This window comes from Lissotriton vulgaris, chromosome 7 (assembly GCF_964263255.1).
Source record: "Lissotriton vulgaris chromosome 7, aLisVul1.2, whole genome shotgun sequence".
NCBI classification, from domain to species: Eukaryota; Metazoa; Chordata; class Amphibia; order Caudata; family Salamandridae; genus Lissotriton; species Lissotriton vulgaris.
This window is the reverse complement of record NC_141695.1, coordinates 332,331,283-333,484,715: the sequence shown is the minus strand read 5'-3', so window position 1 is coordinate 333,484,715 and position 1,153,433 is coordinate 332,331,283. Positions and strand designations below refer to the sequence as shown.

General features: G+C 47.1%; 2 protein-coding genes and 1 pseudogene across 2 annotated transcripts; 1 reads left to right on the top strand and 2 right to left on the bottom strand.

Moving 5' to 3' along the window:
* The first annotated feature begins 309,668 nt into the window (after positions 1 to 309,668).
* Positions 309,669 to 1,148,546, top strand: PPFIA3 (PPFI scaffold protein A3). Its single transcript, XM_086930190.1, has 29 exons — positions 309,669 to 310,126; positions 548,654 to 548,755; positions 552,076 to 552,240; positions 602,053 to 602,127; positions 602,820 to 602,894; positions 640,463 to 640,684; positions 641,503 to 641,649; positions 646,005 to 646,139; positions 646,705 to 646,788; positions 689,011 to 689,142; positions 691,176 to 691,238; positions 693,324 to 693,403; positions 726,969 to 727,116; positions 728,851 to 729,071; positions 730,605 to 730,827; positions 748,385 to 748,542; positions 777,912 to 778,069; positions 830,247 to 830,340; positions 830,611 to 830,692; positions 863,395 to 863,595; positions 903,872 to 903,937; positions 908,853 to 908,879; positions 959,067 to 959,242; positions 968,493 to 968,590; positions 969,043 to 969,218; positions 1,008,424 to 1,008,492; positions 1,081,598 to 1,081,769; positions 1,125,444 to 1,125,511; positions 1,145,120 to 1,148,546. Exons 1-28 carry the CDS (start codon positions 309,893 to 309,895, stop codon positions 1,125,494 to 1,125,496), a joined length of 3,636 nt encoding a protein of 1,211 aa, XP_086786316.1. The 5' UTR covers positions 309,669 to 309,892; the 3' UTR covers positions 1,125,497 to 1,125,511; positions 1,145,120 to 1,148,546.
* Positions 342,790 to 366,134, bottom strand: LOC147701510 (uncharacterized). The gene is made up of 2 exons (XM_086928385.1): positions 364,553 to 366,134; positions 342,790 to 343,400 (listed from the first exon to the last, which is right to left on the bottom strand). Exons 1-2 carry the CDS (start codon positions 366,132 to 366,134, stop codon positions 342,790 to 342,792), a joined length of 2,193 nt encoding a protein of 730 aa, XP_086784511.1.
* On the bottom strand, positions 648,741 to 649,553 carry LOC147701509 (transcription factor BTF3 homolog 4 pseudogene; annotated as a pseudogene).
* Positions 1,148,547 to 1,153,433: the final 4,887 nt, after the last annotated feature.

Sequence of the window (1,153,433 nt, the reverse complement as noted above, 5' to 3'; positions counted from 1 at the left end):
TCTTGTCCCATGGATAATCTTAAGAGCCACCCAAAGGTAAGCTCTTAAGTACCCTAGGGAAAGGGTTAGGACAATTCAAGGGACCCTCCCAGAGAAGGGGCTGGACAGAGGGGAAGATACTCCCTTGTCCTTTTTCCAGTTATGTGCCAGAGCGGGAGCCAACGGCTCCCTGAACTGGCTAAACTGGAGTATGCAAGCCCAATACACTAAGTCCTGTTTGGGAGGTGGTCACACCTCCTTGTGGCAGGGAACCTATTGTTCTGCCTTCCCCTGCTCGAGCTCAGCTTAGCAGAAGGAGGGCAGAAATGTGTCTATGGTCTGCAGCAGCACTAGCTTGCTGTCAGACCCTAAAAGGCTGGTACAGCGAATAAAGGGGACATCTTAGAGAAGCCCCCCAATATATGGGATCCTACATCCAACACTGGAATCGGTGTTGGGGTAGGATTCCAACATGTTTGATACCAAACATGACCGGTTGCGGTGCAGCCAATATATGGTTAGATATCTCGTATTTGACTTGAGGTCCACTATATGTATTAAATGACTGCCCGCACTTACAAACAAAGCCTGTAGAATTGTCTACAGGGTTTGTAGAGGGACCCTGCTCATGCAGGGGTACCTTCACACTTGTAACCAGGCACCCTGCCCTCTGGACTAAAGAGCCTGCCGTAACATAACATGTATTTGTAGAGTGCACTTATCACCTATGGGTTTTAAGGAGCTGAATAACAGATGTTTATTAGGGGTGCTTATAGGTTTTAAGTGCAGTGACCTCAGATATAAGGACCCTATATCTGTTGTAAGTGGTGCTAGCACTAACCTCCACAGGCTGCAATGGCAGGCCTATCGTCACAGTTTGAGTGGTCTCCCATGGGTGGTATAATACATGCTGCAGCCTATGGGAGACCCCTGGTGTACCTATGCCATTGGTACCTTAGTACCATACACTAAGGATTTACATGGGTACACCAGTAGCTAATTAGGAAGGTACCAAAGTACTTACCCCAGTCAAATTTAGGGAGGAAGCACAGTGACTAGGGTCCTGATTACCAGGAGCCCTGTCAGACTACTTAGAAAACAGAATAACACCAACAAAAAGTGGCGGTAAGCATGAAAGCAGATCCTACTTCCTACACAATCCCCCCTCCACAATGCAAGGAGATGAGACTAACCTTACCCAGTTGAGTCTTCATTTTCTAAGTGGAAATATCTGGAGAGTCAATTTGCATTTGCATGGTTACTCTCAGGCCTATGTTCCAGGGAACAATCCATCCTCTGTAGGGAAATTGACCACCTCAAAAGTTTGAGATTTTCACCCTTCATCTATTTAAGCCATAAGAGGGGCTTATGGTCTGTCTGGACAATCAAGTGACTACCAAACAGGAATGGCCTCAACTTCGTCAAGACTCAAACCACATCAAAGGCCTCCCTCTCAATAGCTGACCAACATTGTATCCCTGGGGGTCAACCTTCTGCATATAAAAGCTACTGGTTGGTCATGGCCATCTGCATTAAGTTGTGACAAAACAGCTCCCACCCTTAGCTCAAAAGCCTCTGTCTGGACAATGAATGTTTTGCAGAATGGGAGCAGAGCACATGGCCTGCTTCAGGTCCTCAAATGCCTCCTGACAACTAACTGTCCACTGCACTTTCTTAGGCATCCTTTTGGAGGTGAGCTAATTAGGGGAGTCACTATGTACCCATATCCTGTAGTACCCAGTCAGGCCCAGAAAAGCTCTGACCTGAGTCTGGGTAGTGGGAGCAACCCAGTCCTTTATGGTCTGGATTTTGTTTTTCATTGGTTGATCTTGGCCTCCACATACTAGGTGATCCAAGTACCAACCCCTGTTCTGCCCTATCTGGCACTATGTGGCCTTGAAAGTGAGGCCTGCCTTTTGCAGGGCCTACAGAACATTTCTGAGGTGGATCAGGTGATCCTCCCATGTGGAACTAAAGACAGCAATAGATATGCTGCACTATAGGCTTCCAGACCTGTGAGAACTTTGTTCACCAACGTCTAAAATGTGGCAGGTACATTCTTAAAGCTAAAAGGCATTGCAATAAATTGATAATGCCCACTACAGGTTGAAAATGCTGTTTTTGGCTTTGCATTCTCAGAGAGTCTGATTTGCGAGGAGCCAGAAGTCAGGTTAAATGTACCAAGATCCTTGGCTGAGACAAAAGTATCAATTGGCTCTTCTGCCCTGGGAATTGGATGGGCATCAGTCCTAGTGACTACATTGAGGCCTCTGTAGTCTACACAAAACCTCATCTCTTTCTTACCATCTTGGGTGTGAGGTTTTGGCACAATGACTACTGGACTAGCCCAAGGGCTATCTGAATGCTCAATGGCCCCCAACTCTAGCATCTTTTTGACCTCAGTCCTGATGCAATCTTTGATATGGTCAGGGTGTCTGTAAATTGTGTTCTTCACAGGCAGACTGCCACCTGTGTCCACTTCATGAGTACATAAGGTGGCTTGACTGGGAGTCAGAGAAAACAAATGGTTCAAAAACTAAGGTTAGCCCTACTAATTCCTTTAAGGCTGTACTACCACTTGCACTGGTGCTAGGGGGCTAGTTCTCTTTGGGGCAGTGGTAGTAGTTTCCTTGGTGTTGGCCTTAGGACGATTAGCATCCCTTGGCCTGTGGCCTTTCTCCTTACACAGGTAACACAAAGGTTTCTTCCAGAGGAAGTGGAGGATTGGGGCCCACCACTAGTGGCAAGTTTTTGGGGACCTCGTGAAGACTCCTTTTTGTCTTTACCTTTCTCTCAAAACTTCTCTTGGGCCTTAGAAGAATCTTGCTTCTTCTGGTCACCTCCACCACCATTATGTTTCTTTTTAACCTTGGTACAGATGCATTTGTCTGTCCTCGTTTCCAATTCTTTGGGAGAAGTCAGATGTAAATGTAAATGTGTTTGTATTTATATAGCGCACTTCTAACCTGAGGTCTCGTAGCACTGTATTCATACCGCTGTGGAACCCTTCCTGGCTTTCCTGTGAAATGTCCACTCCTGGGCACCCCCAAGGTGAAGCCAGGCATCCAAGCGCTGCTGGGGCCGTTGTGGAGATTAAGCAAGCTATTGCCCAGAGTCACAGAGTGGGACCCATGATTAGACTAGGCACCGAGGTGAGAATTATCAGGTCCGGGGAGATTGAGTCCAAGACCCGCCAAGGCGGGATTAAACCCTGGTCCCGGGCCAGACCTCTGCATCAGGGTCTGCCGCTCTAACCATTAAGCCACGCTTCTCCACTCAGAGTCCAACAGCTACTGGTGTAGTTGTTGATTCTGACAATTATTAAGGATGTGCTCCCTTGTCAACATATTGTACAATCCCTCATAGTCATGTACCTTGCTTCCATGAAGCCAGCCTTCAAGAGCCTTCATGGCACTATCAATGAAATCTACCCAGTCCTGGGTATGTGCCTTCTGGTGTCACCAAACCTAATCCTGTATTGATCAGTGGTTAACCCAAACCGATCTATGAGGGCACTCGCTAAGACTGAGTAGTTATCGGAATCCTCTTCTCAAACAATGAGGACCTTGTCTCTACCTTTGTTAGCAAAGGAAAGCTACGGGATAGCTGCCAACTGCCCTTGAGGGACCTTCTTAACTTTATAGGCACTCTCCAAAGCAGTAATCCATTCATGGATATCATCCCCTTATTGGTAAGGAGCGACTATCGTGCTCAGGTTCCTAGTATCAAATGTAGTTTTCCTGACTCTAGGTACACTAGTGCTGCCATCATTAGGCTCTAGTCCCAAATTCCTCCTATAATTTTGAACTTCCAGTGTCTCCTTATCAAGGGCCAATGCTCTTGCTTGGGCTTGAGCTTTGCTCTCTCAAGTGTGAATGGGTGCTATTCCCTCTCTAAGGAGTCCTCCCTTTTGCTAGAGATTGTGGTCCCTATGAAATTGTTAGAGGCATTGGAATTGCATTCTCTGAACCCTCCCAGGAGAATTAAAGGGGGACCTACCTCTAGGGACTCCCTATGTGCCATCTGTACTATTCAGTGGGGGATCAGTGTTCACCAGTTTGGAGTCATTAGACTCCTCCTGGTCATGCTCAGAATTAAAGTCACTAGGAGGGACCATCCTGACCCATCTTCTGGAGCATCCCCACCCACTTTGTTCTGCCCCTTTGACCTATCAGGATTCTGGAGGTTATCCAGCAGAAGCAACTCTAAGGGTTCCTTTTTTTAAATTAAAGGTTTTATTGAACTAATAAAGCAAACAAACTGAGCGTGTAGTGAATACATATTACAATCGTCATACCCAATACATAATCATGCATTTCCAAAGGCTGCTATGGCGGAAAAGTAGAACTGAAAGGAAAAACAGGGGGGATAAGGGACAAATTAAAGGAAGGGAAAAAAAGCTCTAAGAGTTCCTTAGTGTTAGGGTTGCTACCCGTATTTAACTTTCTAGAGGCACAGAGGGTCCTTAGTTCCTTGAGCTTAAGACCACTGTATCTAGAGCGTTGCGATACACCATTAAAGACATAGTGACTAGGTGTAGTTTAGTGTTACACCTACCTACCCTAGTAAAACTAAACTTTCAAAGACTGAGAAAGGGTTGTGCTAGGCCCTTAACAGCCAATGTAAAAGTTCACTATTACTTACTGTTACAAAATTATTTTATATGTGCATAATGCTAGTGACCTACATCAGCTGGTAAAACGGTGCAGGCTTAAATCCCACCCACTGCACACCAATGTAGGAGGCTGGATTAGTATATGGGGTACTCTTATTTAAGTGCAGCACCCTTCACTAATACATGCAACCCTTATGGTGATTTTAGTGGTCTCAGACAACCATAGAAAGTTCTCTAAGTGCTAGCTGTGGAGAGCAGCCTTCAGGCTTAGTCCAGAAGGAGTATTAAGCAGCTTGTTTTACAAGATCTAATCGTATAGTGTAGGTTAAACAAAAAAGAACCACACAGTGTAGTTATAAAAATAGTAATATTTATTACAGACACTCACTAACACATTGGTATATCTATTACCCAGGGATATCAACACAATACACTGAATATTTCAAATGTAAAACAGTGTAAGTAACAGTGGTCTCCAGGGGGAGACTAAACCATATACTAAAGAAATGGAATGCGAACTGCGACCGAAGTTGGGACTAGGACTGCAATAGCTCAGAAGAGCTGGGGACCCAGGGAACCACGCGAGGTAAGTATCCAGGAAACCCCATGGAGGCAGTGTGCATAGTGGAAACACTGCCCGGTGCTCAATGGAAGTCAAAGGGAAAGTTAGGGTTGCATTTTTAAGAAGAATTACCCTTCCCGGTGGACCTTGAAGAAACCCCGTAGAAGACAGAAGGTTGGAGAGCCACACAACCCGTGGATACTTCAGGAACCAGGATACCTACACTAGGGAAGCTGGGTGCATAGGTGCGAAGTGACATCGGAACCTGCCGTAGACCACAATGGAGGACTTCAGAAAAGATGCAGCTGGTGAAGAAGATGAAAAAGTCCAGTGGAATCCAAAGAGGGATTATTGAAGATGAGTACCTGCAAGCAGAGGGGACAGAGTCTATGCCACTCAAAAGTGACCAGGAGGCACAGAAGACCAATGACCACCAGTGACGGAAGATGCAGGAGTGATGACGATGACCTTGTCACTGCAGCTGTGAGGACCAGGTGATGCTGTGGAAGACCACGAGCTGTCTCACGCCGGAAGTCGAGATCCAGGGGGGTTGGTGTCCAGCAGGAGCACAAAACCTTGGCAGCAGCAACAGATGTGATAAAGGAAGACGGTGCTGTGTGGAGACCAGCAAGATCCAAAGAGCTCACCAAATGCAGGAGCATCAGAGCAGGCCCGAGCAAGCAGAGGAGCCCACTGAAGCCAAAGAAGACACTCAAGAGCACTCACAGGCCGAAGGCACAGGTGTCGCAAGAAGACCTTGAGCAGCTCACTGTAGATGCAGGCTCAGGGTGCAAAGGATGCTATGGATCTTAGTAGCTGCTGGAGGCTGGAGCTTCTTGTTGCCCGAAGGTCTCTGGAGGACAGAGTCAACAAGCCTTGGCAACGGCAGGTCAGCGCACTGCACAGGGGTTCTGTTCCAGGGGTTCTGTTCCAGCGGTTCTGACGAGGGATAATGGCCTCAAACTTGGAGAGAAGACAGTGTGTTGCTGAGCCTTTTGGGGTTCATAGTACATCAGGAGCAACTGATCGGTCAGCTTGGTTGAGGTGCCTGCAGATGCAGGGGAGTGACTCCTTCATTCCAACGGGGATTACTTTGGGTGTCCTTGATGCCCACAGGCCTAGAGAGGAACCGGGATGAAGCACAGGCACAGACGATGCAGAAAACTGGCATGATGACAAGACCAGAAGCAACAGGAGTTTTCTTTGGTGCAGTCTCGGTTCCTAGGCGAAGTCCAAGTGCCCAGACGGTAGAAGTTGAAGTCGTAACGGACTTGAAACTTGTCCCACGACAAATCTGAAGAGCCACCCACAGGTAAGCCTTAAGTACCCTAGGGAAAGAGTTGGGACGATTCAAGGGTACCTCTCAGAGGAGGGGCTGGACACTCACATGTCCCTTGTCCAGTTCTGCACTAGAGCAGGAACCAACGGCTCCCTGAACTGGCTCAAACTCTATTATGGAATGAGGGCACCAAATGTGCAATTCAAAACAGTCTGGTGGTGCTAGCAAGCACCCCCACTCCAGCCAATACACTAAGTCCTGTCTGGGAAGTGTTCACACCTCCCTGTGGCAGGTAACCTTTTGTTCTTCCTCCCCCTGCTTGAGCTCAGCTCAGCAGCAGGAGGGCAGAAATGTGTCTGTGGTCAGCAGCAGCACTATCTTGTTGTTAGACCCTAAAAGGCTGGTACGGGGAATACTGATGGGCACCCTAGGGGAACCCCACAGTTCATGGGATCCTACATCCAACACTGATATCAGGGTTGGGGTAGGATTCCAACATGGTTGATACCAAACATGACCAATTTTGGTGCAGCCAATATATAGTTAGACATCTTGCATTTGACTTGATGTTCACTATATGTATTAAATGGCTGACCGCACTTACAAAGACAGGAGAGTCGAATCTGGGGTTTGTAGCGGTGTCCTGCTCATGCAGGGGCCCCCACACACTTGACACCAAGCACCCTGCCCTCAGGACTGAAGAGACTCCTATAGAGGTGACTTATAGGGTTTAAATGCAGTGACCTCAGATATAAGGAAACTTATATCTGTTGTAAGTGGTGCTAGTACCAACTTACATAGGCTGCAGTGGCAGGCCTGTAGACACAGTTTGCGTGGTCTCTCATGGGTGGCATAATACATGCTGCAGCCTCTGGGAGACCTCTGGTGTACCCATGCCCTGGGTACCTTAGTACCATATACTTGGAACTTACATGGGTACACCGGTAGCCAACTGGGAAGGTACCAAAGTACTTACCACTGTCAAATTTAGGGAGAAAGCACAGTGGCTGAGGTCCTGATTAACAGGATCCCAGTCAGAATATTCAGAAAACAGAATAATACCAGGAAAAAGTGAGGGTAACTAAGAAAGCTCCTTCTTAGTTACCCACAGTGAGTAACAGTTGTTGTTATCAGATAGGTTCACTGTGTTGACCATATGCGGGACACACAATCACTGTTCACTGACACAGGTATGCACAGAGTACCTCATATTTTCTGACTACGATTAGATGTTTGACTTGGGATATCTGTGGAATGAAAGAGCAGCGCAAGGGGAGGCAGGTGTTTTCCTATCCGAACCAGCACAAGATTGATATCAACTTCCTCCAGGAGTTGCATTTGTCCAAAAACACAAAATCCCGATTGAGCGCTGGTTAGATTGCGGAAACGCATATCGGCACAAGAAAAAGTTTATATATTTATATAAAGGAAGCTCCTGCTCTGGCTTTTATTAACTGTAGGGTTAATATAGACTTATAGACTCTGTTCTATAAAATACCTTAACCCTAAAAGCTTCTTGTTCTTATTAACAAGCCACCACCCACACTTTTCATTAGAGCGGATGATCTCACTATCAGCTAACCAATACTCGTTACCAGAACAAGTTGATGTAGTATGTGTTATGCTCGTTCTGTATGATCTTTACTCGAAGTAGCAAACCCTTAAATTCAAAAACCATTATAGAATTTTACAGAAATGAGAAAGAAACAGGTCCAAGATACATTGTCAAATGAAGCGGGTACAGAATAATCGATTGGCATACGCATATTTCCTGACAAAAACATTACAACCTTGAATAAACATCAGTAATCTTTGAGTTGGCAAGAGACGGTGTAATGTGGGCAGCAGCAGTCTAGTGGTTAGAGGGTGGAGACGTGGGAGGGACAGGAAAGGGAGGAGCGGGTAAAACAGGAAAGGGGTCAGATAGATTAGAGTAGGGACGGATAGGGAAGGGTCAAGTGAATAAAGGCTGCGCAACCAAGTTAACTGAATCCCGTGTCCCCATTGCACGAAGGACATTACAGACGGGTACAATAGTATCTCGTAATCACAGGGAGCGTCAAAGTGTTTGTTGTTTTATCTGATTAGAACTGGGAAGTAGACTTCCAAAGATGGTCCCAAAGAGCTCCAACACTGTCCAAGGGCAAATCGATCTCACTGCGCAGGAGACCTGATCTCGCAAGATGAAGAGGAAAGTTGGCTTCAGGCCGTATTACAGTCACAGCCTCTAATGCACATGTTTGTCGTTTTGTGTTCTTCCGTTAAGTTCTCATCACTCCTGCGGGCCCATCTAAAGAGAAGAAAATTTTCTGTAAAATCTGGATTTCTACTGATCTTTTTTTTTACAGCACGCCCTTTCAAGAACAATACAATAAACTGGAGTTTTGATGGTAATCTGTTATGCTGTGCAAACTTGTTAGGAACCTGTTTGTATAATGTGATCAGACGTGCTTAAGACCCTCAAAAACCAGACATTTACTAGGTTTGCACAACTTATGGAGATTAATGTAATATTCTAATACTGATCTAAAAACATTAATGAACTGATTGTAGGAATTCATTGACCTCATGACAATGGTTCTTCTTTTTGGGAGTCAGGTGGATTGAGTAATTTTTGCAACAAAGGATGCGGTGAACTATTTGATGGTGGAACAAGTGCTAATATAAAAGTGATTCTGAAATAATAAATTAACAAATTAAAAATCTGGGCAACTGATAATTATTTTATTATATTTGTGTTTTTAATAATGTTGAACCGGTTACATCAGTGAAAAGATGTTGGTATTGCAGTATAGCATTTCTGAACAAAGGCAGCCATCAGAATATTGCCTGCTGGCAGGAAGATTTAGTTTTCTCTCTTTCTCCACCCCATTCTCCTTTCGTCACTTGGTTGTTTATTCCCCTAATGTTTATTCCGCTGTGACTGACAAACAGGCGAGGATTGATTGCTATTAGTATTAATGCCTATGCATACTTGTCAGTTTAACGCTACATTATTATTTATAACCAATTTATTATATGTATTGACTGATCAATCCTTTTTTATGTACATCTGCAGCTTCTGTTCTAAGCGCTATATTGAAAACAATAACATTTATAAAATTTTTAAAAAAGGACGGAGAAAATGAGAACGTTGGAGTCCACGTTGTTCCTACATGATTTAGAACTGCTTTTCAGGTCACCTTTTTTCCATGACAGAATGATAAACATATAAATGTTTATCTTGCCCGGGCAAATGGCCCCTCATAACAGTTACCCTTGCTGTCCTAGCTAGCATGTATGTTAGAGGATAATCAATCCCTTTGTAGAGAACATGCACAGAGTCAGGATCTCACCTTCTCTTAGGCACAAAGATTAGATAATGCTCAAGGAACTACCAGTCAGAGGTGCCTTGTCCCCTCCAGTAGTTTCAAGATCTAGTCCTGTTCTCTGTCCAGCTACTTTGCACCCATTAAACCTCCATCGTCACCTGTTTCCTATCATGCAAGCTCTTGTAGTACTCCTTCACTACTTGTTTCCACATCATTTCCGAGTCATTCGGTTGTGACTGCACCATCTGTGCCTTTGGCACCTGCAGAACGATTTCAGGAAGATGTGAATACATTTGCAATCTTTATTACACAATGCCAATTGCATTATTTATGTTGTGCTAGTAATTTTCCAAATGATCAAGCAAAGGTTGCCTTTATGCTTTGTTATCTCAGCGGAGCGGCTCCTATATAGGTTGTTCGTTTAACCCTGCAAGTGCTGACCCCTCCCTCATCCAGTCTCGAGCCCTTTTTTGTGATGATTGTTCACAATTTTCTCCATAAGGTATCCAGACCAGATCTGAGTTCTTTTTTCCCATTTTTTTTTTTTTTAATATATTTTTATTGCAGGAATCAGTAAATCAATACAGTAGCGACCAGCATTGTATTATAAGCAACATATACAGAATAAAGCCCTCTGGCCCCCCTCCGTAAAGTCTGTACACAGCCAACCGGCCCACAACCCTGGGGTCGGGCGGCGAAATGCAACAGGGGTCAGTAGGATGCTGGAGCTGGTCCGGATAATACACTGTCCGTCATCTGCTTTTCCAAACAAACCCAAAACCCCCAAAATAACCCCCCCCCTCAAAATACCTACTAACTAAGAAAACCCCCCTCCACCCCCCACCACCAGCGCCAGGGAGCTATCAACATAGGATCTGCTATTTGACCCACGGGGAAGGTAATAAGACTGTCAGTGCTGACGTTCATCGGGACTCGGGGCGAGTCGCTTCTTCACTTTCCGAGTCGCTGGGGGCACAATAATCCCTGAGGGCCTGCACTAGCATTTCCCACTCCAACGCGGCCTCCTGCGCCTTCTCATTACCCTGCCTCCAAGCCAGTTGATATCTCAGCGCGCTCTCTCCCGCCGCCCACTTCAAAAGCTCACTGTGCCATCTGCTGCCTGCCGGACCAGTTCGTGCCTTCCAGTTTCTGGTCACCTCTCGCTTAGCAAGGAGGAGCCCCAGGTCAATAAATTTACTGGAAATTTTATTTCGGGGGGTATGGGGGAACCAGTGTAAGAGCCCCACCACCGCGTCGAATGATAAGAGCCTCCCCGTCACCTCCTCCAGAGTCGTCGCTACCTCCTGCCAGTAGGACGTCAGTCCCGGACAGGCCCATAACATGTGTAGGAGGTCCGCCTCCTGAGCCGGGCATCTAGGGCATTCCGCTGAAGCCGTGGCAAAGTAACGCCTGATTTTCACCGGGGTCAGGTACGCTCTATGGAGAACATAATAGTGGACCAGTTGGAAACGGGCGCTACGTGTGCCCTTCCAGGCACGTCTCACCAACTAGGCCCAGGTCGTCTCCGGGATCTCTCTACCAATGTCCTCCTCCCAGCGGGTCCTCAGTGTGGTGAGAGGAGCCAATCCCTCGGCAATCAACCTGCCGTAGAGGCAAGTGACCGCCTTCACCGTGCCCGCCGACATCATTACGTACTGGCACACCTGAGACAAGTAGGGTTCCTCCAGCCCGTTCTGCCAGTGTGCCTGGATCGCGCGCACAATGGCCGAGTGCAGCAGAAAGTCGCCCCGGGAGATCCCGAAGCGGTCAATGAGATCCTGAAAGGACAAGAGCGCTCCGTCCTCGTACAGATCACCGACGAGCTGTAAACCGGAATCCTCCCAGGCCGCCAATCGTGACCAATCCCCTCCGTGGGGGAGGGCCGTCAGCATCCCTAACGGTATTTCAGGCGCATATGGTGTTCTCAGTTGGCCTCTGGCGTGAGCCCGATTCCAACACAGTCGGATAGTCCGCTCCTCCATCGACAGGTCCCGCAGGACCAAGCGTTGTCGCAGCGCTATAAAGGAGAGAACATGCCTGGCCATACCCGTCCCTCTACCGTCTTCCGGGCCCCTGAATTCCCTGGCGATCTCCTGGGTGAAGGTCTGGAGCTGCGCCGCCAGATAGTACTTCTCGAAGTCCGGCACAGCGAGCCCCCCCTCGTCTTTCGGCCTCATCAGGGTATTAAGGGCCACCCGCCGCCGGCCCGTTCCCCAGAGGAACCCGATCACCATAGAGCGTAAGCGACGAAACGTGGCCGGAGGGACCCAGATCGGTAAAGTTCGGAAGTAATACAATAACCGGGGAAGCGCCACCATTTTGAGCAGGGCGATACGTCCCGCTACTGAGAGCGGCAGCGTGGCCCAAAAGTCCATGCAACCTCGGAGTGCTCGAATGCAGCGGGCAATGTTCCCATCTAGGAGGTCGGGTTGGTCGTGGTAAACGAATACCCCAAGGTACTTAAAGCAGTCGGGCTCCCATCTAATCTCCCTACTTAGCGCAGGGGTGGGGGTACCCCTGCGTACCGGAAAAAGACAGGTCTTAGACCAATTCACTCGGAGGCCCGAGACCGCTCCGAACTCCGTGAGCGCCAATTCCGCTCCCCGTAAAGCGTCGACCGGGTCCTCTAGGAAGAGCAACAGGTCGTCCGCATATAGCGAGACATAATGCGGGCCCGCTGCCGTCCATAAGCCCGTATAGTGGGCTCCCGAGCGAAGGTGCATCGCCAGTGGCTCCACCGCTAGCGCGAAGAGAAGCGGGGACAAGGAACACCCTTGCCGCGTGCCTCGTTCCACCGGATACCGTGATGAAATCAATGGGCCCGATCGGACCCTGGCCGAAGCAGAAGCATAAAGAACCGCGGTCCATCTGACAAATCCCTCCCCGAGGCCGAATCTCCGTAACACCGTGCAGAGGTAGTCCCACTCCAGGCTAGCAAAAGCCTTCTCCAGGTCCACCGACAAAACTACCGGGGACGGGGCATCCACAAATGGTTCCCCTAGCAAGCGGAACAACCTACGAATATTCATAGTCGTGTTCCGCCGCGGGATGAAGCCGGCCTGGTCCTCGTGCACCAGGGAACTCATATGTCCCAGCAGCCTCGAGGCCAAGATGCTGCTCAATATTTTGTAGTCCACCATCAACATTGATAGGGGACGGTAGGACCCCGGGTCGGATGAGTCTCGGCCCGGTTTGAGGAGAGGAACCACCAACGCCTCACACATCGAGCTCGGGAGTCGCCCCAGCCTCTTCGCCTCCCTGTAGACCACCAGCAACCGAGGGGCTAAGAGGTCAGCGTAAGCTGCATAGAACTCCACTGGTAGGCCATCTAGGCCCGGGGTCTTGTTCCTCGCCATCCGTTTGATAGCCCCGCGGATCTCCCCCAAGTCGATATCGGAACCCAGAGTTTTCGCCACTTCCTGCCCTACTGTGCGGAGCTCCAGTGGGCGAAGATAATTATCGAGCCGGTCTGGGTCACGTGCGGAGCGACTGCGGTATAAACTTTCATAATAATGCCGGAAGCAACCAAGAATCTCCGGTTGGGTGCATACCTCGGTCCCGTCAGCCCCACGCATATTTGTCGTCGTCTGGGACTGGCGCGTAGGGTTGGCCAACCACGCCAGCAACGCACTCGACCTGTCTCCCTCCGCGATAGACCGGACCGTATAGGCCTTATAATCAAAACAGCGGAGCCGTTCGACCTCCACCGCTACCCTCTCCCTCGCCTCCGCCGTTCGTGCTTGCAATTCCGGGTGTCCGGGGCGGCCAACTTCAAGCTCGCGGAGTGCCCGGTCCGCCGTGTCCAAATCAGCCAGGATGACGCGCCTCATGCCCACCTTCTTAGAGATACAGTAGCCCCTCACCACTACCTTAAAAGCATCCCATTCTAACGCCCTAGTACTCGCGGAGCCGCCGTTGGACGCAAAATAATCCGATATTCTCTCCCCCAGGTCCGCCTTGAAGACACTGTCCTCGAGGATCTCGGGTCGCATCTTCCAGGTGGGCACCGCCGGCGTCCCAGGAAACCAGCGAATGTCCAGTAGGAGGGGGTTATGGTCCGAGATGGTCCTCGATAAGTACTCCGATCGGACCGCTGCCGAAACCAGTTCGGGCGAACCAAGAAAGCCATCCAGTCTGACATGCAGCTCATGGAGGCTCGAGAAATATGAATAATCCCTAGATGCGGGGTGATGCGCCCTCCAAATGTCCGTCAAACCCCAGCGGGTCTGCCAATCCTGACGACTCTTAGCCGTGCGACGGACCGGGGAATCGGGGAGCGGGGGATGCGAGCGGTCTATGTCCACATCCACTACGGAGTTAAAGTCTCCCCCCAACAGGAGGGGCCCGGCGAAAAAGTGGGCCAACGAGCCCGATAACCTGGAAAGGAAGGCAGTCTGGTCCACATTAGGAGCGTACACACAGCAAACGTTCAGGTCCCTCCCTCCTAGAGTGCCTGAGATGGCCACAAAACGCCCCTCTGGATCCAACACTGTCCTCGTGACCTGGAAGGGGACCCCTGCCCTGATCCATATTAGCGCCCCCCTGGCATAAGCAGAGTACGTCGTGGAAAAGACCTGCCCCCGCCATCTATGCTGAAGCGCCGCCCCTTCCGCCTTGTTCAGATGCGTTTCCTGCAGCAGCGCCATTTGCACTCCCCTACGCACTAAATAAGCATGGACCTTGTGGCGCCTGGACATAGTGTGAAGCCCCCTCACGTTCCAAGTAACACATTTCAAGTTAGCAACATCAGCCATTGTCCCAGATTGTTCTTGCACAGTCCCCCCATCCGGGTCCCCACAAAGCAAAGGCATCAATCCTCCCAGCGCTGATGGCGGCCATTTTCCCCAACCAAAACCAAACCACCCAAGAACCAACAAAGCCCCCCCCACCCACCCCAGAACAGGACCCAAACAGCACCATCTAGATCCCATCCAAACCTCGTCGTACATCAACCCCAGAACCCCCACTAATCCTACGGTCGCCACCGTAGGAAGGCCTTATGGGCCAGGTGCGGGCTGGGCGGAGGCAGTGGGCCCTCGTCGCCCAGGCCACCAGGACTATATCAAGCCCCAAACAGTACCAGAACCTTCCGGGGCAAAAGCAGAGGCCCCCCAACCCTCTCTCCCGCGTCGTCAGCAATAAAGGACGGCAACCGCCTCCCCCCTGCCGGGCCCCCACCCAAAACAAAGCAGTATACCCCGTTACCCTTGTCCATCTAGAAGGTCCTCCACCGATTTCGGTGTGATCACCGGTGTGTGTGTACTATCTGCCACTGAATCCTCCGAGTCCGACGGTGCCCCCTGAGCACCCGGGTTTCCTTCCTCCTCGATGGCTTCGTCCCTTGCTCCCGACAGTTCCGACAATACTTCCAACACTCCCCTCCGTTCCGACGATGTCTCCGCAGTCGAGGGCCCTCCCGTGCGGCCGCGGCGATTCCTGACCCTCCTGGATCGCCTCCTTTGTTCCGGCTCATCTGCCTGTTGGGACGAGGAGCCAAAACCATCTTTCCCTGTCCGGTATAGCTCGAGCCAGTCACAGACCTCCTCCGGGGTGTCGAAGAACTGGGTTTTGTCATCGACAATGATGCGGAGCCTTGCAGGATATAGGAGTGAATACTGAATGCCCTCGCTCCTGAGTTCGCGCTTAACCGCTAGGAAGGAGAACCGCTTGCGCTGCGTCTCGTAGGTGTAATCAGGGAAGATGTTCACCTGACTGTTTGCAACTTGGAACGGGCCACTGTGCCTGGCGGCATTGAGGATTAAGTCCCTGTCCCGAAAATGCAGCAACCGCGCCACCACCGGCCCCGGGGTACGTCCCTGCTGTGGGGGCCGTGCTGGGACTCTGTGGGCCCGTTCTAGAGTGTAGAAGGAGGACAGCCCCTCCGGGACCACCGTGTCTCGGAGCCAGGTCTCCAAGTATCGCACCATGTCGCCATCCTCGATCTTTTCCGGCAGGCCCACCACTCGGATGTTGTTCCTCCTGTTGCGGCCTTCCGCATCTTCCGCCCTCCGTTCGAGGGTCTCAATTCGGGATAAGGCGTCCTTCAGCGTCGCAGCCAAGGTTCGCTGCGCCGGCTCCAAAGTTTTCACTGTGCCCTCCACCTCCTTGACCCGGTCTGAAAGTTTGCCATGGTCCGCCCTGAGGAGGCCCAGGCTCGTCGCCACCTGAGCAATGTCCTGTTGGAGGGCCGATCTCGTAGCCTCTATCGCCTCTAGGACACGGTCGAACTGCTGCTGCAGCGGCGCGCTACCAGAGCTTTTCGGGTCCCCATGCTCCTCTTTGTCCTGGGCTTCAGAGTCCGAGGTGGTCTGGGTGGATCCCTTGGCTCCTCTAGGTTTCCCCATGCTGCCAGGGGCACTCCGTGAGGGTCCCGGAGTAGGTGTCTCCGTGTACAGGCGTCGATCACGACCTTCCCGGGTGCCTGTCCTCAATTCGGGTATGGGCGACCTCCTTCTCCAGAGCCTGTGGAGACTCCGCCGCTTCGGCTCACGCCACCGCCACGGCGTCCGAGGGCACCGATGGGGGGGCGGAGACAGCCATCGCCGAGTCGGGCAGACCCGTTCACCCACTATAGCCCCGGGGTGAGGGCCACCAATTCCCTCGGATGATCTGTGGCGCCAGAGTGTCGCGCCTCCCATGTAGGTGGACTGGCCGGGAAGACGTAGCTAGTTGCGGAGTCGCGAGGCGGGTCACCGCTAGGATCACAGGGCGTCCGCTCCCGGTGCCCTCCACTGCGTGGGCACCCACCCGGCCGTCCAACCGAGTGCAAAACCGTTGCAAAAGGTCCAAGCCAATAAATGTCCCATGCCCAGAACAGCCGGGGATGGCGAAGCCGGGCGCCAGTCGCTGCCCACGGCTCGTCTTCAAGTCAGTAGGTCCTCACAGGGGGACAAAGGAGTCCGGGCGCCATGTTGGGTCGCACTCCGCAACTCCGCAAACTTCGGTCTTACTCCGGAGCAATCCATGTCCGATCTCCACCAGGGGCCTCGGCAGGTTACCGTCGGCACACTCAGCAGAATGCGGGGTCCGGGGTGCCCCGCAGCCTCCGATTTTCAGGATAATCCCGGGCTTAGTCCCGGAGCCGAGCTCTCAGGCGACCATCGCCATCGGCGCCCAAGCCACGCCCCAGTTCTTTTTTCCCATATGTTGGGAATTGTAAAGGTATATGAGATTTGTGAAATTCTCTGGAGGGAGCCATGTAAATTGGCAGAAAAATAATTTTTTGGGGTGAAAAATAGGAAATAGTGCAGTATAAAAAAAAATATATTTTTATTTCCTAAAAATGCTATTAACAACAGATCTGCTGTGCTATGATCACTGTCTTCCCAGCTTTCAGGAACTGGCAAAAGTTGCAAAAGATCCTTTTTACCGCCGTTTTTTGCATTCCAATTACATTGTTAATATCCACCTACTCATTGGAGGCAGCAATTCAATCAGGAGAAGAATGGGAACACAGGCTGGCAACGTTTTGAACATTGGCTCGATATGCATGACTTTTCTGTCACAATAATATGGAAAATTAGTCTTTATTGACGCATACTTTGACGTTAACAAGGTATTCTGTGTAAGAACATGTGCTGGGATCCATACAAACCACATCACATTGGACTCCTCTAGGTCTCTAGGTTTTAGAAACCCCTATGCAGTGGTGTAACAAAACTTGAGGGGGCCCCCTGTGAAGTACATTGAGGGCCTGACCCACAACCTATCACTTTGCCCCACCATCACAAAATCTGGTATATTTTTATTTGAAACCTCCATTTAATGAAACACCTCTATATTGTCTTGCTCAGAGTTCTAATCTGTAGGTGTGGTAGTACTCACCAATTGTAGGCTGTGTCTGTACCATGACACTGGCAGCAGTGGCAGGCACAGATCATTGGTTCCGTCGCACCTGCGGTTTACATTGTGCGGTGCGAGTATGACCCCCACTCCTGTGCCCCACCCTGAAGACCACAGCTCATGGTGGTCACCATGAGGAGTGGCGCAAGCGGTGATGTGTGCCTCGCAAAAAAGAGAACATGCAGCACAGCGGCCTCTGTCTCCGAGGGGCATATTAAATTAATAATGACCTGCCGCCCAAGCCATATACAGAAAGTTCGGTGTGCGGGCGCGGCGGCAGGCAATTATTAAAACATGCAGAGACTGTACACTGAGTGTGTCGTGACAGTAACACTATCTACATGCTGCTGCTAATTTTTAAACTAATAGGCCTGTTCCCCAACTCAGTTCCAGAATCAGAAGCTCTCAGCTTGTAGCCTGTTTGTATTTGTGCTGAGGGGAACCCCTGGACCTTCGGGGCCGCCACGGACCACGAGGGTGGCAGGAGCCAATATTACACCAGTGCCCTCAGGGTTGGTAGGAATCCCTCAATGCAGGCTGACCCAAAGCCTGAATAGTGCGCTATTCACCATGGCAAGTGAGAGGAAATCTGCATTTATTTGGGCATAGTTTTGATACTTAGGCTGTCAGAGAGGCAGTAAACCCCTATACTAGCTCCTCTTGGGGCAGAAATTTTATCTGGTGCTAGGTCATAGGGACTGTTGCCAAGATGGTCCAGCACCACATCCCATTCATTTTGTCACTTTTTTTCCCTAGTAGCCTATGGGCTTCCAGTTCTAGTGGGTGCGCAGATTGGGGGTTTTAACACTGATCTCCCCATCCCAGGGGGTCAGTATGCCCACCTAATAAAAAAAAGTGAGAAAAAGAATAGGATCTGGGGTTGCTCATCCTGGTACTGCACTGCTTCCAGGACTATTACAAGGCTGCCCCAGCAAGGGGGAAGGCTCCTCTGTGCACTGCTCTTGGAGACTGGAGAGTCTTATTCACTTTTGTAAGTTTAATAAAGTTTTCTGCATTCAAAACTGTTTGGATTCAAAATCTTTTTTTATTTGTTCAACATTATTCTATAAAGCAGAAATGAAAACAATATTTTCTTAACATATATTTGTACAATTAGTGCATAGTGAACTCCTTAATTTAAAACAGGGTGATGAAGGTTTTTTCATACTTAACTTCACTTAAACCTACTGGTGGCAGAGGCAAAATGGCCAAATAGTGAAAGAACACCTCTCTTCTACAGAGGACGGAAAGACGAGCTGATTCACCTATTGGCTCAAGTGGTAGATCCTTCCGAGAACTGTTCTGAATTAATTTATTTTGCTATATAATTAGATGGTCTCTCAGAAAAACATAAAGGAGATTATAAAGTTGTAGTAGTGAAAGAAACTTGAAACATCTACTAGAGGGGATGATGCAGAGCCTATGGAAATAGGTGGAATCAGAGGCTAGGTTAGTGAGGAAGAGTGGAATCAGGGGCTAGGTTAGTGAGGAAGAGTGAAACAGAAAACAAGCACAGACCCTTGCTTCTACTGCGGTGCATAGGCTGCAGTGCCGCACTGCTGGTGTTAGACCTCACTGCACTCTTTGACACGGTCTTTCCTACCATCTTGTTACAGAGACTATTTAGAGCAAGCGTCCAGGGAAACTCCTTTTAATAGTTTACTTTCTATCTAACAGGACTCAAACTTTAAATCTATCCTTTTTCTTGTCAGGAACAAAGATGGTGCCTTGTGGGGTTCTCCAGGGCTGGACCCTGTGCCAAACCTTATTTAACATTTATATCTCCCCTTTGGTCAAACTAACTGGTTCAGAGTTTTAGTCTTTCCCTAATGTCATATGCGGATGACACACACATTGTAGTCACCATGACTGAGGAGTCTGTCACAGCTGCAAACTTTCATACTTGTCTGGTTATGGTGACTCTTTGGATGCAAAGATATGCTTTAAAGTTGAATGGGGATAAAGCCAAACTCTTTCCTTTTGACCCCATGTCAATTACACATATGCTGAAGTGATAGCCTGTGGAGCATGGCACACCTCCTACCCCTGTCCATTCCCCAAAAGGCTTGGATGTTTTTTTTCAATAGGGAACTTACCCTGGAAGAAAAAAAAACAATGTAGTGTCTGTGTCATTTCTTTGTTACATATGACCCATCATGTATTTCCGATGCTGCTAAATCATGCTGGTAAGAGAGATGCCCAGGCTACCATTCTTTCCCAGCTGGACTACTGAAATGCACTATACTGTGGCCCACTTTCAAAATCCTTAAGCCGTCTGCAATGTATACAGCAAGGGGCGCTTAGAATTTTGACTGGCCTGCCATGCAGCAGACAGGTGACACCGAACCATAGGCTACGAGTGAATATGCGAGTGATATTCAAGGCCAAGGGTATTGCTCATAGAGACTTTGAAAAAAAGGCACTGAGATAATTCACTCCTGATTAAGGCGATATACTCCTAGCAGACCCTCAACTTCTTCTGATGCTCTTCCATTTGATCTTCCCCACTTCAAGCACCCATAATGCTTTTAATAGTGGTATTTTTTTTCTTATCTGGCCTCCATACTTTGGGACACATTTCCCCTACATTTGCATACTCAATGTAATCACACCAAATTTTGCAAAGCTTTGAAAATGCGGCTATTTCAGAAAGATGCTGTTTTCCAGCGCCAGGGCAAACTGACTAGGTAACTGTTGAACTTTATTCACATGCATCACCATCATTTAGAAGTCTTTTGTTCAGAATTTTCAGGGGGAAACGGCAGCTCAACAGTAGTTAAGACCGCACTTCTGAGTGTTAGATTGTTATGGTCTCCCACAATTAGGCTAGTATTGATGGAAAACCTGGTTCCCATTTTTTGATACATGCGTTGATTAGCATTACAGACATGGATACAACTCTTCAGGGTGTAGTTTTGACTGATTCCGGGGCCACTAAGATTTCAAGGGATCTTGTTTTTAGTAAAACTACTCATATGCCTACAGTATCTAACGCTAAAACTGAACTGGTCTGTAGGAACAGGAATGTGCCCTACATGGTGAACAGGCATTTATCACTGACCTAATTGCCCAAATGCATGTGAAAATGATATTGTGACATTGTCTTTGTCCCTCATGCTACTCCAGCATGTGCACAGGGGTCTAGGGCTGTCTCTGGTAATGCAAGGTCCAGAACCTAGTCTGTGACCAGGAGGGGTGCACTAAGTCACTGGGTAAATCACACAAAGTGATGGTGGTAGTATGCCAGATGTGTGGATTATTAGTGCAACCAGACCTTATTCTCTCTGTAATAGAGACTGTAGTCTCCTGACCATTGTCTTGTAAAGTTTGACTGTTATTTGCACCCCAGATCCTTGTGCTGACATTCCATGTGAACGTCATGTGCATATATTTGCAGAGTGTGTGTGTGTGTGTGTGTGTGTGTGTGTGTGCGCGTATGTGTGTGTGTTTGACACATGCATGATACCAAGAGTCTGCATGTGGGAAGAGTTTGTGTATCTGGACCAGTGTGATCCATTTTCACTGGCCTTCTGCTTATCATGGAACAGGATGGAGGGTTAATACAGCTTCTACAACCAGAGAAAGTTTATTGACTGCATTTCTGTAGCTGGAGTTTTGAGACCAGACTATGAAGTGAAGGAGGATGGAGCTAATAAAGACCTCGCTAGCAAAGGGCTCCTGCCGCTTAGTTCTTTCTCAGTGCTGCCATTTGGTAGATGGTAGGGGTAGGGGGTGAAGCTACAGTTTCTGTTGTTCAAGATTAAGGAGGTTTCTGGGCATGGCCCGTCCTTTTGTCTGTTCCTGATTAGTGCTTCAGGAAGGAAGAGATCTCACACTTCATGTGACCTTGTTTTGAATACTTCTGCTTGGAGCCAGCATCATCACTAACATCTGTTGGAGCCATCACCTTGCACAAAGGCTGTGCATGAACCAGAAAATGACATATGAAAGGTTTCACAACCCAAACTGGTTGTTGAACCTTGAGCAGTTGATCTAAATCCGAAAATGTTCATAAAAAGTGAAATCCAATCCACAGCAGCTTGTTACTGTTCTAATTTCTTCACAATTAAGGAAGTAAGTACTTTGCAGATAAACCTGTGTGATCTTGACCGGTTGTATGTATGATCCCAGTCCTCCAGGGTTGAGGGAACATCCCCTGAAGTCTAGGTTTTCTGTTGGAAGTACTGAGGGTCTGCCTAGAAGCATATCTGTCTGCTTCCTGTGAGAGGGAAGGGGTGTGTTTGGCCCTGGAGGAAGGAAGACTTTTGAGAACCCCAGTGTATACCTTGAATTGGGAAAGCCAGAGGAAGTGAGAGACTGCAGGGAGCGAAGCCAGAAGCAGGCCGTGTGTGGAAGGAGTGCCATCCACACAAGGTGAAATGTAGCAAGTTTTCTGCAGAAATTAAGTATTAGGCAAGATTGACAGCCGGCTATGACTGAGAGACTAGCAATGCCCACACTGGAGCCCGAGCGCTCCATCGATGCCGAACTGTGTGTGCCCTGATCGTCCTAGAAGTTGCATCTGCTGAAATCATTCCTGAGGACAAGATCAGCTGAGGCTGCACCTGCGTCCTATCTGCACCTGCCCAACGTAGGCTGCAGTTGCTGAAAATGAGAACTGCCAGAGGTAGCTTCCCCACCAAAGTTCCTGAAGTTTTTAAGTTCCAAGTGAGGTTGCCTGAGGTAGCCAGAAACAAGTGGAACGGAGGCGTGAGATAGTGGGGGAATGAGATCAAGAACAAAGATGGGAAAGAGAGAAGAGAGAAAAAGAAAATGAAAGGCCAAAATACGAAAGAATTGGAGAGAGAAAGAATAGCCTTAGATACAAAGAAGCTCAGAAGTGTAGAAGCAACAGCTTCATATTAGAAAGGCAATTCACCGTCCTATTGTGCAGAGGAGTATCTTCCAAGGTTCAGGTGAGCTTATGAACTTGTATGAGGAAGGCCAGGATATTTTGGAATAGGTTGTGAGTTTAGTTTTGAGATCACAAGTAGAAAACTGTTTTAGAACAATATGTCAGTGGGAGTCACAAGTTGCCCTTAAAGAAAACTGTATTTACTGGGAGAATGTCTGTAGCTGAGCAAATAAAAGAAGCCCTGATCATACGGTTTGAGCTGAAGCCAGCAAGGACCTTCAGAGATTCAAAGAAAGCAAAAGAGTGTATACTCCTCATAGCACAGTGGGCTCAAGGAAATCTGTGGCAACTACCACAGCTCCTATCTGCCCTGTGTCCCACTGTCACCCAAATGGAGCCTGATATTGTCAAAGGAATCAATGTTACTGAACTAACTTCAGAGCCCATCACATTGCAAATGGTAACACTGTTAGTACATTTCCAAGGAAGTCATAAGGAATTAATTAGTTATTACCTTTTTGATGCCCCATTTTTGCAACACAAAAGGGGGTGGTAATGGACAGAGCATCTGAATCAATCAAACACTCACACCCAGTCAAAAGATCTGGGTTTAATCCATCACCGTTCTTTAGCCCACTCTGCCACCCCAGTTCAGATATGGCTATATGCAAATCAGTCTGACCCTGTGCCTCATGGGAACAGTCCAGCCCAAACTGCCAAGCCATGTCTTCCCTGGACCGGAAACAAGCTTCCGAGGACCGGTTTCTGGCATTCCAGCCGTCCTCAGCCCGGCTTGCTTGAATCCAGTGGCAAAGTGAGCAAGGGACTCACGTCTGAGCATACCCTGCCACACATATGGCGGCCAAAAGCGGTACAAAAAGGGGTGGTAATGGACGGAGCATCTGAATCAATCAAACACTCACACCCAGTCAAAAGATCTGGGTTTAATCCATCACCGTTCTTTAGCCCACTCTGCCACCCCAGTTCAGACATGGCTATATGCAAATCAGTCTGACCCTGTGCCTCATGGGAACAGTCCAGCCCTAACTGCCAAGCCATGTCTTCCCTGGACCGGAAACAAGCTTCCAAGGACCCGTTTCTAGCATTCCAGCCGTCCTCAGCCCGGCTTGCTTGAATCCAGTGGCAAAGTGAGCAAGGGACTCACAACTGAGCATACCCTGTCACACTTATGGCGGACAAAAGCGGTACAAAAGGGGGTGGTAATGGACGGAGCATCTGAATCAATCAAACACTCACACCCAGTCCAAAGAGCTGGGTTTAATCCATCACCGTTCTTTAGCCCACTCTGCCACCCCAGTTCAAACATGGCTATATGCAAATCAGTATGACCCTGTGCCTCATGGGAACAGTCCAGCCCTAACTGCCAAGCCATGTCTTCCCTGGACCGGAAACAAGGTTCCGAGGACCGGTTTCTGGCATTCCGTCCGTCCTCAGCCCGGCTTGCTTGAATCCAGTGGCAAAGTGAGCAAGGGACTCACGTCCGAGCATACCCTGCCACATTTATGGCGGCCAAAAGCGGTACAAAAGGGGGTGGTAATGAACAGAGCATCGGAATCAATCAAAACACTCACACCCAGTCAAAAGATCTGGGTTTAATCCATTACTGTTCTTTAGCCCACTCTGCCACCCCAGTTCAGACATGGCTATATGCAAATCAGTCTGACCCTGTGCCTCATGGGAACAGTCCAGCCCTAACTGCCAAGCCATGTCTTCCCTGGACCGGAAACAAGCTTCCGAGGACCGGTTTCTGGCATTCCAGCCGTCCTCAGCCCGGCTTGCTTGAATCCAGTGGCAAAGTGAGCAAGGGACTAACGTCTGAGCATACCCTGCCACACTTATGGCAGCCAAAAGCGGTACAAAAGGAGGTGGTAATGGACGGAGCATCTGAATCAATCAAACACTCACACCCAGTCAAAAGATCTGGGTTTAATCCATCACCGTTCTTTAGCCCACTCTGCCACCCCATTTCAGACATGGCTATATGCAAATCAGTCTGACCCTGTGCCTCATGGGAACAGTCCAGCCCTAACTGCCAAGCCATGTCTTCCCTGGACCGGAAACAAACTTTCGAGGACTGATTTCTGGAATTCCAGCCGTCCTCAGCCCGGCTTGCTTGAATCCAGTGGCAAAGTGAGCAAGGGACTCACGTCTGAGCATACCCTGCCACACTTATGGCGGCCAAAAGCGGTACAAAAGGGGGTGGTAATGGACGGAGCATCTGAATCAATCAAACACTCACACCCAGTCAAAAGATCTGGGTTTAATCCATCACCGTTCTTTAGCCCACTCTGCCACCCCAGTTCAGACATGGCTATATGCAAATCAGTCTGACCCTGTGCCTCATGGGAACAGTCCAGCCCTAACTGCCAAGCCATGTCTTCCCTGGACCGGAAACAAGCTTCAGAGGACCGGTTTCTGGCATTCCAGCTGTCCTCAGCCCGGCTTGCTTGAATCCAGTGGCAAAGTGAGCAAGGGACTCCCTTCTGAGCATACCCTGCCACACTTATGGCGGCCAAAAGCGGTACAAAAGGGGGTGGTAATGGACAGAGCATCTGAATCAATCAAACACTCACACCCAGTCAAAAGATCTGGGTTTAATCCATCACCGTTCTTTAGCCCACTCTCCCACCCCAGTTCAGACATGGCTATATGCAAATCAGTCTGACCCTGTGCCTCATGGGAACAGTCCAGCCCTAACTGCCAAGCCATGTCTTCCCTGGACCGGAAACAAGCTTCCGAGGACCGGTTTCTGGCATTCCAGCCGTCCTCAGCCCGGCTTGCTTGAATCCAGTGGCAAAGTGAGCAAGGGACTCACGTCTGAGCATACCCTGCCACACTTATGGTAGCCAAAAGCGGTACAAAAGGAGGTGGTAATGGACGGAGCATCTGAATCAATCAAACACTCACACCCAGTCAAAAGATCTGGGTTTAATCCATCACCGTTCTTTAGCCCACTCTGCCACCCCATTTCAGACATGGCTATATGCAAATCAGTCTGACCCTGTGCCTCATGGGAACAGTCCAGCCCTAACTGCCAAGCCATGTCTTCCCTGGACCGGAAACAAACTTTCCAGGACTGATTTCTGGAATTCCAGCCGTCCTCAGCCCGGCTTGCTTGAATCCAGTGGCAAAGTGAGCAAGGGACTCACATCTGAGCATACCCTGCCACACTTATGGCGGCCAAAAGCGGTACAAAAGGGGGTGGTAATGGACGGAGCATCTGAATCAATCAAACACTCACACCCAGTCAAAAGATCTGGGTTTAATCCATCACCGTTCTTTAGCCCACTCTGCCACCCCAGTTCAGACATGGCTATATGCAAATCAGTCTGCCCCTGTGCCTCATGGGAACAGTCCAGCCCTAACTGCCAAGCCATGTCTTCCCTGGACCGGAAACAAGCTTCAGAGGACCGGTTTCTGGCATTCCAGCCGTCCTCAGCCCAGCTTGCTTGAATCCAGTGGCAAAGTGAGCAAGGGACTCACATCTGAGCATACCCTGCCACACTTATGGTGGCCAAAAGCGGTACAAAAGGGGGTGGTAATGGACAGAGCATCTGAATCAATCAAACACTCACACCCAGTCAAAAGATCTGGGTTTAATCCATCACCGTTCTTAGCCCACTCTGCCGCCCCAGTTCAGACATGGCTATATGCAAATCAGTCTGACCCTGTGCCTCATGGGAACAGTCCAGCCCTAACTGCCAAGCCATGTCTTCCCTGGACCGGAAACAAGCTTCCGAGGACCGGTTTCTGGCATTCCAGCCGTCCTCAGCCCGGCTTGCTTGAATCCAGTGACCACCGCACTTGATGAGATCGCGCCATGGACAACCAAACCCCCTGCTAGGCAATCGAAAACTGCCCCTTGGTTCTCTCAACCTCTTAAATTAGCCAGATCCAGATGTAAAAATCTAGAACGTAGGTGGAGATCACACTATAACTCCGAGGACAAACTCTATTATAAAAGAGAACTTAATACTTACAAGAAAATGCTGAGAGCAGAAAAAAGCTGCTACCTTAAAAACAGAATTGACTCTGCTGAGAACCGTACGAAAGAACTCTTTACCATCTATAGAGAGCTCACGGTCCCTACCAGGCTGGACGCCCAAGATACCTACTCGGAAAAGCTGTGCGATTCTATCGCCGACTTCCTCATAGGTAAGATTGACAAAATCCATGCCACTTTTACGAAAGACGACAGCCAGTCGTTTGAACACGCAGTAGTTACAAACACCCACACGGAGACTTGCCTTTCTTGTTTTATTACTCCAGAGAAACAAGAACTAGTGAGCATTGCCAACAGCATTCAATCAGGCTCACCCAGCGATGTCTGCCCCCCGGCTCGCTTTAAAGGAGTACTGGAAACGACAATAATCGATCAGATTAGTCTCCTTACATCGCTCTCCTTTGAAGAGTGTCAGGTTCTGTACGCGTGGAAAACTGCTCAGGTTATCCCCCTAAAAAAAAACCCCAACATTCACATCACTCAGTTTCAGAACCTTCGCCCCATTTCCCTCCTCCCTTTCTGTGCTAAAGTCGTTGAGAAGGTGGTGAATAAGCAGCTCATGAGCTACTTGGAGGAACATTCGCTCCTGCACCCCACTCAATCGGGCTTCAGAGCAGGTCACTCCAGTGAATCAGCCCTACTCTTTTCCACCGAAGGCTTGAGGAGTATCGTGGATGAGGGAGAGACAGCAGCGTTGGTTTTATTAGATCTCAGTACAGCGGTTGACACCGTGCTGCACTCAACGCTGCTGTCTCGGTTTGCAGGCATTGGAGTGAAGTGAATGGCCTTGGCTTGGCTAGAGTCTTTCTTGACCAACAGAAGTTTCCAAATGCATTGCCCCCCTTTAACTCCTCTCGCAGAAGTGTAGGCCATGGGGTTCCACAGGGCTCGAGTTTGAGCCCCACCTTATTTAACATTTATATGGCTCCTCTGGCCTGCATAGTTGAGAGTTTTGGGGTGGGCATTGTCAGCTATGCCGATGACACACAACTGCTACTGAAGCTCACGCCTGAGTGTAGAGAAGATGCCATCAACTTCTCGAGCTGTTTATCATTGGTATCAGCCTGGATGAACCACAACTGTCTACGCCTCAATGGCGACAAAACCGAGTTGTTGGTAGTGGGGAAATCTGCTTCAGTATGGTCGCATATGTGGTGGCCTATGGAACTGGGCAGCCCCCCACATCCAGTGGAGTCAGTGCGTAATTTGGGGATAACACTGGATTCAGATCTCTCATATAAAACACACGTGAATAAAGTCACAGCTAGATGCTTCAGTATACTGAAAGCTCTCCGTAAGATTCTGGATCTTTTGCCAATCGACTCTAGAAAGACCATTGTGCATGCCTTAGTAACCCCCACCTTGACTTCGGTAATGCTCTACTCCTAGGGCTGAGCGAAAAAGGATTGCACCAACTTCAATGTGCTCAAAATGCTGCAGCTCGCCTAGTACTCAAACTTCCTCGCAGAGCATCAGGTAAATCAGCTCTATCCAAACTCCACTGGTTACCTATAAGAGAGCGGATCAAATTTAAGTCTCTTTGTTTCGCTCATCGTATTGCTCAGGGCAAAGGTCCGGCCTATCTCCTTAACCTTCTGACAATACACCGCCCCATCAGAGACTTGAGATCAACCGGAAGGATGATGTTCAAACTTCCTAAAATCACCAGTGCCAGGATGGGCGGACGCTCATTCAGATTTTTAGCGGCCAAATGCTGGAACGATCTCCCGCTCGATCTTCGGATGGAGCCTTCCGAAAGCATGTTCCGAAGAAAACTTAAAACCTTTCTTTTCCCCCAGGACTAATCCCGGTGCCATTATAAATCTTTATTTGTTTTCCCATGTCTCACCTTTAGCTTTTTTGTGCAGTAAATAGCGCGGGGACACACTGTTTTGGGTAACCAGGCGCTTAATAAATGGTTTTAATAATAATAATAATAAAGTGAGCAAGGGACTCACGTCTGAGCATACCCTGCCACACTTATGGTAGCCAAAAGCGGTACAAAAGGAGGTGGTAATGGACGGAGCATCTGAATCAATCAAACACTCCCACCCAGTCAAAAGATCTGGGTTTAATCCATCACCGTTCTTTAGCCCACTCTGCCACCCCATTTCAGACATGGCTATATGCAAATCAGTCTGACCCTGTGCCTCATGGGAACAGTCCAGCCCTAACTGCCAAGCCATGTCTTCCCTGGACCGGAAACAAACTTTCCAGGACTGATTTCTGGAATTCCAGCCGTCCTCAGCCCGGCTTGCTTGAATCCAGTGGCAAAGTGAGCAAGGGACTCACATCTGAGCATACCCTGCCACACTTATGGCGGCCAAAAGCGGTACAAAAGGGGGTGGTAATGGACGGAGCATCTGAATCAATCAAACACTCACACCCAGTCAAAAGATCTGGGTTTAATCCATCACCGTTCTTTAGCCCACTCTGCCACCCCAGTTCAGACATGGCTATATGCAATTCAGTCTGCCCCTGTGCCTCATGGGAACAGTCCAGCCCTAACTGCCAAGCCATGTCTTCCCTGGACCGGAAACAAGCTTCAGAGGACCGGTTTCTGGCATTCCAGCCGTCCTCAGCCCAGCTTGCTTGAATTCAGTGGCAAAGTGAGCAAGGGACTCACATCTGAGCATACCCTGCCACACTTATGGTGGCCAAAAGCGGTACAAAAGGGGGTGGTAATGGACAGAGCATCTGAATCAATCAAACACTCACACCCAGTCAAAAGATCTCGGTTTAATCCATCACCGTTCTTAGCCCACTCTGCCACCCCGGTTCAGACATGGCTATATGCAAATCAGTCTGACCCTGTGCCTCATGGGAACAGTCCAGCCCTAACTGCCAAGCCATGTCTTCCCTGGACCGGAAACAAGCTTCCGAGGACCGGGTTCTGGCATTCCAGCCGTCCTCAGCCCGGCTTGCTTGAATCCAGTGGCAAAGTGAGCAAGGGACTCACGTCTGAGCATACCCTGCCACACTTATGGCGGCCAAAAGCGGTAAAAAAGGGGGTGGTAATGGACGGAGCATCTGAATCAATCAAACACTCACACCCAGTCAAAAGATCTGGGTTTAATCCGCCACGTTCTTTAGCCAACTCTGCCACCCCAGTTCAGACATTGCTATATGCAAATGAGTATGACCCTGTGCCTCATGGGAACAGTCCAGCCCTAACTGCCAAGGCATGTCTTCCCTGGACCGGAAACAAGCTTCCGAGGACCGGTTTCTGGCATTCCAGCCGTCCTCAGCCCGGCTTGCTTGAATCCAGTGACCACCGCACTTGATGAGATCGCACCATGGACAACCAAACCCCCTGCTAGGCAATCGAAAACTGCCCCTTGGTTCTCTCAACCTCTTAAATTAGCCAGATCCAGATGTAAAAATCTAGAACGTAGGTGGAGATCACACTATAACTCCGAGGACAAACTCTATTATAAAAGAGAACTTAATACTTACAAGAATATGCTGAGAGCAGAAAAAAGCTGCTACCTTTAAAACAGAATTGACTCTGCTGAGAACCGTACGAAAGAACTCTTTACCATCTATAGAGAGCTCACGGTCCCTACCAGGCTGGACGCCCAAGATACCTACTCGGAAAAGCTGTGCGATTCTATCGCCGACTTCCTCATAGGTAAGATTGACAAAATCCATGCCACTTTTACGAAAGACGACAGCCAGTCGTTTGAACACGCAGTAGTTACAAACACCCACACGGAGACTTGCCTTTCTTGTTTTATTACTCCAGAGAAACAAGAACTAGTGAGCATTGCCAACAGCATTCAATCAGGCTCACCCAGCGATGTCTGCCCCCCGGCTCGCTTTAAAGGAGTACTGGAAACGACAATAATCGATCAGATTAGTCTCATTACATCGCTCTCCTTTGAAGAGTGTCAGGTTCTGGACGCGTGGAAAACTGCTCAGGTTATCCCCCTAAAAAAAAAACCCAACATTCACATCACTCAGTTTCAGAACCTTCGCCCCATTTCCCTCCTCCCTTTCTGTGCTAAAGTCGTTGAGAAGGTGGTGAATAAGCAGCTCATGAGCTACTTGGAGGAACATTCGCTCCTGCCCCCCACTCAATAGGGCTTCAGAGCAGGTCACTCCAGTGAATCAGCCCTACTCTTTTCCACCGAAGGCTTGAGGAGTATCGTGGATGAGGGAGAGACAGCAGCGTTGGTTTTATTAGATCTCAGTACAGCGGTTGACACCGTGCTGCACTCAACGCTGCTGTCTCGGTTGGCAGGCATTGGAGTGAAGGGAATGGCCTTGGCTTGGCTAGAGTCTTTCTTGACCAACAGAAGTTTCCAAATGCATTGCCCCCCTTTAAATCCTCTCGCAGAAGTGTAGGCCATGGGGTTCCACAGGGCTCGAGTTTGAGCCCCACCTTATTTAACATTTATATGGCTCCTCTGGCCTGCATAGTTGAGAGTTTTGGGGTGGGCATTGTCAGCTATGCCGATGACACACAACTGCTACTGAAGCTCACGCCTGAGTGTAGAGAAGATGCCATCAACTTCTCGAGCTGTTTATCATTGGTATCAGCCTGAATGAACCACAACTGTCTACGCCTCAATGGCGACAAAACCGAGTTGTTGGTAGTGGGGAAATCTGCTTCAGTATGGTCGCATATGTGGTGGCCTATGGAACTGGGCAGCCCCCCACATCCAGTGGAGTCAGTGCGTAATTTGGGGATAACACTGGATTCAGATCTCTCATATAAAACACACGTGAATAAAGTCACAGCTAGATGCTTCAGTATACTGAAAGCTCTCCGTAAGATTCTGGATCTTTTGCCAATCGACTCTAGAAAGACCATTGTGCATGCCTTAGTAACCCCCCACCTTGACTTCGGTAATGCTCTACTCCTAGGGCTGAGCGAAAAAGGATTGCACCAACTTCAATGTGCTCAAAATGCTGCAGCTCGCCTAGTACTCAAACTTCCTCGCAGAGCATCAGGTAAGCATGAGCGAATTTTGCGGATCTCGCGTTCGCGAATTTTGCGGATTTGCGTATTCGCAATCCGCAAAATCCGCGAACTCCCGCGAATTTGCGGATTTTTTTTTTGTGTTCGCCCGTGTTTCTGCCAGTTCGCGAGGGTTTTGTACACTTTCGCAAATTGCGAACTTACCTGTCGGGTCGCAAGTTTCGCGAACTTGTTGTTTCTACGTGTCCAGCCTGTTTGGGACACTCTTCTTCATCACTGCCACTCTCTGTCACCACTGCCACTCTCTGACTACTCATGCCACCCTCTGGCCCACCCATGCCACCCTCTGTTTCATCACCACACCCTCTGGTTTTCCAGTGTACATTATTTTCGGCAAAGCAAAGCACACCTTCCCTGCCTCAAGTGACCTGAATTAATTTGGGGCTGATTAATGTGTCACAGAATATTTTTTTAGCTGGCACCTGCTTCCTTAGTGCGCCCTGATTAGTGATCTTTTGCACTTGCTAAGTGCTTTCATTGTTGCAAAATTAGTTACAACACCTGCCCTGCCCCAACTGACAATAATGAATTAGGGGCTGATTAATGGATTTTAACTTCCAGCCTGGCTCCTGCTTGTCTCCCTTAGCTGTAATTCAGGACCTTTGTGGCATATGTGTAACTATTCTGAGGTTCAGAGCAGGGTCACATAATAGTTTCAACTGGCAACTGAACTCTGGAGGGGCCCCTCAGGAAGCACTACAGGAAATGGCTACTAATGATGAGCCTGAACTTTTGAACCTGGTAAGTAGTTACTTTCAGTTTTGCTAAAATCGTATTTCTGCAATTTTGCACTTATTCGCGGGGCGCGAACTCACGCGAACTCACGCGAACAGTGCGAGCAGTGCGAGCAAAATCCGCTGCTCGCGGATTTGCGGGAGATTCGCAAATCTCGCGGATTGCGGATTTCCCGAAAATCCGCAAAATCCGCGAGCGGAACGGATTTTACGCCCATGCCTAGCATCAGTAAATCAGCTCTATCCAAACTCCACTGGTTACCTATAAGAGAGCGGATCAAATTTAAGTCTCTTTGTTTCGCTCATCGTATTGCTCAGGGCAAAGGTCCGGCCTATCTCCTTAACCTTCTGACAATACACCGCCCCATCAGAGACTTGAGATCAACCGGAAGGATGATGTTCAAACTTCCTAAAATCACCAGTGCCAGGATGGGCGGACGCTCATTCAGATTTTTAGCGGCCAAATGCTGGAACGATCTCCCGCTCGATCTTCGGATGGAGCCTTCCGAAAGCATGTTCCGAAGAAAACTTAAAACCTTTCTTTTCCCCCAGGACTAATCCCGGTGCCATTATAAATCTTTATTTGTTTTCCCATGTCTCACCTTTAGCTTTTTTGTGCAGTATATAGCGCGGGGACACACTGTTTTGGGTAACCAGGCGCTTAATAAATGGTTTTAATAATAATAATAATAAAGTGAGCAAGGGACTCACGTCTGAGCATACCCTGCCACACTTATGGCGTCCAAAAGCGGTACAAAAGGGGGTGGTAATGGACTGAGCATCTGAATCAATCAAACACTCACACCCAGTCAAAAGATCTAGGTTTAATCCATCACCGTTCTTCAGCCCACTCTGCCAGCCCAGTTCAGACATGGCTATATGCAAATCAGTCTGACCCTGTGCCTCATGGGAACAGTCCAGCCCTAACTGCCAAGCCATGTCTTCCCTGGACCGGAAACAAGCTTCCGAGGACCGGTTTCTGGCATTCCAGCCATCCTCAGCCCGGCTTGCTTGAATCCAGTGGCAAAGTGAGCAAGGGACTCACGTCTGAGCATACCCTGCCACACTTATGGCGGCCAAAAGCGGTACAGAAGGGGGTGATAATGGACGGAGCATCTGAATCAATCAAACACTCACACCCAGTCAAAAGATCTGGGTTTAATCCATCACCATTCTTCAGCCCACTCTGCCACCCCAGTTCAGACATGGCTATATGCAAATCAGTCTGACCCTGTGCCTCATGGGAACAGTCCAGCCCTAACTGCCAAGCCATGTCTTCCCTGGACTGGAAACAAGCTTCCGAGGACCGGTTTCTGGCATTCCAGCCGTCCTCAGCCCGGCTTGCTTGAATCCGGTGGCAAAGTGAGCAAGGGACTCACGTCTGAGCATACCCTGCCACACTTATGGTGGCCAAAAGCGGTACAAAAGGGGGTGGTAATGGACGGAGCATCTGAATCAATCAAACACTCACACCCAGTCAAAAGATCTGGGTTTAATCCATCACCGTTCTTAGCCCACTCTGCCACCCCAGTTCAGACATGGCTATATGCAAATCAGTCTGACCCTGTGCCTCATGGGAACAGTCCAGCCCTAACTGCCAAGCCATGTCTTCCCTGGACCGGAAACAAGCTTCCGAGGACCGGGTTCTGGCATTCCAGCCGTCCTCAGCCCGGCTTGCTTGAATCCAGTGGCAAAGTGAGCAAGGGACTCCCTTCTGAGCATACCCTGCCTCACTTATGGCGGCCAAAAGCGGTACAAAAGGGGGTGGTAATGGACAGAGCATCTGAATCAATCAAACACTCACACCCAGTCAAAAGATCTGGGTTTAATCCATCACCGTTCTTTAGCCCACTCTGCCACCCCAGTTCAGACATGGCTATATGCAAATCAGTCTGACCCTGTGCCTCATGGGAACAGTCCAGCCCTAACTGCCAAGCCATGTCTTCCCTGGACCGGAAACAAGCTTCCGAGGACCGGTTTCTGGCATTCCAGCCATCCTCAGCCCGGCTTGCTTGAATCCAGTGGCAAAGTGAGCAAGGGACTCACGTCTGAGCATACCCTGCCACACTTATGGTAGCCAAAAGCGGTACAAAAGGAGGTGGTAATGGACGGAGCATCTGAATCAATCAAACACTCACACCCAGTCAAAAGATCTGGATTTAATCCATCACCGTTCTTTAGCCCACTCTGCCACCCCATTTCAGACATGGCTATATGCAAATCAGTCTGACCCTGTGCCTCATGGGAACAGTCCAGCCCTAACTGCCAAGCCATGTCTTCCCTGGACCGGAAACAAACTTTCCAGGACTGATTTCTGGAATTCCAGCCGTCCTCAGCCCGGCTTGCTTGAATCCAGTGGCAAAGTGAGCAAGGGACTCACATCTGAGCATACCCTGCCACACTTATGGCGGCCAAAAGCGGTACAAAAGGGGGTGGTAATGGACGGAGCATCTGAATCAATCAAACACTCACACCCAGTCAAAAGATCTGGGTTTAATCCTTCACCGTTCTTTAGCCCACTCTGTCACCCCAGTTCAGACATGGCTATATGCAAATCAGTCTGCCCCTGTGCCTCATGGGAACAGTCCAGCCCTAACTGCCAAGCCATGTCTTCCCTGGACCGGAAACAAGCTTCAGAGGACCGGTTTTTGGCATTCCAGCCGTCCTCAGCCCAGCTTGCTTGAATCCAGTGGCAAAGTGAGCAAGGGACTCACATCTGAGCATACCCTGCCACACTTATGGTGGCCAAAAGCGGTACAAAAGGGGGTGGTAATGGACAGAGCATCTGAATCAATCAAACACTCACACCCAGTCAAAAGATCTGGGTTTAATCCATCACCGTTCTTAGCCCACTCTGCCGCCCCAGTTCAGACATGGCTATATGCAAATCAGTCTGACCCTGTGCCTCATGGGAACAGTCCAGCCCTAACTGCCAAGCCATGTATTCCCTGGACCGGAAACAAGCTTCCGAGGACCGGTTTCTGGCATTCCAGCCGTCCTCAGCCCGGCTTGCTTGAATCCAGTGACCACCGCACTTGATGAGATCGCGCCATGGACAACCAAACCCCCTGCTAGGCAATCGAAAACTGCCCCTTGGTTCTCTCAACCTCTTAAATTAGCCAGATCCAGATGTAAAAATCTAGAACGTAGGTGGAGATCACACTATAACTCCGAGGACAAACTCTATTATAAAAGAGAACTTAATACTTACAAGAAAATGCTGAGAGCAGAAAAAAGCTGCTACCTTAAAAACAGAATTGACTCTGCTGAGAACCGTACGAAAGAACTCTTTACCATCTATAGAGAGCTCACGGTCCCTACCAGGCTGGACGCCCAAGATACCTACTCGGAAAAGCTGTGCGATTCTATCGCCGACTTCCTCATAGGTAAGATTGACAAAATCCATGCCACTTTTACGAAAGACGACAGCCAGTCGTTTGAACACGCAGTAGTTACAAACACCCACACGGAGACTTGCCTTTCTTGTTTTATTACTCCAGAGAAACAAGAACTAGTGAGCATTGCCAACATCATTCAATCAGGCTCACCCAGCGATGTCTGCCCCCCGGCTCGCTTTAAAGGAGTACTGGAAACGACAATAATCGATCAGATTAGTCTCATTACATCGCTCTCCTTTGAAGAGTGTCAGGTTCTGGACGCGTGGAAAACTGCTCAGGTTATCCCCCTAAAAAAAAAACCCAACATTCACATCACTCAGTTTCAGAACCTTCGCACCATTTCCCTCCTCCCTTTCTGTGCTAAAGTCGTTGAGAAGGTGGTGAATAAGCAGCTCATGAGCTACTTGGAGGAACATTCGCTCCTGCACCCCACTCAATCGGGCTTCAGAGCAGGTCACTCCAGTGAATCAGCCCTACTCTTTTCCACCGAAGGCTTGAGGAGTATCGTGGATGAGGGAGAGACAGCAGCGTTGGTTTTATTAGATCTCAGTACAGCGGTTGACACCGTGCTGCACTCAACGCTGCTGTCTCGGTTGGCAGGCATTGGAGTGAAGGGAATGGCCTTGGCTTGGCTAGAGTCTTTCTTGACCAACAGAAGTTTTCAAATGCATTGCCCCCCTTTAAATCCTCTCGCAGAAGTGTAGGCCATGGGGTTCCACAGGGCTCGAGTTTGAGCCCCACCTTATTTAACATTTATATGGCTCCTCTGGCCTGCATAGTTGAGAGTTTTGGGGTGGGCATTGTCAGCTATGCCGATGACACACAACTGCTACTGAAGCTCACGCCTGAGTGTAGAGAAGATGCCATCAACTTCTCGAGCTGTTTATCATTGGTATCAGCCTGGATGAACCACAACTGTCTACGCCTCAATGGCGACAAAACCGAGTTGTTGGTAGTGGGGAAATCTGCTTCAGTATGGTCGCATATGTGGTGGCCTATGGAACTGGGCAGCCCCCCACATCCAGTGGAGTCAGTGTGTAATTTGGGGATAACACTGGATTCAGATCTCTCATATAAAACACACGTGAATAAAGTCACAGCTAGATGCTTCAGTATACTGAAAGCTCTCCGTAAGATTCTGGATCTTTTGCCAATCGACTCTAGAAAGACCATTGTGCATGCCTTAGTAACCCCCCACCTTGACTTCGGTAATGCTCTACTCTTAGGGCTGAGCGAAAAAGGATTGCACCAACTTCAATGTGCTCAAAATGCTGCAGCTCGCCTAGTACTCAAACTTCCTCGCAGAGCATCAGGTAAATCAGCTCTATCCAAACTCCACTGGTTACCTATAAGAGAGCGGATCAAATTTAAGTCTCTTTGTTTCGCTCATCGTATTGCTCAGGGCAAAGGTCCGGCCTATCTCCTTAACCTTCTGACAATACACCGCCCCATCAGAGACTTGAGATCAACCGGAAGGATGATGTTCAAACTTCCTAAAATCACCAGTGCCAGGATGGGCGGACGCTCATTCAGATTTTTAGCGGCCGAATGCTGGAACGATCTCCCGCTCGATCTTCGGATGGAGCCTTCCGAAAGCATGTTCCGAAAAAAACTTAAAACCTTTCTTTTCCCCCAGGACTAATCCCGGTGCCATTATAAATCTTTATTTGTTTTCCCATGTCTCACCTTTAGCTTTTTTGTGCAGTATATAGCGCGGGGACACACTGTTTTGGGTAACCAGGCGCTTAATAAATGGTTTTAATAATAATAATAATAAAGTGAGCAAGGGACTCACGTCTGAGCATACCCTGCCACACTTATGGTAGCCAAAAGCGGTACAAAAGGAGGTGGTAATGGACGGAGCATCTGAATCAATCAAACACTCACACCCAGTCAAAAGATCTGGGTTTAATCCATCACCGTTCTTTAGCCCACTCTGCCACCCCATTTCAGACATGGCTATATGCAAATCAGTCTGACCCTGTGCCTCATGGGAACAGTCCAGCCCTAACTGCCAAGCCATGTCTTCCCTGGACCGGAAACAAACTTTCCAGGACTGATTTCTGGAATTCCAGCCGTCCTCAGCCCGGCTTGCTTGAATCCAGTGGCAAAGTGAGCAAGGGACTCACATCTGAGCATACCCTGCCACACTTATGGCGGCCAAAAGCGGTACAAAAGGGGGTGGTAATGGACGGAGCATCTGAATCAATCAAACACTCACACCCAGTCAAAAGATCTGGGTTTAATCCATCACCGTTCTTTAGCCCACTCTGCCACCCCAGTTCAGACATGGCTATATGCAAATCAGTCTGCCCCTGTGCCTCATGGGAACAGTCCAGCCCTAACTGCCAAGCCATGTCTTCCCTGGACCGGAAACAAGCTTCCGAGGACCGGGTTCTGGCATTCCAGCCGTCCTCAGCCCGGCTTGCTTGAATCCAGTGGCAAAGTGAGCAAGGGACTCACGTCTGAGCATACCCTGCCACACTTATGGCGGCCAAAAGCGGTACAAAAGGGGGTGGTAATGGACGGAGCATCTGAATCAATCAAACACTCACACCCAGTCAAAAGATCTGGGTTTAATCCGTCACGTTCTTTAGCCAACTCTGCCACCCCAGTTCAGACATTGCTATATGCAAATGAGTATGACCCTGTGCCTCATGGGAACAGTCCAGCCCTAACTGCCAAGGCATGTCTTCCCTGGACCGGAAACAAGCTTCCGAGGACCGGTTTCTGGCATTCCAGCCGTCCTCAGCCCGGCTTGCTTGAATCCAGTGACCACCGCACTTGATGAGATCGCACCATGGACAACCAAACCCCCTGCTAGGCAATCGAAAACTGCCCCTTGGTTCTCTCAACCTCTTAAATTAGCCAGATCCAGATGTAAAAATCTAGAACGTAGGTGGAGATCACACTATAACTCCGAGGACAAACTCTATTATAAAAGAGAACTTAATACTTACAAGAAAATGCTGAGAGCAGAAAAAAGCTGCTACCTTAAAAACAGAATTGACTCTGCTGAGAACCGTACGAAAGAACTCTTTACCATCTATAGAGAGCTCACGGTCCCTACCAGGCTGGACGCCCAAGATACCTACTCGGAAAAGCTGTGCGATTCTATCGCCGACTTCCTCATAGGTAAGATTGACAAAATCCATGCCACTTTTACGAAAGACGACAGCCAGTCGTTTGAACACGCAGTAGTTACAAACACCCACACGGAGACTTGCCTTTCTTGTTTTATTACTCCAGAGAAACAAGAACTAGTGAGCATTGCCAACAGCATTCAATCAGGCTCACCCAGCGATGTCTGCCCCCCGGCTCGCTTTAAAGGAGTACTGGAAACGACAATAATCGATCAGATTAGTCTCATTACATCGCTCTCCTTTGAAGAGTGTCAGGTTCTGGACGCGTGGAAAACTGCTCAGGTTATCCCCTAAAAAAAAAACCCAACATTCAGATCACTCAGTTTCAGAACCTTCGCCCCATTTCCCTCCTCCCTTTCTGTGCTAAAGTCGTTGAGAAGGTGGTGAATAAGCAGCTCATGAGCTACTTGGAAGAACATTCGCTCCTGCACCCCACTCAATCGGGCTTCAGAGCAGGTCACTCCAGTGAATCAGCCCTACTCTTTTCCACCGAAGGCTTGAGGAGTATCGTGGATGAGGGAGAGACAGCAGCGTTGGTTTTATTAGATCTCAGTACAGCGGTTGACACCGTGCTGCACTCAACGCTGCTGTCTCGGTTGGCAGGCATTGGAGTGAAGGGAATGGCCTTGGCTTGGCTAGAGTCTTTCTTGACCAACAGAAGTTTCCAAATGCATTGCCCCCCTTTAAATCCTCTCGCAGAAGTGTAGGCCATGGGGTTCCACAGGGCTCGAGTTTGAGCCCCACCTTATTTAACATTTATATGGCTCCTCTGGCCTGCATAGTTGAGAGTTTTGGGGTGGGCATTGTCAGCTATGCCGATGACACACAACTGCTACTGAAGCTCACGCCTGAGTGTAGAGAAGATGCCATCAACTTCTCGAGCTGTTTATCATTGGTATCAGCCTGAATGAACCACAACTGTCTACGCCTCAATGGCGACAAAACCGAGTTGTTGGTAGTGGGGAAATCTGCTTCAGTATGGTCGCATATGTGGTGGCCTATGGAACTGGGCAGCCCCCCACATCCAGTGGAGTCAGTGCGTAATTTGGGGATAACACTGGATTCAGGTCTCTCATATAAAACACACGTGAATAAAGTCACAGCTAGATGCTTCAGTATACTGAAAGCTCTCCGTAAGATTCTGGATCTTTTGCCAATCGACTCTAGAAAGACCATTGTGCATGCCTTAGTAACCCCCCACCTTGACTTCGATAATGCTCTACTCCTAGGGCTGAGCGAAAAAGGATTGCACCAACTTCAATGTGCTCAAAATGCTGCAGCTCGCCTAGTACTCAAACTTCCTCGCAGAGCATCAGGTAAATCAGCTCTATCCAAACTCCACTGGTTACCTATAAGAGAGCGGATCAAAATTAAGTCTCTTTGTTTCGCTCATCGTATTGCTCAGGGCAAAGGTCCGGCCTATCTCCTTAACCTTCTGACAATACACCGCCCCATCAGAGACTTGAGATCAACCGGAAGGATGATGTTCAAACTTCCTAAAATCACCAGTGCCAGGATGGGCGGACGCTCATTCAGATTTTTAGCGGCCAAATGCTGGAACGATCTCCCGCTCGATCTTCGGATGGAGCCTTCCGAAAGCATGTTCCGAAGAAAACTTAAAACCTTTCTTTTCCCCCAGGACTAATCCTGGTGCCATTATAAATCTTTATTTGTTTTCCCATGTCTCACCTTTAGCTTTTTTGTGCAGTATATAGCGCGGGGACACACTGTTTTGGGTAACCAGGCGCTTAATAAATGGTTTTACTAATAATAATAATAAAGTGAGCAAGGGACTCACGTCTGAGCATACCATGCCACACTTATGGCGTCCAAAAGCGGTACAAAAGGGGGTGGTAATGGACTGAGCATCTGAATCAATCAAACACTCACACCCAGTCAAAAGATCTAGGTTTAATCCATCACCGTTCTTCAGCCCACTCTGCCAGCCCAGTTCAGACATGGCTATATGCAAATCAGTCTGACCCTGTGCCTCATGGGAACAGTCCAGCCCTAACTGCCAAGCCATGTCTTCCCTGGACCGGAAACAAGCTTCCGAGGACCGGTTTCTGGCATTCCAGCCATCCTCAGCCCGGCTTGCTTGAATCCAGTGGCAAAGTGAGCAAGGGACTCACGTCTGAGCATACCCTGCCACACTTATGGCGGCCAAAAGCGGTACAGAAGGGGGTGATAATGGACGGAGCATCTGAATCAATCAAACACTCACACCCAGTCAAAAGATCTGGGTTTAATCCATCACCATTCTTCAGCCCACTCTGCCACCCCAGTTCAGACATGGCTATATGCAAATCAGTCTGACCCTGTGCCTCATGGGAACAGTCCAGCCCTAACTGCCAAGCCATGTCTTCCCTGGACTGGAAACAAGCTTCCGAGGACCGGTTTCTGGCATTCCAGCCGTCCTCAGCCCGGCTTGCTTGCATCCGGTGGCAAAGTGAGCAAGGGACTCACGTCTGAGCATACCCTGCCACACTTATGGCGGCCAAAAGCGGTACAAAAGGGGGTGGTAATGGACGGAGCATCTGAATCAATCAAACACTCACACCCAGTCAAAAGATCTGGGTTTAATCCACCACCGTTCTTTAGCCCACTCTGCCACCCCAGTTCAGACATGACTATATGTAAATCAGTCTGACCCTGGGCCTCATGGGAACAGTCCAGCCCTAACTGCCAAGCCATGTCGTCCCTGGACCAGAAACAAGCTTCCGAGGACCGGTTTCTGGCATTACAGCCGTCCTCAGCCCGGCTTGCTTGAATCCAGTGGCAAAGTGAGCAAGGGACTCACGTCTGAGCATACCCTGCCACACTTATGGCGGCCAAAAGCATTACAAAAGGGGGTGGTAATGGACGAAGCATTTGAATCAATCAAACACTCACACCCAGTCAAAAGATCTGGGTTTAATCCATCACCGTTCTTTAGCCCACTCTGCCACCCCAGTTCAGACATGGCTATATGCAAATCAGTCTGACCCTGTGCCTCACGGGAACAGTCCAGCCCTAACTGCCAAGCCATGTCTTCCCTGGACCGGAAACAAGCTTCCGAGGACCGGTTTCTGGCATTCCAGCCGTCCTCAGCACGGCTTGCTTGAATCCAGTGGCAAAGTGAGCACGGGACTCATGTCTGAGCATACCCTGCCACACTTATGGCGGACAAAAGCGGTACAAAAGGGGGTGGTAATGGATGGAGCATCTGAATCAATCAAACACTCACACCCAATCAAAAGATCTGGGTTTAATCCATCACCGTTCTTTAGCCCACTCTGCCACTCCAGTTCAGACATGGCTATATGCAAATCAGTCTGACCCTGGGCCTCATGGGAACAGTCCAGCCCTAGCTGCCAAGCCATGTCTTCCTTTTACCGGAAACAAGCTTCCGAGGACCGGTTTCTCGCATTCCAGCCGTCCTCAGCCCGGCTTGCTGGCAGTTTGGGCTGGACTGTTCCCATGAGGCACAGGGTCGGACTGATTTACATATGGCCATGTCTGAACTGGGGTGGCAGAGTGGGCTAAAGAACGGTGATGGATTAAACCCAGATCTTTGACTGGGTGTGAGTATTTGATTGATTCAGAAGCTCCGTCCATCACCACCCCCTTTTGTACCACTTTTGGCCGCCATAAGTGTGTCAGGGTATGCTCAGACGTGAGTCCCTTCTCAATTTGCCACTGGATTCAAGCAAGCCGGGCTGAAGACGGCTGGAATGCCAGAAACCGGTCCTCGGATGCTTATTTCCGGTCCAGGGAAGACATGGCTTGGCAGTTCGGGCTGGACTGTTCCCATGAGGCACAGGGTCAGACTGATTTGCATATAGCCATGTCTGAACTGGGGTGGCAGAGTGGGCTAAAGAACGGTGATGGATTAAACCCAGATCTTTTGACTGGGTGTGAGTATTTGATTGATTCAGATGCTCTGTCCATCACCACCCCCTTTTGTACCACTTTTGGCCGCCATAAGTGTGGCAGGGTATGCTCAGACGTGAGTCCCTTCTCACTTTGCCACTGGATTCAAGCAAGCCGGGCTGAAGACGGCTGGAATGCCAGAAACCGGTCCTCGGATGCTTATTTCCGGTCCAGGGAAGACATGGCTTGGCAGTTCGGGCTGGACTGTTCCCATGAGGCACAGGGTCACACTGATTTGCATATAGCCATGTCTGAACTGGGGTGGCAGAGTGGGCTAAAGAACGGTGATGGATTAAACCCAGATTTTTTGACTGGGTGTGAGTATTTGATTGATTCAGATGCTCCGTCCATCACCACCCCTTTTGTACCGCTTTTGGCCGCCATAAGTGTGGCAGGGTATGCTCAGACGTGAGTCCCTTGCTCACTTTGCCACTGGATTCAAGCAAGCCGGGCTGAAGACGGCTGAAATGCCAGAAACTGGTCCTCGGAACCTTGTTTCCGGTCCAGGGAAGACATGGCTTGGCAGTTCGGGCTGGACTGTTCCCATGAGGCACAGGGTCAGACTGATTTGCATATAGCCATGTCTGAACTGGTGTGGCAGAGTGGGCTAAAGAACGGTGATGGATTAAACCCAGATCTTTTGAATGGGTGTGAGCATTTGATTGATTCAGATGCTCCGTCCATCACCACCCCCTTTTGTACCGCTTTTGGCTGCCATAAGCGTGGCAGGGTATCCTCAGACGTGAGTCCCTTGTTCACTTTGCCACTGGATTCAAGCAAGCCGGGCTGAAGACGGCTGGAATGCCAGAAACCGGTCCTCGGAAGGTTGTTTCCGGTCCAGGCAAGACATGGCTTGGCAGTTCGGGCTGGACTGTTCCCATGAGGCACAGGGTCAGACTGATTTGCATATAGCCATGTCTGAACTGGGGTGGCAGAGTGGGCTAAAGAACGGTGATGGATTAAACCCAGAGCTTTTGACTGGGTGTGAGTATTGATTGATTCAGATGCTCCGTCCATCACCACCCCCTTTTGTACCGCTTTTGGCCGCCATAAGTGTGGCAGGGTATGCTCAGACGTGAGTCCCTTGCTCACTTTGCCACTGGATTTAAGCAAGCCGTGCTGAAGACGGCTGGAATTCCAGAAACCGGCCCTCGGAAACTTGTTTCCGGTCCAGGGAAGACATGGCTTGGCAGTTCGGGCTGGACTGTTCCCATGAGGCACAGGGTCAGAGTGATTTGCATATAGCCATGTCTGAACTAGGGTGGCAGAGTGGGCTAATAAACGGTGATGGATTAAACCCAGATCTTTTGACTGGGTGTGAGTATTTGATTGATTCAGATGCTCCGTCCATCACCACCCCCTTTTGTACCGCTTTTGGCCGCCATAAGTGTGGCAGGGTATGCTCAGACGTGAGTCCCTTGCTCACTTTGCCACTGGATTCAAGCAAGCCGGGCTGAAGACGGCTGGAATGCCAGAAACAGGTCCTCGGCAGCTTGTTTCCGGTCCATGGAAGACATGGCTTGTTAGTTCGGGCTGGACTGTTCCCATGAGGCACAGGGTCAGACCGATTTGCATATAGCCATGTCTAAACTGGGGTGGCAGAGTGGGCTAAAGAACGGTGATGAATTAAACCCAGATCTTTTGACTGGACGTGAGTATTTGATTGATTCAGATGCTCTGTCCATCACCACCCCCTTTTGTACCGCTTTTGGCCGCCATAAGTGTGGCAGGGTATGCTCGGACGTGAGTCCCTTGCTCACTTTGCCACTGGATTCAAGAAAGCCGGGCTGAAGACGGCTGGAATGCTAGAAACTGGTCCTCGGAAGCTTATTTCCGGTCCAGGGAAGACATGGCTTGGCAGTTCGGGCTGGACTGTTCCCATGAGGCACAGGGTCAGACTGATTTGCATATAGCCATGTCTGAACTGGGGTGGCAGAGTGGGCTAAAGAACGGTGATGGATTAAACCCAGATCTTTTGACTGGGTGTGAGTATTTGATTGAGTCAGATGCTCCGTCCATCACCACCCCCTTTTGTACCGCTTTTGGCCGCCATAAGTGTGGCAGGGTATGCTCAGACGTGAGTCTCTTGCTCACTTTGCCACTGGATTCAAGCAAGCCGGGCTGAAGACGGCTGGAATGCCAGAAACAGGTCCTCGGAAGCTTGTTTCCGGTCCATGGAAGACATGGCTTGTTAGTTCGGGCTGGACTGTTCCCATGAGGCACAGGGTCAGACTGATTTGCATATAGCCATGTCTAAACTGGGGTGGCAGAGTGGGCTAAAGAACGGTGATGGATTAAACCCAGATCTTTTGACTGGGCGTGAGTATTTGATTGATTCAGATGCTTTGTCCATCACCACCCCATTTTGTACCGCTTTTGGCCGCCATAAGTGTGGCAGGGTATGCTCAGACGTGAGTCCCTTGCTCACTTTGCCACTGGATTCAAGCAAGCCGGGCTGAAGACGGCTGGAATGCCAGAAACCGGTCCTCGGATGCTTATTTCCGGTCCAGGGAAGACATGGCTTGGCAGTTCGGGCTGGACTGTTCCCATGAGGCACAGGGTCACACTGATTTGCATATAGCCATGTCTGAACTGGGGTGGCAGAGTGGGCTAAAGAACGGTGATGGATTAAACCCAGATTTTTTGACTGGGTGTGAGTATTTGATTGATTCAGATGCTCCGTCCATCACCACCCCTTTTGTACCGCTTTTGGCCGCCATAAGTGTGGCAGGGTATGCTCAGACGTGAGTCCCTTGCTCACTTTGCCACTGGATTAAAGCAAGCCGGGCTGAAGACGGCTGAAATGCCAGAAACCGGTCCTCGGAACCTTGTTTCCGGTCCAGGGAAGACATGGCTTGGCAGTTCGGGCTGGACTGTTCCCATGAGGCACAGGGTCAGACTGATTTGCATATAGCCATGTCTGAACTGGGGTGGCAGAGTGGGCTAAAGAACGGTGATGGATTAAACCCAGATCTTTTGAATGGGTGTGAGCATTTGATTGATTCAGATGCTCCGTCCATCACCACCCCCTTTTGTACCGCTTTTGGCCGCCATAAGCGTGGCAGGGTATCCTCAGACGTGAGTCCCTTGTTCACTTTGCCACTGGATTCAAGCAAGCCGGGCTGAAGACGGCTGGAATGCCAGAAACCGGTCCTCGGAAGGTTGTTTCCGGTCCAGGCAAGACATGGCTTGGCAGTTCGGGCTGGACTGTTCCCATGAGGCACAGGGTCAGACTGATTTGCATATAGCCATGTCTGAACTGGGGTGGCAGAGTGGGCTAAAGAACGGTGATGGATTAAACCCAGAGCTTTTGACTGGGTGTGAGTATTGATTGATTCAGATGCTCCGTCCATCACCACCCCCTTTTGTACCGCTTTTGGCCGCCATAAGTGTGGCAGGGTATGCTCAGACGTGAGTCCCTTGCTCACTTTGCCACTGGATTTAAGCAAGCCGTGCTGAAGACGGCTGGAATTCCAGAAACCGGCCCTCGGAAACTTGTTTCCGGTCCAGGGAAGACATGGCTTGGCAGTTCGGGCTGGACTGTTCCCATGAGGCACAGGGTCAGAGTGATTTGCATATAGCCATGTCTGAACTAGGGTGGCAGAGTGGGCTAATAAACGGTGATGGATTAAACCCAGATCTTTTGACTGGGTGTGAGTATTTGATTGATTCAGATGCTCCGTCCATCACCACCCCCTTTTGTACCGCTTTTGGCCGCCATAAGTGTGGCAGGGTATGCTCAGACGTGAGTCCCTTGCTCACTTTGCCACTGGATTCAAGCAAGCCGGGCTGAAGACGGCTGGAATGCCAGAAACAGGTCCTCGGAAGCTTGTTTCCGGTCCATGGAAGACATGGCTTGTTAGTTCGGGCTGGACTGTTCCCATGAGGCACAGCGTCAGACCGATTTGCATATAGCCATGTCTAAACTGGGGTGGCAGAGTGGGCTAAAGAACGGTGATGGATTAAACCCAGATCTTTTGACTGGACGTGAGTATTTGATTGATTCAGATGCTCTGTCCATCACCACCCCCTTTTGTACCGCTTTTGGCCGCCATAAGTGTGGCAGGGTATGCTCGGACGTGAGTCCCTTGCTCACTTTGCCACTGGATTCAAGAAAGCCGGGCTGAAGACGGCTGGAATGCTAGAAACTGGTCCTCGGAAGCTTATTTCCGGTCCAGGGAAGACATGGCTTGGCAGTTCGGGCTGGACTGTTCCCATGAGGCACAGGGTCAGACTGATTTGCATATAGCCATGTCTGAACTGGGGTGGCAGAGTGGGCTAAAGAACGGTGATGGATTAAACCCAGATCTTTTGACTGGGTGTGAGTATTTGATTGAGTCAGATGCTCCGTCCATCACCACCCCCTTTTGTACCGCTTTTGGCCGCCATAAGTGTGGCAGGGTATGCTCAGACGTGAGTCTCTTGCTCACTTTGCCACTGGATTCAAGCAAGCCGGGCTGAAGACGGCTGGAATGCCAGAAACAGGTCCTCGGAAGCTTGTTTCCGGTCCATGGAAGACATGGCTTGTTAGTTCGGGCTGGACTGTTCCCATGAGGCACAGGGTCAGACTGATTTGCATATAGCCATGTCTAAACTGGGGTGGCAGAGTGGGCTAAAGAACGGTGATGGATTAAACCCAGATCTTTTGACTGGGCGTGAGTATTTGATTGATTCAGATGCTTTGTCCATCACCACCCCATTTTGTACCGCTTTTGGCCGCCATAAGTGTGGCAGGGTATGCTCAGACGTGAGTCCCTTGCTCACTTTGCCACTGGATTCAAGCAAGCCGGGCTGAAGACGGCTGAAATGCCAGAAACCGGTCCTCGGAACCTTGTTTCCGGTCCAGGGAAGACATGGCTTGGCAGTTCGGGCTGGACTGTTCCCATGAGGCACGGGGTCAGACTGATTTGCATATAGCCATGTCTGAACTGGGGTGGCAGAGTGGGCTAAAGAACGGTGATGGATTAAACCCAGATCTTTTGACTGGGTGTGAGCATTTGATTGATTCAGATGCTCCGTCCATCACCACCCCCTTTTGTACCGCTTTTGGCCGCCATACGCGTGGCAGGGTATCCTCAGACGTGAGTCCCTTGTTCACTTTGCCACTGGATTCAAGCAAGCCGGGCTGAAGACGGCTGGAATGCCAGAAACCGGTCCTCGGAAGGTTGTTTCCGGTCCAGGCAAGACATGGCTTGGCAGTTCGGGCTGGACTGTTCCCATGAGGCACAGGGTCAGACTGATTTGCATATAGCCATGTCTGAACTGGGGTGGCAGAGTGGGCTAAAGAACGGTGATGGATTAAACCCAGAGCTTTTGACTGGGTGTGAGTATTGATTGATTCAGATGCTCAGTCCATCACCACCCCCTTTTGTACCGCTTTTGGCCGCCATAAGTGTGGCAGGGTATGCTCAGACGTGAGTCCCTTGCTCACTTTGCCACTGGATTTAAGCAAGCCGTGCTGAAGACGGCTGGAATTCCAGAAACCGGTCCTCGGAAACTTGTTTTCGGTCCAGGGAAGACATGGCTTGGCAGTTCGGGCTGGACTGTTCCCATGAGGCACAGGGTCAGAATGATTTGCATATAGCCATGTCTGAACTAGGGTGGCAGAGTGGGCTAATAAACGGTGATGGATTAAACTCAGATCTTTTGACTGGGTGTGAGTATTTGATTGATTCAGATGCTCCGTCCATCACCACCCCCTTTTGTACCGCTTTTGGCCGCCATAAGTGTGGCAGGGTATGCTCAGACGTGAGTCTCTTGCTCACTTTGCCACTGGATTCAAGCAAGCCGGGCTGAAGACGACTGGAATGCCAGAAACAGGTCCTCGGAAGCTTGTTTCCGGTCCATGGAAGACATGGCTTGTTAGTTCGGGCTGGACTGTTCCCATGAGGCACAGGGTCAGACCGATTTGCATATAGCCATGTCTGAACTGGGGTGGCAGAGTGGGCTAAAGAACGGTGATGGATTAAACCCAGATCTTTTGACTGGGTGTGAGTATTTTATATAATTAGATGCTCCGTTCATCACCACCCCCTTTTGTACCGCTTTTGGCCGCCATGAGTGTGGCAGGGTATGCTCAGACGTGAGTCCCTTGCTCACTTTGCCACTGGATTCAAGCAAGCCGGGCTGAAGACGGCTGGAATGCCAGAAAACGGTCCTCGGAGGCTTGTTTCTGGTCCAGGGAAGACATGGCTTGGCAGTTCGGGCTGGACTGTTCCCATGAGGCACAGGGTCAGACTGATTTGCATATAGCCATGTCTGAACTGGGGTGGCAGAGTGGGCTAAAGAACGGTGATGGATTAAACCCAGATCTTTTGACTGGGTGTGAGTGTTTGATTGATTCAGATGCTCCGTCCATCACCACCCCCTTTTGTACCGCTTTTGGCCGCCATAAGTGTGGCAGGGTATGCTCAGACGTGAGTCCCTTGCTCACTTTGCCACTGGATTCAAGCCAGCCGGGCTGAAGACGGCTGGAATGCCACAAAATGGTCCTCGGAAGCTTGTTTCCGGTCCAGGGAAGACATGGCTTGGCAGTTCGGACTGGACTGTTCCCATGAGGCACAGTGTCAGACTGATTTGCATATAGCCATGTCTGAACTGGGGTGGCAGAGTGAGCTAAAGAACAGTGATGGATTAAACCCAGAGCTTTTGACTGGGTGTGAGTATTTGATTGATTCAGATGCTCCGTCCATCACCACCCCCTTTTGTACCGCTTTTGGCCGCCATAAGTGTGGCAGGGTATGCTCAGACGTGAGTCCCTTGCTCACTTTGCCACTGGATTCAAGCAATCCGGGCTGAAGACGGCTGGAATGCCAGAAACCGGTCCTCGGAAGCTTGTTTCCGGTCCAGGCAAGACATGGCTTGGCAGATCGGGCTGGACTGTTCCAATGAGGCACAGGGTCAGACTGATTTGCATATAGCCATGTCTGAACTGGGGTGGCAGAGTGGGCTAAAAAACGGTGATGGATTAAACCCAGATCTTTTGACTGGGTGTGAGTATTTGATTGATTCAGATGCTCCGTCCATCACCACCCCCTTTTGTACCGCTTTTGGCCACCATAAGTGTGGCAGGGTATGCTCAGACGTGAGTCCCTTGCTTACTTTGCCACTGGATTCAAGCAAGCCGGGCTGAAGACGGCTGGAATGCCAGAAACCGGTCCTCGGAAGCTTGTTTCCGGTCCATGGAAGACATGGCTTGTTAGTTCGGGCTGGACTGTTCCCATGAGGCACAGGGTCAGACTGATTTGCATATAGCCATGTCTAAACTGGGGTGGCAGAGTGGGCTAAAGAACGGTGATGGATTAAACCCAGATCTTTTGACTGGGCGTGAGTATTTGATTGATTCAGATGCTTTGTCCATCACCACCCCATTTTGTACCGCTTTTGGCCGCCATAAGTGTGGCAGGGTATGCTCAGACGTGAGTCCCTTGCTCACTTTGCCACTGGTTTCAAGCAAACCGGGCTGAAGACGGCTGGAATGCTAAAAACTGGTCCTCGGAAGCTTGTTTCTGGTCCAGGGAAGACATGGCTTGGCAGTTCGGGCTGGACTGTTCCCATGAGGCACAGGGTCAGACTGATTTGCATATAGCCATGTCTGAACTGGGGTGGCAGAGTGGGCTAAATAACGGTGATGGATTAAACCCAGATCTTTTGACTGGGTGTGAGTATTTTATTGATTCAGATGCTCCGTTCATCACCACCCCCTTTTGTACCGCTTTTGGCCGCCATAAGTGTGGCAGGGTATGCTCAGACGTGAGTCCCTTGCTCACTTTGCCACTGGATTCAAGCAAGCCGTGCTGAAGACGGCTGGAATGCCAGAAAACGGTCCTCCGAAGCTTGTTTCTGGTCCAGGGAAGACATGTCTTGGCAGTTCGGGCTAGACTGTTCCCATGAGGCACAGGGTCAGACTGATTTGCATATAGCCATGTTTGAACTGGGGTGAGAGAGTGGGCTAAAGAACGGTGATGGATTAAATCCATATCTTTTGACTGGGTGTGAGTACTTGATTGATTCAGATGCTCCGTCCATCACCCCCCCCCCCTTTTGTACCGCTTTTGGCCGCCATAAGTGTGGCAGGGTATGCTCAGACTTGACTCCCTTGCTCACTTTGCCACTGGATTCAAGCAAGCCGGGCTGTAAACGGCTGGAATGCCAGAAACTGGTCCTCGGAAGCTTGTTTCTGGTCCAGGGAAGACATGGCTTGGCAGTTCGGGCTGCACTGTTCCCATGAGGCACAGGGTCAGACTGATTTGCATATAGCCATGTCTGAATTGGGGTGGCAGAGTGGGCTAAAGAACGGTGATGGATTAAACCCAGATCTTTTGACTGGGTGTGAGTACTTGATTGATTCAGATGCTCCGTCCATCACCACCACCTTTTGGACCGCTTTTGGCCGCCATAAGTGTGGCAGGGTATGCTCAGACGTGAGTCCCTTGCTCACTTTGCCACTGGATTCAAGCAAGCCGGGCGGAAGACGGCTGGAATGCCAGAAACCGGTCCTCCGAAGCTTGTTTCCGGTCCAGGGAAGACATGGCTTGGCAGTTCGGGCTGGACTGTTCCCATGAGGCACAGGGTCAGACTGATTTGCATATAGCCATGTTTGAACTGGGGTGAGAGAGTGGGCTAAAGAACGGTGATGGATTAAACCCATATCTTTTGACTGGGTGTGAGTACTTGATTGATTCAGATGCTCCGTCCATCACCCCCCCCCCTTTTGTACCGCTTTTGGCCGCCATAAGTGTGGCAGGGTATGCTAAGACGTGACTCCCTTGCTCACTTTGCCACTGGATTCAAGCAAGCCAGGCTGTAGACGGCTGGAATGCCAGAAACTTGTCCTCGGAAGCTTGTTTCTGGTCCAGGGAAGACATGGCTTGGCAGTTCGGGCTGGACTGTTCCCATGAGGCACAGGGTCAGACTGATTTGCATATAGCCATGTCTGAACTGGGGTGGCAGAGTGGGCTAAAGAACGGTGATGGATTAAACCCAGATCTTTTGACTGGGTGTGAGTACTTGATTGATTCAGATGCTCCGTCCATCACCACCCCCTTTTGGACCGCTTTTGGCCGCCATAAGTGTGGCAGGGTATGCTCAGACGTGACTCCCTTGCTCACTTTGCCACTGGATTCAAGCAAGCCGGGCTGAAGACGGCTGGAATGCCAGAAACCGGTCCTCGGAAGCTTGTTTCCGGTCCAGGGAAGACATGGCTTGGCAGTTCGGGCTGGACTGTTCCCATGAGGCACAGGGTCAGACTGATTTGCACATAGCCATGTCTGAACTGGGGTGGCAGAGTGGGCTAATGAACGGTGATGGATTAAACCCAGATCTTTTGACTGGGTGTGAGTATTTAATTGATTCACATGCTCCGTCCATCACCACCCCCTTTTGTACCGCTTTTGGCCGCCATAAGTGTGGCAGGGTATGCTCAGATGTGAGTCCCTTGCTCACTTTGCCACTGGATTTAAGCAAGCGGGGCTGAAGACGGCTGTAATGCCAGAAACCGGTCCTCGGAAGCTTGTTTCCGGTCCAGGGAATACTAGGCTTGGCAGTTCGGGCTGGACTGTTCCCATGAGGCACAGGGTCAGACTGATTTGCATATAGCCATGTCTGAACTGGGGTGGCAGAGTGGGCTAAAGAACGGTGATGGATTAAACCCAGTTCTTTTGACTGGGTGTGAGTATTTGATAGATTCAGATGCTCCGTCCATCACCACCCCCTTTTGCACCGCTTTTGGCCGTCATAAGTGTGGCAGGGTATATTCAGACGTGAGTCTCTTGCTCACTTTGCCACTGGATTCAAGCAAGCCGGGCTGAAGACGGCTGGAATGTCAGAAACCGGTCCTCGGAAGCTTGTTTCCGGTCCAGGGAAGACATGGCTTGGCAGTTCAGGCTGGACTGTTCCCATGAAGCACAGGGTCAGACTGATTTGCATATAGCCATGTCTGAACTGGGGTGGCAGAGTGGGCTAAAGAACAGTGATGGATTAAACCCAGATCTTTTGACTGGGTGTGAGTATTTGATTGATTCAGATGCTCCGTCCATCACCACCCCTTTTTGTTCCGCTTTTGGCCGCAATAAGTGTGGCAGGGTATGCTCAGACGTGAGTCCCTTGCTCACTTTGCCACTGGATTCAAGAAAGCCGGGCTGAAGACGGCTGGAATGCCAGAAACCGGTCCTCGGAAGCTTGTTTCTGGTCCAGGGAAGACATGGCTTGGCAGTTCGGGCTGGACTGTTCCCATGAGGCACAGGGTCAGACTGATTTGCATATAGCCATGTCTGAACTGGGGTGGCAGAGTGGGCTAAAGCACGGGGATGGATTAAACCCAGATCTTTTGACTGGGTGTGAGTATTTGATTGATTCAGATGCTCCGTCCATCACCACCCCCTTTTGTACCGCTTTTGGCCGCCATAAGTGTGGCAGGGTATGCTCAGAAGTGAGTCCCTTGCTCTCTTTGCCACTGGATTCAAGCAAACCGGGCTGAAGACGGCTGGAATGCCAGAAACCGGTCCTCGGAAGCTTGTTTCCGGTCCAGGGAAGACATGGCTTGGCAGTTCGGGCTGGACTGTTCCCATGAGGCACAGGGTCAGACTGATTTGCATATAGCCATGTCTGAACTCGGGTGGCAGAGTGGGCTAAAGAACGGTGATGGATTAAACCCAGATCTTTTGACTGGGTGTGAGTATTTGATTGATTCAGATGCTCTGTCCATCACCACCCCCTTTTGTACCGCTTTTGGCCGCCATAAGTGTGGCAGGGTATGCTCAGATGTGAGTCCCTTGCTCTCTTTGCCACTGGATTCAAGCAAACCGGGCTGAAGACGGCTGGAATGCCAGAAACCGGTCCTCGGAAGCTTGTTTCCGGTCCAGGGAAGACATGGCTTGGCAGTTCGGGCTGGACTGTTCCCATGAGGCACAGGGTCAGACTGATTTGCACATAGCCATATCTGAACTGGGGTGGCAGAGTGGGCTAAAAAACGGTGATGGATTAAACCCAGATCTTTTGACTGGGTGTGAGTATTTGATTGATTCAGATGCTCCGTCCATCACCACACCCTTTTGTACCGCTTTTGGCCGCCATAAGTGTGGCAGGGTATGCTCAGATGTGAGTCCCTTGCTCACTTTGCCACTGGATTCAAGCAAGCCGGGCTGAAGACGGCTGGAATGCCAGAAACCGGTCCTCGGAAGCTTGTTTCTGGTCCAGGGAAGACATGGCTTGGCAGTTCGGGCTGGACTGTTCCCATGAGGCACAGGGTCAGACTGATTTGCATATAGCCATGTCTGAACTGGGGTGGCAGAGTGGGCTAAAGCACGGTGATGGATTAAACCCAGATCTTTTGACTGGGTGTGAGTATTTGATTGATTCAGATGCTCCGTCCATCACCACCCCCTTTTGTACCGCTTTTGGCCGCCATAAGTGTGGCAGGGTATGCTCAGAAGTAAGTCCCTTGCTCACTTTGCCACTGGATTCAAGCAAGCCGGGCTGAAGACGGCTGGAATGCCAGAAACCGGTCCTCGGAAGCTTGTTTCCGGTCCAGGGAAGACATGGCTTGGCAGTTCGGGCTGGACTGTTCCTATGAGGCACAGGTATTTGTATTTATTTTATTTGTAAAGCGCTAACATTCATCCTGAAAGGACATCACGGCGCTGAGAAAGAATTGCAAGTGACTTGACGACAGCACTAATTGGAAATTATTGATCTGTCCTGGAGAAAAGGAATGTTTTTAGTTGTTTCCTAAATGAAAGGAAGCAGTCAGTAGTTCTGAGTTTAGGAGGTAACTCGTTCCACTTTGTTGCTGCAATGTGAGAGAAGGCCCTCTCTCCCATCCTGATAGTCCGAGCTCGGGTGATGGATGCTCTTCCTGAGGTCATAGATCGTAGGTTTCTAGAGGGTTTATGAAATCTGATCCTGTCATGTAGGATGATGGGGCCTGTATCGTGAAGTACTTTGTGAGAAATACACAACAGTTTAAAAATGGCTCGTTGTCTCATTGGGAGCCAGTGGAGCTCACGCATGCATTTTTTGGCTGAGTCGTATTTCCTTTTATTACAGATGACTTTGGCAGCGGCATTCTGAACCAACTGCAATTTGGAAAATAGGTAGTCTGCCATTCCCACAAACAGTGAATTACCGTAGTCCAACCTACTCATCAATAGTGATAGTACTAATGTTTTCCTGCAATCTGTCGGACCCCAAGGGAATAGTCGTCTGAGCATCTTCAAGAGGCCGAAGCCTCTGCCGCAAACTATGGAAACATGAGATTTCATGGATAAATCTTTATCCAGTGTTATTCCTAAATTTTTAGCTTTTATAGTTGGGTTGGGAGGCAAGCCCAAATCACTAGGCCACCAACTGTTGTCCCAGACATGTGTGCTTCTGCCGAACAGTAGAATTTCAGATTTGTCAGCATTAAGTCTAAGACAATGGTCCTGCATCCAAATTGCCAGTTCAGTTAGGCAGTTCGTCAATCTAGTTTTTGAGTCATCATTTTCATCAATGGTAACCATCAGCTGGGTGTCATCCGCATAGGAGCACATTTCGACACCCCACTTTTTGCCGATGGTTGCCAACGAGGAGACGAACACGTTGAACAGGGTTGGGCTCAACGATGCCCCCTGAGGAACTCCGTATTTTATAGGTCGTGGGGGGGATGTATAATCACCCAGGCGAACTGATTGGGTGCGATCCGCTAGGACCGATTGTAACCATCCAAGTGCTTTATCTTGAATTCCTTTCTCTGCCAGAGTATTCAATAGTTGATGGTGGGGTACGGTATCGAGAGCCGCTGATAAATCAAGGAGTATCAGAGCGACTGTACTACCTTGATCTACCTTGGTTCTAATACTGTCTGTCACCGCCAAGAGTGTGGTTTCGGTGCTGTTATTTGTCCGAAACCCTGTCTGTGAAGCGTCCAGCAGACCATTAACTTCCAGAAATGTGGAGAGTCGTCTGTTGACCAATTTTTCCAGGACCTTTGATAAGTAAGGTAACTGGGATATTGGTCTGTAATTGGCCGGATTGTTAACATCTGCCCCGGCCTTCTTTACTAAAGGGGTAACTAGGGCCTGTTTCCATGATGTTGGGAATTCGGCAGAACTAAGGGAGAGATTAAATGCTCTGGTAACTACTGGACATATTACAGGGGTAAGCTGGGAGAAAATGTGATGTGGACATGGGTCAAGTGGAGAACCAGACTTGACCTCAAGCATGGCCTTTTCTACTTCCTCTTCTGAAAAAGGGCCAAAAGTATGACAGACAGTATGTGCAGCAGTTGGTGTATATTGGTCAATTTTTTCCATCTTTGGTTTTGGAAAAGAGGCATAGATGGTATCAATTTTTTCACAGAAAAAATCATTGAGCTTATTACAATTCTCCTGTGAGGGAGTGAGGTGTACGGAGAGATTAGTTGGGCTGCATAATTCTCTTACAATTTTAAAAAGTTCTTTTGATGAATTTTTATTCTCGGATACTCTGCGTGTGAAATAGTCCTTTTTTGCCTTTTTAATCGCTCTGTGATAGAGTGCTTGAGCTTTCCTAAAACTATCTTTGGTCTCATCTGTCTTAAATACTCTCCATTTGTGCTCAAGGGAGGTGCAATTTCTTTTTAAAAGTTTAAGCTCAGGTCCGTACCATCTCTCTGATTTTTTGTTGCCTGGTTTGTGACGAGATTGGATGGTCGAACAGTGTTCAAGTGCATTTTTAATATTATTGTGAAGAAGGTCTATTTCCTCCTGGATATTGGTACTTGTACAGGAGGGGTGTAAAAAATGATTACTGAATTTATCAAGTGTGAAGGACTTCCAGTTTCTTGTGTTTGCTATAAATGCACTATGTTTTGTAGTCTGGGGGGAGGGGAGATTAATGCGGAAGGTAATCATATAGTGATCGGTCCATACCAATGGGATTAAAGGGTCGATGTCAATAGATTCGATATTAGAAAATATCAAATCTAATGTATGTCCTGCACTGTGTGTTGGTTGATGGACTCTCTGAGATAACTGCAGGATGGACATATCTTCCACTAATAGATTCGTCAAGGAGCTACTGTTGTTATCCAGATGTATATTGAAATCTCCAAGGAGGAGGATGTTCTTGTTCTTCAAACAGACAGGCATGATCTGTGTGAGTAACTGTGAACTAAAGTTTAATGTACAGCCCGGAGGATTATAAATTAAGATGCCTCCAAATAGCACACTGGTGTTTATGGACACCGTGAATGCCAGAGCGTCATAATTTCCAACCGGTGCGATACTTTCTTGTCTGCATGAAAGATGGTCTCTAAACAGTAGAGCTACACCGCCACCCCTTTTCTTAACTCTGTTAACATTCAGTATCTTATAGTCCGGGGAAAGGGCTATAACTATGTCTGGGATATTGTGGTCATCAAGCCATGTCTCAGATAAACACACTAAATCTGGTTGTTGTTCATTAAGAAGGTCCCAGATATACGTGGAATGTTTAGGTAGTGATCTTACATTCAAATAAATGCATTTCAAAGGAGATGTGGATAGATGTAATGTCACAGGGTTCAGTATAGGGGTGCATTCCCATCTACAGTTGTAACAGCTAAAAGGGCCATAGGTATCCATAGGACCCATGTGAGCACAATCGTGTGTATTTGTGATCGTCTTACCAGACAAATCCAGCAGTTCGCGGCTTGTATAAATAATATTTCCACTTGAGTCTGGGGCCTCGCTGATAATTTGGGCAGGGGTCGTGGCCCCTGGCCCCGGTCGGCCGCGGACGGGCGCAGACGGGCTTGGCTTAGGCGCGCCCGTCAGACTGATTTGCATATAGCCATGTCTGAACTGGGGTGGCAGAGTGGGCTAAAGAACGGTGATGGATTAAATCCAGATCTTTTGACTGGGTGTGAGTATTTGATTGATTCAGATGCTCCGTCCATCACCACCCCCTTTTGTACCGCTTTTGGAAGCCATAAGTGTGGCAGGGTATGCTCAGATGTGAGTCCCTTGCTCACTTTGCCACTGGATTCAAGCAAGCCGGGCTGAAGACGGCTGAAATGCCAGAAACCGGTCCTCGGAAGCTTGTTTCCGGTCCAGGGAAGACATGGCTTGGCAGTTCGGGCTGGACTGTTCCCATGAGGCACAGGGTCAGACTGATTTGCACATATCCATATCTGAACTGGGGTGGCAGAGTGGGCTAAAGAACGGTGATGGATTAAACCCAGATCTTTTGACTGGGTGTGAGTATTTGATTGATTCAGATGCTCCGTCCATCACCACCCCCTTTTGTACCACTTTTGCAAGCCACATTCGGAATTTCATGTCTTTATCAACATAATCCCAATGCTGGTTGGTTAACTCATACTGTCACTTTGTCTTCCTTCTATTGTCAGTCTATGTGTCCTTCACTTGAAAATGACAATGTTCCATGATCTGTGGTTCCAGGAAATTACCAATGAGGAAACAATTACATTACCCCGTCAATATGAAGATTTTCAAGATGTATTTGCCTCCACCCTGGGAATTTGATTACAGGGTTGAAATTAAACCTTCTTTTACCCTAGCTCGAAGTCGTATTTATGGTCAAAATTTGAAAATATCAAGATACATTATCGGCTATTGGGTTTATAAGACATTCTAAATCTCCTATTTCATCACCTCTGTTACTGTACACAAATCAAAGGAAGTACATTGAGAAAAGGTATCAGTTACTGTGCTCTTAATCATATTAATATTAGGAATTGTTACCCATGGAGGGCGTGGCGTCCGTGCCAAGCAGAATGTCAGCCGTCCCATGAACTCAGGCGATACATGGGGCTTTTTTTACTTTTAAAAGCTATGGACTGGACCTTTCAATACTTATTTTGGTCCTGCCTGCAAATGAATAATGGTTCTGTTGCTGTGTAACCTTTACTAAAAATTCCTGGTGTCCTTAACTTCTCGAGACGGTGACTTCTGGTTAGTGTGCGGGCAGACGTCATTATATGCAGAGAGCTGCTCATGTCTTTCTCTTTGTGGTGGGGCGGTTATGAACAGCTCAACTAATCACTTCCGATTCTGCCACTCTTGCGCTTTCTGGATTTCTCATGACTCTAATATTTTACTTAATATATCTGGTTGGTGCCATTTTGAGTCATATTTTTGTTCACCTGACTGATTCTTCTGGTCACAGAAGTGTATATTGTTTCTTCCTTATTGGAGTACACTTCAAGAACTAGTGTTTGGTACTTACATTTAGTATTTTGTCGGCAAAATAAAACCCATATTTCAAAGCACAACGCACCACGTCAAAATGGCAAGTGATCTACTTGTTGGGGCTAAAGCCACATCATATGTTATGAAATACAAGAGGACAAAAAATGATCCTCTATCACCTAACATGTCATCTAACAATTCAGTTTTGGATAACATCCTTGATGAGGTGAGTGGCCTCCAGCCATTTGTGTGTGGTGCTAATAAGAAATTGGAACAGACGGAGGATAGGTGGATTATTACGGAAGGAAAATGGTTGAAATGGACAGTGTGTTAGTTCCCTTCAAAATACATCTTCGAAAATGTCAATCGTTGAAAAATAAATCCTGAAACTCAAACTTCACACAAGGGATTTCGGGAACAGGAACTGCCACAATTTTCTCCATTTGTATGGTCTACCGGAGGCTCTTGAGAAACGTAATCTTCTATAAGGTTTCCAGAAATTCCAGCCAGTCCTGCTTGGGTTGCTCTTTACTCTGCATCTTAATTTGTAAACTGGTCCATTATCTAGGTCAACTTAATCATTATTCTTCTAAACCTAGAGACATAATTATGCTTTTGCTAGAATTTACTGCCCGTCTTTGTGTCTTAAAGGAAACTAGAGACAAAATGCAACTTATATGGTCTGGCCACAATATACTCGTATCTTAAGATATCTCCAATGCAACTAAGGTCAGCTGTAATACATTTCTCACTCTAAGGCCTCAAATGAGACACTTGAAGATACGCTATGGCATTCTTCATAATGGCTTATGTTAGATAACCTACAAAAGCACTATTAAATCTTTTGATGATCCTCTTAAACTGAAAAAGTTTCTCCAGAACATTACGAAGTGCAAAGCTGGGTTTTGTTTTCTGATCTTTTTCTGTGCTGGCTTTTTCTTATCTTTATTTTATTTTGTTTATCTCTGCCATCATTCTTGCTATGGTGTCGACACATCTCATTCTACTCTTCCCTCGTTGTCCATTCAGATCTGGATACCTATCCTTGATCTGCTCTTTCTTCTGTGTTCCTATGTTTTTCCTTATCTCAGTATCTCTTTTCCTTTCCTTTATGTTCTCTGTGAGTCCTTGTTTGATATTTGATTTCTATTGGTTCACGTGTTTTTATCCCCTGTCTTATATAATCAATTCTGTTCTTTTGTGTCCTCTCCTTATTTTGCAGCTTGTCACCCTTGTTCCTGCATGCCTATCCCCATGTATCAAATATGTTTTTATTTCATTCCACAAGACAAAGGGTTGGTTAAGTAATTTTTCTCTCCAGCAGTGGATCGTAAAGTAGTGTCGCTATTCTCTGTCACAAAACCTTCAGATTACTTGCTGTTTTCATTGAATCTGACACTACTGGAATATGGGCATAGTAAATGTTATTGTAGACATCACACATATTACCTTATGTAACGTTTATGTCCCTGTTAAATCTGACCCCGAATTTTGGCTTTCAATTAAGGTAGTATTTGCTAATATACCTAACCCTAATATCATATGGCCCGATTCACAAAACTAACTTAAGGCAAAATCCTAAACTTACTACTTTTGGTATTCACAGAATGGATTTATGACTACTAACTTTACGTCCACACTTGGGCTGGAGTTTCCGGCCCGGAGACTCTGGCCCGGAGGCGGAGCTTCTGACCAGGGGGTGGAGCTTGTGGTCTGGAGGCGGAGCCTTCAGTCAGGAGGCGGGGCTTCCAGACCAGAGGCGGAACTTCTTGCCCGGAGGTGGAGATTTTGGCCATGGCTAAATCTCTGCCACCAGCCGGAATCCCCACCTCTGGGACAGAAGCTCCGCCTCTGGGCTGGAAGCTCTGCTTCCGGGCTGGAAGCTCCGCCTCCTATCAGAGCTCCGCCTCCTGTCAGGAAGCTCCGCCTCCAGGCCAGAATCTCCAGCCAGAGTGCGGACATAAAGTTAGTAGTCGTAAATCCAGTCTGTGAATACCAAAAGTAGTAAGTGCATTTTGTGAAAACCAAAAGTATTAAGAGCATGAAGTATGATTGTATTAGTGTTTTTAATGGGTTATGACTGTAGGGGATGATATTCATTAATTTCTGAGCTTAATTATTTTTATGAACAAACAAGTGGACATCTAGACAAGATTGAAAACTGTGATGAGTTCATAAAAAGTATAACCTTGTCCTAACTAAGGGGCCGATTAGGATGGAGGATTTTCCGCCTCCTCCGGGCCGGCGGAAGCCACCTCCGGCCCGGAGGAGGCGGAAAATCCTCTGCGGAGTCACCAAAGACCCACCGCCAAATTAGGATGGCTGGTGGGTCTGGAATTCCGTCCGCCGCTTTTCCGCCGCGGTCGGCTTCCAACCGCGGCGGAAAAGCTATAACATGGCAGGCGGTGTCTATGAGACACCGTCCGCCATATTATGATGTTTGTGTAAAACTGCTTTTCCACGGCGGCTTTTCCGCCATGGAAAAGCATACGGACATTCACTTTGGGGGCCCGTTGCGGGCCCCCTGGGTGAATGGGGGGTGGGGGGTGCACATGGGGGTTACCTATGGTACCCCCCTGCATTTGCGTGCACAAAGCAGCAGGCACCGTGCGGTCCCTGCCGCTTTGTGCATGTAAATGTAACACATGCTTTTTTAACATTGCGGCGGGTGCAGCTTGAAGCTGCACCCGCCGCAATGTTAAATATAGAGGATGTGACCGCCACCCTGGCGGTCACATCCTAATCAGGACGGAGGGAACGCCGCAGCCCCTGCGGACGTTCCCTCCTCCTCAAGGGTGGCGGACGGACGCAAGTCCGTCCGCCATCCTAATCGGCCCCTAAGTGTGGATTGTGAAATTGTGGAAATGTGTTTTTGATAATATGCACATAAAAAGAACGAATTTTGAAAAAATATAATTACAATTTTTTTTGTTATAAATAAAGAACAAAATAAGAATTATATAAGTTGATGTGTTGAGACAATTTTTTGCAAATGCCCCAGTGTCTTGAGCTGTAGACAACCAAAGGTAAAGTAATAAAGGTTGGGTGGGAGCTTGCTTTTGTAATAGTATATTTGAGATGATGGCATCCACGACAGGTGAGAGCAACTCTGTCAGTCTGCCAGTACGACTGTTTCGAATCTGGCAATTGGCGTTTGGAGGTGGTCCTGGCGGTGGTGGCATGTGTATCCTGCGGTGATGCGAAATCCGGGCGGGCCAGGATTCGATTTGATGTGTGAGCCCTGGTGGACGGCAGTTGATGATGGAGGCTGCGGATAGTACAGGGCCACAGACACATGGCGTTGAAGACCCCAAGGCCATTGACCCAGAGGCCATTCAATATCCTATCAGACATGGTCCCTGACTTGAGCTGCACAGAGTTAGTGGCCCAGGATGCACAGCCCCCACGGGACGGTGACTTGCGGTGCATTGAGGTAGGGCCACGCGAACTGAGCGGATGTTCGTCGATGTCGAAGGTGAATGTGGTGGAGGGTTGCGGGGGACAGTGGAAGGTGTCCTCCAGGGCATGATGCAGAGGGCAGAAGCCACCCAGAAGCGGCAAATGGAGGAGTGGAATGCTACAGCCTCGTTTTTGCCAATGAAGTCAGTATCACCTACATGATGAGGAAGACTACCCCAAGTCCATAGACTCAGACGCCATCAAAGTTCAACCAGAGAGTGTCCATGATGGCGGGATACAGACTTAGTGGCACTGGAGCTGAGAGGGGATGCAGTCTGCGATGAGGCTGGTACAATTATATGAACTCTGCCATGAAGAAATCAAGACTCAGTCCCAAATGTGTGACCTACTTGACTGCAGTGTAGGCTGGAGGCAGCGGTCAGCAGGGCCCCACAACCACATGTTGGTAGTGTTGAATCACCTTTGTAACAATCCTTTTTTCCTCCTGACTGAAACGTGTCTTCCTCTTACACCTCTCCTTGCACGCAATGATATGAACTCTGCCATGAAGAAATCAAGACTCAGTTCCAAATGTGTGACCTACTCAAGCGCAGTGTGGGCCGAGGGCAGTAGTCCGTGAGGGCCCACACACATGTGTGGTTGGAATGCGATACACAGACTTGGTGGCACCACATCGAAGGGAGTATAGTGATATAAACTCTGCCATAAAAATGTACTCTGCCATAGTGTAATCAAGAGTCAGTTCCAAATGTGTGACCTACTTGTCCGCTGTGTATGCCGGTGGAGTACATCAACGAGAACGGAGAGCTGCAGGCCTTGCTCGCGGAGGCCGTGATGGTCTGAGCAGGCTGCCAAGGTCGCAGGCCTTAGGCTTGGAGTTTGCACCGGCACGTGGTGGGCTCTCTTTACCCACGCTGGTTTCAGCAAGTGATCAGTGAGGCCTAGGTGCGCAGGGGCGGGCAAGACAGGTTCAGGGACCAGCGGCCCGGGGTGCAGCAGGTGCACAGGATCGCAAGCAACACCCCTCTTTGCACGGCGTTGGCCTTGTGGCGGGGTGAGAGGTGCCGCCCTGGCAGATGTTGGGCATTCTGGAAGAGAACCACGCCCAGAGCTACGTGCTTTTTATTCACACCCCTAGGCTGGCCTGGGCTGGCTATGAGACTCCGCCGACTCTGGCGGTTGTTGGTTGGAAGGTACCAGAGGCCAACAAATGCAGCACGGCCAGCAGCTTTGTCTGAGGTGGGGTGTTGGTTGTCTGCTGTGTTGGGACTGTCAGCCTGAGTGCAATGATGGTCAGGATGCAGAGGATGGTTGTCCTTTTGAGTCTGTAGTGGGCAATGACATTCTCCGGTGTTGGATCTGTGAAATTGGTGAGTTTTCTGAAGGTCCGCTGTCTTTGTCTGCGCTGCCTCCGTGGTGGTCCGGGGGAGGTCTGGGGGTTGCAGGGGTGTCAGGGGGTGGGGGCGACCTGGGGGTGGTGAATGAATGAATGAATGAATAAAATATTTAATAAAGCGCGCGATGGCCGAGCGGCTTCCTGGCGCTGGGGACCTGATCAAGAACTCGGCAGAGGGGACCCAGGGAAGATTAAGAGGGGAATGCCTGAAGGAAGAGGAAGGTTTTAAGGGCTTTGCGAAAGTGGGAGTAGATGGGAATGGAGCGAATAGAGAGAGGAAGGCTATTCCAGAACTGGGGGGCAAGGACTGAGAATCGGGTTCCCCCGGTTCTGGATTTGCGGAAACGAGGGGTGTGAAGAAGAGAGAGAGAGGAAGAACGGAGGGTGCGGACAGGGGCATGAGAAGAGACAAGAGTGTTGATGAACAGGGGTGCGGAGCGAGAGTGAGCCAAGAAAGCTAAACAGGCCAGTTTGAAAAAGGATCTGAGACGGACAGGGAGCCAGTGAAGTGATTTAAGAGCCGGGGTGATATGAGAGGATTTGGGGAGGGAAAGGATGAGACGAGCAGCTTGGTTTTGAATGGCCTGTAGGCGGCGAGATTCGTAAGCAGGTATGCCCACGTACAGGCCATTCCCATAGTCAAGGCGAGAGATGACGAGGGCCATGACTATGGATTTGAGAGCATCAGAGGAGAAGAAGCGGGAGATTTTCCGGATTAAACGGAGGGAAAGGAAGCAGGAGGACACAACAGAGCTGATCTGACTGTGCATGGATAAGTCATGACTGACTTTGATGCCAAGAGTGCGGACAGAAGAAGAGGGAACAGGGGGGGGACCAAAAGAGAGGGGCCAATGTGCGGGAGTCCAGGGGTTGGAAGAGCCACCGGTGAGAACAAGTTCAGTTTTATCTGGATTGAGCTTCAGTTGGTTAGCGCACATCCAGTCAGAAATGAAAACTAAAGTGGAGCAGAACTTGGGAAGAGAGTCAGGGGAGGAAGACAGATCGAAGACGAGCTGAAGGTCATCTGCGTAGTTATACACAGAGACCCCCAGCTCAAGAAGAGAAGTGATGAGGGGGTGAATATAGAGATTGAAGAGGAGAGGGGAGAGAGAAGAGCCTTGGGGAACTCCACAAGTGACAGGACGGGGAGGAGCGGAAAAACCGGAAAGATGAACTGCCTGGGACCTATCCTGAAGGAAGGACGCCAGCCAGGAAAAGGCCACGCCCCGAATGCCCGCTGCGCTGACACGGTCGAGAAGGATGGCATGGTCGACCGTGTCAAACGCAGCGGACAAGTCGAGAAGGACCAGAGCTTGGGGGAGATTGGAATCAGCCTTCCCCTTAAGCTCATCCAAGACTGCGAGGACCACCATCTCCGTGGAGTGGCCCGGGCGAAATCCTGCCTGGTGGGATGCAAGGAGGCTGTTCTCCTCAATGTAAGAGGAGAGGCAAGAAGTGACATGAGCCTCGAGGATCTTGCCAAGGTAGGGAAGGAGAGAGATGGGACGGAAATTGGAGGGAAGAGAGGGATCTAAGCCAGTTTTCTTTAAAATCGGAAGGACTATGGCAGATTTGAAAGAGGAGGGGACAGATCCAAGAGCCAGAGAGGAGTTAAGGAGAGCAAGAGGAGGTCCAGAGCAAGTGGTGAAGAGGGTTTTAAGAATGCGTGCTGGCGCGCAATCCATGGGGGAACCGGACTTGATTTTGATCAGTAGATTTAGAAATAGTTCAGTGGAGAGAGGAGGGAAGGAGGAAAAAGAGGAGGGAGGATAGATGGAAAGACAGGTGGGGCGGGGTGGTGGCAGTGTGGGAATGTTGGCTTTGATCTTAACAATCTTATCAATAAAAAAATCGTTAAGTGAAGAACAGAGGGACTGTGAGGGAACCGGACTGGGGGTGGAGCGATCAGAGGTGGCAAGATTGTAGACCAGAGAGAAGATTTCACGGGATTTGTTATTCGCGAGAGCTACTCTCTCAGAGAAATAGGCGGTTTTAGCCGCCAGGATCGCTTTTTTATATTCAGCAAGGAGTGATTTGTATTTGGCGCGCAACAAGGGGCAATAGTTCCGTCTCCAGTGGCGTTCCGACCGCCTTAGGTCGAGTTTAAGGGTTTTAAGTTCTGGAGAGAACCATTTGTGCGCGTCATGAGGACGCATCGCCTTGATCTTTTTAAGCGGAGCGACAAGGTCGCAGGAGGAGGAAAGCCATGTGCCAATGGCATTGACCTGAGAATCAAGAGAAAGATTGGTAAGGGTAGGGACAGATGAAGCCAAAGTGAGCGAGAGAGAGTCAAGGTCCGTTCGATTCCAATTGCGGGCTGAGATGTTCTTAGGGAGGGGAGGCTTGTCAACCACTCCCAGGTGGATGGCAAAAGAGATGGAAAAATGATCCGACCAGACGCATGGGGAAACAAGAGGGGGTGAAACAATGGGGCGAGAGGACCAGATTTGGTCCAAGATGTGACCCTGGACATGAGTGGGAACTGAGATATGAGAAGTGAAGTTTAGGCATTGGAGAGTGCCTGAGAAATCTTTCGAGGGAAGGTCTTCCCTGGGGTCACCCGGCCAATAATTAAAGTCGCCGAGCAATAGGACGGAAGAATTATTGACCACAAGGGTGGCCATAAGGTCCTGAATGGAGGCTACAAAAGAGGGCATAGATTGAGGAGGACGGTACACAAGGACAACAGTGAGGGGGGCAGGTAGATTGAGAGAGCGGGCCACTAGGTAGTCCACATTAGAGATAGGGGGGTAATTAAGAAGTTGGAATTTGAGGGTTGACCGAATGATCATCGCCACCCCTCCCCCCACCTTGCCGTCCGGACGATCAGCCCGGAGGGCATAATAGGTGTCGGGAAGAATGGCTAAGAGGTCGGGAAGGGAGTCAGCGGTGAACCAGGTTTCGGTCAAAAAAAGGAAATCTGGGGAGTCGGAGGTAAGAAGATTAAAGAGAGCCGTCTGATGTTTGGCCGCTGAGCGGGTGTTAAGCAGTATGGCAGAAGCAGCGGCAGAGGCAGAGAGGGAGGAGGAATAGGAGGCAGAGGGGGGGTCAGCAGCTAGGGGGGTAGTGCTAGTGGGGCTAGAAAGAAGCGGAGTCAGGTGAGGGGGAGGAGAGACGAGAATACCAAGTGTGTCAAGGTGGCGCAAGAGTGGAGGTGAAAGTGGGGAAACAGCATTGAAAGCTAGGAGTTGTGCGGAGGTATAAGCTACAAAAAGGGCAGGGGGTGTGGCCCCTGGTCCCGGCCTGTCGCGGACGGGCGCAGACGGGCTTAACTTAGGCGCAACTTCGGCGCGCCTTCGTCGCGCCCGCTGCGCGCGTCCGCTGCGCGGCCGGGACTGGGTAACCATTAAGTAGCGACACATGGGGGAAAGAGTCCGAGGGTGTGGCAAGGGGGGAGGGGCCAAAGAACTGCAGCGCCGAGCCCAGACCCGCCCAAGATGGTGGAGCCGCCCGTCCCACTCCAAGAGTCAGCAGGGAGGGGGCGATCAGCGGTGGCGGTCTGGGTCAGCGAGCAGGACAGGAGCAGCCAGGAAGAGCAGAAGCGCTGGCTCCGTAGCGCCAAACAGCGAAGCAGGTAGGCGGGCTAAGAACAAGTAGACAAGTGTCCAAGTAATTTTAAAAGCAGCGTTGCTCCCGGAGTCGCCTCGGGAGTTCTGGTGAAATGCAGGATAGGCGCGCTAACAGCTGACCGCCTAAAGTACTTAACGAGGGGGGAGGGGCCAAAGAACTGCAGCGCCGAGCCCAGACCCGCCCAAGATGGTGGAGCCGCCCGTCCCACTCCAAGAGTCAGCAGGGAGGGGGCGATCAGCGGTGGCGGTCTGGGTCAGCGAGCAGGACAGGAGCAGCCAGGAAGAGCAGAAGCGCTGGCTCCGTAGCGCCAAACAGCGAAGCAGGTAGGCGGGCTAAGAACAAGTAGACAAGTGTCCAAGTAATTTTAAAAGCAGCGTTGCTCCCGGAGTCGCCTCGGGAGTTCTGGTGAAATGCAGGATAGGCGCGCTAACAGCTGACCGCCTAAAGTACTTAACGAGGGGGGAGGGGCCAAAGAACTGCAGCGCCGAGCCCAGACCCGCCCAAGATGGTGGAGCCGCCCGTCCCACTCCAAGAGTCAGCAGGGAGGGGGCGATCAGCGGTAGCGGTCTGGGTCAGCGAGCAGGACAGGAGCAGCCAGGAAGAGCAGAAGCGCTGGCTCCGTAGCGCCAAACAGCGAAGCAGGTAGGCGGGCTAAGAACAAGTAGACAAGTGTCCAAGTAATTTTAAAAGCAGCGTTGCTCCCGGAGTCGCCTCGGGAGTTCTGGTGAAATGCAGGATAGGCGCGCTAACAGCTGACCGCCTAAAGTACTTAACGAGGGGGGAGGGGCCAAAGAACTGCAGCGCCGAGCCCAGACCCACCCAAGATGGTGGAGCCGCCCGTCCCACTCCAAGAGTCAGCAGGGAGGGGGCGATCAGCGGTGGCGGTCTGGGTCAGCGAGCAGGACAGGAGCAGCCAGGAAGAGCAGAAGCGCTGGCTCCGTAGCGCCAAACAGCGAAGCAGGTAGGCGGGCTAAGAACAAGTAGACAAGTGTCCAAGTAATTTTAAAAGCAGCGTTGCTCCCGGAGTCGCCTCGGGAGTTCTGGTGAAATGCAGGATAGGCGCGCTAACAGCTGACCGCCTAAAGTACTTAACGAGGGGGGAGGGGCCAAAGAACTGCAGCGCCGAGCCCAGACCCGCCCAAGATGGTGGAGCCGCCCGTCCCACTCCAAGAGTCAGCAGGGAGGGGGCGATCAGCGGTGGCGGTCTGGGTCAGCGAGCAGGACAGGAGCAGCCAGGAAGAGCAGAAGCGCTGGCTCCGTAGCGCCAAACAGCGAAGCAGGTAGGCGGGCTAAGAACAAGTAGACAAGTGTCCAAGTAATTTTAAAAGCAACGTTGCTCCCAGAGTCGCCTCGGGAGTTCTGGTGAAATGCAGGATGGTGGCGGTGGGTGTTGTAGCCCTGCTGTGGCCCTGAGCTGCATGATCAGTGGCTACATGACATCTGTTGATCTTCAGGTGTGGCTCTGGCGTGGCATACCTTCTCTGGTGCAGGTTGTCTTCCGACTTTACACCAGGTCAGAGTGCCTTATCGCCTGTTTTGGGTTCTTATCGCCGATCTGGCTGGTGTTGTGAATGTTGCGGAGTGGTGCTGTCGCGGCTTTTTGCACAGGAACGCCTCCTCTGCATCTCATTAGCGATAGTTGCCGGGCTCATCTGTGGCAATGTTTTTTGCGGCTGTTATCGCAGGTTAAACGGGTGATATGGGCTGTTAGCACCAGCTTGTGAATGGGGCAATACATTTATCACCACTTTGGCTGCGATAAAGTGCCGATAACTCAGTGATAAATGCTTGATAACATGCCCCTGTGATTTCCAATGAGAGAAGGAAGGGTGTGTGACTAAACAGACCCCAACTAGCGGAATTGGCTAAGGATGGGGGCCCCATCTTCAAAGGGCTCCTCTTTTGAGACAAGTTTATAACATAAATGGCCAAATATGTAGGGGTGTTTAGCTCCATTAAGATGTCCCAAAAGTGTTTAAGGATAGGGTTTTGGCAGGGCCGGGAGAATGTGAGGTTGGTTCCTCGGCAGTGGCCAAGCATCAACAAGACCCTCCTGGGCTGTGGTGCAAAATTCTCCCAATCAGCCTGTGCCAGCCACCAACACGTCTACCCATAAAAACAGCGATGCCGTGGGAGATCCATCAGAGGGTGAGCAGAAACAGAGAGGATTCTCCACAGGTAAGAATCTTGAAAGACCTTTCAGAAACCCCTATAAAGGTGGGAGGTTGACTGGCCCAATTTTGTGGAAATTGGAATCTAGTGACACAGGATCCCTGGGTTCTGGGCACAGTCAGGGGATACAAGATAGAGTGTATTGAGACCCCTACTCAAATGAAGAGACCACAGGAAATGGTGTTCTCATAGGAGGACAAGAAGATGGTGTCTCAAGAAATATAGGAATTTCTAGCCAAAGGGGCAATCAGAGGGGGGGCAGAGTTAGGTTTTGTAAGCAATATCTTCCTTGTGGAGAAGAAGGACAAAGGGCTAAGACCAGTAATAAACCTGAAGGACCTAAATGAATGGGTAGTCTATCACCATTTCAAGATGGAAGGGGTTCACCTTTTAAGGGACGTACTGAGAAAAGGGAACTGGTTAGACCTAAAGAATGTATAGCTGACCGTTGCAATCTGGGGTCCACTTTAGATATGTCTCCAATTTACTTGGGAGGGAAAACCACGGGAGTTTTGCAGTCTCCCCTTCAGGATGTCTTCTGCCTCTTAGTGCTTCACCAAGGTCCTACGACCCGTAGCGGCCTTGTTCAGGGAAAGAGGAATAAGATTGATTATATACCTGGAAAACAGATAACCTATTAATGGCTTAGTCTTATAATAAACAAGAAAAATTATGTTAGGTACTGAACCAGGAGACACTATTCCTGGGGTTTGCTGTAGATACTGTAAGAGCAGAACCATAGCTACTGGGAGAGAAGATAAGAAAGCTAAATAAAGAATTGAGGAGAAAATATTTGTGAAAAAAGGAATTCCCCTTAAGGTTTCTAGCAAGGATCCTAGGTACTCCAAAAGCCTTCCAGATCTAGCGATGGGTTTCTAGGGATATTGCTTGAGCAAAGGACTTTCGATTGCAGCAGAACACATTCCTGGTATAAGCAATGGTATGGCGGACTGGTTCTCCAGGAATTACAGTGACTTCAGTAACTGGAAGCAAGACAGAGAAATATTCCTGCCTATCCAAGAAAAATGGAGTCCCTTCCAGACATACCTCTTTGCAGACAGACTGAACACACAGCTGAATAAATTATTCAGCTGGAGACCGGACCCTTAAACTCACGGCTAAATGCATTCCTCCAAGACTGGAAGGGTTTACCACCTTATGTATTCCCTCCATTTGTCATGGTGCCGGGACTACTCCTGCATGTGCAGCGGTGGGAGAGAGCCTGATGGTAATAATACCCCTTTGGAAATCGCTCTAGAAATATAGATTTCCCCAATCTAATACCGTAATTCAGGGAAATACTCTTAGGCTCAGAAGAAGAGTCACACCCCCTCGTAGAACAAGGCCTACTGATACTGATGGCCTTGAAGATTTCAGAAGACAGTGGCAAATCCCAGAACTTTCGCCAGACGCTTTCCGACTCATATCTGAATCATGGGCTTCTGGAACAAGGAAAACATATCGATTGGCTTGGAACAAATGGTTTCATTGGTGTCTTAAATGAAACTATGATCCCAGTTCAACTGATTTCATATATGTAGTAAACTACCTTTCAGAACTTTTCACATCAGGCCTATGCTACAGAACAGTTAAAGTTTACAGATCGGCTATAGCCGCAGGGCACTCCTTCTTGGACGGCCGGAGCTTATTGACTAAGACAATAATGAGAAGTATATGGGTGCTAAACCCGCAGACTGCAAAATACACAGCTTTATGGGATGTTAAAGATGTTCTAGTTTGCTGGTGCGACAACTCAAATGAGTCTCTAAAACGTATCACTTATAAACTTACAGTGTTACTCGGGCCTGGTGTCTTTTAGGCGGACTTCAGACGTAAAAGCCTTAGATGTAACTAGCAGGGCCTATCAGCCTGAGGGAGTTTGCTTCTACCTCAAACAGAGACCCTGGTTCAACGGTCTCCTTACCGAGGACAGACACTCTCTCAGAACTGCTGAGCGCAACTGGAGATCAACACCATCCGCCGAGCTCCTCCTGATTCTAAAAAGAAAGAGAAATTCTTACTTTCGTAAGGTCAAACGCACTAAAGCAGATTTCTTTACCCAGCAACTTGACCAATCAAGAAATCGACCCAAAAAGCTTTTTGAATTAATCAAAACGCAATCTAAGGACTAACCCCAATGGCTACCTGAACTAACTCACCCACAACCATCTTGTGACAATTTTTCTTACCACTTTAACCTAAAGACGGAAAACATCAAGAAAGATCTTCTCAAGGACCAAACTTCTCATTCTGACCCCCTTACCAAAGCGACCCCCTCACCCCCAAACGCGTCTCTACAAATCACTTCAAAGTTTACCTTGAAAAACAACGCAACATGGTCTTACTTCCACCCCTATTCTGAAGAAGTAATAGGCAAATTTCTCAGTGCCCTAAAGCCCTCCAACCACCTAACTGACCCTCTCCCCGCAAATGCGGTCAAAGATCTTATCCCTTCACTACTACCAATATGGACCAAGATCATCAACAGCTCACTTCAACAAAGCTGCATCCCCGACTCTCTGAAGGTAGCATAAGTGTCCCCCATCCTCAAGAAACCCACAGCTGACCCCAAGGACCTCAACAACTACCGCCCAATATCCAATATTCCCACTCTGGCCAAACGTCTGGAAAAATGTGTTCACCGCCAATTGACTAAACATATTGATCACTTCAAGCTGCTAAATAAACACCAATCCGGCTTCCGTGCAAATCACAGTACAGAATCTGCCATGACACACATCATTGATGATGCACTTCAACCGCTCGATCGTAACGATCGTAACGAAGCATGCCTCCTCATCCTACTAGACCTCTCCTCAGCATTCGACACGGTCAAACACAAACACTTGATAGATCTGTTGAAACAAAGAATGGGTCTCTCAGGACCAGTGCTCGACTGGTTTACATCTTTTCTGCATAACCGGACTCAAAAATTTAAGGTCAACAACACACTGTCCAAGCCAACGCCTGTTACGCTAGGAGTCCCACAAGGCTCCTCATTATCCCCTACTCTCTTCAATATGTTCATGGAACCACTCTCCGATTTGCTACAAACCTCTAACGTGCAGTTCCACATGTATGCAGATGATACCCAACTCTACCTCAAGATCAACACCTTAGATGACATTAGACTACTCAACAACACTCTTAAGACCACCCAAACTTGGTTGGCAGTGAATCACCTCAAACTGAATGCTTTAAAAACTGAATTCCTTCTTATCGCCCCACCCGCCAAAGTCCCCACTATGCACAATCTGATAAAACACCTCACAGCACTCGATGTTCAACCAACCATTGTCGACTCGGCGAAATCACTTGGTATAACACTGGACTCCAACCTCAATATGCAGAAGCATATTAGTAATGCAACGAAAGGAGCAAATTTTCAGATCAATACACTAAGGAAACTGAAGCCCTTCCTACCTCCTAATGACTTCAAGTTAGCGGTTCAGGCTCTTGTTCTACCGCGGCTGGACTATGGAAGTGTTGCGTTATGTGGTCTCCCCAAAACCACCACAGCTCCTCTAAGAGCATCCACCAATGAGGCAGCGAGACTCATCACAGGCTCCAAAAAAAGGGCCCATATCTCCCCTGACCTAAAGTCTCTAAACTGGCTGCTATTTGAAGCTAGAATCCACCTGAAAATAGCCTGCATGACGCACAAGGCCCTAAATCATAGTGCACCCAGCTATCTCACACAAAAACTCACAATATCAGGAGGATCAAGATCAACAAGAAGTTCGGAAAACTTCCTTTTGAAACCACAAAAATTCAATAAGGAAAAAACCTGGAACAGGAATGGCACCCAGGATTTGGAATGCCCTCCCACCACAAATAAGACTTAACCCCTCCTCGTCCTCTTTCAAACTGGAAGTAAAAGGTATCCTGATGGCGAAATTTACGTAAACATTGCCTTACATGACTGTTTTTAAGAACCCCTATTTCACCCTTTTTACCTACCATTCTAAAGCCTGGCTTGTTTATATGCAAAACTTTGGTCCATATATTTTGATGTTCTCTTGTTCAATGTATTCCCATCATCCTTCTACACCAAGCTAGTTTCTGCACCTTATCTGATTTTGCCCTGTTATCTAGGATTTTCTCTACCACCATGCTCTATCGGCTTGTTTTACTCCTTGCACGTTTCTTTTATTTAAGATTTTGATGTTGTTCTTACGTTCCTTTTATTTCCTTTTATGTCTTGCCTATATACGCTTATTGTAAAGCGCTCTGATACCCGTAAGGGTCTTGTTCGCGCTCTATAAAACTTTCAAAATAAGAGAAGAAAGACCATGTCATCTTCTATTTTCTATCTTTTCTTTCCACAGAATGAAAGACTTTGTGTTGTGAAATGCTTGAAAGATTATTTAAGGAGCACTGAAAGCTTGAGAAGAAATGCAACATAACTGCTAATTTCCCATAGATGTCCTGATAAAGAAGTTTCTTCTCATACTACACTGAGATGGGTGAAAGAAGTTATGAGTTAGAGTGGTGTGGATGCCTGTATTTTCGGGGCACACTCCCTTAGGGGTGCATCAGCTTCCAAAGCATTTATCTTGGACGGACGTCTGCAGGAGAATCTTAGACCTGCAGACTGGTCAAATGAAAGTATGCATAAAAACTGTTATTTCAGACCAATCACAAAATTGATTGATAATGTGTTAAATACACTTTAACGTTGCAAAATGTTAGCCTCTGTGTCATGCCATAAAATGTAGATTTGTCACAGTCTGATAGGCAGAATATCTGGATTTTATCAAAGATACTGAGGCTAAGATTATCCCTCCACATAACATTGTTGACCACCTCAGTGGCATTAAAGATCTTTCCTAAATTTTAGTTTTTTTCTTTCAGAATGTTAATTTGAATTTTACCGAGACTTCTAAAGTGCTCTGTTACCCTGGGGTGTCCTGGCGCTGGGCGCAACCTACATGGAAACAAATCGGATGGAACTGATCATGTAAATAGCCATGTTTTCGATTCTTTCCTGAATGGGATGGAGCTCAGTTGAGCTTTTAAGATGGAAGGCAGGCTGTTCCATGCCTTTGTGGCACAGTGACAAAAGCTCCTACCACCCCAAATGGCCTTGTTAAAGCGAGGAGCGATCACTTATTTAGCTTGCGAGGAGCTCAAAACTCTTCCAGGAACATACCATTGTATAGCATGTTTCAGAAAGTCAGGACCAAAGCCCTTAAAGGCCTTAAAAACTGTACACAAAGCCTTAAATTGTGCCCGTTGCTTAACGGGGAGCCAGTAAAGATTTCTAAGTGCCATCCTCACTGAGACAAACCTGGGTGTACCTATTAGCAACCTGGCTGCCACATTCTGTACGATCTGGAGTCTGACCAAGTGTCTCTTCTGGGTGACAGAATGAGCGCAGTGACTGCTGTCTTCAGGCTGTCTTCCGGAAGGAGGAATAAGATTTTCCTCAGAATTCTAGGAATGTAAAAACAGGATGAGACAACCCTACTGATTTGGTCACCAGAAGAGAGTTTCGAATCAAGGATCACTTCCAGATTCTTAGCCTTTTCCACAGAGACTGGATGCATGCCCATTGCAGTTGGCCACCAGTCCGGTGTCCAGAGGTTAGGGTTCTTCCCAAATATGATCACCTCTGTTTTGCCTGCATTAAGTTTCAGGCAGTTTGATGCCATTCAGCCTGCGATCGCCTGCATACAGTCATGGCATTTTGATCTGGTCTCTACCTCTGCCCTATTCTGAAGGCACAACACAATTTGCGTGTTCTTCCGCATAGGAGGTTAACTGGAACCCAGAGGATCTAATCAAGACTGCCAGTGGTGACATATACACATAAAATTATGTGGGACTAAGAAAGGACCCTTGCGGCACTCCACAAGGGAGAGAGAAGGGCCTAGATCTATCACTACTAACGTCCACAGTTTGTGGTCACTGGTCAGAAAAGATTTCAAAAGATCCTAGGCCTTGCCTTGGACCCCGACCATAGATAGACAGTCCATCAAACCTTCATGATGGACCGTATCAAAAGCGGTCGAGAGGTCCAGCATAATAAGTATTGCGGCATCTTGTTGGTTCAAGGCCTCTCTAATACCCTCCGTGGATTTGATCAATGCCAGCTCAGTGCTGTGTTCCGCATGGAAACCAAACTGTGTGGGGTCCAACAAAGAGTTGGTTTGAAAAAACATGCTGAGTTGGTCATTCATGGCCTTCTCAATAATTTTTCCTGGAAAAGGGAGACGCAAGATGGATCTGTAATTACTTGGGTCCTCTTGATCCAGTTTGGATTTTTTTAATAGAGGAAGGATCGATGCTGTTTCCCAGGACCCAGGAAAATGACCAGAATTAAAAATGGAGCAAAACAATGGGGTAAGGGCTTCCCCATTGACTTCTGGAATCTGTTTCAGCACAGAGGCTGGACATGGGTCCAAAGGGGAACCTGACCGAATTTTTTAGCACTAGTTTGGTAACCCCATGTGAGTCCAGCGATGTAAAATGATCTAATATAGGGGTGGGCCTATTATCCTTTAGAAGCCCTGTTGTTAAGGCCTTCTTAGCGACAGTGGGCATAAGGGTAAAGGAGGAAAAGATATTTTCCACCTTTTGCAGAAAAAAAGCGGCCAGAGTCTCACATAGATTAGGGTTACTTCTTTCTTGAGACTAGAGGAGATAGTAAGCGTGGAGATCTTTTTAAATAAAGCTTTGGAAGAGGATGCAGTGTTCCTAATTTGTTCCCCGAAATATATCTTTTTGGTTTGGGAGAGCATTTTTTTATAGTTTGAAAGGCTTACTTTATAGGCCTCTCTATTGAAATTATTGTACCCTCTCCTCCAAGCTCACTCTAGACTTTTATAGTCAAGTTTATGAGCTTTTAGATTTCCTGAATACCGAGGGGCAGATGGCGATGCCCGCTTGGGAATGCATCGTTTGCCCAGCACTAATTTCCTGCAGGTGAAATCAACCCATTCCGTGTAGATGGCTGTAGCTTCCTCTACATTAGAGGTTGGTGAGTGTAATGAGGCTTTCAGGAGATTTCTTAGTTCAAGGCTATCAATATTTTTACAGGCCCTTGTAGTTGTAACGGCCTTAGAGAAAAGTTCATATTGGGGGCGCTTAGCCTTTTTAAATTCGAATAGAATCGCTGCAAGGTCAGTCCAAGTAAGTGGTAGCGTTTCCATGTATACAAGATTAGGGTTATTGGAGAAAATACCGTCTAATGTATGCCCCGCAGAATGAGTGGGATCTGCCACAAGCTGCTTGAGCTCGCCCCCACAAAAAATTTGCTGCAGTCGTATATTATCAGTATTGGTGAGATCCTCAAGGTGGAAATTAAAATCTCCCATAACCGAAAAGAACTTAGCACACAACCCTTCCTCTAAAAGTGTTCCAATGGAATCTAAAAACGCCCCCTAGGACCCGTGGGTCGATAGAGGAGGATGGCATTGAATGTGTCATGGTCAGATGTTTTTCTTGGCTGTGCTTGGGAGAACTTTATAGTGTCTTAGAATGTTCCTTGAAGTTCAGTGTTCTTCAATTGTTGCTGCTGTGAGCTGGCAATGAAAGAGATTTGCTTAATCTAAGCCTCTGTGTCTTTAATAAAATCCAGATTTTCTGCCCACCAGGCTGTGAAAAATCTAAATTATCAATTACCTGACTCCTTTTTAGGGGAGTATAATTTAATTTTCTCCTCTATTCAATTTTTTTCTCCAAGTACCACATGATTCCTGACCCAGTACCACCTGTGCCGAATGGATCTCTATATATAATTTTACATGTCGCTATTCCCAAGGCTGCTCTCATTTATAAAACGTTATTATCTCCAAATTCCACTAGATCTAAAAGTACGTTGGAACTGTTATGGTAAGATAACTCATCTGTTTCCTTTTTTTCACATATTTTGGGGAAAACATGGATTAAACTATTCAAAACTTCTAAAGTCGCTCATTTTACACAGTCACTCTTTTTTATTTATTATAGAGCTGTTAGTACCCCTGAACATATTGATAACTTTTACCCCTCTGTTTCTCCTTCATGCTGTTCTTGTTCTAAATATAATAGTTCTTTGCTTCATTGTTATACAACTGTTGCCACGTTAATGCAAAGTTGATGTTAGTTTGGCCTAAATGCTTAATTTCTTTCTGCTTACATTACAGAATTAATTATTAGGTTCTCTTTCACCAATTTTGATAATTTTCTGACTAGACCTCTATTGTTAGACCTCTATTGTTAGATCTTTTTATCGCAACAGCTTTCGAAGTAATACTCTCTTGTTGGAAAGATTGCTCCAAGTTATCTGTACTTACTTGGTGGAATTGTATATGTAATAAACATAGAATACATACTGTTTCATCTCCTACTATACATCAAAAGGTAAAACTAGTTATATTTACTATTTTTCTCTGTTTGCTGGGATCACATGCTTAATCTTTCCCACTCTGCCTTTTTATCCATTCCTTTTGTTCCTTCTCCCTTCCTCCTGAACCTTCTACTCTATTTTTCCTATTCCTTCTGTTCATCCTCTTCTTTGTTTTATATAAAAAATTAAAAACACCCATTTGTTGGATCTTAGCTATTTCTTTCTCTCATATTTGCAGTCCTTATATTATGTATTGCATTATATGATTATTGTTCTGTATACTGATCGCTTAATGAACTTGCCATAAAAATTATGACAAAAAAATCGTAACCAATATTCCCAAACGTCTTTTCTAGGTATGTAATGCAGTAACTATGTATGTGTCTAAGCGTAATGTACAAAACAGTGTATAGAGCAAAATGTGGGTAGTTTGAATATCCCATTCTGCTTTTCAAACTTTGTAATGCTACCCCAATGTTTCAGTTTTGTAATTAGTGAATTTCCACAAGAATTCTTGGATGTGTGTACTGCTGTCTGGCTGCATGGAATTCTCATCTATTAAAATTCTTTGCAAGGATAAACTACACATTTTAGATCAATTTTTCAGTGTATGTGTGATACTTTTTTGAATGCTAAACTAGATAAATGTGCCTTTTATCCAACTGCCGTAGAATTCTTTAAAAAAAAAATTATAAAACAATTCCCAACTAATGTAACTATGAATTCTAACGAGGTGAGGGCTATTCTTCTCTATTTGACATCAGGGAAAGAAATTCTGAGTCTATTAGGATTTGCACATTTGGACAGATGTTTTATTGATCATTTGTCTACTATGGTAGCCCCAATCACTAAATTGTTAGGCACAGGAGTTAATTTTACATCGTCAGAAGGAGCAAATAAAGCTTTTCACTTATGCAAACGTTTCACAAGTGCTCCTATTCTTTGTCATTCAGACAGTAATCAACTTTTAATAGTCAAGGCTGATATCTAACAGGCGTCTCTAGGAAATGTACTTTCCCAGCATTACTCACAAACAGGTTATTTGCAATCTGTGACATGCAAAAACTGTTGTCAACCGAAAGAAAATGTTGTCATTGCAGATAATGAACTATTTTCTATCAAGCTAGCATTCCAAGAGTGGAGGCATTATATTTTAAGAACTTGTCATACAGTAACTATTCTAACAAATGATCATAACTTTCCATTTTTAAAGTCAGTCGACTTTATTGTAGAATTGCTGTGGCCAAAGGTGGTTGTGATACAATTTTGGTGGAGGTAGACCAATTTACTAAAATGCCACATTTCATGCCTTAATCGAGTGCCTACTACATTCTCTTTAACTTCATATTCTCTATAGTCAATGGTACGCCTCCATGGAATACCAACAGTTGTTATTTCTGGGTTATGAACATCCCTTTGAGGTCTTCGGGGTATTCATATCCACCTGTCTTCCAGTCACCATCCTCAAACTTATGCCCAGACTGCAAGAATCAATCAAAGTTCAAAACTATATTTACACTGTCACATTTGGTGATAGAACAGGTACCAATATAAAGTGGCACAGAAATATTTAACAAAGTTATACATTAGGTGACTAATAAATATTGTACACTATTGTCTTAGTTTCGCTTTTTTTAAATATAGTGTAGATCCAGGCACATCAGTGACAAAGTGTTTGAACCTATTGCAGTACAACATCACTGAACATGGGCAGTCAAAATAATTATTGTTATAACACAATAACTTGAAGAAGGCGGGAAAATATTCAACTGATGCCTGCCGCAACCAGTAAGGAAGTGAAGTTGATTGTGGATAGCTATGTATCACCTATGCCTCATTTGCATATTGCTTGTCATTTTTAGTTCATTCTTGGTCACTTTGTTCTAGGCGTTCTGTGACTGGTAATTTTGCTCCATTTATATATTTTTTTCTTTCTGTTGCCAGTATAATAGAAGAAATAATTTAACCATAATACGAGCCTTCTGTATTGATAGAAACTCTAATATAAAGACATTCTGTGGTGCCTAGGAAGAGATGATCTCGAATGGGCCCTATTTCTCAGGAGCACATAAACATACACAAACCACACAATATTTATCCTCTATCACCCAAAACAAGAACAGGGGATCAAAATAAAGCTTTGTATTTAACAGCCTTTGCAATGACAGGCAATAGAGTCTTTAAATAAACACACAGGGATACGCGTAAGCTACGATTCACACCTATTTAGGACCCCATTTTTAATTCATTAAAACATTTCCAATATTTTACCACTAACCCAGACGTATTATGTCAGGTCATGATTCTACAAATTAATTGGGAAAATACTATCTGAGTTCAAGAGGTCTTATAGAAAGCAGTAATGGCAGAATAATGTTTTTCTGAACACACATTCTATGAGGACACAAGGTAATTATCGGAAAGAAGGATAGCGGGCAACGGGGGACTTGAATCTATGTGACAATATGTTTAACAATATGGAAAAATAATATGTTAATTTACATCATTCAGAGACACTTATAATGGGTATATATGTATTAACTCATTGAAATAACTTATCCGAGTAACTCATGTAACTAATGGGGTCTAAACAGCCTTGCATTAAACACAAAATCAAACTTGGCAAGGGGGCCATCAGAAGAATTTGAGGAAAGAAAAATGAACTCTGCAAGCAACATTCCATAGGTTGAGTTGTGTCTTAAATTGTACAAACATGGGAAATAATTGAGAGTCGTAGATAGACTGAGAACATACAGTAGGAAGCAGGGATTTGCAGAGAATAGATGACTTTAGATGCTCTCCGAATTATAGGAATGATTGGTAGAGGATTTGGAAAATTTTATTTCTGTGACATTTGGTTAAACCAGACAAAAGAGTCATATGTTGATTTTAATTGGATACAAATACATATAAGGGTTTATATGGTTTAAACCAACTGGCATTACCCATAATATGGACAAGGGATCCACTTTACATAACATGGTCATACAGTAAAATGAGCCATTACAATTAGAAAATAACTCATTCCCCAGCACAATACGGATTAGCATTTTTTTTAATGAAACGAAAAAGGGGCGGGGGTTGGCCTTCTGAGCTACTATTATTACACCATTATTTAAAAATATATCAAAATTCTGCCAAATTCCAGATCAATGTAAAGGATGAATACTGCACTTCATATATGAAAAATGAGCAAACTAGAGTTTCAATGCCCATTTTGAACAGAGAGGGCTAATTATTTGCTAATATTATTTAGCAGATCCTCTCCCCTTTTTTACCTCACTCATTCCCCCTTTTGGCTGAGGGTAATACTTTACTTTCTTTAATCAAAAAGGATTTAGAAAAAGGTATTCTACAATAGGCAACGTAATGGACTTCACATTTATATCAGAAAATGTACAACTGAAGGGTACTTCAAAAAGCCTGCTATGTAGACTACACCACTGCCTTCACAGACCGAGCAAATTCCTTTTTTTTCATAATTACATTTTTATTAGGTTTTCATATTTCTGTAACATCAAAACTGTTAACAACCGGGCAGCACTCCATATCACTGAGGTAGCGCAAAACATCATAAATGACATGAACACTTTGTAGACTCAAGCTAACATGTAATGGGAGAGACACTTCAAGATTATGAGTATTCCCATCAACAGGTCGATGTGTTTCTTGCTGGCTCCACAAGCCTTGTAAACCAGTTCCTGAGCCTATGCACAAAATTCCTTTAATATAGGGTCTTCTGCCTCCTGCCAATGGCGTACATGGTCTCTCTTTGCCACCCAGAAACCCATAGCTACAAGTAAATGGGTAAAGCGTGATTTTCCATTCTTGAAGCAAGCTCAATTGCCTCTGGCTGAGTAGTGCAAGTGATCGGTTTGCTGAGCGTGGAACATGTTGCACCCCAGTATCTCACCACCACTGGGAATGTTCATGTTATATGAAAAACAATTCCCTTCCGTAAATATACATCTGGTACAGTTAGGGTATTGCACCTTTCCCATGCACCAAAAATGCATCAGTAAGTAGTAATATTGATGGAGATATTTAAATTGGATGAGGCGCAGATGCAATGACACAGCGGGCCATGATAACCTCTCTCCAGTCATCATCATCCATCTCACTAGTTCAAGTTCAAGTTCATAAATTTATATAGCGCACTACTCACCCAGAGGGTCACAAGGCGCTTGGGGAAGGGAGTGTTTTTACTTATCGAATATCCAAGTTTTAAGTTGCTTTCTGAAGGAGGGGTGGTTCTGAGTAAGGCAAAGGTGGGTGGGGAGAGAGTTCCAGGTCTTGGCTGCTAAGTAGGAGAAGGATCTTCCCCCCATGGAAGATCTATGGATGTGCAGAATTGTGGCGAGGGCTTGATTGGACGATCGTAGTTGGCGGGAGGGGGTGTAGAAGGACAGTCGCGAGTTGAGGCATTCGGGTCCTAGGTCGTAGAGGGCTTTGTGTGCGTGGGTGAGGAGACGGAACGTTATTCTTTTGTTGACGGGGAGCCAGTGGAGGTCTTTCAGGTGACCGGAAATGTGAGCTTGACGAGGGATGTCCAATATGAGTCTTGCTGAGGCGTTTTGGATGCGTTGCAGTTTTTTCTGTAGTTTGGCTGTGGTTCCGGCGTAAAGGGTGTTTCCGTAATCCAATCGTCTGGTGACCAGTACGTGGATGACCGTCTTTCTTGTTTCGGTGGGGATCCAATGGAAGACTTTTTTGAGCATGCGTAGGATGTTGAAGCATGATGATGAGACAGAGTTGGCTTGTCTGGTCATCGAGAGGGAGGAGTCCAGGATGAAGCCCAGGTTACGTGTGTGATCTGTAGGTATGGGTGCGGTTCCCAGGGCCGGTGGCCACCAAGAGTCATCCCAGCCAGAGGGGGAAGAGCCTAAGATGAGGACTTCCGTTTTGTCCGAATTTAGTTTTAAACGGCTGTTCTTCATCCACTCGGCTACTTCTTTCATCCCTTCGTGGAGGTTGGTTTTGGCGGTGTCTGGGTCTTTGGTGAGGGATAGGATCAGCTGGGTGTCGTCTGCGTAGGAGATAATGTTGAGGTTGTGTTGGCGCGCAATGGATGCGAGGGGACTCATGTATACGTTGAAGAGGGTGGGGCTGAGTGAAGATCCTTGGGGTACGCCGCAGATGACATCGGTGGCTTCTGATTTATAAGGGGGGAGGCGGACTCTCTGGGTTCTTCCGGCGAGGAACGAGATGATCCATTCCAGTGCTTTTCCTTGTATTCCAACGTTGCTGAGGCGTTGAATGAGGGTGCTGTGACAAAATGTGTCAAAGGCTGCAGAGAGGTCAAGTAGGATGGGGGCGGCTGTTTCTCCATTGTCCAGTAGGGTGCGAATGTCGTCTGTTGCTGCGATGAGGGCGGTTTCGGTGCTGTGTTTGGCTCGGAAGCCGGACTGTGATGGGTCAAGGGATTTGTTGGATTCAAGGAAGGCGGCGAGCTGACTGTTGACCGCTTTCTCAATGACTTTGGCAGGGAATGGAAGGAGCGAGATGGGGCGGTAGTTCTTACGTTCAGTGGGGTCTGCTGTGGGTTTCTTCAGAAGGGCGCTGATTCCCACTTACTATGGAGCTGTGTGAGAGGGTCAGGGACATTATTCACTAGAGCTCCGTTGATTCAAGAAATACCTTTCTTTCCCAGTCTGCTTATGACTCTAATGAATTGCTGTCTTGGATCTTTCCCAGTCTGTCTCATAGGAAAACCCAGAGCATTTTGCAGATGAAGATGTCATAAAAACAGAGAATTGGCAAGTGAGAATTTCACCTTAAGGTCTGCAAGGATCTGTTGTGGTTGTAAGTTCACACATTCCCCGGTGTAGAGATCCTGATAAGATCCCAGTGTGCAAACCCTGAAGGCGTGCCACATGCAGGGGCCACACTCCCTACCAAAGTGGCATGGTCGCCGTGGGAGTTCCATGGTATTGAATGGATTTCAGTGCTTCTCGCCAACACAATAGTGGTAGTCTAGATTCCAAGATGAGAGAGTGTGGAATTGAACCCCGATACAGCATATGTAGTGGTCCATGTTGCTCAATTCAGGCTAATTACAATTTCTGCAAGCGGTCATTTTTGTCTCCATGTAGCCAATCATTAATGGGAATAATTTAGTGGCCTAATAAAAGAGCTTTACAATCTTCTTGCCCACTCCTGTTTCATACTGAGAATGGTAAACCAGACTCGGTGGGTTGTGCCTGCTAATAAAACAACAGAGATTACAGATGTTGGTGAAAAAAACAGGAAGAATTATAAGTGGGTAATTTTGAAGACTATATAGGAAGGGGAAGAGGGTTATCATTTTAAATAGGGCCACATGTCCCATCAACGAGTATGGCAAGGTCGCCTAGGACTGAAGCTCATGCTTTATACTCACTATGAAAGGGGAAAACATCAACTGCCAGCTTCTACTTTGTAAATGTGCAATCTCCATAACTAGACATCGAAAGTGGTCACCCGCCATCTGGAGCTTAGAGGCATACAGGCTACATGGAATGTTTCGCCTAATGAGGATATAGGTCAATTTCACCCAATTCACCCATAAGCCTGAGGTTTCACCATAAATATCAAGAATCTCTGCTAACCTCAGAAGAGAGATAACTGGCTTCCAAATATGTAGGAGAATGTCATCTACACATAACACTAGTCTGTCCTCATGGCCATTTCCCCAAATCAGTCCCATAACCCGTGTGTCCAGGGGGATCAGATCTGCCAGTGGCTCTATAGATAGCACGAATAATAGGGGTGAGAGTGGGCTCCCCGAATGGGATATAGTGTCATTTACTCCTTCTTGAGCCCAAGGAGAGGCATAGAGGGTACCTACAAAATGGGTAAAAGTGTGGCAAAAATTTGTTTTAGCTAATAATATTAATTAGGGCAATGGGGTGATAGGAAGCACAGCTCTGGGGCTTCTGCGGGTTAGGAACAACTGAAATGGTCGCCTCTTGTGAGTCGTATGGTAACATGCAATTCCCATATGCCTCTTTGATCAATGCCTTTAAGTGTGGTGCCATGGGGGATGCGTATTTCTTTAAAGAAAATCAACTGTGAAGCCTTTGGGACCCAAGGTCTTCCCAGAGGACATGGCAGTGATGGCCCCTCTAAACCCCTCTTTGGTGATGGGGAGATCAAGCTCGTCCCTCTTTCCCTCAAGAGTTTATGCATTAGGCGGTCCCTGGTAATGGGGCTCTGAATTTCTTCTAAGGGAGGTGGGTCATATCCTACAATCTCCTATAATAGGAATCAAACACCTCTACATTCTGCCGTGGGCTACTTGCTTGCCTCATCCTGAATAGAGGGGAGAATTCTCTAGATGTAGTCTTTGTTTGCCAGCCAATACAGAAGTTTCCCTGGCTTGTTCTTGTTGTCGTTAATACAATCTACTGTGGGAGGATAACCAACCGGGCAGTGCAGTGTCTAGCGGTTTCTGTTTTAAAGTGGCACTAGCTTGCTTGAGAAAACAGTCCCTGTCCAAGGTGTGAGGGCCCTTCCCCTTCCTCTCCAATGTCTTTCTGCCTACTAGTCAGTCTATCGCCAATCTGGATCACAGCATGGACCCAGATCATCTTCTTAAAACCCTCCCAGACCGTTGCAGCGGAGTAGACGGAGCATTCATTGATCTCAAAGTATTCGATAATCTTAGCCCACAAACATCATCCAGAAGCCATCAGGCATTCAATTGTCATATCCCCGGTAAATCTTGCCGCTACTCTGGATGGGTAATTGGTTTGGTGAATGGTCTGAAAGCCCCCTGGGGAGAAAAGCTGAGGAGATCACCAAGTGATGCTTCAGAGCTGGTATAAGTAAGTCTATTTAAGAATGTGTGGCATGCACCAGGGAATAGTATGTAATTTTCTGTGTCCTCACATGGTAAATGCACCAGGTGTCAACAAGTATAATTGAGGAGATCCACTGGGAGAGATGGACAACACTAGACGTTGTTGAGGGGTCACTAGTATCCAATGCACTTAAGTCACCTCTCACTATTGTCATACCTGCCGGGGAATCTGCTAAGAGTTTGAGTTTGGGCAAGAAATATAGCCTTGATTAAGGAGAGCATAAACACTTACTAGTGACCATGGATTCTCCTGAAGTTGACCAGTGATCATGACACATAAGCACCAACTCATCACTGTGAGTTTGCTGTATCAAGAGGGGAAACTTTCTACAAAAAAGAACTGCAATACTCTAGATCCTCTAGTGAAGTCTTAGTGGTAAACTCAAGTGTAACCATGTCTGCCCAGGAACCCACAATTCGTACCTAATAGGTGAGCCTCTTGGAGGAATAGGATCTCAGGGGTGTGATGCTTCATATATAACATGACCAGCCCCGTTTAATTTTGTTTTCAGTACATTCACGTTTCAGGACATTAGACAGTATCCATCCCCCCTCCCCAGTCCCTACTAACCCATCAGCCATCATGGTCAGAAAGTACTCGAGAACCTGCAGGAGCATCTGCCTGAATGCAGCAAAACAAATACTGCAACGCAACTGAAACAACCCTTCCCCCAGTGCCCCATACCAAATAACCAAATAATTCCCTTACGTGTCGCAACTAGTACAAAGGAAACAAACTGGGCAAGCCAACACATGTAAGGAGACCCACAAATGCCCCCAACAGCCCCATGCAAATGTCTAGATAAACAACATACAATATCCAATACCAGATACAAATTATGAATGTGGATCCACTTCTGGCGGTTACTGGTATGCCTGCGACATGGATTCTGGCACTTGTGCGGATAAACTGACGTTCCTTTGGTCCACTCATAGGGACAGACATGGGCTGCGAGCACCCAGATCAAAACGTTGGGTAAGTGGAGGGCCATTGAAGCAGCACCACCACGCTCACCATGGTCAGCTCTCCAAAAGATGAACACTCGTGGTTCATCATAATGCTCCTTGTCGCCTGATGCCCATTTATCTCCACATTCTGATGTGGTTCCTAGAAGTCCCTGTAATGTCTGCATGTGACTCCTGAGTGTCCTTGGGCAAGATCTAGTGCGTGTACGTTTTCCATTGCTTCTTCAGACTATCCAGTGAGACAGTGTCTTAGGGTAATTAAAAATAGTCTCCAACTGAACACCGGGCTCTCTTCCACCCATGCACAGTCTTGCACCGGATATTTGAAGAAATTGGTTTATTCCTTAAAGAGGACTTTTAGATTTACTGGGACAATAACATATATTGCAGGCCCTAGGTTCTTAGCTTCTCCTTCACTTCACTTGGAGCGCTGCTGCTACTGTACAATTTGAGTGTCTTCATGGAAATTCGGGATATTAGCAGCCTTGTAACGCAGACCTCCAGCCGCCCTGGCTGAGTGAAGTACCGCATCGACAATCTCTATGGGTGAAAAAAGGGGCAATTATAGTGTGCAGCAATGCATTAGGCAGCGGCTGAGTACCCTGTTCTCGATGAGTCCCCTCAATGAGTAAGAAAGGGGAGAACTGGGCTATGGGGAATATTTTCTTCAATCGTTGTTGCAGAAAGTGGGCCAAATCCTCACCTTCCGCTGCCTCAGGAAAGCCCATTAGCCATAGGTTGTTGAGCTGGGATCATCCTTCTGCATCCTCCACCTGGCCACAAAGCTCCAAGTTAGCTGTCTTGAGCTTTTGCACTTCAGATCAAAGACATTTCAGTTCATCCACTAGGGACGAAATACACTCTTAACACCTTCAGCGTGGCACGAATTTTCGCGCTGTGCTGAAGGTTCTAAGAAACGGGCGTGGCCGTGATGGAATGGTTCCGTCATAAGCACAGCCCAACCGGCGCTCGTGACTGAACCATTCCGTCATGAGCATCGAATGGGCTAAGCCTCCTTGACACAGTCAACAGCGAAGTAAGTTCACATCACACCCTACAGTGCCGATTTTGGTGTCCAATGCTAGTTTGTCTGGTATCAGTGATTGCATGCAGTATTATGTCAGAGGAAGCACCGCTTCTGAGGTTCACACAAGAAGCGTCCTGACCAAGTCCACGCCACTGGCTCCTGTGGATCATAGTTTGGACAAATTTATCAAGTTTGGCATGTTTCAAAAGTGCTGTGGCCCTGTCTTTCATCATCTCATCTGAATGAGTGCATAAATGGTGAGTATAGTCTGACTCATATGGGAACAGGGAAGGAGTAGTGGGAGTCACTAGTTCAGAGCAACCTCCATGTACACCAACCAAGACCACCAAATCCGGAATCAAGGCAGCACGAGTGGCTCACTAGTTTATCAACAGTGTTCAAGGGCCCCCAGGCAGTTGTGGCCCCCAGCTGGTGAGCAATCCAGTGGCCCAGCCTAGGACCCGGGCCACCCCGAAACCCAATGTGCCACTCACTGGGCTGGCTGCTTCACTCCTTACTGGTGAACAGCAATGACAACGCGGGGATTACCCCGTACTGCCATTACAACGCAGGAATTACAACGACTTTCGCTGGAGGGCGCTCTTGGATAGGAAATAGTTTAATTTTCTATCCAACTCCTTCCCTACTGTCAACGTGGGCTGGAGTTGGAATAGAAAATTAAACTATTCCACTATCCAGCACCCTCCAGCGAAAGTCGTTGTAACGACTTTTGTTGTAATTCCTGCGTTGTAATGGCACGCGTGGTAATACCACGCTTTGTCATGTCATACAACCCTCTCTACAGGCCCCAGAAGCGTCTCTCACTCAGGGCTTGGTCCCCGCAGCTGCACAATGTCTGCTGGTGGGGCCCAGGTCTCGGGTTTCACCAGTGAAAGGCCAGCAGCCCCACTCTCACACTCCAGGCTTCAAATGTCTCATTGGGCTAAGCCATCAGCTGGCAACCATCTCCACGGGGGCTGCCTCCCGATCAGTGAGCTTCGCGGCTCCGTGGGCCTGGTACTCTCCCCACCACTGTCAGTAAGGCTCATGAAACACAGCCCTATGGAGGTGGTGTGCGAGCAAGGGTCCCTTATACTCCGCCCCTGCGGCTCGACCACTCAGCTCCCAGTCCTCCTCTGTAGGATCAGCTGAGTGGTGCAGCAGCCTCCCGGCCTCTGTTGCCCACCATCAGCACCTGTGTGAGGGCTGTGCCATGATGGGCTTGTCAGATGGGTACTTCCCAAGCACAACAGTTGTCCTTGTCCTTCTGAACACCGTCAGGAATCTCCAGCCCACACCCTGGCCTACGCAGCCCAGGGTACCATTGCTGCCATGGTCCTTCACTGCACCATCTCGGCTGGACAGACCGCTCCAGTAACCAGCCACTGCAGTCTTCAGTGGAAGCAGAAATGCTTCAAATGTCAGATGCCTCGAAAGAATTATGGTGGAGTTTTGGCCTGTCAGTCCTGGAACTCAAGGATTCATGTCTGACATCTAGTGAGCTGTGGCCACACTCCCAGGGTGCGTAGATTTCTTCTGTTTGTGCATTGAATTTGGGGGGAATTGAGGAGGGATTCAGGGTTTGCTGATATCAGTAGGCTTATGCCCCATTACCCACATTACCCTTGGAAGCATAATTAATATTTGTGGGCTTAAAAGTCCTGTATAGGTTAAAAAACTGAAATACTTTCTATCCCTATGTCAGGGGTCAGAAGAAGAAGAAGAAGAAGAAGAAGAAGGTGATGCAATTGGTGCAGCTGTACTGCACTCTTTGCTCGGGGGACACAGCAAAATGTGTAAAGGCACCTCCTGCAGAGATCTATGTGTGTTCAGTAACTATCAGGGGATAATGATAATATCAAGATAACTCAGTTGATTAATTTTGGAACATTTTCTAGGACCTTCTAGAGTCGCAGGGCTTGGTTTGTTGACCCCTTGGCACTAAGGACTCAGTTAGTGTGCCAATATGCACTGTGGTCACTTTCCCGTTGGGAACCTACCTGGCATTAGTCTGCGAGGACTGCAACGCTGTCCACACTGCTCCTGTTGTGACGATCTTCCCGCTAGACTGGACACAGGTTGTTTAGGACCACAACTCCCAGCATCCTCAGCTGGCGCACACCACCGGCATCACACTTAAGCGCCAGGAGGCGTTTAAAAATGCTCTGAGCCTCCCGCAGCGCGGGTCTCATTTGAACACTGCTGGTCACTTTCCTGTTGGGAACCTACCTGGCATCATTCCGCGAGGACTGCAATGCTGTCCACACTGCTCCTGTTGTGATGATCTTCCCACTTGACTGGACGCGGGTTGTTTAGGACCACAAATCTCAGCATCCTCGGCTGGCACACCCCACCGGCATCACACTTAAAAACGCTCTGAGCCTCCCACAGCGCGGGATGCTGTGGTCGTGCCTGGGCACTGCCCGGGCCAAGGGCGGGCCGATCCATGCCCGTCAGGGTCCGGAAGAGGCCGGGCTGGGACACCTCTCTAACATCGTCACCAGAACCCAAAGGCACTGTCTATCACAGGAGGAAGACACACGGACTGGGTGTAAGTGATAAAAAGTTGTTTGCATCACACCAACAATCAAACGCCGGGAGGTGCCTGAAGAGCCCTCCTTTAACATTAAGGGTCCAGGAATACACAGAGGTCATTGGGGTGGAACTTAAAAAGTTAGTTACCTATCTGCGGGATGAGCAAGCGTAAGGCTACGGGCTCTCTGATGGGGGGGGGGGGGTGTAAAGAGGACTCTCGACGCCTTCCTCATGAGAGCAGAGTCATTATTAGTCCATGAAATTCCGCTTGCTGAGAAGTGACTCTCTCTGGACTCGATCCAGGCGGAAAAGCGATCTTCAATGGGTAGTTTTGCCATGTCCAAATCACCCAATGTAGGGGCTCCTCTAGGTCAAGTTAAGCCAAAGGGTGGTAATAATGCAAACGGCTTAACCTCCACCGTACCATCGCCACAGGCGGCGGGCTCGTTAACTCAAAGCAACGAGTCGTTATCTGACGATCGAAGCCCGTCACAGATTAATGTAGAAGAGAATGAGGAGGGCTTTGAATTAAATGCTGTGTTGTCATAATGTATAGAAAAACAGTTGTCCTCAAACCAATTATTTGGACATTTAGGGATATATTCCTAGTATTTTCTTGGATTCAAGCAAAAATAAAGTTTGTACTCCCTTCGGGCAGAATTAACCCAGCATATTGTATTTGCAAAATTAAACACTTCTATACATACAATAAATGTAATATTGGTGACAAAAAGAAAAATAGAAAAGATGGATGAGCAGAGCCTTAATTTTTGTCAGCAGTTTAACATACATTTTATTTACATTACAAGTTTTTGACATTTCATCATGAGAAACCGTGGTTGCTCCAAGGGGAACGTGCAAAGAGACGGTGCTCGAAAGGATGAGTGAGTGGGGGACTAATCCCAGTGTGAAGTCTAAGAGGAGAAAGTAGGTAGGTTCAAAGAGATTGATCAAGTGTATCAACCTTGGTGACCTGGCCAATTATTGTATTTACATGGTCGATTTACAATTGTTGGTACAATCACAGATTGTAGTCATCTGTGGCACGTGATTATTGGGGGCTTGGTAGATCAAGGTAAGGGGTAAGTATTCGTAGATGTTTCGACTCGACTTGTGGCATATGGGACAGTTGGACCTTTGCCCGCAAGTCTTCCTCAGGACGGAACAGGGGTGGGTACAGAGGCAACCAACCAGTGGTTAAGAAACCTCATCTATAGGTAAGGAGTGAAACTATCAGTCAACTACTAATGTGTGCACATCCAAAATCTATCACTTCACTGTGGTGTTGGTGCTTACCCGCATTAGGATTCTGGCGGGAACAGTAGCTGTGTTAAATGCATGTTTCCTTATCTTCGGATGCACTGGGGTCAGTCCGGTTGACAAATCAATTGTCCAGGGTCTGCGTGAAATTAAACAATTCTCAATCTCACTCAACTAATAGGTATAAACAGTGCTAAAAAGGGGGTATACATCAACTAATGTGTATGGTGTCTGCCTGGACTGGGTCAGGTGATATAGACTAGGCATATACATAGTGCTACTAGTTATGTTATGTTATGTTATGTTATGTTAAGCAGGTTTATATAGCTCATGGTTATCCCAGCAACGGGGCGTCCCAGCGCTTGCAGACTTGCCCAACGGCAGAACACAGCGGACACAGATGACAGAGTGACAGACACCCGAAATACGGGGATCTTTAGATGGAGGAAAACAGCCAAGTTTTAATTTGTTTTCTGAAGAGCTGGTGATTCATAGTGGCACGTGCTTTTAAGGGGATAGAGTTCCATGATGGTCCAGGCAAGGTGGAGATCTGCAGAACGGAGAGCACGCGTGGGGCTGTAAAAGGTGCAAAGTCCCTGCAGTATTTGAGGGCCATGGTCATAGAGAATTTTATGGATTAAGCAGAGGGTTTTAAATTGGATTCTTTGTTTGATGGTCAACCAGTGTAAACGTCGTAGAATCTGTGAGGTGTGGCAGTGTTTCGGCAGGGCAAACAGAATGCGGGCGTCAGCGTTCTGGGCCCTTTGAAGTCTTTTTAAAACCGTCAGAGTTGAGCCAAGCATAAGGACATTGCAATAGTCCAGATAAGAGAGAAACACGGACTGGAGTATTATCTGGCGGGTGGGAGGCTCAAAGAAGCCTAAGATGTGCTTAAGGGAACATAGGCGGCCATAACAGGTGCCTGCCACTCTTTTTGCGTGGGAATCAAGCGCAAGGGAGTTAGCCATAAGAACCCCAGGTTCTTGACCTCCTTCTTTGGAGTAGGGGGAGACCCCTGTGTGGAGGGCCACCAATGATCATCCCACTTCTGTGGGTCCCGGACGATCAGGAGCACCTCAGTTTTAGATGAGTTAAGTTGGAGACAGTTTTCTGACATCCAGCTTGAAATGGCTAACACATCTTCTTGAAATTTAGCTCGGTCCCCCTCTGTGTCATTGGAGAAGGTGAAAATAAGCTGTGTGTCGTCCGCGTATGAAGTTAATTTGATCTTACGTTCCCTGGCCATCAAGGCCAGGGGGCGGACGTACACGTTAAACAGCATGGGGCTGAGAGCAGACCCCTGAGGGACACCACAGCTAAGAGGGAGCCTGCTGGACGAGTATGGTGGGGCATGTATCTGGAAGGAACGGTCAGATAGAAATGACGCGAACCAATCCAGAGCTCCACCCCCGATCCTGATCTCCCGAAGTCGTTTAAGTAAGATCTTATGGGAGACCGTATCGAAAGCCGCACTCAAGTCCAGCAGGATCAGAACTGAGGTGTTGCCCAGGTCCTGTGTCGCCCTTAGTTGTTCCGTGACTGCCAGAAGGGCAGACTCCGTGCTATGTTTGGCCCGGAAACCGTTTTGAGACTCATCCAAGATCCCATTGATCCCCAAATACCTGGTCAAGGTGGAGTTCACATGCGCTTCCGCCACGATGGCCAGGTAAGGCAGCAGGGAAATGGGTCTGAAGCTATCTGGCCGAGAAGGATCTAAAATAGGCTTTTTTAGCAGGGGGACGACCTTGGCGTGTTTCCAAGAGATGGGGACTGTAGCCAGCTGGAACGATCTGTTGATCAGCTCCCGCCCCCATGCAGGATGGTGTCCTGGAATAGTCTGAATGTTTCTGGTTTTACCGGGTCATCTGGTGACCCAGACTTCCCTTTTAAGGCCAGAGGTTCCAGATCTGTCTGGGAGAGAAGTGGAAAAGTTTGAAGTGAATATGGGAGGTCAGGTGGCCTGTGACTTGCCTGAAGGTCATGACAGGCCCTCAGGAGTTTAGTGAGTTATAAATCCCTTTTACTTTATTGACAAAAAAACAGGCCAGTTCTTCACACTATGAGTCACAGACTATCGTACTATTAGTTCACTGAGGGGCTTTGGTCATATCCTTTAATAGGGAGGAAATTGTTTTGCAGCAGTTAGTACTGGAATTAATCAGGTCAGTGTAGTAAGTAGCTTTGGTCTTTTTTATAAGCCTATGATAGGTTTTGGTGGCAGATCTGTAACTGGTCTTTGCAAGAGGGTCATAGGATCGCCTCCAGGTACGCTCAAGGGACTTGCAGTGCTTTTTTTCAATTGCGAGTGCCTCAGAGTACCATGGATGAGACTGTTCGGGTCTGGGCCTGGACGTTTTCTTAGGGATGAAGTGGTCTAGGGACTTGTTATTCCACTCCCTGTATGCTGTGTCTGCCTCCTCCAGATTCTTAGGCCAGTCGGGGCAGGAAGTTTTAAGTCTGGACTCAAAAAGGGCGCCATCTAATTTATGCCATGGGCGCCTCCAGAGGGGAGTGGAGGGTTTTTGCCTGGGACTGGCTGGTATCCTGATGGAAATGTGGATGAGAAAGTGGTCGGACCAGCTAAGAGGGACGGGGGCATAGGCTATAATTCCCTGGACGTTAGAAAACACCGGGTCTAACAAATGCCTGCCGAGTGAGAAGGCCCTTTGACTAACTGGATTAGCTGACAGGCCTCCAGATCCCCCAGGAAGTTCAATATGGCCGGAGAGTCAAGGCACTCAAGGTGTATATTTAGGTCCCTAGTATGCTAAAATTAGCTGACTGTAAGGCTAAGGCCGAGATGGCCGAGGCCAGTGATTCTTGAAAAGTACTCGCTGGCCCGGGGGGTGGTATATCAAAAGGCCCGTGAGGGTCAAGGTGTCTGAGATCCTGATCTTGAACAAGGCACATTCGCAATTAGCTATGTTTGCGGGGGAGAGGGTACAAGAATAGTTAGATTTAAAAATTACCGCCAATCCCCCTCCCCTCCCACTCGGTCTGTTCTGGACCCGTATTGAGTATCCCGTGGGGAGGGCTAAGGTTAACTAACCATGTTTCAGTTAAAAATAGTAGGTCGGGATATCGATCTATGAGAAGCTCAGAAACGTCTTCATAGTGCTTAGCTAATGACCTGCAGTTCAGACTCAGTATGTTCAGAATCACAGTTTTTTCTGGTGCTGAGGCTGTGACTGGTGGGGGAAAAGAGGACTCTGTAGCCCGGAACCCACAATGATCGCACCTCAGGCGTTGGGTGTCGGGATGCCAGAGATCGGACACACAGACTGCCAGGCTGCAAAGAGCAATCAGCTCCTCTCGAGCATATGGGGCCATTCGCGGTGTTTGTTGGCCGGGAATCCTGAGGACGGACTTGCGCGGACGGGCGCAGACTGGCTCGCCTTTGGCGAGCCTTCGGCGACCCGCTGCGTGCGTCCGCTGTGTGGGAGAGGGTGATGCTGCTTAAGAAGGCACGGGTCCCGCCTCTGGCGGAAGTGTTACACCCTCAGGGGGCCAGGTCCAGGTCTAGAACGCCTTCCACGCAATGGGCACCAGCCGTGATGGAACGAGGAAGAGACCAAGTTTTAAGCAAAGGTTTGATCAAAGTATTAAAAACACACACGTTTGACAAGCAGTTTTCAATGTTTTAAAAGGCACAATTACCGCTGCTAGCGCCTAGCACATCAGGCGCGTCGGCTGCACGGGAGAGGGTGATGCTGCTTAGGAAAGGCACGGGTCCCGCCTCTGGCAGAACTGTTACGCCCTCAGGGGGGCTGGGCCCAGGTCTAGAACGCCTTCCACGCAATCGGCACCAGCGTGATGAAACGAGGCGGAGACCAAGTTTTAAGCAAAGGTTTGAGCAATGTATTAAAAAAACACATGTTTAACAAGCAGTTTTCAATGTTTTAAAAGGCAAAATTACCGCTGCTAGCGCCTAGCACATCAGGCGCGTCCGCTGTGCGGGAGAGGGTGATGCTGCTTAAGAAGGCACGGGTCCCGCCTCTGGCGGAAGTGTTACGCCCTCAGGGGGCCGGACCCAGGTCTAGAACGCCTTCCACGCAATCGGCACCAGCCGTGATGGAACGAGGCAGAGACCAAGTTTTAAGCAAAGGTTTGAGCAAAGTATTAAAAACACACATGTTTGACAAGCAGTTTTCAATGTTTTAAAAGGCACAATTACCGCGGCTAGCGCCTAGCACATCAGGCGCATCCGCAAACAATTAATAATAAAAATGGTGGTTGCTTAGCCACTCTCCTCATGGTAGGAAGAGCGCCTCTTGTGCACATATCATGTGGCTGTAAGCGTGGGGTGGGAGCGGACCGGAATAACAGGCATGGAGGCCGTATGTAGTGGGCTATCTCGTAGCCGGTATTTATTAGAGTACAGTGTTCAAAGGGTGAGGTACAAAGGAGAAGAGGGTTCTGGATGCCTGCTGGTTCCGACTCCGAGGTGATGGGTCTTCAAATGGGGATGATCGCGGGTCGTCAGGTGGGTTTGGCTGGTTCGTTGAGGTAGCGGTCGATTCAGCGGCGGGACGGTGGCTCCTCGGAGGGATGTAAAGGAGAGAGAGAAAGTGGTCGTTAGTTCTTCTGGTCAGAACTAAGGTTATGACCTTTGCCTTCACCGGGCGTGAGGGGAGTAAAGGGAGCGTGAGGTAGGGAGGGGGGGGGGGAAGGTACGAGATGGGAAGAGGTAGCACGGATAGAGAGGAGGGTGACTCGGTGCCGGGATGTGCGGGTTAATTATATACAATCGTGATAGTGACAGACACACAGCTATACACACTATTTCACAGTGCGAGGTGTATGGTGAGGGGAGAAGCTACTATACACGTATTCTATTTACAGGCTATATTATTTACACACAGGGGGGAACTGGTACTCACTTGGCCCTCCGCAACTCTGTCCTCGAGTTGCGGCCGCTCTCCAGCTTCCTCCTCTGGACTCCACCAGTCCTCCGTCCAGACCTCGTCTCCTGCTTCTGGTTCCTCTTTCTTCTACCGGGGTTCTTCGCACGCCGTCTCCTGCCACGAGTCTTCCTGCTTGAACGCCCTGTTGTCCGCTCTTCCGGCTTTTCTGAGGTCCGCCTCTGGACAGGGGGAGGGACTTCCGGGGTCACGGGGTAGCACTTCCGGTTTCTCCCTCGTCGGGACCGGGTCCTGTAGGGAAGAAGAAAGGGGTGGAGTCCTGGTTGTTATGGACGCCCGTGAAACGGTGGACTGCCGCCGGGACCGGGAGGGAAGGCTTGGCATCGGCGAGGTAGGGACCGTGGTCCCATCACAGTGGCTCAAAACACAATTCAATAGACACGGGCCAAATTAATTCCCACAATAGGCTGGAAAGTCCATGTACTAAACGCTGTAGAACCGATTACAAAAGCCGACGGTACACTTAGTCTAAACACACATGTCACAGGAATAACTGTTGTACAGCCACTGAAGAGGGGTAGGTTTGTGCACATTTCATAAACCAACAACCACGGGCCAAAGCAATTGTCATAATGAGGCTGAGATGTATCATGTGCTAACTGCTGTAAAACCGCTACTCAGTGGGGAATCACGAGAGAACAAACAAAATTAATTAAATTACCGGTACACTCAGTCTAGAAATTAGCGTACAGACGCTGAGGTAATAACAACTAATGCCCGGTGTATCAGGACTGTAACTGGTGATCATAAGCGGCTTCTATGTGTGCGCTGGTGATCATATGCGGCTTCTATGTGTGCGCTGGTAAAACAACTAAAACTCCATGCACTCAGTGTGGAAAACAAATCAGGGACCACGAGGTTGATGAAACGGCAGACTAAGTCTAAAACAGAAAACAAACAGGGGTCAGCGTAGCGAGGCTCCCGGTTGAGGGCTCACCTGTGTCTAGATGACGTGTTCACCGTTCGAGACATGGACCGCTACTTGGACAGTGGCTGTAGTTATGCGCGCTGGAGCCAAAACTCCAGCTTCGCGCGTTGAGGGTAGAAAGAGAAAGAAGACTACCAAGTCGGGTCGTCTCTTCTCACGCCAGTAGCGGTGCTTGATGTTGCAACTGCGCTATTAAGAGATTATTGTGTCTATGTCCTGGGACAATGCATTTTACCACATGATTGGATACGGGCTGAACCCACGGCTAAATTATGTGTAAGCCCAGCAACCTATGCAGAAGTGTTGGTGGTGTTATACCAATACCTAGAGGACCATAATGAATATGCAATGTTACACAGTATAGAAAACTTGCCAGATATGCAAAACACTATTGGTGGACCATATTAAATATGCACAGTTGCACTGTGTAATAAACCAGCAAGTTTATCCAAATCTGAGATTACATGTGTGACATATAATCTACAGTGATACATGTGTGACATATACATTAAATTAACAGTGATAAATAAACAATATATACAGACCATGGTTGAAATAGATATATATATGGAGGCTTGACCTTCCTAGAGGTGTGTCGTCCAAAGCTGGTCTCTGTTCCTCAATTCATGGGTTCAGGTCTGATATGTGTGGTTCTGAAACACTGTCATACAGTGAAGATTACATCAATCAGCTCTTACAAGCCCAGGGTGGAGGACACCTACTGGGTAGCAGTACCACCAACATTGATGTTACACTATACGAAAAAATATCAAAGCTCGAACGCCTAGAAAAAAAGTTGATAAGGACTAGACTACATGGCCATGTCTTGGCAAAGTACCTCCAGGCAAATGTCATCCCAATAGGCCTACAAGTGAGAAACGAGCCCGCTATCTTTCTAGACAACCCAAAATTTAAGGAGAATTTTTGCTTTGTCTCCAACAATTGTTCCAGGCACTGGATGGTGCTTGGGATAGAGACAGCAGTGGAGGTACAACGCCTTATGAAGGAGATTGCAGATCTCAGAAAGGAGATCATTGAGGACAAGGCACTCACCAACCCAAAAGAGGCATTGGCAAGACTCACAAAAACTATACAGGAGTTTGACGTATACAACCAGTCATTTAAATTGGACAAACTAGCGAAGGACATAAGCTTGTATGATAAGAAAGTGACATACCCATACCTCCAGGAAGGTTATGATACAAGGGAGACACAAGGAACTTACTCCAACAGAGGCAGGAGAGGATTTAGGAAATACACTACATTTTCCAATTCCTCAGCAAGTGGTTCAGAGAGCGATACTGACAGAGCAGGACTTAGTAGCACCACAACTAGCACAGAAAACACCTACACAGAACAGCCCCCTTTTTTACCCGAGGGGCAATGGTGGGAACACCGAGGCCGGGGACGCCCCTGGGGCAGATCCAGGGGTATGAGGGAATCCAACTGGAACAGAGGAGGGCGGGCCGACAGATGAAGTCGATTCACTGTCAACAGGACAGCCATGGGGACATACAAACCCGTCGCCAGCACTACAGGTGGTAACTCATCTAATGGACAGTCCAATAGTCAATCTGTCTATTTACATACTGACATTGGATGAACAGAAGATCCTTGAAAAGGGTCTCTCATTCGTACCTACAGTGAAACCTAACCAATTTAACCTTAAAGTGGTACTGCATCAGTTCTTCAGGAAAATACGGCTAAAACACTACTTCCAAAACATTCCATCACAGCCTACGTTCTCAGCTAGTGGACTGAGACCACCGTCTAAATTTAATCCCCCTACACACATGATGACACATAGGATCCTGGCCTATGAGCAGGTGGTAATGCGTGACGTTAACCAGATCCTGGGACAACAGAAATATGTACCCAACAACACCTCCAAATCCGGAAAATTGGCCCTTAAAACTCTCAAGAACAATAGTGCTATAGTTATCAAGCCTGCCGATAAAGGGGGAGCAATAGTAAGACTACAAAAAAGAGATTCTGGCACAACTGGGAGTGGAAGGTAACTACATGAGGCTGAGGGGTGACCCCACCAGGGAAATCAGCGAAATCATAGGAGGGATTACCAAGAGAGGTTTAGATAGTGGCTTCCTCACCAAAAATTAACACGAGTACCTCAATAACCCCCACCCCAGAACACCGACCATATACACCTTACCGAAGATCCATAAACGGATGCAGGACCCACCATGCCGACCTATCATCTCGGGTGCGGTTCTTTGATTGAACCAGTCTGTAAATACTTAGACGTGTTCTTGAGGCCCATCGCTGAGAACACAGTGATATATCTTAGGGACACTATGCACACCATTCAGTTGGTGGATGAGCGCCCGTACAATGCAGAGAGAAACTGTTTGGCAACCATGGACATCGCTGCGCCTTACACAAACATACCACAAGACCATGCACTTAGGTGTATTTTTGCTGTACTTAACAAACGTCCCAGACCACATCTGGTTCCAACCGAGTTTCTGATAGAACTTCTCGAGGTGGCAATGACAAAGAATTTCTTCTGTTTCCAAGGTACATACTTCCTGCAGATTAAGGGAGTGGCCATGGGCCAGTTTTGCCCCAAATTTGGCCATCATATACATGGACGAGTTTGAACAAACACATGTCCTGTGTGATAGCAACCCATACAGAGAAAATATAGACCTATAGCGTCGTTACATAGACGACGTTTTGATCATTTGGAATAGTAACGAGGAAGACCTAAAAGCCTTCCATTCTTGGCTAAATACACGGTCAACTGACATACAATTCACCATGGAGTCTAATTCATCTACCATAAACTTTCTTGACATAACCATCACTGCAGAAGAAGATAAATTGTACACCAATCTATACCGGAAAACAAGTGACCGTAATACGTTACTTAGATACACAAGCCACCACCCCCGCAATCTCAGAGACAATCTACCATTCGGGCAGTTCTTGCCTCCGTACCCACCCCTGTTCCGTCCGAAGGAAGACTCGCGGGCAAAGGTCCAACTGTCCATTATGCCACAAGTCGAGTCAAAACGTCGACGAATACTTACCCCGTACCTGGACCTACCAAGCCCCCAATGATCACGTGCCACAGATGACTACAATCTGTGATTGTACCAACAATTGTAAATAGACCATGTAAAATACAATAATTGGCCAGGACACCAAGGTTGATACACTTGATCAATCTCTTTGAACCTACCTACTTTCTCCTCTTATACTTCACGCTGCGATTAGTCCCTCATTCACTCATCCTTTCGAGCAACGTCTCTTTGCACGTTCCCCTCGGAGCAACCACTTTTTCTCATGATGAAATGTCAAAAACTTGGAATGTAAATAAAATGTATGTTAAACTGCTGACAAAAATTAAGGCTCTGCACATCCATCTTTTCGATTTTTCTTTTTGTCGCCAATATTACATTTATTGTATGTATAGAAGTGTGTAATTTTGCAAATACCATATGCTGGGATAATTCTGACCGAAGGGAGCACAAACTTACTAGGAATATATCCCCAAATGTACAAATAATTGGTTTGAGGACCACTGTTTTTCTATACCGAACGTCACCCAGTTCCACAGACTTGTCTGGGTTACCCTATACTTGTAAGTGTTATCACAAGGGATGGGAGAGGGAGATATTGTACTGGCCGTATTCCCACCTCGCATTGAAATTACTCCAAGGGAAGCCAGGGAGGTGGTTACCCAATCCAAAGGGGCCTTAAAAGCCAAAAGCATTATAAATAGTGTGGTCAGCCCACTGGCTGATTCTATGGCTTCATCAAAGAGAACCGGGGTGGATGGCATCCCATTCCTAAAGATAAATCAAAGCAGAGAGGCGCGGCCAAAGCTAACAGGTCTAAAGACATAGAAGGTCCCGCAGTCAACTACCAGTGTTTAAATTGTGGAGAGGCGGAAATGAATTGGGGGCGGATAATGAATTGTGGTCCAGGCTGGAAATAATATTAACTATCCATTTAGGGCCCGTACATGAGAAAATTAATCTGATAGAAGGGAATCTGTCCCTGCTTCTGGCACAGAATAGCATACTGACCACTATGGCCACGGAGCAACCAGCTAATAGTCTGGGGGCACCAGAGGGCCTTACCCCACCAAGGGTTGAGTCTTCCATAGAGAGAAAAGAGGGTGGGAATCATGATTATGAACAGCTTCTTGGCACAAAGGAGGGTGTAAATAAAGGGTCAACTGTTGGGCCCACCGATGGGAATGTCCCAAGTTTAAACATCATCACGTGAGATAATAGGCATACGAGGGTGGGAACCTCAGTTCAAAACCCTAACTCTAACCTAGCCCCTACAAATATAGAGGGTAGAACACCTACACTCCACAATACTACATCCACATTAGCCAACTTAGCATGGTGCACCCCGGGCTTGCCGTTATTAGATCTACCTCCGGCATCGTTCCCATACACAGTAGTTTTGACAGGGGTTCCGGCCTGTAGCGGAAACAGAGAAGAAACCCCGAGAATGCTGATTAACAAGGCGGCACATTGGTTGAATAGAAATGTAGGCTTTAATATCTCAAACCACAGGCATATAATAATGGCTAGAAGGGTGTCCTGGATTGAAAGCAGCAGGAAGTGCTTTCCAGGAGATAGTTTGATCCTAAATCTAAGGCATCCAAGGTTGGTATGAGATCTCCTTACTCAGTGTAAGGGGCTCTACCATGAGGAGGGCGGTACACGTATTAAAATGTTCTCCTTGGGGTTTTTTCTATAGGGACATGACTTGTGCAAATAATCGTGATGAACACAGGAGACATCTAGTAGGACCTAACCGGGGGGGTTTGATTGTCCCGTTAAGTAATCAGTATTCCCCTCTCAACAATGTTTCAGCCCTAAACGACATAGATTGACTGGCCTGTGGGACGTCAAGTAGGATTGGTCACAGATTGGAGAGCTTGTCCCGTAACAGAGGCATGGGAGGGATAGTTATGTTGAAGGCTAACGAGCCCATTACACCTTCTTTACCCGGAGACCCGGGTGGGCCCGGTTATGATGGGAATTTCCAAGTACCAAACGTATTTCTTAGGCTTAATACCAGCCCTATGTCAGAGAGCCCACAAGTTCTTAGACATGGGAAACATTGAGATAATTCTCTGGAACATAGCAGGACTCTCAGCTAAAATTCAAAATAATGACTGGCTAGTTTATATAAAGAAATTCCAGGTTATTTGCCTTCAGGAAACGTGGGAGGTGGACAGTAGTGCGTTTCCTTTAGAAGGTTACAAAATGTACTTTGTCCCAGCAGGCAAGGCAGCTTCTGGACGAGCAAGTGGAGGACTGATTACATATGTGGACTTGAGGCTACAGGGGAGGTGAAATGACGTAGGATGGGATTCAGATTGTATGCAGGGGATTGGATTTCATAACAAGGGTCATAAGTTAATTTTTATTAATTTTTATAATGCCATTTTAGTGGGACAGACTACAATAAGATTGGACGAGTTGGAGTGTAGGCTGGCAGGTATATAAGGGCGATGATGCCCCAATTGGTCTTACTCAGCGATTTTAATTGCCACCTGTGTCCATATTTGAAAGTCAGCAGGGGGGATTGGTCATCCTGCCCATTGGAAGAGGGCCCGCACTTGGAGCATACTAGGGAGGGAAGGGAGTTAAGCAAGGTGTTGGGCACACAAGCCCTCACATACACCAAGGACCTGATTAAAGTAGGGGACGACAGTATGTGTCATGATCGCTCTCGCAGCCACAACGAGAGGACTTAAGAAAGGACAAAATGTGCGTTCACTCCTTCTGCACTACAAGTCCCAGAATGCCAAGCGGACCGGGAAAACAGGAAGGAGGGTCTTTTCTATATAGCTCCGCCTTAGATGAGGCTCGGTGCTTGACAATTGTTATCGTGGATTCATGAAGGGCGGATGGTGTTCCCCGCCGGATTTAACCCAGAGAAGATTACCAGCGCCGATCAAGTGCCTGCGCGGTCAGAGGAGATTGCCAGCGCCGATCAAGTGCCTGCGCGGTCAGAAAAGCATCAAGCCAAGTTCCGAGTAGGAACCAGAGCGGTCAGAGGAGTGGAGCAACTTCCAGAGAACCGCAAGTATCACCACGGAAGAACGGGATCGTTCTTTCCGTTCAGACCTGAGAAATTACTATTGTTTTACGGAAGTTCTCGTTATTTTTGCTTTAGTTCTTACCAAGCCAGTACTAACTCAATCCCAGGGTTCTATTACATTTGCTGTATACTCAAGCGTTATTGAGGATACAATTGAACGGAGAACAACACTAAAAGCACCAAATACCGAAACTCCTTCTAAGGAGTACAGCACTGAGCGTGAAAGTGACTTTCAACTTTTCACTTCAGTCTTTCGGAATAAGAGGAACAGATCGGTTCCATTTACAGTGCGAGTGACATTAACTTTGGTAAGTGTGATTGCTCAAGGTCAGGGAAGAACAGGGAAAAGAGGGGAACAAGATACTTATACCTGTCCATTGTCTTCCCCTGCTGCAGCACATCCTTCCAAGGAGGTTTCCCCGGACCCAGACTCAGAGGGCCTCATCCTGCACTCCGTTCTTTCCTGCACATTATCCTTCCGGCTTTCTGCGATACCCATTCAGACGGCGATCTCTAAGACGCCCCTGGGTGCGGTGTTTAGGCAAGTCGAAAGGACATTCGTCCCATCGTCCCTGCTGACCGGATTGCTCAGGTTAGTGGTGCGCGAAGGTATTGGCGCCGCTTGCAATCGCGACAGATTGTCAAGCCCACGAATACTCTTCAGCCCGGACGATGGACGCCGATGCTACCTTTGCTTCCCTGATGGAAAGCTTCTCGGAGCTTCGTCAGGAGGTCCTTACCTCTCGTGCCGAGAATCAGGCATTATACCAGGAAGTTACGCTAATGCGTAAAGAGATGTCAGACTTATCGCTGAAGGAACCAGCGGCTCGACCTATTCTTAAACCAGCCACTTTGCCTCCACCTTCGTCTTCCCGAACCGGGGGTTACTTCTTGCCATTATCGACTCCCGCAACAGTCCCGGATGCGGTACCGACGGTACAGGTGATTCAGAACCAAGGGATTCCTTTGGCCCCTCCGGAGAGGTTTTATGGGGATCCCCGCAAATTCGAGACGTTCCTGAATCAGTGCCGTCTTCATTTCCTCTGTAAACCTGTGGTCTTCCAGGAGGAAGCAGTTAAAACGGCATTCATGATGTCCTACATGGGAGGGAATGCGTCAAGTTGGACCATTCCCTTATTAGAACGTAACGACCCGGTATTACATAATTTTTCAGATTTCTGTCTCGAATTGCGCAAGCTATTCGACAGGAAATCCCATATGCTAACCCTTGACCGAGAAATCATGACGCTGAGACAGGGGTCTCAAGATTTATTATCATATATCACTACATTTAATCGCCTGCTCGTGGAAACGGATTGGCCGGTGGAGAAACGGATTTCCCTCTTTTATCAGGGGTTGAGAGGAGAATTAAAAGATGTGTTGGCCCAAGTGGTACAACTTCCCACCACGGTATCAGAATTTATAGATCTCACCGTACAGTTGGACCATCGATTACTTGAACGTAAAGGAGAAAGGCCCAGAGGGGACAATCGTTTCTACTATCCCCCTTCCCGTCCCAAATTTGGAGGAGAGGAAAAGATGAAAGGGGTCGATGAGCCTGAACCCATGCAGATTGGAGGGGTCAGGGGGCCTCTTACTTCCGAAGAAAAAGACAAAAGGCGACGTCTGAAACTTTGCCTTTATTGTGGTAAAGGAGGACATTTCATTAAGGAATGTAGAGCCCGTAATTACGTTCCCGGACGCTCTACCCTTCCCCGAGTCCAAGCTACTCAGAAAGACAGCGAACCGGCGGAAAACTTCAGATCTTAAGTCAGACGGAGGTCTCTGACTTAAGATACCAGCATCCTATGATCTCCCCCGTATTGGCCAACACCCTTCATCCAGCGGTGGCCCACATGAATGTACGTGTATCTCTCTGGATTGCCTCGCACAACAAATTACAGATAGATGCCCTTCTTGACTCTGGGGCCACCGGAAACTATATTGACCAGGACTATGCGTTAAGGATGGGCATCCCTTGCGAGAAGAAGCTGCGTCCCGAGACAGTGAAGGCAGTGGACGGAACTATCCTGTCGTCTGGTCCGGTGGTTTAGAACACCTTGTCACTTTTGATGGAATTCGGTGAGAACCACCAAGAAAACATCCAATTTGATCTGATCGATGCCCCGCAGTTCCGGCTCATCTTGGGTATGCTGTGGCTTACGTTGCATGATCCCTTCGTGAGTTGGTCATCCCGAACGGTCAGTATGACCTCTCCTTATTGTAAGGAACATTGCATGAATCATGAGATCCGTCCTCCTGTTCCGGTGCCCTCGCCGGCGGCCTGTTTGGCGAGCGCCTGTGGCTTGGAACTGTTCTGTTGTGCCACGGTGCTTCCCGTTGAATATCTGGAGTATAAGGCTTTGTTTGACAAACAAAAGGCAGCGCAGTTACCCCCCCATAGGGTTTATGACTGTCGAGTGGACCTCATACCGGGGGCAGATATCCCTTGTAGCAGGGTTTATGCTTTAACGGAGAAGGAGACCCAATATTTGAAAACTTATATTGACGACAATCTCGCTTCCGGATTCATTAGACACTCTACCTCCCCTGCGTCTTCACCGATGTTTTTCATTGCAAAAAAGGACTGTGACGAGTTAAGACCCTGCATAGACTACCGTGCAATCAACAAGGTGACGATAAAAAACCGCTATCCCCTTCCCCTCATTCCGGTCTTGATGGACCAATTGAAGGGGGCGAAATATTTCACGAAGCTTGATCTTCGGGGGGCATACCACCTTGTTCGAGTGCAAAAGGGAGACGAGTGGAAGACCGCGTTCAGAACCAAATTCGGATTATTTGAATATAGGGTGATGCCCTTTGGACTCTGCAACGCCCCTGCTGCCTTCCAATTCTTCATGGATGAGGTGCTCAGGGGGTGCTTGGAAACATACTGCGTGGTCTACATAGACGATATTCTGATATACTCAACAACAATGACAGAACATGTTGTCCATGTGAAAACTGTGTTGCAGAAGCTTCTGCAAAACTCATTATACGCCAAATTGGAGAAATGTCTCTTCCATGTCCAGGAAGTCGCCTTCTTGGGGTACATCATCGACGCTCAAGGGTTCCGAATGGACACACGAAAAGTCGAGGTGATCCTGAACTGGAAAACCCCACAGAATGTTAAGGCGGTGCAGAGTTTTCTTGGCTTTGCCAACTATTACAGACGCTTTATTCAGGACTTTTCGAAGGCCATACATCCCATCACATCCCTCCTGAGAAAGAACGCCCCCTTTGTATGGGGACCTGAAGCAGCACAGGCCTTTCAAGTTCTCAAGGACAGGTTCACCCAGGCTCCTATTCTGAGACATCCAGATCCTCAATTGCCTTATGTCCTCGAGACGGATGCATCCCAATACGCTCTCGGAGGAATCCTGTCCCAAAGACATCCGAAAACGGGGCAGTTGCACCCAGTGGCATACTACTCCAAGAAACTTACACCGTGTGAGATAAATTACTCTATCACCGATAAGGAACTCCTCGCTATTAAACGTGCCTGTGAAGAATGGCGACATTATCTTCTAGGAGCATTGCACACCGTGGAGATTATCACGGATCACCGCAACCTTTTGTTTCTCAAAACAGCTAAGGCTCTGACCCCAAGGCAGCTTCGATGGACTTTGTTTTTTTCCGATTTTGATTTTGTAAGTATCAAGTATCAAGTATCGACCTGGATCCCGTAATGGAAAGGCAGACGCCTTATCCCGACTAGGTACAGAAGAGACGGTGGAACCAGCAGAGCCTCCATATATCCTTCAAGGCACAGACTGTTCTGAGGTATCGCTTGCCCTGGTATCCTCCGAAGACTTTCTGGATGATTTGAAAGTGGCAATAGCTGATCAGGACATCGATACTTGGATACAGGAAGAGCCAGGAAATCGACGTATGGAAAACGAACTGGCCTACCATTACCAAGCGTTGTATGTCCCGCAGATACAGTTACAACAACAGGTGCTCAAATGGGCGCATGACTCAGTATTAAGTGGACACATGGGCATCTATAAGACCACCGCTAATGTGGAGCGTTCCTTTTGGTGGAAGGAGGTTCGCAAGGACGTTAAAGAATACGTAAAGACATGTGCTGTTTGTGCCCAGGGCAAATCTGTACATACAAAACCCTCGGGTCTCCTACGCCCATTGCCCATTCCTCCTAAACCTTGGCACACCTTATCCATGGATTTCATAGTGGAGATGCCTCCCTGCGGCAATCAAACTGTGGTTCTGGTGGTAGTAGACCATCTGACAAAAATGGGCCACTTCATTGCTTTACCGGGGCTGCCTACGTCGATAGAGTTGGCTAAAGTGTTCCTTCAACACGTTGTACGGGCGCATGGAGTGCCCAGTGTGCTTATAACCGATCGAGGCACGCAATTTACATCTCATTTTTGGAAAGCGCTCTGTGCCATCTTGCAAATTGATGCCAAGTTATCGACTAGCTATCATCCTCAGACCGACGGTAAGACCGAGAGGCTTAACCAAACACTGGAGCAATACCTTCGCTGCTTCACCATGCAGAATGCCATGGAGTGGACCACCCTCCTGTGGCTGGCGGAATTCGCTTATAACAATGCTGTTCACTCCACCTTGGGGTGTTCCCCCTTTTTCTGCCTTTACGGTTTCCATCCGAATATGCTTCCCTTCGACTGGCCAGCGGAATCCTTGGTTCCTTCCCTACATGAACATCATGCACATTTGAGAGCCATTCTGATCGATGCGCGACATTGTTTACAGTCGGCACAGTCGGCACACAAACTGTTTGCAGACCGGAGGAGGTCGGAGGAGCCCGAGTATAAGGTGGGGGAGAAGGTGTGGCTTTCCACACGCAATATCCACTTGAAGGGTGTCAATAAGTTTAAGCCTAAATTTATTGGACCCTACAGTATCAGTGAGGTTGTGAACCCTGTAGCCATGAAATTGTCCCTGCCGGTGGCGTGGTCCATTCATCCGGTGTTCCATGTGTCTCTCCTCCGGCCTTGTCCATTGAGTATGCGCTTGCCGGAGCGACCCCCTGCAGTGGAGGTGGAGGGACAGGAAGAATACGAAGTGCAGCGGATACTGGACTCCCGTTTGGTTCGTGGCAAGGATCAGTATTTGGTCGACTGGCAGGGATATGGGCCCGAAGACAGAACCTGGGAACCAGGGGACCATTTGCATTGCCCGGATCTGGTTGCGGAGTTCCATGAGCGATTCCCTGGTAAGCCGGGTCGACCGCCGAGTCGGCAGTCCTCGAGAGGGGGTTCTGTCATGATCGCTCTCGCAGCCACAACGAGAGGACTTAAGAAAGGACAAAATGCGCGTTCACTCCTTCTGCACTACAAGTCCCAGAATGCCAAGCGGACCGGGAAAACAGGAAGGAGGGTCTTTTCTATATAGCTCCGCCTTAGATGAGGCTCGGTGCTTGACAATTGTTATCGTGGATTCATGAAGGGCGGATGGTGTTCCCCGCCGGATTTAACCCAGAGAAGATTACCAGCGCCGATCAAGTGCCTGCGCGGTCAGAGGAGATTGCCAGCGCCGATCAAGTGCCTGCGCGGTCAGAGGAGATTGCCAGCGCCGATCAAGTGCCTGCGCGGTCAGAAAAGCATCAAGCCAAGTTCCGAGTAGGAACCAGAGCGGTCAGAGGAGTGGAGCAACTTCCAGAGAACCGCAAGTATCACCACGGAAGAACGGGATCGTTCTTTCCGTTCAGACCTGAGAAATTACTATTGTTTTACGGAAGTTCTCGTTATTTTTGCTTTAGTTCTTACCAAGCCAGTACTAACTCAATCCCAGGGTTCTATTACATTTGCTGTATACTCAAGCGTTATTGAGGATACAATTGAACGGAGAACAACACTAAAAGCACCAAATACCGAAACTCCTTCTAAGGAGTACAGCACTGAGCGTGAAAGTGACTTTCAACTTTTCACTTCAGTCTTTCGGAATAAGAGGAACAGATCGGTTCCATTTACAGTGCGAGTGACATTAACTTTGGTAAGTGTGATTGCTCAAGGTCAGGGAAGAACAGGGAAAAGAGGGGAACAAGATACTTATACCTGTCCATTGTCTTCCCCTGCTGCAGCACATCCTTCCAAGGAGGTTTCCCCGGACCCAGACTCAGAGGGCCTCATCCTGCACTCCGTTCTTTCCTGCACATTATCCTTCCGGCTTTCTGCGATACCCATTCAGACGGCGATCTCTAAGACTCCCCTGGGTGCGGTGTTTAGGCAAGTCGAAAGGACATTCGTCCCATCGTCCCTGCTGACCGGATTGCTCAGGTTAGTGGTGCGCGAAGGTATTGGCGCCGCTTGCAATCGCGACAGTATGGTCCATCCAACTTTTAAAGGCAGAGGAAGTGACTCCTTTATTGATTTTATTTTTGTCTCCAACACGCTAAAGCGTTGGAATTCAAGCTTTAATATACATGTAAGCATTTTCAGTGATCACAACCCCTTGGTCATGTCGCTCAGGGACCCTAACCCAAACAAGTCCTTTTTAAGAATGGGGGACATTGGCACAGTAAGTGCCACTGATCAAGGTAGGAGGCTCAGATGGTCACAGATTGATGGTGAAACCTTTTATAGAGCCTTGATGTCAGATAAAGAACAGCAGGTTTGGAAGTGCTTAAACGTAACAGTGGATGGGGCAACATTGGTCAAGGTCTTTGAGGGGGTTGCCCAATATATTGATGGCCTACTCAGGAGTAGAACGAACAAAAAGGGAACGGATGATCAAAGCTGGTTTGATCAACAATGCTCCATTGCCTTGAGGGAGTTGAAGTCACCTCTAAAAGCGGTCCCTAAATACAAGATAAGAGTGACTACATTTAGGGCCCTCTATAAACAGGCAGTAAAACGTTGCAAATCCACCTTGCAGCAGCAGGCGTGGGAGAACTTGAGGCAAGCAATTGCGTCAAAAAACTTGACCGCCTTTTGGAAAGTTATAAATGACCCTTGTTTCCAAGATGCAAACAAACCAAAGGTAGCAAACCATATCCTACCAGAGTCTTGGTATGAGCACTTCCATGGCCTTTATAATTACGGTATGGCCAATGACCCGTTAGAAGTAGAGGAGGGGGGGCGACACTATTACCCGGACAATATTTTCCTTGGGAGAGATAAAGGCGGCAATTGAGGGTCTGACACGGAATAAGGCCCCGGGTCACGATGGGATTCCTCCAGACCTTTTCCTGAGCCAGGTAGAACTTTGGGCACCTATACTGACCAGAGTTATTAATGCAGCAGTGGAATCAGGCATGCCAGCATCCTGGTCCACAGCTACAATCGTCCCCATTTTTAAAATGCGAAAAAAGGACAGCCCACTCACTATGTTACCGGCCAATTTCCCTTATCGACGTGACAGTGAAAGTTTTAGGTAGGGTTATCCTTAACCAGCTAATGGACTGTGCGGAAGAACATTACATAATCATTGACACTCAGTATGGATTTAGGCCTGGCAGTCAACCACCGATCAATGCCTCAATTTATACCTATTGTAGCCAAGTACACTATTGCCAGCCAAGAAACAGTGTACTTGGCATTCATGGACTTGACGGCAGCATTCGATAGGGTGAACCATAGGAAATTGTGGGAAGTCATGGGGCTCTCAGAGTGGACCCGGGATTGGTAAACATTTTAGGAGCATTGCACCATAACACTTTTGCCCATGTTAGATACAATGAGGAGGGGAGCACTACTGATCCTTTTCGATGCTCAAGGGGGGTGAGACAGGGTTGTATCCTGGCCCCTTTCCTATTCACTTTGTATACAAATGGCTTGGATCAGGCGCTTGGTGCTTTAAGGGTGGACTCTCCAAGGATAGGATCGAGAGGCATCCCCATTCTACAAGCAGACGGCGCGGTGCTTCTCGCGCGGGCTACAGTGTCTGATAGACGGTTTCATTCGTTTTATGGAGAATTTAGACCTGTCCCCCAATCTTTCAAACTCGTATATTATGGAAGTAGGGAAGACACCGAAAAGGAAATATAACTATAGGATTGGCTCTCACCCTTTGGAAAAGGTGCACTCGTTCTCTTATTTGGGGATATTATTTGACCCCCGCCTCAGTGTTAAAGCCCTGCTAGAAGAGAAATGCTGCACACTAGCTAGCTTTTCCGGGGCAATTATGAACTTTGCATGAAGGCTGGGTCGTTGGTCCCCGGAGCAAATTTTGAGATTGTACAGCTCTATGTGCTGTGCTAAAACTCTTTACGGCAGTGAGGTCTGGGGTTTTATTAATACACAACATCTACAAATTGAAAAGAACAAATATCTACGGCGGTTGCTGAAAGTGCCTCAGAGTACACCTTCCCACATTATCCACGAAGAATTGGGTGTTAGCTATATTAAAGACAGGTTAGAACTCAAACCCCTAACATGCTGGATCAAAATTTGGACAAACCCTGAGGCCTTACTAAGCAAACAGATTAAAATGGATTGTATTGCCCGTGACCGGGTTCAGGAACATCCCATGGCTCAAGTATGTGAGGGAAACCCTAACAAGCATAGGATGAGCAGATTATTTTAATTACCCCACAAAATTGTTACCACAGGACAAGGCGTATGTTAAGGCTGAATTCATGAAGCATGTTGTAACGCTTAGGGAATGTAGGGAGATGATCAAACCATCTGTGAGAGCACACCTTCTGACCAAATCCTGTCTGGGCATTGAGCCGTATTTGTCTTTTTTTTACAATGCCCAAGACAGATTCATAATGGCACGCTTCAGGCTAAACCTAACACACCATATTTTAGAGGTTCTGGCAGGTTACACTACATCTAAGGAGCTGAAGGGCCCATGCGGCTGCACCACCTGTCTCCGCAGTATACCCTTCACTTTGTCTTATTATGTCCCCACTATGCGCGCCCAAGGAATCTATTTTTTTTTAAAGTATTTCAAAGAACGCTAGTTTTAAACAGTTAAAGGTAGCCCTATTTTTTCTGAAATTGTCCACAGAGGCTTTAACACTTTTCTGTACTGTAAACGTTTTAAGGTCTGCTGTGAGACTCAAACACAAGAGGTGAGGGGTGAATATATACGGTTGCAGCATTAGTAATGAATTGGGTGGGGGAATGCTATTTTAAGCATAAATGGATTATTTGTGTATTTTATGTGAATGATTTTATCTGTTATCCCTCCACAAACTTACTTTGACCTATTTAAACCCAGGACATTTTATTAATGACCCTAAAGATGAACGATATAGGAGAGGCAGCTTCACCTGCGAATGGATTGCACACTTATTTTACCTCTGCCTTTTCATATTGTGATGTACCTCGTTTTTCTGTATCTGTACTTTTATGGTATTGTGTTTTATGCAGAATAAAGTGTTTTGAAATGAAAAATGAATCAGAAATCCACTTGGGCTGCAACCAATACACAACCCACTGAGCAATGTTTACATAGGATATGTTTCTGGTAATGATCAGACACATAAGATGAGTTAGAGGCTGTTTGTGGACACTCAAACCTTCTGTCGTAATGGAATGACACACTCCAAAAGCACTACAAAGCAGAATATGCATTTACAATGTTTATTTTAAAACCCCTATCTAGTGTGTATGTTATGAACTGTAACTATTAATGCACAAATGCAAACAGATGCAAAGCAATATATAAGTAACGAGAATTGCTAAAAAATGCTTACATGATTATTGCATTTTATAGTCCTAAAACCCGCTTTGTGCTCTCTCTATATCCTATGCTAGGTCTAGCAGATTAGTAAATAAACTGCCCAGTTCTCAGTTGCAATGCTAGTTTGCCTTTGCAGGCCTGTTTTCAGTACAATATGTCCTTTTTAGGTCTCGCAGAGAGACCTATTGGGGTCAAACCAGAAAGCTAAAACCAGGCGGATTTTGCAGAGTGCATGTGTGTCCGTGCACGCTCTTTCCATTTGCTCCCTGAGCCGCCTGCCTGCTTCACACATCAAAGACATCAGCCTTCCTCCCACCTCCCCCCTAATTGCTTTCACTTTCACGGCCGCGCGGCCATGAGCTACTTCAAAGGGATCCGCTCACCCCCCTCCCGCCGCTTGCATTTCCCGTACTTGTTTCCCCTTTCGGCCGCTTTGATGTTCTCAGTTAGCCACGCGCTCTCAGCCTCCTCTCTGCCTTCTACCTCCATATTTCTTGCTCTAGGTCCATTCCTTTCTCCCCATCGTTTCCTTACTCACTGACTTTATCTGCATCTTTCTCCCTATCCTTCCATCCTTCCTCTTTCTCCACCTTTCTTCCTCCGTCTTTCTACTGCTCCTTCTCGCGTGTGCTTTCTCCACGTGCTTCTGCCTCCTACAGTGTTGATTTCCCGCTCCCTGACTTTGCCGCCTTCTGCTCGCAGTGGCAGACTGTCCGTTTCCTCAGTGCCAATATCTGCTTGCTAAATATTGCATCTGCTGGTTTTATACCACCAGCCTGTGTGTATAACCTAGCCAACATTCCTCTGCTAGGCTTTGGCACTCCAACTCTGCCTGCGAGTTCTGCTCTGCTGCTCCATGGGGCATAACTATGGCGCTTGCTCAATTACCTAAGCTTCCAAATCCCCCCCCCCGCATTCCCCCCACATGTATTATGGCCTCCAATAGTTTACGGGAGGCATGAGCATGTTAGATTAAACTTAATCTTGGGATCGCTAAACGGCAGGCAAAATATGCGAGCATTAACGGAAAAATAGTCATCCCTCCAGCAGTCATCTGTGCCACCCGCTCAGCATCTTCTGCTGCCTGGCAGCTCAATACTCGCTTGCCTTTCGCTACCTTGCTTCTCCTCGGACTTCAGCACTCCGTGTGCCACACAGGGTTCTGTTGAGTGGGGTCACACTTGATACTAACTATTGAACCACTTGCCTTTCTTCCGCCAATTTGGCAGGCAGAATAATGTATGTAGGTTTTTCCTGAGAGGCTTGTGAGACACTGGCATTATTGGAGCTGCCATCCCTCACTGACTCGTAAAGCATGTCTGTGGTCCATCAAGGTCCATCTCTTGTACTGTGTGTGGTTGGTAATTTGATACTCCAACTCTGCCTGCAAGTCCCGTTCTGCTGCTCCATGGGGCATAACTATGTCGCTTGCTCAGTTACCTAAGCTTCCACCCCTTCCCATGTATTATGGCCTCCAGTAGTTTACGGGTGGCATGAGCATGTTAGATGGAACCTAATCTTGGGATCGGTAAACGGCAGGCAAAATATGCGAGTTTTGGTGTTGCACTTTAACTGTTCAGTATCGTTCTTGACGTCACATTTGTGCTTATTTTATCAACATCGTGAGGATGAAAGACCAGTTCAGCAGTTTTCACATTGTAAGCTGTGATCAGATTGCAAGGGGTACCTACAGTATTCGAATTTTATCTTTCTGCAGTAAATTTCTGGGTGATAGCCTGATTTGGTTTTTTAATACACGAGTAGTGTTGTCAGGCTTGGTAGCCAAGATACAGTGGAGTGAGGTGGTTTAACCAACTGGTAAAATGGAGAAGCAGTGAGTAGGACCAACTGAGCACCCTGGGTTTACTGTCTCCAAGTTGGCTGCCATCCCTGGCATTTTGATGTTTTTAATGCTTATCTTTTTGTGTTGCCAGTGTTTGCAGCAAGCACTCGCTATAGCTGCACTGGTCTAGTTTTTTTCATGTTTCTCTCACAGCCCTCCATTGACTATATTTCATGCACCTATACTTCCATAACCAGGCTATTTTTACACCTCTCTTACCAGCCTGCGGCATCTCTTTTATTCCCAGTCATCTTCTGCTAGGCATCACAGCATCACTCAGCACCACAACAGGTCCACTCAGCACCACCAAAGCATCACTCAGCACCCCCACATCAACACTCAGCACCACCACATCAACACTCAGCACCACCACATTATCCCTCAGCACCACCACATTATCACTCAGCACCACCACAGCACCACTCAGCACCACCACAGCACCACTCAGCACCACCACAACATCACTCAGCAACACCACTCAGCACCACCACATTATCACTCAGCACACCACATTATCACTCAGCACCACCACATTATCACTCAGCACCACCACAGCACCACTATGCACCACCACACCATCATTCAGCACCACCACAGCACCACTCAGCACCACCACATCAACACTCAGCACCTCCACATTATCACTCAGCACCACCACAGCACCACTCAGCGCCACCACAGCACCACTCAGCTCCACCACAGCACCACCACAGCACCACTCAGTACCACCACAGCATCACTCAGCACCATCACAGCATCACTCAGCACCACCACAGCATCACTCAGCACCACCACAGCATCACTCAGCACCACCACAGCATCACTCAGCACCACCACAGCACCACTCAGCACCACCACAGCACTACTCAGCGCAGCCACAGCATCACTCAGAGCAACCACAGCATCATTCAGCGCAACCACAGCATCACTCAGCGCAACCACAGCATCACTCAGCGCAACCACAGCATCACTCAGCGCAACCACAGCATCACTCAGTGCAACCACAGCATCACTCAACGCAACCACAGCGGATTGGTGTCAGTACAATGCATGTTATTACAACGCATGCTTTTACATCGCATTTTTTACAACGCAACTGTTATTACAACGCAATTTTTTACAACGCATGCTATTACATCGTAAAATAGTGTTACTGATTCAAAAGTACTATTACAACGCATTTTAATACAACGCATACCATTACATATATATATATTTTTTTTGTAATCTAAAATCTGGCACGGGATGCAGGGAAATTAGGGGTTTTGGGTGGGTAAGTGTATTAAAAAACGGGTCATTAAACTACTATAATATTACGAATTCGGTTTATTTATTTAATAAATTAATACCCGAGTATTAAAAAATAATACATTTCAAAGCATACCATTACATATATATATATTTTTTTTTTGTAAAATAAAATCTGGCACGGGATGCAGGGAAATTAGGGGTTTTGGGTGGGTAAGTGTATTAAAAAACGGGTCATTAAACTACTATAATATTACGAATTCGGTTTATTTATTTAATAAATTAATACCCGAGTATTAAAAAACATATTTATTTATTTAATAAATTAATACCTAATTATAAAAAAATAATACTATTTAACATCGAATACTATAATGACACAAAAAAAAAAAAAAATTTTTTATTAAATAATACGTAGAACGGCTTACATGGAAAATAGAGGTTAGGGGTGGCTAAATATATTTAAAAATGGGTTCAAAAATTAAAATAATAATACGATACCGATTTAGAACATTAATAAATTAATACTCGATTACTTATAAAAATACTGTATACCATGGAATTCTTTAACAACGCAAAAGAATATATATATATTTTAATAATATAAAGAAGAAATAAGAGTTTCCAATACTCGATAGACAAAAATAATGACCTTACGAAGAAATGAACGCCATTTTAAACACAGCAATGAAAAATAATGTCCATCTACTATTTCAATGCCCTCCAATGTCAACAAGACATTCAAAATGGATGCTAAAACGGAACGAAAGTTTGTTGAGCTTACTTTTAAATAAAACAATTTAAATTATAGGTTTCCTCATGAAATGAATCCCCCAAAAAAATGAAAGAAAACAATATAATTTACGAAAAATATAATGCTATTTAAGAAAAGTTATAAATAGACGTATCCCACCATTTTGAAAACAGTTGATTATCAACTAGCAGAGTAATCAGACGTGAAAACCTGACCCTCTGACCTCTTGACATAAATATCACCGAAAGCGACCGTAGAAGCATTTCTATTTCATACAACAGTAAGTTATTTAAAACGATTTGGTAAAATGTTTTAGGTTAACATATTATTAGCGTAATATTTCCTAAAACTGTTTAAATATTGTATTAATTAATATAGTAGTATACATTAATTTAGTAACACTTAGAACATAATATGTAAGGTTGATTCGTTTTTTTGTTAACATTGTGAACGGTAATAAGAGTTAAAAATTATTTTAAGAGAAATAAATGTATATAATGAACGATAAACATAATATAATTAATTCAACGATTTAAAATATTTCGTGAAGTAATAAACATTTTAAAAATTAATTTATAGAAACGCAAACATTTCTAAACTAATGAGAGATGGCTTAAAAGTAATATTTCTTTATTCGTACATCCAAATGCATGGTAAACGATTTATTAATAATGAATACATATATTTCAAAAGTATACTGAAATATTATCTCAAGCAGACCTAACTGGAAAACAAAAATTGATAATTCCATTAAATAAAGTGGATTATTGAAAAATATTTACCATATAATTGGAACATTAAATGTATATTAAAAAAATCGTAAACAAATAACTGCTTATAAAAATATAAATGGTTTGTTTAAATTATTTTATTTAATCGAAAATAACAAAGCACGTAAAAAAACGAACCGTCTATATACCCCCACTCAGTTCATTAAATAACCTAAAATACTAAAAATAAATATGATTAAACGATAAAGGAAATACAGTGTAAAGAGTTTGTATATATATATATATATAAAAAATAAGGTTCCATTCCATAGGAAAAAATTAAAAAGCTAATACAAAATCGTACGATAATGTGCACTAATATATTATTTTTTAATTTTTAAATGATTAAAAAACACCACATTGAAATAAAACTTTTGAAATTGTATTGTTTATAGCCAAACTGAAGAAGTAGCAAAAGTCACAGAACGTCGAAAAAACAACCAAAATCGAGAGTATTTTGAAGAATTTTTAAAAAACAACCTTCAAAAAACCAAGGTAATTTCCATGAATATATATATTGCATTTACAGATTTCATAGCAAATAAAAAGCAATGTTGTAAAGATTATAAGTGCAGTATAATAATAACATTTACCATATTTCTAAACATCCTTCAAAGTAAATGCTTTTCCCCCACATATATAGAGCAGCCAATAAAATGGTACATTTTCTAAGCATTGAACACCTTTTGTACTTGTTTTCTTCACAGCCTACCAGAAACCACTGCAAGGCACACATCCGCAAAAAGCCAGCCAATTCCACAACTATATAGAACAGTTTTTCTAAAAGAACCTTCCAAAACACAAGGTAATTTTCCTAAATAAACACATCTGAGTATCATATTTCAGAGCAATTACAAATCAATGTTAAACGCATTATAAGTGCAGAATAATAACTAGTAAAATTATTCAATTACTATCCCAACTCTGTGAAAGTGCATGAGTAGGGAAAGTGCTGGATAGTGTCCTATTGCTAGTTACTATTCTAACTCCAGGTAAGTGCATAATGAGAGAAAGTGCTGGTTAGTGAAAAAGTGCCAATTACTATTCCAACTCTGTGAAAGTGCATGAGTAGGGAAAGTGCTGGATAGTGTCCAAGTGCCATTTACTATTCTAACTCCAAGAAAGTGCATATTCAGAGAAAGTGCTGGTTAGTGAAAAAGTGCCAATTACTATTCCTACTCTGTGCAAGTGCATGTGTCGGGAAAGTGCTGAATAGTGTTAAAGTGCCTCTTACTATTTAAACACCACATCATTGCATATTGAAAGAAAGTGCAGTTTAATGATAACATGTGCCATATTTATAAACATGCATAAAGGTAAATGCTTTTTCCCCCACATAAATATAGAGCAGCCAATAAAATAATACATTTTCTAAGCATTGAACACCTTTTCTACTTGTTTTCTTCACAGCCTACCAGAAAGCACTGCAAGGCACACATCCACAAAAAGCCAGCCAATTCCACAACTATATAGAACAGTTTTTCTAAAAGAACCTTCCGAAACACAAGGTAATTTGCATAAATAAACACATCTGAGTATCATATTTCAGAATAATAAAAAATCAATATTAAACGCGGGATAGTGTCATATTGCTAGTTACTATTCTAACTCCAGATAAGTGCATATTGAAAGAAAGTGCATGGTTAGTGAAAAAGTGCCAATTATTATTCCAACTCTGTGAAAGTGCATGAGTAGGGAAAGTGCTGGATAGTGTCCAAGTGCCATTTACTATTCTAACTCCAAGTGAGTGAATAATCTGAGAAAGTGCTGGTTAGTGAAAAAGTGCCAATTACTATTTCTACTCTGTGAAAATGCATGAGTAGGGAAAGTGCGGGATAGTGTCCAAGTGCCATTTACTATTCTAACTCCAAGTAAGTGCATATTGAGAGAAAGTGCATGGTTAATGAAAAAGTGTCAATTACTGTACTAACTCTGTGAAAGTGCATGAGTAGGGAAAGTGCTGGATAGTGTCCAAGTGCCATTTACTATTCTAACTCCAGGTAAGTGCATATTAAGAGAAAGTGCATGGTTAGTGAAAAAGTGCCAATTACTATTCCAACTCTGTGAAAGTGCATGAGTAGGGAAAGTGCTGGATAGTGTCAAAGTGCCATTTACTATTCTAACTCCAAGTGAGTGAATAATCTGAGAAAGTGCTGGTTAGTTAAAAAGTGCCAATTACTATTCCTACTCCATAAAAGTGCATGAGTAGAAAAAGTGCTGGATAGTGTCCAAATGCCACTTTCTAATCAAACTCCAGGTAAATGCATAATCAAAGAAAGTGCAGGATAGTGTCCTATTGCTTCTTAGTATTCTAACTCAAATAAAGTGCATATTCAGAGAAAGTGCTGGATAGTGCAAAGAAATAACATAGTATCCCATCTCCATGAAAGTGAATGAAAGAGGAAGTGTTGGATAGTATAAAAGTGCCACTTACAATTCCAAGTAGAAAAAAGTACATTTTAAACTTAAAATCAACAGTAAAAGCAAAAATATATATTTCAAATTATGTGTAAATAAGAAAATTCAAAAATGTGTGTATCTTAAATAGAATATAATTTATATTTCCTTTTTTCAACAGGAAATGGCAAGCCAAAATACTGCAACTTACACCAAATCTCGAAAAGGGAACAGACTACTTAAACATTGTGGGTATATATACTGTAATGAGAGGCTAAGTGAACCCAGGAGACATTGGAGGTGTGTACAATATTATACCGCCCATTGCAGCGGCAGAGCGGTTACTGTTGGTGAGATAGTGGTAAGAACCACAGAACATAACCACTCTGCCTCTGCAATGGAGATTGAGATACGCGATACTATCAATGAAATGAAAGATATTGCATGCACCTCCAATCAAACTCCTGGTCAGATTTTGAGAGAGGTTGCTCAACATGTCCCTGGACATGTTGCTTGTAATATGCCAACAATCCCAAATTTGCGTAGAATAATTCAAAGAAAAAAGCAGGCAAGTAACACCCAAACTGTTACTCCTCAAACTTTTGCTGACATTGTAATTCCTCATGATTTAACTCTTTCTTTCTCTAATGAACCTTTTCTACTGTATGATAACCAAAACCCTCTCAAACGCATATTAATATTTAGCACTCCCCGTAACCTTTTTAAATTAGAAAATACAGAAATTTGGATGATGGATGGGACGTTTAAAAGTACGCCCCATCCATTCACCCAAATTTACAGTATTCATGCTCAAATTAATAATAATGTAGTACCTTTAGTATACAGTTTATTACCAGATAAGCAATCAGCAACCTATACTGAGTTTTTATCAGTTATTAAAGAAAAAACTTCTGGAATAAGTCCTAGGAAAATCATATTAGATTTTGAATTGACAATGATGAATGTCATCAACAAATTGTACACGGATACCCAAATTCAGGGATGTTTTTTTCATTTTTCCCAGGCATATTGGCGTAAGCTTCAAAAAACATCCCTGGTTGCTGATTACTCGTCTGATAGCAAATTACAAGTCGAACTAAAAAAATTAACTGCACTTTGTTTTGTAGCACCTGATAGTGTAGATGACTACTACACAGCAATTTCAGAGTCAGAATATTTTGTAGAACATGAGGAAAAATTGGCACCCATTTTAAATTATTTCGAAGACACATGGATTGGACGTCTAGGCAGATCGGGTCGCAGGAGGAAGCCACGTTACCATGTGGAGTGGTGGAATTGCTACTCAACCTGCTTAGAAGGTGGTGCAAAAACAAATAATGCCATAGAGGGATGGCATAACTCCTTCAGTCACACGATTGGCAAACACCATCCTAATTTCTACTCTTTCCTGAAAACTTTGAAGAAGGAGCAAAGTTTTCAAGAAATGAGACTTGCTCAGGCATTGTCAGGTATTCTAAACCCACGTCCTTCAAGGCAAACAAAGGAAATGTCTGAGAGACTATTGGGTGTACTACAACAATTTTCGTTGTGTGTGGCTTTGGATTACCTAGAGAATGTTGATAATATTTTACATTTTTAACTATTTTTTATGTAACTTACTTTCCTGCTTTGCCCTAAATTAATTTTTCAATATTTTAATTCATTTGAAATTTTTAAAAAATTTTTTTAAATTATTACTTGTCGGGTTCCCTTACCTTTTTTAGATTTTTTTTTCTCAAAGTACACCTGTTAAAAATAAGAAAAAATTATTTTCTTATCTCTTTCAAAAGAAGAAAACCCTAACATAATAGTTGTTAAAAATCTTTTTGAAAACTAAAATGGAAATAATTTGCATTCCATTTTTTTTGAAATGTTGTAAACATTCTGAACGTTCCTAGAAAATTTATACTATACAAAATGACACCCCTTTATTTTAGAAAATTGATGCTGGCTTGTGAAAAATTATATTAGTAAACTGGTACTATTATAGAAAAATATATCTGTTTATTTATTATATTTTTCAAAAATTTCTGTGCTATTTCAAACAGAAATATTTTTTGTAAAAGATAAGATACTTTTTTTTTCTAAGCTTAAGTTTAAAGCATTATTATTTGTTTTTTATCAAATCTACCCCAAAAAATTTGACTTTTTCATTATTTATTTCACACCAACCTAACTGCAGTATTTCTCGCTAACTAAACAACCTAACTGCAGTATTTCTCACTAACTAAAAAATTCAAATTGGCATTTTTACGAAAGAATAATTACTACTTGCAATGAAAATCCTTTTTTTTCCAATATGTAAACAATTTCATTCTAAAATAACGGACCTCGATATCAACTCTCTCAAACAAAACGATAACATCAAAATGTAACCATATCAATCAATTGTGAACATTTTTGTAAATTCTCAAAAAAGCAAATAAACGAAACCTTGCATGGTATTTAAACAACGAACTGTCTTTTAAATCCCAAAAAACCAGTTTTCTCTTATACAAAACAAGCCAAATGCAATCAGTTTTCCCAAAAATTGTTTCTAACATTTCCTATCTGTGTTCATCTAATGAAAAGAATCCAAACTATTCTACCACTACACAAAACATATTACGTTCAAAATGTATACAATATAAATCATCACTCTATGTTTATAAACATATTTACCCTTTATTTGTCCCGAAAAATAACCCGACAATGGCATATAACAGTGAAATGTTCGGCGACATGTTGTAATATAATCAAAACAACTATTAGTTTAATAAGCAACCTCTACTTAACCTCTCATTACATTATATATATCTTTTTAAATATGTTTTAGTGTAAAATAAGTTCAAAAAGTTTCCTACCTTTAGCGCAGATCAGCTTCCTGCTACTTCCAGCAATCGGAAAATCCAAGATGGCGGCTTGCGTCGACGTTAACGTGAAGACGTCATCCAATAACATCAAAATAGAAAATGGACAATTACATTATAATCTATTATATGTTTATATTATTTCCAAAATCTATTATTTGTTAATAAAAAAAATCATAAAAATATTTGCAATTGAAATAAAAATATATATATTTTTTTACATTTAATTTCATCAATAAACAAAATTTTAATCGAACTAAATGTGGTTTCTACTTTTATTATTTTTATTTTAAACGTTATTAATTACAATAAACACATAAAAAATTATGTTTTTTATCACTTACCATTTGTCTACCCTTATTTCCTTCTTCTCCCTCCTGCATCCATTGTTTTAAATGCATAGCAAACTGTCCCGCGGATCCCATTCAAGACGTCAACGAAATAAATGAAGGACAAAACGCTTCATTGAAATCAATACAAAAGCGTGGGAAAAAGTATAAATATGAATCTATAAATAGTTTTAAAAATATTATTATTTCATTAAAAATATTATAAACACTAAACAATATTAAATAGATTTAGTTATTACTAATGTAACATTTTACAATATTAAATTCTATTTTTAAATAAAACCTGAGTATTAATACTTGATTTTTTAATCTTCTTGACTTTTTTTAATGATTTAATATTTAATTTAAACTACCAAAAAATAAAGTAATAACAAACATGATATTTATGTTGTAAAAAGTACCTGAGTATTAATACTTAATTTTTAATTTATAATAAATAATTACCTAAATATTAATACTTCCTACATTTTTAAAATACTAATACACTAATTATATATATATATATATATATATATATATATATATATATATATATATATATATATATATATATATATATATATATATATATATATATATCTAAAACAATTAATGAAATTATAAAAAATAAATGTTTATCTTAATACCCCCATAAAAATTATTAATAAAAAAAATAAATATATAAATATCTATATATCTGTAATACCCAAAATCTACTAATAATCACTAAGTATTCTAATTAATTTTAATAAAAAATAATGTAATAACAAACATGATATTTATCTTGTAAAAAGTACCTGAGTATTAATACTTAATTTTTAATTTATAATACATAATTTCCTAAATATTAATACTTCCTACATTTTTGAAATACTAATACACTAATTAAATATATATATATATCTAAAACAAATATTAAAATTTTAAAAAATAAAAATAAAAATTATTAATAATTAAATTAATATATAAATCTCTATATATCTATAATACCCAAAATCTACTAATAATCACTAAGTATTATAATTAATTTTAATAAAATAATAATAATTTTATAAAATAATTATATAAATAACTATCTATCTAAATACCCAAAATAAATTATAAAAATTAAAATACGATGTAAATACATGCGTTGTAATAGCATTAGCGTTGTAACACCATGCGTTGTAAAAACATGCGTTGTAATAGTAATTACGTTGTAATACCTGCGTTGTAATAGCACTACGTTGTAATAGTTGCGTTGTAATGGATGTTCCCCAACCACAGCATCACTCAGCACCACCACAGCATCACTCAGCACCACCACAGCATCACTGGTTCAAATATGTTCTCTCAATGTTTCAAGCTTCATTACAAATGTCACAAAAAGATGTTAATATTTCACTTCTGTTCTTGTTATGTCTGGATAGCATGCCCTTTTCTTGGGAAAAACCTGTGGATAATCGAACACCACACAGGTTGTCCTGGAAGGCCACCCCCCACACAGCATCTTTTGAATGGAGTCAGTGCTGGAGACATGCTCATTCTGACTGATGTTGCGGGTGCGAGTCTGTGGCCTGATACCTAAAGTTTTTATAAGAGTTAGCCTGAGAACTCATTGAAAATTGTTAAAATAAACTTAAAAACATGAAATAATATTTAGCCTCAGCTGGTTGAACATAAACAAATAAACACGACTTAGCCAGGGAACTTACTGAACATTAGTAGAATAAACAAAACTTTGCCAGAAAGCTTTTTGAAAAATGTTAGAATAAACATTAAACAAGACTGTGCTTGCAGAAGCTGCTGGATTGTTTTGCAATATTCTTTTCTGAAAGTTAAGCGGGACCATGGCCCAAGAACTGAAGATGAAAGTCACTAAACTTCTCGAACTTCTGTGGATTAATAACATCTAATAATTATATGCTCAAACAAAGATGTTTAACCATCATAAATGTATTTGCATAAGCTTGATTATCACCAAAATATTACACGTTTGTAATACGGTCAAACATGCTATGATTATGCACTCAAGGTAACCACAATTATTCACTTTTCACTTATTTGAAAACACACATTTCATATTGAAATTAAATATCTCTGAACTACAAAAAACAAGATATTTACAATAGGAGGAAGGGTGGAAGCACACAGCCTCACACCCCAGCACTCAATTTGCCCCAATATACCAGGTAAATGCAGTGCATGATAACACTTACTTCAGTAGTCTATAATTGTTCACCCTTGTTGGTGCAGCCTGAGCTGTGTAACTCTAGAAACATGTTTCTGAATTCATTCAATCATCAGTAGAGAACACCAAGTTGTTTTGGGATTACAAGAAATGCTGCCCCAAGTCTTCTCAGGTCTCTGTACCCCTCACTGGGCGGAGGTGCATCAACACAAACTCGTCCACTCAATAGCTCAAGGGAGCCTTTACAAAAAGAATGAGGGTGCGAGCACACTGCCTCACATCTCACACTTAATTTGCCCCAATGTATCATGGTAAATGGTGTGCATGACAACACTTACTTCAGTACTAGTCTTTAATTTTTCACTCAGTGGGTTACTGCTTTTGCCACATGGTATCAGATCACCAAGGTTCCTACCATCTGCCTGCAGTGTGGCCTTGCAGAGACTATATGAACCTGACTTCACCATTCCTTTCCCTCCACTTGTAAATGTGTAGTACCAGTCAAGAAAGAAGGCTGGGATACAGAGAAGGAGATGTTACTAGTGTGGTGTGTTATTTACTCTTCGTAGAAACACGGTCTAGTACCTTAAATTATAAGTAACAGGGTCATTAGTGTAAGGAAGCATATGATATTCTGTGCATCTCCTTATGCCTACCTGAAAAGAAAAGTGAAGTGTATGAAGGGAGTGTTGGCAGTGGTTTCAAACAACTGGACAAAAGGTTATTTGGACTAGGTAGAACAATGAAAGACATAAAAGACATAGGGTTCTATATTGCACCATACATAATCACCACACAACCTATCATAACAGGTAAGAGGTAGATAAGGAAAGAATATTAACCTTGTCACAAATAAGTAAACCTTGGCCCAGGATAACGTTTAGAGACTCTGTTGAACCATCACTGAGTGACTTCTGTAGTAGTGTGGAGTCTCTACTTGCTCCATTCGCTTTATACCATTTTCCCCAAATGGTGCTCCAACTAGGAAAGCCAAGGTTAACCACAGGCACGCTTCCACAAGTGTGCCGATCCCCACAAATTAAATGCGCCCCATGCATGAGACAACAAATGCAATGAGCACTTTAAGACATGCTTCCACTGCCTGCCATCATGAAAGGAAATCAAGGTTTAGACACAAGCATGCTCCCAATTGCGTGCTGTATTCCCCAGAGAAATACGCTCAGTGCGTGAGACAACCACTGTAAAGTGCACTTTACAACACGCTTCGACTGTGTCCCGTCAGAACGGAAATCAAGGTTTAGCCATAAGCATGCTCCCAAATGTGTGCTGTATTCCCCAGAGATATGCGCTCTGTGTGCGAGGCATCAAGGGTTCTGCACTGTGCACACGCTTCCACTGAGTGCTGTGCTTTACCGTAAGGTTATGCAAAAAGAACAATTGATGCACAGAATGCAGAACAATGTCCTACATTCACCCCAGTAAAGAGATCTGTGCCTAAATCCATAATTTTTTTGCTCACTATGCCATTCCAGTTTTGATGCAGCCATATGCCAATCAGTCTTGACCCTGCGCCCAATGGGAATAGTCCAGCCCGATCTGCCAGGCCAAGTCCCCCCTGGACTGGAAACAAGCATCATAGGGCTGGTTTCGAGCCTTCAGCCCTCATCAGCCAGGATAGCTTGACTCCAGTGGCATGGAGAGTATGGGACCCACGTCTGGGCATACCCGTCCCACTTGGGGTGACAAATGCGAAAAGAATAATTGATGGACAGAATGCAGAACAATGTCATACATTCACCCCAGTACAGGAAGATCTGGGCCTAAATCCATTGTTTTTTTGCTCACCATGTCATTGCAGTTTGGACTCAGCAATATGCAAATCAATCAATCAATCAATCAATTACTTATAAAGCGCGCTACTTACCCGTGAGGGTCTCAAGGCGATGAGGGGTAGGCTGGTCCGGCGTTGTGGAGTGCTTTGTGTGTGTGGGTGAGGAGCTTGAAGGTGATCTTCCTGTCGACGGGGAGCCAGTGTAGCTCTCTCAGGTGGAGGGTGATGTGGCTGAGGTGGGGAACGTTGACGATCAGTCGGGCGGAGGAGTTTTGAATGCGTTGTAGTCGTCGTAGGTGTTTGGCTGGGATTCCTGCGTAGAGTGCGTTGTCGTAGTCCAGTCTGCTGCTGACGAGGGCCTGTCGTCACCGTTCTTCTTGTTTTGGTCGGATCCACTTGTAGATCCTGCGGAGCATTCGGAAGGTGCTGTAGCAGGAGGAGGAGACACGTTGACCTGCTTGGACATGGAGAGGGAGAGGTCGAGGATGAATCCTAGGTTGCGCGCATGGTCGGTGGATTGTGGTGCTGTTCCCAGTGTGGTCGGCCACCAGGAGTTGTCCCAGGCTGAGGGGGTGGGTCCGAGGATGAGGACCTCCGTCTTGTCCGTCTTCAGCTTCAATCGACTGCTCCTCATCCAGTCTCCAACGGCCTTGATTCCCTCGAGGAGGTTGGTTTTGGCGGTGTGTGGATCCTTGGTGAGGGAGAGGATGAGCAGGGTGTCGTCGGCGTAGGAGAAAATGTTGAGGTCGTGATGGCGGGCTACTTGTGCGAGGGGGGCCATGTAGACGTTGAACAGCGTCGGGCTGAGGGATGAGCCCTGGGGGAGGCCGCAGATGATGTCGGTGGCTTCCGATCGTAAGGGTGGGAGGCGGACGCTCTGGGTTCTGCCGGAGAGGAAGGACGTGGTCCATTCAATGGCCTTCTATTAGATTCCGGCTTCTAGGAGGCGTGTCTTTAGAGTGCAATGGCAGACCATGTCGAAGGTGGCTGACAGGTCCAGGAGGATGAGGGCTGATTTTTCTCCATTGTCTAGTTGACGCCTGATGTCATCTGTAGCGGCGATGAGGGCTGTCTCGGTGCTGTGGTTTCGTTTGAATCCGGACTGGGACGGGTCCAGGATGTTGTTGTCTTCCTTGTGGCGGGCCAATTGCATGTTGACGATTTTCTCGATGACCTTTGCCGGGAACGGAAGCAGGGAGATAGGCCGGAAGTTCGTGAGGTCCTTGGGGTCCGCCTTGAGTTTCTTGAGGAGGGCGTTGATTTCGGCGTGCTTCCAGCTTTTCGGGAATGTCGCTGTTTCGAAGGAGATGTTGATGACTTTCCGTAGTTGGGGTGCAATGGCTGCGTCTGCTTTGTTGAATATGTGATGTGGGTATGGGTCTGACGGGGAACCTGAGTGGATGGAGTTCATCATCTTGCAAGTCTCGTCGTCGTTGGCGTTGGACCAGGAGGCCAGGTGGTTGGCGCTGGTGGTGTTCACAGGGGAGGTGGTGTCTGGCGTGGTCGGGGCAGTCGTAGCGTTGAAGCTGTTGTGGATGTCAGCGATCTTGCGGTGGAAGAAGATGGCTAGTGAGTCGCACAGTTCTTGTGAGGGCGGGATGTTGTTGGCGCCTGGGTTGGAGAGTTCCTTTACGATGCTGAAGAGCTCCTTGCTGTTGTGTGTGTTGTTATCCAGGCGGTTTTTGAAGAAGGATATCTTGATTAATCTGATGAGGTGGTGATGTCTGCGGGTGGCATCCTTGTGGGCTGCTTTGCTGTCCAGTGTGCATTCGTGGAGCCATATCTTCTCCAGTTTCCGGCATGTGCGTTTGGAGGGCTGGAGCTCATAAGTGAACCAGGTGGCTCTTTTACTAGTGTGGCTGTTGGAGGGTTTCTTGAGCAGGGTGAGGGTGTTGGCGCAGTCGTTGATTCACTGTCTGAGGTTGCGGGCTGCGGCGTCTGGGTTGGTGGGGTCGGTAGGTGGGTTCTGGGCAAGGGTGGTGATCAGCTAGTCTTTGGTGACTTTGCTCCAGCAGTGGTGGGGCAGCAGTTGGGTGCGGTGGTGCGTGGTTGGTTTCTTGAAGGTGAAATGGATTCAGCGGTGGTCGGTCCAGTGGAGTTCGGTGGTGTGGTCGATGGCGATGTGGGTGCCTGTAGAGAACACGGGGTCCAGTGTGTGGCCGGTGGCGTGGGTGGGTGTGGTGATGAGTTGTCTGAGGCCGAGGTTGGCGAGGTTGTCGATCAGCGTGTTGGATTTGGTGTCGTTGTTGTTCTCGAGGTGGAAGTTCAAGTCCCTGAGGAGGACTTAGTCCATGGAGGCGAGTGCGTGGGTGCTGGCAAGGTCGGCGATGGAGTCGTTGAACTGAGCCCGGGGTCCGAGGTGTCTATAGACGCGTGTTCCTCTGAGGGTTGTGTTGGGGGTCAGTGTGGATCCAGAAGTGGAGATGTTCGGTGGTGTTGAGGGTGTCGTCTGCATGGGTGGCGACCTTGAGGGTGGTCTTGTGGACGATGGCTATTCCTCCTCCGATTCCGTTGGCGTGATTCCAGCGGGTGATCTTGTAGCAGTCTGGGATGGCTATGGCAATGTCGGGCACCCAATGGGAACAGTCCAGCCGGACCTGCCAGGCCAAGTCCTCCCTGGACTGGAAACAAGCATCCTAGGACCGGTTTCGTGCTTTCAGCCCTCATCAGCCAGGATAGCTTGACTCCAGTGGCATAGATAGCTTGGGACCCATGTCTGGGCATACCCGTCCCACTCGGGGTGACAAATGCAAAAAGAACAATTGATGGACAGAATGCAGAACAATGTCATACATTCACCTCAGTACATAGATCTATGCCTAAATCCATCGTTTTTTTGATCATCATGCCATTCCAGTTTAGACTCAGCCATATGCAAATCAGTCTTGACCCTGCGCCCAATGGGAACAGTTCAGCCCGAACTGCCAGGCCAGGTCCTTCATAGACTGGAAACAAGAATCCTAAGACCGGTTTCGTACTTTCAGCCTCATTGGCCAGGATAGCTTGACTCCAGTGGCATGAGAGCACGGGACCCCCGTCTGGGCATACCCGTCCCACTGGGGGTGACAAATGCAAAAAGAACAATTGATGGACAGAATGCAGAACAATGCCATACATTCACCCCGGTACAGAGATCTGGGCCTAAATCTATTGTTTCTTTGCTCACCATGCCATTCCAGTATGGGACTCACCATATGCAAATCAGTCTTGACCCTGCACCCAATGAGAACAGTCCAGCCCGAACTGTCAGGCCAGGCCAGGTCCTCCCTGGACTGGAAACAAGCATCATAGGGCCGGTTTCGAGCCTTCCGCCCTCATCAGCCAGGATAGCTTGACTCCAGTGGCATGGACAGCATGGGACCCACGTCTGGGCATACCCGTCCCACTTGGGGTGACAAATGCGAAAAGAATAATTGATGGACAGAACGCAGAACAATGTCATACATTCACCACTGTACAGGAAGATCTGGGCCTAAATCCATTGTTTTTTTGCTCACCATGTCATTGCAGTTTGGACTCAGCAATATGCAAATCAATCAATCAATCAATTAATTACTTATAAAGCGCGCTACTTACCCGTGAGGGTCTCAAGGCGATGAGGGGTAGGCTGGTCCGCCGTTGTGGAGTGCTTTGTGTGTGTGGGTGAGGAGCTTGAAGGTGATCTTCCTGTCGACGGGGAGCCAGTGTAGCTCTCTCAGGTGGGGGGGGTGATGTGGCTGAGGTGGGGAACGTTGACGTTCAGTCGGGCGGAGGAGTTTTGAATGCGTTGTAGTCGTCGTAGGTGTTTGGCTGGGATTCCTGCGTAGAGTGCGTTGCCGTAGTCCAGTCTGCTGCTGACGAGGGCCTGTGTCACCGTTCTTCTTGTTTTGGTCGGATCCACTTGTAGATCCTGCGGAGCATTCGGAAGGTGCTGTTGCAGGAGGAGGAGACACGTTGACCTGCTTGGACATGGAGAGGGAGAAGTTGAGGATGAATCCTAGGTTGCGCGCATGGTCGGTGGATTGTGGTGCTGTTCCCAGTGTGGTCGGCCACCAGGAGTTGTCCCAGGCTGAGGGGGTGGGTCCGAGGATGACGACCTCCGTCTTGTCCGTGTTCAGCTTCAATCGACTGCTCCTCATCCAGTCTCCAACGGCCTTGATTCCCTCGAGGAGGTTCGTTTTGGCGGTGTGTGGATCCTTGGTGAGGGAGAGGATGAGCAGGGTGTCGTCGGCGTAGGAGAAAATGTTGAGGTCGTGATGGCGGGCTACTTGTGCGAGGGGGGCCATGTAGACGTTGAACAGCGTTGGGCTGAGGGATGAGCCCTGAGGGAGGCCGCAGATGATGTTGGTGGCTTCCGATCGGAAGGGTGGGAGGCGGACGCTCTGAGTTCTGCCGGAGTGGAAGGATGTGGTCCATTCAATGGCCTTCTCTTAGATTCCGGCTTCTAGGAGGCGTGTCTTTAGAGTGCAATGGCAGACCGTGTCGAAGGTGGCTGACAGGTCCAGGAGGATGAGGGCTGATTTTTCTCCATTGTCTAGTTGACGCCTGATGTCATCTGTAGCGGCGATGAGGGCTGTCTCGGTGCTGTGGTTTCGTTTGAATCCGGACTGGGACGGGTCCAGGATGTTGTTGTCTTCCTTGTGGCGGGCCAATTGCATGTTGACGATTTTCTCGATGACCTTTGCCGGGAACGGAAGCAGGGAGATAGGCCGGAAGTTCGTGAGGTCCTTGGGGTCCGCCTTGGGTTTCTTGAGGAGGGTGTTGATTTCGGCGTGCTTCCAGCTTTTCGGGAATGTCGCTGTTTCGAAGGAGATGTTGATGACTTTCCGAAGTTGGGGTGCAATGTCTGCGTCTGCTTTGTTGAATATGTGATGTGGGTATGGGTCTGACGGGGAACCTGAGTGGATGGAGTTCATCATCTTGCAAGTCTCGTCGTCGTTGGCGTTGGACCAGGAGGCCAGGTGGTTGGCGCTGGTGGTGTTCACAGGGGAAGTGGAGTCTGGCGTAGTCGGGGCGGTCGTAGCGTTGAAGCTGTTGTGGGTGTCAGCGATCTTGCGGTGGAAGAAGATGACAAGTGAGTCGCAGAGTTCTTGTTAGGGCGAGATGTTGTTGGCGTTGGCGCCTGGGTTGGTGAGTTCCTTTACGATGCTGAAGAGCTCCTTGCTGTTGTGTATGTTGTTATCCAGGCGGTTTTTGAAGAAGGATATCTTGATTAATCTGATGAGGTGGTGATGTCTGCGGGTGGCATCCTTGTGGGCTGCTTTGCTGTCCGGTGTGCGTTCGTGGAGCCATATCTTCTCCAGTTTCCGGCATGTGTGTTTAGAGGGCTGGAGCTCATCAGTGAACCAGGTGGCTCTTTTACTAGTGTGGCTGTTGGAGGGTTTCTTGAGCAGGGTGAGGGTGTTGGCGCAGTCGTTGATTCACTGTCTGAGGTTGCGGGCTGCGGCGTCTGGGTTGGTGGGGTCGGTAGGTGGGTTCTGGGCAAGGGTGGTGATCAGCTAGTCTTTGGTGACTTTGCTCCAGCAGTGGCGGGGCAGCGGTTGGGTGCGGTGGTGCGTGGTTGGTTTCTTGAAGGTGAAATGGATGCAGCGGTGGTCGGTCCAGTGGAGTTCGGTGGTGTGGTCGATGGCGATGTGGGTGCCTGTAGAGAAGACTGGGTCCAGTGTGTGGCCGGTGGCGTGGGTGGGTGTGGTGATGAGTGGTCTGAGGCCGAGGTTGGCGAGGTTGTCGATCTGCGTGGTGGAGTTGGCGTCGTTGTTGTTCTCGAGGTGGAAGTTCAAGTCCCCGAGGAGGACTTAGTCCGTGGAGGCGAGTGCGTGGGTGCTGGCGAGGTCGGCGATGGAGTCGTTGAACTGAGCCCGGGGTCGAGGCGTCTGTAGACGCGTGTTCCTCTGAGGGTTGTGTTGGGGGTCAGTGTGGATCCAGAAGTGGAGATGTTCGGTGGTGTTGAGGGTGTCGTCTGCATGGGTGGCGACCTTGAGGGTGGTCTTGTGGACGATGGCTATTCCTCCTCCGATTCCGTTGGCGTGATTCCAGTGGGTGATCTTGTAGCAGTCTGGGATGGCTATGGCAATGTCGGGCACCCAATGGGAACAGTCCAGCCGGACCTGCCAGGCCAGGTCCTCCCTGGACTGGAAACAAGCATCCTAGGACCGGTTTCGTGCTTTCAGCCCTCATCAGCCAGGATAGCTTGACTCCAGTGGCATAGATAGCTTGGGACCCATGTCTGGGCATACCCGTCCCACTCGGGGTGACAAATGCAAAAAGAACAATTGATGGACAGAATGTAGAACAATGTCATACATTCACCTCAGTACATAGATCTGTGCCTAAATCCATTGTTTTTTTGATCATCATGCCATTCCAGTTTAGACTCAGCCATATGCAAATCAGTCTTGACCCTGCGCCCAATGGGAACAGTCCAGCCCGAACTGCCAGGCCAGGTCCTTCATAGACTGGAAACAAGAATCCTAAGACCGGTTTCGTACTTTCAGCCTCATTGGCCAGGATAGCTTGACTCCAGTGGCATGAGAGCACGGAACCCCCGTCTGGGCATACCCGTCCCACTGGGGGTGACAAATGCAAAAAGAACAATTGATGGACAGAATGCAGAACAATGCCATACATTCACCCCGGTACAGAGATCTGGGCCTGAATCTATTGTTTTTTTGCTCACCATGCCATTCCAGTATGGGACTCACCATATGCAAATCAGTCTTGACCCTGCACCCAATGAGAACAGTCCAGCCCGAACTGCCAGGCCAGGCCAGGTCCTCCCTGGACTGGAAAGAAGCATCCTAGGACCGGTTTCGGATTTTCAGCCCTCATCAGCCAGGATAGCTTGACTCCAGGGCATGAAGAACACGGGACCCACATCTGGACATACCCGTCCCACTCGGGGTGACAAATCCAAAAAGAACAATTGATGGACAGAATGCAGAACAATGTCATACATTCACCACAGTACAGAGATCTGGGCCTAAATCCATCTTTATTTTGCTCACCATGCCATTCCAGTTTGAACTCAGCCATCTGCAAATCAGTCTTGACCCTGCGCCCAATGAGAACAGTCAAGCCCGAACTGCCAGACCAGGTCCTCCCTGGAGTGGAAACAAGCATCCTAGGACCGATTTCAGGCTTTCAGCCCTCATCATCCAGAATAGCTTGCCTCCAGTGGCATGGAGAGCACTGGACCCACGTCGGGGCAAACCCGTCCCGTCCCACTCGGGGTGACAAATTCAAAAAGAACAATTGATGGACAGAATGCGGAACAATGTCATACATTCATCCCAGTACACAGATCTAGGCCTAAATCCATAGTTGTTTTGCTCACCATGTCATTACAGTTTGGGACTCGGCCATATGCAAATCAGTCCTGACCCTACACCCTGGGTCCAAACTCGGGTGGTGTGGTGAGCAAAAGAATAATGGATTAAACCCAGATCCTTGTGACTGGGGGTGAATGTTTGCATTGTCCAGCATTCCGTCCATTAATTGTTTATTTTGCATTTCTTGTAAGGTATTGTCAGGGGAAAAAAGTGCAGAAACGAGCTTCCAGTGTGTGTACTTATGGAAAAGGGGGAGGAGGCTGAGGTGAAGTACCAGACGTCCATCAGGCAGGACTGTGGCACGAACAATGATGCCGAAATGATTTGATCACAAAAAGTAGCGCAACAGCTCTACACACGAACTGCAGCTTCCAGGAATCTGGGTCAGATACAAAGCAGCGGCTGAAGTGTGAATGGAATATTAATACCTTGTGACCTGGATGCACACACCAACCTGCAGAGTTCAGGCAGTCTTACAGGAAGTGAACGACTACACTGCTAACCTCACAGTGAATTGTTAAGTTTATTTCATGTACTTGCCCACGGTACAGGAGATTGCTGCTTAGGGTCCAGCTGAAGGAATCAAGAGGAGGAAAAATAGCAAAGGCAGGCACCCAACCTTCTTTCACACAGCATTCACCCATCTACTCTATCTGGGTGACGTTGCTAAAGTGGAACCCAAGCCCTAACCATGACACTTGGATACTTTTGTTACCCATAGAATATAAGTTACAATCCTTCTAATATAGCACAGTGATCTATGAACAGGCATTAAAGAGCTGCATGCAAACTGCAAGGCCTATGTTTTGAATGCTATTATTTTTTCTCAATCTTTTGTTATTCTAAGGTTTCTAAGAAAAGGTAGTTTTTTTATGAATTCTTAGTGCAGCCAATGCCTACCACTGTACTACATTTTAAATCCTACGTTTGTATTCCTCCTGACCAAATATTCTTAACAAGAAGTTTCTTCCACTGTGGATGATATGTGACTAATACACTCTGTTGACCTCATTATCTTATGTAGCATTTCATCTACATTGATTTACACACTTGCATTATTCATTGCCTCTGTATGCTATGTGTGTCTGATGTAAAGCTGTTTGACACTCCACAGTGGGATAAGCAGTGAGCTATGTTTGGCTCATGCCTTACACACCCTTCGTGTGTAGGACACGTGCCCAGTACACCTCGCGGACTACAGAGGCTTTAGAATGCGGCAGGGTATTTAATGCAGGGAGGCAGTTGGATTTTCCTCTAGCCGGCCAAGTGAAGGGAGCGCTTCTACACGTGTTCGAGAATAAACGTGGAGTGGTGGGGCTCACTGGTTAGAGGCGGAAGACCCGGGAGCAGAGAACGGCCCGGGACCAGGGTTCAATTCCCGATGCGGCAGGGTCGTGGACCAGGGTCACCGGACTCGATAATTCTCACCTCGGTGCCTACTCTAACCAGGGATCACACTCGGCAACTCTGGGCATTAGCTTGCCTCATCTCCACAACGGCCCCCCACATACGCCGGGGATGCCTGGTTTCACCTTGGAGATACCCAGTAGGGACCATCTCTCAGGGATAGCCAGGACGGGTTCCCCAGCGGTCTATTGCGCAGAGATACTCCTTTGGGAGTCGATTCAAGCGCGTTAGAAACCCGGAATTAAATTAAATTAAATTAAATTAAATCCCCGTTTCTCTGCCAAACTGCGTTGCTGTGTCGTATGTTCCAAACAATTTTAGTGACGATCTTGGCCGGAGTCGCGACCAGCCCAGGCAGTGGGAGAACGAGCAGTGCAACAGGACACAGCGGCTGTTTGATTTAGAAGCAGAGGAAACCCACATGACTGCTGATTCCCTGCAGAAGAGGATATTCGTCCAATCCATGGAGCAGGACGCGCCGCAGGAAGCAACGTAACTGGAGGAGCCGATACCGAGTCTTCCAGTCAACTATCCATCTCAAGCAGGAAGTGGCTGTGTGCCTTAGCTACGCCGGTATACGTGGTGGTGGAGGCGCTGTATTTACTTGCTTAAGGCCGTTTTTAAAGGCTTCACTAGCATCTTGTCTGCGACCTTTCCCGCTCGTTTAAGCATTAGTGGAAGGTCGATTCTTTTTGACCTGGAGCTCAATGGTGATGTGCACACTAAAATTGCGATCCTTGCTCAGTATGCACATCAACGGTGATGTGCACACCTGGTAAGATAACTTTGTGCACGCACAGTTACAGCAGTGATGCGCACACCTTAAGTGTACAACTGAAAATGCGTAGACTTTAATGTACAATGGTTTTGGGCAATGTTTATTCGTTATAGTTAATTCTTAAAGTGTAACCCTGTGATTTTAATCTTGCCAACAGAGTGAGTAATCCCTTGTCTAGTATTCTATCCATTTACTCAAACAACTAGTTACTGTTTGTGCATTATATACAAACATTTTCAATTTCCATCTGTTATATCCGGTTTACTGGTTCTAGTCAGTACCTACCTCCCTTTGACCATGGAGGCATCTGGGGATAGTCATACTGTTATATTACTCATCCCTGCCATACCACATGTATCAGTAACTCCCCCGCCTTCCTTTCTGATGTAACCTGACACATCATGCATGCCTTGGGATGATTGGATTTTAACGTTTGATAATTACTTGGAGGCACTAGAAGGAGGGGAGTTTAAGCCTTCATGCAAGAAAGCCTTGTTATTGAGTGCTTTGGGTGAGGAAGGTCAGAGAGTATTTAGGGATATGCCACCAGCTGTTGAAGATAATGGTCAAGATATTGAGGATGTGTATATGGAAGCCAGACGCAGATTGGAGATTTGTTATGCTAAAGAGGAGAATTTAGTTATGACCAGGTACAAGTTTTACACCCAACATCAAAAGGTTGAGTTTGTATCTAGTGTTATGTGGGAATCTAGGACCCTAGTGTAACTTTATCCGATTCATGCCCATATATAGGTATAAACCATCCAGTCCTTATACAGGCATAAAGAATCATTGCCTTATTTAGTTATAGCTGGCGCAGCCCAAATACGGCATGGCTACTTCCACTAAACTCTGAGAATCCACATTGGTTTTGTGGTAAAACCAGCCCTCAGCAGTCAGGAACCTCCCCCTGCTTAAATACTGATTTATTCAAGAAATCCGGGAGTTTTCCAGGAACTAAGGCACTAGTGACGATATTATGTCCAATCTTACGTCAGACTCGGCACCTTCAGGGGAATAAATATGCCTACATTTGCCCAGTCAAACACACTGTGATTCCGGAGCAGATCGACTAACTACTTGCCCGACGCCCTGCTGATGCATGTGCTGAAGGAAGCCGACCCTCCAACTGACGCACTGAAAAGACGCTGTCTTTACTCCTGCCGAGAAATCCAGCTCCAGTGTTTCCAGGCTACCCTTGCGGGTTGCTGGGAGATCGAGTCCCGAGAGAGAGATACAAGACCTCTATCAAACTAAAACCAAGGTACGGAGCTGATTAGACCCCTAGAGAATTCTTGGACAGATTCTTGGCAGAGAAATACTAAAACTTAAACTACTCCTCACTTACTCCTCCCTCGTACTAGGCTTAGGTTAAGTACACTGGGGTAGGCGTACGTTAGAAGCACCAGTTGAGTACTTTTAGCCATCATTTTATCACTGTATGTATTTAATGCATTATATGTATTCTATGTTTATGGCTTAGAAACCATGTCATGCTTTTACAGTACTATTTTATAATACTATTCGTATTATATGCCTCGTACTTCTTAACTAGCATTTCAATTGTAGCAGTGCATTTCTTATGCTTAAGAAATAAGACTGTTCAATAAATACTTTTATTGAAAACGCCCGTCTCTATATTTATAAAGCAATTCTGGTGAAACTAAGCATGCACGATTGACTGAGTGAAATAGCCGTCTATTGTTTCCGCGACTCTAGAGATACGTTTCATTCTGGGGAAACAAAGCTGTCATGTTATATGGTTGTCAGAGACTAATCCCTTCTTGTTTATTCGAGAAAGTTTCTAGTGACCTCTGAGCTAGCTGGCACTCACAATTAAGTCTAATATATTCGGTAGAGACCTAGTCGACTTCAGTCCTACTATTGTGTTTTTATCTAGGAACCTGAATCAATATTGCTATTTTATGCCCTTGTACGGTTATAATCAATAATATCCCTATAATGGCATAAGAATCAGATCCATATTTAAGTAAATAGCCCTTGCAGTCCAAAGCACGGCAGAAGCTACCTCCTTGGATTCCTAGAAAGCACGAGTTATTTCGACACACCAAACCTCCAGCAACCTGGGAAATCCCCATTTGCTTTTGTTTTGATTTGTCATTGAACTCCTGCGAACACTAAAGAAACAGTCAGTTCTTAGTGACATCTTTATTGGCGTCTTATGTCCAAACCTTACGTCAAACTCGGCACCTTTCAGGTATAAATATACCAACGTTGCCTTAAGCAAACACACGGTGGTGGTTTTGGAGCCGAGCAGCTATCTACTTGCCCGAGAGCCCAGCTGATGCGAGAGCACACGGACGCGGCCCCTCCTCTTTGACGCACTGAGAGGAGATGCTGTCTTTTCTCCTGCCGAGAAATCCAGCTCCGGTGTTCTCAGCCGCCTTCGCGGGCTGCTGGGATATTGAGTCCTGAAGGAGAGATACCAGACCTCCTGCATTCTATTACCCAGGTACGGAACTGACTAAACATTAAAGAGAATTCTTGAGTCAGATTCTTGGCAAAACCGACTTAACTTAAACTGCTACTTACTTACTCCTTCCCACGTATTAGGCTTAGGTCAGGTACACCGGGGTAGGCGTATTTAGAAGCACCAGTTGAGTACGTTAGTCAATGTATATATGTATGTATATATTTTATCCATTTTAAAGTATCTTATGGCTAAGAAACCATATCATATCATATCAATGCTTTTACAGTATTATTCATAATACTCTTTTTACTGTACGCACTTTACTTTACATTAAGTATTGCAATTTTGGCAATTCATTTCTCTTGCATGAGAAAGAAGACTGCTCAATAAATTACACCTTTTTATTGAAAACGCCCGTCTCTCTTTTCTCTGCACGCTGGTGAAACTAAGTATGCACATTTGACTGAGTGAAATAGCTGTCTATTGTTTTCACACGACTCTAGAGATACACTCTTATTCTGAGGGAGCAAAGTTGTCATGTTATATGGTTGTCAGAAGCTAATCCCTTCTTGTCTATCCAGGGAGGTTAAACTCATCCTCGTTTATTCGAGAAAGTTTCTAGTGACCTCTGAGCTAGCTGGCAAACCTTAAGTCTAATATAGTCAGTAGAGACCTAGTCGACCTCAGTCCTACGTCTACACTGCTGAATATATTATTCCAATGCGCAGAGCCTATTGGGAATATAGGAACTACACTACATGGCGCCCAACGTTTGGTAAGGCGATAAAACTAACGCAAGACGTTAGAGTAACTCAGTCGTGCTTTTTCACACAGACCCTTTTTCCCGTAAATACTTCAAAAGACGTCTGGAGTGATTAAAAGGTTAAAATCCGCCGGAACTTAGTAGGAAGAGATTCCTATGTATAGTTTTTGGTTTAGTCAACGTTGAAGGATACAGTGTTCCTAAATATTGTGCACCTAATCTTTGTTTCCTTGGAAACCTGCTCTGCAAACTTTCATTAAAACAATGTCAATTAACGGCGATAACAACAAAACAGGTGAAGCCGCAGTAGATACGAATCAACGGGGTTTCGATGTTACAGGGTTTCATGAAAATGAACTGGGTGCAATTATCATCCCGGCAAACATAAGAAGAACTATAACTCTTAAACTTATAGAAAACGGACTGACACCACGAGGTGGTACAGTCATTTTCGTGGTAGAGGCCCTTGAATATCGGCAGACAGAGGTATTCTATTATTGGATAAACTTTCCAGCAGCAAACGCTGCAACACACGAATTCCACTATTACAAAATAGAGGAACCTCCGGATGAATACACTCCTTTCGAGGATGTTGAAATCCCACTAAATTACCAAGAGCACCTGCTCTGGTTTAAAGGTGCCCTAAAACATAATGATCACATCACCAGGCTCGGTCCACTAGGTAGACCAGGAGCAACGTGGCCGGTTCTAGCCAGGTACACACCACATCCAGACATCGAAAAAATGTCAGACCGGGAACTTTTAGCCCAGCTAAAAGTTCTTATTAAAATACATAGACAATTAGTCCAATATGTAATGCGGGCTTCAACAGTCCAACCAGCTATTAACATTCCACAGCTGAACCCTCATCAGGGAAACACAAACAAAATTACACCACAGAACAAACACTCATGTCTTGGTAAAACACCCGCAAAACGGGAACAAATTCCATTCTGGCTAGCACAAAAGATAACTAAAATAGAGGCAGTATTTCCAGATACTACCCCTAGTGAGAAACACAGAATTCTGACTATCTGCCTTCCAATGGGGATCTCACCACATGTGGAGGATTGTGACACTTGGGGCACAGTCTTTGCTTCCATTTACACAAAAACTCATGGTGTTCCGTCCATGGCGGTAATACCAGTTGTACTAAGACAGATTCAAAATGAATACGGTCCAGAACCTGCTTTAACTCTGGGTATGAAATTACTGAAAGACTTCAAGCAGGTCTCGGCTATATTATTAGCCATCATAAAAGGAGAAGCAGCATCTGTGGCAATCCACCAGAAATTGAAAGAAACAGATATAGCAGACCAACCAATTGAACTTGCCAGAATCATAGAAAAATCCTATGAAGAACTAGGTAGAGATAGTTTGGGTGGGAAACAGGTAAAACCCCAACTAACTGAAAATCCTGAAAAGATATTTGTTAAAAATAATCTAAACACTCCAAAGAAGAGCTGGGATGGAAATAAACATTCCACTCCCAAAGAAAAAGGATTCCAGTCCAGAGGAAGGTCTCCTCGGCGGAGAGAAAGATATCCGGACCAAGGACACAAGTCTCCCCAGAGGGAGCCCTCTGAGAAAAGATACAACCTTAGAAATAGGGATAATTTGAAAAAGCCTGATAGATGTCAAGATATTGATACACGTCCCTCTCGATCTTTTCAGACTCCATCGCAGAAATCGGAAAGAAGAGGACGGTCAGAATACAGGGAAGAGCACGTCAAGTCCAAAGACAAGGAACCTGCTCAAAGTAAAAAATTACAATTTCCAAGAAAGAAGGTAGCCAGTATTAAAATAATTAAACATGCCGAGGATACTGAGGACTCAGCTGAAAAACGGAGAGTGGGCCCAGACAATGCTAGACAGCGCAGCAGAAGTGACAATAGCTCGCAAGATCCTGATGAATCATCTGGAGACAGTGGACACGAATGAATACATTCAAGTGGAAACTGCAGATACCAGAGTTACCGAACCTCATAAAATATACGAAATAACATTGCGTATAGAGGGAGATAAGACTAGGAAAGTAAGGGGTCTGTTTTGGGATAACCTTTCAAAAGGCTATGACATCCTATTAGCTGAGAAAGACTGGCCACCAGAGTTTGTCAGGGAGTGCCCTCGTGGCGAAGAAATGATTATGCCTGCCTTCTCAAATCATATTCCAATTCATAGAAAATACATATATGCAGGAAAATGGGCAGTAGCTCAAGCACCTGCATTATATAAAAATCATGTAGGATGACTCTCCTCCTCACAAAAACCAGTTAAAATGTCAACCAACTGCACAAAGACAGTACCCAATTAAGCAAGAAGCTAAATAACAAGTCAGGGAGATCTTAGAACAACTTGAATACCAAGAGGTGATCGAAACATGCACCTCTCAAATGAACAATCCTTTGTTTCCTTTCTCCAAACCAGACGATTCATATCGTCTAGTCTTGGACTACAGACACCTCAACTCATGTTGCAAGACATTTGCTGTACAAAACTCACACAGTGCAGCACTAATGAATAACATTGTTCGCAAAAAATACAAAACAACATTAGACATCTCTAATGGATTCTTTTGTCAAAACATTGCACCTGAAAGCAGGTATTTAACCGCTTTCTCAATAATGGGGTCACAGAAACATTTCTGTTGACTCCCACAGGGATTCAAGAATAGCCCAGGATTATTCTCAGCAATGGTAACAGAGTTACTTCAAATATATGATGATGAGGCATTATCTTATGTCGATGACATCTATCTCACAGATGATGACTTGGATACTCACTTGAAAAGAGTGAACACCATAATACTTGGGTTCGCAGCAGAGGGTTACAAATTCAACTTTAAAAAGTCACAAATTGCCCATCTAACTGTCCTGTTTTTAGGATATGAAATATCAAGTGAAGGCAAAAGCCTAGCAGACAACTTCTTAGAGAAGTGCGCTGTACTCCAAGCACCAAAAACGCTGAAGAACTTACAATCAATACTAGGTTTCCTGAATTTCGGAAGAACTTACATTCTAAATTATGCAGAGAGGGTTAAACCTCTCTACGAATTAATACAACCTGATTTTAAACCAATCAATTGGACTCTTGAAATTTTGAAATCATTGCAAACAGACATGTTAGCTAAAACAAAATTACAAACTCGCGACAACACACGCAACCTTGTAATCCAAATCATCCCAGGAAGATGCGGATTCACGTACCTTACCTCTAATGAGGGAGAAACGGTACAAATAGCTTACAAATCACATTTGTACACAAAGTTGAAAAAACATTCAGTGTTACTGAGAATATTGTAAATACGGTTCAAACTTTTGTAGCAAAAGAAAGAGCCCAAGCCCAAGGCAAAAGAATAACTGTTTTTACAGCAGAATCAGCCCTTGAGGCGTTATTAAGCCCAGTTAATCTAAAAACGGTGGCATTAGATCCAAAATGGATACACTGGAAAAATTCTCTTGCTGCAGAAGACGTGAAATTCTATTTTGACCCGAACATGAAAAAGCTGAAAGATCTAAAATATGAAGAATATCCTCTGCCAATCGAAATTTTGCCTCTCCAACAGTACTCTTGTGTAATCTATATGGACAGATTTGCACAACATTACGATGTGGATAATAAATCCTACAATGCAGCATGCGCGATTGTTAAAGGTCGCTGGCGCTGTGGTAAATTCAGACCAAAAATAACAAAAACTGTTCTGAGAAACTGTTCGGCTCAGCGAGCTGAAATCAGATCTTTAAAGATGGCGCTTGAAAATGCTGATCGTGAATTCCCGACACTAATAGTGTGCGATTCACATTTCTGCTTCAAATCTTACAATAATGACTTGCAGAACTGGGTTAAAAAGGATTACAAAGATGACACAGGTGCCACAATAAAGCATAAGAAGCTTTGGGAACAGGTAGTTCCTTTGCAGAAAGAACTACGAAAGACTCACGTGATACATACACTGAGTCATCAACGTGATGGCGTTCACGTTGCAGGGAATTCATTGGCTAATACTGCCACAGTGGAAGCAACTCAACCGGCTTCCGTAGCCAAAAAAAAACGTTCAGAAAAATACATAGACGGGGAAACCATGCTGGCGGTAAAAACGTCTTTAAAAGGCGACTGTGCAGCACTACCCGTGAACTATCCACTCAATTATACTTACATAATTGATGCAAACTCCGTTCTTTTTGCTCGAATCCCTGGAGTGGGGGATAGAGTAATTCCAAACACGAGCAGGAGAGTCTAATTTATAGCAGACGCACACATGGGTGAAGGTCCGAGGCACAAACAGATCAAGGAATCTCTGAAAGAATTACAATCAGAATACTGGTGGCCGGGGATGAGCCTGCAACATTACAAATTTGCAAAGAGCTGTCCAAACTGCAACAGAGATCGCAGTAGTGAACCGACCGGAGTAATGCCATCGCCATTCTTGTAGTTAGCATAAGGCTATCTATACGTAAAATCCAGTGTCCCATTAATTTCCTGTTAAGACTAGATTCACTTAAAAATACAGGCCCCAGTGCTCGGCTGACGCCAGAACTGTTATAAAAGATTTGCGAGTCTTTATCGGCACATACGCAATTGGCATGCTACATTCTGACCAGGGTCCTGCTTTTAGCTCTCGAGCTTATAAGGAGGCCATGACCAGCATGGGCATTGCATTGCGGTACTCTTGTCCCTTCCATCCTGAGGGAAATGGGATTGTGGAAAGAAAAAACCGGGACATAAAGTAATCTATAATGGCGAGGGTTTTAGGTTCGGGTGATGGGTGGGTCCAACATTTCACAAGTGTCCAACGTAGTCTTAACAATCTGCCAAGAAATTCTCTAAAAGGTTTCAGTCCGTACGATCTATTGTTCGGAACTTGAATGCATATTCAGGACTTAGATAGTCAGACTTCAGTGGTAGAAAGAAAATGCTTTGATATCAAAGATCGTGTGGCTGTTTTACAGGACTTAAATGAAACAAGAAAAGACCTGAGCAACATAAAGTTAAAACAGCAGCCAACAGCCACTGAAGATAAACCACCTGTCCCAGCAAGGCCTGTCTGGATTCCAAAGATTGGGGATCTGGTCAGAGAGAAGATCGCGGTGAAGAAGGAATTTGGGCCTTCTTACAGAAAAGCAGTACCTGTCTTAGCTGTCAGCGGAACAAGATCAGTTGTACTACCGCCCCTTGCTGGTAAAAAGGAGAACCGAGTTGTATCCATCGACCTGGTAAAACCACAATCATGTGGCCAATAATAAGTAGTAGGCTCAGTGGACTCCCAAGAAATAGCAGAATACCAACATTTGCTACAATCCAAGAGGTTCAAACTGAGAGATTAATCACAATTGATAAACCTGCAGTGAATAAAAAAGGACTATGCAACAATGCCATGGAACTTGTGCCTCTTGAAACCCAAATTGAAACAGTTCGTCAAAAAACACCTGTCTACAATGATGTAGCCTCAGACTATGCTAATGAAAGAAAAAATGAAAAAGCAAAGGAAAATTCGGAAGCAATTCCAACAATTGACAGAACTGCATCTGGCTACTTCATCAATTTCGATAACTTTTCTGAAGTTCCAAGTGAGCTTGAAGAAACGCCAGCAATAAAAACTTTCAAAGACAAATTAACTGAACTCTTTCATCAACTCAAAGAAACCTATCTGATTTCTCCATGGATTGAATTTTGGATTGTGTTAGGTGTACTTTTCCTCCTGCTTTGGCTCATCATGGTACTTTGTTTGGGAAAATTCATTGAGGGAAAATACAGTACAATGGACACAGCAAGTCAGAACATCAACTTGGTCCTAATGCCACACAAGTCATCTCACATCGAGAAAAGAGAACTATCATCAGTGAATGTCACAGCCATTCCAATACCCGGTGGGGTAGCTTGGGACAAAACGGATTACGAAATCTATGGCCCGGTTGAACTCTTGAAATATCCACATCAGTTCAAGGTTTCATTAAGTGACTTTGTAAAACCAAGTACATTCTCTGATGATTGGGACTTTGAAAGCATAAATAATATGATGTCAGATGTAGTAATGTCAGCAAAATTTACAGAACATGATTACTTACAGGGTTCGCTATTTGGAAGAAAAGAAATTAGGAACTGGATTTAAATGAAGGACATGGACGGACAAGAGACAGCAAAAACTATGGTGAAACGAAGTGCATGGTACAAAATTAAGGATTTCATTTTATTAGTTTATCATTATAGTAAAAAACATCATTACTTTATTACAGATTTTTGTTGTGTGTTGCCTCCATTATACATGTGATTACTAATCTACATATATATACATATCATTGCATATCATTGCATTTCAGATAATAATTTGATTTGAAAGCTATGTGGAAGCTTGTTTTAACACACTCTACATGAAAACATGGCTAAGTATGACATCTACGCGCGTTTCGGCTGAGGGCCTTCATCAGGGAGCCATGTGAATATCCAAGTGAACCTATGCACATAGAGAAATATAAACAATAACAGTGCTTGTCAGTGTCCGTGAAATGTCCTAAATATTTACATGTTAAAAAACTAAGAGGAGTTATAATACATTTATACAGTGATAGAAAACAAGACAATAGTGTCCTAAAAAATGCTCAAACCTGTCCTGTTATTTACAATTATATACAATTCGTTGCCCATTTAGAATAGTGCGTCTATGGTCCTATTCACATGGCATTAGTACTAATTTATTACATTCTAGGGTATCAATGCTAACCACATAGGTACTGGTACTGGTGTTGTGCAGGGCATAATGAGAGGTAGACATGGGTGTTTATAGATGTAGAAAAAGTGTGGAAAATAGTACAGGGTAAAGGAAAGAAGGATAAAGAGAAAGGGGAAGGTGGAGGGGGAAAGGGAGAAAGGGGGAAAGAACAAATCGGTTCGGATGCATGTAGAGAGCCATGGTTATACCTGGATGTACAAGATGGTGCAGATTCTCACAGGGAGGGAGGATAGAGTAGTCTGAAGTATAGGACGATCTGTCTTGACGACGTAAGTACTAGGTGATGACATAATATTAGATGCAAGGATGTTAGTAGCCCAAAATGAAAATATTCCAAGAGTACAAAAAGGGAGATGAAGGGTGGATGAATACCTGTGTTATATTGTACTCGTTTTATTCCCCCTTCTTCAATGTCCCGTTATTGTAGTGTTAGCTTTGAGTTCTGAGCTGTTAAATGCAAAAAACATAGGGAGGAATTATATGGGTCGTGCTTGTCCCATCAGGTATAATGGGAGGAACTAGACAGAGATATTACCTGTAAAAATGGTCCTATATCGTTGATAGGCTACTTGCTGTAGGCGCCAGGAGAGAGGTATGCGAGTGACCTACATGTCAGGAAACATTGATGGTGAATGATTAATAAAGGTTATCTTATGGGGACAGTGAAAGTCATGACCTTTGTGGCCCAATAAATACCTGCAAATTATCCTCAAAAGTTCTCTACATAGGGGTTTCTAGACTTTTCTTGTAGCGCTGATAGTCTGCATATAAGGGGACATAACCAGAGGCAAGATTTAGAAAGGGATATTCTGGCGGCAGTTTTTTTTGGAATGGTAGAGACGGGTGTAAACAAATACCTGTAAATTATCCTCAAAGATTCTCTCAATAGGGGTTTCTGGACTTTTCTTGTAACGCTGACAGTCTACATGTAAAGAGACATAACCAGTGACAAGATTTAAAAAGGGGGTTGTTCTGACGACGGTTCTTTTTAATGGAGAAAACGAGCGTAAACATGGTCATTTGCAGCAAAGTACCTTCTAGTGGCGTCCAATGTGCTTCCAATGGGAGTCTGTGGGCTTCTGGGGTTTAACGAGCGAATGCCGTCATGATTCTGGCGGTTCGGAAAGGATCTACATGGCAAGGGAGACAAAACTGAGCGTTATTGTCCGGCTGCGCTTGGGGCGGCGTGCAGGGGCGCTGTTTAGTGGCGGGTTGTTGTATGCGGTCCGGCGCTTACCTGATAATTGCTTTCCATTCGCCTTCCGATGAGGGGGTTCTGCCGACGTCTGTACAGATACAGCCAGGTATGGAAGGGGCTGCGTGGCGCCCGGTATATTTAAACCGGGGGAGTCGATTTGGTGGACCAATGCACTAGCGCGATGGTGTGGGTGGAGAGGTCAATGACGGACTCTGCGCAAAGGCATCCCGGAACAATAATGAAAGCGGGCGGACATATTGGAAGGATAGGGCATACCTATTAATGCTTGATATTTAATATAAATCTTGTCCGTATATATAGGGAGGGGGGGGGGCACGAAAACGGGGGTTTTTTCTAAGAGACACTGAGTAGACGCACAATGTGTCTTGGTGTAGGTGTCTTAGTGGGGTAGTTCTGGCGGGACAATGTATTTGCGCGATAATTTAGGCAGTGAGGTCGATGACGGACTATGCACGATAGCTTGATGGGATAATACTGAAAGCGGGCGGACATATTGGAAGGGTGAGGCAGACCCTTTAGTGCTCAATTTTTAAAGTAATTTTTATCCGTTTATCCAGATATAGGGGGGGGGGGGCGGCGGGGCGGTTTTTTGGGAGGGGTTTCTGAGACATGAATGAGTGGGAGCACAATGCGTCTTAGTGTAGGTGGTGTCAGATAATCCGGAAATATCTGACCCAGTTGGGTGCAGGAACCTATTTTTTAGCCAGGGTTGTATTTCAGTACTTGGTCCCACGGTATTTCGTTGTTCATCCCCTTCATATACGTGTCCAGGGTGAAAATCCAATACACCTCGCGACATTTACGTACCTGTGTGCTGAGTGCACCAGACGATTTGCGGATTTTTTCTAGGATGAACCAACGAATATCGTTGGAATTGTGTTTGGCCTCTTAGTAGTGTTTGACTAGGGGGGCTTGTATTTTGCCTGTGCGGATGGCTGATCTATGCTCTGATAGACGCGTGGACATCATCCTTGCTGTTTCGCCTACGTAGCCCTTGTTGCATGGGCAGAGTAGGAGATAAACCACATTGGTGGTTTTGCAATTGGTTAGAGTTTGAGAGCAAATGTTGTTATTGTTGAAGCAGAGCTCTTTGGTTTCAATTGCGAATTCACAGGCAGTACAGTCAAGGCACTTATAATTGCCTACCACTGGTCTCAAGTCAGTGAGTGTTCTTTGTGTGAGGGCTTTTTTGTTAGGTTCCATTCTTGATCGTACTACCAGGTCTTTAAGGTTTTTGTTTTTCCTATATGCAAACATTGGCTTAGGGAGTTGACTTTCTTTAGGTTTTGTCGCATTGAGGATGTGCCAATTTGAAAAAATGATCTGTTGAAGCTTTGCATTCATAGTAGAGTGCCTAGTTACAAAGACCATCCTGGATTGCGGTTCTTTGATATGAGGTGTTAAAAGATGTTGTCTGTCAAAGAACCTTGCTCTTTTGTATGAATCACGCACCAGGCGTTTGGGGTATCCACGTGATATAAATTTGAGTTTCATTTCTATTGCTCTTCTGTCAAAGTCTGTGACGGAAGAGCAGTTCCTTCGAACCCGAAGGAACTGACTAAAAGGGATGCTGGATTTCTGAGTTTTCGGGTGATAGCTGGTGTAGTGCAGTAGTGTATTGCGAGCAGTTGGCTTCACATATAGGTCTACATTGAGATGGTTATTCTTATTGATGATATTAATATCTAGAAACTCAACATGTGTCTGGCTAGATGTAACAGTGAAGTGTATGTTCTTATCACATAAATTTAGCCATGACACAAAGGTAGACAGGGGTTCTGTTTCTGAGGTCCAGATAAAAAAAATGTCGTCAATATGGCGAGCCCATGATGAGATGGACTCGCTGAAGGGGGCAATTTCGTTGTAGATGAATTTGGACTCAAATTCAGCCATATAGATATTGGCTACGGTGGGCGCACATGAGGCTCCCATGCTGACGCCCATGGTTTGTTGGTAAAGAGAACCATTAAAATCAAAGGTATTTTCTGATAGGACTATTTTTAAGCAGTCCAAAATGAAATCTTTGGGGCAGTCAATTTGGTAGGCGTCAATGAACCAGGAGACAGCTTTAATCGCTCCCGGTTGCGGTATATTTGAGTATAGAGCCTCTATGTCCATAGTGGCTAGCCATTGTCTTTCAGGGTCAAATGTAAGGGATTCCACAATGTTGATGATGTCTCTGGTGTCCTTAACGTGGGATGGAGTTTTTGATATATGGGGCCTTAAGATGGTGTCAATGTATTTTGATAAGGGCTCGGTAATGGATCCAATAGTTGAGACTATGGGTCTGTACGGTGGGTCTTGGCTGTTTTTATGTATCTTTGGGACTCCATATATTGCTGTCATTTTAGGTTGGCGAACATTAAGAAATTGCCACTCCTTTTCACAGATCACGTTGTCGTCGAGAGCCTTAGTTGTTAAGGACAGAATCGCAGATTGGACTCTTTTTGTGGGGTCTTTTTGAACTGGGAGGTAATGTTTGGTATTATGTAGTAGTGCCTCCATGTTCAATATGTATTGATTGGTGTCTATCACAACTATGCCTCCCCCTTTATCACAGCATTTGATCGTGATGTCTTTGTCAGTTTTTAGTTCTGCAAGGGCTTGATGTTCCTCGTATGAGATGTTGAAACTGGGAGGGGGTATATATTTAGTGGCAGCTGTAAGTTTGTTGTACACAACATGCTCAAATGTGGCAATTTCTGGCGCTACTTGTTCTAGAGTTGGTAGAAAAGTGGATGCTGGTTTCAGCCCTGATAAATTGGTGGCGTTTTCTACTTCTATGGTGTTTGATTCAAAGAAGTTTTGGAGTCTGATCTTCCTAAAGAAGGTCATGAGGTCTTTAAACAGTTCAAACCTATTGATATTACAGTGAGGGACGAAAGAAAGCCCTTTGGTTAGTAGCCTTTCTGTTGCTGGGGTGAGGGATTTACTACTCAGATTAAAGATAGGTATCTCTTCTAGTCGCGCCAGTATTGTGCATGGCGGGTCACAAGAAATTGGTTGGGGTTGGAGTATATTGCTGGAGCTTCCTGGTAGTTCTGAGGAGGAGGGGGATAGGCATGCATCAAAGGGCCTGGATATTGAGGGTTGGGGGGCGGTGGGTAGTGCTGATTGTATTGTTGTGGGTTGCCTCTGTATCGTGGCTGGTATCTGGGTTTCCAGCGTCCCTGGGGGTTCCCTCGCCTGGATAAAAAAGGCCTATTGCCTCTATTCTGTCCTCCTCCTTACAGGGTTCGTCAAATTATGAACAAATATACTGCTACAACCACTGTGCACATCACAATTTACATAAATCTGCTCAACCTAGAAATGTTTTTAAGTATAATCAAAGGGAACATTGTGCAACTCCACCAAAAGGCAGTTCGAAAACATTTTATGAGAAATTCCCATACTTCTCAGGGTTTAACACAAGTGATGCAGAAACATTTTATTTTAAACTGTTAAATAAGACAGGGATAAAAACAATGTTGACAAATACTAAATTGATTTATTCTGAAACATTTTATGAAAAAAATGATTACATTTGGTTTTGATTTCAGGAAAGACAACATTAAGACGAAAACCATCTGGGGTACAAAAATATTGGCAGGTCCAAGGTTTAGAAGCATTATTTAGAGCCTGCATGATCCCAGAACAAATAATATTCTTGAATGACACCATTCAACAGACTACTTGTCTTGGCCTAGCTAAGATTAAAGACTTAAACAAACTGTCTATTCCAAAGCCAATACCTGATAGTAATACCACTACAGAAGTGGAGATAGACGTATCCAATATTTTACACCAAAACAGAACACATCCTGATTGGAAAATGTGGTTGATCTGGCCAACAGACACAAATAACTGTCAAGATAGATTCCTGAACAAAAAACAGGGGTTCAAAATGACCAGGCCAGACCATAGATACTCCCAGAGACAACATCCAGGGATAGTAACAACATACAGTGTAGGGAAACTATGCCTTGAATGGCTACAGACATCCACACTGGCTGAAATTAAGCAAAACTTGACTTTACTTAAAGACGGTGCTGACTTGCGCTATTTCAAAATGGGACCACGCAAACAGCGTCAAAAACGTTTCATAGCGGCCGGTATATGCGCTGCGTACAACGAAGCTTGGAAAGTAACTCAAATTGAGACAGCAGAACAAATACGAGAAATTGATCGTATTAATTTGGAAAAATCACTTTCTGTTGTGGACAATGGGTTAATGACTCTGTCCTCCAGAATATATTCACTGGACAGTATTGTATCATCTGCTATCGATATAATAGATCAGGACTTACTAATGTTACAACACGGTCAGTCCCAATTACTTTCTATTGTACAGCTAGGCTGGATGTTGCAAAATCTGCGTTCAGGCTACGTGCCATGGAGTTTGATAAACACAACGTCATTATTCTCTATCTTTAACCTTACTGATAAACAAATCAAATTGGCACAAAAAGGAGCAGACTATACGATTCTGAGCATTGAAAAACTTGAGAGATTACCATTGACAATGTCAGAAAGACCTGTCATTGAATGGATAATACACAGAATAATTACAATTCCGATAACAACTTTCCAATTCAAATACTGCCAAGAATATATACCAGCGGGCCAGTATGAAAGGTTGGGTAAAGGGTACATTAAGTCATCATGGAAATTGCCTTACACACACACGTTATAGTGAAAAGAAACAGAATGTATTTCTTAGTGGTAACAATTGTAAACCATCACTAAGCGGTATACTTCTGTGCCAAGGTATTAATTTGCATGAGGCCTGTGAGGGGACTTCAAATAACCTTTCATGTCACCAGCACGGCACACCTGCAACACAAATAGAGCCATTCTTTAGACGGCTTTCTAACGGGAGCTATATTCTAATAATGGACCACAGCTGTTGTGGCATGGTACCAGGGAAAGCCTATCTCGTAAGCCTTAGTTCCATGGCCACTTGCTGTATGCAAGTATTGTATCCAAACAGCTCTCCAGATACGGAGGCGACGATTTGGCCTTCTTTGAATATCTCTTCTATACGAATTGATACTTTAAGCAGAATGAAGTCTGTTCTTTCACAGACAAACGTGCCTTTAACGTCATCAAAAGAAACGTATGATCTTCTGGTTGCAAGGACAACGGCAGAGATACATACCCTTTTATCAACAAATTGCCCCGTGCATTTCGTAGAAATGCTAAGCCAAATCCTAAATATGTCTGATGCCAGTGGTATCCCACACATATTTAAGACAATTTTTTCGGGACTGTTAACACCTGAAGCAGTTCTGGGCATCTTTCCCAATTTTGTCCATTCTGTCTTTGGCGGCCTACCACTACTTTTGGGACTCATAGCAGGAATTTTATTTTTGACCCTTCTGCTCCGATATGGCAAGCCAAGTCACAGACAAGACTCAAGCAACAATGGAAGAAACGATCCTAGCTATACGCTATCGGGACCGCATAACTAAAGTCCTTGGTTTAGCCCGGCTAAGAGATCTGAATATGACCTGGTTTCTTTCATTCAGACCTATCTGGCAAAATTGCATCCTACCTGTGCTTCGATGTATGCTATGCGGAGAAGAATGCGTGTTGGACGTCTGTCTTACACTACCATCAGCAGTACCTTTGGATACAGATACTTTGCTAAGTCCTGTAACGGCTCATGCATCGTGTTGTCCCCAGCGGCTACCCATTCCGATGACGGCATTCGTTGAGACTTTACCACTACGATTAGGTGGCAGTGAAGTACGAGATGAGAGCAGCATCACCCAGGTACGACCTTCTGTGAGCATTGCTGATCCTGACATCAATGATAGCAATCATTCTCACGAATGCACTGTTGCAGCACTTTCAAACTTGGCTGAACTTTCACCTGATGTCGTAGACGAATTTTTTGCGAGTCTGTCTGAAATGATGTACTCCCCTGAACAGAAAGAATAACTTTTAAGCAATGAGCACACAGCGTTCCCCTGAACTCTGAATTCGGCCTTCAGCTTTGATAAACAAAAGCTACTGAAAACATTTGGAACTATTTTTTCCCCTGAAAGCGAAATTATTTTTTTCAAACTTCCAAAATATTTACCTTTCTCTGGCACATGTACTCTGCTTAAAGTAGAACTATTCTTAAAGAACAGAGCTTCTATTTTAAGGATCTCTAGAGACAATATATTACCTCAGCCTCTAGCACATTTACAGCAACTGTATTTATATGTAATGAAATGGTCTCGACCTTCTTTTCTGTATTAAGAGCCATTTCATGTGTAATTTTCGCAAATCGTTCAGCTAATATATATAAGCATGTTTAACTGAATGATTACACTGCTTGAAAAGCGTACAGTACCAATAATCATTTTCGTGTATTTCGCATACACCATTTGGAATGCATAAAATGTATTTTGGGGTGGATTGGAATACACATGCACCTTTAAATGTTTACTATTGCTTAGTTTTAGTAATGATGGACATTAGATCGTGGAGTGGGTATTGTGCTTTTATCTAGGAACCTGAATCAATATTGCTATTTTATGCCCTTGTACGGCTATAATCAATAATATCCCTATAATGGCATAAGAATCAGATCCATATTTAAGTAAATAGCCCTTGCAGTCCAAAGCACGGCAGAAGCTACTTCCTTGGATTCCTAGAAAGCACAACGAGTTCTTTTGACACACCAAACCTCCAACAACCTGGCAAATCCCCATTTGCTTTTGTTTTGAAATTGTCATTGAACTCCAGCGAACACTAAAGAAACAGTCAGTTCTTAGTGACATCTTGATTAATGTCCAAACCTTGCGTCAAACTCGGCACCTTTCAGGTATAAATATACCAACATTGCCTTAAGCAAACACACGGTGGTGGTTTTGGAGCCAAGCAGCTATCTACTTGCCCGAGAGCCCAGCTGATGCGAGAGCCCACGGACGCTGCGCCTCCTCTTTGAGGCACTGAGAGAGATGCTGTGTTTTCTCCTGCCGAGAAATCCAGCTTCGGTGTTCTCAGCCGCCTTCGCGGGCTGCTGGGATATCGAGTCCTGAAAGAGAGATACCAGACCTCCTGCATTCTATTACCCAGGTACAGAACTGACTATATCCTTAAAGAGAATTCTTGAGTCAGTTTCTTGGCAAAACCGACTTAACTTAAACTGCTACTTACTTACTCCTTCCCACGTATTAGGCTTAGGTCAGGTACACCGTGGTAGGCGTATTTAGAAGCATCAGTTGAGTAGGTTAGTCAATGTATATATGTATGTATATATTTTATCCATTTTAAAGTATCTTATGGCTAAGAAACCATATCAATGCTTTTACAGTATTATTTCATAATACTCTTTTTACTATACGCACTTTACTTTACATTAAGTATTGCAATTATGGCAATTCATTTCTCTTGCATGAGAAAGAAGACTGCTCAATAAATTACACCTATTTATTGAAAACGCCCGTCTCTCTTTTCTCTGCACTCTGGTGAAACTAAGTACGCACATTTGACTGAGTGAAATAGCTGTCTATTGTTTTCACACGACTCTAGAGATACACTCTTATTCTGAGGGAGCAAAGTTGTCATGTTATATGGTTGTCGGAAGCTAATCCCTTCTTGTCTATCCAGGGAGGTTAAACTCCTCGTTTATTCGAGAAAGTTTCTAGTGACCTCTGAGCTAGCTGGCAAACCTTAAGTCTAATATAGTCAGTAGAGACCTAGTCGACCTCAGTTCTACATCTACACTGCTGAATATATTATTCCAATGCGCAGAGCCTATTGGGAATATAGGAACTACACTACATGGCGCCCAACGTTTGGTAAGGCGATTATTTAACGCTAGATAACTCAGTCGTGCTTTTCACACAGAACTTTTTTTCCCGTAAAACACTCCAATAGACGTCTGGAGTGGGTAAAAGGTTAATCTCCGCCAGAACTGAGTAGGACGAAAATCCTATGTATTCGTTTTTTGGTTTATTCAACGTGTAAGGGAACAGTGTTCCAAAATATTGTGCACCTAATCTTTGTTTCCTTGAAACTTGTTCTGCAAACTTTCATTAAACAATGTCGGAAAACGGCGACAACAACGCAACCGGTGGAGTTGCAGTAAATGCGAAGTTACAGGGTTTAATGAAAATGACGCGGATGTAGTAATCATCCCGCCAAATATAAGGAAAACCATAACTATAAAACGTATAGAAAATGGGATATCACCAAGAGGTGGTAAAGTAATCTTAGTTATAGAGGCACATGAGTATCGGCAGACAGAGGTATTCTTTTCATGGATTCTATTTCCTACAGCAAATGCAGTAACACACGAGTTCCACTACTACAAAGCAGAGGAACCTGCAGCAGAATACGTTCCTTTCGAGGACGCTGAAATTCCACTAACTTACCAAGAGCATCAGCTCAGGTTTAATGGCGCCCTACAACTTTAAAATCACATTACAAGGCTCGGTCCACTAGGTAGACCAGGAGCTACATGGCCGGTACTAGCCAGCTATACACCACATCCCGACATTGAAAGGATGTCAGATGTAGAATTATTAGCTCAGCTAAAACAAATAATTAAAATACATAGACAATTGGTTCAATATGCCATGCGGACATTAACGGTCTAACCAGCTGTAAGAATTCCACAGCACACCCCTCATCAGGGGAACACAAATAAAATCACACCACAGACTATACAGTCAGTCATAGGCAAACTACCAGCGAAAAAAATTACTCAAATAGAGGCAGTATTTCCTGATAGTACACCTCATGAAAAACACAGGATTTTGACAATCTGTTTACCCTGGGGGATTGCACCACACATAGAGGATTGTGACACTTGGGTTACAGTCTTTGCTTCAATCTACACTAAAACACATGGTGTTCCGTCCATGGCGGTAATACCAGACGTTCTAAGACAGATTCAAAATGAATACAGTCCAGAACCGGCCTTAAATCTAGTTATGAAACTACTGAAATATTTCAAACAGGTCTCGGCTATACTATTAGCCAACATCAGAGGAGAAGCAGCATCTGTGGCAATCCGCCAGAAATTAAAAGAAACAGACATTTCTGAGCAACCTTATGAGCTTGCCAGAATTATTGAAAAATCCTATGAGAAACTAGGTAGAGATAGTTTGGGTGGGAAACCTGTAAAACCTGAATTAACAGAAAATCCTGAAAAAGTGTTCATTAAAAATAATCTCACTACTCCTAAAAAGAAGTGGAACCCTCTGAAAAAAGATACAACCTTAGAAATAGGGAAACTTTAAGAAAACCTGATAGATATCAAGATAATGATGACACACGTCCCTCTCGATCTTTTCAGACTTCCTCCCAGAAATCGGAAAGAAGAGGACGATCAGAACACAAAGAAGAACACGTCAAGTCTAAAGACAAAGATCCCGTTCACCAAAGTAAAAAGGCTCAATTTTCGAAAAAGAAGGTAGCAAGCATAAAGGTCAGACATGCCGAGGATTCTGAGGACACAACTCAAGAACGGGGAATGGGCTCAGACAATGCTAGGCATAGTTTGCAGGATCCTGAAGGATCATCTGGGGACAGTGAACTTGAATGAAAACATTCAGGTTGAAACTGCAGACACCAGGGTTTGTGTACCCCACAAGTTATATGAAGTAACACTCCAGATGGAGGGGACATAACTAGAAAAATAAAAGCTCTCTTCTGGGACAAGCTTTCCAAGGGTTATGGCATACTTCTAGCTGAAAAAGACTGGCCACCTGCAGTTGTAAGGGAGTGCCCACACGGCGAACAGATAATTATTACAGCCTTCTCAAATCAAATTCCAATTCATAAAAAATATACATATGCCAGGAAATGGGCAGTGGCCCAAGCCCCAGCATTATATAAGAATCATGTAGGATGGGATGAGGACTCTCCTCGTCACAAAATCCAGTTAAAAAAACAATCTATTGCTCAAAGGCAGTATCCACTTAAGCAGGAAGCTAAAAAACAAGTCAGGGAGATCTTAGATCAACTTGAATATCAAGGGGTGATTGAAACCTGCACCTCATCTATGAACAATCTTTTGTTTCCTGTCTCCAAACCAGACAATGCATATCGTATAGTTTTGGATTACAGACACCTGAACTCTTGTTGCAAAACTTTTGCAGTACAAAATTCACATAGTACAGCATTGATGAATAACATTGTGTTCAAAAAATATAAAACCACATTAGATATTTCAAATGGGTTTTTCTGTCAAAACATTGCACCAGAAAGCAGGCATTTGACCGCTTTCTCAATCATGGGGTCACAGCGGCAATTTTGCTGTCTCCCCCAAGGATTCAAGTCAGGGTTATTTTCAGCCAGGGTAACAGAGTTACTGCAAACGTACGATGATGAGGCATTATCATATGTCGATGACATCTATCATACTGTGGGGAAAGGGGACGGGAGAATGAGAATCGTTACGAGTTGAAGCAGGTCTGTAACTATTTTTATTCGGTTTAACAACACCGAGATAAGTTCAAGGTTTGAAAGTACAGTCTCCTGGGAAACAAACAATACACGAGGGTCCTCTCCTTTGGGGAAGGGTCCGGGTCTTCGGTTCCAGTCTTGAGGAAGCGGGAGCTGACCACAGGGCTGGAGATCACTCGGAGAAAAGGAAAGAAAAACAGCCACGTTAGGGGCTGGGCTCGACATATACAAATGTGGGAGGAGGGTAGGGTAGTGAGGGTTCACCAGGGTACTAACACCAAACCTATCAGTCAGGGAGTGTAGGCGGCCGGCAAGATACGAAGGTAGTGACCACCCTCAGACTACCCTGTCCCACCCCGTGATTTGAACAACCCTTGAAAACGCCCCCGTACCTTGTGGAGCCACACTTCTCCCCTGGAAGTGTGGCGGGGCGGCTCGTGGTATCGTTGGCCTCCTGGCTTGTCGTCACTCAGCTTCAGGGGTCCTAGCAGTGGTTCCACGACAGCGGCTCCGTCTTCCTCCGTGGCGTCCTCCTCGTGTTCCAACTGGCGTTCCGAAGGTTTCGCGCCGGCAATCCAGAACGGAGCTTCCTTAAACGCCCCCGCCTCCTCCGGTTGGTCAGTATCGGGTGACGTCGTCTGACCTGATTGGGCGAGTGGAGGCGGACATGCCCCTAGCGTCACAGGGGCTGGATACAGAGGTACACGTCCCTGAGGCAGAGCCGTGGAGATCCAGGAAACGTCCAAAGGATCCTGCGGACGGGGTGGAAAGGAAGAAGCATTAGCAAGGACACCCCGTCCGTCCGAATCAGGGAGTTCATCTAAGTCAGGGAGCTCCGCTTCGTGACACATACAGATGACGATTTGGACAGGCACTTGAAAAGAGTAAACACCGTAATACTTGGGTTTGCTTCTGAAGGGTATAAATTCAACTTTAAGAAATCACGAATTGCCCACCTCAATGTCCTATTTTTAGGTTACGAGTAATCAAGTGAAGGCAAAAGCCTGGCAGCAAACTTCTTAGAGAAATGTGCACTGCTCGAACCTCCAAAAACGGTGAAAAACTTACAGTCAATTCTAGGTTTCCTGAATTTTGGAAGAACTTATGTTCTAAACTACGCAGAGAGGGTTAAACCTCTCTATGAACTAATCAAACCTGATTTCAAACCGACTAATTGGACTCAAACACATACAGAAATTTTACGTTCAGTCCAAACAGACATGTTAGCTAAAAAACAGTTACAGACACGCGAAAACATTCGCAATCTTGTGATCCGAGTCATCCCAGGGAGATGCGGATTCACGTACCAAGATGGCGCTTGAAAATACCGATCGCGAATTCCCCACACTAATAGTGTGCGATTCATATTTCTGCGTTGAATCTTACAATGAAAATTTGCAGAACTGGGTTAGAAACGGGTTCAAAAACACAAAAGGTAGATCAATCAAGCATAAAACGCTTTGGGAACAAGTAGTACTTTTACAAAAAGAACTACAAAAGACTCACGTGATTCATACACTGAGTCATCAACGTGATGGAGTTCACGTTGCAGGGAATTCATTGTCTGATGAAGCCGCAAAGGCAGATGTGCAAACGGCTTCCATGGCTGCAATCAAACGCTCAAAAAAAGTAATAGATGGTGAAACGCTATTAGCAGTAAAAGCCTCAATGGAAGGAAATTATGCAGCGTTACCTCTAAACTATCCACTCGGTAATACATACATAATTGATGCAAACTCCGTTCCTTTTTCTCAAATCCCTGGAGTGGGGGACAGAGTAATTCCAAACAGGAAACAGAGGGCTTACTTGGTTCAAGAAGCACATATGGGAGAGGGTCTGAGACATCAAGGGATCTTGAAATTTCTAATAGAATTAGAAAAGATGTACTGGTGGCTGGGAATAGGAGTTGACGTGTACAATTTTGCAATTTATTTCCCTAACTGCAACACAGATCGCAGCAACGAAAGCCACCAGATACCTGACTACAGCATAGCCAGCCCAGTTCAGATACCATTGCTAGACAGCATTAAGCTATCTACCTGCAAACGTCAGAATGGACGAATGCAGCCCCACATCTACTAGGACAAGATTTATTTGGTTATGGCCCCAGCGCTCGGCTGACGCCAGAACTGTTATAAAGGATTTGCGAGTCTTTATCGGCACCTACGCAATTGGCACACTACATTCTGACCAGGGTCCTGCGTTTAGCTCTCGAGCTTACAAGGAGGCCATTGTTAGCTTGGGCGTTGCATTGCGGTATTCTAGTCCCTTCCATCCTGAGGGTAATGTGGTAGTGGAAAGAAAAAAACGTGACATAAAGCAATCCATAACAGCTAAGGTATTAGGTTCGGGTGATGGGTGGGTCAAACATCTAACAAGTGCCCAACGTAGTCTTAATAATCTGCCAAGAATTTCTCTGGGTGGAGTCGCTCCGTATAAATTGATGTTTGGTACTAGAATGATAATCGAAGACCTCGATAGTCAGACTCCAGTGGTGAAACAAAAACCCTTTGATGTCAAAGATCGTTTGACTGTTTTACAGGACTTAAAAGAAACAAGAAGAAGTCTGAGTAATATCAAACAGAAGCAAACACCCACTGAAGAAAAACCACCTGTCCCAGCAAGGCCTGTCTGGATTCCAAAAATTGGGGATCTGGTCAGAGAGAAAATTCAGGTGAAGAAGGAATTTGGGCCTTCTTACAGAAAAGCAGTACCAGTCAAAACCTAATGTAGACAGCTGAGCATAAAAGTTTGCAGAATACATTTGTTTAGTATTGGTCAACATTGTTTTCATACCTGTGTTATTTATATGTTTAAAATAAAACATTTCTGGATTTGTAACATTAAACCCTGAAAAATACCGAAATTTTCCCAAGAATTTTTTCGAACTGTCTTTTGGCGGTGTTCGACAATGTTCCCATTGATTGTAATATAAAACATCTCTAGGGCTTGCAGATCTATGCAAATAATGATGACCATAATGATTAAAACAATACATTTTTTCATAATCAGATGACCCTTCTAAGTAGTCATGTTCTGTAAATTTAGCCAATATTTCCAGCATTGTGTCATGTGCTATAGACATCATAGAACAAGACTTACTAAAGTTACAACATGGTCAGTCTCAACTACGTTCTATCATGCTGTTAGGCTGGACGTTGCAAAATCTGCGTCATTGTTTGCTGTATTTAACCTTACAGATAAACAAATCTCTTTGACACAAAGAGGAGCAGACTATACGGTGATGAGCATTGAAAAACTCGAAAGATTACAATTGACAGTTTCTGAGAAACCTGTGATTGAGTGAATAATTCATGGCTCCATTTCAATTCCAGTCACGATATTCCAGTTTCAGTATTGTCTAGAGCATGTACCAGCAGGCCTGTATGAAAGGTTGGGTAAAGAATACATTAAGTCGACCTGGGTTTTACCATAGACACACAAGTGTTGGAATGGGGGACATTAAGTTTTCTTTAGTGGCAATAATTGCAAAAAGTCACTAAGTGGTACACTTCTGTGCAATGAAGTTAATTTACACGGGGCCTGTGACGGTTCTGCAAATAACCTTTCATGCCACCTGCACGTCTCGCCCTCTCCTACGATGATACCGGTTTTCAGGCAGCTATCCAATGGCAGTTACATTATGTTGGATGATCACAGCTGTTGTGGCATGTTGCCAGGAAAAAGTTATCTCGTAACTGTGTCGTCCACGGTCACTTGTTGTATGCAAGTATTGTATCCAAAAACAGAGACAGAAAGGGAGACGGCTATATGACCTTCACTGAATATCTCTTCTATACGAATTGATACTTTAAGCAGAATGAAAGCCATTCTTTTACAAAAAAATGTGCCACTGACCTCGTTTAGAGAAACGTATGATCTGCAAGTAGCAAGGTCTTCTGCAGAAATACATGCATTATTATCAACAAATTGTCCAGTGCATTTAGCAGAAATGTTAAGCCAAATCTTAAACATGTCTGATACCAATGGCATCGCACATGTATTTAAGACAGTTTTTTTGGGACTTTTAATACCATTTGAAGCAGTCCTCTGCATTTTTCCTAACTTCGTGCACTCTGTGTTCGGCGGCCTGCCCGTCATCTTGGGACTAGTAGCAGGAATCCTATTTTTATTCCTTCTGCTCCGATATGGCAAGTCCGGTCACCAACAACACCGAAACTACCATGGGACAATTGCTCCTTGCAATGAGATATCAAAGGATTTCACAGATTCCTGGCTTGGCTCGTTTAAGAGATCTGAACACAACGTGGTTTCTTTTGTTCAGACCAATCTGGCAAGATTGCATCTTAACTGTTCTTCGATACCTGCTTTGCGGTCAGGAATTCGTGTTGGACATTTGTCTTACGCTTCCATCAGTACTGCCATCGGATGTCAACGCTTTGCTAGGTCCTGTAACGGCTCATACATCGTGTTGCCCCCAACGGCTGCCAATGCTGATGACGGCATTCATTGAGGTCTCACCGGCAAGTTTAACTGAGGGTGAGATACGAGAAACTACAGGCACACAGGTACCATCTACTACGGACATTGCTAATGCATCAAACGCTGACGGCGATGATCCACACTTCTGCACTTTTGATCTGCTAACTGAAGTGGTTCCACTTTCACCTACCACGGTAGACGGTTTCTTTGCGAGCCTAGATGATCTGATGTTTTCTCCTGACTTCCCTGAACTCTGCAATTCGGCCTTCATTTTTTCAAAATAAATCCATTTAATTTGAAGTTTTTTCCAAAATAGAACTTTTGGCACAGAGTAATCTGCTTAGACTAGAACTATTCTTAGAGAACAAGATTTCAAGCTTGTACTTCCTAATTGACAATATTTGGCTTCAACTTCGATTACAAAGATAGTTAGACAATTATGCTATGGGATTGATCTCAGGTATCGATTAATGACTGTACTCTCATTTTATATAATGTGAAGATATATGCTCATAGTTTATATTTGATTTCATGATGCCTATGATTTTTACATGATGTATACTCCCTTCATGCAAACAAACCTATTCGCAAATGCATTTTTTGTATTTTGGGGTGGGATTGTAAACACTTTGCTTTGACATATGTTTAGTGCTTATGTATTATTGAACTTAACATTTGTGGAGTGGGTGTTACGTGGGAATCTAGGACCCTAGTCTAACTCTTCCCGATTCATGCCCATATATAGGTATAAACCATCCAGTCCTTATACAGGCATAAAGAATCATTGCCTTATTTAGTTATAGCCGGCGCAACCCTAATACGGCATGGCTACTTCCACTAAACTCTGAGAATCCACATTGATTTCGTGGTAAACCCAGCCCTCAGCAGTCAGGAACCTCTTCCTGCTTGAATACTGATTTATTCAAGAAATCCTGGAGTTTTCAAGGAACTAAGGCACTAGTGACGATATTATGTCCAATCTTACGTCAGACTCGGCACCTTCAGGGGTATAAATATGCCTACATTTGCCCAGTCAAACACACGGTGGTTCCGGAGCAGATTGACTAACTACTTGCCCCACGCCCTGCTGATGCAAGTGCTGAAGAAGCCGATCCTCCAACTGACGCACTGAAAAGACGCTGTCTTTTTTCCTGCCGAGAAATCCAGCTCCAGTGTTTCCAGGCTACCCTTGCGGGTTGCTGGGAGATCGAGTCCCGAGAGAGAGATACAAGACCTCTATCATACTAAAACCAAGGTACGGAGCTGATTAGACCCCTAGAGAATTCTTGAACAGATTCTTGGCTTAAACTACTCCTCACTTACTCCTCCCTCGTACTAGGCTTAGGTTAGGTACACTGGGATAGTCGTACGTTAGAAGCACCAGTTGAGTACTTTTAGCCATCATTTTATCACTATATGAATTTAATGCATTTTATGTATTCTATGTTCATGGCTTAGAAACCATATCATGCTTTTACAGTACTATTTTATAATACTATTCGTATTATATGCCTCGTACTTCTTACCTAGCATTTCAATTGTAGCAGTGCATTTCTTATGCTTAAGAAATAAGACTGTTCTATGAATACTTTTATTGAAAACGTCCGTCTCTCTATTTCTAAAGCAATTCTGGTGAAACTAAGCATGCACGATTGACTGAGTGAAATAGCCGTCTATTGTTTCCGCGACTCTAGAGATATATTTCACTCTGGGGAAACAAAGTTGTCATCTTATATGGTTGTCAGAGACTAATCCCTTCTTGTTTATTCGAGAACGTTTCTAGTGACCTCCGAGCTAGCTGGCACTCACAATTAAGTCAAATATATTCAGTAGAGACCTAGTCGACTTCAGTCCTACGTCTAAACAACAGTATATATTTTTCCAATGCGGAGAGCCTATTGGGAATATAGGAACTACACTACACTAGACTTCTGGAGTTATCCACTAAATGTCATTTTGGAGCAATGACAGACAAACTTATAAGAGACCAACTTATTGTACGGTGCTCCAAAAAAAAATTCAGGAGAGATTATGGGCAGCTAAAAATCCTTCCTTAAGTGTGGCTAAAGGAATAGCTGAAGTTTTAGAACAATCAGACTTATGTATGAAGGCATTAGAGAAGAAAGAACAGGAAGTGGATATTTTAGAATTGGGTGCTATAAGTATTATGGCCAGACTACTTCCTCTTCTACCAAACAACTTGATCAAAAAGGCAGAACATTTGCCCAGACAGCTCCTGTTAAGAGTTGCAATTGCTGGGGCAGTTTCAATCACAGCTCTGACTCGTTTTTCTTTTGCCCAAAACAGGCAGTGCAGGAGAAGTGGTCGGATTGTACATTTTGCAAAGATATGTAGATTAGCTCAGAGAGGCAAAGTGGCTTGTGTCATTGAAGAAAATACACTCCAGATTGAAACCTCTGATAGGATTTTAAGTGTAGACAGTAATATTGATGATGTTGCAAATGAGATACATAGAATTAACAGGTCCAAGGTGGTGTTTAAGGTTAATAGCAGTGGGGTGTCACTTATGATTGACACTGGTTCTAAATTATTCTATTGTTTCAAAATCGATCTTTACACGTTTGTGGGGAGGTACAGTGTTAGAACCCAGGGACATTACACCTACTGGTTACCAAGGTGAGACAATCAACATTTTAGGGTTCAGGGAATCCAAAATAGAGTTAGGGGGAAGGTCTGTGATTGGAAAACGTTTTAATGTCTGAAGATGGACCTGCTATTTTAGATTGGGTTCATCACTACGGCCTTCACATAATAATTGATCCAAGGGCACCTATGCAGGTAATATTTGTAGAGGATGAATCTATTGATGACATTTTGGACTCTGTGAAGCATGTGTTTGATAATACTTCGGGCATGCTCAAAGGTTATGTACACAAGATTATGCTAAAAAGGAAGCAATTCCAGTGCAATACAAAACTCAGAAGAGTCCCTGTCATTGTCAGGGAAGGAGAGAAAGAATTGTTAGAGGACATGCTAAAGGGGTGACCATCGAGCCAGTGGAGGCTTCCAACTGGGTTTCACCAGTGGTCATATAACGCAAATTTGATGGCCACTGGAGATTCTGTGTGGACTTGAGGTCACTAAATCAGAATATCATAGCTGACACCTATCCTCTACCAAACATTAATGAATTACTTATGCTATTCAAAAGTGGAAGATTCTTTTAAAAGTTGGACCTCAAGTGTGCATACTCAATGCACCTCACTTCCTTTATCACCGTACAGGGAACATTTCAATTTACTTGCATGCCTTTTGGTCTCTTTTTCATGGCGAGCGTGTTCCAACGTTTGATGTCTGAAATTTTTAGAGGATTGGATCACATTCTCTACTTCCAGGGCGACATCTTAGTTTTTGGTGAGACAGTTCAGGAGCACATCGCTGTGTTGAAACAGACCCTACAAAGAATAGTGGATGTGGGGATTACTTTGCGATGGAAAAATGTTTCATTTCTCAATGAAAGTGTGGAATAGCTGGGTTATGACCATCTGCGGATGGAGTCAGACCTAAACAAAGCTTACTGGAAGCCATTGAACAAGCGCCAAGACCTGTTGATAAGGACTAAATGAGATCTTTTCATGGGTCTCATAGAAGATTATGCAAAGTTTGTTCAGTGTTTTGCAGACAAAACTGAAAATCTCAAAGCCTTGTTGAGGAAAGGTCAGAGCTTCGTCTGCGGGTTGTGGTGCTGGGATCTTTGTTCCTTTTGATATCAAGTTAAATTCTATATAAACTGTTAATGCTAGTGCAACAGATTTGGGTGTTGGCCTTACACAAAAACATGCTTGTGCTGAGAAGACTGTAGCCTTTGCATCCAGAACTCTAACCAATACTGAAAGAAACTACTCAGCTTTGGCTGCGGCTTGGGTTGAGGAGTACTACTGTACATATGTGCGGGGCACAGAATTTCAGTTACTTTCAGACCATAAACCTCTACTCAAGATTTTATCACCAGGTGGAGTTGGGAAGGGATTTGCACGATTAGCCAGGTTGGCAGCCAGCTGCAAGAATTTCGTTATGTTTCAGAGTACATTCCTGGTTGGAAAAACTTGCAGGCAGACTGTTTATCCAGATTAGCACTATAAGGTACACATACTAATGCTGCTGTTAACGCTGACAAACAAGATGAACCAGCAGCTTCTGTTGAGGATGTGGTGTGTGAGTGTGCGGGTGCATTTTTCTTGGAAGAGTGGAGTGAAGGAATGGTAAAACACAACACCCTCATTGAAGTGATGCGCATTGTGATCTCTGGGAGACGGAGAGAGAGTTGTGTAGTTGTGTCTGTACGACCTTTTCTCCAAATTTTAGATGAATATTCTACGTGGAAGTAAAGTGTTAATGAGAGGTGACAGGTTCATACCTAGACTCAACGAACGCAAAGGAGGCAACAAAAGATGAGAACGTATGTCAGCTAGATTTGAGACACCTCGTCTATCAGAAGGACATACAGCCACCAAAGCGGAACCCATGGAAATTGGTGCCGTGCGTTCAGCACTCACTTTGGAGGAGAGAGAATACAGAAGAAAAAAGGGGTTATGCATTTATTGTGGCAAGAAGGGACATTTTATTCGGGAATGTACCTTGAGAACCAAGTATCCTCGTGCAGAGAATCGAAGGATGTTGCCAGTGGCTTCCTCGTCCCCGGCGGGAAATGACAGAGCTTGAAGATCAAGGAAGGGACTTCTTCAAGAGGTTCTTTCATCCCTTCATTAGACAAATACCCCCTCTGTAAAACGGAACATTTTTTCTTAGGAATTAAGTTCTTTATCAGCAATGAATGGTGTCCAGTACAGGTGATGTTGGATTCAGGAGCCACCGGATGATTCATAGATCAGGAACAAGCTATAGCCCTGGGACTTAAACTGCGAGAGAAAGAAAACCCCGAGGCTGTGTATGCTGTAGATGGGAGACGGTTGGATGCTGGTCCTATTGGGTTTTGTACGGAAGAGTTGGATGTGCTACATGACCCAGATCACCAGGGAAATTTGGTATTTAACGTCATCCAAGCACCACAATATGGTATCATTTTGGGACTACATTGGTTGAGTAAGCATAATCCTCAGAGGGATTGGGTAGTGAAAGAGGTTTACTTCTTATCGGAGAATTGCAAACAGAACTGTCTTCAAGAAAGGAACAATCCAGCTACTACATTGGCAGGAAGACATCATATCGCTACTGCAGCTGAACACCATGTATACCTACCTAACCAATACAAAGATTTCACTGATGTCTTCAATGAAACCATGGCAAAGACATTACCACCTCACCGGCAATACGATTGCCAAATCGACCTGTTACCAGGGTCGGTCATACCATCAGGGAGAGTACATGGATTAACCGAACCGGAAAACCTTCCTCTTCGTGAATATTTGGACAAATACCTCGCTTTGGGATTCATAAGGGTGTCCAAATCACCAGTGGCCTCTCCCTTGTTTTTCATACCTAAGGCCAACGGAGATCTGCGTGCTTGTGTGGACTTTCGTTCACTCAATGCTATCACAGTAAAGAATCTGTATTCGTTGCTGCTCCTAAACGTGTTATTGGAACAGGTGAAATGAGCTGTCATTTACACCCGTTTGGACCTCAAAGGGGCCTACCATTTGGTTGGGATGAGAAGGGGTGACGAATGGAAGACGGCATTCAAGACACGCTTTGGCCTCTATGAATATCTAGTGATGCCTTTCGGCCTATGCAACGCACCGGCAGCCTTCCAATACTTCCTCAATGACGTGCTAAGAGAGTATTTGGACCAGTTTGTGGTGGTGTATATTGACGATATACTAATCTACTCCTCCAACACAGAGATCCATGGCACTCATGTCCGCACTATTCAACAAACCTTGAGAAAACATCTGTTGTATTGTAAGATTAGCAAATGCGAATTCAGTGTCACCACTGTGGAATTCTTGGGTGTGATGTTGACCCCTTGGGGACAAGAAATGTCTGAACGCAAGGTCCAAGCGGTGAAGGAATGGCCTATTCCCACAACAGTTTGAGTTATCCAACGCTTCCTGGGGTTTGTGAACTTTTACCGCCGGTTTATTGATTGCTTTTCTAAACTAGCGGCACCGCTCCCACGCCTCTTAGAGAAGAAGGTTAAGTTCTATTGGACGGAGGAGGCTCAAGAAGGATTTAACACATTAAAACAAGCGTTTGTTTCCGCTCCCGTATTGCGACATGTATTCCCTGACCAGCCATGCATAGTAGAGGCGGACGCCTCTGAAAATGCAGTAGGGGCTGTGCTTTCTCAACGCCAACTCCACCTAGTGGCATTCATGTCCAGAAAACTTCATTCCGCGGAGCATAATTATACCATCGCTGAAAAGGGGCTGTTGACCATAAAGAATGCGTTTCAAGAGTGGAGGCAGTACCTAATGGGAGCTAAACACATAGTAACTGTGTTCACAGACCATCGCAATCTGCAATTCATGAAAGAAGCTAGACATTTAACACCCCGTCAGTTGCGCTGGATTCTGTTCTTTGCAGAGTTTAACTTTCTGGTAACATTTCGCCCCGGGAGCGCTAACAAAAAAGCTGACGCATTGAGTCGTCAAACCACCCCGACTACCCCTGAAATCCTCCCTCTGAATGCCATTGTGAATCCACGTAATGTGATATGTGCCACAATCACAGAAACTTTCCTTAGGAGCATTAAACGTAACCTCACACAGGAAAAATGGAAATTATGGCTAGCGGAACACAAAGACTGGACAGGGAAAGATGGTCTTCCCGTGCGAGGGAATCAGTTTCTGTTAGCCATCTCTTCCCTAAGGAAACAAGCGTTTTAATGGTGCCATACCTTACCCAGTGCGGGGCACAATGGCGTCGAGAAAACCACTGAAAGGATTCTTCGTTAATTTTGGTGGCCAACAATCAAGAAGGAAATAAAGGCATGGATTGAAGAATGTGTGGTGTGTTGCCAGATGAAAACAACACACTCCAAACCAGTGGGTGTACTGCAACCTCTTCCTACTCCGACCCAACCATGGGAGCGGATTTCCCTTGATTTTGTGGTAGGGATGCCTCCAGATAAGGTCCATACATTCTTCCTCGTTGTGGTTGATTATTTGATGAAATTAGCTCATTTTATTGCTTGCAAGAAAATACCTACAGCTGGTGAACTGGCACAAATCCTATTGAGGAATATTGTGAGACTACATGGACTTCCTCAAGTTGTAGTGTCAGACAGGGGCACCCAATTCACTGCTAACTTTTGGAAGAAGTGGTGTTTGGAACTGCAGATTAAATCTAACCTGTCAACCAGCTTCCATCTCCAGACCGATGGCCAAACAGAAAGGGTCAATCAGACATTGAAAAAATACCTTAGATGCTTTGTGGATGTCACTACCGAGGCCTGGGTGGATAGTCTGTGGTTAGCAGAAGTAGCGTACAATAGCGCATCTCACAGATCTAACAAAAACACACCTTATTTCCGCACATATGGGTTTCACCCTTGTTTTACCCCCTTCCAGCATCCTGTGGGCCAGGGATCTGTGCCAGAGGTACAGGAACAGATTACACACATCCATAAGACTCTTCAGCAAGCTCATAAGGAGTTACTAAAATCAAAGGGGCAATATAAAGCTTATGAGGATAAACATAGACGAGAAGGTCCCACCTACAAACAGGCCGAATATGTGTGGCTATCCACTAAAAATATAAGATTCAAGAAATACAGCATATTCAATCCTCGTTATATTGGCCCCTATAGAATAGTTAAGTTCTCCAATGCAACGTAGGCAAAACAGAGGTTATGTTGTTCGGGGAGGCCCCCCTCCTATGGTCTCCAGAATGGTGGCCTCTGGACTTAGGGCCAGTACCAAGCCCTAAACAGACTGTAAAGAATCTTGGTGTGCGACTAGATCAGGCACTACTGCTTAAAGAACATGTTAGTCAGGTTACCGGATCCTGTTTTGGTGTCATTGGACTTTTAAGGCGTGTGTTTCCATTCCTGCCCGACAGCCACAGAAAGACACTTGTCCAGACTCTTGTAGTCAGCAGGCTGGACTACTGTAATGGCCTTCTCATCTCGGCCAATGAGGAACAACTCAATAGACTACAAGTGGCCCAGAACACTGCGGCTAGACTGGTTCTCAACGCTTTGCCTAGGACCCCCTCACGTCCCCTTCTGAACAAACTCCACTGGCTGCCTGTCCGGCAACGTGTTAAGTTTAAAATCTGTTGCATAATACATAAGAGTCTCTTTGGCTCTGGCCCTAAATATCTGACTGAAAAGCTCAATCGCTATTGTCCTGGACGTTCCCTGTGTTCTAGCAATCAATTACTACTTCAGGTCCCCAGGATTAAGAGGATTAGGCAGGGAGGTCGAGCTCTCTCCTATAAAGGCCCCACTCTTTGGAACTCACTCCCTTTCACTTTGAAACAAAATACTAATTTCCAGTCTTTTAGGAAGTCTCTCACAACATATTTATTTTCGACTTCCTAATTATTTTACAGACTACAAAACCTGATTGGGCATTTTTAGCAATAGCGCAAGCGCGGAGATACCCCTTCGGGGGTCGAATCCTGCGCTATATAAGAGTATAAATAAATAAATAAATAAGTTGATCAATCCGGTAGCGGTAAATCTAGATTTGCCCTCCTCTCTGCGCATTCATCCTGCCTTCCATTTTTCCTTGTTAAAACCTTCCCATTCGGGAGTAAGAAATACACCTACTCCAATTCTGGTGGATGGGGAGGTCGAGCATGAGGTAAGGGGTATTTTGGACTCAAAGATCTATTGCAATAGGCTGTGGTATCTGGTTCCCTGGAAGGGCTATGGTAACGAGGAAAATTCATGGGAACCAGCTACAGGTGTTCATGCACCTCGCTATGTTCACCTGTTCCACAGCTGTTACCCTCACAAGCCTTGCCTCTGTCAGTGTTCTTCGGCAGAGGGATGTACTGTCAGGTTCCATCAGGGAAAACACTAACATTGCCTCCTTCTGTGTAACAGATCTACATTTCCCAGGTTCCCTGCGAAGAGGCAGGTGGATGACGTCATTGCGCTTCTTCCAGGAAACGATTTAGTTGCTTCAGGGAGAATCGCTGGTGCCGGTTACTCCTCCTGCTGAGTAGACGTGTCTTCCAAGTCCTGGTAAGGGTGCACATGCACCGCTAAACTCTTGCTCCTTCCTTTCACGCTCAGCGGATGCGGCAAGTTTTCTTCGTGGTATTTGATTTACCGCTGTCCCGTTGGCGAACCTCGTTAGGTTCTTGCGGGGAAGCGGATTTAGCTCCCATTGCTCCGAAGAGTGAGCAGTGGAGTGTTGTTTACGTTCTTTTGTGTGAAATAATGCAGAGAAGGAAGGCGGCAGCCTTTCTTTATCATTGTTTGGGCGAACTCACCCGGAAAAGAATTATTGGTTTGGGGAGTTCACAGAATGACTTATTAATTTACTACGAATCAGGAACAAAAGAGATTCTCGAGTATTCCCTGATGTTATTACGATTATTTGGAGAGCCTTATGTTTTGTGACAACTTTCCGCCTAAGGCATAAGGTGTTGGATTTGTTCTCACGTTCTTTGTGAAACTGAATATACAAATTGTTCATGTACTTCTTGGTCTGAGAATTGTATAGAGCTTGATGAGTGAATCACTGTAACATCCCAATGGTATTCTGTTATAAATGATTATTTCATTTCTTTAGACATGTGCAGCTCCCTGATATCTACTATATTGCTGACATAGAGAAAAAAGAGACGTTATTTTCCTTTACAGGTAGATAGACAGAATCATTGTTCCATACCAATAGTAGAGAGTCCTGGTAGGGTGTATTACTTTGTGTTACCTGCTTGTTCTTTCTCTACAGGTCTCCCTCCCCGCTGTTCCCATCCTTCCCTTCCCCCACTTGCTCACTCCATGGAGTCTGTGTACTAAATCAGACCGTGGTGGTATCGAGAGGTGGACCATAACGAGCAACATACGATCCCGAGCGAGGATTCAAGGCCGTGACAGACACGCGCCCAGAATGCCTTGCTGAGTACAGAGGCTTTAGAATCCGGGAGGGTATTTGATGCAGGGAGGAGGTTGGCACCAACGGATTTACATCTAGCCAGTCAACTGAGGGGAGCTCTTCTGCCTGTGTATCAGAATAAATCCATGTTTCTCTGACAAACTACTTTGCTGTGTCGTATGCTCACAACACAGTGCAATAAGAGATATTAAAAAAGAGAGAGGTCCTATGGAGACATGAGGTACACCGTTGAAGAGTGGTAACGTGGTAAACCAGTGGACAAAAAGGTAATTGGAGGGTGGGCAGCGCCAACACAGATTTTCACACTGTGTGCCACCAATGCTTGAGGTTCCGTGACAATTGTAAGTGGTGTTTTTTAACTCGCACGAATATGGTCGAGTTTAGTATCTATGAACCGCAAATGACGAGTTTAGTAAGTGTGCGCAGTTTCGCTGCGCTAACTTAAACCGTTCGTTTGTTATGTGGGTTTTTCCTCTGTACCCACGGGTTCCATCTTAGATACGGCATCCATTTTGTCTCTTGCCCTCAAGTAGCCAGCGAACGGACGTTGTCCGCTTCGCGACCCTGGGACTCCCAAGATATTTGCGGAAGACACATGTTCTTTATGAGTGTCTTTATGACGAGGGGGATGCTACTGTAAGGCAGATGGCGCCGCTCGAGGCTCATCTTGCCGCACGGACTTATTGTCTCAGCCGTGCATCTCATTAGGCACGTCCCTTTGATGCCTGTATCTCGTGTTTCCCGATACCTCCCCTTTTACACCCTTTCCGATCTCCCCACTGTCTCCGTCTTCCTCTACACCTGTCCTTGTTCCTATTTCGATCTGTTTTACTGCTGATTGGAATTCGCTAATGGTGGGAAGATGGGTTTTTACAGTTGGGAACCGCCAAATGTTTCCGCACTTATGTTCCGGACCTGATGTGTTTCAAAGTGACCAAAGCGACCCCTCTGGGGGATAATGGTGGGAACCGGGTTGTAAACTTTCGTGTTCAATGTAACTCTATGGGTAAAAACTGTATAAAAGGAGCGATCCACAGAACCAATTTGAAGCAGTCTCCCCGAACTACACTCGATGTACTTCCTGCGATTTCTGTGTTCCCTGCAGCAAATAAACCTTGAATCTTTGACGCCGAAGGAAGTGTCCCGTGTCTCTGTCATTCGTACGCCGGAGCAGGTTACCCACGAAGGTTTCAGGTGTTGTGCCCTGGCACCGCTGGGTCTTAAAGAACCCAGTCCTTCAGTTGGCGCCCAACGTGGGGCTGCATCAGTGGTACCGGTCCAAGCCCGACGATCGTGAGGAACTTCGTGTGAAATCTCCGAGGGAAGGTGCACTCCGCTTCATCGATCCTGTTGTCGAAACAAGTGGCCCGAAGACTTTTCCCGCGAAGATTCCCGCCTCCTGACGGCTGCGACGGACTGCTGCCCTGACTGTAGACCTGTTTTGGCGCCTGGCGTAGACCTTGGTATAGCGAGACGATTGACGGGCCTTCCTGGTGACGCCATTGATCTTTGAGTTAAGTATTTGTGGGTCGCTCCCAGAGTTCTTGGTTGTTGACACTTTAGCGAGTGTTTTTGTTGTTAACGCTGTGTGAGTGTTTTTGTCGGTGACACTTTGCCAGCGTGCTTTGTTGTGTTATTTGACGACTGCAGCCGCCAAAAACCGAGGGTTTTTGTTCTTTGCTGGGACTTGGTAAATCCCGTAACCCTTGAAGTTTGTGAAACTCGGCTAGTGTGCAAGATGCCTGGTCGCAGTACTTTGTTTAGTTGTTTCAAGCCTTGTGGTATGGATTCCCGACTGGAGGACTCGTGTCCGATACCTCCGGTTGGAACTCCCACTTATGAGCTCTATAGTAAACATGGGCTAGGCCCGATTACTTTTAATGAATACTGGATCAAATATACAAAGAAAGATGGCGACCTTCGTTGGCCACCTCATGGTAGCTTCGAGGCCCCGATCTTAGATAATCTAGAGATTAAATTGTTTGAAAGAAAGTCAAGGCCGGCCATGTTTGATGCCTTTCGGTTGTGGCGTAAAGAAGCCCGACAGAAAGAAATCAGACAGACTAAACGAAATCAGCGAGATAGTGCTGGTACCATCGTAAAGAAAGCAGAGCAGTTTCAGCATGATAAGGAGGTTAAGGATAAGGAAGTGTTTGACAGATTACAGCGTATGACTGTAGATAAATGTTATCCCGCTTTGCCTACGGAGTCGGAAAAGAAGGAAGAGCCAGTTGAGGATCCTTTAATGTCTTATCTTATGAAATCGCCGCCTCCGTACGTACAGGGTACCGCAGCTCCTGTGGTCCCTGCCGTACCTATTCTTCCGCCTATTCCTCCTCCGCCTGTTCCTCAACCTGCACCCGTTCTTCCGACTGTTCCTGCTCCTTTGCCTGTTGCTATCCCTACTGCTCCTCCGCTTCCACATACTCCTGCTCCCGCTACTGCTCCTGCTACTGCTCCTGTTTTGTTAACTCCTGCTGTTGCTACTGTTTCTACTCCTTCTCTTGTTAGTCCTGTGTCTTATTCTTCTCCCTCTATTCGTAGTCGCAATTCTCCTCTTGCGGCTAGCTTCTTTCATTCGCTCGGACCTGTTCATGGGTCCGCTGGTTCCGATGGTCCTCAGAGACGTAGTCAGCTTCCTGGAAATAGAGAACGCGTTGCGTTATATAATATGGCGATGGGTTGGATGGTAAATCCTCTTAGGTGTCCACCCCGTGTTGTCCTCGATACGTTTTGTCAATTTAATATACCAACCCAGAGATATGTGTTTAATGAAATGTGCAAGTTCCTTTATGATCAAATAGCGGCCGATGCGCCTGACGAGGTGCTGACCGCCCTGTCTGATCTTCAGCTTCAGTTCGCAAATGGACTGATAGTGGATACCAATGTTCGACGTGCTGTTGAACGATTGCTATCTCTTCGTCCCTCTCCAATCCCTCATGCATTGTTTGTTGAGGATATTGAAAAACAACCAGATGAGTCTGGCCAATATCCCATGCGTGAAGTTCCACCGGTTTGGATACCAGCTAATCCTAATGCTGCTCCTCCGGTATTGGCGCACTTCCAGAGAGTATGGATACATCTCCCATGGAAACGCTCGGAAGTGTTACAGGTGAAGCAATCTTTGCCTGACCCTCGCAAGAACCCTACAGGGTATTACAAGGAATTATCGCAGCTCGTAGATGCTACGGTAATGAATCTTGCCGATATCGATATGTTGTTCGGCAATGTCGTACCGCAACCGGTATGGGCTAAGATTCGCCATGAAAACCATCCGAATGAATTAGGTGGTGCTTGGGCTGCCATTGTAGCGGCAGATGCCGGACAAGCGGCTGCTACTAAACCCGACCAGTTGATTATTGACCTTCCTCAAAGAATTATTACGCTAATGAAAACTCTTATGCCAGCTATGAAGGTGAACTGGGACAAATTGTCAGCTTGTAAACAGAAAAAGGACGAGAGTGTTTCCGACTTCTTTACGAGGTTCGAGGAGGCATTCATCGACCATAGTGGCCAGGATATGAGCACAGAGGGTGGTCAAAGGTTGTTCGTGGATAAATTTGTTTCGAACTTATTGCCCGATTTGAGCAATAAATTGAGGAATTCGGAAAGTGCATGGGCCGTTTCTACTTCAGCTCAGATATTGGCTACGGCACAATATTATGAGAACAGAGAGAAAGAAGAGAACGACCGTGCTGACAAAAAGACGAAGGAACTAAAAACTAAAGTGCTGCTTCAGCAAGCGTATCCCCCACGTTCAAATCAGAATAATTTGCAACAGAATAGATCGCAGTCGCAATCGAACCGATCTCAAACTCGTAATGACTCCTCCTCCCAAAGATCCTCGTTAGGGTACAATCAATGTGCTTATTGTAGACAAGAGGGTCACATTAAATTTAATTGCCCTGTTTTGAATGAGCGTAGTAGTGGTAACTCATCTAGAGGAGGTCGTGGTGGTTCGCAGCAGGCATCCCGTGGTAGAGGTCGTGGTGCTCAGAACGATCGCTCAGATAACTCATCAAATTCCGATAATTGTTTTGATCAACGTGGATCGTCGCAAGGACGATCTGCGCAGTACAATGTAGATGATTATTACGTCGATCAGGGAACTGACGACAGTAATTACTAGGACAGCCAAAGACAAGGAGAGGGAGTGGTATCAGTTCCGGTTGATCAGAGAGGGCCTTACGTCGCAGTTGCTGCATCGGGCGTCGTTGAGCCTTTTCTGTTGGACACTGGTGCAGCGAAAAGTTCTATCATGCATTCGAAACTCCCTGGCGCACCTTTGTCTGGCTTAACAAATGTTTCTGTTGGATTCTCTGGCGCCCCCGTTAGCAATCCAGTTTCGCGCCCTTTACCCCTTCAAATTGGGCCACGTGAGCTAGAAGCTCCGTTGATTCTAACCACGGGTTGTGGCGAAAATCTTTTGGGCCTGGATTTGCTTAAACGTTTGTATGCGACTTTGTATTGTTCTCCTGCGGGTGTGAAGCTTACGTTAGGAGAGAGGGTTGTCTCTCCCATGTATTTGTCCCTCGATAAGCTCCCACCGGAATTGAGTTCTCTTCCTGCGTCTTTGTGGGCAACGGGTCCAAATGATGTGGGCCTACTTGATATCTCACCATATGTTGTTCAGTTGAAATCTAATGTACGATTGCCACGTATTCCCCAATATCGTATTTCCCTTGATGGTGAACGTGCACTGTTAGCGATCATTTATGATCTGATCGAGAAAGATGTTATCGAAGAGACTCGGGGAAACGTGTGCAACAGCCCTGTGCTGCCCATTCTTAAACGTACAGATCCTTCAAAACCGCCTGTTTATCGTTTTGTTATCGATTTACGGGAGGTGAATAAAATTGTGGTTCCTCAATTTCCCGTTGTGCCTGACATCACGGCGCTACTGACTCTGATTCCAGCTTCTGCATCGTGGTTTTCGGTGATTGACTTGAAAAATGCGTTTTTCAGCATCCCGATTGCCGAGGAGAGCAGGGACCTTTTCGGTTTCTCTCTCGGTGGACGTAGCTTCCGGTTCAAACGCGCTCCTCAGGGCTACTGTGAAAGTCCATCTATTTACAGCCAAGCCTTGAAGGGTCAACTGGATGCGTTTAGATTGCCGGCTGGTGCGGCCTTAATCCAATACGTCGACGACTTATTGGTGGCTGCTGATACTCAGGACATTTGCAAAATTGCTACGGTGTCGTTGCTGCAACATCTCTGTGAGTTGAATCATAAGGTGTCACCTTCTAAACTCCAATATTGTTGTCAAGAAGTAACCTATCTAGGTCACTTATTGTCAAAGGAGGGAAGGAGGTTGACCCCAGAGAGAATTGCGGCAATTGCGCGAATGGCTGTGCCAAAAACCCAAAGAGATGTGCGTGCCTTTCTAGGTATTACGTCGTACTGCAGGCAATGGATTCCTAATTTTTCATTGCTAGCGAAACCATTGGTGGCTCTTACGTGCAAGGATGTTTCAACTCCTTTACCATGGACGGAAGAATGTCAGAAAAGTTTTTCTGAACTACGTGATTCGTTGTGTTCGGCTCCTGTGTTAGGTACTCCTGACTACAGTAAGCCGTTTACATTATATGTTCACGAGAGGGAAGGTTGTGCGTTGAGTGTCTTAACGCAACCTTTTGGTGGTAAGCAACGTCCATGTGCATATTTTTCCTCGACCTTGGACCCAGTAGCTAGAGCATTGCCGAGTTGTTTGAGAGCAACTGCGGCAGCTGCGGTCTCCATCCGACAATCAGCAGGATTGGTCATGGATAATATGCTTACGGTGATGGTTCCGCATGCAGTCGATACTCTTTTGAATCGGACAAAAACTCAGCACTTGACAAGTGCGAGGTTGTCTGGGTACGAGTTGACGCTGTTGGCAAGCCACATTCAGATAAAACGTTGTAACGTTCTGTACCCGGCAACTTTGTTACCACTTAGCACAGAGTCAGATGAAGTAGCAGAACATGATTGCTACTTGAGGACTGAAGAGGAAACAAAAGGTCGAGTGGACCTTAAAAACACCCCATTGGAAGACCCGGATGGTACACTGTATGTGGATGGGTCATGTTTTAAACTGCCGAATGGCGATGTGACTACTGCTTATGCTGTTGTAACATTGAATACTGTTGTTGAGACTGCAAGATTGAATCAGAATTCTGCCCAAGCTGCAGAATTGATTGCTCTTACTAGAGCATGTGTGTTGGCGAAAGGGAAACGCGTGAATGTGTTTACCGATAGCCAATACGCGTTCGGCGTTGCACATAGTTTTGGACGATTGTGGAGAGAGAGAGGTTTCTTGACGTCGCATGGTACGAAGATTCAGCATGGCCAGCTTGTGAATGATCTTTTGGATGCATTGACGTTGCCTACGCAAGTTGCGATTGTTAAATGTAGTGCGCATCGTAAGGTGACGGATGATGTTGGTCGTGGTAACGCGTTTGCGGATGAGACTGCTAAGGAGACTGCCCGGAACCTTAGCACTCGAATGTATGTGACGAGTTCGGTTAGGTGGCCTACAGAATCGAGCATGTGTGAAGACACTATCGAAAGTGTGAAAGAAATTCAGAATGAGGCCACCGAGACTGAAAAGGCGAAGTGGAAAGAAAGTACGGGAAAGTTGGATGCGAATGGTTGTTGGATTGATTTGTCAGATCAGAAGAGATGGATGTTACCGGATGCGTATGTGCTGGCCGTTGTGACTATGGCGCATGGGTTAGCACATATTAGCGCGAAAGGTATTTGCAAATTGTTGTCCCCTGTATGGAAGAATGATGGCATTACGAAATGTGCTGAACGTCTGGTGAAGAATTGTATGGTGTGTATGATGTACAATCCTGGCAAAGGAACCCCAACTCCCCCTGGCAGTTTTGCTCCTCCTTCGTATCCCTTTGAGGTGATTCAATTGGACTTCATCCATATGGAGCGATGCAATAACCTGAAATACGTTTTAGTTGTGGTTTGCGCATTCTCCCGATGGATTGAGGCCTATTCTCTCAAAGACAATACTGCTTTGTCTACTGCGAAAATCCTACTAAAGGAATATTTTCCTCGGTATGGAATGCCTAGAGTCGTGTGGTCAGATAACGGAAGTGAGTTCGTGGGAAGTGTGATGAAGAGTGTGTGTAAGGGCCTTGGAATTAATCAAAAATTCCACAGCGCCAATCATCCCCAGTCAGCTGGATTGGTTGAAGGGTACAACGGCACCCTCAAACTAAAGCTAGCGAAGATTCAGGCTACGACTGGTCTTTCGTGGCCTGACGCTTTACCTTTAGCATTACTGTCAACTAGGGTGACTGTACACTCCCGAGTAGGGCTTAGTCCCTATGAAATAGTGTTCGGCCGTCCTGCGAATGTGTGGGGGGTTCCTAGGCCAGGAATGTTCTGTGATCTTGAGTACCCGATGTTGATCGATTATCTACATGACTTGACTGCTAAACTGAGGTTAATTCACCAACAGGTTTACGACGCATTGCCGACGCAGACGGAGGGTCCAGGCCACAAGCTCCAGCCCGGAGATTGGGTGGTGACGAGAAATTTTTCCCGCAAGAATAACCTGGACCCGAGGTTTACTGGACCCTACCAGGTGCTCCTTGCCACGAGGACTGCTGTTCGTCTTGAGGGACGTAAGAATTGGGTGCATGCCACGCACACCAAGAAAGTCCCCATCCCTTTGTCGGCAGACCCGTGGGTAAGGAGAGGCATTGCATCATCGGAAACAGAAACATTGCCGGCGTTTGTGCCTTTTAGCGACGCGCAGCCAGTTGGAGAATCCTCAGCGCAGCAGAAAGACACTGTTGAACAATTATCGAAAGACTCAAGACCAGAACACTCAACTGATCAGCAGGACGCTGTCTCTTCAACGGATCCTTTGTTTGACGAGCAGACACGTCCTGGGAAAACCCGATACTTTTTGCGATCTCGCACTAAGGACAAATAAAAAGATCTTGCCTTGCTGTATTGACAACTGCATTATCCCGTTTTCCGTGATCAGTTTTGAACTTTCGTATTACTGTAATTATTCCTGTACATATATTGAGCTTCATTCCTTATACTTTTGCTTTTACAGCTGAGAGATTTTGTTTTTGCATATATACATACTGTGCATTAAAGGCCGTAGGGCCGCGCGCGTACTTCCTTCTGAATAGTAGGTCTTGACGCTAGGTTAAAGGCCGTCGGTTCCTGGGAACTCCTGGGGATTGACTATTGCTACACAGAACGAAGTGCGTCAAGAAACGTTGCGGACGGTCGTAGGGAATGGCATTCTCGAAGCTGAATGATTTGGAGGGAGCTCAGGTTCACAGGTTCAAGCTGCAGCAACTCAGTCGTACCAAATGTTTTATATTTCAACTGTTTGTATTGTTTTTGACTGCTTCTGCATTATTGGCGGGTGGGGTGTATTATACGATGTCTTACTTCTTACCTTCTGCTACACCTACTCCTACTCCTGACCCTAAACTTACCTCCACTGTTTCTCCTCATTCCTTTCACATGTTACCGGAACACGAACAGGCTAGACGTGTAGAATTCCGCAACAATTCCTTTATTCAGCTCCTTCATCAGCATCAGTTAGTGGTTAACACTACTAATTGTTGGGTGTGTGGGTTGATGCCACACACTACGGATAAGGGAATTCCATATCTGGTGTTACCGTATAGTTCCCAAGGGTCAGCTCGAGCATTTCAAACAATGTTTCGAAGCGCACTGGGTTTCCACCCCATTCGAGAACCACGTTCCCCCTACTCTGGTCCTACCTCGTATCAAAAACCTTTGTCGATAGCAATAGAGGATTTAGATAGTGACATCTATGATCCTTCGCTTATCCCTGAAGAAGAGATACAAGCCTATAGGGTCCTAAGTAGAGGTGAATATAGTGCGTCCACTAGCGAAAAGCAGCTTAAAAGCTCGCCTCCGATATGGGTCGTACCCCACACTGGTAATTTCTGTCTCATGGGTCGTGGCCGAAGATCGCAAGCCCGACTTGGAGCAAGTGCTTGCACTGAAAATTACATTCTGCCGATGTCCTCGTCCCCTGTGTTTCTGGCTGCCAAGGGTACATACTTTATCTGCTATGATCGTGCATACACATGGTTGCCCGCTGACTTCATGGGCTCATGTTTCATTGCAAATCTGTTGCCTCCGACGTTCACCGTAGATGCTGATTATCATAAGACTAGAGTTGTGCGAGGCGTAATTAGCGAAGAGGATACTGCCGGTCAAGAGGCAGGAGACTTTTTCAAGGGTTTCCTCCCGTTTTGGGGACCTATGGTTAATAGTAGGAACCTGAGACAGTTGACTCGAGTGGTAGAATCGACAGCTAATATTACTGCCAGTGCCCTTGGTAATATCACCACAGAACTTCAGGCGGAGAGACTTATGACGTTACAAAACCGTATGGTTTTAGATGTCATCTTAGCAGATCGAGGTGGGGTATGTAAGGTGATCCATTCGAGCTGCTGCATTTTCATTCCAGATAATGCTCCTACTGTCTATCAAGCCATCTCGAGGTTGCATAAGATCTCCGAATCCATACACGTGGATGTAGGGGATTGGACGCTACTTGGATGGTTTTGGGGCCTGATGTCGACTTGGGGTTGGAAGATTCTGATGATCATCGGAGTCGTTGTAGTGTTCCTGTTCACGTGTTGCCTTTGTGTGCAGTGCGGTCCTGCCTTATGTGGCCTCTGTGCTACAACGTGTATGAGACAGCCACCTGTTACCAAGGGGACTCGGTTGGACAGAGCTATGCTACAACAACATCTCGATGGTCTGATGAATATCGAATATGATTCCGACTAGTGCTTGCCTACATGAGGGCAAAAGGAGCGTCTGAGGTTCCGTGACAATTGTAAGTGGTGTTTTTTAACTCGCACGAATATGGTCGAGTTTAGTATCTATGAACCGCAAATGACGAGTTTAGTAAGTGTGCGCAGTTTCGCTGCGCTAACTTAAACCGTTCGTTTGTTATGTGGGTTTTTCCTCTGTACCCACGGGTTCCATCTTAGATACGGCATCCATTTTGTCTCTTGCCCTCAAGTAGCCAGCGAACGGACGTTGTCCGCTTCGTGACCCTGGGACTCCCAAGATATTTGCGGAAGACACATGTTCTTTATGAGTGTCTTTATGACGAGGGGGATGCTACTGTAAGGCAGATGGCGCCGCTCGAGGCTCATCTTGCCGCACGGACTTATTGTCTCAGCCGTGCATCTCATTAGGCACGTCCCTTTGATGCCTGTATCTCGTGTTTCCCGATACCTCCCCTTTTACACCCTTTCCGATCTCCCCACTGTCTCCGTCTTCCTCTACACCTGTCCTTGTTCCTATTTCGATCTGTTTTACTGCTGATTGGAATTCGCTAATGGTGGGAAGATGGGTTTTTACAGTTGGGAACCGCCAAATGTTTCCGCACTTATGTTCCGGACCTGATGTGTTTCAAAGTGACCAAAGCGACCCCTCTGGGGGATAATGGTGGGAACCGGGTTGTAAACTTTCGTGTTCAATGTAACTCTATGGGTAAAAACTGTATAAAAGGAGCGATCCACAGAACCAATTTGAAGCAGTCTCCCCGAACTACACTCGATGTACTTCCTGCGATTTCTGTGTTCCCTGCAGCAAATAAACCTTGAATCTTTGACGCCGAAGGAAGTGTCCCGTGTCTCTGTCATTCGTACGCCGGAGCAGGTTACCCACGAAGGTTTCAGGTGTTGTGCCCTGGCACCGCTGGGTCTTAAAGAACCCAGTCCTTCATGCTACCGCTAGCAGTTCAGTGCCTACAAAAAGGGGAGGAATACCTGGGGTTTGCAATGCTGGTATAGAACATCTCTTTAAGATTTTAGCACCAAGGTACCAGCTTGCATCAAACCACAACAGGGGTAAAGACTATGCTGTGCATGAGATGCATGCCATACTACCTTACTCTGCAAATCTGGAATGTGGTGAGATCTACACCTAGTCCAAATGCTAACTTGATCAGAGGCAGATAGTTTGCACCAGAGGTAGCTGTGGGGAGAAAACAGAAATTGTGAATCACCAGTACATTGTATGCATGTGTAGATTTGTTTTGTAAATCTGTTGATGAGCAAAATATCCGTGCAAGGGAAACACTTCTTTGAGACTCTGCAGATTCTCTTTTTCTGGCAGGTCGAGGGTTATATACACATGCAGAACCATTAATAATGTTTTACAGTGTATTCAAAAAGGTTTTAGATATTGAGACAATGAAGGAGGCATATTGGCCAATGATTAAAGACCAGGCAAATACGACTCCTAAGGGAAAAATAATTAAGTATGAGAAGAGAAGAATGTAACACATGTAAGTTGTTTAATTGAGTATGTCTTTTGTCTTTATTTGCACAAAAAATTGGATATGTGAATTTAAACATTCATGTGAGAATGGGCATTAAAATGAACCTGCGGCCATTTAGGGTTACAACAGTGGTACTGTTTAATATCTAAAAACTTTACGTTTTTTATGAGTTTAATATTTTTTATAAGACTTTGCAAAAAAAGTTAACACTACATGAAAAGAGACAGGTTGCAATGCTCCATGATACATATACAATCCTGCACAACTTGGAAGTTATAAAAACTGGTCATGGTTAAAAGAGACAATGGGGATGCAAAATCTTTGAAGCACATCAGTGTGGTGGCGTGGTGAAAGATTGAGGTTGATGCTGAAGATCCAAATTGTAGAGCGGTGACCAACCAGGCTGCAAACAGGATGCTGAGGAATGGATCCGCCCTTTCCAGGTCTTAAGAAAGTGTGGGTATACCAGAGAAATATAATATGAACATGTTGCTAAGATAGGAAACCAGGCTGTTGCCGGCAAAGCTATTAAGTGGTATTTGAATAATAATAATAAACGCTAATAATAAAAAGAAGCAAGCGTGCACCATTGTATTTTAAGCCAGCTCTATTATTATTCTGATTCTATGATTAGACATCTCGATTCTGTGAATACGGGCCACCAACCCCAACCTTAATTGTACTGGGATGGTATATCATATTATTTTACAATTGTTTTTAAATTCCATGCAATTTATCAATCAATGGCGAATGTTAGAACGTGTTAATGATGTTTTACTGTTACAGTTGTGAATGTTGCAGTTGTTGTCTTACTTCAAGAAACGATAAAACACATGCATCAAAATATAGTACAGTTAAAAAGTTTTTTCGTTATTAAATTCTTGTATCTCGTTGTATAGCTTAACAATTGCTAAATGTTCTGCTTTTATTTCGTTCTCGGGAAGATTTAAAAATATCAATACAGTATATACGCTGCAATATTGAGATCGTGGTTTACTTCGTGACAGAAAACCAACTAAAGACTAAACGTATAATTTAAGAACGGAAATCCAAACCTAAAACTATAACAATTTGAAAGATACTGTGTATAGTTACACCAATATAGACGCTCCTCCCTCCAAATGGAAATGACCCGCTCCAAGCTTTGGAAAAGCTTCGCCGAAGCCCCAACCCGGACTGGTCCATTCATATTACAGAGGGATCAGAACCGCAGCTGTCACAATCTTTACCTGTACCTCGTTCCCTCCCCTTTAAGATGGCTCGCACACACCGGATGACATCATGCTCAAGGCAGCCTCCCGCCCTCTATAAACGTCTGATTGGATAGCCTGTTTCACAGATACTACCATACTATTGGTTACTGAGCACGCCGCTCGAATTCAGAGCGAGCTCGACCCACCTGGGAACGGTTGCGAATGTGGATTGGAGACAATGGATGTCAGTCTAACGGCCCATCCTTAAAGGGGAGGAGCTGTGGTCTCTTCTGTCGGAGGGTACCAATGGCAGGCCCGCCCCTCAGTCTCGCGCCGCTGCTGTCGGTAGCGAGCGGCGGGCTCCGGGTTCCGAGGGACAGCGAAGGAGGGAGGATGGGGCGGGGACCCGCCGGCCGGAGAAGCATTCAGCCAGGTAGGAGGCAATGAGACAATGCTATTATCATTACCTCATGCCCGTCATCATGCCCTTATCCATCATCTTCGTCCCTCTTCCCCATCTTCATCCTTTAGTCCATTTTATCACCATCCCTCTGGTGCATCGGCTTCTACTGTGGTTCTTCCTATCCCCGTATGCAGTAACCACCCCATAGGTCTATAGTTCAAGTCTTCCTTTTACCGGTTCGTTTTCCTGTTCTTCTTGGTCTCTCGTTTCCATCGATCACCTTTCCTTTCCCATACAATCATATTCACTTACATCTCCAAAAATGTTCTCAGCCCATGTCACTCATTGGTCGTCAGTATCCTCATTATTTTGGTCATTCGTTATCATCTTGTGGTCCAGCTTTATCATCATCAGCACCGTAAACCCATTACCATTTTTTTCACCATCCCCCACCATCCATCCATCAATGTCCTCGTTATCCCATAGTCCATCGTGACCAATCACCCATCTTCTTGGCAAATCCTCATTATAATCATCCTCCTGGTCCATCACCATCACCCATAAGGTTCGGTCCAAGTCCATCACCCTGGGTCATTGCCTCATCATCACCCCTTTATGATCATCAACATTTTTATCTTTCCGCGTTCTGTCTTCAGCACTCGCTTGATCTACCGTTTACGTTATGATACTCATGGTCTTTATTTTCTCACCCTTCACCTCGTCCCCCTTCCCATCATCTTTTTCATTGCCTCGCTGGTTCATCAGTATCACCTGTTCCATAAATTCCCTCAACTACCAGACCATCGTCATTCACATCATATAACTATAGCATCATTGCACATATGATGTTTTGTATATCTGGAATCAAGCAACAAAACAATAGAGGTCTGTAGAATGAAGGAATAACATAATATGGGTGGGCGGAAGGGTGAGAGCAGGGAGAAGGTGTGAGCAGGTGCTGTGTGAATGCTCTTCTGGAATGCCATGTGGTAGGGAGTTTACATATCGACAAGGGATTCCTGAGTTTTTTTGTTCCTGAAGTCAAGGAGAGGTCTTGGCAGATTTTGACAAGGATATTACTTCATCTCTTTGGTACTTAATGCAAAAAGGACTGGTTTAGATGTTTTCAAATGTTGTTTTTCTTTTCATTGCATGTGTTGGTTTCAAGTCTGGTGGTGCAGCTGTTGCGTGTCTTGTGTAGTACTCTAAATTTCTTGATCTTGGAAGCCTTATTCTCACTGTCTCTTTGGTTCATCATTTATATCCATCACGCCCGGTTCATCGTCTTCCTCATCCTTTGGTTTGTCTCCCCTGGTCCTTGTTTTTTGCCCGATCCACCTTCATCATTGCCCTTGTCCACCACATTAATCAACTCTGGTGCATCAACATATTTCTGGTCCAGTGACTTAAATCCGCCTGTTTAATCTTCATCTCCATTCCTTGGTCCATCTTTTACCATCCTGGTCATCTGATCTCCCATCATTGTCCTGTCCAATCTCCATGCAATTTTCAAGGGCATGCTCCTTTCCTATATTTTTCGGCCTTAAGGTTTATGCCATCATCCTAATCTCATGTTATTTTTTCTGCCGCCATCATCCAACCCATTGCTTCTTTTCAGAATCTCGACCCCTCGCTCTAGTCATACTAATAAAATGTGCTTTGTCATCTTTTTTATGCCCTGGTCCGTGACCAACTTCATATAAATATCTGGGCTACTTTCTCCTAATCAACATCTTCTTTCCTTTGGTCTTTGACCATCACTCTCATTCCTCTGGTCCATCTTTATTATCTGAACCTCTTTCTTGTCCTATTTCATTCATATACCACCTAATCGTCTGTATGTCCTCTTCCCCTCCACAACTTCTCTTCATCCATAGTTTCCTCTTCCACATCGTCTACATCCTATTTCCAATCTCTTTTCCCTCTGGTATTCTTGCCTTTGTTTTTTTAATTCCAACACACTTTGCCCATCTTTTCATTCCTCGCTCTCCACTCCATTAGGAATGTGTGAGAGTTATATCTGTCTTATGTCGTTTCTGGGCATTTGAGTGGTAGCTGGTTAACTATGAAAGAGAAAAATAAATGAAGACCAAACCGTTCATAGGGAAACAATAATGAGGATGCTACCTAGGTACATTTCTGGTGGATCATTCCGAGTTGCAGGCTGGGTGCCGCTGATTTGAACTCTTAAAGGTCATCTTTGAGATGAACAAGTAGAGAATTTCTGAGGTGGATACATAGGAGAGTGCTGCTGATGATTTGTAGAATGCTGCTACTGATATGACTGCTTTAGGGGATTCTTTTTAGCACATAAGTGGTACTGCTGAGATGAGCTTATATGAGTGCTTGTGAGAATAATGTTGTTTGAAATTGCAGAAAGCTGCCCTCTATTTTAAAAAGGTCACAAATTGCTAAATTTGTATTATGTCTGTTACCTGTTCGTTTACCTGATGCATCTTTTTCATACGAGTTGTGTTTGGTAGAGAACTGGTGAGTCCAGTAACGGACAAGACAAATAATGAGTAACCTATTGCATTGTTATTTGGAAAGCAAGCCTGAAAGGCATCATTTATGGACCACTGGGTGTCTTAGTGGATGCACTGTTTAATGTGGGTCAATGTAGAAATGGCATGTCAAGTGTGGTCCCTGAGTTGCGATCTCGGTTTCTGATGGAATGGCACTGTACTTTCTGAGTTGCCTATTAGTCTAGTTGTATGATCCGGACCTCATAACTGAGTAACTGGCTGTTTATGTGTTCGCTCTTTATTAATTTTGATAGCGCTAAAGCCCTATTTGGATGCCAAGTTGCCACCGACGAGCAGCTACATTCCAATATGTTGACCTGCATAGTGCTGGACTACTAGGCACAATTTGATTTCCTGCGTGACGTTGATGATCTGTAAATTGAGGTACTGTCAAACAGGAACTGTGTGTGGGCCACTTTCTTCGGCTGATTTTCTTCCTCCCTAAACATTCTTCTGAAACTAATTCCACTCTCTTGCTCCATATAATACTTGCATCTTCTCTCACTGCCTTCCCCAAGCTCTATATAATCCCATAACGTTCCCCATTCCCTACTTTAGACTAATTTTCCCAGCCTCTCTTTCTCCCCATTACTACTTTCCTGTGACTTGCCTTATTTGTCACTTTGCTCACCTGGCTCGCTACAAACCCATCACATTGGCCAATTTCTCATCACCTACCTATCACATGTATCTAACGCTCTTTTCTTAAAATTGATGGGACTTATTTTTCTCAATCTCCTCCTAGACTATACTGTCTGTGGCTCTCTTACTTCCCTTTCCCTCTTTGTAACTTACCTTTCCTACCTGTCTTCCTTCTATTATTTCCTTCCTTGTGTTTTTCTTTTTCTTTTTCACTGTGACTTTCTTCTTCTGGCTCACCTCCTCTCTATAACCTCCTTTCGAAGTCTCTCTTCCCGAATATCTGTTCCTTCTCCTTGTTAAATTATTCTATGTAGCTTCATTTGTTTGTCTACCTCCTTTCGTTTCCTTTTTGTGTATTTCATCTTTAGCTGGATTTTCTACCTCCCTATCTTTTGTTCTCTTGCCTTCAACTCCTATGTGCTGATTCTTTTATCACTCTTAATTCCTTCTGGTGCCTCTTTCTGCCAGACATTTCCCCATAGATCTCTTCCTTTTTCTTCTCCCCTTGGTTTATTTCCTCCCTTCTGTTTCCTTCCCCTGTTTGATTTATATAACTCAGATGTTTTATGTAGCGCTGCTCTCGCTAGGATGCCTGCTAGTGTGCTTTAGAGAATAAAAAATACTCAGTCTTCATCTCCTCTCTTTTTCCCTTGTATTGCATGTTTTCTTTCTCACGTCATTTGGTCGTTGTGGGCCCTCGTTTTATCTGTTCTTAAATTAGCGCTCTTCTCATTTTCAGACCTATCCCTACATCAACTATTTGTTATCTATTAAATCCACAGGATGCCCCCTTTCTAATAATTACTTCCCCTGTCTCTGTTTCTTCCTTCCTCTGGCTTCTCATTGTTTGATCACTTCATTTTCTTGTACCTCCTTTTCTCTACTCTGTTTCATTTCCCTGCGTCCTCTAACTTCTTCATTATCTTGCCTCCGTTCCACTGTATGGTTGCAGGTATAGCTTAATTTCCCTTGCATTCTCTTGATCTCGTATTTTCAGTTCCCAGACTCTTTTTTTTTTTTTTCTTTTTTTTTTCGTACGACTTTAGGTAGCTCTCCTCTATCACTTTCTTTCCTAGCTTTCTTCTTCCCCATTCTTTTCCTGGCTCATTGCTTCATTCCCCCACTCTCTTCCTTCCTCTGTGTCTTTTACTCTCACTTACACACACACCCCCACTCCACCTATCACGTTTTTGTTCTGTGGCTGTTTTCCTTTTGCAGCTCCTGACATTCCTCGCTTTCTTTTCAGATCTGTTATTAACAAAGACATATATATATATATATATATATATATATATCTTTATGTAGTGGCCTGTAACGTGCCTTTCAAATATTTGTTCAGCCCAATAGAGCATGGGCACTTGTTCAGCACTTCAGCCATTGGCTTATTGTGTGTGACTGCATTTTGCTTTTGCACAACATGCACTTTCCCGCTATAAGTAGCTCACTTACATGGTTTATAAAGAGCATTCACAAAACGCACATTGGCAAAGCTAAACGTTGGCAGCCCATGTCTGAAAAACTGGCTTTGCCAACGCTTGTTTATATAGTACACCTTGTGTAACATCTCATACTTCAGTCCTTCAGAGATGTTACTTCATAGAGGGTATGCTGGATCAGTGTTTTACTGTTCCTGCTCTTTATTCCTATATGGTGTCGGATTTGTCATCTTCTTTCAGCCATAGTTGTTGTCCTGTCACATCCTTTTTGGTATAACGTTGTTCTCTTAATCCATTCATTATGTTATGCTGAGGCTTTTGTGGTGTGCTGGGTTCTTGGGGGAATTTTGGACGCATTGATGTTGAATGCATAATTAGAGGGAGGCTCTTTCAGATAACTGCAGGTGTAATTAAAAGTCTTGTAATGATTTACCTGTGAACCAAAGATATTCTCTTTTCCCAGTCCTCATCCTCTCTTTAAACTCATCTATGATGTAGAAGTTCTTGTAGCTATTCCCTGTCTCATTTCCTCATTTTCATTTGATCATTCCATGTGTTTATTGTGTTCAAGTTCTTTGATTGCTCTGAGATTAATCACAGGTGAATAGTTACGAGGTGATTCATTTTGAGGTGACTATGTTAGGGGCACCCTCTCTTAACCTTGTGACTTGCCTTCGAGCTTTAACTTTTCTGTTATGCTGTACTCGCCGAAAAAGCTTTTCAACCCCTTGTCGGGGGTAGTAAGTGATATATAAATACAATTACAATACAATACTCTACTTTACTCATTAAAAGTTGCCCATAACCTTTATTAGTTAGGTGACACCTATCCCAATTTGGCAGAGTTTTATTTTAACGTTTTTTACCCAAGATTTGAGGTTCCTGCGTTTTTTCAATCCTAAAATTGCATGCCCTTTTGATGCCTTCATAGGTCATTTAGAACATCTTGTAGTAGGTTTGCCTTTGCCCTTTCCTATAGTTTCCTGTAGTCCCCTCCTTTCCACCAGGGGCATCTTTTCAAGTATGCCTACCACTCTTTACTTGTCTTCTACCTAGAGCTTTGCAATTTCCTATCCTTCGAGCATGACTGAAAGGAAGAGCATGGATAGCATTATCTTGGAGAATGCAGAGAAACTGGCAGCATGGATAGGCCCAGTTTCCTTAACCACAGGGAAATAGGAAGACGGTGTCGGCCTAACAGTTTATCTCGATAGTCATTATGGTTTCCACGTACTCTTCCTTATTTGCAGAAGTATTAGCCTGCAGTTTTCGGCCACACGGAACTGGGTTAACTGTATGGACCTGGCAGTCCTATCTGTAAATAAAATAACTGGCTCAATGAAACTGCTAGCCCAAATGTGGGATTGTGGGTAGGCTTGATTAACTTGCCTGCCTGTTTACCTGGGGTGTGGCATGACTGTAGTTTGTAGTCATGCTAGATGGGCCTGGCTGCACGTATGTTTCGGGTTGTGCAGACTGAGTGTAGGGCCCATTTGTGCTTGGCTGCCAGTGTGTGTGTGTGTGTGTGTGTATTGGTGGAGTGTGGCAGGTTGGTTGCACTTAGGAACGATAATTTCAGAGATGCAGGCAGGGTGGATATTGTTGCCTGTATAGTTGGGGGCGGCAGATTTGGCCTAGGTGTGTCAAGGATGTGGACAGGCTAGAAGGACCTGGCCCTCAGCTGCAGTGATGTGGCAGAACTGCATAGGCCTGGCTATTGGTATCTTTGGGGTGTGGCAGATTTCGTGCGCCTAGGGTTCATACATTCGGACATATCTTTAGCGGTTTGTTCACCCCCCCAGAGATGTGAGTGGAAGATGGGCTGAGAAGAAAGGCGTGCAGAGGCTTCATATCCTTGGAAAGTCTAAAGGGCTTGTGAGTGTGTGTGGTGCCAGCCTGAGGTCCCGTGCTACCTCTGTCCAGCAGGTGTTTGTAAGGTCGAACGGGGCAGCTCCAGGCCTCCATGGTACATGAATCGAAACCGTCCCAGTCTGCAGGACCGCGAGATCCTGCCCACTCGGTGCCACAGTTCCACACGGCTTCCAGCGCGTCTGCATCGAAAGTAAAAAAAAAAAGAAAAGAAAACGTGCGATTATCAGGACCGCGTGAGAGGGGGAGGGGCAGAGATCTCCCGGTTCATAAATCACCGCTGGAGACCGAGGGCTGAGCGGGCGCCCCTACCCTGACGGCTGCCTGCTCCGCACTGGCTGATGCCTACTCCCCTGAGTGTCGGAGTGGGGCACGGGGTGATGCTCTCCGAGCAATGTCTGCCCGACTCCGGCAGCCCGGGATTCATCTAGCTCTCCTTCTTTCGGGCCTAGGCAGGGAAGGTGTCTTATCGTGACAACACTGCCAGCCCTGATTGCCCAAGGTTGGCGAGTGATTGTTCATTCCATTGGCCTTTTCTGCATTAAGCCTATTTGTACCGGCTCCAAACTACCTCTCTGCATCCCTGAGGGAATTCCAGGCACGAATGGATATGGTTTTCTTTAGAAAGTCCCGTACTCTACTGGAGTGGGCGCATTGACGAGCCGAGGTGATAACACCCTCCTCCCCTCCCCATCACCCCAGGCCCCTTTCTGCCAAGCAGCCGCATGATCGCTCGAGCTTGCACCCTCCGAGCGTGAAAGGAAGCGAAGGGTGGCTTGATGTCGCGGCCTCGCCTTTTTTCTGTGGTTTGCTGCCCTAGGCACGATCCACCGGCAACCCATCCTTGGACCAGTGGTGTAACATATAATTCCACCCCCTCCCCTTTGCAAGAAGGGGCTCCTGAAGGGGTTATTCCCACGTAGGCTTGATTGCCCTGCCTCCGGCAGCCAGATCATTTCGCTACCTTCCTGCTTCCCGTCGCGGGGGAGAAGGTGGGAAAAGGGTTGTTCTGACAGCCCTGCCTTTCTGTATCTATATATAGCACCTTTCGTTCCCTAAATGCTAACAACCTGCGCGTGAGATCTATCGTGCCACAGATATGTGCGCAAAGCATGGCTGCTGTGCGACGCCTGTGGATGATTTTAGCAGACGCGTGTGGATGATTTTAGTAGTCGCATGTTGGCCTGAACCCCTAGTCCCCCTATTGCTGGGCAGCAGAAGATCTTCTTTGCTTCAGTAATGGAACGAGCCTGGTAGTTATTCCGTAGACCCCCCCCTCCCCCCTTGCGTTTCCTGGGTACCAGCAGAGCCCTACAAAGGGCCCTCCGTAAAGGGCTATGCAAAGCTCCCAGCCACCTTGCTGTATTGCCGCATGTCTTTGTGTCATTCACAGCCTTAGTGTGATAATGATCCTCAATCATGTTAGAGGTGGAAGGTATTTGGTTCATGGGAAAAGCATGGGCAGGTGGTTCATCCAGCAAGATGGTGGCATGAGGCACAAGGACGAAGTGAGCAGAGTGGGCAGGCAATGCATGGACCTGGGCAAAGGCTGGGGGCATGATGTGCAGACACAGAAGGTCTAAGGATTAGGGAGGAAGGGGCAGAAACCAAAGAGAGGACAGAGACTGAAGGTTTAAGTACTAAGTGATTGGCATGATTGAGAGGTGTGTGGACCAAGTGAGAGGTGGGAGCATGAGGTTAATGACCAAGTGTGAAACTGAGGTAGGCGCTCTAAGCTGTAAAAGAGAGACAAAGTGAGAGGGTGCATGGACCACTGGAGAGGTGATGCTGTGAAATGTGGGGCAAACATAAGCCTGGCCAGGAGGAATATGGAGCAAGGAAGAAACAGATGAAGATACAAGAGAGTTATGTAGACCAAGGAAGAATTGAGCAGGGAGATCCCAGACTAAAGTAGCGGTGAAAACAAGAGGTCTGGCACTAAAAGAGGCAAGGGCCATGAAGTGTTGGAATCAAGAGGAAGGTGAGGAAATAAAGTGTGTGAATAAGATTTATGGATCAAGGGAGAAGTGGGCAAAGGAGGTTAAGGGCCACAGAAGAGACAATAAGTTTGTGGGTCAAAGGAGACAGGTTGTGGCAAGAAGTGTGTTCATCTATTGAGGTGTGGCTGGAAGAGTGTGACCCAAGGGCTTGGAGTCAACAGGTGGTGTACGGATCTGGGACACCAGTGAGATTCAAGAACAGGTGAATGAATCCAGGCAGGACCATGATATTTGTTAAGCATGCAAAAGTTGCATGTCAAGAGAGACAAGTGCAGGAGGTATATTAATCCAAACAGAGGTGGGGCCATTAGGAGATAATGGAGATGATCAGTGAAGTAGAGGATTGAGACCAAGATACCAGCTGGATACGCATTGTAAAAACAAGCGCTGCTCCTGGAAGAGAATCATTTGAGTCCTAACCCCAAGTCCTTCTTGGCAGATAATGGCCCAGCATTAGCTGCACATCCCCAACAAAGCGAGGCCAGTTGTTTCCATAGCTTTAAAAGTGCAATCTAATGAGTCCTTCCAGGAACTTATCAAAAACCCAACTAAGCATCATCCGGAAAGAGAAATTCTGGCATCCTCACAGTTGGTGATGCAGGATTGTGTTAAAGGAAATTGACTATTTTCTTTTCATTCTGAGGGCCTTTTTTAAGGACTGCCACAGAGGGGTAGTTGTGCTGTCCAAGGCTCAACCCGGAATTTCTGTGTAATGTGAGCTAGTTCTGTTTTCCAAGTATAGAGCTAGGAAAGTCTGTGTAATCTTGAACCTCAACTACTCTGTCCAAGACCATAATCCGCATTAGCTAAGGCGAGCTAAATGTAGAACTTTTAGGCACAATCCTCCTTTCATCCTCACTATGGAGATAAAATGAGGACTATTGGCGCTAACTAGATATCTTGTAAGTAATGTGTTTTGGACTTACAGTGAGTTATTAAGCTGATTTTAAATTTATTTTTATTTGATTTATTTCCTTTTTCCTATAGCTCTGCCTTGACCATCAACTGAGTGGTATTATACATAGAGAGGTGATAATAAATATGAAAAGATGGTGCATATAGTAACAGATTTATATTGGGGTACGTGTAAACATACACCAAGCATTGGCAAAGCCAAAGGAAGCCCTGGCTAATAACTGGAAATAATACAAAGCTCCTCCCATTAGGAAGGAGACACCCTGTTGCAGAGCTTTTAATTTTTGACAAAAAGTCTTTTCCATTAATCATTGAAATTAACTCCTCCTCATGTTGGGGTTCCAAAAAATATTTAATGTTTCATCAGAATTTCCACAAAACTAAAGTTCCAGTTGTATATCCAACAACATCATAATCCAGTATAAATCCTTCCCCAATGCATTTCGGGCTGGTTTGAAAGCCCTTCCTCAGGGGACAACTCTACAAAAAAGGAATAAATCTCCGTATCACTATAGGTGTCAAATTCAGTTTCTATACATTGTCATCAAATCACATTTATTTCATGCCATTGACTTGATATCTGTGAATGGTAGCTAGAATGTCAAACAAACACTAAGGTGTCAAGTAGGCGTGGAGAATATCCAGTCATGCACTGGGTCGCCCGGTGAAATTGTATCGGAAATGTGCTTTCTAAAACAAATTGAAAAAGAACAGTAAACATGCATCTAGTGCAAACCTCATGCCCCAGTTACCGATAGGTGCAACTAAACCAATCCACTGATTAAAAAAAGGTGCTGACGTGAGAACGATACTCACGGACTGTTTAAACGAGCTGCAGCGCGGTATCTGTAAAATAACAGAACAGCGCGTGTCACCATTAAAATATATCGCTCGTGGGCTCATCTGCTAACGCGTTCTCCTTGACGGAGTACTCACTTGGTGATAATGGTGAAAACACGCATAGTCGTCTCTAGGTCGGGAACCCCAGGAGTGATCTCGGGTAATGGCGTTTTAACCGGATCGTGTTTACATGCCAAAAGTAAAAACGGACTACAAAGTGAAAAAGCAAGCTGAAAACGTGGCGGCCATGTTGAGTGAGTGACATAAAGTGCAAATGAGAACTGAAAGTGAAAAATAAACAGTTACAGCACATGGATAAGATGGATATTCACAAGACATGGAAAAATGCATATAAAACTGAATATTAGAAATTACAGATAGCACAAAAACTCCATCCGATCATTAAGACCGTGTGGCTGCATCGATGCCATATAGCGAATCCAAAAGTCTAATAACTGGAAATGCCTGGATATTTGTATGCACGCAGGTACTCCTCCATCCACCTACGCAAGTACACAGTCCCTATTAAGTCGTACAATCACTCATTCTTGCAGTTACTCATATGTTCTTCCACCCATTAATTAATTCTTGTTTATTCCGACTCACCTGTCTTCGTGCACAAACTAATCCGTGCAGAGGCACTTTTAGTTTCAGATAGACTTATTGACTTTGCTACTAGTTTGTGAGGGGTGTGAGTGCTTACGGAACTGTCTTTTAGGCTGCGAGGGTGGTGAGTGCAGTTGCTATGCTGGGTGGTGTCAGGCAAGTTTCCAGTCACTATACAACATATTTCATCTCCGGTAATTTGAGACATCCCTACATCGCTGGGTTTGATGGTTGTGCCCTCAGTCTTCTACATTCATTTTGCATTAATAATACACACTGGCTGTAGCATCTATTTCTATTAGTATCAACACCTTCTCCGCTCGACTTCGCGGAACCATAAGTACCAGTAACCCTAGCGTCTGCCCTGTGTCCACCCTCGCTTTCTACGTCCCCCACTGGGCTTCCTGTAAAACATACCGGAGCCGGCCCGCGTAGCTACACGCTTGATGTCTGTGGCAGCGGAATGGATTGAATCCAGGTACCGCCCGAGTAAGTTCGCTTTCCCTTTGTTTGTAACCCAGTCCCTCCTCTGATAAACACCAACCCTGGCCTTTGTATGCATGTTAACGCTTTACGCTCTTTGCAGCGGTCTAGTGCAGAAGAGTTTCGCCCTCTGCAACCCCCGGACTCCTTCCCGAGCGCTTTCGTCTACCATGAGTCCTCCTTACCCTGTGTCTACAACTAAGTACAGGTATGACACGGGCCAGTTCCCATGTAAATCGTCAACCTGTGTTTATGTACTCATGGTGACCTTTGAAATCCAATAGCCCTGACTGCCACCTCACTTGTTTTTCCAGACAAAATCACTTGATGTGCAGTACTCTCCACTTCTGCTGCCTTTGTGAGCGCTGTGCAGGTAAATTGCAATCACTCTTTCTTTTATAGTCAGAGAGGGCACTTACATACATTGTGCACTATTAGTTTGACACCATCCCTTAATTTCTTTACAGTGAAGATCATATCCAGTCCCCGTCCTGAGGAGAACCTTCAATATCTACGGTTCGAAACGCGTTGACCCCCAGCCTGTGACAAGAAAGAAGGGAGCAGCCAGGGAATAATCAATACCACTGTAGTGGGCCCTTGCTGGCAATCTTAAAAACACTTTATCACAGGTTTTGTGAGATAGGCAGGCAGTCTCATTCCATCCTTAGTTCCGCCTGTCCACTGGTATTTAAGTTAAAGGACTGGTTCTTTTTGCGTAGCATTTTTCCTTTTTTAAATGTCTTTCATGTTGCAATTTGTTTTGAATGTAATAACTATGTAATAAGTTGTATTTTGGTGTCGTGAATTTTGAGTATCCACTGTGAACTTCTGTACATCTGTATGTTATTGATTCGACTGTTTTGACAGGACTTTCCTTTGAAGACATATGGATGAATTAATGAAACTCCATTATAAATTAAAATAAATCTTTTGTAATACAAAACGACTGGTTCACGCAGCACAAATTGGCTGTGTGTGTCCTAATTCGTCATAAAACAAACCTGACTAGCCATCTTGTTCTGTTTAATAATATTAGATAAACCAGCATATACCTGCAAGAAAGTGTCCCTTTTTACATGGTTACCTCCCACTTTTTGCCTGACACTTGATGCACTTTGACTTGATGTGCTCTGGGTACTCCAATCCGATTCCGAGGGCCTGTGTTCTTTCCCCAAAACTGTAACTTTCTAACCTCAATTGACACATCTCTGGCCACAGTTGAGCTCCTTGTAAAAAGGTACCATGGGTACCAAGGGCAATGTGAGCAGGGAAGGCCTCTAAGGGCTGCAGCACCCATTGTCCCACCCTTTGAGACCCTGCACCTTAACACCCACACACTGCATTGCAGGCTGCATGTTTTGGTGCAGAGAAAAGTGAAGAGTTTGCATGGCACACATCCCTGTGTGCCATGTCTGCAACCCACTGCCTGTGGCCTACGTAAGTCACCCCTCCAGCAGGGTGCACTAGCCCCCAGGTGAGGGTACAGTTCATGAGCACTGTACCCCTTCAGTGTCTGAGTCCATTTTTAGACATTTTAAGTGCAGTAAAGCCATAAAGAGTATACGGTCTGGTAGTTCGTCATCACGAATGCCATAGGTCCATAACGGCTTTACTGAAACCTGGGAAGTTTGGTAGTAAACATCTCCGCACATTAAACACACGCTGATACCAGTGTGGGATCTAATGTAAAATGCACTCGGAGGGCATCTTAGAAATGCCCCTTGAAAAACGCCTGGCCCTGGCGTGGTTCCTGAATGGCTGCCATTTGCCACCACCAGACAGGTTTCTGGACCCCATGGGCCTCCGCTCTCTGGGTCTAGAAACAGAGTCCATCCTGGGCGTAGGTATCATGCTTCCTCCCCAGGATGGGCTGGGTCCACGAAGGTAAAGCTTCAGTGGCCTGCCGCCTTTGTTAGCTGACCCTGCCTTTTGCTGCCCCCAGCAACTGCCTCCCACCAGTTCTGACCCCCACTTTGGGTGGGAGAATCGGCAGGCAACCAAGTTAGTAGGAGAAGTGTGCCCACCTTTGCCAACCCCAACCCTCAGGTGGGGATGCGAGGTGAAGCGCACATTTCAGTCCCCTCCATCTTGAAGATGAGGGAACTCTGCCAATCGGAGAGAGAGACACTCCTGCCCTCCTCCCACTAGAGCGTGGCATACCAAGGGGTGTACTCACCCCAAGGAAGGGATCTATTGATCCCGACCTGCACACCCCTGTAACTCCCCTAAATGTAGTACTTGGAGGTGACCCTGAACCTTGCCTCCTCAAATCAGAGCAGAAGAAAGAAGGACCGACAAGCCGTGCTGAAGAGGACAACAACTGCTTTGGCCCCAGCCCTACCAGCCTGTCCCGACTTCGAACTGCAACCAGCAAAACCCCGGCGTGTCCTGCAGCCATCCAGAACCCAGAGGCCCTTCCTTGCCTTCACCAGAACGTCTCTGTTTTCTGTGAGCACCTGAATTGCTCAACAAAGACTCCAACAAAGAACCCTGTTCCAGAGGGCTTAGCTGTTCTGCACCCGATGACCACTGCCCTAGTTTGTGTGGCCCAAAACCACAAGGAGGTCTCCCCAGTGATCCTGACCTGGGATCTGGTGATCTCTAACCTACCTCGAGCTTCAGATCGATGCCTGCAGCCTCAACCGGAGGAGTCCCCCGACTGCGATCGGAGCTGGTAAGGCTATCCGACGCCTAAAGACACCTCTGCGCCCGACACCCCATGGCATTGGGTGGCCCAACTGACTGTGTCCAGACATCCCTCAAGAACCTAACTTACCTCTCCTGGGGGTTGCCTTCAAGAAACCTCCTTGCCCGAGCCCGCAGCATTTCTTTCAAACTAGGGATCTCCATTGAAAACCACAGGGTTCCCGATGTCTTCTTGGCACTCTGCATCCGGCCGCTAAACTGTTTTGAAAGCAAACACAAACCTGTACCAATTTTAATTTCAACTGCAATTGCATTCCTATTACAGCCTTGAATTTCAAAGTATATTTTACCTACCTGTGCCAAGTTCTGCTTGGTTCTAGACATAAAACATAAGAATACATTTTTATACTTGCCTAATGGGTCTGGATTTTGTCTCTGAGTGTGTGCTATCAGTCTTGATTGAGTGTATACAGTAAATGCTTAACACACCCTCCTGATAAGCCTAACTGCTCGACCACACTACCACAAATAAAGCTGTTAGTGAGGATCTAATTTAGCCTCTGCTATATCTCTGGGGATCCACTGGACTTTGGTATAGTATATTGAGAGCCAGCTTTCTACAATACCCCACGTACCACTGTTCTCGCCATCTGGGATACCGGAACAGTCTATAAACAAATTATAAATATGATCACCACTGGGGGGGGAGACGGGGAGCACACCACAGCAACTCATCTGTTTGTTTACTGCAACATGAACTGTCCACCAGTCCACTCTATGCCTGATTGTGTTGTTGCATTTGAATGAAACCGGCATCTTAGGAAATGAATTCTACATAGTTTATTTCTGCTGTCTGGCCTTGCTGTTGCTGGTACAGGCGTCATGAGGCCCTATTACTGTTTTTTAAAAAAAAATTTTTAGTGGCATTCGGTACTGAAGCTGTTGGAGCTTGCTGTGTCAAAGCAGGTGACTATGGAGATGAACAGTAGCAGGACTGGTTTCTTCTGGGACAGAAGGCAATAATAAGACACCTGTATTTCAGTTCATGAGGATTACTTAGAAGTGGTTTGGGTGGACCGCGGGTAGCAGCGGCAGAGCCTCCATGAGAGCGGAGGAGCATCGCCCATTTATCTGAGAGCGAGAAACATGAAAAATAAAATAGTAATAAAACAGATTTATTACCATGGTCTTTTTCATGCGGGCAGCAGCCAAGTTTGAGGGTGACGCAGCAGCAGGGAGGAATTGTGTGCACTTCATTTTAAAGTGCGCATGTCATATTGGCTGACTGTCTTGCTATGGCCAGCATGAAATGCGCACTTTAAGCAACCAATCCAAGCTGTCTTAGACAGCTGGGTGGAGAGCAAGCACAGACTACCAGTACTTTAAGGAATGTCGCACCCACGTACTCCAGCCAACCCTGCTGCTTTAGCTGCATGAGAAAAGCATTTGGATTAATCGAGGGGAGTTGCAGGCTGGAGCTCGGGAGCCTGTGCTGACGAGATTAAGAGGAGCACTGAGCACAAGGCTGTAATTGAGTCAATCTTCCTTTTTTTTTTTTTTTTTTTTTTTAAATGTTGTTTAACTCTGTGAAACTCGGAGTGCCTTCAGTCTGCACTCCAAGGCTCTTAGTCATGGCTTGTCATATACACTCTTCAAAACGGACCACTATTGAGAACTTTGGCTTTGAGCCTAAGGGCACTACTGGTTTTTATTAGTGCCTGTCAGTGGGTTCTATATTTGCCCATCACCCCACCTGTTTGGTTTACCGCTGGCCACCACTGCAGAATAGGCAAGGGATAAATGACTCCAACGGTGAAAACTGGATTGTTTTACTTCTGGTGTGTTGAGGTCACAGTAGCATTGGACCCAAAGTAGACCCCGCTTAGATGGTCCAAGGTTTATTTCATGGTGGGTGGGTTAAAAATTTGGAACTCTCTAAAACAAACCACATTTAATGAACCAACACAGAGGCAGGGCTTTTAATGTTAAAAAGGAAAAAGTACTTTAAATCATACACAACCCAATTCTAAACATAAAGTTGCAAATATGCACCGTAAAAAATTGAACTCTCTAGGTACTCCTGAACTAGCGATATATGTAAGAAGGGTTCAATTTGTTACAGTGTAAAGTACCTTCCTAAGCTGCTAGTACAGAATTCACAATGTAAACCCCATTCCTGTTGTATTTACTAAACAGTTTACAATATAAAATCCCTTCTTACTGCATTTGGCAGAGTTGACTAGCTAAAACCTCTAAGTGCTTTTACATGGCATTACACAATGCAAAGCTCGTTCCTACTGTGTCTGATACGGTTGTTTTGCTTGTATCACTTATGTGCAATGGAGCTCTTTCATAGGCCGACTAACACAACTGATGTTGAAATCAAATGTCCATAAAGATTATCAAAGGTTGTGGGGCTGTAGTCCACGACCACCTTAGTGTTCGGTTTAAACTGTGTGCACCAACCATACCATTTCAGCACTTTAGGGAGGCAGAGCAGTCCAAGGCTTACTCAGGGAGATAGTGGGGAATGGCAACTAAGAAATGTGCATAGCAGAGAATAACATTCAGTAAATCATTATCCAGTCAGGTCTTCTATTTTTGAAGAAAATGTATTCTTGGCTAAATATGAAACACAAAATGATAAATTTACACAGGAGACAACACCTCGCTAACTCGTTTGGAACTAGTGATCTATGTCTGTGTTAAATAATGCAAGGCTGCATCCTATATTGTCAGAGTTCACAGTGTAAAACTGTTTCCTATTGTATTTCTCATAGATTATCAATCAAAAACAGGGGGAGAAAGAGATTGGGCTAGGTTCACCCTCCTATGTGTTCAAAGTGTAGCAATAAGGATCCGTGGATGACGGATCAAAGAACCTAGCCAAGGACATACGGGTGGTTCACCAATTGGGTGGAAACCAACCTCTGTTAACAGGGAAAAAAATACTTTTCTTGAGTGCCCTCAATCACCCAGGGTTGCTCCAAGGTGACATGCTTCCTCATTGGAGCCATCCCAAACATCTACTGCTTGGGGCGTGCTTCGACTTGTGGAGTACATAGGAGCACTTATTTTGTGAGGATATGTGTAGTGTAGTGCAGTGTAGGGGGGGGGGGGGTGGGTAGTGTAAGTGATATTTAAAAAATGTACCTAACTAGTGAGCCAAAGTTTTTTTCTGCTCCCAGTTGGCAAGTAAAAAAAGGGGTTAATAAAAGGGAAAAATAACTTATGTAATTATAATCCCTAGTATTGTGTCGACATGTTTCCAGGTATCCCCTAAACCTCTTCTTCAGGACAACAAAGGGACCAGCCCCTTGTGTACCACTCCGTGCAGGACCTATAGTTAAGTGAAAATAAAGATAATGAATGCACACCTATTGTGTGAGCATTTCGAAAAAATACATACGGTTGATTCTGAACACGTAGTATTTATTTTATGGGCAAATTGCACCTCATGGTCTGTCTGGGTGGAAGGGCCTGTAGAACCTGTGCTTAGCAACCCTCCGTCAATATGATCTACTTGTTCCCAGGGTAGACCGCATCTTAGAGGGGACTCAAGAAAATACATTTTTCTTTTCGGCTAACGGAGGTTGGTTTCCACCCAACTGGTGAACCACCAGTATGTCTTTGGCTAGGTTCTTTTGATCCGTCATCCACGGATCCTTTGTGCTACACCTTTCTCATAGATTACACAGTGTTAAGCCCCTTCCTATTGGATTTGCCTAAGTTCACCATTTAAAGGCCTTCCTATTAAGTTTGTTAAAAATATCACTATGTAAAATCCATTCCTTTTGTATGTGTCAGAGATCACAATATAAAACCTCTTCTTACTGTATTTGTCATAAAATTAAACCTGGCAAAGACCCTTCATTGTATTTGATAAAGGATCTGTGTTAGCAGTGCCTCTATTGGTTATGAGCTATGAAGCAACTGCGTTGGAGGGCTATCTGAAATGCTGCCCAGTCAAAGTTCTGTAAAGAAGATCAACAAAGCCCATCACTCTGTCCTGCTTTTTAATTATTTTTTTGTGGTTACTTGAGAGCCAATAGACAGCTAACTGTGTCCCTAGCTAGACCTAAAATTGGATGTTTTCTATTATCACAGGGTAGGGCAGAATAAACTTTAATTGAAAGGGTTCCACCTCCTGAATACTCCGGGTTGGGTACAGCAATATCATACAACGTATGCAGTGAAGTTCCTTAGACTAGGTAGTAAAGGAGTTATGGTGAAATCAATTGTTTTCAGTAGAAAGTACATGACCTTTTAAGGTTTGACTTGAACTCTTACAGGGAGGTAGTAACACGAATGTGGCTTGTGCGAGAGTTCCCAAACAAGGCATTTACCAACAAGGGTTTCAAACCTTTCTTGAATTGAGGTTTGAAATCTGAGGATAGAGGCATAAATATCTTCAAGATCTCACATGCCGTCTGCCACCACGATGGAAGTACTCAGCTGTATCATGGCTTTTCTGTCTAGAGCTTTCTGGTGTCTCTGAAAGGCACAGCAGAACATTGTGTATAATTGATGTGCAGCAAAAAGAACATTCTCTAGATCGAAGTGGTTCTTCTCTTTTCTCATCTGAGGGACCTACATTTTACAACTTTTTTCTTCCTATATTTTTGAATCGCTAAATGCCGGTTTGCGGGTACTGGGCTAAAAATTGTAGAGATGTCATAGAATGGCAACACCATCAGTGGAAGGGCTGGCTCTCTATTGTAAGATGAGGCTATCATTTGAAGGGTCTGGCTCTTTTTGAGAGGACCGTGTTCTGTTTGGAGGACATGCTGAAAGACCAGGCTTTCTTCCGTTTAGTAAGGCACTACTCCTCACTAGGGCAGGACTTTTTGGCAGGGAAGGATTTTCTTTGGCAAGGTTCATGCACTGCTACATATTTTTCATCATACCTGATATTGTTCCGGAAATGAGAGCCCAGGGTAAACTCTTAAGTAAGAAAAATGTGTTAATGGACATTTTGGAGCCTCTAAATTCCTCTGTGTTGAGTAGTGATGTCCTTTTTGTTTAGAAGGCTTGACATTCATAATTTGCAGGCTGGTAGCAGGTGAACCTTTAGCCAGCAAGTTTTCTTGATACTAAGAAGGTAGCAAAGGACAGTGGGGAAAATGCCAAATGGAACTTGTTTAAAAAATGTACAATGGGCAGGTTGAAACTGATTCAACTGAGGTCCTGGGACTTTGACTGCATATGTTGTATGATATTTGCCCCCTTCCAAAAAAAAAGAAAAAAAACACCAGTAAGGGGGATGGCAAGAGGATAGTTCTGTGGTGTCAGTAAATGGTACAGCCTGTATGAAATTCGAGGTTTTGAGTTCTAAGGGCAGGCATGCTCAAGAGCATGGGAAGGCATGGGTCTTGACTTGTAGGCGGGGGCAAGCATTGGTGTTGGCTTGTAGGCGTATGGGGGACTAGATACTCATATTGCAGGGTGATGTGTGTATACTGGTCTTAGAGTAAACACTGTGAGTTGGGATGTGCATTTATAAAGGTCCAGACAGTAGTGCTGCTGTGGGGTAGAGACGATGCATAAGATTGCTATTATGTTATGGTAGTTTTTATAAAGCACTGTTTCACTACCAATAGTTTTCTATTTTGCTCTGAATAAGAAAGAAGAAACACACATGATAGTTTCCAGATTGTTATAAAGAAAACAAGAGTATCTCAAGAGAATGGAAGTTGCTGGTCTTTGGCTCTCATGGATCATAATGCAATATTCTAGAGCTTTAACGGCTGCAATGAGAAAGCAGGTCTACTAGCCCATTTTTTAAAGACTAGCGATGGAGCCGCCTTTCTTGACTCCGTCACCCTGCCAGCTTTGACTAAAGCCCAGGCCGACTATCTTGACAGAAACATTCAAATGGAAGAGGTCATTGCCGCCATTGCTCGTCTCAAGCCGGCAAAAGCCGCCGGACCGGATGGCTTTTCTGCTAATTTTTACAAGAAGTTTTGTGCCCTGGTTGCCCCTCTCCTCACTCAGCTTTTTAATTCCTTTGCCGAACCCGTAGCGATCCCCAGAGACCTTCTAGGGGCCTCCATAGCGGTGATCCACAAACCAGGGAAAGACAAGACCAAGTTTGGAGCATATCGCCCTATCTCGCTTCTGAATGTTGATCTTAAATTGTTCACAGGGATCCTAGCAGCCCGTCTTGCTCCTCATATGCCTGGCCTTATTGACCCGAATCAGACAGGCTTTATCCCTGAACGCCAAACTTCTAACAACACGAAACGTGCCCTTTATCTCATGGAGAAAGCCACCCGTACGCAGGGAGAGTATATGATGCTCGCTATCGATTCCGAAAAGGCTTTCAATAGGGTCCACTGGCCTTATTTGGAGCAGGTTCTGGAGCGAATGGGGATAGGGGAGAGATTTCCCAGGTACATCTTGAATCGCTAGAAGTTCCCGACCGCTACAGTTCGCTGGGATAGGGGAGAGATTTCACAGGTACATCTTGAATTGCTATAAGTTCCCGACAGCTACCTTTCGCTGAAACGGTCACATGTCTTCCCGATTCCCCATTGAGAGAGGCACAAGACAGGGGTGCCCTCTCTCGCCCCTTCTTTTTGCCATCTATATGGAACCTCTGGCTCAGAGGATGCAGCAGAACTCAACGATCACCGGGATTACATTTGGCGGCTATATACATACGATCAGCCTCTACGCTGATGATGTGTTGATATCATTATCTAACCCTAGGAGTGCGCCACCAGCATGCCTAGCAGAATTGGACGTCTTCGCACAGGCTGCAGGGTTAAGGTGAACACAGATAAGTCGTTAGCCCTAGATCTATCCCTGTCACGATCCATCCGGGAACCTCTTCAGGGCCTCCTTCCCATTCAGTAGGCGGTGGACACGATCCTGTATTTGGGGATTCAGCTGGCCTCCTGTATCCCGAAAGTAGTTACTACGAACTACGCACATTTGAGACAGAAGATTCACCAAGAGCTTGGGCACTGGAAGCATTACCCTCTCTCATGGCTAGGCAAATAGCAGCGGTCAAAATGACCATTTTACCCCAGATCCTCTATCTCTTTCGCACCATCCCTTTCCAACCGCCTGCAGGTTGGATACAGCAAACTCAATCTGTTCTTGCTCAGTTCATTTGGAACGGTCGGAAGCCACGATTGAAGCAGACACTAGCGACGCTCCCGCCGGAAGGGGGTGGACTTGGGATCCCTGATCTCCAACTCTAGTTCCAAGCAGCGCAACTGCAGCATTTGGTTGAGTGGAGTCACTGGGAGTCAGAGAAACACTGGCTGTTTCAAGACCAGGCAGTAGCAGCGCGACCCTTGCAGGAAATCCCCTTTCTACGCAAGCGTTTCATAGACCCCCTAATTTATACGCCTCATATATTATGCTAGTTCCTTTTGAAGTGTGGGACTGTACTAATATCGAGCACAAACTCACCACCTTCCCATCTCCGCTCACTCCTTTGATGGACAACCCCGACTTCACCCCGGGTACGGACACGGTTGTCTTTGCAGGATGGAGGCCCGCTGGATGCCACTTTCTGTACCATATGTACGGCGATGGAGTCATCCCGTTCCACCAATTTAAGCAGGAATATGGGCTACCTGAAACGGAGAGACTTCGGTATTTACAAGCACAGCATTGGGCGCTCCAGGACCAGGTCCGCTCCGAGGCCGATAGACATCTTTCCCCTTATGAGCCGTGGCTAATTACATGCACGTCAGATAAAAAGTTAATCTCCGATTTGTACAAGATTCTACAGGCCATATATACTCACACTTACAACTCCGGCAGGGTGCGATGGGAGAGGGAAGTGGGCAGAACACTCAGTCACAAGGAATGGGAGGGGATATATTATAGGGCCCGACATTCAGCATATCACATGGGGCTCACTGAAACCCTCACAAAGGTAGTAACATACTGGTATTATACCCCGGAGCGTCTTCACTCAATGGACAGTACACGGGATGCGACATGCTGGAGGGGGGTGCGTAAATGTAGGCACTTTCGTACACCTGCTATGGGAGTGTGAACACATCCAGCCTTATTGGACTCTGCATATAGACAAAGTGGATAAACATTACGACACAGACATCCCACATTTCCCAGCATATATCCTGTTGGGTCTCCCAAATCCTCTGACTTACCCACTGCGATCCCGTAGATGTGGGCAGATAGCGATTACGCTGGGGTCAGCGATGCAAAATATACTCGCGCACCCCCACTATCCCAATCTTCACGAGCTGGCTATATCGCCTGTGGCATGTTCTTGGAATGGAGAAGCTGACATTGACAATGGCAGGGGAGGGGTCCAAGTATGTGGAATTGTGGCAACCCTTTCTATCGCTCTTAACCTCCGAATTCCGGCAGGTCACCTGTCCCCGATATCTTCGCTTATTTCGCCTTGCTGATACACAGCAGACGGAGGGATGATTGAGGTCACGTTCGGTTTACACAGCTTAGGTAGTGGACATGGAACACAGGGAGGAGGTGGGGTGGGGGGTTCCCAGTATCCTTTTTCCCCTGTTAATTTTCCTTTTATGTATGGTTCTTCTGCATTAATACGCACCCACTGCTATGGTCACGCTCCTGATCTGACCTGTTAAGTTATATGCTACGCAATATCAGTGGTCTGAGCTCTCACCCTGCATGGTTATATTTGTGTGTTCTGAAATTTCAATAAAAGAGATTTAAACCATAAAGACTCACGATTACACAAAGCTAGCATGTTGAGCAGATTCCTGAGGGCAGTAGTAAAGTACACTTTTTTTAAAACTAAGAATGCCTTCCTTTAGTTAAGATAATTTGAGTTATGTGTTTGGCTGCTGCTAACCAGTGCAGGGTTCAGAAAGACTTGACCACAGGAGTTTGTGAGGCCAAGCCTTGTTGCAGCATTTTAGTAGCTCTCTGTGGAGGTCCCTGATAGGCATCACTAGCGTAGTCTAGTCCAATACACAATGCACCCTTCATGAAAAAATGAAGAAGGGCAAGATCATTTGTAGGCCTGTAAGATGAACGAGACCATAGCCATGCTGCTCAGCTTTCTCCTGTATCCAGCGTTCTTATATACCTGGAAGTAGTGAGGATCACCTAAAAGTGAACTTTTTAGGAACTGACTTACGTTTGCTTGGGTTTCCTTTTGATCAACATGCTGCTTACTTGATTTGAAATGGAAAGTTGGGTATCTAAATCCTTGTCCCCTCTGTATGGAGCTTTGTCGAGCAGCTAGCAACAGTTTCCGAAGGGTACTGTGAAAGTATAAGATAGAAAACTTACACACACAAAGATTTATGTGAAGTGAGGGTTATGATTCTAAATGGAAATACCACCTAAATAGAAGGGCAGAGCAGAATTGTTGATTGAACAAAGCCAGATGGAGAGCAGCAAAGGGAGGAATGGTGGAAGGAGGGTGGATTGTGCAGTCCTATTCACAGCACTGGCTGTATACAGACCATATTTTATCCTTAGTACCATTTTCACCATTAAAGGGCACACTTTAAGGGAAACTAAAGGGGTAGATAATGAAAATTGCCACGAAGTACAAAAAAAGCTTATCCCCCGAAATAAAAAAATGCCACCACCAACTAGGCATCCACCGTGGAAGGTAGTTAAAGGGAGTGTATGCCTCCAAGGTGATTTTGGGTGACCCTGGCCCTTTACAATAGGCCACAGGCTCTTGTGGTGGTTCCTTCTTTGTGTCCCATGGATTAGGTGGTTCCAGAGACACCAAACCATGAATCTTCAGGATGGAAAAAAATGATTACTACCAACCATTGTTAGTCCTATAGGAGTCACTGTGTAACTTGCGGGGTAGGGAAAGGCAGGAGACGTGTCTTTGTTTGAGTAGGCTTTATTTGGTGAAACAGTAAGTCAGTACATGTTTTCCTAGGTACGGCTCTCCTCTGGGATCTGCTCCTCTCCTTTCGGTACTTCCTCAGGATTCCTTCTTCCCTTCGGGCTCCGTTGTGACACAGGCTCCGCCGGTGGGGAAAAACACAAGAGAGGGAGGTATTGGTTCACACGCTCTACTCAAAACTCAATCAGCGGGTGGGGAGTGAAGGAAACCAAAGTGCTCGGGGTATTAGGGAAGTGAGGGCGGTTGATACCACGGGTCGTGTGAATGCTCACGGGTTGCCTCTACCCTTCCTTCCAACCCAGCCCGAGATACGGTTACGCACCTCTGTTAGCCACACCCCTCCTGGTGTGCGGCTGGGCGAATTGTATTGCCGTTTGCCTCCTGGCTCCTGCGTCTCCACCGGGCCCCGTCTGTCCTCCGCCTCCGATGTTCATCGCGGCTCCTCCACCTCCGATGTTCTTCGCGTCACTCTCTCCTCCGTCGTTCCTCGCCTATCCTCCTTCTCCAATCTCCCAAATCCGCTCTCGTCTTCTCTCTTGCTCCACGCCGCTCCTCTCCACCCGCTGTCCGCTCCTCCGGTGTATAGACACACCTGTGCTCTCTCGCTGACGTCCTTTAAGGTGGGTCCAGACTCCTCCTCCTCCATGCTCCCGCCGGTCCAATTAAAGGGCCCAATACCATCTTCTTCCTTGTCGCAACTGTATCGTTCCTCGGGCCTGTTCCAGACAGGGGGCATCGGAGGCTGTGGAAACAAGAGGGAGGGGTCACAGGTTAAAGGCTCACACCGGCGTTCAGGGTGCGGCGGCAACCCTTCCCCGTCACACACCGATAACTCCCAATCAGTCATTACCTGTAGGGTTTTCTCCTGATTTATACAAGCTGAACTGGGAAAACATCTGCCAATCACTAGATATTGAGTGTGCCCACCAATATAATTGTTTTCTAATAGGGTTAATTTTGAGATTGTTCTGCAACATCTATTTGTTTATTTACATGAGAATCTAAAAATGAATTTTATTCACCAAAAGACACGAACAATAGCTTGAATAGTTTTTAGATATTTAACATGAATTGTCCTAGCATGGAAAGTATCATAGACCTATTCACAGGTGTGTGTCCCTTCAGTAAGGCTGCCTTCATTGAAAATCGAAAGCATTTTGGAAAAGGAATTGAAAGTTGGACACACACATTGGAAAGTTCTCTTCGTCTTTGTTTGTGTGGTACGGTAGTCTGTGTTCATACACATGAAAAGGGTGGCTTCTAGAACTAGTGTCCATTGCTGAAATAGATAGTTGGGTAGTTTACTATTTGAAGTGTCCCGCAGCATTAAAAGTCAACCATGACTATTACTTTTAAGTTGCTCTGAAGAGCTTTAAAGAAAGCAACACATCCTGTTGCCAGTATATTACCTCGGTGACAATTGAGCAGTGTTTTACTACTGAATTAATGTGGAAAGAAGGAAATGAAAGATGCAAGTGTTACATTCTACCACAATGCTGCAGGGCCTTCCTGGAGGCACACACCAGTAAAACGTCATGTGCTTTGTTTAAGTGCTGCCACAATCTGTTTATAGATTTTAGGAGATGTTGGTGTAGGTATAGTTGGCATAGCAGTGGATGATTTTTGCCATTGGTATAGAAATGTGGGCTAAAACAATGAATGGGTCAGATAAGGGGAGCCATATTAGTATTTAAATGCTGAAGTGATTACGCTGATCAGTGTGGAAGGCCGCAAGGAATAATGTTTAGTATGGATTGGAAACTTGAAATTCCTATACATTGGGACTCTTCAGATAGAAAGTGTTTTACCCACATAAGAGGTGTCTCTGACCCCTAAATGTGAAATATTTTAAGATGAATGGTGTGATCCATAGTGTAGGAGGTTGAGTTTTGCTTGCAGCATTACATGGCTTCAACACTTTCCATACAGCCTTGAGATGCATTTGGTCTAGGATAAAAATGATAGTTTAGTGTTCCATTTAGCCAGAACCTGCTCTACACATTATTTTCAATATAAATCACATATATCGTGCATTCAGCCAGTTCGGCAGAGACTGATGCATTAAACATATAACACTGTTTTTCCTGGCCAAGTGGGCTTCATGGAGCACCTGGCAACATCATACGTCTCCAATTCACCAAGCTGCTGAATACTAAAACAGCGGTACAAAAGGGGGTGGTGATGGACGGAGCATCTGAACCAATCAAACACTCGCACCCAGTCAACAGATCTTCCTAGGACAGGTTTCTGGCATTACAGCCGTCTTCAGCCAGGCTTGCTTGAATCCAGTGGCAAAGTGAGCAAGGGACTCACGTCTGAGCATACCCTGCCAACTTATGGCGAACAAAGCAGTACAAAAGGGGGTGGTGATGGACGGAGCATCTGAATCAATCAAACACTCACACCCAGTCAACAGATCTGGGTTTAATCCATCACCGTTCTTTAGCCCACTCTGCCACCCCAATTCAGACATGGCCATATGCAAATCAGTCTGACCCTGTGCCTCATGGGAACAGTCCAGCCCGAACTGCCAAGCCATGCCTTCCCTGGACCGGAAACAAGCTTCCTAGGACCGGTTTCTGGCATTACAGCCGTCTTCAGCCAGGGGGCAAGGCCAAATTAACATTGCGACCTCGTTGAAGGCCTTGCCCCCTTTCTCAACCGTTGTGCAAAAGGGCCTTCCGGCACAATACAGGTTGGGTGATGAAGTCTCATTGGCTGCTGAGGGTTGTTGGGGGGGGGTTCAAAAATCCTTATTGCTGCCATAAGCAAGTCCCCTACAGCGGTATTACTCAGACTTTATTTGAAGCCCCAATCCTCTCTCAACTACTCTGAAAAGGGGCCTCCTGGTGAACTAGTGGTTGGGGGATAAAGTCCCCTTGACTTCTCAGGGTCGTTGGGGCAAGAACCCCCTATTGTTACCACAATTAAGTCCCCTACAGCTCAAACCTCGTCTAAGACCTGTCCCTTTTCTCAACCACTCTGCAGAGGAGCCTCCTGGCTTAATATTAGGTGGGGGATAAAGTTCCCTGGGCCGCTGAGGGTCGTTGGGGGAAGAACCCCCATTGTTGGAACGGATGAGCCACCCACCGCAGGATTGCTCAGACCTTGTCAGAGGCGCCTGCACCTTTCTCAACCACTCTTGAAAGGGACCTCCTGGCGCACAACTGGTTGGCGGATGTAGTCTAGGGTTGAGCGTGCTGTAAACAGTGCTCCGCCAGCGGTTGGATTAGTTTTTTCTGAACTTCACGTTCCAAACGAAGTGGCAAAACTCTGGGAGCGGAGTTTATCGCCCAACCCTATCAGAGACTCACAAACCCACTGAGACACTCATACACCCACTGAGACACTCATGCACTCACACACACTTGGGGCCCTATTATGAGTCTGGTGGTCTGAGGACTTTCAGACTTGTGGTGGCGCGGCGGTGGCAAATCCAGCCAACAGCTCACCGGCGATCCGCCCGATTTACAACTCTGGCAGTCCGACCACCCTGGTACCGCCGGCTCCACCAAGGATCTGCCGTTCCCAAGTGTAGGAGCAGTAGCCAGAGGCTGCTATATGCTTGGCGGTACTGCCACGGTCCCGCCAAGCCTATTATGAGTTTTAGGGCCCCCATTGTGCCTCAAACATATGTGTATGCGCAAGGGGGCATAACATGTGCCCCCCTGTGTGCATGCAGATAGGTTCCCGCATGGCATCGACTATTGAGTACATAGCTTGCAGGAACCTTGTAGTGCGGTCCGATTGTGATGCATTTTATTAATGGCACCGCCGCCTTTAAAAGAGGCACCACCATGGGACCGCTACGCTGCCCGCATGCCAGACTACAAAAAAAACGTAATCGGCCAGGCCGGTGCAAGCTTTGGCGGAGTGGTGGCGCAGCGGTTTGAACTGCCGCACCACCGCTCCGACAAACTCCTAATCCGGGACTAAGTGTCAAAGGTTAGTGGTTACAGTTAGTTTTGCAAACTAATTTTGAACCATATTCTAGAGTAGATGGGAGAGAAAAATCACCTATCCGAGTTCCAGGCAGGGCTTAGGGGTGGAAGACTGTGATGATAAATAGGGGATGACTTTCTGTCGCATTTGTTGCTCTACACGCAGCCTTCGGCCTAGTACCAAGGGCTATGCTTTGGAATAGGATAGGATGGGCATTGCACCAAATTTACTGGCTATTCTGGTAAGATTGCACGAGGAGAACTATGCCAGTGTAAGGTGGGGGATAGGGGCAGCTCACCCCACCCTCAAGTATCCGGAAGGGAGTCAGGCAAGGATGCGTACTGGCCCCCACCCTGTTCTCCCATAAACGATGTTGTGAGTAGGCTGGGCAGGGATGATGTTATACTCCCAGGGTGAGGGTCAGGAGAGTGCCTACTCTACTCTTGGCAGACAACACTCTCCTGATATCCAAATCAATACCAGGCCTGCAACAATTGGTGGATGACTTTAACATTTTCTGTCTAGAGCAGGGATTAGAACTTAACAGAGCAAAAACTAAATTTATGGTTTTTAACCCCGCTAGAACTCAAACTTACAGCTGTAGACTCTCTGATACAACCACAATAGAGCAGGTATCACATTTTTATTGTTTAGGGCTAAGGCTAATCCCAAGCTTAGATTGAGGGCAACTTTATATCGAGCTGCGATCTGGAGCTATTTTAACTGTAGCTCCCTCTTTCACTCAGAGAATAGGTTTATTACGCACCTATTTGGGCTCTTAAAGATCACTCCATTGGTCCCAATACACTTAGATTTGGCATTCAAGAACATTTCTTGTAAGGTTGATCCTCGCCTATTACTGTATTGGCATAGGATTTAGACCTCATCTGCCTAGGATGCTTATAGACACACCCTCAAATATATTTTTGTCCTTCCCGGCATCCAGCAGATACCGTGGCTCTTGCACATTATGGCCTTGTTTAGGAAGTTGGGTCTGGGAAGTTTCTGGGAAGCAACAGCGACCCTCACTCCTGCGTTCAAAATGTTAATTAAATCTACCTATTGGTAGATGGCACATCAAAAGGTGATAGGTAGCAGTAGAGTCACTTTGACTCTGGATTTGCTGGAGTTTAAGTTGTTGCCCAGTTATGAGGACAGGATCGGTGAGCTCATTCCCGCTCTGGCAAGGAAATTTTTCTTATAATTTAGATACCAGTCTTTACCCATTATGGCCTTTCTTGCTAGGTAGGCAAATGCGATCGATCGAAACACAGAATGCCCTGCATATAAGGGGCCCAGAGAAGATTTATCCCACTTTCTATACTTCTGTCCAGCGTATGATTCCCAGAGGAGAAAATGGTTATTACCCCTGTGTAGATCTTTTGGTATTAGGAGTTACGTGGTTGCCACCAGGGTCTTCTTATTTGACACCTCTAGGCTGGTGGTGTTTGCGGTTGCAAGATCCCACCAGGCAGCCTGGGTATGGTGGCCCAGGTGTGTTTGTTCACTGATGTCAGTACATCTAAGTAGAAGAAGCATTTAGTGGGGCTGGAGGTCTCCAAATGCGTAAGGCCAGACGTGCCTCAGCCCAGGGGATTGGAAAACTGATTATCATGTTCTTTTCCATAAATTGTGTTTTAGCTATTGTTTTAGTTGTCTTAAATACAGCTTCAGTCCTAACATCTTTTGAGCTTTTAAATCTGCTTTATTCAATATGTTACTTGACAATTTGCTCAATGCACTTTAATTCTCTGGTGATAACTAACATATCTGGGTTCCCTCCTATTGGTCCACAGAATTACTCACAGACCCACATACAACCTATCATATGCCCACTCGCACACCCACTCCCATTCGAAGACCCATAAGTACTTACACAACCACTCACTTATCCATAGAGCCACTCACACACCCACGGGCCCTGATCTTACACCCAGTCACTTACCGATACAGCTACTGACAACCTGTGTTATTAACAAATGCAGCCAATCACACACCCACTCACTCACCCATACAGCCCCTCAATAGAGACACTCACTAATACAACCACTCACACACTCACTCACACAAACACTTATGTACCCATTCACGCATCCATATAACCACTCACACAGCCACTCACTCATCCAGCCAATTCCACTACCAGACACTCTACCATTACAGCCTCTCACGCACCGACTCGCTTAACCAAACACTTCCTCACCCATACAAACTCTTATACACAGAGTCCCTCACTCATACAGCCATTCGGACACCCACTTACTTACCCATACAGTCACAGTCACACCCACTCACCTACCCAGACAGCCACTCACACAGCCATTAACAGGCCTCAAAAAATCCACTCTCAATGTCGAGTGAGATTTTTAGCAGTTCAAGCTATTTTTAGGTCTCGTCTGAGTCAGCGCATGCGTTGCTCTGCGAGACATTTAGTTAGGGCTTTTAAAAGTACTGCCATCCGGCCTAGCGCTTGCGTTCACGCGCGCAGCTGCCAGCTTTCAGCACCCTAGCCTCTCCTTCTTTCGCGCGCACCACTCGTGTGTTTTTTTGTGCGTTCTCGAGCACACACCTCCCGGGCTTGTTGCTCGTGCTTGTTTTTTTACTTGTGGGTGACTCTTCATGTGCAGCAAAATGAGATCTGTCAAACATTGGCTGGAAAATGCAACCAAAAAGCTTATTAGCACCCTCAGCATCTGCTCCTGTTTGAGCATTGCGCTCAGCAGACAGCAGTCCTAAGGCACCTTATTCCTTCGTGTAGCAGCCCCAGCAAATTAAGAACTGCAGGCCACTCATCTGCCTCCCTCCCTTACATATATTACAGCGGAGACAGAACTCCAGCCATGGAACCACCTGTCACCATATCCCAGCAGGTGGTAAATGTATGGGACACCTTCTGTTCAATGTGCTCGTGAAAAATTATTCATGGAGGAAGACAAATCAGAGAGGATCTTTCAAAGAATTGTTCACTTCATAGAACGTGTAATGAATGGTTGGAATGCATGCATTTTTAACACATTTAAAAATACGTCTTTCGTTTCTAAGGAGGCAGCTCCACGTGTTCTACTTTTCCACGAACTCTACCTATTCATTCACTGCCCATGTTCCCCAGAACAACTTCCCTCATCACAGAAACTCCTCTATATATGACAGGGGTCCTGGCTCTGTTCTTCCCAAGCACTCTTTCAGTCTTAGTGCTCTTCTGACTCCCATTATCTCATCCTTCTTGCTTCCTCCAAACCACTCTCCATTTGTACTGCTTATATATCAATGCTCCTTCGCCTTTCTAAGTCTCTCCCTTTGTTAACCAATCTCCCATTCACCATTCCTTCTTTCACAGACACCCTGTGGGCTCTTGTGATCTATACTTTCTCTCGTAGATTTTCTCTTACAAGTTTTTTACTTAGGGAAACAGGAGAGATTTGTTGAAAAACATACTAGCACAATCATTCTCCTTATTTCTGACTATTTCTTTCTCGCCATTCCTCACACTTGCCAGTAGCATTTACATATTATCCTTTCTACCAATGCTCTCTCTTTACATTTAACACACCACATTTAGAGCCAGATGTACTAAGCTTTTTTGAGATCGCAAACTGCTCAATTTGCAGAATTAAGCTGTTTGCTACCGCTAAACAAGCATTGGCATTGCCAATCGGTCACGCTTTGGGACCTTATAAGTATTTAGTTATGCAGCACAATATCCTTGGTGCAACAACATCAACTGTTGCATGGCTAAACACTTATAAGGTCCCAAAGGCGAGACCTATTGGCTATGCCAATGCTTGTTAGCTTTTACTGACCATGCTGGCAAGTTATTTTAAACTGGAAGGAACAGATGTTTTGCTCATTCAGAAAGTGAATGAGCATTAAAGACACCTTTAAATATTTTTTGTCTGGAAACATTTGCTGTCTGTTCAAGGACGAAGGTCAAATTTCAGTTTGTCTTTTTACTAATCGTTGCTTATGTGTTCATTGAAAATGTGTTTTACTTTTATTTCCCTTATTATAGTTAGTGCTTTCTGTCAAGTGAGTTATCTGACATTGTGAAACAAAAGAATCTGTAAAATATCAGTTTTTCTTCTAATAGGACATTTAAACATCTTGTAAATGAATAGCTCAGTTACTTCAAAATATATTGTGAATTTCTTTTTGTAATTCAGAAGTGTGATGCAAACAAAGTTTACATAGGAGCAAAACAAATCACAACACTTTACTTGGTGATGTGCAAATGACAAATATTTGCAGAAACTGGATTTCCAGGCATTGTACTCTATATAGTTTTAAAATCACATGTCAATGGGGAGTTCTGTGGGCATTTCAGTGTAAAATATGCTGATTGCAAATGCCAGTGTGCTGCTACTTTATGCTTTTAGTTATGTATTTATTAAAAGCCGCAGTTTTTAAACCGGAGTTCAGAAATAGCGGAGTTTGTGCCGTGAGTTTCGCCTCCCAGCCCAGCAATTTTGATGACTTCCTCCAAGCTCCTACCACGGCAGCCGTCTGGGGCAGCGGGGGCAACCTACACCTACCCTTACAATAGAGTGCGTCCAAGTATGTACCGCTCCCCAAAACCATGCGGTCCACTCTGTATGCTGGCTCTTCCATCGGGGCGAACACTCACCCATTAACATTCGCCAGCTGAGCTGCCCAATAGTAGAGTCTATTATCCAGGACAGCCATCCCCCCCTCGAACACCCCTCTCTGAAGCTTCCCCAGTGCGATTCTAGGGCATCCACCTCCCCAGAGCAGTGCGCGGATCTCCGAATCTATTACCTGGAAAATCCTCTCCGAGACTGCGAAGGGGGCACTCTGCAATACATAAAGGAGACAGGGAGGGCCATCATCTTAAGGAGGACGGCTCGTTCCATCAGGGAGAGCGGGAGAGTCCTCCAGTGCGCCACATCAGCATGTAGGCGTTCTATCTGAGTCTGTATATTCAAACGTGTGAACTCCGTCTCTGTCGTAATCCAGATGCCCAGATATCGGAAGGAGTCTTTCCAGACTAGTCCTTCACAGACCCCACCCAGATCCAGGGGAGGCCCCGACAGCTGATGTCCCAGGGATTTATCCCAGTTTATACGGTACCCAGAGTATTCCCCGAACGTCCGCAAGAGTGTCATCAAACGCTGGATGGAGATCGCCGGCTCCTGTACATACAGTAGCACCTCATCTGCGTATAACGAGATACGCTTCTCCCATCCACCCCCCAGGTCAATGCCTCGTACTATGGGATCGGCTCTTACCCAGGCCGCCAACAGCTCGAGGGCCAGAGCAAATAGTGTTGGGGAAAGCGGGCAGCCTTGCCGCGTCCCCCGCCCCAATTTAACGCAACAAAATTTGTTTATTTAATTTAATTGTTTACTTACCTGCAATCATCCATATTCCGGTGTTTACCACCCCCCACCTTGCCCCTACCCCACCCCGCCTGTCTGCCCCATGGAACTCCCTCCACTGGTAGCGCCTGACCCCGGGTATTGGTGCGGGGCAGGTCCGGTTGGTTGTGGCGTCTTCTCACTGACGGGGAGACATATTTGACTTGTAGGAGAACTGTGACCTTTTCCTGGGTGGCTGCTGTGGCGTTGGACCCGGTGAGCAGCAGAACGTCAAACCTGGACATTGCGGTCAGTGTTTGCAGGCTGCAGAGAGGTAGCTCCTTCCCTTCAAGGGAGCTGCTAATGGCTGAGCGAAATGCTTGTGGCCATTTGAGGCTTTTGGAGGATGCACAGCTTCAGGCAGAGTCGGGTTGTGTCAATTGTCCGGACGGGAGCAGGTAGAAAGTCAGGGTTTGGTGCCAAAGTCCACCTGCAGACCGCGATTCTTGCTTTTTTGGCTCTTCTTTATCATCTCCTTTCTTCAGTCAGACGACTGAGTGCCTGGTATCGGGGAACCACCTACATACTCAATTTAGGGGTGTTAAGGGGAGTGAAGGGTAGTAGCCAATGGGCTACTTACCCTTGGGGATCACTACACCCCCTATATGACCACTGCCTGAGGGGAGTGGGTATAACCCTGTCCCAGAATTCCTATTTCCACCAAAATGAAAATGGTGGAACCCCTCTTTTGGGCACATCAGGCAGCCCACCTCAGGTGTGTGACTGGCCTTGATGTGCACTACACCTTCTAGCATAGCAAATTTCCTGCATGTCCAGGTGCCAAATGAGTCTCTGGGTAGGTGGTGGTATCTCTCAGGTCTGGGGTAAGCATATCAAAGACGGCAGGGGCTTTAAAGTCCTTGGCCTTGGTATACAGATTCACTAGCCATCTTGATGGAGGAGTTGTGAACCACTTCCTCTAGAGAAGGCACTGTTTCTGATCCCAGAGAGCTCAGACTGTCACCTGCAGGGGGTCAGAAACATGTCTGTGATGGCAGGCTGGACTATGCGAGTCAGCAAGCACATTACGAGGCTGGTAGGTTTTCAGTGGGCACCTCTAAGGTCCCCTCTGGGTGCATATTTTATTAAATCCGCCGCTGGCATCGGTAGTGATTTATTAAGACTAGGTGTTAGATACTAAACACCATAGGTTTCAGTGAAGCTATCATTGAGATGGGAAACTCTTAATGACCAGTGCCCAGTACATATACTGAAGATGATTTCCTGTTCACTTGTACCATCTAGCAATTGAGCTAGACAGCAAAGGGGCATATCTGCTCATGCAGATATGTCGCCAGATGTAACATAATGCACCGTACCTTAGGGCTATAAGGCCTGGTGTAGGGGTGACTTACATATATTGCAATCAGTGTCTCTGGGTATGGCACACAAGGTGTTTGCCATGTTTTACACTTTTGTCTGCCTTTGCAAGCTGCATGAAACAGTGGCAATCGGTATGAGTTTAGTGGTGGGTGCCTTAGGGTGGCACAATACATGCTGCAACCCTTGGGGATCCTCTTTAGTACCCATGCCCTATCTACCAGGGGTACCGTTTACTAGGGACTTACGGGGGTGCTAAAGGTGTTGCCTGTTTGGGAGCAATTACACGGTTCATATGATTTAGAGAAAGCACTGGCACCGGGGACCTTGTTAGCCAGTGCACTTCAGTCAAAATATAATCTAATACCAGGGAAAAATGTGGACATGACCATGTCAAAAAGGGGCACTTTCCTACATACGCCATAGTGGATGGGGAATTGTTTAAGAAGTTGTGGCTGAGCAGAATTTTACTATGTACAGAACTGAGACCACAATATCATGATGGCTATTTTTGAGCAGACTTCGAATTCAAAAAGAGAAGAACACGTGTTAAAGTGTATGTGGCTGAGAAGGGTGAGACTATTTCAGGTGGTCTATATCAAGAAGGGTTGGGGTCAAGTTGAAGCCCAGGGAGGACCTGCCTGGTTATGTGGTCAATATTGATGTTGAGAGTATGAAATAACATAAGGACCTCAATAAAATATTTCCTGAAGTGTATTGTGAGGTTAAGAAAACTTCAGGGGTTTAAACATAACATTAAATGAATACAATTACCATTATGTAAGCAGAATATTCAGGGCCTCGAAAAATCCAGTCGCCCCCCCCCCAATTGCTAGTGAAATTTTAGCAGGTCAAGCTATTTTAAGCACTTACTCTGGTGAGTACATTTTAGCTGGATGAAACCAGTGTTCTTTTTGTTCTGAAAGTGAATGAGCAATTAAAATGCCTTTAAATCTTGACACGTTTGCCATCTGCTCAAGGACAGAATGTCAAATGTCAGTTTGTCTTTTTACTAATTGTTGCTCATGTGTTCCTTGAAAATGGTGTTTACTTTTCTCCTTTTTCAGTTAATGTTTTTTGTCACAATTGTGAAACAAAATGCAGTAAAATGCCTGTTTCTTTTCTCTAAAACAACATTTGAAGAGCTTCTAAATGAATAGTACAAATAGATCAGAAGTTATGACAGGATTTTTTCAGAAGTGTGATGCAAACAGATTTAAATTGGAGCAAAACAAATCAGGACACTTTACTTGGTGATGTGCAAATGACAAGTATTTGCAGACAATTTACACTATATAGTTTTAAAACCACATGTCAGTGAAAAATTCTGTGGCCATTTCAATGTAAAATCTGCTGATTGTAAATAAGAGTGGGCTGCTACTTTATGCTTTTGTTATGTATTTATTAAAAGTGATTGTTTTTAAACATGATGTGAGAGACATTCCTGGCCAAGCCCTGATGAATATGCATTTAATGAATTAAAAGGCAAGTCTGCAGTCAAGTGTATCTTATATTTGGCTAGATTCACATTCTAAACGGAGCTAATGTTTAGTCTATTAAATCAAACAAAAGTGGTTTCTGTACAGCAAACGTGCTGAATGTGCGTATTTGAAGGTGCTCTCATATGTGGTAAAGAAGAAAATGGCACCTCCGTGAATTAAAATACTTGCCCAGGATCACATAATTTGATACCAGTTTATGGGTCGAGTATTATAATTAGGTCGAGTTGATTATTTAAGTCACTAGACCTGCAGGTCTAGTAAAAAAGTTTTGATTTTTCGATACCTGTATTTTATTAAAATATATAGGAAAACTTAGAGATTTTGATAGATTTGTGTGAAAAGGACAGCATAGAACCAGTCTCTTGTCTCCTATCCTAATTTCCTTGAAGAGTTCTGGAGAATTCTTTGAGGTTGTGTGGACCTGAGATGTTTGGATGATGCCATATAAGTTATTTATCCTCTTCCTAATTTACAAGAACTACTAGCCCTGTACTGCATTTGCTACCCTCAAATACTTTTCAATTTGAAAGCAAGCTATTAAGCTTAGTGCCTTAGCAGTGCTGCAAAGATTGATTAATGTACTGGAGGGATTACCAGGTTCTAAAGTTTTTCAAGGTGATATTTTTGTTTATAGGGTAGATAAAAAAAAGCATAATGAGAATTGGAAAGGAGTTGTGGTACATTGGAAAAAGTGGGCTTAACTGTTAAATAGTCTAAGTGCAAATTTGGTCAGCAAGAGGTCGAATAATTGGGTTACACAATTTCACCTGATGGTATTCTTCTAAAAAGAGACCATGATGATGTTATTTGTAAAGCACCAGATCCAACCTCAAAGAAGCAACTCATGTCATTCTTAGGACTTAATGAGTTTTACCCGAGATTTGTGAAAAACTAGGCAAAGTTGAAACTCTAAAAAAAAAAAAAAAATTGTTTAAAAAAAAAAAATGTATAAAATGTGTCTAGACCCAGGAACTGAGGAAGTGTTTTAAGGTGATCAGAAATTAGGTTTTGTGTGTGTGCCATGTTTGAAGCAGTTTGTCTTGGGGCCAGGAGTGTAGGGTCCATTAATGCGAGCAGTTATGGATCTGAAAGAGACACGCTAGTGATAGATTCCTTACCTTAGAATATCCCCAGGCGTTAGACTGGATCCGGAAATTTTTGCGTAGCAGTACTCTTGCGCGTCGGTAGGCGTCGTCTGCGGCTCCACGTCCGTCGTGGGCGCCGTGATGACATTGTCGGAGTACTTAGAAGCCGCCTCCGCGTGCTGACGTCAGTTCTTCTTTTTTTTCCGCACCAGCAAGCGCAGATCTGGAAAAAGCAGTACTTCTAGTCACTTTTTGACTAACTTTTTGGATCTTTTTGATCATCTTTTCGAAGTCGAACGACTCTGATCGGTGCCATAGGGATGCCTGGATTTAAGCACTTCGAGGATTGCGACCGCACGATGTCGGTCACGGATCCTCACCGTCGGTGTCTACTGTCTCGGCGTCTACCACGACGACAAGACCTGCCCCGACTGCCGGGCCCTGTCTTCGAAAGGCAGGCGGGAGCGGTCCCGCAGGCGACTCGAACTCCGGCAGTCGGCCCCGCGCCGCGAGAGGTCCCGGTCCCACGGGAGGTCGAGGAACAGGTCGCGGGGTCGGAGCCACCACAGCTCCGAGAGTCGGCACCACTCCTCCGGGTTGAAGTTGTCATCAGGTAAGAAACACTAGAAGTCGAAGAGGCGTCATCGACCCCCCCCCCCCCCCGGATTGGGCACAAAGGTACTGGTATCCCGAGCTACTCAGTATGTCAGTCCATCCCCCGGTTCGTCTGCCTCTTCAGGAGGACCTTCTGTCGCAGCAGCAGGGGACGGTCCTCCACCCGAACCTGTCCAGTCTCCACCTCCATGCTTGGAGATTGAGCGGCGACAGTTGAGGCCATTTGAATTGCCTCCTGAAGTCTGTAACATCATTCTGGCAGCCTGGCGTCCCTCAACAAAGTCGGTATACGCCTGCAGGTGGAACAGATTTGTGGCATGGTGCACAGCAAAGGCTGTGGATCCTCTCTCTGCCCCTCTTTCTGAGGTTCTTCTCTTCCTTCTTTCTCTTGCCCAGCAGGGCTCTTCTCTGGGCACTATCAAGGTCTACCTTTCTGCTCTTTCAGCCTTTTTGAGGCTGCCTGATCAACCTTCTTTGAAGTCCCCTATTGTTAATCGATTCTTGAAGGGCATCACACATACGTTCCCTCCTGTTCCCTTTGTGATGCCTCAGTGGGACTTGAACTTGGTTCTTACTTTTCTGATGTGCGCTCCCTTCGAGCCACTTCACAACTGTCCTCTCTGCCTTCTTACTTTGAAGACTGCCTTCCTGGTAGCCATCACCTCTGCCAGGAGAGTGAGTGAGCTCCAGGCTCTATCCTGTAAACCTCCTTTCCTTTCGGTCCATCCGGACAAGGTTGTGTTGCGGACAAGGCCCTCTTTCCTGTCCAAGGTAGTTACAGCCTTCCACATCGGGCAATCCATCACCTTGCCCACCTTCTTTCCGCCTCCGCATCCCTCAAGAGAGGAAGAGAGGCTCCACCGTCTGGACCCAAAACGTGCCCTCTTTCTATCTGGATCGCACACGCCAGTTCCGGGTGGATGACCAACTCTTTGTTGGTTACGTGGGCGCTAAGAATGGAAAAGCGGTACACAAACGGACCATCTCCCGGTGGATCATTTTGTGTATACAGGCGTTCTACTCCTTGGCTAAGAAGGAACCCCCTGTTGGGCTGAGGGCTCATTCCACTCGAGCCACGGCTACTACTGCATTGGGCCGAGGCGTGCCCTTGCTGGACATTTGCCAGGAAGCTACGTGGGCCTCTCTGCACACGTTTGCAAGACATTATTGCCTGGACAGGCAAGTCCGGAGGAATGGCTTCTTTGGCCGTTCCGTCCTCCAGGACTTTCTGGTGTGATTATTGGTTCGCAGACCCACCACCGGGGTTTGTATTGCTGGGTTATCTATTCTAAGGTAAGGAATCTATCACTAACGTGTCTCTTTCAGATGCACAAGTTACTACTTGTGTAACGATATATCTGTAAGAGACATTAGTTAGTGATAGATTCCTTACCGACCCACCCATCCTCCCTGTTCTGCGAACCGATATCTAGGGTTAAGGTCATCCCCTTTCATGGCCCTAGTTTCAAGGCGCAAGTGTTGGTTTTTAGCATAGCTCTGCGTTTCTGGCGCGGAAAAGCTGTGTCTAAGAACTGACGTCCGCACGCGGAGGCAGCGTCTTTAAGTACTCAGATGACGTCATCACGGCGCCCACGACGCCGACGACGGACGCGGAGCCGCAGACGACTCCTACCGACGCGCAAGGGTACTGCTACGCAAAAATTTCCGGATCCAGTCTGATGCCTGGGGATATTCTAAGGTAAGGAATCTATCACTAACTAATGTCTCTTACAGATATATCGTTACACAAGTAGTAACTTGTGCTTTAGGTGCTGCTTTGCTGCAGAAACTGGTGGGTGGTAGCATATGCATCCTATACACTGTGTGCTGCTGAAACAAACTACTACGTAATTGAGTGTAAATTCCTGGTGTGTACATGTCCTTCTGAGTATTTCAGAATGTTTGTATAGGGGAATAAATTCACACATAGTACTGATCACAATTCCATTTTTAATATGTTGACTCCAGAAAAAGGCAGATACGTCTTTCTAGGTTGGTTTCAAGAGTACAGGTGTACCATTGTGAAGTTCAGTATGTTCCAAGGGAATTTAATGTTATGCCTGTTGGATTGTCCAGGTTCCCAACTGTTGCAGAAGATGAGGGTGTAGATGGGGAGTTTGAAGTCACTTTTCCATATGATGTCCTGGAAGGTGTTGTGGTACCGAATGAGGAGGATTTCACAGGACAAGAGGAAGAAATTAACAATAATGTTGGTCTAAGGAGCGTTAAGGAGTACTTATCAAGGGGATGGCCTAAGATAAAGGATTTGAAGGGTGAGTCTGCTGCGTACTAGAAACTCAAGGATGAGTTAGTTACGTGAAAAGATTATTGTGTAAGGTGACAAGATTGGATTGCATAGTTATTTAGCTAAATTGTCATGAAGAGCACAGTAGCATTTCCAGGACAAAGAGAAAGAACAGATACTGTTTTTGGTGACCAGGTATTGACAATATGATTGACTGATGGGTACGAAATTGTGGTGTGTGTTGTAGGAGTAACAAGTTTCCTAAAGCTTGTAGCATGCCTGCTCCATCTGTGGAGTGGCCAGAAGGGCCATGGTGGCAACTGGTGATTTACTTGATGGGACCGTTTTATATGGTTCCTTAGAAAGTTACACTCAATTGTTATTGTTTATTATTCTAACTGACGCAAGGTTGTGTGGTTGACAGTATAATAATCAATGTAGTGATTGAATTTTTGGAAGGTGGTTTTTGCAGAGAGGGGTTAACCAAAAAAGGTAGTTGGATAATGGTGGTCAATTTACATCATAAAAGATGCAGACCTTTTTTGAGGAGTTGTGGAGTTAAATATTTAAGGCTTTCATGTTATTGCTCGTAGGCAAATGACCAGGTGCAACGATTCAGGGGAGTAGTGAAAGAATCAATCCAGTTGGCTCTTAAATCGGTAATATTTTGGAGGAAATTCTGACAGCCTAACCTGTAGTCCTATTTTGCAATGGGTAAAACACATTTTGAAATAATAATAGGACATAATACGGTGAACAAGTTGGATCCATGGTAACCCATTAATAGACAGATGCAGGAGTGTAGCAGGCCATCAACTGAAGATGTCAAAATTAAAGGCTGGATGAAAGAATACAAGGAGAAAATTAGGTCTTCTATGGATTGTAGACATGGGGAGATCTCAGAAAGCTTCTAGCGTTGTGGTTAGACCGTCTGTGAAAGTGAAGTAAACGAGTTTTGCTGACGGGATTACCCTTTTGGTCTGAATCTCCGAAAATGGTAGATCTAATGTGTTATTTTGTCAGGCAGGAGAGTGGCAAAGTATGATGTTTACTACAAGATCTGGTGACAGTGATGTTTTGGGTAGGGAGGAGGTATGGTAGGTGGTGGAGTAGAATCAGAAGATGAAGGTGTATTTGGTGGCCAATATTGGAAAAGTGAGTGTGGAATACGTTTCTGCATTCTGTTTTGGTATGCTCACTTACTGAATAAAGTTTTCAGTGGGCATCACATTGGTCCTGTATCAGTCCTTTGTAATTGCTACCACAGCCTTCTATTCCTAGTGTATACTAAACATAATGTCCAAATTAATTTATACAAAATTGTTGTTGATCTCCAATCTGAGAAGACTTTATAATAAGGATGGCAGTAAAATGTGCAATTATGGTAGATGAGCAAGTTTATGATGAGGGTCGTAAGGGTGATTTATCTATATTTGTGATTGTGTAGATGTAAATTGATTTGAGAATTGTGGTTGACATTAATATATTTTTGATTAATGAGATATGCATGGATTAGTGCCTAATGGTGTTAATAAATTTGTATTTCAGTAGAGGTGTGAACAATTGTAACTTGGAAAGCGGGGTAGAATTGTGATTGGTGGTAGGAGGTGGAATTTGATACTGGGATATTGCGTGGAATTTTGATTCAGAACCTGTGAGTTATTTGTGTGCATTACTATAGGTAGGTTTGTTATTTGCAAGGTTGGTTTTGGTTCATTCATGATGTTGTCTGAGGTGTCAATGAGGTAGCAGCAGTACTGCATTCCATGGCATCATTTAGATGTCTCGTAGAGATTGGTGGCAGTGTGATTCTGGGTAGTGTGTGTCATGGTACGGTTTGTAGGGTTCAGATAAAGGACAGTAACCCAGGACACAATTGGAAGTGTTCGATTTTGATTGTGGTGTAATTCGTTACAGGGGTTAGAGTTAATGTTGAATTCGCAGGAAGTGTAATATATAGTGTGATTATGAGGTTTTGGTGAGATTAATGGCAGTGCTGGGTTGGGGTTATTGAGATGGAGGGCAGTGTAATTCGTGGCATGGTTTGGAATTCAGTGATATTTGTAGACGACCTGGATGAGATAGAAGGTAGTGCTGGGAAACTTGTATGCAGTGTTCTTTGAAGGATTTTGGGTGGCCGAGTGCAAGAAATATTTTGGGAGTCCCTGTTTTGGAACAACGTTGCATTTTATAATCCATTTTGTGCAAATTCAAGCCCTTGGTTGGAAGCAAGGGGGCCTTTGCAGTTGACCACTTTGTCCATGCCTTAACACGTCTCTACTCGATCAATTTCGAAGGGCGGGCGCAGTTGCTTCCTTCGTCTGTGTTCCTGCTGTCAGTGAGCTTTTTGGCACTGGCTTGTGTTCCTCCGCCTTCGCAGTTGGCATTTATGTGCTCGCTTCCCTGCAGAACCTGCTCCCCTCCTTGAGCATTGCACGGTCTAGGGCTCCCACACACAGCACTGTCACATTGAGCCAATGATTCCCATACTGTCTTCCTCTATAGCTCTCGCGCTACTCTGTTTTTTTCCCGGGCTCTGAACCCCAAAGACTTGCACTCTGCAGCCTCACCGCAGGACCCCCTACACTGCACACTCGCCCAAACTGGGCTGTCGTGCCTCATTACACTCACTTCCTAACACATAAGAACTTGCACACTGTGCAGTCTTACTCAGGGGTGTAGAATTTATTAAAATATCTAATTTTCCATGGGGCAAGTTGCTTCATAAATCTACCTGTCCTGTAACAAAATCCACTTGACCCTTTGGTGCCATGTTGAGCAGCGACAAATTATGGCAGCAATCTCAATATATAAGAGCTCTTACATAGCCTCTCTGATTATGCCAGGGCTCATACCATAGTAGTGTTTGAATACTAGCAATCCCTTTATGTTGCTTAGATCTACATACTGCGACTGAAGTTAGTGGTAAACAATAGTTCCAGGGTTGTAATGTCCTTTTGAGTCTGTGCAAACCTACTAACTTGCATTTTTAAGGGGTTTCAACAGCTCTTCTCTAATCTTTTCCAATACTGAGAAATGTTGGAAATTTACTCCTGACAATGGCAGATGTAAACCTCCTTCCAGAGTTGGGAAAAAATGGTTGGAGGGAAAATAAACTTGCAAACACTCAGGTTTTCGAATGAGCAAATCTACACATGCATATTTGCTCATGCTAAAATGCGGTTCACAAATATTTTATAGGAGTACTATTTTTTCCCCTACTGCTGTAAATTCTTGTGAATTCACATAAGCCATATAGCTGCCCTTAATGCAAGGACATATACCAAGGGTGCACTTTTTAGACTTTCTTTAATAATTGGGCCCCAAATTTGGTTTGGCGTTAACCATGAACTTTTGTGTTTATTAAAATTCTCTCTCTGTATCGGCTGGCTTCATGGTGAGCGACCGCATTCTGCTCTTTCACAAGGAGCATATCAGCACACAAAGTAGTTTTGTTCAGTGACAGTAACTAATGTGGCAGTGTGTGCTTTTTTGAGACCAAAACAATTTTTGCTTTTGCCAAAGGTTGTTATATTGGTGAGGGTCCGGCAGCTCTCCCATCAATAAGGTTTTACAAAAACCATGCCAAAACAAGTCGAGCATTGCCAAAACTAAAAAGCTGACCACCATTTCAGACCTACTGGCTTTACCAGTGCTTTATTTATTTTTATGTTTTCCCAAATCTTATTGAAACAGGTTACACTGATTTTCTAATATGAATATTTTGGGGAAATACTAGCATACATCGACACATTTGACTAAATAATGCTGCAAAGAAATGGTACCTGAAATTTTACAGTAGTTTAGCCAAAAAATGTTTTTTCTACTTTCGTTTTTTAGGAACATTTTATATTGAAATCAAAGAATCATTAATCTTGCTTTCAAGCTTCTTCAAATATTTGCATCTAATCAGAGAGCATTCTGGGAGCATTATGCATAGCCTCATATTGCTAAAACTTTGAAACCGTGTGTCCACATTTTTATACTGGAACCACTGTCAGTAGTGCAGTCAGAACTTACATTTACTGAGAGCGCTCAGCCTAATAATAAAGGCTCTCAATTAATGAACCATAAATACAAGTTTGAACAGAATTAACATATGCACACAAATATTAACTTAACTGCAGGCAGTGCCCTTCCCTGATACTTAATGTGGTACTGCAAACTGGCAGCCAAAGGGTTTGTGCTGCAGGGGGTTGGGCATGCTTGTCCCAAGGACAAAATGCACATTAAAACTTGTTGCCCTTGACCCCAAACAATATGTCCTGGGCGTCGGGCTATAGGAATTCCACCTCCCTGCTTACTGCAGGCCTCCTTCACTGTGCTGTCTCGCTCTAGGACTCTCGTTCGAAGGCTTCCATGCTTTACTAGGTCACCCTGGTTCACTCGTGGTGCGCTCCTAGATTGTTCCTAGGGCTCCAGAATCCCAGGGCTAACCCACTGCAGTCTCACCGCAGAAATCCGTCACTGCACTGTCTGACTCGAGGGCTCTTGCACTGTACTATCTTTCGTTCAAGCTCCCACAGTTTGCTGTCCCACTTTAGAACTTGCACACTGCACTGTGTTTCCAGGGAACTCTTCATTACAGTGTCTCACTTGAAGGCTAGTACACTGCTCCGCCTCACCCCTCAAGGTCTCACGTCGCGCTTAGTGCCTAACACCCCTGAGCTTAACACTCTTGTTTCACTGCCGTACTCCCACACCCGGCTGTATCGCCTCATATAGCCTCACTGCAGTTCTCCCACACCCGGCTGTCTCACCTTATATAACCTCACTGCAGTTCTCCCACACCCGGCTGTCTCACCTTCTATAACCTCACTGCAGTTCTCCCACACCCGGCTGTCTCACCTTATATAGCCTCACTGCAGTTCTCCCACACCCGGCTGTCTCACCTTATATAGCCTCACTGCAGTACTCCCACACCCAGCTCTCTCACCTTCTATAACCTCACTGCAGTACTCCCACACCCGGCTGTCTCACCTTATATAACCTCACTGCAGTTCTCCCACACCCGGCTGTCTCACCTTCTATAACCTCACTGCAGTTCTCCCACACCCGGCTGTCTCACCTTATATAGCCTCACTGCAGTTCTCCCACACCCGGCTGTCTCACCTTATATAGCCTCACTGCAGTACTCCCACACCCAGCTCTCTCACCTTCTATAACCTCACTGCAGTACTCCCACACCCGGCTCTCACCTTATATAACCTCACTGCAGTTCTCCCACACCCGGCTGTCTCACCTTATATAACCTCACTGCAGTACTCCCACACCCGGCTGTCTCACCTTATATAACCTCACTGCAGTACTCCCACACCCGGCTGTCTCACCTTGTATCACTACAGCACTCCCACACCTGTCTGTATCACCTTCTATAACCTCACTGCAGCACTCCCACACCCGGCTGTCTCACCTTATATAGCCTCACTGCAGTTCTCCCACACCCGGCTGTCTCACCTTATATAGCCTCACTGCAGTACTCCCACACCCAGCTCTCTCACCTTCTATAACCTCACTGCAGTACTCCCACACCCGGCTCTCACCTTATATAACCTCACTGCAGTTCTCCCACACCCGGCTGTCTCACCTTATATAACCTCACTGCAGTACTCCCACACCCGGCTGTCTCACCTTATATAACCTCACTGCAGTACTCCCACACCCGGCTGTCTCACCTTGTATCACTACAGCACTCCCACACCTGTCTGTATCACCTTCTATAACCTCACTGCAGCACTCCCACACCTGGCTGTATCACCTTATATAGCCTCACTGCAGTTCTCCCACACCCGGCTGTATCACCTTATATAGCCTCACTGCAGTTCTCCCACTCCCGGCTGTCTCGCCTTATATAGCCTCATTGCAGTTCTCCCACACCCGGCTGTATCACCTTATATAGCCTCACTGCAGTTCCCCCACACCCGGCTGTATCATCTTATATAGCCTCACTGCAGTTCTCCCACACCCCGCTGTATCATCTTATATAGCCTCACTGCAGTTCTCCCACACCCCGCTGTCTCACCTTTATATAGCCTCACTGCACTACTCCCACACCCCGCTGTCTCAACTTATATAGCCTCACTGCAGCACACCTACACCCGGCTCTCTCACGTTATATAACCTCACTGCAGTACTCCCACACCCGGCTGTCTGACCTTATATAACCTCACTGCAGTTCTCCCACACCCGGCTGTCTCACCTTCTATAACCTCACTGCAGTTCTCCCACACCCGGCTGTCTCACCTTATATAGCCTCACTGCAGTTCTCCCACACCCGGCTGTCTCACCTTATATAGCCTCACTGCAGTACTCCCACACCCAGCTCTCTCACCTTCTATAACCTCACTGCAGTACTCCCACACCCGGCTCTCACCTTATATAACCTCACTGCAGTTCTCCCACACCCGGCTGTCTCACCTTATATAACCTCACTGCAGTACTCCCACACCCGGCTGTCTCACCTTATATAACCTCACTGCAGTACTCCCACACCCGGCTGTCTCACCTTGTATCACTACAGCACTCCCACACCTGTCTGTATCACCTTCTATAACCTCACTGCATGCACCCCGACCCTAGTTGATTCAGCCAAATCACTAGGAATTACACTAGATAAGAATCTCGACATGAAAAACCATATTAACTCGTTGGCCAAGAGCGCCCGCTTCCACTTGAATTACTTAAGAAAACTGAAACCTTTTATCTCTGAGACAGACCTAAAACTGGCTATCCAATCACTAGTCATCTCGAGGATTGAATACGGCTGCACCACATTAGCGGGCTTGCCAAAATCATCCACAGCACCGCTAAAAGCCTGCCTCAACGCAGCGGTGAGACTCATTACGGGAACGAAGAAATTCGATCACATATCTCCTCACCTGAAAGCACTAAACTGGCTACCTTACGAGGCTAGAATTCAAATGAAGATGGCCTGTATTACGCATAAAGCTGTACATTACAACACGCCTAGATACCTAGCCAAGAAACTTAAGCTCTCAGGAGGTAACAGATCAACTAGAAGCGCAAAAGATTTGCTATTACGACCAGCCTTTTTCCACAAGAAAAAGACCTACAACCGAGCATTCTCCGGAGCTGCCCCCAGAATCTGGAATTCACTCCCTCCAAACATCAGGAAGATTCAAAAGACGGCTACATTCAAACGAGAACTGAAGAGCCACTTGATGAGTAAATACCCTACTTAGAGAAACCTACCGATCACTGGGATGTGCAATTCAGCTAACTAAGGATCGCCCTCTTCGTGGAAAATTTGGAAGATCATTAGCGGATAAGGAAATGATGCCGTGCGCAAACCGAGACTTGACACTTTGCTGCTACCTCATATATGTGTGAACTTTAACTATATCTCACAGTCACACTACAGAACTTCTTTCTCACTTGATTTATTTAGCCATATATGTGAAACCTTTAACTATATGTCACAATCATACTTTATATCTTTTACCGCACCTGATTTATTTATACTTATTATCCTTGATATGCACTGGGACGCCTCATAACCAACCCTACCTCAACGAGCATGGTTTGTTACTATGACACACACCATACCTTGCTCGCCACTTAATGCTTATTGCACAATCATTATGAATATATCTATTTAATCTCGTCCATACAGTATATTGCTTTCTACCTCATTATTCTCTTGTTGTCAGTACTGCTTTTATAATGTCTATATGTTATTCTCTCCTTGTTAAGCGCTCTGATACCCACGGGTCTTGTTCGCGCTATACAAAACACTATAAATAAATAAAATAAATAAATAAATAAATCACCTTATATAGCCTCACTGCAGTTCTCCCACTCCCGGCTGTCTCGCCTTATATAGCCTCATTGCAGTTCTCCCACACCCGGCTGTATCACCTTATATAGCCTCACTGCAGTTCCCCCACACCCGGCTGTATCATCTTATATAGCCTCACTGCAGTTCTCCCACACCCCGCTGTCTCACCTTTATATAGCCTCACTGCACTACTCCCACACCCGGCTGTCTCAACTTATATAGCCTCACTGCAGCACACCTACACCCGGCTCTCTCACGTTATATAGCCTCACTGCAGTACTCCCACACTCGGCTGTCTCACCTTTTATATAACCTCACTGCACTACTCCCACACCCGGCTGTCTGACCTTGTATCACTTCAGTACTCCCACACCTTTTTATAGCCTCACTGCATCACTCCCACACCCGGCTGTCTCACCTTATATAGCCTCACTGCAGTACTCACACAATCGGTTGTCTCACCTTATATAGCCTCACTGCAGTTCTCCCACACCCGGCTGTCTCACCTTATAACCTCACTGCAGTACTCCCACACCCGGCTGTATCACCTTATATAACATCACTGCAGCACACCTACACCCGGCTCTCTCACGTTATATAGCCTCACTGCAGCACTCTCACACTCGGCTGTCTCACGTTGTACCACTACAGCACTCCCACACCTGGCTGTATCACCTTATATAGCCTCACTGCAGTTCTCCCACTCCCGGCTGTCTCACCTTATATAGCCTCACTGCAGTTCTCCCACACCCTGCTGTATCACCTTATATAGCCTCACTGCAGTTCTCCCACACCCGGCTGTCTCGCCTTATATGGCCTCACTGCAGTACTCACACACTCTGCTGTCTCACCTTATATAGCCTCACTGCAGCACTCTCACACTCGGCTCTCTCACATTATATAGCCACACTGCAGTACTCCCACAACCGTCTGTCTCACCTTATATAGCCTCACTGCAGTACTCCCACACCCGGCTGTCTCACCTTATATAGCCCTACTACAGTACTCCCACACTTCGCTGTCTTTAGTTCTCCCACACTGCCTTGTGAACCCCTGGACTCATTAGTGTCTAATCCCTGGGCTCCCATCTTGGATGTCTCATTATAAGGCTCCCATACATCACTGTCTGGCCAAATGGCTCCCATCCTTCATTGTCCTCAGACATTGCTTTCAGCCTGCATGTTCTCATCCTGCAGGACTTGGTGACTCCTGTAGGCAGCCAGCTCTTTATATGGTATACCAAAAAGAGTTATACTGTGCAAAAGTCCTGGTATTCCCTTATAGCGGACAGGGGCTTGCTCTAGCAATCCCAAGTTGCTCTTTTAGTGTGGTCAAGCAGTCTTCGGCCTATCAGACAGGAGTGTTAGATATTTGCAAATGCACACAATAGTCAATAAAGGATGCACACAACTCAATGAGGAGATCCACATCAATTTATAAAACTATCTTTATATAACTTTAGGCACCAAGATCATCAAAATCTGGTAAGTTCTTTTTAAAATAGCAAGTTTGTAGTGGCCAGGTTTTTGATACTTTAACACCTTGGCTGCTAAGGCAATTTCCAGCCTGTGCTGGAAATTGCTATTTCACCTTATTTATGACGAGCTCAGCTCGTCATCAGCACAGCTCAACTGTGCATCATGACGAGCTGAGCTCGTCATGAGCATCGAAAGGGTTAAATCGTAATTGAAGTACTTTGCACCAATGTTAACCCAGGGAGAAAACATAAGCTGCATCCAGTCACTTAACGACTTACGGGTTTTTAGGTGTTTTCAGGGTAGGGTCCAAGGCAGCACCAAGAGGTCACACTGGGGTGGCCAGGTGCAATGGTGCAATTCAGCGTTGGGTTCATGGTGTTAACCTATGGGTACAAAAAATGTACTGCATTTGGGTACTTCACATCGACATACAGGACCAATCGCCTGGACTTAAGGTGTGTATGGGGCAGCAGTGGGTCACCTAAGACGGCACTGGGGCAGCCAGGTGCAGAGACACTTTCAGCATATGGGTTTTAAAATGGCTTACCTGTTCCATTGTATGGGCAGTAATGGAACTGACCAGCACAGGGGCATACCTGCTTATACAGATATATCTTCACATGTAATATAAGACACGCTCCCTTAGGCCTGTAAGACCTGCTGTAGGGGTGACATGCAAATATTACATTCAGTGTAGGGAGCATGGCACACAAGGATGTGTGTCTTATCGTGTTTTCACTTTTGTTTGCAGCAAGACCTGCTTAGGGTCTCTCTTTAGTGCCCCAAGTACTAGGGGTACCATTTACTAGCAACTTGCAGAAGGTACTAAAGATATTGCCAATTGGGAAAAACAATTGCACAGTTTTGGGGAAGGGATCTGGCACAGGGGACCTGGTTAGCAGGAACCCAGTGCACTTCCAGTCAAAATCACATTGTGTACCTTGCAAAAAGTGGGGATGACCATTTCAGAAGGGGCACTTTCCTACAACTCCTATCCTGCAGTACTTGGCTCCCATCCTGCAATTTCTCAATACTTTGCTTCCATGTTTTGGTGTCTCCGTATGTAGTTCCGGTCCTGCCCTGTCTCAAACTTGGCTCCCATGTTGCACTGTATTATGACTTGGCTCACACCCCCTCATTGTCCCATCACTTGACCTCCATCCTTCCTTATCTTATATCTTTGCCTCCATTGTGCACTGTCTCATTACATAAAGGGCTTGCACACTGCTCTGAGTCTCTATCTCATTCCAGGCTAGCTCACTGCTTTGTCTCATCACTTGGCACAGAGGCTGCTCTGTCCCTAGGGTCCACAGATTTCCCAACTTCATCCCTGGTTCCTGCAATACTTTACACTGGGACTCCTAGCGCTGCCGTGCTTCACCACCAGTCCTCACACACTACACAATGCCACTGCCTCACTTTCTCACTGCAGTGTCTCACTCCAGGCTCCTTTACACACTGTTTACGAACCGTGGATGCACTTTCCAGTTCAAGACTGGCAATAATGGAATAAACAGAGTGCTGTACATAGGTGCTCACTGATAAGTATACAATGTGTTGTGTGGGGATACTTAGTGTGGATGTGGTGTACAGGCCTTCTGTATGCTATCTTAGTGGATGAGGCATACAGTAGTACTGTATGCGGTCCCTCACAGAGGAGGAAATATGTACATATCTGCAACACAAGCGTGCTTTGTGCTTCACTGAGGGCGAGGTCATCCTTTCACTGAGGATGAAATATCCAAACATACTTTATACAACCTCTTACTGAGAAGCACTGTGTCAAACCTCTCCGAGCAGGAGGTATCCAGATTGTTGTACTCTGCTTTTCTCAGAGCATGAAGTGGGGGGGGAGGGTGGGGGGGGGGGGGAGGAGGGTAAAAGTGGCGCATCTAGTATTTGCTCTTCATAGAAGAAAGCCCAAAGCCACATATGCCAAATTACGCCAGGTCTGGCCCATCACTTGGCAGAAGCTCCAAGTCTCCCATACTTGTTTTGACTACTCTTGCCAGTATTGGGGGAAGCACACTGTCACTCGTAGAAATATTCGACTGAGATCTGCTGTCCCTTTCAGTGAAAATGGCAAAAAACACAGTTGATGGACAGAATGCAGAACAATGTCTTACATTCACCCCAGTACAAAGATCTGGGCCTAAATCCATCGTTTTTTTGCACTCCACACCACCCTAGGTCAGACACTGGCTATATGCAAATCAGCCTTGACCCTGTGCCTCATGGGAACAGTCCAGCCCGAACTACCAAGCCATGTCTTTCCTAGACCGGAATCAAGCATCCAAGGACCGGTTTCTGGCTATCAGCCTTCTTCAGCCTGGATTGCTTGACTCCAGTAATGTGGAGAGCCTGGGACTCACGTCTGAGCATACCCAGCCCACTCGGGGTGAAAATTGCAAAAAAACAGTTGATGGACAGAATGCAGAACAATGCCTTACATTCACCCCAGTACAAAGATCTGGGCCTAAATCCATCGTTTTTTGCACTCCACACCACCCTAGGTCAGACACTGGCTATATGCAAATCAGCCTTGACCCTGTGCCTCATGGATGGATTTAGGCCCAGATCTTTGTACTGGGGTGAATGTAAGACATTGTTCTGCATTTTTGTATGTATATGTAAATCTGTACTCGTCTGGTAATTGACGTAATGTATTTAATTTCACTGCACAGTTTTAAGGTTACTCTAGGAAATTTACTGTGTGTTGGCTGGCATTTGATATTTTTGTGCAGCCGTTAATTGCCCATTATTTATATATTTACTGTAAGAAGTGCCAGCTAGTCTTTGTGTTAGGAGAAACTAGCATATTCCATATCAGTGTTTGACTGTTTAGTCTGTTGGGTGAAGCCTGCATCATACGGATGATCTCTTATCTCTGAATGAAATCTTTGGTTGTCCTCATGAAATGTTACTTGGCCTTTGTTATTAGACTGAAGACCACAGCCACCCATATGTATCTTTGACTTTTTTTGCTTCTCGCTTTATGATGTTAGACCCAACTGTATTAATTTGTTGCTGGTCTTTGCTCATTGTTTGGTGAAGACCACAGTAGAATGAACTTTTGGATGGTGTCTCAGAGCCGCCGACACCATCTCACCCATGCTCTGCCACACCATCAACCGCTCCCTGGCACCCGCCTCGTTCCCCGACGGCTGGAAACACGCTGAGATCAATCCTATCCTGAAGAAACCCTCGGCGGACCCCACCGACCTCAAAAACTACAGACCGATCTCCCTGCTCCCGTTCCCAGCGAAAGTCATTGAGAAAGCCATCAACAGCCAAATCGCCACATTAATCGAAGAGCACAATATCCTCGACTCCTCCCGATCCGGATTTAGAAAAAAACACAGTACGGAAGCCGCCCTCCTCGCCCCAACAGACAACATCCGTACCTTACTGGACAAAGGAGAAACAGCAGCCCTCACCCTCCTCGACGTCTCAGTGGCGTTGGACACAGTCTCTCACTGCACCCTAATACGCAGACTTCACGACGCAGGGATCCAAGACGAGGCCCTCGGCTGGATCCGCTCCTTCTTCTCCGACAGAACGCAGCGAGTCAGACTCCCCCACTTTCCTCTCGGACCATACACCTACCACCTGCTGAGTCCCCCAGGGGTCCTCCCTCAGCCCAATGCTCTTCAACGTCTACATGGCTCCGCTCGCCCCCATCTTGAGAACCTACGTACTCAACATTTTGTCATACGCAGATGACACCCAACTCATCCTCTCCCTATCCAACAAACCCAACACCGCCAGACACCACTTTTGAGAAGGCATGGAAGCCGTCGCCAAATGGATGAAAAACAGCTGCTACAACTAAACACCAACAAAACGTGCTCATCATGGGCCGAAACCCAGACGCCTGGAACGACACCTGGTGGCCCACCGCCCTCGGAAGCCCGCCCACCCCCACGGACCACGCACGCAACCTGGGAATCATCCTGGACTCAGAGCTCAAAATGGACCGCCAGATAAACTCTGTCTCGTCCTCCTGCTTCCACACCCTCCGCCTCCCACATGCGACCTTCAAATGGATCCCCCTCGAATACAGAAAGACCATCACTCAGGCCCTGGTCACCAGCAGGCTCGACTACGGCAACGCACTCTATGCCGAAATAAACCAAAACCTCAACCTCAACCGCAAGCTACAGAACATCCAAAACTCCGCCACAAGACTGGTCCTTAACCTGCCAAGACACTGCCACATCTCCCAGCACTTGCGCACACTCCACTGGCTCCCCATCGGAGCTAGAGTCACCTTCAAGATGCTAACCCACGCTCACAAGGCCCTTCACGACACCGTACCAGCATACTTGAGCAGCCGACTCAAATTCCACGCACCCCAAAGGACCCTACGATCATTCCAGCTCTCCTACGCCGTGGTTCCCCGCACCAGAAAGACCAGATCGGGAGGACGCTCCTTCTCCTTTCGCGTGGCCAGAGCCTTGAACGACCTTCCGCTCCACCTCAGACAGATAACATCGACCCCCATCTTTGCAAGAAACCTCAAAACCTGGCTCTTCTACAAACCCCCTCCTTGATGGTCTGGAACCTGCGAGCACCCACACCCCCCAGCGCCTATAGACCCTTACGGGTAAGTAGTCGTGCTTAAGAAACACCTGATTTGAGTTGACTTGTCTGCTTTCTAATTTGATTATCCGGATTGATTTTCAGGCAGTCTTTGCTTTTTATTGTTAGCACACAAATTTACAATGCTTTTTGATTGTTGTTTGCTTGTATACATCTTTCCTCTTCCTTGGTGACGTTGTATACATTTATGTCCAGTCTTTTATCTTCCTTGATAACGTCTGTGGTTACCCTTGTTTAATAACATTTTTATTGCTCTTAACGCTCCTTTGCATGAAGCCTACATCTGCTTTGCTCCCCAAGATTGCCTATCTCATTTGTTAACTTCATGTTCTTTGTTAGATAAGGTATGGTTGACTGTCTTTAAAAAAGAAATGTTTTACTACTTCCCTTCGAATGAGTAAAGCCCAAGCCTCTGTTATATTTTTAACTGATCTGGCAGCAGAATACACAAAGGTGGATTCGCTATGACCCGTGGAACATTCAGATTTATGTTTGGTACATATTAAACGTATTAAAGTGGACGCTGGTGGGGTAAATGGAGATAGGTGACCTGACAGACTTACGACATTCACAGATAATCATGCCAATATGTATTGATGGAGAAGTGCACAAACACGCACACAGACTGCCTACAGAGACACGTGAATGCACAGACCCAAGCCGGCTTGAGCATAGCCTAGTCTGTGTGTGCCACTACTGAGATGCTTGGGTTATTTTAAAGAAACTGTGATACACAGTTCAGCACTGCTTACATTGAACATCACAACAATTAGCGGGAGCTGGAAGATAGCAATTAGGACTTCAAGTGGGTTTTCCCGTCCCTTGTAAACAAATATTTAGAATTCATGTGTAATGCATGCACACCCCTCGTTCTGATATTGTAGGCATTGGAAGACTACAGGGTCTGAAGAAACTCCAATAACTACCTTCACATGCATAGCCTACACTTGTGTGGAAGATGGGTTGATGTGTAAGTCCAGATTCGCAAGGACGTTAAGGTCCTGTTCCACTAGGGTGAGTGCTGAAACTGTGAACATATGAGAAGCCTCTATATCTGGGAGATCTCAGAACAGAAGAAATCATTTGCACACGAGAAAGCCAACATAAAACCTAAACCAATGACTGAGCATGCCCTTGTATATATTCTATGGGATTTTTCAGCATGCTTCTACACTGGTTTCTGCACAAATGGTTGTCTGCCTTTTTTTAGGCCTTCTCACGAGGCATGGTTTGCTGGTGAAATATACTTTTTTTTGTACACTGGCATTTATCAGCAGCATGTCTACCTGGAAACAGAATTGCATATATTTGGAACGCTGTACTAGATGGGGTATGTTGTGGGGCTCTCGCAGTAGATGTAATGTGCCTGTGCCTGTGCACCTGTGTAGTATATTTGACATTTAATTTTGCTTTAGTAGCATAAGAGCCATGACTTAAGAGGTCAAGGCACTTCATTTTGTAGAAATTTATCCTCATACTGATGATAGCGGGGAAATAATAATAATGTAGCCTGAAAAGGGCAATGTAGACCATTGAAAAACCCATTTTGTGATGCAGGGGACACTTTTCAAGTGAATTAATTATTTTTTAACATGTTGGCTAAATCAAATAGAATCAGGACTAATATATGATCAAACTGGGGGGGCGTGACTACCGGCCCCGGAAGGCGGGCACACAATTCTGAGCTCCGCGGCTGGCCCTCGGCCAATCCAACATAATCCTGCACTGGAGGACAAGGGCTGGGGTAGAGATATGAGGAAAGATGTTGTCTTCCCAAGCCAGGAACACATTTCACTTCCCAACCCCACCACACAAAGTGCAAACTGGAGCACTGAGTGAGATAGCGTCCCAGAGCGTTTGGGGGTGGCAGAAATTGTTTTTCAACACTCCGTAGAGTGCCAGGTCCTTGGCTGAGGAATTCCTGGATTTTGACCGGAGTGGGTCTCGCCTCTTGCTATCCTATGTAAAGACCCTGATGCCACGGCACACCAAGAGAAACAGACGCAGACACAGATTGAAAGCAGTGGCACCATACTTACCTAAGCAACCATGACTTATGTTGTTGGAAGGCTCCAACTAGGCTGGCTGTGGAGGAGGAGGCAGAATAATCTTCATTGGTCACCTGGGCCCTTTGCACCCTTCCTAGTCCTTGGACACAACACATTGAACTGCTACTACTAATGGGGGGCGTGAGAAGCATACCCACGTTCTTACTTGTTAATGGTAGTTATTTTTTAGTTTTTCTTTCGGGTGACAGATGCTTCATGGGAGGGGGAAGTATAGGGAGAAGGCTGGAAGGGGACTTCACATGCAGCCAGTTGCACCAGATTGGGATTTTTGTTTGTTTCCTATGGTTTGATTCACCATATTCTATGTGCCAGGCCTAATCCAGGTCAATCTTCAGCTATACCTCTTGCAACACCACTCACAATGGTCTCCAATCAGGTGGCGGGACCCTCAGGGGTGCACACCACAGTCACTTGGGATGTGAACGGGCTCAATGATAAAATTAAGTTGGGTGCTGTCCTCAATTATGCTAAATTACATCGCCCGTCAATTCTTATGTAACCAGAGACACACGTGGTAGGCGCAGAATGCTCCTTCTTAAGAAGTCATGGCTTCTCGAGGGTATATCACTCAAAATACACTACGGGCTCTAGACTAGTAGCAATATTGTTTAAGAGGACGCACACTGTGACGGTACACGAAGTCCACACTGACCCCCTTGGATGGTTTGTGATGATATTTTGAACCATGGAGGGATTAGCCTGGTCACTTTTATAGCAGGCTGTACTATGATAGGGGTGGAACTTTGATGCGGTGATGAATACACTGTAGGACACAAACTCTTGTTTCCGAGGCTCCCCATCCACGCGCCTTCGCGCATGGGCAGACGGGATGGGGCTGATGAACACACCATAGAGCAGACAATATGCATATTACCCCTCGACCTCTGTGGCACCTCTTCCTGAATAGACTACTTCGTGATCCCTTTCTCCAATGTTGTACGCGCCAAACAGGTGCGTTTTCTCCCAAGAGGCCTCTCGGATCACACACTGGTGTTGCTGACAGTGAGTGGGTGGTGGGCTGTTGGGGAGATGAGAATGGAGCGACTTAATGCCTCTTGGTTCCTAGATAGAAATTGTAGTACAGAGCTGTTCCCTCAAGTCACGGAGTACTTCATGGGGGGTACTGCCTCCTTTCGGCCCATGCTCTTAAAGGCTTTCAAAACTGTCCTTAAAGGGAGAGCATTCGCATGTGGAAAAACTAACCGCAGGAAGAGTGAATTCCTCATCTTGAGAATGAGATCACACAAGCCGTCTGTGCTTTGCTGGCCTCCCCCACATCGGAAATGCAACATCATCTTGATCAGGCCTGTTTCAAATTACGACAAAAGCTTTTAGGTAAAGCATGGTTGTGTATGGCTACACTTCCATGGGAGGGTACATGAGATGGGAGATAAAGTGAGCAAACTGCTTTATTGTCCTGCAACTGCTGGCTGCCTGGTGGCTGAGCTGCGGACCCCGGATGGGCTGATAAAGAGGCTGACCACCTGCGAGGAAGTTTCCCCTCACACTTCAAAACCTTGTACGCTCGGCAGGAGCCTCACCTCTAGAGAGAGATAATCCCATCATCAGAGGTCTGCCACTGAGAGATCAATGATTTGGATCTCCTAATTACGACGGAGGAGAATCCAGCAAGCAATCTCGTCTGTGGCATCCAGGAAGACTCTAGGCCCCAACTAGTTACTCCTCAAGTTTTACGAGCGATTCTCCACCCTACTGACCCAACGCCTACCGGTGTTGTATGAGGATGAGTTTGACTGGGGAAGGATAACCGAAGACCTTTGGGGGGCAACAATTGTAGTGATCATTAAGCTGGACAAGCCTTCGGAGGACTGAGGTTATAATTGCCCATCTCCCTTATTAATCTCGAAGTCAAAATCTTCACTAAAGTATTGGCCAAAGCCATAGCTTTACTGAGGAAAGATTATCCTCCTTAACCACTAACCTTCTAGTCACTATTGACCATTTAGCCCCTTTAAAGTCTCAATCTAGTTCTTGTAACCGCAACCTCGCCCCATGGCACTCCCCTTCCCTCAGAACTGAGAAATGCTTGTGCAAAAAACTTGAACGTATCTGGCGCCTCTCACACAGCACCCAAGATAAAAATCGTTTCAAAAGCACACTAGCGGATTATCATAGAAACCTGAAATCCGCTCGTAAACAACATATTGCTCAACAGATTGACAAAGCAGAAAACTCTTCTCGCACCCTATTTCAGATATTAAACTTTCACCAACCCTAGAGCATGTAATACAGAAGAAGCTCCTTCCCAAAACCTTTGCGACACTATCGCGAACTACCTCTCTCAGAAAATTGAATACACAAACAAATCACCTCTGTATCCGCCCGTCATTCTGAGACCCAATCAATCAATCAACATTTGTATAGCGCGCTACTCACCCGGAGCGTCTCAAGGCGCTGGGGGAGAGGGGTCCGCTACTGCTCGAAAAGCCAGGTCTTGAGTTGCTTCCTAAAGGAGAGATGGTCTTGGGTTAGCCGGAGGCAGATGGGGAGGGAGTTTCATGTCTTGGCCGCCAGGTAGGAGAAGGATCTTCCTCCGGTGGTGGCTCTGTGGATGCGTGGAATGGTGGCGAGGAAGAGGCTGGTCGATCGTAGCTGGCGGGTGGGAGTGTAGAAGGTCAGGTGGTAGTTGAGGTACCTGGGGCCCAGGTTGTGGAGAGCCTTGTGTGCGTGGGTGAGGAGTCTGAACGTGATCCTCTTGCTGACGGGGAGCCAGTGTAGGTCGCTCAGGTGTCCGGAGATGTGGCTGTGTCAGGGAATGTCCAGGATGAGTCGTGCGGAGGCGTTCTGGATGCGTTGGAGTCTTTTCTGAAGTTTGGCTGTGGTTCCGGCGTAGAGGGTTTTTCCGTAGTCCAGTCGGCTGGTGACGAGTGCCTGGGTGACCGTCTTCCTGGTTTTGGTGGGGATCCACCGGAATAGCCTTAGCAGCATGCGCAGGGTGTTGAAGAACGATGATGAGACGGCGTTGACTTGTCTGGTCATCGAGAGGGAGGAGTCCAGGATGAAGCCTAGGTTACCTGTGTGGTCGGTTGGTTTGGGAGTGGTGCCCAGAGCAGGGGGCCACCAGGAGTTGTCCCTGGTGGAGGGCGATGATCCCAGGATGAGGACTTCTGTCTTGTCTGAGTTCAGTTTCAGGCGGCTGTTCTTCATCCACTTGGCGACATCTTTCATCCCTTCGTGTAGGCTGGTTCTGGCGGTGGCGGGGTCGTTGGTGAGGGAGAGGATCAGCTGGGTGTTGTCGGCATAAGAGATGATGTTGAGGTTGTGTTGGCGTGCGAGGGGGCTCATGTAGACGATGAAGAGGGTGGGGCCGAGTGAAGATCCTTGTGGTACGCCGCAGATGGCTTCGGTGGCCTCGGATCTGAACGGGGGGAGGCGGACTCTCTGGGTTCTTCCGGCGAGGAACGAGATGATCCACTCCAGTGCCTTCTCTTGGATTCCGATGATGCTGAGGCGCTGCACTAGGGTGCGGTGGCAGACTGTGTCGAACGCTGCGGAGAGGTCCAGGAGGATGAGGGCCGCTGTTTCCCCGTTGTCGAGCAGGGATCTGATGTCGTCAGTGGCTGCGATGAGGGCGGTCTCGGTACTGTGGTTGGCTCAGAAACCGGACTGCGAGTGGTCGAGGGATCCGCTTGTCTCGGAAGGCGGCAAGCTGTCTGTTGACGGTCTTCTCGATGACTTTGGCAGGAAAAGGGAGGAGCGATATGGGGCGGTAGTTCTTGAGGTCGGTGGGGTCCGCTGTTGGTTTCTTCAGGAGGGCGCTGAACTTGGCGTGCTTCCAGCTCTTCGGGAAGGTGGCGGTGTTGAAGGAGGTGTTGTTGATGTCCCGGAGTTGGGGTGCGATGATGGAGTCGGCCTTATTGAAGACGTGGTGGGGGCAGGGGTCGGTTGGTGATCCGGAGTGGATGGTGTTTATCGTGCGGGTGGTGTCTTCGGTGCTGACCGGGGTCCAGGCGCGGAGGGTGGTGGTGGGGGGCGTTGGTTCGGAGGTTGGGTGCGTGATCTGTGCACCAAAGCTGTTGTGTATGTTGGCGATCTTGCTGTGAAAGAACGAGGCGAGTGAGTCGCAGAGGTCTTGCGAGGGAGTGATGTCGTTGTATCCGGCGCTGGGGTTGGAGAGCTCTTTGACGATGCTGAAGAGTTCCTTGCTGTTGTGGGCGTTGTTGTCTAGTCGTTCTTTGAATGCTGTCTTCTTGGTGGTGTGGATCAGCTGGTGGTGTTTGCGGGTGGCGTGCTTGAGGGCAGTCAGGTTGTCTGTGGACTGGTTGTTGCGCCAGGTTTTCTCGAGGGTGCGGCAGTTCTTCTTGGAGTTCTTAAGTTCGGCGAACCAGGAGGCTTTCTTGCTGCAGGGTCTGCTGGGAGGGGTCTTCAGTGGTGCGAGGTCGTCTGCGCAGATGGTGATCCACTGTGTGAGGTTACTGGCTGCTTCGTTGGCGTCCGTTGAGCTGGCGGGAGGGTTCTGGCTGAAGGAGGTGGTGAGCTGGTCGGCGGTGATCTTGCTCCAGCTCCTGCGAGGAACCTGTTGCGGGTGGTGGTGGGTCGTGGTTCTTCTGAAGCTGAAGTGGACGCAGCTGTGGTCAGTCCAGTGAAGTCCGGTGGAGTGGCTGAAGGAAATGTATTTGCTGGAGGAGAAGATTGGGTCAAGCGTGTGGCCCGCGTAGTGGGTGGGGGTGTTCACCAGTTGCTTGAGTCCGAGGTTGGCGACGTTGTCCAGCAGGGTGGTGGTGTTGCTATGCTTGTTGTTCTCCAGGTGGAAGTTGAGGCCCCCTAGGAGGATGTAGTCAGCGGAGGGGAGGGCGTGCGGGCTGATTAAGTCTGCGATGTCTTCGCTGAATTGTGTGCGTGTTCCCGGGGGTCTGTAGATGAGGGTGCCTCTGAGGGTGGTCTTGGGGTCGGTGTGTATCTGGAAGTGGAGGTGTTTGGCGGCGGTGAGGGTGTCGTCGGAGTTGGTCGTGATGTGGATGGTGTTCTTGTGTACGATGGCGATGCCTCCTCCAGTCTGGTTGACGCAGTCCCTCCGGGTGATCTTGTATCCGTCCGGGATGGCGATGGCGATGCCGAGCGCAGAGGAGGCGTTCATCCAGGTTTCCGTGAGGAAGGCGACGTCTGGTGATGTTGTGTCAAGCATGTTCCAGAGTCCATGGCGTGTCTGTGGACGGAGCGGGTGTTGAGCAGGATGCACTTGAGGTGGTTGTTGCTGGTACTCGGCTTGGTGGGTGCGGTGCAGGTCCAGAGGCATGTGAATCGGCAGGGTTGGCAGGTGAAGGGTCCGTGGGTGCGTTTCAGGGTGGCTCGGTAGAAGGCGGGGTTCCGGCCGTCGTTGAGGGTGGTGGAGTCGTAGGTTCGTCGGGTGGGTTGGCATCGACGGAGGCCAGGGGATCTGGCGCTGGGCGCGGTCCAGGCGCGGACGGGCGTAGACCGGCTCGCCTTTGGCGCGCTTCGGCGCGCTCGCTGCGCGTGACCTCTGCGCGTTCGCCGGGTGGCCTCCATATGAAGGGCTCAGGGAGGGAGGAGCAGCTGAGAGGCGGGAGCGGGGTGGCGAATGGGAGCGGCGGGGGCGGGGCCGCAGGGAGCAGCGGCGGGAATCAGAGGGCGAGGCGGGACGCGGGGGCACAGCGGCAAAAGGGGGAGCGAGGGGGTCACAATTTAGGATACAGAAGGCAAAAAGGGGGTAAACCAAACACAGTATACAGAGGGCGAAGGGAAAACCAAACATAGTAAACAGGAGGCAAAGGGGGCCTAATGGGAAAACCGACAAAACAGCACAAGGTTACCACGGAGAAATAAATGAAGGACAACGAAGGAACAGCAGTTAAAGCGTAGCAGCAGCTCACAGCACGGGGAGGACCATACAGTGGCTAGGGGGGCGACCTACCTGGTAACAGGGTCAAGGGTCGCTCCCTTTACCACCGGGTGGCCTCCATATGAGGGGCTCAGGGAGGGAGGAGCAGCTGGGAGGCGGGAGCGGGGTGGCGAATGGGAGCGGCGGGGGGCGGGTCCGCAGGGAGCAGCGGCCGGAATCGGAGGGCGAGGCGGGATGCGGGGGGCACAGCGGCAAAAGGGGGAGCGAGGGGGTCACAATTTAGGATACAGAAGGCAAAAAGGGGGGAAACAAAACACCGTATACTGAGGGCGAAGGGAAAACCAAACACAGTAAACAGAAGGCAAAGGGGGCCTAAAGGGAAAAACCACAAAACGGCACAAGGTTACCACGGAGAAATAAATGAAGGACAAAGAAGGAACAGCAGTTAGAGCTTAGCAGCAGCTCACAGCACGGGGAGGACCACGCGGTGGCTAGGGGGGCGACCTACCTGGTAACAGGGTCAAGGGTCGCTCTCCCATATGGATGTACCACCCATTAGAACTGATTCCCTTACATTAGAAGTCTTCACTGCTCTCACTAATACTGAAACAGACTCGCTTATAAAAACGGTCAAATCCGGGTCCCCATTAGATCCTCTTCCAGCCAAGATCACTGCCACCCTGTACAACACTCTTGCCAGGCCTTTATGTTCAATCTTTAATAGCTCCATGAAAGAAGGCACCCTTCCAACTGAGTGGAAGGCAGCACAGATCATTCCTATAAGAAAAATCCGAAGGTCCCACCAGAGGACGTCACCAACTACTGTCCCATCTCTTTGCTCCCCCTTTACGGTAAATTCCTAGAAAAACATATAAGCAAACACTTATCGGAGTTCATTGAATCTTCTAACCGTCTCGACCAATCTCAGTCTGGCTTTCGCCCCAAACACAGAACCGAATCAACACTGGTGGAGGTTACTGATAACATCTGAATTGCTGCAGATAGTGGTCGGGCAGTAATTTTGGAGATGCTCGACCTGTCTGCATCCTTCAACACCATATCTCACCAGGTCCTGCTCAAACGTCTTGAGGATATAGGCGTCCGAGGCAAAGCCTTGATCTGGCTGACTGATTTTCTAACCAGCAGGACCCAAACAATCAACCTCGGCCCCTACTGCTCCCAGACTACCTTAGTCACCAAGGGGATTCCACAGGGCTCTTGTTTGAGCCCGCGTTGTTCAATATCTATGTTACCCCCTTGGCAGGGTTGCTAAGGAAATTAGGCTTCGTTCCCATTTCTTACGCAGATGACATGCAACTCTTCCTCACCTTTGACAAATCCAATCCACATATACAGGACATATTCGCGGAAGGGGTGAAAGGCATTGCCCAGTGGATGCGGGATAATTCTCTCCAATTGAATACTGAAAAATCTGAGATAATGCTGTTCGGAGAAGCAAAATTGAGATGGTCCCCCAATTGGTGGCCTCGGGAATTAGGATCAGCTCCGCCCCCTAAGAAGACAGTGAAAAATTTAGGAGTGCGAATTGACCAGGAACTAACCTTAGAAGAACATGTAAACATCACAGCCAGGAAATGCTTTCATACCCTTCGAAGAGTCTTCTCTTTGTTACCATCATTAACCCGTAAAACCTTAGTCCAGGCTCTGATCATCAGTCGCCTGGATTATTGTAATGCTTTGCTGTTCTCTGCTAAGGAAAAATCCTTAAATAAACTCCAGATAGTTCAAAACACTGCTGCCTGCCTAGTGCACAACGCCCCTCCCAGAACACCCTCTGCTTCCCTTCTTCGTAAACTTCATTGACTCCCAATAAAAAAGAGAATTAATTTTTAAAATCTGCTGCATGGTGTGTAAATTACATAACATGAGCCCCAGCTATTTAGCTCAAAAATTGACCAGATCTACACCAGCCAGACTTCTCAGATCCAGCCATCAAGCACTTCTTTGTACTCCCCGTATCAAACTGGCACGTACAGGAGGCAAAACTTTCTCTCATTTGGCCCCACAGTACTGGGACCAACTCCCCATACAGATTCGCCAGGGCACAAATTTCTTGATCAGGAAACTTCTGAAAACTGAGCTGTTTTAGTCCTCTGTGGCCTGACCACAAGCAGTCTGAGTGCAGAGATACCCCGTACGGGGTGATTTAAACGCTATATAAGCACATAAAATGAATAGCAATGTGTTGTGATGTGCTCTCCGCTCCATGCCGACCAGAATGGCTTAATTCGCAACAGACATTCTCTCCGCCACCTACATCCACTTTATCCCCCACGGAATAAATATCCGGGGATACTTCATTACTCCTAGTGGACATAGAACAGGTATTCAATACTGCACGCTGGCCCTTCCTACTAGCAGTGCACCACAAAATGCATTTAGGACCGCTGGGTATCTCACCTGTATATGGACCTATGGACCCAGGTTCATGTAAATGGAGCCTTATCGACAGCATTTTCCATAAAAAGGGCACCTGGTAGGGATGCCTGCTGTCTCCTTATTTGCACTTGTGTTGGAATCCCTCGCGGAGCTCATCTGGGTGCTTGCTAAACTTGCTGGATTCAGGTGTGAGGGGGAGCTGAAGACCGAGTCTCCTTGTACGCAAATTATATGCTTCTCTTCATACAGAGACTGCGGCACACAATCCCGCAAACATAAATCACCAGTTTTCTCTGGGCTGGGAAATTACTTATGGTGTCCTGTCAAAAATGTTGTTTTGCTCCATATGAGGTGGGACTGGGTTGGGCGGACTTTAGGCGGTACTATCGGGCCTTGCAAATAATCAATATTTTTATGTTTAAAGTATTTTATTAAGTACAGTACAGCAGTGAAGATATAAATGAAAAGGCAATTAAAGACAATCCGTGACAAAATAAGGCAATGCTTCATCCAGGGCTCGCCGCTACCCATAGAGGCCAACAGTCCCAGCCTTGTCAGAGCTGCCCTGGGTGGCTCGCTACTATAGCGCACTCGTGCGTTGGACTATAGGCGTATAACAACCCCGCTGTATTTCTCTTTCAACGGAACAAATCACCCCAACAACCCCCCTGCCCACACCACTCCCTTTCCCACCACCCTCCCGTCCGGTGCTGCATCAGGCAAAACTCGGACACTCGCATCTCCTACTCGCAGAAACCCCTCTGTCACTTGTAAGGTTCACCCCTCTCCATTCTGACCATTCACTGTATCGGTGGTGTGAGTCTCAGAAGTCTCAGGTATCTCGGGCAGGTAAGCTCCCTGAATTCAGTGGCCAGTAATGTGTGGAAGGGTAGCCACAGCTCTTGGAATTGATCTACTTCCCCAGCCAGTGTAAGTGATATTTTTTCCATTCCCAGGACATGCCACAGCCTATGTAGCCTACCCGTAATGGAGGGGATGGTGGGTGTACGCCAGTGTATTAAAATGTTCTGGATCGCTGAGCCCAGCGCAATAGCAATGTGCCTCCCCCTCCTAGATTTCAGTGGGTACATTAAGTCATTGGGGAGCCCCAGTAGGGTGTAGGCCGGGAAGCGGGGCAACTCGATACCAAAACATGCATCTATCTCATTGATCACCTCTGTCCAGTAATCCTGTAGCAGTGGGCAGTCCCATAAAATATGTGTGTGTGCCAACTTGCCCGCAATTACGCCAACATGCAGTGTCTAGGAGGCGGTTCATTTCATGTAGGCGCTCCGGAGTGCGGTACCAATATGTAGAGACCTTGGTGAAGGTTTCGGTGAGTCCTACATGATAAGCAGAATGTCGTGCCCTGTACGAGATTTGCTCCCATTCCTTGTGGCTAAGTGTTCTCCCCAATTCTCTGTCCCACCTCTCCCTACCGGGGTTATAGAGATGAGAGGGCGGTGGTTGCAGCATTTTATACAGATCAGATATTAGTTTAGCGTCCGACTTACGTGTCGCTAGCCACCGTTCATAAGGCAACAGGTTCCTGTCTGCCGACTCCCGCACCTGTGGCTGGAGGGCCCAGTGTCGAACCTGTCAATACCTCATCCTATCTACCTCGGTCAGCTGGTAATTCTCTTTGAGAGTCTCAAAGGGGAGGACCCCCACCTCACCGTATACATGAAAGAGTGCTCTGCATCCCCTCCCCCGCCAGTGTGTATAGGCTCCCGGTTCAGTCCCTGGTGTGAAGTCCGGGTTGTCCACAATGGGTGTGAACGGTGAAGGGAATGTGGTGAGGCCAAAAGGCCTGTTGGTGCCGTCCCAAATCCGCAGCGGCACCCTCATGATATGGGATGCGTAAAGGTTCGGGGGGCGGTGCTGTCTGCGCAGGAACGGTATTTCTTGCAGGGGCCGGCCCGCCACCGCCTGATCCTGGAAGAGCCAGTGCTTATCTGACTCCCACCTGCTCCATTCCACCAGGTACCTTAGCTGCGACGCCTGGAAATACTTTTGAAGATCAGGGACCCCCAGTCCACCCGCCTCCGGCACCAGAGTCGTCAACGTCCTTTTCATTCGGGGTTTACGGCCTTGCCAAACAAATCGGGACAAGTCAGTCTGCATCCGCCGTATCCAACCCTGAGGGGGCTGCAGCGGAAGCGCACGGAATAAATACAGAATCTGGGGTAAGACTGTCATCTTAATTGCTGCTATCCTACCTAGCCAGGATATCGTCCCCTTGCTCCATCTCCCCAATTCCTCAGTAACTTTCTTGCCTAACACCTCATAATTAGCCGCCACCATCGCCTGTAACGTGGGTGCTAGTAGGATACCCAGGTATGGCACGTGGTGCCGTGACCAGTGAAGCGGGAAGCGCCTCTGCAGGTCCTGTCTCGTCGCAGGCGCCAGGGAGATATCCAATGCAGTAGATTTCCCTACATTCATTCGAAACCCAGCTGTTCCCGCGAAAGCTTCGAGCTCTGCCATACATGCGGGTAAGGCCGGCCTAGGGTCCTCTAGCGTGAAAATGACATCGTCCGCATATAGGCTAACCGTGTGAATGTACCCTCCCATCCGCACCCCGATCGCATCCGGATTCTGCCTCACTCTCTGGGCAAAGGGCTCCATGTAGAGTGCAAAAAGAAGAGGGAATAGTGGGCACCCCTGTCTTGTGCCCCGCTCAATATCAAAGCGCCTCGAACCACAGCCATTGACACGCACCGTAGCCGACGGGAATTTGTAGCAGTTAAAGACCATGCTCCTAAATTTCTCCCCTATGCCCATCCGTGCCATCACCCGTTCCAGATATGGCCAGTGCACCCGATCGAACGCTTTTTCGGCGTCAACCGAAAGGAGCATCCTCTCCCCCGGGATCCGTGAGGCTTTTTCCAGTATATGCACTAACCTCTTAGTATTATCCACTGTTTGCCTGCCAGGTACAAAGCCGGACTGGTCCGGTTCAATCAGCCCAGGGAGATACTGCGCCAATCTCACAGCCAGGATCCCCGTATAGATCTTGAGATCGACATTTAGGAGGGAGATTGGTCTATACGATCTACATTGAGTTCTGTCCTTCCCCGGTTTAGGTATAACTGACACGGTCGCCTGCAGGAGATCTGGTGGAATTGCACCCGGGCAGGCGAAGGAATTGAACAGCTTGGTCAGTATGGGTGCTAAGATCGTGCAGAGCGTTTTGTAGAAAAGGGAGGTGTAGCCGTCCGGGCCCGGGGCCTTCCCCTGCTTCAGCCTAGAAATCGCCGCAACAACCTCCTCAATCAAAATCTCACGTTCTAGGTAATCGGCCTGTGCCGGAGCCAGGGACTGGAGAGCCACCGAGTCCAGGTAGTCATCGGGCTCACCTATCATCGAGTTATCTGCAGTGTAAAGCTCAGAATAGAATTGGCGAAAACTCTCAGCTATTTCAACGTCTTCTGCCCCCCTGCAGCCGCAATTTCTTTCACTCGATGGCTCTGGTGCGCAATTCTGAGCTTAGCCGCCAGTAACCGGCCACAGCGATCCCCCCGTGTAATAAGCGTGTTTCAGACGCAGCGCCGCATATTCAGCCCTGTCTAAATCCAAAGACGAGAGGAGTTTCCTTGCCGCTTTCAGCTGTTTCCAAATCCTGGGAGCCCCAGTGCGGCGATGTACTTGCTCCAATTCCCTGACCTTCTGCGTGAGCTCCTCCCGCTTAACCTTTCTCTCTTTGTTTTCGGCTGATGAAATCGCTATGAAATCTCCCCTCAGAACCGCCTTGAGTGCTCTCCATTGAGTCGCCAATGTAGTGTCTGGGTTAGAGTTACGCAGCTGAAATTCCTGCACAGACTCTGTTATGCGCTGCACCACAGTCTTTTTGTGTAGGAGAGTGTCCCGAAGTCGCCAGACCCCTCGATGTACCGGGGTCGATGGGGGGAGGAAGGACCCCGAGACCGGCGCGTGATCCGAAAGAGAGATGACCCCTACCTCGGAGGCAGTGGCCATGTCCCGAACCGGCCCAGAGACCAGCAGATAGTCCAACCGAGCGTATGTTTTATGTGCGTGTGAGTAAAAGGAGTAGTCCCTATCTAAGGGATGAAACCCTCGCCAGAGGTCATGCAAATCCAAATCAGCTAATTGTGTTCTCACCATGCTCGACAATTCCCCAGTCTGTGGGTAACGCTGCGCTGACCTATCTAGAGAGGAATCGAACACTAAGTTTAGGTCCCCTCCCAGTATGATGTGTCTGTCTGGTGACGCTGTGACATCCACTAATGCAGAGTGGAGGAACCGGTCCTGGTGCTCGTTTGGGCTGTAAACTGACCCTATTGTAAACTGAAGGGGGCCCAACTTAAACCTATAGACTAGCAGTCTCCCTTTCTGTTCTACGAGTTTGTGTATGACCTCCCCTCTAAAAGATTTAGACACTAGGATAGCCACTCCAGCCGTTTTTGTGGTATTGGAGGAAAAGAACTGCGTGGGAAAGGAGCGGGACCGTAACCTATGGCAGTCCCCGGCTAGCAGGTGTGTTTCCTGAAGCAGACCAATGTCTGCCTGAGAACCCTCCAGTAAGGAGAGAATTGCTCTTCGTTTCGTGGGGTTGTTCAACCCTTTTACATTCAGGGTCACTACTTTCAGCCCCGCCATACCAAATCAGAGTCACCGCTTCCCAGCGGCTGGGTTGTAGCAGAGAGTACCTCACCATTGGACGAATAGGCCTGCGAGCTCCGGCAGTGCTGAATGGACTTAGTGACAGCACCGGCCAGATCCGCCCTCAACTCCACCCTCCCGGTTCCCCTGTCCCCCTTCCCCCAACTCCTCAACACACCCCCCTCCTGTGCCCCAACTCGAACCCCAAACTCCCCCCACCCTCCCATCCCTCCCCTCCCAACCTTGACCCCCAGTCCTGATAGTCCCGGTACTGCCCTCACCGGACAAGTCTGTGGTAAATGACCTTCGTGGGCGACCTGCCACAAGCATCCCTCCTCCGCCCCCACCCCCCGGCCTACCCCTGCGCCTGCTCCAACAGTAATGCGTAGTCATTCTCCCCCCGGAGCCAAATTATGCGGTCATTGCCACTTCCCCCTCGACCGCTGAAGACCTGGAAACAGTTCGAATGGCATCCTCCATCTCTGCCCTAATGATGGGCGAGCCCGGCCTCCGAGGAGCGGTGGACGACCTGTGTCTCGAAACTCTCCGCCAGCCACTGTTAGTAGGATCTCTTCTCCTTGGCGTGGAGGATTCCTCCTCCTCCGCAGTGATCCCCAGCACTTCGCACACATCCAGCAGAGACCGTAGCTGATGTGATTCCCCATTCCATCGGAAGATGAGGCGAAAAGGGTGCCCCCATGAGTAGGGCGTGTCGTGTTGCCTCAAGAAGTCTGTCGCAATCTTAAACGCCCTCCTCTTCTGGAGAGTGGTCGCTGACAAGTCTTGATACAGCGCCACTGGATGGCCTCGGAAAGTGATTGATTGTTTCCTCCTCGCCTCAGTCATGATCCGTTCCTTCAGCGGAAAATCGGGTAGGAAAGCCAGAATGTCTGGGGGAGGCCCCGTCGCACGCCGTTGCGGACCCACCCTATGGGCTCTATCTATCCTAATGGGGAAGTCGGCAGACTCGCCCAGGATGTCACGGAACAGCCCCTGCAGATAGTCCATTATGCCAGTGTTCTCTTCCGAGGACGGCACTCCTCGAACCCTTATGTTCCGCCGAGATCTGTTCTCCAAGTCCTCATTATGCAGTTGTAGATCTATGTGCTGGTCTCTGAGGCGGAGCACCTCCTGCTGCAGGTGCGTGATTTCCTCATCTTGCCTCTGCGTGGAGCTTTCGACCGTGGCCACTCTCTCGCCTAGTCCGTCCACTTCTCTACGTATTTCACGCACTTCGCCGGCCACTTCTTGCTTTAACGCTTGAAAGTCCTCCCTTAGCGTCCCAAAAAGTGATTCCAAAAAGGATCTGGTGACTGGGGGCTCTCCACTGCCCACCATGTGGGAGCTGCTGGCACCTCCCGGTGGCGTTGAGTTCCTGTCTCCTTTCCCCTGGGATTTATTAAGCATCTCCGGAAGTGTGCGACTACTCCCCTTGCCACCCTTCTGTCCAGCCATTTGTCCTGTGCCTCAACAGCACGTGCGCTATGCACCTCAACACCAGCCAATCCGACACTCAACGTCAGGCCCAGAGCACTAGTGTCCGTCCCCAGGAGCCTCCGCTTCCGTCGATCGCCCCAGGAGTTCACAGCAACACAGATCCGGGCCTGCAAGCCGCCCGGCCGGACAGCGAGTCGGGTGCACCACCACACCAGCAGCAGCCGCAGCCTCTCCGCGCTCCCCAAGCGCTTCTCCGCTACCGGTCAAGCAACTCTCCACAATCGCCGGCGAGGCGACGCAGCTGCGGCCCAAGGTCAGCGCGCCGCTTCACCAACTGCTACTGCGCCATCCGGTGGAACCTGCTATGCCTCCAATGTCCGCTCACTCTTGGGGGCCTTCCCCTGCACAGTCACCGCACCCAGGGGCCACTTCCCCTTCTCGGACAGGCGCTACAGGCCAGGTGCCGCAGCAGCTCCCAAATTTCCCTGGTGTGGTGCCTGAAGGCTCCGATCTGCTGTGCCTCCGGGAGCTCCGTTTCACCCCACGCCTCTCCAGCTCTCTCCTCACCTCCTCTGCCGAAACCAGGGGGGGGCAGTGTCCAGGGCCCCGCTCCGTCTCTGCCCGGTCCCGATTTTCGGGCCCTCACCACTCTAGCCCCCGAGTGCACTGTGCAAGCTGCCCGGGATCTCCCTCGCCGAGACTCGCCACCTCGTCAGTGCCGCCTCGCCTCCTGCGTGCCTCACTCCGCTCCCATGCAGTCCGCGGGGGCAATTGCCGCCACACCTGGGCCCCCGGCACGTCTCCACACCCCACCTGCTGCCTCCTCACCTCTTCCGAGTGACTTGGGGGGGAGGGGGGGGGGGCCCCGCTCTGTCCCCCCCTGATCCGCAGCTTTCCCGGCCTCCCTGGCACCGCGCCCCGGGTGCGCTGTTATGGGCACTGCAGCGGGGGGTCCCAGGCGCGGCTCAGTGGACTGCAGGCACCGCTGCTGCGCCGAGTTCTCCTCTGCCACCGGAGCCGCCCCTCCGTTGTTCCGATCACCGCCGCCTTCCGGCTAGGCCACAGCCGCGACCTCAATTGGCCGAGGGGCGGGCTCAGGGGCAGGCAGGCACTAGGGTTGGCGCCGTCCTCGGGGCTCCGCTCCTCCCTCACCGGACTCCAGCGCTCGCCTCCGCCGGGTCATCGACCCTACTTGCACCACCTCTCAGGCTGGACCTCGGGAGCGTCAGGCGCCGCGACACCAGCAGCTGTGCCTCAGCTCCGGCCCGCTCCACTGCAGCACCTCTGGGCTCCGAGGCCGCCCACACCGCACCCGGCTCTCTCAGCGACGGCGAGTCCGCACCCCTGTCCAGCGGTGACCGGAAGCTCCCCCAGTCAGCTCCGCTACCTCTGGTAGGCAGGGGGGGAGAAAATGCTCAATTTAGGGGTTTCGGGCCGGGCCGGGAGCGGGAGCTCGGGAAGGACACGTCCACCTACTCCTCCATCTTGGCCACGCCCCATAATCAATATTTTTGACTTGATTCAGGCAGACAGGAGAGACCCGCTCATAGACTAGAGCTGGACTTGCTTCCGTCAAACGGTGTACTCACATTGTTATACAGCATGACTACTCCCGGTCACCCTCGTTCCCATAGGATGCTGGTATGTGGCTCTCCGCCATATGAAAGGGTTTGGCATCATTTCCGGGGCAACCACCCTATTGCAGGGGATGTGACTGTTGCAGATAGCAGGCTTGGAGTGGTTTTGCGGTTGGGACCTTATAGGTATATTCACAATGGGAGATGTCTAACACGCAGGCCATATGAAATCGTTCCAGGAATTAGTGAATGAAGTCAGCCTACACTCTTCTCGGTTTTACAGGTATCCACAACTACGGCATGCTTTAGAAGGATCCAAAGAGAAACTGAGGGCACTTCTTGAGTTAAGTCCCCTGCAATGTAACCGAATAACTGATGACTTGGGAAAGGGTAGTATCTCTAGACAATACAAATCCCTATTTTGTTTTTCTTTTTAGAGTTTTTCTATAGTGCAAACTAGAACCGAAGATATCGGGTATCAGAACCCTTTACATAGCACCAGTTTCGTTACACAAAGACACTTTCATTTTTGTTAGGCACAGGGAGATTAAGTGGTTTGCCCAGAACTACAGGATGTTGACTGTTGTTGCCAAGACTCAAACCCGGTTCCCCAGCTTCAAAGTCGACCGCTCTAGCTGTAAGGCTTCAGCCTCTCCCCAACACACCTTCCCTCTGACGAGCCTGAGGGGTAGGTGGGAGACAGCGAAGATGGGTACCCTTGATAATGAGGATTGGATACAATTCAAGTACTTACACCGGATCTACTACTCCCCATCCCAGGTGTGGCATATAGGACCCGGAGTGCCTTTGGCGTCGTTGGTCCCCAGGCTTCTTCTACCATGTAACTTGGGACTGCCCGAAGGGCAAATGTATTGGGAAGGGGTCAACAATATTGTGGGACATGTTATAGGGGGGCCGATAACCCCTAAACACAAGGTCATACTGTTGGGAATTATGGATGCATTGAGGGGATCCCATGCTCATGCATCACGCTCATTCATCACTAAGCCATACCTGGTGGAATAGAGAGACTTGGCCAGGCATTGGAGGGACAGGCCCCTCCTCCCTTTGCATCAATGGATTAGGGGTATGGACCAGTGTGCAATAATGATAAAAACGAGTGTACAGGGCTTGAGGTGTTCCAAAGAAACATGAAAAGATATGGGTGCTCTGTACTCAATCTGCTGGGAACCTATACTAACTGCGAACCTGTTACGAGAAGAGAGACTAACTTTATTGTTCCTGTGTTACAGAATGGGGCTGATTACATAACCATTAATATGATTATTTTGACTGTACTGATTAACTGGCACAAATTATTTGATATGGTTTATTTTTGCATCTAAAACAATAAAAGATGTTAAAAAAAATTATGATCAAGCTAGATGGCAACCAAACTCATATCTGTCTGACTGTATTGCAAATTAAATGATAACCCTCTGAATAATTTTGGTGACCCAACTGCATAGGTATGCTAACTCTGTTGAGTCATTGTTCCATTGCATTACTCGCACAAGATCATCAACGGTACAGTTGGATCTCAGCAGGACTCCTGCAGCATAATATATACTGAGCTGCCACACAAGGGCCGCTCCCAGATTGACACAATATTAAACCATACCCCATAGCTCATATTTAGATTAATGGGGTTCAACTAAAAAAATTTGATCTGAAAGAAAGCACACCGAACATGACCTAATGCACTTCCAGACTCCTGGCTAGCTAGGCAGTTTTCTCCCAATCCTAGCAACTATCATGATGCTTGCATTTAACTACCTGCCACCTTGACTTGAATTTACTAGGAATGCAGCCATCAATATAGAGAATGCTTAATTGGAGATCCTGCACCCCTATTATATAATATCCTTCCAACTCAGCTGATACCACATGTTGATGTAGAGAGAGGACTTGACAGGGACTCGCTTATTGAGGTGTTAATGGCTCACACTGCACAAACCTTTGTTTGTCTTGCTTACTCTGGCATGCGCTAGACAAGAATCAAACATTGAATAACTAACCCATCCTCTGTGATATTCATGAACTCCTGCTGAACTTCTTGTAGTCAAGCTGATACTCCTCCATCTGGCTCTAATGATTCCAGTGCCAGGCCAACCTCGATTTTTGCTTCTCCATCTTTCCCTTTTCTCTCTCCGTATTTATCTTCACCTGTTAAACCAATCTTTTCTTTAGAGTCCTTAGTTTGCTACCAGAATCCCCCACCCCTCGAGGTGTTGCTGCTGGCTTCCTAGTAACACTTTATCTGTTTTGGGTAGCAACTGTGTCCAAAGCAAGGCTACTTCATCAGATCTGTTTTTATTTTCCACCCAAGTCATTTTTCCCCTGGTGAATTAGGACTGCCTCCTAGCATGACTATTTGTCCTACAGTTTTCACAATGTGGATATTAACTGACCCCACCACATTTTTCCCAAGCCATACCATTACATCGCCACTCTATAAAAGTTCAGCCTATTTGTTGCCCATAGCACTACCTCCCTGCTTGGAACTTGGCCCATATCACGATATAATAGTTGCAAATTCAATTCTTTTTCCCCCCTTAAGACGCCTCCCTATTGATCCTGATAATAGAAAAAGCACCAGCAATGATCTCCCATGTGGCTGCTCACAACCTCATCCACAAGCACTCCTCGATCTGCCCTACTTCTTCAACTCTCCTTCCTCAAGACTCAATCTAAACTCCTTGGTGGCTACCCCATCCAAAAGGAATGGTGCTAAATCGCTTAGAATCTTACCTGCCCTTGCTCCGACATATCCTCAACACACCAGCACCTATCTGGCCGTCACTCGCTTACCATTTTCATAAGCAAACAGGAGGCACTTCCTAGCCTTCTTTGCTGCAGAAAATTCTCCATGATTTCCAGTTCGCATATTGCTCTCACTCCTGTTGCTCCTATCCTCATTTTGATCCCCGCTGCCTTGTGATTCATTTTGCTTTTCTTTACCCAGATTCGTATGTCATCCTGTTTAAACTGCACCTCCTCCCCGTGCAACCTGCATACTCCTTTGTCCTCACCACCTCGGGTGAAACTCCAAGTTGGATGTGCATGCAATTCTCGCCTGAGTCACTGTACCCTGCAAAATGTCCACTATAATTGTCTTCTAGCATCCTTCCCTTTCTCACTGACCCACCCCTTACTTATTCTCCTTACCAGTTCTTTGCTCTCTCCTCTGCTCTCTCTGTGCGTGTATCTCCAGGTGCTCTTCCCATAAAATGCTATCCCTCCCAACTTCCAATATTGTTATGGGAGCCATCCCATACTCTGTGCAGCCCATCAAAGGTTTTTTGTTTTTTAAACTTTATTTAGCATGTTATTAAAGTCAAAAGCAATGCACTGAGTTCATCCAAGTATCAACACAAGTACAATTACAGGTTGTAAGTGACATTTTCTCTCAAGCACAGTTGAGGACTCGAAATGTGATGTACAATGCAATTAGTTATTGCATAACCCATCTCAGGCGTCCCGCTACTTCTCCTATCCCTCAACACACCGAGGACAAACCTCCCCATCTACACACCCTAAAGCAGAATGAGATCCTAGCTCCACAAACCGTATAATATATAAGCATTGTTGTTGGTGCGCATCCTTAACCATTTTAGCCCACACCTGTTGGGACTATACCCTGTTTCTGTTGAGTGGAGGGGTCTTGTTGCTGTGCAGCTAGGAAGGCTCTGAAGGGGCCCTATATATCTTTAGGTCTTGAGGAGGGAGGGTTTGTATTGGCATATAACTCACTTTTCATAGAGCAGGATGCCAAACTGTGGAGCCAACCCTTTATCGTAGGTATACGCCTGCTGCCCCAGTGTATGGCAATTTCTCTTTTAGCCAACAATAAACAAATTGTAACAAATCTGCGAACTTTATGTGAAAATTGGAGGACATAGCCTAAAAGGGCAATTTCTAGCAAGGGGTCCATCGGCACCTTTATCATACTGCTTATTGTCTTGTGTATTTCTGCCCAAAAAGTATGTATGTTTGGGCATGTCAAGGCAAGATGCAAAGTGGTCGTGCGGGGAGTTGCATCTCTGACAACAGTGTGACCTAGAGGGATCTATCCTATGTGTTCTAGATGGAGTAACGTACATCCTTCGTAAAAAATTTAAAGTGGATCAATTTATGACGACTATTAATGGAAACCGTTTTCGTATCTGCAGAGCAGGCCGCCACTGTTCATCCATTATTGCGTTAGCCAAAGCTGCCTCCCAAGCACTGCATATCTTGTCATCGTTAACTGGGATGATGTCGGCACACGCCCTGTGGAGCTGGGATATAAGATGGACCCCCCTGCTACTACTACCTATTACTATCATGAGTGGGGGGGGGGGAAAGATGCAGGTTCTAATGGATAACCTGGGAGCCTTGCCCGCAATACCGAGTGTAATCTCATTAGAACAAATCTATCCATGAATGTAACGTTGGGGAATAAAGACTCATCATCTGGATCAAAAATGTGGCCTGCGGGATATAAATGGCAAATTTTAGCGATGTTAAATTTAGTACAAGCCTCATGCACCAGCTTCTCGCCAGTGATAGGTAACCATTTGATGTTAGGGGGTCGGGAGGGCAGAGTAGTACAGCGATGGTGAGTTCGTAATTCGTCCCAACCTAGCCCAAGCCCAGATGGTAGTTGAAACCAGTTGAATATCTTTGGGGTCTTTGGGGATTCCAAGGGGCAGTACGGTTGCTAAGGTGTCCGGCAGAAAAAAATCTGATTCCGGACGCAGGAACGGAATCCTAGCGTCTGGATGGTACCATGCTTGTGCAAAATTGCATTGTGCTGCCAAATAATACAGTTGCAAATCAGGGACTCCCTACCCTCCTCTATTGCAGGGAAGTGTCAGGATCTGCCAGCATACACTGGCACTCCTGTTACCCCACACTAATTTAATTAAGTGAGAGCTAAGAGCAGTAAAAAACCTGTTAGTGAGTGGGATTGGGATGTTCTGAAATAGATATAAAAATTTTGGAAGCACATTCATCATAAGGGTCACCCGCCCTGCCATGGGGAGTGAAAGCTTAAGCCATGTGTCTATTTGCGCTTCTAATTTGGAAATTGACACCTCATAGTTATGACAAATAATCTGATCAGTCTTAAGATGTATATGTACATCCAGATATTTCACTGAGTCTGAGCACCACTCCAACAGGAACTCTAAATCCCACTTGACTGTGCTAACCGTGGGAGGAAAAATCATCGATTTATGCCAATTTATTCCCAGTCCGGAAAAAGTACCAAAGCGTAGTATTTCCCGGATAATGGGATCCAAATTTACCTGAGGGTCACGGACATACAGTATTGTGTCTTCTGCATATAATGAAACTAGCAGCGGGCCTGTGGTGAATTGTAAACCTCTGTGTAGGTGCTTCTCCTGAAAATGCCTTATCAAGGGGTCCATTGCCAATATAAATAACAAAGGCGGTAGCGGGCAGCTCTGCCTCGTGCCCCGCGATAGGGAGAAAGGTGCCGATAATGTACCATTCAGCCGAATCCTAGCAGTGGGTTGACTGTATAACAGGGCTGTAGTGGCAATGAACCCATGTGACATCCCCATTCGCTGCAATATGGACCAAAAAAGGGCCATTCAAGGGAGTCAAATGTTTTTTCGGTGTCTAGGATGATTGCTGCGGCGTGGGTGTCCATGTTTATTCTATGTAGGGTATTCAACAATGTGCGGAGGTTGAGGGCAGTTGAGCGATGAGGAACAAAACCAGATTGAGCCGGGGAGATTATAGACTCCATTAGTAGGGAGATTATAGACTCCATTAGTAGGGAGAGACGACATGCAAAAGCCTTGGCAAGGATTTTGTAATCGATGTTTAGGAGCGACCGGGGTTGGTATGAGCCACACAATAGGGGATCCTTTCTGGGCTTGGGGAGCAGTATTATAACCGCTTCATGGAGAGTGGGTGGTAGAACCTGTCTCTCCAGCGCTTCGGCATATACCTCCAACAGGTGATCTTTATATGCCTTGTAGAATTCGCCCATGAAACCGTCGAGGCCAGGGGAAGTGGAGGAGTTTAGGGCAGAAATGGCCTCATCAATGCTGTCTTCCGAGATGGGCTCCACCAGTAAATCTTGCATGAATCTCTCCAGATGTACCAATGCGATCTCTGACAGAAAAGTCTCCTGGTCAGCTCGGTTCTGCCCCAGCCTAGTGGTGTACAATGTTTTAAAATAAGAGCGGAATTTCCTCTGGGAATTTCCAGTGGGTCTTTGATTTGCTGACCTGACGCTGTTTGTAGCTCAGTAATGTACACCTTATGTGTGAGGGGGTCTTATCATCTGAGCCAATACCCGCCCAGGGTGGTCCTCCTCTCCGTATACCTTGGCGTTATGGTATTTCCCCATAAGGATTTCACTCTCTGCAGTGTTTCCGTATTCCAAGAGAAGAGCAAAGCTGTTTGTCTAGTCCTGGGTCTGACGCCAATGACTGCCTAGCGTCTAGGGTTCCAAGCTCTTTTTCCAAGTGGGCAAGAGTACCGGGCAAGTCCTGCAGCACTCTCTGCTCTTGGAGATGCATACGCCTCTCATGTATGCCTTTAAAGCCCTCCGACAACATTGCTTCGGAATGCACTGCCTCAAAGTTTATGGTAAAGTACTCCTCAGTCGCCTCTCAGAGTTCCTGCCTGTACTCCTCATCTTCCAACGCAGATTGCGGAAACACCACTGTCTCTCGAAACCCTCGGGGTGAGAGACCCTCAATGACAATAGAACGGGGGAGTGGTCAGAGTAAGTCCTGGGAAGCGTCTGGAGCCCATGAAATCAACTGGAAATCTCTGGGTCGTCAGCCAGTAGTAAATCCTTCTCCATGTGTTATGGGGGCTAGTATAATGTGTATAGGTGGTGTGACCTGGATAACGTGTACGACCCAAGTCCAGCAGGGAGAACTGTTCGCACTGGGACTCTAAGGCCCTACGCGCTCGGGGTTTGGGGTCCGGGGCAGTCGAGATGCTGTCTACAGTCCGGTTAAGGGCAATGTTAAAATCGCCCCCTAACAACAGGGGCATGGGGCCAAACTGCATTAATTTAGAGAGTGATGAATAATAAAAATCAGGGGAATCTACATTGGGGCCATAGACACATATCAACGCAACCCTGTGACTCATTAGTGTACGCTTAACAATCATATACCTACCCTCTGCAACTAAAAGGGATACTCTTGTGTACAAGAATGGCTGTGCCCCTAGCATAATTACTGTAATTCGCAAAATATCCATTCGGTCCCCAATTTGTGGCGAAATGTGCCAGATCGCTGGTGGGAAGATGATTCTCCTGTAAGAAGGCTATGGCGACCATGTGCCTGAGTAAATAATGGACTACCTGTCTCCTTTTGCGAGTATTATTCAAGCCCCGGACATTCCATGTAGCCAAGGTCACGCTCGAGGGGCCAGAGTTGTAACCTAACTGTGCCATGGTGTCGACGTAAGATGGAGCATAGTGAATAATAAATGTGCGTACTTGCCAGATTTTTACAAATCTGCAATTGTCTCAGTGCAAAGCAACAATAACCAATTCCCTCCCGCCGCCCCCCACCCAGCCTTCCCGCCCTTCCAGAGAGGCAATACCAATTTTATCAAAGCAGTGTATGGTACCAATAGTACCCTCAACATAGTGAAAAGCAAACAATTAGGGTACATTTTGTTTCCACAGAGCTATCACAAGGTGAACACCAAAAGGGGGGGCGATCACGCTCCTACGGCCTAGTGACATATATAGAATATTGTGTACAATTAACCAAACAAATCCCAATATAAATGATGAGTTATCAAATGCGCGGCCTATATACGCAAAAGGAAGAGTCAGCTAGTCAGCCGGGACCAGAACCAGAGAACAGTTCCATGCCTGCGTCTGAACCACTGTGCGGGGGGAAAGCTTGTCCTTCGCCACAGATCGTTTGTTGTTGAGTTTGTAAGTATGGCAAAACTCCTATACTTCTGTAGGATTTTCAAAGATACGGGCCCTTCCGTTGATCTCTACCTGCAACCTAGCAGGGTATAGCATACCGTACTTCAGTCCAAGGTTCCTGGGCGTTGCTTTGACTCCAAAATATTTTCTTCTGTCATCCTGGGCCATTACAGTAAAGTCAGGGTATAGCTAAACTTTGGAGCCCTGCCAAATGGTTTCGCCACGCTCACCCGCCAGGCGCAGCAGCGTATCTTTGTCTCTGAAGTTCATTACTCGGGCGATGATGGGTCTAGGCAGACATCCCGGGTTAGGTCTGGGGCCAAGTGACCTATGGGCGCGCTCTACCACAAATCCCGGGCGTGAGGGAGTCTCTACCAAACACGTCAATCAGTATCGTCTCCACCATGGTGTCCATGCGTCCAGCAGTTGTAGATTCGGGAACGCCTAAAATGCGGATGTTCTTGCGGCGACAACGCGCCTCCAAATCTTCATTCTTGATTGCGACATCTTTGAGGATACGCACAATGTGGTCAAGCCTTTTCAGGAATTGCGCCATCCCATCCTCCAGATCCGACGTGCGGGATTCCACTACATCAAGGCGCCTGTCATGCACCTGGATCTTTGAACCTAGTTCCGCCATGTGTTTGTCTAATGTGTCGAAGCGTACATCCAGCGCTTTGAATCCTGCCCTCATTTCCTGTAGTAGTGGGCCCAACTGGTTAGTGTTGTCCTCCGGTATGGAGGATGATTGCCCACCTGCCGCCATGTCACTGGGGAGGTCACTGGTGGTCTCCGCAACTTTTTCAAAGGGGAGTAGGCGCTGCTTGGGGTCTTTGCGGCCCATTCGGCGGCAGCGCAGGAGAACAAGAAGAGGATCTGCAGATCAAGGCTTCTGGTTGCGACACTGAAGGAGTGCAACAAATGGTGAGCTTGCGGACCAGGTAACTGCAGGGTGACTTAGTCCAGCACCGCGTAGACTTCCGACAGGTGTGTAGGTCAAGGCTATGTCTAGGGGGTTGTACAGTGGAGAGCAGAATCAACAGTCAGCCCTGTTATGGCCCGGTAGGAGAAACTGCGCAGTGGCGCAATGGAGCCACACCTGGATAAATGATTCGTGGACAGGTCTCGCTGACTCGCCTGTGGTGGTGCTGTGTCTTGCAAACGGGAGCTGCGCAGGGCCCCTGTTGATGTACTCCAGGCAAGGGGGGCGCGTGAGGATGGTTTTTAGGCCGGGGGAGGGAGGAGTGGGGGCGATGTGGGCCATCTCCAGGCGCCGGCACACAGTGATGAATGGGCCCCAAGATCGCCGGCCCAGATGAAATACCAGAGGCCGCGGATGAGGTCTGAACTGGGATGTGCGCGCAGGCCCTGTCCCTGCACGCACCGGTCCGCGCGTCTATGGGGGGGGACACAGTGCTTATCGCCGGGAGGCCAAACGGACCTTCACAGGTGTGCAATCTCGCAGCGGCCCGGAGCGCGACTCGCAATTCACCGCACCGCCCCTGTCCGGGATCAACACTGCTCTCCTACTCCGCTTCTGCTCTCTCTCCCCGATGCCTTAACCCTGCCGCCATCTTGTGCTCCGCTACGGCTTTCCGCAATGCCGATTCCACTCGCTCTGCTGCTCACAGATACATCAGACCGCTGTCGCTGATGACTGGATGTCTCCGCTTCATGTCCTGGGCTGCTGCATGATTTTTGGCCGCATTGGAGTCGGGGAAAGGGCTGCGATGTCACGGCGGCTGGGAGAGATTCAACGCCGTGCGACCATCTTGATCCACGGCTTAACCACGCCCCTAGCCCATCAGAAAGTTACTCCTTTCCTTCTTCCTGCTTTCCATTCCACTCTTGCTGCTGCCCCACTGTGGACACCTGCTTGTAGGAATACCCTCCTTTCTTGGTGGTAGGAAGTCCCCATTGATGCTGTTAGTGGCTTCTCAGTCAGCTACCATGCCTTTACTACCCCATCCAGGGCAGCACTGCCATTGCTGTCTTCTCTACTTCTGGCACCAGGCCATAGAAACTCTCCCACTGTGAATAAGGTAAAGCATTAACCAATTTGTTGTTAAGTCCTGAAATGTGTCCTGCCTGAAACAAGATGTTTAAATGGATGCTCCGCAACACCAGCTCCTTCAGCAAGCACAGTTTTTCTTGCCATTTGTAGAAAACCTGTTAAGGACCTGAACCACCCCTTGACCTTTTTGGTAGCCCCTGACCGTATTGATGGTGTGCGCCGCTCTCTCTCTCCCCCACTCCCACCTAGCTCTCTGCTAACTGGGACTGCGTTCGAGTTCCCACAGCCGCCAGTTCGGTCCCACTGCCTGGAGGTTCGCCTGCTTGGGCTTCAGGCTCTTTCATTCGTGGTCAGTTGGTTTATTTAGATCCTTGCTTAGTGGGTTGATTTTGCTGTGTTTGTTTTGTTTTGCTAGGCTCGTCTCGTTTTCCTGTGTTTAATATTGTTTGCTATTACCTGATCCCCCTTCCGCAATTTCTTTCCAGCCCCCTTTGCTGTTCCCACTACTCGCACTCCTGCTTCCTTCACAGCCCATCCCACCTACACTGATGGATGCCAGGCTAAAGGCGTGCGTAAGGCAAGCCCATCTGCGCCTGGAACGCTCCCAGCACCAGGACCCCTAGCCCCACCTTCCAATACACTGCAGAGGAGCTCCTGAACCTGGATACTGAAACTCCAGCTGCTTCACTGCGCCACAATCTACCAAAGGACCCTTGCACTGCCTACATTGCCTATTGTCTTGCAACACAGCCTCTGCTGCGCCTTTTTCACTCAGAAGACCACGTACAGCCCAGAACCACTCCAATGCATCCTGATCAACACCAGCTCCCTCATTCAAACATGCCACAGAAATCTTGGACACCGTCACTACTCCCTCCCCGGACATTGCCTTCATCACCGAAACTTGGCTCAACCCCTTCTCGAACCCCAACATCGCTACCGCCACTCCAAACGGCTACAAGATGATACACCAAGACCACATCGACAAACACGGCGGGGGCATCGCCATCATCTTCAAGGAAACCATTGAAAGCACAGTCAACCAACAAGGACCCAACGCCTGTATGGAACACCTCAACTTCCAACTACAAACAGACGCTAAGACCACAATAGGAGCACCCTTGCCTACAGACCCCCACGACCCTGAACACCCTTCTGGGATACCATCTCAAACCCCATTGCCCTCCCTTGCAATAGATTTGCTCCATGGCAATGACTCTGATCGACCTCAATTTCCACGACTACGACCCAACAACACCAACTCTGCCACTCTCCTTGAAAACCTCAACATCCGCTTCACCCAACTGGACACTGAACCCACGCACAAAGCCGGACACACACTGGATACCATATTCACCTCTAGTGACAAAATCAAATTCACCCATATCACAGTTCTCACCTGGACTGATCACGCCATAGTTTACGTTACCATCTCTGACACCCAGTGCCCCACTGCCAAGCACCACCGCACCCCCCTCCTCAGCTGCGGCAAGGTAAGCGAGACTCTATAGCCACAAGCCCTCTGCACCACACAACCCGAAAATTTAGCAAAGCTCGACCAGGCTGCCCAGAACTTCTACTCCTGGATCAACAGATGTTCCAGCAGAGGAGCTCCACTTAAACTAGCAAAAACCAACAAAATCTTGAAACACGCCAGCTGGTATTCCCCAGAGCTCAGAACGACCAAGCTCAACTGCTACAGACTCGAGAGAACTGCTAGCGCACCATCAAGGACCCCTCAGACAGAGCCACCCACAAAGCAGCCCTCAGCAACTACCACCTGTGCATATGAGGCAACCATCCAAAGAACGTAAAAGAATACTCCAACCCGACGGCCACAGATAACACCATCCATCCCTCTCAAGAGCTATACGACTCTCTCTCAGATTACTTCCACAGCAAGATTGCCATCATGAACAACTTCGACACCCAACCCTACACCCTCAGCCTCGACAACCTCGACCAACCAGCGACTGCCAGCCGATGATCGTTAACCACCTCGGGTCCATTCACTACCTAAACCACCTCAGCCATCATGTTGTCCGTCCACTTGGGGTGTGGGGGCAATGACCCTTGCCCCAACCAGCTCTTGAACCTCAAAGTCAACCCAATCAGCGCAGAACTCAGCAGCATCCTCAACACCTCCAGCTCCGCAGCAACCTTCCCAGACCTATAAAAACATGTAGCAGTCAGACCTCTCCTAAAGAAGCCCTCTGACGACCACCATCAATCTAAAAAACTACAGACTGAACTCCCTGCTCCCCCATGAACCTAAGTACTCGAAAGCCATCAATCAACAGCTCAGAGAATACCTGTATCAAAATCCTACTTGATGCCTCACACTCACGGTTCCTTGCCAACCACAGCACTGATCACCTCCACAGACATGACTTCAGGATTTTTCTCGATCGTGGAAAAACTGTGACCCTGATGGTATTCGACCTCTGCTGCGTTCAACACTTTCTCCCACCACACCATCATTGACAGACTCCACAACATCAGCATACAACCGAACCAAGTGGATCACTCCTTTCCTTTTAAGGGCGCACTCGGAGCATCTGACTGCCCCCCCTTAACCTCCGCACCCAAGAACATAATTTGTGGCGTACCTCAAGGCTCATCCCTAAGCCCTACCCTGTTCAACATCTACGTGACCCCCCTCGCAGACATCACCAGATCCCTCTGACTCAAAATAATCTCCTACGCTGACGACACTTAACTAATCCTCTCGCTCACCAATGACTCCTCCAACGCCAAAACCAACTTCTGCAGCATGATGACGAAATGTCAAAATGGATGAGACGGCTGCCTCAAACTCAACTCTGACAAAACAGATGTACTGATCTTCGGAAGAAACCTCCGTTTAGGACCACAGCTCGTGGCCGGAAGAACTCGCACACCATGCATGCAACCATGGCATCTTCCTTGACAGCCAACTTACCATAAAATGACAGGTCAATGTAATCTCCTCCTCCTGCTTCCATACTCTCCACACACTACGCAGACCCTTCAGATGGGTCTCCATCACAACAGAAAGACCATCACGCAAGTCCTTGTCACTGGTCGTCTTGACTATGGCAACGCTCTGTACACCAGAATCTCCACCCAGATCCTCAAAATACTTCATACAAAGCACGGCAGCCAAACTCTCCTGGACCTCCTCAAACAGACATGCATCAACCCTCACCTCAGACCTCCACTGGCTCTCCATTCATTAGAGATGCCAGTTCGAGCTCCTCACACATGCATACAGAGCTCTTCAGGGTTAAGGACCATCATACATTAGCCATCCACTGAAATTCCACCTACTCACCAGCCACCTGCGCTCCGTCTCTCTCGTCCTCGCACACACCCGGGGCTGCTCCTTTACCTCTATTGCTGCTGATCCAGCGCTCCTAATGAAAAACTGTCTCACCAACGTTACGTATCTCCACAATACTCACCATTAATCATGAATTACTTACTAAGGCCCATAAACTAACGAGACAATTTTTGAGCGACTGAATCATGTGACCTAATTAATCAGATCTATTCACAAACTATTTACAAATTTATATTCAACTGCAGTTTATCATTTCTTATCATGGATATAAACATATGTCATTTAATTAAGTCACTTAAGGCGACGGATTAACTAATGGTAACTAGACCATGTATAAACAAGACCAGCTTGTCATTTCAGATCTAATTTTTATTAACTGTATTATTCAAAGAAAGAGCATTTTATTAAGAATCTTTTTTTATTAGCAAAATGAAAGCAACATTTTATTAAGGATAAGATTTATTAGACTGACACTTCAAAGGCAAATCAATCAACATGAATTAAAGCAAAATAAAGTTTCCATTCCCTAAATTCTAACACCCTGTCTAAACTCGCTTCACCTAGAAAGAGTAATCTCTAAAGACTGCTGTCCTTACGTGCGCCAAAGAGTCCAACAGCATGTCACGCCTTTCAGGAATCAGGAAACAAGAGCATCCCCTCTTGCCCATGGGGCTAAGTTTTATACCTTTCTAACTAGCTAATCATCTCAAAATTGTACATTTTTCTTTGCCATCCAGAGTTCCCATTGGCTGTCTTATGTCAGACCATAATGTGTCATCACTGTTTTCAAACCAAGAACGGGCTCATCTTTAGCCCTATTGTCCTTTGCCTTCGTGTCATTTCGCTTCCTCGAAAATGTAACATTTCACTTGAGGTAGAGTTTATGACTTCCTTGCCTTGGCAATCTTGCCGCTTCCTGTCCTTGAATCCTTCTCTCCAGGAGCACGTTTAGCACAACTTATTAAACTGTATTTTTCGGACAAAATTGTCAACATGGTTAAAGTTTCCACTTCTGTGCAAGGCTCCTTTCTGAACAGGATTCGAAACGCCATCTTTTTGCAGGTCTAAGGCCTCTCTCGGAAACTATTATTTAAACAAGCACAAAACATTAATTAATTAGAGAATTAAGACCCATTCTGTTACCCACCCCTTTGCTAATTATTAACCCATTAATTTATGTTACCTAGCTGAGCACACAGAGCAGCATTTATATCGACCTTCTTCTTTTAGGCCACAAGGATTCTTCACGAGCTTTTGCCACAGAAAAGACATAACATAACATAAGCACACAAATAAGCACATGCCATTAATTAAACAGCCGCATTCAATACTGACAAAGACAATAGACAAGGTTAGTTCATTATTTTTCACACACTTGCAATTGCAACATAGAGCATATAAATTAGTCCCACATGTTTTCCTGAATGTATGCATTTTTAAAACTAAGTTGGTTAATGATTTCAGCACATGCTTATTAATACAGTTACATTGGTTATGAAAGTTTAACTTTGCGAGTTTGAACAACATTTTATTCATCACCTCGCTCCATCACTGCCAAGAACTGGATTGACCTGCCCCTCCACCTCTGAACGGCACCCTCCCTGGCGGGCTTCAGAAAGAAACTCAAGACCTTGCTTTTTGACTGAGACATGGCACCCTCAGTGCCCAGATACCCTTAGGGGTGACCGTGATGCTGTATACAAATACTATTTGATTGATTGATTTACTGCTTGCTACACAAGTGACCTTTCTGTTTTGCAGCTCCTTCCCCACACCATTACCACCTGTACCACCGAAAACCATTCTTGAAAGGCGCTGTTGTACCTCCTTCTCTTCTATTTCTCCAGCCACCCCTCCCCTTGAGTATGGGATGCTGAATTGCTCCATAAAGCCTGTCAACCCTTTTCCTGCACCCCCTCCTTGCTATCTCCTCTTCCACCGTGTTTTTTCCTTTGGCCCCCAGAGCAGTGTAACACTGGGTGTTGCCCCCATATTTTGAACTGTTGTGTCTACGCTTTCAGGGGTACTGATAGCATGCCCCTCTCTTTTAGAGTTTCAACAGGTTGTATATGGCTTGGTCTCCATGCTGGACACCCCGAAAATGGCAAAAGTGGGATCCGTAGGAACGCTGGCTGTATGCTTTGTTGGTAATGGTCGCGTGGGCGTCATGAACTACAGCCACAGTTTTTCCACTTCTCTCCATGACTTTGAAGGATTCCCACTCCTACATGACCTAATTTCCTCTTTGTAGTGTAACCATGCCAATCTGCAAAGTTAATACTGGCCATTCATGTCACATCTAGGTACTTAAATAATCTTAGTCTACCCTTGGATGTCTGTTCACAAATGAGGTTGGCATAAATCATGAATGCTGCTGTCCACATGTGTATATATTAGTTGCCACTCTAGGGCGCTTGGCCAACTCCTCAGTCTTCCTTCTTTACACTTAGGTTTCCTGTGCTCAAACTTGAAAATATTTATATATTTGTTAGTTCCAGTCTTCTCCTTCATGCTCAAAAAGTAAGTATCACCTAGTGCATCTGCCACACCTAAATATGGCAGCTTTACCACCTAGTCCTCTTCTTAATTCTCTTGTTCTGTCCCTTCCTGCACTGTTTCTCCCACCAGCATTCGTCACTCTGGCACTTGCTGTCTTCTTCAAATCATTGGTCGTCCATCTGTTCTGTTCTTATGACGCTCTGCCACTGACTTCTGTGCCTCTGCCTTCCATCTCCATGACGCTTACCTGCTTCTTCCTGCTGGTCGTTTCATGGCTTGATCTGCCCCAGTCTTCTGACCTCTCTTCTTCCGGTATGTTTTCCAGTACTCGTGTAATACCCTCTGAACCTGTGCAAAGTGCTCCCTCTCATACCTTCTTCCTTCTCCACTTGCCTGGCACACCTCCCGTTTGCCGCTGCTCCAGACTGTCATCCACTCTCTAGGCATCTGACAGCACCCTTAAACTTGCTCTTTGGCTTGTCTGTCTTGTGGTTTGGTGTTGGCTCCTGAATTTGCTTGTCTTTTCCCTGGCCAAAATTCTCTTCCTTGAGCCATCCATAGATGACTGTTACAACTTCCGTGGCACCACAGACTTCCTACAATGTGGACTTGCATAGACTGCCATCCTGTATCTCACTAGCTTATCAGGCTGTTATTGTGATCACTCCTGGCACCTCTGGCTTGCATCTGATGATGAACTCTAGACTCCCTCTCTCCTTGCACCTTCTAAACTTGCTAGCCCTTCCTCTTCAAAACTGTTTTTTCCACCCTATTCCTAACCCATATTCTTCACGCACACTCATTCAGTCTCAGTGTGAATGAGACTTCCTTACAACAAGCCCATGTTCCTCTTTACCAGGCTCCTGTGCACCACCACTGCTGTTAATTTCAGGGTAATATCATAGGCTGATGCCCCTACAGCTTCACTCCTTATCTGCTCCTGTCCTGGGGTCCTCTGTGTCTTTGATCTTTTTGAGATAAGGGGCACCTTCTTCACCTCTGCCCTCTTTGCAGTCTTCAAAACAGCTGCCCACTGTCAATCACCTATATCCCAAGCAGTGGGGTAGATCGCACATGTAATTCTACCCCTTTGGACTGGGATCCAGACCCTCCAGCATTGTTCTGGCCACACTCTGTTCTTGGGCTGCAGACAAGTCTTACTCCTTGTCCTTTTCCCAGGATTTCTACATGGCCACTGTGATTGAGGGGCCTGAGGATTTCTGCCCCCCACTGATGCATGGAGCCACCATCCAGAGTCCTTCCCACTAGTCTCTTGGTCCTTCAAGGGAGGTTGGCCAGTCTGTGGCCCTCAAGTTCATTTCAATTTTCAGCATCTCTAAATGCTTTGTGATTGTGATGTGCATAGTGTTGGCAGTCCTGCAGATTACTAGTGCAGCTCTGTACTGAATTATTTCTATTCAGAGTTGTATTTGACAACTTTCACTGTCTTCCTTTCAGTTAATGCTACCTTATGAACTGTTGTTCTGACAGTTGCTATAGAAAATCTACAGCACTTGTCAGCTTTGATCTTTTAATTAGCCACCACAACTTGCTTGGCATTCAGAGGGCCTTTAAATCTGCCACTGACTAAGTCACTGATGTACATGGCTCCTGGGCGACACATCCTCAAAACCTTCCATGTAAGTGTTTAAGCACACAGGCAACCGCTGAATGTGTTTAGGAGCAGTGAAAAAAAGACTGTTTTAGAGCATCAAGAAGAAGATCTCTAGTAAAGATTCACTGAGGACACTTCCGATTTGTGAGTAAACCAGTAAGGAAAGCTTGGTTTTAGAGGAGCTTGGAGGATAATTTGTAAATGTGTGTACAGGCATAGTGGATAAACCTAAACATGTGTCTATACATTCCATGCGATTTATATGCAAGAATGTGGACGGAGTTCTTCTGTATATGGAGTGTATAGAAGTACTAAGGAGAATCGTATGCATCGATCGTCAATTGCTCATAGTACTATACAATTGTAACCCCGAAAGGAGACTACTTAGGCACTGGATCTGACAGAGACTTCTAGCCACAGATTTTTTACCTTAGAGTTATCCTCAAGCGTCAGACTAGATCTGGTAATGTTTTTCGTGAGCTGAACCTCTTTGTGCAGCAATAGGGGGCTTGTGGGGTGCCTATATAGGTGCCACTCCAGTGCACTGATGCCAGTTCTTTTCTTTCTGTGCCAGTGAGCAACGATCCGAAAAGAGCTAGCCCTAATCACTTTTTAATGGCCTTTCCTCTACTTCTGTTGATGGCTTTTAAGAAGTATCTCTCTTGATGTGGCAGAAACATCATCTAGGAAGCCCGGCTCTAAGCCCTGCGGCGCCTGTCATTCAACAGTGATGGACTCGCACCTTGTGTGCCTCTTGTGCCTCGAGCGCAACCATGACGTGAAGTCCTGCATCTACTGTCATGCGATGGCGCCGAAGCCCTTGAAGGAACAGTCCCTCAAGCTCGTCGCTGCTCGACGTTCTACGGTCTCTATACTGGCTGAGAGGAATGTCCCGGGAATGGTCACGGAGCCAAAGATCTCCGTCATACTGGAAGTTGTCCGGTCACTCAGGTAAGTCCAACTGCAAGAAGAAGATTGAGAAGTCAAAGAGATCTTTGACTTCACCTTATTCGTTGGCCGATGAGACGAAGTAGCATTGCCATTCGAGGCCTGGCTCCGCGGTTGAGCCGGCGCCTTGGCTGGCTCTGTGCTTCCCCGACTTTCTGGGAGCTGGAGCTACCCTTGCTCAACTCCAAGAGTTTTATGAGGCCATGTGCCTCATTATTTGAGTGCCTTAGGACCCCGTAGGTTTGGAAGGGGCCCTAAACTTTCCACAGCAGCAGCTCCAGTGCCATTCAGACCCCTTAGGTCCATGGATGGATTCAGACTGACTCGGGTTGTACCACATCGACTTTGCCAGGTGGCGGTCCTGATGCATATGCTCCCGGTGGCGCATTCCCCATTCTGATCCCCAACACAGAGATGGAGAGCGGCGTCTGATTCCGGCGCCAACTGGAGCCATGCCTTCCAGGCCTGAGCCCTATTTCTATAGGGAGGATTGAAGGGAGTCGCTGTTCCCTGAATTATACCAGCCTTTAGATCCACACAAGTACTGTTGTGAAAACTTGGTGAAGGCAAGTGGGCTGAACACTACTCCAGACATTAGCATGCTTTCTCCTACTTCCTTCGCTATGAAGGAGAGAGCGTCCTTGGCAGTGATGGAGAGGAGGGCGGCTGAGGTCCTGGACCTTAGCTTGTCCTCAGTGGCAGTCAAGATAAACTCCTTTACTAAGGTGCTTCCGCTGGGAGTAATACCATCAGAACTGTTTCTCCCATTTAATGAAGTGCTTACAGACGTCCTGCTTGGGAACTGGTCCAAGCCCTGCACAGGTGTTCCTGTGAACAGGACCATTGCCAGCCGCCTCCGCCCCGCCCCAGGGGACCCCCCATTTCCTCACACAACAACCTACCGCAGAGAGCTTGGTGGTCAAAGCCTCTACCTCCCATGTAAATCCTGGCGCTTTCCGTACTGCCTCACCGAATAGGGAATCCAAGAGGCTGGGTACCTTAGTCAAGAAGATGTTTTCTTCCACCAGCCTGGCAATGTGGTCTGTGAACACTGTGTGCCTTTTGTGCTGTTACTCCCATGCTCTGAGAATCAGTTGCGCAGATGCTGTCATGATTCTGGAGGAGGCTCAGGCCATACTCTCCCAGGCTGTTGCAGACATTATAGATGCAGCTAAGTTCACGATCAGATGCGGACTGCATAACCACCTTCTCGCTGGGCAGAGCGGCTTTCTCAACGGTGGCCTTATGGCGCCATGCCTCGCTGAGAACTGGCTTTCAGGGGATGTCCAAGCATCGCTTATGAACATGCTCTTTGATGGCTCCTGGCTCTTGAGAGATGAGGGTTATTCAGCGTAGGAGCGCTTTAAGGACAGCAGGGCTACGGCCAGGTCCTTGGGCCTTTCCATGGCCCCTCGCCATTCCCAATCCACCTATCACTACTTTTATGGCCAGGGAAGGGGCTTCCAGCCGCATCTATACACTTCCAGCCAGTGTTGCTTGCATGCTTCCCAGCCTTTGCATGTCTGAGGATGCGCTTCCAACAAACAGCAGCAAGAGGTCGGGCTAGTCCCTAGCCACCCCCTGGCAGCTGCAGTCTCCAAACCCTCATAGTCTGCCCTCCTACCATCATAGGCACCCAGTGGGAGGCACAATACACCATCACCTGCCTCACTTGAGGGCTATAACATTGGACCGATGGGGGTACTTCCTCCCCTTCGTGACCATCCCTTCACCCATGTCACCTGCTTGCAGTAGGCTGACTGAGGACTGTCTCTCCTTGCTCCGCCAGTAAGTGACAGCTCTCTTGGACAAGAGATCCATCAAGAGGGTCCACGAGCACTTTCCAGCACCCCTCAGGTGTTCACCATAGTAATGGCAGTGGTTGCAGCTCATCTGCAGAGATCCGGAGTGTCAATCTTCCCCTATTGTCACTGGCTGTTGAAGGTTGGCTTGCCACAAGTTGTCATCTCCCACCTCTAGACTACGGCGAACCTCCTGCAGTCACTGGGGTTCACTGTCAAGGTGGCAAAGTCACACCTGACTCCCACTCAGAAGCTCCCTTTCATCAGGGCAGTTCTGGAAACTATGCAGTTTCGGCCCTATCCTCCCAAACAGTGAGTCAAGTATATTCAGGTCGTGGCTTGAATATCTTGGACTCACCATTTGGGCACTTGATGCTGATGTTTTCATTCTCTATCCTGAATTTCGGTGAGACTGACTCTGAGGCTGTTGGGCCTCATGGCCTCCTGCATCCAGCTTGTGACACATGCCTGCTGGCATATGCGGGTTCTGCAATGGGACCTAAAGCCTCATGGGAATCTCTCCGACATGGTCCAGATCTCGGAGGGAACTGTGAAAGATCTGTACATCTAACAAACTGTAATTGGATCAGTGAGCCCGCCTTCAACAACACCCTCTCCCTTCCCCAAACTGATATGACAGAGGTGACTTCTGTGTCACTTCTGGGATGGGGCGTGCATCTGGGAGAGGTGGGGATCAGAAGCCTCTGGTCTCCGGTCAGATCTGGACTCCACATCAACTTGTGGAGCTCCAGGCGATCCGGCTGGCATTCAAAGCCTTTATACCCTCCATCAAGGAAAGATGTTTACCAACAACTCCACTGCCATGTGGTACTGCAACAGACTGGGCAGGAAGGGGTCAAGAGGCCGTGCATCTCTGAACATGGCTGGAATGTCAGGGCATATCCCTGTTGGTTCAACACCTGGTAGGCTCTCTGAACGCCAGGGTGGATTAACTCAGCCAAAGATGCCTGGCGGATCACGATTGGCGCCTCCATTCGAAGGTGGTACAAGGTCTCTTTCAACAGTGGGGAGAGCCTTGGTTAGATCTGTTCGCCACTGCTGATAATGTCAAATACCAGCAGTTCTCCATGCTGCAGTTTCCAAGGCGGCTTTCACTCGAAGAAGCTTCTCATCTCAAGTGGAGCTCAGACCTCGTTTATGCCTCCCCCCGCCCCCCCCCATACCAATCCTGCCCAGAGTTTTGAAGAAGATCAGGAACGACCGGGCCCAAGTTAGCCTTTTGGCGCCAGACTGGGCTCTGTGAGTTTGGTATCCCGAGCTGTTGAGCATGGCCATTGATTCGCCGATCAGGCTGCCCCTTCGGGAGAATCTTCTGTCGCAGGGGAAGGTTCTCTAACCAAACCTGTCAATGCTACACCTTCTTGCTTGGAGATTGAGTGGTGATAGTTGGCAGTTTCCAACGCTTCGCCCGATGTCTGCAAAGTTATCTTGGCAGTTAGACATCCCATCTCCAAAATGGTATACGCCTGCTGTTACGGCAGGAATGTGGTATGGTGTGCAGAAAAACAGGTTGCCCCCCTCCCCCCCTTTCTTCTCTTCTTTCTCAGGTTCTTCTTTTTATTCTTTCCCTTGCCTTGCAGGGCTCTGCTCTGGGCACATTAAAGGGCTAGTCTTTCTGCGGTTGCCTGACCAGTCATTTCTCTTTAAATCCCCTATTGTACATAATTCACAATTTTACAACATATATTTCATCCTTAATCATGCCTCAATGGGATCTTAATCTAGTCCTAACAGTCCTGATGTGGAATTGAGCCCTTTTATAACTGCCCTCCAAGACTCCTTACTATCAAGATGGCCTTCCTGGTGGCAATAACATCTGCCCGAATGGTCAGTGAGCTTCAGTCTTTGTCATCAAAGCCTCCATACCTGAACATTTACCCAGACAGGCTGATTCTTCGAACTAGAGCTTCTTGTGTGATGACATTCGTCACCCCCTTTCATGTAGGCCAGTTCATCAACCTGCCTACCTTTTACACTTTGCCACATCTCTAAAGAAAAGGAGCAACTTCACCGACTGGACCCAAAAAGAGTGTTGTCATTCTACCTTGACTGCAAAAGAGTTTCGGATGGATGACCAACTCTTTGTGGGGTATGTCGGAGCGAAGAAGACAAAGGCCATGAAGAAGCTGACTATCTTCCGGTGGATCATCTCTGCATTAAAATCTGCTACGCATTGACCAAGAAGCAACCCCCTGATAGCCTGCATTCTCATTCCATTCTGTGCTCATTAGCACGCAGAGTCCTGCTCTAGGACATGTGCCAGGCAGCAATGTGGGCCTCTCTGCACTCATTCACAAAGCGCTAATGCCTGGATAGTCCAGGTCTGTCTGGATGAGCTCTTTGCACGTTCGGTCTTGCAAGACTTTTTGGTGTGAAATTGTTTCGCAGACCCACCACTTTGGAGGTATTGCTTGGGTATCTATTCTAAATAATGGAATCTGTGGCTAGAAGTCTCTATCAGTTGAACTAGTTACTTATCTTCGGTAATGTCTTACCTGGTAGAGAGTCTATCTAGCTACAGATTCTTATTGACCCACCCACCCACACATCCATCCTTCCTGCTCTGCGAACTGATTTTTAGGGACTGGGCTTTTTCCTTTCAGGGCTATAGTTTTCCACACCAGTGGTCAGTGTTCTTGGCTCTGCCCTCCTGGCATCGAGAGTTGCGAATAGAAGTTGACATCAGCACGCTGGGGTAGCGCCTATAAAGGCACCGTGCACGCCATTTCTGCACAAACATCTAACGGCACACCAGGGTACTGCTAAAAAAAATATCCCGATCCAGTCTGACTACTGGAGATAATTCTAAGGTAAGGGATCTGCAGCTAGATAAGAGTCTGTACCAGATATTTTGTTACCGAAGGTAAGTAACTTGTTCTTCAACGTTTTTTTAATGTAATGGTATTAACATTAGTACTGTAGCTTCTGCTATTAGTATGGCAATGTAGAGGTTTTTTAAATCTGCGTGTCTTTTGTGTTCTGTTCTAGGATTATCATCAATCGGGTGTGTAAAGTTGTTTGGTTGTCTATCATTAGCAGTGAGTTTTTAAATGTCTAGTTTGGTAATGGCTTGTGTTGGACACTGTGAAAATCAAAAATAAGTTGATCTTACTTTTGAATTTTGTAATGTGTTGGTATAAATGGGTTATATGACTTTGTTTTGTGCTCAATGGTCCGCTGTTCACGATTTGGCCTATGCAGATTCCTTTCTACAGCCCACTAGCTAGTTTGGTAGGTAGCTATGATGCAATATTGTGCATATGTTTGAACTAACTTTATCTTAAAAGTTCTAAGACATGTATATACTGGTGGTAAAGTGAAGTTGAGTTAGCAGTGCTTTTCCACAAGTCATGATCATAGAATAATGAAAATTATAAATGACCAAATTAGCCACAATAGAAAAGCAGTATGCATCAGCATAACATTGCACATTTTATGAAATGAAACAGACACAAAAAACTAATTTATGAAAAAAAAAGAAACACACTCCTAGCTCCCTCCATGGCAGCCAACTCCAATATTACTGGACCAAGCTTGTCTAAAAATATAACCCTGCTAAGATACTATTGTACATCATGTATAAAAAGCACTATTCCATTGAATACGTTGATAAACGACTAGTGGGAAATATCTATGGATTGTGAAAATCCCTCTTGGCTAAAGATTTAAGCTCCTCTAATAGGAGGTCCCAAATTTGTGCAATTAGAGGTTTCTGAAGGCGCACCCTCTCCCTGTTTAAGTGTGTGCCCTACTTCTACTGAGGGAGGAGGTGGGTTTTTCCTTTGATAGTGGTAGTTCGTTTAGCCAGAAGAAAAGCAAAATCTATGATTCGAGTAGCGGCGTGATCAGTCTTAGGACGATGGAAGAGACCCAATATGACAGACTCCAGAGTGCTCACAACTTTCCGCCCAGTAACATGGGATTATATCTAACACTTGGCAACCAGTACACTGAAAGGGATGGCGCTTGACCACAGCTTATGCGCTAGGTCAGCATACAAAACACAGCAATTGGGGCATTGTGCCACAGTATTGGGATAAATGTTATGTAGACGTTGTGACATCAAGTAAGCTTTATTTAATACATTAAATAGAATGTACTTAAACAGCTCATTACAAGAGAGACATTTTGCTTGGGTATAAAAGGACTCTTTGCCATTGAGAGTCTTGCAAAGTCCTTGTTGTCGTTCTCTTATGTGCTATGTGATGTCACATGGTCAGGATAGGCCTGGTAAGAAACACCTTCATTTTACATACTCACGTTTCTTAAGTTGCCTTCTCTTTTACACATGATGACTACATTTGGCATACATTTGCATGCATGACCATGCAGGATAATGTTATCCGAATTGGCATTGATTACATTTCTACCTCGTAGGCACACTATCGCAACACCTTGAACATTCATACAAGGGATAAAGTTAACTGCACAAATGTCATCATTGTTATTGTGTGGAAGGCGACAACGTTATCCAACTGGAATAAACAATTGTGGCCTGACAGGGTTTGCGACGTGGCCCTATGGGTTCAGTTTGTTATATATACAGAACCACTTCCTTGTTTAGGGAGAGGAGCACTCCACTGACACTGTGGGGTCACTACATGCCAGAATTCCAGCTCAGCTGATTCATGCTTACCAAAACGAGGGATCACCGTCTCTACACCAAAACTGACAGCCTGATGACATTTACCCATAGGTAATGGGGAGTTAGACCACCCGGGCAGGGATTTGGCAGATCACCCACCCTAGGCAAGACTAGTTTAGGGAGTACTAGGCAGGAGTATGTTATCCACAGTTCTTATATGCCCGCATATATTCATTTTCTTAACACAATGGTGGCAATGTTAATCTTTTTCACTATTCTTTTAATCCTAATTACGCTAATCTCTTTCATGCTTCTGATTATCGCATCACACGTATTTTATAGAAGAATCACAATGCTTCAATAAATATTGAAAGGCCTTGCTGAGCACTTATTGTGTATTTCTTTGGGTATGCATAAGAGTCCAAACGAAAGGGTTCTAGATCTGTTACCATGATTTTCTTGGGGGTATCAAGGTTGTCATGTCATGAGGTCACACACACCTTTGTCACCTTGTAAGGTTAGGGGTGCAGATGGTCCACTGTGGGCTAGCTGGAATGTAGGCCAACGTATCCTGTTTGTGTGCACCGAATAAGTCTGGTACAATCCTTATGGTTATGTTGTCCAACAAACGCTCAGTTTTACCGGGGAGGTACAAGCCTTACAACAGTAATTTACTCTGGGAAAAGTCCCATAGTTGTACATAAACTTTATAAAGCCATTTTATTCGTTTTGCACCTTCTCCCATAGTTTGTAACGTCTGTATCCCTGGGAGTCAGAGGGTCTAAAACTGAAAACTGCTTGGAACACGCATTTAAAATGACCATAAAGGAGAAACTGATCTGTGGCGATGTTGTGCTCAGAATTGGGAAACTGACTCCAGTGAAGTTTAGAAACAAGTCTCTGATCATGGCAAATCCTAAATCGGACCAGAAACTAATATATTGTGAGCGTACCCAGCGAATGCATGTGAGTAGGCCTAGAAGGGGTGTGGCTGTTGCATAGAAGGACTGAAACCTGGTTAGCCTGCAAAGCAGTATTGAGAAAAGTTGATGAGGAGGACAAATGACGTTGCAGAGGGAACATCAACCAATAACTGAAACCATTCATACGGTTTCTGGTGGACAAACCCTTTTCAGGAAGATTTTGGTCTGATAGCCAACAAGATTTCCATTAAAGTTGCACTGCTAGAAATTAACTCTCAACATCAGGAGTGTAATACCCCGGCTTGCACCGGTATTTTCGGGGTGGAAAGAGCCAACTCTACGCCTACCACTTGCACAGATAAAATCACCAGTCAATTGAACTAGTTCCTTAACGAGGGAGAAGAGCAGATGAGTTAGTGAAATAATATAAAAAACTAGGGAACACCAACATTATAACAAGCGTTACCCGGCCCACCACTGCTAAAGGAAGCAAAGTCCAAGAAGTCACCTGAGCGCACACTGAGCACGGTACGCTGGGCCTAGGGTACCGCCACGTAAATCCTCAGCTGAGGGAAAATGTTGACCCCCTAAGTAACGAAAGGAGACCACTTCCCTGCAGTGCCTTTCTAACTACTGGTTTACTGCTCGGGTGGTTATGTGGTGCTTCTTGCTTATAAGTGATGTTTGTAATTCCTAAACAATGTAGGTGCAATTCACAAAGCCACTTACTGTTGTACACTTATGTTGTCATTCCCAAACTCCTTCTTACCTTAGAAAAGGTAGGATATTTGCTCAGGCAAAGGGCTGGAGTAGCTTTGGGAGGGAATGAAACATCCCTAAACTTGGTGAGGTATACGAGTAGGGGTAATTCATCCATGATGAAAAATGTTTTCCTGTGGAGAAAGAAAACGAAGATTATGGGTATTGCACATTGGCTGCTTCTCGAAAATTCAGTTTTACTTTGTGCATAACAATGCATTGGGGAAGTAGCGGATGTCTCGGGACATTCAGAGTTGTACACCTGGGAAGTAGACTAGTGCAGTTTTCCAAATGAAAATGTTTGTGAATTCACACCTTTTTCATTGGATTATGTCTATGGGTGCAAATGTATGATTTTTCTTTGTACATTGGGACATATGTCTTTGGGAAGCACCAGGGAGATTACTAATATGTGTGAAAACTAACTTCAGGAGTCTTTTTATTTTTATTTTTACATAACGTGCGAGGGCACACCAGGGAGGCGTTTTATATACGTAAACAAGGAGTGAGAAGACGTATGTTTACAGGTAGGCAGATGAGATGCCTTGTGTGTAGGAGTGACAAAGTAAGTGCGAAATATATTATTGCTGTTTCAATGAGCAGTAGGAAGGCCTAATCTATCCAAAGCTCAGCAGACATCTTACATATGTCCTAAATCCCATGCACACAAAGGACCAGTGGGAGCAGCAGCACTAGCCGCAGCCTTCCCAATGTGCCACAGATGGCCCAGCAGAGATCACAGCAGCACTCCAACCTAAGCAGGTTGGTGATGTCAGGCTGTTCCTCCCTCACCACTCACCTGCCTGTTTTTCTTCTCCTTCCCACATACAGCTCCATTCCTCAGCCAATCTACCTCACACAGCTGACCTTACCCCATATCCCACACAGGGCTCCATGCTCCCGTTTCCCTCCCCCCTCCGCATACATATGCCTGCTTCTGCCGGTCTGTGTCACACAAATAGCCCACAATTCTCCGAACAGCAGACCAGGAACCCCCTTCTTTTCACGGCGCACCCTGTTTTACTCTTCGTGTTTGGTAAATCCTCAGAGTGGAGCTCAGAAAAAGGGTTAAATGATATGTAGTGTGCCTCCTATCCAATTTACCCATGGTCTGGATAATTGTGCAGTACAGGACTTTGTGAACAATGTAGTATTCCATCGCTCACCTTCTTTGGATACTATTACATCCAAAAAAGCAATTGTCTTAGTCAGTTTTGTGAGTGAGCCTTATCTGTTGATGTCGGTTGTACAGACATTCATCCTTTATGACTTTCACATTGAGATCATATATATGGACATGATTGTATGCAATTCATCAGAAGTGACTTATGTGTATCTGGAGAATTTTTCACGTGAAAGATTTTATATTTTCAGGAGAAGATCACATCATGGATTTACATTACAATATTATTGAAAGAATTGTGGATAGGAGACACGTTTGAAACTTGTATTTGGAAAATTCATATATGTTAGGAAGACTATTCCATACTTATTATTCTGCCCTTAATGTTTTTATTTTGCTGATTTGCTTTTCACCCATCTGTGTCTCCTAATATTGTTATAACATGCATATTCATTACTATTCCACATCGTGACTGGAAGTGTGCAAAGACCTTAAGTCGGGATCCATAGGTTTCATCGGTATTATCGTGTAGTTTTGGTGTTTGTGTTTCAAGTCACAATTGTAAAGTTTTGCTCCTAAAGAATGGCTCGCCCTGAAATGCACTGGGTGATACTAATGTTAAACTGTTGGAAAATAATATTGTGTGCCTTGGATCCTTAGTAAAATACTTGTTAAACGTTGCATCAATGGGCTGCTGATTGGAGTTCATTCATTAAAAGGCCTAATAAAAGGCTTTCTATAAAAACGAATTAACTGAAACATTAATGAATGTTTATGGTAACATTTTAATCAAGTTTATTTCATAGTGGACTTTCTGGATTCCCCAGATTGCTCTTCAATATGTACTCACCTTTTAACCACACATATATCTACTTCTAACTGCCCCTACTTTCCCAAAGAGTGCACTGTTTCAGCTCATCTACCTTGCACAACTGGCTGTTTGCAAACATCTCAATGACACAACTCCTTGCCTATTTCTACCCCTCTCTTCGCAGCACACTGCAACCATTTTCAGCCCATCTTCCTGAAGCAGCTGGCTATATGCACACCTGCCTACCTGTCTTCCCCTCCCAACTACATGCATCTCCCTGATTCAACCCACGTACCCACATCTCTAGTCTGCACCTAACAGCTCCCTGCCTGTCGTCATGCTCAGATGTGCACAACACGTTTACATGGTCTCCACTCATCTCAAATGGTCTGAGCACACTTTATTCTTCTAGACCACCACGCTCTGTCTGTGCTTTTACCTCTCCCTCCCCACCACACAGAGGTCCCAGACTCCTTGTACTGTTCCTCAACATAAACTAACAGTCTGTTAGAAACACAAAGCCAGTTGTATGACCCTCCAATTTGTGACTTGCGAATAGCATCGCATTTGCGACTCGCAGTGTGCGACTCACAAATTGGGATGTACAACAGTGTTTCAAACAATGTTTGCAATTCCCAATGAGGTTGCAAATTGCATGCCTCTTGAATTTGCGACTTGCGAATAGCATCGCATTTGCGACTCGCAGTGTGCGACTCACAAATTGGGATGTACAACAGTGTTTCAGACAATGTTTGCAATTCCCAATGAGGTTGCAAATTGCATGCCTCATGAATGTGTTTAGTTTAAATTTATTTATTTATTTGCAGGTTTATACCGCGCTAGATTCGACTCCCGGAGGAGTATCTCTGCGCCTTTAGGCATCTACAGCATATGTTTGGGGAAAAAACAGTTTAGCATCCGTTCTAGTGTTGGAATAAGAAGGTCTTCAGTTGTTTTCTAAATGGGAGATGTTCTACACATAGCCTGAGAGACTTTGGGAGACTATTCCATAGGGAGGGTCCTGCCACTGATAACGCTTTGGTTCCATGTCTGGCTTTTTTTGCTCTAGGTACACAGAGGAGGCCTTGCTCGCTCGACCTAAGTGATCGAGAAGGTACATAGGGAACGAATTTTTTAGTCCGGTATGCTGGACCCAGCCCGTTAAGGCTTTTGTGTATTGTGAAACATACTTTGAACTTGGTCCTCTGTTTGACTGATAACCAGTGCAACTTTGTCAGTAATGGTTTGGAGGGCGTACGAGGGGGGGCGTTCAGAACCAGGCGAGCTGCCGTGTTCTGAACCACCTGGAGTCTTGTCGTGACTACCTCATTCGCAGACAGGAGCAGGCCATTACAATAGTCTATTCGACTCGGGACCAGTGCCTGTACCAACGTTCTTCTAGTTGCATCCAGTAGTAAGGGAAAGATTTTTCGTAACAGGCCAATAACATGAAAGCAGGCTCCCACCACCTGGTTGCCATGCTGTTTGAGTGTAAGTTCTTGATCTAATCGGACTCCCAGATTTTTAACTGTTTGTTTGGGCTCGGGTACTTGGCCCAGATCTTGTGGCCACCAGTCCGGAGTCCAGAGGAGTTTACCTTCACCAAACAGCATGACTTCTGTCTTTCCAACGTTGCATTGCAGGTAGTTGGACGACATCCTGTGTGCCACTACTTTCATACCTTGGGAAAAGGAGTTCCTAACCTCGGTGGTAAGGGACTTGAAGGGAAAGAGGAGTTGAGCGTCATCTGGGTAGGATACCGGGATGAATCCATAAGTTCTCATGATGTTAGCCAGGGGTGCCACATAGATGTTAAAGAGCGTAGGGCTCAAACATGAGCCCTGTGGCACCCCTTTGGAAATTTCAATCTCCTCTGACCGGTAAGCACCCATTGTCACTCGCTGGGTGCGGTTTGTTAGGAAACTCTTCAACTATGCCAGTGCCTCGTGCTTCAGGCCTATGTTAGCTAGCCTGGCAGTCAAGATGGAATGTGACACAGTGTCGAATGCCGCAGACAGATCTAACGGTACCAGGATAACGGAGTGGCCTTTATCCTGGTACATATGTAGATCGTCTGCGACTGACATCAGGGGAGTCTCGGTTCTGTGTTTTGGCCTGAAACCCGATTGTGAATAGTCTAGCCCTCCTGCAGATTCGATGTAATTAGACAGATGTCTATTAACAAACTTTTCAATAAGTTTGCCTAGAAAAGGGAGCAGGGATATTGGCCTAAGATTGGCTATCTCAGTCCAGGGGATGGCTGTGTTTTTCCTGAGCGGCCTAACCAATGCCTTTTTTCCATCCTAGCGGAACCTCTCCTGTGCTTAGCGAGAGGTTTACTAGCCTCTGGATCGCAGGTCCCAATGCATTCACAAGTGTAGGCATAATACGCACAGGAATAGTGTCCATTGGACAGCCACTCTTTATCTGTGTGATAAGTGATAATACCTCCTCAATCGAGATAGAGGGGAATACAGAGAGAGAGTGTAGTGTACTGGTTCCCTTCTTAGTAGTAGTCGGGGTGGAGTTGTGAGCGAGTATCTCCTTGTCGTGTGGGCACCACTCCATGTGATTATCAGAGGTGTTTCTGACTCCCGCTAATATCTGGAATTGAACTTTGCAGTAGCGACAGGCAAACAGGCCCTCTAAACTTCCCTCCACCCTGTTATCACACCCCGTAGGTAGATGGCTTTGGATCCCTAGTAATACCTGTGAGGAGTAACTGGAGATTGTACTTCCATACTTAAAAATGGGGCATTGTCATTCCTACTGGTTTGGTTAGAATGAATGATTTTGTCATAAATTGCATCGATTTTCTCTTTTTTTTTTTTTTTTTTTAAAGAACAGATAGTTATCATCACATAGTTGCTGCGATGCCACTTCTGGACTTTCACAAGCTGCTGGTTTCGTGAATGTCTGTAAGATTTGATACAGTACTTTTGGGTTATTGCCAGCCGCCGATAATTGTGATGCAATATGATTTTTTCGCGCAGCGCGAATAGCTTTATGATATACTGTCAAGGAGTTCTTGTAAGGTTGTTTGTCTCTGTCTTGACGGGAAGCCCTCCATTTCTTCTCTAATTTCCTAGTAGCCTGTTTGAGCGACCTTAGATGCTCTGAAAACCAGATTTCCAGTTTGTGAGCAGGTCTGGGCTTAAAGGTTTTTAATGGAATGATCTCATCTATAGATTCAAGTACCATCCCTTCATATTTGCTCTGGCGTTTTCAATACTCTCACTAGCGCTGGGAGTGGGGGCTATGTATCTCTTTTTAAAGGCTTCCTGGGTCAGCTTATGCCATGGTCTTCTTTTACTGGGTACGGCAATCTGTTCCGTACCATGGGAAATGGGAGTGGGAGTATAAAATTCAATGATAAAATGGTCTGTCCATTCTACTTGATAGGGGGGCAAACACTCGACCTGTGGGGAGTTGGTTAAGACTAAGTCTAAGGTATGTCCCGCCTGATGAGTTGGGCTGATATTTATCTGCTTTAGACCCAGTGAATTAAGGTCTGCCATTAATGTTTGCACCTCGTTACAATTTTCTAACTCACTGTGGACATTAAAGTCTCCTAAGAGTAGGAAGTCGGTATTGCCATGTACATGGGGTGCCAATGACTCTACCAACATGACAGATAGATTGGTGCACGGACCGGGGGGGGCGGTAGACCAATGCTCCCTTTCTACTCTTTTTAGAAGAAAAGTTAATTTTAAAAATCTGGAGTTCTAACTCGGGGGTGCACAGCTCGTCCCGCACAGTAACATTAATTTCCTGCTTATGGACAATCTCGATTTCCCCCCCCCCCCCCCCCCTCCCCGTTTTAGTGGGACGATCTAGCCTGATAATTTTGTATCCCACTGGGATTCCCAGAGTTATGGCTGGAACTGAGTGGGGTTTAAGCCACGTTTCCGTCAGGAAGCATAGGTCGGGTTCCTCTGACGAAATCAGATCCCATACCTCTATGGCGTGTTTAGGTAGCGATCTGATATTACATAATAAGTTCTTATTTCCCTGTAGTGTACTGGTTCCCTTCTTAGTAGTAGTCGGGGTGGAGTTGTGAGCGAGTATCTCCTTGTCGTGTGGGCACCACTCCATGTGATTATCAGAGGTGTTTCTGACTCCCGCTAATATCTGGAATTGAACTTTGCAGTAGCGACAGGCAAACAGGCCCTCTAAACTTCCCTCCACCCTGTTATCACACCCCGTAGGTAGATGGCTTTGGATCCCTAGTAATACCTGTGAGGAGTAAGTTCTTCGTGAGTAGGAGGGTAGCGCCATAGCCTCCAGCCCCTGGCCCCGTCCTGTCGCGCTAGGACCGACGAGGGGCTAAATAGCCCTGTAAAGTGGAGAGCTGGAGCGCTAACCGCTCGCCTTCCTGGGCGTGTCTTGCTCTTACCTGCCCCGCCCTCCGCTCAACGGTATAGGCTACCGAGTCGGACCGGGGCGGGCAGGCTTGAGTATTGGGCACAGACAGCCGGAAATGCCGTGGGAGCCCCTCTGAGCCCCGTCAAGCGCGAATGCAACAACAGTAAGTTAAAAATCACTAACAATTTCCACTTCGGCCACACTTAGCGCTGGGTACTTTTAAAATTAGCAATTCAATTTTAAAAACACGGTCTATTCGGGGTCAGTGCTGGGAGTTTTAAAATTATCAAATCAATTTTAAAAAACACGATCAGTGCGGGGTCAGTGCTGGGAGTTTTAAAATTAGTAGTTCAATTTTAAACATGCGCTAAAACAGTATGCAGAAGCGCTTCCGCTCAAAGTATGTGTGTAGGCGCCTAGCGGGGTCGGGAGGATCTGTAAAACCATCGTCCCTTAACCTGATACTTTAAAAAACAATTAGATTCTAATTACTACATGTTTTTGTGCATATTTAAGTATGTAAAAAGATGTAAACACATTTTAGCACACTAGATTTATAACTATAGCGCTAGATGTCGAAAAATAGTATTAGCGATTACCAAATAGTGATTTTTTTGCAAATTGCCATTTGGTAATCGCTATCACTAATGTACAAAGGGGTTATTTAGCCCCTATTCCTTGAATAGTGATTCGTAGTTGGTTCCGAATAGACCTACCACATGAATTAATGAGGCATGTTGCAATTTGTGAACCACTACGAATTGCTGCCATCACCGGACGGTGGCCTGCTGGAGTCCGCAGAACATCATGTCTGTGATTGCTTTTTTTTTTGTTTTGTTAACACATCCCCCCCCTTTTTTTTTTTTAAAGGAAACTGGTTGCATTGAAAAGGGAAAAATAACTTTTAAGTTACATTTTGTAAGAGCAGTCAGTGGTCCTTTGGACCACTGACTACTCTTATAAAAAACATTCTACCATTCTCGAAGCTTCCCATTTATGAATGGGCGACTACCAACTTTATGCAGGCAGTAAAGTGCGAATGTTTTGCAACCACATTTCGGTCACAAAACATTCATTCATACCAATGCGATTCGATATTTGGAAGGGGAGCCCTAAACAAATCCTTTTAAATATCAATTTGCAAACACTAATTGAGATTTGATGACAGGTTACGGAATCGCAATTAGGGCTTAGTACATCAGAAAAGGCATTTTTGCATTTGCAAATGGGTATATTCTGCAAAGCAGGCCGTTTGTGAGCGCAAAATGTTTAGTTCATGTAGCCCATAGTGTCTTATAGTATATTTCCAATTTGTAACTTTGTTTTGGTACAACGGTAGTACAGAGGTACCAATTGTGTGTGTGTGTATATATATATATATAGGCCACTAAACAAATCCAAGAAGCGTATGCAAAAGAACTGTACCAATGGAAACGTGATGGTTTAATATCCAAGGATGAGCTTAAATTTTTACACAAAGTCCACCCTGTGATGCCTAATATATATTTTGTTCCGAAAGTGCACAAACAACAGACACCGGTGACAGGCCGGCCCATAGTGTCAGCCATAAACAGCACTTTCGAGAACACTTCTAAATATATAGACTTCTATTTACAAGACTTTGTGGTTTCCTTACCAGCTTACATCAAAGACTCTACGGAAATTTTGTATCTCTTAAATCAATGCACCTGGTCTGATGAACTTTTACTTGTGACTATGGACAAATCGACACTGTATACTAGCATTGCACATGCTGATGGCATCAGAGCAGTCAAGCATTATTTAGATCAACGCCCCATAGAACTGTATCAACACAACAAAATGCTTATAACTATGATTGATAGATGCCTAAACAACAATGTTTTTTTTATTCAATAACAGTGTTTACAAACAGCTAAGAGGGGTGGCCATGGGGGCATGTTTCTCTCCGACCTACGCGGGGCTCCACGTGGATGGAGGGAGGAACATGTCCTCAAGGTACAGCATGCTGTTAGTTGGAAGAATCAGGTCACAAGCTATTGGAGATACATCAATGATGTTTTTATAATATGGCGAGGCACTATGCAACAGGCAAGGGAATTTGTCAAAGACATCAATGACAACCAATTAAATTTGAATTTCACGGCCAACATAAGTGATCATGAGGCAACTTTTTTAGACGTGCAGATTAACATAGTAGACAAGAAAATAATTACCAGTCTATTCAGAAAAACAACAGCAGGGAACACGATTCTGCACGCGAAAAGTTTCCATCCTCAGCACACCATCATAGCTATCCCCTATTGGGAGTTTCTAAGGATCCACAGATCTTGCAGTACCCCTGAGCTTAGAGATAAGCATCAACATGAATGCAAAAGCAGACTAATGGCCAGAGGGTACAATGAAAAAAGACTAGATGTGAGTATGGCCAAAGCCAACCGCATTGACCGTTTAGATCTTCTTGACCCTAATAGAAAAATCCCACTTCCCACAACAGAAGGCAATGATAACAACACCATACGCCTCATCACAGGGTTTAGCCGTCAAGCACGCCAAATTACAAAATTGGTCAAACAACAATGGCCCATCATCCTTACAGACCACGTGCTCAAAGAGATAATGCCTAAAAACCCCACAGTCACATTTAAACGTGCCTATGCGATGCGCAATGACCTAGTGGTAAACAGTCCTGAAACACTCAAAGAAGAGAATTGGCTGTCCCCACGCAAGGGTTCTTTCGTTGCAGTTCTTGCAGGGCATGTAAATTCGGGATAAATATGACCACCTACCCTATCCCATTTGATAACAGGCCCGTCACATTGAAGGCACATTACACATGCCGCACCGAACTCGCGGTTTATGTTGTGAAATGTAGTTGTGACCTTACCTATGTCGGGAGCACGAAATTACCCGTTCACATGCGCATCCTACAACACCTAAGGGCCATAGTCCATGCTGACCAAAGCTACCCTGTAGCCCGGCATTTCCAGAATGTACATGGACAAAATCTCAACCATTTGAGGTATTTTGTTATCGACGCTGTCAACCCGAGTAAAAGAGGGGGGGACAATGAAAAACGTCTCAGACAGCTCGAATCGAAATACATTGTACTTCTGAACAGCAAGGCCCGGGAGGTTTAAACATGGGGGAAGATCTTCACAATTACTTATGAAGTATTACTTCTATACAAATTGTGTAAACCTGTTCAACAAATATCTACAGGATATATACATACATTTTTCCACCCCCTGTTGACTAGAATTCCGTATTTCAGTACTACCTTAAATGCAGTTTGTCCTTCTTTCTAAACAAACCTTGTTATATCGATGGCAGAACAGAATTTGATCATTTTTTAACCAACATGAACTTAATATCCATCTTTTTTAGCACTTAGCACTTTACACTACTTTTAGGGTACTCAATGAAACCAAATGAGTCCCCACTTGCACCTGTCACTTACGAGCACCGTCACTTTAGTAATACAAGCGTGTACGCCTACGGCCAAGATTTGCACAAATTAAAAACATGTTTTTTTGATATCTTACCTGCACTTAGTGTTAGGCCGTATATTTTGTTGTTGCCCGACATACATATTTTTTTTGTATTGTCAGCATTATTAACAATGTTAACACAATACCATTGTTAACACTAGCTTTTCACGCTTAAAACCATATAGACAAATGAACTTGGATTATTGGGGATCATATGACAACACATTTGTATGAGGGGTTGTACACTATTTGTAAATAGATCTGTAGCCTAACATTGAGTGACTTTTTATTCTAAAATGTATAAAAATGAATTTGTACAGTTAATAAAATATGTCCCAATGTGACACATCTATCAACAATCCCACACAGATTAGATTGTTTACGATCTCATCGAGACATTGTTCAAAGTCAATTGACTTAAGCGTATAATTTTATGGGCAATAATTCGCATTTGTGCAATATTAGATCATTACCAGCAAATATGGAAGCGTGAAACAAATGTAATTACATCTCTAATGTGGTATCAATCATTGTACCCAGTGCTTTCATTACAGCCAATTGATTATACCATCGTTCTCAGAGCAACGAGCATGTTCTAAAATGGCGCCCACACGAACATTACCTTGAGGCACCTATACAGTAACACAGTCCTATGTCTATGTTGTTGTAAGACTCTAGCAATTGGCGCGCTTTTTAAATGTACAGCTTGTATTTAATGGCGGCAGCCTGCACTTTCCCCATCAGTGAGCAAGGACGTGATGTCCGAAACGCGTCTGATGGCTTGCACCACAAGAAAATAAATCCTTTTTGAAATCTGAAGTCTGGCTTTTGACGTTACTTTTGATGTCTGCAAACCCGTTAGTGCAACCAAGCACTACCATGACGAGTTGGAGTATTATATATATATATATATATATCTCCAAATTCTCGTTTGCTCGATTTGCTTCTTCCTGCCCCCATGCAACTCGTCGATAGGTGGTGCCCTTCGTCAGTGGAGCCCCCTACAAAAGACCAAGCAGGCTCACACTCAGGTTATCTACAATACCATAGATTTTATCGCCAGTTAGGCGTTTCAACTATCAAGACAGTCTTGATCACACACTGGGGTGTTGAGGAAGCACCCGTTGGACACACGTTCATGGACATGAACAGAGGACAATACATATAATGCACTCTCAACAGTGTTAAAGTGGCATTAATTTTGTAATGGTAAATAGTACATTACATCTTAGTGTGTTATTCTTACTGAAGCATTTACCCACTGTGTATTTTAGCATTTTCGACAGTGATAGCTCATTCTGGGAGGTTGTTAGATGGGCCATATTAATACAGTACTGAATAATGACTCAATGCTCTAAATAGTGAAGGCAGGCACCCTTGACCTGGTTCTATGTACTACCATGCATACATTGCAGCTTGTGTATCGAGTTATATGTGAAACAAACCGCATTGGTTTCAATGACTTTCTACATATGAAGTTATCGATTTGGATTAGCTAGACTGCGTTAGACAAAGTGTTCGAGTACGACAAAGTGTATAGTGAAAACGAGATTATACTGATTGTTGGAAATCCGTTTGTCAATACAGTTTTCTGTATGTGTCATATTGCGCCTAAGTGGCTAAATATGCGCTGCCTCTATACATGTGATATTCGTGTCTAGGTTGTATAACACTGTGTATTCTGTAACTTTGCTACTCGCCAAGTGGCTTAGATTTGCAATGTGTTCATCATACCTCCCATACTCTTCTAGGGAAGCAAGATTGTCCATGTTCCAATTATCTGTAATACTGCGCTGCAAGTAACAAATTTTACACCTTGTGTTCCCCCAAACGATGTGCCTCTCTAATCCATTTCCTAAAGTGTAATATCTTTGCTCTGCAAATATCCATTAGTACAATCATATCAAAGAAAATTAACATTCTTATCTTGCGCTGTAATCTAATCAGGGTAACGTGATGCAGCGAAGGAAGGGGTAGGGAACCAGGATCCTCTTTCTCATTATGGATTAAGTCCCTTCCTTTCCTCCTAAACGAGAAAAAACTAATAGTGTTTTAGAATTCATTGCAGGATTAAAAGCAAGCATATATACAGATAACAGGTTACATGTTGGTTAGATATTGTACATAATGTTTGTGTAACAAGCTAGACTCTCACTCAGCAGTGTGTTGTGGAATCTAAGAGAAAGTAGTGTTAAAAATAATACTAGTCGTGGCTCAGAGATGATAATGAGATGGTAATGAGTTAGAGCTACTACTGAGCAACAGAGAGAGAGGGATAGTCTGTCCTAGTTTTCCTGAAGGTGGACCCCCAACTCTTTATCTTGATTATGACCCATAGGACTCTTGGTTTGTAGGTCTAATATGTTCCATGATTCTTGTTGTCTGAGTTGCAAAGTTCTGTTTCCTCCTCTACCATTTGGTTTATTCTGCTCTAATATGAAATATTTGAGGAGGGAGTTGTTAGAGAGATGGTATTCCTCAAAGTGCCTGGCAACTGGATAATGTGTATCTTATTGGTTTATAGCTCTCATGAGTTTGAGCACTCTTTTTTTTTAGCTGCAAAGGTGGTACTACCCATATATCTAAGATTGCATGGGCACTCGAGAGCATAAACTACATAGTTGGTGCTGCATGTGAGGAATGGTTTTATGTTTTTCTCGCCACTAGGGGTTTCGTATGTTTCTTCATATGACTGTTGCTGCAAGCTTTGCAGTGTCCACATGGGAAGAAGCTTGGCAAAGTATGTTGTATACTCTGTGGTTTATTGGCTATGTCCCCTTTAACAAGGAGGTCCTTCAAGTTTCTCCCTCTCTTGTAGGTCACCATAGGACCTGTCACTAGGCTTCGTCCTATTATGGGATCTCCTGTCAGGATATTCCAGTTTTTGGCAAGTATCTTCTGTATTTTATTAGAATTAGAGTTATAAGTGAGGATCACCGTCATGGTGTTCTCTTCCTCGGCTGGTACAGCGGTAATGTCACTCTCTAGTAGTGTTTGTTCCCTCTGAATGGTTTCGACTCTCCTAGTGGCTTAGTTTAAGACCCACATCGGATAGTCTTTCTCTGATCTTTCGATTATGCATCTCTGTTCTTCTCATACAGGTCATCTGTGCTACAGTTTCTCCTTGCCCTCAGTAATTCCCCAAAGGGTATACTCCACTTGAGAGTATCAGGGTGACTACTGAGGACATGGAGCAAACTGTTGCCAGCTGTAGTATTGCGATGTAGCTTAGTCTGTAACTTACTGCCTTATTTGTCCACTATGACCATCACATCTAAGAACTCCATTGATGTTCTACTCATGTTGCATGTAAGTGTGAGGCTGCACATGTTGTTGTGCAGTTTGTTTACTAACCCTTTGCACTTTCCTCACTACCCTTCCAGATGACAAAAAGGTCACCTATGTAACGGATCCATACTGCTACTTTTTTAAACATAGGTGTGAGTGTCTGGTATTTCCTGATTTCCTCTTCTCATGCTTCCAGGAACAAGTTGGCAAAAACTGGGAGTGAAACATGGCAGTCCCTAGTGTTTGTTTATATAATGTACAGTCAAACATAACATTTTTATTGTGGAGACAGAATCTCATCATCTCCACGTACATTAGTATGTTTGAAATATCTCATGGGTCTGTTCTCCAGGAAATGTCTGCAGGCACCAGTGCCTGAGTTGTGGTTGATCACTGTGTATAATGGATTTACATCTATAGTGATAAGGAGGAAATTATCCTCCCATACAATTTTGTCCAATTAACCAAAAAGTCTTTGGTATACTTAATGTATGATGGTAAAGACCAGACATATTGTCGCAAGAAAATATCCACATATTTAGAGATCTTCTCCGATACACAGCCAATGGATTATATTAAAGTTCTACCAGGCGGTGTATTTTCGTGGATCTTGGGAAGGAGGATGGGCAGTTTGGGGTAGTCTTGCTTGCGATAGCAGTATACTTCCCAAAGTAGAATACCTTTAACTTTCCATTGTTCTAAGCTGTTCCATAGACTGTGAATACTTTCATTGAATTCATGAATATCTAACTTGGTGTCGAATTTTGTGTCTTCCAGTTGTCATAGGACTTCCTTTCTGTACATTCCATTGTCCCACAGAACAGTGTTCCTACCCTTGCCTACAGGGCGTATGACCAATGTTTCATCTTCCGAAAGTGATTTTATAATTTGTCTTTGGGCATAGGTTAAGTTATTGCGTGTTGTATTTTTCGTTCTGTGTTGCCCGGCTCGGATCAGGTCATCTATCACTGTGTCATGAAAGGTGCCTATGTTGTCATGATTGGTGTTGGGCATGAAAGTGGATTTTGGTTTAAAGTTAGTGATCGCCGAATGGTCAAGATTGACGTCAATGGTGTCTAGCGAGGTGTTCTCCTGTAGTCCGGTTTCTACTAATAGTTCCTGCAAAGCTAGCAATGCTGGAAGGTCTTTGACCCTAAGTTCAGTGTTCCCGGTTTCCTCTCCAGGATCACCTATTGTCTTGTTTCCCTCCGTGGATCTAGAATTTTTTTAATATGCAATTTTTTTAACTTTAATTTTCTGACAAATTAAAAAATGTTTATCCTGGTTTCTGGGTAGGTAAAAAGGCTTAAAGGGCAGAAAGAGAGCCCCAAACAGTGTTCTTTTTTTTTTTTTTTTAGCATTGTGAGTGGTCTGTTTGAGAGATTAACAATGTTTTTTTGTACTGTTTCGTCAACCATTATGTTGTTTCTTTCCCCTCAACATTTTTCCCACTGGTCCGCTTCCCCGTTCTGTGCCTCTTCTGATATCTTTGTTTGCCTCACTTTCTTCTCCACTTGTTTCATCCTGGCCTCTTCCTCTGCCTCTTCCTCTCTGTCCCCGTCCTCTTGTCATTGGTGCTGGTGTCGTCCTCTGTGTTTGTCGCCCCATTCTTAGGAGGTGGTATTAGTCTAAAAACGTCGTAGAACCCTTTAGTGCACTGTCCTGTGAAGCTTGTTGAACTGCTCCTGCAGTAGAAATAGTCTCACTGTCGCTGCTGGTTACAGATTCTGTTCCACTTGTCATGATTGTAGTCTCTTCTATTTGTTCTCCGGCACAATATCACACATACAGAAAACTTTATTGACAAATAGATTTCCACCAATCAGTACAATCTCGTTTTCACTAGACACTTTGTGGCACTTGAACACTTAGTCAAACGTAGTCTAGTGAATTCAAATATATTAATTCATATGTTTAAAGACATTGAAACGAATGCGGTTTGTTTCAGATATACCTCGATAATCAAGCTGCAATGTAGGCATGGTAGTACATAGAACCGTGTCAAGGGTGCCTACCTATGCTATTTAAAGCATAGAGTAAACTTTGCAGTACAGGATTAATATTAATAGGGCCCATCTAATAACCTCCCAGAATGAGCTATCACTGTTGAAAATGCTAAAATATACAGAGGGTCAATGCTCCAGTAAGAATAACACACTAAGATGTAGATGTATTATTTACCATTACCAAATGGATGCCTTTTAAACACTGTTTTAAGTGCATTATAGGTCTTGTCCTCCGTTTATGTCCGTGAACATGTGTGTAAAACAGGTGCTGACTTAAAAAAAAAATACAATATATATATATTTCATGTGATCAAGGCCCTACGCGGCGTGGCGGTGGTGTTGTTGGGCTTAACAAAATAAATAATTGCACCATCTATCTGGGTTTGCCTCGTCTAATTTACCTACCTGGATGTATGTTTGGTGGACGAACTTTGGATATATATATATATATATATATATATATATATATATATATATATATATATATATATATATATATATATATATATATACAGTGATTCAAATGCGAGCTTTGCACATTCAGCGTAAATTTGCACATAAAAGTGGTGTCTGTTTACAAGTAAAGCATAATTTGCACACTGAGAATGGCAGCTAAGAGCAGAGATTTGCACAAAAATATGTACTGTAATGCGCTACTTGCACAGTTATTTTTGTCAAATATGTAACCAATATATAAGGTTTTCCATGTATTGTACTGTAAAACGGGTCAGTTAAGGCACTAGACCGATACTGTTACCACCAAGATTACCGAGTAGCACTGTCTCTATGCACAAAAGAGCACTGTCACTTTAACACTGCATCACCAAAATAGAAAAAAAGTGGTTTGTTGGCATTTAAGGGATCCGGTAACACTACTCCGTGTCATGTGATCAAGGTACGTTGTGTACCGAAACGCGTAATGGCCGGCATGCTAAACAGCTAAATAAAGAAGATCTTAAGCACTTACCTGGGTCTGTGCTCCACATTTTTTTCCTGAAGGAAAAGCGCAAGCGACTGCTCGTGGGAGTGGAGTGGCGCAATATATATATATTTATATATATATACTGAAAAAAACATAGGTTTCAGGAACGTTATACTTAGGGATTAGCATTAAAAACATCTTAGAAATTCACTGAAAAAACCATAGGTTTCACACGTTATAGTTTGCTGGGCATTTCACTCATACAAAACCTTTGAAATTCCCCCGTTCTAGTTAGTTCAGCTAACTATAACTCGCGCGCCCGCAATGCAGTGCTGATGTCACATATTACATCACTCATGACATGGTCAGTAATATCACTCATGACATTTCAAATGACATCACTGATGACATCACTGATTACATCATCCAGAGAATGTGTGTCTTTCTGAAAAATACATATTTTTTATATATGGATATCTAAAGGTTGATAGAAGAATACATGGGTAAATAAGTGTCTAAATGGATGTTTTTTTTGTAAAATTGATTGTATAACTGACTTATTAAGTATATCTTAGTGAATACTAAGCGCCGGGACGCCCCTTTGCTGGGGCAGCTGTTGCGCTTAAAAAATCTAATAACATAACATACATGTATTAGCGAGTAATGTTTAAATATGTAAATATCTGTATCAGTGTTTCACTTTGTGTAGAAGTGGCTGCATGGGTTGGTGAGTAGCTACATGAGTGTCTATATGGGTTATTAGTGGAGTTTTTTGGTATCACAATGAGTGTCTGTATGGTTTGCTGGGGGTATTACTTAGCGCATAGATGCATGAATGACTGACTCCCTGTTTGTATATGTTTTGAAGGCAGAATGTCTGCAGGACTGTATGGGTGGAGGAGTGTGTGCATGGGTGTGTTAGTGAGTGAAGGGGTGTCTCAATAGTATCTTTATGAGTAATTAAATAATTTTTAAACAGGTATATGTGACTATTGATGTATATAAGTGAGTATATGTGAGAGTGAGAGATTGGAAGAGTTCCTGTATAAATAATTATGTAATTATGTGTTTCTATAAGTGATTGTTTAAGAGAGTAGGTATGTGTACATTTCTGTAGAAGTAAGTTTAGTTGTGTGTGTGTATAGCTGTATATGCAAGTAAATGGATATTTTAGTTTATTTCCATGTGAGTATGTGTGTGAGAAACTATGGATGAGTATCGGTGTGTAACAGGATGTATAGGTGTAGGAGTACATATGATGAGTGAGTACATGTATGAGTGACTATAGAATTGTTGGTGAATGAGTGGATGTGTATGTAGATGTTGGAATTACCTAAGAGGTTGTTGTAACTGGTATTGGTATCTCGATTTTAAAAAAAAATTATAGTTTCTATTTTTGAATGTGTGTATCAAAGGTTATATTAGGGTGAGAGGAGGTCTGCCACTCTTTCACAAGGATGATGTCATCAGTGATGTAATTTGAGATGTCATCAGTGATGTCATGAGTGATGTCACTGACCTTGTCATGAGTGATGTAATATGTGACGTCATCAGCAATGCATTGCGTGCACGCGAGTTATAGTTAGCTGAACTAACTATAACGGGGGACTTTCAAAGGTTTTGTATGAGTGAAATGCCCAGCTAACTATAACATGTGTTAAACCTATGTTTTGTTCAGTGAATTTCAAAGGTTTTTTAAATGCTAATTCCTAACTATAACGAGGCTAAAACCTATGTTTTTTTTCAGTGAATTTGCAAGGTTTTTAAATACTAATTCCTAACTATAAGATAACAAAAACCTAAGTTTTTTTTCAGTGAAAAAACCAACCCCCCCCCCAAAAAAAAAAAATAATTAAAAAAAAAATATATATATATATATATATATATATATATATATGTAATATAGTTTCACAAGTTGCCCATTGTGGGGTGCACTCCACTCTCAACAATCCATAGGGTCAGAGAAGAACCAGGCACACTCTACGTCAGCAGAGTCCTGACGCGTTTCGGGAAAAAGCTCCCTTCCTCAAAGGCTGTCTGCTGCACAATGAAAGCCACCATACAGATTTCCCAGCGATTTCCCTCTCTTTATTCAAATGCAAAACAACATTGAATTCAGGTGAGTAAATGCACCATTGCTTTCTGGGACTGGGAGTCCATAAAATAAAAAAACCCAGTGGGCTGCTGGTAGTCTGTTGTACACATTATTGCAAATCACGGGTGTGCCATCACAATAGTCACCCAATGCTGCCTTGTGTCAAAAGGTCCCGCCCGCTGAAACACAGTTCAGCGCAGGAACCGCTTAGTTCTGCGGCGATGCTCCCCTCGACCGAGCCGAACGAAAATATAAAGTTTCACAAGTTGCCCATAGCGGGGTGCACTCCACTGTCCACAATCCATAGGGTCAGAGAAGAGTGCACCCCGCTATGGGCAACTTGTGAAACTTTATATTTTCGGCTGGCTCGGTCGAGGGGAGTACTTTTCCATTCTTTTTTTCCTGTTGGACATTAACAAGCCCCGCATTATAGAAAAAAATTGCCCCCGGGATTTGCCCCACCCCGGGAGCTAATTAGGAATAAAACAAACATCTAGTTTTTTTTTCCTTTTCCACTGCGTACGAGTACAATACGCGTTTTTTTTATTATTTAAAAAAAAATGCGCCTAAACATCCACGAGCAGGCCTAGAGGGTCAACATGTTTCTATCCTACCCCCTTTCCTTATTTACCAACTTTGTTTCACTGTTTTCTTGTGACTCGGTGCTACCGAGGCACAAGATGGCTGCCAACACTTCCTGGTTTGGAGTGTTGACAGACAGTTGACATCCAATCAGCATGCAGCTCATGCAGCTCGTGCTCGTAATTGTACGGATTTCGGTACGCGTGCTGTACTTCGTCTCTAGATATCGCTATGATTTTACTTTTGATTTTCTCAGGAACTACTGAACGGATTTACTCCATTTAATAAACACAATCTGCTAACCGAACTCTACCCCTCTGCCAAATTTGGTGTAATTCCGTTCAGCCGTTCGGGCTGTAGCCCTGGCTAAAGGTCCCTATGGAAAATTGCATGGGGAAAACACGTTTTGGGACCCCCCTTTTTTCTCGGCCCCCACTTGACGAATCACCCCCAAACTTTCAGGGAAGGAGCGGAACCGAGCAGGCCATTTTCTTGGAACAATTCGCGAAGATTCGTCCACAGACGCCAAAGTTATTACAAATAGAATGTTGTGGATTTCCTATGGAAAGTAGGTCCTAACTATAACTGCCTACTGACGACTGCCAGTAGGAAATATATATATATATATATATATATATATATATATATATATATATATATATATATATATATATATATGTACGCTCGTGTGTGAAGACACAGCCACACACGCGGGGAGAAGCTTGAACTCGTCTTTCTTGCCACAGCATGCTTGAATAGCTGGGGAGCTCAAGAGAAAGTGATTCAGTCCCATTTCGCCGTGGAATTCCTGACGCGTTTCGAAGGCTCCCGCCTTCTCTTCAGAGGATTTGGCGAACTGATTGTGGGAATGCAGGTACCAGCCCTGATAAAGATCATGGCACGCCCCTGATGGGCAGTCCAAATGTCCCAGTGCCTGATGGGACTGGTAGTCCTGTTTCGTCTTGGCGCCCCATGTGTGGATCAAGGCGGACGAGTGGTCTCCCCTCGCCAGCCAGGCAACCTCACGATAGCGGAGTAGTAGGCGGATATATGCCCGTCAGACTAGCAAGCTGGATGCTTGCCCTGGGCGGCTCCTACCCTGAGGCTGCTTGGCGGTGCTCAGTGTGTATGCAGGGGCTCTGCTTGCTCGTTTCCATCATGGCGCTGCTGCACTCTTCTGGCGGGTGCGGTGAAAGGATGGTGATGGTTCCATCCACATATGTACGCTCGTGTGTGAAGACACAGCCACACACGCGGGGAGAAGCTTGAACTCGTCTTTCTTGCCACAGCATGCTTGAATAGCTGGGGAGCTCAAGAGAAAGTGATTCAGTCCCATTTCGCCGTGGAATTCCTGACGCGTTTCGAAGGCTCCCGCCTTCTCTTCAGAGGATTTGGCGAACTGATTGTGGGAATGCAGGTACCAGCCCTGATAAAGATCATGGCACGCCCCTGATGGGCAGTCCAAATGTCCCAGTGCCTGATGGGACTGGTAGTCCTGTTTCGTCTTGGCGCCCCATGTGTGGATCAAGGCGGACGAGTGGTCTCCCCTCGCCAGCCAGGCGACCTCACGATAGCGGAGTAGTAGGCGGATATATGCCCGTCAGACTAGCAAGCTGGATGCTTGCCCTGGGCGGCTCCTACCCTGAGGCTGCTTGGCGGTGCTCAACGTGTATGCAGGGGCTCTGCTCGCTCGTTTCCATCATGGCGCTGCTGCACTCTTCTGGCGGGTGCGGTGAAAGGATGGTGATGGTTCCATCCACATATGTACGCTCGTGTGTGAAGACACAGCCACACACGCGGGGAGAAGCTTGAACTCGTCTTTCTTGCCACAGCATGCTTGAATAGCTGGGGAGCTCAAGAGAAAGTGATTCAGTCCCATTTCGCCGTGGAATTCCTGACGCGTTTCGAAGGCTCCCGCCTTCTCTTCAGAGGATTTGGCGAACTGATTGTGGGAATGCAGGTACCAGCCCTGATAAAGATCATGGCACGTCCCTGATGGGCAGTCCAAATGTCCCAGTGCCTGATGGGACTGGTAGTCCTGTTTGGTCTTGGCGCCCCATGTGTGGATCAAGGCGGACGAGTGGTCTCCCCTCGCCAGCCAGGCAACCTCACGATAGCGGAGTAGTAGGCGGATATATGCCCGTCAGACTAGCAAGCTGGATGCTTGCCCTGGGCGGTTCCTACCCTGAGACTGCTTGGCGGTGCTCAGCGTGTATGCAGGGGCTCTGCTCGCTCGTTTCCATCATGGCGCTGCTGCACTCTTCTGGCGGGTGCGGTGAAAGGATGGTGATGGTTCCATCCACATATGTACGCTCGTGTGTGAAGACACAGCCACACACGCGGGGAGAAGCTTGAACTCGTCTTTCTTGCCACAGCATGCTTGAATAGCTGGGGAGCTCAAGAGAAAGTGATTCAGTCCCATTTCGCCGTGGAATTCCTGACGCGTTTCGAAGGCTCCCGCCTTCTCTTCAGAGGATTTGGCGAACTGATTGTGGGAATGCAGGTACCAGCCCTGATAAAGATCATGGCACGTCCCTGATGGGCAGTCCAAATGTCCCAGTGCCTGATGGGACTGGTAGTCCTGTTTCGTCTTGGCGCCCCATGTGTGGATCAAGGCGGACGAGTGGTCTCCCCTCGCCAGCCAGGCAACCTCACGATAGCGGAGTAGTAGGCGGATATATGCCTGTCAGACTAGCAAGCTGGATGCTTGCCCTGGGCGGCTCCTACCCTGAGGCTGCTTGGCGGTGCTCAGCCTGATGGGCAGTCCATATATATATATATAATGTCATAATTATTTTCCCCCTACCCATTACCACTTTACTAAAGTGATAATGGGTATTGGAAAAATATCAAACCTAATACTTACCAAGCTTCAAAGGCGTAATGCAGAATACAGGGAAACTCGAGCTGAAAACAACATGGCTGCCTTTAATTTTTGTAAAGGCAGTCATTAGCCAATATGCTAATGACTTGTCATCACTGTACACCTTGTTAGTACAATGGTACTTAAAAAAATACTTACCCTACTTATCTGCCATAATACCACAGAATTGTCTGCACACCATAATATATAATCCTACCAAATTTTGTAAATGTCTGACCAACGGTTTTCACACTACGCAAATTACAAAAGTCCTTGTAAAATGCACTGAGTTTCGTCCCTATTTTGGGTCCCACTTTTTTTTCTTTGACCCCACGCCCCCTTCACCAAACACCACAAAATGTCAGTAGTCCGACAATTGGGAGAGAAGTTGGCCTAATGGCTAAGCCAGTCGACCTCTAATCTGGGGAACTGGGTTCGAGTCTCGGCAATGAAAGCTGAACATCCTGTGATTCTGAACAAATCACTTCATCTCCCCGTGCCCTACAAAAATGAATGTGTCCTCATGTATTGTAACTGGTGCTATGTGAAGAGCTCTGATACCCGATTCAGTCAAGTTTGCGCTATATGAAACTCTGTAAAATAAAAAAATGAAAGGAGGCAGCAGGTCTACAAAGTTTATTGAACATTCGTCAAATGGATGCAAAGTTCTTAAGGGACAAAAAAAAAACAACCTTATCTCTGGCCACCCTAACTAAAACTACAGAGTGACTACTGCCAATCTGGGGGGGACGGAAGACCTGTAAGAGAGAGAGAGAGTTTTAGTTACCTAGTGCCGGTCGCTACTAGATAGTTCTAGTTAACTCTGGTTTTCCATCGAAAGAGCCATTTTTGGCTTGCCAATAACTTGGGCCCAGTTTGACGAATATTCACTAAACTTTCAAAAAAGAAAAGTTCATCCACCTAAGCTCCTTCCTGAAAAGTTTTGGGGTGATACGTCAAGCGGGGCAGAGAAAATTGGGGGGGGGGGGGGTCCAAAAGGGCAAAATGCATTTTCCATAGACTTCTTTAAGACCGGTTACAGCCAAAAACTGCTGAACGGAATTACATCAAATTTGGCTGGATGCTAGATTTTGGTTTGCAGATTGTGCTTTATGTGATTTGGTGGAAATCGGTTCAGTAGTTTTTGAGATATAAAGGGTTAAAAATAATAGTATATTTTGGCGGTTGGGCTTGAGAGCGTCCCGCGAGAGTAAAAATTGAAAATTAGAGGCTTGTCATTGGTCGAGAGGCCCATTTTTCCTGTGAGCCTTCCCTCTATCACTGGAGCGAGAGGTTCCTGCAACTCCCGCAAGACCAAGCCTTCTGATTGGCTGGCTGTTGGATTTTTAAAAAAGAAAGGGCCAGCATTATTGTTTACTGCGAAAAATTGGTAGTGTTGTGGAAATGAAGTAAAAAGCTATATCAGGGGACAGTAAAAAAGCACGCTGTCCCCCTAGATTCAGCGAGGAGGTGTCTAAGGGATGGTGAGGGTGTGAGCATATGTTTCTCTCTTTCACGTAATCAGATTCAGCCAGTAGGATAATTCATTGTTTGTAAAACAGGACAATAATCAAGAATAGTTTGAATATAAGAAGTAGTTGTATTGGCATCAGCCTCTTTGTCATTTCATTGTGCAAGAATTTCACTCGTTTAGAAAAAGTAACAGCCGAAACGTGTTTCGCCCTTTGTGACAAATCAAACCAGGGCTTTCTCAAGGCTAGTTATTGTAATCAACAGTCAAAGGTCAAAAGGTACATTTATACATTCCTATTTGCTTCAAAAGACAAGTATCAACATCCGAGGCATATAGTGTCCATATACTGTTTGTAAATTCGAGAGAAGTCCCAGGTGCTAATCCTGTGTGAGGGTTGATCGAGCGATATATAATCAGGAGGTGTCTAAGTTTTTACGATCTTGCGGGACTCTTGCTGTATTGTGAATGGTAAAAAGGAGTAGATGAGTTCTCAATACACACTACTAGTAAGAATGCATATTGTGGTCCTTGTTTTTTAAACCAAGTGTGTAACAGATAAGTACTGTCATAAGTAGACGGTGAATTTTATTTTTGTAAATGTTACAATCTCGCTAAACTCTCACTGGATCGTGAAAAGTAGGAAGAAGTAGGTCATGTTTGAATACACTCTAGTATGCACACTTGTTACTGAAGGTGGTGTTTATCAGAGTCTAATATGTACACCCTTTGGCTTGAGAAGAGTTGAGTAGAGTTAAGGCTCTTCCCACACCATACTATTATATCCATCGTCTTTGAGAGAGTGGTCTGAAAGGAGAGGCCAGTCCATCCACACACCCTACTAAGCACACCCGTCATCTGTTAGAGATCTGACAGAAAAGGGCAGTCTCTCCCCACACGCTACTACAACTATTCGTCATCGGAGAGAGAGGTCTCAAAGGAGAGGACAGTACATGTGCACACTGTAGTGAGCACACCCGTTATCTGAGAGAGGTCTCAAAGGAGAGCCCTGCCCTTCACACACTACTATGCACTCCTGTCATCTGAGAGAGTGGTTTCAAATGAGGCCTGTCATTCTCCATACACCCTATTACGCACACCTGTCATCTGGGAAAGAGGTCTGAAAGGAGAGTTCAGTGTCTCCCCACTCACTACTACGCACACCCGTCATTTGAGAGAGAGAGAGGGGTCTCTCTGGAGAGGCTAGTCCGTCCCCACACCCTATTACACACTCCATCCGAAAGAGTGGTCTCAAAGGAGATCGAGTCCATTCACTCACTCTACTATGCACATCCGTCATCCAAAAGAGAGGTGTTATACAAAAAAGGCACTCTCTCTCTACACCCTACTATGAAAACTAATACTATATAATATGTTACAACTTTAATGTAAAATCACATACAAAGGCTATGAAAAGTCTGGTATTCGAATATTTATGAACTTGCTGGGATGATGTCTTAATATGACACTTACAAGATCTGACGAGATAGACAATCCCAACACAAATATTGTTGTAATACTCAATTTTATTCTCCGACATAATTGTTTATAAGCATTTTGCAAATTGTGCACCCTTCCCTGCTATGTTACAATAAAAACGCCATACCTTTTCAAAACCATTTCTGCGCACAGGCTATATTATACAAATATTCTACCATACATACACTCACAAAATAAATTAATTAACTAAAAAAAAAAGACCTTAGAAATTAGCTGAAAAAAAAAGGTTACATTATAGTTGAATGTAATAAAAAGTTATGTTTTCGTTATAAAAAAAACAACAAAAAAACCCTAAAGCTTCAGTGAAAAAAACAACGGTTAACGTAACTTTATAGTTGAGTGAATTTCTCAGTGCAAAACATTAATGTTTTGAACAAAAAAAACCTAGGAAAATCACCAGGTCCAGTTAGTAGCGCTAACTATAACTTACAGCCCCTCCATGCACTGCTTATGACCTCACATATGACAAGACTCATGACCTGTTCTTTGATATATTGTTTAATGACAACTGACAAAAACAAAACAATGAATGGACTCGCAAGTATTTGAATATGTGATATTGAAGTCAGACACAGATTGCAGCAGTAGATGCATAGTTCACTTTGCCACTAGACCCTGGGAAGCCAGTATTAAAACAAAAAATTATGTAATGCGACCCTGCTGGTGGAAAAACGAAAAATCTAAAATAACTTAATTGGAAAAAAAGTGCTATATGCAAAATTAAAAAAATAATTAAAGTAAAAATCAGAAATTCTAGTTTGGTTAGACAGCACTATGTACAAATGTAAAGCAATGGGGAGCTACTGCTAAATTGAAATATTGCAGCTTTTTAAATAAAATACTTTTACATATTTGTTTTTATATGAAATTAAGCATAATTGTATACCCAAAGTTCTGTTTGATTTCTATCTGTATTCTTGCTAATGCTTTGTGACCCATGTTAAAAAGTTTTCTTCAGATGCCAGTTTTAAGGCCCTTAAATCCTTCCTTCAGTATCTTTCGCATTTTACGAGGCCTTCGCCATAGGGTCCTTAGATTGCTATGTTTAATTTCGGACTTCTTTATTAAAGAAAAAAATGTATGTTTGTTGTAGGTTATACATTTTTAGATCTGGTGTTCGCTAAGACCTTATGGTTTTACTAAGTTTCTATGTATAATATACCTACAGAGGTGTTTGTTGTACATTGGTCGTTTGTGGCATTCTGATTTTTCTTCAACATACAGTTTGGGCTAATGGGTCAGCCCCTTCGCTGACTTCAAGTGATAGAATTTTGATATTTCACATTCTGGTCATTTACATACAAAGTAGTTCTCTTCCGTGCCAGATATTACTATAGCAGTGTGTACTTTTTGACACCAAAAACATATTTTTGCTTTTATTTTACTTTTCCGCAAACATTTTCTTATAAATTGGCTGAGGGCCCAGCATCTCCTCCCTTTACCCAAAAAGAATTTATTTAAAACATCCTTGCAAAAGAATGATAAAGGCCAGACCAATTGGCCATGCCAATCCTTCTTTTTATGTTTGTTACACATTTATGCAGTGAAGCTGTTTTTTGCTTGGCTGTGCTCTATTCTGTTAGGGGCAGAAACGATTACTGCAAATGAAGGCTTAAAACAGGTGGAGGAAAACCTGTTTTTGATTTCATACTAGTTTAATAAAATACCTTTTTGTTGTTTTTCAGTATTTGGGCTTTTCCATCCAGTGTCCCAGTTTGGTTGGACGGATGACCTTTGTGGCTGTTCCTGCCCTACACCTCTGGATTTGATCGGCTTCCTACTTCCTTGGGAAATTTCAACTACCTGATTTCATCTCTGAATTACTGTGATTGGTTTTCCCAGTTGACCATCCTTGTAAGCCTCCTCTCCCTTTCTGCTCCTGCTGCAATTGCCCCAGAGAGTGTTGGGCACGATGATGTGCGAAGTCATGCCGACCATTAATGAAGATAATCGCCGGGGGTCCTCCTACAGCTCGGATGATGCCAACTTTGAGCAGTTGATGGTGAACATGCTGAATGAGCGGGAGCGGCTGCTGGAAACGCTGCGGGAGACACAGGAGAGCCTTGGAACGTCACAACTACGCCTGCGTGAACTGGGGCATGAGAAGGAGTCTCTTCAAAGACAGCTGAATATTGCTCTGCCTCAGGTAAGGAGAGAAGAAGGGAGGAGAGCTACATGAGGCAACCCTTAAAAGAAATGTACACATGGCATGTGTGATGCAGTGTAGTTCTATGTAGGATAGAGTAATTTCCCCGAAGAAAGGCAAGCTGGTGATATTACAAAAGTAGCTGAAAGATAATGTGAGAGACCAACACACAGAGTTGAACAGCTTAAAAAAGGGCCCTGGAATGTTATATACAGCTGGGGAATGTCCAAAGTTCTAAGACTTTTCTGTAAAGGGAATGACCCACAGGGGTTGATCCTGAAGAAAGATTTGAAAGGAGGGAGGGAGATAGTCTTGACACTTGGTGAATAATCTTGCAGGTGGTGCACAGAATGTGGGAGAAAACGATCTCTAGGGAGATGTGCAGGATGTGTTGAGTTAGAGATATCTTGCAAGATAAAGTATTTGGTGTAGTTCTATAGATAAATGTAAATAGTGCATCTGATGAACTATCCAAGGGAAATATGGAGTGCATGTGTGATGAAGCTCTCAAATAAGATTTACAGTCTTCAATGTGAAAGATAGTGGCCTTTGAAGATTATATATTCCTATTACCAGGGCATACTCCACCTGCACCATTTCAAACAAGGGCAGGGAGCAGAAGGGTATACGGTCTGTGTGAGACATACTCCTGAATCTTTAAGGATCCTAAGCTGTCAGTGAAGTGTGTCTTACAGGTAACAACTGTGTAATAAAGTGCCTTTCTCCAGACACCAAGGCTAGAAACATTTGATTGTGAACAGTTGATACAGCTTTGTGTATGTCCTGCTATTTGTATTGACTGTTCTTTCTGCCTTTTATTGCTCCCACTTCAGATTGATTTTTTTTGTATTTGTGTTTTTCCCTTTTAAATAACTTGGGGTTCTAAATATTGCCTTGTACGACTGACTTCATTTATGTATTTGGAGCTGTGTACAGGCTAAGGTTGCAGTTGCCTTCTCTCACTTCTGTCCAAACTCTTGCCACCTTCCTGTGGGACAAGTTGTCTTTTCCCTACCATCCGTCCCTCCCATTTGGAGGCGTCTGGCAGTTGCTGACCTAATGGGGCTACCGCTTAGCTACTTCTTCCCCTCCCCCATGTAAGCCATGCTTGCAGGGCATCTAGATAAAGGGTGCTAGGTTAAGATCAACGTCCTGCAGAAAATTTCTTGTTTTGGCCTGGAAAGTGCATTAGGGCCTGAAACTGTATGGTAAATCTTATTATAACTTTTCCTGCCTTTGCTGTTATTAAGATACTAATTTGGTCCTGTTGGTAAGCCTATCCGGTCCTCGAAGGATCCAATAAACTAATACAGTTAATGCTATTGCAAGGTGTTACACTTAGCCCTCCCTACTTTTTGGACTTTCATACTGTAATTACCTCCATCAACAAGGGCTCCACCTCCTAATTTCCCTAACCACTACCTTCCCGCTTTGTTTGGATCCCAAATCCATCCACAGACCAATTTACAGAACATACTTTGCCCATCCAGGCTAAAACGTATGTCATGAATTCATATTACCAGACTTTGCCTTATCAGTTGCCTGTGCAACTGCTGCCCCAGGAGCTAAGTACATAATCTTATTCTAAAATGTGCAACCTCTGCTAAATATGTCCAGACAAAAATTTCCATAATGTGTTTGTAGCTTAGCTTCCACTGTATTTGATCTTTACACTTCAAAATACAAAGTTATATCTATATATAGACCCTTCTGGAAAGAGGCTGTGCTGCTCCAGCTTAAATCATTACTTCATGTAGCAAAGCTCCTGCCGCACTAAAATGAAGAATTTCTGGCCTGATTTAGAGCTTGGCGGATTGGTTCTCTGTCACAAACGTGACCGATATCCTGTCAATTGTATTAGAAGTGCATTATATCCATTATTTCCATGATCTTGGTTTCTGAGCTTCCACTGCTGCAGGTCTAGCAAACATTCAACAACTCTGTCAGAACCACAAGCATAGATATTGATCTCTGTTCCCCTCAACCACATCTATCACGGTAACTAAATCATTGAGCATAAAAGTCTCAACCTTGTGTTCTCGGAAGTAAAAACATTCAAACCCCCCTCTAGAACTCTGAAAGCTGAGAACTGCTACACAGTGTATTGCTAACGAAGTCTTCGTTAAAAATAAAATATGCAAAAAATCCCACCACTTTGGCCTTCTATGCAATGTGTCAGAATGGCAAAATATTTCCTAACTACTTCTACACTCCTCCTCTACCTTCACACACTATTCCACAACCCACTGTGCGCCCACTATTTCAAATCCTGCGGCCCACCTTTCTGGCATTCACCCAATTCTTGCTTTAAATTTTCTTATCACCTTTAAAACTCAATTCTTATTCCTCCTCTTTGTCACTCCTCTCCTTAGCATCTCATTGTGCTATTAGAACTATCCTTTCTGATGGATACTTGTAACTGCATATTTCTTACCTTGTGAATACCCCAGGTGCCAAAATGGATCAGGGGAGTATTCTTCAGCAATTCGCTTGTGTTCTGGTAGGTAGCATTGTGCTACTGCGTATTGGGCCTGTCCCGCCCCGAAAGTGATGTTGGGGCCACAATATAATTGTCACAGCCGCACGTCAATGTCTGTTCTTTCTTTTGACACCTTTTGACATGGATTTAGAGCTCACTAACTCACTTCGGTCACAGACTCGCCCCAAACAGTTGGAAACCACCTCCAGACAATGAGGTTTCTGGGATTTTCCATTAACATGCCAATATCACACCTCACTCCTTCAGAGGTTCCCTTCCATTGGAGCCTTCCTGGACAAGGTGCTGTTCGGGGTTTTCCAATGTTTTTGTATTTGACCTGGGTCACAGTGAGAGTGGCTCTGATGCCTCTTGGTCTTCTGCGCCCTGTTAATGGACATATTAGGTGGTACATTTGGTCTCTGCAGTGGGATCTGAAGTCTCAGTGGGCTCACACCAAGGAAACCTTTTGAATTCCATCCAAGTGTTGAAGTAGACTGTGACAGATTTACGAAGTTGGGGGCTGGACCGCAATTGGATCTGTGGCAGACCCCTCTCCCTACCCTACCTAGAACTAATGCTTGTAACAGATGCATAATTGCTGGGTTGAGATCAAAAGATTCTAGTCTTAGGCCAAAACCCTCCTCCACATCAAACTGTTGGAGTTGCAGGTGATTCGCTTTGCATTGCTGGCCAGCCACCCATCTCTACAATGGAAGCAGGTGCAGTTCCTCACAGGCACCATCACCATATGGTACTGGAACAAGCAGGGACGAATGGGATTGTGGGGCCTGGCGGAAGAGAATTTATTACCTAGATCCCAAGAGAGCTCAGTCTTTACATTCATAGTACCAAAGACCATCAGGTAGATAATCCGCTTTTTCTGCGGTTCTCTGTGGCAAAGAAGAGCAAAGGTGTGCTGAAATAAAGGTGGATTGTCCTGTGCATTAAAATCTGTTGTAGACTAATCAGAAAAAGAACCTCCAGAAGGCTTTCACGCAAATTCTACCAGAGGTAAAGTTGCTATCACTGCACTAGCATATTGAGTACCAGGCTTGGATATTAGCCAGGCTGCAACATGGGCATCCGTTCGCAAAGAACTACAGCCTGGGTAGCTAGCCCCAGTGGGTAGGACACTTTGCTATTTCAGTCCTGCAGGATTTCCTGGTGTTGGTCTTTCCCCAGACTCTCCACCTTGCAAAGTACTGCCTTAGAATCCATTAACCCCTCCCCTGCTGATGACGGAACCGCTCCGTCATCAGCCGCGGTCGCGCTCTGCTGATGGTGGAGCGGTTCCGTCATGGCCTGGCCGCCGCGCCTGCGCGGCCCTGATTTCGCACCTGCTCTGCACGTTTTATTGAGCTGGCTGGGCCATCACGGAACCGCTCCGTAATGAGCACAGCGCAACCGACGCTGGTGACGGAGCGGTTCTGTCACCAGCATGCGCCCTCCGCTGGCCGCCCTCCCCCTTAGCACTGCGGCGGAATAGCCGCCGCAGTGAAGGGTTTAATAAGGGAAAGGAATCCTCATTTAGAAGGATCCATCAGAAGAACAAGTTACTTACCTTCGATAATCCTCTTTCAAGTATATAATATTACTAACCTCAGATTCCTCACCACCCTCCTGCCTCCCTGTGAAATGGCCTTTTTTTACCATTTAAAAAGGTCCCAAGTTAGAGATCCAGAAGACATTTTGGAATATTTATCACATTTATGATCTACAAGTCCTACTAATTTTTGGAGATCTCTTTTTCTAAGAAAATATTTTTTAAACTTCAGAAGTGAAAGAAGTATTCATCAGAAGAACAAGTTACTTAACTTAAGTAACATTCTTAATTGTGGATATTCTATCTAACCGCAGATTCTTAAACAATCCACCTTCCTTCTCGTTCTGTGGACTGGAATCTTCTCGTCCATGGTGAAAAGATCTGCACACTGGAACAATCTGATTACTGAAGGCGCCGCGTCTGACGACGTGGACTGATATCAGGAAGAAACCGACATTGACAAGCTGAGATGGTGAATATATTGTGGCCGCCATGTCTCTAGTGTGACGTACCGTACACAGAGCTGCATAATGCTACCTACAGGCATGCAAGGGAGTTGCTGAAGAACAATCTCCATATCCAGTCTGTTGCCTGGGGGTATTCACAAGATGAGAAATCTGCAGATAAATGGGGTATTCGCCAGAGAGCGTAACCGTAGGTAAGTAACTTGTCATATTTCACCTCACCCCCTCATTCTCTGCTTCTATTAAACCTGATATTGCATATCCTCTTTCTCCCTCCCAACCCATCATGCTCTTTTTAACCTCTGCTCTTTCCCTTTGTAATCCTGCAGTGTCACTCATCTTGCTCTAACCAGAGAACGACTCAAATCTAATCCCTCACTACTTACTTCACGTCACCATCTAACCTACTCTCTACTTCTTATTGCCTTAAAAAATTACTTACCAGAAATGGCTTAACCCAGGAGTTTGCCCTACCTGATGGTACCTAAGATTATGAATGTGTTAGCTTTCAAATGTGCACAAAGCTTTTTCTCCAGACTAGCACATTTACTGTAGAACTTGTAATGTACACACAGCAATGTGCAATCAAATGGCCGATGCACTACAGTGTTTAAAAGATGGACCTGAAGAGTAGATTTGTAAAACATTCTCCGAGTTCCTGTTCAGAAAGCTACAGTTTTCCGCTTTGGCCTTAGGCACAGCACTTTCACTTCCACAGTAGAAGGGAAATGGACGAATGGAAGATTTTAAGAGTATGCGCAATTGGGCTATACACTTTAATTTGTTTTCAGTGGAAGATGATCTCACTGGCCTTGGGAGTTACAATTGCCTTTACGGGGCTGTATTACCGAAAGTGCCCCAGGGGCAGAAAAGGCATGTGCACCTGCTTTATGCACCCAAGCACTTTGGTATTAAAGTGTCTGCAGACTCTTCTGTAATATTGATGGCTCTGGTGCACATTTAGAACCTGCGCTATTGTGAAAGGGCTCTCCCCTCATTTGCATGGGTCATGCCCGATCACTCAGTCTCTGCACCCGCCGAATTAAGGATGCACGTACAGAAGTAAACAGGCATTTAGAAGGCATACTGACAGTGGCCACAAAAAGATGATGCACTGTCAGTGAGGACAATCCTCTGGAGAGGGGCAAAGTGGTCCCATGGAAAGCCTCCCTCCCTAAAATCCCCCAGTAGGCGGGTGCAATCACTCACTGCACCTCCTGCAAGATCTTTCTCCCCTCTCTAAAGTGCAGATGGGTTGCCGACTGCACAGAGAAACACGGGGCGGCTTTGAAGCAATTGTTCCATATTTCACTGAATGCGCTGCCCCGTGGCAGCACAAGATCGGGGCTGTCGTGAGGGCAGCGCATTCATCATGCTAGTGTGCACTGTCCCTGTTTAAAGTGCGCGCTGTAGTGCAAACAGGGAAACTGCGCCCTATTTCTAATACGGACCCTGATGGCACTGTATTAACCTTATAAAGGCGTACAACTCAATAGTGCATCTACCACTATTATATATAGTTAGGAAGCATAGCCTGCAGATGAATGTGACACTAAAGATCTTATTTGACAGCTGCAATACAACCTTATGAGTGTACTGGAGTTGGGCTTAGTTAAAAATAGACATACCTCTTGTGCCACTAAGTAGACCAGCTTGCAAGAGATGGAGGGGAGCTACCGACCTTTACTCTACCACCTAGGGTTGTGGAACTCATGTTGACTGCCATGAACCCCGCTAGAAAATCCATTATACAGTAAGTTTGTTCAGTGGTGTAAATCAGACGATATGAACTATTTTTATTCCCATCTTTACGCTTTAAACTATCTGTCGACTATTGGGACCTGTCAGTAGCTCACTGTAAAGGGTTATTTGGCTGCCCTATCCACATAAATGTGTCTCTCTCACTACTTTCTTCATTGAATGCATCATTGGTAGTGCTTTTTTCTGCAAGGTTTACTCGAATTGTTGTTTCCTACTCTGTTTACATTACCTCCTTGTGATTTGAATTCTGTTTTAAGGTTCCTCTTGGCGAACCGATATACCGTTGACTGGTTCAACTTCTTAGTCTGAAAACTGTATTCCTAATGGCAGGAAGTTGGGCCCCTATGGCCAGTGAACATCCGGCACCATCACCCTTCACTTTATTCTACTAGATAAATTAGTACTTTGAACCTGTCCTTCATTCCTATTGAAAGTGATAGCTGCCTTTCACATGGGCCAGTCCATCACTCTTCTAACTTTCTTCCTCTTCATTCAAAGAAGGAAGATGAGTGAGGACAGAGACTTGAGCCCAGCCATACATTATCTTATTATATCAGCTGCACACAGCAAGACCGAGTAGAGATCAGTTCTTTGCGGGCATAAACTCACGTCGCTTTACCCTGTGCATGAAGATCTGCAATACCGTGGTCAAGGAGGAACCTGCAGCTGGCATTTTTGACTACTCCATGAGGACCATGGCACTTTCATGGCTCTCACAAAATGTGTTGCGGTGACTGATATCTACTGGGCGCCACGTTATCATGATTGCATACATTTCCTAAAATGTATTGCCTCATAGCTCACTCTGTTGGGGAGGGATGCTTGAACAGGATTCTGCTGCAAGGTTTTCCTTGGTTTATCTGCACTCCCAAATGCCACCTCCCCAGAGTACATATATATTTTTGGGAACTTATTCATGAGGGCAGGAATGTGCGGAAAGCGGTATGCATCAGAAGAAAAATGTGGTAACGATATTTCTGATGAATACTGTCCCTTGCCACAGATTTCTAGCTGTTTTTCCTTCTCCCTTGATGACTTAGTGCTGTGTTAAATAAGATCACAAGGTATGAAAATATGAGGCGCTTTATTTCTTAATTCTTCGCTGCACTCCTTGATAGGGCATGCAAGAAGTACCAAAATCGAACATTAGCCTGTTGCATTGCATCTTTTATGTCTGGATGGCGTCACATCCTGGGTGGAATGGGTCGTTGATGAGGTCGCATGATATCATCTGGTGACGTCATTGAGCTATTTCTGAAGTAAACTTTTCCGGATTTAGACTGGCGCCTGGAAGATGCTCATAGGGTGAGGAATCTGTCATAAGATCGTGTATCCAACAGAAATATGGTAACCCTCTTATTCTTGCAGGGTCGTGTGGAGTGCAAATGAGCTTCCTCTTGTGTGAGATTTAATAAAGGAGGGGACAGATGCTGGGATGGGGGTTGAGTATAGCCAGCCTAGAGCATATGGCTCTGGATTGGTAGTAGGTACTGAGTTTTGCTAAGGGAAATAGAGACCTGAACCTTGAATGGCACGATGAGTTAAGCACATTCCTTCAAGTGCCCCTACCCACAGGCATAATGCCCAAAATGTCCAGTACCTATTCAGTTTCAAAGTGTCCTAATATATACAGGAGTTTAACTGACCCCCAATATTCCCTCCAACAATTCTCAGACTGCTAATAGCCTGCTAAGTGTAAAGGTGCCGGAATATATTACCATTAATCCGAGTTTTTCTTTTCCCCTGAGCGCACCTAGCATAATTCTTTACTCTGGTAAGAACTCTTCCCAGTGTTTGTCATCTAAATTGATCCCTAGCTCTCTCTCCCACCACTCTTATCTGGCAAATTAATTTGTTAGTGATATGCCTTATCTTCAAGATTGTGTATTGTCTGGTAACTAGAAGTGGTGTTGATATAAGGTTTTGTTTGACCTGCTCCCCCCATTCTCCACACCCCCTCCCAATGCTGTGAAGTATCTTGTTGCTCCTTTGTTAAACCCTGTTTGTAATGTGCAGTATCTGACTTGTGTAAATAATAAATACTTTCTGTCTCAGGAACCATATATACCCTTTTTATGTGCTTAAATGAGTCATGGAGAAGTGTGGCTCACTGGTTAGAGCAGGCAGACCCTGAAGCAGAGGTCAGACCCGGGACCAGGGTTCGATTCCCGACGCGGCAGGGTGTTGAGCTCAAATGTCCACGGACTCGATAATTCTCGCTTCGGTGCCTGACCTAATCATGGGTTCACACTCTGCAACTCTGGGCATTAAGCTTGCTTAATCTCCACAACGGCCCCCCCGCGGCGGGATGCCTGGCTTTCACCTTGGGGATGCCCTGTAGGGGCTATCTCACAGGGAAAAACCAGGACGGGTTCCCAAGGCAAGCGCGGAGATACCCCTTCGGGGGTCGATTCTGGCGCTATATAAGAAATGTAATAATAATAATAATAATAATGACACCCTTGGAAAAGATCTCTCAGTCTAAAACTGCTCCCTTACCTCCAAAATGTTCAAAGAGGGTATGGTCCTTTCCGAAGAAAAGTTCTCATTGCCTAATATGGTGTGAGAAGGAGACATGGATGGTTAGTTGCTCCATATATATCAGTTGGTCCGAAATTATCAACATAACTGACAATTTATATAGATTTTGCCAAAATTGCTTTTTTGGCATCTAGGGGACCTTATCTAGTCATTGTTTAGCCAGATTCAGGTCTGTAATGCACCAGTTTGTCTGTTTCTCTCGCAGCACCAGTTTGTCTGTTTCTCTCGCAGCCATTCTATCATCTACCTAAGTAAATGTTTGATAGTGCAAAAGGTGAGGCATCAGCAGTTCCTCCTGTTTAGAATGCTTAGTACATTGCTGGCAGCATAGCACAACCACCTATAGGACTGGATTAAATTGTTACAGAGTGCCTGAAGTAGAGAGATAGCACTCAGCATGAAGGGCAGTAGGGGGGCCTGAAAGGCATAAAATGATCTTCGATAGATTCAGCGTTTTCAGGGTCATAGCCTGGCTTACCAAGGAGAGTGTGTGGTGACACCACTGCCAGATCCTCTTCCTAACCTGGCAAAAAGGGAGAAAATGTCTCAGTGGCATAGTTAAAATAGGTTTAGGGTCTCCCTGAGCCCCAGACTGAGCCCCAGATACCTGTCACCCAATGGAAGGAGGAGCAAGCTTGAAGTTTCATAAGTCTAGCGCCATCCTCTATAACCAATACTTCAGTCTTATTGAAGTTGACCCAGATTCTTGCAACCCTCTGAATGCTTGTTAACTCAGACGAGTACTGTCAGGTAATGCTGTGAGACAGCTGGGGTTATCTGCAAAAGCTGTCCGCTTAAATGTGTCTGTTGTGAACTGTACACCTTAATTGAAGGGTTGTCTCAAATGTTTTTGTAGAAGGGGCTCGAGAGTGAACACAAATAACGGGGGAGAAGAGGGCGAGGGCACCCCTAACCCGCTCAAGGCCATAATCACAACCGGCCCTCAGCACTGCCAATTTACCCTAACTCTAGCCCATGGTGTCTTATTGTTGGTTAATACGGAGACTTGGAAACAAGGCCCCAACCCAGCGCCTGAAAGGTATTTGCCATCATGCCCCAGTACACACTTCCCGGCATTGGAGGACTGCATTTATCCCTCTCTTCCTCACTATATCAATGAAGTTCAATGTCTTTTTGGTATTATTTCGCTCGTTGCACCCTCTGATTAACCCTGTTGGATCTGCATGTTGTAGAGGCAGCATCACCATGTCTAGCCTGTTCTACAAGGCTTTGCTAGAAAAGTTTGTGTTGATATTTCTACTTTTGAAAATTGATGAAAAATGGTAGTCTAGGCCTCTATCCTGGCCTCTGAATTGAATGAAGTAACCAATCCGTTTGCATGAAAGTACTTAAAGACTTCAGGTAAGGGTGGGCAACTATAGAGTAAAAGTCCTGTAGAAGATGACAGAGAAGTCATCTAGCCCCAAGATCTTTAGGTTGCTAATCTCCTAATGCCCTTGCTTTTTAGTAAACTCCCAGTGATGCTACGTTTTTGGAGGGTTACAGAGACTAAATAAGAATATCTAATATGGGGAAGGGGGTCAGAAGCATCTGACATGTATAGTGTCTGATAAAAGGTTTGGGAATCTTAGTTTCTCCTCCTTAGTCTGTTGGATCCCCCACCCACCTATGCATAACTTGTGCCATGTAACTGCACATTTGGTGTGCTTTCAGTTTACTTGCCAATAATTTGGTTGCTTTGATGCCCTGTGGAACTTGGCAACCACTTTTGCTAAGATATATTTTATTTATTTATACAATTTTCTAAAGCTCACTACCACCTAACAGGCATCTTGGCCCTAGTAACTCAGAGACCATGTCAACACAAAAGGAGGCTAAAGCACAGGCCTAGTTCTTATGGAATAACCAAGTTTTAAGGTTCTTTCTGAACACAAGAAGATCCTTGTGTTGTCTCAGTTCAGTAGGTAAAGTGTTCCACAGCCTGGCCGCAGCCACCCCAAATGATCTGCCACGAGCTCTAACTTTATTAAAACGTGAGACTTTAATTAACTTGCCTCCCGAGGAGTGGAGCATTCAAATTTTTTCTGGAAAGAGACCGGTCCTTTACCATGTAGGGCTTTAAATACTAGACATAGGGATTTAAATGTAATTCTTTGTGTCACGGGGAGCCAGTGCAGCTCTGCCAGTGCTCCAGAGGCGGAGGACCTCCTTGACCATCCTAGTACCAATTTAGCAGTGGCAGATTGCATCCGCTGTAGCCTGTCTAGCAGGAATTTGGGGGCCTCAAGGAGCAGGGCGTTACAATAGTCCGCCCGACTAAGAATCGTGCTCTGTGCTATCAGGACGCGGGCTTGATGGCGTAAAAGAGGAAAAATCTTCCTCAAAGAGCGCATAATCGCCAGGCAGCAACTCACCACCTTCCCCACGTGCGCCTCCAGGGAGAGGTTACAATCAAATGTTACCCCCAAATTGCGGACTGTTTTGACCGGCCGACCAGGGTTCGATACTCTGGAGGCCACAAGTTCATGGGCGGCCCTCCCGTGTTCCTGCGCGTCTCAAATTGCATCAGTTCAGTTTTGGCTATATTTAGGCTTTCCTGTTTTCAGTTTCTATTTTTGGTAAATTCTGGTGGTTTTTTTTCAGTGTTTTCAAGTGATTTCAATACCTTAAAAAACAGTTGTTATGAGAAAGTGTTTTTCCAGTGTTTATGGAACATTTTGCTTTTATTATTGCTTGCTGGTATATAGACAGTGTAGGTATAGTGTATATGAGGTCTAAATAGATTTTTGCAAATTAAACTTATTGTAGTACACCATACAATACTTCTTCAGTGAGTCTTTGGTCATGTGCTCTAGCTCTTTCCTTCCCATGTAAACTTTTGTGAAAAGGCCCTCTCAACATTGGCACTTGAGACGGGCAACGCCAAAACAGCCAGTACACAATTTGTTAACTCTGGCCACTGACATAGCTTTCCATGCCAATACTGGTGCACTTGAAAACTGCGATTCTTAGGGCAGGTTCCGCAACATTTGCATTGAGCTGGGAGCTTATACCCTCAGAGTTATTGAAGCAGTCAAAAATTAAGCAACACTTTTGAAACTACGAAGGAAATTCCCCTTTCATGAAGGGATCTAGAACTTGTACAGAGTACCACAGTGAGTTTTCAAGGACTTCAAATGCCATTAGTGGTGAAGGGACATTTCTATGCATCATTGCAAGCCATTTATCATACATTGTAAAATAAATGTTCCTGAATTGCTCTTCAACATTACTTTGCTTACCAAGTAGCAAGCACTCTAACAAGGGACATGTTGCAGTGCCAAAGTCACTAAAGGTGTCGCCCAGCCTACTCTCATGGAGATGTTTCACAAGTACACAAATCATGCTGAGCACTTGGCAGACAAAAGTTTTTTCAGACTCTAGTTTTTTTTTATTATGTCCACTGCAGCAGTTATTTTTTCTGTATAAATCCAATAATGCAGTAGAGTGTACTTTTTTCACATCACTATCAATATGCGACCAAGGTTCCTCACATTTCTTGCCTTTGGTATCATCACTCAGCAGAAATTCTGTAATGGTTGTGACATGGATAATATAGCATTCCTAGCCCCTTGGACTGATAACTATCAGCTAAGGGACACAGTTGGGATGACTCTTTCTTTGATGCCACATAAAGCACAAATGATAAATATTTGTGTTTTAGTTCGTGTGTATAAGAAAACAGTGCACCAGAATGGACTATATAGTCAATAGAAATCCTCATTAACTCTGAAGATTGTAAACATGTTTTCAGCATACCATCTAACAAGTAGCAAGGATCTCCTACAGGGAATCACTTCAGCTTGGGTATCAATTTTGACAGGTCATCACACAACTTTTTCATATAAGCCGCTGAAGCACTGCAATACATCACTCCAATCTTTGTTGAACTTGGAAAGAACATTTTTTTGCAGAGCATTCCAAGTGACACTGCGCTCCATGTTGTCCAAAAGTCTGGTGTTATTTTTTCACAACTATCCCAGATGCTTGGTGATAGTGCTCTTTATACATATACTTGTCACTATACCTTGCATTGAATGTTTAAAGCCTGAGGTGTTGTCAATTTACCTACTATCAATACTGACCCACTATAAACCGTGGGCGATTTATTGAGGGTTTTTACCTGTTCTCTGTGGGTAAATGTGATGACACATATTAAGAAAGATTCTTATGAAACCAGCCATTTTACCTATCAGTGAACGAATCAAACACAGCCAAAATATCAAATATGATTTCCTGATTCTCTACAGTTTATAAAATAATTAAACAAGACCTAAAACATGCTTCTAAACCATGCATCTTTAGACCAAAGACCACAAAACTGAAAAAAGCAAAAGGAAGAAGAAACAATATTTTAGTGACATCCCTAAACAACAAAACACAAACAGAATAATGTTAGCCCAGTCTTTCTTACTGCTAACTTGTATAACAAAGTTACAATGGATTGACCCCTTTAGGAAGAAAAATCCTCTTTCATCCTCTTTTTCCTTTCTTTGAATGGCATTTAGATTGTGGTTGTGCAGGTGTTTTTTCAGTGTTTAAATGTTTTCACTGGTGAGGGCTATTTTTCTTTCAGTGGGGTTTTATCAGTTATTTTAGGTTTAAACCTAAAACCCCACAGCCTAACTATATTAAACTGTAGATAATTCTCCTTCAGCCACTGTGACATATCTTCTAGACATCTATGAAACCCCTCTACTGAGATGGACTGCTTCCCCTCCAGGGAGAGGATAAGTTGCGTATCATCAGTGTAGTTGATGACCTTGATGTTATAGCGCTTGATCGTTAGCAAGGGTCTCAAATAGACATTACAAAGAATGGGGCTTATGGCCGAGCACTGAGGCACCCCATGTGAGACATGAGTAAAAACAGACTGGTAAGGAGGGAGGGACACCGCTTGCTGCCTCCCTGAAAGAAAGGAGTGAAACCATCTAAGGGCCACTCCCGTGACTCCCACCTCACTCAGCCGGTTCAGAAGGATGTTGTGGTTGACCGTATCGAAGGGCGGCAGACAGGTCCAGCAGAATCAACACTGCTGCCTGGCCCCTGTCTGCCCACCTCCGATCCTCGTCTATTACGGTCACCATATACCATATACTTGTCCTTGCCATATTCATTCATATGCATCTGCCCGCTTAAGGCTGCGAGTTGCCACCATACAACGATGGATAGATTACACGTGGGTCTCTTTTCTTTTTCCTTTATTTCAGTCGAAGGTTAGCCAGGTTTGCCTCACTCCTCGCTTTCAGGTGAACAGCCTTCTGTATTAAGGTGTGCCAAATCACTGCTTTCAATACATCTCCGAGAATCCTTTTATCTACTTCCGGTTATGTTATGTTATGTTATGTTATGTTATGTTAAAAGGATTTTTACCGCGCACGGTCACCAGTCGGTTTCATGGCGCTCATAGACAAAACATGGAGGAAAGGCAGTGAGGTTTATTCGTAGGCTAGCTGGAAGAGATGGGTTTTAAGAAGTTTGCGAAAGCAGGTGTAGTCGGAACAGAGTTGTATAGTAGAGGGAAGCGAGTTCCAGGTTGAGGGGGCAAGAAAGGAAAAACAGGAGCCACCATGTTTTTTCCGTTTGAACCTGGGGACGATTAAAAGGTTGTGAGCAGAAGACCGAAGATTCCTCTGGGTAGTGTGACGCTTGAGGCTGAGGGAAGTGAAGGCTGGGGCAAGGGCAAGAAGTGACTTAAAAACAGTACAGCCCAGTTTGAAAATGCATCGAGAGGCAACCGGGAGCCAGTGCAGTCTCCTCAGCATGAGCGAGACATGTTGGTGCTTAGGCTGTTGAAAGACCAGTCTGGCGGCCTGATATTGCACCAGCTGAAGCCGAAGAAGATGGTAGGCAGGGATCCCCACATACAGAGAGTTGGCGTAGTCCATACGGGAGGTAACAAGGGCCATGATGACAAGTGTGAGCCTCAGTAGTGAGGAACCTTCGGATTTTACAGATTCTGCGCAGATGGTAGAAGCAAGCAGAAGTGACGGCGTTAATTTGAGGTCTCATGGATAAGTATCCCATACTTCCATACTTCCATATTCCATTATCTTTCTATTGATAGTATCTAACTATTGGGTTGTGCAGGAGTGAATCTTCTCCTCCACCCCCTGATGTATCTCCATATGCCGGTTTACTGTCTCCAGCACTGGCTTGCCAATGGGTAGAGTTTTATCGCCTGGTCCACTATTAAAGGATGTTTAGAAGCCATTTATCCATTATACTAACATAGTTATTGTGGGCATCTGAAAAGTGGGTTGTAAACCCCTATGGGGTGGCAGTGATGCTATATGTTGATCACACTCAAGTCCTCCAGTTCCGTCTTCTCAGCCATATATAGCTTAGATTGTCTTCTGTCCCTATTTTGTGCAGACCCAGTGGTCACACACTATTGAATCAAGGCCCCCACTTGTAATCAGAGCCTGTCCCAATATATTTAGTCTCCCGGATGGCCCTCATCAGAAAGTCTCATCTGTGGTGTATATCGAGATATGGAAGAGTCCTGTTAACTGCCACTCTGCATCCTTCTCCATCCTCTTTGATACCCCCACCACCCCCAGGATGAAAGTATGATGAGCTTTCATCAATATCTCCATTCCGACCAATTTTCGCAAAGTGGATGCATAGTACTATAGGAGTAAGAGACTAGATCTCATTCTTATCTGAACCTTACGGAGGAGATGCATTGACAGTAGCAAGCGTATATCCACTCCTAGATCGGCCAGCTCCCGCAGCATACTCAAGCACTTAACATGGCTGTTGAGACCTCAAACATTTTATGGCCTGGCCTTTAGGTATGTAAAGGATCCATGTTCTGAGCCACCCAGGTGACCATGCCTATTTAGCTTTGATGCATCTACAGACCAATGTTCACTACATGTCACCTGGGGTGTGTAACCCATCCCACCTCCACCACCACTCCACCACCATGACTTATGTTAACTCCCTGATTAAATTAAATGTAATTGGACACTTCTAACTTCTCCTTGAGATCTGCAACGCTCTACCCCCAACCTTGAGGAAAAGGCACTCACAAGTATTCTCTGGTACCAAACTCCTCTCACTTGTCAAACCATATACTCCTAATCTTAATATTTTTCTTGTCTCAAGACTGGAGTAGAAAAAGTTAGCAGTGGAAATTGGCCCTGCCAGTCCCCACCAGCCCATTACCCTACTGCCACCCCCTGTTTAGCCCTGCACCATACAACTCTGACCTCCGGAGGTCTCCTATCTGCCCTGTTGATAGTCTCTTAACTGTCACCCACACATTTTCAGCCTCAAGATACCCCTGGCTCATTTTCTGAATCCCTGCTGATATCCTGGGGGTATTATATTACTTATGCCTTGCCTAAGGAAGGCTCTGCTGTGTTTGGTTCATTCCCACCACATCACTGGGAGTCCCTATGCCATTTTTCTTGGATGGGTTACACCATCTCTTCTGTTGAATGCAGCAAACCATCGTCTTCGTCAATATCTATTTTCAGAAGCGCATGACCTTCTCCGAGAGATTAATGTGTTTGTTGTTGATCCTCATGAAGGTCAGTTAATGTTAGGTCCTATTTATAGTGGGTACGTTTGGTATGCAGGAGGTCGGTAATCAGTTTGGATACCTTACGTTTAGCAACAGTCACCGAAGAAGAGTCTTAAAACTGTTGGATTGAAAAGCTGTTGTAGGCGACCAAGCTCCCTCCCCTTGGTCATGATGCATGTTTGACTGGAGAAGAAGTGGACTGTCACCAAACCATGTGGCAGGAGGTTTCTGTTTGAAATCTAGGCCACCTTGCGTGTTCATTCAGTGTATACCTAGATTTCCCATGTGCACTCCAGTAGTCCAGCACATATTGGTGAATGCTTTTATCTTCCTGTATGCGTGGGTGCCCCAAATGCAAATGTTATTCCGTCACAACGGATTTTCTAGGTCCTTGCTTTTGGCCTGTAGTCTAATGTGTTGCTTTTTGAGTTGGGAACTAAGATGTTTGCAGTAATCATCCTGTTCACCCATTTTCTTCTTCCAGGGAGTAAACCCTCTCCTTCAAGTTTTCCACATCTCTCCAGAGCACCTTCAGATCAACCAGGAGCTCATGGTTACTATTCTCTCATCTGTTACTTCATGGAATGCCTGCAGAAAAAAGGAAGTGGTGACCGCCAGGGCAAGATCATTGCGGCTCCCACTTCCACTGGCTGCCTTGTCTTTCTCTCCTATGCCCCTCTCACTTTCGACCTTATAGCTTGCTCCAGTCTGTAGAAAGTCCTTTGTTGTTTTTTTCGTGTCCCACTGTTTCCGAAAGCCTCTAGGCTGCAGCTCTGTCATTGCTGCTCCACTGTCTCAGAAACAGGCAAGAAAGGCCCAGTTTCCACCACGTCATGCCATGTACCCTCTGCACTCTGGCTGGCCAGAGTCACAGCTGTGGGCTCAATGGACAGTGATGCAGGGGAGGTCAAGCAGGATACTGAGATGACCACCATCTTTCCTTGTTCCTTAATTTATTTTTTGCACCTGTATGAGAACTTTCTGTTAAAAGAAATGGCTATGCTTATTGGAAGTTTGTCAGTTGAATATTTGTTCTTATTTGGACTGTTTTAGAATTGTGTTGAAAATATGTTTTGGTCTGCTTCAGGCGGAGATTTTGTTTTGTGAATTTATTTTCCTTTGTGTGTTTGTAGTGTCATAAGTAATGACTGCTATTGCTGTAGTTGCACAGCTAGGATTACTTCTGTGACACTGTATGTGACTTCTGTGACACCTAACCTCCTTATGTAGGGGGGTACATGAGTGGGACCTTCCTGTGCTCTTGTGTAACATACAGACTTTGTGGGAATACTTCCTCCCCAACCAAAGTGTTGATGCTCCGTTGCCCGACTTCTAATCCTGTGTATAGGACTGGCCTTATATAGGACCTGTATGTTTAAAATTATTTAAGGAATCGTTACTGTCTGAATGTCTTTTTAACTGTTTTATTGGACACCTTTCTTAAGTAAAGCGTCAACATGTTTCTGCCCTATCTTTAAATGAGTGAGAATTTGTCGTCCTTTTTTGGAAAGTACATCTGTTGTGTGATCCTGAGGCTGAGGAATGGATGCCATCCTCTTGGTGAGGATATTGCAGTGAAGAGAATTTTGGAATAGGTTCCATGAAATAATGGTGTAATAAAATTGTGTTTTTAGAGGATATGTCAGAGGCTCACAAAAAAACGCTTGCATGCTTCAAGAGGTTCAAAAAAGTTATTTTTTACCATGAGATCCAGTATGAAACACTTTTTTGAGTGATGAAATGGTAGATTTTGCTTATGACTGAAGACTGCACATGATTTAATTGTTACAAACTCCAAAATGTCTGAACTGTGAACTCTAATTGTAATAATCTACCTTTGACTTTTTCACCAGAGGACTCTGTCTGACATTATTCATTGCACTGATAGAATTGTCTGAAGTCTCTGACGTCCATGGTGTTTGCACATACACCAAAAGTACATTGACTTGACAGATGTCAACAACATCATTTGGGTTGACAAACACCCTAACCCTAGCATCTTTTGATAGGATGAGTCCCCTTGACAAGGTAGAATCAGCAAGAGGGGTATCTCCCAGAAATTCAGTGGCCTTGCTATGCATTTAATCTCTTTTGTAAATCTCCTTTAATGTCGATTACAGATTCAAAGGCATGCCTTTTTAACTAGGCAAATATCTAAATCTAAATATCTTGAGAAATTCGGTTTATCTATCAAAGCGTCTGAGACCCAGCTCAAGGTCAGAAGCCTGCCATATCTGAGGTTTAACCGGTATATAGAGCATTCCCCTCAAATGGGCTTATGTACTTTGTGGGACCTGAGCTGCCAAAAGACAAGGCCCAGTTGTAGTAATTTGTTGACCTCGCCGTGTACCATTTGAATTTCATCCCCAGTGTTTCAGGGAAATTTCAGGTTTAAGGGGTTTGCTAAAGAATGTGAAAAAAAAATCAATTGAATGATGAATGTTAAAAGTTTTCCACTACCGAGAAAGAAGAATACATGGTACATCAATGCAAAATAATTTTGATGTTTGCATGGACAGCCGTGTCTGGGAGTTTTGTACAGTGTTAAATCCAGTTTAGTTTGAGGACGTGTCAGTAGCATTTGCTTCTCATGCCCTAAAAGACGCAGATATACACAACTCCAATTGAACGTGAATCATACTAGAATGAGGTAGGTTATTGTATATAGTTTCTATAGGGACTACCTATCAAGTTGAGGACCAGTAGTAAGCCCTGACTTCACTCCTAAACTCCAAAGTGTCCAGATACGATACTTCATGTATACTGAAATTGACTATCATTAAGGAGTGCAACTTTGCAGTGGTATATGTTTGTGGGAAGAGAACTGTTGTGACTGATTTCCTATTCAGATCAATGAACCAGAGGAAGGCAGAGGATTTGAGCAATGATGGGGTAGGTTTAGGAGATGCGTTGATCTCCACTTGAAGGGGTAAATGGTATTTATCGGAAAGGAATGGTAAAGCAGTATTGATGTGGTGAGGTTTGTGAACGTTAAAGAAGTATGCAAACTAAGAAAGGTGAACTCTTGTTTAACTTTGTGTTGCATTTGATGCACAACATCATTTATTACAAGACTGTAAACTAAGAACGTACTTGGGATATAATTTGTGTTGCTCAGTCTCCTACTGATACATAAAGAAGAGAACAAAACTTTGCATTCAAAGGTATTGCTTGACAGCTCAAACAATTTAGAATAGATATCTATACCAAGAATTGATACTCCACTGAATGATACTTGCGCATCTAGACAGCGCATTAGTAAATGAGCACAAAATCTATAATTCATCGTCCTCAAATGAAGGGCTATCTGGTTAAAACCTTCTGATGAATTTCTCCTAGTTAGACTAGAACGGGGGTGGACGTTGGTAGGTTCGGTAAGAGCAGATAAATGCCAGCTTTCTTATCATAGACACTAACAATGCAAATAAGTTATGCTAAAGGTTAGTTTATATGCAGTTATGCCTTCTGTTGACATCTTGAAAATCTGCTGTTGACCCAATTTTCCTTGGCCTGTGTTAGTCTCCTGGTTTAGAGAGATCTGCAAAAGCAACTTGATACTCTTAGAGGTGGAGGATGTGTTAAGTTGTTTTTAACCAGGTGAGAAGTATGCTTAATACTAATTAAAGAAAGTACATAAGCTCACTGGCATGAATGAATTATTTTTATGTATTTAATTACTCAAAATTGATACATAGTCTCTGGCCGGTGGATGGCGGCTGATGTACTAGAAACGGGCCTCCCGCGGGCTTCGCTGCGAATTATGATCTGGAATGTGAGGGGGATGCTCGACAAAGTTAAAAGAGGTGCGGTCTTACGACTAGGGAAAAGGGAAAAGGCAGATGTGCTGCTCTTACAGGAGACACACCTCCTGGGAACCAAAACCCTTAGCTTACGAAGATATGGCTATGATCAGGTATTTCTCGCTGGCTTTGCGAGAGGGTCCAGGGGGGTCGCAGTTTTGATACACCGTAGGGTGTCTTATACTCATGAGATGCAATGGATAGATGCCCATGGCAGATTTGCATTCGGTAAGGGGATGGTGGGAGATGAGCCCATGGTGTTTGGCAGTGTGTATGCTCCACCCCCGCTGCAGGAGGCCCTTATAGAACGGCTGTTTGATGTTTGGGTTGAGGTCCCGAGTGTGTTGACGGTAGTGGGCGGTGACTGGAATGGCGTGATGAATGGGAGGTTGGATCGCTGTAGGCCCGGAGGGGGCATGTTTGCGGACACCCCTACTAAATTGAGCGGCTTGGTGCAGGGGATGGGTTGGATAGACGCATCGCGATACCAACATGCACATAATCGCCAATTCACTTATGTCTCTGCAGTCCATAAATCCTTCTCTAGACTTGATTACCTGTTCATTTCTCAACTCTGGATTGGGAGGGTGGACTCTACTTCCATACTTCCGCGGGGTCTATCGGATCATTCCCCGATAACACTGGACTTACTCTTAGATAGGAGGCGGCAGCCATTTCGATGGCGCCTTTCCACGTGGCACTTGCAGCAGGACGACTACCAGTCGCATATGAGAGAGGCAATAGCACACTATTGGGACGACAACGATAGGCCGGACACCGATGCCAAGACCTTGTGGGAGGCCCTGAAACCAGTGCTCCCTGGCGTGGACATCGCTTGGTGTGCAGCGAACCGTAGGACCCGTAGGGGGGCTATTGAGGAGGCGGCGAACCGGGTCCGCAGCCTGGAGGCGGAGTGTGCCCATGGGGGGCATGCGGGGGGGGGGGGGGTTTGGGGTGGTGATGCGGTAGGGCAATTGCTCTGCCTTCTGCAGTCGTACACGTCCTTATTGCTGGATGAGGCCCGTCAGCTATGGCTGGCTACGCAGAGTAGGATATATCAATGGGGTGACAAATCCAGCACAATGTTGTATAGGCTCTGCCAAGGTACTTTCCAGGCTCAGTCCCTGCCGGGACTCTGGGATGGGGCGAATGACCCTGTAACTGCCCCTGAGGTCCTGGCCGCTACCTTTGCGCAATACTACGCGGCTCAGTACGCCCCCCGGGAAGCTCTCCCGGCGGAGGAGGTTGATAAATTCCTAGTGGACCTTCCACCCCGGACACTTTCGGATGAAGGTCGTGCTCGGCCTGAACTCCCATTGACGGCGGAGGAGCTGTGAGAGGCGCTGGGGGAACTGAATACTGGTAAGGCCCCTGGGCCTAACTGCTTCCCTTGTGAATTCATGAAAACGTTTCATCTCCAGCTGGGGATGCGCTACAGGAAGGCGCTGGAGGCGGCCAGGGACTGTGGGCGCCTACCGGCGGACTGGCGACATGCGGAGGTTGTAGTTTTCTGTAAACCTGGGAGGCCCCCGGAACGCCCTGAATCGTACCGACCGATCTCGCTGCTTAATGTCGAGGCGAAAATCTTGGCGAAGGCCTTGGCCAATCGCCTTCTCCCCTATATCACGGACTTGGTCCACCCGGAACGGGCCGGGTTTATGCCCCACAGGGCGACGAGACACAACATCAGACGAGCGCAGTTAGTGGTGGAGGCAGCGCGGGTGGCGGGAATCCCGGCGGCACTTCTATTAGCCGATATAGATAGAGATTTGGACTCGCTGACCTGGACATATCTCCGAGCACTCCTACTTCGCCTCAATTTGGGTCCGCATTTCCTGTTGTATGTTCAGCTACTGTATACTGACCTGACGGCAGCTGTGAGAGTGGCGGGGGCAGTCTCCAGCCCATTCCCTATAGGTCGAGGCACCCGGCAGGGTTGCCCTCTTTCACCTTATTTATTTGCCCTGGCCATGGAGCCGCTGGCGGCGTGGGTGCGGATGGACGCACAGCTGCGTGGCGTTGAGTGGGAGGCGGGACCGTCTGATAGAATCGCGCTCTATGCCGATGATGTTCTTTTCTTCCTTATATTGAATAGATCAGGGCCCAGGGTCCTTGAAATAATGCGAATATTTGGCGAGGTGTCTGGTCTCAATTTGAATGTACAGAAATCGAAGCTGTGGGTACTGGGGAGGCGTGGTGACCTGGGTTCCTGGGCATCGGCCCTACAAGAGGCAGCGGGTGGCATTAAGTACCTGGGTGTTTTTCTGACGGATGTGCCCGGAGTCTCCTGGTCACGCAATGTACTACCTGTGTGGGACAAAATACGGTCTGACATGAAAATATGGTCTAGGATGCCCCTGAATATCTATGGCCGCTCGGCCATATTCAAGATGGTAGCTCTCCCCCGTATTCTATATCAATTACAAAACCATCCGTATCCTATATCGCCGCAGTGGTTTCGACAGGTGAACTCGGCGCTAAGTCAGTTCTTGTGGGCCGGGGGGGCGGCAAGGGTGGCGCTCCGCACCTGCTTCCTCTCGACCTATTGTGGGGGGCTGGCCACGTCCGACGTCCTGTCTTACTACCAGGCATCACATCTTTTGGTCCTCAACGAGTGGTGGTATGGGGACCGGGATGACCCGGCCTATGCCCTGGAGAGATACCTGATGGACCCCGACACGCTGCATACTATCTTGTACTCGGCGGCCATCAGAAAGAGGCTCCCGATGGTCACCCAGGTGGTCTTTCAGGTGTGGTGTGGCACTCTCCGTCGCATGGGGTGGTGGAATACGCTGACAAGGGAAACCCCACTATGGCACAATGGGAGGGTTCCTGCATTGGCGTCCCTGCAGGGATTCAGTGGCTGGGATGAGATTGGCATTTCGGCGCTGGGTCACGTCATGACTGGCACGACCCTTAAGTCCTTTCAGGCTCTGCGAGATGAATATGATATGCCCCATACTCAATTCTTCAGATACCTGCAGCTCCTACACGCCCTGTCCCCCGCATTGGTTGGCTTGGACTCCTTGCCGGAGTTCAGCCCCCCTAGAGGCAAAGGTATTCATGGGGGACTTGGAAACTAAGAAAATATCTAATATATATCAAACACTTGTTACACACTGCTCCTCTTCCCTTGATAAATTGCGGTCTGTTTGGGAGGGAGATGTAGGAGGCTTGGAAGAGGAGGATTGGAGAGAAGCCCTGGAGGCCCCAAGGGGGGGGTAGCGGTTGCGGTGCGCTTCGCTTTATTCAATTTAAGTACCTGCATAGGGCATACTATACTAGGGATCGCCTGTGGAAGGCGGGCTGATAGCCTCCCCTGATTGAATGCGGTGTGGATGTTCAGTTGGCTCCTTTATACATACGGTGTGGGCGTGTGTGGGGTTGCGGAGATTCTTGACCGGTGTGTGGGATTGTCTGACGGAGGTGTTGGGCTGGGACCTCCCCCGCTCACCGAAGTTGGGCCTTCTCCATGTCATGGAACAAGTGGGAGGAAATGTGTATAAACGTCATCTGCTTCTGCTTGGCCTTACGGTGGCTAAAAGAGACATTGCTCGGGATTGGAAGGCTCCTAGGGCCCCATTGGTGGAGGTGTGGAAGAGGGGCATGGACTTTAACATGGGGCTGGAACGCCCGGTATTTGAGGCCAGGGGCTGCCCCAGAAAACATTTTCAAATCTGGAAAAGATGGGCAGACTACAGAGGTCTGTTGCTGGACCCTCCAGCGCAGCGAGCCACTGATGCAGAATGTTTACTAGTTGATTCTGGGTGAAATGATACACACGTAGATACTGAGCTCACTATGCTCTTCCTCATGGACCGTGTAGACACTGTGCAGGGTGGGGGGTGGGTACCGGGCGGGGAGTTCTAAGGGTGGGAGTTATGGGGTCAGGGTACGGCAATAATATTGGAATGTTGATTGAATAACTGGTTTGCGAAGATACTTATATGCACACTGTCTTTCTGACTTAAGGGAGCAGTGGCTCATTGTATTCTGTCAACTGCAAAACTACAATAAAATTTTGTTCTGAAAAAAAAATTGATACATAGTCACATTAGTTTTATTCGATTTGAAAAAGCAAATCATAAAAGTGCAATACACAATAAAAACGCTTCACAATACCGCATTTAAATTAATAAATTAGCATGATACACACCTGCTAAAAAACGTGTGACATTCACGTTCTCTAAAAATTGCAACTATAGTAATATTGGCTTAGCTTATTTAAAATCCAGCGGCAAAAGAAGGGGGCGAATATACTTGTCTCAGACTCGCCCACCTGGGGCAAATAAGAGTAATATGTAAAGTATCTTGTGCAACACCCATGTCACATAAACAGGACGGGGAGTTGGAGGATTTGTGCCAAACACTTAGAAGTTGAGGAAACCTATTTAACCAGAAGTATGTTGGGAGCCTTCTGTGCAGAACCAGCATATCTAACGTGAGATAAAGTTCTATGTTACTTGGAGAAGATACCATCCCATTTTGAGTACACATCCTTTTGGTCCGAGTGCTTTGTCCCATTCTCCCTGTCCATATGCCACAAAGGCCCCCTTGACCCAAGCAAAATCTGTATTAGAGATCATCCTCGGATCACTATACAGTTGCTGTATGCCCAGCACCTCCAATGTAGCCTTTATGTACCACAGTTACAGTAACTATAGACAATGGTCCATTCCCAGGCAATCCTTTATTTTCCTGTTAAAAACTCTAGGTCACTGTTTAGCCAGACTGAGAAACATAATAGTATAGTGCGTAATCCTATAAAATCCTCTATATAACCAATTCCTTATTCCTCATGAACCATATGACAGCACACTCTGGTGTAACTAATATCCTCCTAAAAAAAAACTAAAAAAACAGCTATTTGTATCGAGGAGCAGAGCCTGTACCCCCATATATTCCCTCCCCCCAAATGGCACAGTGGGCATACACTTGACTTTATATAACAGATTGTGACTATAGCCTAGGCGTCTGGTAAACGCATCAATGCTGTGGGCAACCCAAATGAAAGATTGAATGTGTCTAGTCATCAAGGGGCCCCAGTTAATTTTACTGTCTAGCAAGATACCCAGATAAGAAAATGCATCCATTTTTCCAACGTGATGTTCTTTGATATAGTGTGACCATATTTTCATTTTTTTTCGGGCCTAATGACATCATTAATGATTTTGAATAATTAATTTTCAAGCCCAAACAAACAACAAGAAAATCATAAAAACTATCCAATAAAAGACGGAGACCATTGGGTGTACTCACAATTAAAACCAAACCATCTTTGTACAGCAGGGCGGGTACCAATTTGAATCCTACTTTCGGGATGTCTATACAAAGACCCTTCAATAAAGACCACTCTAGCCTATTAATATAAAGTATAAAAAGCGTTAGGGGCCAGAATATAGCCGTGCCAGATACCCTACCTAATTTAAAGTGCGATGTGCATTCCCCCTTGGGTCCAGATCTGATGGAGGCTTCAAGCTCTGAGTGCAAATAATGCAGGAAGACTATGAGAGCCTCATACCCCCCTGTGTCCCTCAACTCAGCCCACTGTTCAAATCTAACCACTTTTTTCGAATACTGTGAAGGTCCACGAAGGCCAGATGAATGCCCTCCTGCCTTACAGCAGTGTATTTAGGGATTATTGAATATACATTGAAATTCTGTTCCACTGTGTCTCGAACTGCTCCGAAACCGTATTGGTTATCAGCTGTCTTTATCAGCCCAGTCCATTAGTCTATTGAGCAGGACAACTACCCAATAGTTTCACTTTAGCTTATATCAACGAGATTTGTTGGTAACATGCTGGGTCTGCTCGGTTTCCCTGATTAGGTCTTGCGCTTCGCGTTGCAGTGCGCAGCTCGAGACCTCTGAAGGGGCTTCAGAAAGTCCACACGATCGTGCAAGTGGTTTTGCTTTCTCAGGCTGTTATTTGCTTGCGCATTATTTCTATTTTTTAAAACGGCACGCGATTGGGCAAAGGCGGGACAATGTCCTGCTTTGAAACGCCCATTCCCGATGGTGGCTAGCACGCGCATTAGTGCGCGTTCGCCTTGCTGCCACTCTCTCCCTCCCCCCGCTCCTCTGTGGTGCGCGCGCACCACTGGTTGCAAGGAGTTGATGGGGTGCGGGACAAGAAGGCTTCGACTCAGTGTGGCGCAGTGGACTGTCGATGAATTCTCACCAGTCGATTAAATCTCTCTGTGTCCACTTGTTCCAAAATGCCTGTGGAGAGAACCCCAGCTAAGCCATGCCTTCCAAGCTTCTTTAAATGGTTGGACGCGCTAACTCTGTTCAATATGGAGATGGTAAACACATTTTCAGCACTGCGTTGGCTTGCACTGCGGTCCTATTTGCGAGTACATTTTTCCCTGTGGCTCTGAGATAACAGAACTTGTTCAGTGCACTTAATTCAAATGACAGGCTTAAAATAATGTGGAACAGGTTCAAAAGCATCAGAGCAACATACGTAATCCAAACTGACAAATGTACAAAGTTCAACTTATCCCATCACCCCATCTCATTAAGTGTATCCACACTTGACTCGCCCTCGCATTTCATGCCATCTTGCCCCCCCAATACTTTACCCCACTCACATTCTGACCTGGCATACTCCTGGTGCACCCCATCCACTCCCTCCCCCACCAAGCCTCCCTACCCCTGTTAGTCTGTTACTTCCACTTCTGTTGGTTGTAGGGACTCTGCCCAGGGTCACAGGTGACACTACGCCTTCTGACTGCGAGCCAGGACCGCGGAACCTCTTTGACTCTCAGGTGGTAGCGGGGCCGCGCAGGCCTGTGTAGCTCGTGAGTGAAGGGTGGCACATCCCAGATCTAACACAGTTGATTAAAGACCATGCCCGTTTAGTGGAATTGTGGCGGTTTGTGGCTGGAAAGCGACTTCTTTCAGCTGGCCTCTTGTAGGGGCGCCTTTCATTAGAGGGTTCCTTCCTTGACCCCAAGTGTTCAAAGGTAGAATTGCTAAATAATGCAACACCAATAGCTCAAACTTTAATAATGTGAGACCTATTGCATCGCAAATGCTTGTTAAAAATGGGATCAATTACTGATTGTTTGCACGTAGTGGGAATGTGGCCTCAATCAGCAAATATTAAGTTGCAGAGTAATCAGTGGGGCCTAGAGGTCTATGCATGATTAAAAAAGATCCCCTGGGAGTCCATCTGGGCCAGGTGCTTTCTCTGCTGTAAGGCCTATTATACCTTCCCTCACTTCAGTCAGATTAAAGTATAGTTTAGGCACTGTGCTCATTGTTACAGAATGAGACTTTTCACTTTCACTTGCATAAATATTTGCATTTCTGGGCAGGTATGGTTTGATCCATAAGTGGCATTGCTACCTCATTGATGAGAGGCTGGTTCACAACTTGCCAAAAAGCTGAGCTATCTCTCCTACTACAAACCTTCTTAAGTTCTTCCCAGGCTTCTCTTTTAAGGAAACTAATCCTATTCCTGCGCGTCATCTTCACTGCGTCTTTGAACCTTAATTTCTGTTTAAGGGCAGGTTTGAGTGCTTTATGTACCCAAGTACAATCCTATCAAATCATTTTGATTCTCCTCTATTTAATCCTTTGCTCTTACTAGTGTGAGTGCTCTTTACCTCTATACAAATTTGAGAGAAGGAGTCCTAGATGGCCTGATCAGGAGCATCAGGTTGCAAACCAACTTCAAACACCCTATTATACTTATTTACAAGGTTCTTAAGGAATTTGGCAGGAAGGATCTGACCTCAACCTATTCGCCTGCCATGCTTCTTAGGAACAAGCATTTCTTTCTATGTTAAAGCGGTCATATTCTTAATCATACCAACGAAACTCGGCTATAAGATAGTCACTAAGGGTGCTCCATACAGCTTTCAACTTTGAGGCAAAGACATAAACATGCAGAAACAAAAATGAATTTAATGGTTGAGCTAATAGCTCTACCCTTAAATGTAGGGATTGAGTCTGGAGACTCGTATTCTCCAGTATAGGGGTGTCTTTCATAGATTCCTTTACTTGAATCATTGCCCGTCGTCGAAGTGGGAGTCCCACGGTACATAAAATAGCAATATATATATATATATAAAGTATAGCAATAGAAAAACTAGAAAATGCCAAAGTCAAGTCAGGGACATTTGTAAAGCGCTCATATCACTACAAGAGTCTCATGGTGCTTGCAGATGGCTCTGAACAAACTACTGGCTTAGTTATCGAACAGCCATGTTTTTTACTTCTTGCGGAAGCAACTATGGTCAGAGATGGTGCATAGATGTAAGGGCATTTTGTTCCAGGATGCCGGTGCTAGAAAGGAGAAAGATCTACCCCCTTTTCTAGCACTTTGAATTCTGAGGGGAGTAAGCAGAGCCTCATTACTAGATCTAAGTGCCCTACGTGGCTGATACCAACGTAGTTTTTTTTCCCAATATCTTGGACCATTTCCGTACATCTGCCTATGAGTCAGACACAGTTTTAAAAAGAATTCGTTTTTTTCACAGGAAGCCAGTGAAGGGTTTTTAAACCAGGAGCAGAGGAAGATCTATGTGGAAGATCTAGGACAAGCCTAGCAGCTGTGTTCTGCGGGATCTGGAGCCTGTTAAGGAGGTTTTCATTTATTGAAAGCAATAAGGCATTGCAGTAATCCATTCTGTTTATAATCAATCCCTGAACTAATAGTTTCCGCGCCTCAATAGGGATCCATTTGAAGACCCTCAGGAAACTGCGCATTACCCCAAAACAGGTGCCAATGACATGGTTTATTTGGCTTTTCCTGGACAGTTGGTTGTCCATGTAAAAAACAAGATTGCAGACAGTTTCCTTGGTGGTTGGACAGAGGCCTAGATTGGCTGGCCACCAGTCATGTGCCCAGTGTTCTGTGGCCTTGCCAAAGAGCATAATCTCCTACTTACCACCATTTAATTGAAGGTGGTTGGATCTCATCCATCGATCCACGTGGAACAGACAGTTTTGGAAACGCTGCTTGGTTTCGATAGGGTCCGGGCCTATGGTGACCAGGATCTGCGTATCGTCTGCATAAGATATGACATCAAATCCGTATGCTCTGATCACCTCAGCCAGGGGGTTTCATGTACAGATTAAAAAATGTCGGGCTCAAAATAGAGCCCTGTGGCACTCCCATCTTGACAGGTCTCTTACATGAAATGCTGTTTCCCATCTGAACAGTTGTTACACGGTCAGATAAATAGCTTTTAAACCATTTAAGGGCATTTCCTCTGACACCAATCTCCCAAAGCCGATGTTCTAAAATGCTGTGGGAGATGGTGTCAAAGGCAGCGGACATGTAAAGCAGGACGCGGATGACTGACTGGTGTTTGTCTAAGGCCAGCTTGATGTTATCAGTGATCTCGACCAATGCTGTCTCGGTACTGTGCGCCGCCTTAAAGCCAGACTGTGAAGGGTCCAAAAGTCCATGCTTCTCGAGATGGTAAAAACAAGCTGTTTAATAAGGGATTCCAGCATCTTCCCAAAGTAGGAAGTAGAGAGATGGGACGATAATTTAGGAGAAGTTTTGGGTCGGCCGTCGTTTTTTTAAAGATAGGTCTCACTCTGGCTGCTTTCTATATTGTAGGTAAGTCTGCCTCTGCGAGTGACCTATTAAAAAGACTGATTAAACTTTCCAACACTACCGGAGCAATGGTGACAAAGTTTAGGAGGTACAGGGTCAGTGGGGAGCCACATTTTATCTTCTGCATGACAGATGTACCTGACTTGATGTCGCATTAAATAAATTCCCTCATAATATGTGGTGGTGGGGGGGGGTCAGGAGACATACAGGGTATATCTTCAGAAAGAAAAATGTTTTGTTGAGATGAAAAATAATGATGAATAGCAATAATTTTTTCCTCAAAAAATTTAGAAAGAGAGTGAGTCCAATCTTGAGAGAATACTGAATACTAGGGGTTGTAAATTCCTTCAAAATTTGATAGAGCTCTCTAGAGGAATTTTCTGCCTTGTTTATGCGATCTATGAGAAGTTATTTTTTTGCCAATTTTATTTCGTTCATGTTTCTGTGGTGTAGTTTTTTGTATTTATTGCGGTCAGCTAGGTTTTTACTTTTGCGCCATTTTCTTTCTGCGGTTCTAAAAGAAAACTTTGTCATTCTTAATTGGTCGGTAAACCAGGGGGCAGTTCTGGTCTTGATCTTCACATGACTAAGGGGGGTGACTTTGTCAAGTGCGACCGAAATAGCTTTGTCAAGACTATATGCCGCTTGGTTTACACTAACTTCTGAACTTGTCTGATCAAGGCAGAAGTGTTTTGAAAAAAGAGGCAAAGTAACTTTACGCTATGGCCATCGCAATACAAGATCGCTTTCATGATTGTTTTTGATCATGACTGAAGGGATAACGAATTTCAGTAAATAGTGGTCTGTCCATAGTAATGGGATAGGCGGTTCTACTATGATTCCAGACGAGTTGGTAAAAAGGAGGTCCAGGGTATGCCCAGCACTATGTGTGGGTCCTACGACCAGTTGGGCAAGACCAAGGGTATTCATATTAGAGATCAGTCCCATTTCTGTGTGATGATTAAAATCTCCAATTAGGAGGAAATTATCTGAGGCCAGTATATGCGGTGCAATGGTCTTGAGTAATTTGTCAGAAAAATCGCCTTTTGGTCTTGGGGGAGGGGGGGTAAATTAGGGCCCCTCTCCAGGAACCATTGGAAAGGCCATTTATCTTAAAGACAATTATTTCTGTGTGGCTATGAGTCAGGCTTTCTAAAACCGTGATCTTCAAGTCATGGATGGAAGCAATTATTAGACCACCCCCTCTTGTCTCTTTCCTATCTGTTCGGATTTCATTGTATTGAGAGGGAAAGGCCACATGCACATCAGGGGAGGCATGTTCATCTAGCCAGGTTTCTGTAACGAAACAGACATCCGGAGCCATTGAATCCAGGAGTCTCTATCTCCACTGAGTGTTTAGGAATAGAACAGGCGTTGAAATAGATGGCACTGGGCTGATTGAGACAATGAGGTATAGTGACTTTTTTGGAAATAGGGGGTACAACTGGGCAAGATATATCTGGGATACTAAGTATTTCCATTTTCCGTGCTTCAGTGAGTTCTATATTAGCGGTATTTAGATCTTTAAATTCTTTGCTTGAATATTTTAAGAATGCCATATTGTCACAGAGATGCAAAATGCCCCAAGCAAAAAGATTACTAGGATGCGTAAAAAAAGATACAGGGGTCCTGGCGGTGGTCAGGCGCAGATGGGCTTGCCTGTGGCGTGCCCTTGGCGCACCGCTGCGCACGTCCGCGCCCTTCTCCCGTTAAAGTAGGGAATGGCGAGGAAGAGCTAGAGCGCGAACTGTAGCTTCTGGTAGTGCAACCGGAAGCAATGACTGCCAAAAATGACCCTCCGTTCAAATGGCACAATCCGTGACGGACCGGGGTCAGAGGCAGCTGCCTAAACAGTGTGATGAGGGGAATAGGAGGCTGGTGAGTACGGCGCGATTTAAAAATTATTAAAAACAGTGCCCACCAAGTCTTTTCCCTCTGTAGTGTCGGGAACAAGCTAAATCACCATCAGGATGTTAAAGATAATGCAGCAAGATGCTAGATTTTTCAGAAGCCGCTTCCCGCGTCCGCACCCTTCTCCCGTTAAAGTAGTTAATGGCGAGGAAGAGCTAGAGCGCTAACTGTAGCTTCCGGTAGTGCAACCAGAAGCAATGACTGCCAAAAATGACCCTCCGTTCAAACAGCACAAGCCGTGACGAACCGGGGTCAGAGGCAGCTGCCTAAACAGTGTGATGAGGGGAATAGGAGGCGGGTGAGTACGGCGCATAGGAAGTATTGTAACATAGCAATAAATAGGAAAAACTTGTCACTTTATTAGCTCATCCAAGTCATTAGATAAAGTCAAAACTCCGGCCAATCAGGGGTCAGCACCCTCTAGAACTTTCTCCTCAGAGGCTCAGTCCCTCCGATTTTCTACTGCACATCATGTGGAGCGAGTCTCCCTGAGCTCTGCTCAGTACTTCAACTTTTCTCTTCAAGAATTTTGCTTGCATCTTTTCTACAATGTCTACTACAAAGAGATCACTCTTCAGACCCTGTGAGTCTTGAGGAAAATTGCGACTTCACTCTGAGGACCCACACAAAAAGTGTATCTACTACTATCAGGTGAGAGGTTGTAAAATATGCAGGACTTTTCCTCAAAAGACCTTAAGGGACAGAGAAGGACCGACTACTTCTGTGGCTACAGAAGCTCAAGATGAAGGATGACCCCTTATCTGATGTTGAGAGTGATTCCTCTCTCAAGACTGTTGCCACTAAGAAAAGGGCTAGTGAGGCGGAGATGACATCTCCTAAGACTAAGGTGCTGAAGAAACACCACTCTTCTAAGCATGAAGACCAGTCTTCCTCATCTAAAGGGACTCCATATCTCCCTACGGTTCACTCTTCACCTTCTACATCTCCGAAATCTAAGTCTCAGGCGTCAAAATATCTGCCTGAGAGACCTTTACCACAGAAATCTGGCACCTCGTCGACGAGCTAGTCATCGATTCCGCCATTGACTAAGCCCTACGTCGTCACAACTACGACAACGACTGCTACCTTCTCTTCGCCTAAACCTGCTACGGTGATGTCTGTGTCTTCTCCGTCAACGCTGATCTCCGTGACGGTGAGGCCTAAGCCATCTCCTGCCTCTCTCTCTTCGTGGATGACGAAAAAGAAGAAACTTTCATCGATGGAAGCTTCTTCGTCGATTGGATCCTCCAAGGATCTATTGATTCCGTCGACGCTTGCCTCGTTGACGCTTGCCTCGTTGACGCCTGCTTTGTCGACGCCTGCTTTGTCGGCGGTTGCTTTGTCGACGGTTGCTTTGTCGACGGTTGCTTTGTCGACGGTTGCTTTGTCGACGGTTGCTTTGTCGACGGTTGCTTTGTCGACGGTTGCTTTGTCGACGGTTGCTTTGTCGGCGGTTGCTTTGTCGGCGGTTGCTTTGTCGGCGGTTGCTTTGTCGGCGGTTGCTTTGTCGACTGTTGCATCGTCGACCACAGTGAAACCTTTGCAAATGGAGGAACAACTATGTCTTTCGTTGACGGCTGCTGTTTCGTTGGCGGAATCTCTGGTATCACCTCCAGGTTTGATGCCTCTAGTGCCTTTGAAGTCTTCAGCAGTTCTTTTGCCACCTTCAGAACCAAGGAAGGTTTCTTTACTTCAACGCAGATAGTCTTCAATGGACCTTTTATTTCCAATACAAGCTTCTCCTAATCTTCCAGTACAACTGTTGGATTATGGTACGGATGAGGAGGATTCAGAGGAGAATGATAGGTTTCGAGCTTCTCATAGTCATTTAGAGCTCCTGATTAAGTGCCAGGACATAGAGCAGGGGTCTCCAAACTGGTCCTGGAGGGCCGGATCCATGCCAGATTTTTTGTATATCCCCATTGAGATACATGTAGTAATTTTAAAAATCTGGCATGGATCCGGCCCTCCAGGACCGGTTTGGAGACCCCTGACATAGAGTATGACTATTACTCAGAGCCAAATATTCACAGTCTGAAAATCCGTTTCCAACTTGCCATATATAGTGGATGACTACTACCGCCGTTTTCCTCTTTCGGAGCCAGCTTCTTCGATCCCTCAGACGCCTATTCCTCCGCCTTCATCTTTCATTGGGCCACCCTCTCCTGCTGCTCCGGTGGCATTGACTGCTCAAAATATAGAGGACATACATACAACTGATCAGGACCGAGAAGAAGGGGAGTTAGATGATAGATCCCTACTTCCTGAGAAGAAGGGGAGTTCGATGATAGATCCCTACTTACTGAGTGGGACAATTACTCGGTGTCCAGACTCCGTCGCCTACCACAATCGACTCCTGTTGACTCTCCACCTTTGGATATAGGTGGATTTCATGTCCTCGTGTACAGAGCGGCCAAGAGATTTCACCTCCATATGGTCTCAAAAGACGGGGATTGTTTTTTGTACAGATTCAAAAATCAGCAACAGAAACAGGTTTGGGCTATTCCTATAATTGATTTTATCTGGCAGGAGGGTTTGAAATTCATGAAGACCTCTGCCTCCATTCCTGCAGTTCTGTCGCATTTGAATAAAAAGGACAAGGCAGCAGACAATTCCCCAGCCTGTTTAATTGGTCAACCAAAGCCGGATTCAGTCATTTCTCAGGCGGCTCAAGGTCGTGCCAGGAATCCTTTCCCAACGTTTGACGGCTCCTCCTGATCGAGAGGGCGGACACCTTGGTGCCATTGGGAAAACATTTTCCACCATGGCGGCAACACTGTCCGGGGGGCTAATTCCCTTGCCATTCTAGGCCTCTATGATAGGCAAATGTGGTCGGACATTTCTCCTTTTATCGATATGTTGCCTGAAGACTCTAAAACCGAAGCTTTAAAGATTCTCCAGGCGGGTGAGAGGATCTCTGCTGAGATCATTGACTGTGCAGTGGACGTCTCTTCCACGGGTTTTCGCCAACTGGCAGGAGAAGTAGTCCTCCGAAGGCTGGGCTGGTTATGAGCTACCTCCTTTCACCAAGAAGTGCAAACATAGATTATCAATATGCCTTTTAATGGCTAATCACTTTTTGGGCAGCACATAGACGACGCCCTCCAAGCAATTAAAAAAGATACTGACACTGCACATGCTCTTGGCACTTTACAAATTAAGAAACAGCCTTTTGGTGGTGCGAGGGGTCGTGGTTCCTCCTATTCCTTTCGAGGAGGCTACAATCCGACCAGACAGTACCAATCTTATCAGGGACAACAACGTTACTCTTCCTCACAGCAACAGCAGAAGTATCGTCAACCACCAGATGCCTCTTATAAACAGTACAGAGGAAAATCTTCCTACAGAGGCAGAGATTCCTCAAAAAAGCAGTGACAGCCGCTACCTGCCGAACACTCTTCTCAGCAACTCAGCCAAAGTTGGAGGACAAATCTCCCATTTCTTATAAAATTGGTCTGTCATCACTACAGATCGATGGGTTTTGGACATAGAGTCCAGAGGACACCCCCTAGAATTTGTAAATAGTCCCCCAAATTCTCCTCCCAGAGGTCCTCCTCCTGCTCATCTGAAAGAACTCTTATGCCAAATCAAAGTCATGTTACAAAAAGGAGCGATCGAAGTGGTTCCAAACTTACAAAGGGGTGCAGGTTTCTATTCAAGATTCTTCCTCATCAAGAAAAAATCTGGGGATTGGCGCCCCATCCTGGACTTTCGTTCCCTCAACAAGGGCCTCAAAAAGCAATAATTTCGGATGTTGTCTATCCAAGAAGTGCATCAATTTTCTATCTCAAGTAGATTACATGAAAACACTGGACCTTCAGATGTCTGTTTTCATGTCCCCATCCTACCCAGACACAGAAAATTCCTGCGCTTCCGAGTGGCTGGCAGAGACTTCCAATTCAAAGTCCTTCCCTTTGGCCTCCGCTTTGCGCCCCGAGGAGTGCTCACCAAGGTTTTAGCACCAGTGGCAGCACACCTTCGTCAAGCGGGCGTCCAAATATTTCCCTATCTCGACGATTGCCTTATAAAGGCGCAGTTGTTTCCAGTTGCAGCGAGATACACTCAAATATGCCGGTCTCTGTTTCAGTCACTGGGGTGTCCATAAATCTGGAAAAGTCACACTTCACCCACTCTCAAGTTCAGACTTTCTTGGGAGCCATGATAAATACTGGCAAAGGAATATGTATCAAACGAAAGACAACAAAGAATTTCCAAACTGTCATCTCTTCTACGTGCAAGGAAGTCTGTTCCTGTCCGACAGTTCAAGTCGCTTCTGAGAATGCCATCTTCCTGCATCTTCCTGCATCCCTCTAATTCCCAACTGTTGTCTCAAAATGAGGCCCTTACAGGAGGAAATCGACAAACAATGGCAACAGGTCGCAGGATCTCTCGACGATGTAATCGTCATAACATCTTGGATGCGCAAAGCTTTGCTATGGTGGACTCACAGGACAAACACCTCAGCAGGCCGTTCCTTCATAGCAGACGATCCAAGTTTCATCCTTACAACAGATGCTTCCATCGTGGGATGGGGGGGGGGGGCGGGGGGCGCATCTTCAGGGTCTCACATTCAAGGGAAAATGGGATGCTCCGCAACAAACTTGTCACATAAACCTTTTGGAATTACTGGGGATATTCCTGGGGCTAGAACCCTTTCGCACACTTCTTCAAGGGGCTTCAGTGTTGATCCGGACAGACAACACGACAAGCATGCATTTTGTGAACAAACAAGGAGCCACAAGGTCCACTTTGCTGTCCCTACAAGCCCAGCAGATTTGGAACTGGGCGATTCGGCATCAAATAACTTTAACAGCAGTTCATGTTCCGGGAGTGTCCAACATTCTAGCGGACTCCCTGAGCAGGTCAATCTCATCCAATCATGAGTGGGAACTTCATCAACCAACGCTGGACAGCCTCTTTCAGCTGTGTGGGCGGCCCAATCTGGATTTATTTGCGACCAGTCGGAACCACAAATACCCATTTTACGCAATGTGGCTTCTCCAACCATCGACATGCAGGAATGCCTTTTTGATTAACTGGTCAAAAATGTATTCTTACGCTTTTCCTCCCATTGCTCTAGTCCCAAGGGTGCTTCGTAAAATGCTGAGGGAGCCATGTCGCATTCTTCTCATAGCCCCCAGATGGCCTCGCCAGATTTGGTTTTCAGAGCTGCTCCTTCTGTCAGAGGGCGATCCGATTGGGCTTCGTCCAATTCCAGATCTTCTGACGACTAACCAAGGACAAGTCTGCCATCCGTTTCCAGCATCTCTGAAATTGGTGGCTTGGTGCCTGAACACTATGAGTTTGTCAATTTAGTGATTCCTTTGGACGGCAGGGAGGTCCTTGCTAACGCCAGAGCATCTTCCACTATCAAGAACCACAAACTTAATTGGAAACTGTTTTGCCTTTGGTGTGAAGCCTCAAACGTTCACCCATTCATTCTACGCCAGAACAACTTTCGCCTTTTTTCTTGCAATGGGCAAAATCTGGGCTATCTCACGCTACCCTTAAGGTTTTTCTGGCTGCAATTTCCAGGTTCCGAAAGGATGGTTCCATCTCTCTTTATTCTTCCAGAATAATACAACAATTCTTCAAGGGTTTATTTCGAATGTTCCCACCAATTCGACATCCACCTCCGTCTTGACATTTAAACGTTGTGTTGGCTCAACTCATGAAGTCCCCATTCAAGCCCATTCGTAGGGCTGATCTCAAATTTATCTCTTGGAAAACTTCATTGCTTCTGGCTCTTACTTCTGCTCGACGAGTCAGCGACATACAGGCTTTTACTATTAAACCACTTTTTCTTCAATTCACCAAGGACTCAGTGGTGCTTCGCACTAACCCGGCATTTATTCCAAAAGTGCCTTCTGATTTCCACTTAAATGAGCCGGTCATCTTAAAGACTATTTTCCCTGATCCACAGTCGCTGGCGGAAAAGGCTTTACACTCTTTAGATGTTAAAAGGTGTTTAAAATAGTATCTGCAAAAGACAGCCAGTGCTCGAAGAACTGATCAACTATTTGTTGCTTACGGCATGATGCGTAAAGGACATCCAGTAACCAAACAGACTATCACACGATGGATATCTAGTACAACTTTTGTCATCAACAAGCGGGAAAGACACTTCAAACGAAGGTCAAGGCACACTCTACCAGAGCAGTCTCCTCTTCGGCTGCACTTTTTACCGGTGTGCCTCTTCACCAAATTTGTAGAGCTGCAACCTGGTGTAGACACACCTTTACCAAGCATTACTGTTTGGAAGCGGAAGACAATGCGGACACAGCCGTGGGGCAAGCAGTGCTATGTAATCTCTTTAAATAAGGTGATCCTCTTTTTCTTCCTTCCTCCTACACAGAATATACATTATGAGATATATATCACTATGATGATATAACTAACTGGCTGGGTACAATTTTGGAATTACTGCTATCTACTCTGATTCAAGCATGTGAATCTATGAAAGACACCCCAATACTGGAGAAGAACATCAGTTACTTACCTGTAAACTGTGGTTCTCCAGTATTGGTGTCTTTCATAGATTCACATGCGACCCACCCACCTCCCCTCAGAGGCTCCCCTTGTTTACTTGACTACTATGTCACTCTTGTGCTAAAAAATCTGAGGGACAGAGCCTCTGGGGAGAAGGTTCTTTCTAGAGGGTACTGACTCCTGATTGGCCGGAGTTTGGACTATATCTAATGACTTGGACGAGCTAATAAAGTGACAATTCTTTTCCTATTGATTGATATGTTACAATACTTCCTATGGCATTTTTTCATTTTGCTATTGCTATACTTTGTGTGTGTGTGTGTGTGTGTGTGTGTGTGTGTGTGTGTGTGTGTATATATGTGTATATATGTATATATATATATATATATATATATATATATATATATATATATATATATCAAGGAAAAACTCGTCTCCAACCTCCAACGCTGCCAAGTTTCACACAGCCATGGACAAACGAAGAGAGGAACCCAGAAATGGTGCCAAACAAGTGCGTTTATTTTTGCTCAATCTCGCCCAGCATGCCCGCCATTACGCGTTTCGACAGTATCCACTGTCTTGATCACATGTATATATATATATGACGAAAATTCTTCCCACAAAAGAAGACAGAGGCCGGAGGGGAGTTCTGAAAGAACAACTTGCTTTATTGTGGATGATGCCAGCAGCGGCGAATGCATTTCGGTCAACAGACCTTCCTCAGCGCCCAGTACTGTGTCCTTTCCTCGTATAGCTCCTCCTGCGTGAAATACAAAACTGCACTCCTTGCTCCTCCCCCTGATGCTGTAGGCACACCTGAGCAGCTCCAATTAAGTCCTCAGAACTGCAGTTCCCAGCATGCACAGTCTCGGCAGAAATCTGGTCGGTGGTGTGGGGGTGAACTTTGAAGACAATGGGTCCGTGCTTGTCACAGGTGAGTTGGAGAGGACTGTTCACACCGCCCCCAATGTTGCAGTCATTCCTCTTTGTCCCCTCGCTCCTGCCATTGCCATTTCCACAATGCTGAAAATACGAGGGAGCTGCCAAATGCGAGGCGTGTTTGCTTAGGGAGATAAAATACCTCCATCCTCGCTTTCCAGCATCGCGTTCCTGGCGGTCTCCGACTCTTGTTGATCCCTCAACTTCGATGTGCGCTGGAACAGCGGAACACCAGTTATAGAGCCGAGTCTCTTTTCGGGGCAGGGGCCTTCTGTGCTGCGCCTCTGGCCGGCGCAGAATACATGACGAAAATTCTTCCCACAAAAGAAGACAGAGGCCGGAGGGGAGTTCTGAAACAACAACTTGCTTTATTGTGGATGATGCCAGCAGCGGCGAATGCATTTCGGTCAACAGACCTTCCTCAGCGCCCAGTACTGTGTCCTTTCCTCGTATAGCTCCTCCTGCGTGAAATACAAAACTGCACTCCTTGCTCCTCCCCCTGATGCTGTAGGCACACCTGAGCAGCTCCAATTAAGTCCTCAGAACTGCAGTTCCCAGCATGCACAGTCTCGGCAGAAATCTGGTCGGTGGTGTGGGGGTGAACTTTGAAGACAATGGGTCCGTGCTTGTCACAGGTGAGTTGGAGAGGACTGTTCACACCGCCCCCAATGTTGCAGTCATTCCTCTTTGTCCCCTCGCTCCTGCCATTGCTATTTCCATATATATAGCTATTTTATGTACCGTGGGACTCCCACTTCGACGATAGAGAATGATTCAAGCATGTGAATCTATGAAAGACACCAAAACTGGATAACCACAGTTTACAGGTAAGTAACTTATGTTCTTCCTTGGTCAAGAGATTAATGAGATCAAATTCTGGCAGCGTATTATTCAAAATATTTCCCTGGGTGGTATGACCAAACTGAATCCGCTCATGTACCATAGGCTAACCTTGTTCTTTCCTATTATACTACAAGGCGCACATGGATGGATGTTAAAGTCACCTCTTACAACAATAATATGTGAAAACGACCAAGCAAATAAAGTTGCCTCCCATAGGCTTCTTAATTCTGCTTCCAGTTCTACTGCAGACTGTGGTGAATGATATATAGTAATTACCAACACTTTGACCCTATGTGGAAAAGATTAAGGACACTCAGAATAATTTGGGGGGCAAAGGGAACCAATTCTGAGTCACATCCTTACTCTAGGCTCACAAAAGTCACCAAGCCCACCTTTGCCTTACCATATGTGGAAACTTCAGTGTTGAAATGCTGTATACCCATCTAAAAAGGAGATACCTCTGAATCCCAGGTCTCTCGTAGACAAACCACCTCACGGGACTTATCACAAAACTCAACACAATGATTACCACCCATCAACTTTTTTTTATCCCTACCACATTCCAGCTAAGTACACCCAATATTCGGCAAGTTCTTTGGTGCCCGGAAGTGGCCTGCAAGCCTTTAAATCAATCTATCCTACTATTGGCTTTTCAGTTCACTGTTCCTCCAGCATTCACAGATGGAGCCCCGTGTCCCCCTGCCATTGAGTCAGTCTACATCTGCCAAAGCCTCAAACCCATTATAGGTAGGAATACTGTAGGGGCTACCTTTGCCTCTGTTTTGTACTGCTGAGACCATTATTGCCACCCCCCCCCTATCTGATTGTGTACCCAGGCTGACATCCCTGCTATCTGATGAATGGGTTATAAAAATATCCCAAAGGCAATATGGCAAGGTTGCTAACTTCAGACTGCGTACTCATGTGGCCGAATAATAAGCTTTTGGCTAATTGAGGAGAACTAAAGTTAACTATAACGTAGTCTTCCTGCCAATCCAACCCACTGTTCTAGTCGGCAATATCTTAGAATGCCAATATGGGTGTGAAATTTCTATATCTGCCCAATCAGTTCAGTCTTGTTACCCAGTTCTTCATGAGCCTCCTTTTGCCCTTTTCTTTATCCCGGAACCCCTGCCAGAACTATTACATATGGGCAGGAGGCAGTGGGCAAGCTGATGACTGGTTGCTTTTGTACCCCTTTGTCCCCTCTGGCCTCAAAGTTGTCCCTCTGGCATCCCCCCGTAGAAGGTTATGAGATTGTCCTCTCTCTTGATCTTTGTCGGTGCCAGCGGCAGTGCCTTCTTGACTCAGACTATTAACTTGACTTAACCTAGTAATGAGATTCACACTTAGTATGTCAGGTGGTGACCTTCTAATGGGGGTAGGTAAATTATTAGGGAGAGTCCCGCAAATTTTCGAGTTTCCACTCCTGAGCTCCCATGTTTGGCAGCCACATCAGCCGGTGCTAGAGAGTAACTAACAGAAATCATGAAGAAAAGTGACAGTGCCGTAACAAGCTAAAGTCCGATCCATGGAATCCAAGCGTAACAATATAGGCACTAATTCAACCCCTTTTTGTTCAGTCACCTCCGCAAAAATGTCATTCACCGAGCTCCTGAAATCTCTGTAAGCATGCACCTCCTTATCTGCCTTGTCCTCCTCTGACTTACTAGGCTGGACCACCTCAGACATAACTGATGTCGCTTTCGGTCGCTGGGAGGGCTGGGTACGCCGAGTCACCCTTTTGGTTACATTAGCCCTGGGTAGACACTTAGGGTGTTTGGCCTCCATCCTGAGTTGAGGCTCGCAGGTGAACAAACACTCTGGATTGAAGAGGGGTCCTCAGTGAGGGCAGAGGGAGCGCCCAAAGATTAAGGCTATTCAGCAAGGGATCTGAACGACAGGTGAAGACACGGGTAGAATTATTAAGGCTCACTCTAGCAGTTGAGGTAAGGGACAGTCTCATTTAGTCTGTTTGATTTCTTTAGATGGAATGCAAAGGTTGTCGCGTTGTTCCTAATGACAGAGAAAGGTGTTAGTACAGTCTGTAGTGCAAGCGGATTAGAACAGGGTAGCCTGGTGGTCACCCTGGGAATCCATTTTGTTGGATTTAATGCCCTCACACACCCTTTCAGGTGTCATGCTTCATCATTTGGGCCTGCTCCTTGTTGGGTCGGCGGTGCAATACCCAACGTGCAACACCTCATAGAGGGGCTCTTTGGCGGAGATCTTTTTCCAACTGCCGTATAGATGAAGTGCGGGTATGGGGCCAGGATTCAGGGTAGACGTAACTATGTGAAATAAAATAAAGCTAGTGGTACCAGAGACACTTTATTCAGGAGGGCCACTGCTTTAGTTAAAAACGATATCCTAGAGGAGAGTAGTGGAAAGTGATGTTTCCCACTCTCTTCTGGAGTGTGTTAGAGTCCGGTCGACATGTTTCTCGCTACTCTAAAATTTACTGAGCGATTCTTCAGAAGCAAAGGGGACTAGTTAGCAAGTATCTAAGAGTATATGTAACTGTCTACACTATTGCCACATGGTATGGTGTATGTAAGCTCATTTGGCTACCATCCTAGTGGGTGAAAGGGTGAACATTACTATATTACCCTTCTTCAGGTTGCGATTGTTAATACCTGTTGGAGGCAAAAAAGGAGGGGGTAAAAAACATATCGCAAACAAGTTATAACACGTTGCATTAATGACTGTGATACTTGTGTGTAACGCATGCTGTGATTCATGCGTGTCATAACATTATTACACGTGTGTCAAGCACTCTCAACAGTGGGAATTCGGTGGGAGTGACATGTGAAGATAAAAACCTTGTGTTTAAAAGGAAATACCAAATTGGTATTTGTTGCACGCAGTTATTCATAACTCATCTAAAGTTAAAAACAATCAATGGAGACCTTGTGATGTTTACAATCTAGAGTCAATGTAATTCATAAATACATACAGGCTACCTTGCAGTTGTTATCCAAAGTTTGTGTATTGCTGAGATAAAACATATGGGTCACAATCATAAGGTTCAAAATTTGGAACATAAAGTCCTAGACTAGGTGTGTCTAAAGGGCTAAGTTGTAGGTCGTGAATATGTTTACCTATACTTTATGTATCTGTGACAATGCTCAATGTATTGTTTATAGCAGGAGTATCTAGGTGGTGAGGAGGTGGTAGTTAACTCCTTTCGACTGGGTAGTGTTGAAGCTAGGTCATGCTATTTAGAGCTGTGGAACGGATAGAGTCCGTTTTGGTCATTATTATGTTTGAGCTCTGTCTACTGTAGTTTACAACAAAGCCCACCGTATATATTACCATAAGATCCATGTTACAAGACCCTGTGTGTGTCCAGTTACTAATGCCACAAAGGTATCACCTAGCGTATGCTCCGTGATAGACTTTTGTGAAGGTTTTACATGGAGTGCGGATTATCTTAATGGCATGCAGAAACCCATAAGTGTGGTCGCTTGCGGGTGCCAGACGTGTCCCGCTCGTACCCATCCATCGATGGTTCTAGCCGTGCAGCGTTGACAAATAAATGCCGGCGGGATACGGTTTGCTGACATAATGTGTGCTCCGTGATAGAGTCTAGTTAGAAAAAAAGGGGGGGGTTTCTTTTTTTCTCACGGAGTACGGAGTATCTTGATTGCAAACCGGAACCCTATTGTTTGGTTGCTTAATGGTGACTGCAAGGTCCCGCTCGGACACAACCATAAACGACTCTCGCCGTGCAACTTTTACACGTAAATGCTGGCGGGACGCTGTTTATTCCGCTTGCATGTTTAGATCGTTTCCGTGCGTTACTGGCTTCCCTATCCCCAATTCAATTATACCGCTCGTGTACACCCGCCGCTAGCCTCTGTGTTTAGATAGTGCTCAGTACACTGTTAGCGGAAGAGGTCGGCGGTCAAGGTGTCACAACGCGTGTATCAAATGAAGCGGGTGAGGAGGGTAAAGTCCCCACACTTGAACCCCCCTCCCAATTTCCTCGTAGCCATAGTCAGTCTTGTCTTCTTCACACTCTCCTTCTCTATCCGTGGAAGAGAATACACCACATGTGTGTAAAGTCATCAAATCAAGAGGGGTGGCCCAGCACAGCCTTCTTCGGTCTCTGACGAGCGCAGACAGGCCAGCCCTTGGCCCAGGCTTTGCCCAGGCGACACGCGCTGTGGTAGTCCTTCGCCGGTTTTGCAGTGTTGCGGTCTCTCCTCCTCATTGGAGCACGCTGGGGCACCGAGTCCCACCCCAGCAGGAACAGTAACAGCAGCAGTGAGAGTCTCAGACGGCCTGGAGAAAGCGTGAAATTTATACAAAAAACACTGTAAAACCAGATAGAATTCATAGGGATAGAATTCATAGAGATAATATGAAATAAAAGTAAAATTGATACAACAAACACAATAAAACCAGATCAAGTTAATGAAGATAATAAGAATTAAAATTAAAATCAGGCCGGCCTGTAGGTAGTACGAAGGCGATCAGTAATGATGCATAGTTCCTTGGTCTGCTGTGAGTCAACGCTGCACATTTTATGTTGGATACAGTAAATATTTTATTGATAAGCTTGCCAAACCGTGCTGTGTCCGTAGGGGTTGTAATCCTCAAGCAGAGGTCTACGGCTTCTTTACATGTTGAAGTCCCGTACTTTACAAACATTAGTTTCAATAAAGTGTGATGTGCTGCTAATACCCAATATCTGTATCGCAGCAGAGTTAGTGCATCATTGATTCTTTCTTGTAAGTGCAGAATCTGCATTTAGGTATAGCAGCTGCTGATTTCCAATTTCGTCTCAACTTGTTTATTGGAAGAATCATAATTCAGGCACGCAAAATATGTAATCTACAGACAATGCTGAGAACTATTTTCAGATATGGTTACATTCTTGTACCATCATACGATTTGGCGATTGAGGGAGCATAGAGAGCTATTTCTATTTTATCTAAATCCGCCTTTCAGGATAGTGTAATTTTTTATATTTTTAAAGTAGCCATTCGTCTCTTGAAACCGGAGTCTCATCAACGCTTCCTGGTTCACTTTCAGATCCTTTGTAATAGTATTTAGATATAGGGCCAATGGATTGTTAATTTAAAAAATAAAATCTCCTATGGAGTTTTAAGGCTCCAGGTTCGTCTTGCTGAATGGAATTGAAGTATTTGAGAAAGGGGCCTTACGTTCAAGGCCCTGTACTATTAAACTGAACTCAAGTTGTAAGAGGGATTGTTGAGTGTTCCTTGGCAAATTGATAATTCTTCTGTACGCCTTACATTGAAGATTGTCCAAAGCAGAGGACAGTTTCCCTCGGTAAACTAGGTGCCCATATTATATTGTTGCCAATAGTTTTGCTTTGATGGTTCTTATTATGGTTCTGCAGTTGGACTAGGTGGATGGTTGTGTAGCTTGCATAACGCAAATGTTAAGGCTGAGGCTTTAGCTGTGAGGTGTTTCAAATGTAGGTTTGGTTTGCAGTTCCCTAAGAAGTGGACGTCTAAATAATTATAGTTTTAGGTTGATGTCATTTTAAAATAGCCCAGTCTCCAGCTGTGTGTTGATTTTCACTTGTATTTCCTGAAGTCCATTACCTTCATCTTTGCAGCATTTACCACCAACTTATTGTCTGAGTTGTAGTTATTTAGTTCATTCAGCACATGAAGCATGCCGTTTTTTATGGTCCAGGATAACAATATCATCTGGATACTGGATAATAAAGGCCCAGCCCAAACGTAAGGTCCTATTCTATGGGAAAATGTGTATGCCTTAGAAAGTGTGTCGCCCAAACCAGCTGAGTATAAGTTAAATAACATTCAGGCCAGTGCGCACCCTTGTTTGAGGCCTGGCCTTGTTGGAATTTAGATTCTGGCTGTGTTTTCTGCCCCTAACTTGATGTGAACCCATGTCTATGAGTAAAAAAGAAACCATAACTTTAAGTAAAGGGTTTGGTATGCCCTAGTTTGCAAGCTTTGCCCATAGCTTATTGCGGTCCACCCTGTCAAAAGCAGCGGAGTAGAGGACAAAGAAAGCTAACAGTGGGGTTCTGAAATATTGAAGTGAACAGTGAGCGAGGTTGGCTAGTGCAACCATGTTGTCAATAGTAGATGATTTTTACTGGAAACCTGTTTGATAGAACTGAAACAGATTCTCTCAAGTTCGTTCAATAAAATGTTCGCGTATTCTTTTGTCTCAATGTCTAATACGGCAATTAGTCAATAGTTTCTGGGGATACCCTGTATTTCCCTTTTTGTCGATAGGGTATGGAATAGATCCTCTCCAAGACTGAGGAACCTGTGTGTTGACAAACCTTTCATTGAAAAGAGGTGTAAGAAGATCGACTCAAAATTCCGAATTAACTTTGAACAGAGCTCCTGAAGGGCCGCTAGGCCTGGGTGCTCGGTTGTCTTTGAATGACTTCATTGTCTTTCGAACTACCTCTTTAGTAATTGTAGGTTACTGCCATTGGGCCTGGTTGTTACACTCAAGTGAGGAGTGGATGTATATTCATTCAGTTGCAATGTAACCGCGCTTTGTGCTCCACAGAAGCGCTCAGTAGGCCTTTTTTGCACTGCAGCAGCACTTCGATATTTCTGTATTAGATTTGTCTTTTTTATACTCTCTAGCGGCCGTCCTTAAAAGCAACTTACATTGCCTTAGTTCAGGAATGCACCACATGGTTTTAATGGTCTCCGGTCTATTGCTATCTTTTGAGACTGGGCTCCTTTGCCACTTGTCAGTATAGAGTCAGTTAAGATGTCCCAATTTAGGTGCGGCTCGTGCATGCGAGAAAGTCAGAGTAGAAAAATTGAAAGTCAAGGGATTGAGTCTCCTTACTCATTTGTTGGTTTCTGCCCCTGTTCGAGGTCCCAGTAATTAAAGCTGGGTGGCTCTATAGTGAATTAGTTTTCGTAGTGTTTCAGAGCGATCAATTATTGAAAAGGTTTTCGGGGACTCAAATAGGGACTTGCTCACAAATGATAAGTGTATGGTCGAAATATCCTTAAAAGTGAATGACTAGTTCAGAGGAGGCCCCTTTGATTGTTGGGGAACAAATGATGTGCTTTTAAATGTATCAGTTTGGTACTTTAGAGGACCGTCTACTTGGATTAATGATCCCTTAAGTGACTATCCAAGTTGAGTATGTTGAAGTCCCTGTTACTATTATTTCAAGGTTGCAAATTTGCATAAACGGTCCTTCAGACCCTCAACAAAGACTAGTACTTTTGAGTGTCTTGCAGATTTAGATAAATATTAATTAACAAAAGAGGGCTCAAGCAGTGATGTAAGCGGCAACCACCAATTAGGACTGCATGAAGCGTGGGACACCCTGCGCCGAGTACAGTTGTTATAACCTTTAGATCTGTCGACCTATAAATAGACAAGCCTCTGAAGGGTCTACCAAAGCGTTTTTCTTTATAAGCTGGTTGTTGAATCTCGTGATACCCAGCTAACTGAATCGGCTCTAAAATCCAGGTTCCCTGCAAGCATAATACATCCCCAGATTTTTAAAAAGATGAGTGATTCATGTTGATCAAAGACGTGATTTAAGCCTCTGACATTCCCTGATATTTGGGTGATCTCACTGTTATGCTGCCGTGCGGCGCGGGCTAGGAATAGTTTGTCATTTTGGTCGCCAATGCGGAAGTAATCCAGCCATAGTCATTATTTTATTTATTTATTTACAAAGTATTATATGGTGTGAATATAACCCGTCAGGGTATCAGAGCGCTGTACAGAGAAGTACAGAAACATTGCACATATAAGAGGTTACAAATACAGAGAATGTTAAAGAACATCCAGAAGCATGGTAATATAAAATGACGAAAATGCAAAGCCGAATGAGAGACCCTGGAGCAAAACAAGATATTATAGTCAATTAGAGTGTCAACAGGCCTATTGTTGAAGGTGATTGTTCAGGAGCAGCCGCTTGACTTCCTTTTTGAATGAGTAGGTTGAAGAGTTGGATCTGATTTTAGGAGAGAGCTTCCATTTTCTCAGGGCAAGATCGGCGAAGGTGTGGTTCTCTTCTTTTTGGATTTTTGTGGTTTCAACAGGAGAATGTTAGAATTTCTTAGGGCCCTATTCTTACCAGATAGGTCGAGTTTTTGTTTACCAGGTAGATAGGAGTGTTCTAATGAAGTGCTTTGTGCGTCAAGCAGGCTATCTTGAACTGAGTCCTTGGTTCAAGAGAGAGACACTTGAGTTGTATTAGATCATGATATGGGGACTATTGCAATTAAAGTATGCGTTTGCCTTTTTGGCTTCTGTCAAGTTTAATGGAAATCTGAACAGCTTTTTCAGGTGTCCGATTGGTTGTGCTACACACTCCTTTCAGAATACTATAAGCTGCTGATTATGTGAAAGGAGGGGCAGATCTGGGGAGCAAGATGTGTGGGTAATTTCTCAGATGATATTGGTCTTAGTTCAGTGCCCCACTGCACGAATACTGACTTTTCGCTGAGGACAATAGCTGCTAGCCCCTCTGAGCGCCAAGTTACTATGTTTGATTCAAGATTAGAAACGTGGGGTGATGACCCTGATTTTGTCCTCAGATTTTATGTGCTTTAAAGAAGGAATATGTTGCAATAAGCAGAGGATGTTGGCCCTGTTCATTATATCGTTGTTGCCCCTAGATTTGTACTGTAGGGAAAATATAACTTTTGAGTGTGGGCTGTTGGGCATCTCTGCTGACGCTATCTACTCCCTACTGGAAGACCGCCCCTATCTCTGTTTGAGGAAACTGGGGTGGCTGCATATGGGTAAGTTTAGAAGTAACAGTTGAATAGTTGCTGATTATTAGCCTTGGTGGAAGGATGATGTCTACGTTTGGGTTGGGCCTTTTATTGAGAAATCCTGCAAGTCACTCATAGATTGGGCCTTTTAAGAGTTAACCTCAGATACAGGTAGGCGAGGAAGGGTAGATTGTCTGCTGTGCGTACCTCTTTATACACATTCATTTTTCCATGATCTGCTAGATATTTTCCCCTGTATTTCAATTCTTTGTTGGAAGGCCTTTAATGGTTGAATCTCTTTGGGGTGGTCGGGATTCTTGCTCTTTGGAGGCTTAGAGTGGCGATGCGCTACTCCTGGCAAGGGCCCCTTCGGCTTCAATTTTGTTGAAAACATTGGTTGGTGTTAATGTAGTGTTGTCACGTGGCATGTTTGATTGTTCCTTCAACCCTCTGAGTAGTGCTGGTTTCTTGCCTTCCTTGACGCCTGGCTGACTTGCAGTATCCATTGCTGCATTACTCCTTGTCATCATGTAGCTTCTTATTTGTGTCAGCTGCTTTTCACAGAATATTGGGAAGATTTTATGCTGCTCAGGTTCATTAGTAGTGCCCCTTGTGTTTGCCTTTGGGGTCGTATGCCAGCTTACCGGTCTAGTTGGATTTTTCTTGTTCTTCTTTAACCTCTATTTTTTTTTTTTTTTTTCCCCTTCTGGTTTGAACTTTACTTGGAGAGGCTGGTCAGTTCGACTCCACCATCTGGGATCCCTGGCTTATCGAATGAGGGCTCTGTCTGTCTTAGTTGTCGTTCTTAAGTCCACAAGATCTTCTCTCCCTGGATAGATTGTGTCTTCTTTTCCAAGAAGGTCGCTGCGGGGTTGGGTGTGGCCAAAAGACTCGCTGACTGCTCATTAAATTGTTCCTTGACTCCCTGTTCTTTAGTTTACTGATTTATTTTCTTCAGGCTAACCACCCGGAGGAGCAGAAGTTCCGGTAGAGTACAGAGTCTGTCAATGACTGGCGTGAAGGCTCGAATTGTCACCTTAAGTTGGTGAGGTGGCAGACTTGACTCTCCTCTGTCAATCTTTGAGCAGTCTTTGTCAGTTAATAGGTTTGCCAAAGATTGCATAATGTCAATCTGGAGTTCAATTTGTTGGCATGCCACGTAAGCGTGTTGGTGGCAGCTAACAAAGTACAATAATTGACATAAGTACAGTTTTTATTGGTTTGTTCCGGTCAAGGGTTTGGTTGGTTACCATATTTGGGGCCCTGTGCTGCATTTGCTCCATATCTTCTAGTAACTTTGCGCCTGAGTCATTTAGTAGAAACATTTAGAGTTTTTGTGCTGGTTTGATTTGTCGATCCTTGGCAAGGAACTCATCATTGTGGGGGTTCACTCTTACAGCTTTTTACTCTTGCTTTTTTTGTACAGTTCATTCCTTATTAGTTAAACACTAGACTTGCTCATTTAATGAGAATTTCTTCAAAGTGTCGGAAGCTGGCTCTGTATATGGCATTACCACCAGGTGGTTATACCGTGCCTAGAGTCCAGGGGTTACCCCGAAAGTGTACAGGGCTCAATGTAAAAACCAAAGTGCTCCATTAGTGATAGTGTGGGTGAGCACCCTGAGGCCTAACGCAGGAGTATAAGACATTTATTGCACAACAGTGATCAATAATGGACATATAACTCAAGACCAATTTTAGAAAAATATGCTTTGTTTGTATTTTATTTAAGAAAAAGATCTTCGGATTAAGATAAGTATGTTTTAATTAAAAAGACTTTTCTCTTTGAAAAAGAGACACTTAAATACTTTTCAACCCAGTTTAGTGTTATCCTACGTGGAAATCAATATTGCAGTTAAACAGTTAAGTAATGCACTCACAATACTAGTCTTGGAACCAAAGGACAACAAGATACAAGCGTTAGGTGAGTACCAAACTGCACCAGCATCGGCACAGGGGTGGCCGGGTGCAGAGGTCCAAATCAGAGGTTCGGCCCAATGCTTTTTAACAGAGACTGGGGGCGTCTGGAGCCACACTGCTTGAACGTAGGTAAATCTGTTGCAGGGACCAAGCTTCGGGGGTTAACACAGCACATGGGGGGACCAAAGCAGCACCAAACATATACCACCAGCGGCACTGGGGCGGCAGGGTGCAGTGTGCTGAATCAGCACTGGGCAACCAATGCTTTTCAATGGAGATTCTTCTGTTGGTAAACAGGCTGCAGGCGTTGCACCGGAGGTTGGAAAAAGAAGACCAATGACAGCCAAGGTAAGTGGAGATGTAGGAGTAATTCGGGTGCAGGAGAGCCTTTTGACTTCAGAGTCTTCTTTCCGGAGCAGGTCGCGAGGAGCCTCTGGATTTACACTGCAGACTCCTCCGTGAAGATCAAGAGAGGTCAGCTAATGCTGGACACTAGGTCAAAATTGATGAGGAGACTTCACTGCACAGGTGAGCCACTCCAACTTGGGCCGTTGGCATCTGGTGCAGGGTAGGAAGGGAACGTGGTTTCAGCTGGATTCGGAGCCTGGACCTTACCGGGACCTGACATCGCCATTCCCCAAGGATACCAAATCTCCCGGAAGGACCGCCCCACCCGTCCTTTTGGTGAATCACTGTTGTCCACAAATCCACCCTCCGACTGAGCACACTTTTCCGACGTGCCCACAGACCTCATTGTACACCTACACTTCAAGATACAGGACACCCCTGCCGCCTCCCTCAAGGGGAACCCTCATCTACTGACCCACCCGGACCTTGCAGACCATTCACCAACGCCATCACGGACAGCCTCACCCTGCAGGTCATCGCGTCCACCAACTACACCTTGTTGGGAGATCTCAACTTCCACCTCGGCAACCAACAAGACCCCGACACCACATCCTTCCTGGACAACCTCCACAACATGAACTCCGCCAGATCGTGACTGAACCCACACACTCAGCAGGACACATCCTTGACCGCATCTTCACAACAGGTAACTCCCTCACTTTCATCCACACCACCGAACTCCAATGGGCAGACCATTGCTGCATCCATTTCATCTTCAGTACACCCACCACCTACAAAACCCAGGACCTGCTCCCATGAAGAAATTGGACCAAAATCACCGACTACCAGCTCACCACCACACTCAGCAACTCCACCCAAACCATCACGGACAACTACGACCCTGACACCGCAGCCCGAAACCTGCGCAGATGGATCTCCGACTGCGCCAACACCTTAGCCCCTCCTCAAGAAGAACAACAACAAACACACCAGGAAAGCCAGCTGGTTCACCACCGGATCTTCGAGAGTCCAGACCGACATGCCGCCTCCTCAAAAAGGCCTGGAGAAACTCCAAATCTACAGAAGCCCACAACCACTTCAGAGCTGCCACCAACGCCCACCTCCAACTCATCAGGAATACAAGAAAGAAAGCGATTGAAGACAGAATCTCCACGCATGCACACAACAGCAAAGAACTCATTAGCATCATCAAGGATTTTGTCCAACCCATCAGTGAGTCTACAGTCATCCCTCCCTCACAAGACCTCTGCGACAAACTCAGCACCTTCTTCCACCACAAAATGAAGAACATCTACGACAATTTTGATGAAGATAGCCAACACACAGAACCCACACCAACCACCCCAACACCTTGAAGCCAGCGATTGACAGCTGGAAAACCCTCACCACTGAAGACACACTGAAGATAAGTCATTCCACTCCGGGGCCCCCACGGACCCCTGCCCCCACCACATCTTCAACAGAGCTGCCGACACCATCGCTTCCATGCTACGCCACACCATCAACCGCTCCATCGCAAACGCCTCCTTCCCCTATGACTGGAAGCACACAGAGACCAACCCCCTCCTGAAGAAACCCTCGGTGGAACCCACCGACCTCAAAAACTACAGACCCATCTCTCTGCTCCCGTTCCCAGCGAGATGTCAATGAGAAAGCCATCAACAACTAAGTCGCCACCTCCATCTAAGAGCACAACATCCTTGATTCCTCCTAATCGGCTTCAGAAAGCACCACAGCACTGAAACCACCCTCCTTGCCACAACAGACGACATCCGCTCCCCCCTGGACAGAGGGGAGACAGTGGCCCTCATGCTCCTTGACCTTTCAGCGACCTCCAACACAGTCTCTCCCTGAATGAATGAATGAATAAGATATTTAATAAAGCGCACGATGGCCGAGCGGCTTCCTGGCGCTGGGGACCTGATCAGAACTCAACAGAGGGGGACCCCGGGAGACTTAAGAGGGGAATGCCTGAAAGAAGAGAAAGGTTTTAAGAGCTTTACGGAAGTGAGTGTAGATGGGAATGGAGCGGATGGAAAGGGGAAGGCTATTCCAGAACTGGGGGGCCAGGACAGAGAATCGAGTGCCCCCTGTTCTGGATTTACGGAAGCGAGGGATATGAAGAAGAGAAAGAGAAGAGGAGCGAAGAGTGCGGGCAGGGACATGAGAAGAAACAAGACAGGTGATGAACAGGGGCGCAGAGCGGGAATGGGCCCGAAAAGCTAGACAAGCCAGTTTGAAAAAGGATCTGAAGCGAACAGGGAGCCAGTGAAGAGATTTGAGAACCGGGGTGATGTGCGAAGATTTAGGGAAGGAAAGGATAAGACGAGCAGCTTGATTTTGGATGGCCTGTAGACGGCGGGATTCGTAAGCAGGGATGCCCACATACAGGCTGTTCCCATAGTCAAGGCGGGAGATGACAAGGGCCATGACTATGGATTTAAGTGCATCGGTAGAAAAAAAGCGTGAAATTTTCCGAATTAAACGGAGAGAAAAGAAACAAGAAGACACCACGGAGCTGATCTGACTGTGCATTGATAGGTCATGACTGACCTTAATCCCAAGAGTGCGGACAGAAGAAGCAGGCACCGGGGGGGGACCAAAGGAGAGGGGCCAGTGTGCCGGGGACCAAGGATTGGAGGGACCACCAGTGAGAACAAGTTCCGTCTTATCTGGATTGAGCTTCAGATGGTTGGCGCTCATCCAGTCAGAAATGAAAATTAAAGTAGAACAGAACTTGGAAAGGGAATCAGGAGTAGAAGAAAGATCAAAGACGAGCTGGAGGTCATCTGCGTAATTGTACACAGAGACCCCCAGCTCAAGAAGAGAGGTGATGAGAGGATGAATATAGAGATTAAAGAGAAGAGGGGAAAGAGAAGAGCCTTGGGGGACGCCACAAGTGACTGAGCGGGGTGGGGCAGAAAAGCCGGGGAGATGAACTGCCTGGGACCTATCCCGAAGGAAGGACGCCAGCCAGGAAAAGGCCGCACCCCGAATGCCCGCTGCGCTGACACGGTCGAGAAGGATGGAGTGATCAACCGTGTCAAACGCAGCGGACAGATCGAGGAGGACCAGAGCTTGGGGGAGATTAGAGTCGGCTTTCCTCTTGAGCTCGTCCAAGACTGCAAGGACCACCATCTCCGTGGAGTGGCCCGGGCGAAATCCTGCTTGATGGGATGCAAGAAGGCCACTCTCCTCTATGTAAGTGGAGAGGCAGGAAGTGACGTGGGCTTCAAGGATCTTGCCGAGGTAGGGAAGAAGAGAAATGGGTCGGAAATTAGAAGAAAGAGAAGGGTCGAGACCGGTTTTTTTTAGAATAGGGAGGACTACTGCGGATTTGAAGGAAGAAGGAACTGAACCAAGGGCCAAAGAAGAGTTGAGGAGAGCAAGAGGGGGGGCAGGACAGTTGGTGAAAAGAGTTTTGAGAATGCGTGCTGGCGCGCAATCCACGGGAGAGCCAGACTTGATTTTGACCAGAAGTTTTAAAAATGAATCGGTAGAAATAGGAGGGAAAAGAGCGAAGGAGAAAGAGGGACAGGTGGGGGGCCAAGTAGGACGAGGTTGAGGTACTGTGGGAATGTTAGCTTTGATCTTCACGATCTTGTTGATGAAAAAATCGTTAAGAGAAGAGCAGAGGGATTGTGAGGGAACCAGGCTAGGAGTGGAGCGATCAGAGGTGGCAAGATTATGGACCAGAGAGAAGATTTCACGGGGTTTATTGGCCGCGAGAGCTACTCTCTCAGTAAAGTAAGCGGTTTTGGCCGCTAAGATCGCTTTTTTATATTCAGTAAGGAGTGATTTGTATTTGGCGCGCAAGGAAGAACAATAGTTCCGCCTCCAGTGGCGTTCCGACCGTCTAAGGTCGAGTTTGAGTGTTTTAAGTTCTGGAGAGAACCATTTGTGCGCGTCGTGGGAACGAACCGCCTTGATCTTTCGGAGCGGAGCGACTAGATCGCACGAAGAGGAAAGCCATGTGCCAATGGCGTTGACCTGGGAGTCAAGGGGAAGATCGGTGAGGTTAGGAACAGAGGAAGCCAAAGTGAGCGAGAGGGAGTCAAGATCGGTCCGATTCCAACTACGGGCTAAGCTGTTTTTCGGAAGGGGGGGCTTGTCGACCGCTCCCAGATGGATGGAGAAGGAGATGAGAGAATGATCCGACCAAACGCATGGGGATATGAGAAGAGATGAGACAATGGGGCGTGAGGACCAGATTTGATCCAAAGTATGACCATGGACGTGAGTAGGGACTGAGACGTGAGATGTGAAGTTTAAACATTGAAGAGTACCAGAAAAATCTTTTGAGGGGAGGTCTTCCCTAAGGTCGCCCGGCCAATAATTAAAATCGCCGAGCAGAAGGACGGAGGAATTGTTGACCACCAGTGTGGCCATAAGGTCCTGGAGGGAGGCTACAAAAGAAGGCATAGATTGAGGGGGGCGATACACAAGGACAACAGTGAGGGGGGCAGAGAGATTGAGAGAGCGGGCAACAAGGTAGTCTACATTGGATATGAGGGGGTGATTGAGAAGTTGAAATTTAAGGGTCGACCGAATGATCATCGCCACCCCTCCCCCCGCCCTGCCGTCCGGACGGTCAGCCCGGAGGGCATAATGGGTGTCAGGAAGAATGGCTAAGAGGTCGGGAAGGGAGTCGGCAGAAAACCAAGTTTCAGTCAGAAAGAGGAGATCAGGGGAATCGGTAGTGAGAAGGTTAAAGAGAGCTGTCTGGTGTTTGACAGCAGAGCGGGTATTAAGCAGTATGGCAGAGGCTATAGTGGGGGCAGGGGTAGGAAGGGAACGTGAGATAAGGGAAGCGTCAGCAGCGGGTGGAGTGGGACTAGATGGAGCCGGAGGCAGGTGAGGAGGGGTAGAGATAGAAATGCCAATTGTGTCAAGGTGTCGCAGGAGGGAGGGCGAAGGGGGGGAATCAGCGGTAAGAGCCCTGAGTTGAGCTGGGGTATACGCCAAGGAAGGGGCAGAGTGCATGGCCCCTGGTCCCGGCCCGTCGCGGACGGGCGCAGACGGGCTTAACTTAGGCGCAACTTCGGCGCGCCTTCGTCGCGCCCGCTGCGCCCGTCCGCTGCGCGGCCGGGACTGGGCAACCATGATATGGGGACACATAGGGAGGAAGAGCAGGGGGCGTGGCAAGGGGGGAGGGGCCAAAGAACAGCTGCGCCGAGCCCAGACCCGCCCAAGATGGTGGAGCCGCCCGTCCCACTCCAAGAGTCAGGCGAGGAGGGGGCGATCAGCGGAGGAGGTCTGGGTCGCGTGCAGGGGCAGCCAGGAAGGACTGGAGCGCTAGGTCCAAAGCGCTGAAGAGCTGAGCAGGTAGGCAGGTAAAACTATCGCAAATGAAAGTCCCAAAAGGTTAAAAGCAGCGTTGCTCCCGGAGACGCCTCGGGAGTTCTGAGGTGTAGCAGGATAGGCGCGCATACAGCTGACCGCCTTAAGAACTTGTCGAGGGGGGAGGGGCCAAAGAACAGCTGCGCCGAGCCCAGACCCGCCCAAGATGGTGGAGCCGCCCGTCCCACTCCAAGAGTCAGGCGAGGAGGGGGCGATCAGCGGAGGAGGTCTGGGTCGCGTGCAGGGGCAGCCAGGAAGGACTGGAGCGCTAGGTCCAAAGCGCTGAAGAGCTGAGCAGGTAGGCAGGTAAAACTATCGCAAATGAAAGTCCCAAAAGGTTAAAAGCAGCGTTGCTCCCGGAGACGCCTCGGGAGTTCTGAGGTGTAGCAGGATAGGCGCGCATACAGCTGACCGCCTTAAGAACTTGTCGAGGGGGGAGGGGCCAAAGAACAGCTGCGCCGAGCCCAGACCCGCCCAAGATGGTGGAGCCGCCCGTCCCACTCCAAGAGTCAGGCGAGGAGGGGGCGATCAGCGGAGGAGGTCTGGGTCGCGTGCAGGGGCAGCCAGGAAGGACTGGAGCGCTAGGTCCAAAGCGCTGAAGAGCTGAGCAGGTAGGCAGGTAAAACTATCGCAAATGAAAGTCCCAAAAGGTTAAAAGCAGCGTTGCTCCCGGAGACGCCTCGGGAGTTCTGAGGTGTAGCAGGATAGGCGCGCATACAGCTGACCGCCTTAAGAACTTGTCGAGGGGGGAGGGGCCAAAGAACAGCTGCGCCGAGCCCAGACCCGCCCAAGATGGTGGAGCCGCCCGTCCCACTCCAAGAGTCAGGCGAGGAGGGGGCGATCAGCGGAGGAGGTCTGGGTCGCGTGCAGGGGCAGCCAGGAAGGACTGGAGCGCTAGGTCCAAAGCGCTGAAGAGCTGAGCAGGTAGGCAGGTAAAACTATCGCAAATGAAAGTCCCAAAAGGTTAAAAGCAGCGTTGCTCCCGGAGACGCCTCGGGAGTTCTGAGGTGTAGCAGGATAGGCGCGCATACAGCTGACCGCCTTAAGAACTTGTCGAGGGGGGAGGGGCCAAAGAACAGCTGCGCCGAGCCCAGACCCGCCCAAGATGGTGGAGCCGCCCGTCCCACTCCAAGAGTCAGGCGAGGAGGGGGCGATCAGCGGAGGAGGTCTGGGTCGCGTGCAGGGGCAGCCAGGAAGGACTGGAGCGCTAGGTCCAAAGCGCTGAAGAGCTGAGCAGGTAGGCAGGTAAAACTATCGCAAATGAAAGTCCCAAAAGGTTAAAAGCAGCGTTGCTCCCGGAGACGCCTCGGGAGTTCTGAGGTGTAGCAGGTGCTGCACCCTAAAACGCAGACTACACGACGCAGGGATCCGGGACAAGGCCCTCGACTGGACCCGCTCATTCCTCAGCGGCAGAACACAGAGTCAGACTCCCTCCCATCCTCTCGGACCCCACACCGACCACTTGTGGAGTCCCCCAAGAATCCTCCCTCAGCCCCACTTCGTTCAACATCTACATGGCTCCGCTCGCCCCCATCCTCAGAACCCACGGACTCAACATTGTTCCATATGCAGACAACACCCAACTCATCCTCTCCCTATCCAACGCTCCCAACGCAGCCAAACACAACTTTCAAGAAGGCATGGAAACAGTGGCCAAATGGATGAAGAGCAGCTACCTACAACTCAACACGAGCAAAACTGAATTACTCTTCATGAGCCCACACCCTGATGCATGGAACAACACCTGGTGGCCTCCAGCCCAAGGAAGTCCGCCCACCCCACGGACCAGGCACGCAAGCTCGGAATAATCCTGGACTCCGGATTCAAAATGGACCGACCGATCAACTCTGTTGCATCCTCCTGCTTACACACCCTCTGCCTCCTACACAAGACCTTCAAATGGAACCCCCTTAAACACAGAAAGACCGTCATGCATGCCCTCGTCACCAGTAGATTTGACTACTGCAATGCACTCTACGCCGGAATCAACAAAAATTTTACCGCAGACTTCAAAACCTCCAGAACGCCGACACCAGACTAGTCCTCAACCTGCCATGACACTGCTACATCACCCAGCACCTGCGCACACTCCACTGGCTCCCCATTGAGGCAATAATCACCTTTAAGATTCTCACCCATGCACACAAAGCCCTCCACAATACCGGACCAGCATACCTGAATAGCCAACTCACTATCCACGCACCCTAAAGGACCCTACGATCAGCCCAGCTCTCCTACGCTTGGTCCCACGAACCAGGAAGTGCACATCAGGAGGACGCTCTTTCTCCTTCCTCACGGCCAGACCTGGAAAGCCCTCTCACTCCACCTCACACAGACGACCTCACTCCCCAAATTCACGAGGGACCTCAAAACATGGCTCATCAATAGACCGCATCCTTGATGGACTGAACCCTGCGCCTCCCATCCCTCTCCCCCACCCCCAACGCATTGAGACCCTTACAGGTGAGTAGTCGCGCTCAACAAACCATGATTGATTGATTGATGGAGCCCTTTGAGCCAGTTTCTTCTGGACAGGTACGCTGTCCACAGGACATTGGAGTCTTTTTTTTTTTTAAGGCAGCAGTCCTCCCAGGATTTTCAGAGATCGCTGGCTGCAAGACAGTTCGCAGGTTCGCAGAAGGTTGACACAGGCTGGTAGGGCTGGGGCCAAAGGCCTTCATCTTCAGTCTTTTCTGCATGGTCGTCTTCTTGCTTCTTAGGTCGTCGCAGATCTAGTTTTCAGGTCTGGAGGAGCCACCTAAATACTAAATTTAGGAGGCATTTTTGGGGAGCAGTAGGTAGGGCCAATGGGCACCTTACCCGGGGTGACTATATCCTCTTTTATGCCACCCTCCTGTGGGTCAGGGTATAGGCCTAACCCTGATTGGAGGGATCTACTTATCTTCATGATGGCGGGGACTGAAAAATGTGCTTCATCTCCCCCACCTTAGGGGTGGAGTTGGCAAAGGTGGGCACGACTCCTATTCTTCTAAGTTTCCCCGTCCAAAGTGGAGGTGTAAACGGGTTGCTGCCACCTGCTGCTATCAGCAGAGGCTGGGGGTTGCATTACAAAGGCGGCAGGCCTGTGAAGCTTCCCCCGTCGCACTGTCCCATCTTGAGGGAGGAAGTATGACACCTGCCCAGAATGTGCTGGGATATGGAATTCCTCCAGCCCGACGCCCAGCACATATTGTTTGGGTTCAAGGGCAACAAATTTTCATGTGTATTTTGTCCGTCCTTGAGACAAGTAGGCCCTACCCCCTGTAGCACAAACCCTTTGGCTGCCAGTTTGTAGTACCACAGTATCGATCAAGGGCACTGTCTTCAGTTAAGGTAATATGTTTGTCCATATGTTAATGCTGTTCAAACTTGTATTTATGGTTTATTAATTGAAAGCCTTTAATATTAGGATGAACGCTCTAAGGAAATATTGTAAGCTGATTGCACTACTGACAGTGGTTCCAGTATACAAATGTGTACACACGTTTAGAAATGTGAGGCTATGTATAATGCTCTCTGATTTGATGCAAATATGTGCAGAGGCTGGAAAGCAAGAGTGACGATTGTTTGCTTTCAAAATAAAATGTTCATAAAAAAATGAAAGCAGGAAAAAAAACATTTACCTAAACTACTGTAAGATTTCAAGTACCATTTCTTTGCAGCATTATTTAGTAACTTGTGTTGATGCATGCTAGTATTAACCAATAATATTCATAACCAGCTCTTTATGAACTTGGACCCGAATGCCTCAATACACGTCTCTCCTTCTACACCCCCTCCCGCCAACTGCGCTCTTCCAACCAAGCCCTCGCTGCTGTTCCCCGCGTCAACAAAACCACAATGGGAGGAAGATCATTCTCCTACCTAGCGGCCAAAACCTGGAACTCACTTCCCATGCACCTCCGCCTCACTCAAAACCACCTAGCATTCAGAAAACAACTTAAAACTTGGATATTCGAGAAGTAATTCCCCACCTCCCCTCAAGCGCCTTGAGACCCTCTGGGTATGTAGCGCGCTATATAAATATATTGAATTGCATTGAATTGAATTGTAAAACCTTATTGGTGTGGGAGCTGCTGGGCTCTCACCATTATAACAATAATTGGCAAAAGCAAAATTGTTTTTGGTCTCAATAAGCACACACTGCCACAGTACTTACTGGCACTAAACAAATAGACTGTGTGCCGGTATGCTCCTTGTGAAAAAGCAGAATGCTGTCACTCACAGTGAAGCCAGCCGATACAGAGAGAGACAGAATTTTAATAAACGCAAAATGTCATGGTCAAGGCCAGACCAAATTAGGGTTCAAAAGTGCACTCATGGTATATGTCCTATAATTTCCAGAAGCAGGACAAGAAATAGTACTTCAAGAAAATATTTGTGAACTGCATTTTAGCATGAGCAAATACGCATGTGTAGATTTGCTAATGCGAAAATAAATGTTTGTAAGTTCACTTTCCCTCCAATAACTTTTTTCCCAACCCTGGAAGAAGGTTTTCTTCTGCCGTTGTCAGAAATTTCTAGCATTTCTCAGTATGGGAAATGATTATAGAAGAGTTTTTGAAAACCCTTATAAAATGCCAATTATTAGGTTTGCACAGACTCAAAAACTGCATTCTAACCCTGGAACTATTGCTTCCATCAGCCCCAGTATGATGATCTGTGGAATCTTGGCAACATAAGGGGATTGCAAGTATTCAAACACTACTATGGTATGGTGTCAGAGAGCAGCCGCGGTCGGTAGTTGGAGTTCCTGCAGGGCGGTGACGTGGGGAGGGGGAGGGGCAGGGTTGGGGGTATTAATGTATGGATTACGGAGTTTAACAGGTAAGTAAACATATAAATAAATGAAACGAACTTTGTTGCGTGCACTGCATCACCAAATGCAATGCAGTGCGAGCAATGAAATTTGTTTTATTTATTTATATGTTTACTTGCATGTTAAACTCCGTAATCCATACATTACTACCCCCCACCCTGCCCCTCCCCCTCCCCACGTCACCGCCCTGTATGAACTCTTACTACCGACCGCGGCTGTCAGAGAGGCTCTATCAGAGCTCTTATATAATGAGATTGCTGCCATAATGTGTCGCTGCACTTATAGCACCAGAGGGACAAATGGATTTTGTTACAGGACAAGTAGATTTATGAAGCAACCTACCCCATGGATAAGTAGATATTTTATTACATTATACACCCCTGATTTGCATTGGTTCTGGTCTCAGAGAGCAGGGGCTCTCCATCCATATGTCAAGAAACATGTCTGGTGGCTAACTGACTACAGCTGTTCAGAGATCACACCAGGGTCGGTACGTGTTCAGGGGGCACCTGAGAGCTGCCCTCTGGTTACATGGTTTAATAAAGCCCACATCTGAAAGAAACATGTTAGTTATATTCCTTACCTTAGAATATCCTCAGGCATCAGATTGGATCCGAAAAGTTTTTGTCAACTGTACCCCTGCGCGTTGGTAGGCGTCGTCTGCGGCTCCGCGTCCGTCGTCGGCGTCGTGATCGCCGGGATGACGTTGTCAGAGTACTTAGACGACGCCCTCACGCGTTGACGTCAGTTCTTCTTTTTTACATGCCATCAAGCGCAGATCCGGGAAGAGCAGAACCCTTAGTCACTTTTTGACCAACTTTTTGGTCTTTTTGACTATCTTTTTCGAGTCAACTCAACTCCTGGTGCCGGTAGGGATGACCGTTTCAAGCCGTGTGACGCCTGTCACCGACTGATGTCGGTTACCGACCCCCACCGCCGGTGTCTCTACTGTTTAGGGGCCGACCACGATGACAAGTCGTGCCCCGACGGTTGGGCCTTGACTTCGAAAGCTAGGCGGGAGCAGTCCCTAAAGCTTCTCGAGCTCCGGCAGTCGGCTACGTGCCTCTCGAGGTCCTGGTCGAGGAGGAAGTTGAGGGACTGGTCGCAGAGCCGTAGCCATCACTGCTCGTCGGAATCCAAGTCCTCGCACTCCGGTAAGTCGAGGCATGGCAAGAAGAAGTCGAAGAAGCTACATCGCTCTTCTGACTCCCCTCGCCGGTCACGCGTCTCGGCCGAGGGTTCGGGTGGCACCACCCGCATGGCTCCGCCGGAGCCGCAGGAGTCGCATCCGGCCCCATACCCTCCAATCCCTGGGGTTCATGCGACTCCGGGCGAGATTCGAGATTAACTCGTGGCCATGAGGACTCTCTTCCCGCCGTCGAGGCCCACCGGCACCTTCGGGCCCCGTGAGTCCGACTGGGGGTCCTAGCGTGCCGGGGGCTTCTGCCCTGGCGACATCAGCGACCTCGGTCCCGGCGCCGCAGGACCCCCAGGATCCAGGCCTGGATCCCGGTTGACGCCAGTCGACCTTACGACTTCTCCACTGGCGCTGACCCCTATGGTGCCACTCCCGGCGCCGTCCTCGGACGACGCCGTCCCTGGTTTCAGTCCAGGTTCGGCGTCTGAGCAGCGCCGCTCGGCGCAGTCTTCGGCATCGATGGGTGAACCCTCTACCTATGACCCGGCTCAGTCATTTATGCCTGTTTATCAGGACACGTATGAAGGGGAGGACCGGGAGGGGTCTGAGCACCCTCCAGTTAAGTCAGGACTGGGCAGATGAGCTGGGGGAGGCCAGTGGTAGACACATCGCCTGACACTCGTTTCATCTCTCCTCCCTCTATGGCTACGGAGAAGGGTGCTACATATGGTGTGGTGTTGCGCAGGGCAGCCAAGGCCTTCCTGCTCACTGATGTGCTTCAACCGCCGGTAAGCTCTTCGGAGCCTAGGCCCTCACAGACGTTCTGATGGGCACTTGGTCCAAGCCCTCCACAGTGACCCTCTGCAGATTGGAACGTGGCCTGACGCCACCGCCCGGCTCCGGTCGACCCCTGCTTTCTGTCCGTACACCCCATCCCCGAGAGCCCGGTGATCCAGGCATCCACGTCCCAAACTGCATTCCCGTCCGCTCCCCCGGATCAGGACTCCAAAAGGCTAGATCAGTTTGGCAAGAAACTGTGCTCCTCGGTTAGCCTTGGTTTGCGGTCCATCAACACCGAATGCCTTTTGGGCCGTTACACCCACTCTTTGTGGAATACGGTGGTGGACGTGCTGCCCCAGTGTCTGGAGGAGTCCCATGCACGGCTCGGCCAGGCTCTTGCTGAGGGGCGGGCCTCAGCACGGTATTCCATCCGATGGGGACTTGATACCACGGACTCGCTAAGCAGAGCAATTTTCACAACGGTGGCGATCCGTCGCCACGCTTGGCTGAGGTCCGCCAATTTTTCGGGGGATGTCCAGAAAACGCTCATGGACATGCCTTTTGATGGCCGTGCCTGTTTGGCAACAAAGCAGACACCACGCTTGAGCTTTTCAAGTCCTTGGGCCTGTCGGGCCAGCACCAGCAGTGGTGGTGCAGGGGGACAGCGGCCTGGTCAGTCCACATCCGCTCCCGCAGCATCCTCCTCAAAGCCTTTCTAGTCCGAGCTTTAATGCCCATTCAACGCCAGTGGGAGGCAGGGTTCGCCATCACCTACCCCACTGGCGTACCATCGCTTCGGACAGGTGCGTGCTGCAAATCGTCCGAAGGGGCTACTTCCTCCCCTTCGAGGGGACCCCTCCAGCTGTGCCACTGCAGTACCACCGCATGTCGGGGGATCACTTGCGACTTCTGCAGGAGGAAGTTATGGCCCTCTTGGCCAAGGGGGCCATTGAGCATGTTCCTGGGTCAGAAGTAGGACGCAGTTGTTGTTCCCACTACTTTCCGGTTCCCAAGAAGGGCAAAGGGGGCGTGCGTCCTATCTTGGACCTCAGGAGCATCAACGGCTTCCTCCGGAAGGAGAAGTTCAAGATGCTGACTTTAGCTCAACTCCTGGCTGCCCTAAACCCTGGAGACTGGATGGTGGCATTGGACTTGCAGGATGCTTATTTCCATATTCCCGTCCTGCCGGCCCACCGGCACTACCTGCGGTTCATGGTAGGCCATGAGCGCTTTGTCTACCGTGCTCCCCTTCGGCCTCACCAGTGCCTCTCGGGTGTTCACGAAAGTGATGGCAGTGATCGCAGCCCATCTGCGCAGATTAGGGGTTCCAGTCTTCCCCTATCTCGACGACTGGTTGTTGAAGGTGGGCGCGCCCCAGGCAGTCGTCTCCCACCTCCAGACAACGGCCGATATCCTGCACTCGCTGGGGTTCTCCATCAGGGTGCCGAAGTCTAACCCGAGTCCCTCTCAGAAGCTCCTCTTCATGGGAGCGGTTCGGGACTCAGCGCAGTTTTGGGTTTTTCCTCCCGAGCAGCGGGTTCGGGATATTCAGGCTCTGATTCCAATCTTTCAGCCTTTAACCTGAGTTTCGGTCAGGCTGACGTTGCGACTCCTGGGGTTGATGGCCTCCTGCATCCTGCTGGTGCATCACGCCAGGTGGCGGATGCGGGCTCTGCAGTGGGACCTGAAGTTCCAGTGGGCACAGTATCAGGGCAACCTGTCCGACCACGTCCTGATCTCGGAGGGCACTGCGAATCAGTTGCAGTGGTGGCTCATGGTCCTCGATTGGGTCAGTTGCAGATCCCTCACCCTTCCCGAACCGGAGCACACAGTGGTGACAGATGCGTCGCTCCTGGGATGGGGAGGCCACATGGGAGAGGCGGAGATCAGAGGCCTCTGGTCTCTGGCGGAGTCCTGGTTCCATATTAACTTTCTGGAGCTGCGGGTGATCCGGCTTGCAATAAAGGCATTCCTTCCCTTTGTCTGGGGAAGTGTAGTGCAGGAGTTCATGGACAACACCACCTCCATGTGGTACTGCAACAAACAGGCGGGTGGACCCTTTGTCAGGAGGCTCTGCGCCTCTGGACATGGCTGGAACACCAGGGCAACACCCTGGTGGTTCAACACCTGGCAGGTTCCCTGAACGCTAGGGCGGACGAACTCCAGTGCATGATGGATCACGAATGGCGTCTGAACTCGGACGTGGCGCAAGATCTCTTTCAGCAGTGGGGAGAGCCTTGGTTAGATCTATTTGCCACCAAAGAGAACGTTCAATGTCATCAGTTCTGCGCATTGGAATTTCCAAGGGGACACTTGCCCTGCAATGCTTTTCGGCGCGAGTGGAGTTGCGGTCTGTTGTACGACTTTCCGCCTATACCACTTCTGCCCTGAGTGCTGAAGGAGATCAGGCGCGACCAGGCCCAAGTCAACCTTGTGGTTCTGGATTGGGCACGAAGGTAATGGTTTCTCGAGCTACTCAGTATGTCAGTCGATCCCCCGATTCGCCTGCCTCTTCAGGAGGACCTTCTGTCGCAGAAACCGGGGACGGTCCTCCACCCGGACCTGTCCAGTCTCCACCTACATGCATGGAGATAAAGCGGCGACAGTTGAGGCCATTTGACTTGCCTCCTGAAGTCTGTGATGTCATTCTGGGAGCCAGGCGTCCCTCCACAAAAACGGTGTACGCCTGCAGGTGGAGCAAGTTTGTGGCATGGTGCACAGCAAAAGCTGTGGATCCACTCTCTGCCCCTCTTTCACAAGTTCTCCTCTTTCTTCTCTCTCTTGCTCAGCAGGGCTCTGCTCTGGGCACTATCATGGGCTATCTCTCGGTCATTTCAGACTTTTTGAGGATTCCTGTCAGCCTTCTCTTTTCAAGTCCCCTGTTGTAAATAGATTCTTGAAAGGCATCACGCACATGTTCCTTTCGTGATATCTCAGTTGGACTTGAACCTGGTTCTTACTTATCTGATGTATGCTCCCTTTGAGCCATTTCATAATTGCCCTCTTTGCCTTCTGACTCTCAAAACTGCTTTCCTGGTTGCCATCACCTCTGCCAGAAAAGTGAGTGAGCTCCAGGCTCTTTCATCTAAGCCTTCTTTCCTCTCAGTCCATCTGGACAAAGTTGTTCTGAGGACTCGTCCTTCTTTTCTGCCTAACGTTGTTACTGCCTTTCACATCGGCCAGTCCATTACCTTGCCCATCTTCTTTCCGCCTCCGCATCCCTCGAAAGAGGAAGTGAGGCTCCACCGTCTGGACTCAAAACGTGCGCTTTCCTTTTACCTGAACCACACACAAAAGTTCCCGGTGGACGACCAACTCTTTGTTGGCTACGTGGGCGCTAAGAAGGGACGGGCAGTGCACAAGCAGACCATCTCTCGGTTGGTCGTGTTGTTTATCAAGGTCTGTTATTCCTTGGCTAACCAGGAGCTTCCTGTGGGGCTGCGCGCCCATTCCACTCGGGCCACGGCGGCTACTACTGCCCTGGGTCGGGGAGTCCCTTTGCAGGACGTTTGTCAGGCAGCTACGTGGGCTTCGCTGCACACGTTTGCCAAGCACTAAAGACTACGCTGCTCTGCAAAGCTGGAGCCATCGCACTGCTGGTAATCTTAGAAATATAAAGCATTTTTTAAACAAACCAAGTTTGCCGTACTTTTAATTTCTTGCCACTGCTTTTAACTTTGTGCTACTCATAATTTGTATCAAGCCTGCTGCTATTTCCTCATTGTACCTTGCTCTTTGCACATCCCGCACCCCAGGTGGAGCTCCGCCCCAGGCACCCCGGTCTGTCATGACAAGTGCCGATTGAACGGAGGGTGCCAAAGGGGTCAGAGCGGACACACTTCCAGGTGGGGTGGCACTTCCGGCGCTGAGCAGTCTAGTCGCTCGCCGCCCACACATTTAAAGTCTTGGCACGAGCAGACACAAGTCTGACACTAAAGCCAAGCGGCTCGGCAAGACTGGAGCCATCGCACTGCTGGTAACCTTAGAAATATAAAGCATTTTTTAAACAAACCAAGTTCGCCGTACTTTTAACTTCTTGCCACTGCTTTTAACTTCTTGCTACTCATAATTTGTATCAATCCTGCTGCCATTTCCTCAAAGTACCTTGCTCTTTGCACATCCCGCACCCCTGGTGGAGCCCTCCCCAGGCACCCTGATCCGTCATGGCAAGTGCTGATTGAACGGAGGGTGCTGAAGGGGTCAGACCGGACACACTTCCGGTTGGGGTGGCACTCCCGGCGCTGAGCGGTCTAGTCGCTCGCCGCCCTATACGTATTTATCTCATGTCAAAACGTTCGCGCAGCGGACGCGCCGATGGTGCGCCAAAGGCAAGCCTGTCTGCGCCCGTCCGCGCCTGGACTGGGCGTAGGGCCACAACCCCTACACAAAGAAAGACAGCTCATGAGAGAGTAAGTTACTCTAAGAAGGAGCTATTCTTACTGAGACCAAAGCCCTGCTGTCTACACTACCGCCACTGTTGGAAGTTAAACACTGCCCAAAGTGTCAGCGCAATTTTGAGTTTTCACATTGCGGTAGACTGACTACACCCTCGGCCCTCTCTACCAGACCCGATAACAAAACCTACAAGGCAGGACTAATCAATTCACGTTCATTAGTGAAACATAATTCCGAAACGCCGCAACTCATAGAATCGCAAAACCTAGATATTTTCTTCATCACTGAGACCTGGGCTTATGAAGTTTCAAGCACGGATCTAGTATTAGCTATTCCTGAGGGATATACAATCATCAGAGCAGATAGAAAGTGGAACGGTAGGGTGGTCTGGTCATCATTGCCAGAAACAAACTAAAGGTGAAAGGCTCAGACCAAGGCAGCAATCCGGACTGCGAAACTCTATCCTTCCAAATTAACATTACGAGCAACTACACATTTAACAGCCTTCTGATCTACAGGCCGCCAAAACTCCTCTAACACAACTACTCAGCCCATTCCTGGAATCCAGTGTAAGGAGCTCAGACTTTACCGTCTTAGGCGACTTTAAAGTACACTTAGAGAAGAGTGCAGATGCAGGCACAGCCACCCTGATAAGTGCATTCACTAATTTAGCCTTGGAACAGATCATTAAGAAGGATACTCATAATGCGGGGCACACTCTCGATGGAATTTTTACTTCCAACAAGAACATTGAGATAATTGAAATCTTTCCGTTTCCATGGCCAGACCTTCTCCTTAAAGGTGGAAAAGAATGCAGGGACAGTCTCCCCCACCCCACCACCCAGGCCTATGTCATATTTAGATTGGTCGGGACTAGACCCCCTTAAACTAAAAGAACAACTCTCTTCTACCATTTCTGAATTAATACCAGAGAGTAACGGCGCCACTTCTCAAATCTCAAACTGGATAACGGTTGCCATTAGAATAGCAGTACGGCAAAAAAAAGCTACCTTTAGGAAAAAAAAGCCGTCCCAACCATGGTTCTCTGAGTCGCTCAGGGCTCAAAAACGAAATTGCAGAAAATTGGAAGGGATATGGAGAGTCCATTACGACCAGGAGAGGAAAACTGAATATAAAACTTCACTGAGCGTATATAAAAAAAAAATGATTTTTACAGAAAAAAGTAACTACTTTATTCAGAAAATAGAGGAGGCTAAAAACTCTAGTAAAGAACGGTTCACTACGGTCAAAAAATTATCTAAAATAAAAACCGACAATCGGGCTCCAATCAGCTCTAACTTCTGTAACATCTTAGGCAATTTTTTTATAGATAAAGTGACCTCAGTGTATGAGTCATTTAAATCTGTTGACATGCAGCCCCCTACATCTGCAAAACCGGAACTCCGTGAAGAAAATTCTCCAACAAAACTGAAACCACTGTTTCAATTTTTGCCACCCTCTTTAAAACAGGTATATCAGGCAGTTATGATCCCTAAATCGGGGGCACTGGTTGACCCACGTCCACCGAAAGTACGTCACCTATTCCCTGAGCTCCTAAGTAAACAATTGGTCAGGCTTATGGCCCAAATAGTGAACTCGGGTCACTTCCCTGATCGATGGAAAACAACATCAGTACTACCACTTCTAAAGAAACCCAACTTGGATCCACAAGAACCAGGGAACTATAGGCCTATTGCCAGGATACCTTTCGGTGCTAAGGTTCTGGAAAGATTGTTGAACAAACAACTGGTCCAATTTCTCGCAGAGGCAAATGTCCTTCGCCACTCAGTACGGCTTCCGAGAAGGACACAGAACTGAAACAGCCCTGCTGATGGCAGTAGAAGAGCTCAGGGGTGTACTGGATGCCGGAGGGAGGGACTCCTTGATCCTGTTGGATCTCTTGGCAGCCTTCGACACGGTCAGCCATGATACACTCCTAGGTAGACTTGTAGCGGTCGGAGTACATCCGGACGCAAGAAAACTGCTGGCATCATATCTGCACAATAGGACCTTTACAGTCGAGCTTGGAGAAGCAAAATCCAAACCTTTCAGCTCTCCTTTGGGGTTCCACATGGATCATCGCTTAGCTCCACTCTTTTTAATTTGTATGTAGCACCTTTGGCAGGAATCATCAGGACCTGTGGCTTCCTTCCAGTATTGTACGCAGATGACACCCAAATAGTGGTTTCAATCACAAACGACACCTCAGATACTGCAGATAAATTCATAAACTGTATGCTGCAGGTCAGCCAATGGATGCAGAGAAACTGCCTGAAATTGAATGGTGACAAAAGTGAGGTCATGATACTAGGAGCAAGTAATGAAGTCTGGTCTCTGGAATGGTGGCCTGCTAATCTCAGCAAATGCCTATCCCCGGTCAATAACGTGAAGAATTTGGGTATGACATTGGACAACAGATTAACGTTTGACGCCCAGACTAACAAACTAATATCCACCATGTGATACATCCTGAAAATGATCAGGAAGCTCCTGCCATACATCCCCACTGACTCCCGCAAAACTGTGGTCACGATGCTGGCTCTGTCGAGGCTAGACTATGGGAATGCCCTGTACACCGGGATGCAAGCCCAGCACCTAGCTAAACTACAACGCCTACAAAATTCAGCAGCAAGGCTGGTACTGGACATTCCCAGGTCTAAACCCATTTCTCATCACCTGGACACCTTACATTGGCTTCCCACGGTAAAAAGAATCAAATTGAAATCTCTCTGCCTAGCTTAAAAAGCCCTTCATGGCTCTGGCTCTCTGTTCCTGAGAGCGCATCTCAAATCATACGAGCCACCTAGGGACCTGCGCTCCAGCCAGGAGAAACTGATCCAGGTTCCCCGCTTCAAACAGGATAGGTGGGGAGGAAGAAGCTTCCTGCTACACGCAGCTAAAGACTGGAACCGGCTCCCACTTGCAATCAAAAACAGCACCTCCCTGTTTTCTTTCAGGAAATCGGTAAAAACATGGTTGTTCGTTTTGGGTTAGCCGGTCTCTCACTGCCGCACCAGTCTGTCTGTATCTACAGCGCCTAGACGCAAACGGGCATATGCGCGCTTTACAAAACCGTAAATCAAAATCAAATCAAAAATCAAGCATTACTGCCTGGACAGTCAAGTCCGAAGAGATGGCTTTTTTGGCCGTTCTCCAGGACTTCCTGGTGTGATCTTGGTTCGCAGAGCCACCACCGTGGTAGGTATTTCTGGGTTATCTATTCTAAGGTAAGAAATCTAACTAACGTTTTTCTTTCAGATGCACAAGTTACTTACCTCCAGTAACGATATAACTGTAAGAAACATTAGTTAGATTCCTTACCGACCCCCCCCCCCCGTTCTGCAAACTGATATCTAGCGTTAAGGCATCTCCCTTTGACGGCCCTAGTTTCATGGCACCAGTGTCGGTTTCTTGCCTGGTTGTGCGTTCCTGGCGCGGAAAGCTTTGTACAGAACTGACATCAGCGCGCGAGGGCGACCTCTAAGTACTCCGACAACATCATCCCGGCGATCACGACGCCGACGACGGACGCAGAGCCGCAGACGACGCCTACCGACGCGCAGGGGTACTGCTGACGAAAACTTTCCGGATCCAGTCTGACTCCTGGGGATATTCTAAGGTAAGGAATCTAACTAACTAATGTTTGTTACAGATATATAGTTACCGAAGGTAAGTAACTTGTGCACTAGCATCAGTGTGAGCTTATTAAAAGGAGTAGTTTGGTACCAAACACTCCTGGGTTCAGGGAAGCTTTCGTGGTGCTGTGGAACTAGAGTTGTCAGGTTCCCAGCCCGTGTACACTCTATGGCTTCCCTTGCACCTTCGATGTTAAGGAATGTACCCTAATACTGTAAAGGTATATCTGCTCATACAGATATGCCCACATCTGTGCACCCTGCCTCAGGGCTGGTAAGACCTGCTAGAGGGGGTGACTTACCTTTATCTTAGGCAGTGCTAGCTAGCATGGCATACAGGCAGTGTGCCATGTAGACATGATCATTTTTCTACCTCACAGAAGCATCCAAACTGCATAGGTAGTGGCATGGTCGTAGTGAGGGTGTCGCAGGGGACCCTCTTCAGCCTCCAGGCCCCAGGTACCCAGGGTACCACTTACTAGGAACTTACAGGGGGGGGGGAGACAGAAGTATCACTGTTAACAAACTGTTAGGGAAAAACACTGGAACTGAGAACCGGAACAGTACTCTACAGTCAAGGTTGCATCAAAAGCCAGATAAAAAGTGTGTGTGGGGTGGAAACGGGGTATATTGCAATAAAACCCCATTTTGTCACAGTCCAACATTGGAAAAATAGTTTTGATGAGATTTATTGGACAACGCGTTTCAACCTGAAAAGGTCTTCGTCACAGCCTCATTTGCACATAGTGTCCTATTGCCCATAAAAATATATTTTGTGCTACATAGAAAAAATACTTTCACTGTTGGTCTTCATAAGAGGAAATACTGGTATAACACAATTTATACCAGATTAACCATTTACTGTGATTTTTAAAATTCCCAATTTATATTCATGGGAATTCTGTTCATGTCTGAATAATGTGAAAATAATTTGAAAATAATTATAATTGGTCATAAATAAATACCATAATATTTGAAAAAACAATGTGGAGAGCATGCTTAGCACATCTTAAAGGGCAAATGATATTTCATATCAGCTGAATAACTAAATGGTCCTCAGTTTCATGAAAGAGGGGAAGTGGTCATGTCATGTTATGAGTGATGAAATATGTGAGGTCATAAGCGGTGCATTGCGGGGGCGCAAGTTATAGTAAGCTCAGCTAACTATAACTGCTGAATTTCACTTGTTTTGTATGAGTGAAATCTGAGCATAACTATCACGTCCCTGTAACCTTAGTTTTTTCAGTGAAAACAAAAATCATATATGTATATATTATCCCAGTGGCGGTCGTAACTGGGTAGTTCTAGTTAAGACCACGTTTCCATAGGCAATAGATTTTTTGGTTTGCTAATAACTTTAGCACTATTTGACAAATCTTCACAAAACTTTTGAAAAAAGTCTCATCCACCTCAGCTTCTTCCTCAAAAGTTTTGGGGTAATCAGTAAAGTGGGGGCTGATAAAAATGATGGGGGAGAGGGCCCAAATCACATATTCCCCATGCAATTTTCCATAGGAAAACTGAACAGTGATCAAGCAAAAATGGTCTTGAACCAGAAAAAACGCTTTCTGGGATTTGATGTAAATATATTCTATAGATTTTGAGAAATTAGGACAGAAAATTTATTTCACATCTTGGTTTCACTGCGGTGGATCTGTGACCTCAATCGTACATTGTGGTTTTCTGACTGCAACCTGAAGGAAAAGTTGTGTCCACCATCTTAGTACTTGGGGATTTGGTCCATGAGTCCTATAAAATAAGATATAAGTGGGCAGAGTGGGGGCTATCCTAACCTGCTGGGCCATGTGGCAGGGTCAAAGAGGACCCCAAACAGCCTAATTGTTAATTTAAGTATTTTGTTGTTTCTGGTTCTGTGGATCCACTGCAAGCCAGAATGCTGCTCCCACTACAGATTCGCGGCAGATCCATGGTGCAATGCAACAAAATATTAAAAAGGGGGCGGCGGGGATTGGGCACCCAGCCCTATGTAGCGCACTGCCTTTGGCCTTACTGGGGTCTGGGGGGTGGGAGGGGAGGGGATGGCAGTCTGGCGGCCTCTAGCCAGGCACTGCGTTCAACCGCACTCTGCTTTCAAATAAAACTGCTTTAATGCACTGCAAAGTTGGGTACAGCCAGTCATGCTTCAGGAATGGATGATTGATAGTGGTCTAAGTGCAGTCACGTAGCATACATGCCAGCCCTCCCGATTCAGGTGGGAAACGACAGATTTCAAGGCTCTTCTCCCACCTCCTGTATTCAAAAACCTGATACCTTGAAAGAGAAAATATGAGACCAAGAGGCTGAAAAACTCTCAGGAAAATTCTGACCGCTGACGTCGCCCATGTTAGAAGAAGATATAATTCTTGCAAGGGGGTTGTACAGTACTCCTGACTATATAAAGAAAATGTAATTGTTTACTAGCGGTAGTTATCAGTTGGAAGAGGCAAATGTGTCGGTCATCTCTTCATTTCCCTCTCTTATTTGAAGTACCACTGTATCCAAACCCCATCCACTAATAGCCTCCATAATTATCCATCTCGCTGTGTTTATAAGGTTAGGAGTGTTACTGCTGAGTTGAGAGAAGGTTTGAGGAAGTAGTTGGATAGATTGTTGGAGTTGGATATCATTGAAGGAGTTGCACACTAGGACCATAAGGTTAAAGTACTCAAGTCTAAGAAAGAGCTGAGGATGTGTAAGAACTTGCACGATCACAAGGCTGATCGGAAGGAGGCTACAGCACTTTCGATGTTAGACCTGTCATCTGTATACCACAAAGTGGAATAGCATCTGGGCTTGTCATCTCATGTACTTTGTGACTCCTGAAGGTACTTCTTGTTTTCAAAAGGATGCCTTTTGGACTTGCGCCTGCTGTATTTTAAAGGCAATGCAAGTATTATTTAAAGGAACACATTGGGATATTTTTGGCCATATCATTGAACCTGATAAAAAATTCAAAGGGTTGGCAGGGGTATGACTGATTAGGGAAAAATGTAAAATGGGAGTGGAAATTATAGACTATCTGGATCATCAGGTGTTGGAAGCTGGAACTGAACCAAAATGTTTGAATGCTATGAGTGATGCACTGAGTCCCATTTGCAAATATCGGCTACGGTTTCTCGGCCTGGCTGGATTTTACCCTTGTTTCTTACCTAATTTTGCTGAGATAACTAACTGTCCACATATGTTCTATCGAAATAGAAAAATGAAAACTTCGCTTTGGGAAAAGAGTGTGAGGATGTCTTCCACAATGAGAAAGGGACCATTTTATATGTCAAACCATTTAAGCTATTTGATAGTACCTGCAAGAACATTGTTCTCATAAAGCTAGTGGGTGCAGTGTTACTTTAAGTGAGAAAGAGATGTGAAAAGGTCGTCCCCTGTGCTTCCAAAGCCTTGAGAGAGGCTGAGACCACTTGTTCTGTCATTGAAAGAGAGTCTTTGGCATGTTGATGGAGAGTGCATAATTTTAAGATGCTTGTTTGGGACATATTTTGTGCTTTGAACGGATCACAAGCCACTGGTATGGTTATTCAGTATAAAGGGAACTGCCAAAGCTATACCACATATAGTCAAATGAAGGAACTGTTTAGAGGAGTACTTATTTCATGTAGAATATGTTCTTGGGTGTTAGCATATGAAGGCAGACCATTTTCCCTGGTTGCCTTTACTGTCGTAGAAGACAGTAAAGGTGTAGAAATTAAAGAGGCATGTGTTGTCAGTAATGGTGTGAGTTTTTATCATAAAGGTCCTTGTCAAAAGTATAATAGTTGTGAGAAGTACATAGTGAGTTCTGATTTTTGTGCAGTAAAAAAGTGCATTGTAGAGGGATAGCGACAAGTGAGAAGCTAGCTGTGGAGATGGGCGCATACAAGCATGCGGCTGGTAAATTAACCATGATAAATGGTGGGTTTGCATTTAGGCCCTAACGGGTTGAGAATCCAAGTACTGGACCTGGTTTATGATTGGGAGAAAGTGGGGCCATGAATAGGTTTTGCGAAGAGTTTTGGTGGTCCCTCATAACAAGTCTGTGTAGCATCATGTTAACGATTGTGTATAATGTTCTGTGAGCAATTGATCTCATGTAACAGTGCCCCTGCTGGGGAAGCTGCTGGAGGTATTGGAGCACCCATGGCACAAATTTGCCTTGGATATATCGGGCTGGTATGGAGTTAATTAATTTTCTAAACATGCAATAGTAATAGTCGCTTTGTTCTCTTTATGAAATTGTCTGAAGCAATGTTCATAACTAATATAACAACTATAAAGGTTTTCATGTCATATGTTATTAATAGGGAAGGTTACCTAGAGAGAAGATCTAGTGTCAGACAATTGGCCTCAGGTGATGAGCCATGAGATGAAGAGGTATGCGTGCCAGGTGGACATCAAGCACATCAGGACTTCATTATGGCATCTCTGGACCAATGGATTAGTTGATCATTTCAAAAGAGTGAATTACTTAAGTGGTAAGAATGTCTTAGGAAGATAATGGGGTGTTGCACACCACACCACATTTCTGCAGCAGTGTTAATCCATTTGCATTACTAAGATGTAAAGTCACTGGTAGTTTCCTCAACGAGGAATGGGTAGAAGGGTAATAAGTGGATGAGGAGAAGTTGAGTAATAGGAAGAAAATACATGATACACATAGGGGCGTTCAAGAGATTTTGTAGTGTTGAAGTTGGTGATTGGTTAAGAATTAACATAGCAGCTAGATTATTGGTAAGCATACTAGCATGTTTTCAAAGCCAGTTTGGGTGAAGGAAGTCTGTGATTGTGTTGTGGTGTTTGATAAAGCCAAAGCTTGAAATAAGAGGTAGCACCTGGTGCCAGCATGAGTGAGAAGCGAAATGATTGAGTAGAGAGTACTTCTTTGTTCAAGGTGTGAACATTGTGAAAGACCATGAGACTGGTGAAGACACCACCATATTTGTCTGTGTAATCCGCTATTTTGATGGTGTAAATGCCCTTCAGTGAAACCAAGTTAATATTCTTGGGATGTCAAAGTACCTTTGCAACTATGAGTACATGTCAGTTTTATGATGTACATCCATTAGGATTGATTTCATATTCATATTATTAGTTATGCATGTGCTCTTGTAAATAGTTTATTATGTTTTTAAATGAAGAAAGGGGGAAATGTTTTGTGTTTCTTCCCAGAACTTGTCATGTAAGGGTGTCATGTAACTTCGAGGTTACGACCATGACAGTTTGAAAGTTGCTGCTTGATGGGTGGAGGTGGACCTATGTTTGCCTGCACTTTAGTAAAGAACATCCTCATTTCCTTATCCTGTGGTGTTATTTACAGTCTGACCCAAAGTCCGTCACCACTGCAAAACCTTTATGCTTTATACAAGTCAGGACTTAATTTTTATTTTCATATCAAGACTGTGGCAGAGAGCACATGATTTCATCTTAAAGTTATTCAAAACATAAGGCTTTTCTTTCACAAAGTTGAACTAAAATGGACTGTGCAAACAAAATCCTGTTTTTATATTGACTTAAGAAATGCTCTATTCGCTTGCCATTCTTAAAAGCTGTCTTCCATCCTGCTGCTAGACTAGTCTCAAATACCAAGAGGTTCAACTAACTTTCCTCAGACACTTACCCCTAGACACAAGATGTCTGTGGAAAACAGCTTGTTACCTTTAGAGCTCTCCTTTGCCTATGGAGCTCTCCTTTGCCTATGGAGCTCTCCGTTGCCTATGGAGCTCTTCATTGCCTATGGAGATTTCCATTGCCTGGAGCTCTCCATTGCCCATGGAGCTATCCACATGGACATAAACGCTTTACACAAAACTCTGTAGTATTGGAGAAATCTGCGCTGGACAAATTGCTCCTGTGCATTGAAACTGCTACAAGTGTCAATGCTTACATGTGCAATACAGGTACTCCAAAATGGTCTTTGACTGGCAATGCCCCAAAAATGTGGAATGTCCTACCAACTCGTATCAGGTTTGCTCCTTTTCTTTCTCCCTTCTGTAAGTATTTTTCAACACTCCTCTACTGAGAAATTTTAACAAATCATAGGTCTGGTAACCCTCTTAACATTTTCTTAATTGTATGATGCCGTGTGTGAGCTAGCAATTCTATTTGCAAAACTTTTAACTTCATATTTATACCATCTGGGTTTGAGGGTATTCGTTTTTATCAATCACTGCTAATTTGTTGTTTTAACCTATTGTTACTACAATGGCTGCTTTTGTTTTGTTTTACCAGCCATTTGTATAAAATATTTGCAATGTAAAGTACTTTAATGCCCTTTCTTTGGATGGGGCTTAGCATTATACTAAGAACAGAAAGAATGGGGGTGATGTTGAGGCTGCCAAATGAGAACTAGAGAATGTTATCACTGATTCCTAAGGATTGTTGTTACTCATTACCTTTCCCAGACTGGGTGATTAGAGACCAACATTGATTTGAGCACAATGATAAATGTTATAGCACAGATCAAAGTGATATGTTTATTCCTGTGACTCTATGTAGTGATGTATCAACAGGCACAATAACCATAATTTAAGCTGATACTGTTCGCCTGATAAAGCATTAATGCGTACCAGTTACTGTATTGCAATTACAATCAGCATTTTAGACAGCTCAACTTCTACACTAATATTAGATATTTACACTAAAGGGGATTATCCCTAACTTCAAGCTTGGTAGTTGTTAGACCTGGCATCTTTGCCGTGGGTTTCCCCTGTATTTTGCCTTTGCCTCCTGAGTTTTTGCTGTGTGTTGGACTTTGTTTTGCTGGTCTAGATGCTTTGGCCACTTTGCCCCTGCTGCTCAGTGACAAAGTGCAAGTGCTCCCTTTGTAAATTGTTATGGATTGGTGTTTCCATAATTGGCTTATTTGATTTTCTAGTCAGTCCCTAGTACAGTGCACTGTGTGTGCCCAGGGCCTGTACATCAAATGCTGCTAGTGGGCCTGCAGCACTGGTTGTGCTACCCACATAAGCAGCCTGTAAATGTAACTCAGGCCTGCCATTGCAGTGCCTGTGTGCAGTCTAGTACTGCCATGTTGACTTGACAAGTGCACCCACTTGCCAGGCCCTGACCTTCCCTTTTCTTACATGTTAGGCACCCCTAAGGTGGGCCCAAGGTGACCCTATGGGCAAAGTGCAGTGTATGTGAAAGGTAGGACATGCCCTGATGAGTGTGGCATGTCCTGATAGTGAAATACTGCCAATTTCGTTTTTCACTATTGCAAGGCTATTTGTTCCCATAGGATAAAATGGGGAGTTTGCTTATAACATCTCATAAACATAACTACCCCTGGGAACAAGGTAGGAAAATAAAGTTTAGTACCCTGAATTCAGAATTTTTAAATGCATCTTTTAGCGAGGGTGATTTTTACATTCTGTTTTTGAAAATACCACTTTAAGAAATGAGGTACTTTCTTGCTTAGCCAGCCGGTGTGCCTCTGCTAGGATGTGTATTGACTGTCTGACTCTGGAGTGACAGGGTCTGGGGATGTTCTGTGGTTCCAGAGAGTCTGGATGAGTTGGGGCTGGGCTGCATTTAGAGTAGGGGGAGGAGATTTCCTGTCAGCTGAATGGGCCTGGTCTGCATTCCACAGTGCTGTCTCCACCTCCTGTCAGGAAGCTGCACCAGAGAGGACAGAACTGGTTTTGGCTGGGCAAAGAACTTCTCTACACTAGAGAACAAAGAGATTTACTTATAAAAAGAGGGGCCCAGACCCCATACTTTTACATCACTTCTGGGAATCAAGAAGAACCTTTGCGAAAGAGAAGAGCTGGACAAGCTGAGTAGGAAGACTGCCCCTGTGCTGTTTGCTGTCTGGGGTTGGCATGTAGTGGCTACTTGCTGCCAAGGAAAGGAGAAGGACTTTGCTTTTCTGAAGACTCAGTGACACAAAGACTTCACCCCCCATTCCCCCTGAACTCCTCTGCTGGGAGTTCTGACCTGCTGATAGGTGCCTGCCAGTGTTCTGACCCTCTGGAGGTTGTTTTGGGACTGGAAACTGCAAGAACTCTGAAAATGTACGCATCACCTGTTTCCGGGGCATAGCAGCGGTGCTAGAGAACTTGACGCATCGCCGGCAAAGAAAAATCGACGCAGCGTCCACTTGCGGCTAAAGAGTCTGCCGTGCAATGAATCCTGTGCATCGATGGCCAACCTCCGAGATCACCACACAGATTCTGATGCAGGCTCGGTTGGAGAAGAACCGACGCATCGCACCGGATCATCACACATCGCATCAATGCACCAAGTCTGTGGCATTGTTGGGGGCTGCAGTAAGAAACCGACATATCACTTCACTACGCAATAAGAAAACAACGCATCACCTCCTCTCCGGTAAGGAACCGACGCATCACCTGCCCCGGAGCATGGAACTGACGTATCACCTGCCCTGCGACCCTTTTTGCTTGCATTTTTTGACGCACCCAAGGTACTTTGTGTAAAAGTGTTGCATCTCACATTTTCTTGGCACTGAACTGGTTTTACCTTTTAAGAATCATATTTTTAGTATTGTATTGTGGATTTTAGTTGTTTTGGTCTTGTATTGGCTTAGGTAAAGATTACTTATTTTCTAAACTGGTGTTGTGTCCATTTCTAGAGTTTTTCACTGTATTACTCTATGTGTTCACAAACACTTTACACACTGCCGCCGAGATAAGCCTGTCTGTTCGTGTCAAGAAAGCAAGGGGGTGAGCAGGGGTTAATTTAGAAGTGTATCTCCCTTATCCTGACTAGAAGCAAAGGTGCTTATTTGGACAAAGGTACCTACCTCTGCCAACTAGAGACCCCCATTTCTAACAGTAGTCACTTGGTGCCCGCCTATTGGAAGGTTGCGAATAACTACAGATTTTCACCTAATAACCCTACTAATCTGTGAACACAAACTAGAAGCATTTAGATTCTTGAACATATTTCTATTTAGATAACTTAATCATCCACTAATGAAATTACTCTATCTGCTTCCAGGGCTGAAATAATTGCTATTGGTAGTATAATAGTATTGTGCTGCTTAGCAGAAAAAACATCTTACTTGAAGAAAAAATTGTATGGTGGGCTATTCAGCTGTAATTGATTGTGTTAGCAGCCAATGCTAATGATCAAAATTAAGTGCCATGAGTATGGAGCCAGGCCATTTGACAATAGTTTATGCTTTCTACCTACAATGAGAGCTGGCTAGCAGTGCTGCTATGGTATTAGTATCGATAGTATTGAAAAGTCATCCTGCCCCATGGACACCCCCAACTTTTTGCTGCATGGTACTGGTGGTATCTGACTCTGACTGACCCTGGGTTCTGCCTAACCTGGCCCAGTGTCAGTGCTATGCTGAAAGACACATTTAGAATACAGTGAAAACACCTACATACATTAGGGGACACTATGGTATGGAGTACCCCTGTGATTGGCATGACCTACCCTATGAGACCCTATTAAATAATAGGGCAGGAGGATTAAAACATCTACATGTCCCTAGTCCACAATAGGGCATGGCAGTTTAGAGGCCAGCAGCTTTTTCTGCACTTTCATGTGTGCACTGCAGAAGCCGAGGTCAGTTTAAAAGCAGCCCTGGGTGGCAGGACTGCTTTTAAAAAGTAAATTGTGCCCAAAGTCGACTTTGGTGTTTGGGGCACTTAAAAATGGATAACCTACAATGTTTTGGCATATTAAGAACCCCCACGGTCTCCCCTGAGTGTCCCATGGGTAGGTCGAGAATTTATAAGGTGTACCCTTATAAAATGAGTTTTATATGCCCTGGGTTTAGTGAAATTTCACATTTAATTACCACATTGTGATAAGGTGCTGCCCAAATTCGACTTTGATGCTAGGAACACTGTGGAGGTAGGATCTGCAATATTTCTACAGATTCAGAACCCCCAAAGTCTCTCCTATTTGTTCCATGGGGTAGGGGTCCTGTAGATGTAGGCGGAGTTCTTATAAAATATGTTTTTATAAGCTATAGTGCTGGAAAAATGGTCAGTCATTTTTCCCATTGCAAATCCCATGCCACATAGGTTAACATGGCAAGAGGTTATTAACTAATAACTCCTGATAGAAGAATGATAAAACTTCCATTCAAGACTTCCCAGAATGGTAGTGATAAATCCAACATTATGATATTATTGAATTTCTCATAAAATGTACAGACCAGAAGTTATAAGACTTTCTTGTTTGTAGGTCCAGATTCAGCCTTCCAGTGGTCTGACCAGATTGGTCAAAGTTAAGTGGATTAGCCAGGCTGCTTTGTAGAGCTGATAAAGAGTCCCTGGAGTTAACCAGCTCTGCTGGAAAGGCAGTGTGCTGCTACACAGAATTGCCAGAGCTGGAGGGGGGTTGTAAACCATGGTCTTCAAAGGGAAGGGGAAGGCCTCAGTGTCAGTTACCACTCTACCCTTTTGACCCCAAGCCAGAGCTAGGATTAAGGAAGGAATGGGCAGATGTAAGGGGGGGAGTCTATGAAAATTAGCCATCCTAGGGCTGTGTTTAACCAGCTCTTACCTCCCTGTTGGAAAATCAGCCTTTATGAATTTGGAGGATTTGGTGCACTCTGGGACAAAATAATGCCACACTCTACAGGGTGTGGTCATACCCTTGGGGAGTGTCCCTGCTCTCATTGGTCAGGAGTGACCTCCTGCTTGACCCAAAGAACTTGGAATAAGTATCTGAGAGGGGCAGAGTCTCAGATCTGCTGCTTGAAACTTACGAGAATCAGAAGGGTCTGCGCTGAAGATTTTGATGTGCATTTGCAAAGACCAGCACTCTGAGATTGCGCCTTTTTTCCACCATTTGAAACTACAGCCCTGTGGATCAAACCTGCTTCAGAAGGGCTAAAGCGTAGACTCCCTGCAAAGCTACAGATTAACAGAGCTCACCTGGACATCACCACAAAGAATCCCCAGCCTGGAGTACTACAAGTGGATTTGTAAGAGTTTTGTTCAAGTGGATTGCAGAATTGAAGTCTCACACTTTCAAGGACCCTCCTGGACATTCCAGAACCTTGGATTGTGTGTTGTATTTTTTATTTATAAAGTTTTATATAGCGCCAACAAGATCCCGAAGGATAGCCGAGCGCTTTACATTAGGAAGGAAAGAAGGACAATAATGCAAAATCAACATCAGGTAGGAGTAAAAACAGGAATGATCGCAGATTACAAGACAATTGCAACACAGAGGGTTATAATAAACAGTTGTACATGGGTAGCGAAGGGGGAACAGTATGTGGTAAAAGAGTACTAATAAATGATGGTACCATGGTAGTAGGAACAATGTCATCAAGCAGGAGAGCCTGGCTCACTCATGGTAGGAATTTGTTCACAAGGAATCTTTTGACTTCCAGTTTGAACACAATCGTTGAGGAGATACTGCGTACTTCCGGTGGTTGAGAGTTCCATATCTTTGGAGCAGCGCCAAAGAAGCTTGGTGACAAGTTCTCTTTTTGCTAAGGATGAGTGGTTTCAAGAGGAAAGTAGTGGCGCTTCTTGAGGCTCTTACAACACAAGATAGTTCAAGTTTTTGCGCAAGGTACTTGGGAGTATTGAAGTTGATGCCTATTTTTTTAATAACAGCAATCTTTAACTGAATTTGTGCTTCGTAGGGGAGCCAATTAAGTGATTTTAGGACTGGGGATATGTGCTCATTGTGTTTTGTGCCTGTCTAGCAGCAGCATTCAGTGATGCCCTTAGTGGAGCCAGGTTGTATTTGGGAAGGCAAAAGAGGGTAGCGCTGCTGTAATCTACCCTCGGCAGGACAAGCGCTTGGAACCCCGTGCTTGAAATCATTAAGTGGAAGGAAAGGTTTGATAATCCTGAGTGTCCTAAACAAGTGGTTTGCTCCCTTACGTATATTGCTGATATGATTTTTCATATTCAGGTGCTTATCCATGGTGACTCCAAGATATTTTTGGCTGATGCTATGATGAGGGGAGTGCAGTTGAAGGCAGTGAGATGACTCATCCAATGGTCTAGCTTGGGGATGTGGTTCGGAGGGGAGATGAGCAGGTATTCTGTTTTAGAAGTGTTGAGCAGGAGATGGTTCTCAGTTAGCCAGTTTTGAGTAGACGTTAGAGTAGTGTTGAGTGAGATGATGGTTTCCGGGGATGCGATTTTCAAATAGAGTTGCGTGTCGTCGGCATACATATGGAAAAGAATACCCGTGGAGTTTAGTGAGTTAGCTAATGGTTCCGCCGCAGCCACATTACCCCCCACCTGAGAGACCTACACTGGCTCACCGTTGACTAGAGGATCACCTTAAAGCTCCTCACCCACGCACACAAAGCACTCCACAACTCCGGACCAGCCTACCTGAACAGAAGACTCAGCTTCCACACCCCCACCCGCCAGCTCCGCTCCGCCAGCCTCGCCCTCGCCGCTGTCCCCCGCATCCAATGAACGACATCTGGCGGCAGATCCTTCTCCTACCTCGCCGCCAAGACCTGTAACACCCTCCCTACCCACATACGGCAGACCCAAGTCCTACTCTCCTTCAGAAGACTCCTCAAGACCTGGCTCATCGAGCAGTAGCGGCACCCCCTCCCCTCAGCGCCTTGGGACCTTCACGGGTAAGTAGCGCGCTTTACAAGTACTCTGATTGATTGATTGATTGATTGATTGAAGAAAAGGTTTAAGAGGATAGGAGATAAGGCATATCCTTGGGGGACCCCCATGAGTACTGGCGAGGGCTGGGAGAGAGACTGATTTGCCCTGACTCTTTGAGATCTATGGTGGAGGAAGGACGAGAACCATTGTAGCACCAGATCAGAAAAACCCGTCCTGTTTTGCAGAATGGATAGGAGATTGCCATGATTAACCATGTCGAATGAGGAAAAAAGGTCCAGGAGGATCAGGAGGCAGGATTCGTTTTGATCGAGCATTTTTAAAATGTCATCCATAACATGAGTGAGAGCCTATTCAGTGCTGTGCCCCTTCCTAAAGCCGGCTTCATGCTGGTCTTGGAGTTGGTAGTTCTCTATGTGCGCACAGAGTGGGAATTGTACCCAATTTTCAAGGAGTTTCGCTAGGGTGGGGATGTTGGACATAGGTCGTAAGTTATTGAGATCAGCTTTGTCAGCGTTAGTTTTTTTTTAGTACAGGTTATATCTGAGCTGCTTTTAGGCAGTCGGGGATTGTGCCTTGTAATATACTTTGGGACCAGCAAGAAGAACTTCAGGAAGGACTTCTAACTGGAGCCAGCCTCCTGGGGAAGGCTGCACAACAGTGGTGAGAAATTGTCCAGAACAATTGCTAAAGTTGAATGTGTCCCTGTCAGAGCAAACAAAATTAGTAAAAGGGGCACTGTAGACTTCTAAGCACTAGAAAGTGACTGATCTATAAAAATTCATATATCTGGTTCCCTACAGTGGGTTATTTTTCGTTTTGATGTCATTTAAAAGATACAAATATTTTTTATTTTTATAAATTGGTGTTGGATTTTTATTTTGTGTTGTGTCTTAATTATTTATTGAATTTGTGTTTTTAAATGCTTTACATACCTGTCTTTAAAGTTAAGCCTGCCTTCTCGCAGCCAGGTTACCAAGGGTTAAGCATAGTAATAAGACCTATTCTGAGCCCTGTACTGTGTTAGTGGCCTTATTGCCATTGGTAGACCTACATTTGTCCCTACCAATAATCCACTTTCCAACAGATAGGATTAAAACAAGAACAGGGCTGAAAAAGGGTGCCAAACAATTTTAATTTTCTTGTAGTAAACTTTCGATAACCTTGCAGGATGTAAATTGGTATCATGCCAAATTATGTGATTATAGTCTATTGTAATAATGTACGCAGACAGTCTGGTCCCTTATAATTCGTAGAGCTTGAGAAATCTGCCTGCTTTTAACGATAAGACCATTTATTAAAATTTGTTTTGAAAGCGTTAAAAATCATTTGGGAAATGAATGCCATTAAAGTGGAAATAAAATGGAATATAACTATTCCGGAGTGATATTTACCCTGACTTGGAAAGGGGTATTAAATTTAGCAGCTGTCTGTTAAATGGTTAAGGTAGGTGTTTCCTCATTAACATTTTTGTATCCACTATAGGGACTTGTCTGTTACACTGATGCGGCCTGCATTTGACTGTAAGGTGATAGAGACTTCCAGCTGCAGACTCCTTACCTTAGAATATTCTCCAGATGCCAGACTGGATCTGGAACTTTTTCGAACAATAGATGGTGTTGTTCGGCTCCTCGTCATCCCCGTGGTGTCTATATAGGCGGTAATCCACTGCACTGACGTCAGTTAATTTCTTTCCGTGCCAGATCCAGAGGAAGATACCCCCAGTAATTTCTTTTTGACTGACTTTTTCGTTATTTTTTTTCAGATATTTTGAGTTTTTCATCTTTGTGTCAGGGATTTCCCCTAAAAAGCCAACAGGCTTTAAACCATGTGGTATCTGTCACAGGCAGATGTCTTTGACAGACCCTCATTTGTTTACCTACGGTGCTTGGAGCATGAGCATGAGCATGATCATGACTCCAAGTCCTGTAAGGGCTGCTGTGCTATGAATCTGAAGGAGCCGAGGAGACTGTCTTTGAAGCTTCTTGCCGCTATTTGTCGGTCAACCCGTGACTCTCGATCCTGGTTGTACGGGACATCCTGGGACTGCTTGTCTGGTAAATTCCCACAAGCAGAAGAAGTCTAAGAGGTTGACACCGTTTTAAACTTCCTGAGCCGGTTCACGTCATCAGACCTGTGCAAGAGCATCAGTACTCTAGTCCTCCTTCTGCGGTGGAGCCTGTGCCAGGGTCCGCTTAGCATTGTCCAGAGCCGCCCCTGCCCAACTCAAGGAGTTATGAGGGTATGCATCTCATATTTGGGAAGCCCTACCACTCTGAGCCCCATGTCTGTGGGAGGGTCCCCTACTGGTTTTCTGTTGGTGGGTCCGCCCTCTGCACCATTCAGACCCCTTAGATCCAGTGCTCTATTAGGAGCGGCTCCACCCGCAAGACCGTGACCTTCCTCGTTGCCAAATTGGCGTCGTCTGGCACCGACCCTGGGGCCGACCGGTAACATGTCTTCCGGGCCAGTGCCTTTTTCCTTTGACAGGCCTGGAGAGGATGAAGATTGGGAGGGGGTCAAAGTCACACCACCCCTTGATGACACAGGAAAACTGTTATCAGGAACTGGTGGATGCCAGTGATTTGGACACCTCACCAGACACTTGCCTGGCCTCTCCCCCTACTGTGGCTACAGAGGAGGGTGCCTCATTCGCCGTGGTGGTGAGGAGGGCAGCTGAGGTCTTGGACCTTCAGTTACTCAGTCTTGATGGAGGTGCTTTATCCAGGAGTCACCCTTATGAACCTTTACTCTGATTCAATGAAACCCTTACAGGTGTCCTCCTTGGGATCTGGTCCATGCCCTGCACAGGGACACCTATGCACCGGGCAACTGCCCAATGCAATAGCACAGCTCCCGGGGACCCCAGTTTCTTTACCCAGCACCCAACCCCAGGGAGCTTGATGGTCTAAGCTTCCACTTCTAGGGTCAGTCCAGGGGCGTTCTCTACCACTCCGGAGGACTTATCATGCTCCAGACGGAAGTTTTCCATTTGTTATCCACAGAACAGCTCCACTAAGACTGGTTCTCAAAAATAAAATATAGAATCAACTAACCCCAACCACAGCTTCGACCCTAACCACCTGAAGTGCATCCTGCTGAACACCCGCTCGATCCACAGACACGCCACTGAACTATGGGACCTACTCGACACTGCTTCACCGGACGTCGCCTTCCTTACAGAAACCTGGATGAACGCATCATCAACACCCGACATCGCCATAGCCATCCCGGACGCTTACAAAATCATCCGAAAAGACCGCACCAACCAAACAGGAGGAGGCATCGCCATCGTCCATAGGAACACCATCAGAATCACGACCAGCTTCGACGATAACGCCGAACACCTCCACTTCCAGATCCACACCAACCCCAGGACCACACTTAGAGGCACCCTCATCTACAGGCCACCAGGAACCCGTAAACAATTCAGCGAAGACATCACTGAGTTCATCAGCCCACACGCCCTCGCCTCCGAGAACTACATTCTACTGGGAGACCTCAACTTCCACCTGGAAAAGAAAAACGACAGCAACACCACCGCCTTTCTGGACAACCAGGCCAATCTCGGACTCAAACAACTTGTTGACACCCCTACCCATATAGCCGGACATACGCACGACCCAATCTTTACCTCCAGCAAACACATCTCCTTCGATCACACCACAGCTCTCCATTGGACGGACCATAGTTGTGTTCACTTCAGCTACAAAACTACCTCGACCCACAACCCCCCAACCTCTTCCTCGAAGAAACTGGAAGAAAATCACCACCGACCAACTCCTCACATCGCTCAACCAAAACCCACCCGCCCTCTCATCGGACCCAAACCAAGCTGCCACCAACCTCAAACAATGGATCACTCACAGCGTTGAAGAATTAGCACCCTTGAAAAACCACCAAACCAAACAGGGTAGCAAAAAGGCCCCCTGGTTCAACGACGACCTTAAGAAATCCAAGAAACTATGCCGTACTCTTGAGAAAACATGGAGAAAAAACCCAACCACTGACAACCTGACCACCTTCAAGACAGCCTCCCGTAAACACCACCAACTGATCCGATCCACCAAGAAATCAGCTTTCAAGGATCGACTCGACAACAACGCCCACAACAGCAAGGAACTATTCAACATCGTCAAAGAATTCACCAACCCCACCGCAGCCTCAAACGACATTACTCCCTCCCAAGACCTCTGCGATTCGCTATCCTCCTTCTTCTACAACAAAATTGCCGACATTCATAACAGCTTTGAGAACATCTCTAAAGAACAGTCCTCTCCACCCACCTCCGAACCTAAACCGCCCTCTAACAACCTCAGCGCCTGGAACCCAATCAACACTGAAGACCCCATCCGCCTAATGAACTCCATCCATTCTGGCTCGCCAACCGACCCCTGTCCCCACCACATCTTCAACAAAGCAGACTCCATCATCGCACCCCATCTCCGTGATGTCATCAACTGCTCCTTCAACTCCGCTACCTTCCCAGAAAGCTGGAAACACGCCGAACTCAGCGCCCTTCTTAAGAAACCCACAGCAGACCCCTCCGAACTTAAGAACTACCGCCCCATATCCCTCCTCCCATTCCCTGCCAAAGTCATTGAGAAAGCTGTCAATAGCCAGCTCGCCTCCTTCCTTGAATCCAACAACTCCCTCGACTCTTCACAGTCCGGCTTTCGAGCCAAACACAGCACCGAAACCACCCTCATTGCAGCGACAGACGACATCCGAACACTACTGGACAACGGAGAAACAGTGGCCCTCATCCTACTCGACCTCTCTGCCGCCTTCGACACAGTCTGTCACAGCACCCTCATACAACGCCTCAGCAACATCGGCATACAAGGAAAAGCCTTGGACTGGATCATATCATTCCTCGCCGGGAGAACCCAGAGAGTCCGACTTCCCCCTTTCAAATCAGAGGCCACCGAAGTCATCTGCGGAGTACCACAAGGATCATCACTCAGCCCCACCCTCTTCAACGTTTACAGAGTCCACTCGCATCCATCGCGCGTCAACACAACCTTAACATCATCTCCTACGCTGACGACACCCAGCTGATCCTTTCCCTCACCAAAGACCCTAACACCGCCAAAACTAATCTTCACGAAGGCATGAAAGAAGTAGCCGAATGGATGAAAAACAGCCGCCTAAAACTTAACTCAGACAAAACGGAGGTCCTCATCCTAGGATCATCCCCCTCTACCTGGGACGACTCATGGTGGCCATCGGCTCTGGGCACAGCACCCATACCCACAGACCACGCACGTAACCTTGGCTTCATCCTAGACTCCTCACTCTCGATGACCAGACAAGTCAACGCCGTCTCATCCTCCTGCTTCAACATACTTCGTATGCTCAAAAAAATCTTCAGTTGGATCCCCTCCGAGACAAGAAAGACTGTCACCCACGCACTAGTCACTAGCCGACTGGACTATGTAAACGCCCTCTACGCCGGAATCACAGCCAAAATACAGAAAAAATTACAACTTATCCAAAACGCATCAGCGAGACTCATTTTAGACATCCCTCGCCAAGATCACATTACCGGTCACCTGAAAGACCTCCACTGGCTTCCCGTCAACAAGAGAATAACGTTCCGTCTCCTCACCCACGCACACAAGGCCCTCTACAAACTAGGACCCGAATGCCTTAACACTCGACTGTCCTTCTACACACCCACCCGCCAACTAAGATCCTCCAATCAAGCCCTCGCTGCAGTTCCGCGCATCCAAAGATCCACCATGGGAGGAAGATCCTTCTCCTACTTGGCGGCCAAGACCTGGAACTCACTCCCCACTCACCTCCGCCTTACACAGAACCACATCTCATTCAGAAAGGAACTTAAAACCTGGCTATTCGATAAATAATTGAACCCCCTCCCCAAGCGCCTTGAGACCCTCTGGGTGAGTAGTGCGCTATATAAATTCCTGAACTTGGACTTGGACTTGAACTTGGATCTGGAGAAATTCCACGTTTCTATAATATTTTCAAAGCATCAATCACGACCAAGGACCTGAACCAAATTTTAAAGAGACCACTAAATTTTGAGCTCCACCTTGTGACTGGGGATACAAGTTAGCCTGTGACCGCCTCTCAAGCCAAGAAAACACCCTGAATAGGAGTTCAGGCTATACAGACATATAAACTTTAAGATACTACTTGACAATTGAGGCCTTATGAATGCTGCTTTATAGAACACCGGTCACATCCATCGGAGGTCAGCTTTAATTCTAACAAGCCCTGAAGAAGTCCCCTGCGTGGGACGAAACGCGTCGGCTGTGTGGTACTCCATTTTTGCTGAATAAAGATTGAAAACCCATAAAATGAAAATCATTGTTTGCAACTTATTGTAATATCCATTTATACATTATTGATTGTGGTGCACCTTAGCTGTTGTTGAAACCGCGTTCTCTACCACTCCACTGGGTAGAAAATCCTAAAGGATGGATGCTTTAAGCAAGAGGATTTTCTCTTTCGCCAGCCTCGTGCTGCGGTCATTGAACACTGCATGCTTTTTTAGTGGATACCAACACACACCGTGGGATTCGATTGCGCAAGTGCTGCCTATGATTTTCGGAGGAGGCCTAAGCCTTACTGTACCAAGCTATTGCTGATGGGTGGGATGCAGCAAAGTTCACCATCAGACATGGACTTGACACAACTGACTCACGGTCCAGAGCAATATAATCTGAGATGCCATGCCTGGCTGAGAACCACTGGCTTCTCTGGGGATGTCCAAACTTCGCTCGTGGACATGCCCTTTGATGGCTCTCGTTTCTTTGGTGAGAAGGCGGACTCAGTAATAAAGCTTCTTAAGAATAGTAGAGCCACCGCTGTCCATGGCCCCACTCCAACCCCAGGCTGCCTTTCACCCCTTCCATTGCTGTGGTAGAGTCTACCAATTGCGTCGTTTCGTGCCCAGCCACCAAGGCCAGTAGGCTTCCCAACCTTTTTGGGGTCATGTACACAGTTCCTACAAATCATCTGAACTAACCGCCAGAGGTTGGGGGTCAGTCCACCACCCCAGCCAGCAGCTGTAGCCTCCAAACCCCTTTAGTTTGCCCTATACCAGTACAAGCACTCAGTGGGGGGTAGGATCCACTATCACTTGCCTCACTGGAAGTCTATAACATCAGACAAGTGGGTTTTACAAATCGTGCAGAGGGGCTACTTCACCTCCTTTCTGGAAACCCATGAAACCCACTTGCATCCAGCTGACAGAGATCCAGCTCTATGTTCTCCATCAGTGAGTGTTGGCTCTTTTGGCCAATGGATCCATCAAGAGGGTACCAGAATCAGAAGTAGGTCATGGTTTGCTATTCCTGCTACTTTCTGGGGCCCAAAAAGGACTGAGGTCTTCCTTCTAGCCTAAACCTATGCCTTATCTGCTTCATCCTTAACAAGCATTTACAATGCAATAGGTCTCGCAGCACTAAAGTTTGAGTTATTGGCATTTTGTATGACAATGCGTTGCATAAATATTTTAGCAAACTTTGAATTGGTGAGCAGTCAGAGTGTGTGCAAGAGTATGCTGTTCTTGAAAGCAGTGTGGTAGAGCGTGCAGGAATTTGGATGACCTGAGCAATGTGGATGATGCACCTCACGCACGGGGCTGACGCAGTTATTATTCACACAGCTCTGATGATGCACCTCACGCACGGGGCTGACGCAGTTATTATTCACACAGCTCTGATGCACCTCAGGGACGGGCTCACAGCTGTTATTATTCACACAGCTCTGATGATGCACCTCACGCACGGGCTCACAGTTGTTATTCACACAGCTCTGATGATGCACCTCACGCACGGGGCTGACGCAGTTTTTATTTACACAGCTCTGATGATGCACCTCAGGCACGGGTTCACAGCTGTTATTATTCACACAGCTCTGATGATGCTCATGCACAGGCTCACAGCTGTTATTATTCACACAGCTTTGATGATGCACCTCACGCACGGGCTCACACCTGTTATTATTCACACAGCTCTGATGATGCACCGCACGCACGGGGCTGACGCTGTTATTACTCACACAGCTCTGATGATGCACCTCACGCACGGGGCTGACGCAGTTATTATTCACACAGCTCTGATGATGCACCTCGTTCCCACCAGGAGGATGAGTTTCACCCACCCCCCACTGAACTAATCGTGGATGCTAAATAGTACAGATAGAAGTTAGCCATCCCTAGGCCCCCTTCATACAAATCATGCTGACAGATGTATAAGGCTAAATATGTTCTGAAATCATGCCTCAAAAGGGAAATGGCCATGGAATAGCAAAATGATTAAACCACTGTAAGCATCAAATACACAAGTTGAAGGAGAGAAATAAAATGCCTCACTGGAGAGGAAAAGGGTGGGTGCCTAGTGTGCAATGGTTACTGAACATTATATCTGTGTTACTCACAAGCTGCACAACCCTTCTGGCACTGGCAGTGTAGGCACCCAACTGCTCACGCAGAGGCACTAGCGGTGGACATATCTAACTGCAAACTGGTGGTCGGGGGAGGGGTGGGGGCAGGTTCTGTACTCCACACGGAGTGCAGCAGTGCAACACTCCCCTGCCTGCACACCGAGGTGTTGCACGGAAGTACATCTAGGGTTGCAGGTGCTCACTCACCGAAAACGAAAATATGCTGATCTGCGCATGGGGTGGGGGCTGAGGGGCACGGTTGACGGGGCATGGGGGCTCCAGTCACCTGCCGGGGTGTTGGGAGGCTGCTGGCACATGGCGGGCGAGGGCTCCTGCTGGCACAGGTGTGGGGCGCAGGAATGCAGGCACAAGGCAGCACATGCGGAGGGCACAGTGAGTGTGGGCTTATGTTTGCACAAAGTGCGCGCATTGTGAGTAGACAGGTAAGTGCACTTAGAAGAGGCACTGGGGGCAGTCCGTGGTGCACGGCCTCCTCTGACTGTAGCCGGTCTCAGAGAGTGTGTGCAGGATGTGCGTTAGGGAGGCAGGCGCCGCTTTCCTAACGCTGATCCAGAGGGGAGTTGGCACCTGTTTACTCACTGCAGATCTGAGGGGAGACTGCTGGTTTCACGTGGGCTGTGCGCGTTAGATAGCTACTTGGCACATGGTGGGGTCAGAGGCGCTTACCTGCGTACAGAGGCCGGCTAGCCATGTAGACACCTGCCTGCGCAGTGGAAGGTAGGGGCAGCAGGCACCTGCCTGCACAACTGTGCGAAGATGGGGTACGAAAGGTGTCCTGTAACATGCTGATGTGGCTACACAAAGTGACATGCTAATGGAAAAAAGCCGATTGTTTATATTTGCATCGCACTTCACGGCCGCCATTGCCAAAGCCAGATGAACAAACCAGAAAACACGCAACAGTTACGTTCCAAAGCACGCCATGACAATACTCACGCACCAGAGGGCAGCCTGTCCAGCGCAGCATTATTAAAGAATAATCCATGCACGGAAAAAAAAATAAAAAGCATTGGCGGACGTGAATGAAAAAAACAAAAACAAAGCGAGTGTGGTATCCGTTTGCCTGTATGTGTGTGTCTGTGTGCCTGCGTGTGTGTGTGCGCGTGCCTGCCTGCGCGCGTGTGTGAGTGTGTGAGTGTGTGTGTCTGCGTGCATGTGTGTGCCTGCCTGTTCACCGACGCGAGAGCGTGCGCGTTCACGAGATCAAATCTCCGGCTAAGAAGCTCGTGACAGTTTCCTGTCTACATTCCCCGGAAAGTGATTACATTAGTTGTCTCCCTAGACAGCAAAAAGCTTCGCTTTTTGCTTTCGTCTAGGCGAGACCTAAAAAGGAGAAGTCCAATATGCTCACCTTAGCTCAGGTCTTGTCTGCCCTTGAGACCTGATGGTAGTGGTGGACTTGCAGGATGCGTATTTACACATTCCTGTTCTGCCTGCCCACAGATGCTACCTTGTGGTTCACAGTTGGCCAAGAGTGCTCCGTTTGCTGTGCTCCCCTTTGGCCTCAACAGCGCCCCTCTAGTGTTCACGAACGTGATGGAGGTAGTTGCAGCACATCTGTGAAAGTGAGGGGTTCCAGTCTTCCCCTACCTCAACAATTGGCTTTTGAAGGTGGGCTTATCTCAGTCAGTCGTATCCCATCTCTAGACTATGGCAGACCTCCTACATTCACTGGGGTTCACCATCAACCTGCCGAAGTCACACCTGACTCCATCTCAGATGCTCCGTTTCAACAGGGCCATACTGGACACATTGCAATTTCCGCCTATTCTCACAAATGGCTAATCCAGGATGCTCTGGCTATGAAACTGATGTTCCAGCCTCTAGCCTGGATTTCGGTGAAATTGACTCTGTAGAGCCTCATAGTCATGTGTATCCTTCTTGTGACACATGCCCATTGGCATGTGAGGGCTCTGTAGTGGGACCTGAAGTTCCAGTGGGCACAACATCAGGAGAATCTCTTCTACTTGGCACAGATCTTGGAGGGAACAGCAAAAGGCCTGCAATGGTGGCTGAAAAACTGCAATTGAGTCAATGGCAGACTGGGCTCCCTTCCCTTACCAGAGCTGTCTGTAGTGACAGATTCATCACTTCTGGGCTTGGTTGACCGCACTTAAAATGGACCACCAGGTCAACGCCATCACCTCTTCCTATTTCTATTTCTATTTAGGGGGTTTTATAGAGCGCTTGGTGACGCACAACGGCGTGTCCCCGCGCTAAGGAGCTCATACCTACTGGAACTTACAAGTGTGGGAAGAACTACTGTGTAAATAAAGCAGTCTTCAGCTTGGCTCTAAAGATTGATTCTGAAGGTTCTAATCGCAGGGCCATAGGTAGTTTGTTCCATCTTGATGCTGCGAGGAACCTAAAAGATCTTTCACCCATCCGGGCTCTGGACACCTTAGGAATTGCCAGGAGTCCTGAGCCGGAAGATCTCAAGGATCGAGACGGCTCATAGGGTGTCAGCAGTCCTTTCAAAGGGAGCGGAGATCTCCCGTTGATGATCCGGTGGCACGTGCACAAGGCTTTGAATACCACCCTGCTTCGGATCGGGAGCCAGTGCAGAGACCGGAGGGCCGCTGTGGATCCTGCTCCTCTGGGTAGTCTAAGCACTAATCTGGCAGCGGCATTCTGGAGAACCTGTAGACGGCTCAGATTCTTCTCCAAAGTTCCTAAGTAGAGAAGATTGCCGTAATCCATCTTTGACGTGACTAGTGAATGTACCAGGGTTTGGCGGGCTCTGATAGGTAAGAATTTTAATACCTTCCTGAGACTTTTGAGGGTCCCGAAGCATGATCCAACCACCTGATTGATCTGGGGGCCAAAGGTAAGGTCAGAGTCAAACCAGATACCCAGGTTCTTTGCTTTCTGGCAAGGGGTGGGTGCTGGACCTAAACACGGTGGCCACCACGCCGACGTCCACGCCGATCGGTCTCCCCCCACCACCAGCACCTCGGTCTTGCCTCCGTTGAGCTTGAGGCAGTTGGCGGACATCCAGGCCGCTAGGTCTTGCATGCAAGCTCTGAAGATGTCCGCCGAGGGACCGGGCGCACGTGACAGGGAGATGACCAACTGCGTGTCGTCCGCATATGACACCATTCGAAGGCCGTAACTCTCTACTAAGGTAGCGATCGGGGCAACATAAAGATTAAAAAGGGTTGGGCTCAGGGATGAGCCCTGCGGCACCCCTTGATCCAAAGAGATGCGCTCAGAGTACTGATCACCTTGCCTTACCTGGAAGCCTCGGCCTGCAAGAAATGAATAAATCCATTTCAGTGCTGCCCCTCTTATCCCACCTTTGCTCAGACACTGTAGCAAGATGGAATGTGCTACAGTGTCGAACGCCGCACTTAGGTCCAGGAGGATTAAGGCCATGGTTTGTCCCTCATCAGCACCTTGCCTAAGGGTTTCGGTGGCCCTAAGAAGGGCAGACTCCGTAGAGTGACGAGGCCGAAACCCGAATTGCGTAGGATGAAGGAGGTTGTTTTCTTCCACAAATTTCATTAGCTGCTTATTTACCACCTTCTCCGCTACCTTAGAGAAATAAGGCAGCAAGGAGATGGGACGAAGGTTTTCTAACGTCTCAAAGCTAATGTTGGGCTTCTTACGTAGGGGGAGAACCACGGCCTGTTTCCAGTCCTCTGGTATGGAGCTGGATAAGAAGGAGATATCTAACAAGTGTCTGATATAAGGTTCTAGTGTTTCCAGACTGTCTCCCAACCTTTTAGGGGAGGCGGGATCCCGAGGGGAGCCAGATTTAACAGATCTGCAGATTTTAATTAAATCCAGCGGTGAAGGGGTGGTGAAATTAAGTAGCAGATTTTGGTCGGCTTCATCATTCAATAAGTCTGCTGGCATTTCCGCTGCAGGAGGTATATGGGGGAAAGCAGAGTAAATTTTGGACACTTTGTCCCCAAAGTAGTTCGCAATGCGGTTACATGCTGCTACTGAGTGATCTTCCTCTAAGGTAGAGGTTATTGGGGTGGCCAGAGTTTTATATATGCTGAACAGTTCCCTAGCCGAGTTCTTTGCCTCGTGGATTCTGTCAGCATATGTGGCCTTCTCTATCCGGATCTTGTTGTGATAGGTGCGTCTCTTAGCGAGATAGGCCTCTTTCATCCGGTCGTCATATGCCACTCTCCACTGCCTTTCAGCACGTTTACAGTCCCTTTTGGCGCAACGCAGCGCCTCGCCAAACCAGGGAGCCGTTCTTTGTCTCTGAACCCCTTTGGTAGGCCGTCCCAGTGGGGCTGTGCAGTCCAGAGCAGCAGTAATACGGTCATTGAGCAACCTATTCGCTGTATTCACATCATTGCCTCCTGGGGGACCTTCCGCGGTGAGGGCCGTATTAAACTTTTGCAGGGAGAATCTTGCCCACCTGCGCCGAGGATAGATGAGAGGGGTGGGGGCGTTAGCTTTATATTTTGGCAGGAAGATGGTAAATGGGACCAAGAAATGATCTGTCCAAGGCAGGGGCACTGGGGGAGCAACTGAGACGTCCTCCCAGTTAGCAAATATTGCGTCAAGTAAGTGCCCACGATTGTGTGTGGGAAGCAGCCCCTTTAGTTCCAGCTGTAGGGTGTGAAGTTCATCCCGGAACTCCACCGCTCCTTTATCTAAGGAGTCATCCAGATGTGTGTTTAAGTCTCCTAACAACAGAAACTTGTCCCTCCTGATCGCTGATTCAGTAACACACTCTAAAAGGTTGCCTTTGAATCTGGACATAGGTCCTGGAGAGCGATAAACTAGCAGACCCTTGATCGTCGTGCTCCCATTGATGTTTATGCTGAAAACACCTGCCTCGCAATCTGCCAAATTGACTCGTTCGAGTTTGCAAGCCCATTGCTGTTTGAAGGCGATCGCAATTCCCCCTCCTCTACCTACTAGTCTGTCCAGGCGCACCATTTGATAGTCGTCTGGTAAGGCCTGGACAACATCAGGATCAGAATTGGCATCTAGCCAAGTTTCAGTGATGAACAGCAGATCGAAATGTTTGTCAATGAGGAGGTCATAAACGTCGTGCTTATGGCAACTGAGCGACCTGGCATTAATCAGGCCGCAAGACAGCAAGGAGGTGCCAGCCCTGGAGTCAGCAAGCGTTGTACTAAAGTGGAATTGGCAGTGTTTACACCCTTCGATCTCCCCAACCCTTATACTGTGGAGGCCCGGGGTGCAAGTGTGTGAGGAGAAACTTACTAAGTCACTCCTACTCCAGGTAATTCTGCCATCAGGGACAGGGGTTGTGGCCTTGGGCCGTGTCCGGTCGCGGACGGGCGCAGACGGGCTTGGCTTTGGCGCGGCTTCGGCGCGCATCCGGCGCGCCCGCTGCGCCAGCCCGCTGCGCCGTCTGGCCATGATGCACATTATATAGGAAATAGGGAGGGTGGGAGGCCAGCGCGACTAGAGCGCACCCCCAGCCACACCTAAAATGGCGCCCACCGCCGCCAGCACCGATACACAAAAAGCGGCAAGGCGAGGTTAGGAAGAGAAATTCAAGCGTGTGGAGGAAATGTCAGTGTTCCTAAATCAATTACCCATTTAAAAATTCAATTTAAAAGCCCCCAGAGTGAAAATAAAATTTCGATCTTTCTGCTTCCTAAAATAGATATTCTGCAAGTGTACTTCCAACAAAGATTGTTCCAGTGAAATGAGCTCGCAGCCCTAGTGTCTCTCGCTAGGGAGAGCTCCTAATAGGCAGCGTGCTCGAGAATCAAACAGCCCTAAATAGCCTGGGAGGGCGGGAGGCCAGCGCGACTAGAGCGCACCCCCAGCCACACCTAAAATGGCGCCCACCGCCGCCAGCACCGATACACAAAAAGCGGCAAGGCGAGGTTAGGAAGAAGAATTCAAGCGTGTGGAGGAAATGTCAGTGTTCCTAAATCAATTACCCATTTAAAAATTCTATTTAAAAGCCCCCAGAGTGAAAATAAAATTTCGATCTTTCTGCTTCCTAAAATAGATATTCTGCAAGTGTACTTCCAACAAAGATTGTTCCAGTGAAATGAGCTCGCAGCCCTAGTGTCTCTCGCTAGGGAGAGCTCCTAAGCTACCACACCTTACGCCTTCTCTTCAAGACCTTCAAGTGGATCCCCCCTGACACAGGAAATCTCTAACACACGCGCTCACCAGTAGCAGACTTGCCTACGGCAATGCACTCTACGTCGGGATCATCAAAAAACTCACCCACAAACTCCAGAATGCTGTCACCAGACTAATACTCAACCTACAAGGCCACTGCAACATCAATCAACGAGCACCTACGGATATTACACTAGCTCACTGTCAAAAAGAGAATCACCTTCAAGCTTCTCACCCATGCACACAAGGCCCTCCACATCACTGGGCCCGCAACTTGAACCACCACCTCATGTTCCATGCTCCCCAGCACTCTCGCCGCTCGGCCCAGCTCTCCCTCACAGCAGTACCTTGGATCAAGAAAAGCAGAACAGGAGGGCTTTCCTTCTCCCTCCTCGTGGCGCCTTGAGACCCATTCTGGGTGAGTAGCCAGCGCTTTACAAACCCCTGATTGATTGATGGACGATTTGGGAGAGGTGGAGATTAGAGAATTCGGTTCTCCGGTGGAGCCCGGGCTTCACATCAACCTACTGGAGCTCAGGGCGATCCTGTTGGACTTACATACCTTTCTTTGATCAAGTGAAGTCTAGTGCGGGTGATCACGTACAACACCACCGCCATGTGTTACTGCAACAAACAGTGTAGGGTGGGGCTGTGGACCCTTTTTTAAGAGGCCTCTGCCTCTGGGTATCGCTGGAATGTCGGAGCACTTCCTTGGTGGGTCAACATCTAGTGGGCTCTCTGAGCACCAGGGCAGACTAACTCAGGCGTGGATGCCTAGAGGATCATGACTGGCATCTTCATCCAGAGGTGGTGGTGATGTATGAAGTTACAATGGCAAACCTTTACAACACGGTTTATACAACGCAAGGGCCATTACAACACATGCTATACAACACAATCTATTACAATGCATGCACCATTACAATGTCATTTACTATTCTAACACCGCGCCCTGGTGAATAACCTCTATGTAACGGAAGAAAACCATACACTCTACACTCTATAGACCATTCATCAATAGTAATGAATGGCATGGCAATAGCAAAACATAACCTACAAAAACAACACCAAACTGTTTGTTCAATCACACCATTAAGTAACATAATTACAGTGCCAATTAAAGATATGATGATACCGAACAAGGACTTTCAAAGAAAAGAACAAATAAATCAATACTGCCACTGTTTTCAAATCCAGTGTGAAAGAGAAAACACACACCCACCCTACCGACCACACACATTCGGAAATGGTTGGTATGATAACATCTAAACAAAAGCTGTGTGGCCAGGTCAACATAAGTTGAGATAGTGCTACTGGTACATAAAACCAGAACTGAAAAAAGGGTATAACCCTAACCTCATAGGTCATTCACAGATGAGGATGGGCAGGGAGTTAATGGATCTGAGGCCAGACTGCGTCTCTACCAGATATCGCAATAGCAAAGGTAAGTAAGTTTTACATCTGATAGAGACTTCTAGCCTCAGATTCCTAAACTTTTGGATTCAATCCTATGTCTATACTCCACTGGAGGAGGGTCTGCAAATTAATCCTACAAAAATTCTCAAAGACAACCAGCCTGCCAAAACTAACAACCAACCAAATGTACGTAGGAATGGCAGAACAAGAACTTGCTATTAATAGTATCCAGGATCCAGCGACCCTTGACCCTTCCTGGTAGGTCGTTCCCCCTCCGCACATCACTGCCTGTGTGTTCCTGCCCCAGCTGCCGCTGTTGAGGAAGTCGAGGCCCTCCTCCACCCACAGGCTACCACCTGCGCCTCATCCCTGGTGGCCAGTGGTAGGCCGTGGGTTTGCGCAGTCCTCCATTGTATTGCCTGTATTTTCTTTCAGTGCTCCCGTTGTAGTGACTGCATTTTCATTGTTGCGACTGTGACTACTGTTGTCTGTCTTCTCCGCTGCCTGTACGTGGTCTGTGCCCGTTCTCTACCTCTGTTCCCTTCGTGGCCCCCGTGTCTCTCTGCCCGGTTTCCCTTCTGCTCCCGTGTCTCTCTGCCCGGTTTTTCCTTCTGCTCCCCTCGCGGCCCCCGTGTCTCTCTGCCCGTTTTTGCCTTCTGTTGCTTAGCTGCCCCTGCATTTCTGTGACCATTCTGCCCTTTCTTGTGACCTTTGTGCCCTCTGTGCCACTCGTTTCCCCCCGTTTTTTGTGTGACCTTTCTGCCCTTTCCTGGAACCTTTCTGCCTCTGTGCCACTCGTTTCCCCCGTTTTTTTGTGACCTTTCTGCCCTTTCTTGGGACCTTTTTGCCTTCGGTGCCATTCGTTTCCCCTGTATTCTTGTGACCTTTTTGCCCTTTTGTGACCTTTCTGCCCTCTGTGCCACTTGTTTCCCTCTCAATTGTTGTCCCCTTTTACCTTCTGTTTCCTTCGTTACCCCTCACCGCCCACGCCACTGCGTCCCCTGCGGCTCCGCCCCCCTGACTGCCCACTCGCTGCTCCCACCTCATCTGCTCCTCACTCCCACCTCCCCATACATGACGGCCGCTGGCGTGCGACAAGCCCGTCTGCGCCCGTCCGCGCCCAGCGCCAGAACCCTTGGCCCCGGCATCCACCACGACGACCGCCGCCACTACGACGCCAGCACTCTGCACGCTCTCAACCCCGGAGGGACCCACAACTGCTACAAGGCCGCCCCGAAACGCACACATGGTCCTTTCACCTGCCGGAACTGCAGCTACACCAGCCACAGAGCCAACGAACCACCCGCCAAGAAAGACCTCAACCACCTCCGATGCATACTACTGAACACCCGCTCCACACACAAACACGCCGTCGAGCTCTGGGACCTGCTCAACACAACCTCCCCGGACGTCACCTTCTTGACAGAGACCTGGTTGAACAACTCCTCCGCACCCGACATCGCCATAGCCATCCCAGACAGCTACAAGATCACCCACAGAAACCGCACCAACGGAGTAGGAGGAGGAATCGCCATCGTCCACAAGAACAGCATCAGGGTCTCGACTCGCACCGACGACGCACTCAGCACCGCTGAACACATGCATTTCCAGATCCACACTGACCCCAACTCCACCCTCAGAGGCACCCTCGTCTACCAACCCCCCCCGGACCCTGCCCCCAGTTCAGCGACTCCATTGCCGACTTCATCAGCATGCACGCCCTGACCTCCACCGACTATATCCTCCTCGGAGACCTGAACTTTCACCTTGAGAACAACAATAACAGCAACTCCACCACCCTGATCGACAACCTCGCCAACCTCAGACTGAGTCAACTTGTCACAACGCCCACCCACTCCGCCGGCCACACGCTTGACCCAGTCTTCTCCACAAGCCCGCACGTCTCCGTCAGCCAAACCACCGAACTCCTCTGGACCGGCCACCGCTGCATCCACTTCACCTTCCAGAAACCCACCACACACCACCGCACCCAACAGATCCCCCGCCGGAGCAAAATCACCGAAGTCCAATTACATGCAAACCTCGCTCTCAGCCCACCCACCGAACCCTCCAACACCGACGTCGCTGCCCACAAGCTCAGACGCTGGATCGAGGACTGCGCCAACACCCTCGTCCCGCTGAAGTAACCCCCCACAGAGACCCCAGCAAGAGGGCCAGCTGGTTCACCCCAGAACTCCTAAATTTCAAGCACGCCTGCCGGAAACTAGAGCAGAAATGGCACAGTAAAACTCCAGACAGCCACTCAGCACACAAGGATGTTGTCCGCAACCACCACCACCTCATCAGGGCTGCCAAGAAGACCTCCTTCAAAGACCGCCTCGACAACAACACACACTACAGCAAGGAGCTCTTCAACATCCTGAAGGAATTCTCCAACACCAATGACATCCCGCTGTCGCCCTGTGCGACTCCCTCGTCACCTTCTTCCACCGCAAGATAGCAGACATCCACGACGGCTTCAACACCCAGACAGCCCCAACAGACCGCAACACAGCAGACCCTCCGCACACCATCGACCACGTCCCCTTGCTAACCTGGAACAGCATGAGCGTCGATGACACCAAGACCATGAGCACAATCCACTCCGGCTCTCCGTCAGACCCATTCCCACACCACGTCTTCAACAAAGCAAGCAGCTCCATCGCACCCCACCTACACAACGTCATCTATCTCTCCCTTGAGACCGCGACCTTCCCAGAGAGCTGGAAACACGCCGAGATCAACGACCTACTCAAAAAACCCAAGGCAGACCCAAGAGACCTCAAGAACTTCCGACCCATCTCTCTGCCCCCCTTCCCCGGCCAAGGTCATCGAGAAAATCGTTAACAGATAGCTAACCCGATACCTCGAAGAGAACAGAATCCTGGACCCTTCCCAGTCAGGGTTCCGCAGCAACCAAAGCACCGAGACCACCCTCATCGCCTCCACCGATGACATCAGGACCCTGCTAGACAACTGGGAGACTGCAGCACTCATTCTCCTTGACCTCTCCGCCGCCTTCGACACCGTCTGCCACCGTACACTACGAGCACGCCTCTGACGCAGGGATCCGAGACAAGTCTCTGGAATGGACCACCTCCTTCCTCTTCGGCAGAACCTAGAGCGTCCGCCTCCCCCGTTCCGAAGCTTCCGAGATCCTCTACAGCGTACCCCAAGGATCCTCCCTCAACCCGACACTGTTCAACATTTACTTCGCCCCGCTCGCACACGTCGCCGACAGCACGACCACAACATATTCTCCTACGCCGGCGACACTCAACTGATCCTCTCCCTTACCAAGAACCCCATCACCGCCAAAGCCAACCCCCATGAAGGAATGAAGGACGTCGCCGACTGGATGAAGATCAGCCGTCTGAAGCTGAACTCGGACAAGACGGAGATCCTCATCCTCGGCTCCAACCCATCAGCCTGGGATGACTCCTGGTGGCCAAAGGCACTGGGGGCAGCCCCGACCCCCACCGACCACGCATGCAACCTGGGAATCATCCTTGACTCCACGCTCTCAATGACCAAGCAAGTCAACGACGTCTCCTCCTCCTGCTTCAACACCCTCCTTATGCTTCCCAAGATCTACAGATGGATCTCAACAGATAAGAGAAAGACAATCACCCAGGCCCTCGTCAGCAGCAGACTCGACTACGGAAACGCACTCTATGCGGGAGCCCCGACCAAGCTCATCAATCGACTATAACGCATCCAAAATGCCTCCGCACGACTGATCCTTGATGTACCATGACACGGCCACATCACCCCCCACCTGAGAAACCTGCACTGGCCCCCCGTCAACAAGAGAATATCCTTCAAGCTCCTCATCCACGCACACAAGGCACTCCACAAGACCGGCCCAGCCTAGCTCAACAGATGGCTCTCCTTCTACACCCCCAACCTCCAGCTACGCTCCTCCGACCTCTCACTCGCCACCGTCCCGCGAATCCGAAGAACAACCACCGGCGGGAGATCCTTCTCCCACCTCGCCCCCAAGACATGGAACTCCCTCCTGCTGAGCCTACGACAGACCCAAGACCTGCTGACCTTCAGGAGGATACTAAAGACCTGGCTGTTCGATCAGTAGCAGCCCCCACCTCCCCCCCCCCCGTGCCTTGAGACCCTCGCAGGTATGTTGTGCGCTTAATGACTGACTGACTGATTGATTGATTACAGAACATCTAGATGAAAAACAACCTTACAGGACAGAGAAAAGTTTCTCTAGAGGGAAAAGGGGAAAACCCCTAAAGAACCATCTCTCAGATATCAGAAATTATCCCCTATCCCCCAAAGGTAAAGAAAACTCGATGACCAAAAAGGGTCACATCCATTACAAAAGCCATGTAATCTGTATTGTTCATGACAATAAAGAAAATCAGAGAAAGAACTGTCCTTATAAAATCCCAAAGAAGGACATTCAGAACCCATTTCCCCAAATGAAAGATGAACAACACCTCCTTGGAATAAATAATTTAGTTTGGACAAAATGAGCATCCATATTCCTCAAATGCGCCAATTCTGTAACATCTTGCCACAAAGATGTATATATGGACATAAATATATAAGCAAACATAAATGTGTCACCAGATACTCTGATTGGTCCGGCAAATCACAGAATTTCACTGGCCAATAACTACTGCCAGAGTGCAAGGACGTATAAACCTTGCGCTCGTACGGCCTTCAGTGCTATAGTCTCAAAGACTGAACACAATTTTGAGCCGTAGATAAGCTCGAAATACCAAGGTAAGCGAGAAAAAGTGAATGAACCACATCTTTGAGTGAAACCTCTTTCTTCTCTCTCTTTTTTTTTTTTTGAAAAATAAATATCTTTAACACATATGACCCAGCCATGTATACTCTGTATACCTACAAAATAACTGGAAATGAGAAACCAGTTTAGGAATCTGATGTTAGAAGTCTCCACCAGATAGCGCTCTACAATTTTATTGAAAATGGTAACGCACATATTAGTGCAGTACCAAAATATCTCAAAATAAATCCTCGTCAACAAGCACATTTGACACCTGTGATACAAGACAAATATGATCTGAAGTCCAACAACCATGTGCAACACCGCAGCACATTTTATCATGTATACACCGTATACCAAAAAGCCACTCTAAAATGAGAGGTTCGGCAAAAATACACAACACAGTAAAAGAAGGGTACTACGCCACCAACACAACACTGTAGGTGACTTGCCGCAAGAAAATGTGCCTGTCAGATGGTATCATAAAAGACTGCCCCCACATGAAACAACAGTCATGATTCTTCACGAATTGAGAATGCTGAAAATAATAAGAACATCCACTCCAGAAGAACTGTAATGTTGATCGAACAGAACCACGTATATCAAGAACATCAGAGGAAGAAGAAAAAGCTTACTATAAAGTAAAAAAAATCCTCTTATTATCAAAGTGTCGCCAATACGTTTATGGATGATTGGTATCCTTGCCAGAGAACAAAACGGTCCGACACCTAGGACATTTGTCTTGAGGTCAAGGACAACAAGCCATCAAATTTACATTGGTTTTCGGAAAAGTTGGCCCAACCTATGCATCACAAACCTTTGGCTGCCAATTTACAGCACCATAATATGGAACAGGGATAGGACTTGCCTGCAGTTGAGGTAATATTTATGCCTTCACTAGACACTGTTCCCTTACCATAAAGGAAGACCTCACAAGCAAATAGCATTAAAAAGAATGCAAAGCATATACTCTGAGCCAGAGTAACTCTTCAACTTGCTGAAGCAGCGGCTTACTTCAAGATTAGAACCCAAAGTTCCTGTACACTAGCCTAAAACTGGCATAGCAATATGTCTCTCAAAGAAACACTGAAGAAGAAAGCTGTGCTACTTGCATACTTAACTGCTTCAAAGAGGCATGCAACAGATCCGCTTTCATACAGGAAGTCACCTCTCTTAATGATAGCCTCTTGAGCAGCAAGCTCCTCCTCAGAGGCCAGGGAACAAAGGGAACCTCCCTCAGTCATCTGAACCAGTACACAAATAAAAAAGAAAAGGTACTGAGGTTATAACCAGCGCTCCTACCAGAGTAAACGTAGTGGAACTGAAACCGAAAATGGACATATACAATGTCTTATCATTGAAAACATATATCCTAAGCCTAGGGACAAACAAAGCAACACAGTGACAGAAAATGTAGGACTACGACTCTGTAGTTCTCCGCCTTCCATGGAAGCGTCTTAACGCCGCGTCGGCCTGATCCCCCAAAAAGACAGGCACCATCAAATGGTATCTCAACCAAAGCCGACTGGACAACTTCCGTAAAGCTTGATGCCTTAGCACCACTGCAGCTGCCATGCCCCGACCCACAAAATCCCTTGTGTACATGCCACACCTTATGGTAAGACTAGCAGCCTGCTGGCCATTTCTAATCAAGTTGCCTACCTCAACATGGAGGTTATCCAGAAGAGATGGGAGTGTGTTCTGTAAAGAATCCCATAAAGCATGGGAAAAACACCCCAGCACACAAGAACTGTTGGTGGCTCTCAATGCTGAGTTGGCTGAAGCATATATATGCTTACCACAAGCATCAGGACCCCTGGAATCTTTACCCACTGTAGTCGTAGGAGTAGAATGTACATCCTGCGAAAATGTTGCAGCCTGAGTCACTAGGCAACGAGAAGAAGGATGTCTATGTAGACAAAGTAGGTCACCAGGTGCAGGGAGATGCCTACGTTGAGTATTACGGTTCACTGAGACCCCCAACTCAGGCTTGGCTCAAGCACCAAACAAAATGTCAAAAATGCTCTCACTATATGGAAGAACAGGCTTGTCACCCGTCTGTTCCTGAAAAAGGATTTTGAACACTGGGTCTGTAGAACTTTGCACCATGGAGAGTGCCAAGTCTAAAACTGCAGCCACTTTCCTCAGCATGGCAAGTTCCTGTGTGGCAAGACTTGAGGGAGAAAGCAACCCCAAGGCTGGTGAAGAATCCAACACACTAGCCTCACTAAAAGCTGTAAACTAGATCTCCTCCATCTGAAACACATTGGTGTCGGCAATGGGCCAAAGGAGTTCTGCCCCAGTTGACACAGATGGACCTCTCAACGCCTTTTCCTGAAAAGGGGCCACACACTATACAATCCACTCAGGTTGTATAGTGACTCCGCATCCAATGCTGAAGCGGCGCCATCACAACGTAGACTGGGAGAGGAGAGGTGCCTTCAACCGGAACTGCCGGCATCAATGTCTGAGTTGGTTGGTCAAAGACCAGCGTTGTAGACAAAGATCCCGAAGAACTGAGCCTGCGCCAAAGCGACGCCAGCCGACGTCGACCGTCACCGATGCATCGCTGCCACGAGGACAAATCCTCTGCCACCCCACTCACCTCCTGGGGCCCGAGAGGCTCTCCAGAGGAAGTCCCAAAGATGAGGTGCAAGGAATCATAATATTCCTTCATCTGGGCCATCGACGCCCCGGCTCCCAGAAACACGGGGACAGGTGGGGCTGAGTCGCGTTTGGCCTCCTCAACCGTCGTGCAGGAGGAGTCATGGGACAAGGAGTCTCCATGCGGTAAAGCCCGAGAATGCCGTGACTTCTACTGCCCCTTACCTTTTGACTTCCCTGGAGAACGACGTCCTTCAGACTGGCTTCAGCTCCTGGATTAAACCCGCAAATACTTGTCACCCGGGACAACTAAGACCGAGGCTGAGAAGACTCCGAGGACCATGACACACGTGCCACCAACAACTTCAAACGCCATTCCTTCAAGGACTTCGGTTTAGGCTTCTGGCAGGAGCCACAATCCTTGGCGTCTGGGTGCTTTCCTAACCATCACATACAAATTTTATGCGGGTGAGTCACCAACATATGTCGGCTACACGACCCACAGAGTTTGAAACCTGTAGATATTAAGCACACTATTCACTGCCAGTGTCGAAGCAGGTCAAAAAATCGACCTGAGGAACCGCTTCTCCGGATCCACGTTACAGCGCTGAAGAGGAGAAAATGACGTCCGTGTGCCAGACTTGCATGCCTCCACTGATGTCCCGACCCGAGTCAACGTCATTGCGGAGCCCTGAGACGCCGTCCCCCAGCACGCAGAGGTACGGCTGAAAAATTTCTGGATTCGGACTGGTGCCTGGAGAGAATTCAAAAGTTAAGGAATCTGCAGCTAGATGTCTCTATCAAATTTTGTATTTTGGGCAACAGAACCTTGGACTATTTGTGAATCGGGATTAAATTTGCCTTCAGAATGCATACCATAATTGGCATGTTAAAATTATACAGCACTAGTATAACTAATTGTGTGCCTCTTTGGTTTGTTCTAGATCTCACTCCAACTATCTTACACATATAAATGTGTTTTATATAGCTTTTTCTAGCCTCTGTTTTAAGCGACCGTAGGTGACCGTGCAAACTGTATGCACATTGACTGTTCAATGTCACAACTTTTTTAAATTCCTTTTTTTATTGATTAACTGTGATTACTGGTGAGATGTCTAGGTTGTGTGTGATGGTAACATTGGGCAAAGTGTTTAATATGGGCGTAGAAGTTCTCAGAAGATATGTATTAGTGTAGGTGATGGAGCTGTCTAAGGATATGTTGAAGTTCTGGGCAGTGGAAAATTGTTAACAGATGTCAGGGTGGTAGTGATGGGAATGTTGGATGAAATGTCAAAAGTGTTGACAAAAGAGGAGATCTGGAGAAATTTGGTGACAAATTTCCTTTATTGGAAGATGTGTGGTGATGGAAAACATATATTTTTGGAGGTGTAAATGGTGTGGCTGACAGATGAAATGTATGTAAATATGTTCAGAGTTGAGGGGAATATAAGGTGTGGTGAGGAAAAAAGGTCTCGGAGTTAAACAGGCTTTACATGAAAGAGGTCTTCGGAGATATGCAGGGTGAGGCCGGTTTATGATCTCTGAGGAAGTGTACTCTGGGTAAGGGCAACGGTGTTCTTGCAGTAGATATACGGTGTATGTGCAATGGTGTTACAAGAAAATTGATGTCGTGGTTGAAGTAGGACATCAAAGCAGATATGTTATTGCTGATAGAGATTAGAAGTGTATGGTACCTCTATAGGGGTGATGCAGCTATCTAAAGATATCTAAAGATATATGGGGAATATGGGTAAAGTATACCTATGGGATAGCAGTGTTGAAGGTGGCTTCTGGAGATCACAGTTTGATGGGAGGAAGATGTTTGTGTTGAGCTGTACAGGTTGTTGCTGAAAGAGAGCGGAGGAGTTGTATGGGAGGGATCTGGACAATGGAGGAGGAGATTGTACAGTATTTAAATGATGGAAGTCTACAGTAACTTACAGGGTGTGGGTGATGTGACTATATGCAGAAATGTACAGGGTTTAATTAATTGAGATAGGAGGATGGGTGGAGGCTATGGAGATCTGTGAGATCTCTTTGAAAGTATATAGATTGAATAACCATTTATGAACATTTTTTGTGCATGATGGAGGTCTTGGAAAAGATGAACAGGCTATGCGTAATGGAGAACTCTGATAATGTGCAACATGTTTGGATGCTGGAGATGCCGGGTATGGGAGAAGGATATCTGAGTTGATGTACAGGGGGTGAGTGACCAAAAAGAATGATTAAGGAGGTCTCAGTGCAAATTAATAGGGTGTGGGTAATGGAGAGAAATGTGGAGACATGTACAGGTGGGAGTGGGTGATACATTTCTACGGATGTGTACAGTGTATTTCAAACAATGTGAGTTCTCCACATGTAATAAGTCTTTAATTGTCTTTTTATTGGGAACTAGGTATCCTATTGTAGCACTGGACTCCCTCAGGGTCGCAAAGCAGAGCAGTCCAAGTCCTACACAGGGAACGTGGTACGCAACCACACTCAATAAATCATTGTCCAGTCAGTGCATTTTCTATTCAAAAGGAAAGGTACTGTTATTTCACACACATTACCAACTACTATGCATTACTTTTCAAACATATTCGGTCAGGCAATGGAAATAACATTTTTGACACCAGCTGATCATGTTACACCCCCTACTGAGCCCTGTATCCTATAACCCCAATACCCCACACCTATATTAGATGCAATATCATGATGTAAGACATTTTATTATCAAGAAAGAGGCCTGCTGGCTTTGACAGGGGGTCGCTACATCAGTAAAAGCGGAGAACATATTATATTTCACAACTGAAATTAATGGGGATAGTACCAATATGCAATATATGTTATAACCCACAATTAAAGTCAATGGGGGTACTGTCAACAGTAAGTAACAATCACTATACTGCGAAACCTTGCAATATCAACTATCAACTATCGACATCAGTAAAACAATGCATTCAATAACTTGTGCCCAAGAGCCTTTCTTTTACTTTACTCAAGCTTCTACGGCAGTCTTAAGACCCACCACTATGGGTCCTGGCCCTCTAGAGCCCTTCTGCACAAGCACAGGGCATTACAAATAGCACAAAATTCTCATTGGGACATTTTTACCACCCCAGCAAAGACTTAGGGCAACTTATGAGGGGGGGCGGGAAGGTTCTTCTAGGAAGCTGCCGCAATTTCCTGCCGCCCACCTGTCCTCCCCCTTCTGCAAGGGCCTTTTCTGGTTGGGGTTTCTGTACTTGCCTCCCTTAGGGTGGCTTGCCCTTTGCAGAGTGACATTCTCTCTTCACTCCAACACAGTTTCATTCTGTTTCACTGCTCCATTCCACCTATTCTCAAGTGTAGGCAGCATGTTGATGGATCATGCTGTTTCCAGTCCTCGGCCTGGATTGAATGGTGTGAAATCATTTCAGTCTGTTAGCTCTGTCCATTTATGTTTTTTTTTATTGGGGTTGCGACGTCTCTTTCTAGTGACGTCTTGTGGTGAGCTATCCTTAATCTTGTGTTCCGGACTTGTTCTCCTTCTCGGTTTTACTTCTGGATGTGGACTTCCTATCCTTGGCCTGGCTGTTTTTCCACATCCTTGTCTCCCTTAACGCTGACTTAGCATTCGCTCTTGTGGAGTTGCTTTTTAGAGCGCTGCTGTGTCTCACATGTCAATTTCTTTCAAATTTTTCATAATTTTTGCACACTGTTCCCATATTCTCACAGTTTTTGTTGGTGGTGGCTCCGCGTTTTGACGCGGAAAAGTTTCTCAGATGATAACTGACGTCAGCGCCGGGAGGGGCATGTATGGCTCCGCTGACGTCATGTCCGTGGATAACGTCAGGGTGGAGTCAGGCGACGCCGCCCCACGGCGGGCAGAGTTGCTGCTGCAGAATATTTTCCGGATCCAGTCTGACGCCTGGAGATATTCTAAGTTTAGGAATCTACGGCTAGACTATGTCTCTATCAGATACATTGTTACCATAGGTAAGTAACTCATTCTTTAAGCACTACAGACCTTTACTAAGCTCAGCAGACCCACACATTAAATGCTCATACACAAGGCTTTTCCTGGGTCAGTGCTGATCCCTGAAGAGTCCTTCCTGAAACATGTTGCCTGTGCGCATATACCGGGCTGCACAATACGGTAGTCTAACACATAGTCAGCACTTACGTGTGCGCCTCCTTGTAACCAGCTCAGAGCCTTTAACCCTAGCTGCCAAGCAGTGACGCTATCATTCAAAGTGGTTTGCACTCTCAGTGAATTTACCATGAGTGTGACTCGGGTAGTGATGCTCACTCACAGTAAAAAGTCTTAAAACTAGGTAACGAAAACACAATAAATTCAAGGTGATTAAATGGGTGGAACCCACTTTACAACGTATGGGATGAAACTCGGAAGTAATGTGCAGGATGGAGGTGAAGAAAACCTTGGAGGAGTTGTGCTGGGCGCAGTAAAAAGAGATTAAAGGAAGCCAGCAGGGTGTGGCTGATAGTTTGGATCTCAGTGGAGATGTATAGGCTCGGGTGATCGAGATGTGCTGAACTTTGAGGATATGTGCAGGGTGTGTGTGATGGGACTGTCTGAGGATATCTACTGTTTGAGTGTTGGATTCTGAGAAGATAGAGACCGTGTTCATGAAGGGGATACAATTAGATGTAAAGTGTGTGAGGGATGAGGCATGAGGAACATATAATATAACTCACAATGCTGGCCCACTTGGTCTATATGTACAGGCCATGAGTGATGGAGGTCTCCGAGGACTTGGGTAAGCTGTTGCCAGTAGAGTTCTGAGGCAACTTGCAGACGTGGGTGATGTAGATTTTAGGAGATGTTCAGGGTTTTGTGCTAATGAGGAAGATATGCTCACATGCACTCTTTGGTCCAGTCCTACTCCCTGCAGAGTATTGAGGAGGAGAGGACAAAAGCACCTTTGAACAGTAATAAAACCATTATGATGAACTTATCTGTTTACAATGACAAAACAGACTGAATGGAATCCCTGCTGACCACCCTGTTGTACATTACGATGTTTAGCTGCACATTGAATCTACAAGCACAGTTTTGGTGAAATAATGACTAAGATTGAGGGTCAAGATCCAGAGCTTCGCCCTGCCCTAAACTCCATTTGCAGCACCTGAATACCAATCTATGACCCTCACCTTTTCGCCACAGGTTGATGATGATTTTATGAGCAGGGAAGTCAGAGTAACAGGGAGGGCAGGTTTACTTTCCGGATAGTTGAGCACTAGCTTGCCTATCTGAATTTCAGCCTAGTTGACCTTGATTGGGTATGTTTGATTGCTGTTACTTTAAAAAAAATTTAAGTAACTGTATTGGCATTTCAAGAGTACATACAGAAGCATTGTCTGATATAAAGCATACAGTATCACAGCCTGCGGACACATTGTCCACTGGTCTTTTCAGTCTTCTGCATCATTTCATTTGTATTATGATTCACTTATGTGGCGGACTTAAGACAATGTCTTGAACCAACTCCCTGGTGTACAACGTGTATACATTTGCTTCCAGGCTGATTACTATATTCCAACAAATCCCTCAACTCCCCCCACCCCCTCGTCGGTCGTCGGTTTCCTTTTGCTGTCTATGTGATGTACCTTCTGCTTATCTGTCCCAGGTGTATTTGACTTAAGTGTTCTAGGGGTGTATTCTCCATGTCTGTGACTACTCTGTTGGGGGCCGCAAGTCAGCCATCATTACTGTCCATGCTTGGAGGTCATCTTCTAGTTTGTCGTCTTTTTTGGTTGCTGTTACTTATGACATTATTATGGCATAATATTGTTATTGGGCTGGTGGAAGCAGCTATCGAAAGTACTCAGTGGCTGATTGGAAGACTTTGTTCACTGGTCCAGGTGGTTTAGCATCTGCCAGGGGTTTTGGATTCCTGTGCAGAGATTACTGGGGTTACATTGGGGTGATAGGGTGAAAGAGGAGCAAGAGCTGTACCATCGCAAATGGTGGAGTGCTAGGTGGGACTCTTGGTCCCAGATTTGGGAGTGAGAATGACTCTTCAGTTTGCACAGTGCAGGTGGAAGTGCCCAACTTGATCCTGCCTCCAGGGCTCCTGGGAAATTCCCGGCTGGTAGCATCCATGAAACAGGCGGGAAGGTGTATCAGAACAGCAAATGTTTGAATGGCGTAGAAGTGAGCAGGTTTTGAGGGAGGGATGCGTTTGTGGGTGTATGAGATAAGGGAGTGTCTGGGATGCTGTGGCATGACTATTAACTTTACTGGGATGAAAGTGGCAGGTGGTCTTGTCCTGGTGTCCCTCTGCGAATAGTGGGACCAAACTGTGGTTGAATATGTTTTCTTCTACTGCTGGCCTGACCCATTGCTTCAAAGCCCAAGCTGAACAACCGAGGAGCGGCCTAGACTATTGGTGATGGGGATCACAAAATCTTCCACAAAGAAATCAAGAACACATTCTCATTTGAGGTGAAGTTGGTGGTGGTTACTCATTTAGGTGCACAGTTACGGACCCTGCTGTTAGTCTACATTCACCAATATCCTGCATGGGTTTTGACTTCATATCATAAATCCTCTCTATAGGCATTCGCTAATTCCACGAAGTTACTTGTATCTGAATAAAGTTCAGATGCTCTTCCAAAGCTGTAGGAACAAATATAGATTGCATAGGAAGCATTAGCTAAACGTTAAGTAAATACAACTGTCTTGTTTGATGTGTCTGGCTATTTAGCAGTGTTTTCATAGGTTTTAGCACTCCTTATTTCACGAGGTTTCTGCTTTCCTACACTAGAAACATAAATCATTTTGTCATGTATGTGCTTTTTTTTTGGTCCTTGGTGGTCTTAGTAGACTGCAATATGCATGTGCATGGTAGGTAGGTTTTTTGTTTAGAGAACAAAACAAAAAAGGTTTTAGGAAAAGCAATAGCATTGTGGAGTGGTTTCATTACATCTTTGAACTAAAACCTATCCATGCAACCTAGTGTTGAGGCCGGAAGCTGCCTCTATAACTGTTTTAATATGGAGCTTTGTGCATGGCACTTAATTTGCTTGCCATATTTCCATTTTTTTTTTTAACGTCATTTTTATTGCATCACCAATATAAATGTACAGACAACATATTCAGCAAAATAATATAACATGTACAGACTTAATTTGAGACACTCGGTCTCTATCCGTAGGGATCACCTCGCCCTTGACGCGGGTGGCTTCATCGCTGTCTTGGTCTCGTACGTCTTACAATGTCCGACCGCTTCATCGTGCACATAACCCTGGAATGCTTTTGTGATTTACGCCCCTCCCCCTCCCCAAATTTCGGTACCCCAACATCCCTCCAAACTAGCTTCCTACCCGCCCTCCCCCGTGGTCGCGCTGCGCTTGAGTAACCATGTAATAGTGCCCGGTGTAATGTAGGAGGAAGTAATCATTCGCTAAGGTGTGTTCTCCTGTGTAGTGTTAGGGTCTGCTCCAGCTAGTTCGCTCTCACCATCCCGCCCCTCATCGTCCACATCCCGGAGCGCCTGCACCATCACCTCCCATGCAGTCGCCCTTTCCAGTGCTTTCTCGTCATTCGACCTCCAGGCCATCTGGTATCGTAGGGTACTTTCACACGCGGCCCATCTCAGACACTCCCCATACCATCTTTTATACGTGGGCCCCACTCTGGACTTCCAATTTCGTGTGATCTCCCGCTTGGCCAAGATAAGCCCTAAATCTATAAACTTACTAGACATCTTATTTCTAGGTGTGTGCGGGAACCAATGAAGGATGCCAACTGCTTTAGTAAACTGGATATCCCTGTCCGTCGCGCCGTTAAGGGCCCGCCCAACTTCCTGCCAATAGTCGCCCAAAGAGGGGCAATCCCACAGCATATGACACAGATCCGCCCCCGCTGTATTACATCTGGGGCAAGCAGCGTCGGTCGCCCCAAAATACTGTTGGATTTTCCCGGGCGTGAGGTATGCCCTGTGAATAACATAAAAGTGGATCAATTGGAACCTGGCATTCCTCGAGCTCTTCCGTGCCCGCCCCAGCAGTTGGCCCCAGGTCGTGTCTGGTATCTCCACCTGGAGGTCCAGCTCCCACTTGGCCTTCAAGGCTGCCAAAGGTTGCAAGGCCTCCCGCTGCATCCTCGAGTACAGGCACGTGACGGCCTTAAAGGTTCCCGCCGCCATCATGGCGTACTGGCAAGCCATCGAGGTGCCCGGTTCCTGCAGCCCTTCCCCCCAGTGGGCTCGCATGGCGCCCGTGACTGCTGCGTGCAGCAGGTAGTCACCCCTCGGTAGGTCAAATCTCTCCTGCAGGTCCCGAAACGGCAGCAACACCCCATCTTCGTAGAGGTCACCCAGCATGTGTATTCCCGCCTCCTCCCACCCTAGCAAGCGTGACCAGTCACCTCCATGTGGGAGGGCAGTGACCATTCCCAGCGGTATTTCGGGGGCATACATAAGGCGGACACCCGCCCGCTTACGGGCCCGGTCCCAGCATAGCCGGAATGTCTGCTCCTCGACCGTCAGGTCTCCCACTCGGAGTCTCTGGTGCAGCGTAATATAGGCCAGAACGTGTCGCGGGGTGCCTTCAACTCTCGCGTCCTCGGGGCCTCTATATACTCTCGCCACCTCCTGAGTAAAAGTCTGCAGCTGCGCGGCTAGGTAATATCCTTCGAGGTCCGGCACTGCCATACCACCCTCATCTTTGGGGCGCAACAGCGTGTCGAGCGCTATGCGCCTCCTACCCGTGCCCCATAGGAACGCTATGATCAGTGACCTCAGGCGTTTGAAAACAGAGCTCGGGACCCATACCGGCAGTGTCCTAAAATAATACAAAAGCCTGGGCAGGGCTATCATTTTAAGCAGGGAGATTCTACCAGCCAGGGAGAGCGGCAGAGTCGCCCAGAAGTCCATGGATCCACGCAGGGCGTTAATACAGCGAGTGATGTTGCCATCCAGCAGGTCGGACGGGGCGTGGTAAACATAGACCCCTAGATAATGTAGGCAGCGCGGCTCCCACCGGAGTTCCCGAGCAGTGAGTGGGCACGGTTCCCCCGGCCTCAGGGGAAACAGACAGGATTTAGGCCAGTTGACCCTCAGGCCCGACAACCTACCGAACTGCTCCAGTAGCCTCCGCGCCCCCTGAAGTTCGGTGCCCGCATCGGCCAAAAACATCAACAAGTCATCTGCGTACAGGGAGATGAAGTGTGGCCTCCCCCTAAAAGACAAACCTGCGTAGTGGCGGCCCAGTCTGGCTACCGCAGCGAAGGGTTCCATTGCCAATGCAAACAGTAGCGGGGATAGGGAACAACCCTGTCTAGTGCCACGCCTAATCGGGTATTGTCTCGAGATCAGTGCGCCCACCCGGACCCTCGCCACCGCCTCAGTGTAGAGGACCTTGGTCCATTGTATATATCCGTCTCCCAACCCGAAGCGATGCATCACCTCATACAGGTATCCCCATTCGAGGCTGTCAAATGCCTTCTCAATGTCAATGGACAGGACAAATGGGGAGACGGTGTCTGGCCAGTCCGCACCCATCAGTCTCGTGAGTCTACGGATGTTATGAGTGGTATTGCGTGTCGGTATGAAACCGCACTGGTCACCGTGAACCAGGCCCGTCATGTGCACTAGCAATCTGTTGGCCAGAATTTTACTGAGGATCTTGTAGTCCGTCGTCAACATAGACAACGGACGATACGAGGACAGCGCCGCACCCTCTCTGCCCGGCTTCAAGAGCGGGATCATAAGGGCCTCGCACATAGAGTCCGGGAGTCGGCCCTTCTCCTGCGCCTCATTGTATACCTCGCGCAGCCGCGGAGCAAGGTGCTCTAGATATTTGCCATAAAATTCGATCGGTAGGCCGTCAAGGCCCGGGGTCTTGTTTCTAGCCATCTGTTTTACAGCACAGCCTATTTCTCCGAGGGAGATGGGCCGCCCTAACTCTTCCGCCTCCGAGTCCTCCACTCGCGGCAACTGTAGCCCGTCCAAGAACTCCTCAAGCTCCTCCGTCCCTCCCGTATCACCACTCAGATAGAGCCCCTCATAGTAAGCACGAAACTTGTTCAGGATCCCGGGTTGGGAGTGGCAGGGCTCCTCCCCTGGCTCCTGGATTCTCATGATCGGCCCTCCCCCCCGGATAGGATTAGCAAGCCAAGCCAACATCGCCCCCGCCTTATCACCTTCCGCATGCGCCCTCGTCACGTACGCCTTATGGTCGAAACTACGCAGCCGCTCTAGCTCTACCGCCAGCCCCTCCCGTGCCCCGCTAAGCCCCTCCTGCAGTTCAGGGTGATTCGGGCGCCTCTTCTCGAGATCCCTCAGCCGTGTCTCAGCCTTATCTAAGTCATCCAACAGAGTCTTCCGTGCCCCTGCCGTGTGTCCAATACAGTGTCCCCGCACCACCACCTTGAAAGCATCCCATTCAACCGCCCTCGTGGAGGCCGAGCCACTGTTCTCCTCAAAATACCTCTCAATACGTTCACTCAGGGCCTCCCTGAACAACAAGTCGTCCAGGGTGTCAGGTTGCAGGCGCCATGTTGGCACGCAGTTAACAGTCACCATCCATTCCAGAGACATCAACAAGGGGTTGTGGTCCGATATCGTCCTGGACAAGTATTCCGCCCCTCCCACCGCGGGGAGCACACATTCTGAACAAAGAAACGCATCCAGCCTCACATGCAAATCATGCAGGTGCGAGTGAAAGGAGTAGTCCCTAGTGGTGGGGTGCAACGCCCTCCATGCATCCGTGAGGGCCCAGCTCTCCTGCCATTCTAACCTACGCTTGGCGATCCTATGTACTGGGGACGCGCGCAGCGGGGGATGGGACCTATCTAGTAGCACATCCTCAACTGAGTTGAAGTCCCCCCCCAAGAGGACCGGCCCTGCCAAATAACCCGCCAGTTTGCCCGAGATGTTAGACAAGAAAGCGGGCAGGTCTACATTAGGAGCATACACATTACAGAGAGAAATCATCCTGCCTCTCAGCCTTCCTTCCACCGCCACATACCTGCCCTCAGGGTCTATCGATGACTTCGAGACTTGGAAGGGGACCCCCGCCCGTATCCAAATCAATGCCCCCCTTGCGAATGCTGAAAATGTCGTGTAGAATAACTGCCCCCTCCAGCGCCTTTGCAGAGCCGCCCCTTCCTGCTTATTTAGATGCGTCTCCTGCAGGAACGCTATATGAACCCCCCTACGCTTGAGGTACGCCTGAACCTTATGTCTGCGCGTCATGGACTGCATACCCCGCACATTCCAGGTCACACATATCAACGCCACAGTACTAGCCATTTCCCCCTACACAACCGGACCATACAGCAAAGAGAAATGTTCGCATAAGTCCCGCGACCACGGGCCCCCCCACCCCCCATCTCCAAACAGGAAGCCGAACCCCCCCAACAACTACAACCCCCTGAGCAACCCCAACTGCTCGCAACTCCCACCCCCCCAGGACAGGCCCCCCCGCAACTGGAAGTACCCCCATCCAAACCAACACTCCCGACCACCCCTCAAGGAAAGGTGGTAGTCGCAGTCCCCACTGCGATGACCTTAGGGGCCAGTAAGGCGCGGCTCAATGCTATAAGACCTCAGACAAATCAGCCCCGCGCGCTCCACCCCACAATCCCCACATTACAGCTCCCCAAAACCTCAATCAATATCGTTCCACTGCTGCGGGCCCAGTGCCCCAGTGTCCAACCAGCGAGTCCATTCCGCCAGATCAGTTCAACACGCCTCCAGTATCTCTCCCGAAGTCTGAGGCGTCACAATAGGGCCCCGGGTTCCACCAAATTCCGATTGTCCTGTCTCTGAGCCCGTGCCCGGGTCCTCCGAATCTGTACCCTTCCCAGACTGAGTCCTGGCGGTTCTAGATAAGTCCACCACCGCCTGTAGGGCCGCCTGCCTCTCCGCCTCCGTCTGCGACATCGAAGGTTTCCCTGTTCTCTTGCGGTTCCTCCTGATCCGTTGGGACTGCCTGATCGGCCTCGCCACCTTAGCCTCTTCCTCCCTGGCCTTAGCACCGTCCGTTCCCGCTTTATAAGTGTCCCACCAGTCCCATGCGTCCGCGGAGGTCGTGAAGAATAAAGACTTCTCATCCACCACCACTCTCAGCTTGGCAGGAAACAACAGGGAGTACTTGATGCCTTCCTGGCGAGCTCCCGCTTGAGGGACAGGAAGTTTGCCCGGAGTCGCTGCGTCTCAAATGTGTAGTCCGGGAACATGGTGACTCTGTTGTTGTCCACTTGAAAGGGCCCTGCCTCTCTCGCCCTCTGTAAAAGCCAGTCTCTGTCCCGGTAATGGAGCAACTTGAACACCACCGGGCGAGGAGGAAGGCCCAAGGCTGGCGGACGCGCCGGAACTCTATGTGCCCGTTCCAGGGAGAAGAAGGGGGACAGGCCTTCTGGTGCCACCTCCGTCCGCAGCCAGTTATCCAAGTAGCCCACCATGTCGTCGTCCTCAATTTTCTCCGGCAGGCCCACTAGGCGTACGTTGTTGCGCCTGTTCCTGTTTATTGCATCCTCGGCCCTCCTTTCCAGCACCTTCAGGCGGTCCATCACGTCGGCCATCTGGGCCTTCATCGTTGCCTGGCCCGGGGCTAAGTCCTTAACCGTGATCTCCACGGATTTCACCCTGTCTTTAAGTTTGTCGTGGTCGGCCTTCAGGAGGCCCAAGCCCGTCGCCACCTGAGCTATATCCTGCTGCAGGGCGTCCTTTGTGGTGGCGATGGCTTCCAGGATACGATCCTGCATCCGCTGTAATGCCGCTTGGTCTCTCTCCGCTCCTTCCGCCGCCTCAGTGTCGGTCGCGCCATCTCCCTTCCCCTTCGGCTTCCCCATCTGGGCCGGGATGGGCGGTGGTCCTCGAGTGTGTTCCTGGTCGCCCTCCGAGCGTCGCCGGGCACCGTCCTCCGGCTGGGTTCTCAGGCCCAGATATGTCACCAAGAAGCAGGAAGCACCGAGCGGTCGCAGTCCGGCCAGCGCCAGATGCGCCAGAGGTCCGGGGCTCACGTCTCCGGGTCACTGTCGCACCGTTGTCGCCCCAATCAGGAGGCGGTCCCCAACCACCGCCCAAGGGTGCGCCCAAAGTCCATTCGGCTCCTGGGGAGAGGCGCGATGCGGCCACCAACACCTCTAGTGTGTCCAGGAGCAGTCCTCAGTGGGTCTCCGGGCAGATGTCTCCGTCGCAAGCAATCTCATGCCCTCGCCGCCATTTTGGGGTCCGCGACTTCTCGCCTGGGTTCAGCTCTCAAAGTCGAAATACTGCTGTGGGAAGGCTCGGTGTCGTCCTCCGTGGGCCCCGGACCCTCCGCAGTACCGTCCAGTACCGGATAGTATCGGTTATCTCGGGGTTCGAACGAATTTTCAGGATATTTTCCGGGATCGGGCACGGAGCTCCGAGCTCACGCTGCCTACCTCCTCTGCATCCAAGCCACGCCCCCTTGCCATATTTCCATATTCTGCATTTATACAAGCACTCGCTACTTTTCTTTTTCAACCGAACAGTATATATACGCACCATGCCTCCCAGACGTGTAGATTTTCATCTGGATAGTTTGTTTTGCTGTTCTTTCCTTCTACAGTCTCTTGGAAACTGGGTTTGGTGCCAAATACCCTTGCTGACAGGGAGGCATTCCTCATCGTTCAGTGGTCCAACCTAAGCGTTATGAGTAATCCCAAGGAAGGGAGAGTCCCAGGTTGACTGTCTGTTTTCCTAGTATTTAATGGCTTGTCCTGTCAGACCCTCCTGTCATAGTTCCTTGAACGGGCATGTACTACCATCGCGGAGAAGAGGATCAATAAAATAATAATTCAGTCAGCCCTTGCTTGATCTTGTAATACTTTTGAACGCTACCTTCCGTAAGCAGTGATGATGGTACTCAATTTAAACAAAAAAGAAAAACCGAGTAAGAACAAGTGCGTAGAGCATTTGCAGAAATCCGAATTTTTGTTTTAATATCTGATGCTATTCTATACCAGCTTGGAAACGAGCATTCCTATTTTACTCTGGATTCCTCAAAGGCTTCCCTTGAGGATAAAGCCAAATCATTATGGGCCCGATGTAGGTGGCCATTTACCGTCCGGTAATGGCCGATTTCGGCTGTTACCGACCGGTAAATGGGTTTTTGGGATGTAGGTGGGCCAATTTTACCGATTCGGTAAATTTACAGAATCGGTAAATACCGAATCTTAACGATGCGGTATTTACCGATTCTGTAATACCTACACCCTCCCCCCTCTATTTTACCACTTCTTAAATACCGAATCGGTAAAATTCGGTATTTAAGAAGTGGTAAAATAAAATTACCTACATCTAGCCCTATGAGACTAATTTGATTCAGAATCATTGAGCTATGATTGCCAAACCAAAACCAGAACAAAGTCGAAATATTGTAACGCTCTGGTAGGTGTAATAACCCAAGTTAATTTGAATAAATTGCACCTATACCATACGGTGGCTAGAATAGTAATGGATGTTTCAAGAAAAGACGGCCTAACATTCTCTCTTGAGACAAATACCTTTGCTCCCAGTTGATTAGAGTCACAGTTAAAATTGTAATCTTTATACATAAATCATTATGTGGTAAGGCCCTTGAATTTGTTGAGTGAAGACTTTAGATATACCAACCAGGCATTCTTGCGATCAAGTTCTGAAAACTTGATTGATATCCTGCCCGCAAATTCCTCACCTGTTTACTATCCCAAAGCATCAGAGAGTGTCTGGAAACTTTTCGTAACTCTCAATCTGGTGCATACAGTTGTCACTCACAAAGAAATCTGGTTTAATCCCTGTCGCTCCTGCAAGGAACAGCTGCCCACCGTAGACCCTTATAAGGTCTGACTGTGGTACTTGGGTTTTCAGCAGAATCTAAAGTTGTGCGACAAATGCGGCCTCATGCACCTTAAAACAATCAGCTATAATGTTTTATGTCCCACACCTGTGACAAACGTTGGATTCAAAGTCGGTCGGGTTTGAAGGCGAGGTCTCTCTGTAAATTTTGTTCCTCTCCTTTATCGAAGGTGAGAGACTGAAGATGATAAAGCATATAAACAAGAGGAGACAAGACAACCTCGCTGCCCAAAGTGAAGAGGTAGGCCCCTTTAATGTACCCTTTGAGTCCTCCTCTGAGTTTGTGGACATCACTTTGCATGACAAGGTTCCCCCAACGTCGTTGAAGATTGCAGGCTACCTTGCTCCCAAGAATGCTTGTCGGCTAGATATTCTTTGTTGTTTGAGAAGGAGAGTCCTATAAGCCCTGTTCCTCCGAAAGTGACATCCTTAAGACAACAAAGACCTTAAACCTACCTTTACTCTTTCATGATACCCTGCTGGAACCACTTCTGCCCAGGCTGTTAACTGCCTTATTACGAGGAGGAACAGACCTGCAACAGGGACCCAGCTTTCCTTTAAAACCACCCAGCAAGCCAAATAGTGCAGGCTACATCCTGTGACAAGAAGAATCCGGGTGCATTTCAATCAGCCCCTCTGCACAGAGAATCCAGAATTGGGAAAAAGATTTTTCAGATGACAGCAAGTCCTTGAGCTCAATGAACATAGCCTCCCTGCTCATATGATACACCGATGCCTTGTGGAAGATGGCTAACACAGAAATTATAAGTCTCCCAGACCACCTTAGGGACAATTTTGCTGACGTGTTGGTCGATGACCAAGATGCTTACCATCAAATCTTCTCGGGGCAGACCTGGATATTGTGGATTCCATAGCCAGAGCAATGGGATACTTTGAGGAGGCATACTTGGTTTTGGTCCACTGTGTTTCCTGGTGATGTGAAGGCGAGGCTCATTGATGAGCCATTTGACAGGAATCTCTCCTTTGGGGACCAAGCTGACGTGATACTTGAGAGATTTAAGGTGGGTAGAGCTGTTCCCCAGTCTCTTTGTTTCCTAGCCCTATCCTGGAACTATAGACATTCCTGGAAGTTTCAGGGATTTTCAGAGGTATTGCTGTTTGGCTGCATCAACCCAACCGGCTGCTGCACCAATAGAGGTAGTGGTTTTCTGAATCCGTTACCTTCCTCCTCGTCTTTCCCTGCACCCCCAGGAAAGCCAGTTTATCTTCCCTTTGGTTCTACTCCTACTCCAGCTTCTGCAGGTAATCTCCATATGGCCCTCTCATATGAAGGACCATCTGTCTGTTAGACAGAGAAATCGCTGCATCGTTTCCAATCATTGTAAAGCTTGGGGTATGGTTCTTGAAGCGTGAACCTGTTCAACCACAGAACTACCCACGGGAAAGGAGGTCCTGGCGACTGCCAGAAAATCCTCGACCAGAAAGTGGTAAAAGAGCGAATAGATGAGGTTCTGGCAGTTGGCTTTATTTTAGCACAGCATCCCTTTCTGTTTCTTGTTCAGTAGCTTATGTGATGTCTTTTTTCCACACTACCTGATGCATGCAAGATACCTGCAAACCATACTGTAACAGATTTGGAAAATCCATTTCAAAGGCTAACAAGGCTTGCAGAAACATTGCAGAAACCTAATGCCTTTTTTTTTCTACAAAGCGTCTTCGTGCCCATTAATTCCTGAATTTGGTTGTAGCCGGAATCATGGAGACGACTTTAAGACCAAATGTCTTGCGAAATAAAACTTTCAAAGGCGGGTTTCTATGCTAGCCATAACATGAGCGTGGCATACACAAACTGTAATCCTTTTGTACCTCAGAGCCTTCACAGTGTTCGACAGTCAGTTATTCTATGAACGATGCCTTCCATCATTCCGAAAATGTTGGTGGAGTATCATTTGATTATGGAAATAGTTGATTATATATCTTTTCCCATGACCACAATCCTTCTCATCTGAAGAGATCCTGCACAATTTTGATAAGTGTGCCTTGTGCCTATATCCAACTCAAATTCCAAACTGCGTTAAACAAGTAGACTATTATTGTTTAATACTGTTCAATCCAGTTTAAAACGACAACTGTATACTTCTGCATAAGTTTACAACTACATGCCTCTGAAGGTGCATAAATTATGTGCTTGGAAAATTAAATTTGTGCATGTTTGCACAATTGTAATGCTTTAAAATGCCTTAATGTGCGACTTACATAGTGGACTTGGTGCAAGTAATTTGTATCAGCAGTTGGTTGTTTGCTTTGCAATCATTGGTTGAGGGTAACTAAGATAAGTTGTTCTTATGTGACAGATATGTGAAGAAAACTGATTTATTTTCACTGGCTTTATGACAACTGGGTGAGTGTAATTGAAATTTTGAGGGTAATTGTTCATTAGAAGGAATTGCCGGAGTTATTAACTTTTTATGCTCTTATTCAGCTATTTAAATTACTAGTATTGCGTTTATTAATTGAGTGCTTCTTTTCCCAGTAAGCACGCCTTGGTGTCTTCCTTTATGAAATATGAATTAAACATGTCTCCCAACATGAGTCATGAAAGAATTTGGGCACCGCCCTAACTATAGCTGGAATTGTGTTCACAACCTCAGCCCATAGCATTTTCCTTCATATTCCAAGTGAATCATGCTTTGGTTTCTTTAGGTGTCTTCCAGCTGGTGATCTGTGTTTATTCGCCGCACAGTTTGCAATGTTCTTATGTTCTCATTAAATTCTGATGTTTGGCTCCTTTCTTATTTTTGCCTTTTGTTCCTCATCACCTCCTGCATCAAGTAATTATTCTTCACATTTTATCTATTCATGTGCTAATAGTGCTGTTGTCCGAGGATGTACTGCAGATTAGTCCATTAACTTCCATTGAGCTCTGTTCTGGGCCTAAGTCGCTTACGCTGTGTGGACAAAAGAGCTGTTTCATTGCTGGGATACTTGGTAAGAAATGTTATATCAGCACATCAAAGTTGTTATTGGAGACCTTTTTAGCTCAACTGCTGTTGCAGATTCTGACATTCTGAATATTCCTGGTGCAGTCCGAATACATTTTGTAGTTTGAGCTCTGGCTTATGTATGTCTTGCATAGACCAAGAAATGACAGTAACTGCTCCTTGTTCTTAAGTGCTGGAGCTTTGATAGACTGTCCTCTTGAAAAGGGAACCAAGACCAAGTATTTTGCAAAGCTCTGCCAAATAACAAAATTCATCCTTCATCACACATGCATACAAGTCATACATATATATATATTCATTTTGTTTGGAGTTTTATATAGAGCAAACTCGATCTAATGGTATCAGAGTCCTTTACATGAGCACCAGTAGCGTTACAGATGGACATATAGATTATGTTAGGCATGCAGAGATTAAGTGACTTGCCCAGATTCACAGGATGTTTAGCATCCCTACGGAGACTCGAATCCAGTTCCCCAGCTTCGAGAACAACTGCTCTGGCAATTAGGCCACATCCTCTCCCATTTCATGAAACTTAGCTAGCTTAAATCTCGAACCTCTCACACTAACAACATTGGATCTTGGCTATAAATCTGGTTAGTGATGTCTGTCACAAAAACAATCTGCACAGGCCCGGGCAGCAGACGGCTAATTGCTGACCTTAACTGAAAACAGCAAATTTGTTCAGGGCACCCATTCGTACACATGATATATCACACTACTCAGATGTTTAGCTGCATCAAAGTCAAACCATAGTGTACTAAGTTTTAAAAGCATCTCTACTTCTCAGATACAACCAGTTATACACATACGATTGGTGACAATCCCTTAACTGTATGATAGGAGAACCCAGTGAAAGCACAACTGTGCCTTACTAATTAATGGCTAAAAGCACCAGACAAATACAATAATATAACAGAAGTGCATCCACTAAGGTGCTGGAACATATGAGGAATCCACATTAAGCACCACTCTTGTGCAACAATTGCTTACCATCAAGTGACCATTGGCACATGTGAAATAATGTCATTAAACTTGTATGTATATGAAACTATAGCAAAGACTCTACATGCTATATAACTAGAGGCGACATAACTCATGCTGCGTGTCATCTAACTCACATAGTAGCAACCAAACAAAATCATTTTTATTGATATTTAATGAGTTTTGGGAAGATAGACCAGATTGGTAAATAGGAGCTGCAATTTTGATGCTTCCAACTTAATAAGGTGAAAGTATATAAAATACATTGATCTGGAAAGGTCTAATGACAGAGCTGATGCCTGCGTCTACACATTTTGTGCCTGATCGACAAAGGTAAACTTACACTTTTGTGTATGTTTACGATTGTTTGCTATTCCCAAAGGGATTTACTAGAAGTATCTTTAAGATTTCCCAGTCTCTGCACATAGAAAGATGTGTTGTGCCTGCTCAGATGTGTTGTGCCTGCTCAGTTCCTCCATTAAGTGAGTGGTTACCTCCGGTATAGTGATCCCTCAGACCAGGGACTATTTAATTGGTAATAATTATTTGGTCTGCAATATATCTGTGTATTTCTGTACTGTAAACGTACCTGTAAAAGAAACGGTGTATTGTACAGTGTTATGGAGGATATGATCAGATTGACTTTGTGCAGCTTTCCAACGGACAGATGTTTTTGTTTACGTAAAATCTCAGATTAGGTGTAGTAGTCTCTGTAATTACAGATGAGATGTTCTTTGAAGAGATGGCCTTCAAATTGTATTGCATGCTTTCGACCTTGCAGACTTTCATTCATGAATACATCAGCAGCGGCTGGCATGTCCCAAGGGTGGTAGGGCGGGTGGGACATTAAAAAAAAAAAGAAATTAAAAGCACTTACTTGCAAGCACGATGTCCTCCTCGATGATCTTCTCTCCTCGAGGAAGGCAGGCTGGCTGGCTTCAAACTCCCAAACCAATCCTAATGCTGCTCTCACCAGCATGAGAGCAGTGCTAGGATTGGTGTGAGCGCCCTGACTCGGTGCTCCACAGTGCTCTGGAGACTTTGGCTTTCCGAAACCTAGCTGGCTTAAGACATCTAAGTTAGAGAGGTTTAGAATACGCATGTGTGTCTGGCCATTGAAAGACTGCCGGCCAAAAAGGCATGCATACTTTAAACTGAAAGTGCCCTGCTCTCTCTGCTGCTGCCAGTCAGCACCAGCCTCGCCCTCGTCCTTAAGCTGCGTTCGGGACGGCATGAAGAAAATTACAATGGTAATGAATTCATTTCATTGCCATTTTATTCTTTTCTCTGGGGGTATTTCAGTGAGACAATATTCCTCCGCTCAAACGGAGGGCCCCCCCTGAAATACATGTAATACAGGATATTTAAGGAAAGTATACGTTTTGAAAAATAAAAGCCAGGAGCAAGAGGAAATGAAGGAAATAAATGCACATAAGTTCTGATTGACCGCTGCCCTCATCCCGCTGATAACATCCAATTGCATGATCGCAGAGTTTGGACTTCTGGTCCCAGTAATTGGGTTTAATTTCCTTTGCTTTTGTTTGTACAAAATACCAATCGTTATCCAGGAATCTGGCAGCTTTCCACATCTGAGCTTCTTATTGAGACTCTAGGAGGAGGAATTTCATTACTGGTATGCACCGTCTGAAGCCAGATTCCTTGATGATTGACTACATTGTTCTGCTTCATATCTATTTGTAAGAATTGCACAACAGTTCCTGGAATACCTGCAGGTCAATTCGTGGATTAACCCTTTCGCTGCGGTGGCTATTCCGCCGCAGCGCTAACGGGGCGGGCGGCCGCATGCTGGTGACAGAACCGCTCCGTCACCAGCCGCGGTTGAGCTGTGCTGGTGACGGAGCGGTTCCGTCATGGCCCGCCCCGCTCAATAGAACGCTCAGCGCAGGCGCGGAATTCGCGCCGCGCATGAGCGGCGGGCGGGCCATGACGGAACCGCTCCGTCATCAGCACAGCCCAACCGTAGCTGATGACGGAGCGGTTCCGTCATCAGCAGGGGAGGGGGTTAAAGTCGTGAGTGATTGGCCATGATTATGTTTCAGTAGGTTGTTTGGTCTAACCAACTGCATTAGTCTTTTTGGTTTGTTGGTTTTGGGGACGAAATGTATCAGGCAGGATCTCTGCGTTTTAAAAGTATATCTGGCTGATGATGCTGATTTTAGAGTTTGTACCATATGAAAGACGTGTGCCTCTCTCACTAGGAAATGTTGTTCCATTAGTGCTTTATATAGGATTTCTCCCATGTCTTTTGTATGATGCCATTTTAACATGTCTGCTAAGCGTGGATAAAGGAGCGCTTCTATCTTATTTAAATAATGTGTTTTGCTGGTTTGTGTTATCTCTACCTCCATGCTCTATCAATTCAGCTGATTGATAGAGCTTTCTTCCTTTTTTTGCCTCATAGGTTAGAGATGTCTTTCTTGTTCTATCTTCACTCATGTCCTAAGTCAGCTTTCTGGGAGCACCAGTTGTGTTTCTGGAATCTACGTTCTAGGCCTCCAGTTATTTCTGTATCCACTTGGAGTTTTGTTGTTAAGAAGCAATTCATAGAATGGCTCTGTCAAATCCCTCTCTACTTTGCAGTGGTTTCCACCATAGGCTATTTCTGCAAAGTTTATCTGACCGGGTAACTCCCATGATTTTCCAATGTTGGCGTGAAATAGGGTAGGAGAGTTTCTTAGTAAGCATTTTTGCTTCGGTCCCTCAAATCATCCCCTTTGGTTTATTATGGTTTATTTTGAGTCGGTTTGACAGTTCCTTCAAAAAGTGAACGCCAGAATGTATTGGTGGGAAAGTGCATTTTAGATCTGCTTTGTGATTGAACTCCAGCTTCTGTTTGCATAACAAGGGAAGACTTGTTGTCTGGTCTTCTCTCTCTCTCTCACTGGCTTTGCTGCTACTTTTGTTAAATAGGCCATTGGAGATCTTAATATGACTAGCCAGGTGTGGTTGTGTGAAGGACTTTAAAGCTTAAAAATGATAAGTTTGAGGCATGTGGGCTGCTGAATTCATATCTTGTGCATAGATCGCCGCCTAGTGCTGGGTCCGGATGATTGCACTTGTTGTTTTGGAAAAGTCTTTGAAGTATCACAAGATAGGTGACTCCTCCCCTGGACTACAGTGCGCATAGGCATCCTCTCCATCCTCAGATTGTTTTTTTCCGCTATTGGGTTTGGATGCAAACTCCTATTCTCCAACTTTGGAAGCGAAAACAAAACTTTTCTAAAGGCCAAAAGGCCTTTGATTCTACTGTATTGTTCTCGATCGGTACCTCTCTACTCGATCCAGCCTTCCATCTCCAAGCGGTCGTCGACGCAGGCCGTTGGACCTTTTCAACGCCACGTGAGCCGACCGTCGATGGAAAGAAGCCTGTTTAAAAGGTGCCCGCAATGCCACGCCAAGTTCCCACATACTGATAAGCACTCAGTATGCAACAAGTGCCTTTCCCCAGACCATAAAGAGGAAAGCTGTCCAATCTGTGCACAGTTTCGATCCAAGAAAACTATTCGGAACCGACGTGCAGCCAGGCAAGAAATGCAGCGACAGGCACCAGACCCGGACAACATCTTCGATGACGACCAAGAACTACAAGAGGCGCCAGACTCGCACCTAGAGATCGTCACCGTAGAGGACTACTCGGACTCCGATGGCGAGATCCCACCGGGGCAATCGTGAGTACCCTGCCCCGACACCATCTACCCCAATAACAACGGCTCCGGTCAAGGCATCGCCAAAAGGCCTTAGCCAAGATCATAAAGTTTCGACTGCCCCGCCATCCGGCTCGGCTGCGAAACCGAAACAGAAACCTTCGGAAACCCCAAGGCCCAGTAACATCGTCCCAAAGAAGGTTCCAGATCCAAAGAAGGTCGCCGACCCGAAGGGCGTCGATCCGAAAGCGGCAGTACAGCCAAAGAGCGTCGAGCCGAAAAAGACTGTCGACCCCAAGAAGGCCGTGCAGCCCAAACTTGTCGACCCAAAAGCGGTTGTCGACCCGGAGAAGGCCACACAACCCAAGGGTGCCGAACCAAAGAAGGTCGCCGACCCAAACAAGCCTTCGGCACCGAAAAACGTCGACCCGACAAAAGGCGCCGTACCGAAGCACGTGTCCAAGCCAGAACGTCCTCTCGGAACTAAAACACCGGATCCGAAGACACCAGTCGATCCAAAAAAGACAATTGACTCCGGAAAGGACACTCAGCTGAAAAAACAAAAGGCTCCAGTCGATCCCAACAAAAACATCGACTCGGGAGACAACACTTCTCCAAAGAGGCCTACGGAGCACAAAAAACGCATCGAACCGAAAGACAGTCGACCCGAAAAAAGGCCCAGAGCCTAAAAAGTCGGTTCCTAAACCTAAAGTAGTCTACAAACCAAAGCCTAAGACTCAACCCAGGACTGTTGAGGAAGAACTCTTCCACCCAGATCCCTCTGACGACCAAGCAAAATTTTTTATTGACCCACAGACTGGTAAAGTTACCATCCTGCATAGGAAAAAGAGGCCTTTGAACTTTGAACCTCAGTCCCCTATTCCACTAAAGAAAAAGGACTTTGGAACTTCTCCTTCTAGACCCTTCATTCCTTTTCAACCTATCATGCCTACTACTCCTTTCAATCCTTATATTCCTTACTCTCCCTCTCATCACGGGGACGACAAGGGTAACACAGGGGATGAGCCACAGCCTCAATATGACGTCCCACAGGACCCTGAACCACAGGAACCATGGGAAGAGCCAACTGACCCTTACAACACCCATCCCATCCCTGATATGCCCTCTTATCCTACTACGCCGCCACCTACTGATGACACCGTGGTTTTTAATCAGCTCATAGACAGAGCTGCTCAGTTCCACAACGTGGATATGCATAATGACCCCGTAGAGGAAGACTTCTTGTTTGACACCTTCCCCACATCAGAAAAAAGTGTCAAAACACTTCCCATGTTAAAAGGAGTCCTAAAACATGCACCTGACATATTTAAGGATACAGCCACGGCACGGGTCATCAACCCAGAATAGAAAAAAAGTATAGGGCTGCCCCTACAGACCCTACTTACATCAAAGGACAGTTACCACTTGATTCACTGGTAGTGGCAAATGCACGTAAACGAGCCAACTCCCAAACCACCGGGGAGGCACCTCCCCCAGACAAAGAATCAAAAATACTAGAGGCATCAGGGAAAAGAGTAGCAGCACAAGCCTCCAACTCATGGAGGATCGCTAATGCACAAGCACTACTGGCTCGTTATGGCAGGGCGCATTATGACCAGCTAGAGACCCTAATGCAACACCTACCTGAGCCTTTCCAAGCACAAGCCCAAGATCTCATACAGGAGGGGAAATTCATAACTAACGCCTCCATCAAATGCGCGCTTGACGCAGCAGACACTGCAGCTAGGTCAATCAACACTAGCGTTCTACTCCGCAGACATGCATGGCTGCCTATTTCTGGTTTTAAAAATGAGGTACAGTCCACTATCCTTAACCAGCCTGTTAATCAGGACTCTTTATTTGGCCCTGCTGTCGACACCATTTTGGATAAAATGAAAAAGGACACAGACCGCAAAATCAATGGGGGCATTGCAATTTCAGCAACAAAGGGGCTCCTTTCGTCGCTCCTCATACAGGGCAAGTACACAAGGACATCCCTCACAAACAACGGCCTCATATAAAGGTAACGCACAAAGTTCCTTTACCAAAAACAGAACCAGAGGAGGCTACAGAGGTAACAATACCAAGGGAAGAGGACGTGGAGGCAATAACACCAGAGCCTCCACTGCCTCAAAACAGTGACTCTATAACACTACCTCCAGATCACAGAACACCGGTCGGAGGCAGACTCCAACAGTTCCTACCCTTCTGGAACACAATTGCCACAGACAGGTGGGTGAGAGAAATTATCCAGTCTGGCTACTGCTTAGAACGGACTTCTACACCACCAAACATACCACCAGGACATCGTCCAATGTCCCGAGAACACATCACACTATTACAACAAGAGGTGAACTGCATGCTAGAAAAGGAGGCCATAGAGCAAGTCACCTTCCAACAGCAAGGTAAGGGAGTGTACTCCCTATATTTCCTTATTCCCAAGAAGGACGGCTCTCTCAGACCAATATTGAACCTCAGACCCCTAAATCAATGCATACTGTCGGAGCACTTTCATATGATAACATTACAACAAGTGCTCCCGTTGCTACAACAGGGGGATTTCCTAGCAACACTGGACCTCAAAGATGCGTATTTCCACATACCCATCCATCCTGCCCACAGAAAATACCTCAGGTTCACAATAGAATGTCAACACTACCAATTCAAGGTTTTGCCCTTCGGGGTTACTACGGCTCCAAGAGTGTTTACAAAATGCTTAGCGACCGTAGCAGCACATCTCAGGAGGCAGCACGTGCATGTGTAGCCTTACCTGGACGATTAGCTTATACAAGCAAAATCGTACCACCAATGTGCGGCACACACGTCTCAAACAATCCACCTGTTACACAGCCTAGGATTCTCAATCAACTACACAAAATCACATCTGCAACCATCCCACATACAGCAGAACCTGGGAGCCACCATAAACACATCCGTGGAAAAGGCGTATCTAAACTCGGCAAGGATAGCCAGTATGCAGACACTAATTCGCAAATTCCTGCCACAACACTCTTTTCCAGCCCAAATCTTCATGCAACTCATAGGCATGATGGCCTCCTGCATATTCATTGTCCCCCATGCCAGACTTCAGATGCGCCCATTGCAAGAATCCTTGCACAGCAATGGAACCAGGCTCAAGGACAACTGAAAGACCTAGTGTTGGTAGACAGTCGCACTCACAACTCTCTGCAGTGGTGGAACCCACAAAACCTTTCCAAGGGGTGACTGTTCCAAGAGCCGGTTCCACAACTAGGTCTAACAGCGGACGCATCACTGACAGGCTGGGGAGCCCATCTCCTTTAATACACAGTACAGGGGCTCTGGACAAACAAGCAGAGAAGGCTGCATATCAACCAACTAGAGTTGCTAGCGATATTCCTAGCCCTGAAAACATTTCAGAAATACTTGTACAGAAAGATGGTGTTGATCCGGACGGACAACATGACCGCAATGTACTATTTCCAGAAACAGGGAGGAACGCACTCTCCACAGCTGCCCCATCTGGCACAGACCATCTGGAAGTGGGCGATTCCCAAAAATATTTTTCTCCTAGCAGAACACCTTCCAGTGAAGGACAATCAAGTTGCCGACCTGCTAAGCAGGCACAGCCAGCAATTACACAAATGGGAGATTCACCCCCAGGTCCTACAACCATTCTTCGAGGAGTGGGGTCACCCAGAAATAGACCTATTTGCCATAAAAGAAAACTCGAAATGCCAATTCTTTCCCGCCAGATTCCCACATCCGTTGTCACAGGGCAATGCGATATGGATGAACTGGTCAGGCAGATTTGTGTACGCTTTTCCCCCAGCACCATTGATCCGGCTGGTGGCACGCAAACTGCGGCAACACTCCATCACACTAATCCTAGTTGCTCCCACATGGGCGAGACAACCGTGGTACACGACGTTCCTACAACTCTCAGTAGTTCCCCATCAAAGACTGCACCTTGCACCTCATCTTCTAACTCAGAACCATGGAGAAATCAGACACCCAGATCCCAACCAAATGAACCTAGCGATCTGGCTCCTGAGGTCTTAGAGAGAGTTTGGATATCTTAACTTGCCCCCAGATTGCATGAATATCATTAAGGAGGCAAGAAGACCAACCACACGAGCGTGCTATGCAGCTAAGTGGAAAAGATTTGTTATTTACTGCACCAATAACCAAATCAATCCATTAGACCCATCAATACAAAACATTATATGTTACCTGCTGCACCTACAAAAGATGTAACTTAGCATACTCTTCAATACGGCTACACCTTACTGCCATAACAGCATACCTTCAAAACAGACAACACATTTCACTGTTTAGAATACCAGCAATCAAAGCTTTCATGGCGGGTCTGAAAAGGGTGATTCCTCCTAGGCACCCCCCTTCCCCACTCTGGATTCTCAATATAGTTCTTACTAGACTCATGGGCCCTCCTTTCGAACCTTTACATTCTTGCGAACTACAATTCCTTATGTGGAAAGGTGCATTTCTAGTGGCCATCACCTCATTCAGAAGAGTGAGTGAATTACAAGCGCTTACAATTCAAGAACTTTTCATGCAGGTACACGCCAACAGGGTGGTTCTTAGAACAAACCCTAAATTCATGCCGAAGGTTGTATCCAATTTCCATATCAACCAATCAATAGAACTGCCAGTGTTCTTTGAAAATCCACAGTCAGTAGCTTAGAGAGCCCTGCACACACTAGACGTAAAGAGAGCTCTTCTTTACTATGTGGACAGAACTAAGGGCCCGATTACGATTGCGGTGAATCCGCTGCGTTGAGAGAAATGACCCCCCGCCAGATTAGGATGGCGGGGGGTCATCTGCGGACGGCAAGACCGTCCGCCGCTTTTCCGCCGCGAGACCGCGGCAGAAAAGCTCTAATATGGTGGCGGTGTCTATCAGACACCGCCAGCCATATTAGGATTTGCTTAGGGATATGCCTTTCCGCGGCGGCAATACCGCCACGAAAAGGCATACGGTCTTGTCTTTGGGGGCCCGTTGTGGGCCCCCAGGGTGAAGGGGGGGCGTGGGGGTGCACATTGGGGGTACCTATGGTACTCCCCCTGCATTTGCATGCACGAAGCGGCAGGCACCGCGCGGTGACTGCCGCTTGCATTTTTAACATTGCGGCGGGTGCTGCTTCAAGCAGCACCCGCCGCAATGTTAAACATACAGGATGTGACCGCCAGGGTAGCGGTCACATCCTAATTTGCACGGAGGGACCGCCGCTGCCCCTACGGACGGTCCCTCCACTTCTGGGGTGGCGGACGGACGCAGGTCCGTCCGCCATCCTAATAGGGCCCTAAATCCTTTCGGAAAACAAAGCAACTGTTTGTTGACTTTGCACCACAACACAAGGAGAATCCAATTTCAAAATCAGGAATAGCCAGATGGATAGTTAAATGCATTCAGATATGCTATCAAAAGGCAAAACTCACTTTAACCATCCCCCCAAAAGCACACTCCACTAGGAAAATGGGGGCATCCATGGCTTTCCTAGGAAATATTCCTCTTGAAGACATCTGTAAGGCAGCCACATGGACCACCATACACACTTTCACAAAACGCTACTGTGTAGATGTACAAACAAAACAGCAAGCTGCTGTAGGCCAGGCTGTCCTCAAAACTCTTTTTCAAACTGCTGCAGCTGGCACAGGTAGCCACCGCTAGAGGAGATACTGCTATAGAGTCTATGCACAAGATATGAATTCAGCAGCCCACATACCTCGAACGAAATGTGCTACTTACCTGTATGCATCTGTTCTTGGCATGTAGGGCTGCTGACATTCATATCGCCCGCCCTCCTTCCCGGTGCCTGTAGCAGCTTCAGCATTCTCTCTGGCATGGCCATCTCTTACTTTGCTATCTCCATCTCTGCCACAATGGCGAAAAACAATCTGAGGATGGAGAGGATGCCCATGCGCACTGTAGTCCAGGGGAGGAGTCACCTATCTCGTGATACTTCGAAGACTCTTCCAAAACAACAAGTGCAATCATCCGGACCCAACACTAGGCGGCGATCTATGCACAAGATATGAATGTCAGCAGTCCTACATGCCAAGAACAGATGCATACTGGTAAGTAGCATATTCCTTACAACAGACCTGGAAGATAATGGCAGGGTTAGCCAGTGAAGGTTCCTGGGATTTGGGGTGATTCTTTTGCCAGGATAGCTTGATTTCAGTGGCATGGAGAGCACGGGACCTACGTCTGGGCATACCCTTCCCACTCGGGGTGACAAATGCAAAAACAAGCATTTACAATGCAATGGTTTCGCCTTTGGAAAAGTTAGAGCTATTGGCATTGTAAATGACAATTTGTATTTATGTGTTGGTTTTGAAAACAGATACATAAATGGCATTGTCATTTACATTGCCATTAGCTTAATCTCTGCAGTCACTCTGCAGTCACTCTGCACTCCCTAGTCACTCTGCACTCCCTAGCATTCTGCAGTCACTCTGCACTCCCTAGCAGTCACTCTGCAGCCCCTATGCAGTCCCTAGCACTCCCTAGCACTCTGCAGTCACTCTGCACTCCCTAGTCACTCTGCACTCCCTAGTCACTCTGCACTCCCTAGCACTCCCTAGTCACTCTGCACTCCCTAGTCACTCTGCACTCCCTAGTCACTCTGCACTCCCTAGTCACTCTGCACTCCCTAGTCACTCTGCACTCCCTAGTCACTCTGTACTCACTACTCTGGACTCTGCACTCACCACTCTCTACTCTGCACTCACCACTCTCTACTCTGCACTCACCACTCTCTACTCTGCACACTCACTCTGCACACTCACTTTGCACTTTGCACTCACACTGGACTCACTAGTCTGCACACTCACTACTGTGCACTCACTCTGCACACTCACTTTGCACTTTGCACTCACACTGGACTCACTAGTCTGCACACTCACTACTGTGCACTCACTACTCTGCACTCTGCACTCACTACTCTGCACTCTACCACTCACTCTGCACTCTGCAAAAAGATCTGTTACAATTAAAATAAAATAAAACGATGTGTAAAAAAATTATATGAAGTAATCTTCCTCGAGTTTTTCTAGCACCCGATTCTCTCCCTTCCTTCCCTTTTCTAGCTCCCCACCTCACCTTCTGCCCACAGTTTTTAGGTCTCGCTATTCGATGCGCATCGAGCTTGCGAGACTATGGGGGCTTAAACAGTCTTTAACTAACTTGCAAGGAATCGTGGCGATTCCTTGCAGCGCCCGTGAAATTCAAGCTCAATGCTCATGCGCATTGAGCTTAAAAGCGCGTGCACATCAGTTCCCTCAGCCGCACTCCAGGCCCCTGCTGCTTTCACACCCTCTCCCCGCTCCGCCCCCTCCCCTGCCCGCCGTGTCGCATTTCTCCTCCCCCCTCCCCTTCTCTCCCTCCGTCTTGTTTAATGTAGCGTTCTTCCATATCCGCTTTTATCGCATTCATAATACACCATCCGCTACTCTATACACGAGCGCTTGCACTCTCAGTGTATGTCGGGATGAAGGCACATGTCACACACTGTGGCCGGTGAATTGCTTTGCCGACTTCCTTCGTCGTAAAGGGTACTTGTCCTCATCGCAGGGTTATGGTCATTATTTTCGGTCCCCATCACATTATTTTCCCTTCTGTTTATTCTTGTGTTCCATATCCGCTTTTAACGCGTTCATAATACACCGTCTGCTACTCAATACACAAGCACGTGCACTCTCAGTGTATGTCAAGAGGAAGGCGTGTGTCACTCACCGTGGCCGGTGAATTGCTTTGCCGACTTCCTTCGTCGTAACGAGTACTCGTCCTCATCGCAGGGTTTTGCGGTTTCTTAATAACGTTCGGCTGCATTCTGGTAACAGACAATGTGCACCCGCAATCTATACTTGGTGCTTTCTCTGTTTAGATGCTGAATTGACTGGTTGCAAGTTGTGTATGTGTGTATACCCACCTAGGAAGCGCATTCAGATGTTTCAACAATTGCTGTTCAACCTTGATAGCGTGCTTTAATTATTTTCGAGCGATCCTGTACTTTCTATAGGACACGGAGAGCCCAAGCGGCAAAAATGCACAGCACTACGCAAGAAAATGTTCCTCTCCCCAAAGCCCTGGTATTGTATGTTCCCTTGAAGTCCTGATCTCCATTTGGGTGGGGTGTATTATTTACAAAGTGAAAGCTTGTTCTTTTTGTGACTTGCGGTACAGTTTTGTTTGGCTTTGTAATAAAATCTCTATTAGCTCTCAAGTGCTTGGCAATACTCCCCCCTCCCCCCATCCAAAATTCGTCATCGCTCCCGGCCCCGCGGCCAATGCTTGTTTTCCTCGCTCTTGCCCAAATCACTCGCATGAACTCAAAAGACCGTGTAAACGCGCTTTGTGGTTCTGTTTAGGAACCAATATTTGTATTTGCCCTTCTGTTTTCAATTGCGGCTATTTGACCCTGCTGTTTCAACAGATAAAATGCAAATTGCAAGCAATTTGTCCCAAGCCCGAAAGTGTGCTTCTGGGAGGAGGAGCTTTAACACATACACGCAGCCACCTATCTTAATAGCTGTGCAGTCGGGGATACAGGAGCTTTCCTAGCTACGGTGCTGGGTGCAGGAGGCAGAGGTCGTCTGTATATTCATTCTTCAAGATCTTATGTTTGCTCAGTATGTTCCCTCCATTAACTGACACCTTTCGATTGTATGCATTTGAAATGTCTCGGCATCTCTCTCTCTCTGGTCGAGCTCCTCTGTGTTTTGTTTTAAACTACTTTTATTTAAAATGAAACGGGTGTGGTGAAAGAACGACACATCCTCCGCACCTCACGATAATAATTAGTTGATCTTTAAATGGCTTTGACACGCAAGGTAGCAACACTTTTAGGAAAGGGTTTATTTATTGCACAGTTGGAGTTTCATACAATCAATAAGGAATGTATCTGTGTCGTACAGCATATTTTAAATTTCAGTTTTCAAAGTGACACATTAAACTACTGAAAATATATTATTGCAGTTTCCTTTGCGAATATGCGAACAAACTCCCCGACCCTACTTATTTCTCCCACTCCCGCTTGCTACCCTGCTCCCCCTCCCCCGCCTCGCACCAGACTACCATTTGTCGCATTTAGACTACCTGCTCCCCCACCCGACTTGAAAGGCAGCCTCACACACCAACATTTGTCTCTCACACCACAGACTCCTGCTCCCCCGCCCACCCAGCAATGCCGAGAGCTATTCCCTCCCACTTGTTACTGTCTTGGCGCTATCTAGCACACAACGTGTTTTTTTTCCGGGCCCGGCTTTCACCTTTGAAATGTGGAGCACGTGGACCCGCTGGTAGACGGGGAGCGAGGGGGTGCGGGGCCTAGCGCTTAGATGGGCATCTCGTTCTACCCAGCTACACCCTTTCTACCCATCAGGGTGCCGTTGTTGTGATGATTGTACCAATAGTTTTTTATATCAACAGGTCTCGCCCCCTACGGCTCTGTACGCCTGGCTTTACATTTCAAAATATTAATCTGTAACTCAGGGAGCTGTTGATGTAGTGATGCGTCTACTGTTTATAAACGTATGCATACACCTGGTGCTCGTTGTACCAAAGGGAGAACCTATTTGCACGCATTCGTGAAATATATAATACATATAATGCGGTGGTAAACATGTTTGCAAATGGAATTGTACGGCAATTTTCGCGCACTTTGCTGAACGAGGAACTTCGCCGACCTGCGTTACCCTTTGTTAGATGCTCTGCGTTCGAGTTCAGGGTGTACGATGGTGATCTGCAGCACAGGAAACAGGACAGCAACTCACTAGAACGTGCACGTTTTTCTTATAGCTACTGTTTTTATTTGTACATTATATTATAGTATTATTTTTATTTTTATTATTACAAGATTTATTTGGTTTATCACAAACCATGGACAGCATTAGTATAAAACGCTTATAGTTAAACAGTCAGTTGCATCCTCCGGATATTCAGTTCCTCCGGTCAGTAGGGCTAAGCCCAAAAACTTCTCCCCCACCCCCAACCCTTCATGATCTCTTCATCTGTGTACATTATCCAAAACCATTCCATTGCATATACTGTGGGAGCATCTACTCCTTCCTAGCTATGTTTGAGGGTTTGTTTTACCTTTAAATCACCTACAAGCTAATACATCAAAAGTGGAAGGTTGACTCAGTCATTGAAGAAGGGTGTTAGTAACTTTTTGCTGTTTTCGCATCCACCACCACCACCACCACCACCACACCCACCACCACCACACCCACCACCACATCCACTACAACCACCACCCCATCCACCACTACCAACACCACCGCATCCACCACCACCGCCGCATCCACCACATCCACCACCACCACATCCACAACCACCACCATCACATCCACCATCACATCCACCGCCACATCCACCACCACATCCACCACCACCACATCCACCACCACCACCACATCCACCACCACTTCACCATCGCATCCACCACCACCACATCCACCACCACCACCGCATCCACCACCACATCCACCACCACCACATCCACCACCACCACATCCACCACCACCTCATCCACCACCTCATCCACCACCTCATCCACCACCTCATCCACCACCTCATCCACCACCTCATCCACCACCTCATCCACCACCTCATCCACCAACGCATCCACCACAACCACCACATCCACAACCACCACATCCACCACCACCACATCCACCACCACCACATCCACCACAACACCACCACATCCACCACAACACCACCACATCCACCATCACCACCACATTCACCATCACATCCACCACCACATCCACCATCAATCGTGGCGATTCCTTGCAGTGCCCGTGAAATTCAAGCTCAATGCGCATGCGCATTGAGCTTAAAAGCGCGTGCACATCAGTTCCCTCAGCCGCACTCCAGGCCCCTGCTGCTTTCACACCCTCTCCCCGCTCCGCCCCCTCCCCTGCCCGCCGTGTCGCATTTCTCCTCCCCCCTCCCCTTCTCTCCCTCCGTCTTGTTTAATGTAGCGTTCTTCCATATCCGCTTTTATCGCATTCATAATACACCATCCGCTACTCTATACACGAGCGCTTGCACTCTCAGTGTATGTCGGGATGAAGGCACATGTCACACACTGTGGCCGGTGAATTGCTTTGCCGACTTCCTTCGTCGTAAAGGGTACTTGTCCTCATCGCAGGGTTATGGTCATTATTTTCGGTCCCCATCGCATTATTTTTTTCCCTTCTGTTTATTCTTGTGTTCCATATCCGCTTTTAACGCGTTCATAATACACCGTCTGCTACTCAATACACAAGCGCGTGCACTCTCAGTGTATGTCAAGAGGAAGGCGTGTGTCACTCACCGTGGCCGGTGAATTGCTTTGCCGACTTCCTTCGTCGTAACGAGTACTCGTCCTCATCGCAGGGTTTTGCGGTTTCTTAGTAACGTTCGGCTGCATTCTGGTAACAGACAATGTGCACCCGTAATCTATACTTGGTGCTTTCTCTGTTTAGATGCTGAAATGACTGGTTGCAAGTTGTGTATGTGTGTATACCCACCTAGGAAGCGCATTCAGATGTTTCAACAATTGCTGTTCAACCTTGACAGCGTGCTTTAATTATTTTCGAGCGATCCTGTACTTTCTATAGGACACGGAGAGCCCAAGCGGCAAAAATGCACAGCACTACGCAAGAAAATGTTCCTCTCCCCAAAGCCCTGGTATTGTATGTTCCCTTGAAGTCCTGATCTCCATTTGGGTGGGGTGTATTATTTACAAAGTGAAAGCTTGTTCTTTTTGTGACTTGCGGTACAGTTTTGTTTGGCTTTGTAATAAAATCTCTATTAGCTCTCAAGTGCTTGGCAATACTCCCCCCTCCCCCATCCAAAATTCGTCATCGCCATACATCGTCATACAACACACATTGCATTACAAATGCTATAGGTGTCACATTTGCAAAAGTTAAAACTATTGACATTGTAACTGACAAAGCTATTAATTTTGCTACTTTCAAAACCTACACATAAATAAAAAAAGTGTCATTTACAATACCAATAGCTCAAACTTTCCTAATGCGAGACCTATTGCATTTCCAATGCTTGTGTCATTTACTTTTATGTGATGAGTTGGCATATTGGTGCAAACCAATATGTTTTCTTCCTTAGCAGACACTGCAATCAGACTTGGTACCAGGCTTTAAAATAATGTTGACAGTGTATGGACCCGAACTGTAGGGACATAGTATTTAGCAAAAATACAAATTTTCATAAAGTTTTGAAGATGGGGTTAAACCATAGAATATATCCATCTCCTTATTCCAAAGTATGTAAAGTAGACCACTTCTCTTTCCCAAATGAACCACCCTATAGATTACTAGTGCACAGAGCTTTTAACATTTATTTAGCGCTTACTACTCCATGTGGGTTGCTGAAGTCTTTGCCTACTTTGGTAGTATGCAGTACTGTTTCAGGAGTGTGATTGAAAGGACAAAGTATTTGTTTTGATTCTATGTAGAATTGTTTCAGTGTCACTCGTGAGGACCCTCGAGGTGCAATTATGGCTTAGCAGTGTGATGGTTAAGAAATGTGAGATAGGAGCTTTGGTTATGGGTTTCAGTAAATTTGCAGCTTTGAAGAGCTCTGCAGGCCCCCTTATGGTATTTCTTATGAATTATCTTAGGACACTTTTCTTGTTACTGCACGGAGTTGTTCATTCTGAATTTTTAGTTTAAAGTTTATGGTCCTGAGCAGGCATAGATTTGTGGGGAGAGCTACCGAGAGTAACTTTTAATCATCTTCTATATGATTTTCATTGTGAGATGTCAAGAGACATCATAGTATGTTGCTAGTTGGGACCCAGAGTGGCGGACTAAATTGGAGACCTCCATGGGCCAGCAGTATGGGGGCAGATCTCTTCAGTTATTCCATACCTGGCATTTACAATGCTGGCATTTACATTCACCTGCTCAGCTGGTGATGGGTCATTTATTGCTGTGGACTGGTACAGTTGTGGGTTATCAACATAAACCTTATGGGTTCTGTGAGTGTAATAGGGTCAAGCAGGATTAAGACAATTATCATGCAGCCTGTTTGAACTACTTTGTTCGTACCTTCCCTGGATTTTTATATTCCCCTTGGTAAGTGACTTTGTTTGTTCAATTGTTTGGGTTAAAGTCTCTCAGTGCGTTGTTTTTAGATAAGTTTAATTAAGTTGTGTGATTTAGGTGTGGTGGTTAGATTTGTCCTTTGTGTGGAGTTGGTTATTGTGTCGTGCGGAGCAGGCAGTGGGTCAATGTGGCTACTGCTGGATAGATAGTGATCTAGGGTGTTTTTTTTCCTTCTGTAATTGGAGGTGGGTTGACCCTAGACTGATTTTCTCATTAATTGATATATGTGTAATTTAGCCAAGTGACTAGTAGTTGTTAAGTGGTTAGGTGTGAATATGCAGACTGTTTCAACTACAGGCGGCTACCCGACTGCTGAGTGTTACGTATTAGTGAAGGCCAGAGAGGTTCTGTATGAATTTACTTATTAATTTCCAGGATAGGGCAGAACATCCAAATTATTTGAAAATAGAAAATTATGTGCAAGTTTGGCTGTTCCATATATTCGGACTGTAGATTGTACACGAAGGCGCAATTATTATTCATGGTTCTATCACAGGGGTACGAGTTGATGTAGTTAACTTAAAAATAAGCAGGTTTTCACTTCTCTTCTGATGGGCAAATGCTCCTGAATGCTTTGAAATGTGGCTGATAGTGAATTGCAGAGCACAGGGGCTTGCACTGAGAAAGTGGTGCCTTCTAGGGATTTCTTAAAGTTAGATGGTAGGATGGACCTTGGTGCAAACATGTAGTGCAATGCCCTATGTTGTTGTTATTGCTTGAATTTAACATTTTAAGTATAATAATCCTTTTCCTTAGGAGCCTCCATTGATGAGGCAGAGTGCCTTGAGCATTGCTTTAATGGCTGGTAGGCAGTGCAGTGATTGCAGGGCTGGAATCATGCGTTCTTTTCAGTGGAAGTGGGGAAGGAGTCTTGGGGAAGGAGTGGCAGCGTTTTGGATTAGCTGTATTTTGTATATGAGGAAACTGAGAGCACTATAGGTTGTTGCCATAGTCCTGCTTGGAGATCACAAGTATAAGAGTATTTTATCGCAGTTGGTATCCAAGGTATAGGATGACGTATCTGTGTTTTCATTGTGGTTAATTCAGTGTATTTATGGCGCGAAGGCACTCGCCAAATATTGATTGGTAGAGATCGTCTGGACCACCCATTTTTAGAATGATTTGCACAGGTGTAACAAGTGAGGTCAATGTATAAGTTGGAAAACCTTTGAATTTACAGAATTTGAGCTACTAAAGATCGTTCTCTTCCACCGCCGCCTTCTTTAACTCCATGTTCTCTTCTCCTGTCATGATCTTTCTGCTATCTTCCATCCGCCTCCTTCTCTAACTCCCTTTTCTGTTCTCCTGTGCTGATCTGCTGCTCTCTTCCACCCGCCCCCTTCTGTAACTCCAGGTTCTCTTCTCCTGTACTGATCTGCTGCTCTCATCCACCCCACCTCCTTTTTTTAACTCCCTGGTCTGTTCTCCTGTGCTTAACTGCTCTTAACTTCCACTCCGCCTCTTTCTCTGACTCCCTGTTCTCTTCTCCTGTGCCGATCTGCTGTTCTCTTCCAGCCGCCTCTTTCTCTAACTCCCTGTTCTCTTCTCCTGTGCCGATCTGCTGTTCTCTTCCACCCGCCTCCTTCTCTAACTCCCTGTTCTCTTCTATGCTGATCTGCTCTTCTCTTCCACCCACCTCTTTCTCTACCTCCCTGTTATCTTCTGCTGATCTGCTGTTCTCTTCCACCCCACCTCCTTCTTTAACTCCCTGTTCTCTTCTCCTGTGCTGATCTGCTGTTCCCTTCAACCGCCTCCTTCTCTAAGTTCCTGTTCTCTTCTCCCATGCTGATCTGCTGTTATTTCCTCACGCCTCACGCCTCATTCTCTAACTCCCTGTTCTCTTCTCCTGTCGTGATTTTTCTGCTATCTTCCATCCACCTCCTTCTCTAACTCCCTTTTCTCTTCTCATGTGTTGATCTGCTGCTCTCTTCCCCACAGCCTCAGTCTTTAACTCCCTGTTCTCTTCTGCTGATCTGCTGCTTTCTTCCACCTCGCCTCCTTCTCTAACTCCCTGTTCTCTTCTCCTGTGCTGATCTGCTGCTTTCTTCCACTCTGCCTCCTTCTCTCTAACTCCCTGTTTTCTTCTCCTGTGCTGATCTGCTGTTCTCTTCCACCTGCCTCTTTCTCTAACTCCCTGTTCTCTTCTCCTGTGCTAATATGCTGTTCTCTTCCACCCGCTTCCTTCCTTAACTCCCTGTTCTCTTCTCCTGTGCTGATCTCTTCCACCACCTCCTTCTTTAACTCCATGTTCTCTTCTGCTGTGCTGATCTGATGCTCTCTTCCACTCTGTCTCCTTCTCTAACTCCACGTTCTCTTCTCACGTGCTGATGTGCTGCCTTTTCCACCCGCCTCTTTCTCTAACTTCCTGTTCTCTTCTCCTCTACTGATCTGCTGCTCTCTTCCACCCACCCCCACCTCTAATTCCCTGTTCTCTTCTCCTGTGCTAATCTGCTGCTCTCATCCACCCACCTCCTTCTTTAACTCCCTGTTCTCTTCTGCTGTGCTGATCTGCTGCTCTCTTCCACATACATCCATCTCTAACCCCCCCCAACCCCACCCCCCCCACATCTATCGCCCTCTCTCTCTATCTGTCTATCGCCCTCTCTCTCTATCTGTCTATCGCCCTCCCTCTCTATCTGTCTATCGCCCTCCCTCTCTGTCTGTCTATCGCCCTCCCTCTCTGTCTGTCTATCGCCCTCCCTCTCTGTCTGTCTATCGCCCTCCCTCTATGTCTGTCTATCGCCCTCCCTCTATGTCTGTCTATCGCCCTCCCTCTATGTCTGTCTATCGCCCTCCCTCTCTGTCTGTCTATCGCCCTCCCTCTCTGTCTGTCTATCGCCCTCCCTCTCTGTCTGTCTATCGCCCTCCCTCTCTGTCTGTCTATCGCCCTCCCTCTCTGTCTGTCTATCGCCCTCCCTCTCTGTCTGTCTATCGCCCTCCCTCTCTGTCTGTCTATCGCCCTCCCTCTCTGTCTGTCTATTGCCCTCCCTCTCTGTCTGTCTATTGCCCTCCCTCTGTCTGTCTATTGCCCTCCCTCTGTCTGTCTATCGCCCTCCCTCTGTGTCTATCGCCCTCCCTCTGTGTCTATCGCCCTCCCTCTGTGTCTATCGCCCTCCCTCTGTGTCTATCGCCCTCCCTCTGTGTCTATCGCCCTCCCTCTGTGTCTATCGCCCTCCCTCTGTGTCTATCGCCCTCCCTCTGTGTCTATCGCCCTCCCTCTGTGTCTATCGCCCTCCCTCTCTGTCTATCGCCCTCCCTCTCTGTCTATCGCCCTCCCTCTCTGTCTATCACCCTCCCTCTCTGTCTATCGCACCATCACAACAACTGGTTCAAATATGTTCTCTCAATGTTTCAAGCTTTATTACAAATGTCACAAAAATATGTTAATATTTCACTTCTGTTCTTAGATTTTCTTCACAAAAATACACTGCACATAATCTTCACAAAAGTTATTTACAAAAGTTTAAGCTATTGCCATTATAAATTACAAGAACGTTTATTTAAGTATTAATTATTTTTCAGATTATGCTGTGAATGGGGGATGGCGGGCAAAAAGAGATGGGGTGAAGGAGGGACGAGGGGGTCGTAGGGAGGGGGGTGGGGCGCCAAGGACGGATGGTGGACGTGGTATACAAGGACGAGGGAGGGATAGAGTTATTGGGTGTAGGGATAGGGAGGGTCGTAGGAAGTGGGTACGTAGGGAAGGGGCCGGAATGGAAGGGGGGAGACGAGGGAGGAGATGAAGAGAAGAAACGTCAGGAGAGCTGAAGGAAGGGGGCCGGACAAGCTGGCTGCAGAGGGAAGAATGGCTGAGTGAAACCGAGTAGTGGAGAGAAGGAGGGACGAAGTGAAGGAGATGTGAGAAGGATAGGATGAGCGGGTTGGAAGGGAGCCTGGCTGAGGCTCGGTAGGGGCTGGAGCTGAATAACAGACGGGATGCAGCGGGGGTCTGGGTGGAGTGATGGAGGGGTAGGTGAGGCGAAGGGTCGTGAACTGATGGTGGGAAGAAGGGGCACCAGAGGAGAAGACGCACTCAGGAGAGACAGGCAGGGAGGAAGAAATGAAGGGGAGGTGGACTGAGAGATTGGGGTAACTGGAAGGCGTCTTGGAATGAAGGTTTGGCAAGTATAGAGCCGAGACAAGAGTGAAGGGATGGGTGAAAGGGGCTTAGGGGGTGGTGGTAGATGACACTCGGGAGGGGTGGTGTTCAAGGTGATGTAGAAATGACCACATATCATTGATATGCTGGTGTAGACGAAAGAGGCATATCTATGTGTGAGCAAAATGCAGACATAGAAAACCTGCCGGACATGTCATCATGGACATCAACAAAGGCGGTGAGCAGGGTTGTACTATGCACACGAGTACACATTGTGATTATTTTGCCGTTTTATATAGCGCAAACTCGACCCGAAAGTATCAGTGCGCTGTACGCGAGCACCAGTTGCATTACGGACGGACACATTCATTTTTAGGCAGGGGTAGATAAAGTGATTTGTCCAGAAACACAGGATGTCGAGGCTGCCAAGACTCGAACGCAGATCCCCAGCTTCAGAGTCGGCCGTTCCAGCCCTTCAGTCACGAGAATGGCTGCGCTACGTCTTATGTATCAAAGCCCCTGCTTTCCCGGAGTCCCCAGTCAACCCGGCGGATTCACAGCTCCCCAGTTCCCCACTTCCATGCGTGAGTACGTCATCCACTGCACGGTCTTGCTTCTGCAATCTGGGATTTGAAGGTTTTTTTTCTTCTGTGGTAAAACGAGGACTATAAATCCAACAATACAAAGACATAACAAGGGGCCGGAGACAAAGCGAGGGGGGGGGGTGGGAACGGACGGCGGGAGGGGGGGCAGGAAGGCAAGAAAATTAAACAAGCCGTAGACGAGCCAAAGCCCCAAGCCGTAGACGACCCAAAGAAAATCGTAAATAAAAAAAAAGCATCAGTTACAAGCATCCCGTGCAAATCGAAACATTCACAACAAGGGGCAGCAACTAGACACACAAAGTCGAGAAACAAACAGTTAAAAATATAAACAAATCGCATCTTACCTGAACGCAAATAAAAACAACACCAATCCGGCTGAAGGCACTCCTGAAAAGACGAAAACAACACGGGGGGGGGGGGAGGGGGGAAAGAAAAAAACCCGCCCACTGACGTGTTAAAAGGGGCTGGATGAGAAAAAATCTCAGGAACGCCCACGAGTCGCCTCGCAGAATGACGGACGCCTCTGTTTTCCAATGGCTAGCCTCCATTTATGAAGCTAGCCAATGGAAACAGAGGCGGGACAAAGCCCACATACTGCAAAACAAAAGATTTCGCCTGCGCGAAACGCTGCTTGCGCAGCTTTCGACAGGCGAAACCTAACAACTGCTGATGGACAGAATGCAGAACAATGTCATACATTCACCCCAGTACAGAGATCTTGGCCTAAATCCATCGTTTTTATTTGTTTGCTGTAACACTTTTCGCCCTAAGTGGGATGGGTATGCCCAGACATGGGTCCCTTGCTCACTGTGCCACTGGATTCAAGCTAGCCTGGCTGAAGAAGGGTGACATACCCTGAAACCGGTCCCAGGATGCTTGTTTCTGGTCCAGGGAGGACCTGACCTGGCAGTTCGGTCTGGACTGTTCCCATGGGGCACAGGGTCAAGATTGATTTGCATATGGCTGGGTTCCAACTGGGGTGGCGTAGTGGGCAAAAGAACAATTGATTTAACCCAGGTCTTTTGACTGGGGGAGAATGTTTGCATTATCAGCATTCCGTCCATTATTTGTTTGCTGTAACACTTTTTGCCCTAAGTGGGATGGGTATGCCCAGACGTGGGTCTCTTGCTCACTGTGCCAATGGATTCAAGCTAGCCTGGCTGAAGAAGGGTGACATACCCTGAAACCGGTCCCAGGATGCTTGTTTCCGGTCCAGGGAGGACCTGGCCTGACAGTTCGGTCTGGACTGTTCCCATGGGGCACAGGGTCTCCATAAGGCTGGGTTCAAACTGGGGTGGCGTAGTGGGCAAAAGAACAATGGATTTAACCCAGATTTTTTGACTGGGAGAGAATGGTTGCATTGTCATCATTCCGTCCATAATTTGTTTGCTGTAACACTCTTGGTTACCTAAGCCACTACCTGAATGCCAAGCTTCGCCCGGGTCATGGTCTAGGCAGCAGGAGAGCAGGGATGTTGCCTCTGTCAAGGCATGATAGGACTAGTGCTTGGACAGTTTACCTGAAGTCTGCCTTGATTCTCCAAAGTAGGCTTTTTTTGTATTCTAATCATCTGCTAATATATAATTTCCTAAATGTTTGCGGACCCTCTGATTAGAAATCGTGGAACTCTGGTTAAGAACCGCAGGTATGCTTCATATCACTTAAGACATCCCTGTTGAGTTCCGGTTTTGTGACTGATGATCTAAACATCCCGGTTTATTGCCTGTCTGCAAGTGCCCAGGAATTTGCAACCTCCTGTCAAATTCTAGATTGTGTATTGTTATTGATTAGCTATATCTTTGAGTATTGTTGTAAGAAGGGTCCATTGGGGGTACTTAAATGTGAATTTGCCAACTGCTGCATGTGACAACGTGTGTGTCCTTAAGTGAAAATCGAATTTGCCCCTTTCTGACAATTCAGGGTGGGGGCCAACAAATGACATAAAGAAAAAAATCCCCAATTGATCATGAACTCACAAATCACTTGTTATTCATTGGCATACAGACTTTTTTGTAGGTCGAATGCAACAGTTTAGTTTTGAAATGCCTGTTATGGTCTTACCGAGAACTTTCAGTGGGTTTAAAGCCAACCATTGTTAACTGTTGGTTGGCTTCTTTTAGTTGACTACTTTTCTTTTTGATTAAGCAATGCATGTGTGCATGTATTTTCAGCTCTCTCCCTCTCGTTTGCGTGCTCACCCTCGGAGGCCCTCCCTCTGCTACGTGTTTCTTTCTTGTGTTATTCTTCGCCGATGACTCCCTATTGTAACCCTTGTGTGCTTCTCCCATCTTTCCTGTATTGCTCTTACCCTTGGGTGTTGCTCGCTGGAGTGCTTCTCCCTAACAACCTGCACTCCCCCCCCCCCCCCCCCCACCACCACCACCAGCTGCTCCTTTCTTTTTTTTCATTTTATATTTTTCATTTAGTGTTTTGGTACAAACCGATAATATTATTTTTTATTTACCGATCCCATTAGTGTCTGCCAGCTTGGATTGGTAAATGAGAAACCAAAAATATGGCTCCAGTATCAATCCTCTAACGGCGCATGCTTTGTGATGCACGCCCGTACCAACATAATGACTTTGCTCGGATGCTGTACAGCATTGTAAAAAATTCATTGGCAAAGCCGATAGGTCCCAGAGGCAGATCTATTGGCTTTGCCAAAGCTTGCTTCTAATGCCAATAATACTTAATTTTCCAGCAATTATAAACCTTTTCTTTTTTTTAATAATTCTTTTTATTAACAATCGTCGACATAAAACATACAGTACAAAGGATTAGGCATGTGTTCATACAGCGGAGTCAGACAATGAGTAGAAATGCAGCATTACTTTACATTGGATGCTACGGAGTAGGGCCCTCATCATCCTCAACACCACTGGGCAGGTTACATATATTTCCCCGGTACGAATTCCAGGGGTTCCAGATTTTGGACCACTTTTGGGGGCAGCCTCGTGCTATGTAGGCTGTCTTTTCCCTGTACATGCACCAATAGAGGTCTTTTTTCCAGTCTACAATCTTAGGTGCATGTGCCGCTCCCCAGAGCTGCGCGATATTCCTCTTGGCTACCATCTTAAGTTGCACTAGCCTGAGACGTGCTGGAATTGCGACCACCCTCTCGTAGGACACTGCTTCCTGCCACTCATCATCATCCACTTCGATACCATCCCGACCCATTTATCTTGCAATGCTTGTAAGGGATTTTCCATATTGTTAATCAGCTTTTTATAGATTAGTGATATTGTTTTTTTGTGTAAATGACCATCGAGAATCCTGTCTTCCATTGGGGAGGCTTCAGCAGGAGAGGAGCCAGTGGGAGGATTGATTGGAGTGCGTGTCGAGCCTGAGTGTATCGAAAGTGTTCAGAGTGAGCCAGTTTGTGTTGTTGTTGAAGTGTGGTAAAGGGCTTCACCTCTCCCTTATCCCAGAGGTTCCTGATACGCGAGATCCCAATAAGTTCCCATTTGTCAAATCCCTTTGATTTCCATAAGTCACCCAGCATTTGTGAATCCTATAATGATGTAGCTAGTGTGGGTTTTTTCCCCCATCCAAGTGATCTGTTGGCCGCATGCCAGACAGCAACTGAGTGTTTGGTAGGACCTGAAAGTGGGTATCTACCCGGTTTTGAATAGAGCACTCAATGGTAATTCCCCCCTTGGGAGGAGCCACCTGTCCATGTTGCATCCAGGGTCGTCAGGTCGACCATAGATACCATGATTAATAGCCACCAAATGTGCCTCCCAATAATATTTCTTGATATTTGGTAGACTGATACCCCCATCATACCAGTTAATAGTGAGTTTATGCAATGTGATACCTGGTTTTCCATCCCACAAGATCTCTCTGGAGCCCTTTGATTTCTTTAAAGTACGAGTTTGGAACCGGGTCGGACGAGTTTTGCAATACATACAAAAATCGGGGTAGCGACATAATTTTAAAAATCTGCTTTGCCCAGCAGCGAAAGAGGAAGTGACCTCCAACTGGTTATATCTTGCTTGAGACTCTGCAGCGGTGCAACAAGATTACGATTATAGCGGAGAGTCTGATCTAAGGAGACAAAGATTCCCAAATATTTAAAACCATCCGTAGCAGGTTGTATTGGGCAATTCCGCGGCGGTCGGGGCGGATCTCCCCTGAGGACTTAAAGGAGAGACTTCTGCCAGTTAACACTGAAACCGGAGTATCTGCCGAATATAGCCAGGATGTCAAGTACCACAATCATGTCGTCCGCATATAGGGAAATCCGGTCTTCCCATTCCAGAGACCACCGCAATCCGTGGATAACCGGATCTCTTCAGATCCATGCTGCAAGAGGTTCTAGGGCCAATGTAAACAGTAGGGGTGAAACGGGGCATCCCTGGCGAGTACCCCGGCTAAGTTGAAATGCGTCCGATTTCTTGTTATTGACTACGACTTGTGCCATAGGCTCATGATAGAGTAGACGTATCCACTGTATAAACCAAGGGCCAAACCCCAGTTTACCAGCACTGCAAAGAGATGGGGCCATTCCACAGTATCAAATGCCATGGTGGCATCAAGAGAGTCAATTACAGCCTCTGCGTAGGTTCAGAGCTGTTTTTCTATGCGGCTTAAAGCCCGATAGATCCGGGTGCACTAGGTCCCCTATTACTTTTACTAGCCGGTTGGCTAGAACCTTGGCCAGGATTTTAGGTTCCACATTAAGGAGCGAGATAGGACGATATGACTCAGTCAGTTTTAGATTCACCTTCTTTGTGGGTGGTAACTATAGTAGCTATTCCTCTGGTCTAACGGTAATGATCCCTGCTCCCAGCTCTCCCCGTACATGATATTTAAATATGGGGCTAGGTTATTAGGTCTGAGTTTGTAGAGCTCAATAGGAATGCCATTGGGACCCAGTGCCTTACCGGAGTTTAGCGATCGTATCGCAAGTGCTATTTCATCTACAGTCAGGGCACTATCCCAAAAATTTCGGTCAACGACCGAAAGCGTGGGGAGAGAAATATCCCTCAGGAGTTCGGCCGAATCTTCTTCATTAGTTGGAGCTATGGATGTGTAGATGGTGTGAAAGTGGTCGGCAAACTGGTTGACAATGGCCTGTGGGTCCATTATGGGACTCATTTCTGTGTTTATGAGCTCAGGGACCAGTCTGCTGGCCCACTCTCAGGCTATCCGTTTCCCTGCCTTGTCACCCATCTCATAGATTCCTCCCATCTTGTCCCTCCCAAGTGTTTTGGCCTTATCGGTCACTAGTTCCTTATAGGTGTCTTGTATAAGATGGAGTGAGTGGAGCACTTCAGGTGTGACGTCCGCTTTTTCCTTCCTGATATTAATGATAGGGCTTGTCCCCAGATCACTGATTTAAAGGCTTCCCACTAAATTTGAGGAGATTTCACCATCCCCACATTCTCCCGGAAGTAATCCTCAATGGCCTTGATCATTTCTTTACGAATTTGGGGGTCTGGTAGATACCATCGGTTGATGAGGGCAATTCTTACCACCTGTGTTTCACTGAGAACTTGATGCACCCACAGCAGGGAGTGGTCAGAGATACCCCTGGTTAAGTGTCTGATTTCATGGATGTTAGTGATCTGTGGTGCTGGGACTACAATGTAGTCCAGTCAGGAGAGACTATTGTGCACCCCGGGGTAAAATGTATGTTTTTTATCTGGGTTGTACGCTCTCCAGCCATCAACCAGCCCCATGGCCTCCAAAAACTGCGGCAGCCAACATGACGACTGTCCCAGTTCCGGGGGGTGTCTATCTAATGTGCCTGAGTTTATGGAACTAAAATCACCGCCAAGCACTAGCAACCCATCCGGTAGTTCTAGTAGAATACAGCTAAAGTCTTTAAATGTGGTGGCTTGCAGGCCCGGCGGTACATAGATTGACATTAGTGTAACAGTGTGTCCCTCCCATGTGCCCGTGACCCCGATATATTTACCCCGATCATCAGACCAAGTGGAGTTTACCATGAGAGGGAAAGGTTTTTTCATCATAATGCCCACACCTCGTGAACTAGATGTGAAGCCCGCGTGTGCAATCATTGTGTAACCCCATCTATGCATCGCCTTACACAAGTTCCCAACCAGGTGTGTTTCTTGGAGCATAACAATGTCTGGTGCGTATCTCCGGACCTGCTGGAGAACAGCACTATGTTTGATCTTGTCCCTAAGTCCGTTAACATTCCAACGTAATATTTTAACATTCTTTTCCCACTGCGCACACATGACGTTTGAGACAGATGTCTAAGCCCCCTACAGTGAGGTCTACCTAGATTGTCGATGTACAAATCAAAATAATAAACAAACCACAATCCCCCACCCAACAACCAACCTCCCTGCTCCCCTGCGCCTTGGGCGTGAAACTACCCATTGACAACTTGAAGAGTGCCTGTCGCCCTAGTAAATAACTAAAGGTAGTTAAGGGTGGAGCGTATTGTCCCGTCCCCCTATGCCTCCCCTTCAAATTGTCATTGTATAGTCCCCAAAGGAATGGAAGTAGTCTATTTCAAAAAAGGTATCAGGTGGTTGGCTCCAAAAGAGGCTCCCCAAACGATCCATAACCACTATCAGTCCCCAACACCTGAACATCAGTCTTAGTCATAGGTGCCCTTTAGTTTTGGTCCACATGCCATGTCTAATCAGCCCCGGTGCTGGGAGGTCGGGTCGTCACCATCGCCATGGTTGTCAGTGGGTCGGCCGGCTCTCCAGTCAGTCAGAAGCAGCCTCAGGGTGCTCGAAGAACCAGGCTCGCCCCTCAGATTCTACACGAAGGCGTGCCAGGAAGAGCATCGCGTATTTAAACCCCTTCTCCCGAAGTTTCTTTTTCACCCCCAGAAAGGATAGTCTCTGTTTCTGCACCATTTGCGTAAAGTCTGGGAAGAAGGTGATAGGGGCATTGTCGATATGGAGCGGTGGGGCTGTTCTGGCAGCTTGAAGGATCACATACCTCTCTCTGAAGTTTAGGACTCTTGCCAACATTGGGCTCGGGGCCCCCTGGCCTAGGGTGCGCCCCCCCCAGACCCTATGCACTCTCTCGACGACAAAAAATTTACTGAGGCCTTTAGGTTGTAGGCGTTTTAAGGATGAGTTCCTCTACGAATAAATCCAGTGACTGTCCTTCTGCTTTCCCTGGCACATCCAAAATGCACAGGTTATTCTGCCGAAGCCGCCCTTCGTAGTCCTCCAATTTTAATTCAGTGAACTTACGGAACGACTGAAGGTCTTGGATGTCACTCTGGATCTGCGAGACATCCCTAACCAGGCTTGTTGCTGTGATTTCCACTTGCTTGACCTTTTGTTCACTTTAGTAATATCTGCACGGATTAGGTTTACGTTGATGGAGTGTGTCCATCTTGTGCTCTGTGGAAGTCTTATGCCTGTAATAGCTTCCATAACATCTTTGAGGGTCAAGTCTGTACTCTCACGTGCGGGGTCAACCATAGATTTACTTCTGGTGTAGGGGTCTTGCAGTGACTCCCTGGAGAAGGTGTAACGGTCAAGTTTGTTGGTCTGGATGCCTTTGGAGCCCTTTGACCCAGTGGGCTTAGTCCTGTCCATGACAGCGCTCGTCCGACCCAAATGCAAATTTCATGGTGGTGCAGGCCTAGGAGGGCGAAGGTCGGCATGTCCGTACGGCGCGAGGGTCTCAAGATGGTGAAGCGCTCTTCGTGTGCGGAAACAAGAGTAGCCGCTCGCCCGATGTACTTGCGAGAGATCGTGCTGTGCAGTGCAAGTGACCCTTGGAATCCTCTAGAGCCAGCCCTGTCTCAGCTGGCTAATGCGTGGCCCTCCAAGTGCAGCATGTGGTCAGACCAGGAGGGGTATGCCCCCCTCAGTTTATCCCCCTCACTCCCCGATCACTGGAGCGGTAGCTTGGGCCAGAAGTGGGGAAGGGCCCGGGGGGCGCTGGGGCTGTTTTCTGACTAGAACCACAATAGCGTTCCCCACTATAGCGCCTCTTCCTCCTCACGTCCCTCAAGGTGCGCCACAGCAGCGTCTGCGCCGCCTCTGTATTGCTCTGGCTCGTCAGTTCTGTGGCACACTGCAGCATGTATTGGACCCCTCCGACTATTGCTGTGTCATAGGGGAGGTCCGCTGGGCGTCCCCCCTGCTTATACGTTCTCAGCTGGCCGCTAATATGCCTCCAGGTCTTACCGCCATGATGATCCGCTCTCCCCTGCTCCCCGGCCGGCCACCCACGTCACTCCAGCCCCCGGCTGCAGGGTTCTCACATGCCCAATACGATCAAGTCTCAAAACTGCGGCCAACACGGAGGTCGGAACTAGGAAGACCCCGATCGCGGCCTGCACACCTTCCGCCAAAGATTACTTTCTGTGGACGCCGGATTCTGTCTGCGGATAATCGTAGGGGAGGCACGGGTGTCGGAGAAGGCGAGTTAGGCGGCCATCGCGGTCCGCTGCTTGACCACTCCCCCCTATAAACCTTTTCTGAGCATAAACGTAACCCGTATGCCTTCACTATACTTAAAATATATATCTATCATTACTAAAGTGCCAAGGAGTGTAACCAAAATCACATCACAATTTAGTGTCCTGCATTGAATATTAACACAAAAAATGTCCTTTTGTTATAAAACTATATATACACAGAGGATCGTAAAAAGTAAAAATACACAAATGGGGAGCACGACGCCCCTTAAGATTTGTGATCACCCTGAAAAGAAAATAATGTATTAATCACTCCACCGGAAGATGAGGGAAAAAACAAAGCCAATTGTTGTTAAAATCATTTTAAGTTAGGCTAGTATTGTTAATATTAAATAAATAAATGACACTAAGGCCCTCATTACAATGTCGAGCGGAATCACTTCCACCTGACACCGCATCAAGGGACCGACCGCCACCGAATCGGCGGTCCCGACCGCCTCTCATTAGGATGCGACCGACTACTGTACGGTCACATTCCTACATTTTACTATGGGAGCATGCATTCCGGCCGTGTAACGCATGCTCCCATATTAAAATGGGAGGTGCGGTTCATATCTGCACTCCGTGGCAGGCACCTCATGGTGCCTGCCACAAGGTGCAGGAATCAACAGGTGGACACCATTGGTGCCCCCTCGGCCTCCAATTGAAGGCCGTACAGCCAAGAGAGCCCTGCTGGGGGCCCCTGAAGACTCTTTCTGACATGGTTTCATATCAGACAGACTGGCATGGAAACCATGTCGGAAACCGTCATCGTAATCTCAAGGGCGGAAAGGCCTGCCCTTGAGATTACTTGTTGCATTCCGACTGGCGAACCGGCTGTCCGAGCCTGTCGGAATCCAGATGAAATGACTGTTAGATTCCTTTCTGACCGCCTCCATCAAAATGAGGTAGTCGGAAAGGAATCCGACCGGCCCAAAACGAAGGAGCTAGGAAGTTTCTGACCAACCAAACTGCATCGTAATCTGCCCCAAAGTTGCGGAGTGGTTTTAGCCACACTCCTTGGCACTTAAGTTATGTATTCTATGTATGTGTATATGTGTGTGTGTGTGTGTGTGTGTGTGTGTATAGAGATATGTATATGTATATATATGTATATGTATATATGTATGTATATATATATAATGTGTATATATGTATGTATGTATGTATATATATATATATATATATATATATATATGGTTCCAAACAATAAAACCAACATCTTGCCTGAAGCTGTGGGGTCCGTCTTCTTCTTTCGCCACGCTGCGTGTAGGTTTGAGGAATTAGTTGGAGATATATATATATATATATATATATATATATATATATGTCAAGCAATGTAGGTTCACCTTGAATTACCAGTTGTTTTTCTGTCCAAGGAAAAGACCAACGAATCCCAAAAGTGCTGGCAAAGGTACTTTATTCACATGGAGGCCACAGCAGCGTTAGCAGATGACGCGTTTCGGGCGATTGCCCATATATATATATACTAGCAGCCCGTCCCGACCTTGTCCGGGAACAATCAGGCTTCCCCGACCCCTGCCCGCCGCAACATTGTCCAGCAGCCCGGGACCCCGCCCGCCCCGACCCCCGCCCGCCCGACATTGTCCAGCAGCCCGGGCCCCCGTCCCCCGCCTGCCACGTCCCCCGCCTTCCCCGACCCCTGCCTGCCCCGACATTGTCCGTGGGTCCCCCGGAGCCTTACCTCAGCCGCCGTGGGTCCCCCTGAGCCTTACCTCAGCCGCCGCTCCTCCCCCGTGCTCCTCAGTTCACCTCCGCCGCTCCTTGCCGCTTGTCACCGCTCCTCCCGCCTGTCCGCCTGTCCTCACCTGGTCACCACTCCTCCCCCGCGCCATGTCCGCCGCTCCTCCTCGCGCTCCTGGACGCCGCTCCTCCCCACGCTCCTGACGTCAGCACGCAGGTCGCGGCCGGCGCTACTTCGAAGGGACTACTTTTTTTTTTAAGGTACATTTTTTAAATAACCCATATTTTTATAGTTTATATAGCCTATGTCCATCTGCACACCCTACCGATTGCAATGATGTATCGGGTGTGTGGATTGGCGCTGTGGTTCCCGAGTTTACCCGCCTCAAAGGTGCAAAGTTCTTGCTTTATAATAGTAGTCTGTCTGTCTGTCTGTCTGTCTGTCTGTCTGTCTCCTTGTGGGGACTTGATTGCACTGTGGGGACCTGAACCCAAGTCCCCACAAGGTAAAGTCTTCTAAATGGTTAGAAATGACTTCAGAAACATCTGTGCCAATTTTTACAATTTTTTAAAAAATTGCCTTGTGGGGACCTGTGTTTCACCATGTGTGTTTATTTTTTTGCTCGCTCTGCCCCTGTAGACAGGAGGCGGCAGTGCAGCCTCAAACACACTTAGCATATTAAACACACTTTTTCTATCAGCAGAATGAAGAATCGTTTTAAAGGTTACATTTTGGTCAAAACAATCACCTTGTGACCATTTCTAAGTTTATTAACAGAGGGTAGGTCTTGACTTTGCATTTTCTACATTTAATAATGTTAATTTTAGCTGGTTTTAAAGTATTTTACTAACTAATTTAATTAGTTTCTTGCATTAGCAGTATGTTTTAGATTTATTGTTTCACAACATAAAGCAAGTACTGATTGCAGTTTAATCATTTATTGCAGTCCGGAAGTTATTTATTTTCTCTTGAATGAAATATCATGAACACCACTTGATAAATGTTTGCATTTCTACCTCCCAATTAAAATGGGTTATGTAAAACAAGTGCTTTGTTGCACTCAGTAGAAACCAAAGGTATACGTAGATAAATGTACATGCTTATGGTAAAAGGTGCGCCGCTTGTATTGTGAATATCGTAGTTATGGTTTAACACTTGTTTTAAGAATCACGTTTACCATGTGTTCACCCTACAGGGACTCTGGAACCACGTTACTTCCCCCTCACCCAACACCGAACCTGCCAAGCACCCTCTCCCGCTACCCCTAAGACACCTTCGCCCACGCAAACAACCTTGCCCACTCTCTGAGGAGGAATCCCAAGCTCTCTCCCTCACTTATAACGCACCCACCGCCTCCCCTAACCATCTTGACCTCACTGGAAATGAAATCCTAGCCATCCTCCAGGACCACAACTCTTCCCCAGCCATCCCCTGTCCATCAACCACCCGGCCCGAACACCCCATCAGCACGGTCACCATTAACCCAAACAGGCCAGCTACCCTCCACAACAGAAATGTGGTAAAAAGCAATCTGGCGCCTGTAGCTCTATCTGTCCAGACTCCTGACTCTTCCTCCGACACCCCCTTATCTGGTCTTTTAATAAACTGCCGGTCAGCAGTTAAACACGACGCTGACATCGCCGACCTCGTTCTCGACAAAAACCTAGACCTAGCCATTTTAACTGAATCCTGGCTAAAGGAATACTCTTCGCCTTGCCTGGGTATACTAGTCCCGCCAAACTACAACATCGCCAGACTGGATAGACATGCTAATAAGAAAGGAGGAGGCATAGCCTGCATCTATCGATCCTCCTTGCTTATCACTGAACTCGCAAAGGACATCTCAGACTCCTGCGAATACCTCGCACTCTCTGTCTGCAACAATTCAGTACACCTCTGTAACTTGCACATCTTTTACCACCCACCAGGTCCTAACGATGCTTTCACTGATCACCTTCTGGAAATCATGACTACAAAGATTTCCTCCAATGCCACAGAAATCTTCCTGGGTGACTTCAACTTGCATTGGAATGACGCTAAAGATCCCTACGTCAATGCCATAAAAGACCTGTTAAATGACCAAGCCATGACCCAAGCCTGCTCTATGCCAACCCACTCAAAAGGAGCCATCCTTGACTGGATCATTTCTAAGGAGTCCGCTGTCAAGCTTATCTCCATAGACCCCTGTGACTGGTCTGACCATCACTCCATATCCTTCATTTTGCCCGGGACTCGCAAGACAAAGACGTCTCAACCGGTGATTCCCAAGCGATGGACCAGAGACACTAAGAACCTTGACTTTGGGAAATTCGAGGCTCGATGCAGATCTGACCTACCCCCACCCCTGCACATAACCAAGGTTAGCGATCTCAACGAGCACTACGCATCATCCATCTCGAACATTCTAGACGACCTTGCCCCTCTAAAACTTAAAAGAACTCAAATCAAGGACAGAAACCCTTGGTTCACTGGCTCCCTCAACATGGAGAGGAGAGCCCTCCGTCAGTTTGAAAGAAGGTGGAGACAACACCCCTCAGCAGTGCATCTAAAACTGCTGCGCCAGGCGAGAAATGCCTACAACAAGCACATCATCAACTGCAAAAAAGAGTACTTCAGATCGGAATTAGGGAACGCCAAGAACAGACCCCAAAAGCTTTTTGAACTGGTCAAATTCCAATCTAACAAACTGGCTAAAACAACTAAAGAATCCCCCAAATCGTTAATATCTGCAGACGAATTCTCTTCCTTCTTCGCTGATAAAATCACGGCATTAGGAATTGAACTTAGTACTACCAACTGCGCCAAACCCCCTCCTGCTCTGCCACACCCTTCCACTCCTACCTCTATGGCCTCCCCTAAAAACAAAGCCCGCTGGACGGACTTCAAATACTATAATGAAGACTCCATCTCAAAAATTCTCTCTAGCTTAAAACCAAACAATCACTTCAATGATCCGCTTCCTTCCAACTGCCTCACCACCGCCTCCCAATCCATCGTCCCCTGTTGGACTGCAATTATCAACGCCTCTCTCCAGCAGGGCTTGATCCCGGACCCTTTGAAAGCTGGCCAAGTTCTCCCCATCTTAAAAAAACCGTCACTTGACCCTGCCTCTCCTGACAATTTTAGACCTATCTCCAATATCCCGCTACTAGCCAAAGTATTAGAGAAGTGTGTTCAACAGCAACTAAGCCAGCATATTAACAACTTCCACCTACTAGATGACTTCCAATCTGGATTTAGACCAGGGCACAGCACCGAAACTGCTATGCTGCATATCGTGGACGATGCCCTCCAAGCCCTAGACCAAGGCAAAACCTGCCTTCTAATCCTTCTTGATCTATCCTCTGCCTTCGATACGGTCAACCATGAAAAACTACTTGAACGCCTCAAACTCAGGATGGGCCTGGATGGCGTGGTACTAGAATGGTTCAGATCCTTCCTCCACAATCGTTCCCAGAGATTCCTCATCAACGGCAATCTATCTGTTCCCACCCCGGTCACAGTCGGAGTCCCTCAAGGCTCAACCCTCTCCCCTACCCTTTTCAACCTTTACCTTGAGCCACTCACCGAAGTTCTTCGCTCCGCCAACATCTCCTACCATATGTATGCGGACGACACCCAATTATACATCAACATCTCCTCGCTCAATGAGATCATCTCCCTGAACGAGACCCTGAAATTAACTGTCCACTGGCTAGCCAATAACCAACTCAAACTAAATGCAAAGAAAACTGAATTCCTCCTAATCTCCCCATCTAAAACCAACCCGGAGATACAGATGTGGATTAAGGCCATCACAGCCCTGAATTGCACACCGACCATTGTGGACTCTGCCAAATCCCTGGGCATTATCCTCGACAGTAACCTCAATATGAGAGACCACATTAACTCAATGGCCAAAGCAGCCAGATTCCACCTGAGCTACCTCTGGAAGCTGAAACCTTTCATCGATGCACCAGACTTAAAAACTGCAGTTCAAGCACTTGTCATCTCCAGACTGGAATACGGCTGTTCTACCCTCACAGGATTACCTAAGACCTCCTTAGCACCTCTAAAAGCGTGCCTCAACGCGGCTGCCAGACTACTCACAGGTACCAGGAAGTTTGACAACATCTCTCCACACATGAAAGCGCTGAACTGGCTCCCCCTGGAGGCCAGAATCCAGTTGAAATTGGCTTGCACTGTACACAAGGCGCTTTACACAAACTCCCCTGCTTATCTGGCACAGAAATTAGTGATATCCGGAGGAAGCAGAAACTCCAGGTCTGCCGGAAACCTACTGCTTCAACCTGCCTCCTTCAAAAAAAAAAGAACTTATAACAGGGCGTTCACCGGAGCAGCACCACGAATCTGGAACTCTCTTCCACCCTCCATCAGAAAAATCCCTCTTCTAGCACGCTTCAAAACTGAGACGAAAACCTTCCTCATGGGTAAATTCTTCGCCTAAGGTCTGCCCAGAACCTCCTCATTGAGTGGGACTAATCTAAGACTACCGCCTCACATATCAAAAGCTACCCACGACAAATACATTTGGAACCTTGCTTTTGGTTCTGTCTATGACAATGAGTGCAACCACTCGTGTGGATCTGTTTGTCCCTGCACCTTAATCTTTTTGCTCAACATTGTATACCGTGTAATGTTTGATCTATTTGTCCCTGCACCTTAATCCTTTGTTTGCTCAACAATGTATACCGTGTAAAGCGCTCTGATACCCTCACGGGTCATGTTCGCGCTCTATAAAACACAAAAATAAATAAATAAATAATAAACGTCTGTCGTGTATAAAACAGTGCGCAAGGACAGTACTTTTCCATCTGTACTCTGGGTTTGACTATTGATAGACAAAACATCAATATATTAGACGTTAAATAGAGAAGACTCTCGTGTTGGATTCTTTTTTAATCTGATATCATTGACCAACCAGGCTGTGGTAAATTATTTCGAAGCTCTCAAATCAGCTGCTGTTTAAGTTTCTTTGTGGACAAATGCCTATGAAATAATGTCTGCTTTAAGAAAAGTGCAAACATGATGTCATAAGGAAAACAAGCATTTACAATGCAATGGTTTCGCCTTTGTTAAAGTTAGAGCTATTGGCATTGCTCTTGACATTATTTTTATTTATGTATTTTTTAACATAAATAAATGGCATTGTCATTTACAATGCCACTAGCTTTATCTCTCGCAAATGACACACACAGAGCCCCCCCCACACACACAGCCACACAAAGCTCCCCACACACACAGCCGCACAAAGCTCCCCACACACACAGCCGCACAAAGCTCCCCACACACACAGCCACACAAAGCTCCCCACACACACAGCCACACAAACCTCCCCACACACACAGCCACACAAACCTCCCCACACACACAGCCACACAGAGCCCTCCACACACACCCACATGTCACAAGCAGGCAACAGGGGCACACTGAGGCACAAGCAGGCAACAGGGGCACACGGACGCACAAGCAGGCAACAGGGGCACACTGAGGCACAAGCAGGCAACAGGGGCACACGGAGGCACAAGCAGGCAACAGGGGCACACGGAGGCACAAGCAGGCAACAGGGGCACAAGCAGGCAACAAGGGCACACGGAGGCACAAGCAGGCAACAGGGGCACACGGAGGCACAAGCAGGCAACAGGGGCGCACAAGCAGGCAACAGGGGCACGAAAACTGAGGCACAAGCAGGCGACAGGGGCACACGGAGGCACAAGCAGGCAACAGGGGCACACGGAGGCACAAGCAGGCAACAGGGGCGCACAAGCAGGCAACAGGGGCACGAAAACTGAGGCACAAACAGGCGACAGGGGCACACGGAGGCACAAGCAGGCAACAGGGGCACACGGAGGCACAAGCAGGCAACAGGGTCAGGAAAACAAGCACAAGCAGGCAAAAGGGTCACAAGCAGGAATTGTAATTTAGACGGGGCTGAAGTGGAGAACGGTCAGTAGGGAAGTAGTGTGGCTGGTGCAGTGGTACCAAGTGGTACCAATTATTCTGCAATTGACACTTGCTTTATTCCCACCTTTCTGTTTACAGACTACACTCCGAGCTACTGTAGTGGCAGTATCCTCTGAGCTCGTGTCGCAGAGCTGCCAGGTGGCGCAATGTATATTCAAGAGCACGTATGGGCCCCTATGTATAATATAGTCTCGGCGTGAAAGCAGCAAAATACAAAAAATATGTATGATTACAGCTTTACAGATGAACAGCAGTAAAGATGCATGATTAGAAATAGTGAGTTTAAACTACTAGTGTGAACTTTTTGGGTGTGTTCCTGCCTAATCAAATATATGAAGAATGCTACCTTTTTTTACTGGATCTGTACTATAAATGTATTAAAATGTGTTTTATTGGAATACAAATAGCTTAATTAAATCCCTCCTTCAGAAACAAAAAGAGTAGCTTTGGGTTCAAAAAGTATAAAACGAGCGTCTTCGCTAATTTCCATACTGCGCACTTAAAATATTCCCAGGTGAGTGACAAGAGAAGGCTAGCCCGGCTCGGAAAAGGGCACAGAGCCCCCTTTCTCTTTCTATCTCTGCATCTCCTGCCGAGCACCACGCCCTGCCCCGGCGGCCGCTCCACCCCCCACCTCCTAATGAGAAGAAAGTCCCTCGCACATTCCCGCATGAAAATGGGGGTCCCTGGCGAAACGCGCCCTCGCCCCTCACCGGCGGGAAGCCACGCAGAGAGGCGTTTGTTTTTCTAAGCCCTATTTGTTTTTTTTCCAACATACACCGGCCTTTCAGCAGCCTGGGGCTTTCTCTCGAAGTAGTGGGGCAGGGAAGCAAGCACAGCGAGGGGGCAGGGAACTAAAAGTAAAATACTAAAAATAAAATATTCCATGTCGCAATTAAAGTTACCATCACCCAGTCACTCGTTAATGACTGTAAAAACAGCATCATCGCCTATGTACTAAAGGGAGGAGTAAAGAACCTCAGGATGCCCTTCAGTGTAAAAGTCTTCATTGGCTTAGGGTGCAGGTGAGCCTTACTTTTGTTTGAGAAAATGATTTGAGCAGGCCCTGTCCCGTCCTGATGCTCTATTCATTAGGTAAAGACAGGCACCAAGAAACAAGTTAAAATAATACAATAAGATGCACACATGCCACATCAAAATGTTGCTATGATATTTTTCATCTTGGGGTACATGATTCATAAGCTGGACTTTAGTGCACCCAATAAGTACCATAAAGAGAGAGATAAGGGGCCTAAGATAGAACGTCAAAGGCTTCATTAAACTGGAAGGTTTAAAAAATGTTGCTAAAATGTATGTGTTCTTGCTGTTTTCTGCAATCCTGTGGTAGGCATGCCACAGAACAACTGTTGTACTAAAACTGTTTTGCCCCCAAAGCTGCAACGTGCTCTGCCAGAGTCCTTGGATTTGGAGTGTGCATATCTTTTCATCCCTTTGTTGTCCAAAATATACTGGGGTGCAGGGGGTTGCAAAGATTGTGTATAAGGGAATAGCGAGCAAGGAAAGAGGACTTTCTCTCGGAGATAAATAACAGGGCAAGTGTTATGAAAAGCTTCCTGTTTATGGCAAAGTTGAAGTTCATCACAATTCCAATGTTCTTCACCTTGGAGGCCATATAAAATCCCCAAGAGGTACACACCATGTAAATAGTAATAACTGGGAAAGTTCTGAGGAGTTTGTATGCCGCTGGCAGCATTCTTGTATCCACCATAAAGGAGTCATGGATGGTCAGAGACTCAAACAGTTGCATAAGCACCTGTTGGCACATCAGCCTCAAATTCCAGACAACATGAACTAAATGTTAAGTTGCTCTGAGAACCAGAACATTTAACAGACCCTGATATCAAACAAAACAACCTAGGTCTGGACTATAGTCTCTATTAACATTAGGAAATTCCTTCCTGGATTGCAACTAGTAGCAACCTGCATGAGTCTCAATCTGAGACCTTAGCTCTCAAATCTCCTAAAAAGGCATCAGTACTTGCATGAGCATTGAAATGATTCTCTACAATTAACATATTTTGGGGCTGAGCAGCATGTAGGGGCATAAAAATTCACTTTCATCTTAGCTGACGGACAGCACCACCACAGTAGAAATATTTCCTACAAAGTTTAGAATGGACTCCAACCGTCATCAACAACTGATGGAATGCAAAAGCGCACAGCAGAATGCACCCAACATACGAATCCTCAAGGCAGCCATTGCCAGGCTCACACGTTCACCAGGTGAACATCCAGGGTGAATTAAGAGATCACAATAAATAGTACAAAGAAACAGCACAATGACATTAAGAACAGTTCGCTGTGGTCCTGCAATGAGCAATTTCCACTGCCAGCTGGCAGAAATAAGACCTGGGCAAAGGGGGGGGGTGACTTCCAGCTTTCAGGACTCTCTCCAATAGGAGAAGGCATTTAAATACACAAGTAGGGCTTTCCTCAACTACACAAAGCTGAGCTTCTCCCACTCCACCATCAGTACCGCCAGCGTATGCAGCTGCCAGACTCATTCCTCCAATAAATATTACTTTTTATGTCAAACTTAAACACTGTAAATACATCTTTCTCTGTACTTTAACAGACATGCACGAAGCCCGGGGTCAAGCATCTGAAAGTAGTTGTGCAAACATCTGCACTCGACTGGCACAAAGCCACGTCCTACTTCTGGACTGAAGGATTATTAAGGCAGCTTTGTGTTGTTGGATCTGTAATCTAACAGGCTGCGACAGGGGTCTACAGTGGAAGTCTGGACTGTCCCGATATAGCAATATGTACATGGACTGTGAGCATCTATACCTGTCTGGTCAAATACAGACTCTCTTACATGTCCGTACAATTGCACCATCACTATGCACACGTACACAAAACTTTTTAGACCAGGCAGAGTAACAAAACGGACAACTGACTTGTGTACTAGCAATTCTGCCACGGACTCAAAAACAGAACCCGAGCCCACGAGCGTCTGCCCAACTAGATCCGAAACCCTATGGTCTAGTATAATAAAGAGTAGTTTCAGGTTTTTTTTAGGATTATTGAAGGAGTAAAGCTCAATTACATGTTCCTCTGCCCATAGAGGCACGCCAATGAAACAATGAAACTCACAAGAAAACCTCACAGACTTCTAATGATTGCAACTTATTTACACTTAAAGGTCTTTAAATGATACGCTGCACCTTCCCCACAATAAAAAATATACACACATATATAGTTTGACAAGCATACGGGGCCTTCAAAGGGGACGTGCAGTGAAGGGAAGAAAGTAAACAGTTTTGTTTACCTTCTCCTGCATCAGTGACAATCACCACAAATAGACATTCTAAAATATTGCTGTTTGATGACGTCTGCTTGGATTTTTGCGGCATATTGTGACAACACTGATTGTACTGACCCATATAAAAGCCAACAAATCTCTTTAATACCTTGATATACAGGGTTGGCTACCTGTCTTAGGGACTACCACTGCATTATGCTCGCAGGAAGTAGGTGGGGAAATGAGGCATGAGAAATGTGTATGGTAGGCAATGAAGAAAACCCCATCTACAAATGCACAGTCCTTTTCCTTTGTTCCAGTGGTTGGACATTGTTCGTTGTACCCCCCGCACTGACTCTTGACAAACTGTTTCTTGTTCGCCCCGCGCACAATTCCCAAGGGTCTCACTGTTGGATTCTGGGAAATGAAGTCCCTCTACACAACGGGACTCAACGCAGGTGTGGAAATTGGCTGAAAGGGGGAGGAGCGTACCTGCTCCAACAAGGTACATGGGGGTTGAACTCACCACTATGCTGTGAATGCACAGTTGGGACGCTTTGGGCGCTGAGGAAGGCAGTGGTCTGCCGAAATGCATTCGCCAGTTTTTTCATTAAAGTTGCTTCCAACTGTATCCTCCTGGGTCTCTGCCTCATTCCTTTGGAGGGAGTTTTGTGTTCATATATATATATGTGTGTGTGTGTGTGTGTGTGTGTGTGTACGTGTGTGTGTGTGTGTACGTGTGTGTGTGTGTGTGTGTGTGTGTGTGTACGTGTGTGTGTGTACGTGTGTACGTGTGTGTGTGTACGTGTGTGTGTGTGTGTGTACGTGTGTGTGTACGTGTGTGTGTGTGTGTGTGTGTGTGTGTATATGTGGATTCTGTATGGCGAGAACCTAACCAAAAGGCAGCACAGCTCTGTACAGTGTCAAAGGCAAGCAGTCACTATTCCAAAATGACAGCTTTTTTGGCAACCCGAGATCAGCATCTGACAACAGATCACTCCCATGTCCTTCCACAAAACGGATGCCAATGGAAAAACTCTGAGAACATGTGATCCACAACATTTGGAACAGTTTGAACCGGATTTGTAGACAACAAAAAAAGATTGTTCTAAGCTCAAAAGGAAACTCAAGAATGTCCTATGCCAGGCCTTCTCTGGACTCACTCCTGGACCTTCTGACCCCTGGATTTGTGTCAGCTGAGCCGAACTTCCCTACCAACTCTGGGACAATCTCAGTCGATGTCAACAAAGAGGCTACTTATATCCGCCACTTACAACAGGAGCTTCAAGGCAGTCTTCCAGAAACTGAGCTTATGTGCTTTTCTCAAAGGGGGGGCTTTGAGGGTATCGGGTGTGTTTCTGCAACGCTAAATCTGATCCACTCCTTAAAAAGAGCAGCAATGGCGATTCTGCCAGAAACCTCTGGCCACCATGGGGACATCAAAACACAATGCAGTTTCGTGATGCATGCACTGCACAAGCAGTAGACAAAAGTTTACACCTGCTGTTTGTAGACACCCCAGGGGGCTGGACAGAATAGCATGCGAGGCCCGCCCTGTAGACTGCACTCTGTAGCAATCTCTAATGCAAGATTACTGATGGAACAGTTTGTGCCTCAGTTATACGGACAGTGATTTTCAAGACCAGCTTATCCAGCACAAAGCACCACGCAACAAACTGGTGCCGCCTCACAGCTCTGCTCTTTATAACACAGACACATCACGTTAGACAAAGCAGGTCTCACTTTCAATCAGCTGTTTTTTCGCCAACATCTGGGAATGGCCTCCAGAGTCGTTAACCAAAGTTTGTATTGCCTGCAGCGTCGAAAATGGTCTAGAAAGATGGTTTTAGAAAAAGGCACATCGCCACTGAGTGGCTGTCAGAACCTGGTGAGCCTGGTAGAACATGGTGGGGTCAATGCGGTTCCCAGTAAACCAAAGTCACAACTGGTCCTAACCGGTACTGCCTTGGCTGCACAAGTAGAGGGGTGGAATAATCTGCAGGAATTCAATATGGACGCCTGCGCTCATGCATTCCAAGTATTTTTGCTAAAACAAAGGTGTACTTGCTGCATGGCTTCACAGAGGTGTCCGGAATACCCTATGTGGTACCAAATTTGGGGCACTTGAATTTTTTGGAACTCACAATTGGCTCATTACAAGCTACAACCATTAAAATTCGCCACACAGCCCCGAAAACGCGAGCCTCCTATTCGCCTACGTGAACACACAATCACTGAAATTAAAATGTAAAACTGCCGGCCCTCTCTATCCTAGAACACCCGTATGCTACCAAAAAAGTGCCGTTATACTAGTAATATACGTGCATCACCTCTTCTGAAAAGTGCTGGTACTCTCAAATTATAGAAGTGCCTGCCTGTCCATCGTAAGCAATGTGTGTTACTAACACTGCCGCTGCAGGGTGTAAATACTACACATGGTTTTTCCCTGTAGGGTGTCAGAAGATAAGTCTGTTGTACTATCCTGTGTACAAGTTACTGCTGGTGCTGTCTTACAAGAAACCCTGCTGCTGCCCCTGTGAAAGCTTGAACTGTAGATGTGTGCTAGTCTGCACTTGTACAGCGCTCTCGACGCAGCAGCAAGAGAAACATCTGGAGAGAGGAAGCCAGCTCCCAACAAGCAAACAGCACTTAACCCGGGACATAGGGCAGCAACGAGCCAGGTCACTGCCCTCTGTCCTTGGGACAGACAGAGAGCCGCCTGCACTTGGAAAGCCCTTCCAACCTACTGGGAACAAGAGCGAGTGGTCTTAGGTTACGAATGTTCTTAGGTCTGACAAAGAACGTATAATGCAAGCCTTTGCCTACTTGAGACACGATGCTCTATTAGAGACGGGCCCATGTGGAACAGCAGGGCTGAAAGAGGCACGCCAAGCGCGTGAGCTTACCCCATGGTCCTGCCTTCGGAAGCAGCCGGACCAGCTTGCAGCTCTGCCCAACTTTCTTTTCCTGAAGTCTCGAAGAGCCGCTGCGAGCGAAGTGAAAGCGAGTCACTTCCTGAAACAGCACGCCCGCCTCCGCGAGCTCCGAAGGGGTGGCCTCTGCCTGTCGTGACATCAAGGCAGACAGGGCGCACCTCGCCGCTGCCGAGGCTGCCTCATGGTGGGAGGCCGTCTTAAAGGAACATTGTCATTTCCACCGAGGTCAGTATCTGCAGGAACACACTGATGCTTCAGTATGAAGAAAGAAACCTTTGTTTAATTTCCCACACCAGGAAACAAGCGGGAGGGGGAGCAAGGGAGGTGCCGGCAATGCCGGACCAGACACGGGGGCGTTCCCGGCGTCCCGTGACGTCGGCAAAAGCCAAAGAATGTCGGGAACGCCCCCGTGTCTGGTCCGGCATTGACGGACAGGCCCCTCGTCCAATGGCAAGGCTCCGTTTACGGAGCCAGCCAATCAACGACGAGGGCCGAACCAAAGCACCCTACGGTTCTCAACAGGATTTCGCCTGCGCGGAAAAGCTGCGCAGAGCGCAGCTTCCGCTAGGCGAAACCTAAAAAAGGATCCCTCCAGAATGCGCCCAGTGTACAGCGTATTTTAGTATTTAAAGTTGTTGTCGCATCACGTAAAGGATAAAAGGTCGTCTTTGAATCTAGGCCTTGGGGATGTTGAAATCTGCATTGAAAAGAACCTCAAGGCATCAGTACATGATGGGCAGTTAAATATGTGCAGATGCGCATTCACTCATAACAAAAGAGTCATTAGCCTTCCCGGAGACCAGCGCTCTGTAAGCCCTTGGAGTTTGTTAGTCCCAGACTGGGGGATGGTCACTATTCACTATTCCTATGCACACACCTTAGTAGAGAGAAGCAGCCTGAGGTGTGACCCAGATGGGGCCGGGATAGCAGTCAGGAATTGGCTGGGGCTTTCAAAGAAAAGCGCTGTATGCCCTCGCAGCGAGTTTTTACAGGTGCACCATAAGTATGGTCAACTTACAACTTACAATCATCACACACGAATACGCATTTATGTTTAGAGGATACTTTATATGTAAAGCAGTTGTTCCTCCTTTCCTGGCTGGCACTGTGTCAGGATTTTGCACTCAATGAAAGGGATACATCGCTCGGTGTCTTTCATAAACTGTGCAACATTCTTGTGTTTTTTAGGCTGCAGCTCTTCGTGCCAGTTAACGGGTGTGGGGGTGGGGGTCTCACATGTCTAACATTGCCGATCCTAAATCAGACAACTTTATGGTACCATCTCAACACCACAAAAGAATATGCATTTGGCAGTGCTATATTAGAACTATTATGACAAAGTGGCAGATGTCTGATGTTTGCGCACTTAGCAAGTACAGCCGCAGAATGAGACTACCGCAGGGAGCTCAGAATTTTCGAGGGCCATGTCAATTAGTGAACACTTTCTGAAATGTTTAACATTGCTAAAGTGAGCCCCGGTTTTGTCTTCTTAATTGGCACACTCCTTGTGTTGCTGCGATTGTGATGTGATTTGTTAAAAAAAGAGAACGTTTTGGACTGTGGCCTACTGACTTTCACGTTAGAATTTCAAAGCCTCTGTTTCAGAAATGCACTTTTAATCATGCTGTGTGATTGGAAAGACAAAACCAAAAATAGTTGTATCTGTTTTGTTCTGAAATAATAATGCTACAGTTAGGGTCGCAGAAATATGTGTTCCAGTTAATACCTGGGCCATTATATGTATTTTGTATTGTGTCATACGTCTCATCATTACTTGAAATATTTCTGATGTCCACTGAGAAGTATGTGCTCTTGTCTATTAGGAAATCTTTTTGGTGAAGTGGGAATGAGGACTCTTGGGAGGCGGTTCATTAGAACTGAACTGATAACGTCGAATGGGAAGCAAATACGTTTTGTATGCCATGCCTCAAATTAACTCTAGATGTTTTTTTACACACAATTGTTGACAACTAAAGCCTGGTGAAATTTGTACCGAGAAGTAACATGCCAAGTTTTGCAACTCAGAAGAAATATCCAATATATGCTAATATCAGACACATTTGCTGTCATATTAGATTTTGTTTTGCTTTAGGTCTTCCTTAAGGTATTGGTGATTTTAAATACCTTCTTTGGATGAAGGACTTCCTGTATGATTAAGACATACATTAAGGTTCTCCTTTAAAATATAGCACAATGTTTGAGTTCAAAAAGCACAGGTTGCCTCCTAATGTTTTTGCACTAATTTAAAGATTGACCTCAAAAAGTGGGAAACAAATGAGATTTGTGTCTGTTTTGCATGCATTAGTCCATCATTTTCCATTTGAAATTACTAGCATTACTGTAACAAGCATTTACAATGCAATGGTTTCGCCTTTGGAAAAGTTAGAGCTATTGGCATTGTAAATGACAAAATTTGTATTTATGTGTTGGTTTTGAAAACAGATAAATAAATGGCATTGTCATTTACATTGCCATTAGCCTCTGTAGTCAATCTGCAGTCCCTAGCACTCCATAGCACTCCCTAGTCACTCTGCACTCCCTAGCTCTCCCTAGTCACTCTGCAACCCTAGCCCTCCCTAGCACTCTGCACTCCCTAGCACTCTGCACTCTGCACTCCCTAGCACTCCCTAGTCACTCTGCACTCCCCAGTCACTCTGCACTCCCTCGCACTCTGCACTCCCTAGCACTCTGCACTCCCTAGCACTCTGCACTCCCTAGCACTCTGCACTCCCTAGCACTCTGCACTCCCTAGCACTCCCTTGCACTCTGCACTCCCTAGCACTCCCTAGTCACTCTGCACTCCCTAGCACTCCCTAGTCACTCTGCACTCCCTAGCACTCCCTAGTCATGCCTCCCGTGTCACAGCTGGTGACAGTGGGCGCCATGCCTCCCGTGTCACAGCTGGTCATCCTTTTTAATGACACTCTGGTTGCAAAAGCTTAATAAATGGAAACCTGGGGCGAGAAACACGGCCCTTTTATCAGTTATTTATAGTGCCTGGAAAAAATACTGAGGTTGCAAGCGCTATAGTAACACAATTTATGTTTAGAATACTTAGTATACATTTTTTTTTATTACAATCTTTATTGTCTGTATTAGTTGTAATCCTGGCTCACGTCTATTGGCCTGACTGGGCAGAAGCATCAGAACACACGGTTTGTAAGGGGAAAGCTCGAGAGTGGATGGGCACGTGGGACCCCGGAGGGAGGGGGGAGGGGGGCAAAGGATTCCGCTGGTAATCAAAGCCCTAGGGTTTCAATAGAAGCCGCTCCAGTCCAGTTCATACGACGAGAGATGGAGGCCTGGGGAGGAGAGAGGGGCAGATAAACAAAGAGGCCAAACAGTGAATGTGCATAAGTTGACGGGCACACGGACAGCGGGAGGGGGGACGGGCACACGGACAGCGGGAGGGGGGACGAGCACAATGACAGCGGGAGGGGGGGGGGGGGGAACGGGCTCCTTCAAAACTGACACACCACAAAGCCAGCTTGAGAGGCTCGCGGAAACCTCATTCACATAGGAAACTAAACACAGCCCTCCCTCACGTGTGAAGGAAAACAAAAACACGGCACTTGTGGAAGAAAGGCAAACTGTGGAGCGAGACATGGTTATTTGCACTTGCAGGCTGCCACACACGTGCACCGACCCAGCCCTCATCACTGGGCTCGCGGACATGTACATACATGTCCCGTTATAATGAGGTGAACCTGGTGCGCAAACCCCGCCCACTACTTTCAGCTTCTATGGAACTTAATAAATGCAACACCATCTAGGAGTGTAACATACCTATGCTGCAGGCTATGTTAGCAACCAAGTTGTCTAAGTGACAAATCCATGTATCAGATTTGTTTATTGTATTTGTAACACTGCACTTCTCCCGCAGCTCATCGCGGGAACACACATTATTTATTCCTCCCGAAGAACACCACCCATTGGGTTTATTCGTTGTGCAGATTGGGAGGAGAGAGGGGCAGATAAACAAAGAGGCCAAACAGTGAATGTGCATAAGTTGACGGGCACACGGACGGCGGGAGGGGGGACGGACACACGGACAGCGGGAGGGGGGATGGGCACACGGACAGCGGGGGGGAGGGGGGGCGGGAACGGGCTCCTTCAAAACTGACACACCACAAAGCCAGCTCGAGAGGCTTGCGGAATCCTCATTAACATAGGAAGCTAAACACAACCCTCCCTCACGTGCGAAGGAAAACACGTCACTTGTGGAAGAAAGGCAAACTGTGGAGCGAGACATGGTTATTTACACTCACAGGCTGCCACACACGTGCACCGACCCAGCCCTCATCACTGGGCTCGCGGACATGTACATACATGTCCCGTTATAATGAGGTGAACCTGGTGCGCAAACCCCGCCCACTACTTTCAGCTTCTATGGAACTTAATAAATGCAACACCATCTAGGAGTGTAACATACCTATGCCACAGGCTATGTTAGCAACCAAGTTGTCTAAGTGACAAATCCATGTATCAGATTTGTTTATTGTATTTGTAACACTGCACTTCTCCCGCAGCTCATCGCGGGAACACACATTATTTATTCCTCCCGAAGAACACCACCCATTGGGTTTATTCGTTGTGCAGATTGGGAGGAGAGAGGGGCAGATAAACAAAGAGGCCAAACAGTGAATGTGCATAAGTTGACGGGCACACGGACGGCGGGAGGGGGGACTGGCACACGGACAGCGGGGGGAGGGGAGGGCGGGAACGGGCTCCTTCAAAACTGACACACCACAAAGCCAGCTCGAGAGGCTTGCGGAAACCTCATTAACATGGGAAACTAAACACAGCCCTCCCTCACGTGTGAAGGAAAACACGTCACTTGTGGAAGAAAGGCAAACTGTGGAGCAACACATGGTTATTTACACTCGCAGGCTGCCACACACGTGCACCGACCCAGCCCTCACCACTGGGCTCGCTGACATGTACATACATGTCCCGTTATAATGAGGTGAACCTGGTGCACAAACCCCGCCCACTACTTTCAGCTTCTATGGAACTTAATAAATGCAACACCATCTAGGAGTGTAACATACCTATGCCGCAGGCTATGTTAGCAACCAAGTTGTCTAAGTGACAAATCCATGTAAACCGATTCGTTTATTGTATTCGTAACACTGCACTTCTCCCGCAGCTCATCGCAGGAACACACATTATTTATTTCTCCCGAAGAACACCACCCTGTGGGTTTATTCATTGTGCACGGACAGCGGGAGGGGGGCGGGCAGGCACACGGACAGCGGGAGGGTGGCGGGCAGGCAAACGGACAGCGGGAGGGGGGCGGAAACGGCAAAAGGCAAGAAAGGCACTCACCTGGACTTCCGGCGGCGGTCGGCGGCGGAATGGCCAAATGAAACCTCGACGTCGGAAAAAATAAACCCCGCGCACTGACGTAGGCAAAAGGGAAAAATTCTACGGAACGCCCATGAGTCGCCTCGAAGAATGACGGACTCCTCTCTCTGCCAATGGCTAGCCTCCATTTATGGAGCTAGCCAATGGAAGACAGAGGCGGGACTAAGCCAACATACTCTAAACAAAGGATTTCGCCTGCGCCGAAAAGCTGCGCTGCAGCTTTCGATGAGGCGAAACCTAAAAAATGAAAATACGTGTGTGCATTTCATTTATTTCTGGTAGTCACAGCTATTTGCATCTCTTTATTACCGTTTTCCAACCTCTCTCTGAATTCAGTAATACCAACATAATATTCACCAAGTGAGGGAAACAATTCCGTGGAAGAAACCTAAAACATACCTAGGTCCCATATTTACTAAGAGTTCATGCAACGCAGAGCAGCAAGCAAAGTTGCTGTGCTGCATTGCATGAACTGAAAAGTTCACAACTGCATCACATCTTCAAAGAAATAGCAAAGATCTGCTCACTCTCTGTACTAGGGCATTTTGGATTGCCTAGCACCAATGCAAGCACCCTTGCACCATAACCCAAGGTTACCTGGGTTATGGTCAAGATTGTTTTTGTGCCGAAAAACGGTTCCTCCCTCCACAAAAACTATCCTTGGAGGTTTTGTTTTTGTACGAGTGCTGCAGAATGCAGCACACATCCAAAGAGGAAATAACAAGGTTAAAATAAGATATTTGTCCTTGTTACGTCAGCCTCAGACAGGTGCACAATTTTGTGGCAAACTCATGCTAAACAGGCTTTTTCAGCACCCCCATGGTGGAGAACATCATCCATATATGACTGTTAGTGAATTTGGCAAGGGGCAATTTTATACAGTTTGCACAATGCGCAAGGCAGTTTTTCACGGAGGTATGTAATGTGAAACTTTAGGCCAATTTCTTTCCTTTAATGTATGATGTATGTGTATTAAAAAAAACAATTTAAAGGAAAAAAACTTTTAGGCCCTACTAGCTGATCAAATGAGAGCACATTTTATACAATGTAATAAGCATATCTGCTTTATTTCTACTACTCTGTCAATACACTTAACATTCAAAACGTGATGACCCTTATGATAAAGGCTGCAGAACGTTACATATCTCTGCTAATACACTCAATCTCAATTAGGTTTAATAAATGACACTTTATTTAAAGTCTTTAATAAATATGTTTACAAATGGGGGCATGGTCTAGGAGGCCAGAATGGCGGTCAGCTCTTAGGTGCCCTGCCTGCCAGCACAATCCTGACTTGTGGATCAGGGCCCCCTGGGGCTGCTGGTGTAGTGGGACCCCTGAAGATTCCCTCCGTGGTTCCCAGTGGACCGCTGAGGAAGCCTTCAGAAGAGTGGTGCATGGGACTGTTAGCCTCAAGAAGGTGGCCAGAAAGAGGTGGCGTGGCAGACAGCCAGGGAGTACTTTGGACCAACTCTGTCCTTCTGTCCTGCTGTCTGGGAGATACCCTCTGTTGATCTTTGGTTGTAGGGGGGATCGCAATCCCCTTTGCCTGCTCCACCTCCCTGTCTCCAATGGCATAGGTCTGATGCCAAAACTGAAGTACAGGGGACGCGGATTTCGGAGTCCTGAGTGGGTCTTGCAAGAGGCCTTGTGGCACGAACTGAGGTAGGGGGCAGCTATTGAGGCCTGTGCGGGAACTTCTCCTTTCCCATCCTCCTCCCGGCAGCATTGTGTGCCTCCCCGTAGGCTGTGTGGGCTGCTGGACTGCCTTGCTGCTATTCAGGGCCCGCTTCACTTCGGGCCTCTTTGGTGCTTGCGGCCCACGCTATTACGTGGTGCCTGTGCTGGCCTGCTGGGTGTGGTTTGGCGGGGGTAAGGAGGGGTCCAGAGCAAGGCCAGGCTTGAGGGGGTGCCCGGGCCCCCCGTGATGGATTTCTTGCCCTGGTGAAGAAGCAGGAGCAGTGATGGCAATGGTCACTGGGTGCGGCGGTAGCGTCTGGGGTGGGGTCAGGGAAGCATTGGTTGAGGCTCAGTTACCTCCCTCTGTTCAAAAGTTTCCCCATCCAACCTCTCCTTATGCCTTTCTCTTGTGGATAGGGAGTATACTCATTTTTGAGATACTCTTGGGGAGCCAACTGCCGACTGCTCATGCTGCCTAGTGGCAAAAGGGTCGGCCTCCAAAGGGACCTCATTGAATGTCAGACTGATCTGCCTGGTGGGCCCCTGGGTGACCCATGTGAGAAGCTGGAGCCTGAATTCATACATTTGCTTTGCTGTTGCCTTGACTTGAGGGGACTGCCCAGGCCTCTGGTGTTCTCTTTGCCGTCTGGTGGTGCCTCTCTCTCTTTGGACCTGACAATGAGCAGGGACAAGCCTCCTCCCCCAGGGGTGCTCAGACTAAAAAAGAGCAATACAGCACATCGATGCCAGAGACTAGAGGCGCTGCTGAGGACTCTTCCACCACATCCACAGCATCAAGACCTGTCAACCTATCAGCTATTCTTGCATCAATTCAGGCCCATAGAGAGGCTGTGGAGGCTAAAGTGGGGGGTATTTATATTAATCTTTCCCTTCTGTGCCAGGACCTTTGTAAGGTGGCTGAAAGGGCCACAGAAGCTGAAATGTGGATTTTGACAACCGAGGATGATGTGGGTACCCTCAAATGCCAAGTGTCTCTGCTGCAGTCTTCTGTTGCGGTCCTTACTGATAAGGCTGGGGATGATGAAAACCTTTTGAGTCTGAATAACTTGTGCCTAATTGGGCTGCCGGAGGAGGGGAGGGATCCAAATTGAACCTTCTGGAGGACTGGTTTTGTTCTTGGATAATGTTCGGTTCACCTGGACTTCCATAGAGGTCCTGCAGGGCTCAGTGGTCCAGATATCACTAACATTTACCCCCTTCATAACTAAGCCTGGGCGAAATTTAAAATACACTGTGTTCATTCTGTAATTTCAGGAATTTTGTGTCATGCTTATTGCGTGGAATTCCCGAAATTAAGCCATTATGTCACTTTGTGTTCCCTTCGCGGTAACAATTTAATGCAAATGATGTAAATCACTCCAAAAAATGTCCACGAATGCACAGGAACAGCAGAACACAAATGACTACTATTCACGATGCTTTATTTAACACGTCCTTGTGCACATATTACAAAAATATACATAACTTTCCTTCATAGGAAAGTCCTGTTTTGTAAGCTACCTATACATGGTGTGCATGGTACTTACCTGCATGGCAATCACTGCCTTGTAAACAGGCTATGTGATAATAGATGTGTTGTAAAGGTGGCATACCCACGATGGCAGTTGGCACATTCCCACTGTCACAGAAGGCCTTCCCTGCCCCTCATTTTTAAAACTTTGTGAGCTCTTTGCTTAGCAACACTGGCGAAGTTTAAAAAATACATTCTCAAAGTTATGAGGTCTTCAACTTTGAATAGCCCTACTCAAGAGTTAAACTGCACCTCTAGCCTAAAATACACCAAGCACTGACATCCCATAAGTGAGACATTGTGATGGATTGATCGCAACTCTGCAATAATACTTATAATAATACCGAGATTGAGTGCCCTTGTGATGCTTCGTTCTACTGACGTGCAACACTGCGCGCTCCATTCTAAGGGATGCCAGTGATAGGTCAGTTGAAAACATTTCAGAGACCAGCATAGTTACATGTTAAATCCCAATAAAATAGATGATGGGATGCCTAAGAAGGACAGTGCAGAGAGATATTGTGTCTTCAGTTCCACATGTTGCACTTGCTATTTGTATAACACCTGTTCCTTGTATTAAGGAGACTTACACTATTTCTGTCCATTTGATTGCTTCCCCATATTTTAGTGGAATCTGTTAAAATGCATTTGAATACACTACACCAATTCAATCATTAGTTTTTCTTTTGTCCCCAAATCTCTTGATTTTTAGTACAGCATTTCAATCATACTGGGTATATTAGGCACTCACCCCTGCAGGTTGCAAGTTTAGTTTCTCAATACAGTCTTTCATTCATCAAGCGATAATAAAATAAACAGCCAACTAAAATAATACAAATCACATACACAAAAGCTCTAATAAGTGCTTATGACAAAAGTACGAATCTGTGTTTTAAAAAAAAAATTAATGGCTGTTTCCACACACCATGAAAGAGTGATGCATTGGCTTCTTGGTCTTACATTTTGTTTAATGGATTTAAGGGCAATGAAATTTACCTCATCAATTAGCGCACACTCTGAACACCTGAATATGGTACTCAAAGAGTAAACCATAGTCAAAGAGTAAATGGTGAGCACAAGGAACCTTGTCCAGACAGCTAATTACATCTATCCTAGTGCAAGGCCCCTCCTGTGAATAACAGGGGCTTGGCTGTGGGAGATGAAACGCCCTTTGAGGCCACATTAAAGGTGAATGCTGTAGAATGCAATAACCGCACTTGCCAAGCACTGAGGAAGCGTAGCTAAAAAGGCATCCACTGTTCTCGCATTCTCCAGGTAATATTTACTTTCAATGAGGAAAAAAGAAACAGCACCCGGATAAATGAACTGACAGTTTCAACCAAAATAAAATCGGAATTGTATATTTTGTTTTAAAAAGAAATTTAGTTACAGGACATGGACATGGACATGGAATTAAATGTCAAGTGCTTGCTGAACGTGTACTGAGTAGGTCTTTGCCATTGAGCGATACTGACCCTACCTGACCTCATTGACTGATAAATGTACTGTATTACACCTTCTCCTAGACTTTGGGGAGGAAACTCCCTTTGCTGTGATTGCATACCCGAGCAAAGTGAAAAGCAGGATTCGCTATCCATTCTCTGAAACAATCCCTTCCCCCTCCTGTTGATGTGCGAGGTGAGGGCTTGCATTGTCATTCCAGTGAATGCGAAAGAGGTGCTAATAAGCGCGCTTTCAGGCAGCTCTGAAAGACAAAGGGCCTGACCTTGACACTCCCAGCTCCAGCCGAGTAGCTTTGGCCCCTGGCACCAGTAGCTGTGCATTTGGATGAAATGCATTCACTTCTCAAACTCTTACATATTCCCACGTTGCCTACGACAGAGACAGATGTTGCTTATTGTTGGTTCTGGGATGAAATTAATTAAGGCTTCCTTGAAGGCTCCGTTGTTTGAGGATATTATGTATCGCAAAAGAAATGAGCAGGAAATTATAAGTGAAGGGAAACACATTTCACGGATCTTATCAGTACTAGGAAAGATTCACATTTAGTAAAGTCTTCCATTTTGCCCGTTCTTCAATATTTGAAAACACCAAAGATCTCACCCGCTGTCTACATATGAGGGATCCTGAGTGTGTGCGTGTGTGACTGCTCCAGTGTGTGTATGTGACTGCTCCAGTGTGTGTGTGTGTGTATGTGACTGCTCCAGTGTGTGTGTGTGTGAGTGTGTGTATGTGACTGCTCCAGAGTGTGTGTGTGTGTATATGACTGCTCCAGTGTGTGTGTGTGTGTGTGTGTGTGTGTGTGTGTATGTGACTGCGCGTGTGTGTGTGTGTGTGTGTGTGTGTGTGTGTGTGTGTGTAAATTCATGGTTGATGGGCAAACGTTTTCTTTATGGAATTAGATTTAATCAGTCAATTTTAGTATGTGCGTGCTTTAACTGTCACCCCGTGTCTTTGTCTCTTTCTGTCCTCCTTTCTTTCCTCCAGTCTCTTTCTTACTTGATTTCGATTGTTGTCTCTTTTGTTCACCTTACTCTTTCTCACTCCTCCATTGACTTTCAGATTGTAAACACCTTAATTTGTGTGACAGATTATATTAGTGTTCCTACATGGATGTCATGTAACCAGAAGACAAACTCTTCAGAATGGGATAGATTGTTATTTTTTTACTCTGGCACATTATTGAACTTTTGTTGTTTTTGTGGGAAGGTTGTTCACCCTCTGGCATGTGGATTAGTTGGCTCAGTTTGCTGAGTCTGCGGTGCTTTGAACTGAAAAGACTCTTGCTTTTAGGATGTATCCATAGTTTTGTGGCTTGTTTTGCTATATCAAACAGTAACAGGTGTCCCCCTATTTTTGTCTAGCATGCATTAACATTGAATTAGAATTTTCAGTACTTGTTTACAGAACTGCATGTGCATGTTTTTGTTGGGAAGTTGTTTCGCTTGGTATACACTTGTGTGGGAGGAGCCCCATACCTCACCGAAGCAGGAATATTGGTTTAACTATCCAAAACATACATTTTATTTAGAACTTTACTCACAGTTCTAGCCAGCTCATCGTGAGCTAGATCTTCATGCATTACGTAGCCTGGTTGAAGAGTCTTGGGCAGTATTTTATAGTCAAATGGCGGTATTCTGAAGAATGTTCACTGTTATTGCTATATTGCTTGAGTTTGTATAGTTGGTTTTCAGCTGTTGGATCCGTACTGATATTTATTAACATTGAATATCTCAGTACACAAGACTTTGCACGAAAATAAAGTTCTCTATAGTCTTTTCCCAGGTATGAATATACCTATCTAAAGGCACATTCTTTTTTTAATGTATCCAATTGTTACGTTAAAGTGATACAACTGAGTCTTCTGCTGTATCTTTATTTGGAAACAAAGGAGATAGAAGGAGGCGGGTTATAAATATACATTATGAGGACGCTGTATGTTATTTGGCCAATTAAAAAAAACAAAGGTACGGGTTCGAAGCCGGGTGTGAACTAATGTGAAAACAGGAAAAACCTTAGCTACAAGGCAACATGTTGCCAGGCACTGTGTAGACCTGGATGTAATGCTCTTACTTCAGAAATGCTCACCATAACTAGGAAGTGGGGGTCTATACCAAAACTAAGTGTGCCGTGTAGTTGTTATGATTCAGAATAGCGGGTGGTGATGAACAGAGTGTCTGAATTAAGCAGACCACTCTTACCCAGTCCAAAGATCAGGGCTTGATCCATCACCGTTTTTCAGCTCACTGCACCATCCCAGCTCAGAACTTGGCTATATGCAAATTAGTCTGACCCTGGCCCAGTGCATCATGGGAACAGGGCAGACCAAACTACCAAGCTAATTCTTATACTGGGAACTGCACTCAAGATCCTTCAATGGCTTCTTATAGAAGTAGATGCAATTTCAAGACTGCCTGTATCACCCACAAAACCATTCACTCGCACACCCCGGAATACTTATATAACAAACTCATCAAAGCAGGAAGAACCAGATCACTGAGAAACTCCAACATACTTCTTCTCATCCCTCCCAAGTAAAACAAGAAATCTACCCAGTCTTTTTTTTTTATATTTCTTTTTATTGAAAAAACAAGCAAGGCATGAACAAAACATAGGAATGTAAGGACTCTACGAGGGTTGGGCATCATATCATCAAACATTACAATAAACAATGTATTGACGAGGGAAGGGGGGAGGAGAAGGGAACACAGAGATCCAACGAAAATTATCAGCAACAATAAGGGGTCAGGGGGAAAGCGGGACATCAAGAACCGCGGCCCCAGATGGTACGCAGATGTCCCCTCTATATCGATTCCAAGGACCCCACACTTTATGCCATTTCCGGGGGCGACCCCGAGCCAAGTACACCGTTTTCTCCCGGAACATGCACCAATCCATGCTTTCTACCCACAACTCAAGAGTGGGAGGCCTCTGGGACCCCCACAACTGTGCGATGTTCCGTTTGGCAATCATGGCCCCTAGAGTCACCCATTGAGTCTGTGCCACATTATGATCAGTGGGCTCCCAAACATTCAACAAACAGCGTCTTGCCTCCGGTAAGAGCCACACCCTTAACCTCCTGAATCACCTCATGGACCCTACTCCAATAATTAAGCACTTCCCGACATTCCCAGTTAATATCGAGGAACGTCCCCAACTGACCGCAACCCCGCTGACACAGACCCTCCTCAGAAAAACCCATCCTGACCAGACGGGGACCCGTGACATAGACCCTATGTAGTATTTTGAGCTGAACTAGCCTCAGTCGTGCTGGAATCGCAACCTCCTTCGGTGAGGAGATCGCGGACTGCCAGTCTTCATCGTCCAGCTCAAGGCCGTCATGGGTCCACTGGTCACGCAGTTGTGATAGAAGGTCCGTCCTGTGATTGATCAGTTTCTTGTAAACCAGGGAAATGGTACTATCAGGCATATGGCCATCCAAGATACAATCCTCTAACGGGGTAGACTCCGGTATCACCTCCCCTTCCGAGAAAACAGACATTAGCGCATGCCGGACCTGAGCATAACAGAAGTATTCCGTCCCTCCCAATTCAAACTCGGTCTGCAAGGTCGCAAACGATTTCACCTGTCCCTTCACCCATAGGTCTCCCACCTTGGAGATGCCAATGATATCCCACTTGTCGAATCCTTTAGTGTTCCACAGTTTACCAAACTTGTCAGAGCCGAAAAGCGGGGTAGCCAAAGTCAGATGGTCCTTCCAACCTAACAAAATGGTACCGTCGCGCCAGATCCGCACAGCCGTCTTGGTCGGCCTCGTCAAAGAACTCTCCACAGATTTAGTGTACAACGCTCTATAATAATTGCCCCCAGGAGGTAGCCACCTATCCATGGCGAAACCAGGGTTTAACTCAGGGCAGTACATACCGTGATTGATGGCTCCCAACTGTGAAGCCCAATAATATCTCTTAATATCAGGGAGAGCAATGCCCCCATCATACCAAGGGAGCGTTAATTTAGCGAGCGCAATCCGCGGTCTTCCGTCCCACTACAGTTTCCTTTGTAGACCCTCCACCACTCGAAAATAACTAGCTGGGACGATATTAAGGGTGTTCTGAAGGGCATACAGAAAACGAGGGAGCGACATCATTTTAAAAAGGGCCGCCCGCCTAAGCATCGACAACAGGAGTTTCCGCCAGCTCGCAACATCTCGCTTCAGCCGAGTCAAAGGAGGGAGAAGATTCCTTTCGTATCGAACCATGGGGTCCATCGAAACATAAATTCCGAGATATTTAAACCCCTCCTGTGCTATTTGAATAGGACAGTTACGCGGTAGGATCGTTATATCGCCACTAAGAACGTACAGATAGGACTTCGTCCAGTTAATGACCAAGCCCGAGTTTCTACCGAAGGAAGTCAGAAAATCGCAAAGCACTACCAAAGATTTCCGGGGGGTGGTCAAATACAGCAAGATGTCGTCCGCATATAAGGAAATATGATCTTCAAACTGTGGAGACCATCTAATACCCTTCATCGAGGGCTCCGAACGGATCCAAGCCGCGAGAGGCTTGAGAGCCAACGCGAATAAAAGAGGAGACAGCGGGCAACCCCACCCAAGACAAAGTGGCTCAGAGACGTGACCATTAACCACTATCTGGGCAAGCGGGTCTGTATAGAGCAGAAGCACCCAGCTGATGAAATCCGAACCGAAACCAAATTTAGCCAGCACCTCCCACAGATACGGCCATTCAATAATATCAAACGCCATTGTGGCATCTAATGACGCCAAAATGGCCGATTCACGCAGCGTCGAGGCCCTCGCAAGAGCCCTGTGCAGGCGTCTAAGGTTCAACGCCCTATTCCTGTGCGGGATAAAGCCAGATTGATCCGGGTGAACCAAATCCGTAATAACCTTGATTAATCTATTAGCTAACAACTTAGCAAGAATCTTAGCTTCAGAATTTAACAATGAGATCGGCCGATACGAAGCACACCTATTCCTCTGTTTCCCCTCCTTATGAATTATCATAATAGACGCCAATCTCTGATCACAGGGGAGGAGACCATGATCACGGGATTCCAGGAACATGTCTCTCAAATACGGAGAAATCCTATCCGGGCGAAGCTTGTAAAGCTCAATCGGGAGACCGTTGGGACCCATCGCCTTACCAGAGTTCAGTGAGCGCATTGCTAACGCTACCTCATCTGTAGTGATCTTACCGTCCATAAGGTCTCGGTCAGCCTCAGACAGGCAGGGGAGCGCAATATCTCGCAACAACAAGCATGAGTCCTCCTCCGGTCTATCTGACATGGAAGAGTACACCGAGCGAAAGTGATCAGCAAAGCATGCCACTATCTCTTGCGGGTCGGTGACCAGGACCCCACTCTGTCTCAATTTCCGGTACAACACGACCAGCTCTATCTTTCCTGTCCAACCATGCTATTAATTTGCCGGCCTTGTCCCCAACGTCTTATAGATGCCCCTGTTGTTCCCGACTAAGGGCCTTCGCGCCATCCGTGACCAACGTTCTATATTCCAGCTGCTTCAATTGCAGGACATGCAATCTAGAGCGGGTAATCTCTTGCTCCAGTTCAAATTCCAAATCAGCTATCTCCGTCTCTATCCTCACCACGTCCTCTTCCTTTTATTTTTTAACACCAGCAATTAAAGAGAGAGCTTGACCCCTGAGTACTGTCTTGAAAGCCTCCCAGACCCCTCATTCTCACGGAAATAATGTTGCAAAGCCTTTGCAAGTGCACTGCGAGTCTTGGGATTACGAAGATACCAAGGGTTAATAGGAGCTATCCTTCCCTCAGAGCCCGGCGCCAGTTCAAACCGAAACCAAAGCGGAGCGTGATCGGAAATACCCCGAGCCATATGTCTGACCTCCGCAACATAGGACGCCTGTGCAGCCGGCACTAAAACATAATCTATCCTGGAGAGGCTACCGTGGGCGCCCGAAAGAAAGTTATACTGTTGCTGAGTAGTGTGTGGAGCAACCTACAGCAGTCCACCATTCCCATCGTGTCAATGAAGTCAGGCAGCCAGCCATGAGCCCTCCCGAGATCTCTAGGTAGATGCCTATCCAACAAACCAGACACCACTGCATTAAAATCGCCACCCAGTATCAGAAACCCCCCAGGGAGATAGAGTAAAACCCGTCCCAGGTCAGCAAAGGTAGTAGACTGCAGGCCAGGAGGAACATAAACAGACACCAGGGAAAGCGTGCGACCCTCCCACCGTCCCGATACAGCCACATAGCGCCCTCTCTCATCTAGGACCGTTGACTCCACCTCGAACGGAAGAGAATTCTTAATGAGGATTCCAGCCCCCCGGGACCCAGATGAGAACCCAGCATGAGCCACCAAATGATATCCCTTTCTATTCATGGCATGGCATGTATTACCAACTAAGTGGGTTTCTTGAAGTAAAACCACATCCGTAGAGTGCTGTTTCAGGAGTTGCAACACCACCCCACGTTTAATCTTATCCCCCAACCCATTAACATTCCAGCTCATCAACCTCAACCCCCTACCCCCCATCATAAAACAGAAAGAAGACCCACCCTCCATCGGAGTCCAGCACAACAATACAAGTATCTTGCAATATAAGGCCTTGCTGAAAAACAAAACTGAAAACCAACACCCTGCACCCCTGCTTCCGACTATAGGGTCACCCCAACTCTCAGTGTGCCTGTCGCCCCCACATCTAAACTAAACTACAAAAAGTTAGGCTGAGGGGGAGAGACCCCTTGATGGCCCAGTAACCCCCCCCCCATACCATCTGCGTGAAAATGCACATATAGACCACAGTAAAGAACTTGCTCAGTCCCTTGGGCTTTAGCTGGTTGATTGTAAGGTTTTCCACGAAAAGGTCGACCGCTTGATCCTCTGCCTTTTCCAGAACTCCAATTATGCAGACATTATTCCTTCGGGCCCTCCCTTCAAAATCCTCAAGGTGACTGGCCACAATATCATTCGAGGCCCTCAGGTTTCGGACCTCGATCTGCAGCTCGACGACGTCATCCTAAAACTCGATGTCTTTATGTCTAACGTTTTGACCTTCTTATTTGTCTTTGTAAGGTCTGTGCGAATCAGATTCACATCAATGGCCACGGTGTCTAACTTGTGTGCCAAGGGTTCCATTTGCTTCCAGAGGGATGACCTAATGCCGTCAATGGCGCTCATAACGTCCAGCAATGTCAGTTCGGGTGCCGGGGCCGAGGAATCCTTCGCCTCTTCCAGCGACCTACCCGGTCCACTGGGCGGCCCTTTAACTTGGGCATATCGATCCATGACATTGGATTGGGTATATCCACCCCTGGTGGTTTTCAACTTCTGCTTGTCCCCTTCCGATTTGCTCGCCATTTCAGGACAATCTCAAGTCGATGCCCAGCTCAGGAGAAGAGGGAACAAGTCTCCGGACTAACAAGCCATAGATAGTATCTATCTTCCAGGATATTCACCCAATGTCTCTTTTCCGCTCTGAAGTAGAAAGGCGCAAGCACGAAACGGCCCCACACATTTGAATTAGCCCAAACAAAGGACCGCGTATCCCCAGGCTAAAGTCCGACACATCATATATTGTCTGGCACCAACAGGAATACGAGCTGCCGCAGTGTGGCGTCTCCCGACTCAAAACAGTCCAAGTGCCAAAACCGAAAGTGACAGTGGGACCGGACCGGTTGCCCCCGCGAACCCGTGCCGATGTTGTTTAATTACTCCTCGGGCACCATGCCAACTCAAGCGCCGGGCATCCAGGAGGCGTAGGCCGTAGTCTTCTCCACACCACAACTCTGGCCCCCAGGGTCCAATCGGGACGTAGTTTTCAGCTTTCACTTCTCCAGTGGTTCATCTACTCGGACACTCAGCCGCAAACAGGATCAGTGACAGGATATATGCTGGAGGGTACCAGGGTCTCGGGAGCCCTTAGATCACGCGGCCACCTTGGATGCGCGTGAAGCTCCTCCCATCAAATCTACCCAGTCTTGATCGTTCTCTGATAACGCCACCAGCATATGGAACTCTCTCCCGAGGGACTTACGTTGCAACCCTCCTTCACTTGCTTTAAAAGAGACCGTAACCACCATCTCCTCAACAAATACTGGAACACTTGAGCAATTTCTGGACATCAGTTACATTAGTCTCCCTTTAACCCGTTCAGCTGCTAGCTGTTTTATTTCTGTTGCTGCCTCCGTCTACCTTGAAGGTATTCCTCTCACTAGACCCAAGCTGGCAGCTTGCCCGTTAAACAGTTACTACCCTCAGGGCCTAGCTGCTGTCCGTATACACATTGTATTCCACCTGCTTTGCCAAATATTTCCTTGTGTATTTACTGTTTGTTTGTACTTGATCCTAGTTTGTTGTGCGTCATTTATGAAGTGACTGGATTATAACCTGGCTCTTGACTCTTTAAAGCGCTCTGATACCCCTGGGTCTACCTAGCGCTATATAAAACTTATAAATAAATAAATGAATAAATAATACAGTGATCCTGAAAGCCTCTGTGTGGTCACAGCAAGGGTAGTTCATGGATGAATTGCATTAAACCATTTAAGCAACTGCACAGGAGGTTACTGCATAGATTACAATACCACCACTTTGGCGCTCATATCGGTAAATTCCTGTGTAATTCCTTCAGGTGGACATTTGAATTTATATCTAAAACTATACCATAAGAAATAGACATTGGCAAAGCTAATAGGTCTCACCTATGTGAGATCTATCGGCTTTATGAATGTTTTATTTTCCCAGCCTTCTTGTTCAGCATGGCAGAAAGTGAAAAAAAATAAAAGCACTGCTGCACAACATGGTTAACAAAACAATTGACAAGGCCAAATATCTCTTGCACAAGTGAGAGCTATTTGGCTTTGTCAATGTTTTTAGTTTTTGCAGTGGGATGGCGCAAACAACGCGGGTGGGAGGGTTAGAAGGGGCAAGCAACAACTGGGCACGGTGCTGCAGGGTAATTAAAATGAAAATAAAGTTAGGGGTAAAAAGCGCTAAGATGTAACAAGGGACACCGGCGTTATAGAGCTTTTTTTGTTATGGTGGTTGGGGTTGAGGTAGCACGGGCGGTTGGGGGTATGGAATAAGGCAAGCAACACGGGGGATTGCACGTGGGGGCTAGGAACACCACAGACAGTGGGAGGGGGCAAGCAACATCACAGATGGTGGGAGGGGGCAAGCAACCCCATAGACAGTGGAAGGGGAGTTGGGAGAAACAAAACAAGCAGAAGTGGGCTGAGAGGGACAGAGCAAAAGCAACAACCTCAGAAGGGGAGGCATGTCATGCAATAACGATGAGGCAAGTAAGAACAATGAGACAAACAATGACCAGGATAAGCATACCACCTAAACCACACGCAGTGAAAGAACACTGGTGAACAGGGAGCAGTACTTTGGTCAAGCTCCAGGAGAGAAACAAACTCACAAAGAGAAAGTGAAGCCAGCACACTCTGACCAAAGAGAAGCAAGTACATGAAAGTGAAGCTGAAGCCAACCAAAGGTAAGCAGTGTGCAGGCTCTAAGACCACTGTAAGCTAACAAAATACTTTACTCAGGACAGCACATGCACTGCCTCAGGTAAAACCAAAAAAGGGAAGAAAAGGTTGGATTCACACACTTCTTGCCAATTTAAAATGAAGCGGTACTCAAAATACAAATTTATCCATAAGCTGCCAAATGTCAGTGGTCTAATGAGTATCCTCTCCAGCATGCATGGAACCTCCCACACAAAGGTGGCATTCTTCATCATCGGCCATGCTCCAGGTTGAGTGGGGTCTGCAATACCCAATATACCCTTTTATATTAAATAAAATGAAGGAACCCCAAACTTGAGATACCCTTAGGTTTTTTGTATTTTTAGATTGAGTGAATTTAACAGATACTAAAATTACCTGTGGTTAGGCATAGTAGTAGTTTAATATTTGACTTTGTTCACTATCCACGGTGCAATTAAAACCGGAAGAAAGGGCTTTGCAGGAAACAATCAACCCATAAATACATAATTATGGTTGATATGTTTCTTGCATAACTGGCCCTACATGTCTATGTATTCATCAAGACCAATATAATGTTCACTAATCTAAAATATTCCCATTGATAAATTTATCTTTCAGAGTCTCCCTTCCGGATGGTAACACCATTTTCAATTAACATTTGAATTTACAGCCAACCCCCTTTATCCAGAATCCCTTTGGCACCTGGACATGTGGGAAAATTAGCTAGTCTTTAGGAGTGCCTCCCCCAGGCTAGAACAACCCCTAAGGTGGGATTAACTGAGGTAGACATGACTTTTCAGAAGTACCCATCGTTTTGAGGGCATACTTAGGAATTCTCACTGGAAGTTTTCATATAGGGGGCATAGTGACCTAAAGTATCAGTAGCCCATTGACTACTACCCTACACTCCCCTAACGCCCCTAAATTCAGTATTTAGACTAGCCCCTGGCACCAGAACAACAGGTCCTGTCGACCTGAAAGATGTAGAAGGTCAAAGAGTCACATCCTGCAAGAACAGAAGATCCAGCAACTGACTTGGCGCTAACCCTGTGGACCTGTCTGCTGCCTTCACCAATTGCACCAAAAGTCAACTGTTCTGCAGCTGCTGAGTGCCCAAACCAGGGAGACCTGCCAGCACTTCACCCAAGAACCAAGATCTACTGAGAAGCAGCAAACCTGTTTCCCTGCATCCTGCAGGCATCTAAAGATCCCTGGAAGGACTCCGTGACCACAGAAACCTTACATCTGAAGACCCCACTGCACGCGACACTCCAAGCCCGAGTTGAAGTGGGCCAATGATGTCAGAGTGGTACCCCCGCCTTCCAGAGATAGAGTCCAGTGTGGTGACACCTCACGTGGTCTCCCCGATGTCGCCTGCAGCCTCTGCTTGCAGGCCACCCACCCGACTGCACACAGTTTGAAAACCCGACGCCCAAGGACACCTGTGCGCTTGTCGCCCCTGGGCCGTGGAGAAGAGGCATCACTACGTCCTCGAGCATTGTGAGGCCTGAGCCCGACTGGCTCCCCAGTCAAAGGATGCCGCTTCTTTTTACCACAACCGTTCTCCATAGATTAACATTGGGTGCCTGATGTTATATTGCACCTCTGCACCCTAGTACCGGTGTTCTGCTAGTACTGCTTTAGATCTTGCCCAGCACTCACCTTAACTCCAGGAGAAAAGTCCTGTATGTCACTATACTGTACCTGAATGGTGTATTGACTTTTCTTCCCGTAGTATAACTTTGCGGCCTCCAGAAATTGCACTGTCGACTTTTTGAACTAAAAACAATTCATATTTTAAAAACATACTTACCTGAACACTTTCCTTCTGATGCCTAAGCAGATATAAAGATACTTGCTATTTTAATACATTGGTGTGGATGTCCTTTAGTCGGTTATCTCATTTATTGACCATTGTGTGTATTTTCAGATGTCTTGCACTCCTCTGTGATAAGCCTAAGGCTGCTCGGCCACGCTACCCCCTAGCAGAGCACCTTAGGATTGCCATAGCAAACCCCTGTCCACTCATAAGGGAACCCCTGGACTCTTTACAAAATATATCTCATTTTGTTATATAGTATAAAGAGCCAGATTCCTACTTTGGTGGTGCAACGGTGGGATACAAGATTTGACATCTGCTGTACCACTTGATAAATAAGTGATTCCACAAAGGAAACCAAAATTGTCATTGGTTAAAAATATTTTTTTTCGATTTCTATTTTTTTTCTAAATTGTTTAAAACTAGTTGTTATGCCCTTGTGTTAAGTCCCACAGTAAAACTGTTTAAAATGTAGAAAGTATTAATGTCAGTTAGGCCTTAAGAAATTACTTTGCATTTTTGTAAGTTATTTTAAAAGTTCCCAACTGCTTTAAAAGCAATTTCGGAGACTGTGATTTCCCAGGAGCTCCACCTGGCACCCTATCAGCACCTTGGGTTACTCCAACTCAAGGAGCTCTACAGAGCATGGAAACTTGCCATGGGACCTAGACCCACAAAAGCTCATCTGCAGCAGTTGTTGGCAAGTAAATGTTTCCCCACTGGGGAAGAAATGAGAACTCCGAGGTGGATGATGTTGACACTGACTCCATCACTACCCCTACAGAAAGCAATACCACTGGGTGTACTACTGATAGTACCACAGAAGAAATAGATAGTGAAGATGCAGGTATTCAAAAACTAGCCACGAGTAGCATTAAAGGCAAAATTCCAAGCTATAGAAAAGGTATAGAGCTGAGATGGGCCTACGACCCATCTCTGGTGGCAGCAAAATCATAAATGGGGAGAAGGATGACGTTCCGACCCTAAGATCTCCAAAGGGATTGTACAAAAATACTCTGAGGGTGATGATATTACCTAATGGTTTACAGCCTTTGCGAGGGCTTGTAAAATCAGGCACCTCAACAAGAAGTATTGAGGCTCTCTTCTTTGGGAGCTGTTCTCAGGGAAGTGTAGGGATAGACTCCTGACAATGAATGAGGCAGATGCTGAGTCTTGTGACCTCGTGAAGGATACCCTGATTGATGGCTGAGGACTCCCCACTGAGGAATACAGGATCAGGGAGACAAAGAAAAACCGAGTCAAACCGGGGTAGATTTTGTAGACTTTTCAGTAAGGGTAGCTGGTTGAAAGTTAGCAATGTACATAATTATGATGGGCTTTATAATTTAATTATAAAAGGGTATCCGTTAAATAATTGTGGTCCTGAGAAATTACATCAGTACGTGGTAGACCTAGGTCCACTTTCTCCTCAAGAGTTTTGGAAGAGGGTAAACCCCTGGGTCAAAAAAAGGGTGACCAAAACTAGTGGGGGAGTGACAAAAAAGGGATTGCTAAGCTCCGCCAAGGGAAAGATGGTGATCAGGCAAACAAATAAAAGAAAGGTTTTCCATTCCCGTAAGATAGTTTTGATACCTAGTGCTAATAGTATGCCCAGTAAAATGAGGTTGGTTTCATCAATGTTCAGAGGAGGATTAATAGACCATGAGCCTAGGGCTGTGTTGATATGATTAAATGAAGGTCTTGTTTGAAATAGGTAGTTGCCTTTTCTGTTACTTGCCAGGAAGATTTTACATGTTCACAGTTTGAACTTGTACTCTAAATCTCCGATGTTTTCTATACAATCCCAGCAAATGTCTGATTTTCGGAAAACCGTTTTGAATAATGTATCTGGTACCCCAAAGGATCTGTGAAGTGCATTGAGCTAGTAGGGGGAATAGCCTGGTCTTTGTGGAGAACTTCCATATGTTTGACTATATTTGATTAGATAAAAGCTGAAAGTTTAGTTAACCACACAGGTTTTCCCATTTCTTTCGTCTAGTTATTGTTTTCAGCCTATTTGTGGTTATTTGCCTGTAGATTTTCGCTGCCCTGTGACATCCTTGTGGAGCTAGACCTCTACGTAGATCAGTTGGGTCTGTTGTATGTGGTCTCTTTTGTCAACCTAAGGTTGCCTTCATTTTGAGGAATTTGTAAAAGTCTAATGCAAAAGGTCATATTTTTCTTGTAACATCGCAAAGGAGTGACTAAGATCTGGTATATAAAATTCCTTATTTGATACATTTCTTCCAGTATATCCTCTTTCCTTCTAGTTTAATGTGTAGATTACCCCAAGTGTGGAGTTGCGCAGTTTGGTAGTAAGGTGTGTATCCAAAAATGTAAGGGCCCAAAAGGAATCTTTGATGTTTTGGGAGTGTGCAACTTTAAATTGCTTCATAGTTAGGACAGTGATTGATGTGACAATGGTGTTGCTGTCATGTGTAGTGTTTGCTGTTTTGTCCTTAAAATATTATTTTTTTTGTTTCAATTTGTTTATTGGGTTCATTCAAAACTAACACCGTCACAAATATGCTCAACTGAGGACATTAATATGATTCATACTGGAATATAAATCAAAACTTTTATAATAATTAAACAGTCTTATGTATGCATTAACCTAGTAACATCTCCTAGATAGCTCTATACCTCAACAGGCTCAGTCGGGAAGGGAACAGCAGAGACAAAAAATATCTACACACAAATGGCCCTTCTCAAATCCATCATTATTTTTTTTTTAAACCGTTTTTATTGCAGAACCAAATCATACATACTTCATACACTTATGAGCACCTTACATGGTTATTATCATTGCTCATTTCTTGTATGGGTGATTCGTTTACACGGCCTACAAGCCCACAACCCGGGGGTCGGGCGGCGTCCAACAGTGAATCACCTCACCTGGCAACTCCTGAGCACTTTTAAGTCCGCGTGCAAGGATTTCTTCAGTCTGCTTTTACATTTTTCACCCCCTCAAACCCCTCCTCCCCCCAACTACTTAACTCTCTAACTCCCCCCTCCCCCCACCCATCTCCCAGTGCCTACGCCTGGACTTGCAGTCAGTGTGTGTGAACGTTGTCAGGAGTGAGTTGATAGCTTCCTCCTCCCCCAGCGTACTATCTCGTAGTGCTTGCTTTAGCGCCTCCCATGCTGCTGCCGCTTCCAGCGCCCTTTCGTCAGATTTGCGGGGAGCCAGTTGATACCTGAGCGTACTTTCGCTTGCCGCCCATTTAAGACATTCATTAAACCATCTTTTGTGCGTGGGACCCTTTTTTGATTTCCAATTTCTAGTTATTTCCCTCTTAGCCAGTATTAGCCCCATATCTATGAACTTGCTCGTGATCCTATTCTTGGGTGTGTGCGGAAACCAATGCAGCACTCCTACCGCTTTAGTGTATTGTAGTCCTCCATCCGTTGCGTTGTTCAATGTCTCGCCAATCTCCTGCCAATAGTCTCGTAAATGTGGGCAGTCCCATAGCGTATGGCCTAAATCCGCCCCTGCTGTGTTACATCTGGGGCAAGTCGCGTTTTCCACCCCAAAATATTTTCCTATTTTCCCTGGTGTAAGGTAGACTCTATGGAGAATATAAAAATGTATCAATTGGAAGCGTGCATTCCTTGTGCTCTTCCTCGCCCGCCTATGTAGCTGCGCCCAAGTTGTGTCAGGGATCTCCAGCTGGAGATCTAGTTCCCATTTGGCCTTCAGTGTTGTCAGTGGTTTTAAGGGTTCTCGCAGCATTCTAGAATAGAGGCACGTTACTGCCTTATAAGTACCAGCTGCCATCATAGTGTACTGGCAGGCCATGGACGTTGCGGGCTCCAGCAACCCTTCCCCCAATGCGCCTGCATGGCTCTGGTTACAGCAGCGTGCATCAGATAGTCTCCTCTCGGGAGATCAAATCGATCTTGCAAGGATTGGTACAGAAGTAATACCCTGTCTTCGTACAAGTCTCCCATGATTTGTAGTCCAGCATCTTCCCACCCTTGTAATCGCGACCAGTCACCGCCGTCAGGGAGTGATGTCACCATTCCCAGCGGTATCTCAGGTGCATATATACGCCGCACTTCCGCTCTCCGTCGTGCCCGATTCCAACAGAGCCTAAACGTCTGCTCATTCAGGGATAAATCTGAGGTTGAGCCTCTGCTGTAGAGTAATGTACGCGAGCACATGCCGGGGGGTGCCCCCGTTCCTATCTTGCTCCGGGCCTCGATACACCCTTGCCACTTCCTGCGTGAAGACTTGCAATTGAGCCGCCAGGTAGTAGAACTCGAAATCCGGTAACGCCATGCCCTCCTCGTCCTTTGGTCGAATCAAAGTGTCTAATGCTATTCTCCGTCTGCCCGTGCCCCATAGGAATGAGATCCGCAATGATCTCAACTTCTGAAAGATAGAGCCAGGTATCCACACCGGCAGCGTTCGGAAGTAGTAGAGGAGGCGCAGTAGGGCTATCATTTTTATTAAGGAGATGTGGCCTGTTACCGAGAGCGGAAGAGTGGCCCAAAAGGACATGCTTCCCTTCAATGCCCGGACACAACGGCCCACATTGCCCTCTAGCATGTCTGCCGCCTTGTGGTACACATACACTCCCAGATATTTCAAACAAGTAGGTTCCCAGTTGAGTAGCGGGCGAGTGGCAGGTCGCTTCTCTCCCTGTCGCAGTGGGAATAAACAGGATTTAGACCAGTTGACTTTTAATCCTGACAGTTTTCCGAAAAGTTCGAGAAGTCTTTCTGCGCCCTCCAGCGCCTCGCTTGCATCTTGTAGAAATAATAAGAGGTCGTCTGCGTACAACGAGATAGCCTGCGGGTTTCCCCTGTAGACTAATAACGACCCGCCCGTGCTTCCGCCGCAAATGGCTCAATCGCTAAGGCAAACAGCAGGGGGGATAGCGAGCACCCTTCCCTGGTGCCACGGCACACTTGGTACTGGTGCGATATTAGGGTGCCTATCCGGACTCGTGCCTTCGCCGATGTGTACAGCACTTTGGTCCAGCCTATATAACTATCGCCAAGGCCAAAGCGCTTTATGACCCTGTATAGATATTCCCATTCCAAACTATCAAACGCCTTTTCGATATCAATTGATAATACTAAGGGCATTCGCGTCTCCGGCATCTGGTCACCCATTAACTGTTTCAGCCGGCGTACATTAATGGTAGTGTTCCGCGTGGGAATAAAGCCGGACTGATCGCTGTGGATTAACTCCGTCATGTGGGCCAGCAGCCTAGTGGCCAGTATCGTACTCAAGATCTTGTAGTCCGTTGTCAGCATGGACAGCGGGCGATAAGAGGCTAGTTTATTATTCTCCCTCCCCGGCTTCAGCAATGGGATCATCAGGGCTTCGCACATGGATTGAGGCAGTCTTCCCCTAGACATAGCTTCGTTGTAAACCACCTGGAGCCGCGGAGCTAGTTCCTCTAGGTATTTACTTTAAAAATCTATAGGCAAGCCGTCCAGGCCCGGGGTCTTGTTTCGAGCCATCTGCTTAACCACGCTTCCTATCTCCCCCAGTGTGATATCTCTACCCAGGTCTTCTGATTGTTCTCGATCTAGCTGCGGCAATTGCAGTCCCTCCAAAAAGGTGTCGATCTCGCTCTCTCGACCTGCCAATCCGCTTTCATATAGCGTTTCATAATATGATCGGAAGCTGTCCAAGATTTCTGTTTGGGTGTTGCATTTGTGTCCCCCTTCTTCCTCAATGGCCAAGATCGGGTAGCTACGTCTAGTTGGGTTAGCCAACCAAGCGAGCATCGTCCCTGCCTTGTCCCCCTCGGCGTGCGCCCTTGTCAGATAATTCTTATGGTCAAAGTCCGGAGCCGCTCCATCTCAACCGCCACAGCTTCCTTGGCCTCACTAACAGCTTCCTGTAGCTCGGGATGGTTAGGGCGCGCCAGCTCGTCTTTCCGCAATGCCCCCTCTGCCTTATCCAGATCGTCTAATAGCGTCTTTCCGGCTCCTGCATATTTCCCGATACAGTGGCCTCTGATGACAACCTTGAAGGCATTCCACTCCATCGCTCTGGAGGCCGTGGTGCCATTATTTTCCTCAAAGTATTGCGTGATTCTCTCCCCTAGCGCCTTCCTAAACAGTGGGTCATCCAGGGTGGCCGGACGTAGTTGCCACGTCGGGACCCGTGAGGTCTCAGTCATCCAGTTTATCGTCAATAATAGGGGATTATGGTCGGACAGCGTGCAAGTTAAGTACTCAGCGTTTGCCACCGTAGAGATCACGAGCGGGGAACACAAAACCACGTCTAGGCGGACGTGGAGATCATGCAGACTAGAGTAGTACGAGTAGTCCCTCAAGGTCGGATGCAGTGCTCTCCAAGCGTCTACCAACTCCCATCTCTCCTGCCATTCGAGCCTACGTTTCGCTAGCCGATGCACTGGCGACGCTCCCAGCGGCGGGTGAGACCTGTCCAGATCGGTGTCTGCCACTGAGTTAAAATCCCCTCCCATGACGATAGGGCCTGCTAGGTAGCTCGCCAGTGCACCAGAGAGCTTCGTCAAGAAGGCCGGTTGATCAGTATTGGGTGCGTACACACTGCACTATATCCCGGCCCCTAAGATTCCCCTCTATGGCCACAAATCTGCCCTCTGGGTCTACTACTTGTTTAGTCACTTGGAAGGGGACCCCTGCTCAGATCCAGATCATCGCCCCCCTCGCGAATGCAGAGTATGTGGTGTTGAACAGTTGCCCTCTCCACCTTCGCTGTAGCGCAATGCCCTCCTGTTTTGTCAGATGTGTTTCCTGTAATAGCGCTATCTGAACGCCTCTACGGATTGAATAAGCATGCACCTTGTGCCTTCTCGCCATAGTATGTAGTCCCCACACATTCCAGGTCACACATTTAGTTACTCCAGAGTTAGCCATGGTCCCAGGTTAACCAATATGAAATAGCATAAGTCCGCTTCCAGGCGCATGTGGCGGCACCCCCCACCCCAATCCCCTCGCTAAAACAGTCCCCCAAACCCCATGTTCCTCACCTCGAGCCACCCCAACTACTCTCTGCATCCTCCCCCCAGAACAGGACCTAACTTCGCAAAAGCAGCTCCCATCCAAACTTCAACAAAAGGCCAGCTAAACCAGCCGCTATTCCCTTAATCCGCAGTCTTCACTACGGTGGCCTTATGGGCCCACAGGGTGTGACGTGTCCCCAAGGGTGGTTACCACAATCCCATCCCCCCGCCCCACAATCTCCCCATAATCACTCACGAGCTTCCGATCTTCTGAGTTGTAGACATCTATGTTGGAGGGCTCCGGTCACCCCGGCAACTTTGTGTAGTTCTGTACACCCCCCCTCCCCCTCAGGCTTCTATAATTTCCTCCGACGTTTGTGGCGTCACCACTGGGCCCCTGGCGCCACCAAGGACCGAGAGGTCTGTTTCCGAGCCCGTAGCATGGCCCTCTGAGTTCGAGCCCCTACATGATCGGTTGCTCACCGTCCCCGGCAAGTCCACCACCGCCTGTAGTGCTGCCCTACTCTCCTCTTCCGTTTGCGATTCCGTTGGCTTTTTAGTTCTCTGTCGATGCCTTCGGAGTCTCTGCGACTTCCGGACCGGCTGTTTACGCTTCTCCTCCTCGGCTCTGAATTGGGCTCCGTCCCTCCCGGCCTTGTAGGTGTCCCACCACGCCCAGGCCTCTGCTGATGTAGAAAAGAAGAGTGCCTTGTCGTCCACCACCACTCTAAGCTTAGCTGGGAAGAGGAGTGAGTACTTTATGCCTTCCACTCGCAGTTCGCGCTTGAGTGACAAGAAGGAGGCTCGCAGTTTCTGCGTTTCGAATGTGAAGTCAGGGAACAGTGTTACGTTGTTATTATCCACTTGGAATGGGCCCACTTCTCTGGCCCTTTGCAACAACCAGTCCCTGTCCTTATAATGTAGCAGTTTTATCACCACTGGACGGGGTGGTTGGCCCGCTTAGGTGGGGTGGTTGGCCCGCTTAGGTGGTCTGGCCGCGACCCGGTGCGCTCATTCCAGCGTGAAGAAAGGTGAAAGTCCCTCTGGTGCCACTTCCGTCCGCAACCATTTGTCCAGATAACCTACCATGTCGTCACCTTCTTTTTTTCTCCGGCAGACCTACCAAGCGTACATTATTGCGCCTGCTGCGATTTTCAGTGTCCTCTGCTCGCCGTTCCAGTACCAGTATTCGGTCTAGAGCATCCCCTAATCGTCCCTCCATAGATTTAAGCCCTGGTACCATCTCTTATATGGTGTCCTCCGCGCTCTTGACCCTGGCCTTCAATTTATCGTGATCCGCTCGCAGAAGCCCCAATCCTGTTGCCACCTAAGCTATGTCCTGTCGCAGAGCGTCTTTCGTGGTCGAGATAGCTTCCAGGATACGGTCCTGCATTTGTTGTAAGTCCGTAGGGCTCTGCACCGTACCATCCGTCGTCTCCGAGCCGGCAGCCCGGTCCACTCTTCCCTTGGGTTTCCCTATCCCGGTCTGTCCGCCAGACGACTGCTTCTCCCCTGTAATACTTGAGGGGGGTTCACTCACTGCCCCCCTTCAAGGAGCGTAGTTTCAGCAGTCCCTCTCCAAGTCTTTTCAGGGCCACCAAAGGCCTCAGCTTATGAGTTCCGGCCAGCGCTCAATGCCTCATCTTCCAGGCAGCACCCTTTGCGTGGTTCTAGGGGGCCACTCACAGCCTCAGCTCTTCTCGTCCCGGTTCAGCCACCACCGGTGCACCAGTCACCCCTTCAGCCACCACCAGGCCTGCGCTCCGCCAGGAGCTAGGGACTCTCCCAACACTGCTCTATCGACGCTTCGCTCACCTCTAGTGTAGTTTGCGGTCTCAGGCTGAGTTTTCCCGCTCTCGTGGTTGCTCTATTTGCAGTACTTTTGGCCTCCCGATCTCCTAAGCGCCGTCCCAGTCTGGGCTCGGGTGTCGATCCGCACCAAGACTCTCCGTCACAGGCCCGGGGTTCTCCCGGGGACTTTGCCATCTCTGATGTCACTCGGATGGCGTGGGTCCACGCAGGGGCTTCTTTTCACCCGCTCTCCCTCCTCGGGCTGTACAGCCGTCGCCTGCGCCTCAGGCGTCCTAGACCCAATTCCGCGACTATTCAGTTCTGGACATGGGGCTCCGTGCGCCCCCAGTGCCGCCGGAGCGCTTGTTTTACCCAGTGCTCGGCAGCCTGCACAGCCCCAGGACCGCCCGATTTCGTGCTCCCTTAGTCCCGGTGTGCTGGTAATGGCCGCCCCTCACCCGCTTCTTGCCGGCTTCTGTTCGTCCTCCTGCTGCGTACGTAGGCGCGCTGCACTCCGGCTACAAGCCGCCGGGAAGTTCGCTCCCCATATATACAGGCGGATCGCTTTCCTCTCAGGCGGGCTCCGTGTAGGGTGGTCACCATTCACCGTAGTCTTGGCTCTCTTGCACTGCGGTCGCCTCTTCCGCCGAGTCCCGGGACAGCCGCCATCTTGTGGGGTCTTTCGGGGGAGAATGTCGGTCAGCAATCGGATCTGCCACCTCTGTTGCTAGGGGATCCGAGTCGCTGCCTCCATTGTTGGTGCCGATCCGGGGGGACTTGGGCGGCGCTTCCTGCTTGTCCGGTGCGTCCGGGGGGAGGATTGCTGTTCTCCCTCGGCACTCAGCTGTGCTGGCTCCGGACGCCGTCCGCCATTTTGGGCCGAAGCGTCGCTACCAACAATTAGTTCGTCGAGTATGTTTTAGAGCGCTAGGGAGGCGTTAAACTCGAACCCTGGGGTTCCTTCACCCCTCCGACGTTCTCCGCTGGCAGGATACTCCTTGCACGCCGGTTTTCGTGCCTTTTAGCAGGATTTCAGCGGGGATCTGGCGCGGAGCTCCGGGCTCACGCAGCCTGTTCCCTCGGCATCCAAGCCACGCCCCCTCAAATCCATCATTGTGTATGCCTTTTAGGGATAACCAGTCTTAGAATGCCCAGTCAGTCCATGAAGGCCTTTGTGTATTCTGCTTGAGAAAAAGGGAACCTGTTAACCCTGTTGTTCATCCCACTGTGTAGTGGCAAGAACCCTGTTCAATAGCTCCTGTTTTATATTCATTAAAGCTTTCTTTCTAGCCAATGATTGCAGGTTCAAATCAGGAAACTGCAGTTCCTTCCTTTGTGTTGGAAAGTGTCCTTTTTGTATGGTCACCCCCACACTTTCTTACCCAGTGCTGAGGGTTATGGCACTAAGTGCCTTGGAGCCTGCTAACCAGGCCCCAGTGCCAGTGATCTCTCCCTAAATATGATGTATGTGAATTGACAACTCCAGTTGGCAAGGATTTCAACCCCCTTATAAGTTCCTGATACCAGTGGTACCCAGGGCGTACAAGTTAAAGGGGTCACCAGGGCCTGAAGCACTGATTGTGTAACCCTGTGTGACCCAAGTAAACATACGGGAGGCCGTTCTTTTAGGGTATTGGCTTCTACATTATGGAACTCATTGCCTCTTGCTATTAGGAGGATTTCTGATCATCTGATGTTTAGAAAGGCAGTAAAGACATGGCTGTTCCATTAACTTTTCATCTCGCTTTTTTCCCTTTCCACTCTCCAGCGCTGGGACGTCTCTTTGCTGGGACAGCCATGCGCTTTACAAGCCGCATAACATAACATAAGATATGACAGAAGTCCTGGCATTGCAGAATGCATGAGCAGAGTAAACTTCTAAATTGCACTTTGCCCTCGCTGTCAGTAAGAAGGTCACAGCCTTATTATTCATTTGTCAGCCACACCTGAGGTAAGCCTCCTGAACCCAGGAGGCAGGGTGCATTATATTTAAGATATGGACATAAAAGTGCAAGCTTAAATGTCACTATAGTAGCCTATTTCCATTAAAGGCTACTGTAAGTGTTCAGGGGGCCATAGGATGATATGGGCTGGCACCCGAATACGCCAAGGGTGCCAGCTCCAATATGGTATCCGACAACTTGTCTCATCAAACCTGACATGATTCCAATGTCTGATTTAATGTAACATGCACCGAGGTACCTACCTTGAAGGTTGCCCCAATCTTTCATGGGCCCTGGTTGACAGTCTGCAGCTTCTGCTGCTGCAGCCAAGACAGGAATCTGACCCCCTACCGTGTAAACACTCCCAGTAGTCGGAAACAAAGACCTGCCTGGGAAGGATGTGACACCTCCCTCCCTGAATGGATGGCTAGTGAAATGGCACATCAAGGCGGGAGCTTCAAAGTTTAGACCGCATCTGATGTGCTTTCAGGCTGCTGCTTCCCAAAGCAGGAAGAAGTCAACCCCTACCCCAGGAATATTTGCTCCCAGGCAATGGGAAAATTAGGTAATCAGGAGCTGTACACCTCCGGAAGGCTAGCCACATGCCCAGGAAGGGCTACCTGGTCTGTACAGCCAAGATTGTTTTGTGCAATTTTTAAAAGCAGCAGAATAGAGGATTCTGAGTATCAAAGGTGACCGCCCTCCCCCCTCGATGTGGGCATCTCAAGTGCAGATTAGACACTGGGGCTAGTAGCCAGTTGGCTACTTGCACCCACACTCCTAATGTCTCTTAATCTAGGATTTACGCCTGGCACCTTAACCTCATAGCTGAATCGACTTGCTATGAAGGACAAAGAAGAGACTGCAACTTCAGTACTGGCACAAAGCAAAAGCGCAATATCCTGCACTTGTGGTAACCACCCTGCAACTGCACAACTGTGACATGTCCCGGACCAGAGACCGGCTCCCAAGGAAAGAGGACCCCCTTTGAGAGCCAAAGGCAACTCCAGAACTCTCTTGGACTAGAGGTACTAATCCCCTGTAACCCGCAGGTAAAGCACGCTCCCTGAACCAAAGAATCTCTGACCATCAGACCCGCCAAGGCATCGCCCAAAAGAAAATGGTTCAGTGAATTGTAGGAAACGTAGCCCTGACCTCCGGCAATTTGAAGGTGACTACCGTTTCCCCTCATACTCTAGGACTTCGTAGTAAACTCCAAGGCGTGTTAGTGCCCAGTATGGCTACCACTACCTTTGTTTGACGCTGTGCCTCGAGGGAACCCTGCAGCATCTTCAACTAGCATCTTCAGTAGCCTCGTTGTAGAGTTTTGCATCCGTTTTCCCACCAGCACTGTCTGAGTAGTAAAACCAGCTCCCCAGCGGCTCCCGCTTCAGCTCCAGGGACAGCCAGGAAAACTCTGCACCTGGCCCTACGAATCAGGTAAAAGTCAACTGACTGTTGTGGCCTGGTCCTGGGACCCCCATCACCCTAACCCCTGGTGGTTTACACTGAACCTGACTTTCAAGTGACCGATTGTCACTAGTGAATTTCTCTATTGACCCCAATGTTAACGTTTTGCAGTAGTGAATCGCACAGAATTATTTTTCCTTCTAAATTTCAATCTCTCCAGTTATACTCATCTGATTATGTTTGTTTTGGTGTCTACATTTATTTTTTTTATTTTTTTTGCCTGGTCTTTTTTTTTATTCGTTTTTATTGAGTTTACACGGAAAAACCAGCCAGACATTTGAACGTGATACAATATTGTAGTGGTACATGTCATAAGTATTTAGCGGTGCAAACAGTATGGGAGAATACACATTGATAGTGTTGGGACACTACAAGGATCCTTGCTAGACCATACATAACAGTCTAAAATAAGTGATTGAACCTCCAATGGTAAACAAGTACTGATAATTTCAATTCTTGTGCCTATACCAGGTGTCTAGCAAAAACAGACCGTGTTTAAGCAAATCTAGCAAAGCTCAATACCAGCACAACATGGTAACTAAAATTAAACGTACCCACCCCACCCTCCCTTCCGCGCATGCCCTGCAGTAAGCATTTATAGTAGCATTTTCACAGTTCCATATCTGTATTCGTGTACATCTCAGTTCCACCGTCCGACCCAGGCACACTGTGCAGTTCTGACAATTATACAAAGTAAGAACTCATGGACAGTGTAGGGAGCCCATGCATCAGAAAGCAGTGGTCCAAGCCCCGTAACTAAAATAACAGTACTCCCTAGTAGGATAACACATCTATCGCAGCATATTCCTTAAGGATTGTATTCCAGCTCAATGAGATAGGTGTTTTCCGTAGGCCTCTATACTCCTGTCTCTTCAATTCAGTCCCTTCAGCCCTCCCCCAACGCACCAATCCCGCATGCCAGTCCTGTATGGACGGGGCTCTAGTGGCCTTCCATCTTGTGGTTATGGTTCTTTTTGCTAAAAGGAGCGCAAGGTTGGTAAAGCCGGGGGCGAGGTTACCCTTTTTCTCCCGCAACCCCAGTCCCAATATACAGTATTCCAAGGTGACTGCTTGGCGCCTTGGGGCTACTGCTGCCTTCCAGTTTGCACACCGTCGCCCAATAGTACCCTAGTCGGGGCAGTCCCATTTCATGTCTATCAGTCCCGCATTGGGTCCATGACAGCGCGGACAGGTATCGCTTGCTCCTGGAAACATAATGCTCTGTGAAGCAACATCAATTGGCTAAATTTAAAATCTAGGATTACGAGACACTTTCCTGGGGTATCCCACTGTAGTGTCCCATTCCTTAACTGTGAACTCACTGCCTACATCGCTCTCCCATCTATCACGTATCAGTCGTAAGGAAATCGCTGTCTCAGTTCGAATACCATAGGTCAACTATTTTGTCAGCTGTGCTCCTCGGCCCATTAGATATTGCATGATTAGTAGGGCATTCGTGGTCGGTTCAGTATCACCCGGTGGCCATGTAGTGCGTATATATCTTGTTATATGTGCATGTAATAGGAACAGTGTATTGGGGGCACCATGTGTGCACACAAATGTTTCATGGGACATTAAGACACCCTCCGAGTAGAACTCTCCTACCGTGGTGACACCCACATCAGACCAGGCCTGCAAAGCTTGGTTAGTGGTCAGGCCCGATCGTGTAGGGATACCCAGCAGCAGAATAGAGGGGGTGTACGGCGTTATTCTTCCAGTGTATCTCACCGTGCTCCTCCAGTAAGTAATGGCTAACTTCAATAAATGGGGTGTCCATTCCGGCAGTGGGGCCTGAGGTAGTAGAAGCCTGCGAATGATTCCCTTGTCCGTATCACAGGGAGTCATGTCCAGTTCGTGCAGGTTACGTTCTGCAAGCCAATAAGCGAGCCACTGCAGTTGGAGATCGTAGCAGTAGGCACGTAAATCTGGTACACCCATCCCCCCTTGTTTCGTAGCTAATTGTAATTTCGCTAGGCTAATACGCCGGAGTCCAGTACCCCATACCAGATCTATTACCAGAGAGTTCAATAATCTAAAGATCCTCGAGGGGACAAGGATAGGTAGGTTGGTAAAGTAATAGAGTAGCCGCGGTAGCATCACCATTTTCGCAATGGTCACTCTGCCTGCCACTGAAAGGGTCAGTGAAACCCAGAATTGAATCCGGGACTTCAGAGCAGTCAGTCAGTCAGTCAAAATACTTTATTCGGTTTATAACAAAAACCACAAAAGTATACATGTCAGAAAAAAGGGAAAAACATTCATAATACATTATAATTAAACCTCAGCAACAATACATTAGCCAGGGAAAAAATATATTACAAGAACTTTAAAACAAGAGCAATTCATTTAGATTAAAAGACCAGAAATCATTAATTAACAATTTCCAGGGTATCATCTCAAACTAACTAATTAATGAATTTTTCCCTCAATCTCATGGCTATATTTAAAAAGGTAGCGACATTAAAAATTTCCCACGTGTTGGACAACAGCTGGAGATATAAAAGCGCAGGTTTCACCTGTTTAAACCCTTTGTCCTTTAGCAGCGGTACAATACATTTTTTCCGTAACTCCTTAAAGTAACCACAAAAGAACATAAAGTGGACATTATCCATTATTGAAAAGCCATCACAAGTACATAGTATCAAGTCTGTATCCTTGGTCCAGCATGGGCTCCCGATATGAGTAGATGAATTTTGTTTAATCTAAACTTTGTTAATAGATATCTATGGTTGGCATTGTTGACAACTTTCAGATATAATTCTAGGTCATTATCCGATGTTACGACTAACTGGTGGGTTCTCACAGTTGGCTTAATCAGCTCGGAGCCCTCTCTTTCCATCTCTCTATGTAGTTTAAAATTAGTCTTGACCCATTTTATATCTGCTTTAACCAGTTTAGATGGCTCCTCGAATAGTTCTGGGCGTCCCAATGAGACTGCAGTGTTTCTCACATAACTTAACCATGGTATAGAGTCCCAATGTGCTAGTCTAAGGCAATCCATCAGGACCTCGTGGTTCACCTCAACCTCTGGGTTTAACCATACCGTGATCCACTTTAAGAGGGGGGCAATAGCAATTCGGTCTTCTAAATAACTCACCCCACATTCTTGGTGAACAATAAAACCTGAGGTCGATTGTGGTACAGAAAGAATAGACTTTAAACATTTATCCTCTGCCACCTGTAACAGCTTAACATTCTTAAAACCCCATAAATCTGCGCCATACATTGCAATGGAAACACATTTAACGTCGTAAACTTTTAACACTGCTTCTAGTGGTTTTACCCCCAATTTACGAGAAAAACTCAGGACAGCGGAGATGGATCTTACAAAGGCATTTCTCTTCTCGAACAAATGGGGAAGCCAGGTGGATTTTTCATCAAAAACCACCCCTAGGTATGGAAATTTGGTTACCCTAATTAGCCTATTTCCTTTGCAGTGTAAGGTCATCAACTTCCTATGCCTGCCCTTTGTGCCCACGGCCATGACGTGAGATTTGGTGTAATTAATGCCAAGATTTAAAGCAGACATAAACTCATGAAATGAATTTAAGAGACTTTGTAAGCCCACTGGTGTACGCGATATAAGTGCGGCATCATCCGCATATAACAGGGCGGGTAGTGAAAACTTGCCTGCCTTTGGAATGTCTTTACAAACTGATCCCAGGACGCTTGCTAACTCATTGATATATAAGGTAAATAATAATGGGGCTAAAATAAAGCCTTGCCTGACCCCGTTAGATATTCCTATCTTACCCGTCCTGTTCCCCTTCCGATCATATCTCACTGTAGCACTGAGATCCCGGTGGTGATCCGCAAGAAAGTATACTATGTTCTCATCAATGCCCATTTTAAGAAGCAATTCCCATAGCTTGGACCTGTTTACTCGATCAAAGGCCGAGGACAGGTCCATAAAAGCTATGTATAAACAACCTTGCTTAGCTAGGGTATACTTTCCAATTAGCAATTGAAGATTAAGGCTCTGGTCTATGGTGCTACGTCCCTTTCTAAACCCGTACTGTACGGCTGACAGGGAATTTGTATCCTCGAGCCAGTCGGATAGTTTACACAGTACCACTCTGCCAAGGACCTTCACTGCAGAATCTATGAGGGAAATTGGACGGTAATTGCTCGGCTCTACTCTGTTGCCTTTTTTGAAAATGGGTACAATTACCGACTGCAACCAGGTCTTTGGGATACCAGTTGATGGGATTCTATTAAAAATGTTAGATAAAACTTTGGACCACGTCGCTATATCAGACTTAAAAAGGTCGGCTGGTACGCCATCCGGTCCGGGGGCTTTATTAGTAGTCATTTTACTGATGGCTTCAGCCACCTCAGCCTCATTCACCTCTAAGGTGTAAGAATGGATAGCCCCCCTACTTGTATTGTCGCCCTCTACAGACATGTGTTCATAGACTGATTTAAAATGGGAGAACCACTTGTCCTCTTGAATACCACAATCTAAAACATTATTACTTGAGTCTGAAAAGTAGGGTTGATTAATCACTGCCCAAAATTTTGCTCTATTTTTTATGACGTCTATGGAAGTCAGTTCCGCCCAAGCATCTTCCCTGATCTCCCGCCTCCTCTGTTCTACTGCTCCTTTATTACCTTCCCTTAATAATGCCACTCGTTTCCTATCAAGGGGCTTACATTTCAGAGCCTCTTTCAATTTACGATTACAAGTTGAGCAGTTACGATCAAACCAGCCAACGGATCCCGATTCTTTAACTTTACCATTATTTGTTAGGTCAATCATAACCTGGCGGCAGACCGTTTGATATGCCTCCACTACCTCCTTGTCCCCTGCTTCCTTATCCATACAGATACGCATCTCCTCACCTCTACTGTGGAAAAGGTTGCCTAGGAAATCCTCGGGAATAACTTTACACCATTTAATTCTTCGGGCCTGATCTGTGGCCCGGATGTGCAGTTTGTCCCCACTGTTTGATTTCATCTCGGAACTACTGAGGACTCCACTGATTCGTAAAAAGACAGGATTGTGATCACTAAAGTGGGACCATTCCGGGGAATATTCTACAATATTGCTCCCTAGTGTTAGGCTTGTAAAGATATAATCAATAGTGGACCCGCTACCATTACCCTTAAAAGTTGGTATATCGGTGTCATCCCCCGTAGGCAGCATCAGACCATTTTCCGCCAAGATATATTCCAATAGTGTCCCCTGTTCCGTGTGCTCAAAGTGAGTCAGCTTGCTCAGGGGGGGCAAAAAGATCATTGGGCGGACATTTATCAGGGCATCTATGAATATTGAAATCCCCCAACAAAATTACATAACAATCATTCTCTGACAGTTCCTTATAGTCTGCTAAAAAGGAATGTACCGCTGTCAGGTTGCTCGTTGAGGTAGCTCTATCAAAGGAATTATAAAAATTCACAATTAGCACATTGTGGGCCCCTTTACAAACGATTTTAACTGCCAAACAGTAGGGAGAACCTGAGTCAATCATTGTATGTTTTCCTGTAATGTTAGCTGCCACTAAGGTTACCAAACCTCCCCTTGCTCTACCACTAGTAGTGGTGACCGCAGGGAGAAAATAGGTGGTATAGCCATCCAAAGTAAGTATGTTGTTTGTGTTCCAAGTCTCTTGTAGAGCGATAATGTCGGCGGAACATAAAAATTTCCTCCAAATAGGATCATCAATTTTATTCCTAAGCCCGGCAATGTTCCAAGTTCCTACCTTAGTATATCTTCTATCTCTAAGGACATTCCTGCACTCAGGTTGGTTTACAGAGCTAGTTGTTGAAGCATTGCCGGTGCCAGGCTCATGGACAATTGGGGCTAATGTCAAGTTATCTAGGTCTATGACCCTAGTGTCCAAGCCCATATTTATCGGGGAAACTGAATTTTCCTTTTTTGGCTTATCAAAAACTGATGTAGTGGCCACCTGTTGTCAATCAACCCAATCTAGCTCAGTCAGGCACTCATACTGATTTGCCAACGGAACATTGTAGGGATTGTTTAATGAATAGGGGACCTCGGCATAGTTATAATTGTAACCAGCAATCATGCCGTTGCCCCTACGCCTATCTACTTGGGATCTAGGGTCTTGATTATACCTGCCTCCTCTACGCTTAACTAAATTCCACCCCTCCTCACTAGCCCTGTCCCAGCCATGGGGGTTCCTTTCCCTGGGTACCTCTTGCCTCATACCTCCTTTATGATAGGTTGGGTTTTTAAGCCAACTCCATCTGTTATCCTGTTGATCTTTGGGCATATAAAAATGGGACAGGGGTCTAGCCGTGACCAAAGAGCCACTTTGATTACGGGGATTTCTCCTACAGATATATTCTACATATGTGGATCTTCAAAGGTCACTACTATGCAATCACCCTGTATTGTTTTCCGATTATGTCCTACCCATGGTGTTCTCTCAACCATTAAGATGTTACCACAAAGATTTGGTGGTAGAGGATGATTATTCATGAGCCAGTGACATACCTTATTTTTAAGTGCCTGAAAAGTTTCTGAATGTGAGGGAACCAGTTCTGTTACCCCCGTCAGAATGATCACATACGGACAGGTGTCTGGCGGGAGGTGAATATTGCACCATGTTTGTTTTGTTTTGGTGGTGGCAGAGTCAGTTTGTGGGGCAGGAATTATGGGAGTTTTAGGGTTGGCTTGGACAGTAGTCTTATTTGATGTATGGGATTGGGCTTGGGAACTTACTTTATTCATCACAGGGATAGGTGGATTCGGAGTCTGGTTCTTTGTCGTTTTCTTATTTTCTGTTACTGTACTCTTGGCCGCAGACCGGGCTTTAGTGGCTGCAGTAGTGACATTAGTGGCCCTATTGGCGTAGCTGCTATCATGAAACCTAATGTCTTTGTGTATGTCATGTAGCACTTTTTCAATGCCATGCAGTCTGGCTTCTAGGGGTGCGAGTAAGCTTTTGATAATTTTCGTTATGGTACAGCCTATTGGTTCCTCCTCCCCGTCAACTTCCCCAGGTGTCTCAGCCTTTGACCCATCAACTATAGTGCTGTCCTCGAATATACGCCAGGGAATCATCCAAAATAGTGTCATCAATAATGGTCAAAGGTAAACTGACAGTATCCGGGCCATTTTGAACTGCCCCACTTATCTGACCGGTAGGCTCAGTTACAGGATCTCTTACCTCTGATGAGCCGCCCGTGTTGTTTATATCCTCACTAGTTTTCCTAACTTGAGTAGAACGAGCTTTCTTGGCTCTAGTGGCACTGACAAATGATTGCTTTCGTTTAGGAATTACCCCCTCCCTCTTCCCCCTTCTTTGTTCATCTGTGCATACTGGCTGGGGGGCTGCCTGAGGGATTGTCTGAATTTGTCCCGTGCTGGTCTCCGTAGGGATAGAAGACTCAGCCTGGGGATTTGGGGGCAATAAATCTAGTGAGCCTTGCTGACTGCCATTCATATTGTGAATGTCAGCCACAACCTGGACTGGGTTAGGTGTATGGAAGGATTTGTCTGGAGTGCGGGCGGAGCCAATAAGACCCAACGACGATCTCTTAGCTATTGCTAATTCATGAGACACCCTTCTTTCCATAAGTACAATGCCCTCATTAATCAAGGAATTGGTGCGCACAATAAAATCATCTAGCGTGCCGGTCAGTTTTTTCCCTCCCGCAGCTGCCATGCTTCTAGTTTCACGACACTCCATGATCCTTGCCAGAACAAAGAGCAGGGGTGGCGGGAGCCGCAAACACTATTATAGAGGGGGGTTATGTCGAAGTAACAACTAGGTAAATCAATAAAAAAAACCACGCTGATCTAACAACTAAGACACACAAGGGGCACTAACACAATAGTTTCAGGGAATGACCAAAATTAAAGAGCCTAGGCCCAGTCCAGTCTCTACCGGCCTCTGACGGCCACAGGCGGTCCCGCCCTTGTCCCGGGCTTCTCCCGGCGCTCTCCCGCGCGCTCTCACGCAGCGGGGAGAGCAGAATGTTTTTATAGTTACTCCCGATGGTGGGGGGCGTGTCAGGCAGGCAGGGAGAGCGGCCCAGCTGATTGCGATTGGGTCTGGCGAGGACTCCTGGGAGAGGTAGTCCCGCAGCTCGCAGCCCTGCCCCCACACTTCTTCACCCACAGCGATCTCCAATAATTCAGGGCAAACCGCAGCAGAGGTCCAAGATTCCGCGATGCACAACACTCGAAGCGGGACCCGCGCAGCGGGTTCCGCGAGGCGCTGCGCTGAAAGCAGTGAAAAGGGCAGCGTGTCCGGTCTCCTCAAACACAGGTCAGAACAGCATCCCAGTGAGCAGAGAAAACGCCAAGGATTTTAATCCCGTTGGTGGGGGGCGTGTCAGGCAGGCAGGGAGAGCGGCCCAGCTGATTGCGATTGGGTCTGGCGAGGACTCCTGGGAGAGGTAGACCCGCAGCTCGCAGCCCTGCCCACACACTTATTCACCCACAGCAGTCTCCAATAATTCAGGGCAAACCGCAGCAGAGGTCCAAGATTCCGCGATGCACAACACTCGAAGCGGGACCCGCGCAACGGGTTCCGCGAGGCGCTGCGCTGAAAGCAGTGAAAAGGGCAGCGTGTCCGGTCTCCTCAAACACAGGTCAGAACAGCATCCCAGTGAGCAGAGAAAACGCCAAGGATTTTAATCCCGTTGGTGGGGGGCGTGTCAGGCAGGCAGGGAGAGCGGCCCAGCTGATTGCGATTGGGTCTGGCGAGGACTCCTGGGAGAGGTAGTCCCGCAGCTCGCAGCCCTGCCCACACACTTCTTCACCCACAGCAGTCTCCAATAATTCAGGGCAAACCGCAGCAGAGGTCCAAGATCCCGCGATGCACAACACTCGAAGCGGGACCCGCGCAACGGGTTCCGCGAGGCGCTGCGCTGAAAGCAGTGAAAAGGGCAGCGTGTCCGGTCTCCTCAAACACAGGTCAGAACAGCATCCCAGTGAGCAGAGAAAACGCCAAGGATTTTAATCCCGTTGGTGGGGGGGCGTGTCAGGCAGGCAGGGAGAGCGGCCCAGCTGATTGCGATTGGGTCTGGCGAGGACTCCTGGGAGAGGTAGACCCGCAGCTCGCAGCCCTGCCCACACACTTCTTCACCCACAGCAGTCTCCAATAATTCAGGGCAAACCGCAGCAGAGGTCCAAGATTCCGCGATGCACAACACTCGAAGCGGGACCCGCGCAACGGGTTCCGCGAGGCGCTGCGCTGAAAAAAGGGCAGCGTGTCCGGTCTCCTCAAACACAGGTCAGAACAGCATCCCAGTGAGCAGAGAAAACGCCAAGGATTTTAATCCCGTTGGTGGGGGGCGTGTCAGGCAGGCAGGGAGAGCGGCCCAGCTGATTGCGATTGGGTCTGGCGAGGACTCCTGGGAGAGGTAGTCCCGCAGCTCGCAGCCTTGCCCACACACTTCTTCACCCACAGCAGTCTCCAATAATTCAGGGCAAACCGCAGCAGAGGTCCAAGATTCCGCGATGCACAACACTCGAAGCGGGACCCGCGCTGAAAGCAGTGAAAAGGGCAGCGTGTCCGGTCTCCTCAAACACAGGTCAGAACAGCATCCCCAGAGCAGTCATTGCACGTGATAAGTTGCCATCCAAAAGGTCTATGGGATTGCGGTAAATCTGTATTCCGAGATACTTAAAAGTATACGGTGCTATCTAGAGCACCCAGGAGCAAAAGCTATAGGGACCGTTCCTCATAGTCATCAAAAAAATATGCATATGATTTAGCAGCATTAATAGCCAGCCCAGAAAGGGCTTGAAACAACTCAAATATGGAAGGCATTGGGTGTAGATCGGCTTCCATGTCCTTGACATAAAGAAGGAGATCATCTGCGTATGCAGAGACCTTGTGAGACGTACGTCCCCGTAATATACCCCTGCAAGTTGCAAACGCATGGAGCCTGTGTAACAGCGGCTCAAGAGCCAGGATAAACAACAATGGCGACAAGGGGCAGCCCTGCCTGGTTCCTCGAGCCACCTTGCATTGACCTGATATATACTGACCCGTGCGTGCCCGTGCAGTGGGGTTTGTGTATAATAGGCGCACCTATGCTATATATTCATCTGGTATACCAAATCGCGCAAGGGCATAGAACATATAGTCCCCGCGCAAAGAGTCAAATGCCTATTTCAAATCAAGTGAGATGCATCCCACCTTGGTACCAGTGACAAGTGTACCCAGCATGATCTGGTGGAGCGGTCTAATATTTAATGCCGTATTTCTACCCGGTACAAACCCACATTGATCAGTGTGTATTAATGTAGCGATAAGCTGACCAAGGCGAGTGGCCAACAACTTGCTAATTTTTGGTGTCTACATTTATATAAAATCTGCTTTTTTTTTTTATAAATTGACACGACTCAAATGAAATCCAACACCAATTACTTATCATCCTTGTTGCTACTCTGAAATGCTTAAACCAGTTCTTCTAGTAAAGCCTGACTGCACTGTGCCACACTCCCAGGACTGGGCTAGGGATTTATTATTGTGAATCCAAAGGACCTATTTGGGGTATTATGAGAATATTGCATAGTGAAGAATAACCAGCCTCACTACGATATACTCCACTTCCTTACACGGCCGTCTTCTTTTTAGGAGGGCCGTAATGAAGGCCCCTGCTGCATCTGCGATGCTTGGAAGCCTCATATCCTTCAGGGGGCTTGCATTGAGCCCAAAACCACCAATGAATATCTGTGGGGTATGGGAGACTTGGGGGCATCTTATCACATTGTGTCGAGGGGCCCCATCATTTCGTGTTAGTGCATTCTTAAAGCAGCTACAAAGAAGTGCTGTATCTCCACTCATTCCTCAATTGTTTTCCTCTGTTTGACGGGAAGTCTGATGGACTTTACCAATTCGTTCTGATCTGTGTTTTCCTCTATGTCCACTAACTTAGCCAGTAACTTATTGATCTCACCCTTCCGTTCGTTTAATGTAATAGTTGCAGGAATCCTCAGAACCTTAAGGGTTCTGCTGAGAAAATTGTCAAGCTTTTCTAATTCTTCCAGGGTTTTGTGGGTTTACAACATGTTGGGCTCAGAACTTGTCACCTGCTTTAACTGCTTGTTGATACCAAAGGGGATGATGGAGGGAGCTTTGGAGCAAATAAAACACTCACCCCCTGTCAACTGATCTGAGTTTAATCCATCATCATTCTTTAGCTCACTTCACCACCCCAGTTCAGACATGGCGATATGGAAATCAGTCTGACCCTGTGCCTCATGCGAACAGTCCAGCCCGAACTGCCAAGCCATGTCTTCCCTGCACCAGAAACAAGCATCCTGGGACCGGTTTCTGGCTAATCAGCCGTCATCAACCAGGCTAGCTTGAATCTAGTGGCAAAGTGAGCAAGGGACCCACGTCTGGGCATACTCTGCCAACTTAGGGCGAACAAAGCGATACCAAAGGGGATGATGGACGGAGCGTTGGAGCAAAACAAACACTCACCCCCAGTCAATTGCTTGTCAGCCTCTTTCAGGTGGCCCTCCACCACCACCAGCTTTTTCTCAGTGGTCCCCATCCTTTGTTCTTCTCTTAGGACCCAGCCATTCACATACCCGCCAACTCACACAGTGCCACTGTGTGTCACACGATATCTGCTCCCATCACCCGGTGAGGAGCTGATACTCAAGGAGGCGGGGAAAACGAGCTGGAAACCACTGTAAATAGTAGATTTCCCGCTCGTTATCCAGCGCTTTGAACTGCCGACGTCCATTAAGGGGTGTGAAAACACCCCAGGACATCGGCACCAGCATTAGCAAGCTTCTTTTTTTTGTTTTTGGAGGAGGGGGATTGTGGGCAGGGTTTGGGCAAAAGGGCTTCATAGGTACTTCTCGGCACAAGGGCCCACCAGCTCCTAGGCCTCGCCCCTCCTCACTGTGAGATTTTTCTTTAAGTTGACAGGTATGCATTCTGTCCCTTCAGCTTTACCCTATATTCCTCAGGCAGTTTGAATTTTGCCATTCTCCTCCTTTGAATCGCTGTGTAGCAAATTAATATATTGTATCAGGCCCTTACCTTGAATCATTGGCATATCATATGCCCATTTGGAGGATGAGCCCTCTTTTATCTTCTGATAACATGGCCTTAAGGGTTGACGAGATCTTCCCTACCTCTGCTGTTCATATTTTTGCTTGGGATTTTGGGACTCCATCAGGACCCTTAAACGCGGGAAACATAACGACAGCTTCTCAGGATAGCTTCCCCCCACCGCTAAATTGGTGTTTTTTTGAAGAGAGAGTTAGGTATTGAGAGAGCCAGTTTTATCAGTTTGTGGATTTGTTGGTTATGGTAGTTGCTCAGGCATTGTTAAAAATTGGTATGTTGATCCTGAAAGTTAGCATGCGCTGTAGTGCACGCATTTGCCTTTCCTTCAGGTACTGATTTATTGTGTTGGTCTGGAAGCTTCAGCTTGGGCTCCCGTGGGTCCAGGGTTAAAGTGGATTGAGGTTTGTCCATAAATAAGGATCAATGCCTGTGTCTGCTATCATACAATGGACAATACATTCTCTGCTGACTGCTCTATCTGTGGCTGACGAGTAACAGAGTTTCTGTACCCATCTAAGCTGTTTGAACTGTTCACCTCTGTGACCACTTTCAAGGTTGGGTGAAGTTTTGAGGATTATCTACAGTCCGCCATAGAGCGATATGTAGTGCTTTGATTGGTATGGGACCTGATGACTGTTGGAACCTCTACTTTAAAGCTGAGTACATGGGGGTGGGGTTATGGAGCTGGGACTCCTGCACCCTTTTTAGATTCATGGAAGGGATTTTTTTTATGTGAATGTTAGATCTATTTCTTTTCATATGACAAGAACTCCAGTGTCCTCTGCTGTCACAAGATCTTATTTATCACAAACACCTCCTTGCTATGTGCCTTTTCTAATTTTTTTAAAGCTGTTAGTCGACAAGTCCCACTTTCTCTGACCTGAAAGTGCATTACCCAGTGTTGCATCTCTTCTCCTTGTGCCCGAATTTGTCTTTAATTTATGGAAATCATTTTCTCCCGGCTCAAATAGGTCCCCCTGCTACTACACAGCCACCCCGCCTTCAAGACTGAAAAGCTTGTTGATCCATCCCTGAAAACAAGCACTGGAAATGCAATAGGTCTCACAATTGCTTGAGTTAGAGCTATTGGCATTGTAAATGACAATGTCCTTTACCTATGTGTTATGTAGTGTATGTGTCCAGTGTGTAGTCGAATTATGTGGATTTGATTGGACTGGTTAGTTGTGGAATTGTGTGGCGCGGAATTGAAGTGTTGTCGTAGAGTGGTATTCGTTAGTGCGGTGATGACCGGGTGTTGGTAGGCTGGTCTGGGTGGTAGTGGTTACTGTAGTGGTAGTTAGGCTGGTTGTAGTAATGATAATGAAGGAAGGTGGTGGTGGTGGTTGGTAGGGTGTCACGTAAGGTTAGTGTTGAGTTTTCTCTAGCTCCTAGAAAATGAAAAGGGGAGGTATTTAGCGCTTCGAGGAGCCAGAGAAATCAGTGAGTAAAGTGCTAGCACCATCACCTGGGGATGGCTGCCTCTGCCTGGCGGAGTGAAGCCTGCATGGCTTCCATCCCTTTAAAACTGAAAGCACACGCTTGCCTTGTTTATGTAATAGTTTTACTATCTACCCAGCTGGTTTGCCTCTGCGCTATGGCGATCTTATGAATTGTATTCCTAGAAGATCGTGTTACTGTCTGAGGCAGTGGTACAAAAGGGGGTGGTGATGTACGGAGCATCTGAAACAATCAAACACTCACACCCAGTCAACAGATCTGGGTTTAATCCATCACCATTCTTTAGCCCACTCTGCCACCCCAGTTCAGACATGGCCATATGCAAATCAGTCTGACCATGTGCCTCATGGGAACAGTCCAGCCCGAATTGCCAAGCCATACCTTCCTTGGACCGGAAACAAGGTTCCATGGACCGGTTTCTGGCATTACAGCCGTCTTCAGCCAGGCTTGCTTGAATCCAGTGGTAAAGTGAGCAAAGGACTCACGTCTGAGCATACCCTGCCAACTTATGGCGAACAAAGCGGTACAAAAGGGGGTTGTGATGGACTGAGCATCTGAGCCAATCAAACACTCACAACCAGGCAGTGCTCAGAGGGCTCCTGTGCACGAACAGCTGACCAGAGGCAACATGATGGATTTAAAAGACAATCACTGCATGCATCACGTTGTATTTTTGGTATATGATGGAAAAAACACAGCCATGTAATGGCAGACAGCCACAATGGGTAGCTTTCAGAGTAGGATCATTGTTTGTCCATGGAGCTGTCGCTTAGCCCTAAAGACTCTTTGGTTAAGGGTATCCGGTCTTTACTGTTCGCTATAATAAATAACACAGAGGCAGCAGAGAAGCACACAAAAAATGAGAGAGCAATAGGTGAGGAAGTTAGAAAGTCATGAGCGAAACAGTAATGTGGTACGGGGTGCGCAGGAGCATACAGAGCTTGAGAGGGCAGAGGGCAGGGATGAGAGAAGCATACAACGGACACAACTGAAAATAATTTATCTTTGCAACAGCGTAGCAGCATCACATATACCATTACCTGGCCTTTGCCGCAGTGCCCCACATGCCACACAGGGACTGCAAAAGGCACCTGTCTTAGAATGGGCTTTAAAACTCTTCAAAGTTGGTGGCCTGTTTATGACTGTACATGCATGGACAGCCATCTTGGAGTGAAAGTAATAGCCAAAATGAAAGTAATGGCATTGTTGGACTTGGCCCTTTTTGCAGGGTCATCCCTGAACTTTTTTGCCTCCCTCCTATATTTTTTCTGACCTGTTGTTGGCTATTATATGACTCTGGGCACTTTACCACTGCTGATCAGTGCTAAAGTGCATATGCTCTCCCTATTGTAAATTAATGTATTAATTGGTGATTCCATGATTGACTATTTGGTTTACTTGTCAGATCCTAGTACAGTGCACTGAGTGTGCCCAGGGCGTGTAAATCCAAATGTTGTTAGTGGGCTTGCAGCACTGGTTGTTCCACCCACAGAAGCGGCCTTGTGAAATATGTGTATTATGAGTATAAGGTAGGACAAGCCCTGATTTGTCTGGCATGTCCTAATAGTGAATTACAGCCATTTTTGTTTTTCACTATTCCAAAACTACCTGTTCTCCATTGGCCAGAATGTGCTGTTAGAATTATTACACTTTATAATCCTAGCAGACTCAAAGGACATGGTAGAAATTCGAGTTTAGTATGCCTGGACTCAGAATAATAAAATACATATTTTAGTAAAGTTTATTTTAATATTCTGTGTTTGCAAATACCACTTTTAGAAAGTAGATATTTGCTTGCCTAACCATTTGAGCCTGCCTCTGCGAGGTTGTGTATTCCTTGACTGGGATTGTTGTGACAGGGCTGTGGAATTCCAGGAGACAGGCTGGGGCAGCCCGGTGGTGAATAGGGAGATCTGCATCTAGATGGGAGGGAGGAGTTGCACCTGGGACCTGAATAGGGCTTGCCCTTCCCTCTACAATGCTGACTCCACCCCCTGATGTCTCTGCCCTGCACACTGAAAGAAGAGAAGGACGACTGTCAACAAAGTGCTCCAGGACTGTACTTACCCCACAGGAGGTGGAGTCAGCATTGTGGAAGGCGTCTGATGTGCCTGCCCTGCACTGTGAAAGGAAAGGAGAAGTCTGGTAAACGGAGTGCTTCAGAACTGGTTTGGACTGGGCAGAGGCCCCTCTTCCCTCAGAGCAAATGATTTTGGGGTATAAGTATTGAGAGCCTGATCCCATTAAATTAGACCACTTCTGGACTTACAAGCCGAACCCTTTGCTGAGGAGAAGGAACCTGAAGAAACCGAGGAGAGACTATTCCCAAACTGAAGTGCTGCGTGGGGAATTGGCCTGCAGTGGTTGCCTTGCTGCCAAAGGGAGGAGAAAGAACTTTGTGGACTTTTCTTTCAACTTGTGCAAAGATCTCCAAGGGCTTGGAAGATAGCTTGCTCCCTGACTGAAGTCCCAGGACCAGTGGACTTCACCAGCCTTTGTGAATTGCTGCTGGAAACAAGTGGCTACAGAGGCAGGGAGCTGTGACCGACTCTCACGACCAGCCCGGTGTCCTGTAGGCACCGCACCAAGCAACGTCCGCCTCGAACAACGCAAGCTCTGTGCCCACCGACTCAATCAACGAGCAGAAGCCTGCACCATGACTGGAAGGACACCGCGAAGTGCAACGCCTCGCTACACTGAATCGAACTGGTCTGACCGACGCGGTCACTGCTGCTGACTTCGAGTCCTGTGACCGCACCGGAGTTGGGCACCGCCTCGCACGCTTTGTGATGCACCGCCCAACTCGCACCGCTGTCCGGACTGACCGACACCTGCTCCCGAACTCCGGCTCGTTCGCCGCACCGCAAGCTGCAAGCACCGCATCGAAGCACCGTCTCGCCCTGCAACGCAAGCCTTGGATCCACCGACTGTTTCAACGGGTCGCTGCCTGCACCGAATCGAGGGACACAGCATCCTGTAACTTTTGCTTTCTGCACCCCGACGATCATCGGAACCAGCTCGCACATCCGTGCCGGCTGCCCCAAGTAATAGGTACTGTGACTGAGTCTCTAAGAAAGCAAAGTGCAGCTGACCCTGGTAAGGCACTCCAATTTCTTTGTTTAAACAAGTGTAGTCGATGAATAGTGCAACACACGTCCGAAGCTTGCCGCACTTGGGCTCCACTGTAGACACAGATACCAAATGATTATCAAAAAAGGACGGTGCACAAAGCAGTACAGTTCAGTCAATTTCCAAAGGTCTTCAAAAAACTTTATTGTTCACTTTCTTGGTTATAAAAGCCTCCGCATCAGCCAACGCGTTTCGTTCCAATGGAACTTCATCAGGGCTCATATATAATATCGTGAGGTTCGATTACGGGAAATAACTGGTCATGGTAGGCCACGATAGTCGAAATATAGGCAATCTATGTCACTGTTTTCCGTTTGTATAGCGGATAAAAAATGAATGTGCACCAACCAATTCCTAAATACCGGTAGATCTCCTCATTCGCATTCGTCAAATCACAATAATTTACTAGGAGCAATAATTAAATCGTAACACGGGTAGCAGTGTGAATTAAAGGTGTGGGTCGTGCTCTGTATATTGGCAATCCAAGGATCATGTATTTGGAAATTTACACACCAGCACCTTCTAACATCACTTGCGCTGGGAAGCTTTCAGTTCTGATTTTTGCGCTTTGCAGGCCCAGGTGTCCTCAAAATAAAATAAAACTGTGACGGAGTCTGTCGACCATTTGAGTGGGCCCGTACCGACGCGGTCTGCTGGATTTGCTACACTCTTATTTTTACGACGCTGTAGCCCGTCCGGGCTACTGACTCGCACAAAACCTTGATTTAAGCCTTTTTTTTAAGAAGCACTCTTCAAACTAATAGAACTGTGGATTCTTTTTGTCGTTTATTGGTCCTGTGATAACTCTAGATAAAGTATACTTATTTTTGATATAAAACCTGTGTGGTGTCCATTTGTAGTGTTATCACTGGGTTACTGTATGTGGTCACAACTGCTTAACTTACATCGCCTCTGAAATGAGCCTTGACTGCTCTCGCCTCGCCGCCTAGAGGGTGAGTAGGGGTTATTTTGGGATTGTAATCCCCCTTACTCCTACTAGAGGAGAGGGTCCCTATTTGTCACAAGTACCTACCTGTGTCAACTAGAGACCTTTAATACTAACAAGCATCAGTTGCCAGTTTGCGACATGAGCAATACTGGCCTGATAAATGGAGCATGGATTCAAAGCGACTGACTGCAGCAGCCTGTCATTTAGTCTTCAAGCATCGCGCTGCAGTCGGTGTGCATGCAGGTCACAGGAACTTCTCAGTATCATACTGACTCCTGCAGGTTGCCCGCTCTCCCCTTCCTGACACTCGTGCTGCGATAATTAAGAGATGCTGTGCATGAGCAAAAGAGACGCGGTGCGCGAGCAAAAGATCCAGTCCTGGTGGGCGGGGGCCAAAAGGAGGCAGTGCGGGAAGAAATAAGTCTCACTGTCAATCGGACACCAGCATTAAGGATGGCGGCAGCCAATGAGATTCATGGGCGTAGCTTCTACCCCACTACCCAAAGTAACCCGATGACAGTCGATTTTGCAGAGCGGTCACGCTAGGCGAGACCTAAAAAGGTCTGTGTTTCTTGAGAGCAGGGTGATATCAGGAGACCTCTGAGCACTAGGCAGACATGCAGTTTCTCATAAGACCCTGCCCAAAAAAATGTTTACTCTGCTAGTGTATGACCATAAAAGCACATAGCATAAAAAATTGTAAAACCTTAATTTAAAATATCACTTTAAAAAATCGCAGAATAAAAGTTCATTGTCCTCCTGTTGCATATTTCTTTCTCAATTTCACTGCTGGTACAAGATAATTTACAACCGCAAATCCTAATGTGGGGGAGTCTAATAACTGTATAAACTGCACCCCTTCTTGATGCCTGCTAAAATTTCTGCCACGTAAAAAGGGATATATATATAAAACGAGATTGTAAAGATGCGGTATAAAGTGCAAAATCGCATTACCACGCTTTGTCAATTGAACGGGCACTCTATCACAAAGGTAACAAGGCAAAGACATGAACCAGGTCCCAGGTTGAGGGAAGGCAACTAGATGTTGGATTGTATATACTACATCTCAGCCTAGTCAAATAGAATCTTAATTCTGCGTTCTCTATCCATGTCAGATATGGTTCCATGCCAGGCACAGTTGAGAAAGATCCGGTCAAGAGATGCTAAGATTCTCTTGCTCTCCCTGCGTTCAAGGAATCTTTGCTTTACTAATTCTCTATCTTGCTCGTTAATGGTACATGGGTGTAAAACAGTCGGCTTAAACCCAGATCACAAAAGTAAGAAGCCACAGGATGGCTGCCATCCTACCTAATTTAAGACAGTCCTCTAAAACTTTGTGTGAAATTCAGCTCAGGGGTTACACATATTTTGAGCCATAATAAAATGGGTGCCAAACTTGCACCATCTTCTTTACACGTGTAATGTATGATGAAGGCGGTATAGAAGGCCAAGGTCCTCATTGCAGTTTGCATGTCCCTTCTTCCCATCTGATGCACGTTCTCTTCCCTTACCAAATAAAGTTTCTAAATGAGATCCTACAACTTATGGGATGGTATGTGGGAATGTTTAATACAAGTAAAGGATTTTAGCAGGATTGCATTCTTGCTGTTTCTATTCACCACATCATCCCATGCACCTTTTACTGAGGTTTGAAGTCATTGCCCTATTGACTCTGGTCACTTCAGGTTTGAAGATATTTTTTGCGATAACTAATCCCTAGTAGCCTATCTCATCTTCCTACCATCAAAAGGGAGTGGAGATTTTAAGGGTTGAGATTGTTTGCATGAAATAATAATGTTTAGTTCATCACATTTGGACAGGTTCGTTTTGGACCAGGCAACACCTGAAAGTATTGAAATTATGACAGTAGATCTATCCCCAAGATTAGTGGGTGAACAATTATACCATTGGGGAATACTATGACCTTAGCATTATTGTCCACAGTTTAGTCCTTGGATGTCTGAGGTATCTCTGATTATCTATAGGAGTGGCTCAAGTGCTTCAGGAAAAATGAGTGGTGAGAGCAGCTGTCTCATGCTCCTTTCTGTGCAAACAATTTCAGAAAGCATGTCATTTTCTCTGATTCTTCCTTCTGAGCAGTGCTAAGACCCATCATATGAAGCAGTGTGCAAACCCTGATGTCCACAGATCATCCACCACGAACACCAATCCTCCAGTCAGACACCTCTTTAGCATCTAATGCCAGGAGGATAATTTCCTTCCAACTTTTCATAGCTGTGTCCAACAAATGCAGATTTTTTAGTATGTCCTCTGATTTCCCTACCCCTGAAAAACCTTACCCGATTCAGTTGCATCAAACCAGGCAAAATATTTTCTAGCAAAATAATGCCTTGTTACTGGCATATTGAATTGAATTATCTCTGTGCCTTTCTGACTTTAGAATCCTTGGTAGTATATTAGTGATATCAGCATAAACACTGAGTCTCTCATCACATATATGGGCACATGTAAAGGCAATTATCTTAATTGGTAAATCATTTCTACGCACCATTATTACCTCACAAAATCTCTAAGCAGAAAACAACCAATGTAGGTTTCAAAGTATTACTAACTTAGCAAATACGCCCATAGAACCTCTTCATGCAGTATCCCCCCTATGCCTGATCGTTGTTCCATCAGAGGCCCCCCTCTAGTCCCCCTAGTCCATTGTGGTCTCCTCCCTCAGAGCTCCAATGTGACACAATTTCAGAAGGCCAGTGTCATTGATGAGTCTTCTAATCTCCACTGAACGTTGCTTCATACATCCGTTTTCATCCGAATCCAGTGCACCCTGTATTCTGATGGATACTTCTTTTTTTTATGTTCAAATCATTTTTATTAAGCAATAACAAAATGATAACGGCAAGAAGGCATCAGTAGAATTACAATCGTATTACAAAGGTGCCGCAGTCAAACATGGATTGTTACAAATAAAACAATACATACATATAGTAAAGAAAATAAAGTATATTGAAGACAAAAAAAAAAAAATTAAACATCCGTCCGGATCTATAAGTGATCCGGAAGAGAGATTAGATGAATGGATGAGCGAATAAACATTATAAAATACCAACATTGCATTCCCACAGTTGTATATAGTTCCGTAGAGCCCTCCGTCCAAAGCTAGCCATATAATACCATTTTTACTTTGTCGCCCCTGCATTGTGCGTCTAAGGTTGTCAAGGCCAGTGAGCACAGGGTATAACCAGTACAATTCATGCAGCGTGTGCCCCACAGTTCACTAAGTTGAGACCTCATCAGTTAGTATTTCAAGGTGGGTCGAAAGTGAAGGAGGTCTGATCTAAGGAAGACCATAATTTTTTGTTGGTAACCTGCCATGGTGATGAGTGTAGAGCGGGATTGTCAGTGCCCCTAATGCAGGACAGCCATTCCCTCCAGGCATTGAAGGAGACCTCCCCCGTTGATTTCCAATTGCAAAGGATCACCTTGCATGCTAATGTTAGCAAAAGATCCAGGAGCTGGCGGTCATGGTCCCCTTTTAATAATGGGTCTAGGGCTCCTAGGAGAATGTAGATGAATTCCCTTGTAGGGTGTATGTCAAACGTGTGCTCAATGTAGTCAAAGATTTTTGCCCAAAAGGTGTGGAGCGTGGGGCAATCAAACAACATGTGTGAAAGGCCACCAATGCCGGAGGAGCAGTTCCAGCAATTCGGTGTATCCCGCAGGCCAACCTTAAATAGACGCTGTGGGGTCCAGTATGTCCTGTTAATAATCATATACTTAGTCTGTGATAATATCGGCGATACCTTGTGTGTGAGTGCTGATGCATGTATCCTGACCCAGTCTATACTTATGCCAGTGTTGTTTGGTTCTGATTCCCATTTGATCTCATTGCGTCTCATCGATTTGTTGGCCGTTGGCGCAAGCAGTTTATATATTTTTGAGACAAAATGTCCAGAGGAGTGAAAGTGGGGGAGCATAGACTTTAGCCAAGGCGTCACTAGCTTGAATGTTCTAGTGGATAGGGCTGACTTTAGCTTCAGGAAAGCGTAGAAGTCAATCGGTAACAGGGAGTGTCTAGCCTGCAGAGTCGAGAATGGCAGTGGCATATTATTTTCGTGGAGATCAGCAACCACATTAATACCTTTATCAGACCAGTGGTCCCATACGATGGGCGATCCGCCGATTTTAACAGACGGGTTACGCCATAAAGATGCAGAAGATGAATTGTGGATTTGTTGACCAGTGTTGTGGACGCGATCTATCCGCAAAAGCGCTCTCTTGGTGTTGAGCATTATGTATTTAGAGTTCGTAAGGTGTGAGAGGTCCATTGTTAGGACAGCCGAGAGCGGGGCCTTGCCTATAATGGATTTCTCAATGTCAACCCATAAGGGCGTATAAATAGGGTTTTCGATAAACCAGGAGGTTCCCTGTTTACAGAGAAAGGCAGTCTGGTAATTTCTGAAATTCGGTAAGCCTAAACCCCCTTTAAACTTCGGGAGTTGCAGTTTCTTCATGGCAATCCTCGGTTTCTTCCCTTTCCACAAGAAATCCGTGAGCGATTTCTCAACTTTATGTAGAAAGTCCTCCGTGAAGGTCATGGGGAGCATACATGCCATGTAGTTTACCAAGGGACTGATCATCATTTTTAGTGTTTCCGCCCTACCCCACCACGAGAGGAATTTTGGAGACCAGCCGTCCAATAGTTTTTGTATCTTTTTATAGAGCAGCTCTTCATTAATTTTTAAGGTGGATATCAAATCCTTTTCAAATTCCAGTCCCAAATATTTAAAACTCTTCGGCTGCCAGGTAAGCCCGGAGTTGCCCAGGATGTTTTTATCACATAGGTTATTTAATGACTTCACCTCCGTTTTATCCTTGTTCAAGGAGTATCCAGATACACTTGAGAAGTCATCTATTGTGGACAGTAACGCCGGGATAGCCTTATCGGCTTGTTCACTCATGACCAACACGTCATCTGCATAGGCCGTGAGTTTAATTGTACAGTCGGCGAACCGAATTCCAGCAATGTCAGGATTTTCCCTTATATAGTATAGAAAGGGCTCAATTGCCAGGAGGAATAAGGACGGGGACAGTGGACAGCCCTGCCTAGTGCCCTGCTCTAGCCCAAAGGGGGAGGAAAAAGCGCCACCAGCTCGTACTCTAGCAGAGGGACAGGCATAGAGGGACATGACTAGTTTAGTGAATAGGGGACCCAGGTCGAACTTCTGTAGTACAGCATTTAAGTAATTCCAGTCTACTTTGTCGAACGCTTTCTCAGCATCCAGTGTAATTGCAATGGTGGGTGTGGATAAGAATTTCGCTTTTTCAATAACATGAGCTAGGATTCTCGTGTTATCGCTCGAGAACCTGTTCTTCAGGAAACCCGCTTGTGAGGGATGTATTAGGGACGGCAGGACCTTCTGAATACGTCTCGCTAGAATCGATGCCAGGAGCTTACAATCTAAATTTATCAGTGAAATAGGCCTGTAGTTTTTGGGGAGTTTGTGGTCTTTGCCTTCCTTGGGTATTACCGCAATTACAGCCTCAGCCATAGTTCCCTTAACTTCTCCTGTGCTGCTAATTTCATGAAAAACCTCTAAAAGAGGAGTTGTGAGACTATGGGCGAAGGTCTTATAAAATTGTGCTGTATAGCCGTCAGGGCCAGGGGCTTTCCCCTTTTTGAGAGATTTGATCGCACTAATAACTTCCAATTCAGAGATTGGTTCATTCAAGGAGTCCCTTTCTGTGGACGTAGGCGTTGGGAGTGTGCAATTGGAGAGGTATTTATTTATTTTTTCACTGTCTATGTTCGTGTTCCTAGCATAGAGTTTCTCATAAAAGTCCTTGAAGATATTCGCAATCTTAGTGGGATCGGAGTTAGGAGTACCATTTTCATCGAGTAAGGAGGCAATGGTATTCTTCTGAATTTTAAATTTAAGATAAGCCGCTAGCCCCTTTCCCGCTTTGTTCGAGTCACAGATTTTGAAACGCTTCCTCCTATCTAGCCAAATACCTGCCTTTTCACTGATAAGTTTGTTGTAGGTGTATTTCTGATTGGATAGTTTAGTTAGGACTTCAGGGTTTCTACTCCCCAAGTATGTGCGCTGGAGATTTGAAATGTCCTCCTCTAATTTCAACAAGGCTGCAGTGCGGTTCTTATTAACTGCAGAGGATATTTTTATAATAAGTCCCCTTATAGTGGATTTCAGTGCCTCCCATCGGATGGTGTCTGAGGTCTCCCCCTTCTTGTTTAACAGTAAGAAATCTTTAATGGCAGTGTCAATGGTTTCTCTGTGTTTCGGTTCATCAATAATCGTGTCATTGAGTCGCCACATAGATTGACGGGTAGTTCGTGTAATATTAGATAGTGTGAGGGAGACGCAGGAATGATCAGAGACTAATCTGGGAGCAATGTCCGCGTCCTCAACTCTTGCCACAGCGTTTTTAGATATGAGTATGTAGTCGATTCTTGAAAACGAATCATGTGGAGGGGAGTAGAAGGAGTAGTCTCTATCATCAGGATGCAGCAAGCGCCACGTGTCCACCATATGAAATCTATTGCATAGTTTCATGAACGCCTTATGGGCTTTGCCCGGACGGAAGACGCATTTAGAGTCTCTATCTAGTATAGGGTCGTATGGGAGATTGAAGTCGCCCGCCAGAATATGGACTGCTGTGTCGGGGATGGAATTGATCTGCTTCGTTAGGCTTACCCAGAAGGACGGATCGTGTGTATTTGGGGCATAGATAGTTGTGATAAAGAATTCAGTATCATCTTTGAGCAGTTTCGCCGAAACCCATCTACCTTTTGTATCTGTTGCACTAGAGACTATTTCCACATTTGCATTCTTGGCCACTAACATCACCACCCCATTCTTTTTTGAGATTGCCTCAGAGCCTATCACTTCGGTATAATATTTATTGCGCAGTGTGTGAAAATGCTTCGCTTCTAGTTTTGTTTCCTGCAGTAAGGCTATACCTCCACGCTGTCTTCGTATATAGTCAAGTATCTTTTGGCGTTTAACCGGCTGGTTAAGTCCTTTCACATTCAGCGATAGTATTCTAAGGTTAGCTATAGTTGTCGTCCCTATTGGAGTATCTATAACAGGAGTCATCAGTTATACAACCAGTGATATCGTCTCATAACACATGTGTGTGCATAAGGATTGGGTCGTGAGAGCAGTGTCATACCTCTGAAAAAACCAGCAGTGCCATTTCTCATGAAAAATGCAGGGCTAGCACAATATGCAGGAAATAGAAGGACAGAGTATAAGCTTCGGAACGTAATGTGGTACAATGGATGTAAGCTAGGATGCAAGATGGACAAAACTAAACAAAACAATATGCAAAATGCAAAAACAATCCCCCCCATCCTCCCTACCAGCCTCCCTCCACCCTCCTCCCTCAACCCCAGCCCACCCCTCCCTCCCCAATAGTAGAAACAACAGAACATGGCGACTCGGGAAGGACGACCACGAGGCCGCCTCCAAGCAGCTTAATCATAACTATTGATCTTTGGGGCTGCAACCCCTGTCCAGAGAAGAAAATAAACCAAGTATGTAGGCAACAGTAAACAACAATGATGCCATAACAGTGAACTCAGGAAAATCGCTGGATTAACTTCAGTGTCATGAACCAAGCACAACAGTAGTTATCGAGGAATAATCGTGGTTGCAATTAACAGCAAGGAGAGTGCTACAAAACAACACCAGAACATAGTACCAAGGTGAACATAGTACCAAGGTGAGGCCCAAGTGGGGTACGAGCAATATCATGGCAGCATAGACAGAACTTTTATGATACAGCTTTTGCCAGAGGATCTCTGGCATAGAGTCCAAAGGTACACAGAAGAGCACATTTCAATCAGAAGAACAGGCCAAAATCGACCAAAATCAGACCCAGTTGAGTGGGCCTTACAAGGATTCAGGAACATTAGAGTGGTAGGAACACGAGATTAATAGAACCAAAGCTCCAGACCAAAGCTTATCCTAGGCCAGATGGAGAGGCTCCTTGCTGAGCTGAAGGGGAGACTTCCATTGAGCCATCTCCGTGGTCGAACAGGAGTTGTCTCAATTTCCGAGGATCCGAGAACACATGAGTCACACCTTTTATAGTCACTCTAAACTTTGTCGGACCAATAAAGCCATACATGTGGCCAAGTGATTTCAGTTGGGGTCTCAATGCAAGGAAGGCTTTCCTAATTTCCATAGTTTCCTTACTAAAGTCCTGTGAGATGAAGATTTTGTGGCCTTTCCATAGTACATGGTTATGTTTGCGAGCGAAAGTAAGCATCTGCTCTGCGTGCTGGTATCTAAGTGGTTTGCACACAATCGCTCTTGGGCCTTTCTGATCCTTAGAAATTCGTCCCGGTACTCTATGTGCTCTATCGAACTCCAGTGGCTGAGTGAAGGTTAGATTTGTGGCCTGCGTGAACCACTCCTCGAGGAAGGGTATGCATGAGCCATGGGATTCCTCAGATTTTTCCGGCATACCAAAAATTCTTAGGTTCCCTCTTCTATTTCTGTCTTCTAATTCCGCAACTTTCCTCACGAGATGGTCGGAACATAAGGAGAGGTTTTTGATAGCTCCACATGTTTTATTTTCAAAGTCTTCCAATTTGCTTATCCTGCTCTCGGACTCCGTTAGTCTTGAAGTTATGTCTTTGATATCCTGGCGGACAGCAACAACCTCATCTTTGGTGGATTTGGCCAAGTCTCTAACTTCTTCTAGCCTACTCAAAATTGTATCCATGGCTTCCGCCATTAGTTTGTTTCCTTTGACAGGTGTCGGTGGGTTAGATTTCAGACGTTTAGAGGCTGCACCATTATCCTTGTCCCCCATTTTAGTCGTCTGCAGCGATGGGTTGTGTGAATTCCTTGGCGCCTTGGCGCCCCCAGGCGTACAACGCTGAGACCAATCTATGTTGTGACAGTGCAGATCAATTGATTAGATACTTCCCCCTTAGCGAAAGCGCTTTACTCAATTGGAAGCAGTGTATTCAGTAACAACCTGTAAGCTGCCTTCCCTTCCAGAAGCACACATCGGTAGGCGCCACTACCTATACAATGACAGTATCACTCCTTGTAACTACTAGTTACATTAAGTTGTTATAAGGGATCAGTCAATATAGCGCACCATGCTGTAGGTTTGTTCACATGCAAATGCTCCCAATACACCTGATGGTTAATTACTTTAGATCTGCTCCGACCTCAAACACAGCAAACACAGCAAACATAGGGCAGGCACTGAGGGTGATCACAGTAGTTGACAAGCACCTAGGACGTTTTATTTTTTTGCAGTGACAAATCCCAGGGTGATGCAGGCGTCCTTTAATGCATGTTATTTGCAGATTTACAGTACAGATGCGCCTGTATAGGACATATTAGGCGCTTTGCGCCACTCCTCACAGCCAGACACATAGGCACCGACCCAGGCACTGAGCGGAGCGGCAGGGTGATCTAGCAGCAGGATGACCCAGTTATGATGTCTGCGCAACGTCAGGCGCGCTGGGGAGCCGCCATTACAAGCTGTCACAACACAGAATTTAATCTGAATCTGGTGAGTCTGGTTGCATTCGGCGCATCAGTGTGTGTGAGGGAGAGACCATACCAAGATCGACAGTGTGCACATGGCCCTCGTTATATCAGTATTTGTTAACATCTGTTGCGAGGATGTAGAGCACCGATTGTGACCAGAAGCAGATAAATACAGATGGTCCCAGCAGTCTTATTTATTTTACATACACTGCATAGATTGTGGCGCAATGTTCAAAAACGGGAGCCTGATCATGCCGCCATTGAAGTTGCCGATTTTCGCGCCGTTTTTCACTGTCCGTTAACTAGCCAGCAGAAGCATACTCACGGTTCCGACCTGAATCATGCCACCGGTCTTGGGGGGGATTTCAGGGATCGTAGTGGCTCCGTCACTGCCTGCGGTGGAGCAGACCAGACGCCCGGGGCAACCGCGTTGCTGTATCCGGCCTCAGTCTCCGTCCCGTCCTGCAGTCACCATCGGTCGGGACAGAGAGACCTCTTTTACCAGGATTCCGAGCTCGGAATAAGCCCAGATTGTCAGGTCATGCCGGTTTAGGGTTCCGATGAGCGAATTCTCCGTAATTGGAGGAACTGGATCCAGGTAGCAGCCCTCTGTGGACGGCAAGGGTGTAGCTGCCTGGAGGAGGACTGAATCACGCCGCCATTCTTCCCGGCGTCCAAGCCACGCCCCCTCTGATGGATACTTCTAACCGGAGATTCCTCACCTTTAGAATATTCTTCAGCCGCCAGACTGAATTTTGAAGATTTCATTTCAGTGTTCCTGCTTGCCACTAGGTTGCATGTAAGCACCACTTCTGCATGGAGACGTTAATGTCTTTGTTTCTGCGCCTTCATGCTCAGATGTGTTCTCTTTCAGCAGTTAACAAATTCCTTCAGCAATTCTTTCCAATGTGCAAGGGAACAATGTCCCCACTGAAGACTACAGGTTTCAAACTGTGTTGTGACTGTCTGATGCAGATGTTGGTGACAGACCTGCACGATGTCTGTCTCTAGTGCTTGGGGCATGACTTTAAGAAATGCAAAGAATGTGCCTTAATGCACCCACAGGCGGTCCACGACTGTGAAGTACAACTGTACATTGCTGAACACTGAAAAATCTCAGACCTTGCATAATTCCCACTTCCACTCAAAGTTCTCAAGGCCTTTTCCACAACAGGCCTTCGTAGCTCTCGTGGCCATCTGGTAAGGCAAAATCAAAGAGACACAATATGCCGACAAGGACTCTACTTCATACCATCACTCTCTGTTCAAAGAGAAATCAGGAGAGCATCAAGATGCCAACCGTTCTTGCTCCCGATCTCTGGTTAAGGAGCTGATTCCACAACCGATTCTACTGCACCCGCGACTATGCAACAACTCAAGGCCTACAAAAAGGTCAGGCTGATTTTTGGAACTCTTCGGGCCCCAAGGATGTGCAGGAGCCTCCAGTTGCGTTACTGCTGGTGGTTCTGCCCTCTGTTCGTATGAGCCCCTCGAATCCACCTCTGGCTCAGGACAGACTCTGGTGCTGACTTCCACTTAGACACGAGTTCCAAAATCTGCGCCGGTTCTTTCTGCACTGGTGTCTGTCCTTTCATTGCTGGCATCGCAGGTCGAGCCCATGCCAACTTCACCGCAAGACCTCAAGTCGGATTTGCTTTGATCCCCAACTGAGGTCGTGGCTTGATTCCATCTCTGCGCTCCCTGTCCCATTACACTTCAAACAAACAAAACTCACCTCTCCTGCAAAGCCTTCCTCCAAGGCTGCACCACTTTTTAAGGTCAGATTCTTATCAGCTTGATAATGATGACTGAGATGATGAGCTGATTTACCGCGACACTATGATGATGATGACGATTATGACATTTACATGGACTTGGAAGACCCCAGTAGTTTGGATACCTCTTTCGACACAGGTTGTTGTGGTAATTAGACTTGCAGCTGAGGTCCTGGACCTGCAGCTACCCTTATTGTTGGTAAAAACCAATGTACTAACTGAAACTTTGCACTCAGGACTGGATTCATCTGAGCCCTTATCCTATTTAATGAAGCTTTGACTGACAGCCTTATGGGTACCTATGCAAAGCTCTTCTCTTTCCTGCTACTAAATAGAATCAGGCGGCGAGACCATATGCCGGCACCAGGCGAGCCAGGCTTTGTTACTTAACATCTGACTCTTGAGTTTGGTGGTCCAAGCATCCACCAGTAAAGTTAACTTAAATACGTTTCTGAAGACCTCTCCATACAGGAAGTTCAAAAGGATTGAGGCATTCATTAAAAGGGTGTTCTCCTCTGCCAGTTTGGTGTTGATTTTACTCAGTGCAGTCTGCCTGTTAGGCTGTTATACATATGCCTTTTGGGATATGGCCAGTGACATTTTACAATTCCAGGCTACTTTGGCCCAAACCATCTGAACGGCCAGAACACAGCCAAATGTGTCATCCGGGCTGGCATGGACACTGCTGACTACTTGGGGTGTGTGGTGGGCACTAGTGTGGTGCTCCGGTGTCCCGTGTGGATGAGATCCACCAGCTTTTCTGGGGATGTACAATTGTCCCTAATGGATATGCCTTTTGATGGGTCCACCTTTTTAGAGAAAGGGTTAATTTTCCCTTCAAGCGCTTCAAGGAGAACAGTCCCAGTGCATTCATAGGGCCTCTCAACTCCTGCCTAACAATTCCCACTGAGGAGGCTACTCCTGAGAGCTAGAATATAGGCATCTCCAAGCGCCACAACAACCACCACAGAACTCACACCAGCCTTTTTATGGCACTTACCGGGGTTCCAATAGACATTGCGTTGCTCACCAGGGACAGCGCTCCACTTAGTCCTTCTCTCCTGTGATATCAGTTTTCAAGCCGCTTTACATTTTCTTTAGCAGCGCACACCAACCCAGTATGAGGAAAGATCAGATACTTTCTTCTAAGGCGGTGGACCATCACAACTGACAGATGTTTCCTGCAGATTTCCCTACAGGGCTACACCCTACCATTCCTTTCCAACCCACCTCTCCTTCCTCCCTCATTAGACCGGCTTTCATAGGAGCACTTGGCTATTTTGTACAGATTCAGAATGCTCATATTGGCTTATATTTTGTCTGCCTATTCTGGTGGCTTAGTGGACTAAAGTGTCTACTGTAGTGGCCTGTGTTTGACCTCACGGTCACAGGTTCGAATCCCAGCAGGTCCACTCAGCCTTTCATCCTTCTGAAGTCGATAAAATGCGTACCATTTAGTTGGGTAACAATAAACATCTGTTATTCAGCGCCAAGATATCCTTGGGTGAATGTGTGCTTTACAAATACACATTTGGTTGTCTTTGACCTTCAGGATGCATACTTCATCTGCCGGTCCTGCTATCCCACAGGACAGCATCTGTGGTTCAAGGTAACCAGGGCACTTTCAGTTTGCTCTTCTTCCCTTCAGCCTTAGCAGCGCCCCTTGGGTGTTCATGCTGCCCTTCTTCGGAGGTTGGGGATACTTGTTTTCTCCTACCTCGATGACTAGCTGCTGAAGGCCACAGTCAGTTGTAGACCACCTCCAGATGACAGCAAAGTACAAACATCCCTTGATCAATGAGCCGAAGTTGTACCTGACTCTTTATGGAGCCATTCTGAACACAATGCTGTTTATGGCCTTTTTTCCACCACTAAGAGTCCAGGACATTTGGACTATGATGCTTTCATGCTTGAGCCTGGCTCTCAGTTGGAGCAGCTATGAGATTCCTTGGACTGTTGGCAACTGCACTGAGACCTGAAGTCTCAGTGGGCCTGGCACCAAGGAAACCTGTTCGATGTCATCCAGGTCTTGTTGGATACTGCATGAGATCTGCAGTAAGGGCTGCTTGACTGTGGTTTTACCAGACGAAGACCCCTCTCACTTCCAGAGTTGGCAGTGGTAATAGATGTGTCCCTGCTGGGGCGATCACCTGGGAGAGGAGGAGATCAGAGGTCTCTGGCAGAAACCCGGCTCCCCATAAATCTGTTTGGCCTACAGGGCATCTGCTTGGCGTTGAAGGCCTTCCTGCTGTCGATCAATGGAAGGTTAGTGTAGGTTCTCAGACAATTCCACCGCAACATAGAATGCAACAAGCAGGGCTGCCTGGGGTTCAGGCTCTTGTGTGAGGATGGGCTACGCCTCTGGCTAGAGCATTCGGGCATTACCCTGATTGCGAATCACCTGGTGGGATCTTTAAACTTCAGGGCAGACTAGCTCAGTGGATGCCAACGGGGATCACAAATGGCTGCTGTACTCCGATGTGGCATAGGACATCTTCCAACAGTGAGGAGAACCCTGGCTTGATATGTGTGCCACTGTCAAACCTGCAGTGTTACTACTTCGGCGTGCTGGGATTCTTAAGAATGCTCTCAATAGGAGATGCGTTCCCATTGGAGTGGAGCAGGGGTATCCATCCTTGTCTGTTATAAGAGCTACTTAAGTTCAGTGAAAATGATTGTGATTTACTATTAATAATGTTGTAATATTGACCAGACAAGACTACATTAGTTGCTGTCATTTACAAGAATACTAGCAGTGATCACCTCCGTTTTTCAGGCACTGTTGCCAGTTGAAATGTAAAAACGGTGTTGTCAATGTGGAATGCCTCTGCGTGGGTAATACATAACAGCCATAGCTGTAGTGCCCTGGCACCAAGATAATAACAATAAGTCACCCCAGCACCACATGATTTATCAATTATCAGCTGTAAATATATTTTGGAAATTCAAACATCTGCTAATAAATTATTAAAATCCACAAATCTATTTGTTAAATATATGCTTTTAAATGTTGATATACTTGTATAAATGCAACCAAGTAAAAACTTCTGATTTAGTTGGCTTGACTACACAAAGGAGAGCTACTTATGGGTAGCAGGGAGGCTATCAGTAGCTCATGGGCTACTCTTTGGAGAAGCCTAGAGTGGAGCTTGGGACTTCTGTATGCCTTTCTGCCACTGCCTCTCCTGCCCAGAGTTCTGAAGAAGATTTGGAACGACCGGGCCCAAGCGATCATAGTGGATCCTCTGTTGCAGAAGCGCAGCAGGGTTCTGCACCTAAACCTGCATAATGCACACCTCCATGTGTGGAGATTGAGCTGGGTAAGATGACTGTTTGAACTACCTATGGAGGTTTGAGATTTCATACTCCCATCCAAGCATCGTCCCATTAAGTCCATCTACTCAGGGCGCTGGGACAAGTTTGTAGCTTGGTGTAGAGGCAGGGCTCGCTCTTAAAAGTCAAACCTTTGGATGTGTTACTGATTGCTTTGCCTCTATTCTAGCACAGTCCTTCAGTGGGCACTGTAAAAGGTTATTTATCAGTCCTTTCGCTCTTTTGTTTACCATACCAACCGTCCTTATTTAAATCACCTGTTGGAATGGTTTTATCAAAGGTTTGACATACAGTTCCCTCCCAAACCGTTTGTAATGCTGCGGTGGGACCTTAACTTGGTCCTCATATTCCCTATTTGCTCTATGAGAGCCAATGCACAGCAGCTCACTTCACTTTCTAACTCTCAGAGCTGCCTTTCTGAATGTGATCACTTCAGCTAGTTACATGATTAAGCTCCAGGCTTTCTTGGTGCAGCCACGCTATGCCACCTTTTTCCCACACAAGCTGGTGTTGAGGACAAGAGCGGCCTTCTTGCTGTTTCACGTTGGGCAGTTCATTGTTCTCCCAATGTCTTTTGACCCGCCTCTTGAAAGCTGAGCAGAACTCCATTGGCTGGAATCCAAAGGAGCCCTGAGCTACAACATTGATTGCACCAAGGATCAGGTGGATAATCCGCTTTTTTTAAAGGTTCGCTAAGGAAAAGAACGGTAAGGTGGTGTAGAAAATGACTTTGCATTAAGACCTGCTATGCACTGGCCATTAAGGAGTCTCCAGAAGAACTAAGGGTTCATTCTATATTGACCAAGGCTGCTACCGCTGCGTTGGCATGTGGAGTGCCTGTTCTGGACCTCTGTTGGGCTGCGAAGTGGACATCCGTGAACACGTTCACCAAGCAGTACTGCCTTGACAGCCTGTTCCATCGTAAAGTGCCTTTTGTCTGTTTAGAACTGTAGGACTTTCTTTTCTGAATCCACTCCACATACCCTCCCATTAGGGAAGTACTGCTTTGGTATCTGTTGTTACGGTGGGGAATCTTCAATTAGAAGTATGCATCAGAGGAAGTTGCATACTAATGCTCTTTCTGGTGGATACTCTAACAGTGGATTCCTCGCTGACCTACCTCTCTGTTCAGTGGAGAGCCTCTTTTAACAATCAAAAAGAAAGGTCCCAATCTAGAGATCTGCATATTGATTTCCCCAATGTTGTTGTGCTCTGTATTTGATGGTGGAAAGACTGAGGCAAGAAACTGCAATGCACGGGTGGGGTATATATGTAGCTTTGCTCTGTCACTTCCAGGGCGGAACAAAGCCAGCACAAGGCCACACAGCGTCACCTTTCGACATGTGGAAACACTACTATGAAACCTTCCAGAACCAGTCTGAAGGTGAAGAATCTGTGCTTAGTGTATCCACCAGAAAGAGTATGTCGGGAAGTAAGTAGATTGTTGGATTGTAATTTCGAGTTTGTCTCCTGTTTGACGCCAAGTCTCGTTTTGGTTTTGAGGGGTCATTTTGTCTGAACTAACTGGTGTGGTGATCCACGTTTGTTATTTTGATTAATGTAATCTGTGATATGCATCCAACTTTAAAGTTAAGTGTGTTGCAGTTTCAACCCTGCGATGCACAGGCACATTAACCACTATGTGCATGCAAATTTCAGCATTGAGAATATTGCCTAAGAGTAATCGGTGATGACACACACATTTAATGGGCAAAGCGCGTTGCTTACAAAATTAAGTTGAGGTGCTTATGCGGGTTAACCATCATAGCTCAGATTGCAAGCTGCATGTGAAATCTATACCGCAGAATAAGTAACACCAGTATTTGGAATTTTCTGGGATGTGTACTCATTGAAAGGGTGTCGGAAGCCTTCACAAATGGTCCATAATCTGTGATGCTCACACATTTAGACTATTATGCACTCCAAGTACTCAAAGGTCTGTTGAAAATGATATTTACTCTTCACGTCAATTCCTTTTTCTTAGTCAACAATATTGTGTCAGTGGTCCACTACGGTTCTTTTATGGTGTGTATTATATGTCACATATATTGTGATTGTATATATAGCTTTTATTTTCTTCCATTATATTATCTGTATTATATTTGTACATTTTCTTACTGCATTGACATAGAAGTTGACCAAGATATCAGTGCTCTGTCTATGCATATGGATTGCCTGCGAATCCTAGGCAAAATGGAAGAGCTGGTTTTGAGTTTTTGGTATTTATCTTATGACTATTCTTTGAGTGAAGTACTTACCACAGAGAAAGTTTGCTGTTTGTTTCTATTGTTTGGCAAGTGAGGGCCAATACATATTTATATCCGAGTGGACTCATCTGAGGAAGATGAATTGGTGTGTAATTCTATGCCTGTTCCTCCTTCAGTGTTAAGACGCAATCTTCTGCAACTTGCACATGTAGGACACATTGGGAAAATGTTGATCAGGTAGAGGTTGCGTCAGATGGTTTGGTGGCCTAGAATGGAGTCCGAAATTTACATTCTTGTACAAGGATGTTATGTTTGCGTGTCTGCTGATAATTCCCCTAAGTATCATGAAGCATCACTAGTGCCTTTAGTTTCCTATGTTACCATGACATACCTTGGGTGTTGAAAAGTTAGGTCCTTTCACCTGATTTAAACCAAAAATTAGAAATCAAATTGTGGTATCTAACTATTACACAAGGTGGTTTGAATGGGAGTTTGTAGAAGAGGCCAATACTTCCTCCGTCATTGAATTTTTGCAGGTTATTTTTGTCTGAAAGATCGGCCTTTTGCTTACATAAGTGATAATTGTATCCAATTGAAGTCTTTCAACATGAAAGCTTATCTTAAGTAGTGTGAGACTTTTCACAAACAAAGTGCCTTGCACCATCCATATGACAATGTATGGCTATAAGAATGCATTTTATTTTAAGAGTGTATACAGTGGTCTATCGCCAATAACATTGACATTAGCAAAGCATTGAGGTCCATGACTTGGGTTCATAGGGGGTTTATGCGAGGACACAGGGGCCACCAGCACTCAGCCCACCTGATAGTGCAAACCCCATAAAATCCTGCGCTGCTCCACTCTCTCTCTCTTTCCTTCCCACGGTCGGGGCTGGGGATCATAAAGTGACAATCAATGCAAGATGGGGGGACGGAGGAATCAAACGACAAGGAAGAGCGTGAACGACTTGCGGTTGGACTAATGCCAATAAGACTGAAACGGACCCCCCCCCCTCCCCCCCCCCCCCCCGCCGTTTCTCTTTTCTTTCCCTTCATGTATATGTAATGCTCCATGTAAATATATATTTTTTTCAATAGAAAATTACTGCAATAAAAAAAAAAAGAAACACTCTGCATTCTGTCACACATATAACTCATTTTTTTCAATGAGGGACATGCGTCTCTAACCCCTCGTCTGCTCTGCTCTGGCGTCTGACTCTGTATATCGGGACTCCTGGGAGGAAATGAAATGTGTTGTGTAAAGCGCTGCTCCATTGAGTGTAAAGTGTGTTGCATGTGTGTCTCCCACCCCATGTCATTCTTTGGCCTCTCTCTGTACCCTAGGAGTTCGCTGCTCTCACCAAGGAGCTGAACCTGTGCCGCGAGCAGTTGCTGGAGCGCGAGGAGGAGATCTCGGAGCTGAAGGCCGAGCGGAACAACACGAGGGTGAGTCACACGGAGATCACCGGGCTGGCTGCTGAGGCGCGTGCTGCGCTGCTCGGAGATCACAGCCCGCGCGCCGGGGGAGGGCGCCTGCCGAGATGGCACTGCTGGCATATCAAGGGGCTTCTGTGAGGAGAGGCGCGACAAGGACAGGGGCAGTGCTACATTTGTAAAGAGAAAAAAAAATAAGGGCAGAGACTCGAGATTATTCTTAGGAGAGACCCGCCGTCTACAGAGTTGTGAATCTACCTCATTCCTTTGCCTCCCGCCCCCCCACTCAACACTTCTACCTCTTTATGGCCAGTCTAATTTGTCTTCCTCCTTTCTTCCATGCCCTTCTGTCTCTTGCTTTGGGCTAAATGTGGTGTTGGAAAAAAACATTCTATTTCACCTCACCACCAAATGTGCCTGTGCCCACCACCGGCACAAATTAAGGTCTGGATAGGCCGAGGTGGTGGGACACTAAGAATGCCTGTATCCTATCCCAAACTAATGAATTCTAAGTACTCCTACTGCTCAAACGAGCAAGACTCAATTGAATAATACTACTGACCTACTTTTCAGTGTCCTCACAGATCTTGAAAATAACTCGCATTAAAGTCTACAATATTCTATCACACTCTGATATTGACCTGTTCTGCATCTCTGAAACTTGGCTACGTGATGACTTAGGCCCAGTCTTACATGAAGCCATTTCTGTAGGTTATACAATTTTGCAGAAAAATCACACCATGACGAAGGTCAGAGGGGTGGTAGCTGTCATCATCAAAACCCTCTATTGCCAGAAAAATACATTCTGAAACATACCTTACCTGAATGTGACTCCCTCGTTGTGTAGTGCGCTCCTGCTCCATCTTTCACATTATAATTTCTTCTCATCTGCAGAATACTCCTTCTGTTCTCGCATCCACTCTCACATTCGCAGACCTCTTCCTATATTTTGTCGCTGAGATCTTACTAAAATAGCTCAACAAGCTTTACAATGGAGACATTCAGTATTCAGTTTGAGTCCAAATGGATACTAATTGCACTCGTACTTCTCAGCATTTAGTAGTCGCAATACTGATACCAGCAAGTATTACAATAGCTGGAGCAATTCAGTACATCCACCTTCCCTCCATATTTGCAAAATCTACTGACAAGTGGCAGGTATCTACAAGACTGTGGAACCAAGCTGACCATCCTTTCCTTCTTGCACAAACCAACTCATCCTTAAATAGCTTCCAAGATCTTTTAGTTCAGCAGTTCCAGCTCTGGCTGACATCAGACCGTGACAACATTATTCTTACAAAGGCCATCAGTTCCTCCCAGAAGTATTGACTGCACAGCTCAACTCTTTCAAGTCTTACAAAAGACACTGGAAAAATCCCAACTTCCCAAAGATCAACTCACTCTGCAACACAGTCGGAATCTACCATTTTGCACTCTAGAAGGTGAACATTCAATGCTAATTTCATCAGATATGACTGAGGCACCTGTCTCCATCAAGAGTATGCTCTAGTCAGTACAAACTTCTCACCATAGTTCTCTCCCATCCTCTTTGTGCAGTACCAGCCTTCCCCCATATGGGATGCTTCACACAATAACAGCTCCTCCTGAATAGAACTCTCCTTTTTGTGTGCAGTATTAGCTATTTCCTTTAAAAGAACCCTACGTCAGATGGCTATTCTGCCCCCCTGGGAGCTATTCTGGCCCTTGGTTCTCACAAAGCCATTGGGCCCGCCAACCCCTTGGTGAAAAGAACTAACTTGTAGCTCTTCTCTAGGAAGCAGTGTTTAGCGGAATTAAGTCTTTTGAATAAGCAACACTGTTTGTCCCGGATTGTGAAAGGTACAACGATGAAATGGAATAAAACACCACACAGAGTAACGTGAATGATGGGGATTAATTCAAGCATTTCCTCCATCACATTTTTTATTAGATGGGCATGGAAGTTGTCGATTAGTATGGCAGTCCACAATAAGGGCATTGGAATGCTTCCTCAATGCGGGAGAAATGTAATTGCATTAAGTTAATATCTAGGTATCCCCAGCCTTTGTGAGGGTTGCCTCACACTGAATACACTTAAGAGGACTCCAAAAATCTCCTCAGTCTGCTGGGATTGAAGGGATGTGGAGGGTCTTATCACCCCTCCATGCTGTGTGGTTAGGAGATTCATACATTAAGGCATCTTCTACCAATCTGGCCTCTGTGACCAGGAAGGCCGAAATCTAGGCTCCTGGCTGGTACCAGAAACAGCAATAAGCCTGCCAACAGAAGCCCCTGCCCCGGAGCCTCTCAAAAGTGCGATTTCCTTGTCTTTGCCTTCACGACTTCCTGGAGAAGGTCTGAGGAGTGGTGGCGAGGCCTGGTACCACTGACAACTGTTTGGAAGCTGGCACCCCTGGATGGCTCCTCTTTTGGGGATGCCACATGAGGCCCTTTGGTCGAGCCTTGCTTCACTTGTAGGTAGGAATCTGTCATGACACCAGATCCAGGAGCGATTCACCAAAAGGATCTGTGAACATATGTTCTCAAACTACTTCGAAGCTTGCAGAAAAATCAATGAAACACACAATTATGAGAGACTCTGATGTGAACTATCCTTTATGTTAAAACAGAGGCAGTTAACTTTGTCAACTGTGATTCATTTATCCCCAAAACCAGTTTGGTAATACTGGAGCAGTGACCCAGACTTCCAAGTTCATTGAGAAAAATAGTGGTAAAGAGTTTTCACTCAATATCTAGCGTGTGATTAGCCTTTAATTATGAGCGTCGTTTGCATTGCCCTTCTTAAACAAGTGGTATAGGATGGGACCTCTTCTACTATTCCAGCTAGCTTACTGTGACAGTACAACCAAAAACGTGGAGGCAGTCACCCTGCCCAGTAAAGTATAGATGATTGGATAATGTAGGTGGCAAAGCCGAGGTTCCCGAGCCCCACCTTCTTCCTAGTCTCTACTCTCTCCTTTTAGTTTTCTTCTCAGTTTTTCCATTCCATGTTTTTCTCAGTCTCCTGCACCTTCATCCATCTCCTGTCTCCTTTGAGAAGCAATAAATTAGGCAGTGGTAACACATGTTATTTACAGAACTTAAAAATAGAAGCTGCGTATGAGCAATGTTTGAAAGTAATCATGATTTGGTCTCTTCTGAATTACCTCTTATCTTTCTCGGACTCCTCCACTATATCTCCCATCTACATTTCTTTCCTCACATTTACCTAGGGTGTTTTTCTGTCAGCTGCACCTACCTTAAATAGGTTTATCTTCACCAGCTGGTCTCAGTCTCTGCGTTTACGCTCCCTTTCACCCTGTTCTGTTTCATGTTCTTCTTGTTCATTGTAGCTGCTGTTGGAGCACTTGGAATGCCTGGTGTCCCGACACGAGCGCTCTCTCAGGATGACGGTGGTTAAGAGGCAGGCCCAGTCTCCGGCTGGTGTGTCCAGTGAGGTGGAAGTCCTGAAGGCCCTCAAATCCCTCTTTGAGCATCACAAGGCCCTTGATGAAAAGGTAAGTGTAGAAAATATGTTTCTCATCGGGAGAAGGAAAGGAGCAGAGGGAAAACCCTGAAAGTTGGTCGAAGGGACATTTCCCGAGGGGCCGGAGAAAGTACACACCAGGAGAGGCAGAAGGGACATTTTTATAGGGTCAGTACAATGTACTTCCACCAAGTGGCAGCAGACAGATCGTCCCACAAAAAGCAATAGGAAGAATATCACTCAAGTGACACTGTAAGGAATGCATTTTCTGTGAGCCAGGAGAAAGATTCTGATTGGTAGGACAAAACATATCACCAAAAAAGCACAATAAAAGCTATAGTTCAAAGGGCAGTAGATGGTGCCCCATGGGACATTTAAGGCCTTGGTAGTTTTATATCCATCCGATCAATGCCTTTCCATATCTTTGCCGTGAGCTTCCTTTTAAAGCTCCTTGGTTCTCATAGTTAAATCTTAGGTTTGAAATACTAAGCAGATGAAATTATACTGAAGTAATGTGAATCACTAACATGTAACGCAGATAGATGCCAATTAAATGCATGAATTTTCTAAGGTTATTTAGGATTGTTATTAACAGTGATTCGATCATTATTTAACCAGGTTTTCTTTCTAATTCAGTTTCTAAATCTTGCTAGGATATATTTTAATTTGAAATTTGTTGGGTGTAATGTACAGTTGGATGTGTAGATACATGGAGCATGAGTTAAATGTAATGTCTATTCTAGGCTACAAGGCAACAATTGGTGAACATTTTGGAGAGGGTGTAGACTACTGTTAATAAAGTGATTTACTTCCAAAAACATTTGTATTATTAAACAACCTCACCAAATGAAAAACAAAAGCTGGAAATGATGCCCATAAGCATGGAACCTGGCATACAGCATTTTTGACAGTGCTTAGTTTAGATTCTAGAACCTACTCTCTCCCAAACCACTTGTAGAACCAGCTAGCAAGTTCACTTTTATGTGACACTTTGGATAAGGTCTAGACTAATAATTCTGTATTGGCTGTGTACACCTATTCTGTCCATTCTGGATATCCATTTTCTACTTTTGCAGTGTGAATTTATGAATGCACACAGACAGTTAAACGTGGATGTGTGCTTGATGTACCTGTGTATCCGAGGGCTGCTAACCAAGTACTAAGTTACTTAATTGGTGGCGTAGTGAATTACAGTTTGGCAACGAAGGCAGCTGCAGAAAAAAGCCAGATGGGTCACTTTTCTTTAAGAAACTATTAGCCATTAATTTTAGCTTTTATTGCTGCAGCTAGCTAATACTTGTCCTCAGCTAGCATTTTTGAATGCAGTTACAAAGGGCGGTACATTTTGAGTACTCTGTACAAAAAATTGTGGATTAATAAACATTGAGAATCATCAAGCTATATGAAAAAAAACAGTCATGATATCAAACATAGCAAGAATTCAATTCCGTAATCTAGCTCGCCTTATATAAATATTCTGTTCTTAGGATTTCCCAATTGTTTACTCAAAATATCATCTAATGCTTACCACGTGCTTGAGTCTGTTGCATTCCAATTCCCCTCACAGCAAGCTTCCACTACACACTCTGCTGTAACTGTTTGAACGCTCCATCTCCCAGTGCTTAATTTGAGCCGTTGGTTTTCGGTGCTCGGAGCTGGCACTACATTTTCAGTACCGACTCTAATGACACTTTGGTACATGGTGGCGCTGTTGTCTAATATTGGGATGAGCACAATAACAGTTGTTTAATCATTCAGTACACATTAAAAAATGATATTACCTACAGCCGACACCATTCTTATAGCTTTGGGTGCCTGGAATAGTCTGAATAGTCACACTTGTACGAGTGTGGTGGTTAGTAGCTGTGTTGGTACTGTCATTGGCTGCGCTGTCAGGGGCAGTGGGTGGTGGAAGATACAGTGGGCTCCTGAGAAGGCCTCTGACACTTATCCTTTTACAAATTGAGCACTGCTGGTTGTCAGTCCTCACAGGTAACACTGCACGGTTACACTCATGTGACCTTGTGCGACATGGCATCTAGCAGCATACAGCATTTTCAAAATGTTGCATAACTTTTTAGAATTCTGTTCCTACTGTGAATGACTGCTATATTGCGTTCTGTACACTCTACAAACAAATGTTGGATTAAACACACTTGAAGTTTTTTTCTAGGCGTATACGAAAGTTCGAAGGATTCGCTCACAGGATAATCTTGAAAGAAAGTCAGTATCGTTAGGAGAAATCCTATGATTTTACGTCAGGTAGTCCACGAGAATTGAAGCTGTCAGAAGCAGGGATCATAGAACCAATGTAATTGTCCGAATTGATGGCTTGACTTCTAGAGGGAGATGGGCACTGCAAAGATCAGGCTTGTATGGCCCACAGAGACAAATTGCCTTGAACGACAATTAATAAGTTATTATCAATGACAACGGGAGTTGAATAGTTCTCCACTATTGCTTTTTTTCTGCAGCACAGTCTCCCTACGTAGTAAGAGAAAAGCGTTGACAGCATTTATTATACTAAATGTTATGATCAGTTTAAGCATGTGCTGTTCTGGCTAATGTCTGCTGCAGCTGTCTTCCAATGATTAATGTATGAATTGTTCATGAATAGAGAAAGATTGTTTTTTTAAGGCGAACGTCTTAATTACTGGAAAAGCTAAAAAAGAACGATATGATCCCACCTTGAGAAAGTGCTAGAGATACTAGTGAAAAAGAACTGGCTGCTGACTGCTAGAGAGAATAGTAATTGCAAGCTTGCTGAACAATCTTAAACATTATACAGGGCTTGAAGTTAGAAGTCAAGAAATGAAACCAAGAAAGTGTGGTGGAAGCAACTATAGATGGAACCACCCCAAGCAAACAAAGCTAATTTCTAAGCTTAGCCAATTCTATTCCACATTTGGTGTAAATAATCTCAGAGAAAAAGTAGAATATATGGTGATTATTAAAAATAAGCAAGCTTTGTTTGGACACACGTATGTCACGAAGCCTATAAGAATAGCAAAACATGTAAATGTACTTGTGGTTCATTGCTCTTACAAAGGAATGACCCACCTAAGAACAGTTTTGTCACCATTGATTTGAGTGGCAAAGGCATTTGGGTTGTACTTTCAAAAGTGGACCTACATTGCAAAGAGGTGACAATTGTATTTGCTGCATTATTCCAACCCCCTACCCCCTTAGAAAAACGTTTTTATGTAATTGAACAGGAGACACTGGTGTTTGTAGATGGTTGGACCACTTTCAGCAGTATATTTGAGGTACTGAATTAGTGTTGAAGCGCATCCATTTGGTTAAGAAGAGTTTCATGTTACTTGGTTGAATGATAGGAAAACGATGTTGGCAAAATAAAGTGAAAAGAAAGTTATGCAAGAGAATTGACTGAGTGAAACTAAATGTATTGGAAAGAGAGTTAACCACTAAAGATAAATATGGAAGGTGAGAACAAAATATAAGCAAATACTGAATGAAATAGTACTGTGATCATCAGTTGACTTATCGCCTTTTGATCTGTCTATAAAATCATTTCTTATACAGAACATGCAAGGTATTGTTTTATTTATTCATCTAAATCTCATCCCAGGCACCAACGAATCCTTCTCCAGATCGAACTGTTACGTTTAATAGTTGTCTCTGACCAAGCCTTTCTGATGTAGTCAGCAGCCTGGAACGCAAGTCCTGGAACCTCCCAACATTTTCTTTAATCTTCCAATTATTAGGCATAGCAATCCTTCGACGACTAATGAGTTAAGGTTGTCCTGACCTTCAAAATGTTAGGATGCTGAGGAACAAGTGTGGAAAATCCCAAGACATGTACAGAAGAATTGGAAGCAATTGCGATCTCCAAAACCGTGTCGCTAGGTCTACATCTGCTCTCTGTCTTCTCACCTCTGCTGCCAGTCTTGCAGACTATGCAAATGGAGGGAATGCTTAACTGCAGGCACTCCCCCGATCCTAAGCGGAGGCATCTAGCGCGGTGGCCATTGTGTCCAGCTTCCAGAAGAAGATCTTGGGAGTTGATGGTGTAGAAGGGATCCAAAAAGATATTTCTTAAGGGTTCCATCTGCCCCTTAGTAGACAAAATACTCTTGTCTCAAGACACCAGGCTCTGTAGTCTCTCACGAACATAGAGTTACCGTCTGCTATTAGAGTCCGCTTTCCTGGCAGATTTCCCCCTATATGCTGTATATTTTCATGTTGAGGCAGAACTGCCAAAACTCCTTGGCCATCTTTGCTAGGGGCCTGAATCTTGTTCGCCCTAGCTTGTTGATGTATCTGGATGCTGTGCTTCCAACGTTTTTCAAATATTAATCTATGGCCTGAGCCAGAAGCATCCTCCACAGGGAAGAAATAGTCCTTTCAGCATCTCCTCTTTTAGATTGGGTTTACTCCAGTATTGGAACTTTCATTGATTCACATGCTTGAATCATTCCCTGTTGTGGAGATGGGAGTCTCCGGTATATCAAAGTAGCAATGCAAAGCTAGTACAAACTGGAAAAAATAGGCCTAAGCCTATTTCAGCTTTGTAACATATCCCTCTCTTTTTGTAAATGAGACCAAAAGAAGTTCCTAGTCTATCAGAACAACCCCACCTTCTAGAACCCTCCTCAGAGAACCTCAGACCTTCAGATTTTCTACTGCACGTTACGCTAGGGAGTCTCCACTGACCTCTGCTCAGTTTTTTCCTCAATTACTCTTATGCAAGGTTTTTTCTAAACCTTTTCTTCAGACTTATACTTATTGAGCTTACTTTATCCTCTTTCCTGATGTCGGACAAGGAGAAGAAGGGTCTTTTTAGAGCCTGTGCCACCTGTTTTAAGAAGTGACTGCATGTGATTGACCCTCATAAGGACTGTATCTACGGTCTGTATCCTGACCACAAAACCAAGACTCTGGAGGATCGTGAGGGGTGTCTTCTCTTTTGGCACCAGAAGTTGAAATCCAGAAAAGAGCCTATTTCTAGTGAGGAGAGTAATGAGGCCTCCTCTTCCTCATCTTCCAGAAGGTCTCACAAGAGAAGAAGATCTGAACCTCACTTATCTGAGGAGCGTCCTCGAAGCATCTAAAAAGATCACTCCTGGGTCTGACAGGCTTACTCCTGCAAAATCTCCTCACTTACGTGAAAAGGAGAGGAAAGGACATGTCAGGGGACAGCAAGATGAAAAAGGCAAGCTCTGTGCCGCCCTTGGACCCTCCTGAGGGCAGGAAAACCTTCAAGAAGTCTTCTTCTGTCCCTCTTTAGGAGAAACTGTCGACAAAATCATTGACACCATAGATGAAGAATTCATCTTCATCGTTGACGCGGAGCAAGGTTTTCCAGGTCTCCTCGACTAAGGGTAAGTCTTTGTCGATACCTCCTCCAACGATGGCACCGACGACGAGATCGTCTTCGAGGGCTATACAGGCATTGCCGTTCACAGTTCCACCGACATCATTTTTTTTTTTTTTTTTTAGTTCTTATTCATACATTGTATACAAAGTTAAAGTATCATACATTGCGAAAACATAGTAGAACAAAGAACCTGTGGCTAAATACTGCAATGAATCGTTTGCCCCCAGTCACAATCTTCTTCAGTGTCATAAAATTCTGCACCCTACTACTGTTCTGCATTTACAGATGACGTTTCTTGTTCAGTGGACCGCAAGTATTGCAATAAGGGTTCCCAAATGTCTTTGAATTTCGAGGGGCCCGGCAGCTCCTCTGCATACAGTATAAGATTTTCCCTACAGTACTCAAGGTCCTTTATACAGTGGTCAGGGAGCGGGACAGCAGAGCTCTCCCATTTCATCGCCACTCGCCTCTTGGCTAGCAATAATGCAATTCTGATGAATTTACCCGTGGCACCCTTCAGGAATGGTGTATAACACAATAGACATATTTGTGGAGTACACTGTAGTTCAATGTTAGTCATGGTTTGCAGTCTCTGTGTCACTTCTGCCCAGAAGTCAGCCACCCATCTACACTCCCAGGCCAAGTGGCAGAAGTCTGCGCCCTGTGTTCTGCATCGCCTACATGCATCCCTGTCCCGAAGACCATATTTATATCGTTCATGCAGTGTATAAAAGACCTGGTGGAGGTATTTGAAGTGGATAATGTGTAAATTTCCATTTGACGTGAGCGCACTGGTTCGTTGACAGAAGTATTCCCTCTCCTTCTGTGTAAGCTGTGGATTAAGTCTAGGGTTCCACTACTCTAAGCTCCTATTGTTGACAGTTATTTTCTCATATCTGTCTCTGCGATATAGCTTGGTGACCAGTTTGTGCCTCTTTGGGCTAACCAGCAACCTCTGGAGGGACTGTAGTGTTGATGGCTCGGCAGAGAATGTGTTATAATGGGATGTATGACGTTACAACGCATACCATTACAACTACCTACCATTACAACGCGACCATTACAACGCATACCATTACAACGCATAGCGCTTAGAGGTGCTGGATAGTGGTAAGTATAATTTACTATTCCAACTCCAGTCCCCGTGGACACTAGGGAAGGTGTTGGATAGTAAATTAAACTTATTCCCTATCCTAGAGCGCCCCCCAGCGCAATGCGGTGTAATGGTATGCGTTGTAAAAGTTGCGTTGTAATGGTAGGTTGTTGTAAAAGTTGCGTTGTAACAGGTGTATACCGTTATAATGTACCTTCATTGCCTTTTTTAGTCTATGAAAGATGAAGAGAAATAGCGGGGTTTTGTTTTGTACGTATTGTAGCTCTTCTGTATTTAAAAACGCAGTTGGGGCATAAATCCTGCATTTGATCTATTCCTGCTAATCTCAGGTCATGCGTGGCTCCCTCCTCTTGTGTCACCGACAATTCTACGTGGTGAGCAAGTGGGAGCAGAGGGGCATACAGTGCTAGCTTCGCTGCCATTTGGCCTAGCGCCTGCCATGCTGCTATCGTGGTATCTATTGTGTTGATTTCTTTTTTGGGTGTACCCCGACGTGAGTGCGACAATATAGATTTTAATGGAATGGGGTGCGCATTGCCGTCTTCAACCACGACATGCGGAATTAAGTCATGATGATTGTACCAATAGTGTGCGTACTGTGCCTGTGCGCAGAAATAGTATAGATACATGTTGGGCACCTCAAAACCACCTCAGGTGTAGTCTAATGTAAGGGTCTCCCAACTCATGCGGGCCTGCTTTCCTCCCCAAACCAGCTTTACAAGCAGTGACCATAGAGTTGTAAATACAAACTGTCAGTTTTATGGGTATGTTGCTGAACAGGTAGAAAGATCTTGGTAAGACAACCATCTTAATGAGGGTTATGCGGTCAACCAATGACAAAGGCAGCGTTGACCATCTAGCTATCTACTGCTTCAACACAGTGCATGCAGCGCCATAATTCTCCCTTATGACTGTCGGGATCTCGATGATCCCATACCCCCAGATATTTTACAGGTTCTGACGACCATACAAGGGGGAATTCCAAAGTATGAGGGATGGTATTCGTAGTCAGCTGCACTACCGTAGATTTGTTCCAATTGATGCTTATCCCAGAGAAAAGCCTGCACCGGATATATTCACGTAGTACTGGCGCCAGGGATGTTTGTAGTTCTCTAATAAAAAGAAGCATATCATCCGCGTAGAGCGATATGCTCACAGGGTGATGTACATAACACCGGGCCGCCGCTCTGTGCCGCTGTCTAATGTTACATGCAAGGGGTTCCAAAACCAGGGCAAAAAAGTGGTGAGAGGGGACATTCCTGTCTGGTCCCCCTGACGATCTGGATAGGGTCCGATGTAATACCATCCACACGAACCTGTGCCGTGGGATCAGTGTACAGCAGTTGCACTCAAATGCTATAAATTTCAGGGAACCCCATACGTTTTAGTATTTGGAATAGATAGCCCCACTCTATAGAGTTGAAGGCTTTTGCCGCGTCGAATATCACTGCTGCAGCTTGTAGCTCAGGAGCAAGTATATGGAACTTTACGAATATCGTTCACAAGTTATATGATGTGGACCTATCCGGAATGAATCCAGATTGGTGTGGGAGGACCAAGTTTGGTGTCAGCGGTTGAAGTCTGGTGGCCAGGATTTTTGCTAATATTTTCTCATCTATATTAATATGTGACAATGGGCGATATGAGTCGCAGCAGGAAGGTGATTTGTCTTTTTTCAGTAACGTGATTATCAGGGTTTCCCTGAGCGTTGGCGGTAGCTTCCTCGTACATTTCTAACATATAGGGTATCACTTCATCTGCAAATTCCTTATATAATTCACTTGTAAGCCAGTCCGGCCTAGGTTTTCTCTTATTGGGTAGTGATCGAATCACGTCACAGATGTCAGCCATGGCAATTGGTTAATTCCCTTTGACCATTGGACAGCCATGCAATTGCAACGTCTGCTAGGTAGTCATCACGTTCCTTGAAGTTAATCCCTCCCTTTGAAGTATACAGTTCTGTATAACCATTTCAGAACTGTGTGACGATATCTTGTGATATAATGATCCCTCCCGGCGTCATCTGTAATTTTGGTTATTACTTGATGCTCCGTTCGAATTTTGATCTTCGTAGCCAAATTATGCCTGGGTCGGCCACCTTCACCATAGGTGCGGGCCATGTGTCTTTTGGAAAGATAGTGTATCTCTTGGGCCGCCAGTTCATTAAACTCAATAATAGAGTCTTTATTTTGGGCTAACGTCCGTGCGCATGGGAGAGTCTCGTATTCTCGCTCAAGCTGAGCCAGTGTGTTTTCAACTTTGGAGAGTTGGCCACTGATATCCTGTAGGATTCCACTGATGTGCCAGTGTATCTTCCCCTAATAGTGACTTGAAGGCCTCCCAGAGAATGGCAGCACTGTCAACAGATTCCTTTTTTTGATCGAAATATTGCACTATAGCTTCCAATATTGTGGTAGCGTATAATGGATCGAGCAGCACTTCAGATCTAAAATGCCATGTGAACTGACGATGGATGGTTTGTGGAATGCGCAGTATGAGCCTAACAGGGTTATGATCGGATAGCGTTCTGGGTAACATATCAATACCCAGGCATCCGCACCCTCACCTAACAACTAAGCATGTGCGCAAAATCCGTTCCGCTCGCGGATTTCGCGGATTTTCGGTAAATCCGTGATCCGCGAATTTACTGAAAATCCGCGAAATCCGCGAGCGGCGGATTTGGGGGGCAAAAGTTCAAGCCTGTTGAACTTGTAACTATTTTAGGACGGCGCCGGCAAGCTGCCAACGCCATCCTAAAATAGTTACTAAGTTTGCTTCAACAGGAAGCACTAATAGATAAAATAAAGCAGGTGCTCGAGCACCTGCTTTATTTTATCTATTAGTGCTTCCTGATGAAGCTAATTTAGTAACTAATTTAGGATGGCGCTGGCAGCTTGCCGGCGCCATCCTAAAATAGTTACAGGACAAAAATGTGAGTTTTGTCGAGGTTGGGCAGGTGTGCGTTCTCCCCATATCTATCGTCGAAAATGAGCTATGATGCTTGATGGAGGCCGTTGCATTATTGACTTTCACGAGCGCAATCCCTGTGCAGTTCCTGTGACCACGAGCTTCTCTGATCCGTGCCTGTCCTTTTATGCACACAAGAGGTATGTGAACTCTCATATAAGGCTCGCCCGTTTGGCCCTGCCCTTCACACTAGCGATGTGCACAGTTTTCCAGCCCTTTACCCACTATGAAGGACAGCTCACTCAAGGGACCCCGGTGCTCTTCGGTGTGATGGCAAAGTTAATCAGCCCCCCCAAAAATGTGAGTTTTGTCGAGGCTGGGCAGGTGTAACGCACACCTGCCCAGCCTCGACAAAACTCACATTTTTGGGGGGGGCTGATTAACTTTGCCATCACACCGAAGAGCACCGGGGTCCCTCGAGTCTATCTATCGTCGAAAAATAGCTATGATGCTTGATGGAGGCCTTTGCATTATTGACTTTCACAAGCTCAATCCCTGTGCAGTTCCTGTGACCACGAGCTTCTCTGATCCGTGCCTGTCCTTTTATACACACAAGAGGCATGTGAACTCGCATATAAGCCTCGCCCGTTTGGCCCTGCCCTGCACACTAGCGATGGGCACCATTTTCCAGCCCTTTACCCACTATGAAGGACAGCTCACTCGAGGGACCCCGGTGCTCTTCGGTGCGATGGCAAAGTTAATCAGCCCCCCCAAAAATGTGAGTTTTGTCAAGGCTGGGCAGGTGTGCGTTCTCCCCATATCTATCGTCGAAAAATAGCTATGATGCTTGATGGAGGCCTTTGCATTATTGACTTTCACGAGCTCAATCCCTGTGCAGTTCCTGTGACCACGAGCTTCTCTGATCCGTGCCTGTCCTTTTATACACACAAGAGGCATGTGAACTCGCAAGTAAGCCTCGCCCATTTGGCCCTGCCCCTCACACTAGCGATGTGCACCGTTTTCCCGCCCGGCCTTTACCCACACAATCCTCAAAATCTGCAAATCCGCAAAATTGCGGATTTTGCAGATCACGAATTCGCAAATTCGCAAATTCGCGAATTGCGAATTAGCAAAATTTGCCCATGCTTACTAACAACCAATAGTCCAGCCGCGACCAGCTGCCATGCGCAGTAGAAGTGTGTGTACCCTCCAACCTCTCCATATTACGAAGGCGCCATGTGTCCATGAGGTCCAGCTCAGCCATCTCATCATTAATGATCCGAGCCGCTTTAGGGGATTGCCCTCCTTGCCTGCTTGATTTATCTTTGCTGGGGCTCTGCCAACATCTTTCTCACCAAAGGTTACATCAACAATGACGACACAACGACGGCGGTGATGATGGCAGCAACTACTACAGCGACGACGACTGCAGCTCCGTCGACGAAAGCGTATAGTTTACCGTCGACCCTGTCGACAGCGACAGTAGCTCTGCCAACAAACATCATAGAGGACACGGTCAAAAATTCCTACGGAGAAATCGAGATTAAGGCACTTAACTCCCGAAATCACTTCACCTAGTAAGGTGACCCCTCTCATTCCATCACATCTTCTGGAGGAAGAGGATTTAGAGGATGATGTGGCCCCTTTGGGTACGCCCTCAGTCCTTCGGAGTTGCTTGTAAAATACCAGTTAGATGATTTTGGGGAAGGCTATGAAGAGGAACACTATTACTTGCCTCCTCAGGATTACCACCAATAGTATCCGGACGAGATGGTCTGTATGCCATCCTCTTTACTTTCTGATCTACAGTTTGTTATCTGACTATAAGAAAGATTTCCTGCCCCTTCTCCTGTTATGGAGTATACTGGGGTGCTTCCAAAGCATCATTCAGTGCCCTCCACTCCTCCGGCAGTAACAACATTACAGACGGTCACTGCTCTACCATCAACACCACCTTCTGACCAGCATCCGGACAACTCTGGTGACAGCCAGGAGTAGAGGGTGCTTCCAGATCCGCTCGGGGAATGGGACAACTAAATAATCCTCACTCAGTCTTCACCCTCACCGGTTCCTATAGACTCTCCACCTGAGGACATCAGTGGTTTTCACAATCTTTTGGAAAGAGCAGCCAAGAGATTTGACTTGCCAATGCCAACTTTGCAAACCGAGAGCTTTCTGTATAACTTCAAGGAACCATTTAGCAAATCAGTGCGAGCAACCCCCATTGTTGGTAATATATAGGAGGAAGGCCATAAAGTTATGAAGACCCCAGCAACAGTGCTTTCGGTTGTTCCTAGATTACAGAACAAGTATAAGGCCCCAGAAGATAGTCTTTCTTGCCTGGTGGGTCTCCCAAAGCTAGACTCAGTAATATCACAATCTTCTCAAAGGAAATCCAAGAATCCAGCTTCTCCACTCACAACACCTCTGGACAAGGAAGGCAGACACCTTGACAATGCAGGCAAGCGGTTCTGTGCGATATCAGGGCTGATGGTCAGGGCAGCTAAAGCTCTAGCGATTTTAGGTCATTATGATCTGCAGATGTGGTGCGACCTAGCCCCTTACATTGACCAACTTCCGGATGGAAGTAAAGCAGACGCCAAGAAAATCTTACAGGAGGGTGAGAGGGTTCAGAATAAAATATTGGACCTTCCCTTTGACGGAGAGGCCCTTTTTGGTAAACGCATCGATGAGGCTCTCCAAGACATAAAGAAGGAAACTGAAACAGTTACGTTTTTGGGGGCGCTCCAGTACCGTAAGGTTCTCTTTCGAGGAGTTCAGGGAAGAGGTCTGCTCTCATATAGAGGTGGATATCAACAGTATAGGTATCCCTCCTACACCTCATCTACACAGCCTTATCAACCACAATGCACTCAGCAGCAATCTCAGTCTGTGGCCTATTCCTAGTCAGCTCCCAGAGGAAGTGGAGGAGGACCGGGAAAGAATTCCACATGTTGACAGTAACAACGTTCAGGCTCCGGTTACTATTCCTTCCCTTGACTAGGTGCCTGTGGGGGTAGTGTTTCTTTCTACATTCAAAACTGGTGAAAGATAACAACGGATCAATGTGCGCTCAATATCGTTCAGTTTGGCCATACATTGGAGTTCATTCAACTTCCAACATCCACTCCACCTTGTTTACCAGCGAGGAAGCATCTACTTCTCCTGCTCCTAGAGGCCCGGCTGATGTTTCAAAAAGGGGCAACAGAACCAGTTCCGACATCCCAGAGAGGGAAAGGGTTCTACTCCCGGTTCTTTTTGGCTCAGAAGGCTTTCAGAAAGTGGCGGCCTATCTTAGACCTGAGGATGCTCAACACCTGTCTCAAGAAACAGTCCTTCCAGATGGTCTCCTTGCAAGACATACTACTGCTTCTGAATTCAGGAGATTTCATGGCCATTCTAGACCTACGAAGCTTATTCCCATATTCCAATTCATCCATTGCACAGGAAGTTTCTTCGCTTCACTGTAGCCAGAAGCCACTATCAATTAAAAGTTCTACCTTTCGGCCTAAGATCGCCCCAAGGATATTTAAAGTGTCTGGCCACAGTGGCGCTTTCCTCAGAAGGCAACATCACCAGGTGTTTCCATACTTGGACGACTGGCTGATAAAAGCTCCTTCCATGGCGGCAGCCCGAGCTTCTGGGAAAACCTGCATAGGTCTTTTCTAAAGTCTGGGGCTTACCATAAACAAGGAGAAATCTAACTTGCACCCCTCCAAACGCACTACTTTTCTGTGGGCCATACTGGACATTTCTCTCAACAAAGCCTTTCCATCGCTAGAAAGACAGACCAAACTAATGTCTATCAGTTCTTCCTAGGAAAAAAGTCATTTTCAGTTTGCTGTTACAAGTCCCTCCTGGGATCAATGTCATCCTACATCTCCCTGATTCCATTCTGCGGTCTTCGGATGCGCCCCCTTCAGGAACAACTGGAATTACAATGGCATGGCGCCTAGTGAGCGGGTCCTTCGAGGATATCATCAAGATAACTTCGCTTATGCTACAAGCCATTTCTTGGTGGACCCTCCAGACAAACCTTTCAGAAGATCTCTTTTCAGGCATCCCCGGATCTGCGAGTAATAACCACAGATGCATCTCTGGAGGGATGGCGAGCTTTCCTACAAGATCTTCAATTCAGTGGCCATTGGCAGCAACATCATCGTCTTCTCCACATCAATTTGCTGGACCTACGAGCAGTTTGTTGCGCCTTACAAGCATTTCTTTCAAGAATTAGAAACTCCTCAGTTCTCATCAGGGCGGAAAATACAATGGCAATGCATTATGTCAACAAGCAGGGGGGGGGGCACAAGGTCCCCTCTGTTGTAATTAGAAGCGTATAGCATCTGGGAATGTGTGATCCAGAATGGGGTTTCGCTAAAAGTAGAACATCTTCCTGGGAATCTCAACGTAACAGTGGATGCTCTCAGCAGGCTCAAGTCTACGTGCCACGAATGGGAACTGCATCAGGAAATTCTGGACAGCATTTTTCGGCTGTGGGGCAAGCAAACCCTAGCCCTATTTGCAATGCCAGAGAACAGGAAATGACGGTACTTCACAAGTTGGCATCACCATCCGGGATCCCGGGGAAATATGTTTTCGATGGCATGGTCAGGCGCCTTTTCCTACGCTTTTCCTCCCATTCCTCTCATGCTAAGACTTCTCATGAAGATGAAGACAGAGCCCTGCAGGATGATTCTCATAGCTACATCTTGGCCACTTTAGTATTGGTACACAGAGCCCCTTCTTCTCTCCGAGTAAAGTGCCTCACCCGGATCCCAAATCACTTTGATTAGCGGCATGGCTCCTGAACACAGAGAGTCCATTCACCAGTGTCTATCCACGGAGTGTAAGGACATTCTTTCTCGTGCCCAGGTTCAGAGTACTAAGAAACATATCAAATAAAATGGAAGAGGTTTTGTCTCTGGTGCCAGGAATTGGGCGTTCACCCTTTCTCTTCTCCAGCTCTTGAGATTATTCTTTACATCCTTTCATTGGCCAAAGCTGGCCTAGCTCACGCATCTATTAAAGTCCATCTTGCAGCTATTTCACGTTTCAGAAGAACATCTTCAGGCCCTTCTTTATGGTGTGTGAGAATAATCAAACAGTTCATGAAGGGAATTTTTTGAGTTTTTTCTCCAGTCAAACCAACCCCCTCCATTAATGTGGTCTCAACTCATTAAGCATCCCTTCGAACCTATCCACAAGGCGAAGTTGACATTTCTGTCATGGAAAATTGCGCTTCTTCTGGCATTAACCTCTCCTAGAAGGATTGCTGAAATGCAGACCCTCACTATCCGGGAGCCTTTTCTTCAGTTCAAAGATGACAGAGTAATGTTATGCACCCACCCCAAAGTTCATCCCTTAAGTTCCATCGGACTTTCATGTTAACAAACCTCTGGTTCTTAAGACTTTTTTCCCGAAATTTACAATGCTGACGAAGAGAGCCCTTCATTACCTAGACATTTAGTGCTGTTTGAAATTCTATGTCAGGACCGGAGGCATCAGATTATGCTTTTGTACCTTCTCCGCTGTTTTATTACAAAAGGCACAGCAGCCAAAAAACAAACCAAATAACAACAGCCCTACCTTAGAACCAAGGATATGGGCAAAACAGAAAAGAAATGTCCATTAACTACAACTCCCGTGAGTCACGTTAGGCAGTCCATATTATAGTCCTTTCTTAGTCTCCACTGCAGCTAGATAGGACGTCCCTCTCATGACCACTTCCTCTTTCTTCGCTGGTTCGCAGCCATTTAAGTGTTTTCCTCCCTTTCTCCTCAATTTGTGTTGATTGTGGAGTAATGGGGGTTTTCTGTAACTGAGATTGTTTGGTCTTCTTATTGTGGGGTTTATTACTGTGCTCCGTTTTTTCTTTCAGAGCCCTTTGTCGGTCGCGGGAGCATTTCTTGCTCCTACGCGACTTTGCCCGTTTTTCGTCCGCCTCCGGCCACTAGGGGGAGCCAAAGCGTCTCGTTCTCCTCGGCGCGGTGTCTCGTCAGAGAGCCGCGCTGAGGAGAACGTTTCTGCCGATCACTCGCCCGGTCACCTCACCTTGACGCTCTGTGAGCCGGTAAAAAGCCCCACATTATTACTGACGCCCCGTTGGGGTCTGTATTGCAGTTTTAACCGCGCTGCCGCCTGCGGGCGTTAAATGGCACTAGAGTTTGTAAGGCTTCCTTTTTAAACAGTTGCTAGCGCCCAGGGAGGTGACCGAGGCCGGTCTTCCACAGAGGGCCAGCGCGCTAGTGGGGTGAGTGCCCCCTACATCCCCGGTTCTACTGGGCATCATCTACGTGCAGGCTTGTTTCTTCCCCAAATTCCTATACAGGCTATAGCCTGTTACCCTGTCCTTCAAATAGACTTTGACCCCTTCTCATACGTGGGGCAGTGTGGTAGTGCTAGGCACCTGGAAGAGATGGGGGACGAGTATTATGAGGAAGAGGAGTCACAGGGCTACCTCAATGATGAGTTTTACCAAGCCGTAGATAGTTCTATATATAGGTGCGTTACAGAGATAGTGGGACCTATGGAGGAACGCCTCTCGGCACGGATCCTACAGGAGTGCGAGAGGGTGACTCAGGCACATCTAGGGGTCCCAGTTAATCCTACGGCCCGACGGGGAGTTCCCACCAAGTCCCTAAGAAACCCTGTAAGGAAGGGGTGTCGAGTGGGGCGTGCGGTGTGGATCGAGAGACTGCGCGACGCATTCTTGGCGAAGGCGATAGATCCCGCCTCGTCGTCCTCCCCAGCCCCGGGCCCCTCGGGAGCCCCTGCCAGTTCTGCTCCTTTGTCACCGGCGCAAACCTCCCCGGCGGACACCGATGATGACGAAGGGTCAGAGCGTTCTTGGAGGCCTTTGGGCTTCACCATCGAGATTCCGCAGAAATTCTGTCTCTACAGAACTAAACCCTTCCGAAAGTCACAACAACTCTTTGTGGTATATAGTGCTCCACATAAGGACTATCCCGTCTCTAAACGAGGCATTGCACTTTGGATTTCTAGTGCCATCCAATACTGTCACCAGGCGGCTGGAAAGCCCATCAACGGCAGAGTCAATGCACATTCCTCTAGAACTGGGTACCTATCCAGGAGATCTGCAGGGCAGATCTCCTGGATAGGTGCAGAGTAGCCACACCTTTACCAAGCACTACTGCTTGGATTCTTCGGTTCGCAGTGATACAGCAGTGGTTCTAAGGAACCTGTTTCAATGACGGTGAGCTTTCTGTCTCATCTCTCCTTCCTTTTCTTTCTAAGAACCTCGCACATTCTTTTGTATTATTTTTCTTACTCTATTCTTTTGGTTACTAATATCCATATTAAGTGTATTTGAATATACATATTTATATAATTATAGATATTCTTATTTATCTGTATTTCGATTCTCATCGTTAAATGCTTTGTTTTAACAGGAATTAAGAGTTTATACTGGAAAGTTTGCTTTTTTCCTTTTACTCTTTATTGTGTTTCTTTTATTCAGAGAGAATTAGAACAAAAATTTGCTCCTAACAGCTAGCTACTCTGATTCAAGCATGTGAATTTATGAAAGTTCCAATACTGAAGTACAAAAATTAGTTACTTATAACTTTAGTTCTCCAGTATTGGAATCATTCTTAGATGCACATGCAACTCACCCTCCTCCCCTGAGAAAGCTCAACCTTGGTGCCCTTTATGGTAAAATTTATAGCACGAGGGCTGCGAAAATCTGAAGGGCTGAGGTTCTCTCAAGAGGGTTCTAGAAGGTGGGGTTGTTCTGATTGGCTAAGATCTTCTTTTGGTCTCTTTTATAAAAAGAGAGGAATATGTTCCAAAACTAAAATTGGCCTAGGGTTATTTTTTCCAGTTTGTACTGGCTTTGCATTGCTATTTTGATATACTGGGGACTCCCATCTCGACGACTGGCAATGATTCAAGCATGTGAATCTATGAAAGATTCCAATACTGGAGAACTAAAGTAACAGGTGAGTAACACATTTTCTTCCATGACCCAGCTATGGTGGACAGGGTAATGTACTACTGTTATACCGGCAAAGATGAGCATACAGTGTGGAGAAGTCCCTTTAGGACCTAGATTGTTTCCAAGACAACTATTGCCAGGTCTTGGGTCAAAGATAAACTACTAGGAGTAATTGCTGAAAAACAAGTGGAAAACAACTCAAAACAGGCCGTCACTGTTTCTCCTCACCGCGGGTCCTTCGCTCCCAGACGATAAAGGAGAGACCAGGCCTACTACTGGCGTGGAGCACTACCACACAGCTGCTTGCAGCAGGACCTCATGGATACCAAAGCAACGTCTACGCATCCTGACACCAGCGCCACAGGAGAAAGCGATTGGGATGCACGCTGGCTCTTTTGCAAGGATAGAGCGGGTCATCTTCAAGGCTCTCTGCATACATAACCTGAGACCTGAAAGGGTAAACAAACAATATAAAGCTCCACACAATAATGTACAATGACCGCACAGAATATTAATTTAGACTCCTACAAACAAAAAACACCATTACAATAATGCCAAATTCTAACATATCAGCTAATATTATAACAATTGATAAGGAAAGCACTTTATTGTCTGCTTAACAGCTAAGAAGGTGGAAGCGCCGGTTTGTAGGACTGTTAAAGTGATGTACCTGGAAGGTGATTTGTTGGGAATAGTCACTTTTTCCAAGCAATCTTTGGACATGTAGTCCCCTTGTTTATTATAACTAAGTGGTACTGAGAATGAAAGTAAAGAAAGCAGAACATAATCCTCTCCTCCGGTCTGGTCATTCTCAGAGCTTTCCGAGTGAGCTAATATTGGATAGTGCTCATTGATACACAGACAATCTACAACACTCACCCTGTTAAGTAAGTATAGCAAATGCTACACAGAACAACCTAATGATCTGCAAAGTTTTAACTAAAGAAAGAGAAGTATTTATTTAAATGAACCTTCAAACAAGCAAAATATTCAACAAAGTGCATTGGGTAAAATAAAGGTTGGAAATCACCAGATTTCCAAGCTTCAGGCATGTGTGTATAAATATAGTGACTTGAACAACAATTTCCTTATTTACAGTAGTCACAATATAAAAACATCTTGTGCTCCACAGAAATGAAGGCAAAAGCAATGGTAGTCAAGACGTGATGTGTCTACGACATTTCGATCCCCACTAACATGGGGGGATCATCATCATCAGGACGAACGAATATAGCCTGAGAGGAGGCCTGTGACAGGCCAGGAAAAACAAGGTGGGGAAGAGAAAAGGAAAAAAAGCAGGGGGGGGGGGCAAAACAAAGGGAAAAGAGAGGGGGCAAAAATGGAAGGGACAAAGACTGTTTTAAAGGGAGGTTCAGTGAACGATGAACATAAGGAATGCAATAAGCGCAGTATATAAGGTGGGACAATTGTGACAATGTGGGGAGATTGCTAATTAGGACGTGCGAGAACATCCCCTAATATACAGTGCTCAGTGGATACTTAACAAGGTCTATACCCGGTGTGGATGGATGAACACGGTTGTGATGCTAAGCCTAGGGTCTTGCAGGGGGAGGGGTGGAGTTGCCGCAGCGCAAGATGGTCAAGCAGAAGAAGAACTCCGCGAGCCATCGGTGCCACGCTGCTTACATCCTGGCAATCCGATCGTCTAAGACGCCCACAAACCTGCTCCTGAGCTGCCGCTGAACATTGGGCGCTGGCTGGTATAATCCTGCCTAAGGTGGCAACTCCATAACCCGATAGCCGCATTCAGCTTGGGCCGTGGCACGAGGCTGTGTTGGAGGCTGCGCGCCCGCTCCACGAACTGCAGGGGAGTGCCGAGGCTTTGCGGCGCCCGATCTTGAGTTCCTGCCTGGCGGACGGGGGTATTCCTTTGCAACCACATCCCATCTGCTGCAACTGCCTCAGACATCTGCAGCTGCCTCGCCAAGTCCGGCGCGGGACCCTGCGCACTTAGAGACGGGGCACCCTACGAGGCCTGGTGCGTGCGGAGGGCCCGACCGGAGCAGCCCGGTGAGTCCCAGGGGACGGCGCGGCGCTCCCTGTCAACCTGGACGTCGGCCTGATTCCAGCTGCCTTGACTGGTGACTCCCCTGATACCCCTCTGGATGCGAGGGGGAGACCGTGCTATAGACAGCTTTACTGTGAGCGGTAAGCGGCACCCTGTTGGAGCGCGTGGCTTTGGGATTAGCCTCTCCCCCGTTGTGTTTCCCTGCCAGCTCCTAGCTGTTTCTTGAGGCCTTCAGTCGCCCTGCCGGGCGGGCACAGTGTGCGGACTAGATTGCACAGGAGAGGGGAGAGGATCCTATAAATCACTGAGCAACTTTACCACCGTTGGAGGGCTGGGGGCGGCCCTTAGCGCTCTACCAGCTTACAGCATCACACCTATCTGGGCTCACTGACTGACCTGTTGTCGGGTCCCTACGGAGCGTGCCGACCGGCGAGGGCTCTAACAACCGTTAAGACTCCTGTGGGGAGCGTGTCCCGCCTGGGGTGCGCTGCCTGTGTTCTTGGACGCCCTTGGCCTGGGGCGTGCGCTCACGCTGTGGTCCCCCCTGGGAGGCTCATTTGTTTAGCCCCCGGTAGATTCTTGGAAGGTCACTAACCTCTGGTGCAGTCTGGCTGGTAGCGCTCGTGGTTCTGAGTCGTCCCACTCCCTTAAGACATAGCAGTGGCCTGTTCCCACCTTACTCCTCAGCTCTAAACCTTCATCATGGGTAGGCTCGATCGAATACAAACCCGTCTCCCGTTTGATACAAAAAGTACTAAATCTAAAAAGGCGGACAGGGCGCGCTCAGCAGATTCCGGCGCAGATCACTCAGAAGATGACCCCACTGAGGTCAAACACATTTTTGCCACTATACAAAAAGTCTACTGGCTATGGATGGTAAAATTGACTCATTGATGTACCGAATAGACAGGATGTCAGAACGTCTAGATAAACACGCGGAGCGCACTGACATGGCCGAACACAGGATCACCGAGGTCGAGGAGGCAGATCTGGTGCAAAAACAAATGGCTAAAACCCTTGCTACTGTTCAGGATAAGGCAGAGGACTTGGAGGCCCAGTCCCGCGCAGTAACATACCTATAACGGGCCTACCGGAGTCCACCCCAATGGGCAATGCTGAACAATTTACTGAAAAACTGCTCATCTCCTTACTAGGCCACAATACCTTCTCGGAACTCTTTGTGATTGAGAGAGCGCACCGCTCACTGGGCTCGCGTCCCCCTCCAGACGCTCCACCACGCCCAGTGATAGCAAAGCTTTTGAATTCCCGAGATCGCGACTCTGCCCTGAGACGGGCCAGGGAACAGGGGGAGCTCCAATATGAAGGTTCAGCGATTTCACTTTATCCTGACTTAACTGCCAAAGTCCAGGATGCTCGTCGTCTCTTCACTCACCTTAAGCGACAACTCCGCGACCATAACATCTCCTACGCTATGCTGTATCCGGCTAAACTATAGGGGAACCTAGAAGGCTCTCCCCGCGTCTTCACGGACCTGAAAATTCTGCAAAAAGCCATGAAGGATATACTCAAGAAATCTACACTGGTGGCTGCGCGAGATCACATGTCGGAGACGGTGGAGGGTACACAGGGAGGCTCCCTTGAGGACAATGACTAGAACAATTTGACTGAGATGCCTCCACACTGTAAACTATTGTCTCCTGTTTTCCCATTGCCTGCATAGTTTGCTCTGTTGCCATGTTGAAATGGTGGGTGTGTCTTTTCCTCTGTGTAAATGGGTTGCCGAGCAGTCGCCCGTCGGACTCACTCTTTACACTCCAAATAAGTTATGGATATATGCATGTTTCATTATGTGCTAAAGGAAGTTATTTAGGCACACACATTGCATTCTTCTTCTTGTTGCTGTTTGGATGATATTTTTCCGATGGGTACAATACACCACTGGGATTGTTGCTTATAGCAATGCACCAGTTTATTCAGCCTAACTCAATGGCTCCTCTCTACTAACTGGTTGCCTATACATGCATAATTTTATATGGCTAGATGCCAGTGGCTGCTTGTGGTGCTTCGGTAACATCCGCCCCTGTGTGTTACACACTACATGGCTAGTCGCCATCTTTCCTTAGAGGGGGAAGGCGGGGGTATGATCATGCCGTGCCACGATTGGGGTGACATGGCGTGGATGGGGGGGCAGGGTTTGTTGTGAATTATTGTTTGTTTTTCTTGGTTTTTCATGTTTTCTGTTTTTGGTATTATTTTCAGAGACACATACACAATGGTACACATGCCATAACTACCATACATTGTGCTCATCGACCAGATGCCCTTAGGGTACTTTCTGACCGTCACAACTACACTACACTGCCCTAGGAGATGGAGACCACATTAACGTTTTTGTCCTGGAACGTTAAAGGTCTCAATGACCAACGTAAGACACTGAAAGTTATGTCTTATCTCATCAGGCACACTATAGATATCGCCCTCTTACAGGAAACACATCTCCAGATGACACATCTCCCGCAAGCCCGAAGCAAAATTTGTGGCATGATCCATGCTGTAGGTTTCACCTCACATGCATGAGGGGTCCTCACTTGGATCAACCCCAGATCTCGCCTCCTACTCGAGGAACTGTACACAGACACTAATGGCAGGTATGTGATGTTTAGGTGTAAGGGGAGGGGCTTGGATTGCATATTAATTAACGTGTATAGTCCCGATCATGATTGCCCCCAGTTCTTCCACAACTTGCTCACACTTGCTCGACGTTTGCCTGATATCCCACAATTATGGGTGGGTGGGGACTTTAACGGCACTCTTAATCCTGACCTAGATCGATCAGGGGGTCCTGCGAGGCGCCGTTCGCAGGCAGCGTTGGCCTTTCTGGCCGCTCTGACGAAATTGCACCTCCTAGATGTTTAGCGTATCCGGTCAGGTGTGACAGGTGGCTTTACACATTACTCCCACAATCTCCATACCCGAATAGATTATTGTTTCCTGGCAGGCTCTCTTAGGCAACAAATACCCAACTGCGAGGTCTTTCTGTGCACCTACTCGGATCACTTTCCTTTGTTACTTACACTGGCTACTTCTGTCAGGCGGCCTGCCCGTTTACATGGTGCTTCCCCATACGCGTTACTGGATGAAGCCTTTAAGCCAGAAATGTTGGACGCAATGGAGACCTTTTTTACAACTAACCTGGGCTCGGTTCCGCACTTTTCCACCATTTGGGAGACCTTCATATTATGGCTACGTGGAGCCATATCTAAAAATTCGGGGTTCCTGAAATCGATTAGAGGGCGGTTAACTCTCTTGGAGTAAAAGCTTTCGGACATAGAGAGGAATATGCACACCTCTGAAGATCCTTTATTAGAGACCGCCCTTAAGGAAACACTCGAGATATATCACATGGAGGCAGATAGAGAGGTCAAGTTGATGGGCAAATACGCAATGGCGCGGGTATACGGGGAAGGGGTGCGACCTGGTTTCGACACTAGCGAATCTCATGAGAGGGCGCCGTGATGCCATTAAACCCATAAAGCTGGTCACAGAGAACAGGGATACTGTTGAAGACTCTGATGGAGTAGCGGAACAATTTTGTCCGTTTTTCGCTGATCTCTATAAAGCTCGGCCTCATTCAACACCCTCTGACCTGCTTGAGTACCTAGAATATATTAAGTTACCCTGGCTGTTGGACTCACACAGAGAGTATCTGATGCGCCCCATTAAAGCGTGGGAGTTACATTCCGCTCTGTGCACCATGTGCTTACGCAGCGCCCCGGGGCAGGACGGGCTCACTGTGGGATTCTTTAAGGTATTTAAGGACCGCCTGAACCCCCGCTTACACATCCTGTTCAAAGAAATGACTGAGGAGGGCATTATGCCCCCTTCGATGAGGGAGGCTCTCCTGGTCGTTCTACTGAAACATGGAAAACCTCCGCAACACTGTTCCGATTATCGACCATTTTCACTTCTGAATGTGGACACAAAGATCTTCGCTAAAATCTTAGCTTATAGACTGAGCCCCCTAATGCCGACTCTTGTGGGTGCCGAACAGGCAGGCTTTATCCCGGGACGTTCACTTACACACAATTTACGCACTGTATTTGGAGCCATTCAGCATACCAAACAGGACACCAAGGCCGCCGCGGTTTTCCTCGATGCTGAAAAAGCATTTGACTCTGTGGAGTGGAACTTTATGTTGTTGAACCTGGAGAGAATGGGGCTGGGGAGTTTCTTCATATGCCTGATCAACACATAATACATAGACCCGAGGGCCCGAGTGCGGGTGGGAGATGTAGTCACGGCCCCTCTACAGATATCGCGGGGAACCAGACTGGGATGCCCACTCTCCCTGTTATTGTGTGCATTGATGGCTGAACCGCTAGCCTGTGCAATGCGTGAATATCGCAGCCACAGACGGATTCGGTACCCGAGGTATAACCTCATTATATCGGCATACGCGGATGACACTTTGCTCAAAATGTATCTCCCGTCCTCCGTGAGGTGGTGCGATTTGGTGAATGCTCTGGGCTGAAAGTTAACTGGGAGAAATCGGTTATAATCCCTCTCACCCCGGCAACGCTTACTGAAGAGCTAGATTTTCCCCTGCAATGGGTCATGGCCCCAGTACGCTATCTGGGTATTCAAGTCCATATGGACCCGATCCAGGTATTCCGAGAGAATTACGGTCAGGCTATTGATAAGCTCAAGGAAGACATTGATAGGTGGATCCCCCTCTCCCTTTTGGGCAGAATATCCCTCATTAAAATGGTGGTCCTTCCAAGATTTTTATTCCTGGTTCTTAATATCCGTTGGTATTACCCGCACAGTTCTTTAAAACTCTACGAACACTACTGATTAGACTGACCTGGGCTGACAAACAACCACGGGCAAGTTGGACTGTTCTCATTTTACCATACTCTATGGGAGGACTTGGTGCTCCCGACCTTGACATTTACTATCGAGTAGCCCAGGTCTCACATGCTTATTACTGGCTACACCAACAGGTGCCCCCTCCGCATCTGCTCATAGAGCGGCTGTCTACAGCCCCTCCCCCTTGGCAGCGGCACTGTCTTAGATACGATCAACGCCACTACGCATGCTTGGCATAATCTTCTTAATCGATAAGCGCTTTCAATATTATACTCCCCGGCTACACCTATTGCTTGGTGTGAATGGCTTCTGATCACACTCCGCACCAGAAATGATAAGTGGATTACATTCCCTGGGTCTGTATACTATTGAGGATTTCTTTGAGGATAGGGTCGGTAGAGATGGTGACAGTTTGTTACAGACCGAGCCCTCGCCGTCTGTCTTAAACACCTTCTATTGCTTCCGAGCCCACATTGCACTGCGAAAATTGCTCGGAGAGGAACTGCAGGAACCCCCAGAGGTACACTCCTTCACAACCTTAGTTCTAGCTAGCTCCCTGAAGTGACTGGTATCCCTGATTTATTCTTGAACCATAGAGCTGTGGCGATACACGTACACAAAATCTAGGCTTGATTGGCAGTCTGACCTAGAGATCATGATAGCTGACACCATGTGGACATATTTTTGTGAGGGCACCAAACAAATCTCTCTCAATGGCCGGCACCGCCTTATACAATTTAAATTCCTTAATAGGATATACCACACATTAGTGCGATTGTGCAGATTTGGGCTCAGTGAGACAGCTGACTTTGAGAAATGTGGGATGCGGGAGGCTGACTTTATACATCTCGCGTGATTGTGCCCCACTATTGCGACCTTTTGGCTACAGGTCTTTGCTGAAATAAGTGCAGTCACACAAGAAACCCTCAGCCCTGACCCGTTGTTAGCCCTGCTTGGCTATTACAAGAAACTGCAAAAACCAATCAGACGTTTGGTCGATATGGCCCTACTAATTGCTAAGTGCGTCCTTGCTATACACTGGTCGCGTGGTCCCACACCCACCTTGGCACAATGGTCCAGAGACATGTTGTTTTGTAATACCCAAACTGAAGTGTATAGTGAATTGTTGCCTCCCAGGAATCATCCTAAAAACTTCTGGAGTCTGTACACCACATATGATATCTCGAGCTTGAGAGACTCCTTCTCCACCTGCCCCTACGAGGGGAGCTGGTCAGTCTGAATGACCCCTATTGTTAAATTTTGGATTCTGTTTTTATTGCTTGTTGTTATTTCATCAGACTGTATTTAGTATGGTAGCATTTTGTACTTTTATTTTACATGTCATGAGAGATATTGTATGTGTGTATGATTTTTCTTTTGTGCTGTATTGATGAAAAAGGAAAATAAAATAATAATTAAAAAAAGCCTAGGGTCATGCAGGGAATAAATGTGAGGGAGGGTAACGGTGTCAGTTCATCAGTCCATTGCAGGTGTATTAATCTTCCGGCCACCAGGGCCGGCAGGCTCATTTCTGGAGTCATTAGGACACGCCATCGCCACGGTTGTGGCCAAATACAGTGACTGCTTGGTACTGGGTGATTTTAACATCCACATGGACCTACTTACGAACCCCGAACCTATGAGGCTGTATGAATCCCTGAGCTTTCTAAATCTGAACCCCTAAGTCTCACTCCCCACCCATGATAAATGTCACATTCTAGACCAGATCTTTGCGACTGCTAAGATTGAAATAGATGCACCCCTTCCCATTATTTGGTCTGATCACTTTTTACTTACGTTTAAATTACATAAGGAATTAAGAAGGTCTCAATCACATGGTAATTTGTGGGAGAGTTGGTTTAGGTATTTTTGTCAGCTCACCTCGGAAGCACCAGCTAATTCACTAAGGCAACATCCTATCCCTGTTAGTGGAAACCTAGAAAATGAAGTATGCTCCCTAGATAACTGGCTCCTGGATCGCTCCATGGAACTAGCCCCTCCTACAACAAGAGCAGCTCAGCCCCGTGGTTTACGAAGGATCTTAGAAAAAGTAAAAGCGCATGCAAGCAGCTAGAGAAGGTTTGGAGGAAGAATGAAAAATTTCCTAGCTAATGTGACGGAAAGTTTCGATTCTATTAAGGACTAGGAGGCGAGGATTATGCAGTCCTTTCTTCTCTTTATTCAAATAGCAGCTTCAAAGTTAAACAATACAAAAACTTTATTCAACTACAACTCCCATGAGCACATGGGGCACAGTGTCCATAGTAACCATAGTCCAATGCCAAGGGCGTCCGCCGTATATATGCTCATGACGTCCCTTCCGCTTCCTCTTCTTCTCTGTGAGGAAAGTTACCTGTTAACCCACTCAGTCCATCTTCTGATCTTGTCCTAAACAATACAAGACAAACCGTTATCCTGTTCCCCTTCCATGGAAGGAAGCATAAGGAGGCAATTTACAGAAGTCCTCTAATAACAGAAGGAAATTTCTTCTAACACAATGCCAAGGAAAAACGTAGAACATATAAGTCATATCCAGAATGAACCAATCAAATCGAAACATATCAGTAAAAAAACCCTCATCAAATCCTCATTGTAAGAACTTACTTACTGACCAAACGAAGGTTCCATGGTGGGACGAGACGCCCCAGTCTCGGGGAGGGATAATCCTCGCCTCCTAGTCCTTAATAGAATCGAAACTTTCTTTCACTTTAGCTAGGAAATTTTTCATTCTATGTCAGGACGGAGGCGAGGATTATGCAATTTCAAAGCGTATCCACCACCAACGCTGCTGCGCCATAGATGGGTTTGAAATAAAACTTCTTGAACGTGGATTCGGAGGACCAATCTGCTGCATTCATAATATCCTCCAACCGGCCACCTACCTGTACGGCTTTCGAGGCCATAGCTCCTCTCGTGGAGTGAGCCCCAAATTTAGTCACATCCACCCCCACCTTGGTCATGATCCAACAGACCCACCTAGCTATGGATGGAGATGAAACCGCCTTAAAAGGCTTCTGCAGGGCGATAAGGAGCTGACGCTCTCCCGCAGGGCGATACTCTGCCGTCATTTCCTCATAAGCCTTAAGGCATCACACCACACAAAGCTTGGGTTGCTCCGGAAATACAGGATAAGATACCGACCTGATATTAGTCTTAGTCCTCCTCGCGACCGTGAAAGTTACTCCATCCGGAGTGAACATTCGAGCCGTGACGTCCAACACCCTCACATCCGAGATACCTTTACAAGAAACCAGACAAAGCAGGATCGCCAATGTAGCCAACAATTCCTTCCTGGAAAGATACTGGTTGTCTCGCCAAGAGCCAAGAAAATGCAGTATGATGTTGATGTCCCAAAGGCATTCATACCTGGGTTCCGGGGGCTTAGAAAGCTGTGCACCCTTCATCAGTTTGCAAACCCAAGGGTTTCCCCTGCTGGTTTACCATCGATATGGGCGTGCCCCGCCGAAATGGCGGATCTGAATGAATTGATAGAATGATATGCCAACCCTGACTGCCAATTCGGCTAAAAAATTCAAGAAGTGACTAACATCTGCCCCCACGGGATCGGGTGTCTTCCCAGACACCAACGACGCCACCGTCCCCAACACGAGCGATACCTCTTGACGGTTCCTGGAGCCCAGGCTCGTTGGATGAGGTCCACAGCGTCCGCCGAAAGGCGGCAGTCTTGCCAACGTCCCCTGAAATCCTCCATGCCATGAGGTGCAATGTTTCCTGCAGAACTAACGGAAGGAGTTCCCCCAGGGGACCCGAGAGCAGAGAAGGGAACAAGGGCAGTCGAATCGGACGGTCCCACGACCGTTCCAACAGGGCAGGGAACTACGCCAGGGCCTGCCAAAAGGGTGTCACCAGGATCATGGACGCTTTCTGTCGGCGAACTTGCGCCGCTACCCGAGGAATCGGGAAAGGAGGGAACGCGTATGGCAGCTCCTGCGACCAATCCTGTAGGAACGCATCCACCGCCGACGCCTCCGGGTCTGGACTCCAGCTCACAAACTTCGGAAGCTGACGAATGAGCGTGGATGTGAACTGATCCACCGTGCACGGACCCCACTTGGCCATCAAAGCCCGAAAGACTGACCGCTCCAGTCGCCATTCGCTGAAGTCACGGAAGTTCCTGGAAAGCCAGTCCGCAATTGAATTCTGAAGTCCCGGAAGATACTCCGCTGACACAGAGATCTGCCTTTCCAGGCAATAATGCCAGAAGTCCTTTGCCAGCTCTGCCAAGGCCCGAGACCGCGGGCCGCCCAGGCGATTGATGTATTGCACTGCCAACACATTGTCCATGCTTAACAGGATTCAACACGACACTCGGTCCTGCGTGAGGAATCTCACCGCAAAAGAGCCTGCCATGAGTTCCAGGCAGTTGATGTGAAGTTGCAGTTCCTCCTCCGACCAGCGGCCCCCTCATCGTAATGTTGCCGCAGCAGGCTCCCCAGCCCGACCTGCTGGCATCCGATTCTATGATCAGATCCGGGCTGGAGCCGAAGAACGCTCTCCTGTTACACGCACTCATATGCTCTATCCACCAACGCAGTTCCGTTCTGGTCTCCTCCGTCAGAGAGATGAGCTCCGAATACGTGAGCCCCTTTCTGAGGTATTGCGCTTTCAGCCGCTGGAGGGTCCTGTAATGCAATATCGCCTGAATCGAGGACGAAAGGAGACCCACGATTTGACCCAACTGCCTGAGGGAGATTCTGTCCTTCCGAAGGACCTGAGAGAGTTCCTTGTGAATCTTGGTCACCTTCTGCAGAGGTAGGCTCAGGGAGGCAGTCTCTGAATCTATTAGGAAACCCAGAAAATGATCTGTCTGGATAGTCGGAGCTCGAATTTCTGTGCATTTATCACGAACCCCAGGTCCTGGAGCAGAGCAATAGTCATGCTCCCGTTGCGTCGGAGGCGGTCCGACGATTGCTCCATAATCAGGATATCGTCGAGATAAATGATCAGCCGTACGCCCCTCTCGCGTAGAGTCTCTACTACCGGACGAAGTAGCTTTGTAAAGCACCATGGAGCCAATGAGAGGCCGAATAGGAGCGCTTGGAACTGGAAGACATTCCTGTGCCATAAAAATTGCAGGAACCGATGATGAGGTGGAAAAATGGGAACCGGAGGTAAGCGTCCTTCAAGTCCAGACGGACCATCCAATCCCCCAGGAGGAGGATGTCGCGCAGGAGATGGATCGCTTCCATCTTGAAGTGGCGGTAAACCAGCCACTCGTTGAACTCTCGCAAGTTTATGACCAGGCAGAAACCTTCATCCTTCTGGTCTAGAAAGATGTTGCTCAAGAAACCCGTAGGGTGAAGAACTGACCTGCGGATCGCTTCTTTCCTGAAGAGCTCCGCCACCTCGTTGCCAATCAGAACCGTGTCCTCCGTGGAAAAAAACAGCGGACGAGGGCGCATCCTCTGACGGGGAGTTCTGTAGAACTCTATCTTGAAACCCTGGACCGTTTGGAGAACCCAAGGGTCTGCCGTGATCTTGCACCAGTTGTGGAGATGATCCTGTAACCTCCGCCCCAGTATGGATGGGGAAAAAAGGGTACCACTCACCGGCTGGACCTCCCGGTGCGTTGGCTCCACCTCGATAGCCTCTGCCGCGCTCTTTTCCGGCGCCTCTACTAGGGTAGAAAGAGCCCTGGCGGCCGTCGCTCCAGCCGTTGTTGCGGCGCTGCTGGTTTTTGTTGTTAGGGCCCTGTTGGTAAGCGACCCCACCCTCTTCCGGCCCCAGCAAAAAACCCGTCCAGGGAAGATCTTCTTTATCGAAGTTTGCGCCTTATCCAGTGCGGAAAAGGTGGTAACGAACTTGTTCGGTTCCTTGATGAACGGTTTGCCAAACAATTTGCCCTGTGCAATAGGCCCTGCCTCTGAAGTAGCGAGATCGCCCAGCTTAGGGTCGATCTTAATGAGAAGCGACCTCCTACCCTCGGCCACCAACGCACAGGTCCAATGCCGAGGGCGTCCGCCGTATATATGCTCATGACGTCCCTTCTGCTTCCTCTTTCTTCTCTGCTCGTCAGTTAAGTCACGCTTTCCTGACAAACTGTTTTCTTTGATGATCTATTGTACGATATTGTGCCTGTGCATACCCGCTGTCTCTAGCGTTACTGCTACACGCGCGTCAGGTTCTTCTCGCGCCTCCTTGTTGTTCCGCTCTAGACGCGCATCAGGCTCTGCCTGCGCCGTCATTGTCCCGCTGTCATCGCGGACCGCGTTAGCGCGCTCTCGCGCTTACCGGCTCTGTGGGGCGCCCGACACAGGGAGAGGCGGCTTCCCATCTATTTTCTCCTCGACGAGACGGCGCGTTGAGGCGAGCTCTTCGCAGCCTCACCAACTCTCGCCCTGACACCGGTATCGGTGCATCCCCATACACGCGCATTGTGCGCAGCGCCATCTTGTGTCGAATTTTGGGTACTGCACCCGACTTTTGACGGCTAGGCTGTCTGAGCACTGGCGAGAGGGCTACCTTGAGGTAAATCGGAAAAAAGGTGTATATTAGTGTTGTCACCCTCATTTTGAACATTTCATGTGAACGTTCAAACACCTCAATTCAGGAGGCGGAACAGCTTTGGCCTCCCCAACCCTTGCCGCCTGCTGTGGGTCTCGCGCTCTCGCAGGCCCTGGACACAGCGCTGGACCCCCTGAGGGATAGAGTGGACGCTCTCGCCCAGAGTATCCCTGGGGTGTTCGGTACCCCAGTGCAAGCAGGATACGGATCCGGCGGCGCGCTGGGTGGTGGTAAGAGGACCACGAAACGTCACGCGGGGCACCTTGAGGCGTTCGATCGCCTGAGGGACTCCTTCCGTAAGAGTGCGCGGACGCCTAAACCTGTACCCTGCCGGGAGGGATTTCACCCCAGAGAAGATGGCGACGAGGTCGCTCTTGAATCAGACCAGAACAATGGTTTCCCCTTTGACGGGGAGGTTGTGTCCGAGGATGAAGTTTCCTCGGACGGGGATGATGATGCGGGTCGGCCTTGGCGCACGGCGTCGCATTCCTCGGAGTCCCAGGATAGGGACGGAAAGACCTCTGACATGTTTGACCCTACTAGGATTTATCATCCTAGGTCGTCGGAGTGGCTTCCGGACCCTAAGGTGGCAGCATATGTGGCGAGTAAAGTCCGCCAGCCTCTGGAGAAGGAGGTTAGGACCCGCATGCGGGAAGAATGCCCAAAATTGGAGGGCAGGGTGGCCATCACTCCGGATATTGATGATAAGCTCTGCGCGTTCTTCGCCAAGTTCATGAAAGACCCTAAGAAGGGCATAGACCGCTCCTGGCGCAACTGTCAGGATAAGTTCCTGGATGCCGTGGGCCCCGTGACCCAGATCATTCAGTTGGCCGAGAGGGCCAAAGAGTCGTGGCAGGTTGGGCCCAGCGAGCCCTATGCTTCTTGGGCAACGCAAATATGGTTGTTATGGACACTGTGCCCCATGTGCTCATGGGAGTTGTAGTTGAATAAAGTTTTTGTATTGTTTAACTTTGAAGCTGCTATTTGAATAAAGAGAAGAAAGGACTGCATAATCCTCGCCTCCGTCCTGACATAGAATTTTAATCCCACCAATAAAGTCACGTATAACCTAGCGTTAAAAGCACACTGTCAGAGTCCGTGAGCAAAACAAATCCTTCCTGTCTACGAAATTTGAACAGGCTGGGAACAGGAGCAAAGAACTCTTTCAAATTGTAAAAGACTTTTCCAACCCGAATGCTATTAATAGCCGTTTCACCCCCACTCCGGAATGGACCATCCAGATTGCGAAACATTTTCACAATAAAATTACAACTATTCAAGATTCCTTTGGGGATCTACCTCATGAAACAGATGGTGACTCAGGTCTGTCCCCCCCGATGCCACTATTTTAGAAGGGGCTCTTCTATAGTTTCCCCCCATTTTGTTGGCCAAATCACTTAAAATCATGAAAGCACTTAAATCAGATTCCCCTGCAAACCCCTGCCCTGCGAAAGTTCTGGCATCTATTGCCGATGTGATTAACCCTGTGGTCAACTCAATTATGAACCTCTCGTTGTCCGAGGGTACTATGCCCATTAATTGGAAAGATGGGAACATTCTACCACTTCTAAAGAAACCCTCGGCAGACCCTGCTGTTGTAAGCAATTACGGGCCGATATCGCTGCTACCTTTTTTTGGCAAAGGTTTTGAAGAAATATGTAAATACTGTCATAACCGATTTTATAGAGGCCAATAATGTTCCACACCCAAGTCAATCAGGTTTTAGAGCCATCTTTAGTACGGAGACAGCGCTTCTCGAAATTTCGGAAACAATAAAAAGTACGCTGGACAGAGGAGGTAAAGCCGTACTGATACTATTAGACCTTTCCGCGGCTTTTGATACCGTGCCCCATGTTTTACTTCTGCACAGACTTCAGGCCTGTGGCATTGGAAGCACGATACTTCAGTGGCTTACTTCATATTTGGAAGACCGCCAGCGAACAGTATGTGCCCCTCCCTTTTCGTCCCTCATCCCCTCCATGAGAGAAGGAGGTCCACAGGGTTCAAGTTTGAGTCCGTCCCTGTTTAATGTGTACATGGCACCTCTGGCACTTCTGGCAGAGGAATACGGGGCCAAAGTAATATCCTACGGGGACAACACTCGGCTGCTTTTTACGTGTGAGAAAGACAGTATGCTGAGGGGCAGCAAAATAAATGCGTGCCTATCGAAAGTGTTTGCCTGGTTCAAACAGAACCAGCTGATGTGCAAATCCAAAAAATCTGAAATCATTTTTTTGGGTGAAAAACCGGACGAGGAATGGCACCAGTGGTGGCCTCAGCATATGTCCCCTCCAGTCAGCGCAATCACCACTGTGAAAAATCTTGGAGTAAAACTAGACGCGGACATGTCCATGAAGTCTCAAGTCCAAGCTGTGGCAGGGACATGTTTTGGACTACTCAGAATGTTGAGGAATTTTCTTCCTCTTCTACCAGTTCCTCACAGGAAAACTGTAGTCAAGGCTTTAATTACATCTAGACTGGATTATGTCAATGTTTTGTACCTTGGCCTCCCAGACTATCTATTAGGCTGCCTTCAGGTGGTACATAACGCTGCGGCATGTGCTACCCTTATGGTAGGACCTAGGACACATATGACCCCTCAACTGATATCCCTGCACTGGCTCCCGGTGCGTAATGTGATACATTTTAAAGCCCTTGTTTTGGCCTTTAAGGCTTTTCACAAAATAGGGGCCCCTTACATCAGGAATAAAATTCAACATTATGCCCCCCTTAGAACCCTGAGATCTGTGACCCAGCGTCTGTCGACCGTGCCGAAATTTGCTCTCACATAGGGGGCCGTTCCTTTCAGGTGGTGGCCTCACAGATGTGGAATAGCCTGCCTCCCTCCCTAAGACAAGTGCAGGATTTCCTAATTTTTAGGCGAAATCTGAAAACCTGGCTGTTCCAACGTCAGTAAAGATCTCCATGCCAGATTGTGTTTATTGTTTCTGTCTCTGGGTCCTTCTTAGCACCGGGACATTCTGTGGAGTAGTCGTGCGCTTTACAAGTGCCAAGTAACATAACATAACAAACCCTTGTGAGCCCAGAACCTTGCAGTGAGCCATTGAACATGCCAATCGGCAAACGAGCTTGGCCGTGAAGCTAGGCCTATAGTAATGTGAATGAGGGAGATCATCCCTCGTTAGTCAAGAAACTTACACTTAGCCATAGAACATGCCCAGTTGGCAAGGACCAAGTCCTGGTGGAGTGGCGAGCAATCTACATCCAACCAGGATTGGTCGAATGAGGTGATGTGCCTAGAAGAGCACATAAGCTAACATTAACCTGGTGCACAACCAAGGTGTGATACCACTCGCAAAAATGGTATTACACTTAAAATCGTGTGCGCGCAGCGGGCGCGCCAGAGGAAAGCCAGTTTGCGCCCGTTCGCGTCCCGGGTGCCCCCGGCGTGCTCACTACAGCGACTCTACATTTGTCAGACTCCCGGGAGGAATCCTATGATCCACTGATTGATACCGATACTGGTGAGCAATGCATCTCGCCAACTTCCTCCTCTAGAACCCTCTCCTGTGGTCTGCTGAATGTCCGCCCCCTTATAAAGCACTATGCTGAGATTTCTCTTCTAATAGAAACTTCACATCTGGACATATTATTTGTTACGGAGACCTGGGCCAAAGCTGATTGTGGGGTGGAACTTGGATGGGCTTGTCCCCCGGGTTATCTTATAAGACATACCCCTCGAGTATCAGGTAGAGGGGGTGGCATAGGATACATCTTTAAAGACTCAATTCCCCTTACGCAGCTGGTGGTAAAAGAGGTTTTTGGGGTTTGAGCTCCTCTATTATGGCCCAGGGCGGCACTCTGGTAGCGGGTCTCTTATGTTATAGACCGCCTTCTTCGACCACCTCGGCCCTCCAGTCATTGGTTGATCTGATCTATGACCTCTCAAACTCTCATGCTAGATTTCTAGTGTTGGGCGATTTCAATCTTTGGCCCTCCGGCCCTCAAGATCTGGCCTATAGAGAACTCTGTCTAGCATGCAGCAATATACAACTCGTACAGCTGGTTATGTCACCTACTCATGCTAAGGGACATACTTTAGACCTTGTATTTGCTGATAAGGAACTGGTTACAGTTGGAGAGGTCGTGGATCAATGCTGGACCGACCATGCACTGATTCTTATGTCCATCTCCTTGCCTGGTCCGTCAAGTACAGGTGCTCCGGGTAGTATTAAGCTCAATAGGCAATGACCTCGTCTTTTAAGGGAACTGAACATACCTACATTACTACCCAGAACTTTCACGGTGGAGGACAGTGTGGACAAAAGCTACGCCGTCCTCTGCCAGCAAGTTTCGACATCCTTGGATGAGCTGGTTCCACTACGGAGAATGAGGGACAGACCTAGAGGAGCTAATGCTTGGTTTACCGATGATCTTAGACCGCATAAACTCCGCTGTAAACAGGCGGAGCGGGCCTGGAGGAGAGGTTATAGGGACTCGGACAAGGCAGCATATAAAGTGGCCTTGCAGGAATACAAGACCCAGCTAAGAAAGGCCAAAGCGCAGTTTCTGCAAGATACTCTGGCCAAGGCCCCTAATAAGTCACAGACTTTGTTTAAGCTAGTCAGTAATCTAGCCAATCCGTCTTGTACTATACCTGCTATCCCGGCCTCTCGGGAATTATGTGATTCCCTGGCCCTCGCGTTTGAGGAGAAAATTAAGACAATTTTGAATGGACTCCGGATTTCTGGACAGTCTGCTTTATCCATATCTTCTTCCTCAGATTCCCCCCTTATTTAGGTTCTCAGTGGGATAACAACAAGGAAGAACTTCCTCAGCTGTCCTGTTTTCCCACCCCCTCCTTGGAGGAATTTTGTGTTCTGGCCAATGGCATGTCCTCAGGATCACCGCTTGACCCAATGCCACATAAGATCTGGAAGGCATTCCAAGATGAGCTGTTTCCCCCGCTACACTCCATCTGCTGCCAGTCATTGACTACAGCTTCAGTTCCAGACAGTTGGAAGTTGGCAATAGCAACACCACTGTTAAAGAAGGCCTCTCTGGACCCTTCATGTCCGGCCAACTATAGGCCCATTTCGCTTCTACCTTTTGCGATAAAAATCATCGAGAAATGGGTCACAAGAGCACTATCCAACTTCCTGGAATCCAACTCCTGCTGGATGAATCACAATTCGGGTTTAGGCCGGCTCATGGCACTGAGACAGCATTGGTTACCGTGTTGGACGACCTACGAACGCGTGTCGACAGGGGCAAGTCAGCATTTTTAGTGCTGCTTGACATGTCGGCCACGTTCGACACGGTGGACCATGCAGTCCTTTTGAGCCGCCTTCGGAGTGTAGGAGTAACTGGCTTAGCTTTGAGATGGATAACATCTTATCTCAGCAACAGACAGCAAGCGGTAGCACTACCACCTTTTCGATCAGCCACACGACAAGTGAATCAGGGTGTCCCCCAGGGGCCAGCGATCAGTCCGATCCTTTTCAATCTTTATCTGCGACCCCTGGTAGACCTGATAAAGTCATTCGGCATATCTGTCATCAATTATGCCAATGACACTCAACTGATTTTCTCATTTGAAGGCACAGAGACAGTGTCGAGGGACTCCTTTCACCGTTGTATGTCGGCAACAGCAGAATGGTTGCGAGTTAACTCGCTTCAATTTAACGGGTAAAAAAAACTGAGGTTCTCCACTGCTCCCTAGATCGTCTTCCTCGTCTGTTGCCGGACGATTTCTGGCCAACTTCTATCCCAGGCACAGTAGAGGCTGCTGACTCGGCTCGCAATTTGGGAGTCCTGTTTGAACCTAACTTGCAGCTTGATGCCTCTGTGAACAGGACCACGGGGACTTGTATGGGCTTGCTCCGCGCCCTACGTAAGATCTTGCTGTTACTCCCCCTGGAAGCTAGAGCAGAGGTAGTGGGTAGTTCTATTCTCAGTAGATTAGACTACTGTAACGCACTACTTCTGGGAGCCCCCAAAACTTTGATCTCAAAGTTACAGAGGATCCAAAATATGGCCGCTAAATTGGCCTTATCCCGTCCACGTTCTGCTTCTTCATCTGCAGCATTGAGTGACCTCCATTGGTTACCTGTCCAGCAGAGGATTGCCTTCAAGGCTCTATGCCTTGTCTTCAGGGCTCTGCACGGACTGGGACCGATACCGCTTCAAAATCTGTTTTCTTGGTATCAAGCCGCCAGACTTCTGAGATCCTCCTCAGCGTTTTTAGTGACGGTCCCCAGGATTAATAGAGCGAGGATGGGTGGCCGTGCCTTTAGTTTCACAGCTGCTACGCTGTGGAATACCCTACCTCTGACGCTGAGGAGTAAGCAATACAATACAATACAATACAATACAAAACCGGTATGAGTCAACCTTCCGGCAAGGTGAAGGTCACTGGAGGGCGTAAGAATTGATTCAACCAGGACTTTTAAATTGGGACGGAGCGGTGCAGTGTACTGGAGGAATCCTACAGGAAATACATGCCGGGCATATTAGCCAGAGGGTCGCACTGTTAACCGGTATGGTCACGAGCGAGCGAGTGAACCAGTCCTTACCTTCAGGATAACCTGGGCGATGTGCCAAAGTAGATGGAGTGGGTGAGCCTGATGCCGACATGTGAGCTGGTAAACCATGCGTATAAGACAGAGTGCAGAAGTGATCAGTGCACATGTGTGCACGTTGTTGTCCCTTGTATTCAGACAACTACATTAAAAAAATCCTTGAAAGTCATTCACTCTTCTCAGAGACAACAGAAACACCAACTCAACAGGCAGCTCAATATTTGAGCAATTAGAAAAAAACAAGAAAAAGCTCATAAGACTTCAGTTGATGGTACCATGCTTACCGAATATCTGAAAGCTGACACAATACCAGTTGGCCTCCAAGTAAGGAATACTTCAGGGGTCTTTACCGACAAAAAAAATTATCTTAATGGTTTCAGTTACATTGGAAATACCTGCTCGAAGCACTGGTTGGTGCTTGGTATCGATATAGCTACAGAAGAGATAAGCTAAATCTTAGTTGAGATAGTGTCAAAAAACAGATAAATGAGGACAACAACATCCAAGATGCAGAAAACCTCCTTGAAAAAGTAGAGAAAACAGTTTCTGAATTTCACAGGATAGAACAAAATAAAAAAAACTACCAAAGTAAAAATGGACATAAAAAACTATAGGGTTACGGTTGAAAGAACTTACCCTTACCTAATGAAATACTTCTACACCAGTAGGGCATACACAAATCCCAGATCGTCACGCCCTTGGGGTAGATGTAACAAACAGCACACCATTGTGGATGTATTAGACACTTCTGGGGAATCGTCAGAAAATTCAGACTCAAGAGAAGGACCTAGTACCTCTAAAAACAGGCATACCAGCAACAATAAAGTTTTAGACCACGTCTTGGGACGCTCCGCCGAACCGGGGGCGAGGTCGTCCACCCAGATGGTACAGCGCTCCAGAATACCGGCAGACAAGGCAGAGGTATTACCAGTGATAAATAGTAGCATTGCATCCACTAGCACTAACGAGATGACTGACCAAAATACAGTACCTATGTTCAACCTATCTCATTATCAACTATCTGAAGAAGAAAGTTCACTTAGTGAGTAGAGGCCTCTCCTTTGCACCCACTGTCAGACCAAATTTCTTGGACTTACAAACAGAATTACTCTGATTTTTCAGAAAGATCTGCTTACAGGCTTTCTTTCAGGATAAACCCACTTTTACAAACACCGCTTACACCTCATTCCGTCCCGCTTTTACATTCTCACCAATGCAGAGTAGCATCCCAGCAGAGATGCAAGCATTCAAGAAACTTGTATTAAAAGAGGTGCTTGGGCTGGAACAAAAACACGGCTTCATTCCATACAACCTCCCACTTCGGGAGAAAAATGCTTTGATTAAATTGAAATTGAATGATGATTTGGATTATTAAACCTGCTGGTAAGGGTGGTGGCATTGTCCTACAGGACATTGACACATACATATCTGAAATACTCAGGCAGCTGTCAAATACAGAACATTATATGAGACTAGCATCAGACCCCACTAAAGAAATTTAAGCCCTCATTATCAAAATTACAGAAGCAGGCAAAGCAGAAGGGTTCCTTACTCATAATGAATATCTCTATCTAAACACAAAAACACCTAGAACACATTTGATCTACACACATTCAAAATCACATAAAAATAAACACTCTCCACCTGGACGCCTGATTGTGTCTGATTGTGATTCTCTCTTGCAAAGTCTTGGTCGCTGTGTGGATAATTGTATCAAAGACTTTGTGACCACAACATGGTGCTACATAAAATACACCATGGCCATGATCAACCTAGTGGAAAACCTAACATTTGATACCACTGATTACATACTCTGCACCCTGGATGTCGAATCCTTATACACAAACATCCCACAGGAAGAAGTGATTGATGTCATTCAGAATATTCTTGACTCAAGGACCCGCCCCCATTCTGTCCCTACATCATTCATCCTACATCTCCTCAAGATTTCTCTGACCCGTAATTTCTTCTCATTTGATGGTAAATTGTACCAACAAATTAAGGGTACGTCAATGGGGGCTCTTTTTGCACCGAACTTTGCTATTTTTATATGGACTGGTTAGAAATACGCAGGATCTTATCTGAAACTAATCCATTCATTTCCAGTATTGTAGAATGGAAGAGATATGTAGACTATATTTTTTTGATTTGGAAAGGCCCTGAAACTAGCTTGATCATGTTCCATGATTGGCTGAATGCTCACTGCAACGGCTTGAAATTTACACTTACACATAGCCGCAAACAGATAGCTTTCCTTGGCCTAATGATAATTTCTTATGAGGATAAGTTATATACCACACTGTTCCAAAAAACCACTGAGAGAAATACCTTACTGGTCTATAACAGTCACCACCCACGTTCGCTGAGAGACTCCTGGCCTTTTTCTAATTTTTTACGCATAAGGAGGAATTGTTTTCTAAAACACGACTACTTTTATGAAGCCAGAATCTTGTCTAATAAACTCATCAGCAGGGCTATCCCCGTTAACTTATCAAAAGGTCACTCAAGCGAGCGTGATATTGTCCCTGTGAGGCTCTTGTGAGCCCCAAATCCAAACCTGACACCTGTCGTTTGGTATGTGTCACTACCTATTCCCCAATCTCTAACCAAGTAAAGAAACGCATTTTGAAACACCTGGCAGTCTTGAATGCAGGTGACATGACACTGGAACGCCCCCTCTTTGCTTTCCGAAAAAACGGAAACATTAAAGATCACCTTGTCAGAACATCCTTACCTACCAAAAAGACTTCACAATCTCTAAGTGAAATTTGGGGTCTGTCCCCCACGGTAGGCCATTTCAAATGTGGAGGGTGCAGTGTCTGACCTCTAACTATTAAGAGCAAGAAATTCACGTTTGGCAATATTGATGTGACATTAAATCCCTTTTCCAACTGCAATACAATGTAGTATATGATATTTTATGCCCATGTAACTGCATCTACATAGGTCAGACAACTCAAAAGATCAGATTATGTATCTGCCAACATTGCAGTCGACTAAGATGTCAAACACCCAATGCTCCTTTGGTTGAACACTTCATGGACCAGCAACACATGGAGGAAGATCTGAAGTGGCAAGTGATTAATGTGATAGAACCACCACCACATAGCACAGACATTAGCATGATCCTTAACAAAGAGGAACTAAAGTGGATCCTATGCACCAACAGTCTGCATACCGGCCTCAACCGCATGGAAGATTGGACAAACGTGATTTAGAAAATAATTTGTGTGCCTGTTATTCAACTACCAACAATTGTTTCTTCCCCTTCTGGTTGGTTTCTTGTATAATTTTCCATGTTCTTTTCATTATCATCTTACGCACGCTCTTGGTGCCTGGACTGCACCTCTCTCTCCATGGACTGTCCTCTATTCTGGCCTAAATCGTGAAAGTTGTTTACTTCACCTTAATTCTGGCTTGCTCTTACTCCCTATTCCATGGCCATTCTCCATGGTTACTGCACACTGTTCCTAGGCATGATGAGTTGCTGACTAATCACATTTGTTATGTACATGTGACAACCTTTATTGTATATTATGAATTCTATGATCTCTAAACCATGTCATTTTCTTGTTCTTTACTCTCTTTGAGCCTGGACTAGTCCTCTCATTTTGAGTTTTCTCTTACTTTCAGTCTCAATAATCTGTCCCTCAAATGTTCTGGCTGACTTGTCCAATATTTCCACATGCTTTATCTTCCATTTTATTACTGGCCAGTGTGCCTGGGTTTGATGAGATATCGTCCTTTTCAACATTGTTTACCTTGGTATGTATTTGGGAAATCCCTTATTGTGTACTATGAATTATTATCATTGCCGTGGACCCCGATTGAAAGATTGGTTGCAGACCTTATTCCAGTTTGGTATCTGAACCGAATATGTAATTTCATTGCGTAACTCACTATTCCCCTCCCTATGCACTGTGACAGTATTCTCAAACATAACCCTATTCTGTCACTTTAAGTCCTCAGACAGAACAGACCCATGATTTTTGAAGCATTGACTCAACACGGCAGCCTCTGTCCTGTCCCTTCTTCTACACCCTGTGACCTCCATCTTGCCGGAAGGTTCATTCCTACCAGTTGTAAGTGCAATACCATTTTTGCTAGTAGTATCACACCTTGGTTGTGCACCAGGTTAATGTTAGCTTATGTGCTCTACTAGGCACATCGCCTAATTCGCCCTATCCTGGCCTGATGTAGATTGCTCGCCTCTCTGCCCGGACTTGGCCCTTGCCGATTGGGCATGTTCTATGGCTAAGTGTAGGTTTCTTGACTTACTAGGGATGATCTCCCTCATTCACATTACCATAGGCCTAGTTTCACATCCTGTTCCTTTGCCGATTGGCATGTTCTATGGCTCATTGTAAGGTACTGGGATCACAAGGGTTGATTACCCTCACTCACAATTTATTCCCTGCCTCACCCTATTCTTAGCATCACAACCGTCCTTGTTGAGTATCCACTGAGCACTGTATATTAGGGGATGTTCTTGCACGTCCTCATTAGCAATCACTTGACATTGTCACATTTTTTATGTTCATCGTTCGCCGAACCGCCCTCTAAAACCGTTTTTTTTTTTTCACCCCCCGACCCCATTTTTAGGTCTCGACTATGCAGCGCTCATGTGCTGCGTAGGAGGACCTTTAGCCGTCGCTCTGCTCTTTTTGGAAGCACATACTAGTGCTTGTGGCGGCATCCACCTTGCGGGAGTGAGCAGCGGCGTGCATGCTAATTGGCCGCTGCTCACTCTTGCAAGGTGGATGCCGCCAAAAGCACGAGTTTGCTTGAAAACAGCTGCTGCTTCGCGTGCGCGTTGAGAAGCATTCCCAGGGCATCTCTTCTATTCTGTGCACTCCCCCCACCCCTCCCACTTGTTCATTTGTTTTGTGGCAGGAACACTAGGGCTCATGTTTTGCTGTTGTTTGCGGTGACCATTGTCCCGGTTTGCAGGCTCGGGTTCACACACTGCGAATTTCTGTATTGGCCCTCAACATGTCGGCTCGTGTATGAACTCGACACTGCAAGGCTCCCCTTGTTAAAATGTGGATTTCAACTTTGTTCAATTTTATTTGAGAGTCCGCGACCTTTTATTTGATCACACTGCAGAGTCTCATGGCCAAATGCTTCATGTTTCAGCATGGCGTCCGTGACTAACTTTCATTTTATGTACAGGGTGCACGCTTTTAGACCATATTTTTCAGATGTTTATTGTTTTCCCCATCAACCAGTGTTTAATACCCAAAGAGGCCCGTCATAAGGGGAAGGATCACTTTCAAGATTTTAGTTCATTGCCGGTTTTTAGTTCAATTTAAAGTTGTAATATAAGTGCCCTCCGCTGACCATTGATCAAAACAATCCTCTTACTATTGATAACCGACGTATTTCTAAAAATTCCAGTTTCTGTCAAACATCAGATTTGGTGTAGTAAAATCAATGTTTTCGTTAATTTAAAAATACAAATAAACCCTTTAGAAATAGAGCCTTATTTAGTATTTTGTTAGATTTAAGACTCGACCAATAAATCCATCTGCATTCATTAGGGAGTATTATGTAGCGCAAATGAAGGTATCTAAGCACTTTACATAAGTACTAGATCCATTTCAGAAATCTGTCCAGTGGGTGATAATGTGCTGCATGGCTTAACACTTATAAGGTCCAAAAGGCGAGACCTATTGGCTATGCCAATGTTTGTTTCTTTTCTCGCGTCTCTCTTGTTTTTCCTGGCCTTTCACAGGCCTCCTCTCAGGCTATATTCCTTTGTCCTGATGATGATCCCCCAACGTTAGTGGGGATCGAAACGTCGTGGACACACCATGTCTTTACTCCCATTGCTTTTGCCTTTATTTCTGTGGAGCACAAGATGTTTTCTATATTGTGTCTACTGTAAATAAGGAAATTGTTGTTCAAATCACTATATTTACACACACATGTCTGAAGCTTGGAAATCTAGTGATTTCCAACCCGGTTTTTACCTACCGCACTTCGTTGAATATTTTTCTTGTTTGATTGTTCGTTTAAATAAATACTTCTCTATTTTGAATGTAAAACATCAAAGATCATTATGTTGTTCTGTATAACATTTCCTATACTTACTTGATGGGCCCATTGTCTCTTACACCATATTGTATACCCTTGGTCCCTTCGGACTCACAGGGTTCCCTTGTTTCTTTATAACCTGGTACATCTTTGAGTCACTCACTTTTCTATCCCAGAGAGAAGATGCAGATTTTCTTCCACTTGAAGGCGCATGATGTTCATGTGGAATGAGGCGTCACTGTATTTGGGTTGTAAATACATTTTCAGATGTCCATACTTCGTGTGTTCAGGAGCCAGGCTGTCAAGTTGACAGATGATAGGCTGTGGTGCAGGATCTTTCTGAATACCTGGATGTGAGATTCGTTTTCATAGATGCATCTTGTGTTTCTGTTGGGCAGGTGTATGTTTAGGTTACTACCATTGGCTCAATCAGTTGGGTGTGTTCAGACCCCTCTTGGTCTTGGTTTGCTCACTTTGGGGAGGAGAGAACTTGAAGGAAAAGTAACATCTTAACCCTTTCGATGCTGATGACGAGCTCAGCTCGTCATCACCCACGGGTGTCGTGTGCTGATGACGAGCTGAGCTCGTCATGGTGCCACTAAAATGGCAATTTCCAGCACAGGGGGGGGAAAACGCCTAGCAGCCATGTGGTTAAGAAAGCATTCCTGACCATTGGTAACATTTTCTGCTTTGTATTGTCATTTGGTGGGAAGTGCGTTTTTTTATCAGTTAGTTTGGATTAGTACTAAGGCCGGACTCTGTCCCATTAGCAACCCTTGGGTATCCCAACCACCTGTTAGCTTCCTTAGCTATAGAAATACAGAGCTTTGCACAACTGTACTACGCACATCTGTAGCCACATGTGAGGCATGCATATGTGTGCAACATATGTAGTACTACCACATATGTGTGCATGTGCACGCCCTTGACAGTTGCCTTTTTTCTTCCGGAGTTAATTTAAACCTGTTTCTTTTGCGCTCCGCTTTCCTGGGGTGGGGCCTATACCGATACTTTTGAACTTTTTTTGAGCGTATTTTCCCTCTATATTCCTTCTGATGAGGTAGCTTATTGCCCAGCTCTTAAAGTCATGTTTATCTTGTCATTGACTGTGTATTGCAGCTGACCTGCATTATCTCTGCGTCTTGCACTTCGAGATTGTTTGTTCACTGCCTGCCTGCTGTGCGCTGGTATCGTTATGAGTTCCCTATAGAACTGCTTGCACACGGAATATGGGTGCAGTCATTCCTAGAAAAATATTAGTGGTAAGTAGAGTTGTGCCTTCTAGAATCCAGAGTATGATCCATTCCTGCTATTGATGCAAAAGTGTTTTCTTACTCTGTTACTCTGGAGACATGCAGCAAGAATCCATTCCTAGCTCCATCTTTGGCAGCCTCCTTGGCAGTCCCAATGTGGTCGCTTATGCCTTGCTCCTAACTAATTTTCTGCTGCACAGGTAAGCCCAACTCTCACATTGTTCTGGTGGCTTTTTACAAGGGAAGTAAGCTAAGTGCAAGAGTAAGTGCAGGAGGCACAGCTTTTGTAATTCTTCCAAAATAAATTCAGTCATTTTAAAAAACACAAGAGGCACAATAAAATGTGGAAGTGCCAATATGCACTGATCTCCACCAAGCTAACTTCTTGGGACTTCAAACTGCATGGGTTTGAATGGGAAGTTGCCCCAAAACCGGAGGTGCATTGCATTAAAGAGCACATACCCCTACCATTTCCTATCCCTGTTCACTTCTTTGTGGGAGCTAGAGTTGCTCCTTGTCTTCCAGGCATAGTACTGTATTCTTGGGACCACCCTCACCCCATATCTGCACCGGGAAGAATCTTGAACCTCTTACATGCTAGGGTCCTCCAACCCCCCAACTCTACAACCCCTCTCCTCCCCCGTCACCCTTTTCCACCCCCACTGCTCCTCCTGGTGCTAAGCCCTTTTTAGGTCGAGTTTACTCGAACCTATTGCTGTCAATCCAAAAGCTTACATTTTAAGATCCGGATTTTCAGCAGTTCACGAGAAGCGAATCACGTGACAAGCTCCTTGTGCACGAGCTTGCCCGAGCCTTCCCCCTGCCAGCAGCATTTCTCCTGCACTCGGCCCAACCCCCTCCCTCTCCATATGGTGCGCTCTGCCTCAGGCCAGCATCTCTCCTCCCATAATTAATCATTCACTGCAGAGCCTGCGTCTCGTCACCCTTCCTCCCCCTGCCAGCAGACTTCAAAGGCTCCCCCAGCGTGTGCTCGGCTGGCCTCACACCCCATCACCATATGCTTGTTTTAAACGCGATGAAATTAAACCTTGAAAGTCAGTAATGTAGAACTGCTTTGCCTCTCTGCGCATCTTTTTTATTTTCTTCTCCCGTGCTTCTTGTGTTTTTTAAACGCTTTACTCAGTTGTGGATAAGAGCTATTTACAAAATTCAAACCCAGTTAATGTTTATCATGGGGCATTCGCCGCCGAGGGGGAAGTCACAGGAGAGTGTGAGAGGAATCCCGCTGCTTCTGACAGCTGCGTACATTTGCATATTAAAAGGTGCAGCTCGGCTTGAGCCCCGGACACAATGCACACGCCCCCTCACAAGCCATGCAAGGAATCACCAGCTCTAACCAACACTTCGGCCCCCTCACTACGCACTTTCAGGGTGATTGCTTTCTATTACATGTCTGGCGAAGGCAGAATGGTCTCGATCATACGTTTGTTTCCCTAACGTGGTTCAATGGCAAAACTTGCTTGTACCTTTGCAATGTCCTAAATACATTTATTAACAAGTAAGACGGCTCACTTAGAAAACTCGGAGCCCACCTCACGGACTCGTATACTCATGAGGTACACTAAACCAGTACCACCAGGCAGAGTGCTAACACTTGTTATGGGCTGAAAGGCCAAAACTAAGACCGGTCCTATATAATAATGCAACCCTTTGTAATACAACTAGTTTCCCTTGTTCACTTAGTTGCAGCACAACATATGATTGCATGTGTTTGCTGGCCATCGCCCCCATCCCGCTCTACATTGCTGCTTACCACATCCCATCCTGTTGCTTGTTTTACTTCTGTTACCCCACCAGAAAAACTAAATGCAAACCGAAGCCGATCCCGCGACCGGGGATGTCACCAGCACGCCACCTTCCCTCCATGCATGTCTCCCTCCCTAACCTCATGCCGATCCCCTTTCTTCCTCACCCCCCCTCCTCTGCACCGAAGTCTTAAATCTCCCATGTGTCCTACTCACTGCTAATCTCCAGTCACAGGTCCTAACTCTGCCATCCTCATGCCTCCCTCGATGGTCTCTCTTCTCACAAACCTCACAGTGTTGCATTCTGGGACTTGTAGTGTCACTGTAAGCATTAATAGTGTTTATGCAAAGTGGCATTTTCTACGAAACCAGCAGTGGCTCAAAGGGTCGCGCGTGACATGGAAGGTATGTTTCCCACGTGCCCATGCATCTCCCTGTCTCCACCCCAGTCTCCACTGCCCCCTCTTCCCTCCGCCCCCATGGTCGCCTGCCCGCCTTTTCTACATCAGGTCCCATCACCCCTGCAGAGCACCCTCGTCTCCCCTCCCTCGCCCCCGCCTGTTGCGCCATGCCTGCAAACGCGGTGCAGCTCCACGCATGGACCTGTAGGGGGCGCGCTCTAGGCCTGGCTGCTGCGAAGCACACACCGTTTCCTACAGGGTCTGTGCAGGCCGAGCCCAGCTCGCCTGCTGCACAATGAAGCCTGCAAACGAACATGTGACCATCTACCGGCCTGGGATGTCGGCGGGCTCTGCTGTGCTGTGCTCGCATGCCCGTGGATCTCCAACATACTTCAAACATCACTCAAGCCTGAACTCACCAAACCGCTGCACTGAGACCCGAGTACTCGCTGCATGTGGTCTATACCCTCTATGGAGATGGACCCATAAGCTCTTTGTTGGTACTCCGACTTCACTATTACATAGAAAGTGACGTTTTTGACAGCTGAAATAGTTTTTGACAACTGAAGTCCAGCACGTTTTTATTGATCAACATTTCAGGCGCACTCCTCTAGGGGAAGGATTTGATCGGATTCTACTGCTCCGAGTGCAAACTTGATTTTGCTGCTGCACTGTCTTTATTGAAGATCCTTTGTAGTGCAGAACTAGCAGGCAATATGCATATAAAGTTTAAAGCTCTTCTTTTCTTTTACTTGGTTATTTTAATAATTCGGCTGACACGTGGAGGGTGTTGCTGTGGCGGGATCAGACTGTAATTGTTTAGATTGACGTTTCTGTGTGTTTTGTTTTCCTCAATTTAGAGGGCGCTGTGAAACCATAGGAATTCCATATGGGTTTTGCCATTAAACTTTTTAGTGCATCTCACGGTGAGCAAATAAAGTAGTTTGAGGGATCACACTATCACTCAGCACCACCACATTATCACTCAGCACCAGAACAGCACCACAACAGCATCACTCAGCACCACCACAGCACCACTTAGCACCACTCAGCACCACCACAGCACCACTCAGCACCACCAGAGCATCACTCAGCACAACCACAGCATCACTCAGTGCCACCACAGCACCACTCAGCGCCACCACAGCACCACTCAGCACCACCACAGCACCACTCGGCATCACCACAGCCCCCACCACATCATCACTCGGCGCTACCCCAGCATCACTCGGCACCGCCACATTATCACTCAGCACTACCCAGCACCACTCAGCACCACCACAGCACCACTCAGCACCACCACAGCACCACTCAGCACCACCACAACACAACTCAGCACCAACACACCACCACATTATCACTGCGCACCACCACATTATCACTCAGCAGCACCACATAGCACCACCACAGCACCACTCACCACCACCTCAGCACCACCACAGCACCACTCGGCGCCACCACAGCACCACTCGGCGCCACCACAGCACCACTCGGCACCACCACAGCACCATTCAGCACCACCACAGCATCACTCAGCACCACCACAGCACCACTCAGCAGCACCACAGCATCACTCAGCGCAACCCCAGGTTATAGGTGTCACATTTGCGACAGTTATAACTATTGGCATTGTAAATGACAAAGCTATTAATTTAGCTATTTTCAAAACCAACACATAAATAAAAAAATTGTCATTTACAAGACCAATAGCTCAAACTTTCCTAATGCGAGACCTATTGCATTGCAAATGTTTGTTTACATGTTAGGGTAACCTGTGTTTAAACCTTCATAACGGTTTTCCATAAAAGGTATTCACTCAAAATTAACATTCTTTTTTTCCAACATCCACTGGATTTTAAAGGTACCCGGGGTTTGTAGATTCCCATAGAGGGAACTGAGAAAATCTCCAAAATATAGGTAAAAATGTTGTTTTTGGTGGGAAAATGGGGGAAAGAGTGCTACACAATAAAACGTATGTTTCCTAAAAGTTGCATCAATGAAAGGTTTTCTGTGCTAGGATCACTCTCTTTCCAGCTTTCAGGAACAAGCAGTGTTGTATCAATTTTATTTTAATTTTTAATCACAGATTTTGCTCTTTTCGAAGATGTAGTTCATTTTTCCTAACTTTTCTGATTTCAGTCGCCTTTCAGTTTGTGGTGGATACGTGTGTGAAACCCATGGGTGATCCAAGAAAGCTATATATTTCTGAAAAGTAGACCCAACTCTGAATTCAGCAACAATTTATTTGTGTAGATCCCTCGAGGTTTTCTCAAAGAAAATAACTGTTGAATTGAAAAAAATAATAAATGAGCAGTAAACAGCAGCCATTAGTGATGTTTTTATCTGTAACTTCTTGCCACGATGGACGATTTACAAAAGCATTATAGTGTTACGTCCGGCAGCCCCTTCTGGCCATATAGGCTTTGTAGATTCTCCAAAAACATGAAATATTCAGAGCAAATAACTGAGCTGCACCTTACAATGATTTTTCATTATGTACCGGTTGTACAACAATTCATACAATAACATAAAAAAAATGAAAATGGGTATGAAGAAAACCTATGTATGTCTGAAAAGTACACAAGACACTGAGTTTAAGAGCTATTTGTACACCTATGAATTTGTGGCTACCCATACTGTCATGTGATACAGAGGGCATTTTGCAAAATAATATCGTCCTTGAAAACTGGCTTACATTTGAAACCCACAAATGCAGAGAAATCCAATTGGTAATAAAATGTTCTACTACTCTGAATTCCCACATGTCTCTTGATTAAAAAAACAAAAAAAAAACAATAACCCTTGTGTGGCTGGTCCTAGCGTCTGTGACACAAAGGCCCCCGAAACGCTACTTGTAGAACACTGCATTTCAACCAGCAAAATCAAAGCTTTTTGTTTTTTACAATGTGGGTAGGCACAGATTAACCACCCATCATTCCCCCACATCTCCCAATGAAGATTTTGGCAGGCTTCAAGAAGTATGAATCCTGTATCCCTTGGAAGGATTTTGGCTCACTTCATCTGTAAATAAGACTGCATTATTTGCAATATTTTTTGGAAAAGTTTTGGTAGACTTCATCAGGGAATAAGAGTGCATTCGTATGAAGGTTTTAATTAACCTGTTTCATACATTTGTGTCATATTGCAGGTTCGGGAGCGTCTCCGTGTTGCCCTAGAGAGAGTGGCTGTCCTGGAAGAAAACCTGGAACTGTCCAGCCAAGAGGTAAATAAATCAGTGGCTATTAGTTCAATCTGTACATTTTTGAATGGCAAGTAAGTGTACCGCGATGAAATCCATATGCTGGTGGCACTACACTGATATGTAGATGTGCTGGTCTGTATCACAGTTTGGACTTCCCTTTGCAGTTGATGAGTCTGGTGTTTGTGTGTGTATGGCTAGCCTTTGGTTGTCTTTGCTTATTTGTATGCATTTCTGCATATTATATTCTGGTTATACAACACAAACTGACCTTGCTGATTACTGTGGGTTTTGTGTTCAGTAAATGGGCCTTGACTGATTTCTGTATTTGTATATCATTTTGGAATTTGTGGTTTATTTTCATAGTTGTAGATATCACAGTTTAGTTTCATCACTCATTTATAAGTATACTCCACTCAAATTATATATCTAATATCTGGATATGTTTGAATATCAGTCTGGGCTCAGTACTCACTTGATGACATCTGCCTGTTTGAATCAGTGAAGTATCAGCACTGATAACTGTGTTTTGTAGTATGGTCTTAATTATTTGTTTTTGTGTGTACATTTTCATTGACCTAGATTGCTTTGTTTAGTATATCACCGTCTGGTCTTAAAACTGATTATGCTATAAGTTAGTATATCAGTCTGAACACAGGTCTTATATATGAGCGTTTGTGTGCTTTCCTGATTTATTTATTTTGTGTACCTTTCAGTCCCTTTCTCTGCGTGAACAGCTTGCAAGAAGACGATCGGGGATTGATGACAAAGATGGCGATTCACAAAGCTGTGTAAGGAGAAGGCCATGTTTTATTCACATTTCCAGAACTGGAGGCTACCTTCAACTCTTATTTTTGTTAAATAGTTTACGTTGTTACATGGAGTTTTCTAAAAGATGCAAGCTCTATAATACTTACCAAAAGATAATTTGTGTTTAATCTAAGATTATCCCAAATTGAGACATAAACCTATGATGAGGCATGATTTAGACTTACTAATGAATACTGGTGTTCTGACCTGCAGTTTGATGGTGATGGAAAACACCTACCAAACTGTTGGTGGTAGAATGCTTTGCATTGTGGTTGAAGTTCAAAATTCGGAGTGGAATCTACCAGAGTAGGAAATTCACCTACATTTGATATAAGCTGTCAGTCCTAAACGGACAATCAACAAAATGTTTCCCATCTATGAGAGATTGTTGCCTTGATTATGTCCTGACTCAAACGTAAGTCAGTGAGCAACAAGACGGTATTGTTTAAGTCATCTTCTGCAGAGGTATGATCCATGTTTGCCCAACTTAAAGATATATGTCCGTTCCGAAAATGTTTGTTCCTCACAGATGCATACAAGTGGACTTTATCAGGTAAGTATCAGAGCAGTGATTTAGGAAAAGAAATCGAAATTAGGTACTAATCAGTCAGTCATATTGTTTTGGTATTCACACACATTTCCGAAGTCCTAAGTGCTGTAAAAAGAGTCTGGGAATTCTTCATTATTTTATATTTTCACAGAATGTGTGTTGGAAGGAAAGACCTATACATTAAATTTCAATCTGCACACATTTCCTGACCCTGTACACGAGTAACTTACATAATGTGTAAAACCTTGTGTAAAACCTTCAAACATAGAGGTAGGCAAACAAGGTTAGTTATTGTTTCCGATATACCATACCCCTACTTGCATAACTTACATTAAGCATAACATGTGGGAAACATTTGTAATGCAGCCAGGGTGTCATATTTTAGGCATAGGCACACACCACGCATGTTGACATTTTGGGGGGGGGGGGGAGGGGGGGAAGAGGGGGAGAAGAGGGGGGGGGGGAATTGGATCTGGCGTTAACCAAATATAATTTAGACTAAAACTCACAAATACACATCATATCAATTGTTTGAGAAGTAGGGAATCAGAGAGAGACATTTCTGTAATCTTAAATATTTGAATTGGGGAGACAGAAAGGTTTTGGATACAATCTAAATGTTCCAATACAAATAGCAGAATTCTTGTCCTCGTGACCGTTCGTCTCGACTACATTATGAATGTCTTTTCATTCTATGGTATTTCATTTTTCAGTTTTTCTGGCTTCAGATAATGTGTTCTGCCAACCCCCCGAATCCCCCCCTCTTTTTGGATTATTACTTGAGCATGAAAAATGACATTATGTGCTGTAAGCTGTGCACAATGAGTAAAAGTGATTCTTAATTTGGTTTGTGCCATCTGCACAAGTTTTTCATTTAACAGCATATTTTTGAATGTCTTGTCAATGCCATGTAAGAACGAACCAGTATATTGGAAGTGTTGTAAAGTATAGTTCACTATAGGCGCTAGTATGAATTTAGAGGGTTTAATTGTTGCTAGCCAATTGATATATTTAATGTAACATGTCTTTACCATTCTATTCTATACTATATCTTTTATTTTGTCACCCTACGTTAATTAACTGTCTTGCTTCTTCCATCTTGCTTCAATGATTTTTTAGTTAATCGTGTCCTACATTGAACTCCGAATGGAAGCCGAAAGCCATCATAGGGGCTGCATCTTGCGTATTTTAATGATCTCACACATAAAGAAATACAGTCTGTCTAATTGTGTTTGAGCATAGATACTGCCAGATTTTTTACTCTGAGCTTGGTTTCCCAAGTAAATCTCAAAGACCCTATCATCCTTTTTAGGTCAAAGCCACTACCTTTGACAACACTTACCCCACTCCAGTCTACTTCGCTACACTCCAGTGTACCCTGATCTACCCCACCCACTTCACTTTGCACCAATCTACCCCACTCCATTCAATCTACCCTGTTCCATTCCAATCTACAACACTCCAATCTATCCCACCCTAATTTACCCACCCAGCTCCACCCCAATCTAAACCACCCTAGTTCAATCTACCTCACTTCAATTTACCCCACTCTGACCCAATCTGCCCTACGCCACTCCAGTTTACCACCGTCCATTCCACTGCAATCCAATCTACCCTATTCCACTCCAGTCTCCCTAACTCCACCTTAATCTACTGGGCTCCACTCAATTCTACCCACATTGTTCCAATTTTACCCAGTCTACCCCATCCACCCACTCCAATGTATCCTAGTCCAACCCACTCCACTCCAATCTACCTGACTACACTTGTCTACCCTATTCCAATTTACCCCACTCCATTCCAATTTACCCTGCTCTACTGCAAAATTCACTGCAATCCATTCATCTCCTCTCCGCTCCAATCCAACCCACTCCAGTATACCTGACCCCACTCTATCTACCCAACTCCAATCTACCTCACCCCTATCTACCTTACCCTATCTACCCACACCAATATACCCCACCCCAATCTACCCTACTCCACTCCCTCACTCCACGCCACTGCAGTCTACCCCACTCCACTGTACCCCACCCCACCCTACTCTACTTCAGTCTACCCTACTGTACTCCAATCTATTCAACTCCACACAATCTACCCACTCCACACCACCCTAATCTACCCCACTTCAGCCTATTCAAACCCAGTCCAGTCCACTCCACTCCAATCTATCTCATTCCAGTAAAGCCTACACGCTCCAAACTACTTCACTCCAATCTACCTCATTCCATTCACCCTATTCTTTCCCACTCCACTCTACCCCATTCCTTTCTTCCCCATTCTGTCTCACTTCACTGTGATCTAAACTCTATTCCAACCTATTCAACTGCACCCCACTCCAATCTACTCCACCACACCCAAAATGACCCACTTCAATCTACCCCACTCAAATGACCCCCCCTTTCCATTTCAATCTACCGTACTATAATCCACCCAATCTACCCAACTCCACACTACACTAATCTACCACACTCCACTCTACCTCACTCCATTCTTCCCCAATCTAGCTCACTCCATTCTTCCCCAATCTATCTCACTCCACTCTATTTTCTACTCCACTCCAATCTCGACCCCACTCCAATCTATCAAACTCCACTCCGCCCTGCTCCACTCAGTCTAGCTCACTACACTCTACCCCAATATATTCCATTCCAGTCTTCCTCACTCCACCCCAGTCTGCCGCATTCCATTGTACTCTACCCAATCTACCATACTCCACTAAACTCCAGTCTACAACATTCCACCCAAATCTACCACATTCCAGTTCAATCAAACCGAATCCACCGACTCCATCCCGCTCCAATCTACCCCAAACTTCCGACTTCAATCTACCCCATCCAATCCGCCCCTACGCCAGTCTACCCCAATCTGCTCCACTCCAATCTACTCCACCCTAGCCCAATCTACCCCACTGTACCCTCCTCCAATCTACCCTACCCCATCCCAATATATCCCACAACCCTCTATGTAACTCCAATCCAATGTACCCCACCCGACTCTAACCTACCTCACTCCAATCTACCTTACTCCTTATAATCTACCCAATCTATCCCACTCCCATCTACCCCTCTGCACTGTACCCCACTCTACCCTAATGTACCTCACCCAGGTCTACTGCACTCCAGTCTACCCCTCTCTACTCCAATCTAACCCCAATCCACTGCACTTCACTCTTCCCCAATCGACCCCACCCCACTCCACTTTACACCAATATATTCCTTTTGTTCCTACTCAAGGCAGCTTTTTAAAACGTAGGCTTTGAGAAGCATGCAGAGCTCGTCTATGCTCAGGTTATACTAGTATTCTCCCGAGTACTTTTCTATTTTACAGTCAAAGAAAGATGTATCTGTATCTCTTGAATGGAGGTTATATTTCTGCGGTGGTGACTGCCGCAGACTCTAGACTTGACTTTGGTACTGACTTGCCCAGATAGGTCTTGTCACAGTTTGTGGCTTCTCAGTTGGTTGTTTCTTGAACCAACGGTGGTTGCATTTCTTATTCTTTGCATCTCCCATCATTGTGCTTTGCTTCTAGAGATGCACATATTACATAGTTTTTGTTTTAATTTTCTGATGGACAAGCCTATTTTAATCGAAGTACTTCGTTCTTTCCACATAAACTTACAACATTCTTGAATTCCATGCATAGCATATGGGTAGTTGGTATTTCTTATACCTTATTTGCACCATTTGAAACAAGCTTAATCCCCCTGAAAACAATGTTGAGCTACATTTATTTCATACAAGTGTTATGCTTATCCACCTAATGCTAATGATGTTTGAAGTGAGCATGCACTCTGTTAATGGTTTGTAGCCTAGCTGTCTTCTCAAATTCGTACGAGTCTGTTACGGGGTAAGAGAAAGGGACGGGAGACTAGATGGGGGGTCAAAGAAATTTTTATTGGCCTGAACAAATGCTTGAGTCACGAGATCAGTCTATACTAAGGTAACGTCAGCTCTGTTGGCTTCTCTAGGTTTTCTCCCTCCCTTGGCGAGGTCCGCCCTTTTCTTATCCACTCCAGCACGAGTCCGTCCAGTCAGTGGGAATCGTGGATGTGAAGGGGAGAAAACAAAGGAACTGGGTGTCAGTGTGGTGTTTGCTCAAACAAGGATGGTAAGGGAGGGGGAAGTGATGAATCACAGTGCGCAGCACTTTTAGATAGGTGAGTGCAGTGCTCAGGGCGGGAACTCTGGGAAACGGGGACCTTAAGTCTAGGTATTCGGTCTCTCCCTTTTACCCACCCAGCCCGTAAAACACTCACGTACGTACGAGAGCCACGCTCCTCCTGGAGCGTGGCTAAGCAAAACATGGGATCATTGGCCTCCTGGCTCCTTGTTGTCTTGCGACCGCTCCGCCTCTGCTCCTTCTCTGGATACCGTCTGCTTCACTCCGCTCACGATTCCCTCTGCTCCATCGACTCCTCCAGTGTTCGCACACACGGAGATCCGCCTTATTCCTGTCTTTGAAGGCCAAACTTCCTCATTGTCATCGCTGGTAGCGTGGCTTAGTGACCAGTCATCCCACTTAAAAAAACAGTGTCTCTTTTCTTCGTCATATGCATATGTTTGAACCCCTGGGCCAGTCCACTGCTGCTGAGAAAGTAGAGGGGAGACGGTGGTGATCACATTCCCCCAGTCTTTAGGTGGGTCCTCCCTGTGCTTGGTCTGACCCCCCCTGTTACATACCACCCCCCTTGGATTCTCCCGATGGGGGAGAGGAAACCTGGAGAGGTAATCAGCACTACCATTATCTGCACTTTTCCGATGTTTCACGGTGATGGAGAAGGGCTGAAGGGAGAGAAACCAACAGAGGACCCTCGGGTTTAAAGCGATGTTCCGGATCACTGGAGGGGGCGTGATCTGTGTACAGGGTGGAGGGGCGACCCTTGAGACAATATCTCAGCTTGTCGATAGCCCATTTTATCGCCAAACATTCTTTCTCAATAGTAGGGTATCTCCGCTCTCGGGAAAAGAGTTTCCGGCTAATATACAGGAAGGGATGGTCTATACCCTCAGGTGACAATTGTGACAGGGCGGCCCCTATTACATAGTCTGATGCATCGGTGTGGAGTATGAAGGGTCTGGTAAAATCGGGGGAGGACAACACAGGACTGGTTGCATGATGGTGCAGGTCCCGATGTAGCCGCCACCTTGCCCTCTAACTATGCCATTGTTAGAGTAGACCGAGAAAGACAGGTAGGAGGGGGTATCGCTGTGATCTTTAACAGGGAGTTTAATTGTGACTTTGAAACAGTAAACATTCCTGGATGCGAAGCAGCATTTTTTAAAATTTCACTGAACCCAAATTTTATGTTTTCTGGATTTTTAATTTACCGTCCTCCGGGAAACAGCAGTGTTTGGGCTGCGAATTTGGTTAATTTCATTTCGCCTTACTTTCTGAATGCCCAAAACTTGACTATACTGGGGGATTTAAATCTCCATTTGGAGGACAAATCTAATAGCATAGCTGTCAACCTGTTGGAGGACTTTAATACTCTGAATATGTCCCAGCGAAATGAGGGCCCCACTCATAAAGCTGGGCATCTGTTAGACCCCATTATTTCCAATATACAGGAGCTAAAATGGTTGAAAACAGACCCCATTTGTTGGTCGGACCATTTTTTAACGCTTTTTAGTATTACTCTTAAACAATTTAAATCGCCAGGCTCTGCTCGCCCCCCTATTTGTATGAGAAATTGGAAAAAGTTAGATCTAACTGAGTTACAGAACGCATTACAGGTATCCCTCCCTGTCTTGGGTGCTGATATGGAAAGAAATGCGCTGGAAGCCCACACTTGGTTGGAGAGAGCAGTTGACATCTGTCTGCCCGCTACCAGGTGTAGAGGGAATGTCCATCGTCCCCCGGCCCCCTGGTATACGGAAGAACTGAAACTAGAAAAAACCAAGTGTAAGGGACTTGAGAGGAAATGGCGCAAACATTATGATCCTCTAAAAAAGGAAGCATATCGTAAGGCCAGAAATCTCTATCACATGGCCTGTACTAGAGCCAAAGCATCCTATGTAACAGAGACCATCAATACTGCAGCCAATAAAGCACGGACCCTTTTTAACACAGTTAAAGAATTAGCCGGAGCAAACTCTATGGCAGCTGCACGTCCCCTTACCCCTCAAAAATGTCAAGATGTTGCCACGTATTTTGTGGAAAAGATCGAGACTATTCTTGCCAACATTAATTCTCCGGTGAGGGATGACAGGGAAGTTTCTCCCCTAGAAAGCCTATCAGGAAATCGGCTTGACTCCTGGCCACCCATCTCCTTGGACACCCTGAAATCCTTAGCCACTTCTATTAAATCGGGCTCTCCATGCGACCCTCTCCCAATTAACATTCTGAGCCAATTGGACGATGGTGCTTTGGGGATTATTGCCGAGACACTAAATGCCTCCATTCATCTGGCAATCGTCCCAGCGTCCTGGAAGCACGCCATGGTCAGCCCTCTGTTGAAAAAGCCGTCAGCTGATCCAGAGGTGCTGGCCAACTATTGCCCGATATCCCTGCTGCCAGCGTTCTCAAAAATCTTGGAGAAGCACATCCATGGTGTACTTTCAACATACACGGAGAATAACAACCTACTCCATTTTTCCCAGTTGGGTTTTAGGGCAGGCCACTCTACCGAATCTGCCCTCCTGGGAGTCACGGAGAAGATCAGGGGACTTTTGGACGACGGGCAAACAGTTGCTCTTGTTCTGCTTGATCTAAGCGCAGCCTTCGACACCATCTCACACAACAGACTGCTTGTCAGGCTGAGTGAGGATGGTGTCGGAGGGACAGCGCTGGACTGGATTAGATCTTACTTGAGCAACCGGACGTTTCAGATCTCATCCTCACATGCCCAGTCGGACATTTTTCTGTCACCCCACGGCGTGCCTCAGGGCTCAATTTTGAGCCCGCTATTTTTTAACCTATATCTCCGCCCCCTCGCCGATCTGGCAGAGCGGGTAGGTCTAGAACTTATGACCTATGCGGATGATTCGCAGATTATTTTTTCCCTTACCAACTCAGAGTCTTCATCCCCCTCTGTGCTGAAACTGGGCCTTCAGGAAATCTTCAGCTGGATGTCAACGAACCAGCTGAAGCTCAACGGGGAGAAGACGGAGATTCTTCTCCTGGGGAAAAATAGAGATCTGTGGCAGGACATCCATTGGCCGCCATCTCTGGGTGCCTTCCCCACCCCGGCTACCCAGGCTAGAAATTTGGGGGTGTGCATCGATGATTCATTATTGATGAAACAGCAGGCTAATAAAGTGGCTGGTATTTGCTTCACGATCCTTAAATGGCTGCGGAAGATTATCTGGATGCTGCCTGTGGATTCCCAGAAGACCGTAGTCAATGCACTAATTACATCTAGGCTTGACTACGGTAACATCTTATACCTGGGTTCCAATCTAGCCGTGACCAGGAGACTGCAGCTGGTCCAGAACTCCGCAGCCAGGTTGCTGTGTAAGATTCCTAGGACAGCAAGGATCTCGAAGCACCTGAGGGACCTGCATTGGCTGAGGGTAGAGAACCGAGTTCGGTTCAAAGCCTTGACATACATGTTCAAGATCAGGGCAGGGACCGCACCAAAATACCTGCAAAAATTGGTTAGGCCCCATGTTCCCGCACGCAATCTCCGTTCTTTAAATGGAGCAAATTTCGTGGTTCCCAGGTTCAAACTGGCCCCTAGTGGGGGGAAAATCTTTCTCCCATCTGGGACCAGTTCTTTGGAACTCCCTCCCTTTAGCCTTACGGAAGGAGGATAATTTTGCCAGTTTTAAGAAAAACGTTAAAACTTGGCTTTTTAATAAATAATTGTGGTCCTTGACAGTTGCTGCCCTCTGTGTTTTGACCTCTTAGCCCTGGCGCCGGGAAACCCTTTGTGGGTATCTGTGCGCATTACAAATGCAAAAAATAAATAAATAAATAAATCCTTTTCAAGGTGTTGAATGCTTTCCACATTAAGGGTGTGGGGTGTAAGAGGGTCTGTGCTTTTACTTCCTGTTTGAGGGTGTCTATCAGCAGGGCAGCTACCTCTGAAAATTGGGGGATGAAACGACGGTAGTACCCTATCAACCCTGAGAATGTTCTCATTTCTCTCTTGGTGCTGGGGAAAGGGGTCTCAGCTATTGCTCAGATCTTTTTGATCTGGGGTTCAATCATTCCATGTCCTAATACGTAGCCCAGATATTTCACTTTTTGGTAGCCCACCCTCGACTTCTTCGAATTTATGTGCAACCCTGCCTGTTGTAGGGTGTGTAGGATAGTCTGTAGATGATTTAGATGGGCCTCCCAACTGGGACTGAAGATCACTATGTCGTCCAAGTAAGCAGATGTGAATGACTGATAGTCCCGGAGCACCGTGTTCATGAGGCGCTGGAATGTTGCTGGCACCCCATGTAGGCATACGGAAAGAACTGTAAACTCAAATAACCAATCCGGGGGGCAAAAGCTGTTTTCTTCCGATCTTCTTCCCGTAAGGGTACCTGCCAATAGCCTTTGGTCAGGTCCAAGGTGGTAATGTATTTGGCCTCCCCTAGTTTTTCGATTAGTTCGTCAATACGCAGGATAGGGTATGCGTCGAAGGAGGAAATGTTGTTAAGGGCTCTGAGGTGCATGCAGAATCTGGTACTTCCATCCGGTTTTGGCGCCATAACTATGAACGAGGACCATTCGCTCCTAGAAGGTCTTATGAGCCCGTTGTAACATCTCATGTACTTCTTTTTGTACAGCTGCCCTCTTGGCCGCGGTATCCGGTATAAACGCTGTTTGATTGTTCTTCCAGGGGGTGTCTCAATCCTATGTTCAGTCATGGTTGTTTTTTCGGGTTTGTCTAAGAACAGAGAGGAAAGGGTAACAGGGTTTTCTGGAGGTCTTCTTTTTCTTGTTCTCTTAATTCCTCATTGACAACCAACTGTTCCAAGGTAGAAGAGGAGGGGGCGTGCGTTGGTAACATGAGGTGGACTGGTTTCTGTGGGGGTCCTAAACATTTCTTTAATAGGTTTATGTGGGAAGTCTGGCTTCTTCGTGCATTTATTTGGATTCTGTATCTGGTTTTCCCATTGGTCCCCACGACCTTGTAGGGTTCTATCCATTCTGCCTGAAACTTCTTGGTGGATGAGGGTAACAATACTAGAACCCAATCATTAACTTCCAGTCTTCGCAATTTTTCCCTTTATTATAGAACATTCTCTGTTTTTCTTGTTTCTTTTCCAGGTTAGAATAGGCCAGGTTTCTCAATTTTCCTATCTTTGATTTTAGGGCCTGGGTGTACTCTAGCATTCCGCGTTCCTCATCAGCCTCTTCCTTCTCCCATACCTCCTTGGTCATCTCCAAGAGAGACCTGGGTTGTCGTCCGTATGACATCTCAAAAGACGAGCAACCCAGACTGCTCTAGGTCTGTCCCCTGATGACGTACAATGCTAGGGGTAATAAATGGTCCCATTCTTTGCCGTTCACTGAAAGCATTCTCTTCAAAGTGGATTTGAGGGTCCTGTTGTACCTCTCGATAAGGCCATCTGTTTGTGGGTGGTAGACAGATGCTCTAATCTGCCGAAGATTGAGGATCCCACAAACCTCCTTCATTAACCTAGACACAAATGGGGTTCCCTGGTCTGTCAGGATCTCCTTGGGGAACCCCACCCAAGAAAACAATTCCAGAAATTTTCTAGGAGATCAGGCTAGTGGTTGGGGCTCTCAGGGGGAAGGCTTTTGGGTACCTTCTGGTATAGTCTATTATTACAAGAGCATATTGGTTTCCTCGTCTTTTCTTGGGTAGGGGTCCTATCAGGTCCATCCCCACTCTTTTGAATGGGGTACCTATAATCAGAAGGGGCTGTAAAGGTACCGCTGGGGCGGTGAATATTCCTTTTCTGGCAAATTTCGCAGGCCTGACAGTGGGTTTTTATGTCTTTATAGACCCCAGGCCCCAAAAAAATGTCTTAACACGTTTTGGGTGGTCTTTTCACTCCCTATGTGTCCTGCAGTCGGATGAGTGTGAGAAGAACATGATCTGCTCCCTAAAAGTCATTGGTACAAACAACTGATTGGGGTCTTCCCTAGTGCCCTGGGGGTATAACAGACCGTCTTTGATAAGGAACCGGGGAAAAATGGGGCTGGTGCTGTCTTGTGTTCTAGGAGCTTGTTCCCAGGCATTGAATAAGTAGGCGTCATTAGCCTGGGCGAATTTGAAACTCTTGTCTAATATCCAAGGTTTGGGAGTTATTAGAGCTGGTACTGGGGCATTTACTCTCTGTCCTGGTTATCTTTAGTAGTCTGCCTCTGAGTGGTGTGCAGGAACATATCTAGAAACTTGGGATCATCTGTTCCTATTATAAGCTCCTCTGGCAAACTTACCAACACTCCCACCCGTATGACATAGATTCTACCATCGGAATGGGCCAGGGGTACTATCGCCACAGGATAAGGCTTGATGTCTCCATGGACGCATCTGATGTGAACCATGGTGTCGGGGATGACCTGTTTGGGCTTTATGAAAACACCCTATATATTATGGACTGCCTGCAACCTGAGCCTAGGAGGGCTTTTACATCTTTCCCATTCACCCGTACACTCAGAACTCCGTAGAAAAGAACTCCCCATCTCAGCGGTGTAGAGAATGGACTTGGGGACGTATCCCACCTCCATGGGCTCTTCGGTTGGTTTTCTTCGGGAACACTCTTGTAATGTGGCCCCAGTCCCCACACTCAAAGCATTGGGGCCCAAGGGTATCTCTGGCCTACTGGGTCGTGGTTTAATGGGTTCCATTATCGTGCGGGTCCTTTTGTCATGTTTGATCGTCCGAGGCCGGCTTGGTTTCTCGAGTTCCCACCCGTACTGTTTGGGTTGAGCTCGTGAGTAGGTAGAGGCCATTTCAATGATTGTGGTCGGACGAGAGTGCTGGCGTAATCATTTTTGTGTATTAAATGGAAGGGCGTCCAAATATTGTTCTAGATAAATGTTGTCCATTATCTCTTCTTTTCTACTCAGATTTGGGGTTAGCCATTTATAGACGGAAAAACAAGGTTTTTGGATTCTCTCCTGGGATACCTCTCTCCTTTCGAAAGCGTACTCGATACGCTTCAGCGTCGAGACCCAGGTGGTCCAATATCACAGTTTTAATGTCAGCATAAGCAGTGTTTCCCGCTGCGTTGACCACCTCGTAGGCGACTTGCGATTCTCCGGTTAACATGGGGGCTAGGAAAAATGGCCACTTCTCCACAGGCCAGCCGCAGGCCTGTGCTGCCCGTTCGAAATTGAGTAAGAAGGCATCAGGGTCTTCCCCTGACACGTATTTTTGCAGCAAGATCCCAGAGGGCCCTTGGGTTAGGTTCCGGTGCTATTGAGGTGCTGGGAGGGGCTGATCACTCATCACCTTATGTAACCCCTCTATCTGAGCAGTTATGGTGTCTTTAAATGTGTCTGTCAGCCTGGGCCGATGTTATCTGACGTTCTACGGCCCATCCATGCTGCTCCTGGCCCTTCTCCAGGTGCTGTATTAGGGCGTCCATTGTGGGGCTACAGATGGATGTCAGACTGCCCACATTCTCCACCACTTGTTGCGGGGTAAGAGAAAGGAACGGGAGACTAGATGAGGTCAAAGAAGTTTTATTGGCCTGAACACACGTTTGCGTAGCGAGATCAGTCTATAATAAGGTAAATGCAGCTCTGTTGGCTTCTCTGGGTTTTCTCGGTCCGCCCTCTTCTTATCTACTCCAGCGCGAGCCCGTCCGGTCAGTGGGAAGCGTGGATGTGAAGGGGGAGAAAACAAAGGAACTGGTTATAAGTGTGGTGTTTGCTCAAACAAGGATGGTAAGGGAGGGGGAAGTGCGGAATAACACTGTGTGCAGCACTTCTAGAAAGGTGAGGGCAGTGCTCAGGGCGGGAACACCGGGAAACGGGGACCTTGAGTCTAGGTATTCGGTCTCTCCCTTTTACCCACCCAGCCCGTAAAACGCTTGCCTACCTGCGAGAGCCACGCTCCTCCTGGAGCATGGCTGGGCGAAACACGGGATTGTTGGCATCCTGTCTCCTTGTTGTCTTGCGACCCCTCCGCCTCGGCTCCTTCGCTGGATACCGTCTGCTTCACTCCGCTCACGATTCCCTCTGCTCCCTCGACTCCTCCAGTGTTCGCACACACAAACATCAGCCTTCTTCCTGTCTTTGAAGGCCAAACTTCCTCGCCGTCATCGCTGGGGGCGTGGCTTAGCGACCAGTCATCCCACTTAAAGAAATAGGGCCAGATGTAGGAAGCGTAATTCCGGTGGGTAACGGCCGAAATTACCGAATTTTGGCCGTTACCAACCAGAATTAGGCTACTGAGATGTAGGTGCCCAAATTACTAATTCGGTAATTTACCGATTCGGTATTTTAAGGAATCTGTAAATTACCGATTCCTTAAAATACCGAATCAGTAAATTACCGAATTAGCAATGTAGGGAGCACTCAAATCAGTGCTTTCCCCTTTTTGGGATTCGTTATTTACCACCAACTACAAGTTGGTGGTAAATAAAGAAAAACCCCAAAAAGCAATTTTATGCAAATTGCTTCAGTTCCATGTTGCAGACATACATGCCCTTAGGGCATGTATGTCTGCAACATGTGCAGCCATACACAATTGAGGGGTGCAACAGGTTGTCAAAGTAACACCCTGCCACCCTTCAATGTTTCCCCCAATTACCGAATCAGTATTTACCGATTCAGTAATTGACATTCATTCCTATGGGCCTCCAGGCCCATAGGAATGAATGGCAAGTACCGAATCGGTAAATACCGAAACTTACCGATTCAGTAATTTTTTCGGTAAAATTACCTACATCCCATTTGCCTGTTCATAAATACCGAATCGGTATGATTCGGTATTTAAGAATCGGTAATCTGGGATTACCTACATCTGGCCCATAGTGTCTCTTTTTTCGTCATCTGCATATGTTTGAACCTTAGGGCCAGTCCGCTCCTGCTGCCGAGAAAGAAGAGGGGCGACGGTGGTGATCACATTACCCCAGTCTTTTGGTGGGTCTTAACCGTGCTTGGTCCGACCCCCCCTGTTACAGTGTCTGAATGAGAAAGACCTTGAAATTGACGAAGTGCTTCTAGCAAATTGGAGAGTCCTACTGCCTTTCCTCATACATATTTTCCATAATTTTGCTCCTGCAACTGCTGCTGAGTGTTTGCTAAGATCCCAAAAAGCAGGGTGTCCTCCCTGTGAAACAGTTAAATCTTTTTGGATAGTGGTGCAGTCGTATCTTCACGCCGCACTCAGCATGGTGTCCCCATCTGAAGTATCATCCAGTGTTCAAAGCTATTCCAGAAGACCATCCCAGGCTCAAGCCACTTCCATTGAAACTTGCCCCCTCTTCGCCCCCCTAAGGAGAGCAACGCTCTCATGCTACTTAAACTACAGGATAAACTGGTATCAAGCCGCTTCCTGGCTCTGAGGACCAACTTGGCGAAACCTTTAACTACTTTGAGAGAAGAGTGGGTGACAAATATAGGGACACCCATTTTGGAGGAAGCTTGGGAGAATGTTTTATGGAGCACACTCCAAACGTGTCTAGAAATGCATGCTGTAAATGAATTAGCTATTATATCCTGCAAAGAGTGTACATCACGCTCAAGTGCATTAACAGATACACTTAGGGCAGTATTGATACATGTATTTTGGAGCTGCCCGACTCTCGGCCTATTGGGAAACTGACTGACCTTGATAAAGATGTCGCAGTCAGAATGTCTCTTACTCCTAGTGTGTGTCCTAGGGCTATTCCCGCGCATGGCTAAACACAAAATAACATCCAAGTTCCTGGACTAGTGTCTGATCCTCGCTAAGTGGCAGATTGCCCGTAACTGGAAAGCGGCATCAGGTCCTATTGTTGATGGGTGGTTCAGGGAATTAGGTTATTGGGGGTAGTACGAGTACCCCACTCTACCCTGTATGTGGGCGAAATCACCTCCTCCATTAAGACGACATATACCAGTCGTCAAATGTTTAATGTAGTATTGTAGCCGGATATAAAGCTTGCCTGGACACATGATTGATGCGAGCCATATATGGAAATAAGCTAGTCGATAACACTCTACTTAACACCTTGTAGTTCATATTCAGCATCCAAAGGGGTCTATGTGCCTTGACATGATGTTGGCCCTGCCCTGGTTTCCAGTAGGGGCAGTATCAATGCTTCACTAGCTGAAGACTGCAGTGAACCCTCTTGTCATGCCATTCTATACACCTCCACCTTCTGTGGCACCAGGGGCTTCTATGTAAGTAGTGTAAAACACCACTAGGAGTCTGCTGCAGGAAACTTCCCCTCTCAACAATTCTTTAACTACAGCTGCAATTTCCTGAGGCGTAATGTCTCTACTCTCTTCCCCAATGAGTGACTAATGCAGTAAGCGGTGTAAAAAGTCCAGTCTCCTGTGCATTGCCGGGCATTGGGCTGGAGTATAGATCTTCGTAATATTTCCTAAAATAAATAATTGATGGCATCTTGCCCAAAGACCCGAGCCCACTCTATCGTATATTTCCAATACATGCAAACCCTCTTTAGAGGGACTAGCTAACCATGCCACCAAAGCACCTGATTTATCCCTTTCAGCATGTGTTTTAACCATCTATTCTTTGTAATCTGCACATCGGATGAACTCTTCCTTCTCTGCTAGCCGCTTCCTCTCCACAAACTGATCTGGGCATCCAGATCTACCCCTCTCAACAGCCGTTACTGCCTACTCCTTGGCATTGACTCCCGTCACCAGTGTACGGCGCACTCTTGCCACTGTCACCATATATTACCCCCTGATCACTGACTTAAAGGTATCCCATTCCTGTAGAACAGAGGAGGGCGTGCCAGCATTATCTTGGAAATAATTCTGAATTCCCTCTCCTGTGATATGGCGAAATACCTGATCTCCTAGTGCTACAACCCAAAATCACCAGCTAGGTATGGCAGTGTGAGATCTCACTCATGCTAAGGTCAGGGCTATTGGATTACGATCCGATATTGCTCTGGCCAGATATTAGATATGGAAAACTGCTGCTTGAAATTTAGGCATGCAGAGGAAGGTTGTCCATTCCAACATGGAGCTAATGGAGTGCCAAAAAGTTGGAAAAGTCACATGTGTGTGGGTGCGCTACTCGCTATGAGTCCACCAATCCCCATTTTCACTGCAAATCTCCAAATCTCTTTGCCAGTAACTCAGAAGATGCACCTGACTCCAGTGGCTGGGAGCAGTCTAGGCGCAGGTCAGCAACCCCATTAAAATCCCCTGCCCCCACGAGCAGCATGCAGGGCATATATAAAGCAACAACCACAAGATCTCCTCAAGGAAGTGCACCTGGTCAGAGTTGGGAGCATACACATTAAAAAGGGCAATATTCCTCCCCTTTAATAGACCCACTAAAAGGGCATTAACACCCATCTGGGTCAATTGATTGTTTTAGAGCCTAAAAAAGAACCCTTGGGCACACAAGCACCCCCCTTACAAATGAGGTGTATGCCCAGTAATATGTCTGCTCCCACCAGCGCTTGTGGAGGTCTGCATCTTCAACTCTAGTCAGATGAGTCTCCTTTAGCAATGCCACATTCACCTCCCTGCACTTCAAATATGCTTAGACCTTGTATCTTTTAGTCATGCTATTAAGGCCCCAAACATTCCAGGAGATAAGCTTGTAATGTACATTATCCACTACCATAATGAAATATAAAAGTAATTGTCCATAGAGTATATGCAATCCCAGAATCAACAGTTTTCCTGCCTCTCTCTGTACCATACAAATGCTACCTTCGTACTCCAAACCAACCCAAAAACAACACAGTACCCAACATTACCCCTGCCCCCACCACCGCCTCCCGCGGCAGAAAGGCAACAGTCCTCATCCAAACTGAAGAAGAAAAACATTAGAGCACAGTTGTGGTAAATGTACCAACAGAAGTCAATAGTGGAGTAGTGTGGCCCGGCCTATTCTGACTCTCCAGTCCCCACTACTCACCATCTGGCACAATCAAGCAGCAGTCATAAGGTCTGGAGGTCATCTCTCGGCCCCTCCCCCAAGGAAGGAAGCTTGCCCTATAAAGTACTCCGTCTCTCGCCACAGTCAATGCAGTAATACCTTAAGCGATCCTGGGCAGGCAGTGTCTGATAATATCAGCCAATTTCAGGGTAACATGAGGATGTTCTGGGTCTAATTCAGAATCCGTCACTGGAGTTGTTCCGGAACTCGCAGAAGTGGAGTGTCATACATCTGAATGTCCCACTGTTCCCACTCACCCTCCGGGTGTGCTGTGGTCGCAGCTGCTGCAACTGCTTTCTGTTGATCTCTGTCTCTGGGCTTTAGAAGGGATTCTCCTCCGAGTTGACTGCTGTGTACTTTGTCGCTGCGTCCGTCTCTCCCGCCATCCAGGGGCCGAGTCCACGGTGTCCAGCGCTTGTTGATCGATTCCCATACATCCTGCTACTCCTAAAGAACTGCGTTCCCACCTTGATGACGATTTGGAGTTTTGTCGGGAACAACATAGCATACTGGATCTCCATTTTGCTTAGATGTCTTTTGACCTCTAGAAAGAAGGCACATGGCTTCTGCACAAAGTAAAGTCTGTAAACAGCATCATGTTGTGATAGTCAATGTGGAGGTCTCCTGCAATAAACCCTATTTGAGGTTGTGATCTTGATCACAGAAATAGAACAGTTTAGCCACTACTTGGAGGTGCCCCTGGAGGTTTGTCGAGCCAGGACTTTGTGTGCTCTCTCCAGGGTGAAGAAAGCTGGAAGGCCCTCCAGAGCAACCTTGTCATATACCCAGCTTTCATGGAAAGCAACAGTGTTTGAGCTTTCAGTACGTTCCGGCAACCTTACCAAGCATATGTTGTTCGTATGTGCCATTGCCTCAATGTCTTCAACTCTGTACTCTAGCTTACAGAGCCCCATCTCAATCTCCAGCACTCTTTTAGTGTCCCAGTAGTAGGCCCCAGGTCAGTGAGTCTGCGCATTAGTAGTGATTTTCTTGGACATTATGCGTTGATCGTTGCGTAGAATTCCAATGTCCACCACAACAGTGTCTATTAGGGCGTCATTAGTGTCTTTAATTGCTTAAATAATAGAATTTAAAGTGTCTGCTGAAGCTTCCCTTGCCAGTTATCCAGTAAAAAGGACACACTTGTTAATCTTAGGCAGGTCCCAGGAGGTTAAGAGCCTCAGAAGTATAGCAAATGAGGTAAAAGGTAGCAGGAGGACAAGGGCAACAGAACCCCTGACTAGTGGCTATATTAAGAAATGCCACCCTTTATATCCATGCCCAGTTCATATGGTCAACCCCTCTGTTGCATCCTATTCACAAGCCTCTCCCCTCGTTCCTGACGAAGTGTGCTTGATCGTTGGGCCCATGGGCAGGGTCGCCCTGGCTCTCCACCATGCCGTTCCAGGTCTCAGTATACTGGCGCCTACGGCACCGTCCAAAGGGACCCAGGGACCCTGCACTAAGCGTATCAAGCTTCGCAGTGCTGTATCAATCCACACGGGCCCCTGCCAACGCCCAAATGCCCCAGGTTGAACAGATACCGCTTTGGCACGCAGAGCAGCACCGACCCCAGCCACTCCAGAATGTAATCATGCACTCAAAGGGCCCATCTGTTGCTGTAGGGGTGAAGGGTTGTAGGCTCCCCCTCAGGCTGCAGACCTCTGCAGGCTGTTGCAGAGGCACCTCATTATGCGCAGGGCTTACCTCACCCATAGCGCCGCTGTCATCATCTCTGCTGGGCCTCACTGATTCCCCCCATGCCTCCCAAGGAAGGGCTGCTACCGTCATGGAGTCGCTGTCACTAGCAGGTGCCTCGTCAGCACCCTTTCCTCTGCAAGGCCAATCACTGGGGCAATTAGCTGGGACCTGCCGTTGTCCGAGTTGTGACCTTTGCCTCTGCTCTCTGACGAGTCCGGGTCTAAGGACTCTTTATACTCTGGCCGCCCAGGATATGCGGGTCAAGGCCTCCGGATTAATGTCCGGATGGGGCCAGATAGTGGAGTGAGGACGGGAGCTCCGCAAAAATACTCCTTGTTCCATTGACATCAGGCCATCCCCCATCTGCACACAAAGTAGTTCTTGTTAGTGCCAAGAATTACTATGCCAATATGTGCTTTTTGAGACCAAAATTGTTTTGTTTTGCTTGCCTTTTTTATGTTTAATAGGAAACATCAGTTTTACAAATATCATGCCAAAACGAGTACTGATAAAAAGTCAGAAGGTTGACATCCAATGTCAGACATCTTAGCTTAGCCAGTGCCCTTTTCTAAGGTGAGAGCCTAGTGTTCAGTAATGATTTTTCTCTGCATATATTTTTCTTCAGTCATTCCCTCTGCTCTCTTTCACGGATGCCCCTAATATGGTGGGAAAATGTAGAAACGGATGACAATAACAAAGTGTTTGTTGTTTATTGTCTGATCGTCCGGTGATTTCTTGACTTCACTGTTGGTCCTGGTCACAGTCTATGTTGAGGTGCTCTGCATTGCATCATTTATATGACGTGAGTTTGAAAGGTTCTGGGTGCCCTTTTTTCCCCCTCAAGGCACCCTTTGGCATCAATGACTTAATTGATATTAAGGACCTCTTCATTCTAAGGTTGTCACTATCCTTGTATTCAGCATCAGCAAACCAACTCTCCTCTAAACAAATAAAGTTAAAAAAAAACTCAAGAGATGACTACTCTTTGGAACAGCGTTACCGGATATGTAGGAAGGAACAACCAAAAAATAAGTTCACAGTCAGTCTTTCTGATGACAATTTCAATGATACAACATATGCATACAACAGGCCTAGGGAGGTACTCTGCCCTAGAGAGAAGTAATTCAGAAAATCTAGTACATGAGAATAGCCTGTCGTCCTGAAACCTGCCCTAAAACCCAGAATATGCAATGTGAATACTGATACAGACTCCTGTAGAGATTGAATAGTTCTTCCCCCTGAAACCTTTGACTCTTTTTCATTGTGGACTTCACCAGTGGTTGACTTGAGTTTTCATAAAGTCTGCTACTGGGCTGTGTGGAAACATAAAATAGAAACCTGCTTCACCACTGTCCAAATATGGGTTATATTTGAAACTCTCCTTGTGAAGCAGCAGGCAATATGTACAGTTCTTGTGGCTTCAGTAACCCATGAAGGAGAAGTTTCGGACAGTCTTGTCAGTTGACTTAATAGGCTATAGAAAATGCCCAGCTTTGCTAACTTGGACTCCAAATTTCTCAGTGAAAACTATGTTCTGGATTTTAGTGTTGGCTGCAGCAAAAAAGTGAACTTCCTAAGGATATACATTTCTACTAGTGAAGGAGAACAGAAGAATGGATCTCCTTATCATGGGAGTCTGTATAACCTGATTTACTAATACTCGAGCTTAAAGTTTCACTCATGTTAATACACTATGATCATATTCTTTGTTTATTCCATTGATAAGATTTTTCAATATGTACCAGTACAAAGGACCGAAGACACTCGATTTTGATTGAGGATATGATTGCTTCCAATAAAACACTGCTGATCTCTCTCCAGTGGATTAATGGCAGCTATGTTGATGAGAGGACCTTCCTCGCAGCGACTTTATTTTTTAACACCGCACATGCAGCATAAAAGCTTGCTATTACTATTCTCTGGGTCTACTCTTTGAGTAATACAGAATATATTGAAAAAATCAAACATAGCTATACTCTAAAGTCCATGGGCTCGGAAAAGATGAGAGATTTCCCCAAAGTATACCTTAAGGGATGCAGGGGAAGCGTAAAACCCTGTGTTCAACCTCAACTATGCCAAGGGTACTGGATGGGGGCTAATACTGACTTGCTAGACACATTTGTTCATATTGCATTCTGCATGAGACACTGATGTTTACTAAGATACTGAATTGGTGGAACATACTACCAGTGCAGTGTATTTTCCTTGTGCCTGAAGCCAGCCTATTACTTTCTTAAAGTGAATAGCAATAGTAGCACCATTCAATCATTCATGCAGTACTTGTATAGCGTGGCTAACCACCGTATAGAGTAGCCAGACACTGTGCTGCTGTTATCAGTCAAAGAGCCAGGTCTTGAGTCCCTTCCTGAAGTGGGTCAGCAAGTGTGTGGAAGTGAAGGGGGAGGGCTTTTCAGGCTTTGGTGGCAGGTTGGGGGAAGGCTCATCTTGTGGAGCAGAAGCAGCGGATACGTGGTATCTACATGAGGGTGAGGTTTGCAAAGCGGAGATTCCTGCTCGGCTGGTGGAAATGCAGGCGGTGGTTCAGGTATGCAGGTCCTTGATCATGACAGGCTTTATTGGCAAGGGTCAGAAGCTTCATCTTCTGGATGGGCATTCAGTGGAGGTTCTTCAGGTGCTAGGTGATGTGTGTCTTCTTGAGCAAGTTGAGCATCAGTTTGGCAGCTGCGTTCTGGATCGTCCGGAGCCTTTGCATGAGTTTGGTGGTGCCGCCAGTATAGAGTGAATTGCTGTAGTCTAGTCGGCTGGTTATGAGGGCCTGCTTCACCGTTTTCCTGGTGCTGACTGGTACCCAACTGAAGACTTTGCAGAGCATGTGGACACTGTGGAAGCTGGTTGAGGAAATGGCACTGACCTGATGTTTCATGGACATTTCGCTGTCCAGGATGATGCTGAGGTTGTGGGTGCGGTCTTTCAGCGTGGTGGTGGGCCCCCAGGAGTCATTTGAGAGAGCGGTGTGTCTGACGAAGATCAGAACTTCAGTTTTGTCCAAGTTGAGCTTCAATCAGTTGTTCTTCATCCAGGCGGTGAGGTTCTTCATACAGTTGTGGAAGTAGGTCTTTGTTGAGGTGGAGTCCACTTAGAGTTAGAGGATGAGCTGAGTATCGTTGGACTAAGAAGTGAGTCTTGGGGTACACCGCAGATGGTGTGCTTGGGTTTCGAGGTGAAGGGAGGCAGGCAGACCGTCTGGGTACATCCCATGAGAAAGGATGACATACATCTCAGTGCATAGTCTGTGATTCCTGTCTGGCGTATTCTGATCAGTGAGTGTGTGGTGGGAGATGATTTTAAAGGCTGCGGAGTGGTAGGAAGATAAGGGTGGCTGATTATCCTCTGTTGAGTAGGATGCGGATGTCGTCAGTTGCGGCGATCAGGGCTGTCTAGGTGCTGTGGGTGGTTCTGAAGCCTGATTAGGGAGGATCCATTAGGTTTTCTCGCCAGGTGTTCGGAGAGTTGGAGGATGAAGGCCTTCTCCAGGACTTTGGTGGGGAAGGGGAGCAGGGAGATTGGTCGGCAGTTCTGAAGCTCGCTGGGGTCTGCCAAAGGCTTCTTGAGGAGGGGTCTTACCTCCACGTGTTTAAATGTGTCTAGAAATGTGGCTGTGTTTATGGAGGTGTTGAGGATGGTGGTGAGCTGGTGGCTGTTCTCATCTCTTCTGTGGTTAAAGAGTTGATGGTTGTGTACAATTACTCCCAGAGTGATCAGCAAGCTGAGGAAAACACATGTTGAAGAAGATTTCTCAATGCCCCAGGCTTACGTTGTCGTTGTCTGTTGTGGTATATGGATCATCATTTCGATCCAACCACATAACAAGCTTCTTGCCAGGATGTGTCCAAGATCCTTGACCCTGGCCTTAAATCACTGACCCCAACTATATTTTATGAGTAATACAATATCCATATTTATATTTTTTTCTTTTGGCTGCCATTGCTGCTTACTGAAAATGTCCCTTTTTGGCAACCTTTACATTGAAAAAAACAAAAGGGAAATTGGGGTCAAAGGGATATTTTACCGACCAGCCACAGTTCGAATCCCCAATTTACACAATAACACTAACCAGCTAAACTGGGGGTCTAACAGGTCTCAAGCCACCAAGTGCTTTAGGCTGCCACAAACAGAATTAGAAAAGTAAAGAAAGCAAGAATGTTAAAGGAACCAAAAATCATTGAGCAGAACTTAGATTCCCATCAATTATCAGAGTGATCAATCTTATCATCTGGTTATCCACCCATATGGATGATATGTCTCCTGATCATGGAGACAGACTTCCAACAAAGGGATTCGCTCAATGGAATCAGAAGGTCCCCAGAGAAAAGTGAGATAGACTATGCAATATTTTCAGTCTGTCACCACATGGAAATCAGAAAGCAGTGCAAACTAAAACAAAAGTGTGTGATGTTAAAATAGTCATGAGGAGAAAATACAGGATTTATTAGTTATCACCTCACCCTCTAATCTAAAAACAGAACAGTGCAAAGAGCAGTATTAACAAATAACTGCTAGATTATCACGGCCAACATGTTTCAGCCAATAGGGTAAGAGTGCCCTAGGCTTTCGTCAGGATCTCTGTTCTTAACAATTCCTACTGCTTAAATCACTCTCAAAATAAAGTGAAAAAAGTTGAATAATAGAAAATAACATAAAAGGTTGGAATTAATACAACCTACTTCAACATATCCTCTGCTTCAAGGGATGCAGATGGCATGTGTAGAAAACATTATTAACACATTCCTAGTTAGTTCGCTCTTCCAACAGGACTCTGTAGTGTACTAAGCAAACAAGCCGCAAGTGGTGTGGTATGCATTATCTCAAACATTAATGCCTCATCCGACTTGATCGGGGACTGTGCCTCACCTGGACCTAGCTCAGGATAAAGACCTGAGCGCAGCCTTTGACACTGTGTCGCACGAAAGGTTACTAACCACGCTAGAAAAAAATGGGATCTGTGGCGATGCTTTGAAATGGATTAAGTCCTTTTTGGAGCAACGGACGTTCCAAATTACATCATCCACAGCGTGCTCTGTACTTTTCAACTCCCCCCACGGAGTACCTCAGGGTTCTATCCTCAGCCCGTTGTTTTTTAACCTTTACCTTAGACCTCTGGCAGATTTAGTGGAGAGATCTGGACTTACCCTCATGACATATGCAGATGACTCACAGATCATCTTCGCTCTGTCAGAATCCAGCCCACTATCCCTGTCTCTCCTTAAACAAGGTCTCCAGAATATCTTCAACTGGATGACTAACAACCAGCTGAAATTAAACGGAGACAAGACAGAGATCCTCCTTCTGGGCAAACAACGAGATCTCTGGAATGCCTCACATTGGCCTTCCCAGATGGGAAATCTCCCAACACCAGTCACTCATGCAAGAAACCTGGGGGTAATTATGGACAGTTCTCTGTCCATGAAACAACAGGCCAGCAAAGTTGTAGGCCTTTGTTTTACCATCCTGAAGTGGCTTAGAAAGATCCTGTGGATGCTGCCTATCTCCACCCAGAAAGCTGTAGTCAATGCCCTTGTCACATCACGGCTTGACTACGGGAACATCCTATACCTAGGTGCAAATAAAGCAGTCATAAAGAGGCTACAGCTTGTCCAAAACTCAACTGCCCGACTTTTATGTAAAATTCCAAAAACCAACAGTGTTTCCTCCCACTTACGTGAACTGCACTGGCTTAGGGTGGAAAACCGGATCAGATTTATTATTATTTAAAATTTTATATAGCGCGCAGTTACCCTCGGGCATCCCAGCGCTTGAACAGTACTTCAACAGATAAAAAAATCAGTCAGGACCAATCACGCAGGAAACAGAAATGTTTTCAGACATTTGCGAAAGCGTAAAGTGCAGGTCTCGGCACGCAACTTTAAAGGTAAAGAGTTCCAAAGCGTTGCGGTATTTACCGAGAATCTTCTCCCGCCCGTGCGCGCCCTCTTTACTCTGGGGACAAGGAGGAGGTGTTTCTGGTCAGAGCGCAGCGTTCTGTTCGCTTTGTATGGCACTGCTAGATTTCTCAAAATAGGGGGACCTGTACCCTGGAGAATTTTGTGGACTGTACAAAGTGCCTTAAACTTTACTCTTTCACGCACTGGGAGCCAGTGCAGTGCCTTGAGGGCAGATCTAGCTGACTCGGTCCTGGGAATGCCCATAATCAGTCTGGCCGCCGCATTTTGGACCTGCTGTAATTTATTAAAGGTAGACTCGGGGGCACCCAAAAAGAGGGCATTGCTATAATCAAGTCGTGATATTATAAGCCCCTGAATCAGCAGCTTCCTTGATGTAAAGGGAAGTAGCGGAAGGATTTTACGGGCTGAACGTAGCAGGGCGAAACAAACTCCTGCCATTTTCTTAGCTTGGGTCCTGAATGAAAGATCTTGTTCCAACCAGACCCCCAAGCTCTTAATCTCCTTTTTCATACTGGGGAGATCGCCCATACAACTAGGCCAGCTGGTCAAAGGCAATGAGGGGGCTTTATTCCCTAATAACATTATCTCTGTCTTAGAGCCATTCAGCTTAAGAGCTGATTCATCCATCCAGGTGTGAACTTCCAACAGGCATGAGTGCAGCAAATCGGGGTTATCTACCAGTTGTGGAAGGGCGACCACTAACTGCGTATCATCAGCATAGCTGATGATCTTGATGTTATAAGGGGCCACCACATCCTCCAGGGGGGCCATATAAACATTAAATAATGTCGGGCTAAGAGACGAGCCCTGTGGCACACCCCACTGGAGGGGGATAGATGTAGTCCGATTGCTGCCTTCCCAAACCTGATAGGAACGACCGTCAAGAAATGATCTAAGCCACTTCAAGGCTGCCCCTGCAACACCCACCTCTGACAGTCGCTGAATCAACACCTGATGATTAACGGTGTCAAACGCCGCACTAAGGTCCAGGAGGATCACTGCCACTGATCCTCCTGAATCCATAATGCGTCTAGATTCTTCTACGACTGCCAAGAGGGCTGTGTCTGTGCTGTGGCCTGGGCGAAATCCGGCCTGCGAGTCTCGGAGCAGACCGTTCGACTCCAAGAAACTTGACAGTTGGTAATTTGCCAGCCTCTCAGCAATTTTGCCGAGGGCTGGCAACAGAGATATGGGCCTAAAGTTTGCCAATTCCGCTATGTCCAAATTAGGCTTTTTTAACAGTGCCTTAACCACTGCTGTTTTCCAGCTTAGTGGAACCAAGCCCTGGGAGAAAGAGGCATTCATCAAGTCAGTGATGGGAGTTTTCATAGATCCAAGGACTTTCAGTGTTTCAGCCTCTGAAACTGGGCCAAACGTATCTAGAAAGGTAGATGGCTCTCTCGGCTGGCATGAGGAATTCTTTTCCTGTGTTTGCTGATGTCGTGTAATCTGAGGTAGGGAACTAAGTATCTTCTCTATTTTTGTGTGAAAGAAGTCTGCCAACTCCTTACACTTCTGATTATTATGTGTAGCTACCGGTTCTGGAACTTTCAGGAGTTCTTTCACCACTTTAAAAGTTTCCCTAGAGGAATTTGATGCTGATCTTATGCGTTCCTGAACTCTGAACTATATTTTCAAGATCAAAGCAGGCACCGCACTCTGAACTATATTTTCAAGATCAAAGCAGGCACCGCACCGAAATATCTACAGGCATTAGTTCATCCCTACATTCCCAAAAGAAACCTACGGTCACAATCAGCAGCAAACTTTTGTGTGCCTAGGTTCAAACTCTCTAGAATGGGAGGGAGATCTTTTGCCCATCCGGGTCCGTCCATTTGGAATTCACTTCCGCCCCACATACGCAAGGAGATTAGTTATTCCAGGTTCAGGAAAGAAATGAAAACCTGGTTGTTCGATCAATAATCTTGAACGACCCCGTGAACCCGTACCACCTTTCTGTGCTGTGTCTCGTGCCGGGAAACCCTTTTTGGGTAGCTGTTTGCACCTAATAAGTTTAATAAATAAATAAATAAATAAATATTAGTAAAAACCTAAATAAAGATACATCCTCCTCGAGGTACTATCTGTGGATGCCATCTAAAATGTATGAAGTTCTTTAATCTCTTCGCTGCTGATAACGAGCTCAGCTCGTCATCAGCCACGGTGGTATTGTGCGGATGACGAGCTGAGCTAGTCATGTAACGCAGCTTTTTCAAATTTGCCGCACACAGCGGGAATAACCGCCGCAGCGATGCGGTTAATATAACGGGGGATAAGAGTGGTCAGCTTCTCAACCCCACAATCTTTCAATCTTGAAAAGCCTGCATTCTCTGAAAAACTCCTTCAGCAACTTAATATAAGCCAGGTTCAGGCGAAAAAACCTTAAGAGGGCCACTAGAAACTGGGGTCACGCTATAAAAACAAAAGTTATGGGCCTCCAAACTTAGAGCGTCCCCTCCACTTAGGCTGAAACCCTTCACACAACTATGCAGGTCACACAAAGCCTACCTGTCCGTCGTTACCTCCGGCGTTTACTGAGTCAAGGGGGAGGCAAGGACAGGACTAGGCGGCGTACTTTCATCTCTTAACTATTGATTCGAGCCAGGTGTTTCCTACTCCCAGTACTAACACCTAATTGGTGCAACGGCGTGTAACAATAAAACAATAAAACGCGCTTCATTTATTCTGAAGCCACCAAACTTTATTAGTATTGTCGTCCGTTAGGACTAAACAAGACAAGTTAGAAACACCTTGATAATGGCTGCCTCTACCCATTATACATATGGGGCCGAATTAAAAACATCGCCAGCTTCTACCACGCTTAGCGCACCCGCCCGCCAGGAAACGGATGCTGTTTTGATTACAATAAAAGCATAAATAGTTATGATGCTTACTTGTATTTCCAACTTCCGCGTTGGCCAAGTTTGTCCAGACCCGTGCGTTCGACGCTCCGAACTACAAAATTACGTCCCCAACGTGACGTTTGTAGTTCAGAGTGCGGTGTTCGTATAACATTGTTACCCTTGTAGTAAACATAAGGAAGAATACTTCCCCGAACCAGACGAAAAATGATAGAGCACAATGGCTTATTTCTTTTAGTGTGACAATCCGTATATTGCCGAGTTTGTCCCGACCAGCGAGTTCAGCGCCCCGAACTACAAAATGACGTCGCCAGTGTGACGTTTGTAGTTCAGAGTGCGGTATTAATATACCAATATTACCCTTGCGGTGAACATAAGGAAGTATACTCTCCCGAACCAGACGAGAAATACAGAGAGCACAATGGCTTATCTCTTGTAGTGTATCAATCAGTATGTTGTCCATCAATGCAACCCTCTAAATCTGTGTTCATCCAAAAAGAAGCTTTTCCTCTGTGAGACAACAGGTACCATTCACTCGAGAGAAATAGCCAAAACATCAACTTTAAGAATTGCCGAAGATAATAGTGTTTCAAAAGGAGAGATCTAGAGAACTGTAAATCTGTGGTATAATGAATAGGTGTTAAATGTTGAATCAATGTTAAAAGTAGGCTACCATGTAACCCGAAAAAATCATGGTTGCACATAGAATTGCAGAAAGTCACTGTCTGTCCTGTATGTGGCATTCTCCATAGTCCAAGCCAAATAGACACTGATGAACTATGTCAATAACAGATACACATTGTTTCTATCTGTGTCGTCAATGCTCATCAATGAACAAAAAATATGGTATATCTAGAGTCTGTTGTAACCTGTAGGGTGGTGTGAACTCCTCCTCTAGCTTGTCTCTAAGCTACCAGGTACTACAAGTCAGACTCCCAACAAAGGAGAGTATCAGGGCGATCACAGACTCGTCCAGGGTATATCATCATTTAGACCTTGCACGTCACTATGCAGTCTGAACACCCATTTCTGTTCTTTGGTGAACAAGTATTTGGAAACATCACTGCAGTGTGAAGGTATGAATGGTTTCTCAAGTACCGTCCACTGAAAATCCTCAGCTCCCCAGGCCCGGCTCCTGCTACCTCCTGATGTTCCCACCCTTGGGAGGTAGCTGTTTGCTTTCACCAAGCAAAAGCAAACATAACTCTGCTTTCTGCAAGCCGGAGCTGTCGAACAGACCCAGCTTGCAGAAAGCAGAGTTTTCATCTGTTTCTCCGCATGCAAATGTGTGCAGAGAAACAGATGAAAACATTGCTCTGACAAACAGGGTGCTGGCTTTCAACGGTACATTGGTGCCGGTTCCAGCAGGAGGCAGGAAGCCAGCAGGGACAAGGGGTGCCTTGGGGCTTCCCTCGCGGTCCCCAAAAACCGGTCACGGGGTGCCAGAATAAAGAGGCTGGGCCCAGGGGGATAGGGTCCCTGAAGCTGGAATCAGCCTGGGGATGGGGGCCACGTGGCCCCCTCCTCCATTGCAAAAAGGCTAAGCCTCGAGAGATGGGGACCCCCGGGTCTGAAATGGGCCTGGGGAGAGAGGCCGCATGGCCCACTCCTAATAATAATTCTTTTTAAAGGCTGGTCCGGGGGAAGTTGCCGGAGGCCCTACCCCCTTTGTCAACCACTCTGCAAGCGCACCTCCTGGCACGCTATTGGTTTGGGGATTGTGAGAAGTTGGCCTGGTATATTCTAGTGAACACATTGCACCAGTCCAAACAACCCTTATGGTGATGGTTGTAAAGTCAACCTTATAGACCAGCTATCCTAGAGGTAGCGTGGACAGAACAATCTTAGGCTAAAGGACTCCTGAGGGCGTGTAAAGCCAGCTGTTTTACCATATGTAACCCCTTGAATACCAAATGAAAGGACACCACACAGGATATCTATAACATATATATGTATTTATTTACTAACCCACTCCTCTGAACTCTTTGAGGTCAGAGGCAAAAGCACATAACCAGTTACTCTCAGAAATACTTTAAATAGCACAATTTACAGTTAGGCTCTAGGGGCGCGTAAAACCATATACTAAGTAAGTGGTATAAGAACCACGACTTGGGAAAGGAGAAGGCCTAGGGGCTAGGGAATCGCTGGGGTATGAGTAGGAGGCCCACAGGCGGCGCGTGCAGTGTCAGTACACTCACGCGAGAGTCAATAGAAAGTCAATGGTTATTTAAAAGGTAAGTAAATGAAGATTTAGGCCACTTCCGGTCTAATTAGGAAGATACAACTAACAAAACTGGACACTAGGATAGTCAGGTGCACCGAAGTACTCGCGTTGCCTCACCCACGGGCTGCGGGTGCATAGGTGTCAAAGTGTGTCGGGTTTTCTCGTTGATTCCTATGGAGCCTTGGAAGAATGTGCTGCAGGCGACCAGGAGGAAGATGTCCGGGTGGATCCAAGGGTGGATCGGAGTTGAAGAAGCCCTGAAAGCAGAGGGGACCGAGTCCTGATCACTAGCCAGTGACCGGGTGGAACCAGGAAGGAACTAGGGCCCACATGCATCAAGCACTTTTGCATTCGCAAACGGTGCGATTCCTTAAAATCGGCCGTTTGCGAATGCAAAAGTGCTTTTTGAGATGCATCATCATTTCTGAATGGAATTCGCTGATTTTGCGACTTTCCAGAATGCGAATGCATTTAAGGAATCGCAAATTTGCGATTCCTTAAATGCAATGCATCATTCAGAAATGAAATTGCGAGAACAAGGTTTGGAAGTGCAAATTACCACGAGGTTGAACCTCGTGGTAAATTGCGAAAAATGTTTAAAATGTACTAATTTACATTTTAAACAATGTCATGTTACAGACACACATGTCCTTAGGACATGTGTGTGTGAAACATCCATTTCAAATTACATTTCGGGGGTGCAGGGGGGGGTCCAAAGGACCCCCCCCTGCACCCATGAAATTTTCTAAGTGCCATTCGCAATTTCCATTGATTCCTATGGGCCTTTTGGCCCATAGGAATCAATGGGAATTACGAATTCGCAATTTTGAAGTCACAAAATATTTGCGAGTCGGTAAAAATTGCGAATTTTACCGAATCGGAAATATTTTGCACTTTCCATGATGCATCCCGTTTTGCGAATCCATATTTGCGATTCGGTAAAATTCGCAAATTTGGAAACGCAAAACGGGAGTTTGATGCATGAGCCCCGTCGTCGAGGAGCAATCAGGTGCTGTCGTGAAGCTGGTCTTTGCAGCCACGCGGACCAGGAGGCGTCGGGGACGACCAGGTGCTGGAGAGGAGCTGTCCCACGAAGGTTCTCGCAGATGGAGGGGTCGGCTTCAAGATCGGAGCCAACAAGCCTAAGCAAAGGCAACCCACGCAGGATACACAAAAGGCTTCTGGTGCAGACCAGGAGGGTCTGAGGTACTTCACCTTTTCAGGGAAGCAAGGGCCAGTCTGGAGCAACCAGACCAGCGATTGATTTTCTAAAGGATCGTCGCCACAGGGATACTAGCCAACGGGCCAGCAACCGGACAACGCGTCGAGCAGAGCACAAGCAGAAGGGCCCCACGCAGATCTCGTGGAGTGTGAAGGGATGGTCTTTGGTGCAGGTGGAGCTCGGTGTCGGGGTGTCTCAGTCCCCAGTGCACAGCTTCGAGGATGCCTCAGTAGCTGCGCTGTTAGCAAGTTGCAGACTTTCCAAGATGTCCGGTCCCACGTGTCCCAACGCCTTCCACAGTGCTCTGCTGTGCTGGAGTAGTGCAGTGGTGTCAGAGAGGTCTGGGAGTCGGGGTCTTGTCAGGCTCTGTGCTCGGGTTCCGGCGGGAACGGGGACAAAGCAAGCCGTCGATTTTCTGGATGGTGCCTGGTTGCCCAGGGTGGTCACTCCTTGGCCACAAGGGAGATACTTCAGTCTTCAGCTCAGGTGAATGTCGAAAGGTCCAGAGTTTCGTCTGAAGTCGATTCCAGGATTAATCGTAAGTCTCCTGGGTCAGCTCCTACCTTTATACAACTAAAGGGGGCTGGTTTACTCACTAGGTCCCTCCTATGGATGGGACCAGGAAGGGGGGTGGTTACACCCCCTTTTCTTTGTCCATTTTCGCGCCAGAGTTGGGGCTGGAGTGCCCCAGCAACCGGTTTGAACTGGGGTATGCATGGAGCACCTAGTGTGCTCCAGGCAGTGTCTGTTTCTATTCAGCCCTCCCTGTCTGGGGTGGTGCTCGCACCTCCCCAAGCAGGAAACCTATTGTCCAAACCTCCATGACTGGAAGGACTCCCAGCAGCAGGAGGTCAGACTTGTGTCTGTGGCAGCAGCATCCATTTTGTCATGCTGGGGCTCTGGTTAACTTTAACCGGGTACAGTAGTTTCAACATGTCTTCTCCCTCCAGAAGGGTGGAATGCTACCCCCGTCGCCAGAATTGGCGAGGGGGTAATATTCCAAAGCGTATGACACCTTACACAACATGTTTGGATAAAGCCAAACCCAAGTTAGCATTCAACCGCGAGGATTATAATGCACTTAAGAGTATATGGTATGGCAATATCATAGAGCAGCTATAAGGACATGGTTCCGAAAGCTGCAGAAAGGCTCAGCTCATGCTAGAGCACCATCTCACACATAACCAAGCACTCTGCCTCCAGGATTGTTAAGGCCTGCCATAGGAGTGACTTATAGGTTACTATGTGTCTATATGTAAGTAGGTATAGGAATACTACACCTAAGCAAAGGGTGGTTACACAACCTTGCCCCAGCTGAGTGATCTATTTGAGTGTCCAGCCAGGGGTGGCATAATACATGCTGCAGCCCCTGGTAGGTCTTGGTTACACCTGTGAGAAGTTGGCCTGATATATGATGCTCACTAGTTCTAGTGATCACCTTGTATCAGTCCAAACAACCCTTATGGTGATTGGTTGTAAGTCAACCTTATAGACCAGCTATCCTAATGGTAGCATGGACAAAGCAGTCTTAGGCTAAACTCTTTTGGCCTGTGAAGCCAGCTGTTTTACCACATATAACCCCTTGAATACCAAATATAACCCCTTGAATACCAAATGAAAGGACACCACACAGGTAGTTATGAAAATAAACAAGATATTTATTAACTAACATACACCTCTGAACTCTTTGAGGTCAGAGGGCTAAGCACATGACAAGACTCTTAGGAAAAATATGTTTAAGTTGCACGAATTACAATGGTGCCCTAGGGGCACGTCAAACCATATACTAAACAAGTGGTATAAGGAAATCGATAGAAGGAATGGAGCTGTCCAGAGGCTGTAGCATCGCTGGGACTACACTACCCTAACCTTAGGTAAGTAGCAGGAGGCCCACGGGACGCGTGTGCAGAGTGGGAACTCACACGCGAGATGCGTAACAAAGTCAATGGACATGCAAATTACGAAAAGGTAAGTATTAGACAGTTCCGACTAGCTAGGACTAAAACGACTGGAAATCTGGACACTAGGAGAGTTAATCTACCCTTGAGCACCGAAATGCTCTTGTTACCTCACCCATGGGCTGCGGGTGCATAGGTGTCAAAGTGTGTCGGGTTTCCGCGTTGAAGTCTATGGAGTCTTGAAGAAAAGATGCTGCAGGCAGCCAGAAGGAAGATGTCCGGAGCGACCCAATGGTGGATCGAGGAAGATGATACCTGAAAGCAGAGGGGACAATGTTCACAGTCACTAGCCAGTGACTGGAGTGGAACCAGGAAGGAACCAGATGCTGTCGCGATCAGGTGAAGAGTGGACGCTTGACTCTGCAGCCACGTGGACCAGGAGGTGTCTTGGACGACCAGGATGGAGGCACGAGCTGTCCCACGCAGGCTCTCGCTGTCGGGATTCGGCGTCAACAGGCCTTGGCAAAGGCAACCCACGCGGTGAGTGGAAAAGGCGTCTGGTGTGGACCAGGAGGGTCCGGGTTGCTTCTCCTTTGCAGGGAAGCAGGGGAAAGTCTGGAGCAACCAGACCAGCGGTGTGGATTTCAAGGATCGTCGTCTAGGAGGCCACTAGCCAGCCGGCAAGTGACCAGACAACGCGTCGAGCAGCAATCAAGCAAAAGGGCCCCACGCAGATCTCGTGGATGCTGGAGGGCTGATCTTCTGTGCAGGAGCTTCTCGGGGCTGGGGCTTCTCAATCCACAAAGCACTTTCTCGAGGATGCCTCTGAAGTCGTGCTGGAAGCGAAGTGCAGTTTCTCCAAGATGGCCGGTCCCACGTGTCTCGTCGCACCCACGGATCTCAGCTGTGCTGCAGATGTAGGTAGAGGTCGGTGAGGTCTGGAAGTCCAGGTCTTGTCGGGCTCTGAAGTCTGGATCCACCAGGGAAGACGACAAAGTGAACTGCTGGAACGCTTGATGGTGCCTGCTTGTGCAGGGTGGTCACTCCTTGGCCACAAGGGAGATTTCTTCAGTCTTCAGTGGAGCAGAACGTCGAAGTCCAGAGTTTCTTCTTGTAGAGTTTTAAATCAGGATTAATCTAATTTGGAATGGGACCAGCTCCTGCCTTTATTCTCCTAAAGGGGGCTTTACTATGACTAGGTCCCTCCTATGGGTGGGACCAGGAAGGGGGTGGTTACACCCCCTGTCCTTTGTCCGGTTTCGCGCCAGAGCTGGGGCTGGAGTACCCCAGCAACTGGTTTGAACCGGTGTATGCACAGGGCACCTTGTGTGCCCCAGGCATGTCTCATTCCTTTCAGGCCTGTCCTACATAATACACAAAATCCTGTCTGGGGTGGTGCTAGCACCTCCCAAGGCAGGAAACCCTTTGTCCAGGCCTCCCTCGCTGGAAGGACTCCCAGCAGCAGGAGGTCAGACTTGTGTCTGTGGTGGCAGCATCCATTTTGTGATGCTGAGGCTCGAGTTAACTTTAACCGGGGTTCACAGTTAAATTCATGTTGTGTCCCTCTAGAAGGGTGGAATGCTACCCCCATCGCCAGAACTGGCGAGGGGGTAGTATTCCAATTCGTATGACACCTTACTCGAAATGCTATGCCAAAGTTAGCAATAACCGCGAGGATTATAATGCACTTGGAGTATATGGTATAGCGTTATCATGGAAACAGCTAAAGGACTTGGTTCCGAAAGCTGCAGACAGGCTCAGCTCATGCTAGAGCACCATCTCACATAATTCCAAGCACTCTGCCTCCAGGATTGTTAAGGCCTGCCATAGGAGTGACTTATAGGAGTATATGTGTCCATTTTAGGTTTAGCTATAGGTATACTATATCTAAAGCAAACGGCGATTACACCACCTTGCCCCAGCTGATTGATCAGCCAGTTGTGTCAGATTTGGATGGCCAGCCAGGGGTGGTATAATACATGCTGCAGCCCCTGGTTGGCCTTGGGTGCACTTATGCCCTGGGTACCTAAGGTACACTGTACAAGGACTTACAAGAGTGACCCAATACCAATTAGATATGTACCTAAGGTACATGGAGTCCATTTTAACAGAGAGTGCAGGAAGCCTGGGGTCCTGAATAGCAGGATCCCAGGCCAACTAAGTCGAAAACCAGCTAAACACTAGGAAAAGAGTTGGGGATAACCATAGTCTATATATCCACCTTCCTACAACACCTATGCCCTGAGTAACTATGGTACACTTCTACAGGGGCTGACAAGGTGAACCAATTCCCAATTGTGGATGTACCTAGAGTTCATGGTGTGAATTTAGAGAGAGTGCATCTGTGCTGTGGGTCTGATTAGCAGGCCCACAGCCATATCTAAGTCGAAAACCAGTAAAGCAAAGCAAAAAGTGGGGGTGACCATAGGAAGTAGACCCTACTCTCCTACAGGGATGAAGACCCCTTGGCTGCTGAGGGTCATTGGAGGCCAACAACCCCTCATTTTACCTCCAGTAAGTCCAACACAATGTGATTGCTGTGAGCTTGTGGAGAATCCCTGCTCCATTTTCCACCACTTTGCAAATGTACCTCCTTTCACAATACTGGGTGGGGGATGTAGTCGGCTTAGATGCTGAAGGTCCTTGGGGGGGGCCAACAACCCCAACTGTTACCTCCAGTAGGACCCACACAGCAGGATTGCTGAGAGCTGGCAGCTAGCCAGATGCCCCGTCCCCTTCGTCCACGACTGTGCAGATGTACCTAGTAGTTAAAAAAAAATCATACAAATTCACTTAATAAACCAAAGAGTACAGGGATGTTATAGTTAGGATATAGAATTTAAAAAACCTTAGAAATTTACTGAGATGTCTTCAGTGATGTCATGAGAGGAGTACTGACCATTTCATGAGTGATGTAAAATGTGAGGTAATAAGCAATGCATTGCGGGGGTGTAAGTTCTAGTTAGCTCAGGTAACTATAACTGCTGAAATTCAGAAGTTTTGTACAAGTGAAATCTGATCCTAACTATAGCGTCCCTGTAACCTTTAGGTTTTTCAGTCTCTATATATTTTAGAGAGAGCTATTAACTGAAAAACAAAGGTTAAAGTATAGTTGTACGTATCTCTTCTAATAATAAAGAACAAATATTTTAAAAAGAAGAAAACCCTGAAATTATGCTAAACTGACCTAAGCATAACTTGCCTCCTCCAAAGATTTCAGCGGCCATCAGTAGATGTTTTAGGACATAAGCAGTTTATCATAGTGTAGCAAGTTACACTTGGGTCAGTTATGCATAACTGGTGAATTTCAGTGTTTTTTAATTTTGGTTTAAAAAAAATTATTATTAGAAGACATACATATAACTCCACTTTGAATGTTGTTTTTTTTCAGTAAATGTCTAAGGATTTTTTAACGTCAGTTAAAATCTTAATACCTTTCTTACATATAGCTCCACTTTAACCTTCAGTTTCTTTCAGTGAATTTCTTTGCCTTTTAATATAAAGTAAGATAATATTACCATACATCTGTGGCCTTCCCCATCCCGAGCACGGACTTTGGTAGGGTGTTGGCACCAGGGCTTGGGCCTATGACCAAGCCTTACGCCCAACCCCGGCGGGCGGCTAACACCTCACTGGTGGAAAGCACCCCACAGACCCCACTCCACTTTTTTTAATTTGACAACGTTTTGTGGGACCCCACGGGGCTGCCCTGACTCCTACAGGAGTACCACGGGAGTGCAACAATTCAAATATATATATATATATATATTATATATAATATCACATTTTGACCCCAGTGGGATCCATCTGGGACTCACCCCCTCCCCATGCAAAAGGGCTGGGGGTCAGGGTACCCCTTCCCTACCCCCTTATGCTTTTTTCTATTTATTTTCACAACTGAGTCCTGTAATGGCAACTGCAGAATTTCTCTTTATGTTGCGTCCAACCAGTCAGAGGCCTCCGTCCTGTGGGACCTAGTTGGCAGAGGGGAAAAAAGTCCCTATAGCCAATCAGAATGCTTTATTTTTTAATTCTGATACTTGTATTATGGGAGTCCTGCAGCACAAGATGTTGCAATTTTTTTTAATTAATTTCTCAAATGCGGTTGGGTGGGTTCAAAGCACAAAAATACTCTTTCTATGTAAATATCTAGCTTCTGGCAAATTTGATGTAATTCTGTTCTGCCATTTTTCTGTTATCATTGTCTAAAATTCTGTATGCTTGACGGATCACCCTGAAAATATCCAGGAAGGAACTGAGGTGGATGACTTTTTAGCGATTTTTAATGTTTTGTAAAGATTCGTCAAATGACAACAAAAGTATTAGCAAAACAAACACGCTCCTCCAGTGGAAAATGAGTTACATATAACTACACATAATTTATACGAGAGCAATCTGAGTTTAATAAAGTGGTTTCCAAAACAATTTCTACTCTTTTCAAAGGTCCAAATTTAGAAATGAAACTCTTGTAACTTCAATGCGGTGCATTGGTGACATCGCCAAGTAACCTCACGCATACTCCATTTTGTATGCTGCAGTGAAATACTTCAAAATTACCCACAGCTATTGACATTTAGACAAAGGTGTGAATTAGATATTCTCTTTACAATCCATGTTGAATTGTTTAACTGCTTGCTGGATTTGCACAGTGCCATTTTGTGAGTGCTTGGTGCAGGCTCTGGTGGGATAGGGACCTTTGCAATACCTTTGCATTGATTACAGATCCACAAATAAAGAGTTGACAGGGTGGATGCGGAAGAGTGGTTAGGGTGTTATTGTTATTTAGCTATTGATGGCACCCATTCTGCCATTAGTATCGCATGAACTCCTGGGATCTTTGTCACGCCCCAGTGGTCATGGTATATATCCCAGTTTCACATACCTCAGAGTTTAGGAGCTTCTCTTTGCAAACAACACATTCTTAATGCAAACCTTAAACTAGTATGCATACCAGGGATCAGGGCGCTTTTCTATCTAGTGAGCTATTCCTAATACATATCCTATTGCAGAGTGACTGCATGCCTCAAAAGAAGGGATTCACTCCCACTAATTCAGGGTTCCTGTGTTTCATGTTGTATCTTTGAAATTACTATTGTCAGAATGCAGGACACAATGTGTCCTGTGTTTGCTTCCTAGGTACTGCAAAATTTCACTACATTGTTTTTCCCATATTAGGCTGTTCTGAATGGTTCTTTGCACCTGGAACCAAGAGGTGGGCGGGAGCCTGAGCTGGAAGAGCTGCTGGAGAAGCAGAGGATGGAGCTTTGTCAGATGAAGGAACGTCTCACCATGATGTGCCGACAGATGGCAGAGCTTGAAGAGGAGCTGAACACTGCCCAAAAGGACCTTATTAAATCAGAGGAGATGAGTGCCAAGCTGCAGCGGGATGTAAAGGAGGTGAGTCTGGGGCATAACAAGACATTGAAAGATGTGCTGTGATCAGAATGCATTGCCCAGAATACTGAACAACCCTGCTAGGCTTTGTGATAGGCCAGGGATCCAAGCTTTTGTTTAAAGGATACTGAGTCTTGAAGTGGATAGAGATTGTATATCAAATATGAGGTTTAATGATGTACTAGGGATTAGTGCAAAAAGTATTGTTGTTGGACAGAATGCAGAATAAGTTCATAAATTCACCCCAGTACAGAGATCTGGGCCTAAATCCATCGTTTAGGGAGTAGAACACAGGCTACTGAGTGACGGTACCAATGATGTGCATTGTGCTAAAGAAGTGATTTCTAGGGTACAGAGTGAAACATGATGGATCTAGGCTGTAAAGATTGTAAGGGAGATGAACCCAATTTTAGTCATTATATATTACTAGTCTGTGCTTGGTGCTGAATAAGAGTGCACTGGGCTGGAGAACAGTAGGTGCTTGGTAAGCCAATGGGTGCTCATTGAACTAAATCGGATGCAGTGCATCAGTTCCAGTTTTCAAGGGTGGCTCAAGTTCTTAGTCTTTGGCGTAATTTAGAGTCTTATGTAGAGTATATTCTGTCAAAACATAACTGATATCCCACCTGCTATCTGACTTTTACTATAAGCTTGAACTTGCAATACGGAGAGTGGGATAATTGCCTCTCTTGTGACAGAGTATCTCATCTGCCAAACTCTAAATAAGGCCCTTAGGGTCTTTGTCTCTTTTCTCTTTTTTCTTCTTTCTTCTTCATCCCCCCCTCACCCCAAGTCACATCTGTTGTCTCTGCTCCTTAAAGGCTCTTGCGCAGAGGGAAGATATGGAGGAGAGAATCACCACCCTGGAGAAGCGATATCTGAGTGCACAACGGGAAGCCACCTCCTTGCATGACATCAACGACAAGCTAGAAAATGAGCTGGCTAGCAAGGATTCGCTTTATCGACAGGTAAAACATATCTCCTTCATTGTGATAATGTGATGAAAAAGAAGCATATCACAAGAACACACTGAGTGTCTTAGTGAACAATACCAGCAAATAGAGTTGCAAGAATTCTCAATACTAGTTGGTGCAGAATGCCTTCTGTCCCCTCTCACCAAGACCCAATCATACACAAAAGTAGTCAGATGTCATAAAAAATATTTTCTCCCATACTTGTTTTGTTCACTAAGAGTCTGACACTTGTCGGTATATTATTATGGTAATTCCATTTTTTTAAAAACAGTGATTGTGTTTGGGCCTCTCCATATTCAAAATGAAGTACATTTAATTTTTGATTGAATTTAATTGTGACAACCATCCTTTGAGTACTAGATTCATATCCGCTCTGAGGTGAATAGTAGATCCTTTTGCAACATTTTCGCAAGCCCGCCCATGCCTGATCCATATGGCTTCCTGCCCTGTCCATCTTCTCAGCTTCAAACAAGATAGCTTTACAGAGAATACATCCAGGCACTTGGTCTTCTCATAAAGTATAATGATGTTTATTTGTTTCTAAGATAGAATCAACTAAGTAAACGAGGTACTAACAATTAAAAGAACGGTAGTATTATATCTATGGTAAGATATAATGCTCTCTTCGCATGCTTACTATTACTTTGCTTATTTTGGTGATGCAGACACTAGTTGCTAGTGTGTGCCATGAAATAAAAGAACATTCTACATCAGCTTGATTAAGGACCTAGGAATACTTAGACACAGACCACACATTAGTATTTTTTCTATTTACACTATTATCAGTACTTTTACTGTAGTTATGAGAGTGGACACTCAGGTAAGTATTCTTAAGTAATATATATTTTAGCAAGCAGGAGCAGAAGGGCAGCCATTCTTCCACAAAAATGAAACCTTTCCCCAACCGCTAATTTAGGAACCCCTGTAACATTCTAGATTTCCTAAGCATAAGACCTAGTCACAGCTACCGAATACAACACATATTCCACCATTAACAAAAAATGTGAATGTGAGATTATAACCATATGATATAAATAATTTAAAATCGAAAAAAAAACATTTTTCAGGAGTGTTTCACTCTGTTTAACACTATAAATCCTGCATGTCCTAAACTTCTATTTTTGAAAATGTGTTTCTGGGATCTATCTTCATTGATAGACACTTGGATTACAGGATCAACTGAACCTTCAATATCCATCTCTTACCTAAGATATGTTGCCACATCTAAAAAGACATTATCTTCACTCACAACTTCACCTACCACCTGTTTGTCCACACCGCATTTCACATTTCTACTTCCCTCTGTATTACTAAACACCCCTTTCACTTCCACCTTCCCACAGACCTAGACTACTCAAATTCCTTTTTTTTCCCCACAATCTACTCTTACAGACTAACTTGATACGTCATTAACCATAACCCGGTCCGACTATCTGGATGATTTTTTCCCTACAACGCAGGGCATCTTGTTCTGAACCCAATCACACACCTTCAATTGACCATTAGTATGTTTATCTCTCCTAGAATTCATCACTTCCTTCATTTTTCTTGGTATCTCTCCATCCTTTCCTTGACCCTTATGAAACCCACCCTGTTATCTCAGCCATTCTTAAGCCACCAAGGAGCAAGTTTCCTTCCTCTTAGCAATTCAAAAGATGAACATTCTGTCACCGAATTGGATATAGTCCTATATGTTAATAATGTAATGTACTTTGGAGATATGTCATCCCTGACAATCAACTTTGCATTGCAAACTGTATGGATACTCTTGTTATGCGATTGAACCTTTCTTATATACAGTTGGATTTGCTTACAGATTGTTACCCATTATCTGAAGCTCTCTTCCAGGAACATCTCCCTGCAGAGCACATCTTCTAAGAACTCAACTGCTGCTTCAGTAGTTAACTTCTAAGCCATTGTGATCCCTGGGCTTTCAGAGAAAACATTTGTTAGAACAAAGGAGTAAGCTTCTTCATTTGAGAATGACTTCAAACAGACCCAGCATGTCAATTGCCAATCTTTTCCAAGGTCCTGGAGCACACTCTAATGATAAAATCTTAGTGACCCGAGTTCAGTTGATGTTTGCACAAATTCCCTAGCACACAACACTTTTTTGACACAACAGTAGTGCAGTAATACTTTTCTAATACACACTCTCCACGCAAACAATAATGCGATTCTTTGGTCTTTAATTCTTTTCTTGATCCTTCTTTAATGTCATTAACTGTGACTGGTCGAAAGCCAAATGCCAACACGTGTTTTGTCGCCTCTGTGTATTTTACATGCAACTTTTTCAAGGCTACATGAAAGATAGACCCCAGTCACTAATGTTAGATACTGATTTATTACACGGCTCTAAGACATTGCACCCAAGTCCCTCCACCGTGACACGTAAAATTCTATTGGGGGGAGCAGAATCCATATTGTTTATTTCATTTAACAACTTCCCTATGCTACGCAGTTTCATCTTTTCTTATAAAGGCTGTGCTCAGCGTTGAATCAATTACAAAGAACCCCATGTGCTATGTGTGAGTGTATGTCTCTAATGTGACTAATCACCACTCTTCCTTTTAGCATATTGTGTCATTCTTTTGTGTATCTTGTCATCTCTAATATATGTTTACTGTTTTCATACGTAAATCTTACATTGAAGTCATTGTCATTGAGGTGTCTCACAGACCCTTCTAGTTTCATGTTGTCTCCTGTCCGTACCATCAGGCAATCATCAATGTATCACCCCCAGTATAAAATTGAGTCATTCCATTTGCATCCCACGGCACCCCAGATCTACACCTCCTCCAGCCAACCCATAAACAGGTTAGCATACAAAGGCAAGAACCTGGAGCCCATAGCGACACCCTGTTTTTGTCTTTTTGCTGTCCTGACACTAAGCATTTTTCTTATGGCCTTGAGCCCACACTCTCTCTTAATGCTCGTGTAGAGAGCAGTGACGTCTAGAGTCACTAGTATCATGTTGTCCTCCCTTGGGGAGCTTTTACAATACAGGCAGTTTACTTACGATTTTCTGGGATTAGAAGGACATTGAAACTCGTCCATTTGGCACATAATCACGGAGAGTGAGACAGATAAAAGGTTCTTTAAAGATGGCACGGATGATAACCTACTATAGCTTCTGATTTAGGGAGGTCAGGTGACTCAGGTCATAGTTATAAAGAGCTCGTCACAGGTGGTTACGTCCTCATACTCGAAGACGCCGGCGTCCTAGAGCCGGTGGGGAGTTGCTGACGAGATTACATAGGAACTAGACGGTAAGAAACTGGATGCACACGTTAAGCCCTTAAGTCGAATGCAGGGCAGCGATATGTGGATTGAGGAAAATTTCGAGCAGTAGAAGTGGTATGGCAGGCACTCGGTAGAGGCGATAGGACAAAGCCACTGTTAGACGTGAGAGGTGTGGGCACATGACAGACTTAATGTTACGAGATTCGAAGCAATTGAGGTCTGTATAGATATTTGTGCTAAAAGAACTGCAATAATGTGTCAGTGATCAAATTTGGCATTAGACTGTGTGGTCATATTTCATGGCTTTGGTTCATGGTACAGGATCGCCTGATTTAAGTGCGAGACTTGCCATATAATAACAAAGGTGAAGTGAAAGAGGGTTGCCCCTCTGGGTGGATCCAAATCCTACACTTTGTATATTTTAAAGAATTGGTAAGAATAGGTCTTGCATAGAGCTGCATTGTCATGTAAACCTAAAAAGAGGGAGGTAAGGTGCTGCACCCAGTCTAAAGGAATGTGTTTCAATTTCTTCAGCAAGATGAATGCATGACATTCAGACTGTGGTTACTGACAGTTGCTTACTGGTTTTATCAATATTATTGGCCTTAGACTTTAGAAGAGTTTACGTATGGAAGGTGTTACTGATTTTATATAAAATAGTCTCTTTATATTCTAGTTTCTTTTTCTATTCATACATCTCTACCTATGTCTGTACCCACACTTGATATGAAAGAAACTATAAATAACCCATTGAATTTGAATATAGTCATGTCATCATTATAATTTATAGGTTCATGCAAAAAGAACCGATACTGCATAGCACTGCGTTATATTCTGCTACTTGAAAGCCTTCTGTTTTTCTGTACATGTTTATAGCATGCTCTACATGAGCTAAAGATGAAACTGTTCTACACATCGGCCCTACTAGAATTCTGCAATGGTCGATGTCCTATTCTATTCACTAGTATTGAATGTTAACAGTTTATGCTTCTTGGTCCATGATGTTCATGTGCGGTTGAAGGTCTGTACTGATAAGGTATGATCTGTCATGTGCAGGGTGTTCATGACTTTTACTTATAACCTTTAGTTTACTTTGTACTTTGCAGAGTGAAGAAAAGAACCGCCAGCTACAGGAGTGGTTGGAAGATGCCAAGCAGAAGCTGCAGCAGACTTTGCAGAAGGCTGAGACTCTCCCAGAGATTGAGGCACAGCTAGCACAGCGTGTTGCAGCCCTTAGCAAGGTGTGTGCTTTGATGAATGTGGGTCAGAAAGGATGAAGTATGTCTGTGTATTTTGGCATGCATTCTGTGCTGACTCAGGCAGCAGTGGCCTAAGCTTTGAGCACAGTGCAGAGAACATTTGGTGTGTTCTTACCAAAGGACAGGGTATACTGGAACGGGATTAAGATTAATACATTATAAAAACATGTACCATACTCTCAGAAGGATGTGATACCTGTAAGAGAGCTGATGAGACTGTACTTTCTCAGAGTGCGGCAAGATCTAAACCGAGCAGAGATCACCTCTTTTGCATTCACCTTGATTTCGGTGAAGGATGGGTCTGAGGCATAATACTTTATTTAGCTACTGGTTGCTGTCTGCAGAAGGTACTTCTCCTTCAGTGTGCTGTGTTGCAGTAGAAGCTACTTTTGTTGTGCTGTCTATCAGAGGAAAAGGCCTCAGACATGTTGTCTGTAAGAGGTTCCTGGCTTTATGTATGCATTCCCTTCCAGACACCCTCACACTGGCAGTGTCTCTTTCCTCTACATCTATTTTGTTTCCTAAGATCTTCTCTTATCTCTTGAAGGCTGAAGAAAGACACGGGAACTTTGAGGAGCGTCTGCGGCAACTGGAAGCTCAGCTGGAAGAGAAAAACCAGGAGCTGCAGAGGGTAGGTCTCTCCTTTTTCCTTCCACAATGGCAGAGGATGTTACAAGGGGGCATAACCTTAACACTTTATTTCACTCAGCTCTATGTCCGCTTTTGCACACAACATCAAAATGTAAAATGGTGCCTTCTTATGTGGTTGACATCCAGCACCTGCAGAGGTGGGCTTTTATACAGGGATAGTCTTCAGAGTTCAGGCTTATGCCAATCCAAGGTCACCAGGGCTATGACAAAGCCAGTCACGTCAGGTATTCATGACAAGTGACATGTGCAGGATGTGACTTTTATTGTTTAGAGCCCAGAAATAAACTTTGACGGTTTTTCTGAGGTTCTCAGCCTTACAAAAAAGCATGTAAGCTGTTATTACCAGTACAAAACGCGGTGCCAAATGCCATCTGTTAAGGTTCATAGGCGAGCAGAGTGTTCAGTAGAGCACAGATTGAGATGCAGTACTTACAGCAAAATATATATATTTCAATCATACCGTCAGTAATAAACCCAGATGATTCCGATCTTTCAGCCTCTGTCCCGGGTTTTGGTCAGGATGACCCTTCGACTACTGGGTCTGCAGATGGATCATGCCAGATGGCATATGCGGGCTCTGCAGTGGGACCTGAAGTTCCAGTGCGCACAGCATCAGGGCAACCTGTCCGATCACGCCCAGATCTCAGAGGGCACTGCACGGCAATTGCAGTGGTGACTCATGAATTGCGATTGGGTCAATGGCAGATCCCTCTCCCTTCCCCTACCGGAACATACAGTTGTGATGGACGCGTCCCTTCTGGGATGGGGCGGCCACATGGGGGAGGCGGAGGTCAGAGGCCTCTGGTCTCTGGCAGGGTCGATGCTCCACATCAACCTTCTGGAGCTTTGGGCGATCCGAATTGCACTGAAGACATTCCTTCCTTCTATCATGGGGAGAGTAGTGCAGGTGTTCACCGACAACACCACCGCCATGTGGTACTGCAACAAACCGGGCTAGTGGGGTGTTGACCCTTTGCCAAGAAACTCTGTACCTCTGGGCTTGGCTGGAACATCAGGGCATGTCCCTGGTGGTTCAATACCTGGCAGGTTCTTTGAACGCCAGGGCAGATGAACTCAGCCGCCGGTGTAGGATGGATCACGAATGGCGTATGAACCCGGATGCGGCGCAAGGTCTCTTTCTGCAATGTGGAGAGCCTTGGTTAGATCTATTCGCCATCGAAGAGAACGCACTCTGTTATCAGTTCTATGTGTGGAATTTTCCAAGGCGGCACTCGCTCGGCTATGCTTTTCGTCGTGAGTCGAGTTTCGGTCTGTTGTACGCCTTTCCGCCTATACCACTTCTGCCCAGTGCTGAAGAAGATCAGGCGCGACCGGGCCCAAGTCATCCTGGTGGCTCCAGACTGGGCTTGAAGAGTATGGTATATTGAGCTACTCAGTATGAGCACCGATCCTCCGATCTGTCTGCCTCTTCGGGAGGATCTTCTGTTGCAGCAGCATGGGACGGTCTTCCACCCGAACCTGTCCAGTCTCCATCTCCTTGCATGGAGATTGAGCAACAGCAGTTGACGTCTCAGACCTGCCTCCCGAAGTCTGTAATGTTATCTTGGCAGCCAGGCGTCCCCTCCAGTAAGACGGTATACGCCTGCAGGTGGAATAAGTTTGTGGCATGGTGCACAGCAAAGGCTTTGGATCCCCTTTGCGCTCCTTTTCAGAGGTTCTTCTTTTTCTTCTCTCTTTGGCCCAGCAGGCTCTGCTCTAGGCACTGTCAAGGGCTATCTCTCGGCCATTTCTTTTTTTTGTAAGGCTTCCAGATCAGCCTTCCCTTTTGAAGTCCCCTGTTGTAAATAGATTATTTTTTTTGTCTCAACATTATGAATTTATTATCGTTTTTACATACCATATAACAAGGTAAAACATAATTTATCTATGTTAAGGCCACTGCATTAAAAAAGGTACAATATGTGAAATGCAACCCAATTTATATCCAAACAGCTCCCCACTGAAGACAAAACTCAAGCATTACCAGCATTTCTCACTTTGACCAAAAAAATTGATCCTGGGAGTAAGTGCAAAATGCAAAATCAATCGACAGAAAAAATGCTGACCAAACAACATCTTTAAAAATACAAAATATTTATATTACTGAACTATTAACATGTGATGTTTATGTTTGAAAAACTTTGAAACCACACAGATTATAAAAATCAAGTCCATGGCTTCCAAGTAAGATTACTAATTTAGTTTGCTTCATTCTTTGATGCTTCATCGAAGTTTTCTACGAGATCTGGAACATCGTCATCCTCTTCATCAATGTCTTTCGGTTTTTATGTTTTACTATCCAACAATTGTCTTGGAAACGTTTCTGCTAACTTCCTAAGGCTCAATAAACTGTCTGCGCCGAGTTAACTTAAAACGCCAGGAAGCATTTCTGTGATTTGTTTAGGCTCTGCGTGCCCAGTAATTGCGAAGGTGTTAGCCGAAAGAGAAGCCTGGACCTTTGGGTTGTTGAAATGAATAACTGTTCCATCATCTTTTATCATGTTTACCTCTTCAATTCCATCTATATTATTTACTGCTAGCTTTTTTAGAGAACGCTGTAGTTTTTTGTCATCAGCTGTTGCTGTTCGGTGTACAATTATTTTTCTTTCTGCGAGCTGTACCCTTGCCCCCTATCAGAACCTGAGCCTGAAGCTTGGCTAGCTTTTCTTGATTCATTATTAAATCTGTGACCGAAGACCTCCGCAGCGACTCTCGGTAAGTAAGATGGCGATACGTGAGGAGAATCCTGGGGGACGTAAATTGATTCTTGAAAGGCATCACGCACATGTTTCCTTCTGTTCCTTTTGTGATGCCTCAGTGGGACTTGAATCTAGTTCTTACTTTTCTGATGTGTGCTCCCCTTGAGCCACTTCACAATTGCCCTCTTTGCCGACTCACTCGGTTGCCATCACGTCTGCCAGAAGAGTGAGTGAGCTCCAGGCTCTTCCTTCTAAGCCTCCTTTTCTCTCTGTCCATCCGGACAAAGTTGTTCTAAGGACTCGTCCTTCTTTTCTGCCAACGGTTGTTACTGCCTTTCACATCGGGCAGACCATCACTTTGCCCACCTTCTTTCCGCCTCCGCATCCCTCAAAAGAGGAGAGAGGCTTTACCATCTGGACCAAAAACGTGCGCTCTCTTTCTATCTTGACCACACACATCAGGTCCGGGTGGCTTGTTGGCTATGTGGGCGCCAAGAAAGGTTGGGTTGTGCACAAACGACCATCTCTAGGTGGGTCGTTCTGTGCATAAAGGCTTGTTACTCCTTGGCTAAAAAGGAGCCTCCGGTGGGGTTGCGCTCCCACTCTACCGGGGCGACGGCAGCCACTACTGCTCAGGGACGGGGAGTTCCCTTGCATGACATCTGTCAGGCCTCGCTGCACACGTTTACCAAGCACTACTGCCTGGACAGCCAAGTCCGGAGAGACAGCTTCTTTGACCTTTCTGTTCTCCAGGACTTTCTGGTGTGATCTTGGTTCGCAGACCCACCGCTGGAGTTGGTATTGCTGGGGTATCTGTTCTAAGGTATGGAAACTACCACTACGTATTTCTTTCAGATGCACAAGTTACTTACCTTCGGTAACGATATATCTGTAAGAAACATTAGTAGTGATCGATTCCTTACCGCCCCACCCATCCTCCCCGTTCTGTAAACTGATTTCTAGGGTTAAGTTAATCACTTTCAGGGCTCTAGTTTCATGGCACCAGTGGTCAGTTTCTTGCATGGCTCTGCGTTCCTGGTGCAGAAAGTAGTGTACAGAACTGACGTCAGCGCGCATCTAAGTAGCTCCAGCGACGATATTCTGACGACAACGACGCACGTGGAGCTGCACGACGACGCCTACCGACGCGCAGGGGTATTGCTGGAAAAAAACTTTCCGGATCTAGTCTGACTCCTGGGGGTAATTCTAAGGTAAGGAATCTATCACTACAAATGTTTTTTTTGATAAACACATTTTTATTGATTTTAACAGAATACCAGCCAATCATCAAGATGCCATGATAACAGAAGGATGCGTGTAACGATCTGGACAGTCCAAGGTTAATTAGATACAGAATCAAAAGGGCGATTTCAGAGCATCCCCTACGAAACTAAGCCAGGCACCCCAACCACTTCCCCCAAACCCTACGATACTTCTTGGTGCGTCACGTGCTGCATACATCATTCCCTCCTGCGTGGCTCACCAGTCAACCCCGGCCCGCCATTTCCCCACAGTGGGAGGGTCAGGACTTTTCCAGACAGAAGCCATGTCCCTCTTCGCCACCATCATCGCTGTAGTGTAAAATAAAAATTCCTGGAACCATCCAACCCGTCCGTGATACCCAAAATCGCATGCTTCGGGTCGTGTGGGATCTCCTATCTCAGTGAGATCTTCCTCAATGTCTCCCCAGAACCGCGCCAAGCGTGGGCACGACCATACCATATGGAAGAAGTCGGCAGGCTTGTGACCACATCTCGTGCAGGCGGGGGTCGGTTGTAACCCCGCGCGGTGCAGGCGTGCTGGTGTCAATTAGGCAGGATGTAAGAAGGCAGAGGCAGTGACTGTCCTGGGTGCCATAAGGGGAGCCCACCCATTCCTCCCACAGAGTCCGCAGCGGATCAAGTGAGGTGGGGGTATTTTTAATGAGTGTCTGGTAGATGCAGGAGATACCTCCCCTCCCCAGGTCCCCCAGCAGGATTTGTGCCTCAGGCGGGCTGTGATCCGAGAGACGTGTACCAGTCGTGAGGTGCATCTGAAGGGCGAGGCACAGCTGTAAAACTGTGAGTGATGCAGAGAGTATCTAGCCTGAAGGTCCCAAAAAAAGCGCATGTGGTCGCCCACCCAGACGTCACCCAGCGGTGAAATACCAATTAGGTCCCACGACCGAAAGCCCTGTAGCCCATTGACTTCCCTGAGCCAGGTACCCTGCCACAAGGGTGTGCATTGTCAGTGTGCAAGTGCATTTGGTGTGGCGGAGCGCGGGCCGCCAGGCCAGGAACACAGAACGCGTCACTTCCGGCAGACGAGACGGGACAGGCACCCCCTACATCATCGATAGGAGGTTGGACAAGCCCAACTCACTGAGTTCCAACCTGTAGTCCAGATCAGACCATCTCCCGTTAAACCAGTCATGCAGAGAAAGCAAACTCGTAGCTAGGTAAAAGAGGCATAAATGGGTCATCACTAGCCCCCCATCAAAAGAAGGGATCTGGCAGACACCCAGGGCCAATCGGGACCTGCCCTTCCCCCAAAGGAATCTGGAAGCCAGGCTGCCAAGCTCCTGGAACCACGTTCTCAGAAAATTAAGGGGGGTATTTTAAAGCATGTAGAGGAACCGGGGAAGAATCATCATTTTAAAAAGCTCAATTATTCCCAAGGGCTTCATGGGTTGTGGTTGCCATTTCGACAGGTCTGCCTTGGCCCGCTTCACCAGGGGAGTGACATTGAGAGCCCAGCTGAGTTCAGGGAGTAAGGTCACCCATATCCCTAAGTACTTGAAGGACTGCCACTCGAAGCATTCTCTAAAGATGTGGAGTGGGACCAAGACCTATTTATCCGGGTTAAGCTGGAGGCCGGAGGCTTGTTCAAATGACCGGAGGATCCGGAGACAGTGGGGCCCCGAACTCGCAGAGTCAGCCAAGTACATCTGGACGTCGTCCGCATAGAGGGCGATTTTGTCTGCTTCTGTATTGGGCCACTCCCGGGCCTGTACCTGTCCGCTAGAGCGTATCAGGACCGCTAGGGGCTCCATCACCAGAGCGAAGAGCAGGGGAGAGAGGGAACAGCCCTGCCTCGTGCCCCTTTGGATCTGGAAGGGTTCAGATAAAACCCAGTTCACCAAGACATGTGCCCTCGGACGAGCGTACAGCACACAGATGAAACCCCCAAAGCGGGGTCCACAACCCATCTCCGCCAGGACATCATCTAAAAAACCCCAATCCACCGAATCGAAGGCTTTCTCAAAATCTACCAGAAGGAGTGGGAGGTAGAGGGTGACTAAGTTGCGATGAAGCCTTCGCAAGCAAAGTCGGGTACCACGTGATGTCATGAACCCCCATTGATCTGCATAGACCAACGTATGTAAATGGGGTTTGAGGCGCTGCGCGAGTATTGTGGCTTAAAGTTTTAGCTCTGTATTAATAAGTGAGATGGGACGATAGTCCGCGCTCTGAGGCGAGGGCGGCTGGGATTTAGGGAGGCCCACAATGGTTGCCACATCAGTCTCTTACGGAAAGAAACCCTTCTCCACTGCCTCATTGAATAGATGGGCAAGGTGTGGGGTCAATGTCTCGCGGAACAGGGCATAATATTCTTGGGGAGGCCATTCGGACCAGGCGTCTTGCCGGGCGAAACAAGAGCAATCGATTCCCCAATCTCTCCACGGGTGATGGGGCGGTCCAGGTCTTCCTGAACGGCCGAATCTAAATGAGGGAGTTGACTGTCTCCCACTATCAACATGTCTGTGAGAGACTGGGAGGGACCCCAGGCCGCGTATAGCTGGTGATAATACAGAGCAAACTCCTGGGCCATGTCAGCTGAGGAATTACATATAGAACCGTCCTGATCTATGATTTCAGGGATTATAGGGTCCGCTCTGGGTTAGGTGGCCAGTCGATGGAGGAGGGAACTGTTCTTGTCTCCCCAGCCGTACACCCTAGCGATAGAAGAACGCCAGAGGAGTTTAGCCGTGTCCATCGACAATTGTCGGATCTCTTTGCGTATGTGAGCAAGGAGTCTCACTTCTGAGGCGACAGGGTTCAGGGGGGTGGACCGCTCAAGGCGTAGGTCCTGTGCCTCGTGGGAGGTGAGCTGGTCCAGCTGCATTCGCCGCTGGGTTTTGAGTTGCCTCTTGGCGACTTTACGGATTGTGGCTTAGCCCGCCTCCCACAGGACACCCGGCGACGACACCGACCCTTCATTGGTCTGAAAATAATGTTGGAGTTCCTGCCCTACCACTTTCCGGAATTCCTTGTCTTGGAGGAACCAATCTCCAAGTCTGACGCAGTGAGGTATGAGGAGCACCTAGAGTGAGCATCACCGGAGAGTGGTCGGATATATCCCGCGGGAGGATAACAACGTCTTGTAGCCTAAGGCAGTCAGTTGAGGGAATGTAGGTGATGTCTATATGCGCGTGAGTGTGCGGCTGAGGTATGAGTGAATTGTCTGGAACGTGGGTGCATGTAAGCCATGCATCACAAAGACCTAGGGATTCGGCCTAGCTCGTTAGGTGTTTCGCATGCACCAGTCTGCCATGGGAAGGGATCCCAGTTTTGTCCAGATCCGGGCAAGGGACCTCATTGAAGTCACCGCCCAGGAAGTTGGAGTCCGGGGGCAAGGAGGCCAGGATCCCAATGGATGCAGCAAGGGTCACAGCCAGCCGCATTGGAGGGGAGTATAATAACACCAAATTAAGGGGTAAGCCGTACAAGGTGCCGAACAGGGTCAGGAAGGTGCCCTGGTCGTCTTGAATGACACGCGTGGTCACGAAAGGAAGGGAGCGCTGGATCATGATCGCAACCCCACGAGATCTGCGTGTGAAGCCCCAGTGCCAGACCCTGTCATAACCATAGCACAAATGGGCAGTGATTACCCAAGAGGTGTGTCTCTTGCAGCAGTAGGACCTCCACCCCAAGACGCTGTGCACTACTGATGTTTCTTACAGATATATCGTTACTGAAGGTAAGTAACTTGTGCTTTAAGACACCAATTGTGTTGCAGTTTTTTTGAAAGGGCTTACATTTATATTTCCTCTAGGATCGTTTGTTATGTGATCTTGACTTTGTTCTATCTTATTTAATGTGCACACTTTTGAGCCTGTGCATCAGCTGTTTGAGACTTCTAACATTTAGGCCTTTCTTCCTCATTATAATTACTACTGTGTGCACTGAAGACATAGTCAGTACAACCATTGTATAACACCCAGTGCTTTAAATGGGAAAGAATATGTGTAGGTACTCATGAAATTGAGCTAGGGGCATGGCTAGTGGGCGGGGTTAGAGGCGGGGTGAGACATGATGATACTACGACATTACTATTGAGTATTCATTTTGCCGTACATTTCCTTTGTTAGTAGTTTCAAAGCTTCCCATATATGCGGATTAACAGCTGCATATGATAATAAAGAGTGGTGTGAATACCTGCTTGGAGCAGGCCCTAGATCATAATAGAAGGAGCTTTTAAATGAATGTAGTCAAGCCATCAACAGCACTATTCAGGCTCATTATCAGTGTGCCTCAGAACAAGAGAGTTTGGAATAGCAGCATCGATAATGAGTACTATGCCAGTTGCTGGACATACCAAAACATTTGAGAAAAGTATAATTATAAACAAAACGTGTTAACTCATTACACAAAATAAATACCTAACACAATATGTTAAGATTTCCTTGTTTTGCAATATTTACAGCTTCTCACTGTCATACTGTTTCTACTTGGTTGCTTTTGGCACAATATTTCTACTACACACAGAAACAAGCAGGCAATGCAAACACAAAAGCATTTCACACATTTCTTTAAAACTACCTCCAGAGTGTGTCCCGATTCTCTTCCTCTCTGATCCCGCTTTCTTGATCACACGCAAACATACACAGAAGCAGGCAAACGCGTGCGCACACTCTCTCTCGCTCCCTCTCCCAAAAAGTTTCACTTGGGATTGTTACAGCAAGCACCGTGTGAATGTGATTGGCACTGAAGGACCTTAATGGACCTTCTCGATCAAACACAGGGCGTGAAAATCCCAAACCAGGAACACCCCTTGCATAACGCACATGAGCCGCTGCTGAATGGTTCAGCATTTACTCGCCTACGAGCTAGAGAGGCGCTTTGGCTATCAGAGTGCCGTACAGATCTGCTCCAGTCTGACTGCTTTGAGCTCCGCAGCACTGGCACCAATTAGCCTACCTTTTTTCTTTTTTGTTTGATTTTCAGAAAACCTTTATTTCAGGGAATAGGCACAGTACAATTACATAATCATCACGAATGCAAATAAAGAAGCCAAAGCGCATCAATACATTGCAGTATAGCGAGAAAGAAAAGCACGTTCATGTAATAATAGAGGCGATGCCCCGAAGAATTATCAAAAGCTCAATGGCAAAGGGTACAATCCGACACTGCAATGGTGAGGAGGTGATTTTGGAGATGACCTCACAGACTTTCTGCCAGTATGCTGAGACTCGGGGGCATAACCAGGCAAGATGTGCAAAATCAGCCTCTGACGCGGAGCAGCAGGCCTAGTCTGTAAAGTTGTGCGGGGGTGCAATATAATCTGTGTATATATTTGTAATGTTTTAGATGTGAGTGGTAGTTGGGGGAAAGACGCTTGATATGAGTGCAGCAATAAAGCCAATCCTCTTGGGAGATCTCGATTCCCAGATCCTCGCCCCACGCAATACGTGCTCGATCGAAAAAGATGGAGGCCGCCGCCAGCGTGTAAACATAGATCCTGGTGACCAGTTTCTTTGTAGATGAGGAGGCGTAGAGCATGCCAAGGGGGGCCAACGATGGGGGAGGGGCTAGGGAAATGTAGGGTGTAGCTTTCTGCAGGTCGCCCGGAGATGGTAGTATAACAGAGTGTCCATGGAGCCAGCGTCAGGAGCGTGCGAGAAAATAGTCTCCCCAAGGTACAGATCCGAAATTGTGAGTAGGCCGAGGCGAGCGGCGTGTTTAACCATCCCCAACGACTGGAGCGAGGGGAAAGCCTGGTGGTGGGCAATGGGCATAGTATTCGCTGAGAGCAAATCTGCGCTGGAGAACCCACGGATGCCATCCCAGGCCCAATACAAGGTCTCGACCGTGTCGACTTCAGTGCGCCGGAGCTTCGCAGGGGCGAAGAGTGCAGTCGAGAGCGGCCATGGAGCCGCCAGGTCCGCTTCCACCGCTACGTGAGGCTGGAACGGGGTAGGGTGGGACCAGAAGTGGAGAAAGCTGGCCTGAGCGCTAAGAGCATAGAGCTGAAAATCCGGTGCTCCCAGCCCATCACGCGACATTGGAAGGGTTAGAATGTTGTAGGCAACCCTGGGTTGCTGTCCATCCCAAACCAGAGTGATGAGCAGCAAGCGGACCCTGTGAAAGAAGTGAGCCGTGAGCGGGATGGGAATGTTGACAAAAAGATATAAAAATTTTGGGAGCACCCCCATCTTTGCCATTGCTCTGCGCCCAGCCAAGGACAGCGGCAGTCGGTTCCAAAGAGGGATCTTGGACTCAAACCAGTCCACGGCGCAACCGAAGTTGGCCCTCCAGACCTCATCGACCTCTCTACTCAAACAAACACTCTGGTATCTAGTTGGCTCCATGGCCCACACAAAGGGGTAGTCCGAATCGAAGGGGACTCTGGCATCCGTGAGAGGGAATAACACAGACTTGTTCCAGTTAACCTGGATACCAGAATAGCCACCAAAGCATATCACCTCCCGGACTAAAGGACTGAGGTTCTCCTGTGGGTGACGAAAATAAAGTGTCATATCATCCGCATACATGGAGACTAGCAAAGCTCGCAACGCGAAGCCAATACCTATCTGAGTGTGATGCTGCCTAAGGCGAGCCGCAAGGGCTCCATAGCGACAGCAAAGGGCATTGGGGAGAGCGGGTAGCCCTGCCGGGTGCCACGCCCAATGGAAATGGGCTCGGAGATCTGAATGGTGATACGGAGGTGGGCGGTGGGAAGTGTGTATATTAGCAGCACCTTTCGAATAAAGATTTGACTGAACCCCAGACGGGGGAGAAGATAGAACAGGAAAGGCCACTCCAAGGTGTTGAAAGCCTTGTTGGCATCAAGTAGGGCCGCCATTGCCGGGAGAGCCGGGTTGATTTGATGCAGAACTGAGAAGATGGTCCGAAGGTTGTGAGAGGAGGCACTGCCGGGAATGAAGCCGGATTGGTCTGGGCGGGCGATAAGTGGCATGAGTGGGAGGAGGTGGGAGGCAAGCAGCTTGGCAAAGATTTTATTATCTGTGTTAATGAGAGAAATGGGGCGATATGAGTCCCTCATCTCGGAGGGCTTGTCTGGTTTAAGAAGCAGTATTAGTAGTGCCTCACGCAGTAATGGGGGGAATTGACCCGACTCGAATGAGTCATTATACATAGCCGCAAGATGTGGGGAACGCCTTGTAGAAGGATGCCGGTAAGCCGTCGGAGCCAGGGGCCTTGTCGGCCGACATACTGTTTATGGCGGCTAGAATCTCCTGCTTAGAAAATGGCTCATCTAAGTATTCCCGATGCGCATTTCCAAGCCAGAGAAGCTCAAGAGTGTTGAAGTATTGGTCGAGAACCTCGTGAGGTGTGACCGAACCGGCTGTATAGAGTTGGGCATAGAAGGCGCTGAAGCACGTCTTGATGCCTTCCGGAGAGGTGGTACGAGATGGCCCACCATCCTGTAAGGCAGTGATGTACGATGCCGCGCGGGGCCGACTTAGTAGATTCGCCAAAGTTTTACCGGGGCATTCGCCCTCACCAAAACGACACGCCCTTGCCTCTCTCCCGAGAAAAGACAGTTTCCGGTCTGCCTCATCCGAAAATTCTGTGAGTTTCACCCGTATCTGGGCAAGTATGTCAACGCTAGGGCTTTGGGAATAAGAGGCGTCTAACTGCTCTATCTCCTTTTCGATCTTAGCCAATGTGCCACGGATGGAACGCAGGACGCCAGCTTGCTTGGAAATGCATTGTCCGCGAATGACTACCTTGAAGCCCTCCCAGAGCGTAGATGGGGAGTCCACCGAGCCCTCGTTAAGCTCAAAATAGTTCGCGATTGCGGTCTGTATCTCATCACAAAATACTGTATCACAAAGTGCGTTGAAGGGGAGCTGCCATTGGAAGACACAACAGGGGGTGTGGGGGAACCGGAGTGACAGGCAGACTGGAGCATGGTGAGAGAGGGTACGTACCATATGGTCCACCGATAACATCCAGACCAGTGCGTCAGGAGATGCGATCCACAGGTCCAGCCAAGACCAGCAGCCGCTGGAGCCGGTGACGCATGTGCCCTCGCGCTTCGCGCTGTGAACTTGACACCACGCGTCGTATAGGGAGTTGTACTGTATAATAGAATTAAGGAATTAGATCACAGCGCTCCTGCCAGAGTTTCAAAACTCCCTTCAAAAACTCACCTTGGTTTACGCCAGATTTGGAACGAATTAAGCACACAGTTAGAGTAGCTGAAAGGAAATGGCGCCAAACTAAAGACTCTAATGATAGAGTCCAATACAAAACCACCCACAGACAATATATGAAAGAAATTGCTGAGGCGAAGAAGGCATATCTTGGCAACAGGATATCCCTGGCATCCAACTCACATAGAGAGCTATATAATATAGTGAAAGACTTCACCAACCCCATTGCCAGCCAACAGCCACTTGATGAATCTAAAGAATGGGTTGAGTCTGTGGCAGCATACTTCCACGACAAAATTAACGAAATTCATAAACGCTTTCCTCAGTTACCCCCAACCTGTCAGGCAGTCCCGTCTTCTAGCAACTGCAGTGACCTCAACAAATCTGTTCCCACACTCAGGGAATTTCCATCTTTCACTGAAGCACAGGTGGAGGCAACTTTACTGCATATGAAGTCAGGATCTCCTGTAGACCCGGCCTCTCCACAAATCCTATCTAAAGTGGCTCCTGCTCTGATCCCAGCTTTAACGAAAACGTTAAATCAGTCCTTACTTCACTCTTCTGTTCCACAACATTGGAAGGAAGCAGTTATTAGACCAATCTTAAAAAAAACCTCTGCAGATCGAAAATTACTCCCTAACTACCGGCCCATCTCGCTCCTTCCGCTGTTTGGTAAGATCATGGAATCCTTAATAAATAAACACCTCAAATCCCATCTGGAGACAAACAAGCTCCTGGACCCTTCACAATCGGGTTTTAGGGCATTTCACAGCACCGAGACTGCCCTCCTTGAAGTTGTGGATAACATAATACTGACACTAGATTCCAACCAGTCAGCCATACTGGTCTTGCTCGACCTGTCTGCGGCCTTCGACACCTTCTCGCACTACATTCTTTTAGAACGTCTGGTTGAGATTTGTGTCGAAGGCTCCGCACTCTGCTGGATAAAAAACTAACTGTCCAACAGACGGTCTTTGGTCCAAATTGGTGTCCACTCCTCCAAATACTATGACAACGATAAGGGCGTCCCTCAGGGATCCATATTGAGCCCCACGCTCTTTAACCTGTATGTATCCCCTCTTGCTAAGGTCATCCGAGCACACGGCTTTGGAACCGTGTCCTACGCGGATGATACGCAAATACTGATCACTATCAAACAGAATCCGGACGTAACCAAAATAAGTTTTAAAAACTGTATGGTAGACATCCAGGATTGGATGACCAGAAACTTCTTGATGATGAATGCAGGAAAGACGGAGGTTCTGCTGTTTGGAAAGGCAGATAAATTCTGGTCCGATGATTGGTGGCCAACTTCCCTTGGCACATGCCCCACGCCCAAATCCTCAGTAAGAAATCTAGGGGTAACAATAGACAATAAACCATCAATGTCTGAGCATATTAACAAAGTCGTAGGCACCAGCTATGGCCTCATGCGTAGCCTGAGAAAAATCTTTAAATGGCTCCCCCTCTCAGCTCGCATGCCTCTAGTTCAGGGACTCATTGTGAGTAGAATTGACTACGGGAATGCACTCCTGGCCTCAACAAATACCACCCTGCTGGCCCGCTTACAGGTCCTACAAAACACCGCTGCCAGATTGGTGCTTGACCTTCCTTCCCGCACCCCCTCATTACCCTGACTAAAAACCTTGCACTGGCTCCCAGTACAAAAACGTATTAAATTCAAACTATGCTGCCTGGTCCACAAATGCATCAATGGGCATGACCCAGTTTACCTTGAACAAAAACTTAAGGTCTACCACCCGGTGAGAACACTTAGATCATCCACCAAGTACCTCCTAAGTTCCCAGAGTGCGTACCGCCAGAAATGGTGATAGAGCCTTCAGTAAAACAGCTCCTGAAGCATGGAACTCCCTGCCCCTCCAGATTAGGATGGAACCTGACTATCTGAGATTCCGCAGACAGTTAAAAACATGGCTCTTTTAGATCTTGCCTATGGCCTGCTCTGGTTCTCTATAGGACTTCCTCTGCAAGCGCTCTGAGACCTTCGGGTGATTTATGCGCTATACAAATGAAATAAAAGTAAAAGTAAAAGTAAAGGAATGAGGCAGCGCATGGGTGGGAGAAGTGGGAACCAGAACGGTCGAAGTTGGCAGACAGAGTTACATTAAAATCGCTCCCCCAAAGAAGCACAGCAGGGCCGAGAGATGATATGTTGTGCCAAACGTTAGCAAAGAAATCCAGGGCGTCACAATTGGGGCCATATATTGCCGCAAGTATCAGGGACCGAGCCCACAGCGTGCCGCAGATTATTACAAAACACCCGTCAAGGTCAATGAGAACCTGGGAGGTCTGCCATGGGAGCCCCCTACGCAGTAAAATACATACCCCCGGGAATTAATTGGAATAAAAGGAGGAATATGTATTTCGCCCCAGTGTCTGGAGTGAAGTCTAGTTGCGGTAGACTGTATAAGGTGGGTCTCTTGTAAAAAGCATATGTCCACCTTGTGTCGTGTAGGATTGGCGTTTACCAAGCATGCCTTGCGGAAATCATTCAGTTCACGGACATTCCAGGTCCAAAGTGTAGTGTCCATGATGGGGCTGCCAGCAGGGGAATAGTGTACGGGGAAGGAGGCATGATGGGAACGAATTGCAAGATAATGAGATGTGTATGAAAGGAGCCTGGCGAAAATCATGGAGACAGTTTGGCACAATTGGAACGTACATATCGCACAATTTCTTGAATTGCCAAATAGCACAAACAATACTGACCCCTTAACAGGAAGATGCTGAACCTGGAAAAAAGACCAGGGTGAAGACAGAGCATAAGCAATTGACTGTGCAGAAACAAATAACAAGGCTGCGGGAAGGAGCCAGGAACCCTAGGACCCAGAAACCCAGCCCCGGAAACCTGCCCTAAAAACAGAAAAACTCCAGAAACACCCCCAACCCCGCACCCACACCAACCCCCCAATCAAGCTGAGGTACCACCCAAACCCACCCCAGGGTCTCACAACTTGAAGAGGGAGAAGTAGTGTTCATAATGGGAATCATCCCATGGGGGCATGACGGAGCCCGGCGAACACTCCTGCCATAAAGACAGGGTGGCCAAGCTGCAGAAGCGTGCAGACATTAGGAATAATATTAAAGGGAAAACAGAGCGATGCATGTAAAATGGACAAACCTATATAAGTGCCTCAGCAGGCCGCATGGACCAGACGCCTGAATCGGTTGTACAGACCAAGAAAACATGTAAAACCTGTGGATACCATCATATAGGGCAAATGCACAGTCAGTCATTGTCACTGAGGATCTCAGCAGCGGCAGCCTGGGAATTCGCGGATTAAGAGCGATGGGATTTGTCGAGTTTTTTGGCGAACACCAGTGCCTCTCTGGGATCCGGGAAGGTGAGAGTTTTGGTGCCCTGTTTGACACGCAGTTTGGCTGGGTATGCTAGTGAGTAGGGGATCTTGTGTTTCTGCAGGATCCGTTTGACCGGCAAGAACTCACGGCGTGCTGCCTGAACTGTGATGGTGTAGTCCGAGTAGAAAGAGAGGCTGTTTCCCTGGTGGCGAATGTCCCCTTTTTCTCTGGCAGCCCGAAGGATGGCATCACGGTCCCTGAAGGTCAGAATTTTGGCAATGATGGGACGTGCCAGCAACCTGGGGTCCGGCCGTGGGCCAAGGGAACGATGGGCGCGCTCCACAATGCAGACCGGTTAGAGCACATCGGCAAAGAGCTCCCGAACTAGCTGTTTCACAAAGTCCTCCATACGAGAGATGCTGATGGACTCCGTACCCCTGTATCTGAAAGAATCAGATTAGTGTTAGATGCCTTACCTTAGAATATCCCCAGGCGTCAGACTGGACCCGGAAAGTTTTGCGTAGCAGTACCCCTGCGTGTCGGTAGGTGTTGTCTGCGGCTCCGTCGTTGGCGGCGCCGAGATGATGTCGTCAGAGTACTTAGACGCCGCCCTCGCGCGCTGACGTCAGTTATTCTTTTTTCCACGCCAGCAAGCGCAGATCCGGAAAAAGCAGTACTTCTTAGTCACTTTTTGACTAACTTTTTCGATCCTTTTTGGATCATTTTTCGAGTCTGTAGACTCTCGGTGCCGGTAGGGATGCCCCGGTTCAAACCCTGTGCCGATTGTAACCCCCTGATGACTGTTACCGACCTCCACCGTTGGTGCCTGTATTGCCTTGGGGCCGACCACGACGACAAGTCATGCCCCGACTGCCGGGCCTTGACGTAGAAGGCTAGGCGCGAGCGGTCCCGTAATCGACTCGAGCTCCGGCAGTCGGCCCGCGCCGTTCACTGTCCAGGTCGACGAGGAGGTCGAAGGACTGGTCACAGGGCCACAGTCATCGCAGCTCGGGGAGTCGACACCATGTCCTCAGGCAAGAGGCACAAGAAGTCGAAGAGACGACATCGCTCTTCCGACCCCCCCCCCCCCCCCCCCCCCCCCCCCAGACGCTCTTACGATGCGGCCGGGGTTCGGGCAACACCGCCCACGCATCAACGCTGGAGCCGCAGGCGCCGCTGCCAGCTCCCTACCCGCCGGTCCCTGGGCTAAACGCGACGCCGTAGGGGATCGATGCCTTCCTTATGGCCAATCGGGTGCTTCGGCCCCGGCGCCGTCGAAGGCTCCGAAGGCGTCGACGACTTCGGTCCCGACGCCGCAGGGCCCCACCGGATCCGGGTCACTGCTGGTCAACCTTACGACCCCTCCGCCGGCGCCGACCCACAGGGTGTCACCCCCGACGCCGTCCCCGGACGACGTCGTCCACGGTCCCTCCCTCGGTCTGGATTTAGTGTCGGACCGGTGTCGCTCGATGCAGCATTCAACGCCGAGAGAAGAGCAATTCTTCTATGATCCGGCCCCATCCTTTGCACCCGACTATCAGGAGATGGGAGGCGAGGAGGATTGGGAGGGGGCTGAGTACCCTCTGGCATGGGAGTGCCAGTCTTATCAGGACTGGGCATTTGAACTAGGGGAGGCCAGTGGTCTGGACACTTCGCCCGACGCTGGATTTGTCTCCCCTCCTACCGTGGCTACGGAGGAGGGGGCTGCTTACAGTGTGGTGTTGACGAGGGCGGCCAAGGCCTTGGCTCTTGAGCTCCCCGTCTCGGCCGTGAGGACTAACCTCCTCACTGAGGTCCTTAAACCGCAGGCAAGCTCTTCGGAGCCTCTACTGCTGTTTAATGAGGCCCTTACTGACGTTCTGTTGGGCACCTGGTCCAGGCCCGCCTCAGGCCCCCCTGTAGATAGGAACATGGCCAGACGCCGGCCCCGGGCAACCTTAGCTTCCTGTCCACCCACCCCACCCCCGAGAGCCTGGTTATCCAGGCCTGTAACTCACAGACCGCATTTCCGACTGCTCCACCTGATCGTGAATCCAAAAGGTATGAGCAGTTCGGTAAGAAGCTGTTCTCACTTAGTTTGGAGTTGCGGTCGGTCAACACCGCTTGCCTTTTGGGCTGTTATACCCACTCTCTGTGGGACACAGTCTCGGATGTGCTGCCAGATTGCCCGGAGGATGCCCGGGTAAAACTCGCTCAAGCCCTTGCGGAAGGGCGAGATGCAGCACGGTACTCTATTCGATGTGGCATGGATACCACAGACTCGATGGGCAGGGTGATTTCCACGACGGTGGCGGTTCGCCACCACACCTGGCTGAGGTACACCAACTTTTCGGCTGATGTCCAGAACTCACTCATGGACATGCCGTTAGATGGCCGTCGCCTCTTTGGCGACAAGGCAGACAGTGCGCTTGAGCGTTTCAAGGACTCCAGGGCTACGGCCAAATCCTTGGGCCTGTCGAACCAGCGCCAGCAAACTTCTGCCTTTCGCTCCTTTCGTGGCCAAGGAAGGGGCGCCCCTTCACGTCCTGCCAGCCACGGGCTGCGGACTAACATCCAGCGCGGCGGCGGACGTGGTAACTGCTGTGGCGGTGCCAGGGGACAGCGGCGAGGCCAGTCCACATCCACCCCCGCAGCATCCACCTCAAAGCCTTCCTAGTCCGAGCTTTCAAGCCCATTTGACGCCAGTGGGGGGCAGGGTTCGCCATCACCTCCTCCACTGGCGCACCATCACATCGGACCGGTGGGTGCTGCAAATCGTCCAAAGGGGCTGATCCCTCCCTTTCGAGGAGATCCCTCCAGTCATACCACCGTGTGTCGGGGGATCACTTGCAGCTTTACGGCCCTCTTACCCAAGGGGGCCATCGAGCGCGTTCCTGGGCCATAAGTAGGGTGTGGTTGTTACTCCCACTACTTTCTGGTTCCCAAGAAGGGTAAAGGGGGCCTACGCCTTATCTTGAACCTGCCGAACGTCAACGTCTTCCTCCGGAAGGAGAAGTTCAAGATGCTGACTTTGGCTCAGGTCTTAGCTACCCTAGACCCAGAGGACTGGAGGGTAGCGTTGGACTTGCAGGATGCATATTTTCACATCCCCGTCCTGCCGGCCCACCAGCGTTACCTGCGGTTCACAGTAGGCCGCGAGCACTTCCAGTTTACCTTGCTCCCCTTCGGCCTTACCAGCGCCCCTCCAGTGTTCACGAAAGTGATGGCGGTGGTCACAGCTCATCTGCGCAGATTTGGGGTGTCAGTCTTCCCCTATCTCGACGATTGGTTATTGAAGGCGGGCTCGCCCCAGACAGTCGTCAGCCACCTCCAGTCTACGGTCGACCTCCTGCACCTGCTGGGGTTCTCCATCAATGCCCTGAAGTCACACCTCTGTCCCTCTCAGAAGCTCCTCTTCATCGGAGCGGTTCTGGATTCGGCGTAGTTTCGGGTTTATCCTCCCGAACAGCGGGTTCGGGATATTCAGGCTCTGATTCCGATCTTTCAGCTTTTATCCTGAGTCTCGGTCAGGTTGACGCTTCAGCTTCTGGGGCTGATGGCCTCCTTCATACTTCTGGTGCATCAAGGCGGATGCGAGCTCTGCAGTGGGACCGGAAGTTTCAGTGGGCCCAGCATCAGGGCAACCTGTCCGACCATGTCTAGATCTCGGAGGCCACTGCGAGACAGTTGCAGTGGTGGCCCACGGACCGCGATTGGGTCAGCGGCAGATCCCTCTCCCTACCCCAACCGGAGCCCGTAGTAGTGACAGATGCGTCCCTCCTGGGCTGGGGGTCCACATGGGAGAGGCGGAGATCAGAGGCCTCTGCTCCATATCAACCTTCTGGAGCTGCGGGCGATCCGACTTGACTGAAGTCATTCTTTCCCTCTATCCAGGGAAGTGTAGTGCAGGTGTTCACGGACAACACCACCACCATGTGGTACTGCAACAAAGAGGGCGGGGTGGGATCGAGGACTCTTTGCCAGGAGGCTCTGCGCCTCTGGCAGTGACTGGAACACCAGGGCGTTACCCTGGTGGTTCAACACATGGCAGGTTCCCTGAACGCCAGGGCGAACGAACTTAGCCGCCGGTGCATGATGGATCACGAATGGCGTCTGAACTCGGACGTGGCGCAAGGTCTCTTTCAGCAGTGGGGAGAGCCTTGGTTCGATCTATTCGCCACCGAAGAGAACACGCAATATCATCAGTTCTGCGCGTTGGAATTTCCAAGGCGGCACTCGCTCGGAGACGCTTTTCGTCGCGAGTGGAGCTGCGATCTATTGTACACCTTTCCGCCTATACCACTTATGCCCAGAGTGCTGAAGAAGATCAGGCGCGACCGGGCCCAAGTCATCCTTGTTGCTCTGGACTGGGCACGAAGATACTGGTATCCCGAGCTACTCAGCGTGTCAGTCGATCCCCCGATTCGTCTGCCTCTTCAGGAACACCTTCTGTCGCAGCAGCCTCTACCCGAACCTGTCCAGTCTCCACCTCCATGCGTGGAGATTGTGCAGCGACAGTTGAGGCCATTTGACTTGCCTCCTGAAGTCTATGATGTGATGCTGGCAGCCAGGCATCCCTCCACAAAATCGGTATACGCCTGCAGGTGGAAGAAATTTGTGACATGGTGCACAGCAAAGGCTGTGGATCCCCTTTTTGCCCCCCTTTCAGAGGTTCTCCTCTTCCTTCTTTCTCTTGCCCAGCAGGGCTCTGCTCTGGGCACTATCAAAGGCTACTTCTCTGCAATTTCAGCCTTCTTGAGGCTTCCTGATCAGCCTTCTCTTTTCAAGTCCCATGTGGTAAATAGATTCTTGAAGGGCATCACTCACATGTTTCCTCCTGTTCCTATTGTGATACCTCAGTGGGACTTGAACCTTGTTCTGACTTATTTGATGTGTGCTCCTTTCGAGCCACTTCACAATTGCCCTCTTCGTCTTCTAACTCTAAAGACTGCATTCCTGGTGGCCATCACCTCTGCCAGGATAGTGAGTGAGCTCCAGGCTCTATCTTCTCAACCTCCTTTCCTCTCTGTCCATCCGGACAAAGTTATCTTGAGAACGTGTCCCTCTTTCCTGCCCAAGGTAGTCACAGCCTTCCACATCGGGCAGTCCATTACCTTGCCCACCTTCTTTCCGCCTCCGCATCCCTCGAAAGAGGAAGAGAGGCTCCACCGTCTGGACCCAAAACGTGTGCTCTCATTCTATCTGGACCGCACATGCCAGTTCCATGTGGATGACCACCTCTTTGTTGGTTACGTGGGCGCTAAGAAGTGACGGGCGGTGCACAAACAAACCATTTCTCGATGGGTCGTTTTGTGCATCAAGGCTTGTTGTTCACAGGCTAAAACGGAGCCTCCTGTGGGGCTGCGTGCCCAATCCACTCGTGCCACAGCGGCTACTACTGCCCTGGGTCGAGGAGTCCCCTTGCAGGACATCTGTCAGGCAGCTACATGGGGCTCGCTGCACACGTTCGTATGACACTACTGCCTGGACAGCCAAGTCCGGATAGATGGCTTTTTCTGCCGTTCTGTTTTCCAGGACTTTCTGGTGTGATCATTGGTTCGCAGACCCACCACCGGGGTTGGTATTGCTGGGGTACTTATTCTAAGGTAAGGAATCGAACACTAACCTGTTTCTTTCAGATGCACAAGTTACTTACCATCGGTAACGATAGATCTGTAAGAAACTGTAGTTAGTGTTAGATTCCTTACCGCCCCACCCATCCTCCCCGTTCTGCGAACCGTTATCTAGGGTTAAGTTCTTCCCTTTGAGGTCCATAGTTTTATGGCACCAGTGTCTGTTTTATACATGGCTCTGCGTTTCTGGCGTGGAAAAGCTGTGTATAAGAACTGACGTCAGTGCGCGAGGGCGTCGTCTAAGTACTCCGACGTCATCCTTGCGCCAAAGACGCCGATGACGGACGCGGAGATGCAGACGACGCCTACCGACGCGCAGGGGTACTGCTACGCAAAACTTTCCGGATCCAGTCTGACGCCTGGGGATATTCTAAGGTAAGGAATCTAACACTAACTACTGTTTCTTACAGATATATCTTTACCGAAGGTAAGTAACTTGTGCGATGCGAAGGTTACTGCGACAGGAACACGCCTCCAAGTTCTCATTCTTATCGCGTATGATGGCGAATAACTTGTCCATCTGCAGAAGTTTCTGGCGGTCCTGGACGGCGGTGTCCTCCACGTCAGATATCCTGGTCTCAACATGTAGGAGTCTGGCGTCATGGGAGTCAACCCGGGTCTTCACCGTATCCAGGCGAGCCGACAACTGGTCCAGCTGCGTCGCTATGGTAGTAACCGTGGACTTGACCTCCAGCATTATGGCTTTTAGATCATCCTCTCGAGATTGCGCCATTTCTGTTGTAGCCAGGGGGTCAACGCAGTCTGTCAGGGCACCCTCCTGGCACGTCTGGCGATGTTGGTCAAACACAATCTTTGGCTGCTTGGGGTCAGTTCTGCCCATGGCTGGCAATATGGGGGACTGGGGCGGCCAGCAGTAGGAGCAAGGGCTGCAGGGAGAGGGACTGCCCAGTATGGATAAGAAGCAGCCATCCAGTGGAGGCCCTGATGGCCCACCCGCGGAGTAAGAAGAAATCCAGTGGCCTGATAATCCAGAAGTGGGCGAGCATCACAGGCAGGTGTCCACCCCTCCAGCGTGGGGCGCAGCAAACGTGACTCCGGGTGTGCCGGCCGGTTGCAGCAGTCATTCCCAGAAAGCAGGAGCAGTGGCAAGGCTTAGCGCGGCACCAAGCGTGGAAAGATAGGCTGCAGGGCCAGAAGAAAGTGGGGCAGCACAGTCGGGCCCCAGCCCGGAGGCCAACCGGGGGTCCTCACTGGCACAAATTGTAGGAGCAAATCACTGGCCCAGTGCAGGGAACACCCAGTGTAGCACGGAGAAGCCGCTCCTCAATCAGGTACCGGAGGGTGCACCCGATGGGCCCCGTGGGGTAAGGCGGCGGGCTGCCCAAGCCAACAGGAGGCCGAGGCAGGAGGCGGGAAGCGCTGCAGGACCACTGCTATGAGGACGCCAGCGACCCCAGGTTCGAGTCAGGAGCTGTCCACCGCTGTCACTCCCAGGTGTGCCGGCCAGCCGCAGCAGTCAGCCCCGAAATAAGTATAGCGGCAAGGGGAGGCGCCGAAACAAGCGAGGATATACAGGCAGCTGGGCCAGCAGGAGGTGAGGCAGCCCGGTCAGGCCTCAGACTGGGGGCAAGCCAGGGATCTTCATCAATGCAGGCCGCAGAGGCAAATCGCAGGCCTCTTGCAGAGAACATCCACCGTGGCAAGTAGAGGCCGTGTCCCAGTCAGGCACTGGAGGATACACTTGTCGCCCCCCCCCCGCTTCCCGGGCTGCGCAAGGCAGCAGGGGGTGAGGCAGAAGGCGGGCAGTGCTGCAGGGCCTCCGCAGGGAAGATGTCAGCAGCCCCCAAGGGTCGAGTCAGGAGCCGCCTGCCACTGTCATAGGGTAGCTGGAGGACGCAGTGGGCAGGGGGCCGCGCTCTGCATGGGCATCAAGGGAGGCTCCCCGCCTAATAGCAGAGGCCTAGACTCTGGGCACAAGCAAGGGAGCGAACACACCTGAGATGCCATGTGCCAGAGCAGGCAGTACGGCATACGTGCCCCCAGCCCTTCCGCAAGACACCCCCGCAATGGCGAGCCTACCGGTTCCGACGTCCGCAGGATGCAGGCGCCGCCTCTGGGAATTCTCAAGTCCTGGTCTGGATCTCACGACCGGCTCTGGGAATCCAAGATGTCTGATCGCGCCACAGGGCCCAGGCCCGGGCCTTGCATAACAGCGGATCTCAGACCAACAGCGTCCCTGGGAGGCGGTGAAGGTCCCAAACTGTGCCTCTGAAGCAGGGGAGTGGCGGCGATGCAAAATCTGGAGGTGATCGGTCAAATGTCTGCAGGATAGTGTAGGATGATGAGCTTGGCCGGCAGAGCCCACTTAGAGTGCGGCCATCTTGCAGCCGGCCAAGCCACACCCCCTAACCAATTAGCCTACTTTCACTGAGTACCGGTACTCTCCTTAGCAGTGCCGGTACTCTGATCAGTAAAAATAAGAAGTGCCGGTACTCAGTACCGGTGAGTACCGGCCCATTTAAAGCACTGATAACACCTACTTTAAAGACAAGTTGCTGCTTTGGATTATTGAATCCTTTCTACTAAAGGTGATGTTACTATTTCATGTCGGGCAGTCTATCATGCTCCCTACCTTTTTTTCTTCAAAGTGGTGGCTGGTGACATTTAAAAGTGGTGAGCTTAAAATGATAGTCATAATACACCTTAGCGAGTGAGCATAGCGAGCGAGCCCGAACAACCTAAGGGGGGTTTGGGGGAATTTCTCCCGTGAAAATTTTGAAAAAGAGTGTACAAATGGTGCATTTTCAAGCAAATTTGAGAAGGCAGGAAGCTTAATAAAGCAATTGTGAAAGTGAAGTTATTACATTAATTAAGAGGTGTCATATAACATAGGTAGCTGCTTCTTCAGTATAACCACAGAGCTTCAGAACAGACTTCGAGATACAATGCATAGCGGAGTACCTCACAGATGTATTTTATTTAACAAACAACTAAACAGGACGTAAACTAGCAGCATTCAACACATTGTTCACTTTTTGTAGATAAAATCAGCACGTCTGTCTTTAATAGCTGCAAAATTCTCAATAACTTGAACAATAAAGTCTGGTATTCTTTTAACTAAGTCTCTATAGAGAGCATCACTAAAACATTCAGTCTTTCCTGAATCATGGTGTTCCTCAGGAATGTCTTAATTCTCTTCAAAGTAGAAAAGCAACGTTCCGCCTCTGCTGTTGTCATCAGAGTGGTGATGACTACTTTTTAGAAAAGCCACTGTCTCTGTAAGTGACTTTTCCATGTTAAGGTTCTGAATTAAAGCAAGCAAAGAAATTGCACCAGTTACCTGCCGGTATACATGCATCCTGTACAGTACAGTTAATTCTGTTCTCAGATTCTCTTTGAGCATAGGGTAAGCATCCACAGTCTTATTCAGTGCTTGCTCAGGGAAGGAACTATCATATTTTGCAAGCAGATCACTTCGCAGTAATGTGGCACTCACCAAATGCTTTGTAAAAGAAAAACGTTCCTTTGCCTGCACAATTATAGTGTCACATAACTCTTTTGCTATTTGGACCAGACTGCTGATGTTTTTTCTGCGGTTAGAGAAACTAGAATCATTTGGCAGTCTGCTGTCTAAATTGTCAACCCCTTCTCTGACTTTGTTCATGCTGGTGACAAAGTGGGTGGTAGCTGTTTCCACATAGACATGATCTATTTCACGTTTTTGTAACTTTTCATATAGTGCGTCAAAATGAGGCTTTATTCCATAAAACAAAAAACTGGAACTCCCTGTCTTGCATTGTTCCAGCAAAGCCACGGGCCTCATTCCGACTATTGTAGTCAAAGTCTTCATTGGCTTCTATGGTGTCAAAACATTTCTCAAGGTCAACCCTATATTGGTATATTAGGCTGATTGTACAAATGTGAAAATTCCAACAAGTTGGGCCTCCCTTTGGAATCCTTCTGTTGACAATCGGATGAAGTACCTCCGTTCTTTTGGGAACTTGAGAAGAATGCTGCCATTCCTCCTACATCCATAAAGAATATCTGTGCCTCAGCTCTTTCCTACTGCTTGTTGCATAATCAGATTAGGTTGGTGGGCTTAACAGTGCACATTAAGGGCATTAGGGTACACATCTCTAATTTGTTTTTTGTACTCCACTGGAGGTTCCACTCATTACTGCAGCACCATCATAGCTTTGTGCAATCCGTTTTTGTTTTTGAGGCTGCTCTGGATAAATCAAGTTTAGTTCATGTAGAATAGCTGAAGAAAGACTTTCTGCGCTAGAGTCTCTTAAATGAGTGAAACCATAGAACCGTTCCACAACTTTTCTGTCACTGTCAAGGTACCGAAAGATAAATACTGACTGTTTTAGTGGCCACATCAGTGGTGTCATCAGTCTGAATAGCCACAAAGTCGGAGTTTTTCAACTCTTGTACGATATTGCTTTTTACAATCTCTAGCATGCACTCATTTTGTATTATTTTAGAGGTGCCCTTGAAGACTGTAGCACTTGATAGATGTGCTTCCATTTCATTACAAGGCCTCTGAATATCCCAGGATTTGCAGAACCATCCGATTCATCATGCCCTCATAAAGCCAGTTCAAAAGCACCACAGCAACAAATGCAATCAATGATTTTTGATAGTATGTGTCTATTCCTATCAACTGTTTTGTTGTGTTTCTTTATTGTTTTGCGGTATGCGTCGTTTGTAGGCTTCAATTGGTGTGTCTCCCAACATTCCCAGTCTCGTCAGGTTTTCCATTTGTAATTGTGTGTGTGCATGCTTCTTTACTTTATCTGACAAATGCTTCAAGTCTTTTACTCCTTTTTTTGCCCAAGGATTTTCACCCCCAAACAGCAAGCAGGTGAATCAGAACAGAGTATTGTTTGAAGTACACCCTGTAAGCCAATCAATCTTTGTGTACCAGGTGTCTGAGAAAGAACGTGTGTAAATCCTCCCTCGGTCTCTGGAACTTTGTTGTAGGTTTAGGTCTGGCCGGTGAAGTCCTAATTGTTTTACAATTAGTTTCTCTTCACGTTTCAGTCCAATGAACTGCCTTGCAAGTAGTTGCTCAACTGTATTCATGGTGTCTACCAATGTTAATGTTACCTGTCAATAATCAAATTACAACATATGAGGTTTGGTGCATGTAGCCGCCACCCACCATGTAGACAACTTACATAGCCCTTAACTACTAGAATGTAAAATATAGCAGCAGTTTCCTTACCTTAAACGCTGACTGTGTTGTAGCAGCAAAGGAGGTTGGTGCCTCTTCTTCTTTGTCTTATTTGCCCAAAAATTTGGGACAGGCCGGCAACCTGAGGTTTAACCAGATGCTGAAAAGCAAATACAACAAAATGTAGTTGTGCCAACCAAACACAGACTGTTAACTTAATCGTAAAGAACCCCAGGCCTCGGATCATACATAAAACAGATTCATCCTGTCACTTCAGAGTCAAGTTGTACAGATGTTTCTACCCACCATTGCACAACACACATTGTCTTATTTTTTAAGGTATGAGAAGAATCAATGTAAGATCTTAGTGACTCTTGGAATTGGAATGTAAGGAATCTGCTTTGGAATCGATCCAGGCAACAGATGTGGGTGTAATTTGTACTTTATTGTAATGCTCATTTATTTTAAATAAAGAAATCTTTTTCTTTTTGAATGCGGCCCGTTTTCCTTAAAGGAAAATGGGATGCGTCCCAAACACAAAATGAGGGTATAGGTATTCCCTTTCCAAATCCTCATTTGCCATACATTATCATAATATACAAACTTCCCTGAGCAGTTGCATGCATGAAAATTGTTTGTGAGGCATGCCCTTGAATACAAACGACATGCAAGAAACAAACTCAATGCATTTTGTATACAATGTCTAAAGTCATGAAGTGAACACTGCTAGTGAAGCGTAGTGACGCCATTGTCGACTAATTGCCCTCACTGATGTGTTTTAAGGCCTACAGATTTCTTTGTGTGCAAGCCTGCAGCCTACACATGATCTGGATGACACTGGATTGAGTGACAGGAACAAACGCCTGCAGCCTTTGAAAAACCTGGTAGTTAAGGAATCATTGAAGCTGCCATGCAGTGATGCGCAGTTTAGAGCAGTAATATTGTGCGTTGGCTTCAGGAAAGGATATGTGAGACCGGGGGCTATGTGTGTGGTCTGCTGCGAAACAGAGAAACAATACCTCCAAAACTCAGAATTAGGCCCTCAATGTGTGGAGGTTTGTGATGTTGAACCATATGCATCACACTGAAAGTGCACGTGCTGGGAATGAAAGTTTACTGGAATTTTTATTTTACGAACAGATAGTTTTTACAGCTCTGCAGATGCGTTGTTTGAGAGTTGACTGGTGCACTTTCATTTAACGGCTTTGTTACCGTACTATTTCCAAGACGATGCTTTTTCCACTTGTGTACATGACATGTATTTCCTTTCGTTGGCTGCTACCTGCTGCACTGACACACTTGGAATTGCAATTTCATTTTTTGTGAAATTAAATGAATTTGCATTTATATTGCGCTTAGTACCCCAGACAAGACGTTAAAAGTAATTGCCAGTGTTCTGCTTGCTTCCCTGAAGAGGGGCATATTGAATACCTACCCAAGTGAGCAAAGTATATCAAGGTGCGAGGTGGGACCGGCTCTGGTCACAGTATGGCCATTTCATGTGCCGCCGCCTCACCAGTGCTTGCCTCTGACTATAATTCTTGCACTAACTTTAGATGTTTGCCTTGGATTGACTCGTGCTATTCAGTAATTTTAAAAAACACAGTGACTGAAACGAAACCTAATACAGCTTTTTTTATTAATATATTTTTTATAATATTAATAACAAGGGTGCGCTACAGTTTCCAAAAACTGCATTCTCATACAAATAAAACATAGGTATTTTATAAATATTGCAACCTTACCCCCTCATGGGCCTTCCCCGGCGCCAAGGTATGGTGAAGCCCCACCCTCCCTGCAAACAAGGTGTTTTTTACTCCTCTCAATCTGTCATGGAGAATCTGGTTAACCCCCTGAGCCCGTAGCTTCTACAATCCAGCCGTTTACCTACCTCTGCATGTTTATTGCCCCTTCACAGAGTCAACAAACACTAAGAAGTGTTTCTAGGTTTGGAATGCTTGAACTCGGATTCAGCAAAGGGGTGACTGAACTGGTGTTTTAACTCATTGGTTATTTTTCCATGGAACATTGGTGTAATGAGCAGTCGTGATGGATATACAGAAACACACACAACCACAGACACTGGTGTCCAATCAGATTGAGTCACCGTTTGCCACCTACCTGATGAATATGTTTTGCAACCGTGTCATAAATTTAAGCTCACTTATGATATCCATTGCCTGAAAAAACAATTCAACACCTTTGGCAAAATCAATTTTGCTGGAGTCTATTTTTGGATGAACATTTGTAAACTGCTCCTATATTTTACAGTTAGGTCTAAAAACACAAACTCACCTCATGAGATTTTACACAAAAAGATCACTTGGGAAGTGACTGCAAGCAGGATAGCTTGTTTAGTTACCAATAATAGGGAAACAGTTCGCTACTACAGTACTGAATAAAAATAGGTTTGGCTTTGGCTTTCAAAGATAAAATTCATCTGTGACATGAACTATAGATACAGCAATAAATCAATTCATTATTTACTATCCTCCACACTTAATGCTTCCACCTTTTATTAGCTTAAAGATGGGAAATTTGCTTTCAGGGAAGAAAATTATCACAAATATCTGCTAGATAATATAAAAAAGACACAGGGCATCCTTTCTTGAAAATAGGTCTCTCGCAAACCTGAACCCTCGAGGCTCTTAACCCACATATCCCAAACCAACACTAAAATAAGGAAGTTATTCCATATCTAATTTGAAGTCCCCATTTTCGTCTCCAACGGAGTCCTGAAGATAGTGACTGTCTAGGAAAGCTTTCCCACTTAGAAGGATCTTGAGCGAAAGGCCCAATCTTATGTTCATGTCAGAAATGGGGCGATATCTTAGTGCACGTTTTATTGCGATACTGCCCAGCCCTTAGTGCACAAACAGTCAACCACAACGAGGGATTGAACAATACCCCTGTACACCAGAACAACTGTCACACAGTTTACTTTACTTCTCCTTCTCTCTCTGACTGCAAACTGAGAAGAGTTTGTAAACCCCAATCCCCGCGTTAAAAACATAAGCAGCCACAGCCTGACAGTTGACCTCTGTCTTTGAAAGTGCAGCAAATGTGACGAGACAAATACCGGGTTTAAAGGCATCTTTTTTATTGCTTCGACTTTTGGTTGTGACCCACAATCTGAAAAATACAGTTTTGGAAGCATTCTTCTGCCAACTACAAGTACTTAAAGGTCTGGTACACGGCGCAATGCCTAGAAAGTTGGTGCGGGTGCTCTGCCTACCCCACAGTTAACCCCTTCCCCGCGGGGCTAATTCCCCCGCTGTGAAGGAGGGAGGGGGTGCGCGCACAGTGCCGCAGTGCTCGTGATGAGCTGATCTCGTCACTTTTCACGGTGGTGCTGTGCTAATGACGAGCTGAGCTTGTCATGACCACGCCCGTTTTAATAGAAAGCTCAGCACAGCAGGGGAATTATCCCCGCGTCTGAGCGCCGCGCGTGTCAGGACGAGCTCCGCTTGGCCTGAGCACAGCGGCACCATGACTCATGACGAGCTGAGCTCGTCATGAGCACGGAAGAGGTTAACAAAAAAATCAAACCTTTTACCTATCTGAGTTTCATTCCGTTTCATGTAGGGAAAATGGTGTGTGTGTGTGTGTTAGCTTGCACGCGCACTTCTGTGTTACTTTTTAAAAAATTATACTTTGGTGAGAGCGCCTCCTGCTCTTTGATGCATGGTGCATCTAACATGAGTTCCCAATGTTCGAGGGTCAGTGGGCAAGCGTTTGGTAAGAGGTGGCCAATGTCAAGCCATGGATTCCCAAAATGTGCCAGAATTTTGCACACAATATTCTAGCCCATGCATTTATTTGTCAATTCAGTTCAGTTTCAATTAGTCTTTATTCACTTCAATCATAAAAGACACAAACACAGACATAAAAGTGTCATAAAATATCATACCTTTAAAACGATACATTTAAAACCATACAGTATTATGCAAAAGTTAATATAATCTATTATCGAAAAAGTTTACCTAATAATTATCCCCTTCCCTGCTGGCTACATTCCCCCGCTGTGCTGGGGGGAGGGTGGGCGCGCGCAGCGCTCTCATGACGAGCTCAGCTAGTCATGAGCTACAGTGCTCCTGTGCTCATGACGAGCTGAGCTCGTCACGGCCACACCCGTTTCTTTAGAACGCTCAGCACAGCAGGGGAATTAGCCCATCGTGCGAGCATTCTAAAGGCCATGACGAGCTCAGCTCGGCATGAGCACCGGAGCACTGTAGCTCATGACGAGCTGAGCTCGTCATGAGCATGCAAGGGGTTAATATCAGAACAATTAAAAAGAGATAATAATTTAAGACTCCATAAATACACAAATTTCCTAGAATTCTACCATAAGAAGTGCACCGCCTAACTAGCCGTACCAGCTAAGTATTGGAAAGAGTTTCAGTGGCAGACACCAGATTGGTTCTTCTAATAGTCCACGTCCAGCTAAGAAATTTCGCCATAGCTAGGAATATATCTTCACGTGTATCTGTTTTCAAGATATGCAGGGCTATCTTACATGATCGAGTGCTAAGATTGGGGCAAATCGGCTTTAGCCACTTGTGTTGGGGACCCTTATATGCTGGGCACACAAACAGTACGTGAGCTATCGACTCTTCCATAGTTAGGCACGTGGGACAACTAACATCTATTTCGTTGTTCCACTTTGCCGTAAAGGATTTTATCGGGAGAGCGCCCACTCTAAATTGGTGGGATTGTTTCCTATCGCCAGGTCTCGTGATGATGTCCCAATAAGCTTACGATCTTATTTCAAATTTATGCTCTAAGAAGATGCCTGTTAAGGAACTACTACTGACTAATGACATAGTCTTCTTACTGATAATGTCTCAGTAAAGTGCTTTATACTCGTTTTTACTAGGGAACGAGTTCCCCGCTGGGTCCTCCCACAAGTGGCTAAGCCCCTTTTCAAACAGTGTGCCCTTAATCTCTTGTGGCCAATTAATGTTTGAGGACAAGTCTGCTTTCCTGATGTGCATCGCTGCATTGGCGTAGGATGCTAACTCTGGTGTCGTCCACCGCCTTCTCCAGTAGGCTAAGGGTCTAAAACCCGCAGCCTCCTCAAACGAAATACAACCTAGATCTAACAATAGGGGCTTGACCAAAGTAGATTGGGGCAGGCTGGTTAACGATCTCAAAAATGAATTTCTTGCAAGGACTAAGGGAGAAAAAATTTCGACTCCCCAGAGCTCTGCACCGTAAATTAACGATGCTCTGATTTGCCCTTTATAGATTGTTAGTGCTGGCCCTACCGGTTTGTTATACGAAATTCGATGTTCTTTAAGAAGGGCTCCTGCTAGTTGATTATGCTTAAGAACCAACAAATCTATCTGGGGTTTCCAGTTCATCCTCCTACCCATAGTTACTCCCAGATATGTAAAGGTATCAGTTTGTTCCAAGAATGTATCATTGATTTCTACTCTGCCTTTTATTGTTTTATATATGTGCATCACCATGAACTTGGTCTTATCTACATTAATTGCTAGTTCATGGTCGTTGAAAAAAACAATAAATCTATCGAGGGCGCGTTTCAGACCCATTTGTGTTTTGGACAAAATTAAAGTGTCATCTGCAAACATTAAAAGTGGAGCCCTCAATCCTGCGAGAGCCGGAGCATCAGTTGGAAAAGTGATGTAGTATGAGAACCTTATTTATAAACAGGGAGAATAAGGTAGGGGCAAGAACACACCCCTGCTGCACTCCCCTGTTAACTGGGAAACTATCTGTTAATTTGCCTTGTTGTCCCCACCTTACCTGAGCATAGTTTGACTCATGCATTTTGATAATGAAAGATAAGCGCTCTGGTGGCATCCCTGCCTCCCTTAAGGTATCCCATAGCTTGTATCAGGGCCCTAGATCAAATGCTGATTTTAAATCAACAAATGCGGCATATAGGTTCCCCCCTGCTAGGATCACAGCGCTCCAATAAATCAACATGAATCTAAAGACTTGGTCGATGGTGCTGACATGTGGCCGGAAACCCCCTTGGAAGGTAGATAGAATGTCCTGATTTATTACCCATTCATTAACTCTACCTAACACAAGTCTAGCCACAATCTTTTGTAAGGTGTCAATTAGGCTTATTGGTCTGTAATTGCTCGGTCTAGCACAATCTCCATTTTTATATATGGGAATAATTTCCGCTCCACGCCAGGTTTCAGGTATTGGAGCGCCTCCGGCCAAGGCATTAGAGATGATATGGATATATTTAATCCAGTTCTTCCTATCTTGTTTAAATATATCAGCCGGGATACAGTCCGGGCCCTTCCTGCTGGGACGCCATCCAGGAGTTTGTTAAATGGAGTTTTGTAAAGCGCTCAGCTGCTCAGAGTGTCAGACAGATTGACTCTTTCTGTCTCCCTTATGTCAAATGTTAAAACAACATCTCAAATAATCTCAGGGTAATCTGTTAGGCTGTCTGTTGGAGAAGCAAATTGGGCCTGACAGTGCGAGACCCAGAGTTCAGGTGGCACGTTGTTAAAAGGTACTGGTCCCATTTCTCCACTGCCCCATTTGACTATTTGCCAGAATGCCCTCCAGTTCTTCCCATTACATGCGCAGATCAGTTCCTTTCATCTATTTTCATCACAATTCTTCTTGGCCCTTTTTTGAACTTTTTTATATTGGGACCTTGCAAGCTTGCCCTTGTGTGGGACTCCCAGCTTAATTACTTGAGAGGTACCATGCCTCATCATACCATTTAGCTGATTTGTTTGTTACATGCCTAGCTGCTCTTTTGTTTTTAGTAAAAAGGGACTTAAACTTTACAAAAAGGTCCTCATGTATCTTCATAAGGGCTGGGAAGGAATCAACATAAATATCTAAAGAGAAAAGAACTGTTAGTGCATCTTCTATTGTTAGCTTTATCAGATTTAAAATACTCTCATCTTCAGCTACCACTGCCCATTTTAACCTCCGCCAATCTTGGGACATAATTACATTCCCTGTAGCTGTTTCCGAACAAGCCCCTTGAGGATCCAAACCATTCCTTGCTAGGGTTATTAGTAACGGATCGTGATCACTCTCCGGTCTATGTTGACCCACCAGGTCCATGAGTCTCGATCATAGCGCTAAGCTGATGAGAATATATTCAATTCTGCTGCTACTTGTCCCATTATTGAAGGTATTAATGCCTTCAGTGTCTGAGTGCGACCTCCCGTCAACCCCTTCGATGCTCATGACGAACTCAGCTAGTCATGCAGTAAACTGCTCGTGTGCTCATGACGAGCTGAGCTCGTCATGAACAATGGGATTCAAGAAAGTGCAGCATCCTGGAGGAATTACTGCAGCACTGATGGTGTTAACTGCCCTAAGGCTCCTCACCAGGGATAAGCTTTTTAATTGTAATGCCGCCTTGGTCCATTTGTTAATTGGGGGCAATGATAAGGATGGTATCCCCCAATTGAAATCCTCGTCCATACTAAGACTGTGGTCTTCATGTCCGAGGGGTTCGAATGTACAATGTAAATCACCTGCAATCACCAATTGACTAGGACTTTGCAAATCATAAATGAGTGTATCCAAATGGCAATAGCTGGTGATTCTTTTCCACCTGCTAACCCTCTCGCGTACACCTTAAACAGTACGAGATCTGGCTCGTATTCTGATCGAGCCTTAATGGCGAGGATATCTGGACTATCGATTGGTATCTCTTCTATTTGATAGTATGTCTGTTGCTTGCCCCAAGTAATCAACCCTCCACTTGGTCTCCCTTTGTGTCTTGCGGTTGCTGCTTTACCAAAGGTCAGGTAGCCTGGTCGATAAATCATATTCACTGACCATGTCTCCTGTAAGGCAATAAAATCAAACCCCTCAATATAGTTAGACCTATCAGTTGACATGACCTTAGAGGGTAAACCAGCAATGTTCCAGGATAGTAAGGAGATTGGGTAAGGGGATAATCTCCCCCCTGTCTCAGGCGGTATTAATCTCCGTACTCTCCAAATGCTCAGCCTCCGTTAACTGCAATCCTACTGTAGTGGCCTGGAGAGGTATGGGTAGGCTATCTGTATTCTCTTCCAATTTTGGGGTTGGTAATTGTAGTCAATCACATAGTTCTAGATCAGATAATGTGGAAAATCTATTAGTGAATTGAACCTTTAATGATCTATGTACTGATCTTATGGGTGCCCATGTCTGTCTTGCTACTCTAGGACATCTAAGATCAGTTGAAGAATGGAAGTCTGGTTTGTAGAAGAACCCTAGGGGCAGAACAGAAATTTTATCTGAGTGTCTTCCTACATTGCTGCCCAAACTATTTCAAAACAATCTGGTTACATGCTCGCTATTAAAGTTTACAACTACACAATCACCCCTCCCTTCCTTCCTCGTAGGTCCAATCCATGATGAGCGTCTAGCCATAATCATATGATTAATGATGTCCCCATCCCAAATCCCGGCGCCCTTCAATTGCATATTCAGCCAGTGCAGAACTTTGAGTAACAGTTGTTCAGTGGTTTCAATCTGTCCTTCCCGTAAGGCTGGAATATTCATCAGAACCACCACTAGCGGAGCAGCAGCCGAGGGAAGATGTAAGGACAAGGAGTCATTTGTAGTTTTGTTATGTTCCAATCCTCCTTGTCCATGTGACCCTTGTGCCGAACTAATCTGTCTTACTGGGACACAGTTATTAAAAATGTTTGCCTTGGGCGCATTATTGATTGCTGTAGCTGCTAGCGCGCTTTCATCGCCCAGGGAACACAAAATAGATTGGGCGAATTCACTAGACATATTCCCTGTTCCAGTAGGATTCCCAATCGTTGAAGCCGTTGCCATATGCAAATTTGTAGCTGCATCGGTAATCTTCCTAAAAGCGGTCAATTTCTTTGCTTTTAGCCTGGGTGATTTAGGATTGGCTGTGGCTGTGGCTATGGCTGTATTATTTGGGTTACAGGGTGTAGGCGCTGCAGTAAACTTAGGTTGAGATAATAGGCCTTCAAGGACTGCAAAATCAGATTTTGCCTGTAGTTCAAAGTTATTTAGACGATCCTCAATCTGGCTCAGTCTATGAGTGATCGGAGTTAGTTGTCAGTAGGTTTTCAAGTCTATAAATATTGATCTACACAAATGGGGGTGGGTGGGCGTGCATTATCTACGACATAAAGAGGGTCCAAAGTAACACCCCCTCCATTTTTATTTGTCCTTGGGACTTTGGTGTTTTTTTAGTCTATGTGGGCCTCCTCCCCTCTTTCTCTTTACTGCAGGGTCAGGGATTACTTTATTGGTTTGATTTTTGGCTAGGGGTGCGGACCACGTAGAGGTTCGTTGAGGCATACTAGATGCAAGCTCTTGAGCAATCTCTGCAGTTGGCGATATTATGGATACATCTGGTGGCCCAGTTGGGGAGTGTGAGAGCCCACTCACCATATCAGTAATAGTAGTTGTAGTAATGAATGCAGGGCGGTGGTGGTCAGGGGTACGAACTGGCCAAGGCTCCCAAGGAAGATCTTTTGGTCGCTAGTGGTTCAAGTGATAAGCGTCGCTCTGTAATTGCGATCTCTTTCTCCAGAACAGAGGTCGTTCTCATTAAAAAATTGGTCCAATGTCCCCACCACGCTAGTACCTTGTAGCGCGCCTCTCCCCGTCCCTCCTCTTTTACTTATCTTGGTACACAGTTTAGTACCTAATCAGCTACTTAACAAGGAGAAGGTTAGTCAACCATGCAGTTCTGTATATTGACCAAAAAAGAACGTCACAAATACAAGTACTGGACATCACTTAAACTTATTAAAGCCGACCTTTACGAAAATAAAACATATAGGTCCGTCTGTTGATTTATGTCACTAGTTTATTCATTAATTTACTCACTAGTGGAATAATATTTTTGTCAACACTTCTGTTTTTTTGGTTTGCATATGTACAAATATAACCGGTTTTTGTTACCCTTGTGTCAATTGTAAATAATTAGTCTAGGTTATGGAAATTGTTGATAACTTCTGAGAAAAGAACTGTTGAGATTTGTAAAAACAATTGAAAAAACTGCTATCATTTACATGTATAGAGAATTTATCATTGACATTAGGTTCTAAGCGCACACTTTTTTGTATGTTGTGGATGTATGAGTGTGGGAGTTGGATGTGATGTAAATTTGTATATTTGTAAATTGTTTTTTGTATCGAACTTGTCTAAATGTATTATATTTGTACATATGCAAACCAAAAAAACAGAAGTGTTGACAAAAATATTATTCCACTAGTGAGTAAATTAATGAATAAACTAGTGACATAAATCAACAGACGGACCTATATGTTTTATTTTCGTAAAGGTCGGCTTTAATAAGTTTAAGTGATGTCCAGTACTGGTATTTGTGACGTTCTTTTTTGATTGATTAGGCTTAGCCTTGCTGGTGTTTGAGCCACGACCCTGTGTCGTTTTGTTGTTCTGTATATTGACAGCACTAATCTTTAAATTGGGGATGGATTCAGAGGGGTAGCCCGGCCGGGCCTCCTTCGGGCTATGACGGGCGCAGACGGGCCCACCCTCTTGAGCACCTACTGGCTACGGGAGCCCTGCTCTCCTTTTGAGCACCTCCTGGCGCTCAAACGATGATGCACAATATGCGCGCCTCACTGGATGATGGGAGTTGTAGTCCCCTCACGGTGGCGGCAATCGATGTTCAGCGGTGTCTAGCGAGGCCCCAGCAGTGGTGTTGGCGTCAGCTGGCAGGGGGATATCGCAGCCTAGTTCCTTTTCCCCAGCGGTGGCGGCAGACAGCAGGGAAATATCACAGCAGGAATGAATAACGTGACTGACGTTTCCTCTAGGCCAGCACACAAGCCTTCCATCTGTCCCTCCTCCTCTTCATCCCACTTTTTCTCCCCGCCCTTTTAGTCTGAAAGGAACTGGGACCTATAGAAGATGAGACTGGAAATAACTAGACAGCCTGCCTAATGTGTGGCCTACGTAGCAGACTGAGAAAAGTTAAGGCCATAGGAGTACTGCTCGGTGTGTGTGTGGTGAAGGGGTGACGAGGGGGGATGTAGGGGGGACACAGTGGTAATGTCATGTGCAACGAGGCATGAGGGTGACCTAATGCCAGTCCTAGTATTTCACTCTAACCGTGCTCGCGTGCAGCGAGGAGGAGGAAGGGTAACGGTCCAGCCCGATTTGCGCAGCAACGTCAGAATGACCAATCACTGCATGGCTTAACAATAAGCCATTACAGTGATTGGGCATTGCTACGTTGGACGCTGCGCGGACCCTCCCACCACCACGGACGCGGTGCCTGCCAAGTCAAGACTAGACTGGCAACCAAGCAGGCACTGACTACATGTGGGTCGGAAGGCAGCAATAGTAACCTATCCTGACGCTGCTCTCTTCAGAAGAGAGATGCTCTCTGAAGAGAGCAGCGTCAGGATTGGAGTGAGCAGGCAAACTCGCCGCTCATTTTTTAACCACTGGGGTCTGTGGTTTTGGACAAACCCCAGTCACCCTGTGCTTGCTTTTCAACGGCCACTGTGCGCAGCTGCAAATATTGTGAATTGGCAACATTATTGCCAACAACCAAGCTTATGGTACTGGACTTGACAGACAGTGTAGGGCAGTCTGCCGGTAATGTCTCGTGATGTGACGCCGCCGCGCGACGTAGCACCACTTTAATATAATACAATTTTAACATTGAAAGTGTATTAATTTAAAACAGCGCGCTCAATAAATTGCCCAATAATTATTAGTGGGGCAACGCCCCAATGCCAAAACGGTAAAACCGCCACTGCTTCTTCAGCACATGCCTCTAAAGAGGAGGAAGGAGTACATTGGTCGAACCACAAGAGAGCCTTTTGCGTTTACTTTGATTGCACTGAGGAGCATGAAGTGGATGACCAACTCTTTGTGGGGTTTAAGGTGCATAGACATGTAAGGTGCTCCTGAAACCAGATTCGGAGAGTTAATTCTATGCATAAAGATGTGCTATCCCTTTGCAAAGAAGAAGCCCTGTCATGACCTTTAAGCTTATTCTACCAGAGCTAAGTCTACCTCTGTTGTCTTAGTCTGTGGTGTTCCAATGCTGTACATCTGGCAGGCAGCTACATGGGTATCTGTCCAGACCTTCACCAGGCATTTCTGCCTTGATTTCCAATGAAGGCCATTTTGCCTGTTGGCCCTGTAGTATTTCCTGGTATGAAGTCTACTCCACAGGCCCTTTGCCATTTAGGAGGTGCTGCTTGGATATCTATTCAAAAGATGAGGAATCTACAGGTAAAGGTGTCCATTAAAAGAACAAGTTATTACTTTCAGTAACGCTCTTTCTAGAGGATACTTTATCTGCCCACAGTTACCTTGCTACCTGTCCTTTACGCTTTTCTGTGGAGGTAATGTCCACATTTTAATAAAGTTTCATGTTAGACACAGTTCACAATTTGTTAATGAAACAACGTATAAAAGCGTGGCATGCTGAATGGAAAGCTAATGTCATCCCACAGGGATGACACCTGTATACAGCCCTGCATTGTCTCTTTTGGAAGGAGGGCGAGGGCGAGGTTGATGCAGATCCTGATAATGCCCCCTAGTGGTTAACAGGAGCAATTTTTCAAGGTTTCCTGATCCAGTTTAGCACCTGAGGGAATCCAAAAAGTGCGGAATCTGCAATTAGATAGATTGAATAACTTGCCTATTCTCATTTTCATTTGTTGACTAAGACATCTGTAAAGATGTCACATATTATTCCAGCAATTTCCCCCTGTCCACTGTTGAGAATGGAGATGCTGCTTGTGGCAGTGCTAGAAGTGGGGTTAACAAAGAAATAGGCTCTAAAAGGGTTGTGGCTTATGAAAAGTACTTTAAAAAAATATCCTCAAGAGGCGTGGCCCATTTAATTTAGGCCAAATCCTAATACGTGCAAAATAAAATCCTGTACTTGACAATTTCGTAAGTAGATTCAACTTCTCAAAGATTAACCAATATCAGTAGGCACTACGAAATTTAGCTGTTTATATAGCACCATTATCTTGGCCATAATCAATCAAACACAAATGATAGTAAAAGTAAGAGCACCTTGATTGGTCACTATTGCTTAATTTGAAATCAAGTTTGCTTAGGGTATGTCTTGGTTAGTCAGTTGTAATGAAATGGTGTGTTAGGTCCTGGGGCATCAGTGGTAAACTGGGGTATCCACTGACTCACTTCATCATGATATTACACTGCAGCTCTGGCATGTGCCAGGCATATAGATGCCCATATCTATGCGCGCATATGGAGTGCCGTGTCCATGTGCATGAACCCCACTGAGCAGTAAGCAGTATCTCCATCCCTGCTTCCTGGTGGTTCTTTCTGTATATCCTTCATGTGTTTTTATTGCTCTTAGTCTTGTTCTATTCATTGTCAAGGAAGGACCTGGTATGAATGCTCCTTTTCGCTTCATACAATATATCAGGGTAAATATATATATCAGTAAGTGCTGCTTTACTGCACTTGCTTGTATTTATTTACCGTGATCATACAGTTCCAATCAATATTGTGCAGACTATATTCTTGTAGGCCGATATTTCTGACCTCGATATTCTGAACCCTCAGAATTGTGTGATTATCACGTACTATTTAGAGCTAAACATTGTTTCAGGTTACCCTGTTCCTGCTCACCCACCAGGACATTTACTCTGAGAACTTTCCCTCGACAGCTGAGACCTAGCCATTTTGACTGATGCCCGGTGTAGCTACCTCGCGAGCTAAAGGGGAGATGGGCTATGGATTCCCTCCTTGACCATCACCTTCCCAGCCGGTCTTTGGGCAAACTCTCCTGCGTCTCTCCTGACCTTATCTCCCTCCTCCCCCTTCCCCAAACCCCCTATCCACTGGACTTTCTTCTGTGAACTTTCCTTCGTCATTTGAGACCTAGCTATTTGACTAATGCCCGATGGAGCTACCTTGTTTAGCTATAGGGGAGACTGGCTGTGGATTCCCTTCTCGGACATCACCTACCTACCCAGTCGGTCTTTGGGCAGACATTCTTTCGTCTCTCCTGCTGTCTTTTCCCTCATCCTCCCCTTCACACTTGCCCCTACCCTCTATTTGTATCACCTTTCTTGCCTCTCTCAATGTGTTACTTATTTTTGATGTAATGTGTAATTGTTATCATTTTCTGTAACATTGTGTAACCTAATGTAAAGCGCTCTGATACATACGGGTCTAGCCAGCGCTAAATAACACTCATTAAATAAATAAATAAATACCCAGTGAAGGCTCATTGCACAATAGCAACGGCACAGAGAGGAGCTCAGTCTCTAAGTAGGTTCATTTTGGATGTGGCATATCAGCCTTCCTGGTGTATTTACCTGTGGTGAATCATACCCGCGTATTCTGCGCATGGTGAATCCTACCTAATGTAGATACCCCAGGAAGGTTGATAGTCCCAATCTCAGAGTTCCCAAAGCCTATTCTGCGGTGGCAATGCTAAAATTGGTACAACTCTGGGCCCCAAAACCCTACTGAGATGCAATGGGTTAACCTCTATTTATAAAGGCAATTCTCTTCAATGGTACAGGACCTATCTTCTATGTCAACAGAAGTCTAGTACTCTGCAACCCTGTTGGCATGCTGCGTAGAATGAACTAGAACTCGCCGGAGGAAAATTCCTGAAACCAGATACAGGCCTTACGATCAGCTGTGGACTAGAAATTGTGGCGCAGTATGCACTGCTTTTAACTAGTCTTTATAAACACGTTAGAAAGTTATTTTAGATGAAAGTTTATCCAAAAGTAGCCCTTCAATGAAGAGTAGGCAATAAGATAAAATTAACAGAAACAAATGTATGTAGAGCAACAGGAAAAGTAATCTTCTGAATCCTGCAAACAGCCAACAACATAGAAACCTGCGTGTGATGCTTAATGAAGGGTTTGGCCAGTGTGTAGAGACGTGAGATTCTTACTGCAGCTTTACTAAGGATTTTCAAAATAACTGCATAATTTTGGGGACTTTTACTGGTGCGTGCAATTCCCAGTCAGTTTTAAACAGGATTTCCCCTACATTTAGACTGAGACTCTGTGCAGTCATTCTTGAGTTCCCAAAAGCACCCTTGAGGTTTCCTCTCCTTCATTGTGATTAATTAGGCCACTAGACTTGCCATTGGGCTGCTCATTGCACCTTTTGACTGTCTTATATTACTAGATTTGATCTTGACTTCATTGGGGGACCTTGAACTCTTTTGAATTTTCTAGAGTAGTACTTTCCAAACTTCTTAGAACCACACCCACTTTTTAGTTTGACAAACTTTTGCGACCCACCTAGCTTTAATAGACATGAAGCAGGCGATTTTTTTTTGTAAATGCAATAAAACACCATGTTGTTGTCCATTAGTTGCAGACAGCACATTTTCCATTGAAATGGTCACTAAATTTGCACAGACATACAATTTTATAGACAAAACTATGTTGCACGCCCATCGAGTTTCAGTGAATATTTATTAATTGTGCATCACCGAGTAAAGTGTTGTGATTTGTTCTGATCCTACTAAAATCTTTGTTTCCATCGCACTTCAGATTTTCATTTATTTTGCTTTTCTACCTTCTGAAGTTAATTTACAGGTATTTACATTTTGTTGTGCTAGATAAAAATTACGTTCTCCAGATTAACTTTAACGCTTCATGTCCGTCCCCCTGCAGAATTATCACATAATTAACTTTATTTTTCTTTCACGGGCTGTAAAAGTGACAGGATTTTGTAATTACCAGTTTCCATGTTAAAAAAATAAGCAGCAGCCTGACGTTTGACCTCTGTTTTTGAAGCGCAGCAAATGTGAAACTATGAATACAGATTTTAAAGGCATCTTTTGTATTGCTTTGACTGTGGCCACCCACTAAAAATCTGCTAATGACCTACCAGTGGGTCGTGAGACACAGTTTGATAAACACTGGTCTCCTCTCTTCCGGCCCTCAGACCCCTAAAAGTACTGAGCTGTCGTGAAGGGCAGCAAGCTCTTTTGTTGAGATGTGGGCGTCTTGACCACTCGTGATCTTCATTGAAAAGCCCATGGTTCCTTTTCATTGACCCCACCCCTTCATTCAGAATCCCGTCCAGTGTTCTGACATGTGTTTCTTTCCAGGCCCGGCAGCGGGAGAAGATGAACGATGAACACAACAAGCGTCTGTCTGAAACCGTGGACAAACTCCTGTCTGAGTCCAATGAAAGGCTACAGTTGCATTTGAAAGAGAGGATGGGGGCTCTGGAGGAGAAGGTATGCCACCACATTTTACAGTTCTCTTCAGCAACTCGAAACATGGCTTATGTACACAAGCACCAGCAGATTATTAATAGCAGCCCTTTCACCTTTCAACCTGTTACCACGTGCCGACATGTCCTTTCTACTTCTCGTACTATGACCATGTCCTTTCATTCCTTCATCCATTTATTACTAGCCATGCATTCTTCCAAGCACTCCTCCTAAGCTCCCTACCCATCTCTGTTCTGCGATTCAATCAGTGCCCATGATCCCTACCAACATGTGACTGTTGGCTCAAATGAATGGGCAAGAGTTTGACAAAACGTTGCCTCATGAATTCAACAAATCATCTTGATCAATTCAACACCAAATTATCAACTGTTCACCTATAGTTCTCTTGCCAATTAAATTGGGCTTTTCAGCATGTCTCCTTCAGTGCTTTTCTCGAGGGTCGTAGCCCTAATAAATGGCATTCCCATCTATTGATGCACAGTATTTCTCAAAACACATCTTCAAATAAAGCAACTTTCCAGAATGCTTATTGCTGGTGATTGTAAGCAGTGCAGCTCTGGGTAAAGAGAGCTGTTTGTTTCTGATCACTGGATGTCCCTTTTAACATGCCTTCTTTAACACGTTGATAACCATGGGCCTTTCAACATAAGGCATTATGCTTAAATAAATCTATTCATCTATGCGCTGCCATTATTTATATCTTGAATCAGCTTGTCGTCTTCAACCTATCACCTTAACCCTTTCCAAGGACTAAAACCCCCAGATTGAGAGTGGGACACAGGTGAGGTGATTGTCAAATGGAATAGTAACCTTCCTCCTCCTTTCACAAAATGCAGATGGCACTTAAAATGTTTAACGAATCACCTCATTCTCCTAACTGTTCCACTAATTTCCTAGGAATGATTGCTGCCCTTATTGATGGGACAGATGTACAACTTTTGCCCACAAAGTAATTATCATTGTGCTCTAGCTATTCTCTAAACGTTAAATTCTGTTATGTGGCCCGGTACGCAATCAGCTATTTTTGTTCCACTCATCTGATGAGTTCATCATATGTCTTTCTAAGTGAGAAGAGGTGTCTGCAGATTCAGCCCCTCAATCTGCACTGTGGGTTTCCTTCACAATGACTCACACGTTTCCCACTTTCATTACTGTTGCAATGCCCCAGTGTTTCCCCGAGCACCATCATGTTACTTTGATGGTGTCGTAAGTTCCCAGATAAGCCCCTATTGTTTCTGTGAAAGCCATTTGTTCTTTTGATGGCCCTGCAAGCTCCCAAGTGATACCAGTTTTTCCACAAGTGCCTCCATGTTCCCCTGATGTTGCCACAGAGGTTTTTGATCGATCAGCAATAAATACACTTAGTATGAAGTGGACTATTGTAAAGGTTCTGACTCCAGCGATGTGGAGGAAAGACCATTAAAGGAAGCTTATCTACTTGCAGGAATGCTGTGAGTAGGGGCAGTGGTGAAAAAAACATGCACTCCAAGAGCCCTTCATTGGCTGACATGGCCTCTTACCTTTGCTTCTTGTTTAGAGGATTCTTGCCTCCACATGTCTCTCTCTAATAGAGAGCTTCCCACTGTACCATGTATGGCTTGTATAAGACCACACCATGTCCCTCTGCAGAAGATATCCCCCTCAGCCTTTATAACTGGAAACTCTCCCTCTGGGTAGCCATCACTGATTTACTTCCTCTGTGTCTCCTCGGTTGCTGAAAGACCTCCTTGTGCCCCTGTAATTCACGCAACATTCCCCTACCCTTTCCTTCTTTCTTTATTCGAAAGCATCCCTTTTTCTGGTTTGTATCTCTATCACTAAAAATTACCCTCTATCTTTGATAGTTTGCTAACGATCTTTTCTTTTCCGTATGTTGGTTCATGCCTTCACTTCTGCCTCATCTGTAGTATTTTTGTAACCTCCTGCCAGTCTTATTTGGGGCAAAAACATCTGACTTGCCTAGTCTTGCCTTTGGCGAAGGTCTTTCTTATGTTCTCCTTTCTTTCCTTCTCTTGTTTTCTGCTTTTGCTGCAAAGAACACTCTTTCCGAAGAGATAGCTAGCATGAAAAAGCTGCAGGATGAACTCCTCGTTAACAAGGTTAGTGGCCATGTGCAGTTGTGTATTTCCTAGTTTTTACTTGACATTGTTTTTACTTTAATAAAGGAATATTAGAAAATTATTTGTGTAGTATCCCCATTGATACCCTGTATTTATGGCGTGTCAGTGATTACCCTCTCTTTATGTGCCTGATCAGCAGTATTTTAGCTACTTCTGTGGTTTTAGGTTAACACTTGAAAGTGTCTTGTTTTTCATATTGTTCGACATATGTATTAAATATGTACGTGCTGTAGAGGTAGGAAAGGCAAGTGAATGGTGAAGGGGTCGAGAATCATAGGCCAGAGTATACAAACACAGGCAAAAAGAAGATAAGGGGCCAGAAATACAGCATAGAGGAGTACAGTGATAGGCATGAAGGTAGTGAGCTTTAGGAAAGTGAAGGAGTTGCAAAGAGTGTGACCAGATTGAAGGAAGGCGCTGTAGTTTAGATGTCAGATCACAATTGGTAGTTGGGAGCAAGGTTGTGTCAGGTCTGTATAAGATATTTGGTAACCGCGTAAGGTGATTGCTCAGGGAAGTGGATGAAGGAATGGGAGTGGAAGGCAGCAAGTGAAGGAAGACAATGGACAGGACATAGGATCTCGGAGGAGAGATATTAATTATTCAGGGAGTTTTATTATATGTAAAGAGAACAAGGAATCTTCTGTGCAGAAGGATGGTAGTTGTATGCAGCTCAGCGGGCTAAAACAATATAATTACATAGATAGGTATTGGGTCGAAAGTTCCCAGCGCAGATACCAGATGTTGGAAAAGTAAAGCTTGAAAATAATAGTTTGAAAACAAAGTTTGGTAAAAGCAAAGCGTCTGAAAACATTTTAAAATGTTAATATATTTTAGTTGTTTTGAGTTAGGGAATGCATAGGCTTAAGTTAAAGATAATGTGTGCTAGAATAGAGCAAGGGTAGGATTAAAGTTATGTTTAAAGTTTGTCGGGGGTAGCAAAGATAACACATGACAAGAGCAGCATGAGTGGGGAAAGAACCCTAGTGGGGAAAAAACTGCCTTTCAATTTTTGGCCTATAAGCCAGAATAAAAATGCTCAGCATGTGTGTGCTGTCAGTTTCATCACAATTATTCCTGTAGATGCAAATAAGCCTTAAACATGAATCATTAAGATGCTGCAGTAAATGCAATAACATACATTTTTCCTGGAAGGATCTGCTCTCTGATTGTATATATTACTAGTTTTGTGTGCTACCTTCACCGCATATGACATTAAAAAGATTTTTTAAATAGAGTGAGTTAAGAAAGACTGAGATTCAGGAGACTATTCAGTAATGCAGATAGAGGCAATATCGGGTGAGATACCACATTCAGACTGCCTCTTTGAGGATCATTTCTGATGACTAGTACACATGAAGCTCCTCTCCTCCAAAGAGAAACTGTTAAGTTGTACATCAAGACCCAGCTTTATTGGACTTTTGCATGCTGCTTCTGTCATTGAATTAGGACTTCTTAATATTTGTAATATACTTCATTCTGGGAGATCTTAAAGCTCTTAAGACCTCTCAAAATTAAAGAGCACTCTCTGTTTTAGTGTTGCTGCAGCCTACAGTCTTAGTCAACTTTGTTATATTTTACCTTATTTATTGAGTTCAGCAATCAGAGGTTTGCCGTTTCTCAGAGTGCTCTTAGATACGGTATCCTGATATACAAACCTTTTTGAGATGATCTTTGTTCCTAGATCTCTGATAAAGTATCTTTATAGCATAAGATTGGAAACTAATTGCAGTTTTATTCAAAATTCTGAACCCACCCTATTTAAACTAGCATTAGGTCCAATCTTAGGTTCATCTCACGGAAGATGGTCTTCCACATAACAGTAACATCAGCTGTGTAGAGTGAACGCACTTCACTCATTTTCACTAAATTCGTTATTTACTGTAATTTGTATGGACAAAATGGATTAGAAATTTTTTAGTCAAGCAGTGTTTTTATAGTGGGTGTTTTGCAATCCCTCAACAATAATAATAAATAAATGTGGAATAAAGAGGTATTCCACGTTTGATGCCACTGACCTGCATGGCTCATTCTAATCATTCGCTTCCTTCCTTCCTTCCCCAGGAGCAGCTTATGGCTGAGATGGACAGAATGCAGTTGGAAATTGATCAGCTTCGAGGACGACCCTCGTCCACATATTCCAGGTACACACTTTACTAGTGGAATGTCCCCGCTGGACAGAATATGTAATTCAGGGATTTCTAATGCCTGTGGTTGAACTTATGCATCCTGTGTGACTGCATATGTGAGAACTGTGCCTGTTTCTTATCCAACTACCTGTGCTTCTGTAGTAGGGGATCTCTGTGTATAGTCATAATCTAGTGAATAGTCCCGCCCATGTGCATGCACCCCGGAGCAATCAAAAATAATCTCTTAAGCTGTCTTCTGTGCAATCCTGCATAGACACTTAAGAGAAAATTAAAGACAATAATGCAGCCTATACCTGCAAGGCTACACTGTCCAGTACTTCAACTAGAAATGCAAATGATATTCTACCAATATCACATTTAACACAGTCTGCTAAGTGTCACCCAGAGAGAAACTTCCCCTTCACAAAATCCTTAGAAGGATAAAGAGGAAGGGATGGACAGACAAGCCCCCATAGGCTGCCATTATGTGTCTGGAAAAGCGATACCGTGCCTTTAAGGAACTCTCCAGAGACCCTCGGTATCCCATGATGCACAGAAAACTCCTTTTACTTTCAGTTCTTTTTTCCGGCTCCTACTAGCAGGACCCTGGAGCATTGAGCTCTCCCTTTTTGGGTGTTTCTTCACTTTTTTGACACTTTTCAATTGTTTCACTCGATGTCTGACTGCTTCTTCTTCCTTTTGCTGGAGTTTTTGGCCAGTTTTGCCCACTCTTCTGTCGAATATGCCTTCCCTGTTCGACAAGTGCCCTGAGTGTGCCAGGAAGAAGGCCAAATCAGATGCTCAGAGTGTGTATCCTCTGTCTCCCATCCTCTCATGTCCCTGAAGACTGTGAGATTTGTAAATCCTTCTCCAGGAGGACCCTCAGGGAAAGAGAGAAGATTCGTCTCCAAGGCCTGGAGCTCCGGAGACAACAGGAATCAGGTGAGTCTGGGCATGGAGGTTCGTCCTCTGCCTGTGCTCCGGCCTCTGGGGAGCTCCCCAGTTAATAGGCCAGGAAAAGGCACAGATCTCCGTCGACATCGAGGACCTCGGACGAGGTCGACGTCGAGGACTAAATCGACATCGAGACACCATTGATGTCGGACTGGGTCCAAGAGGCACCGGCACTCACCGTCGAGGCGACACCACCGTTCGCCGTCGGTCTACTCGGAGTTCGACGTCGAAGAGAAGAGTCGACGTAAAGGGATGTATCGACGTTTGACGTCGTAGAAGGGAGCGACGTCGAGGAAGGAGAAATCAACGTCGCAGGGCAGATCAAGGGCCAGGACTGGGTCCTCTACCTCAGTGGTCAGCCTATCCTCTGCATCCACGAGCCCCTGGTCGCGGCGGCGCCAGCGCTCGTCTGGAAGATCGGCCTCGAGGACATCCTCGTCAAGGCCTGCGCAAAAGAAGAGGAGAGTGATTAGGTCTTCGGAACACTCTCAGACCTATTCGCCTTCTAGGCTCCGGACGCCTATGCCTCCTCCTCCTCCTCCTCCTCCATTGCCTAAGGAGAATCCTCCTCGGACTCCTCCTCCTCCTCATCTTCCTCCTCATTGTCCTTCTCACCCACTGCTGCCTCCTCCACGTTCTGTATCTTTTCCGCACTTTCCGTCTCCCCCCACGGGGCCTCCACGGCCTAGAGGTCCGGTTCTGCCTTCGCAGCTTCCGCCTCCTGTCCGGCCAGTGGAACGCCCGAGGCCTAGGAGGTCGAGATAACAGTCCGGAAGGAGACACCGGTCAAGGAGTGACCATCGCTCTTCAACACGGTCCAGGCATCGTCGCCGTAGGGACAGGTCAAGGTCCCGTCATACGGAATCTTCCAGTCCCCGGGAATATTCGCCCACCGTATCGGATTCCACCGTTAAGAGGGTGTCTCCAGGGGATGACATCGTGTCATTACTGAGAGGGGCAGCAAAGCTAGGGATTACTCTGACAGTCCCCACACCTTCGACATCTGTGATTTTCGAGACCTTACACAAGCGGCAGATGTCTCGACCCTTACTGCCCTTGGTGCCAGGGCTGGAGGAGCCGGCTATGGAGCTCTTCCTGACACCGGCTTCGACGAAATCCGCGCCTTCCAGGCTGCAGAAAAAGTACAGACCCCCAGACTCCGATCCGGCGTTCCTTAGATCAGACCCGGTGCCGGACTCAGTGATCGTCACTGCGGCTAGGAAGCAGCACGCTACTGCCCTGTCCTCTATGGTGCCTCCAGACAAAGAGAACCGTATGATGGATTCAGCTGAAAGAAAAGTATGCGGTAAGGCGGCTAAGTCAATAAAAGCTGCTAGTGCCGCGGCTCTCCTGGGTCGGTATGGCCGGTCTTTATGGGAGTCCCTACAACAGTTTCTGGAGCACCTTCCAAGGGACAAGAGGGAGGACTTCCAGGAAATCATCAACGAGGGCATGATGGTATCCAACCAGATTATCAGCTCGGCTGCAGATTCCTCTCTCCTGGTGGCTCATGGATATTGCCACGGGATTATTCTGAGACGTCATGCCTGGTTGCGCCTGACTTCACTAAAACCGGGGGCACAGCAGAGAGTCGCCAACCTGCCATTCTCTGGTGCTACGCTCTTTGGAAAGCATGGGGATGAGGAGATGGCCCGCATGAAGGCAGAGGCTGAAACCCTGAATGTCGTTGGGTTAGAGAAGCGGAAAGAGCAGAAGAAGACCTTCCGTCCCTTCCAGAGACCTTTCGGTGCCCAGGTAAGAGGGCAAGGTCGTCAAGCTGGGCAGCAGCAACAGCAGCAGCAGTACCAGCAGCGTCCAATCCAGAAGCGCCAGAGGAGTGGAGGCGCCCAGCAGTCCTCCTCGACGCCTAAAGGCCCGGCCAGGTCTATGCCCTGAGGTGCTACTTCCCCCTCGTCCGTTACCCGCTCCAGTGGGGGGAAGCATACAAAATCACTTGGCAGAGTGGAGAAAAATTACTCAGGACCAGTGGGTGCTGAATATTGTTTGTTATGGATACAGTCTTCGTTTCGTCAGCCCGCCTGCAGCGATTCTACCAGTTTTCTCGCAGTTCCAACTGCGCGAGCTCCAAGTGGAAGCCGATACCCTGTTAAGAAAAAGGGCGATAGAAGACGTCCCTCTGTCTCAAAGGGGAAAGGGTCTCTGGTACGCAAGAAAGACAAGAACGAGTTCAGGCCCATTCTGGATTTGCGACAACCAGACAAATGGATACGCAGAGAAAAGTTTTGCATGCTGTCTTTGCACCAGATTTATCCTCAGCTGCAGAGGGGAGACTGGCTTTGCGCAATAGATCTGCAAGATGCGTACTTCCATGTGCCCATTGCACGGAAACACAGGAAGTTCCTGCGGTTCCTGGTCAGCACCAATCAATATCAATACACCGTACTACCGTTTGGACTGAAGTCTGCTCCCAGGACTTTCTCAAAGTGCATGGCAGCGGTGGTAGCGCACCTGAGAACGAACAAGGTGTTTGTCTATCCGTACCTGGACGAATGGCTGATCAGAGCCTCCACCTTCCAGGAAGCGCAATTGCACTTCAACAGGACGGCCGTTCTGCTGAACCAACTGGGGTTGCACATAAACATGTCCTAATCTATTCCGACTCCTGTCCAGTGCCTGCAGTACTTGGGAGCCTCCTTCGAAAATCTATCAGCAAGCGTGTCTCCTTCGAAGGAGAGACGCTTATCGATCCTTCGGAAGGCTCAGGCTCTCATGGCCGTTCCATCTACGACCGTGAGGATGGTGTCTTCTCTACTGGGGTCGATGGCCTCTTGCATCTTCCTCACGCCACATGCACAGCTCCACACGAGGCCGTTGCTGGAATGTCTGGAGGACCAGTGGGACCAGAAGCGGGGGAGCTGGGACGACAGGATCAGGCTGTTGCTTCACGCCCTACAGTCCCTGAAATGGTGGTGTTAAGCGGAGAATCTCCTCAAATGGGTTCCATTCCACAAGGACATTCAGAGTATGTATGTATGTATAGGCATTTATATAGCGCACTACTTACCCGGAGGGTCCCAAGGCGCTTCGACCGCTGCGAAACCCTTCCTGGCTTCCCTGAGAGCTGGTCCCTTAATGGGTATCTCCAGGGTGAGACCAGGCATCCCCGGCGGTCTGGTGGGGTCGTTAGTGAAGATGAGGCAAGCTAATGCCCAGAGTTGCCGAGTGTGATCGCTGATCAGAGTGGGCACCGAGGCGAGAGAATTATCGAGTCCGCTGACCCTGGTCCAGAAACCTGCCGCGCCGGGAATCGAACCCTGGTCCCGGGCCGTCCTCTGCTCTCGGGTCTGCCGCCTCTAACCAGTGAGCCACACTACTTCACGTCAGACTATCGTCACAGATGCTTCTCTGCTCAGCTGGGGAGCGCATTCAGGCCAGCTACAGATTCAGGGAATTTGGTCCCCAGCGGAATCCACGTACCACATCAATTTCCTGGAACTCAGAGCGGTTAATTTGGCACTGAAGGCCTTTCATCCGTCCTTCCAGGCCAACTCCTTGCTTGTGCAGACGAACAATACGACCACAATGTATTACCTCAACAAGCAAGGGGGCTCGAGATCGCGCACCCTGTCACTGGAAGCGCAGGCGATCTGGCACTGGCTGCTAGCCGGAGGACTGACGATAACAGCCGCCCATCTGCCGTGTGTGCAGAATGTTCAGGCGGACGCACTCAGCAGGCTTGTGCAAGAAAACCACGAGTGGGTTCTGAACGACGAGGTACTAGACATCTTCGAGAGGTGGGGCACTCCAGACGTAGATCTGTTTGCCACCGCCGAAAACAGAAAATGCCGAGACTTCGCCTCCAGGTATTACCAACCGGGGACTCTGGGGAATGCGCTATGGATCAGTTGGTCGAACAGCTTTCTGTACGCTTTTCCACCCATTCCCCTGATTCCGGCGGTACTCATCAAGCTGTCCCGGTCCAGAGCACGGATGATCCTCATTGCTCCGGAATGGCCCCGACAGTGGTGGTTCACGGATCTGCTCAACCAGTCTCTTCAGCCTCACCTGCGACTGCCGTGTCGGCCGGACCTTCTCACGAAGATCAGGGGGCAGATGGTGCACCCCAACCTCTCATCGTGGAGTTTGGCGCAATGGCTCCTGGGATAGTGCAATATGGACACCTGAATCTGCCTGAGGATTGCTTGAACATTCTCAAGGAGGCTAAGCGGCCTTCCACTAGGACATCTTATGCCTAGAAGTGGAAAAGGTTCTGCATCTGGTGTACTTCCAAGAACTATGATCTGACGACCTGCAAGGAAGATGTTGTCCTTCCATATCTCTTGCATTTGGCTCAGTCTGGCCTTAATTTTCAATCTACTAAGATTCACCTCGCAGCGTTAACTGCGTACAGGAAATGTCCTTCAGACTTCCTTCTTCCAGGTCCCTGTGATTAAGGATTTTTTGAAAGGATTGAAGAAAGTGTTTCCTACTGTTCGGAGTCCTTCGCCTTCCTGGGAGTTGAATGTGGTGCTGTCCAGATTGATGAAGGAAACTTTTGAACCCCTTCATAAGGCTTCACTGCAGCACTTATCGTGTAAGGCGGCTTTCCTTGTGGCCATTACATCGGCCCGAAGGGTGAGTGAGATTCAGGCATTATGTTGTCAAGAACCTTATGCTGTTTTTCATGCTGCTCAGGTTGTGATGCGTACTCACCCTAAGTTCCTTCCTAAGGTGATCTCTGATTTTCATGTTAATCAGACTATAACTTTACCTAAGTTTTTCCAGAATCCTTCCACTCCAGCGGAAAGGTCTCTTCATTCCCTGGATGTGAGAAGGGTGTTGAAATTCTATCTGGATAAGACCAAGGATATTCGTAGGTCAGACCAGCTGTTTGTCAACTATGGGTCGGTCAGGACTGGTCTTGCTACCTCTAAACAGCCCATCTCTAGGTGGACTGTATCCTGTTATGTTACCAGAAGGCTAATAAGACCTTAGGAGGTAAGCCTAAGGCTCATTCCACCAGTGGCAAAGCGGCTACAACGGCTTTGCTACGTAATGTTCCCATTGCAGAGATCTGCAGGGCTGCCACGTGGAAGTCGGTCCATACCTTTGCTAAGCATTACTGTCTGGACTCTGATGCTAGAGCAGATGCTCACGTTTGGCAGGTTTCGTTAAGAAATCTGTTTGCACAGTAGTGGTGTTGTCTTTTTCTCCACCGCCGGTTAGTTTGTTGGGATGGGCTTGCCATTCTATTCACTAGATTATGACTATACACAGAGATCCCCTACTACAGAAGGAGTAGTTTCTTACCTGTAACTCCAGTTCTGTAGTAGGGGTATCTCTGTTATAGTCATAAGCGCCGGCCCTCCTCTCCCGTGGAGAAAATGGTACTGTAATGTATGCTACAGGCCTTGGTTATACACCTTCAAAAAGAACTGAAAGTAAAAGGAGTTTGATGTGCATCCTGGGATACCAAGGGTCTCTGGAGAGTTCCTTAAAGGCACGGTATCCCTTTTCCAGACACATAATAGCAGCCTATGGGGGCTTGTCTGTCCATCCTTCCTCTCTATCATTCTAAGGATTTTGTGAAGGGGAAGTTTCTCTATGGGTGAATCTTAGCAGACTATTGGTGGAATATCCTTTGCATTTCTAGTTGAAGTACTGGACAGTGTAGCCTTGCAGGTATAGGCTGCATTATTGTCTTTAATTTTCTCTTAAGTGTCTATGCAGGATTGCGCAGAAGACAGTTTAAGAGATTATTTTTGATTGCTCCGGGGTCCACGCACATGGGCGGGACTATTCACTAGATTATGACTATACACAGAGATACCCCTACTACAGAACTGGAGTTACAGGTAAGAAACTACTCCTTCCATTGCAACTTCTGGTACAGTGTATGTGACTGCTTGTAATCTTTGACGCCTTTGCTTCTTATACAACAACCTACACTGCCCCATTGAATGCTAGTTTAAGTCCTTACTGGTCTGGAAGTGTTTGAAGGAGTATTCTTTTTTCTACATTCTTTTACGTCCAATCCCCTTCATTCTTGTCCATAGGAAGTCTAATTTAATTGCAGAGTTTGATATCATCAGCCTGAACCACAATTTTCTAAATCATGGAAGCAGGGTAATCGGGCCCATAAGCTCATGACAGTTTGGCAAAGGGTGGCATCGAGCATGTACCCCTTCAGAGGTAGAAGAGGGGAGTTATCATGTAGTATTCTAAGAGGACAGTCGCATAAGGCCTATACTGGTCTCCACCATGTGAATCCCTTTCTATGGAAAGAGAAATGCTCACCCTGTCTCATATTCTTTCAGCTGTGGGAGCAGGAGATTGGGCGGTGTCTCTTGACTTTCAGGATACATATTTTTACATACGTGTCCAGCAGTCCTACAGGAGTTATCTGGGATTGAAGGTGGGGCCAGAACATCTCCAATTTGCTGTGCTCTCCCTTAATCTTACCTCTGCCCATCTGGTGTTCACTAAAGTGAATGGGAGTGGTTGCTGCCCACCTTTGGGGGTTAGGGATACATGCATTCCTGTACCTCACGACAGGCTGCTCAAGGTGGGCTCATCACAGTTATGCATAGACCACATCCGGACGACGGCGGAACTGATATCTTTGAGGTTTTTCTATATTTGAGCCGAAGTCCCATCTGGGCCCCACAGATAGGGTTCCCTTTATTGGGGCTGTCCTAGACACATTGGTGTTCAAGGCCTTTCACCCACTGCTGCAAGTCAGGGACATTTAGGGTATGATCACAATGTTTTAGTCAGTCCTGAGTCTCAACAGGTATGCTCTGAGGTTCCTTGGACTTCTAACTTTATGCATACTGCTTGTCCCAAGCACCAGATGGCATATGCAGGCCCAGCACTGGAATCCCAAATTTCAGTGGGCCCAGGGAACCAGGGATGTCTTTCTGGTTCCATCTAGATCTTGCAGGAGACCACTCTGGATCTTAGATTGTTGCTGAGAAGCACCAGTTTGACCTTCTGCAGGCATCTTTCCCTTTCCCAACCTCATGCTTGTGACCGATGCATCACTGCTGGTTTGTGAGGATTTGCTGGAAAATAAGAAAATCAGAGGCCTTTGTCTCTGGTGGAGATCTGACTCCATATCATTCTTTTATAGCTTTGAATGATCCTTTCGGATGTACGTCATTACAACGCATGCCTTTACGACGCAACTTTTACAACGCAAGTCGTTACAACGACTTGCGTTGGGAGGCGCTGGATAGTGAATAGTTTAATTTACTATTCCAACTCCAGTCCCCGTGGATAGTAGGGAAGGTGTTGGATAGTAAATTAAAACTATTCCCTATCCTAGAGCGCCCCCCAGCGCAAGTCGTTGTAATGACTTGCGTTTTAATGGTTGCGTCGTAAAGGGACTGCATTGTAAAAGTTGCGTTGTAAACGCTGTTTCCCGATCCTTTCTAGCCTTACGTGCGTTTCCCCCACTCTGAAGTCATCCTGCCATCCATCAAGGGGACATTGATGCAGGCCCTCACAGATGTACAACCGATATGTGGTACTGCAACAAGCAGGGCGGAGTAGAGTTCTAGATCCAGTGCCAGGAGGAACTATGTCTCTGAAGGTGGCAGGACCAGCAGAACACATTCTCCTAGCCAGTCATCTGGCAGGTTCTCTGAATGTCACAGGATATGAGCTGAGTAGACATTGGCTAGTGGATCACGAGTGCCATCTCCATCTGGAGGTGTCGAGTGACCCCTTTGATCAGTGGTGCATGCCCTGGTTAGATCTGTTTGCCACTGTAGAGAAGGTGAAGTGTCAACGCTGTTGCACTCTAGAGTTTCCTTAAGGAAAGTCACTGGGAGACACATTCGTACTGCAATGGGACAGGTCTTCTGTACACCTTGCTGCCGCTGCCTCTCTTCCTTCATCTACTTAGGAAAGTGAAGACACACCCAGGCCCAAGTCATCTTAATAGGCCTGGACTGAGCCAGAAGAGCATAGTATAGTACCCAAAGCTTGTGAGCATGAGCTCAGATCAGGATTTTAGGATTTTGCATGTAGGCAGCCACATTTATTGTTATGAACAGCAAAGAAGATCCCATGATCGAGAGCCTGGAATAAAACATACTCTGTCCTTCATAGCATGGAAATTGTTCTCTTTCATTCAGGTCCGATGGGTCTGAATTTCTTCTGGGAGCACCACTGGTCAAATTGGTTGGTAGATGAAAAGGCTGATGGAAGGCTGGTCTCACCAACAATAAAACAAGGACATATTAATAACTCTTTCCACTGGTTTACACACTTGAACTCCTAGCCACCACTGGAGGTTCTAAATGGTTAATCTAACAAGGGGACAACAATATCAATTTCATATAGGCATTTTTTCTTTCTTTTCTGGAATCAGAGATTGCACCAAGAGAGTCCAGAAACAGCCTATATTGAAATGTGCTTTGTTCTTCCTTCAAATTTAAGATAAACCATTATTCCTAATTCTCTGCCTGTGGTAACACGGACAAGTCTGATTTTGTATTTACTTTCTAGAAGAACAAATTAATTATCTTTGGTATTGCTTTTTCCTCAGGTGTTAGACGAATTTTACAGTAATTCTCTCATGTGCTGATAGGTAGCATCGTGTGACTCAATTTTTACTCTCTGTATCCCCCACGGCCTACGGAGTGGCAGAGCGGAAATACATATATGTGCCTCCTTTGCCAAATATGCCAGTTTCCTAATATTTATCTTTCACACCGACTGACATGGAGCACTTTGGGCACATTTCAGGTGACAGTTTGCCAAAGTCTGTCTTGAAACCCTATGTTGATGTTCAGAAGTCCACTTCACAAAACAGCGAGTTGGCAGGACAGTGAGGAATCTGTGTTTAGATAGAGATTTAATCAGTAAGAACATACCAGGTTCACAACTAGTACTCAACACTGTCAGTTGTTTAAGTATACATGGCATCAGTTCAGTGCTCACTGCTAGCTCCTAGTGGTCACCTCCTTTCTGAATGATAAGCATCTTTATTCCGTTTGTCTGCCTAATAGCTGGGAGAGGAACAACAAAACTCTCTATGTTCTGCTCACATCTAGAAGATGAGCATCAGAGATCTCTGTGATAGTGCTGTACCTCAATGATGAGCATTTCAGCTCTAAGAGCTCCCCTTCTACACACACAAGGAGCACATCCAACCCTTTGCTCATTTTGTCCCTAGGTGTATATAAGAATTTTGTGCTGACTTTGTACTCCGGCACTGAGTAGCTCAAATCCTGTGCTCATCTCAAACTTTACTGGAGAGCCTCTAATGTCCCTGTGCTTTCCTTGCACCTTAGGAATGCAGGTCTCTGGTTATTTATTTATGCTTCATACCTGCTCAATAATAGTTCACCCCGTTCCAGCATGCTCGAACGAAAGTGGAAGCTTTTAATCACATTCAAGGGGACAGTTGAACTCATTGAAGTGAGATGTCTGATAGCATGTTTAAGGGTGCTCGAAGTTTTTAAACTCACATCTATAGGCTTTGAATTACAAAGTTAATTAAGATGCTCCTGGTTCTCATCTTGATGCTGGGATGTTTGGAAACGCCCCCCAAAAATCCATTGTAGTATAAATACTACCTCTGGCACTGTTTCTCCTTTAGCCCATTCCGTAATATGCCTAATACTCCAATGTATTGTGTGGTATAAAAAAGGATAGTGAAGCCGCATGACCCAGTATGTGTATAAAACCCTACTCTTCCCGCCACACCATTAAAATACACATCTTTCTAATCCTACTTTGCTTCAGCTCCTTTTCTCCATCTCCTGGTTGTACACATTATTAAAGTAAGAAATTTATGAATGGCCACATGCGTGATATGTGGAGTAAGAAAATACATTACTTACCTGTAACTGCAGTTCTCCAATATTGGTATCTTTCATAGATTGACATGCTTGAATCATTCTCCGTCGTCTAAGTGTGAGTCCTATGATACCATAATTAAGCAATAGGTATCATAGGCAATAAAGGCAATGAAAATGTCAGTTTAATAATTCATTTATGTCCTTTTTAAAAAAGGACCAAACTTGAAATATAACCAGTCAGGCGAAGGAACCCTCTAGAACACTCCCAACAGAGGCTGAGTCCCTCGGATTTTCAAGCACAAGTGGTATTAAATAATCCCGAGCTTTAAGGAGTGCCTCTCTGGGAAGGAGGGTGGGTCGCATGTGAATCTATGAAGGATACCAATACTGGAGAACTCCAGTTATGGGTAATTATCTTATGTTCTTCTCCATTATTATATCTTTCATAGATTCACATGCTTGGATCAGAATAGCATGCAGTTACTCTATCTGTATATCTTATAGTATTTGAGCAAGTATCAGATGTTGGGTAGAAAATATATACAGAACATATTCATATGCAATTTAATAAAATTATATCCATTTACTTTCTCTGCCAAAGCCACAGTTGCTCGGGATTACTGCCTTGTATATACACTGAACTCTTCCTCTCAAGAATGCCGTGCACACCCAGGCTGTGAATTCAGGAAATCCTTTGACAAAGGCCAGGATGATTACAAGTTTTTCTGTTCCAAGGAGTTTTCTTGGAGTCACGAGGCTGTGCGACTCCTCCTCTTGGGAATACTTTGCATGGTCATTGATGCTATCTTCAGATTGTATTTTTTCTGCGGCGGGTTCGAATGTAGTATCTCGCGCTCTGGTTCGAGACACCTTCAGGTCATTTATTCCCATTCAACGGTGTTGTCTCGATCGGTCTTTCTTTGCGTCTCATACAACCTTTCCAGAGCGGGTCTTCGCTCCATTTCTCGGTCTTCGGGCCGCGCCCAGCATGGAGAATGACGTGCTAATGGAACACACTCCACTTTGTTTCTGTCCGAAGTGCCACTCGAAATACGCTCGAACGACCAACATCCTGTTTGTAACTTATGCCTCTCGCCCGAACATTGATAAGACACCTGTGAGACCTGCAAGTCCTTTGGAAGACAAAACAAGGACCCCCTGATTCAGTTCAATTTCCTGGGTCAGGGCAAATTGCATATGTGAGTTAGATGGTTTCCTGTCTCCTGTCTACGCGTTTCGACACGCATGTACTCCGAACCCTACTTGACCAGTTACCTGACAACAGCATTAATCATAGATCTGCCCACCATTACGATTCGGCATATCCCGTTTCTTATACCAATTCAAGTGATCTTTAGTTCATTTCTGTCTGCACAACCGCACGATGGTACAGTCCTGAGGAAGGCACTTTTACAGTGTCGAAACGCGTAGACAGGAGACAGGAAACCATCTAACTAATTTTTAATGATTATCTTTATGATTGAAGTTATACATATGTTATAATGCTTTTTTATCATTATGTATGAAATAATGTATCAATTTTTATTGAATGTGATTCAAATGTGTATTAAATATGTAATTTGATATGTACAATTAGTACAATTAGTACAATTAGTAGTGGTATATTATGTACAATTAGTAGTGGTATGTAATTCTTTTTGTGGAGCATCCACTTCCTATGTGTTAGTTGTTCTCTATAATTTACCTGGGTTTTTACTCACAAATGAGACCTGCAAGTTCTTTCAGTCCAAAGACATGCAAGATGATAGGAAATGCAGCGTAAGCAAGCGGACGATGTCACGGACATTTTCAGTCGACAAGAAGAGGAGGAAGTAGCTTTAGCGGCACAAGAGGAATAACTGTTTCTGAGTCCGAGTCCCAATCTAAAGATGACTCAACCATTCAAAAACAATGGGCCGTCAATACTTTTACCCCTGATCCTAAACCCAAACCATCGCTTCCTACAAGAAAAGCTGCTCAAGGCCCGCCTGCACATAAGCTATGATGCGTGCGGAAAACATGACTGCAAATCCCCGCCCTCCGGCTCCGCTCCAAAGGTTCGCCCTACATGCCGGGGCCTCCACTTCTTGATATCGGAGGCTATAACACCTTGATCTTCGGTCTCAGCACTGAAACAGAGACTGCAGATTTCAGAACCGAACATCCCTCTGTCAAAATTGAAACTTCCACTACTGAAATGTTTCGTTTTCGGTCCAAAACCGCCTCCAGAGCCAATTCTTGAGCAATTTCAGTAAAAGCTCAGTCTAAAACAAGACACTGCAAATTTAGCCTAGAACTAAAAAAAAGTACAATACATCTACCAACACAGCACACTTCCAAGAAGCAGTTGAGTTTTGATGAGGCATTAGACATTCCTGTTCAACCTGTAAAGAAGAACCCAAACACCTACTCCCAGACCACACTAACCATATTTATCTGAGGCAGGTAACATATCCCTTAAGTCTACAGTAAGGGAGGATCAGGATAATCCAGATGATACACAGCCAGGGGATCCTTGGCATATTTATAACATTGAGCCTCAAGCAGACACTGATCCTGACTTGTATCCCACTCACCTTTCGCCACCTGATGACGCCTCTGCTTATCAGAATTTTTTTTTTTTTTATTCATTTTTATTGTCTTTTTCATAACAAAATATCAATAAAAGAAGGGACAGACATTGCAGTGCTTGACTATTATAGGCAGGTATGACATGTCCGTGACACATCCAACACACATTTACAATTAGAGCCCACCATGTACAGTCGATAGTATATAACCTTATAGTATATAAGTCCCACAAGACACGTACATACCCATCCGCCAATCCTCCAACAGTACCACAACCTATCAAAGAAGCGCCCTCACAGGAGCACCGAACATCGTTCACTACCCCTCGACATCCCTGGCACTCAGCCAGGTGACAAATGGCTCCCAGATATCCTTGGGTCTAGATTTGGCTGGTTGAAGGTTCCAGTATTCGGTGAGCTGTGTACTGCAATAAGCTACCTGTAAGATCCAGTCCCTAGACAGCGGTGGTCTTGCTGTCCCCCAGTGTAGTGCTATCTGCTGTTTGACCATCAGGAGCATCATTGTGAGTAATTTACGCGAATTTGGCGGGACTGTTTCGAGTACACCAAGCAAATACGTCAGGGGGGTGACAGGGATGTCCAGGCCGGTTATGCTTTTTACATGCTGGTGAATTTCTAGCCAGAAATTAGCTATGGGCCTGCAGCTCCATGCCAGATGGATGAAAGACAAAGCACACAAGATGATGGTCGGAATGTTGCACAATGGCAAAACATTCACCCCCAGTCACAGATCTGGGTTTAATCCATCGTTATTTTGCTCACCAAGCCACCCCAGACATGGCCATATGCAAATCAGTCTTGGCCCTGAGCCTCATGGGAACAGTCCAGCCTGAACTGCCAAGCCATGTCTTCCCTGGACTGGAAACAGGCATCCTAGGACTGGTTTCTGGCTATCAGCCGTCTTCAACCAGGATAGCTTTACTCCAGTGGCATAGTGAGCACAGTACCCACGTCTGGGCATACCCTTCCCCCATAGGGTGAACAGCAAAACACACAAGATGATGGACAGAATGTTGCACAGTGGCAAAACATTCACCCCCAGTCACAGATCTGGGTTTAATCCATCGTTATTTTGCTCACCAAGCCACCCCAGTTCAGACATGGCCATATGCAAATCAGACTTGGCTCTGTGCCTCATGGGAACAGTCCAGCCCGAACTGCCAAGCCATTTCTTCCCTGAACCGGAATCAAGCATCCTAGGACCGGTTTCTGGTTATCAGCAGTCTTCAGCCAGGATAGCTTGACTCCAGTGGCGTAGTGTGCACGGGACCCACGTCTGGGCATACCCTTCCCACATAGGGTGAACAATAAAACACACATGTCTGAACTGGGGTGGTGGAGTAAGCTAAAGAATGGTGATGGATTAAACCCAGATCAGTTGACCGGGGGCGAGTGCTTGATTTGCTCAAACGCTCCGTTCATCATCCCCTTTGGTATCGCTTTGTTTGCCCTAAGTTGGCAGGGTACGCTCAGACGTGGGTCCCTTGCTCACTCTATCACTGGATTCAAGATAGCCTGGCTGATGAGGGTTATGAATCCGAAACCAGTTACAGGATGCTTGTTTCCGGTCCAGGGAAGACATGGCTTGGCAGTTCGGGCTGGACTGTTCCCATGAGGCACAGGGTCAGACTGATTTGCATATGGCCATGTCTGAACTGGGGTGGTGGAGTGAGCTAAAGAATGGTGATGGATTAAACCCAGATCAGTTGACTGGGGGTGAGTGTTTGATTTGCTCAAACGCTCTGTCCATCATCCCCTTTGGTATCGCTTAGATCAATGAAAGAGGCGAGTGGTGAGCCGCATCTCCAACAGCGGTCATCTGCTCTGAGACCCATTCTGTGTAGCTGTATGGGAGTACGATAAAGACAATGTAAATATTTGAAGTGGATGAGCCTAAGGCGATAGTTAGGTGAGAGCCACTCGAGCTGTTGACAGCTCATTCGCCATTGCTCATCGGTGAGGGGTTCGTCTAGATCCTGATCCCAGGCTGCATGGGATGGGGGAATTATAATAGGCGACGAACTTTGAGTGTGTCTGTATATTCGTGATATAAGTTTACGTCCCTATTCTGATGCTAACAGATTTTCTAGGGCTGGGAGGGATGGCGGGCGCGCAGGGAACGTAGGGAATTTGCTGCTGTAGGACGCTCTAAGTTGGTAGCATAGCAACCTGTCAAGTGCCTTTGGCTCCGTCCGGGAGCACAGTTGTTCAAGGGTGAGGAACAAGTCATTCGGGAAGAGATCCCCTCCCTCACCAATTTATGGGTCACTGCGCGTGCCTGAGCTTTCTTATCAAACAAGGGGGAAACATGGATTGTTGAAAAGCGGGATAGATGGGGCATATAGCATGTCTAGGTGTGCCTGTTTCCGAATCCCATCCCCAACGCAAAGCCTGGACCATGTCTATTCCTTTGCGTGGGCGCCTATAGGGTTGATATAACGCTGTTGATATTGGCAGTGGGGCAGCGCGATCTGTTTCTATAGCCACATTAGGCTGATATGGTGTGGGGTGGGCCCAAAAGTGGAAAAATTGTGCCTGCGCACTGTAAGCATATAATGTGAAATCTGGGGCAGCCAGTCCTCCCTGGTCCTGTGGAAGTCAGAATCTCCCACGCTATCCTTGGCTGACCTCCTGCCCATAACAGTTCTATCATTAGTGATCTGAGCCGTTGAAGAAAGTGCTGTGGAAGTGTAAGCGGCAGGTTAACTAACAAATAAAGTAAATTAGGCAGTATTATCATTTTGGTGATTGCTATCTTGCCCGCTAACGAAATGGGAATAGTTTTCCACCTCTTGATCCTGTCCTCTATCCATACTACCGCCCTTCCGTAATTAGCTGTCCATAGGTCTTGTAAGTCACTAGTTATCCAGACTCCAGGTATCGAACCGGCTCCGATGCCCATGCTATTGGATATTCGGTATCAAACCGCTGTGTACCTGACGTGAGCGACAGAATAACTTATTTGGACCAATTTATATGCACGCCAGACAGTCCGCCAAAGCGGACCACCTCTCTCGTCAGATTGTCTTTGGGGTGCACCATATATAAAGTGATATCCATGTACATGGAGACTGTGTGCTCTCGTTGTGAAGGCAATGCCTGTGGCTGCGTGATGTTGGCCCAGTCGTGCGGCTAGGGGCTCCGTCGCGACGGCAAATAGCAAAGACGACAGAGGACACCCCTGCGGCGTACCGCAAGTTACGATGAATGGTTCTGATATCAGGCCATTTATTCTGAGGCGTGCTGTCGGTTGTGTGTATAAAAGTGGCCTCAGACCGATTCTCTTAAGTAGGGGGAAGAGAAATCCCCACTCTAATTAATTAAATGCCTTTGAGGCGTCTAAAGAGCAGCAGCCGCAGGCAAAGTCATCGCCAGGTAGTGTAAGAGCCCAACTAGTGTTCTTATGTTATGTGAGGTTGACCTGCCTGGTATAAAGCCCGATTGGTCTGACAGTACTATCATCAGGAGTAGTGGTGGAAGTCTAGTCGCTATTAGTTTAGCGAATATTTTGGCGTCCAGGTTAATTAATGAGAGCGGATGGCAAGAGTTGCAGTGCTGCAGATCTTTATCTGGCTTGAGGAGAGCAATGATAATAGCCTCTCTCGTTGATTTAGGGAGGATACCATTTTCTAATGCCTCCTAATACACCGCCAGGAGGTGAAGGGCAATCTCTTGCGAATATTCTTTATAAAACTGCGCTGTGAGGCCATCTGTGCCTTGTCCGCCTTCATGCCCCTGATAACCTGCTGTACCTCATCTACTGTGAATGCTATGTCCATGTACTGTTGGTGTATATTATTGAACCACACCAGCCCTATTGACTCAAAATAGTCCTCCAGTTCCGAGTCTACATCAGTATCTGAGTCGTGTACAGCTGTGAATAGAAGTTGCGCATGGTGTTTAATATGTTCGGGGGAGAGTGTACAAGAACAGCATCTGGAGTCAAGAGTTCAGTGATATATGCCGCCCCTCAAGGAGGCTTCAGGAGATTCGCTAACGTCTTTCCAGGTCTGTCTCCCTCTCCGTATTTCCTCGCAGTGGCATATTTATGAAGGTATTTTATCTCTCTCTCAGCCTCTTCCTGGAAGGCAGTTAGTTTACTACGGATAGTCCCCAATGTCTCAACCGACGGTGTCTCCCGTTCAAGCGTGTGCAACTCTGATTCCAGCCTATCGAGGGAGCCCCTAATGTCTCTGAGTACTCTATTCTGTCCCGCTATACAGTGCCCACGGATTACTACCTTAAAGGCCTCCTATAGAGTCCCAAACGAATCTACCGACCCCGTGTTCATGTCAAAATATTCCTCAATATGAGTACGCAGTTCTTCTTTAAATGCTTGGTCTAATAGCGCGCTGGGGGCAGCCGCCATGAGAACGGTTGCCTGTAACGGCGAGGTATGTTAAGGGACAATGTGACTGGAGAGTGGTCAGACAGAGTACGGGCATTGTGGGAGACATCTGTTATCCAGGAATGGAGATCAGGTGAGGTAAGCCAAAAATCTAGACGCGACCAGGCATAATGCTGCTGCGTGATACAAGTGCTTTCTCGATTATCAGGGTGCAGGTGTCTCCAACTGTCTATAAGGCCACAATACTCCACCAGTTGTTTCAGGACTGCAGTTGCTTGAGAGTGATGTGTGTGTGAGGGTCCCACCCTATCAGCGTCCAATGACATGGACGTATTAAAGTCTCCCCCCTCCCTCACCCCCCCCCCACAAGTGCTGTGTCTCCCAGTGCTTGTATGGAATGCCACACGTGTTGGTAGAAGGCAGGGTAATCTGCATTTGGGCCGTATACATTAGTGATGATGACCCTTTTATTAAACAGCTATTCTAGGGCAAGAAAATACCAGCCTTCAGTGTCCCTCACTACCTTCAAGGTCTTCCAGGGAGTGCCTCTTCCGATTATCGTAGCGACTCCACAGGAGTTGGTGGAGTAGCATGAAGAGAGCACTTCACTCCATTTGTTTGTTTTCAGCCTAGCGCAGGAGCCGTCTTGCAAATGCGTCTCCTGTAGGAGGTAGATCGCCGCCGAGGGGCCTAGTCAGGTGGGATTGTACTAGTGTCATTTTTCTATGGTCATTAAGACCGCGCACATTCCACGTGAGACACGTCCAGGTGGACATAGAAGTTGGAAGTGGTATATGTTGCTCTCCGCAGCCAGCATTGACCTGCAAGAAGGTCCTATTGATTTGCTATGTGTAACCTCCCCATACCATGCAAAGCATGCCAGGCGTGGTGAGACATGTCTAGTTCCAGTGATACTCCATGCATAAGTAAAAGCACACTGCAATGAACAACCAACAATGAAAAACATTCCCCCCCCCCTTCCCACTCCAACCCCCCAATCAGGTTGAGTTCAAGAGTCATCCACCCCAAAGAACACCCGTTAGCCAAAAGATCTCCCAAGCGGGAGCTTAGGGGTATCATCCCAGCAGGGTTGTGGGGTCGCAGGCGAACTGCCCTGTCATTGAGACAACAGGGTGGCCGAGCAGTAACATGGTTAGGCCACAGTGGGGTTACATATTTCCAATGTATGTTGATGACCAGCCATAACAAACTATATAATTCGGTTGCATAGCCAGACATTCAAACATTGCACATTCTACTCAACATCACTTAGCTGGCCCTGTGAGGAAGTCTCTGGTTTGTGTGCGGCAGTTTTCATTTTCTTGGCATGCTGTTTAGCAAATTATAGGGCCTCACCAGCCGCAGTGAAGAATATAGGTTTGCCATTTGTTTGTACTCGAAGCTTTGCAGGGTATAACATCGCATATTTCGTACCGACTTGCTGAAATATCTTCTTAGCGGGAATGAATTCCCTGCGAGCTGCCTGGACCGCTTGCGTGAAGTCCGGATAAAATGTAATCTGGTTATTCTGGTATTGGAGTGTACCTTTTTCCCTTGCTAGTCGCAGAACCGTATCTCAGTCTCTGTAATTGAGTAGTCTGGCCAATATGGCCCTGGGAGCGGCTCCCGCGGGCCAAGCGTGCGATGGACACGCTCCACGAGAAACATGGGTGACAGTTCTTCGCCGAAGAGATCTCGCAGTAGACCCTCGACATATTTTTCAATTTTCTGAACATGGGTTGATTTGGGTATTCCCGTCAGGCGTACGTTGTTGCGTCTAGACCTCACCTCCAAATCCTCATTCCGCAGTTTTATCACCTCAAGAAATTTTTCCATGTGCAGAAGCTGTTCATGCGTTTCCGTTTGATTGTCATCGTGGTCCGAAACTCTCACCTTCAGCGTGTCCAGTCTGTTCTCATGTTTATCCACTTTGCGTGATACCTTGTCCATTCGCGCCACCAGGGAGTCAAGCTTCAAGTCCATATCTTTCAAACTAACTTTGACATCTCTCAACATAGTTTTGATGTCATCGTCTGGTTTCGACTCCATTTGTATTTCCGGGACTGTCATCTGCGATGCCATATCTCCTTCTGTTTGCTTCGTGCTGCGTTTCTCAAAATTCAACTTGGGTTGCTTATTATCTGGTTTCCCCATGGTTCTTCGGTTCCTAAGATCCCTGGAGCTCGCGGAGTACCTCTCCCTCCGTTTATGTCCACACACCTCTTTCGAACAGGCATGAGTTGGTCCTCCAGGCACCCAGGCCGGCAGGTCAGTCACTATCACAGAACAAGGGTCCAGAGCAAATTGACAAATAGAGATAAATGCAGTATAGAACACAATGGTCACCATACAAAAAATCCTGTCCAGCCGGACCAGGGATTTATTTTGATAAAGAGATAAAATTCAATACAGACAAGTAATTTGAAAGTGAGGCACACTCCTGTGCCGTACTTGAGAGAGGGAAAGTAATAGAAGAAATGGAAGGGGGGAAAAATAGAGTATACAGGCAAAAGAAAAGAGCAACCTGGACACTCGTTATATCAATGAGACAGTGTTCTCCAGTATAGACTATACATAACAATACATATTCGTTACATGTATGTCTATTTGTACAAGTCGACGGCGTTTCGATCCATTGCTCAGTTTAACGGATCATCATCAGGACTAAAATAATTTGTATTTTGCCTGGTTAAATTCAATACGCCTGTGAAAAGAGTGGAAACAGGAAAATAAAGGGCAAGGTCTTGCAGACACTAACAGCATTATTACATTTTGCGGAAGCGCAGTGCACCAGTTGAAGTTAAATAAAGCAGGCACGGAGTGCGGCTGTGAGCACACGGTGTGACTGTGAGGGGGCATTAACGTTGTAAATGGGCAGGCTTGGCATGTGCCAGATGAGAACCACCTCAGAGATCAGTGGTATAGTTTGGGGGACGGTAATGCCCCAGTGGGAAGAAGGTGAGCGCGAGGTGTGAAAGTGAACACACGTAGTGGCTGTGCAGGAACGGGCAGGCATGGCATGTGCCTTATGTGAACCACCTCAGATATCAAGGAGATCATAACGTCTTAAGGTGACTGAAGAGATAGAAAACGAGGGGTTACAATTTCGAGTCTTTTGTGCCATGTGATGATCATGCAGGTGAAGTGTTTGGCTGGTAAATGAGAAGTTTACCATGAAAACCCGGCACAGCGACGAGTTGCAGCTTGCAGGTTTTAAAGTTTTTAGAGAACGTGTGAGTTCCATGCCGGTATGATTCGTTGAAACTATGGAACATGCAGAACAACAGATGCGACTAACATGCATAAGGACTTGTGTTTCAGCCATGGTCCGGGCTTACCTCGGTCGTGAGGGTACTGTTTATACAATTTACACACGGCGCTTGAAGTGCTCGTGCAATCAGGGGGGGAGAGCAGCCGATAGCGCTGAGGAAAGAATGGGTAAAGACTCGTGAAAAAACGGGTTAGGTGAGCTAATGGGTGGGCCGTGGCCAAGGGTACTAGTGCTTACCATGAAAGGCGCTGGAAACCGCCCCACGTAGTTAAAATTTCCAGATACGGTTTCTTCCCTTCGGGCGGTCTTATAGTAAAGTGATCCGCTGTGATGAAACGATTGAGGTTGTTAAAGGAAGGCCAACTAAGGTTAATGCACAGGAATCTATGTGAGATTGCAAGGCTTACCGCTTAGCAGCAATTAGCAGGGACAGCGAGGTGGCTGGAGTCAGTCCGGATACTCGCGCTGGTCTGTGAGGGGGTGAAAGCGTCGCAACATTAACGTGCTGAATGTCAGATGGTGGTCACATGACCACGCAACTCGGGTCAAGACTAGCGGCCATCTTGGAGTGGTGAAGTGCTCGAGTGGGGGAAGAGTTAGTGAAGGTGAAAAGTAGACCCCAAAGTGACTATAAATAAAACATTACATGACTTCACAAGCAACAATTCACAAAATTGTACAGGATTGTAGCTAAACAGTAGAGTTTTCAAACTATTGACTGAATTGAGGGCATAAAAATTGCACGTGAATAGAAACAGCAATTATAGGGATAAGGCTTCGGCTACAACATCAATTGTTCATTAGAGTGCTCTGTATTTAAGTTATTCTGTTCTTGCTGGACAATTCATAACAGTTTAGTCCAATCCTCACTCCTGTTGAGGCCAGTCCGTATTGTATCAAATTGAATGATACTCTTAAGTTCTTCGCGTTTCAGAAGTTGTGCCAGGTTGCCGCCTCTGGGTGGTAATTTGACAACCTTGAGTATTGTCCAGCGAATGTCATCTTCCGTATGATTCTTTTCTGTGAAGTGTTCCACTAATGGTGCATTGGGTGTCCCACATCTAATCCGACTGCGATGCTGGCTGATCCGAGTTTTTACTTTTTGTGTGGTTTGTCCAACATACATTTTTGGACAAGGGCATAGTATCGCATAAATAACATTATTAGTGTTACAATTTGACAAAGATTTTAGCTCAACGTTGACACCATTATGCATAAAATTGCGGGTCTCAATTGTGTACCAACAGACATTGCAGCCTCCACATTTCACATGTCCTAGGACCGGGGGAAGATTCCAGTTGGATTCAATGGTAGATCTTGGGTCAGGCGCAGGTAATGCCGCTTGGACCAGGTGGTCCTTAAGATTCTTACTCTTACGGAATGCAAAAATGGGTCTCTCTAGGTTAAGGGGGCCTGCATTTAATACCGGCCAATGTCTGAGAATGGACTTTCTGATTTGGTTTGACACAGGAGAAAATGTGGTGATGCATGCTAGCCTGTCTTGTTTCTCACGTACTTTAGGTGTTAATAGTACCTCCCTCGGACAATACCAGGCTCTTTTCGAAGCATTTTTTACCAACTTTCTGTGTTACCCACGGTGTTTAAGTTTATCAGACAGAATGTTAGCTTCCCTAAAGTAGTCTAATTTACACGAACAATTGCGCCTTATTCTCAGAAACTGAGAGTATGGTAGGGAGTCCTTCAATGCCTTAGGGTGATTACTGTCATAACTTAGCAGTGTGTTCCTCTCAGTGGGTTTTCTGAAGAGACGTGTCAATATTTCGCCTTCTTTATGGTAAATTGTTAAGTCCAGAAAGGCAATCTCTGATTTATCATGCGTGAGTGTAAATCTCAGATCAGCACAGTTGTTATTCAACCAGTGTAAAAATTGGTCAAGTGTGTCAATGTTATGGTTCCATATAAGGAAAATATCGTCGATGTAACGACGCCATAACCCAATGCCTGAGTAAAAAGGATTAGTCTCATTAAGGATAGAGTTAGTTTCCAATGCGTCCATGAAAAGTATTGCCAAGTTGCAGGTCAGTCACTGCAGGCTGCAGTCAATCACAGGCACCTTGGATTTGTATGTCTTAGATTCACACCACAGGTGGCCAGGGTAATCTGCCCCTCTCAGATGGCAGCGCGCAGCAGCGGGGAATTTTTGAGTGCACCCAACTACCTCTTCAGACAGCACCTCCAGCCCCATACAAAGTTGCAGTCTGAAAGCCGCTGCTTTGACCACTTGGGCACCGCTGGTCTGCTCTATTGCCCAGATTCAGCAAGCCGCCCTCCAAATCACGTGGAACATGCCTCGATCGCCAGATCAAGAGAAAAATACAGCTTCAGCAGAGGGGCTGCACTCCCCAATCCCCAGTTATTATCTGTTGTTATGTAAGGTATGGCCCGTGCTGTCTTTCCTGGTGGCCCGCTGATGCTACAATTTCTGCGCTGACCCCTAGAGATGTAGCGGGCCCTTGACCGCCGGTTCCGTGGTCTTCAGAGTGCCGCCCCGCCCCCGCGGACATCAGCCTCACCTGCACGCTCACGAGCGAGGTAATTTCCCAGCCCAACAATGGCTCATAGTGTGTTCCGGGATCCCCCACAGCCCCCCGTCGCTCCTCTTCGCTTGCGGCACAGAGAATGCAGATTTGGAAGGGAAAAAAAAACGTGCGGAGGCCTTCGCAGTCCGCTCCCTCAGTACCTTTTCAATAGGACCTGCGTCCAGGCCAGAAGCCGCAGTGTCGCGCACATGCCGCCCGGGCCACCAGGCGGCACAGGCGTCTCCAATACCACCCTCCTCAGCACAGATGTTCTCGGCGGTCCACACAGTCCGCCTGCGCTGCCTCCGTGGGCTGGCCGAAGCGTTGTATGCCGTGCAGGATCTCAAGGGCAGCGGATTTACTTATGCAGCGGGGCTCGCACCTCAATCAGCGGCCTTCTTCCTCTCAAAGGAGCGCTCGTCTCCGCCGCCATTTCCTGTGCAGACCAGGGCGCCAACTCTCCGATACCACCACCGCTGCCCTGCAGTTCACTCACGGGCAAAGAAGGTATGGTTTTGTTTCTTATCACCTCTGATTGTAGGTTATGGCTTAATGGACCCACTGTATGCCAATGTATGCCCGACTTTGAACTGATATTGTGCTCGTCCGGCAGAGCCGACAGGTTATGCAGCCTTCTTGCTGCTTGGCCCGGCCCCACCCCCTGCTTATCAGAATCTAATCGCACGTGCACCAACGTCTCATCAAGTTCCTTTATATAAAGATTCTATAGAGGAAGATTTTCTATTCTAGACTTTGCCTACTACACAGAGAGGGGCACAATACTTACCTTTACTCAAGGTTATGACCCGTCATTCATTGGAAGTGTTTTTTAAAGACCCAGTCAAAGCAAGGATCATTACTCCACACATTGACAAAAAAGTACAAGGCAGCACCATTAGGCCCCATTTTCATTAAAGGCCAACCCACCCCACACTCTTTGGTAGTGTCAAATGCCAGGAAAAGAGCAAACTCACAAACAACTGGATATGCACCACCTCCAGAGAAAGAATCCAAGCTCGTAGATGCCTGTGGTAAAAGAGTTGTGGTACACGCAGCTAATCATTGGCATATAGCCAATAGCCAAGCCGTATTAGCAAGGTATGAAAGGGCCCACGGAGATGAAATGGAGGGGCTCCTCCACATCTCCCACAGGAGCACAAAACGAAGGTCAAGAAATAGTGAAGGAAGGTAAACTTATTACTAACAATTCCATGAGATGTGCACTAGATGCAGCTGACCCCGCTGCTAGAGGTATTAACACAAGTATCCTATTACGTAGGCATGCGTGGCTAAGGGTGTCAGGATTTAAACCTGAAGTACAGTAGGCCATATGAAATCTACCATTGGGCACGCAAGTAGACACAGCCCTTGAAAGGATGAAGGACACGAGGTAGCAAAATCTATGGGAGCCCTACAAACTAACACCTACTGTGGTTCTTTTCGTTGGCCTAATTACAAACAGAGTGCCAAAACTGCCACCGCAGATACCGCCACAATACAAGAATCCGGGACAAACCGCTACACCTAGAGCTTTCTACAGAGGCTCTTATAGAGGAAAATGTTTTAAAGGAAGAGGCAGAAGAAACACCCTTTCCTCAAATGGCAGTAACAAACAGTGACATACTTACAATTCCCCCAGACCATCTAACACCTGTCGAGTGTTGTCTTCAACAGTTTCTCAACAATTGAAAATCCGTCACAACAGACCAATGGGTCTTGGAAATTATCCAACATGGTTATTGTCCACCTCTCAAACACAAACTATCTGTACAACATTATACCCTTCTGCAAAAAAGAGATCTCTTCTATTACAAAAAAGGAGCAATAAAAATAGTTCCACCACAATTTCAAGGAACAGGAGTATATTCACTATACTTCCTTATACTCAAAAAAGATGGGTCCCTATGACCCATTCTTGATCTCAGACCATTAAATCATTACATCATATAAGAAGACTTCCATATGGCAATTCTCCAAGAGATTATTCCATTATTACAATAAAGAGATTTCATGGTGACTTTGGATCTAAAGGACACCGGTTTCCACATACCAATTCACCCTGCACACAGGAAATACCTCAGATTTCTGTTCCAAGGAAAACATGATGTAAGCAGCTGGCTCTATATATACTACACCAAAATGAGGTATAGTGTGTATAGAGTCCAAGTGACCCCAAAGGTAGTCAGAGGTTAAAGTTTATATAGAACCTTACTCTCTAATTGTGGTACAGTGGTCGAGCAGTAAGGCAGTATCAGAGGACAGTGTTAAGCATTTGATGTACACACTCAGTCAGCAAATGAATTCACACACTCAATAACTGAACTCTAGGCCAATTGTGTTTGTATAAAAATATATACTTTTATTTTTTGAATCAAGCAAGCCTGGCACAGGTAAGCATTAAATACTTTTCAGAAATAAGTTACTGGATATAGAACAGTTTGAAAATGCAATAGCAATTGTACTTTGTTTGATTTACAGGGGATGCAGTAGGTTACAACACTTAGCAATTACAGTACATTTAAATGAATAGGTTTTTTCAGTAAATTACAAGTAAGTTACTTTTTACTTTTCTTTTCTAACTCAGTGCTGGATACCTAGATTCAAACAGGTAAGTAAATACATCTGAAAGAAACAGGTTAGTATTAGATTCCTTACCTTAGAATATCCCCAGGCGTCCATCTGGATCTGGAGACTTTTGCGTAGCAGTACCCCTGCGCGTCGTGCCCCAACTGTCGAGTCTGACGTCGAAAGCTAGGCGGGAGCGGTCCCGTAAGCGCCTCGAGCTCCTGCAGTCGGCCCGCGCCGCTCGAGGCCCCGGTCCAGGAGGAGGTCGAGGGACCAGTCGCAGGGCCGGAGTCATCAGCTCGGCGAGTCGACACCACTCGTTGGGCTCCAAGTGCTCAGGTAAGAGGCACACGAAGTCGAAGAAGCGACACCGCTCTTCTGACTTCCCCCGGCCTGCTCCATACCCGCAGGTCCCTGGGCAGAACGCGAAGCCGGAGATCGATGCCTTCTTAATGTCCATGAGGTCGCTCACTCGTCCATCAGGTTCCGCAGCGCCTTCGGGCCCGCAGTCCCGACTGGGAGCCCAAGCGGGCCGGGTGCTTCGGCCCGGCGCCTTCGGGTGCTTCGGCGCGGGGCCGACTGCGACTTCGGTCCCGATGCCGCAGGCCCCCGCCGGATCCGGGTCGCCGCTGGTCGACCTAACGACTCCTCCGACCCTCTACGATGTCGCCCCCAACGCAGTCCCTGGACGATGTCGTCCCCGATTCCCTCCCCCTCCACCCCCCGGCCCCAGGATCCGTTTCAGGCGTCGGAACGGCATCGATCGACGCCACATTCGACGTCGTGAGAAGTGCAGTACTTCTATGATCCGGCCCCATCATTTGAACCTGAATACCAGGAGATGGAGGGCGAGACGGATTGGGAGGGGTCTGAGGAGCCTCTGGCACGGGAGTGCCAGTCTTTTCAGGACTGGGCAGGTGAACTACGGGAGGCCAGTGGTTTGGACACTTCCCCCGACACTGGATTTGTCTCCCCTCCTACCGTGGCTACGGTGGAGGGGGCTGCCTACAGTGTGGTGTTGATGAGGGCAGTCAAGGCCTTGTCTCTTGAGCTCCCCGTCGCGGCCGTGAGGACTAACCTCCTCACTGAGGTCCTCAAACCGCAGGCAAGCTCTTCAGAGCCTCTACTGCCGTTCAATGAGGCCTTAACTGACCTTCTGTTGGGCACTTGGTCCAGACCCTCTACAGGTCCCCCTATAGATAGGAACGTGGCCAGACGCCACCGCACGGCCCGGGGCGATCCTCGTTTCCTGTCCATCCACCCCACCCCCAAGAGCCTGGTTATCCAGGCCTCTAATTCCCAGACCGCATTCCCGACAGCTCCCCCTAATCGGGAATCCAAAAGATATGAACAGTATAGAAAAAAGATGTTCTCCTAACTTAGTTTGGGGTTGCGGTCGGTCAACACCGCTTGCCTTTTGGGCCGTTATACCCACTCTCTGTGGGACACGGTCGCAGACGTGCTGCCACAATGCCCGGAGGAGGCCCGGGTTAAACTCGCCCAAGCCCTTGCGGAGGGGCGAGATGCGGCACAGTATTCCATTCGATGTGGGCTGAATACCACGGACTCGCTAGGCAGGGCGATTGCAACGACGGTGGCTGTTTGCCGCCATGCCTGGCTGAGGTCCGCCAATTTTTTGGCTGATGTCCAGAACACCCTTATGGACATGCCGTTTGATGGCCGCCGCCTCTTTGGTGACAAGGCAGACAGTGCGCTTGAGCGCTTTAAGGACTCCAGGGCTACGGCCAAGTCATTGGGCCTGTCGGCCCGCGCCAGCAAACTGCTACCTTTCGCTCCTTTTGTGTCCAAGGAAGGGGCACCCCCACACGTCCTGCCAGCAACGGTCCGCAGACTAACATCCAGAGCGGTGGCGGACGTGGTAACTGCTGTGGCGGTGCCAGGGGACAACGGCGAGGCCAGTCCAAATCAACCCCCGCAACATCCGCCTCAAAGCCTTTCTAGTCCGAGCTTTCAGGCCCATTTAACGCCAGTGGAGGCAGGGTTCGCCATCACCTCCTCCACTGGCGCGACATCACATCTGACAGGTGGGTGCTGCAAATCGTCCGAAGGGGCTACTCCCTCCCCTTTGAAGCGACCCCTCCAGCCATGCCACCACAATACCACCTCATGCCGGGGATCACTTGCAACCTCTGCGAGAGGGAGTTACGGCCCTCTTGGCCAAGGGGGCCATCAAGCGCGTTCCTGGGCCAGAAGTAGGGTGTGGTTGTTACTCCCACTACTTTCTGGTTCCCAAGAAGGGCAAAGGGGGCCTACGCCCTATTTTGGACCTGCGGAACGTCAACGGCTTCCTCCGGAAGGAGAAGTTCAAGATGCTGACTCTGGCTCAGGTCTTGGCTGCCCTAGACCCGGGAGACTGGATGGTAGCGTTGGACTTGCAGGACGATTATTTTCACATCACCGTCCGGCCCACCGGCGCTACCTGCGGTTCACGATAGGCCACGAGCACTTTCAGTTTACCGTGCTCCCCTTCGGCCTTACCAGCGCCCCTCGGGTGTTCACGAAAGTGATGGCAGTGGTCCCAGCTCATCTGCGCAGATTAGGGGTGTCAGTCTTCCCCTATCTCGACGACTGGTTGTTGAAGGCGGGCTCGCCCCAGACAGTCGTCAGCCACCTCCAGACAACGGCAGACCTCCTGCACCAGCTGGGGTTTTCCATCAAAGTGCCGAAGTCACACCTGTGCCCCTCTCAGAAGCTCCTCTTCATCGGAGCGGTACTTGACTCGGCGCGGTTTCGGGTTTATCCTCCCGAACAGCGGGTTCGGGATATTCAGGCTCTGATTCCAATCTTTCAGCCTTTATCCCGGGTCTCGGTCAGGTTGACGCTGTGGCTTCTGGTGCTGATGGCCTCCTGCATCCGTCTGGTGCATCACGCCCGGTGGCGGATGCGGGCTCTGCAGTGGGACCTGAAGTTTCAGTGGGCCCAGCATCAGGGCAACCTGTCCGACCATGTCCTGATCTCGGAGGGCACTGCGAGACAGCTGCAGTGGTGGCTCACTGACCGCGATTGGGTCAGCGGCAGGTCCCTCTCCTTACCCCAACCGGAGCACGTAGTTGTGACGGACGCGTCCCTCTTAGGTTGGGGAGGCCACATGGGAGAGGGGGAGATCAGAGGCCTCTGGTCTCCGGCAGAGTCCCGGCTCCATATCAACCTTCTGGAGCTGAGGGCGATTTGTCTAGCACTGAAGGCATTCCTCCCCTCTGTCCGGGGGAGTGTAGTGCAGGTGTTCACTGACAACACCACCGCCATGTGGTACTCCAACAAACAGGGCGGGGTGGGGTCGTGGACCCTCTGCCAGGAGTCTCTGCGCCTCTGGCAGTGGCTGGAACATCAGGGCGTGACCCTGGTGGTTCAACACCTGGAAAGTTCTCTGAACGCCAGGGCGGACGAACTCAGCCGACGGTGCATGATGGATCACGAATGGCGTCTTAAGTCAGATGTGGCGCAAGGCCTCTTTCTGCAATGGGGAGAGCCTTGGTTAGATCTATTCGCCACAGAAGAGAACGTGCAATCCCATCAGTTCTGCGCGTTGGAATTTCCAAGGCGGCACTCGCTCTGAGACGCTTTTCGTCGCGAGTGGAGTTGCGGTCTGTTGTACGCCTTTCCGCCTATATCACTTCTGCCGAGAGTGCTGAAGATCAAGCGCTACCGGGCCTAAGTTATCCTTGTGGTTCCGGACTGGACACAAAGGTACTGGTATCCCGAGCTTCAGTATGTCTGTCGGACCCCCGGTTCGCCTGCCTCTTCAGGAGGACCTTCTGTCGCAGCAGCAGGGGACGGTCCTCCACCCGAACCTGTCCAGTCTCCACCTACATGCTTGGAGATTGAGCGGCGACAGTTGAGGCCATTTGACTTGCCTCCTGAAGTCTGTACTGTGATTCTGGCAGCCAGGCGTCCCTTCACAAAATCGGTATACGCCTGCAGGTGGAACAGATTTGTGGCATGGTGCACAGCAAAGGCTGTGGATCCTCTTCCCCTCTTTCTGAGGTTCTTCTCTTCCTTCTTTCTCTTGTGCAGCAGGGCTCTGCTCTGGGCACTCTCAAGGGCTACCTTTCTGCCCTTTCAGCCTATATAAGGCTACCTGATCAGCCATCTTTGTTCAAGTCCCCAATTGTAAAAAGGTTTTTGAAGGGCATCACGCACATGTTCCCCCCTGTTCCATTCGTGATGCCTCAGTGGGACTTGAACCTTGTTCTTACCTATCTGATGTGCGCTCCCTTTGAGCCACTTCATAACTGTCCTCTTAGCCTTCTTACTCTGAAGACTGCTTTCCTGGTCGCCATCACCTCTGCCAGGAGAGTGAGTGAGCTCCAGGCTCTTTCTTCCAAACCCCCTTTCCTTTCTGTCCATCCGGACAAGGTTGTGTTGCAGACAAGACCCTCTTTCCTGCCCATGGTTGTCACAGCTTTCCACATCGGGCTGACCATCACCTTGCCCACCTTCTTTCCGCCTCCGCATCCCTCTAAAGAGGAAGAGCGGCTCCACCGTCTGGACCCCAAACGTGCCATCTGGTTTTATCTGGATCGCCAACTCTTTGTTGGTTACGTGGGCGCTAAGAAGGGACGGGCCGTACACAAGCGGACCATCTCTCGGTGGGTCGTGTTGTGTATCAAGGCATGCTACTCCTTGGCTAAGAAGGAACTCTTGTTGGGCTGATGGCCCATTCCACTCGGGCCACGGCGGCTACTACTGCCCTGGGCCGGGGAGTCCCCTTGCAGGACATTTGTCAGGGAGCTACGTGGGCCTCGCTGCACACGTTTGCAAGTCACTACTGCCTGGACAGTCAAGTCCGGAGGGATGGTTTCTTTGGCCGTTCCGTCCTCCAGGACTTTCTGGTGTGATTATTGGTTCGCAGACCCACCACTGGGGTTGCTATTGCTGGGGTATCTATTCTAAGGTAAGGAATCTAATACTAACCTGTTTCTTTCAGATGAACAAGTTACTTACCTTCGGTAACGATATATCTGGAAGAAACAGTAGTTAGTATTAGATACCTTACCGCCCCACCCATCCTCCCTGTTCTGCGAATCGATATCTAGGGTTAAGGTCATCCCCTTTCGCGGCCCTAGTTTCATGGCACCAGTGTTGGTTTTTATCATGGCTATGCGTTTCTGGCGCAGAAAAGCTGTGTATAAGAACTGACGCCAGCGCGCGAGGGCGGCGTCTAAGTACTCCGGCGACGTCATCCCGGCGCAAACGACGCCGACGACGGACACGGAGCCGCAGAGGACGCCTACCGACGCGCAGGGGTACTGCTAAGCAAAAGTTTCCGGATTCAGTCTGACGCCTGGGGATATTCTAAGGTAAGGAATCTAATACTAACTACTGTTTCATCCAGATATATATCGTTACCGAAGGTAAGTAACTTGTTCTCCTAGAGCACTCAGATCATCCTCTGCCGATTTGCGATTTGGCCTGTATCCCCCAAAGCACGCCTGGTGCGTAGAGATGGTAGATCCTTCGGCTTACTAGGAGCCCAAGCATGGAACAAACTGCCAGTAGCGCTGAGAGCATCAACAGATCTTACCCACTTCAAGAAACGGCTGAAAACATGGCTTTTTAAGAGCTAAACTCCTAGTAAGGCAGCAATGTGTGAACTGTTAGTGCCGGGACACTCCTGCTGGAGTAGCTGTGCTCTTTATAAGTACCGGTCATTCATTCATTCATTCATTGTATGAACATTCTTAAAGAGGCTTGTAAACAAGAGGCTTGTAAACCAACTACAAGGCAATGTTTTGCAGCAAAATGTAATGCATTTATGTTCTGTCACAAGCAAAACGTTAACCCTTTTCATGCAAAAGTACAAACACTTATTTTATACCTATTTCATTTGCAAACTTTAGGATTAGCATACACTTCTATAAGATTGCATCTTGCGGCAAATGCAGCACACATATCTTTGTTTAAAATTCCTGTTATAAAAGCTTTTATGGAGGGACTTGAGAGAATAATGTCAGACGACCACTTACCGCGCATGTGTCAGCCTAAAATTGAAGATGCTGTCACCACTCTAGCAGTACCTGTGGCTGGGAGAGGAGGTATCTTAAGTATTACCTCCCGATGGGCCTCTTGAAGATGGGAGTACGGTCTCATGAAGATGTCAGTACAGATGAGGTCTGAACGACGTGTGGCCACTAGCGGACAAGTTAGGCCTATGGCCCCTCTATTTTTTTATATCTTGTTTCTGATACCCTTTGACTATTGCAATTGAGCACACACAGGTTTATTTCCCCTTCCAAACCAGGAAAGTAACTCTGATTGAGCTGGTACTTCAAAATGTGTTCCCACTTCGTAGAAGAACAAGTTAATTACCTTTGTTAATATTCTTTCTGGTGGATACTCTGGTTAACTGTAACTGCAGATTCTCCACCTTTGGATTATACTCGGGTGCTAGATTGGATCTGGAACATTGAACAGCAATTCTTTCATGTACTGATAGGTAGCACTGTGAGGTCCTGTTATCACTCCGTATGTTACCCTCCTCTCCCCCCACCCCCCATCTCCCTTTCCTGGTGGGGAATGGCACCTTGGAACTACATATAATAGACAACCTTACCCAGTAATGTCAATTTCTTAATCTTTCTCCATTTACGTCCGCAGACAAAAAGTACTTTGAACACATCGCAGGTGACAGTTTGCCAATATCTAACTTGTGATCCTATTATGATGTTATGGAATGAGCTAAAGGAGCAACAGTACTGGAGTTAGTATTTCTGTAGCACTGGCTATCGTTTAGGTTTTTAAACATCCCCTGACATTTTGATTAACTCTGTAATTCATAGCCCGCAGGTATCCAGTTCAAAACTCATACCACACTTAAACATGTCAATTAAAACCTCCTCGCAGCACTGGGGTCACTGTCCCCTTAGATCTGATAAGCTCCTGTTAGCTTTAAAACAGGGTGGATAGGAATGAACTTATGTGGAGCAGGTTTGAAGCATGAATTGAGAGCATCAGATCTACATCCCTCAGGTACTGAACTGCCCCTCAAGTTCCTGTGCCTTCCTGGTATGGTTTGAGATGGGCATGATGATCTGAGATACTCGGCGCCCAGGCACAAAGTCAGCACACAGATCTGACATACTTATCACCAAGGGACAAAGTGAGCAAAGGGCCTGAGATGCTCGTCTTCTATGTATATGGTGAACTCTGAGAGCTCAAATGTTAGTCAGTGAGGTACAGGACTATTACAGATATATTTGATGCTCAGCAGAAGTAAGCTTAGTCTACGAATTTCTGTTCTTCACCCAACTGCGCGTCGGACATATGGAACAAAGATACTCATTACTTAGAAATGAGCTGGGTAGCGAGAGCTAGCAGAGAGCACTGAACTGTCACCTGTATATTGAAGAAGCTGACACCATAGAGAACTCTGTTTGAAGTTTTAGTGGTATGTATGCCCTTGTGTTGGACTTCCTAGAACAGTGCTGTTAAGTGCCTTATAAGAGTACATAGTGGTGTTGCAAGTCTGGAGTCATACCTGCAGAGAAATTTCCACATTAATCTATTGTCTTCTATAGGTCTTTGCCTGGCAGTGCCTTGGAGCTGCGCTATTCCCAAGCCCCTACTCTGCCCATGGGCAGCCATATGGATCACTACAGCAGTACTGCAGTCATTCGCCGGCCGAAAAAAGGGCGCTGGGCTGCCATGAAGGATGACTCGTGTAAGGTAATGTGCACACAGGGAAATGGGCAAGGAAGACAGTGCTGGTGCAGTACAGTAGCTGTTTTGTATTATTTATGTCCATTTCCCTTTTCCTTTGTGTCCTGTCTCCTGATCTGATATTGGAGTGTCCTTTTTGACTCATTTATATGTGTTGTTGTGTTCTTTCATTCTCTTATTTATTGTGCCTTCTTTTTGTGCTCTGACTTTCTAATTTTCTTTTTCTTGAGTTCTTTCTTTCCCCCCTATTGTCTCCCCTTATTTCTTGCCATCAATCTATTTCTGTTTCTCTTTTGCCCCTTTCTTCCCCTCTCTTTGTATCTCTTGTACTTACCAGTTTTTTCCTCTAGTTTTCCCTTTATTCAACTTCCTCTCTTTCTCTCTTTCTCTCTTTTTCTGACTTTCTTGCTCTTTCCTTTTCCTTTAGTGGCTGTGTGCATGTGGAGTGTACCAATCTTGCATTTGATTAATTCTAAACTCTGTTAACACAACTTTCCTTCTGTTCTGCCTTCCTCTTGGATCCATGGCTGGGTGAGTTTCTGCCATTTTCTTTTTTTGGTGCTTCTGGTAGTTGAAATGGTCCGTAGTGAGTTGTTCTGTAGTTGTGTGAAAGTGAAACTGTCTTGGTTTTGTTTGCTTCGGACAGATATTTCAGGGCTATTAAAATATAATTGTACATGAATTATGTCTCTCTTCAGAAAATATTACCATAGACAGCAACAGTGAGTAATGTCTCTTTTCAGCAAACTTTATCATAGACATGAACAGTGAACCTGTTCCCATTGTCATAATTATGTCTGCTATCACAACTTGGTATAGCAAATTCCTTGAACTATGCTGATGCTACTGATCTGGCTGCAGTACTATGCATGCTATCATCTTGAAAGTACAGCCATAATGACCTTTTTCCCAAAAGGTAGTGTGTTTCAGGGTATTCAGGACACAGGAATGCTAATTTGTGCCACACAAGCTGTATCTAGTAATGTAGAGCTTGTCTGCCTATTTTTTTTGGGTGTGCTTTCATAAAGAGCAGGCAAAATCTTACTGAATTGAGTATCATGTTGGCATATATGAGGAAAGACCATGCGCCAATAGGGATGGTATTGGTTGAGATTGAACTACTCTATCAAATGAATCTTCTTCCCTCCAGCCCAGCAAGAAGGTTCCTTGCAAAGGTTTCTCACTTCCGCTGAATGAAAAAAGCCCTTAACACGTGCAATATTTGCTCTAATCTTTTGACACTGACTTAGATAGCCCAATTTGAGATGACTGTGCAACCAACAATCCTTACAAATACTTTATTACTACATGATAAAGACTTTTGAAATTCAGGATTTTACACTGATATTTTCTATAATCTATGTTGCTGGTTTTGTAAATCTTATTTATTGGTAATTTATATTTCTATAGTTTAAATATCCCCCATTTTCTCCTTACCCTCAATATCCACTTTCAAGGCTGAACACTCCATAAATGCACCAAATGAGTCCGTTACCTAACCAAATATTAATTCTCAGGCAAGATTCAGTGGGTAGATTCAGATAGTTTGAGACCTCCACCATCCTGCTCGAAGGAACATGGTTTTTAATGTCTGTTCTAATTTCAAAAGTACTGTTTTGATACAGATGAGTAGTCCTTAGACCCATGATACTGTTGCGATTGGAGAGTGTGTGGGGGATGCATGATCGACTGGGCTAGCTCCATGAGAATTCTCCATCCTGAATGCTGTTTTAATTGTAGATTGGCATCCTTGGCAAACAGGAATGGGAACGGTCTCAGCAGGCTAACGTTCTGTCCAATGTATCCCAGTCCTTCGAGGGGGACATGGATGGCTCAGACGATGATGACCGGGACACAATCTTCAGTTCAGCAGATCTGCTGTCTCCCAGCGGACAGACGGATGTGCAGACGCTTGCCATCATGTTGCAGGAGCAACTAGAAGCAATCAACAAGGAGATCAAGTAAGATGCTATGAGTGACACGATCAATAGAGATACTTAGGTTGTTGGGACTTGTACTGCAAGTGGGATGTAGAGAAAGGCAAATCCACTGGAGGAGAAATTAATACGATGTAAAGGGATTTTAAGAGGCAGAGAAGTTTGTACATGAAACATCCTTAAATAAAAAGATATTTAACAAGCAGCAACGCTTGAGCTGTAAATAGTTGGGCTTTAGAGGTTTTGAAAGGGATGGAGAACGCTATGGTAGAGGCGCTCTGAAACTGTGGAAGCAGCTGTTGTTGTGAGGCTTGGTATCTTTAGAAGATCGAATTAAATCTAGAGATGGTGCCTAGAGTATTTTGAGGCAGTGGAGGGAGAGGGTTGTAGTAGATCAAGTTTGGGTTAAAGGCTTTGTGTATTGGGAAGTTTGAGTAGGTGGTGTAGGCAGAGGTAACATGGACAGGGTTCGAGAGCTTTGAGGGGGCAGACCATATTAAGGTTAAGAAATTTGGTGTGTAGAGATATTTGATGGGTTGGATTGATTGTGTTAGAATAGAGGGCCTGTGGTCTAGAGAAGTATGATGGGTTACTTACGTTTGGGGAAGATATTTTAGGGATTGTACTGGATTGAGCAGTGAATGAAGAACAGCTACTGAGACTTGGGTCAAATTTAGAGGGTAGTAAGTTTGGATTCGTTTGACTGCGTAGATATTCGAGGGAGAGAGTATGGTTACATGTAGAGGGGCTTTATCTTGTGCAGTTTTGTGGGTTATAGACGATCTGAGTATAGAGGCTTGGGGTTTAAAGAGGTTTGAGGGGTGAAGAGAGTTGGGTTGGGGTAGACTGGATTGTGGCCTTAAAAGGTCAAATAACTGTCAACTAACATTGGACTTTGAGGCTTTACATTTAGGAAGTTTTGTAGGAACCTGAGGTATAGATAATTTTGAGGGGGGGAATAAAGAAATGAATGCTGCATCAAGTTTGAAAGTGTTACATGACGTGGAGATGAGCTCCGTAGGATGAGTGAAGGAAGAGTATGGGTAGACAAGGCTGGAATCCAGAACATTGATTTAGAGAAAGTCAAGTGTGATGGGGGAGCAGCAGGGTCATTATATTCTGATGCGAAAAAATGGAAAGGTTAAAGAGTGCAGCAATGTTTGGATGTCAAATGAGACTGTGCATAGGAGCAAAGTACATACAGTTCTTAGGGTGTGATAGGTGAGGCACATATAGTTGAGGGGCAGAACACTGGCCCATTGGAGTGTACATGGATGCGCACAGAGAGGCGCGGGTGTGTTAGAAGGTAGAGTGGGCATTTGCTACAGAGTGAATATATGGATTGAGTACAGGTGAAAGAGACCAGAGAGCTAAATAAGTAGCTGGTAAGACTCAACAGGAGATGGAGCGCAAAGGCTACTAGAGGGAGAAAGAGACCTGTCAGAAGACCACAGCTATACGGTGAATAAATAACTAGGGTGGGGCTAGAGAGCAAATCTGAAGCGGAATATTGGCAGCTGGAAAAATCGTAACAGTATTACATCTGTTACTCTGTAGGTTGATACAGGAGGAGAAGGAGACAACGGAGCTACGAGCAGAGGAGATCGAGAGCAGGGTGAGCAGTGCAACACTGGATGGATCGCTTGGTCGATACCGCTCTGCCAATACCATCCCCACATCCGTCACCAGTTCCACGCTGGCCAGCCCATCTCCCCCAAGCAGCGGGCACTCCACGCCCCGGATAACCCCGCACAGCCCAGCACGCGAGGGCGACAAATTCGTAAGAATCATTTTAGCACTACAGCTCAATTTGAAATCATAATAATACATGATATTCCTTTAAGCAGTGCCCTCCTAAGACACCAGCAGTGTCGTGCATCTTCAAGTATTTCCCTGTCATGATCCCAACAGTTAGTTTGGTAGTGCCCTGTCATGGCCGTAGCAATGGTGGATTACTTCTTGTAGTACCCTGCCAAGACCTTAGCTTTCTGAGCTTCCGTGCAGTAGTGTCCCGTTGTGACTTAGGCAATGGGAGCTTACATCCAGCAGTGTCCTGCTATAATCCTTACAGTGTGAGCTGCTGTAAATTCCCTGGCATAACCTTGCAGTATGGACCTCTTCTTTTTAGTATTATGCTCTGTATGGTGAGCTTTCTCTGAGTGTTGTGAAATTTCTGCAGTTGGCTTCCATATTCCAATTTTAAAAGGTTTCTCCTGTCTGTTCTTTTACCATGTCCCAACCAAAGCTTGGTGATCTTTTTTTGAATACCCTGCAGTATCCAGTAGGGTGAATGTTCTTCTGGACATGCCCTGTTATGATCCAAGTTGTTGGGCACTACTTGTGGTAGTCCTGTGTTATGAACCTTTCTTTTAGTATGGTGTAACTTTTAGCAGGGTCCTGCTTTATCTGAGTAGTACACACCTTTTTCTCTGCAGTAAGAACTTCTTCTGTATAGTAATTCACCATGACCTTCTTAGTTCCAGAATGGTGCTACAGGATTTCCTTTCCAGCATGATAGACTATCAGTCCCCTTTGACTGTGCGGGCCCTTTGATTTTGGAAGGAGTTTGGAGTTGTTTGGTCTTTCCTGCGCTTCTGTGCTCCTACAATAGGGCACATGTTCTTAGGAAGGCCTTTAAGTGCATTCTTGTGTAACTGCTTTTGGGGAATTTGAAATTACCGTGTGATTTGATTTTTCCGCGTCCCCCATAGGCCACTAAACGACATGGAATCCCCAATTCCATGTGATTTTACACATAATTACACAGTTCAGAGCAGGTGATATGAATGTATGAGGGGGCCGGTGCGTGGGTTGTGGGGCGAGGGAGGAAGGTGGGTGAAATGGGGGAGGGAAGGGAAAGTCTTTTTTTTGGTGTTTTTTTTGTGTTTTTTTTTTTTTTAGCAGGAGGAAGCATTGCATGAATTAATCTAAGCCACTGGTAATTTCTCAAGTCGCATCTCCGCCCATTATTTTGCACATTGTGCCACCTGACTTTGAACCCAAGCATGTGCAAATCAGACTGACCCTGCTCCAGTGGGAATACTCCAGCCCAAACTGTTGGGAAAAAGGGCTTTGAGACTTGGCCGCTGTTACAGCCAAAGCCAGATGTGATTTTTCTGTCTAAATAATTTGATAAGGTTATTCCATATGGTCTAAATCCTGGGTATGCAAAAAACTAACCACTAGTAATGCATGAAAGTGGTTTTCATTTTGGTCAGCCTGAAAACAGTTTGCATTAGCTAGCTTGTAATAAGATGGGAGTTAGTGATAGGAAAAGGTAATTGGGAATTGGAACTGTAGTAGAAAGCATAATAATTTTTTGCTTTATGAATCATTTCTGAATTCACGTGCTGGTATTATTCCACCATCTAGTGCTTGGCCCTGGAAATGTGCCTATTTCCTCTTTATTTGTGTGTCGACCAGTAGATGTGTATAGCCATCGCTTTATGACGTTAAACATACCTCCACAGTCCTTTACATTATTTTTGGGGCCATTTGTTTCTGAATCATTGTCCAGACCTTCAAGGTATAGACCACTGAGGATAGTGCGGAAAGAGAGCAAGAAAACACTGAAAAGGAGCAGGAATTATTCAAAGTGTACGTCAAACGATGAAGGAAACTAAAAGACACTGAAAAACACTGAAGATGCAGGTTTTTCATTTGTGCTACAACCATGTTAGTCAGAGAATGTACGTTTGGGATGTGGGAGTTTTTTTCCAGGACATGGAAAATACCCCCTTTAGGTTTTGCCCAGTGCCATCCAAAAGTTGGCCAGAACACTTAACACAAAGAAAGCAACCTTTGCCTACCCAAGAACCATGAGTCCTATTGGTGTAACACTAATCCTAAAGTTGCCCAGAACAATTAACACACAGAAAGCAACCTTTGCCTACCCAAGAACCATGAGTCCTATGGGTGCAAGGCTTGCAAGGAGTTTCTCCCTAGAACTCTTAAAGTAAGAGAGAAAGAAAGGTGGTTACACTATGCTGGTGTTGCAGTCAAAAACCAAGGAGCTTGGACTGTTGAAAGATAAAGAAAGGTTTGAGGAAGCCATAGTAGCACGGGGAAGGGGCCCTACATCGAAGAAATTGACATTGGGAAAGAAGAAGTGTCTTAAAAGTCACAGAGCATACAAAGAAACAATTTCCCACAATGACTAAGCGTCGTAGTGGGATGGAGTTAAAATCCTTGGACTCCAAGCCTGTGAAAACACTTTTGAAACGAGCCTAATGGAAGTCAAAGGGAAAGCAAAAATCAAAGAGTCCCAGATGTTGAAACGCAATGAAACCATTGGTGGACAAACCTTCAAACTTGGACTTTGCTTCGAAAGGATTTTAAGGGAATGACTGTATAACCCTGAAGAGCAAAACCCCCACCCCTCGACACCCCCAACGCCCACACATTGCTGAACAAGATCATAGCAAATTTGAAAAAAAATGCTTCGGCTGCAGGATGAAATTGTAAATTCTATTACAAAAGAAGAGGTTTAACGATGCCCACAAGGAGTTTAGGATCCCTGTGAGAACAGAGGACTCTAAATAAAGAACAGGTAGAATTAGAACTAACAGCACCTCCTGAACCTTAAGAGGAAGAGCACATCTATAAGATGGAGGCACAATCACCATAATATGCGGGACACATCAGTGACAGCAGAAGAGGGATGGCAGGACCTGGATACAGTTAACTAGAAGAAGGCATTGACCCATACCTTTCAAGACCATCACACGGAAATGATCTGGATGTGCAATGTAGTTCTAAAAAGAAAATTCTAACTCCTTTGGTATGCACATCAGTGAGGGAGAAAAAGATGAAAACCTTGAAGGAACATGTCTTTCCCATCAGAAAAAGAGCAAAAACAATTATTGATGGACGGAATGTTGCACAATGGCAAAACATTCACCCCCAGTTACAGATCTGGGTTTAATCCATCGTTATTTTGCTCACCACGCCACCCCAGTTCAGACATGGCCCTATGCAAATCAGCCTTGACCCTGTGCCTCATGGGAACAGTCCAGCCCGAACTGCCAAGCCATGTCTTCCCTGGACCGAAATCAAGCATCCTAGGACCAGTTTCTGGCTATCGTGACTGGGGATGAATGTTTTGCCATTGTGCAACATTCCGTCCATCATCTTGTGTGTTTTGCTGTTCACCCTATGTGGGAAGGGTATGCCCAGACATGGGTCCCGTGCCCGTTAAGCCACTGGAGTCAAGCTATCCTGGCTGAAGACGGCTGATAGCCAGAAACCGGTCCTAGGATGCTTGAGTCCAGGGAAGGCATGGCTTGGCAGTTCGAGTTGGACTGTTCCCATGAGGCACAGGGTCAAGACTGATTTGCATATGGCCATGTCTGAACTGGGGTGGCTTGGTGCGCAAAATAACGATGGATTTTACCCAGATCTGTGACTGGGGATGAATGTTTTGCCATTGTGCAACATTCCGTCCATCATCTTGTGTGTTTTGCTCATCAGAAAAAGAGGGCAAAAGCTGTGATTCAGGAAAGCAAGATGATGTAGAAAGGGGACGACATGGTAACCACAGACCTCAAGGACGCCTACTTCCATATCCCGATGAATAGCAGGCACAAGAAATATTTTATGTTTATGGTAAGCAATAGATTATTTTCTAGCATTTGCGGCAAGAATTTTAGATTTGATTAAGGACACAGTGGCAAGGATTATGCTTTCTCTATCTTTACTACTCCAAAACAGCAGTCCCAAAACAAAAAAAACAGTAACACACAACTACATATTCCTTGAGGCTTTGAATCATGGCTCCTCAACAGCCCACCATTAGTATACAGGCATAACAAACTAAACAGTGAGACTCCATCTTGACTGCCTCTTTCTTTGCTTTAATAGTAGTCCCATTTATAAGTGAAATAAAAGACCATAACAGGAACAAACCACCAGACAAGTAGCCAATCAATGTAGAGTCACCGAAGTCCAGAAAAATCCAGATACCCAAACAGACTTGCATCACCCTGGCACATTGGCATTGTACGTGATACAAAAGGAGCAGCAGCTCAAGGATGTTTCAATCCTGTTTTTGATCGGAGCCTGAGATCGAATGAAATGAATGAATCCTAATCCACAACCCTGAAAGAATCACAAGGGCGGACAAAGAACAGTAACTGTCATAATATAAAACATGGATGTTAAATCTGTGAAACAACACAGCTTACCTGTCCCAATGGGGGGATAATCCTTTCCTCTGTCTCCTTAATGGAATCTAAAATTCTTGTTGCAAATGCTTGACAATTTTCTATTCTGTGGCAGGACCGCAGGCTCGGATTATGCTGGTTTAAAGCTGACAAACCATAACAGAAGAAGAATACACAATAGGTCTGTAACAAAAAACTTTAGGCACAGAATGAGAGGTCCAATCAGCGACCAGTAGAATATCCTTCAACCTGGATCCCATCACAACTGCTTTGGAAGCTATGGCTCACTTAGCAGAATGAGTCCCATGAGTAGACACATTGATGCCATCTTCAGTCATGATCCAGCGGACCCACCCGGCCAAGGTCGTAGCAGAGACCAGTTTAAATGGTTTTTGACTGCCCAACAACAGAGGACCAAGGGGATCAGCTCTATAAGACAAAGCGCATTCCTAATAAACCATGAAACCTCCCACTACACACAATTTGGAAAAGCTGGGTAATCAACGGCCCGGGACATAGTGTTCGTTTTTTTAGAGATAAGAAAAGAAACACAATCCGGCGAGAGCAACCTGCCTGCTAAGTCATGGCTCTTGACATCCGACACCCGCAACACAACTTTAAACATTAAAGCATACTCCATTTTGTAGAAATCTGTCTCAAAGACAGCTCTGAGGTATTGTAGGCGTGGGAGTAGGGACGACCGTGACACCAAGTAATGGGGTTAAAGAGGGCTTTATTTTTATCGCTCTTGCAGGTTTGGACATCAACGTCTTTCTATTTCTAAGAGTTAGTCTCTCTCGTGCGAACACGCTGGGGTCCGTGGCGCTGGTGTTCTGGTCTCCTTAAACGGGTGGTGAATGCCTGTTCTCCCCGGTGTCTCCTCGAAGAGGTGTTTTCTCAGCTGCCTCAGGCTCGGGTGCATGAAAGGAAACCAACAGAAAGGGAGCCGTTAGTGTCTTGTCCTCTATGGGGTTTGCACGAGTGGGACCGGGGTACGTGAGGGAAACCCAGTGTCTCGTGTCTCAGATTATTTACAGTACTAGGATGGTGCCAGTGAGGTGGGGTGAAAAGGTAGGTACAGGGAGGGAGAGGGAAGCGGATGGGACGGGAGAACAACACAGGGTAGGAACGAACAGGGGCTATTCACACTATGCTACACTCGTTCACTTCGCCTCCCTAACCAAGCTGCCCAACGCCGCCGTACCTGTGACAGCCACACTCCTCCCTCGGGAGCGTGGCACGGCGGTTCGCAGGGTCGTTGGCCTCCTGGCTTCCCTTCACCTTCCGCTTCTCCGTCTCCTCCGCGATGTTCCTCCGGGCCGGCTTCCTCCACGCTTTCTTCGGTATCGTCTCCGTTCTCCGTTCCTCTTGCTTCCGCCTGTCTCTCCTCCTCCGGGGTGCTTGCACACCCAACGAACGTCACTTCCCTGCTTTTGGCCAATCGGGCGGCTCTGACGTCCATCGAGGGTGTGTCTTCCTCCTCTCTGACGAACGCCCAGTTAAAGGAGCCGCTGTTGCTGTCGCAGTCTTCCGGATCGCGTCGCTCATCACCCCACCGTCCTGACTGAAAAGAAGGAGTCGGTGGAGGGTCAGCAGGGCGAGGGTTCCACCATTCATGAGAGGTAGGCGCCCCTACCCCGTTACACTCCACCCCCCCTGGATTCGCCCGTTCGGGGCGAATAGGCATCCTGGAAAGGAAATCGGCGTTCCCATTGTCCCTACCCTTCCTGTGTATCACTGTGAAGGAGAAGGGCTGCAGAAACCAAAACCACCTTAGAATTCTCGCATTCTGAGACCTATTTTTCTGCATCCAGTGCAGAGGGGCATGATCTGAAAAGAGTACGAAGGCCTTACCCTCCAAGTAGTATCGTAGCTTGTCTACTGCCCAGCGAATGGCTAGGCATTCCTTTTCCACCGTTGGGTATTTGCGTTCCCTCGGGTGGAGTTTCCTACTCACGTAGAGTATAGGATGTTCGATACCATCCTCTCCTTCCTGGGACAATACTGCACCGATTCCGCTGTCAGAGGCATCAGTAGCCAGGGAGAATGTCTTGTCAAAGTTTGGTGGTATGAGGACTGGACTAGTTGTGATCGCAGTCTTCAGTGCCTGAAAGGCGTCCTAGGCCTTTTCGGATGGAGGCATTGGAAGGGTGTTTTTGACAGTTTTTTTGAGTAGATCGGTAAGGGGGCTGGATAGGTCAGCAAAATCCTTAACGAAGCGTCTATAGTAACCGATATGGCCTAGAAACGCTCGTAGCTCCCTTTTTGTCGATGGGAAGGGGGTCTGGGTGATGGCTTTGATTTTCTCTTCTTGTGGGGCAATCACTCCTTCACCAAGCATGAACCCCAGGTACTTCACTTTCGGGAATGCAGCTCGTGATTTTTTTGCATTCACATGCAACCCTGCTTCCTGTAGAGCCCTCAGGACATTAGTCAGATGTTCCAGGTGGTCCTCCCAGGTGGTACTGAAAATGACTGTCGTCTAGATACACAGAACTATATCGGGTATGTGGTGCTAGCACCTTATTCATCAGTCTTTGAAATGTTGCCGGGGCTCCGTGGAGACCAAAGGGGAGTACATTAAACTCAGAGTCCATCCTCTGTGGCAAAGGCGGTTTTGTGGCGGTCCTCCTCCCTCAGTGGGACCTGCCAATACCCTTTGGTGAGGTCAAGGGTAGTGATGTATCGGGCCTCCCCAATACGCTCGATTAGTTCGTCCACCCTGGGTATGGGGAAGGCATCGAAGGAGGAAATATCATTCAAGGCGCGGAAATCCATACAAAAACGGGTAGACCCGTCGGGCTTCGGAACCATGACTATGGGTGATGCCCAATTACTCCTGGACGGCCTTATCACCCTCAATCTTAACATGTCCTGTACCTCTTTCCTCACATCGGCCCTTTTTGCTGCTGGAATCCGGTAGGCCCTCTGTTTTAGCACTTGGCCTTCCTTCGTTTTGATCTGGTGTTCTGCCAAATGGGTACATCCCGGGGTGTCTGAGAATATTGCAGAGAAGGGGGTCAGGGCTTTGGTCAACTCTTTTTTTTCGTAATCAGTCAACTCTGTATTCATTGGAAGATCCCCCAAGGTGGAGGTAGTGTTGCTGGAGGGCAACACTAGATGGGCGGACCGAGGAGGTGGTCCTAACCACCGCTTTAGGAGGTTAATGTAGAAAGTCTGCCTCCGGGTAGGAGACATTTGCAGTTGGTAGGTCGTCCTCCCATACGAGTTGAGGACTTTATAGGGCCCTTTCCATTCACTTTTGAATTTTTGTGAAGAGGATGGAAGGAGCACGAGGGCCCATTCCCCTACATCTAGGGTCCTCCATTTCTTGCCCTTGTCGTAGTAATGTTTTTGGCTTCGTTGGGTTTTCTCTAGGTTCGAGTAAGCCAAATCCCTGAGCTTCCCCAGTCTAGACCTCAACTGTTGGGTGTACTCTAGGAGACTTCTCTGGTCCGCTGCCTCCTCTGTTTCCCAGGCTTCTCTTGTGATTTCCCGAAGGGATCTGGGCTGCCTTCCATAAAGGAGCTCGAATGGTGAAAACCCTAAACTACTCTGAACTTGGGCTCTCACTACGTAGAGGGCTAGGGGTAACATCCTATCCCAGTCCTTATTTTCTGCGGTCAACAATTTTTTTAGGGTGGACTTTAATGTCCTATTGTACTTCTCTACAAGGCCGTCCGTTTGGGAATGATAGGCGGACGTTCGGATATGGCAGAGGTCCAGCAACTTACACACCTCTACCATCATCCGACAAACAAAGGGGGTTCCTTGATCCGTTAGGATCTCCCTCGGAAACCCTACCCGGGAAAACAACTCTACCAGTTTTTCTGCTACATTCTTGGCTGTAGGGGCGCTGAGGGCGAAGGCTTCCGGAAACCTGGTGTTGTAATCAACTACCACGAGGGCGTAGGTGTGCCCTCTGGAGGTCCGAGGTAGGGGACCGATGAGATCCATACCGACTCTATCCCAGGGATTTCCTATGATGGGTAGGGGCTGTAGGGGAACTGCAGGCGGACGTGTCAGATTCTTTTTTTGACACACCTCGCATTGTTTGCAGTAAATCTCTGCCTCTTTATAAATCCCTGGCCAAAAGAATAACCGTACTATATTCTGAGTCGTTTTCTCTGCCCCACTGTGTCCTGCTGTGAGGTGGGTGTGGGCATAGGACAGTATCTGCTCTCTGAAGTCTTTTGGAACCACTAGCTGCGACGGATCTCCGGCTTTCCCTTCTCTGTACAACAATTCGTTCACTATCTTGAACCTGGGGTACCCTTGAGTAGGGGTGTTTTGCGCGATGTGAGCCGCTTCCCACGCATTAAGCAGGGAAGGGTCATTGGATTGGGCAAATTTAAAACCCCTATCTAAAGCCCATGGCTCGACCGACAGGTATGCCCCAGCTGGAAGGTCTTTAAGTTCCCTCTTAAATAGGGACAGAAAATCGGGGTTGTCAACTCCTAGTATGAGTTCTTCAGGTAAGGACTCCACCACCCCCACCTTCACTATACAGGGCTCTCTGCCTATCGGATGGATGGTTATGCGTGCTAGAGGGTATGTTTTGACGTCTCCGTGGACGCATCTAATGTGCACGCTACCATCGTGGCCTACCTGGTCAGGACGTAGCAGTTTTCCCTGAATAACAGATTGCCTACACCCTGAATCAAGGAGGGCTTTTACTGGTCTGCTGTTTACCCGTACCCTTACATAGAACGATGGTCCCATTTCGGCGGTGTACATCACGGCTTTAGGGATGTAGCCAACTTCCATGGGCTCCTCTGTGGTTCTTCTGTGGGGACACAGTCGTGCTATATGACCCCATTCTCCACATTCATAGCATTGCGGGCCCTTCAGGAAGGGGGGTCCTTCAGGTCGATAGGGTCGGGGCTTGAGTGGCTCGGGGACCGGTTTCTTTCTATCCTTATCCTGTTTGGCAGGAGACGGGACTGGCTTGCTGTTTTTGTCAGTATCCCATGTGAATGTCCTGGGAGCAGCCCTGTTGTAATTCGAGGCCATTTCAATAGCTTGTGCTGCCGTCAGACCTGGATGTTGTCTCAACCATCTTTGGGTGCCATAGGGCAAAACATCCATGAACTGTTCCAGGATAATGCTAGACATTATTTCCTCCTTGGTGCGTGTGTCGGGTCTTAGCCACTTCTCGGCGGCCATCTTGATTCTCAAGTACATGGTTTTAGGGTTCTCCCCAGTAATACCTTTCTCTTTTCGGAAACGAAGTCTGTATGCCTCCGCATCCATTCCCAAATGGTCTAGTATCACTGTTTTGATGTCCATATAAGAGGAAGTACCGGAGTGGTTGGCCACTTGGTAGGCAGCCTGGGCCTCTCCTGTCAACAGGGGGGCAAGGAAGAACGGCCATTTGTCCTCGGGCCACCCACAGGCCCTAGCTGCCCGTTCAAAGTTCAACAGAAACGCGTCTGGATCTTCCCCTGTCACGTATTTCTGCAGGGCCACTCCTGATGGGTGTGGTCCGCCTAGTCTCGGTATCGCGGCACTAGGTGCCTGTACGACTTTGTGGAGATTGGCCATCTGCTGAGTCATGGAGGCTTTGAAAAGTTCTCTGTCGGCATCTACAGTGTTAATCTGCTGGCTGATTGCCCATTCTAGCTTTTGTTGCCCGTCTATGAGCGTCTGGATTACTTGTTCCATGGCCATGGTCGTTTCTGAAGGAGAGGATCCAACTTCTGACACCAGTGTAGGCGTGGGAGTAGGGACGACCGTGACACCAAGTAATGGGGTTAAAGAGGGCTTTATTTTTATCGCTCTTGCAGGTTTGGACATCAACGTCTTTCTATTTCTAAGAGCTAGTCTCTCTCGTGCGAACATGCTGGGGTCCGTGGCGCTGGTGTTCTGGTCTCCTTAAACGGGTGGTGAATGCCTGTTCTCTCCGGTGTCTCCTCGAAGAGGTGTTTTCTCAGCTGCCTCAGGCTCGGGTGCATGAAAGGAAACCAACAGAAAGGGAGCCGTTAGTGTCTTGTCCTCTATGGGGTTTGCACCAGTGGGACCGGGGTACGTGAGGGAAACCCAGTGTCTCAGATTATTTACAGTACTAGGATGGTGCCAGTGAGGTGGGGTGAAAAGGTAGGTACAGGGAGGGAGAGGGAAGCGGATGGGACGGGAGAACAACACAGGGTAGGAACGAACGGGCTATTCACACTATGTTACACTCGTTCACTTCGCCTCCCTAACCAAGCTGCCCAACGCCGCCGTACCTGTGACAGCCACACTCCTCCCTCGGGAGCGTGGCACGGCGGTTCGCAGGGTCGTTGGCCTCCTGGCTTCCCTTCACCTTCCGCTTCTCCGTCTCCTCCGCGATGTTCCTCCGGGCCGGCTTCCTCCACGCTTTCTTCGGTATCGTCTCCGTTCTCCGTTCCTCTTGCTTCCGCCTGTCTCTCCTCCTCCGGGGTGCTTGCACACCCAACGAACGTCACTTCCCTGCTTTTGGCCAATCGGGCAGCTCTGACGTCCATCGAGGGTGTGTCTTCCTCCTCTCTGACGAACGCCCAGTTAAAGGAGCCGCTGTTGCTGTCGCAGTTTTCCGGATCGCGTCGCTCATCACCCCACCGTCCTGACTGAAAAGAAGGAGTCGGTGGAGGGTCAGCAGGGCGAGGGTTCCACCATTCATGAGAGGTAGGCGCCCCTACCCCGTTACAGTTATCCTTCCAGGAATCAAGAAGGACAGAACGCTGTTCACATCCCACAATTGTGAGTATCGAGGCTTAAGGAGGGTTTGCCACCCTGATACCTTTTAGCAGTTTGCACACCAGAGGAGTCATACCTACTGGGTTGCCATCAATGAGATCATGCCCAGTCGATAAAGCTGACCTGAAATTATTTACCGCCTGTAACATAATCTAGTCTCAGCACACTCAGAAAGGAAATTGAACACATCCTTTAACTGATCCCACGCGATCCACCTCCTGTTGAAGGCACCACCCAACCCATCCCTTCCATGCAGAAGAATATAGTTTGTGGGGGAAGGAGCCAAAGCTTGCTGTATGAATGTGGCAGCTGCTGTTGAAATACCTTCAACATGGCTATGTCTTCCAAGCCATAAGTGTCAATTGGCCTTGGAAGAGAAGAGTATGGGGGAGCCCACTGGGTCCAAGAGACGGTATGGGACTACAAGGTGGAGAATGGAGAGGGCCACTGACATCTCCAAAAGATATGGGAACCAAAGTTGCATCTTCCAGATGGGAAATCAGTACAAGGGACGCCTACTGGCATCTGGCTTGGGTCCGCTACCCTCGAAATCATGGCAAAGGGCGGGAATGCATAGTACATCAGTCCTTCCCAGTTCTGAAGAAAAGCATCCTTCGCTAGGGCCATTGGATCCGGCCTCCAACTTTAAAATCCTTCTGTAAGCATTCAGACATGATGCTCAAACCCAGGGACATGACTTTCCGGAAAACTCCAGGATGCAGTCCACCAGAAATCTGGAGTTCCAATCCGCCATCAGGTTGTCCTTGCTGGGAAGATATTTCGCCATCATCCTAATCTTCTGTGAGAGGCAGAAATGGCAAATGTCCCTGGCGATGTTCACAAGAAGGTGTGACCTGGTACCCCCCAATCGGTTGATGTATTGAACCGATGAGACATTGCCCATCTGAAGAAGAATGGAGCAATTGCTCTTCACCGGCGATAGAGCCCTTATGGCGAACAAGCTATTCATATGAAGTTGCAGTTCTTCTGACAACCACTGGTAGAAAAGTTCATATGAAGTTGCAGTTCTTCTGACAACCACCGGTAGAAAAGTCCTTACACCTTGCTTCCCAACCCAACCGGCTGGCGTCAGAATCAATGGTGACATCGGGAACCACCTTGAAGATGGCTCTGCCATTCCAGACCTCTATGTGCTGAAGCCACCACTGAAGGTGCTCTTGAGCCTTGGGAAATAACGGAACCATGCAATCGTAACTTTAACTTTTCTGCAGATAGTGGATTTTTAAGCGCTGCAGAGGTCTGTAGTGTAACAGACCGGGAAACACTGCTTAAATCAAAGAGACTGACAGGCCACAATCTGAGCCAGGGTTCTCAAAGACACCATTCGGGCAGATAGAGTCGACTTCAATTCCCATTTGATGGATTTCACTTTCAGGGCAGGTAGAAGAAGCTGAGCCCTAACAGTCCACCTGAAACCCAAAAATGTTTATCTGCTGAGAGAGAATCTGCATGGATTTTTTAAAGTTGATCACAAACCCTAAATCCTGCAGCAGGGACACCGCCAAAGACAGATGAATCAAGAATTGATCCTTGTCTTGTGCCAGGAGAATCAAATAGACAATCATGCAAACACTTAGCTCTCTGACGTTCCACCACAGGTTTCACAAGCTTTGTGAATGCCCATGGGCCGATGAGAGTCCAAATGGAAGGGTCAGGTACACGTACCATTGATCGCGCCACTGGAATTGCAGATAAAAATGGTGTGGGGAAAAAATCTGAACTGAGAGGTAGGCATCTTCAAGGTTGAAATGCACCATCCAACTCTTCTCTTGGGGGAGATCCCTCAGGAGGTGAACACACTTCGTCTTGAAATGGAGGTACATTACTGAAGGGTTTAATTCTCTTAGGTTGAGGACCAGTATTTGACCACTTTTTTTTTTTCTGAACCAGAAACACATTACTACAGACACTTTCGGGTTGTGGGCAGGTGGAAGCAATGGCTTGCTTTGACGAAAGTTCCAGAATCTATGAAAGACATGTCTTGTTGGGAAAAACTGAGAAGAGGAGCGAGGGAATTCTATACAGTACCCCTGAACCATGTACAACCCCCAACAGTCTGTTGAAAGCTGGGCCTAGTTGTGAACAAAATTGCATAGTCTGCCCACCAGTGAAAGATTGAAAGAAAAGGTTTTGTTACCTGAGGGTAGACTATTGGAGGTCTGAGTACACCTTTTGAGGCCTCTTTTACCCATAGCCTCAGCCTCGTTGAACGACGTCTCTTTGAGGACCATGCTGGTGAAAGCGGCTGGCCGAACGTCCTGTTCCTCAGCCGGTCAATCCAAAAAGGGGATTGAATACCTTTTTAAAGGAGGATTGGGCCTTGTCAAGGGAAGCAAAAGTATTCACAAACTTCCCGGTGTCTTTCTCGAAGCAGTCCCCAAACAAGTACACCATCAGAAATATGGAAAAAAAACAGTGGCTGGACATATGTATGTTCAAGGAACGACAGAGGCACTTATCATGACTGCGGAGCAGCAAAGAAAGAGGCAGTCAAGATCGTGCCTCACTGTTTTGTAGGTAATGCCTGTATACTATTGGTGGACTGCTGAGGAGGCGGCGTGGTTCAAAGCCTCATGGGATATGTAGTTGTGTTTTACGTGTTTTTTTCTTTCTTTATTGTTTACTGTTTTGGAGTAGAAAATATAGAGGAAGCATAATCGAAGCCTTTGGTCCTGCCATAGAATAAAATAGTGTTCTATTTGGGATAAAAACACTGTCAGTGTTTACAGGACTTCTTGCCATTATTGCAGCTCACTTGAAATGCTAGGGGTACATGTGATCAAGCTGAACATCAGGGGTCAATGAAACTCTAAAGGAGCAGTCAAACGCATAAAAGTGCTGGAACTCATGGCACTCTTGCTGGTGCTGAAAGCCTTTCATAGACACATCAAGGGGAGAGTGGAGCAAATCCAAACAGTCAACACAACTACAGGTGTTCTGCCTAAACAGACAAGAGAGGACCACATCACATGTCCTCTCCAAACTAGCAGAGGAAATATGTAATTGGGCAATCCTGAGAAGCATATCACAGGTATTTGCCATGCATACAAACCATAGACACAGACAAAAAAAAGTCAAGCAGACATTTCATATGTTTGGAAACTAGACCAAGAGGTAGTACTAACATATTCGAATGGTGGGGAATGCCAGAGGTAGCCCTGTTGCAACCCATGCAATTGAGAAATGACAAGACTTCGCTTTGAGTAACCCACCCCACCTGTCTTGAAGGAATGCCCTGTCTTTAGACTGGTCAGTGACCATTGCATATGCATTTCCCCGATTCCACTGATACCTCTAATGATAAGCAAGTGCAGACAGACAACCAGTATGAAGATTTTCACAGTGGGCCAGACAAACATGGTTTTTAGATCTTGTGGAGACGGTACACGAGTGAGAAATAAAGTTACCAGTCACTAAGAGCCTGTTGACAAAACAATAGGAATAGGTATGCCATCCAAAACCAGCGCACTGCAGCCTAGCAGCATGCCTCCTGAGGAATTGGATTTTGGTCACCGAGGCCTACTGCACCATTGAAGTATTAAGACCGAGTAGGAGCCCGACAACATGCAACTGTTACGCAGCCAAATGGAGCAGAGTCATCCACTGGTGCAGGAAAGAGAAATTAACCCACAGTCTGACATTGGAAGCACAGCCTGACAATGGGCACCCCCATAAAAGGTACGTAACTCACTTGCTAGGCTTAAATCTGTTATTCATTTCCAACAAGGTACATCTATCTGCGAAATTTGCATATACCTGAGGATTTACTAGAAGGAGCCTCTTAACTACGAGCCATCAAAATATTCTTTGAAGGGTTAAGAAGGTTTGCCAGGTCTAGGTCAGCACACACATTCATGTGGAACCTTCGCCTAGTGCTAACACAGCTCAAGGTTATGCACAAAGCAGGACAATAAAGACTGGATTCATGATTGCCACTGCTTCATTATGCAGAGTTAATAAAATGCAAGCGCTCATAACACAGGATCCCTACCCACAAATACAAAAGGATATAGGTTGGTCATGAGGAAGAACTCACAGTTCTTTCCTAAGTGGTATTTCACTTATCTATTATTACATTTACCAGCTCTTTTCCAGCAGGCATAGAAATCACTGTACTCACTAGATGACAGGGGAGAGGTAACTCTGCAAAACAAAACTGTGTAAGAAAGGGAATCAATTCTTCATTTCAGTTTTCACCATCAAACAGATGACATGATGGATAGTGCAGACCATACAAATTTGCTATGGACTAGCAAGGAAAAGGTTGGATAGCAAACCAAAACCACACTCGATTAGAAAGACCAAAGCTTCACTAGCCTTCATAGCTAATGTATTTATAAATGACATCTGCATGGCAGCCACATGGTCATCAATTCACACCTTCAGAAAACACTCCTGAGTGGACCTCAATGTTAAACATTAAGAATGGGTGGGCCAGAGGGTGTTGAGACACCTGTTTACAAGCACACTCCCTTCATTCCAGCCCCCAAGTGTATTTAATAACTTTACATGGTCTATGCACAGCATGTGAGTACAGAAAAGATTCAATCTGCAGAAAAGAAAAGCTTCCGTTTTGGATTCCCATGCCATCCTTCTGTCTCCCCAAAGAAGATATGTGAGTTTAGGCAAAATGTAAGAGGATAAGCCTGAAGACAGTACAGGGTACCAAGAAGGGAGAAAAAGTACCTAAAGATGGCAAACATGCACTGGGGCATTGTGGATGTATGTCTGATGTTATAGGGGAATGGCTATACCGAACTAAAAGTTGACCACCTAAACAAAAAAAATTGTTTGGAAAAATAGGACATTTATAGACCCAACCACTAGATGACAAAATGATGCATAGCACTTGAATGCAGAAAAGACTTCAAGCTGCAAAACTATTGTTATTGCTAAATATTTTTTTATTTTTACATCGCACTTAGTTATACATCAAACTGTTACATATATTGCTGCTACAAATATTTTCAAATTAAGGAACAATGTGATATGCCCAGAATAATATGATTTCGCTCAAAAACTGAAGCAAAGAATAGTAGTACCAAGGTCTCTAGGAAGGAAGGAAGAGAACTGACCCATACAATATTCCTGCAAAATCTCTTAGTAGCAAATGTTTTAGTACAAAAGCTTTGGTGGGAGGAACCTTGGTTTCAGGCCTGGACTGGGAACCCAAAGCAGTCCTGGCAAATTTTGTCAGACCAGCCCCTGTACAATGCATAGCGAGCGCAGCGGGTGAGCCTGACCACTACAAATGGGGTTTGAGGGGTTGGTTCTCCTACCAAGAAGATTTGGGGGAAAAGTGTGCATTCTACAACACATTCGTCATTATATATTCTATTTTATTAGCCTATAAAGCACAGTAAACTCTTACCTTACAGTGCACCAGGATACAACAATCTATTTTTGGGGCTCTTTAATTATTCGCTCACTATCACCCTCCAACAGTGCCTCTCATCTCTCCATAGCCCCTCTCGCACATGTATTATTTTATTATAGCACCTCTCATACAGTGAAGGGTGTCTGAGCTCGCACACACATACAGAGACAATGAATCATACATGTGTAAATCCCTTATAGAAAATGTTGCAAAAGGCAAAAGGGGTTACAAGGTGTAGGATTCACATGCCATCCATACTGCTAGGCACTAATGATAAGAATGTATTTCTACCCAAACAAACCTTTTCTTTTAGCAGCATCAGGATTATGAAAGAATGGAAAAACATATCTTTCTGACCTGTCCCATACAGCTTGCATGCAGCTCTTTGATGACAGTTCACAGCTCACTGTGCTAGATTACAATTGTAACTTATGAACTGCACAGTACCCAAAGAATCTCTGAGACAAAAGCAGTATCTGAATATTGTTGTTTGATGTGCATGGTACATGTTCTTTGCAGCAGGCATATTAACCCTCTGCGCTTCCTTCGATGAGTCAAATTTGCCACTTGACAAAACCCCCAACTCTCTCCAGTAGTTAAATGAATCACTAGAGTTAACTTGACCCTTTTATTGTTGCCTGAAAACTGCTGAATGTACAAGGAACCTTGCAGTTCTTTTAAAACTGCTACACTTCTACAAAACTGACCTCCACTAACAAACATGGACCCCCGCCCTTCCAGCCTCCTGGGGGAAATGGCCGATTTCAGTTACGGCCAATCCGGCCTTGACTGGTGTTAGTGTAACCTTCAGTGCAGGCCAACACACTGATGATGGGTGGGACACTGATTTTATCAGAGTATGTCAGTGCAGTCTCATGTCAGTCGGGGCTCTTTTCTAGAGGGGTGTTTAAAGCTGTCTAACGCATTATTGAAATTCAGATCACTGTTCTAATGTGGCGTTTGATGTAGCCACACATTCCTTATTGTTGGTTTGTCATTGTTCATCTGTGCTGTATGTTGAGTGGTTGGTGATCACCGGAATATTTGTGTCTGTCCTGCAGAACCACGTTCCTAAAGAAGAGGCCCGTGATGAAAAGTCTGGGATGCAGAGTGACACTACGCCACCCCTCACACCCCGTGCTGTGCGTCTAGAGAGAATGACACAGGCGCTGGCACTACAGGCCAGTGTACTGGAGGATGGGCGGGAGTCTCGAGGCAGGTGCGTTCCGGGATCTTACATGGATGTTTATAGCCTTTAAATCCGTCGCCAGTGGCCATGTTATGGGTGACTCCTTTTGGGAAATTATGGTATATCACATTATTCCAGAGCAGCATAACCTTTAGATTAGGCCCTTGGATATTTTTCTCAGTTGCTGCACTCCGTGCAATATTTACACTTAGAGGACATAGGAGAGATTTTCCACAATAAATTACATCCAAGAGCACAAAACGTTTACATTAGACAGGGGAGGGAGTCGATATGGCAATATCAAATAAGAGCAAAAATAATATTCAATCTGTCACCTCTAGCAGAATAATTGAATCAAATGAAGGTATAGTCCTCCATATCGCCTCTGCAGCTTGGTAAGTAAAAAGGGACATGGGATAGCCAATGAATGGTTCATGCAGCTTGAGAGATATAGTAGAAGAGATTACAGCTGTGTGTCCCCAACTGGGGGTCGTGAAATTCAGCACAACAAATAAAGACTGGCAAATGTGACTAGTTAAACACAGAATTTGAAGACAGAGGTCCAATGTCAGACTGGTTTATTCTTTTAACATGTGAATTGGTGTTTGCTTTTCTTTCTCTGACTCCAAAGTGAGAGGAGTTTTTAAAGTGAATTGTGTTCTATTGTAGATGTTGTTTTTTGCAATACACAACAAAATGTAAATACCTTTAAATGAACTGTATACATCCCACAGTTACAAAAACAAAAAATAAGAACATTTTTGGGGATTCTGACGTGTGCTACAAATAAATATTTTAATAGGATCAAAACAAATCAAGACAAATCTTGATGCACAACTCATAAGAAACCTGATTTCCACACATTATCATTTGTGTGATGTATGGTTTTCTCCGTAATATTGAATGCCTGTGTAAATTTATTGGCCATTTCAGTGGAAAATGTGCTGTCTGTAAGTGACAGTGTTCTACCATAGGATGCTTAAGTTACATTAAAAAATGTCCATGCGTCATTTCAATTACAGGTTGGTGGGTTGTGAGTGTTGTTTTTCCAAAGTGTGCGCTGTGGTTCTGAAAAGTTTGGGAACCACTGGATTAGAGGATGTGTGACCCTATTCAGATAAGTGGTGCGAGATGGAAAGGAGCCACTGCATGTCAGTCCTCTACATTAGACCTGTTGATGGCCTCTGCAATGTAGATAGTACAACAGAATAGGAGGGAGCTACCATGTGGCCTCAGATAGGTGAAGTAGCTAGGTACTGGGCTCATTATATTTGACTCAGTTTAGGAGTTGAGCCACTGGAGGGCAATGTATGCTCTCTACAGCTTAGCAGTGGAATTATGGAACAGCACTTGATCTGCATCTACACCATTGTAAATGAAAAAGCCACTGTATGCTGTTTCATAGGTTTCTAAGTAAAGCAAGCGTTGTGGATTTGACCATATGGACTTTGCAGACTTTCAAAAGATTTGCGGAAACTGTATTACATGTGCATCCAAGTAATCAACACAGGGGAGAACAGTCCATGTAAATTCTTTTGCAGAGTTATAAGTGATGCGGTGGTGGGCAATATCCTCTGTAGCAGCATGTTAAGTGAGTTAGAGAAGATACAATGTATAAAGGAAGAATGCTGTAACTCTTTGAGGAAATAAAGGGGAGGAGATGCCAATAAAGGACCTTTCGCTGGTGAATGCAGCCACTGCACAACCTCTGCATTTGTGGTATCTGGACCTATTTTTCCCCTCTTCGATAAACTACACAAGATATTGCAGTAGAAGGCTGGATCTAATTTCCTAGATAGAGTGCAGGATTCTACACCAAAGCTTTTTATAAATGGCCTAATCTGCCCTCCTTAATGAGTACTAAAAGCCCAGACATTTAAAACCTCCTTTGGACTGCATTAATATTCTGAAAAAGACCTCTCTTCACATGGTCTATCTATTCCAATGGAAATGAATCTGCATATTCAGTGTAGATAAAAAACATGAACCTTCTGATTAGCTTTATAGGAGGATTACCTCTTTATTTTCGTTACCTTAGGCTGGTTTGCTATTTTCTTTCATTGTGGTTCATCTGACTAATGGTATAGAACACAATATATGTCCCTCTTCCCCACCTTATTTTCAGTTTTTTATTTTTTATTGGCAAACACGTAAAACCTTTTCTATCAAATTAAACCAATCTATTAACATTTTTAATTCAGTCTCTGGATGATCATGTGACTACTCAAATTAATTGTACACTCTAAACTAATTTTAAATATATGCAAATACATTTCAAGGTGATCACCTTTTTGTATATTGTCTTACAATACCCATTAGCAGAGTATACTAACTTATCTCTTAAAAAAAAGTCATCAAGAATATCCTTCTTGCAACTTAGAACAATTGCATTTCTTTCAGGTCCTGGTACTGTAAGATGCAACAGGAGTAACCACATACAGACATTTATATATTTTGTGAGTGGATTTATTTGCCAAAAGGAATAAATCAACTATGAAGCACGGTGTATTCCCTTTTATTTTGTGAGATCTGTTGAAAATGTATTATTTAAATTCTACCACACATGTGACAGAGTGCTAAATATTAAGAAATACACCAACCTGATTATATCTAAAATTACTCCATATCCCCTTTCTTAAAGTTTGACTGTTGTGCTGCCTGCATACGTAGCCAACTCAACTACTATCTGTAAAGCAATTGAAGTTCTTCTTTGCATCTGGAATACAGATTTTGTTGGATCATACATACATGTCCTCGAATTTACAATGCATTAAATTAAAAATAATTCAATTGGACCTATGTTTGGAGATAGTTTTGCTTACTCTTCTATATTCGCTTCCAATCCATTCCCTAATTTAGATATATTTATTACAAAGCTATTTTCATCCCCAAATAGTAGAGAACCATAACTTTCTTTGTTAACTTAACACAGCTTCTTCACCAATTATCTATTAAATAAAAATGTTATCTTGTGTTCCATTCCCTGAAATATCTGAAGTGCATGCATATTTTCTCACAGGAAGGTATGTTACAGTATCACACACTTTCTGTCTTATGCCTACAAATTAATGTAAAATGTCCATACCTTACATATTATTTTCAATTTAGACATGGAGAATTTAAATTAAATATTGTAGCTTTACAGACCTGCCACACAGTATTTTAGCAGCGATTTTGACACCTGGGGCTATCATAGATAAATGCATTTGTGTAGGCATAGATTTATAAAAGAATAACATTTGGTCACTGCCAGGTAGTTTCCATGTTGAATATGTTGACAAATACACTTCTGTCATGAGCAAGAGTAAATGCATTGTCAAGATGGGAATGTGAAGGGAAATCCCCTAAAATTGATTAGTGTAATAGAAAGAAATTTAAAACAAAATAATGTAGAAGTACAGATTCACTTTAGGGTCACATTTCCTTATGTGGAAACATACACACTTAATAATTTTGAATATTTCTTTGAATCTGAAACTCTAGTACCGCAGTAGTTTTTTGGAGCATCTTAAAAAAAATCAAATTTGCTTCAAACATATGAATATACTTTAAAGAAGCAAATGTGTGACTTTCTCCATGGAACTTTTGTGAATCAGGCCCTTAGTTTCAGTTAATCAAAATCCTATTCAGCAGTTCTTCAAAGTAAGGAAATTAATTATACTATCTAATTATTGAAGGGGTGAAGTAAAAGGAATTCTATAGCACTCCACCATTGGATCTTCCATAGATACCTATGCTTGAATCAATCCCTGTTGTTGATCTGGAGGTCCCTTGATAACATTTTATTTTAATAACCCAGTCACCTCATTAGAAAAGACTTTGACTACAGCCAATGAGATGAGTGGACTGACCTCCATCCTTGACCCTCCTCCCCGTACCTATACGCAGAACCTTCTATACTTTGCATTGGTACTGCATGTTGTGTTGAAAGAAGTCAGAGCTCCGATCAGAGATATTCATTTTGGACTTTTCACAGCTTTTTTCTGGATTTCCTCTTTAGAGCATTACTTCTATCAGTGCAACCAGATGTTTCCCAAGGAAGAGAACAGGAGAGAAATATCTGTGCCAAATACTGACTGAATCCCCTACAAAAAGCCTTTTTCAGGGCTTGTGACCCATGTGGACAAGAGTCTTTTGTGCATAACCCATATCTTAACTGGAACTGTTGCCTTTACCCTCGCCACAAACCAAAAGGGAGTGCCGACTGTACTGGAAATGAACAGCAGAAATGCTCAATGACTGCTCAGTTGACCTTAAATGAGAAAGGCAACTGACCAGCCATCGTCTGATGAGCAGCTTGCAGCTCTCATCTTGAAGTTAAGAAACCTTCAAAGTGCTACCTAGAGGGGCATCTGAGGAACTAAAAACAGTTTTTCAAGAGTGCTTATCAAACGGAAAGGTTCCTCAAAACTTTTGATGATACTCCTTTGACTATGCCTGTGGAGACACCTACAAACATCATTGCTCCAGCTCAGTCCACTTCATTGAGAGACCAGCACACACAGTGCCGTCGCTGCTGATGACACCATCATTGACAGAGATACCGCGTCATCGAACTACTGTGAATGGCACCACCATCTACAAAACCACAGTCAATGATTCCATTATCAATTGTACCACAGTCTACTAAACCACCATCAACAACATCACTGTTGAATGCACCAAAGATGTAAACGGTCTTTGAGTCCATTGATGGAAAAGAGAACTTCAGCTCCTGCTGATACTTCCCAGTCAAGATTTGTCACAGTAGCCAGATGCATTTATTTACACTTAAGTGAAGTTTCAGAATGAGGAGTCTTGTTGAACAGCTACAAGCCCAACCACATGAAGTGTCAGGGTGCTCATGATGTTGATAGGAACCAGTATCATCATGAACCTCGCAAATGATGTAGATACTCCTATGAGGCAGGGCAATATCATTGGGGCTACCACCATCAACATTAAGATAGGCAATATAATGAATATTATGAAGATGCTCAAATCTAATAACGCCCTAGGTTTATAGTGCCATTTGACCTGATTGACCGCTTGAATGAGATGGTGCAGGACTATCATAATAGATTTCCTACTGTGCCATCTCACGGAAGAGGGTGCACCTCAGTCTCCACGTCCTTCGATTCAGTCTCAGCCACCGCCAACAACCTGCATTGCCTCTGCCATGTTAGCCACAACTTCCACCCCCAACTCACATATCAAGTGGTGTTACAGACCCATCATAGAATACAGATCTGCAATAGGAATAAGAACGTAAGGACATTCAAGACCAACGACTGATGAATGGGATGATTATGTGACTTCTACCACATGTGCACTGACCCCAGGCTGAGTCTCTTCCTGATGACATCTCCAGGATCCCCTTTCTGGTGGAAAAGTCATCAAAAAAGTTTGGTCTATCAGTTTTAGTCATAGAGACTGACTGTTTCTTATGGCTTTAAAGAAACTCCATGGAAATCAATAGTAATATTCACTCAATCAATCAACCAGTCAGGGTTTTGTAAAGTGCGCTACTCACCCGCTACGGTCTCAAGGCGTATTGGCTAATATTATGGATTATAGCTGAAGTGAAAGCGACAAAATCATGCCTGAGCCAGCTTCTATATCGGCGATAGTCCCATGCTCGATAAGAAATACAAGGCAATAGATAATGCACCTGTGTGCCTAACATGACATCCAAAACCTGATTCAGTCGGTATCAAAGCTGTACAGTGGCGTCAAGAAATCCATCTTTGCTTTGCATAGCCTCTCCAGACAAAGAAGACAGAAAGATGGATAACGTTGGTAAGTGTCCACCTTACCAGCACCTATTTACTAAAAGAGCTAATTCATTAGCTATAGTTGGTCGCTATGACTTGTGAAATTTGAGCTGTGATGGGCCCATACCTCGACCTCCTTTCTGAAGGAAGGAAGGTAAGAAAAAAGCTATGACGCTAAAGGAAAAACCTTTGGTGGTAATGATAGATGGGGCCGTGGATGGGCCAAATATTGGATTTAGACAGAAGATGGGGCAGTGACCATTAGACAACAAGGATCTCTAGAGTCATTGTTTTTCGGACCAGAAGTTCAGCCTTGTGTGCTAGCCAATGCCGTTGGACAGCAGTCAACTTTTCAGCAAGCAAGTTAACGAGACACCACAGTCAATCAAATCAGACACATAAGCAACCTGCTTCTTAAAAGTTTTGCGTTATCAATAGCAAATGCCCTTTTATTATGCTTGAGGAGAGGACTATCATCCTTTAGAGTCAACTACCAGCTGTATTTCCCCTTAGAGCATCAACACACTCCACAGACGCCATATTATCAGCAGCCCTCTTACCAACTGTCAGCAAACCGACTACCCTACTTTAAACAACAATCTATGAAGAAGCCTGCCGCTCAGAGAATGCAAGACTTGATACATTGACCATGACTCGCAGCTGGCCCTGTTCTCGATCAGCTGGATTTTATGGGAGATAGGACCTCTGCTTTTTACTATCATTGACAGGTCATTGTATCTGACATGGGAATATTGGCTGTAGTGAAATATGGGCAGATGTACGAGTTTAACCAAAGGCCTCCTCAAGTTCCACTGTGAAAAACTTCTCACCCCACAGAGATGAGGTCCATGATTCAGAAAGGGGGCTTGGAGCCTGTTACCTAACACCAGTGAGGCAAAGGGTTCTCCTCTGAGATCAGGAGAATGGACCTTCGCCAGCTCACCAAATACTCACAGAAGCAGTTTTTCAAGATCGTAACTCTTCAGTTACTTCCAGAAGTAGAGTCCATGAATTCTCTAGACGTGCAGGATGTCTATTTTCACAAACCTCACCGGCCCAAGCACTGTAAGTATCTTAGATAGCTGGATTCCAATACCAATTCAAGATTCTTTTGACTCAAGTCGGTAGCAAGGATATTCGAAAAATGCATTGCTCCAATGGTGTCTTACCTGTGTCACCAAGGGCCTCTGGTCTTCCACTACTTGAATGATTAGCTAGTCAAGGAAAAGACCTTTCCAAATCGGAGTCATCCTCAGGTGCTTTTATGCAACTGTTTAACAAAGTGTGCCTCTCCCTCAGCACAGCCAAACCTCATTTGCATTGTACCACTTACGTTTAATTTCTGTGCACCATCTTGATTCCAAAATAAAGTGAGGACTTTGTCAGAGGAGACAATTTTTTACTTACAACCGCTCATTCAACAGATACAGAAAATGAAGAGGATTTCTGTCTGACTCTTTAAATCTCTACTAGAGATAATATACTCATGTATCCCATTGAACCCATATTGCAGGTTGACAATGCATCCTCTGCTAGAGGAGTTGGGCGTTGAGTATACAGATTCTTCGACAGCACATTCAGGTGACAAATAACATCAGGAACACTTTAGAATGATGAAGAATAAGATATATAGATGATGTGCTTATGATTTGGAAAGGGGACGAAGAAATTCTAAGAAATTACTGTGAGTGGCTGAACAGCAGTCAAACAGATCTGAGATTCCCCTTCAATTTTGATAGACATCAGATTGATTATCTAGATGTCACCATCAAGTGTCATGATGAGGAATTGTATACCACACTCTTTAGAAATCCCACAGAGCGTAATACGCTCCTAGAATACCATAGCTCACACCCAAGGGCACTTCGGGATGGCCTCCCCTATGGCCAATTCCTCAGAATTAGGCGTAATTGTAAATTTAAACAAGATTTCTTTCTAGAGGCTGAAACCCTATGTCAAAAACTGATGAACAGAGGCTACCCAAAAAAACTGGTGAGAAGAGCTATGAAACGAGCTTGGTATGCCCATAGAGAACATCTCTTACAACCTAAAAAGAGGGAAGCCCTTAAGAGAATAACCTGTGTGACAACATTCAGCACAGTTAGCAATAAACTGTGTAAAGTCATTAAAAAACATTGGCCGGTACTGTCTCCCTTGGAACTTGACACAGGGACGCCCTTATTTTCCTTCGAAAGAGGTCGTAACTTAAAAGACCACTTAGTGCGAGCTGCCACTATAACTAAAAAGAAAACAACCATAGAGACATGTCTGAATCTTCCACCTATTATAGGACACTACAAATGTAACAATTGCACTTCATGCGAGTTCACAACCAATACTAAGGTGTTTGAATATGAGAATTGTAAACACATGTTGAAATCTTTTACTAATTGTAATTCTAAAAATGTTATATACTGTATTCAATGCCCATGCCAACAATTGTACATTGGCCAAACTACACAGCAGATAAAAACCCGGATATCGCAACACAGGAGCAGAATTCGTTGTAAGGTGTTATCTGCACCCCTAGTGGAACACTATGTGGAAAAAGGACATTTACAATGGCAGGTTGTCGATCAGCTCTTGTCCAATACCAGAGGAGGCAATCAACAGACAATTTTGGATCGCCTTGAGTGCAAATGGATTTTCTTATGCAAAAGCATTGAGAAAGGACTCAACACTCTTGATGAGTGGAACAGCTGTGGCTAAATCTAGATCGATTGCTTCCTTTGATGAATATATAGTACAATGTTTTGTACATCTCCTGCAACCTTTAATTTCACGTTAATTGTATAAGTACTTTTCTCTACATGCCACTGCAGTTGCTCACTCGAACTGTGCCTTCGCTTCTCCACTGAGCAGGAGCAGTATAATATTTGACATCTCCTCCTAGCTTTAATGTTATGTGAATTGTACAGCGTTTGGTTTACAGGCAACTGCAATAATTCTTTCGCGCAATGTTCACAATTCCGCACTGAGCAGGCGCATTGCCACAAGACATATCACCCCCAGGCATGCGCAGTTTGATAATCCAAACCGGAGTGGCGTTAGTGATACGTTGTAGGCGCATGCGTTAAAAACTAAAACCAGGAAGTAATTGTGGTAGCGCTACCAGACGCCGTAGCAGCGAGGCAGAAGCAGAGGGAGTTGAGCCACGGACCGCGGAGATTTAGTAAGTAAATGCTCCGATTCAAACCCCCCCTGCCCGTACATTGTTCTGTAATGGGACGGTAGTATCTTAATTACCTCCCTTTGTCCTCCGCAGCTCCCGCCGGAACGCTGCACATTAACTATTACCGGGTAATGCGGATCTTTGGCGCGAACATAGGGAAGTATAAGCATGTACCAAATGGCAATTAATTCTTAACTTTTACCCCCTCCATTTTTTTCAATCTTTCAGAAAAATAATCCTGCTCCCATTCAGTATACCTACCTCTGCAACACCAGTAATCCAGTAAATGGACTATCCTTGGTAACAGTTTCTCCTTTATTTGCCTTACACTTCAGTAATCAGTTTTTCTCCAAAATAATCCTAACCTTGGTTTCATCTTGCCTTCAGACTATGATGAACCTTTTGAGTTAGAGCTATCTTTCAAGAATAAATAATTAACCTCTTGACAAGAATACGTTGAGTAAGTCACTATCTATACTGCATTATACCCTAATTCTTAAGGTTTAGTATATGCCTAACTGAATCTTCCTTGAACCCTTTGCCCCTGACAGGTGGACCAAGCCACCACAGTTTAAGCAATTCTGAACACCGAGTTGGAAAATAATTCTACCACCTCGCGCCCTCACCTTTTGAGCTAGAGCTACCATTCAAGAATAAATAATTAAAATCTTGACAAGAATTAAGCTGAGTAAGTCACCATCTGTACAGCAGTATACTCTAAAACCGGAAGTTTTAATATATGCCTAACTGAATCCCCCTTGAACCCCTTGTTCTAGACAGTTGGATCAAGCCACCACAGTTTAAGCAAATTGCGAATCAAGTCAGAAAATAATTCTACCACCTCGTGTAAAGTAAGCAAGTACGCACGCTATATATATATATATATATATATAAAAAGCGCGTAAAATAACTTCAATCTAAAAGTTCCCCCTCCAAATTTAAATAAAGCGCGTTACACTCATGGTTCGCCTTATATTTATATTTATAGAAATGTGCATGAATTATATGCCACTGGGAGCACCACATCACTCTTCTTCAAGAAGTTATGATTTTGTAAGGTCTCGGTATTAAAACTTAAATTCAATTTTTCCAGGAAAGCTCACGTCCTGATGATGATCTAAAATCATTTAGATCGAAACGCCGTCAGCCCATGTTGGAAACTCCCCTAACCTACTGTATATATTTTCTTGGGGAATAACCTTGTTTGTGACACTTTGTATATAGTTTTTTAATAATATTTCACTTAGTCACTATAAGCACCTTGTCACAAGTGTGAGCACCTGAAAAACGTAAAACATAATTATGAAAGCATAAATAAAGTTTTTTATATGTTTGTTACCTTACCTTGCAATATTGTCTCCCAAGATTAATTCATTTACAAAAATTATATCTTACTCTACTAGAACCTTCTTAGGCCACCCAAAACCATTGTTTTTCCTTAACAATACTTTCACCCCAGGTTTTACTAATGGGGTACCCTTGTTCTCCATAACTACTCTACGTGCAGTGGCTACACTGCAAGGGTTCTGCTCATTGAGTGGTATTTATGTTAAATCCGCATGCCATAGACCCCAATTAAATTGGAGATGTCTATACAAGTAGGTACTACCTACACAGAGGACTACATAGCAAGTAAACTTACTGGACCATCCTTACTCCAGGGCCCCACACTGAACACTAGAACAACCACAGACCCAGCTAATGACAAATTATCTGAGCTCGAGCGTTTGAAGAAAAAACACGTACGGACAGAGTTGCATGCCCGCATATTAACTGACTATTTAAGAGCAGAAATTATACCGGTTGGCCTTCAAGTGCGAAACGTCCCCGACATCTTCATTCAAGACCCAAAATTCAAAGCAGGTTTCGCACATATCGGTACCACCTGTTCACGCCACTGGATGGTGCTTGGTATTGATACAGCAATAGAACACAGTAAACAAGAACTAGAGGAGATTAAAGCCTTAGAGGCCATAAAAGGTCTAGATACTTTGGCAGACGCAAAAACCTGTCTTGAAAAAATTGATCGAACTATCCAGGATTTTGAAGCTTTCGAAATCCACAAGAAAACAACCAAAGTGACCAAAGATATTAAGAACTACAGTAAAGAAAAAACCTATCCCTACCTCCAGGAAGATTTCTTCTCTGAAGGCCATCAGGAATAACAGAAATTTCCAACAGGCACCTGGGGACGTTTTAGAAATAGAGCCCCCGTGACTTTCTCAGTCTCCTCAGCCGAATCTGACGGCTCAGAGATACCAGAGGGCCCAAGTACTTCATCCCATGGTAATCCACCACCCCCCCATTTTTTAGGCAGGGGACAACAGAGGAATATAGATCCGCCCAGAGGGAGAGGGAGAGGCAGAACCAAACCAAGGTACAACTTTCCCCCGGGAGAGCGTCAAACCAGGAACCGCTTCTACCAATGGGGTTACCAATATTGAATACGGAAATACCTCCGCAATCCAATATGGAAACTATACCCATATTCAACCTCTCAAGTCACCAACTAAACTCTACAGACATCTCCCTTCTAAGCAGAGGACTATCCTTCGTCCCTTCAGAAAAGCCTAACTGGTTCAATATTCAGTCAGAAATTTTTCAGTTTTTCAGAAAGATAAGACTACAAGCTTTTTTCAAAGACAGAGAAGTTGCCTCAAAATATGACACCACAGGGCTACGTCCTAATTCCTCTTTCAAACCAGCAAGCAGCATTATGCCCCCCGAGGTGATTACTTTTGAACACCTAATCCTTCGTGAGCTAGACAACATGGAAAAAGATTATAGATATACACCATATAATATCAGTAGAGAAGAAAGAAATAGTCTCACTGAACTCAAACTGAATGACAATATTGTGATAAAACCCTGTGACAAGGGCGGTGGGATTGCAATTCAAGATCGCACCTCTTATGAAGCTGAAATTGAGCGTCAAATTAATAATACAACACACTACGAGAAATTGAGACAGAATCCCACTAAAGATATTAGTGAAAAGATCCAACAGATCACTAAGAATGCCTTAGAGGAGGGCTATATCAGTAAAAATGAATACCTGTTCCTTAACAATAAGGAACCCCGTACCCCAGTACTGTATACTCTTCCCAAACTACACAAAGACCTGAGAACACCACCAGGGAGACCTATCCTTTCGGGATGTGGTTCTATTTTAGAACCTCTAGGGAAGTATATTGACTTCTTCATAAAGGATCTGGTAAAAGACACAGCCACGTACATCAAAGATACCACACACTTAATAAATCTTATTGAATCTCATCCATATCATCCTGAGTCAGAACTCCTTGTCACCCTTGACATAGAGTCATTATATACGAATATTCCGCAACAGAAAGGTATGGATGTCATTCGCAACCATCTTAATAAACGTCCATCGCCCCACCAAGTTCCCACAGATTTTATAATGAATCTGCTTGAGATTGCCCTTACCAGGAATTACTTCATCTTTAAAGATACATACTATAGACAATACTAAGGGACTTCTATGGGGGCTATTTTTGCCCCCAATTTTGCCATACTTTTTGTAGATGACTTAGAATCTAATATCATTCTAAACGCTGGCAATCCATACCGTGACAACATCCTTAGCTGGCGCAGATATATAGATGATGTGCTTATGATTTGGAAAGGGGACGAAGAAACTCTAAGAAATTACTGTGAGTGGCGGAACAGCAGTCAAACAGATCTGAGATTCACCTTCAATTTTGATAGACATCAGATTGATTATCTAGATGTCACCATCAAGTGTCATGATGAGGAATTGTATACCACACTCTTTAGAAATCCCACAGAGCGTAATACGCTCCTAGAATACCATAGCTCACACCCAAGGGCACTTCGGGATGGCCTCCCCTATGGCCAATTCCTCAGAATTAGGCGTAATTGTAAATTTAAACAAGATTTCTTTTTAGAGGCTGAAACCCTATGTCAAAAACTGATGAACAGAGGCTACCCAAAAAAACTGGTGAGAAGAGCTATTAAACGAGCTTGGTATGCCCATAGAGAACATCTCTTACAACCTAAAAAGAGGGAAGCCCTTAAGAGAATAACCTGTGTGACAACATTCAGCACAGTTAGCAATAAACTGTGTAAAGTCATTAAAAAACATTGGCCGGTACTGTCTCCCTTGGAACTTGACACAGGGACGCCCTTATTTTCCTTCAAAAGAGGTCGTAACTTAAAAGACCACTTAGTGCGAGCTGCCACTATAACTAAAAAGAATACAACCATAGAGACATGTCTGAATCTTCCACCTATTATAGGACACTACAAATGTAACAATTGCACTGCATGCGAGTTCACAACCAATACTAAGGTGTTTGAATATGAGAATTGTAAACACATGTTGAAATCAATTGTAATTCTAAAAATGTTATATACTGTATTCAATGCCCATGCCAACAATTGTACATTGGCAAAACTACACAGCAGATAAAGACCCGGATATCGCAACACAGGAGCAGAATTCGTTGTAAGGTGTTATCTGCACCCCTAGTGGAACACTATGTGGAAAAAGGACATTCGGAAAATGATTTACAATGGCAGGTTGTCGATCAGCTCTTGCCCAATACCAGAGGAGGCAATCAACAGACAATTTTGGATCGCCTTGAGTGCAAATGGATTTTCTTATGCAAAAGCATTGAGCAATGACTCAACACTCTTGATGAGTGGAACAGCTGTGGCTAAATCTAGATCGATTGCTTCCTTTGATGAATATATAGTACAATGTTTTGTACATCTCCTGCAACCTTTAATTTCACGTTAATTGTATAAGTACTTTTCTCTACATGCCACTGCAGTTGCTCACTCGAACTATGCCTTCGCTTCTCCACTGAGCAGGAGCAGTATAATATTTGACATCTCCTCCTAGATTTAATGTTATGTAAATTGTACAGCGTTTCGTTTACAGGCAACTGCAATAATTCTTTCGCGCAATGTTCACAATTCCGCACTGAGCAGGCGCATTGCCACAAGACATATCACCCCCAGGCATGCGCAGTTTGATAATCCAAACCGGAGTGGCGTTAGTGATACGTTGTAGGCGCATGCGTTAAAAACTAAAACCAGGAAGTAATTGTGGTAGCGCTACCAGACGCCGTAGCAGCGAGGCAGAAGCAGAGGGAGTTGAGCCGCGGACCGCGGAGATTTAGTAAGTAAATGCTCCGATTCAAACCCCCCCCTGCCCGTACATTGTTCTGTAATGGGACGGTAGTATCTTAATTACCTCCCTTTGTCCTCCGCAGCTCCCGCCGGAACGCTGCACATTAACTATTACCGGGTAATGCGGATCTTTGGCGCGAACATAGGGAAATATAAGCATGTACCAAATGGCAATTAATTCTTAACTTTTACCCCCTCCATTTTTTTCAATCTTTCAGAAAAATAATCCTGCTCCCATTCAGTATACCTACCTCTGCAACACCAGTAATCCAGTAAATGGACTATCCTTGGTAACAGTTTCTCCTTTATTTGCCTTACACTTCAGTAATCAGTTTTTCTCCAAAATAATCCTAACCTTGGTTTCATCTTGCCTTCAGACTATGATGAACCTTTTGAGTTAGAGCTATCTTTCAAGAATAAATAATTAACCTCTTGACAAGAATACGTTGAGTAAGTCACTATCTATACTGCATTATACCCTAATTCTTAAGGTTTAGTATATGCCTAACTGAATCTTCCTTGAACCCTTTGCCCCTGACAGGTGGACCAAGCCACCACAGTTTAAGCAATTCTGAACACCGAGTTGGAAAATAATTCTACCACCTCGCGCCCTCACCTTTTGAGCTAGAGCTACCATTCAAGAATAAATAATTAAATTCTTGACAAGAATTAAGCTGAGTAAGTCACCATCTGTACAGCAGTATACTCTAAAACCGGAAGTTTTAATATATGCCTAACTGAATCCCCCTTGAACCCCTTGTTCTAGACAGTTGGATCAAGCCACCACATTTTAAGCAAATTGCGAATCAAGTCAGAAAATAATTCTACCACCTCGTATAAAGTAAGCAAGTACGCACGATATATATATATATATATATATATATATATAAAAAGCACGTAAAATAACTTCAATCTAAAAGTTCCCCTCCAAATTTAAATAAAGCGCGTTACACTCATGGTTCGCCTTATATTTATATTTATAGAAATGTGCATGAATTGTATGCCACTGGGAGCACCACATCACTCTTCTTCAAGAAGTTATGATTTTGTAAGGTCTCAGTATTAAAACTTAAATTCAATTTTTCCAGGAAAGCTCACGTCCTGATGATGATCTAAAATCATTTAGATCGAAACGCCGTCGACCCATGCAAGGAAACTCCCCTAACCTACTGTATATATTTTCTTGGGGAATAACCTTGTTTGTGACACTTTGTATATAGTTTTTTAATAATATTTCACTTAGTCACTATAAGCACCTTGTCACAAGTGTGAGCACCTGAAAAACGTAAAACATAATTATGAAAGCATAAATAAAGTTTCTTATGTTTGTTACCTTACCTTGCAATATTGTCTCCCAAGATTAATTCATTTACAAAAATTATATCTTACTCTACTAGGACCTTCTTAGGCCACCCAAAACCATTGTTTTTCCTTAACAACGAAGAATAAGAAGCAGCATGGTGAAGGTCCTGAATTTTCACCTGGAAGCAGACCATTTTGTCAGGACCACATATGTGTCTCTGGAAGGATGGGGTCCCCACAGTCAAGAATTGGAAGCAGAGCTCATTGGTTAAGCCAGGAGAAGGGCAATAAACATGCTAGAACTCGGGGCAGTCCAAAAAGGATTAAAGAGGCAATTTAGAGTTTGGCAGGCGGCCCGCCAGTCTACCACAGTGGTAGAGGTCATTGGCTCCCGCCTTCCTGGCGGAACACTTCTGGCCATATTTCAAGATCACCACTGTCCGAGCAGTGATCTCTCTGCCTTCAGAGGAACTGCTGTCAGGGCAGTTCCTCTATAAGCAGTGGAAGTTTGTACTGAAGCCTCAATCCTTCAGGCAGCTACACGCCAAGTGTTTTTTGTTTTTCAAAGAAAACTCCCAAAGCAGAAGTTTGTTATTGAAAAAATAAATATAAAATAATATCCAAGGGAGCAGGGGTAATTTTTTCTTTTTTCAGTTTTTTTCCCATGTCCAGTGATTTCATTTCCTGGCAATTACCGGATGAAATAAAATCAGACCAGCTGCACTAAATAAGAGAGAATGGTTCGATGTCCTTACTCCAACATCCCTTACTGTGTTGCACAGCTGCAATAAAGATGACAGTGGGACTGTTCTGGCGATGTGATCTAGTCCTCCTTCTGGACTGAGGTTTCTGAAAGGTGCCCCCAAGTACATGGCCGTCTCCATATTCTTTATTTTGTTGAGCATCTCATCAGCTTGTAGCTCAAAAAGACGGTGGCCTTCAAATGGGAGGTTGAGGCAGATGCTGCTGGACCTCAGGTTTGAACCCGGAGATATGTAATGTAATGTAATGTATAGGCATTTATATAGCGCACTACTTACCCGGAGGGTCCCAAGGCGCTTCGACCGCTGCGAAACCCTTCCTGGCTTCCCTGAGAGATGGTCCCTTAATGGGTATCTCCAGGGTGAGACCAGGCATCCCCGGCGGTCTGGTGGGGCCGTTAGTGAAGATGAGGCAAGCTAATGCCCAGAGTTGCCGAGTGTGATCGCTGATCAGAGTGGGCACCGAGGCGAGAGAATTATCGAGTCCGCTGACCCTGGTCCAGAAACCTGCTGCGCCGGGAATCGAACCCTGGTCCCGGGCCGTCCTCTGCTCTCGGGTCTGCCGCCTCTAACCAGTGAGCCACACTACTTCACATGGATCCAGGTGTGTCACCTAAGGATGACTCTTGTGTTGATGTTTCTGAAGACTGTGTCTGTCACATCCAATCCACAGCAGATGTTGGAGATCGCCTTGCCCTCAGACATCATCTCCTCCTTTCTCTTCCAGAAGTGCTCCAGGAAGTGCTTAAAGAGATCGTATATCTCCTCCAAGTTTGCCCTGGATAGTAGAGCAACCGAATTGGGCAAGAATTATGCTGGATGACTTGCATGTCAACCTTATAGTATGCTTTGACCCCTGGAATAACATTGTGTTAGGCTGCAGTCTTATCAGGTGAGGCCATGATCAGGTAAATGTCCAAGTCAAGGTTAGCAGGAGGATCTACATTATAATCATTGGGGGGTCATCAGTGAGACCTTCACCTGGTGCCTGATTGTAAGGATCAAAGGTGCCATAGAGGCTACCCTGTGGTGAATTGGAGTATGGGTGGCCCCCTCAGGTGACTGCGGTGAAGGCAGTGTGGGAAGGGTGCATGGGTGTGGCTGTGGCAGGAGGGTGGGGAAGACTGTAGGCCAGAGGGACAGGACTATTGTCTGTGTCTCTTGGGTGTTGAGGTGTTGGTGCCAGCCTCTGGTGGTGGGGTTGTTGTTTGGAGCGTTTGGAGCTGCAGGCTCGATTGGCGATAGGGGCCAATGCACTAGACTGTAGTCTTGTCAGTGCCGACCAGATACTGAGGGTGGGGGGCATTGTGTCATGTCTGGTTGTGCCTTGGCTGTCATGCTTGTGGCTTGATGTCTTACTCCCAAGGAAGCAGTGCTCTGCTTTTGCCTGGGGACTTTTGTGGGGCTTCGTTTTATCCTGAGTTGCATGGATACTCATGACTCTGGGCATGGTCTTCATCAAGTGCAGTTTTTGATGCCAGGTCAGCGTCCTCCCACTGATCATATCATTAACTTGATGACATACTCTGGGCCAGGTGATGGTTGGGCTGGTGAGGGCCCCATAGTTTGGCTTCCTCCCGTTCTTTGGTGGCGAAGGGTTCTCGCTCCTCCCCAAAGATACCCGTGGTCCTGCAAAGGTCCTGCAAAGGTCCTGGCGCTGTATGTTACTGTGAGCCCAGTTGCGTTCTTTCTGGTACCAAAGCATTGTCTTGTAGGCAAGTGGCATTGTCCTGGACGAGGGGATAGGCACATTTTGCACACTTAGTGGGGGTTCACCCAAGGATATTTGATGTGGTAGCGAGGGCAATTCTGCAGTGGTGTGCATTCAATCACCTGTGGAGCAATTTGAGGTGATGTTGGGAATGGTGCTGGACCTCCAGGTGGCCTAGACCCTCGAAAACTTGTAGTGACTAAAGTGTTTTTCGGAGGTGTTGAAGGCGGTGCGAGTCAGAACAGAGACCGTGTCCAAGCTCAAAGGAACCCAACGTGATAGGGTAGAGAACACTGACTGGCCCAACGAAAACGTGAGGCAACATGAGGACCTCAGAGTCTACTCGGTGCAAGGCTGCAAACGATGGAAGAAAAAAATCGATATAGTTTTGTCGTAGATACCCATGCTCGATATACATTGAGAAGAGTCCGTCATCTCTTGTGACTCAAAGACTACTTTGATGAAAAACAACTTGCAAAGGTCCGGATCCAGCACTAGATGGTAGGAGTATGCTAAGCATGTTTATCTACAGCCACACATGCTACGTAAAACATTGTCGCCATGCTATCCATTCTTACTAGCAGTGGCAAGTTTTATAGCCTTGGAAAGAAATACTTTGCCACAATCGTGACAGAATTCCTGTCCCATCAGATCCCTGGTTCGCCCACTCGTTCACGGAATGGGGTGTGCATCTCAATCAGTTAACAATCTAGATAATATGGCCCCAACGACACAGGGGTAGCCACAACAGTTACTTGGAACTGCTTGGCATTCATCTAGCCCTCAAGCCATCCTCCAGGTAATTCAGGGCAAAGTAGTCCTGATCAAGACAGACAACATGGCTTCCATGTATAACTTTCAAAGGCATGGCAGCACATACTCCTTTCAGGTCTCCCACCTAGCACAAAGGGTCTAGCTCTAGGCACTCCACTACAACATTCACTTCATTTAGGCGGGAGCATCTCCAGGGGGTTGACACTGAAATTGTGTACCTGCTCGGCAGACACAGCACTAGACCACAAGTAAGAAGTCCACCCCCAGTCCTTCTTGCTTATTTACATCATTGTGGCACTGCATAGATGGACCTGACTGCTATGCCAAAAAACACAAAATGCTCAAACTTTAGCACAATGCATCCACAGGCAATCAGCCATGGACAAATTAGTCTGGGATATTTGCCTTTTCTCGCCTTCCTGTTGCCACCCTTCAAGGTGAGGAAGCTCAGGCAACTGTCCCCTTCATCTTAGTGGCTCTGACCTGGGCCAAACAGCCTTGGTATTCTTCTGGCCTGGAGTGGTCACCCAGCCCACAGGAGAGGCTGCCCCCTCAGGCTGGACCTTCTCACACGGTTCAAGGTCAGGCATCTGGATCCTGGGCAGCTTATTCTTGCAATCTAGAATATGAGTTCCTAGGATTCAGGTGCCTTCACCTTCCGCAGGATTGTATGTCCATCTTGAAAGAGGCCCAGCAACCCACAACACTGGTTTGTTCTGCGCAAAATGGAAGAGGTTTCTATATTACTGTATTTCAAAGAACTTGGACCCTTTAAAACCCACTGTCCAGGAGATTACCTATGGTTTACTCTTCTAAAAGGTGGGCTTTTCATACACAGTCTATTTATCTACACGAGCAAAACAGACGACATGTCTCTGTTCAGTACCCCGTGGTTAAAGCTTTTATTAAGGGCCTCAAAAGGGCCAGATGTCCTAGAGTACCTCCAGCTCGTGTTTGGAATCTCAACATAGTCCTCACCATACTCAGCCATTCGCTCTTTGAACCTATGTATTGATCCTCTCTAGTTCTCACTTGGAAGATATCACTTAACTTAGGTGCATCAGCAAGCTGCACACTATCCCTTCATCCAGAGCCACAAACATGGGGTTGTTCTTAGAACTGATGCTAGGTTCCCTCTTACCCGGCATCACAGTTCCACCGTAACCAAACTATAGAGATCCTGGTCTTTCTCGCTGCCGGATTCCGTTGTGGAAGAGCATTGCACACATTAAATCTTAAACCCCACCTCATGTATTACATCAACAACATCAAGTCAATCTTAAGTCAGACCAACTCTTTTTTTCCTTTCCAAAGCCTCATATGGGTAATCCCATCTCCAAGGCTTGCAAAGCCATATGAATTGGAAAGTGTACTCAGACTTATTACCTCAAAACAGAGGGTTCTTTATACTCCACCAAGGGCACATTCCATCCGCAAGAAGGGCACTACTGTGCTGTGAACATCCCATGAGTGGATATCTGTAAGGCAGTCACCTGTCAACCCCTCACACCTTTACCAAGGACTATTGTGTGGACATCTTAGCCCGTCAACAGATGGTAGTGGGCCATAAGGTACTAAGATCATTATTTCAGGCCTCATCCCCATGGTAACAACCACTGCTTGAGGGTACTGCTATATAGTCTATGCTTAGCATGTTTATCTACTGCCACATATGCTATAAACAGAAAATACTCCTAAGACAGTATGCATCTGTTCATAGCGTGTAGTACTGCAGATTAACACGAGTCTACCCTTTTCCCCAGAGCGATGTGCCTTTTACAGATCGTATTCGATTTATCTCTGTTTCACTATACCTTGCTCTTGTTGCAGCATACCTTTTGTTCACACTCTATACATTATTAAATCTGCTGTGTGAAAAATAATCTAAGATGGAGTTGGTGCCCAAGTGCAGTGGAGTCATCGCATTATACCGCTTGACTTATATGGCTCCTTCAAAGAAAAACAACTTGCCAGCATCCAAGCCCATCACTAGATAGCAGGAGTATGCTATGCATGTGAATCTGGAGCACTGCACGCTATTAACAGATGCTTGCAGGGTAAAACATTTTTTCCTTATGTCAACAAACAGTGTGGGGGCGATTGGGTATGAGGCCTAGTTCACTGTTTTGAGAAAGGCAACCTCGGTGGGATTTGGCCGTACATCATAATCTCTCTGATAGCTCATCTTATTCCAGGGGCAGTCAACATATGGGTAAATGCTTTGAGAACTGAAAGAATATCCCACAAGTAGGCCACATTTTTGATTAATTGCGAATAGCAAAGAGAGTGATTTTTTAAGATATATATCGAGGGGTTGCTGTTGCTTTAACAGCTGCAAAGCATTGCTAGGTTATTATCTGCTCGTTCACACAGTGGAAGGTATTTATAAGTGCTAGATCCTGGTTTGACAGTGACAACTGTGCGGGTACTACTGCATGCACACTCTTGTGTAAATGGCTACTTTTTGACATTGCAATCCCCAGTCCCTTAAGTGAGCAAGATTTGCAGCACTGGCTCTTTGAGAGTGGAGTCCAGGTGCAGAGCTCGAGGTATACTGTCTCTTATAGGCTTTCACCTATGCATGTGTATTTCTGACAATCAGTCCAACTGTTGATGGCCTCTTGTCACCTGCAAAAAGGTTGTGAGAGATCCCATGATGGATTGCAGCAGCTACTGTTTTTTGTCACTATAGGGCGGGTCGTCCATTACTTGCCAGCATGTTAGTCCATTTCATGAGAGGCATTGCAGCCATAACACCAGTTTATACTGGAGTGCCTCCCTCAAACATCTGTAGAGCGGTGATATGTTTGAGCTGCCACACTTTCACAAGACACTACTGCCTTGATATCAACGCTGAAAGAGGTTCAGCCGTTGACCAAGTGGTCTTGAATAAATTAATGAACCATTCGTACAGTGCATGGCTGTCTAAAAGGTGTCCCAGTGCTAGCTAATCTTTTCTGGTAAGGTGAGCCTGTTGTCACTTACTGTTGATAATCTTGAGGTTTTGGGATATGCATCTCATATATATATATAGATTCTGTGCTGAATACTGCTATGAATGATCCAATGCTAGAGAAGAAATCACTTGTAACTATAGTTGTCAAACTTCGATTTCTTTCATAGATTCATATGCAACTTTCTCACCTTTCTGATCAGAGGCTCTGCATCACAACATCCTTTCACACTAGGTCTGTAGAAATATGAAGAATGGAAGCCTCTGGAGGGAGTAGCAAGGAGGGCAGTGTACTCACCTCACTGGCTGAAGATTGGGTCTTTTAAGGTCTAATGAGGTGACTTGGTTACTAAACTGCCGGGTTTTCGTATTGTTTCTAAAGAACTTTATCTGAAAGAGACCCGTTAGTGATAGATTCCTTACCTTAGACTATCCCCAGGCGTGAGACTGGATCGGGAAACTTTTGCGTAGCAATACCCCTGCGCGTCGGTAGGCGTTGTCCGCGGCTCCGTGTCCGTCGTCGGCGTCGTTAGCGCCGGATTGACGTCGCCGGAGTACTTAGACACCGCCCTTGTGCGATGACATCAGTTCTTCTTTTTTCCGCGCCAGCTAGCGCAGATCCGGAGAAGCTCTACCCCTTAGTCACTTTTTGACTAAACTTTTTTGATCTTTTGATCTGTTTTTCTTGAGTCGTTCGACTCCTACGGTGCCGGTAGGGATGCCTGGGTTCAAACCCTGCTCCAAGTGCAGCTGACTGATGTCTGTTACCGACCCCCATCGCCGGTGTCTTCAGTGTCTAGGCCTCGACCACGACGACCGAACCTGCTCCGACTGCCGGGCCCTGACGTCTAAGGCTAGGCGGGAGCGGTCCCGCAAGCGACTTGAGCTCCTGCAGTCTGCCCCGTGCCGTTCAAGGTCCCAGTCCCACAGGAGGTCGAGGGACCGGTCGCGGCGTCGGAGCCCTCGTAGTTCCGAGAGTCGGCATCGTTCTTCGGGATCAAGATCCTCAGGTAAGAGGCATGAGAGGTCGGATAGGCGTCATCGGTCTTCCGACCCACCCCGACGCTCGCGCGACGCGTCCGGGGGTTCGGGTGACACCACCCACGCGGCTCCGGCGGAGTCGCGGGCGTCGCAACCTGCCCCACACCTTCCGGTCCCTGGGCACGATGCGACGCCAGAGGAGATCGAGCCATGAGGTCTCTCCCTCCTCCGCCGGGCTCCGTGGCGCCTTCGGGCCCAGCGGTCCCGGCTGGGGAGCCTAGAGGGTCGGGTGCTCCGGCCCCGGCGCCGTCGGCGACTTCGGTCCCGGCCCCGCAGGCCCCCACTGGATCCGGTTCCGGATCCGGGTCATCGCCGGTCGACTTCACGACATCACCGACGCCGGCCCCTATGGTGTCGCCCCCGGCGACCCCGTCCCCGATCCTGCCCTCGATTCGGTTCCGGCGCATAAGCGGCGTTGCTTTCGACGTCGTATGGAGACTTTTACTTCCACAAACCGGCCCGATCCTTTCAACCTGAATTTTGGTGATGGGTGACGAGGGAGATTGGGAGGGGTCTGTGGACCCTCTGGCACAGGAGTGCCAGTCTCAACAAGACTGGACATGTGAGCTTGGGGATGCCAGTGGACTGGACACCGCGCCAGACACTGGTTTTGTCTCCCCTCCAGCCGTGGCTACGGAGGAGGGGGCTGCCTACAGGGTAGTGTTGACGCGGCCGGCCAAGGCATTGGGCCTAGAGCTCCCCGTCACGGCCGTGAGGACTAACCTCCTCACTGAGGTCCTTAAACCGCAGGCAAGCTCGGCTGAGCCTCTGCAGTCGTTTAATGAGGCCTTGTGTGACGTTCTTTTGGGCACTTGGTCCCAGCCCGCTACAGGTCAGCCTGTAGATAGGAACGTGGCCAGATGCTACCGACCGGCTCCGGGCGACCCTTGCTTCTTGTCCACCCACCCCACCCCCGAGAGCCTGGTTATCCAGGCCTCTACTTCCCAGACCGCATTCCCGACGGCTCCGCCCGATCGGGAATCCGAGGTACGAGCAATTCGGAAAGAAAGTGTTCTCGTCCCTGAGTTTGGGACTGCGGTCAGTCAATACTGCATGCCTCTTGGGCCGCTACACCCACACCCCGTGGGACGCGGTCGCGGACGTGCTGCCACAATGTCCGGAGGAGGCCCGGACTAAACTAGCCCAAGCCCTTGCGGAGGGTCGAGATGCGGCACGCTATTCCATCCGGTGTGGGCTGGATACCAGGGACTCACTAGGCAGAGCGATGGCAACGACGGTGGCAGTTCGACGCCACGGCTGGTTGAGGACCGCCAACTTTTCGGCTGATGTCCAGGCCATCCTTCTGGACATGCCGTTTGATGGCCGTCGCCTCTTTGGCAACAAGGCAGACCATGCGCGTGAGCGTTTTAAGGACTCAAGGGCTACGGCCAAGTCCTTGGGCCTCTCGGCCCCACGCCAGCAAACGGGTGCCTTTCGCTCCTTTCGTGGCCAAGGAAGGGGCTCTCCCACACGTGCTGCCAGCCAAGCACCGCAGACTAATACACAGCACGGTGGTGGCCGTGGAAACCGCTGTGGCGGCGGTCGGGGACAACGGCGAGGCCAGTCCACACCTTCCCCTGCAGCATCCGCCTCAAAACCCTCCTAGTCTGTGCTTACAGGCCCATGAACAGGGAGTACCCCAGGGGTCTGCACTCGGCCCCACCCTGTTCAATGTTTGTCCTTCCTCTGGCAGAGGTAGCCAGGAAGCGCGGGCTCTCATTGGTGTCCTACGCCGATGATACCCAGCTGGTGGTAGCACTAAAAGACGAGAGCGGCCTGAGTGCGCAGAATTTTAAACAGACTCTCGCAGATATCACCAGCTGGATGTCATCAAACTACCTCCAACTTAATGCCGGCAAGACGGAGGTCTTGCTGCTAGGTAAAGATACTACGGCCTGGAGAAATAACTGGTGGCCTGAGACTCTGGATCAACCACCTGAGCCCAAAAATGTGGTAAAAAACTTAGGAGTATGGGTGGACTCTGCCTTGAACTTTACCCACCATACTAAAAAAGTGGCTGCCACATGTTTTGGAATTTTACGAAACCTACGACCTATCTTAAAATATTTTGACCACCATACCCGCCAATTGGTGGTACAATCAGCAATTCTCTCGCGGTTGGACTACGCTAGCTCCTTGCTGCTGGTAGCTAACGTAGTCGAGAAAGCCAGATTACAGCGAGTTCAAAATGCTGCCGCAAGAGCTCTGACGGGTCTTCCCCGTCACAAATCTGTCACTACTACCCTCAAGAGTCTACATTGGCTCCCTGTAGAAAAGAGGATCCATTTTAAAACCTTATGCCTTGCTTTTAAAATTCTGAAACTTGCTTCCCCCCCATGCTATGCCCACTCCTCTCATCCTATGTTCCTCGACGCACTCTGCGGTCGGAGGGACAGAACCTGGCCACTATTCCCCGCATTAAATTAAGTCGAATGGGCGGTCGCACATTTAGATACCTAGCGGCCAAGCTCTGGAATGGACTCCCAGCCCAGATTCGTGAGATGAAGGATCTTCTATCCTTCAGAAAAGCCATTAAAACTCACCTCTTCGGTTAGTTATGTTGTGTCACTTACAGTCCACATCTTCAGCAGTCTCCTTTGGACATAGACAGCTAGCGCTGGGACGCCCCTTGGCTGGGGCAGCCGTGCGCTATACAAACACCTATAACATAACATAACATGTGACGCCAGTGGGGGGCAGGGTTCGCCATCACCACTTCCACTGGCGCACTTTCACGTCGGACACGTGGGTGCTGCAAATCGTCCGAAGGGGCTACTCCCTCCCCTTCGAGGCGACCCCTCCAGCCATGCCACCGCAATTCCACCGCGTGTCGGGGGATCACTTGCAACTTCTGCAAGAGGAAGTTACGGCCCTCTTGGCCAAGGGGGTCATCGAGCTCGTTCCTGGGCCAGAAGTAGGGTGTGGTTGTTACTCCCACGACTTTCTGGTACCCAAGAAGGGCAAAGGGGGCTTGCGCCCTATCTTGGACCTACGGAATGTCAACGGCTTCCTCCGGAAGGAGAAGGTCAAAATGCTGAGGTCTTAGCTGCCCTGGACCCAGGAGACTGGATGGTAGCGTTGGACTTGCAGGACGCTTATTTCCACACCCCCGTCCTGCCGGCTCACCGGCGCTACCTGCGGTTCACGGTAGGCCACGTGCACTTTCAGTTTAAATTGTAAATTGATACTTGTAAATTGTAAATTGATACTTGTATAGCGCACTACTCACCGCAAGGGTCTCAAGGCGCTTGTACGAATACCGCTGTGGAACCCATCCTGGCTTTCCCTGTGAGGCGTCCACTCCTGGGCACCCCCAAGGTGGAGAGGCCAGGCTTCCTTAGCGTTGTGGGGGCCGTTGTGGAGATTAAGCAAGCTATTGCCCAGAGTTGCAGAGTGGGACTCCATGATTGGAATAGGCACGAGGCGAGAATGATCAGGTCCGTGGAATTTTGAGCCCAAGACCCGCCGAGGCGGGGAATTGAACCCTTGTCCCGGGCTAGACCTCTGCATCAGGGTCTGCCGCTCTAATCATTGAGCCACACTTCTCCAGTTTATCGTCCTCCCCTTCGCCCTTACCAGCGCCCCACGGCTGTTTACGAAAGTGATGGTGGTGGTCGCAGCTCATCTGCGCCGGTTAGAGGTTTCAGTCTTCCCCTTCCTCGACGACTGGTTGTTGAAGGCGGGCTCGCCCCAGACAGTAGTCAGCCACCTCCAGACTACGGCAGACTTCCTGCACCAGCTGGACTTTTCCATCAACGTGCCGAAGTCGCACCTGTGCCCCTCTCAGAAGCTCCTCTTCATCGGAACGGTCCTCGACTCGGCGCAGTTTCGGGTTTATCCTCCCGAACAGCGGGTCCGGGATATTCAGGCTCTGATTCCAATCTTTCAGCCTTTATCCCGTGTCTCGGTCAGGTTGACGCTGCGGCTTCTGGGGCTGATGGCCTCCTGCATCCTTCTGGTGCATCACGCCAGGTGGCGGATGCGGGCTCTGCAGTGGGACCTGAAGTTTGATTGGGCCCAGCATCAGGGCAACCTGTCCGACCATGTCATGATCTCGGAGGGCACTGCGAGACAGCTGCAGTGGTGGCTCACGGACTGCGATTGGGTCAGCGGCAGATCTCTCTCCCTTCCCCAACCAGAGCACATAGTTGTGACTGAAGCGTCCCTCCAGGGCTGCGGAGGCCACATGGGAGAGGCGGAGATCAGAGGCCTCTGGTCTCCGGCGGAGTCCCAGCTCCATATCAACCTTCTGGAGCTGCGGGCGATTCGCCTAGCACTGAAGGCATTCCTCCCCTCTGTCCGGGGGAGTGTAGTGCAGGTGTTCACGGACAACACCACCGCCATGTGGTACAGCAACAAACAGGGCGGGGTGGGGTCGTGGACCCTCTGCCAGGAGGCTCTGCACCTCTGGCAGTGGCTGGCAAATCAGGGCGTGACCCTGGTGGTTCAACACCTGGCAGGTTCTCTGAACGCCAGGGTGGACGAGTTCAGCCGAAGTTGCACGATGGATCACGAATGGCGTCTGAACTCGGACGTGGCGCAAGGCCTCTTTCTGCAGTGGGGAGAGCCTTGGTTAGATCTATTCGCCACCGAAGAGAACGCGCAATGTCATCAGTTCTGCACGTTGGAGTTTCCAAGGCGGCACTCGCTCGGGGACGCCTTTCGTCTCGAGTGGAGCTACGGTCTGTTGTACGCTTTTCCGCCTATACCACTTCTGCCCAGAGTGCTGAAGAAAATGAAGCGCGACTGGGTCCAAGTCATCCTTGTGGCTCCGGACTGGGCGCGAAGGTCTGGTATCCCGAGCTACTCAGTATGTCAGTCGATCCCCCGATTCGTCTGCCTCTTCAGGAGGACCTTCTGTCGTAGCAGCAGGGGACGGTCCTCCACCCGAACCTGTCCAGTCTTCACCTCCATGCTTGGAGATTGAGCGGCGACAGTTGAGGCTATTTGACTTGCCTCCTGAAGTCTGTAATGTCATTCTGGCAGCCAGGCGTCCCTCCACAAAGTCGGTATACGCCTGCAGGTGGAACAGATTTGTGGCATGGTGCACAGCAAAGGCTGTGGATCCTCTCAATGCCCCTCTTTCTGAGGTTCTCCTCTTCCTTCTTTCTCTTGCCCGGCAGGGCTCTGCTCTGGGCACTATCAAGGGCTACCTTTCTGCCCTTTCAGCCTTCTTAAGGCTACCTGATCAGCCTTCTTTGTTCAAGTCCCCCATTGTAAACAGATTCTTAAAGGGCATCACTCATATGTTCCCTCCTGTTCCTTTCGTGATGCCCCAGTGGGACTTGAACCTGGTTCTAACTTACTTGATGTGCACTCCCTTTGAGCCGCTTCATAACTGTCCTCTCCGTCTTCTTACACTTAAGACTGCTTTCCTGGTTGCCATCACCTCTGCCAGGAGAGTGAGTGAGCTCCAGGCTCTTTCCTCTAAACCTCCTTTCCTTTCTGTCCATCCGGACAAGGTTGTGTTGCGGACAAAACTCTCTTTCCTGCCCAAGGTAGTCACAGCCTTCCACATCGGGCAGTCCATCACCTTGCCCACCTTCTTTCCGCCTCCGCATCCCTCGAAAGAGGAAGAGAGACTCCACCGTCTGGACTCAAAACGTGTGCTCTCTTACTATCTGGATCGCACACGCCAGTTCCAGGTGGATAACCAACTCTTTGTTGGTTACGTGGGCGCAAAGAAAGGACGGGCGGTGCACAAGCGGACCATCTCTCGGTAGATCGTGTTGTGCATCCAAGCGTGTTACTCTTTGGCTAAGAAGGAACCTCCTGTTGGGCCACAGAGACTACTACTGCCCTGGGCCGAGGAGTCCCCTTGCAGGACATTTGTCAGGCAGCTACGTGGGCCTCGCTGTACACGTTCGCAAGACACTACTGCCTGGACAGCCAAGTCCGGAGGGATGGCTTCTTTGGCCGTTCCGTCCTCCAGGACTTTCTGGTGTGATTATTGGTTTGCAGACCCACCACCGGGGTTGGTATTGCTGGGGTATCTATTCTAAGGTAAGGAATCTATCACTAATGTGTCTCTTTCAGATGCACAAGTTACTACTTGTGTAACGATATATCTGTAAGAGACATTAGTTAGTGATAGATTCCTTACCGACCCACCCATCCTCCTCGTTCTGCGATATCTAGGGTTAAGGTCATCCCCTTTCAGGGCCCTAATTTCATGGCAGCAGTGTTGGTTCTATCATGGCTCTGCGTATCTGGCGCGGAAAAGCTGTGTATAAGAACTGATGTCAGCGCGTGAGGGCGGCGTCTAAGTACTCCGGCGACGTCATTCCGGCGCTAACGACGACGGACGCGAAGCCGCGGGCGACGCCTACTGACGCGCAGGGGTATTGGTACCCAAAAGTTTCCAGATCCAGTCTGACGCCTGGGGATATTCTAAGGTAAGAAATCTATCACTAACTAATGTCTCTTAAGATATATTGTTTCACAAGTAGTAACTTGTGCTTCCCTGTCCTACTATTCAACTGTTATTGTGAGATGCCCAGATTGATGATGTGGAATCTAGGAAAGGTTACCATGCTTGAGAACTGTAATTAGGGGTAAGTAACATATTTCAAACTTATTAAGTCAAGTAACGGCTACTCTCTTCATGAGTTACATGTATACATGTGTGCACAAATGGGCCTTTTTTTTAAAAAAGTCACACCCACCCCTGCCTTGAAGAGATTGGTCCCTAGGTCTCGGTTTGGGCACTTATCCAAGATGCCAGGTTTCTCACTCAATGCTCTTTTCTCTCTAGTCTTAGCCAGGATGGTCTGGGCAGTGCCAACAGTAGCAGCCAGGACTCCCTGCACAAGGCTGCCAAGAAGAAGAGCATCAAGTCCTCCATTGGACGTCTGTTTGGGAAGAAGGAGAAGGGGCGGATGGGGCAGATGGGGCGCGAGTCGCCTTCACTAGGTAAGAGATGTTAAATATAAGCAGTTCTGACATATCAACAGTGTGTTTTAATCTTAGCAGAGCTCATAGTGCACTAGAACCCTTGATTTCTCTGTGGAGCCATTACATTATTGTATGTGGTAGTTTGGCTTGCCAGAAGATGGGAGGTGAGATGTGAGGTTGTATTTAGGTCGAGCGGCATACAGTGATTATTCCATAACGTGTATCGAACAGATTGTACATGGCATGGTCTGTATGATGCACCAGAACCTCCGCACTCATTACTCGATTGTACAGTCAGCTCACACTAATACTCCTCAGTTGAAAGCATGTTAAACAAAATCTATTGTTAAGAGCAGGGTTTGGGCGGTACTGCCATCCTTACAATAAACTATTTATCAGGCAATCACTTTGGGAGAAGTACATAGGTACCAGGCAAACTGGTTGGATGTGCCACAACTGAAAAGTCTGAATATGCAAGGTGTAATGAGAATCTTTGGTTCATTGTAGGAACCTTTTATTTTTTGTTTATTAGACATTTTAAAAGCACTTCTACACCAACTATAGGATTACGTTAGTTTAAATTAAAATTGAATTGATATATTGTATGAAGCTAAAGCTAGGATTAGGAGGTACTATGTGTGTAGTTGGAAATATCACTAGAGCTGATGTAGAGGACTCAAGGTTTGGAGCTGTGGCTGAAAAACAAATGTTTTTTCAGCTATAACAGTTCTGACATTTTGGTACTTTTAAGTACGCAGGAGTCCTTCTTCTGAATCCACAATGTCCCCCTGATATATCAAGCAGATTAGGCTGATTCCCAAAGATAACTTAAACTTACTCCAGTATTGGAACTTTCATAGATTCACATGCCTGAATCATTCCCCGTCGTCGAGACTGGAGTCTCTGGTACATAAAAAAGCAATGCTTAGCAGTAAAGCAAACGAAAAGGGGCGTAGGCCCATTTCCCCTTTGCAACCCATAACCGTTGTTATGTAAAAAGGACCAAACTTTTCCCTGAACCAATCAGAGCGCCTCACCCTCTAGAACCCTCTGAGAGAACCTCTTGCTCCTCAGATTTTCTACCGTACGTTGTGCTAGGGAGTCTCCTTTGAGCTCTGCTCAAACTCTTCAGTTCTACTCACTTTGACTGGGATTTGAGGTTGTCTCATTTTCCAAATTGGTTTATTTGAAGCTCCTCCTACTTCTACTACCATGGCTGACAAAGATAAAAAAGGACTTTTTAGAGCTTGTGCCACCTGCTCTAAGAAAAGGCTCTATACAGATGACCCTCATAAAGACTGCATTTACTGCCTTTATCCAGACCATCAGGCGAAGGATTGTAAGGTATGTCGTACCTTCTCCAATAAAACCTTGAGGGATCGTGAGAAAAGACTATTACTTTGGCTTCAGAAGGTGAAAGCCAGGAAGGAGATCCTCTCAAGTAATAGTGAGGAGGAGTCATCTTCGTCTAGGAGATCTCAAAAAAGGAACAGATCTCCTCAGGCTCATACCTCTGGTGAGAGACCTGAGAAGGCCCCTAAAAAGACCACTTCAGTGTATTCAGGGCGCAGTCCCTCAAAATCTCCTTCAGAAAAAACTAAGGAGAAGAAGGGTCATGCTTCAGAGGTGAAACATGTGAAGAAAACTACCTTAGAGCCTTCAAAATCTCCTCCCAGGGTCAAGATTACTATCAAAATCCATCCTCCACACCTTCTAAGGAGAAAGAGAAAAAATCTACATCGTCGACGGGAGCGTCAACGAGGAAAATGACATCATCGTCGACGAAAATGGCATCGTCGTCGACGAAACTTGAGGTAAAGACTGTTTCTAAGGCTTTATCACCGTCGACAATTCCACCGTCGACGTCAGTGTCGATGACGAGCCCTTTGACGGCAGCATTGACGACGACCATGGCTATGATCACATCGTCGACGGGATCGTCCACGGGACCGTCAACGACAGTGACTACAGCGTCGACGGTAGCGTCGAATACGAGGATATCCACGGCTATCTTGTCAACGGCAGCGACGACTATCTCGTCGACGTGCTCGTCAACGAGGGAAAAAACCCCAGAAAAGCGGTTTTTTGCCTGGAAAAGAACAATCACACCGGAAATTACATCTCCAAGTAAGGGCTCTTGCAATGCCCTGCTACGTCCGTAGCATTGTGTTCAACTCCGAGAATCCCGACTGTTTGTCCTTATCTGTGGAACGATCTCCATCAGTTAAATGAGGCCCGCGAGTGAATCTGCGGCCTTGGCGTGTCAGTTGCCGCTCGTGGTGCGATGACCATCGCAAGAGCCCGCTTTTTGAAAATGGGAGAGCCAGCTATCTTCCCTCACAGTGAGAACCCGGCTGGGTCCTCACGTGAGTCCTTTTATTTCCTTTCACCACATTGGGTCACGCCACTCACACTTTAGCTGCGCCATATGACATCAGATGTCCCCATACTTACAGTCCTGAAGAGACCCCCTCATACCTAGTGGGTCGAAACGTCGTCGGCAACCCTACAGATCAGACCTAACTACAGCCAGTGTAACCACACACTTAGGCTTTCGATAAATGAATGAATTTAATGGTTGATTTCTGTTTTCATGGAAACCACATATTGCACATTGTAAATAGTCACAAATGTTCTTTGTTTTCATGTTTCACTTGGGGGCACAACGCACATAGTGTAGCGCTTTTTGAATGTATGAAAGTGTTTTATGCTATTGAACTGTGTATATATTAAATCATCAAAGATCAAAACTGTGTAGATTGTCCCTTCTGCCCTCTGTTTTTAATAGGGTCTTTACAAAACCTATTGCCATTGTGCTTACCTATTATCATAACTGTGTATGTGTTAGCCACTAGAACCACTGTTTCTTTATATAAAGACAACAAATATAAAGCGCCTGCTGACGCTCCAGCTTGTCTTTTGGGTCAGCCCAAACCGGACTTGGTTATTACACAAGCGGCGCAACTTAAGTCAAGAAATCAGTCCGCTCCGATTATAGCACCCCCAGACAGAGTAGGTAGGAGGCTAGACAACGCGGGAAAGAGATTCTCCTCTATGTCGACTCTACTAGTAAAGGCTGCAAATGCCCTGGCTATTCTGGGAAGGTACGACAGGCAAATGTGGTGTGACTTTTCGCCATATATTGACCATGTAACAAAAGCGGAAAGGCAAGAAGCCAGGAAAATTCTACAAGAGGGGGAGAGGATTCGGCAGAAGTCATAGATTGCGCTATGGATATACCAACTTCAGCTTTCAGGTCTCTGGGAGGAGCAGCGGTACTGCGCAGACAAGAGTGGTTGAGAGCGACGGCGTTTAGACCGGAGGTCCAGAATAAGATCTTGGATATCCTTTTAATGGTGAATTGTTTGACAAGCATGTAGATGACACGCTACAAAGTATCAAAAAAGATACTGATACTGCTAAAGCATTTGGAACTCTACAATACAGAAAGGTTCCTTTTCGAGGCTCTAGGGGTAGGGGCCAGACGTCTTACAGAGGAGGATATCAGCAGGGGAGATATTCCTCTTACTCCACCTCATCTCAGCCCTACCGTCAGCAGTTTCAATAGCAACAATCAGGAGGTTTTACGAAATCAACTCCAAAAGGCAAAGGAGGTCGTCAGGGGACGACGCGACAATGACAACCTTCAAGTTCCGGCTACACCGTCTCTATGGAGATCGCATGCTCCCCTGGGGGGAAAGATTGCTTATTATTTTCGAAATTGGCAAGAGATAACTACGGACTAATGGGTCCTCAACATAATTCAATTCGGCCACACTCTAGAATTTCTACAGACACCTCCTTGTACGCCACCGATGCATCAGAAGGTCAATCATTTGCATCAAAATCCAGAAGGAGATTCGGCCAGTGCTCCGAAAGGGAGCAATAGAACCGGTGCTGAACTCCCAAAGAGGAAGGGGGTTTTACTCCCGATTTTTTTTCTAGTCAAGAAAAACATGCTCCAATGGCGTCCCATTCTGGATCTCAGATCCCTAAACACCTATCTCAAAAAGCAGTCTTTCAGAATGGTTTCTCTTCAGGACATCCTTATACTATTGAACCCAGGGGATCATATGACCACTTTAGACCTACAGGATGCATACTTTCACGTCCCCATCCATCCTTCACACAGGCAGTACCTTCGGTTCATGGTAGTCGGAAAACATTACCAATTCAAGGTACTGCCATTCGGCCTGAAATCAGCTCCAAGAGTGTTCACAAAGTGCCTGGCTCCAGTGGCGGCTGTTTTAAGGAAACAAAAACACCATTTATTTCCTTACCTCGACGACTGGTTAGTTAAGGCACCATCAGCAGCACTAGCCAGAGCGTCAACAAAGGCTTGCATAGACTTGTTTTCCAAGCTAGGTCTGACTACATGAGGAAAAATCATCCCTTCGACCAACAAGGCATATCACCCTTTTCGGAGCAATACTGGATACAGCGAAAAACAAGGCGTTTCCCTCCAAAGACAGACAGCTGAAAATTGTGTCTCTCTTCCAAGACTTTACAAAAAGAAAGTGTCTTTCAGTACGCAAGTACAAATCATTACTGGGAACAATGTCATCTTGCATTCCCCTTGTGCCTCACTGCAGGTTAAGAATGCGCCCGTTGCAAGAGCAGCTGGATCTACAATAGCGTCAAGTGGAGGGATCCTTCGAGGATGTAGTCCAGGTAACACCGGACATGGTTCAGGTAGCAACATGGTGGACACAGGAGCGGAATGTCTCACAAGGTCTTTCATTCCTTACAACACCATCCCCATTGATAGTGACTACAGACGCGTCCCTAGAAGGATGGGGAGCGTTTCTTCAAGACCTTCAAGTCAGCGGGTGTTGGAAGTTACACGAGCAGCAATTACACATAAACCTGCTAGAACTAAGGGCAGTCCGCTTCGCATTACTAGCTTTCCTACCAAGGATAAGAGGGTTGTCAGTGTTGATAAGAGCGGACAACACAACTGCGATGCACTACTTAAACAAGCAGGGAGGAACAAGATCTCTCTCCCTCTCTCAAGATGCCCAGGAAATATGGGAATGGGCGCTAAAGCAAGGGATATCCATGACAGCAGAACATCTCCCAGGGGATCAAAACATCAAGGCGGATACTCTCAGCTGGCTCAAGTTATCCTGCCACTAGTGGGAGTTAGACCAGAGAGTCCTAAACAACATTTTTTCAAAGATGGGGGAAACTAACAGTAGACCTCTTCGCAACAGGGGAGAACAAGAAATGCCGGTTCTTCGCAAGCTGGCTTCCCCAGAGGGGGGTCTTGGGGAATGCGTTTTCGATGGCATTGGCCGGCGTCTTTGCCTGCGCTTTTCCTCTGATTCCCCTCCTGCCGCGAGTGCTTGTGAAGATCAAGAAAGAACCGTGAAGGCTGATCCTGATAGTCCCATGGTGGCCCAGACAACACTGGTTCACTGAGCTTCTGCTGTTGTCGGAAGTCCATCTGATTTGCCTTCGACCAATACCATTGCTTCTGACGATGTCCCAGGGACAAGTACTCCATCCGGACCCGAAATCCTTACGCTTAGCGGTCTTTCTCCTTTGCACTGTGAGTTTCAACATCTAAATATCTCAGAACAATATAAAAACATCCTCTCGAAAGCTAGGGCGGATAGTACAAACAAAACCTACAGGATGAAATGGAAGAGATTTTGTTTCTGATTTAAAAAAAAACAAGATTCATCCTCTGACTGCGGCTCCTCATGAAATTATCCCATACATCTTGTATTTAGCCAAGTCTGGATTGGCTCACGCATCTATAAAGATGCATTTAGCCGCAATATCCCGCTACAGAAGGTCTGCCTCGGGTCCATCCTTATGGTCAGCAAGGATCATCAAGCAATTTATGAAGGGATTGTTCAGAGTTTTTCCTCCAATAAAGCCTCCACCACCGCTTTGGCGTCTAAACATAGTACTGTCACAATTGATGAAGCAGCCTTTTGAGCCTATTCACAGGGCAGATCTTAAATTCCTATCAAGGAAAGTGGCGCTTCTCATCGCTCTAACTTCAGCGAGATGAGTAGGGGAACTACAGGCTCTCACGATTCTGGATCCTTTTTTACAATTTAAAGAACACAGGATGATTCTTAGGACTAATCCTAAATTTATTCCTAAAGTACCAACTGACTGTCATTTAAATGAACCATTGGTTTTAAAACGCTTTTTTCCTCAACCAACAACAGCGGCGGAAAGAGTTTTGCATTTGCTGGCTGTCCAACGATGTCTCAAATTATATTTACAAGAGACTAAGAGCTTTTGCAAATTTTCACAGCTTTTCCTCGCTTTCAGCGCATCCAGAAAAGGCTTCCCTTTATCAAAACGTGGAATTGCCAGGTGGATTTCCAGTGCGATTGTCTACTGTCACCAAGCGGCTGGAAAACCTCTGAACGCACAAGTTTGTGCCCATTCAACGAGAGCAGTGTCCACATCCACTGCGTTATTTGCAGGAGTGCCGATCCAGGATATCTGCAGGACAGCAACCTGGACATCGACGCACACCTTCACCAGACACTACTGCTTGGAAGCAGCTGCAGAGACCGATGTGGCGGTGGGAGAAGCAGTGCTGAGAAACATCATCCAATAACGGTGAGCCCTCTTTACACCCCTCCGTCCTTTTTGTCTTGCTTGCAAAGGCACGTTTTTATTTTGCTATGTATGGTTTATTCATGCTGTATTATATAATGATGGGAAAAAGAGTGCAAATGTTCTTTGATACATCACTGCTCGCTATTCTGACTCAGGCATGTGAATCTATGAAAGCTCCAATACTGGAGTAAGAAAACAAGTTACTTACCTGTAACTGTAGTTCTTCAGTATTGGAAGCTTTCATAGATTCACATGCGACCCACCCTCCTCCCCTGAGAGGCTCACCTTGGATTCAGCTCGGAAAGTGTTGTATGCACAAGTGCACGAAATTCTGAGGAGCAAGAGGTTCTCTCAGGAGGGTTCTAGAGGGTGAGGAGCTCTGATTGGTTCAGGGAAAAGTTTGGTCCTTTTTACATAACAAGGATTATGGGTTGCAAAAGGGAAATGGGCCTAGGCCTCTTTCAGTTTGCCATACCGCTGGGCATTGCTTTTTTATGTACCAGAGACTCCTGTCTCGATGACTGGCAATGATTCTGGCATGTGAATCTATGAAAGCTTCCAATACTGGAGAACTACAGTTACATATAAGTAACTTGTTTTCTTCTGAGTAAATGTATTATTTTTTTGGCTATTTAAAAAATTCAAGTGTAAATTTAATCCAAAAGCGCAACTTACATGTCTTCCCTAAATTGAAGGACCTTGGGATTAGTCTCAAACTGCCAGGGCTACACACATAGGTAACTTGCTCATGTAAATTACTCAAAAGTGTAATTTACTCTAACATGTAAGTAACTTTACACTCAACTTTGTGAATAGCCAAAAGCAGTAAAGTTCCATGTGAACTTACTGATTAAAACTATTTATTTTCCTAAGGGAGCATTCTGGAGCTGTGAACAATGCGTTTAAAAGTGCCACAAAGTGATTCAAATGACCTCGCAACATCTAAAGATGCTGGCTCTTCATCTAAACATCTAAAATGCACTTTCAATTAATTGAAACATGGCTGAAAGTATACAACTTGGGTTCACCCTAGACGTCTTGATCATGATATCTTTGTTCTTTGTTGGCTCTATATCCATAAGTCTGAAGTATTCAAGTTTTGTCCGAGTCCTAAACTCACTGTTAAAACATTGTAGTCACTAGTGCAATTTGTGGTTACCATAAATGATAAAGCATATGGTGATCGTTTGAGGGAAAAACTAATACCATTGATTGTGCTAGCTGCACCTCCTCCGCAGAGAGTTGGTATCAAGGGCTCTGTTGATGTGGTCATATTTGATCAATACACTTGAGAGCCTTTCCATTTAGGATCATGTGTGAAATGTAATTGGCCCTCCCAAAGGTATTCTGAATCCCACATTCTGATTTTGATTCATTTTTACATAAATGCGTGTTATATTTTAAAAATAAGTTGCTGTGTCGGAGACTAAAACTGCTTCCAAGCGAACAATTGCAACAGTACCGTGATGATCAAAAAAATTCTAATAGAACTTAATTAACATTACGTTGAATGCCCCCTGAAATTGAATAAGCATTAGCTGATACTAGACCAAATCTAATTTAGACCATTTAACTTTTCTCTAACTCAAAATTGAAATAAACACAGCTAAACCACCCTGCGCCCGCCCCATACTGGAGTGTAACGACACAGGAGAGAGAAAGGAGAGAGAACCTTATGCTTGAGTGGGTTCAACAGCCCAGGTTTCCTGAACACAGATCATGTTGAATTTCTTAATGTGAGCAAACCAGTCTGGATTGTCCAACCTAGAGGCTAATCTGCTATGTTCTATGAGATTAGATGAAAACCCGTAACCTGTGAATGGTTTACTTTTGCTAGCTTATCATATCATATCATTATCGTGCCCCCCTCAATTTCAACGTAATTAAGTAACTAACGAGCAATCTAGAAGTTGTTGCCATTATGGGAAACCTGTAAACATTTATAATAATACCTTCAAATGGAAATCTGGATGGACAGAGTCGCTTTTTCAGCTGTAGTGTTGTGATCTAGGACCATAAAAATGTGCATAGATTTCTTATTGGACCATATAGTTGCAGGGCATATTATAAACAATTTTCAGCAGACTAAGCGCTACGATATTACAAACTTGCTAAAAATGCTTGCCTGAGTCTCACTGGTTTGGAGAAAGGGACAGTCATCCATTCCACATCATGGTGGACCTTAAATGCCATATTTTGAGGTTTTGCTATCTAAGAACAACTGAATCCTGAAGCGACACTAAAAGTCACCTTATTTATATAGATAGAACTAAAATGTCTACCAAATTAGCGATACCATATTGTGTATATGAATAAAACACACTACCAATCCTTATCATTACATATGGGCTTGTCTCCTTTAATAGAAAACACCTAATGCAGTGAAATAATTCCCATCAAAAGGAATATTGTTTGTGAGAGGCACGGAATGGCACAGCATGGTGCTTGCAGCATACTTGAAGGTTGTAAATGGATCATAGTTCATTTTATTTAGATTGGTGGCCTAATGGGTAGCCAATGTAAGTGTCTTAGTACTGAGCTTTTGTAATAAGGCTTTTTCATTAAAGTAATGAGTCATGCTTGGGCTATCCTACTTTTAGTGTTTATTTTTTAAATATTTCAGTTGTGTTTTCTCAGCATTTTCCAAACTTTTGAAATAAGTGATCATCAGTGTTTATTCAATTGACTGACCCCCAAAATAAACACAAACTGTTTATCCAGTCTACAGAACACGTTTTTTTGCAGTGATTGTAATGAAGCACATATTTAATTCAAAGGAGGAAGAATGAATGAATAGTGTACTTGTAGAACGCACTGCCACTACCAAAGGAGCATCCTGACACTAGCGGCAATGAGTGTGGGTACATAATCCAAAGTGACCTGAGAGGAGTATACATCAGAGGATGAGCGAATAACACAGCACATCAGACATGCCAAAAAGCCATGACTTGAGCTGCCTTCTAAACAGGGCTTCTGATTTGATGAACCTCAAATACCTTTCTACCCAAGACTGTGAAGGATTTTCCTCCTTGTGTTTTAAGTCTAAACGTGGGATGATTAAGCAGGTTGGCTTGTGAGGACCTAAGCATCCATAGAGTTTCATGGCGAGTGACTCTGAAGGTTAAGTATTTGGGTCCCAGTGCTCCATAAGCTCTGAAAGCAAATACAAGGATTTTAAAAAGAACCCTTTTGTGCACTGGCAGCCAGTGTAAAGCTTCCTGGGCTGCTTATGCAGAGAAAGGTTGGGGGAGTTTTGGTTCCAGTCTGGCTGCAGATAGTGTCGCCTGTGATTTCTGAATCGCTTGTTTAGAGGAACCTGCATACAAACTATTACAGTTGTCAGTCTAAATGTTATCAATGCAAAGGCTACTGGCTTCCTTGCAGATAATGGGAGGTACTCCAAGAACTTTTCCAATACATTTATGAGACTAAAACACATTCCTGCAACTGCTGTCACTTGTTGGCGAAATGACATAAGCATCACCTTTTACTCTGAGATTTTGCACGACCTCGACCATGGCCGGTGGTGGTGGAGGGGGAGTGGAGTTGGGCCACCATAAGGCCAGATAAAAGGAATTGGACTTCCCGATAGGGATGGCGATAATGCAGGGTATGTAGTGTTTTTTTCCATTGGCAATGTGTCCAATGGACCTCTCCTACACAGTTTTAAGCATTGAAAGTCTATATCACACTCTCACTCACATCTCATTCCTTAATCTCTGCTGATGGGGGAGGTTCTGGTCCATGAGGAAGCATCCAAACAGACTTTCTGCATACTCCTCAATGCACATGCTTTTATATAGCATTATAGAAAATGTAAAGCACCCTGCATAATTTGGGTTAATTGCACCCTGGAAAGGCCAAAGAGGTCTATTTCAGATAAAAGGTACTTGTGTATTTAAAGTGACCCGCAAAACATCCAGCTTATCCCACCTCTCACTGTGCCCTACAGCAAAGTATTGTGTGGGGCACAGGAATTTCTCACATTTGCTCATCTAGGGAAAGATACGGAATATATTCCACTCCGTACACCCTTCACGTACAAGTATGCAGGAAATAGGGAATGACACCCTCTAATCACCCATAAAGTGGGATGCCTCGTCCATTCATAAAACACCAACTGTGTAAAGGTAGTGCATGCACAACCTGAATCATCAAATTGGAAAATTGATGGACTTAAACCTAGCCCTCCGAATAGGATTTAGGTGGGAATGTGGGCCACCTAAATCAATTACATAGAGATTTGTCATTCGCACTCCACAACAGCTCCTTGATAACACAAACACCCCCTTTCTAGTTAGTTGAGTGTTGTGGAAACTCATCGATTGTCCTGTTTGTCAGGAGATTGGACCACTCGACATGCCCTTTTTCTGCAATAGTCTTATCTGTCTTTCTACCCTTGTTTGCCTCCTCTGCTGCCCTTGTTATTCCTTTATTTCTCGGAGTACCCACAGTTGTTTCCATAAGCAAAAAAACAGATGATGGACAAAATGCTGAACAATGCAACATTCATTCCCAGTCAAGAGATCTGGGTTTAATCCATTGTTTTTTTGCTCACCTCGCCACACCAGTTTGGGCACAGTCGTATGCAAATCAGTATTGACCCTGCTCATGGAGCAGTCCAGCCTAACTTGTCAGGCCAGGTCCTCCTTGGACCGGAAACAAGCATCCTGGAACCGGTTTCAGGGTATCACTCTTCATCAGCCAAGCTAGCTTGAATCCAGTGGTACAGTGAGAAGGGGACCCACGTCTGGGCATACCCTTCCCACTTACGGCGACAAAAGCAAAAAGAACAGATGATGGACAGAATGCTGAAAAATGCAAACATTAACACCCAGTCAAGAGATCTGGTTTTATCTATCGTTTTTTTGCTAACCACGCCACCCCAGTTTGGACCTACTTATATGCAAATCATTAATCGTGTACTGTGCCGACGGCTCCAACCTCGACTCCGGTGGGGTGTCATGGATCAGATTTTGTATCAGCACAGGTACCACCAACGTCACCTTCCCCGGCACGTGGCCAGAAGTCGATGCTCCCGCCTGCGCATACTGGTAGCACATGCCCCATTCTGATCCCCAACAACTCAGAATTGTTGTTGAAGGGGCCCAGAGGCTCTAAGTCGTTGCCTGAATGTTTTGAGGAGGTTTCAGGCATGGGAGAAGAGTGGGATGGGTCACTGCACCCTTTAGAAACCCAGTTAGATGCTGTTGAGGAATTGGATGGGTATGAGAAGCTTGCGGAGGCCAGTGAACTTGACACCTCTCCAGATGCTGGTATGTTCTCTCCATCTACTGTGGCTATAGAGGAGGGAGCTTCTTATGCTATGGCGGTGAAGGGGACAGCAAAGGCCCACGACCTGGAGCTGCAGTTGGTGCAGGTCAAGACTAACTTCTTGACCGAAGTGCTTCAGTCTGGGGTTTCCTCATCTGATCCCCTTTTGCCCTTTAAAGAAGCATTGACGGATGTCCTTCTAGCCTCGTGGTCCAAGCCTAGCACAGGACCATAGCATGCAGCCATCGCACTGCCCCGGGTGATCCAAGTTTCCTCAGCCAACATCCTACCCCTGAGAGCTTGTTGGTGCAAGCTTCAACATTTCAAGGCACGTTCCCATCTGCCCCTATGGACATGGAGTCCAAGAGGATAGACGCACTTGGGAAGAAGATGTTTTCTTCCGGCAGACTAGCATGTGGTTGGTGAACACTGCATGCCTTTTGGGCCGTTTCTCGCATACCTTATGGGAAACGGTTGTGCAAGTGCTGCCATGGGTCCCGGAAAAGGCCCTGGCTGTGCTCTCTCAAGCAGTGAAAGATGATAGAGATGCAGCAAAGTTCACCATTGGGTGTGGTCTGGATACAACTTACATGCTGGGCAGAGCGGTTTCTTCGACGGTGGCTAAGAACATCTGGCTTCTCGGGGATATCAGAGCCACCTCAGGGACATGCTTTTCGATGGGACGCGTCTCTTCGGAGAGAAGGCAGACTCTGCGCTGAAGCACTTCAAGGACTCGTGGGCTATGGCCAGGTCCTTGGGCCTTTCAGTGACTTCTCATCCCCAGTCTGCCTTTCGCCCCTTTTGTGGCAATGGAAGGGGCTTTCAACCACATCAGCTATAATCTAAGCACCGTCCTGCACAGACTTCCTAAGTTGTGCGAGGACGTGGACACAGTGAATTGCGACCTCATGGGAATGAGAAGAGGTTACGGCTATCCTGGTCAAGGAGAGGGTTCCAATTTCTGAAGTAGGCAGAGGTTGTTATTCTCGCTACTTTCTGATACCCACAAAGAACAAAGGGCTTTGTCCTATTCTAGAAATACTGACCATCAATCTCTTCCTCAAAAAGGAGAAATTCAAGATGCTCACGTTGGCTCAGGTCTTGTCTGCCCTTGACCAAGCAGACTGTCTGGGCGCATTGGTCTTGCAGGGTGCGTATTTTTATATCACCATCCTGCCAGCCCACAGGAGTTACCTGCGGTTCAAGGTAGGCCACAAATCAATTTCAGTTCGCTGCGCTACCGTTTGGCCTTGCAAGCGCCCCTTGGTTGTTCACCAAGGTGATGGCATTGGTTGCAGCTCATCTGCACAGATTCGGGGTTCCAGCCTTCCCCCTACCTCAACGACTGGGTGTTGAAGGTGTCCTTGCCCCAGACTTTAGTTTCCCCCCTCCGGACTAAGGTGGACCTCCTGCATTCACTGGGGTTCACTATAAATGTGCCAAAGTCACACCCTACTCCTTCTCAGACGCTCCTTTTCATCTGAGCTGTCTGGACACAGTTCAGGTTTGGGCTTATCCTCCCGAGCAGTGAGCCCAGGATATTCAGGTTATGATACCTATGTTTCAGCCTCTATCCTGGATTTTGGTGAGAATGACTCTGAGGCTGCTGGGCCTCATGGCCACCAGCATCCTGTTGGTAAATCATTCCAGATGGCATATACGGGCTCTGCAGTGGGACCTGAAGTTCCTGTGGGCTCAGCATCGGGGGAATATCTCCGACATGGTCCAGATATCGAAGGGAACTGCAATGGACCTGCAGTGGTGGCTAACGAACCACAATTGGGTCAGAGACAAACCCCTCTCCCTTCCTCAACCTGATCTCACAGTGGTGACAGATGCATCACTCCTGGGATGGAGTGGCCATTTGGGAGAGGTGGAGATCAGAGTACTCTGGTCTCCAGCAGAAACAGGGCTCCACATCAACTTGTTTGAGCTCCGGGCAATCTGATTGACATTGAAAGCATTTCTTCGCTCTGTCAAGGGGAAGTTAGTGTAGTTGTTCAGACAACACGACAACAAGCAGGACGGAGTGGGATCTTGGACCCTTTGTTAAGAGGCCCTGCGCCTCTGGACATGGCTGGAACAGTAAAGCATATCCCTGGTGGTTCAACACATGGCAGTTTCTCTGAATGCCAGGGCAGACAAACTCAGCGGTTGATTCCTAGCGGATCGCGAATTCAGTCTCCAGGTGGAGGTCGCCTAAGGTTACTTTCAGAAGTTGGGAGGACTTTGGTTACATCGGTTTACCTCCGAAGAGTACTTGCAATGTCAACAGTATTGCTCAGGAGTTTGCAAGGCAGCTATCACTCTGCTACGCTTTTCGTCGCGAGTGGAGCTTAGGCCTCCTGTATGCCTTTCCACCCCCATACTGCTTCTACCAAGAGTTTTCAAGAAGATCAAGAATCACTGGGCCCAAGTCATTCTTGTGGTTCCGGACTGGGCACAGAGAGCCTGGTATCCAGAGCTTGTTGCAATGAGCATCGATCCTCCGATCAGGCTGTCCCTTCGGGAGGATCTTCTGTTGCAGCAGCAGGGTAGGGCCTTCCACCCGGACCCGTCAACTCTCGGCCTCCTTGTTGATAGCTTTTCATTTTGTTTCTCAAAACAGATTTTTTAGAATTTTCTGCCACAATATGGCCCGAGGACCCCAATTCCCACATATACAAGGCAATACATATAGGTATGGCATTTTTATCTATGTCGATACATATCAAAGATAAAATACCATTCAACAAAACAACTAAATGTGCAGTGTCCCGGTAGTAGCTCCCCTGCACCCAAACGTCCCCGACACATATAAACTGCACAGCTGTCTAATATGCCAGTATCACTTATTTGTTTATTATTTATTTGAAAAGTTTTATATAGCGCTGACTAGACCCGGCGGTATCGGAGCGTTTTACATGAGGCTTATCCAGATTCATTCTCCAGTTGGATTGCCACATAGGTCTGAGGCTCCAGAAGAAAACCGCGATACTCAGCCCACCGTTGCCAAATCTTGGGATGCTTCTATGGGCATTCCCGAGCCTTGAATATCGGTAGCTTAAGGCCCATGGAAAAGTCCATACCCTACTTCCATACATCCAGCAGGGGAGAGGAATCGGCTTTCCATAGCCTGACGATGTCCTGTTTTGCAAGGGTAAGACCCAGAAACAACAGATGTTTTTACCTATTGCCCCGAATCTCCTTGGTGGTATGTAGGGGGATTAATTACGGGGACATTGGGAGATAACAGGCCAGAACCTCGATCAACAATGTCATGACCCCCCGCCAGAACCTTGCAAGCGAGCTGTATGACCATAATGTGTGGAGAAAGGTGCCCTCTCTTTTGCCGTATTGTAGGCTTGTGGGAGAAGCCACAAGCCTGCCATAGAGATATGCGTGGAGAGAGGTGTCCCGTTATCCAACATATAATGCATAAGTGGGATTGTTCCTTATGCTGTGCCACCATTCTTTATTCATCTGCAGGTATGCAGCTGCATGTTAGCACTGAATGTCTGCGGCTGCGATGCCACCGCAGTAGGTGGGCAGTAAGCAGGTACGTAAAGCTACTCTCACCGCCCCCTCTCCCAACCCCCTCTTTCCACAGGAATTTGCCCAATAGTGCTTTCGCCTGCCGGAACCAGGCTGCGGCGACCTGGAATGGGTGATACTGCAATTGGTATAATAGGCGGGGAATGGAGACCGTCTTAAAGATAGCGGATCATTCATAAAGCGAAAAGGGCAAATGTGACCCAGATTTCACCTCTGCCTTTATTTGTTCTATCAATGGAGCTAAATTATGCTACAAGGAGATAGGTTGAGAGGCAGACAAGAAGACACCAAGGTATCACAATCCCTCAGTGACGATAGTCCGGTCAGACGACCATGTACTGTAGTCTTGTGCCCTCCGTAATGGCCAAAGAATAGATTTGTTTGCATTCATATTTAGACCAGAAATTTCTCCGAACACCTGCATGATACGAAGGAACCGAGGGCCTGTTGTATGGGGGTCGGTAACGAAAAACAAGACATTATTCACATATAGTGTGATGCTGTTAGAAGACCACCTCTGATCATTCAAAACCTTAAATGAAGGCATTGCTTCTGACCCATGCGGCCAGTGGCTCCATGGATAAGGCATATAAAAGTGGGGACAGCCCTGACGAGTACCGCACCGGGTAGGAAGCCGGGAAGAGATTGAACCAGCCAGTATATAGTAGATGGACGAAAGATATAAAAATCGGGGGCCACTGTTAAAGCATCACAGGAGCGCAAACAAGTAAGTCCAATTGACTGAGTCAAAGGCTTTATCGATGTCTGCTAGTAACAAGGCAGCCTTGTGTCCCAGGCAATCTACTGCAGCTATGGCATTATGAGCGCAGTGGATGTTATGATGTGTTTCACCTCGGTGCATGAAGCTTTCTTGGTCTGGGTGGACTAGGTCAGTTACGTGGGGCATGAGTCGGTTGGCCAGGGTTTTGGTGAGTAGTTTGGCTTCTACTTAAAATACGGAGATCAGACCGTATGAGGAGTGATGGTCCGGGGTTCTGCCCGGTTTGAGAAAAACCACTACTTCAGCGTGTCTCAAGTTCGTAGGTAGCTTCTTCTCTTTCAGATCAGTTTGTATATCCTTGAGATAATAGGCACCCAGTTGCAGCATATATGCCTTAAAGAATTCACAGGGAAAACCATTGGGACCCGGAGCCTTGCCTTGGCACAGGTCAGCTAGGGTGGTTGCTAATTCTTTGACTGTGAGGGGGCCGTCAAGTATCAACCTAGCCATATCTGACAGGGCCTTCGGGGGTAGGTCATCAAGGAATTTCTGTATTAGGGCCTCTGGCAGCATGTTGCTATTAGCATATAGTGCTGTGTAATATTCGGTAAAAGTATTAGTGTGGGATCGGTGAGTATATCAACGTTGGGGTCTCGAATATTGGAAATATGAATGGCTTTAGAGCGTTTTGGCACAGCCAATCCAGAGATTTGCTGGACTTGTCGCCCCATTGATAAATCCGGCTACGGAAAGCCAGCCAGGTGGTTCTTGCTTCTTCTAGCAGTTCCTCTTGATACAGCTGTTGCGCTAGGGTTAGCTGACGACGCCCTGGGCCTCCATCTACCTCCCAACTCTTCTGTGCCAGGGTCATGATGCTGGTCTCCATCTGCTAAAGGTGCTCTCTTGTGTTGTTTGCACCTAGCAGTGCATAATTCAATATCAACCCCACCTAGGGTCAGCTTCATGACCCCCCATAGAATCGTAGTCGAGGCAACACTCGCCGTATTGAGGGCAAAGTATCTAGTCCAGGCCAGATACATGTTCGTCCTGTTTTTCTGGTCTTGCAAAGGCCAAGGGGAATGGCGCCAGCGGAAGGGAGGATAGTCTGGGCCTACCCAGGGTCCCAGCTACACCAGAGATTGGTCCGAGAGGTCCCATGGCAATATTACTGATTCAGACTCTGCGAATATAACTAGATGATACAAACAGATGGTCGAGCCTAGAGAACGACCCATGGATGTAGGAGTAGTGTCTAAAGCCATGTTCAACCCAGTGGAGCTACCTCCAGACATCTACCCGCTCCATTCCGTCAGCCAGGGGCCTCACTTGCGACTCGTGCAACCCCTCCGAACCTCCTGCAGCTCTCCATCTGTTGTGAATGGAATACATAATGTCATTCTAACCCCCCAACACTGCCATTTCACCAGGAATGCCAACCCAGATATTCATCAATTGCTACACCAGGGCCTGAGTGAGGGTTTGCGGGGGCATATACGCTGCTCATGGCCACTAGTTCTCTGTAAATTGAACCCGTCACGAAAACATATCTACCCTGTGTGTCTACCCATGAGCGCGAAAATTGAAAGGGAACTCTACAGTGGATCAGGATGGCTACGCCTCAGGAGCCTCCAGCGAACCGTGAGTGGAAGGTTTGGTCTTAGCCAAATCGGGACAGACTGGGAGTTCTAGAGCCTAGGAGGTGTGTGAGAAGCTGGCCTGGTATATGATGTCCACTAATGTAAGTGGGCACCTTGTACCAGTCCAGACAACCCTTATGGTGATTTAAGAGGCCTTAGAAAGCTCTCTAAGTGGTAGCCGCGAGAGTAGCCTTCAGCCTCTTGAAGTGTAAAGCAGCTTGTTTTACTAGTATGCAATCTTAGTCTATATTAAATGAAAAAGAACCACACAAAGTATTTATAAAAATATGTATTTATTGTATAACACTATCTAGTACGTTACAGTTTCTCCCACACGGAGATACACAAAGCACACAATACTTTAGCTTAGAAATCACAGTAAATAGCACTAATACACAGTGTGCCCCGGCGGGGACCAAACCGTATACTAAGAAAGTGGTATAAGAATCCCAATTCGAGTCTGGACAATGTTGAGGACGTAGAATTACTAGGGACCCACAGAACCACCCAAGGTAAGTAGAGAGAGACCCCACGGAGAGCATGTGCAGTGTGAACACGACCGCGTGCTCTGTACAAGTCTATGTGCAAGTCTCAGTTGAATTTTTAAAGATTAGGGACCCTTCCCAGTGGACCCTGAAGAAACCCCGTGAACAGCAGAAGGTTGTAGAGCCACCCTACCCGTGTGTACCTTGATACCCAAGTTACCTATCACATGGAAGCCAGGTGCATATGTGTGAAGTGGCGTCGGCAACTGCAGTCGAACCCATTGTAAGACTTCAGGAAAGTGCTACTGCTGGAAGAGGATAAAGTGTTCGGAGGAATCCAAACGTGGATTCTTGAAGAGGAGTACCTGGAAGCAGAGGCGACAGAGTCTGTCACTCAGGGGTGACCAGGTGACTTGGAAGAAGAATGCCCTCCGATGTCAGGTGCTTCAGGCAAGCTGTTAATTACCTTGACTCTGCAGCTGTGAGGACCAGGCGACTCTGTGGAAGGACAGTACCTGAATACCAGCTGTCCTATGAAGGATGACGAGTGCTGAGGGGTCGGTGTCTGGCTGGAGCACCAACAAGCCTTGGCAAATGCAACCCCACAAAGTTGAAAAGGTGCAAAGTTGAGACCAGCAAGGTCCAGGAGACTCACCACAAGCAGGAGAGTCAGGGCAGGCCCAGAGCAATCAGGGGAGCCCAAATGAAACCAGTGTGACCCTCAAGTTGACCCACTGGCTGGAGACACTGGAGTCGTGAGAGGACCTCAAGCAGCTCACCAAAAGATGCAGGCTATGATGCACACGATGTTGTGTGGCTGATGATTCTGGTCACTCGAGGTGCTCGAGGTTGGGACTACTTGGGCCCGAAGATCTTCTTGCAAAGACGACAACAAGTCTTTACAACTGCAAAGGGACTCTGTACTCAGGGGTTTGGTTATTGCAACCCCCACGAGGACTACTGGCCTCAAACTTGGTGAGAGGGTAGAGCAGGCCTCGGGAGCTGTGGAAAACCACCACCTGGATTGCAGAGCCCACGGAGTCTGGAGGAGTTCAGGATCTGCTGACTGGCCAACTTAGTTATGGTGCCTACAAATGTAGGGGAGTGACTCCTTCACTCTAAGGGAGTTTACTCCGGTTGTCCTTGATGCTTCACAGGTCTTGGAAGGTTCCTTATGAGGCACAGGCACAGACGATGCAGCAGACTGGAAGGTAGACTAAGTCGGGCCCAAACGAAGTCCAGCGAATTCCAGAGTGCCCAGACGGTAGAAGTGCAATAGTGTCCGATCTGAATCTTATCCAACGGAGAATCTAAAGACCTACACCCAGGTAAGCCCTTAAGTACCTTAGGGAAAGGGTTAGGAAGATTCAGGGGAGGGTCGAGACATGGGGGAGGTTATTCCTATGTCCTTTGTCCAGTTTTGCACCAGAGTGGGAGCCAAAAGCTCCCAGGACTGGTTTGAACTGGACAATGTACAGGGACACTAAATGTGCCCCTCATGTAGACTTTCTGGCGCTGGCAAGCACACCCACCCAGCCCAAATACACTGAATCCTGTCTGGGAGGTGGTCACAACTCCCTGTGATAGGATGCCTATTGTACCAACTTCCTCTGCTCGAGCTTGGCTCAGCAGCAGGAGGGCAGGAGGGCAGGAATGTGTGTCTGGTTGGCAGCAACCGTTCTGTGTTGACCGGGCCAAGAAGGCTGGGACCGGGAACACTGAGAGCCTAACGGAGGGCTCTTCCGGTGCTTGGAGTCATACTCCCAAACCGTTTACAGTGTGAGGGTACGATTCCAACATGTTTTATACCAAACATGATAGGATTAGTTGGAGCTGTTTTCGAGATGGTGATTGCGCAGTGCCCCTCTATATAGTATATGGCTGCTTTACTGACAACCCGGGAGAATGGACTCCGTAGGCTGCAGGGGTGTCCTACTCATGCAGGGGCACCATATCAGAACCAAGCACCTGGCCTCAGGATGATAAAGACCTGCTATAGGGTTGACTTGTAGGTTTTAAGTACAGTGACCCAAGATATAGAAAACCTATATCTTAGTAAGGGGTGCAAGCACCGACTTACACAGGCTGCAATGGCAGGCCTGTAGTTCTAATTTGAATGGGCTCCCATGGGTGGCATAAGACATGCTTTAGCCCATGGGGGACCTCTGAGGTACCTATGCCCTGGGTACATGTGTACCATATACCAGGGACTGACAAGGGTACCCCAGTATCCAATCTGGGATGTACCTAAGTACTGAATTCACCAATTTAGGGAGAACACAGATAGACTGGGGTCCTAATTAGCAGGATCCCAGTCAGACTAGCGAAAAACAACATCACATCAAGCAAAAAGTGGGGGTAACCATAAGAAGCAGATCCTACTTTCCTACAAGGTGTGTTTCTTGTAGTATGAAACAAAAAGCCCTATTCAGCCTGCATGATATAATTCTCAAACTCTGTAACTAATGGGGCCACACATCATATTGGCTCACCAAAGAAATTTTAATATATATTACTGTGTTACAGGTCCGGACATGCCTTAGAATACAAACATGAATGTGTACAGACTCACCCACATAGAAAAAATATGTGAGAAAGCCAGGAAAGTACCTCACGGACGTAACACCCGAGGGGGTTCCCGGTTTGTTAATCACCGGTATACCCGCTTCTCATCATCGTCTACTTTCCTGGCTAGGAGGATGAAACAAGTGCAAAAGAGATGTGCACCAGACAGAATAGAGAAGAAGACAGACAAGGAGTGTACAGTTACACTTCCTAGTGGGACAGACAAAGTTATTGAAAGCAGAAGTGCCCACACCCAACAAACAAAAAAATTAAAAATGTGTAGTTTGGCTGGCTGAGTCGATTTTATTCTGGTGCTGCCAAACTCCACGTTTAAAAAATGGTTCAACTGATGCCATAAGTTTTTACGACTGGACCGACATGTTTCATTGCCTTGTCTTTGGCAACTTCGTCAGGGCAAATAGTTGGGTCTCTATTCACAATCCTCCACCTTTCATATGAGGACCTGTACACATGCATATATTAAAACAGACAAACAGAGCACAGCAGTGGTTATTTGTTGGGTAAATATAGGAGGCCACAGCACACAACACCACCCCATTGCCGGTGGCTGCATAGTACTATCATTACCTTATGCTCGAATGTGGTAATCATACCCTCGAGCATCAGTAGACGGAGTGTCACAGATCACAAATCCGTCATGGAAACTCCGAGATGTGAGTTACCTGTGCAAAAACATATAATGATGCCATTCCTAAATTATAGTGGATTTGTATGGAAAAAGTTATTATTCATCCGGATGTATAAGCATAGTGAGGGGTTGCTGTGCTCTGTTTGTCTGTTTTAATATATGCATGTGTACAGGTCCTCATATAAAAGGTGGAGGATTGTGAATAGAGACCCAACTATTTGCCCTGATGAAGTTGCCAAAGACAAAGCAATGAAACATGTCGGTCCAGTCGTAAAAACTTATGGTATCAGTTGAACCATTTTTTAAACGTGGAGTTTGGCAGCACCAGAATAAAATCGACTCAGCCAGCCAAACTACACATTTTTAATTTTTTTGTTTGTTGGGTGTGGGCACTTCTGCTTTCAATAACTTTGTCTGTCCCACTAGGAAGTGTAACTGTACACTCCTTGTCTGTCTTCTTCTCTATTCTGTCTGGTGCACATCTCTTTTGCACTTGTTTCATCCTCCTAGCCAGGAAAGTAGCCGATGATGAGAAGCGGGTATACCGGTGATTAACAAACCGGGAACCCCCTCGGGTGTTACGTCCGTGAGGTACTTTTCCTGGCTTTCTCACATATTTTTTCTATGTGGGTGAGTCTGTACACATTCATGTTTATATTCTAAGACATGTCCGGACCTGTAACACAGTAATATATATTAAAATTTCTTTGGTGAGCCAATATGATGTGTGGCCCCATTAGTTACAGAGTTTGAGAATTATATCATGCAGGCTGAATAGGGCTTTTTGTTTCATATTCGTTGAGTCGGGGGCTGCCCTATATAGCCTTTCTCCCCCTGACATCCCTTTTTGAATAAGTGTTTCTTGTAGTACCAAAACATCCAGCCCGAGACGTTTAGCCTGCCAGAGTACCGCCCCCTGCTTCACTTTGTTCAGGATACCCCGAACATTCCAGCTGGTGATTTGGAGCCTACCACGTGAAGTACTGGCATTAACATTTGTCATCTAGGTGGGTGTCTAAGGGCCATGGTCTGCGCATGGTCGACCCATGAGAAGCACTTAAATCGCGCACTGGGGACAAAGCACAAGTAACAATAGAACATTCCCAATCACCAAGACAGTTGATAGCTTTTGACCTTCCTCCCGAAGTCTGTTAGGGTTTTGGTGGCCAGGCGTCCCTCCACCAAGAGGGTATTCGCCTGCCGTTATAAAAAAATTTGAAAAATATTGTACAGAAATGTTTATTGACCCTCTGTCTGCCTCGCTTTCTGATATTCTTCTCTTTAATCTTACCCTGCCCAGCAGGGCACTGCTCTAGGTACTCTCAAGGGTTATCTTTCTGCTCTGTTGGCTTTCCTGTGGGTTCCTGACCAACCCTCTTTAATCAAGTCCCCTATTGTAAATATGTTCTTGAAAAAACTTTTACATATGTTTCATGCTACTCCCTTCATTATGCCTCAGTGGGATCTGAACCTAGTTCTCACTTACCTCATATATGCTTCCTCTGAGCTGCTACATAATTGTCCCCTCAGGTTGCTTACCATCAAAACAGCATTTCTAGTTGCAATATCATCTGCCCGGAGGATGAGTGAGCTGTAGGCTTAATCATTGAAGCCTCCCTATCTCATGATATTCCCAGATAGGGTGATGCTTCGTACCGAGCCTCTTTCCTTCCTAAGGTGACCATTCCATCTGGGTCAGTTGGTCACACTGTCCACCTTTTATACTCCTCCACATCCCTCTAAGGTAGAGGAGCCTCTATTTTGCGTTGGGTCGCTAACTGTATTAAGAACTTCTATACCCTGGCTAAAAAGCAGCCTCTTGCGGGCTTATGAGCCCATTCCACCAGTGGGAAGGCTGCAACCACGATGTTGGCTCGTGGGGAGTGCCTGTCCTGGACAGCTGCCAGGCAGCAAAGTGGGCTTTCCTGCACACGTTTGCTTAACACTACTGCCTGGACAGTCCGTTCCACAGGGATGGGCAATTTGCCCATTCAGTCCTACAGGACATTTTAGTCTAGTCATTTGTCCACAGCCCACCACCAGGAATATGGTTTGGATATCTATTCAAAGGTAAGGAATCTGCAGCTAGAAGTCTCAATCAGCTGAACAAGTTACTTACCTTCGGTGCCGCATTATTTGGTAGAGACAATCTAGCTGCAGATTCCTTACAGACCCACCCATGCCCCCCGCTCTACGGACTAATTTATTGGACTACGGTTGCTCCCTTTCGAGGCCTTAGTTTGGGGACACACTAGTCAGTTCAGTTAATGGCGTGAAAAGTAACTGACGTCCGCATGCTTGGGTTGTGCATATACAGGTGACTGCAATGTCACATCCGATGCCAAGCAGAAATGAAGTGAGCCACCTGACGGCATGCAGGGGTACTGTTTGCTGAAAAGTTCCTGGATCCAGTCTGACACCTGTGAAATTCAAAGGTAAGGAATCTGCAGCTAGATATTAAGGTAAGTAACTTGTTCATCACCCCTAGGGTGGGCCCTATACACCCCATAGTGTCAGGCCTCGAAAAATCATGAAAATGTTACTAGAGGTCTAGTAACTTTTTTTTTTTTATAAACTTTATTTTTTGATATTTTGTAAACAATGACAATCATACAGGGGAACGTGTCATGTGTTCCATCAGAAGCATTAATAGTCAAAGCTTGAGGTAAGTCAATAAGAAGAAATCATTCAGTCAACAGTTAGAAGGATAATTATACTGATGCAATGAAGCATATCGAGCCAAGTATTAATAAGGCAGCAATGGCAGCTGTACATAGTATGCATTTACAGTCCATGAAGATATAGAAGGGCCATATAACACAGAGACTCATAATACATGAAAGGAAATGCGTTGGTGCGTAAGTCATATGTGAGGAATGACAGTAGCTCTATCAGGATCCTGTAAACATCTTGCATATTCTACGATAACAAATGGCAGATATCACAAGCTAGAAACTTCTTAATCATTCAAGACCTCATCCCCTGTCTCAAGGATCGCATCATGCAGTGAACCCTCATCTGTCTCACCTTGAGATATAAGGTAAGTGGTCAATGGTCCCCATATGTCCTTAGGTCTACTGGACATTGGCTGTGTTTCAGCAAAGATGGCATTCTGTTCCTGACTAAAAATTACATCGTTGAGCCAGTCCTTAACCCCTTCGAGGCTAATGACGAGCTGGGCTCGTCATGGCGCTTACCTGCCGTGCGCGGATGACAAGGCCAGCTCGTCATAAAACAATGTAAAACAATAATCCCCAGCGCAGGACGGGAAAACGCCTAGCAGCCATGGGGTTAAATTTTGGGGCTCTCCCCCGACCCCAACGACACGCCACCTTTCTCTTTGCTAGCAAGAGACTAATATCAAGGAACTTCCTGTATGATTTAGGCACGTGCATCGTACACCCCATCAACATGAACAAGGGGTTAGCATCCAGGGTCCCCCCCACCATGGCCTCCAGGGCATCGTGTACCTGCATCCAATAATCCCTAACAGTAGGGCATTCCCATGCCAAGTGGAGAAATCCAGCACCTGCTACATTACAGCGCTCACATCTATCGTTATCAGAGAGGTGAAATCTAAATTTCTTAGCTGGCGTATAATACAATCTCTGCAGAAACCTATAATGGATGATCTTAAGTCTGCAGCTAGCAGAAATATTGGCCGTAATGCTACAGCAATAGCACCATTGCTCGTCAGTGCCCTCCTTTCCCAAATCTTCTCCCCAATGTGATCGGGCAGACGCCTCAAATCCCTGTTGATGCGCCCTTATATGGCCATAAATTCCTGCTACCAGGTGCAAGCCATCCTGCAAACCTAGCATAAAGTGTAGTGGGGTCAGGCTCCCGGGGAAAATCTGGCAGGACCTCCCTCATCCCCTGACGCAGCCGTATGTAATAAAAAATATCTAGCAGAGTAGGATGGTGATCTTTAAAAAACAGATCCATGGCTCGGAATTGCCCATCCATGAAGAGGTCTCCCCATGTCGTCATCTTAAGGCCTTGGCATAAAAGTCGGAATCCACTCTCCTGTAGCAGCACCAGTCTAGGATGGTAGGTCAAAGGCATTTGCGCCGAATAAATTAAGGTACAACATAACATTTTAGCTATCCGTCGCCACGCATCTATAGTACTTGTGACAGTCGTGAATGGAGTCTCTATGGCCGCCTTCGGGCCATGTATAAGACCGCTCAGGGGAAGAGGATTCGCCACCCAATCCTCCCCCGCCAGTTGAGGCATATAAGGCTTGGGTACCATCCAGTGATAGTCATAGTGCGCCTGGGCACTCATATAATAAACTTCAAAGTCAGGGAGGTCAAAGCCCCCTTTGTCGTAAGGCTGTGCCAATACCGACCACCGAAGCCTCGGTTGTTTACCACCCCAGAAGAGTCGAATCAATTCTGTTCTTAATGTTTTGAAAAAATAAGCTTCCGGGTAAAAGGGGATATTTAGAAAGAGATGTACAAAACGGGGCAGTATCACCCTTTTAATGAGTGAAGCTCTCCCCGCCATGGATAAGGGGAGGGAGAGCCAGCGGTGATTGTAGAGGTCAATTTGGTGACGGCAGTGCCATAGTTAAGCCTAAGTGTCTCCTCCCTATCTCTAGATACCTGTATGCCCAAATATCGGAGATCTGAGTGGCCCCATTCCAGCGGCAAGTCAAGGGAGAATTCCGAAACTGCGTCCGTAAGGGGGAAAAATTGTGATTTACTCCAATTGATTTGTACCCCGGATAACCTGCCGAATACAACGAACTTGCGCAACAAAGGATTTAAATTATGTTGCGGGTCTGTGACAAATAGCGTCATATCGTCCGCGTACAGAGAGATTGCAATTTGGTGCTGAAAACACCTGAACGCACCGACCGGATGTAGCTGATGAAGTCGACAGGCAAGCGGCTCTATGGCTACAGCGAAAAGAAGGGGGGACAGTGGGCATCCCTGCCTGGTGCCACGTGTAATATTAATCGAGGTGGACAGGTGGCCATTGATAAGGACTTTTGCAGTGGGCTGCGTGTATAATAGCTTTACTGGGATTGAGAGTTTGGAGCCAGGTGCGTCTCCTGAAGCAGTGCAATATGAACCTGATGGCGTTCCAAATATGCTATGACCTTCCTACCCTTCTGAGCATCATTCAGTCCCCGGATATTCCAGGACATAAGTCTCAATCGAGATTCATTCCCTGTCCCTGCCATTCCTCGAAATGTTGTGCGTATCTGTGTCCTGCAGAATAAGCAACTGTATAACTGCTTCTCCCCAAAAAACAGATTCACATTTGGAAAACATTCTGTCCCCACTTCCTCTGTAAGAAAAAAACACCCACCGTAACTGCACCACCCCCTCCCACTGAAGCATCCCAATCATGCCAGTATTGATCCCCTCACCCCCCTCACCCTCCTCACCCCCCAAAATAGAACAACCACATTTCAAAAGGGGTACTCCCATTGGGGTATCCATCCAGATGGCACACGTAGACCCTGCTGTTAGTGAGGGAATCCTCAGGTCTTATTGATTCCCAATATAAGCAGGGGTGTCCGGCATGCCAGGAATAAAGTTAGCTAACTTCCCCTCAAGAAGCCAAGCTTCTGAATTATAAGTAACAGGTACTATAGACCATCAGGCAACATAGCAGATATACATTACAGTATGGGAGTGTCCAGCAGTCTCTCAGCCACCGTCCCAGCAGCGTGTTCGAAGACACATAAAATATGGATTTGTGTTTCCGCGCCTCAATTTCCTCATTCCACTCCAGACAGTGCCGCCTCCTCAAGCTCGTCCGTGTCATTCGGGACATTTTTACGTTTCTTCAGAGATTTCAGAAATTTCTCAACTGACTGTGGCGTAGTGTGAAAAGTTTGTGTCCCCTGGTGTGTGATCCGCAGACGCGCCGGGTATAATAAAGCATAGTCCACCTGCTCCTGGCACAGCTTCAGCTTTACAGCGTTGAATTTGCGTCGCTCCTCTTGCACTCGGACTGTGAAATCCGGGAAGATGGTGAAGGGGACGCCCTCATAATTAAGCTGCTTCTTTTCCCGTGCCACTCGGAGAACAACATCGCGATCTCGATAGTTGAGCAGACGCGCTATAATGGGACGTGGGGCGGCTCCCGGGGGTGGCCGCGGGCCTAGCGATCGATGAGCTCGTTCAACTATAAATTGAGCTGAAAGGGCCCCCTCTGCAGTAATCGCCATCAGTAGCCTCTCGACATATTGTTCCAAGCGCCCTGTGTTGGTACTTTCAGGAATACCTAAGATACGAACGTTGTTGCGCCGACTGCGCGCTTCAATATCCTCATTCTTAGCGTCTATGATTCGCATCAATTTGTCCTTTTGAGTGACTGCCTTCTTCAGTTGTTCCGTGACGTCCTCAGAGTCAGATATGCGTTGTTCCGCTTCCTTGAGCCGGACATCATGCGTATCCAGTTTATGTGCAATGCTGTCCATGCGGGTCTTAAGCGTGTCAACCTTGTCCACTATCGTAGCGAATCCCTGTCGCATTTCTGTGAGTATGGTGTGTAGTTTATTGTCCGAGCCAGACGGTGCTGCACCTGCCATCTCTGCCGGCCGTGCCTCCTCTACCTCGGGCGGCTTTTTGGCAGGTTTTTTGGTTTCAAAGGTGAGGCAGGGCTGTCTGGAATCTGGTTTCCCCATACCTCTCAGTCCAGGTAGCCTCTACTAAGGCCAATTGTATGTGTATATGCCACACACCTGCGTAGCAATGGGAGAAAAAGCTGAGAAATCTAGATGAGACAAGTCAAATGTCAGATTTCCCCTTCAATCTGCAGGCAACACAATCTTATTCAAGGAGGAACCAGTTCCCCGCCACGAGTACCTTATGGAGAGTGCAGGCTAAAGTACCAGGAGCGCTCCAGTCACCGGGTCGAAATTTCAGGTAGTGGACGCTATCCCCATTAGACTAGCGATCAGTGCAGCAGGTAATCTCAGCCGCTATTTCCTATCGTAGCAGTTCAACCCTGTTGCTGTGGACAATCCGCTTCCACCTCGACGCAGTCAGTCAAATCGGCGTACCATTCTGGGGTCAAATGACAAATAGGACGGATACAGCACCCATCAATTGCCCAGTACCCTCAGGGCGGCAGGGATCTCGTGTCATTTAGTCCGCTGCTCTGTACGCCGCCATTTTGCGACAACCCCTGGAAGTTATGGCCATCCCCGGCAATGCAGAGCGGAGGCGCAGCAGTTTTGTGAAGTATCTCAGAAGTAGCAGCGCCAGGAAAGTATCCTCCACCGGTAGCAGCCGCCTCATAGAACCATCCAGCAGCTATCAGGAAGAATGCATGGGACAGCTGTCAGCCTAGCTTTGGCGAGCTCGGAATAGCGTCAGCAGACGTCCGATGTGTGAGTATTCACTGGACCTCCCCGCTCTACAGAGGACCAACATCCATATCAGGCATACAGCGCATAAGGGGCTACAGTCCGCACAACAGCTGAGGCAGGGCAAGGTCTACCAGCCAGATTATGCCAGGCTTCTCGCGGTCATCGCCGCCATTTTGTCTCCGCGGACCTCCCCTAAAACAGGCCCCACTCCACCACCTTACTTCTGGGCCGTCGTCTGGGTAGGGATTACACAGGGGGGATCCGTCTGAGTCCGCCGAGGTTCCCACCGGCACCTCCAGCCGATCGCTGGTCGAAATTCCCAAGCCTTTCACTCCGCTACTCCCGCGCGGCCCGTGCCCCACAGCACAGCCGCGCTTCTCGAGTTGCCGTCACCGCCGGGTGCAGGCTCCACGATCACTGCATGCTTGTCTCGCACCACTCTGCGATAGGAGTAAAGTTACCCCGCATTCCGCTCCGCAGCCCAGAAATGCAGTCCTCTGGGACCTCCAAGTTTTCAGCCGTCTAGCACATTCGTTTTTGCCCGTTGAAGGGGGTATATAGCCCAGGATAAATGAAGGATTAGGAGCCGGACAGTGGGAGCCTCAGAAGACCGCGGCCATTCCGCTTGTGCGCCACCTAGCGCCCAGCCCTGTAGGCCTAGTAACTTAAATAATCTACCTGACCTAATTATATAGCTCTTGACCCATTAACTGGTTTAAAATTATGTAATCCTGGGCAAATATATTAATTCTCTGAGCCGCCATTTACGACTTTATCGCGTGAGAGCACTTTCAAAGACCTGCACCTGCCCAACTGACCTGCTTCCTGGGCCAGCAACTGGGCCTACTGGCCTCTGTTGGAGTGAGTTCCTGATCCCCAAGAGGTGCACCTCTGTCTTGGACACTTGGTGTGGCATCAGTTGACCTCCCCCTTCAAAGAAAGGAGAAATTCAGAAGTTTTGGACTCTTTGCGACTGCAAACACACCTGTTCGCCACAAGAACTTGCCGCCTGCCAACATAAAGCTCTGGTGAAGCCGACTCTTCACACAACAGTGACTGCCAGCATTGACCGGCGACTTAAGACCTGCTCTTCGCAATACAGCATTGACAGCCTGTCGTGACCGCCAGCGGGAATCTCAAGCAACAATTGTCCATTAGAGGGTCTTAGCGATACAGCAACAACCGTCCGGCCTGCCTCTTGCGGGCCCCTCCACTGCAGAACTCTTCACGCTGGACTTTTTAAGGTACCTCTTTCAGCTAGACTAACCTGGTCCCTGTATAAAGACCGGGCTCAATCATGGTTGGCCTGAACTTGTGATCTGAAAGAAACACATTAGTGATAGATTCCTTACCTTAGAATTACCCTCAGGCGTCAGACTGGATCCGGAAAGTTTTCGTCAGCAGCGCGTCTGTAGGCATCGTCGTGCGGCTCTGCATACGTCGCTGGCGTCGTAGTCGCCGAGATAACGTCTCTGGAGCTGGTGCACGTCAGTTCTTTCTTTTTACGAGCCAGCAAGAGCTGATCCGGAGAGAGAGGTACCCCCTGTCAATATTTGACTGAGTTGTTTTTGTCTGTTCTTTGAGTCTTTTACTCCTGGTGTATAGGGATGCCCGGTTTTAAGTCTTGCGCGACTTGTCCCCGCATGTCGGTGACGTACCCGCACCGTGAGTGTCTCTACTGCCTGGGGCGTGAGCACGACTCCGAGTCGTGCCCCGAATGCCGAACCATGGCTCAGAAAACTTTGCGGGAACGGTCCCGAAAGTTGCTAGAGGCCCGGGCGTCAGGTCCGTGCTGTTCAAGGTTCCGGTCCCGTGGGAGGTCGAGGTGCCACCACCATCGTACGATGAACTCTTCGCATTCGGAGTCAGGTAAGGCAAAGCACAAGAAGTCCAAGAAGCGCCGTCGCTCTTCGCCGTCCCCATGCCTGTTGCGCGACACGGCTGAGAGTGCAGGTGGTGCCACCCTGTGGCTCCAACGGAGCCTGCGCAATTGCCGATGGCCTACCCACCCTTCTGGGGCCGCGAGCGACTCCGGCCCAGCTGCAGGAATTTCTGTCAGCCATGGCCCACCTCTTTGGCCCGTCGGGCCCCACCGCAACACCTTCGGGCCTGCAGGTCCGACTGGGGCTCCTCGCTCCTCTTTCCTCTTCGTTGCCAGCTCCAGCCCCGACGTCGTCGACGACTCTGGTCTCGCCGCCGCAAGACCCCCATGGATCCATGCATGGATCCCGGCCGATGTCGGGTGGCCTCATTCTACCTCTACTGACATCGACGTCTGCGGCACCGCCACCGGCGTAAGCCGGTTCCCTGGCAGACGCTGTTCCCGGCTTCCACCCCGGCGTGGAGACGGCGCCAGACCGGTGTTGATCGACACTGATTCCGACGCCAATGGGGAATTTCTATCCCTTTCTACATCCGCCTCCCTCTTTTCCGTCTGCCCGGCAGGTTGTGGAGGATGGGGAGGACTGGGAGGTATCTGAAGACCCTCTCGCAGCCCAATGCGAGTTAGACCCGGACTGGGAAGAGGATTTGGAGGACGCAGATGAGCTGGATTTTACTCCAGAACCTGGCGCACTGTCTCCTTCTACTGTGACTACTGTGGAGGGTGGTACATATTCTGTGGTGTTGCGTAGGGCAGCTGAGGCACTCTACCTCGAGCTCCCTACGATGGCCCTCCTCCTGACAGAAGAGCTTCGGCTAGCGTCTTCCTCTAAGGAGCCGCTGCTGCCGTTCAATGATGGACTTTCGGGCGTCCTTTTGGGCACCTGGTCCAGGCCCAACCCACGGGCTCTTGTGGATAGGAACCTGGCCCGACGCCATCGCCCCGCCCCGGGTGACCCCATTTCCTCTCCCAACACCCTACCCCTGCGAGCTTGCTTGTCCAAGCTTCTGCGTCCCCAAGCGCATTCCCTTCCGCACCACCGGACAGGGAATCCAAGAAACTGGAGCAGATTGGCAAGAAAATGTTCACTACCGCCTGTTTAGGGCTGCGGTCTGTGAACACCGCATGCCTCTTGGGCCCTTATTCCCACTCTGTGTGAGATACGGTTGCACAGGTGCTGCCTCAGTGTCTGGAGGAGGCCCGGGCCGTGCTTTCACAAGCTATTGCTGAGGGAAGATATGCAGGCAAGTTCACAATTTGTTGTGGCCTTGATACCGCCGACTCGCTGGGCAGGGCGATTTCCACGACACTGGCGCTTCGCCGCCACGCCTGGCTGAGGACAACCGGCTTTTCCGGGGATGTCCAGAACACTCTGATGGATATGCCCTTTGATGGCTCTCGCCTTTTTGGCGACAAGGCAGAAAGTCCTTTGCAGCATTTTTATTTTTTATTTTATTTTAAAAGACCTTTATTGCACACTTCTGGAATAACACAGCTTTTGGCCTACAACTGCTGGGGCTGGCCGCATCATTTACAATTGCTTCTCAATGTTATATTGTTAACACAGCCCTTTAGCCGACATCCCTGGGGTCCGGCGGCGCTGCAAGGAATGGTGTGCATAATTTACTCAATATGTATATCGGACCACCGAGAAGGCCTATATATTTCTCATTGCACTCTGTCTCTTCTCATAGTCTAATTATATAAAACTTTTAATAAACAAACTCGTCGACATTCAGCACGACACTAGTCCAAGCAGGTGTAAGAGTAAATTCACGCTTGGGATCAGAGTTGACCCGCAGTGCATCAAATATGACGTCTCACCATGCACTTGAACTTGGCCCAAAGATATTCTCATTATTCACACTCTCCCTCCACCTCCTCATCAAAGCCGGTATCATCGTCTTCCGGTAGTGGATCACACAGGTCACCCCTGTACGAATTCTATGAGGACCAAACCTTGTTCCATTTACGAGGGCACGCCCTATTTACATACACTGTTCGTTCCGTAAGCATTAATAGGTCCATGTTTCTGCTCCACTGTGCCACTGTGGGCAGCTCTGGGGATCCCCATTTTCGCGCTATGTCTCGTTTTGCCACCATCATGGCTAAAGTACCCCATATCAGCCCGTACCTGGATAGATCATTCAGCTCCCAGATGTTTAACAGGCACTTTCGTGGTTCAGGAGTCAATGACACCTCCAGTGTTTGTGACATTGTGCGCATCACTTGACTCCAGTAGGCGGCAATTAGTGGGCAATCCCAAAGGGTATGTAACAGTGTGCCTACCTCCCCACATCCCCGAAGACAGTAGGGATGCGGAGCTCTGTGTAATTTATGTAGTGTGGTTCTTGTATAGTATATACGGTGCAGGATTTTTAATTGGACTAGCTTGAGCTTGGCCGAGATTCCCACCTCTCTTGGGGATGCCAGCGCCTCATTCCATTCCGTCTCGTCCATGTCCCCTATTTCGTCCACCCATTTTTCGCGCAGTTTCAGCAGAGGGTCTGGTTGGTTGTTCAATAGCTTTTTATAGGTAAGGGAGGTGGCGCTGCATTGCATACAATCCGTAAGCAATCTATCCTCCAGCGGGGAATATTCCGGGACCTCACTGTCCAGTGGTATCGCCTGTAACAATGCGTGCCTTTTCTGTACGTACCTATAGGTTTCATTTGGGCCTAGATCATACTGTTGCTGGAGAAGGGAGAACGGGACCACCGTTCCCTTGTCCCATAGGTCTCCTACCGTGGATATGCCAATGTTATCCCATTGTGTGAACCCTTTACTCTTCCTCAACTGCCCCAATGCCTTAGTGTCCCAAAGTGAAGTAAGTTTAGTGATGGTATCCCTCCACCCCAGCTTCGCCTGCGCCGTATGCCACAGTGTGACCGTGTGTTTCGTGGGTCCCATCAGCCTAGCCGTCTGCCCTCTGTTGTAGAGTACTGAAAGCATACAGTCCGTGCCAAGCTGCGCCCTATCTGCCCTGTATGCCGGGTCATCTCGAGGCGCATGAATCCACTGGTTGATGATTTTAAGTTGGGCGGCCCAGTAGTATGATTGTAAATTCGGCAGAGCAATCCCCCCCTCGTACCAACTCTTGGTCAGCTTGACATGGGCGATACGTACCAAGGCTTGTACCTGACGGAAATAACTCGGTGGGACGGGGTAGGGTGAGTTTTCCAGTGCATATAGGAACCTCGGGAGTGCCATCATTTTATAAAGCGCCGCTCTACCAAGGAGCGTCAGCGGCAGCAAAGCCCAGTGTTTAACGTCAGTTCGGAGCCGGGACTTGGGTGGATCCAGGTTTTTATCGAAAAAATCTGCTTGGTTGTCAGTTATGTGAATACCTAGGTATTTAAAGGATGATGTGGTCAGTTGCAGCGTGCATTGTATACCGAGCTGCGGCGTGGGCCCCTTAGTACGTAAAGGATAGACTTTGACCAATTAATAGTATAGCCCGAGGACGTCCCATAGTCGTCACACAAGGCCAATAGGGCTGGTACACTTCTTTCTGGGTCTGTAAGGTACACCAACATATCATCGCCGTATAAGGACACGCAGTCCTTCCATCCCTCTCTCCAGCTAATACCCCTCAATAACGGTGTATTTCTGATCAGTGTCGCCAGTGGTTCCAAGACCAGGGCAAACAGCAAGGGGGAGAGGGGACAGCCCTGTCGAGTCCCTCTCGCCAGACGAATCGTGCGGGAGATGTGACCGTTGGCTGTGATATGTGCAATCGGATTAGCGTATAGGAGACGTGCCCAGGCTATGAACTTGGGGCCAAAGCCCATACTTGTCAGGACTGCAAAGAGGTGCCCCCATTCAACCATATCAAACGCCATCTTGGCGTCTAACGAGAGGATCACAGCTGGGTCCGTTAGCGACGGAGCCCGCGCCATCACCCCATGTACTCGCCTGTGGTTGAGGGCAGTGCTCCGGTTCGGCATGAAGCCCGATTGGTCGGGGTGTATCAATAGTGTGAGATAGGGCATCAATCTCGTGGCTAGCACCTTTGCAAGGATTTTGGCTTCAGCATTGATGAGAGAGATCGGGCGGTATGACGTGCATGCTGAAGGTGGCTTGCCAGGTTTCAGGATTGCCACTATGGTGGCTTTCCGTTGGTCTATGGGGAGTTTTGTCTTCTCTCGGCTCTCTGTATACATATCTAGCAGGGGCGCGCCAAGTGTGTCCGACATAAGCTTGTACCACTCTATGGGAATCCCATTTGGGCCTGTCGCTTTCCCTGATTGTATCGCATGGATTGCCGATTGTATTTCCTCAACAGAGAGGTCGGCTTCCAAGTCTTGGGTCGCTTCTGGTGTAAGTGTTTGGATCTCTATGTGTTGTATAGAATGCAAGGCAGCATGTTCTGTGATCTCCCGATCTGGGGTGTACACTTCCTCGAAGTGATCTGCTAGTATATTCACAATCTCTTCAGGGTGTGTTTGTAGTTGACCCGTATTGGTGTAGAAGTGTTGAATGCCTCTTTTGCTCCCGTCTTTCTTGTCTAGCCAGGCTAACATCCTTCCTGCCTTATCGCCCACCTCATATACTCTGTGGGCCGTAGCCGAGATATTATTCAGTACCTGCAGTCTAAGATGTTCCCTATATCGCTGCTGGCATAGCTGTAGAGTGTGAGTTGTGTCTGTCGTGGGATCTGCCGTCTGGGCTATAGTGGCTGTGTGCAAGGAACGTTCTAATTCCTCAAGTTCCTGGCTCTGTGCTTTCCTATGTCCCGCAATGGAGGTAATTGCCTGCCCATGAAGAACTGTTTTATATGCCTCCCATAGGGTCGAGGGGAAGGACACCGAACCCCTATTCTCTGCAAAATAATGCGTCGTCGCTTTTTTCAGGTCTTTTCTGATGTTCGGGATTTTCAGGAAGTTAGGGTATATGGGGTAAATCCTTCTGTGAGTCTTTTCCCTACAGCGTAGTGCCAAAACTATCGGAGAGTGGTCAGAGATTCCCCTGGGCAGGATCTCGATGGCGTCGATGTCCTGTACTCCATCTCCCATCCCCAAGAAAGAGTCAATTCGAGATAAGCTATTGTATACTGTGGAGTGATAGGTGTACTGTCTCGCGTTTGGGTGTCCTTGGCGCCAGAGATCTACCAAGCCCATGGCCTCCAGGAAACCTTGTAGGTTGGTGGGACCGGGTGCATGTGTCCTGACTGGAAATTTATCCAACGTGGGATTCATCACTGCGTTAAAATCTCCGCCGAGGAGTGTCTCTCCCTCCGGGAGGTTGAGCAGGAATTCTCCTAGCGCCGGTAGGGCCACTGTAAGGAGTGCTGGCGGGATGTAAACTGATACAATGTTTAGAAGCCGACCCTCCCACTGCCCGTGCACCGCAGCAAAGAGGCCCTGATCGTCTACCGTGTGGCGCAACAGAATGAATGGAGAGGTCTTCTTCAAAAGGATACCTGTACCCCTAGAACCAGAAGTGTATTCTGAGTGTACCACCATTTTGTAGCCTCTGCGGCCTAGTGCTTGACAAGTTTTGCCTGTGAGGTGTGTCTCTTGCAGCAATACCAAATGTGGGTTCTGGCGTTGGAGGGCCTGCATCACTAGTCCTCTCTTCATTTTATCGCCCAGTCCCCGCACGTTCCAGGTCAATATCTTCAGGGGTGGGGCAACTGTCTGTTGCAATACGCCGCTAGAAGCGGTCTCCTGTGAGTGTTGTGACATAGTGAGGTGTATTAAATTTGGGCCTTCGTGCTGCTCCCAACCGTGCTGTGAGCCCTGCATCCCTGTGAGTGGAGTGCGTGTGTTCCTGATCGTGCCGTGTCCTGTCGCGCAAAACTTTAACTAAAACAGTTGAACTCTCCCTTCCCATCCCCCTCCCTGCCTCCCTGCTACACGGACATGGAACCGCCCGCCTCCCCAACTTAGCAGAGTGCATAGTCCCATCCCAACCCATTGTACTTGCTTGTGGGGGGTAAGTAGTTCCGTGATGGCAGCGGCCCCATCTGCCCTCTTCCGCCTCCTTCAGATTGGAGTCCAAGGGCAGAACGTCTACCATGTTAAATGATTGTCGCCAGTACCAATGCAGCCGGGCATTCATGACTCGGGCTGTTGTTCTCCCTCTTCCAGACCCGCCTCCGAGAACATGTCCTGGCTGTGCCCGGGCGATGTCTGTTGACTCGTCTGGTTCTCTGTTCTTTGGTCGCGCTGTCCTCTGCCTGTGCGCCGAGGGGCCTCCACTCGCCGCCAGCCATCCAGCCATTCTCGTGCCGCTTCAGGAGTGTCGAAGAACCATGCTTTATGATTATCAACCACTCTCAATTTCGCCGGGAAGAGCATGGAATAGGGCAACTCCTTCGCCTGCAAGGCTTTTTTAACGTCTGTAAAGGTCTTCCGACGCCGGGCCACTTCGGCTGTGTAATCTCGAAAGAAGGCAATGGTGGAATTTTGTATTTTGATAGGCGGTGAGACCCTTGCTGTCTGGAGTATGGCGTCTCTGTCACGGAAGTTATAGAGTTTAGCTAATACTGGCCGCGGCGGCGCCCCCGGTTTCGGTGCTCCACCGGGGACCCTATGCGCCCTTTCGACGGAGAATAAGTGGGAAAGACCCTTTGGTTGTAACTTTGTCTTGATTAGGTCTTCAACGTAGAGATCCATTGTTCGCTTGCCTTCTGACTCTGGTATTCCTAGGATTCGTACGTTCTTCTGACGTGAGCGTCCTTCCTGGTCGTCCAGCCTCTCCTAGAGTTTCCTGGTGACTGTTTCCATGCGTTCCATTGCCAGTTGTAATTCGGAGGTGTCCACCACCAAGGATTTTGTGACCACTTCCATCTTAGCCAACCGCTCCGTCATTTTGTGCAAGTCTGCCCTCAGCAGGCCAACGTCTGTAGAGATGGATCCCACCGTTGTCTGCACACTTGACAACATTTTCATTAGGTCTTCTAACGTCACCTTCTTGGCGCCGTCCCCCTCCGGGCCCTTGCCTGTGGAAGTGCGTCCTTCTGGTTGTTGCGCGGTGGTCTTATCAAAGGCGTATTTTTCGAGTCTTGCCTGTGCCGAGTTGTTCCTCGGTCCCCTTCCCGCCATGGCTCGTTTTATTGTCCTGTTGCTGGGCGTAGGCGGTCGTGTGGCAGTATTCAAGTATTTCAATCGTCCCGGAACCTAAGGCAGCGCGGATGGTGGCTTGATGCACAAGGATTGACTGCTTAGGCGTGGGAGACAAAATGGCGTCGCGTCCTGGAGCTCCCGCGACACTGCGGGGTGTGCTGCTGTGGTGGCGCGTTCAGTCAAATTTATACGACACCGGTGTCACCGTAGTGTCTCCCTTACTGCACTGGAATCGGCAGATATTCTATTCCCCAATCGCCATGTAGCCCATCAGGTGTGGCGGTTTTCCTTTATTTTAACATATACGCCCCAGCTATGTTTCCTGTTTCATTGCTTGGCTGTGAGCGCTACTGGATCGCACTGGTGCCGGCAAAAGTCTGTTTGTCTGCTAGTGAAGGCGGTTTCTTCGCCAGGCGTCACCTCACGCTGCCGTTATGGGAGATGATTCAAGGAATTTTAGCGTGGATTGCCCGGCGTCTGCCGGCCGGCACGTCGCGCGTGGTCCCTTTTCTCTCTGGGCCTTGCACGGGTTCCTCGTAGGTTTTAGTGCCCTGACGAATATAGGTGCTCCGGGGGGTTGTGGGGGGGCAAGAATGAGCGCGATGAGCAAAGTGCGCTAAGAAGACGGCTGACATGCCTTCCTACCCCAGCCGGTATATCGCGCTGTAGTTGCGCCGCCTTCGGGGCTTTTCACACCGCCCCTTCGGTGCCGATGGCGTCCGCGGGGACAGTAGGCAAGAATGCCGTAGGGTGTTAAGTCAATTGTGCCCCATGTGCTGCTCCGCCGCTCGTGCAGACCCCTCCCGCGGCTCGTTCTTGTTAACGCGACTTCCGGCGATCGCCCCCGTCTCGCGGGTACTTCCGGTCGGGCAATGGTATAGCGCAAACCTGGTGTATCCGGGACGTGGAAGGGCCTTCACTTTCGCCGTGTACCACGCTAGGCTTCCCGCGTCGGATCTGGTCCGGAGTGGTGGCGGACGGTGCCTCTTGGTTTCTCCTCTCTGGATCAGCTTCTTGAGGTGTAATTTTGCCGGATTAATGATCGGATTTAAGCAATGGAGCCGCCTTGTTCACAGAGCTCTTCAGCTACGCCGTCATCTCGGTCGGCTGGTAGCCACGCCTCCCCTTTGCAGCGTTTTAAGGACTTGTGGGCTACGGCCAAGTCCTTTCGGCCACGCACACACCTTCTGTTTCTGCTTTTCGCTCCTTTTGTGGCCAAGGAAGGGGCCCCCAAACACGTTTCTTTCAGAGCCACAGGCCTATGCAGCAACAGTCTCAGCACAGCCGCGGACGTGGGACCCGCAAAGTTGGGTCACAGGGCCAGCATGCGGTTCAGTCCACCACCTACCATGCCTCCACTGCCTCCACCCTTCCTATTCCGGTGTTTCAGGCCCACCAAATGCCAGGGGGTGGCAGGATTCCCCATCACCGCCACCAGTGGTGCAACATCACTACGGACAGGTGGATTTTACAGATAGTCCGAAGGGGTTACTCCCTTCCCTTCAAGACTACCCCTCCAGCCATGCCGCCACAGTACCACTGCATGTCTGGGATCACTTGACACTTCTCCAGCAGGAAGTTACGGCCCTCTTGGCCAAGGGGACCATCGAGCGCGTTCCGACGCCAGAAGTAGGCCGTGATTGTTACTCCCACTACTTCTTGGTTCCAAAGAAGGACAAGCGTCCTGCAAGTCCAACGCTACCATCCAGTCTTGCGGTTCTAGAGCAGACAAGACCTGAGCATGTGTGAGCACCTTCAACTTCTCCTTCCAGAGGAAGCGATTGAAGTTCCGAAGGTCTGCCATCTCAGACCTTCGGAACGTCAATTGCTTCCTCTGGAATGAGAAGTTCAAGGTGCTCACACTTGCTCAAGTCTTGTCTGCTCTAGAACCGCAAGACTGGATGGTAGTGTTGGACTTGCAGGACGCTTATTTTCATATCCCCGTCCTGCCGGCCCACCGGCATTACCTACGGTTCACTGTCAGCCATGAGCCCTTTCAGTTCACCGTGCTCCCCTTTGGCCTTACCAGCGCCCCTCGGGTGTTTACGAAAGGGATGGCGGTGGTCACAGCTCATCTGTGCAGATCAGGGGTTTCAGTCTTCCCATATCTCGACGACTGGCTGTTGAAAGCGGGCTTGCCCCCTGGCAGTTGTCTCCCACCTCCAGACTACGGCCAGCATCCTGAACTTTCTGGGGTTCTCCAGCAACGTGCCGAAGTCGCACCTGATTCCCTCTCAGATGCTCCTCTTCATCGGAGCAGTTCTGGACAAGGAGCAGTTTCGGGTTTATCCTCCCGAACAGCGAGTCCGGGACATTCGGGCTATGATTCTGATCTTTCAGCCCTTGTCCTGGGTTTCGGTCCGGATGTCCTTGAGGCCGCTGGGCCGTATGGCCTCCTGCATCCTCCTGGCCAATCATGCCAGATGGCATATGCGGGCTCTGCAGTGGGACCGGAAGTTTCAGTGGGTGCAGCATCAAGGGGACCTGTCCGAGTACACCCAGATCTCGGAGGGCATTGTGCAACAGTTGCATTGGTGGCTCACGATCCAGCATTGGGTCAGCGGCAGATCACTCTCCCTTCCCCACCCGGAGCACACAGTGGTGACGGATGCGTCCCTCCTAGGATGGGGCGGCCACATGGGAGAGGCAGAGATCAGAGGCCTCTGGTATCCGGAGGAGTCCAGGCTCCATATCAACCTTCTGGAGCTCCGGGCAATCCTACTTGCACTGAAAGAATTCCTTCCCTCTGTCAAAGGGAGAGTAGTGCAAGTGTTTACAGACAACACCACTGCCATGTGGTATTGCAACAAGCAAGGCGGGGTGGGGTCGAGGACCCTATGTCAGGAGGCTCTGTGTCTCTGGACATGGCTGGAACATCAAGGCATTTCCTTGGTGGTTCAACACTAGGTAGGTTCTTTGAACGCCAGGGCGGACAAACTCAGCCGCAGGTGCATGATGGATCACAAATGGCATCTTCACTCGGAGGTGGTGCAAGGTCTTTTTCAACAGTGGGGAGAGCCTTGGTTAGATCTACGCGCCACCGAAGGGAACGCGCAATGTCATCAGTTCTGCACATTGGAATTTCCAAGGCGGCACTCGCTCAGCGACTTTTTGTCACAAGTGGAGTTGAGGTCTATTGTACGCCTTTCCGCCTATACCACTTCTACCCAGAGTGCTGAAGAAGATCAGGCGCGACCGGGCCCAAGTCATTCTTGTGGCCCCAGACTGGGCTCGAAGAGTTTGGTATCCCGAGCTACTCAGTATGAGCGTGGATCCCCCTATCCGTCTGCCTCTTCAGGAGGATCTTCTGTTGCAGCAGCAGGAGACGGTCCACCACCGTCTGCGATTTTGGCATTTTTCTGCCTCCCTGATCAGATCTCTTTTCAAGTCCCCTGTTAATAGATTTCTCAAAGGCATCACTCACCTTTTCCCTCCTGTTCTGTTTGTGATGCTGCAGTGGGACTTGAACCTGGTTCTTACTTATTTGATGTGCGCTCCTTTTGAACCACTTCACAACTGTCCTCTTCGTTTCTGACTTTGAAGACTGCTTTCCTGGTTGCCATGCCCTCCGGTAGGCACGTCAGTGAGCTCCAGGCTCTTTCCTGTAAGCCTCCTTTTCTGTCTGTTCATCCCGACAAGGTTGTGCTTCGCACTCGTCCTTCCTTCTTGCCAAAGGTTGTTACTGCCTTCCACATCGGGCAAACTATCACCTTGCCCACTTTCTTTATACATCCTTTCCTTCCAACGTCTTGACCCAAAATGTGCACTCTTTTTTTTTTTACCTGAATCGCACACAACAGTTCCGGGTGGATGACCAGCTCTTTGTTGGCTAGGTAGGCGCCAAGAAAGGTTGGGCTGTACACAAGAGGTCTATTTCCCGCTGGGTCGTCTTGTGTACCAAAGCCTCTTATTCTCTGGCTAAAAAGGAACCTCCAGTGAGGTTGTGCACCGATTCTACCAGGGCGACGGCAGCTACTGCTGCATTGGGACGTGGTGTTCTCTTACAAGACATCTGTCAGGCAGCCATGTGTGCCTCGCTGCACACTTTTACTAAGCATTATTGCCTTGACAGTCAAGTCCAGGGAGAAGGCTTCTTTGGCCGTTTTATTCTCTGTGACTTTCTGGTGTGATTTTGCTTCGCAGATCCACCACCTGGGTTGGTATTGCCGGGCCATCTATTCTACGGTAAGGAATCTATCACTAATGCGTTTCTTTCAGATGAACAAGTTAATAACCTTCAGTAACAATATATCTGTAAGAAACATTAGTTAGTGATAGATTCCTTACCACCCCACCCATTCTCCCCGTTCTGCGAACTGATTTCTAGGGTTAAGGTTATCCCTTTTAGGGCCCTAGTTTCAATACATCAGTGGTCAGTATCTTGCATGGCTCTGTGTTCCTTGCGGGGAAAGTCGTGTACAGAACTGGGTGCGTCTAAGTAGCTCCAGCGATGTCATCTTGGTGACTACGCCGCCAGCGACGTACGCGGAGCCGCACGACAAAGCCTACCAACGCGCAGGGGTACTGCTGACGAAAACCTTCCGGATCCAGTTTGATGCCTGGGGGTAATTCTAAGGTAAGGAATCATCACTAACGAATGTTTCTTACAGATATATAGCTACCGAAGTTAAGTAACTTGTTCACTTTCCACCCAGTTTTGCAAGTCCTAAAAACTGTGAGTGGCGCATTGTGCTTTTAGACACTATGGGGCCGATTATGATTGCGGAATTTCCGCATCCTCTGGGCCGGCGGAAGCCACCGCCGGCCCAGAGGATGCGGAAAAACCGCAGCGGACCCACCAAAGACCCACCGCCACATTAGGATGGCTGGTGGGTCCTGGTTTCCGTCCACAGCTTTTCCGCTGCGGTTGGCTTACAACCGCAGCGGAAAAGCTCTAATATGGTGGCGGTGTCTCTCAGACACCGTCCACCATATTAGGATGGGCTTCCAAAGATGCTTTTCCGCGGCGGGTTTTCCGCCGAGGAAAAGCATGTGTATCTTCACTGCGGGGGCCCGTTGCGGGCCCCCTAGGTGAAGGGGGACTGGGGGGTGCACATGGGGGGTACCTATGGTACCCCCCTGCATTTGTATACAGAAATCGGCAGGCACCGCGCGGTACCTGCGGCTTTCTGCATACAAATGCATAGTATGCATTTTTAACATTGCGGCGGGTGCAGCTTGAAGCTGCACCCGCCGCAATGTTAAAGATATAGGATGTGACCGCCACCCTGGCGGTCACATCCTATTCAGCACAGAGGGAACGCCGCTGCCCTTGCGGACGTTCCCTCATACTCTGGGGTCGCGGACGGACTCAAGTCCGTCCGCGATCCTAATGACCCCCTATATATCCCTACATTTTTTAAATCATCACCCCCCTTTTTTTCTATTTATTCTCTTTAATAAATACGTATTTAAATACAACTTTACATGTGGCCAGTAGCCGTTTTAAACCATTCCCTAAGAAATAAAAACAAGAACATTTATAACAAAAACGCTTCTAGAAAATACACATATTCAGAACTATTACAACCTTGAAAAGTGGATTCAAAACCCCCACATTAAATTACCTTTTAAATTATTCGTTTTTATTGTAAATTCTTTTTATTGAATAAAGAACATGTAATACAAGCCAAGCAAATTAATGACTCATGTTCCTGTAAAACGAGCATCAAATAAGCCCACATTCCATTACACAAAATGCAACTGCTGAATAAAAACATACATGTCAGAATCTAACCCATATAGAATGCAACCAGGCTCTACATTACAAACTGTAGCTCAATATAGGGGAACTACATCCCTCCGAGCCTCGCTGCTATTTCTCATAACAGGTAACCAAGTATAGTGGAAGCGTAGAGAAACTAGCCTAGATGCAGGGGGAAAATGGATAAAACAAGATCCCCCTTAACTTGAATATTGAACAAGAGCCTATCTTCAGTGCTGCATAGGAAGCTTTGGGGATGTACTGTAAGTGCCAGCATACATATAAATAATTCCCCTGTTCTATGGGGGACCCTCTGCACAGGCAAGCCATAGGGAACTGTCATCAATTACACATGAAAAAATGATCCCCTTTTCTACTGATTACATTTTTGTTGTTTTTGTCTCGGTTTATACAACATTACTCTATTTTCAAAATTGGTGTAGGATTCTCCTTATGGTTTCACTTTGTTACTGTTGCCTCCAAGTTAAACCTGACTTCTTTGTGCCAAACTACAGATGGGTTAAGTACAGGTTGTTTTGGAGTTTGCTTGTGTTTCACCCTGTAAAATTAGTTGTTTCTGCTTAAGTAGGATTTCACCCCCTCAACTAGTAGCCCAATTTCCTACACATGACCTCTCAGCTCTCCCTTCAGTAGCTCCTACACAATCTTTTTATCCCACATTTCATGCCAGTCATTAGCATTTCCTATTAGTTTTTTATTTTACCAATACATCCCACCAGGTTTGACCCTGCTCCTATTACTTCAGGTGTCTCTCCTTTTCTTTTCCCTCTTTTCTCCTCTGCCCTCATCTGTCTGTGCTCCCGACTTCTCTATCACTTAATTGACCCCTACATCTCTTTTCTGAGTGACCCATGATACGTCTGATCCTCGCTCCCATGGGCAGTTGCTGGTCTTCTCTCCTCACTACCCCCTGTGATCCTTATCTGCTCCTCCTCATGGCAGGACTATATGCTCCTCACTTGCCTCAATTCTTGCTTTACCTACTCCTCCCTTTTGTTCAACTGCTTCAGATACTCTGTCTCCACAACACTGGGGACATTCCCTTCCCTTTGCCAACAGTATTTCTTACTTTATCTGCCATCATGATCCCCCACCTACCCTCACTCCTGTAGTTTCGCCACAGGCCCTTCTCTGGTCACCCAACTCATCTTTGCTAGGCAGTCCTCTGATTTCTTTCCCTCTTCCCTCAGAAGGCCTTTCTACCCTTCTCCTTCCATTACCAATGATCACATCCCTACTCTCCCTCCCTTCAGCAGTCCTTTTGTCCATGGCTCTTTTTGGGTTGGTTGCTGAGTTATTGCATAGGGCCCAACTGGGCAGAGCTCTGGTCTGCACAGAGCACTGTCAGTAAAACATAGCTACTGCTACCATGCTCTGAAGCTCTAGCACTGTTCCTGTACATATGTTGCATCTCCTTTTGAAATGGCTGCAATGTTGAGCTGTGTTGGTAATATCCCACCAGCACTGCTTAGCGGTGTTGATAATTGTAAGGATATGCGTCTTTGCATGATCACCCGTACAGTTTTGGACTGATGGTGCTGGTTTTTCGACTCCGAGTGCACTAAGGCCTGCTAACCAGATCTCCGTGCCAGTGTTCTAACCCTTTACAAAGTATATTTGGAATTGGCTACCCCCAAGTGGCATAAGTTAACTTACTTATAAGTCCCTACCGTACGTGCCCTGGGTATGCAAGTTAAATTGTCAACCCTGGGCTAAAGCACTGATTGTGCCACCCTGAGTTTGACCAAGCACAACATGGCTCAGAGCCTGCCACTGCAGACTGGAAGAGCAGTTTAAAACTGCTTGTTTGACTTTGCCATTTAAACCTATGGCAAAGCCCAGCCCTCCCTTAGTGGTATATATGTCACCCTTAAGGAAGGCCGATCAAGCCCTAAGACAGGGTGCTGTATATTATTATGTAGGACATATTGTTTCCTAGCAGTAAAAGCTGCAAATTGTCATTTTGCCTTGAGACGGTAGGTAGCCTCATTGGCGACTGCAGGGTTGCGGGCTGACCCCTCAGCTGTGCTAACCTCTGAGTAGGACCACCAAAATTGGTACTTCAAGGTATCAAAGTAATCAAAGCATCAAACCCGACTTGATGCTCAGGTTGGATTTATTGGTACTTCTAAAGAAAGGCAATTGTTAGAAAGTTGCCACCATGTTTCTCAGATATTCTGGTGGCCATTCACAGATGCTGGGACCCCAAACAGCCTTCTGCCCTCCGCGGGAGGAGTGTGAACGACTCCCAGGCACAGGAGCAATAGAGACCTGGCGTGGAGAGAGGTGTTACCTCCCCCTCATAGGAAGCCACACAGGATGTTGTCCCAAAAAGCAAGCTCAAAAGGGACGCCACCTTTGATGGACAAATGGCAACCACACTCAAGAGGGGTTGTTCCTTTGTTCAGGTAGAGGGGTTGGCTATGGGAAGTGAGTGGAAACCATTTGCCACCTCTGTATTTCCATGGGTGTGTAGCCTCAGGTAGCCACACCTCTAGGTTGGGCTGCAATTCTTCCCATACCAAGTGAGAATGTCAGACATCTTGAGAGTGGGCAGAATAGTGCACCCTGAGATAGCTGAGATGCCACACATAGCTGAAAGTTGCCCAAAGGTCGGAGCCTATCGGCTAATGACCTCTTCATCCACCCATGGCACCCAAACCTTGGATCACATCTGGACCTGAGAGAGGACCGATGCAGGACTGCTCTGCTGATCCTTGGACCTGTCAAGAGAGACTTAACCTGCTGCTCCTGGACCGACCAAAAAGAACTGTGCCTGTGGTGCCTCGCTTGTAGAAAACTTACTCCAGAGCCCCAGACAAAAAAGGTGAACTCTAAGAATCAGTCAGCTGACTTCCTGTTCCAGCATTAGGGCCATAAAAGCTGAGGTAGCCACTTCCGGCCAGTGAGTAGCCACATTCATCTGACTGCCGACATGCATCCAAGACTACTTCTTCACTCTCAAAAGTTGCACCGGAGTCTTTCAGAGAGTCGTCCGAATGTAAATTGGTTTCCAAAGATGGTCACTAGCCCTCACCAAAGCGAACTGCTGGACCTCCTGTGACCGAAGACCGGTAGTCCAGTCGTAACTGAACTACTGCTGGACCGAAGAGGACTTCGAGAGTCGTCCCACTTGAACTATAGACCAAGGAATAACCCCAGGAAGCACCTCGGCGACCTCACAGCATCCTACAGCATCTTGTATCCTCCACATCAGGACCACTCAATTTAAATCTATGGCGGTCCTAGCATAAGGTATGGAACTGAACTTTAGACAGCTTTGGTAACCAGGTAACTGTCCAGATTCTCCTTACTGGACTCTCTGACCTCCTCCTGTCGGAATCTGTCACCAAATCCGGGCTGGAATAGTTGAACACATCTCTATATAAGTTTTAGAAAGTTTCCAAACTTTGATTATCACTGCTTGTTTGTACTTAGTACTAAAAAGCTGAAATGTATGTTTCACTTAAAAATATATATTTCTGGAACCCTCCAGTTGATTTTGCTTTACACTAGTTCCTTTGTTTAAGTCTTGCTGCTCAAAGCCACAGATACCCAGAGTTGAGCTGCAGGTTTTGGAAACAAGCCTGGCTAGACTCAAAAAGGTTTTATGAGTGTGTTACATAGTGAGATCACACAGCCGTACCAAAAATACCTCCACGATCTTCACGGTAATGCCCCCACAAAAGTAAAAAAAAGGCCTGCTTGGACGTTCTGAAACCCCCATTAAAACTTGACATTCCTGCTCAATAGAGGTGGAGTATCCCACTGGAAGTATGGCAGCACTGAGGAGAATGGGTCCAGCCCAATTAAGTGCATAGCGGTCTTGCTGTAACGTGTCTCTATGGTTTCAACTAAAATCAGCAGGCTTGCTTACCTGAAACTAATGCCACAACAAACCTCTGGCATCCCTGCTATGAAGGAGTTTGAACTGTCCAATATAATGTATAGTCGCAATGATGTGAAGCCACAGCTTTGTCTCATTTAAAGTATGGAAGTCTTGCAAAATACTGTAACTGTTCATGGCAAAACCACAACAACCCTTCTAAGAAGAACAGGTAGATGCTTAAAAAAAGATGAATACCGACCCTAGAATATTTTACCTCACTATAAACCATTGTGAATCGTCATCTTGTGATCTGGCCAAATTACAGTTCTTGCTTGCACTCTTGCTAGACCCCAACTGCACAAATACCAACTAGTACATAACTTATCACACTACGTACCGTTGTGTACTGCTTAGGAAGTTACCATTGAATTTCATCCAGATTTAAGTCTTTCAAATGACCTTGTTCAGATAGAGTTCCCCTCTTCAGTTACTCACTAGCACATTTTTATACTCCTCTCACTCAAGTGTTTCATCGTAGAGAATCCAATCTAGTTAATAGTGCCCACAGTAAAATGAGCATTGGCAAAATCAGTCATCTCAGATTTTAAAAGCAATATGGACCTATTATCTTTGCTAATGCTTTTCTACAAGTTATATTCGGCATCCATAAAACGAGTTTTTTCTTGATGCTAAACATTGGCAAAAAAAGTGACATATACATGCACATGCATCATGACACGAGAGGAGACTAACATGATGTGTTTGTGTGTGCTTGCATTGCCACAGGTGCAAGCTCACATGGAATGGTGTGGGTGCCATTTCAGATTTATTTCAGGTTCCAAGGTGGCGGATGTGGAGCAGGGGTATGGGCGGACCGGAATAACAGGCGGGGAGGCCGGATGAAGTGCGCTATGATCAGTGAGGTTTTATTAAAGTACAGGAAAATTGTCCTTTAAGAACAATTGCTGGTTGGTGATTCCTGGGTGGATGTGCAGGACTGGGGTCGTCTGGATGTGGGTCTGGTTAGGTGGGGTCGTCTGGATGATATCCTCTGCTGGGCCTATGTCGTCTTGTCCAGGGAGAGGCACCGGTGTTCCTCGGAGGTATACAGGGGAGAGAAAAGTACAGGGCGGTTAGTCCTGGGCGAAAGGACTTCTGAGTACTGCCACCTACACCGGGGAGTGAGGGATTCGAAAACGAACGTGAGGAAGGGACGGTAGGGTAGGTTGGGAAAGGGAAGGCAAGAGATGGGACGGGAAGAGGGTGCTGTGTGAGGGGAAACGGTGCTCAGGTCTTCTATACAGTCTACAGTGCCAGTGATAGGATTAACTACAATATACAGTGATTCCGTGATTTCGTGCGATCCTTTGTACACTATCTAACCACTAATTACAAGGGGAACACGAAGAAAGGTTAGAGTGTACTCACGTGCCCCGCAGCAACTCTCCTGCGAGTTGTGGACGCTCTCCAGCCACCTCCTGAGGACGCCACCAATCTTCGGACCAGACGTCCTCCTCCTCGTCCTCGTCTCGGTCCTTCCGCTCCGCTCACTGCCACTGGTTCTTCGCTTGCTGCTACCTCCTGCCACGAGTCCGCTGCTTGGAACACCTCTCCCTCCTTCCTGACGGCTTTTCTGTGTTCCGGGCCGGTCTCTGGGAAAGCACTTCCGGGGTTAAAGGTGGTCATTTCCGGTCCTTCAAATGTCATCTCACTTCCGGGGTCAAGGGAGTTCGCTTCCGGTCTTTCGTGCTCTGCTGTTGCTGCCGGTTCCTGTAGTGGAAGAGAGAGAGGAGGAGTCCTGGTTGATAGGGACACTGCATGACCGGTCTCGGAGGTCAGGGAGCCCACGCTCGGACACCGCCCCGGGAGTTAAGGGCTGCTTCTTCACAGCGGACATCTATCTTTAGCCATAAAAACAAGCATTAGCAGAGCCAGTAGGTCTTCCCCATGCAAGAGCTATTGGTTTTGCACATATGTTTTAACCATGTTGTACACCAGTGTGGTTGCTGTGCAGCATAGGAATAGTTAGTGGGGTAAAGCAGAATGGCGTGGAGTGTTGTAGAGTGATGTGGAGTCAAGTGGTGTAGAGTTAAACATTGAGAGTGTCATGGAGAGAGTAGAGTGCCATAGAGTGGAAGGCTGTAGTTTGTCGTAGAGTTGAGTGGCGTGGAGTGGAGTATCATAGGGTGGAGTGGTGTAGAGGGTGTTGCGTGGAATTGAGTAGATTGTTGTAGAGTGGAGTAGTGTAGGAGAGCAGAAAAGCAAAGAGTGGAGTAGAGATTTTTAGATTCGAGTGGCGTGGCATCGAGTGGAGTGCTTTAGAGTAGTGTATTGTAGAATAGAGTGGAATGAAGTAGATTGGAGTGGCATTTAGAGGGAGTTGCATAGAGCATCATAGAGTGGGTAGTGTTATAAAGTGGCATAGAGTAGAGTGTTGTGGAATAGTCATAGAATGGAGTACAGTTTAATGGAGTTGAACATCACTGAGCGGAGTATTGTAGAGTGTAGTGTTGCAGGGTGGACTAGAGTGGCCTTGAATGAAGTGCGGTAAAGTACAGTGGGGCAGAGTAAATTGGCCTAGAGTGCAGTGGTGTAGGGTGCAGTGCTGTAGAGTAGATTGTTTCAGTGTAGAGTGAAGTGGAGTGGTTCAGGGAAGAGTGAAGTGGTGCAAGTTAGATTGCAAAGGTATAGAGTAGGGTGCTGTATAGTGCAGTGGAATGGCATACAGTGTAGTGGCATAGAGTGTAGTGGTGTGTAGTGTAGTGGCGTAGAACTCAATGGTGTAGAGTGGCGTAGCGTGAAATGGTGCAGAGTAAAGTGGCGCGGAGTAGAATTGAGTGGTGTAGAATGCAGTGACGTAGAACTCAATGGTGTAGAGTGGCATAGGGTGCTATGGTGCAGAGTAGAATGATTTTGACTTCAGGGGCGGAGACTGCAGTCTTGCAGAATAGTAGAGTGGTGCAGAGTGGAGTATAGTTGTGTAGAGTGCAGTGGTACATATTCGTTGGTGTAGAGTGCAATGGTGTAGAGAGTCTTTTGGTTTTAAGTAAAGTGGTGTTTAGTACATTTGCGTAGAGTGTAGTGGTTTAGAGTACAGTTGCGCAGAGTAGAGTGGCACAGTGTAGAGTGCAGTGGCATATAGCTCAGTGGCAGAGAGTGCAGTGTTGCAAACTAAACTGCCGTAGAGTGTTGTAGAGTGCATTGGTGTGGAATGCAGTGGTACAGAGTAGTGGCGTACTGTACAGTGGTGTAGAATAGAGTTGCATAGAGTGCAGTGACCTAGATTATAATGGCGCAGAGTGGCGTAAAGTGTTGCAGAGTAGACTATAGTAGGGTGTAGTGCAGTGGTGCAGAGTAGATTGGTGTAGAGAGCAGTGGCATAGATTGATTGTATTGTTTTTGAGTAAAGTGCCATAAAGTGGAGTGCTGCGGAGTAGAGTGAGTGGAGAGGCACCGAGTGCAATGGCGTAGAAGAGATTGTTTCAGAGTAGAGTGGATGAAGCATGGTAGAGTACAATGGTGTAGAGTGCAGAGTGGAGTGGATTGGCATACAGTGCACTGGCATAGAGTGGAGTGGTGCAAAGTAGAGTGCAGAGGCATAGAGTGCAATACTGCAGAGTAGAGTGGCGAAGAGTGAAATGGCGCAGAGTGCAGTGGTGCATAGTAGAGTAGTGTGGGGTAGAGTGCATTGGCATAAAGCAGAGTGATGTAGAGTAGAGAGGTGTACAGTGAAATGGCGTAGATTGGAGTGAATATACAAGATGTGGTAGCAAACTGCCATTACAGATAACACATCGTCAATTAAAATTACCACTACATATGCACAGACATACAGTTTTCACTAATAAAAGTATGCAGCACACAAACGATAATGTGTGGAAATGTTATCACTGAGTGTATTGAATTGTTTTGATTGTATTAACATAATTATTTTCACCACACTTCAGAATTACCACAAATTGTGCATCATTTGCGCTTTTCTGATACTGATATATTTACATTTGGTTGTGTGCTCGAAAAAAAGCATAGTGCAGTCTTCCTCAAGCACTCCCCTAGTAGCCAGCATGATTGTAACATAAATCCTCTAACTTTGAAGTCAGAGAAAGAAAAGTAAACACCAAGCTTCCTGGAAAACAGAGCCTGACATTTGACTCGAGATAAGAACAAGATTTAAAGACCTGTTTACAGAAATACAGTAAAAATGGCTTGGGCAAGGGAAGGGACAAACTCAAGCTGGACAGCCTAAAAATAATAGAGCCAGCAACTAGAAAGCAAGTAATTGTGAGTTATGAACCACAAAACCAATGATGAGCAATGGGCAGATTTTCCAGGGAAGCTTTCAAAATGTCCCCAGGATGTCGTTAGCAAACCGCTGCATTGTCTGGTAAGCTTCTACTTAAGACTGTATTGTGCCTTTCAAGAAAGAAGCAACCCAGTAGCAAATTGCAGCTGTTTAGATCTGCCCATAAAATTAAGATAAGATCACGATGTGGAGGGATGGGAGAGAAATGGAGTAATGGATGGGGTACATGAGAAAGTGCTGTTGAGTGGCAGGAGAAGTATATTATAGCGAAGTTATGACTTAGGAGTGGGGGAAGGGAGGCCTAATTTAAAAAAAAGGAAGCTGGCTGGGAGAGGAGTGGAATAGCTGTGGAGGGCACCAGTCAGCAACACTTAGAGTGATGGGGGTAATTAGAAGGGGTAACAAGTAGTCAAGCATTCTCCTTTGGGCGCTTCTTACTTTTCATGCTCCTCTGCACTAGTAAGCAGGACCTACTTTGGCCTACCTTTTCCATAGTTAGGTTTTCATGCTCTGCACAAAGAGACATCCATTGGTGGTATGGAGGAGGGGGATCCTCGCTCAAGTTTGCACTTTAATTTCTTTTCTGCACTCTCTCTTCAGCTGGGACCCCTTCAGACGAGACATCACCAGCAGACCCCCTGGGGCTCACCAAGCTGGCAGGACCAGTGGACAAGGACCGGAGGAGCAAAAAGAAGTAAGAGGATGGAGTGCTAATCTTGTAAGCCTGGGAGGTATATCTAGACTAGCGTCCAGACCTAAGGTGTGAAAAATAGAGAAGCAGGGGCACATGCATAATAATGTCCTAGCTCTCTGAGTAGATAAGACTTGCCTTTCTGCTCGCTTTAGTCTTTCATCGATGAGTAAGGGATCTGTGCCCTGAAGGTGCTGTACTTGTTATGTATTTGTCTGCATATGTGCTACTATTTGGAGGCAGGAATGACCCGTCACCCTTGTCTCTCTGCAGGCATGAGCTCCTGGAGGAGGCCTGCAGGCAGGGCCTGCCCTTCGCCGCCTGGGACGGCCCCACCGTTGTGTCCTGGCTTGAGGTACGAAACCCATTTACTAGTGGAGTTTTTGTTTGTACGCAAAATAGAGCTACCACATGCTAAAGTTGACTTCAACAATAGCTCGGACATTGGCGAGATCGAGAGGCCAGGACAGTTCAGGAGATATACCTTGACTAGAAGGAATCTAATTCCATTGACACCTTTATTCAATCCATTTATTTACAGCCATTGTTGCCTTCTTTTTTTGAAAGCACGTCATCGTGACCTCCTTTCCGTTCCTTAAAATGGTGGTAGTGGAATAAAGTTAGGTTTTTGGTAGACTTGTTGATTGTTAAAGCATATAAAAATAGTTAATTCCAGTGATGCTGAAATAGTTTGTTTTTTAATAAACTCTCCAAGTCCTCGGATGACAATGGGGGTTGAAAGAATGTGAAGAGACAAGCAATATTATCACCAAAGCTCCTCTTGGTCAGTCTAGTATCAAGCGTCCTCTGGACAATAGTCCATGGAAACTAAATGGACCCCCTAATCCTTTGCTACCCAATAGAATATAGCCTGCACTATTCAGACCTCACAACCTCTGTGCCACTGCCCCTGCTGACTGTTGATAGCTATGCCCCTGTGCTCCACATATCTCACAAACTGCCTTCTTTGCTTTGCTCTTTGGATTGCTCTGCTCACTCTTTGGAAATCGCTACTATCTTCAGTGGTGGACTGGGAGCTAAACAGGCCCAGTAAGATTTGTTCATACTATCCCCATATCATACGGAGCAAATAATTCAGACATTCTCCAGAAGGAATTTTGGGAGTGAAGAGTATATGGTGTACACCTTTACAAGAACATTATTTATGTTCCTTCTGCGCTGTTTGCTTGGCTGGTTAGCTGATGTTTCCTCTGTCCATCCTTCCCTAATAATAGTGCCCTGGTCCTCACCCTACCCAGTGAAAGCAAAATTAGAATGCCTTAATTGAGTTAACCTTTTTGTTCAATGCATCGCCACCTGTATTTCTTGAATATTGATCATTCATATAGAAATATGTATGTTCTTGTCATGTGTCGCTGTAGATACAAATGCTTTGCATACACCTTTAGAGTCACAAGGTATGGTGAGTACTTCCTTGGTTGATAATGGGTATTGTCAAGATTGCGTTTTTTTCCCCACCATCATCAGGTTAGGACATGTACTAATTCGGCTCTGTGGGCCGCACCTAAAAGCGCATACCACCTGGACCATTCAAATCCTGTGCTGTGGAGGAATTCAACCGGGTGCTTGATCTTGCTTCTTTTTTGATCAGTGAACACAGATAATTCGGCTCATCTCTGAACCTTTCCACTGAGGCCTAAGTCCTGTCACAGGGCCTTGCGCCCATCATCTCCAGAACCCAGCAGACGAGAATGCCATCTCGTTGTTGGAAAGCATGCTCTTCCAATACTACCCCCAGCACCACTCAAAGTTCCTCAGTACTAGCCAGCGTCGAATCTGCTATCTTTGCCTTGCCCCAGAGCACGACTACAGCACATGCCAGGCCTACCTTATCTTCCGGTTCAAGGAGATGCTTTGGTATCGACATCAGCGGAGGTGGGCCCACCAGAGAAGGCAGAGGCAGAAGTCCAACACTGCGACATATTCAGGGAACGCAACAGCAGAGGAAGCGGCAGACCCATCAGTGCCCCAGGAATTCCAGTCCAGCTAGAAAGTCAGCTTACCCTCCGAATCCAAAGAGGGACAGCAGCAAGTTCCCGAAGACCCAGTCACGGAAGACTTAGTCCAAGAGTATAGTTGACACCCATGCACAACCCAGAGCCACACAGCGACCGACCACCAAAGAGTGTGAAGAGACAAGTAATATTATCACCAAAGCCTGGTACGTGAAGATATTTTTCTGTATTTATGCGATCATCCCCTCTTGGTCTGTCTAGTATCAAGGGTCTTTTGGGCAGTAGTACATCGGTACTAAATGGACCGCAAAACACACAAGATGATGGCTCAAGACTGATTTGCAGGGGTGGCGTGGTGAGCAAAATAACGATGGATTAAATCCAGATCTGTGACTGGGGGTGAATGTTTTGCCAATGTGCAACATTCCTCCATCACCTTGTGTGTTTTGCTACTAAATGGACCCCCTACACCTTTGACCACAGAACCTAGGTGCCACTGCCCTTGTTGTGCTGTTCATAGCTACGCCCCTGCACTCCACATACCTCACAAACTGCCTTCTGTGCTTAGCTCATTGGATTGAGCAAAGCATAGAGCACCGTGCCATACGGAGTGGGCATCAAGCTCAAAGTCTCAACAGCCTGCCAGACTAGCACTGCCTTTGGGCCATGGTTGGCACTGACTGAAGCTCCCCACTCTGGCCACAATGACCCTGCATGTGCTGCAGCCTTTCTTGGAGCCAACAGAGTCCTCTGCTCTGTCAGTGAAGTAGACACCGGCACCGAAGCAGACACTGGCAACGGAGGCCACCACAGACCCTGAACCAAACACAAAACACAACATTGGCGCCAAAGGCTTCCACGCCAAAGTCACCTCTGACCAGTGACTCATTTGGCGGTGAAAACTCAGTTGACGGCGACCTCTGACAATTCAGAGCAGCATATTCAACTCCTGCAGGATTAGTTAGATTCTTGCCAAAAGAATCTCTATATCCAGCTGCATATGGGCAGAATCTCCACCAAGCTGCCACAGAAGCCACAAAAGACCAGGGAAGAGAAAATTCAATTCAATTTCTTGCACTGCTTAAAGGGATGCTCAAGACCGGCCCAAGACTTTCAGAGAGCCAGTCAAGGCAAAGGTCATTACACCTTGGGTTGAAGAAATCTTTTGTAAACCTTCACCCAATTATCCCGCCCCTACATCTGTAGCCATGTACTCCAAGAATTGCTCATAGTCCATACAGCGAGTAAACCCGCAAACGCCGTGGGTAAAGGAGATGCTTCACATCCTGAGAAGGAGAGCAAAAAGCTAGGCGCAGCAAGCAAAAGAGTGACAATCCAATCAGCCTTTCAGTATAGGATTGTCCACTTGGTTGGCCTGCTCTCCCAATATGGCAGGGTGCATAAGTATAGGCAACGTGGACGATAGCTGGTTACAGAGGGAAAGACCTTATCGAATGCCACCGTCCACTGCGCCCTAGCCGTGGCCGACACCACCACCAGGTGAGTTAAACAAAGCATACTGGTCAAACGTTATTACTCGCTCTGAGTCACTGGCTTTAAACAGAGGTATAGTAGGATCTGTCAACCTGCCATTTGATGGCAAACATTTTTTTGGGCCTCAGGTAGACAGATGCTCAGAAAATACATGGACTCAACCAAGGCTATAGGTGTCCTTTAGACATCCACTTCTATGGAGTCCTTTCAGAGATCACAACTAAGAGGAGGCAGTATGACTACTTTCAAAGACTCCTCAACCTTCTTTTAGAGGCAACAACACCCATACTACAAGCAGTATTTTAGAGAGGCCTACAGAAGCACAGGGATATGGGAAAAGGAGACCCAGCTAAAGAAGCCACCTCCTCCAATAAGTGACTTTCTTCTGCTCTTCAACTCTCCAGTCAAACAAGGGAGCAAGCATTGCAGAAGATACTACCTCTTTTTCAGCCAAAACATCAACTGCCAGTCATAACAGTTATGCACCTCCTCAGAATAATATCCTCATGCGTAGCCGTAATCTCCCATACCAGCTGCACATGCATCCGCTTCAGCCATGCCTATCAGCACCATGGGTCACTGGGAGGATTAGCGTTGATATGGGCCAGCACCCATCGCTCTCTGCAATGGTGGAAAAGCAATAATCTTTTACAGGGCTGACCTTCACAGACCCTGTTCCGTCGCTGACCATCACCACGGATGCCTCACTCTCCGGATGGAAAGCACATATTCAACAACTGACTATTCAGGAGATGTCGTTGCCACAACAGAGGGGCCCCCACATCAGTTACCTCAAGCTCCTGGTTATCCAGATTTCTCTCAAATCCTTTCTTCAGGAAGTTCAGCACAAGGTAGATTTGAAAAAAGACAAACACGAACATCATGTATTATCTCCAAATCTAAGACAGCACATGCTCAACATAGTTGTCAGCACTAGTGCAAAGCATTTGGCATTGGGTATTTCACAATCACATAAGACTTCTGGCAGACTACCTTCGGGGAGTGGACAGCAACTCTGCAAACCTGTTATGTTATGTTAATGACATTTTTAGAGCGCGTCGATTACCCGTAGGTGTCCTGGCGCTAGCTAGATCTCCTACTGGCCGAGAACAGAAAACAGATTTATTTCTTAGGATCAGATTATTGGGGTAAAAGCCAGGTTTTTAAGCCCTTCCTGAAGGACAGAAGTTCAATGGCATTTCTAAGATGGAATGGCAGATCGTTCCAAGCTTTTGCCGCTCAGGAAACAAAGCTTCTGCCACCCCATCAGCTTTTTTTGTGCATGATACTAAGGCCAACTTGGCCCCCATTGATCGCAATGTTCTTTCCGGGATATACCATTGGAATCGCTAGTTTAAATGGACTGGGCCCGTGCCTTGGAGTGCTTTAAAAACCATGCACGGAGCCTTAAAACATACTCCACTCCTTACCAGGAGCCAATTCAATTTTTTGATTTCCTTGGAAATCGGGGCGAATCTCGATGTACCAGTGAGCAGTCTGGCTGCTGCATTCTGTAACACTAGTAATTTGTTCAAGAATCTTTGTTGACCATTTAGATAAAGATTGTTACAGTAGTCGAGTCTCGCCATTACAAGAGCCGTGACCACTGTTTGCCTGCTCCCCAGGGGCAAGTACTGCAGTATTTTCCTGAGCATTCTCATAACAAACTTTGTATTTGATACCACTGACTTTACTTTGGGCCCAAAGGTGAGATTCTCATCAACTATTACACCCAGGTTTTTAACCTTTGTTGAAGGGACAGGAAGAGTGCCCATTCAGTCAGACCACCAGTTTGGTGTCCAAAAGTTGGTGTCGTTGCCGAGTAATGTAACCTCGGTTTACCCTGTGTTAAGTTTTAGGCAATTTTCTGCCATCCAGCTTCCCACTGACACCATGCAATCCTGCAAACGTCCTTCTATTCCCACCTCTTTGCCTGTTGTCAGAGACACCACAATTTGAGTATCATCCGCATAAGAGGTGAGACCAAATCCAAATGCGTTAATAATGGGGGTCAGACTGAGAGAGGACCCCTGTGGAACCCCACAGGGCAGTGCAAAAGGATTGGATTGGTAGTCTCCCAATGCCACAAGTTGTCCTCTGTCAGCAACAAAAGATTTTAAAAGATCCCAGACTTTCCCACGGATTCCACATGCTTTTAGATGGTCCATTAGTATGTCATGGTGGACCGTATCGAAAGCGGTGGAGAGATCTAATGCTGCCCTGCCAACACGATCAACGGCTTCTCTGATCTCCTCAGTAGCTTTAATGAGTGCGGACTCTGTGCTGTGTCCCTCTCTAAAAGGATATTGAGAGGGATCCAGAGCTTGTGTCTCTGCTAAAAAGGTGCTTAGTTGTCTGTTCATGATTTTTTCGATCAGGTTTTGCTGGTAGTTGGAGTGTAGAAATTGGGCAAAACTTCTTCGGATCCTTGGGATCCAGGCTGGGCTTTTTATTAAAGGGGCAGAATGGAGGCCAATTTCCAACAATTGGGAAAGTGCCCTGTTGCAAACATATTGTTGAATATGGATGACAATGATGCTATGATCGGGCCTGGGCCAGTTTGACCACCGCAACCGGACATGGGTCATAAGGTGACTCTGAATTTACATCCCTAAGGATCCTTTGAATATCATCAGGGGTCACTGGTTCGAAATTCTCAAAAGTGGGGATTAGATCCCTCACAACCTTTAATTCCTCCATAGCCGTGTTCGTCCCATCTGTGCATACCCCCCTGAAGGCCAAGAAAATAGATTCCACTTTTGACAGAAAAAGTTGTCAATTTCTTCATAGATCTTGACTTGGTTTAACTATGACAGGCCTAGGTGAAGCCAGGGTGGGGACTGTTCTAAACAGTTCTTATGCTGAGTTCCTAGTTCCTTCAATCCGAATTGCATACAATTTTTGTTTGGCAGAGATGAGTTGTTTATAGTTCTGAAGGCTAAGTTCATATGACTTTCTCTGATTCCTTATAGCTTGTCCTCCAGGTCCGCTCGAGCGGTTTACAAATTAGTTTTTGATTTCTTAACTCCTTTGTAAACCATGGAGCGGAGGCTGTAATCCTTTTGGCGAAGGGTTTTAACTAGAGCTATTACGTCACAGGCTTGCTCCAGCCATTCAGTATATACCAGACTCGCCTCCTCCACTCCTGGCGGCAATTGAACTGCTGTGGAGGTGAGAAGCTCCTGCCAAGCTATCCCCTCAATTTTTTGCCATGCTCTAGTTTTTATATGTTCTTTTGGACCTGGCCCCCTAGCCCGATGCTCTTTCAGTGTTAACTCAAATTAAACGGCAGTGAGGACTGCGGTGAGATACACTTGACGGATGGTACTGTGTGCCCCCACTATCTTGCTACTGGGTATCCCTATGAGATCGGGATTGACTACTAACCGAGCTCTGAGGGCTTGGACGGATGCGGGCGTCACAACGATAGGAGAGTTTTATTCGGAAGGTGTCCTAATACCGCATGAAAGATTTTTACTCATACACGGTGCCCCCGATACAATGTTCCTATTGCATGCACACATATACAGGTATATATGTATCACATGGCCGCCGGGTGATACTGAACCGACCACGAATGCCCTACTTACCATGCAGTGCCTAAGGGGACATGGAGCACGACTGACAAAATGGCTCACCCAGGGTATTCGCACTGAGACAGCAATCTCCTTACGGCTAGTATGCGACAGATGGGAAGACGACGTAGGCCATGAGTTTACAGTTAAGGAATGAGATACTATAGGAGAATATACCAGGAAGGTGTCTCGTAATCCTAGATTTAAATTTATCCAAATGATGTTGCTACACAGAGCTTATTTAACACCACGCAGATTGAACACTGTGTTTCTGGGAGCAAGTGATACCTGCCCGCGCTGGTATGCGCTCAATGCGGGATTGATACACATGGTGTGGGATTGCCCCTGACTAGGGTAATACTGGGCGACAGTGTGCAAACTACTAGCTGATGTAGCCCCGTTGCGCCATACAGTCACCTTGGACTATTGCATACTGGGACTACGGCCTTGTGGAAAGAAGGGTAATCCCGCCTCCCGATTTGCTAACCTTGCGCTCCTTCTGGCTAAAAGAGCCATAACCACACGATGGAAAGCCGCTAAAGCCCCGTCCATACAGGACTGGCATGCGGAAGTGGTGAGATGGGGAAGGGCTGAGGGGGCTGAACTAAAAAGAGAGGCGTATAGGGGGCTAAGGAAAACACCTATCTCGCTGAGCTGGAATGCAATGATGGAGGAATATGCTGCAATAGATATATTATCCTAATCGGGTGTACTGTTATTATAGATTGGGGGATTGGACCACTGCTATGTGACGCAGGGGCTCCTTACATTATCCATGAGTTGTTGCATTGTATGATTCACATGACTGCACAATGTGACTAAGTCAGATTGTAGAACCGAAATGCACATGAATCCAGCGGTGGAAATGTGAAAATGCCACTATAGATACTTATTGCCGGGCATGCAGGGAGGGGGAGGGAAGGGTGGATAAGTTTTAGTTGAGTTGTTATCAACATATTGAGCACTGATAGATTTGATTAATCATGGTATGTTTTATTAGACTCCTGGTATGGGAACAAAAGCTGGAAATTATCCGTACTTGTTTGCAATCGGAGATTCAATTAAAGATTTTAGATTGCTAGGCAATATCTCGCGAGGATTCTCATAGTGCTTCGGCAATGTCACTGTATTCTCCTATACTGCTTGCAAATGTATGTAATTATGCCATGTAAAACTATGATACTGTATCGTGTTATGATGCCTAAGCTGATTGTTGTGTAAAATCAATAAAAACAGATAAAAAAAATAATACTAATTGAACGGCGGTGTGGTCAGACAACACCAGGGGTAAGAGTCCCATGAATTGAAGGCTCGGGTGATTGGAAAAGATACAGTCCAAGTTATATCCTGCAAGATGAGTGGGGCCAACTACCTGCTCAGAAGGATGCAGCAACAAGTCCACGAGTGGGAAATCCACCCACAAGTCCTACTTCCATACTCCAACTGCTGGCAGGCCCCTGAGATCGACCTCTTTGCCACCACCCAAATTGCAAAATGCCAAAACATTGCCTCTGGATTCTCACACTCACAGTCCATAGACAGTGCTCTAAGGATAAATTGGTCAGGAATCTTTGTCTACATAATTCCTCCTCTCCCGCTCCTTCTGTATGTGGTCCGAAAGCTTTGGCAAACATCTCCCACTCTCATCCTGGTGGCTTGCACGTGGGCCAGACAATGCTGGTTCTGGACCCTCCTCAAGATGTCTTTGATCCCCCATGAGAAGCTCCCCAAAAGGCCAAACTTTCTCATTCAGAACCAAGGCACCCCAACTCCAGGTAGCTCAATGTAGTAATTTATATCCTGAGGTCCTAGAATTTGTCTAGCTCAATCTCCCTCAGAAGTTCATGTCTATCTTCAAAGAAGCTTGTAGACACACTACGCAATCTTGTTACGCGGCCAAATGGAAACAGTTTGTCCAGTACTGCATTTCCAAACACCTGAATCTGACGAAACCCGCAGTTCAAGCTGTTACCTGCTACCTTCCCTACTTGTAAAAATCAAGTCTAGCTTATACATCCATATACCTTCATTTGGCTGCTATTGCGGCCTCCATGCAGAATAGTGAAAATTCTTTCAAAATGCTTTATGGAAAGAGTTAAATGGGTTAGACTACCCAGGCTAAGCTGGAACCTTAACGTTGCCCTTACCAGACTCACGAGTCCTTCTTTTAAACCTCTGCATTCATGCCCTTTTTAATACCTCTTCCTCAAAGTTGCTTTCCTTGTTGATATAACATCCTTAAGACGTGTTAGGGAATTTCGGGCCGTCACTTTTTAAAAGAGCCTTTCAACTGGATTGTCCTCAGAACTGACCCTAAGTTCCTTTCCAAGGTGATATCCCTTCCATCTCAATTAGACCACTGAGCTCCCAGACTTCTCCCCTTAGACAGGCTCTGTGGCGGAAAGGGCTTTCAGACCCTTGCTGACAAGCCTGCCCTCCTGAATTACATTGACTGGACCAAACCCTTTCGCGAAATACAGCAGCTTTTTGTTGTTTTTACCAAATCTCGCAAAGGGAATGCTCTATTAAAGGCAGGCATAGCCAGGTGACTTGTCAAATGTATCCAAATCTGCTACATTAAAGAGAAATGTGCCTGCCCCGCCCGGGCTATATTAATTCGCAAAAAGCAGCGACTATGACTTTCCTTGGAACCATCCTCATAGCGGACATTTTTAATTCAGCTATATGGTCAAATACAAACACATTTACTGAGCGCTACTGTGGGGATATCGTTGCACACCAGCATACTAGAGTTGCTAAAGCTGTACTAAGAATCTTTTCAGTTTTCTCCAATTTCCACTGGCTATTTTATTGCTTTACATACCGCTTTAGAGTTTGTCTACAGCCACACAGGTTATGAACTGAATATGTTACTTACACTGTAAGCATCTATTTGTACCATATGAAACTGTAGATTAGCATGCTCTCACCCATTCTCTTCCGAACTCTTCTGTTGTTGCAGATGTCCATTCCTTCATGTACAAATCTTAACTCTTAAATAATTTCTTGCATGGTCGCCCAACTTTCCTATCAAATGCCCCACCTTTGCCCTCAACTGCTGTGCAGAAAAAAGTATAACAATTGAGCCGGTGCCAACGTGCATAACCAAGGGAGGAGTCATATCCCTTGTGACTAAAAAGACAAGTTGCAAACATCCTAGCTGCATTATGCAGAGCATGTGAATCTACAGCACAGCACTGCATGCTGCGAACAGATACTTACAGGGTAAGTAACATATTCCTTACATATCTTATGATACTTTATGCACATGCACCTACATAGGATTCTCAAACTCACATGTACACAAAGCTTCTTACAGACAGTACTGTTTTACACAGGTTTTACATAACATACACAGCGCTTAGAACATACACTGCACGATAGACACAGATGTAGTAATGGATGGCACAGATGACGCTAAAATTAAACACACAGAAAAAATAATTCCTACTTTTTTCCATAGATCAAAAATTACGAGCTCCCCTCCAAAACCGCTAGCCCAGGTGAAATTTCAGAAGTCTCCCTAACAATTTTCACAACTTCGAAGTCTATCTGCTTCACACTACATTGTGTTCTGCTTCTAGCCTCACTTGTCAGGACAATGGCTAAAAATGCTTGTCTGTAGTATTTACTTCCATTGCACATGCTACTTTTGTCTTAGTTCCAATTCTAGAGTTGTATCTTTCATAATAGATTCTAACATGAGCTGCAGGTGTTTTTGGGAATCATTGGAGTGCAGATACTTTCTTGGGGTCACACCAATAAACTTTTAGTTGTCCTGTGAACCTGTCTCCTGCTACTGTCTCGGGCACACAATAATGTTGGCGGTGAGCAGTTGCAAATCACATTCCTCCGTGTTCCGCTTAGTTGTGCCCAATTCCGGCATTGTCACACACCCATCATGAGTGAAGCCTCACACGTGCTGAGGGAGCTATTTTTCACTCGGGAAGGAACTGACACCGCACCCAGGACTGGCTGTCTTGTCTGTACTTTGTGCTTATTGCACTGGTTTCCTGTAGGAGGTGCTCTGAAAACAAATGTTTGTAACAAAGTCTCTACAAAAAAGAGAAATAATAATATACAAGGAAGCAAAGTACACAATACATTAAACCTTCCACACTCCTACTAAAGTACATTTATGAAGTATCTACATTCGTTATTTTTGTGATCTCTATAGGTTGCTCTGTACATACCTTCCTCACTTTTAAAGGAACCCTACTGTTTGTTGTTGGAACATTTCTGCTTGTCCTGTCAAACTATAACAGCAGCACAGACCTTCATTTTAACACTGCCCCAGTGGTTTCTCCCTTAAATGGGTGAAGCAGTCATGAAATGACCGAAATCGAAATATGATTTAATTAGCTATTTTTTTACCTTTCAAGATGATGATTTTATCCCTTTTAAAATTACACTTCTTTAGTACACCTCAGGTGTAGACAGTCTGAATGGACTGTAGGGCAATCTGGCAGAGCCAGAGGGGTTGGTCTGACTGCTCCATGTTTGGGCTAATTTTCTACCGGTTTATGGGTCTGTTGTGTGGTATCGTGGGATGATTTGTACTTTTGATTTCCCTGATATTACCAGATAAATTTCCTGCAGCAAGCAAACGTTTACAAATCTCCAATACTTTGCAAGACCCTTTAAACCGTATCTTTATAAGTTCAAAACTACCTTGACCGTGCAAATATGGGCCACTTTTTTAGCTTTCTGATTTTCTAGCAGGGGCCACTTTTATTTTAGTGCTTAGATGCATTTTTCTGTACTTGCCCAACCCTGGCTCCAGAAGGCCTCATATTTTAGAAATCAAATGGAGATGCCAAGAACTGCTGAGGAGTCTGATGCCTTAACAAATGTTATAGGTAACTTGGACACACATTTCCTGTTTCTGTTTGTGTTGCCATAGATAGGTACACGTTTAGAAGACTACATTGCTGCCTTAAAAAACCTAGCTATCACACTAAATTTGGTGGATTACATGATGAATTTGTTTGGGACCAAATTGTAATGCACTCACACAATTTTAACATTTAGGAGAGACTACGGGTCAGTGTTAGCTCCTCCTTAACACCTTAGCTGCGTGTAAACATCCCTCCCCAGTGCTGCGCTGTCCATTGGAACCAGTGCTGAATGGACGTCCAATGGTCGTGCGCAGCACTGGGGAGGTAGCGCTGCTGACGACCGTTGGCAGCACTTAAGGGGTTAAAGCACATTGTAGTTATAGCTAATAAAGTTGAACTTTCAACAAGGTATTCTTAGGCTGCTTTGAGTAGTCCTGGAATAAATAAGGTTTTTCTTGTGAAAAATACCTTTAAAAAAAAAAAGGGTCAAGTTGACTTTTCCTGAGAAAAGGGATGCAGGGAATATTTCTTGTGGAATACGAAGCAAAATTTTGAAAGTTCAAGGATATATGAGCAAGTTGCTATATGTTTGATAGTAAAGAACACCTTTCTCAAGATAAATGCTGCCACACACAAAAATAAATGTCCTAATTGTGAGACTGTCAGCCGTTTTGCCAGAGTGTGTTGAAGGAAACCTATATCTTCATCTGTGAAGTTTACAGTGGAAAATTCCTAATGTTAATTCTTCTGGAGTGATAATAAAAATGTCAGGAACTAGCAGATTATGTGGAGCTAGATTTATGGGTTGAAAATTAAAGGAGTTACCCTGAACATTGTGATGGAATTGGGCGCACTACACACTATTATTGACAAGACAAGTGCATATTTGGAAGGAGTTTATCTACCGGTGGAAATCAGGATTTCAGTCGTACGAATAAAAAAGTCCTCTTGCTCTTTCAAGAAGGGTAGAAAAAGTGTCACAAAATTGTGGTTAAGTAAGGAGCAGATCCAGTTAGCCACAAGGAAAAGGTATCAAGGAGGAATTAAACATTGCAAAAAGCAGGAATCATTGAAGCTATGGAGTCAACAGAATGGCTTACCCTTTGGTTGTGGCAAGATAAACCAATGGCAGGATTCTAGTAGTGCACATTGATTTAACCCCTTCGCTGCTCATGACGAGCTCAGCTCGTCATGCAGTACACTGGTCGTGTGCTCATGACGAGCTGAGCTCGTCATGAACAATGGGATTTTAAAAAGTACAGCACCATGGATGAATTTATGAAGTTAAAAGAGTGTACACCAAATGATTGAGAGGAATACACAATTACTATTGTGCATTTGTATGAGCCTGTTGCTATTTCAATGATTAAGTCGAGAGTTATCTTGGGATGACACTTCAGTAGAAGTTTGGAGATATGTGAGGGATGGATGAACTGATGAGAAAAAACCCAAGAGTTGAAAAACTTAAGTGATATAATGAAAGACTAACTGATCATTCTGGTTTCCTCTTGGAAAGTGGAAGGATTTCAACTCCTTTGATTTTGATGGATGCCATTCTCAGAATCAGTCACGAGGGATACTTTGGTATTGTCAAGAATAAAGAAAGAATTAAGGATCACTATTGGTGACAATGTGTTGAAAGGATGGTTTGTGGTAGCTTTCAGTGTTGAGGAAGGATAAGTCACAAATAAACAAGTCCTTCATTAATTCACATACCTTGCTCAGATATGTCTTGGGAAGCTCTGGGGGTTGATATCTTAGGTCCCATTCTAAACGTGGAAGGTGTATCCATGTATATGATTATATTATTCAATCCTTTATCAAAGTGGCCTCTGATTTGTGTTGTGAAAAAAGTTGATTCTAACGCTGTTTTGAGGTTTTTGAAAAAAGTTTTTCACTGGGAAAGGCTATACAAATCTGTCCTTGGTAATAATGGGGCCCAGTTCAACTATGACCCTTTGAGAAGTTTTTTTCACATAATGGTATTGTACACAAGAACACCTTGCTCTCTCATTTTGCTGGAAACTGTGCAGTTGAGCATTCCAATAGAGTGATTATGGGTTGCCCAGATGGCAATGAAAAATAAGAAATGTTGAGTAAGGGCATTAAAAAGATGATCTGTGCATACCACGTGATACCTACTTTACCTGGAGTTCATCCTTTCAAACTTTGGAGACTGGAAGGGATCCTTTCTAGGAGTACAATTTGGGATGAATATCTGTGAAAGTGGTTGCATGATGTGGTGAGGAGGAACATCAAGTAAGCTCATGATGCGTTTAAGGAATATAATGGCAAGCATGGTACTAAAAATATTAAACAAAAAAACGGCTTGTGTGTGTGTGTGTGTGTGTGTGTGTGTGTGTTTGAGAAAAAATTCCCAACCTTAAAAATAGTAAAATTGCTGTCCAACTGTGCACAGGCATCGTAGCAGATAGTCAGGGTGCAAGGGGGTGTGAGTTGGTTTGAGTTAATGGGGTGTATTATATGGTGTTGTTGTGCGATCTCACTGTGCAATACATTTACCAACTCCTTTAGGTTCAGTAGGTTTCAGCTAGGAAAAGCCCTCCGCTCAACCCTGGGTAGCTGTGGCCCTGGGTAGCGGTGGCACTGAGCAGCAAAGCTTACTGCAGAGGAACAAGGGTAAAGATTATAAAATGCATTAAAACAATTGGAGAAGAATTTGACAGAACACTAAAGAAATCTGACACCAATTTATTAAAATAGACTCTACTTTTATGAGAATTTATACACTATAATGAAAAAGATCCACCTGAGATATAGATTTTACAAGCAATAATAAATCAAAGCTATTTCATTAAACCGCTAACAAGCCTTGGTCTTTTAGAGTTGGTGAGGCCTTTTGTCCATTGCTCAGGTCCTCTCTAGAGGGGACCCCCTGATCCTTGGAGTCCTGCCAGATCTGACAAGTTTCCAGGAGTTAGTTCTTCGTCAGGCACCAGACCTTCCTATTGAGCGTTGGGCTCCATCTGGGCCTGTGGAGCTTTGAAGACTGACCTACCAGGCTTCCTGCCCCTCTACCTGGCTTTAGGGACCTGGTCCATAGTTTCAGGATCCAGGCTCCCTTAACTCGCTCTCTCGTGGCTTTCTGTGCTCCAGTAGTGACACACATACATTCAGAGAGCCCCAGAATGGCTCCATAGGTACTCTTCTTATACTTGCACCTGTCTCCTACAGAGCTTTTCCCTCCACCCCTTTGATCTTTGCCCACGGCCTGCTTTTCGCTGTGCTAGGAGGACAGTATGCCAAAGGCTCCATATTCTCCACAGCCAGGGACACTAATGTGGCCTCGGTGTACCCTTTAGGATCTATAAGGGCAACCTCCCATCCATTCTCTACATTAGCCAACCCTTTTGACTGGCCACCAGTGGATACTTTTTTGCTGCAAATTGCATCCCCTCTTTTGTGCTCTGACTGGTTATTGTCCAAGCACATCCCTGCCTAGGTGTCAAACCTGTTCCCCTGATGCCCCTTCCCCTTTGACTGGGATGTGGCTCAAGACTATTTCCCCCACCCCATGCCCTCTCCCCCAGCTACTTTTGGGCTCTCTTTCTTTTCATCATTTCCCTTCTCTCTCCCTGAGAGGCGGCCTGGCCAATTTTCTTCTGGCCACCATCCAGGGTCTTTTTAGGTACCCTGATTTCAAATGGGTTGTTAAGTCCCTGGTCCTCTGCAAGCTTGACTACGGGAATGCTATCCTCAATGGGACCCCGAAATCTCACCTCACCCCCCTCAGATCAGTACTAAACATGGCAGCACTCCTCATAACAGATATCAAACAGTATAAACACATCATGCCTGCCCTCAAGTCTCTAAACTGGCTTCCCATCGAAGGAAGATACATCTACATCTACAAGACTGCCTGCATCACCCACAAAGCACTCCAGTCCCACTCCCCGGACTATTTAGACAACATAGTCACAAAAGCAGGAAGAACCAGACCACTGAGAATCTCCACCACACTTCTTCTTATTCCTCCCAAAATAAAAACTCATTAGCTACCTTGACCAGTTCTCTTGGGCTAGACAGCTTAAAATCCGACAGATTCTGATGCAACGTCTCTGAAAGGCAATTTGTTAAAATGTGCTCCTTAACCAACAAATTATAGAGCGCTTTAAATGTATCCACGTTTTTGCCTTTAATCCACCCATCTGGTGCCTCAACTGAGGTGATAACGTAGTCCACCTATGTTTGTGTTTTACCTTTCTGAAGGGATCTAAGCTTTAGCTTATACTTTTCAGTAGTTAACCCAAAAAGCTCAACATGGGCTGCCCTCATCTGGGTGCAGGATTCAGCTACATCCCCCTCCAGTGTGACTAGCCTATATCTATTAACCCCTGGGGCTATCTCCTACAAAAGTGTTGGGTCCCCACCTTCCTCATCTTGAGAGCTCTCATATGAGGCCAGCCACTTGCCAATATCATACCCTGGAACATAACTAGGGACAACCTCTTTGGGCATTCTTACACCAGAGGCACCCCCATTAGCACCTCCAGATCTGCTGCCACCATTTTCCATGGTGTCTAATCCCAGCCTGTCCCTCTTTTCCTCTAGATCCAGACTTCTCTAGGCCAGAGCTATCACCCTCTCCTCCATGTCCAGAGCCAACGAGACTGTGTGCCCTGGGGATCTTCCTGGCCCTTCCAAGCTGGGGTAGGTTTCAACCTGCCCCAGTAGCTCCACTCAGCAGGCTGTGATTATGCGCCAACTTCTATTCGTCCCCACTACCTTGCCAACTCATATAATACTCCCCCCATCCTTTAGCTTCTCAAAGGTTCTCAAAGATCATCTAATAATATGTCCCACAATCTCATTGCAACTATTCTTGCTCGTATACTTTGCTCCTGTGAGGAAATGGGGTTAATTATATGGTGTGGTTGTGCAACGTCACTGTGTAATACACTTACCAATGCCTTTAACACCAGTGGGTTTCTTTTGTCAAATCCTTAACTTCACCCTGGGTAGCTGTGGCTCTGAACAGTCAGGCTTACACAAAGGAACAACCTCTTCATAGAACCCCATACTTTCATCCTGAAACAAGCAGGGATCAAGTACCACCTCTATGCAGATGACACACAACTCTACTACGAAATCAAATCACACACTGACATCCTACATCTCAACATCATTCTGAATAAGATACAGTCTTGGTTTAACTTAAACCATCGAAAATTAAATGCCAGCAAAACAGAAGTGATTCTGTTCTCCCGCAAAAGGAACCACCTTCCAATACAAGACTGGATAGGCGACCGTAGGCCCTAAATTGTTTGCTCACTCTATCTAACTCAGCTAAATCCTTAGGCTTCACCCTGGACAAAAACTTGACAAACTCAGCAAAAGGAGCACTTTACACTCTAAAATACCTCAAACAATTAAACCATTAATTCCCTCGGATGATTTCACATGGGTTGTTAAATCCCTGGTCCTCTGCAAACTTGACTATGGGAATGCTATCCTCAATGGGACCCCGAAAACTCACCTCCCCCCCTCAGATCAGTACTAAACATGGCAGCACGGCTCATAACAGACATCAAACAGTATGAACACATCACGCCTGCCCTCAAGTCTCTAAACTGGGTTCTCATCGAAGAGAGATACATCTACAAGACTGCCTGCATCACCCACAAAGCACTCCACTCTCACTCCCCGGACTATTTAGACAACAAACTCACAAAAGCAGGAAGAACCAGACCGCTGAGAAACTCCACCACACTTCTTCTTGTTCCTCCTAAAATAAAAAGGAAAACAACCCAGGCCCACTCTGTCTCAGGTAATGCTCCCAGCATTTGGAACTCCCTCCCGAAGAACCTACAATGCAACTCCTCTTTCCCATGCTTCAAAAGAGACCTGAAATGCCACTTCCTCAACAAATACTGGTACTTATGAGCAAACGAAACCTGGTTCAAATAGGCTCTCTTGCTCATTTCAGACTCCGTTGATCATTTGGCTATTTTTCTTTTCTTTGTGTTTTGCCTCTATTGTCTTGGATTTCTTTCGCTCTATGGAGTCTAATGTTTAGAACTGATCACAATCTCTGCAATCCACCCTCATGGCCAAACGCTTTTCTGTGTATAGATTTTTGTTTACTCCTCTGGTGTGGCCTATATTTTTTCGTGTATATATGTTATGTATACTTGAACTGATGATTGTTGCATGTCATAGGCTCAGTGACTGTTTATTGCCTTGCTCTTGAATCTGTTAAGCGCTCTGATACCTCCGGGTCTAGCTAGCGCTATATAAAAACTTTAAAAAAGCATTTAAACAGCACCAAAACAATTGCAGATGAAATACGCAATACACTCAAAAAATCCAACACCAATTTATAAACATAGATTGTAGTTTTATTGTATTTTTTTACATCAAAACGAAAAAGATCCACCAGAGCTCCAGAGATACAGATTTTACAAGGTCCAGTAAATATGCAATTTTTACTTAACTGCGAACAACCATTGGCAAATTCAACACATTTGACAGAAACTTTGTGAAGAAAAACATGAGTAAGTATCAGTGCACTTACTTAGTTACTTTGGATGACCAACTCCAGCAGGGAGCTACTCAGGAGAACCAGCAAGGCCCTCCGAAACAATTACCTCCAGATAAGAAGTAGTCATTAAATAGTTCTGATCTCTATTATCTCCTTGCCTTGCCATAGATTTCTATAGAAGGGGTCCAGATACAAGGAATATAGGTTGCTGAAGATGCTCACGGATGCTGTGGATGTAATGTTATGTTATGTTAAATTATATTTATAGAGAGCCAATCACCGGAAGGTCTCTAAGCGCTATAACCTAAATCAGAGGTCCAGACTCCTTTCACCAGCTATACACCACCCACAGCGAAGTTGACTTATCCAAGCGCCTCTGTAAACAGAAGAGTTTTAAGTATCCTCTGGAACTGTAGTAACTTGGCTTCCTTACGCATCCCATCTGGTAGTTTGTTCCACATCTGGGGGATGGTAACTGAAAATGCCCGGCCACCTTGGTTCGTTCTAATAAAACGTGGGCAGACTAACAAGCAAGACTCTGATGACTGAAGATAGCGTCCGGGCCCATAAGGCCTCAGGCGGTCTTTGATGTATTTGGGTGCCTCTCCACACTGAGACTTGTGTGCAGTACACAACCCCTTAAATTTACCCCTTTACTTGACGGGAAGCCAGAGTAACTGCTACAGCTGAGTGGCATGGGCTCTTCTTGGCAATTTATAAATCAACCTTGCAGTGTCATTCGTGGGACACCCCCGCGCCGCACGGCCACCAGCTGCTGCGTGTGCCCCTCTGCCCTGCCTAGCTGACTTGCTGCCTGTCGCGCTGCCGCTGACCACGCCCCCTCCTCCGAGAGGCGCGGTCCGTGCCTGCCTGCCGGTTGCTCTTAGTGTTTGTTTAAATTATTTCCCTTGACTTTGTGCTTTCTCCTTTTTGCCTGTCTCTCTTTGTAATTGTGCCCGTGTTTTTGCTCTCTCCTTCCTGTCTGCCCGCCTACCTCGCCGACCTCCGCTCTCCCTCCCCGCTTCCCGCCACCGCCGCTAAGCCCCGCCCCTTTTGCCTTCTGTATCTCTCCCCGCTCCCGCCTCCCAGCTGCCCCGCCCACCCGCGCACTTGGCCTTATATGGCGACCGTGCGACGCAGGTGAGTGTGACCCACTTGTGGGACACCCCAGCGCCGCACGGCCACCAGCTGCTGCGTGTGCCCCTCTGCCCTGCCTAGCTGCCTTGCTGCCTGTCGCGCTGCCGCTGACCACGCCCCCTCCTCCGAGAGGCGCGGTCCGAGCCTGCCTGCCGGTTGCTCTTAGTGTTTGTTTAAATTATTTCCCTTGACTTTGTGCTTTCTCCTTTTTGCCTGTCTCTCTTTGTAATTGTGCCCGTGTTTTTGCTCTCTCCTTCCTGTCTGCCCGCCTACCTCGCCGACCTCCGCTCTCCCTCCCCGCTTCCCGCCACCGCCGCTAAGCCCCGCCCCTTTTGCCTTCTGTATCCCTCCCCGCTCCCGCCTCCCAGCTGCCCCGCCCACCCGCGCACTTCGCCTTATATGGCGACCGTGCGAACGCGCAGCGGTCACTCGCAGCGGGCGCGCCGATTGTGCGCCGAAGGTGCGCCAAAGGTAAGCCCGTCTGCGCCCGTCCGCGACCGGATCGCAACCAGCGCCAGGACCCCTGGCCCACGAAGACCCCGACCTACCCGCCTGACGTACTCCGCCGCCACCCTCATCGCACTCAACACCGGCCGACTCCCAGAATGCCACCAGGCCACACCACGACGCACCCACGGACCTTTCAGCTGCCACGCCTGCAAGTTCACCTGCATCCGGACCTGCCTCGCACCAGCACCCGCCAAGTCTAACACCAGCAGCACCCACCTCAAGTGCATCCTGCTCAACACCCGCTCCGTCCACAGACACGCCATCGAACTCTGGAACCTCCTAGACGCCACAGCCCCTGACGTTGCCTTCCTCACGGAGACCTGGATGAACGCCTCTTCAGCCCCCGACATCGCCATCGCCATCCCAGAGGGCTACAAGATCGTCCGGAGGGACCGCAACGCCAACCAGATGGGAGGAGGCATCGCCATCATCCACAGGAACACCATCCGCCTCACGACCAGCACCGACAACACCCTGACCAGCGCCGAACACCTGCATTTCCAGATCCACACCAACCCGAACACCACCCTCAGAGGCACCCTGATCTACCGACCTCCGGGACCACGCACACAATTCAGCGAGGACATCGCCGACTTCGTCAGCCCGCATGCCCTCCCCTCCGCTGACTACATCCTCCTGGGGGACCTCAACTTCCATCTGGAGAACAACAACGACCGCAACACCAGCACCCTGCTCGACAACCTCGCCAATCTTGGACTCAAGCAGCTGGTGTCCACCCCCACCAACCTCGCCGGACACACACTCGACGCAGTCTTCTCCTCCAGCACAGACATTGACTTCAGCCACGCCACAGAGCTTCAATGGACGGACCACAGCTGCGTCCACTTCACCTTCAAGAGAACGACGACCCACCACCACCAGCAACAGGCCGCCCGCAGAAGCTGGAACAAGATCACAGCAGACCAGCTCGCCACCTCCCTGAGCCAGCACCCTCCTGCCAGCTCAGCGAACCCCAGCCAGGCCGCCGACAACCTCACGAAGTGGATCAGCAACTGCGCGGACGAGCTCGCCCCGCTGAGGACCCCGCCCAGCAGACCCGGCAGCAAGAAAGCCCCGTGGTTCACCGACGAACTCAAGAGCTCCAAGAAGAACTGCCGAGCCCTCGAGAAAGTCTGAAGAAGGGAACCTACACCGGACAACAGGACCACCCTCAAACTGGCCACTCGGAAGCACCACCAGCTGATCCGCGCCGCCAAGAAAACTGCATTCAAGGACCGGCTGGACAACAACGCACACAACAGCAAGGAACTCTTCAACATCGTGAAAGAGCTATCCAACCCCAGCGCAGGAAACAACGACATCACCCCATCGCAAGACCTCTGCGACTCCCTCGCTTCTTACTTCCACAACAAGATCGCGGACATACACAACAGCTTCAACAACCAACCAACGCACACCATGACCGAACAACCACCCCCCACCACCACCCTCCACGCCTGGACCCCGATCAGCACCGAAGACACCATCCGCACGATGAACTCCATCCACTCCGGATCACCGACCGACCCCTGCCCTCACCACGTCTTCAACAAGGCCGACGCTGTCATCGCACCCCACCTGCGAGACATCAACACATCCTTCGACACCGCCACCTTCCCTGAGAGCTGGAAGCACGCCGAACTCAGCGCTCTACTCAAGAAACCAACAGCGGACCCCACCGAACTCAAGAACTACCGCCCCATCTCGCTCCTCCCGTTTCCAGCCAAAGTCATCGAGAAGACCGTCAACAAGCAGATGGCCGCCTTCCTCGAGACGAATGGATCCCTCGACCCCTCACAGTCCGGCTTCCGAGCCAATCACAGCACCGAGACCGCCCTCATCGCCGCCACCGATGACATCCGAGCCCTGATGGACAACGGAGAAACAGCGGCCCTCATCCTCCTAGACCTCTCCGCGGCATTCGACACTGTCTGCCACCGCACCCTAGTACAGCGCCTCAGCAACGTCGGAATCCAGGACAAGGCGCTGGAATGGATCATCTCCTTCCTCGACGGAAGAACACAGAGAGTCCGCCTACCACCGTACAAGTCAGAGGCCTCCGAAGTCATCTGCGGCGTCCCTCAAGGATCCTCTCTGAGCCCCACCCTCTTCAACGTCTACATGAGCCCCCTCGCGGCCATCACACGCCAACACAACCTCAGCATAATCTCCTACGCCGACGACACCCAGCTGATCCTCTCCCTGACCAACAACCCCGCCACCGCCAGAGCCAACCTGCACGAAGGGATGAAAGAGGTAGCCGAGTGGATGACGACAAGCCGCCTGAAACTGAAGTCTGACAAGACGGAGGTCCTCATCCTGGGCTCTTCACCCTCCGCCTGGGACGACTCCTGGTGGCCTCCCGCCCTGGGCACCGCACCCAAACCGACAGACCATGCACGCAACCTGGGCTTCATCCTGGACTCCTCCCTCTCCATGACCAGGCAAGTCAACAACGTCTCCTCGGCGTGCTTCAACATCCTACGCATGCTACGGAAGATCTTCTGGTGGATCCCCACCGAGACCAGGAAGACCGTCACCCAGGCCCTCGTCACTAGCCGACTGAACTACGGCAACGCCCTCTACGCCGGTACCACCGCCAAGCTCCAGAAGAGACTCCAGCGGATCCAGAACGCCTCAGCCAGACTCATCCTCGACATCCCACGAACCAGCCACATCTCCGGACATCTGAGAGACCTTCACTGGCTCCCCGTCAACAAAAGAATCACCTTCCGCCTCCTCACCCACGCACACAAAGCCCTACACGACCAAGGCCCGAGCTACCTCAACAGCCGGATCAACTTCTACGCTCCCAAACGCCACCTCCGATCAGCCAACCACGCCCTCGCCGCCGTCCCCCGCATCGGAAGAGCAGCTACAGGAGGAAGGTCCTTCTCCTACCTGGCTGCCAAGACCTGGAACTCCCTCCCTCCCGACCTGCGCCTGACCCAAGACCACCTCTCCTTCAGGAAGAAGCTGAAGACCGGGCTGTTCGAGCAGTAGCGGCACCCCCCCTCCCCCAAGCGCCTTGAGACCCTACGGGTATGTAGCGCGCTCTATAAGTGTCACTGATTGATTGATTGATTGATTGACCACTTGGAGCTTTCCCAAATTTTTTTCGGGTAGCCCAGTGTAGACTGCGTTGCCGTAGTCTAAGCGTGATAGGATTAATGCCGTCACGACTGTCTGCTTGGTGGAAAAAGACAGCATGGTCACCAGTTTACGAAGTTGCCGCATTAGGCCACTACAACTTCCCACAACAGCAGATACCTAGCTTTTTAGGGTTAATCGAGTGTCCAACTTTATACCCAGGCTCTTCACTGCCCCCATTGTAGGTCGCCCTGTCTAGACGTGCAATCTCCTAATTGGACTCTTTGAGACCGATCCTCCATTGGAGGACCATCCCAGTGACTCCGAGCCACCAAGGCCGATGGGGGTCTTCCAGCGGCTACTCCGCTACACCGGGTTTGACGTCCCTTTAATTCCTCATGAGCCTGGCAGAAGCCCAGTTCCCATTGGGCTACCAATTGCCCGGTGTCCTGGCCTCAAGGGGGATTCCTTTCCTGTGCAATAACTTGCCTTCTCCCAGGTCTAGCAGATTTGGTGCAACTTTGAGTGCCTGGTCTTGGTCCTTGGTGCTTGGTGCTGCACGGCAACAATTCACAGATCTGGTCTACCAACTGGCCCCAGCAGGGACTGCAGCTGTTGTGGCCCTGTGCTGCGAACAGCCAACTGATCCTCGGATTCTCTTGCTTTGGCTGAGATCAGGAGTCGACTTCTCCACAAAGGGGATACAGCAGGCACAGTCCCTTCGCCTTTGCTAGCCACTAGGTTCAATAGGTGCAGTCTTTGTTGATGCATCCTTTCTTCACTGGGTCCTTGGTGCAGCAGGTCAGTCCTTCGGTCAGTCCTCTTCTCCAGTCCAACAAGATCTGAGTCATGGGTGCCAGGCATGCCTTTTTTATTCTCAGAAAATACCCTCAGGATAGACGCTGTCAGTAGCCAATAGGCTATTAGGTTCCCTTCTGCCTGAGGACCATTTCCTGTGAAATGTAGCATGTGGCTGTCACAGAATTCTCTATTCTGTCCACTTCCAGTATGGCAGAACCCCTCTCTCTACGTGCAGTGCTCACTAGCCCAACCCAGGAGTGTGACTACCAAGCGGCGCACATCCCTAAAAACGGTTTGGCAACTAGTTTCCCCTCTCTCTCGCCAGTGCTGGTCTGTCTACCTAAACATTAGAGCAGACCCTCTCCCAAGTGTTTCCCAATTGCTTGCAAAGGTGGCTTGCCCCAGTATTGGAACTTTCATAGATTCCCATGCTTTGTATCATTCCCCGTCGTCGGAATGGAAGCCTCGGTAAATAGAAAATACCATAGTAGTAAGCACAAAGTGAAAAAATAGGCCTAGGCCTCATCTCATTTTGTAGCTTATCCACCTCTTTTTGTGAAAGAGACCAAACTTTTGCAGTAGCCAATCAGAGCAGCCTCACCCCATAGAACCTTCCTGAGAGAAGCTCAGAGCCTCAGATTTTCTACCGCACGTTGTGCAAGGGAGTCTCCATTGAGCTCTGCTCAGTTTTCTTCAATTTCTAACTACTTTTCTTCAACAACTTGGATTTCTTTCAGTCATGTCTGACAAGGAGAAAAAAGCCCTTTTTAGAGCCTGTGCTACCTGCTCCAAGAAGAGGTTGTTTGTCGAAGACAAACATATGGACTGTATATACTGCCTGTATCCGAACCATAAGCCTACAAGCTGCCAAATTTGCAGGACCTTCTCAGCGAAGACCTTGAGGGACAGGGAAGGTCGTCTCCTCACATAGCTTCAGAAGATGAAGGACCGTAAGGACATTATGTCTTCAGACAGTGAGGGCTCCTCGTCGGTGGTGTCATCTAAGAAGTCTCAGAAGAGGGGTAGGTCTCCCCCTTGTTCTTCAGGCGAGTCCCTTCACAAGGCCCTACCAGGGACCTCTGATAGGTCTGGCAGGCCTGCTTCCCTAAAATCTCCTCACCACGGTGAAAAGGAGAGGCAGGGTAAGCCTGAGGAGTTGCAACCCCCAAAAAAGGTGAAAAAGGTTACAACTATCTCTTCACCTCCCTCTGAGAAGGATAGAGGGGTCAAGAAGCCTTCGACTTCAGTCCAGGAAGTCATTTCGGACAAGAAACAGAGGTCGTCGACGACGACTGTAAAAAAGGATGTCTCTGTTAAAGTTGCCTCGTCGACGACGGCTGCGTCGACGACGCCTGCACCGTCGACGGTATTCAAGACACCTGATACCTGTTCGTCGTCGACGAAGATCACCATCTCCACGTCGACGACGATGACAGCAAAGTTGGTTTAGGCGACGACGAGGACGAAGTCGACGACGACCGTGTCGACGACGCCTGTTTCCATGCTGCTGACGACGAGTTCGTCGACGATCCCGTCGACGCTCCCTCCATCGTCGACGATGAGTTTTTGCTCGTCGACGACGCAATCTTCGACGACGAGAGCAGTATCTTTGTCGGCGCTTCCATCGTCGACGCAGTCCCATAAGGAGTTACTGTCGACGACGACTACCTCGTGGACGATGTCGTCGTCGACGACGGAATCATCTGAAAAACTTGTTTTTTTGCGCAGAAAAAAGCTGATAACTCCAGAGATGACGTCTCCGCGACAGGTTCCAAAACTTCCACCTAATCTTCTGTTGGATGACGACTCTGATGAAGAGACTTTTAGCGAATTTGGACAAGCGTATAGCCCATCTGACCTACAGGTTAAGGTTCAAGATGTTAGTTCTGAGGAAGGAGACATGGAACACCAACACTATGTTCCTGATCATTACTATGGGGAAGAGGAAACTACTACCAGGCAAATGCCTTTGCAGAAACCTTCACGTCAAGTACAAGAAGGGATGGTGGCGATGCCATCCAGTTTGGTTACGGATCTTCAACTTATGTTGCAGGACTACCGGAAGCGTTTCCCTACTTCCCAAGAAACTCAACGAGTACGTCCTCCGACGCCTCCGCCTCAATCGTTACAGACTGTGACAGAACACTCTTTGCCTCCAAAAGAGCGTACCACTGCGCCTGAGGAGCGCCCACAAGAAGTGGTGCAGGTGCATGATACAGATGATGATACTGCCTCTTCTGATGCGGACCAACAAGTGGATCCTGACCAAGATCAACAAGTGGATTGGAATCCAAATGACCCACGGGATCCAGACGTCGCTGATCCAGATAACGCAACCTCGCCTCCAGCGGACGTTGGAGGTTTTCACAACCTGATGGAACGGGCTTCCAAAAGATTTGGTCTCCCAGTGACCACGGTTCAATCCGAATGTTTCTTATATGATTTTAAGGAACCATTCAGGAAATCGGTACGGTCCATACCAATCATTGAGCATGTCTGGTCTGAGGGCCTGAAGGCTATGCATAACCCGGCCACAGTCCTCCCGGTGCTACCAAGACTAGAGAAAAAGTACAAAGCACCTGATGGCAGTCCGGCGTGTCTGCTTGGTCAACCAAAACCGGACTCGGTCATTTCTCAGGCCGCCCAGAGCAAATCTAAAAATCCCTCCACACCGCTGACTACCCCACCAGATAAGGAGGGCAGGCGCCTGGACAATGTGGGTAAAAGATTCTCAGCAATGGCCAGTCTTCTTGTTAGGGCAGCCAATGCTTTGGCAATTCTGGGACGTTACGATCGCCAGATGTGGTACGACCTTGCCCCATTTTTGGAGGAATTGCAAGATTCTTCTAAAGAAGAAGTGAAGAAGATTTTGCTGGAGGGGGAGCGGGCCTCTTCGGAGGTCATTGATTGTGCTATGGATATAGCAACCACAGCATTTCGAGCACTAGCCGGTTCGGCTGTTCTGCGACGCCAAGAATGGTTAAGGGCCACATGGTTCAGACAGGAAGTGCTGAATAAAATCTTGGATCTGCCATACGACGGAGAAATGCTGTTTGGCAAACACGTTGATGACGCCCTACAGGCATAAAAAAGGACACTGATACAGCCAAGTCCTTAGGAACATTGCAATATCGCACGGTACCCTTCAGAGAAGCAAGAGGTAGAGGATTCTCCACTTATAGAGGAGGCAATCCGAATCGCTACTCTTCCGGCTCACAATCTAGCCAGACATATAAACCTCAATACACTCAGAGGGGTTCTTTCTCTCGCCAACAGCCCAGAGGACGACAAGGGCAGCAAAGGAGAGACAACACCAGGAAACAATAGCGGCCAGGTGGCTCTTCCACTGTTCCTGTTCCCTCATTAACACCAGTGGGGGGCAGGATTGCCCATTGCCTCAACAACTGGATGGTCATTACATCAGATCAGTGGGTCCTACAGATCATCGAAGAAGGACACACGTTGGAGTTTCAAGACCTTCCTCCAACAAGAGCGCCAGACGCCTTTCCTCCAAAACATCTCAAGCTCCTTCATCTCGAAGCCCACCAACTCTTTACCAAGGGGGCAGTAGAGCCTGTACCCCTTTCTCAGAAGGGGAAAGGGTTCTATTCCAGGTTCTTCCTGGTTCGGAAGACAAAGGACAAGTGGCGTCCAATTTTAGATCTACAGCAGCTCAACACTTATCTCGTCAAGTTGTCCTTCAGGATGGTCACTCTTCAGGACATCCTCCGCCTTCTCAATCCAGGGGACTACATGGCGACCCTAGATTTGGAAGACGCTTACTTCCACGTTCCTATTCATCCAGCTCACAGGCAATATCTCTGATTTACAGTGGGCAGGAGCCACTTTCAATTCAAAGTACTGCCGTTTGGTCTCCGGTCCGCTCCGCGGATCTTTACAAAGGTTCTAGCTCCAGTAGCAGCTTTTCTCAGAAGACAGGCTATACAGGTCTTTCCATATTTGGACGATTGGCTGCTGAAGGCTCCGTCTGCCCAGGAGGCGTCCAGGGCAGTCATGTCATGCAGAGAACTGTTCGAGCAACTGGGTCTTCAGCTCAACAAAGACAAATCAGTTCTATGCCACTCCAGGACAGCGAGGTTCCTAGGGGCCATCCTGGACACGGAATGTTGCCTGGCCTTTCCATCGGAGGAACGCCAAAGCAAGCTGATTTGTTCAGCCCGCCTTCTTCAAACTCGAAAGTCACTGACAGTTCGCAAGTACAAATCGCTTCTCGGATCGATTTCATCCTGCATACCATTGGTTCCACACTGCAGGCTCAGAATGCGTCCACTGCAGGAACAGTTGGACAAGCAATGGCGTCAGGTCACAGGCTCCTTCGACGACAGGATTGTCGTTACCCTGGAAATGAGAAAGGCAAGCGGTTGGTGGTTGCTGAAAGACAATCTTTCCAGGGGTTTATCGTTCCAACTTCCACCATCTCCCATAGTTTTGACAACAGATGCTTCCATGGAGGGATGGGGAGCAGTCCTTCAGGAGCTGAAGGTCAGTGGCCATTGGAGTCCAGTCCAAGTCAAGTTCCACATCAACCTCCTGGAACTTCTCGCTATCCGTCTGGCTCTACAAGCTTTTCTTCCGAGGATTCGCGACCGTGCAGTGCTGGTTCGTACAGACAACACCACAGCCATGCACTACATAAACAAGCAAGGCGGAACGAGATCCTCCACTCTCTCGAGGGAAGCCCAGACACTTTGGAATTGGGTAATCCAGAACAATATCACCCTTTCAGCGGAACATCTAGCGGGGACACTCAATGTCAGGGCAGACGCTTTGAGTCGCCAAAGGACCGTCTCACACGAGTGGGAACTGGACCAGACCGTTCTGGAGGAGCTCTTTGCACGATGGGGGACACCATCCATCGACCTGTTTGCAACTCCCCAGAACGCCAAATGCCAGTCCTTCGCAAGCAGGGTTCACCATCGGGAATCCTTGGGGAATGCGCTTTTGATTGCTTGGTCCGGCGCCTTTGTTTACGCCTTTCCTCCCATTCCGCTGATCCCGAGGTTGATCAGCAAGCTCAAGGTGGAACCGTGCAGGATGATTCTGATCGCTCCAGCATGGCCCAGACAGTTTTGGTACTCAGAACTTCTCCTCCTCTCCCAGGACCAGCCAGTTCTCCTGCATCCTGTTCCAACACTGTTGACAATGGCTCACGGACAGGTTCTACATCCGGACTTGAAGTCCCTGCGATTGACAGCGTGGCTCCTGAGTTCCGAGAGTTCCAAGGTTTGAATCTCTCAGGGGAATGTAGAGACATTTTGGCCCAGGCCCGTGCGCCTAGTACCAACAAGACCTATCGGGCTAAGTGGAAAAGATTCTGTGTTTGGTGTCGGAAGGAAGGTTTACATCCATATACTTCTGCACCGCACCAACTCTTGCCTTACATCCTTTCTCTGGCAAAATCTGGATTGGCTCCGTCTTCTGTAAAAGTACATCTAGCGGCCATTTCTAGATTCAGACGTTCATCTTCAGGTCCTTCCCTGTGGTCAGTAAGGATTATCAAGCAATTCCTGAAGGGTTTATTCAGGGTCTTTCCTCCAGTCCGGCCTCCACCACCGGCCTGACATTTGAACTTAGTCTTGTCATATCTCATGAAAGCCCCTTTTGAGCCTATTCATAAGACTGACCTTAAGTTTCTCTCTTGGAAGCTGGCTCTTCTCTTAGCCCTGACATTGGCTCGGAGAGTAAGTGAACTCCAGGCTTTCACAATTGAGGAACCTTTTCTGCAATTCAAGAATAATGTTCTCATCTTAAGAACAAATCCTAAATTTATCCCGAAGGTGCCCTCAGAGTTCCACCTAAATGAGCCAGTGGTCTTAAAACCGTTCTTTCCACAGCCTTCCACACCCGCGGAAAGAACTTTGCACTCTTTGGACATTCACAGATGCCTGAAATTCTACCTGGAACGGACAAAACAGTTCAGAAAATCTTCACAGCTTTTTGTTTCATTCAGTGCTCCTCGCAAGGGGTGTCCAGTCTCTAAAGCTTGTATTTCCCGCTGGATTTCCAGTGCTATACATTTTTGCCACCAGGCAGCTGGAAAACCAATGCAGCGAGCAGTTCGTGCTCACTCTACAAGATCAATGGCTTCATCGACGGCTCTATTTGCAGGTGTCCCAATCAAGGACATTTGTAGAGCAGCGACGTGGAGCAGTGTCCACACCTTCACTCGCCACTACTGCTTGGGTTCTTCTGTGAAAGAGGATGCGGCAGTGGGCCAGGCGGTTTTGAGGAACCTTTTCCAGTAAGTCGGTGAGCTTTCCTTTCTATCCCGCCTTCCTGTTTGCATATTTTGTATTGCTGTTTTATTGTCATGCTTTATGATTCTAGTGTGTATCTGGTTTTTCTTATCATAAATATGTGTGACATTTGCTGGTACACAAATGACAAAATATGCTTTTTCTATTTACTGCTGGTTACTCTGATACAAAGCATGGGAATCTATGTAAGTTACTTACCTGTAACTTTGGTTCCCCAGTATTGGTAACTTTCATAGATTCCCATGCGCCCACCCGCCTCCCCTGGGAAAGCTCAGTCTTATTGTCTTGTGAGATAGCTGTTCACAACCGCTACGAAAATCTGAGGCTCTGATCTTCTCTCAGGAAGGTTCTATGGGGTGAGGCTGCTCTGATTGGCTACTGCAAAAGTTTGGTCTCTTTTACAAAAAGAGGTGGATAAGCTACAAAATGAGATGAGGCCTAGGCCTATTTTTTCACTTTGTGCTTACTACTATGGTATTTTCTATTTACTGAGGCTCCCATTCCGACGACGGGGAATGATACAAAGCATGGGAATCTATGAAAGTTACCAATACTGGGGAACCAAAGTTACAGGTAAGTAACTTGTTTTCTTCTCCTTTGAAGCTCGCCTTTTGCGCCAACACCCGTGTGGCTTCCTGCCAGTGAGAAGTAGCACATGCTCCTAGAGTGTCTTTTCGTGGAAGTTGTTTGCACATTTTCCAGGACGGCAGAGCTATCTCAAGGGCAGACCCCATTTGCAGTCGTGAAGAGGCACAGGAGACTTTGGGCAACAAAGTGGCAACTTCGCAAAAGTTGCACACTGCAACTAGTTACATTCATTTCGACTTGAGTATTAAATCAGGCTTAATGTAACGAGTTGTTTGATACTTTGGTGGAGTTTCAACTTTAGTTGCACCATGCACGGGTTACCACAGCTGACATGGCAGCGTGTTAATCCTGTACTCACCAACATCGCTACCTAGACCTTCCACAGAAAAAACAATAGTTTCGTGTTTTTACTGTCAGAACAATTAAATACATGTACTGCTCTAAAAATATGCTGCACCCTGTCTTAGGTCTCGCTGGGCCTGGCATAGGGGTTACTTAAACATATTACAGAGGGAGGTTTGGGCTTTCCCTTTCTTTGAAATGTTTTAACTGCTGTTTCAGTCTGCAGTGGCAGACTGTGAGCCACATTTTACGTTTGTCAGACCCAGAGTGGCACAACCAGTGCTGAAATCCCTGGGGTGACCCTCTAACTTACAGACCCTGGGTACTATATACTAGGGACTTACAAGTAAGTTATCTTATGCCAGTTGGGTCTAAGCCAGCACAACATACACACTTTACGGTCAAGGCACATGCACTGAGGTCTAGTTAACAGGTGTCAGTGCGCTCAGAGTAAATAATAAACAGCAGCATCAGTCCTAAACTTTGAGGGAGACCATACAAAAAGAGGCATTTCTTTAAAGCTCCTAAATACCTGAGCTTATCAATGCCACTGACCTCTGAATCACCTGACCATGTCATTGAAGAGTAATCTTTACCTGCCATGCATAGATCTCCTTGTGACCCCCTATCTTTCTTATCACTTACCACATAGTGGTGGAGAAGTGTGGCTCACTGGTTAGAGCAGGCAAACCCTGAAGCAGAGGTCAGACCCGGGACCAGGGTTCGATTCCCGACGCGGCAGGGTGTTGAGCTCATATGTCCACGGACTCGATAATTCTCGCTTCGGTGCCTGACCTAATCATGGGTTCACACTCTGCAACTCTGGGCATTAAGCTTGCTTAATCTCCACAACGGCCCCCCCGCGGCGGGATGCCTGGCTTTCACCTTGGGGGTGCCCTGTAGGGGCTATCTCACAGGGAAAAACCAGGACGGGTTCCCAAGGCAAGCGCGGAGATACCCCTTCGGGCGCTATATAAGAAATGTAATAATAATAATAATAATAATAGTTGTATTTCTCTCCTCACTGCTTCTGCTATACTCCTATCTTCTTAGTCATAACCCGAAATTGATGTTACTCCATTATGAACCTATACTGTAAGTTATCCGTTTTCTTGCAATTATTGATATTCACGTAAAGAATGTAAATGTAAATGTATTTGAGCTTATATAGCGCACAGCTACCCGCAGTGGGTTTCCCGGCGCTTGCTTAGGGAACCTGTCCTGGTATTCCCCTGTGAGATAACACCGGCAGGGTATCCACAAGGTGAAAGCCAGGCATCCCGCCGCGAGGGGCCGTTGTGGAGATTAAGCAAGCTATTGCCCAGAGTCGCAGAGTGTGAACCCGTGAGTCGAGAAGGCACCGGAGCGAGAATTATCGAGTCAGTGGAATTATTTAGCCCAAGACCCGCCGAGGCGGGGAATTGAACCCTGGTCCAGGGCCGATCTCAGCTTCCGGGTCTGCCGCCTCTAACCCCTGAGCCACACTTCTCCACAGTGTGGCACCTATTCCTATGGGTCTGGTTCGTGCTATACAAAACCTAAATTAATAAATAAAAAGTTTATTGCATTGTTACACAACATTATACGGAACTCTTAAATATGCATATTACTTGCGCACACACATTTCTTCAGTGCACACCATGCACGTGCATACTCCTATTTAGAACTAGTTTGAGAGAAACAGTGTTGTATTTTAACGCAACACATACATACTGCAACTGATCATCATTCACAGGAGGTTCAGTGGCACACACTCTCATGCTTGAACATACTTCACTAATGAACGGATTTAAATTGTGAGACTTTGTGTTTTTGTGAAGAGAATGTTTAGTAATTTCTGAAGTCTGAAGATGCTAATTTTGCCTCTCAGAATGATGTCCTAGGTTGTGCAACACCTAAACTCTTGTCTGCTAACTCTTCCATTAGCTCTGGGTGGGAATGCCTGCATGGTACGTAGCTGCCTGTCGTGCCAATGTGAAGAGTGGTGCCATCATGGCTAACTTGTCGGACACAGAGATCCAAAGAGAGATCGGCATCAGCAATCCTCTTCACCGCCTCAAGCTTCGCCTTGCCATTCAGGAGATGGTATCTCTCACCAGTCCATCGGCACCTGCGACCTCACGGACGGTAAGGCATCCCAACAGATCAAGTTACCTTCCTCACCCCAGCACCCTTCACCTTTTAAATGGTAGAAAAACAGGCATCCCTCAACTGTCACTCTACAGTGTCTGCCACCTCACCGACACCAACAGCAAGTTCCATCTGTACTCATCACTAGATAATGCCTGCTACCTCTTCTGTTGTAAAGAGTCAATGTAAAACAAGTTCCCATCCATGCACAGTTTGCATTGCACACCACCACACTACCTTCCAAATAGTTACAGACATCAATATACCGGTCCCCATTATCTTTCACTGTAGTGTACCTAAGCAGTGCTTATCCGCACCTCTTAAGCAGCACTTGTCACAAGTCAAAATATTAGAAGCTATGAAGCTATGATGGAGCATGTCCTGGTTCTCAAACACTGCATAACACACAGCACAGTAAGGAGCCAAGTGGAGACATTTGCATCTTCAGTCACCTGAAAATTACTGCAATCTTCGGTGCCTAAACAGCACTATTGCACAGGCAGAACTGTACATCCGGTGCTGCAACCCCATAGAAGAGGCTGGGATAACCCTACATAAGCAGCCATACCTATTGGGAAGGGCAAGTGCAGTTTACATCACTAACGCTGCCGTGTGGAAGAAGCACTACTGTATGTTATGCCCTATATGGCTCTGTGCAAATGCTTGAAAATGAATGCATGAACCCCATTATGCACCATGTCCCAGCATGGTGTCTGTGAAGCTGAGGCCCAAATACAGTCAGCATTATGGTCTATTATTTTCCGGAACTGGTTCTTTCCTGTTATTCATGCCTTCTTGTGTAATCGCCAAACATGTTTTTTACAGATGAAAACAGCATCTTAAGTCTTTACATACTGCCGAAGCCCAATTTTAAGACAAAATACCTTTTGTCTTACTTTGTATTAGAAACAATTGCCAATTGTAATAAAAAACACTAAAAGCTAAATGCTTTAACTCTGATTTTAAATATGGCATCTTTTCTTTGACAATCAAAAATGAAAAGATAAGTGACATAAATGCATTAAACTTTAAACCTAAAGAAAACAGCACCTCCTTTAGAGTTCCAGGCTGATCCTGCTATTTTAAAGGGCACAGATGTAAAGGGTGTTCATATTTCTGCACCTTAAAAATAGTTTCTCTAAACCGTAGGCTCTTACAGTTTTTATGTTAGATGTTTTTTGAGAGAGTTTGCTTTGAATGTACAGTTTTCTTCTTTTATTATTATTATTATTATTAGATTTTATAAAGCGCGTAGTCACCCGTAAGTATCCCAGTGCTAAGATCCCCACATCTGAGGGTCACTGGGGCGAAGGGGGAAGTCAGATCAGGGGAAAAGGTGCGTTTTCAGCCGCTTCCTGAATCGGAGATAGTCTGGTTCCGTTCTAAGGTCGCGGGGTAGTGAATTCCAAAGACGGGCAGTGTTAACAGAAAAGCGCCGTCCACCCGTGCGCACCTTCTTAACTCTGGGGATGGTGATGAGGTATTCCTGATCGGATCGGAGGGATCTTGGGGCTTTGTAGGGCCTGATGAATTTTCTTAAAATAGGGGGGCCTTTGTCTTGTAGAAGTCTGTGAGACAGACAGAGAGCCTTGAACTTCACTCGCTCTCTCACTGGAAGCCAGTGGAGGAGTTTCAGGGCTGGTTTGGCCGAAGCTCTGGCCGGGGTATTGGTAAGGATCCGAGCCGCGGCATTCTGGATCCTTTGTAATTTGTTAAGGGTTGCCTCTGGAGCGCCTAGGTAGATGGTGTTACTGTAATCCAGCCTTGATAAAATAAGGCCTTGGATTAACAGTTTCTGGGAGGCATGAGGAAGTAGGGGCAGAATCTTCCTGATCGATTTAAGGAGCCCAAAGCAAGTCCCCGCGATTTATTTGGCTTGCGTCTTGAAAGACAGATCTTTTTCAAGCCAAATTCCCAGGCTTTTAATCTCAGACTTAGGAGCAGGGGGTTCACCCAAGCAGGGGGGCCAGATGTTCTGCGAGAGGGAAAGCCCCTTCTGGCCAAGGAGGAGAATATCTGTCTTTGAGCCATTAAGTTTCAAAGACGAGCTATTCATCCATCCTTGTATTTGTGCCAGACAGTTGTATAGATCCAATGGTTCTTGGTTTGGGTGAGATAAGGACACCACTAATTGAGTATCATCAGCATAGCTGATGATACTCACTCCGAACGGGTTGACGGCATCCTCCAATGGGGACATGTAGACATTGAATAATGTCGGGCTCAGGGATGAACCCTGAGGCACACCGCATTGGAGGGGGGTTTCGGGGGAACGTGTGTCATTCTCCCAGACCTGAAAGGAGCGCTGGCCAAGGAAGGAGGTGAGCCAGGTCAGCGCAGTGCCCTCCACACCGATGTTCCTAAGTCGATGGATTAGGACCCGATGGTTAACGGTGTCGAAGGCCGCACTGAGGTCCAGGAGGATCACTGCCACTGATCCTCCCGCGTCTAGAAGTTCTCTGGCCTCCTCCACCGCTGCGAGAAGGGCAATGTCAGTGCCCTGCCCTGGGCGGAATCCGGTCTGCGAGCATCTAAGCAGTTTGTTGGTTTCCAGATACTGCGAGAGTTTTTTGTTCACAAGCTTTTCAGCAATTTTACTGGTTCCGGGGAGAAGGGAGATTGGTCTGTAGTTGGCCAAATCCGAGGGGTCCAGAGAGGGTTTTTTTAGTAGCGCCTTGACGACAACCGCCTTCCAGCTAGAGGGAACAATTCCCTGTAGCAGTGAAGCATTAATGAGATGGGTAAGGGGAGGGACGATGGTAGGGGCTACTTTCTTAAGGATGCGTAGCGGAACAGGGTCCCTAGGAGATCCGCTTTTGATGGTGTCTAGCGTGATTGCGACCTCTTTGGCAGTTACTGGTCCCCAGGAAGTTAAACGGGGAGAGGTGGGAACCGTATTAATACCTTCTTCCTCGCTGAAATTAATAGGTGGAATGGAGGCAAGGATTTTCTGAATCTTCTCCTCGAAGAAGTTGGCCAATTTAAGGCATTTTTCTTCATCTGCTTTGGGGTCTGGCGGAATTCTTGGTCCGGAATCTGGGGCTTTAAGTAGTTCTTTTAAAATGATAAAAGTTTCCTTGCTGGAGCAAGAGGAGTTTTCTATCCTTTCCTGGAAGGATATGCTTTTAGTATTGCGAAGAGCGATCTTGTAATTTTTTTAAGGAGGTATGGTAGGCATCCTTCTTAGCAATCGACTTATCCTTCCTCCAGGAGCGCTCCGTTCTTTTACATTCCTTCCGTAAAAGATTGAGCTCAGGTGTGTACCAAGGGGCAGGGCTCACTCTTTTGATTCGCCTGAGGGTGGTAGTTTTGGGGAGAAGTTTGTCCAGTGATGAGGTGAGCCAGGAGTTGAACTGTTTATCAGCGTTGGCTGGGTCTGAGATTGGGGAGGGGAGAGATTCCCTGAGAATGGTGGTCCATTCGTCTGGCACGAGTTTGTGCCAGCGCCGGTCGGTGACCCAGGTTTTGGTCTGTTGGGTGGGTGAAGTGAAGAAAAACCAAAAAGAAGGGTATTAAAAAGTGGTCTGTCCAAGGAAGGGGCAAGGGGGAGCTAGTGGTAATGTCCGTGATGTTGGTAAAGACAGGGTCCAGGAGATGCCCCTTGTCGTGGGTTCGTCCTGCATTAACTAACCGAATGTCAAAAGACGTGAGGTCAAGAAGGAGTTCAGACGCAGTTAGGTCTTTGGGGTCTGATAGGTGAAGATTGAGGTCCCCCACGAGAAGGAAGTTGGGAGAGGAGGTTGCTATCTGAGAAACAGTGTCAACAAGAGCACTAGAGAATTTCCCTGGGGTTACCCGGCGGGCGGTAAATCAGCAGCCCCGAGAGGGAGTGTGCAGGGGATATTTGAAGAGCAAAGTGGCAGCTCTCACAGTCTTCAATGTTGGCATTACTAGATCTACAGGCGAGGTATTCTCTGTGGATTATCGCAAGGCCACCCCCTCTGCCAAGGGGTCTGTGTAGGGTTTGAATTAGATAGCCTGGGGGTAGGGCGTTAACAATATCAGCATCTGACCAAGCAGTAAGCCAAGTTTCTGTAAGAAACAAAACGTCAAAACCATGGTCCTGGATCAACAGGTTAATTTCATGAGCATGCTTAGGGAGGGACCGACAATTGAGAAGGCCCATCTGTCGGCCAGAATTACCTGCGGTGATGGTATCTGGGTTACATAGTTCACAGTTGATGTAGGGTTTACCTTCTACGTGGATGTAGCTACACTCCGGATTTTTTGCCGGGTGGAGAGCAAGGAGCATGTCACTCGTATAGACCAGTCGGTCTTCTGATGAAACGGGCAGAGTAACTGGGGCTGGGCCCGGATGGGCCCAGACGGGCTTGCCTTCGGCGCGCCCGTCCGCTGCGCGTACGTGGAATGCACATCTTTTGTAGGGGGTGGGGGCGTGGCCTCGAGCGAGTGGGCGTGGCCACAAGACCGGCTCACTCGCTGATGGCGGCGATGACAAATTGCAATCCTGCGGCAGCGTTTATCTCGGCTGCGCGGGTGTAAGAAGGTGAGGAAAGTGCCCCAAACAGAGTGCAGGCAAGGGAGGGTGGTGGGTTTAAAAAGTTAGCTCAAACACTCTATTTTTTTTTTAAAAACACGAAGTTCGTTAGCAAAACGCTCCCGGCTGTGCCTCAGGAGTAAGATCTCAATGAGCTTGCATTCAGCTCGATTATGTAGGCGGTGGGGGCGTGGCCTCGAGCGAGTGGGCGTGGCCACAATACCGGCTCACTCGCTGATGGCGGCGATGACAAATTGCAATCCCGCGGCAGCGTTTATCTCGGCTGCGCGGGTGTAAGAAGGTGAGGAAAGTTCCCCAAACAGAGTGCAGGCAAGGGAGGGTGGTGGGTTTAAAACGTTAGCTCAAACACACAATTTTTTTTTTAAAAACCCTCTACCTTCACTGTTATTCCATTGTTCCTGCTGTAGCAATTAAAAACTAGAATTAGAATAAGCCCCATTCTCCAGTGCTGTTCGTGCTCATCCACAAATTTCAGCTGTAACAAAGTGAGCATTGAAAATTACAGCTATTGCGAAAAGAAGTGCAAGTCCTGAATAGGATCTGATAATACCGAAATCTGAAAGAAACACGTTAGTGTTAGATTCCTTACCTTAGAATATCCCCAGGCGTCAGTCTGGATCCGGAAACTTTTGCGTAGCAGTACCCCTGCGCGTCGGTAGGCGTCGTCTGCAGGCGTCCCCTGCGGCTCCGCGTCCGTCGTCGGCGTCGTGCGCCGTGATGACGTCGCTGGAGTACATAGACGCCGCCTCCGCGCGCTGACGTCAGTTCTTCTTTTTTCCGCATCTATTTTTGACTAGTCGTATCCACTGCTCACTGTAACGAACAAAAGAGATCCAGTGTTATCTAATCCTCTTCTACTGACAAACAGTTGTAAGACTGACTTTGTGTGTCACAAGTTTTGTGGCACTTTACCACAGCTAACAGTGGCAAAATCTTACTGTGATGTTTGGTTGTTACGGTTGTTCCTTGTGGGACATGGTACAGATGCTTACAGATAATTTTCCAAAAGAATAACACCAGGATGTTAGTATTTGAAGACACGCTGGTTTGAAACAACGTTAGTGTTGGCATATGCTGCACATTTGACAGCCTACTTACTAATAGTTCTACAACATATGTAAGAGAATATCAGTAAGTATGCCTCACTGGCCAGAATCCTGGTGCACATTGAATTTTCATTCTCCGACATTTCGCTATATGGTAACCATGCAGAATACTAGGTGCACTTAATATGTCAATACAAATCTGATTCAAACTTTTGGCCTGGAAATGAAAACAAAGGAATGCTACAAACATTACTGGTCTGAAAGCTGTAATCACCATCTTCTACAGGTAAACCACCAGTAGCTCATAATCTCTCACTCTACCCTCACTGCTATCCACTCCAGCAGTAAAGCATTACATAACACCCATGAAAAGTGGTACAAAATATCGAATGATAAATTGGAATTCTCTGTTGCCCGGAGTGGATAAATGCTAAGGAAGAGGCTTAAGCTATCATTTCCTTCTTTCCCTCAGCAAAGTCTAAGCAATTACATCCATGGTATAAGAGGCTCCCCTTCTACAGTGATAACGGACAATGGTACCCTTATCAGGGTCTCATATTACCAATGCATACACAGAAGATTGTTTCTCATAAGAAATAAAGTGCCAAGGAAAGAGCTAAACCTATACCAGTCATGGAAAGGATAAAAAAGTGAGTGATTAAAGAAACATGAATGATGTTGAAACTGCTTGAGATTGTGTGTACGTATTTATATGGTGTTTCTACAGCTCAAACTGAGCCAAAAGGCTATGGAATGCTGTACATGGTCAAAGACTTGCATAAAGTCTACAGGTAATAGGAGCCAAAGCTAGTCTGTGGACAGTTAATGCATTGTAATGTAGTGTTCTTTAAAGAGGCGAGTCTTCAACTGTTTCCTAAGTTAGAGCAGTGTTGGGGCAGTCCTCATGGATATTGAAATGTTCCAGATCTTGGGTGCATAGACTGAAAAGGCCGACTGTCTAGTGCAGGGGTCTCCAAACCGGTCCTGGAGGGCCGAATCCATGCCAGATTTTTGGGATATCCCCATCTGGCATGGATCCGGCCCGCCAGGAGACCCCTGGTCTAGTTCTTTTCTTTTTTTGCATTATTTAGTCTGAATGTCACCTGGCTATGGGTGTGCCTATATTCACCAGAGATGGTGAGCTTGTCTGCAAGATAACAGGGGCTGCTGGTTGTGATGGCTTTGTAAATAATGTAGCTGGTTTTGAAGATGGTGCTAACCGGCACAGGGAGCAAGAGGCGTTCCAACAGGTTAAGGATAATGTAATCATATTATTTAGGCTCTGAATGAGAAGTGCTGCAGCATGTATGATGCCCCTAAGGTGTGCCACTGTGGATGCTGGGAGACCATGGAATAGGCCATTACCACCATCCATATGTGAGAGTATTTGAACTGCAATTCTGAAGTTGCTCTATGGAAGAAATGGTTTGACTTGCTTTAGAAGTGAGAGCTGGTACCAGGCTGCCTTTGTTTTTCGGAAGTGTGTTCTTTGAGGGTGAGGTTGATGTCCAGGGTGAATCCAAGTGACCTGGCATGGGGCGAAAGTTGGGGTTTGAAGCCTTCAGTGTTTGTGTCATTGAATCAGATTTGTGGTGTAGCTTGTTTGTAGTTCTTGGCAAATAACAGCAGTTCTGTCTTGGCTGGTTTGTGCTTCAGGTTGGTGCTGAACATCCAAGGCTGGTTGATGTGTATCATTTGTCATATTGGTGACCCTTGATGCCGTTATCTATGAATAGATTACAAAGTAGCTTCATGTAAAGATTAAAGGTTTAAAGTATATGGAACCATAGAAGCTCCTAAAGTTACAGGGATATTTGGTGGCCTGAAGGTATCCAATTCCAACCTAAAATGTAAGTTTAGCATAAAATCTATAGGATGCATAGTATCAAATCTTGGTATTTCCAAAGTAGAGGAAATTCTATTGATTTAATTTTTTGGGGCGTGGGAGGTTAAAATTAACATTTACATTTCAAGTGGCACTTATGGTGACCTAAAGTAGTTACCAAAAATGTTTCTCAAGAGTATAGCATTTGTAGTTGCCAACTGAAGAAAAATATGTATCTTCAACACGATCTATTGGCTTCTTTTAAAAAAATAAAATGTATTTGCCATTTTTCATTTGCACATGTCGCGTTAGTCTATTACAGAATAAGAAGGAAACACATAACCTCATTATCGACATCCATCTCTGTAGTCAAAGTGAGTCTGAGGGGTATAATAATTGTACATCAGTATTAATCATGTGAAAATAACCCTGCAGACCGCACGTCATAATCCTCAATATCCGGACTCGGGTACTGAATATGGGAGGTAATAGGGTCCCTGAATATTATTTGTGACCTGGAAATTATTCTGATTATAAGGAGAAGAACATTCCCGATTATATGATAATACTGTATCAAAAAGGATATATATGATTCCTTCACAACATTATTCTGGAGCCCTGATGAAGTTCCTTTGCTAAATGGAGCGAAACGCGTTGGCTGGATTTTATTCTATATATATTACTAATAAAAGAAGATTTTGGAATAATTAAATTGGATGTGGACTTCTTTTCTGGTGCACCTTCCGTTTGTTGAAAAAGTTCTGGATCTGGTTGTCAGTGGCACTTAACGGCGGCAGTTGCTGTAACAACTGTGCACAGGACACATACTTAGATGAATTTGGATTGTGGTGCAACATTTACAATCCACGCTGGAGCTTTTATTACTATATACTCTTTATGGCTTTACTACACTTACAATGTCTTAGAATTGACTTAGACACCGTAGGGGTTCTGGGCTCATGTCAATGTACCCTCGCCTGAGCCAAGTGCACCCTGCTAGAGGGCTAGTTTACCTAGGCCTCAGACCGTGGGTTGTGGGCACTGCACACAGGGATGTGTGCCGTGTTGACTCTTCACTTTTCTCGGCACCAAAACACGCAGCTTTCAATGTGGGTGTTAAGGTACAGGGCCTCTAAGAGTTGCGCAATAAGTGCTGCAGCCTTAGAGGCCTCCTGTGGTCACATTGCCTTTAGTACCCAGAGTACCTTTTACAAAGGACTTACCTGTGGCCAAGGGTGTGCCATTAGTTTTGGGAAAGAACACAGGCCCTGGGAGCCTGATTGCCATGTACCCAGGGCACATCAAGTCAGGTTGCATCAGCTGTCAGGCAAAAAGTGGTGGGTAACCATGCAAAAAGAGGCACTTTCGTACAGACTGCAATTTAGGTCAGTGCCATACCATGTGTGCTAAATCGGCATCTAAGGGACCACATCTGGGGCATGGAAAGGGCTCACCCACATATACCAACTGAATTGTGCGGTGTCATATATGTCGTGTGCATAGTTGAATTGGGTTTATTTTAACTTCCGGTGGGATACTCGGAAGAGACTGCTAGCGCTCTAGTTTCCGGCCCCCTACCCCTACATAGCTGGGAGGAAGGCGCGGACACGCGCAGCGGCACCCTGACTGGAAGGGTAATGCTGTTTTAGCATTGTACTGCATTGTACTTTATTTCCTAGGACTACCAGTACATATTTTTTTAGAAATTTGTGCTCAGATTCAATTGTGCACCTATTTTAAACTAAGCATTTCAGTCATTGTAGCCAATTTTGTGTTGCGCCGAAATAGCTTGTTTTACCTTGTGTTATAAACAAATCTGAAGCCCTCTCACACTGTGTCAGGTTTTCTCTGTCCTACCTGCTTGCCTGAGACCCCGTTCCGTCACGGCCTGTGCCGTTTGAACGGAGGGTCGTTGTCGGCAAATACTCACTTCCGGTGGGATACTCGGAAGAGACTGCTAGCGCTCTAGTTTCCGGCCCCCTACCCCTACATAGCTGAGAGGAAGGCGCGGACGCCGCCAGCCGCCATACCACTAACATCTCCAGCCAAGGATCTCGGACCGCTGGAAAATGACCACCATCACATCACTCCTCAGGTATACTAGGGAAGAGCTTCTAGACTTGAATACATCATGTGCCCAGGTGCCGGAGGTACTATTAGCAGCCATATGGGTGTCCCCTTGTTCCCGCAGTATAGATCTGACTGTGGACAGACGGACCATCAGGGCTGACCCTAGTTCAACTATCACTGCCCCAAGGAAACTAACAGCATTTTATTTTAATGCCAGATCAATTCCCAGACACGCACTCGAAATATGGAGTCTCCTCGACGCTGAAACCCCTGATCTATGCTTCATATCAGAGACTTGGCTGCATGAGCATGCCACCCCAGACCTCCATGTAGCCTTCCCTCAACAATATAAAATAGTTAGATCACATAGAACGGACGCTAGAGGCGGGGGACTACTGATTGCAGCAAAAGAGACTATCAATGTTTGCATGATAGAAAGTGAGGTTATTGAGCAGACAGAAATCATAGTTTTTAAAATGAGTGGCCCCCTAAAGGAGGTTTGGAAAGGGGCTCTACTCTACCGACCTCCTGGGACTAAAGGTGATTTTCCTGAAACCCTACTAGAAACTATTGCCCCCCATGCACTGACGGCGGACAGGTTTCTGTTACTGGGCGACTTTAACTACCATGCAGATGACCAGTCAGATGCAGAAACAGAAAAACTAATCTCCACCATGAGCACTCTAAGTCTTAGTCAACGAATCAAGGGTCCAACCCACTGTGCTGGACACACATTGGACCTCTTATTTACTAACTCCCCTGATATTTGGACAGACTCCCCTATTCCGTTATTATGGACCGACCATTACTTAGTAAAATTCATCATAAACGACTGCATGTCGGGACCGTCCAATAAGGCCAATTTAAAAGTATGCAGAACCATGAAAAAGATCACTCTTACCTCCTTTTCGAATACATTCCAGAAACATTCTATAGATTTAACGACAAATGTTAATCTAGCAGCAGTTCATTTAGAGTCGGCGATTGGTAAGGCATTGGATAAGACTGCCTCCCGCGTATGGTCAAGTGCAGGGAAAAGCCATCCCCTTGGTTCACGGAACAGCTCAAAGAAACCAAGTCCATCACAAGAACCGCTGAAAAACAATGGCGAAAAAGTAAGGATGCAAATGATCGTAAGATCTATCACACCCTGCACACCAACTATATGAGGGAAATAAGAACAGCTAAGAGGGGGTACCTAGCAGATCGTATAGCTAAAGCTGAAAACTCCTCGAAAGAGCTTCACCACATCCTAAAAGAATTTACTTCCCAAAAAAATCCATCATCTACTCCCGATACTGTAGAATGGACTGAAGAACTTTCTAAATTTTTGGAGGACAAAATCACAACCATATGTGAATCCTTCAGCCCAGATTCTCTGCCTATACAGTTCCAAGATCATGATCCCACTATTGAGAAATGTCCCTCTAGATGGACTACTTTCGAAATGTTTGACAAGGACACTACCATTAAAATAGGGCAAAAGATTAAATCAGGCTCCGTGTGATCAACTACCCCCTAAACTATTTACCTTACTTGCCCCGGCTCTAGTAGACTGTCTCACCAGCCTCCTCAACAAATCTATGTCTGAAGCAGAAGTCCCAGAGATTTGGAAGGCGGCGAGAATAAGACCAATATTAAAAAAATCAGGAGCTGATGTAAACATTCATGTAAATTACCGACCCATCTCCTTGCTCCCGTATTTCGGGAAAATATTGGAGGCTTCGGTCAACAGACAGATGGTCAAATATCTTGAAACTAATGACCTACTTGACCCTTTATAGTCAGGTTTCCGTGCTGCTCACAGTACGGAGACCGCACTGGTTGAGGTCGCAGACAACATAAGAATTGCCTTGGACAAACATCAATCTTCCATTCTTGTCCTTTTACATCTGTCTGCGGCCTTCGACACCATCTCCCATCGTATTCTGATTCAGAGACTATGGGAGATTGGTGTCAGAGGGCAGGTATTCGAATGGTTCAAGAGTTACCTCTCTAACCGGACGACCACAGTTCAGATAGGCAAAATCTTGGCCAGTATTCAGCCTGTAAAAAGGGGGGTGCCACAGGGCTCCATCCTGAGCCCCACGCTTTTTAATATTTATATGGCTCCCCTGGCCAAAGTAATCAGAGCGTTCGGCTTCGATGTTATCGTATGCCGACGATACTCAAATTCTAGCTACTCTTGGCCCGGACATTAACAAGACTAAAGACCGTTTTAAGAAATGTCTGATGGAGGTGAAAAACTGGATGGGTCAAAATCACCTACAGCTAAATGGTAGCAAATCAGAGGTCATGTTGTTCGGTAAAGCCATTGGATTTTGGACCCAGGACTGGTGGCCTACACAACTGGGCGAATGCCCAGTCCCAAAGGAATCGGTCCGCAACCTAGGTCTCCACATGGATAATAAGCTCTCCATGAAAGCTCAGGTGAACCACATTGTCGGCACCTGCTTTGGCATCATGCGTAGCTTACGAAAGATCTTTAAGTGGATACTAGCTGAAGCCCGTAAGCCCTTAGTACAAGGCCTTATTATAAACAGACTTGATTATGGCAATTCACTGTTACTCGCCACAAATGAATGTCACATCAGGAAGCTGCAGGTTCTGCAGAATACGGCAGCACGCCTCGTCCTGGACCTGCCTCGTAGATCCCCCTCTGTGCCGTGCCTAAAAACCTTACACTGGCTTCCTGTGAAAAAACGGATCACGTTCAAAACATTATGTATGGTACACCAACATATGTATGGAAGGGGCCCAAAATATTGGACCATGAAACTCACATGGTACATGCCAAGGAGGCAGCTGAGAACAAGCACTGAGTCACTACTCACTCCTTTGAGAATCCAAACGGCCAGAAATGGAGGTCGCGCTTTCTCCTTTTTGGCTCCATCTCTCTGGAACAAAATGCCTCTCAGCCTTCGCACAACCTCCGATCACACTAGTTTCCGAAAGAAGCTGAAGACCTGGCTTTTCTACTAATCTTGCTACCTACCCTTTTGGTCAGAATCGTCTGCATGCGCCATGAGACTCTTTTGGACGTGATATGTGTGCAATAGAAATATCCTGACTTGACTTGACTTGACTTTAACCTCATATTCCTGCAGATCTTTTGTGGGGGAGCCAAAAATCTCTGCCACTCCGGGTCGGACAGTTCCCGTTCTAGGATCTTTTCCCATCTGCCCCACAGAACCTCTAGGGGACAGCATACCATTGTCGCAAGGGATCGATAGAGCCAGGTCACCAGGGGCCAGATGTATGTAATCTTGATTTACAGATTCTAAAATACCGAATTTTACCGATTCGGTATTTTAGAATCGGTAAATGCTATGTAGGTAAATATTCGGTAAGTATTACCGAATAGGTACGATAGGCCTCCAGGCCCATAGGCATGAATTGGAATTACCGAATCGGTAAATACCGATTCGGTAAAATGGGGAACTCATTCAAGGGTGGCAGGGTGTCACATTGTCAACCTGTTGCACCCCTGAAAAGTGCATGGGTGCACATGTGGCAGACATACATGCCCTAAGGACATGTATGTCTGCCACATCGCACTGTTGTAAAAGCAAAAGAATTGCTTTTGCAAAGGTTTTCAATATTTACCACCAACTTGTAGTTGGTGGTAAATACTGAATCCTTACCTATGCAATGCACTCATTTGATTGCCCCCTACATTGCAAATTCTGTAATTTACCGATTCAGTATTTTAAGGAATCGGTAATTTACCGATTCCTTAAAATACCGAATCTGTAAATTACCGAATTTGTAATTGAGGCCATCTACATCTCAGTAGCCTAATACCGGTCGGTAACGGCCGAAATCTGGAAATTTCAGCCGTTACCGACCGGTATTAGGCGACCTACATCTGGCCCTAAGTGTCTTGCTGATTTCATTGAGACCAATAGTTTTAAATCATCATGTGTTACAGGCTCCACTCGATCCCCCACCCATAGGTCTCTAAGCGTTGTGTCAGTGCTTCATATGTAAGAATTGTCCTGACGGCAAATCATAATGCTCCATCAATTATTTTAACAGCAGTAATGTACCCTGGTGGTAGCAATCACTAACCGTGAAAAGCTCAGCAACTGTCCAGGCTGACATCTACCCAGCGGTAAAGTAAGAAATAGGCTCACGCTGAGGTAGACTCACCAAGAGCAACACAGGGACATACAACTGCATCCTGGCCGTCATCGAGACGCATCTGTGCCAGCATTTCAATGCCACATAAAGTAGCACCCTCTGTCGTTGGACAATCGTCGGCGGACAAAGCAGCCTAGCCAATAAGGTCTCCATGTGTTCCGAGAGCCTAATCACCCTCAGCCCTCCTCAATCGGCTCAGTCATGCCACTGTGCAATCCACTGTAGCTGGAAGGCCACAAAATATTGTTCGTAGTCTGGAACGCCCAAACCTCCCTCTTCCATGGGGTGCCGAAGGATAGCAAGGGACACCTATGGCGACCACCATCCCAGATCAAGTCACGAGCCAGGGCATCCAGGTGCTTAAGCCGAGTGAGCTGCATTCCCACTGGAAAATTTGCGAAGAAATAAAGAAGTCGTGGGAGCATGACATCGTAGTTGGGAAAATCCTGTCCATTAAAGGCAGCTTAAGGGATCACCAAAAGGTGACACAGGTCTTAAGAGAACAGAGAGCCTTCCCCAAATTAGCTTCCCGGAGATCCTCCAGTTGGTGAAAGATCTGGATCCCCAGGTATCGAAAGGAGGTGGGCGATCACATCAAGTCTGAGGGGAAGCCCCGGGGTTGTGACATGTCGGAGAAGATGGGGAAGACGTGTCTTGGTCTTATTGACCCACATGCCAGACACCAACTCAAAACTCTGCAGATGTTCCAGGGCACACATAAATACCATGCGTTCCATCCCTTAAGTAAAGAAGGATATCATCCACATGGAGGGACATGATATGTTCACGCCCTTTGACTGTTATGCTGGAGCCTCTGCTTTCTCGCCTAAATAGATCTGCTTGGAGTAAAATGTCCAGGACAAACAATAGCCGGGATAGCGGACATCCCTGCGTCGTGACCCTACCCGCCAGGGCATTGTATAATAGCCAGACCCATTTAACCCAGTTCTCTCTCAGGCCCATCTTTAGCATTACTTTAAAATGATAGTCCCATCGTATTGTTTCGAACACCTTTTCTAGATCTACCGACATCAGCAGCGCATCTGGGTTTGCAAGAGCTGCAGGATGATGCTTCACATGATATAGCTGCGTAAGATTCTGGGAAGTGTTACGGCTAGGGATAAAACCACTTTGGTTTTCATGAATGATGGAACGCATATGAGGGAGCAAGTGGAGGGCCACCACCTTACTAAGGATCTTAAAGTCTGTGTTTAACATAGAAATATGTTAATGTAAATGTAAATTGATACTTGTATAGCGCACTACTTACCCGCAAGGGTCTCAAGGCGCTTGTACGAATACCGCTGTGGAACCCATCCTGGCTTTCCCTGTGAGGCGTCCACTCCTGGGCACCCCCAAGGTGGAGGCCAGGCATCCTTAGCGTTGTGGGGGCCGTTGTGGAGATTAAGCAAGCTATTGCCCAGAGTTGCAGAGTGGGACTCCATGATTGGAATAGGCACCGAGGCGAGAATTATCAGGTCCGTGGAATTTTTGAGCCCAAGACCCGCCGAGGCGGGGAATTGAACCCTGGTCCTGGGCTAGACCTCTGCATCAGGGTCTGCCGCTCTAACCATTGAGCCACACTTCTAGAAATAGGGTGAAACTCAGTAACCCGTGCTCCCTGTGTCTTGATTAACTGCAGCCTAGTTAGTGGATTCCGGAGGTGTGCCAAGCCACCACAAAGCTGCAGACATTTTTACTAACCGCAGGGTCAAAGTCCCAGCATAAGCCGCATAAATCTCCGCTGGGAGGCCATTGGGGGCTCAGTGTTTTTCCCCTGGTCCTATCATTAATTGCCACCCGGATCTCATGTGCTGTTATAGGCCCCCCCAGATCTTTACAACATTCCTCAGATAGAGTAATCAGCAATATAGTCGCTAAGAAACTCAATTGTGAGTCCACAGGGAGGGGTGCAGGGGCAGCATACAGGCTTTTATAATAAAGAACTCACTGTTAATAGCAGTCTGTGAATCGGGAATCAGCCGTCCCGTGTCGTATGTGTGTGATAGTGCCCCCTCACGTTTCTGGTCTAATGAGCCATGCTAACAGCTTCACCACCTTACCTCCCTCCTCATGGACATTAATGGTATATTGTTTATAATCATGACTGTATAGTCTCTCTAATGTGGACTTATACCTCTCTCTCGTCTCCTGGACCTATAGGGCTCCAGCTTGGGTGACCAGAGCCCTATCTAAGGCCCGCAATTTGTCTTCAAATATTTGGCGTTCCCTACCTAGTTGTCTCTGGGTACCGACCGTCAGACCGATACAGTGACCACGAGTCACCACTTTGAAAGCCTCCTACTCTGTGAGACTCGTGGATACAGTGCCCTGGTTCTGGGCAAAATAGTCTGAGATCGCCTCCGCCAGGGAGTTGCGATAATACGCATCTTCTGGCTGGACTAATCTGCAACATAGTGACTGGCAGGCGTTCCCTAATAGGTCGAAACCCCATGAGCACTGGGCTATGATCGGATAGGGTGTGTCCCAAATATTCAGAGTCTAAAAGCTTCAGAGAGCACACAAATCTATATATTCGAGTGGGTAAGTTGTGGATATGGGAAAAATAGTAGAAGTCCCGTTCCTCCCTACGCTTCGTCTGCCACATATCTACCATCTCCCAGCCCCTCTCCTAGCCCCCGCAGGTTTGCCCGCCCCTGTTCCTGTCAGTGGTGGCGTCGAGTGGTCCAGCAACCAGTCTAGCATATAGTTAAAGTCACCACCTATAAGCAGATTCTCAACCCGGGGGCCTGCGATGTGAGTGGAGAGTGAGCTTAGGAAGACAATCTGATCTTAATTTGGAGCATGGATGCATCCCAGTGCAATTTATTTTCCAACTAATCTACCCTCTGTAAAGACAAATCTACCCTTTTGATCTATAATGGGGCAAATAAGCTCAAAGAGGACCCCCGTCCTAATCCATATTAAAACCCCCCATGGCATATTTATTTATTTATTTATTTGTTTGTTTATTTATATGCTTATATAGCGCAAGACTCGACCCCCGTAGGGGTATCTCCGCGCTTGGTTTGCCATATATGTCTAGAACAGAGCTTTGAGAGGTGCGGGAAAGGTTTATGCTGTCAGAAACAGATGTGTTTTTAATGTCTTCCTAAAGGTTGAATGATTCGGGTTTTGTCTCAAAATTAGGGGAAGTTTGTTCCATAAGGTGGGACCTATGTACGAGAGTGCTCGGCCCCCTTGCCTTCTTCTTTTGATGGATGGGATTTTTAACAAGGATTGGTTGCGAGAGCGTAGGGAGTGCGTAGGTTTGTAAAACTTAAATTTTTCAGACAGATATTGTGGCGCTAAGCGGTAAAGGCATTTGTGTATAATACAACTAATTTTGAACCTACTCCGCTGACGGATGGGCAGCCAATGAAGTTTTTCCAGGAGTGGACGGGAGGGTGTTCTAGGTGGAACATTTAGGACCAATCGTGCTACGGTATTCTGAGCCACTTGTAGTCTGCTGAGCAAGTCTTCATTAGCAGATATCAGTAGGCCGTTATAGTAATCCAACAAAAAAAGGGGGTTTGTTCCTTTCTGTGGTACCTAAATCAAAGCCCGAAATACTTTATGGAATCAGACACCAAAAAACTTTTCTGACCTCAATGGTATATATCCTAACATGTCCCACAATTATTTCAAAAAAGCATAATCTTCATTAAAATCATATTTATTAAAAACTTAATCAAAAGCAGCATGATATAAGCAACAGTTTTGCATATAAAAACACAATCACATTATATTGACATTAAACACATTTGCATTTAAACAATAATTAAAAGTAGCCAAATTGTCGACGCGTTTCGGTGTTTAAGATCGATGGTACACCTTCCTCAGGACTACAGTGAATTTCTTCAATCTACAAATTATATGGAACAATCAATTAGTATACATTCATTGAGGGATTTCATTTACAGAAAGTTTTTAGTCTAATGGTGTCTAAACTATAAATGGAAGATTCCTTACACAATTCGCAGTATTCAATTTGCGGTGCCAGTCTAAATCCTGGGGATAGAAAAATCTTATCCACTGTTATAATTCTTGTTTGTTCCTTTGAGTAACCTATGTATACACAATGATATTTGGTGTACAGTTAGTGTGTTAGTTTAAGACTCAAAACTATCCCTCAGCCCCTTACAAAATTTAGATGATCATATGCTTACTCTGTACTTTGTAGTGGGAGCGTTGGGTTTCGTTCTTTATGTTGGTTTGAACGATTAGAAAGACTCTTATCCACTGTTATAATTCAGGTTTGTTCCTTAGAGTAACCTGTGTACACACAATGATATTTGGTGCACAGTTAGTGTGTTAATTTAAGACACAAAAATACCAATAAGCCCCATACAAAACTCGATGGTCATATGCTTACTCTGTACTTTGTAAATGGGAGCATTGGGTTTCGTTCTTTCTGTTGATTTGGATGACTCAGGATGTTAATCAGATAAGGCGTCTTTCCACTCCTCGCCCTTGCTTTAGCGTAATGGAGACGGAGTGCTTCTTTTTTTGTAATTGAAGAAAGTTCCTTCTGTCTGAATAAACAATAGTAGTGGAGTACAAGTATTACACATTACTGTATTCCGTTTTGTGTGGATAAAACTATTAAGTATTCACAATGCATTTAAATTGCATAGAAAAATAAAGCGTGTTTTGTTTGGGACAAAGCATGTTAAATTGCGTTAAAGTGCATAAAAAATCCGGCGTGCTTTATGTGGAACAAAGCATGTTATAATGTTCAAAACCAGCTAAAAGTTAGGCTGATGGGCCGGGTTCGCGCAGTTATGCTAAGATACATGCTTGCCAGGACTCGAGATATACTCAGCCCAGACAGTCTTAATATCTCGTTTCAGGCTAACGTCTGGGAATGCACAGCGCCCGGTCGTCCCCTGTCTCTTACCTCCGTAGTCGGAGCTACACGCCGCCTGCCTGGTAACCCGGTCTCCAGCGTCAGTTAGTGAGCTGGAACGGGACGGGTCTTTTTATCTTATGCGGCGGTATTGTCTAATTGATTAACTTTCTGTACCTGTGCCGGTCATTAGGATAAGCACCGTGTGTTCGCCCTTTTAGTAGTTTTTATACATATCCTTGCGTAATAGTGCCTACAAACGACGAAGGACTAATCGCGAAGAGGGACTGATTGCGAAGCGGAATTGCATTTTACTTTTGCGAGACGCTCGCTTTTAGTTAGTTTACACTATATTGACTTTTAGGAGGTTTACACCACATTAACATTTTTTATGTAACATCCAAGCCCGGACTTATGTGGATATGTTTCGGGGCATGCTGCCGTTCTGAAGCCGATAAATTAGGCCGCCATTTTGGTAGTTTATTTTGGTAGTTTTTTTGGCGTCTCTACGTGGATGTGTATTGTATAGGGCTTTGGTGTACTATGCTTTGGCACCAAGCCCCATATTCAATTCATAATGGTACACATAAATACGTTATAGTAATCCAGCCTACTGACTACAAGGGCCTGGACAAGGGTTTTTCTATGGACGTCTGGCAGGAATGGAAACACACGCTTCAGAAGTCCGATTTCCGGAAGCATGAGCCAGTCACTTGGTTTACATGCTCCTTCAGTAGCAGTCCCTGGTCCATTCGTACGCCCAAGTTCTTTACTGTCTGCTTGGGGATGGGAACGGTTCTCAATTCCAAAGGCCACCAGTCCGGTGACCACAGGAGGGGGGCCTCCCCAAAAAGCATGACCTCGGTCTTGCCCACATTGCATTGTAGGCAATTGGAGGCCATCCAGCTGGATACCGCTCTCATGCCCTCAGCAAAGGAGTGTTTAGTTGCTGGGGTGAGGGTGTGAAACGGAAACAGGAGCTAAGTGTTGTCAGCGTACGAGACTGGCGTAAATCCATATGTTCTCACAATGTCAGCAAGTGGGGCCACATGCACATTAAATAATGTTGGGCTTAGGCATGAGCCCTGTGGGACCCCCTTGGTGAGCTCCCTCAATGTCGAGCGATAGGAGCCTAAACTGACGCTTTGTGTGCGGCCGGAGAGGAAACTCTCAAGCCAGGACAGCGCCAAACCTCCTATCCCCACCTTCTGCAGACGATCCCGTAGAATATCATGTGACATCATGTCGAAGGTAACGGACAGGTCCAACAGCACCAGAATCATAGAGCTCCCTCTGTCCTGTGCCATCTTGATGTTATCTGACACAGAAAGGAGCGCTGATTCAGTGCTGAAGTTAGGTCTAAACCCAGATTGGGTGTGGTCTCCCGTTGCCTCAATGTATTTAGACAGGAGGATGTTCACATGTTTCTCGGTCAGTTTACTCAAGTATGACAGAAGAGAGATGGGGCGGAGGTTGGATAAGTCTGTCCATGGCATGGCCGAGTTTTTCCGAATTGGGTTTACTATCGCTTTTTTCCAGTCTTTGGGCACCTGACCCTCCTTAAGGGAGAGGTTCACGATTGTTTGTACCATAGGGCAGAGTAGGCTGCTTAGAGAGGCAGCCATTTTGGCCGGAAGAAAGTCCAGAGGGGACCCTGTTTTAATGTGGTTCATTAAGGAGATTATATCTTCCTGGCTGGCTTCTGAAAAGGCGGTTAATGTACCATTATTGCCGGTGGAAGAGCTAGGGGGGAGGTTAGCAGTGTTATCCTTTTGATGGATGGTTTTGGTGATTTTTTCGTAAATAGCCTCTATTTTTTTTTCGAAAAATAGGGAGATGTCATTACAGAGAGACTGGGAAAAGTCATCCGGGCTTTCGCAGGCTGTGGGTTTCACAAAGGTCTGAAGGATCTTATATAATTCCTTAGAGGAATTGCCTGCTTCAGTCAGCTGTGAAGCGAGGCAGTTTTTCCTGGCCAACCTGATGTTTTTATGATAGGAGGACAAGGCTTTGTGATATTCTTTCCTACTTTCCTCAGAGTGGTTTTTCCTCCAGGCTTTTTCCAGCTTTCTGCATCCCTGTTTTTCCAGTCTAAGTTGTTCTGTATACCAAACTTCCTGTTTGGATGAGGGGTACTGTTTATGAAGTTTCAAAGGGGCCAGTAGATCAACCGCTGCCAAAAGGGCAGTGTTGAATTTGGATAAGGCGGACTCTGCATTGTCTGTGTCTAAAATGGGGGGTTCTCTCCATACTTCCTGTAGGTCATTCAATGTTACCTTATGCCATTGTCTGCGCCACAGGGAAGGGAGGGGGGGCTGTTTAGCAGGTTTTTCCAGTCCAAGAAGGGAGAATTCGATCATAAGATGGTCAGACCAGCTTATTCGGGAGGGGGGACGACACCTTATCTTGGGGAAATCGGAGAAGATTAAATCCAAGGTTTGGCCTCCTGTATGAGTGGGGCCACTATTCTCTAACTCCAACCCTAGTGAAGAGAGGTCGGATAGCAGGGATACCGTCTCAGGAAGATTCGGGTTATCTACGTGAAAGTTAAAATCTCCTAGGAGAAGAAAGTTTTCCTTGGCTTTAGAATGTTGAGCCAGCAACTCAGTTAAGGACAAAGTGAAGCCTGTGTCTGACCCCGGCGGACGATAGACCAGTGCTCCCCCTCCATTGTTCTTTGGAGCCTGCGCTAATCCTTAAGATCATAATTTCCATGAGGGGGCTGCTTCTTTCTTCTATTATAGCTACCTTCAGCTCTTCTTCATAGATTATGGCAATGCCCCCTCCGATTTTATTCGGGCGGTCAAGTTTTAGGATTTTATATCCTACAGGAATCCCAAGAGTGATAGTGGGGATGGTGTGGGGTTTTAGCCAGGTTTCAGTTAAGAAACATATATCAGGTTTGACTGTATTAATCAGGTCCCAAAGTTCAGAATGGTGCTTTGGTAAGGAACGGGTGTTCAGGAGAAAGCATTTCAGACCTTTTGGTTTTGGAGTCTCCCCCGTAACATAACCGTTTGATATGCCGGTGTGTGAGGCCTGGAGCCTACAGTATATGCATGAGAAAGGGCCTTCTGGGCAGGGCCAGGAGCTGTGCGCACAACCAACTAGTGGCTTTAGTTGAAGGCTTTTTAGGGTCTGGGCTGAATACCTGATGCAGCAGTCTCTCATGGCCTCCATGTTCAATCGAGCAGAGTCCCTAGCCCCTAGTCCCGTCCGGTCACGGACGGGCGCAGACGGGCTACTCTTTGGCTGCTCTTCGGCGTGTCTTCGGCTCCCCTGCGCGTGACCGCTGCGCGCTCTGGAGGGGGCGAGGGCTAAATAGTCCAGGAAAAGCAAACACTAGAGCGGTAACCGCTCCAGCGACCAACAGGAAGTGCCTGGCTCTCCCTGACCCGCCCTCCGCACAAAGGTACTGGCTACCTCGTCAGACCGGGACGGGCAGGAGTAGAAATCGAGCTCAGGCTTCCCCAACTTCCCAAGGTACTGTCCTCCCCCTAGTAAATCAGGGCAAATCATATGCGTAGTAGGAGGTGGCATAAAGCTGGACCTGCCATCTACATTTCACTTGATTTATCTCCGCCCCACCACGTTGGTCTCCTGAAGCTTGTTAACCTACACTCCCTACAGACTGAGGTACCTGTGAATTCCATGTCTCTTTGAGTCCATCCCCCTAATGTTCCAGGACAAAAATGTTAGAGCTTGTTGTTGTTCAGCTATACTAAGGGGTGTTAAGGTATATTTGTCAGTGCCCCCAAGGACCTCCGCCTATCCCTCCCATTCCCATGATGCATCGTGTGGTCCCTTTATGAACACAAAAAGAAAGGGGAAAAGGCAATAAAAAGGGTAAAAAAAGAATGGGGGTATGAACGGCCTCCAACTATAAACTCCCTTACCCAAGGGCAGCAAGGCAACGGCCGGCTGTCTAAACCAACCATCACAAACCGCTCCCAAATCAAAACCTCCCCCACTCAGCCTGCAGGGGCCACTCTGTGAGGTGTGGGCCAAGAGGAACAAGTCAGATCCGTGCAATTTGGGCCCAACATATAATGACCAGTACAATATTCTGTCCAGCAATCAATCAAAAATGCCAAGGGTAGAACATAGACAAGGAATGTACAAGACAAAATGAAGCAGCCCCAGAATCCCCACCCTCCGAACCCCCACAATTGCCATCACTACAGGGCCTTGTACAACAAAGGATATCAGATCAAGTCATTTGCTGTCCCGGGCGTAACCGCTGGGCGTCCAATTTCATCCCCGTGCGAGGACATGGAGTCGGAGAGCACTGATTTGAGGTCTGAATCAGTGTCCGGCTCCGGGGTTTTCCTACGCTTCTGCACAATGTCTGCCACTGCCTGCAAGGCAGCTGCTTGTTTCAGTTCAGTTTGTGAGGGCGATGGACCCTCTCTTAGAGCCAGACAAGTGTGTCTCCGCACCCTCCTCCTGGGCACTGATGATCGTGTGCTTGTGGTGAGAGTCCCGCCTTATAGGCCGCCAGCCAGGTCCAGGCAGATTCTGGGTCATCCCAGAAGTGCGTTGAGCTATCAAGAGCAATCCGGAGTTTCGACGGAAACAGCAGGGAGTATTGGATATTGTTTTCAGAATGAGCTCTTTTGACCTCTAAAAAGGAAGCCTGTGAAATCCGTTAATAAAGAGATCTTCATATTTTCTACCACATAGGGCCCATCAGAGCGAGCCTTCCGTAGTATAATGTCTCTGTCCCGGTAATGAAGCAGCGGAGCCACCACCGCTCTATGAGGTCGGCCTGGGGCTGGTGGTCTAGCCGGCACTGGTAAAGAACGTTTATTACGAAACTTTTAGTATGCAGGGAATCACAACTCGGTCGTTACAACGACCCCGTTGTGATTCCGCATACCAATACTCTGCAAGTCGGAACAACGACTTGCGGAGGGGGGGAAGGTGCTGGATTTAAAATCATGTAAATCATACTATTCCAACATCCAGCACCCCCCAACCCCCCCCCTCCGCAAGTCGTTGTTCCGACTTGCGGAGTAATGATATGCGGAATCACAACGTGGTCGTTGTAACGACCGTGTTGTGATTCCCTGCATACTAAAAGACTGCGGAATAAGGAGGCATATTCGCCGGCACTCGGTGCGCTCCTTCCAGCGCAAAAAAGGGCATGAGTAAACCAGCAGCTACCTCCGTTTGTAACCAGTTCTCTGGGTAGCTCACCATGTCACCCTTTTTGATTCTCTCTGGAAGGCACACCATCCTAATATTCTGTTTATTTCAGCCTTCAGCATATTCTGCTCTCTGCTCAAGGAACAGTTCTCTCTCTTTGAGGTCAGACATCTTACTAGCATTTGTGGTGCATTTGGGTCTGAGTTCAGAAGTGGAAGTTTCCAACTCTTTGACTCGTTCCACCAGCTTGCAGTGTTCCATTTGAAGTAGGCCCACTGGAACTGTGCCTCTGCTCGCCGGCTCTCAGTGGACTCCTTCCAGCTCAAAAAAGGGCGTCGGTAAACCAGCAGCTGCTCGAACACACTACCCCTAATACAGCACCTTGGGATTGCTAGAGCAAGCACCTGCCCACTTATAAGGGAACCTTTGGACTCTTTACACAGTATATCAAATTATTGATATATCGCATAAAGAGCCAGCTTCCTACAATAGACATTTGTCTTTTTGTTGGAACAACTTACTCCAGAAATCATAGTAGTTTGGCTTCCACCTACAGGATCTATCCATACTCATTCCCAAGTCCTACTTTTCCCATGCACCCATCCACCCAGAAACAAGTTATCTCTTCAGCTTGTCTTGTTCTTCATTCAGTGACAGCTGGTTTCTGTGTAGGTATTCCCATGCATTATGGGACGTGGTCGGGAGATCTTGCCAGCAGTCCCGGAAAAAAGAAATTCCATGCTAACATGGTGCTGGACATTCAGAATGGCCATGATGCTGTTTAATATGTCATATGGTCAGCCCATCAATTGTTTACGCAAAACAGTCTGCACTAGCATGGTGCTTTAGTGCCATGCTTGGATGAGATCTACAAGCTTCTTTGGTGATGTCTAGGGATCACCCATCGATATGCCCTTTTGAGCAGGTTGCTCCATGTTGGCTAGAAGGCAGACTCTGCCCTAGAGCGTTATAAAGAAAATAAAGCCACAACACACTCCCTTGGTCTCCCCACGACATCAGGGTGGCATCTCAAATATGTTTGTCCTTATTGAGGTATTTATAGGGTTTACTGCAGGAAGTTCAGGCTCTTCCGTTGAAAGGCGCCATAGAGAAAGAGAAAGTCTAGTTAATTCCTAGTGCCAAAAAAGGATGGTGGTCTTTGCCCTATTTCAAATAGGACCTTTTTCAATTTCTTCCAGGACAAATTGAAAACTCTCACGCTGGCCTAGGTTCTGTTTGCACTGGGTCCAGGAGACTGGATGGTAGCATTGGGCCTGTAGAATGCCAATTTCCATGGTCCCATCCAGCAGTTCCAAAGGCACTAGTTGCGGTTCAAGGTAGACCAGATTCTTTTCATGCTTCCTCTGCTCCCTTTACGCTTCACCAGTGTCACTCAGGTGTTCACAAAGGGGATGGCGTTGGTTGCAACATTCCTTCTAAGGTTTGAGGTAACAGTTGCATTAATTCCACCTTTTTTGCCTTGTTATTTCAAGTTCGCCTTTTGATGGACCTTATAGTTTGTTGGCTTTAGAAATCTGTGCACTTTACCTCTACAAGCGAGTAGTAAAGTGCCTGTCCCCCCTTTAAACATGATTGAATTGACACATTTAGCTTGCCTAAAATTCTCTAGTATACCCATCGCCTGAAAGTTAAATGGCTGTAGTGGACTGCAGCACCTATTGTGCCATCCACTACAGTGGCAGTGCAAACCTGGCTTCAGGCCGATCATTGAAGCCTGATTGCTGCACTGTAAAAAATGCAACTCAACATGAGAAAATAAACCTTTTGACAGATAAAAAAAACCTCTCTCTTAAATATTAAGTCCCCTATATGTAGGCCTTGTATCCCACAACACAGGGTGCATGGTATTTAAAAGTAGTACATGTTGAAATTTGATGTCGACTAGCACCCAAAAATCAATTGTTCATTGTGGAAGATTGTAAGCGGGCATGATGAACTCACAGATACCGGTATTGGTTTTAAAGTCGCCTTTATTGGCTTCAACAGTTTCTTTCATCTGGGGCTTTGTCTATAATAGGGTAATGCAGCTTCAGGGTCTTTGTCTGTGGTCGCCTGTCCTTTTAGAGAGGATCTTCCCTTCTTCCTCCACTCCAGGATTCCTCCCGAGTCAGCCGCCGGTCTGGAAAGCAATAAAAAATAAAAGAAACAAGGACTTGGATTCAGTCTGGGGTTTTGCGCTATTGCTACGAGGGAAGGGGAGTGAGGGAGCACACGGTGCACAAACGATTTCAAGCAGGTGAAATACGAGCCACCGATAACAGCTGTCGCGTGCCGAGAAGTGCTCAGAGAAAGGGGTGGTGAGGGGAGTTGCTGGAGTGAGAATTACGGGAGTTTTAATCCCTTCCTCCCTGCCCACCCCGAGACTCTCGCCCTTACCTGGGTGAGCCACACGTCTCCTGACGAGTGGCTGGGCGAAGAGTGGAAACGTTGGCCTCCTGGCTCTGCCATCTGTTGCAGGGTCCCGTCTCTTCTGGGATCCTCAGTCCGACCTTCTTCGGCTCGTTCCACAGCTTCTTCCCTCTCTCCTACTCTCGCTCGCGTCGGGTCTCCCTCCTCTTCCGTTCTTCCTGGTTTTTCAGCCTCACCCACCGTGACGTCCCAGGGGGCGGGGTCTTCCGCAAACTCAGCCCAGTTAAAGTAACACGGTCCCGATTCCTCTGGCTGTCGTAAGAGGGTTGCTCCTGCCGTGTTCCAGGTTTCGGGTTGCTGTGAGGGGAGAGGTAAGACCGGCATAGTCCCATCAATACAGTCATTGTTTTCCAATGTCCTGGACTGGATGCCCCAGGGACAAAGATCTATGTGTACTATATAGAAATTCAGTGTACACATTAATTAAAATATTAATATTGTCGCTCTGGAATAGACCCAACTAGACCAATAATTACACAACTATTTTGAATAGTTATTCAAAATCCAATTCAATTGTGAAGATGGAATAAGTATAAAGGAACAGTTCCTTTTATAATGTTACTTTATCCCTGCCTGTAGTTCCTTGAGGCTAATTTGCATTAGCTCTCTAACTTCTCCCAGTCAGTAACTAGCCTAGAACAGGTGTTGAATACCTTCCAGATGCAAACAATATGCTAAATGGGCAAGGATCACTCCTCTGAACTCCGCAGGATGTGCTGTAGTGGGTCTGTGAGCATCCTTTGTGACACTGCAGTGTCAAATCTTCTGAGAGTGGCAAATACTGCTTGACAGGTCTACTGCGTTTACATATAATCCTTGGGGCACACTTGAAAGGGGAGAGAACAGGATACCACAATAATCCTTGTGAATCCACTGTCCGATTACTGAGGAACACTGCTTTTGTCCTACCAGACTACTGTCTCTAGGCTTGTTGTGAGTGCATGAGTGCAGTGCCTGTCTCAAACTGGAATTTAGTTTTATATGTGGAATGACTCTAGGATTAGAGAAGTGCACTTCACCCCTTCTCCCCTCCCCCACACACACACACACAGGCCTCAGAGTCCACGTTTGGTGTAGCTGAAGGCTTTCCCAGTCTTGGAAATACCTGGTCCGGGGATCTTTTGCCCCATTAGAGTTCCCAGGATTTATACACACCCACTAGCTAGTGCCAGGCATAAATGTGGCACCTGCAGGCATAAACTTCAGAACACTTTTTGGACTAGTACAATGTCAGAAGTTGTCTGGATCTGCTTTCTGTGACTTAGGAGGAGCCCTGAAGGACTGGACCTGCTCACTCTAGTACCCAGGACAAAGAGACAAAGGGTCATAAGGCAGACGTCCTGTTCAAGCTAACAGGGATATAACAAGCTACAGTAGGTATTTTCCTGGAAGCACTGAGCTGAAAAGTGCCAGTTGTACCTGGACTGGACCCTGCTGTTATCCTCTGCCTGACACCGTGTGAATCTCTAAGTGCTTCCCCTGAAGTCCCGGGGGACTTTAGAAGCGTGCCTCAATTATGGATTCAGACTAAAAGGACTATGGGTCTCCTTTAAATCTAGGTGGAGTGTAGACTCAGTTGAATGGCAACGGAGTTCCTCCACACCAACATTATGGTCCGCCCGCCCGATTTAAATTTGGGCAGACCATAATGGTTAAGCTCCTCTGACAGCCCGATGTAGTAACGGCCGCTCGATTTCTGGCTATATATCTACCCGCCTAATTTAGATGGGCAGACATACAAGCATTTTTCCATGACAGTTACTGCCAGGAGAAACTTAGTGGTAAGGGGCATTGAAAACTACACAATGCCCCCTTTGACATGGGAGGAGACTTCCATAGCGAGGCATTGTTTTTTTTATCTTCAAAACAAAATACGCTTTGGGATTTTCATTGTGAATGTAAAAAATAATTGTACGTTTGACATATGGCTCCATCATCTGTTATGTTATGTTATGTTATTTGGATTTTTGAGCGCACAGCTGCCCCAGCTAAGGGGCGTCCCGGCGCTATAACTGGAGAAGGTAACATAACTAATAACACAGAAAAAGTAGGGAGTGATTAATAAGGCAGAGGAAAGAAATGAGTTTTGACAGCTTTCCTAAAAGCAAAAAGGTCATCCAGGGTGCGAATGTAGGCAGGAAGTGCGTTCCATAGCTTAGAGGCCAAGACCATAAACGATCGGCCACCCAGTCTACATCTCTGAAATCGGGGGACAATTGCCAGGTTTTGGCCAGCAGAACGAAGACTGCGTGAAGGGGTGTACAAAGACAAAAGGTGCTGAAGGATGATAGGGGTGTCAGATTTAAGAATTTTGAAGGCAAAACAGAGGGCCTTGAACTCTATGCGCCTGATTACTGGCAGCCAGTGCAGATTGTAGATTGTACTACGGGCTGAGCAGAAGCGTGGCAGGCCCACCAGGGCTCTAGCTGCCGCGTTCTGCACCCGTTGAAGTCGCGAGACTTCCGCCTGGTTGGCGCCCAAGAGCAGTGAGCTCGCGTAATCGAGCCTCGATAGGACGCTGGCTTGGATTACCATCTGGCGGGTGGGGGCATCAAAAAATTTGAGGATAGGCCTCAAACCACGCAAAATGCCGAAGCACGTGGATGCCACCTTCTTAGTGTGGAACGAGAAGGTTAGTTTGGAATCCAACCAGACGCCAAGATTTTTGAGTTCAGAGACCGGTTTAGGGGGAGGTCCTAGCTCCTTAGGCCACCAGCTGGCACCCCACCGATCAGGATGTTTCCCCAACACCATCACCTCAGTTTTGAGGGCGTTGAGTTGTAAACAGTTGGAGGTAAGCCAACTAGCAACAGCCCTCAAACCATCCGCAAAGTTCGACGCCAGTTGGTCAGAGTCCCCGTTAAGAGCCACCGCCAACTGGGTATCATCGGCGTATGATACCATAGTGAGACCCCAACTCTTCGCAACCTCCGCCAAAGGTTGAACGTAGAGGTTGAAGAGAGTGAGGCTCAATGCCGAGCCCTGCGGGACTCCTTGAGTGATGGCATGGGACTTGGATCTGAACGGTGGCACTACAACCTGAAATGATCGCTCCGAAAGGAACGGTTGGAACCAATCCAACGCCCTGCCTGAGATACCAGCCTCACCAAGCCTTCGAATAAGAATGGTGTGAGATACAGTGTCAAAGGCGGCACTGAGGTCCAGGAGGACCAGTGCCGCCGTTTGACCTGCATCTAGTACAGAGCGGAGATGTTCGTCCATGAATAGAAGTGCCGTCTCTGTACTATGTCCAGATCTAAAACCATTCTGTGTAGGATCTAGTAGATGTGCAGATTCCAGATGGTTTGTTAAGATGTTATTAACATGGGCCTCTGTAATCTTTGCCACCCAGGGAAGAAGGGAGATAGGTCGATAACTCTCCGGCTTCAACGGATCCAATCCAGGCTTCTTTATGATGGGCATGACGCAGGCAGCCTTCCAACTAGGTGGAACTGAACCGGTGATAAGGGATTGCTCCACCAGATGGCGGATAGGAGGAAGGCAGAAGGACGCCGAGTGCATAAACTGGGCAGGTCTCAAAGGGTCATCTGGTGAGCCAGACTTGACCTTGGCTGCTAGGAGATTAAACTCCTGCTCCGATGGTATAGGGAAAAATGCCAAGCACTGAGAAGTACGCAATGTCAAGGTCGTACTGCCAGGGTCAACTTTGGGAAAAGAGCGGTAGATGGCATTTACTTTTTCCACAAAGAAGCTGGCTAACGACTCACAGTGGGCAAGGGAACAGATCTCCGTAATAGGAAGTCTGTTTGCTGTGAGCTCCTTCAAGACTTTAAAAACCAGTTTGGACGGGTTAGAGCTCGCCTGGAACTCCTGTGCATAGTAGTCAGCTCGGGCCCGGCAGACAGCTCTGTGATATGTCTTTACCTTGGCCAAGTAGCATACTTTCAGGTCTTTATCATAATTCTTCCTCCATGCTCTTTCGGCTTGTCGGCAGGTAGCTTTAATACACCTGAGTGCCTCCGTGTAGCAGGGATTAGGCTGAGAATGTCGATTCCTACTCCAACCGGCTGGGATTAATACGTCAAGGACTTTAACAATCCAGGCGCAAAAGGTGGTATACCCGGTTGCAACGTCATCCATGTGAGCCAGAGGTGTAGTGATCAGGAGACGATGGAAATCCTCCAATTTGAGCTTTTTCCAGGGCCGCCTGAAAGATGTTTTATCAGGCTTCCCAATAGATTGTGTCACCATTGTGACAGAAAGCTTAATGAGGTAATGATCACTCCAGCCCATGGGTCTAGGGGGTGAGACCTCGGCCAGTTGAAGGTTTGTAAAAACCGGATCGAGGATATGACCTCCCTCGTGAGTCGGATGACGGACCAGTTGGAGTAGTTGTACTGCTTCAAGGTCGTCCAGCAGACCTCTAACCACTGGTATCTCCGTGGCATCAAAGTGTATATTAAGATCGCCGATGATGGTAATATTAGAGGAGAGCAGAGAGAGAGAGCTTACCAGCTCAGGAAGGGCTTTCCTGAAAGCACTATCACTCCCCGGAGGGCGGTAAATCAAAAGACCTGACAATGTTTGATGCTGACTAACGCTGATGGAAAAATGGGCACACTCTGCGCCAGCCAAGTCCATAGGCTTCCAGGTGCAGGTGAAGCAGGTTTTAAAAGCCACGGCAATGCCTCCGCCTCTCTCCTTGCGATTTAGTGTATGGCATGCGTAGCCCGGAGGAAGGGCCAGATTAATAATGGCCGAATCCTCATCACCCAGCCAGGTCTCCGTCATGAAGAAGATATCAGGACCTTCTAAGGAGATAAGTTCATAAATATCTTGATGATGTTTCGGCAGGGATCTGACATTATGGTGCCAAAGTTTAACGGCACTAAGAGGTGAAGGTTCCTTCTTACAATGCAGCAGTACCTGGCTAGGGGCCATCGTCGGTGCCAATAGTTCCCACCATCCGCAAGGGCAGGTATGAGGGCCACACAGGGGATGGTGAGCCGCGTGCGAACAAGAGGGCAATCTTCGTCTGATCAGGTGAAGAGCCTGACTGGAATACTGATAGATCATGATTGCCGCACGATAGTGTCCTGCCGATGGTTCTGTTTGTCAAACATACAATGCATTGTATAGGAAGCACGTGTTGCAGTTCTGGTGAATGCTAGAAATATCAGCTGGGCTAGCGGACATTTCTAAATCTGGCGGGTGGCAACTTCTTTAGGACATCAAAGTCATTTACTCCGTTGCCCTAAATGAGGACCTGGCAGAAGGTAAAATCTTTAACACGAGCAAGCCTTGTTGATGTAACCAACCTGTGTTACATTGCAGTCTGCATCACGTTTTGCCTACGTTTTGGTCTTCCGCGACCATTGACTGTCAGTGGCGCTTTGTGCTTTTTGACACTATTTCTACTTAAAACTTCAAAAATTCATATCTCCAGTTCTCCTTTTTGGATTTTTGTCATTTTGATGTTATTTGATATATTAAATTACATTCGGTGTGGCATGTTTATTGTTTTACATTTTGACTGCAGTACTGATTTAGTACTGCATTAATATTTTACATATTGCCCCAAGTTAAGCCTGTCTGCTCAGTGCCTTAGCTACCAGGGGCTTGAGCTCAATGTCATTTAGTGACTTTGAGCGCTTATCCTGACAAGGGTTATGATTATTCTTCAAGATATGGAGTAACCCACCCCAAATAGAAATCCAAATTCTTACATTAGTCTTCCCTTCCTCAATCTGTGGCTGTCAAAGGCTGGCTCGCCACAGTCGGCCGTGGACCACCTTCAGAAGACAGGGAACCTGCTGACATCATTGGGGTTCACTAGCAACATGCCAAATTCACACCTGGCTCCTTCCCAAAGGCACCCTTTCACCGACGCCATTCTTGGTACAGCGTATTATCAGGCTTTACCTCCCAATGAGTGATTCCAGGACATTTAGGAAGTGATGCAGATGTTTCAGCCTTGATTCTTGATCCTAGATCTCAGTGAGGGTGTCTCTGAGGCCTCTTGGCCTATTAACTTCCTGCATCTTGCTTGTCGACCATTTCAGATGACATAAGCAGGCTCTGCAGTGCGATTTGAAATCTCAGTAGACACAGCACTAAGGTGATCTGTCAGATTCCATACAGGTTTCGGAGAATCCTGTGAAAGATCTACAGTGGTGGCTGCTTGAAGGCTCCTTGATGCACCTCTCCCCAAGAAAGAGGAAAACAGACTTTATTGTTTAGACCCCTATCAATCAATCAATCAATCATCAATCATAGCATTTATATAGCGGACTACTCACCCGGAGTGTCTCAAGGCGCTTGGGGAGGGGGGGTCCGCTACTGCTCGAACAGCCAGGTCTTGAGCTGCTTCCTGAAGGCGATGTGGTCTTGGGTCAGGCGGAGGTGGGTTGGGAGGGAGTTCCAGGTCTTGGCGGCCAGGTGGGAGAAGGATCTTCCTCCTGTTGTGGCTCTTCGGATGCAGGGGACGGCGGCGAGGGCGTGGCTGGTCGATCGAAGGTGGCGTGTGGGAGCGTAGAAGTTGAGGCGGCTGTTGAGGTAACTCGGGCCTTGGTTGTGCAGGGCTTTGTGTGCGTGGGTGAGGAGGCGGAAGGTGATTCTCTTGTTGACCGGGAGCCAGTGCAGGTCTCTCAGGAGATGTGGCTTCGTCTGGGGATGTCGAGGATGAGTCTTGCTGAGGCGTTCTGGATTCGCTGGAGTCTCTTCTGGAGCTTGGCGGTGGTTCCGGCATAGAGGGCGTTGCCGTAGTCCAGACGGCTGGTGACGAGGGCCTGGGTGACCGTCTTCCTGGTCTCGGTGGGGATCCACCGGAAGATCTTACGTAGCATGCGCAGGATATTGAAACAAGACGAGGAGACGGCGTTGACTTGTCTGGTCATGGAGAGGGAGGAGTCCAGGATGAAGCCCAGGTTGCGTGCGTGGTCTGTTGGTTTGGGTGCGGAGCCCAGGGCGGGTGGCCACCAGGAGTCGTCCCAGGCGGAGGGCGAGGAGCCCAGGATGAGAACTTCCGTCTTGTCTGAGTTCAGTTTCAGGCGGCTGGTCATCATCCATTCGGCTACGTGTTTCATCCCTTCATGTAGGTCGACTCTGGCGGTGGCGGGGTCGTTGGTCAGGGAGAGGATCAGCTGTGTGTCGTCGGCGTAGGAGATGATGTTGAGGTTGTGTTGGCGTGCGATGGCCGCAAGGGGGCTCATGTAGACATTGAAGAGGGTGGGGCTGAGCGAGGAGCCTTGAGGAACGCCGCAGATGACTTCGGTGGCCTCTGACCTGAATGGGGGTAGGCGGACTCTCTGTGTTCTTCCAGCGAGGAAGGAGATGATCCATTCCAGTGCCTTCTCCTGGATTCCGACATTCCTGAGGCGTTGCACTAGGGTGCGGTGGCAGACAGTGTTGAATGCCGCGGAGAGGTCTAGGAGGATGAGGGCCGCTGTTTCTCCGTTGTCAAGCAGGGCACGGATGTCATCGGTGGCAGCGATGAGGGCGGTCTCGGTGCTGTGGTTGGCCCTGAAGCACCACTGTGAGGGGTCGAGGGATCCATTCGTCTCGAGGAAGGCGGCCAGCTGCTTGTTGACTGTCTTCTCAATGACTTTGGCTGGAAACGGGAGGAGCGAGATGGGGCGGTAGTTCTTGAGTTCGGTGGGGTCTGCTGTTGGTTTCTTTAGTAGAGCGCTGAGTTCGGCGTGCTTCCAGCTCTCAGGGAAGGTTGCGGTGTTGAAGGAGGCGTTGATGATGTCCCGTAGCTGGGGTGCGATGGCGGCGTCGGCTGTGTTGAAGACGTGGTGAGGGCAGGGGTCGGTTGGAGATCCGGAGTGGATGGAGTTCATTGTGCGGATGGTGTCTTCGGTGTTGATTTGGGTCCAGGCGCTGAGGGTGGTGGTGGGGGGCGTTGGTGCGGTCGTGGGGAGTGTTGGTTGTGTGCTGAAGCTGTTGTGTATGTCAGCGATCTTGTTGTGGAAGTAGGAGGCGAGGGACTTGCAGAGGTCTTATGATGGGGTGATGTCGTTGATTCCGGCGTTGGGGTTGGAGAGCTCTTTCACGATGTTGAAGAGTTCCTTGCTGTTGTGTGCGTTGTTGTCCAGTCTTTCCTTGAATGCTGTTTTCTTGGTGGCGCGAATCAGTTGATGGTGTTTTCGAGTGGCAAGCTTGAGGGTGGTCATGTTGTCCGGTGTTGGGTCTCTTCTCCATGCTTTCTCGAGAGCTCGGCAGTTCTTCTTGGAGCTCTTGAGTTCGTCAGTGAACCAGGATGCTTTCTTGCTGCCGGGTCTGCTGGGCGGGGTCCTCAGTGGGGCGAGGTCGTCTGCCCAGTTGCTGATCCACTTTGTGAGGTTGTCGGCGGCCTGGCTGGGGTTCGCGGAGCTGGCGGGAGGGTGCTGGTTCAGGGCTGTGGTGAGCTGGTCGGCCGTGATCTTGTTCCAGCTTCTTCGTGCAACCTGTTGCTGGTGGTGGTGGATCGTGGTCCTTCTGAAGCTGAAGTGGACGCAGCTGTGGTCCGTCCAGTGGAGTCCGGTGGCGTGGCTGAAGGCGATGTCTTTGCTGGATGAGAAGACGGCATCGAGTGTGTGTCCGGCGAGGTGGGTGGGGGTGGTCACCAGCTGCTTGAGTCCGAGGTTGGTGAGGTTGTCAAGCAGGGTGGTGGTATTGCGGTCATTGTTGTTCTCCAGGTGGAAGTTGAGGTCCCCGAGGAGGATGTAGTCAGCGGAGGGGAGGGCGTGCGGGCTGATGAAGTCGGCGATGTCTTCGCTGAATTGTGTGCGGGGTCCCGGGGGACGGTAGATCAGGGTGCCTCTGAGGGTGGTCTTGGGGTCGGTGTGGATCTGGAAGTGCAGGTGTTCGGCGGTTGTCAGGGTGTCGTCGGTGTTGGTCGTGATGCGGATGGTGTTCCTGTGGATGATTGCGATGCCTCCTCCCGTCTGGTTGACGCGGTCCCTCCAGGTGATCTTGTATCCGTCCGGGATGGCGATGGCGATGTCGGGCGCTGAGGAGGCGTTCATCCAGGTTTCCGTGAGGAACGCAACGTCTGGAGATGTGGTGTCGAGGAGGTTCCAGAGTTGAACGGCGTGTCTGTGGACGGAGCGGGTGTTGAGCAGGATGCACTTCAGGTGGTTGCTGCTGGTGTTCGGCTTGGTGGGTGCTGGTGTCGTGCAGGTCCGGATGCATGTGAACTTGCAGGCGCGTGGCAGCTGAAGGGTCCGTGGGTGCGTCTCGGAGTGGTTCGGTAGCATCCCGGGGCTCGGCCGGTGTTGAGTGCGTTGAGGGTGGCGGCGTTGTACGTCCGGCGGGAGGGGTGGCCTCTGCGGGGGCCAGGGGTCCTGGCACTGGGCGCGGTCCAGGCGCGGACGAGCGTAGACGGGCTTACCTTTGGCGCACCTTTGGCGCTCAATCGGTGCTCGCGCTGCGCGCGTCCGCTGCGCGGTCGCTCTGGGGACGTCATAAGAAGGGAGACGGTCGGGAGGGTCTGCGGGGAGGCGGGAGCGAGAGCCAATCGGCTGGCGGGGGGCGGGGCCGCGGGCTAGGGCGGCGGGAAAAGCTGGAGCGGGCTTGGCGGCCCTCGGGTGGCTGGGGCTGCGGGAGCAGGCACAGGCACAGGAGCGTGGGGGTGACCAGGCCGGAAGGCGCAGTGGTCACTCCCTGGTTCTGGTCAGGCTCCCCTTAAGAAGGGAGCCAGTCGGGAGGGTCTGGGGGGAGGCGGGAGCGAGAGCCAATCGGCTGGCGGGGGGGCGGGGCCACGGGCTAGGGCGGCGGGAAAAGCTGGAGTGGGCTTGGCGGCCCTCGGGTGGCTGGGGCTGCGGGAGCAGGTACAGGCACAGGAGCGTGGGGGTGACCAGGCCGGAAGGCGCAGTGGTCACTCCCTGATTCTGGTCAGGCTCCCCTTAAGAAGGGAGCTGGTCGGGAGGGTCTGCGGGGAGGCGGGAGCGAGAGCCAATCGGCTAGTGGGGGGCGGGGCCGCGGGCTAGGGCGGCGGGAAAAGCTGGAGCGGGCTTGGCGGCCCTCGGGTGGCTGGGGCTGCTGGAGCAGGCACAGGCACAGGAGCGTGGGGGTGACCAGGCCGGAAGGCGCAGTGGTCACTCCCTGGTTATGGTCAGGCTCCCCTTAAGAAGGGAGCCGGTCGGGAGGGTCTGCGGGGAGGCGGGAGCAGTGAGATTTTACATTGATCGTACTAAGGAACATTGGGTGGATGATCAGCTGTTTCTGGTGTTCTCTGGGGCAAAGAAAGGCAATGCAGTACAGAAAAGGACTTTATCTAGTTAGATAGTCCTCTATATAAAGGTCCGCTATGCGCTGGCCAAGAAGTAGTCTCCAGAAGGAATGAGGATTGATTCCACTGCGCTAGCCTAATCAGTGCCTGTTCTGGTTATTTGTCAGACCACAATGTGCACATCATTGCACACTTTCATGAAGCATTACTACCTTGGTAGCGAGGTCTGATGGAAAAAGCGTTCAGGCCGTTTGGTCCTATATGACTTTTAGGTCTGAGTCATTCCATAGTCCTACCACCAGGGGAGGTACTGCTTCGGTATCTTTTCTAAGGATCAGGAATCTGAGATTAGAAGTATCCATCAGAAGAAGTTGTTTACCTTCAGTAATGCTCTTTCTGGTGCAGATTCCGCACTGCCCTCTCGCCTTCCCATTTTGTGGAAGGCACTCTTTTCCATTAAAAAAGATCCCAAGTTAGAGATCTGCACACTGTCATAAATAATTGGTTTTTACTCTGAATCCAAGGTTGTGGACAGTGTCAAGAAAGGAACTGACGTCAGCATGCTTGGGTGGTGCTTAAAAGTGGCTCCAAAAGCCGCTTTCATGACGGAGCAGGGTTGAGGCGGAGCTATATGACACTACCTAACTAGCGCACCGGTGTTATGCTGAAAAATCTTCTGTATCTAGTCTGGTACCGGGGATGTTCTAAAGGTGAGGAATCTGCAATTAGGAGGATTATCCACCAGAAAGAGTGTTACTGGAGGTAAGTAACTTGTTCAGTGAGTCATCACTGATGATGTCCTAAGTCAAATATTCAGCAGTTGGAGAAGACGCCAAATAGATCTGTTGGTGATCGTAGAGAATTAAAAATGTCAAGTCAATGCATCCAGGTTTTACATACTCCTACTCAAGGGGAATGTTTTAGCTATAAGCTGGTCTATGACATATTATACATTTCCTCCATTTCCCATTATATAAACTGTGATCATAAAGTCAAGGAAAGCCAGGGAATGAATTATCCATATAGCCCTGGAGCTACTGTGACAATGTTGGCTCATAGACCTGACTTACTGATTAGAACACCGACACAGGAAACTAGTGTGCACATTGAGTTTTCTGACCACTCTCACAGCTTACTGTTGTACTTGGTAGCCTTGTTCCTGACTTCCTGCAATATAGACTCCTGAATTGCACTTCAAGACCGCTTGAGTAAAACAAGCTACACTTTCAAATGAGAAACGCTTACATGGGATGCTGTCAGGGGAACAATGATCCAGTGAAGTGGAAAGAGGCGATGGCATTCTTTTACTGTTACTCTTAGCTAAGTCTTACTTACAGTCTGCCGAACTTTGGTACCGCTAGCAGTATTGAAGCCTATAAAAAAAAAAGAGTACCACAGACTTTTTCATTCACTTTACCAGTGACAAAGTACTCTCAAGAAGTTAATAAAAAGGCTTCACCTTCAAGCAGTGTAGCTCGCCCATAGCAGTTTACCATAGTACTATAACAATAGTTAGGCTCTCCGTTTGAACTGATACAAAAAGCTGTGCTGCAATACTAGATGGAGAATGAGGTGTTAACACCATATCACCCACGCCTGCATCCACTCTTGGCATGACACATGTGCTATGCTCCAGTGAGCTGTATCAGATAGTATATATACGATACATAAGAAAAAGAAGGGTGTAATCAACATTTAAGCTCAGCACAGCCTGGACATGGATGTTGAAATCCAAATAGTTTATAGTTTACTGGATTGTCTCATCTGTGGTATGACGTTATCAGCTGGTCACCTTTCAGGATGAGCTAGAGCCCATTCACATGTAAGGTATGCAGCAATTCTACTTGAAAATGTCTCTGTTGCTTAAGTTTTCAGATTAGTTACCTAGAGAGTTAATTTCACACATTTGCTTGATTTTCCTGCCTGGATTATAAAACAGAGAACCAACTAACATCACTGTTTCCTCAAACTTTTGTTATTTAGTTTTTCACTAAATGGAAAGGGGGAGCTTGCCATTTATCCTGTGCTTATGATTCTTAGTAAATATTCCACAATGAAGAAGGAATACATGCTAACTAGTAATCCGTGTTCTTCATCATGAGTACATTTACTAAGTTCATGAATAACACTCTTGCCTTCAACTTTTCTCTTCCAGCCGAGTCCGGCCTTATGGACACTGCTCTGTTACCAACTTAGAGCGTCCTGCCGGGAGCTGCACCCCATGTTTCCCCAGTCCCCTCCTTCGATGGCTGCCCTCGACCTTGCTTACACTTCCGCCTCCCCTTGCAAGCTGGTCTCTAGACTTTATGCCCTTTCGCTGGCAGCGTCCCGATTTCCACTGACTGCGACCGCGCTGCTTGGAGTGAGGACCTAGGCACCCATCTTTCTCGGAGTTCTGGCTGTATTGTTGTAAGCAGAACAAACGGCTGTCCCCTAACTACCGCCTGCGCCTCATACATTTTAAATTCCTGCATAGACTGTACCGCTCCCTTGCTCAACTGCATAGAATGGGCCGCTCTTCTAGCAATGGAATTTTCTAATTTTGCCTGGCTGTGCCCCAAGGTTTCTGAGTATTGGCTTGATGTGTGCACCGCCATCACTGAGGTCACCTCCACGCCTGTCATGTCAGACCCAATGATCTGCCTCTAAGGCTTTGTGAAACATTATCCTGACACCTCCTGCCGGCTCACCGCTATGCTGCTCGTTCTCGCACGACGCAGGTTCGCCATGCATTGGAGTCGGAGACCCGCACAAAAGGTCAGCGCTTGGCTTGAGGATGCTGCTCATCGTCAAACGCTTTTGTCCGAATTCTGGGATTTGACTACGTTAGCTTGCCGGCCGCTTGACATCTGGGATCCCCTTGTTTCATACCTCCTACGCCCGAGCGCTAAGCCCTCCACAACCTCTCCCGCGCTCCCCTCCAGCTCATTTCCCTCGGCGGCTTCCCTGCATCTGCGCACTGCTGGTTTTTTACGGCCTTTCCCGCCAGCACTTTGCCTCTCCTGGGCGCTCCTCCTTGTCCTTCCTGCTCCATCTCTTGTCACTCCCTCTCGTGTACTGTTGTTGGCTACTAATGTATAATTGTTCCAATGATGCATGTAACAGATGTGGTTTTTTCCTCTTTATCTGCGGAATCCCCACCTGCTTATCTTGTAACTTGATGTGCAAGTTTCTTAATAAAAGTCTTTGAAAAATAAAAAATAAACACTCTTGCCTTGAAAGAAATGTAGAGATAATCTCATCTGGACATTCGTAAAATACAGTCTAGTTATATGAAATATGCTTCAAAATGATCTACGTCTCACATTTTTAAGCAGTACCCCATGTGATAGCAATACGGACTGTGACCTAACAGGCCAGAGCTGTTTGTCTCAATGAATGGAGTTTAACATGTAATAAAATACCTTTTATCAACTTTATTATTTTAACTAAATGCAGCAGTTTATAGTAAGAAGACATCTATTTCTTTAATTATTATAAAATTGAATGCAGTTCAACATGCAATATAATACAGTTTTTCAGCTTGTTTCTAAAAACTAAATGCAGCAGTTTATAGTTAGAATCCATCTGTGTATTTTAATTATTATGTTGGATCACTTTAAAAGCATAGTTAAATAATAATATCTTTAGACAGGGATTTACATATTTGTTTAAAAACGGAAAGACACTGTTTTCTCTATAATCATTTTCCGGGAATCTCTATGTGGGTGAAAGTAGGCAGTGTTCATTAATTAATTAAAATATCTTTGAGGTGAGGTAAGTTAACAATTCAGTAACTTTACATTGCTGTCACAGGCAGCAGTGTATATCAGTGGTCTGCAGCACCCCAGTGCAAAATGTTGAGATTCCACAAATGGATAGTACTCCAAAGCCATGCAGCCCTCCCTCTTAGAGAGGCTCAGAGTTCATCTGCAATCAACACTGTCAGCCCTGTAGGAGAGTCCATGCACAGGCAACTTCATTCACCATGGCTTTTAAAGCTCTGTAGGTAAGGTTGAATAAACAGTTTGACAATGTTTTTGTGTTCCTTCTTGTGTTTCTGCTGCCTTTGATAATTTGATGGACGAAGCAGTCTTCCAGCAACGTCTGGATGACCCACGAGGAGATGGAGACTCTGACAGCCAGCACCAAACCGGTGAGTGATAGCTCTGTTCTATAGAGGTCAGTCTCTGTAGTATGGCTTAATGCTGTGTATATAGGCTAGTTCAATTGGTATGGCTGTATTTCCTGTCAAGCCCCGTCCCTATTGTATAGCTGTGATTTATTGAAGCTTAGACTCTTTATGTGACTGGGATCACTGTGAGGAGTCTCTTTTGTCCTCGACGGACAGCATCTCTAACATCCCAAGAGGGTTATCCCAGAAGCGATATGGCATAACCTGAGCATCTTTATGCCTTCTTATTCTATCTAAAAAAAACAGGGTTGTGTGTGTTGTCATTTGCCGAGTCTATTTTATGGCATGAAATTGTAATAGAGTCAAGTGCTTGCATCTTTTGCTGTTTTGTGGCATATTCAGATCAGTTATTTAAACATTGAAATATAGTCTATTGAAGTCAGTGTCAATGAGAAAACCTTCATAATATGTGCAAAGAAGTAATTTACTCTTATCCCCGGCTTAAAACTAGCACAGCCAAGTGTTTCAAAAAAGCTTAAATAAAGCAAAGGTAAATTGTGCAATAATTTTATTGCCCAGGAAGAGTCTAATCTCTCCATACTCTGATGTCACAAGAGTTATATTCTTTCTAAAATCCTCAGTTTGTTTCCATATCCAAGATGTGTCACTGCACTGCAAATGATGGGCACCATTCTAAACCCAGTTAATAAATATGCCTTTTACATCTTTTGAAGAGCTATTGTTGATTCTTTTCGAAAGGATCCCATTCTCTTTTTGTTGGCTTCTTGAAAGAGAGTCAAACCTCATCCCCCTCAGTCGCACATCAAACACTGTTTCATTTGAAGTTGCTAAGGCTCAATCTCTATTCTATGCAGTGAACTTACTTTAGTTTATTTGTTCTCCCTCCTTTCACTAGGCTTTTAGCCATGTGAACATGCCGCTCTTTTAAGAAGACCAAATTTATCTTCCATAGAACCTTAGAAGGCATAAGTAAACAGGTTAAATGTCCTTCCCAAATGAGATTATATTTACATTCCAACAGGAAATTAAATCTAAACACGTATCCAGTCACTTGAGGCCTGTCACATATACATCAAAAAAGTTGATAATGTCATGGTTTCCTTCTCAATCACCCTGGATAATTGCAGCACAATCTGGCCGGTTTTACCAGCTTCTGATTCAATACGAGAACAACAAGTGGATTTTTCCCAGTCTCCAGAAATGTGCTCTAAATATATCACCTACCATGTTTTCTCTCAAAGTAAGCATGTGGGGAAGTAAGATTTCCTTACAGCTGGAGTTCCATCTTGTGTCTGTTCTCAAAGAACAGGTCCCTTTGGCCTATTTGTGTCTCTAGTAAATTGCATTATCTTTTGAATAAACCTATCCCTTTGAACACTAATCCTTTTGGTATTACTGTGTCCCTAGAAAGGTCAGTCTACTAAAGAGTTTAGTGTCCGAGTAAAGCTTGCGTACCTCTGTAATAAGCAGACCCACTGAAAGGCACAGTCCCACTGGCATGTGCTCTGTTAAAGCTAGTCTCCCTTGTATTGCTGTTCACAAAGTAAAGGTTGCCCTCAGCAGGGCAGGAGAAGGTTTATTGTGCTCCTTTACTAAGATTGTATATTTTACTTAACTTGCCTTTAGTTGAGAAATGTTTTGGAGTTGAAGGAAATATCTAATGATCTGTTAGCCCTCTGTCTTATAAATTGGTAAGCGTGTTGTACACTCATAACATCACACGGTGATATACTGCATGACATGTCATCAATGTGTGACACTTGCTCTTGTTGGGGATAAGTATTCAAGTGTGGGAATGTAAGGTACTGTTCAGTGTCATTGTTTCCCATCAATAATTATAAATGCAGATTCCTCACCTTATGAGTCTCCCCGGGACCCTGGAAAACGTCTGCAGTATATTTATGTGGATGTTCCTCATTTTCTTTGTGAGTTGAAGCAGGTCTGGAGCTTGGTTCCTTCCAATTTGTGTTTCACCGAAAGCCTTTTTGAACTTATAAAAAGCAATTTCTTGGGAGTGTGCAGGGATGTTGATTCTGAAGACAACATGTTTCATACATTGTGTTTGTGCTAGTAGCAGATGTCCGTTACGGATCCACATGACGTCTGCATGTGGTGCCTCAGAACTAAACATGATTCCAAGTCATGTGACACATACTCCATGGTGCATCCCAAATCTTTCTGAAAGCGTGAAGCCAAATTGTGTCTTCAAGCACGGTCAAGTGACTAGTAGAAAAAGAAACATAGGAAAAGTAAGTGGTCCTTACAATGTCCAAATGCCCCAGATCTTATGAGTCATCTGAGAGTCACCCTTCCAAAAACCCTACCCTGGCCTTGCCTTCCTTATCAGTAGCAAACCTAGAGCTGATATGCTTTGAGTTCCCATGGCATTATAGACGCTGCAGCAAGTTTAGGGCTCCAAAGAGTTAAAATGATTTCAACTCCCTTTGGTGTGCCGTCTGGCCTTATTGACCCAAGTGGTGCTGGATTGGAATTGTAGGCATCTGTCCCTCCCCTGGTGCTGACTCATCCTTGACAAAGTCAGCCTGCTCCACTTGTGGCACCTGATCATATATTTACTTCTGTGACTGTGAATTGTAAATGTAAAAAGCTGGTACAACACTACTGTACCAGTCCAGGATGCAACAGCCACAATTAAAGTTGACTAAATAATCATCAACCAGAAATTAATCCATCTTCATTTTATTGCCTTGTAAAACAGTAATTCCAATATTAAAGTGCGTGTATAATGCCTCCTGGCCTGTTAAAATCAGGTAACCCCTGAAGAAGGGCAATAGCCCGAAATGCATTGGGTTACATAAAAAACTTCACATCATTCATGAAACCACTGGTTTGATTTACTTAGTGCCCTTAATTTCTATATTGATGAGACAATGGAACAAGGTTGATAATCAACTGTTTGTGGTGGTGTTTGTTGCAAAGAAGGGAAAAGCGCCCCAGGGACAAACATTATCAAGATCTATTGTCATTTGCATTTTATCTGTATTACGCCTTTGCCAAATAGACTGCTTCTGAGGGCATCCAGGCTTATTCCATAGGGTGAAAACTGCCACTACAGCCCTAGCATGGGGGTTTCCAGTTAAGGACTTTTTCCAGATGGCCACATTGCCATCTCTCCATACTTTGAATAAGCACTACTGAAGCAGTTGTCCCATCTGCAGGGAGCGCCCTGTAGACATTCGGGATGTATGCCAACTTCTCAGACACAATTCCCAGGAAGGCACGCTGCTGTGGTACGGACTCATAAACTGATGAACCTTGGGTTAGAAGTATTCGCCAGAAAATTAAGTTAAACTGCAGATTTTTCGTTGCCTTCCAACATGCCTCCTTGTTCTGTGGAGTGCACTTTTGAGAATAAGGTTCCAAGTTAGTTTTTGCACGCTACCCATTCAACTCCAATATTGACAGTCTCACTTTTTGTCTGAGTATGGAAAAAATAGAAGACAATTGACGACATGGTGGAAAGGAGCTGTGACCGAGGCTGATGGTGCCACTCTCCAGTGCACATGAGCTATTACAAAAGCTTTCGTGATCTAGTCTGGCACCTGTGGAGATTCACAAGGTTCAACAATCTGTAGTTAGATAGAGTAATCACCAGAATGCTCATTACCGAAGGTAAGTAACTTATTCTTCTTGGTTTTAGAAAGTAACAGCCATGGATTCTGCCAATACTCTACCAGCTTCATTGACGTACCTATTTTACCCTCTGATCTGTTGCTTTCTCTCCCATATTTTATGTCTTCCTCTTTACTCTGCTATACCTATTCTGTCCTGTGTCTATTTCCCTTTTTATGAGCCATCACTCTTATTTCTTGCTATATAATATTCTCTTTTGCTTTTCATTCCCTCCTTACTCTTCACTCTGCCTCACTCTAGTCCTCCTTCAACCTTCTTCTCAGTTTCCCCGTGCCTTCCCCCTCACACTTCAGTTTTCTTTACTTCCACTCTCACCCTTTACCTCTCCCCTCATTTTTCGCTCTACTTTTCTCCATTTGGCCCTTAATTCCTCTCTGACGCCCTCCTTACTAGCCATTATCCATCCTTGCACTCATCTGTCTCCCGACCTCATGCTCATTCTATCCACTTTTTCCTCCTTCCTTTTTATCTCTCCCTTTTCTAGTTAACCCACCCAATTCTCTATTCCCTCAAACCTGTTCTAGTTCCCCATCTTCACTCACACCCACACTCTCCCTCCTCTCTCTGCTCGGCTCCCTTTCGTCTCACCAGTGACAACAGAGGGTCTGATGGGAAATTTCAAGTCACGCCACAAAGAGCACCTTCCTAAGGGAAGCCTGTAAATAGCAGACAACAGTCTGCAAACTAATGAAATGCAGCACACCGTAGCTAAGCATTAAACCACCAAAACACACTCACATGGGAGAAGGGAAAGCAATACGACTCATCCCCTGCCTCTTCAGGACTCTTCTCAGTCGGGAGCACACAGGGAAGAAATACACTCACATGCCCAAAGTGACCTATCTGAAGTGAGAACCCATACCCACAAGCATTATTGGAATCAAAACTGGCATCATAGGACTTGCCTATTGGTAAATCTTTAAGCAAAAAAACAACAATCTGCACATTATGGACTGGAGGCACTGTGAGGGGTTAGTGCACGATTGCAAGACTTTGCCGTTTTAAGGGTCATTGCCTCTGGAAAGCCAGCGGAAATAACTTGTACTCTTGGTCATGCAACATCACCCACAGGACAAGGAATTGGGAAACGCCCTCCCTCCCACTGTCACTCCCCACTTCTCTGTGTCTCTCTCTTTCCTTCCTCTGCTATCCGCGTTGCTGTTTACTCATGCCTTGCTTCCTTTGAGCACGCACTAACCTCTTACTAACACGCCTTTTCTCACTTTCTCCTTTTGACACCATAACCTTTAACCTCTGGCAGGAGACCAAGGAGATCAGCTGGGAACAGGTATGAACATATGAAATGATGTGATGTTAAAACTAGTGGTGCGCTTAAGAGATGTGTGCTTTTGTTGCTCTTCCTACCTTTTGAGTTGGCCAATGCTTCTGTATCATATCTTCTCATGCGGATTGAATATGTTGCTTAATTTTGCCTTAGTGCAGGGTCACGGGTGCCACCTCTGTGCTCCCTTTTCAGACAGGAATTAGTGCAGCAGCAGTGATGTTGAGACTGGGGCAGCCCCTGTTATTCTGCAGTAGTAGTACTTGCTTTATGCTGCTGGGTAGTTACGTGAACAGTGATACTTGATAGCCTTTTACTTAACATATCTGCACTGTGTAAGATGTATATGATGTCTAATGTGTTTCGTTGGCTTGTGGTGTACCCTGTTAGAGCAAAATATTATTGTTGCTTACATGACCATAATCAAAATAACCCCTTGGCATCTGATCCTTTCACCCTAGAATGCTAAGCCCTTCTCCCTAGAATACTAAGCCCTTTTTTTTTATTTGGGGTCGTTCGCCCATAGACCTCAATAACTTTCTTTCCACATAAGGTATCCACGCCAAATATGCATCCTTTTTTTACCAACATCCTAGGGATTCCAAAGTTGCCCAGGGTTTGTTGATTCCACTGGAGAGGACTGGAAAAATAGACAAAATATGGCTACATTTGGGGGGTTTTGTGGAAAAATAGTAATAAAATGCCCTGCAAAAAGTGTCTGTTTTTTTCTCCTAAGATTTGCACCAACGAAAGGTTTGCTGTGCTGAAGTCAGCATTTTCCTAGCTTTCAGGAACATGACGAGCTAAATAAAAAAAACAATTTTTTACCTCGGGAGGTGGGACATTTTTCCTAATTTGTGTGCTTTCTACCTACCAATTTGTGATAGAAACCGTGGTGATAACCATGGATTTCTGAAAAGTAGAAAGTATTCGGAGTTCAGCAAGGGGTCATTTGTGTAAATCCCTCAAGGTTTTCCCAAAACAACTATCTGTTGAAATAAAAGAATATTGAAAATGAGTATTAAGAAAACGTCAATTGGTGGCAATGTTTGCAAAATCAATATACCATGATGTCCTCTAAACCGTTCTGGTGACAGGTATATACAGGATTTGTTCGTTTTCCAAGTACCCGAGGTACCCACACCCAACAACTGAACTGCACCGTGCTGTGGTTTTTAATTTTGTGTCGGGTATAGAGCAATTAATTAGGTAAAATATAAAGACTGAAAAATAGTTATCAAGGAAACCTATGCATTTCTGAAATAGAGACTATTTCTGAATGGGAGACTATATGCACCATTTTGGAGCAGTGGTTATTTGTAGGTCTCTGAATTTGTGAGTGCCCATACTAGCATGTGATTCAGAGGCCATTTTTTCGAATTTCTTCTTTCTTACACATTATCTTACATTTGGAAGGAACAAATGCAGGGTAATAAAATTGGTTATAACATATGTGCTAATATTCTTTTTTTTTTAAGGTTGATTTATTAAGGAATAGAAAAGGGGGAGGAAGGGGAAAGGAAAGGAAAGGAGAAGAGTTACAATACGCAAATGGCAGAAATACTTATTAAAATAAAAACATCAAAAAAGTAAGCATTACAAGCATGAGAGAGCATGAACATATCATATAAATAGAAATATAGTTAGCAGAATACAATATATATGAACACAATAATAGTAGTAATCAAATGTATGTGTAAATAAATAGGTAATAGGGAAATCATGGGGGTTTGCGAACTTCAACCGTGTCCGGAGCAGGAGAAGAAGGGACAGGAGCAGAGGGAGAGAGATATGTTACCAAAGGAAGCCAAAGGAGGTCACGTTTAATAGCCAGGGAGATGGGGGATACATAATTGGTGTCTAAACGATGGTTAAAACAAATTGCATTCCACCAGGATTGATAGGTAACATTCGTAGCTTGCTTCCAGTTAGAGGTAATAACATGAAAAGCAATAGCCAGGAAAAGGTCAAGTAGAGGGTAATGACTGGAGGAGTGAGGAAGTTCCGACGAGAGGGAACCAAGGAAAACTAGTGAGGGTGAAAAGGGGACCTGGAACCGAAAAATCTTTTGAATTTGCTTCCAGACCAGTTGCCAGAACTGGGAGACAGGAGGGCAATCGAACAACATATGTTTGAGATCAGCAGAGGGGGATGGACAGGACCAACCGGAAGAGGGAGTGTCTGTTGAAAAATGGGATAGGGAGATTGGGGTAAATAAAATTCTGTGATAAATGAAAAATAAAGTCTGGGTAGTATTAGCAGCCCTAGAGGTCTTATGGAGTTTAGTCCAAATTTTATCCCAAAAAAGGACCGGCCATGTCTGAGAAAAGTCCAGCTCCCATGCAAGCTCGGTGCGAGATTTTAATCTATCATTGGTAAGACGAAAAGAATTATATAAAGCGGAAGCAAAAGGAGACGTTTCCAGTAAAAGGGAAGTGGGTCTACGATCTTCCGGAATCTCGTTCGAGGATGAGAGAGTTTGAATATATGAAAGCAAGACTGGATAAAGGGTGTTATATTGCGCTCGGGCAGAAGGGGGCAAAGAGAAAAGAGATTGAAGATGCTGAAATGAGAGAGGTTTACTTGAGATAATAATTGAGAGATCCAGGAAAGTCCTCGAATGCCAAGTTTTCCAATATATGGTACGGTTACGAATTTTGAGAAGAGCGTTATTCCAAATCAGTTGTTCGTGAAGAGAGAGAAGAGATGAATAAGAGGAAGAAATGTAGGGGGAAAGGGGGTTACGAGAGTGTGAAAGAATAGGTGAGCAGAGACGAGTTAAGGAAGATGTAAAAGAACAAGAATTCCCGGAAAGTGAAAGGGGAAATGAAAGAAGATTCCATATTTAGCCAAACGGGGGGATGGTGTGGCAAATTAGAAGATAACCAGCGAATCGATTGTTTCAGGGAAAAAGCACGATGGTATTGTTTGAAATCGGGGAAGCGCACTCCGGATTGAGCTTTGTCTTTACGTAAGGAAGCAAGGGCTATTCGGGATCTTTTACCATTCCAAAGGAATTTCAATAATAAAGAATCAATCTTTCTAAAGAAAGAGAGGGGAATGCGTAGAGGAAGCATGGAAATAGTGTAAAGAAGGAGGGGAGAAAGCATCATCTTTATAGAGTTGAGTCGACCCCACCAGGACAAAAAGAGCGGATGCCAACGAGTGATAGTTGTATCCATTTTCTTATATACATAGTCAAAATTTAGCTTAAGGGTATCGGAAATCGAAGGAGCAAACCATACCCCTAGATATTTAATTTTGGATGGTTGCCATGAAAAACCTGTACAAGAAAAAAGATGTTTCTGACAAAGAGGATTCAAAGGTAGAATCTCACACTTATCAGCGTTCAAACGATATCCGGAGACTGCGGAAAAAGAAGAAACCTGTTGAAGAAAAGAGGGAATGGAAGTAGTAGGGTCATGGCAATAGAAAAGAATATCATCGACATAAACCGAGAGCTTGACTTGTTGGGAACCAAAAGGAAAACCAGAAATAGTGTCATCTAAGCGAATTTTAGTGAGGAAGGGTTCTACGGCTAAAATAAAAAGTAGGGGGGATAGTGGGCATCCTTGTCTGACTACGTAGAGAAAAGTAATCTGAAGACATCCCATTAACAAAAATAGAAGCTTGGGGATTAGAATAAAGTAAAGAGATAATAGAAATAAATTTAGGGGAAATACCAATCCAACGTAAAGCCTGAAACATGAAATCCCACCCAATGCGATCGAAAGCCTTCTCCGCATCTAAGGAAATATCTGCAAAAGGAATAGTGAGTGAAGAAGAATTACCAAGTATGTTGAGACAAACTCTGGAATTGTCTGAGAAGAGACGCCCTTTGACAAAACCAGATTGTTCAGGTCCGATGATATCCGGTAGAAGAGGGTTCATACGTAAGGCTAATATTTTCGCTAGAATCTTATAATCAGTGTTAACTAAAGAGATTGGTCTATAGTTTTTGCATAAGGAGTGATCTTTATCTTCCTTTGGAATTAAACAAATTAAGGCTTGCTGGAAAGAGCCGCTAGAGGAGCCGGCGTCGGAAAAGGATTGAAATAAAAGTAGGAGTTTGGGAAGAAGAGAAGCAAAGTGACTATAAAATTCAATTGTAAAGCCATCAGGGCCTGGAGATTTACCATGATGAAGCTTAGAAACAGCATGGGAGTTTTCAGAAAGAGAAATATCGCGTTCCAGAGCGTGAAAATCAACATGTGAGGTTGGGGGAGAAGGGATCATCGGGAGTAGGAGTCTGCTCTGGAGTATAAAGCGTATCATAGAATTTAACAAATTCTGCAAGAATGTCTATCTTTAAATGTGGATTCACCAGAAGAGGTTTTAATAGATTGGATTTTTGTGCGTTCTTTACGAATCTTCAAGTAGTTGGCCAAGAGCTTCCCCATTTTATTTTTACCACCATAATATCTAGAATTACATTTGAGGAGGATATTAGAAGCGGCATCTGTTGTAAATTTATTAAAAGAGATTTTTGCATCAATAAGAGCTTTAAGGGATGAATCAGACTTAGAGGTGAAGTATGCGTGTTCTAAAGCTTTGATGTCAGTTAAAATTTTCTCCGATTTGGCTGCATGTAATTTTTTCCACCGTGAGACAAAATTAATAATAAAACCCCTAGAGGCTGCTTTAAATGAGTCCCAAACCATAACAAAAGGAAAATCTGGGTTTTGGTTTAAAAGAAAAAATTCCTTGGCAAAAGCAGTAAACAACACCAAAAGTGGAGTCAGAAAGTAAAGCATTATTAAAGCGCCATCTGCCAGAATGCGGGGAGAATGGGAGTAAATCTAGGTCTACAAAAACTGGGGCATGGTCTGAGAGTAAAATGGAGCCAATCTCTGAGCGAATAGCGTGTTGGGATAAGGGTTTACTGAGAAAAATATGGTCGATACGGGATTGGGATTGATGAGGAGGGGAGAAGAAACTATATTCACGAAGTTCAGGATTGCATAGTCTCCAAATATCTACAAGGGCATTATTTTTAAAGGAATTCAGAAATTGTGTGTGCATTTTAGAGGGGGTAAATTTGACTTTTGAGTGGCGATCCAGGAAGGGATCTACAATCTGATTGCAATCTCCAGCAAGGAGTATGTACTCTCCAGTAAGGGAGGACAGCTTGGTAGAAATAGCAGGCCAAAAAGATTTATCAATTGCAGTAGGGGCGTACACATTAAAAAGGGTAAGTGGAATGTTATCTATGAGTAAATTAACAATAAGCCAACGGCCATCAACATCACATTCATGAATAATCGAGGAAACATCTAACTTTTTGTGCAACAAAAGAACAACTCCATTCTTCATAGAAGTCGTAGGGGAGCTAAGAACATGACCCACCCAGCAACGTTTAAGCTTCAAAGCCTCCAGTTCAGTGAGATGAGTTTCTTGAAGGAGGGCAACATCAGTTTTAAGTCTTGCTAGATGGGAGAGAACCCTCTGCCTTTTGATGGGATTATTTAATCCCTTAACGTTCCATGTCGTTACACGGAATGGAACAATTTAGAAAATAGCTAGAAGCAACATGCTTAATAATGCATAAAAATACAATTGAGAAACAAGCATTGGAAATGCAATAGGTCTCGCAGTAGTAAAGTTTGAGCTATAGGTGTTATTTATTTTTTTGTTTTTTATTTATGTGTTGTTTTTTCTAAATAGCTAAATTAATAGCTTTCTTCTTTACAAAGCCAATAGTTATAATTTTTGTAAATGTGACACCTCTAGCATTTGTAAAGCAACATGTTTTGTATTAACGGGACTTATATGTGACATATGTATTGATATAAAAAAAATCAATGGCTTTAAAAACCAATTAATAATTAATACGTAAATAAAATGGATTTTATTTTATATTGCCAATAGCTTAAAGTTTATTAAATATATTTAGTGAAGATGCTGTGGTTGCGCTGAGTGAGGGTGAGTGAGGGGTTGAGGGTGAGTGAGGGTGAGGGGTTGAGGGTGAGTGAGGGTGAGTGAGGGTGAGTGAGGGTGAGTGAGGGCGAGTGAGTGAGGGCGAGTGAGTGAGGGCGAGTGAGTGAGGGTGAGTGAGGGTGAGTGAGGGTAAGGGGTTGAGGGTGAGTGAGGGTGAGTGAGGGTGAGGGTGGGTGAGGGGTTGAGGGTGGTTGAGGGTGAGTGAGGGTGAGGTGTTGAGGGTGAGGGTGGGTGAGGGTGAGTGAGGGTGAGGGGTTGAGGGTGAGTGAGGGTGAGGGGTTGAGGGTGAGTGAGGATGAGGTGTTGAGGGTGGGTGAGGGTGAGTGAGGGTGAGGGTGAGTGAGGGTGAGTGAGTTAAATAGCTAAATTAATAGCTTTCTTCTTTACAAAGCCAATAGTTATAATTTTTGTAAATGTGACACCTCTAGCATTTGTAAAGCAACATGTTTTGTATTAACGGGACTTATATGTGACTTATATGTATTGATATAAAAAAAATCAATGGCTTTAAAAAACAATTAATACGTAAATAAAATGGATTTTATTTTATATTGCCAATAGCTTAAAGTTTATTAAATATATTTAGTGAAGATGCTGTGGTTGCGCTGAGTGAGGGTGAGTGAGGGTGAGTGAGGGTGAGTGAGGGTGAGTGAGGGTGAGTGAGGGTGAGTGAGGGGTTGAGGGTGAGTGAGGGTGAGGGGTTGAGGGTGAGTGAGGGTGGGTGAGGGGTTGAGGGCGGGTGAGGGCGAGTGAGGGCGAGTGAGGGTGAGTGAGGGTGAGTGAGGGTGAGTGAGGGTAAGGGGTTGAGGGTGAGTGAGGGTGAGGGGTTGAGGGTGAGTGAGGGTGAGGGGTTGAGGGTGAGTGAGGGTGAGGGATTGAGGGTGGGTGAGGGTGAGTGAGGGTGAGGGGTTGAGGGTGAGTGAGGATGAGGTGTTGAGGGTGGGTGAGGGTGAGTGAGGGTGAGTGAGGGTGAGGGGTTGAGGGTGAGTGAGGGTGAGGGGTTGAGGGTGAGTGAGGGTGAGGGTGAGTGAGGGTGAGGGGTTGAGGGTGAGTGAGGGTGAGGGGTTGAGGGAGGGTGAGTGAGGGTGAGGGTGAGGGGTTGAGGGTGAGTGAGGATGAGTGAGAGTGAGGGGTTGAGGGTGAGGGGTTGAGGGAGAGTGAGGATGAGTGAGAGTGAGGGGTTGAGGGTGAGGGGTTGAGGGTGAGTGAGGGTGAGGGTGAGTGGTTGAGGGTAAATGAGGGTGAGGGGTTGAGGGTAAATGAGGGTGAGGGTGAGTGAGGGCGAGTGAGGGTGAGTGAGGGTGAGGGTGAGTGAGGGTGAGTGAGGGTGAGGGGTTGAGGGTGAGTGAGGGTTAGGGGTTGAGGGTGGGTGAGGGTGAGGGGTTGAGGGTGAGTGAGAGTGAGGGGTTGAGGGTGAGGGGTTGAGGGTGAGAGGGTGAGGGGTTGAGGGTGAGTGAGGGTGAGGGGTTGAGGGTGAGTGAGGGTGAGTGAGGGTGGGTGAGGGTGAGTGAGGGTGAGGGGTTGAGGGTGAGTGAGGGTGAGGGGTTGAGGGTGAGTGAGGGTGAGGGGTTGAGGGTGAGGGGTTGAGGGTGAGTGAGGGTGAGGGGTTGAGGGTGAGTGAGGGTGAGGGGTTGAGGGTGAGTGAGGGTGAGGGGTTGAGGGTGAGTGAGGCTGAAACAAATATATGGTTTCAAAAAATCCAAATCGTTCAAGATAATAATGCCATATCTCTAAACTATTTCCTAGAATACACAATTTGAATTGGAGATTACAATAAACATTAACCTTAAACCAAATGGATAACCAAATAAGCACGATCAAAATTCACAGCTCAAAGGTTCGGAACAGACCACATCAAACTCAATTGTGAAAAAAAGTCAAATATATTATTGCGTTATGTTAGTCTTTTACAGCCGAATACAAAGAACCTTCGTTTGTAGGTTCATCCCAAAAATTACAGTTAGTAAAGGTATTTTAAAGGTGAAAGGAGTTTCTCTTGCAATATGAGAACAATTAAGTAGACTCCTCTCACATGCAAATAACTTGTAGTCCGATTTCTCCTTCACCTTTAAAGGTTTCTGATATTTCAGACAATATATTGACGTACCATTTAATTATGCACAGCCAGCCTTTGATTTGAGAAATCATGAATTACGTATAAGCTGCTTACGTTATTTAACCAGCAGTAAACTGTATAAGCAGGAAAAACTTACTAGTTTTTGGTTTCAACAAGCTAGAAATGGTGAGGTGAGGCTGCCGGACTGACGGCCAAGTAGAATTTGCTGAAAAGGTTTGCCAGGTGTTGCGATGTATTTAGTTGGTTGGCGAAGGGGGTGTTGTGGATTTTTCCTGCTTTTTTTTAGCCGAGCTGCTGCAGATGTTGTGAAGACATTTGGCAATGTAAACAGCTGAGCTGAATGGCCGGGAATGAGTGGGCGGTCGAGGAGGCCGCTGCCGATTTGGTTAATGTTGGAGAAGGCTGAAAACAGCATGCTCGGGAACCAAAGGGCGGTGCAACCTGACGACTGGCCATGCCTGGGTCATGTGATACGACACCAGCAAAGCTGAATGGGGCGCGCTGGTCACATGACGCTGAAAGGGCTAGTTGACTGGCTAATGTAGACCCAGAGGGTGGTGAGAAGAGACATGATGATACCCGATCCCCAACTCCTAATGCATGTTGGGAGTTGTGTGATTCACATCAGAGTCCAACGCGACCTGCTTGTACTGTGGCCCAAACAGAAACAGCTCAGGCGAAGCCTTGCATCCCAAGCAAACAATATACACCCAAACTAACCCAGCGCCACATTCAGCGGTGTAGACAATGTAGTGGCAGCAGGGCATGACGTCTCTCTACAGACTCTTGCATCAAGGCGCTCGATCAGAGTACAGACTTTCCTATCTTGAAGGGAAAAAGTAAACTCGCACCAGAGTATTCCAATATAACAATCCATAGCTTTAAATCGGAGACCCTGCAAAGTATACGCACAAAAAAACCCACTGGAAATAAGGCATTTTGGGTTAAAAGCAAAAATAGCTTGACGGCGCGACAAATAATTTGCTTGTGCAGAAAGAAAAAGGTGTGTTATTGATAAAGATGTGGTTCCTCATTTAAAACCGCCGGGCTACCTTGGCAAATAATTCACACTCATCCCCCACAGCCCAGGTAAACCGACCCTGCTCATATTGAGCCCGCAATTCCACCCTGTTCATGAAGGAGTAAGAATAAGGTGTAAGTAATGAAACGCTTACCCTGCTGCAGTCTGCCTAAGTGTCAACTCCGACAAAAGCCCTAGCATTCCTCCCTGCCCTGTTGCCAGGCCAACTCACAGTGAGGCAGGAAAGCGAGAGACTGGCTCTAATAACCCCCTTTGGAGGAGAGAGAGAGAAGGAGCTGGGAGGCGACAGCAGGGCGAAGCTCCTCTCGGCTTCTGTTAATGAAACTCCAGGAAATGAGTCAGTGCCTACTAACACATCCCTTCAATACAACTGGGCATCAAGTTACCGACCACCCACTCAAAACAGGAGTGCTCTGGGACAACGGCTGCAACTGCCTGGAAGAGTAAAAGTGGGAGATCGTGGGTGCGCCGAATGCCAGGGCCCAGAGGAAGGGGCAGATCGGAGCAGACGACTCGACAGCACCATAGAAAAGGCATAATGGCAGCCTCCATGGGAGGCGGACACACTAGATTCAGCATGCCCAACTCTCTAGTGGCCCCGCGCCATCTGCTGCGCCGTCACGCCTGTCCCGATTCCAAGACGATCTCAAAATGCATTTTGGCGCTTGCAGTTTCGCTTTTACACTTGCAAGCCTGGACTCAACATCCCATCATGCAAAGTTCTGGAGGTTAAAAAAATCAGACATGGCTTTAGGCGTCTAGGACACGAGGCCACTTGACAGGGCGCGCGCCAGCCAAAGAGGAGACACGTGTAGAAATCGTAATTTGGCTTGAGGGCGATGTGTTTACGTAAATATCTGTAAAGGAAACTACAAAAGCATAAAGCGACTCAGAGATGGTAAAGACGTGGGAAATAGGAGTCGTAAAGAAAACAGTCTTTTCAGAGCAACTACAGAGCACAATCGAGGTCCCGTCCAACGCGACTGTATTCAAGGCGACCGTTTTTGTTGAGTGTGCTTTGCTTTTAACTCCGCAAAAGCTAAACAAATGAAACAGACTTTAATCGCTTACGCGTCCTTTCTATAAAAGCTTCAATTTCAGAGTACAATGAAAACATGCACTTTGTGCTGAGCAGCGTCCTTAGCACTAGAAACGGCATACAGTACTTGCTAGACAACTGCTGGCAAACGTATCTACTCAAATATGGCGACGGTCTATGCCTACGTGAAAAACCTAACCGTTTTAATGGGGCCGATTCAAAACCACCTAAAAGTAAAAGAAAGTCTCGGAAGATGTATAATGCGGTTCTCTATTGTGGCTAGACAGGAATAACATTTTATGATGTATTCCGAGATACATAATCTTGTCAACAAAAAAAACTATACTCCCAAAAATAAATAAAAAGTAGCCTATACACATACACACATCACTAATGAAGAAAGGAATTGAATTAGCCAAGCCGTGTTTCTCAATCTTTCAAATAGCTTCTCAAGATGGCTGGCCGTCTATGTTAGACATCGGCAATCGTGCCCTTAAGGTAACCTAACTGCAGCCAATGCGTCCAGTGACTGCATGTTCTGGAGGAAAAGGGATACCAGCTGATCGCAATATTCTTGATATTTGAGTTTGTAGATGTAAAAACTGACTAGCAGCCATGAAGCTATCTGGCAACCTCTATTGAACAAGACGGAGGGAAGAGAGGGGAGGGGGGAGGAGAAATGCGACACGGCGGGAAGGGGAGGGGGCGGAGCGGGTAAACAAAGACGGACGTGCACGCGCTTTTAAGCTCAATGCGCATGCGCATTGAGCTTAAAAGTCACGGGCACTGCAAGGAATCGCCACGATTCCTTGCAGTGTGGATAAAGAGTGGATAAGTCCCAATACTCTCGCCTTGCTCGATGCGCATGCGCATCGACAGGCGAGACCTAAAAATGAGAAAAGTAGAGGAGAAAGGTGTAAAGAAAGCGGAATCAAGGATGAGAACAGTGATGATTCCAGAAATGGATACGAAAAGAAGAGAGAGAAAAGAGAAGAAGAATCCAGGGAAAAGGGAAAGAAGAGTGCAAGAGTAAGAAAAAGAGAATAGAGACAGAAATGTACATAGAGACAGTACAAGTTCGAACGAACGACTGAAAAACATACTTACGAAATGGAAAAGACCAGACAGGAATGGGGGTGGTGGCCGCAGGAGATGATGACGAAAACAACCAGAGCGAGCAACTAACCAGTAGTAGATAGGAATCCAATGGGCACGACAGAAAACAATAGGAAGTATCGAGATGGGTTGATGAGGGAAGGATCTAAAGGAAGGAGATAAACATTAGGAAATAATGTAGGAAAACATAGTAAGCACGACTTGACTAAGGATAATAGTATATGAAACAGTAATCTAAATTAACAAAACAGCTAAGATAACGAGAAATGGTAATGAAAACAGAACAAACAGCAACAAGGCAAGTATAGCCATAATTAGACGAGGTCAGAAAGAAACATCAGACAATGGACAAACAAGGTTATTCAGCCAGGTTTGGAGGTGTCCATGACATCCGGATGCAGTTGACGAAGAAAGGCTTGTAGAGCCGCAGGATCCTCATATGTAGTAGTCTTGTCTTTATAAGTAACCTTGAAGAGGCAAGGGTGAAGGAGACCGTATCTTGCATTGATAGCCCTTAACTGAGGTCTCAAGTCTAAAAACTTTTTCCTTCAGTCCGTGGTGGTCTTGGAGACATCTTGCGAGATATAGAGACGATGACCTTCCCACATGATTTGCTTCTTGAGCTTGGCGGCTGAGAGGACCTGCAGGAGGTCAGTGTACTGCAAGAACAGCATAATACCTCTAGGTTTGGTAGCAGCCCTGGGTCCAAGACGATGTGCTCGCTGAATATTGATGGAGGACAAGGCCGGGGTGCCAAGTAGTTTCGCAAGGAAAGATTGGAAGAAGATGGTAGGGTTGGACCCTTCTGTAAGTTCCGGAAGGCCGTATAAGCGAAAGTTGTTTCTGCGATTTCTATTTTCCAAATCCTCAGCTTGACGCCTAAGGAGAAGAATTTCAGCTTCGATTGCAGGAATGCGGGAGCAGGAAGAGTGTAAAGAATCTGAGGATTGTTCCAAAGTTTCAACGCGTGAGACCAAAGATGTCCACTTCTCCTGCATTGCCTGCATGTTCTTTGTGGTGGCTTCCATAAAAGGCTTGAAGGCACGTAGCTCCTCTAGAATGAGATCCATGGAGGAGGAGGAAGAGTTACTCCCAGGAGATGGAGGATCCTTCTTAAAACGCTTGGATGAAGTCAGGGAAGACTGTGATTTACCTGCAGTTTGAGCTTTAGGAATAGCCCCATGGGCTGCATCCGACTTCGAGGGTTTGGCTTCCTCCATTTCCTGAGTAGGAGAGTCAGAATCAGAACCAGGAGGCAACTTCGGCAGAGGAGTGAGTTTCAAAGTACGGAGTTTCCCCATAAAAGGTAATCAATAAGCAAGGAAGTGGGAGACAGGAGAAGTCCGTAATACCAATCCTGTGATAGGCAGCAGCGACCCTACGTATGTAGAACAATCCACAGAAGCAAGATTAGCCAGGAACACAGAGCTGTAGGCAATTGTTAAAATGAAGAATCCTGCCAGGTTGGTTCAATGCAAGAAAGAACACAAGTGCCAGTCAATGGAAAACAATGCAGGAGAAATGCTGCGCGTAGCAAAGTCTATGTAGCAGGAACCATTGAGGTTGAAAGAAGGCACAATAAACCTGAGATAATTCTGAAATGCGTCACTGGCAGAGCGTGAGGGAGGAGGCGCCGCTGAGGAAGTCAGAAGAAAAACACCATGACGAGGAAATGCCAGAAGGGAATACAACTGAGCATGATGTGAGAGAAAACACGCATGTTGAGTAACTATTGATGCATAAAATGGCGGCTGAAGCGTGTAGATGAGGTCCCAAACAGCGTGCTCAAAAATTAGTGACCTTGACTCAGCATATAACGAAGTTGAGAGGTTCCTTGAGGAAGCATTAGAAGAAGACAGCACAATAGAGGTGCATAAGAGTGCTGTAAAACGCTGCTGCAACAGTTCATATAGCCTTAGTGGGTTGTAAATACCTCATGACGTAGCATAAACGAAAATCAAAGAGGAGGACGTTTCCTGAAAGCCATGTGAAAGTATTGAAAGGCTTACCCAGGAAAATAATGTTGGAGAAGCTGCCTACTATTCAGAGCAGCGCTCGTGTGAAGAAAAGTGATGAAGGGCCGGCCGCCGCTTTGTTCCGCGGCCGGCGCATAAAATGGCGGCAGGAGCCGCGAGATGAAAGGTCCTCCGTAGCTCCGGCGCAGGTCCGCGAAAACCGAAAACAGCGAGGGCATTAGGTTGCGCTCACGTTCCGGTCCGCGGGACGATGTGCATAATGCCGAAAATTGTCAATAAAATGCCCGTTATAAGAGAACCGGATCCGGTTGGCAGTGGAGCGCTCGGTCTATGCCGCCATCTTGCCGGCGTCCAAACCACGCCCCCCATGTGCTAATATTCTGAATTCCCATATATCTGCCGATAAACATGGTTCCTCATTTATGTAGGTAGCCCTAGTGGCTATGAAAGGAAAAGGCCCAAAAAACAACATTGGCACATCACATTGTTTTAATTGAAAACTGACCCTTTCTTTTGCAATGTGGCAAGCTGTGGATTTTTGGCCAGCACCTAGGGAAGCCTAGCAAACCTGTGCATTTTTGAAAAACAGACTCCTGAGGAAATCCAGTTTGTGAGTGACTTGCGTGCCTCTCACCAGTTTTCGTACCCAGAAGACCGTGCAAACCTCAAATTTTGACTCCAAACACACATTTTCCTCACATTTCTGTTAGGAAAACTTGTGGAATCCGTGGGGAGCCACAGATTTCCTACCATTCCTCCAAGTCTACCGATAAAAATGGTACCTCACTTGTGTTGGGGGGCTAGTGTCCACGACACGAAAGGTCCAAAGATACAACATGGACACATCACATTTTTCCACTGACAACTGACCCTTTTAAAATATATATATATATATATATGTTTTATGGCCCTGAAAACGCTTCACTGGCTCCCGGTTAAGGAGCGGGTGAAATTTAAAGTGTTATGCACGGCCCATAAAATCTTGCATGGTAGGGGCCCTTCTATCTTGTCCAATATGGCACGCCCCTATAAACCCACACGGCCACTGCGATCGGACCAAGGACGTCTTCTGCAGTTAACCAGAGTAAAAAGAGCTCGCTCTGGGGGCCGGCGTTTTTCAGTGCAAGTGGCGGCACTGTGGAACTCCCTGCCCTTTAAGATTCGTTCGGAGCCTAACATTCTGCACTTTAGGAAACTCCCGAAGACGCATTTGTTTCCTGTGTAGTGACTGAGTCTGAGCTTTCCCTTCTTTGTTCTGTTCTGCGCCGGGATGCCCCTGGGTAACTGAGCGCGCTACAAATTTCATATAATAATAATAATAATAATAATAATATGTTTTACAATGTGGCTATCTGTGGATTTTAGGCACTAGCTCAGCCATTGTCTAGAGAATCGTGGAAAACCTGCACATTTTTCAAAACTAGACACCTAGAGGAATCAGGGGGGTGGGGTGACTTATGACTCTGACCAAGTTTTCCTAAGCAGAAGCCCTTGCAAACCTCAAACTTTGACTAAAAAATACATTTACCTCACATTTCTATGATGGAAAGTTGTGGAATCTGCAGAGAGCCACACATTTCCTACCACCTACCATTCATCTAAGTGTCCCAATAAAAACGGTTCCTTACTTGTATGGGTAGTCCTAGTGCCCGCTACTGGAAAGGCCCCAAAATACGAGGTGGAGACATCAATATTTCCTGTAAGAAAAATCTGATTTGGCAATGGGGGTAGTAGCGTATGTTTTTGGCCAGACATGGACGGCCACCTAGGGAAACCTCACAAACCCAGACATTTCTGAAAACTAGACATCCTAGGGAGTCCAGGGTGGTGTGCCTCGCATGGGTCCCACAATGTGTTTTACTCACATTGCCCTGCAAACCTCAAACTTTGCCTAGTATTGCACATTTTCCTTGCATTTCTGTGATGTGCACTTCCTGGTTCAGCAGGAATCCACAATATTCCTACCATCCTGCATTCCCCCACTTATACTTATAAAAACGCTGCCCCACTTGTGCGTCTGGGCATAGTGCCTGCGACAGGAACAGATCGAACCATGATCAATGAGTGTCCCTTTGCTAGGGCTTCCATTGACCTTAGTTTTAATCTGTTCCCTTTTGAGGGCAGCTGTGAATGTTTAATATTCTTGTGAAGGCGATTGTTCTTCTTGCCTTTATAATAGGTGAGGTGCTGGGAATTGCAGGGGTAGGGACTATGGCAGAAGGCCTTTCTAGGCCGAGTCTAGGTAGTCACTATTTTTCTTGGATACCCTTAAGTGGCAGGTGTCTCTGCAATGGTATAACTTGTGGGTACTACCTGGTATTTCAATTGCCTTTCAAGGTACCATTCCGAAGTTCCAAACCATATAGTAATGTTCCCAAAAACTTACATTCCCAGAGGTAGTGTGTGCTGAACACACACTACAGAAACACAATTCCATCTTCAAAGCTGATTCTCTTTATTTTAACATTCAATATAACTTAGTCCATCAATTCGATATTCTAAACTTTAAATGCAGGTTTTCTGAAATTGATTGCCATTCGTATTTAACATTACCTCTGCACATTTCAGGAAAAGTCTTATTCCCTTCATCAGTAGAAATATTGTTTTAACGCCTAGTTAAACAAAAAACATACAACAGAAACAGAGTGAAATACACACTCTAACCAAGTGATTACCGTACTAAGTTCATAACTACTTGAATCCATTGCTGCGACCAGCATGCATTTCAGGTTCTTTTCAATGTTCAAACACCCTCCAGGAAATACCCATTAGCCAAGTCTTGTCCACCATTAGATGTCAACTGTTACCATTAGAGCTCTTTCTCTTCCAGTTGCATATTAAATTAACATTTCTCATCCTTGATATTTAGTCTTTTGGTCTTTCTTCCAACATCTAATCCACTGGCATTATTTTATTAATTTATTTTCTAGCACTACAGAATATGCCAAACAGCCTGATATTCATTGAGCCTATTAGGGGACAGATTTCCAAAAACTCAATCCAGTGGGTTTCGCAGCAGCATAACAGCATGCCATCATCATGTACCTCTTCAAGAAACCATCCGATGACCCAGTCACACACTCCAACTACAGACCCATCTCCCTCCTACCATACCCAGTCAAACTGGCAACCGCAGCAACAATCAGCTCCTCACCGCCACACAGTCCAAATTCAGGCCCAACCACAGTACAGAAATGGGACTCATTGCCACAGGCATTCTGTTGATCCTTTGGAAAGGAGGCACTGCATGCCTCATACTCCTGAACCTCTCTGCAGCATTTGACAGTCTCACACCACATCCTCATCGTGCACCTGCATGAGATTGGCATCCAAGGACTCATTCTCCGCTGGATTATCTCCCTCTTAAGAGATAGAACACAAGCTGTTTAGTCTGGCACCTTACTCCTCGGAACCAAGCAAACTGCTCTATGGAGTGCCTCAAGGTGCATCGCATAGGCTCATCCTCTTCAGCACATGCATGATACCTCTGGCCAATGTCATCTGTGCACACATCATCCTATCCTACACCGAAGACATGCAACTCGTACTCTCCCTCTTGGACTAGTCCCCCAACACAAGAAACAAGTTCACTGCCTGTGTGACCAAAGTTGCTAACTGGATGAAAGCCAACTGTGTCGAGCTCAACAACAAGACAAAAGTAGTGATCTTTGGCAAGAACACCTGGCCATGGGACCCCAACGGCTAGCAATCCGAACTCGGACCCCCTACCAGCACCCCCGCCAGGAACCTTAGAATCATCATCGACAACAAACTGAACAAGTCAACTCTATCACTGCATTCTATTTTCGCACCCTGAAGATAGACAGAAAAATCTGCAAATGGCACCCATGCAGCTAACCAGAGCATAATAAACCAACCAGAATGTGGCAGCCAGACTCATCCTCAACCTTTCATACATCACATCACACCACACCTCGGGGAGCTCCACTGGCTCCTGATACACAAACCTGCTCATTTCAGAACCCTCACGCAAAGATTCATGACACTACACAACTAAGTCCCCACCTACCTAAACAGTCGCTTCTCCTTTCACCCACCATCCAGACTCCTCTGCTCTGCAGAATGCCTGCTTGCGCTCATCCCACGCATACACAGAACCAGATCTGGAGGACTAGTGTTCTCTTACATCGCTCCTAAAGCGTTGAATGACCCCCTATTTCACATCAGAACCTCCTCCTCTCTTCTTAAATTCCTGAAGTAGCTGAAGACTTGGCTTTTCAATTAACATTTGTTTTCACCCAGAGAGAGCGAGAGAAGAAAGACCTCGTTGGATTCTTCCAAACAATATCTCATTCACAAAAGGGCAACTAGGGTAATTAAATCGAGGAAAGAAAAAGCGAGAGCCAGCCTTCCCCTGAACACTTCAAAAGTTGCTCTTTGTTTCAGTGAGAGGTCACAAGGAAGGGGCCTGGGCACATCTCAGGAAGAAGATGGGGCTGATAAGAGAATCATAAAGAGAAGGGCTGGGCCCTGGGCTAACCTTTTGATACACTTAATACTCTGGCTGACATCCAGTTGTGAACTCTAGTCACTCCCATGGACTGTGTTGTGGAGCTATCTGCTTTGGAGACACTCCTGCTGTGACAGACTGCTTTCAAGAGGAAGAAAAGGGCAGAAGAGTAGACACTTCACTGAGCCACAAGCTGTACTGCGCTCCAAAAGGCGAGCATTTTTTTTTAATCTGCTGCAAATAACTGATTTTATGGATAATTTTATGTGATTTTAAGATATACTTTAAAAAAGGGGGCCAGGTACACTGGCCAAATTTGTACACATAAGGTCTGCTGCTCCTCACAACAACTACATGCACTAAGGACCCTGCCTAATTCCCATCAATGTCACTCCATATACTTTGAAAGTGGAGAATGGCAATTCCCGAATTGCAGGTTCTCTCTACATGTGGCTAAGAAAGACAGGTTTGAACATTCGGCAGCCAAAAGCTGGAATCTGCTTCTGATCAATTGCTGATCCCTGCCATGCCGCAAACTTGTGCTATTAACCCTGATTGAGAAAGAACAACAAGATATCGTCTTCTTCACGGAAACTTGACTCCATGAAAACTCTACACCTGACATCAACCAAGCACTTCTAACAGGTTATTATACATGTAGGAAAGACCATGTAAATAACATGGGTGGAGGAATAGCCATTATTTTAAAAGAGTCTTAAGATGCGTCTATAATCTTCTCCCCATTCCCGATTGTGAGAATCTTTCTTTCTCCATAAATGTCACCCACATTCTCATTTTCAAGGGTCCTGATCTGCAGACCTCCAGGACCTTACTCTAAGTTTGCAGAGGCCTTCTAGTATCTGACTGCTAGTCTAGATATTGAAAAAACACAAATATTACACCATGGGGGGTTCTTAATGTTCATTTTGACACAAATAACCTGGTATCGTCAGGGATGACGTTGACGCCCTACAACTAACTCGAAGTAGATGGTCCAACCCACGAAAAATGGCATCACCTTGAGCCAGTTTTTATTAATGACCCCAATATCTGAAAGAAACAGGTTAGTATTAGATTCCTTACCTTAGAATATCCCCAGGCGTCAGACTGGATCCGGAAACTTTTGCGTAGCAGTACCCTTGCGCGTCGGTAGGCGTCGCCTGCGGCTCCGGCGTCGTTGGCGCCGGGATGGCGTCGCCGGAGTACTTAGGCGCCACCCTCGTGCGCTGACGTCAGTTCTTCTTTTTTCCGCGCCAGCAAGCGTTGATCCGGAAAAAGTTGTACCCTTAGTCAAATTTTGACTAACTTTTCCCATCCTTTTTGATCATCTTTTGAAGTCTCTCGACTCCGACGGTGGCAGTAGGGATGCCCGGGTTCAAACCCTGCGTCGATTGTAGCCGACTGATGTCGGTTACCGACCCCCATCGCCGGTGCCTTCACTGTCTGGGCCCCGACCACGACGACAAGTCCTGCTCCGACTGCCGGGCCCTGACGTCCAAAGCAAGACGGGAGCGGTCCCGCAAGCGACTCGAGTTACGGCAGTCAGCCCCGCACCGCTCGAGGTCCCGGTCCGGGAGGAGGTCGAGGGACCGGTCGCGGGGCCGGAGTCACCACAGTTCCCGGAGTCGTCACCAATCTTCGGACTCGAAGTCCTCAGGTAAGAGGCACAAGAAGTCGAAGAGGCGACATCGCTCTTCTGACTACCCCCGACGCTCGCGCGATGCCCCCAGGGGTTTGGGCGACACCGCCGGAGCCGCAGACGTCGCGGCCTGCTCCATACCCGCCGGTCCCTGGACAGAACGCGACGCCAGAGGAGATCAAGGCCTTCCTCATGGCCATGAGGTCGCTCACTCCTCAGTCGGGTTCCGCTGCGCCATCGGGCCAAGCGGCCACGACTGGGTCCCCAAGCGGGCCGGGTTCTTCGGCCCTGGCGCCGTCGGCGACTTCTGTCCCGACGCCGCAGGGCCCCGCCGGATCCGGGTCGTTGCCGGTCGACCTCACGACCTCGCCGGCGCTGGCCTCCAGGGTGTCGCCCCCGGCGCCGTCCCAGGACGACGCCGTCCCCGGTCCTACCCTCGATTCGGGTCCGGCGTCAGAGCGGCCGTATTCAACGCCACTAGGAGATTTCTACTTCTACAACCCGGCCCCATCCTTTGAACCTGAGTATCAGGAGATGGGTGGCGAGGAGGATTGGGAGGGGTCCGTGGACCCTCTGGCACGTGAGAGGCAGTCTTCTCAGGACTGGGCAGGTGAGCTAGGGGAGGCCAGTGGTTTGGACACTTCACCCGACACTGGTTTTGTCTCCCCTCCTACCTTGGCTACGGAGAAGGGGGCTGCCTATAGTATGGTGCTGACGCGGGCTGCCAAAGCCTTGGGCCTTGAGCTCCCCGTCACGGCTGTGAGGACTAACCTCCTCACTGAGGTCCTTAAACCGCAGGCAAGCTTGGCTGAGCCTCTGCTGCCGTTTAATGAGGCCTTGTCTGACGTTCTTCTTGGCACTTGGTCCAAGCCCGCTACAGGTCCGCCTGTAGATGGGAACGTGGCCAGTCGCCGGCTCTGGGCGACCCTTGCTTCCTGTCCACCCACCCCACCCCCGAGAGCCTGGTTATCCAGGCCTCTACTTCCCAGACCGCATTCCCGACGGCTCCGCCCGATCGGGAATCCAAGAGGTACGAGCAATTCGGAAAGAAGGTGTTCTCGTCCCTGAGTTTGGGACTGCGGTCAGTCAATACTACATGCCTCTTGGGCCGCTACACCCACACCCTGTGGGACACGGTCGCGGACGTGCTGCCACAATGTCCGGAGGAGGCCCGGACTAAACTAGCCCAAGCCCTTGCGGAGGGTCGAGATGCAGCATGTTATTCCATCCGGTGTGGGCTGGATACCACGGACTCACTAGGCAGAGCGATGGCAACGACGGTGGCAGTTCGACGCCAAGCCTGGTTGAGGACCGCCAACTTTTCGGCTGATGTCCAGGCCACCCTTATGGACATGCCGTTTGATGTCCGTCGCCTCTTTGGCTAAAAGGCAGACCATGCGCTTGAGCGTTTTAAGGACTCCAGGGCTACGGCTAAGTCCTTGGGCCTCTCGGCCCAACACCAGCAAACGGGTGCCTTTCGCTCCTTTCGTGGCCAAGGAAGGGGGGCTCCCGCACGTGCTGCCAGCCACGCACCGCAGACTAATACACAGCGCAGTGGCGGCCGTGGAAACCGCCGTGGCGGCGGTCGGGGACAATGGCAAGGCCAGTCCACACCTTCCCCTGCAGCATCCGCCTCAAAATCCTCCTAGTCTGTGCTTTCAGGCCCATGTGACGCCAGTGGGGGGCAGGGTTCGCCATCACCACTTCCACTGGCGCACTGTCACGTCGGACACGTGGGTGCTGCAAATCGTCCAAAGGGGCTACTGCTTCCCCTTCGAGGCGACCACCCCACCCCCGAGAGCCTGGTCATCCAGGCATCTAACTCCCGGACCGCATTCCAGACGGCTCCCACCGATCGGGAATCCAAGAGGTACGAACAGTATGGTAAAAAAAAATTCTTCTCACTTTGTTTGGGGTTTCGGTCAGTCAACACCGCGTGCCTCTTGGGCCGTTACACCCCACTCTCTGTGGGACACGGTCGCGGACGTGCTGCCACAATGTCCGGAGGGTGTCCAGACTAAACTCACCCAAGCCCTTGTGGAGGGTCTAGATGCGGCACCGTATTCAATCCGGTGTGGGCTGGATACCACGGACTCGCTGGACAGGGCGATGGCAACGTCGGTGGCGATTCTGCCACGCCTGGCTGAGGTCCGCCAACTTTTCGGCTGATGTCCAAAACATCCTTATGGATATGCTGTTTGATGGCCGTCGCCTCTTTGGCGACAAGGCAGACAGTGCGCTTGAGCGCTTTAAGGACTCCAGGGCTACGGCCAAGTCCTTGGGCCTCTCGGCCCCGCGCCAGCAAACTGTTGCCTTTCGTGGCCAAGGAAGGGGCGCCCCCACACGTCCTGCCAGCCACGCACCGCAGACTAATACACAGCGCGGTGGCGGCCGTGGAAACCGCTGTGGCGGCGGTCGAGGACAACGGCGAGGTCAGTCCACACCTACCCCTGCAGCATCCGCCTCGAAACCCTACTAGTCCGAGCTTTCAGGCCCATGTGACGCCAGTGGGGGGCAGGGTTCGCCATCACCTCCTCCACTGGCGCACCGTCACATCGGACAAGTGGGTGCTGCAAATCGTCCGAAGTGGCTACTCCCTTCCCTTCGAGGCGACCCCTCCAGCCATGCCACCGCAGTACCACTGCGTGTCAGGGGATCACTTGAGTCTTCTGCAAGAGGAAGTTACGGCCCTCTTGGCCAAGGGGGCCATCGAGCGTGTTCCTGGGCCAGAAGTAGGGTGTGGTTGTTTCTCCCACTACTTTCTGGTTCCCAAGAAGGGCAAAGGGGGCCTATGCCCTATCTTGGACCTGCGGAACGTCAACGGCTTCCTCCGGAAGGAGAAGTTCAAGATGCTGACTTTGGCTCAGGTCTTAGCTGCCCTGGACCCGGTAGACTGGATGGTAGCGTTGGACTTGCAGGACACTTATTTTCACATCCCCGTCCTGCCGGCCCACCGGCGTTACCTGCGGTTCACGGTAGGCCACGAGCACTTTCAGTTTACTGTGCTCCCCTTCAGCCTTACCAGCGCCCCACGGGTGTTCACGAAAGTGATCGCGGTGGTCGCAGCTCATCTGCGCAGGTTAGGGATTTCAGTCTACCCCTACCTCGACGACTGGTTGTTGAAGGCGGGCTCGCCCCAGACAGTCGTCAGCCACCTCCAGACTACAGCCGACCTCCTGCACCTGCTGGGGTTCTCCATCAATGTGCCACACCTGTGTCCCTCTCAGAAGCTCCTCTTCATCGGAGCGGTTCTAGACTCAGCGCAGTTTCGGGTTTATCCTCCCGAACAGCGGGTTCGGGATATTCGGGCTCTGATTCCGATCTTTCAGCCGTTATCCCGAGTCTCGGTCAGGTTGACGCTGCAGCTTCTGGGGCTGATGACCTCCTGCATCCTCCTCGTGCATCACACCAGGTGGCGGATGCGGGCTCTGCAGTGGGATCTGAGGTTTCAGTGGGCAAAGCATCAGGGCAACTTGTCCGACCATGTCTTGATCTCGGCGGGTACTGCAATACAGTTGCAGTGGTGGCTCACGGACCACGATTGGGTCAGCGGCAGATCCCTCTCCCTACCCCAACCGGAGCACGTAGTTGTGATGGACGCGTCCCTCCAGGGCTGAGGGGGGCCACATGGGAGAAGTGGATATCAGAGGCCTCTAGTCTCCGGCGGAGTCCCGGCTCCACATCAACCTTCTGGAGCAGCGGGCGATCCGGCTTGCACTGAAGGCATTCCTCCCCTCTGTCCGGGGGAGTGTAGTGCAGGTGTTCACGGACAACACCACCGCCATGTGGTACTCCAACGAACAGGACGGGGTGGGGTCGTGGACCTTATGCCAGGAGGCTCTGTGCCTCTGGCAGTGGCAGGAACATCAGGGCGTTACCTGGTGGTTCAACACCTGGCAGGTTCCCGGAACGCCAGGGCGGACAAACTCAGCGGTCGGTGAATGATGGATCACGAATGGCGTCTGAACTCGGACTTGGCGCAAGGCCTCTTACAGCAGTGGGGAGAGCCATGGTTAGATCTTTTCTCCACAGAAGAGAACGCGCAATGTCATCGGTTCTGCGTGTTGGAATTTCCTAGGCGGCACTTGCTCGGAGACGCTTTTCGTCGCGAGTGGAGCTGCGGTCTGTTGTTGTACGCCCTTCCACCTATACAACTTCTGCCGAGAGTGCTGAAGAAGATCAGACGGCACCGGGCCCAAGTTATCCTTGTGGCTCCGGACTGGGCACGAAGATACTGGTATCCCGAGCTACTCAGCATGTCTGTTGATCCCCCGATTCGTCTGCCTCTTCAGGAGGACCTTCTGTTGCAGCAGCAGGGGACGGTCCTCCACCCGAACCCGTCCAGTCTCCACTTACATGTGTGGAGCTTGAACGGCGGCAGTTGAGGCCATTTGACTTGCCTCCTGAAGTTTGTAATGTGATTCTGGCAGCCAGGTGTCCCTCCACAAAATCGGTATACGCCTGCAGGTGGAACAAATTTGTGGCATGGTGCACAGCAAAGGCTGTGGATCCCCTTCTTAAGGCTACCTGATCAGCCCTCTTTGTTCAAGTCCCCAGTTGTAAATAGGTTTTTGAAGGGCATCACTCATATGTTTCCTCCTGTTCCTTTCGTGATGCCTCAGTGGCACTTGAACCTTGTTCTGACATATCTGATGTGTGCTCCCTTCGAGCCACTTCATAACTGTCCTCTTCGTCTCCTTACTCTTAAGACTGCATTCCTGGTTGCCATCACCTCTGCCAGGAGAGTGAGTGAGCTCCAGGCTCTTTCTTCTAAACCTCCTTTCCTTTCTGTCCATCCGGACAAAGTTGTGTTGCGGACGAGACCCTCTTTCCTGCCCAAGGTAGTCACAGCCTTCCACATCGGGCAGTCCATCACCTTGCCCACCTTCTTTCCGCCTCCGCATCAATCGAAAGAGGAAGAGAGGCTCCACCGTCTGGACCCAAAACGTGCGCTCTCCTTCTATCTTGATCGACACGCCAGTTCCGGGTGGATGACCAACTCTTTGTTGGTTACAGGGGCACTAAGAAAGGTCGGGCGGTGCACAAGCAGACCATCACTCGGTGGGCCGTGTTGTGCATCAAGATATGCTACTCTTTGGCTAAAAGGGAGCCTCCTGTTGGGCTGAGGGCCCATTCCACTCAGGCCACGGCGGCTACAACTGCCCTGGGTCGGGGAGTCCCCTTGCAGGACATCTGTCAGGCAGATACGTGGGCCTCGCTGCACACGTTCGCAAGACACTACTGCCTGGACAGCCAAGTCCGGAGAGATGGCTTCTTTGGCCGTTCCGTTCTCCAGGACTTTCTGGTGTGATCATTGGTTCGCAGACCCACCACCGGGGTTGGTATTGCTGGGGGTATCTATTCTAAGGTAAGGAATCTAATACTAACCTGTTTCTTTCAGATGCACAAGTTAGTTACCTTCGGTAACGATATATCTGTAAGAAACAGTAGTTAGTATTAGATTCCTTACCGCCCCACCCATCCTCCCCGTTCTGCAAACCGATATCTAGGGTTAAGGTCATCCCCTTTCAGGGCCCTAGTTTCATGGCACCAGTGTTGGTTTTTATCATGGCTCTGCGTTTCTGGCGCGGAAAAGCTATGTATAAGAACTGAAGTCAGCGCGCGAGGGCAGCGTCTAAATACTCCGGCGACGTCATCCCGGCGCCAACGACGCCTTCCGGCGCACAAGGGTACTGCTACGCAAAAGTTTCCGGATCCAGTCTGACGCCTGGGGATATTCTAAGGTAAGGGATCTAATACTAACTACTGTTTCTTACAGATATATTGTTACCGAAGACCATAAGGAAAAATCCTTCCCGTGGTTCACCCCCGCCCCCCCCCCCTAAACCCCCTCCCGCACCACCCCACCTACTATCCTTAAATAAAGAATGCAAAAAGCTAGAAAGGTAATGGAGGAAAAGTTATGATGAACACAAGAGAAACATCTATCGTCTTGCAGTCAGGCACTTTCAGTCTGAAATTAAAAAGTATCAAGCATCTTACTATGAAGCCAAACTAGACAAGGAAGCAAACTCTCCATGGGAATTATTAAAAATTGTCAAATCTCTTACCACACCAAAGTAGGGCAACAATCTCCCAGAACCCACAGCAGCATGTTGAAATGAACTTGCAACATTATTTCAAATGTACCTCTCATTACAAAAGACAAAAAAATCTTAATGTAATCCACCCTCCATATGGCTTTCAAACTCACCCATCCTCCATTTCCAGTGAAATACTCCCAACGCTTTTCAGCAAAGTGAAATTGTGAATCCCTTTGAACCCTGCACCGCCCCACATACTCCTTCAAGGATCATAATTTAGACTCCCTGCATTATTTGATCTTCTCTTTCTCTCACCACTGGACTTGTTGACCATGCATGGAATGATGCTGTAGTTAAACCTCAATTTAAAAATAGCCTTGATCTCTCATGCCTCTGGAATTATAGGCCTATCTGCCTGCAGGGAAGATTTTAGAAAAACATGTTAACCAAAGTCTCTCCATATTTCTAGAAGAAAACTCTCTCCTTCACCCCACACATACAGGGTTATGTCCACAATAGCACAGGAATCACCCTCTTAACAGTCAAGGAGAAACTAAAGATGCTGTTGGACCAGAGCGGATCTGCCGCCATCATCCTCCTTGACTAGAGTGTGGCGTTTGATACTTTTGACCATGAAATACACAAAGAATGAGTGACGCCAGAATAAAAGATGATGCTGTAAATTGGCTTACTTCCTTCCTAAAAGACAGAACATTTCAAGTCTGCGGTAACTCTTGTTATTCGGACACTTCCCCCTGAGGTTCGGGGTACTGCAGGGCTCTGCCCCCAGCCCCGCACTTTTTAACTTATATGTGTGCTCTTTGGCTGTCATTGCTCAGGAACTTGGGCTGGCAATTGTCTTCAATGCCGATGACACACAACTGGTTGTTTCCCTTATCCCTGGAATAGGAGCAAACTACTAGTAGCTGTCTCCCTTTTTAGAAAAAGTAGCTAGTTGGTGGCAATTTGCAGTCTTAGACTAAATGGGGAAAAGACTGAGATTATGATTATAGGCAATAACCCTAATCCTCAACCAACTTTCGAATGGCCAGAGTTTCTTGTCAATTTGCCAATCCCTACCTCTCTCATAAAATGCCTGGGAATGTGGCTGGCTTGGCAATTCCCTCTATATGGATGCACAAGCAAAAAATATAAAACGACCTGCTTTTTCATCCTTATAAAACTCTAAACAATTCTAGACCTATTACCTATCTTCTCCAGAAAGATTTTGATCTGATCCCTAGTTATCTCTCACCTGGACTATGGGAATTTCCTATAATGAGGGTCTCCGAAATACGTAACCAAAAGACTCCAGGTTGTTCAAAACAAAGCAGCACAGAAGCTACTCCGTGTCCCAAAACATACCTCGGTAAAAAAAAAGTCCATTGGCTCCCCTGTGAGAAACGGGTAAAATTCAAAGCATTCTTTCTAGCACATAAAGGGCTTCACTTTAAAGAACCCTCCTTGATTTGGGCATTGTTGACGCCATACACCCCTAGCAGAGCGCTGAGATCTTCTACTACCGAACTCCTGAAGGTGTCTCAAATAATTTAGGACTCGATCGGGTGGATGTTTCTTCACCTATCTTATCCCTAAACTATGGAACTCATTGTCCTTAGAACTGAGAAGCATAGATAAGGAGACTCTGTTTAGGAAACACCTCAAATCCTGGCTCTTTTCCAGCTAAGACCTCATCATATGGTTCCTTGTCAGCTAAGGTGCCATACTGTGGTTCGGCTAGTGCTGGAAAGCCTTCGGTAGCCACATGCTTTCGTAATCCACATATAATAGATTAGATAAAGCAGACCCCCAACATAAACTAATAAGACTCTGAATCTAAATCGCATTTGTTGTCTGGAAATGGACTATAAGAAGGGGAGTTTCAGACCTCAAATATTGTCATCTGAAAAGCAGCCAAACTGACTGTTTGAGGAGGGGAAGCTCTGCAGGATTCTGCCTGTGACCAAGGAACCAAGGCCTGCTGGTCTCCATGCTGTGTGATGGGACATCACTTAGAGAATCCAAGACCATCTGCATCTACCCTGGAGCACCATCGCCTGTCTGCTTTCCAAGACCACCATGCCCTGTGTGGAAGAGGAGAGAATTGAAGGGAGCGAGGCCCAGTGGGGAATCCGGTCATGGATTCTTGTTGCAAGGTGTGTGGAAATGGCTGCTGCACTTTGCCGAGTCTGGTGGCTTAGTGGACTAATGCATCCACTGCAGGGGCCTGAGTTCGACCTCATGGTCACAGGTTCAGACCCTGGCAAGTCCACTCAGCCTTTCATTCATCTGAGGTCGATAAAATGAGTACAATTGAGTTGGTTAACAATAAACATCTGTTATTTAGCGCCTTGAAACCCATGGGTGATAAGTGCGCTTGTTATGTTATCTTCCATGTGCAGGACAAGGTTGGTGACCCCTATATGCCAGTTTAGGGTTGTTGCAAAGTGAGCCACGGTGAACGCTGTGCAGATCAGGCTGGAGCCCGTTTGCAGCTAAGGACCAGCAACCCCGTATGACAAGAGGGGCTGCCACATGTAAACTTTGTTGCACACCGTGCCGATCAGGCCAAAGCCCTGTGCAACTGAGGATCGGCAACCCCATGTGCGAGGATGGGCTGCCAGGTGGGTGCCCATGTGCAATAGAGATGCAGTGACACTGCATGCCAGAAGGGGTCACTAGACCTAGCCAGAGGTATGTACTGTGTCAGAGCTTTAGGGAATCCCCACACACCTATCCCCAGATGAGAGATCAGCACTGGAACTTATAGTCACCTTCCCACCATCATGGGAGAGAACAAACCGCTTACCTGCAACAAGGAGTCGTGAGTAATCTTCATTTGCTGTAGGAGCGCAGCCACGTGTAATAGGGAACGGGGATCAGCCTCCCTGGTTTGCATGTAATGAACTTACCTAGACCGCCTGCTGCTGCTCAGATGTTCGCAGAAGGTAGATGCTGGGCAACTCTAGACCCTCCAAGCCTGGAGGTGCAGGTAAGATTGAATATGTGCCAGTTGACCTCAGGGGAATTTGATACCTAGAGTTGCCCATCCATGCTGGAACACTTTGACTTCAGAACCATGTCAGAGTGGATTCTTGAGATTCGGACTACTAGCGAGGCATTCCCTGGATGTTGCCAGTAGTGAGTGGGGAATAATCACTATTGCTAGATTGTGTAGTTATTTGTGAATGTCGTATCTTTCGTTTGTGTCTGTAGCAGTAGAAATAAAATACTTCTCTTTTTCATAAACGTGAGTATTTTGCTTGCAAGATTTATTGCTGCAGCCATGCACTTCTTGAGTTGTGTGCCTGAGTTCACTCCTTTGTATCCTTCACCCATCCCCCCCTCCATTCTTTCCCTAAAGCCTTAGGCTGTTCGACCGTGCAATTCCTGAGTCAAGTGCTGAAGGGGATACTTTGGCCCAGTTGGTCAGAATCCATAGTAAGACAGTTCTTTTAGTTCAGTTCTTTCCTTTCTATCCCAGATAGCGCTGATCAGGATTGAGCTAGTGGATGTTTACAACTTTTTGTCTATGTTTTTGAGATTTAGGGCCAGATGTAGGAAGGCTATTACCAGTCGGTAACGGCCGAAATTAACGAATGTCGGCCGTTACCGACCGGTAATAGGCTTTTCTGATGCAGGGGCCGAAAATAAGGATTCGGTAATTTACTGAATCGGTAATTTAAGGAATCGGTAAATTACCTATTTCTTAAATACCGATTCGGTAAATTACCGAATTCCTAATGTAGGGAGCACTTAAATGAGTGCTTATCACATGTTAGGATTCGTTATTTACCACTGTGGACTTGGGTGACGGGCGGACCGGAATAACAGGCGGGGAGGCCGGATGTAGTGAGCTATGTCAAGGGTTTTTATTCAATAGATGCACAAAGTCACAATGAAGGTAGGGTTGCAGTGTGGATTCCCAGGGTGGGTTGGGGTGGTTGATGCGACTGCTGACCAGGCTCGGAGAGGTCGTCGGGGATCAAGTCCTGCTTCTCCTTGTTCCGCCAGTAGTCTCCTCGGTATGGTACTGGGACTCCCCGGAGGCTTGGAAAAGGAGAGAAGCGTAAGGGCTTTAGTCCGAGCAAACAGTCGGAATACTTCCACCTACACCAGGGAGTGAGGGGGTACGGAAACGGCCTGTGAGGAAGGGACGGTAAGGGAAGATGGAAAAGGCAGGGAAGAGATGGGAGGGATGAGGGTTGTCAGGTGCTGGGCAGTGCTCGGTCTTTATTACAGTGTGCGTGAAAAGAAGGTACTCTATACACTATCCCTGTGCTCGTGAACTCTAGGCTATGTACAACTCTATATACAGGAGGGGGCACTGAGAAAGGGTGACGTGTACTCACGTGCCCCGCCGCAACTCTCGTCCGAGTTGCGGGCGCTCTCCAGCCTCTCCTGAGGACGCCACCAGTCCTCCGTCCAGACGTCCTCTTCCTCGTCCTCGCTCCGATCTTGCCGTGCTGCGCCGCTCTCTGTCGGGGGTTCGTCGCTCTCCGCTGCCTCCTGCCACGAGTCGGTTGCTCCGAACGCCTCTCCTTCGTCCTCGGGGCTTTTTCTACCTTCCGGGATGTTGTCTATCCGACGACTTCCGGGGTCAGAGGCGGCTGCTTCCGGGTCGTTTGGGTTCGTCCCGCTTTCACTTCCGGGGTCGCTGGCGAGTGTTTCCGGTCCTTCACGCTCGGTTGTCGGTACCTGCAGGGGACGAAAAAGAGAAGGTGTCCTGGGTGACCGGGACGTTACTTGACCGGGCGCGGGGGACAGGACCCCCGCGCTCGGACATCGCTGCACGGGGGTATGTGTCGCTGCCGCTCCACAACCACCAACTACAAGTTGGTGGTAAATAACGGAAAAAAAACAAAAAGCAATTTTATGCAAATTGCTTCACTGCCATGTTGCAGACATACATGCCCTTAGGGCATGTATGTCTGCAACATGTGCACCCATACACAATTGAGGGGTGCAACAGGGTGTCAAAGTGACACCCTGCCACCCTTCAATGCTTTCCCCCTTTTACCGAATCAGTATTTACCGATTCGGTAATTGCCATTTATTCCTATGGGCCTGGAGGCCCATAGGAATAAATGGCAATTACTGAATATGTAAATACCGATTCGGTAATTTTTACCGAATGATTTGCTACATAGCATTTACCGATTTGAAAAGGTGAACAACCTTTACAACAAAACTTTTACAACGCAGTGCCTTTACAACGCGGTATTTACAACGAAAACCATTACAACGCATTGCGCTGGGGGGCGCTCTAGGATAGGGAATACGTTTAATTTACTATCCAACACCTTCCCTAGTGTCCACGGGTACTGGAGTTGGAATAGTAAATTAAACTCTTCACTATCCAGCACCCCAAAGCGCTATGCGTTGTAAAGGTTTGCGATGTAAAAACCGTGTTGTAAAGGCATGCGTGATAAAAGTATGCGTTGTAACGTCATACATCCATTTGAAAATAGCGAATCAGTAAAATTCAGTATTTTCGAATCGGTAAATGCTATTTACCTACATCTGGCCCTTAATCTCTTGGAGTGACAGGTGTCAACTAAGAAGCCGGCTGATTTCAAATTCTGCAACGCTTGAGGTCCCGTTGTAGGAGGTCCCATCACCGTTAACGGAGCCCTTCCTAACGTTTGTCATTGCAATTGGGGTCTTCAGGTAAGTCCCACAAGCATAAGAAGTCAACAAAATCTTATTACTCTAAGACTTCCTTGCGTCCGTCAAAGTTGTACCGACGAGACGAGGGAGCATCGATACGCCAGGCCCTGCAAGTCTTCGGGGTCTGACCTGGGCCTGCTTTGCTATTGCCTGATCTTCCCAGAGCCAGAGAGACCCCCGCCTTCTTAAAGGAGTTATACAAGGTCATGCGCCTCCTTTTTAGGCAGACTAGCCCCTCTGGAGCACCTTTGGACCCCACAGGCGTAGGAGGGGCCCCTACTGGAACTACCCACGGGTTCGCCCTTGGCACCAGTCTAGCTAGCCCCAAGGATGCTTTAGTGGATTCAGAGCTGGTGGCGATACGGAGACCTTCCTCGGTGCCCGGTCCAGTGCCAGCGCCCCCAATGCCACTGACTCCGCTAGGCGCGCAATCCCTATCATACCCGATTCTGACAGAGTCGGATGGGTGTCTTCTGGCGCCGACAAAGGACATCCTCCCCAGAGCAGAGCCAGTGCCTTATTTAATGGATAGGCCTGGAGAGGGGGACGTTCAGGAGGGCTCTGTGGACCCTTATGGAAAAGAACCTGTTGAAGGACCTGGGTAAGGCCAGTGGGTTAGACACCTTACCCAACACTGGCTTGGTTTCTCCTCCTACTGTGTATATGGAGGAGGGTGTGTTTTTTGCTATGGTGGTGCAGAGGGCGCCTGAGGTCCTGGACCTTAACCTGCCCTCCGTGGTAGTCAAAACTAAGGTTTTGACGGAGGTGCTCCCCCCTCAGAACCTTTACCCTTTACTAACTTCCTACTTGGGGCCTAGTCCAAGCCCGCACATGGGCTCCTGTGTATCGGATGATTGCCCACCACCATCGCCCTGCTCCTGGGAATCCCCGTTTCCTTAGCCAGCACCCTACCCTGGAGAGCGAGTTGGTCGAAGCCTCCTCATCCCGCATTCACCCTTGTGCATTGCTTACCACTCCTCTGGATAGGGAATTCAAGAGGCTGACTCCTCTGGTAAGAGAAAGCTCTTTTCCACCAGCCTGGCACTGCGGTCGGTGTGCATAGCATGCCTATTGGGCCGTTATTGCTATACTCTTTGGGATTCATAAGAACTGCCCATAGTCCCGGAGGAGGCCCCGGCCATACACTCTCATGCGGTTGTTGATGGGAGAGAAGCAACGTTCTCCATCAGATGTGGACTTGACTTGACCGACTCGCTAGGTAGAGTGATTTCATTGTCGTGGCCTTGCTGCGCCACTCCTGGCTGTGAGCATCTGGTTTTTAGGGAATGTCCAGGCTTCACCACATGGCTTAGACAGCTCACCTATTAGGCAAGGCTGATTCAGCGCTAGGGCTCTCCAAGGACAGCATAACTACGGCAGGTTCTTAAGGCTGTCTCTGGCCCCTCGTTCACATCAGTTCCCTTTCCGTCCCTTTTGTGGCTATGAAAGGGGTCTGCAGCCACACCAATCCTTCCAACCACCACGGCTAGCAGACTTCCCAGCCTTTTTGTGGCGTGAGGGCATGGGTGACAGCGACAAGGTGGGACAGGCGGCCAGTGGTCAGTTCAGTCCACCATCCACCCCCGGCAGCTGCTGGCTCTATGCCTCTTTAGTCCGCCCTCAGACCATCGTTGGCACCCAGTGGGAGGCAGGATATGCCATCACCTCTCCTGCTGGCGGTCAGTAACCTCAGACCGATGGGTACTACAGATCATCCGAAGGGGCTACTACCTCATCCCATCCAACCCCACCCACTTAAGACTGGCTGACTGGGTACGATCTCACCATGCTCCATTAAGATCTGCGGTCTCTCTTCCCCAAGGGTGCTGGTGTCAGAAGTAGGTTGCGATTGCTATTCCAACTACTTTCTGGTGCCCAAAAATGATGTCCTATCCAAGACCTACACCTTCTCAATCTCTTCCTGAAAAAGGAGAAATTCACAATGCTCATCCTCGCCCAAGTGTTGTCTCTATCTGCGGTTCACGGTGGTCCATGAGCACTTTTAGTACTCTGTGCTTCCTTCAGGCCATAACAGCACTCCTTGGGTGTTCACCAAGGTGATGGTGGTGGTCATCGCAGCCCATCTGCACAGGTCAGGGATTTCTGTCTTCCCCCACCTCGATGATTGGTTGTTGAAGGTGGGCTTGCCCCAAGCAGTCATCTCCCACTTTGAGATTATGGCGAAACTCCTGCACTCACTGAGGTTCACTATGAACGTGCTGAAGTCACACCTGACTCCCTCTCTGACTCTCCCTTTCATCGGAGCTGTATTGACATGGTGCAGTTTCGGGCCTATCCTCCTGAGCGGCAAGTCTAGGATATTTGGGCTATGATACCGATGTTTCAGCCTTCGTCCTGGATTTTAGTGACACTGACTCTGAGACTGTTTGGCCTCTTGCCCTCCTGCATTCTGCTGGTGACACATTCCTGCTGGCATGTGTGGGCTCTGCAGTGGAACCTGAAGGCCCAGTAGGCACAGCATCAGGGAAATGTATCTGACATGGTCCAAATCTCAGAGGAAAATGCAAAGGATATGCAGTGGTGGCTGATGAACCACGATTGTATCAGTGGCAGACCTCTCTCCCTTCCCGAACGAGGCTTGACTGTAGTTACAGATGTCACTTCCGGAATGGGGTAGCCGTTTGGGGAAGATGGAGATTAGAGGACTTTGGTCGCTGGCGCAGTCTAAGCTCCACGTAAACCTTCTGGTGGTTATGGTGATCCGATTGGCATTAAAAACCTTTCTTCCTTCGATCAAGAGAAGGCTGGTGTAGTTGTTCACAGACAAAACCACCACTGTTTGCTACTTGAACAAACAGGGCGGAGTGGGGATGTGGATCCTCTGTCAAGAGGCCCGCACCTCTGGGCATGGCTTGAAAGTCGGGTCATTTCGCCGGTGGTTCAGCACCAGGTGGGCTCGCTAAAAGCCAGGACGGACTAAATCAGCTGAGATGCCTAGCAGACCATGAATGAAGTCTCCACTCGAAGGTGATCCATTGTCTATTTTCAGCAGTGGGGAGAGTCTTCGTTAGATCTATTTGCCACTGCTGAGAACGTGCAGTGTCAGCAGTTCTGCACTCTAGAGTTTCCAAGGTGGCTCTTGCTCGATTAGGCTTTTTGTCTCGAGTGGAGCTCTGGCGTCCTGTATGTATACTTTTCTCATGTGCGCTCCATTTGAGCCTTTACATAATTATCTTCATAGGCTGTTAACCATCAAAGCGGCCTTTTTTGTGGCCATAACATTGGCTAGGAGGGTTGGCAAATTCCAAGTGCTCTCAGCGCACCCTTCTTATACCACCTTTTACCCGGACAAACTGGTCCACCGGGCACATGCCTCTTTCCTACCAAAGGTTGTCAGTCATTCTATGTAGGCCAGAACATCAATCTGCCTACCTTCTTTGCTTCTTCTTATGCATTCAAAGAAGACGAGAGATTCCAATGCCTGTACCCAAAAAGAACATTCTACCTTGACCACACAAGAGTTCTAGGTAGATGATCAACTCTTTGTGTGTTAAGTGGGAGCAAAAAAGTGGAAAGCTGTACAGAAATTAACCATCTTTCGATGGATTGTCCTGTGTATTAAGATCTGCTAGGCATTGGCCAGGAAACAGCCCCCTGATGTCTTGCAGGCTCACTCTACTAGAGCCAAAGCTGTGACCACTGAAGTAGTGTACAGCGTTCCACTCCTAGATACCTCTCTGGCAATGATGTGGGCATCCCCGCACTCGTTCAGTGAGGCCTATCGCGACTGTCACTTTGCCCATTCGGTCCTGTAGGACTTTTAGGTTTGACTGGACTTCCATACCCACCTCCGGGAAGGTAGGAAGGTAAGGTAAGGAGATTGAGTGACCGAAGTACAGCCCACTGATCAAATCAGAGCATATCTACACAGAATAGTATGCACCTTGTATTCAGGAAATTTTAAAAATTTTACAGATGGGCTAGTTGAGTTATAAGTGATCTTAAAACTGATTGGTGGATGAATCCAGGAAGTGATGTTTGACAAAGGAGCATGGCACCGCAACCCTCTCTGAAAGCAGCCCTCTAGCTTGCTGTGCACTGGCACTGCAGAATGGCCAGCCCAGCTTTGATTCTTACCTTTCTGTCTAGACAGACATATGACTAAAGTTGGCCTCACATTATGCAGTACCACTTTGCCAGTTGGTATAGTAGAAGGGGTTTGTGCTGCTCGTCCAGACCACAAGGCTCTCCCCTGAATCACTCTCCCCTGGCCTCATTCACTATGGAGTTGGAGGGACATACTGCAGAGCCTGCCTGCATCAAGTCAAACATACACCAAAAATCATTTGCAACAAGCAGTGTCATTCATTCTACTGAATAACACATCTGCTATGAAAGTCTTCATATAAACCTTGAATAATCAGTTATGTGATCAGTTATGGCGCATTGCAACTACAGAAATGGTGTCTGGGAGCATTTACTCTTTAACAAGCACTGGCAAAGGCAATAGGGCTCACCAGAGAGCTATTGGCTTTGCCATTGTCTTTTAGCTTTTTACCTGAGAGCTATTGGCTTTGCCATTGTCTTTAGCAGCGTGGCTGCTGTTCAGCACCCCTAAAAGTTAGTAATGTGGCATAGAGGAGAGTGGAGTGGGGTAGGGTGTGGACTGATGTAATATAGAGTGAAGTGGTGTAGACTATTGTTGAGTGCATTAGAGTCGCAAACAGTGTAAGTGGCATGGAGTAGAGTGGTGTGAAGTCCAGTGAAGTAGAGTTGTGTAGAGTGGAATAGAATGGCATAAAGTGTAGGGGGCTGGATTAGAGTGGCATGGAGGAGAGTAACATGGAGTGGCATAGAGTAGCGTGGACTAGAGTTGTGTAGAGTGGAATGGAGTAGCATGGCTTAGTACATTTGTGGGATTAAGTAACTAAAGTGTTGATAGAGACGGCACATAGGATGGAAGCAAAATGAATATGAAGCAGTATGCTGTGTTAAAAGTAGGAAAGGACATTGTGTCCAGGAATAATACTGAATCACTTATTAAAAATAATTGTACATTACAAAAAGACGACGAAGAACTAAAATAAGGAAGAACACATCTAATTGATCCATGTTCCAGGAAGGCCCTAACACAGAAAGGGAAGTCTACAGGAGCTAAGCAATTGAAGACTTCAAATGAGATTGACAACGAAAACAAATAATGGTATGCTGTGGGTGGGCTATAAGCCCACTGAATAGTAAACAATAAGTCTCGCAGCAGAGCTCATGCACTGTGTAGGAGAGGCCTAAAAAGTGTGAACACCTCACAGGAGCATTAACGCCAAATTAAGTTACTGTAGCTTCTCATTATTATAGTAACTCATAGAACATCCAGCATACAATAAAGAAAAGAGGAAACTACTAATGTATCCTCTCATTTCATCAAACCGCCCCCAGTTCTGTCCTTGCCTCTAAAATGGTCATTGTTGCCAAAGAATGCCAAATGGCTCAACCAAAATGTGGATGCGCTATGCAGTGAGTAGAGGGAGGGGATTGGTACAATGGGTTCACTTTGGTAGAGCTCTGCTGTGCATGCATGGAGTCCCCTTCTTAATGACTTGATAGCTTCTAGTTATTCAATAGAATGAATAACATTTCTTTCTACAACGGCTTTTTAGTTTGACTCTCTTCCCTGACGCCTTCACCCCCTGCCAGCCTATTGAGGCAATGGGCCGCATTAAGCGTTTACAAGCAACCAATGAACTTAGGAAAGCATTAACCAGGGTAAATCAACAGCCTTTTATAGAGGCTTCTAATCGCAGTTTCCTCACCTTAGAATATTCCCTAGGCGTCAGACTGGATGCTGAACGTTTTGAGCAGTACCTTTGCATGCATGCCTCCCCAAAGGCCTGATGGTGCAGGTCTCAGCAACAAAGGTCTATCCAAGCGCGTTCACTTCCACACCATTGGATAGGGAATGCAAGAGGCATGACACCTTTGGAAAGATATATTTTTTCCACCAGCCTTCTCTTGCGGTCGGTGGCCTCTTGGGCCAATATTCCAATGCAAAATGGGATTTGGTTGTACTGCCACTTCCCGTGCTGCCGGAGGAAGAACGTACCATCCTTACCCAGCCTCTGCTGGATGGTAGAGATCCCTAGGTAGAGGCATGGTTTCTATGGTGGCGCTGCCTTGCAATGCCTGGTTAAGGTCCACTGGGTTCTCGTGGGATGTTCAGTCTTCTCAACCGCTTCCTGAAAAAGAGAAATTCAAGTTACTCACATTGGCCCAGGTTTTGTCTGCCCTGGATCCTTGATGGAACAGGATGCATATTTTCACATCCCTGACCTGCTGGTGCACGTGTTACCTGCAGCTCATGTTGGGTCACAACATTTTTAGTTCGTTGTGCTCCCCTTTGGCCTCATCAAGGCCCCTTGAGTGTTCAGGAAAGTGATGGCAATAGTTGCAACCCATCTGTGGAGGATAGAGGTGCGAGTCCTTCCCTACTGCCACCACTGGTTGTTGAAAGCGGGCTCAACCCAGGCAGTCTTCACACCGACCTCCAGACTGCGGCAGGCTTTCTGCATTCGCTGGGGTTCACTATCAACATGCTGAAGTCTCACCTTATTCCTTCTCAGATTCTCCCTTTTGTCAGAGGCATTCTTGAGATAGTGCAGTGCCACACCTGTCCACATGACCAGCGAGGCTATGATTACTTTGTTTCGACTTTATCTTAAATTTCAGTGAGACTGACTCTAAGGCTGCTGGGTCTCATAGCCTTCTGCATCCCGCTGGTAAAGTATGCCTGCTGGCATATGCGTGTTCTGTAGTGGACCCTGGAGGCCTAGTGGGCACAGCATCTGGCAAACCTTGCTAACCTGGTACAGATGTCGGAGGGTTATGCAAACGATCTGCAGTGATGGCTGATGAACTGTGTTTGGGTTAATGGCATACACCTCTCCTTCCCCGACCCAGAGTTCACAGTGGTAACAGATGCAGAACTCCTGGGTTGGGGCAGCAATCTAAAAGAGGTGGAGGAGGGGAGTGGCTAAGATGGCGATGGAGTAGGACGTGTTTCCCAGTCCCTCCGGCGCTGCATGTAATAAGCATTGGATATCTGCACTCCTGTTGCCCATCCACGCTGGACATTGAGCGGGGCTGTCTCTGCTAACCCTCCCGCACTGGCGGAGCACATATTATCGTTTTTGGTGGCGGTTCCCTTGGTTATCTCGCCTTGCTGCGGCCCGGCGGGCCTGGTGGAGGGTGCCGCTGCCTGGGATTCTGGCCCCGCAGTGCCTCCGATTGCTTCGGGAGGTGTCTGGCTGCCTCAGAGTGGTGGCAGGGCAGGCTGCCTGGAAGACTGTTTTACGGAGAAGCCGGGAGCGGGTGTATTCGGGTAATTGCTCCCTATCTGCAATTTTGTGAGGACTGTGAAGGAAGTCTTGTGGGAGCCGGAATTAGGTGCAGCCCAGCAGCGATTGGTGAGGACGCCCCTCTAGCGCCAACTTGATGGCGAGCGGACCCCCCGGTGAGCGGTTGTTCACTCCCGCTTTGTGACTGCGTGGGTCTGCGGTGCCCAGGGCCCGGGAGTGCTGCGGTGAAGAGTGGAGGGTCGGCGGAGGCCCGGGAGGGCTGTCTTTGCCCACGCCGGCTGGCCCATGGGCCTTGCTGCGGACTGTCGCGCCTGGTGGTGGGATGCTGCTATCTGACACTGCGGCTCTGCCGAGTACTGGGCTGAGCTGGGGTGAGCAGGCGTCTCTCCAATTTTGCTGAGGGGCGAGTGAGCTGGGAGTACACCCTACTACACGTCATTGTGTCAGCCGGTGAGGAGGAGCGGCCTGTGTCTGCTGGAGCCCGTAGCGGGTGCGACCTGGTGGCGTGTAGAGCAGCCCCCCCCCCTCTTCCAATGAGAGTGCTGCGAACGGAGGCCCTGGGCGTATAGCAGTTTGTCTTCCCCCGTGCCTGTGGGGGTCTGCCGTGCCTGGGGCCTGCAAGCACTGCGAGGTGGAGCGGAGAAGGCCCACACACTGGCAAGTAAGGAGAAAGAGGCCGCGGACCTGGGAAGGCGGGTTTCGGTCCGTATGCCGATGGACGGGGTGCTTTTGTCCCACTGAGGGGAGCAGAAGCCGAGGTGGAGAGTGCTTGGGCGTCTGTAGCAGGCTTGCTGTGCCTTCCACGCCCTGTAGCATTGAGCAGTGGGGCCTAGTGGTGTGCTGGAGTCATATACGTTGGGCTTCGCCTTTGGAACTGTGTGTGGAGTGCTTGGTGCCCCCCGCTCTCTGCTGTGTGTTGCCCGGGGGCGAGGCGGTCCTGCGGGGGGTGGGGGAGGCGTAGGTGTCCCTCGAGCGGAGGCCTCCTTGGGGAGTGGTGGCGGCGGGCTTTGCTGCCGGACTGGGGCTCAGTGCCTTTTGGGGCATAAAGAGGGGATTTGCCTCGGCCCGTATATCGGCGGGCAGCGTCTTGATAGCCAGCTGTTGCCCCACGTGAGTGGGAGCTCCCTGAGGCCAGTGTTGTGAGAGCACCCCGTCGGAGAGGTGGGAGAGACAGAGAGTGCATGGGCAGCCATTTTGGTGACTTGCGGCCTGCCCACGTGTTGCGACCTTGTGAGCAGTGAAACCTGATTTAGTGGTCTGGGGGCTTGCCTTGTTGGGGCGCTGAGACCCCCCTGCTGGGTGCTCGGTCCGCAGGTCGGCGGACGGCTGGAGGCCTGAGGGAGGAGAAGGTGTTGGGCCTCATCTTCTGCTGTGGCCCAGCTGGGAGAGTGTGGGAGGCACTCGGAGTGGCCTGAGAGGAGGACTGTGGCTTTGGAGGAGGAGAGTTGTGGCTTATCCCTGCCTTGGTGATCGTAGTTGCCCGGCTGCGCTGCGGCCTCTGCAGGGTGCGTGGGAGTTTGGGTCGGCCTGAGACCCAGAGTGTAGTGCTCCTCTGTCCCATTTGGCTGGTTGCTGCAGTGAGGTAATCCTTGGGGCCTTGGGCGGAGTATTTGCGCTGACGGCTGGGAAGAGGGGTCGTGGACAGAGTATGGACTGAGCTAGCCTATGCACTGAAGCTTCCTTGAGTGGTCGGTGGTCCTGGGGGCCTTCTGGTGCTACCCCTCAGTGGTGCTTCTGTGGTGAGGCGATTCGGGGACAGTGGGAGGCGCACCATCGGCCCGTGCTTCGGCGGGCGGTGTTTCCCTTCTGTGTTTCGGGCCTGGGCTGCTAAGTGAGGTGTGGGCGCTGCTGAGGCCTGTTTGTGCTCCGCTAGGGCCCTGGCTACGCCGCAATGTCAACTTCCAGGAACAAACGAGATAAACCCCTGAAGGACATGCTACAGAAGGCGGCGGGTCGGGCCGTCTCACAGTCGGATGGCCAGTCCTAGCAAAATGAGGATGTTGACTCACCGGCGACTAAGGCTTTCATGTTTGAGCTATTCGCGGCCATCAAGGAGGATATTTTGGAACTCCGCTCCCAGCTCTCCTCAGATGTGCGTGAGATATGGCGAGATGTTTACGCCACTGGGGAGCGAGTGGCGACCCTGGAAGAACATGACCTGGGCACTGCCGATGAGGTTCACCAGCTTCAGCAGGATGTTCTCCGCCTTACAGAACAAAATCTGGATCTGCAGGCTCACGCCGAAGATTTGGAGAACCGATCGCGGATCAGAATTCAAGCGGTCCCCTGGAAAGGGGAAGGAGACAGTTTGCGTGAATAAGTCGGTGCACTGTTCCGACAGATTCTGGATGAGGGGGACGAGCAGGACATTCACCTGGATCGTGTCCATCACGTTGGTCTGCCGAGGGGTGCCAAGGCTCCGCCACCGGACATCTTGGTGTGTGTGCATGACTTTCATATTAAAGAACGGATTCTTCGCAAAGCTCGAGATCTCCATCCTGTGCAGTTTAGGGGCCTTCAACCTGCACTCTTTCAAGACCTGGCGGCCTCAACACTCGTCAAACGCAGAAGCTTCAAGTCTATCACTGTCTATCTGCGGGAACAGGGCATCCCCTATTCGTGGGGACACCCTTTTCGAATTATTTTTAAGCACAAGGGCAAGCTACTGCAGATCTGCTCGCTGGATGCAGCCTTCGAGGCGTAAGGACTGGAGCGGCCCGCACCTCGGGCCGAGTCAGCTGGATCACCTCCTCGGCAGCGCAAACGGTCTACCGAATGGCAGCGAGTTCGGAGATTGCCTCCGCTGGTGAGACCGGACCTCTCTGCGAGCCTCCTGGAGAGGGAAGCAGCTGACTGATAACACTGGAGTTCCTTGAGGTCTGCAATCTTGGCACTGGTTGGGTCCTTCTGCGTCGCCGGAGGCGGGACACTTGGAGAAGAAAGTGCTTCTTTTGTTCTTTTCTCTGTCCTTGTTGATTGGATGCGCCCTGTATCAGGGTTGGGTAAGGTTCTAGGATGGCGCCATGCTCCCCCAACAGTTGGTTTTGTCAGACGGACTATAGTCATCTCACAAGACTCTTGGTATTTTCCTTCTTTTGTGTGGTTCAGTACTTTCTAGTGGGAATTGGGGTTTGGTTTTGGGAATGGGGTTATTTTTGGGGCTCCGCATCAGTTCTCCTAGCAGCTCGGTGTAGGTTAGGCCCGCAGGCCGCTTACTGTGATCCCTTTAACGCTACTGTCCTGAGGTACCGCGCTGGCTCTTCCCTTTTATTTCAGGGATTATGGGTAGGGACCTGAAGATTGTAAGCCTGAACCTTTGGGGCCTGAATAATCCTGTCAAGCGTGCACCCATCCTTTCCTTATTTGAGAATGCAGAAGGTGATGTGTGCCTGTTACAGGAGACTCACCTCCTCTCTAGGGATACTAAGCGGATGAAGGACAGGCGATTTCCTGTACAACTGTGGTCCTCGGGTCCAGCGAAGAAACATGAGGTGGCAATCCTTTTTAGTGCATGCGCGCATTGTAAAATTCTCACCCAGGTGGTTGACATTAGAGGGCGGTTTTTAGCTGTCCGGGTACAGTGGGGAGACACGCATCTAACAGTGAGGTCACTGTATGCTCCAAATGAACGACAAGAACCCTTCCTGCGGGCGGCCCTCTCTGAGGTGTTGGCATCCCCGGATGTATTTGTGCTGGTGGGTGGGGATCTGAACAGAGTAATGGATCCGGAGCTGGATAGGTCTGAGATGCTGTCTCACCAGGCGGGGGCTCTGTCACAGGGGCGGAGGCAGTGGTTGCTAGAGGGTCTGTTGTGCATGATGTGTGGCGCGTCCAGCATCTCCTAGAGCATGATTACACTTATTATTCCTCCGCCCATAAAACGTATGCGCGCTTAGAACATTTCTTAGCTACGTCCTCTCTTCTACCTCACCTGTCCGCAGCGACTATCCCCCCACGATCCCTCTCAGACCATGCTCTTATTTCAGTCCTGCTTACCTGTCATAGCAAATGGCCGCCGCCACCGTCTGGTTGGCGTCTCCGAGACTCCCTCCTTCATTCAGATTCCGCAGTCACTCGAGACAGGGACACTATCACCCAATACTTCGCCAACAATGATCAAAATGGCATGTCCCTGGCGTCGATATGGGAGGCCCTTAAACTGATGGTCCAGGGGGAGTTTATTGCGCTGGCTGCAACATATGCGCGGGTGCGCAAAGAGAAGCGTGCGGAATTAGAAAAAGAGGTGGGTGCCCTAGAAGCGATACATAAGAGGACGGGGGCCCCTCGAGTGTATAGGGAGTTGGAGTCAAAGAGACGCATGCTAAAGCACCTAGATTTAGATAGGGCAGAGCACGCCCTTTTGCGCCTGCGCCACAAATTCTACCTCAGCGGGGACAAAGGGGCGAAGGATGCCAGCGCATAGGTTGAGAGCGCGGGCGCAGCTGACGGCCATTCAGTCCATTCGGGATTCTCAGGCAGTGGAACATACCACTGATTCACTTATTGTGGAATCCTGCAAATAGCGGCTTACTTGGCGTCCTGTGACATTGCGCCACTCCTTAAGACTTCAGCTGATGCTCTGGATGCCGCAATTCGTATGGAGGAGGTCAAATTCGCAATTGCGCGCCTGAAGGTGGCTAAATCCCCGGGGCCGGATGGCTACTCTGCCATCTTTTATAAGACCTATTGTCTGGAGCTGGCTCCTTTTTGAACCCGCCTTTTCAACTCCTTTTTGGATACGGGAGAGGTGACTCCCTCCATGTCGGTAGCAGCCATTAAGGTTATTCTAAAGCCCGGGAATGATACTAAGGAGTGTGGATTGTACCGATCGATCTCGCTCCTTAACATTGACGCTAAGCTCTCTGCCAGTATCCTGGCAGCGAGACAGCCCGCTGATGGATGGAATCATAGACCCCGACCAGGCAGGCTTTATTCCAACATGACCGGGGGGGATAATACTAAGCGGCTTCTTCACCTCACGGAGCCTGGTCCACCGTTCTCGCGCACAGGCCTTTTTTCTATCTATTGATGCAGAGAAGGCCTTCGATCGTGTAGATTGGGAATACCTGTTTCCGGTATTGAAGGCCTTTGGTCTAGGCGACAGCTTAATGCGATGGGCATGCTGCCTTTATGCAGCACCTAAGGCGGCGGTGCCGGTGAACGGGTGCAGGTCCGCCCTCTTTCCCATCACCAGAGGGACACTGCAGGAGTGTCCCTTATCCCTGCAGCTTTTTGCGCTCTATATGGAGCCTTTTCGCCAGCGAATTCGGTCAAATGGGGGTATATCGGGGATTCGGTTCAGCGCTGATACACACAAAATTACCTTATATGCTGATGATGTGATCCTCTTGCTCACTCAACCTCATTCCTCCCTGCGGCATTTGTCCGGAGAACTTCTCGAATTCGGCAACGTTGCGGGTTTAAAGTTAATTTCTCCAAATCGCAAATACTCAATATATCCATTCCAGATGCGGAGGTGCAGGATTTGCAGCAGGACTTTGCCTTCCAGTGGCTACATTCCAATATTCAGTACTTGGGAATCCACCTCACCTCCTCTATAGTTAAAATGGCCTCCCTCAACTTCAAGCTGTTGGTGGACCAGACGGCCAAATCACTGTCTGATTGGTCTCGTCTGAATTTGGCTTGGTACGGCAGGCTGGCGGCAGTCAAAATGACGGTGCTCCCCAATATCCTCTACCTCTTTCAGATGCTCCCAATGAATCCCCCGCCGGCTACTCTCAGAAACTACAGGGACTCCTTAATACATTTTTGTAGGGCAATAAAAGACCAAGACTTGCTTTATTCCCTTGTTACTGCTCCTAAGTCCGTTGGGGAGATGGACTTCCCCTTAATGAAGGATTATGCGCAGCACACCACTGCTAACGTAGCGGGTACAGAGTCCCCCTATAAGGTGGTCGCTTATTGGTATTATACACAGCCCGTATCAAGGCTTGAGATGCGGCGAACTCGGCCTTTGTTGGAGGGGATGTGGTTCTCCGGGTACCCTGACACACCTGCTGTGGCTTTGTCCGAAGTTAGAGAGGTATTGGAAGGTGATTCTTGATGACTTGGACGATGCCTTCCAGATCACATTCCCCCGAGCACCTGAGCATGCGCTATTTGGGCTTCCCCACACCAAATTGTTTCCTTTGCGCTCGCTGAGGGGTAGGCAGATTGCATTAGCTTTACAGGCAGCGCGACTAGACATTTTGGCGCAGTGGGGTTCCCCAGACCCACCTGATCCGAGGGACTGGATTGAAAGACTTTGGCACCTTTTAGCTATGGAACGCCGTTCGTTGAGCATGGATGGGAAGTATGCTGAATACTCAGAACTATGGGGCCCATTCCTGCATCTCCTGTCTAGGGACCTGAGGGAGGTCACTTGTCCAAAGTACCTACAGATTCTTCAACTTATCCCTCTGGAGCTGTGGGGAGCTGCTAAGATTGGCTGAGTGGCGGTAAGGGGGGCCTAGGGGTAGTAGAGAGTGAGGAGGAATACGAGACTGATGCGGAGGTGGGTGGGGGGTGGTGGTAGGAAGGTACGGGTTGGGGGGAGTGGGTGTTTCTTTTGTTTCTGTCTGTTTTCTCTGTTTTAAAAGTGGTAGCTTTGCATCTGTACTGGCTGCTTATTGTGGCCCGGCACTTTCATCGCGGGGTCGCCCTCCGGGGTGTACACCTGAACGCTGTGTCTGCTATTCCTAGAATATGCTCTGCCGGCCAGTGGATGCAGGCAGTCGAGCTGTGTTAAGAGTTGTCGCGCCACTCAATAAAAACGATTGATTCTAAAAGATGTGGAGGTCAGAGGTCTCAAGTCTTCGACTGAGTCCCAGCTCCACATCAATCTTCTGGAGATGAGGGTGATTCGTTTGGCATTGAAAGGCCTTCCTTCCACCTATAAAAGGAAGGCTGGTTCAAGTGTTCACATACAGCAGCACCGGCATGCGATGTTGCAACAAATTGGGTGGGGTGGAGTCGTGGACCCTGTGCCAGGATGCTTTCCCCCTCTGGACTTAGCTGAAGTCAGGAGATTTTCCTTCTCAAACAACAACTGAGTCTTCTGCGTAGATCACGAATGGCGTCTACATCTGGTGCATTGTCTCTTCTGGGACTGTGGAGGACCTTGGATAGATTTATTTGTCACCACTGAGAAAGCGCAATGTCAGTAGTTCTGCACGTTGGAGTTGGATTTTCCAAAGCGGTTCTCGCTGGCAGATGCATTTCATCTCAAGTGGAGTTTGGGGCTCCTGTTTTCCGCCAATTCCACTCCTGCCCGAGTTTTCAAGAAGATTAGGACTGACCAGGCCCAAGTCATCCTAGTGGCTCTAGATTGGGCACAGAGAGTATGGTATCGCAAACACCTGAGCATGAACATCTGTCCTCCGGTCAGGCTGCCCCTTCATAAAGATCTTCTGTCAGAACAACAGTGCATGGTCTTTCACCCGAACCTAAGTATCACCTTACTGCATGGAGATTGAGCTGCAACTACTGAGGGTTTTTGATCTTCCTCCTGAAGTTTGCGATGTCATCTTAGCAGCCAGGCATCCTTCCACTAAAACGGTCTATGCCTGCTTTTGGGATTAGTTTGTGGTTTGGTGTTCCTCATGCCATGTGGACCACCTTTCTGCACCTATTTTTGTTATGTTATGTTATGTTAATGTTTGATAGAGCGCGACAGCTGCCCCAACAAAGAGGCGTCCCGGCGCTAAGAAGATCATAGCAGCTCCAAGAGGAAGAGAGGGCAACAGCTAGGAGATCAAGGGAGGGGGGAACAGATGGGTTTTGACGGCTTTTCGGAAAGCAGTCAGATTTTCCAATGAGCGGATATACAGAGGAAGGGAGTTCCATAGTTTGGCTCCCAGCGCCCTAAAGGAGCGTCCACCAGTGCGAGCAAGCTTTGTCCGCGGTACAATCAGAAGGTGTTGACCTAGTGAGCGGAGGTTGCGTTGTGGCACATAAGGTGTTAAGAGAGGGCGGAGTAGTTCTGGGCGTCCAGTTTTAAGTACTTTAAAAATCATGATAAGTGTTTTGAACTGGATACCCGATTCGATGGGTAGCCAGTGTAGTTTTTCAATAGTAGCTCTGGCTGAACATCTGCGGGGGAGATCAACTAAGGCTCTTGCCGCGGTGATCTGCACACGTTGCAGTCGTGCTATCTCCGCTTTGTTGGCGCCCAGTAGTAGAACATTAGCGTAGTCCAAGCTGGAGAGAATTGTGGCTTGGACAAGCTGCTGGCGAACCTTGGGGTCGAAGAATCTAAGTATTGGATTGAGGTTCCTCAACAGGCCCACACAGGTAGCTGCCACTTTTTTTGTGTGGGTCTGCAAACTAAGTGTGGAGTCCATCCAGACGCCAAGGTTTTTAACCAGGGATTTAGGGGGTGGGATGGTGCCCAACGACGAAGGCCACCAGTGCTCGTTCCAGTAGCTGGTTGTATGTGCTTTATCCCACAAGGCCTTGCTCGCTGCACCTTCATGGTTATTTATGAGCCATTTCTGCTTTCTTGCGGCTGCCAGACCAACCTTCTATCTTTAAGTCACACATTGTGGCTCGGTTTTTAAAGGTTTGCATCATTTTTTCCCATCTACTGCCTTGTGATGCCCCAACTGGACTTTAATCTAGTCCTTATTTTCCTTTTGTTTTCTCCCTTTGATTCCCTGCATAGCTGCCCTCTGTGGCATTTGACTCTGAAAACAATGTTCCTGCTGGGCATTGCATCGGCCAGGAGGGTCAGTAAACTTCAGGCTCTATTGGTTTAGCCTCCAAACACCTACTTTTTCCCTGCCAATCTGGTTCTTCGGATGCGTGCCTCTTTTCTTCTGAAGGTGGTCACCCCGTTTCACATTGGCCATAGCATTGCTCTACCTGCCTTTTACGCTTTGCCTTATTCGTCAAAGGAGGAGGAGAGACTCCTTCGTTTGGACCCAAAAATGCCTCTATCATTCTGTATTGATCGCACCAAGATTCACCGGGTGAATGGCCAGCTTTTTATTATGTTCACTGAAGCGAAGCATGGCAAGGCTGTGCAGAAACAAATCATCTCCTGATGAATAGTACTCTACATAAAAATCTACTATTTGTTGGCAAAGAAGCAACCCCCTGGGGGCTTGCGGGCTCACTCCACCAGCCCCAAGGCTGTCACTTCTATGTTAGCACGCAGGGTACCTGTCCTGCACATCGGCCCAGCTGCCACATGAACGTCACTCCATATGTTCACAAAGTACTACTGCTTGGATGGTCCGGTCAGTTGCGATGGGCATTTCGCCTGTTCGTTCTTCCAGGACTTTTTGGTCTAAGCCAGGAAGGTATAGCTTGGGTATCTATTCTAAGGTGAGGAATCTGCAGTTAAGTCTCTATCAGAAGAGCAAATTACTTACCTTCAGAAACCCCTTTTCTGGTAGAGACTCTATCTAACTTCAGATTCCTCACTGATCGCCCCCTGTTCAATGAACTCGGTTCTTTTCCCAAAAAGATCTCTTTAGACCCTGAACACTGGTCACAACTCCTTCATTGGTTTTTACGTGACTGTGCATTTTTGGCACGTAACTAGTCACAAAAGAAACTGATGTCACTGCTGAGGTGGTGCCTACATAGGCACCGCAAAGTCACGCAGATGTGGAGCTAAATGACGCCAGTGCACAGAGTTACTGCTCAAGATTATCTGGTTCCCGTTTGACGCTTGGGGAATATTCTAAGGTTTTGCAATCTACAGCTAGATAGTCTCTGCCTGAAAAGGCATTCCCTTAGGTAAGTAACTTGTTCATTAGGCAGTTTGTGAAGATGATGAAGTGACACATTTATTAACATAAATTTAAAACCCGAAAAAGAATGCCTGTTTTAAGACAAAGCGCATGATTTAGAGTTCGGCAGACTGTCACATTTGTGACGGATATTTCATCCGCTGTTTTACATATGTTTATTATCCTATGGCACTTGTAATACAGCGGACAAGATTTGTTAGAGTATCCTGTTCGCCAAACACCAAATTAGGCCCTAAATTTGTGAATCAATGAACGGGGATGGTAAGTTACAAATGGAGAGCTGTAGGTGATGAAAGTTACATCCCACATTGTTTGACATGGAACTTTTTGCAAGTAAAACAGATGGAATGTAAATGTACTTAGTCCTATTGTAATCATGAGATCACTGCAACAATGTTATATGGTTGTGTAATCAATTTGATGCTTTCTTAGAAACTGCATAAGGTATTGTGAAGTCTGCAGATTGTAGAGTTTGTTGTATTTATTCCAGATTATAGGAGTCATGACGGATTTTGCAGCACTGTGGAAAAAAGACGAAAGTAGAGTAGGCCTAAGCAGCTAGAGCTTTTTGACCTTCTGTTGTTCCTAACTTTAATTCTTTTCCAAGTTACTGAGAAAAAGACTATTGTGTGCAAGTTAAGGTACTGCACGTTTCTCACCTCCCCTTAGAGAATCCTAATGGGAAGGTGAGTACAGGGGAGAGGTAACGGGACAACTCATAGGAATTCACCCAAAAATACAATCAGTTATAATTTTATTTAACATTGTGTTTCAACTCTGCTTCAAAGTTATTATCAAGTGACAATAACCTGGTACACTGTTTGAAACCTCTCTGTTAAACCAAGAAGGTTTTTTCCAAGATGAAGTATTTTGATGCTTGCGGTACCAACTTAGCATACAGTCTGCTAACAGACCTGCTATGGTGGGATCCATGTATGTGTAGGAACTTGTGAGTAGAGGATCTTAACTGATGATAGTGCAAGTGTAGAAGAATTTTGGCATTCATCTACCCGTGAACATGGAAGCTTACAGTGAGGCTGTCCGGTTTGTTACAATTTCTTTGTTTTGGTATCATTGCTTGCTAGAGTGATTTGACTATTTTAATGCCCAGGCAGAAGCTGTGTGAGAAGTGCAGCAAGTAAGGCCACCTTGCACCAATCTTTGCATATGAAATAGTACTGTAGCAAGACGTCAGTCCTCACAATTGGCTGACTTGCATCCAAATCACTGTTGTCAATGGTGAGAAGAGAATATTCATTTACTGTCATGGGGCTCATTCTATATTTTCAGTCAGAAATGCATTTTGGAGTTTTTGCAGTCTAAACGAGAGTCTAAATGTAATCTAGAATCTGTCTACTGGAAAACATAGTTAATTACCTGAAAACGACTAACATAGGGGAGGGAAAAGTACCCTAATGGCACCTAATTAGAGCAGATTTTCTTTATTTCATTTTCTAAGCCATAATTGTTATATGCATAAAACCACTGCAGCACCCTATATCTTGTGTACCTTCCCTCCTAAAGAACATGGTGCATGCTGTATAGTAAACACATGTCATTCATTCATGAGGTTCATTGTTTTTCATGCATCTTGGTGTTGCCAATTCAGGGAACAACCTCCCAGTGAAGAAACAGGACAGTAAAGATGATCGTCCCTAATGGAAGCACCATGACAGAGATAGTAGAAGGGTATTCTTCCTCTGCTGTTTGATCTTGAGTAGTGTAGAATTCGGATAGCGTTATTCAACTACTTGATCAGTATGTAGGTATTACATTACCAAGCAAGTACCTTGCCAAATCCCCCCTCTTCTTATCAAGGGTACTTTAAATTGACATGCAGCCCTCCAGCTATTACTATGCGTCATTGCACTGAGCCCAAGGATCAGTCAGATCTTGCTGAATATGACTACATCCGAGCTGAACTAAAAGCTCCTTCAGCTTCCCTTTAAAGTGGGCCTGTTTTCATCTGTCCTCTCAGGCTAGGTTGTGGGGTAGCCATTGTAAATGCATTGTAGCATACGTCTCCTTGTACACTGTTGTGGTCAGTGCCTGATAATGTGCTTTAGATAATCTTCCACTCTCACGCTTCTCCTTCTCCTTTTCCTTTCTAGATCCTTGCCTATGGTGACATGAACCATGAATGGGTGGGTAACGACTGGCTTCCCAGCCTGGGGCTTCCACAGTATCGCAGCTACTTTATGGAGTCACTGGTCGATGCTCGGATGCTAGATCACCTGAACAAGAAGGAACTCCGTGGACAACTGAAAATGGTGGATAGCTTTCACAGGTACTTTTATTGAACTATTTATAGACCAGGAGAGGCATTGGTCTTGCGTCTGAGCTCTGTCAAATTGGTAAAGAAGGACACATACAAGAAACATAAATGCATTCAGAGTTTATAACTGGTGTTAAACGAGAGACTAGTCTTGAGTTGAATGTGGTGGCAAAGGTTGAGGCAGAGGGACTCTTAGCAAGGAAGTATTGAGGGGGTTAAAGAGAGGAGCTTGACTTTAATTGTAGATGGGGCACAACGTCACAGAGGTATCTTGTTGGGAAACACAAAATTATATAAATGGGTGGCCGGTGTGCTATTTATTATGACGAGGTTTAGGAGTTCCTGGTCTCTTTTAGAAAGAAAGAAAGAAAGAAAGGCTTCTCGCTCAGCAGCCTCTGCATTCCGCTGAAGAAGGGGCTCCATGTTATCTATTTCATTTGTTTACCATGACAACAAAAATTTAATCTGATGAACCCTTCCAAGTACTGTATGACAAATTAAATGAGTAAAGACACTTTGGGGAAACAAGCACTCAAGTTCATGAACATGCACTTTCAGATTGCCATGACATTTGTGTTCAGTGTGTTGGTGGGGTGTGCATGGAACACGGGTATAAGGAAAGACTCAATCAAACAATCAATCAATGCATTTCTAGAGCGCGTTACATACGTGTGAGGGTCTCAAGGCGCGGAGGGGGGGAGGCGGCACTACTGATCAAAGAACCAGGTCTTGAAGTCTTCTGAAGGCCAGCAGGTCCTGAGTCTGTCGTAGGCTGGTAGGTAGAGCGTTCCAGGTCTTGGCAGCGAGGTAGGAGAAGGATCTGCCGCCGGCAGTGGTTTTCCGGATACGAGGGACTGTGGCGAGGGCGAGGTTGGCTGATCGAAGGCTCCGGGTGGGGATGTGGAAGCTGAGACGGTTGTTGAGGTATGTAGGTCCGGTGTTGTGCAGTGCTTTGTGTGCGTGAATGAGGAGTTTGAAGGTGATCCTCTAGTTGACGGGGAGCCAGTGCAGGCCTCTCAGGTGGGGTGTGATGTGGCTGCGTTGGGGGACATCGAGGATCAGACGTGCCGAGGCGTTCTGTATTCGTTGTAGTCGTCTCAGGAGCTTGGTTGTTGTTCCTGAGTAGAGGGCGGTCCCGTAGTCGAGTCTGCTGGTGACGAGGGCCTGGGTGTGTCGGGAGGGATCCACTTGAAGATCCTACGGAGCATTCGGAGGGTGTTGGAGCAGGATGCAGAGACGGCGTTGACTTGCCTGATCATGGAGAGGGTGGAGTCGAGGATGACCCCCAGGTTGCGTGCATGGTCTGTGGGTTCCGCCAAGAGTCGTCCCAGGCTGATGGGGTGGGTCCGAGAATGAGGGCTTCTGTCTTGTCTGAATTCAGCTTCAGTCTGCTGTCCTTCATCCAGTCGGCTACGGCCTTCATTCCTCTGTGGAGGTTGGCTTTGGCGGTGTGGTGGTCTTCGGTGAGGGATATTATCAGCTGGGTATCGTCGGCATAGGAGATGATGTTGAGGTTGTGTTGACGACTGACCTACATCTTATTAGCGGATATCAAATGTGTGTCTGAACAGGTGTTCTTGAAACCGAGTTAGCTGCGGAAGGAATTAATGGTATTTCAGAGTAGACTGTACTTGTCCCTGTAATGGCGAATTTGAGGCAGCAGGTGCTTTTAACCAGTTCTGTTTTTCCTTACAATTGTTTTGATCATGTTGGAATACTTAAGCTGTGGCAGCTGCCAATGTGTCCTGGTTCTATAATTGAGACTCAGGTCCTTGTTACTTGGGCTGACGTTCTAGATGCATTACCTGCAGCAATATCATTTGCTCAACAATAATCTTGAGTGAAGTGGAATTTGGGAAAAACAGTCCCCATTGTTACTGAATTATTTCTGTTTGCCCTGCAAAGGGTTACAAAAGAATACATGGCTCTTTGACCTGAAAATAAGTTCAGCACCACTTTATGCCTTAGGACACTTGAATATTGGGCTTAGAGGCACGAACAGTAGTTGAGGGAGCTGGAACTTGATTGACAATGTAAAGAGTAGGCAGGGGCTTGCAATCCCAAAGTGCTCGATTAGGGGGTAGTATGGTCGAGCAGCCTTAGGCTTAACACAAAAGAGTGCAAGACATTTGTAAATACACACAATGATTCATAAATGACACGCACGACTCAAGAAGGAAATCCACACCAATTTATCGAATATACCAAGTACCGCTAGATCTGTTTAGGCATCGGAAACAAATCGTTCAGGTAAGTACTTTTTAAAAATATAAATTCTTTCCACTTTAAAAAGTGGACACTGCAATTTCTGCAATGTTATCCTGTGGAAGGACGAAGTTGTTCTGCAAACAGGTACAGTACATCGACTTACAGGAACAATCTCCAGGACTTGAGTGGTGGGCAAGGTAGAAGGCTGCACAAGCAGTACAACACCAGCGGCACAAGATCAGCCAGAGTGCTGGGTGCAAGTCAGCGTCGGGAGGCCTATGCGTTTCAATGGGGATCGGTCACTGTAAAAAGAGCCTGCAGGTTCTGTCTAGGAAGCCAGCCGGAATGAACTAGCAAGTGGACTCAAGCCTGCGAAGCTCAGAGATGGGGGGGAACGCAGTGAGCGGACTGCTCCTGGAGAAGCGCTTGGACATTAGCTTGGCTGCTCTGTGTAGGCATGATCCCTATATTCTGGGAGTTCTGGACGTAGCCAGCTAAGTAGCACTCTACACTTTCAGCCACACTGCGAGCGAATAAACTGCAGCTCGGGTTTTGGGAGGTGCTACAAGGACTGTCCTGCATTGGCGTTATATTACTGTGCCAGTTGGATTCTCGATGGTTGTTGGTATAGGGTCTTTAGACATACATAAGAGACGCTTCTGTGACCGAATATATTGGCTGAAGCATTGCCCTGAATAAAGCTTTGAAATACAGCGAAATTTCCAAATACGGCGTGGAATGCCAGGACTTCTCGCAAAGTGATAACTTTGTTGAGCTGAGCTGTTGCCTGGTCATCCGCACTGAAGTTCTTGTCTATACATTAAAGCACAAGAACGGACTGTGCCTTTCCAATCTCTTCTTTGCGAATTCTACATTTATGCCTAAAAAAGTCTAAGCAAAGACTAAACATGTGCCGGCTAATCGTGTGCTGCGAATTTTAAATTTAACACGACCTGAATAAAGAATACTAAACAGCATGAATAATGACCCTTCTGGATCTGTTTTTTTAATAATACTGTTTTTTGATGAACATTGTGGTATTTTTCTCATTCTCAGTGGAGTGGTATATTGTCTAAGGGTCTAACAGAGTAGACCGGTACTATATTTGATCAATATTTGGTCTAATGGTGTGCTGAAAGAGCCACAGTTTTCTAGTTTAATGGTGGGGAACACCGTTGGTCCTCTTCTCCAAGGCCCTGGAACTATGGGTTCAGAGGTGTCCTTGAGCGTCAGGTTTTTCTTTACCGGAGCAGTCGCGGTCGAGGGGGTTGGCTTGCAGAGTCTGCACGCAACTTCGGGGAGTCCAGGAGGCGTGAAACCACTATGGGCTCGAGCTCTGGAGTGATGGGGAACCTGGTTGGCACCGTTGGCGCACTTCAACTCAGGCCGAAGCGGACGGGTGCAGTGGTGGCTTCAGGTGTTGGGTTTTGGCAGTTCCAGACGCCACAGAGTCTTCTCTTGTGGTTTTTCTACAGTACAGGTCCGATGTTCATGGAAAGTCTTGAGTCTTTTTTAAGGCAGGCAGTCCTCCCAAGTTTCTTGAGTCAACAGCTGCAGGATGAGTCAACTTTGGTGCCGTTTTTCTACACAGGACGCAGACAGGTTGGTAGGGTTGGTACCAGTTCAGCTGCTTCTTCTCTCCTCTCTGATTTTGTGGCTCTGCAGGGTCCTCACTCTTCTTAGGTTGCCATGAACTGCATCTCTGGTGCCAGGTGTGGGTTTACCAATAATAGATGTTGGATACCAAACATCCCTTTTTTCAGTGAAGCCATCATGCAGCTGGGGAACTTGTTTTCACCAGTGTCCAGCTCATGTTTTAAAATGGCTTCCTTGGTCCTTTGTACTGGCAGTTGTAGGACTTGCCAGCACAGAGGCATATCTGCTCATTCAGGTATGCCCTCAGATGTCATATTTAGCACCCTGCCTTAGGGCTATTGGGCCTGCTGTAGAGGTGACTTGCAAATATAACATGTAGTGGTAGGAGATATGGCACACATGGATGTGTACATCACAATAGGGAATGAAGTAACACTCCTTGTTCCGGACGCACAGCTTAAGTCGATTCAGTCTATTCCACAAAGCTTTCCACGTTCAATAAAGTTTTATTCTTTATATTCCATAATTTCATACTCACTTCATTTAGTCACATGTGGGACGCAATATATTTTTTCTTTTAATACAGCAAATATTCTTTGTATTCCACAATACAGTATAGATCTAATGTTGGTGTTGTTTAATTTGTAGTGACCCCTGACGAAGGACTATAATAAGTCCGAAATGCATTGGGAATGACACATACTACAGAGGATGATAAATATATTTGTTCTTGCTTCAGAAAAAGGCTTGGATGGGCATATTTGCTGTATTAAAAGTAAAAATATATTGCGTCCCACATGTGACTAAATGAATTGAGTATGAAATTATGGAATATAAAGAATAAAACTTTATTGAACGTGGGCAACTTTGTGGAATAGTTTGATTCGACTTAAGCTGTGCGTCCGGAACAAGTGTTACTTCATTCCCTATTGTGATGTATTTATCTACATGTGGCTGTTGGGCAGACCACTGCAGGGGCTGCACACAAACAAGTTTAAATGGATAACTTTGCAGTGAATTTTGTCAAAAGAAGGTGTGCACTTGGACTTCCCGATTTCGTAATGTACACATGGATGTGTGACATGTTATGTTTTCACTTTTGTCTGCAATGGCAGTCCTACATGTGCTTGGTGAGGTGTCCCTTAGGTTTGCACAAATCATGCTGCAGCCCTTGGGGGCCCTCTTTAATAACTCGGGCCCTAGGTACCAGGTTACCATTTACTAAGGACTTACAGAGGGTGCTAAAAGTTTTGTCAATTTGGGGAACAATTGTACAGTTTTGGGAAAGAACACTGATACTGGTGACCTGTTTACAAGGAATCCGGTGCACTTTTCAGTCGAAATCACATCATTTATTTTTTATTTATTTATCTCACTTATAAAGCGCTCTGTCACCTAACAGGCATCCTGGCGCTGACAATTAGGAAGTGCACAGTTTGAAGTAGTGCCACACGGGAACTGACAACATATTTAGGCTTTAGGGAAAAGCCACGTTTTTAGTCTCTTCCTGAAGGGAAGAAGATCTCTCAGTTGTCTCAGTTCTAGTGGGAGCTCAATCCATAATCAGGCGGCCGATACACCGAAGGCACTACCACCTGATTTCACTTTATTGAATCTTGGTATTTTGACCAATTTGGCCGAGGAGGAGCGAAGACGTCTCTCGGTACGTACCAGACAAACGTCCTCTGCATGGATATTGGGCCAGACCCATGCAGGGCCTTAAAAACGAAACAAAGAGATTTAAATTGAATTCTTTGTATTATCGGGAGCCAATACAGCTCCGCCAAAGCCGATGTGGAGGAAGAGCTTCTGGACCACCCCAAGGCTAACCTGGCTGCTGTTGACTGAATCCTCTGGAGTCTATCTATAAGATATTTCGGGGAATCCAGCAGCAGTGCATTGCAGTTATCTAAGCTTCTTAATATGGTACTTTGTACTACTAGCGCTCGCGTGTGAGTAAACAGCAGGGGAAAAATCTTTCGCAGATTTCTAATAATAGCGAAACAGTTTCCACAGTTTTATTAACCTGTGACTCCAGTGTTAGTTTGTTGTTAAACATAAATCCTAAGTTTCGTACTTTCTCATCAGGCCTCAGTACAATAGAACTAACTAGGGGCCAAAAATGATCAGGTAAAGTGGAAGGAACCTTCCCCACTGAGCAGTACAGGACCTCGGTTTTACCAGCGTTAAATTGCAGTGAGTTCTCCCTCAACCACTGAACTGTAGCATGCAGGCAGCCATGAAACACTTCCAGAGATGTCGACTGTTCTCCCTCTAAGGAGAGAATCAGTTGCGTGTCATCAGCATAGTTTAAGATGTTAATGTTATGCGCCCTTATGACCGCAATCAGGAGTTTCATGTAAATATTAAATAAAATCGGGCTGATTGCAGAGCCCTGAGGTACACCGTGCGTGATGTTAGTAAAATCAGACTGGTAAGGAGGGAGGGCTAACGCTTGTCTATTCTCTGAAAGGAGGTATTGAAACCAGCTCAAGGCCAGGCCAGTCACTCCTACCTCCATAAGCCTCCCCAGCAGGATAGCATGGTTGACCGTGTCGAACGCGGAAGACAGGTCAAGCAGAATAAGAACTGCTGCTTGACCTCTGTCTGCCCGCATCCGGAGTTCATCCATCACGGTCACCAAAGCAGTCTCTGTGCCATGAGCAGGCTGAAAACCAAATTGTACGTCATCTAGGATCTTATTGGCTTCCAGATGTTTTGAAAGAAAACCGCTAACCACGCTTTCAACAATTTTTGCTGGGAAAGGCAAAAGGAAGATCGGTCTATAATTTTTAGGGCAGGCTGGGTCCAATGTGGACTTCTTTAAGAGAGGTGTCACTAATGCCTATTTCCAACAGTTTGGAACCACTCCACTGAGAAGACTGATTGTAAATCAGCCGGAGTATAAGGAACAACTCTGCTCCAAACTCCTTCCAAATTTTCTGTGGCAGAGGGTCCAAAGGTGATCCAGAAGAGATACCTAAAGTCACTTTCCCAAAATTCTCTCCTGACAATATAAAACTCAGTTAGGGTATTGATAGGCTAGATCTCTATCCCTCTGGTTATATCACCTGTGCCATTCGTACTGCTGCCACTGGAACCCTTGATCTCTAGGACTTCTGACTCAATTTGCCGAAGATCCCCACCGAGGTCATCATTGATAGTTTTAATTTTGTCACTGAAAAACCTCGCAAGACTGTCACAAAGATCTTGTGTGGGAGGTGTCTGGTTCTTAGCACAGTCAGGACTAATTAGATTATTCAGTATGTTAAAAATGCTTCTGGATTTATTGGGAGCATTCAAAATAACATTTAAAAAATACTATGCTTTGATATTTCTTTCTTTCTTACAGCCTGCAATGGCAGTCTTCCAGATGTTTGTCCTTGTCATCATACACCCTTCATCACTTTCTCTCTGCCTGCTTACAGTCAAGTTTACATTTTTTTAGTTTATCGTTAAACCAAGGGGCCTAGGCTTAACCCACTCTCTTATGATTTTTTAATGGGGCAGTTGAATCCAGAGTGGAATTGATCTGTGAGCAGAAGGTTACATAATGCTCCTCCACCTGCTTGTCTAACGAAAAACAGTCCTTCAGATGAAACACAGGGGATAAACTCCTCTTTCTCAAGAGGGCCTTCCGGTCCCTACTAACATAGTTGCTCATGATACTGGTTGCTTGATTTTTTTGGGTGGAATTATACACTTGAAATTTAATCAGATAATGATCGGACCAGTCCATCGGAAAAATGTCCAAAATATTAAGGACATGGTCCTCCGTAAAGATTAAATCAAGTGTGTGTCCTCCCTTGTGTGTGGCTTTAGCAATCCGCTGGTATATGTTAAGGCCTTCACATGACTGGAGGACATTGTTGTAGCCAGAGTCGAGAGTTCATTGAGCCACAGATTAAAATCCCCAAGATCACTGATCTGGTGTGTGTGGCAGCCATGTTAGTATTAGTCTCAATCAGAGACTGCTGCTGCTGCACACTGATAGCCCCTGGGGGTCTATAGCAGACAATCCATGTCAAAAGGTGGCTATTAGCATCTTTAACCACATCAGCGCGGCACAGATTCCTGCGCTGTGCTGAACGTTCTAATGAGCCAACGGGCTCATGACGGTTCCGTCATGAGCACAGGCCAACCGACGCTCATGACGGAACCGTTCCGTCATGAGCATCGAAGGGGTTAATAGCAAATCCTAGCAGTTGAAATCCTTCAACTACATCAATATCTATTGTGACAATGTTCCAGGAGTCTTTAAAAGTCACACCAACTCCTCCTCCCCTCCCACTAAGTCTAGGTTTATGACAGATTTGGTACCCAGGCGGGCATGCCAAGCCTTGTTCTACCTCATATTCTTAAGTGGGTCCAAGTTGATGTCATAAATAGCACATCCAGTTCATGGAGTTCCAGCATCAGCTGAATTTCCACGCTGTGTTTGGGGAGTGATCTTACATTTAGCATCCCACATGTAAGGTGATCTTTTTTTTACAAAGGCTGATATAGGGAACGCGGTCTCCTCAAATATAAATTCTCCCCTGCCCTTCCCAGACTCACCAATGTTATGAAGTTCCACACTGGTGTATCTTAAAGATCGACAAGTTATATCGTTTCCCAGCAGCATTCCATATGGGGCAGTGTGGTTGGCGCTGTGCACATCTGGTGCGCGGACTGGCACAGATGGGGTTGCCTATGGTACGCCACCGGCGCCCGCTGCGCGCAATCGTGCAGCGGACGCGCTAGCTTGTCCCTTTATAGTGATGGGGCACAAAAAAGCTGTACTCCTAACCTCCCAAAGATGGCGGGTCCCCTCTAACAGATGGACACCGCGAGGTCAGAGTCTAGCAGACATTGCCTGCAGGTAGGTCTGACACGTCCAAATACCACAAGCAGCAGTCAAATTAATTCTATAAAATTTTCAAAGTTTAAAAAAAGTTCCCTTTAGTTTAAAAATCTAATAATTCTAAGTGCTCGGGATATTGCCTCCGTAATGTGCAAAATCGCATAAAGATAATTAGCAGCTCCCCAGGTGGCACACACAAATACAAAACCTCCAAAATGTCTTTAACATCATGTACCAGGCAAAAAGTAGGGGGGACCATGTCAAAAAGGGGCACTTTTTTACAAGTAGCACCATAATATATTCTTAATTTTACCCGATTTAGAGTTGAAGTGCAATCGCTCTTCCCATCCCTCTACTGCACAGTACATGGTTCAGCACCAGAATCTGAGCCAATGTCTTAAAGCAGGAAAACAATTCTCTAAGAAGCCCAGTACCTGCTGTCTGCGGTAATGTACAGTAGGTTTCACCTACTCACTAGAGTACTTTGAGAGAGAGCATATGTGCTTTTCTGAGTCACTTTGCTAGTTGGTTTGTGAGAGGTTCTGACCAGTTTATAGAGCATATGTTGAGGTGGATTTGGTGGGAGAAGACTGACATTTTTGCTGTCTGTTTCAGAGTTAGTCTGCACTATGGCATTATGTGCCTCAAGAAACTGAACTATGACCGGAAGGAGCTCGAGAGACGACGAGAAGATAGTCAGAATCAGCTGACAGGTACAGTTATGCAAACACAGCAATTGTAAGGTGGGGTGTGCTGACAGTTGTGTGAGGCTCAGTAATGAACTTACAAGTGGCAGTACAGGGCAGAGCTGAGGTGCACTGGTCACCTTTAAATGGCATAGCTCTGGAAAGTGGAACTTGCTGTATTGAAGAGTTATGACAGAGTTTTGTACGGGTAAGCAATAAAATAGCAGTTGATGACATGCCACATCTTTGTCAAGCGTGAGAAAGAGAGCTTTGTTGAGCAGGAATGAGGTGAATTTAAGCGCAATAATTGATTGGCTAGGAGTTGGGGAGAGTATGGATTGCTATGTGTTGGCTGAACTATCTGTAGGTCAACAGTCTGGCTGGCCAGACTGCTTGGTCTGGGTGCAAGTTACAGCTGTAGCATTAATGGCTGTAAGATGGTTGGGATGACCTTGTTGTCTCACTTCTTTTCATCGCAGATGTGATGGTTTGGTCTAACGAGCGTGTCATGTGCTGGGTGCAGTCTCTAGGCCTGAAGGAATACGCCAACAGTCTGCAGGAGAGTGGAGTCCATGGAGCCCTCATAGCACTTGATGACACCTTTGACTGTAATGACCTGGCACTCCTGTTGCAGATACCAACACAAAACACACAGGTAAGTTGGAGGCGGATTGCAGGAAGAACTGCTGTTCACAAGGCATGTGACTCACCTACCGATTACGGAACCAATAAGGAAGCTCCAGTTTAGTGGACCCAACCCAGGACTATGTGTCCAGTGCACAGTGGATAGGACAAAGCACTCTTTGTAGAGTCCATTTGGCACAGACGAGGGCTGTACTGTTGGGGAAATTACCCACCACTCTTCTGCTAGTGCAGTGTATTGGAGCGCATAGGCTGCGTGTTTCACAACTAACCTTTGCGCTTTGGTACAGTACACTGGATCACGATGAAGAGCCCCAATGCCTATGATAAGACCCAGATTTTTCTTTTCAGTGCGTTTTAGACGAACACAAGGCATCCTTTTTCTGGAACAGCACCAAAAAGGCATCAACAGGACAGAGAGGCACTAGCAAGGTACTTGTCGCCTCTGTTCTATTATAATTCACCCAAATGCAGAAACAGCCTCTACTGTCTGGGAGAGGAGCCTGCAGTCCTTTTATTGTCCGTGTTCACTACACCGAGGCATTGATAAGAACTCCGATACATGGGTTATACCCAGTGCATCCTGCAGTACATTAAACTGTCATGCACAGCAGTTTGGAGGCCCTACTGTTTGGGACCAGTACTCGTCTTCTAGAACAGCGTACAGAGGCACAGAGGAACACTGTTTAAAAACTTGGCATCTTTTCTCCCTCTCACCTTTTGACTTCTCTTTCAAACTATTACACCACCCCACCCCATTTCCCCTGACCCTACCCCACTCCCCCCACCCCCCTCTTTCTATCTACTGAAGTTCTCCTGTGGGCAAGATTCACATTAAAGGAAATGTACTTACAATAGATATATGAATAATACTGTTTGAAAACTAACAGAATTCAAGTTTAGGTATAGAGGTATCTTGCATCCTGGGGTTGGATAAAGCCTTTAAGGGGCTTAAATTGATGAAGGGAAATGGGTCGCAACAACAGAAAATCCATAGATGAGGCATTTAGAGAGAGGTGTAATATAAACTAGGCTTCACCAATTATTTTTCAGTATTGGTCATAAAGTGTACATGGTAGTGTATAAAACAACGACGCATGTGCCACTGGCCTGGTATGAGTATGATAAAGAAAAAGTACCAAACTGAAGCAGCAACAAGGAAGTGGTCAACTAAGGTTAAGTCTCATCAAACTAGTTCCATGGAACATACAATAAAGGTATAAAGTCAAGGTTAATTTACAGAGTAACAGGTTATAGCAGAAGAATTTCAGGGTAGCAAGTATGAAATCACAAGATTGACCTTCAAACTGGAGAAGTGAAACTCTCTGAATGTTAGGTAGGCTGACTTTTGGAGAACTAATTCAATAGGTTGGCATGAGACAAACTTTGCATGCAAAGACGTTCATAAGATATATCTTATGGGTAGTTGACTGATGAAGGATCTAGTAAATCCAGTGGGGCAATTCTTTGTCTAAAATGTGATACACTCTGCTCAGTCTGGCTTTTGATCTGTAAGTGAGACAGTCATTCAGTGATCACAATCCATCACTGAATTGTCAGAAGATTTTCTCTGAATACAGTTGAGAAACTATTTGCCTGTGTGGAATCCCACAACATATGTTAAATAAATACACTTTTCAATTCTGGAAATCATTTTGTAAAGAAAACATGCCTGTAGAAGGCAATACATAAGTTCTGTCTTTTATTAGGCCAATTGAAATCAGTTCAGCCATGTATTTAAATTATATTTGACCGAACACATCACCCTAGAAGCTGTCTGTAAAATATAGTATTAAATTACTAAAATATGCTACTATGTTAAACCTTTCCAATGTAAATTCGGACACTGCTGCTTAAATGGTTCCATGAGCTTCACTTTACTATCAACTTTAAATTATAAGACCTTTTGCTCACCTGCATTTAGATCACTGCCACTTCATTGACCTGAACCTCTCTTATGATGGTCCTGGAAGAATGATAGTATGTATGTTCTTGGCCTATCTTCTGCATTCTCACACCATAGAGCAATGGGGCATTTGTCAGGAAATGTATATGTAGAAAATTTAAGGGCATGGTACAGGTTTATCTTATCACAAAGTTGGGTTGTCTAGGGAAATGAAGAGGGCAGTCTACTCCTAAGTTACATTTAAGAGGGCCAGAGTAGATGCAACCTTCGGCTCAGTATTTCTGGGGGGTTGTCTTTGAATCATAAAAAGTCCTGTAAGAAAAAAAGAGATGAATTCACTACTCCAGGTCCATATTATGATAGTCCACATTGGCACATTCAGTGTTGATGGCATTGCTTGTGACCTGTTTGATGTTGCGAAATTCTTCATCACAAGATGTTCCTCAATGTTGAGGTTCTTCCATACGTGCTTTTTACAGATTATTAAAATATTGGTTTACCTCTTGCATTACCAGAGACCAAGTACCTTTAAGGCGGCTTGTTGATGGACTGTACACCTTTCTCATGATTCCTCTCATTCTTGGAGTTTGTCAGAAGCTTTGGGAGAGTCATGGGTGCACAGTGATCCAGGGCACCAGCCTGACCTTGCCAGATTTTTTTTTCACAACCAATTTTATTGAGCAAATGAGCATCACGAATGTGGCATCTCCATACACCAAAAACACCACCACAATATCAATATAGTAATTACATAGGCAGCAAGTGATAGAGCAGACTCAGAATAGGCTCAGTATAGAAATTCCCCCGCACCCTACCCTAACCCGCAACACTACCCCCCTCCCGCTCCAAACACCCCCCCCAACCCCCCCTACCACACGTGTATAGAAAGCAACATAGAGAACAAAAAAGAAGAAAATAAAAACAGGCGGGTGTAATGCCACCAGGGCTTTGCGTCTTCAGGCCAAGATTGTCTCTGCGATTAAATGTCTTCCTCCAGCTCCGCCGGGGGGTCCAAGGACAGACCACGGTAGTCGGCCCAACGCTTCCAGATTTTGTAGTGTTTGCGCGGGCATCCCCTCGCTTCAAAGATCGGCCTCTCCAGACCCATAAAATAATCCAGCCCAGCCTTCCATGCAGACAGGGGGGGAGCCCTCACTGACTTCCACGCCCGAGCCAGGTCCCGCTTAGCCACCACCAACCCCAAGAGCAACAAATGGCGCTTATAAACATTGCCTCCAATCCCTTCCATAATATGTAAAAGGCCCAGCCGGTGAGTACGGGGAAGGTCCCAGCCCAGAACCTCTGCCAGGCAACTCCACACACCCCTCCAGAACCCAGTCAGTCGGCCACACGACCACACCGTGTGTACCAGGGAGCCGGGCACCGCCCCACAGCGCAGACATTCCGAGGATGCAATCAACCCAGCCTTCCACAATCGTTCACGCGTGTAATAAGCACGATGCAAATATTTGAATTGGATTAGCCGGAGCCGGACTGCAATGGCGGTTCCACGTGGGGATTCCAGCGCCTCCCTCCAATCGTCCTCATCCAGGGGGCCCACGTCTACCTCCCATGCCTCCCGAAGGGAGTGTAGGGTGGAGGAGCAGTGAATAACAAGCGTCTGGTAGATCCTAGAGACTTTCTTGTCCCCCAGGTCCCCCATAAACACTTTGGCCTCGACTGGGCTAAATTCCGGCAGGGAGTCGAGACCCGCGACGCTCGGGGCGAGGGCATGCCGCAATTGGAGGTAGCGGAAGAACTGGGACTGAGGCATTTGGAACTCTGTACGAAGCTCCTCGAAGGATTTGAGGGTGGTGCCGGATACGACCTGGCCCAGTTGTGCAATCCCGATGGCCTCCCAACCCTCAAACCCGGTCAGGGCCGCCAGCTCCGGGAGCAGACCATTATGCCAAAGCGGCGTCTCAGCTGTCAGTTTGCCCCACCATCCCATGCGACGCAGTGACTGCCTCCACACCGCAAAGACCACTCCGGTGACCGATGGCAACCCACGGCGTAGGCGAGCGGAATAAAGAATGGTGTGGAGCGTGCGGTCACCCATGAGCAACCGTTCCAGGGCATAAGCCGGATCCCTCCTATCACCATACCACCATTCATTAAGGACAAGCAGTTGGGAAGCTTGGTAGTAGGAAAGGAGGTCCGGGGTGGCCAAGCCACCACAATATGTGGACAGAAAGCACGTCCTCAAAGCCACCCTGGCCGCACCGCCACTCCACAGGAAGCGGCCCAACACCGAATTGACCTGCCGGAACCACTCCAGGCCAATGGGGTGCGGGAAATTCTGGAGTTGGTACAGGAGCCGCGGAAGCGCCACCATCTTGAAGATGGCCGATCTACCAAAAATAGTGAGTGGCATTCTGGACCATGTCTTAACATCGGCCTGGACCCGTTCCCACACCGGCAAGACTCCACGCGCCCAGGCCACGGCCCTCGACTCTGAAAGGAAGACGCCCAGATATTTGAGGCCATCCGATGCCACTCGCAACTCCGCAGCCCAGGGGTCGGCAACCACCCCACCACCCAGCACCCACAGGGTTGATTTATTCAGGTTGAGATGAAGACCCGAGACCCCGCCAAACTCCCGCATGATCTCCAGGACCCGGGGACCCGATTGCCGCAGATCCGTGAGGAAGAGGAGGACGTCATCCGCGTACAGTGCAATTCTATCTACAAGATCCTCACTCCAGACGAAACCGCGCAACCGGGCATCTGCTCGTATCCGCGACGCCAGGGGCTCCATGGCGAGGGCGAACAGGTATGGGGACAGCGGGCAACCCTGCCGAGTACCGCGACCTATACGGAAGCGCCCAGAGGTAGCACCGGCCACTCGGACCGAGGCCGTCACGTTAGTGTAAAGGAGACGAATGTACGACAAGAAGACCGGCCCCAGGTTGAGGCGGGCCAACAGTGCGAACAGATATGCCCAGCTCACCGAATCAAAGGCTCGGTCCATGTCCGCCAGGAGGAGTGCCGCTTGTTCACTTCTAGCGCCCATGGCATCCACCGCTGCCTGCGCTCGTCGAATATTGTGCCGGGTGGCCCTGCGAGGCATGAAACCAGCCTGGTCGGGGTGGACCAGGCCAGCAATGTGAGGTAAGAGACGGTTTGCCAACGCCTTAGCCAGGACCTTTGCCTCTATGTTAAGAAGGGAAATCGGCCTGTAAGAGTCATGCCTGTCCGGCGCCCTGCCCGGCTTCAGAAATACCACTATTTCAGCATGACGCCAATCTGGTGGCAGCTCCCCCTGGGCCCGTGCCGCCTCCAGGGCGCGGCGGTAGTGGGCCCCCAACTGGACGTGAAACTTTTTGTAGAACTCGCTTGGGTAGCCACTCGGGCCTGGCGCCTTACCGGTATTTAGTTGACCTAGGGCTTCTCCGAGCTCCTCAGCCGTAAGTGGGGCGTCCAATGCGGTCCTGGTCTCATCAGGGACGGCCTGTGGCAGCAGGTCGTCAAGATATGCTGATATCCCGCCCGCCTCCAAGTGATCCCGGGGAGCGTACAGTGCCTCGTAATAACGGGCAAAGCTAGTCGCCAGCACATCCGGGTCGGTTACAACCGAGCCGTCATCTGCCGTCAGACCCGGCAACACCAGGGGCTGGAAGGTCGCCTGGCACAGCCTATGCAACATAGTACAGGACTTGTCGCCCCATTGATAGACCCTGCTACGCGTGGCGAGCCACGCCTGTCGGGCTTCCTCGTAAAGGACGGAGGCGTACAACTGTTGGGCCTGCAAGAGCTGCCTCACTATGCCTTCATCACCCCCGAGCCGGCCCCGCTGCTCCAGCCCCTCCACACGGGCCGCGGCGGTCGCAATGGCCTCTCGATGTTTCCGCCGAGCAGCCACGCACCAAGCAATGTCAATGCCCCGTATCGTGGGTTTCAGCGCCTCCCACACCACCATTGCATCCACATCCCCAACTAAATTCTCGCGCCAGAAATGATCAATCGCCTCACGCAGGTGATGCACATACTCAGGCCGCTGCAGCTGCCAAGATGACATCCGCCACCGAAACGGCTGTCTCGCGGCGGGGAGGGTCACGGTGGCCAGAACAGGGGAATGATCCGATAGGCCTCTGGGGAGGATCACCGCATCTCTGACTCGGCTCAGACAGGCACCCGGCACAAACAAATAGTCTAGTCTCGAAAAGGACCCATGCACCGCCGACACATACGTGAATTCACGCACAGCAGGATGAAAGTGTCGCCACACATCGACCCAGCCCAGGCCACTCGCAGTCGCACATAATTTGGTGGGAGCAGCAGCAGGGGGGGGATCCAACACAACAGGCACCCGCCTCAGACGATCCAGGCCCACATCCATAACCTCGTTCCAATCGCCTCCCACTATGGTCAGGGCCTCCGGAATCTCATCCCAAAGCGCGAACAGCCGCTCAGACAAGGCCCACTGTAAAGGGGGGGGGGCGTACACGCTACCAAAAACCACCTGTTCGGTGCCCAACTGACCTCTAATGAAAATGTACCGGCCCTGGGGATCAATCCATTGCTTTTCATGCACATAGGCCACCCTGCGGTGAACCAAGATGGCCACCCCCCGCGAGCCCCTCGTGAAGCCCGCATGGTACACCTGCTGAAATCCGAACCTCTGGAGGCTAAGGGCCTTGGAGCCCAGCATATGGGTCTCCTGAAGCAGCAGCACATCCACCATCTCTCTTTTCCCCCAACGCAGCACCGCCCCACGCTTGATTTTGTCCAGGATACCCCTCACATTCCACGTCACAACACGCAGGGTCTGTTGAGGAGGCATATTCGCAGTATCAGCCATGATCAAGACAGTGTCCATTATCCAGCCCTCCGTCCCACCCTGGCGCACCCCCTGAAGTAACAAAATCAAGATCTATAGACACGTGTGGTCCCACCCTCCCAACCCAAACACTCAGTACCCCAACACCTCCCAGGCCCCCCCTAACCCAAACCTCCCCAAACTCCAACAACCAGGCAACCCCCCCCAGCACCCCACACCCCCCACCCCAATACCTCAGAAAACAGTGAAGTATCTGTCGCGGCATGGAGAGACCCGGGTCCAGAACAGAGAACCCAGGGCCCACCATACCAATGGATCCCAACACCCCCATCAGCACACACTCACCCACCCCCCACCAACACCCACTACTCGTGAGGGTCTAAGGCCCATAGAAGCCGCCACCCAAGCCCCGCAGTGGCTCATCCCAGAGCCTCAGAGTGTCTCAGGAGCATATAAACGTGCACAAATAATGTCACATGGAACAGTCTCACCAGCCGATCCGGTCCGGCATAGGGCAACACCAACGTCCAGACCCCGCCGGGATTCAGCTGCCAGCATCCGAGTGTTCAGAGTCAGGAGCGCCGTTAGTCTGCGTCGCACTAGCGGAGGCTGAGCGTTTCTTGGATCTGGACCTCCGATGTCGTCCCCTCCGGCTAGTACGGTCCGTCCGCTCCGGCGATGATCTCTGGGACCCGCCAGGGTCCAGCCCCGGCTGGGCATGTGGCCGAAGTCGCACCGTCTCGTCGGTCCAACGAAATACCTCCTCAGGTGTATCGAAGAAGTGCGTTCGGGACTGATGTACCACCCGCAATCGGGCCGGGTACAGGAGAGAGTATTGGAGCTTCAGGCCTCGCAATTTAGCCTTAGCGGCCACAAAGGATTGTCGCTGCTGCTGAACCATTTTCGTGTAGTCTGGGAAGATCATTATGGCGTGATTTTCATAAGTAAGCGAGCCCTTGTTCCTCGCCTCCCGCAGTATGGCATCGCGGTCATGATAGTTCAGCAGCCGAGCAATGACCGGCCGCGGACGCTCCCCCTCAGGCGGCCGTTGAGTCAGGGCCCTGTGTGCCCGTTCAATCACAAAGCATGCCGACAGCGTCCCCTCAGGGACCCAGCCCTCCAGCCAGTGGGTCAGGAACCGCTCCATGCCATCTTTCTCGCACCTCTCCGGAAAGCCAATAAAGCGGAGGTTATTTCTCCGCGCACGCCCTTCGGCATCCTCCACCCGGGCCGCAAGCGTCTTCTGGACACACTCCACCTCTGCCATTCTTTTCTTAAGGGCTCCGATGTCCGTTTCAGTCACCGAGATTCGTGATTCAGTCTCGGTAATCCGCGCCACTGCATTTCGGAGGTCCTGGCGAAGCAGCGTAACGTCCGCTCCCACAGCCCCAATTTTTGCATCAAGCATGTCCCGGGATTGTGTAATGGCCGCCAGGATTGCAGCGTTGTCCGGCCCTGAACCGCCACCGCCGCCGGACGCCCCGGCGCCACCACTGGGCCCGGCAAATTTGTCCATGGGGCCCTGCTTAGGCGGGCCCCCGCCACCACCCCTGGTCATGGCCGCTCACTGACCCAGCGGAGCGTCACACCGGACGGGGCAGGCAGGGTCAGGAGGTCCTGGGCAGCGTGTCCACACCAACAGGCACAGGGAGCTCCCGGTCCCACGTCCGGGCGTCGGGTTCAGTGTCCGTATAGAAAGTGCGGCAGGCCAATGTGATTCCGGTGCCACGACACTCAAGGCCCCCGGCTGCACACGCCTGGACGGGCCCCCACAGCACTGTGTCCCTCGCAGGTACCGGCGTGACAAAGCTCGAGGTCTCGGCTCCACAGGACCGGACAGGCCCCCACTACGCCGTGTCACCCACCAAAGTGCTCAGAACCAGAGGGGGCAGGGGGGGGGGCACCTCCGTACTCCCCCAGTAGTCCAGTGTTGCCAGGCTCGGCCAGGGTCCGTGCCGCCGATGCCACACAGCCGCGGGCCCACAGCCGCCCCTCAGTGGTCCCAAAATCAAGGTCCCCGGCCTCCAACCAGCCGCTAGGCCGCAGATCGCCGCCGGCGCCCCAGGGTCCCAGAGGGGACGGAGCCGCCAGATCCAGGCACCGGAGAAGACAGGGCACACCTCCGGACCGACGGTGTACACCAGGCTTCACCCACGGGCCCGGGGTCCAAGTGTTTCAGGGCCGTCCGGGGTCCGCACCGCTGACGTCACCCCCGGCGGCACTCCGGCAGATGTCACTCGGCGTCCCCAAAATCGAGGTCCGCGGCTCACGGCCAGGCGCCGGGCCGCAAACTGCTGTCAGCGCCTCAGGGTCCCTGTGGAGACTAAGCTGCAGGACCACGGCACCGGAGAAAGCAGTGCACACTCCTGGAACGATGGCAAGAGCAATGAATCTCCTGCGGGCTCGGGGGCCAGGATAAATGATGAAGGTGAGTTCGGGCCGGCGGGAGCTCTGCTAAGCTGCGACCGCCATCCTCGCCCGTCAAGCCACGCCCCCTGACCTTGCCAGATTTGGTACTCTGATCTTCTCCACTTTTTATGGGAGACCACATCCCTGTCCCTACAAGAGGTGACACCACCTACTCTGGGAGAAACCAGAACTCACATAACAGTCTGCCACCAGGACCCAGTACAGAAGCACAGTGGCTTATGTTCTGCCACAGGACATTGATAAGAAATATCAGCTAGCACACATGTTTAGTAGATGATGAAATGAGGTCATTTTCATATTTCCTTGTGGCAATTGGAGTACATGTGAACACCTGTAAGACCTGCTTTGTGGCTTTAGGATCCTTTAGGAACAGGCTTGCAGGGACATTGTCCAGTGAGGTTACCAAAAGAGCTCTGTAGAGCTTGGCAGATTTATTCCATCTGATAAGGAATTGTGTCCCTTCTTAGGACCCTAATTTGGTTCTTGCCAGCTGATGCACTAGCCTTTGAGGTTAATGACAATTAGCAGAATGAAGATCAAAAGCAGCTTTACTGCCTTAACCTATATCTTTGTGAAAGAACAATGAATCAGAACTTATCCAATTAGAGAGCATGTATTATTTAAAGCAGCTCTACTCAATTAATGATAAACATAAAAACGGCAACAGCAACAAGGTCCAAATTATATGCAATATTTTAATCTATTGTCATATTCAAAATTTGAAGCACAAATCACAATTTATATATATATTTTTTCATATATGTTTTGTTTTATTGCCCCGTATAGAGCGTGCAGTGTAGCAAAGGGTGTCAAAGAAAGTGAAAGTGATAAGGGTGAAAGGAAAAAGAATCACACAAAATTTGTAAAAAACAATTTCAATGGTTTCAAACAACACCAGCCAATGAATGCTGGACCAAAAACACCTGACCACTTCAAATAGTCCAAGGGGACTCTCTAATATTGTTTTCAGACATAGAATGTAATGATTGTCTGCACTATATCACAAGGAGAGGGATATAGGTGGTGGTCCAGGTGTTAGATAAGTGTCGACGTTTCGACTCGTCTTGCGGCCTTACGGTCGATTATGCCTGGGCCATGCGAGTCTTCTTCAGGACATATTAGACGGGGCAACACAGGGATCTTTTTGGTGACCCCTTCTCGGGGAGTAGTGGTCGTTATTTCACTCCAACTAGGCTCAGTCCATGTAATCCAAAGAGTCCTATTCTATAAACTGATACAATGACCAGGTTTCTCCACTATGATTCGGGTAGTTATGTGCCGCCAACTCCTGTGAGAGCAGTTGCCTCATTACCTTTGGAGACGCGTGGTTAGATAAGGAGTCCCGTTACTAAAACGTCATTCAACAGTGTGATCACTACTGGCTTCCGACCATCCTTTTGTTTTGGGATATAGTTAATGAGAAGAGAATTCATGGAGCAAGTGTGAGGATTTACCCTAAGAAATCGTGTAGCTGAATAATTTAAATTCAAGATTGGGCTCTGGATTTTGACAAACGCTTCCTGTTGACAAGTCTTCAACCTGCAAGCACATAACTACCCGAATCATAGTGGAGAAACCTGGTCATTGTATCAGTTTATAGAATAGGACTCTTTGGATTACATGGACTGAGCCTAGTTGGAGTGAAATAACGACCACTACTCCCCGAGAAGGGGTCACCAAAAAGATCCCTGCGTTGCCCCTTCTAATATGTCCTGAAGAAGACTCGCATGGCCCAGGCATAATCGACCGTAAGGCCGCAAGACGAGTCGAAACGTCGACACTTATCTAACACCTGGACCACCACCTATATCCCTCTCCTTGTGATATAGTGCAGACAATCATTACATTCTATGTCTGAAAACAATATTAGAGAGTCCCCTTGGACTATTTGAAGTTGTCAGGTGTTTTTGGTCCAGCATTCATTGGCTGGTGTTGTTTGAAACCATTGAAATTGTTTTTTACAAATTTTGTGTGATTCTTTTTCCTTTCACCCTTATCACTTTCACTTTCTTTGACACCCTTTGCTACACTGCACGCTCTATACGGGGCAATAAAACATAAAACATATATGAAAAAATATATATATAAATTGTGATTTGTGCTTCAAATTTTGAATATGACAATAGATTAAAATATTGCATATAATTTGGACCTTGTTGCTGTTGCCGTTTTTATGTTTATCATTAATTGAGTAGAGCTGCTTTAAATAATACATGCTCTCTAATTGGATAAGTTCTGATTCATTGTTCTTTCACAAAGATATAGGTCTCGGACCATTGTTTGTTCATATCAATTTAATACCCAGGTCCAGTACTTTTTAGGTTACCCCATTTCTTTAATGGTTACTGCCTTAACCTGCATGGTTCTTTATGCCTCAGTTTATTGTTTTTCTAAATGGAATTGTGATTTTCCGATCCTGTCCCTCTTTCATTCTGAAAGTATTAACTGAGTTGTTACTGAACAAATAAATCATTCTTCTGACGTTATTTCTGCATCCCCGTGTGTCTTCTGTAGTGCAGATATTCAAAAATGTGCATTTTTGGCACACTGCACACACGTGGGCAGGACAAAGCAACTTTAGGTGTTCAGAGTATCTTTTATTTTTAAACTTTTGAGGCAGTTTTGGTGCTTTTTCCGAAGTGATACAAACTTTAGTCGGGTGGTTCTCTTCAAACTGTTTTCTAAATTGATAAGCATCTTACCTTCCTTACTGTTAAACTAGGAGAATAGTTAGATTTTAATCCAGGTAGAACTTTTCTCATTTCTGACTGACTGACAGACCCTGCTGTGCATGACTGGACAATGAAGTTTCTGGAAACATCAAAGTGAAAGGAACACTATAACATTTGTTGTCTTAATGTTTTATGCAGATTAACTTTATTCATGACTGGTTCAGCTTTTTGTTTTCTTTAAAAATAAATCCTAATATGTAAATGTCATGTATGTAAAATGTGATCTCTCTTATACACAAAAGGGTGAGAGGTGAAGATTGCTAAACCTTTATCCTCCCATTATAAATCTACACCCTAAAAAGGGTTCGCAACTATCACTGAAACATGGTAGTTATTTCAAAGGGAGAGATCTCTCTGGGAAAAGCAGGGACCTCATTCACATTGAGATGTGACATCTTCATCACCGGAAGCCTGATATTGTTATATGTACACGTACAATGTGTTCGATCATCCCTCACAAATGTATACTTGTAGTGCTGCTTAAGGGAGAAAAATCTCCCTTAATAGTATGGGGAAAGTTACTTATCTGAAACCCAAGCCCTTCTCCAGAGGAATGTTCATGAAAGCTATAAGCATTAAATTGTGCAGCTCATTTGAGCAGTCTCGAAGTTACCTCTATATTTTGAAGGGATCCAGGTTGTTAACGTCAAATCATCCTAACACCGAAACACCATTTTGAGTCAATCTGTTCGCCAAGTCGCCTCTTTTCTTCGTGACTGAAGAAATTAAAGGCCGGATGTATTCTGCCTACAACTGATTAATAGTATTCTATGACCTATGCACCTATTCCCTCTTTTGGTAGTTCAAACGTTACATACACGATCATCTCATAATTTTCATGTTAGGTATCACCTTCTGTTACACTTCTTTAGAATTCTTTAACAATGGGCAGTTAAAACTGGCAATGTGTCCATCCACTCTAAATTGGGTGGCAGACACAGGGTCAAACCTCCAATGGCCTGAGCTGTGACAGAGGTGTTTGTAGGCACACTATCTAAAATTATTATTACCTACATAAAGTGAGAAAATTTAAAGAAAATGTGTCTCTTGGGTCAAAGGTGCAAAGTGCAGAACCTGCAAAGAAAAATATGCTGTTGCTTTAGGAAGCCAGCAGCTTCCCCTCCTACCATGCGGTGTACTGGCAGTTTACCTCACAGCCTTAGTTCTTTTTTCTGGCTCAGACTGAGTTGAGTGGTTCTCTGAACACTTTCTGGGTTACTTTACCCACTTTATTTTCACAAAAGGTATGGTTTTTGTGTTTCACACAACATTTTTGTAGACATCTACATTTTTTACCAACTTTTACCATCAAAGAGGGATTTATTTCCATGAATATGCCATTACGCCTCAGGATGCGGGTGTCCCACATGGGGAGAAAAAGAATTAATCAGGCAAACATTTTGTGTGTGTGCTATGTCCACCGCCCTCACACAGTTAAGGATTGCGACTTTTGCCAAAAAATGTCAAAAAGAGCTCTTAAAGACTGAGGACTTTTGCCTCAGAGGAAAGCTTGAAAACCTGCATCAAGAAGAAGCAGAGGAAAAAAGACAGAAGGGTCCTCTCTCTACAGAAACCAGTCTCTCCCATGATAGACTCCCAAAGAGGTAGATCTAAAGAGCAAAGGTGGGAATCATCACCACCATGTTTATGGTCTCTCTTGCCATCCCCTGAGCACTGCTCGATATTGTTAGAGGCGTCCGCACTGAACTGCTCCCCATCGAGTTCAATGGCAGCACCAACGACATTGAACAGAACACTTCAGGTACAGTTGAACCTGATGTCTGTTCTACAGACGCAGGCCAAGGCTGATAATCTGATAAGAGGACCCTGTTTTGTAACTTCTTTCACCTCTCGATTCACCACTTAGACCTACTTCACCAATATGTCCTGCTATGTCACCTGAATCTACTCCGCTTCATATGCCTCAGAGGATGCCAGGAACTACAGCTATGTCAACAGAAACTGACATACAACCTCTACAACATTCTATACCAAGGAAACAAAAGAAGTTTTCCTTCTCTTTTGCTTACAACACATCCTCCTACCTGTCCAGCAGTATCACTTCCAAGATCATCTCCTGAAGATTACATTGTTATATTTCAAGATATCTTAGTCAGAGGAACAACAAAATTAAACATACAACTACAAACTTATCAAGTTGCAGTTTCAGTGATAATGGAAACTCTTCATCAAAGGGCCTCTCCAAGAGCTACTTACCTTTGATCCCTGGGTTCTCAGAACTTGCAGAAATGTTCCTTACTCCGGCAACTGTTAAAACAGTATTCCTTGGCTTCTTTTGAGGCGTTGTATTTTTTATCTGAGACAGGATCCTAAACCAGATTCTATGATAGTTTGAACTGGAAGAGAAAGGCACACTTTGCATCCAGAAACTTTAGCTTGTCTTAAAAGGAGGTAAAAGACTTGATGAGGTAAGAGGAAAAGTTTATAGTTCTGCAGCTGTGGCTGCTCTGTTAGTAAGATATGATGGAGTATTAAGGGAATCCCTGTACACACTTTCAGTTGACCTCCAAAAATATTGGAAGTAAGACTTTGTGGGCTAGTTCAGAGTGGTCAAACTGTCTCTAATTAATCAATCAGTGCTGCGATTGATGCTGCTGACCTTGCTATAACACAGTTTTGCAACAGAATTGCACTTGAAGATGATCCCGGCTTAGGTTAACTTCTCTGAAGCCTGCTACCCAATTGAAGATCACTTACCTCCCCTTCACCAGGCCAGTTTTATTTGAGAAAAGACCAATTGATGGCCAGAATGTTGAACAATGATCTGGGTCTAAATCCATGTTTTGTGCTCCCCGTGCAATTCCAGCTTAAACCCAGCGATATGCAAATCAGTCTTGACCCTGCAGTTTTGTTTGGGCCTCATACCGTCAAAGAAATCAAGCTAATGAAGGAGGCAGAAACGCTGAAGGCGGTAGGGTTAGAAGAGAAAGAAGTTCTACCATTTGCATACCCTCATTGGGACTACAGCTATCAGTCCAGACCAGGGGTTCTGCCTCCTCAGTGGCCCTTCTCCCCTCAATCTCAGGGACAACACCAGCAGCAGCAATCACAGCACCAATGCTCTTCCAAATCACATGTTCAATCAAAACAATGAAAATCTCACTCCCTCTGTTCTTTTTCCGACACTTGTGGGAGGGAGTGCAGTAAATCATTGAATGGAGTGGAGATTAATAACCACGACAGATGAGTCTTACAGTTCATCCTGAATGGCTATGCCATCCTTTTCAAGTATCCCTCACCAGCTATACCACCAACGCCAGTGTCAAACCATCACTTGCTGTAATTAAAGATCAAGTCTCTACTCTAAAAACAAGCAATAGAACTAGTTCCTCCATCTCAAAAAGGAAAAGATATCTATTAAAGATATTGTTTGGCTCTCAAGAAAACAGAAATCTGACCAGATCCTCAACCTAAGATAGGCAAACAAATGGATCAAGAAACAAAACTTCAAAATGTTAGCACTACTCCAGATATCTCCACAGTTAATGAAAGGAGACTGGATGTGCTAGGTAGATCTCAAAGTGAATCATTTCACCAGCCCATAACGGGAAAACAGGCTTTATTTTTTAATTATGCCACATAAATGTTCTAGAGTTGAAGGCAGTTCATCTAGCCTTGAAGACATTTGCACCATCCCTAATGTCGAACAGAATCTTGATTCAGTCTTATTAGATAAGACAAGACTGGGGTTTTCACCAACATACATTTATTCAAAACAGGAGGAAATGCAAAATGCCCAAACTCTGCTTCAAGAATGTGTGAACCAAACTTGTTAGGCAATGCCCTGTTCGATTGGTCAAGAAGTTTTCTCTATACTTTCCCACCAATCCCTTTGATCCTAAAAGTACTGCTGAAGCTTAAAATATCGAACGTCAATAGTACCAGAGCTACTTAACCTCTCCTTAAAGCCCATTAGGGTTAATGTGCAAATGCACCCTTCTATCAAGAATGCATGGCAAGTTTTATCACACCAATGTAGAATTTTCCTGGATTTGGGAGCATGGCTCCTTTGGTAATTCAGGTCACTTAAGTACTTAAAAGTTATTTGGACAAACCAATTGTTTATAATTATGGACCTCTGAGAAATGGTATGGCTTCCTCTAAATGAACTATAGCTTCTTGCCTTACTCTTTATCAGTTGGCTAACCAGGCTTTTCCTGGTAAGAGTAGGGCTCATTCTATGCAAAGTAAAGCATCATCTGTTGCTTGTATAAAAATTGTTCCATTAACAGAAATATGTAAAGCATCTTCTTGAAAATCTGTTCATACTTTTTCCAAGCTTTATTGTTTGTACGAGGATTCAATCTCTGATATTTTATTAGGTCAGGAAACAATCAATGAATCAGGGCTTTCTAGAGCGCGCTACTCCCCCGTGGGGGTCTCAAGGCTCTGGCGGTGGGGGAGGGCTAGGGGGAATGGAGCAGCTCCGGATCAGTTGAAGAGCCAGGTATTGAGATCCTTCCTGAACGTGTGCAGGGTCGGGGAGCGTCTAATTCATGGGGAGCTCATTCCAGGTCTTGGCTGCGATGTAGGAGAAAGTTGTCCCCCCTGCTCTGTTTCTGCGGATGTGGGGGACCTCTGCCAGGGGGAGGTCGGCGGAGCAGAGGTTCCTCTTGGGTACGTGGAAGGGGACTCTTTTGTTGAGGTATTTGGGTCCGATGTTGTTGAGGGATTTGTAGGTGTGGGTGAGTGTTAGAAATGGGATTTCTGGTTGGCTGAGGCTCGCGCCAAAGCCAGGCAGAAACCACCACTCTAGTTAGGGCAAGGAAATTACACTCAAAAGATAACCCCTGCTCACCCCCTTGGCAACGTGACACGAGCAGTAAGGCTGATCCCGGAGGCAATGTAAGTTAAGTATTTGCGCACGCACCCCCCAGCAACCACATCCCAGGCCCCCCACAAAGGGAACTCCACACAAGGTATATGTAAAAATAGCCTTTGTATTACAAAACACGTTAGATAGTAAACACACACTTTACAATGTGCCAGAGGCACGGCCAGGATTTACAGGGGATTATGTACATGGGACAGGGCCACATGGACCGCTGTCAGGAATAAGGACATTTAGAACTAGCACTTGGTATAAATAACGCTTAGCACATATAATAACTGTAGCACCAAATAGCAAATGTAGCACACAACCAGTAACCACTGGTAAAAGGTAAGTACCACCTACACAACCCTAACCACCTTAGGAAAATATCACGCAGGGAACCATGAACTCACTAGCATAACTATACTAGGAAAAACAACCACCTAAGCATAAAAATGCATTTAGGGGTGTCCGAACACAGCGTGCTCCAAACATACTACACACAGTACATTTCCTAACACCCAAAGCATTAGCGCATAAATCACATTTAGCACACAAATCACATTAGGGTCCAGTTTGCACCACTGCGCCAAAACCTATTATTGCTCTCCGGAGGCGGCGGGGGACGCTGTCCTTTCTTCTCGGTCGGCCGGGGCTCTCCCTCACTCATGGGTACCTCAGCCGGGCTTCATTGCAGCAGCGGGCAGGGCTCTCTCACTAATGAGAGCCTCGCAGGCGGCATTTTTCTCACGGCACTCGAGGAGGCTGGGTGGGCTCCCGACCTCCTCCCTTCGGAGACTTCCTCTGCTGTAGGGGCGCGCGCGGGACTTCCTCTGTCAAACCAGAAGTCCCGCCTGCCGCCAGGCAAAGGGCCTGCTGGACTTCCTGTTTTCGCCGCGTTCGCGGCGGCGATCGTTTTCCCGGGCAGACACGAGGGGTAGGCTCCCTCAGTGGGCACAAGAAATGTGGACACGGGTGGGCGCCCGTTAAGGATGCCAATAAGCGGGGTGGGCACCCGTGGAAATTATGAACCCTGAAACGAAGATGCAGGGTTGGCTCCTGCGCATGGGGCAAAATCCATATAAGGCAAACGGCCATAATGCAGGGTGGGCACCTGCAATAAAGTATGAAAAATAGCCGCAATGAGGGGTAAGCTCCCCTAATGAAAGACAAATTAAGATAAGAGCGCTTCCCAGGCGCTAGGGGCAAAAGGAAACTCACTCCAACAAGGGAACAGGTTCCCAAGCAATCCTCCAGTATCCAGGGCATCCAGGGGCTGGGCAGGGCCCAGGGAGGCAAGCCTTCCCCTGGGCCCCAGCAGCAGCACGCCCCTGGTAGATTTAAGTCAGGAAACAAGAAGATTTCTCATGAGGTCACAGCATCTTTTTATACACAAAATCCCTTTGTCTCTAGGGTGCAGGGTGGGGGAAAACCAGACGCAGCTGGATCTGGAGCACTTTGTTTTGCTCAGCCCCTCTCCCTATTCACAGGACAGGCTAGGGTCATCAGTCGCACCACAGGGGGCGGATCCAGCATTGTATGGGGGAGGCCCAGCCCTACTCAGGTCCCAGGTGTACTCCTCCCCGGCCATCAACATGCAGATCTCCCATTCACCACGGGGCAGACCCATCCTGACTCCTGGAGCCTGGCACACCAGCCAGCTCCAGCCAATCACAAGCCAGCCAGTCATTTCAACTTTATTACACAGACAGGCCAACTTCTAGAAGTGGCACTTCCACACTAGTCACATTCACGCCGCACACATCATCGCACAGCATTTAATCACACGAGTCCGCACATACCAAACTCGAGCCTGCACTCCCCACACATCAGGAACTAACATGGACACATACATTCCCCATGCATTCCTATGGGAGGGCAGGCCAATCTCACACACGAGAGCGCACGCACTTTACACTGCGCCACAGTGCTAAAGTGCCCAAAGACCAGAAATCACTATAATTATGTAACATTAAAAGGCAAAAATTTCAGGGGTGAACCTGCCAGAAGGGCCAAGTCCAACAGTGAGGAGTTTGAAAGTGACCTTCTCAAAGGGGAGCCAGTGGAGGTCTCATAGGTGTTGGGTCATGTGTTCTTGATGCGGTGTCCCGAGTACGAGTCTCGCTGCAGCATTCTGGATGGTTTGGAGCTTGCGTAGAAGATTTCTGTTGATTCCGGCGTAGAGGGCTTTGCCATAGTTCAGGCTGCTGGTTATAAGCGTGTGGATGACGGTCCTTCTGCAGTCAGGGGGGGATCCATTTGAAGGTCTTGAGGAGGATATGCGCAGGCAGTTGAAACTGGTGGAGGCGACGGCGTTGATCTGGTGTTTCATGGAGCGGGAGGAGTAGAGGATGATGCAGGAGTTTCGAGCATGGTCTGTAGGGGTGGGTGGGTTCCCGAGGGCCACCAGGTGTTGTCCCAAGCTGAGGTGCAGGGTCCAAGGATAAGGACCTCGGTCTTCTCTGAGTTGAGCTTCAAACAGCTGTCTTTCATCCAGGCTGCAACGTTCTTCATTCCTTCAAGCAGAGTCTGGTGTCTTCTGGGTTCTTCGTGAGTGAGAGGATGAGCTGGGTGTCGTTAATGTAGGATACTATCCGGAGCCCCTGCTGTCTGACGATGGCGGCGAGGGGGGCCATGTAGATGTTGAAGAGATCTAGAAGGACGAGGGCCGCAGTGTGTCCCTGGTCGACTAGCATGCGGATGTCGTCGGTGGCCGCGAGGAGGGCGGTCTCGGTACTGTGGTTGCTGTGGAATCCAGATTGGGAGGCGTCTAGGATGGAGTTCTCGATCCAGTTGAGGGTGGCTCCTTGTATCCTTGCAGCGGGAAGTCTAGCTGCGAGCGTTCAATGTGAAACTATGTTGAAGGCTGTGGAGAGATCTAGAAGGACGAGGGCCGCAGTGTGTCCCTGGTCGACTAGCATGCGGATGTCGTCGGTGGCCGCGAGGAGGGAGGTCTCGGTACTGTGGTTGCTGTGGAATCCAGATTGGGAGGCGTCTAGGATGGAGTTCTCGATGAAGGTGGATAGCTGTGCGTTTACGAGTCTCTCTGTGACTTGGCTGCGAAGGGGAGGAGAGAGATGGGATAGTAGTTCTTCAGGTCCGTTCTGTTCATACTTTTTCCAAGCATTATTGTTTGGACGAGGATTCAATAACTGACATTTTATTAGGTCCGGAAACAACAAAGGATATTTTTAACTAAGAAACTTTTGCTTTGCTGTAACTCTTGTTAAAATAACTCTTTGTGCTCATAGCTTTGAATCGACACTCACGGGTAAGGGATATCCTTCTTTCTCTATTCTACGTTTATGACTTAGTGAGGATCTTATGACGTAGAAGGAAATATTCCTTGATGAGACCGGCACCTTTTTCTTACTTTTTCTCTCACTCTATGTAAGTAATAGGTTATCTGATAGAGGCATCTAGCTACAGATTCGTTACCTTAGAACTTCCAGGCATCAGGCTGGATCAGGAAGAATTCTGATAGCAGCAGCCTTGTGCGCCGATAAGTGGCATCAGTAGACTCCGCATGACGTTATGGCGTCGGGTTTGTCATTGTCACGTCTGCGTCGTCTATATAGGTGCCACCCCGACGCACTGACATCCGTTTTTTTCTTTCCATGCCAGCCAGCGCAGATCCGTCAAAGAGAGCTACCCCCTGTCACTTTTATCAACGTTTTTTGGTGTGTAGATGTCAAGTAAGAAAACCCCTGGTTTCAAACTGTGTAGCGTCTGTCACCGCGCCTTGTCAGTTATGGACCCCCATCTGAACTGTCTTTGGTGCCTGGAATGCCGGGGCATGTGCCGAAAACTTTGAGGGAGCGGTCCCAGAAGCTGCTGGCGGCCCGGTGTCAGGCACCTCTGAGATCTCCCATAAGATCTTGTTCCCGCTCCCAGTGAGAGAAAGGTCGGAGCACCGCTCCGTGGATCCAAGTCTTTCTCCTCTCACTTGACTTCGACCTAACCGTCCCCTGACTAGACAGAGGAGTCACGGTGTTCGAGGCCCTGCCCTATGTAGCAGGTGCCTGGGTCGCTTCCGTGTTTACCTCCCTTTCTGGGACCGGAAGCAACACCCACCCAGCTGAAAACCTTTTATTACGCCATGTGTGCCATATTTGGGCAGCCTGACCCTGCCAGTGCACCTTTGGGCCCCGCAGGCTCACTGGAAGAAGCCCCCATGAGTTTAGCACCGCCGGCTCGGGTCCTGATGCCCAAGCTTCTTCTTGGATCCATTTCTGGATCCGGACCAGCGCTGATCGTACCATTCAGACCTTCTCTGACGCCGAGACCCCTGGCAGCACCTCCCCATCTTTATTTCGGATGACACTGAGCCTGCTGGACATCCTCGAACGCCAAGACCGACAGAGCTGTTGGGCTCAATGCCATATCCTGTGCCTTATTCTGAAGGGCAAGGATTGGATGAGGATTGGAAGGGGCAGGAGGATCCCTTAGAAATCTTACTTTCCTACGAAGAAATTGACTGGTAAGAGGATCTGGATGATGCCAGTGGTTTGGACATTTCCCCAGAGCCTGCCATGCGGTCTCCTCCTAACCTGCCTACGGAGGAGGGGGGCTTCATTTGCAAGGGTGGTGCATAGAACTGCGGAGGTCCTAGACTCTGCGCAACACAGCTTTCCTCTCCAACCACGCAACCCCAGAGAGCTTGGTAGTCCAAGCCTCTACTTCCCGTATCGCCTTCCCTTCTGCATCCCGGGATAGAGAATCCAAAAGGCTGGACAGCTTTATTAAGAAGATTTTCTCTTCTACCAGCCTTGCATTGCGGTCAGTAAACACTGCATGCCTTTTGGGCCATTGTGGGAAGTTGGCCTGATATGTGATGTCCACTATTCTAGTGGGCACCCTGTATCAGTTCAAACAACCCTTATGGTGATGGTTGTAAAGTCAACCTTATAGACCAGCTGTCCTAGTGGTAGCATGGACAAAGCAGTCTTAGGCTAAACTCAAGAGGGCATGTGAAGCCAGCTTTTTTACCATATGTAACCCCTTTAATACCAAATGAAAGGAGACCACACAGGTTATATATAAAATATATATGTATTTATTTCTAACACAACCCCTCTGAACTCTTTATGAAGTCAGAGGCACAAGCACATAAGATACTTAATTATCATACAATAAGTTGCACAATATACAGTAGTACCCTAGGGGCACGTCAAACCATATACTAAAATAGTGGTAAAAGAACCACATCACGAACAAAGGATAGGCCTAGGGAATTGCTCGGGCTACACTGTACTACCAAAGGATGGGAAGTAGGAGGCCCACGGGAGGCGTGTGCAGTGTCTTTACACACACGCAAGTTACCATAGAGTTAGAATGGGAATGAAAGAAATGGAAACTAGTTCGTTTAGGTCACTTCCGGATGGACTAGGAGAAAGCTACTGAAAACTGGGACACTAGGATAGTTAATACCCACAGGAGCGCCGGAGTACTCGCGTTACCTCACCCACAGGAAGCGGGTGCATAGGTGTCAAAGTGTCGAGTTTCGTCGCTGAATCCTATGTAGCCTTGAAGAAAGATGCTGCAGGCGACAGGAGACACCAGGAGAGAAGTGTCCGGTTGGATCCAAGGGCGGATCGAGGATGAAGAGTACCTGAAAGCAGAGGGGACAGAGTCTGGGTCACTAGCCAGTGACCAGGAACGAACCAGGAAGCAATCAGGTGATGTCGTGAAGCTTGTCTCTGCAGCCACGTGGTCCAGGAGGTGTCGAGGACGACCAGGAGCTGGGCACGGACTGTCCCACAAAGGAGCTCGCTGTCGGCGTTGTCGGCTTCCCGATTGGAGTCATCATGCTGCAGCCCCTGGTAGGCCTTGGATGCACCTTTGCCCTGGGTACCTATAGTACTCTGTACAGGGGCTCATAAGGTGACCCAATGTCCAATTGGTAATGTACCTAAAGCACATTGTATTGAATTTAGAGAAAACACAGTCGAAAACCGGTAAAGCAAAAAGTGGGGTGACCATAGGAAAGCAGACCCTACTCTCCTACAGCCATTACACCCATGCACTATGGAAAACGGTTGCGCAGGTGCTGCCACAAGTTCCAGAGGAGGACAGAGTTGTCCTCTCCCAAGCGGTTACAGATTCAAGAGGGGCAGCAAAGTTTGCCATAGGCTATGGCCTAGACATGACAGATTTGCTGGGCAGAACAATTTCCTCGATAGTGGTCATTAGGCGCCATGCCTGGCTAAGAATGTCTGTCTTTTCAGGGTATATCTAAGCAAATCTTATGGACATTCCCTTTGATGGCTCTCGTCTCTTCAAGGACAGGGAGGACACGGCGCTAAAGCGGTTTGAGGAGTCGCGGGCTACGGCCAAGTTGTAGGAGGCTGGCTTAGTATATGATGCACACTTATTTAAGTGAAGCACCTTGCACTAATCCAGGCAACCCTTATGGTGATTTTAGTGGTCTCTGATAACCTTTTGCAAGCTCTCAAAGTGGTAGCTGGGGAGATCGGCCTTCAGGCTCATATTGAAGGAGTGTTAAGCAGCTTGTTTTACCAGATTAATCATGTAGTGTAGGTTAAAAAAAAAGAACCTCACAGTGTATATATAAAAATAAGTCGATTTATTAAACAACACTCACTAACACATTGGTATATCTCCTACCCGGATATATAAACACAAATGCACAATAATACTTCAATTGCAATAGGTAAATAAGGACAAACTACAGTTGTCTCCAGGGGGAACCAAACCATATACTAAACAAATAGAATGCGTACTGCGACTGAAGTAGTGACTTAGATCAGGCGACTCAGAGGAGCTGGGACCCCATGGAACCACCAAAGGTAAGTACTCAGGAGCCCCACAGAGTCTGTGTGCAGAGTAGAAACATGTCCAATAGAAGTCAAAGGGGAAGTTGTAGTTGCAGTACTGCGGAAAAAGGACCATTCCCAGTGGACCCTGAAGAAACCCTGTGTAAGACAGAAGGTTGGAGAGTCATTCCACCTGTGGATACCCCAGGAACCAGGATACCTACACCCGTCAATGACTAAAATGGAGGATTTCAGTAAAGATTTAGCTGGAGAAGACTATGCAAGAGTCTGGTGGAATCCAAGGGTGGATTCTTGAAGTAAAGAACCTGTAAGCTGAGGGAACACAGTCTGTGCCACTCAGAGTTGACCAAGAGGCACGGAAGAGCAATGCCCACCGATGACTGGCAGTTCAAAAGAGCTGACGGTGACATTGTCGCTGCAGTCATGAGGACCAGGCGAAACTAAGGACGACCAGGAGCTGTGCATGAGCTGTCGGATGTCGGAAGTCGAGAACCAGGGTGTTGGTGTCTGGCGGGAGCATCAACAGGCCTTGGCAGCTGCAACAGTTGTGGAAAGCAAAGAAGGACCAACGTTGGGACCAGCAAGGTCCAAGGGTCTCACCAAAAGCAGGAGAGTCAGAGCAGGCCCTGAGCAAGCAGGGGAACCCACTGGAACAGAAGGAGACACTCAGGTGGACCCACAGGCCCGAGGCACAGGAGTCGCAAGAGGACCTCGAGAAGCTCACCAAGAAGGAAGGCCATTGAGCAGAGGATTCAGTGAGGATGCTGTACTTGTCAGGAAGAGATGCCGGAGGCTGGAGCTTCTTGTAGCCCGAATATATCTGGAATGCACAACCTACAAGCCTTGGTAACGGCAAGTTGACGCAGTACACAGGGGTTTGGTCCCAGTGGTTCTGACGAGGGATACTGGCCTCAAAATTGCAGCGAGGACAGGTCATGCCGACACAGCCATTCTTCCTGCACTGCGGATCAGTTTTTAATGACAGAGCTATTTCCCTTCAGGGTCCTAGTTGTTTTTTAACACACCATAGTCTGTTCACTTCATGGCTCCGTGCTTCTGGCGTGGAAAAGCCGTGAAAAGTTCTGACGTCCGCACGCCGTGGTGTCACCTGTATAGATGATGTGGACGTCACGGCTACTATCCGGATGCCCCGGACGTCACGCAGATTCGACCTACACACCTATCAGCTTGCATGGATACTGCTATTAAAAATCTTCCAGCTCTAAGATGAGGAATCTGCAGCATGATCATGTCTCTACCAGATAAGGCATTACCGAAGGTAAGTTACTCGAAGGTAAGTAACTTGTCCATTAAGGATGGAGTGCAACATTGCCTTCAGTTATTCTTTTTGAGAATATCAATCTCTGGTTTTGAAAAATTCAGTAAAAGGAGGCCTGTTTTGCAGGGCCGGATTAGGACTTTTGGAGCACTTAAAAGGTTTTGGTGCCCTCATCCATATCGAATTCAAAATATAAAAAATTATAAACGGTAAAATAAAATGTAATTTTTCAAAATGAAACAAAACTTGCAGTAAGATGGAAAATAATGTATTTTTGTATACTTCCACTTTATTGTTATTTGAAGTGTTCTCCTACTTTTTCTAATTGCAATATTTCCAGTTTTGCAACATATGGCCCATGGTAAATCCAGCAATGGAAAACTTCTGTGGTGCCGCCCCCTCTCACCTCCCCTTCACTTGATGCCCTGAGCACAAGCTTATATTGCTTATCGGTTAATCCAGTCCTGTTGTTTTGCTAGTGAAAGAGGTATCACCAACTTCTAATGGATACCGCTACCTGTGGATTCCTCACCTTTTGAATATCCCAAAGTGCCAGCATTTCATGGAAACTTTTCTTTTAATATCTTCCACATCGAGTTCAAGACCTTTGACTTCCACTGGGCGCCCTGATTCTGGATCCAGTACTCCCTCCCTCCAGTGCCACCACTGCCTATGTTTCCTCGACAGGAGCGGGAGTATCCATCTTTCCCAGGTTCTAATTCTCTAAATGCTATGTACAGTATTTTCAGTAGGGTGATCACTCCGCCCGGCATGCCTGCCGCTCCTCTGGGTCCGCTTTAATTTTCTGTATGTGGTTTTCAGGCACAGTATCTGCAGACGCCATTTCTGTCATTTATTCCGATGGCCCAGGTATCCTGTCCTCCTCTGGTGCCGATAAAGGTGACTATCACCAGTAGAAGAAGTCCGACAGGAGTGTCTGGCGCAGGTCGCGCCCTCTCCAACATCGGATGGGTCAGCATCGGTGTCACAACACTATTCGAGTACCAGTGGCTTCCACTATGCAGGTACAGAAGTCACCGGCGCTGTTGATGACTTCGCTGACGCCTAGGTTGAAGCATAGATCTCGAAGAGAAGCACAGAGGCTTCTGGAAGAGGAGCAATACTTGTTTGATAAAAGAGATCCAGATTTATAAGGAAGAAAAATAGTGTCACTTGATCCCGAGTTTATGGGTCTGGAGGTAGCAAGTGGCCTAGACACTTTTGTGGAATGGGAGTTATTGTTATTGTTCCCGAAAGGCCTTCCTCTGCCTTAGGTCACGTCTTACCATTTGGTGATAATGAAGGCGGCAGAGATGCTGAAATTGCCTCTTTCATCTACTGAACTCCAGTCTAATTTTTGTCTGAGGTAGTTCTTCATCATCAGCACCTTCATTGCCATTTGACGAGGCTTTGACTAAGCCTTTACTGAAGATTTGGCAGAAAACTGGGCCTTCTTCAGCAGCACCTACTGCGAGGAGATACAAGCATGCTCCAGTTGATCCGCTGTTCTTAACCACTCACCCTTCTGAACGTTTGGTGGTATGAGCTTCCTGTTCGTCAAAGTTAACTCCTGGGTCTTTTCCAACAACTCCAGCAGACCGGGAATCAGAGAGAATGGAACAGCCTGCAAATAAGTTATTCTTCTCTGGTAGAAAGCTTTGAATTCAACCAATGCAACCTGTTTATTAGGGAGGTACATCCATGCATTGATGGAATCAGCCAAAACAGTGGTTCCAAAAGTAGCCTGAGGAGGATCAGGGGCCCTTTACGGAGCTGTTGAATGACAGTCAGGCCGTTTCTCATCAGGTGAGTCAGTCGGGCCTGGACACAGCTGATTCTGTTGCAAGTGTGATGGGGACCTCAGTCGCCACGAGGAGGCACACATGGTTGCGAGGGTCCAGTTTCTCACCTGACATCTAGTCTACCCTGATGGGTTTGCCTTTTGATGGGTCGAGACTATTTGGCGACAAAGTTGATTCTGCCTTTGAGATATTCATATATAGTAAAACAGCAGGATATTTGGGCCTTTAACCGCAACCCAGAGATTATAGGCAGTTTCGGAGGTTCCAGGATTTTGGTTGGAACTTCTCCTTTCTTGGAGGCAGCAATACCAGCAACAACAGCAGCCGTCCAATTTCCTCTATAGGAGATATAGAGGGCGGGCAGAGGTAGACAACTAGGTGCTGTCCATCTGCCATCTTCCTTGTCTTCCTCTTCCACCCCTGCCAACATCACAGGAAAGCAACGCTAGTTTTGCCATCTTGGGGGCATGCTTGCCCAGTGGGAGGACGGTTGCCCCATTTTCGTACACAGTGGAGATTCATTACAATGTATCTTTGGGTATTGGATATCGTAGAAAATGGCTACACCCTATCCTTCCAGGAGTTTCCCCCACCATTTCCTCCCCAACAAGGTTTTTTGTTCCGATGAACATCTGCTCCTCCAACAGGAGGTTCAGTTCCTACTTAAAAAGTGTGCAGTGGAGTTGATTCTAGAGCAGGAGCGGGATCAGGGATGCCATTCCTGGTACTTTCTGATTCCCAAAAAGGACTATCGTTTGAATCCGAAATCTGGACCTCAGGATTTTGAGCTATTTCCTCTAGCAGGAAAAGTTAAAAAAGCTGACCATAGTACAGGTGCATCATGTGCTGGAAAAGGATGGTTCGGTCTATTTGCAGAATGCATATTTTCACATCCCCATTCTGCAATTGCACAGGACGTTTCTCCACTTCACAGTAAGGTTGGAAAATTTCCAGTTTGCTGTCCTTCCGTTTGGTCTTACTTCCGCACCTTGAGTCTATACAAAGTGATGACGGTGTTTGCAGCTCATCTCAGAAGGTGGAAAATACGAGTATTCCCTTATCTGGAAGATTGGCGGATCAAAGCCAGATCTCCAGAGTTGATATTGCATCACTTGCAGTTGACAAACTAGTTGTTGTTGATCCTGGGCTTTTCCATCAACAAGTCCTAGTCCCAGCTAGAGCCCTTGCAGCGCATCCAGTTCCTATGGGCAGTACTGGACACTAAGGTGAATCGTGCCTACCCTCCTTCTCAGAGGATTCTGGACATTCAGGCGATGGTTCTGTGGATTCAGAAAGGAGCTATGGTTCCAGTCCTGATGATCTTGCACCTGCTGAGTCTGATAGTCTCTTACATTCTGTTGGTCACGCTGGCACATTAGGGCCCTCCAGTGGTGCTTCCACAGGCAGTGGTTTCAGAACAACGAGACCTCAAAGCATCGGTCAGGATCTCCAGAGACACTGCAGCGAATCTTCGATGGTGGCATGCGTTCGGCAGCCTGTCTCATGGAAAGCCGTTTCACCGTCCACCTCTGGTGGCCAAAGTAATAACAGATGCCTACACTCTATGGAGGATAGCTCATCTGGGGGATCTGGAGATCAAAAGTCTTTTCTCTCCAGAAGAATGTCTGTTGGAATTGCGGGCGATACGTTTGGCTCTCAAGGCCTTCCTCCCTTCAATTTGCGGTCAGTCCATTCAAGTCTTAAAAGACAATATTACTGCAATGTGGTACATTAAAAAACGGGGAGGAGTAGGGTTGTAGCCTCTCTGAAAAAAAGCTCTACGACTCTAGTCCTCGGCTCAGGACCATCAGGTTTGCATCATGGCAAATCATTGGGCCTGGGTTTTAAACGTGCGTGCGGACAGTCTCAGGCAGCATTCTTTAGCTGATCATGAGTGGTGTCTCCATCTGGAAGTGGTTCAACACATTTTCTGGTTATGGGTGACCCCTCAGATAGACCTTTTTGACACTCATGAGAACGCGCACTGCCTGTCATTCTGCAGCCTCCAGTATCTGATTGAGGGAGCACTGGGTGCATGTTTCAGTTAGCCTGGGACTCCCAGCAGCTTTACACGATTCCCCCCATGCCCTTGATCCCTCAGGTTCTGAGGAAGATTTGCCCAAACCAGGCCCAAGTCTAATTAATAGCCCCAGATTGGCTGCGAAGGGTATAGTACACCGACCTTCACCTCACTGTGCCCTCCGCTCCGTCTCCCTCACAGGGCAGACCTTCTCTCGTAGTCAAAGGGGCAGATTCTACACCCCCTCTTCCGGAGCCTGCCCCTACATCCCTGGAGATTGAACTGGGCAACCTGAATTCTTTTTGTCTCCCCCCTGAAATGGTGGATGTTATTTTAACAGCCAGAAGACACTCCACTAAGTCATTTTATAATGGCTAATGGGCTAAGTTTGTAAAGTGGTGTGGAGAAATTTCTATTGACCCCTTAAAGGATATTGTACGTTTTTCGAAAGTTCCTACTGAAGCAGGGTATTGCAGTTGCAGCAGGTAAGGGATATTTTCCAGCCCTTTCAGCATTCCTTTGTTATACCCAATCAACCATCTCTGTTTAAGTCCCCTATAGTGTTGAGGTTTATTAAGGGGCTTACTAACAAATATCTTCCGACTCCGTTCATCATGACTCTGTGTGATCTTAATTTGGTGCTAACTTAACCTTATGAAAGCCTGATTGACCCTTTCCAGGTCAAGTTATCTGAAATTATATTGTTTATTTTGTCTTTTGCATGGCGAGGCTTTGCTTCGAGCACAGTTAAAGTTTATCTTTCAGCATTCTTATGGTTGCCTCACCAGTCTTTCTTGTTTAAGTCACCAGTTGTGATACAATTTTTTAAAGGACTACAACATAGCTTTTCCCCTTCTCCCTTTTTGCCCCAATAGGACTTTAATCTAGTCCTCACTTACTTGATGTGCACTCTGAGGTGCTTCACAACTATCCCTTCCTCTTTTGAGTATTAAGACAGTGTTCCCCAGCGCATCACCTCAGCATGGTGTGATTAAGCTTCAGGATCTTTGTGACCAGTTACCTTGGACTTCCTTCTTTCCAGATAGGCTGGGGTTGCAGACACGAACATCATTTCTACCAAAAGTTGTGAATCCATGCCACATCGGGCAAACTATCACCCTACCAGGGTTCAATCCTGTTTAGATTACAAAAGAGTGCTCCGCTTCTACAAAGATGGTACCAAGAAACACCGGGTGGACGATTGGCTCTTTGTGGGGTTTTCTTGAGCGAAAAAAGTCAAAGTTGTGCAGAAGAGAACCATAAGGTAGATCGTGCTCTGCGTCAAGATCTGGAATGTTTTTGCTAAAAAGCAGCCTCTGGGAGGAGTGCTTTCTCATTCTACCAGGGCCAAAACTGCGACCACTGCATTAAAATACGAAATCGCTGTCCTAGACATGTCAGGCAGCTACATGGGTATCCTCCATATGTTCTTAAAGCACTATTGTTTAGACAGTCAGGTTGGCCAAGAAGGGCAACTTGCCTGCTCGGTCCTGCAGGATTTTCTGGTTTGAGTCCTGTGAAGAAACAGGCTTTTTACAGGTTCACCTTCACTTTTTGCCTGCAGTTTGACTGATAGGCACTAGAGAATGACTCTGAAATGCCCTGATCCCTGCTAGTCAGGACTCGGTGCACATGCTCTGCCCCTTAAAAAGGCACATGTTTCGTTGGCTTTTCCTCAATGGGCATAACTTTACCTACTTGTAAATCCCTGCTATATGGTACCTGTGGTACCTAGGACCTGAACGTTTTAAAGTGTCCCACAAGGATTGCAGCACTAGTTGTGTCACCACAAGTGTGACAAGACAAACATACAACTACCAGCCTGGCTGGCAAAGCAGTGTTAAACTGCTAACTTGACTTTGCCATGTCAAGCAACGGCAAGGCCTTTGCCTTCCTTTTTAATATTTGTAAGTCACCCCAAGACAGGCGCACTTAGCCCTGAAGGCAGGGTGCAATATATTAAAAGGCTGGACCTGTGGTTTCATTGTTTTAAGATCCTAACAGTATAAAACGAACATTGCTATTTTTACTGTTGGAATTCTTGTAACACTATTCGCGAGTGCAGAGTTACAGGCTAACACTTTAACCCTTTTTACTTTTAAATGGGACCACTAAAGTCTGTACCTACAAGTATCAAAAGAATCAGTTGATTAGATCCACTTTAATGGTCACATCAAATTTAAAGTCACTGGTGGGCAAAGTGCAACTTTAGTAAGTTGCCACTTTGTGTCCCTGAGTAGAAGTATACACAACTCCCTGGAAAGCCTAGAAAGGGCCTGCCAGGAGAGGTGGTGTTATCTCCTTCTGGGAGGAAAAGCCACTCAAATGTGAGCCCAAAAGTTAGGCACCAAAATGGAAGCAGCCAATGACGAGCACACTCGAGGGGCTGCTCCTTTGCTAAGGTAGACATTAGGGTGTCTGGGACAGTGAGAGGAAAACACTGTTCAAACTGTTTTTTATAGGGGCATGTAGCCCTTAATTATCCAGTATTTGGGTGTCTTTCATAGATTCACATGCCTGAATCATTCCCCGTCGCCGAGACGGGAGCCTCCGGTACATAAAAAAAGGTAATGTCCTAAGGACATACATAGAGAATATAGGCCGAAGGGCCTCCCCTTTGGGGCCTTTCCACGTCCTTATGTAAAAAGGACCGAACTCTCATCGTTAGCCAATCAGCTCCGACCTCCCTCTAGAACCTTCCCGGGAGGAGCCTCAGTCCCTCAGATTTTCTACCGCACGTTGTACTAGGGAGTCTCCAACCTGAGCTCTTCAGGTTTTTCTTGCTTCGAAGTCTCAAACTTCGCTGGAAGTACACTTTGTACAAACAAAATACATATCCTATCTTCGACTACTGTCTCCCATGTCGGAATCCAACAAGAAGGCTTCATCCATGGCGGACTCGCAAAAGAAAGCCCTTCTCAGGGCCTGTTCCTCCTGCGGCAAGCAGCGGATTCAAGCGGAGGACAAGCACGATCTGTGCTTATATTGCCTGTACCCTGACCACGTCCCTGACAAGTGTAGGGTGTGTAGAGCCTTCCCAAAGAAGACTGTTAAGGAAAGAGAGGCTCGCCTTCTCGAATGGCTCGACAGGCTTAAGGTCCGAGACACTCTGGAATCTTCCGAGGGTAGTGTCTCCGTGACCTCCAAAGTCTCCAAGAAGAGACCCAGGGTGCAGTCCCCTGGAGAGACAGACACTCCTCCTAAGAAGGCGCACAGGAAACCTTCGGAGGCACGTTCCACCACCTCCTCCGTGTCTGTTAAGGATGGCCAGAGGTTCAAGAAACCCGCTCCATCTACTAAGCGGACCACCTCGGTCTCGACCACTGTGTCGACCACTACGGCCTCATCGCCCTCCGCGACGGCCACAACGACCACCGCTGCGTCCTCAGGCGCACCGGTCTCCTCGACCATTCCTCCGAAGCCTTCGTCCAAGACTAATACCGGACCATCGCCACTGAGGTCCAAATCTAAAGGTACGCCTTCGCCGGAGACGTCTCATACCGAAGGATCGTCACCTAAACGGTCGAGGTCAAGTTCAAAGGGTCCGCCTTCACCCAAGAAATCTCAAGTCGAAGGCTCTACCACCAGTAAGTCGGCGATTCCTTTATCCCCGCAGAATTTGATGCCATCGACACTAACGGAGGCGTCCAAGTCACCAACACACACGGCGGGCGCGCCATCTTCACGCACGTCGTCGGAAGAGGCCCCGGCGCCATCTTGGAAAGAATCTAGATTGGTCGAAGTCTCCATTCACTCGATTCCAACTTCCTCGGTTCCCCCAACGGTAGAGTTGGCACCCGAGCAAGAGCAGGTGACACTGCAGAGTGAGGAGTCCGACGAGGAAAACCAGGACGTTCACGAGGACCAGGACGAAGTTATGTATCAGGAGCGCTCCTTGAACGTCAACACGGAGAACACCCCGATGATCTGTTTGCCCCTGTCTCTGGTCAACGATTTGCGCTCCCTGGTGCAGGACTATAAACAACGGTTCCCGGATGCCGACAGCGGAACCCAGGTGCCGGTCACCCAAGCGCAACCGTCGGCCTCGCGCCCTTCCGCTCCCCAGGCCCGTCCTCGGAACCAACCCCAGCCTCGCACTCGGCCCCAGCCTCAGGTGGAGGACTCCTCGGAAGACGAGGAGGAGGAGACGGACTTGGAGGAAGGCGAAGTGCAAGACGTTGACTCGGACCACAGAGACGACGATGCCGATGCTGCGTCATCACACCATTCGTCTACCCCGGCATCCCCGCGACCGCGCCAATCTGAGACGGCGGACGTTGGGGGTTTCCACAAACTAGTGGACAGGGCAGCAAAGAGGTTTCACATGGCGGTGGAATCCACGGAAACGGAATGCTTCCTCCATGATTTCAAGGAGCACAGCCAGAAATTGGCCAAGTCTATTCCACTTATAGACTTTCTGTGGGAACAGGGCAAGAAGCTGATGCTTACGCCTGCCTCGGTGCCTGCGGTGGTTCCGCGCCTAGACAAAAAATATAAGGCCCCGATCACCGCGCCAGCCTGCCTGACCGGCCACCCCAAACCGGACTCGGTTGTGACTCAGGCGGCCCAAAAGCAATCCCGCAACCCCTCCTCGCCGCTGTCCGCACCCCCAGACAAGGAAGGAAGGAAACTGGACGCCATAGGCAAACGGTTCTCTACCACGTCCGCCATGACAATCAAAGTGGCGAATTCCATCGCCCTACTTGGGCGCTACAACCGCCAGCTATGGGAAGACATAGCCCCCTATCTGCAAGGCCTGCCTTCCACGGTCCAGGACGAAGTGAAAGCTCTCCTAGCGGAAGGACAAAACTCCGCGGCTGAAATCATCGACTGCGCCATCGACGCAGCCATGACGGGATTCCGCCAGTTGGCCGGGGCTGCCGTGCTCCGCCGCCAAGGCTGGCTCAAAGCAACGTCCTTTCGACAAGAGGTCCAATCTAAGGTGCTGGACATGCCGTTCGATGGTCAATTTCTCTTTGGGGAGAAGATAGACGAAGCACTCCAGGCTATCAAGAAAGATACCGATACGGCGAGGGCTCTGGGCTCCCTCCAGTCCCGGAACCAGTCCTTTCGGGGGGGCCGCTCCAGAGGTCAGTACTCCTACAGAGGTTCCTACCAAAATCGGTCGTCCTACTCCTACGGCAACAGGAACCAGCCCCAGCACAAACAACAGACCCGACAGTCGTCCTATGGGAGGTCGTCCTTCAGAGGCAAATCCGCCAAGAAGGGCACTGGCGGCCGCCAGTGACCATTTACTCCAGCCAGTCCCACCACCATCTCAATCCTTTCGAATTGGGGGAAAACTGACCCACTTCCTCCAAAATTGGCGAAAAATCACTACGGATCGGTGGGTACTACAAATAATTCAATTTGGACATTCCCTCGAAATGGTCAACACCCCTCCCAACACTCCTCCACTGAAGCGTGCTCACAAACACCTGCACCTCCTTCTCAAGGAAGTATCCGCCATGTTGGTCAAAGGAGCCATCGAGAGAGTCCCAGAGTCCCAGAAGGGGAAGGGTTTTTATTCCCACTTCTTCCTAGTCCAACAGAAAGGGGACAAATGGAGGCCGATCCTAGACCTCCGGGCGCTCAACGCCTTCCTGCGGAGTCAATCCTTCCGGATGGTCACAATCCAGGAAATCCTGGGGGCGCTGGAAAGAGGAGACTCGATGGTCTCCCTGGACTTACAGGACGCCTACTACCATATCCCCATCCTCATACGGCACAGGAGGTACCTACGGTTCGAAATAGCAGGCAGACATTACCAGTTCAAGGTCCTGCCATTCGGCCTCAAATCTGCACCACGTATCTTCACGAAGTGCTTGGCGCCGGTGGCAGCCTTCCTGCGACAAAGGGGTCACCAGGTATTCCCCTACCTGGACGACTGGCTGGTGAAGGCGCCTTCCCCGGAGGGCGCGACTGCTTCCTCCAACGCCTGCAGCGCTCTCTTTCAACAGCTGGGTCTGACGATCAACCTCAGAAAATCCTGCACTACTCCATCAACGAGGATCACCTTCCTGGGGGCTACCTTGGACACGAAGCGCGCAAAGGCTTTCCCCTCGGAGGACAGGACCAACAAAATACTGTCTCTGGCCGCGGCTGTGGCCAAGAAGTCTCGCATCAAAGTCCGGACATTCACCTCCTTGCTAGGGATGATGTCCTCCTGCATTCTCCTCATACCACACTGCAGGCTCCGCATGCGTCCCCTGCAGGAGGCGCTGGCGAGACAATGGAAACAGAGTTCCGGCTCCTTCGAGGACATTATCACAATCACACCGGCCATCACAAAGGCCCTTCTGTGGTGGAGAAACCGGACACACCTGACGGCCGGCTTGCAGTTCCTCCTGCCGCCGGCACCTCTGGTCATCACGACAGATGCCTCACTGGAAGGCTGGGGCGCGGTTCTGTTGGACCTTCGAGTCAGCGGCAAATGGGACGCCCAAGAGAAACAACTACACATCAACCTCTTGGAACTGAGGGCAGTGTATCTGGCTCTGCAGGCATTCCTGCCACGTATCGGAACTTCCCCGGTGCTCGTCAAAACGGACAACACCACAACGATGCACTACCTGAACAAACAGGGGGGAACGCGATCTCTCTCTCTCTCAAGAGAATCGCAAAAAATCTGGAACTGGTTGGTGGCACACGGGCTCTCCCTCAAAGCGGAGTACGTTCCCGGGAAGGACAACACCATCGCGGACGCCCTCAGCAGACAGACCTCTCTCTCCCACGAATGGGAGCTGAACGGCGACACGGTGGCCCACGTCTTCTCGCAATGGGGGACCCCGAAGATCGATCTCTTCGCGACGGCAGGGAACGCCAAATGCCCAAGCTACGCAAGCTGGCATCCCCAACGGGGGTCGCTGGGAAATGCTTTTTCCATCGGCTGGTTCAGCGTTTTTGCGTACGCTTTTCCTCCGTTCCCGATGATACCGAGGCTCCTCCGGAAGATGAAGACGGAGCCGTGCACCCTGATCCTGATTGCTCCGTACTGGCCGAGACAACACTGGTTCTCGGACCTGCTTCGCCTTTCCATCAAGCCCCCGATTCACCTGCGACAACACCCGAACCTCTTAACGATGTCCGGAGGCCAGGTACACCACCCGAACCTCCGTTCGCTCAAATTATCGGCCTGGCTCCTGAGCACCGAGAGTTCGGAGACCTAGAAATCCCGCAGGACTGCAGGGCCGTACTGGCCAAAGCGAGGGCGGGCAGCACGAACAAGACCTACTCGCTGAAGTGGAAGAGGTTCTGCTTGTGGTGCTCGGAACAAGGCTTACACCCTCTCCGGGTCACCCCAGTACAGTTGCTACCATACCTCCTCCACCTGGCTCAATCGGGGCTGGCTCACGCCTCCATTAAGGTTCATCTGGCTGCGATTTCTAGATTCACCAGGACCTCATCTGGACCTTCCCTATGGTCCAGTCGACTGATAAAGCAATTTCTGAAAGGGCTCTACAGATCCTTTCCGAGGCCTCGGAAAGTCCCTCCGACCTGGCAATTGAACTTGGTGCTCAACCAACTAATGAAACACCCTTTCGAGCCCATACACCGAGCCACTCTCAAACATCTCTCATGGAAGACGGCACTCCTGCTCGCCCTGACGTCGGCCAGACGAGTCAGCGAACTTCAAGCGCTGTCTATTCAGGAACCGTATCTCCAATTCAGGCACGACCGAGTGGTACTCAGGCCCAACCCTAAATTCATTCCTAAAGTGCCGTCAGACTTTCATCTGAACGAACCAATTGTACTCAAGTCATTTTTTGCGAACCCTTCCACAGCGGCGGAAAGGGCGCTGCATTCCTTGGACCTTAAAAGGTGTCTCAAATTCTACTTGGACAGGACCAAAGAGGTCAGGAAGTCTTCTCAACTCTTTGTAGCCTACAGCAACCCGCGCATGGGTTTGCCCTTGACGAAACAGAGCATCTCCCGCTGGATTTCTTCAGCGATTGCTTTCTGCCATGATCAGGCCGGACGGCCTTTGACGGACCGAGTGGCTGCCCACTCTACCAGAGCGATGTCAACGTCAGCGGCGCTCTTCGCTGGAGTGACGATCCTGGACATCTGCCGAGCGGCGACCTGGAAGTCCCCGCACACCTTTTCCAGGCACTACTGCCTGGACATCGAACTGCAGAAGGACGCTGCAGTGGGACAAGCGGTGCTGCGCCATCTCTTCCAATAAGGTGAGCCTTACCTCGTCCCGCCATCCAGGTATGCACATTCTTCATGGGTTTTTTCTGCTATATGCATGACTGTATATTGCCATGTTTTTCTCACGTTGTCTGTAATTTATGCAGGCCTGCTGGTTGTGAGAATGTGCTTTACCACTATGCATGTATAACTGCTGGCTACTCTGATTCAGGCATGTGAATCTATGAAAGACACCCAAATACTGGATAAGAAATGCGTTACTTACCTGTAACAGCAGTTATCCAGTATTGGTGTCTTTCATAGATTCACATGCAACCCTCCCGCCTCCCCGGTAAGGACTCACGTACCTCTATGTCTACATTGCGACACCCTATCTGGGTGCGTACGAAAATCTGAGGGACTGAGGCTCCTCCCGGGAAGGTTCTAGAGGGAGGTCGGAGCTGATTGGCTAACGATGAGAGTTCGGTCCTTTTTACATAAGGACGTGGAAAGGCCCCAAAGGGGAGGCCCTTCGGCCTATATTCTCTATGTATGTCCTTAGGACATTACCTTTTTTTATGTACCGGAGGCTCCCGTCTCGGCGACGGGGAATGATTCAGGCATGTGAATCTATGAAAGACACCAATACTGGATAACTGCTGTTACAGGTAAGTAACGCATTTCGTAGCTACACCTCTAGGGTGGGCTACCAAGCTTCACACACCAAGAGAAGGGTTCAGCCATCGTGGTAGTGGGCAGAATATAGCACTATTGGATAGCTAAAGGCCACACTTCACAGAAAGTTGTCATCAGGCATGAGGGATCCAAGCTAGTGACCGTGACATCCCTGAAGGGCACTTTCTGGGCTTTACCCTGGTCCCAGGCTTCCAATTGGCTGCACCGAAGTAGGACTGCACCTGCTGCTCCTTGGGCTAACAAAAAGAGGACTGTGCCTGTGGTGCCCTGCTCATGGAGTTGCCAGCCACCGAGCTCCAGACAGAAGTAGAGACTCCAAGAGTCTGTTGGCTGATTTTGTGTTTGAGTACCAGGATCACAAAAGCTGGAGAAGCCTGTCTTAGTGTGTTGGTAGCCCAGATCACTGAATTATCGCTCACCTCCACAGTGCAGCCTGGGAGAACGAATCCGGACACTCAAAAGTTGCTTCTGAGTCTATAGGATTTAGGGGAGTTAAGGAGCATTATCACCACAAGAGAGGAACCACTGATTTTGTGTGACTGGAGACCAGTAGCCCAGTGGCAACTGGACATATGCTAGACCAAAGGGGATTTTGAGGGACATCAACCCCCTGTGACTAAAGACACCTCACCAAGACCGTGGATTAAGAAATTTCCCCAGGAAGCTCCGCCTCCCACCCGCCCTCCTTACCTCATAACTTCATAAAGACAGGGTAGTTCTTTGCACCAACCCAAAGTTCCTTCCCAAAGTGGTTTCTGCTTTCCATATCAACCAATCAGTTGAGTTGCCTGTGTGCTTTCCTCAATCTGATTCAGTAGCAGAACAAGCTCTTCATACTCTTGATGTCAAAAGAGCGCTATTGTACCACATTGAAAGAACAAAAGATTTTCGCAAAACAACTGTTTGTTGCATTTGCTACAACTCACAAAGGCAATCCCATTTCTAAATCTGGTATTGCAAGATGGATTGTTAAATGCATTAAAACCTGCTAGACTAAAGCTTAAGAAACTTTGTCTATACCTCCTAGAGCGCTTTCTACTCGTAAAATAGGAGCATCTAAGGCCTTTTTAGGTAGCACGCCTATAGCTGACATTTGAAAAGCAGCAACATGGTCTACACCACATACTTTTATCAAACATAACTGCGGATGTGTTACGTCAGCAAGCCAATGTAGGCCTAGCAATGCTAAAAACACATTTTCAAACAGCTGCAACATCTACTGGTTAGCCACCGCTTTGGGAGAATACTGCTATATTGTTTATGCAAAGCATGTGTATCTACAGCACACATGTCTCGAACGGATTATGCTACTTTCCAAGTAAGCATATGTTCTTGGCATGTAGAGCTGTAGATTAACATGCGCCCTCTCACCTCCCGAGGCACCTGTAGTTGTTGCTGTTTTGCATTATTTACATTACATAAGCATGGTCATCTCTGTACTACACTTACTTACTCCATTCTCACCCTCTTGCGGGAAAACAATCTAACAATGGAGTCGATGCCCATGCGCATTATCATTGAAAGAAGGAGTCACCTTACTTTGTGACTAGGAAAAACTACCTAGAAGAAAAACAACTTGAAAACATCCAGACCCAACACTAGATGGCAGGAGTATGCAAAGCATGTGAATCTACAGCTCTACATGACAAGAACAGATGCTTACTGGGTAAGTAGCATAAACCTTATAAAGCTTTCCCTTGGGGGAAAGGGCACCGTTTTATGTCTCTTAGTACCACATCTATGCTAAGATTTCTGTTTTGCTGGGCACTGTATGGTCTACCTAATGTTACCTTTCTCATACTCTCCTAGGCACGACAGGTTCTAGAGACCGAATTCAGCAATCTGATCTCGATGGGGACGGAGCGGCGACTAGACGAGGTCAGTGTTTGAGCGCACGGCTTAGTAGGCTTTTCCTTTTCATTTTCATCCAGGGACAACTTCTATAACTTTTGTAAAACTCCTTATTTAGAATCTTTATTTTTACTTCAAACTCTTGTGGCTTGATTTAGAAAAATATTTTTTTGAAGTTGTCTTTTTGGCTTTTTTGAGCTCCTGTATTAGATGATTCCTGTGTATGGACTTGTTGTCTTAACTAGAAAATAGCAATAATAAATACAGTTAAGACCACATAAATATAGTTTTATATTGTGATGAAAGTTTATTACATCTCCTTTAATTGTACTTTTTTTGATCAGTAGGCCAGTTGCAAACGCATTGATATTCTAGATGAAAGTTTAAGTGAAGAAATGTGGACCATGAGGGTTTAACCATTTTTGTTGAATATTTAACATACATTTATCTCTTCTAATACTGTGCCAAGACGGAAGATAAAATGCATTTATTTGTCTGCCATATTCTAAAATCTTGAGGCAGGATGGGGAAGTCCTCATTAGAAGGCTGATCTAGGAGCTTTACGCAATGAGTAAGAGGGCTGTTGCCTTACTTGATCACTGCTCAGCCTTATAGTGTGGTATCCTGCTTTTGGTCAGCTGGGTTTGCTGTCTTTTCCAATAAGCCTTACAAAGGGCTTTTTAATTTGTCTTATTATTATAAAGCACTCAAAAAATAATGATTCCACAACATTTTCACACAGAGCTTCCATTCACTGCATGCCAGTTGTTTGTTTTACGTATTGCACCAGAGTTGTACAGTATTGCTACTATTAATGTACAATAATTGGACTGTAATGGTCTGGTAACTCTTTTAACAATTTGTGTCATGTTACCTTCATAGTCGGTTTGAATTGAGATTTTGTTTTCATACAGTAAGTGTTGACATCATCAGCTCCAAGGTAAATAAAATCAGCTCTCTTAAAGCAGACCCATTGTTGTTCCCTATTTACTCTGTTGTCTCCTGACTCCACATTCAGCTGTGATCCGTTCCCAGGTTTTCAGTTCATGGCCAGTGGTTCTTTTCCATTGTAATGAAATGTTTTATTTCACTAACGTCAACACTAATACTAGCACTTAAGTTTTAGTATTTGCTTTTTTTAATAAACTGTTAACATGTGACAGTGTAATTTAACTTCAGTTTCCTCTATCCCTTCCTCATGTGGACCGATCTTTCCATAACTACCAATTTGCACAGACCCATTTGTTATGGCCTATGACATGATCCCATAAGTACAATCTCCACCCATGTTATAAATCGTATTGCCTCGAACACGTTATGTTGTTAGGTTATCTTGTTTTATAAAGCATGCAATTAGGCAATGAATAGGTTCAGAAAAGCAGAGTTTTCAATTTTTTTCTAAATCCCAGATGGTTTGGGATGGCTTTCATATCAAAAGGCAAAGAGTTCCAAAGGGTAGCTGACAAGAGTGAGAAGGCACTCCTACCCTGCCTGTCTTTAAAAAAAAAAAGTTTTATGGTGGTTTTCATAATCAACCTAAGGCAGTAATAAAAGCATTTACATCATTTTGAGTCAGTGTAATAAATTGGGCGGCGCATCCAACTGCCTTGTGTGTGGTGCCGACTAGCTTGGGAGGTAACCCCAAACTGGGGAAGGGAGATGACGATTCAAACTCAGCTGCATATGCACCTCATGCAAGGGGGACACATTACAAAGGACCAGCTGGGTCACAACAGGCGTTGCGTGTGGGGCGGAGGGTCGAGACGATATCCAGCTTCACTGGTCCAGAGTGATAAATGTCAAAGTGTTAGGAGGGGAAAGTCTCTGGCTTGTAGATGTACGTAATCCCCTAGGGAAATGAATGGCAGCTTGCAATGTCGTCCCCAGTGCCAGGAAGAAGGAGAGGTCGGGTTCATGGGGGTAGGTCATTGCTGCGGGTGAGACTCTCGAAGTGAACGATGAGTGCATTCCAAGTTTGTGGAATGGGTCACTTACGAAGGTGTTGGGCCTCTTCATGTTGTAGCGCTTCCCCTTCAGCCTTTCCCCATTTCCACATCACACCTCCGTACATGGTGAGGGCTCTCTTAGCAAGCAGTAATGCCATCCCAGTGAAGTGTGTTCTCACCTGGTCTCTTCCCGTGTTTGAACATGCCTAGGGCACTTGCCTCCCATGTGTTTAGGTCTGTAAGTTCAGTAACCTTCTGTAGCATGGTGTGAATAGTGTGACAGTATGTGGCTATGAATAGACCGGACCACAACATATACGCTGTTGATCTGCGGAAACGAGTCGGGATAGGGACAGCAGAGGTGTGTTTGTAGGAAATATAGGCCGAGCTGCTCTGGCGTCAGGTAGGCCCTGTGTAGGTATCCTTTTGAACCTGCCATTTCTGGACACTTGTTGAGGGAATGCCCGGGCTTGGTCCCACTCTTTGTTGTATATTACCCTTCCTTCAAAATTGTCAATTGAGGCCCAGCTGTGTTACTGCATGGCTTTATATAACCATGTTATAAGGTGACAACCTGTCCCCATACGTAACACAGTCTGTGTGACTGAGTGCATATGGGGTTCTTCATCTCGGGTAAACCAGAGAGCCTGACATGAGGTACGCAGCTGCCTGAAAGTGAGAAATTGTCCTTTCGGAAGGGCATGGTTGGAGACAAGTTGATTGAAGGTGAGGCGGTGACCATCAGAAAGGAGGTTCCCTGCTGTAACTAGGAATTGCTCATGCCAGCTCCCTAAGTCCGAGGCAGAATTGAAGCCAGGAAATCCTGGAAGTGCTGGGGTTTATGGTGAAACATGGCCTGTGAGGTGATAAACCATGGTAATCGTTACTTGTAGGGACCAAGTTGCCTTGGGCGTAACTTTGCAGAGCAGGACCCTGTTCTATGACCCACTGTAAGTTGCTGCTAAGTAGTGCGCCTCAAACAATGGGGTTCCCAGCCTTCCTTTGCCGACCGGCATGTGTAGCTTTTTCAGCACTAAGCGATGTCGCTTATCTCCCCAAATGAGCTTCCCCAACAGGGTGTCGAGATCCGTGAAAAAGTGCCTAGGGTGACCGCAGGAAAGTTTACGAAGTAGTATAGCAATCTGGGTAATATTATTTTGGATAGGGCTATTTTTCTGGTTGTGACTAAGGGTAGATTTTTCCGGAACTGCACTTTTAAGGGCAGAAAGGGCTCTCTTTTGAAAATCATTCCCCGGCTGATCTCTATGAAGATAAAGGTGAACTCCAAGGTAGTGAACTGAGTCGCTCCTCCAATTCAGCGGGGTGTCTCCAAGTCGCACCCCGAGAGGGGTTTCATTGCAACCGAATGGGTACACACACGGCTTGGCCCAGTTGACTTGTAGGCTCGTTGCCTCTCCAAATGCATGAAGGGTAGTATGTGGGGTAGAGGTCTGAATGTATGTCACGGATGTAGAGAAGTAGATCATCCGCATATAGGGACACTGCATGGGTTGCATCATCTAAGGGGTTTCCTCCAGTCTTCCCCTACCCCCTCCATACGAAGCAGAGTGGTGAGAATCTTCATGGCTATCTCAAACAATAAGGGGAACAGGGGGCAGCCCTGTAGGGGGCCCCTGTCCATGGAGAAGGGCGGCGAGATAAGTCGACCTAGGCGGATTCTGGGGGTGGGCAGGTGTATAACAGCTTTGTGTATGCTAGAAGGTGGTTGCCTGTGCTCAACCTAAGCAACACTCGGAAAAGATAACCCCATGTGAGGGTGACAGAAGCTTTTTCAAGATATAATATCAGACAGGCTTATTGCAGGTACCACTGGGGGGCTTGGTACATTACATGTAACAGTCGGTAGAGATTTGCTATGCCGGGAACAAAGCCATTTTGGTCTGCGTAAATGAGCTCGGGTAATATCCTGGTATATCTGTCAGCCTAGATCTTTTCCAGGATCTTATAGTCTGTCCCAAGGATGGCAATCAGTTGGTATGATGATTAATGGGTCGGATCCCTGTCAGATTTCGCAAGAGACATCAAGAGGGACTCCCAGAGGGACAGGGGTAACCCTCCATTCCCCAGGACTTCATTGAACATCTCTGCTAGCCTAGGCACAAGGCTCGCAGAGAAGGTTCTGTAGTATTTTATTTGTAGACCACCCATGCCTGGAGCTTTATTCCTGGTCAAGTCAAGAACGGCCTGTTTGATTTCCAGGATCGTGATATAGTTGTCTATATCTTCGCTGAGGGCGGCAGGGATGCATGGTAAAGTAAATCCTGTCAGAAAAGTCTCAACTGCATCCATCCCGAAGTAGGGGATGCTTTGTATATAGAGGAATGATACTCGAAGCATGCATTTAAAGTGCTGTTTTGTGTGTAGAGGCTATCTGCGATCGGCAGGAATATCTCCAGGATTGGGTTTGTATGAGTAGCTTAGCCGATCCAGTAATACAAGAAGAGGTCTGAACTGTGTCTTAGCACAAGTGGTTATCGAGTCGTGGTGAGGCTTCGACCTCCCCCGTTAGGGCTGCATCCACTTCCCTCCCCCCACCCCATTTGGCTCCCCCCACACCCTTGCCGCTGCAGTGTAGCCACCCATTTGCTGTCATTTGGGTGTTGCCCACCTGTCTGGTCTAATCGTTATGTGATGAACAAGGGAACAAACTTGGTCAGCAACTCATGGGACCTGCTGCTAACAACAGCACACCCAAATGGAATTAGGCGTCAAGCCATTAAGTAAGTTAGGGTAGTGGCCTAGCGAAAGGGACTGATCTGTATGGGTGGGGACCATGTTGAAAGCTATCTAACACCCATTTGTCCGATGAGATGGACATCCATTTTTGTAAGAATTTTGAGCAGGTTGGACCGAATTGTTGTGGGACTGCAGTGGCAGTGGCAGGGGCCTGGTGAAACTCACTGCCTTTTGTTTGAATCCTGAGATCTCCCGGCAGATTGCTGCCTCTTGCAACCGGTGGTCCGTGAATAGGATGATGCAGCGTTTGACCTGAAAGGCTGGTTGTACGACTGATAGGTGTTTTGAGGGTAATGTTGAAACCCCTGTTGGAACTGCGGTCTAGGTGTATACTGTCCTCGAATGGACTGGAAACGACGTTGTTGAAGCGGTGCTAAGGATTTAGCAGTGTCTGTGTCCTTCTTTATAGAAAACCCCAGTCGTCCTATTACTGCAGTAGGATAGAGGGAGCAGACAACTCGGTGAAGGAGCTGTTCTCCATTTTTAAAGAGATCTCGGACCTTTCCAGCATCGTTGCTCCTATGACCGGGTCAGAGGAATCCTGCAATCGGGTGGCAGAGTTCTTTGCGCACAAGGTAGAGAGGATCTACTCCTCTTTCCCGGATGCGGCCAGAGAAGGCTGCAGGGGAGGGGAGACTCCTACCAACGTAAAGGGAATGAAGTGTACAATAGCTGGTAAAATCAAATTGGGTTCCCCTAAAGATCCTACGTCACCTAAAGTACTGAGAGGCAGTGTGGAGACTCTAGAGCTCTATATTAGACACGTACTAGAACTCTTTTAACTCAGGAAAGGTGCTGAAAACCTGGAAGGAGGCAGTGGTGCTCCCCTTGAAAAAAAAGCCTAATATCAGCATGGAGCAATTAGAGAATCTGCGCCCCATCTCACTTCTGCCGTACTTCGCCAAGATCGCGGAGAAGGCTGTCGATAATCAGCTGACAGCCCATATTGAGGCTCATAAGATGCTCCATCCCACCCAATCTGGTTTCTGTGCACTCCATTCGACAGAGTCAGCGCTACTGCTATCTACAGAGACCTTACGGAAATTTGTGGATGAAGGTCAAACTGCGGCGCTGATTTAAGTGCCGCATTTGACATAGTCGCTCACCATACGCTGCTACAGTGTCTAAAAAGGGGAGGAGTGGTGGGTAAAGTATGAGAATGGCAGGAGTCCTTTCTGCTAGACCGCAGTTTCCAAGTGGCACAGGGACCCTACCGGTCCAAAGATAGCCTGAAACAAGGGTCGAGTCTCAGCCCAACCCTTTTTAATCTCTATGTAGCACCAGTGGCAGAGATCGCGGGAAAATTCCGGGTGGAAGTCGTGTCCTAAGCAGACAACACGCAACTGGTCGTGGCTTTGACACAGCCGGAGGAGCAGGCCGCCAGCAACTTCAGTTCTTGTCTGTAGGAACTGACGGCTTGGATGGCGAATAATTGCCTCAAACTGAATGGAAATAAGACGGAGGTACTGATTGTGGGGAAGGCTCCTTCGGTGGGCCCTCTACCCACTCCCAGCGATCAAGTGAGGAACTTGGGGTATGGCTCGATACAAAAATCTCGTTTGAGCACCACACAAAACGGGTGGCAGGCACCTGTTTTGGCATCCTGAGGGTTCTCAGGAAGACATTGGAATCTGAAAGAGACACTGTCAGGGGCTAGTGGTGGACAGAGACTGAGACCAGAGCACTGTTAGTCTACAGTTACGTATTCTTTTATTAAGGATTACAATTTTAGGGATATTGTAGCAGTCCTTCCTTCTTGGGGCCGACTCTGGGTGCAGGGAACGTCAGGGTTGGGTCCGGTGTCCCGGTTCTCGTGGCCTTGGGCTGTGGCCCGACTCTCGGACCACAGCAGCAGGACCCGTGGCGTCTTCTCCCCTCAGCCCACCGGGTATGGTAGCAGTGTCGGGAACCTCGCTCAGTAGCACTCGCAGTGTACTCTCCTCTGCCTCCGGGTGTTCTGCAGCCGCCTCCGCCCTCGCGCTCTCCACTCTTCGAATCTCCTCCGCCTCCGCTCTCACGCTCTCCTCTCTTCTGTTCTCCTCCGCCTCCGTTCTCACGCTCTCCTCTCTTCTGTTCTCCTCCGCCTCCGGGTGCTCCGCAGCCTCCTCTCCGACCTCGCACCCCGTCCGTTCCACGCCTCTGACTCTTATCCTTCCGGGTTCCGTCGGCCGACGAGGCTCCTCCCCCTTCCGCTGGTCAACCACTAGACCGCGACTTACTTCCTGGTTTTGAGTTCTTGGCAAGCAGGAAGTGGTGTTTCTTTCTTCGTCGTCCGCTTCGGTGTGCTCCAGCCGCTCTTTCTCCCCACACATCCTCCCCCTCAAGAACGGATGGGGTGGCCACTCGGGGTACGGATGACGGGACAGGTAGTCAGCACAGACCTGCTTGGAACCAGGAACATGCAGGGTCTGAAACGAAAAGGGTTGCAATGACAGGAACCACCTGAGTATACGTTGGTTGGTGTCTTTATTCCGAGCAAGCCAAGTGAGGGGAGCATGATCAGTTAATAAAGTGAATGAACGTCCCAAAAGATAATACTGTAGGGCCTCCACCGCCCACTTGATGGCCAGACACTCTTTTTCAATTGTGGAGTAACGTACTTCTCTGGGGAACAGCTTCCTGCTTATAAACAAAACCGGCATCAGTTCACCTGTCTGATCGGGCGGTTGAAGAACCGCCCCTAGGCCAACTCCTGAGGCATCTGTCTGCAACACGAAATGTTTCTGAAAGTTTGGACACCGTAGGATTGGCGTAGAGCATATCAGGGATTTAAGTTTCTGGAAGCTGGTTTCATGTTTGGGTTCCCATATCCTGATGTGTGTAGGCTGACTATTGGCTAACAGGTCAGTAAGGGGTTCTGCAAGGGTGGAAAACTGCGGAATGAACCGCCTGTAATAGCCGATAAACCCAAGGAACGATCTGACATCCTTTTTCGTTTTGGGGCTAGGTATCGCTGTAATAGCTTCCACTTTGCTCATCTGGGGTTTTAGATGGCCACCTTGAATGGTATATCCCAAGTAATGGATGGAATCAGTGGCCAGTAATGATTTCTTAGGATTGATTTTCAGGCCGGCGTTTTGTATGGCTGTGAATACTTCAACAAGATGATGTATATGATCCTCCCAGGACGTGCTAAAAATCACGATGTCATCGAGATATGTGGCCGCATAAGCTCGGTGGGGTTGGAGGAGGCGATCCATAAGCCTTTGAAATGTAGCGGGGGCCCCATGGAGGCCGAAGGGCAACACCCGGAAATGGTAGAGTCCTGAGGGGGTTGAAAAGGCAGTTTTTTCTTTGGCTAGTGGGGACAAAGGGATCTGCCAATAACCCTTGGTTAAATCAAGAGTAGTCATATACGTTGCAGCTTCGAGCTTTTCTAGCACCTCGTCGACCCTTGGCATTGGGTACGTATCGAACTTGGTGACACTATTCACTTGCCTAAAGTCGATACAAAAACGTAAACTGCCATCGGGCTTCGGTACTATGACGATGGGAGAGCACCAGTTGCTAGTGGAGGGTTCTATGATATTGGCCTCTAGCATGGCAGATACCTCCTTTTCTACGGCCTCCCTTCTAGCTTCGGGTATCCTATAGGGCCTCTGTTTAACAATGGTGTCGTTTAGGACGACGATGTCGTGTTGTACCATGGTGGTTAACCCGGGTTTGGAGGAAAAGAGACCAGGGAACTGGGCGAGAGTGGCCTCAAGTTGGATCCTTTGGGTGGGGTTTATGACCTCCCCTATGGGGACTTTATCCGGGGAGGATACTGCCGTGGGGACGACAGGAATGCCCAGAGGAGTTTGGGTGTTTACCAGTAAAGACGACTGTCCTGTCGCTACATCTTCAGGGGGCTCTACCCAGCTTTTTAATAGATTCACATGGTATATTTGCTTCCCACCTGGATGTAAGGGTTGAAGTACGCTGTATGTGACCGGGGTTACCTGTTTCTCTATTGTGAAGGGTCCTTGCCATTTGGACAATAGTTTATTGTCGGACGAGGGAAGCAGTAGCAACACTTTATCCCCAGGTTGGAAGGTTCTTAATCTACTATTGCGGTCGTACAGGTTTTTCTGGGACACTTGAGCATCCTCCAGATGGTCATGGACCATACCCCATATATGCGAAATGGAATTTCTCAAGTCAGCTGCATATTGGGGTAGAGGTTTGCCCTCCTCTTCTTCCTCCTCCCACTGTTCTGCGGCCATATCGAGCAGGGTTCGGGGTCTCCGACCGAACAAAACCTCAAAGGGGGAAAACCCCGTAGATTTCTGTTCGTGAGTCCTTATGGCAAACAGTATAAGGGGTAATTGATGGTCCCAATTCCTCCCTGTTTCTGAGATGACCTTGCGGAGCATATTCTTTATGGTCTTGTTGTACCGCTCCACAAGGCCATCTGTCTGAGGATGATAGGCTGACGTCCGTATCTGCCTGACGCCCAGGATTTCACAAATGTGTGCCATTAAGCGTGACATAAAGGGGGTCCCCTGGTCCGTTAGGATTTCCTCAGGGAAACCCACTCGGGTGAAGAGAGTGATCATAGCCCTGGCTATTACCGGAGTAGAAACTGTAGACAAAGGAAATGCTTCGGGGTATCTACTGGCATAGTCAACAATCACTAGTAGATATTTATGTCCTCTTGCTGAGGGAGTTAGGGGTCCCACAATATCCATACCCACCCGTTTGAATGGTACGTCAATGATGGGGAGAGGGTGTAAGGGAGCCCTTTGGACAGCAGCGGGATTGACGTACTGGCACCGAGGGCAAGCAGCACAATGTTTAGCCACATCCCTATAAACACCGGGCCAATAGAATCGGGTTAGAAGATATGAAAGAGTCTGTTCTTTACCATAATGTCCTCCCCCAGTGTAATTGTGTGCGAGCTCCAACACATGTCTACGGAATGCCAGCGGCACAAGGAGTTGGGTTATTACCGTGTCGCCCTTTCTGGTAGCCCTATACAACAAACCCCGTTGTACATAGAAATAGGGTCCTACCTTGTCGTTGTCCAGTTCTTGTACTTGTTCCCAGGCATGCAACAAGGTGTTGTCATCCAACTGGGCTGACCGGAAGCTACGAGCAGGTCCCACCGTATCTGCAGGGGTCATAGAAAAAACAGACAACAACCCTTTCAACTTGGAGTACTCGGCTTTATCTTTCCTCTTTTCCTTTCTGCTCTTACGGTCTCTCCCTGCTATCCCTTCAACATCGCTGTTCACAAAAGGGGCCTCCCTCCACCAATTTACGGAGTCTTTTTTAGCTTCATCGATGTATTGATCGAACTTTGGGTGGTCGGTGTCTATAATAACGGCCTCTGGCAGGGAGGGTATAACGCCCACTCGGCGCAACTGGGGGTCATTGGATACGTCCAGCAAGACTTCAGCTACTGGATATCCTTTGGTGTTACCGTGAACACAGGTCACATAGACGGTCTCTTCTTTCTGTATCTGTTGGGGATGGACCAGCGAGTTGTCAACCACGGACACGCGACAACCGGTGTCTAATAGGGCTTGTTGTTTTTTTCCATTGAGGAAGACTTCCCGTTTATATTGACAAGGTCCCTTGCCTATGACATACACACGCCCTCTGGAATACCCTATCTCCATGGGTTCGGCCGGCTGGGTTCTATGTGGGCAGTTTCGGGCTATATGTCCCCACTCAGAACAGTGATAGCACTGGGGTCCCTGTGTACTAGATCCAGATCCGGGGTTGGTTGGCCTAAATGGAACGCGGGGAAGGAGGGGAACCCTGGGTTCTGGCCTGCTTTGGGGTCTGGTAATCAAGGGTCGAGGGCTGGGAACGGGTGCTTTACTAGGGCTTGTGCGAAATTCAGGCGATCTATGATATGCACAGGCTAAGTCCACCGCTACAGTTGGGGTAAGGTTGGGATGTTGCCTAATCCAGGATCGAGTGGATGGGGGTAAGGCATCCAGGAATTGTTCTAGGAAAACCTTAGCCATCAGGTCTTCTATGGTTGTGTTAAGGGGTGTCAGCCACCTTATGCCTAAATCTTGGATCCTATAATATAGGGCTCGGGGATTATCTCCTGGGTTCCACCTTTCTTTTCTGAATTTGGCCCTATAATACTCCTGGTCGCACCCAAGTCTCTCGAGGATAGCTTTCTTCACGTCCTCATATGATGTCCTGCCTGCTGGATTTGCTGCCTGGTATGCCGCCTGTAACTCGCCTGCAAGAAGGGGGGCTACATACTGACTCCATCTCTGCTTTGGCCAGGAAGCAGTTGTCGCTACCCTTTCAAAATTTGTAAAAAAATAGTCCGGGTCCTCCCCGTCCTGGAATTTCTGCAGCACAGAGCTGGGCACATCGGGATGGATGCGAGCAGTGGCTATGGCATCGGTGAGGCGCAGGATAGCCGTATCCTGTACCTGCTGATTGGTGGTGAGAAGGGTGGCTTGATCCTTTAAGGCTTCTTGCAGTGCATCCCTTTCTGTCTTGGCAGTTTGGAGCTGTTGTTCGAACACCAGTTGAAGGTGTCTCTGTCCCTCAGCTAACTTAGTTATGATGTTCTCCACCGGGATAGGCACGGGCTGTGTCATGGCGTCACCGGTCTATCCCACTTCTGACACCACTTTGTCAGGGGCTAGTGGTGGACAGAGACTGAGACCAGAGCACTGTTAGTCTACAGTTACGTATTCTTTTATTAAGGATTACAATTTTAGGGATATTGTAGCAGTCCTTCCTTCTTGGGGCCGTCTCTGGGTGCAGGGAACGTCAGGGTTGGGTCCGGTGTCCCGGTTCTCGTGGCCTTGGGCTGTGGCCCGACTCTCGGACCACAGCAGCAGGACCCGTGGCGTCTTCTCCCCTCAGCCCACCGGGTATGGTAGCAGGGTCGGGAACCTCGCTCAGTAGCACTCGCAGTGTACTCTCCTCTGCCTCCGGGTGTTCTGCAGCCGCCTCCGCCCTCGCGCTCTCCACTCTTCGAATCTCCTCCGCCTCCGCTCTCACGCTCTCCTCTCTTCTGTTCTCCTCCGCCTCCGTTCTCACGCTCTCCTCTCTTCTGTTCTCCTCCGCCTCCGGGTGCTCCGCAGCCTCCTCTCCGACCTCGCACCCCGTCCGTTCCACGCCTCTGACTCTTATCCTTCCGGGTTCCGTCGGCCGACGAGGCTCCTCCCCCTTCCGCTGGTCAACCACTAGACCGCGACTTACTTCATGGTTTTGAGTTCTTGGCAACCAGGAAGTGGTGTTTCTTTCTTCGTCGTCCGCTTCGGTGTGCTCCAGCCGCTCTTCCTCCCCACAGACACGTTGGTGATAGATTCCTTACCTTAGAATATCCCCAGGTGTCAGACTGGATCAGGAAATTTTTGCGTAGCAGTACCCTTGCGCGTCGGTAGGCGTCGTCTGCGGCTCCGCGTCCGTCGTCGGCGTCGTGGGTGCCGTGATGACGTCGTCAGAGTACTTAGACGCCGCCTCCGCGTGCTGACGTCAGTTCTTCTTTTTTCCGCGCCAGCAGCGCAGATCCGGAAAAAGTGGTACCTTAGTCACTTTTTGACTAAACTTTTTGAGATCTTTTTGATCATTCTTAGAGTCTTCAACTCCGATCGGTGCCGATAGGGATGCCAGTTTTCAAGCCTTGTGGGGACGGCGACCGACTTATGTCGGTCACCAACCCTCACCGTCGATGCCTCCACTGTATCGGCGTCGATCACGACGACAAGGCCTGCTTCGACTGTCGGGCCTTATCCTCGAAAGCTAGGCGGGAGCGGTCCCGCTAGGCGGGAGCGGTCCCGCAAGCGCCTCGAGCTCCGGCAGTCGGCCCCGCGCCGTGAGAGGTCCCGATCCGGACTGAGGTCGAGGGACCGGTCACGGGGGCGGAGCCATCACAGCTCCGGGAGGCAACATCACTCCTCAGGTTCGAAGTCGTCGTCCGGTAAGCACAAGAAGTCGAAGAGACGTCATCGCTCTTCCGACTCCCCCCCCCCCCCCCCCCCGATGCACGCACGATGTGGCCGGGGGTTCGGGTGACACCGTCCACGCAGCTCCGTCGGAGTCACGGGCGTCGCGACCTGCCCCATACCCTTCGGTTCCTGGGCAGCAAGCGACGCCGGAGGAGATCGAGCGCTTCCTCATGGCCATGAGGTCCCCCACTCATCCGGCGGGTTCCGCGGCGCTTTCGAGCCCAGCGGACCCGTCTGGGGGCACTAGCGGGTCGGGTGCTTTGGCCCCGACGCCGGCGGGTGCTTCGGCCCTGACTCTGCCGGCGCCTTCGGGCACGGCGCCACAGGGCCCCACTGGATCCGCTTCCGGATCGTTGCCGGTCGACCTGACGACCTCACCGGCGCCGGTTCCACAGGTATCATCTCCGGTGCCGTCCTCGGGCGGCTCCGTCCCCAATACCTCCCTCGACCCGGTTCCAGTGCCGGAGCGGCGCTGCTGGGCGCCGCTCTCGACGCCGCTTGGGGAGTTCTACTTCAATTAACCGGCCTCATCATTTGTCAACCCTGAGTACCAGGAGATGGGTGATTAGGAGGAGTATTGGGAGGGGTCTGAGGACCCTCTGACACGGGAGTGTCAGTCCCAGGAGGACTGGACAGGTGGACTTGGGGATGCCAGTGGTCTGGACACCTCGCCAGACACTGGTTTTGTCTCGCCTCCTAGCGTGGCTACGGAGGAGGGGGCAACCTTCAGTGTGGTGTTGACGCGGGCAGCCAAGGCCTTGGGCCTTGAGCTCCCCGTTGCGGCCATGAGGACTAATCTCCTCACTGAGGTCCTTAAACCGCAGTCAAGCTCAACCAAGCCTCTGCTGCCGTTTAATGAAGCCTTTACTGATGTTCTTTTGGGCACTTGGTCCAGGCCTGCTACAGGTCAGCCTGTAGATGGGAACGTGGCCAGACGCCACCGCCCAGCTCCAGGCGACCCTTGTTTCCTGTCCACCCACCCCATCCCTGAGAGCCTGGTCATCCAGGCCTCTAATTCCCAGACCGCATTCCCGTCGGCTCCGCCTGATCGGGAATCCAAGAGGTATGAGAATTATGGAAAGAAAATATTCTCCTCCCTTAGTTTGGGTCTGCGGTCTTCTAACACTGCATGCCTCTTGGGCCGTTACACCCACTCCCTGTGGGACACGGTCGCGGACGTGCTGCCACAATGCCCGGCGGAGGTCAAGGCTAAACTCCCCCAAGCCCTTGCGGAGGGTCGAGATGCGGCACGTTTCTCTATCCGGTGTGGGCTGGATACCACCGACTCACTGGGCAGAGCGATGGCAACGACGGTGGCGATTCGTCGCCACGCCTGGTTGAGGTCCGCCAACTTTTCAGCGGATGTCCAGAATACACTGATGTACATGCCGTTTGATGGCCGTCGCCTCTTTGGCGACAAGGCAGACCATGCGCTTGAGCGCTTTAAGGACTCCAGGGCTACGGCCAAGTCCTTGGGCCTCTCGGCCCCGCGCCAGCAAACGGCTGCCTTTCGCTCCTTTCGTGGCCAAGGAAGGGGCGCCCCCACACGTGCTGCCAGCCACGCACCGCAGACTAACATACAACGTGGTGGCGGCCGTGGAAATCGCCGTGGAGGCGGTCGGGGACAACGGCGAGGCCAGTCCACACCTTCCCCCGCAGCATCCGCCTCAAAACCCTCCTAGTCCGTGCTTTCAGGCCCATGTGACGCCAGTGGGGCCAGGGTTCGCCATCACCACTCCCACTGGCGCACTGTCACATCGGACAGGTGGGTGCTGCAAATTGTCCGAAGGGGCTACTCCCTCCCCTTCGAGGCGACACCTCCAGCCATGCCACCGCAATACCACCGCGTATCGGGGGATCACTTGCAGCTTTTACAGGAGGAAGTTATGGCCCTCTTGGCCAAAAGGGCTATCAAGCGCGTTCCTGGGCCAGAAGTAGGGTGTGGTTGTTACTCCCACTAAATTCTGGTACCCAAGAAGGGCAAAGGGGGCCCACGCCCTATGTTGGACCTACGGAACGTCAACGGCTTCCTCCGGAAGGAGAAGTTCAAAATGCTGACACTGGCTCAGGTCTTAGCTGCCCTGGACCCAGGAGACTGGATGGTAGCGTTGGACTTGCAGGACGCGTATTTCCACATCCCGTACTGCCAGCCCACTGGCGCTACCTGTGGTTCACGGTAGGCCACGAGCACTTTCAGTTTACCGTGCTCCCCTTCGGCCTTACCAGCGCCCCACGGGTGTTCACGAAAGTGATGGCTGTGGTCACAGCTCATCTGCGCAGGTTAGGGGTTTCAGTCTTCCCCTACCTCGACGACTGGTTGTTTAAGGCGGGCTCGCCCCAGACAGTCGTCAGCCACCTCCAGACAACGGCGGATCTCCTGCACCTGCTGGGGTTCTCCATCAACGTGCCGAAGTCACACCTGTGTCCCTCTCAAAAGCTCCTCTTCATCTGAGCGTTTCTCGACTCGGCGCAGTTTCGGGTTTATCCCCCCGAGCAGCGGGTTCGGGATATTCAGGCTCTGATTCCGATCTTTCAGCCTTTATCCCAAGTCTCGGTCAGGTTGACGCTTCGGCTTCTGGGGCTGATGGCTTCCTGCATCCTTCTGGTGCATCACGTCCGTTGGCGGATGCTGGCTCTGCAGTGGGACCTAAAGTTTCAGTGGGCCCAGCATCAGGGCAACCTGTCCGACCATGTCCTGATCTCAGAGGGCACTGCGAGACGGCTGCAGTGGTGGCTCACGGACCGCGATTGGGTCAGCGGCAGATCCCTCTCCCTTCCCCAACCGGAGCACGTAGTTGTGACGGACGCGTCCCTCCAGGGCTCGGGAGGCCACATGGGAAAGGCGGAGATCAGAGGCTCCATATCAACCTTTTGAAGCTGCGGGTGATTCGTCTTGCACTGAAGGCATTCCTCCCCTCTGTCCGAGGGAGTGTAGTGCAGGTGTTCACGGACAACACCACCGCCATGTGGTACTGCAACAAACAGGGCGGGGTGGGGTCGTGGACCCTATGCCAGGAGGCTCTGCGCCTCTGGCAATGGCTGGAACATCAGGGCGTGTCCCTGGTGGTTCAACACCTGGCAGGTTCTCTGAACGCCAGGGCGGACGAGCTCAGCTGTCGGTGCATGATGGATCACGAATGGTGTCTGAACTCGGACGTGGCGCAAGGCCTCTTTCAGCAGTGGGGAGAGCCTTGGTTAGATCTATTCACCACAGAAGAGAACGCGCAATGTCATCAGTTCTGCGCGTTGGAATTTCCAAGGCGGCACTCGCTCGGAGACGCTTTTTGTCGCGAGTGGACTTGCGGTCTGTTGTACGCCTTTCCGCCTATACCACTTCTGCCCAGAGTGTTGAAGAAGATCAAACGCGACTGTGCTCAAGTCATCCTTGTGGCTCCGGACTGGGCACGAAGGTACTGGTATCCCGAGCTACTCCGTATGTCAGTCGATCCCCCGGTTCGTCTGCTTCTTCAGAAGGACCTTCTGTCGCAGCAACAGGGAACCTGTCCAGTCTCCACCTCCATGCTTGGAGATTGAGCGGCGACATTTGAGGCCATTTGACTTGCCTCCTGAAGTCAGTAATATCATTCTGGCAGCCAGGCGTCCCTCCACAAAGTCGGTATACGCCTGCAGGTGGAACAGATTTGTGGCATGGTGCACAGCAAAGGCTGTGGATCCTCTCTCTGCCCCTCTTTCTGAGGTTCTCCTCTTCCTTCTTCCTTCTTTCTCTTGCCCAGCAGGGCTCTGCTCTGGGCACTATCAAGGGCTACCTTTCTACCCTTTCAGCCTTTCTAAGGCTGCCTGATCAACCATCTTTGTTCAAGTCCCCTATTGTAAATCGTTTTCTGAAGGGCATCAAACACACGTTTCCACCTTTTCCCTTCGTGATGCCTCAGTGGGACTTGAACCTGGTTCTTACTTTTCTGATGTGCGCTCCCTTCGAGCCACTTCACAACTGTCCTATCCACCTTCTTACTCTGAAGACTACTTTCCTGGTTGCCATCACCTCTGCCAGGAGGGTGAGTGAGCTCCAGGTTCTATCCTCTAAATCTCCTTTCCTTTTTGTCCATCCGGACAAGGTTGTGTTGCGGACAAAACCCTCTTTCCTGCCCAAGGTAGTCACAACCTTCCACATCGGGCAGTGCATCACCTTGCCCACCTTCTTTCCGCCTCCGCATCCCTCGAAAGAGGAAGAGAGGCTCCACCGTCTGGACCCAGAACGTGCGCTCTCATACTATCTGGATCGCACACGCCAGTTCCGGGTGGATGACCAACTCTTTGTTGGTTACGTGGGCGCTAAGAAAAGACGGGCGGTGCACAAACGGACTATCTCTCGGTGGATCGTGTTGTGCATCCAAGCGTGCTACTCTATGGCTAAAAAGGAACCTCCTATTGGGCTGAGGGCCCATTCCACTCGGGCCACGGCGACTACTACTGCCCTGGGCCGGGGAGTCCCCTTGCAGGACATTTGTCAGGCAGCTACGTGGGCCTCGCTGCACACGTTCGCAAGACACTACTGCCTGGACAGCCAAGTCCGGAGGGATGGCTTCTTTGGCCGTTCCGTCCTCCAGGACTTTCTGGTGTGATTATTGGTTCGCAGACCCTCCACCGGGGTTGGAATTGCTGGGGTATCTATTCTAAAGTAAGGAATCTATCACTAACGTGTCTCCTTCAGATGCACAAGTTACTACTTGTGTAACGATATATCTGTAAGAGACATTAGTTAGTGATAGATTCCTTACCGACCCACCCATCCTCCCCGTTCTGCGAACCGATATCTAGGGTTTAGGTCATCCCCTTTCAGGGCCCTAGTTTCAATGGCACCAGTGTTGGTTTTTGACATGGCTCTGCTTTTTTGGCGCGGAAAAGCTGTGTCTAAGAACTGACGTCAGCACGCGGAGGCGGCGTCTAAGTACTCCGACGACGTCATCACGGCACCCACGACGCCGACGACGGACGTGGAGCCGCAGACGACGCCTACCGACGCATTAGGGTACTGCTACGCAAAAAATTCCGGATCCAGTCTGACGCCTGGGGATATTTTAAGGTAAGGAGTCTATCACTAACTAATGTCTCTTACAGATATATCGTTACACAAGTAGTAACTTGTGCTTTACTGCCATTGACAGCCAGGAAAACCATGGCCCATGCCTTAAGAACATCTACGCTGGACTATGGGAATGTTTTCTATTTGGGAGCTAATGCTAAGTGTAGTCAGAGGTTGCAGCGCATACAGAATGCGGCTGCACGTCTGGTCTTGATGTTGCCTGAGAGAGCTCCTTCGAAGAGGGCGCTGAAAACACTACATCGGCTTCCGATTAGGGAACGTGTGATGTTTAAAGCTCTATGTGTCAGTCACCGAATCTTACAGGGGAAAGGGCCCACCTATCTCCATAACCTGTTAACCCCCTACCACCCTACCCAGCAGTTGAGATCTAGCGGGACGGGGCAGGTTCAGGTTCCGAAATTCAGAAGAGTTACAATGGGAGGGCACTCCTTTCATGTTCTGGCAGCTCAACAGTGGAACAGACTTTCCACTGAGTCTCCAGCTGGAGACGTCAGAGCTTGTTTTCCGCAAATAGTTGAAAACTCACCTCTTTCCAAAGAGTAGGGTGGGGCTAGGTGATGGGCAGGTGGGAAAAAATAGTAGCTGAGGTGCTCTTGTTAAAGCCGTCTTGCAGCGCGGGGACACACTTGTATAGTGTAACCAGGAGCTTTATAAATTCAGTTATTATTATTATGGAGTGCTTCATCTATATGACTGCCAAATAAATACTCGTCATCGAAAGGCATATCTAATACCTTTGCCTGTACCTCAGGACAGAAGCTGGTCGCCCTTAGCCACCCCTGACTTCGCAGCTCTGCTGCTCCTGCCATTTGACGAAAGGAAGTAGAAGAGATATCCATAGCAATCTCTATAAGCTCAGTGGACGCGCTTTTCCGCTCAGATAAAATATCCTTTTTTTCTTTTTGACTGGAGACTGGAGCAGAGGATGATTTTGACACCACTTCTTCATGTTCTTTGTGGCGTTTCACCTCGGTTTTTTCCTGCTCTTGAGATTTTTACCTTTTGGGGTCCCCATGTTGAGAAGAGGAGCTGCCTTTCTTTCTTTTTCTGGAGGAAGAATGGGCTCTTTCCTCCGTCTCAGACCCAGATTCCGAAACAGCTTTTTTCTTCCAAAGCCAGAGAAGCAGTCTTCCTTCCTTAGCCTTGAGGGTCTTTGCTGAAAACATTCCGCAGTATTTGCAGTCCCTGGGCTTATGGTCAGGGAAGAGGCAACAGAGACATTGCTTGTGGGGATCTTCAGAGAAAAGTCTACATTTTCCACAAGTTTTACAGGGCCTAAACAACCCTTTTTTATCTGGCGTTTTGAAATTAACAGAACCAAATACCTTGATCTGGAAGCTGGAGGTCCAAACATTAAAAACCAACTGTCACTGAGCAGAGCTTAGTTGTGGTGGCTCTGTGGAGATGGTTACTCTGAGGTCTCTGATGTGATTGGCTGAACTCTGGATATAATAAAATGAGGTTGAAAGAGTACTCAATTGAATTTTTCTTTCTATGGAGGTCTGTGGTAATGTATTCAGTACTACTATTTCTACTGTTGCAGTGGGACTCCCACCATGACAATGGGGAAGATTCAAGCATGTGAATCTATAAAAGATATCAATACTGGCGAACCACAGCGTACAGGTAAGTAACTTGTTTTTTCTGGTGTGGTGATGAAATATTGGAACCAATTTTCAAGATGATAGCGGATCCTAGCCTTTGATCCCCTCTGGCATGCCCAGGATGCGTACATTGCACCGGTGAGAACTTCCCTCATTGTCTTCAGCCCTCTCTTCAGGCACTTATGCTCGATCCCGGGGATCTCGGATTTCATTCTGGTGCATCGTGACCTGTGACTGTAGGGTGGGCAAGGTTTTTTATCCTTCTGTAATTCGGTCTGTGAGTTTCTGTTGGTCATACTGAAGGAATCCTAGCTCCGCCACTAGGGATCCTATCTTGCTCTCCATTGAAATTCCTGAGCGTTCAGTTGTTGCCATTACCTTGCCTATTTTGTTGTCTGGTGGAGTTTATGGTGTCCGTAGACATGGGGTTCTCTGGTACTGTTTAATGGGTTGGCCCCCAGGGATGTCTGCGCAGACACAGCCGTTCTTAGACAGCCCATTGTAAAAGTGGCTGCAGCGGATCAGGCTCTGCCTATCTCGGTGGTATTTTCCTCCAAGGTCGCTGCCTCAGGTTTTGAGCAAGGGTAAATCTCAGGTGAAGACAGTCAACGGGGCCTTGGTAGCTCCTTGTGCTGGACTGACGAGGTGTGCGTTCTCTCCCGGTTTTGATGAAACCCCCAAGGGTCGCTGTTGGTTGGGTGCAGAAGATACAAAGTGAGGTGGGGAATTGTGCTCTTTGATGGTTATCTGTGGTTCGGCAGTGGCTTGGTCCCTAGGGCGGCCGGCATGAAGAGGTACTCTGGTTTGGTCTGGCCAGCATCACACATTAGGTGCCCGCAGCCGGCGAGTCCGTCACTCCCCTCCCCTACGCTGGGCTTGTCTGTCTATGCCGATCCAGCCAGCAAAGGCAGGTGTTCCTCCTCCCTAAGATTGAAACTGCAGGTCTGGGTGGTTAGAAGCCACAGCTGGCAGCCAGGTATGCAGTGGATCTCATGAGTTTTTTCCTAAGTGCCCTGTCATGATGGGGACTCGTTACCCTCTGCCTGTAGTGGGGGGGGGGGGGGGGGGGGGAGGGATGCCAGCTGTAGGAAACTGGAATTACGTTGCAGTTTTACACCCACTTTTGGCCGCAATTAGAACTATTAGGTGCTGGTTTTCAACTGACAGTGCACTGAAGCCTGCTAACCAGGGTCTAGTGCCAGTGCACTTTCCCTAAAACAAAGTAACTATTTAATCTGATAGACTTCTACTTGCAGATTCCTTACCTTTGTATTTCCCAGGTGTCAGCCTGGATCCGGAAACGTATGCTGAGCAATACCCCTTGCGCGCGCCATCAGGTGTCTTCATGCGGCTCCGCGAGACGTCATTGGCGTCGTTCACATCGGTTATGATGTTGCAATACCTATATAGGCGCCACCCAGGCGCGCGTACATCAGTACTTTTTTTCCACACCAGAAGCGCAGAGCCACGAAGTAACTAGTCGTTTGCAAAACTAGGGTCCTGAAAACAGAAGTAATCCTAGCCCTACAAAATTAGTCCGTAAAGTTGGGCGGCATGGGTGGGGCTGTAAGGAATCTGCAGCTAGAAAGAGGCTCTACCAGATAATGCATTACGGAAGGTAAGTATCTTGTTCATCTGATAGACTTCCAGCTGCAGATTCCTTACCTTTAAATTAGATACCCAAGCCATCCAATCCTGGCTGTGGATTGCGGAACAATATCTCAAACTAGGAAGTTCTGCAGGACTGAACAGGCAAAATGCCCATCCCTGCGGGCTTGACTTTCCAGGCAGTAATGTTTGACAAATGTGTGCAAAAACTATTTTGATATCAAACATTACCAGCTACACGTGTTCCATCCTGAAGTCTTTAAATAAATGTATTAGACTCGCTTTCGTATGATTCATATTACATAGGTTCAAAGCAATTGATCCATCCGACAGAACCGTTTGTAGTTTGTTTTATGCATATGCCACCTGGCATACTTTACTAATTCGATGCAGGAGGCCATGAGGCGCACCTTCCTCAGAGTCAATCTCACTCAAATCCAGGAGAGAGGCAGAGATAGCGATACCATAGCCTGAATATCCTGGACTCACTGCTCGGGAAGATAGACCAGAAACTGCACTGTGTCCAGAACAACTCTGGATAAAGGGAGCATCTGGGAAAGAAATCAGGTGTGACTTTGGTACGTTTAAAGAGAACCCCAGTAAATGTAGGTGGTTCACTGTAGTCTGAAGGCGGGCGACAACAGTCTGGGGGAGGACGCCTTCAACAGCCACTCGTCAAGGTAACAAAAAACGGACACCCCTAACCTGCCCAGATGAGCTGCAACCACTGCCATCATCTTTTGGTGAAAACCCGAGGTACACTTGTAAGGCAGAAGGGGAGCACTGTAAACTGAAAGTGCTTGCAGCCTATCTTGAACCGCAGGTAACGCCTGTGGCCCGGAAAAATGGGAATGTGAAAATATGCATCCTGCAGGTCCAACGCTACCATCCAGTCTCCCTGGTCTAGGGCAGACAAGACCTAAGCCAAAGTGAGTATCTTGCATTTCCCCTTCTTGTGGAGGAGATTGACAGTCCGAAGATCTAAAATGGGCCGCAGCCATTTGTTTTTCTTTGGAATTAGAAAGTAGCGGCAATAACAGCCACTGCCTGCTTCTGAAACCGGGACCCTTTCTATAGCTTGCTTGGCCAAGAAAACCGTAACTTCCTCCTGGAGCAATTTTAAATGAACCTCCGTCAGCCGTTCCTGATTTGGCAGAATGGGAGGAGGAAAAGAAAAGAAAGGAAGAGAATAGCCCTCCTGAATGATCTGCACGACCCACTTGTACGATAATATGGCTCTCCAGTGGTGGAGATAATGATGGATTTTCCCGCCAACTGGAGTGGTGTGGTCTTGCAGAGTCAGACTAGGAGCGCTTTGAGGCTGTGGCTGCCGAGGACAGAGTAGCAGACGATTTCTCGCTTCCATTCCTAGGTCAGAATGAACCTCATCCATGTCCCCACACAGCTTGGGAAGCCTGTGAGGGACGGTGGCTAGGATAGGGCTGACTCGGCTGGAAACCCCTTCTATTGCCACAAAATGGGGCAAAAGGTAGATCGGCCTCTCTACTTCTCCTCATGGCCAAAGGATCGAGCCATAGCTCAAGAGTCTTTGAGCCTCACTAGGGCCAAATTTGCCTTTCCCCCAAAAAGGTGGGTCCCATCAAAGGGCATGTAGATTTGCTTGGACATCCCCCAAAAAGCCAGTTGTCCTAAGCCAGGCGTGGTGCCTCAAGGCCACTGTTGTGGAATTCGAACTACCCAGCTAATCCATAGTATCAAGGCCACACCTGATGGTGAATTTTGCTGCAACTGTCCCTTCCATAACAGCTTGAGAGAGCACAGCCCGGGCCTCCTGTGAGACTTGTCGATTTACCAAAGGGGGTGGTGATGAACAGAGTGTCTGAATTGAGCAGACCACTCTTACCCAGTCCAAAGATCAGGGCTTGATCCATCACCGTTATTTATCTCACTGCCCCATCCCAGCTCAGAACCTGGCTATATGCAAATCAGTCTGTCCCTGGCCCAGTGCATCATGGGAACAGGGCAGACTAAACTACCAAGCCAATTCTTTACCAGAAAGGACAGGGACAGGAACAGACTAATTTGCATACAGCCAGGTTCTGAAACTGGGATGGTGCAGTGAGCTAAAAAACGGTGTTGGATCTAGCCCTGATCTCTTGACTGGGTGAGAGTATTCTGTTTAATTCAGAGACTCTGTCCCTCACCACCCCTTGTTGTAAATATTTTTGTCCACCCTAAGCGTGGAAGGGTATACTCAGATGTGAGTCCCTTGCTCATTGCACCATCAGGATTCAAGCAAGCCGGGCCGAAGAGGCTGAAATGCCAGAAACCGGTCCCCGGTAGCTTGTTTCCTTCCCAGTGTAAGAATTGGCTTTTGTAGTTTGGTTTGCCCTGTTCCCATCATGCACTGGGACAGGAACAGACTAATTTGCATACAGCCAGGTTCTGAAACTGGGATGGTGCAGTGAGCTAAAAAACGGTGTTGGATCTAGCCCTGATCTCTTGACTGGGTGAGAGTATTCTGTTTAATTCAGAGACTCTGTCCCTCACCACCCCTTGTTGTAAATATTCCTGTGAGACTTGTGGCAGCACTTGTGCAACTGTCTCCAAAAGGGAGTGGAAGAAATGGCCCAATAAGCCCGAATATTCACCGACTACAATGCCAGGCTGGAAGAAGAAAACATGTTCCTCCCAAATTAATCCAGCTTCTTGGATTCCCTATCCGGAGTGGTGGAAGGGCATGCGCCATGGGACGTAGAGACCTGCACGACCAAACTTTCTGGGTTGGGGTGTTGGCAGAGGAACTTTGAGTCGCCCAGAGCTGAGCGATGATGGCGGGCGATTGTCCTATTCACAGGAGCCCCTGTGCTAGGCTTGGGCCACCTGCCTAGAAGGACATCAGTAAGTGCTTTTTTAAAGGACAGAAGGGGTTCTGAAGTGGAAGCCCCAGGCTGAAGAACCTCGGTCAGGTGATTAGTCCTGACCCCCACCGAGGGTAGCTCCCATCCAAGGACCTCAGCTGCCCTCTTAACTACCATGGCATAAGATGCCCCCTCCTCCGTAGCCACAGTTGGCGGAGAGAGTATGCCAGTATCTAGAGAAGTGTCCAGGCCACTGGAACTCCCTAAGTTCTGCATACCAGTCCAACTGCCCTGTAGAGTCATCCTGGTAATCTAGAGGGTCCATAGACCCCTCCTATTCCTCTCCCGAGCCTAACGCATCCACAAAGTGCTTAAGCGACAACAAAGAACCTCTGGGTTCAATCAACGTTGGGGATGAGGATTGGGCTGGCACCGGCGATGGGCACCGGCGGCACCACAGGCACCAACTTCGGGTCTGATGTCATTGGCACGACCGGTGTCGACCCGGATCCAGGATCGGATCCCAGAGGCCCCACCAACGCTGTGGCCTGAGCCGATGGCATAGAATCTGATGGGGTCTCTCACTACCCTTCGGGTCCTGAAGGCTCACCAGAGGGGTCAGCCCGCTTAAACACGCAGTGCGTGGCCTCGTAAAATTATTTAATCTGAGCAGGGGTCGCTCCAGCTCCTGAAAAAGGCGGTAGGCGCTTAGTCAGCGCTGGCTTCGGCTCTGCAGAACTGTGCCTAGAGTGTTGGTGCTCCATACCTCCTTCATCGACGCACGATATTCGAGGTGAATATGAAGTCTGCTTGGACTTCTTCTTCAGCCTCTTCCCTGAGTGCCCCGACAACCTAAAGTGAAATGAAGAGGACTTTGGGCTTCAGGAGCGGTCCTGTGACCTCGTCTTTCTCGATCGGGACTTCCGTGGTGTCCGGCTTGAAGATGTCGGCTGTCGGACCGTAAGGAGCTTCAAAGCCCACTCCCTCAAGGTCTTAGGAGCCATGGCCCGACAGAGCATGACTTCGGATCATGGTTGTGCTCAAGACTCCATATGCGGATTAGGCCCAAAGGAATGAATACGATTTGTGCCCGCAATTTGCGAGTAACCAAGAGGCACTCGCAACTTGTGGGCACAGTTTCAAGGGAGCAATGGTTCCAAAAGGACACCCTGTTGCACCCCTGAAATGTGCATGTATGCACACGTGGCGCACATACATGCTCTAACGGCATGTAAGTGTGCCACATGGCACTCTGTAAAAAGACAAAAAGTGCTTTTTAAAATGAAATTGCAAAATACCACCAACTTGAAGTTGGTGGTATTTTGCGATTCCTTAAGGCAAAATCGCAGTTTGCAATGCTTACCAGCATAGCATTTAGGGAATCGCAAATTGCGATTCTCTAAATGCTTGTGCAATATAAGGAATCACAATTTTTGCAATTCCTTATTTTGCGTGCGGGTATTTGCCTACCTACATTGCTCGCAGCCAAATTGCGATCACAAACGCTGAAATTCTGCGATTGCAATTTGGCTTCCTACATCTGGCCCTTTGAAGCCAACTGTGCAGTGGCCAGCAAAGCTGCTGCAAGGTCAGAGGAGAAGACCATGAGATCATCTGAATATATTGCTACCTTTCTCACCCATTCTCCTTGGGAGAAAGGAGGAATGTTGGCTGCCATTCTAAGTTTATGTGCGAGGGGCTCAATATGAAGGTTAAACAAGAGGGGGGGTAGGGGGAACCCTGCCTTGTGCATCTAAGTATTTTAAAACTCTTGTTGAGGGATCTTGGTATATTAGTTGAATTGCTCTACAAAATTTACCCCCAAACTCCTATCGTTTTCAAAGTGAAAACAAGTAAGACCATATCAAAGGCTTTGGAGACATGTAAAGTTATTACTGCTAAAGGGGATGGATAAGTTGTTGTGAAGTCAATAGCTCCTATTAACGCATGTGTTAGCTCATGTAGATATCGTCCTGTTATAAACCTCTTCTGGTCTTTTGTAATCGTATTCAGGAGAGATATCTGTCCAATCAATTCGCACTTAGCAGGATCCTTTCCTGGTTTCAAAATAAGGGTAATTATCGCCTCATTCCAGCAGTTTGGTAGTTGTGCCCATTGATCTAATATCTCTCCTATCATTACTGTCAAATATGGGTTTCACGGGGGCGTGGCTTGGCGTCCGGCAAGATGGCAGCGCTGTAGTGTTGCTCTGCCGGCCATCGGTGATAATCCTGCAATATCCTACCCGTCCCGAGCCAGACTCAGTAAATTCGAACTGGGAAGTTCTGCTGTGGTGGCGCCAGACCTATGGCTGCAGTTACTGCCCTGGTAGCAGCAAAGGAGACCGCACACGATGCCTGTTGGTGGTGAAGACAAACGGCCGCGTGGAGTAATGGCGGCGGCGTCCTGAGCCTCCCACTCGCTGCGCTCCGCACCTGATTGAGCCTGTCGCTGCGAGGGAGAGAACGCTGATCCCGGGGGTGGCGGAGGACTGTGACCGTCTGCCCCGTGTGGCCTTCAGATAAGTGTCTAGCTGCGGGGGATTTGCTTGCAATTGCCGGTCTGCGGGGTGGAGCCTGAGTGCGCCGGGCCGCGGAGGTACGCGAGCGGCCGGCGCGAGCTGCTGGACTGGGCCGCGTGTAGGCCTAGCTTTGCTGGACCCGCTGGGCTGCGGAGACACACAAGCGGCCGGCGCGGGCTGCTGCGTTGGGCTACGACTGGTTGGACCCGCATGTTGAAACTGCCAGTGCCTACCGTGATATCCTGTTGGTCCCCCCCTGGACGGCAAGTAGGTGTGCTTGCCCTACTGTAACGTGGGCCGCACAGCCATTACAGTTGCTACTGGAGCTGCTGCGGTGGGGGCCTATTCGTGGGAACCGTTGAGAGCGGACTCGGAGTTGCGGAGAGGTGTGGAGCTGGGGGCTCGCACTCCCTGTGTGGGATATTGCTGCTGTCCTGTCTCGGGGGCGTCTGCTGGCCTAGAGGTGTCCCCCCCTCCCTTCTGACCTGGTATGGTGAATGCCGATCTGTGATATTCCTGAGGGCACCGATGCTAGATCCTGGCGGTCCCACTGCTAATTGCACGCCCGGGGTGAGACTGCGGGATCGTTCTAGGGGACATATGTGCTGACCAACTGGGTGGCCCTGTGTTACCCCTGGGGTGCCTCCTACACAAGTTTGCTGTTGGAGTGGCTGAAGGTGTTTGCGTGGAGAGGTGCGGTATACACAACAACACCTTGACCGCCAAGAAGGGGGGACACATATAACCTGGCCACGGTTCCGCCGGGAGGTGCTGGATCTTCTGGTAGTGGATGGTGCAGCCTCACGGCCTCCTGATGGGTAAGCCGGATAAATCGCAGCCGCGCCTCTCCTTTGAGCTCCGGAAGGGTGGCAAGGCCTCACAAAATGCGGTTTCAGACTCTGAGCTAGAGGAGGCCCCCCGGGGATCTACGGCCTTGGAAAAATCACTTGCTGACAATCAGGCTAGCCTTAAAACAATAGATGGCAAGATAGAAGCACTAAATGGCCGGATCGACCACTTCTCTGCAAAATTGGATAAGCAGGCGGCGCGCATAGGGGAGGCTGAGAAGAGAATATCGGACGCGGAGGACGGCCCCCAACAGGTGGCGGCCAAAACATCGGACATGACAAAACTCCTTGCGGTCATACAGGCCAAGAACAAGGACATCGAAGCGAGATCGAGGCGCAATAAAATTTGCATCCTCGGTTTACCGGAGTCTACAAATGTGGGACGCCTGGAAGATTACATGGAAACGCTGCTTCATGAGGTATGCGGCGCGGAAGAGCTCTCCCCTATGTTCGCGATTGAACGTGCCCACCGGTCGCTGATGTCGCGGCCCCCTCCTGGTGCTGCGCCTACTGAATTTTAGAGACCGGGACACTGTTTTGCGCGTCACCAGACAGAAAGCCACGATTAATTATCAAAATAATGTCCTCTCCTTCTACCCGGACTTTACAGCACATGTGCAAGCCACTACACTCCCCCGATGGGTTTGACCCACAAAGTTTGTTGCATGTTGTATGGGAGATTGTGGGAGGGGGAGGGGGGAGGGTGCGATGGCGATTTGGGGTTGCTGTAGTGGTTGGGGGGGAGGGAGAGGTTTCTTTTTACGCTGTATTGTATGGTTCCTACTGCATTGCATAGGTTGGATGCACCATGATTTTGTTGGTTTGGTATTGTTGAGGCGGGTGGGGGCGTGGTGGGGGGGGGTCAGCTTTTCTGCAGGCTTGGTCTTACTTTAGACATGCGTATAGCTCTACAGTGTGCCTTGCATGTGCTGGTATATGCGCTTTGGTGGTTCCCTGTCATCCTGAAATGTCGTCATTGTATGCCTGATGGGGGGATAGAGGTATAAATGCGTCACTTGGAATGTCCAGGTCCTGAACACGCCCAGAAAATGTAGGCAAGTATTGGCGCACCTGGATCGACATGGTGTCCACATTGCTCTCCTGCAGGAGACCCATTTGACTAAGCACACAGAGGGCGCAGTGGCCCGGCGTTGGGCAGCTTTCCGACTTGCTTCCTCTTATTCCAATTATGCACGTGGGGTACTTATTTTAATTAAGAGGGGGACGCAATTTCAGCCTATAGACATGTGTGTTGCTGGTGATGGGAAGTGGTGCGTGGGAAACTGGGGAGAGTCTTGGTGACAATAGCCAATGTTTATGGACCAGTGTTTGATGATCCGGCGGCGTTTTCGAAACTGTTTTAGATCTTGCGCTCCTGGCCAGACACAGCGATTATGTTTGGGGGGATCTTAATACATGTTTGAAGCTGCAATTGGACAAATCTAGCTCCACCAGTGCACGCATGGTTAAAGTGGTGTAGTGTGTCTGTGGTTTCATGGAAGAAATGGGTTTGATGCTTGGCGTTTAAGGAATGCAGGGGTCCTACAGGGCACACATGTCACTCCCGCTTATAACACTTGGTCACGTCTGGACTGTTGGCTGTTAGATGGGGAAGCTAACGGATGGGTTGAATCGGTTTGCATTTTACCACGGACCCTGTCGGATCACAACTCTGTCATGCTTCAATTAGTTATTCCACTTAATACACGTCATCTCTTCACTTGGCGCCTTCGTGCAGCCTCCCTGCTGGACCCTGTCTATGAAGACACTATCCGCAAGGCCATTATACAATATTTTGATTTAAATGTGGGCACAGTCGACAGCGCTGCTACTTTATGGGAATCTTTTAAGGCTACGGTAAGAGGGGAGTGCATTAGCACGACGGCGGGAATTCTGCGGGACCTGAGGGGTCAGCTACAGCGAATGGAAGAGCGACTGCAGGAGGTCGAGGCTCAAAATGATGCTGAGCCTTCTCCTGCAATATTGACCCAACTCCGGGAGTACCTTGAGGAGTATAACACTCTAGCGGCCATGGAGATAAAATACCTCTCGAAAAGATATGTGACGAGGGCTTATGGTAAGGGGGGTAGGTCTGGTAGGGTGTTAGCCAGTCATTTACGTGATAGAACTGTTGTCCCGCAGATTGGCCATATAGTGGATGACCGGGGTGCGGACCACTTCACAAGTGGCGATATCCTAGCTCAGTTCCGCACCTTTTATGAGACTCTATACACTTCCAAGGGGGACATGCTTTGGTCCGCATTGCAGGACTAGCTGGCTGATACGGCCTGTGCCTGGCTTTCTGATATACATCGTAAATGTCTTAGCCTCCCGATAGATGAGACAGATATTAGAGAGGCTATTTTGTCACTGCCTAATAAAAAAGCCCCGGGACCTGACTGGTTGACGGTAGAATTTTACAAGCATTATGTGGATCTCCTGGCGCCGCACCTCCTGGCGATGTATGCGGAGGCGCATGAGGTGGGCTACCTTCCGCCCTCCTTGCGGCAGGCACCGATCGTCACTTTGCTGAAAAAGGACAAGACGCCTACGCGTTGTGAATCATATCGCCCTCTATCTCTCATCAATATTGATGCTAAGGTGCTGGCCACCAAGCTTACTCCCTTGATACCCCTGCTGGTCCTACCGGACCAGTCTGGCTTCATCCCAGATAGGTCTACTTCGTGGAATCTCGGCACAATCTTCGCTATTTTCCACGTCCTAAAGCCGGAGCTGCCGGCCATGGCTGTCCTGCTAGACGCGGCCAAAGTGGTCCATTCAATCGAATGGAAATACATGATATCCATCTTGTACAGGATGGACTTCCCCCCGGTGTTCATCCGCTGGACACAGGTTTTATATACGGATGTATCGGCGAGGGTCCGGGTGGGCGGGCTCACCTCTGCTGGCTATTCAACGGGGCACAAGACAGGGGTGCCCGCTGTCCCCCTTTCTTTTTGCCATTGTTTTAGAGCCCCTTGCATGCAGGATTCGCCAGTCTCATAGGGCAGCTGCTTTGAACTTTAATAATCGGCCGGTGGGGATATCAGCATACGCGGACGACATGGTCCTTTATGTCCGGGAGCCACAGAAATATCTATTGCAGGTCATTCGAGAATATATCCGGTTCGGTCTCTTTTCAGGGCTGCACATTAACTGGGAAAAGTCGGTGCTGCTCCCTCTTACGCCTGCCACGACTTCACCTCATGTGGAGTACCCCTTAGTCTGGACGGAGGAGCCAGTTAAGTTCTTGGGCATCTGAATCCACTGTGATCCTGTGATAATGGTCCGTGAAAACTACGGGAGGGCTTATACAGACCTGGTGGAGCACGTTGACCGGTGGGTTGGGTTGCCCCTTTCGCTGGCAGATCGCATTGCAGTGATAAAAATGGTGATCCTCCCTCAGTTTTTGTACTTATTCTGCAATGTCCCCATTAGGCTGAATAACTTTTTTTTATAAAACAGTACAGACTCAATTACTTCGGCTGGTGTGGGGGGGCGAAACCGCCAAGAATTGGATGGGCCACATTGACACTGCCCTTCGAGAGGGGCGGGTTTAATGCTCCGGACTTCTACGCGTACTACCTTTGTGGGCAGGCACAGTATGCATATTTTTGGTTCCGCCCGCATGGATTTATCCCCCATGTGGCGGTTGAGGGGGATGACGCTTACCCGATACCGCTGAAGAACATTGTTACACATGTTCATAGGCAAACACCCAGATCTGAAATCAACACAATTGATGTCACGGCCTCAGCATGGCAGGAAATTGGTAAGCGGACAAATAAACTGCTTTTATATGCCCCGGCTATGTGCATCGAAGGTCACGCTTCTCTTTCAGTGGCGGACGAGCGCGGGTCGATTAACTCACTTTGTGAGGCAGGAATATCCACTATGGGCGATTTACACAAAGAGGGGACATACATCACAGGCTCAGACTTGGAATATATTTCAAATCCTACCCCACTGTTTCAATACATGTGTTACAGATTACGCAGGGCTGTCCGGGACCATTACACTTGCTTTCCAGAGGAGCCTGCTGTGTCTAGGGCTTTACAGATGGTCATGGTAGTTGCTTCACGGAAACACCTGCTTACTAGACAGTATAGGGCGGTGCAGGAAGAGACGGAACTCCCAGAGGATAAAAGTTTGGGGCGGTGGAACAAGATTTTAGATCCACAAGTCACAACGCATGAGTGGGAGCAGATCTGTGCGGTGACCGGGAGGCTGTCGTCTAACTGCAATCTCCGCATTATCCACCTGAAATTCCTGCACCAAACATACCACACTCCAAAGAAACTCCACAGAATGGGGCTTAGAGACACAGACTGCTGCAGGTGGTGTGGGCAGGGTGAGGCAGACTTCCTTCATCTGGCCTGGCAGTGCACGACGGTACATTCATACTGGGTGGAGGTGATGGAATTGATTTACACTATGACTGGGTGCAGGCTGGAGTGTACGCCTCTAGTATGTTTGTTGGGATATGTGCCGTGTACAAAAGGCGTTCTGGGGCGCTTTGTCAGAGTGGCGCTGCTTCTGGACAAAAGGCGTGTACTTTTCACATGGGATGGACGTCGGAACCCACGTGCGTCCAAATGGCTAACGGATATGGTGTATTGCCACGAACAGCTGGAACTATTTCAGGAGGAGTTGCCATCAACTTCTCGTCCTTAGGATATCTGGGCCCCTCTGAGAAAATATCTGCTGGCAAGCAGTGAGCACACTGAGTGATCTTTGGACCCCTGTAAGCACTTGTTACATTGTGGGATCTAGGGTCCTAAGGCCAACATTTCAGCTATACATGTCATGTACTGCAGACTTCGGGGGGGTACTTGTTTACTTACCAGTTTGTGTATCACGCTGTTTACTAGTGATATGTACTGCTATGCTCATTTGAAAAATGATTAAATAAAAAATAATATATATATATATATATGGGTTTCACACCTCCCATAGGATTTTATAAAGCTCCGCTGGTATACCATCTGGCCCGGCAGCTTTGACTCCCTTACTTGACTCTATGGCCATACTAACTTCCTCCTGTGTGATATCTTGATTTAACATCTTTTGCTGAGTAGCATCCAGGGGTTTAATAGTCTGCTAACCTTCCATTTATCTCCTGTTCTAATGTTATTCCCTCCTCTGTGTATAAAACCCGGGAAGTTGTCTTTAAATGCCTCCGCTATCTCCATCCCGCTGCTCAGAATATCACCAGACTGCTTTTTTATTTATTTATTTTTATTTATTTTAAAAGGTTTTATATAGCGCTGGCTAGACCCGGAGGTATCAGAGCACTTTACATGAGTATCAGATCATAGTTACAGTTTACATCGTTCCAAAGGTTACACAGTTCTTAGAGCATGGCAACAAAGGTACTTGTAAGGTAGAGATAAACAGTAAGCACAAATATGTAAGGGGAAAAGCAGGCAAGGGGAGAGATTCAGGGGAGGGGGTTAGGAGCAGGGGAAGTAGACAGATAATGAAGGCGGGAAAGAGGAGGGGATGGTGAGAGACACAGCATGGGAAGAGAAGGGGAAGGGTGACGGGGACACAAACCGGTAGACGAGTCAAAGCAACTTCCAAAGTCCAGTAAGCTGTGATCCCAGGGGAAGTGGTATCACAGCTTACTGGCTCCCTTTATGCAGTGGACTCTCTCAGAGGGGTCTCTGAGACTCCAAGGCCTACATACTGGATCCTTCCCCAAGAAGGGGAGAGGGGGTGATTTGGCAAGGGATGCCATACCATACCTCAAGTGTGAGTGGCTCCCTTGGTGCAGTGGACCCTCTCAGCGGGTTCGCTGAGACTCCAGAGTATAAATATTGGATCTTTCCCCTTCCCTGGAGAACCCACCTGTTCTTCCTGGACCTGATGCTAGTCTAAAAAAAAGTCAGCGCCACAAGCACCCACCACCGAGAAATAACATAAATACATATCTATATGCACCCCCTTGCACCTCACCAATACCCCTAAGGAAAAAAAATAATTACAAGGGTCATCCTAACTCAAAGCTCATTTGTATGCATATCCTCATCTAGTTTCACACTCCTCCCTTCTTAATAGCTTCCAATAAATCACCTGCCTCTTTTGAGCTTCTTAACATATGCATTTTATTGTTGTGCATTACACTCAGGGATGCAGGGAATTTAAGCTGTCCTGTTGCCCCTACTTTTATAAATTCATCTAAGCGATTTACCTACTCCCTTTGGAAAGCCACTAACCTGTGATAAATCTGATCTAATTTAAGATGGGAAGTCTTTCCCCCTTAGTGTCTTCAATTTTAATGCACATAAAAGGATTTTTTCCTTTAGGGCGTACATTTGAAAGTTAATGAGGATCTTTCTTGGCTTAACCCTATTTGGGTTTTCTTGTAAGGGTCACTATATCTTTTGCGATGTCAGCCTCACTCTCATCAATCTGAACGGTTGCCTTTATAAGCACCATCACATAAGCTTTCAAGTCATCTCCCTCCTTCCCCTCCGGGATGTTCAGTACCCTCAAATTGTTCCTTCTATTATAGTTTTACAGCTGTTCCACTTTCTCCTGCAGTCCCTGCTCATCCCGTCGTAGCACCTGTAACTCCATTTTACTATTATTTAGGTATTTTTTCAGCTCCCCCACCGCAGTTTCAAGCATTTGCGTTCTTACAGGCAAAGTGTTAATTTTTTTTCCAAGGCCTCACAGAAACAGCGTATCTCCCACTGATTTTCTTCTGACACTGCAAAACCCTTCCTAATATCAGTGGTGAGTGACGGAAGCATAGTCTCTAAGGAGCTCACTGAGGTCTCTGTTATTTTTTCCTTCTCCTAGGTTTTCTCCTGTTTTTTTATGTTGTATCTAGTGGGAGTTTCCCCCCATCCTTCCACTGTGTTGACGCCATTTAAAGCTATCTCTTGAGTAATCCTTTCTGGGCTGGAGTGCATCTCCCAAGTCGCCATCATTGTATGTAATTTATCCCCCACTTTCCCGACAGCAGCTTGCTCTTGATTTTGGAGAGTCACTACTGGTGGTAAAACCTTAAAGAAGGACCTCGGGGAGTGGGTAGTTTTTATCTTCCGCTCCAAGATATAATTTTTTCTCTGCATTCTCCTTGTCCATTGCGACTCTCTCCTGGGCTTTACTTCAGGTCTACTCATGTGTGTTTGGGGGTAAATTCATTCTATACTATGGGTAATGGGCACACCAATTGGGGGAGTATTTAGTGGCTGCTCAAGGAGTTGTTTTTTACCTTTCTCAATTGAGTTAATAGCCTTTTTTGAGATTTTTATTTTGCTCAAATTATGTTCTCCCCCATCAGGGCTAGCCCTTCTACCTCTTGTGTATGAAATTCCCTTGCCAGCAGGGTGTTCCTCGGATCTCTCCACCTCCTCAATGCCCTCCCCGGCAGTCAGGGAGCATATGTGCTGATGCTGCTCCTGCTGACCCAGAGGAGACCTCGCCCTGCTGCCTTCTGCCCTGCAGCTCTTCCAGGGCGGGGTGAGCCAGCGCGAGTCCCCAATATCTGTGTCCCAGTTATGCTGCCTCACCACAACCTCCACCGATGCTCCAGACACGGTGAGGCACATTAATCCATGGTATTGTGGGCGGGGGTTAGTTAAGCTTCAATGATGGATGCCTTCAGCGCTCTAGCGACCTGTGTGCAGCACAGCCGCCATGTTCTCCCTTCTTTTCCGGCCGCTTACCGAACGGCGAATCTCTTGACATTGTTGGGATTCACTATCAATGAATCGAAGTTGCCCTTGACATCTTCTCATATGTTGACATTCATTGGGACTATCTTGGACCCAATGCAGTTCAAGACATTCCATCCGCCGCTGTGAGTCTCTTATATTCAGGCTGGGATCCTGATATTTTAGCCTCAGACCTGTATCTCAGGGAGAGCAGATTTAAATCTTCCTGGCTTCTTAGTCTCCTGTATCCCCCTTGTTGGCTATGCTGAGCCGCACATGCAGGCTCAAGGAAATCTGACTGATGCCCTCCAGATTTAGTAAGAGATGGCTCACAATCTGCAGTGGTGGCTGCTCTATTGGCTCAGCGTCATGCCTCTCCTGTGGAAGCCTGGCAGCATTTCAGTCTGTTGGAGTTGTAGGCCATTCGTCTGGTGTTGTAGGCCTTCCTGCTGTCCATCAAGGTGAGGCTGATGTAGGTTCTCACGGACAACACCACCACTATGTGGTACTGCAACAAATCGGGTGGAGTGGGGTCCTTGTTCCAGGAGGCTTTGCACCTCTGAAGACTGCTGAACCTTTGTATTATTTCCATGATAACAAACCATCTGGCAGGATCCTTAAATGCCAGGGGAGGCAAGCTCAGCTAGTGGCTTTCAGTGGATCACAGATGGAATGTACATCACTAGGTTGCGCAGGACTGCTTCAGACAGTAGTGGAGATCCCTGGCTAGATCTTTTCACCACTGTCAAACGCTCAGTTTCAAAAGTTTTACGTGTTGGCTTATCAGTGAAGAGACTCCTTAGGAGATGCATTCCAGCTGGAAGGAAATACAGGACTCCTGTATGCCTTCCCACCACTGCCTCTCCCGTCCTAAGTTCTGAAAAAGATCAGGAACAACTAGACCCAAGTCATCATAGCGGTTCCGGGCTGGGCCGGGAGAGTATGGTACTCCGAAATTCTGGGCAGGAGCATCTGCTCTCTGATCAGGGTACCTCTTTGAAAGGCTCTCCTGTTGCAACAGCAGTGTAGGGTCTTTCCCTGGAACCTGCGCAATCTACACCTCCACTAATAAAGATTGAGTGGCAGCAGTTAACTGAGCTTGATCTGCCACCCAAAGTGATGGATGTCATCCTTGCATCCAGGTGGCCGTCCGCAAAATCTGCGGGGGAAAATTTGTGGCCTGGTGTAGAGTCTGCAATACAGACCCTTTACTAGCTAAACTGTTGGATGCTCTGCTGTTCATTTTGTCTTTAGCCTAGTAAGATCTTCCTTGCAGTGGTTTGTCGGCCCTTTCAGCCTTTCTACGTGTGCCGGAACAACCGCCCGTGGTCAAATGACCTGTTGTGATGCAGTTCATTAAAAGTCTGACACATGGGGGGGGGGGGCGTGGCTAGCAGCCGATCATGGCGGCAGCTTAACAAAGGAGCTCCGGGAGCGAGGCGACATCCCACGGCAATCCGGCACGTTAATCCGTTGCAAGAAACACTCCGAAGGGGCAAACCGGGTCTAGGACCGAGCAGTATCCATCAGGGAAACTTTAAAAGCCGGCAGACACCGGGAACCGAAGAAACAATATACTGCGTGATGCGGCCTGTGGAAGACAGCGAACAGCGGCCTATCCTTCAGTAGAGATCCGAGCAGAAGTGAGGAGGCAGTCGGGTCCTGGCGCCGGAAACGAGCCCTGAAGCAGAAAACAAGGAACACGCTGTTAACGCAAGTGGCTTAAGCAACATCGGCCGCAGCACAATGACTAGCAGGAAGGCTTCGCCTTAAACCGAAGGTGCACGCGCCGCGAGAGGGCCTGCATGAACAGCCGGTGACGCAGACTGGTGAGAACGGGCCATTGAAAGGGTTGGCGTAGGCCTTGGCACGAAGACACAGCGACTTTGGAGACCTTCCCCTCGATCCATATAGGGACTGTGGAAAGAATATTGGTGAAGGACAATTCTTTTCACACCGGGATTCGGCCCATAGTGCCTGCCTGCCCCATATCTCGCCCTGGCTAGCAAAGAAACGCAAATGACCCGGAGATTGCGGCGCAAAGCGAAGCAGCTCGCAGGGAAATCCTATTGACACGGTGGACACGAGGCACAAGGGCGAGGGCGACCCGGACAAGCACAACATGGCGGGAAGAGGCCCTAAACACAGCTTAACACAAGCTAAATTAGATAAATTCGCCTACGACAGGAACAACCCTCCCCATGCAGAATCTCGAAACTCTACAGGGAAAACACAAGAAGAGGATGGGGTCAAAAAAGTGACGCTGGAGGATGTGATGCGGGCCCTGGCGCAGGTACAAACGACGTTGGGCTCCACGGCCACAGAAGTCACCCTGATTAGAGCAGACCTCCAAAAAATGAGTGAGAGAGTGAAGCAGGTGGAGGTGGTGACAAAATCCTTGGTGGAAGACGTGCCGGAGCTACAAGGGGCAATGGACAAGATGGCGGCTGAAAACAAGGCCCTCAGAGACCAGATGGACGACCAGGAAGGGCGCTCTAGGAGGAACAACGTCCGAATACTGGGGGTTCCGGAATCAGAAGGGAAAGCGGCAATGGATCTCTACGTAGAGGAACTGATTAAGACACTTTTGGCTCCGAAGGGCCTCTCAAACTTTTTCTCGGTGGAGAGGGCCCACAGGGTGCCCGGTGGAGAACCAAAACCGGGGGCTCCCCCGAGACCAATCCTTGCAAGACTCTTTAATTTTCGAGACCGGTATACCATCTTACAGGCAGCGAGGGTATCCCCGGCTATTCAGATCCAGAACTCAACGGTAGCCTTCTTCCCAGACTACACCGCCGAAGTGGCGCGCCGGAGGAGGACCTTTCTGGATGTTAAAAGGGCGCTTCGAGCTAAGGAGTAATGCTGTTCCAGGCGCGTCTCAGAGTAGTGGCCGAGGACAAGGTATGGTTTTTCGAGACGCCGGAGGCGGCACAGGACTGGTTAGAAGGCTGGAGACCAGCGGGGCGTCAGCACCGGCCAAGTAAAAACTACCCAAAACACCGGAACAATAGCCAAGAGGGATCACAAATATCCGGAAGAGGGGGATCGAACAGATCACCAACGCCTGAATTCCAGGGAGCGGAAGGAGGCATAACACCATGATTTCTCGGAGTCAGCCACGAAAGAGGTACACTAAGAACTCTGTAAAAGGGACATGCTTGGACACTGGCCGGGGGAGCTCGGAGGAGGGCAGGGTTGTTGCTTGCTCCGGAGGACACTCCACCCCAGCGCGTAAGTACTCTGTTGAAGGGATGGGTTAAGCACTCTGCTATGTTGGGGAGGCGGGCGGTTGATAGCCCGTTAAGCAGGGAGGCAGGGAGGGGGGAGGAAGGGCGGGTTTGTTTAGAAGTTACTGAAGTTCCACGAATAAGGACAAATTTTGAAAGAAAACGCCAGAATGGTTTAAGCCACATAAGTGATGGGTACACCCGGGACCGGGATCCGATGTGCACTGCCAGAAGTGTAGGATAAACAATGCAAGACGATCAAAGGAGGGCGCCTGAGGAGGGGCTGCGAAGATCACCAGTAGTGCCTCTCCGACTCATGTCCTGGAATGTGCGAGGGTTGGGAGATAAGATCAAGAGGGGGTTGGTGTTGAATGCAGTGAGAAGGCAAGGACCTGCCTTGGCACTCCTCCAAGAAACGCACCTCATTGGGGGGCAACTAAAGCTCTTGATAGGAAAGGCTACAAGATGGTGGTACATTTAGAGTTGACCAATGGTTCTAGGGGAACGGGCATACTGGTGAAAAAGTTGGCGCAATTCATCACATTGAGCACCAAGACAGACACACAGGGATGTTTCGCAGCGCTCCAGGGTCAGTGGGAGGGGAGACTCATGAACATAGTATCAGTATATGTCCCCCCAGCACTTCATATGGTCATGCTGCCAGCACTGGGTGAATTCCTGCTGAACTTACCCGAGGGAGATATAATAATTGGAGGGGACTTCAATGCAGCAGTAGAGTCACTAATGGACAGGTTCCCAGCAATGCCTCAAACGGGGGGCACCTCACGTACTCAGAGATTCTTAACCGCAATGGGACTAATAGATATATGGCGCTATACTCACCCTGCTGCGCGACAGTACACTTACCACTCCACTGTCCACAATAGTCTGTCACAGATCGATTACTTTTTTTGCGCTGGGAGATGTGGTTCAACATGTAGACACTGTTGATATACACCCAAGGGGCATATCAGATCACTCTCCGGTTACACTCATGTTATCAACACAGGAGAAGTCACGTAGGAGAATTTACCCAATACACACTTCCTATCTCCGAGTTCCCAAGGTGCGTAAGGCACTCAAGACAACAACATCACACTACTTCGCGGAGAACTCCGCGTCAGTACGGTCACCCGCTATTTTGTGGGAGGCGTACAAGACGGTGCTCAGGGGACAAGCTATAGCATCCATAGCGGGACACAAAAGAGAGCAACAACAGGAATTGTCCGAGTTGGAGATAGCACTGCGTGCAGCAACTACGGCACTTAAAGTGATCCCTACTCCAGACACATCTCATGCCCTACTCCTAAAACAACAGCAGTTCAGGTTCCAGTTGGGAAGGGGAACCCGTCAGGGATGTCCCCTGTCGCCTTTGCTCTTTGCGATTGCACTGGAGCCATTGGCCAATCGAATACGCTCCACTCCGCTACTAAAGGGAATCGCTTGGTCGGAAGGGTGGGAAGATCGCCCGTCACTGTACGCGGATGACATGCTGGTGTACCTGACAGAACCGGAACGAAGTATACCGGCACTGTTGACACTATGCGATGAATTGGGGAAGATATCGGGATATACGTTGAACTGGAATAAGTCGGAAATATACATACTGCAAGGACCGACCCCCACACTGGGCGAAAACTGCCCTCTGAGGGTGGCAGAAACGTCCTTCAAATACCTAGGTGTGCATGTGACAAAGGACCCGGACAAATTCTTTCAAAAGAACTTGGCACCCCCGTTGGATCGATTGAACATGATGTTAAATTCTGGGCGGCGTTGCCACTGACATTATTAGGGAGAGCGGCGCTATATAAGATGATGGCATTGCCTCGGTTTTTGTATATCCTGGAAAATACACCATACCTGGTAGACAAAAGATACTTTGGGAAAATATCAGCACTGATGGCGGGCCTCTTGTGGAACAATCGACCGGCACGAATAGCCCAGGCAAAGTTGCATAGGGGGTGGTACGATGGCGGTATTGCATTGCCGAACCTGCACCTCTACTACATAGCAGCGCAACTAAAACCCATAAACCAGTGGCTGCATGCACCTCAAGACGACCCAGCATACAGGGCGGACACGGAGCAATTAGGTACCCATAATATACTGGCACCTCTATATGACCAAAGGAAAGCGCGCATACTCGTGGGGCCCACAAGACTTACCGCATCGCTGTGGCATACAGCACAGGCAATACTGGGTTGGAAGGGGAAAATCACCAAACTTACCCCATTATGGGACACGCGGGCCCTGGGAAGTCTGAGAAGCAGTAAGGGGTTTACGTTATGGGATAATATTGGACTATCCACAGTGGGAGATCTGTGGGACAAAGACACGGTGATCCCCTTTGACCAGTTGAGGCAACAATACGAGCTGGGGCCCACAGAACTGTTTCGCTACATACAAGTGCGACACGCTTTGCTAGCAGCCATCCCACACGGCACGAAAGTCCCAGAGTCATCGCCACTCGAAGACCGCCTCCTTACGGATTATATGCAGGAAAGAGCGACATCCCTTACGTATCGTAAACTGTTAAATAACCTGGAGGATCCAACAATAAAACTGAGAGATAAATGGGTTGAGGAACTAGGGGAAATGAACGAATTTGAATGGAATACAGCACTGGCATCACCTAAGGAGGTAGGCATATCAGCAAAATTCCGACTCATACAACTTAAAATCTTACATAGGGTATACTATACAAGGAGGATGCTCCACACAATACAGAGGGCACAACATCCATACTGTCTTCGCAGGTGTAGGGAAGAGGGAACTTTCTGGCACACTATTTGGGATTGTCCCCGCATTCAGGACTTCTGGAGACAAGTCATGCGTACCATCTCACAAGTTATGGAGGTCTCTCTGGTTCCGGAACCACGGAAATGTCTGCTTAACATATGGGGGCCCAACGACCTTTTCAGACACGGACAGCAATGGTCCACGATAGGTATGGTAATAGCTAAACGAGACATAGCACAGAAGTGGGGAGCGATAGATATTCCAACACTAACACAGTGGTGCGGAAACATGGACAGAGTTATGATAGTAGAGAGAACTGTGTACACTAATAGAGCATGCCCGCGCAAATGGAACAAGATATGGATCCCATGGAACACTTTCCGAGGGGACATATGTGAACCACTGGAGGAAGACGACACCTTGACATCAGACGAAGAGGGGGAAGATGACTAGGGTACGGGACAGGGGGGATCGAGGTAGGGATCCAAGTGAGCAACGGGATATATGTATGGAACAGGGTAGTGAGGTGGGGGGGGTACACAAGGTAGTACTTGAGCATCGTGCAGAAGGGCCCCACCATGGCGAAATATAGTGATAGCAACGAAGTGGTCTTTGAGCCACCAACACAATACGAACGCTAGGCGATATAACTAGGCTAGGGGTAATGTGCTCACACCTGTGGAATTGATGACCGAATGTGGTCACTTTATGTTTATATTGTTTATTGTTATAAAATACAAAATGAGACCTACACGAATCCGTATTTTACTCACAGGCTCAATACACACATAAATGATTAATGCCGCCACACCTCCGGGTTGGCGGCTATTGGGCTGTGTATCTTCGAACATATTGCTTATGTGAAATAAGATGGCGGCCGGCCCCAGAGGTTGTAGGCCAGACGCTATGTATTGTTTATTAATGATAAATAAAGGTCTTATAATTTTTTTTTTTTTAAAAGTCTGACACATGATTCTCCCAAACCCTTTGTGATGCCTTCAGGTGCTATGGAACTGCAGTGGCCACCATTCAGGTTACTGCCGGTTGTTCCCTTCCAGGCACCATATGTCTCCTTGAGACCTGAACTGGGTCTTTAACTATGCTGGTACAGACTTCTACTGCAGCTCAAGTTCCATGCTTGTTCCTTCCAACCTGACACCGGTGCTGCCACCACCACCACCGAAGGATGACCCAGTGCTAGTGTGGAATTCTGAACCAGCGTTGCTCTGAAGCAGGCCTATGTCGTGCTATGAAATTATAATAGCGCTACCAGTTGTTATGTAACCTGACTCTAACCTTGTGCATCTGTCAAGGCGGAATACCAGCAGAGGTCTAATTTTCTTTTTGATTCAGACTCTGATCCTATACCAGAGCTGGGTACACCTCAGGATGTTTTGGATAATGATGTGGTTGGCTTGCTATCCCTCTATATACTGATGGTACCTTATGCCTTCATTGAACACCAGTAGGCTTAATACCTTTCCTGAGTGTGAGCTTGATTCGCCACATAGGCCACAAACTGAAGAGAGTACCTCTTTGTACTGGTGGTTTGAAGGGCAGGGACGTGGGTCTGGCAAACAGTGTGCTGCCCAGCATGAGCATTAGTCCTCCAATTCCTCTATTTACTGCTACAGCCAACAAACCACTTTAGTTTCCCCTTTGTGGGGCATGCCTAGACTTTGGGGACAGTGTTCAACATTTCCTCCCTTGTTGGTGATCCGCCATGACTCGGAGATGGGTTTTAGATTGTGCAAAATGAATATATCCTGCCTTCTCTCCACCCCTCAAAGTATTCCTCTCACACCAGAACACGTTTTGGAGGAGCATCTGTGCCATCCTGTTTCTGATGCACTCAGAAAGTGACTTTATAGCCTAACATACATAATCTGCAATTAGAAGTATTGATCAGAAGAACAAGTTACGTACTTTTTGTATTGCTCTTTATGGTTGCTACTCTATCTCACCACAGATTCCTCATGGCCCTCGCACCTCTCAATTCTGTGGTGTGGTCTCTTAATATCTGAAATAGTCACAAGTTAATATTCAGCACACTGTAACCAGCAAATATTCATACTCATTGTCTGTGGCTGCAGAAAGGCTAAACATAAGGAACTGCGATGTAATCACCCCACACAGTGATCACTCCTGAAATACTGCCTTTACCTGCCTAAAATGACGGCCACAACAAACCCTCCTGCATCTCTCCTGACCTTATCTCCCTCCTCCCCCTACCCCTCTCTGCTCTACTCTTCTACACTCTCCTGCTACTGACCTCTGCCCTCACCTGTGCCGGCCCTTAGTCCCCTCCATGTTTATATGTGAATTTTCCCTCGTCTATTGAGATCTAGCTATTTTGTCTGATGCCCGATGGAGCTACCTGGTTTAGCTATAGGGGACCTGGGATTCCCTCCTTGGACGTCACCTACCCAGTCGGTCTTTAGACAGACTTCCTTTCGTCTCTCCTGTCGTCTTTTCCTGCATCCTTCCTTTATTTATGTCTCTCCTCTCCTCTCTCAATGCATTGAAACTGAACTATTTTATCTGATGCCCGATGGAGCTACTTGGTTTAGCTATAGGGGAGATGGGCCGTGGATTCCCTCCTTGGTCGTCACCTAACCAGTCGGTCTTTAGACAGAGTTCCTTTCGTCTCTCCTTGTTGTCTCTTTCCTTACCCTCCCTTTCTCATCTCCCCTGCCCCCTCCACTACTTTTCTCTTTCCTTTCTCTCCTCTCCTAATGTATTGCCTATTTTTTGATGTATTGTGTAATTTGTTGATCTTTTATGTTACATTGCTGATTCTCATGTAAAGCGCTCTCATACTTTCGGGTCTAGCCAGCGCTATATAAAACTCTTTAAATAAAAATAAATTAATAAATTATGTCAGTGTGCAGGGGTGGCTCTTATTGCAGCTGTGCTCTGCCATTTTGGGGGCGGAATGGAGTCAACATGGAGCTGCACGATGCCACCTAGTAGTGCGTAAGCACTGCTATGAAAAAATCTTCAGACCCAGTTTGGCTTCTAGGTGATAGTCTAATCTGAAGTTGTATAACGTATCCACCAGAAGGAGCATTTTTGAAGGTAAGTAAGTTGTTGTGAGTGGCCAGGACACTTCATCAAAAGGAGATATTCATTACCCATCCGACTCTGCTCAGAGGAAGTCCCATCATTCATAATTGTGGTATGTAAAGCAGCTGAAATCTCGACCACGACTGGTAGTATAACATTTTGTCTGAGATCTTGCAGTCCTTCTTTCCTTTCAATAAAGCCCTCTTTGATCCTCTCATGGTTTCATGGGAGAAACCGTTTTTGGGACCAGGGATAAGCTGATAGCTAGGTTTGATAGGCCTGCTACAGGTGATTCCACGTTTTGTTTCTCACTTGTCACTTGGAATACCTGGTTGTCCAAAAGTCCACCAGGGAGTAGAACCTTCTTGTTGGAAATCAGGGACTGTTTGAAGTCCCCCTCCCCACACTTTTTGCTCCATTTTAGACCCATGGATGCTGTTTTTCTGATTCTGAGAGGGCCCTTGGCTCTGCTCTGGCTAGTGCTATGTTGAAAACACCCACCGCTATGTTAAGTACCCAGTAAAAACACACACATATATAATGGTACACTTATAATTGGCATGTCCTACCCTATAAGCCCCTACTACATAATAGAGCAGTCCCTAGTACATATTAGGGCAGGTTCGGCCGGCACTGGTAAGAGTGGTGAGGCAGGGTGCGGCGAGCGCAATGTAAGTGGTTTTATTTCTTTTTTAATTTAATTTTACCTATCCTGTCGACTTCCCCCACCTGCCCCGCCGCTCTTCCCTGTGCAGGCCGTGCCTGCCTATAAGGCCCCAGTGTAGAGCATGGCAGTTTAGAGGTCAGCAGCCTTTGTTGCACTTGCATGTGTGCACTGCTGAGAGCCGAGGTCATTTTAAAAGCAGCCCCATGTTGCAGCATGCTTCTAAATGTAAATTGTGTCCAAACTTGACTTTGGTGGTAAGGGCACTTAAAAAGTGATAAACTACAATGGATTTGCATTTTACTTACCCCCAGGGTCTCCCCTGGGTGTGCCGAGAGTGTTGGGGTCATGTCATATTAAAGAGAGCCCTTATTAAATATGATTTTTATGCCCTGGGGATAGAGGAAATGCACATTTCACTTTCCCCATTGTAGTAAAGTACCATCCCAAAATTGACTTTGGTGCTAGGAACACTGTGGAGTGATGATCTACACTATTTGTGCATATTCAGGACCCCTAAAGTCTCCCTAGGTGTTCCAAGTGGGGGAGGGTCATGTAGCTGTAGGCAGGGTCCTTATAAAAGATGTTTTAAATGCCCTAGTGTTGGAGAAATGGCACGTTTCATTTTCCCTATTGTAGATGGATAACATTGCAATAGTTTATGAACGCATAACTATTGCAAGGAAATAGAGAAAATATCATTCAAGGACTTCGAAGAATGGTATTGATAAATCCAACAATATGCTGTTGTTGAATTTATCACAAATTGTACAGAAAAGAAGCTATAATACTTTCTTGTCTGTAAGCCAAACTTCATCTGCCTTGTACTCTTCCCTTGTTGGTCAGAGTTAACAGGATTATCCAAGCTGCTTTAATGAAGTGATAAGTGTCTCACCAAGTGAAAGGCTATCTGGTAGAGAGAGCTCTGTTACACAGGAATACGAGAGCAGGGGTCGTAAAACATGGAGGTTCAAAGGGGGAATTGGACATGCAGTGAATCTCAGGTCCATCTACCCCCGGCCCCTAGCCCTTCTGAAATAGCCAGATGGCAAGTTTAAGGCAAGAATTTACAGATGCTAGGGGCAGGATAGTTATACTGGAGATTGGTTTAACAAGTTCTTGCTTCTCTGCTGAGAGTTCAGCCTTACTGAATTTTGGAGAAATAGTGCTTTCTGATGGATACATCTGCCTGTGCATTCCTCATCTATTGAATGATCCCAATGCTCAGCATTCAACGCAAACTTTTCTCATCAGCTCTCCCACGTCGAAGAGGATGTCACAATGGAACAGCTCCGCACGCGACTCCGCGTGACTTCATCGGAGCCATAAGAAAACCTCTTTGGCGTGTTGACGTCTGTACCCTTTTTTCAGCACTGTTGACTTGTAACGTTTTTTTCCCAGGCTCTCCATTTCTGGGAGTTTCTTTGTTGCGGATAGTTGTGACTTTGTACCATTGAGGATGGCTACTCAATGAAGACTGTTTATGGTGTCTTTCATTGAACCATGACGTTGGGGAGTGCACTTCGGGCAGGTGTATGAATCCTAAAGCACTGAAGAAGAGAAAGGCCAAATTATTCATGGCCAAGGTCAAGTAGCAGAAAAGGGGTCGCACGAGGTCAAGGTCCTGTTCCAAGTCGCCGACTCCACATACTGCAAGATCGTCAAAGAAGCATAGAAAAACCAGCGCCATGGTTTTTGGCGTTGTTCATCGAAGGATGCAACTCTGAAGTCAGTGTCTCCAGGTCCCAGACATCATCGAAGGGATGAGATCTCTCCGTCTCCTTCACCTGAGCTGCTCCGGCCCCATCTCCTCAACCACTCTACCTCTGGCTCTGAGGTATCAGGAACCGCAGGCGGAGCCAAATTTGCTGCCTCCCCGAGTGGCTTCAGAGCCTGCAGGACCGGATCCAAGGTATCATGCTTTCCCAACTCCTGGTACGGGTCCATCTCATTTTTTAAATGCAATGTTTGGCTTGTTCGCCAGTGCAGCAAATCCTACTGGTGCGGGGGAGGAGCCTAGCCTGCAACCATGATGGCCGCTTAAACCCTCGGCTCCGCCGACCCTCTCGCTTTCCTCCCATATTGCAATTTATCCTGCAAGCTATCCTGTATTTGAGCCGAGTTATCGGAACCGGGAGGTGACTCCGATTCCAACGGTGTGCTCCCCGGCGCGCTCCCTGCGGTAGAAGTGATGGGGCGTCCTTGCTTCCTCCCTGGCGCTTACTGGCGGTGACCGGGTCTTTATTCCTCGGGGACGGCCGGCCCTGACTACAACAACAGCGGCCATTGAAGACATCGCGGAGTCGGCCGGCGGAGAGTAGCTGCCACACTGTATTTCCCGCTGCAGTGATCCACTCTGCTCCGCTAAGCTCTACGCTTGAAGGATGTCGCAGCTGCGAGTGATACATTGTATCCTTTCCCCAGCCCGTAGACGGCTTTGATAGCATTTTCGTCTCCCAGCGCTGTGGTGGGTGCCATTTTGGATCGAGCACTCGGCACTTGAAACTGACGACCCCGGGCTGCTACTGAGGGTACGGACGACTGCCGACACTGCATTGGAACCGTGTGTGGTGTCGGAATGGAGTGTGCTGCCCCTGTGCCCCCGGCCCGGTTGTGCTATGCGGTGCGGCGATAGGATGATCGGCTGTTCGCAAGGGATGTTGGCGGCCAGTTTCGAGGACTACTACATGTCCGTGAGCCCCGTGTGCAGGGAGCTGCTGCATCCCTTCTTCCTGAGGCACCATTGAAGATTGGCGATATTCTGGGCGCTCTAGGTTCTTTGCGAGCTGCCCTGCATGATAATGCCCAGGATCTGGGGGGCCGACTGGATTCCATTTCATCTGACGTGCCCTCGACTGGCCGAGTTTGCTCTCGAGTGCGGGGCACTGCGCCACACCCTGTATCCGACTGCTGTGGACTGCTTACCCAGATGTACACGGAGGCGTTGGAGGTACGGGGTCCTGATACCGCCGCGGTGCTGACTGTAAAGGTTGGGAAGAGGTCTGGTGTTCGTGGACTTATGCAGTGGCTGGGGAATCGTCTCCGGACGCCATGTTCGGCAACTCCTTTGTGGTCTACTGGCGTGACTTACTATCTTATCCTGGAGCTGATGCTACTGCTTTGGCCGGCCGACCTTGGAGGATTGCTGCTATGCGTTGGTTCTTTTTGTACCGTCGTAGAACACATGGCTTTGAGTTGGACAGACTTTGGTGGACAGCGTCCTATTCTGTTGTGGTCATCCCGTCTGCTTATCCCATCCAAGATGGCTACGGTGCAGCTGGACCTCGTCGACACACCAGATCGCAAGGGGCAAGGTTGAAGATGTTTTCCTTTTTTTTTTTTTTTTGATTGCTGGGACTATGATGGACAGACGGGGGAGTTGAACGTTGGTTCTACATCGCTTCGGGGGTCCGGGGATGGGCGGCCGAGAATGCACATGTTGGTTGTCTTGAGCACATACGTTTGGCCCTCCTCCGGTTTTATATGATTCCTTTCTTTCTTCCTTTTCTTTCTGCTTCTGTATTTCGGGTATTCTTTTTTGGGCGACAGGCACACTGCTAGAGGGGGGGGTAGGCCATAGCCTCTGCATGCGTGTAGGGTGGGGGTAGGGGGTGGGGGGGGGGGGGGGTTATTTTGTCCGTTTCAGTTTCTATGGGCCTTATTTTTCTCTTTATTCTTAAACTCTTTTCTTTTCTTGTTTCTTCTTTGGGTCAGTAGGGTGGATCGGTGTGTGGTGGGTAGCGACCGGCATGCAACATAATTTGTGATTGTTTATGCTTTTGTGTTATCCCTATGCCGCCATTCTGATTATGTTTTTCTGCTTGTTGGATTTCTTCTGGTAGACGTTGCCCACTCATGTCTTAGATGGACTGTATGGACTCTGATCCTTCTTAGTTCCTATAAATTAAAACACACTTTAAAAAACTTTAAAAATGAACCTTAAATTCTCCTGTTTCTCGGTAGTGCGAAGATATCCAGTGTAACCCAGGTTGATTGCTATTTTGTATTGAAGTGCTACTGAGTCGCGGTATAGCTTGCTAAAGTGCTTAAAAAGATGTCGAGGCCGGCCGGATGGTTGTAGGCCCGTATTTGTCTGATGATACTGCGCAATAAAGGTTTTAAAAAATTTAAAAATAAAATAAAATCCTACTGGTGCACCTGTTGGCCCCATGGGTCTGTTGGCATATTTCCTAGGAGGTTTGCCACCTCATTTACCCTCAGGCACCTTTTATGGCCTATGGCTCCCCAACGCCGAGATTTTCAACGCCGTTACAATCTTTGGAGGGGCGAGTGCCACTGGATAGTTTATCCCCGCTGTCTGGTTCTAAACGGGCGCCAACTTGACCTCGACTGGCATCAACTCCTGTTCCTGTAGACCTCCCTTCGACGCCGATCCCGAAGTCACCGGCACTGCATCTGGCGCCACCGACGTCTGTTCCGAGAATGAGGTCTCAGAGAGAGGCATAAAAACTATTGGAGGAAGAAGAGGAGAATGGAGAGGCTGAGGAAAGAGATTGTGGACCCTGATCCAGATTTTGAAGGTTTACAGGTAGCTAGTGGTCTGGATACTTCCCTTTAATGAGGCTCTGACAGAGCCCATTCTTGATGTCTGGCAGAAGCGGATGTCTGCTCCAGGTGGGTCGCTAGATCCACAGCCTCATCGACCGAGCCGGGGTATGGTCCCAAAATTGCCTGAGGCATTTCTCAGGGGTGCTGTCGGAAAACCAAGCTGCTGCCCACCAGGTGATGCAGTCTGGTCTGTACACTGCCGATTTAGTCGCCAGGGCTATGGGATCATCAGTTGCTACTAGGAGGCACGCTTGCTTGCGGGGTTCAGGGCTCTCTCCTGCTGTCCAAGCAACTTTACTGGATCTGCCATTTGATGGATCTCACCTGTTTGGGGCCAAAGCGGATTCGCTGCTGCAGTGCTTTAAAGACAGTAAAACCACAACAAGGTCATTGGGACTTCAGTCTCAGCCCAGGGGCGTGGGACAGTTCCGCAAGTTATGTGGCTTTGGGAGGAACGTATCCTTTCGTGCCAGGCAACAGCCGCAGCTACAGCAACAGGCTAATCCCTTATACAGATCCTATAGGAGAAAGGGCACATGTCGACTGCCCGGTGCATCGTGACAACAGGTCTCTTCCTCCTCCTCTTCTGCCGCGCCAACTGGTGCTGCATGGAAGCAGTTCTAGCTCCACCATCCTAGAGTATACCTGTCCAGTGGGAGGACAGGTGTCCCGTTTTCTACAACAATGCAGGTCTGTTACTACAGATCTCTGGGTGTTGAACATAGTAGGGAATGGATATGCCATACCTTTCCGGGATTTCTCCCCTCTTTTACTTCCCTGTCAGTGTTTGTGCTCAGAAAAGCACCCTTCTACTTCTCCAGCTGGAGGTTCTGTCTTTACTGCAAAAAGGTGCGATTGAGGTGGTTCCGGAGCAGGAAAGGGGTCAAGGATGCTACTCCCGGTACTTAATGATTCCCAAAAAGGATGGCCGCTTGATGTCGATCCTAAAGCTCAGGGTTTTGAATTTTTATCTCAAACGGGGGAAATTCAAAATGTTGACCCTGGCTCAGGTTCTTCTTGCGCTGCAGAAAGGAAGACTGGATGGTGTTGATTGATTTACAGAATGCACATTTTCACATTCCCATCCTGAAGTCGCATCGGAAGTATCAGCGTTTTACGGTGGTGTCTCAACACTACAAGTTTGCGGTCCTTCCGTTCTGCCTTACTTCTGCACCTCGGATCTTCACAAAGGTGATGCCGGTGGTGGCAGCACATCTCTGAAGATCGGGGGTTCCTGTTTTCCCCTATCTGGACAACTGGCTGCTCTAAGCGAAGTCGCCAGAGATGGTGCTGCATCATTTGCAAGTAACACAACTGTTGTTCGACCTGGGGTTGCCAATAAATGTACCCACATCTTACCTGGTGCCCTCTAGTGCAACCTGTTCATAGGGGCAGTACTGGACACTAGTGTAAGTTGTGCCTTCCCACCTCTAAAGAGGATTCAAGACATCCAGGGTATGATTCTACTTTTTCAGAATGGAGCAGCTGTTCCAGTCCTGAAGGTCTTGTTCGCTTCCTGCATACTGTTGGTCAACCATGCCCACTGACATATGAGTACCCTCCAGTGGTGCCTCCGTAGACAGCGGTTTCAACACAACGGAGATCTCAAAGAGGTGGTCAGAATCTCCAGAGACACGACAGCGGAGCTGTTATGGTGGAGTGTTCCAGGCAACCTATCTCAAGGGAAGCTGTTTCATCCTTCTTCTCTGGTGGCCCCATTGATATTGGATGTCTCCACTCTAGGGTGGGGAGCCCATCTGGGGCATCTGGAGGTCAAAGATCTTTGGTCTCCAGGGTAAGATTGTTTCACATCAGTCTTCTAGAATTCCGGGCAATATGTTTGGCTCTCAAGGCCTTCCTTCCCTCCCTACGTGGTCAGTCGGTTCAGGTACTAACGGACAACAACACCTCGATGTGGTACATCAACAAACGGGGAGGATTAGGGTTGTATCTTCTTTGCGTAGACGCTCTGCAACTCTGGTCCTGGGCTCAGGACCATCAGATTTGTATGATCGCGAATCATCTGGCTGAGTAACTGAATGTACATGCGGACAGTCTCAGTCCTCCGTATTCGGCTGATCACGAGTGGCGTCCGTCTCTATCCGGAGGTGGTCCTTCACATTTTCGGGATTTGGGGATTTCCACAGTTGGACCTGTTTGCCACTCACCAGAACATGCACTGCCCGTCATTCTGCAGTTACCAGTATCCGATGCTGGGAGCGTTGGGGGACGCATTTCCATTTGATTGGGGGCTCACAGCTTCTTTACGCGTTTCCTCCCATACCCTTGATTCCTCGGGTTCTGGGGAAGATTCGCCAAGACCGGGCCCAAGTCCTATTGATCGCCCCAGATTGGCCGCGAAGGGTGTAGTACACAGACCTTCTTTACCTCTTATTTTACCCTCCGCTCCGTCTCCCTCTCAAGGCAGACCTCCTCTCTGTCACAGGGGCAGGTCCTACACCCCAACCCCCCACCTCCAGAGCCTGCACCTTCATGCCTAGAGATTGAATGAGACAACCTGAGCTCTTTCTCTCTCCGACCAGATGTGGTGGATATTTTATTATCAGCCAGGAGACACTCCACCAAATCTGTCTATTCTGGTAGTTGAGCCAAGTTTGTTAAATGGTGTGGAGAGAGATAGACTGATCCTTTGCAGGCCCATTTGTCTGATGTTCCTAGTTTCTCTCTTTCTCTACCACAACAGGGTGTGCAGTGGCTACTGTTAAGGGCTACTTTTCTACCTTGTCAGTTTTTCCCCGTTTACCAGATCAACCCTCATTGTTTAAATCTCCCATAGTTATGAGATTCATTAAAGGTCTCGCAAATAGGTTTCCTCCCACTCCTTTTATCATGCCTGTAGGAAGGCCAACTTCTCACAATGCCTTAGTGGGATTTGCTTCTGGTTCTCACTGTCTTGATGGGTTCACTACAACCATTACATAGTTGAACCTTAAGGTTCCTAGCATTTAAAACAATATTTTTGGTTGCAATCACATCCGCTAGGAGGGTGAGTGAGTTGCGGATAAGAGGGGTCTTAGGCTTAGGACCAGAGCTGCCTTCCTGCCTAAGGTGGTCACTACTTTCTACTTGGGGCAGTGCATCACCTTACCCACTTTCTACCCTCCTACTCACCATTCAAAGGACGAGGAGAGACTTCATCGCCTGGACCCCAAGAGGGCGGTCAGCTTCTACCTGGACAGAACCAAGGACTTCAGGTTTGGCGATCAACTCTTCATCGGATATGTGGGCAAGATGAAGGGCAAGGCTGTCCACAAAAGAATGCTGTCCAGGTGGATCCTCCTCTGTATCAAGATCTGCTACGGCTTTGCCAAGAAGGAGCCTCTTGAAAGTATTCATGCTCATTTTATCAGAGCTAAGTCGTCGTCTTCGGCTTTAGCTATAGGTGTCCCTGTGGTAGACATCTGTAAGCTGGCAGCTTGGGCCTCCCTCCACACTTTTGAAAAGCACTATTGCTTGGATTCGGAGGTGAGGAGGGATGGCCATTTTGCTTGTTCTGTGCTGCAGGATTTTTTGATATAGGCAGACAGGCACCCTCTGCCGGGATCAGGACTGCTTGGGGATTCAATTCAAAAGGTGAGTAATCGTCAGGCAGATGAACAAGTTACTTACCGTTGGTTATGCTTTTTATGGTGGATACAATATCTGCCTGTGGATTCCTCCCTGACTGACCCACCTCCCCATAGTCTGTCTGCTAATACCGAAAAAATAATTAATGTATATCTTGCGATTTATTGTTGGAATCATGTGATGCTCGGCCCTAGGAAATGTCTGATGAAGGATTTCCGGTTTTGGCTGTTATTGCATACTGTGAAAATGTTGTCGGTCCACCCGTTCGCCTCAAAGTCACAGAAAAATGGGTGGAACTGACGTCAGCACGTCGATTAGATCTTTTTATGGCTCCGATTACATCATGCAGAGTCGTGTGCAGAGCCGTTCCATTCTGACGTCCTCGTCGACGTGGGAGATCGGAGGAGAAAAGTTTCAGTGGAATGCTGCGCATTGGGATAAATCAAAAGGTGAGGAATCCACAAGCAGATACTGTATCCACCAGAAAAAGTGTTACCGAAGGTAAGTAACTTGTTCTTCTGGGAGAAGATTATGCCACACTTTGGAGGAAGCGGTCATGCTTTGGAGTGTTGCCCTGCACCTCATTGTACAGGAGTGCTCTCCTGCTTGACCCCACAGAACACTGAATAAATATGTGAGAGGTCAAGAGCCTCTCAGATCTGCTGCTTGAAACTAAAAGAAGGATTACCGAGCTGTAAACTTGATTTGTACTACCAGGCCCTGCATTCTAACTGTCTGCGCCTGCTGCATTATCTGGACCTACAGCCCTTCTTCAAGAGGAACGAGGAGTGGACTCCCTGACGGTTACAGGTTAACAGAACTCACCTGCATCAACCTCACCAAGAGTCCCCTGCCTGCAGTGCATCCAGTAAACTTTTCAGGGTTTTGGCCAGGGGCATTGTGGGAATTGTGGCCCCAAACATTCCAGGACTATCTTGGAGCTTAGATTGTGTTTTGGATGGTTTGGACCCTCAAGAGGAACTTCAGGAAGAAGTTCCAGAAGTTTGGAGAAACTTTGGGCGAAAAACTCCATAAGGTGAACACGTGCTAAAAAGTGTTTATATGAAGAAAAATCATACCTCCAGTTCCCTATATTGGAATTTCGTCATTTTGGTGTCATTTTCTTTTTACAATAGATTTTCTTGTAATTTGACATCCAACCGGGCATGCCCCCAACAGGCAAAATTCGTACAAGGCACGGATCAATGATACAGGAGTCACAGATGAGGGTATCCTTTGAGGATCAATAAAACATTCAGACCAACAACCCCCGCCTCCCCCCTCCCCTGCACCGCACTTCCCGCTTGAAACATTGTAAAGACGTGAAAACATACAGGCATATTTACGCACCAGCTTGTCCTCAATGTAGATTGGAAGTCAAAGTCAAAGTCAAAAATGCTTTATTCGGTTTCCAAGTTCGAAGAAAACCATAAAAGTTCATAAAAATACAAAGATAACAATATAATTATCGCACATCATAATACAGATAAAATGTTAAAACAATGTATAATGCAATAAAAATTTCCAGTTCATCAATTTTCATATATATAACCAAGTTCTTTGAGGAAGTAGAGACTACTTTTAACCAAGGTTTGCTCTGTGCCTTACACAAAATCTAAGAAAACAAACCACATTTTTTGTGTACGACTCATCCTCAGCAAGTTGGAGAGCTAAAAAGGCTGGACGACAGGTACGTAGTCCCATCGTCTTTAAAATTGGCATTATCCAAGTTTTTCTAGACTCAATATAAAATCTACAAAATAAAACAATATGTATCCAGGACTGGGAGGAAACATCATCACAAGGACATAGTGGAAGCTTCTTGACCAGTCATTGGCGTGAGGGAATGACATGGCGATGAAAAATATTGAGCCTAAAACGGGTCAATAATAATTTGTCATAATTGCTCATCTTGAATGTTAAATAGGGCTGGATGCCAAAGGTAGTCTGGATGGTAAAATATGCTGGACTGAGCTCTTTCCAATATCTGTATTTAATCTTAGCTCTTCCAGGTGTGACATGCAAATCTTGTTTAAGGTGCTTTTTGAAACTTCGGAAATAGTTAAGGGAGACAAATAGTATTTCTCCAGGCCCAAATCATAAAAGAAGTTTTTTACATAAGCGATCCAGCTAATTTTGTGTCTATTTTCTAACAAAAGACAGTCACAGAGAAGGTTTCGAGTTAGGTCGTTTTTAGGTGACGTTCAGACCCGATACCATAAAAGAATCGGTTGCAGTTTAATGGTATCTGAGATATAGGCCATACCCAGTTCTAAATGGCAGGAGTAAGACGAAGAACTCTGCGGTAGTGCTAACAGATATCTCAGGAAAGTATTCTCAATTTTCTGAAGTGCGTCCACCTTCCCATGACCCCAAACCCATGCTCTGTAACAGGCAAAACTTAAACATTTGGCTCGGAATATCTTAAGCATTTCGGGAGCTGACCTTTTGCCCAACCTTTGCTCAAATGCTATCAGGGCGGTCGTCGCCCTGAGAAACAGTAATTTCCTTGCCTCTATCGCCTGCTTCCATGAGGACTTGTTATCAATTAGGATCCCCAGATATGGATATGTTTGTGTTCTTTCCAGCTTTGTACTATCAATAAAGATGTCCATTGTTTTCTTAGGTCCCGATCCTGAGTACATTGTAAATGTTTTTTTAATATTGATTTTAAGGTCCAACCCTTTCATAAAGTTCCGATATCTGTCTACGCTACGTTGGAGCTCCAAGGGCGTTCTGGCTAAAATCACGGCGTCATCGACGTAAAGAAGAGCTGGAATCGGCCTGGATCCAATGCGGGGCAAGTCCCGCCCCCCCCCTCAGCATAGCTTTTTCCAACCCGTTTGTATAGAGGGTGAAAAGGAAGGAAGCCAGGACACATCCCTACCTGACCCCCCTCTCCACTCCGAATGATGCCGTGAGTTCGCCTCTAGGCCTGTATCTCATTTTTGCCGTTGCCCCAGAGTAAAGTTCTCGAAGCAAGTTAACCAACGGCAAGTCGATACCCATTTCTACAAGGATCGCCCAAAGTTTAAAATGGCTCACACAGTTGAAAGCGGCTGTGAGATCGACGTAGGCCATATACAATTGTCCACCTTTAGCTCCAACGTATTTCCCCATTATGAGGGACAAATTGAGCGCTTTCTCCACCGTTCCCAATCCTTCTCTGAATCCGTACTGTAGTTCAGAAACTACATATTACTATTTTCTGCCGAGGATTGAAGTCTTTCCAAAAGGATTCGACCTGCCACCTTACCAAGGGAGTCAAGGAGGGAGATGGGACGGTAACATGAGGGGCTATGGCGGTCACCTTTTTTAAAGATAGGAACAAGAATTGAGGCAGACCACGATTCACTTAGCCCTACAGTACAAGCAGCTTCCAGTACTTTAGTCAGGATTGGGGACCATAGTTCCGGATTGTGTTTAAAAAGATCGACTGGGACCCCATCCGGTCCCGGTGCTTTCCCACCTTTACTGGCTTTCAAGGCTTCTTCTACTTCCTGCAAAGTAAACATAAGAGGGATTGGAAAAATTGATACCCGCCCTTCACAATCCCGTAGATCTATATGGTCACTTAAATCATGACCAAAAATCTTGGAATAATGTTTGATCCATGCGGTAGCGTCGACAGAGACATCTATCGTTGGGTGCTCGGTTTCACTCCGTAAAAAGGGAGTTTTTACAACCTTCCAAAAGTTAGCACTATCTTTCATAGTGCAACTTTTGTGCAATTGGTCCCACAGTTCATTTTTTAATTCCATCTAGTGAGCCTTTAATGCCATATTATAGATCTTTCTAAATTCTGATAATTTCGTCCTTATCCCTTGGTGAGTTATGGAGTGCAATTTTCAAGGTGGAATAGGCCTTTGTGCATGCTTTTATTAAACCATCCTCTCACTGATTGCCCTTTAACTTTCGTCTTTTGAAATAAAACTTCTTGGACGGTTTTAGTAATACTAATCTAACTAGCCTAACTAATCTAACTAGCCAATATCTCATTAGGAGTGGTATCAGAATTTAAACATTTTTCTATTGTTGGCAATGCTTTCCTCACTATTTTTGATGATATTTCAGCTGGGTCAATTTTTGACCATTTTAGTGAGAAACCGTTTAGTCTGTCCAAGGTTAACGTCTGTGTCCCAAATTACTTAGTGGAGTCAGGTTTGCATGTTTGATAGATATGGATATTGTTATGGTATTTGGAAAGTGGTCACTTGTGGGGTAGTTAACAGTTACAAAGTCATAAACACTTTGTGCCATACTACTAGCTACCAAAATATAGTCGATGACACTGTAACAACCCCTGCCATTAAATGTCGCAGAAAATGGGAGTGGCAGAGCCAGTAGTTCCTTTGCAAAATCCAACTCCAGGGCAAACATGATTTCATTCAGGCGAGTGCCAATAGGTGAGTGAGGGAAATGAGTTAATGCATTATTGTGCTCATCCAAAATTCCACAGTTTTTGTTATTTTTATTTTTGCAAATTGATAAATTAAAATCACCACCCCAGATTAATTTTAAATCCTCTTTAGGGTGCCTATTTCTTAAGTCCTGTAGAGTAAAAAAGATATCATTCAGGGCTGTTATGAGTTCTAGCTGCGGTAGGTTATTATAGAATTTTACCCCAAAATAATTAACCACTTTGATTATTTTTAAGTTCAAAATTTGGAAGTTGGGTTCTGATCTAAGGAAGACTATTTTATCAGTTTCTATGATATTTGAAATAAACATTGTAAGCCCACCTCTTGGCCTGCCCGAAGTTGACGGAAGAGCATACGAGCAGTAGGTTTTATACCCCTCAAGGTGTATTTCTGTAGTTGCCCATGTTTCCTGGAGACATAAGATGTTGTACTTTCTTGCCAAAACTAGCCAGGCATCATTTATTATTTTGGATCGGAGGCCTGCCACGTTCCAAAAAATGATGCTAAGTTTAAATGTGCCTGATTTACTAGGAACGTTTTTGACTTTAGTAGCTCTTTGGGCGTCTCCGTTATCAAACCACCTCCCGAAACATCTTTATTCGTACCCTCTCCAACGTTGCCAGCAAGGACTGTAGTTATAGGGGAATGAGATGCGGTCACACATTCCAATTGTTGTTGGTCTAGTCCAGAGGGTATCTGCCCTTGCCCCAGGAGAGAGGAATGACTGTCAATCAGTCAGTCATTATCTTCAAGACCTGAAAGGGGGTTAAATCTGTTGTTAGTCGGAATGAGATACGTCCGGGTATCATTAAATGTAGAAATTCCAGGCTTGGGGGTATTGTCGTACAAAGCTTGGGGAGGGCAAAAAAACCCTAGAGGCAATATGTTGATTCGTACTGTATCTAAGAAGTGATTCTCACCCCCCACTAATATCTTGTTCACCAATAACGGTGATGCAAATGTTAAAACTATGCAATTCCCCATTAACCTTTTTTTTTTTGCAGACACCCACCCACTGCACCCTTCTTGCCATCCTAAATTCATGAAACAGTTGTTTGGTCAAACCTACCTTTCTACCCAACCAATGAAGAGATCTATTTCTTAGGGAAACCCATGATTCATCGTCGGTGGTCTCCTTTTCTGGTACATTTGCCAAAACAACAATATATGGGGTTGCTGCCGGGGGAAGATCTAAGTAATTAATAGACGTCCGCAGGTCCCAATGATGTTGCGTTTTAATCAAAGCTTGACGTCATGAAGTCTCAATGGAATTCCTTGATTGGGCAGACTCAGATACTCCTATCTGTCTTTTAGTGGCAGCAACACCCCCCTTCTCATGCCCGATGTCTGATGGGCGTAATAATTCATTAGCAGGCCTATTGCTCCCATATCCGGAGGGAAGTTTTTGTTTAAGATGTTCTCTTTTTTGTTGTGCACCCTTTCTACATTAGTGCAGAGCCCTGATGGAATGTACTTGTCAGGCCCTGAGAGAGAAGTCCCTCCCCTATTTACTGGACACTGAGCTAGTAAACAGCTGTCTGCCCCCCCCCCACTCCCCCTTTAACACGATTGCTTAAAATAAAATCCTCAATGGTTGTGAGTCTAGATGATAATTGGTCCATCCTGACACTCAGGTATAGATCCAGTCTCTCCACCAAGGTAATTAAGGTCTTGATGTCATTATGCACTTCATCCTTGTCATTTGGTGAGATCTTACCCTTAGTATGACCTTTACCAGCCCCCTCCCCCCCCCCCGTTTTTTCCCTAGTGGGGTCTGTTTTACTGATTTACGGGCCTTATTCGATGATTGAATATTTACAGAAGGTCTTTTGGTGGTATGAATCTTCACGGGGCAAGCATTTTTGGGCCTTTTTTGTGGTGGTTGGGTGGGGGAGTCATTATCAATAGATACAATCTCCTCGGAGCCAGGGTGAACACAACCATTAGACAGGACTACATTTGAAGTACCCTGACCTGGTGGTAGGGGCTCATCTGATAGTACATTATCTAAGCTCAGCCTAGAAGAACCTGCTTCTATTGATTCTTCTACGGATGATATCTGTTTGTCGAGGACCCCCACCGCCACGTCAGGTAGTTCAACAAGGTCTGTTGAGAATCGACCCCTGACCTAGTAACTAGTGGGCGTTTCGGGCTTGGTAGCTTCCTTTTACCCATCACGCTTTGCAGGTCTAATGTTACAACGAGAAAATACAATGAAAAGAATAAAATAAATTCTGAGCCAATCTAGTCCTTGGTCGTTAAGTCCACTGAGACTTGGTAATTATTTACAAGTATTATACAGTTAGAATGGAATAATTAAAATATAGCAATAATTACGGACAAACCAAGAGGGTAGGCCCAGCCCAGATGAGCAAGGACGGGCCAGCCCTTGGCCCGTGCTTCGCCCGTGCGTGTCCTGCGCCGCGGGAGCCCTCCACCCAATTTATCTGCCGGTCCTCGCTGGGTCTTGCCGCTCCTCTCTCGGGACTGCACTGCCTGCTGGGAGATGGAGTTTCCTGGCAGTCTGCAGCCTGCGTTGAGGAGCGTTTGTGGTGGCTAAACGGCAAGGTAGGTCCCCCAGGGCAATCACCAAGGTCAGTAGGGAACAGGCTGCAAAGTACAAAGATCCAAGGATTTCTGGGCGTCCCGCGCCGCGGGAGCCCTCCGCCTAATTTATCTGCCGGTCCTCGCTGGGTCTTGCCGCTCCTCTGGAGCGTGAGCTGGGTAGGCGAGTGGTCCGACAGGCCGCGCGGGAGGATGGAAGCAGACACAGCCCTATGTGTGTAGCTATGCAGAAGAAACAGGTAGTCTAATCGGGAGAGCGCGGGGTGTACCGACGACACATATGTGTATCTTGCCTGGAATGGGTGAAGGACCCGCCATGTGTCCGTCCAGCCCAGGGTATGTGCAAGGATATTGAGTATAGTCCTGGGGGGAGTCGGTCAGGGGCTGTGCCCTCCACCTGTCCAAAGGGGCCCCTGGAAAAGCCTGAGTGGTGCACTGCACTGTATCCAAATCTGGACAGGCACGAGGCCTTGTTGCCGAGCAGATGAGTCTCCTGTAGGAGCAGAACATCCGCAGAGTAGCGCTTGGCTTGGGTCAGTACTGCCCCTCACTTGACCTTATTCAGCAGGCCCCGCACATTCCAGGACACATTATTGAGGTCTCCCAGTGGAGTAACCCTAGCTGAGTGGGCCATGAGCCGTGAGTGGAGCAATATGCGGATGCCTACATATGCATGTGAGACGGTGCGGTGCAAACAACATACAACAAAACTGCGAAAGAAACTGCCCAACCCCCACACCCCCCACCCTCCTATTCTTCCTGGAACTCGGAGTATCTGTTGCGGCAGAATCACGTCCAGGCCCTCCAACCCTCTCCTTCCCCTACCCAGAAACTGAGAACAAGGAGGCGAGTTTAGTCCATCTTAGCCAGAGTTAGAGTGCTATGTCCCATTGGCCCACTGACCGGGTTCATGATTTGTCGTCACAACCGACACACTGAAAATAGAGCAGCCATAGTAGTCCCAACCCCAATGTACCTCACTCCGCTGCATCAGTCTTGTTCTGGGAGTGCCAGTTGGAGCGGGAGTGGTGTCGCCGGTGAGATGAGTCCGCGCCCTGGCGGCCACTCATACGTGAGCTCTGAGAGGAGTCCGAGTCGAGAGGTGGCAGAGAGTGTGATGTAATGTGCCGCCGCTCGTCGGTCCAAGCAAAGACTTCCTCAAAAGTGTCAAAGAAGTAGGATTTGGATTGAAAGAGTACTTTCATGCGAGCTGGAAACATAAGAGCGTAGGCGAGGTTCAGGTCGCACAGACGCCGCTTCGCAGTCTCAAAGGAATGTCGCTGCTGCTGGACGTTCCGGTGTAGTCCGGGAAGACCATGATGGGTTGGGACTCGTAGACCATTCTCTCTTTGTGCGTGCGGGCAAAGCGCAGTATGGTGCAGAGGTCTGCGTAGTTAAGGAGGTGGGCAATAACCGGTCGTGGGCGCTCGCCAGGCGGCAGCTTCTTGGTCAGGGCGCGATGTGCCGTTTCAATCATGAAGCAGGGCGAGATGTCTTCAGCGGGCAGTAGCGCCTTAAGCCAGGTTGAGTGGAGAGCTACCATCGAGGACCCCTTGCATCCCTCGGGAAAGCCCACCAGGGGGATATTGTTGCGGCGGGCCCTCCCCTCTGCGTCCTCGGCCCTTGCCGCAAGCTCCTTGGAGACCATAGTCAGATAGTCGACCTTCTTCTGAAGGGCGGACACTGTATCGTCCACAGTTGAGACCCTCATTTCGGCCTCCGTAATTTGGTCTACTGCCTTCCGGAGGTCCTGACGAAGAAACAACACCTCGGACCCCACCGCACCTATCTGGGCCTCCAGGACTACGCGGGACTGCGTGATGGCCTTCCGAGGAGACGCCCCCAGCGGCCTCCTTCCCGGCCGGGCGGCCGTTGTGACTTGGTCCATGGTAGGCTGTTTAGGCGCAGCTGCGCTGGGGTTGTTCTTACCCATAGTGGTGTGCAGGGCTTCTCTCTAGCCGTCTGAGGCAGAGTAGACCACAGGGCCCAGGAGCAGGAAAGGGAGAACAGACACCTTTGTGCAGCAAGGCAGGGCACCCCCAGCTATATCGCGAAGTAGCCCCGGCCCCTGCACGGCCCGCAAATCCCGACAGCAAGGGTGAGGTCCACCCGCAAACTGCCACCGGGGGATCTCTCACAGTCGCCTCAGGGGGGAACGGCACCAGGGTATTGTTGAGTTGTGGTTTCAACTGTTGCTGCTGCTGCTGTTACCTCTTTGGTTGCGGTAGTGGTTTAATATGTTGTGGAAAATGTTGTGGTTCCAGCTGGTGCTCTGGCCGCTGCTATAATTAAAGCTATTGTGGATGCTGTGGCACCTCTGTGGTTACTGCCGTGGTCAGTGCTGTTGTCACTGCTCGGATTACTGTCACAGTGACAGTTTGGACAATGACAGCTTTCCTGCCTTCACTTTACACCTATGGTCACTGCAGGGGTGCCTGATGTGCTTGTAGCTATTGTTGATGCACTGGTTGTGACTGTTACTGCAGCTGTATGGCTCTTGTGGATGCAGATGTTTTTGCTGCTTTTGTCCCTTCTGTCATGGCATCCGGGATTCTTGCGGTGTTGGAAGCCGTTGTTGCTGTTGTCTCTGCCAAGGGTCGCACTCCGATGGTTCCCAGCGCTGGCAAGCCCCACAAGTCCATTTTGGTGTCATTTTAAAGATAAAAATAGTTCCTATTCTTATAAATTGGTGTTGGTTTTTTATCGTGTGTTGTATCATAATTATTTACTGAATTTGTGTTTTTAAATGCTTTACATACCTGTCTCCTAAGTGGAGTCTGCCTGCTCGCAGCCAAGCTACCCAGGGTTGAGCATGGGTATAATTTTACTGAGACCTATACTGAGCTCTAGACCGTGTTAGTGGCCTTATTGCCAGTGGTAGATGTATGTTTACCACTACTAATAACCCACTTTACAACACTTCTCCACAAGGCATCCAGATAGTGAGTCAAAGAAACTTAACTCTGTGGGCCAAAATGTCTTTGCTTCAGGCAGCACTGCTATTGCATTTACAAAGCTGTCACAACCAGCACCCATGCTTATCTCGCAAACGGGTTCATGAGCTCTGATGGGTCTCAGCACAGCACAGCCAGGACATCATTGGACTGTAGACTAAAGTTCAAAAGGGGAATAACAAGACAGCAAGCTTTTCCATCTGTGCAATAACATCCCTGAATCCACCAGGACTGCCTCAGCGCTGTTCCAGTTTAGGAAAGAGTTGAATACGCACCTCATTAAAGAACACTGCATCACCCATACACAACCCAGCTTCCTCTCCTTTTACTCATTGACTTTATGGTGGTCTTTGACCATAGACAGCACTCCACTGCCTTTTGGCTAGGTTTGTGCTATTACCATATACATACCTACATACATACATATGTGCACACGTAAATGCATAATGTCACCTGCCTTCTGGATCACTTTGGTCATTCCTTGTGGGTATTGGCAACATTTACAATGATCAGTTTGCCATACTCAAAGGAAAACGCTGTTTACGGCCTTGGTCAGTGATGGATTGTGAGCATCACATTCGGTTTTGAATTGTCTTTTGAGTCTGTGGACACCGTTGCTCACTCAACATGTACAGCTGTCATTCTGCATTGACACACTAGGATGCATTTCACTATATTTTCTAAAGATGTTGAATCCATAAATATGGACATTCCCTTTGATGGTAAGCATTTGTTCAGAGAGACAGCAGACTTATCAATTTTGGAGATCTGATAGAGACTACTACCTGCAGATTCCTTAATGTAGAATTATCCCCAGGCGTGAGACTGGATCCGGAAAAGTTTTTGTTTGCCAGTGCATCTCTGCGCGCCGTGGGACAGTACCATGTGACTCCGCCCTGATGTCGTCTGCAGGCGTGATGTCAGCAAGGTCACATAAGTCCCAACCCGGTGCGCCAACGTCAGTTTTTTCTCTTTTCTGTGTGCAACACGGATCCGGATCATGTCCTGGCCACTTTTCAGGCCTCCCTTTTCACACTTTGCTTCGAGAAACAGTGTGCAAATGACTTCGGGCTTCAAGACGTGTACTGATAGTGCCTCATCCTATATGTATGTGGTGTTTGTGCGAGCACCATGACTCTACAGACTATGAAGCTTGTCAAACCTCAAACCGAAGACCCCGGCGGGAGCGCCGGATGAAATTGCTGTCAGCCCGCTTGTCCAGGTCGGTGTCGTCCCAGCGTCTGTCCCCTACCTCGGAGTCCAGGAACCGCTGATTACAACTGAGACATCGCCCTACGCCATGGCCCCAAGGGCGTCGCTCGTCAGTTGGTAGGTCCTGTAGCTTGTTTCCGAGGTCTTGTCCTCATTCGGCGGAGGGCGCGGGTTCCCCTCGGGACGTGCACCCCCGCCAGTCGCCACCCTACCCGCTGTTTTCCGGCGTCGGAGCGGCTAGGGCCCAAATGACAGCCTACGCTGCGGCTCTACAGGCTTCTTTGGCCCCTCCTCCACCCCCTTAGACGTCCGCGGATCCCTTGCCTCACGCGGGGCCTTCCGCGGAGTCATCGGCGGCTCCGGCCCCAGCGCCAAAGGTTTTGGCCTCAGGATGTAGGAGGGTGGTGTCGTCGAGGGGTAGTCCTTTGGGGCCCCACTCTTCGACCCGTGGCGTCCCTGCCTCGACGCAAATCCCTACGGGGCTCCCGGTGGCGTCGTAGGAGGTTCCCGGGACTCAGGGCTTGTCCCGAGTTCCCCTTGGCCCTCTGAGAAGGCGGCTGTCTCACCAGAGGCCGAGCCGAGGCCGTTTCAGCGCCGAAGGCTTTCCTCCCTGTCCCTGGTGGTGCTGCGGGTGGTAGCCGGGGCCTGGGGGGCTTTCCCGAGTCCCTCTCGCTGTCCTTGCCTGTGGTGTTGTTTACTCCGTCTCGGGAGGCCCGGTGGTTGGATTCATGGGGGCGTAACATCTTTGCTTCATCCAGTGCAGCCTTGCAGGCGCTCAACAATCTGAGTTGGCTAGGGCTACGCCCGGCTTGTTGGATTCTGTGGAATCCCTTCTTTCTCATGTCCCCCATGAGGGTACCCGTGCTAGTCTGCGGCACCATGTGTTCGATGGTAGGGAGTTGGCCGCTTTTATTCTCCGTGATGCCTTGGATGTTGCTGATGCTCTCGGCTGTGCTATGGTCACTTCTGTGGCTCTCTGTCACCATGCTTGGCCGCGGGATGCTGCTTTTCCTGAGAATATTAGGGAGCGTCTGGTTGACCTGCCCTTTGATGGGGTCCTTTTGTTTAACACTCATGCGAACTCCGCCATTCAGCGTCTCCTTGCGGGGCTCCATCCTCCTCCCCCTTCGTGGACTGGCTTGTTGATCCTCTGGGGCTTGATGGGAGGTGTTATCCCACCTGCTCCTGGACTCTAGTGTTTTGAGTGGCCCGTTTATATATTATGTGTAGTTTGACGTACCTTAGGGGTCCCTTGGTTGGCCCCTCTCTTCTGTTGGCTGCTGGTTCAGCCCTTTTCGCAAGTGTGGCTGATTGCTAAGCCGAATGTGGTTCCTACCGCAGGTCTGATGTCCTCTGATGCGGGATTTTTTCCCTAAGAGTGGTTCCCATGTTTTCTTTTGGACGTGTAATACCCTAAGTGGGGTACTTGTAGCTATTGTATAGCTCTGTCCTACTCTGGGAGGGTGTGGACTCCCCTTGTGGGCCCCTCGCCTTTCCTGGCGTTGCTGTATACTGCTGATGCGGTTCTTTGTTCTTTGTCGGGGTGTAGCTTGCGCTGCTCCAGGGTCTGTCGTTTCAGTATCCGCTGCATCGCTGGACCAGCTTTGACTTGCCGTTTGCGGCGTTGTGCTGTTGTGTTTCCTCCCTTTTTGTCCGGCGTTTTGGCATGGTCCTCTGTCTGGTGTTCCAGGGGGGATAGGATTTCCTCATATTTTCCTGGGTTCTGGTGAACGGCTTTTGTCCGTCCTACGTATTTCTCCTCCTCTTCTCTTCGGTTTATGTCCAGAACGATCTCTCTTTAGGTGTTGTTCTGGATTTCCCTGGACTTTGCCTTTGTCTTTCGCTCGGCTTGGTCTGGGCGTTCTTTCTGGTCCACGGCCTGGGAGCCATGGGGTGGGCCCTTGTGCTCCTGCCTCTTGCTCTGCTGGAGCCTTGCGAGACTACGTCTTTCTTCTCACGCCTGCCTTTCTTCACTGCGGAGCCGTTCATGCCTTGTCTGCTGACTTGGGGCTTTGGCCGGTTCAGCTGTCCCTTTCACTGTGTGTGTATATTTCCTGTGAAGGGCTTGCCTCTACTTCTACCTCTTCTCAATGGAGTTTTGGGGTGCTTCTTTTCTTCCTCTGTACTCCTCTACCGTGTCTGTCCCTCCGGGGCTTTCTGGTGGATGTTCTTGGTACCTTGGCTTGGCGTGGGGTCGTCTTGGCCTCCCCTCGTCCTTGGTTCCTTCTGCTTCGTGGGGGGCTGAACTGCCCTCCTTGTCCCCATTACACGTCCCCTGCTGGGGCCCTGTGTTCCTTCCTACTGGGAGGTTCTCTCGCAGGCCCTCCTCCCTTCTGGGTACAGCTAGGGTATCGATTCTACTTTAAGGAATCTGTGGCTAGTAGTCTCTATCAGATGTACGAGTTACCTTCGGTAAAGGTGTATCTGGTAGAGACGATTCTAGTAGCACATTCCTTCACGACCCGCCCTTCCTCCCCATTCTGCAAGGCCCTCCAGCTTGGGCTTCTGCACTCGCCTGCCTCCGGGTAGTTTGGTCTTCTGCGCGTGCCTTCTCTCACTTCCTCCATTGCGGGATGCTTAGTTTAGTTTGTTTGATTCACTTCTTCCTTGGTGATTGGTTGCTGATTTCATGGGTACTTCTGTGTCCCTACACCGTGGTCCAGTGTGGGGTCTTCTCATGCCCCTCTTCCTTTTCATTGCTTGAACTTCCGACTCCTCTGCAGTCCTCAGAGTTGGGGTCTCTTGGCTGTGCCTCGGACCTCAGCTCTTTACAGGAGATGCCCTCTCCTGGCTGGTGTTGTCTTGGGGTAAATTGTTGTTACTCTTCTGTTCTGTTTCTGGTCTGTGATTGCAGGCCTCTTTGTCTGCTGTGACAGTTTTCACATGCTTTCTGCCCCCAAGGAGGCTGTTGTATTTGCTTGCAGGGTTGCTCCGCAGTAACTGTGCTCTGCTCCTTCCTTCTGTGTCTTTTGGTGCTATAGTGTCTGGCACTCTTCCGGATGGTGCTGTTCCTCACCATTCGTTTCTTTCCTTTTTCTGTTTGCCTGATTTTTTCCGCACACTGTTCCCATATTCTCAGTTTTGTTTGTGATGGCTCTGCGTTGTGGCGCGGAAAAGTTCTTAGAAGAAAACTGACCTTGGTGCGCCGGGGTGGGGCTTATGTGACCTTGCTGACGTCACGTCCGCGGACGAAGTCAGGGCAGAGTCACGTGGTACCACCCCCCGGCACGCAGAGATGCTGTGGCAAAGAAATTTTTTCCAGATCCAGTCTCACGTCTGGGGATAATTCTACGTTAAGGAATCTGTGGCTAGAATCGTCTCTACCAGATACACTGTTACCGAAGGAAAGTAACTCTTACGTTTTGAACAACAGACCATAGAGGTGGTGCTTTTGAAGGAAAGGGGCACCTGGTTCTATTCACATTACTTCTTGGTCTGCAAGAAGAACCGAGGGCTGAGATGCATTCTAGATTATTGCCTTCTGAACTTGTTATTCAATAGGAAAAGTTCAAGATTCTCTTCTTCAGGCAAGTCTTTCTGGCCCTGAATGCACTTGTTGACGTTACTGATTCTTCTGGGACAGCTATTTACATCTTTAAAATGTTATACCCAACAGGCATTAACTGAGGTTTGTGGTGGGATCCCAGCACTATCAGTGCACTTTCCCACTATTCAGACTGATAGCTGCTCCAAATTTTTTTGAAATAGAGTTGGCAGTTGTCGTTTTACTGCATCAGTCAAGAGCCCATGTACTTCCGTGCTTGGACAACTGGGTAGTGATAGCAAAGTGCCCTCCGCTGGTTGAGCAACACTTTCAGAAAATGATAACTCTCCTCCACGACAAACTTTCCTATCAACGTCCAGAAGCCCCACTTCTATCGTACACAGAGGTGGTAATGGACATTTTCGGAATAAAGACCTTTCCTCCTTTTTGTAGGGTTGCAGATTTTTGCGAAATGATTGAGTTTTCTGATTTATGCTTGCATCCCATTTGCATAGGTCTTATAATGCAAGATGGAGTTAACCATCAGAGTCACTGAAACCCTGTGTGGACTTAATTAGATCCACTACTGCTATTTATATTGTGCAGTGAATTATTATTATTAATATTATTATTATTTTAGGATTTATAGAGTGCATAGCTGCCACAGCGACGAGGCGTCCCAGCGGTATCAGAAACCCAAGAACCAGAGCCAGGTAGTGACTGGCGGTCGAAACACTACTTGCAGGGAAAAAGCCAAGTTTTTAAGGTTTTGCGAAATGCCAGATGATTCGACATTACTCTCATCGAGAAGGGTAGGGAGTTCCAGAGTTTTGCGGCCAGGTAGCCAAAAGAACGACCACCGGCCCTCGCTCTCTGGATGCGTGGGAAACGGACCAAGGCAAGATCAGCAGAGCAAAGCATGCGGCCTGGCTCGTAGTACTCCAGCCGATGGAATAACCCTGGAAGGGCCTGTCATGCCAGAATCTTATGGGAGTAACACAGTACCTTAAACTCAATACGCCGCTCAACTGGCAGCCAATGGAGTCTAGGAAGCACATGGGCAACTGAGTGCGATGTAGGCAGAGCGACCAAAATCTGAGCCGCCGCATTCTGGGCCCTCTGAAGACGTTGAATACTCGCATTATTAGCGCCCAGGTAGAGACAGTTAGCATAATCCAGTCTGGACACAACAGATGCCTGGATAATAGTCTGTCGCACCTTAGGGGAAAAGAACCCGAGCAAAGGTCTAAGGCCACGTAAAAGTCCAAAACAGGTCCCTGCGAAGGCCTTTGACTGTTTTTCAAAAGACAGATTACTGTCAAACCATACGCCCAGGTTTTTCACTGCGTCTTTGGGGAGAGGGGCGGGCTTAAGGTGATCCGGCCAGCACTGGTCGGACCACAGCTCGCCATCCCTGCCAAAGAGGAGAATCTCGGACTTGCTGGCGTTCAACTGTAAATAGTTAGCCGCCATCCAGTCTGAGATTGCCAAGAGATCATCCTTAATCTTAGTCAGGTTGTTGTCACACCTCTTCAAGAAGGCAAACACCAGTTGGGTGTCGTCGGCGTAGGACACCAGTGACAGCCCCCTGCTCCTGGCCTGCTCGGCCAGAGGTCTGACGTACAGGTTGAACAACAAGGGACTCAAAACGGAGCCCTGCGGTACTCCCCAATGTAAAGCAGCCTCCCGGGAGTGGTATGGAGGAACTAAGACCTGGAAGGACCTGTCCTCAAGAAAGGACCAAAACCAGGCTAGGGTCAGGTCCCTTAGTCCCACCTCCTTGAGACAGTTCAAGAGGATCTCATGGGAGACCGTATCAAAGGCGGCACTTACGGTAAGTAGAGCAGACTCAGTGCTGTGCCGTTGCTGAAAACCATGCTGAGTTATATCAAGACTAGCGTTCTGCTCAAGGAATTCGGCCTGGATTGAGTTAATATGGGATTCCACCAGCTTGGCCAGAAAAGGGAGCTGGGAAATTGGTCGAAAGTTCCCAGGGTCACTCTGGTCCAGAGAAGGCTTTTTTAATAATGGGACCACTTTGGCGTGCTTCCACGCCCGGGGGACGGAAGCTGAGCTCAAAGATAGATTGACCAGCTCAAGACATACCGGGGAGATTGAGGGACAAAGTTGACGAAGAAGGGCAGGTGGCAGTGGATCTGCCGACGAGCCAGATCTGATTTTTGAGCACAAGATCTCAAAGCCTGACAAGGTCAGGAGAGGAAATGAGGACAAACTGACTGCCCCTGAGATGCCAGGCACTCCTGGCAGCCCAGCTTCGGAAAGGGAAGGCATAGTTGGTAGCCCCCTGTAGATCAACTCTATTTTATTCAGGAAAAACTGGGCTAGCTCATCGCATTTTTGGTTAGAGTTGATGGAAGAGGTCCTCTTGATCCCTGCAGTCTTCATATCGTTAAGCAGCGAAAAGATGGATTTAGCAGGGTTAGCGCTGGATAAGATTTTACTTGCCACATAGTCAGCCCGGGCTCTACGAATACTTTTGTGGTACTGTTTGATGGCTGCCCGATACACTGTCTTAGCTGATGGCTCATAAGAACATCTCCATGCGCGTTCTAGCTTCTTACAATGCTTTTTTGACAACGTAAGAGATTCAGAGAACCAGGGATTCGTAGGCCCACGGCTCTTACACCCTCTTTTGGCTGGGATACAGCTGTCCAGACCCGCTGTCAGCCAGTCTTGGAGGCACAGATTGGCCTCCTCCGCATCACTTGGAAGTTGCGGCCGGTGCTCAGTTACCCAGCCAGAAAGATGGTCTGGGTCCAATTTGTGCCAAGGACGTTTGAGTGCTCGATTTACGTGCGGCTCTTCTGGTTTGCCCTGAGATTGCAAAAAAAAGAAACCAATAAGTGGTCGGTCAAGGCCTGTGGGTCCGGTGGGAGAACAGTCAAAGAGCTACGGTTAGAAAAAATAGGATCTAACAGATGGCCAGCCACATGGGAGGCGTCCGTGACGTGCTGCACCAGCTGGAAGGCTTCTAAGTCCGCCAGGAAACACGTAGCCTCAGCATTTCCCCCCTCTCTCTCTCTAAGTGAAGATTGAGATCACCCTGAATGGTAAAGTTAGCTGACTTGCTAGCCAGTGACCCAATTGTACATAATAGGTTGTCCCTGAACAAACTAGACGGGCCTGGGGGCCTATAGATAAGCAGGCAGGATATAGTGAGATTGTAGGTCAAATGGATTTTAAATAAAGCACGTTCACAGCCCGCTATGGTTTCCTTACATAAGCTGAGAGAGTAGGCCTCTTTAGTGATTACTGCAATACCTCCCCCTCTCTATTGCCACGAGTACATACCCCGGTGGCAACGATAGCCACGACTCAGCCACTGAGTCGTGAGTAAGCCACGTTTCTGAGAGGAAAAGGGCCTCACAGCGCTCGTCGACCGGGAGATCGAAAACCTCCTCATGATGTTTTGCCAACAAGCGACAGATCAGGCTCAAAAACCTATAGGTCGTATGGCTGACAAAACGTCCAGCCCTTTCAGAAGAGAGCAGCTGAAAAGGGCAAAGTTGACACTGAAAGGAAGGCTCATTGAAAGCCCAGGGCGAGGAGGGACAGTGAGAACTCAAGGAAACGAGTTCCTCCCGTGAATACCTGATATGTTTTATTGTAGCAGATCCAGGGGTCCAGGCGGCAGCCCGGCGCGGACGGGCGCAGACGGGCTTGCCTTTGGTGCGCCGGCGGCGCGCCCACTGCGCGGGCGTGGCAGTGTCTGCATTTGTAGTCCCTGCACCAGAAGAACTGCCCCGCTGACCTCGCACTCCCCCCAGATGGTGGACCTCGCAGCCAATCCGGGTGAGCCTGCAGGAACAGCCCAACCCGCCGCCCATGTCACAGGGATGCCTACCGCTGATCCCCGCGATTCCCCGAGCACAGGTAGGTGTATATACAGCAAGTGGTAAAAAGCAACAAATAAGTTTAAAACCGCTGGCAGCTATATTAAAAATGAAATAGACAGCGCCTATACTCCCGGATCACGCCTCAGGAGTCTCAGGAGACTGTGCCTGCATTTGTAGTCCCTGGGCCAGAACTGCCCAGCATCGTCCCACAAAAACATTGACCCCAAAGATGGAAAAATAAAATGGTAATAAAGTTCATTTATTACCATTTTATTTTTCATACCAAAGTCTCCAACCGCGCGTCAGGACAAGGGGGCAGGGCTTTCTGATTTCTGCTGCTGCTAGTCAGGCAGCAGCAGAAAGCAGTGATAGGCAGAGCTCTTTGGTTTAAAGAAAGCATGTCTTTTTTGCTGCATTTCTTGCGAAGGCCAGCCAGACATGCACAGTTTAAACCTCTGTAACCCAGCTGTCTTAAGATAGCTGGGTTAGAGACAGCAAAGAGCTCCCGTGCCCTTAGGAGTGGCAAGAGAGGTCGCTCCAATCCTTGCACCTTTCATCATCTTGGTGACCAGGAAACCTAAATTATGTACATTGGTTGCTGGAACAATTTCCTTCAGTGCTGGGAGTCAGAAGGCCTCATACCCTTTACATTTTGCTTTTCTGGTGTCTTGTGATTTGTATTGGCTCTTGCACAGCAGGGTCTTGCAGTGGCTTCAGTTAAGGGCCATTTGGTCTCAAGTGTCTGCCTGGTCAGAGACATATCTGCCTAATCAACCTTCCTTGTTTAGATAGCTACTAGTGGTACGTTTTCTGAAAACTTTGCTTTACTTTTTTAAACCTGCTCTGTCTATTGGTCTTCAGATGGATTTTAATCTCAAATAGATTTTCTTGGTGGCATTCCTGTTCGAGCCAATGAATGCATTGTTGCCCAGTTCGCCTTCTTACCCTGAAGACAAATTTGTTGGTGGCAATAACTTCACTGGGTTAGAGAATTCAGTAGTTTTTCTATCGTTCAGAATTTTCTTCCTGAGTAAATTGGTTATTCGCACCTGCCCATCGTTGTTATCCACATTGATTTCTGAATTTCATATTGTTCGGTCAGTTAAGCTTGCATTCATATTTTCTTCTTCACATTTATCCAAAGAAGAAGCTACTGCATAGACCAGACCCCAGACGATTAGTGTCTTCCTAGATCAACTACACTTGTCAGAACATACTCAAAGATCAGCTCTTAGTGATCTACACAGGAGCTAAGAAGGTCCCATTGCCCAATTACGCACTGTTGGGCAAATCCACAAAATAAAAAAATAAAAAAGCCTTCCATCAAGCAATCTTCTTGCACAAAGAGACTGTAACTTGTTTTGGTCTCAGAAATCAAATGTTTTATCATATGTAGATATGATGCAGAAATCTGGTTTTCTATACTACTGCTAGAGCTTATGTAGCTTCACAGCTGCTACTGATGCACAATATGTCACCTTTGATTTGCATTGACTTAAATGGAAGAACATATAGTACTGCATTACTCACTTAGAAATAGTGTCTCATGATTAGGTTTATTTGCTGTAACTTAATTTAGATTTATAGAATTTTCACTTAGAATAAATGTATTTAGTTACAAATGTAGGCTAGAAAACAAGAGTGCATGAAAGTACCGGTCGGATTTACAGGACAGCACAATATTACAGTTTAGGTACATTAACAGGGTGGACAGTCAACAATAATATCATACTTTTAAAAACAAGATCTACAACCAGTTACCCTTGGCTACCTTTTTCCATCATTGCCCAGATTGTCAAATGGATGTATAATTTGAGCGATTATGTTTAGTATGTGGCAAACATTTAAAGACTAGCATCTTGCAGTTTACATCAGTTCGTTTGTAACTAACTGTCCTGTGACGGTCCTTTGACTCCTTCAATTTGCGCAGGAGATCTAGGATTTGTCTCGGGTCAGATGTGACATATTAGATATGTGTAGACCTGCTACACATCATGTTGAGTGTGTGACATACCTGTTCATTTGTGTTATACAGGAGAGCACGAAGACCTTCAGCCGCTCACCTTCCTGGAGGAAGATGTTCAGAGAGAAGGATCTGAGGGGAGTGAGTCCAGATTCTGCTGAAATGCTGCCAGCCAACTTCCGCACTGCATCTGTGTCCTCCATTACCTCACCTGTGGTGCAGCTACGCAAGATGCAATCTGAGGGTAATAATAACACTGAATTTACACAGCGTGCTGGCAAAATGATTAACAGGACATCAAAATCAGGGCATCGAATTTTAACGTAACAACAACACTAAAGACACTGTGTTGCTTCGAGAAAATGGGATATCAGCAGTACAACAAAACACACAAGATGATGGACAGAATGTTGCACATTGGCAAAACATTCACCCCCAGTCACAGATCTGGGTTTAATCCATCGTTATTTTGCTCACCACACCACCCCAGTTCAGACATGGCCATATGCAAATCAGTCTTGACCCTGTGCCTCATGGGAACAGTCCAACCCGAACTGCCAAGCCATGTCTTCCCTGGACCGTAATCAATCATCCTAGGACCAGTTTCTGGCTATCAGCCCTCATCAGCCAGGATAGCTTGACTCCAGTGGCGTAATTAGCACGGGACCCACGTCTGGGCATACCCTTCCCACTTGGGTGCCGTGCTCACTATGCCACTGGAGTCAAGCTATCCTGGCTGATGAGGTCTGAAAGCCGGAAACCGGTCCTAGGATGCTTGATTCCGGCCCAGGGAAGATATGGCCTGGCAGTATGGTCTGGACTGTTCCCATGAGTCACAGGGTCAAAACTGATTTGCATATAGCTATGTCTAAACTGGGGTGGCATGGTGAGCAAAATAACGATGGATTAAACACAGTTCTGTGACTGGGGGTGAATGTTTGACAATGTTCAGCATTCCGTCCATCATCTTTTTGTGTTGCAATATCAGTAGTACAGCCACATAACGAAATAGCAGCTAATGGAAACATGAGCACTAGAGATTTTGAAGCTCCACCAGAAAGCGTTGATGTAGTCCACTTGCTACTACCATATAAATATAGGCTTTGGTGACAGGTGAAGCAGGAGAACTGGCAGTAGACAGAAACAGGTAACATGGCACAGGTGCTACAACACTTCAGACGCAGAGCTGGAGGCATGTAGGCACAGGTGCTTTGGGGGAAAGGGAGGAACGCTGGCTACGCACACCATGTTACCACAGACATTGCTGCAAACATGTATTCATAAATATGATAGAGGCCGCTAGCCCAGCAGCACTGAAGACACTAGGGGACCAGCATCGCTGCGCTGCTGAAACAAATCACTGCAGCACTGCTGATACAGGAAAGTGCACTCGATGTCATGAAGAGTGGTTGGGCAACATCAATTTCATGACAGCACTGTTTCTTCCAAACCAGCCCTTCATGGTGATCTTGTTATGTAACTGGTTACTCTGATGGCATCCTTCCTTTTCCAGGGGTCTCAAGGAAGGCTTCGGTTGCAATATAGTTTAAAGCTCTGTTCTTAAACTTTTGATTTCTGTGAACCCCCACTGAATTATTACTGGAATCCAGGGAACCCCCACTGAGTCTTTTATTGGAAGGTGGGGATCCCCAACTCAAGCAAAATCTATGATTGAACCTCAAAACAATACCAGAAAATATAAAAATCTGAAAGAGACACAATAGTGATAGATTCTTTACCTTAGAATATTCCCAGGCGTCAGACTGGATCCAGAAAGTTTTTCGTCGGCAGTACCCCAGCGCGTCAGTAGTTGGTGTTGTGCGGCTCTGCGTCCGTCGCTGGCGTCTCAAGCGTCGAGGTGACGTCACGGAGACTACTTTGGCGCCACCCATGCGCGCTGACGTAATTCTTTTTTTTCCGCGCTAGCAAGCGCAGATCTGGTTGGAGCATGTACCCTAGTCACTTTTTTGAGACTTTTTGTCTCTACTTCTCTTTTGAGTCTTTGACTCCTGATGCCACGTAGGGATGCCTGGGTTTAAATCTTGCGTGGCCTGTCGCCGTACGATGTCAGTGGCCGACCCCCATGGCGTCTGTCACTACTGTCTGGAGCTGGACCATGACTCCCGGTCATGTGCCAACTGTCTGGCCATGGCTCCGAAGGCCTTGCAGGAGCCGTCCCGTAAGCTGCTGGCGGCCTGTCAGTGGTCTCCGCGCCGTTCGAGGTCCAGGGGTTGATCGAGGGACCGTCCACGGAGCCATCATCATCGCTCCTCGGGGTCGAAGTCTTCACACTCTGAATCGGGTAAGAGACGTCATAAGAAGAAGTCGAAGAAGCGTTTACGCTCTCCGACATTCCCTTTGTCGGTCTCTGGACGCGGACGAGGGGGTCGGGGGTGCCTCCCCTGCGGCTCCGTTGGAGCCTGTGAGGCCCACGGCCTACCCACCTTATCCGTGTCCATCGGCGACTCTGGGGCAACATTTTCTTGCTGCCATGGACAAGTGGTCCCAGTTGAGGGCCCTCCCTTGCTGCCGGCTCCGCTGCCAGCAGCTCCAGCCCTGGCGCCACAAGGTCCTCCGCCGGCGGCCCGGCGCTTCCCGCAGCTCCGTTCCCGGTGCCGCAATGGGCTCCGTTCGTTCCAACTCCGCCCTTGCCCGGGTTTCGGGAAGTTTTGCTCCAGGTTGGGACCCTAATTGGGACATGGAGCCAGATCAACGGCGTTCCCGGCGCCATTGGACCATTTATATTCCACCTTCCCTCCCCTGCCGCCGCAACCTGTCCCACGGGCAGTGGAGGAGGGGGTTGATTGGGAGGGGTCCGAGGACGCTCTTGCACAGCAGTGCGAGTCGGAACAGGAGTGGACGGAATAGTCGGAGGATGCAGGTGGCCTTGAACTTGGTTTTCTTTCTCCTCCTGCCTTGGCCATGGAGGAGGGCGCCACATACACTGTGGTGCTCCGTAGAGCGGCTGAAGCCCTTGACATTGATCTGCCTACTGGAACTCTCAAAACTAACCTCCTCACTGAAGTCCTTCAGCCGGCGTCAAGCTCTAAGGAGCCTCTGCTACCGTTCAATGAGGCGTTGGCTGATGTGTTGATGGGCACCTGGTCTAGACCAGTCACAGGAATTCCCGTGGATAAGAACGTAGCCAGGCGCCATCGCCCGGCCCCAGGTGACCCTGCCTTTTTGACGAATCATCCAACTCCGGAGAGCCTGGTCATCCAAGCCTCCACCTCCCAAAGCGCATTCCCTACCGCCTCGCCGGATAAGGAATCTAAGAAGCTTGAACAGTTTGACAAGAAACTGTTTTCCTCTGCCAGCTTGGGGCTGCAGTCGGTGAACACTGCATGCCTCTTGGGCAATTACTCTCACACTGTGTGGGACACTGTTGCATAGACACTGCCTCAGTGTCCGGAGGAGGTTCGGGCAGTGCTTTCCAAGCTGTGGCTGAAGGGAAAGATGCCGCAAAGTTCTCCATCCGGTGTGGACTGGACACCATGGACTCACTGGGTAGGATAATTTCCACTATGGTGGCCCTGTCGCCACGCCCATTGTCGACCCGTGAACAGAGGGCGTCCAACACGACCACCAGTGCCGACTCCGTACCGTGAGCTGGCCGGAAGCCGAACTGGGCCACATCCAGACAGGTGTAACTTTCTAAGAAGCTGGATAGAGACCGGGTCACAAGCTTTTCTATGATCTTGACTTGAAAGGGAAGCAGCGAGATTGGCCGATAGTTTGACAGACAGGTGGGGTCAAGAGTGTATTTTTTTAGGAGAGGGGAAACCACTGCTAGCTTCCAGCAATCTAGGACCGTGGCAGTGTTGAAGGACTGGTGGCAGATGGAGTGTAAAGGGCGGAAGAGGTCCTCCTGAAAAGATTTCCAAAGTTTGTGGGGAAGTGGATCGAGAGGGGAACCCGAGGACACCCCATTTGCTAATGCGCAGAACTCATCAAACGGAAGGAGAGTAAAACTCTCCAGCCGCCGGTGAACTGCCTGTTCTTCTGACTCATCTAAAGTAGAGGATGATACAGGGGCAGCTGAGGACTGAGGACAAGGAGTGTCTATGTTAGAAAGACCACTCAGAATGTTAGCAATTTTGTCCTCAAATGCAATTGCCAGGGAGTCACAGAGAGACTGTGAGGCCGGGATGCTATTAGCCGTACAGGCCGGCCTAGAAAGGTTGTTAACTATTTTGAACAGAGTCTGCGATTTATTAGTTGCCTGTAGCAGCGTGTCCTCGAAATATTTTGCTTTGACGCACTTAATCTGGGCTTTATAGTCCAGCAGTGCTTGTTTGTATAGGAATTTAGCAGCCTCAGAATAGGACTTCCTCCAAACCCTTTCTGCCTGTTTGCGCCGGTGTTTCAATTGGATAAGGCTGTTCGAGTACCATGGCATGGAGGGCCTACGTCTGGCTCTAGATTTTCGTAAAGGAACCAGCGTATCCAGGGAGTTGGTAATTTGCTGGCACAAGCTAGAATAGCTCGTCTCAACATTCTCCTTCAAATTAAAACCCCCAGGAGGCAAAGAGGGAAGGTCATTGTTGCTAAGAAGTTTAGACCACTGCCTACTAACTTTGGTGGAGTCCAAGCCGTTCCTTCTCAAGGATTCAGCGGGAAGATAGAGGGAGAAATGAACTAATGCATGGTCCGTCCAACATTGAAACGCTATATCCCTAATCACCACCTGGAAGGTTTCCGCAAAAACCAAGTCCAGGGCATGACCCTTCATGTGAGTCTGAGAGAGTACCAGCTGGTGCAACTGAAGGTTGCTGCAGGCCTGGCACAGTTCTCTATAGGCTGTATCCAGAGGCCCATTAGGCCACAGACTGAGTAATCTGGCATGTGAATTAGAAAGATCGTAGATTAAATCTACCAGATCTGGTATTTTGGATAGTGCAGAACCCGGCGGTCTATAGCAAAGCAGTCCGGATTGCAAAACACCTTTGTGTCCTTTAAGCGAAAAGCCCATAAGTTCGAACCCTTGGACCACTTTTACCTCATATTGGGAAAAGGCAAAGGAGTCTCTAAAGATGAGTCCTATTCCTCCACCTTTATTCTCCAGCCTAGGGAAATGCATGATTTTGTAACCCGGGGGACAGGCCAGTCCGATTTCTACATCGCTGTCTGCTCGGGTCCACGTCTCATTTAGAAAGAGCACATCCAACCCATAAGAATCTATGAGGAGTGCAGTTTCAGCATCATGTTTACAGAGCGAGCGGACATTAAGCAGACCGCAGGACAGCACCTCCGAATTTACGGTGTTGGTACCCAACGCATGACTTGCCTGGGGGTGTTGACGTAGCTGAAGAAGCTCAGTTCTGGAATAGGTTACAAGGGCTTGAGAATCAGAGGCAGCGTGGCTGGCGCTGGGCGTGACAAGTGCGCGAACGGGCGCAAACGGGCTTACCTCCGGCGCGCCCGCTGCGCGCTAGAGAGAGAGGACATCCTATATAGCCGTTAAGCGCGGGAGTCCTGCGAGGCAGACCTCTGGCCCCACACCCAAGATGGCGCCCGTTAATCGGCACCTCCTGGCTACCCACACTCAAGATGGCGCCAAAATACCGCGATGCGGTTCCAAGAAGTCCCAAGTCCCGCAAAATGCGGGTGGCGGTACAATTATAGTGCAGGTAAGAGCTATTTACTAGTTATGGCCCCTGAAGATGTCCCCAATGCGCGAAGAGGCGACTGCGTCCTATAATCGAGCAGCGCGATAGTGCAAGTGCACGTGAAAGTGAGTTTTTAAAAATGAATAAAACCGCAGGTAGCAGCAGCTTACGCGAGCGTGCAGTGGCAAATAATAGTCTACCTGGACTGAGGGAGTTCCTGCTTAAATAAACTCCTCTGAGCGCGGGAGTCCTGCGAGGCCGACCTCTGGCCCCACACCCAAGATGGCGCCCGTTAATCGGCACCTCCTGGCTACCCACACCCAAGATGGCGGCCAAAATACCGCAATGCGGTTCCAAGAAGTCCTAGGTCCCGCAAAATGCGGGTGGCGGTACAATTATAGTGCAGGTAAGAGCTATTTACTAGTTATGGCCCCTGAAGATGTTCCCAATGCGCGAAGAGGCGACTGCGTCCTATAATCGAGCAGCGCGATAGTGCAAGTGCACGTGAAAGTGAGTTTTTAAAAATTAATAAAACAGCAGGTAGCAGTAGCTTACGCAAGCGTGCAGTGGCAAGTAATAGTCTCTCACATACGAGGGAAGGAGGACCATCTGATCATTTAAGAAATGTCTACATATCGCGATACGTTCTCCAGGGCACTCCTAGATGAAACTATAGGTCCCCCGGGGGATTGGTCATATCCTTGTGGATCTTGGGGAGGAGGTAAAGCACAGGGAGTTTGGGAAAATCGATCTTTAAAAAACAATATTCTTCCCACTCTAGTGGTCCTCTATCTCTCCAAGCTGTGAGGTTGTTCCATATGTTCGTAACACTTTTACTGTACTAATTTCTGTTGATAAAGGAGTAGAGGAGGGACGATTGGCTTCTGCTATGTACATCTCTCTGGTCATGATAACCACATTGCCTCCCTGGTCTGCGGGCCTGACTACAATGGAGCTGTCAGTGGCCAAGTTGGTAATTGCATTTTTTTGTGCTATGGTCATATTGTACATCATGGGTGCAGATTTTTTAAACCATACGTTTTGTTTGTATTTCAACAATTGTTCAGAAACAATGTCTTGTAATGTATTGATATTGTCATGTGGCAATGTGGGTAAAAAGGTAGACTTGGGTCTGAACTTAGTAGAAGCCGCTTTATCAAAACTGATGTCGAAGTCTGTTGGCATCTGATGTAAATCCTGAATGTTGTGTGACTGTTCATTTCCCAATTTGTTTAGTGTTATCATGGTATATTTATCACTGATGTTAAGATCATCGTTCAGAGTGTAGTTGGTGCAGGGGTCTCTGTTAGCGTAAGGTTTAAGACTTGTGCCATTTCTTTAATTTGAGCTTACGGCATAACTTAAAAATATCAATTGGAGTGTTGACATAGTTCAGAGGGGCAAAATGAAAGTCATAGACACAAAGTTCTGGCTTCTAGGTTGCTAAGGGGTTTAGGTGTGAGATTAATGATGGTACGATTTTCCTCAGCATCATCCATTATAGGGCTGTAGTTGAGCAAGTTGCAATGCTTCCCACGCGCCCTCTGGAATTCCCTCTTCCTCTGTTTGTCTCTCTTTCTCCCTTTCCTCCCCTGCCTCGGCCTCTTCCTCTCCCCCGTTCGTTCGTGTTCTTGTTCTGTGGTTGTGGTGATGTGCGACTTGTTTGCCGGCCCCTGCGTATGAGCCAGTACACGTCTAAAAAAGTTTTTGGTCTCATTTCTGGCTCATTTCTAGATATAGTGCTAACCGAGCTTAGGGATGTCATTGAAGTAGTTGAGTTGGCTGTCTCTGCATCACTCTGGATGGTATCATCATCTTCTGCTAAGGTCATATCCGATTGTTTCAACATGGGGATCTGGATGTGATCATCATACAGATGGTCGTACTTATGGCTGTACATCAATATCCTTCCTGTCTCGTAGTCGATACAGTCTCTGTGGAGTTTTCGCTGATTCCTGATCTCAATGTCTTTCTCATAGTCAATGAGCCTTTGTTTGAGATCATCATAAAATTTCATGATGGTGTCTTGCTCAGAATTCTTGCTAAGTTCGTCTTTTAGTTGTTTAATCTCACCAATGATCTTCTCCCTATCTGACCATGCATATTTAACCAGGATGAATAAACAAAGTGGAATCCACTCAAAGTGATAGTGATCCCTAGAGTGATGGGGAACACACAGTGTTGTTTAAATGCCCCTCACACACCAACAGGCCCCTTGGTGTCATGCTTCATCATCGGGGCCTTCGCACCCCTCTACGGGATGCGGCGTGCTACGACTCGCGGATACGCAGGAGCACTTGAAGTGAACTATGTGTGGGGGTGTGTGTTTTATACAAAGGTGTGAGTGAGGTGAGGTGAAAAAAGTGAGTGGTTAAAAAATACCTGGCACGTGGGAAAAAAACTTTATTGAATCCCCGGCTGGTATTATTAAAACGAAAGTGCAAGGCGTGGTTTAAATAGATACGTGTTAGGGTATCCATACCACTGTATCAAAAAGTCAACATGTTTCGGAGGTCAAAGCCCCCTTCTTCAGGACAAGGGTTAATGCACTTACCCTCCCCTTACTCACATGTAAGATGTAAAAGTGTAAATAAAAATTACCACAATGTGTAATGTTCCTAACAAATGTTAAATGTTAGTGAGTGTCGTTGCGCCCAATTGGCGTAAGAACCTGTGGAGACAAAATCATAGATAAACATACAGATCTATAATTCACAAGTTAAAGGAGAAGAATCAAGCTTCTCTGAAAAAACATCAGGTTGAACCAAAAATAATGGGACCCTGGAAAGGAAAAAGAAAAAGGACACTACAAACACATAGACATACACAACACACCAAAATTACTCTCTGCTCAGATGGAAGGAGAGCAAACATAAAGGAATAAAAGTCTTACTTAAAGTTCCCAAATACAGGACTTCATGAGCCTTAGCGTATATTGGGGAATCCTTCCTTTCTAATCAGAAAACCTAAGAAATCAATATCAGGGTTTCAGTAGAAAAACTTTGTAATCAATGCGCCAATAGTACAGAGAACAACTGCTTCTCTCAGTGGTCTATAACTCACGGTTACTGCAACAGCTAATCGCCTGCCTTCCCTCAACGCGGCTCCGATGAAGTGAGCTACGAAGGATTCAAGGCCCTTATATATATTGTGCCTGTAGGTAATTAGTACCGGTAAATTGAATAATGCAGCCCGGGGGAATGCCCAAATACGGAGATAACAACCTCCGAGCGTCCGGTGTTGCGCTAGCGCCTTTCACTACTCTGTCGCGCATGCGCATTACCGCTCCAGAGGTACGCATGCGCGGCGAGCGAGGCTGCCGCGCATGCGTCAGCGGAGATACTACGTTTGAACACGGAGCAATCGGTTTAACAGGGAAATACCTGTTAATGAATGGCGCTTCAATAGTAAATGCACAATAACAAGCATTTAGGCGAAAAAATAAAGTATGCGCATATGAGGCAGTGCATTTGGCAAATTTACCGCTAGAGGCTGAACAAAATATAATAAGCAATAAGCACAACAGTGGTGACTTAAACTACCTTTAGGAAGTTTTGTTGGATCACAGTGAATTAAACTACCTAAAAGGGGAACAATATTCTGGTTGGACTCAACAGACGGTGATTGTTTAACAGGGCTTGTTGTAAAAAGGGGGGAACTCATGAAACATGGTCCCTACCAATAGGGGATAAATCCTCAATCACAACTAGGTAGTATCACGTTGCAATGGTGTATTGACCACGAGGAACCCCACAGTCATATTTGTTGGATGTAACCACCCGTGTACATCAACAGTTTGTGATGGGTAGTCAGATAAGGTTTTATCTGAGGAGGTTCCATGGAATGGAATCGTTCAGCCCAGTGGTGTCGGTTCCCAACCGAAACACCCACCGTTGCTCCTTTTCCAGGAGACCTACCTCTGAGGGTAGTTGTTCTATTATCGTCCACTGTAGCTCATTCACACAGTGTTGATGTTCAATATAGTGGGTTGACATCTTGGTCGTAAGTTTCTTACACCTGATGTTGCTTTTATGTTCATTCAACCTGACCCTCACAGGTCTGGTGGTCATCCCCACATATTCTTTTCCACAGGGGCAGGTAATCAAGTAAACAACATTTTTACTGTTGCAGTTCGTAAATGCACGTTGTTCCCATTGTGTCCCATTGGTAAAGGTTAGATTCTGGCTCTTTTTTGTGAGGTGGCAGTTATTACAGTTGCCACACGGGTAATGCCCATGTATGCCTTGCAACCTCGTCTGATCCTGGGTAGGAGGGGGTGGTCTTGTATGAACGAGTATATCTCTTAAGTTCCTACCCCTTCTATGTGCAAAGAGAGGTTTCTCCAGAGTCAAGCCACCACTCGTTAAAGTGCGCCAATGTTTGTGGACCAATTTTGTCACTTGGTTGCTGACCGGACTGTATGTGGTGACACAAACTGTCCTGTTTTCGGCATCCTCCCTACGTGGATTGTCCTCCAGAAGGGCCTCACGGTTGTTATTTCGTGCTCTTGTGAAAGCTTTTTTAATCACAGTCTCCGGATATTTCCTCTGTCTCAGTTTAACACTGAGATCCTTGGCCTAAGTTTTGTATCTTGCAACGTCACTACAGTTCCGCCGGAGGCGTAGGAACTGTCCATAGGGAAGGTTCTCTCTCAGATGACGAGGATGAAAGCTGTCGAATCTGAGGAGACAGTTCCTCGCCGTTGGTTTAAAGTGTGTTTCTGTTTTTAAGATGCCGGCTTCATGGTAGATATTCAAATCTAAGAAGACCATGTTGGTATTAGATGCCTGATGAGTGAATTTCAAAAAGGCATTTTGATTGTTCAGCCAGTTGATGAATTCAGTTATCATGGTTACATCTCCTTCCCAGATGACCAGGATATCATCAATGTACCTCCGCCAGGTGCGAATCCTCGCCCTGTAAGGATTGTCTGGATGCAGGATTTTCGTAGATTCCAAATGATGGACATACAGTCCAGCCAGACTAGGGGCAAATGTGCTGCCCATACCACCCAGAATACTGTTCCCCTTTTAGGTAGTTTAATTCACTGTGATCCAACAAAACTTCCTAAAGGTAGTTTAAGTCACCACTGTTGTGCTTATTGCTTATTATATTTTGTTCAGCCTCTAGCGGTAAATTTGCCAAATGCACTGCCTCATATGCGCATACTTTATTTTTTCGCCTAAATGCTTGTTATTGTGCATTTACTATTGAAGCGCCATTCATTAACAGGTATTTCCCTGTTAAACCGATTGCTCCGTGTTCAAACGTAGTATCTCCGCTGACGCATGCGCGGCAGCCTCGCTCGCCGCGCATGCGTACCTCTGGAGCGGTAATGCGCATGCGCGACAGAGTAGTGAAAGGCGCTAGCGCAACACCGGACGCTCGGAGGTTGTTATCTCCGTATTTGGGCATTCCCCCGGGCTGCATTATTCAATTTACCGGTACTAATTACCTACAGGCACAATATATATAAGGGCCTTGAATCCTTCGTAGCTCACTTCATCGGAGCCGCGTTGAGGGAAGGCAGGCGATTAGCTGTTGCAGTAACCGTGAGTTATAGACCACTGAGAGAAGCAGTTGTTCTCTGTACTATTGGCGCATTGATTACAAAGTTTTTCTACTGAAACCCTGATATTGATTTCTTAGGTTTTCTGATTAGAAAGGAAGGATTCCCCAATATACGCTAAGGCTCATGAAGTCCTGTATTTGGGAACTTTAAGTAAGACTTTTATTCCTTTATGTTTGCTCTCCTTCCATCTGAGCAGAGAGTAATTTTGGTGTGTTGTGTATGTCTATGTGTTTGTAGTGTCCTTTTTCTTTTTCCTTTCCCGGGTCCCATTATTTTTGGTTCAACCTGATGTTTTTTCAGAGAAGCTTGATTCTTCTCCTTTAACTTGTGAATTATAGATCTGTATGTTTATCTATGATTTTGTCTCCACAGGTTCTTACGCCAATTGGGCGCAACGACACTCACTAACATTTAACATTTGTTAGGAACATTACACATTGTGGTAATTTTTATTTACACTTTTACATCTTACATGTGAGTAAGGGGAGGGTAAGTGCATTAACCCTTGTCCTGAAGAAGGGGGCTTTGACCTCCGAAACATGTTGACTTTTTGATACAGTGGTCTGGATACCCTAACACGTATCTATTTAAACCACGCCTTGCACTTTCGTTTTAATAATACCAGCCGGGGATTCAATAAAGTTTTTTTCCCACGTGCCAGGTATTTTTTAACCACTCACTTTTTTCACCTCACCTCACTCACACCTTTGTATAAAACACACACCCCCACACATAGTTCACTTCAAGTGCTCCTGCGTATCCGCGAGTCGTAGCACGCCGCATCCCGTAGAGGGGTGCGAAGGCCCCGATGATGAAGCATGACACCAAGGGGCCTGTTGGTGTGTGAGGGGCATTTAAACAACACTGTGTGTTCCCCATCACTCTAGGGATCACTATCACTTTGAGTGGATTCCACTTTGTTTATTCATATGACCAGGGAGACTGAATCCACTGACTCTCTCTCTCCCCCCTCCTGTTAAAATTTGTTTATAGACAGCGTGCAGCTGTGGGAGTCCCCTTCCCTTTTCCTTTGGACCTACACACACACCTATTCACACACAACTACTCTATTTTTCGAAAACCTTCCTGCTCTCCTCATCTGTCAACATGGAGGATGAACATGGACTGACCTTTAGCGAGGATGATATTGACCGCATCTTAGCAGATGATAAACCTTCTGAAGGCCTCAGCAATAGCGACCCAGGGCCTGCAGTAGCCGACTGGGATGAGCTGATGAACACCCGCAAAATCCAAATCAGGACAGCCCTTCATGGCTTACTGATGAGGGAGTATTTAAGAAACAAGATGGCCCCGCAAGGTTTATTGGTCAAAACTGAACCGTTTATCTTCCAGGATGACCTTGTTTTTAAAAAGGCATGGTCACTTATCTCTTGGCACTGTACTAGGGATTGGCTGGTACTTATAGTCCAGACTGCAGCTAGGAAGTCAGTGGAGCTGAAAGTAGAGATCCAAAGACTTGAAGTACAGCTAAAGGCCTTCATTTCACCAGCGGATCTTAAAAAGGGCTTAGAGGAACTAAACCAACAAATGAAAGAATTTGAGGCTGGCTTAAAACAAAGCAAATTCAACAAATTGAAAAAAGACAAAGACCGCTTTACTCCTGAGAGAGCCTACCCTTACACTCGAGCAGATTATGTCATGAAAGATAACATGAGTGATACAGATAGTGTTAACTCAGATGGCAGCAACTCAAGTAATAAATCGGGAGGTTTCCAGCAAAAAAAGCAAAGAGGCGGCTTTCGCCAACAAAGAGCCCAATTTCCACGTCAAAGAGGTTGGCGTGGTTTTCAAGGACCTCAATTCAACCCTTATCAGCCCCCTTTTCAATTCCCGCAATACCAGTTTGTCCCACCTCAAATGGGACAAATGTACCCTCAGTGGGTTCCAGACCAAACTAATGTACCCCAGAATCAACAACCTTTTTTTATCCTGGGGCCAGGGATCCCGCAGAGGGCGGAACAAGAAGGGCAACAACGTGAATTGGCAACCCACAGAGGAGTCAGACCCACGTGTAGTAACGAGGAGCATGACAGCCAATCAGGCGTCAACAAGCCACAGGGGGACCTAGTTATTAATATAACCCCCTGGCCCCTCACTGATCTGCAAAAAGAGGTACTGAATAAAGGCCTGGGTTATGTCCCCACCAACAAACCAGACATTTTCCTATTACATAAGGAAATGCAGGAGTTCATAAGGACTATAAAATTGCGGGCATTCTTTAAAGACAAGGATCTACCCACAGAGACTTCTGACACCGGCTTAAAACCTAAGTCAACATTTACACCGTTAGACAACCAGCTTCCGGTTGAAGTACTGGCCTTTGAAAAAGCCATGATGCAGGAATTGAAAGGTCTAGAAACCAGACAAAGGGTCTTTCAGAATATGAGCAGAACAGAAAATGAGGCCATTAAGGAGTTGAGGATGAACAAAAACCTTGTTATAAAACCCGCAGACAAGGGTGGGGCAGTGGTTATCCAAACAACCACAGCCTATGACAAGGAATGCAGACGGCTTCTTTCTGATAACAGGAACTACCAAACACTTACAGAAGACCCCACTGAATCTTTAAGAGTCCAGATAGGTGGTATGGTGGAAGAGGCACTTGCACATGACTGGATTACTAAAAAGGAGTCCGAGTTCCTGACACAGAGGAACCCTCGCATCCCTTACTTCTACACCATACCTAAGGTGCACAAGAACCTGGAGAACCCCCCAGGTCGCCCTATAGTCTCCGGAATCTCATCCATCCTGGAACCATTATCTAAGTTTGCGGATGCCTTCTTGAGGCCACTTGTACAGGCTACTGACACATATCTACGTGACACTAAAGCAGTACTACAACTGTTGAATAACCAAACTTTTGATCCAACTTCACAGATGCTGCTTAGTCTGGATGTGGAGAGCCTCTATACGAGTCTCCCCCACGATGAGACTATCCAAATCATTGAGGAGGTACTGCATTCTACGAATTGGGAATACCACACTCCACGGAATGTAGTGATGGAGTGCATTTCTTTGGCACTCACGAAAAACTTTTTCGAATATGAGGGCACTTTCTTCTGGCAGAAGCATGGGACCAGTATGGGCAGCACATTTGCCCCTAGTCTGGCTGGACTGTATGTCCATCATTTGGAATCTACGAAAATCCTGCATCCAGACAATCCTTACAGGGCGAGGATTCGCACCTGGCGGAGGTACATTGATGATATCCTGGTCATCTGGGAAGGAGATGTAACCATGATAACTGAATTCATCAACTGGCTGAACAATCAAAATGCCTTTTTGAAATTCACTCATCAGGCATCTAATACCAACATGGTCTTCTTAGATTTGAATATCTACCATGAAGCCGGCATCTTAAAAACAGAAACACACTTTAAACCAACGGCGAGGAACTGTCTCCTCAGATTCGACAGCTTTCATCCTCGTCATCTGAGAGAGAACCTTCCCTATGGACAGTTCCTACGCCTCCGGCGGAACTGTAGTGACGTTGCAAGATACAAAACTCAGGCCAAGGATCTCAGTGTTAAACTGAGACAGAGGAAATATCCGGAGACTGTGATTAAAAAAGCTTTCACAAGAGCACGAAATAACAACCGTGAGGCCCTTCTGGAGGACAATCCACGTAGGGAGGATGCCGAAAACAGGACGGTTTGTGTCACCACATACAGTCCGGTCAGCAACCAAGTGACAAAATTGGTCCACAAACATTGGCGCACTTTAACGAGTGGTGGCTTGACTCTGGAGAAACCTCTCTTTGCACATAGAAGGGGTAGGAACTTAAGAGATATACTCGTTCATACAAGACCACCCCCTCCTACCCAGGATCAGACGAGGTTGCAAGGCGTACATGGGCATTACCCGTGTGGCAACTGTAATAACTGCCACCTCACAAAAAAGAGCCAGAATCTAACCTTTACCAATGGGACACAATGGGAACAACGTGCATTTACGAACTGCAACAGTAAAAATGTTGTTTACTTGATTACCTGCCCCTGTGGAAAAGAATATGTGGGGATGACCACCAGACCTGTGAGGGTCAGGTTGAATGAACATAAAAGCAACATCAGGTGTAAGAAACGTACGACCAAGATGTCAACCCACTATATTGAACATCAACACTGTGTGAATGAGCTACAGTGGACGATAATAGAACAACTACCCTCAGAGGTAGGTCTCCTGGAAAAGGAGCAACGGTGGGTGTTTCGGTTGGGAACCGACACCACTGGGCTGAACGATTCCATTCCATGGAACCTCCTCAGATAAAACCTTATCTGACTACCCATCACAAACTGTTGATGTACACGGGTGGTTACATCCAACAAATATGACTGTGGGGTTCCTCGTGGTCAATACACCATTGCAACGTGATACTACCTAGTTGTGATTGAGGATTTATCCCCTATTGGTAGGGACCATGTTTCATGAGTTCCCCCCTTTTTACAACAAGCCCTGTTAAACAATCACCGTCTGTTGAGTCCAACCAGAATACTGTTCCCCTTTTAGGTAGTTTAATTCACTGTGATCCAACAAAACTTCCTAAAGGTAGTTTAAGTCACCACTGTTGTGCTTATTGCTTATTATATTTTGTTCAGCCTCTAGCGGTAAATTTGCCAAATGCACTGCCTCATATGCGCATACTTTATTTTTTCGCCTAAATGCTTGTTATTGTGCATTTACTATTGAAGCGCCATTCATTAACAGGTATTTCCCTGTTAAACCGATTGCTCCGTGTTCAAACGTAGTATCTCCGCTGACGCATGCGCGGCAGCCTCGCTCGCCGCGCATGCGTACCTCTGGAGCGGTAATGCGCATGCGCGACAGAATAGTGAAAGGCGCTAGCGCAACACCGGACGCTCGGAGGTTGTTATCTCCGTATTTGGGCATTCCCCCGGGCTGCATTATTCAATTTACCGGTACTAATTACCTACAGGCACAATATATATAAGGGCCTTGAATCCTTCGTAGCTCACTTCATCGGAGCCGCGTTGAGGGAAGGCAGGCGATTAGCTGTTGCAGTAACCGTGAGTTATAGACCACTGAGAGAAGCAGTTGTTCTCTGTACTATTGGCGCATTGATTACAAAGTTTTTCTACTGAAACCCTGATATTGATTTCTTAGGTTTTCTGATTAGAAAGGAAGGATTCCCCAATATACGCTAAGGCTCATGAAGTCCTGTATTTGGGAACTTTAAGTAAGACTTTTATTCCTTTATGTTTGCTCTCCTTCCATCTGAGCAGAGAGTAATTTTGGTGTGTTGTGTATGTCTATGTGTTTGTAGTGTCCTTTTTCTTTTTCCTTTCCAGGGTCCCATTATTTTTGGTTCAACCTGATGTTTTTTCAGAGAAGCTTGATTCTTCTCCTTTAACTTGTGAATTATAGATCTGTATGTATATCTATGATTTTGTCTCCACAGGTTCTTACGCCAATTGGGCGCAACAAACTCACTAACATTTAACATTTGTTAGGAACATTACACATTGTGGTAATTTTTATTTACACTTTTACATCTTACATGTGAGTAAGGGGAGGGTAAGTGCATTAACCCTTGTCCTGAAGAAGGGGGCTTTGACCTCCGAAACATGTTGACTTTTTGATACAGTGGTCTGGATACCCTAACACGTATCTATTTAAACCACGCCTTGCACTTTCGTTTTAATAATACCAGCCGGGGATTCAATAAAGTTTTTTTCCCACGTGCCAGGTATTTTTTAACCACTCACTTTTTTCACCTCACCTCACTCACACCTTTGTATAAAACACACACCCCCACACATAGTTCACTTCAAGTGCTCCTGCGTATCCGCGAGTCGTAGCACGCCGCATCCCGTAGAGGGGTGCGAAGGCCCCGATGATGAAGCATGACACCAAGGGGCCTGTTGGTGTGTGAGGGGCATTTAAACAACACTGTGTGTTCCCCATCACTCTAGGGATCACTATCACTTTGAGTGGATTCCACTTTGTTTATTCATATGACCAGGGAGACTGAATCCACTGACTCTCTCTCTCCCCCCTCCTGTTAAAATTTATTTAACCAGGATCTCATGCATGATCTTGGAACTTTAGCGGAATTTGCTGCCCATTCTTCCAGTATTTTAGGGTCTGGCAATTCGTATGACGGAGTTGTGTAAATTCTGAGTCCTCTCGGAATCATTTCCTTATCGATGTAATCTTGGAGGGAGATTGCCTCCCACCATTTTGATATCTCTGCTTTACTGAGTTTTTCAAGTTTCTTCAGTAACTCTCTCGTATTAGTGTTGTGGGTAATCTGGTACCAGGAATACTATGGTGCTCCCAAGGGGAGCCCCCCAGTACTTGGGATACTACGTCCAACACTGGAATTGGTGTTGCGGTTGTATACCAACATGTTTGATACCTAGCATGACTGGTTTCGGTGCAGCCAATATATAGTTAGACATCTGGTAATTGACTTGATGTCCACTATATGTATTAAATGGCTGACTGCACTTACAAAGACTAGAGAATCAACTCCTGGGTTTGTAGGTAGTGTCCTGCTCATGCAGAGCATGTCACACTTATAATCTAGCACCCTGTCTTCAGTATTGAAAGGCCTCCCTTAGGGGTGACTTATAGTTTTTAAGTGCAGTGACCTCCAATATAAGGAAAAATATCGGTTTTGAGTAGTGCTCCCTCCAGCTCAAACAGGCTTCAATGGCAGACCTGTAGTCACAGTTTGATTGGTCTCCCATGGGTGCCATAATACATGCTGCAGCTTTACATTTAAAATATAAACTAAAATACATAACACTAATTAAAAAATCAATATTTTAAACAACTATATTTTTGCAAACGATATTTATGACTTCTATATTTTTGAAAATGATATTACTTACCTTAAATTCGATATTCTTGACCACAATATTCTTGCTGTCGATATTTCAGTGTCACGCTATTTCCAACTCAATATATGTTTACGTCGACATTTAAAACTCAATATTCTTTCTGAAGACCTAGGAGTGACAAAGGAGCTTATACCATCTTGTGCTTATGTTATATTTTATATAGAGGTATATGTATACTACAAACCTAAATAGGAAGTAAAAGAGCTCTTCAATAACTGAGCAGTTCTCAGTGGATTTCGACTGTTCCAACATACAGGCTCCCAATGGATTAAGGACTCAGTAGGGTGGGCAGCCTCTCGATAACCATTAGTTTTACTCAAAAGCACAGATACCAGCTCAGCCCTTTAATGGTTCTTGGACTCCAGTGCCCTTAAATTGACACAGGTCTATAGCCATCGGGTCACCAAACATGAATCCCCGCAGGAGGACCTATGACTTTGGTGGGTTGCATCCTAGTTGTATGGTTTGCGGGTTTCTAGGTTCTGTATATTTGGGGTGGCACATTTTATTTCAGACAGGACTACTTTTAGGGGAAGCATCTTTATTGCAGCCATTTGTTAGCAATGTGGTACCCCAAGACTAGAGTTGTGTCCAGAGCCTCCACATCTGTACTCTTTGCCCACATATTTGCGAGAGTTAAGTTATCTCTAAGAACCAATGCCCTGCAGCTGAACCAAGCCTGCTAGCATAATAATGAACATAGCGCAAATGTATGCAGAAATCTGGCACCTAGTTTAGGGTGCTATCAAAAAACGTTTAAGGTTGTAACTCACCAAGAGGATGCTAGCACCTAACCACCTCTGTTTACTACCCTGGTAAAAACTCCCTTTCCTTCTATAAAGTATAACTGAGCATTCAGAATATTGAAAATTATTTACTGTGTACTGTTGGATCAGAGTTTCTAACTTGGTTTACCTACTTGAGTTAACCATTCAATTAAAGACATGAGAAACCAGTCCTTAACTAGAAGTGACTAACACACGTGGGCAGAGAATGAACAAGGTTTAAAGGAACTAAATGTCTGTCTCCTGCCGGTGTGTGCAGCTCTGGGAACTGTGGTTTCAAGTGTTGTCAGAGGGAGAACCCAATTTGTATGAATTCCCCTCCCTAGACAAACTGCTAGTGTCTTATCCCAGACGCCAAAGTCGACGCATTTCAAACCCTGTGACCGTTATGGGCTTTTCATCGGGACCTGGACATGGTAGTGTCTGTTTAAAGAAAAAAACAATGTATGTATTACAATCACCTAACTGAAAATATTAGTCCACTATTATGCTAACTTGCTAACTTCTTGATTGGTTTTTCCTATGTAAATGTTCTGGCATGGTCATAATATGGTGTACACCACATTCCTGGTTTTGCAGTTTTTCAACTCGTTGTGCTGCCAACTGATATGACCGTCTGTAAAAGTGGTGCCTTCGATAGTGGAGCTGCATACTGAGCAGTTACTGAACTTGTAGTGTCCTTGTACTGGTTTAAGATTGAACATAGTGCGAGAAGTGTCTGGTCCTCTGCTCTGGGGTTCTGTGGCGCGTACTACTTGTTGCCCAATACTGCGATTCTTTTTCAGGGCAAATAATGGGGGGCCCTATGTTTTTTATTGAACCCTCAATTAGGTGCCAGTTATTCTTGATTGCGGTTATTAATCTATGTATGGAACTCGTTAAGAGATGACTCTTCTCCCTCCCAGATGCATCACACGTCATCTATGTATTGGTACCATTGAAGGATCTGCTCATTATAAGGATTGTTGTTGTAGATGTAATGATGCTCGTATCTGGCCCTTCCTGAGCCCTAAAACAAGCCCCAAGCCCCTAAAACCTAAGCCCACGTACCCCGCCTCAGCCCAACTGCCCCCTCAGCCTTACAACAGCCCCTTTCCTGTTCCTTGCCCTGAGTCCTAAAACTCCTGACCCCCAACCCTGAACACTACCCGACCCCCCACGCCCAAAACCACCCAAACCCAAATAATCTACCCCCACTACCGTCCTCTTTCCTGAGCTCTAAAACTCCCAACCGTCCGCTCGACCTGAAAACATTCCCCTATCCTGTTCCCTACCCTGAGCCCTACAACTCAGCCCCCTTACAACTACTCTGACTCCAGCCTCCTCTCTGAGCTCTAAAACAACACCCCGCCCCCTAAAACCAAACCTGACCCACACCCGCCCAAGCCCAACTGACCCTCCACCTTAAAACTGCCCCTTTCCTGTACCCTGCCACGACCCTAAAACTCCAGACCCACCCAGCCCTCAAACACTAGCGCGATCCCCCACCCCCAAACCTACCCCAACCCAAATATTCTATCCCACCTCCATTACCTGCCCTGATTTCCAAAACTCCCAACTGCCCCCTCCACCTGAAAACTTTGCCTATCCTGTCCCCTGTCTTTATCCCTGAGCCCTACAACTCAACCCCCTAAAATCTACTTCGGCCCCAGCCCCTTCCCTGAGCCCTAAAACAAGCCCCACCCCCTAAAACCTAACCCAACCCAGCTGTCCTCTCAGCCTTAAAACTGCCCTTTTCCTGTCCCCTGCCCTGGGCCCTAAAACCCCCAACCCACCGTCGACCCTGTAAACTACACTGACCCCCTCCCAGCCCTGAAAACTACCCCACAACCCCTACAAACTACCCCCACCCCCTCAACACCCTGCTTACCTCTCCACCTAGTCTCCATCCTTCCTTCCTCTGTCTGCTCTTCCACCCTGCAGCAGCAGCAACTCGACCACGCATATGACTTAACAATGCATATGCTTGGTTAAGGCATATTCGTGGTTTAATCATGCCTGGTGCCGCCTGCGTGGTTCAGCCCCGAGTAGTTCACGCTCCATGGTTAAGACTGTTTCCCTTTGAAATTGCATGCCCGCAGGAATTTCGACTCTATATATATAACCTTATTTTCTCAAACTACTGAACATATTTAGACAGAATCAAAGAAAGCGGGCTTTCTTGGAAACAATCTAACTTTCTGCCAATTTTGGTGTAATTCTGTGCAGCCATTTTGAGTGTCAGTCCATCACTTGTTTTTTTTGCAATTGCCGCCCTAAGTGCGCTGGGGATGCCCAGACGTGGGTCCCAGGCACTCCACACCACTTGGAGTCAAGCTAGCCGGGCTGATGAGAGGTGTTACCTCGAAACCGGTCCGGTCCTCGGATGCTTGATTCCGTTCTGGGAAGGACATGGCTTTTGTAGTTCGGACTGGACTGTTCCCATGGGGCAACAGGGTCAGAGCTGATTTGCATATCGCCATTGTCTAACCCAGGGTGGTGTGGAGTGCAAAAAAACGATGGATTTGGGCCCAGATCTTTTGACTGGGGGAGTGTGTGACATTGATCCACATTCAGTCCATCACTTGTTGTTTTTGCCATTTTGAGTGTAGCGCTGTTCAAAAATCCCTATGGAAATTCCATGGGGGCATTGTGTCTTAGGATTCTCTTGTTCCTTTTTTCTTTCCCCCCTCTTGACGAATCACCCCGAACTTTCCATGAAGTAGCGGAAATTAATAAACTGTTTGAAAGTTTTGTGAAAATTACTCAAACAACGCCAAAGTTATTAGCAAAACAAAAAAAAACAATTTTCCACACTAATTAGGTACTAAGTATAACTACACAGTAGCGACTCCCACTGTGTAATTAATTAATGTGTGTGTATGTATGTATATATGTGTATATATGTGTATATATGTGTATATATATATATATATATATATATATATATATATACACACACACACACAGATGGCGTGCTTCTGCCGCTTGAGACGGCGGGCACTCGACGGGGTCCGCCAGCCCCTAAATATGCAGCACTCCTGGTCAACTTATTTCTTTTGCTCTAAAATAACCAGAGTCGAGGCCCCAATGTAGTTAGCAGTGCTTCAGGTTTATTTTGGCACAAGAAAAACCCTACGCGTTTCGAGATCAGCCGATCTCTTGCTCACGGGTGGAGCTTAGGTGTACCGCCATTCTTTTTAAAGTGAAATTACCGTGTTACAAAATCACACGTGATCTATAGACATAAACAAGTTATTTTTGTTGTTACAATGTCTTCCAATTCATGAGTGAATATTATAAATTATAAATTCGTTTCAATCAATTTCATCGCATAGTTTTCATGCTAAAAAGTATTATTGGAACTGATAAATATCCTTGTTGCGATACATAGAAAACAACGTGCATTTAGCCCCAGTGGGCTTAAGGCCAATAACAGTTCATGTCGGCATTCAATGTTAGCATCGTATAATGTTTCATATTTTTTATTTTGTACAGTGTCTTTAAAGTCCGAGTATTGCCCATGTGGGCGAGTGTCCTCTTATATTTCAGACGATGCTTTCACATAATGCTGTATGACTAAATGCCAATATCGTGCCCCAGTGGGCAAATCAATGTATCCATTATTATTATCCTTCCAGTTCCTGTAATTAAGAAAGACATTGCTGCTTTAGCATAATTAACTGTCAGATCACATGACTAATAAGTTAAAATCATTTTAAAATTACAAGAATACAGTTACAGAACAAAGAGCAGCTACTTAACACACCTTTGCATGACAATTTCAATTCTGTAGGTGAATAGCTAATTCTTCCCCCAGGTTGTGTCCCATAGGTTGCATTGTGTTATACTTAATGATATATTTTGATTCTAGCTTTCTTATTTCCCGCCATCTGTTACCGCCTCTCTCCCTGTTCTCCACACAATCCAGTACATAGAATTTCATTAAATTTCGATTTTTATTGTGTTCCTCCGCAAAGTGTCTAGCAACTGGATACTGTTGATTTACATTCTTGATTGCCCTTTGGTGTTCTAGGATTCTCAATTTAGCTTGCTTTGTAGTGCATCCTATATAGAATTTATTGCATGGGCATTGCAGTGCATAAATTACATATTCAGTGTTGCAGCTTAGGTGTTTGGTTATTTTATGTGCACTTCGTTCTTTTGATAGTTTCAATGTTTTGCAATTATGGCTGTATTTGCACGCTTTGCACTTGCGGCAAGGAAAAAATCCCTGTATTGTGTTGGACTTTTGGTGTTCCTTAATTAATGTAGTGCTTAATGCTTTCTTTAAGGATTTGGCATTTCTAAAGGTCAATGAGGGGGTTTCCTGAATGAATTCCCTTAAGTCTTGTCCAGCCTTAGTATGTCCCAGTACTTTCCCAGTCCTTGTCGCAGCTTCCACGCCTGGCAGTCATAGTTTGTGATAAACCGTATTTTGTCATCTTTTTCGTTTTCTTTAGGGATCAACAAGTCATTTCTGACCATTTGGTCCACTCGTTCTACAGCCTGTTTAATGACTTTCTTGCTGTAGCCCCTTTCGGAAAATCTGTTCAACATTATTTTTTTCTCCTCTGAGAAACTTTCCACAGAACTACAGTTCCGTTTGGCTCTGATTAGTTCCCCCAGGGGTATACTGCGTATTAGACTGGGAGGATGACAACTATCCGCATGCAGGAGGCTGTTCCCTGCAGTGGATTTCCGGAATAGGGAGCTACTTAGAGTTCCATCCTTCACCTCTAATCTTACATCCAAAAAGTCCAGTTGTTTTTTATCTACAACACTGGTGAATTGTAGATTAAGGTAATTCTTATTTAGGATGGATTCAAATTCTTTTACCTGATCAAGTGTGCCCTTCCAAATGCAGAAGATATCATCTATGTATCTCCTCCAGAGGCTGACGTGGGTACTAAGGTGGGAGATCTTATTCACCACTTGCTCCTCCCACCAGCCCAGTTAAAGACCTGCGAAACTGGGGGCGAAGCAAGTACCCATCGCCGTCCCCCTCGTTTGTTTGTACATCTGTTTGTTAAAAATGAAGTAGTTGTTAGTAAGACATTCCCACATCATATCCAGGAGCATGTTGGTATGTGTTAAATGAGAGATGGATCTCTCTTTTAGATAATGTTTACAGGCATCTACCCCTAAATCTTGGGGGATACTGGTGTACAAGCTGGTGACGTCAAAGCTCACCAGCCAATATTCTGGGCTCCATGTGATGTCATTGATAATTCTCAAGAAGTCTGACGTGTCCCTCACATACGAGGGGAGATTCTGGACAAAGGGTTGTAAAAAATAGTCTATGTATCTGGAGGTATTCTCGTAGAGACTACCCACAGATGAGACAATCGGCCTGCCTGGCGGTGTATTGAGATCTTTATGTAGTTTCGGCAATAGATGAAGTGCAGGTATTTGCGGGTATTTACAGAGCAGGTAATTATATTCCTCATCCTCTATTGTCCCCCTTGCCTTCCAGTCACTCAATGTATTCAAGTATCTTTGTTTCATTTCATTATACTCATGTTTAGTTGTTCTTACATAATTATCTTCATCTGCCAACTGTCTCAGACCTTCCTTTAAATACATGTCAAGTGGCCAAACTACTACATTCCCTCCCTTGTCACTGTTTTTGATAACTACATCAGCCCAACTCTCCATTTCTTTTAATGCTAGAGAACTATTGTTTATTCGAATTCCAGTTCACTTTGGGTTTCATTCTGTCCATTTTTTTCATCTCTTCAATCATGCCCTGTTCAAAGCTATCAATGTAGCTATTTATAATTTTGGTACAAAGACCGACTTGGGTTTAAAACCACTATTGCTGCTCATTTCAATCGTGCTCTCAGTGTCTACCATATTCAGCAGAGGATTGTCACGGACATCATCACATCCTGCTAATACATGAACAGCTTGTAAAAGTTCAGCATCATTTACAGTCAAAGTGCTGGGATTATCGGAAACTTGATCTTTTTTTCAATCGTGGTTTGGTCGCAAACCATTTTTTAGGTCTCGCGCCTGCGATGCATATGGCGAAGCCATATGCCATCGCGCAGGCGCGATACTATTGTTGCCGGGTCTGCTTCCCAGGAGACAGGAGATGTCACGCGCACGCTCTGGAAAGCGATCGCCGCCGGCCGCGCGCGCGCGTTTCCCAATCTCCTGTCTCTCTGGGAAGCACACCTGCAAGCCCATTTTCGTTAGCACAGTCTCTGCTTGATGGATGTCTTCATTTTATAGGCACCCGCTCTTGTCATCCTCCGTGCTTTCACCCCAAGAGCAGTGTGCGGCTAGTTTAAAGGTTGTTTTGACTAAGGGAGACCTTTCCTGTACGTGCAATATGAACACCTCTTATGAAACACCTCTTATGAAACTGCAGGCAACACTTGGTTTAAACCGGAAACCGAGATGTTTACTTATTTAAACTTCAAAACGTTTTCACATCTGTAAACAATGTCTTTAATGTATACAAAACGTGCTCAAAATTCTTAGCGCTTCAGATGCAAGAGATAGCAAAACAGCCCGAGGATATGGCATGCATGTGTGCACTCGTCGATCTCTTCGGAAGTTTTCAGAACAGTCGGGCACAGATGAGTCGGGTATTCCAGAGCAACAAGGAAGGCAAACAAATCACATACACATCACGGTATGTTGTTCCCACCCTGGTGATCACACCACCAGGAGATAACAGTTAAAGTGACAAAGTCTGGGAGAAACTCACATACCCCATAATCGAAACATGAGGCACACCCTTAAAGGTCTGTGGAAGACCACCAATCGGAAAACGTCTGCTCAGCGAGGTCTGTCTGCCTCTTCGGACACCTCGGAATCCGACAAACAAAACCTGAGTCCGAAACGAGTACTAATGACAGGAAGACACCGATAAGCGCAGTGTTATTGGAGATTACCTCAAGATGAAAAGACGCGACCCTCCTCCTTCTGAAGTGCTTGTCATTGTTTTATCCTAAACTGCTTAGCCACCGTAACCGGATTTGTTTTGACGTTTTTGCGTTGGGTGCAAATGGACAGCTAAGACTGTAGGAGTATGGTGAGATGATAATGTTTTATACCCGCAAAGCATGGTATTCACTCTGTAAAATGTGTAGAATAATGTGCACTGTGGCCTATTTTAGAACACGTGGCATGCTTGCTGGCATAATGAGCATATGTTACGTACTTAAAAAAAAAATCATTTTTAGTGATTTATTTTTTCACTTCAAATTAAGGAAATTAGTTGTGCACCATGATAAGCAGAATTCCCCGACAGGTTATGGTTAATTAGCAACATCAGCATCATAAAATCTCATGCTTCACTTCCTCCAACAACAAGAGTCCCATGAGTTTCCGGTCTGTCCTATAAGTAAATATCTCACTGTTCAAAGACCAGGATTGGCATTCTGAAGGCCCTAGAAGCATACCCCTCCCTGTACTGACACTGGCTTTGCAGATTTTATGATGCTTCTGCGGACACCCTCTGGCTGCATAGATTGGCCTCTTTAGGCTCATACAGTGATTCAATCCCCTCATCCAGCTTTCCAACAAAAGGGCTTCCGATTCTTCCTAAATTAAAGATTGGGTCACAGACATGACCTACTGTAAGGAGACACTAGAGGCATATGCAGAAGAAATACCACAGGCCTCCAGACCAAGAGACTTCTGGGAACCTTTTGCTCAATATCTCAGATCCCTACCAGAGAATGCTTTAGCGCCTCCTAGCACCTGATTTCAGGGAGGCCCTCGGGGACAACCCCGACGGACCAAGCGCAATGTTGGAAACGGCACAGTGGGTTAATTACAAAATGTTTGCTACATGACAAGCGTGTTAATTGACAATATTGTTGAAGGATTAGCTTGCCACACTGTGGCAATGTATGGACTCTCTTCACATGTGATTGCTGGACCATGATGATGTAACTCTGTATATTTTTTTTATCTGTTCCTTTTCCTTCGATGACCAGGAAAAATAAAATAATAAACATTAAAAAAAAAAGATTCTTCCTAAGTTTGGCACTATCTGTCTTAGCCCCAAGGAGACTCGTCCACAACAGAGCCAACTTATATCTGTTCCTTTCTAAATCTACATTAACACATTGGAGGGTCATTTTAAGGTCTAAAGGAAGCTACCAGCCGAATACCCTAACCAAAGGGGAGAGCCCCCCTACTAAAAGGGGCTATTCTTATCACAACTCCAGACTCTAATTATAAGGTCTCTTTTGGTGTCATTCATCAGAAAGTGGCGAATCGACAATCCCTATAGTCTGCAGTCTGTTCTGTGTAAAATAAGCACAATGCGAGTATTTTAGTTGTATAAATCTTAACTTTGATGCTATCACCGAGTTGGAAACGCATTTCTCTCCAGTCATCATCAGTGAAAGGGCCAAAGACCTTGGCCTCCATCTTCTCAAGTCTGTGAGCTGAACCAGGCCAGCAGTGTATGGTATGAGTGCATGATGGAGTTGCAGGTAACATAAGAACTCAATACGATCAATGTCATATACTTCCTGTAGGTGCACTGATGCTGTTAAGTGGAGCAGTTAGCACTGACTGTTCTCTCCTTGCACAGTCCTAAAAGAAAACAGTGGTGAAAACTGTGTTTCTCCAATAGGGGCTGAAATTCCTCGCGACTCAATTTTATTTGCCATCATAATGGTTAGAAAAACAATTTGCAATAAGTGTCACATTTTTAGGTCGAGCAGACCTACATTCAATGCGTAAGCATTGATTGTGACTGCTTTAGACCTATTGTCACCCGTATTTAGGAATGGAGACACGAGTCAGACGCGCGCTTTTGCAGTCTCAGTTTTGACCGCGTCTGAGCCGCGCTTGCGCAGACGAACTCCCAGCCCAGGCTTTCGCTTCGCTCGCATGCATTAACGGCGCACACACAGACACAGCCAGCCCCCACCCCTCTGCATACACGCACACACACACACAGGCGCGCGCATGCACACGGAGGCACACACTTACAGGCACACAGCCCCCCCCCCCTTTACCTCACCAGAGTCGGACTCGGGCTCGCACCATCTGCCAAGGGAGTCCCGCAGAGCACTCGCGCTCCTCTGCCACTCTACCAAGAAGCGGAGCTCTCCCCATAGGCATGGGGGCCCGGCAGTCTCCCCGCTGGTCTTCACCCTGGCCCCCTCCTGGAACCCGGGACTTCATGCGGCACTTCTCTTCTCCGGGCTCGCGCTCGTCAAAACGAAACTGAAGAGTGGCGCGCAGGCAGCCCCCGCCCTCCCACTCCTCACAGGCCGGTGTTCTAACTATATTTCCACCCCCGTCGTTTTGTACACCCCCTATGTCAGAGGGGTGTCGATTCATGCAGGTTCTGCCTGTGTATTCGTACTTCCCCGTCTGGCTGCACACCCTACCAGTTTCACTCACTGTGCTCATGCGTGCTTCGGTTTATTGATTTTATTTATGCGTTTTTCTCTCTTGACATTATTCCCATTTGTGCGGGGAAAAAATAACCCAATCTGGCAACACTGGTTGCGGCGGAATTTATAACTTATTTGGGGTCAGTGACACTACTGTCACTGAGTGTCACCAAATAAATGATAAATGCCGCCGCAACGGACCTAGAGTGCAGCGCGGCGGCCCCCCTAGCTACGCCGCTGAGAGGATGGTTGTGGTAGCAGCGGGTGTGGTGAGGCAGTGCTCCTTGTAATGTCTTCATGTTTTATGGGGCCACAGAGGGTAACACAGTCATGTTTTGGGAATAACAGGCAGAAGTCACCTGCACCAGGTGTTCACTACAATCCAATGAGTCTCAGTAACTGAGTGTTTACAAGACTGATGCAACAAGATGAGGCATTAAGTATGTTCACACAGAGAGCATGTGTGCAGAGATGTCAGGCGGTGAATACAGCTGAGAGCCACAGTCCTGCATCCTGAGATCCCGAGACCCCCTCTATCACTCCTGCTGACCTGGTGTGCAGGGCTCACTTAACCAATACTTCACAATAGGAACAGAACTGAACCATGAGGAGAAGATTACACGCCAGCATGGTACAAAAGCAAACGTTACATTACATTAGTCAAAAGTGGCTATCGTGAGCAAACAAAATACATGAGGAGCAAACGGTGCACAGGAGGAGAAAGTGACGTGTGCAGCGAACACAGTACAAGCAAAGGCATAATACTGCACCGGAAACAGACGGCTCGACCGCTGTTGTCCACACATACTGAAGTGCTCGGTCAGTGACACAGGGTGGCATCTGCTCATGTATCTAAACATAGCTCACTCAATCCTGACCCTCACTCAATCCTGACCCTCAGTCAGTCCTGACTCTCACTCCTGACCTGGCACTCACTCACTCCTGACCCTCACTCAATCCTGACTCTCACTCCTGACCCTCACTCAATCCTGACTCTCACTCCTGACCCTCACTCAATCCTGACTCTCACTCCTGACCTGGCCCTCACTCACTCCTGACCCTCACTCAATCCTGACTCTCACTCCTGACCTGGCCCTCCCTCACTCCTGACTTGGCCCTCCCTCACTCTTGACCTGGCCCTCACTCACTCTTGACCTGGCCCTCACTCACTCTTGACCTAGCCCTCACTCACTCCTGACCTGGCCCTCACTCACTCCTGACCTGGCCCTCACTCACTCAATCCTGACCCTCACTCACTCAATCCTGACCCTCACTCAATCCTGACTCTCACTCCTGACCTGGCCCTCACTCACTCCTGACCTGGCCCTCACTCACTCCTGACCTGGCCCTCATCACTGCTGACCTGGCCCTCCCTCACTCCTGACCCTCACTCAATCCTGACACTCACTCCTGACCCTCACTGCTTTGAGCAATATATCACTGTAAGTTGCACCATTTCCATTAATTTGAAAGTAGGCAAATTGATTTTGGGAAAGTGCTATATTCCCTACTCAAACAATAGCATGTCTCATCATTCCATGATTTCTCACACTTTGCAAAGTAGGTAAATCTGTTCATGCAATTCTTAATTTAACATAGATACAGAGTATGTTCCTCATTGGCAACATACTTTAGTAGTTTCAGGTAGGCCACCACAACATCACTCAGCGCCACCACAGCATCAATCTTTGCAACCATTTAACAACAACTGGTTCAAATATATTCTCTCAATGTTTCAAGCTTTATTACAAATGTCAGAAAAAGATGTTAATATTTCACTTCTGTTCTTGGATTTTCGTCACAATAAAATACAATGAACATAATCTTCACAAAAGTTATTTACAAAAGTTTAAACGATTGCATTATAAATTACAAAACTTTTATTTAAGTATTAATTATTAAAAAAATGAAAAGCCATTGTTATTTGTAATATCAATACATCTGAGTCACGTAAATACAACACATATCGCATTACAAATGCTATAGGTGTCACATTTGAGAAAGTTGAAACTATTGGCATTGTAAATAACAAAGCAATTAATTTAGCTACTTTCAAAACCAACACATAAATAAAAACATTGTCATTTACAATACCAAAAGCTCAAAACTTCCTAATGCGAGACCTATTGCATTGCAAATGCTTGTTTAATTTAAGTTTGCGAGTAAAACGAAACAAGTCAATACGGGCGTTTGTGAAATTAAATTTTGATGTTGGACAGAATGATAGCCCTCTGGATAACACTTCAAGTTGTTGTACTGTTAAAATACGTTTAGATAAATTTACCACAGTCATGGTGTTTACTTCTTTGCCGCTTTCCCTCTTGTTAGGACTCCCACCGGGCTTGATACTGCTTCTGATGCTTTGCCTCCTCTTCCTCGTACGCCTCCTCTGCCTCTTCCACGCCCTTTTGAAGGAGTGCCTGTCTGACAAAGCCGGAAATGAACAGTGAAGCGATCCCTGTGTTTCATTATTAGCAGCCTTTGAAGAGGGGTCTCTGACCCTGAAACGCGCCAGGCAACCGATTTCTTGTGAAGCAGCAAGGCATGCACTCAAATGAAGGCTGGATGGTCGGAGCACTGTCGAGTGCTTTGGCAAATGCTGAGGGCAATTGTTGATTGATATATATATATATATATATATATATATGTATATATATATATATATATATTCCAAAAAAAAGAGTTGCTCCCAAGAAGAGCCTCCAGGTAGATTAATGTTGCATTTCTTTTATTGATGTAAATGCAGCAGTCGCAGTCAATAGAGAACTTGCTTCCTTTTCCATACGCCATACACGTTTCAGGTTCTCCCTTCATCAGTGGCGTTTTAACAATGGCAGAGTTGAGGCAGAACATGCAGTTACTCATTTTTATCGACCTGCCTCCGTGGGCGTGGCCCACATGGCCTTCTGGTCGATGTAGTATATTTAGAAGTTTTCCTCCAGTGAGGCTGCCACAAGTTATATAAATATATATCTCAAAACTCCAAGGTTCCCACCTGTTAGAGACGCACTCTGACATCCACGGAGCTCCGAATCACGGAGTCTCAGTGTGGAGGCATCCATAGAGGATTGACAAGCCGGATGTGCGAGTGGAGGCCCATTGGTGGGCTTGAAACATCTCAGACAGCGGCACATAACTGAAGCACACACTATAAGACCCACAAACCAACGCGGACTAATTTGAGTTGCCCATTGGAGGGCTCATATTTTTAAGTTGGAGGTGTGGCCTCTATGCCAAAATGACTGTTGCGCCGCTGCAGAGTGCAATGAGCACGAAATGCGTCTGGCGTGAATCGACAGGCATGCTGTGACTGGATCCGCCCGCCGATCCGGCTTTTACCTCTTGAAGGTTGCTGCAGTGGATGTCAAAGTGTGTCTCCAACAGGTGAGAACCTTGGAGCTTTGATATATATATATATATATATTCACTGAAAAAACCATAGGTTATAGTCGATATATAGTTAGGAATTTGCATTTACAAAACCTTGAAAATTCAATGAAAAAACCATTGGTTTTAGGCCATATATAGTTAGGGATTTGCATTTACAAAACCTTATTTTACTCGCATAAAACCATTGAAATTCCATATATAGTTAGATGCGCTAACTATATATCGCGCACCCGCAATCCACTGCTGATGATGTCACATATTACATCATTCATGACATGGTCAGTGACATCACTGATGACATCACTGATGACATCTCAAATGACATCACTGATGACATCACTGATGACAACATCCAGTGACTGTCTGTTTCTGTAAAGTTAAAATATGTCTTACATATTGAAGAATGAGTGGATGTATAAGTGTCTGAATGAAGGATTTAGTAGGTGCATGACTGACTGTATGAGTGAGTGATTAAATGTGTCTCACTGAGTGCATGGGTTAGTGACTAAACTGTCTTAATTTGTGCATCATTATGTCTGTTGTTCTGTAAACGGTTGCATGTGTTGATAAGTAGCTATATGAGTAACTATATGGGTTATTGATTGGTTGCCCAAGTATTTGTATGGGAGACTGAGTGTGTGTGTGGGTGGCTGGAGGTGTATGACTCTGTGCATAGATGTGTGAGCAGTTGATTCACTAGATGTATGGTTTCAAAAGTGCATGTGGAAACAGCTGTATGGGCGGTTGACTGTGTGCATGAGTGTATTGGTGAGTGAATGGATATCTCAGTGCTACATGTCAAAGTAAGTACATATGTAAAACACAGTACATGTGAGAGTTGACATATATAAATAACTGTGCATAAGAGCCAGTGAATGTGTGAGTGGCTGTATGGATCATTGTGAACTTGTATCAGGGATTGTATAAGAGAGTAGATATGTGTTAGTATATGTTTGAATAAGTAAAGTTTGTATAACTGTATAGTTGAGGAAATGAAGGTGTGATTGATTCTTTGCATGACTGACTAGGTGTGTGAGTAACTCCATGGATGAGTGACAGTCTGTGAGAGTCTGTTTACAGTGATTGTATCTAAGGTTTTATTAGAGTCTGAAGAGGTTCATCAAATTATCATATGAATAATGTCATCAGTGATGTGATCAGTAATGTCAAATGAGATGTCATCAGTGATGTCATTTGAGATGTCATCAGTGATGTCATCAGTGATGTCATTTGAGATGTCATCAGTGATGTCATCAGTGATGTCACTGACCATGTCATGAATGATGTAATATGTGACATCATCAGCAGTGGATTGCGGGTGCGCGATATATAGTTAGCGCATCTAACTATATATGGAATTTCAATGGTTTTATGCGAGTAAAATAAGGTTTTGTAAATGCAAATCCCTAACTATATATGGCCTAAAACCAATGGTTTTTTCATTGAATTTTCAAGGTTTTGTAAATGCAAATTCCTAACTATATATCGACTATAACCTATGGTTTTTTCAGTGAATTTCAATGGTTTTTTAATAGCAAATATGAAAAGCTTTAAAATGTCAAGTACGTGATAGATAAAAACTTTTTCGTGTTTATGCACGCTGATGTGCTTTGAACGCTGCCCCCCTCCCCTCTTTTCTCTTAGTAGTACTCTCTCTTTGCAGATACTGAAGAGTAGTTAACGCAGGCCTTTACCCCCGTTGTAATCCGTCCTGCCTGCTTGTCTCTCCATTTGATTGATTATTATCCAAGCATTTACTGTTTTACAATTGATTCTCTTTGGTTCATTCTCTATTTACAAACAAGCACAAAGTCGCAATACTCTGTTTAGTCTTTGCAGATCGGGAAACATCGTGTAAAAAAATAAAAGTAATCGAGCAAAATCAGTACGCCACTAATTGGATCTTTTTTTGACCTCGCTAAAATAGAAATATTATAAACAACCCTTCATGAGAAATACGAAAATAGTGAGATGAACTGAGCTCCACACCATGAGGGCTGCAAGACAGCTCGGCTCCATCACCCATCCCGCCCAAAATAACGACAAACCCTATGCAAATATTAAAAATATAGACAACACACCAGCAAAGAAACAGGGTAAAACATTTTATTAAATAACTATTTACATAACGTTGGTTTATAAGATGATGTCAGTAGTGGACCGATGTGTGAATAGGTCGAAAGCAGCACAAGGCGCCAAGATCCGGATGGCAAGTCCTGGATGTTGGGTGCCATAGTTCAGAGTTCTGAGTTTGAGCCTTTTTCAATGCCTGTGCTTTGTTGTTTCCCCTCCATCAAAAACAAAAAAAATATATAAAACTGTGCAAAAATACCAAAAAAACAAAAAATGTTTACAAAAGCAGTGCTTGTAAGACTGTCTGAAGCTTATTTCCACCTACTGCAGCTTCACTATTCTCAAAGTAAGTGAGGGTCGTTTGTGGACCTGACTGCATTTGAAAACAATGTTATATGGTACCTCCCTAAACCGCTTGACGGAGGCCCCCGAGGGACGGTGTGATGGCACGGACTCGGAGAAGACGCTTGGCTCCGACCCCCTCCCCAAGTCTTATAGCACTGGTGTAGCCTGAGAACGCCCCCGACATAGGCGGCCGGCTCCCGGGGTCCGGCAGAACTTTTTGCCTTTTGATGACTCTTCTATTCTGGACTTTGTCCCACAATCCGTTTCACCTGAAGACACGCTGTAGTGGGGCGCCCCTTTACCGTTTTAGTTGCCATTCCGCCCGCTTTTGCTACACTGTGCATCTTCCGCCATTCAGCTGTTTACCGCCCGTTCTTGCTACTACAGCGTCTCGCTCACCATGTAGTTAAGTTGCTCCCGCTCTTGCGGTGCAGCGATAGGCGGCTGCCACAGCACTCTCAAAATGGCGGCCGGCTCTTCGGTTTTGGGCCTGGTCCACTAAAATGGCCCTGGGACACCTTGGAAGTCGGACGCTTCCCTGATAGGGCTTGGGTCCCATTCTCGAAAGCGTCCCCTCAGCCGTGAAGATTCTACAAAAGTCTTGGGGGCCCCCGACTCCTGCAGGCTTCTGGTGGGGAGCGGCTGCCATGTCTGCTCGTGGAATGGCCACGACGGAGCTACGAGATGGTAGTGCTCTCATGCTGACGCCAGCTTTAGTCTGAAACATCCAGAAACACTGTAGACTACCAATTCGATCAGTTCCGGTAGCGCCCCAACATGACCCGGAAGAGAAGAACTTGCCCTCCCCTCTTTGACTGATGGTTCTTGTTGCCTGTCCCCTCTGTTGTCATTTAACAGAACTTTTTGGACTGCTGAAAGGGGTTGTGTTCCGAACGCTGGTTGGTGGAGACATTTTGACTATATTCTTGACGTACGTTGTCGCGTAATGCGTTATATGACACGCCGCGTTAGCGCACCCGGAAGTGATCCGGGGCGCGGCGCGCAGCGCGCAACGTAAGCATAACAGGTCATGTGACTTGTTAATAAAACTTTTCATTGGTTCATTTTACTTTTGTTATTTTAATGATGAAAAGCTTGGTCATATGACCTAAAAATTACGCTTTTTATTGTTTTCGAACATTATTTTTTTTAAACATATAGGTTATAATATTCCAGGCTAATGTACTTTCCCGGAAAATTTACAACTGTCCTGCAAGTAAAATATATTCCTTTTTCGAGAAAAAGGGTGTTTCTTCGTCCCATGACGGAGCCGTTGAGCAAAAGAGGCTCGGCCTGCTGTCTTAGTCGCTGAAACGCCTGAATATCAGATTCTTATCGATCACTTTATGTTGCAGGAGTGAAAAACACAACTGCCCTTGACCATTTATCTTTACTGCGTTCCTACATATTATACCTTTTATCCGTCATGTAATTGGACTACTTTATTTCACTTGCCTTTTACTGATTCGAAAACAGTGACTAAAAGTAAAAACTTTACCAATGTAAATACTACTACCATGTTTTGTTTTAAAAACCTTTATTGTGAAAATGTCAGTATACAAATACGGGCCTATAACCACGTGGGCCGGCCACGGAGCAAACTGGAATCGTATATGATGAGGAGACATTTACATTGTAGAGGAACGTAACGAGCGGGCCATTAGGTTGCAAGAACTAAGGTGTCTAACAGTTGCGGAATCGGTGGACGTACATTTTGTAATTAAAATACGACAGGGCCACTTACAAAAAAGTTATCTAGATATACATTTGCGTGCAAGTACCATGGGGGACGTTAATTCGAACTTTCAATAGTACAGTAATCAATAACACATCAGAACTTAATATCAATAGGGATGTCGAAATATTCAATCAATTCTCGTCCCCGCCCGCCATGAGCATCAAAACTGCATTCATATCTCATGATATCAAGGTTGTTCAACTAGTACACAACAATGAGTTACGAGTCCCATTTATACCGGCGCCATTTTGGGCGAGTCCGGGCAGGTCCAAGATATAGTCAAAATGTCTCCACCAACCATCGGCCAGACCAGAACCCCTTTCGGCCCTTTATGCTACAAGATGGTGTCTTCCATTCAGAAAATATTGTTGGCAGCATTTTGAAAGGAAACAGAAACAGCCGTTCTCCTAGTGAGTTTCACATTGTTACATTTAGGAAGAATGTTGAAGAGTAGTATGTGGAAAATCTGAAGCCATTTTTCTACAAACTCTCAATCAGACTTGGATGGAAAAAAAATCCTGAAGAATGTACAAACTGAAAACCAATTTTTGTCTGTATAGCATCAACAGCAACGCTTGAGTCAGCTTTGTGTCAAGCCGCCATTTTCATTCAATCAATAGCGTCCCCCTGCACACATTCAGGGACCTGGTTGTGTCTTCAGATGAAACGGATTGTAGGAAAAGAAGCAGAAAGGAAAAGGAAAAAAGTTCCACCGGACCTCGGGAGCCGGCCGCCTATGTCATGTGCGACCTTTGGCCACACCAGGGCAATAGTGAAGCTGCAGCAGGTGCAAATAAGCTTCAGACAGTCTTACAAGCACTGCTCAGAACTCTCAACTATGGCACTCAACATCCAGGACTTGCCATTCGGATCTTGGCGCCTTGTGCTGGTTCCGACCTATTCACACATCGGTCCACTACTGACATCACCTCATAAGCCAACGGGGCACCCCACGCCGACTTTCGGCGCAGCATTGTAGGATGGCCACACCAGTGCGGCAACTTGCTGGACACCACCTCGGTGCCATCCGGATCTCGGCGCGTTCGCGTCACTGTACCGCAAGAGTGACCGAAACTCAGCTGGACACGCCGTCTTTCGGCGCAGCATTGTAGGATGGCCACACCAGTGCGGCAATTTGCTGGACACCACCTCGGTGCCATCCGGATCTCGGCGCGTTGTGCTGCCTTCGGCCTACTGTAGCCGCAAGTGCGACGCAACTCAGTTGGACGGCGAGTGAAAAGATAAGGGGCGCCGCACTGCAGCCGAGGAGCCTCCATCTTGGGGGAGACGCACAGCCCCCACTGACTGACGCGACCTCACAGGCCAATGGGGCGCCCCACGCCGACTTTCGGCGCAGCATTGTAGGATAGCCACACCAGTGCAGCAACTTGCTGGACACAACCTCGGTGCCATCCGGATCTCGGCGCGTTCTACTCACTGTACCGCAAGAGTGACCGGAACTCAGCTGGACACGCCGTCTTTCGGCGCAGCATTGTAGGATGGCCACACCAGTGCGGCAACTTGCTGGACACCACCTCGGTGCCATCCGGATCTCGGCGCGTTCGAGTCACTGTACCGCAAGAGTGACCGCAACTCAGCTGGACACGCCGTCTTTCGGCGCAGCATTGTAGGATGGCCACACCAGTGCGGCAATTTGCTGGACACCACCTCGGTGCCATCCGGATCTCGACGCGTTGTGCTGCCTTCGGCCTATTCGCACATCGGTCCGCTACTGACGCCGCCTCATGTGCCAACGGATTTTCTACGCTTTTTGTAGCCCTATGCCGCATAACAGGTCATGTGACTTGTTTATAAAACTTTTCATTGGTTCATTTTACTTTTGGTTTCCTAAAGATGGAAGGCTTGGTCATATGACCTAAAAATAACACTTTTCATTGGTTTAGAACATTTTTTTTTCCCAAACGATGAAAGCCCCACCTTGTTTCTGGATCATTCAGACTGAAGCTGGCGTCAGCATGAGAGCACCACCATCTCGTGGCTCCGTCGTGGTCATTCCGCGAGCAATCATGGCAGCCGCTCCCCACCGGAAGCCTGCGGGAGTCGGGGGCCCCCAAGACTTTTGTAGAATCTTCACGGCTGAGGGGACGCTTTTCGAGAATGGAGCCCAAGCCCTAGCAGGCAAGCGTCCGAGTTCCAAGGTGTCCCAGGGCCATTTCAGTGGACCAGGCCCAAAACCGAAGAGCCGTCCACCATTTTAAGAGTCATGTGGCAGCCGCCTATCGCTGCACTGCAAGAGTGGGAGCAACTCAACAACATGGTGAGCGAGACGCTGTAGCCGCAAGAGCGGGCGCAACTCAGCTGGATGGCCGCCACCTGGGGTGGCCCGTTCACGCCGCCTCCCCCACGCAACCCCCCCACCCCCCCGGGCCGCCCCACGCCAATTTTCGGAGCAGCATTGTAGGATACCAAAACCAGTGCGGCAGTTTACTGGACATCACCTGGGTGCCATCAACATCTCAGCGCGTTCTGCTGCCTTGGGACTATTCGCACAACAGACCGCTACTGACGAGGCCTCCCCCCGCACCACCCGGGACGCCCCACGCCAATTTTCGGAGCAGCATTGTAGGATCCCAAAACCAGTGCGGCACCCAGGCGACATCACCTGGGTGCCGTCCAGAACTCAGCACGTTGTGCTGCCTTGGGACTATTCGCACAAAAAACAGCTTCTGACCATTGTTGCTTTTTTGGGTGAAAAATGTTTAAATGTTTTTACAGTTTTTGTTCCGTTCATTATATTTAAAAGTTAATAAAGTTTTATAATCTTACTTTGTTGGAGTGTTATATATTTTTTTTTAAAACGGGTGAATGGGGCCTTGAATCGGGTTATTGTCATGTGTGGGCTTTGGAAGTGTGCTGCTGCAGGATCGGACATTTCAAACTCAAATGCACGTTCTTTTTCTTACCTTTCCGAAGCATGGAGCGCAATAGCAGGCAGAGAAAGTGTGATGCACGTGTTGAACACTACCTGACCTGGCAAGTTGCTGGCAGTGCCCCCCCCGCCCGCTCCTGAAAGAGAGCACACACACACCGCCGCCCCGAGTACTTCACAAATCTTTAAAAGACCATGCGCTTGTTCATGAGGCTTAAATGGTTTATCACCTCTTCTAGAACCCCTGCATCGACCCTCTGACGTTTCCTGGAAAAATTACCACGTAACACAATACCAAGCCCTGTCAGCTGAAACCCCCGAGGAATCGTGGGGCATATTATCAAGGGGGTTTATCGCCGCTTTTTTGGCTTTAAAAGCCATGAAAGCGGAGATAAAATTATCTCCCTATTACCAAGCTGTCGCTAACACCAGTTAGTGACAGCTAAAAGGAGATAGCGACCATCTTGGGCCCCGCTTTGCATGTCAGTGATACTTATCACTAATGACATGCAAAGTGGGCGTGCCAAGATGTTAGCGACTGGAAACAGTCCCTAACATCGCTATCTCCTATTACCAACTTTTGGAGATATTCGCGCTAAGCGCGAATATCTCCAAAAGCTAACACCTGCCCTGAGCAGTTCTTAGCCATGTTATCCAATGGGAGGTGGATAACATGGCTAAGAGCATTTGCTCGATAATACATGAATATCGCTGACTTTTCTGCGATAATAGCAAGGTTTATTAAACAAGTTAGAGACAAAAATTATCGCTAGTTGTTCATAATATGCCCCCGGGTTTTTGCTTGCAGAAATCGGGAGGCGGGAGACTAGCACTAAAATCAGTAGTCTCACGCCTGAATCGGGAGGGTTGGCATGTCTGGATTCTCTACAGCTGGGGCCATAAACTACATCCGCAGGGCTAGGTGATAGCCTGGGACCAGCCTGGCATCTAAAATGGCTGCCGTGCACGACAAAATTGTGGCATTGGAAAAAAGGCAAGATGGCGCAGCCGCTGGAAGAGATGTATCAACATATATGAGCCTCCTCAGCCACCCTCAGGAAACATAGGGGATTAGGATACGTCTCCCGCACCCCATTATACCTAGTAATTTAATTAACGAAGCACAAAATGGCGAATTCCCGTTTCGCTACCAGTTTGCGGCCCAGTTCGCGGCCCGTGAAGCGCTTCTACCGTGAAAAATCATTTTTTTTTTTTATTTTCCCCACGGGACCCTTTAATAACCCCAACAACATTCCTAGGGGGTCAAGAGGGGTATACCTTGCCCCCTTTCATTAAATTCCCCCTTCGTTTTTCACCTCTTCCTCTCTCTCGATCCTACCGAGAGATAAGATGGCGGCCGCTCCGGACTGTCACGCAGCAAAAAAAAAAAAAGCTCACGCACAGCCGCTGGAAGAGATGTATCAACATATATGAGCCTCCTCAGCCACCCTCAGGAAACATAGGGGATTAGGATATGTCTCCCGCACCCCCTTATACCTAGTAATTTAATTAACGAAGCACAAAATGGCGAATTCCCGTTTCGCTACCAGTTTGCGGCCCAGTTCGCGGCCCGTGAAGCACTTCTACCGTGAAAAATCATTTTTTTTTTATTTTCCCCACGGGACCCTTTAATAACCCCAACAACATTCCTAGGGGGTCAAGAGGGGTATACCTTGCCCCCTTTCATTAAATTCCCCCTTCGTTTTTCACCTCTTCTTCTCTCTCGATCCTACCGAGAGATAAGATGGCGGCCGCTCCGGACTGTTTAGAATGTTGACAGACACCGGAGAGCCAATCAGCTTTCTGCACGCAAAGTTCCGTTTCGCGAAAAGTAAGCGAACCGGTGCGCAGCCTGGAGCGCTGTTACAGATATATATCTTGTTTTGAACGTTAATTTCTCAAAAACTACTGGAGCACATATATTGAGACCTAGCAAAGGCACATCGGGCTAACAGTCCCTACAATTTTGCCAAGTTTCGTGCAAATCCATTCAGCCGTTCGAGCTAAAAGTGAGTCCAACCGCCCTATGGAAATTAACATGGGAAAAACGCGTTTTGGGACCCCCCTTTTTTCTCGGCCCCCCCTTGATGAAACCCCCCCAAATTTTCAAGGGCTGCTCAGAAACAAAATGTGCCATTTTCCTGAAAATTTCAGCCGATTCCGTCCACAAACGCCAAAGTTATTAGACATAGAATTTTCAAAAATCCCATAGGGAATAAATCCTAACTATATATACCTACTGGCGATAGCCAGTAGGTAATATATATATATATATATATATATATATATATATATATATATATATATATATATATATATATATATATCACAGCTACCACAACACCAGCCTGCCGCACTCTCGAGCGGGTGCCCACGTAACGGGGGTGTACCCGTTTCAAGTATTCTGCTCACCACATCCACAGGTATTCTTCCTGTATAAAGATCGCAGCACTCGCGGGGGTGGTTTCACAAACAAGTTTATTTGGAAACCTCACAGCATAGTAAGACGCGTTTCGGCATCGGCCTCTGTCAATTGTTACACAGTGTATATATATATATATATATATATATATATATGTATGTGTGTATATATGTATGGGTGTGTATATATGTGTGTGTGTGTATATATATATATATATATATATATATATATATGTGTATATATATATGTATGTATGTATCGGATTCATTGACTGTTCGGCTCTACATTTTGGCTTAACTCTTGGCTGCACTACGCTCGAGGTTTGAACTGTTGGGAACTGGAGGGAGTGCGTGAGACTAATTATTCAGCGTGCAAACCTCACTTCACTACTGCATCTTTACCTTGAACTTTGTCTGCCGTCCCCTGGAATACTCGCCAGTAGCACTGTCTTCTGGGAGTTGAAGTTTCATTTGTGCCACCATGGTTGATTCAACATGTGACTTGGGGGCAGGAGCCTACTTACCTTCCAATGAGGGTGGTACTGGATATTTCAAAGATGCAGGTGGGGTCATCACGTGTCAGCAACAGCAACTGAAGAAGGCTCATTGCCGAAATGCATTTTGCTATGCTGTCCATCATTAAACGGCTCCTGCAAAGTTCCTTCGTGTGGCCTCTTCTCCTTTCCTATCTGCGAAGAGTGCGGTTTCTTATATATATATATATATATATGTATGTGTGTGTGTGTGTATGTATGTATGTGTGTATATATGTATGGGTGTGTATATATGTATGTGTGTGTATATATGTGTGTGTATATATATATATATATATATATATGTATGTGTATATATATGTATGTATGTGTATATATATATATGTATGTCTATATATCTGCTCCAAAACCTATTAGGAGGTGCCGAACTCTCGGCGGGTGCTGCCGTCGCTGCAGGGTAGGCTCACATAATATATCCAGCTCATAAAGTTATGGAGCACTCACGAGCCATGTCAGTTAATTCTTTTAATATGAACAAACGCCTTTTGGCAAAAATGCCTTTCTCAATGTTTCTCAATTTAAAGTAACTTACAGCACGCAGAGTTTGTGTGCTTTAAAATTCATCAATCTCTCTCCTCTTGGTAGTTCCAACAGAGTAAACCGCGCCAAAGGAGTGCACAGTAGCGCTTGGAATGTCCGATATAATGAGCGCCATAACGACATGGTGTAAATGTCACATTCCAAATTAGGGCCTTAGTATTCCTCGCTTTGTTATTCCCAGTTACAGAATAAATGCCTCCCTAAGTCAGTAGTTCTTTATACAGCAGCGTGGCTCAGGCACAGTAGTCTCGGACATCCCCATTGTTAAAGAAAGCTCAGTCCTGCCGCTTTGTATTGCATGCTTTTCCACATGCCTCTCGCTTGCCACATCCTAAAAAGATTCATATCTGTCGGGGTCAGTTTGTATAACTGAACCTTCTTGAATTGAATAATTCAGCCGTGGCACAGACATCCTTTCTCCCGTGGCGGTTCAGGCACCTATGAACAATCTCTGCTCCAAAACATATACACACATATCCAAACAAAGTCGCCGCTGGTTCCCCAAGGCTCTTCAATGTGGCAATTGTGCAGCAGGGTAGAGAGCCCCTACATATCCAACAATCCAGTTTCCCACTATCACACTGTCCATCTGGCGTATACAGCACCTTATTACCCCTTTGGACTACTCATCCCTCCACACTAAAAACTCCTTACTACCTCTGTACACTACCCTTCCCAGATCCTTACATACTTCCTGATACCTCTACACAGTACCCATCCCTGAGCACTAAGAACTTCTTACTACTCCTATATAAAAAGAAATCCGATATTTAAAAAAACACATGTTTTCAATTGTAATTTTTTACATGTATTACTTATCAATTACTTTAAATGTAATCATTTCAAGTGATTATACTAAACTACTTAAATGTAATTTAACTTACCATTACAATTTTTGGCTTAACCTTAACAAAATATGATTGTATAACCTTAACAAAACATGATTGTCTATATACACGCAATCTCTCTCTCTCTCTCTCTCTCTCTCTCTCTCTCTCTCTCTCTCTCTCTCTCTCTCTCTCTCTCTCTCTCTCTCTCTCTCTCTCTCTCTCTCTCTCTCTCTCTCTCTCTCTCTCTCTCTCTCTCTCCCACTCCCACCCCCCTTCCAGCAGGGACAGCTTGCCATTTATGAGCCTAACCTAGCTTCTTATAGGCTTCTATCTATTTGTATTTGCGGCTTCAGTTCCTTTTCTGTCTGCTTTTGGGGACAGTGTGGTACATTCCAGCGAGATATGAATGCAGTTTAAGCATGCTCAGCGTATGGGCATGTTACCATTTTGGAACACTTTGCTGCTATGATAGCCCTTGCCATAACATGAATGCAAGTGTTGTCTGCAGTCTCTCAAGCATGTATTCGTTAATGCCAATTGGTTATGGTTTCTAATTCATTTTAGATGGTCTGTAGATCCACACACATAACCTGCCCAAGTCCCAAAAGGTTTCCATCCTGTCTTCTTCCTACTCCGGACATACACTAGCATACTAGAATGTTTCCAGCAGCTGTCTTTATAAAACTTTGGAAGTCATAAAGGGTAAACAAAAAGTAAACCATAGTCGTGCTGAAAAACGACAACAGAAGTGTTTAGAGAGCCTAGCGACAGGTAACATTGAAAAGGTTGTAACTCTAATTAAGATACTTATGTTTCGCTTAAACCACTTGTTACTTGTTATTCCTTTCTTGTTCAAATCTCATAACCTCTGTTGTCAATTATTCATGTCTGGAGTGTAGGTGTACCACTCAGTGAGTATTTGTGTGTCTTACAGGTAGCACCTCTGGAAATCAGCGTGGAGAGAATGTCAGGACCTACTCCTGTTAATATTAGTCTGAAGAGGTAAGCTTATGACGGCACAAAGTGCTGATACCAGCTTAGTCTGTGTGGGTCTAGTTGGATAGAAATTATGAGCAGAGATTTTTTTTTTTTTATTGAACGTTTTGTAAAATCACATTTTGAGGGTCAGCAAAGTACAAGGCAAGAGAAAAGATACATTGCAAATGTAATAAATAAACTCCTTATATACTGAGTTAATATTCTGTTTGGGACTTCAGAGCGTTGGTGGACCCCTTGCAAGATAAAGAGACTTGTACCTTCAGATAGGGTTACAGGGCCAGGTTGTCTTTGCAGACGTTGTAGTTTGCTGCAGTAGCAAATTAGGGTTAACAGTAGAAAACCTGAACAACAAATAAACTTGAAAGGTAAGCGGCAAGTACTGCAGTGTTCCGTGGCATTGGTTGTGTGCAGGGAGCAAGGATATGGTGGAGAGGAGTATTGCGAGATGCTCTCTACCTTGAGCAGCTATGAGCAACGCAAGTGCAGTGTGCAGCGCAGGCAGAAGAAGTGGTTTGAATATCATATACTTACATGAGGTTGTTTGAAAGACGCCAGTGCAAAGCTAATCTGGAAGCCAGAATGATCCCACGCAGATCACCACAAAGCATGGGTGATGTTGTGCAGGAAGGATTCAAACAATATTGTTCTATGGAAGAAGGTAGTTTACTTTGTGAATGCAAAAAATTCTAATGAGCTCATACCAGCACAGCAAGAGAGGATACTTCCAAAGAACCCTAGCCTCCTTGCGGCAGAGCAACATGCCTTTGGCCTCCACCCGGGCAATAACCACATGCTGGCATCCCACTGCAGAGGGTGGCACTGCAGCCTTACAGAGGCACGTAACTGAACAGAACGCAAGGATTATTGCCAAATCAAGGAAGCAGGAGAGGGCCTTACATGTTTTTTAAAGTCCACAAACAAATCTCAGTTTGCATATATCTCAACTGCACATGCTGTTGTATTCAGAAAACCCTTACAGCTGATAAGTCACCTCAGTACAGAAGTGTGTGAACCCATGGCATACCCAGAACATATCTTGCAAATCAGCACTCGCCAACCGGCTCCGGCGACAGTAGGAATCCGCAGCAGGCAGACAATTTAAATGTGATAGAAGGGTTGGTGTTTGGGGAATTTTATAGATGGTGAAGGAGAGATTAAATTGGAGAGGGTTAATAATGGATTATGGGTAGTTTGCCGTGATGGTTTATGAGTAGGCTGCTAAGGAAAAGGCACTGAGAAGGTACGTTTTTGTTCATTGAAGGTTTGGAGAAAGTAGAGCTAGTGGCAGGTGACAGGAAACATGGATGTCTATGGAGTGGGTGACCTGTGAAATAGATTAATGTGAAGTGGGTAACGGAAGTGAAGGGTTCATGTCGGAAAGAGACTGGAGGGGACCAGCTAGGTGAAGGTATGATCGAGAAGGGGTTATTAGTCAAGGAAGGGAGTAAATGGTAGAATATAAAGTGGTGAAAATGTTAGCGGTAAGAAGGAGTTGGGTTGATGTGGAGGGTATTAGTAGAAAATAGTTTTGGTAATGTTGAAAGGGAGCCTGGTGAATATGGAGAGTAAAGTCAATGGTGGAGCTAGGGATTGTGAGAGGGAAACGATGAAGGAGGATTGGTTTAGAAAGGATAGTGGGAGAAAGATTGTTGAGAAGGCTGAGGGCTTGTGTCGTGATATGTTACTGGAGAGAAGAAGTAAATGATGAAGGGAGAAGCTGGTAGTGAAACGTTTGGTTCAGGAGTAGTTGTTTAGCGAAAAAATAAACCTTGCAGTGCAGTAATGTGTAGTATCAAATCTAAGATACTGCAAAGTGGATCTTTAGTGACATCTCGGAATAATGTCATCAATTGGCTGAATTCATTGTGCATACACACAGTCATATTTCAAAGTCCGGCTAAATCATCTAGCGGTGTAAAAATAATGTAAAAATATTCCTGTAGGATTCTGATTGAACTTATAACATTTTTTATTGATATCAACACCTGCCATAAGAGGCTTTTTAACCCTTTGACCCTTCGAGCCATCAAGCAGGCCTGTGTAAGATATGGCTGAGGCTAAATAATCATAACTTCAAGTTTTGTCAACAGGCTGTTTGGACCAGTTTGTCAGTTGGCATAATGCACTGTGTATTTCACTTTAAATACTTTTTGCACGATGAACAAATATAACAAATGTATGAGTTGCAGTGCATGGGTGATATTTCCTCTGCTAGTGATGCATAATGGTACCCTGTGGTGTGTTGTGAACCTCTAAGGTTATTGTAGGAAGCCGACTCTTCATGTGGTATATCAAAAATCTGATATACCGTGTAAAGAGTCCAGGGTTCCCTTATGAGTGGACAGGGCTTGCTATGCAATCCCAAAGTGCTCTGTTAGGATGTTGTGTTGTTGAGCAGCCTTAGGCTTAACGCAGAGGAGAGCAAGACATCTGAAAATGCACACAATGATTAATAAATGACACACTTGACTTAAGAAGGAGATCCGCACCAATTTATACAAATACCAAGTGCCTTTATATATTATTTTGCATCAGAGAAAAATTGCTTAGGTGAGTTTGTTTTTAAATTTAAATATAAATAGTTCTACAATGTTATCCTATTAAAGGAAGAGCAAGTTATGCAAACAGGCACAGTACATGGACTTACAGGACCAAACTCGAGGAGTTAAGGTGAGTGTTGGGCAAGGTCCAAGGCAGCACCAACATTATACCACCAGCGGCACAAGGGCAGCCGGGTGCAGAGTGCAAATCAGCTTTGGGAGCCTAATGGGTTTCAATGGGGATCGGTCACTGTGAAAAGAAGCTACAAGCTCTGGCTAGACTGCAGGCGACGTTGGGGATTCCAGGAGGGGTGGAACTACGAAGGAATTGACCTCTGGAGGGCTGGGGAACCTTGTTGACAACTGTCGTCCACTTCAATTCAGGCCGGAGGCGAAGGGTGCAGTGGTGGCTTCAGGGGTTGGGTTTTGGTGGTTCCCGGAGACCTCAGAATCTTCTCTTTTGGCGTTTCTTCAGAACAGGTCTGCTGTTCACTGAAGGTATTGAGTCTTTGTCAAAGGCAGGCAGTCCTTCCAAGTTTCTGGAGTCACAGCTGCAGGACGAGTCGACTTTGGTACTGTTTTTGACGAGGGTTGTAAACCGGCGGGCAGGGTTGGTTCCAGGTCATCTGCTTCTTCTCCGCTTTTGCAGCTCTTGGGTGTCCTCTCTCTCTTCTTAGGTCGTCAGGATCTGCTTCTACGGTGCATGGAACTCCTCTAAATACTGAATTTAGGGGTGTTAGGGGAGTGTAGGGTAGTAGCCAATGCGTATCTGACTCTTGGGGTCACCACGCACCCTATATGATCACTTCCTGTGGGAAGTGGGCAAGACCCTGTTCCAGAATTCCGAAGTATGCCATCACAAAGATGGCTACTCCTGAAAAATACGTGTCCACCTCACAGTAGCCCACCTTAGGGGTGGTACTAGCCTGGAGGTGACACACCTACCTGACTAGCAAATTTTCCTGCCTGTTCAGGTGCCAAGGGGGCTCTGGACAGGGAAGGTGGCTTCTTCTCCTGTGAGGAAAGCCAGATTAGCATTCCAAAGGCGGACTCTTCTTTGAAGCTTGCCGGCCCAGGGAGGCTAATCAGCAGGTCGTCCTGTGCATCTCGCCTGTGCAGGTAAGAGTGGTGGGTGATTTTGACAGACAACAAGGGAAATTTTTTTATCTGAAAGAGACAATTAGTTATAGGTTCCTTACCTTGTAAATTTCCACCAGCCGTCAGACTGGATCAGGGGAATATTTTTGTCAGCAGTACCCCTGCGCGTCGAAAGGTGGCGTAAGTCGACTCTGCGTTCGTCGTTGGCATCGTGGTCACCGTAATGACATCACAGTATCTATTTAGACACCGCCTTCGCGCGCTGACGTCAGTTCTTTCTTTTTTCGCACCACCCAGCTCCGATCCGGAGAGAGCGGTACCTCCAGTCACTTTTTGACTGATTTTTTTGCGACTTTTGTCGACACCGTTTTCCGACTCCTGGTGCACGTTAGGGATGCCCAGTTTCAAGGCTTGCGGTTCGTGCCGAAAACTGATGTCAGTGACGTATCCGCACCGTGTGTGCCTGTGGTACCCCGAACGCGACCACGATCCCAAGTTGTGTTCCGACTGCCGGACCATGAATCCGAAGTCTTTGCAGGAGCGGTCCTGAAAGCTTCTCGAGGTCCGGCAGTCCGCTCCACGCTGCTCAAGGTCCCGGTTGCACAGGAGATCTGGTAGCACAGATTCCTACGTAGAATTATCCTCAGGCGTGAGACTGGATCCGTAAAACTTTTCTGCCACAGCATACCTGCGCGCCAGGGGGACAGCACCACATGACTCCGCCCTGATGTCGTCCGTGACGTCAGCGAGGATACATAAGTCCCACCCTGGCGCGCCTACGTCAGTTTTTTCTCTTTTCCGCGTGCAACGCGGATCCAGATTATGTCCTGGCCTGTTTTCAGGCCTTCTCTTCTTTTTCACGCTTTGGCGTTATTGGAACAGTGTGCTAATGCCTTCGGGCTTCAAGAAGTGTACCTCCTGTGCACGTCTCATGTCGGCGACGGACCCCCACTCGATTTGCATGTGGTGCCTGGGGGAGCACTACGACTTGGAGGAGTGCGACGCCTGCCAGCACCGTAAGCCTAAATCACGGCGGGAGCGCCGGATGAAGTTGCTGTCTGCGCGTCTGTCCCGGTCGGTGCCTTCCCAAAGAACCACCTGTTTTGTGTGCGACATCGTCTCTTGCCGCAACCCCAAAGGTGTGGCTCACCGGCTTGTAGGTCCTTTTGTTTGTCTTTGAGGCCTTGTCCTCCTTCCCCGGTAGGCGCCAACTCCTCTCGGACATGCGCCCATGCTTGTTGCCTTCCTACCCGCCGTTTCCCGGCACAGGGGCGACTAGGGCCCAAATGACAGCCTACGCTGCGGCGCTGCAGGCTTCTTTGGTCCTTCCTCCACCTCCTGAAAAGTCTGTGGATCCCTTGCCTTGCGCTGGGACTTCCGCGGAGTTGCCGGCGGCTCCGGCCCCGGCGCAGAAGGTTTCGGCTTCAGGTCGTAGGAGGGTGGTGTCGTCGAGGTGCGGTCATTCTGGGCTCCCCTCTTCGGTCCTTGGCGTCACTGCCTCGCCGCAAATCCCTACGGGGCTCCCTGTGGCATCGCAGGAGATCTCCAGGACTCCGGGCTTGCCCCCGAATCCACCTCGGTCCTCTGAGCAGGCGGCTGCCTCGCCAGAGGTCAAGCTGGCGCCGTTTCGGTGCCGGGAGCCTTCCTCCACCTGTGACTCCTCCGGTGGAGTCACAGGTGGAGGCTGGGATCCGGGGCAGTTTCCTGAGTGCCTCTCGATCCTCGATGCGGGCGGCTTCCCCGTTTGAGGCCGAGCTGGCTTCTTCGCTGTTCCGGCATCGACCACGCCCCATTCTCCTGGAGAGCACGTGGTGCAGCTTCTCACCACTGTGTTGTATTTGTCTTGTTGTTGACAGACCGATAGTTTTGCGTGGTTTCTTTACTTTGAAGTTGAGCCGGCGCCACAAGTGCGTTGATCAGGCGCCGGTAACAGACTCCACAGAGCCGCCCCGGCGTTCGGTTCTGGATTCATCTCCTGAGGTCCCCTCCTCTCCGGAGCCGGAGGTCTCATCTGTTGGTGTGTTCCTCCCCTGAGACAGGGTGCCTCTCCACCTTCCCCTGAAGCTCCTCAGGTTCCCCATTCATCTGTGGATCCTCCACTATTCCGGGGCTGGCCGCTCCCCCGTGGCATTGGGGATGGACGGCTCAGTCTGCAGCAGTCGCCTACAGAGGAATTACTTTCCCCCTCCACTGCGCCCTACCTAGGCCTGTGTTGCCTTTGTACGGGCTATTTCCACAGCCGCTGGTATTTTGCGGATGGGTGAACCTGTCACTCCGTTTCCTACGGACAACCTTTTGGAAGTTCTCCACCAGGGCTCTGGTGGACGGGAGTTGTTCCTTCCCTTTGAAGTGTCACTCCACAATTTTCTTATGGGGGCTATGGGCGTCCTGCCACGGGTGATCCGGTGCCGCAGGCGCTCCTGCATCGCCACCGTCCTGCTCCGCACAACCCTTTCTGTCTTTCCTTCCACCCTTCTACTCAAGGCTCTCTTCTGCGGAATACCTTTCCGTGTTTGCCTGTGGTGTTGTTTCCTCCGTCTCAGGAGGCCCGGTGGTTGGATTCATGGGGGCGTAATGTCTTCGCTTCTTCTAGCACTGCCTTGCGGGCTCTTAACACTTTGTGTGTGTTTACCAGGGCTACTACGGCCTGTGGGACTCTGTTGAGTCTCTTCTTTCTCATGTCTCCCATGAGGGTGCCCGTGCTGATCTGCGGGCCATGTGTTGGATGGCAGGGAGTTGGCCGTGTTTATTCTTCGTGCGGCCTTGGATGTGGACGATGCTCTTGGCCGTGCAATGGCTACCTCTGTGGCTCTCCATCGCCATGCTTGGCTACGTGATGCTTTTTTCCTGAAAATATTAGAGAGCGTTTGGTTGATCTGCCCTTTGACGGGGTCCTTCTGTTTAATACTCATGCAGACCCCTCCATTCAGCGTCTTCGTGCGGCCTCCATCCTCCTCCTCCTCTTCTGTAGGCTGGTTTCTTGATCCTACGGGACTTGATGGGAGGTGTTATCCCACCTGCTCCTGGACTCTAGTGTATGGAGTGACCGTTGCACTTTCTGTGAGGGTTGCTGTGCCCTCCGGGTCCCTTGATTGGCCTACTTCTTTAGTTGGCTGCTGAATCAGCTCCCCCTTTTTTGGCAAGATTATACTTTTTTGGCTGCTTACTAAGCCTTCTGAGGTTTCTGCCACGGGTTTATAGTTTATTCTCTGATACTGGATTTCTTCCCTAAGAGTGGTTCCCATACTATTCTTGGGAAGTGTCATACCCCATGTGGGGTACTTGTAGCTATTGCATAGCCCTGTCTTTAGCTGGGTAGGTGTGCACTCTCCCTTGCGGGTTCTAGCCTTTCCTGGTGCCGTTGTATTCCGCTGGTGCGGTTTCATGATCATTACCTGGGCATAGCTGGCGCTGCTTCAGTTCTGTCTTCTAGGTATAAGATGTATAGATTAATTGGGTTGGTATGCCATCTTCGGCGCTGTGCTGCGGTGTTTCACCCTCCTGTCCGCCGTTTTGGCCTGGTCCTATGTCTGATGTTCCAGAGGGGATGATTTCCTGTGTTGACGGCTGGGTCCATCCTACTTGTTCCTCCTCTTATCTTCTGGCTGGTCCCACTTTTTTCATGGGTTAGGTTTGTCTGGAACAGTCCCCTTCTTGGAGTCCTTCGAGACTTCCCTGGCCCTTGCCCTTGTTTGGGGCTCAATGTGCTCTGGCGCTCGGCTCGGGTGCTTGTCTGCGGTCAGCTGCACCGCTTGCTCTGCTGGTCTTCGACCGGGAACCTTGACGTGGATCCTTGTTCTCCTACCTTTGTTTTCGCTGGGGCTTTCAGGACTACGCCTTTCTTCACACGCCTGCCTTGTTGCCTGAGGCGTTCTTCTTGTCTTGCCCGTTCTCTTCAGGCTAGGTCAGGTCAGGTTCAACTGTCCCTTTCACTGCGTGTGTGATCCAGTGGAGGGCTTTGCCTCTGTCCTGCCTCTTCTCCTTGGAGTTTTGGGGTGACTCTTCCTCTTCGGTATTCCTGTGCAATTGTCTATTCCTCTGAACTCCTGGTGCCTTATCTGAAAGAAACAGGTTAGTGTTAGATTCCTTACCTTAGAATATCCCCAGGCGTCCGACTGGATCCGGAAAGTTTTGCGTAGCAGTACCCCTGCGCGTCGGTAGGCGTCGTCTGCGGCTCCGCGTCCGTCATCGGCGTCGTGGTCGCCGGGTTGACATCGTTGGAATACTTAGACGACGCCCTCGCGCGCTGACGTCAGCTCTTTTTTTTTTCGCGCCAGCAAGCGCAGATCCGGGAAGAGCAGTACTCCTTAGTCACTTTTTGACTAACTTTTTTCGATCTATTTTGGATCTTCTCGAGTCGTTTATCGACTCCGGTGCCGGTAGGGAGGCCCGGGTTCAAGCCCTGTGACGACTGTAGCCGACTGATGTCGGTTACCGACCCCCACCGTCGGTGCCTTTATTGTCTCGTGGCCGACCATGATGACAAGTCGTGCCCCGACTGCCGGACTTGAGGTCGAAAGCTAGACGGAAGCGGTCCCGTAAGTGACTTGAGATCCAGCAGTCAGCCCCGCGCCGCTCGAGGTCCCGATCCAGGAGGAGGTCGAGGGACCGGTCGCGGGACCACAGTCATCACAGCTCGGCGAGTCGACACCACTCGTCAGGTTCAAAGTCCTCCGGTAAGTCGAGGCACAAGAAGTCGAAGAAGCAACATCGCTCTTCTGACTACCCCCCGACGCTCGCGCGACACGGCCGGGGCTTCGGGCGACACCGCCCACGCGGCTCCGCCGGTGCCGCAAGCGCTGCGTCCAGCTCCACACCCGCCGGTCCCTGGGCTGAACGCGACGCCAGAGGAAATCAGCGCCTTCCTCATGGCCATGAGGTCGCGCTTTCCTGCGCCGGGTCCCGTCGAGATGCCTTCGGGCCCCGCGGACCCGTCTGGGAGCCCAAGCAGGCCAGCGGCTTCGGCCCCCGCGCCGTCGGGTGTTTCGGCCTGTAGGAGAGAAGGGTCTGCAATCCTATGGTCACCCCAGATTTTTGCTTTTTGCTTCACTGGTTTACAACTTTCCGTGGCTGTGGGCCTGCTAATCAGACCCACAGCCTAGCTGTTCTCTCTCTAAATTGACATCCATGTACCTTAGGTGCATTTACCAATTGGTATTGGGTCACTCGTGTAAGTCCTTGTACAGTGTACCATAGGTACCCAGGGCATAAGTGAACCCAAGGCCTACCAGGGGCTGCAGCATGTATTATGCCACCCCTGGTTGGCCATCCAAATCTGACACAACTGGCTGATCAATCAGCTGGGGCAAGGTGGTGTAATCACCCTTTGCTTTAGATATAGTATGCCTATATCTAAACCTAAAATGGACATATATACTCCTGTAAGTCACTCCTATGGCAGGCCTTAACAATCCTGGAGCCAGAGTGCTTGGAATTATGTGAGATAATGCTCTGGCATGAGCAGAGCCTGTCTACAGCATTCGGAACCAAGTCCTTTAGCTGTTTCCATGATAACGCTATACCATATACTCTTAAGTGCATTATAATCCTCGCAGTTATTGCTAACTTTGGCATAGCATTATCAAAACATGTCGAGTAAGGTGTCATACGAATTGGAATACTACCCCCTCGCCAATTCTGGCGACGGGGGTAGCATTCCACCCTTTTAGAGGGACACGACATGTACCTAACTGTGAACCCCGGTTAAAGTTAACCCGAGCCTCAGCATCACAAAATGGATGCTGCCACCACAGACACAAGTCTGATCTCCTGCTGCTGGGAGTCCTTCCAGCGAGGGTGGCTTGGACAAAGGGTTTCCTGCCTTGGGAGGTGCTAGCACCACCCCAGACAGGATTTTGTGTATAGGTAGGACAGGGCTGGAAAGAATGAGACATGCCTGGGGCACACAAGGTGTCCCTGTGCATACACCGGTCCAAACCAGTTCCTGGGGCTCTCCAGCCCCAGCTCTGGCGCAAGACCGGACAAAGGATAGGGGGTGTAACCACCCCCCTTCCTGGTCCCACCCATAGGAGGGACCTAGTGATAGTACAGCCCCCTTTAGCCGGATAAAGGTAGGAGCTGGTCCCATTCCAAGTTAGATTAATCCTGAACTGAAACTCTACAAGAAGAAACTCTGGACTTCGACTTTCTGCACAGAAGACTGAAGAAATCTCCCTTGTGGGCAAGGAGTGTCCACCCTGCACAAGCAGGCACCATCAGCGTCCAGCGGCTTCCCTTTGTCTTCCCTCGAGGATCCAGAATTCAGAGCCCGACGAGACCCGGATTCCCAGACCTCTCCGACCTCTACCTACATCTGTAGCACAGCTGAGATCCGTGGGTGCGACGAGACACGTGGGACTGGCCATCTTGGAAGAAGCAGCACTTCGTTCCAGCGTGAATTCTGAGGTAACCTCGACCAAGTGCTTTGGGGACTGAGAAGCCCCGACCCCGAGCAGCTCCCGCACCGAAGACCAGCCCTCCAGCATCCACGAGATCTGCGTTGGGCCCTTCTGCCTGTTTGCTGCTCGACGCGTTGTCTGGTCACTTGCCGGCTGGCTAGTGACCTCCTAGACGACGAACCTTGAAATCCAATCTGCTGGTCTGGTTGCTCCAGACTGGCCCTTGCTTCCCTGCAAAGGAGAAGCACCCCGGACCCTCCTGGTCCGCTCCAGACGCCGTTTCCACTCACTGCGTGGGTTGCCTTTGCCAAGGCCTGTTGACTCCAAATCCGGATCCGACACCGCCGTCAGCGAGAGCCTACGTGGGACAGCTCGTGCCTCCATCCTGGTCGTCGAAGACACGTCCTGGTCCACGTGGCTGCAGAGACAAGTGTCCACTCTTCACCTGATCGCGACGACGACATCTGGTTCCACTCCTGGTTCCACTCCAGACACTGGCTAGTGACTTTGAACATTGTCCCCTCTGCTTTCAGGTTCTCCTCTTCACTGATCCACCCTTGGATCACACCGGACATCTTCCTCCTGGTCGCCTGCAGTATCTTTTCTTTCAGGCTCCATAGACTTCAACGCCGGAATCCGGCACGACTTCGCACCTATGCACCCGCAGCCTGTGGGTGAGGTAACACGAGCATTTCGGTGCTCACGGGTAGATTGACTCTCCTAGTGTCCAGTTCCACAGTCGTTTTAGTCAGGATTGTCCGTACTCACCCTTTACTTGAACTGTACTGTTCATAGACGTTGTTACGCATCTCGCGTGTGAGTTCACACTCTGCACACGCGTTCCGTGGGCCTCCTATTACTTACTTAAAGTCAGAATAGTGTAGTCCCAGCGATCCTACAGCCTCTGGACAGCTCCATTCCTTCTATCGACTTTCACATTCCACTTACTTAGTATATGGTTTGTCGTGCTCCGAGGGCAACATTGTAACTTGTGCAACTTAACGTATTTTTCTTAAGAGTCTTGTCATGTGCTTAGCCCTCTGACCTCATAAAGAGTTCAGAGGTGTTTGTTAGTTAATAAATATCTTGTTTATTTTCATAACTACCTGTGTGGTGTCCTTTCATTTAGTATTCAAGGGGTTATATGTGGTAAAACAGCTGGCTTCACATGCCAAAAGAGTTTAGCCTAAGACTGCTTTGTCCATGCTACCATTAGGATAGCTGGTCTATAAGGTTGACTTACAACCAATCACCATAAGGGTTGTTTGGACTGATACAAGGTGATCACTAGAATTAGTGAACATCATATATCAGGCCAACTTCTCACATGGCCCCAGCGCCGTCGGCGACTTCGGTCCCAGCGCCGCAGGGCTCCTCAGGATCCAGGCCTTGATCCGTGTCGATGCCGGTCGACCTTACGACCCACCGCCGTCGTCGTCACCAAGGGTGTCGCCCCGGGCGGCGGCGTCCCTGATCCCCACCATGGTCCGGATCCGGCATCGGACCGGCGCCGCCCGGCGCCGTCTTCGACGCCGATAGGTGAGCCCTTCACTGACGATCCGGCTCCATCATTTCTTCCTGACCTTCAGGAGATGGAGGACGAGGGGGATTGGAAGGGGTCTGAGGACCCTCTGGCACTGCTGTGCCAGTTGAGTCAGGACTGGACGGACGAACTTGGGGAGGCCAGTGGTCTGGACACTTCGCCCGACACTGGTTTTGTCTCCCCTCCTACCGTGGCTACGGAGGAGGGGGCTGCGTACAGCGTGGTGTTGACTCAAGCAGCCAAGGCCTTGGTTCTTGAGCTCCCAGTCGCGGTCGTGAGGACCAACCTCCTCACTGAGGTACTCAAACCGCAGGCAATCTCCTCTGAGCCTCTCCTGCCGTTCAACAAGACTCTCACTGACGTTCTGTTTGGCACCTGTCCAAGTCTTCCACAGGCCACCCTGTGGATCGGAACGTGGCCCGTCGCCACTGCCCGGCACCGGGCAACCCCAGTTTCCTGTCCGTTCTCCCCACCCCTGAGAGCCTGGTGATCCAGGCCTCAACTTCCTAGACCGCATTCCCGACCGCCCCTCTGGATCGGGAATCCAAAAGGTACGACCAGTTGTTCTCCTCACTGAGTTTAGGGTTGCGGTCGGTCAATACCGCCTGCCTTTTGGGCCGTTACTCTCACTCTTGGTGGGATACTGTTGCGGAAGTGCTGCCGCAGTGCCCGGTGGAGGTCCAGGCAAAGCTAACCCAGGCCCTCGCGGAGGGAAGGGACGCAGCACGATATTCCAATCAGTGTGGGCTGGATACCACCGACGCGGACTCGCTAGGCAGGGCGATTGCAACGACGGTGGTGGTTCACCGCCACGCCTGGCTGAGGTCCGCCAACTTTTTGGGCGATGTCCAAGCATCCCTTATGGACATGCCCTTTGATGGCCATTGCCTTTTTGGCGACAAGGCGGACAGCGCGCTTGAAGGTTTTACATGACTCCAGGGCTATGGCCAAGTCCTTGGGCCTCGGCCAACTCCAGCAGACTTCCGCCTTTCGTCCCTTTTGTGGCCAAGGAGGGGGCGCCCCCTCACGTCCAGCTAGCCACAGGCCGCAGAACCCACCTGAACGCGGTCGCGGACGTGGTAACCGCCGTGGCGGTGCCGGGGGACACAGGCAAGGCCAGTCCACACCGCCCCTGCAGCATCTGCCTCAAAATCCTCCTAGTCAGAGTTTTCAGGCCCATTCGATGCCAGTGGGGGACAGGGTTTGCCATCGCCTCCTCCACTGGCGCTCCATCACATCGGACAGGAGGGTGCTTCAAATCGTCCAAAGGGGCTACTCCCTCCCCTTCGAGGCGACCCCTCCAGCCATGCCACCGCTGTACCACTGCATGTCGGGGGATCACTTGCACCTTCTGCAGGAGGAAGCTACGGCCCTCTTGGCCAAGGAGGCCGTCGAGCGCTTTCCTGGGCCACAAGTAGGACATGGTTGCTATTCCCACTACTTTCTGGTACCCAAGAAGGGCAAAGGGGGCCTACGCCCTATCTTGGATCTAAGGAGCGTCAACAGCTTCCTTCGGAAGGAGAAGTTCAAGATGCTGACTTTGGGTCAGGTCCTAGCTGCCCTGGACCCAGAAGACTGGATGGTAGCGTTGAACTTGCAGGACGTGTATTTCCACATCCCCGTCCTTCCGGCCCACCGCCGATACTTGCGGTTCATGTAGGCCACAAGCACTTTCAGATTACTGTGCTCCCCTTCGGCCTTACCAGCTCCCCACGGATGTTCACGAAAGTGATGGCGGTGGTCGCAGCTCATCTGCGCAGATTAGGGGTTTCAGTCTTCCCCTATCTCGACAATTGGTTGTTGAAGGCGGGCGCGCCCCAAACAGTCGTCTCCTACCTCCAGACTACGGCCAACCTCCTGCACTCGCCGGGGTTCTTCATCAACGTGCTGAAGTCACACCTGTGTCCTTCTCAGAAGCTCCTCTTTATCTGAGCGGTTATGGACTCAGCGCAGTTTCGGGTTTATCCTCCTGAACAGCGGGTTCGGGATATTCAGGCTCTGATTCCGGTCTTTCAGCCTTTATCCCGAGTCTCGGTCAGGTTGACGCTGCAGCTCCTGGGGCTGATGGCCTCCTGTATCCTTCTGGTGCATCACGCCCGGTGTCGGATGCGGGCTCCGCAGTGGGACCTGAAGTTTCAGTGGGCACAGCATCGGGGCAACCTGTCCGACTACGTCCGGATCTCAGAGGGCACTGCGAAACAGTTGCAGTGGTGGGTCACGAACCGCGATTGGGTCAGCGGCAGATCTCTCTCCCTTCCCCACCCGGAGCACGTAGTGGTGACAGATGCGTCCCTCCTGGGTTGGGGGGGCCACATGGGAGAGAGGGAGATCAGAGGCCTCTGGTCTCCGGCGGAGTCCCGGCTCCACATCAACCTTCTGGAGCTGCGGGCGATCAGGCTTGCACTGAAAGCCTTCCTTCCCTCTGTCCGGGGAAGTGTAGTGCAGGTGTTCACGGACAACACCACCACCATGTGGTACTGCAACTAACAGGGCGAGGTGGGCTTGTGGACCCTTTGTCAGGAGGCTCTGCACCTCTGGACAAGGCTGGAACACCACGGCGTCACCCTGGTGGTTCAGCACCTGGCAGGTTCCATGAACGCCAGGGGGGGTGAACTCTACCACCGGTGCATGATGGATCACGAATGGCGTCTGAACTCGGACGTGGCGCAAGGCCTCTTTCGGCAGTGGGGAGAGCCTTGGTTAGATCTATTCGCCACCAAAGAGAACGTGCAATGTCATCAGTTCTGCGCGTTGGAATTTCCAAGGCCGCACTCGCTCGGAGGCGCTTGTCGTCACGAGTGGAGCTGCGGTCTGTTGTACGCCTTTCCGCCTATACCACTTCTGCCCAGAGTGCTGAAGATCAGGCGCGACCTGGCCCAAGTCATCCTTGTGGCTCCGGACTGGGCACGAAGATACTGGTATCCAGAGCTACTCAGCATGTCAGTCGATCCTCCGATTCGTCTGACTCTTCAGGAGGACCTTCTGTCGCAGCAGCAGGGGACGGTCCTCCACCCGAACCTTTCAGCCTCCACCTCCATGCGTGGAGATTGAGCGGCGGCAGTTGAGGCCATTTGACTTGCCTCCTGAAGTATGTGATGTGATTTTGGCAGCCAGGCGTCCCTCCACAAAATCGGTACGCCTGCAGGTTGAACACATTTGTGGGATGGTGCACAGCAAAGGCAGTGGATCCTCTCTCTGCCCCCTTTCAGAGGTTCTCCTCTTCCTTCTTTCTCTTGCCCAGCAGGGCTCTACTCTGGGCACTCTTAAGGGCTACCTCTCTGCCATTTCTGCCTTCTTGAGGCTTCCTGATCAGCCTTCTCTTTTCAAGTCCCCTATTGTTAATAGGTTCTTGAAGGGCATCACGCACATGTTCCCTCCTGTTCCTTTCGTGATGCCTCAGTGGGACTTGAACCTTGTTCTTACATTTCTGATGTGCACTCCTTTCGAGCCACTTCACAATTGCCCTCTTCGTCTTCTTACTCTTAAGACTGCATTCCTGGTTGCCATCACCTCTGCCAGGAGAGTGAGTGAGCTCCAGGCTCTTTCTTCTAAGCCTCCTTTCCTTTCTGTCCATCCGGACAAAGTTGTTTTAAAAACTCGTCCTTCTTACCTGCCCAAAGTAGTTACGGCCTTTCACATCGGGCAGTCCATCACCTTGCTCACCTTCTATCCGCCTCCTTCTAAGGAGGAAGAGCGGCTCTACCGTCTGGACCCAAAACGTGCGATCTCCTTCTACCTAGATCGCACACGCCAGTTCCGGTTGGACGACCAGCTCTTTGTTGGTTGCGTGGGCGCTTAGAAGGGGCGGGCGGTGCACAAACGGACCATCTCTCTATGGGTCATGTTGTGATCAAGGTCTGTTACTCCTTGGCTAGGAAAGAGCCTCCAGTTTGGCTGAGGGTCCATTCCACTCGGGCCACGGCAGATACCACTGCCCTGGTTCGAGGAGTCCCCTTGTAGGACATCTGTCAGGCAGCTACGTGGGCCTTGCTGCACACGTTTGCTAGACACTACTGCCTGGACAGCCAAGTCCGGAGAGTTGGCTTTTTCGGCCGTTCCTTTCTCCAGGACTTTCTGGTGTGATCATTGGTTCGTAGACCCACCACCGGGGTTGGTATTGCTGGGGTATCTATTCTAGGGTAAGGAATCGAACACTAACCTGTTTCTTTCAGATGCACAAGTTACTTACCTTCAGTAACAATATATCTGTAAGAAACAGTAGTTAGTTTTAGATTCCTTACCGCCCCACCCATCCTCCCCGTTCTGCGAACCGATATCTAGGGTTAAGGTTCTTCCCTTTGAAGGCCCTAGTTTCATGGCACCAGTGTCGGTTTTTATCATGGCTCTGCGTTTCTGGTGCGGAAAAGCTGTGTATAAGAACTGACGTCAGCGCGCGAGGGCGACGACTAAGTACTCAGACGACGTCATCCCGGCGCCAACTACGCCGACGACAGACACGGAGCCGCAGACGACGCATACCGACACGCAGGGGTACTGCTACGCAAAACTTTACAGATCCAGTCTGACGCCTGGGGATATTCTAAGGTAAGGAATCTAACACTAACTACTGTTTCTTACAGATATATCGTTACCGAAGGTAAGTTACTTGTGCCACAGGAACGTCAACTGGGAGGAGTTCAAGATTTTGATGCTCGCTCAGGTCTTGTCTGCCCTCGAACCTGGAGACTGGTTGGTAGCGTTGGACTTGCAGGGCGCTTATTTTCACATCTCCGTTCTGTCGGCCCACCAGAGTTACCTGCGGTTCATCGTAGGTCACAAACACTTTCAGTTTACCGTGCTCCCCTTTGGCCTTGCCAGTTCCCCTCGGTTGTTCACGAAAGTGATGGCAGTGGTCGCAGCTCATCTGCGCAGATCAGGGGTTCCAGACTTCCCCTATCTCAACGACTGGCTGTTGAAGGTGGGCTCGCCCCAGACTGTCGTCTCCCACCTCCAGACTACGGCCAACCTCCTGCATTCGCTGTGGTTCTCCATCAATGTGCCGAAGTCACAACTGATCCCCTCTCAGAAGCTCCTCTTTATCGGAGCGGTTCTGGACACAACACGGTTTCAGCTTTATCCTCCCGAACAGCTAGTTTGGGATATTCGGGCTATGATTCTGATCTTTCAGCCTCTATCCTTGGTTTCAGTCAGGATGACCCTGAGGCTGCTGGGCCTCATGGCCTCCTGCATCCTGCTGGCCGATCATGCCAGGTGATATATGCGGGCTCTGCAGTGGGACCTGATGTTCCAGTGGGCGCAGCATCAAGGGAATCTGTCCGATTGCGTCCAGATCTCAGAGGGCATTGCACGACAACTGCAGTGGTGGCTCACAAACCAGGATTGTGTCCACAGCAGATCCCTCTCCCTTACCAAACCAGAGCACACAGTGGTGACGGACGCATCCCTTCTGGGATGGGGTGACCACATGGGAGAGGTGGAGATCAGAGGCCTCTGGTCTCCGGCGGAGTCCTGGCTCCACATCAATCCTCTGGAGCTCTGGGCGTTTTATCTTGTACTGAAGGTATTCCTTCCCTTTGTCCGGGGAAGAGTAGTGCAGGTGTTCACGGACAACACCACTGCCATGTGGTACTGCAACAAACAAGGCGGGGTGGGGTCGTGGACCCTATGTCAAGAGGCCCTCCATCTCTGGACAAGCCTGCAATATCAGGTCATATCCCTGGTGGTTCAACAAATGGCAGGTTCACTGAACGTCAGGGCGGACAAACTCAGCCGCAGGTGCATGAGGGATCACCCAAGGGGTCTTCGCTAGGAGGTGGTTCAAGGCCTCTTTCAACAGTGGGGAGAGCCTTGGTTAGATCTATTCGCCACCGCAGAGAACGCACAATGTCAACAGTTCTGCACATTGGAGTTTCCAAGGCGGCCTTCGCTCGGCGACGCTTTTCGTCACGAGTGGAGTTGCAGCCTCCTGTATGCCTTTCCGCCTGTACCACTTCTGCCTGAGTGCTGAAGAAGATCAAGCGCAAAAGGCCCGAGTGATTCTTGTGGCACAGGACTGGGTATGAAGAGTCTAGTACTCCAAGCTCCTGAGCATGGCTATTGATCCTCCAATCAGACAGCCCCTTCAGGAGAATCTTCTGTTGCAGCAGCAGGGAACGGTTCTCCACCCGAAGCTGTCCAGCCTCCACCTCCTTGCCTGGAGTTTGAGTGGAGACTGTTGACAGCTTTTGACTTTCCTCCCGAAGTTTGCCATGTCATCTTGGCAGCCAGGAATCCATCCACAAAAAGAGTATACGCTTGTTGAGGGAACAAGTTTGTGGCATGCTGCGCAGCAAATGCTGTGGGTCCCCTTTCTGCCGCTCTTTTTTACGTTCTTTTGTTCCTGCTTTCTTTGGCGCTGCAGGGCTCTGCTCTTGGCACTCTTAAAGGCTACTTGCAGCCATCTTTGCTTTTCTTCGGCACCTAGATCAGCCCTCTTTGTACAAGTCCCCTATTGTAAGTTGGTTCTTCAAAGGCATTATTTATCTCTTGCCTCCATCGCCTTTCATAATGCCTCAGTAGGACTTGAATCTTGTTTTGACTTATCTTATGTGTGCTCCCCTTGAGCCTCTTCACAACTCTCCTCTTAGGCTTCTCACCTTGAAAACTGATTTTCTTGTTGCGATCACTTCTGCTTGCATAGTAAGTGAGCTTCAAGCTCTTTCTTCTAGGCCCCCTTTCTTCTCAATACATCCATACAAAGTGGTGCCTCCAACGAGGCCCTTGTCACTTCCTAAAGTTGTCACTCCTTTTCACATCGGACAGACTATCACTCTACCCACCTTTTTCCCGCATCTGCACCCTTCCAAGGAGGAGGATAGACTCCATGTCTGGACCTGAAACGTCCTCTGTCTTTCTACCTTGACCGCACTAAAGTATTCCCGGTGGCGATCAACTCATTGTTGGCTATGTGGAAGCCAAGAAACGTTGGGCTGTCTAAGAGCGTACCATCTCAATATGGGTTGTCCTTGGTATAAAGATTTGTTATGCTTTAGCTAAAAAAGAACCTCCGGTGGGGCTGCAAGCGCACTTATCGACATCTGCCAGGCGGCCACATGGGCATCTATGCAAACGTTCACCAGATATTACTGCTTGGGTGGTCAAGTCTGGAGGGATGGCGTCTTTGCCCGTTCTGTCCTCCAGGATTTTCTAGTGTGAACTTGGGTCGCAGACCCTCCTCCGTGGTTGGTATCTCTGGGGTATCTATTCTAAGGTAAGGAATCTATAACTAATAGTCTCTTTCAGATGAACAAGTTACTTACCTTTCGGTAAGAGACATATATTAGTTATAGATGCCTTACTGCCCCATCCATCATCCCCGCTCTACGAACTGACTTCTAGGGATAGGGACTCCCCTGCAGGGCCCTAGTATTGGCGCACCAGTGGTCAGTGTCTTTCATGGCTCTGCGCTTCTGGCGTGGAAATGTGTGTCAGAACTGAAGTCAGCGCGCTGGGGCGCGTCTTAAGTAGGCACTGCAACTTCATCCTGGCGACCACGACGAAAGACGCCGAATCGACTGACGCCACCTTCCGACGTGCAGGGGTACTGCTAAGAGGAAACATTCTCTGGATCCAGTCTGACGCGTAGGGGTAATTCTAAGGTAAGGTAAGGAATCTATAACTAATAATATGTCTCTTACACATACATTGTTACCGAAGGTAAAGGACTTGTTCTTCAGTGGGGTTGGGGTAGGGTCAGTGTATTGTGTGGTGACAGAAGAGCATTTGGTGAGCGAGAGTTGAGGATTAATAAGAGAATGTTTTGGCCCTCATTGAGAGAAGGGCAAAGAAAACACTATTAGAGGGCTTGCTGAAGAAAGAGGAAGAAATGAGGGAAAGTTGAAGGAGACAATCCGTGTTACTGCTGCTATTTGTTTAAGTAACATTTGGGGATTAAGAATTTAGTTAAAGGAAGGGCAAGTTGGAGAAGAAAGGTTTTAAGGAGGTCTTGTTTACAGCTGTGGAATATATGTTATTTTATCACTGGAATGAATATACTTATCTTTGTTATCCAAATTTGTGTCTTGTCTTTCAGGTAATGCAATTGGGCAATAAGGCCATAGGAGGCACGTTTTCATCCAATCAGGCACTGAAGTGGTGATGCTGCACTTACTGGCTACAGACTGTCCTTGCTTTGGAGCCAGAGGATGGATGGGTGGTGCCTTCTGCATATTCCCTTCTAAGGGACAGGAAGAATGGGCAGCAGTGAAGCTTCCCTGGTCACACCCTCTTTCTACGGACTAGAGCTCACATTGCATGGTATCCCACGGGCAGTGTAGAGCACGACAAGACACAACTATTCCCTTTTCTGATTCATTTATTGGTGGGCGGGATTGCAGGGGAATTGTGTGGTTCTTTTTTGACAGTCCGGTGTGAAAAATAGAATGCAAAGTGGAAAATATGTACAGAAATGCAGCTGAAATTTCGAATTCCGAATTACAAAACTGAGTATTCAGCTGTTGTCTCCTTCCAGGAATCCATGAGCCATGCTAATGCCATTTGTTTCCATCCCATGTTTGCATCCAGTGAACTGGAAGGAAGAAGGGTTATTCTATTTCAGCTGGGGTTGAAGGTGGAAGAGGTAGAGGAGAACTCTTGTGTTTGTCATATAATATTTGTATCTGAGGATAACCAGTACAAAAGACTTGGAGGATAAGCCAAGGTCAAGTGCTGTGACAGGTGGGCTGAATCTGTAGCCCATAACGAGTGCTGTTGTCAGGTCTTTATAGAACTCATGTAGTATTGTCAAAATGAGTGTCTGAGTGAAAGTACTGCCTCCTATGGAGCACTCATCTAAAGAGTTCTAAGAAATGTTTCCTCAGGAAGATCTCAAGTTTAGGCATACGTGCATTTAAATCAGATTAAGTAGATGTACCTGTGCTTTGCGTGACTCTCTGAATAGGTGGACAGTATCACATGATTTACAGGTCTGTTACTTGATTTTCAGGCTTGGTCACTGAAGATTTGGGGAGGGTGTTGCAGGATTTGTAGGTCTCTGCCTCGTTAGAATGGCTTGGTTATTGAAGGGTAAGAGTGTTACAAATTGTCTGAACATGGCCTGTGCGTGTTCTGACTCCTGAAAAGATGTTGGTGTGTTTTGGCAGAATCTCGAGCTTTGGCCTGCCTTGGTTGGGCCTGGGTAACAGGAGGCAACATTTTTTAATATCAAATAGTGATTTATAGTTCTTACACTCTTTCCCATCAGTGGCGGTTAAGCTCAGGAAAACTGGTATTTTGAGGGTCATAACGTTTGTCAGCTGATCCCTAGCTTCAGTTTTACGTTTCACAAATCCAAGAACGCTGGATAACTCTCCATGGTCCTCTTCACAAGGACAACAGACGGGCTCACCAAATAATTCCCAAAACAGTTTGTCATTGGAACCATGACTCGAGACCTCATCTGGCTGCAGACTGCAGCATCCTTTTTGCAGAAACCTTACGATTTTCCTAGTTGCCTCAAAAGTACAACCGCACATTTGAACCCTTCTGCCTTTTACTTTACAGGAGCTCAAAATTAGTGGTGCATTTGGTGGTTCACATACATTTTATGGAGCTAAGAGTTTCAGTGCCCTGTGTTTTTTCCGTGTAAAGGCAATACACATAGTTGACTTCAAGCAATTAGCTGTAACAGTTTCTAGTAAAGTCTTCTCCTATCATTCTCAGACATCCTTCGATCTTTCAAATACATCCTCCATAATGTTCCAGGATCCAAGGTAATTTCATCTAGCATCCAGTTTAGGGAGATCATTGAGAAATCCTGCAGTTGCCATTCAGAGGAGTGACAAAAGAAGAGTTCCATCCCAAAACCTTCCAGCTACGTTTCATATGAGATTTAATATTTACTTCATCCAAGATGTATGATAATATCTGATGGATATTTCTAACTACAGATTCTTACCTTTTGACTTTTGTCAGGCGCATGACTGGATTTAGAAACTTCCTACAACAGCTTCTGCACAGCGTGAAGTGACACATCGGACTCCGCTGCGGCTTTGCCCTGCCTCCAGAATTGATCACACAGCCCATATGCACTGATGTCCGTTCCTTACTTTCCGTGCCCTTTGAGGCAGACCCATAACTCCAATACCAAACTTGTCATTCGTGTTCACCAACTTCAAAATAATCGCGAATAAGGTTAGCATCTGCTCGGTTTTTACCGGCATAACCAGTATTTTAATGTACAAAAATGTTGAGAATCCCCTAAAGCCAGTATTTATTTCCCCATTATCAGTACATAATTTAAACAATAAAATATAAGAAGAAAGCACTTTAAAATGTTTTCCTGGGTTGCCTTAATGACTGATAATTAAAGTAAATAAAGACAGAAAGACCATGTTAAAAATGAATACAGCTGATATTATATAAAATTCTATTGGAATATCTTACCTGGGTCTTTGCAGAATCTTAAAACAAATAACTGGTCTTTTTCTCTGGGAAAATGGCAAACATATTCTCGAACAGTGTGCAAACAGAGAAAATGTCCCCTCTGAAAAGAACAGGATTTAAAATGTGCCACACCTGGAGAAAACATGTTACACGCAGACTTGCATGTCATCTACCTTTGGTGCCCAGGTCCCAAGTGTGACTTAAGGTCTTGCAACTAGTGCTCCCTGATGCACTACAAGGCTATGGGGGAGAATGAAGTAAAGCTGTACATTGCCAAGTGCAAGAAGCGAGGCAAGTTACATTCAAAGGCCCAGTCCGAGTCACAATCCTCTGGTAAGTCCAAAGCGAAGTTGAAGGACAAATCGTAACTCAAGCATGAAAAAACCTAAAAGGGGGGGTTCAACCTCTCCCTGCCACTGCTGCTCAAGGGAGAGGTTGCTCAGACAGTGCTCTAACGATTAGACTCTTCTGCCTTCATCTGACTCTGGCCCCATTCCTCCGATAAGCAGATGCACTCCGAATTTCACAAGCTCTCGTCAACTTTACAGCAAGATGGGGCCTTCTAGGAGGCAGGACTGCAGCTTTTACGGATGATTCCGGCTCCCCGAGAGCAACTTCAGCCCCATAGATCCACTGGCACCCCAGTTGAACTCTTGCTAGTGGGGCCTTCCCTGACACCAACCGACTATGCTAGGCCCACACCAGCTCCTTTTTGGTGCCTGGCTGCACTTACACGTCTTTGCCAAAGGCCACTCCATTTCCAATAAGGTTGGCGCTGTCCTCGGATCCAGATTCAAGGCCAGTCTTGAATCTGGAAAAAAGTTTGTATAGGTATTGAGAAAAGCCATGCTACAGATTACCAAAACCATACCTTGAAATAGGAAGGTGCTCCAATAGTGCACATGCCTCGATGCCAATATCACTGATAGTTGAAGGCTATCCGATTTTTGATTCTGATGCTATGTTGAGTAATCAGCTCTTTTCCCATTATGATAAGGAGGAGGCAGACACTTTGCGTCCCCCTGCCTACTCTGATGCTGGTTGTGTTTGGATCTTCAGAATGCATGACTCCTCCCTGAGACCATTTGGTGCATCAACAGAATAACAGGCCTCTTTCAGGGTTGTAGTTTTTATAGATGTCAAGGTGTTAGAATTGTAGTTGCCCACTGTAGAAACTTAGGCTCACAAAAACATTGCAGCCTGGTCCTACTTCTGAACCTCTGCTGCCTGACAGAGTCATTGGTGGTGTCCTGGTCCAAGCCATTCTCAGTACCGTGAGTCGGCCTATTGCTGGGAGCCTTACAGATCTGCCTGTGAAATATAGCCTTTCTGGCACTGCATTTGATAGTTCCATGAAAATAAAGGTAGATTTGCTCTGTAAAGATAGTCATGCCACAACACGCTCCCTAGGTTTATTTATCCGATTTTCCGGTCTCTGCAGTAGCGCAGGCTACTTTCAAGGTCTTGCCTATTACAAGTGGTAACCTCTCAAACTGTTCATCTGCCTGCTCAGCCTTTTGCGGCTATATAGGATAAGGAGTTGCCAGAGGCTGTAGTCTTCAGCAAGGACAGAAATCCTCCTCCTCTTAATTGCCAGCGGGAACAGCTCCCAAACCACTCTAATTCCCCCTCCAGCGGTTGTCCAGGCTCATAGAGGGACAAATAAATTTTTGAATGGCCAACATGCATGCAGTTACCTCAGACCGATATTCTTGAAGGTTTATGACCTGGCTCTTCAACTGATTCCTACAGCACAGCGTCTGGATACCTTCTTGGGTGATTATCCATGCTATACAAGTACTACTTGACATCCCCCCTCTTCCAGTTACCCTTCCTCATGTTTGCCTGGGAGATTGGATGGTGCCTGGACTTGAAGGATGTGTACTTCCATGTGCCTTTTCTGCAGTCCCACCATTGTTTTCTCCCCTTGGTTGTGAGGTTGGAACACTTCCAGTTCATCATTCTGCCCTGTGACCTCACATTGGTCCCCCAGGTGCTGTGGTTAAGGTATGGTTCACGTATTCCCATACCCAGTGCTTAATTTGTGTAAAAAAACTACTAATCATCACACTCCTACAAGTTTAACAATTCAAACTATTTCAGGCTCCCAAAGCTATAAGAATGTTTTGAGCTGCAGGTAACAGTAATTCTTAATGTATATTGAATTAATAATTAACTGTTGTAGTACTCCCTAAATTAGCCAGACAGCGCCACCTTGTGGCAGACTGTCCCAAGCTCTGGTGTTGGCAATTAAGCGCAAGTGCCAAGCACTGGAAACCCCGGATAAAATTAAGCACTGCCCATACCTCGACAAATTATTGTTGAGGACTGGCTTGCCACAGTCAGTCTCAGACCATCTATAGTAAACAATCTTAGTACTATATGTTCTGGGGTTGTCTGTCAATGAGCCAAAATCTAGCCTTCAGCCGTGGCAGAAGTTTTCAGGGAGGGCCATTCTCCACACAATGACATTTACAGCCTTTTGGCCCCCTGCAGCGAGCCTGAGACATTCAGGTGTTGGATCAGTGTTTTGGGCTTGTTTCTGGGTTTGGGCCTGGAAGGTTGACGCATCTTGGTCTTCTAGCCTTGTACATCCTGCTGGTGCCTTTTGGCATATGGGGACTCGGCAGTAGAGTGCAGAAGGTTCTGCACTGGGGGAATATCTTTGTTAGATGTGTTTGTAAGAAGGTCAGGAGGGACTCGGCCCAACTCATCCTACGAGCCCCAGACTAATCTCAAAGTCTAGACTCCAGTCTGCTGATTCCGAGCATCTGCCCTCAGCCCCTTCTCCCTCTTTGGGAAGACAAGCTGTCCCAAAACCAGGCAAGGTTCTGCTCCAAACCTTCACAGCCAACATCTTCATGCAAGGAGATTTAGTGGAATAAGTTCTTGACCTACCTGTAGAAGTAGTGGATGTGATTCTAGCTGGTTGCCCAACAAATCAAAATATTTAGGGCTCTAGGATAAATGTGTGGCCTGGTGAGAGTGAGACACATTGAGTCTGTATGCTTCAGTGTAAGCTTTCTGAAGTACTTCTGTTTGTGCTGTCTTTGTTTCCACACGGTTTTGCTGTAGGCATCATGATCACACTTTCTGATGCACCCTTTTTTATGCCTCAGTGGGACTTTAATTTGGTCCTTACGTTATTAATGTGCATGTCTTTGGAACCCTGACAAAGTTGTTCTTTGAGGTCGCTGACCTCTAAGACCATTTTTCTCATTGCAGCTACCTTTTGTGAGTTGTTTCAGTGAGCTGCGGGCGTGGTCAGTTAAACTTTCTAATACCACCTTCCTTCCTGACAAGTTGGCACTTTGGATCTTGAATCCTTTCCTGCCAAAGTGGTGTTGCCTTCTAAGTGGGCCAGTCCATTAAGCTCTCCAGTTTCTTCTCTCTGACACATCCATGTAAAGAGGAGGAGAGGCTTGCCCAGTTGGATTCAAAATGAGCTCTTAGCTTCTATATTGATCGGACTAAGGAGCACTGGGTGAACGACCAGCCTTTCATTAGTTTCACCGGAATAAAGCAGGAAAGGGCAGTTTAAAAGTTAACCCTGTGAAGGTGGTTAGTTTCTGCATTAAGACATCCTATGCCTTGGCCAAGAAGGAGCCTTCTTACGTGGGTTTGAGTTCAGTCCACTATGGACAAAGCCGCCACTTTTGCACTGCCCTTTCTAGAGGTGTTTTGGTGCTGGGCACCTGCCAGGCACTTCTTCACTAATTCCGAAGGGACTACTGTATTGATATATAGGACTGTAAGGAGGGCCACTTTGCCCACTCGGTCATGCAGGACTTCCTGTTGTAAAGTCCACTCCTCAGACCCACCACCTTTTGTGGGTTTACGCTTTTGATATCTGTTCAAAAGGTTAAGAAAGTTACTTGCCTTTTGTAACTCTATTTCTAGTCCTCATCGACTAACCCTCCTCTGTTGTTTGGATTAGAATTCTGGTTGGCCAGAATGTCTAATTTTAGATTGAGCACACTGTCCAGCTACTAAATTGTCATTCTCCCAACGTCTGAGGGCATGGAAGTTCATTTGTAAACTGACATCAGGGCTCATATATGCAGGCCTGCATTGTCACTTTATGAGGCATGATGCTGATGCTGTAGAGTCTGGTGGTGACACCTGCTAGCAAGCAGGAGTTGTTGAAGCAAAGCTTTCTGAATCCAGTTGGACACCTGGTAGAATTCAGAAGGTGAGGAATCTGCATTTAGCCAGAGTATCCACAAGGAAGAGCGTTAAGAAAGGAAAGTAACTTGTTTAGTCTTGGCCGTTGTGCCTTTCAAAGCACATTATATCATTTGAAGATGTTGGGTTCTCCCTTTCTTGGTTAAAAGCCTTATGTTCAATTACCTTATTAAAAAAAATGTTTAATTAGTTTGAGGTCAATAGTCATAACCACACATTGATTATAAAACTACAAGACTGGCATTTCCAGGTCCATCAAAAATAACATATTACAACATTGCAGTACATAAGAGGTATAGAGCAATTATACAGAGGCCACTTTCCATCCTCCATACTTTGGGGGCGGTCCTCCATATACTGAGCTGCATTCTATCCCTTACCTTGTCACATAACCAAAAGACCTCAATACATCGCCACCCCTTTCGACCATCACGGAGGGAGCTAAGATCCTCAACATCCTCAGTTTTATTTCCAATATCTTTCTGTCTTACCTGAATGAAAAGGGCTTGGATTGGAGGACTTTGTGGTTCTAGGCGTTTAATTGGAGAATATCCAAATCCTTCAAACATTTACTTAAGTCTTCAAATTATTTGAAGAATATCACGAATACTAGGGCATTCTGCATATCCTAGGATAACCACTGAAATAGGCTCCTGTACTCCACTCAAAAGAGTAGTTCTAATGTCAACCACCAGTCTCTAACCTATTGAGCCTGCATCACATTCCATTAATTGGGTGATGTTGTTAGGGTTTGCCTTACATCCCACAGCTGATATTGCAGAGCTCCTCCTCCAAAGGACCACAGCTGAGATCACAGTAGTTTCTGGTGCAGTCCTGGATGAAGGGTTTCCTTGCCAAGATCTCCCTTGCAGACAGAGAAGAACACTAAGAACCCAGAGGAGGAATCTGATCTTCACTCAGTTTAGAAGAAAACCTGGGACTCCGTGTTATATTCACTAGAGGTAGAAATATATCTGGGCTTTCGCTCAGCTCAAGAAGACAGATGAGTTGTTTAGAATTTCCTCACATTATGGAAAGACCACTACCATCTCCATAATTTCTTTACAACACAGGAATAGGGAGGCAGCCGTTGTGGAGTTTTTCCTCTTGTGATCTTTGTGCATTTCTCACAAAAATCTTTGAAATATGCAAACGTTATAAAATTCTATACGAGTTGGGCTTGCTTCTGAAAACTGGAATTTTTGTGAGCATTTTGTACACAAGTTTAATTTTTATCACGTCAATAGCTATTAAAAGCTAAGTAAGTTCTACACTTGCGTACAAAATTCGGGCAAGTTACCTGTGCAACAAAGTTTCAGATTACTCTCGAAAATAAGCTAAACAAGTTATGCATTCATATATTCAATGCTTGTAACTTACCAAAGCTAACTAACCCTTGTGTGAGAAACACTAAGCAATGTGTAGGTGAAGAAAAAGTAGGAAACTGCAATGTATGGGTAGTCCAATAATCAGGAATTACTCAATACTATGTGTTATGATATGTGTTATGAAACGTTTAAACTCCCTTACTGAGATCACAATGGTTTATATTGTACCCCAGACAGACTGCCGACTTGTCTGTGGATTTCCTCGAGGTGTAGGTAAGCAGTTGAGATTTTCAATGTCTTCCACAAGCCTAAAAAGGCAGGGAACATGTTTTTGAATCTTCACAGCCTAAACCTATTCCTGAAAGACCAGAATACTTCTTATAGTTGATTTAGGCTTCTGAGACTCTAAGATCTGTCTGACAATCTTGAACAGCAGCTGAGATATGTTGG

What these genes read in the sequence shown, in the direction of transcription:
- PPFIA3 (XM_086930190.1), top strand. Translation starts at nt 309,893, where the DNA reads ATGATGTGCGAAGTCATGCCGACCATTAATGAAGATAATCGCCGGGGG. An exon ending in TGAAGGATGACTCGTGTAAG is followed by an intron (nt 727,117 to 728,850) that starts GTAATGTGCACA and finishes TTTTAATTGTAG; the next exon opens with ATTGGCATCCTTGGCAAACA. An exon ending in CACCTGCGACCTCACGGACG is followed by an intron (nt 863,596 to 903,871) that starts GTAAGGCATCCC and finishes TGATGGACGAAG; the next exon opens with CAGTCTTCCAGCAACGTCTG.
- LOC147701510 (XM_086928385.1), bottom strand. Translation starts at nt 366,134, where the DNA reads ATGTGTCCCCATATCATGGTTGCCCAGTCCCGGCCGCGCAGCGGACGG. An exon ending in TCCTACTTGGCCCCCCACCT is followed by an intron (nt 343,401 to 364,552) that starts GTCCCTCTTTCT and finishes TTGGTTCTGAAG; the next exon opens with GTGGCAAAAGAACTGCTGAA.